Source organism: Lepisma saccharinum, chromosome 29 (genome assembly GCF_977018435.1).
Source record: "Lepisma saccharinum chromosome 29, izLepSacc3.1, whole genome shotgun sequence".
NCBI classification, from domain to species: Eukaryota; Metazoa; Arthropoda; class Insecta; order Zygentoma; family Lepismatidae; genus Lepisma; species Lepisma saccharinum.
This window is the reverse complement of record NC_139257.1, coordinates 203,767-1,357,199: the sequence shown is the minus strand read 5'-3', so window position 1 is coordinate 1,357,199 and position 1,153,433 is coordinate 203,767. Positions and strand designations below refer to the sequence as shown.

The 1,153,433-nt window shown below is 38.3% G+C and overlaps 2 protein-coding genes across 2 annotated transcripts; both read right to left on the bottom strand.

The window, feature by feature from the left end:
• Nucleotides 1–484,128: 484,128 nt before the first annotated feature.
• On the bottom strand, nucleotides 484,129–600,664 carry LOC145981617 (uncharacterized). The gene is made up of 4 exons (XM_083114990.1): nucleotides 600,616–600,664; nucleotides 542,562–542,685; nucleotides 506,144–506,226; nucleotides 484,129–484,549 (listed from the first exon to the last, which is right to left on the bottom strand). The coding sequence occupies exons 3-4, from the start codon at nucleotides 506,220–506,222 to the stop codon at nucleotides 484,296–484,298; spliced, it is 333 nt and encodes a 110-aa protein (XP_082971116.1). The 5' UTR covers nucleotides 506,223–506,226; nucleotides 542,562–542,685; nucleotides 600,616–600,664; the 3' UTR covers nucleotides 484,129–484,295.
• Nucleotides 600,665–620,405: 19,741 nt separating this feature from the next.
• On the bottom strand, nucleotides 620,406–1,099,405 carry LOC145981153 (uncharacterized). Its single transcript, XM_083114280.1, has 7 exons — nucleotides 1,099,248–1,099,405; nucleotides 983,440–983,643; nucleotides 923,835–923,988; nucleotides 902,852–903,012; nucleotides 733,105–733,210; nucleotides 621,276–621,343; nucleotides 620,406–620,412 (listed from the first exon to the last, which is right to left on the bottom strand). Exons 1-7 carry the CDS (start codon nucleotides 1,099,403–1,099,405, stop codon nucleotides 620,406–620,408), a joined length of 858 nt encoding a protein of 285 aa, XP_082970406.1.
• Nucleotides 1,099,406–1,153,433: the final 54,028 nt, after the last annotated feature.

Sequence of the window (1,153,433 nt, the reverse complement as noted above, 5' to 3'; positions counted from 1 at the left end):
GTGGGCTTTTATAATGCCATGATTTGTTTGTGAAATATGTACCACAGAGAGCGATAATAAATTGAAGAAGAAAAATAGTATGATGGTCTAAATATAGACTATGACGTGAGGTCTAATATTGAGATTACATTTTCAACAAATATTTGGATGTTTTTCTTAATTTTGATTTTTCCCATTCCGCGGGATTTTCAAAACAACAGATTATTCATAAATATGAATTTTATAATGTTTTAGCGATAAAATACTGTGTTTTAAAATTGTAATTCCTTTATGTGATAGCCCATATTTAGACCACAGTTTTGAAATCCATCATTTTACCATTCTTTGGAAATTGCTTTTTTTGAAAAAAAAAATGACACCTTCTATACTTTAGCATGCTATTACATTTAAGTATACATTTCATAGATATGCATTTTAAAGGCAGGTGCTTGATATATTATTTTCTTTCCTCCGAAAATAAAAACATAAACTGGGGGGCCCATATTCCTCAACCAATAATAATTTTTGTAAAACTATAAAGGAGACAGTTTCTGAAATATGCTTATAGGCCAAGACGAAGTGACATAATACTTAACACGACACATATAGGCTATAATAAAAATTTTGGTAATGATTTATTTTGTGTTCATAATCGTTTATCCTCGTCAATATATGAAAATATGATTAAAATACTATACAGTAATTTTTCCTGTTTTATCAAAGTACCTAGGTTATAATATGAATGGGAAACAGTGGGCACTCTATCACAGAGGAACATGACTTGGAACTTCGAAAATAAAATAATGAGGGACATATGTGGGACTAAAACAGATGAAAACAAATAGCATTTAAAAGACTGCATAGTTTTGAATGATGTAATTTGCGTACGTATTATGATCAGACTTAACTCTTACCTCCCCTCTCTCTTTGCCCTTTTCATCCCACCAACTTTCTTTTACAAAAAGGATAGGAAAGTTGAGAGGGAAGAAGAGAGAGAGAAAGAGAGAGAGATAGAGAGAGAGGCAGATGCAGGGTTCCCTCTCTCCTTCTCCTATCCTTGCTTTCTCTTTCTTCTCTCTCTCTCTCTCTCTCTCTCTCTCTCTCTCTCTTTCCTTTTTCTCTACCTTCAGAAAAAGATGACTGTTTCACACACGCAATGCAGCATAGAAAACGTTAGGGAAGATGAGAGATATAGATGACACACAACACACAAATTTCTCTTTCTCTCTCTCTCTCTGACTCACTGTCAATAGTCACCTTTCTTCATCTTTTTTTTCTTTCTTTCTAAAAGAGAAACACACTCTCTCTCTCTTATATATACACATATGTATAGTAAATTCGGAAAGGGATCTCTTTCACACTTAATTAGTTTTTATTTCTCTTTCATCCTTTCTTATTATCTCTCTTTTCTTTCTATCCACCTGCTTTCTCTTTACCACCTTCTCTCTTTGTCAGAGAGAAATATACTCTTCACCTCTTACCCTTAACTCTCCTTATTCTCTGTCTCTCGCTTCATTTCTGACATTTTTCTTCTCTCCAAGATATGTGTGTTTGTGTGTGTACATATATTGTGTGTATATATATATATATATATATATATATATATATATATATATATATATATATATATATATATATATATATATATATATATATATATATATACACACACACACACACACACACACACACATACACACATATCTTGGAGAGAATAAAAATATCATAAAAATATAGTGAGAGACAGAGGGTGAAGAGAGATAAAAGGGAAGAGGGAAAGAAGGAAATGAGAGAGGGAAAGAGTATATTTCTCTCTGACAAAGATAGAAGGGAGAAAGAGAAAGCAGGTGGAAAGAAAAAAAGAGAGATAATAAGAAAGGATGAAAGAGAAATAAAAACAAATGAAGGGAGTAAGAGATCCCTTTCCTAATCTACTACTTTCTATGAGTAAATGTCATTGTAATAATTAAAAGCAGGCGAAAGAGACAGACGAGGAAGAGGAATAGTAAAATATCAATATAGAGAAAGAATATAGAAGAAACCGACAGAAAATGTGAACATACGATAATAAATGTTCAAGTAGAGAAGAACGAAACAGGAAGGAAGAGATACTAAAATGAGAAATGAAAATCGGAAGTTAGAAAGAAAGGAAGTAGACCAAAAGTTATATAAAAGAGGCCGTTTTTCCGTATTGTAATAGGTGTGTTTGGGGGAGGGGACAAGTGATCACGAGAGAAAAGCCGGCCTCCGTGGCGGAATGGTTAGCACATCGCGCTACGACGCCAGGGTTCCCCGATTTGAATCCTGACCTGGGCATGGATGTTTGAGCGTGTCCATTCATCAACTTCATCATATCATCACTCATCCCCAACTTCACAATTTGCCAAAAGTGACAGAATAGCAAAGTAAAATAAAGCAAATCAATGAATCAAAAACCACGAGTGAAAGAATTGTGCTTTCTGCCATTTTGAAATTTTATATTGATGTATTTGCTTCAAGTCACTGAGGTTGTCTGCAATTGCAAAAACAAATTATGAAATAGTCACAGAACATAATTAAAAAAGCATTGAATTCGCGAATAAGACTTGTAGTTTTTGCTACTACGTAGATCACAACGAAATGTTAAATATTTGGCCCTCAAGATGATCTCACATTTTAGTGCAATCGTTGGACCTGAACAGGTTCTTTCCTCTATTCGAACGTTTATAATTAGGCAGTTATATCAAAACTTCAACGAACAAAAAACATATTGTATGAAATTTTAGAATAACATGCATAAATACTTACTTTCTTACTCCGAATATCTCCTTCTGCAAACTGCACACAACTGCACACGCAACGAAAGGAAGCAGGTGTACCAAAAGAAGACTACAAGCACCCGAAATGCTTCCGGCGACCTATTAGTTGTACCGAAGTTTATAACCCTGGTCTTTTTGATGATGTAGGAGAACGCCTTATTCAGAGTTCGGTTTGTGGAATATCTGCCAAATGGAGCACAAGTACACCAGCCAATCCGAAGATTGAAGCAAGATATTACCCAACGTCCCCTGAACCATCAGCCTTTCGGCAACCATTAGAATGTCCCGTAGACTTACAAAAGTCTAGCTCTTTTATATGACAATTTTGTTTACAATTTACCAAGGTTACCACATAGTTGTTTTATATTTCCATAGTTTCAACATTTTTTCTGATTTAAGTTAAACAATTCATTACCTATTGTAACATTAACAATAACACATTTTTAAAGAAAAGATTCCAACATAGATTAATACAATGCAGATTGAATAGTTCTGTGCTTGAAAAAGTATGTGTTGACAGGGGCGACACATAGCGTTCCCCCAGAAGAAATTAAAATTAAATATAAGTGAACGATATTTAATTTTGTTTTATAACTTTTTCTCCTTTTTTTGTACCGTATATTTTCATTTTTCTTTCACTTCTTCTTCTTCATGATGTTAGGCGATGTTTCATTTGGGATCGTCTTCTAGGCCTTCATTCTTCATTTGCATGTAGCTTCTGGAGAAAACAGGAAATGGTTTTACATCTTGTTTAACACACTCCTTCGTAAAACTTCTTGACGTCCTTTAGCCAGGTCTTCCATCCATTTAGGTCTTCTTCTATATTCTCCTCTTTTGGAATGAGAGATGGATTTTGTAAGGGAAATACAGGTTGTTTTGCACTTATCTCGCGGATTGAATTATTTACAAGTCCCTGTTTGTCAGAAAATAATGGGCAGTGTAGTTTCTCCTCATCTTCTTGATTCAGCAACCCTGGAGCGAAAGCCTTCTTTCTTATATATTCCTCGGTGGCGGACCTATTGCCTGAATACGATTCTGTTTCAGCCATCGATAGTTTAACACGCGAAGTCTTACTATTAATTGCTTCAAAACTATCTTCTTGGTCATCTGGAGTCAAACTTTCATCAACGACTTGTCCCATCACCGTTAAATATAATTTGTTGGCACCTGCATCCAAATTGATTTCATATCTCTTGAAGAAGGGATATCCAAATAACAAATCTGCCTCTAAATTCTTCACTACGTAGACTTGATCTTCAAAAGTACGTCCTGCAATTTAAAAAAATAATGGTTCTGCATTCTACAATACGGGACCTCTCATATCCAACAAAATCCTTGAACCTTATTCCTGGACATCTTTGCAGTTTCAAGCCTGGTAATCTCTCTCGGAGCTTTACAAAACATTGTAATTCATGACTGTGCATTCACTTCCTGTATCCAAAGTACATCTTATTTTTATTCCTAAAACTTCTATTAGAATTTCCGGCTTCTTGTTGCAATTCCCAGTTACTTCGAAAACATTAAACAATTTCTCTTCTTCTGAATTTGGATAAGAATTTAGATCTAGATATAAAACATCTAAATTTTCATTAGTAATTAGTTTGTCTTCTTCGCTCTCACAAACATCAAGATTGTGTCGCGTTGTGGAAGGGAGAGCTTCATCTACAACGACCTCTGGTTTGAATTTGCTCGACTGGTAGAGGGAATTTCCCAAGAAAGTGCTTTAATAGTGGAAGAAATTTCCCATACAGGTGCTCTAGGGTTCAAAGCACAGTCTTCTGGAATTTCGTCAGTCTGTATTCCACACTCCTTCTTACGAGACTGGTTCCAGTTTCTTTAATTCTGGTTCTTATTTCAGAATGTCCTTCTATCGGCATCCTTCCTTTGGAACCTTAGATTTCCATTAAACCTTTGGTTGATCGGTGTGGGCCTCTTATCTTCTTCTCCTCCATTCCTCAGGGATAGCTCTAGATTCCTTATTCGAGGTTGAGGATTTCTTCGTTCATCAGTTCGTTGGTGATCGGATTTCCATCCTTCCATTTGTTCAGACACTTCGAACTTTCCCAGGAAATTCGTGAGTTGGTCTATGTTGGCGGGATCTCGAGTTAGTACCAGTTGTCGCACTCGTGAAGGTAATTGGCCAATGATTAAGTTCAGCACTTCTGATTGGTTGATTGCAGTATGCTGCATATACCTCCCAGCAATATTCCTCCAATGATAACCCTGCACCTTTGCTATAATGTTTATTCCTCAGGGCATTCATTTCCCTCTGTTTTGCTTCAGGTGATGCGTATTGCTTTCTAAATGCAGAGCGGAAATGTTCAAAGGTTTTCCATTTCTTTTCGTTTGCCATAAACCAAGCCTTGGCTTTACCCACCATTAGCGAAGGGAGGACTTTTAGTCGATACATCATGGGCATTTTCATTAAATCCATATAAGTATTTATCTCTTCCAGGTACATCTCAGCAGATACTGAATTTATTTCTCCATTAAACTTGGTGAGGGAATTGACGTCAGACATTCATAGAATCCGATTGGATGAATGGTTTAAGTAGGAATTATCTTCTACCATTTTTTCCGTAGTCTGTAGTTCGTCTCATTCTGCCACTCCTTCTTCGTTTCTTTCTTTGGCATGGTTCAGAATGTTCGGGAGATTCGGAACTCAAAGAATGTGAGGAGCAAGAGGTTCTTACACATATCTTCTTTGGCAGAGTTTCCATCTCTTCATTCCTATTCTCCTTGCCTAGTTGTAAGGTTTCCAACTTTGTGGTTAACGTTTTTATAATTTCAACTTGTTGCGTTTGGGCCTCTTTTGTCACTCTTATTTCTTGGTTCAAGCTTTCTTGTAGCTGTTTAAAACGGTCATCATCTATCTGCCGATCTTCTCTCCTTCTTTCCACTAGTTCTTCATTTGTTTGTCTCTCTCTTTTCTGATTTCAGCTATCGCTTCGGATATTTCTTTTTCTAGATTTATTTTAAAATCTTCAAACATTTTCTTACTCATTTCTCGTTCCCTTTCTCTTTCTACTTTCTGTTCAGCATCTCTTTCACCCAAGGTTTCAATCAAACGTGCGAACTTTTGGTCACTCATTTCTCGTTCTCTTTCTCTCTCTGCTTTCTGTTCCACATCTCATTCACCCAACGTTTCGATCAAACGTGCAAACTTTTGGTCATTTTCTTCCTTGTCCTTTAATCTTTGCTCTTTTTCTTCTTCCTTTTCTTTCTTAAAATCCGTCATAAAGGAGATCATCATTTCCCTCCAACTATCACCTGTTGGGGTTGGCGTAACTTGTTTTTCCATGCACTGTCTACATTTAACGTCTACCTCCGTTGCTACGTCAGATCCTGGGGTTTTATGTGCGCAACTTTCATGAACGTATCTGTTGCATGGTAATAAGGAGCATGGTAATAAGGTTTCCTCCTTCTTTTCTTCATTCGTACAGCAAACGAGCCTCTCCTTTTGCTGTCTGGTCAAAAGTCTCTGGGAACCTATCATTTTTGTTTCTTCTGTTTCTGGAATAGCCTTCTTCTTCAGTTTCTGGAACAGGCTTCTGCTTCAGTTTCTGGAACAGGCTTCTTCTTCTTCTGCTGGGCCACGAAGATCCACAAGGTGGTTGCTTCGATGGTCCTGGTCACGGTCGCCAAAAATCACTGACACGCACCTTCTGCCTTTAGGGCTTTATGTTAGTCAGTTACAACCTTTTTATCGGACTTCTCAAAGGCTTCTAAGGGCTAGTAGGACCAAGCCCTTGCGAGGTCTGTGGTGCAGGATTTATTTTTAATTATCACCTATGAAGGTTTGAAATGAAAGATCTTGAAGACCTTTTATTAGAAGATTTATTTAAACTTCCGATGTTTTCCAAACACTTTTCCAAACAGACAATTCACCCGGTACAACTTGTAGGCCTAAACCTGTTAGTTGTACCGAAGTTTATAACCCTGGTCTTTTTGATGATGCAGGAGAACGCCTTATTCAGAGTTCGGTTTGTGGAATATCTGCCAAATGGAGCACAAGTACACCAGCCAATCCGAAGATTGAAGCAAGATATTACCCAACGTCCCCTGAACCATCAGCCTTTCGGCAACCATTAGAATGTCCCGTAGACTTACAAAAGTCTAGCTCTTTTATATCACAATTTTGTTTACAATTTACCAAGGTTACCACATAGTTGTTTTATATTTCCATAGTTTCAACATTTTTTCTGATTTAAGTTAAACAATTCATTACCTATTGTAACATTAACAATAACACATTTTTAAAGAAAAGATTCCAACATAGATTAATACAATGCAGATTGAATAGTTCTGTGCTTGAAAAGTATGTGTTGACAGGGGCGACACACATTGTCTGGGAACTATTCAGGCTTAAATGACTATATTATAACATTTAATGGCTCTCGTACTGTTCTCCAAAATGAGACTATAGGATTTTATGTAGCTGCTGAAGAAGAGTAAAAATCATTATTTATTGTGCAATGTTTTAAGAAAAAATGAAATTAATGGAAGGAAAAATGCTGAAGCATCAATGAAGAATTACAAGGGACTTAAATGTGCCAATTCCATGAAAAGGTACAGAAAATATTAATAAAAAGTGTGTACATTCAACTTGATTTCATGTCCGTAAATGATACATTTCTCAAATAATGGGTATCAAAAAGAGATATTTTTTGGAAAGGTGCTGCAACCTAAAATGCTTTACACACATTCTGTAAAGGAAGTGACCCCCTCAAAAAGCTCGCATCCAGCTGCATATATTGAGGTGTAAGCGCTTGTTACGCTAGTGCATATAAATACATATCAGGGCGTCATTTTCCTCCAAATTTCGGTTCCCCCGCTTATCATGTTTCTCCTCAATTTATTTAAATAGTAATTACAATTTAATAATATACGATTATTGACATATGCTATATCTAGATATATTGATATTGTATATTTTTCAGCTTCACAACTGTAGTACTGTATTTGTATCATGCAGTTGGAAATTTGAGCCATTTGACTGTTGCGAGAAGTTGGTAAAAATAGAAACTCAATATGGTTTATGTTTTGTCTTCAATACACTTCTCAAACGTTACACGGAAGCAAGGTAAAGTTATATATATATATATATATATATATATAGTTAATAATTTAATGAAACTAGTGACATACATTCTTAACGAAATACGTGTGTGGGTGTGTTTTTTCATGCACACTCATTTACACAACAAATATGTAGAGTAGTTATTATAAGGAAGGCAATAACAAATAAAATAACAGCAAACTTGACGATTAACTGCACTGATGATGATGATGATGATAATAATATATATTACAATAAATACTAGAAGTAAGTTCAGTATACTTCATTATTATTATCATTAGTATCACTCTTGCCTATTCATTAGTATTTAGATTTCCAGCTTTTGGCTGAAATAAGTTTAAAAACTGACTTTCACCACGCTGCAGCGCGCTGGAGCAGATTTTGTGTCTACAGTCCACCTTATTTTCTTGTTCTGTGAGACGATAGGCAGCATGTTAAAGAATGACTTCTTCCATCACGTCTCCTGTCTAAGTTCACCATATATATACATCGTCATGGGTATTACAACAACATTCATTTTTTTCATTTGAGGCTCTTTCCTTTAACAACTACTCTTCCACACAACCTGCAACACTGTCCTAAATTTTATTTCTAATAAGCTCAACATTGCTACTTTCTGCATGGTCTGGTGGTATATTCACAATGACGTGGCATCATATTGCCGGATCCTCTGGGATATATGTTCTTTAAATTTTCAACATGAATCTTCATCAACACAATCGCATTATGCAGGAATACGTAACAAAGTAATATCAAATTTAATTTAAAATAATAAAAACTACTATTGAAAGTTATATTTAATAATCTCACTCACCCTATACATGCCTATCTCTGCTTTGACGTTATCAGAATTCGCTCGCGTATTATAAAGGTGTGTCAAGCTCTAAAAGTGAAAAGTATTATTTGAAGTACGTTGCTGCTCCATGCATACCACAATGAGATCCTGCGTGGACTATTGAAGTCACATCAATACACGAATCAAAGAAATAAAGGAGGGAACTTGCGAAAATGCCCTCGTCCACCTGCATACATATAGGTGCTATTTTGTCCCGGTGTCTTAAATTATAAGGAATGTCAGTGACACGATATATTTACCGAATTTGTAAATTTATCTTTGTTCTTCATTCTATATTTGTATTTTTTTCACATATAGGTATGATTTAATATCATTCCAGGAAATAGACCACTCATTATTCGCAAACCAGAATAATCGCTGGTTTCCATATAATAGTGTAATTATGGTTAAAATGTTATTTTGTTAGATCTACAAATGTTGATGTTAGGATCTTAAATTTAGATTGAAAGGTTAGTATTCGTAAGGTTAATACTAGTGTAAAGTATATGACATAGACACACACACACAGAAATATATATATATGTGTGTGTATGTGTGTATATATATATATATATATATATATATATATATATATATATATATACATACATGTTGTTTCTAAAGGTCGTTTACAACGCTTGGGAGGTGATTCCTCACACGAAAACAAGCAAAAGTGTGAGTTCCATTTCCCAGATAGGAGCCTAACAAAAGGTGACAAAGTGAACGTCACACCTAACTGGGATGAATACTATCACAGATAGAGAGGCGGTTTCAAGGGAATCATGAAGGAATCGTATGTGCTCAGTCCGGAAGTCACTATGAAAAGTTCACTGCACGCATGCGCAATGGAGTCCTCAAAGGAATTGGGGATTTCCAGCAAGAACAATGCATTGAAAAGGTATGTAACGCAGCAAGAAGGACCGTGACAATGAGAAATGCGTTAAAGACAACACATCCAAACTTCAAACATCTAAACATGAGCACGGAACACAAAATCCGAAAAGTTGAGCACGGTTGCATACCCCAGTTACACGCGAGGAATGAACGAATCATGTCATGTGGCATACGAGAGACACATTACTCCACCAGGAGGAGGGAAAGAAAAACACAATATCAGATGATTGCGACAACGTGTACGTATTTTTACACGCGACAACTAAGTAATATCCCCCCACACACAAACAACAAACAGCAAATGCTACTATGTCTTACGCACAGACAGTGCGTGTCACTGTACACCAACTGAAGATGTCACTTTCACCACACAAAGGCGGTGGGGAGCAATACCATGAGTGTTCGCACGCGATCACTGTGACGTAAATGAGACCAGTTTTGGAAGCGCTGCGGAGGCAAGTCTGGCTCTCGTAGTCTACGTTTGACCTTGATGACTGCTGTACCCGCGAGAGGAGCTCGAAGGGTTGGTTCTCTCCGGCAGTCGTCCCAGTCGTGTTGCAGGTGCTGGGATATGATCAGCAGTTCGCTCTAGGTTGTCATACGCATTGAAGAGTACTAATATGTTCTATTGAAAGAAGTTTGTTGTGTGTGTGTGGGAGATATTACGAAGTTGTCGCGTGTAAAAATACACGTTGTCGCAATCATCTGATATTATGTTTTTCTTTCCCTCCTCCTGGTGGAGGAATGTGTCTCTCGTATGCCACATGACATGATTCGTTCATTCCTCGCATGTAACTGGGGTATGCAACCGTGCTCAACTTTTCGGATTTTGTGTTCCGTGCTCATGTTTTGATGTTTGAGGTTTGGATGTGTTGTCTTTAACGCATTTCTCATTGTCACGGTCCTTCTTGCTGCGTTACATACACTTTCCATTCATTGTTCTTGCTGGAAATCCTCAATTCCTTTGAGGACTCCATTGCGTATGCGTGCAGTGAACTTTTCATAGTGACTTCCGGACTGAGCACATATGATTCCTTGATGATTCCCTTGGAACCGCCTCTCTATCTGTGATAGTATTCGTCCCAGTTAGGTGTGACGTTCACTTTGTCACCTTTTGCGAGGATCCTATCTCGGAAACGAAGCCTCAGTCGTAAAATTGGAACTCACACTTTTTGCTTGTTTTCGTGTGAGGAATCACCTCCCAAGCGTTGTAAACGACCTTTAGAAACACACTGTGTATATATATATGAAGATATCAGGGACTTAAAGTTAACAGATCTATTAATTATGGTAGTAGGAAGTTTGAAATCTTATATTTGTTGTTATTTTTTTCTGTTAAATGTTTTGCATTACACCATGAATTAGTAAGATCTGGTAAGATGATTTGAAATTAGTAACATCAAAACGGAAGGGATGCTGCCTTACTGGATTCTCGACAGTAGAAGTGTCCTGGAGCCCAGAGTAATGGGAAATCCAGTATACGTCAGGAAGGTGTCTCGTAATAAGTGTTACATCGTGTTACGGGTTGTTATCTGTTAGTGGTAGTGATATTAGCCTATGCTGTGAGTCGAATCCTTGCTGTGATAACTTGATTGCTTTGATCAGTGAGCCTGGCTGGTCTCATTGTCATCTACTTCATTTGTCCCTCCTGCCGAATGAAGTGAATCATCTTCAACGCGTTGCTTCTATGTCTTCCTCGACGGGATCTCAATGGAGTTATGAGGGCTTTAGTTCTGCTTGTCTGTGTGTTCTTAAATGTTCGGGTCTTCTAAGTTGTTGGTTAGGTATCATGGCTTCGCAGGCTGGTGGGTTAGTCACTTGGGATCTGAAACGAAATAGTCCGTATTTTGAGATTTAGTCTGCTAGTTGGTTAAGATGTATGATATTCTCGGATCTAATGAGCTGATAGGTGTCAAAGGTATATAAGGAATTTCTCAATTGATCAATGAGGGTGTTTGTTGTACTACAATTAAATATTTTCTGTTCTGGAGAGTCGTTGATGTCGTTGCATGATAGGCACGTCTCGCTTTGTCTCCGTATGGTCCATGGCCTGTAATGAAATGGATTAGTTCCTTTCTTGGTTGGAAATATGTTATATCGAATCTTTTTGGATATTTGGTATTATTTATTATTATTTATTATCTCAATAGTTTTACAATTAAGCCATACAACATTTCATTTAGAACAATATTAATACAAATAATGACTTGATGCCCTATGTGGTAAAAATATACAAAAGCTACATCTAAGGAAAATTAGATGAATTTACATGAGTATACAGTATAAAGTGTTATATAGAAGCAATGCAATAAAGGAAGTTTGAGAGTTATACACATTTAGAAGAAAGGGAAATATAAGGGTGTGTGGGTTTGGGTATATGTGTGTATGAAATTAATGTTCCAAGCACATGGATAACAATTTTAAAACATGTGTGTGTGGTAGGAATGGTGGTGGTGTGTGTGTGTGAGGGGGGTGAAGCACTGGAAATAATGTTACTGGAGTTAGAATTTATATGCATGTGAACGTAGAAGACGACAGAACTGCGCTTTGCTGGTACTGAGTTTGACCTTCGTCGGGAGTGAATTCCAGGTTACCGCTGCTAGGTACGAGAAGGACTTCTGGCCAAATCTGGTTCTTTTAGGTTTGGGGATTACTAGGACTCTATGGAAGGACGATCTGGTGTCTCGGGTACTGAACTCAGAGCGGAACTTAATCCTATTAAACAATGGAGATGATTTGTTAAGTATACTATGGAATACCTTATTCAGGTAGATGTAATGTATTCTCGAAGTGACTGTGGGTATGTTGTAAATCTTGCGCAATTGTTGAGAATTATTTTCTTGGGGGGTGCATGTGAATAGTTCTTAGGCAATTGTTTTGGATTGATTCAAGTTTCTTGACATGAGCTAAGTTACCGCCATAAATAAGACTAGCACCATACTCGAATACGGGACGGATAAAGGAAAGGTAGAAATGTCTACTAAGATTTCTATTGAGATATTTACGAATTTTTCGAAATATGTAAACATGGTGATAAATTTTACGAATATAGTTACTTATTTGGAGGTTAAAATTTAGCTGGGGGTCTATAATGATTCCTAGATAAGGGTAATATCTATCGTGTTAGCCGGGATTCCCTTACCGGTGTGAAGCACCATAGCCTTCGTCTTTGCAACGTTAAGCTTCAGGTTGTTGACGTTTTACCAATTTAGTACTTTGGGGAATGAGTTTTCCAATTTCTAATTTACATCCTGGTGCGTTTCTCCAACATGGACGAGAAGGCAGTCATCTGCGTACAGAGTAATCGACAAATCTGAATTTATTAGTGTGATATCGTCAATAAATAAGTTGAATAATTTTGGGCCAAGTATAGAGCCTTGTGGAATGCCTGAGGACACTGACTGCTCGGTGGAAAGTGAACATCCTACTTTCGTTGAGATTTTTCTATTCGTGAGAAAACTTTCCATCCAGAGAATTGTTTTGCTATTGAAACCAAATCTGTTCTTTAATTTTTCTATTAGCAACTTGAGATCAACAGTATCGAATGCTTTGCATACGTCCAGGGAAATTAATCCAACTAGGGAACTGCTTTTTTTTGTCCAGTGTCTCGCGCCATTCATTAATTAGACTAAGTAATAATAATTCCAAGGATACATCCTTTCTGAATCCATACTGTCGATCAGACATCAGATTGTTGACTTCCAGGAAAGTTGTCAGTTGCTTCTCTATTACTTTTTCCATAACTCGGCTTAATGTTGGAGTTAAGGAAATCGGCCTGTAATTACACGCTAGGGTAGGAGATACAGATTTGTGAATTGCAGTTATTATAGAGTGCTTCCAGGTCGTTGGAAATTGGCCACGTTTAAAGGACGTGTTTATTATGACGGCGAGGGGCTCCGCGATAAGTGGGGCCAACACCACCAGAACGCTGTTGGGAATGCCGTCCGAACCTCCTGCCTTTTTTACGTTTAATTTACTAAGAATTGCCAAAACTTCATCGACCTTAACAGATTTTAATGTGAACTCTTGAATTTGTTGGACAACAGCTGAATTTGGGTCTTTTCTCAGAATTATTATGTTCGAATTGCGATTATTAACGTGCGCCGATGCTTTGCAGATATTAGAAAAATGAATATTTAAATAATGAGCTATGTCGGACGGGCTCGTTAGGAGGACATTGTCGACTAGTGAATGATTAATTGTAGTTTTTGATTCTCTACCCGTGATCTCATTGATAACCTTCCATTTGCAGTTGTTATTGCTAGTGGTGTGGTTCACCATATATCTGTAGTAATTTACTTTTGCCTGCCTAGTAATTGTTGTGCAATGATTTCTAAAAGATTTGTATTGCTCCCACGTATAGTCACAGGAAGGATCCACCGCTTTCTTGAACAAGCTGTTCTCCTGTGATATTAATTTAATAATTTGAGTGTTAATCCAGGGCTTCCTGCTTTCTCTCACCCTAAGAGTTTTCAAGGGAGAAAATTCGTCGAGTGCAGTCGAAATGAGAGACTGCAGATGACTGACCTTGTCGTCTACGGTTAAATCGGGAGATGTACTTGCGTAGAACGGAAGAGAGGACGCGAAGGTGAAAAAAAATTGGTTCGTATATGTTATGAATTTTACAGGTAGTAATTAGCTTCCTTGGCGTGCGCGTTATATTAATTTTGAGTGTGGTGTAAACGAGAAAATGGTCATGTCCTTATAGACAGTTCGTGTAACTGTGTGCAACTGAGGGTTCGAGGGAAAAATGTGGTCGATTAACGATTCGGATGTGCACGTAAGTCTTGTAGCCAGAGTAACGAGTTGTTTGTGTCCTAGGACTGATAACGTTTCCAATAATGTATCTGAGTCTTTGTCATATTTCAGCAAATTTATTTTCATATTTCCAAGGAATATTGATAGATGGCTCGGTGGTAAGCTACTGATCATCCTTTGCAAGATTTCGCACGCTTTTACAACCGATCCGCTAGGAGGTCTATATCCGCAACCTACGATAACACTTTTATTTGTTTTTGGACACGAGACTCGAACCCATAGCCCTTCAAGGTCACTTTCATTGACCGAAATTACGTTAGAGGCAAGAAGGTTGTTCTTAACGAAAATAGCGGTACCACCTCCCCGGGTGTCTCGGTCGTTTCTAAAGAGATGGAAATTAGGCATGCTGTATAGAGGGTCAGGAATAGATGACTGCAGCCACGTTTCGCTCAATGCGATAATATCGAATTTTGTTATTTCGTATGCGGAGGATTCCGTGAATTTGTTGTCGAGGGACTGAACGTTCAGGTGGCAGACCCCTACGCGAGCTGAACGTCCAACAGGGTAGGATACAACCTCAAAAGCACTTGCTTCAAACCTGTCGGTCCCTTGAAATGTGGGTCAGCAGTCGGGGAGGGCGTGTCTTCGAGGGGTGTAGAATCAGCCATTTGTTGCAGATGTGAATGACCTGGCTGTGACTTCAAGTTTTGCAAACTCAGTATCAGCGGTGGCGCCATTCGTAATCTGTCTTCGTGCTGTTTGTTCAGTGCATCTGGGGGGACCGGGGAAGATAAGTACGGACTTGTGGGGTGAGTTGTAAAAGAAAGCGGTGTTAAAAATTTGTGAATCTCAGGGTGAAATTTGCATATATGAGGTAGATGATATGATATAATATATAGCTACTTAAAATTATTTGAAGGAGATTGAATACTAAAGGCACTTCCTATTTTTACAATGAAAATTTAAATTTAAGAACAAATGAAATATGAAAAAATAAAGAAAAAAACAGTCGGGAATGGCACAAACTAAGAGGCGGTTGAATAGCAATGTTCCCAGAAAACGATCACTGTGATTTGTGTTAGAGGCGACCAAGTTTATCAAATGTTGTGACGTAGTACCTGACATTGTTTCTTTTAACCACAATGCTGCCATCGAATGTCCAAACGCACTTCATACCAAATTTCTCGATTGCCTGCTGTAGAGCTGAAATATGGAGAAGCACAAGTCTTCTTTGTGGATATTCTACTACCTTTGAGCTTTTTCTTGGAGTTAAAAATTCTGGCCGGGAATGATAGTTTGTAACAATGATTGGTCTGATCTTACCTTCAGATTCAAACCCTATCCTGTGGCTCCTGCATATTTCCGATGGCTCCAATTTCACTGCTAGCTGTTCCTCAAAGAGGGAGAGAGCAACATTATCTGTGTTTTCATTCGGGGTCTCCGGGAATCTCGAAGATCCGGATACTGTTCCTCCTCTGATACTGCTCGAAATCCACCATTTTTTCTTCTAATTTCACCAGCTGTTTCTTGGCCTCTTGGCTTTCTTCATTCTTCCTCCTAAGCTCTTCCTCGAACTGGTGAACTTTCTCTGTTTTGAAGTCGAGGAGATCTTGTAGACTGGCCACCACTGCTTTGGTGATTGAGTCTATGAGGCAATCATTGATCATCGATAAAATGTCAGGGGATTGCACCACTGACTTCACCTCCTCCGTCACTTGTTTCAGCAAGTTCGGGGGAAAGCACTCCTTGACGGCAAGGAACGGGCTGCCTGCCGATACCTATTCTTCGGAGGTGTCATATTGAATGCACAACACTGCGTTCCAATTCACACGAACACGAAAGTTCAATAGAAGAGAGCACACTACGTAAAGATAATCTTATTTTCCTACACGATACTGTTCCTACAGATATTATTTCACGCCAGTAAGATGTTACAAACGACTACAATTTTTTTCTTCTCCTTCTTTATAGAAAGTGCTGGGACAGCGTAATTTGCCCGTCTAGCTAGCTGCCGCCATTACTCAGTACGTAGGTTAAATACTCTTCTTCTTTGTAGTGTCAAGGTCCATTCCCGTTATCATTCTTGTATAATTGCTTCTTTCATATTTAATATTGAGAGTGTATGTGTCCCTGAGAATTCCAATATTTGCAAGTTTCAAATTTTACATAATTTTCTAATGGCCACAGCCCCATGACGACAAGTAGTGCTAATGTGGATGTGGTACGAAATACACCTGACATTCTTAGAAAAGGTTTTCTTTGCTAGGAGCGGGGTTTGTTTATAATTGATTGCTTTTGTGTAATGTTTCTGCAAAAAAAAAACTATAGCGTGTATATAGTTAAAATACAGGTTTTAATGTTAGAAAACGAAAGGTCATTGTTGGCAGTTCATACTCTTGCCAATTTATTGATGATAGTTTCTCCCTTTCAAGTAGAAATTTCAATGTGCCTTCTTAGGAGCATATTATTTGTGAGGTATAACCAAATATTTAGCTTCTAGTGCGGGAGATATGTCTTTCCCATTTAGTTTGATTTGGGGATTTCTATTTTTACTAACTCTTTCTTTAGCATGATGTATTTTGTTTTCTAATGTGAGATACTTAGTATTGCGGTTTCATACCAATCAGAAACAGTGTTGAGAGCTGGTGTTGATTTACACTCTATTTCTCTTCTGGAATTACCAGAAATTAGGATTATCAAGTCATCTGCATAGACGATTGCTTTATCAATTTCTGAATTATTCGCTAGCTTCTGGAGCGCTGGTTCCATATTCAGGTCTTACAATTCCGGACTTAGAATAGAATCCTGTGGCCTTCCTTTGGTTACAAATTTCGACATCGTAAATTTAGGGATATTTACATGGACTATTCTCTCCGAGCAGTAGTTTTGTACGATTTTTTACAAAGTGGCGGGGTATTTTAGTTATCTGAGGGTTTTGAAAACGTGATGCCACCACAAGTTATCAAAAGCTTCCATGATATATGTCATGATATATGTGCTGTTTGTACTTCTTGTGTTTTCTGTGAGTGCACATACGGCGTCTTCCGCGGATCATCCTTCTGTGATACATTACTGGTTTCGAGTAATTGGTTTGGGGAGTCGGAATTCCTTGATTCTTTTCAGCAAATGCTTTTCAAATAGCTTTCCCCGAAAATTAAATTAGAACCTGGGTCTGTGCGATTTGGGTTGGGTTTCGTCCTTTGATGGGTTCTATTTTATAATTATTACGTTAGCTTCTTCCCATGTGTTTTAATTTGATTTTTGTATTTGGCATTCATTATACAAGCTGGTAATGTTATTAAGAAATTTAGGTTTAGCTAAAATAAGTGTCTCTACTGATATAGGTTGTCTGGACTTAGGGCTTTATTTCTCCTCATGTTCTTCAACTCAATTTCAACCTCTTCAACTGCAAAATAATCATGGCAGTGTCTTCATATTCTGATTTGGTTCATTTCTAACTAGCTGGTTATCTGAGTTCTCTGTTTGTGATTGGTCATCTGGAAGAATAGAGTGGAATACAATTCTATGTTTTCCTCATGATCCGATGTAGCTCTTTCATCAGGTTTTTGTTGGGAAGTAGAATACTTTGTTTGTTATCTTCTCGAACGTAATCTTGTATGGAAGTCCCCATCTGTCATTTTCCAGTTGGTTTTGAACAAACTTGGACCATTTACGGATCCTACGCACTTGTCTCTTCAGTTTCGTATTTTTATTTCATCATGGTCTGGGATTATGTTTCTTCTAGTATGTGGGAGCTGTTTCAATTATAGCTTCACTGACTGATTTTTTTGTCTTCGGCGAGGGCATTAAGGGTTTTTTCTCTGTTGATTTGGTCTGGTATCATTAGTATTTAGTGAAATTTTTGTTCATATATTTTTCTGAGGTTGGATATCACATTATTAGATTCTGTTTCTTCGCACGTTGAGTTATTTAGTTTGATGGTGAACGTGATAATATTATAATCGCTTGTGGTAGCCATACCATGGACCTTCCAGTGACAGGTTGCTTTATTGTTTGTTAACGTTAGTTCGATGTTAGTGCTTGCCTCAGCTCTGCCACTATAAGTGGGTAGGTTGTTTCGTTGATTCTCCACATTCAATGTTCTCCAATGAGTTCCTCCATTAAGATTCAATTATTGTCTGTGGTGTTGTTTACCACCATGGGGATTTGGGGTTCGAGTCTAAGATAATGATGATTTTGTGGTTATTATACACGTCGCAGATGTTGATTTTTTGAATGCATTGATTTATGTCTTGACTGAGAGTATCCGTTTATCATTATCCATGTACCAGTTGTGTGAGAGAATTGTGCACACCTAATGTGTGCGTCGCACCATCGTGAGAGTTTGGTGGTGTTGACACTTCTATTTAGATTTATAACAGCAGCGTGAAGGTCGTTTCCACCTTCGATAGCAGTTTCGTTGATGGGATTGGATGGTATCTCATTGTTTCGCATGTAGGGTTCCTGGATAGACACTGTATCAATTTTTATCTCTAAAGAAGTATTGAAGTTCTCTCTTTGCGAGTTTAGTTCTGTTAGTGTTTATTTATTCAACGCGTATGAAAGTTTGATTTATGGGTTGATTTAGGGGTGCCTTATGTGCCTGTGACATTCAGGACACTCCTTGTTTGCCAAGTACGCCACTCTACCATTAGCGAGTACAAAGTCTTCATAAACATCATGTATTTTGAGGAATTCGTCTGATCTTTCAAATGCATTTTCCGTTAGCATTACAAGTTCGTTAATCTTTGTGGGGAGTTTTACTGTTCTCAAAATGATTCGATCAACCGCCTCATGGGACTGAAAACGTTATTCTGTTTTCCTTTTGTGTATATATTTTGTTAGGATGCGGACCGCAGTTATCAGGGTCTCTTTTTCCTCGAGTCTTGAAAATTTCAGATTCTGTTCTAACTTTTGATACAGGAGATAGGGATTCAGGTAGAATGGAGTTTCTTCTGTTAAGGATTCGGGTTCCGACTCAGGTTCCGACTCGGTGTTAAAATCGAGGAATCTTTGTTGGGGTATGGATATTTTTGTTTTTGGATTGTTTCTTCAATTTGTGGTGAAGATCGACTTGGTGGTTGATATTTTACTGGAGAGTTAAAATATTATTTGTAAAAATAACAATTTAATAATGAGTGTTCTCGCTTCAAGGATAGTTGGTTTGTTTGCTCGGGTAAACATACATTTTCCATTTTCGCTGAGATAACAGATGGCTCTGAAGGTGAATAAGAATAAACGAAATAGATCTCTTCAGGATTTAAGGGAGCACGGAGAGTTATTTAACTTCTCATTGCGATAAGCAGGTGCTCTACTTGGTGGTTTTCTTCTTCTTGTAGTTTTTATTTGTGTATTATTCAATCGGTTCTCTCAATACGTAGGAAGTAAAGTCCAGTGTTGTTAATACATTCCTCTATATCCTCTAATATGTGAACCGGTAAAGGAAACATTCGTAGAATATATGAAATCCACAGGCCAATCATGGCATTGAAATTCTTCTAGGTGAACCAGAATCCACCATGCCTGCAGAGATACCAACTATTATTTGTATTTGCAAATCAATCTATGATCTAGAGCGAAAAGTTCCGAAAGTGAGGACAGTATCTATTTAACTAAACTTGGACATTGTAAATATCTGGAGTCAGCTAATTTCACTTTTATTAATATAATATTTTTGACTTTGTTACTCATTAATTGTATCAGTTCATTTCCAATTTCAGAACTTCAATACAACGTGATCGTCTAAAATTTTATTGTAGTATTTGGTCATATTTCTAAAGCAATTTCACCAAATATATGATCTTTAGCTTTCTGAAAATCCTAAAATCAGATCTACCACCAGATATATTTAAAATACTAAATATTTGATGTAATGGAAACATTTAACCAGGATTTACAGCCGATTGAGAACATAATGGTGTAGTTATTGTCCACAAAAAATTAGCCCCTTCTATGTAATTCTCACAGTCATTTTTGTTAGAACTCGAGCTTTCTTAAGGTTTGAGACCCATGTAGGTCGTCCACTTTGACCACCTATTGCTACGTTTCCACTCATCTATAATGAGTTTAGTTCATTGATGTACACTCTGGAGCAAAAAGATGAAGAACTAACCATGCGAACATTAGCTTCAAGTATGTTAATTGAAAGAACACTGAGTTTATTAGAATATCATTTCTGTTAAACTTTAAATTGTAGTAATGTGTATATGATACTGTGCTTTCTTGCATTACCCAACCTACCCTAACCTAACATACATCTAATATAGCTCCAGATCCCATTGGTTTCCCATTTTCTAATATAGTACAGTTATTTAGTAAGAGCGCATGTATGCCAGAACGTTTAGAAATTTATTAAGCACTGGTATTAAAAGTATATATATCTACCATATTTAGTTTCCACCACCTTCAAAATTTTTTACATATGGCACAGGCTTGTGATATCTTGCGTGAAGTGGTTATTGTAGATCATTTCGAGGGTGTCAATTCACTCCTATAAGTGACTTTCAAAAAATGAAATGCTGAAAAATTCCTGTTCTTTGGTTGATGGCCCAAAATGAAATATGTGACCTTATGAATGAATGAATCTATAAGTCTATAAATTAAACGACGATGAAACGAAACGAACATCATCTTGCAAAGAGCCAAAATTAAAACGTCATGAGGAAATGAAATCACAAATGCAATTTGTTGTATCGAGAGAGATATATATGCAGTCTTAAAAATATTAAAAATATTCCCGTTCGACTCTTGCAAAATATTTTCTTGCAAAAACCCAACCATTCGATACATGTTAATTGCTGGGAAACTTTGTCAAGTCAAAATACGTAATGTATATTATTTCAGTTGCTAGTGAAATGTAACATTTAATGCATCGATCTATGTACCCCTCTGTCTCCTCAAGGCTAATTCAAAATTGACACAACAATCAGTTACAAAATATAAGTAGAAAAATGTAGGGTAAGGACGGGGCAAACGGACACTGGGGCAAACGGACATCCCCTAACAAAAGTACGAATATTTTCGGTTTGGAGTTAGCAGCAGTGCAGCAGTTGGAGTTATGTACGAACCTGAACGTTTGCGAGCAGTTGTGTTGAGCATCGGAAGAAATTGTAAAGAAGAAACGCGAATCCAGCATAAATACCTGACCAGGTAAACAGAAAATGTACGTTCAAAACCTTGAATACTAAAAAAATGTCTTGCGAACACAAGGATTGCATAGGTTACTATGGTCCCGCCGAAGTTTGAAGTGTGGTGAAGTGTGGTGAAGGCAGTGATTCCTTTACATATACACACGTGTTGACAACATTGTGCTACCATCTGGTGGACGCTTTCGGAATGTAAAGTCAAAGGCTACAAGTGGGGCAGATGGACAGGTTGCCGTTGATGCAAACGGACATAGATGAATTGTTTTGCATTTAAATATTGTTAGGTAATTTTTGATTGCGACACTAATGTATATTTGACTGAATAATGGAAATGGCAAGTGTGAATTGTATAGAATGTATTTTGTACCCTTCCAATGTTTGTGTTTCTAATACAATGTGCCTTTGTTACAGGATGGTGAGACATCGAGAACGAACAATGCCTAAATGGGTTCAATGCTTATGGAATATATCCCGTTAATCCACAACGACTGCCTGGGCATGTCTTCGTTACTGCAACTGTCCATGTTCAAGATGAACGATCATCAGAGCCTACAGCAAGATAAGAGGATGTGTCATCTCGTGGAAGTTTTGAGGAGCTAAACCCTTTGCCATCAACTTCTGGGACCTGCAGCAGGAAACGCAAAGCTGGGCAATCACATATATTAAGGGATCCTTCCTTCATCGCTTGCCTCAATTACAAAAGACTGAAAGCTGCAGCAAATAATCAAAGAAGTTTAAACGTACCACAAGTGATGAGTGCCGTAAATGCAAAGATGTGTACAACCTGTCTCAATATTAAGTGCAGTGCTTAGAGTGTTCTCTCTGGTTCCATGTAAATAGTCTTGCAAAGGGAAATTACCCATATTATGTGTGTTGTTATTGTGAGAGTGACGATAGTTCATAAATCATCACATGTCTATCTGCCACGATCAAATGTCTGTTTGCCTCGAACGTGCGGGGAAAACGGACACTGCCGCATTCAGGTTTTGATCAGACTATTTTGAGACAGATGTTCATTTGATTGCATACTATGTGCAATCATGTGTTAACTGAAGGTTCACACGTTTTATGCCAATAGTTATTTCATTTTTCAATTAAATGTTTCACTGTTATTTTGAAAATTGTGCTTAGGGTGTCCGTTTGCCACATCCTTACCTTATATATCGATAAAATAATGATATCAGTTTAACATTTGCTATATCTCTCTGACTCCTCAGAACACTAAAGTACCGTTCGGTGGCCGAGCGCGGAATGCTGTCGACATTCGATCTGTTTGAGACCAGGCCTGAGCATGGGTGTAATTTGTCCCTTTATCAATTTCGTCTAATCTCATCTTTATCGTCTTGATTTTCCAAACGTGTCTTGAAGGCGACAGAAAATAAGAATACAAGCCCAAACAGAAAGCAAGGTAGTTAGATGAAATTTTGTGCAATGAATTCAAAATGAATCATTCGACTATTAATTAAATATGATATTAATTATAATCATTACTACTTCATTAATAATCTATAAACAGTACACCCAGAGATATGTTATGGTGGTACAGGTGTACCTAGAATTTTTTTTTCCGAGGACGCAGGAATTTTAAAAGTGAATATTATATAGCTGTGTTTTTAAGTAGTAGCATGAATCACCAACAAATGTTTTGCAATTTCCTTTTTGATCTTTGATTTAAAGCTTGTTCAAGGAAAAATTTCAATTTGGATTTGTTCACCACTTCGCCTTTTCCAGAGTTCTTCACCGCTTTTATTCAAAATTTGTGGTTTTTCTCAAAAATTTTTGGAGGGGCTCTAGACCAATAAGCTACCCATTCTTCATGTACATCAGCGCATGTTGGTTTATGTTAACTTTGTAAATGAAGCCCCAACGTGTTCATATTTGGCTCTTGATTCGTCATTTAAGGGCTTCCTTTTTTAAAAAATGTTTCATCTTCTCAAACGCATCTTATTCTTCGTAGGAGCTCTTATTTTGTTTCTCTTTTTACAAACAATACTTAGAATTATGTTATTCCTCTGATGATTTTCATTCTGTCTGTATGTGCTTGTTTATGTGTAATTTGCAGTTGCAGAATATATTCTAATCCATCATAACTTTCACCATTACAGCGAACGAGATTTACATAGTAGCAAGAAAAAGGAAATCAGTTATCTAGATGGCTTATACAAAACAATTGCTCTAGACGCAAGGGGATCTCTAAGATTTACACTGACACGGCAAGTCGATGTAAGTAATAATGTATATAATTGTTGTCATAATATATTGTGAAACTTTGAATACTATCTGGGACATATATATTTCAATAGAGTTTACTCCTAAATCAAAGTTGTTTGAAACAGAGCGATTCGGACAATTTCCGTCGATGATGTATGTAGATTTCTTTCTCATGAATTTATATCTACAAATCTTTCATTGTTTTTTTTTAGTATATAAAGCTTATTTAGTTATTTTCTTCTTTGTAGCTAATCAGTGGTGATTTATTCATTCTAGTTTTTTTGACTTTTAACCGCTGTTATTTTTTAAAAAAGATTTACCTACGTTTCGGAGGCTGAATCTGCTTCCGTCTTCAGGGTAGCGTGTAGTCTGTTATGTCACATAAATGCTTGCCTAGGAGGATTATTCTTGGTGGCCTAGGCTCCACCGCGTCTATCAGTCACAAGGACCTCTATATACGAAAAATTGCCAGGTAAGATTATGAGTGGCCCAGGCTCCACTTTGTCAGATGACCACATGAAGGTCACGATCAAGGCTTCGTGTGGCACCGTTAGGTTTCCACCTTGATCTCCGGGGACTGGACCGCCCCGGATTGCATTTAGTTAGCATTAAAACAAAATATCGAAAGAAAAAATAACAATAGATCGAATAAATTATTGTAACATACAGGACCTAGGTTATATTCTCATGATCTACCATTGAATTTAAAGAGAATACTTCCACCGTTTTAAAACAAATGAAGCCTTCTCTTCAAGAAGGGGCGTAAAAATTGAAAATAAAATTCCGTAACTATGCACAGTACCTGCAGCAGACCCGTTCGCGGGACATCTCTCCTAAAATGTTATGCAACGTGCGAAACACTCTCGCTTGAGCACCTTGTCTGACCACCTGCCCAGATCCTTCCTCGCAAGTATTGTAGTCCCGCAGGGTACCGGCAGTCCTACGACACCTAGTAGGTCCCAGTGCGTTATTTCAATCAACTGAACGCCCCTCCCTCTGCATGACGTAGTTGCTTTGAGTAGAAACTGCACCAGTCGCAAATCTCTTTGCAGTGTCACCAACTGCAATAGATGTCCACAACTTAGAAAGGGAACTCAAAGCTTCGTAAGTCGCATCGCCAATGAAATGAGATTCAAGAATGGTGCTACTTTTCCCCCAACACACATTGAAATAGGTTTTCTGTGGTATTGGCTCCATAAGAATATGTCGTAAGCAACCAATAATCCATGGTAAGACTGGAACATGTCACGTTCGACGGCGAGGTCCATCGACGACCATCCCACTTTTCTGCTGCGAACATCAGGGTCGAAGCCATGCAGGGGCCAGGGGCAGTATACCCCCCCCCCTATTTTGGTAATCTACTTTGTAAAATTTATTTACAGTGATGAGTGAAAATGTAGACTGCAGATATTATTTTGTTCAAGACTTGATAAAGCTTAAATTCACAGAATACAAAGAACAGATAGGCGTAATATTATATCGTCTGATTTAACCTTCGAGCGGGCGCGCCTGCGCAAAATTTACGCCAAAAGTGATTTTCTTTAATTTTCTTGTGTTTCCTTTGATTTCCTCGACCTATGCTTTTTATGTATTCCTCAAATAGGTATTTTGTGTTGCATATTAGCAGTCATTGTTACTAATCCATATGTTATACTCTGTCAATTGTTGTTTATTTCAGATCAGATCACCGTGTCGTAAAGTTTGCGCTGCGCGCCTGCTCCTGTTCAGTAATTATTTCGTCCGGTCATTGTTGAAAATGAGTCGACAAAACGTAGACATTAGCGAAATTCAACGTATCCTTCAAGTTTCTTGAATAGAATAGATTGATTGATTTTGTTTTTGAGTCTGCTTTATGCACAGAAAGGCTAATCGCGACTTGACCTACTTTGGTAGCTAGGCTCGTTCCCAGGATGTTTTGAGGGGACGGACATATCCGAAAATGTGAAAGTAAGTTCTTCTTATTTGGTTTATTTTACTTAGTTTATACGATATATATATATATATATATATATATATATATATATATATATATATATATATATATATATATATATATATATATAGAGAGAGAGAGAGAGAGAGAGAGTGTGTGTGCGCGAGTACACAGCGGGAGTGAGTACACAGGATATTGCCATAGACTGCCCATAATTTTTCATATGACGTAGTGAATTTTTACTAGACTCTATTACTCTTGAACTTGGATTGTAAAGTGTTTGTACATAGACTTGTAACATTTAGGTTTTCAGCAGGAATATCTGTCGTAAAAAGTATGACACGCGCCTGCTGATGAAAAGCGTGGTGCGCTATAATATGTAATAAGTTACGTACTTTTTTCTTTTTTTTAGCATTCTAACTTGTATTTCAATATGTTTCATTTATATTAACCTCAGATATGATATAAATAAATGTAGACCCCGAAACATTTACGTTTATATTATTAAAATCCTCGCTCATAATGAATGATACTAAATGACGTAAAAAATGCGTCACGCGCCCGCTGGTGACACGATTATGAACGCGCCCGCTAGAAGGTTAAGAGTCGAAGTCAATGTAGCAGGATGTAATTAGAATATTTTCTCTCGGCTTGAGCTATGAGTGAGAAGTTATTGCAATTATACTGTAAGTACTTTAACGATATTTCAAAATTTTTATGTGGCCTATATTTACTTAATGATTACACACACACAGATAATGTTTCATATAATATTATTAAACCTTCAAAAATAGGCTTGGTTTATGAAGCCCTCCCTGATAACCTATGAGCGCACCCCTCTCCCCGGCAATCAATTCTGGATACGGGCTTGCAGAGGCGCAACCACCAATTTTGGTTTGAGTGGGGCAAGTACCTCGATAAACGTGAACAACAACAATAATAACACTAATTGTAATAAAGTAGAATCAAAGCAATTATTACCGTCATAAATCATGTAAATGGGAGTAGATGTCGGTTTCTAACGCATTTTTGTTGAAACAAAGGATTTAAAAAATGTTTAAAGCACGTAATTTTCACTTTAGGTAATAATGGAAAACAAGCACACAATCTATTTTTGATAGAAAGAAAGTGCATGATAAATGCATTCCGAATGTACAATTCTCCAAAAGTTACTTCACCGTCCTGAAAGTTTTCTAAGTTCAGAAATCGTTAATTTCGCAATATGGCTCTTGAGAGCAAGCAGAGAGTAGCCAAATTTACTGCAAGTCCCTCTACTAGACGAGAATCCCTCTGGTGTAAGATTTACATTATTGTTTACAAGATGAAGTCAGAAACTATATTCAACCAACATATTAATAGAGAACAAAATCGACAACTCAAGTACGAGGAATAATTTGAGATAACACTTGCGATTCGGTGCTACTTCGATTAAAGTAGGAATCAGATAGACTGTTGTGAGGTTGGAAAAATTGCACACGCTCTGGTACACCTGGTGGAATTCGCTGTCACGTTTGAACACAAAAGGACGTAATTACGAATAGTTTATGCAAGTAAAATGTAACAACACCTTGCAAAGTACTGTGCAATGAGCAAAAATTAAAGAATCTTGCAATTTGCAGCGAAAATGTGTTCGTCACATAGGTAATTGGTAGCTTGAGGAACCATCAACATGTTTCAAAGCATTATATACAAGCAAATTTGTAGAATATTGGTAAAGTACTCGCCATACAAATATGTTTTTCTTAAGAATTAAGGGTCGCGGGTTCAAATCTAAAGTTCTCCATTTTCTTCTTTCGTTATTTTCCCTTTTTTTAAGTATGCCATCAGATATATTGAGCAAGGAGTTTAGTAATTAAGTTGATTAATTTTGTTTCATAATGTTCGCAAAAATAATTCGGTGTTGAAATCGTCGAATGTTTCCAGCAGCTCAATGTATTTGTTCCTTTCTTTCTCGCAATACCATTCATCAATTCGGATCAAAAAATACCTAATTTGTTGTCGTATTCCAACAGATTGTATTTGGTCGAACAAGGAATGTGCTGACTATGGTTCGGAATTTGATGAAGAATAATCTTCTTTTCTGAGCGTATAGAACAATGCTAAATAGAATATCAATCCGTTTGCCTTTAGCTAACGGAATATCTATACGAGAACTATGCTGTAGGAATTTTTCGATCCAAATTGAAAGAAGAAACAAATACATTGAGTTGCTGGAAGCATTCGTTGATTTCAACATCAGATACTTTTTGCCAACATTATGAAACAAAATTATTCAACTTAATTACTAAATTGCATGCTCAATGTATCTGATAGCATACTTACAGAAAAAAATAAGGAAAGAAAAAATTGGAGAGCTTTACATTCTTAATTCTTAGCAAAAAGATAGTTGTGAGGTGAGTACTTTACCAATACTCTACAACATAACTTGTATTTAATGCTTTGAAACGAGTTGATGATTACTTAATGTACCACTTTTCTATCGACGAACAGATTTTCGCTGCAAATTGGAAGATTCTTTAATTCTTGCTCGTTGCACGGAACTTTGCAAGGCAAGGTGTTCTTATATTTCATTTGCATAAACTATTCGCAATTATGTCCTTTTGTGTTCAAACTTGAAAGCGATTTCTTCCGGGGGTACCACGAACGAATGAAGTGTTTCCAACTAAAAGAAAATTCTTTGATTCCAATTTTAACATGCCGAATCGCAAGTATTCTCTGACATTATTCCTCATACTTCAGTTTTGTGCAATGTTCTCTATTGATATGTTGAGCAATTATAGTCTCTGATTTCATATTATTAAAATGAATGTAAACTTTCACCACAGGGTTTGACGCCTGTAAGCTGTACTACGAGTTTTTATTCACGGGAAGATTTAAAGTGATCCACATCTCGTTCAACAAGATACCACGAGTGTATTTGTATCCTTATCTGGAAATTGGTGATAGCCACAACAGATTGAAATACAGCCAACACAATATCAGATTCTTCAAGCCAGGAACATTGACATTGACGTCCTTTTAGAAAAAGAAGAATGAAAGAAATTCCAGAAATTTTCACCATCGAAGCAGGAGATCGGCTCTACGTCTACAATTGACTCCCTCCCGCTAAAAACCCGATAACGATAGTGCAAATGTACCAGACATTTTGCAAACTTTGTCATAGTAAAGTTTTGTTGTGTTAAAGAAACAGAAATAAATCTATGTTCGGATTGAGCACAACATTTTATGAGTATATTTGTCTTGATAAGTTTCTCTTCCTCGGAGAATGAATCAGTCCCTACTAGTGGATTCTGTGCACTCGTTTTCCATATGAAAAAGCCCGATGTCCCCTAAATGCCGAAGTAACGAAGATATTAAAGACATTTCGTTGTGCAGGCTAACGAGGCCCTTGGAGAAGAAAACTGATTTCGCCAATCGATTTAGAGCACCCATCTTCATTAAGAATGATAAAGTAAGATTTTTCGAATGGACCGAAATTAACGGAGATATTGAAAAATATTAATTTTGCTGTTACGGGACAGAAAAAACTCAGGGGGTTAAATGGGTTGTCATGATAACCGATGTTAATTCCCTTCTGGGAGGAGAGAGGGTCGTGAGACGATGCGTACACAAAAAAATCACATATCTCTACGGCTCTTAATTGCTGAGAAATGAGTGATTTTTTTTGCTTAAAAAGTTCCATTCGCGCACCCGAGAACCTATTGGCTTCAAGCTAGGACCACCAAACTTGGTACACATAATCTACATCACCGAAATCGACAAGATTATCAAAGTGTTATTTATCGTGTTATTTTTGTTTTATCTCTCACGGTTTTCGAAATATTTGACATTTTATGTTTCTTTTTAACTCTGAACTTACAAAAAATTCAAAGGGTCAAATTATGTCCTATGACGAGCGATACCGATTGAGGTCAGGAAGGAGAGAGTTCATCGAGACATGCTCAAAAGTGAAAATACGATATCTCTGCTGTGCCTGGTTGCTGAGAAAAGAAAATAGCCGAATGGCGAAAAGAGTCCTCTCGGCCTCGCTAGTGCAAATGTTGAATTTTTATTTCTCACTTTTCTTTGTTCTAAAAGGGTACTGTACTTCATCCGTAACGAGCGCTTGTTCGTTTTGTTAGACAAATTTAGCTTATGATTAATACAGTAAATGATTTTCTTGGAAAGCAAATTAACACTAAAAGCATTTCTTGTGAAGCAGAAAATAGTAAAAGCATTTTCTTGGTTAATAAGACAAGAAAAGAGGCGAATATCAAAAAGTGCACCTCTGCCTCGCTAGAGAAAATGTTGAAATTTTATTTTCTCACTTTTTTGTGACAAGTAAATCCACCATGAAGGTATTGTGAAACCCTTACACTAACAGGCAAACGACCAAAAAGGAATGTTATTTTTATTACATTGAGGCCAATACATGCCAGACCATGAAGGTATTGTGAAGCCCTTTACACTAACAGGTACACGACCATGAAAGTATGTGATTTGTTATTACATTGAGGCTAATGTATGCAAGACCATGAAGGTAATTACACCCACACGCATAAAACGGGTTGTAAATGGCTACGGCTCGCCCATTGCCCGTCTCTGAATTAGCGGACTCTTTCCTATATTACTGCATTTATACGTCGGGTGTGACCTTAGTAACCTTGTTAAGGACTACTGTACTAAACTTGCATCAGCCTAAGTATTTCTACTCGTCGAGGCTGAGGTCAGTGTCAGGAATGCTGGAAGGCCAAGGTTGAGCTACCGTATCAGATGGCTTTGTCATTGAGCGATCACGGTTGCAGGGAGTGACATCACTCACTCATATTAACAGCTCAACTCACGGCCACAGGGAGTCTAATGCTCATGATAAAAACTGGAATAATCTTCGGTAGATACCACAGCTTCCGGTCTGACTTTACTCCTGGCAAGACTATAGAATGCACATGGACGTTGATGACTTTCGATGATGCAATAGTCAGTGCTTCCTGTTGTGAACGACACCCATCTAACGTGACTAAGTTCACTGGATCTATGTACATGCAATATGTACATGTTACAACAGAGAATCAACTTAGAGACTACAATGAAGAAATTGAGAGACCTAGAATACCCAGCCGTCAAATTGAAGGGAACAATAAACCAGCTGATAGCACTAAAGAAAATTACAAGGCAAACCTCCCTGTCGTTCATTTTTGGATCATTTTATAGTCAATGAACTTACGTTTTTTTCCTGAACAACACAGTAAATATATTGCATAATTGTAACATATGAAATAACTATTTGTCATTCATTTGAACAGTAGGTCAAAATGTTAGATACCGTAGTTGATAATTTAAATATTTTCAAATTTTAATGACAATTTTGCAAAGAAAGGTGGCAAACAGTTATTGAAAAAGACACGTCCAGGGTCTGCATTACAGTTAGTAGAAACTTTTGTTAAGCTCATTTTCCTAAACGTGCACACACTGTTGGTGATCTTGTCTACACTACCAGTTTCAAGTTCAACACCCTATTGGATGCGTTTAATATTAAAGAGGTTCAAATAATGTCTTTGCAATAGAACGGGAGATTCTCGACTTATGAACAAAGCACTCTTAAGTTTACATTGGAATAATGAAATTACACCAATGATGATATTTTTGTAGCAAACAGGAAAATACTAAATCTAATGTTAGTTAATGTTAGTCTAGTTAATGTAGTTATGTTAACACACTTTAAATATTATATGTCATAAATTCATCAACTGGATGTTGTAATCAATGTGTCTTGGGTTTTAGATCAGGTAAAAGCTCATTGCAAAGTGATTCGGATTCCTATTTAAACTGTAGGTCCAGTCCCGATTAATATATCTGTGCATAAATTAGGCTTAAAGCAACAATAATAACACACACACACACACGTACATACACATACGTGCAAAGGTGGATATATAAGGACCGAGTGAGTGTACTTATGTTGTTGGAACCACTATAATTTGATAAATTAGCATAATCAAATTCATTTTAAAATGTCGAGACAATGCATGTGATTACAAATACCACCGTGGCTTTTGAAAATTTTCATTTATGCAGTTTTCCTCACGAAAAAATTGTTACTATTCTTGTTGGAACCTGGTGCCAATATGACCTGTCTAATTTATGTGTTGTAATTTTAATACAATTGCATCCGTTGTGGGTACCAATCAATATTGCACAAACCGTCCAACCAATGACAATTCTTGCAGGTCACATGATTTCTTCCTGTGTGTATGCAGCTACGGGCCATACCGAATTGGGCAATAGTTGTGAAATGCGCTTTACGGCGTCAATTGAGAGCGCGTAGCTTGCACGTATCTGTCGCAGCGCAGAGCATTCGGAAGGGGAGGGGGAAAGGAAGAGTTCCTCTCGCGGCGGAGTTAGGAAGGGATTAACTGCTCCGCAGTCAGTGGCGTACTTAAGGGGATTTTGCCCCACTGTGGAATTGAGAAAATAATCACATTTACCCTAATCGCTGAATCTTAATTTTTACTTTGCATACTTTTATGTGTTGATTGAAGATTTCAGAAATCAAAGCAGTCTTGTGCGGCCTATCATGCCGCAACTGTGTGAAACGAAGCTTTTTATTGGCACGCTAACAAGCGAAACACAATAGGTAACAAGCGACAAGAGATACGTATCGCTTGGAAGTGAACCCTCAGTAATAAATTCGACCTTTCGCATTGATACGACAGGGCAAGCTGCACATGTCACTTGCGGGTCCATGCATTAGGTTTTTGGCGCATGAGAGGTGAATTTCTTGCTTTAGATTGAAGTCGCCAGTGTTCATGGGTGTCCGGAAGGGGGGCAAGGGGGAGGCGTGGACCCCCATGGAAAATGAAAGTCAACCAAAAATTATATATTTCACACATATAATTTCATTTCATCCACAATAATATGTGTTAATGCACGAACATGATAAATTCAAATGGAAGCAATGTTTTTTGAGGGAACATTGGTGAAAATGTGGCTTATTTGCGCCCCTGGAACAATACCTTCCTTGCCCCTCCCTGGAAAAAAAACCTGCTGACGTCCATGCCAGTGTTGCCTGTCGGTTGTCGCCTGCCACTTGTCGCTTCGATCTGAAGTCTCCTTGAAGGGGTCAGGGGAAGAATTCTGACGGAGGCGACAAGCGACAGTGTGCTTCCACATCGACTAGAGACATGGGTTCCTTTTGTCTTCTAGACTAAACCATTCACCGCTCGTGCACGACAACAAGTGGAGGCGTCACGATGCACAACATTGATAAAATAGCCAGTTTGAGTGACACAACCAAGCGACATGAAATATTTGCAGCTTACCGTGCTGTATCAGTTCGAAACGTAGCATTGATTACCGAGGCTTGTCGCTTGTCGCCTTACGCTTCGGTCTGGAAGCTGCTTAAACGGCATAAACGGCAGGCGACTAGCGACATGGAGATTTTATACCAAAGCGACAAGCGACATTAGACCATTCAATATAAGGCAAAACATTGACCGCGCATGCGCGAACAAAGGTACGAAGCGGCATGATGCACGGTATTAACAAAACTGGCAATCGGAGACACACAAACTTCAAGCGACACCTGCATCTTGTCGTGTCGCTTCTGTTCGAAAGGTTCAATTAATTACTGCGGGTTCGCTTCCAAGGGACAGGTGTTGGTTGTCGCTTTCGTGTGAAATCTCCCTTACAAAGCCAAAAAGCTGCAAACGACAGACGACAAGTGACAGGCGACAAGCGACACGGAGAATTCACACAGAAGCTGCAAGCGGCAAGCGACACTAGCACAGTTAGTATAAATCCAAACATTCACCGCGCATGAGCTAACAAGAGCACGAGGTGACAGGATGCACGGTATTGAGAAAACTGCCTAATCAGAGCGACACGTGCAGCTTGTCCAGTCGCTTTGATACGAAAGGTTGCATTTATTTCTGAAACAGGTTTTAAAGTTAAGCGTGTCGCGTGCCGCTTATTTTATTGAATTCTTCTCAGGAAACGAAGAGGATGCTTTTACAAATAGAGTTTCCCGCATAATTGTAATAATGAATCATTGACGTATAAACTTGATGTCAAGCGTGTTTGTTTCGCGAATGGAGCGAACAATAAAACGTTTTATAAATCTCATTCCTTGCAACAACCGAATCAGAGTAACTGTTCATCCCCTGACCTCTACTTCCACGTCACCCATGAAGTCTGCTGGTGTTTCTTTGCACCTGGACCACAAGCGTTTCGTTCTCGCGCCTTTCTTACTTCGGTAGTTCTTCTCGCAGTGAAGTGGGAGGGGTAAGACTTCCACTTAAAGCCTCCCCGATGGAGCTGTCGACCTCCGTGGAGGAGTGGTTAGCACAGAGCGCTACGACGCCACAGGTTCCGGGTTCGAGTCCCGGGTAAGGCATAGGTATTTTTGTTTGTCCAAATAAAAATAAAAAACTGAAAATTGAGATTAACCGAGAAATGAAAATCTTGAGAATAAAGTGAATAACTTCCGCTTAGGGGTATTCCTTTAAACAACGTAGTAGTAGTAGTAGCTTCGTTGCCTTATAATCAATTGATACCGGTCCGATACCCGGTGGAGGTACTTAGTGGTTAGGATTCCACTTCAAACTGTAGGTCCAGTTCCGATTAGCCTTACTGTGCATAAAGTGGACTTAAAACACCAACTCAAACAAACGAGTTCCACCTGCACCAAAAGCAAGCATACAGTCAATAAGTTTAAATATCGTATGTCGATAAAAATAACCCTTTTTACCACCTTGCTACCTCGATATCACAAACACTTCACCCTTGCAATACGCAACCACGATTAAGAAAGAGAAATGAGCCAACGTTCTCGAGGCAGAGTTGGGAGAAGTATATTATTGGTAAATAAGCATATCGTACAGTCACGGACACTTCTGTGTTGTAGCAACATTATTGACGTTCAATGGGATCATTACTACCACGACTGTACAACCGTAAACTGATGTTGCGTTATATTTTCTTGCAATATCGGCTGTAATAACTCTCATAACATGTCGCAATAAAACAAGTGGCTTCACCAAACTGAGGTAGAGGCGAACACACCATTATTCTGCACTGTTATCTCAAGAGTCCGATATTAGCAACAGAGGGAGACATTTCTTAATCACAAGAAATGCTTTCAATTCACTACTTATAAAAAGTAGATGGTGTCGTCTTGGCAGAACAAACTGACTCGACTACAAAAGCACCAGAAGCTAACTGTGTCGATTATTGCGATCATACGGTCTAGTTTTATTATTGTGTGTAGTTTTACCAACTAACCTTGAAAGAAACAGTTTGCATCGACGTACACACGAAACATTTCCAACCACTGACAGCACAAATCTTGTCGCTACTAATAAACAGAGACGTAGTGCAACATGCCTACGAGCACAAAATGAACAATCTCTATTTTATGGTGATATTTTATGACTTTAGATTTCAAAGTCGTTGGAGGGAAAATGAATTGTGCACTTAAGCATATGCCGTGTTTCAGGATATCTTTTACGCGGAATGAAGCATTACAGCCGTAATCCATCGTTAACAAAAAATAAATTGCATCAGGTTTCCTCACTTTGTCCTACATTGCGCAAATCTTTGTAACATTTAATTATAACGATGAAACTTTTATTTCTCTTATTTACTTTTCTAAATAAGCATTCAAACCAGAGACCTAAACGAATACGTACATGTGGGCATGTTAGAGATTTATCATAGAAAAAAAATATTCTTCGTAATAAAGGAGTTAGTTAACACGAAGAGTTTTCTTGCTCTTCGTCGAATACTGTGCACAGTTCACTTTTCCCTTCAACGGGTTTTCGTGAGTAGACATGTCATAAAAAGCTGCAAATGGTTAAATATTGATTCGAAGTATTGAATTAATTAATAATAAAATCCTAGGTAGGTCACCCCGTGATACTCAGACATTCATTATTGTAATTCAGTTAATTGCATTATAATATTAATTCTCAGAAAGTGTGGAATATTTACCGATTATATGAATGTGAATCATGTAAAGGTAAAATAAAATATATTAAATCGTTGCACGAATGTAGCTGATTAAAAAGATTGCCTCTAATCACAGTCGACAATACTACGATTAGAAAAAAAGGATCCAAAGCGTTGACTATATCCTCACCACAATCAAAGTTAGAAAAGTTGTATTAGATCCTCGTGATGATAAAAGATGCATGCTGTCGTGTGGTATTCACATATTGACTTGCGGTAACTATCGTTTAGAAATTTGAGAGAATTGCAGCCAATGCACGTAAAAAAAAAAAAAAAACATTCTTCACACCACCAGACTTTTGGCATTACATTAAAATCACCAGCGTACCTATGAACTTTTTCGGGTTCAGAAAGCAAGTATCCATGGAGACAGCTGTACAGTTTGCATCATCCATACCAGATAATGAAATTTTATTTTACATGTAATCTAAACTCAACGGTCTGTTAATTATTCATCTGAACAGCATTTGGAAGAAGTATGATGACGAAGTTGGTAAAACTTTCTACATTTTTAACAATAACCTCAATTTCTACAAAATTCCAATCTGCGGGAAACTTCAAATAAAAGTGCATCCGGAAAAAAAGGATGAATTTAAAGCTTTTGTAGCATGAAGCACGATAAGATAGACACCACCAAATACGATGTTTCTGCAGGAGATTGCCTGTACGTCGAGCTTCTCAGATATTACGACAAACTCATACCTCTCTTCATCTAATTGAGCATCCGATAATATATAAATAAATAACCATAGTAATAAAAATGCCTAATGATATTTTTTGACAGAAAGAGCTCGTGGATCATGCTAGGGAGATACTTATGTTGGATGTCAGGGTTAAAATGTTAAGAAGCGATCTGATAGCTTTGCAAAATACACTCAACGCCTGTCTACAGTCGGAAATAGCAAGTCTTCAGTCCCAATGCTTGGACCCCATTCTTTAAATAGATTCTGAACTGAAATCTTTGTTAAAAAATTATTTTGACGTACCGTCGGTTGACAAAGTGCAAAGTTGAGCGTTTGTTCGCTTCAGAACGACTTAGTCAAATTGCAGCAGTTTCAAAGGAAAGATTAAGAAAAATTGAAACTTCAACTTGAATAGTGAACTTCTATTTTAGAAAAAAAATCTTACTTCAAAACTTGATATGCGATATAAAAAATGATTTTGACGTTGAACGGTTACATAACACAATCTCTAACTTACGTGAGGAGTTTTCCACGATCGAAAGTAAAAACTTACGTTTGATTCTATCAAACAGAATATTCAAACAAAATAAATTCATAACACTCTTGAAGAAATTAAAAATAAATTGCAGATTTTGGAAGACACCATTACAAATTTACATTCGTCCGACGAATTGCAAGTTATCAGTAAGAATGAATGTAGCGAATGTTAAGCTTCAGTTAGAAGCGTACCAAGATTTTGAACACATTCATACTACGATTGCTACACTCCAGGCGTCTTTGTAGTTGATTAATGACGAAATTAAAAATATCCATACTCTTATAGAGATCCTCCAAAGACAGACGACTGCGTTGATCAATTTTCAAGAAACGTTAACTACAGTTCAGCAGAAGATTTATTACTTAGAAAATTTGAACGTTGAATTTAATCTTAATCATTTTCGTCATGTCTTGGTCAACATACAGCATGAACTCGAAACTTTGCAAACGAGTGTTCCATCGAATAAAGATATACAGAAGTTGAAAACAATGGTGTCGACATTGTCCGAATTGTGATATGGAAAGTATCAAAACTATTCTGACTGAACTCGAAAATACAGTAGTTGGTTTTTTTCACCTAGCAAGAACTTCGCACCTTTAAGAGGAATATAATATTTTAGGCCAATTTTTTAATTAATTTTAAGGTTATTCTACAAACATCAACTTTCGAGCCCTAGCGATGACTAAGCTAGGCTTCCTACGTGGTTTCTTCACCTGTCACGTGGTATCAGAGTGTCTGCTTCAATTTAGATAGCTGTCTGGAATTAAAGGTTTCCAAGTCTTGGAATAAATATTTCGTCGAATGTTTCTCGCTATCTGAAAATTTATCTCCTGTGGTTGGGGATCGATCTTACGACCCCTGTCACACACGTCGAGCACGATATCACTATACCACAGGTACCACTTTCTTCTTGTGCCTCTAGTACTAAACATGTAGTTTAAGAAATGACAGTCCACTATTTAGGTCCATTCATTTAACATCTTGTATCCGTACTTCTCAAATCACACAAAATGAAATTTTAAATACCCATCTGGGATAGTAAAATGTCTTTCTCCCTCTCTCTCACTCAATATATGGACATAATTTCACTTTCGCCAATTGTCAGATAGAAAAAAAACCCTATAGCGCTACAGCACAATATTGGCTTCTGCTATTTCGTTCTTCTTTCTCCAACATTTCTCAGTACTTCGAACTTCTGAACACACGAAGGCAGTATTTGTATGAGTAATTTCCCGCAAGTTTCACATAACTAATAGTTAATACAAATACGAAATTTTGTTAAACTAAAGGACATACATAGTGGACTGTCACTTTTTAAACTGCATGTTTAGTACTAGTGGCACCTTTGGTGTAGCTGTATTGTGCTCAACGTGTGTGATGGGTCGGGTTGTAAGACTTTTCACATGCTGCAGACCTTACATATGAAGCAAGCCTAGAATGAGTGGAAAGTTAGTGCTTTGAAATAATTATCTTCTCTAAATTGTATACCTTACTAAAAAAAGAAAAAGATACATTGAGCTCCTGGAAATATTCGTCAAATTCAAAAACGAATTACATTTTGTGAATATTCTGAAACTAAATTATTCAACTTAATTACCCAACTAAATACTCAATGTATCTGAATGCCATGCTTACATAAAAAGTTTTAAAAAGTATGAAGGTCCTGGATTTGAACCTGCGACCCTAAATGTATTGGAAGAAAGATATCTGAGACGCCAGTACTTTCCAATATTCTACAATTTGCTTGTAGCAAATGCCTTGAAACGCGCTGATGACTGTGCAAACTACCACTTTTCTATCCGACGAACACATTTTCACTGGAAATTGCAAGAATTGTTACTTATCGCTCAATGCACAGTATTTTCAAAGGTGGTTATATTTTATTTGCATAAACTATTCGTAATTATGCCCTTTTGTGTTGAAATTTGACAACGATTTCGTCCAGGTGGACTTAAGAGGCCATATCATGGGCAGCGGAAAAACAGACCTTCATTCAGTACTTTTACTCGAAAACTATTTGAGACATTTGAATGAGCTTTGTGGTGAATTGATTAGAAAGGATGAGTCTTAACAGTGAATATTGAATTTTTTTTATCACGTCCATATTTAAAAATATATTAGTTGTCAAATATCTCAATTTTTGGATCGGCGTATATAGATACCGATTGTAAGTTATTGTAAAAATTTAACCTTGCAAGGCTTTCTTGCATTTTTCCTGAGTAAACAGATTTTTTTTCAAATTGAGAGGCCCATTGTGACAATACGCCATTGCAAACATTGATATGCATTTTCAAACAACTTTCAGAATGGCTTTATTCGACCCATAGCGGGGTCTGGCGGGGTTATGTTCAAGTCCTATAAGTTCAGCCGTCTGCCGATAGATAACTCTGACCAGGTTTTACTACAGTGGGCGTGGCTTGGCTTTCTTCATCTTCTACCCTTGGATTGTCTTTTCCCTTCGGGGCGGCTTTTGACCGTGCTCCGACCATTTCGGAAAATCCAAAGTTGATTTCTTTCATCCTGGCTGTTTTTTCATTGTGTTTCACTTGTCTTGTTTCTATTTTTCAAAAAACTAGTGGAAAGGTATTGTTTCACCGGCCCTCCTTGTAGGTATGCCTAGTATTTAACCTCAGTTGTGACATATTTCGATGATTTTGAAGATTTTTTTATGGATATTACTATCTTCGACGATGTTCTAGTCCTATAAAAAATAGGACAATCTTATTTTGGGACTCTTTTTGTAAGGTGGTGGAGCCTCTTCTTTGTAGGTATGCCATGATCTTACGTGATATATCTTAACCTATTCACTTTTTTTACTGCCTTTTACGGGTTAAAATAACCTACAAAGTGTAAAATGATTCTTTATGCGCAATCCTTGTAGGTGGGCATAGTATTTAACCTCAGTTGTAACATATTTTGATGATTTTGATGCTTTTTTATATGGATTTTATAGCATTTGACGATGTTCTAGCCCTAGTTGTGCTCAATCTTATTTTGGGACCTTTTTTGTAAGGTGGTGGGGGGCCCTCAACGTAAACGCCTACGGGCCCTCAGCGTAAACGGCTACGCCCCCTTTTCACGATGTATGTCGTGGCCTTAGTTCAATGCCGCCACTACTAATTTTGGAGGGGGACCCACAGTGGGAGGGGATCGCAGTGTTGCCAAATTACTCCATAAAAATTTCACCATATGATATTTCACAGGCGAAGCAAACCTACAAATAGAAGTTGGCACTACTCAGTATTGTCATAAATTTCTATAGTATAGTGATTTTTTTATGTGGGAAGAATGTTTGGATCTAAGGTCAGTGTAATTTTTATAGAATTATCCAATTTTTTTCTTGTACTTAAAACTGTTCAGTCACTCTTTCATTCTTGACATCATACACAAAAGTTTTCTCTGCAATAAGAATGACGCTGCACAGGGTGTTGGCGGGCAAGGCATCGTGGAACTCACAGACAAACTTGATGTTGGTGCGATCGTTAACAACCACCTGCTTTCTCTTCGATGTGTTAATGACGAACATGGGTCTGGAGCTATGAACTCATTGGGGTTGTAGTACACGTCCACATTGCCGGAAGTCACTCTCTTGTAAGCTGTGTATGCCTCGTACAGTTTCAGGTAGTCGTTGTTTGCAATGTTCAGGTTGTAGTTCTCGTTCCTGCCATTTTTTAGGTAGATGTTCTTGATCTTGCTATTGTCGAACTGGCTCGAATCTTTTTCTTGGTTGTTGTCCTCCCCGTCTGGAAGAGCACGACCACAAACTCTGGCATATCGTACCGAATGCTGTTAAACTGTGTAGTCACGTCAAATTCAAAATGGTTGCCGGAAGCAGGTTTCTGCACGCACTGGTAACCGTAAAAATGGATGGGTACTTGGGGATACTTCAAAATATCTGCTTTGTACTTGAGAGCGTAGTTAGTTTCGTATTCCACTACGGGCATGCGCAGCTCCATGGACTGGATGATGCACCTGGCAGGATCGGGTAGTGTGTTGGGAAGTGCTGAACCGTCTGCACTCAAGGTGCTGTAACGCATCAGCGCATTGTTGTCGTTGGCGCTTCTGCGAATCGTGACGCGCAAACCACCCTTCCACATAATCTCTGTGTAGTCGGAGAAGAAACCAGGAAGCAGACGCATGGGAAACAGTACTGTGTGACTTTGAGTTTTGATTTTTGTACCTGCTTCGAATCCCCCTGCCTGGTAGCATGCAGCATCGGTCTTGGAGAGTTTCAGTGTTCCCACAGCTGTAGAGGTAATCCCGGGGTAGTCAACTCTATAGATGACGGTGCCATGCTTTCTAACTTCCACCTGCGAGAATAGGTACGGCACAAAATTATCTACAAGTCTTAAATTTGCATTGGCAAGAAATGCTTCGCCGTTGTCCCTCTTCACAACATCAAACTTGATATACAAATCAGCTCTGTGAGGGGGAATGAATCCATCCTCGAAGTCCACGTCGTATTCTATCTCTCGATTCGCTTATTTGAGGTTGGCAAACGTGTGACGATTGGGTGGGAAGGACTGCAACTCGTAACTTTCGATTTGCTCCATGATGGTTATTTATTATATGTTAATCTCCACGACGGCAGTGGTCGTGGCTCCTGCAAAATCAATCACCTCTCCCTTCTCCTTGGTAATTGCCAATTCTATGTTGTCTATGCGATTACGAGATACAGGAAACTATATCGGTGGGGACGGTGTGTAGATAATTGGCTCCATGATCTCAGAGTTTGGTTTGAACGTAGCGATAATACCTGTCTGCTTGTGACTCCCTGGGATGCTGTCCGAGGATTTGGTGATCATACCTTCTGCCACATTCCAATGCATGTTCAGAGCCTCGATGGCTAGAAATTTAGGAATGTTAGCACCGATGTGCTTTATGACAGGTTCGAGCTTTGTGTTGTTCTCGAATCCCAAAAGCTCTCCGATGGTACCCAGGTCTACGGTTTCCGTGGCAGACACCCTGTGAGTTACAGAATTTTGCGACAGCAGTACACTTCTTGGCAATTGAACCTGCAAGGTAGACAGGTTGTACTGGCCAGGGGTGATGCTGATTTTTTCGCTACCAATTTTGATGGTATTGTTGTGTACCGTCAGGTTAAGTATCAGGTATATGTTGTAGAATGCACGAAGAGCAATAGATTTAGGATAGATGATATCGTCATGCAATGCGAGTTTCAGAAGCGAAGTCTCGCTTGTGAGATGGAATACTCCCATAGTGCTTGAGGTACCACAATGCTTTTTGGAAATCCTCGATTTTTGGGTTATTTAATTGCGAGAGGAAGACAAGCATGGAAACGCAGAGATGGCCACAGTTCACATCGCTGAAACCCTGAATACGTTCGTCATTGTAGTAGAGGTTGGCAACATTGAGATACTTTAAAAACCCAGCAGGTGGTGTGCCTCCGAATGAATCAAAAACAAATGCTTTGTTGTTGTTGGCTTTGAGGTAGCATATCCAAGGTGTAGCTGGATTTTAGTAACTGTTGAAGTTAACCACACCACACTCTTTTTTCTTCACAATAGAGGGTAGAGAATCAGAGATGAAAACGCCCCTGAAGTGATTGACCCCCAACGATTCGATCACAGATTCAATATCGAAGTTGGACAGGGGTTCTTCTTTTTTTAAACTTTTTCAAAGCTTCTAGGTTGTTTTTTTGCTTTTTGGTCACACCTTTCCCCTTCTTCTCCATAGCCAGGTTGTGGCGTTTCTGCTCTTCTAACTCGGCCTTGTTCTTTTTTGAATCCATGACGGTCTTGGCAATGGCGGCAATGCCTCCTGCCAATCTGCCTACAGCACCCAAAGCTGCCAAAATAGCGGGGATGTGGAATATGAAACCTCCAGTCTTCTGCTGCTTTCGCGAACTTTCTCGTTGTGGAAGTTGCGATTGCCTGCATTTTCTTCGCCTACGATAACCAGCAATCGATCTACAAGCTTCCTTACGTCGTCTACGCAAACAAACTCCATGGGCAAGGTGATGTAGAGTTTGACACCGCTGGCAGTCTTGAGTTGGGTCCATATTGGCTTGACGAGGTTCCTGTACTTTTCTCCACTGCTAGATTTCACGCGATTCTGTGTTGCATCGTTGTTTTGGTACAGTGCGTCCGTCATGATCAACATTTCTGTGTAACTTTGGTAATCCTCGTCTGTATAATCTTTAGGTTGCTTCTTAGTGATAAGTTCCCACAGTCCCACCGTGCCGGGATACCTAGTCCAGCTGTTCTTCTCGCCCAAATTAACTTTTACATCGTCACCCTCGAACGTGACCTTCGATTTTCCAATCTTCCAGACCACACCCTCGTTGGGATCCATGGTCGGGTACAATCCCAATACCTCGTCTTTTTCGAATTTCCCGGTGCTTAGGTAATCCCTCGCCAACGGACCCAGCTCGACTAGCTTGTTCGAAGAGGTATTGCCTAGGGCCTGACGTCCCGGAGCCGGAGTAAGTTTGAACGGAGTAGTGTGAATGCTGGATATCGGTGTGGATATGGTATAATTTTGAGCGGTGAGTGGCACAAGCTCGTTGATTAACTCTTTGTTTTGCTCGGTGACATCTTTGATTTCTTTACCAAGTCCACTGATAGCATCGATGATAGGTTGGTCCTGACGCTTTTTCTCTTCGTAAATTCCACGATTCTCGGATTTCCAACCCTTAAACCGTTTTGCCAGGTAGGTACGCAACATCAGGTTGTCGTCTGCAAGTTTGCGTTTCATTTTTTTTTGTATGTAGTTATTTATAATAGGTCAAGACGTTTCTTGTAACGTTGCAACGTTTAGAAAATTATTAAATTTGTTTCTGTATTTTCCGTTATTGGGTTTCTTCGTCATGTCTATTGTGACAAATCCGAAATCATCTTGGTTCCAGCATGAAGAGCAAAATTTGGAAGACTGATTCTAGTTTATGTCCCCACCTACATAATCATCGTAAGAGTGTTTTAAATTGGTGTAGTCTTGACGAAACAAAGAAATAAAATTAGCATTGTCTCGGAGTAGCTGCTTGGGGATTTTGGAAAATGTCTGAGCAAGATAGAAGCATTCCATGCCTCTGTGCCAACCCTGAGTAAAAAATTGCGAATTTCGTACTGGTTCTCCAGGATCACATCGTCAAAAACCACCACCGAATTTTCGAGACAGCAGTCTAGTGGTATCACTTCAGAAGCAAAAATAGCTATGCCTAGTCCCTCGTACAGTTTCGACAGCTGGCGAAACTTCGGTTGCTCCAATCTTTTGGAGAAAACATGCAGGTGCCTGTTCTTCCAGTTTAACCAGTTGGGTGCAAGAAGAAAATTATCAATAAGTAACGTTGTTTTTCCACATCCAGAAGGTCCAACAATGAGGCAGCGAATGTTGACGTGTAGAAGCTCGCCATTTTTCCTATCCTGAAGTTCCGATGGAAAATCTGGCAGTCGCCGTACCACATCCCAAGCACTCGTTACACAATCACCTCGTTTGCGTCTATCCAACTTTTTTCCTCGAGTCCCAGCCATTTCACCAACAGTTTGTCACCTTTTCTACGTAATACTTTTTCAATAAGATACGTGTCGGGGTATTTTGTTTTAGAAAGATCCTCTTCGTAAAATCTTCCTTTCAGAATTTCGTCGCCATTATCTTTTATTATATACGTGTGACGCTTTCCGGGTAAGACTCGAACTACGGTGAAAAGTTCCGTACTCCAATTTTTAGTGAAGCTTTTTCAAACGCACGCTTAAATTTACTGATTCTCACCTGATCTCCAATTTTGTATTTCGGTTTGTTGCTTGTAAATTTGTACTTTGGGCAATAAACCGTAGAAATTAATCGTCGCTCGTCAGATTTGTTGACGTCAGACGGTTTCATGTTTATCGTGCGATGCAAACTGTGATTATAGCTGTTAACAAGTTCCGGAAGCATGTCGACCCACTTGTAATTCCCCTGAAGCGTGAATTGTTTCCACATCCGTGTTTTAAGAGTTCGGCTGAAACGTTCCACTTGCTGGTTTTGATGTGACTAAATGTGGAGTAATGTTGAATATTTTGTTTTTGAATAAATTGCTGAAAAACAGAGTTGAAGAATTCTTTTCCGTTGTCTGTTTCATGAAATCGAGGTTGCCTGCCACTTTCATAGAAAATATTTTTGAATGCTTCCACTACACAGATTCCTGTTTTTGCCTTGAGGGGTAAAGCCCACGCAAATTTTGAAAATGTGTCTATAACAGTGAGAAGATACTTGTATCCCTTGTTGATTTTATGTAAAATGTTTAAGTTGCCACTGCTCATTTCCACAAGGTCACCTTGCCACAGGTCGTCTATGCCTTTGGTCACTACCGCCAGTCGTTTGTAGTTTCGCCGTGCAGGTTTGTGCAACTCGTTTACAATAGCCTGCCTTGACATTGCGCGAAAATTAGAATATAGCTTGGAAGGGATTTCTGGCTGCAGACAATGCCGGGTTTTCTATGTACAGTTTGTCACCTATTTCTATGTCGATAATTTGAGTGGCATCTTCGGCATGGGCAGTCTCGCGAGTTTCGGGGTGGGTGAAATCGACCAACTCCACTCCTCTTATTTTAGGCTCGTCACGGATGTTCGTCACGGTCATGGTTGGGTAGTGGGTTGCGTGAGACAAAGACCAGTATGAAACCTTGACGAACTGAAGTGTGCCAGCGATGAAAAACTGGTAATAGGCTTTTGCACGAGTCAGCATGTAGAGTTTGGCACCCTGATGGAATAGCGAGCAAAATTCCCTGTTTGGAATGCTGTACAGTTCGATTACAACAGTGGACTTGAGATTGTCGATGCTGGCGTTCAGGGTGTTTACATTGGTTCGAACCTCGCTCTCCACATCTTCCAATCTACCGTTCACTGATTCCAGGTGTTCCTCGATAGCACGGACAAGAGTGTTGTAATCGGGCTTGATCTTCACATCGACTATTAGCCTCTAGAATTTTTCGTTTAACTTATGGCCGATTCCTGGCTCGCCTCGATGCTGCCAATTTGCTCTTTCACATTGGCGATAATCTGCTGTAGACATTCCACTAGTGTCAACTTGGAGCTCTGGGTTGCGAGGTCGTGGACCTGGGTTCTAATTTCCGCAAACAAGCCATGTAGCTCGCTGATGGTCTGGTTGGTGGGTAAGGTTGCAACAGACTCCCGAAGCAATTCAATTTCGGTTTGGATGTTTTTGATGTCGTCGGATTTGAGTATTCGGTTGACAGCCCTCTTCACGCTTTTCAGTTCCTGCGAGGTAGGCAGGGTGACCACCGTGTTTTGGAGCGACTCAAAAGCTTTTTTCATCGCATCCAACTCTGAGGCAGCAGCAGCAGCGCATATGTCTTCTTGTAATAGTGTTATGTCGTCCTGGGTGGGGGTGGATTGTTGCAAAGTTTCCAACTTAGCCTGTATGTCGTCGATCCAGTGACGAAATTGCGACAACTCTGATTCGGTGTTTAGATTTTCCAACTTGGTGATCTGCTGTTGGACGCTGGCCAGAGTATCCCTGATGCCAGGCAATTTGGATTCAGTGCTTCGTGTACGCTTGCCAGATCATTTTTGATGATAGCAAGAGCATCCTCAATATGGGCTATGCTACCTTGCAGCTTCCCGAAATCCTTCGTAGGTCTCAAGTTGGAGTTTGATGTTGGCCACGCTACGGGTAATAGCATTCAGCTCGGCGGACGAAGGTAGATTGTCGATGAAGTCCTGTAGCGTTTGGAGATTAGTTTTGACTTCGTTGATGGCTGCATGCAAAGCGTCCGTTTGAAGCTCAGCCTTGATGGTTTCCAACGTAGGAATTTCGAAGGATTGAAACTGTTCGTGCAATTTGGCAATACTGGCATTCACGCGATCGTAGTCATCTTGAGTTTTTATACTCTGGATAATATTTTGCAGTTCAGTCTGGATGGTGCTCGTTTGGTCCTGCAAGTGTCGCTTCAGCTGTTCCACATCGGAGGTCTGCGCTTGCTGCAGCTTCACAAGTTCGGTTTGGAGCTTGCCTAAGCTCAGTGCCAAGTTGTCGAAGTTGTCTATTGACGCGAGGTCGGTGTACTTTTGAAACAGCGATTTAAGCTCGGCGTCAATTTTGAGTACGGGGTCCAGGCACTGAGACTGTAGGCTAGCTATCTATGACTGGAGGCTGGAGTTGAGCGTGGACTGCAGGGCCTGCAGGTCGCTTCGCAACTTCTTGACCCTGACGTCGAGCATGAGAAGCTCGTCGCCGTGATCATCGCGCTTGGTGTGACCAAAAATATCGTTAGGCATTATTACCACTGTGGTTATTTATTATAGGGTACGTGATTCGCATCTCCACAAGAAGAGGGATACGTTTGTCGTAGTCGTCCAAAAGCTCCACGAACAGGCGATCGCCAGCAGACACATCGTACGTTGTAGTCGCATCCATTCTATCATGCTTGATGCGATAGATGTTCTTGCCAGAGGAAACCTTGGCCTCCCTTTTGTTCTCAGGGTTCATGTTGAACTGCAGTTTGCCGGAGATTGGGAACCAGTAATAATTCAAGTTGTTGTTGAATACATAGAAAGATTTGCTCACATCCTCGTCGTACTGGGTCAGAATGCTATTCAAGTGTATAATTAAGAGACCGTTAAGTTTAGATAGCATGGAAGGCAGGAGTTCGTTGAAGCCCGACGACGACGTACGCTGGACGGGTACTTCCATAGCTTGCTTCCTGAAGCCAAAAATGTTCATAGGCAATTTATTTTATATGCTTGTGTTGATAGAAATATTGCCAGCCGTAAGATTTTTTCAGTGCATGGTATGCATTTCTTACTACTATCTAAACGATAGTGACCCCCAAGGCAACGTGTGGATCCCACAAGACAAAATACATCTTTTATCATCATGTGTAACTTATGCTACTTTCCTAACTTTGTTTGTTGTAATCACATGGTCTACACTTTGGATTCTTTTTTCCAATCGTAGCTGCTTCTTCAATTCCTTCACACAATCAATATAGTCTTGAAATGAAAGTTTGTTTTGTACAGTATTTTTACCAACACCTTTAGCTTTCTTTGTGATGCTGCTCTCATTTCTAAATGTATACATTTTGGAACGCAAACCGGCAAACTCGAGAATGATGTCACCGTTAGACTTGTCTTTTAATTTACCTAGAACTTTTTTGTTACTAGATGGAATTCCAAATCTGTTCGGTTGAGGGTAGGAAGAAGTATCATAATAATCCAGCAAGGACGGATTTTTTACATCTTCATATAGACTGGATGTTTTAAAGCTATAACTAAAACTGTCCGTGTCCATGTAAAGTAATGAAATGCTATCGTTGTAGAAAGGTTTCATAACATTGTAGTGAAATTGAAACATGTGAAGTCTCGATAAATCTAAAACTGTTGCTCCCACATAAATTGGTTTTCGGAATTTTATCACTTTTATATCTAGATTGAAAAGTGACAGATCCTCGTTGTAAATTTTTCGTGATTTAAATCTAGGATCAGCCATCCCCTTACTGCATTTATTTTCATCTGAAACCAATCTCACGTCCACGTGATTTCTCACGTTCTCCATTGTCTTGCAATATACGGCATTGTTCAGCAATTAGAAAAATATCTTTGTCTAAATCGGAAGTGGCGACTTTCTATGTTGTGTGTTTGTTTCAATGTATGATTTGAACCACTCGGAATGTTTAAACCTGAGGACTCTTCTTATATCCAATACTTTAACACCCATCGCAATAAAAAACTGTAGACTTTTGTAATGGAGAACATATCTTTATTTTTTCTCCAAAGTAAATAAAAGCTTGCGTTGATTAGAATTAGGTGGACATTTAAGTTCGGGTGCCGGTGGTAAATCGGAAAAAAATATCATGCACATTGTCTGGATATTCAATATCCACTTCTGCAAAGAAACCAAATTCAAAATCGTCAAAACAAATAATATTTATGGAAGTTGTTTCTATCCATTCGAAACATTCATAAGGAAGTTTCTGTACCATAGCATATCCATAGAGATTATTAACGTCAATGTAAAAAATGTAATTCGATGGTTTATTTGCATCACATTTTTCTTCCATGTGCATGTTGTTGGCTTCTGCATGTCTCTGTACACATTGTACCATCCCACCTCGAATCCATCTCTCTATGAAAAGTAACATGTCTACATCTGTTAATAATTCTAACTTAATTTTTGTTTGCAACAACATTGCAGATCACGCTAATCCCGGGAGGCTGAAGAAATGTGCAGGGTCCAACTTGTAAATAGACATTGACGTTTTCCTGCTTGAAAAACATCCGCAAGTATTGTCACGTCTAATTTCAAGTGTGCGTTGTGATAATCTCCGAATGTTTTACATTCTAGTTTATCCTACATCAGTTGTGCATGTTCGTGTTCTATGTCTGTAATTCCTGCTTTTCTCAGTTGACTGAAGAATTCGTTTTGAAGAGGGAGAGTGTCGGCATTAAATTTAGATTCATTGTTTACATATTCATACGGATAAATCCCTTTACTTCTAATCAGTTTTATATCTATGTTGGAAAAACTAGCTTTCGTAATTTTGAATTGTTCATCACAAAGTTTACTTGCTAGAGCGTCCAAACTTGCAGAGATAAATCTGAACGAGTGAAGAAACCTCATCTCTATGGTTTCATTTCTCCCCGAAATCTTAACTTTCTTACTTATAGAAATGTATCGTTCTTCATTTTGAGCAAGAATATCTATTTTTTGTGTGTCATATCCAAGTTTCCGAATTAAGTGATGAAAATCGTAATTCGATCCATTATGAAAAAATATGGGGACAAATTTGGACCTTTGAATTTTGAGGTTGCAAGCATTACAGATTCCGCTGATGAAACGACCGTCTGTGTGCGAATGGTGAAACACTTTACGATTCTCCTTTGTGAAGTATTGATTGCACACTGGACACTTGACAGTTTCATCAAATATTTTTTGTTCCTCTGGTGTCAACGAATTCATCGGTTTGTATATTTACAAGAAGCTGCCAATTTTCTCAACCTCCTCTTCCATCTTTTCAAAAAAGTGTTCGATAACATTCGGTCCACGGTATACATATGGTCGTATGACAGTGTAACCAAAACTATTTGGTTCATGAAGCTGGTATGGCGTTGTGGAGGACATTTTTGGATTTGGTTTGCAGGAGGACAGTGTCTTCAGAAATGATTCCAAATCTGCGACGATAATGGCTGGATGATCAAACAAGGCCTTGTACATTTTGAATTCTTCGACTTCGTTCTTTTTGGGCATCAACATTCGAGCTGGTTTGTTGTCACCGCAATATATTTCATGTTTGACACGTTTTTCAATAGCAATTTTCTGTGCGGTATATATTTGGTGATTGAACGTGGTCAAACAACTTGGACAAACCTCGATGTGATTTGCATACTTCGTTGCTTGACTTCTGATTAATCGTGATAGTGAACGAATAAGGCAGTAATGGTGAATATTGTTGTTTGAAATTAAAAGAAGATTAATTATATAAGCATTATTATCGTTGATATCATTTATCCTGATGGGATGCACAAGATATTTTTCTGACGTATAAGAATATACATTAATAGCAATGCGTTTTCCATCAGAATCTCGTGCACGCGACTTGAACTTTGATATGTCTGACAATGCCACGGGGTATTCAATGCTAGACATTACATTTTCAAACTCTGTCTCGTACTGCTTGTAATGATAAACTCGCTCTGGATTATTTGTCCAATGAACAGGATACAGAGCTGCCAAGATGCACCAAAGTAAGCATTTTGAGTCATTATTTTGAATATTTAACACTGCTTTCTTGCTTTGAATGGTCGGTGGTAGAGGAATTTAACTCGATGCAGAAAAAGGCATGGATTTATTCACGTAAATGGTTAATGTATGAGGACTACCACATAAAGACCATCCCGACCTCTTAGCCTCGAAAGTGTCATGTTTCATAATCAACTCATTTGACAGATTAGAGTAAAACTCGTCCAAATTTTCAACATCTGCCAAATAAATAACCTGGTTTTCGTTACGATGATAAAAAAATTTTGTTGTACCATCGACTTTCTCATATTCGGAACATAAATCAACGTATACTTTTATGGAATTATTTTCAAGATTACTTTTCAAAGTCTTCAGTACAAAAGTTTTCGCTTCACGCAAGAAACTAGGAGCGTCACGGCCTGCTTCCGACGTAAATGATAAAACCTGAAGTCGACCATTAAATGAAGACCTAACTGGTTTATATTTATTATTTAATTTAATTTGTTTTGGAGCAGAAGCTTCAGCTTCAGAATAATCAATTTTTCTTTTCAATGTTCCTTCTCCGGTCGATGGTTTGCAAATTTTCAAATGTCTACTTAGATTTCGAATGCTAATTTCTTTTTTCAGATTGAGCACAGACTTTAGAAGGTAACAAACGATTTGCTCCGTTAGACCTTGTCTTATGTATTGATAAATTATTCTTTGAATTTAGTTTCCCACAAGTGACACATTCGATGTTATCATTCTTACGAGTAAAACAGGTAGGTAATTCCATTTTGTTATATGCTTTAAAATATTAGCAAACAAACGATAGAAATTTCAGATATGTTATTTATATAAAATTTATTTTTTTTTATATAAAATTTAATGGGATATCACCAACTTAAAATTCAACCTGATAATACTATTCCCTATGAAAAACTCTATGACCTTACTTGGGATTTTCCGCCTAATTATATGCTTCTAATCTCCTATACTTTGGTGGAGTCCGTTCAGGTTCTATCCCCCGCGATGTGGGTTCCTCTGCCGATCCAGCAAAGGTGAGAAATCAGCACTGTGCTCTGACTTATATAGATTTATAGAGCCAATACAAATCTTGCTTACTTAAACCAATCAGAAAATACCACGTATAAATTATTAGCCAATCAAAATCTCTGTTATTTTAGGTATCATATAAACAAAAATGCAAAATATCCCAGTTTCAATTCAAACCATTTATCTGAATCGAAGAAACCGACAATTCACATATCCCCATATCATTGTATGCTTGTCCTATTAGCCTCTTTTTGCTGTTGTGCTCAATTAGTTTTCACTAATTGGCGATTTTCTTGAAGAGGTCTAATGGAACAAGATACAGCGGTATGAGAAATATTCAAATTTCAAGATATTTTAGCGAATTACGCCGGCTTAAGCTAAGTTCGTATTGCTAGAAGGCCTTCGTCGTTGCAAGTCACCTAACCCATTCACTGGCAATAAAAGTTAAAAATGTTGACGTACTGAAAAAAATAACTTGTTCCCCTCAAGCATTCATCGAGTTCCAATATTTGCACATAGATGGCTCTGTTATTGCAAATGAAATAACTGACTGAATTGTATTGCCCAATTCACTTACCATGAGGTATACAGTGGAGGTGTGTGAATGGAGTGCTAAAAAAGCTTTGGGAGGGTAAAAAAAACTCAGTATGAAAATAGGAATGTTGGTGGGTTGGAGTTTACATTTTATACATGTGCATAGGGGAAACTTTACTTTTTTATATATCTGTGAAGGTTCTAAGGTGGGTGAACATGTTGGAAAAGCACTAGTGTATACATAGACCAAAGTTACATGGTTCTAGCTCCCATAGGAGTCGAGATACTCAACGTCTTATAAAATGTCTTAAGACAAATATCTTAATCTTTAAGAAAGTCGACTTCCGGTCTGTCAAGATGTTACTTCCGGTTTGCCAAGAAAATTTTCTTAAGACAAATATCTTAAGACGTTTTCTAAGGTTTGTTGGATAGAGTTTGACGAAAACTTCTCGACTAGCAAACAAAATTAATTCCATCTCCTCAAGTTTCGGAAATATATACATTTTTAATTTTTTTAAGAAACTTGATTTGCTGGCTTAGTTTTGACCCTAATTCGAAAAGTTTAATAGCATTCGATAAAAAACTAGAAGTACTCTACAACCTATTAGACAGATGATGATTAGTGCTTGCTGGTTCCGAGTTATTTTAGATTAAAATTTCAAGATGTAATTTCTAAGATGTTTTGTAATTCATAAACTATGGGCTGTAGGAAAACGATTCTTGCTTTATCTGCTATTGCTAGACGAGTTCTATAACTGCTAGCCCCCCCCACTGTGCGAACTTCTATTTGTAGGTTAGCTTCGCCTGTGAAATATCATATGGTGAAATTTTTGTGGAGTAATTTGGCAACACTGCGAGCCCCCACTGTGGGCCTCTCCAAAATTAGTGGAGGGCATTGAACCAATTCCACGACATACATCGTGAAAGGGGGGGGGGGGCTCACACATCGTAGCCGTTTCAGCTGTGGGCCTACCCTACCTACAAAAAAGCCCCCAAATACATCGTAGACGTTTACGTTGAGGGCCCACCACCTTACAAAAAAAGGTCCCAAAATAAGATTGAGCAAAAATAGGGCTAGAACATCGTCGAAGGTGTTAAAATCCATAAAAAAATCATCAAAATCATCAAATATGTCACAACTGAGGTTAAATACTAGGCATACCTACAAGGAGGGCCGGTGAATCAAAACCTTTCCACTACTCAAAAAAATAAAATAAAAAATAATACGTTAATACAGAGACTGTCCCAATTAAATCTTACATAAATTATATCAAAAATAAAGTTTGTTTTAAGTCAATTACATGCTCAAATAGGGTAATCGGGACTGGGCCTACAGGATAAAGTGTGATCCAGACCACTGTGTAGTTCTACCGGGGATCGAACGTGAGACCCCTTGAATACAAGGCGAGATAATTACTACTAATTCCATCGAGGAAACTCAAGGACTTATTTGGGAGGGGTCCGGACCCCTCCGCAAGAAATACTTACCAAGTGCAAAAATTAAATAATGAAAATATACTTGTGTAGAATTTATTACATAATCGATGGTTATAATTTCCTTTGAACATATTGATTTATTTATTTTTAAGTCCACTTTTTGCACAGAAAGGCTAATCGAGACTGAACTTAAAGTTTAAAGCTAGATCCGAACCACTACTTGCCTCCACCGGGTATCGAACCCGGGACCTCTTCATTACAAGGCAACGACGATACCACTGCCCCATCGAGGAGGCCACTCTTTGAACGTTTTGGAAGAACGATTGAAATTATTGGCTTGGAAGGACAGTACCAAAGATTTATGCTTGCACGCTACTATTTATAACAATATGCATAAAATATTAATCAGGAACTTTACTTTTCGCTAACCGTATCTAACATTCTCTTTTATTCAATAAATATTCAATTCTTCATCAATTTTAAATGAATTTCTTGGGCAGGACACTTGTTTTTATACAAATTATGCAGATCTTAACTACAGGTAAGCTACATAATGAATACGTGCTGTTATTCAATCTCTTTACGTACGTATGTAATAATAATATAATTTTAACTTAATCATATTATTATTATTCCTGACACACTTGGATCGGTGTATTTCTAGATAGGTGCCTACAGAAATTACAGTGAAAGGAAGTGATACAGTCTGGTCCCCTTTCAAACTGTAAATCTTGTTCTTGTCCCAAGTTATGTAAACACTCTCTCGTTCTCGTCTCAATCTCTGAATATAATTTCAATTATAGTCACATTAACTTAAACTCATTTTAAAAATACATTTCGTGTCTATACAAAGAACACGCTTGGGCAATACATTCACATTTAGAGAACACCGATCTATTTCATTAAGAGGTAAGAAGGTAGATATTTAAATTTTAAAAATAATGGACTGCACATTCAATTATACCATATTTAATGTTATGTTATAATAATGGAACCCACATCTTGCAATTTTTTAAATTCTAGTTTCATTAATATTTTTCTTTGGATATTATGTGGATACATTAATCGTGATGGAGGGGGAAATTACACCGGAACGACAAGTGACCGGCGACACGTGTCACGTGAGGATCTCACCAATCGAGAATAGGCTTGTGCGGCCTTTAATGCCGCTACGGTGTGAAACGTTGCTGCTGATTCCCTCGTTCCCAAGCGACATGTGTTGCGTGTCGCTTCGGTGTGAGTTCTCCCTAAGAGGGCGAGTGACAATGAATTCAATTAGGGGAAACCGGGGCGGAACGGCGTAGTGGGGTAGAACGGGGTACCCCCCTTTTCTGCGTTATAATGTGCTGCACTCTACTGAACTTTTTTTACTCGTTACTACTCCTCGCAAAAAATTGTCGGTAATAGGCAGTGATGGAAAAGCTGCGTCCGCATGTAGTGAACGAGAGAATGGCGTGCCTTTGTAGAATTAGAAGAATCGCATTGACTGGAAGTAAAGATAAGTTGTACTGATTTCCTGTTTTACGTGCATCAATAACATGAGTAATAGGTTGGATTGTTAGAATAATATAACCACGCGTTGCACGACCCTGTCGAGCAAGGTACTAAAACTGAGCCTTGTTTATGAAAATGACGGTTGCGGGGCAGAATGGGGTAGTACCCAATTGTACCCCGCATCGACGAATGAGCTAATATTTCGTTCTGTCCTTTTCAGATGGTTCGTACATACGTGAGGAAGACCGACAGACGAAAATGGTCCACTGAGTCCATGGAGGCCGCGGTTATGGCAGTAATTAGCAACTGAATGGCATACAAAAACCTGCAAACCAATATGTTACCACAAACCACGTTAGAGAGATATGTTAGAAAGAAACGGGAAAACACAAACTGTACACATCTTGTTGACAAAAAGGCTAGAAAATATCAATGTGTATTCACCGAACAGCAGGAATTAGAGTTAGTGTCTTATCCGAAGGATATGGAGAATCGTCTATTCGGTTTAACAATGAAGGATTGTTGTCGGCTGGCCTTTCAACTGGCAATACGTAATGGACTTCGCCATCAATTTAATGCAGAACTGGGTATGGCGGGACACTGAGGCAAATTTTTACACTGTTCGGACCAGTTTCTGTACGCGCAGCATCTATGAAGACAGCTACGAACGCATTAAGGACAATTGGAATCTGGCCACCAGACATCGGTATGTTCAGTGAGGATAACTTCTTGCCATCAGCGGCTACCGACATCCCTGCAGAACGTGCAAACAGCGTCTTGCCTCAACCACATTGTTCAAGGCAAAGTGATGGCCAAGACTTGCAAGGACAGTTCCAAATTTCTGCTTTTTTAACAACTTCTCGTGACAACATTGTATAAATCCCAAAAGTGAACCAGGGACTAGAAAGAGCTTCCAGGAAAAGGGGAAAGACTGCAATTTTAACAACGTCTCCGTACAGAACAGAGTTTGCAGTCAACGTAACCAAGGCTCAGATATCTACATCACACAAGTCTCAATCAAAACGAAAACTGTTCCCAGCATAACGACAGCAACAGCGGAAAACATCAAAATGAAATGCCTGTGCTTCCAAGGCCTCGCATGACGTGCAGTGTCAGGATGACGATATGAACGCACAGTGCCTCTAATTTTCTGATGTGTATTCAACTTCGTGTGATTGATGGATTTGTTGTATCACGTGTCAACAATGGGCACACAATTCATTTGCGGGGGTGGACAGTGACGATGAACCAGTGACTTTTGTTTGTGAAATATGTAAGGAATAATTGGTACTGTTTAATGATTACCCAATTGTGCCCCATTTGCGGGGAAGAACGGGCAAACTGCACTGTCTCACAATAGAACCTATAACTCCTAAGCGTGTAACAGATATGATTTGTTATTCATAGTGTAAAGAGTACAGATAATACAGAATATTTACATGCATTTGTGTTTCCATTTCGTGTAATCGTGTCATTCTATAGAATGAAGGGATCTGAACCAGTTAATTGATGGGGTGATGTAAATTGGTCATCATTCATCCTTGATGAGACCACTCGTCATTAGCATGGCGAGTTATCGCTTGGCAATGCGAAAGGTACACTATTACACTAGGAACTAGACTACAGAAAAGACAATGGTCACTCGTTGGGTTTTGTGAACCGTTGAACCTGTATCATGGCTGGGTGTAGGATAATTACCTGTCTATCTGAAGTCTCTTAGCTGAATCGAAATAATCGAAGTCCTCTGTAAGCTTCTCTCTGATGCTGACCAAAGCGTGCTTCCACTACCGACCTCCTGCCTTGCTGACCACCTCTCTCAACCAACTCAATCCCAATAGTCCGTCCCTTCCCAGCTTGTCTCACCTCTATATTCCCTGGCCATCGAGCTCTTCCTCGATGCCGAATCGCCGAATCGTGTGATTATAATAATTGCTACCATGCAAACCGCTGACTCTAAAACCAGAAGTATTACCTGTTTCCTGAATGCTCAGCAGGTTTGCATGGCACAACACAATGCATAGTAAACATGCCTAAGAGGCTTGAGACAGCTGAGAAAAACAAGTGAATGCCCTGGTCAACATGAAGCGTTCAGAGAGACTTAATAAAATAAACATACAATCTTAGGGATTGTTACGTTCTGCCGCGCGGAGAAAAAGTTTCTCCTTTGAAAATTTAAAAGTCAAATCGCTAAGCTTGACATGACTCAGGTTCGCCAATTCCATATATTTTCTTAAAAAAACCAATATACAAAAGAAATCCACCAAAACATAACTTTCTCTTGTTTGCCGCATCCCGAAAGAAAGAAAAGTTTCATTCCCTAAACATTATAATGAATAATACCATTAATACTAACAAATTCGTATGTTTATACGATGTAAAAAACAATAATATGTAATATTATAAGACTAGAAATCACAAGAGTTCGTGTAGTTAAGCAATACAATTCTCAATGTACCACATTTGTGTGTACGTAAAATTTTATTATGTAGAATTGCTCATCCACGAGCGCTTAGTCAATAGTCTGTGATGCCTCGCCAAGCGAAGCAAATGTCCGTTGTGTTGTCTTACAAAACAAAACATAGCTCCCACTGTTTCTTAAAATTGGAGCCCGTAAATACGCAACAAACCCTGACAAGGGTACACACGTAAGTCTATAAAATGTGAATAGTCACATTGGTCCTAAATAGGCATGTAAAATATTGACACAATATATATATCTCACTGTTTTGTCTGTGTTAAAGCCTGGTAATACCAAAGTGGAATATGCTTTGTTAAGTACGTAGCCACTTCACTCCTGACGTCGTGGAATATATGAACTTTTCACTGGTTATGTAGCACATTCCGATGTATATAATGAGTTATACTGAAAACTTTCGCTGGTAAAAAACGTAAATATAGCGTTCAGTTTTCTCACTTATGTTAATATATATACTGTAGTTTTGCCTTGTATTTATATAGCCTTGTAACATATTGATATATAACTGCACAAAAACACAAAAAAAAAAATCTTGCAAGTATCCAAAACTGTTTTCTCGAATTATACATATCAGAAAATGTTCTGCGAACAAATGTGTCGCTTTCGATATTCCATGTTGGTGAGAAGAAAAAAAAATATTAACAATAATAACTGCATGCGACAAACATATGCATAATATATTGGCACTAAAGCATGCTTTCTAAAATGTTCGAAAGTGCTGTAATTATGTTTTTTATTGCTTGCATGTCCGTTTATTTATTCAAAGTTCAAAATTTCATCTTAAAAAAAATATGCACTAATTGATGCTAGCACTGGTCAATTGACACCACTGGCGCTTGTCGCTTCCTTGTAGTATAATGTAAACTTGAATGCATATAAAACTGGTTCTCATGCATGGCACAAAACTGAAAATGTGTATAAGGGATATGGAAAAGTAGTGTTTCCCATAATGCATGTTAAATGACCAAATAGATACACATGATAGGAGCTCGCATGTGTATGTGTAGAAACACTGTAGCACAATTCTGTAATTATTGTTTGTGACCGGAACTGCTGCTTGTAGAATGTATGTTTTCTATGCTTCTTCTTCTTTCTGGATTGCTTGTCGTCTTGACTGCTTTGGGGCAATGTAAAAAATGTGGTAAATTACCCGTAGAACTTCGGAGATGGGGAAAAGTTGTTGTTTGAACTGCAAACAGTGTGGACGGAAATTTTATCTAGCTCCATCACCAGGTGTCGTTGATAATGTATAGTCCACTATACTGGGAAATGTATGGTTGATTACATCCTTCCTGTAAAAGGTAGTCTCCGTGTAGTAATAATCAGAAATGTCTGCATGTCTCCCTCGTAGAATGGTGATGAATCTTTCTGTGTAGTAATAGACTGTCTGCGAATGTCCGTCATGAAAAATGCCCATGGATGGTGTAGGCATTGCTTGTCCACATCGATCCGTATAGACAGGTTAGGTTAAAAGGGAAAAGTATAATAAAGAAAGGAAATTGCAAAGGCTAGGAAATATATAATTCACGTTCATGCATGCACACAATACCAACTTATTTCCATTGCCTTTTCTTGAAAATTAAATTAAATTGTCTCATCAAAAAATAAAATATGATTAAAATAAATTAATTAAATAATTGCCATAATTCTTTGAAAATAAATAAGGAAAATTTAAATAAAGTATACAACCGTAATTAAAATATTAATGTCCATGATTATTGTGTTGCCTTAAACTATTAATTATTACTGAGCTGCTCTGAGTGAACCTGTTTAGAAAGCTGATGATGCTTATAGAAATAATATCCTACGGTTGCGGTTAGTAAAACATTCCAAATAACAAAAACTAATATAGACATGGGCAAAGGGTTTAAAACTAATTCCTGAAATGAGATGCCCTTACTAATCGATTGATTAAGTTGCTTTAAAGCAAGTTCAAGCGGAGTCCATTGAGGAATAGTGAAATCAGATAAATTCTTGGGAATATTAGGTAGTAACTCAATTTCCCTCATTTTTACTTGTTCGAAAGCTAAAATTCTTGTGTGTAAAATTTGTTGATCCACAATAATCTGCGAAAAATCCTGATAATTAAAAAATATAGATTGCCCTTCATTAAGCTGAATTGATCTGTGGGTGTTCAAATTATTATTCAAATTCTGAATAACAATAAATTGACCTGAACCTGATATTAAAATGCCATTACGTGTTCTGATAAACTGAAATAATTTATTGTCAGTAATAGACTTCACTTCAAAATTACAAGAAACTGAACTGTTGTGTAGAAGTAAATCCTCTAAACACTGTACATCTCTATCGATGGTAACTTCACTATGCGAGCAGAGATAAAAAAGTTTTTAAGCTCGCATGCACTTTCCACAATTTGTACTAATCGTGGACTTCCCTTATGTTGCATACTGTAAGTTAACTCTGGGATTCTAATGCGAGACCAAGAATTGTTATGCAAAATGCCTAAGTTAACTGCTCTAAAAATAGGAGCGAATTCATTCATCTGTACTAAAGGTGTCTCTAAAAGTAAATGAAATGATCTACTACTGGGTTCATAATTAATCAAATATACTTTGGTCAAGGAATAAAATAATCCTATGTCTGTTTTATAAAGTGAATCTTTAAAATCGGGATGATGCTGAATAAATGTACGGAGCCAATTAGGAGTTAAAATATGATAAGATAATTTTCCCGAGGCTATTTCCATAATTATAAAATCTAAGCGCTCAATCATCTCAGAGGCGTGCAATAAGGCAACTATATGTCTCTCTTCATTATAATCATAACAAAATTTAGCTAATAATTCTTCCTTTAAATGCAAAACTGATTGTTTTAACACTACCAAAATTCCATTAACAATGTTAACCATCTTCACTTGACTTTGTTTCATATTTTGTACTTCCTGAATTATATGATGTTGATTTGCTGCTAAAGTCTTGACTGATTGAGATAAATGATGAACTGACATAGTATTAAAAACAGAAAGTCCTGCACTGAATAAATTTATTAAATTAAGAAAAATCTGCCTCTTTTCCCTGTTGTGGGTATTAGTAACATTCTGATATAAATTTTGACAATTAGGCCTTACGTCTCCTACTGTAAATTTACATGGGAAATACTGAGAAATTTCAGTAAGATAATCATTAATTTTGGTGCTAGTATCATTTTGAATGACTTTCCATTGCGCACATGCGGAGTCATTGTCAGCCTGAATATGCGCATCGATGAATATATTCACAGTTGTAAAAATATTCTTACTACTATGAATGGTTAACCCTTTTCTCTCATAATATAAGCCTAATGATTTAAAAAATATGTCTTGCGACTGTTCATTGTTGGGTAGGGATCCAATAAAAGTAATCAGGGATAGGAGTAGGATTAAAATCCAAAGTAGGAAAGTAAATCCGCTAGTAGCCATGCTTCTGTAATAAAAAAAATCCTGCATCAGTACAGCTTGAAGTTGGAATATATACCTTAGTAGAGCTAAAATTGTGCTGATGTAATAACTAAGTATGGGATCAGATAAGTAACTTGATCGGTGTTAAGGAGGGGGTGGGAAATAACACATCAGCAATATCATGCGAAAGATGGGAAAGATACCGTGACTCTAAAGCTAATATCTTCAGTTAGTGACCAACCATGGGAGAGACTGCTGAAGGCGATGTATTTATGGCGAAGCTGGAAGAGCTCCCGGATCTGGAGGAGCATCTGCCTATTTACATCACAATGGCCCAGATTAGCAGGGCATGGCGAGAACGCCTGGGGATGCTAGTGTGTGCCATCTTCCGGCGACGATATCGCATGTCGATGGTCTCACTAGCGTCCATACGGCATCTCGTCGATGACTGCTGGGCCCTAGTTCAGAATGCCGGGAAAGCGTTGTGGTGGAACCCCCCCTGAGTCCCGATAATGACTGGGCCCAACGGGAGCTCTTACGTGTAGGGGAAGAACTCCTGTGGTTGGTCGACGTGTATCTGGCCTGCTACCACTATCGACTGTTCCTTGGGTTGGGTAAGTGATCAAACTTTCCTAAACGAAATATTAATACTGTTTTAAATTTGGACAGGCTAACGATGCCGTGACGACTTTTGCTGCACATGCCTGTGCCAATCACCGAGGCTTAGCCTTGGCATATTGCTGACAAATTTTGATTACTCTAAGTGCATAAAGTGCTAAAATTGCCCTTTCGTAGAAATTTCCCTGATTTTATCAAAATTTCGTTTGACTTAATCCTGATTTTAATGAAAACTGCATCAATTTCCCAAAAAAATTACTTACTATAAATATCTCTATGAAAAACGGGAAAAGTTTGCAAGAAAAACGCAAAAAAAATTCGTCTTGTTGTTCCTTTGTAAAATTATTGGTCGTGATTAACCTGAAGTGCATAAATGCGACGTTTTACGGCTAGATTTATCTATGTAACCAAATTATCCCTAACATTGTTGACATGAAGTTCTATCGTGAAAATCAAATTCTAATGGCTATATGCTTAGCTAAACTGATCCCATAAAATTTTAATGAACGAACGCCACTTGTTCGAGAAAATCTATGCTAAGTGTTTTCTGAGCTTCCAGCGTGTTCAAAGTACTCGGGAGAGCTTCCGCTCGGAAAAAAGAATTCGCTAACACCAGACATTCTAAATTGTGCAAAGTTTGTATTTTCGTAGTCACTTGGAAGGACTGAACTAATTTCTCTACAGCGAAGAAAATCGTAGGCTCGCTTGTCGGCGTGTTCGTTCGACATCTTCGGGTACGTTCGGGATGCCGTCGAAGAAGTGGAAGGGGAAAAAATCGTTGCTTCGGGTAACAAGCACAGGAGCGGAGGAAGAAAATGCAAGCTCTGGTTCGCTGATACACTGAATGACGCGTAAATGTTTACGAAACTTTAAATTACTACAAACAAGGTTTAGTAAGAGCTGCGAGAATTCGAAATGAAGTCAAGGACTTTTAAAATTACATCATAGATGGGATGGAAAGAGAGAAAAATTCGTTGCGCTTGCGACAGCGTGTTTACTTGAACACTTCCGTGCTCGTACAATAACAAAACTTGGAAAGCTGCTAGCAAAAGAAATGACAAATAAACTTTGCACAAAGTATACTTAAACCTAAAAAATGAATTATACTTAAAATTTGAATCGTAATGAATATAAAAATTCTAGGCGAACGTGAAGTCGTAAAAAATATGGTCTTTGAAAGATACAACAGGTTCGGGAACCTGAGAATTTGGCTTACCTTCTGCTTTTAAAGTGACATTTGAAACTTTCTCGACTTTTACTGGTGACTGATTCGCAAATAACTCTTTAACTTTTACAACTGGCTGAACACAGTGTGAAATAGGCAATTCACTTTCCATTTTGCGACTGTTTTGAACAAAATTAGGACCCTTGCTTACGGCAAATTTCTGAACTCTATCTTTAACGGATACAGTGTTCTTCGGCAAATCTATACTGTCGTCTTTAGTGACTAAAATATTTCTGGATACATCTTGAACTCCTTTTTGTACACTATATTGAAAAATAATGCACGGAGGAAGGGGTGGGGGAATTGGTAGGTGACTCGTTTTCAATGGTACCACTTCAACCATTGAAGCAACATCGTCATAAATCTAGTCAATGGACGGTGAATCATTATTAAGTTTGCCTAACGGTAATTCGTTGGTACACTCATGGTCATAAATAATAGATTTCTTGCGGTGACATTGAAAATAACAGATTATGAAAATTATAAAAATACTAATAATAAATGTTGTTAATAATAAAATTGTAATTATATTATAAGGATAGTCAAAGGACTTGTTCAACAGATAAATAAAATTAGAAGCTTTTACGTATGGAAGAAATCCGTTTAAAATAGCTAAAATCGCAATGATTTTCATGTTGCTTAGGCAATCAAAACAAACAGTTCTTCAAAACTAATACGTACTTTAAGCCTGCCTAGTTTAATTAGTAAACATTTAAACTCAACTTTTAATTAGTTCTGACTCTAAGCTCAAATTATCTGCGTAATTTATTTATTTAATATAATTTATTTATTCTCTAAATTTATTAGCACTGTTTAACTTATCTTCTTTTAAATTTTACTGCAAACTTATCTTATTTAATTTCATGTGTTAACTTTATGTTTAAATACTTAAAATCAATCGAACCGTACTGAGGTACAAGGTAAAGGAAAAAATTGAGACTGATTTACTCCTGACTACCTGAAATAAAATAATTATCATTATTTATGCGATCTTTAAATGCATTCAAATACTAACATCACTAAAACTTGAAGAATTTTAATTCTCTCAACTCATTCTAAAATATGCTTAGCATATTATTGTGGCAAAATTAGAAACTAAAACCGTTGTGGTTTACTCATAATCATTCTGCGATGGCAGAATGGATTTCCAGGATTTTGGTCTAGATCCAAATCCGAAGGAAAATACTTGTTATTGGAGCGCAAAAAAATCTTGACGTCGACGTCTACATATTCATATAATATAAATATTCTCATAACAGGCGCTTAAAAATAAACTTTGCTAATATAATCATATACCTTCTTCTGAAGAGTAACTATAAAATTCTAGTGATGTATTCGCTGAGCGAGTATTATTACATACTGCAAAAAAAACTTTTGTGCCTAAAGCACATTATTAAATAATAAATCTGCTTTTAATTGTTAATATTATTACTGCTATTTTATTATAACTTATTATTATGTCACGCAAGTGAAATTAAAAATGTTAAACCTGTTACTTATATAAATTTTCATTTTTAGTGACCATTATCCATGCGTGAGTCCGCGTTGTCCTCTTGATGATCTTCATCTTTATCTTGACCTGCCAAGTTTTCCTCGCCTTCACCGTCATCTGGCGCATAATATTTTTTGAGTCTCTGGACGGCAATAGAGTCCACTAATGTCTTTCCGCGATTGTTTTGAAATTCCACCAGGTATGTATTAGGATTCTCTTCTCGGATAACTGTGGCTGGGCCTTTATAAATACCTGAAAAGCACCGTGGGTTCCAATTTTCTGGGTGCTGTCAAAAATTAATACTTTATCACCTGGTTGAAATTTGATCTGTTTCCTCATTTGATCATAATATTTCTTTACTTCAACATGTCGCTTCGCTAAGTTATCCGTAGCATTGGTTCTTGCTTTCTCCAATACTCGGAACCGTACATCATTCTCCACATTTTCACAGCTTGGTGTGTGTAATGCAAGTTCCCAGGGCAAAGTAGGTTGGAATCCATGTACTAAAAAGAATGGGCTATCCCGCAAATTCTGATTCCTCGTAGTGTTATAACTGAATACACTTGGCTGTAAATATTGGACCCAATCAGTGTGCTTTGAATTAACATAACACTTCATTATACTCTGCAGGACACCGTGGTTCCGTTCAGAAAGACCTATGGAGTTATGTAAGCCGACTGGCGAAAACTTGATTGTTATTCCCAATTTATTGCCAAGTTCCTGGAAAAGCTTAGATTTGAATGCAGATCCGCGATCGGTGTAAATATCCTGTGGGGTTCCGTAGCGTAACACTATTTCCTCATACACAAATTCAGCTGCTGTACTGGCCGTGCAATCTGCAACTGGTTTGGCTATTAAATAGCGCGTCCCAAAATCTGTTGCAGCGATTATGTATCGATGACGAAGATTGGATGAGGGAGGATATGGACCTGAAAAGTCCAGGCAAATCCGCTGAAATGGCTTCTGTGCGGGGAAAATGCACAGTTCTCCTGCTGGTAGACCTGGACGGCGTTTTTTCTGCTGGCATGTAATACATTCCCTAATTTTCCTCTGTATAAATAACTTCATATTTGGAAAATAAATTCGTGGTAATGCAACGTTGTAACATTTGGTAAATCCAAGATGAGAACCTCCTATGGGTGAAGCGTGGAGTGTCTCAATCACAGAATCACGTAACGTCATTGGAATGCATAATAATTTCTTGGTAGTAGCTCCTAATTTCTGCTGTCTATATAATAATCCATCTTCCAACACATGATGATAGACCTGCCTCTGGATGTATAAAGGTAATGTTCCATCGTCCCTGTCTGGGTCCTCCAAAACTTTAATAATTGGGCCAAAAACTGAATCCTGTCTCTGATGTTCCGCGACATCTGTGGTTGCATCAAATAAAGTAAGTGTCCTGGGTTCGGGAATGTCCTCTTCAGTGTTGCCATCCTCTACGTTTTCTCCACATTCTCTGCTGAAGGGATCGGCGATGTTCTCCGTAGTTTTAACATGGATAGGAGTGAATGAAAAATCCTCCAAAAGGTTGCTCCATCGAAGAAGTTTTGAGCTCAAATTACGGGATGTCCTAATGTACGTAATAGCTTTATTGTCCGTATATAAATCAAAATGGCGCCCAAGAAGAAAGAATCTAAATGATTTGAAAGCATATAAAATTGCTGTTAACTCTTGCTCAATAACACTCAATCTTTTTTCAGTGTCCGTCAATGTTCTACTGCAGTACGCACATGGCAAGTACTCTCCTTCTGCATTGGGCTGCATTAGTACGCCACTGACCGCATGCGATGAAGCATCGGTGTAAACCTTGGTGTTCTTCGCTGGATCGTAGGGTAACAAAACAGGTGCAGTAATTAGTGCTTCCTTTAATTTCTCAAATGCCGATTGTGGTTCAGGACCCCATGTAAATTTCTTGCCTTTACGGATTAAACCTTGTAATGGTGATGCAATGTCAGAAAAATTTTTGACGTACTTCCTTACGTAGCTGCAAAGACCTAAAAACATTTTAACCTTTTTTGTGGTGGTAGGAACCTTATAATTCTTAATGGATGACAGTATTCTATCGCTGATACGGTAACCATATCTGCCCACATTGTGGCCTAAGGCAATTGTCTCGTAATATCCAAATGAACATTTCGGTACAGCCTATTTCAATCCGGCAGATCGTAAACATTGAAACATTTTCTCTAAATTGACCAACATATCCTTAAATGTATTGGCAAAAACAAACATGTCATCGATATAAAAGGCAAAGTTATTGTCATTCATACCCGCTGTAGCGAGCTGAACACATCGGGTCATCGCCGCAGGAGAAGTCACATGTCCCATAGGTGTAAAATTCATCACAAATTGTCCCCTGGCTTGTATAGTAAAGGCAGTATTTTTTTTCGATTCTTCCGCTAATGGAATTTGAAAAAATCCTTGTTTCAAATCAGCACTACAGTAGTAGCTCTTACCGGCCATATTGTGCAATATCTCTGAAATGTTTCCAATTGAAACTGCGTCGAAAACGGACCTGGCATTCAGCAATCGTAAATCTTGCACCATGCGATAAGCTCCTGATTTCTTATTAACAAGAAAAACTGGTGAATTGTAGGGTGATGTTGTAGGACTGATGACCCCTGCTTCTAGCAAGTTGTCAATTTGCTGATTAATTTCCTTACGCAGGTGAACTGGTATAGGGTAAGCTGGGACGTGAAATTCCGAATCGTCCTTTAACTTTATACGATGCGTATAATTAGTGACACAACCAATGTCTTGCTCAGACCAAGAAAACACATCTACATACTTCTCTAATAATTGTCTAAGTTGCAACTTCTGATCGGGTTCTAATGCTGGATTAATGTAAAATTTAGTAATATCGTGCACTGGTTTTGTCACGGTGCCAGTCTCCTTGGTCACCATAACGTTAGGTCCTTCGTCATCTGCAATATGACGTGAAGCTGGTACTGGATTTTGCCATGCCTCTGCGGTACCTAAGCTTGCCCCTTTCCTAATTTTAATTTTGTAAGAATTTGGGTTCGTAATCCAAAATAAAAATGACTCCGGATTTACAATGGCTCGAGGCACCATTAAGCCTGTGTCCATTTGAAACTGTAAATCTGGTTCCAAATATGTTAAATTCTGATTACGAATATTTGTCAATTTGACAGGAATGCACAAATGAGATCTAGGTTTAATTCTAATTTGTCTGGAAGTTACAAATTCCGGCACATATAGATCCCTGATCAGCCTAGCAACTTTTATGGATACGTCAAAGGTTTTTCTGTGTTCCGTCCTTAACTGGTTCCGCGGAGGAGTACCAAATCTCCTCAATGTGAGTCGATTTTGATCAAAATCCAAATTTGCCTTATGAGCTCTTAAAAAATCATTTCCTAGGATTGTCCCATGTTCAAAATTTGGAATCATCCGAAAAGGATGGTTAAAATTGCGGCCGTTTATTGCAAATGTTAACAAGACAATCTCTTTAATTTCAATTTGTTCTCTTGCTACTCCCCTTATGGCCGTATGAATTTTAAAACGTTTGGCGGTTGAAGGAATGCCTCGATCACTGATAACTGATACTTGGCTTCCGGAATCCATAAGAAACTTCTGACGTTGTCCCCCTAACACTGCGTTAATATAAATTAATTCCTCATAGGGGAAAGTAGAGACTGATATTTGTTTGCCAACGAAATCTGCGCATACGTCTCTTCTATGGGCAGTCACTGTTCGTTTAAAGCCTCCGTGTTCTGAAAACAAGTGGCTGCTGTGTGATTAGGGTAATTACAAATAGAGCAGCGTGGTCTCCCCCGTTGCTCTTCCCTGTTTTCCTGGCCTCGCCGTGCTGAAGACGAGGAACCCCGCGAGTTCTGTCCACGGAAGTTTCCACGTCCTCGCCATTGTTGGGTATTGCCATATCGCCTATTGCGATCTGAGTTGTTACCATTATTATTGCGTCCATTCCTGTACCCCCTATTGTACTGTCGTCTATTATTGTTACCCCGATAGGAGCCTCTATAATTATTACCTGACTGATAGCTATCCCTATAATAAGATTCTCTAAATTGTTTTGGAGTAGATGAGTCGGTGCCAGGGTTCTGTTTTTGATCCTCCATGCTATCCAATCTCAAAGTGAGACTGGCTAATCTCGCTTCCAGACCAGTTTCCTGAGCCTGGACTTGAACTTTGGTATTTTGAGGATTATTAGATAATTTTAATTGCTCAACCTCCTTTTGCAAGGCTTTGAATTTTGCCTCAATGTCCGAAGTGGGTCGCGATTGCGCAGACTCAGCAGCAGCCAGATTGTTACTCTGCAGTAAAATCTGCTGCTGTTGATGAAAAGTTGGTGTATTATGCAAAGGAGAGAATAAACTATCCCTTTGATCTTCGTACCTCAGTTCTTTCAGCTTGCGCTGCCTCATCAAGAACTGAAGTTTTTCAAAGGATTTTAAATCCTTAAGTAACCCATGCACGGACTCATACTCTTTATGGTGGATATCTTTCATGTAATTCACCTGTAATCCTAATATGATCTGTTTGATCTGTTGTTGAACACTCATTTTGGGGTCTGCCTTGAGTAGAAGTAATTGTTTGTCCCGAACATAATTCGTAACTGGCTCAGTTTCCTTGTGTAATCTATATCGAATTTGTTCCTCGATCTGGAATTGATCCAAGGACCCTGTAAATTCATTATTAATTTTTTTCCGTATCTCCTCGTAAGAAACTTCTTGATTTTCTGTACCATCTTTCCAAGTCTGGTACCATCGTAACGCTGGTCCGGCTAGAAGGGCTGGGAATAATTCCTGCTTACGGGTACTGTTCCATCCATTTAGTATGGCAAGGCTATCCACTTTATCTAAAAATTTTGATACATCTTCCCCGGCTATCCCCTGAAATGGGATACCCTCTAAAGTAGTTGGGGGAACATACTGCGACTGAGCCATCGTTGCGAATTGAGTTTGGCCTAAATCACTAATATCCTGATCTTGTTGCTCTAATTGTTGTTCACATTTATGTTTTTCTAATAATTGTCGCTGAAGGCGTCTAGTTAAAATTGGGCTACGTTTAAATTTGGGGGTGGAACTTGCAGTTGGACCGCTGACATCTAAATTAAGACTTGTAGTTCCTCGTGCTATATCTAATAATTGATCTAATGTTTCGTCGAGTTCATCAGCAAGGTCAAAGCTCGACATCTATCATGGCACAAGTAAATTCTTCTCCCCCATTAATTTTAAAACCGTTAAGCCCTATGGATTTTCAAAATTAATTTTGGCAAGGACATACTAAAAAAAACTAAACAAATGAGCAAAATGTTTGGGGTGGGTAACGAACTAGCACTCCACTACGTGTCAAAATTTGGGGTGGGAAATAATTCTAAACTGGTTAACAAACTCTTTTCTCATCGCATTTCCGAAAAAATGCATGAGAAGCCCTAGCAAATCCACCACGTGTCATTCTATAGAATGAAGGGATCTGAACCAGTTAATTGATGGGTGATGTAAATTGGTCATCAATCATCCTTGATGAGACCACTCGTCATTAGCATGGCGAGTTATCGCTTGGCAATGCGAAAGGTACACTATTACACTAGGAACTAGACTACAGAAAAAACAATGGTCACTCGTTGGGTTTTGTGAACCGTTGAACCTGTATCATGGCTGGGTGTAGGATAATTACCTGTCTATCTGAAGTCTCTTAGCTGAATCGAAATAATCGAAGTCCTCTGTAAGCTTCTCTCTGATGCTGACCAAAGCGTGCTTCCACTACCGACCTCCTGCCTTGCTGACCACCTCTCTCAACCAACTCAATCCCAATAGTCCGTCCCTTCCCAGCTTGTCTCACCTCTATATTCCCTGGCCATCGAGCTCTTCCTCGATGCCGAATCGCCGAATCGTGTGATTATAATAATTGCTACCATGCAAACCGCTGACTCTAAAACCAGAAGTATTACCTGTTTCCTGAATGCTCAGCAGGTTTGCATGGCACAACACAATGCATAGTAAACATGCCTAAGAGGCTTGAGACAGCTGAGAAAAACAAGTGAATGCCCTGGTCAACATGAAGCGTTCAGAGAGACTTAATAAAATAAACATACAATCATAGGGATTGTTACGTAATACCTGACTAGTTATAGCTAGTTAAACATTAAGTACATCGTTCCGCCCCGGTTTCCCCTGCATCTGCATAGCTTGTTCATGACTGAAAGAATCTACTCGTGTCGCATGTCGCTCCGACTGGAACTTTCTCTCAATATCGTGTATCATGGCGACTCGGTTTGTTGTTCGCGCATGTTTTGCTTTAGACTGAATAGCCTCTTGTTGCTTGATGTGAATGTTCTGTTTCGTTTGGGAACGAGTCAGTCAACAGCAACGCTTCTCAATGTAGCTGCAGACCGAAGTGACAAGCGACACATACTTCTAGAGAACAATCCAATCAACAGCAACGTTTCACACAGCTGTAAAATAACATGTCACACAAGCCCGCGTTCAGTTTTTGAAATCCTGAAGCGAAACGGGTATTCACACCGTCTAAAGCAAAATATTCACTGAGCATGCGCGAACAACAGGCCAGGTCGACACGATGCACGGTATGAAAAAGAACTCAGTCCGAGGGACACACAAGCAACAGACAACACAAGCTGAATGGTTGGTTGCATTTATTACTGAGAGCCAGTTACCAAGATACACGTGTCGCTTGTCGAGTGCTGCTTCGATATGAAGTATCCCTTAAAGCAAGCTGCATTTGAAGCACAGTATGAATAGTTAGTAGGTAAACAGCAGTGACAGCGCCAGACTTTCTTGCGTGGGAGAACTACTGGATACCTGTCAAAGATTTGGGTGGACCACACCTTCACATAAATATATTTTGATATTCAAATTTTAGTGATCTATATAAAGAGGGTCCCTACCCCTTGCAGCCGTTTCTGTAGCCTTTTTAGCACATATGCTCTTAAGCTGACAATAACTATTAGTTAATCATTTCAATAGCCATTTTTACATGAATTAATTCAGAGAACGACCAGTGTAGCATTCAGGTATGAATAAGTACATGACTTTCTAATGTCACTCTATGTTTGCACCTACCTACCATAGTTTATCGGAAAGATATATTTTAACGGATATCTTGATATTAATTTACATTGAAGAACAAGATCAGATCCTACGTAGCCTAGGAGACTCCGTCTTTAAAATAGTGTCAAACCAGAATTGGAGATAGGATATTTATTCCTTCTTGTGTGTGAGCCGACGAGCTGTAGCTATGTATACAGTTGTGAAATACGTTTTCTACCACACTTTCCTTTTCATTTTGGAGAAAAACTACCAGTTGCCCTGTAGTTTCTAATAATTTTTGACACCGCTGATTTCCCAACACCAGCCTCTTCAGCGATTTGCCGCACAGTCATGGTTGTGTTCTCACTCAATGTAATAATTCTAGAAAGTTTTCTGGGTCTTATATCAATACTGTAAACACGTAGGAACACGAGCATAACAAAAGCGTGTTTACTACAGCCAAGCACTCACAGAAGTCTGTTTGTTAACAATTTTCATTGCACCACAACGACAATAATGGGAAAACAAAAATGCTTCAAACGTTGCAATTGTTGAAATTGTTGTAAACAGTATCACGTACGCATCAAACATTTAGCTGATACTACTAGCAGAGCGTACAGAAGAGAAAGTGTGCGCACTTCGGTTTCTTCCCGTAAGACAAGTTAATAGAGCGGTGCCCCACCGAAACACTGGTAGCACCTTCACTTGCGACGAGCGTCTTCTGCTTGCAGTGCGGCCGAAGTTTATGTAGAGAGTAGTAGTAAATACCATATAATGTGGACAAAATATCATACAAATGAAGAGCTCAAGTCTAACTTCTGACTGTAGTATAGCTGATATCAGCTGATGGCTCCCGGGTTTGATGCCCGGTGGAGTGTTGGCCTCCCCGATGGCGCCTCCTTGTAATCAAGGGGGTTCTGTGTTTGAGGAATCCCCGATGGCGCCGTGCTAGCGTCGCCGCCTTGGAATCAAGGTGTGTCCCGGGTTTGATACTTGGTGGAGTGTAGGCCTCCCTGATGGCGCAGTGGTAGCGTTGCTGCCTTGTAATGAAGGGGGTTCCTGGTTTTAGGCCTCCCCGATGGCGCAGTGCTAGCGTCGCCGCTTTGTATTCAAGGTGTGTCCCGGGTTTGATACTTGGTGGAGTGTAGGCCTCCCTGATGGCGCAGTGGTAGCGTTGCTGCCTTGTAATCAAGGGGGTTCCGGGTTTGGGCCTCCCCGATGGCGCAGTGCTGGCGTCGCCGCCTTGTAATCAAGGTGTGTCCCCGGTTTGATACTTGGTGGAGTGTAGGCCTCCATGTTGGCGCAGTGGTAGCGTTGCTGCCTTGTAATCAAGGGTTTCAGGGTTTGAGGCCTCCCCGATGGCGCAGTGCTAGCGTCGCCGCCTTGGAATCAAGGTGTTTCCCGGGTTTGATACTTGGTGGAGTGTAGGCCTCCCTGATGGCGGAGCGGTAGCGTTGCTGCCTTGTAATCAAGGGAGTTCCAGGTTTGAGGCCTCCCCGATGGCGCAGTGCTAGCGTCGCCGCCTTGGAATCAAGGTGTTTCCCGGGTTTGATACTTGGTGGAGTGTAGGCCTCCCTGATGACGCAGTGGTAGCGTTGCTGCCTTGTAATCAAGGGAGTTCAGGTTTGAGGCCTCCCCGATGGCGCAGTGCTAGCGTCGCCGCCTTGTAATCAAGGTGTGTCCCGGGTTTGATACCCGGTGGAGTGTAGGCCTCCCCGATAGCGAAGTGTTAGCGTCGCCGCCTTGTAATCAAGGGGGTTTCGGGTTTGAGGCCTCCCCGATGGCGAAGTGTTAGCGTCGCCGCCTTGTAATCAAGGTGTGTCCCGCATTTGAGGCCTCCCCGAGGGCGAAGTGGTAGCGTTGCTGCCTTGTAATGTCTTGTGACCTGTCGCACAGAAAACATATCCCAAACTGCTTGACTTTTTGATGTTAAGGAATTGTGCCGATTCTATTGGCTTACATAACTTTGGTTGTGTAACAGATGTCGAGTTCTAGAATTGTGTAGGCCTCCCTGATGGCGAAGTGTTAGCGTCGCTGCCTTGTAATCAAGGGTGTAATGGGTTCTATACCCGGTGGAGTGTATAGGCCTCCCCGATGGCGCAGATATAGTGTCGCCGCCTTGTAATCAAGGGGGTCCCAGGTTTGATAGCCGGTGGAGGCACAAGTGGTTCGGATCCCAACAACAACTCTAGAATTGTGTCTTTAAAAACATATGAGCAAATGCTGGACTCTGGAGTATTTATGAATAGCTGTATGCTGTTAAGCATTTGCTAGTACTTAAATTGTCTATTGCTGTGGGCAAATCCAAACTGATTGACTTTTTGGATAACAATTGTGTTAATTCTATTTGGTAGAATATAATTGTACTCAATTTGGGCTGTACGACACGTCTGTCAAGTCTGTTGTTACCTGCTGTTGTCTGGGTATAAGAGCACCCGCTCAGCCACCAACTGCTGCTATAATTGTTTTTTATCATACTATCCATAGTTCTGTTTTTGGCCCAAGCAATCTTATACAATAAACCTACAACAAAAAAAATGCCAAATCAGAAATATTGTAATCAGTGTAATAAGAATATATCTAGTTCTAATAATGTGCTCAAAATGCCATAAAATATTTAGCAAAGCATATTACAATAGGCATAAGTATACTTGTTATGTACAGCCTTCTACTTCTTCACAGCCATCTACATCCTCATCTGGTCTAAAAAGGAAACTTTTTACATCCGATAATACTAGACCAGCAAAGCAGCTACGCAATGCACCCATCCATAGTAGTTTTAACCGTCAATTTAATGATTTCTGTTTTGTATCAGAGCCAAAATGTGATATTAGTAAAAATCCTGATGTGCAGGCTATTCTAAATGCACAAAATGGCTCTTATAAGCTATCTCTCAAATTGTATACTCAATATAAGAAAGCAAACGGCACAAAATTGACACAGCTCCATACAACAGAAACTGTATCTGTAAACTCAAATATAAACTCAGACGAAATACTAAGCAGGTTGATAAACCAATTGCTTATCATACACTCTGAGTTTGCTGCTAAGGAATCGGGTTGGAGCGTTTGTGGATCTCCACACAAGCTCTATGTTAATATTTCCTATTTCAGACCGCTACAAGGTTCTACATATCTGCCATTACCTGACAATATCAAAAACAAAAAAGCGGTGGTTATCCTAAAAAATGATGATCAAAAAAGCTTTTTGTGGTGTATTTTGGCGGCTTTGTTTTTAGTTTTAAAGCATCCAGAGCGAATAAGTCATTATAAACCGCATGAACATAATTTTGATGACTCTCTGGAGGGCTTAGAATATCCAAATATACAATGTCTGTTCAGAGTATCGATAAATTTGAAAAAAAAAAAAAGCCAGAGATATCAACGGTATGCCGTTATCTATTCATGTGTTTATTAATTCTACTGGTCGTGGCAATTGCTCTCCGAATCAGTACACTTGATGATGATTCTGCTGTCCCGATAGATCTGCTCTTATTGGAAGAGTACGGTACATACCATTACGCTCTGATACGCGATCTTGAAGGTTTAGTCAGGAAACAACTAGAAAAATCTAATACAATATACAAGTTGTGACGAAGATGTTTGACTGTATTTGATGGTCAAAAAATAGTAAATTGCGTTCGTAAACGGAATACCGAAATTTCTAAAAACAAGTTGGTTGAACATATAAAATACTGTGGCAATCATAAACCTCTGCATATGGTTATGCCTAAACCAAACGAAAAGCCAAATTCAAAAAATTCGAAGCCTTGTTACGGCACCCAGCGTATATAGTCTGTGATTTTGAATCGAATCTCAAATCGTTTGCATTCTGCAGCACAGATCCTGATGAATCGTCAAGTACATCGTATCAGCTACATTAACCTTCTTGTATTTATTATGTGGTTGTACAGGATGGTGTTGTTAGTAATAAATATTTATACATGGGACCAGATGCCCTCAAAGAATTTGCACATAAAATAGAAAGTGAGTGCCGTTGCATAGCCTCTAATGTGTTGTTAAAATCAAAACGTATGATGCCTTTAACAGATAATCAGATCGAAGATTTCAACAATGCAGAAAAATGCCCGGTATGCAATTCTGAATTTTCGGACATAAATATCAAGGTGTCTCACCATTTCCATACAGATGGTAAATTCAAAATGGCTCTGTGTAGTAGCTGTAATATTAAGATCCAGAGACCGAAATTTGTTCAGATATTTTGTCACGGGGCATCCAATTATGATTTTCATCATCTGATCAGATACGAGGGGTTTGACAAGCAGAATTTAAATATTTTAGCAGAAAATGACGAAAAATGTATTGCTATTAGCAAGATAATTAGTGTTGATGGTAAGCCTATAAATTTAAGATTTCTTGTTTCCTACAAAATTCTGTCGGCTAGTTTGGCCACTCTGGCCAGTCTATTACTGATGACTAATTCAAAATCACATGTGCTATGTTTCCAAATTCGGACCTGAAATTAATTAGGCGTAAGGGTGTATATCCATATGACTATGTTACTGATTTTTCTAAATTTGACGAGCGTGATCTGCCACCGCATCTAGAGTTCTACAGCAAACTCAGGGCATCCGGAATCACTTATGACGATTATCGCCAATCCCAGTCCATGTGGACCAACTTAAAATACCAGGCGCTTGGTGATTATCATAAGGCATACTTGATACTTGATGTGACGCTCTTAGCCGATGTACTTGAGGCATTTAATACATCATCGATGCAAAATTATAAGCTGGATCCAATCTATTTCTACAGTGCCCCGGGCATAGCATGGTCTGCCATGTTGTTGGACACTAAAATGCAATTGGATCTGATCCAGGATCAGGACATGCATCTGTTCACCGAACAATGTATACGAGGAGGCATGGTGCAATGTTCTCAGAGATATGCCAGAGCCAACAACAAATATAGTCCCGATTATGATCCAGTACGGCCATCGAACTATATACTTTATGTGGATGCCAACAGCCTGTATGTTTATGCTATGATGGATAAACAGCCATACGCAGGGCTTGAGTGGGTCAAAGATTTCAACATTAAAGATCTTCAAGACTTTGATGACAGTGACTATGGTCTATTTTTAGAGGTTGATCTGACAATTCCTGATAATTTACACAACCAGTTTTCTGATCTGCCACCAATTCCTGAGTTCGAGTGTTCGCCTGGCTCTAAACAGAAGAAGCTAATGATGACTCTAAAACCAAAAGAGGGTTATGTCATATGCCACAAAAACCTCCAGTTCCTGATGCGTCACGGTGTTCAAGTGACCAAGGTTGGCAAAGTCTTGAGGTTTAAGCACTCAAGATGGTTGAAGCAATTCATCGATACAAACATCGAGCTTCGAACACTTGCGGTAACCCAATTTGATAAGACCTTTTTCAAATTGATGGTCAATTCGGTGTATGGCAAAACCATAGAAAATGTCAGAAAACATACTAATGTTAAATTAGTTACTGACTCCAACCGGAGCAAAAATTGGTGGCAAAGCCCAACTTCAATTACAGAAGAATTTAAGATGATAATCTGGTACTCTTTAATATGAAAAAAAAACAAAGATTAAGTTTGATAAGCCTGTTTATGTAGGGGCTGTGATATTAGAATTGGCCAAATTACACATGCTGGAGCTCTAATACGATGTGCTGAAGCCTTTTTATGGTGATCGTATAAAACTGATGTATATGGACACAGATAACTTTATCCTTGATATTCAGACAGAACATGTTTATCAAGATATATTACAGCCTGCATTGCTTAAACACTTCGATACCAGCGAACATCTGAAGATTCAACCCCACAACAAAAAGGTGCCTGGTAAGTTAAAAGACGAGACACTTGGCGATGTTATTGTAGGATTTGCTGGGTTACGGTCCAAAATGTACAGCTTTGAAACATCCAGTGGTGCTGTTACCAAAAAAGCCAAGGGCATTGGTAGAGTGACTGTTTACAAAGAGCTCCAATTTAATGAGTATGAAGATTGTCTCAAATCACAAAGTATAATCAGAACATTAGAATGCAGAATCCAGAGTGTGGATCACTTGTTGACTACAGATATTGTACGAAAATTTGCTCTGGACCCACATGATGATATGAGACGCATTTTATCATGTGGCATACTTACTTTACCATGGGGTCATTGTGATTTGATAAGTGGCAATCAATGCCCAATCACAGAGCATGATTTGAAATAAATATAAATGCCAATGAACTTATTTGGGTTCAAAAACAAGCTATTATGGACATACCAACACCAGCACCCTCTCCTGATATACAATCTATGATATCTAAACTAAGTGGTTTGTTAATTATTCATCTGAACAGCATACTTTCAGATGTTGATGTTAATACAGGTAAACCATTGTACATATTTAACAATAACTTAAACCACTACCAGTTACCTGTAAGTGGTCAATTACAATTTATTACAACCCCCGAGGGTAATGTCAAGGTTTCAGTAGGCAGAAATATTTACAGGATTAAGATCTCGGACATGGTTTCTGGTAGTGTGTATGATGTCTCTGCCGGTGACTGTTTGTAAGTTGAGACCCACCATGACAAGCTCATACCTTTTTTTATAGAATTAAGAATCAGATACTCTATAATAAATAACTACTAAAACAAAAAAATGCCTAATGATATTTTTGGACATACAAGGCGCATAGATCACAGCGAAGCCTCTTCTAGACTCTGAAGATTATCGAGTGTAGCCAAGTCAGTATATTTTTGAAGCAGCGATTTCAGTTCTGAATCAATTTTAAGAAGGGGGTCCATGCATTGTGATTGTAAAGTGGTAATCTCGAGTTGAAGACTGGCATTGAGTGTAGTTTGTAGAGCTTGTAAATCGCTTCTTAACTTTTTGACTCTGACGTCAAGCATCAGAATCTGGTCGCTGTGATCTTTGCGCCTTGTATGTCCAAAAATATCATTAGGCAATTTTTTGTTTTAGTAGATATTTATTATAGAGTATCTGATTCTTAATTCTATAAAAAAGGTATGAGCTTGTCATGGTGGGTCTCAACATACAATCAGTCACCGGCAGAGACATCATACATAGTACCAGAAACCATGTCCGAGTGCTTAATTCTGTAAATATTTCTGCCTACTGAAACCTTGACATTACCCTCGGGGGTTGTAATAAATTGTAATTGATCACCTACAGGTAACTGGTAGTGGTTTAAGTTATTGTTAAATATGCACAATGGATTACCTGTATTAACATCAACATCTGTAAGTATGCTGCTCAGATGAATAATTAACAAACCACTTAGTTTAGATATCATAGATTGTATATCAGGAGAGGGTGCTGATGTTGGCATGTCCATAATAGCTTGTTTTTGAACCCAAATAAGTTCATCGGCATGTATATTTATTTCAAATCATGCTCTGTAATTGGGCATTGATTGCCACTTATCAAACCACAATGACCCCATGGTAAAGTATGTATGCCACATGATAAAATGCGTCTCTTATCGTCATGTGGGTCCAGAGCCACTTTTCTTACAATATCTGTAGTCAACAAGTGATCCACACTCTGGATTCTGCATTCTAATGTTCTGATTATACTCTGTGATTTGAGACAATCTTCATAATCTTTGTAGAAGACTATCGATAGTCCCAAATTATTTGAGATCCTCATATGGCTTTTATTGTAGGTTTATTATATATTAGTGGGCCAGTTTATTTAGTCTGCATAGAGTATTTGACAACCCCCACCCTAGTTTTTGTTTGGTGTTCATAGCTATGGTGGTCCCCAACGCTGCTATTCTCTAACTAAAATAAGTATTTTTGCTTACTAATCTACCGAATGGAGCCTCTTCTAATTTTTTGTCTGCCACATTTTGCCTATCAAGATTGGCATGTGTGTTGTATGCTATGTCATGGTCTCTACAAGCTACATCTAGGGGATTTATACCAGGGTCACTTTTTTTTAGTCTCTGGTCCAATTTGGTACCGGGACAACAATACTGATAGCCTGGTATGTGTAGCTCAAGTGGCAGCTTGTTTGTGATGTCATTAACCAGCCCCCGATCCTCAGAGATATTCCAAAATTCATTGGGTAGAGTATTAATAATTTTTATAAGATATCCAATCCTCTTAGTGACGTTGACTATAAAATTAGACAATTTGGTGGCTATCATATCCATAATTCCGACTTTTTCGTTGTAAAAGTTGTGGTTACCGGCATTTTCTTGGCCGGCTATGACGAGCAGCCTATCTATTAGTTTTCTTACATCGTCAACGCAGACAAATTCTTTAGGCAGGGTGTTGTAATGTTTGATCTCGCTACCTATCTTGATCTGTGTCCATATGGGCTTGATTAAGTTGTTGTATTTTGCTCCACTGCTAGACTTGACTCTTTTTTGTGTAGTGTCGTTGTTTTGGTACAAGGCATCCGATTTTATTAGTATTTCTTTGTAGTACTCATAGTCTTGATCTGTATAGTCGTCAGGCCGTTTACGCGTCATCAGTTCCCACAATCTAGATGTGCCAGGATACTTAACAAAACTGCCTCTTTCTCCAAGATGAGATTCTGAATATACTAGTAGATCATCGCCCATAAACGTTACTCTGAAATTGCCAATTTTATGTATGATGGTACCGTCAAGCTCTGTGCTTCTAACCAAAAAGCAGCGTAAGAAAAAAAGCTCTTGTCTTGCCAAGGGCCACGGTATGAAATTGTAACTTAGTACACCCCAATTAAAAAAAATACAGCATTCCAGAAAAAATCGCATATAGGGGGCTTCATATTTAGTATTCCGGCTATCTTAGCAGCACTAGGAGCAGTTGCTAGCTGGATCAGCTGCCATAGCAAAAACAGTAATAGATGCCAAAAAGAATAAGGCAGAATTAGATGAACTGAAGCGCCATAACCTGGCCATAGAGAGACAATGCTAAGGTCTTAAACAAGTCATGAATAAGTTTAAAAAACAAGTGCTGCCTACTAACCAAGATATCGAAGCTTTAATCAAACCACTGGGTATCAGAAGTTTTAGAGGTGTGTACATGTCCGATTCTTTACCCAGCCAACTGCTCAAAAAAGAGTGCGGGATAGGCAATTTAGATAAGTACAAAAATCAGGGCACTCACTGGATCTGCTATCTTAAATATTCAAACAACAAGGCATTTGTGCTTGATTCGTTTGGAGGTATTCCACCTGAGAATTTAGTAAAATATCTAAAATCAACTAATCTTTATTACAATAACGAACGTATTCAAAATTTCAAAGATGTTAATTGTAGACATCTGTGTTTATCTATTCTTATATATGTGTCTCAAATAAATAAACCATCAATTGAAGATTTTCAAAAAGCCTTGTGGTATCTGAAACATCATGGGCGTATTCCATCTTACCAGACAGAATTCAATATTGAAACTCAGACTACATGATGATATAGTATACCCCAAAAAACAATAGCTCTCAGAGCATTCTACGGCATGTACTTGATCCCCAATATTACACACCACAACAACAAGACTGCAGTTGGTGACCAAATCATTGTCATCACTCCAGGGCAGTATAATCTGTCTACTCTAAATGCTCAGTTACCCAGAGGTGTAGTGTTAACTCAAAATTCTGTCACTCACAGAGTAGAGATTATGTCTGCTACAGAGACAGTGGATCTGGGTACTATAGGAGAGCTATTGGGCTTCGAGAACAACACAAAACTTGAACCAACCATCAAACACACTGCTATTAATATAAATAAAATTCATAGCCATAGAGCCTCTGAATATTCAGTGTAATGTGGCCGATGGTTTGATCACCAAATCGGATGGCATAGGCACTCACAAACAAACTGGTATCGTCGCAACATTCAAACCTAACTCTGAGATTGTGGAGCCAATCATCTACACTACATCACCAACAGTATATTTTCCTGCGTGCTATAATAGAATCGACTATATTGAGTTGGTTGCCACTAACAGAAAAGAAGAATTAGTTGATTTTGCTGGAGCCACAACAACCGCTATCATAGAGATTAATATTTAAATAAAAATACATACCAAAAATTGAAAATATCGAGAGTTACGAGCTACAGTTGTTCCCCCCAAACCGTAGGACCTTTGCAAATTTAAATCAACCATACACAGAGATTGAGGTTGACCTTGACGTAGGGGATGGCTTTATACACCCCCACAGAGCAGACCTCCATATCAGGTTTGATGTTGTAAAGCTCGATGGTACAGATTATCCGGCTAACTCAAATATAAGACTGGTAGACAATTTCGTACCGCATCTGTTCTCTGAAATCGAGATCAGAAAATATGATGTTGTTATAAACAGAGTAGACTACCCTGGTATTACCTCTACAGCTTTGGCCACACTGAAGTTATCCAAGACCGAGGCTTCTTACTACAAAATAGGCGGATTTGTGGCTGGCGATAAAATATTAACAAAGAGCCACATTGTATTGTTCTCGATGCGAATGTTGCCAGGCTTTTTTCGGATTACAAAGATATTATGTGGAAAGGTGATTTATGAATCACATTTCGAAGAGCTGCCAATGATAACAATGCTTTGATGCGATACAGCGCATTAAACTCTACTGGTGTAGAGCTGCCCAATACCATGCCTGACGAGGCCAAATGTGTTATCCAGACTATGGAGCTAAGAATTCCAGTAGTTGAATACGAATCTAGTTATGCTCTTAAATACAAAGCAAATATATTGAAAAATCCACAGGTGCCTATATAATTTTATACATATCAATGTGTCCAGAAACCTGCCACTGGTAGCTATTAAGAATTCAATGTTACGAACTCGTTCTCCAGTATACAATATGACATGCCAGATTTCTTGGTGGTGCTGTTTCAGACCGGACGAACCAATAACCAAGAAAAAAATTCAAGTAAGTTCGATAGCTGTAACGTCAAGAACATATATCTTAAAAATGGCCGAAACGAGGTGAGTAGTGTAATTGGAGCGTTTCAAAGTCATACTTAGTAGGTATGCATTTGTAGCCTCTTTTTTTTATCAATTGAATATCTGTTTTTGACATATTTTGACAATTTTTTGTCGATGTTTTAGCGTTTAGCGATGTTTTAGTAAAATTTCCCTTTTTTCCCACTCATACTTAGTAGGTATGCATTTGTAGCCTCTTTTTTTTATCAATTGAATATCAGTTTTTGACATATTTTGACAATTTTTTATCGATGTTTTAGCGTTTAGCGATGTTTCAGTGAAATTTCCCTTTTTTCCCACTCATACTTGGTACGAATGCCACGATCTTACGTGATATATCTTAACCTATTCATTTTTTTTTCGTGCTAACTACACGAGAGCCTCTACGTGCTTTGACCTACTTTAGAGTAGGACCATAAAGACAGTTCTGCAACCGAAAGTGAGGCTCGAAGTGAGGCTCGGTGAGGCTCGACTTAATGGTTTGCTCTTGTAAGGCATAAGCCTCATTTTCTCGCAGTGTTGCCAACACCTTACTCGAAATAAAATCACCAAGGTTTTTTTTTCTTGGTCTAACCTATGTTATTGAACTGCGTCGTCACGTCCAAACCCGCATGACTTCCGGACACTAGTGGTTCTATTCATACTTTTTCTTACGTATAGGTGTACATGATGAATCCCAAAACAGATTTTTCCTAAATCTTGCCGTTTCCAAGATAATCCCACTTCCGGTCGCCATTTTGGATTTCCGAGCATAGGTTCTTTTCATACTTTTTCTCACGTATAGGTGTACATGATGAATCCTCAAACAGATTTTTCCTAAGTCTCACCGTTTCCAAGATAACCTCACTTCCGGTCGCCATTTTGGATTTCCGAACATAGGTTCTTTTCATACTTTACTCACATATAGGCGTACGTGATGAATCCGCAAACAAATTTTTCCTAGGTCTTACCGTTTCCAAGATAACCCCACTTCCGGTCGCCATTTTGGATTTCCGAACATAGGTTCTATTCACACTTTTTCTCACGTATAGGCGTACATGATGAATCCGCAAACAAATTTTTCCTAGGTCTTACCGTTTCCAAGATAACCCCACTTCCGGTCGCCATTTTGGATTTCCGAACATAGGTTATATTCATACTTTTTCTCACGTATAGGTGTACATGATGAATCCGCAAACAGATTCTTGCTAAGTCTTACCGTTTCCAAGATAACCCCACTTCCGGTCGCCATTTTGGATTTCCGAGCATAAGTTAGAGTAGTGTCACAAATGTCATTCCCACCGCAATTCTGATTTCTTGACCAAACGACCACAAAAACCTCAAAAACTCACTTTCTCTCCACGTTCCGCGCCTCATTTATTACGCTGACGATGTTTCACGGCGCAGAAAAGCAGTGATGAGTGAAAGATGCACTCTCATCCTCTCATCCTTCAAGGATGAGTGCACCTTATCGTAATTTTCCAAGTCCCGGGGACCAATGTTTATATATATCGTGACCTTTGTAAACCTCTCTCGGGAAACGATGTGCCACACACACGCGCGCGCGCGCGTGCCTCTCATTATTTCCGTATTGTGACGCAAGCAAACAAACAAATAATAATAATTGTTGTTTTTTAGGATTCCTGGCCCCTATAACCTCGCCAGGAGTGCGTGGTGCCCAACCAAAAAAGTAAAAGGTTCTAACGGCTGCGGTTAGATAACCACACCTCTGTAAAGTTTCACGTGTTTTATTTTCTCTCTCAAAGGTCCTATGGGACACCTCTGTTTGTCAAAAATTCGAGATATTTGCAATTTAACGCAGGACTTGGAAAAAATTTTCGATTGATGAAAAAAATTGGTTCCATGACGACCTATGTTCATTTTGGTATGGGAGGACAGAGGACACCGAGACTCGACCAACGCACTAAACCCGACTTTTCTACGACTATTTGTTCAAAAGTTACGAGTGATCAAAGTTTTGGCGGGTGGGCTAACTTCTTAACCCTTGACCCCAGGACCACCAAAACTTGGTACACGTATTCTACACCTCCAAAATCGACAGGGGGGGTAGCTTTGCTACCGGGATGGGGGTGTTTTTCGATATATTTTTTCGATAACTCTTACCATTTTCGAGATATTTGCAATTTAAGATTTTTTTAACGCTGTGGACTTGGAAAAAAATTTTCGATTGGTTCCATGACGACCTATGTTTATTTTGGTATGGGTGGACAGAGGACACCGAGACTCGACCGACGCACTAAACCCGACCTTTCTACGCGTACTCTACATCACCAAAAAAAAATCGACAAGGGGAGATTTTTCGATAACTCTCACTGTTTCCAAGGTACTTAGGTTTTTGATAGACGACAACGACGGAGTCATCAATGAGTAAACATCTGAACTCGGTGATAGAACCATGTAACTATCTACCATCTGTTATAGATGTTTTGTGAAACTGAGTGGTGCTTTGTTTGTGTGTACAATGCTTTTTGCACTTGGTTATTATCACCTAACATGTAATTAATTGTTTGTTTTTTTTAAAAATTAATTACAACTGAAAACTAATAATTAATATTGTGCTCTTGCATAAGCTCTTATCAGTCTGTAAGTTGTAATTTATCAGCAACAAGCAACCTGCGCTAGAGGTAGATGCTCTTGACATTGTGTGTTCATGAAAATTAAAAGCTTGAGTAAATTTAGCTAGTTTTCGAGTAACTTTTTTTTTGTGTGTTTTATGATTAGTTAAAAAATACGTAATGTGATGACTCATATCTTCTGATTGCGCGACAAGTTATTACGTAATATTGTGATGACTCATATCTAATGCCCTTCGTTGTATTAACTATAAGGGAGTAAACTATTACACAACATGTTGCAACAAGTTATGACGTAATGTGATGAGTCATATCTAACGTGGCGTCTTCTGATTGGTTAATTATTACAGGTGTTTTCAATACGGTCCGCGCTTTTATTATAAAAGACGACATACACGGCAGATCAGTCAGTCTCGTGAGAGCAGCCGAAGAGTACGGACGTCCTGTCGCAGCGCTCCTCGTTTTTGTAAAAAAAAAATAGGTATTTAACTCTCTTTGAAGCTACATACCATCTATTATTTCAAGTTCAAAGGTGTTTCACGTGGTTTTTCATAGTAATTTCGACCAGATTGAATTTTGACGTGATCGTGCATTTTCTATTTCACCTCAAGAAATTCTATATAAATAACATACCTGAAAATTGTATCGCTATATACTAGACTTTTTGATTTCTGTGATTTTCGAAAAAGCAATGGCATCCAAAACCAGTTTCAATCGTAAAAATGATAAAACTGAATGTGTTACTTGTGGGAAGCTAATCTCAAGGAACAATTTATCGGTACACAGGGCAAGATGTAGCGAAACAGCTTCGAGTTTAAATCGTTCGTTACCTTCTAAGCCTTGTGCTCGATGCGGAAAGATGATCAGCATTGCAAATTTAAGTAAACACCTCAAACAACGTTGCAACGTTTAGAAAGTCGTTGATTTTGTTTCTGTATTTTCCGTCGTTGGGTTTCCTCGTCATGTCGATCGTCGCGAATCCGAAATCGTCACTGTTCCAGCAAGAAGAGCAGCGTTCCGAAAATTGATTGATCAACAGGTCGTTGAGTTTAGATAACATGGAAGGTAGAAATTCATGATCTGCCGTGCGGTGTACAGTCTCCATTGTTTGCTTTCGGAAACCAAAGAGATTCATTGTCCTTGCTAGTTATTTATTGTGTATGTGATAATTTGAGACAGTTAAAGTTTTTTTTATTTTAGTTATAGTTATTTAAGTTTATTATTTTTTTTCATTTGCATTGCCTACAATTTTTACTAATTTCTAAACGATAGTGTCCCCAAGGCAACGTGTGGATTCCACAAGACAAAATACATCTTTTATCGTCATGTGGATCTAATGCTACTTTCCTAACTTCGTTTGTTGTAATCACATGGTCTACACTTTGGATTCTTTGTTCTATACTTAGTATCGTCGATTGTGAGTAAAGGCAATCGATGTAATCGTGGAAGGTGAGTTTGTTCTCCACCGTATTCTTGCCCACACCTTTTGCTTTCTTCGTGACGCTACTCTCTGTTCTCATGGCATACATCTTCGAACGCAAACCCGCGAACTCGACAATAATATCACCGTTAGATTCATCTTTCAGTTTACCTAGGACTTTTTTGTTACGAGATGGAATTCCATATCTGTTGGGTTGAGGATACGCAGAAGTATCGAAATACTCAAGCATGGAAGGATTTTTTATGTCTTCGTATAGGTTAGGTGTTTGTATGCTGTAAATAAAGCTGTCGGTGTCCGTGTACAAAAGTGATATCTTATCATTGAAGAAGGGTTTCAACACGTCGTAATGAAATTCGAACATGTAAAGTTTCGACAAGTCGAGAACCGTTGCGCCAACGTAAATTGGTTTTCTGAATTTCATCAATTTTATATCTAGATTGAAAAGTGCCAAATTCTCGTTGTAAATTTTTCTCGACTTGAATCTAGGATCGGCTATCCACTTCCGACATTTATTCTTATCGGAAATTAATTTCACGTCTACGTGCTTTCTAACATTCTCCATGGTCTTTCCGTACACCGCATTGTTCATTAATTTAAAGAAGTCCTTGTCTAAATCTGAAGTGGCAGCTGTTCTATGTTGTGTGTTAGTTTCTATGTAAGGTCTTAACCACGTGGAATGTTTAAACTTTAGTATTCTTCTAACATTTACTATCTGAACACCCTTCCCAATCAAAAACCGGAGATTGTTGTAGTGGACGACGTATCTGTGTTTAGGGTCCAATGTTAACAAAAGCTTGTCTTGAACCGAGTCGGGTGGACATTTGATTTCGGGAGTCGGAGGCAAATCCGAAAACGTGTCGTGTAGGTGGTCGGAGAATTGGAGATCTACCTCTGCGAAGAAACCACACTCGCTATCGTCGAGATGAATAATGTCTATCGAACTGGGATCAAACCATTCGAATCCCCCGTAAGGAAGTTTCTGAACCATGGCATGTCCGTAGAGATTATTAACGTCGGCGTAGAAGATGTAATTCGATGCTCGATTTGAATCGTAATCTTCTTTCATGTGTACGTTATTAGCTTTTGCATGTCTCTGTACGCATTGCACCATTCCACCTCGTATCCCTCTTTCGATGAAAAGTAACATGTCAACGTCCGATATCAGTTCCAGCTTGACCTTTGTCTGGAATAACATTGCCGACCACGCTAATCCCGGTAGACTGTAGAAATTCGCTGGATCTAATTTATAAATATTCGTTGCCGTTTTCCTGAACGCTTGAAAAACATCCGCGAGTATCGTCACGTCTAATTTTAAGTATGCGTCGTGGTAGTCTCCGAGTGTCCTACATTCTAATTTCTCCCACATGAGTTGCGCGTGTTGGTATTCTTCGTCCGTGATTCCTTTCTCTCTGAGTCTGCTGTAAAATTCTCTTGGAAGTGGAAGAGCGTCGTCGTTAAATTTAGAACCATCACTAACATATTCGTAAGGATAAACCCCTTTACGTCTAACGAGTTCTATGTCTACGTTGGGAAAACTAGCTCTAGTTATTTTAAATTGATCGTCGGTGAGTTTGTTCGCTAAAGCATCCAGACTTGCAGAGAGAAATCTATACGAATCCAGGAAGCGCATCTCGATTGTATTTTTCGTTCCCGGAATCGACACTTGCTTGCTGAGACTAATGTAGCGTTCTTCATTCTCGGCCAAGACACCTATACGTTACGGATCGTAGCCAAGATGTCTCACCAGGTGGTGAAAATCATATCCGCTTCCGTTGTGAAAGAATATGGGGATGAATTTAGGTTTCTGGATTTTAAGATTGCACGTGTTGCAAATTCCACCTATGTAGTTTCCGCTGAAATGATCGTGGTGGAATATTTTTTTGTTCTCATCAGTGAAACTTTGATCACATACCGGACACACCTCAGTGGAATTGTAATTTTGAAGTTCATTTTCAGTTAAAGGTGCCATCGGTTTTGATGTAAGCAGCACGCTACCAATTATCTCAACCTCCTCCACCATTTTTTCCAGGAAGTGTTCGATTACTTTTGGCCCGCGGTATATATATGCTTCATTTATTTTATCACGTCGCACAACAACATAGCCGAAACTATTAGGTTGATGAAGCTAGTACGGCGTTGTGGAGGAAAGTTCGGGATCCGGTTCGCAGTAGGAGAGTGGTTTGAGGAACGCCTCGAAATCTGCGACGATGATTGCGGGATGTTCTAACAATGCCTTGTGCATTTTGAATTCTTCGACTTCGTTCGTTTCGGGCATCAACATTCTAGCCGGTCTGTTGTCACCGCAATAAATTTTATGTTCAGCAAGTTTCTCGATAGCAATTTGACGACTATGAAGATTTTGATGATCATGTCGGTCACGATCGTCGAACGTGGTTAGGCATCTCGGGCAAACTTCGATGTAATGTACATACTTGGTAGTTTGACTTCTGACCAAGCGTGATAGAGAATGAATAAGACAGTAATGGTGAACACTGTCGTTTGAAATTAGAAGAAGATTAATCACACTAGCATCGTCATCGTCGATATCGCTTATCCTGACGGGATGCACGAGATATTTATCTGACGTGAAGGAATATACATTAATAGCGATACGTTTTCCTGCACGATTTTCAAACTTTGTTATATCCGACAATGTCACCGGGTATTCGATGCCAGACATTGCATTTTTCAGTTGAGGTTCAAGCTGCTTGTAATGATAAACCCGTTCTGGATTATTTTTGCAATAAACAGGATGCAGTGCAGCCAATATACACCAAAGGAAACACTTGTTATCGCTGTTCTGTATATTTAACACAGCCCTCTTGTGTTGAATGTTCGGTGGAAGAGGAACGTAGCTGGATGCGCGAAGAGGCGAGAATTGGTTCACGTAAACGGATAACGTGTGAGGACTTCCACACAGAGACCATCCCGACCCTTTAGCCTCGAAATCGTCGTGTTTCTTAACCAGCTCATTGGTAACTTTATAATAGCAGTTGTCTAAATTTTCGACGTCAGCAAAATAAAGAGTCTGGTTTTTTGTACGATGAGAAAAAATACTCGTTGTGCCATCAACTTTCTCGTATTCAGAAAACAGAACAACGTATACTTTTATAGAGTTGTTTTCAAGTTTATCTTTTAAAATATTTAGTACAGATGTTTTCGTTTCATCCAAGAAACTAAGGATGTCACGGCCTGGTTCGGACTTAATTGAAAAATCCTGGAGTTGGTCGTTGAATGCAGATCTAATTGGTTTGCGTTCATTAGATAATTTAATTTGCTTGGAAGTGGAAGCTTCCGTTTCTGTATCATCGATTTTCCTTTTCGATGCTTGTCCGGTCGATGGTTTGCAAATTTTGAGGTGTTTACTTAAATTTGCAATGCTGATCATCTTTCCGCATCGAGCACAAGGCTTAGAAGGTAACGAACGATTTAAACTCGAAGCTGTTTCGCTACATCTTGCCCTGTGTACCGATAAATTGTTCCTTGAGATTAGCTTCCCACAAGTAACACATTCAGTTTTATCATTTTTACGATTGAAACTAGTGGTGGATGCCATTGCTTTTTCGAAAATCACAGAAATCAAAAAGTCTAGTATATAGCGATACAATTTTCAGGTATGTTATTTATATAGAATTTCTTGAGGTGAAATAGAAAATGCACGATCACGTCAAAATTCAATCTGGTCGAAATTACTATGAAAAACCACGTGAAACACCTTTGAACTTGAAATAATAGATGGTATGTAGCTTCAAAGAAAGTTAAATACCTATTTTTTTTTACAAAAACGAGGAGCGCTGCGACAGGACGTCCGTACTCTTCGGCTGCTCTCACGAGACTGACTGATCTGCCGTGTATGTCGTCTTTTATAATAAAAGCGCGGACCGTATTGAAAACACCTGTAATAATTAACCAATCAGAAGACGCCACGTTAGATATGACTCATCGCATTACGTCATAACTTGTTGCAACATGTTGTGTAATAGTTTACTCCCTTATAGTTAATACAACGAAGGGCATTAGATATGAGTCATCACAATATTACGTAATAACTTGTCGCGCAATCAGAAGATATGAGTCATCACATTACGTATTTTTTAACTAATCATAAAACACACAAAAAAAAAGTTACTCGAAAACTAGCTAAATTTACTCAAGCTTTTAATTTTCATGAACACACAATGTCAAGAGCATCTACCTCTAGCGCAGGTTGCTTGTTGCTGATAAATTACAACTTACAGACTGATAAGAGCTTATGCAAGAGCACAATATTAATTATTAGTTTTCAGTTGTAATTAATTTTTAAAAAAAAACAAACAATTAATTACATGTTAGGTGATAATAACCAAGTGCAAAAAGCATTGTACACACAAACAAAGCACCACTCAGTTTCACAAAACATCTATAACAGATGGTAGATAGTTACATGGTTCTATCACCGAGTTCAGATGTTTACTCATTGATGACTCCGTCGTTGTCGTCTATCAAAAACCTAAGTACCTTGGAAACAGTGAGAGTTATCGAAAAATCTCCCCTTGTCGATTTTTTTTTTGGTGATGTAGAGTACGCGTAGAAAGGTCGGGTTTAGTGCGTCGGTCGAGTCTCGGTGTCCTCTGTCCACCCATACCAAAATAAACATAGGTCGTCATGGAACCAATCGAAAATTTTTTACCAAGTCCACAGCGTTAAAAAAATCTTAAATTGCAAATATCTCGAAAATGGTAAGAGTTATCGAAAAAATATATCGAAAAACACCCCCATCCCGGTAGCAAAGCTACCCCCCCTGTCGATTTTGGAGGTGTAGAATACGTGTACCAAGTTTTGGTGGTCCTGGGGTCAAGGGTTAAGATGTTAGCCCACCCGCCAAAACTTTGATCACTCGTAACTTTTGAACAAATAGTCGTAGAAAAGTCGGGTTTAGTGCGTTGGTCGAGTCTCGGTGTCCTCTGTCCTCCCATACCAAAATGAACATAGGTCGTCATGGAACCAATTTTTTTCATCAATCGAAATTTTTTTCCAAGTCCTGCGTTAAATTGCAAATATCTCGAATTTTTGACAAACAGAGGTGTACCATAGGACCTTTGAGAGAGAAAATAAAACACGTGAAACTCTACAGAGGTGTGGTTATCTAACCGCAGCCGTTAGAACCTTTTACTTTTTTGGTTGGGCACCACGCACTCCTGGCGAGGTTATAGGGGCCAGGAATCCTAAAAAACAACAATTATTATTATTTGTTTGTTTGCTTGCGTCACAATACGGAAATAATGAGAGACACGCGCGCGCGCGCGTGTGTGTGGCACATCGTTTCCCGAGAAAGGTTTACAAAGGTCACGATATATATAAACATTGGTCCCCGGGACTTGGAAAATTACGATAAGGTGCACTCATCCTTGAAGGATGAGAGGATGAGAGTGCATCTTTCACTCATCACTGCTTTTCTGCGCCGTGAAACATCGTCAGCGTAATAAATGAGGCGCGGAAAGTGGAGAGAAAGTGAGTTTTTGAGGTTTTTGTGGTCGTTTGGTCAAGAAATCAGAATTGCGGTGGGAATGACATTTGTGACACTACTCTAACTTATGCTCGGAAATCCAAAATGGCGACCGGAAGTGGGGTTATCTTGGAAACGGTAAGACTTAGCAAGAATCTGTTTGCGGATTCATCATGTACACCTATACGTGAGAAAAAGTATGAATAGAACCTATGTTCGGAAATCCAAAATGGCGACCGGAAGTGGGGTTATCTTGGAAACGGTAAGACCTAGGAAAAATTTGTTTGCGGATTCATCATGTACGCCTATACGTGAGAAAAAGTGTGAATAGAACCTATGTTCGGAAATCCAAAATGGCGACAGGAAGTGGGGTTATCTTGGAAACGGTAAGACCTAGGAAAAATTTGTTTGCGGATTCATCACGTACGCCTATATGTGAGTAAAGTATGAAAAGAACCTATGTTCGGAAATCCAAAATGGCGACCGGAAGTGAGGTTATCTTGGAAACGGTGAGACTTAGGAAAAATCTGTTTGAGGATTCATCATGTACACCTATACGTGAGAAAAAGTATGAAAAGAACCTATGCTCGGAAATCCAAAATGGCGACCGGAAGTGGGATTATCTTGGAAACGGCAAGATTTAGGAAAAATCTGTTTTGGGATTCATCATGTACACCTATACGTAAGAAAAAGTATGAATAGAACCACTAGTGTCCGGAAGTCATGCGGGTTTGGACGTGACGACGCAGTTCAATAACATAGGTTAGACCAAGAAAAAAAACCTTGGTGATTTTATTTCGAGTAAGGTGTTGGCAACACTGCGAGAAAATGAGGCTTATGCCTTACAACAGCAAACCATTAAGTCGAGCCTCACCGAGCCTCACTTCGAGCCTCACTTTCGGTTGCAGAACTGTCTTTATGGTCCTACTCTAAAGTAGGTCAAAGCACGTAGAGGCTCTCGTGTAGTTAGCACGAAAAAAAAATGAATAGGTTAAGATATATCATGTAAGATCGTGGCATTCGTACCAAGTATGAGTGGGAAAAAAGGGAAATTTCACTGAAACATCGCTAAACGCTAAAACATCGATAAAAAATTGTCAAAATATGTCAAAAACTGATATTCAATTGATAAAAAAAGAGGCTACAAATGCATACCTACTAAGTATGAGTGGGAAAAAAGGGAAATTTTACTAAAACATCGCTAAACGCTAAAACATCGACAAAAAATTGTCAAAATATGTCAAAAACTGATATTCAATTGATAAAAAAAAGAGGCTACAAATGCATACCTACTAAGTATGACTTTGAAACGCTCCAATTACACTACTGAGGTGTTCCGTAGAGAAAATTATAATTTAAACATGTCCAATGATGATTTTCTTAAATTATACGAGGCCTATACACCTTACAAAAGAGTTACAACCGGGAATACCGACATGTATTACTCACCAGATGAATTTAAACTAGAGAGACCGATGTTTGTCATCAACACCTCAAAACGCAAACAGGTTGTGGTTAATGACAGGACAAATATTAAAATTATCTGTGAATTCCTTGATACGCTGCCTGTCGACACCATATGTAGTGTTATTCTTATAGGTGAAAAATCATATGTTTATGACGTAAGAAACGAAAGAGTCACAGAGCAATTCTAGACCTTCTCACAATGCATTGTTTTAGTATTAGATATATGAGTTGAGCCTGGTTTTTAATTAAAATAATCAGCATATTCCAGGTCAACATATTAACATAACAGTAAAAATACTCTGAACAAGTATTTAAGCATATATTACAGTGTACTACTGTGTAAGCAAAAGGGCTATATTTTTAGCAGGCTTATAGACAACAGACTGGCAGATGCAGCTTTTGTACACATGGCCAAATCAGTCTGTTGAGGGTTCTTCATTTGTACACTAGAATTCGAGATTCTTTGGATTTGACAGTGTACACTGTAGCACACTTGGGCAATTAACTCATATGTTCATCTTGACATAGTTTTAAGTATAGCCATATCTTTCTGTTAATCATATGAGCTCTTCATTTCTATGATTTTTTGTCCACATTCTATGGTATTTACTACTACTGTAGAGCTTTGTGTTTTGTTGTGTTAGAATAACATTGTGTACTTTTATTAATGACAACGTTGTTACGTTATTCAGTTTAGTGTCGTTAGATTTGTGATTGATCCGTTGTGACTAGTTTGTGTTGTGTTCAACGCATTATTTTTGTGTTTGAGACAGCAGCGAGCGAAAACTACAAGATGCCTACGTGTTTCGTACCCGGCTGTAGATCTGGATATGACCGCTGTTCTTCAGGTAGTAGACATTTTTTTAGGCCACCTAAAATGGAAATAATTTCTCAAATTTGGAGAGTGTCATAATTGCTATGTGTGATATTAATTTCTCCACTGACCTTTTAGTGAAAGTAGATTCGTTCATAGTGGATGGCGAAACAGTAGAAATTCCACGACAAAGGTGGAAATTAAAACCAGAAGCAGTTCCTCATATATTTCCTAATCTTTCCCAAATACCTCTCTAAGACAGTTACGAAGCGAAAATCTCCCATGAAAAGGCAATCCTTGCGGACAGATGATAATGAAGAAAGTACTCGTCGCAATGTATCATTACGCTTAACAGTACAGAATGATTTGCTTCACACTGCGGATGCTAGCAATACAATAGCATTGCTAAAGAAAAACTTAAGAATCAGGAACGCAATTTAATTTGAACACAGAATAAACTAAAGGTCGCACAGGCTAAAATAAATTTGCTTGAAAAAGGTGTTAAAGATGCTAAATTAAAGACAATGGTCACAGAGTCAAAACACTTTGTTTCCCTTAGCAAAAATAAAAAAATTGTAATTGATACAATCTTAAAGAAATGCCAACTGAAAAATAAGACAGGAATGAGATACAGTTCTGAGTTTATACTGGATTCTCTTCTTTTAAAAAATAATTCCCCAAAGGGGTATAGACACTGTTCGCATCACGATTGCTACCTTTCCCTTCTAAAGCTCACTTGAGAAAATTTGTGAAGGGTCTTAAATGTCCCATGCAATCGACGCTGTAACACATTTCGTAGCGAGAAGAATGAGAATGAGGGTAAAGGAATGCTGATTTTTGATGAAGTTAAACTTAGGGAAGCAATTCAGTTTAACTCGAATTCCTTAAAAATAGGCGGCTTTGTTGATTTGGGAAATCTTACTCGAGACGAAAGCAAGAATCAATTAGCAGATCATGCTCTAGTTTTTATGATTGTTCCTTTTCTGTATAATTGGATTTAACCCATAGCAGTATATGGTAGCAGGAATGTCACCCCTGGTGACATTCTCACAAAAATACTTATCCAGGTTATCATACATTTGGAAAAAGCAGGGGTCAGAATTATTGGTTTTACATCTGACGGTAGCCAATCTAACAAAAAGTTATGGAAATGCTTAGGAATTTCCGGGAACAGAAACAATTTTAAGTGCTCTATACCCAATCCAGCTGACTCTAGTAGAAGGCTTTGGGCATTTTCAGACGCACTACATATATTTAAAAGCATAAAGAATAACTTCCATGATAAAGTGCAGGTGTACTATAATGGTGATATTGTTGATTATTCATTTTACAGAAAAGTGTATGAACATGATTCATCTACTGAATTTTCCGTTATGAAAGCTTGCTACAAAGTGAGCTCTGCTCATTTGGATCCTAATTCATTCCAACGAATGAATGTAAGACTCGCACTGCAGTTGTTCAGCAGATCTGTGGCTAATGGAATAAAATGTTATCGGAGTATTAATGCAGAGGGGTTAGAAGGCAGTGAAACAACGGCAAATTTCACAAGGGACCTAAACTGCCTGGTTGAGGCATTACATTCATTCACTCCTGCACAGGCACTATATAAAGAATCACAAGCATACAACTTTAATAAAATGGAATGCTGTGCTTAGAGATAATCGAAATTCCTTCGCTTCAGAAAAAAACGCTAGAGTCCTTAAGAGTGACTTTAGAAAGTACTTTAGAAGTGTCCGAATATTTGTGGAAGAACAATTACAAGTACGTTTTGACAGGAAAATTTAATCAAGATCACCTAGAAGACCATTTTGGTATATTGCGGTCGTTTACTTGTAATGAGCATCCCTCCACTGTGGATTTTCTGCACTTACATATGCTGCAATCAATTTACGTACCAGCAAAATTTGCTTTATTTTCGGGCGGAAACTGTGAATACAGGACTGAATCTCCTCTGACGTGTTTTGTTTATCAAATGCGAACTCTGGCAAGAGCAACCGAAAAGAAAAATATTTCCGTGAAGAAGCAAACTGAAAATAAAATAAGGGAAAAAAATTCCATTGTTGAAGATGAAATACAAACACTGGACTGGGAAAACAACATACCGAACTTAAATGAACAAAGTGTTGGTAAGGAATACTTGGTGTATCATTTGGCAAGATACATAGTGCGGTATATTTCAAAAGTGACGGATTGTAAACTGTGTACAACTTTTCTGCACGGGGAACCAAATTACGATAATCCAAGACTATGGTTCGGTCGACGGCTGTAAATAACATACCTATGCATCGAAAATATGATGTGCTGTTACGAGTGGAAGAAGTTGTTGCAGAAACATTATCATGTGCTAATAGTTTATGGGATGATATATTTTTTGAGTGTTTGGACAATTTAAATATAATTGCTGTAAAAACTTCGCAATAAGGATGCTGTGAAAATCATGTGCTGGGTACGCTACCTAAACTCGTATTTCACTATCTGAAATGTCAATTTTTCTTCCGCACCAAGGAGATAAGTAAGGAATTAAGTGCCTCGAAGACAGCAAAATAATCTCGGAAATTCTCCAAACTATCCAGCTGCTGAGCTCTTCTCCAAACGTAAGTAACATGCATTTTTGTTTCTTATGTAGTTAGTTATGTAAGCAACGAAAGCATCTTCCGCGCCGTCTCAAACGTCACCACTGCCATCTAGGCGGTGGACCACGGCAACTCAGGGAGTGCTCACACTATTCCTTCTAAACGCTCTGCTACTAGTATAAGTGTATGTTATGTATTTATTCGATTATCTCACATAAAGAGTGGGGGACTGTGGAAGGGTGATTTTTCTTTGTCATCATTAATTTGCACAGCACTGTATCTGTGAGTGTGATTGTGTGTGCTCGTATCTATAGGTTATATTACCATTCTTATATGCATTTTTCTTTGTATTTTTTATTTCTCTATAATTTGTACATATTTTTTCTTGCTTTCTTTCTTTTTCAATATTTTAATTATTTCACATTCAATTTTTTTTGTAAATATTTATTTATTTATTTTATTTATTTCGTCTTCTTTTACATGGCGAAGTTAAGGCTGTGGAGCCTTTTCTTCCACTTGACCATGTTTACAAAAAAAACTGAATATGAAATAATTAAAATATTGAAAAAAAGAAAGAAAAAAATATAAAAATTACAGAGAAATAAAAAATACAAAGAAAAATTACATATAAGAAAGGTAATCTAACCTATAGATACGGGCACACACACTCACACACACACATACATATTTTTGCCCTTACACACGTACAAGCAAATACATAACACTACACTAACTAAAGCCCAGTCCAATATTACACATACTTAAATTACAGTCCAAAACGATATACGATAATTCATCTTAACTAGGGTCAAGTGGAAGAAAAGACTCCACAGCCTTAACTTCGACATGTAAAAGAAGACGAAATAAATAAATAAATAAATATAAATAAATACATTCTTTGAAAAGTAATAATAATTCTAAGGAATTTTAAAGGTACACCTCTATGGTACGGCTAAATGATCGGGCAAGAAATTTTATGTTAATTGCGCAGTACTTCCACATTCATGGTAAACACCAACAAATACTGCTGTTTCACTACATCTAACACGGATGATCTTTCATCTTCCTCGCCGTTACCTCATTTCTGCAGGTTTCATTTTTGTTATTACCGGTAGTATTTCATACTCTCGGTCTCGATTACTTCAAACATACCTGAACGTTATTTATCTACTTCATTATTTATAGATTATCAGAATCGAAATTAGAATCATAAAGATAAATCGTCAGTGTCAACTTTGAACCTGTGCGCCGTAATTTCACATATTTAGGCGAATTCAGTTTTCCGAGGTTCTAAGAGTTGAAACAAGACGCCAGCCTCATAGATCAGTCCCTGGGCACGATTGTCGTTTGGTGCCTCCCTTTCCCCCGCACTACTAAGCACCGACATTTCATGTGCGTCTTTCGATACTTTCTTCTTATGCTATGGTTTATGATAATTGCATATTACAAATTGTGAAATGATAAAACAAAGAAAAGCTCAGTAAATAAAACAACAACAACAATAATATACTAGCCCTTGGTGCCGTCCCTTTATCATCATCGCAATTATCCAAAGTTGGCTAAAAGATGACGCTAAATAACAGAAATTGAATAAAATATATCAAAAAATACGTGTTAAATTTGAAGATCAGTAATGCCGGCGAATGGCAAATCTGTCATAAAACTACCAACAATAACAGCGGCGCAGCTTAGCGACCATTTTATTTTTGGAAATGGTTTGCTTTCCTAGAAACTCCTCTATCACTCTCCAGTAGTCGGGGTATCAACCCATCTCATGGTAGGTGTAAAGAAAATCCACCCACTGTTTATAAGTTAGACTGTAAATATTTTTTTCCACCAGAATACTTACGATCGGCAGGAAATTTGAACACCAGACCTTGAATATAGTAGTTACTGTTTTTAATATACGAAGATAAAACAATACTGGTTCGTCTAGAGAACAATCCAATCAACGTTCGTCTAATATCACTAAGGTAGCCAGGCTAGGCTACTCAAGCTCTAAGCCTCGAACCCCTGTCCCTTAGTAATTTCAACGTTCTGAAATATTACATGCAGATATTCTGAAAATATACAGTTTCATTTCATGCAATGTACAAAGAGAAATGGCATCCTTTAAATTAACAGTTCCTGTCACAACGTTTCACACAGCTGTAGGATAACATGTCACACAAGCCTGCGTTCAATCAAGCGACACGGATATTTCACGCCGCCTAAAGCAAAATATTCACTGTGCATGCGCGAACAACAGGCCAGGGCAACACGATGCACGGTATGAAAGAGACCTCAGTCCGAGGGACACACAAGCAACAGACAACACAAGCTGAATGGTTGATTGCATTTATTACTGAGAGCCAGTTACCAATAGACTTTTGTCGCTTGTCGCGTGTTGCTTCGATATGAAGTCTCCCTAAAAGTAAGCACCTTTTGAAGCACAGTACGAATACTTAGTAGGTAAACAGTAGTGACAAAATATATGTAATGATCTTTAATATATATATATATATATATATATATATATATATATATATATATATATATATATATATATATATATATATATATATATATATACACACACAACATTGCCTATAAATCTGCACCCTAATCATAACTTATTAAACATATCAAAACATATTTTTTCATTCATCAATTTTTTACTCTTACAATAACCTCTCATTATTACAAAACCAATTTTTGTATTTTCCATCTAATATCTTATTCTATTTAGCTCTTGCCAGTAGGCACTCTATCTTCTTATGTACATATTTTTTCTTGGCCTCTATCTCATGAGACTTATCATTCATTAATTTCCTCAAGTATCTCATCCAACTAGTTTTCATTTCCGAACTTCTACATAGGAGTTGTAGCTTTCATGGCGACGTCAAACGAACAGGAGTTCTCGGGATACCAACCATGTTAAATCGGCGTTAGCTTCCATCGCATACATTGCTCTCATCTTCAGGGATGAGATGTTGTTGCTATGTATGTGCTCGAAACGTTGGAAGCTAACGCCGATTTAATCTGGCTGATACACCTGTTCTACCCTTCTACATGTTAAATTGAAACAACAATCATTCGTAATCATTAAATAGGGAGGCTTTCTAATATTAATAATTTGAATTACATCCCCATTAAAAATTGAGCATCCTCGATAGCGCAGTGGTAGCGTCGTTGCCTTGTAATCAAAAGATCCCGGGTTCCATGCCTGACCCAGTCCCGATTAGCTTTACTGTGCATAAAGTGGACTTAAAACACCAAATCAATTATAACACCATGAAGCCTTGTTTCCATGATTATGAAAAAATATAAATATGCTGACCAAGGCAGTAATTTATTTTATTAAAAACATAAACTAAACGTAACGTTTCAACCTTCTAGCAAGGTCTTCATCAGACTCTGTATCAAGTACAAAAGTAACAAGATACACAAAAAGGGCATTATATATACACACAAACTTCACTCCCTCCAGACTATTGGAAAGTTGTTCTGGAACATTCTAGCAGGTGGCTTTCACTTTCCAACTGTACTTTCACCTAAAAGGCTAAACATAATTACTTTCATATAGAATGTGAAGAGATATTCATATAGAATATCTCACGCTCTTTTTCCTTTATTTTTATCCCTTCTCGTCTCCCCTTTCTCTCTTGTCCTTTCCACTCTTTCTAACACTTTCTTCCATTCTTTGTTTAACTTCAGTCCCCCATTCCAGTTCATTGTGTCTTCTTCACCTTTCTTCTCTATTTCCTTGGCTTCCTTCCATTTTCTCACTAACATTCTCTTCTCCCTTCCTATATTTTGGAACCCTTGGAAAAGAAATTAAAGAAAATTATTGAAGTGTTAGTAACACAGCAAGAAAGCAGAGTAGTTAAGAACAGTGAGCAAGTAGTAGACCTCATAAAAGGACTTAAGTTAAATGAGATGAACTCGACAATGTTTAGCTTAGATGTAAAAAGTATGTTCCCAAGCATCAAGAGGGGACACGTTTTGGACATTATTAAAAAGATAATGGGAAAGGAAATTATAGGAGAATGGGATAGTGAAAGGGTAGTGAAGGCGCTGGAAACCATTTGGAATAACGGTTACAGTATAATGGGAGATAAAATAATGTTAATGAATGAAGGACTGAATATAGGTTCTAGCCTAAGCCCAGCATTGGCTGAATTGGTTATGAATGAATGGGAAGAGAAAGTGATAGAAAAAGGAGGTGACAAAATAATTCTGTTTTGAAGATATGTGGACGATTGTTTTGGCATATGGAAGGGAACAAAGAGGCAGCTCGACATTTTGCCAAATAAATTCAAGATGAAGAAAGAGGGATTTTATTGGAACTTGAAATAGAAGAAGAAGGCAAGTTAAGCTACCTTGATATATTGATGAAAAGGAAGAGAGGAGAAGAAATTGAAACAGCTTGGCATCAGAAGAAGTGTGCAGCAGGGGTTTTCTGCCACAAAAGTAGTGACGTAAGTGAGGGGACAAAAATAAATTTCATAAAGAATATGGAGGACAGAATAACGAAAATATGCACGAAGGAAGGTGAAAAAGAAGGCTAAATAAATAGCCTATGGAAGCAGCTGGAAAAGAATGGCTATGAGAAGCAGGATAGACTAGACATAAACAGAAGAAGGAAGAAAAGAGGAAGGGGAGAATTGGAAGAGAAAGAAAAAGATGAAGAGAAAGAAAAAGAGAGAAGGTTTGGAATAAGGAGTATGGGGAAGACCACGGAAAAGATATGCAAAGTGCTTAGGAAAGCGGGCATTAAAACTTACAGGAAGGGAGGAAGAAGCATCTTAGGAATAGCGAAGAATGCAAACAAGAAAAAGGAAAACAGAGAAGAGGAAGAGGAAGGGATTATCTACGAAGTAAAATGTAAAGAATGTCAGAGTGTGTACATAGGAGAAACAAAAAAAGAGACTGAAAGATAGGTTGAAACAACATAGGGATGATGTACGACTTAAGAGAGAGAGAAATGCGATATTTAAACACACGAGAGAAACAGGACATGACATAGAGTGGGATGAGGCTAAGCAGATAGGAAGGGAGAAGAGAATGTAAGTGAGAAAATGGAAGGAAGCCAAGGAAATAGAGAAGAAAGGTGAAGAAGACACAATGAACTGGAATGGGGGACTGAAGTTAAACAAAGAATGGAAGAAAGTGTTAGAAAGAGTGGAAAGGACAAGAGAGAAAGAGGAGAGGAGAAGGGATAAAAATAAAGGAAAAAGAGCGTGAGATATTCTATATGAATATCTCTTCACATTCTATATGAAAGTAATTATGTTTAGCCTTTTAGGTGAAAGTACAGTTGGAAAGTGAAAGCCACCTGCTAGAATGTTCCAGAACAACTTTCTAATAGTCTGGAGGGAGTGAAGTTTGTGTGTATATATAATGCCCTTTTTGTGTATCTTGTTACTTTTGTACTTGATACAGAGTCTGATGAAGACCTTGCTAGAAGGTTGAAACGTTACGTTTAGTTTATGTTTTTAATAAAATAAATTACTGCCTTGGTCAGCATATTTATATTATTTCATAACCAAATCAATAAATAATTAGGAATTAATTTTATAATTTTATATTGAATTTCGGGTCAAAGATTCAATATGCTAACCTCCATTATTAATTCAATGCCTAGAGAATTATAAAAAAATTGGGGGGGAGTTGTATTTATACACACGAACGCTCGGGAGCCAAAATAAGTTTACAACCTGCAAATCGGGTTTTCTCTACCGATTCAACAAATTCAATATCTCCAATGTTTTTTTTGTTTTTTTGTGTTGCATCTGATTCAAAATCGGTCATAATTTATTTTGGAAATTATTTTGGGAGGATAAAGACAGTCGATAGGAGATCTTCACTGCCTTTCGATTCCCGGAGGAGAGGCTGAGGAAAGTGGGCTCTCCCACTGCATGTGGTGCATCTTCGTACAAGGGACTCTAGTATATAACTACGTGGGAGCATAGAGACTATTTGCATCGCCTCTAAAAATAACCAAGACCATGAATATGTTAAGAGACACCACTACCCACCCACCAATATGCCTTCAAAACAGATTGCATAATGCAGGCTTTCAAATACAAGTAGCTAATTATAGTAACAAAATATATTTTTATACATAATTGGATTTTTCAAAATTACAATAAGATAACAAAGCAACCCATTTTCTTGTAATTCTATCAAGAATAAGTTAACATAGGCCAGAATCGGTAAACTTGGCGTTCGGACAAATGTCGCAGTTGAAGTAGTTGTCTAAACAGGTTAAAAACTGCTTACTGACACGTAACCTGACTTAAATTTGGCATAAAGCGTCTATTTTTTTAGTTTGAAAGACCTTGTGACATTTGTCGAGCCCGGATTAAGTTCTTCATAACTAATGGGATAAAGAAAAAGGAAAATTTAATTCGTAACAATACTAACGGACTTATTACGCCATTCGCATGATGTAATTAATAAACACAATAATTCTAATTACATAATTATTAAAAATAAAACATTTCTTTGTAAATAATAATGTAAAATGCCTGTTTTTGACAAGTCCCTCCCCTGTTGTAGGTTTGTTATCCAAGAAATATCAATCTGGAAATTTTGTTTCACAGGTACCTGTCATAAAGTAATATTTACGCTGTAAATATCAATTCTTTTAGCTCCCCCATCGGAGACATCAGGGCTCAAAATTTGTAAAAAGAGAATAAAGAAAAGATAAAAGAGCTATAACAGAAATTCATCCGAACTATTCTGATATAAATAACATCCCTAACAAAAATATCCTAAACTTTGAATTTTGTACACAATGTAGCTTGTAATGTACTGAAAACAATGTTTTCTACCCAAGCTATCATTTTTCTTAGATGAGTTATCGTAATTACCGCAACTGTCTACAAAGGCAAAAAATGCCGCAAATCATAAGTCAAACATGGCCGCAATTTTTAAACGAAGTCAAGTTTAGGAAAATACTACTCTTGCATAGGGGTTTCAACAACAAAAATAAATAGAAAAAGTTGACCATTTTGTCAATTATTATCTTTTTGGACCACATGGTATTAAATAACTATATTTTGCTTTAGACCTAATATTAATTAAAATATGCAAGTTTGATTAAATTAGTGCATATATTGCGTATCAGTGAAAGTTTTATAAAAATAGATCAAATACATTCTCAGAGTCGGTTTTATGGAAGGATAATGTTGGAAAATTTTCCGCTTGAAATTATTCACACTGAGAATCGAACCTCGGTTTACTACGTGGCAGTCAGATGTCATATTTTCTCTGTTTTTCTCATATATCAGTTCCATATTTTTTTCACATTCACATTCAGAACATGAACATCCATGTCTTACTTGTGATTCGAACCCGGGACCCCTGGTGCCGTAGCGCGCTGTGCTAACTACCTCGCCCCGGAGGTAATATACTATTCGTTGAAGAGAAGCTTCCACAAATATGTATGTTAGAAGCCACATACTGTTCCTGCAGGACTATATTATCGTTCGTCTGGAATTTTGACATGAAATTGTAAGATCAGCTTTTGACAATGAAGATGTCAATCGACGCGAACAGCAAAACCTAGGACATGTTTGAGGAAAGAAATTCACAAGGGTTTCACGACCTGTCAATCACTAACCGCCCGGGTACCGGAGGAGGAGTGTTCTTGAGGAGCCTCACAAAGCGGGCCTGGACAAAACATCTGGTGTTGTAAACGCTGTGCGCGCTCTACCAGCAGATGGAAGGCGAATTCGAAAAAGGCCTTAAAGGGTACTTAAAATCTACCTAAATGTTTTTCTTTATATATCATTCATCTCTTTTCCGGTGGAGGCACACAGTAGATCGGATCCCACCTTTAACTGTAGGTCCAGTACCAATTAGCCTCACTGTTTTAAAGTGGATATAGAATCACAAATCAACCAATTCATCTCCTTTCAGAGTGTGCCTTCTACGATATTGTAGTCGGCCAGGATCCGAAAATACAATTCTGCATCGTACACACCAGAGTATAATTTCATTTAATATCGTGACTAATTTTATTTTAAAACTACAGATTAACCTTTTGCTGCCCAAGCGTCTCGAACGAGATACCCAAAAGTAACCCTCAGTCGACCAAGCGTCTCGATCGAGACGCTGTGTCAAGGTCGTAGTTTTTACATTATAACTTTTCTATTTTTGGCTAGAATTTCGATTTTATTTTTTTATATTGTTCCTAACACATGTATTTAACAGAAATGTTTTTTGCATTTTTTTTGTCTTCATGAAAATGGAGGGGGAAAGGCGGGAAAAGGGACTTCTCTTTTGCGTCTCTTTTCAAGGTCAATTTTTTGCCGACAAAGGAAGACCGGCTTTGTTGTTCTAAAGCAATGCTTTCCACTCCCTCCTGCTAAGTGCATTCTAAGGAAGCTTGTTTATCAGTATCCGATGTCAAAATGAAAGTTTTCCGTGAGGGCGCAAGCAGGGGGGAAGGGGGAGGGGGAAGACTGGTTGTTGAATCTGCGTTGTGAGAATGGAATTTCGAAGCGCGCTGAAGGAAACCTTTTTTTTTTAGCACAAGTGGCAACAGGGGTTACCCAGCATTGTCTAAAAATAGAATTTCAAGCAGCTGCAAGAATTGGCGCTCATTTATCACTACGTTCTAGCTTTTCGTCCGTGAATGTTGTGCGTAGGTGTCGTTTTGTGCCCAAGTGGGAGGACATTTTTTGGGTGAAGTGACAATTTTTTAAAATAATTTTTGGGGGTTTTCTCCCTTCCCCCTCCATATATACACAAAATTTGCATAAATTTTGCATTTTGTGCATTTTGACATTTTTTTTCGGGGGGGGGGGGGTGGCGGGGGGGAAACACCATTTTTTAAAGAAAAGTATTTTTGAGGGGATTTCCCCCTTTCCCCCTCCATATGTACGCCGAATGTGCATAAATTATATATCGTCTGAATCTGTGATTCATTCTACGTACAACGGTATATCTTTCATATCTCTAGGGCATTTAGTTTCTGAGCTATAGTCATTTCAAGGTACCGCTGCATTTTGAAGCTTGAATCAGTGGCCATTCCTTTTGGGGGTACAACTCAAGTTACGTTGGTCATACGACAATGATGCAAATATTTTTCTCTTTCTTACATGCCAGCGATAATTTCTATGTGCATTTTGAACTTTTCATATCCTTTTTTCGGGGGGCGGGGGGGGGGGGGGTGAAACCCCATTTTTTTAAAAAAAAGTATTTTCAGAGGATTTCCCCCATTTCCCCCTCCATATATACGCCGAATGTGCATAAATTATATATCGTCTAAATCTGTGATTCATTCTGCGTACAACGGTATATCTTTCATATCTCAAGGGCCTTTAATTTCTCAGCTATAGTAATTTCAAGGTACCGCTGCATTTTGAAGCTTGAATCAGTGGCGTGCCGACCATTCCTTTTGGGGGTACAACTCAAGTTACATTGGTCATATAATAATAATGCAAATATTTTTGTGTTCCCTACATGTTTGCGATCATTTCCATGTGCATGTTGACACTGTCATGTACTTTTTTCTTGGAGGGAGGATGGGGGAACCAATTTTTTTTTCCGAAATTTTGAAATTTTGAGAGTTAATTCCCTCCCCCCCGCCACATATACGCCGAATTTTCAAAAATTTCATATAGTCTGAATCTCTGGTTCATTCCGCGTACAACGGTATATCACTTATCTCTCTAGGGCAATTAGCCTCCGATCTACACTCATTTAATTGAAACTCTGCATTTTACTCAAAATCGGCTCGGGCAATAGAGGCTTACTTGTGAAAATGGCCTTGGGCGGCAAAAGGAGCGATAATAGTGTCCAGCAAAGAATCTCAAAGTAGTCTTCACACAAAGTATTTTAATTCATTGCCAGAAATTTCAAATTAAGAATTATATTGTGCTTTTCCATTGACTGTATTTTCGATTCATGGTGAATTTGCTAAAAGGACCATGTCAAAAAATTTAAATATGTAAGTTTTACTAGTAAATGCGTTTAAAATTCACAAGACAACAGGGGAGGAGAAAAATAAAACTCAAAAATGAATAAAAATTCAACAAAACTTCTAAAAATACTTACGAATAACCAAAAAACCAAAATGCAGAAACATGCAAAAAAAAGAATGCAAAGTGGATAGTTTTTTTAATTTTTAGCTGAAGGGAAATGGACTTCATATCAGGATTTAGCAATGTTTTTAAGGGGAAAAAATCATTTTTAATCAACTTCCGGATCCTAATTATTAATTATAACCACTGAAAACTTGGAGGGAAAGAGGCGGCCTATATAAATTTTCTTTGCTGAGGGATCGTATCGTTCCATATGTCCACTTTATAATAGAGATAAATTCAGGTTCATATTTTGAGAATGACTTGCAGGTTGCCAACACGAAAATGTAGTTTTCATAATTTGAAGTTTGTTTGGATGCACTTGCAAGGTTTTCCATTGTTTTAATTTCACACATATTTTATATTTCATACGTTGAATATCCCTTTCCTCTATCTTTCCCTACAGTCCTTGCAAAGAGGCTGAAGTTTCTTAGCAACCGGGTTCTGATTCAAATGGCAACTTTTTGCTCTAAGGTTCATACTTTAAACAAACCACAAAATACTTCGTAACTAAACTTTTGCTTGTTCAAAACACGAATTTTACACACAATTTACAAAATATGAGAAAACACCAAAACATATGATCATTATTTTTCCCTTTCAGCATTTCTCGATTTTTCTGAATTCGTTTCCTCATAATAATTGTCATTAAGAAATTATAGACATGACATTATGTGTGAATTGGCTTCTACAAACTGGTAGTAAATTTTAACATGAGCTACCTGGAGAAGATATAGCGTGCTTGATTTTCATGAGGGAGGTCGTAAGTTCGATTCTCCATCTAGGCAGGACTTTTTTTCAGGAGTATATCGCTGGGTGCAAAGTTTATCTACCGTTCTAAGAAGTTAACATTGGTCTCTGTATTTCACGAGGTAAAAGGAAAAAAGTAAGAAGTTATTTCGATGATAGGAGGGGAAGTTGAAGAGGAAGGACGTGTTTTCTAGCCGCTCCGTTCTAAGCTCGTGGTAAACAATGGGGGTTTCGACCGAGACCTGGCGTTGCCGGATTGGAATGTTCGTGGTGAAATCAGGCCTGAAATGTCAGGTGCCTGCGGAATGTAGCTCTGAATCGAAGCAATGTTATTGTGCATATGGTTTAGTGATTTTAGTGCTACTAGTGATAGGTGGTGTGGAACAAAATCCTGGGCCCAGTGATGAAATGGGAGAGATCAAAGCAATGCTGCAAGAACTCAAGGCTTCGAACGACTCCTTAGTTTCCGAAGTTCGGCAATTCGGCACCTCACTCAAAACCCTCGTCACTAGAGTGGACGTTCTGCAGAGAGATGTTGGCTCCCTTACGAAACGTGTGGAGGAACTGTCTCAACAAAATAACTGGCTGGAACAAAGACTGGACGACCAAGAAGACAGAAGCCGACGCGATAACTTGGTGTTATACGGTGTTGAAGAAGGGGACTCGGGAGAAGACTGGAGCCAAACGGAGACAAAAGTGCGAACAATAATTAAGGACAAATTAAACATCGATCTGCAAGAGGATTCCATCCAGAGAGCGCATCGGATTAACACGAACAGTAACCGAGGTCCTCGTCCCATCGTCTGTCGCTTTTTGCGATACAAGGAAAAATAAAAAGTTATTGGATGCCGCAACAAACTGAAGGGAACGAAGATATTTCTGGAGCAAGACTTCTGTTATTCCACTCGCAAGGAACGCCAAGGATTACTTGAACATATGCACCGAGCCCGGAACGCTGGTCACCGTGCGTACATTAGTTATCGCCATCTTGTGGTCGACAACATAAGATATTCCCTGCGCGATCTGCAAGCTGACCCTGGCAACCCTTCCGATGCCCAAAGTGTTGGTCCCCGCCGGGAGCAAAGTGAAAGCGGAGGTCAAGAACCCTCACCCCTCGTTCGTCCAGGAAATCTAGGAATGCAGGATGGAAGGGGGAGCAAGTGGGCAAGAGGTAGCGGTCTCCGAGCTCTTTGAGGACGTCAAGGTAGCCACGCCCAGCACAACTTGTCAGGTAAGAAGTTTATTTAACCTGTTCGTGTCCCTGCTTTTGTGGAGACGTCAATCAATCTTGCTAGAACTGACCCTTCCAAAACTCTGTGCGACAATGAAAAAAACATAATTAGCATGAACATAATTTATCAGAATCTGAGAGGAGTTCGATCAAAAACCAAACAGTTCTTTTTAAGTGTATTGAGTAACAATTACGACGTGGTCTTGTGCACGGAAACGAATCTAAATTCTTCAGTTTTAGATTCCGAACTACTCGACCATAGATATAGCGTGTTCAGGTCAGATCGCAACACGTTAGAAACTGGCAAAACACTAGGTGGCGGTGCCCTCATCGCCATAAAGAAAAAAATTAATCCTGTAATGGTCGATGCTCTTTTACACGAACAAAGCATTGGCAGTTTAATTACAAAGTTTAAAACAGAATCTGGTCGCGATTGTTACATGTGTGTAGTGTATATTCAACCTGCATCTCCCGTGGACGTATACGAGAACTTCTTTAGTCATATAACTGCACATTATCCTCTGGGGAGCCCGTTGGTCATTGCAGGTGATTTCAACATCCCTGAAATTAAAAATTCCAACACTGAGTTGCTCACGTTAGGCGCACAATGTCGCGAACTGAAATATTTCCTCGATTTCAACGACCTGAAAAGCAAAAATTCCATCCAGAACGCCAATAGTAGAACTCTCGACCTAGTCTTAACAAATATTGAAAATACTAAAATATTTCGCCAAGAGCCTCTGGTAAGCGAAGATAAACACCATCCGGCTCTAGGAATATCTTTAACACAAACCATGCCTAAACAAAGAGCTTTAAATCCAAACATCCAACGATATAATTTCAAGAAAGCCGATTTCATTAATTTGTATCGGAAACTCGAATTAGCTGACTGGGACCAAATAAAAGAATGCGAAGACGTAGATATTGCCGTTGATAAATTTTATGAAATGATCGAAAGCATTTTTAATGAATGTGTTCCACGCTCTCGCTCCTCAGTAAAAAAATCTTACCCATGTTGGTTCACGCGGGAAATTATTAAAAATCTGAAAGCAAAATCACATCACCACAAAAAATGGAAACAAAGAATGGGAAATGTAACACATCACGAAACTAAGTATAAAACTTTAAGAACGAAATTAAAATGGGAGATCAGTAAAGCTTACCAAAACTATACTGAAACTTCAGAAATCAATCTTGCTCACGATACTAACCAGTTTTGGTCCTTCATTAAAAACCAAAGAAAAAATCCACCCGTGCAGCCAACTAAGTATAATGATAAAACCATTGACGATAATGAAAGTATATAAGATCTCTTTGCAAAGTATTTTGAATCCGTATATTCCAAAGAACCATCTATCTACAAAGATCCGCATCCTAATGTAAATATGAACTCACTTCCTAGTATCTTAAATATCTCTGAAATATCACTAAATGAAATTGAGGAAGCCATTAAAAAACTGAAACCTAAAAAATCCGCCGGCCCTGATTCAATCCCCCCTTATGTAATTAAAGGATGTTCGGAAATTCTTAAGTACCCTCTTCACACCCTTTTCAACTTGGCTGTCAGAACTTCGAGATTTCCAGCAATGTGGAAAACAACAGAAATCTGTCCGATTCCCAAAGCCGCTGATAAGGCTGACATATGTAACTACAGGCCTATTGCAAAATTGTCAGTACCAGCAAAACTCTTCGAGCAGATAATATACAAACATATATATTTTCATATTAAACCCATTCTTTCCACCAAACAGCACGGATTTGTCCAAAAACGCTCAACCGTAACCAATCTTGTCGAACTGACAAGCTACATTGCACCCAGTATAGCTAATAAAGGGCAAGTTGACGTTTTATATACAGACTTTTCAAAGGCATTTGATACAGTTCACCACGATATATTAATACAGAAATTTGCCTACAATAGCCTTTCTCCTCCACTTATTACCCTTCTTTCTTCCTATCAGCAGAACCGCCGACAATATGTCGTGTATCAAGGCTGCAGATCAACCGAATTCGTGGCCAGTTCGGGAGTTCCACAGGGGTCGAACCTTGGTCCCTTGCTATATTTAATTTTTATAAACGATTTGCCAGAACTACTCACAAAATGTGAGACATTAATATTTGCTGATGATGTTAAAATATACAAAAATATCGAAAACGCTGATGACTGTACAATATTACATGAAGAGCTGAATAACTTGCTTCAGTGGTGTGAAATTAATAAAGTCAGCCTAAACCTAAAGAAATGTAAACTTGTATCATTCACCCACAACAGACACCCTATTCAACATTCATACACTATTTCTAATGTGTTAGTACAAAGTGAGAATATAGTTACCGACCTAGGGGTCACTTTTGACCAAAAGTTAACATTCCAATCACATATTGCCCGCATTTTAAGCGAAGCTCAAAGAAATTTGGGATTTATAATGAGAATGGGTCATCAATTTAGAAAAAAGGAAACATTTCTCTTGCTATATTATACGCTCGTCAGATCTAAACTCGAATATGCTTCTCTTGTTTGGAACCCGCAATTCAAGAAAGATATCGAAAAATTAGAAAAGCTTCAAAATAAATTTCTCAGATATCTACTATTTAAACTTGATGGTACATATCCAAAACTCACTCCTAGCAACATATTACGCGAAATCTTTAATATTCCGTCACTCGACGAAAGGAGGCAAACAAGTCAAATAACTTTTCTCTCCAAGCTTATCAATGGTAAAATAGATTCTTTTAATCTGTTGTCGAATTTAAATTTTTATGTGCCAAACTGTATGTTAAGGCCCAGAACTGATCTCTTTCAAATCCCCCTTGGAAGAATCAAAATGACCGAAGCTGAACCCATGAGGAGAATGTGCAAGTTATTTAATTCAGTTTCTAAGAATAATCCAAGCGTAGACCTATTTAAATGTAATTGTACCATAAGATCTATTCGCTAAATTTCTGTATGTTTTGTTTTGTTTTGTTCATTGAATTTTGGTTTTCATTCAGCTTGTAAGGTTATATCCAACAGTTTAGCTTCATTTATTATTGTATTGTCTCTGTGTTCCCTTTGCTTCTATAATCTAATAATTAATTTCTTCTCACAATTGTTTTTAAATGTAAAATGTATATTGCGTCATTCATATTTCTTGTTAATTTTCTTAGTTATGTTCTTGTTTATGTAATGGTGTCATCCCATATTGAACACTGTAATTGGGCATGCGCCTGTTGTGTTTCAATTAAATAAATAAATAAATAAATAAATAAATAAATTATCGTGAAAAAAAAAGACGTGTGCCTCGTGGAATGTGCAGAATCAATTTACGTGGAGCTAAGTCTGTGATGGTGGTTTCGAATATTGCAAAGTTATTAGTGAAAGTTTGTTAGATCTGATACTCGTACTTTCTGTTGAAATAAGACAAACATGTTACATAAAAAGCACTGACGATCATAATGAGGTTTTGAATTTTTTGTCTGTCACCTTTAAATAGACTTACATCCTTTTTAGTTTTTTCTTATCGGATCAGCATCTGTCGCAATAACCATTTACTTTTGTTAATTGGCGATTTACTATTTGTTTTAGACGCATCGTAAGATGGTGGTTAGATGATTAATAACAGTCATTACGAAGTAACGGACATCAAATTACCAACCTTAGCAATTTGAACTCATTAAACTCTCTCCTTCGTTACAGTAATGCAATACGTCATTTCTTAACATAATTTTATGCGTGTTTGTTAGTTTATAGAAATAATCAACATTTTAGGTGTCAGAGAACAACATATACAATACCAATACATAACTTAATTAACGTTACATTTTGCATCCTGAATACATATGTGATATGTGAATTAATCATGATGTGTGTGTTAACACAACTTATGAAGAATAAAGAAAAAAATAACCTTAAATCCTGAAAATCTGCAACTTCTAGGGTGAAACATTCGCAGAAGGGACGTACCTGAAGTGTGCATTAGTTTCGTTACTTGAATATTCTAACATCAACGGTCTCTGTTCAGCGAACCAAAAAAGAATTGGAGTGGATGCCGATTTAGACGGGACAGACTATGAATTCCTGTTTGTCATAGGCGTATTTTGACGGGGACAATAAAATAATCCCCCCCCTAAATCTGGTTTCTTAAAGCTGCTAAAACAGGAATGAAATACTACGATTTGACGCGTCAAACATTTATTACATTTGAAAGATGGCTCCAAAATAGATACCAATTTAATACTTCGTAAATGTATCAGATTTGTTTCTTACGTCACATCTGAGTGTCGCAAAGGTCTTCTGCAAAAGTGGGATTTCGGAACAGAATAATTAACCTATTCCTTTTATTTCGTAGCCGATTTCATCTTGAAACTGAAATTAAGAATATTAGTTAACAACGTCATTGGTAAACAATAAGAAAGTGAAATATTGTGTACGATCCAATTCTTTAATACCTTAGAACAATCTTTTTCACAAATTTAAGTTTTGTTGTAAGTCCACTTTATGCACAGATGGACTAACCTGAACTGCATACAGTTTAAAGTGTGATCCGAACCACCACGTGATATCACCTGGTATCGTACCCGGGACCCCTTGATTATAAGGCCTTACCATTACGCCATTAGGGAGGCGCGCACAATATTTTTATTTCATCCTTTCTAAACCTATATGTATCATAATGGGTTCTTTAACGTTACCACATCTGTATGGAATATTTAGCCAGTATTCGAGCTCATAGCGTCAGGGTTCTTTTCCATGTTTATGATTTCTTGTCTGCAATAGAAAAACTGCCGGTTTCCCATAACTTTCCGTTCAATAGCCTTACAATGGTCGCATATCATATCACCCAAAATTGATTCATTCGTTTCGAACACAATCCCAGATGACGCAGTAGGAGCGTCCTCGCCTTGTAATTAAGGGATCCCGGGTTCGATAGTCGGTGGAGGAACTTAGTTGTTTGGATCACACTTTAAACTGTAGGTCCAGTCCCGATTAGCGTAACTAAGCATAAACTGCATTAAAGACACCAAATCACCCATCCAACACAATCCCGTTATTGTCCAGATTATCGAATCCAGAACCCTCATCGCCAATAGCATAAGCAGAAAAACAATGTGAAATTACCGAATTGAAACAGAGCCTAAAACCTACAACGGATAGACTGGATAAAGTCGACGATACAGCACGCGTTCTGAAATCAAACGAAAGTTGAAGGACCTGGATACACACCCACTTTTAATCCTCTCAATGGGGAAGATATGCTTCTTCCTGAGAAGCCCTGAGGGAACATCAAGGCTACGACGATAAAGTGTTCTACATGCAATGGCGGGAACAAAACATACGTCTACTTTGATATGAAAGCTGTGTTCCTCCTTATTTCGTACGCCATTGATAACAGAAACACGTAACCTTTCCTTTCGTAACAGATGCTTGCTTGCCCCCTTTAATTCAGTGACAATCGCCCGCAGTTAGCAAGAGTTAATGACTCACCAGATACTTGTTGTCTGTAAGGCTACACAAGAATAGTTATTTCGTTAATGGCTGTAGGTATTGTTTGATCTGCAGTTATATCAGTTAACGTCCGAATAGTTTGCTAATTGTTACGTTAGTGATAAACATTAAATTAGTTCTCGAGAGTGAGCATTTTTCTGACAAAAACCTGCATGTATTATTTCTTTCCTGAAGCAAGAAGAAATTCGAAGACGCAAAAAGAGCCGTATAAGAGTAGTTAACAAAAAGAAAGAAGAAGAAGAAAACTAAATTGTAAATGTTGAAATAAATTATGGAAGACATGTGTATAACATTTTGTCACGAGGCCTCCTCGATGGCGTAGTGATGACGTCGTCGCCTTGTAATCAAGGGATCCCGAGCTCAATACACGGTGATGCCCTTAGTGGTTCATATCCCACTTTAAAGTGAAGGACCAATCCAGATTAGCATATCAATGCACCAAAAATACTAAGAAGGGAATTGTCACAGAGTAAAAAAATTCATGTTCAACCATATACGAAACAAAAGGGAATAATTTATTCCACGTTGGAGTTCACATCATTAGCATCTAACCAACACAATTATGAATCAAAACACATTGTCTGAGATCCATTTTAATTATACATGTATAATAAAATGACAGAAGTAGAGGAAAGAGAAAACAAAGCGAAAGACGGATGACTTCTCCAGAATTTCAAATCTCGTTAAATAAGGTTCTGGGTTCAAGTCCCTGTCAGACATGACTTTCTTGTTCCTGCCATTTTATCTGCTCTATTTCATCATAAATCATCGTTATGGTTTACCTAGAGAGGAAGTATAATGACAATAATTATCAATGAAAAGGCAATAACAAACAGAACAATTCGATTAGGGAGATGTCAAGATGAAACGAGATTTCACAGTCTCTCGGTTTGTCAAAAAGGAAATTGCTCTCCCGTTCTCCGTCTATACTAGTTTAATATAGAAATCGAAAACGTTAGTGACAATACATCTATTTCATATATTCCGGTTTTGTAGGAGATTTCGTGAGAGATGAAATAAGTACTCTTCGATCGTGTTTATTTTTATAATTTTTCTTGTCCATTCGCTGATCGCGACGATAAGGACGAATGACCATTACATGAAATAGATGACGAAATTCTCAAACACCCGTGTCAAGGACGGCACTCAAACACAGGATCTCTGGTGCCGAGATCGAATGTCGAGCACGTAATTAGCTTGCCAACAGAGAATGCTTAATGTTTTTTGTGTCAGGTAATTCGTATCAATTGTCAATATCCCACATTCACTAACATTTGTTTCATAATTTATCTTATTGTTGTGATTAACCTGAAGTCGAAGGATTAGTTGAAAAGCAAAAATGCAAGATTGAACGTCTCTGATGTTACTTCGTGCTGAATAATATGACGTGATATTACAATATGAATTTATTAATCATATAATATGCTTAGCCATTCCATTGATTGATCCCAATTGAGCACTGGTTTGAATCTCGGCTTGGGCATGGGTGTTATTGGAGAATGTCCCTTCATCAATGTCATCATATCATCACTCATCTTCATCTTCGCTATTTGCCAAAAGTGAAAGAATAGCGACACTAAATAACAAACATCCAACCAAATCGAACATCTTCACCGATTTAATTCTATATCGTACCAAATTCCCACTTTATCACTGCATCTTCCTTCGTTTTACAGCATCTCAACTGTTTTCCGATTCGAAAACAATTGGAATGTTGTTTTGTACAGTTGATTGGCATTGTTTCGTTGTTTGTATTGTTTAATTAACGTTGCATTTATTAGTTTTAGACCCATTTTGACAGAGAGAATCGAGAACACAAAGGAAGGGAAAAAGACAAGCTAGAGACCACGGCTCTCTTTAAAGGTAGCATTCCGTGAATACGACTGAAGTGACTGCAGAATATTATGGATAAAATTTGTTTCGCTTTGTCCTTTTGTTTCTGTTTCAGTTAGCTATTTTACTTCGCTTTTCTTCTACCACTCGTGTTAATCGTGTCGGCGAGGAAGAATTATAAACTCGTGAAATAGACGATGGGACAAAAAATATATGCCTCTCCCACGGTTCGAAACTGTGATCACAAAGTATTGTCTTATTTTTAAAATTTACGCCAAATATGGTTTCACTCGTCTCTTTCTCAACGCGTTCCATTGGCTCTCCGATGGCGTAGTGGTAACGTCTTCGCCATGTAATCAAAGACTTCAGAATTCAATACCAGATAGAGGAACATTTGGTTCGGATCCCACTTTAATCTGTAGGTCAGTGTATAAACTAGACTTAAACAATTAACGTGTGGCATGTGGTGTGTGGTGAGAACCATCATTTCAGCGAACCTTCCTGAGAATGACTCTAATATCACTCGAAAAAATATTTCTTTACGAGTAGCTCTTGTCAAGAATCCAGTTCCTGAATTTTTGTTCTGGAGGCCTCGTAGCACCGAGCTGTTTGTTGTGGCTGGGGCATGAGTCATATGACTCATGCTATCAGTGCTCAATCCTTCCCGAGAACTCAGATCCACCAGACAAACTTAAGCGAATATTTTGTTATTTGGGTTGCATAAACAACAGGCTTTAAGACGTTACGAAATTCTAGGTCCCGTAGCCCAGGTAATTCTTTCTCTGACTGTACGTACAAGGTGTCCTTAACGTCTGGGTGGATTTCTATAGACTTGCACAGCCACTGTGGCGTTAAGATATGATAAGATATCTTATTAGTTGCAATTTCCATAATTAAAAGAAATATTATCTCTATTACTTCTGAAGCGTGAAGCAAGGCAAGAATATGACGTTCTTCGTTATAAGTATAGAAAAATTGAGCAATTACTTCATTTTTTAGTTCCAGAATAAATAGTTTTAACACAAGTAGAATGTCATTAACTACTTTGAACGCTTGCAATTCGGCTTGCTTCATGCTCTGAATTTCGGCCTTAATTTGATGTTGGTTATCTCCTAATGTTTTCACAGAAAATCTGAAATGGTTGATGGAAAGGGTGTTGTAAACGGATAATCCTGCACTAAACACATTCAATATTTAAAAGAAGATTTGACGTTTCCCTCTATTGTGATAATTCGTTAAATTTTGCTGTGTGCCTTGACAGTTTGGTCGCGCAACTTTTATTGTGAACTTGCACAGAGAGCACTGTGAGATTTCCGATAAGTAATTGTCTATTCTATTACTGGTTTTATTTCGGATTTTGGGCCACTGTTGGCATTCTCTATCATCTTGTATTTTGACGTTGATGTCCATATGAATATTAACCGTGGTATAGATGTTCTGATGAGTATGAACCATGAGACTTTGCCCTTTCATAGTAGATTCCCAATAACTTTAAAGATTAGTCTGGTGCTCCAGACATGGGAGATAGGGAACTAGGCTGAAGCATTTGGATTGAAGGAAGGACTAGGGTCCAAGGAGTTAATTGTATTAGTATGATTGTGGTTTTTCGGTGAAGGAAATAAATAAATTTACGAGAGTTTAACTTGAAGCTGAATGTATTCGTTGGCATGCTAAAATGTGCACTGATTTTGATAAGGGTTTCAGTCAAGTGAACTGTGCTCGGTGTGTGTCATAGTTTGGTGTGATTAGCCAGAAAGTCGATTTGTGACTGTCGTCACGGTTATCCTGAAAACCTGAGAATATGGGTTTCGAATACCCAAAGTGCATAATGCGATGCTTGTATGCCAGGATTTAATCATATTCCAATGCAGAAGTGGATGCTACATTGTTTGGCTATGAACATAAACCAAAATTAATGATAATTGCGGCACCGTTGCGCCTGTGTTAAAAGGTGGCATGATATATGTATACTTTTTTGTAGCCTAAATAAAGAATTGATTAAACGTGTGTCGCCCGTCACATCAGGAATGATGATTTGAGCATACTGATCCAGTTATGGTTGAGTAACAAGATATCAAGCCTAGGTAAGGAGGTTGAATCCAGCGGAACTGTTAGATCGGGTTTCTCTGTTGCGAGCATAGCACAACGAATTCTTTCTTTGCAGTAGACACGTTCGCAGCGGAAGGTAAATATCTGTAACTCGAAGGGACGATTTCCCAAGTCTATAATTTAGTTGGTCAGCATAAATCGTCATATTTCTGTCGCTTAGCTACTGTAATTATCTTTTAACGAGAAATCGGCGATGCCAAATGTCATGACTGCGAGATTGCAACCTCGCTCTTAACTTTGGGAACTGAATCATTTACTGAGAATAATTCATATAGCAAAACAACTTCAGGGGACTTACAAAAATTGTGAATCGCTTTAAACAAATGCGAGTAGCTTTGCACCCGAGTGGGCACAAGGGTGGCCGAAGGGCCGTCGAAGAGAGAGAGAGTTGAATTCCATTGACTGCTCGGTGATGCATGTTTAAAGCTGCAGCGTTTAAATTTGATGCCAGCACGATGTTTGTTTTGTTCTCGACTGGTCAAAATAAGATTCGTGATACTTCCAATCATCTGTCACCGTACTATGTTCGAGAGGAGATTTTAATGACAGACAAAAATTTTAATCTGTCAGATCCTCGTAAGAATTGTACCTAATAAAGCTTAATTTTGGTTTTTCCGGGGAATACTCCTTTCATTGCCTGCTCGTCGTTGATGCTACTATAGATTGACAAGTTGAGTTACGATATACGCAGATCGCTGCGGAGCACTGCTTATTACGTCATTATCCCCAACACTCTACTGATCTGGCCTTGAGACTACGAGTGGTGCCAACTCAACAAAATTAAGCTAAACAAAATATGACAAACTATTTTTACTGTGTAGATTGTCCTAATATCAGTATATCAGTGGTTCATTTGATTTAATCCGGTCTTTGAAAATGCGTGCGGTGTGCGGATCGTAAACTGTAGTTTACGCGCGTTAACGTTTATAACGAAGAGAAACTACTGGGCGAATGACTTCATTTTCTGAATGCGACATCGAGCAGTGGCCTGGTGTTTTTTTAAAGCCGAGTGTGGTGGGGGTTCGTTTGCTTATCGTACAACAATCAATACGAGAAGGCAATATGATAACACGCTTGCCTGTGTTACTTTTCAAACAACTGAAATGTTCTTGCTCTTTACTCTTGGCTGCATATTTTTAAAATGCAAAAATCAAATCATGCCGGCTCCAACGAAATTAACAATCTGCTCCGCAAAGCCTTTTAGAGGACAGGCCAGAGAAATTGTTTACAATTTTACAATATATTTGCTAAATCAGAAGGGGTTACATACATTTAAATATAATGTTGTCGAGTCCACAAGCGCCGCTACGGAAGTATCTAAATGGATGGTTTCTTAAGTTTTAAAAGAATTGGATTGGATTGATTTGTTGTTGTAAGTCCACTTTATGCACAGTAAGGCTTATCGGGACTGGACCTACAGTTTAAAGTGGGATCCGAACTACTTTGTGCCTCCACCGGGAATCGAACCCGGGATCTCTTGATTACAAGGCGACGACGCTACCACTGCGCCATCGGGGAGACCAAGTTTTAAAAGATATATAAGTGTCGTTGGCGAAAGGTGAGCTTCAGTTCTGTACTCCGACAGGTAGAAAACAGCCCAGGAAAAAGCGAATACAAATTTCGTTGAAACTCCTCAGACCATTCCGCTCCCTCCAGGTTGCAACACTGCGAACCAACGTCGCTGCCGAGAATGGAGTGGGGAAATGTGATGTGAGCTGCGCAACAGCTATTTGCAGCGTTTTGTTTTTAAACTAGTCAAGTTATAGTGACGTCATTGTACTGGTTATCTGAATTTGCTCTTGACTGTACGTTAAGGGATACGATGGATTCCTTGCCCATGTTTACGCATGGTTTTCTATAAGCTTGCTTCGTTAAAAACAACTATTCCCCGAACATGAGCTTCTGCGCGTGACTGTACAGGAGATGGGTAAAAAGGTTCTAAATGAAAGCTATTATTAATTGCTTCTTCTCGCCAATGCTACTTCTGACTTCGTCATACTGGTGGCGTGCTTCTACGTTACTGACTAGTTCTGGAGCATATACGTCTTCGCTCGACTATACAAATGGAGAGGAAATAGGTTGAGCCTGCTTACACAGGATTCCAGAGCAATATCTCTAGATACAGACACTCAAGATGGCCGCCAGCTGTAGAAAGCTATCGGATCGCGCTCCGCATAAGATTGGATTTTTTTTGTTCTCAGTTTATTTTATCACTGTGGTACTTTGAACGGGTGTTAAGCTATTGCTATTGAACAGTGTCGACGGTAAAAGCATTAGCCCGAGCGAGTGGAAATGCAGTGAGAGGTGTTTTATTGTTCCAGCGGCAGGCGTTCTCCCGAGCTTTTTTCTGATTCGCCGAGGGAGACACGTGCAACGGACAGCGGCCAAGGTAAGCCCCCGCCTCACCGGCTCTTGGACTTTCTTTTTCTTGTGCTGCTGTGAGGAGACATTAAGTTAAACCCAGGCCAATGGAAAACAAATTCAGTGCATACTATCATAATGCCCAGAGCATAAAAAATAAACTTTCTGACTGCACTTCGGAATTGGGAGAATTTATGGAGCAGGACTGTATTGCAATAACCGAAACGTGGCTCAACGACAATGTACTGGATTCCGAACTGCCTTTTTCAAAACATTTCACTATGTACAAGAAAGACCGAGGCTCATATTTGATGAGAAACTTTCATTTTCTGAGCACATCTCTACAGTCACAAGGGGTTCTATGCGTATGCTGGGTCTTCTCTATTGTTTCACGGAAATAAACAACTTGACTGCCCTTGGCACTTTTTACAAATCTTTTTTGTCACCTAAAATTGAATACTGTTTTCCGCTCTGGTCTATGGCATGCCCCTCAAATTCAGATCCTAAATTTCATCCTGGCCATTGTCCACAAAACACTTGCAAATGTCCATCCTCCTGCAAATGTTAAATATCCAAACTCCTCAAGAGAGACATAGACTAGCTGACCATATATTTCTTCATAAAATAGTGAATGGCAATATCAGAAGTGACCGCCTTCTTCAGGGAATTCATTTTCATGTCCCTGCCCGCACTCAACTTTTTGCCTCTCAGAAGCCGAGATTGTGCCTCATCCAGCGCTCTCTGTTCCATAGACTGCCCAGTGAATATAATAATCTAGGAAGCCAAATAGACATTTTTGAAAATCTGGACTGCCTCAGAAGGAAGGTAACTAAAAGTATGTAAGTCTCTTAACCACATGTGTTTTTTGTATGTTATTATTTTTGTTGTATTATGTTATTATTTTTGTCCTCATGTTCTATAAAATCGTTCCAATGTAAAATGGCTAACGCTGTATTTGGAATCTTCTATTAAATAAGCGAAATAAATAAAATAAAAATAAACATCCACAGTTTATTCTGCAATCGCTTATGCGTTCTCGTAGTGATGTTCTTTTGAATAGTGGTCACTATTTGAGCTTAGATACATTCCTTTGTTACTTTCTTCTTCTATTGAGACAGTTTTAGTGCTTTTACAATAAAAATACCACGTTGCGATGATTATAATGACGCAAACAATGAATATGGCTAAAATTTTAACCCGTGATAATATTATTCGGGAATTGGAAGGATTTACTTTTTAATTCTAGGAAGGATGAAGCCTTATCATCTAAGAAAATCCCGTTTGCAGTTAATAAAATCCCTACGATTTGCATTGTTACTTAGGAACTGCGCTGTTTTCCTTAAAACTAACGTTATTATAGATGCCTTGACTTTAGAGGTGGCTTGTATTTATTAAGGCTCTTCCTTTAAATTAATCTACGAGTGGTCGTTGACAAAGTATTAAGGTACAGGGTTAAGATATGGAAAATAAGGCTTATGTGAGTCCGACCTATGGCGGTTTAAAATTTTCCCATTCTGCTCTCGCAGAATATTATGTTCATAATAGCTTTCGGAGCGTCCCTCAAACCCGAAGAAAATTTTGATATTCGCGACTGACTGTTTCCATCTCTCTAGCTTAGTATCTTTGTAGGGATTGTACAAAGTAACTTGCGCTGTATATTTTCTCCTTAGGCTAAGATTTTAGTGACGTGAAACTTCACACTAGTGTATGTTATACCGCTAAAGAATTATATCAAATGTGACATGATTTTACGAAATTTTGAGACTGAAAGCCTTGCATAAAATTAATTGTAAGTACCTTTTACATAAAATAGATACATTTTTTCAAATGTTTCATTTCTCATTCTAGTGACCTATTTCCTCTTGTCAGTTCTCTTCGTCTTCTCCTCCAACATTCCCATCGCTCAACCCATCATCGGGAGGGAAATATTTTTTTCAGTCGTTGTATGTCAATTGCATCAATGATGCTTTTCCCCTTCTTAATTGTGAATTGGACCTTGAAGGTGTTGGGATTTTCTTGTTCGACGATGGTTGCAAATGAAGCATTTAGCTCGCCGATCTGCTGTTTTGAATCGTAAATTAGTACCTTTTCACCGTGTTCGAAGCTAATGGATTTCCGTCTCCTGTTATAATATTTCTTGAAGTCCTGAAGATGTTTAGTAAAGTTCTCAGAAGCTGCGTTGCGATATTTTCCAGCCCACTGAATGTGACGTAGTTTTATGTATTTTTAAATGGAGCGTTTTGAAGAGCCTACTCCCACACGAGTCTCGGTTAGTATCCGTGTAACAGATAGAACTGGATAAAACGTAAATGTTGGTTCTTGCTAATATTGTACGATGAGACACTTGGCTGCAGGAAGTTTATCCAGTAGCTTTGATTTTCGTTCACACACTGTTTCATTATATGTTGTATTACGCCATGGTATCGCTCCTGTAATCCATAAGATTGTGCTGTGCTACCCAGGCGAACGTTACCTTTATTCCTCGTATGTCATTAAGTTCTTGGAAAAGGGTGACGTAAATGCAGTCCGTATACATCTCGCTATTAGTTCTACATATAGAATCGTCTGCCGCTGTGGTAGCTGTGACGTCAGGAACTGACGTCGCGATGAAATAGCGAGTGCCATAATCCGTGGCATTGATGATATATCTATGACGAAAGTTTGAACTGGAAGGATAGGGCCCAGAATAATCTTAATTAATGTGACGATTTTTTTTCTGGTATGGAAAGGTGCATAATTCCTCATAGGGTAGGCCTACAATTCTTTTATTTTGCTGACACGTGATCCATCCCATCACTTTCTTTTGATTGAAATGTTTCATATGCGGAAAGCATATTATTTTCAGCACGCTGTTGTACGTTTTTGTAAAGGACAGATGAACACTGTGACGTGGTCGTGGCATTCAAACAAGGTGGTAAAATTTTGGAAGCGAAAAAAAAATTACAAAATATGTTTTGTTAAACCACCAAGCTCACGACCACCTCACATCAGCATTGGCCAAATTTAGAGTAAAGACAAAAGTTAAATGTCTTAAAGTTAGATTTATAGGAAAATAAGCAATCCTGCAAACTTTTAACCTTTTTACTCAAAATCACCATATATTACCTCTCTGACAAACTAATCATCCATCCGAAATATAATATCCAGATATAGCCACAGAGATATCAAGTTTTGGCCCCCTTTTATGCTGACTGACAAAATACCGTGGATCCCGAGCACCCAATCCCAATCATACAGTTTCCTTCGCCTTTTTTCTACAGTCGCGATTACCCATCGGTCTCCGTAATAGTGGTTGTCTAGCCACGACAACGGATCCGATCCAATATGCAGAAACCAATAAGCTTTATAACTACAAATTGTATCTTATTCAAGAACGTAACATAGCTCCTTTCCCTCATTTATTACTTCAGTTACGCTTGTCCCCCAAAACAACAGATAGATGAAATGATTGGTCTACAAACAATAACTTTTTAGAAAACGTCGGACTTCAATTTTTGTGGCAAATTTATTATAACAATTTACTCCCCGTACAATTTGTAACTGTCCCCCAAAACAACAGACAAAATAAGTCTTCACAAATATCACTGTACGTAGAATAGTAAAACACACATGCGCAATAAATAATTCACTTAACCCTACATGCCTTTAAAAAAAACAGTACGAAGATAAACACACATTTTATTAAATTTCTGGCATTTTGCACGGGTTTAGGTGATCGGAATAGTGTATGTCCCTTTGTCCGAGACATTCTAGAAATTAAGCTACTGAAATTTACTGTGGTTGCATGGAATATAAAAATTAAATCTTGAAGCACGAAAATGAATAATTTAAACTATTACATTAAATCATAATAAACTAAAACAGACCGGTCATTAACTCCAAACAAAAATGAATTATGTAAATATACTTAATGTTCAATGTCGAAACCAGCAGTCAAAAGGAACGGTCAAATCCACATGTAGACCCGCGTCCGACCACCTTCACCTGTGTTCGAGCAAGGAGAAGAGAGCTTCTTTCGAATGGTATGCCACAACTGTCACTGCTTTTTCTCTCCGAGGCGTGGCCTTCTCCGTTGTGTTACACAGATCTCCCGCTAGGGAAAGCTGCGTTGCCAGTTTTACTTGCTTGACGACAAGACCCGAGCGTCTGGTACACTCAGACGCAAAACTCCTCGTAAATGCAACGAGGAGAATGTGATGGAGCTTTTAAAATGATAATCGGTATAAGCAAACACCACAGCACATCCAATAAGGATACAATGTGTTGATTCTACAACTGAGTCTGATTTTGGTATGCACATTAACTTCTAAGAAACGCCACTTAATTTATTATGTCTATACAATATTCCCTTTTCCAATGCGTGAAATTAAGCTTGTTTCTGGATTGTGGGTGATATTCTCCCCCCCCCCCATTTTCCGTGTTATCCACAATTATGAACTTTGGGCCGAGAAAAGAATCCTCGCGTTGGTGAGTGGCCATATCTATAGTACCATCTAAAGTTATCAGGGTCTTGGGTTCGGATAGCTCTTCTTCGGTGTTGCCATCCTCTAGGCTATATGTACACTATCTGCTCAGAAGGAACGCTATGTTCTGTGTCGTCTTATAATGGATGGGGTGAAAGACTAATCCTCGAATAAAATATATCAGCGAACCAGCTTCGACGAAAAATTGCGATTCATTTAAATATATGTAATTTCCTTGTTGATCATGTGGAGATAGAAGTGGCGACCAATCAAGTAACATCGAAATGATTTTAATTCATACAAAACTGCTGTCAGTTCCTGTCCTATAACACTCAGTTTCTTCTCACTTTCTGTTAATACTACAGACTACACTTGGTACTTACATACCGAGTTTTGCTGCATTCATACCAAGTTCACTGCATGTAAACTGCCATCGGTGTATACCTTCATGTTCATTTTCGGTTCATATGGAAGTAAAACAGGTGTAGAATTAATGTTTTTTTAACTTCTCAAAGCGGTCTGCTGTTCTGGCCTCCAATTGTATTTTTCCCTCTACCAATTATCTTTTGTAAAGGCATGGCGATGTCAGGAAAGTTCTGAAAATAATGAATTAAAAATAATTAAATTGGTAACTGAATAGCAGTCGAGCTTTAAATTTATGATTTCATGGCAAAACACATTAAAGATTAGTTATATTTACAAATATTAATAAACCATTTTAATATTTCTCCAAGATTTATAATTTCAGATTTATAAATTAAGTTCACTTATCCATGAATTACTTCTAATGTTTGTTTCAAATTTTATTTTTCTTCTATTTTCAAGATTTTTTCCGGTGAACCATGGGACGATCCTGTCAAAAATATTCAGGATATTCGTGGTAATTTCACTTACATGCTTTACGGATATCACGAAGTCTACCCTGCAGAAAGTGTTCGTTCCTTTGACATTAAAACCAGAAACTGTGTACTACCAGAGGACAAAGTACTAAACTACAAAAGCATCAGAACTTGTACTTGGGAATGCAAGAGACAAATAGAAATGAAGTTTTGCGGATGCTCCATGCATACTTACCCTAAATCTGGTATGTAAAAACTTTTATTCATGAAATTAAACAATTTTGTATCGTGTTATGCTTGTCATTAAAATGTATTTATACAAACGCATTCTCTCTTTAACGCATTTTGTATCATCAATTTATTTTTTCAAGGTTGTAGTAAGTATCACAATAACGTTTCTGATTTGAACGTTGAATGCGTGTTAGTTGTCATACATAGCTTTGTGGTTTCCTAAGGTGAAATACATGTTGTTTTCTTTATTTTGCATTAGAAAGAAATTTACACCTTAGATAATATTGATTATTGGTTTTAAATTTTTGAACACTTTATCCCCGGCCGGTTCAAATCCGGGAACTTTTCTAACGATGGAAGCGGCCCCGGCGCACACCCAGCGTCGAATAACATGGGTACCTGGGGGAAACCCTGGGGTTTAAAGGCGGTCAGGGGCGTGATGCTGATCACATCACCCCCACTCATGACCGGATCAAGAAAGTGTGGGGCGTTACCCCCACACCCCCTATACGCCTTCATGGCGTGGTGCTATGCACAGGGGAGCACTTTACCTTTACCTTTTTACTTTTTAGACCAGTTATTTGCCCTGTAATCAAGGGGTCCCTGGTCTGATACCCGGTGGAGGCATATTGTGTTAAGGATTCCACTTCAAACAGTAGTTCCAGTTTCCATTAGCCTTACTGTGTATAAAGTGTACTTATATAGAACACCAACTCAGCAATATAAAATATTTTAAAATTTAACTAAAATGTTGAAAATATTCAGTTATCTTTTTCAATCCTGTCTTCATCTGGAGGCACTATAACTTCATGTATCGAATGTTTTGTAAATATCAAAATCATGCTATTCTTCGAGTTCTATACTTTCACATTTTTCAAATCTTGAATTACTTGTTCGGTGCAAGAAGGAGCTAACCCTCAAAAACTTGTTTTCGAGATATTAGCATTTGAAAGTTTTAAAAAATCCATAAATCTGAATATTGTTTGTATTGTCGTATAGTTGATTTCAAAAGCATGTCTGAAGTTTCCAGTTTACATGGACACATTCAAATGTTTTACAATTATTGCAAAGATGATTAAATTAGTTGTATTTTTCAGTTCATTATTTCCCATTGTTGGTTAGATCCATATTGCATCACAATCTTCGGTGTCAGTTCTGTGGATTAACAACAAACAGGAATGAATGACCATTATATTGCAAACAAAAAATATACATAAGAATGAAAAATAGAATTAATTTTATAGGGAGAAAAAAATGACATACAATTTTAACACCTTGCCCTGGCGCTTCTTTCTGGTATGAATAACTTACATGCAAAATATGGGGAGTAGCAAATTCCATCATGAACACCGCAGCCTCTTTAAACTTGAGGGGCTCCTTACCATATGTGGCGGTTTTCTTGGTAATTGATGCCACAAGTGGTATGAGATCCTTGATGTCGGTTTGCTGCATGTGTGTTACATGAAAATTCTTCTTTCTTTTTGCACTGCTGATCACATCTGCCCATTCATCTGTTGTATACATGATGGGATGATGCCTCCTTGCGTACAGATCTATGCGGCCAAAATCACGATCATAGCCTTCTTGCACATATCTACACCATTAATTTTCAAATTATAGGAAAACGTGAATGACCTCCTGGAAGATTGTCCCTTTGTGTAGGAACGTTTCGTATTCTGAATTCTAATCTTTTTCATGAGGTATGTGTTCTGTGTTGCTTAATCGGCCAAGTCCTAGAATGTGTGAAAAATGAACTCTGCATCCCCCTTAATTTTGTTCCAGCATTTCTTTGGACAAGTGCATGGCTCACCTATCTTCCTGGCTGGAACAACATCCTTTGTGTTCCCGGATGTGTACTGCTCCCCTTTATTTCTTCTTCTCTTACGTTTCACTCTCTCCCAGTTATCTTGGTCGCATCGTCTCTTTCTGGCTGGAGGAAGTTTCACAGGAGATCGCTCTGTCGTCCTTGTGATGTGAAGGTCATTCTGAAATGGATCAGGGTAACAAATTTATTTGAAAATGTAGCTCGTAACAATAACTGTCCAATCCACTCGACAAACAGAAATTTCCGAAACACATCATTTTTACAAGACTAACCCCATATGCTAATGAAATTATAGGTGATTATCAATGTGGATTTAAACGTAACAGATCAACTACAGATCAAATTTTTCACATCAGACAGACACTTGAAAAAAAGTGGGAATATAATCAAAATGTCCATCAGCTATTCATTGATTTCAAAAAAGCATATGATTCGGTCAAAAGAGATAAATTATATAATATATTAGTAGAGTTTGGAATACCTAAGAAGCTTGTTAGTATGATAAAAGTATGCACCAGTGAAACAGAAAGTAAAATTCGTGTGGGTAATAATATGTCTGACAAATTTACAATTCATGATGGGTTAAAACAAGGAGATGCATTATCTCCATTGCTCTTTAATTTTGCCTTAGAATATGCTGTAAGGAAGGTAAAAGAAACTAAAGAAGGACTAAAATTAAATGGTGTGACTCAGTTGTTAGCATATGCAGATGATGTAGACTTACTGGGGGATGATGTGAATACAATTGAGAATAATGCTAAAATATTTTTCAAAACTGCTAAAGAGATAGGTTTGGAAGTTAACAAAGAGAAAACTAAATATATGCTTACAGGCCGAAACCAAGTGTTAGGTAATAATCAAAATCTAATTATTGATAGCAACTCGTTTGAACCAGTTTCCAAATTCAAATACTTAGGAGTAATATTAACAAATGAAAATTATATTAAAGAGGAAATAAAAAGTAGGCTTAATTCAGGAAATGCATGTTACTTCTTTCTTCATAAACTTTTATCTTCTCGTTTAATATCTAAGAAACTAAAAGTTAAAATATACAAAACAGTAATTTTGCCTGTAGTATTATATGGGTGTGAAACTTGGTCCCTTACATAAATTGAGAGTATTTGAAAATAAAATCCCTAGGAAAATATTTGGACCTAAAAGGGATGAGGAGACAGGTGAGTGGAGAAGGTTACATAATTTAGAACTACATAATTTGTACTCATTTCCAGATATTATTAGAATAATTAAATCAAGAAGACTTAGGTGGGCAGGCCATGTGGCACGAATGGGAGAGGAAAGAGGAGTTTACAGGATTCTTGTTGGGAAACCAGATGGTAAGAGACCTATAGGAAGGCCAAGACGAAGATGGAGGGACAACGTTGAGATGGACCTAAAGGAAATCGGTAGGGATGGAAAAGAGTATATAGATCTTGCTCAAGATAGGGACAGATGGAAGTCCTGTGTTGCTGCAGCCATGAACCTTAGGGTTTAAGAAGGCTAGAGAGTTAGTTAGTTTATCATTTTTACAAATGACCAAACAATTATGATTATTTATCTTTACATTATTTCTACAATACCTTTCCTGTTGATTGATTGATTTGTTGTTTTAAGTCTACTTTATGCACAGTAAGGCTAATCGGGACTGGACCTACAGGTTAAAGTGGAATCCGAACCACTATGTGCCTCCACCGGGAATTGCACCCGGGACCCCTTGATTACAAGGCGACGACGCTACCACTGCGCCATCCGGGAGGCCACCTTTCCTATTCTATACGATTTATCGCAATGTTCTTGATGGTACGTTGTCAGAATTTGTCATTATTACGTGTGTCATGTCGATTTCTTCGTTATTAATCATTTCAGCAATATGGTGCTAACCTACATTCATTATGTTTGCAGCAGTTGTCATCAGAATAAGTTCATGATTTTACTGTACCAACTTGCACGAGGCCTGACGAATGCATAGTGAGCTGATTGGCGCATTAACATGCACATCACGACGCACACTTACCAACCGTTTTCACCGTGCCCAAGTCTGAGACAATAAGGTGTTAACCAACATTTTCAAAAAATACCAAGAATAAAGGCTTCTTTCTTGCCTCAGAGTCGGTGCTATTGCTGCTCGACACTCCACACACATAGTCTGGGTCACCAAAGCTATTGTCACCGCAAAGAGGGCCATTTTCCCCACAGAATCAAAAATATACGTGGAGGTGCTCTCCAGACCTTCCTCGTTATCCGACATTTTCCTGTGGCTTGACACCTTGTTGCACTGAACTTTCCGTTCGTACGTTACTTTCGAAGAGGGGTACCATGTGATTGCCCGCGAATGTGACGCAGCACCATCACCACCTCTTGGTGAATGCAGCAGACGTTCATGCCGCACGTACTGCACGGTGTATCTCAATTATGACAGAAGTGAGGGTTAGCTCCTTATTGCACCGAGCCCTTCACTTGTTCTTCCCATAGTAGTAGTTGTATTGACTGTATTATAAACCCAACTTTCAAGTGTAGAAAGGAAGAGGCTATTTGATTGAACAATCCGATTTGCTTACACTTGAAACAATGCCAAGAGAGGCCTATACCCCAATTTTTCAGGTGTGATATGCTCTGATTTTTAAGAAATTCTGAATTTCTAGTGTAGAAAAGACGAGGGCTCAACAGATAGATTTGCCCATACTTAAGATAATGGCAAGAGGGGCCTATACCCCAATTCTTCAGGTGTGGAGGTTCGGGTTTAAGTCCTCATAAAATGTGAAGCCTCCCCTGATGGCAAAATGATAATATTGTTGTCTTGTAAACAAAAAGCTCTGGGTTCGAGTCCTGATAAAATATTTAAGATTGAAATACATGTGGCAAAATAATATCTCTACAAGTGAGATTTTGAGAATAATTACTGCTAGTTGATAGCCCCCAGATCTGAAAACCTCCTCCCTCCTCTGCTCAGACAGATTCGGCCATGTGTGTAAAAATTATATCTGTGTGATTGTTGTTTATAAACTTGTCAAAAATATGGCTTTTTTGTATGAAAACATGCAATTCTGAATACAATTCTGGTTTTGTCTTGTTCTGTTAATATAAACACAAGTGAGACTTACAGAATATTTATTGCACAATTCAAAATCCAATTTTGAATTGTATTTAGTTGATATAGAAATGAGGTTTTAAACCTGGTGAAGTGTGTTGCACATCAACATAATAGAGCAAAACTATCACCAAAACCTAGTTATTGCTGTTGTTTGGGTATAAAAGCACCAGCTCAGCCACTAACTGCTGAACCCAACTGATATTTTTTATTAAGCATAGAATTTTGATTTGAACCCCAAGAAATTTTATATAATAAACAACAACAAAAAATGCCAAAACAAAAATATTGCAATCAGTGTAATAAAAATATATCTAGTTCTAATTGGGCTAGGCATTGCCGTATTTGTGACCGTAAGAAATGCAGAAAAACCACAAAAATGTGTCCAAGATGCTATAAAATATTAAGCAAGGCATATTACAAATGGCATAAGTGTAATTCTTATGTACAGTTATCAATATTGCCCTCACAACCATCTACATCTGGTCTGAAAAGAAAGCACGAAGCACCTGTTAATGCTGGACCTGCAAAGCAGCCACGCTATGCACCACCCATCCATAGCAGTTTTAATAGGCAAATAAGAGATTATCGGTTTGTATCAGAGCCAAGATGTGGCATTAAGAATTTTTTGAACAGTAAAAAACCTGATGTGCAGGCAATTCTAAATGCACAAAATGGCTCTTATAAGCTATCCCTCAAATTGTTTACACAATATAAGAAACCAAATGGCACAAAATTTACACAGCCCCACATAACAGAAACTGTACCGGTATATTCAAATGCAAATTCAGACACAATAATAAGCAGTTTGATAGAACAATTAAACATTAAACACTCTGAATTTGCAGCAAAAGAGTCTGGATGGAGCCTATGCGGCTCTCCACACAGGCTCTATGTTAATATTTCTGAATTCTGCCCATTACAAGGATCTACATATCTGCCATTACCTGCAAATATTAAAAACAAAAGAGCTGTGGTTAATATTGAAAATACCGACCAGAAATGCTTTTTGTGGTGTATATTAGCTGCTTTGTTTCCAGTTTCAAGGCATCCTGAGAGAATAACTTATTACAAACAACATGAACATCTTTTTGACGATGCAATGAAGGGCTTAGAATATCCAATGTCTGTTCAGAATATTGATAAATTTGAAAAAAAGGCCAGGAATATCAATGGCAAACCATTATCTATTAATGTATTTATTTGTTCCACTGGCCGTGGCAATTGCTTGATAGAACCTCTCAGAATCAGTACAATTGATGATGATTCTGCTATTCCGATTGATCTGCTCTTAATTGAAGGGGATGGCACATATCATTACACTCTGATACACAGTCTTGAAGCTTTAGTGAGAACACAACTAGACAAATCCAATACAATATTCAAGTTGTGCAGAAGATGTTTAAGTGTATTTTATGGTCAAAAAATGGTGAATGGGGTTCGGGAAGAAAATGCAGAAATTGCCAAAAACAAGTTAATTGAGCATCTGAAATACTGTGGGAACCATAAACCTGTTCATATGGTGATGCCCAATCCAAATGAAAATGCCAAATTCAAAAAATTTGAAGCCTTGTTGGAACACCCAGCATATATTGTTTGTGATTTTGAATCAAATCTCAAACCTTTTGCATTTTGTAGCCCAGATCCTGAAGAATCTTCAATTACACCATACCAGCTACATGAACCTTCCAGCTTTTATTATCTGGTTGTACAAGATGGTGTTGTTAGTAAAGAAAATTCATACATGGGACCAGATGCCATCAAAATATTTGCACATAGAATAGAAAATGAGTGCCATGACATAGCATCTAATATATTATTAAAATCAAAACCCATGTTGCCTTTAACAGAGAAACAGATTGAAGATTTCAACAATGCAGAAAAATGCCCGGTATGTGATTCTGAATTTTCAGATACAAATATCAAGGTGAAACACCATTCTCATACAGATGGTAAATTCAAAATGGCCCTGTGTAATAGCTGTAATATTAAGATCAAGAGACCAAAATTTATCCCCATATTTTGCCATGGAGCATCCAATTATGATTTCCATCATCTAATCAGGTACGAGGGGTTTGAGAAGCAGAATTTAAATATTTTAGCTGAAAATGATGAAAAATATATATCTATTAGCAAAACAATTAAAGTTAATGGAGTTCCTATTCACATAAGATTTCTTGATTCTTACAGATTTTTATCTGCTAGCCTGGCTACACTGACCACTCAATTATCTGATGAACAATTCAAAATCACACGTGCCTTGTTTCCAAATCAGGATCTGAAATTAATTAGGCGGAAGGGTGTATATCCTTATGATTATGTTACAGATTTTTCTAAATTTGATGAGTGTTCCCTGCCTCCACAACATGAGTTTTACAGCAAAATCAGAGGATCTGGAATCAGTGATGAAGATTATCACCATGCCCAATTGATGTGGAACAATTTCAAATGCCGGACATTTGGTGATTATCACATGGCATATTTGAAACTTGATGTGACCCTCTCAGCTGATATAATGCAGGCATTCAGAAAATCATCAATGCCAAATTATGGACTGGACCCAGTGTATTTTTTCAGTGCCCCGGGCCTAGCATGGGATGCAATGTTTTTAAATACCAAAATGCCATTGGATCTGATCCAGGATCAAGATATGTATCTGTTTATGGAGGAAAATATAAAAGGAGGTATGGTGCAATGTTCTCAGAGATATGCCAGAGCAAATAACAAATATATGCCTGATTATGATCCAGCATTGCCATCAAATTATATATTGTATGTGGATGCAAATAGCCTCTATGGTCACGCTATGATGGATAAACTGCCATATGCAGGGCTTGAGTGGGTTGAAAATTTCAATATTGAAGATCTTCAAGACTTTGATGACAGTAATTATGGCTTATTCTTAGAGGTTGATTTGACAATTCCAGATCATTTACATAACAAATTTTCTGATCTGCCCCCAATTCCTGAGGTTCAGTGTTCACCTGGCTCTAAACAGAGGAAATTGATGATGACACTGGATCTAAAACAGGGTTATGTCATATATTACAAAAACCTCCAGTTCCTGATGCATCATGGTGTTCAAGTGACCAAACTTGGCAAAGTTTTGAGATTCAGGCACTCAAGATGGTTGAAATCATACATTGATACAAACACGGAGCTTCGAACATCTGCAAAAAGCCAATTTGATAAATCTTTGTTTAAATTGATGGTTAATTCTGTATATGGCAAAACAATTGAAAATGTCAGAAAACATACCGATGTTAAAATAATTACTGACCCCAGCCTGAGCAAAAAATTGGTTGCAAAGCCTAATTTCAATTATAGAAGAATTTATGATGAAAATATGGCACTTTTCAACATGAAAAAAACAAAGATTAAGTTTGATAAACCTATTTATGTAGGGGCTGCAATATTGGAATTGGCCAAATTACATATGTTAATATTGTATTATGATGTGTTGAAACCTTTTTATGGTGATAATATAAAATTGATGTACATGGACACGGATAGTTTTATTCTTGATATTAAAACAGAAGATGTTTATCAAGATATGTCACAGCCTGAATTGATTAAATACTTTGATACCAGTGAACATACAAGGATTCAACCCCACAACAAAGAAGTGCCTGGCAAGTTAAAAGATGAGACACTTGGTGATGTTATTGTGGAATTTGCTGGGCTAAGTGCCAAGATGTATAGTTTTAAAACATGTAATGCTGTTGTCAAAAAAGCCAAGGGCATTGGCAGAGTAACTGTGGAAAAAGAGCTCCAATTTGAAGATTATAAAAATTGCCTCAAATCCCAGAATTTAATCAAAACATCAGAATCCAGAATTCAGAGTGTGGATCACTTATTGACTACAAATATTGTAAGAAAAATGGCTCTGGACCCACATGATGATAAGAGATGTATTTTATCATGTGGCATACATACTCTACCATGGGCGCATTGTGATTTGAAAAATGGGAATCAATGCCCAAGCACAGAGCATGATTTGAAATAAATAAACATGCCTATGAACTTATTTGGGTTCAAAAAACAAGGTATTATGGAGCTGCCAACACCACAACCCTCTTCTGATATGCTGTCTAAACTGAGTGGTTTCTTAATTATTCATCTGAACAGCATATTTACAGATATTGATGATGAAACAGGCAAAATATTGTACATATTTAACAATAATTTAAATTATTACCAATTACCTGTAGGTGGGCAATTGCAATTTATTACAACCCCTGAGGGTGATGTTAAAATTTCAGTAGGGAGAAATATTTACAGAATTAAGCACTCAAACATGGTTTCTGGCACTGTTTATACTGTTTCTGCTGGTGACTGCTTATATATTGAGGTCCCTGGATCTTATGATAAGCTAATACCCTTTTTTATAGAATTAAGAATCAGATATTCAATAATAAATAACTACTAAATCAAAAATGCCTAATGATATTTTTGGCCATACAAGACATGAAGATCACAGTGATGAGATTCTGATGCTTGATGTCAGAGTCAAGAAATTAAGAAGTGATTTACAAGCTTTACAAACCACACTCAATGCCAGTCTTCAATTAGAAATTACAAATTTGCAGTCACAATGCATGGACCCTCTTCTTAAAATTGATTCTGAACTCAAATTGCTGCTTCAAAAATATACTGATTTGGCCACATTGGATAATTTTCAAAGTTTAGAAGAAGCTGCTGCAGCTCTTCAAGCCAAATTTAAGACCCAGGCTAACAATTCTGAGCAATTGAAACAGCAATTCGAGGAGCAGATTAATAATGTCCAGACACAGCTCCAAACAATTGTCAAAAGCATAAAATCACAAGAAGATTTTGATCTAGTGATTTCCACTCTAAAAGAACAGATTCAGTCACTCCAAATACCTAATCTGGACCCTCTGAACAATGCCATAGCCGAGGTTAAAGAAAAAATTGAGACACTTGAAAATTTTATGAACAATTAGCCATCTTCTGATGCTTTGAATGCAATAACTCGGAGTGTTGCAAATATTAAGCTGCAACTTGAAACATATGAAGATTTTGGAAAAATTCAAAGTTCCATAACCCATCTTGAAGGTACAATAGCAGCAGTGCAAAGTGATTTGGCAAATGTACTTGAATCCCGATTGCCTGGGATTGTAGATACTCTTGTCAGTGTCCAGCAACAAATCACAAAGCTTGAAAACGTCAACACTGAATCTGAACTGTCTCATTTTCATCACTTGATAGATGATATCCAAACAAAACTTGAAATTTTACAACAATCAACACCCTCTCAGGCAGATATAGCCCTGCTCCAAAATGCCATGCAAAATGTGGCTGATGCTTCTGAATTAAACAATGTGAAATTGGCACTTGAATTTTTGCAAAATACAGTATCAAATTTGCCTACATCACAGGAACTTAAAAATATTAAGAGGGCAGTGAATAGGATATTGAAATCAGAAGATATCAAGAATATCCAAGCAGAGATCAAACATCTCACACAGACAGTGGCCACTCTTCCAACCAATCAACATATTAATGAACTGCATGCCCTGTTTGAGGATATCAGAAGACAGGTCCATGATCTTACAGCTCAAAATTCAAAATTGGCAGTTGTTGAAAATTTGCAACAAATTGTAGCTAATATCAAGCAACAGCTAGGGACCATGAAATCCAATCAAGCAAATGCTCTGTCTGTTTTTGCCACCCAGCTACAAGAAATTGTGCAGCAATACAAAAAACTTGTTGTGGACATAAAAATAAAGCCAGGCTATGATGATGTTGTTAGAACCATCAATGAGCACCTTGAATCTGTAACAAGCAGATTGCTCACAGCAGAAAAGGAAATAACAGGCATAATTGAAAATCCTAAACATTCAGTAATTCTTGAATTGTACAGCATCCCCAACAAAGAATATGATTCTCCATTTACACCAGGTGGCAAAATATATATGCTGTCCCCTGCACAATTTTATTACCAATTTTTTGTTTTGGTGGCACATTGAGACCAATCAAGATCAAATATTGGCTTCAGCCACAGGCACACCACTACCCCACCTTATCAATAACAAATGCTGATAACAAAGTGAAAATCACCAGTGTAGAGTTACAGGATTTTACAGACCCCAATATGTTGAAGATGATGGCTCTTTGGAATTTAAAATACAGATAGGGGACAAATTATATTTAGAAAATCCTGCAGTATCAGCTGCTGAACACCCCATAGTTGCAATATTCTTGTTTACATATTATGTCTACACAAATTATTGTTGATGAATTACACAGACAGGCCCGACATAATTTTAAGAGACTCCCAGTAGTCACAAAGGGCATAGATGATTTATGGCAGAGCGACTTGATTGAAATGGCAAGTGGGCAGTTGAAAAACTTAGACAAAATCAACAAGGGCTACAAGTATCTACTCACTGTAATAGACACATTTTCAAAATTTGCCTGGGCTGTGCCACTCAAATCCAAGACTGGGGCATGTGTTACAGAAGCTTTTAGAACAATCATCAATCAGAGTGGAAGATCCCCGCGCTATTTGCAAACAGATAATGGCAAAGAATTTTATAATTCAGTGTTTCAACAATTTATTAAAAGCCAGTCAATACAACATTATTCGAGTTACAGTGATCTCAAGGCCTCAATTGTAGAGAGATTCAACAGAACCTTAAAAAATCTTATGTATAAACAATTTACACTCCAGGGTAATTATAAATGGGTTAATATTCTTCCAGAACTTCTACATAAATATAACAACTCGGTCCATTCCACAATCAACATGAAACCCTCTGAAGTAACTTCATCTGATGAGCAAAAATTGATCAGCACTGTTTATTATCCTAAATATCAGCCAACAACAAGAAAGGCCAAATACAGGGTGGGTGATCAAGTAAGAATCAGTAAATATAAGCACTTATTCAAGAGAGGCTTTACAAGAAACTGGAGCAGTGAATTATTTACAGTGGTTCAAGTTAAACCTGGGACCCTTAAAACATATATAATAAAGGATCACCGAGGAGAAATTCTCAAAGGCAGGTTCTATGAACAAGAGCTCAGCAAAACTAAACAGCCTGACACATATATCATAGAAAAAATTATCCGCAGAAAAGGCAACAAGTTACTTGTCAAATGGCTAGGACTCCCAGAACACAGCTGGATCGATGCAAACAAAATAATAATATGAGCACCTGGGATGTTATAAAGAGGCTGCCAGAACCTGAACAACAAAATAAGAGAAATGGCAACTTGTTACCTGATAATATTAGGTGTCTTATTGTTGGGCCATCTGCTTGTGGTAAAACTACACTATTAGTTGATAATTTTTTATTGGCACCCAACTGGTTAGACTGGAAAAACAGGCACTTGTATATCTTTTCTAAGAGCTTGGAACAATTAAAATATCAGCAGCTGATGAAGCTATATGATGGATTGGATATTGCCACTTTTGAACCAGATGTTAAGCCACTTCATGAATGTCTCGATAATTCTGTTGTTGTGTTTGATGACATTATATTGGATAATCAAAACAAGGTTAGAAACTTCTTTACACAGGGCCGGCACAAAAACATTGATTGTTTCTACCTGGCACAGACTTTTTCAAAAATACCCAAGCAACTGATCCGGGACAACAGCAATTTTATATGTGTGTTTCATCAAGACCATACCAACCTTAAACACATACATGATGAATATGTAGGTGGGGACCTGAGCTACAATGATTTTTCTAAGTTTTGCAGCGGGTGTTGGAACCAGGACAGTTATGGGTTTGTCACAATTGATATGACAAGAACACCCAATAGTGGCAAATACAGAAATAAAATCAACAATTTTCTAGACATTGAAACATAAATAAATAACCATGAAAAGGCCAATAATTGATGATCTTAAATTAAGAGATTATCTTGTAAAAAGATTTAAGGGATGGAAATCAGAGAACCGAGGAATTTATGAAAAACACAAACAGAACAGCCTGTAATTGATGCTATTAATAATTTAGGTAAGAATATCAAAACTGTTACAGATCAAAATCAAAATTTGCTCACAGAGCTTGTACCTGTAGCTGCAAGGAACATATTAGATTATCCATTCACCCCACTTTCAAGTATTCATAGTCCTATTGCTCCTAGAAGAATTGAGGCTAGTCAGGATCCTATTGAATTGGGTCTTCTTGCTCAAAAATATTTAACCACACCTAAAGACAATAAAGATGAGGTTTTTGGCTTATATGCTGACACAGAGCTTGATGGCAGCATCATACATAGAATTGGCAATTTCAGAGTAACATTTATGGGAGATGATATAATTGTATATTCAGAATCTCGACTTGGAGAAAAAGGTGCTTTTGTTAAGTATCTCGGAACACCTGGATTATGGGAACTGATGACTAGGAAAAGGCCTGGCAGCTATACAGATCAAGATTATGAGGATTACAAAGAAATATTAATAAAATCAGATGCTCCATACCAGAACAATGATCCCACACAAAAAAGAGTCAAGTCGAGCAGTGGGGCAAAATACAATAATTTAATCAAGCCCATATGGTCACAAATCAAGACTGGAAGTGGAATCAAACAATACAACACCCTGTCTAAAGAATTTGTCTGGGTTGATGATGTCAGGAAACTTGTAGATAGGTTATTGGTGATAGCTGGGGAGGAAAATGCTGGGAACAACAATTTTTACAATGAAAAGGTTGGAATTATGGACATGATAAGCACCAAATTGTCTAATTTTATAGTGAATGACACTTAAGGGATTGGATATCTTATAAAAATTATTAATACTCTACCCCCCAAATTTTGGAATATTTCTGAGGGTCGGGGCTTGGTTAATGACATTATAAATAAGCTGCCATTTGAACTACATATTCCGGGCTATCAGTATTGTGGTCCAGGCACAAAATTGGACCATAGATTAAACAGAGGTGATCCTGGTGTTAATCCCCTAGATGCTGCTTGTAGAGACCATGACATTGCATACAACACACATTCTGATCTTGACAAGAGACATGTTGCAGACAAGAAATTAGAAGAGGCTGCATTTGGTAGATTTGTAAGCAAAGATGCATCTTTAAGTGAAAAAATAGCAGCATTGGGAACCACCATAGCCATGAGCACCAAACAAAAATTGGCGTGGGGGTTGTGAATATGTATATAATAAACCTACAATGAGGGCCAAGGGTGTTATGTATCAAATACCTTATGCAGGTCTCAAATCTCTTAAAACTATTGACAGTCTTTTGACCAAAAAACAGCGCAAGAAAAAAAGCTCTTGTATTGCCAAGGGCCATGGTATGAAATTGTTGCTCAGCACCCCCCAATTAAAAAAATTACAGCAATCAAGAAAAAAATCACATGTGGGGGGATTTATATTTACAATCCCTGCCATCTTAGCTGCTCTCGGGGCTGTTGGGAGCTTGGCGGGGGGATCAGCTGCCATAGCAAAAACAGTAATAGATGCCAAGAAAAATAAGGCAGAATTAGATGAATTGAAGCGCCATAACCTGGCTATTGAGAAACAAGGCAAAGGTGTTAAGAGAGCCATGAATAAGTTTAAAAAAAACAAGAGCCGCTTACAAACCAAGATATTGAAGCTTTAATCAAGCCACTGGGCATCAAACATTTTAGAGGTGTGTACATGTCTGATTCTTTGCCAGAACAACCACTCAACAAAGAGTGTGGCATTGTTAATTTGGATAAGAACAAAAATCAGGGCACTCACTGGATTTGTTATCTTAAATATTTAAAAAATGAGGCATTTGTGTTTGATTCATTTGGAGGTGTTCCACCTGAAAATTTAATAAAATATTTAAATTCAGCTAATCTTTATTACAATAATACAAAACTTCAAAGATGTTAATTGTGGACATTTGTGTTTATCTGTTCTTAGATACATGTCTCAAATAAATAAACCATCAATTGAAGATTTTCAAAAAGCCTTGTGGTATCTGAAACATCATGGGGGTATTTCATCTCACCAGCCAAAATTCAATATTGAAACTCAAATTACATGATGATATTGTATATCCCAAAACAATAGCTCTCAGGGCATTTTATGGCATGTACCTGATCCCCAATATTACACACCACAACAACAAAATTGCAGTTGGGGATGAAAAAATTGTCATCACTCCAGGGCAATATAATCTATCCACTTTAAATGCTCAATTACCCAGAGGTATAGTGTTAAGTCAAAATTCTGTCACTCACAGAGTGGAAATTGTATCTGCTACAGAGACAGTGGATCTGGGTACCATAGGAGAGCTGTTAGGCTTTGAGAACAACACAAAACTTGAACCAGGCATCAAACACACTGCTATGAATATACCTAAATTCTTAGCCATAGAGACTCTAAATATTCACTGTAATGTGGCCGAGGGTATGATCACCAAATCAAATGGCATAGGCACTCACAAACAAACAGGCATCATTGCAACATTCAAACCTAATTCTGAATTCATGGAGCCTATTATCTACAATCCATCCCCAACATTATATTTTCCTGTGTGCCATAATAGAATAGATTATATTGAATTGATGGTCACTAATGAAAAAGAAGAATTAGTTGATTTTGCTGGAGCCACAACAACTGCAATCATAGAGATTAATATTTAAATAAAAATACATACAAGAAGAAAATGGAAAATATTGAGAGTTATGAGCTACAATCATTCCCCCCAAACAGGAGGACATTTGCAAATTTAAATCAACCCAACACAGAAATTGAGGTTGATCTTGATATAGGGGATGGATTTATACACCCCCACAGAGCAGATCTATACATCAAATTTGATGTTGTAAAGCTCGATGGTACAGATTATCCGGCAAATTCAAATATAAGATTGGTAGATAATTTTGTGCCTCATCTATTCTCTGAAATTGAGGTCAGAAAGCATGGCGTTGTTATAAACAGAGTGGATTATCCCGGCATTACCTCCACAGCTTTGGCCACATTAAAATTATCCAAAACCGAGGCTTCATACTACAAAATCGGTGGATTTGAGGCTGGTGATAAGATATTATCTAAGAACCACACTGTGCTGTTCCCTATGCGCCTATTGCCAGGATTCTTCTCAGATTACAAAGATATTATGTGGAAGGGTGGGTTAAGAATCACATTTAGAAGAGCTGCAAATGATAACAATGCTTTGATGAGGTACAGTACATTAAACTCTACAGGAGAAGCTCTGCCTAATACCCTACCTGATGCAGGCAAATGCATTATTCAGACTATGGAGTTAAGAATCCCTGTTGTTGAGTATGAGGCCAGTTATGGTCTTAAATACAAAGCTGATATAATAAAAAATCCACAGATTTTTCTACAATTTTATACATATCAATGCGTACAGAAGCCGGCAACTGGTACTTATTATGAGTTTGATGCTACAAATTCATTCTCCAGCATACAATATGACATGCCTGATTTTGTAGTAGTATTGTTTCAGACTGGAAGACACAATAATCAGGAAAAAAATTCAAGTAAATTTGATAACTGCAACATCAAGAACATATATCTTAAAAATGGCAGAAATGAGGTCTTTCCTAGAGAGAATTACAATTTAGACATGTCCAAGGATGATTTCCTCAAATTATATGAGGCATTTTCTTCCTTCAAACGAGTTACTACAGGCTATACTGACATGTATTACACTCCAGATGAATTCAAGGCACAGAGACCCATGTTTGTAATCAACACTTCAAAAAGGAAACAAGTTGTGGTGAATGACAGAACAAATATTAAAATTATCTGTGAATTTCATGAGGCATTACCTGATGACACCATATGTAGTGTTATTCTCATAGGAGAAAAATCATATGTTTATGATGTAAGAAATGAGAGGGTCACAGAGCAATTCTAGAAGATATTTGTTCTATTATCCTGTTGTACAACACACAAACCTCAACTGTTTATCAGCTAGCAGTTAATATCTTATATGTGGGCAGTTGTATATATTTCAATCTTATACAGAACTCAAACCCAAAGCCCCTGATTACAATGCCACAATATTAACACGTCTCCAAATGGAATATGCCCACATTTTACTGGGTTCTGAAGACCTTGATACAGACAAAATTGGATTTTGTTTCTGTCATAATATTTTCCAAGTCTTTGCCTAGGCTTATATTATCAGAATAGAATTGCTTTCAGCATGAAGAGGGGCAGTTCATTGCCACTGTGTGAAAATATGTATTTTTATCTCAATAATCTTTGTTACACTTTTACATGTTGCAGACATGTTATACTTTTTCCCTGTCGCACAGAAAGATTAATGGCCCCTTCAGTGAATCGCACAGAAAAATCATTAATGCTCCCTTCTAGCGTGTAGATTTTATCTCTTGCGTGCCGGCAAGGCATGGAGGCAATTAATTATGCCTACCCGCTCTTCTTCTATTGTATTGAGCGAGTGGTTATAAAACATGAGAAAATAAGAAAATTGAGAAATTCAGTTTTTGTACAATATATTGTTGTAAAATATTTTTTACCAGGTTTTCAGATCTGGGGGCTATCAACTAGCAGTAATTATTCTCAAAATCTCACTTGTAGAGATATTATTTTGCCACATGTATTTCAATCTTAAATATTTTATCAGGACTCGAACCCAGAGCTTTTTGTTTACAAGACAACAATATTATCATTTTGCCATCAGGGGAGGCTTCACATTTTATGAGGACTTAAACCCGAACCTCCACACCTGAAGAATTGGGGTATAGGCCCCTCTTGCCATTATCTTAAGTATGGGCAAATCTATCTGTTGAGCCCTCGTCTTTTCTACACTAGAAATTCAGAATTTCTTAAAAATCAGAGCATATCACACCTGAAAAATTGGGGTATAGGCCTCTCTTGGCATTGTTTCAAGTGTAAGCAAATCGGATTGTTCAATCAAATAGCCTCTTCCTTTCTACACTTGAAAGTTGGGTTTATAATACAGTCAATACAACTACTACTATGGGAAGAACAAGTGAAGGGCTCGGTGCAATTTTGTGCATTTAGAATTGCCTGCACATCAGGTTTTTTACTGTTCAAAAAATTCTTAATGCCACATCTTGGCTCTGATACAACCGATAATCTCTTAATTGCCTATTAAAACTGCTATGGATGGGTGGTGCATAGCGTGGCTGCTTTGCAGGTCCAGCATTAACAGGTGCTTCGTGCTTTCTTTTCAGACCAGATGTAGATGGTTGTGAGGGCAATATTGATAACTGTACATAAGAATTACACTTATGCCATTTGTAATATGCCTTGCTTAATATTTTATAGCATCTTGGACACATTTTTGTGGTTTTTCTGCATTTCTTACGGTCACAAATACGGCAATGCCTAGCCCAATTAGAACTAGATATATTTTTATTACACTGATTGCAATATTTTTGTTTTGGCATTTTTGTTGTTGTTTATTATATAAAATTTCTTGGGGTTCAAATCAAAATTCTATGCTTAATAAAAAATATCAGTTGGGTTCAGCAGTTAGTGGCTGAGCTGGTGCTTTTATACCCAAACAACAGCAATAACTAGGTTTTGGTGATAGTTTTGCTCTATTATGTTGATGTGCAACACACTTCACCAGGTTTAAAACCTCATTTCTATATCAACTAAATACAATTCAAAATTGGATTTTGTTTTGTGCAATAAATATTCTGTAAGTCTCACTTGTGTTTATATTAACAGAACAAGACAAAACCAGAATTGTATTCAGAATTGCATGTTTTCATACAAAAAAGCCATATTTTTGACAAGTTTATAAACAACAATCACACAGATATAATTTTTACACACATGGCCGAATCTGTCTGAGCAGAGGAGGGAGGAGGTTTTCAGATCTGGGGGCTATCAACTAGCAGTAATTATTCTCAAAATCTCACTTGTAGAGATATTATTTTGCCACATGTATTTCAATCTTAAATATTTTATCAGGACTCGAACCCAGAGCTTTTTGTTTACAAGACAACAATATTATCATTTTGCCATCAGGGGAGGCTTCACATTTTATGAGGACCTCACACCTGAAGAATTGGGGTATAGGCCCCTCTTGCCATTATCTTAAGTATGGGCAAATCTATCTGTTGAGCCCTCGTCTTTTCTACACTAGAAATTCAGAATTTCTTAAAAATCAGAGCATATCACACCTGAAAAATTGGGTTATAGGCCTCTCTTGGCATTGTTTCAAGTGTAAGCAAATCGGATTGTTCAATCAAATAGCCTCTTCCTTTCTACACTTGAAAGTTGGGTTTATAATACAGTCAATACAACTACTCATAGTTTCTCTATGCTTTCTAAGGCTCATGTTCTGAGTGGTTTCTTTTACTAATCTATCATCAGACATTCCTATTATATGCCCAAAACCATCTTCGTCTTTGTGATTTTAAGGTATTTAAGATGTTTTTATTCCATATTAATTTGTTTACTTCTTCATTATTTCGAATTCTTCAAATCAAATTTATCTTACATTTTTTCATTCAAATATTAAGAGTTTCTGCTTACAGGATTCTTTGAGAGTCCAAGCTTCAGATGTGTATGCGATTATGGGTCTTGTTATGCTATGAAAAGTCTTAGTTAAGCAGATTTAGATTAAAGTTTGGTTTGTGGCAGCAATGACAGACAATGTCTATTATGATTTTTTTAAAATATAACATTACATTTTATGTTGTTTGTAAGTTAGTGACAAATTTTAAATTTACTTCCTCATAATAATATACAATTCATTAGGAACTAATTATCACATTTCATGTTTTCTTTAATTTGAAAGCAGAAGTTTGAAACATAATTCAAGGTGGCAAATTTGTCCAAGCAATGTTAGGGATACATAGGAGATCCAAAATTTGAGTAATTATGAGAAATGGTATGTTAGGTATTTTAGGCATATTCAAACTTAACTGCGTACTTTTGGCAAGCCCACAAAATTTCAAAATTTCAAAGTCCAAAACTGCACTATGTGACAACAAGACGTGGCAGTACAGCAAACCTCACGTAGGAAAAAAGTTATGTCACCAGAATTCGAATTTATAGTGATGTTAACCTTTACTTTCCCAATGGTCTATGAGTGGCCCATCAACAATATAGCCCGAGTCGCCCGATGGCACACTCATGGACCATCGTGCTAATTAAACAATTCCTGTGCTTTTAGGGCCTTCATACTTGTATGTGAGTTGTTCAGATAAAACTTTGAAATGTTATACGGAAGAAAACCCACCCACCCAGTATCCCCTCCCCCTTCCTTCCCTGTCACGGTTTCCATGCATTATTTTGGGAGCTGGGAAGAAAATGCATCGCAATATATGAGACTTACGAGCTTGTTTTCAGTGTCCCAGCGTGGGTAATCGGAGCTGTCTTTCGTCAGCGTCTTGGGTGATTTGTTTCAAGGCCTACGTTGGTGACGAGAGGCTGAAAATAGAACAAAGGACACCAAGATGCACAGTCGCACCTGACTGCAACAAAAGAAAGAGCATTCTGGAAAGGAAACGTGGGGCACTGCTGTCTTTGTTGATGAAATTCTGCCTGCCTCCCATTCCCCTCCCGCGTACCCAATATCGTCTTTGTGAGTCGCACACATCGAGATATGTCAGAAACGATTCTTTAGCAGCAGTTGAAACTTGTGTGTCTGTGTGCTCCGTGGTTCATAGCATTGTTCGTGGTTCATTGCAAGTTGGCTGATGGTGCTTTTTTATTCTGGTAAGTCCTTGCATCTTTTGTTCTGCAAATCCAATTTCTTCTGTTTATTCAGGTCTTGGATCAAATATGTCCGAGAAAAAGCGATTGAGAGAGATATGTGATTTCCTAGACAACACGAATGATGAAGATGAGACTGTATGACCAGAGGGTGTCGAAGATGCAGTCGGAGCTGATGATGTTGATTGGGAGGATTCCTGCAATTCTCCTTCGGAAGAAGATGATGCTCCTACCCCATCAACTTCATCAGCAACTTCAACTTCGTCAACCTGGGGCCCGCGAACCGCTCATCTTCCGAGTCCAACTGCTTTCCTTTTCACTGGCCGGCCTGGACCCAAAACTGCTGATCTCACTGCATACTCTTCGTTTTTAGATTCATTCCGACTACTCTGGACGGATGCTCTTTTGAGATTAAGAGTTTGAGAATTCATCGACTGACCTTCAATTGGGATAATTAATATCAGGGTCTATTTTGACTAAAATTAAGCTATAATTTTATATCTTCTGGTGGATTTAGGTAAACAATAAGTGTAACAAATTGCTCATCATACTACGATGTCTAAAATCCTAGTACTAGGATGACTAAAGAGCTCAGTTCTCGGTACTGTCCCGCCACGAGTAGTATAAAATGTGGTATTACTGGGCCACAAAAGTATGAACCCCCTCAGATTGGTTTTGGCTACACTTAAAACTATGTCAAGATGCTTATATAAGCTTATTGCCTACTGTGTCCTACTCTGTCGAATCCAATAATTTAGTAAAAAAGCCCTCGGGGATTTCCCGTGAAAAGTATGCCCTCCTCAGATTGATTTGGCTACACGTACAAAAGCTGCATCTGTCAGATTGTTATCCATAGGATTGTAAAAAATATGGCCCTCTTGGCATTGTTTTGGCTACACTTAAAACTAGGCCAAGTAATATAATATTAAATGATATTACTGTAAATATTTATGTGATGCATGCTCAGTGGCGGCGATTGGGTTTCAAAACTGATGGGGCAAGGAGGTTGAGGGCAAGGACAGTTTCTTTCCCTTGGTAGATAATGTTTAGCATAGTGCTGGGTCATCTGCCCCTCCACACTCCATAATCGTCGCCACTGTGCATGCCTCAAGTAATTCTTCTACTAATGTTTTTAATCTTTCAGTGATTGGCAGGATTTTAGGAAATACTTTTCCTTTCATTCAGCTGTTATAAGATAACACATACGTATAAAGAACTTACATGTCAACTTTCTGCATCCGGAATTGCTGGACATAAATCTCGTAAATATCAACGGAAATAAACGTAGATAAGCATTCTCGTCCAAAACCGTTTACTTCCCGAAAAAGATTTTGCATGGGTTAGAAAACATGACCTTGCATTCCATATGCAAACGATACCTCAACATCACACGGTTTACGTTATTTTATGCACTCGGTTCGGATCCCACTTTAAACTGTAGATCCAGTCCCGATTAGCCTTACTATGCATAAAGTTGACTTAAAACACCAAATCAACCAATTCATCTCCTTTCAGAGTGGGCCTTCTGTGATACTGTAGTCAGCCAGCATCCGAAAATACAGTTCTGCTTCGCGTATATCAGAGTGTAATTGCATTTAATATTGTGACTAATTTTACTTTAAAACTACAGATTGAAGCGATAATGGTGTCCAGAAAAAGAACCTCAAAGTAGATCTTCACACAAAGTATTTTAATCTATTGCCAAACATTTTAATTAAGAATAATATTATGCTTTTCCATTGACCGTATTTTCGATTCATGGTAAATTTGCTAAAAGGACCATGTCAAGAAATCTAAAAATGTAAGTTTTACTAGTAAATGCATTTAAAATGCACGAAACAACAGGGGAGGAAAAAAATAAACCTAAAAAATAAGGAAAAATGCAACAGAAACTGTTAAAAATACTGAAAAATAATCTAAAATCCAAAAATAGCCGAAAAATAAAAAAAATGTAAAATAGAAAGTGTTTTCCGGCTCTAACTGAAGAGAAACGGACATGATATCAGGTTTAGCATTGTTTATAAGGGTCATAATTAGTAATTAGTAATTTTTACCATTGAAAATGCTGGAGGTAGTTTACTTAAAATTTTCTTGCTGAAGGATCGTATCTTCCCATATCTCCACTTCATAATAAAGAAAAAAACAAGTTCATATTTCGAAAATGAAGTTCGTTAGTATTATCTTTCAAGGTTTCCATTATTTTAATTTCACACATATTTTATATTTCATACGTGCCTCTCTCCTTTCATACACTAGGGTCCCGGGTTCTAATCCCGGTCGGGCTTGGTTGTTTGTGAATGTCCATTCATCAATTTCATCATTTCATCACTCATCCCCATCTTTGCAAATTAACCAAGAGGCACAAAACGCGAATTAAATAAACTAAATCAATCAATCAATCAATCATTCAATCCTTTCATACACTCTTTGGAAAAAAGCTGAAGTTTCTGGTCAAACAGGGTCTGGTTGAAATGACTCCTTTTCGCCCTCCTGTTCCTACTTTAAACAAACAACAAAATACTTCGTAACTAAACGATTGCTTGTTCAAAACACGGAATTTTTACACAATTTACAAAATATGACAAAACGCCAATAGACATGTTCATCATTTTTCCCTTTCAGCGATTCTCGATTTTATCTGAATTCGTTTCCTCATGAAAATTGCCATGAGGAAATTATAGACATGACATTATGTGTAAATTGGTTTCTTCAAAGTGGTAGCAAATTTTAACATGAGCTATCTGGAGAAGAGGTAGCGTGCTTGATTTTCATGACGGAGGTCGTAGTTTCGATTCTCCACCTAGGCAGGATTTTTTTCAGGAGTATATCGTTGGGTGTAAAGTTTATCCACCGTGCTAAGAAGTTAAAATTGGTTTCTGTATTTCACGAGAGGAAAGGAAATAGTAAGATAAAGTGATTTCGATGATAGGAGGAAGTCACATGCCACGTGGAATGCGCAGAATCAAGTTACATAGAGCTCAGTCTGTAATGGTGGTTTCGAATATTGCAAAGTTAGTGCGGAAAGTTTGTTATATCTGATACTCGTACTTTCTGTTCAAAGAAGACAAACATTTTAGATACAAAGCAGTGAGGAATTAACGATCATTATGAGGTTTTTGAATTTTTTGTTTGTCACTCACTACATAAATACTTATTAGTAGTTTCTTATCGAATCAGCCTTCGTCGCAATAACAATTTATGTATATTAATTAGCGATTTACTATTAGTTTTAGACGCATGGTAGGATGGTTGTGAGGGGATTGACAACAGCCATTACGAAGGAACGGACATAAATATACCAATCTTAGCAATTTGAGCTCATTGAACGCTCTCCTTCGTTACAGTACTGCACTACATCACTACTTAACATAACTGTGTATCTTTTTGTAGAATATCGAAATCAAATAATCAATATTTTAGGTGTCAGTGAAGAACAAACAATACATAACTTAAATAACATTACATTTTGCATCCTGAAAACATATATGTGATTTGTGAATTAATCATGATGTGTGTGTTAACACAACATATGAACAATAACTAAAAAGAAAAGTTTTCACTTTAAATCCTGGAAAGCTCCAACTTCTAAGGGGAAATATGCACACAAGTGTGCATCGGAATCATTTTTTAAAAATATTCTAATATCAACGGTATCTGTTCAGCAAACAAACAAAAGAAAGAAAATAGGTTGGGATTTGGACCCGCGACCTTTCACGTTTGAAGAAACATAAGGATAGCAGTGCCTAACCAACTGCTCTACGTTAACTTAATGACGTTATACCCTTAAAAACATGTTGACGTTTATGAAGACTCACTCCTTCCTCTGTTTCAAGCACATTTTCTCTTCAAGGTTCTTTTTCCAATTTATTATTTCTGTTTGCTTGTGTATTAATAATAGCGGTTTACAGTTTCTAAGTTCATGGAAAGTGTTAAATTAAAAACCTATCACCGCAACGTTTTTCGTCTAGTGGAAGACCTAATCAAAGTTGGCTACTCTCACCTGGAGCCGAAGTTCAATGTTGCTAAGTTTAAGATTTCGGGACTTAGAATTCTTTCGGGGCGGTCAAATAAGATGTTGCGAAGTGTACATGTCATCCTGTCAGCTTTGTCCACGTAACCCGTATGTCTATTATAGTCAACTATAATTTGGGGTTGTCGTCCTCCGTAGTCGGGCGGGTTAAGGCGTTCACTCGTCCTGAGATCGTTTGCTGCGGGACGGCGTAGGTTCGAATCCGGCTCTGGTCGGAATTTATTCGGCCTACGTATAGGGCCGGTGGCAACCCACCATCGTGAGGAAATTGGGGAGCTCCGAGTGAGTGAGCGTAATCCGGTCGAGACGACCTACTATAACGGCTGGGGATACGTCTGGCAGACCCCCCGACTATTCCAATACTGGTTGAAGATCTCCACGCTTAGAGGTGACGAAGGAAAGTGTGGGAGGGAGACCGGCAGTCGGTAGGTAAGCCAAGACCCTTCATGGGCTGTCGCGCTAAGGATTATATATATATAATTTGGGGTTTCAATGGGTTACCGTGGTCGTCAACAAAGTTTCCTTGTGCGGGGGGGGGGGGGGTTGTGGTAATTCGTCAGCACAAGTGCAGCTGCCAAGTCTCCCTTCGTACGTACGTCCAGGTCACCACGTTTTGTCTACCCTGGACGGATGACTATTGTCCACAAACTGCTCGTAATATCTGCTAGATTCTACCAGAAGAATGCAAATACCTTGTGGCAGTAATAGACACTTGTAAAACTTTGTATGGGCTCTGCTGTTGAAAGCCAAGACGATGACATGCGTCGCAACAGCTTTCCACTCGATCTTCCGGCGATCCGGCAGACTGCCGTGCTGCCTGCAAACGGACAGCAGGAAGGAATTCCACATCACGACATTTCGCGAGTTAATGCCAAAGCACGACGTCCAACACTACTCGACGTTCAGCGACTTGAAAGCCACCTTCGTGGAAAGGTTCAATTGCACGTTAAAGCACACATGTGGAAGAGGTTCACGATTCAGGGTAACTACTTGTAAAAGTAGGTCGACGTGCTTCGAGAACTCGTCGTCGACTACAACAACTCGATCTACTGCACGATACGCATGAAGCCTGCGGAAGTCGACGAATCCGACGAGGCATACCTGATCTCTACCGTTTACTGTCCCAAGTACCGACCTACGACAAAGAAATATAAATTTAAAGTAGGAGACCAAGTGACAATCAGCAATTTAAAACGCACGTTGTAGAAGAGCTTCACCAGAAACTGGAGCACGGAACCCTTCTCCGTAGTTTGAGTCATGCCTGGAACAAAGAACACATATCTATTGAAGAACACTGGCGACGAAAACTTGAAAGTTCGATTCTACTAGGAGGTGCTCGTAGGTTCTGCCCAGGAAAGGTAAGATGCTGCTGGTCAAATGGCTGGGACTCGAGGAAAGAAGCTGGACCGGCGCATGGGACGTGTTGAGGCGACTGCCCGACGCGGAACGTGAGACTAGGAAAACCGGCGAGCTGCTGCCCAGTAACATCCGCTGCCTCGTCGTCGGACCTTCATGATGTGGGAGGACAACTTTCTTTGTGGACAACTTGATGCTCACGCCCGACTGGATGGATTGGAAGAACAGGCACCTGTATGTTTTCTCCAAAAGTGTGGAGTAACCAAAATACCGCCAGCTTGCAAAACTGTACGAAGGACTGGGCATGGCCACGTTCTCTTCTGAAGTAATTCCACTCGACTGCTGCCTCGAATATTCGGTAGTGGTCTTCGACGACATGATGCTGGAGAACCGGAACGAGATTCACCCAGGGTCGCCACAAGGGCACGGACTGCTTCTACCTTGCGCAGACCTTCACCAAGATTACCAACCAGCTGTTCCGGGACAACACCAACCTCGGTGTGCCTATTTCGTCAGAATGCCACCAACCTCAACCACGTTAATGTCGACTACGTGGGTGAAGATCTGAGCTACAAGGAATTATCGAAATTCTGCGCGTCGTGGTGGAACCGGGAACTTTGGATTTGTGGCAATCGACATGGCGAGGAAACCGAAAGATGGAAAATACAGGAACAAAATCAACGACTTCAGGAACTTTGCAACGTTGCTTAAACGTCCAGACGTGGTATAAAATAACGTAACGTCCAAAGGATGTCGAAACGTAAACTCGCAGACGACAACCTGAAGTTGCGTGACAATCTGGCGATACGGTTCAAGGGGTGGAAATCCGAGAATCGTAAAATTTACGAAGAGAATAACGAAAAGACCAAAATATCATCGATGCCATTAGCGGACTCGGTAAGAAATCAAAGATGTCGCTGAGCAAGACGAAGAGCTGATCAAAGAGTTTGTGCCACTCGTTGCTTGAAATTATGCCGTGCCCACGCCAATATCCAGCATTTACACTAGTCCTTTCGTATTCGCAGCGCCGCCGAAACTTTAAGACCTAGGTTACTACTCTTCGGAGAAGCTAGTCGACCTTGGTCCGTTGGAGAGGAATTACTTAAGCACCGGAAAATTCTACAAGGACGAGGTGTTCGGATTGTACCCCACCATGGAACTCAACAAAGGCGTGGTTTGGAAGATTTGGAAATCGAAAGTCACGTTCGAGGGTGACGACGTGACAGTCTATTTGGGCGTGAATAACAGCTGGACTAGATATCCCGGTACGCTAGGACTGTGGGAGCTCGTCACCAAAAGCACCCCAGACATTAAACGGACGACTATTACCAAAGTTACACGGGAATTGTGATCATGACGGACGCCCTGTACCAAAAGAACGACGCCACGCAAAACCGCGTAAAATCCAGCAGCTGTGAAAAGTATAAGAACCTCATCAAACCGATATAGAACCAAGTCAAAACGTGCAGCGGCGTCAAACTCTACAACATCCTACCCAAGGAGTTTGTGTGGGTGGAAGACGGGACGATGCTCGTGGACCGTTTGCTGGTCATCGCAGAAACCAGCCGGGGAATGCCTGAAACCATAATTTCCAGAACGAGAAGTTGGGTATCGTGGACATGATCAGCTCCAAGTCCGTCAACTTCATCGTGATCGACAACAAGGGCATAGGGTGTCTCATCTAGATAATTAACACCCTATCTCGGAAGTTCTGGAAAGCGACTGTGAGTTGAGGTCTCGTGAACGACAACAGTCTGCACTTCGAGATGGACCTGCCAGTTTATCAGTACTGCGAGCCGGGTACCACACTCGAACAGCGACTGGAGAGATGTGACATTGGCCTGAATCTGCTAAACGCTGCATGCAAGGATCACGAGATCAAGTACAACGCTCACACCGATCTCGACGCACGTGACGATGCCGACAGGAAGTTGGCGCACGGAGCTATCGGGAGACTCGTCAGCAGAGATGCCTCGTTAGGTGAACGGGTGGCCACGTTGGGTACGACCATCGCTATAAACACAAAACGGAAAATGGGGTGAGACTTGTAAATAAATAACAGCGCGTGAAAAGGGCGACTGGTATAACTGATATCAAAAATAATCAAGCGCACTTTCGAAAGTCATTACGATGATGTCAGAAGGTTCCTCATACTTGCCAGAAGAACTCCGTTATTCCACTCGCCGTGCGAAATGATTCTCTTGGATCACCTCCGGGAAATAAGCGGAGTGAGGTATGCCGATCCTGAGAACCTCTTTCAAGCAGCCAGAAGAAAGCTGGACGACAGATTAGACGAACTTGATGAGTGGAGGCAGGAGAGAATGAAGTTTACTGACGACTGGTACGCGTCGGACAGTCATCAGTAATCTCTTTTGACAAAAGCAGAAACCTTTCTCTTCCCCTATAAATATCCACGATGAAACACAAGGGTGTTGTCTACCAGGTGCCCTGCGCAAACTTTAAGTGTGTTGGAGCTCTTAATGGATTGCTCACCAAGAAACAAAAGGGGAAGAAACGTTCCTGTTTGGGCAAAAAACGCGGTTTTAAGTTGCTGCTCAGCACTCCCCAATTGAGCAGGTTGAAGCGTTCGCGATAAAAGCAGAAGACTGGAGGTCTCATATTCAGCATATAGGCCATCCTGGCTGCTCTGGGTACCATGGGTAGCTTGGACGGCGGAAGCGTCGCCATCGCCAAGACCGTCATCGACGCGATGAAGAACAAGGCCGAACTGGAAGAGTAGAAACGTAAATACTTGGCTATTGAGAGGAAGGGTAAAGGCGTGGGCAGGGCGCTAAAGAATAACCTCGAAGCACTGAGGAAGTTTTAAGAAACAGAAGAGTCGCTGTCCAACCTCGACATTGAATATCTGATCGTGCCGCTGCGAATCAAGCACTTCAGGGGAGTTTTCATATCCGTTTCTCTACACTCCGTCGTGTAGAAAAGAGAGTGCGGCATGGTCAACCTGGACACTTACTAAAATCCGAGGAAAGATTGGATCTACTTCCACAAGGAAGCAAACGGCAATGCTTTGGTTTTCGATTCCTTCGGTGCTGTGCCACTTGTTGTTTGGGTAAAGTATCTCGCTGCTTCCAACCTGTTCTACAGGGACGAACGCATGCAAGGTTTCGACGAAGTGAACTGCGGTCATCTCTGAGTTTCCATGCTCGTGTTCCTGTCTCCCATAAGTAACACATTGATCGAGGATTTTCAGAAAGGGTTGTTGAACCTTAAGCACAATGGAAGTGTTAAACCTCACCAGCGAGACTTCGGTCCTAAAACTTGTGTTGCTCGACGACATCATCTATCTTAAATGCATCGCCCTTCGTGCATTCAACAGCATGTACCTGATACTCAACGTGACGGTGCATAAAAGCACCATCAAAGTCGGCAGCAAAAGAATCACCATTACCCCCGGACAGTACAACCTGTGTACCTTGCAGCCCCATTTGCGTAAAGGCGTGCTGGTGTCGCAGAACTACTTAACCCACAGGGTGAAACTGATGTCCGCTACGAAAACCGTGGACCTGCGTACTGTCGGAGATCTCGTGGGATTCGGGAACGATACCAAGCTCGAATCTGGCATTGAACACTTTGACGAGAGGCTGACCGATCACTTTTTAAAATGCTGAGCCAAGCTTGACTCCCACAAAAACTAACTCAAGTTATTACTTTGCAACATCCAGACTCAAAATAGGGGGACAAGGACATACAGCACAACATAGTGTCAAATTCATTTCATATGTTACAGTAATGTGGAAATGTCCGCGAACATAACATAAAATCCCAAATGTTAACATAACGTTCCGTTGAAACATTACAGAAATGTGATTTCACATTATAGTTACATTGCTGTAACGTCTTTTCATATTACAGTTGCATGCCACAGATGTAATCTCAAGTTACATTGCAGCTTTTAAGAATTTCAAAGATATCACAAATGTCGTATACGTATTTTAGGATACACGTAACTTCAAATTACATGGAGAAACAGAAAATCTGAGGGAGTCTGAGATAACGTGGTTCCTTGTAGAAGTATGCTTAAATCAAAGAGTGTGCATGGTTGCTACTGGATGTTCGCAAAAACAATTACAATCCCAGCTCAGAAATTAGTTAACGATTTTATAGATCCAGAAAAGTCCGGATATATGTATAAAAATGCTTACTTTGTAAAGTTTTATCGATACTATAAGTGTTGGTAATTTGTTCCAAGTAACAAGTTTAATTCCAGAAATTACATAAGCAGTCCTTATTGGAGAAATAAGGCACACAATTCTGTTTTTTCCCAATGTATAGTAGTTTTTTTCAATTTCAATAAACAAGAACTTACAGACTTTGTTTACGAAATTGTGAACTTTTTTCTATCCGAATTCATGGATTGTTTTCTCTTCCTGGCCCCGTCTCGAGAAAAAACGTTCTGTCTTACATACACAAGTTGAAATCACATACGGCCGTTCTATTAATTAGCAGCCGAGGAATTTTGAACTCAACCGTTCACTTCAACATTAATATTTGAGCTGAAGATGTCATATTCTCGTTATATGCTTAGAGGTCCTAGTAACCTATTATATTTACTGCAAATACGTTTGTGTCCAACATTTTGAGACAATTAGTCTTACTTTCCGCTGAAGAGTGATCTGATAGCCCTATGTGTGATGAGAACTGTTTTTACTCAATTTCTGATATAATTTATTCCAACATTTCAATCAAATTCTATTACCTTGTTATTGCCGCCAATGCTTACACAACTTTTCCTTCGTGCTCGACGTTTGGGTTCAGAAATGTTTACAACACCCCCATCTCCAGCGTGTAAATAGCAGGCAACAACATTCTGGAAGACCATAATGTATACAACTCGTTTACTACATATTTCACGAAATTATTAGAATGTTAGCTTGATATAACTCTGGATTGGAACGAACGAAATAAAATACCTGTTTTATACGCACACTGGAACGAGCACAGGCCTGCTGTGTGTCAATCTGGCAGTGAAGGACACTGATCGAAGCAGATGGTGCTTGCTTGCTACATGCAGGAAGCAAAGAAGGAAATGTTCGTTCCTTTTTTTACCAGACTAATGGTGAACATTTACAGGAACGTAAGGAGTAGTATCGTATTCTATTAGAATTAGATATCGTGACGTTTAAAAGATATCATAACAATATGTAAATCCCTTTTGTGACCTACACAGAACTTATGTTAAAGTTTCATTGATATGTGAAAGCAGAAATTTAAAAATCGTTCTTCCTTACGATTTCTAAACAACCGAAGAGTTTGGTGAACGTGAAACTACTTATTGTTTGCAACAATGTTATGCATGGTCTCTAATCAACAACCCATTTACATCACAGGAAGTGATTTTTAAGACAACTCTGCCACGTATCCAACGTAACCAATATTCAAATTGATTCCAAACGTCTGTTTGAGTTATTTTGTGTGGCATTTCTACCTCTTACGACAATCCCGACGATGAAGATGGTACGAACGCAATGCTACATCTAAGCCTCAACAGGTTTCGAATAAGGATCAACTGGCTTTGTAGAGACCTTCTCTGATTTTGTTTTTCATTTGGTGTGATAAAACCAATTTATGCACAGTAAGGCTAATCGAGACGGCATCTACAGTTTAAAGAAGGATTCGAACCACTATGTGTCTCCACTAGGTATCAAACCGAGGATTCCAAGGCGAGTCCGCTACTACTGCGCCATTGGGAAGGCTAAGAGAGAGAAAGAGAGAGAGTTGCGGTGACTACGGTAATTAAAAATTGAAAGTAGCAGAACGACTAAGCTATTCTTTACTCAATATTGGTATTGTTAATAAATATTATGAATGCCATTTGAAATTGAAAAAAAAATAAACTACAACATTTCCAGAGAGCCGTTACAAATGGTTAATTTTTCTCTTTCCACACATTACTTTGCTACTAGATATTTGAATGCTAAGATGTAGAAAGTGCTACATTTTCAGGTCTGGAATAGAGATTTATTTCTGAGAATGAAGTAGTGGAAAAAGGATCACCTCACATGTTTGAATTATACCCTCCCCCCACACTCACACGTAAACAAATGATATCGGCTTCTCTTCTTATAAGGAAACATAACATGTATGAATTGTGTCAAGATAAATTGGAGCCTTTTAACATCCCTACGGAACTTGGAAGGAAGCCCAGGTAGAGATTGGGAAGTTCTGTTCCGACAAAATCGGGATGTATATAGTAAATTAAAAAGCAAAGTGTAACTTTGTGCTTTGCACCAAGCCATGAAGACGTATAGGGGGTGTGGAGTTAGGGCCCCAAGCTTTCATCATCAGGCCGTAGGTATGGACGATGTGATCAGCACCACTCCCCAGGCCGCCTTACCCCCTTCTTCCCAAGATTTTCTCTCAGGTACCCATTTTATAACTTTATACGACGCTGGTTGGCCATCATAGCAGATTGAACAGGTGGACAAAATCCAAATTCTCCCCCGTCGGTGACCGACCACAGATCTCTCGTATGGTAATAAAACGCCCTAACTACTGAGCTACTTCGGCACATAGAGTATAGTAGCTGTAGGTAGTAAATATTCATTTGAAAACAAGTCCAACTTTGACCCTTCAAAAACCTGTCATTTTAGTGCACGAACTCACTATTTCTCTACGTTTCGCGGCTGTTTTATTGCAGTAACGAACTAAAAGAGTGAGAAAAAGACTCTGAAAAGTTAGTGTCAAAAACGTACTTTCAGGTACGGATACTCCAGCGTTGCAACTTTCTAAACACGTCCATGTTTCTATATCATGAGCTTTGCTAACCTAATGTTGCTTTGCTTCCCTCGTGACCTTTGTAAACCTAATGTTTTCCTCTTATTTAGGTTTCCATATCGTGATCTTTGTAACAACCTCTCATTTTCTGTAAACCAAAATGTGTGCTTTCAAGCAAAAACATCTGGCCAGGGTGTGTGCGTGGTTATCTAACCGCACACAGCCATTAGATTACCACACACCTTTGTAGAGATTTTATTTTCCCATGAAACCCCCCTACCGTAAATGCATGCAACGACTCTAGTGTTATTTGATATTTTTGATGTGAGATATGTTTTATTATTTTTCTTGATGAAAATGTTACAAATAAAGTTGCATGCTTTTTTTCCTAGTGTGTGTGCTTGTTGTTCAGCAGCATTATTTCGTGCTGTAGTGCAAAACTGGTGTAACTGATTATCTTGTGTTATAACAAACTAAAAGAGCGACAAAAAAGGCTCTGAAAAAGTGAGTGTCAAAAACGTACTTTCAAGTACTCATGCTCCAGTAATGTAATTTTCTAGAATCATGTTTCTATATGGTGAGCTTTGTAAAACCTAATGTTGCGAGAGTTTTTGCGTTCCTTATTTTTGTGGTGTCAAAAAGGAAAAATGATTTCTGACTATCAGAAAAGTTGTGTTTTAGGTCGACCGATGTGACTGTGTAGGCGCCGATGTTATGATACTATTGTTTCGACCTATGTACTTTACTGTTACGGTAATACAGAGGTTCATCTTCTACCGTTAGTCTTACTCATTTGGAAGCACTCAGGCAGAGAAATAAACCACGACGGGGTGGCAGCTGGCTTGCGTCAATTATTTTCACATCAGGCAGAAAAGCGCACTTGGCGTTTTTGCTCGGTTCATCTTTCTGTCGCTTGCTTTTTCTGAACAATGCAAAATTTCTAGGTCGCGACAATCAAATTGCATCGGACAAGTAAGTAGTCAGGTGCTCGCGTATCTAACCATTGTTTTCAGCGTCCAGGCTACATTTTCCCACAGCTCGCTTTGCGCAAACGGAAGAAGCAAGCGACAGAAAGATGAACCGAGCAAATGCCACGGTTGGTTGTGTTTTTTTTCTAGGTCACGCGAAGAGGAGTGAAAATTGTTCGTTGTCAGGTGCTAGTCTATCGGTGCTGAAGGAAAGGGCAAACAAGAGAGTGGCTCCGGTTTAAATAGGCTTCATGCGAGGAACTTGGTATACTAAACCATTACGTCTACTGCACTATCGCACGTAAGCGATGATGAAGTAGACAGACTAATACCTGAAACTATTATCTCTTGTATTACTGTTTCTGGAAACATTCGCAACAAATGTTGACACGTTATCCGATTACCCTTCGGAGGTACATACTTATCATAATCGTGTGTAATTTATCACACATCTATATAACTTAACATCGACTCTTAGTTATTTTCCCTATGATTGGTGTTCGGAAAAAGTTGACTGTTTCATACTTTTTAAACGATACCTCGCCGCATATTTGTCAATCTGTGAAAAAAATAATATTACCAAAACATGAATATGTGTAAATTCAAAAAAAAATCCTCTTCACTATTTTCTGTGTAGAGCAATTTGGTTATTCTAAAAATGGGAAAACAAATGTATTCGTTCAAGCCACTTTGTGAAAAAAGAAAATGTGCTCTCTAGGAAAGTATTTTTAATTTTTTCAATTCGCTATACGTTAATGTACCATAACGGACAAGTGACAACCAATATTGCGTACGTAACCAATCTCGAAAAGCGACGTAAACACGATACGAAATTTCAATTTCACCCGGTTCGAATTTTGTAAGGTTTATGCTGTCTAATTTTAATCGATGCGTTGTATAAAAAGATACGGGTTGTGCATTTTCTTCGAAAACTGTTTCTACATCTGGTTCGATTTGAAATCCTGCAAATTGGCAGGAGTTCTTATAGTTAATATGTTCTATCTCTTCGCCCCCACGGTATGAATTCTTCAGGCACATAGTGAAGGATTTTAATTCGAGGCAGATTTAGTGTCGTATCCATAACCCGAATATATTCAAATTCTTGTGGTTAACAGAGAGATATTTCGCGTGACATTTTTTTTCGTGTTTTTTTGAAGATGAGGATGCGCTGATTACATAGCCGGAGGAGCCATAACATTTTCAAAGTCATGCCACAGACTTTGCTCTATTTTTTACAACTGTGCATGCACGATGTCAGCTTTCTCTCCTGTTTCAGTGCTTTCCCGGTCGCCCCAAAAAATCAAAGCTTTGGACATATATAAATAACACACATACAGAATGGAGCCCCAACCCGGACCCTCTGGTCTTTGCAAAAATGTACCATGCCGCAACTGTTGGAAGTTGATTTCTTAACTAAACATGTCTAAGCATAAGAAGAGATGTCGCCTACCGCAAAATAAAAGTGTTGATGTCCCCGCTTCAAAAAAATCTCGCATTGTTGCACATGAAGGCTCTGCATTGAATAAAAGTCATCGTACCATGACGTATAAATCGTCACGTGATGAAAAATGTGATTCCGGCAGGTTCTTGGATAATTTGAAATCTCTTGTCGTTGACAAATTACGCGATTGCATTATTAACGTCACAATCAAAATTCATCTTGTGTTAACCCTTATGTATGAGAAAGTCGTCTCGTCCAAGACAAGTGGTTTCAGTTTCTATGTAGGATGTGAAGGCTTACATCCGGGTAATCACGACAATCTTGACGAAATTATACCGCGTCTATTTAACCATCTAGTAAGAAAACAAGAACAATTTGAAGGTCGCGGAAGCGGGTGGAGTCTTTGTGGCCGTAACCACATGTTTCAGCTTAGTGTGTGTAATTTTAAAGCTTTAGGTAGCGCTCAAAAAAATGCTGCGATGACAGACATTAAATAAAAAGCAAATTGCAGTGGTAAACATAGAAAGTAAAGATTAGAAGAGTTTCTTATGGTCTGTCATCGGAGCGTTACGCCCACCCAATGTCAAACCCCAACGTACTCCAGATACGAGAGGAGATATAAAAAAGTGATGAAGGGAATTTCATATCCAGTGGGTTTAAATGACATCAACATATTTATAAAACAGTATAAAGAAGAAAAGGGACAAGACATTGATATTTCCGTGTTCGGGGTTGATGATTACAGCGACATTTGCGTTCTCAGACCTGCAAAAAGCCAAAATTGCGTATCAGACTTCTTCTCATAGACGACCGTTACAGTTTAATTCGCAACTTTTCACGCCTAGTTGGAGTCAAATCATCAAGGATCACAACAAAATTGAAATTTACGATAGGTGCTTGAGAATTTTTCGCGGGGGAAAAATGGTACAACACAAGTGTTTTGGTTCCATGCATGCAGAACCGGAAGATGTCATGTCGGAACCCGGAAGCAAGATGACATTTCAAAAATATCAGGCTCTTCTCCCCATCCTATTGTTCTTTATGCTGATTTTGAAAGTTTTCAAGTTCTGTTAGACTCATGTGACTCGGACCCCACTATCTCAAACACAATATCAATTTTTCACCACGAACCTTGCAGTTTTGCTATTTACGGGGAAAAGTTAAATGAAGATATTACGTTTTGTGGACCCGATGCTGGGAAAAACTTTTTCAAAAAATTAGCAGAATGTGCCAAAGAACTTGCACATAGACTTAAAGACCCTTTCGTTTTTCCACCTCCACTCACAACGGTACAACGTCAGAGACACGAAATAGCAACAAGATGCGAGGTGTGCTTCCTTGATTTCACCCCCGAAAACCACAAGATAGTACATCACAACCATCAAAATTCTAATATTTTGTCCTTTATTTGTAACCTCTGCAATCTCAAAATCAAGGAAGCACGATTTATTGCTGTGTTTCTCAATTACACAGAGAAGTACGATACACATCTGTTCATCAAAGAGCTTTACAACATCACGAATCGCATCAGGATCATTAAGAGAACGAGCGAAAAGTATATTGCTGTAAGGGTGTGGATTTCTCTCGAAGACGGAGAAAGTGTAGAAGTGCAAATCCTAGACTCTTACAATTTCCTGTCTTCCAGCCTGGCCACCCTTGCAGCTCAACTTAGCGACGAAGATCTTGTAGCCACGAAACAATGTTTTGGGGAAGACAATTTGAATCTTTTGAAACGTAAGGGCATCTACCCCTATGAATACGTTAATGATTTCGACAAATTCGACGAGACCGAACTGCCACCGCGTACTGCGTTATATTCTCATCTCACCGAGGACGTTTGTTCCGAAGATGATTATGAACATGCCCGTAGTGTGTCTTAAGAAATTAAATCTAAATTACACATTTTAGAAGATACAATGACAAATCTACCATTCTCCGATGAATTGCAAGTTTTTAGCAAGAGCGTGGCAAACATCAAAATTGAATTAGAGGCTGATCAAGATTTCGAACACATTCAAACCATTATTGCTACGCTTCAGGCATCTTTGGAGGCTCAAGCTCAAACGGGTATTCAAGACACTTTAAGCACGGTTCAGCAGAAAATCGACTACCTGGAAAATTTGAAGATTGAAACAAATTTTACCAATTTTCATCATGTACTAGACAACATACAGGGTGGTTTATAAATGTTACAGACGAGTGTGCCTTTGAACGAAGATTTAGAAAAATTGAAAACGGCAGTGTCGGCATTATCCGAGTCATGTGACATAAAAAGTTCATTGAGCGCTCTCGAAAATACAGTAGCCAATCTTCCTACCTCTAAAGAATTGCATGCTTTGAAAAGGAACATATCTCGAATGCTAAAACGATTAGAAACAGAAACAACAAACGTGGAACAGATTCGAGATGAAATTGCTTCGAATCGCGACACGTTATCGACGATGCCGACATCGCAGAGTGTCACGGATCTTCATACACAGTTTACCGAGATAAGGGACATCGTGAACGACCTTACCGTGAAAAGCTCGAAATTGAATCTAGTTGAGAACCTTCAGAACATTGTAGTCAACATTAGAGATCAAATTGGAGCGCTGGAATCCACTCAGGAATCAACGCTGGCCGGTTTCGGTGAAACGTTGAAAGAACTGAACGAAAACTACAAACAGATGAACGTCGAAGTAAAACTTAAAACATCGTTTTCTTTCGTAACGGATACCATCGTCGAACATTTGTTGAACATACAAAATACACTTGGCCAGCTTCACAGTAACCTCGTTAGTGTCAATACTAGATTTGCTAAACTGCATTCTCTGGATGCCATCGAAATCAACAGCGTACCGAATCAGCAGATAATTTCCACGTTCGTTGAAGGTAACAAACTGTACATGTTACATCCTTATCATCCGTATTACAAGTTTCTTATCGATGTCACTATTCAGATAAACGAATTTTCGTATTGGTCTCACGGCAGAAAAGCTAGTGTTCCCACCATGACCTTAATATCGAATCTTGGTGTCCAGAAAGCAGGAAACATTCATTTGGCATATTGGAACGAAACACGCAACATATATGAAATACACCAAGACGAAGATCTTACTGTGTTTGATGTGAGTGCAGGTGATAAACTTATCATTCAAAACACAAGTGAGGTACCACCCTCTTTGAATCCCATCACTTTAGTCCTTCTCTTCAAGGGAAATCTCAATGTCTAGGCAAGTAATCGTCGACGAATTACATAAACCTGCACTCCGCAACTACGAACGTTTAGCTGTAGTAACAAAGGGTATCGACGACCTATGGCAGGCGGACCTCGTCGAAATGAGCAGCGGCAATTTGAAAAATGTACATAAATTGAGCAAGGGTCGCAAGTACCTTCTCACCGTCATAGACACGTTTTCAAAATTCGCATGTGTTCTACCGTTGAAAGCCAAAACAACAGGAACATGCCCCACGGAAGCTTTCAAAACTATTTTCGATGAAAGTGGCAGACTACCACGATTTCTGCAAACACACAATGTGAAGGAACTCTACAACACCGTATTCCAAAAGTTCATTCATAAGCACGACATTCAACATAATTCGACTTTCAGTCACTTGAAAGCCACCATCGTGGAAAGATTTAATCGAACCTTGAAAACGCACATGTGGAAACGATTCAAGCTTCCGGGAAATTACAATTGGGTCGACATCCTGCCGGAACTCGTTGACGATTACAATCATACCGTTCACAGTACGATACGCATGAAGCCAGAGGACGTTAAACAATCCGTTGAACAGCGATTAATTTCTACGGTTTATTATCCAAAATTCAGTCCCACGACCAAGAAATCAAAATTCAAAATTGGAGGCCAGGTGATGATCAGCAAATTCGAAACGTACTTTTGAGAAGGGATTCACTAGAAATTGGAGCACGGAACTTTTTACCGTGGTTCGAGTTTTACCCGGAAATCGTCACACATATATAATAAAGGATAATAGCGGTGAAATTTTGAAAGGAAGGTCTTACCAAGAGGAACTCTCTAAAACGAAACACGCCGACACGTACCTCATCGAGAAAGTATTGCGTAGGAAAGATAACAAACTGTTTGTCAAATGGCTGGGACTTCCGGAAAAGAGTTGGATCGACGCGAACAAAGTGATACTATGAACTCAACGTGGAACGTTGTAAAACGTTTACCCGATTCGGAGCGCAAAAAAAAAACGGCGAGTTATTATCCGACAGCATCCGTTGTCTAATCGTAGGACCTTCAGGGTGTGGAAAGACGACACTGCTCATTGATAATTTTCTTCTCGCACCCGATTGGTTAGACTGGGAAAACAGCCATCTCTATGTATTTTCAAAAAATTTCCAACAACCAAAATTCAGGCAACTTATTCGTTTGTACGTGGGACTGGGTATTAGTACCTTCTCTTCCGAAATCATTCCACTGGACGATTGTCTCGATAATTCCGTTATCATGCTCGACGACATGATCCTGTAAAATCAAAGTGAGATTCGTAATTTTTTCACTTGAGGTCGTCACAAAGGATTAGATTATTTTTACCTGGCACAAAATTTTTTCCAAGCTTCCGAAACAACTGCTACGCGATAATGCTAATTTCATTTGCTTGTTTCGTCAAGACCATACGAATTTAAAACATGCACATAATGATTACGTAGGAGCTGACATGAATTACAATCAGTTTTCTAAATTTTGCTCCGACTGTTGGAACCAAGACGACATTGGTTTTGTTACGATTGACATGACACGAAAACCTAATGACGGAAAGTGGAGGAATAAAATCAACGTTTTTCTAAACGTGTCAACGTTATAAAATAACGTAATATGAAACGCAAATTTCAAGAAGTCGCAAAACAAAAATCAACTGTCGCAAAAGGTCAATTCATTTTCAAACACATTTATAAATAACCTTAATATCGAAAGGTGGATCATCTCAAGTTAGGCTCAAAAAAAAAAAAAAATGTCGAAACTCAAATTTCAAGAAGAGGATAATCTTAAGCTGCGTGATTACCTAACGACATGCTTCAAACGTTGGAAATCCGAGAATCGCGGATTCTACGAAGAGAACACGCGCGAAGGACAACCTATCATTGACGCCATCAGCGGTCTCGGCAAGGATATTAAAAATGTCACGGAACAGAACAAGGAACTGATCACGGAATTTGTACCTCTTGCAGCTCGAAATTATGAACATTTTCCTCCTACGCCTCTCTTTAACATTCACACTCCTCTGGAACTTAGACAACCGCCAAGACGTCAAGCCATAGGCAGTACTTCTTCGGATAAAATCGAGTTGGGTCCGTTGTCACAAAACTACCTGAGCATGGGGAAATTCGACAAGGACGACGTGTTCGGATTGTACCCGAGCATGGAATCCAACGAAGGCGTCGTGTGGAAGATTGGAAAATCGAAAGTCACCTTCGAAGGCAACGACATTAAAATTAATTTAGGTGAGAAGAGCAGTTGGTCTAGGTATCCAGGTACAGTGGGATTGTGGGAACTCGTTGCCAAAAAATATCCGAAAGATTACACTGATGAAGATTACCAGAGACACAGGGAAATTTTAATCATGACGGATGCCATGTACCAAAACAATGACGCCACACAGAATACGGTGCAATCGAGCAGCGGTGAGAAGTACAGGAATCTCATCAAACAGATATGGAACAATATCAAAGTGGAAGCGGTGTCAAACGCTACAACACGTTACCGAAAGAATTGGTTTGGGTGGACGACGTGAGAAAACTCATTGACAGATTGTTAGTGATAGCCGGTGAAGAGAATGCCGGTAATCGTAATTTCTACAACGAGAAGGTGGGCATCGTGGAAATGATCAGCACCAAACTTTCAAACTTCATCGTGAACGACAACAGAGGTATCGGGTACCTCATTAAAATTATCAACACGCTGCCTCCAAGATTCTGGAACGTGGCCGAAGAAAAAGGTCTCGTGAACAACATCATCAACAAGTTACCTTTCGAAATGCATTTCCCAGGTTACCAGTACTGCTGCCAAACATTGGAAAGAGGAGACAAAGGAGTGAATCCGCTGGACGCTGCATGCAAGGACCACGATATTGCATACAACGCGCACACCAATTTAGATGCACGTCACGAAGCAGACAGAAAATTGAGACATGCAGCTTTCGGGAGACTACTCAGCAGAGACGCATACTTGGGTGAAAGAGTTGCAGCATTGGGTACCACCGTCGCCATGAACGCAAAACAAAAATTTGGGTGGGGTGAATAAATAACATGCAGAAAAAAGATATGGCGCAGATGTATAATATACAGTAATAAAATATGTCGCAGTCTTGTATTACTGATTTACCGTCCGAACTGCTATGTAAAATATTCAAACACACTTTAAACGGAGATTGTGAGGATGTTGAGAAACTTGTAATCATAGCAAGAACATAAGTGGCATGAGGTGCAGTGATCTCGACACTCTTCTTTCAGCTGCAGGGGAAAAATTAAACGACAGGATGGACGAACTTCACGAGGCGAGGCAGGGGAGTAGACGGTACACGGATGATTGGCGCAAGTCTAAACAAGAGACCAAAGATATCATCACGCACATCATCTCTTTTTCCAAAGCACGAACTTTCTTCCTCTAACACACACTGTGAAAAAATCTTCAATACATAAATACCACATCGTGAAAAAAATCTTATAACACACCCTGAAAAAAACTGAGTGAAAAAATGAGTGACGTCCAAGCATTAAAACAAATGCTTAATTTGTCAGTCGAGTATATAAAAATGCAGGAAATGGAAGTGGACAAACCTTACACGATAACGTCCGGAGTAGTTGTATTTACAATATAACCAGGACGAGAAATGAAGAGCCCCCCTCAAGCAGATTTGGCTACACTTAAAACTAGCTCAACATGCCCATATGAGCTTTTTGCTCAAGTGTAGCACCCCGTCTAATCCAAGATTTTTGTAAAAATGCCCTCGGGAATTTTCTGTGAAATGAAGAGCCCCCTCAGATTGATTTGTCCACACTTACAAAAGTTGCATCAGCCAGATTGTTGTCCATAAGCTTGTTAAAAATATGCTCTTTTTGATATTGTTTTTGGATACACCTGAAATTAAGCCAGAAACCCACACCCACCCACATATATTTACTTCCGGTTTAAGTTCAATTGGATACCAGGTTCAATTTGTTTATCTAATATTAAAACAATGTAATATGCAGAGACCCTCTAGAATTGCTCTGTGACTCTCTCATTTCTTACATCATATGTTTACATGTTTCATATTGATTGATTCTCAGTATTTATGGTATTGAGATCAAAATGATTAATATGCACAATTCCCGACACGGTAGCATTGAACTTTTGTTTTGCATGTTTCAAGAGATTCTCCTCTGCGTCAGTGTTTAGATCAAAGTGATTAATGTGTACAATTTCCGAGTATTGAAGCTTTGCGTGCAATTTCCGAGTATTGAAGCCTTGCGTGCAAACAAAATTGCATCAGCCAGTATTGTGAGAGTGGCTGAGGAGTACAGATGTGTTGTTACAGTGCTTCTCATACTACAGGCCTGTTTGTTTTAATATAAAACATTTCTTATTATTCAATTTCTGGCATATTAAATAAAAAGGGCTTATATTTTGTATAAAAAATCTGATATTTGTTACATCCAGCTTGTTTGTTGTAATCCACTCATATTTAGAGTCAGGCTTATATCTGCCCCAGCCTGTTATACAAAAATCAATACATAACACAGTGTAAGGTCATTGCTTTTCTAGGACATGCATGTCTGTGCAGGCATTTGTGCTAGATCAGTGTAGATTATTATTTATTCTCCTTTTCCACTTGTAGGCTATTGGCTTTACAACATGTCGTAGTAAGCATAGAGTTTTGATTTAAAACCCAAAAAATTTTATATAATAAACCGAGGATAAAAATTAATAATAATATTAATAATAATTAATAATATTAATATTAAGTATATACACTAAATATACAAAGCACACTGCTGAACGCAACTTATATTTTTTATTCAGTATAAAGTTTTGAATTGAAGCCCAGGAAATCTTATATAATAAACAACAAGAAAAATGCAAAAACAAAAATATTGTGATCAATGCAATAAAAATATATATTTAGCTCTAATTGGGCTAGACACCAAAAAAATTGTGACCCAGGCAAATACAGAACTCCCACAAAAATATGCCCTAAATGCCATAGAAAATATAGCATGGAATATTTCACATATAAACATAAAGGTACTTGCTCTGCACAGTCATCAACATTGCCCCCACAACAATCTACATCTGGTCTGAAAAGAAAGCATGAAGCACCTGTTAATGCTGGACCTGCAAAGCAGCCACGCTATGAACCACCTATCCATAGCAGTTTTAATGGCCAATTAAGAGATTATCGGTTTGTATCAGAGCCAAGATGTGGTATTAAGAATTTTTTGAACAGTGTAAATCCTGATGTGCAGGCAATTCTAAATGCACAAAATGGCTCTTATAAGCTGTCCCTCAAATTGTTTACACAATATAAGAAACCAAACGGCACAAAATTTACACAGCCCCACATAACAGAAACTGTACCTGTATATTCAAATGCAAATTCAGACAAAATAATAAGCAGTTTGATAGATCAATTGAATATTAAACACTCTGAATTTGCGGCAAAAGAGTCTGGATGGAGCCTATGCGGTTCTCCACACAAGTTATATGTTAATATTTCTGAATTCAGCCCATTACAAGGATCTACATATCTGCCATTACCTGCCAATATTAAAAACAAAAGAGCCGTGGTTAATATTGAAAATAATGATGAGAAATGCTTTTTGTGGTGTATTTTAGCTGCTTTGTTTCCAGTTTTCAAGGAATCCAGAGGGAATGAGTTATTATAAACAACATGAACATGATTTTGATGAAGCAATGGAGGGTTTAGAATATCCAATGTCTGTTCAGAATATTGATAAATTTGAAAAAAAGGCCCGGGATATCAACGGTAAACAATTATCTATTAATGTATTTATTTGTTCCACTGGCCGTGACAATTGTTTGATAGCACCTCTCAGAATCAGTACATTTGATGATGATTCTGCTGTTCCGATTGATCTGCTCTTAATTGAAGGGGATGGCACATATCATTACACTCTGATACATAATCTTGAAGCTTTAGTCAGAACACAACTAGACAAATCCAATACAATATTCAAGTTGTGTAGAAGATGTTTAACTGTATTTGATGGTCAAAAAATGGTGAATGGGGTTCGGGAAGTGAATACAGAAATTGCTAAAAACAAATTAATTGAACATTTGAAATACTGTGGCAACTATAAACCTGTTCATATGGTGATGCCAATGCCAAGTGAAAATGCAAAATTCAAAAAGTTTGAAGCCTTGTTGGAACACCCAGCATATATAGTCTGTGATTTTGAATCAAATCTCAAACCTCTTGCATTCTGCAATCCAGATCCTGAAGAATCTTCAATTACACCATACCAGCTACATGAACCTTCTAGTTTTTATTATGTGGTTGTACAGGATGGTGTTGTTAGTAAAGAATATTCACACATGGGACCAGATGCCATCAAAAAATTTGCAGATAGAATAGAAAATGAGTGCCATGACATAACATCTAATATCTTATTAAAATCAAAACCTATGTTGCCTTTAACAGAGAAACAGATTGAAGATTTCAACAATGCAGAAAAATGCCCGGTATGTGATTCTGAATTTTCAGATACAAATATCAAGGTGAAACACCATTCTCATACCGATGGTAAATTCAAAATGGCCATGTGTAATTTCTGTAATATTAAGATCCAGAGACCAAAATTTGTCCCTATATTTTGCCATGGTGCATCCAATTATGATTTCCATCATTTGATCAGGTACGAGGGGTTTGACAAGCAGAATTTAAATATTTTAGCTGAAAATGATGAGAAATATATTGCTATTAGCAAAATAATTAAAGTTAATGGTGTTCATATTCACTTAAGATTTCTTGATTCCTACAGAATTTTATCTGTTAGCCTGGCTACACTGGCCACTCAATTATCTGATGATCAATTCAAAATCACATGTGCTTTGTTTCCAAATCTGGACCTGAAATTAATTAGGCGGAAGGGTGTATATCCATATGATTATGTTACAGATTTTTCTAAATTTGATGAGTGTTCTCTGCCACCACAACATGAGTTTTACAGCAAAATCAGAGGATCTGGAATTACTGATGATGATAATTAACCATGCCCAGTTGATGTGGAACAATTTAAAATGCCAGACATTTGGTGATTATCACAAGGCATATTTAAAACTTGATGTGACCCTCTTAGCTGATATACTGCAGGCATTCAGAAAATCTTCAATGCAAAATTATAAGCTGGATCCAATGTATTTTTACAGTGCTCCGGGCCTAGCATGGTCTGCAATGTTTTTAAACACTAAAATGCAATTGGATCTGATCCAGGATCAAGATATGTACTTGTTTATGGAGCAATGTATAAGAGGGGGCATGGTGCAATGCTCTCAGAGACATGCCAGAGCAAATAATAAATATATTCCCGATTATGATCCAGCACTGCCATCAAATTATATAGTGTAAGTAGATGCCAACAGCCTCTATGGTTATGCTATGATGGATAAACTGCCATATGCAGGGCTTGAGTGGGTTGAAGATATCAATATTGAAGATCTTCAGGATTTTGATGACAGTAACTATGGCCTCTTCTTAGAGGTTGATCTGACAATTCCTGATGATTTATACAACAAATTTTCTGATCTGCCCCCAATTCCTGAGGTTCAGTGCTCACCTGGCTCTAAACAGAAGAAGCTCATGATGACACTGGAGCCAAAACAGGGTTATGTCATATATTACAAAAACCTTCAGTTCCTGATGCATCATGGTGTCCAAGTGAGCAAAGTTGGCAAAGTTTTGAGGTTCAGGCACTTAAAATGGTTGAAGCCATATATTGATACAAACACAGAGCTTCGAACATCTGCAAAAAGCCAATTTGATAAGGCCTTGTTTAAATTGATGGTGAATTCTGTGTATGGCAAAACTATTGAAAATGTCAGAAAACATACCGATGTTAAAATAATTACTGACCCCAGCCTGAGCAAAAAATTGGTTGCAAAGCCTAATTTCAATTATAGAAGAATTTATGATGAAAATATGGGGCTCTAATATTGGAATTGGCCAAATTACACATGTTAAAATTGTATTATGATGTGTTGAAACCTTTTTATGGTAATTGTGTAAAATTGATGTACATGGACACAGATAGTTTTGTTCTTGATATTCAAAGAGAAGATGTTTATGAAGGTATAGCACAGCCTGCATTGCTTGAATATTTTGATACCAGTGAACATACAAAGATTCAACCCCACAACAAAAAGGTGCCTGGCAAGTTAAAAGATGAGACACTTGGTGATGTTATTGTGGCATTTGCTGGGTTAAGGGCCAAGATGTACAGTTTTGAAACATGTAGTGGTGTTGTTGCCAAAAAAGTCAAGGGCATTGGCAGAGTGACTGTAGACAAAGAGCTTGAATTTGAAGATTACAAAAATTGCCTCAAATCATGTAGCACCATCAGAACATCAGAATCCAGAATTCAGAGTGTGGATCACTTGTTGACTACACATATTGTAAGAAAAGTGGCTCTGGACCCACATGATGATAAGAGATGCATTTTATCATGTGGCATACATACTTTACCATGGGGGCATTGTGACTTGAAAAATGGCAATCAATGCCCAATTACAGAACATGATTTGAAATAAATAAACATGCCTATGAACTTATTTGGGTTCAAAAAACAGGCTATTATGGAGCTGCCAACACCATCACCCTCTTCTGATATAATATCTAAACTAAGTGGTTTCTTAACTATTCATCTGAACAGCATACTTACAGATGTTGATGATGAAACAGGCAAAACATTGTACATATTTAACAATAATTTAAATCATTACCAATTACCTGTAGGTGGGCAATTACAATTTATTACAACTCCTGAGGGTGATGTTAAAATTTCAGTAGGGAGAAATATTTATAGAATTAAGCACTCAAACATGATTTCTGGCACTGTTTATACTGTTTCTGCTGGTGACTGCTTATATATTGAGGTCCCTGGATCCTATGACAAGCTTATACCCTTTTTTATAGAATTAAGAATTAGATATTCAATAATAAATAACCACTAAAACAAAAATGCCTAATGATATATTTGGCCATACAAGATATGAAGATCACAGTGATGAGATTTTGATGCTTGATGTCAGAGTCAAGAAATTAAGAAGTGATTTACAAGCTTTACAAACTACACTCAATGCCAGTCTTCAATTAGAAATTACAAATTTGCAATCACAATGCATGGACCCTCTTTTTAAAATTGATTCTGAACTCAAATTATTGCTTCAAAAATATACTGACTTGGCCACATTGGATAATTTTCAAAGTTTAGAAGAAGCTGTAGCAGCTCTTCAAGCCAAATTTAAGACCCAGGCCACCAACTCTGAGGAATTGAAACAACAATTAGAAGAGCAGATAAATAATGTACAGACACAGCTCCAAACAATTGTCAAAAGCATAAAATCACAAGAAGATTTTGATCTAGTGATTTCCACTCTAAAAGAACAGATTCAATCACTCCAAATACCGAATCTGTGCCCTCTGAACAATGCCTTAGCCGAGGTTAAAGAAAAAATTGAGACACTTGAAAATTTTATGAACAATTTGCCATCTTCTGATGCTTTGAATGCAATAACTCGGAGTGTTGCCAATATTAAGCTGCAATTTGAAACATGAAGATTTTGGAAAAATTCAAAATACCATAACCCATCTTGAAGGTACCATAGCAGCAGTGCAAAGTGATTTGACAAAAGTACAAGAATCTCTAGAATCCCGATTGCCTGGGATTGTAGATACCCTTGTCAGTGTCCAGCAACATATCACAAAGCTTGAAAACCTCAACACTGAATCTGAGCTATCTCATTTTCATCACTTGATCGATGATATCCAAACAAAACTTGAAATTTTACAACAATCAACACCCTCTCAGGCAGATATAGCCCTGCTCCAAAATGCTATGCAAAATGTGGCTGATGCTTCTGAATTAAACAATGTGAAATTGGCACTTGAATCTTTACAAAATACTGTGTCAAATCTGCCTACATCACAGGAACTTAAAAATATAAAAAGGGCAGTGAATCGCATATTGAAATCAGAAGATATCAAGAATATCCAAACAGAGATCAAACAACTTACTCAGACAGTGGCCACTCTACCAACTAATCAACATATTAAAGAACTGCATGCCCTGTTTGAGGATATCAGAAGACAAGTCCATGATCTTACAGCTCAAAATTCAAAATTGGCCGTTGTTCAAAATTTACAGCAAATTGTAGCTAATATCAAGCAACAGCTAGGGACCATGGAATCCAATCAAGCAAATGCTCTGTCTGTTTTTGCCACCCAACTTCAAGAAATTGTGCAACAATACAAAAAACTTGTTGTGGACATAAAAATCAAGCCAGGCCATGATGATGTTGTTAGGACTATCAATGAGCACCTTGAATCTCTAACAAGTAGATTGCTTACTGCAGAAATAGAAATAACCGGCATAATTGAAAATCCTAAACATACAGTAATTCTTGAATTGTACAGCATCCCCAACAAAGAATATGATTCACCATTTACACCAGGTGGCAAAATATATATGCTGTCCCCTGCACAATTTTATTACCAGTTTTTTGTTGGGGGCACACTGAGACCAATCAAGATCAAATATTGGCTTCAACCACAGGCACACCACTACCCTACCTTATCAATAACAAATGCTGATAACAAAGCAAAAATCACCCGTGTAGAATTAGAGGATTTTACAGATCCCAATACATTAGAAACAGCCTATGTTGAAGATGATGGCTCTCTGGAATTTAAAATACAAATAGGGGACAAATTATATTTAGAAAATCCTGTAGTATCAGCTGCTGAACACCCTATAGTTGCAATATTCTTGTTTACATATTATGTCTAGACAAAGTATTGTTGATGAATTACACAGACAAGCCAGACATAATTTTAAGAGACTGCCAGTAGTCACAAAAGGCATAGATGATTTATGGCAGAGCGACTTGATTGAAATGGCAAGTGGACAGTTGAAAAACTTAGACAAAATCAACAAGGGCTACAAGTATCTACTCACTGTAATAGACACATTTTCAAAATTTGCCTGGGCTGTGCCACTCAAATCCAAGACTGGAAAATATGTTACAGAAGCCATCAGGACAATCATCAATCAGAGTGGAAGATCACCGCGCTATTTGCAAACAGATAATGGCAAAGAATTTTATAATTCAGTGTTTCAATAATTTATTAAAAGCCAGGCAATACAACATTACTCGAGTTACAGTGATCTCAAGGCCTCAATTGTAGAGAGATTCAACAGAACCCTAAAAAATCATATGTATAAACAATTCACACTGCAAGGTAATTATAAATGGATTAATATTCTTCCAGAACTTCTACATAAATATAACAACTCGGTCCATTCCACAATCAACATGAAACCCTCTGAAGTAACTTCATCTGATGAGCAAAAATTGATCAGTACTGTTTATTATCCTAAATATCAGCCAACAACAAGAAAAGCCAAATACAGGGTGGGTGATCAAGTAAGAATCAGCAAATATAAGCACTTATTCAAAAGGGGCTTTACAAGAAACTGGAGCACTGAATTATTTACAGTGGTTCAAGTTAAACCTGGGACCCTTAACACATATATAATAAAAGACCACCGAGGAGAAATTCTCAAAGGCCGATTCTATGAAGAAGAACTCACCAAAACTAAACAGCCTGACACATATCTCATAGAAAAAATCATCCGCAGAAAAGGCAACAAGTTACTTGTCAAATGGCTAGGACTTCCAGAACACAGCTGGATCGATGCAAACAAAATAATAATATGAACACCTGGGATGTTATGAAGAGGCTGCCAGAACCTGAACAGCAGAATAAGAGAAATGGAAAATTGCTGCCTGATAATATTAGGTGTCTTATTGTTGGGCCATCTGCTTGTGGTAAAACTACACTAATAATTGATAATTTTTTATTGGCACCCAACTGGTTAGACTGGAAAAACAGGCACTTGTATGTATTTTCTAAGAGCTTGGAACAATTAAAATATCAGCAGCTGATGAAGCTATATGATGGATTGGATATTGCCACTTTTGAACCAGATGTTAAGCCACTCCATGAATGTCTCGATAATTCTGTTGTTGTGTTTGATGATATTATACTGGATAATCAAAACAAGGTTAGAAATTTTTTTACACAGGGCCGGCACAAAAACATTGATTGCTTCTACCTGGCACAGACTTTTTCAAAAATACCCAAGCAGCTGATCCGAGACAACAGCAATTTTATATGTGTGATTCATCAAGACCATACCAACCTCAAACACATACATGATGAATATGTAGGTGGGGACTTGAGCTACAATGATTTTTCAAACATTTGCAGCGGGTGCTGGAACCAGGACAGGTATGGGTTTGTCACAATTGATATGACAAGAACACCCAATAGTGGCAAATATAGAAATAAAATCAACAATTTTCTAGACATTGAAACATAAATAAATAACCATGAAAAGGCCAATTATTGATGATCTTCAATTAAGAGATTATCTTGTAAAAAGATTTAAGGGATGGAAATCAGAGAACCGAGGAATTTATGAAAAACACAAACAAACAGAACAGCCTATTATTGACGCTATTAGTGAAATAGGTAAAAATATCAAAACTGTTACAGAGCAAAATCAAAATATGATCACAGAGCTTGTACCTGTAGCTGCTAGGAACATATTAGATTATCCATTCACCCCACTTTCTAGTATTCATACACCTAGTCCTATTGCTCCTAGAAGAATTGAAGCTACTCAGGATCCTATTGAATTGGGTCTTCTTGCTCAAAAATATTTAAGCACATCTAAAGACAACAAAGATGAGGTTTTTGGCTTATATGCTGACACAGAGCGTGATGGTAGCATCATACATAGAATTGGCAATTTCAGAGTAACATTTATGGGGGATGATCTGATTGTATATTCAGAATCTCGTCTTGGAGAAAAAAGTGCTTTTGTTAAGTACCCCGGCACACCTGGATTGTGGGAACTGATGACTAGGAAAAGGCCTGGCAGCTATACAGATCAAGATTATGAATATTACAAAGAAATATTAATAAAATCAGATGCTCTATACCAGAACAATGATCCCACACAAAAAAGAGTCAAGTCTAGCAGTGGAGCAAAATACAACAATTTAATCAAACCCATATGGTCTCAGATCAAGACTGGCAGTGGAATCAAACAATACAACACCCTGCCTAAAGAATTTGTGTGGGTTGATGATGTCAGGAAACTTGTAAATAGGTTATTGGTGATAGCTGGGGAGGAAAATGCTGGCAACCACAATTTTTACAATGAAAAATTTGGAATTATGGAATTAGCACAAAGTTGTCTAATTTTATAGTAAATGACACTAAGGGGATTGGATATTTTATAAAAATTATTAATACTTTACCACCTAAATTTTGGAATATTTCTGAGGGTCGGGGGCTTGGTTAATGACATTATAATCAAGCTGCCATTTGAACCACACATTCCAGGTTATCAGTATTGTGGTCCCGGTACAAAATTGGACCATAGATTAAACAGAGGTGATCCTGGTGTTAATCCCCTAGATGCTGCTTGTAGAGACCATGACAGCATACAACACACATTCTGATCTTGACAAGAGACATGTGGCAGACAAGAAATTAGAAGAGGCTGCATTTGGTAGATTTGTAAGCAAAGATGCTTCTTTAAGTGAAAAAATAGCCGCATTTGGTACTACCATAGCTATGAATACCAAACAAAAATTGGGGTGGGGGTTGTGAATATGTATATAATAAACCTACAATGAAGCCAAGGGTGTTATGTATCAAATACCTTATGCAGGTCTTAAATCTCTTAAAACTATTGATAGCCTTTTAACCAAAAAGGAGCGCAAGAAAAAAATTCTTGTATTGCCAAGCGCCATGGTATGAAATTGTTGCTTAGTACCCCCCAATTAAAAAAATTACAGCAATCAAGAAAAAATCACATGTGGGGGGGATTTATATTTACCATCCCTGCCATCTTAGCTGCTCTCGGGGCTGTTGGGAGCTTGGCCGGGGGATCAGCTGCCATAGCAAAAACAGTAATAGATGCCAAGAAGAATAGGGCAGAATTAGATGAATTGAAGCGCCATAACCTGGCCATTGAGAAACAAGGCAAAGGTGTTAAGAGAGCCATGAATAAGTTTAAAAAAACAAGAGCCGCTTACAAACCAAGATATTGAAGCTTTAATCAAGCCACTGGGCATCAAAAATTTTAGAGGTGTGTACATGTCTGTTTTTTTACCAGAGCAACCACTCAACAAAGAGTGTGGCATTGTTAATTTGGATAAGTACAAAAATCAGGGCACTCACTGGATCTGTTATCTTAAATATTTAAAAGATGAGGCATTTGTGTTTGATTCATTTGGAGGTGTTCCACCTGAAAATTTAATAAAATATCTAAAATCAACTAATCTTTATTACAATAATGCCCGTGTTCAAAATTTCAAAGATGTTAATTGTGGACATTTGTGTTTATCCGTTCTTAGATATATGTCTCAAATAAATAAACCATCAATTGAAAATTTTCAAATAGCCTTGTGGTATTTAAAACATCATGGGGGTATTCCATCTCACCAGCCAAAATTCAATATTGAAACTCAAATTACATGATGACATAGTGTATCCCAAAACAATAGCTCTCAGAGCATTTTATGGCATGTACTTGATCCCTAATGTTACACACCACAACAACACAATTGCAGTAGGGGATCAAAACATTGTCATCACTCCAGGGCAATATAATCTGTCCACTCTAAATGATCAATTACCCAGAGGTGTAGTATTAAGTCAAAATTCTGTCACTCACAGAGTAGATATTGCATCTGCTACAGAAAGAGTGGATCTGGGTACTATAGGAGAGCTGTTAGGATTTGAGAACAACACAAAACTTGAACCCGCCATTAAACACACTGCTATTAATATACCTAAATTCTTAGCCATAGAGACTCTAAATATTCACTGTAATGTGGCAGAGGGTATGATCACCAAATCAAATGGCATAGGCACTCACAAACAAACTGGCATCATTGCAACATTCAAACCTAATTCTGAATTTATGGAGCCCATCATCTACAATCCATCCCCAACATTATATTTTCCTGTGTGCCATAATAGAATAGATTATATTGAATTGATGGTCACTAATGAAAAAGAAGAATTAGTTGATTTTGCTGGAGCCACAACAACTGCAATCATAGAGATTAATATTTAAATAAAAATACATACAGGAAAAAAATGGAAAATATTGAGAGTTATGAGCTACAATCATTCCCTCCAAACAGGAGGACATTTGCAAATTTAAATCAACCCAACACAGAGATTGAGGTTGATCTTGATGTAGGGGATGGCTTTATACACCCCCACAGAGCAGATCTATACATCAAATTTGATGTTGTAAAGCTCGATGGAACAGATTATCCGGCAAATTCAAATATAAGATTGGTAGACAATTTTGTGCCGCATCTGTTCTCTGAAATTGAGATCAGAAAACATGGTGTTGTTATAAACAGAGTAGATTATCTGGGTATTACCTCCACAGCTTTGGCCACACTAAAATTATCCAAAACCGAGGATTCTTACTACAAAATAGGTGGATTTGAGGCTGGTGATAAAATAATATCTAAAAGCCACACAGTGCTGTTCCCCATGCGCCTGTTGCCAGGATTCTTCTCAGATTACAAAGATATTATGTGGAAGGGTGGTTTAAGAATTACATTTAGAAGAGCTGTCAATGATAATAATGCTTTGATGAGGTACAGTACATTAAACTCTACCGGGGAAGCTATGCCTAATACCCTACCTGATGAGGGCAAATGCATTATTCAGACTATGGAGCTAAGAATGCCAGTTGTTGAATATGAGGCCAGTTATGCTCTTAAATACAAAGCAGATATACTAAAAAATCCACAGATTCCTCTACAATTTTATACATATCAATGTGTACAGAAGCCCGCAACTGGTACCTATTATGAGTTTGATGCTACAAATTCATTCTCCAGTATACAATATGACATGCCAGATTTTGTGGTGGTATTGTTTCGGACTGGAAGACACAATAATCAGGAAAAAAATTCAAGTAAATTTGATAACTGCAACATCAAGAACATATATCTTAAAAATGGCAGAAATGAGGTATTTCCTAGAGAAAATTATAATTTAGACATGTCCAAGGATGATTTCTTCAAATTATATGAAGCATTTTCAGCATACAAAAAAGTCACTACTGGCAATACTGACATGTATTACACACCAGATGAATTCAAAGCACAGAGACCCATGTTTGTAATCAACACTTCAAAAAGGAAACAAGTTGTGGTTAATGACAGGACAAACATTAAAATTATCTGTGAATTCCATGAGGCATTACCTGATGACACCATATGTAGTGTTATTCTCATAGGTGAAAAATCATATGTTTATGATGTAAGAAATGAGAGAGTCACAGAGCAATTCTAGAGGGTCTCTGCATATTACATTGTTTTAATATTAGATAAACAAATTGAACCTGGTATCCAATTGAACTTAAACCGGAAGTAAATATTTGTGGGTGGGTGTGGGTTTTTGGCTTAATTTCAGGTGTATCCAAAAACAATATCAAAAAGAGCATATTTTTAACAAGCTTATGGACAACAATCTGGCTGATGCAACTTTTGTAAGTTGGACAAATCAATCTGAGGGGGCTCTTCATTTCACAGAAAATTCCCGAGGGCATTTTTACAAAAATCTTGGATTAGACGGGGTGCTACACTTGAGCAAAAAGCTCATATGGGCATGTTGAGCTAGTTTTAAGTGTAGCCAAATCTGCTTGAGGGGGGCTCTTCATTTCTCGTCCTGGTTATATTGTAAATACAACTACTGTCCGGTGAAATTGTTGCAACCCAGTATGGTCCCAAAGTACGTCTGTTGCTGAACAGACAATACAGCCTATTTTTACCAGATCGATACACTATCATGTTGTCTGACCAGAAGCTGTCTATTTTAATCGAGAACAAAACTCGAATCGTGTACAAGGGGACAAGGGAACTTCTTGGTAAGAAAACGAAGCACGTAATAGAATTTGTTTAACAGAACAAAAATCTCAGAACATATATAAATAATATACCGTGAAAAAAATCTACAATGAAGCCAAAGGGTGTCGTGTACCATATACCATATTCGAATCTGAAATCGCTGGGTGCCCTCGATGGGTAACTCACCAAGAAACAACGCGAGAAGAAACGTTCTTGCTTGACGAAAAGACACGGAATGAAATTGCTGCTCAGCACTCCACAATTGAGAAGGTTGCAGCGTTAACGGAAACAGCAAAAGACAGGAGGTTTCATATTCAGCATTCCGGCAATTTTAGCGGCTTTGGGGGCTGTAGGGAGTTTGGCAGGGGGTAGCGCCGCCATAGCGAAAACAGTAATCGAATCGAAAAATAACAAGGCGGAATTGGAAGAACAGAAAAGTCACAACCTGGGCATGGAGAAGAAGGGGAAAGGCGTCGTGAGAAAGTTTTTTTAAAAAAGAAGAAGCACTCACCAACCACGACATTGAATCTTTAATCAAACCATTACAAATCAAACACTTCAGAGGCGTTTTCATCACAGATTCATTACCTTCAACCGTTAGAAATAGAGAATGTGGCGTAGTTACCTTGGACAGTCACCAAAATCCAGGCACGTATTGGATATGTTACCACTACGAAAATAATAAAGCATTTGTTTTCGATTCTTTCGGAGGTGTTCCACCTACAAATTTAGTCAATTATCTGAAAACGAACAACCTATACTACAACGACGAACGCATTAAAATAAATATCCCAACGATTTCCAGAAAGCACTGTGGAACCTGAAACACAATGGATGTGTTCCATCTCACGAGCGAGACTTTGGTCTTGAAAATCACTTTGCACGACGACATCGTCTATCCTAAATCCATAACTTTACGTTCATTCTACAGCATGTACCTCATACCTAACGTTACAGAGCACAATAACAAAATTAGTGTCGGAAGTGAAAATATCATCATCACACCAGGTCAATACAATCTTTCTACTTTACAAGCTCAGTTACCTAGAGGAACATTCCTTTCTCAAAATGTCTTCACTCGCAGAGTTGAAATTGTGTCCGCGACGGAGACGGTAGATCTGCGCACGATAGGAGAACTATTAGGTTTCGTGAACAAAACCAAACTCGAAGCTGGCATCAAGCACACAGGAGCAAACATTCCTAAATTTCTAGTCATCGAGACGTTGAACATTCACTGCAACGTGGCTGAAGGCATGATCACGAAATCTGAAGGGTTGTTAGGAAGTCACAAGCAGACAGGAATCATCGCCACGTTCAAACCCAGTTTCGAGTTCATGGAACCGATCATCTACACACCCTCTTCGCCGATTTATTTTCCAGTATGTCTCAATCGCATAGATCAGTTAGAGTTAGTGGTCACGAACGAGAAAAGAGACGTGGTAGATTTTGCAGGCGCCACAACTACGTCCATCGTCAAGATCAACATATAATAAATAACCGTACATCATAGAACAGATTGAAAGTTACGAATTACAATCTTTCCCTCCGAACCATCGCACGTTCGCCAATCTCAACGAAGCGAACCGGGAACTCGAATATGACGTGGACGTAGGCGACGGGTTCGTTCATCCTCACAGAGCGAACCTTTACATTCAATTCGACGTGGTGAAAAAGGGAAGCGGAGATGCATTCCTAGCCGAAGCAAATTTAAAACTCGTGGACAACTTCGTGCCTTACCTGTTCTCGCAGGTCGAAGTCAGGAAACACAGAACGGTCATCGACAGAATCGATTATCCAGGCATCACGTCAACGACAGTGGGAACATTGAAATTATCGAAAACGGAAGCAGCATACTATCAGGCGGGTGATTCGAAGCGGGAACGAAAATATCGACGAGAAGTCACACGGTGCTCTTTCCCATGCGTCTGCTTCCGGGTTTCTTCTCGGTCTACAAGGAGATCATGTGGAAGGGAGGACTGAGAATCACATTTCGCAGGGCGGCCAACGACAACGAAGCACTGATGCGATACAGCAACTTGGGGCCGGACGGGATCACACCATTACCAAACACTCTGCATGAAGACGCAAAATGCGTCATCCGCAGCATGGAGCTGAGAATTTCGGTGGTGGAATACGAAACGAATTACGCTCTCAGGTACATAGCAGAGATCTTAAAAAAATCCACAGACATCGATTCACTTTCACGGTTACCAGTACGTGCAGAAAATAGCGTCAGGAAGTCACCTGGATTTCGACGTCAGGACGCAATTCAACAACATACAGTACGACATGCCAGATTTCGTTGTAGTGCTCTTTCAGATCGCGAGGGACAACAATCAGGATAAAGATTCCAGTGAATTTGACGACTGCAAAATCAAGAACGTTTATCTGAAGAACGGTAGGAACGAAGTATTCCCGCGCAAGAATTACAACCTTGACATGACAAAATATGATTTTCTCAAACTATACGAAGCATACTCTGCTTACAAGCGGGTGACCTAGGGAAACGTGGACATGTACTATGCACCCAGCGAATTCAAAGCACACAGTCCCATGTTCGTCATCAACACGACATAGAGGAAGCAGGTGGTGGTCAACGATCGCACCAATATCAAGATCGTGCGGGAGTTCCACGAAGATCTGTCCGAGGACACCGTGTGCAGCATCATCCTGATTGCAGAGAAATCCTTCATCTATGACGTGCGTCAAGAACGAGAGAGTGACGGAGCAGTTTTAACAGGTTCCACGACAGCACGAGATAAGAAGTTCTTGCACTATATCACAACAATTCTTGCATTATAGCACAAGTAATCAGTTACACCAGTTTTGCACTATAGCACGAAATAATGCTGCTGAACAACAAGCACACACACTAGGGAAAAAAAGCATGCAACTTTATTTGTAATATCTTCATGGGAGAATAAATAGTCTACAGAGGTGTGTGGTTATCTAACGGCACACAGCCATTAGATAACCACGCACACCCTGGTCAGATGTTTTTGCTTGAAAGCACACATTTTGGTTTACAGAAAATGAGAGGTTGTTACAAAGATCACGATATGGAAACCTAAATAAGAGGAAAACATTAGGTTAACAAAGGTCACGAGGGAAGCATAGCAACATTAGGTTAACAAAGCTCACGATATAGAAACATGGACGTGTTTAGAAAGTTACAACGCTGGAGTATGCGTACCTGAAAATACGTTTTTTACACTCACTTTTCAGGGCCTTTTTCTCGCTCTTTTAGTTCGTTACTGCAATAAAACAGCCGCGAAACGTAGAGAAATAGTGAGTTCGTGCACTAAAATGACAGGTTTTTGAAGGGTCAAAGTTGGACTTGTTTTCAAATGAATATTTACTACCTACTAGTAGCCTATGTAATTTAGGCAAGAATTGTGTTAGCGTTTCGTTCAAAGTTTTTAGGCGAATCATTTTCGTAGATATAACGTGTAGCTCTTGTCGGTTCTGCGACCTGGCTTGAGAAAAGGCGATTTTCTTACGAACAACATTGCACCAGACGAGTCACGTGACTTTGCTATATTTCCCGTGCCTGTTGGCTCTTGCATGAAACATCAGTTGATCTTGAGACAGACAGAATCACCTGATCACATAATGGTGCAATGTGTGTTGCTTACCCTTCCGGCATTATTTACTCCTATTAAAGTCTTATGGGGAAGATATTTTTCCACCACTTTACACACACTATTTTATTTTACAACGAAATTAAATTTGCTGTCGTACTAGTCGGAAGCTGACTTTGTTTCCACTTATGGATGACGCAGAATTAATTATATGCAGCATTTATTTTATATTTTTAATTGTCGTCGAAAAAATACTACTGTTATAGTAAATATTAATTACCTCTTTTTTGAATAAGTTTTCAAATTTTTGAAGCAAACCGGGAACTCTGAAACAAAAGCTTTACTCAGGTCTCAGGTTGCGTTCTTTCAACGAGGGCGTACTGTACGGACTGTGCAGTAAAAGTATTTGTCGCAGTGGATGATGGGAACCAAAGAGGGAGAAATCATAATAACTACACCGAAACATACCTGTGCAACAAGTAACAAACGCCATGTTTTAGGATCCACGACAGGGAAGCTTGGAAGAATGTTATATAAATGAGACTTCGTTAGGTTACAGAAACATCATTCTGAATTTGTGTGTTGTATGGGATGGAGAAAAATAGAAGCCGTGTGGAATTCACATGCATGATTAGTCTCAACCGCTTGAAATATAGTAAGTACCAATTTTTATCATATTATTTCATGTATGTATTTTTTAAAAAATACAAATTTGCACTAAAACACAGCATTACTTTTCTCCTCACTAGAACCAATGCTAAAAAATTAACAATCATTCATACTACTTTTGCACTATCAAATAACGTTCGTACTAATACTAAATAATTTTCATTAATTTTTTCCTTAACTGACATTATTTTTTTCTTTTTGTATTTTTTAAAACAATTATCTACTATACATAATACGTACAAATATAATTATCTAATCAAAGGCATTTTTGGCAATGCTACATAGCAAGCAAAATCTTGGAATACAAGTAGGACATATACCATGATAATCGACCAACAATGCATCAGATTGTTGAGAATATCCACCCCGTATAGAAATAATTTACTTATCTAAACACATCATAACTAAGAACACTCCAGAAAGGTCGATATACAGCTGTTAGCTCTATAAACTAACCTATTTCTTATTATTATTTTCACATCATAGGGTTTGTAATTGTCATTTAACAAAACAATTACTTAGTTTTTCATACTCTTTGCTCTACTCGTCTCTCTCGTCCAGAGACTAGAACAAGTTGAGAAATTCACTTTTGACGCATGAATTCTCTCAATTTGACCCGTGCAACTGAGAGAAATTCCCCTCACACAGCCGAAACATCTATCAAAAACAGGAACTCTCGCAAAACTTGTCTTGGTTTAGAAGGTACCATTAACCCGCAACTTATATGAACTGATTGATTAAACACGTTCCGATATTTTTAATGAAGAATTAATATTTTGATTAACGTTGTCATACTAGTAGTAAAAGCAAATACAATATAAAAGTAATATTGTAGCGCACTGTAGCCAATCCTGGTTTGAAATGAAGCGAAAACTATAGGACAATTTTAATACACATACATTATAAACCGCCATCCACAGCCACCTTAAAAATAATATAACTACTGGCTGAGTCGAGAGTTAACAGCCGATCAAAATGTGAAATTCGGTTTATAATTAGGAGGCAATAACAAACTACTCTAGTTCTCTCGCGCCTCAACTCGCTCTTCTGGGTTCGCTAGATATTGTGTAGCACGTTTCGTGTGGCCTATGTTGTAACTTTACATTTCGAGAGGCCGGTTGATATATTTTGTTTTTTCCATATATTATAGTTTGTGGTTATCAATATATGTATAACCTTCTCGTATATGATAGTTGTGGGAATATAAGCATCTGCTTCAAAAACCTCCTACAAGTAAAAAGCTGAGTTGGGAAGACGGACACAATTTGTTCACGGATGATAGACAGTGTTGAAACCTGCGATGAACTCTCAATTCTTGCATTCATTGTCGACAAGATAGGACATGTCATTGCGAAGAACACGTGTGTTTATATCACCGAATACCGATTTGTTATTGTCATTGATTTAAGTTATAACAACATAACTGTTGTGTGTGTAATGTGGATTTTTTTTTCAGAATTCGTAGTATTCAACAATTCAGAACGTAATGTTTATCAAGTTAAAAATGAATGTATTTCTTTCGTTTTTTGGAGTCATCATACCGGTATTCTGTCACGTTTTCACAGCATTTCACAAGACAAATCCTCAATGTTATCTGCCGTAATAACAATTTTCACAAATGAAGCAGGATTGAAGTATTTGTAGCGAAAGATATCAATGGAAAATTGTTTAATTTTCTGTAACTATTTACGGAAAAATGCGTAATTAAAAAAAAGCATATCTGTTAAAAACATCATCCATGTTCTGGTGATGTTACTTTTTGTACATGAAGTTTGCTATACTTTCCCGTATTGTATTACAAATTTGGACTTTGAAATTTTCTGGGGTGGGCCGTTTTTTCGCTCACGGGTGAACATTCGTGGTCATCAGAGGATGGATATTTTCTCCCATTGATGGATTAAATGTATCTGTAGCCGCACAACCGAAGGACAGGTGTAAGAGCTCCAAGGATAAGGCTTATGGTAAATTGGTCCTTGGAGTTTGTATTTCGACGGGGTATTTTGCACCTTCTGTGTGCAGTTTTGCCAAATTTTGAAATATATACACTTTTAATTTCCTATATTATGTAATTGTTTTTAGGAATTCGCAGGTTAGAAGCCATAAATTATGGTGTGCTTGTTATTCTAAAACACAATGTCCGTTAAACTAGCTTGATCAATGTTTGAAGATTTTAAAGATGACGACTAGAATTGGCCCTATCTCCCAAAATGTTGGACATAGGCAAAACCTGCTTACATATTCTGAAAGCATGACCTGATGTACGCAACACTGGTTATTTTCAAAATCGCGACAGGAGGTAACCCTATCTCCTAAACGGTTAGACATAGGTGAAATGTGTTTCCATATTATGAAAGCATCCACAGTTTTACTTGAAACTTCTTTGGTCTCTGTTTGAAAGTGGCGACCGGAATTGGTCCTATCTCCTAATCGGTAAGACGCAAACAAAGGGCATTTGCAAATTCTAGAAAGTTGAGTCGGTGTATGTGAAAGCCACCTTCACCTTCTTCAAAACATACTCATCTGATGCCCTCTATGAATAGAAGCTTGCCTCACGTCCACTGTACGGGCTACAGAAACCCACTTCAGTCTTCCCGGCGATAAAGAATACAGAAGCTGCAGAAACTGAACCAGCAAAGGATAGCTCCACCAACCCTGTGTATATGTTTCTTGTCTCCCTGTGCTTGCCTCCCAGCCTAACCTTTTGCTTAGACAATCGAAACAAAGAGAGCACCGGCAGCGATAACCAGCAGAGGATCGGTGCGGTTGGTCTATAACAAATAAGAGCACCGTACCAATCAATGTTTTGGATTTCAAAAGGCAGCACAGCCAACATGTATCTGAACAAAAGCACGCATATTAAATTCAACGATATCCTAGTGGTACATCTGAAAGGTATATGACACCAGACCGAGGAGAACACCGAAAAGGAGCTATTTGTATCCAACAACCATGCTAGCTGTTACACACTGCCTGTAAGAGGAAAGCTTCAGGTCGCAATCACACCTTTCAATGTGGCGATGGTGCATGTAGGCAAAAGCCTTTTTCACATAAAACACTTTGCTGTGGAACTCAGTGTGATCTACTAAGTCAAAGTAACAGAATGTCTCTTTGCTTAGATGATCTCCAAAAATAATGAACTGCTCCATCATTTACTCGAGGTACGAATAGTCTATCCTCTATCCCATCTCAGCTTAATTAAAATATTTGGAGACAAACGACTCAAGAAGGACGTGCATCTCATGCTGGACGTCAGGGTGAAAAGCTACGGAAGCGACCCGCAAGCTCTGGAGACCACTCTGAGCAATGGAATCCAGTCCGGGACAGATAGTCTAATTAAGGTCAATCATCCTTGGTTGTAGAGCACTCGTTGCTCGTGGTGAGCTTGATGGTAAAGTGCAAGAGGTACAACTGAAACAAGATTCACTACAAAACAACTCGAAATGGCCAATAATCTGCACTTGGATTTTAAAACCTTCGAACCTAAATCATACATGGTAAACAAGGAAAATTACCTGTCTAATTCTTGAATGTTGAAGCCCAAATCAATAATCGAATCTTAAGCCTGTACCGACTTTCTACAGGCTTCAGGTTGCTTGTCAGACTAAGTCAGTAGTGTAATATACGGTATTATTGGGCCAAAACTTTTCTTGTATAAAATTAGGCTAAAATGCCTATAAAAGTTTATTATTCAAGTGTCCCCCTCTATGAAATTTAAGATTTTGTACAATATTACTGGGATGAAGAGGGAAGAGAAAAGATGACCCCCCCAAATTGATGTGACAAAACCTAAATTTGCTAAAATTGCTGTTTATAAATTTGTTAAAAATATGGCTTTTTTATATTGTTTTGACCACACTTAAAACTAAGCTAAAATGCTCTTAAGAGCTACACCCACCCACACCTACACACATCTACACCTACACACACCCATACACATCTACCCACACCCACCTACACATATTTACTTCCGGTCCACTTCCGGTCCACTTCCGGTCTACTTCCGGTCTACTTCCGGTCTACTTCCGGTTTACTTCCGGTCCACTTCCGGTTTACTTCCGGTCTACTTCCGGTCTACTTCCGGTTTACTTGACAGACACCTGTGGGTTACTGTGGTGTTTTCTGATTGGCTTACTGTTTCAGATGCGGTTCGCGCTTAGGCTACTTAAAGGGTTTTCGTATTACAAATCAGTTAATATTGTGAGAATAGTTGAAGAGTATAGAGGTGTTTTTCCAGTGCTCCTCAGTACTCAGAGAAGGGGGTACGAGTAAATACCCTCCTCTCCCCAAAATCTAACAATTTAATAGTGAGCTCTCTTAGTGTAATTTAACTGAAAATCATGATTTTAGCTGATTTTACAAGTTTAAAAACTGAAAATTTGTTTTACGCAAGAATTCAAATTCCAATTTTATTTTATAAGAATTATTTTATAGTTGCAGAAGTTCAAAAAACACAGTTCTACTACACTTGCTTGGCGCTGGGATTCACTTGCATTCCACAATATGTCTAAAAGTATATCGAACTAGACGGGGCTAATAATTTCTTAAATGCAATTATTTTTCCAAAGAAACTTCTGCAACACAGAAATGTTGGCAAGAATTCTCATCTAACCTAGTTGTTGACAAAATCAATAGTTTTGCATTCCAAACATTCCCCGAGTGTGCGTGCGTGTGTGTAGATTTGACGTCAACTTCTTAAGAATGTCACGTCAATAATACTAGCTTGGGAAGGTCGTGACATTTCTTTTTCTCTATAAAAAAGAGATAGCGTCCTGTCTCCGCTGCTGTGTTCCATGTACGTAAATGATATATCTGGAAACTTTCAATCAACAAATTACCATCTGTACGCTGATGACGTCCAATGTTATTTGTCGTTCCCTAAAACAAGCATCAATATGGTCATCAAAGCCCTAAACGATGATATTATGAACGTCTGCAAGTGGTCTCAGGCAAACGGTCTGCGAGTAAATGCTGAGAAAACGAAATGTATTTTAATTGGCTCACGTCAGCTCATTTCCACAACAGAGAAGTCCTCCATCCCTGACATTCTTGTCGAAGGAAACCCCATTTCGTTGTCGCTTTCGGTCAAAGACCTGGGAGTCGTTGTGGACGAAAACCTCACCTGGAGTGACCATGTGAAGGCCATATGTAAAAAATCCTACGCAGCATTACACTCGCTGTACCGCCTTAAAAATATTTTACCACAAGAAGTAAAAAAAACACTCGTGGAGTCCTTAGTTCTGTCTCATATAGACTACTGTGACTTGACATATATTGACCTCAACGGTGAATTAGCAAGACGCCTACAGCGAATACAAAATGCATGTGTGCGCTACATTTATAATATCAAATTTTTTGACCACCTGACCCCGGCTTTCAAGGACCTAGGCTGGTTCGACCTTTCCACTCGCCGCCGCTTTCACGCTCTTACAGAGCTCTACAAAATAGTAAACTCACGAGAGCCGTCCTACCTACTTTCTCGATTTCAACCCCTACGTTCAGCACACACCTTTGCCACCCGTTCGAGAGACAACTCTCTGCTGGCCATTCCCTCCCACAAGACAACGTTTTATGGAAATTCCTTAACGGTCACTGCTACCAGAGCGTGGAACGACCTCCCCAACGACATAAGAAACTCTTCTTCTCTTCTTCAATTCAAATCAAAATTAACAAATCATCTTCTGGAGTCAACTTACCAGAACTGAAAACAGGGAAATAAAATTAAACCTTCGTGTAAACTTGTAGGACCAACACCCACCGACTTTTTCTGTAATTTGACTATGTTTGTTGCGTGTGTGTTTATGTTTTACGTGTATTTTTTTTACTTAGTGTGTATGTATTTTTGTCTTTATTTTTTATGTTTTTTGCGTCTTTCTCTTTTATTTTTTCTTGTGTTTTTCTTTTTTTTTGGTATCTGAATGTTCTTAGTTTTTTATAGATTTCATTTCTTGGTATCTTAAATATTTAGTTTTTTATATATTTAACATACAGTTAGCTATAAAAATCAATTTATAAAATGTAATGTAGAGATGGTTAAGTGGAAGAAAAGGCTTGTGCCTTAACTTCGCCATCCAAAACAAGAAATAAATAAATAAAATAAATAAAATAGAGGATCATGTAACTTGCTTGACGTAGACAGGATGTCAACAATGCATTCATAACTAATATGTGATTATTCAAAAATTCAAATAGTGCAGTGGAAAACAACTAACTAACTAAATCTCTAGACATCTTAAACCCGAAGAGAGCTAATACAAGCACAAGTGTAAATAATTAAATAAGTTACAAGGAGCTGAGACATGGTTCGAATTTTTTGATCTAGGTATAGATGCAGACAGGCACTAAGTTTTGTGTGGATCAATAATTATTCTACCGGCATAGTGCTCAAGGGTCGATTTTAGGTCTCACCACTGAAGTTTCCGGGTTCGAACCCCTGCATAGGAGATCTTTATAAGTGTTTCTTATCCAATTTCATCTTTATTTTTATTGTTGCGATTAGCTAAAATCGAAAGAAAGGTGGCGTAAAATAACAAAATTACAAACAAGAAGATATAATAAGAAGAAGAGATGCAATGCGTAACATGTAGTTTTCGAGAATTACTCTCAAGAAAGGGTCCAACACACTTCCACGCGCCTGAACCCAGAACTCGGATTAGTTGGAGCTCCTCAATGTCTTAATACAACATAGTTTTTATCATAGAATAGTTATAGGAAATTTGCTATCAGATGTAGGCATATGTGTTGGTTTTAGATGTTGATAAGTATAGGGAAAGGGGAAAAAAGAGGTTCTGAAAATATGATTACATTAGTGATTTTAAATTGTATTGTTGGGGTCATGTACACACTTGAATTTTGAATTTTTCCCCGAGAAAATTTATATATAAATACCAGAGCTGAAAAAAATATTATAATTTTAATTATTGTTTTTTAAGTTACATTTTATTAATTATGATAAGTTTAAAAGTGTTTTTTTCTAGTAAATAGAATCTTATTAAATTTTGACTTGATTGTGAGTTTTGTGTTTTTCCCCGAGAAAATTTATATATAAATACCAATAAACTTCTATTTAAATAACATCTTGTAAAAAATGACAACTTGTATAACTGACTTACCACTTGAACTGCTATACAAGATTTTTGAGTATACAGGTGAGGATGTTGCGAGGCTTGTTGAGTTAAGCAAAATAGTGCCTGAATTTTATCCACCGTGCAAGATGATTTTTATGGATAATCTACGCAAAATAAGTGGTATGAAAAACTTACAGAATCCCGAGTCTCTTTTTCTTGCTGCAGGCAAAAAGTTAGCTGATAGGATGGACGAGCTTCATGAGGGGAGGGAAGGAAGGAGACGGTATACGGATGATTGGTATAAGTCAAATGCTGAAACAGACAGAATTATCACACAACTTATTGCTTTGACTGAGGCACGAACTTTTTTTCTAACCTGACATGATATATAAATAAAATACTATTACTAAAAAGGAGATAAACGGATTAACTTTTGCAAGCAACCAAATCTTATGAAATATTGATAAAAGATATGCTTTCTATTAAAAATGTAATTATTTATAAATATGGAATGCGTGATATTCTCGAAAAATGTAACCTCTCTTTTCTCTCTTCAAGAAGTCGAATCCGATTAAAACAAACAAAAAAACATTAACACGGACGACAAACATGCATCACATGAAATAACAAACAACTTATTTTGTTTAGTTAAAAAAATCTAAATTTAATATCTAATAAAAACACATGATAACAACTTATTTGAACTAGTTTTCAAATTCAAATATTTAGGAGTAATATTAACAAATGAAAATTATATTAAAGAGGAAATAAAATAAAAAGTAGACTTAATTCAGGAAATGCATGTTACTTCTCTCTAAGAAACTAAAAGTTAAAATATACAAAACAGTAATTCTGCCTGTAGTATTAGTGGAGAAGATTACATAATTTATATTTATGTCCAGATATTATTAGAACAATTAAATAAAAAACACTTAGGTGGACATGCTATGTGGTACAAAGCTCGAATGGGAGAGGAAAGGTGTTTACAGGATTTTTGTTGGGAGACCTGATGGTAAGAGGCCTAGACGAAGATAGAAGGACAATATTGAGATAGATCTAAAGGAAATTGCTAGGGATAGTTAAGAATGCTTGTTTAGAAGTAACAAAAAAGAGATTACTTGAAAAGTAAAATTAATGCAATTGAAATGAAAGTATCAGAGGTGCAAATAAATTTAGAAAGGGGTGGCAACCTAAAATAAACTTGATGAAAAATGGCTGACTATTTTAAATAGATGGAAGAATTGCTTTAATGATTTTTTAAATGTTCATGTAGGAGATAAATCAGAAATAAATGAAGCAAAACTTATAGTCGCAGAAACTAACTTGATTGAATTTAAAAATGCTAAAAAGATAAATTATTCGTATTTGGAATACCTAAGAATCTTGTTAATATGTCTGACAAATGTACAATTTATGAAATGTTATAAAACAAAGATGCATTATATTTATTGCTTTTTAATTTTGTCTTAGAATATGCTGTTAGGAAGGTAAAAAAAAACTAACAAAGTACTGTGACTCAACTGTTAGCATATGCAGATGATGTAAATACAATTAAGAATAATGCTAAAATATTTTTCAAAGCATCTAAGGAAGTTAGCACAGGCCGAAACTAAGTGATAATTACTCGATTTTTGAACTAGTTTCCAAATTCAAGTACTTAGGAGTAATACTAACAAATGAAAAGTAGGATTAATTCGGAAAAATGCATGTTATTTTTCTCTTCATAAATTTTTGTCTTCTTGTTTAATATCTAATAATACTAAATGTTAAAATATACAATAACAGTAATTGTGCCTGTGGATGTGAAAACTTGATCTCTTGAAGATAAATTGAGGTGTATTTGAAAATAAGATCCTTAAGAAAATATTTTAGCCTAAAAAGGATGAAGAAACAAGTGAATAGTGAAGTTTACATAATTTAGAAGTACATAATTTATGTTAGTTTCCAAGTATTATTAGATTGATGATTAAATCACAAATACTTAGGTGGGTACGAATGAGAAAGGAATAAAGGAGATTTTACAGGAGTTTTGTTGGGGAAAACCTGATGGTAAGAGACCAAAACGAAGATGGAGATGGACCTAAAAGAAATCGGTAAAGATGGAATGGAATATATAAATCTTGCTCCGGATAAGGACAAATGGAAAACTGCAGCTATGAACTTTTGGATTTAAGAAGGCTAGACAGTTAGTTAGTTAATTGATATTCAATGTAATATAATTTAACATATTTCAGAAACTAAAAGGCAGCAACATGGTATTCATATTGACAAGGGAATTCCTACAAAACTTATTTTTTTTCCTCGTAAGTTTACCAAAGCACTTACTTACTAATTGTGAAGATGAGGATGACAATACGTTCCATCGTTCCTATATAAACGTTTCAACGTTTCGGTAAACGTTTTGGTAATGTTTTAACGTTTCGATAAATGTTTTTGTAATATTAATCAACATTGGTTTATTTATAAAAGCAAACACATGAAATATGAGAATAAAAGTAGTAAATAAATGGAAAGAACTAAATACATCATTTTCTTTGCCCTTACCAAAAAGTTTTCAGTCACACCAAGAACCCTATTAAAATTAATCAGTACAAACTAATAATTTGATATAAAATCATAAAATTGAAGATGTGAATTTGAATTGAATTGTAAAAATAGAATAAATGTGAGTTTATTTGCACACGTATCTCATCAAAGGTGCGTTTTATGAAATTGAGTAAAAGGTTATGTGGTTTTACATGAATCGTAATCACAAAAGTTAGTGGAGTATGTTTTTTTAAGTGTGATAATTGTTTTGCAACACGAAACGCTGAACACTAGTTTTCGTGACAACGTCTAACATTAATTGTCCTTGTCGCGAAACATACATACTAACAGCTGGTTAGCTTGAGGTCAATGCTCGACTTTATATCGGAGACACTTCGGATCACTCGGAACAGTTCGTCACCGCTCCAAGATGGCTCCCACCTATTGAATACACTTGCATCATTCTTGGCTTGGTCGAACAAATGACCAGCGTTTTTCAGGGTACAGTCGATATGCCCGTATGTAAATACAATAGAGAAATGGCGTTGCTTGTAGGTTGCTCCTACAAAATTTACACAATATCTAGATCATGGAGCCTCATAGTGAACTGTCGAGAGTTAAAAAAAAAACGTGAAATGGCTACACTTGAGTTCACAACAGCAAATAAACGTAATTTTTATGTATATTCACAGGTACATGTAATTTTATTATTAATAGCACCAACATTTGTCGAGATGTATAGACAATAGAATTTTTCCATTGGCGTCGTAAATATGTTAAGGCAAAATGCACATGTTCGCACTGTTGAGAAGACACTATTGCACCAATGCGTTTAACGTTAATAATTTATGCAAGAAAAGTAGATATAACTAACTTTCACATTGTTTTTACGAGTCACTACGTAAATGTGTGTCTGGAACATTTAAACGAAACAAAATACTGTTGCCATGTTTCTTGCCTTGTATTTGTACGAAGGGTTTAGTATGGAATCGTAAGTGGTTAGTTGGGGCCTCCCCGATGGCGGAGTGGTAGGGTCGCCGCCTTGTAATGAAGGGGCCAGGGGTTCGATTCCCGGTCGAATCACATAGTGGATCGGATCCCACTTTAAACTCTTCGTCCAGTCCCGATTAGCCTTATTGTGCATAAAGTGGACTTGAAACAGCAAATCAATAACAAAAAAGCAAGTGGTTGGTTAATCATAAAAATGTGTGTAGTGCTCGTCTGTAACTGCTTCTCTGTTACGCACAGGTCCCTTTATTTAAGCATTAATGAGAGAGTTTATGCTTTAAATAAAAAAATTCACTTACTAGTGTTCTTTATAAACGTACGGAGCAAATTAGGAGTAGAAATATGATATGATAATTTCTCAGATGCAATCTTCATAGTCATAAAATCAAATCTTTTAATTATTTTAGACGTATGCAGTAATACAAGTATGTTTCTCCCCTTGTTGTAATTCGACAAGGTCGAGGTGTTCGGATTGTACCCAACGATAGAAACCAACGAAGGACTAGTATGGAAAATTCGAAAATCGAAAGTCACTTTCGAAGGCGACGACGTGAAAACTTAGGCGAAAATAACAGTTGGGCTAGGTACCCAGCACTATGGGACTGTGGGAACTCATCACCAAAAAGTGTCGGATGGATTACACTGAGGAAAAATATCAAAGTTACACGGATATTTTAATATTGTCGGATGCTCTGTACCAAAACAACGACGCGAATCAGAACAGAGTCAAATCCAGCAGCAGCGACAAATACAAGAATCTCATCAAGCGCATTTGAAATCAAGTCAATACGAGCAGGGGCGTTAAACGCTACAACACCCTTCCCAAGGAATTCGTGTGGGTGGACGACGAGAGGATGCTCGTAGATTGTTCGCTGCTTATTGCAAATAAAGAGAATGTAGGCAACCGTAACTTCCACAACGAAAAGGTGTGTGTGTGTGTGTGCATCGTGAACATGATGAGCACCAAACTCTCCAACTTTATTGCGAACGACTGAAAGGGTATCGGTTACCTCATCAAGATCATCAACACCCTGCTCCCGAAGTTCTGGAACGTAACCGAGGCTTGTGGTTTGGTGAAAGACATCATCAACAAGCTGCCCTTCTAAATGCACTTGCCGGTTTGCCAGTACTGCGGACCGGGTACTAAACTCGAGGAACAATTGGAAAGAAGAGACAGAGGGGTCAACGCACACGACGCCGCATTCGAAGATCACGACATCGCCTACAACACGCACACCGACGACCTCGACCCACGTCACGTAGCAGATGGGAAACCAGAGCATTCAGCGTTCAGAAGGATGCTCGGATGCTCAGCAGAGATGCCTCGTTAGGTGAAAGGGTGTCAGCGTTGGGCACCACAATCTCCATGAATACGAAACGTAAATTGGGTTGGGGATTGTAACACTTATATAAATAACACTCCGTGAAAATGACGTGGTCTTGCTTAACAGAACTTCCACCCAATCTGCTGCATAAAATATTTACGAAGACGTTCGACGAAGGTAACGAGAATGTCGGAAAGCCCGTCGATTTCGCCAAAATAACGTCGGAATTGCGTCGGAACTTCGTCTACTGTGTGAAATGATTTTCATGGACCATCTTGGGAAACAAGCAGCATCAACCAACTATTCGCGTTGTCCGAAGCGTGAACTTTGTTCCTCGGCCCCCACGATATATAAATAACATAGCGTCAGCATGAAGCCCAAAATTGTCGTGTACCAGGTGCCTTACGCAAATCTGAAAACTCTGGGTGCACTGGACGCATTACTCATCGACAAACAGTTCGAGAAGAAACGTTCTTGCTTGGCCAAAGGACAAAGAATGAAGTTGCTTATCAGCACTCCACAGTTGAGAAGGTTGCAGCGTTCGAGGAAAAAAAACTCACACGGAACGTTTCATAGTCAGAATCCCGGCCATCCTGGAAGCTTTGGAAGCCGCAGAAAATTTAACAAGTGGTAGCGCCGCCATCGCGAAAACCGTCATCGACGACAAGAAGAACAAGGCCGAGCTGGAAGAGCATAAACGTTAGAACCTGGAAATGGAGAAAAAGAGCAAAGGCATCAAGAAATGACAGATCGAGGCTTTGAGCAAGTTTCCAAAAATGAAGAACTACTCGCCAACCACGACATTTAATCTCTGTTCGATCGTTGGGGATCAAGTAATTCAGAGGTGTTTTCATGTCCGATTCTCTATCTCGCAAAGGTTTTTTTTAAAAAGATTGTGGCGTAGTCAACTTGGACAGTAACGAAAATCCGGGAACGCATTCGATCTGCTATATCAAGCAAGTAAACATTATTAACGCTTTCGTTTCGGAGGCGTTCCACCTGTGGGTTTAGTCAAGTATCTGAATGCTTCCAACCTCTACTACAACGCGGAACGCATCCAACGTTTCTGGGACGTGAATTCCGGCCATCTCTGCATCTGCATGCTCATATTCCTGTCTCGAATAAATAACCCATAAATTCAAGATTTCCTGAAACTTCTGTGTCACCTGAAGCACGATTGGAGTGTTCCATCTCACCAGCGAGACTTCCGCCTTGAAACTTACGTTGCACGACGACATCGTCAATCCTAAATCCATAGCCCTTCGTGCATACCATAGAATGTACCTGATTCCCAACGTTACCGAGCACAACAACACCAATAAGGTCGGCAACGAGAGAATTGTCATCACGCCCGGCCAGTACAACCTGCCAATCTTGCAGGCCCAATTCCGGAGGGGGTTGCTGTTCGTGCTGCTCTCGCAAAACTACGGGACCCACAGGGGCAAAACTGGTGTCCGCCAAAGAAAACCGTGGACTTGGGCACTGTCGGCTAACTCCTGGGCTTCGAGAACATCACCAAACTCGAACCTGGCATCAAGCACTTCGATGCTAACATTCCTACATTTCTGGCCATTGAGACTATGAAGGCATGATCACGAAAGCAGACGGATCGACAGTCACAAGCAAACGGGCACCATAGCGACCTTCAAAACCAACTAGGAGTTCATGGAACTGATAATCTTACGCCCTCTTCTCTCGTCTACTTTTCAGTGTGTCGCAATCGAATCGATCAGATTGAGTTGGAGGTGACCAACGAGAAGGGAGAGGTGGTGGATTTCGCAGGCTATTGTGGAGATCAACATATAAATAACCATAACAATGGAGCAAATCGAAAGTTACGAACTGCCATATTTCCTTCCCAACCGTGGCACGTTCGCCAACCTCAACGAAGATAATCGAGAGATTGAGTTCGACGGGACGTCAGTTACGGATTCGTCCCTCCTCGCAAATCAGACCTTTACGTTAAGAGAACCGTGAGAATCGCGGCAAAGCTTTCCCGCCCAACGCAAAATTTGAAACTCGTGGACAACTTCGTGCCGTAACTGTTCTTGCACGTGGAAGTCAGAAAACACGGAATGGTCATCGATCGAGTAGACAATCCAGGCATCACCTCCACTGCCGTAGGAACGCTGAAACTATCCAAAGCGGACCGTGCTTACTACCAGACAGGGGGATTCAAAGCGGGAACTAAAATCTTGACGAAAAGCCACACTGTGCTGTTTCCCATGCGCCTGCTGCCATGTTTCTTCTCAGACAACGCGGTCATCGTGTGGAAGGGTTGTTTCCGCGTGACCTTTCGAAGATCATCCAACGCCAACGACCTGCTGATGCGTTACAGCACCGTTAACACCGACGGCACCGAACTCCCCAATTCCACACATGAAGCTGCCAAATGCGACATGACCGTCGAGAATACGAAACCAACCACGACCTCAAATACAAAGCAGACATCTTGAAGAATCCGTAAGTACCTATTCACTTTTACAGTTACCAGTGCGTGCCGAAACCTTCGTGCGGTAACCATTACGAATTCGATGCGACCACACAATTCAACAGCATACTGTACGACATGCCTGATTTCATCATGGTACTCATCCAGACCGCGATAGACAAAGACCAGGAAAAATATTCCAGCAAATTCGAGAACTGCAAGATCAAGAACACATACCTCAAAAATGGTCTCAACGAAGTTTTCCAGGGCGAGAATTACAACCTCGACATCGCCCAAGACGATTACATCAAACTTTTCAAAGCTTACGCCGCGTATAAGAGCGTGACCACAGGCAACTAAACCCCAGCAAGCTCAAGATATGGAGACACATGTTCGTCATCAACACGTCCAAGAGGAAGCAGGTCATGGTCATAGACCGCACCAATATCAAGGTCGTCTGCTACTTCCACGACGCTCTCCCGACGACACCCTGTGCAGCTTCATCCTCGTCGAAGACAAGACTTTTATCCACGACGCCAAGAACGTGAGAGTGACGGAATTTTAAACTGCCACCTAAAGGTGTGTAACATTTTATAAGAAAAATTAAGCAATGAAAATTCAGATTCAACAAGTACTAGAACAACCATCACCGTACGCCATATTCAAAATGTAAAACCACAAGCTTATAATGTATCAGAGTATGTCTCGGCAAGATATACCAAACTCCTAACTTATAAAGCTTATAATTTACCCCGTGGAAGGTGCTAGGAATTTTTGCAAGAGGCAAGTTGGAATGTATACATAAAGTAGAATACATTGGTGAAAAGATTATTGCCAGAGCTGGTAGTTTGCTCCTATATTTTAGTTTAAGCAGTAACAGGTCATAAAGGAAAATTTGGAGTATTGTAATAAGAAATTACCTAAAGACAGGTGTTTGAGGCTGGAACTTTGGGTATTAATACGAAGCAGTTTGGTCCATAAAGAGGTCTGTTCTGGTGTCAGTCTAGGAAGAAGTGAAAAGGTGCAAGCCCCTCTTCTGTAAAACCTGGACTGGCCAAATAGGAACGGTCTAATCTAGGAAGAAGTGAATAGGTGTATGCCGCTCTTCTGTAAAACCTAGGTTAGGCGAATGGGATATAATTTCCAATTTAGGAAGAAGTGAATAGGTGCAAGCCGCTCTTCTGTAAAAGCCTAAATTGGCCATCTCGGGTGATAACTCCAAGTCTAGGAAGAAGTGAATAGGTGTATCCCGCTCTTCTATAAAACCTAGGTTTGGGCCACCCTAGTTTGACCTTTCTAGTAGGTTCGAAATTATCTAATAACAATTGATCTCCAAGTTCCAGTTACGAGTTATTTAACCACTGGCTGTAATTACTCAAGCAGTAAATAAACTTTTCATTAAAACTTCACGACTTTGGTTGGATTTGTTCTGCACCTATCCTGAAGATGGGTTTCAGTGTAGACCCTTAGAGCCTCAATGCTCCCGGCTATAGGAGTAAAGGGTGAGGAAAGTTACTAGGAAAGTAACAATGAGAAGGGTGTTAGCTCTGTCTTTTGTAGTCAGATACCTCTATCGGCAGACGGCTGAACTTGTAGGACTCGAATATAGTGATTAGTGAGGACATTTTGGGTTTTTCCAAAATGCATATCAATGTTTACAATAGCTTATTGTAACAATGGGCCTCTCGATTTGAATAATAGAAAAATCGGCTTTCTCAGGAATGATGCAAGAAATCTTGCAAGGTTAAATTTGTACAGCAACTTAGAATCGGGCTCTATACATCGATCCAAAAACTGAGATATTTGACAGCTTATATCTTTTAAAATATATAAATGATAAAACAATAACAATAGTCACTGTTAAGATTCATCCCTTCTAATTAATTTGACATTTAGCTGATTTAAAAGCCGCAAATTGATCTCGAGAAAAAGTGTACTGAATTAATGTCTGTTTTCTGCTGCCCATGTTGTAGCCTTTTATGCTTCTTCCATATAATTTCTTATTTTCTGAAAAAATTACATAGAGTATCAACAGTTATTATTATCCAGTACGAATGTAATCTGCACTATTTTTTATTCATAATGATGATGAAACTGTCTATAGAAATCACAAGATTTTAGATTCATTTCATTCTTGCTTATTAGACACTTGTGTCATAATTATATTTCATTCCTTTGTTCTTTCAGATGATTTCCCAGATTGTGATTACACAGGTATAAAATGTCTATCTGGATATTATGGTAAGTTTTTTTTTTATAAATATTACCATACTTTAGTAAAAATATTTCGTAAATGATGCTTGGCTTGTAATTTTAACAAGGATCTGTTGGAGTAAGACATTTTCAATATGTACACAAATAAAAAAAATTGCCGTCCTCTTACAGGACGTAAATATATGTACAGAGTGTGCCACCAATTAAGTTGATAATTCGGAAATATCTAACAAATGAAGCGTTTAAACAAAACCGTTTAAAAAAACCGTTTCAAATAAGTTGGGGGAAATGTTTGCTTCTGGCTCTTGAAAATGAAGAATCTAGTGATTATGAGGAATGCTCGTGAAATAGAAGATAGTAGGAGAGATTTCGTCATACTGCGACTAACCTTGAAATAGGATATTTAATATCAGGGTCTATTTTGACTAAAATTAAGCTACATTTTTATATATTCTGGTGGATTTAGTTAATCTATAAGTGTAACAAATTGCTCATCATACTACAAGGTTTAAATTCCTTGTACTAAAATGATTAAATAGCTCAGCGTTCGGGAATGTCCCGCCATGGTCAGTAACCCTGGGGAGAATGACCCAATAGCTGAGCTGGCCCTGGAATGTCCCTCCAGGGTCACGTGACCCGTGTTCATTGACTGAGCTGCTTCGGGAATGTCCCGCTAAGGTCAGTAGTACTAGAGGAATGATCCAACAGCTGAGCTGGCTCAGGAATGTATCGCAAGGTTCACGTGACCCCTGTTGATTGGTTGGGTGTATATATATTAGTATGTTTTATGTTCGAGTGTTGTTACTAATCGTCAAAAAGCAGTTGTTACCGAGAGCTGTTATAAGCAAGTCTTCGTGAGAGGAATTGTGATACACACACAGTTACAAGTGCGATGTTGATGCAGATTCTGCAGCCAAATTCACAGTTCTTCCTGCATCTTGTATAGTTATTCGTGTATTTGTATTATAGTATAGTATTTAAATATATTTATCGTTTTTTGTGCGTCTTTTTCTGAACAGAGGAATTTAGGATAATTCCGACCAGAGTGCAGTTCAACCAGTTAGCTCACACTCAACAGGCTCTAAGGCTCAGTATTGCCAAGATTGGTCTGTATGGTTCTTATCTATATAAATACCAGTACCCAATATATGTTTACTATACTTGATCCACTTAGACATAGACCTCTCTATCCAGTATAAATACCAGTGCCCAAACATATTTTGCTATTCTTGATACTCTTAGGCATAGACCCGTCTCTCTATATATAAATACCAGTATCCAAAATATAATACAGCTAGTGGATTTATTACCCCATATATATTATTACAAAGTACAAATTTTCTCCTCTATTAGTCAACTTACTTTACTACTTACTACTTTAGTCCACCTTCGACCAATAAGTCTCTTACCTAAATTTTCCTTAATCAGTGAACAAATAGTTTACAAGCAAACTCGTAAGCACGTTAATGACCTAGATCTGCTTCCGAAATATCAATCTGGTTTCCGTTCTTCACACAGCACGGCAACGGCGTTACTTACAGTAACTGACGATTTATTACGATCAATAGACAAGAGAATGGCAGTTGCGTTAGTATTAATGGATCTCACTTTGGCCTTTGACAGTGTTCGTCATGAACTACTCTTAAAGAAATTAAAATACTAGAATGTTTCATCTCTCGCTCTCCGATGGTTTACATCGTATCTGAACAACAGACATCCAGAGTATTCATAAACGCTGCCAAGTCCTCTCTCTCGCACTATGCCAATGGAAACTGGTGTCCCTAAGGATCCATTCTAGCACCTCTCCTCTATACCATTTTTACAGCCGACATACCTACCGTAATAAATCACACTAAAGTTCATTTTTACGTAGATGAAACTAAACTACAAATTCATTTTCCACTGAAATCAAAGAATGCAACCTTAGCTTTGATCGAGGATGATTTATCCAGCACAAGTACTTGTTATAAAAGTAAAGGTCTAAAAATAAACCCACAAATATCAAGTTTCACTGTTATTGGTTCCCGAAATGGCCTCTATCTGATACATCCTAACGAGATATGCATCAAACTAGACACATCTAAAAATCCTTATTCAACAGATATGAAAAATCTAGGCGTCATTTTCTATGAACACCTTAACAAGGATATTCATGTACAAGAACAAATAAAAAAGCTTACGCTGTGCTATGATCGCTTCAAAGAATGCCTGTAAACCGAGATTAAAATAAGAATTATACAATCGCTGATCTTTCCTATACTAGAATACTGCGACGTAATTTACGGACTAAATCTCCCCGTTCGAAAGAAAACCAAAATTCAGAAAGTCCAAAATTCATGTTTCTGTTTCGTGTACCATATAAAAAAATATTATCATAGCCTCCCAACCCTAAACGTAAACAAAATGTTGAAAATGGCCAGACGTCGAAAATTACATCTGTGTTGTTTTATTCAAAATCTTTTACAAACCAAAACACCTAATACTTTTCGAATCATCATTTACATATTCAGCTGCGACAGCATGGAATGAACTTCCTCCTTACTGACGTCCTTCGCTAATCGCAACAACATCAAAGACGAACTAAAAAAATGTATTGCTAAATGAACAATATCTGTGTTCAGAACTCACGAATAATAGCTATCATTTTGAACCAAATTTCTAAAAAAAAGATTTTCATTTTCATTTTGCTTCATTACTTTCCCCCTTACATGTTGTCAACTCTAGACGATACTTTTTCCTTTCTTGTATATTAAGAACATTTGTACAGGGTGATTCTAAAGGTATAGTACAAACGAAAACCACAGATACCTCCCATGAAATAGAGACGAAAGTTCCCCTTCCACTTTGCCGAGAGATGCCTCCGTAAGGAGCTAGACAACGCCGAAAACGTGTGAAAATGAACTTCACAGCTCTGTACAGCCAGTACCAGTGAAGATGGAAAGGCGGAACAAACGAAGTCAAAAGGAACACCAAAGTCGCCCATCCGAAAAACACTAGGCGGCAGCTGCGCAACGCATGCGCATGGGGTTCCACAAAGGAAATAGGAGTGTCCCGCAAGACAAGTGAAGGGAAAGGGTAGCGATCGACAACGGTAGGGACAAAAGAAGCAATGAAGCATGAAGTAACAATTGCACAGCGGGAAACAACCACATGCAGCGCGTGGGGAGTCCCCAAACACAGTGGGGAGACACCGCAGCAAGAACAAAGCACGGTTCAACAAAAGAGAAAGAGGACCGGACGGGGAATGGTACCTGTCAAAGAGACAACAAATGGGGGACGAGGGATTCCCCGTAGCAGCACCGAGGGGATGTCACACAGATTTCGTGCGCCAGCAGGACAAACACAGCAACTACGGGCACAGGAGGTTTATTGCCACGCAAAGGTGCACTTACAGATAGGAATAGTACGTAGTACGTAGTCGTACCCCGGACTGACGTTGTTACAAAAGTTGCTCAAATTGACGACCACCACATTCAATGCAGGCATTGCAGCGTCGCAGGAAATTCTGGCGGACCCTATCAAAAATCCCTGGCATGGTACACACCTCGGCCGATGCTGCAAGTATCCGCGCTACCAATGTTTCCTTGTCAGTCACCGGGGTCTCGTAGACGAGTGTTTTCACATGGCCCCACAAGAAGAAATCCATTGGTGTGAGGTCAGGCGAACGGGCGGGCCAGGGGACGGGGACCTCTCCGCCGATCCAGCGCTGTGGGTAGGTACGGTGCAAAAGGGTTCGCACTGTGCCATCAAAATGTGCAGGCGCTCCATCCAATTGAAACCTCATACGATGTCGCACGTTGAGGGGTACATCTTCTAGCAGCTCTGAAAGGACTGATGCAAGAAAGGTGCGATAGAGGCGGCCATTTAAACGTGGTGGCAGCAGGTATGGACCGATAATCTGTTCATCGATGATACCTGCCCAGATATTCACTGCAAACTGGGTCTGATGGTGCACCTCGACTGCTGCATGTGGATTTTCATAATGCCACACATGGCTGTTTCGGCAATTGAAGATGCCCTCACGGGTGAATGTTGCCTCGTCCGTGAAAAGCACATGGCGCAAAAAACGGGGATCGTCGGTACAAAACTGCAACAGTCGTTGACAGAATTCCACACGTCGTGGGTAATCCCCAGCCTGCAACGCGTGGACTCGCTGTGGATGATAGGGATACAGCAGATCATCATGAAGGACACGCCACACTGTCGACTGTGATACTCCCACTGCACGTGCAATGCTACGGGTGCAGGTGGACGGTGTGTCGTCCACGCGAGCAAGTACGTCCTCCTCGACCGCCGCGGTGCGCACATGTCTTGGGTGAGCGACATGATGACCTGCACGTGACACACCCGATTCACCAAAGGTATGGTGCACGTTCGAAAACAACCTGTTGTCGGGTTGTCGCCTCTCCGGATACCCTCCGCGATAAAGGCGTGCAGCTGCTCGGCCATTGCCATCTGCAAGGCCGTAGACAAAATGCATGTCCCTCAGTTCTACAAATGTGTAGCGTTCCATGGTACGGTGAGGATAGTGCCAATTATGGAATACTGTACTGCAGTGCACAGGTGGCACACACACACACACTGGTCCAAACGGCTTCGAAACAACGTACTCAATTGTCGTACGTCAAGCACACCACCACCGCACCGGCTCTTTCACTGACACGCTCCCTGACGCTGCACTTCCAATCAGCCCACACGTCCGCACGGCGCTGTGGTACAATCAGCTGATGTTCCTGAGCCACCCGTGCATGTGCTCTTCACTACCTGACCACTGCCGTCAGGTGGGGCCATGTACTCTGGGGCCTTGTCATCGTGAAACACATGTAGCGTCCTTCATTCTTGCCCCATTCACCCACAACACGTACTTCGTCCGTCTTGCTCGAGCCGACGGGGAGCACTACGTACGATCGTGTGGTGTTTGTGTACACCAATGTGGGGTAACCCAGCAGTTGAACAGACGTGCATACCCCCACGTAGCTTCATTACACGATTGTCCTACGCAGTTTATCTGTCCAGCCTTACTCGGCCCGGTCTCACACCCACGCGGCAATGTGTGGCTGCGGTGGTGTGAGGCCACGCTTGGTTTCGGAGCGGAAGGCTGCGGCCGAGGAGGGACTCGAGTTGTTCGGCTGGGGTTGCGCTCGGAAGCAAGCAGCCGCGTCAGGTCTGGGAACGGTAGACCTGGTGATCGGGATGGAAACATTCCGACCTCGTCCATTAGTGTCGTCCACCGTACGGAGTGGTGGGGTCCGTACGACACTCCAGCAGCCTTTCGCCCGCTCCCACCCAGCGATGTGCCTCCGGCTTCATTTCTAAGAGGCTGATTGGGCCCCATCACGACGTTTGTTACAACGTCAGTACGGGGTACGTGGTCCTATCTGTACGTGCACCTTTCATTAGCAATAACCTCCTGTGCCCGTAGTTGCTGTGTTTGTCCTGCTGGCGCACGACCTCTGTGTGACATCCCCTCGGTGCTGCTACAGGGAATCCCTCGTCCCGCATTGGCAGGTACCATTCCCGTCCGGTCCTCTTTCTCGTTTGTTGCACCGTGCTTTGTTCTTGCTGCGGTGTCTCCCCACTGTGTTTTGGGGACTTCCCTTGCGCTGCACCGCCAGCGCCGCCATTTCTGCCCCGAACCATGTACGCGTCTGTTGCCTGTCGAGTGTCACGGACCACTTTGCTTGCATTCTCTGTGTGTTTTTACATCCTACGTCGTCCCCCCGTGGTTCTGCAACCCCGCACTAGTTTTCTCGAATGCACTGCTTCAGTCATGGTTTTTGTTTCCCGCTGTGCAATTGTTACTTCATGCGTAATAGCTTCTTTTCTCCCTACCGTTGTCGATCGCTACCCTTTCCCTTCACTTGTCTTGCGGGACACTCCTATTTCCTTTGTGGAACCCCATGCGCATGCGTTGCGCAGCTGCCGCCTAGTGTTTTTCGGATGGGCGACTTTGGTGTTCCTTTTGACTTCGTTTGTTCCGCCTTTCTATCTTCACTGGTTCTGGCTGTACAGAGCTGTGAAGTTCATTTTCACACGTTTTCGGCGTTGTCTAGCTCCTTACGGAGTCATCTCTCGGCAAAGTGGAAGGGGAACTTTCGTCTCTATTTCATGGGAGGTATCTGTGGTTTTCGTTTGTACTATACCCTTAGAATCACCCTGTATGTTTTACATAATATTACTGTGTATTAGATTTAACTACAGGGTGGCTCAATAAGTCACTTAATACCCCCAGTATAACGCCACTGAGGCATGGAACGTGATAATGGCGATGACCAATCCTTGCCTGACCAAAAGGGAACCACATTGAATGTCACCCGCATGGTCGCCAGCCATCTTGATGTCCGCCATCTTGCAATCAACTTCAGAAATTTAAATGGGAAGGGGGTCGTGCGACATATCAAAATGGGCTAGAATTCCACCAGGAAAACTTCTGTGGTATTTGTCTTCCCCTAACTTTAAATATAAGGGCGATTCCCGCATGGGAGTGTGACACGTCCTTTCCTTATAGCATAAATGTTTATTGTTCAAATTATCGTTAGTATGTGATTATGTGGTTTAGGCCAGTCACTGAAAATGTTCGGATATTGACTTACCGGTATGTACATATCTTGTAGTATTGGTTGACATGGGAGTTAAGATTATGTTTTGTCTTTACATAAAAGTTTAAAAGAATGATGATCTGAATTGATCGTGTCAAGAGTAGCACATTTCCTATTTCACTGATCTGAACGAAAATGCCACTAACACGTGAGGAACGGATTTCCATCATATTGATGTCAGGGGAGAGAAGTACGCGTGACATTGCCGCAGACTTCAATAACAACAATCCTGCAAGACAACCGGTGGCCGTCAGCCAGTTGCTGGCAAAGTTTCAAGATACTGGATCTGTGGACGACAAGCCGCGACCTGGACGTCCGAAAACAGCCACGGATGAGGGTACCGCTGACGCGGTGTTGGCATCATTTGCAAAGTCCCAAACCCGTAGCACACGGAGACTGGCGCTGGAAAGCGGCGTCAGCAGGGGTTAAATTCAAAGTATTGTACGTGAACACCACTGGCATCCGTATAATATACATCTGCAGCAGCACCTTAGTGAGGACGATCCAGACAGGCGTTTGAAGTTTTGTGAGTGGGCTATAGCACAACTGGAACGTGACCCTGCTGTCCGTAGCAAGATTCTGTTCAGTAATGAGGTTAAATTTTATGTGTCGGGGGAGGTGAATAAGCAAAATCTGCGGTACTGTTCACCCGAAAATCCACATTGGACATATCCCAGGAAGGTGACGGGAGGCGGGAAGCTAATGGTGTGGTGTGATACTTGGGGTTCCCGACTTGTTTGTCCATTTTTCATTGAGGGCAACTTAAATGCAGAGGGCTACTTGTTTCTGCTACGGGAGCAGATCTTATTATCCTTACTGTCCGAGGATTGGAGCTATCCTGAATGGTTCCAGCAAGCTATTGCTCCACCGCACTATCGGATGATAGTTCGTCAGTACCTGTATCAACAATTCCCTCACCACTGGATTGGTCGCCGAGGGACTGTGGAATGGCCTGCACGCTCATCTGACCTGACACCATTGGAATTTTACCTCTGGGGACACCTGAAAGCCATGGTGTATGTACATATATCGAAAATCAGGGATCTGGCAGATTTGCCCACACGCATTGTGGATGCCTGTACTGCAATAACTCCTGAGGTTCTTCTGAATGTGTACAGGTCATGGGAGAGACGATTACACGTGTGTGTTGCGCAAGAGGGACGTCATACTGAGCATGTGTTATAACTTTATGGTATTGTTAACTCTGAAACAATTAAAGGTAGGTGAAAACAAATGTCACAGTTGTTTTCCTGGTGTAATTCTAGCCCATTTTGATATTTCGCACGACCCCTTCTCATTTATATTTCTGAAGTTGATTTCAAGATGGCGGACATCAAGATGGCAGCCGACAATGCGTGTGACGTCAATGTGGTTCCCCTTTGGCCAGGCAACGATTGGTCATTGCCATTTTCCCGTTCCATGCCGCAGTGGCCTTGTACTGGGGGTGTTAAGTGACATATTGAGCCATAACTTTGTGGTATTATGAACACTGCAACAATTAAATATAGGTAAAACCAAATGTCACAGTTGTTTTCCTGGTAAAATTCTAGCCCATTTTAATATGTCGCACGACCCCCTTCCCATTTAAATTTCTGAAGTTAATTTCAAGATGGCGGACATCAAGATGGATGGCGACCATTCGGGTGACGTCAATGTGGTTCCCCTTTGGCCAGGCAACGATTGGTCATTGCAATTTTTACGTTTCATGCCGTAGTGGCCTTTTACTGGACGTGTTAAATGACTTATTGAGCCACCCTCTAATATCACACCACACACAATTGTGTCAATTCATTTGTGTATCCTTTGTGTATTTGTTTTCAATCTTTTCCATTTTCTTGAATGTTAAGTTGAATCTTTGTTCTCAATTTTGAATTTGAATCTTTTGTGTTTTAGGTTTATTTACTTTTTTGTTTGTTATTTGTACAAACATTTAGTATGTAGAATGTGTTTAGTATGTATGTTTATGTATTACATATCCATTGGGGTTAGGTGGTAGAACAACCGCAGGCTGAACCTCGAACATTAATAAAGGAAAATTGGAATTGAAATTAAAATTCTGGCCTATTGTTAATGCGAGGTTGCGTGATAGTTCAGCTCGCGTAACGTTTTGTCCGTCTGTGTCCCATTCATGTGACCCTGTTGATTAGTTGGGAGATATTGAACGGAGAAGCTTGTGTGATAGTCTAGCTGTATTGACCGGTCGGAGGGCTTGCATGACAATCCAGCTTGCGTGATGTTATTCTTGATACACTTCGACAAAATCTTGTGTCTCTAGTAATATATATATACTAGTACCGAAAATATATTGCTATTCATGTTATAGTAAAATGTAAAGTTTGAGCTTTCTAGCAAGGTCATCTTCAGACTTTGTACCCAGTACAAATGAAACATAGCACAAGACAGGAATATATATATATATACACACAGAAATCACTCCCCTACAGACATAAGATTATTAGAAAGTTGCTTTCTCACTAGAACATTCCAGCAGGTGGCCTTCCCTTGCCAACTGTACTTTCACCTGACAGGTGATTTGGATAAACATATGCTTTCATCTGGAAAGTGGTTGGACTATTTATATCACTTTCTTTTTTCTTTCTTCATTCCTCTTCCTTCTTCTCTCCTCATTCGCTCTTGTCCTTTCCACTCTGTCTAACACCTTCTTCCATTCTTTGTTTATCTTCAGTCCTCCAATCCAGTGCATTGGGTCTTCTTATCCTTTCTTCTCTATCTCATATATCTCCTTCCATTTTCTTCCTGGTACTATCTTCTCCCTTCCTATCTGCTTAGTCTCTTCCCACTTTTTTTTGTCATGTACTGTTTCTCTTGTGTGTTTAAATATCGAATTTTTCTATCGTTTTAGTCCTACATCATCCCTACGTTGTTTCAACCTGTCTTTAGCCTATTTCTTCTTTCTTCTATGTACACACTCTGACATTCCTTACAATTCACTACGCAGAAAACCCCTTCCTCTTCTCTGTTTTCCTTTTTCTTCTTTGCTTTCTTTGCTATTCTTAAAAAGCTTATCCCTCCTATCCTGTAAGTTTTAATGCCGCTTCCCTAAGCACTTTGCACATCTTTTCTGTGGTCTTCCAAATACTCCTTTTTCCATACGACCTCTCTTTTTCTTTCTCTTTTTCTTTCTCCTCCTCATCACCCCTCAAATTTTTCTTCCTTCTTCAGTTTATGTCCAGTCCATCATCCTTCTAATAGACATTCTTTTTCAGCTGTTTCCATAGGCTATTTATTTTGCCTTCTTTATCACATTCTTTCGTGCATATTTTCTTGATCCTCTCCTAGATAGCCTTTATATTTTTTTGTCACCTCACGTACATCACTGCTTTTGTGGCAGAATACCTCTGCTGGACATTTCTTATAATACCAAGAGGTTTAATTTAATGTCCCATCTTCCTTTTCATCAATATATTTCGGTAGCTTATCTTGTCTTCTTCTTGTATACCAAATTAAAACAATATCCCTCCTTCTGCATCTTGTATTTCTTTGGCAAATATGTCGTGCTGCCTCTTCGTTAACTTCCATATGCCAAAACAATCGTCCACGTATCTGCAAAACAGAATTATTTTGTCACCTCCCTTCTCGAATACTTTCTTTTCTTATTCATTCATAACCAATTCATCCAATGCTGGGCTTAGGCTATAGCCTATATTTAGTACTTCGATCATTAACTTTATATTATCCCCAATTTTACTGTAACCGTTATTCCAAATTGTTTTCAGCGCCTTCACTACCCTTTCACTATCCCATTCTTCTATAATTTCATGTCCCATTCTCATTTTAACAATGTCCAAAATGTGTCCCATCTTGGTGCTGGCGAACGTACATTTTATGTCTAAGCTAAACATTGTCGTCTTCATCTCATTCAACCTAAGTCCTTTTATGAGGTCCACCACTTATTCACTGCTCCTCACTGCTCTGCTTTCTTGCTGTGTTTATAACACTTCAATACTTCCTTTAATTTATTTTCCAAGGGTTTCAAAATATTGTTTCTGGTTTCAATGTCTGGTCTCAACTTTATGTTCTCTTCGTATATCTTTGGAAATGCTTTCAATGTTAGCAGTCTTCGTGTCCCCTTTATGCATTTCTTGAATCATCTCCTCCTGCAGTCATGTATGACCATTTTCTTACAGATTGTTCTTCTGTTCCACAAATCTCATCATATCCGTGCTCTTTCTGGTCTTCAAACTTCCACTCAAACCATTCTCTTTCCATCACCACATTGACTCCTCCTTTATCTGCTGCTCTCCACCACATCAATTCTTGTCTTCAGTTTCTTCATGCCTTCCCTTTCTTTTTTATACAAGGTATCTACTTTCCCATGATTTTCCATTTTCTTTTTCAGTATGGCCGCTGTTCTGCTTCTAATCTTGTCTCTTTCTGGTTCTTCTTTTATATGGAGCACTACTACTTCAATGTCGTATATAACTTCTTCATAGTCTACATGTTTTTCTTTGACGTTCAAACCTCTTCCTTTTTTTAGAAATGCTGTCTCTTCTTTCGTTAGTTCTACATACCCTATTGCCACAACTTGTCTTCTTGATCTTTTCTGCTTTCATCTTTCCATCCTTGTTCCTTTCCTTCCTTCTTGAACTCTATTTTTAATTTATCTCTAAACTTCTCTTACCAGCTATTAATTTCGTAAAATGTATATTCTCTAGTACAAACTGGTAGAAAAGGGAGGTGACAAAATAATTCTGTTTTGCAGAAATATGAGCGATTGTTTTGGCATATTGTAGTTAATGAAGAGGCAGCTCGACATATTTGCCAAAGAAATACAAGATGAAGAAGGATTATATTTTTGTAACACGAAATTGAAGAAGAAAACAAGATAAGCTACCTAGATATATTGATTAAAGGAAGAGGGGACAATGAATTGAAACCGCTCGACATTTGAAGAAGTGTGCAGCAGAGGTATTCTACCACAAAAGAAGTCATGTACGTGAAATGACAAAAATAAATTTTATAAAGAATATGGAGAGGGAATCAAGAAAATAAGCATGAAAAAATGTAAAAATGATGGTAAAATAAATAGCGTATGGAAACAACTGGAAAACAATGTATACGAGAAGGAGGATAGACTGGACATAAACGGAAGATGGAAGAAAAATAAAATTGGCAGGGATGAAGAGGAAAAGAAAGAAAAAGAGAGGTGGTTTGCAATAATGAGAATGGGGAAGACCACAGAAAAGATATGCAAAGTGCTTAGGAAAGCCGGCATTAAGACTTACGTGAAAGGAGGAAGAAGCTTTTTAAGAATAGCAAAGAATGCAATGAAGAAAAAGGAAAACAGGGAAGAGGAAGATATTATCTACGAAGTGAAGTGTAAGGAATGTCAGAGTGTGTACATAATAAAATTGAAAAAGTAGCTAAGGACAGGTTGAAACAACATAGGAATGATGTAAAACCAAATAGAGAGAAAAATCCTTTTTTTTTAACACAAGATAAACAGAACATGACATAGAGTGGGATGATGGTAAGCAGATAGGAAGGGAGAATATAGTACTTGTAAGAAAATGGAAGGAAGCTAAGGAAATAGAGAAGAATGGAGAAGACACAATGAACTGGAATGGGGAACTGAAGATGAACAATGAATGGAAGAAGATGATAGACAGAGTGGAAAGGACAAAAGCAAATGAGGAGAATAAAAGAAAGAGGAATGATGAAAGAAAGAGGAACGTGATATAAATAGTCCAACCACTTTCCAGATGAAAGAAAATGTTTATTCAAATCGCCTGTCAGGTGAAAGTACAGATGTTAATGGAAGGCCACATGCTGGAATGTTCTAAAGCGAAATAAACTTTCTGATAATCTTGTGTGTAGGGGAGTGATTTATGTGTGTGTGTGTATGTTTCCTTTTTTGTACCTTGTTTCGTTTGTACTGGGTACAGAGTTTAAAGAAGATTTGGCTAGAAAATTGAAACGTTACGTTTAGTTTCCGTTCTAGAATAAAATAAATTTTCTGCCTTATTCAGCATATTGAGTTTTTCTATATTTGACTGATATTGATAATTTGGAACAAATCTATGCTGGACATACCGCTCACGCGACACGATAAATTCGAGGCCAAAGGATGTGGTTGGAAATTGTTCATTAGTCCACACAAATTGGAACTAAAAAAGCCAAATCTTATCCATCTCTGCTTCTACCTTTGTCCCTTTTCCAGCAGATATTCAGAATAACAAAGCAGTGGTCAATATAAAAAATGACGATAACACGTGTTTTCTTTGGTGTGTCTTGGCGAAACTTCACCCAGTCCATAGGGAAAACAAACCAGAGCGGGTTCATCATTATGTGCAGTATGAGGCAGAATTTGAGTATGCAATGTCGGGTATCGAGTATCTTGTTGCTATAACCGACATAATAAAATTTAAAAGACGGGTATGAGATCCATTGGCAATCAATGTGTTTGCCTATACAAAACACAATAATAATGTATTTCCCCTCAGAATAAACACCAAAAATAATGATGAAGATCCTACTATCATCAATTTGTCACTAATTTCAGATGACCATATTTATCAATACTGCGTTATTTGCCATTTCTCTCGTCTTGTTAGAAGCCAGATTCACGGGGTAATCAAGATTTGTCATAGATGTTGATCACATTACATAATTGTGTTGAACAGAACTATAACAAATTTAATAATCAATTACTATCCAGAAACTTGAAGAGCACAAACTATGCTGTACTGACAACAAGCCCGTGGTATGATTATGCCCAAACCAGAAGAGGTCGGAAATTCAAGCAACACAAGGACCTGTTGGAGCATCTAGCTACAATAATAGCAGATTTCTAGGCATTTGCCAAACCAATCAACTCTTCAGATCCTAAAATCTCTTCGACTAAACCTTGTCAGCCTCCTGAGGTCTGAAGTTATGGATACATAGTTGTGTGGTGAAACTCATCAAACCCCAACTACCCTTATGTATACCGAGAACCCGATGAGATGAAACATTTTTTTCAAAAAAATGATGGAAGAGGTGACAAAAATTGGTAGGTTATTATATGTGCCGTAACCAGGAGCCCCATTATTTGCTGGCGAAGATCAATTATATGATGCTACTGTGAACTGCCGACAGTGCAATTCATATTTTACAGAGCATAATAAGAAAATTCATCACCATGATCATTTCACGAGAGAAAATATGGAGTCGTTATGCAACAATTACAATCTCAAAATGCAGAGATACACATTTGTCCCCATATTCTTTCATAATGGCAGTGGTTATGATTTCCACCATTTATATAAATCTCAGTTATGAAACACAGCGCATAGATTTCCTAGCAGAGAATCAAGAGGGATATATCAGTCTCAGCAAAAGAGTGACGATTCCTGGGGGCGACACTGTTGAGATGAGATTCCTGGACTCAATGCGATTCCTCAATGCCGGCCTGGATGCTCTCGCCAGCAAACTATCCGATGACCAGTTCCAAATCACAATCAATAGCTTTCCCAACTTGGGCGTAGAACACATTAGATAAGAATTGGAGTATACACTATGAATATGTGACTGACCATACTAAGTTTGATGATGAGTCTCTTCCTACTCAACAGCAATTCTACAGACAACTCAAAGAAAGGCATATCACAGATCAGAATTACCATCATGCACAACTGATGTGGGAGTAATTAGTGTGTAGGACACTGGGAGACTACCATGATGCATATCGAAATTTTAATGTGACAATTCTCGCCGATGTATTCCACGCTTTTAGAAAATTGTCCATGGATATCTATAAATTGGATCCGGAAGGAACACGTTTACAGTCTACCGTGATTGACTTGGTCGGCCATGTTGCCCAAACCAGAAATCAAACTGGAGCTGAATTCGGACATGAACATGCTTCCCTTCATAGTGAGAGCTGTACGCGGGGAATGGTGCAATGCACACAGAGATATGCGAGGGCCAACAACATATATATATGACAGAAGAATATAACCCAAATGAATCCTCCAGCTATATATTATATGTAGATTGTGAATAATTTCTATAGTGTTTCGATAATGCAGACACTCCCCATGGTGGTATCGAGTGGATGAATCCCACATCAATAGATATAAAAAATGTTGGTGACTCTGAGTATAGTTTCTCTGCCTAGGTAGATCTTAGTTTCCCTCATGATTTGCACGATCTCTTTTTCAATTTTCCACCGGCTCCCGAGTTCATGTGCCCACCCTAATCAAAACAGAAGAAGCTTCTGATGACTCGAATCTAAAGAGAGATATGTAATCAACTATATGAATCTCATATTCTTCATGGAGAAAGGTGTCTACATAGTGCAAATCCGATGAGTCTTCAGATTCAGGCATTTGGAGTGGTTGAGGCCTTATATTGAAACCAACATAAGAAACAGAGCAGCCGCCACTTCAGATTTGTATAGGGATTTCTACAAATTGATGAACAATGCAGTCTACCGTAAGACCATGGAGAATATTAGGAAACGTGCAGATGTGAAGCTGGTCATTGATCAAAAAAGTGTACTCAATTGGTGGCAGATCCAAGATTCAAATTGCGCACAACATACCCGTATCATGAAGATTTGTCACTCTTCTAAATGGAGAAACCCATGGTTAAATGCAACAAACCAATCTATGTGGGAGCTGCTGTCCTGGAAATGTCCACGCTACACATGCTGTAACTCCACTATGATACAATGAGCCCTATTATAAATATGACCTTTCTCTTCCGTATATTGATAAATGTATATCACATCAAAACACATAATCTCTATAAAGGCAAACAACACCGAGTTGTTCGATTATTTCAACATACCTTCATGCCACCCTAGTTTTTTTTAAACTCCTTCCAAAACAAAAAGGTGTCTGGCAAACTAAAGGCTGAGAAAAATGGTGATATTATTAAAGAGTTTGTCGGATTACGAGCAAAGATGTATGCAATTAGGTCAGAGGGAGACACTCTCAAGAAAGCCAAGGCGAGAAGAGTTGAATCGAAAGTGTCAATCACATATTGACCACAAATAAAGTGAGGAAAATTGCACTGGATTCAGAGGACCACAAGAAACGAATTCTCTCATGTGAGATACATACATTACCATTGGGTCACTATCACCTAAAAAATAGCAACAAATGTAACATTTGCCAACAAAGTAACCACGAATCGGTTCGCGATTGGAAGACAAGCCATGGAAGTGCCTGTTCAGATAGCCCCACATAATCTCACTGATCTGTTGTCTAACCTAAATAGACTGCTAATTATTCACTTGAACAGTATCCTAACAGAATACAATGATGATACTGGTAAAATAATTTATATCTTTAATAACAATCTAAATTATTACAAATTCCATATTGGTGGGGCCTCCACGATGGCGCAGTGGTAGCGTCATCGCCTTGTAATCAAGGGGTCACGGGTATGATTCCCGGTGGAGGCACATAGTGGTTCAGATTCCACTTTAAACTGTAGGTCCAGTCCCGATTAGAATTACTGTGCATAAAGTGGACTTAAAACACCAAATCAGTCATATCAATCTTATTCGTGAAAAACTACAATTCACCATAAATCCCGAGAACAAGTGCGAGATATTTTTTTTTACTAGGAGGAATGTTTATATTATCAAATATGATAAGATGGACTCTGGAAACACATGCGACATATCTACGGATGATTGTCTGTATATAGATTTGCTTGAGATTAAAACAAACTCATCCCTCTGTTCTTGGAGCTGAGAATTACCTATCTTATAATAAATAACAGTAAACAAAATGCGTAATGATATTTTCGGTCACAAAAAACACAATGATCACAGCTATGAGAATGTTGTGCTCGATATTAGAGTCAAAAAGTTACACACTGTTTTGCGAGCATTACAAGAAACTCAACTTCAGTCTCAGTGTCTGGATCCTATTCTCAGAATGGATGCCGAAATCAAATCCTAACTGCAAAAATACACCAACTTGGACTCAATGGACAATCTTCGAAACTTAGAGGAGAATGTAGGCAGAATAAAAAATGAGCTCGAGAGATTCCGATAAGCCCAGACCACCAATACAGAACAACTCAAACAACAATTGAATAATCAAACAGACAGTATTCGCACAGTACTACAACACATCATCCACAGTATCAAAACTCAAGAGGATTATTGTAGTGAATTGCCGAGTTGCGAGAGCAGTTTAAATCTTTAGAGATTGCTACACTAGAAATATAAACATCGAACAACAAACAGATGAGCCGCACACTGCCATAACTGAAGTCCAAGCCAAACTTCAAATATTGGAAAATTTGATAAACAATCTGCTCTGCTCCAGTGAACTCAATCCAATCGCTCTCAGTGTTAACAACATTAAAGTCCAGCTCGTTAATTACGAGGATTTCGCGAGAATCCAAAGCAACATAGCCCACATCGAGGATACTCTGGCAACCATAAAAAATTATCTGACGGGTGTCCAGGAAACACTGGAATCAAAATTCCCCTTCATCACCCAGAACTCTGAGCATAGTGCAGCAGCAGATAACCAAGCTGGAAAATCTGAACACCGAATCCGAACTATCCCATTTCCATGACATGCAGAACAAATTGGAAACATTGCATCAATCGACACATACACAAAATTACATAACACAACTCCATGATGCCCTGAGTACTGTAGCCGATGCCATCGAATTGGATGATGTGAAAAGCTCTGACGGCACTCCAGAATACGGTAGCTAGCTTACATACTTCTCATAAACTGAGAGCTGTGAAAAGAACAGTGAATCGAATACTCAATCCGAGGATATTAAAAACATCCAGGAGGAAAATGCACAAATTCGAGAGACCATCGCCACTTTATCCACCAACCAAATCGTCAGCGAACTCTACTCACTCTTTGTGGAAATCAGAAGCCAGGTACATGCTGTCTCCAGCCAGAGCTCCAAATTGAGGCTCGTGGAGATCTTACAGCAGATTATATCAAACATCAAGCTTCAAATCGGGACCATGGAAACGAATCAAGATTCTGCATTATCGGAATTTCACCACCCCGTTCCAAGATTTGAAAGATCGGTTCAAATAACTGTACTTAGATGTGAGAATGAAACCCTGCTATGATGAGCTGTTTCGCAAAATAGGGGAACACCTGGAACAGGTGCTGAGCAGATTGGATGAATCAGAATCTCGTCAATTGTTCTGGGTCGAAATTGTCAGACTTCACAGTATTCCAAATACTCGAGGGCACTGGGCATGTGCTAAGGCTGGTAATATTTACAAATTGTATTTCTACACCCAGACTCATGAATTTTTCCTCAGCGATACTGTTCGGTTTCTGAAGTTTGGATATTTGAAAAAGGGACAAAAACTCCAAGGTGCCACTTTTCACCATACAAAGAAGATATAGTGTGTTCAGAACACTTCAAATATCAATAGCATATTAGGACAATTCCACCAACAAATATAAAATACACCATAATTAACAAATGTATGTTTCTGATGTCGAAAGTAGTGACCAATTATTATTCGAAGTCAAACAGTTGCACCCCGAAGATAATACCTTTTATGTAATCTTCTCTCACTTTACTCGATGTCTAGACAAGATATAGTCAATGAATTACACCGAGCAGCTCGCCGTAACTACAAGCGACTATCTGTGGTAACAAAATTAATCGATAATCTCTGGCTGGGGGATCTGTTTGAAATGAGCACAGGAAATTTAAAAAAAACTGCAAAAGATATATGATGGTTTTAAGTATTTGTTCACTGTAATAGACACTTTTAGTATATATGCTTGGGCTGTAGCTCTGAATTCTAAACAAGGGATTGTGTCACCGAGGCCTTAAGTCTATTTTCGAGCAATGCAGAATAACCCATAACTAATAGACAGACAGAGGAAAATAATTTGACAATTCCGTATTTACTAAATTAATGGACCAGCATAATATTTGGCATTATTCCACATACAGTGATTTAAAAGCCAGCTTAATTGAGCGATTCAACAGGACACTAAAAATCATATGTGGAAGGAGTTCAGATTGTTGGGTAACTATAAATGGGTAAAATCTTATCTGATCTTGTTCATAATTACAACAACTCGATACATAGAACCATACATATGAAGCCTGCTGAGGTGATCAAATCTGGAGAGGTGCGATTGATTTCCACTGTTTTCTGTCCAAATATCAACTCCCAATCAAAAACCCCAAGTACAAAATAAGAGATGAAGTGAGAATCAGCCAATTCAAACACTTGCTTGAAAAGAGCTTCACCAAAAGTTGGAGCACAGAGTTGTTCACTGTGGTTCGAGTCTTACCAGGTAATAGGCATACTTATATAATAAAATAGAAATCGCAATAAAATATTGAAAGGGCGCTTTATGAAGAGGAGCTCAGCTAAAGTAAATACCAAGACACATATCTCACGCGAGCGCTATTATATTTGCACTCGTTACTATGAGGTCGCTTTGATTGGTTATGCTACGAAAATAGAGTCGGTTCTATCTTTGAGGAATACCATTAAATATGCTATGGCATCTGAAATGCTATAACATTTCTAACCTTACACGGTAACTTTTAATTCATGGCATAAATGTTAACAAAAATGCTAAAGAAAATGCTTTCGCCTAAAGCAGGGCTAACATTAGCTTAATAGTGTATCTTGGTCAGTAGAATAGTCAACTTATAACAATGCTACGGCTTTGTATGTTCTCCCAAAAATATTTCTCGTAACTAATAATTCAGATAGGATAGACAATTATTATTATCATTATTGTTATTACTATTAAAAATATTTTATAAGAAGAATATTCCCGTGATAGCTCAGCTCTCGGGACATTCCCGAATTTCACTTGCAAGTGTGTTTCCATTTTTCAAAATCTGAATGAGGGGACATTCATTCCCGAACCAGCTGAGCCAATCAACAGGGGTCATGTGACCCTGGCGGGACATTCCCGAGCCAGTTTCAGCTCTTGGATAATTCCTATCAGGGTTACTAACTCTTTCGGGACATTCCCGAGAGCTGAGCTCTTTAATCATCCTAGTACTAGGATCTTAAACCTTGTAGTATAATTTGCAATTTGTTACACTTATAGATTAGCTAAATCCACTAGAATATCTAAAAATATAGCTTACTTTTAGTCAAAATAGACAATGATATTATCCTACTTCAAGGTCGGTCGCAGAATGCCCAACTCCCCTACTGAAGATGACCCTATTCATGTTTATTTGTCAACTTTCTTTCTATTTTACTCCATTTCTAAACCTATTTGCAACTTCTCGTACTCTTGTATACCTGTTCTACAAAACGCGAAGATGTCCTCCACAATGCCGCAGTGTTAGCGTCGTCCCCGTGTAATCAAGGTTACCGGATTCGATACCCTTTGGAGACGCCATGCACAGTGGTTCGGATACCACTTTAAACTATAGGTCCATTCCCGATTACCCTTACTGTGCATAAAGTGGTCTTAAAACACCAATTCACTCAATCAATTCAGCTCGAGATAAAGTGTATTCCTCGTGATAACATGGATTTCTCGTTCTCGTGAAAGTAAAGATGTCCATATTGATGACCATTTGTGAACCACCATTCTGTTCTACCATATTATTAAACCTATTTGTCATATCATCACACTCTTCATTCCTGGGTTTCGTGCTCGTGATAACGAGGATTACTCGTTCTTGAGAACGGGGATGCCCATAGTGATGCTTATTTTTCAACTTTTATAAATTGGCAAAATGTGCTTGGAGATTATTCCGGTGTACGTTAAATCTGCTCGATTTCGAAATCGACAACGCTCTGAGATGGCGGCTGGTATGTAGAATGTGTGTATGCCTGTTCTCGCTGTGTTAAAATTACTCAGTCGCTCGTTGGTTCTTCACGTCGAACGCGAATGTCTTGCAATCACGTTGATGCGGCATTTTGTGTTCTCGGGGGAGCGTCTTAAATCTCAAAAACGATCTTTATGTTTGTTCGATTGTTGACGAAAACCTCCTTCCTATTCGAAGTGTTGATGACCATCAGGGGTTGGTGAATCACGGCCCCTTGTGTTGTGTAGTACATGTCTATGTTGACGGATGTCACTCCCTTTTACGCTCTGTTCCTTCGTCCAGTTTCAGATACTATGGAAGAGCACGGCTACGATGTGGTATCTGATAATCCTGTTCGGTCATGTTCTTTTAGAGTAGATGAGAGTTTTGGCGATTGCGGCGCTGCAACGGTACATATTTCCCAAGGCGCCTGAAGCTACCATATTGGCGGATGATGCTGAATATGAAATCCCCGGTCTTCTCAAATTGGGAGTGCTGAGTAACAACTTCATTCCGTGACGATTCGCCAGGCATGCTCGCTTTATGTCACACTGTTTCTTATTGAAGATATTATCGAAAGTTTCTACACACACTTGGGTCTCATGGTGGATATTTATTATCAAATATGTCAAAACCGCATCCGTACCCAACGCAACCAGCCTTTCGCTCAGCGACGCGTCCCTACTATCCAGTCTTCCGAACCCAGCATGTTTGAAATTTTGTTCGGTCTCGTAGCGAGCGTGGAGACTGGTGTTTGCGTCTTAACGATGGGACAATCCTTTGTAGAGTCTAGCGCATTGACGCCCCTCTCTCTAATTGTTGTTCGTGTTTGGTGCCCGGATTGTAATACTGATACCCTGTTACGAACTTTCGAAGATAAACTTGTCGTGACGTTTACGATGTCTTGATTCTTGATGACTTATCAAAACTATGGAGGAAGGCTATCGGTTCCAGATGAAGGTGGCTAGCATGGCGTAGATCATGTCTATGATGCCGACCTTTTCGTTGTGGAAAGTAGGGTAACTGGCATTTTCTTCGTTCTCGATGACCGGAACTAATCAGCAAGCTTTTTTCAAGTTATCCACCCCTAATCAATCTGAAGGCAGGGGTGGTGTAACGTTTTACGCCGCAGCCCGTTTTGAGTTTGTTCCATATGGGCTATAACTCAACAATACGATCTGTTGACACTTTGGATAAAATGGTGTCAAATTACACTACAAAAAGAATTACCAAGCGATGTCCAATTGTTGTTTTTACAATATAATTGACATCTCAGCGGTCAATGCTTACATTCTTTTCATAAAAATTAATCAACAATGGAAATAAAATTATTTCCAAAAAAGAAGAGTATACATTCAAAATCTGGGAGATGCTTTGATGAGACAGACAATTGAGCGAAGGGAAAAACTTCCAAGAACAAATTCTTCTCGAGAAATTGTAGAGCATGTTCAAAAGGAAAAGCCAGGACCTAGTGCATTACACACATCATCAACGGAAGCAGGCTCCAGAAAACGAGGAAGATGCCATTTGTGCAAAAAAACTGATAATAAAAGTAGTGTAAGATTTGCTTGTAAATCTCACTTGTCTTAGGTCTGTAGTAACTGTACATAATGTCTGTTTGAGGTTGTATCAGACAATGAAAGTACACATGTAAATGTTTAGTGAATTTTGAATTCTATGAAACCAAAAATGCAAAATAAATGGACCTATATTGCAGAATATTGTGTGCATGAAACTGACATCAAAAAGTAATGTAAAAATGTTGAAAATATAATATATTTGCTTGGAATATCCATTTGCCTCAAGTATGTAGTAACTGTACCTAAGGTCTGTTTGGGGTTATACACCCGGCCGCAAATGTAATGGTACAAAAAAATTGCACAGCCGAAAATTAGTTGGCAATGCTGCACACACCGAGACATTCGTGATAAGACGCTTGAGGAGCCTCAAGCAAAGGTTTCTCAAGGCACAACTTCAGTACCGAACGTCATGCCACACATCGATTAGCAACTTTCGGGAGCATGTTGTCTGTCTACACAGTTCTCCCCAAATGTCTGTTTGAAAATGAATCTTGTGTTCGCGTTTTCTCTCTCCAACGTATATGTGACATTGCAGTAATCTTACAATATGGTTTTCGTTCTTATTTAGTTTTGCTTTTATCATGACACGTTTACAATTTATCGCAACTATGAGGATGGATGATAATTAGATTTAACTAATAAAGAAACACTACTGAGATAGAACTCCACGCCGAGACCAGGACTCGAACTCGGAAGCAAGCAGTAGCGTACCCAGCATTTCATTATGGGGGTGTCATTTCTAAAGCATTCTCCAAATTCACGTTGTTGCATTAAACTGTAATTAAATAATAATAATCATAATTAATAATAATACTTATAATTAACTAATTAGTTGAATTACTACAAATAATACTACTAATACCACTACTACTATTAAGTAGTAGAGATCTACAGAAATATAGTATTTATGAAAGCAATAGAACGAAATTACTTTGTAGTCATTCGATTTTTACAAATTCTAAAAGCACGTTTCTTTATTTGGTACGAAATATTTGTCTAGTCAACGAAGTGAGACATTTTAAGTGTGAATAAAATCCATAAAAACAAGAAAATATATTAAAATAAATTGAAATAATCAAAGTATGATACTCATCCAAGGAGGTGCGATGGCCTGGTTGGTAGGGCGTCTGACAACAACGCGGGCGATCTGTGTTCGATTCCCGGAATTTGTTGGAATTTTTCAGGTCTTATCCCGGCATAAATGTCCCTGATAATTCACATCTGGAATGACTCGCTATTCTTACCAACAAAAGATTTTACAGTAGTTAATGTTATTGTCGTTTGAAATCAGAAATTTAAAGGTGCCAGTGTAAACAACGGGAAGGCGGACTGGTAGCTGTTTATTATTGTCCGCCTAACTATACATTATCCACTTACAACGAACGAAGAACTTTCTATAGTTAATGCTCATTGTTCACGCACACGCACACACACACACACACAAAATACACGTGCATTGAACATTTGATTCAGGTGAGATACAAAACAACTTTTTCCTCTTTTAAATCAAAGGTGCCCTCATATTTTATTATCAGGAATTCGTGTTTATTCTGAAGGCATTTACTCTGAATGACGCGTGTGTTTGGATTGCTGCATGGAAATAACAATTCAAATTATTATTATTACTACTATTGTTATTATTATTATTATTATTATTATTATTATTATTAGTAGTAGTAGTAGTAGTAGTAGTAGTAGTAGTAGTAGTAGCAGTAGTAATATTGTTGCAGAGCTTTGACTATGATAAGTTGGTAACCCTGTATGCTCCAAGGAGCTTTGAGGGCCTCCCCCATGGCGCAGTGGTAGCGTCATTACCTTGTAATCGAGGGGTCCCGGGTTCGATATCCGGTGCAGGCACAAGTGGTTCGGATCCCACTTTAAAGTGTAGGTCCAGTCCCGATTAGCCTTAATGTGCATAAAGTGGACTTAAAACACCAACTCAAACCAAACCAACTCCAAGGAGCTTTGATAAGGCACCTAAATTGCCTCGAGCTGAACCTGGAAATGGGCGATCTTTAATCCTGATGTCCAATCTGCAATACGAATGCCATAAGAAGTTGGTGTGTGGATTTAGTCAGCATGAATTTCCTGGTTGATGATAGGTGAATGTTTTTTTTCGTTATCTTCTGTTGCTTTTCTACCTCTGGATGTTGAATGGCGAATAGATTAATTTGGTGAACTGACAAGCATGAAATGGCCAACCCAGTGACTAATTGGTTAGCGCACGCGCTTCGAAGTCGGGAGGTAGAACCTGGACCAGAAAATATGGATCTGTCATAGTCTTCATTCCACTTCCATCTATCACATATTTAATCTTTATCATCGCGATTAACCGAGAGTGGTATAACAGTGACTTGAAATGACAGAAAAAGAACCTTCGGTATAGGTTTCAGAGTTTGAAGCATTGTTGTTTCTTCAGTCAATAGCGACAATAGACTGTTACAGGGATATAAAATGCGTCTTATTTTATAAGCAATAGAAACACGAAGAGGGCGAAAGATATTCCTCGTATTTCCGATTTTCCCTGAAACAAATTTCCCGTCTGTGTTGATAATTAAATCTATTTAGTGAAATCAATTTGTTGTAATCTATGCTGATGTAACTGGTTAAAGAGAGCCTCCACGATGGGGCAGTCAAAACGTCGCCTCACTGCAATCAACAAGTTCTCGGTTCGATGCCTGGTGGAGTCATATCATGGTTCGGATTCAACTTTAAGCTGCAGTTCTCGTCCCGATTTGCCTATCCATGTACAAAGTGGACTTGAAATAATTACTTATTCAAAATGTAATGAAGCAACCTCTCTTGAAAGTAATTCATGATGAAGCTGGACATTTTGGAGTATCCAAGACGATTGAAGCGACTTGTATTACGATACTTCTGGAAAGGATGAAGGATGACGTGATACAACACATCCGAGATTGTGAAATTTGTACCCAGAGTAAACCAGACAAATTGGAGATACTCAAGGAAACCATTCATATCAGTCCCAAGCAACCTCATGAAATGCTGCGTTTATGTAGACAGCCAGCTGTTGCTTTTATTGTTGGTGATTGTTCGAAGAACAATGTCGTGTTTTTCGCACATACAAGCATGTACAATTGACGAAATAAGGGCTATCCTAAGGGATCTTAGTGAAAACGAATCAGTTAGTGATACCGAAGTTGTCGTTCTTCCGCCGGACAAAGTAGATTGTCTTACTGATGAAGATGAAGGTGACGATGATGAGATTGGTGCAGCTAATGTCAGTGAGGTGCCAGGACCACTAGAAGTGTGTTATACCCATTCTGTTAACAGAGATCATGCTGGTACGTGCAATGAAGAAGAGGAAGTCAATGAAGATGGTTCTAATGCAGTTTTAGGGGATCCAGTTCAATCATTATACCTAGATGGCTCAACTGTTGAAAATGACGCAGTGCAAGTGAAGAAGAGGAAATGCGTTGACACCCTAACCTGTGCGAAGTGGAGGAAGTGCAGCCCCAATTATAATGATTTGTCACGTAAATCTGATATTGCATCACAGAAGGAGGCTGCATTAGTATCTCAGTGTAAGAATTTGTCTCCTGTAGAAATGTTTGAACTTTTTTTTTTCTCCTGACTTGTTTGATCATATCGTACGTGAGACTGTCAAATATGCAACAACATTTAAAAATGATACCGGTTTTGAGTGTAGTGTAGAAGAAATGAAGGTCTTCTTTGGCATTTTGTTATTTACAGGCTACCATAAGCTCCCAAACTTGAAACATTATTGGAGTGAGAAAGAAGACTTAGGCATTCCGTTGATTAGGGAAAGCATGACTCGTAATCGTTTTCAGAAATTGAAATCTGTTGTGCACTTCAATGATAACAGCAAACTAAGTGAAGAGACAAATAAAAGAAATGATGAAAGACTGACAAATCAAAAAACTGTTGACAAATCTTTTAAAATACGTCCCCTGCAAGACATACTGAACCTAAATTTCATGCAGTTCGGTGTCTTTCAGGCTAAATTGTCCATAGACGAAATGATTGTAAAATATTTTGGGCACAACACGCTGAAGCAATTTATAAAAGGAAAACCTGTGCGTTTTGGATACAAATTGTGGGCAATATGTGGTTCAAATGGGTACTGCTATAACTTTGAACTTTACCAAGGACGAAGAGACAATTATGATAAAACTCCTCTTGGACCAAGTGTTGTGGAGTCACTCTTGCTTACTACCATTGATGAACCAGAAGGGTATGAAGTCTATTTTGATAATTTCTTTACAACATTTCCACTTCTGATTGAGTTAAAAGAAATAGGATTCCAAGCAAGTGGTACAGGGAGCAACAGATGCACAAGTGCCCAATTACAAATGTTAAGGATATGAAGAAGATGAAACGTGGGGATTTTGATTATCGTTTCGACAAGAACAATGACATTTTGGTTGTCAGGTGGAATGACAACAGTCCAGTTACTGTTGCCACAAACTTTGATACAGTGGAACCACTTTGTAATGTAGTTCGATATTCCAGGAAAGAGAAGCAAAGGATTACTGTGCGCCAGCCAAAACTAATCCGGAGTTACAACAAGGGAATTGGAGGAGTGGACCTCCATGACTGGTTGTGTGCAAAACATGCAGTAAGTGTTCGAGGGAAAAAATGGTACTGGCCTCTCGTGATTAGAGCTCTGGATATGGCAGTGGTAAACAGCTGGCTTATATATAGAACTGTTAACAAAAAAGAAATTTCGCTTTTGGAATTTCGCAGGCAAGTGACATTGGCTCTTATAAAGCAACACCGCCAATCGCTCTGTCATCAAGAGTCACTTCCAGGCTGGTTTCTCTAGCAGAAATACGCTTCGACAAGAAGGACCATTTGCTGACGAGAAGAGATCAACAACGACGATGCCAGAGGCAAGGTTGTTCTGGACGACCTCGTACTTATTGCATGAAATGTAATATTACCCTATGCGTGGAATGCAATGTGCCATATCATACCAAGTTGTAGACGTTTCAGTGAAGCTGGAAAATTTCTTTGATATTATTTCTAAAATGAATCTAATGTGTTAATTTACTTTGTCATAGATATACTGTATTGTATGACTTGTATTATTTTAAGACTTCAAATTACATCAAATATTGGGTAGATGAGGTATGAAAAATAACATTATAATATTCTTTTGTTACTATTCCAATTATTAATACCATAAATGTGCTACTAATTTGAATAAAATAAAAACAATAAAATTCTAAAATTCATAAAATAAAATTAATATAAGTTGTCCTTTTGTAACAGCGCGCGTGCGCATACTCACACACACGCACGAACGCACGCACACACCCCTACACGTGCACACACACATACCCACACACTGTATATTATGCATAAAAATAAAATGTCAATATATATACAGTAGAGCGTCGATTATCCGAACGTCGGACAACCGAACGACCGCTTAACCGAACTGTGTACTCGCTCACTTTCAGATATCTGTAATGAAAAAAGTACGTGACTTAGCTGCTCGTAAGCGTGTAGGCTTGCTTAGACAGACCAAAATAAAGGATTTTTTTAAACGTTAATTTTGTGTACTGTGTGTATTGTTCATGCAAAATGCGTATGTAATATGTACATATTTTTGTTTAATAAACTGTACCACATACTATATATTCCTACTAAACTTGCCTTTGTACGTTACTTTGTAATACATACTTAAAGAGATGCCTGTTTTTATGAATAAATTTACTGTACAGTACTTCTTTTTGGCAAATAAACATGTACAGTTCGATTATCCGAACAAACCAGTTTTCCGAACACCCATGTCCCACAATTACTTCGGATAATCGACGCTCTACTGTATATTGTGTTACATTTTCTATTTCTCATGTTTAACTTTAACCCCCGAAGTCCCAGTGATCTCATATGAGATCACCTACTCCCTAGGGAATAACGCATGGCAAACAAAAAATTTCGATTAGGTAGCTCATATTCCATCTTCAGAAGTATATATACGAAAATAAATTAAAATCCAAGCAAAGAAAGTTCTCTGGGACTTCATGGGTTAAATCCACATCCATAATTACCTATAATTTCATTAGCATATGGATTTAGTCTTGTAAAAAGAATGTTACATAATATTTTATATGCTGTTGAGAGTACAGAAATTCGACGGTAATTATTGCAGTTCATTTTATCACCTTTTTAAAAACAGGAACAACTATGGATTCTTTCCACTGTTGAGGGACTTCTTCTTTATTCCATATCAAAGAAATTAATTTATGAATTTGACATATTAACGTATTTCCACCATATGTAATTAACTCAGCTGGTATTAAATCAATGCTAGGTGCTTTCTTATGCTTTAGCCTTTTAATAGCATCTTTAACTTCAGTCAAGTTAGGTTCTGGAACTAAAGGTTCTGCTGTGTGGACTTCAATTACTTCTGATTGTTCTCCTACATGAACATTTAAGAGGTCATAAAAGTAGTTCTTCCATATATTTAGAATATCGCTTGGGTCAGCTAGAAAATCACCGTCTTTATCTTTTATCAAGTTTACTTTAGGTTGCCACCCCTCTATAAATTCATTTACACTTTTATATAAATCTCTGATGTTTTTGATTTTGCTGTTTGTTTCAATTTCGTTAATTTTGCTTTTCAAGTAATCTATTTTTTTACTTCTAAATCTGCGGTTAACTTATCGCTTTATTATATTATAATTGCTTAGATTTGTATCATCAGTGTTATTTAACCACCTAAGTCTAGCCTGATTTCTTATTTCTATTAGATTATGACATTCATTATCAAACCATGGCTTACTTTTTCTTGCTTTATGGTATCCTATACTTTCTTTAGCTGCTGATTCTATTGCATTACGTATGTGCTCCCAATTCTTATTTACGTCTGTTTCATTTATATTTTCATCATCATTTAAATCCTGCAAAACATCAAATCTATTTGACAGTTTAATTTGGTAATCTTTCTTAATTCTTTCATCAGCAAATTTTCCTGTAGTAAATTTTAGAACTTTTAAATTTTGTTGCTTATGATTTATCACTGAGAGTCTTTCTCTTAATTTAGAAATTACTAAATAATTGTCACTGGCACAGTCAGCACCTCTATGTGTACGAACGTCAATTATACTAGTATGTCTTCTCTTATTAATGAGAATATTATCTATCTGATTATGAATTTTTCCATCTGGAGAAGACCAGGTATATTTATGGATATCTTTATGTTTAAAAGTACTTTTCACAATTAAATTCTTTGAGGTTGCAAAAGTAATCAATCTTATACCATTATCATTACTTAATTCATGAAGACTTTCTTTACCAATCGTGGGTTTAAATGTATTTTCCTTGCCAATCTGTGCATTACAGTCACCTAACAGAATTTTCATATCATACTGAGAAAATTTATCAAAGACCTGTTCTAAATCTGCATAAATGTTGGTATTTAGTGTCGTTTTTATCCCACTTTTGAGAAATCAGGACGATGAAGATGAGTGATGATATGATAGATGGACAAACAAAAAGCAATGCCCGGACCGGTATTCGAACCCGGAATCTCTGTCGTCGTAGCGCGCTGTGATAACCATACCTCCACGGAGGTCGTCAATGTTCACATGCAGCAGAAACTTACACATTTTCCTCATATATTTGTTTTACCTACTGCACCTCCTACCACTCTCTCTTATCATGAATATGAATGTCACCTCTTCATTTCAAGTTTAGCTTATTTACTACGTTGGAAAGAGAAAACGTGAACACAAATCATTCTTAAACAGGCATTTGGGGAGAACTGTGTAGACAGACAACATTCTACCGAAAGTTGACAATCGACACGTGGCATGACCTACGGTACTGAAGTTGTGCGTTGAGAAAACGTTGCTTGAGGCTCCTCATGAGTCTTATCAAGAATGCCTCGTTTTGCGCAGCATTGCCAACTTATTTTCGGCTGTACAATTTTTTTCCTACCATTACAATTGCGGCCGGGTGTACCAAACAATGAAAATACCTATCTGACTGATTATAGAATTTTGCATTCTATGTAAGAAAATATATGGAACTAAATATATATTGCATTATATTTTGTACGTAAAACTTTGAATTTTGTGAAATCAATGTAAAATTTTGAAAGTATTATAACATATTTGCTTGTAAAACCCATCTGTTTCAAGTACGTAGTTATTGTACATAATGTCTGTTTGGAAATGTATAAAACAATGAAAATACGTATCTGAATGTTTAGTAACTTTAACATGCTATGTACAAAAAATGTGTAGTATGAATATATTATTGTATGAAAATACATGCAGTAAATGTATGTTCAGTAAATTTGAAAGTAATGCAACCTAAATATGCAAAATAAAAATATTGCAGTATTCACTGTGAATATTTTAATCTTATTTCACAACATAGAATGTTAAAAAGTTGTGTAAAATTTCATTCGAATATATAGAGATCAGTACGGGTCCATTTGGACCCGAGAACCCTAGGTGTACGAATGGAATAAGGGACGTAGGAGGGTTAAAGGGGAAAAGTAATGTTCCCATTAAAAAAATACCTTCAAATTTGTTTCAAGAGAACTACATACTAAAACATATATAGTGACACTCGCTTTCCCCCCTAAAGTCAACTAACTTTTACTTGAAACTTTTCTTTCGAAACGATTGGGGTGTGAGATATGTCACATTATCAACTTACATGGTCACGTTTTCCCAGTATATATGTACATACATAAGCACACATAATGCTCACACACTCGTGACACCTCAATTGAATAGAAACTCTTATCATGAATTCAATCTTATGCTTATTGTTGCTCTAGCACAAATCGTGATGGGATTATTAAAGTTTCTTTGTTCGCTTTAGCGTTGCAGGTTACGTAACACATCATGGCTTTGCCGTAGGAAGAACGCATTGAAATCGTGCTGATCCCAGGAAAGCAAACCACTGTGGTGATTGCAAAATATTTTAACCGCGTCACCCAGATAGGGCCCCTTATCATTATGATAAGGTCGGTAAGGTGCTTCATAAATTTCGGGAAACCAGGTCTATGGATCATACACTGTACCTAAATCAGGAAAGTGACGCAAATCGACGGATGAAGTAACATCTTCAGCAGTTTTCCTGAATTCTGCAAGACTGAGAAACTAATAACTTGTCGTATAGCCTACGAATGCGGCGTTAGCGGCATGTCCATTTTGGGGATTTTGAGCGTGCATAAGTGGTACCCCAACAAGCTTCAATTTATCCATCTCATGTCAAAAGATGATTCTGATCTCCGTATATAATTTGCGTAATGGGCATAGAGCAAGAATTTAAAAATTCAATTCTGGAAAAAGCAGAACGTCACATGTTGTTCGGAGAGTAACGCGCAATGCTATGATGCATCTGCACGCCACCACTGCATAATCGGCCATTGTGTATTGAGTATACAATCTGGATGTTGAACATCTTAATCAACGAACCAATTACGCATGTGCCATCATTACCACAGACACTTTAAGCAGGGTTTTTTAAGGAATGGGTATCGATAATGGCTTTAACTGTTCATCGCATTGGCAGCACATTAATATCCAAGTTTAAACGTGAGTGGTTTTGGGTTCATAATTAACCCTGTCTGGCGGTGAAAGGAAAAAAAACAAAACAAAAAAAACGTCAATATCTTCGTCACGGTTTGTGGTAGAGGAACAATAAACATACCACTGAACTGGTGAGAAAATTCCCTGTTCAATTGAAGTGTCCGAAACTATGGATTATATTTAAAATGTTGACGTTGAGTTCAAGATGGCGAGTTTATAGATGGGTGCCGCCGCCATCGTTATATATCCTGGAACATCCCCTCCTCCCTATTACAAACCTACAGTGTTAGTTTAACAGAACATGTCATTCAACTTTCATCATGGTATTTTGATACCTTTGGACCACAGTAGTGAAGAGAGATATGTGCTAAATACCAATCTCAAATAACTGAATATTTATATGTTAATTTCACGTCGTGTCAATTCGCGAAGAGTTATAATTTATCCATATTTTACGCCCCAATTTTCTAACATTTTTAATCCATCTTTGTTTTGAAGTAGAATTGTTGTTTTTCTCTGTGGCGGCCATAGTGTATTTTTCAATAAAAATGATGGTGTAAATATTCAATATTCTTAGTTAGTTGACACTTTTGGCTAATCGCCAAATTGATGAAGAGACAGTCACAAAAAAACATCGAATCGAAACGAATACCCATGGTGTGATGGCGTGTTGGTCTAACCACTCCGCCACGTAGGTAGGCCATTCAATTTTTTACTTTTTCTACTATACTGACTGGGAGAGTAAAGGTTAAAAAAGTTTCTTCCTCTGAGAGTTGAGTCTTTCAGAAGAAGAATTATACATACGTTAAATCTGGACGATTAAATATTTTCTGTTTACAACAAAGGGATTCACAACATAAGATCATCGCCTCCATATGTTGACGTCATGACCGAGTGATATAACCTGAATCTCTAAAGTGAGCTTGATTCACATCACATAAATGGAAATCAATTGATTGCATTGTTTACTGAAAGGAACCCACGGATAACATGTAAATAAAACATGTGACACTTACGAGGGGCGATCAGGTTGCTCCGACCCTAGCATAGAAGGAAGGACGTTATGATTGATTTTTTATTTTGTTATTGTTTAGTGATCCTTTGTATGCTTTCATTCTGAATTACAAGTCTGAGTAGCGTACAGTTTTCTTTTTACAGGGATTTAACTGAGTGAAGTTGTGTCAATATGCCAGAATGGAGAAAACTGATGTGAGAGCGGTGATCAAATATTTTGTGAAGAAGAAGTGGACGGTATCCAAAATTTATGAGGACTTGGTGGATACATTAGGGGACAGTGCTCCTTCATACAGTATGGTGAAGAGATGGTGTCGTGAGTTTAATTGTGGGAGAGAGTCCTGTGAAGATGAACATGCAGGTGGAGCACCAAAAACTGTCATGACGACCGAAAACATTCACAAATTCCACATATCGTGCTGAAGGATCGTCGAGTCACTATCCATCATGTTGCTGAGATGTGTGGCCTGTCATATGGCACTATGCAAAACATAATTACCCAGGAATTGCATATGAAAAAAAAAGCTGCAAGATGGGTCCCTCGAAACCTCACCCCAGATCAGAAGCGCACCCTAGTGCTCATCAGTCAAGAACTTCTTGGCAACTTTCGTGCTGATATAGACGATTTCCTTGCCCGATTTGTAACTATGGATGAAACATGGGTCCATCACTTCGACCCAGAAACAAAATCGCAAAGCATGGAGTGGAAACACCCACATTCTCCACCAACCAAGAAGTTCAAGGTGTAAACGTCAGCCAAGAAGGTGATGGCCTCAATTACTGGGACTGCAAGGGTGTCCTTCTTGTGGACTATCTACAAAGGGGCCAAACCATCACTGACACATACTACAGTGACCTAATCAAGAAATTACGGGATTCCATGAAGAAAGAGAGGCGTGGGATGTTGACCCGTGGTGTGCTCCTTCACCAGGACAATGCTCCTGTCCACACCTCACGCATTGAGAGGGCCGCTATCACAGATGCATCGTTCGAATTGTTGCCCCACCCACCCTATTCCTCAGATTTGGCCCCCAGTGATTTACATTTGTTCAAACATTTGAAGAATGACATGCGTGGGCAAAAATTTTCTGATGATTCTGAGGTGATAAGGGCTGTGGACTCATGGTTGGAGGACCAGTCGGAAGATTTTTTTTTGCAAGGTATCCAGGCGTTGGAGCACCGATGGGAAAAGTGCATTGGAGTTGCAGGGGAGTATGTTGAAAAATAAAAAAAATTGATACCCTACTGCCGCTGTTTCTATGTTAGGGTCAGAGCAACCTGATCGCCCCTCGTACGTTTCATATTGTGTGTCGAAATATTAAGTGTTCACATATATCAACATTATCATATATAGCAATTCTCTGTCTAGAAATAAACCTTTTTCTACATTTCTAATTGGAGACGCGGGGAATCGAACCTAGGATTTTCGTAAAGGAAGACGTTTGAATGTTTTTCGCTAGTGATAGGTTAGTGTTTCCAACCCACAATAATTATTGTGCTCCATTTCCGTCAGCACAGAAAATTCTGCTATGTGCTTATCAAGCGTATAGACGAGCGTAGTGTATATATATATATATATATATATATATATATATATATATATATATATATATATATATATATATATATATTAACATATTAATTTCGCGAAGGAAGGACATTATTCTGGACTCTACGGAAACATCATTCATTTAGCCGGTACTGATTTTACTGATTACACTGATTAACAAAAATAATCGGCGGATATCTTGGTATCCAACACGCGTTCTAAGACAATTGAAACATGCTGATTCAAATATGCAAACCATTTGTCTGCAACACCCACCATTCTTGAGATATACGACATCCACCATTTATATGTGTTTAACATTGTATCAAGGCAAACAACTCACAGACATAGGTTTCAGTAGAGCACTTATTGCTACATGGAGTACTAATGAACATGGCTTTAGCTAAGAAAATAATGCAAATGCGTCACATGACGCATATACTATATAATAACGTCTAGTTGAAGGTATAATACACATATAAAATACATACATATAGAATATACTTCCTTAATTTGAGTTGTGTTTGGTTTGAAAATCTTGGCTGTTCAGTTGTGTTTGTGCTGAGCATTTGGCATGTCGCGCTGAAGCATCCAACAGTAAGCGGCCAACATTGCTGCACTCCATCGACCCTGATAGCGTGATTCCATCACCGAGATGTCCTGATGAAAACGTTCACCATGTTCATCGCTGACTGAACCTAGGTTATCTGGAAATAAGTCACGATGTGACTCAAGGAGCTGAATTTTGAGGGACATGTGTTGCAATCCAGCTGTCTGTACACACTAATGCACTTCTGCCCAACATTCACATAGTCAGCAGTTTTATAATTTCCAAGGAAATTGGCTACTACTGACTCGAATGCCAGTGCCACCCAGTAAATCCTGGAAGTGGCTGTCAGCAATGATCTTCCTTATTTGTGGACCTACGAACACACCTTCTTTCACTTTCGCATAACTCAACTCTGAAACTTGTTGCACAGGTACCGAAAAGCATCTGAGTTTGTGTATAGTGCCTTCTCAAATTCTTCATGAGCCCCAGCTTCAAATGAAGTGGTGGCATGATAATTTTTTCACGCTCAACCAACGGCACACGAAGGACGTTTTTACTTCATGGCTGCATTCTATCTCTGATCGGCCAATTCTTCTTTATGTAGTGGTGCTTTCTATCTCTGCTATCCCACTCGCAGATGAAGCTGCATTTCTTCTTCGCCTTCCTTATCCAACCGCGCAAGTTGCATGCACATGTCAAACAGATGAACTGTGGTGACCAGAACTTACCACTATCCACCTTCAAATCAAAGTAAACGAGTTCATTTGCTTTCTTCAGAAACGGTGGGAAAGACTTCCGATGGGATTTGTCTGTTAGATAGCCTAACACGTAGCAAAACATATCTGGTGAATTTAGGCAACCTCCGGACGCCATAATCCACTGTCACTCAAAATAAAAAAGAAACAAATGAAAGTATAGTAATGCGATCTCGAAAATATTTCGACGTATTACGTTAAGTATAACTGTTTTCACAAACGACGAAAAAAAAAATTGGACGTGATAGAGCAAAACGGTTTTTAGATTTGATATCAGCATGAGAAACTGCATTACAAAAAGTAAACATCATGTCAGATATCTACAGCTTGTTGATCAGTGTTATTCACTATTCTCCTTTTGTGCTCCATTATATGTTATGAAACAAATTTGCACATGTTAAAAAAGAAAGCCCAGCAGTTTTTATTTTTAAAAATGTACTTTTAAGTGAGAGGACAACAATTTACTTATTGCTAATAGCCTGGGTGACTGATGTGTTGGGGGTGGGTGGTAGTACCTCCTGTCACGTGCCTCCCTGGCTGTGACATAAGCTCTTCTAACTTTTAAATTTCTATTATCTTTACCATCGCATATTCAGTGCCGGCTTCGCAATTCTGTTTGCCAAAGTGGATGGGAAAAGTAGTTGATATATTCTTGAAGCCTTCTACCGGGATAGGAAAACGCTACTTCCAAAAGAGAATTGTGTTTCTTTTGACATCATTTTAATTAATTACAACAGCACTTTCTCCAAACTAGCTAATTCAAATTTCGTTTTTTTTTCATTCTATAATTTCGTTAATTGATGTTTCTCTTCTTCCATTCTTGGCTACTCTCGACGATGAGGAGAGACTCAGGTCAAATTCGAACCCAGGTCCCTCGCATTCTAACGAATTATGATAACCACTTAGTCACGAGCGTCAAAAACGAGTTTATTTTTTAAATACATTTCAGGATAATTTCACATTTTCATTACTTTGATTGTAGACGTGGAAATTCTAGTTAATTAATATTCAAGCTGCAATTTTTCCGTTAGCCCTTTTCTTTGAGTCTGAGAGACACAAAATTCCCTGTATGAGATTAAAATGTTTGATAGTAAGCAACACTGCTGCTTCCGAACACTTACTTCGGCTGTACTGCCAGACACCATCGCCTACGAAGCTGCACTTCAACTCAAAATAGTGTGCCCCTTTTGTGAACAGAAGAGTACGAAGTTCTCTCAAAAATTAAGTTCATCTTAAAAGAGAGGAATCAAGTATAACTTTTTGGCGGCATTATTGAGTTTGGAATTGGATGTAATTTTTTGTAATTTTCGGAAAAAATCAATTCTATTTTTACTAGTAGCAGCATGCGCTGAAGCAATCTGTTAAAGACTTACCTTCGTGCATGTAAGAAAAATGCGTAGGCATCTTTACATACAGGACATACAAAGGCAAAATTGGAATCTCAAAGACTAGACATCATTAAAAGAAATTCCGTATTTGGCCGGTTGCAACATTAGATTAGCATGATTGAAGTTTTTTTTGGAAGTATGAGGTATCAAACTTGTACTATACTTTGTTTTGGGCTATTCCGTTATAATAATAATAATAGTAATAATAATAATTATTATTATTATTATTATTATTACTATTATTATTATTGATATCACTATTATTAACAAATTTGTTCTTATGACACAACTCTTCCACCAATTGCTTGCATACTCTGTATTAGTAACACTTGCAAACTTTGAAATATAGACACATCTGATAATAAAATTATTTATTGAACTTCGATAAAACCATACACTTATATTTAACAAGAGAAGACTCACTTAAAACAGTTTCCATCTGTCTTTCATGCCAGCAATTTGGTGAATGCGAGTACCAAAGTCAAACATTTGAAAGATATAATGATTCGCTGTTAAGGATGTCAAACTAGAAAGTCTTCTCTCCGACGCTGAATTTCTGAGCGCAGTTTTAGTTCCTTTCGAAACACGGAACTACCTTCCTCAATTGACCCATTTGATGGTAAAATACTCTGAAAAATTATCAGAGCAATGACAATATTTTTGAAAAACACTATTATATGTGAGATGTAAAAATTTGTTTAAACATATAGCGTAAATTGTCATTATTTCCTCATTTCAGAAATCATGAAGTTCCAATATTATCTTTTCAACGAAACAATTCCAGGATTCGAGTGCTTTTGCTACCCTAACTGCCACGAGTTGAGATTCGAATATAAATATGAACTGTAAGTAAGCAGACATACACTACTACTACTAAAAATAATACCAAACACTAAAATGACAAAATGAGAAATTGCCGTTAACGAATATCAACTTGTTATGACTATCTGACCACCAAACTGTAATTATAATTGTATATACTGTAATATTTAAATAAATGAGTAGTTTACATGTCTCCTCTAACCACATTCTGGTTCCATCAGGGCAGGGAGAAGGTTTTTCTTAAAGTTTCAACACCAATACTCTAAACATCGAAATATTTTTTCATATTTCTCTATGCAAACACAATCTGTAGAAATATTGAATATATTTCCATTCTTTAAGAACTTTTGAAAATACTTGTATTCGTTTGAATAAACTTCAAACGTGTGTTCGTTTGAAGTTTAAATTACAAGAATTTAGTTTATCATTTTTTCTATAAATTTTCTCCTCATGCAATTATATAAAAATGTTGAAAATATGTTTACTGTCTGGGACCCGCACCTTCGGCCGAGATCAAGAAAGCGCAGGGCCTAACTCCACATCCCCTATACGTCATCATGGCGTGGTGCAATGCACAAGGGAGCACTTTACCTTTTAACTTTATATATCCTCAAGATGCTCCATGAACCTTGAAATCTCTAACTAACTAACTCTCTAGTCTTCTTGAACCCGAAGGTTCATGGCTGCAGCAATACAGGCCTTCCGTCTGTCCCTATCTTGGGCAAGATCAATATACTCATTTCCATCCCTACTGATTTCCTTTAGGTCCGTTTCAACATTATCTCTCTATCTTCGTCTTGGTCTTCCTACTGGTCTCTTACCATCAGGTTTCGCAACAAGAATCCTGTAAACTATCTTCTCCTCTCCCATACGTGCCACATTTCCTTCCCACCTAAGTCTTTTTGATGTAATCATTCTAATAATATCCGGACACGAATATAAATTATGAAGTTTTAAATTATGTAACCTTCTCCACTCACCTGTCTCCTCATCCCTTTTAGGCCCAAATATTTTCCTAAGGTTCTTGTTTTCAGATATTCTTAATTTATGTACCTCTTTCAATGTAAGGGTCCAAGTTTCGCATCTAGATAATATTACAGGCACAATTACTGTATTGTATAAATAATTTTTAGTTTCTTAGATATTAAGCATGTGACAAAACAACACGTTTCGCTTAGAAGCAGACCGATAGTAATCAATACAACCTTTTGAACCCAAGCAACACGACAAGTTTCCGGTGCTACTCAGACTGGGACGTTCTATTAATACCGCACTTTGTGTTATTTCGTTCTTGTCTTCACATATGCGATGTGAATGCTTTCTTATAGGGAGATTTCAGATATACTGTATCTCTGAAGCAAGGCCGAGCATAATGTCAGAGAAGAGCGGGCAATGAGAAGGGCTTCATGCAACGGCGAAGGCTGGTAACTGTAGTCGCTTCCCCCGTCCACGCAACTCACTTTCCTCTCACCTGTTCATTGGTGGAGTCGTGTAGCTTCACTACTTGCGCAGAGACTTGTCTTAGTTCGTTTGCTCTACAGATAGCTGGGACAGAATATAAAAAAGACATGGGACAAGCGAACAGTGTATTGGGGTGTTCATACCGAAGAGACAAGCGGCATGGGCCACTACATTCTACAGACAAGCATTCACCTCACATTCGGAAACAACAGACCAAGTCGACACGATGCACTGACAGGTCCGTGATGCGCTAAGTATGGGAAACCAGGGCATTATGGATCAACTTTTGCTTCACAACCGTTGTATTGCCAATCGAATAATGTTAGCGGTACAAAAGTACACCAAAATTATTTGTAGTTTCTACTACATGTTCACAGCAACGTATGAACCAGACGTTAACGTCAATATTCATTTAAAAGAAATGTTAGACATTGCTGTTGATTCGTTTTTTTCCTGAAAGCACGTGTAAAACGGATCACTAACGCGACAAAATTAATTAGTGTAATAATAAGTATAATAACAGAAGAAAAAAATACAAAATATGATCAATAAGCAAGCGCTGGATTAAAGTGATGTGACCTGACATATGCCTAGCACAAACTGATTTATCTTAACAACATTTACACAACGCTAGTGATACAATTTTCCGCAGCACTGACGATACTGAATCTAGTCTCCAATCTGTGTATTAATACTTGTTAGGTTATCGTATGAAATGAGCCAAAATCTGCAAGAATTCCTCGATATCCCATTTCTTCTTGTCCTGCATTTTGATACTTGCTACTTTCATATTGGCTTTGGATATACATGTCATTATTGCGTTCTGTTTTGCTTATATTACTCTCCACGCTCTCTTGAAAATGGGTCCAAACTAAAATTTAGTAATAGTACGAGTATGATGTTGGTGTTGCCACTGCGTTGCATACTGGTGATAATATGATATCAGTTACTTGAAAGCAATGACATCAAGATGTTGCAATATGTGGGTAATGTAAGCAGGACGTAATAATAATTCAATTATGTTCCCTTCGAATACATCTGCAATTTGAAAGCGTCGGGTGAGAATAGATACTATTAAGTAACACTACGTTAAACGTTCTAATAGAGGAGAATCCGTTCTGACCCATTTGGGTAATCCGTCATGCAAATTAAGCAGGAACAAGCTCAGTTAGCCATATCAAATACTAACACAACACAATTACACATCATACCTTTTGACATGTGAAATAATGGACCACTTACACCACTACATTCTAAAATGAAATTTTACCAAATGTCGCAGAACTTTTACAATTTCTACTTTTTCGCACAGTCTTCATCACAATGCTCACCAAAAATCACTTCTCACAGACGCGCGTGAACTGCCACAGCGAACAAAGGCAGTTCGCAGGTAAGATGAAAGATGGCAGTGTGACCTGTTGTTTTTTGCACAATCTTAACTGCAACAGTTTTCGAGTTAAGTCCCCACAATCTTAGATCGGTCCGTAATTCCCTGTACTATCCTACTTCCAAAAGTACATAAAATAATGTATGACATCTATTGATTTGGCTAACAAACACTTATGAAGGCATCTAATTTCCATTTTGAATTGACAAATGAAGACTAAAATTGGTAAACGCTGTAAGTGCCACAATAATTCAAGCACCGTTTTCCACGTTAAACTGTGAAATCTGCCATGATGGATAATGTGGTAAACATGAAAAGAGGCTGGTAGCCCTCTAAGTAGTTCAAAAGGAGTGTAAATAGGTTAATAATGTGCACGTTCGTACGGGCTGATGTGCAGAACGATGCTATTTCCCAACACTTTCGCTTTTGGCACTTACAAAATTTACCACTTTTAGTCCTCAAATATGCATATGTTGTAAGTAGTATAGTTTATGCTATAACAAGCACCACTTATAAGTGTAGAAAAGAAGAGGTTATTTGATTGAACAACCCGATTTGCCTACACTTAAAACAATGCCAAGAGGGGCTTATACCCCAATTCTTCAGGTGTGATATGCTCTGAATTTTAAGAAATTTTGAATTCTAGTGTAGAAAAGATGAACCCCCCTCAGACAGATTTGCCTACACTTAAGACTATGCCAAGTTCCCATATGATTTTATTGTTTACAGTGTATTTTTCTGTCAAAATCCCAGGAATCTTGAATTGATATAAAGCTCATAGCTCCTGGGTTCTGAGATCCAGTAGAGTGTGGTGCATAGCCCCATGGTTTTTATTGCCTTGTAATCAGGAGGCCTCTGGGTTTGAGTCCTCATAAAATGTGAAGCCTCCCCTGATGGCAAAGTGTTAATATTGTTGCCTTGTAAACAAGAGGCTCGGGTTTGAGTCCTGATAAAATGTGTAAGATTGAAATATATGTAGCAAAATAATATCTCCACACTTGAGATTTTGAGAATAATTACTGCTAGTTGATATACAACTCCCAGATCTGAAACCTGGTAAAAAGTGTTGTACAACAGCATAAAAAGAGCAACATTATTTTATACTGGGGATCACCAGAGCCTAGTTATTGCTGTTGAACCCCCCGATCAATACAATAGGAGAAGAGCGGGCAAGCATAATTAATTGCTTGCATGTTTTTACTAATCTTTGATCAATCCCATGCCCCGGCCAGCAATAAATTATGCACGTGGGAGATTATATCTGCTAGCATGCAGGAAATATAATCTACACTGTGTCTTTTCAGAGAGAAATAACATATCATCCATCATATTATTTACTCAAAGAGAAAATTCTTAGTAACGAGAATATTGGCCTCTTTCTGTACGCCTGGGAGACTATATCTGCTGGCATGCAAGAAATATAATTGTGTCTTTTCAGGGGGAAATTACATATTATCCATCATGTTAATTACTCAAAGAGAAATTCTTATCTACACTATATTTTTTCAAGGAAAATTACATATTATCCATCATGTTAATAGCTCAAAGAGAAATTCTTAGTACAGATAATATTGGCTTCTTGGATGTTGTCATGCAAGCCTAAATTGTATTCAGGTTTGGTCTTGTTGCAATAATATAAGCCCGAGTGTGTAACTTACAGAAATATTCATTGCATATTTTTGTATTCCTGCAATGCAGATGTGCTGTAAGAGCTTCCCTGCAATACACAGGAGCTGTTTATGAGCTCTGTTGTAATGCAGAAGTGCTGTTTGATATGAGCTTCCCTGCCACGAGCAGAAGTGCTTTATTTGAGCTTCCCTGCAATACACAGGAGCTGTTTATGAGCTCTGTTGTAATGCAGAAGTGCTGTTTGATATGAGCTTCCCTGCCACGAGCAGAAGTGCTTTATTTGAGCTTCCCTGCAATACACAGGAGCTGTTTATGAGCTCTGTTGTAATGCAGAAGTGCTGTTTGATATGAGCTTCCCTGCAATATGCAGAAGTGCTTTATTTGAGCTTCCCTGCAATATGCAGAAGTGCTGTTTGATATGAGCTTCCCTGCCACGAGCAGAAGTGCTGTTAAATTTGGGTAAGTAATATATATATAAAAATTTTCCTGCCACGAACAGAAGTGCTGTTTGATAAGAGCTTCCCTGCCACGAGCAGAAGTGCTGTTAAATTTGGGTAAGTAATATATATAAAAATTTTCCTGATGTCAAAATATTGATATTATTGCCTTGTAATCAAGGCTTCTGTGTTTGAGTCGGCCCTCTAGAATTGCTCCGTGACTCTCTCATTTCTTACATCATAAACATATGATTTTTCACCTATGAGAATAACACTACACATGGTGTCATCAGGTAATGCCTCATGGAATTCACAGATAATTTTAATGTTTGTCCTGTCATTAACCACAACTTGTTTTCTTTTTGAAGTGTTGATTACAAACATGGGTCTCTGTGCTTTGAATTCATCTGGTGTGTAATACATGTCAGTATTGCAAGTAGTGACCCTTTTGAAGGATATAAATGCTTCATATAATTTAAGGAAATCATCCTTGGACATGTCTAAATTATAATTTTCTCTAGGAAAGACCTCATTTCTGCCATTTTTAAGATATATGTTCTTGATGTTGCAGCTATCAAATTTACTTGAATTTTTTTCCTGATTGTTGTGTCTTCCAGTCTGAAACAATACCACTACAAAATCCGGCATGTCATATTGTATGCTGGAGAATGAATTTGTAGCATCAAACTCATAATATGTACCAGATGCGGGCTTCTGTACACATTGATATGTATAAAATTGTAAAGGAATCTGTGGATTTTTTATTATATCAGCTTTGTATTTAAGAGCATAAGTGACCTCATATTCAACAACAGGGATTCTTAGCTCCATAGTCTGAATAATGCATTTGCCCTCATCAGGTAGGGTATTAGGCAGAGCTTCCCCTGTAGAGTTTAATGCACTGTACCTCATCAAAGCATTATTATCATTTGCAGCTCTTCTAAATGTAATTCTTAAACCACCCTTCCACATAATATCTTTGTAATCTGAGAAGAATCCTGGCAACAGGCGCATAGGGAACAGCACTGTATGGTTTTTAGATAATATCTTATCACCAGCCTCAAATCCACCTATTTTGTAGTAAGAAGCCTCGGTTTTGGATAATTTTAGTGTGGCCAAAGCTGTGGAGGTAATGCCGGGATAATCCACTCTGTTTATAACAACACCATGTTTTCTGACCTCAATTTCAGAGAATAGATGTGGCACAAAATTATCCACCAATCTTATATTTGACTTTGCCGGATAATCTGTACCATCGAGCTTTACAACATCAAATTTGATATATCGATCTGCTCTGTGGGGGTGTATAAATCCATCCCTTACATCAAGATCAACCTCAATCTCTGTGTTGGGTTGATTTAAATTTGCAAATGTCCTCCTGTTTGGAGGGAATGATTGTAGCTCATAATTCTCAATATTTTCCATTTTTTTCTTGTATGTATTTTTATTTAAATATTAATCTCTAGGATTGCAGTTGTTGTGGCTCCAGCAAAATCAACTAATTCTTCTTTTTCATTAGTGACCATCAATTCAATATAATCCATTCTATTATGGCACACAGGAAAATATAATGTTGGGGATGGATTGTAGATGATGGGCTCCATAAATTCAGAATCAGGTTTGAATGTTGCAATGATGCCAGTTTGTTTGTGAGTGCCTATGCCATTTGATTTGGTGATCATACCCTCTGCCACATTACAGTGAATATTTAGAGTCTCTATGGCTAAGAATTTAGGTGTATTAATAGCAGTGTGTTTAATGCCTGGTTCAAGTTTTGTGTTGTTCTCAAAGCCTAACAGCTCTCCTATAGTACCCAGATCCACTGTTTCTGTGGCAGATGCAATCTCTACTCTGTGGGTGACAGAATTTTGACTTAACACTACACCTCTGGGTAATTGAGCATTTAGAGTGGACAGATTATACTGCCCTGGAGTGATGACAATATTTTGATCCCCAACTGCAATTTTGTTGTTGTGGTGTGTAATATTAGGGATCAAGTACATGCCATAAAATGCTCTGAGAGCTATTGTTTTGGGATACACTATGTCATCATGTAATTTGAGTTTCAATATTGAATTTTGGCTGGTGAGATGGAATACCCCCATGATGTTTTAAATACCACAAGGCATTTTGAAAATTTTCAATTGATGGTTTGTTTATTTGAGACATATATCTAAGAACAGATAAACACAAATGTCCACAATTAACATCTTTGAAATTTTGAACACGGTCATTATTGTAATAAAGATTAGCTGAATTTAGATATTTTATTAAATGTTCAGGTGGAACACCTCCAAATGAATCAAACACAAATGCCTCATCTTTTAAATATTTAAGATAACAAATCCAGTGAGTGCCCTGATTTTTGAACTTATCCAAATTAACTATGCCACACTCTTTGTTGAGTGGTTGTTCTGGTAAAGAATCAGACATGTACACACCTCTAAAATGTTTGATGCCCAGTGGCTTGATTAAAGCTTCAATATCTTGGTTTGTAAGCGGCTCTTGTTTTTTTAAAACTTATTCATGGCTCTCTTAACACCTTTGCCTTGTTTCTCCATGGCCAGGTTATGGCGCCTCTGCTCATCTAATTCTGCCCTATTCTTTTTGGCATCTATTACTGTTTTTGCTATGGCAGCTGACCCCCGGCCAAGCTCCCAACAGCCCCGAGAGCAGCTAAGATGGCAGGGATGGTAAATATAAATCCCCCCACATGTGATTTTTTTCTTGATTGCTGTAATTTTTTTAATTGGGGGGTGCTAAGCAACAATTTCATACCATGGCCCTTGGCAATACAAGAGCTTTTTTTCTTGCGCTGCTTTTTGGTTAAAAGGCTATCAATAGTTTTAAGAGATTTAAGACCTGCATCAGGTATTTCATACATAACACCCTTGGCCTTCATTGTAGGTTTATTATATACATATTCACAGCCCCCACCCAAGTTTTTGTTTGGTGCTCATAGCTATGGTGGTCCCCAATGCTGCTATTTTTTCACTTAAAGAAGCATCTTTGCTTAAAAATCTACCAAATGCAGCCTCTTCTAATTTCTTGTCTGCAACATGTCTCTTGTCAAGATCAGTATGTGTGTTGTATGCTATGTCATGGTCTCTACAAGCAGCATCTAGGGGATTAACACCAGGATCACCTCTGTTTAATCTATGGTCCAATTTTGTGCCTGGACCACAGTACTGATAGCCTGGAATGTGTAGTTCAAATGGCAGCTTGTTTATAATATCATTAACCAGCCCCCGACCCTCAGAAATATTCCAAAATTTAGGTGGTAGAGTATTAACAATTTTTATAAGATATCCAATCCCCTTAGTGTCATTCACTATAAAATTAGACAATTTGGTGCTTATCATGTCCATAATTCCAACTTTTTCATTGGAAAAATTGTGGTTGCCAGCATTTTCCTCCCCAGCTATCACCAATAACCTATCTACAAGTTTCCTGACATCATCAACCCAGACAAATTCTTTAGGCAGGGTGTTGTATTGTTTGATTCCACTGCCAGTCTTGATCTGAGACCATATGGGCTTGATTAAATTGTTGTATTTTGCTCCACTGATAGACTTGACTCTTTTTTGTGTGGGATCATTGTTCTGGTATAGAGCATCTGATTTTATTAATATTTCTTTGTAATATTCATAATCTTGATCTGTATAGTTGCCAGGTCTCTTCCTAGTCATCAGTTCCCACAATCTAGGTGTTCCGAGATACTTAACAAAAGCACCTTTTTCTCCAAGACGAGATTCTGAAGATACAATCAGATCATCTCCCATAAATGTTACTCTGAAATTGCCAATTCTATGTATGATGCTACCATCACGCTCTGTGTCAGCATATAAGCCAAAAACCTCATCTTTGTTGTCTTTAGGTGTGCTTAAACATTTTTGAGCAAGAAGACCCAATTCAATAGGATCCTGAGTAGCTTCAATTCTTCGAGGAGCAATAGGACTAGGTGTATGAATACTAGAAAGAGGGGTGAATGGATAATCTAATATGTTCCTTGCAGCTACAGGTACAAGCTCTGTGATTAAATTTTGATTTTGCTCTGTAACAGTTTTGATATTTTTACCTAATTCACCAATAGCGTCAATAATAGGCTGTTCTGTGCGCTTGTGTTGCTCATAAAAACCTCGGTTCTCTGATTTCCATTCTTTAAATCTTTTTACAAGATAATCTCTTAATTTAAGATCATCAATGATTGGCCTTTTCATGTTTATTTATATATGTTTCAATGTCTAGAAAATTGTTGATTTTATTTCTGTATTTGCCACTATTGGGTTTTCTTGTCATATCAATTGTGACAAACCCATAACTGTCTTGATTCCAGCACCTGCTGCAAATCTTAGAAAAATCATTGTAGCTCAAGTCCCCACCTACATATTCATCATGTATGTGTTTGAGGTTGGTATGGTCTTGATGAAACACACATATAAAATTGCTGTTGTCTCGGATCAGCTGCTTCGGTATTTTTGAAAAAGTCTGTGCCAGGTAGAAGCAATCAATGTTTTTGTGTCGGCCCTGTGTAAAGAAATTTCTAACCTTGTTTTGATTATCCAGTATAATATCATCAAACACAACAACAGAATTATCGAGACATTCATGAAGTGGCTTAACATCTGGTTCAAAAGTGGCTATATCCTATCCATCATATAGCTTCATCAGTTGCTGATATTTTAATTGTTCCAAGCTCTTAGAAAAAACATACAAGTGCCTATTTTTCCAGTCTAACCAGTTGGGTGCCAATAAAAATTATCAACCATTAGTGTAGTTTTACCACAAGCAGATGGCCCAACAATAAGACATCTAATATTATCAGGTAGCAATTTTCCATTTCTCTTATTCTGCTGTTCAGGTTCTGGCAGCCTTTTTATAACATCCCAGGTGTTCATATTATCACTTTGTTTGCATCGATCCAGCTGTGTTCTGGGAGTCCTAGCCATTTAACAAGTAACTTGTTGCCTTTTCTGCGGATGTTTTTTTCTATGAGATATGTGTCAGGCTGTTTAGTTTTGCTGAGCTCTTCTTCATAGAATCGGCCTTTGAGAATTTCTCCTCGGTGATCTTTTATTATATATGTGTTAAGGGTCCCAGGTTTAACTTGAACCACTGTAAATAATTCAGTGTTCCAGTTTCTTGTAAAGCCTCTCTTGAATAGGTGCTTATATTTGCTGATTCTTACTTGATCACCCACCCTGTATTTGGCTTTTCTTGTTGTTGGCCGATATTTAGGATAATAAACAGTGCTGATCAATTTTTGCTCATCAGATGAAGTTACTTCAGAGGGTTTCATGTTGATTGTGGAATGGACCGAGTTGTTATATTTATGTAGAAGTTCTGGAAGAATATTAATCCATTTATAATTACCTTGCAGGGTAAATTGCTTATACATAAGATTTTTTAGGGTTCTGTTGAATCTCTCTACAATTGAGGCCTTGAGATCACTGTAACTCGAGTAATGTTGTATTGACTGGCTTTTAATAAATTGTTGAAACACTGAATTATAAAATTCTTTGCCATTATCTGTTTGCAAATAGCGCGGTGATCTTCCACTCTGATTGATGATTGTCCTAAAAGCTTCTGTAACACATTTTCCAGTCTTGGATTTGAGTGGCACAGCCCAGGCAAATTTTGAAAATGTATCTATGATAGTGAGTAGATATTTGTAGCCCTTGTTGATTTTGTGTAAGTTTTTCAGCTGTCTACTTGCCATCTCAATCAAGTCGCTCTGCCATAAATCATCTATGCTTTTTGTAACTACTGGCAGTCTCTTATAATTATGTCTGGCTTGTCTGTGTAATTCATCAACAATAATTTGTCTAGACATAATATGTAAACAAGAATATTCCAACTATAGGGTGTTCAGCAGCTGATGCTACAGGATTTTCTAAATATAATTTGTCCCCTATATGTATTTTAAATTCAAGAGAGCCATCATCTTCAACATATGCTGTTTCTAATGTATTGGGGTCTGTAAAATCCTCTAATTCTACACTGGTGATTTTTACTTTGTTATCAGCATTTTTTATTGATAATGTAGGGTAGTGGTGTGCCTGTGGTTGAAGCCAATATTTGATTTTGATTGGTCTCAATGTGCCCCCAACAAAAAATTGGTAATAAAATTGTGCAGGAGACAGCATATATATTTTGCCACCTGGTGTAAATGGAGAATCATATTCTTTGTTGGGGATGCTGTACAATTCAAGAATTACTGTATGTTTAGGATTTTCAATTATGCCTGTTATTTCTTTTTCTGCTGTGAGCAATCTACTTGTTACAGATTCAAGGTGCTCATTGATAGTCCTAACAACATCATCATGGCCTGGCTTGATTTTTATGTCTACTACAAGTTTTTTGTATTGTTGCACAATTTCTTGAAGCTGGGTGGCAAAAACAGACAGAGCATTTGCTTGATTGGATTCCATGGTCCCTAGCTGTTGCTTGATATTAGCTACAATTTGCTGTAAATTTTCAACAACTGCCAATTTTGAATTTTGAGCTGTAAGTTCATGGACCTGTCTTCTGATATCCTCAAACAGGGCATGCAGTTCATTAATATGTTGATTGGTTGGAAGAGTGGCCACTGTCTGAGTAAGTTGTTTGATCTCTGCCTGGATATTCTTGATATCTTCTGATTTCAATATGCGATTCACTGCCCTTTTTATATTTTTAAGTTCCTGAGATGTAGGCAGATTTGATACTGTATTTTGCAAAGATTCAAGTGCCAATTTTACATTGTTTAATTCAGAAGCATCAGCCACATTTTGCATAGCATCTTGGAGCAGGGCTATATCTGCCTGAGAGGGTGTTGATTTTTGTAAAATTTCAAGTTTTGTTTGGATATCATCTATCAAGTGATGAAAATGAGATAGCTCAGATTCAGTGTTGAGGTTTTCAAGCTTTGTGATTTGTTGCTGAACACTGACAAGAGTATCTACAATACCGGGCAGGCGGGATTCAAGAGTTTCTTGTACATTTGTCAAATCATTTTGCACTGCTGCTATTGTACCCTCAAGATGGGTTATGGTACTTTGATTTTTTCCAAAATCTTCATATGTTTCAAGTTGCAGCTTAATATTGGCAACACTCCGAGTTATTGCACTCAAAGCATCAGAAGATGGCAAGTTGTTCATAAAATTTTCAAGTGTCTCAATTTTTTCTTTAACCTCGGCTATGGCATTGTTTAGAGGATCCAGATTAGGTATTTGGAGTGACTGAATCTGTTCTTTTAGAGTGGAAATCACTAGATCAAAATCTTCTTGTGATTTTATGCTTTTGACAATTGTTTGGAGCTGTGCCTGGACATTATTTATCTGCTCTTCCAATTGTTGTTTCAATTGCTCAGAGTTGGTGGCCTGGGTCTTAAATTTGGCTTGAAGAGCTGCTACAGCCTCTTCTAAACTTTGAAAATTATCCAATGTGGCCAAATCAGTATATCTCTGAAGCAGCAATTTGAGTTCAGAATCAATTTTAAGAAGAGGGTCCATGCATTGTGATTGTAAATTTGTAATTTCTAATTGAAGACTGGCATTGAGTGTGGTTTGTAAAGCTTGTAAATCACTTCTTAATTTCTTGACTCTGACATCAAGCATCAAAATCTCATCACTGTGATCTTCATGTCTTGTATGGCCAAATATATCATTAGGCATTTTGATTTATTGGTTATTTATTATTGAATATCTAATTCTTAATTCTATAAAAAAAGGTATAAGTTTGTCATAGGATCCAGGGACCTCAATATATAAGCAGTCACCAGCAGAAACAGTATAAACAGTACCAGAAATCATGTTTGAGTGCTTAATTCTATAAAAATTTCTCCCTACTGAAATTTTAACATCACCCTCAGGGGTTGTAATAAATTGTAATTGCCCACCTACAGGTAATTGGTAATGATTTAAATTATTGTTAAATATGTACAATGTTTTACCTGTTTCATCATCAACATCTGTTAATATGCTGTTCAGATGAATAATTAAGAAACCACTTAGTTTAGATATCATATCAGAAGAGGGTTGTGGTGTTGGCAGCTCCATAATAGCTTGTTTTTTAAACCCAAATAAGTTCATAGGCATGTTTATTTATTTCAAATCATGCTCTGTAATTGGGCATTGATTGCCATTTTTCAAATCACAATGACCCCATGGTAGAGTATGTATGCCACATGATAAAATGCATCTCTTATCATCATGTGGGTCCAGAGCCACTTTTCTTACAATATTGCTAGTCAGCAAGTGATCCACACTCTGAATTCTGGATTCTGATGTTCTGATTGTACTACATGATTTGAGGCAAATTTTGTAATCCTCAAATTCAAGCTCTTTGTCAACAGTCACTCTGCCAATGCCCTTGGCTTTTTTGGCAACAACACCACTACATGTTTCAAAGCTGTACATCTTTACTCTTAACCCAGCAAATGCCACAATAACATCACCAAGTGTCTCATCTTTTAACTTGCCAGGCACCTTTTTGTTGTGGTGTTTAATCTTTGTATGTTCACTGGTATCAAAATATTCAAGCAACTCAGGCTGGGACATATCTTGATAAACATCTTGTGTTTGAATATCAAGAACAAAACTATCAGTATCCATGTACATTAATTTTACACAATCACCATAAAAAGGTTTCAACACATCATAATACAATATTAACATATGTAATTTGGCCAATTCCAATATTGCAGCCCCTACATAAATAGGTTTATCAAACTTAATCTTTGTTTTTTTCATGTTGAAAAGTGCCATATTTTCATCATAAATTCTTCTATAATTGAAATTAGGCTTTGCAACCAATTTTTTGCTCAGGCTGGGGACATTAATTATTTTAACATCGGTATGTTTTCTGACATTTTCAATAGTTTTGCCATACACAGAATTGACCATCAATTTAAACAATGATTTATCAAATTGGCTTTTTGCAGATGTTCGAAGCTCTGTGTTTGTATCAATATATGGCTTCAACCATTTTAAGTGCCTGAACCTCAAAACTTTTCCAATTTTGGTCACTTGGACATCATGATGCATCAGGAACTGGAGGTTTTTGTAATATATGACATAACCCTGTTTTGGCTCCAGAGTCATCATCAATTTCTTCTGTTTAGAGCCAGGTGAGCACTTAACCTCAGGAATTGGGGGCAGATCAGAAAATGTATTGTGTAAATTATCTGGAATTGTCAGATCAACCTCTAAGAAGAGGCCATAGTCACTGTCATCAAAATCCTTAAGATCTTCAATATTGAAATCTTCAACCCATTCAAGCCCTGCATATGGCAGTTTATCCATCATAGCATAACCATAGAGGCTGTTGGCATCTACATACAATATATAATTTGATGGCAGTGCTGGATCATAATCAGGAATATATTTGTTATTTGCTCTGGCATATCTCTGAGAGCATTGCACCATGCCTCCTCTTATACATTGCTCATAAAACAAGTACATATCTTGATCCTGGATCAGATCCAATTGCATTTTAGTGTTTAAAAACATTGCAGACCATGCTAGGCCCGGTGCACTGTAAAAATACATTGGATCCAGTTCATAATTTTGCATGGAAGATTTTCTGAATGCCTGCAATATATCAGCTAAGAGGGTCACATCAAGTTTCAAATATGCCATGTGATAATCACCAAATGTCTGGCAATTTAAATTGTTCCACATCAATTGGGCATGGTGATAATCATCATCAGTGATTCCAGATCCTCTGATTTTGCTGTAAAACTCATGTTGTGGTGGCAGAGAACACTCATCAAATTTAAAAAAATCTGTAACATAGTCATATGGATATACACCCTTCCGCCTAATTAATTTCAGGTCCTGATTTGGAAACAAAGCACATGTGATTTTGAATTGATCATCAGATAATTGAGTGGCCAGTGTAGCCAGGCTAGCAGATAAAATTCTGTAGGAATCAAGAAATCTTAAGTGAATAGGAACACCATTAACTTTAATTATTTTGCTAATAGCAATATATTTCTCATCATTTTCAGCTAAAATTTTTAAATTCTGCTTGTCAAACCCCTCGTACCTGATTAAATGATGGAAATCATAATTGGATGCTCCATGGCAAAATATAGGGACAAATTTTGGTCTCTGGATCTTAATATTACATTTATTACACAGGGCCATTTTGAATTTACCATCTGTATGAGAATGGTGTTTCACCTTGATATTTGTATCTGAAAATTCAGAATCACATACCGGGCATTTTTCTGCATTGTTGAAATCTTCAATCTGTTTCTCTGTTAAAGGCAACATGGGTTTTGATTTTAATATGATATTAGATGCTATGTCACGGCACTCAATTTCTATTCTATGTGCAAATTTTTTGATGGCATCTGGTCCCTTGTGTGAATATTCTTTACTAACAACACCATCCTCTACAACAACATAATAAAAACTCGAAGGTTCATGTAGCTGGTATGGTGTAATTGAAGATTCTTCAGGATCTGGATTGCAGAATGCAAGAGGTTTGAGATTTGATTCAAAATCACAGACTATATATGCTGGGTGTTCCAACCAGGCTTCAAATTTTTTGAATTTGCAATTTTCACTTGGCATTGGCATTACCATATGAACAGGTTTATAGTTGCCACAGTATTTCAGATGCTCAATTATGTTGTTTTTAGCAATTTCTGCATTTTTTTTACAAACCCCATTCACCACTTTTTAACCATCAAATACAGTTAAACATCTTCTGCACAACTTAAATATTCTATTAGATTTGTCTAGTTGTGTTCTGACTAAAGCTTCAAGATTATGTATCAGAGTATAATGGTGTGTATCATCCCCTTCAATTAAGAGCAAATCAATCGGAATAGCAGATTCATCATCAAATGTACTGATTCTGAGAGGTTCTATCAAGCAATTGCCACGGCCAGTAGAACAAATAAATACATTAATAGATAATTGTTTGCCATTGATATTCCTGGCCTTTTTTTCAAATGTATCAATATTCTGAACAGACATTGGATATTCTAAACCCTCCATTGCTTCATCAAAAACATGTTCATGTTGTTTATAATAACTTATTCTCTGAGGATTTCTTGAAACTGGATACAAAGCAGCTAAAATACACCACAAAAAGCATTTCTCATCATTATTTTCAATATTAACCACGGCTTTTTTGTTTTTAATATTGGAAGGTAATGGCAAATATGTAGATCCTTGTAATGGGCTGAATTCAGAAATATTAACATATAACTTGTTTGGAGAACCGCATAGGCTCCATCCAGACTCTTTTCAAGCAAATTCAGAGTGTTTAGTATTTAATTGATCTATCAAACTGCTTATTATTGTGTCTGAATTTGCATTTGAATATACCGGTACAGTTTCTGTTATGTGGGGCTGTGTAAATTTTGTGCCATTTGGTTTCTTATATTGTGTAAACAATTTGAGGGACAGCTTATAAGAGCCATTTTGTGCATTTAGAATTGCCTGCACATCAGGATTTACACTGTTCAAAAAATTCTTAATACCACATCTTGGCTCTGATACAAACCGATAATCTCTTAATTGGCCATTAAAACTGCTATGGATAGGTGGTTCATAGCGTGGCTGCTTTGCAGGTCCAGCATTAACAGGTGCTTCATGCTTCCTTTTCATACCAGATGTAGATGGTTGTGGGGGCAATGTTGATGACTGTACATAAGAATTACACTTATGCCATTTGTAATATGCCTTGCTTAATATTTTATGGCATCTTGGGCACAATTTAGTAGCTTTTCTGCATTTCTTAGAGTCACAAATATGCCGGTGCCTAGATTAATTAGAACTAGATATATTTTTTTTACACTGATTGCAATATTTTTGTTTTGGCATTTTTATTGTTTATTTATATAAAATTTCTTGGTCCAAAAAAACAGAACTATGCCAAAACAATTATAACAGCAATAACTAGGCTCTGGTGATCCACAATATAAAATAATTTTGCTCTTTTTATGCTGTTGTACAACACTTTTTACCAGGTTTCAGATCTGGGAGTTGTATATCAACTAGCAGTAATTATTCTCAAAATCTCAAGTGTGGAGATATTATTTTGCTACATATATTTCAATCTTACACATTTTATCAGGACTCAAACCCGAGCCTCTTGTTTACAAGGCAACAATATTAACACTTTGCCATCAGGGGAGGCTTCACATTTTATGAGGACTCAAACCCAGAGGCCTCCTGATTACAAGGCAATAAAAACCATGGGGCTATGCACCACACTCTACTGGATCTCAGAACCCAGGAGCTATGAGCTTTATATCAATTCAAGATTCCTGGGATTTTGACAGAAAAATACACTGTAAACAATAAAATCATATGGGAACTTGGCATAGTCTTAAGTGTAGGCAAATCTGTCTGAGGGGGGTTCATCTTTTCTACACTAGAATTCAAAATTTCTTAAAATTCAGAGCATATCACACCTGAAGAATTGGGGTATAAGCCCCTCTTGGCATTGTTTTAAGTGTAGGCAAATCGGGTTGTTCAATCAAATAACCTCTTCTTTTCTACACTTATAAGTGGTGCTTGTTATAGCATAAACTATACTACTGTTGTAATTTGATTTTACTTCATATGAGTGCAAATGCAAATAAATACATGGTAGCTTTAGAAAACGAGTACCAGTAGATCCAAGTGATCTAGGATGATTGAATTTAAAGAGCTAAAGACAGTAACAGAGTTGAAATGTTTTGTACTAAAATTTCTTCCTTGAAAAAAAAAAGATCTGATATAATGGATCTTCCCTTCTAAAAAATCTTAAATTTTTATTGAAAAGTAAATCTGTATTTGGGCTAAATTTCATCTATTTTCATTTGAAAGAGTAAGATCACCATGCAAGACATAACACGGACCTTGAAATATACTACAAACATTTTTTATACTTTATATTTCTATGTTTGTTTAGCTGTGTTTCCCAAATAATCGATACTGTCTGCAAATGTCAAAAGTGTCCGAATGAAACTATCAGGCGTGTTTCAGAAGAAAGGGGAAATTATTTGTAAAATATGACTGGCAACAGTTATTGGGTCGTGCTTGATAACATCAATTGCTTCATTGGTGACCCATGAATATCATTTTCGGTAGTTAGGTGTTGGTTTTCGTGTGCGTTAGAGTGTTAGAATGGCTGCGCGATTACAGAATCCCGCCCGTCTGTGTCTTAATGCTGCTGGAATTCACCTATAATTATGCGAAGGAGTGGACCGAATGTAATAAGTGAAGAAAAGTACGGCAGTTCTGTTTGGTGTTCACAACCACGAAAGACGAAAATATTCAAGCAAACTCTATTTGCACGAACTGGGTGGGATCTGATGGATTACATTGTGCCGGGGGAAAACAATAGCGTTTCATCACCTTTGTAGGGATTACCTTTTAAAAAAAATAATTATCAGACAACAATTTAATATTATGTTCAATATTATCATTACTATTATCATTATTATTATTAAAAAATAAAAAATATATTTTCATTAATTTGATATGTTTATATGGATTGTCCGAACTGCCTTTTCGTCCCAGTTGGGCAGGAGAAACTAAGCGTAAAAGTGACTCCACTATTGTGGAATCGATGATTAGCATTTCCAGCAAGCATCCAATACATGCTCTCAATATCAAATGATAAATGTGATAGAACATTCAAATATTTCCGTGACCAGTTTTTACATTTTTTCTACTCTACTATTCTTTATCTAGTGTCAAGACGAAGGTCAATGAGAAAAGGTACGTACATGTCGACGTCGTGAACATTAATCATGCTTCATACAGATTGGAATCACTGGTCGAATTCAAGGATATGTTTGGTATGTAACCTTATTACTTTTGTTCTCGTTAATAGCAAATATTTAACATATAAACATCATAGCTTTAATGTGTTGAAAGAGATAGTGCTTTAAACTGGTAGACTACATTCAACTGTTCCTTATAAATACAATGCTATTAACAAACTGCATTTTCAAGTAGCAAACAGCACGTTGATATTATGGTTTGAAGCAGTAAAAGCAACTTTGCAAGTAAAAAGTTCGAAATAGTGGTACACGATTACTTAAGTTAATTACAGTTAATGTAAACAAACCGTAGTGTCCGTAAGTGATATAAAACTCATATTAACGTCTCAGCATGTATATGTATATTTCATATGATTAAATATTATTTTACAAATAATGGACAGTAAATATTTTTATTGCAGCAATGAATACGTTTGTTTAACGCTTTCACATACAATGTAACACATATTACAAGTAGATTTATGGACTTATACTCTCTCTCTCTCTCTCTCTCTCTCTCTCTTTCTCTCTCTCTGTCTCTCTCTCTCTCTCACTCTCTCTATCATTTCTTATTTGTGAGGCACTACTTTGATTGTCGCAACAACTTATATTTTTGCCACTCTTTTCAATTTTTCATGAGTATAAATTTATGAAATATATATTAAAATTAGTATATGTAATGCAATATATGTAAAATTTTATTATACCAAGATGGAATCAAGTGGATAATAAATCTACATAGTATGAGGTATCAAAAGTATCCATGACACATACTGTCATCAATCTGTATTTCTTCCAATAGATGTCAGAATTCAATACGTTTAACTTTAGGAAACGATTCTGAGCCTTCCACGTGGCATCTGATTGTTTCCTACATCGAAATATATTTCCCAAAATTTTCCCTTGCCCTATTTGTCGAAGGTACACTTCTCCGAAAGTTACATGACCGCCCTGAAAGTTTTCTAAGTCCAGAAATCGTTAATTTGGCAACATAGTTCTTGAGAATCAGCAGAGAATAGCCAACTTTACTGCAGGTTAGGGTGTATCGAAAAAAACTTTTTTTCGAAATGTTAAGGTGGCTAGTGCGGAAAAGTGGCCATTTGTGATCAAAAACACGTCTGATTTTTTTCAGATTTTTTGGAGGTCGTTTAGGTGGCGTGCATCGACCTTGAAGTTTTGATAGTGATTTGATTATGCAACACGCACAACAATTTCACAAAAATGTCATTATTTGGCTATTTCATGTGTTTTTTTCTGCATTATGGTCGTTTATTGTTTTGAACATGTCAAATATGTTACATTCGTGCCTTAGGGGTGGTTTCCTATGCTGTTTACGTATGCTTTTGGTAAAAAATTGTCAATTTGAGGCTAAAAACTCCATTTTTTCTATTGATGGTGTTGGTGCCTGGCTCCGTCAGTTATCGATGGTTCCTTCTTGATCCCAAACCACACCGGTGCGTACACCTTCATTATGTAGTGTGTGGAATTTGATCTACTTGTCCCAATTTCTCCCAAACCACTTGAGAGATCTGATTAATAGGGTCATTCAACAAAACTCATTCTTGGCCCATCCTGAAAATCTCCTGCTGGCTTTAATAACCAAAAAAATCCCAGAAATAAGAAGTCTTGGTTGGCAAAGAATTAAGAAAGCAAGAGGATTGAAAAAAGTAAAAAAAAATCCCTCTTTTGTTTTACCAACCATCAATTTTAATGCAGACCAATACTATGACATGGTTGATTGGGCTTCATGCTCCCTCCACGAGCCTACGTTGGCCAATAATATTACAAATGAAGAAGTAGATGACTATATTAAAAACAAAAATATAGCGGAAATTCAAGACTTCCCCTGTCACACACAAGGAGTGGAGCGACTTCTGAAAATCATCACAGAGGCTGCTTCCTCCGTTTTCGGCGCCAGCGCACGTGATGGCTACATCAAAGCGAAATTGGAATCTTGAGGACATAGGCCGACATTTCGAACAAAAAGTGACTATAAAGTTCAAGGAGAAAACTAGAAGAAAATCTTGGCCTGCCCCTTAGTAAAATTATGTTTGCCAACATCATTTGGGTGGATGGAGCTCGCAGTCCAGCCACCTCCTCGTGGTGAGCTCTGGGTTATTTTCAAAGCATAATAAGCTATGAAAATAAGCGAAGCGCTGGATAGTAATTGAGGAACTGTTAGCAATTAGAAAGCCAAAATATTTTATTTAGTCTTTTATATCGGAAAACCTTCGAATAAAACACAGTCGAAACCAATTGGAAACCATCAATAGAAAAAATGGACTTTTTAGCCTCATATTGACAATTTTTGACCAACATCATACGTAAACAGCATAGGAAACCACCCCTAAGGCACGAATGTAACATATTTGCCATAAACAAAACAATAAATGACCATAATGCAGAAAACAACACATGGAATAGCCAAATAATGACATTTTTGTGAAATTGTTGTGCGTGTTGCATAACCAAATCACTATCAAAACTTCAAGGTCTATGCGCGCCACCTAAACGACCTCCAAAAAATCTGAAAAAAATCAGACGTGTTTTTGATCACAAATGGCCACTTTTCCGCACTAGCCACCTTAACATTTCGAAAAAAAGTATTTTTCGATACACCCTACTGCAGGTCCCTCTACTGAGCGAGAAACCCTCTGGTGTAAGATTTACATAGATGTCATAACGTGAAGTCAGAAAGGACCTCCCCGATTGCGCAGTGGTACCGTCGCTGCTTTGTAATGAAGGAGTCCCGGGTTCGATACCCGGTGAAGGCACGATGTGGTTTGGATCCCACTTTAAACTCTAGGTCCAGTCCTGATTAGCCTCACAGTGCAAAAAGTGGACTTTAAACACCAACTCACGCACTCACAACATGAAGTCAGAAACTATATTTGACCAACATATTAACAGACAACAATATGAAAAACTCAAGTATGATGAATAATGTAAGAGAAAACTAGCGATTCGGCATGTTAAATTGGAATCAGAGAAAGTGTTGTGAGGTTGAAAACACTGCACTCGCTCGTGGTACACCTGGAGGAAATCACTGTCAAGGTTGAACACAAAAGAACATAATTACGAATAGGTTATGCAAAAAAAAAATAAAAAAAAATACAACAACACCTTGAAAAGTACTGTGCAATGAGCAATTATTAAGGAATCCGGCAATTGCAACGAAAATGTATTTGTTCGTCGCAAGGATAAGTGGTAGCTTGAACAATCATCAACACGTTGTAAAGCATTTGCTACAAACGATGTAGAGTATTGTCAAAGCACTCGTATCACAAATATATTTTTCCTAAGAATAAAGGGTCGCGGGTTCAAATCGAAAGCTCTTCAATTTTTTTCTTTCCTTTTTTTGTAACTGTGGCATCAGATACATTGAGTATGGAGTGTAGTAATTTAATTGAATAATTTTGTTTCAGAATGTTCACAAAAATAATTCGGTGTTGAAATCGACGAATGTTTCTAGCAGCTCAATATATTTGTTTCTTATTTCTGGCACTGACATTCATCGATTTGGATCGAAAAATACCTAAATTGTTGTTGTATTCCAACAGATAGTATTTGGCCAAACACGGAATGTGCTGACAATCGCTCTGAAGTTGATGAAGAATCATGGTTTTTCAGAGACTACAAAACAATTCTAAACCACATTTCAATCCGTTTCTCTTCAGCTAGAACCAGAAAGCATTATATCTTTGCGTTTGTCAGCCTTCTTTAAGCTTTTAATTATTTTTCAGTAGTTTCTGCCTTTCATGTTGCATTTTACTTACTTTTATGGCTTATTCTTCTCATTCCTTGTGGTTTCATGAATTGTAAATGCATTTGCTAACATAACTTGTAGATTTAAATTTCCTGACATGGTTCTTTTAGCAAGTTCGTTATGAAACGAATATATGGTCAAAAGAAAAGCACAACTATCATTTTCAAATATAGTAATGATTTAAATAATTAATTGTGATAAATTTATTTTTCGTACACCAAACTTAAGATACGTTGTGTAAATCCTACTTTGAGATTCCCTTGCTAGCCTCTCATATCGCTTTCATCTGTGCTATTAAAATAAAATTAGTCACAATATTAAATAAGATAGGGGAAGGTTGCTGTCAATGGAACATATAAAAATATTTAAGTTTTTCCGAGAATAGGTTTCGCCAAAATTAAACTCTGTATATGGAAATATTTTGTATGGCACTTTCTAAATAGCCATGTACATTTACAATGTTGATGTATTTTTTTTTGTTATTGTTCTAAAAATAAAAATTAAAATCATAATTGTAATAAATAGTCCATTGATTTCAACAGGTCTCCATGAATGGATCATCGAGTGTCCATCAATGGACCATTTGTCAAAAGAAGGAAAACTGTTTCAAAGAATTAGTTTTTATTACATGAGAACAAGAAACAATGAAATACATAATTAGGTAAAACAAAACTTACGAAGAAGTATCTGAAAAAGTCAAATCAGCATTTATATCTTGAACAATTTTCATATTTCTTATGAATATCTTTCATATTTCTTGATTACTATAATTATCAAATCGTTTACATGTTTTATATTTTGAACTGTTCAGCAGCAGATTTAAACAACATGTGTGTAAGTTCTAATGGAAAAACGAACAAAACGAAAACAATGAAAAAAATATATATCAAACACAGAATGAAGTTTTGCATGGAGTTCTAACGCAAACATAAGTTTATCTCAGTTACTCATTATGCAAAGTATAACTGCATTTGTTTATTGCTTGCATTCCCTACTGAAGTATTTCTTCTGTCCTTCCATAACACCAGCACATTCTTCATGCACCCACATCTTACACATCATGCACTGAATCATATAATTTTCAGCGTCTTCTTCACATAAATGACAGAGCTCGATGCATTAGCATTTCTTATTTTCTTCATTCCTTCATTGCAGTCTAGTTGATGCTTCACTAATATCCTTTTTGGGTTGATTTTTCAAGCTGTGACTTGTAAGGTGAGGAAGTAAAAATAGTGGCGTTTGACGTTTCAGGCCTCTTGTTTGCTGAACCAATACTGCAGCTCGTGGCAAAGGAGAAATCTGCCACACAGGTACAGCAAACATTGAACTGGAGCTTGGTTGCACATTGTTGTCTGTGCCGCTTGCAGATACTTCTGATTCTTCACTGGTGCCAGGTTCAGGCTGTTAAGTCTTATTTCTGGTTTCTGGAAAGTCTTATGGAGAAACGTCTTAACTATGCTCTGTTGTAGGCTGGGATTCAAAGACAGTAGATGGTGCAAAATGGCGATCTTGGAAAACATCCCTGTTGACCGGCCATAGTATCGATGCTTTGAAAGCACCGAAAGCAGTAGTCATTGTTGCAGCTTTGGCATATGCCTTTCGAAATAAATCGGCGACTTTAATTACTGTAACTCCAAGTAGATCAGGATGAACAATAAAATATTTCCATAGTGAAGTACGTCAATAGAGGTTTGAAAAAAGCAACATCAAGTGGCTGGAGCTTTGCACTTGTGTGGTTGGGCAGAGCCAACATATTGACTGCATTAGCTCTCGCCATTTCGATGGCTTCCAAATTTTTAGTGTGAGTAGAATCTCTATCAAAAGGAGAAGCACAGGATCTTGCTTGTTTGGTCTTACACTTTTTATAAAATGTCCATCCACTCGCAGAAAATGTCTTTGTTGATATAGTTACTCTCGGGATTAAAGACAAATACTGTCCCAGGTGGTGAGCCATTTTTGAAGTCTTCACGCGCTCTAGCACTTTTGTAAATGAGCATAGGCGGAACATAGAAACCTCCTGCACTGCTGTTGTCATTGTACCTCGTTCTGCACTTGATATAGTGCCAACCTGAGATTTTCCCTTTCTAGCTAATAATTTTTGAGGTTTCTTCTATACAGTTCGCGGCCCCGTTTCATCCATGTTATTCCATTAAGATGATACTTATCAACAATGTTTGCAAGAACGTCAAAGAACTCGTGGACTTTCGGCTTGCTGAATCCAGATGCGCGAGCATAGATGTGTATTCACGAATCCTTAGACTTAACTCTGGGTTGACGCATAAAATTGTAATACCACATTTTTCCAACTGGTAGTTTCTCTATGCTGCATATATGTACAATGTCATTTTTTTGGAATGCTAATGCTTTTAAATCTTTAGCAGTAACTCCAGAAAATTCCTCTTCTAGTTTTAAAACGTTGTCGACTAGCTCCTGTTCAACTTCATGAGGTAGATTTCCTAAGCTAGTAATAATTTTCTTACCTTCCACAGCATAACTGTTTTTCCCATCTAAGTGTCTCTTCAGTGTTCAGTGTTTTGGTACTTCACAATGTCGACACACTTCTCCATTGCGGTAGGCCGCGATGGCACGCTCCATGGACTCCATTTTCCACTGTCCATATTTCACTTTCTTTTAGCATTTTCTGAAATAAAACAATTATTGTAGTTTATAACTCCTACATGTGTAATGAAATAATTTTGTATTTATTACAATAATGTAGCTAATAAGAATAGGTATTGGCCGTGGTGGCTCAGTCGGTAACGCGTCTGACTACCATGCTAAAGGTCCCGGGTTCGATCCCCGGCCGGTTCAAATCCGGGAACTTTTCTAACGGTGAAAGCGGCCCCGGCGCCCACCCAGCGTCGAATAACATGGGTACCTGGGGGAAACCCTGGGGGGTAAAGGCGGTCAGGGGCGTGATGCTGATCACATCACCCCCACTCACGACCGGATCAAGAAAGTGTGGGGCGTTACCCCCACACCCCCTATACGCCTTCATGACGTGGTGCTATGCACAGGGGAACACTTTTTTTTTTTTATTAGTACTATAGGCTATTATTAGCTATATATTAAATTTAAATTAAAACTAAATTTTTAATCAAATAATCATAGGCCTAAATATAAAAATATAATAATACTGATAATAAATGTCACACATATTATATCAATTACAATATACAATTAATAACAATAATATAAGGTAAATAAAATATAGGCCTATAGTTCATTTTTTCATTTAAATACGATTAACCACTTTAAGCAAAAAAGTAAAGTGTAGCTAAACAATATGTTTGTGTCCGCCACATGAGATAAGGACATAAAATATTATATCAAGCCTAACATTCAATCTGAACATAACAAAGTTGTATTTTATACAATGTAATAAAAAAAATCACAAAAGGTATTCGTGTATTCTTGTAACCATGAATGGACCACCTGACAAACCGTTCATTCATCGCAACAGGAAGTGTTTCAATGATGGCAACCTCGTCATATTGGATTCTTTAGAAGACACAGAAGTAATGACTGCAAATAACAAAATGTCCTATATCGGATTTAGTAGTACAAAAAGCGCTCTTTAACTTCACTGATGTGTGAAGTTGGTAAAGGATGTATTACTCACAAAACATTTACAGAGAACAATTGTAGAGTTATGACATTGAGTAAGAAAACTTACCTGAATTTTTAGCTCGCGATGGAATGGCTCCAAAGTGTTCCTTCTACTAAACACAACTGGCGGGAAGAAAATGAAGAAAATTCAACTGTCTTCGCGCATGCGCTAGACCTGTTGGGGGAAAATACGTCAAAGATCCCTCTATGGAAGCGGTCCACTGATGGCAACCTTCCACTGTACGCCAAACACAAATGCATTTTCAGTTGCTGGCTGTCTACTGTATCGTGAACTCAAGTCTTAAAATAAATTGATTCAAAAAGCAATTCTTGGTGTATTCTGTCAATTATAATATATGTCTAAATGGAAAACATATTCATAGATATTAGAAATCACTTTTTGTCAAATTTGTAAGCAACTATCAGTCACCTTAGCAAGGTTTCGCCTACAGGGTGCAGGGGGAAAGCGATAGTAAAGCGTACTAAATTAACGGATTCGATGATCGATCTGCTGATTGACTGCTTGAGTTGCTACGCAAACTGCCCTCCCACTATAATGTTCATCACTGACGTCTTGTCTTCCGTCTTTCCACTCACTCATACACTATCCCCTGACTTAAACAATTGTCTCCGTACTGAATCTTTATTCCGCTGTAGATTTCAGAAGGTTTCACTCCCTCTCACCTCAAAATAACGAAAACACTTCGTTGCTCTTCTATGTTGGAAGTCAACAGTGTAGTGACCATGTTGTACGCGCTACTGCGCACTGCGCAGGCGCATACTGCTCGATCATCACGACACCTTCATGGCGCGTTGCTAAGAAATATTTTTTAGTGCCGAAACACAAATTTTTGTTTGTCAGAGATCTCCATGAAGTTTAGAATAAAATTCCTGTTATTTAATTACTTCCGCTAGTACATTTTAACAAATTTCGCACACAATACATTAATTAAAAATTTAATTTCCGTAGCAAACCATTGCAGTACCATTATGAAATTTTGCACACTAAAAATCAATTGATGTCTTGAAAACAATATTTTTTTTAAAAAAAATTGTGTATTTGAGTTTTTCAAACTTACTTTTTTCAAGTGTCTTAAAAATTATAATTTCAAATATCACAGTCATCTTTAATTTCGAATCAAGGTTCATTAAAGCAGATGATCATGACACCAATTTGAGCTCTCTACGTCAAATAGTTTTTAATCTGCTCCTATTTAAATATTTCAAGATGTAGTCAAATTTTGGTATTTTTTGCTATTTGAAAATCAATTACTCAAAAACTAAGAACCGAAAAAATCTAAAATTTGACAGATTTTGTACTCTTGATAGGTGCAATGTATAAACAAAAAATCGAAAATATCTGAATCCTGAACATTCAAAAATAATTTCTAACTTTTGATTTGACACGGAATCAATCACCCTTATAATTTTACACATCATATGGATAGTAGGAATGCAAGTCGGAACAGGGGTGCCCACAGAGGAGTTCATGACGCTCCTGCGTCATGAAAATTTTGGGAGGGGACAAGATATTGTAGTTTAGCTACCGATTCTATACAGGAAGTTTCGTAAGTTCATTACAACGCTTGGGAGGTGATTGTACGAGTGAAAATAAGGTGGAAAGTTCATGTAACGAAATTCCGGAAACGGCTTTGTTAACGAGTTATTGACGTTTGAAAACTTGGGAAAATGATTTTCCGAAGTGAATAATGGCAAAACGGGTGGAGAGAAGTCGTCGGTGTTGGGCGGTCCACTAAGAAATTGGGTACGTTCTTGTCAAAAAATCACGCGGCAATGTTGTGCAATGTCGGCGCAAGGGATTCCCCAAAGGACGCGAACGAAGATGTTGACGGAAGTGGGGTGGGTGTGCGTTCTTCGTGAGCTGGTATAGACGGAAATTGGCATGTGTTGAATGGCACCAAAAAACAAAGAAAATTTCCTGAGCGAGGGGCACCATGACGTAAAAACGAAAAAATGAACTGTCATATTTTCCATACCCTGAAGGGCAGATGGGTGTCCGTGTGATCTGACGTTAAGTACCACATTTCCCGCCAGAGGCGCCTACAGTGTAGGTTTCCTCATGAAGGAGCGCACGTGTCTGTGCCATTCGTGCTTCAGGTGCTGTGCCAGCAGCAGGTTGTTAAACATTCACCGTTGAATTGAAAGACGTGAGGTTATTGGACAGTAGTGTTGGGCAAACATTTGACCTAGCAGTGTTACGTGTTAATTCTTAGCCACAGCCCATTGTGTTCTGTGAAGTGTACTAGTGTTAACGGCCATAATCACTTGTAGCCCGGTGTAAGGGATGGCTGCATACACGTCCCAAGAGCTGGCGGACATGCATCTGATTTACGGGGAGGCTGGAGGTAATAGCCGTGCTTCAAGGCGTCTGTATGGGGCACGTTTTCCAAATAATGTGTTACCATCGCACACCTTATTTCAAACTGTAGACACTCGACTTCGGGAAACAATATCAGTGTTGCCACCTCGTCAAGAAGTTGGACGACCGCGAAGTGTTGGAACACGACGGTTTGTGGAAGATGTCCTAACTGCAGTGATGGATCATGCAGGCACCAGTACGCGCGCACTAGCTCACGAACGAAACACCTACCATGTGAATGTGTGCCGAGTCCTGGCAGAGGAGGGGATGCACCCGTACAAATTGAAGAAAGTGCATACCTTTTACCTCGGGACTTTGGCCCACGTGAGGACTTTTGCCAATTGTTTGTTCATCAAATTGAAACTATCCCCAATTTTCAGAATACGGTACTATGGACTGATGGGGCTATCTTCACGAAAATTGGTGTGTTCAATAGTAAAAACAGTCATGTGTGGGAACATGAAAATCCACATGCACTGCTAGTGACACATCATCAGCACAGATTTGCAGTGAATGTGTAGTGCGGGATACTGCATGACCATTTGATTGGACCATACATTCTCCCTGTTCGAGTAGTGGTATTGGACCTATTACTGGGCCACAAAAAGTATGACCCCCTCAGATTGGTTTAGGCTACATTTAAAACTATATCAAGATGCTTATATAAGCTTATTGCATACAGTCTAATCCAAGACTTTAGTAAAAATGCCCTCGGGGATTTCCCGTAAAAAGTATGACCCTCCTCAGATTGATTTGGCCAAACGTACAAAAGCTGTATCTGTCAGATTGTTGTCCATAGGATCGTAAAAAATATGGCCCTCTTGGGATTGTTTTGGCTACACTTAAAACAAAGCCAAGATGCTCATATGAGCTTATTGCCTTTAGTGTAATACTCTGTCAAGTGTGCTTATATACTTTAGTCAGTTCAGAGTATTAATATGTTAAGCCGAGTATATCAATTGGCACCAGGTTCAAATTGTATATCTAGTACTAAGACAATACATTATGCTGAGACTTTTTAGAATTGTTCTGTGACACTTTCGTTTCTGATATCATAAACATATGATTTCTGACCTATAAGAATAACACTGCATATGGTGTCGGCAGGTGGTGTATCATGGAATTTTAATGTTTGTCCTGTCATTAACTACAACCTGCTTGCGTTTTTAGGTGTAGATAACAAACATCGGTCTCTGTGCTTGAATTCATCGGGTGAGTAATACATGTCGGTATTGCCAGTAGTGACTCTTTTGTATGCTGTGTAGGCCTCGTATAATTTAAGAAAATTATCCTTGGACATGTCAAAATTATAATTTTCTCTAGGAAACACCTCGTTTCTGCCGTTTTAAGATATATGTTCTTGATATTGCAGTTATCGAACTTACTTGAATTTTGTTGCTTGTTGTTGTCTCGACCAGTCTGAAACAGCACCACCAAAAAATCTGGCATGTCATATTGTATACTAGAAAATGAATTCGTAGCATCAAATTCGTAATAGCTACCAGTGGCAGGCTTCTGGACACATTGATATGTATAAAATTGTAAAGGCACCTGTGGATTTTTTAGTATATCTGCTTTGTATTTAAGAGCATAACTGGCTTCGGATTCAACAACTGGGATTCTTAGCTCCATAGTCTGAATAAGACATTTGCCTTCGTCAAGTAGGGTATTAGGCAGAGCTGCACCAGTAGAGTTTAAGGTACTGTATCGTATTAAAGCATTATTATCATAGGCGGCTCTTCGAAATGTGATTCTTAAACCACCCTTCCACATAATGTCTTTGTAATCTGAGAAGAATCCAGGTAACAGGCGCATAGGAAACAGTACAGTGTTTCTATTGGTTATTATTTAATCGCCAGCCTCAAATCCACCGATTTTGTAGCATGAAGCCTCGGTCATGGATAAGTTCAGTGTGGCCAAAGCTGTAGATGTAATACCAGGATAGTCTACTCTGTCTATGACAACACCATGCTTTCTGATATCGATTTGAGAAAACAGATGCGGTACGAAATTGTCTACTAGTCTTATATTTGAGTTAGCAGAATAATCTGTGCCGTCGAGCTTGACAACATCAAACTTGATATATAGGTCTGCTCTGCGGGGGTGTATAAAGCCATCCCAAACGTCAAGATCAACCTCAATCTCTGAGTTGGGCTGATTCAAATTGGCAAAGGTCCTGCGGTTCGGAGGGAACGACTGTAGTTCGTAGCATTCGATATGCTCCATTTTTTAGTATGTATTTTATTTATATATTCATCTCTATGATGGCGGTTGTTGTGGCTCTGGCAAAATAAATTAATTCTCCTTTTTCGTTAGTGACCACCAACTCAATTTTGTCGATTCTATTATGGCACACTGGAAAATATAATGTTGGTGATGGAGTGTAGATGATTGGCTTTATAAATTCAGAGTTAGGTTTGAATGGTTCGATGATGCCAGTTTGTTTGTGAGTGTCTATGCCATCCGATTTGGTGATCATACCCTCGGCCACATTACAATGAATATTGAGAGTCTCTATGGCTAAGAATTTAGGTATATTAACAGCAGTGTGTTTGATGGCTGGTTCAAGTCTTGTTTGTTCTGGAAGGCTAATTGCTTTGCTATAGTACCCAGGTCCACTGTCGCTGTAGCAGACACAATCTCTACTCTGTGAGTGACAGAATTTTGAGTTAAGACAACATCACTAGGTAACTGAGCATTTAAAATAGATATATTATACTGCCCTGGAGAGATGACAATTTTTTGATCCCCAACTGTGATTGTATTGGTATGGTGTGTAATATTAGGGATCAAGTACATGCCATAGAATGCTCTAAGAGCTATTGATTTGGGATTCATAATATCATCATGTAGTTTGAGTTTTAAGATTGAATTCTGGCTGGTCATATGCAATATGCCCATGATGTTTTAGATACCACAGGGCCTTTTGAAAATCTTCAATTGATGGTTTATTTATTTGGGACAGATATCTAAGAACAGTTAAACACAGATGTCCACAATTAATATCTTCAAAATTTTGAATACGATCGTCATTGTAATACAGATTATGAGATTATAGATATTTTACTATATTATTAGGTGGAAACCCCCCAAAAGATTCGAACACAAACGCTTCTTTGTTTGAATATTTAAGATAGCAGATCCAGTGTGTGCCCTGATTTTTGTAGCTATCCAAATTGACTATGCCACACTCTTCTTTGAGAGGTTGTTCTGGTAAAGAATCTGACATGTACACACCTCTAAAATTTTTTGTGCCCAGTGGTTCGATTAAGCTTCAATATCTTGGTTGGTAAGCGGCGCTTGTTTTTAAAAAACTTATTTATGACTCTTTTAAAACCTTTGCCTTGTTTTTCTATGGCCAGATTATGGCGCTTTTGTTCAGCTAATTCGGCTTTATTCTTCTTGGCATCTATTACTGTTTTTGCTATGGCAGCCGATCCCCCTGCTAAGGTGCCAACTGCACCGAGTGCTGCTAAGATATCTGGGATACTAAATATAAAGCCACCTACATGTGATTCTTTTCTGGATTGCTGTAATTTTTTTTTAATTGGGGGGTAATAAGTAACAACATCATACCATGGCCTTTGGCAAGACAAGAGCTTTTCTTTTGCGCTGCTTTTTGGTTAGAAGACTATCGATAGTACCAAGAGATTTAAGACATGCATAAGGTACCTGATACATAACACCCTTGGCCTTCATCGTAGGTTTATTATAACGTATCATGCCGAAGGCATGACTCGAATCCGGGACCCCGGGCGCCATAGTCCAATAGTCTAATCATTTCATAAAATGGGCCCGAATATGAAAGAAGCTGGAAAGAGCTTCTTTCAAGCAAATGCCACCTGCGATCTTCAGCGGATGTAAAAATCCGCTGATACGAATTCTTCCGGAATCGCAGGAAAGATACTGCAAACTCAGCTTCACGCTGAAAGCACCGTTATTGAGAGACGCGGTCTCTCAACGGCCGAAGTTCGAAATTCGTTTAAATCACTTGAGAGAATATTCTTCGCCCCAGTCGGTATCTCAAATCTATTGCGTGCACAGTTAGTGCCTCGGAATTATACAAGTTGTTGAACTAAGAAAGTTATGGCGTGAATAGTTGTTACCGAACGTTACAAAAGGAGTTACAGAGAGGAGTAGTACAATATCGGAAAGGAGTTTTATTTCAGGAGAGTTCATCAGAGTTTCATCAACGAACCAGCGAGCCTATCGTCACTTCCAGATCTACAGGTAACGAACGTTCCTCTATCCTTGTCATTCATTCTCTCACACCCCTGCCAGACCAGTCAATTGTAGTGTTTAAAGTTAATCGTGAGTGTAGTTCTTATTTCACGGGGCTAGCCCCCTTGCTTGGTTAAGTGTAGACGTAGCTTTTCAGAGTTATACCCCCCTCTTACGATACACCTCTCGCAGCCAAATAACCTCGAATATCAGTCTTCACATAGCCTATCTACGATCCCTTAATTTAAAAACATTCGGTTGTTTGTACGTGGTGGAGGTTTTGCTGCGGCTTTTTTTTTCATACATTTCCCCTCGCGAAATGTATGTCCAATTTTTCGTGGTTATTTTTGCCCCCTGAGCTTTAACACGTTCACTCCGTTTACGACTTAATCTTCTATTATTTTTCCCGCTCCCCGTTAACTTTCCATTTTTATTTACATTTTTGCGCCTTTTTTTACCCCCCGCCCCTTTGTGTTTTTATTGGCTTTCAACACGCGTTAATTTTGACGACACGGTCCCCTAGCGAAGTGTCGCCACTTTTTCGAAGCCCGCTTTAAACGCGTAATAGCGCCCGAACGCTCCCCGCTGTAACTCCTAGTCCTTTGGTTCGCGCCCCCAGCCCGCCCGTAATGGCTTTTTCCTGTTTTATGAACCCCCTTATGCTCGAAGGCCTCCAGTTCAAGGGAACGGCCGGGGAGGATGTCACGCGCTTTCTTGACCGCGCAGACAGCTTCGCAACGCTTAATGAATGGGATTCCGGAAAAAAGTTGCGAATGGTTTCTGCTTTTCTGGCAGGTTCAGCGCTTCGTTGGTTCGAAGGCTGGAAATCCGTGCAGGTAGACGAAGCTGTGACCTACGATTATTTTAAGACCCAGTTGCTCGACGAGTTTACAGATTTGGCCGATAAATTGCAGCTGAAAGAGAAAATCAAATTTCGCCTCCACACGGACGTCGAATCTGTCACGGAGTATATTCGCAACAAGATACAAATGTTGCACCGTCTTGATCCCAACATGCCCACGGCCAAAGTTATCAAACACTTGACCAGGGGCCTCCAACCGGAATTTATGCGCGAGACGTACAGGCGAGAATACGCTTCCGTACCGGACTTTTTACGCGATTTAAAAGAAGTCGAGAAGCTTCAGTTCCTTATAAGAAAACGTAAGGCTCAGGAGCTTTTGTTCGATTCTAATAAATATTCCCTGCTGCGCCAGATGGGCGACCTTACCGCGCAGAGTCCCAGGAATCTCGCGTTTCAAGACACTGCGTCGCTGGCTCAGGATCTCCCACGGACCGGTGAAACCCCGGACCTTGAACAGAAAGTCGCAGCCCTTCAAGCTGAGCTTGTCTCGCTCTATCATAAATATGAAGGGAACTCGAACCCGAGACCTCCGTCTAATGAGACCGGTCTCGCCGAACAGTTAAAGAACTTGTCTCGGAGGATCGATGCACTTTCCAGTGTTTCTCCCCGTCAGCAGCCGCCTGATGTAAGGAGGCGCGATGATTTTTATCGCGCCCCCCATAACTCCTGCGCCCAGTCCTCTAAAGGTTCTTTTTATAACGAAGACCAGTTTCGCCCGCAGTTCAACGATTGTAACAGGTCTTCTCGACATGACCGAAGCCAGCGGTGGCCGGGCGGAAATTCACGTTTCCAGCCCACACGTTTTCAATCATCATCGCCGCGAGTGGAGCAAGGGGAACGCCGAGACGGGATTCCGTGTTCTCGAGGTTCTTACCCCCATCGCACAGCCGATGTTTGCCAGGCCAGGGAAAATAATTTAAAACGGCCACTAGCAACCGGGGGAAGAGACGTGCCAACGCCCCCAGTTGTTAACTGTCTATCCGTTCAGATGTTCCCACACGCAGAGTTGGTATCTATTAGCGTATTGCAGGCAGGTAAACCGTATAATTTCATTCTTGATACGGGTTCTATGATTTCGGTAATTGGTGCCAAGGACGTTCCAGCAAGTGCACCACGTTTTCAGATTCCCACTCTCATACAGGGTGTGACAAGCACACCCCTTGCGGTAAAGGAGATCGCGCTTTTAACGTTTTCCGTAGATGGCTTTACATTCCGCCACCCCTTTCGCGTTCTTCCGACGTTTAAACAAGGTGCAATTCTGGGGAACGCCTTTTTAAGTAATCAGCGGGCTACTTTGGACTTCCGCACAAATCGTCTCACCCTATATCGTTTTGGATCTCCAGTAAAATCTACTCTTAGGGCCACTACCCACAGGCCGTTCGACGTGTTTATCAAGCTCGAGCACATGATAAAGGCTAATCTCACTCCCGAATTTGTCGCGGCGAGGAAGATAATAGTGAAACCTCGCTCTCACCTTTGTATTCCCGTGCGCTTGGTGAATGGTATTGCCGATTCCGACACGTTATTGGAACCTGACGTGCCTTTTCAACAGAAATCTGGCTTATTAATACCCCGGGCTATTTTAAATGCCCAGACCAACCTTCTCTGGATTAGCAATCCATTGACTCACAAGATTACCATTCCCAAAGGCCAGCGTCTTGGTTCGGCTGACGCTTGGGAAATCCCGGTCGCCCCGGCCTCCCGAACGGGGACAGGGTGAGTGACACCGCCGGAATATTTCCCACCCCGGCTCAGGTGCATGTCACGACAGAAACTGAAGATGCAAGTAACGCATCTCCGGTTGAGAAGCAGTTCGACATAAATCCCGACCTTACGCCCGTACAAAATCAACAATTGTTGCAACTCTTGAATAAATATTCCCACGTTTTTTCTTGGTCCGAAACTGACGTTGGTCGAGCTACAAATTTCGTACACCGCATTCGCCTGAAAGACGATGTTATTTTCCGGTCAAGGCCGTACCCGGTGTCCATTCATTTGAGAAAAGAAATGAATGAGCAAATCGACTCCCTGTTACGGCAAGGGGTCATCCGGGAATCTACGTCCCCTTACAACTCGCCTGTGTTTCTCGTGCGCAAAAATAACGGGAAATACCGCATGGTGCAGGATCTTCGTGCGCTGAATTCTAACACCATCTTTGATGCGATTGGTATGAACGATCTCAATGAGACTCTATATCAAATGGGCGGCAAACGTTTCTATTGTAATCTTGATTTGCACCAGTCGTATTTTCAGTTACCCCTGTCGGAAGACAGCAAGCCGTATACGGCATTCACAGTGCCAGGAAAAGGCCACTTTGAACTTAATTTTGCTGCAATGGGCGCCAGCACCAGTCCTGCCGGATTAACAAGGTCGATTCACTTGGCTTGTGCACAAATGGATCCTTCCACGTTCGCCTACTACATGGATGATCTATACTGTTTTGCCGACGAGTTCTCGGTCTTATTGACCACCCTCGAACAACTGTTCAAGTGTTTAGAGGCGGCCGGTTTGAAACTTACCCCTTCTAAATGTTCCTTCGGTTATAGCCAGATCATCGCGCTCGGGAACCGAGTTGGCCGTTTCGGTTATTCTATCTCGGATAAGATTATCGACTCTATTACACATTACATCCAGCCCAAAACCATGCGTCAGGTGCGCCGCTTTTTGAGTCTTACTTCCTACGTCCGGCGGTATATTAAAAACTATTCGGACATTGCAGCACCGCTTCAGGCTTTGGTAGGAAAGAATAAGCGTTTTCAATGGGAAAAGGAACAACAAGACGCCTTTGAAGCATTAAAAAAGGCTCTTATTACGGCCCCCGTTCTCTTGCCGTATAAGCCTGACAAAGAAGTTCGGGTTTATACTGATGCATCGACTACCGCGATTTCCGGGATATTGATGCAACAAAACTCTGAAGGGGTGTGGCTCCCTTGTGCGTACTCTCACGAAAATTGAAAGATCACGAGACTAGGCTCGTGATCATTGAACTTGAACTGTTGTCCATTCTTTATACGTTAAAGAGCTTCAGGTTCTATCTTCTAGGACGCCACTTCTTTTTGTTTACCGATAACAAAAGTATAACGTATCTGCGCACCGCTAAATCTCTCTCCCCTAAACTCTTACGTTGGTCCTTATCGATAGATGAATATTTTTTTACGGTTTCCCATTGCCGCGGTACTCAAAATCCGGCGGATCACTTGTCCCGGGATACTGGTATCGAACCGACCGACGACGCGCCAGAACTGGAAGAGACCAAGGTTTTATTCGTGCAGGATAAAACCATTGATATTGCCTCTCATCAGCGCGCGGATGAAACCCTCGGCAGTATCATTCGCATTTTGGAGGATCCACAGGGGGAGGGCAGCCGAGCCCCCGCCCCCCTCCAACGGCAGGCGTGTTACCATTCCATCGAAAATGGGTTGCTCTATCGGCTCCATCGAATGGCCTCGGGTGCACAGAAGCTTCTGTGCATACCGACCGCCCTCCGTGGCACGGTGATTGAATCTCTCCATTCATTGCCGACCGGAGGCGGCCACATGGGTTTTTCCAAAACTTACAATCGAGCCCTCAAAGAAATTTATTTTCCCTTTATGAAGAACTTCATACAGCGGAAAATCAGGGAATGCGCAGTGTGCCAAGCGAATAAGAAGCCGCCCGGTTATCCGGCCGGCGAGTTATTAACTTATCCGCCGCAAACACCATTTCAATCCATCGCGATTGACTTCAGTGGCCCTTATCCCGCTTCAGGACCGCTCAGACATAAATACATACTCGCGGCGACTGACTTTTCAACCCGGTATATGGTCGCACGTTCGACTCCCGACGTGTCGGCTCAAACGGCGGCCGACTTTCTGTATGAAGAGATTATACTCCGGTTTGGTATCCCAGAGACCATCCATACCGATAAAGGAAGCGCATTTACCTCTAAGCTTTTTCAGGAGTTGAATGAAAAGCTAGGAGTAAACCTCAAGTTCGCGCCCACGGCGTGTCATAATTCCTTGGGTATTCAGGAGAAAGGACATTGCATTTTGCAACAGATTCTCAAGAACTATGAAAATTCGTCCCACACTAATTGGGAAATGTATCTTGGCCCCGCCCTCTTTTCTTATAATACGGCCCGCCACCAGAATTTGCGTTATTCGGCATTCTATCTCTTGCATGGTTTCGAACCCCGTACTCCCTGGTCCGCGATGCTCCATAGGAGCGTGTGTGCAAGCGTAGAGAATGAAATGAGATTTAAAATCCTGGATAAGGCACGTGCAGCGGCCGCAGAACATCTCCAAGCTCGCCACCACGCCGTTAAGCCAGCTTATGACCGACGACATTCTCAAATCTCGTTTAATAAAGGCGATGAAGTCCTTATTTTCGATGCCACCCAGCGCATCGGAACTTCTAGAAAATTTTCGGGACGTTTCACCGGGCCTGGAACTGTAATCGAACGCGTTCACCTTAATTCGTATCGGGTCCAATTCACAAATAAGCGAGGTCAGGTGATTATTGACGAGATCGGGATACAGCGCCTTAAACTGTATCATACGCCCCATGAAGATTAGCGAACACCGGGAATAAGGGAAGGTTGCCCCCCCCCGCCCTCCCTTTTTGGCTACTTACCGGCGGTCACCTATAACTTTTTAGTTCCGTGGTCAATGAGCAGCAACGATCAGACAGGCAATTTTTTTTCTCAATAATTTTAACTTCATCCATAAATCGCTAATAAATAAATATCTCCCTTATGCGAAAATGTTGTGAAAGGTATTGTTTTTCGCCAATCACCGCAGCTGCACGTAGTGCAGACTGTACGTCACCCACACCAGAAAAATGAAGGTCACGAAGAAATAAGAAATAACACTATGAGTGTTTTTACGTAGCGCACAGAGTAGTAGTTTCAACGATAAGTTAACAATTCAGTTAAAATGCGCTTACTATATTATATACAAGTCCCCCCAGGGGCAACTTCTGTTTAACAGAGGGGAAAGGACGACGCAAGCCGAAGGCTTTTGAAATGTTTATCAAGTCGTGTGCTGAGCACACGATTAGTGACTTACACGAAGTACATTCTTCACGAGTTTGGTGTGCGGATGGACGAAACTGGCGTTAATAATACGTTCACATTTTTACGCATATTATTTTTTCTTGCATTACAGTGGAAGGGTTTAATAGATTTTATGCAAATAGTTCCTTTGTCGCTTGCACGGGAAAATATACCTCACCGCACCTTCGAAATAATTGTGCTCAGAGTTCATTCCAGTTAAATTAAATATAGAGAGATAAATAACGACGACAGAGATTTAAAGGTGCTGCGCCAATGAAGAGACAATGAATAAATAAATCCGTGCATGAAGCTAAGTCGGCTTCATTAAGTAATTAAGCGACGGATATATTATTATTATCCCGATTAGTCAGAAGAGTTGTGGCTTGCTCCCACACTTCAATAAGTATACAGTTACTGACAGGATAGACCTATAAAATGGTGTTACTTGTATCATAACAGTTTTAACTTTGTTTTTCTCAACGGTGCAAGCGTTACGTTTTAAAGGAATAATTCGTTAAGCACTTACTTATCACTATAGTTTGGTACTTTTATCTTTATAACGATAATAGCGATTTATTTGTTTTTACTTCTAAGCTGCCTGCTTCATCGTTTCCCGCTCACGACCCGCTTTCACGCAGTCTCCTGCTGCAGCTCATATTACTAGGAATATAATAAGCGAAAATAGCATCGATACTTATCACACTTATGAAAACATAGGCTTTACCATAGTAAATGTGGCCATACATATTAGCGTACCATCCGAAGTCAGCGCGCTCTCGGAGCTGGAAGTGCGTATTCAACAGCACGCTCCGTGGGCCTATCTCAATGTGATCCACCCTCCCGCGAACGCTTGCGTGCAGGACGAGGTCCTGGATTTCCCACCGCCGTTTTACATTCCTCAAGCGGGGGAAAGGTCTATTTCATTTATCGCCCATCTCTCGTATGATGACCTGTCGCTATTTTAAACCATTATTTTTGATGGGCAGAGAGTCGTTCCGGCCGCCCACTTTTCAGCACCTGTTTATGTCTTGACTCAGGAAAAAGGGATGCGTTTGTTTATCACAACAGGCATAGTGACCTGGAACTGCATTGAACGGCGTCTGAAATTCTGCTGAATTTTCTCGACCCCTTGTTGGTAATCAGGAGGAATCTCCATTCGAATCCAGGCCGGGAGAACCCGCCGTCCCAGCTCGCTCTCAAGAACGAAACATTTTTCGAAGTACGTTCGTTTGTTCCCCGGCACATTTTCTCCGCGCACCTCCCGTGGCAGCAGACCCTCTCCCCCCTTTCCTTCGCGCACCCCGCAGATATCCCTCAAGGGAAACCTCACCGCTCGCCTTTTCGCGACGGCCGATCCTTTGCAGCCACGGAAAATATGAACTTTGGCCGGAGCCGAACCAAGGTTGCCAGTGCAATCTATTTCCATTTCTTTTTAAGACCGTCTCGCGTGACTCAACGGTGATACATCGACACGTCCCCCCCTTCCTTCCCCCTCTTTGCACATCAGCAGGATAGGCGATTGCAGTTATTTCGCCCGTTCTATTTCTCAGAGCTGCTTCTCTCAGTAACTGAACTTTGCTCCACTTCCAATCACCTCCCGGCATTACAATTCAGTGTTGCCAGCCCTAACGCTCTGGTTTCCAATCCGCTGTCTTTCATCGCCTAAGAACAAAATTCTCTCAAGACGAGTTACAAATGAAACGTCGCCAGTAGCTTTCGGACTTCGGACCTCGCATGCGCCTGGGAAAATCACGTTCCGCCGAGGAATTCAGAAAAGACAGGACTCAGATTACTTTGCCAGAGAAGTGAATCCTGCACGCCGACCTGTATTATGTACCCTCCTATGTAAGGTTCCATAATAATTGCTAGCCGCAAACAAGGGCACAATTTTCTATCCGTTCACTTTCTTAGAACTTAGTTTTTTTTAACGTAAATAAAAATGCATGGAAGCGAATATTCCACATTGGGTTTTTAAAATTTCGTCTCGATGAATGATGCTTTACTTCGAACATTACTTTCTAACGTTTACGTCAGCCTATCGATGTAACCCCTTGATATTTTAAAACCGTTTATTCACTTGATAAGTGACACTTTTTTTAAAGGGTTATTAATAAAAAAAAAGAGATGGGGTCCTACAGTGCTCAGCCATTTTCCTTCCGCATTTTATTACGTTAATTCCAGGGAATTGGCGTTTGGGTTAATCTTTTCAGTGGCATTCAGAAAACGGTTACCTTCGCTAACCACGACGATAATATCCGCCTTTCGGCGGTACAGTTTCAATTATGTTTCAGTTATTTATAACTTCCACACTCCCTTCTCGTGGCAAGCAGCCAATTATTTTACTTATTTTAATTCTCGGCACATTTAATTTAATACATGTAATTCATATATTCCACTTATGCTTTCAATTCAGCCACAATGAATTCTCGCGTTTTAGAACAACGTTACAGAAATGGATTCCCTCATAGTTTTTTTTTAAGGGTCATCATCTTATGAACATTAATTACATTTTCCTTCCTTTATTGCGTACGCTCGCCCGTACTGGGACCTACAATCGGTTACATTCTCGAAATAAATCGTCGCTTGAACCGATACCTTTGCCTAATCGCAACAAATCTTATTACCATAGCATTCACGATGTCGTGAAGGAACATATGCAATACCTTATTGCCCTTGTGTTTTTGATTTATTTTCGAACCCCCCCCCTTTTATTCATATTTACGCCATCTTTGTTTCTTTTTGTCAATTTATTACCCATTGTACACTAAAGGAATTACTTTCCCCCCTCCAATGCCGTCAACGTTGACTACAGAGGATGGGATATTTCACTTGTTGCAAGTTCATCACCACTCTCGGGAAAATAACGTCCTTTATCAATTTAATATTTTTATCATTATCATTATCATTATTATTATTATTATTATTATTATTACTATTATCGTTCTCGCCACGGTAAACCGTCCCCATCTTAACGAATAACCTTTAGGCTAATGCTTTGCTCTTGCAATTGCTTATTTTTAAAGAATAACTTTTGAACTTAACCCCCCTTAATACCTTGCGTTTTATTGCAATTTTTTTTTTCATTTTCTAGATTTTCGCTTCAATCGCGATATTTTGCATTATTCAAGAAGTAACGTTTCAGTTTGCACCCCTACTTTTTTTGAACGATCTGGTCTGGTTTTCCTGTTCATTTTTCAGCGGCCCCTTACCCTACCTTTTCACACCGTTCGTCTCAACCCAGCACGGACTGTTGCTGCAGTTTGAAGCAGAGATCACAACAGATGCATCCAACATCCCCAGGAATCATCATGTTCCGGATCATCATCTTCCAGAGGTTCATCCCCTCCAGGACAAAAGTGCACCCCCTCCCTACTGGAACTACCATTCTTGCGACGCGTGATCACCAGACGTTGTTAGAGTCCAGCAGTGCACTCCACCCCCACCCCCCAGACTTTTCATCTTCGTGATCATCACGTTCCTGACACGCAAGCACCAGTTATTATTGCGACCCGCGATCCCCAGAAGTTGTTCGTGTACAGCAGTGCGCCCCAACCCTCAGCGACTTATCACCATTAGTGATCAGCACCTTATAGAAGTCATTAGTGTTGGTGGGCAGCAATCACCAGAACCCCCATCAGGATTCATCAGTTTGGAGAGCGGAATTCCTCCGACCTCCGTCAGCTTTTATCATGGGGATGACCATTACTTACCAGATGCCCCTCCCCCCCCAGACTCATCAGTTTCGGGACCAGCAACGCCCCAGTGCCATCGTCACACTTCAGAATTCACTTTGCCGCCGCTGTCTGTCTGTCCACTCTAGGATCTTCTTGACGCCCCCCCCCTCGTCGAGTCTTCACTATTTGGCGCCAGTGCCCCATCTCCGCACCTCATCTCACCTCCAAGTGCATCGTCCAGTGCTCACCCTTAACCCCCAGGAAAGCACCCAGTCTGCAGTCGACAGTATCACCCCCCTCCAGATGGCAAGGATTCTTCACACATGTTCGTGGGTTCGACACCGGTTCCAGGCTTGCCCAACATACATCGCGCGCGTCGTGTGTTCGGGTCCAATCACCGAAAAATGTGAAAATGGACGCTCTACCAGTGCCGTTTTCGCGTGTCTATTCCTTCTGGACTCCCACTGTTCGCGAGTCAGAACTTTTTCCCTCACACAAACTGCCAGTGTGTTCTCCTTCGTCCAGGAATAGCCTTTCGGTGACGTTTTTCGGACTCATTGGATAAACTTGTTTCCAGTTTCCGGTATATCTCCTCTGTGCGTGTGTCGCGTCGCGTATACAAATGCGTGTGTCCGCATCGTTTCGTGTGCTCCGTGTGTTCCTGGTTTGACTCTCGTCGCCGGATCTTCAAGAACATTTCGCCGATCTCCGTTAGCAATGGACGCTCGCCATCGCGATTGCTAATGGGGTATCCTTCAGCTACATCAAGAACGCTACCTAGGTGTCTTTTTTTCTGTTTCCCTCTGGCCAACCAACATTTCGGCCAGGACTATATGTCAAAAACACAAACTCGAAGTGTCACATTGGGAATCAGTTTTTTTTCAGACCGGCAGAAAGACTTAAATTATTTTCTACCTCAATTTCTGCCACTACTGTTATTATTTTTTAAAAATGGATAAACTTCGAACAAGAAAGATATAATATTATATCCAATTCACCCTTTCAAATTATGTGTATTAACTAAACAGACAATAGTTTGGGGGCGGAACGCCCCATGTATATATATATCATATCGCAATTTGGATGTTTGTACTTGTGAACCCTTCAGGTTGATCCTGCTGTATATATTGCATGGTAATGTTTTTTTCTTGGGTGCTGCTTCCCAAGTTTTTTTTAGTAACTTATTTAAACATTTGAAAGTGTATAAATATACTCCGCGTTTCCTGACCTATATGCAATGGAACTGCCCTTGCCCAGGAAGCGAAGATACATTTTCTTCTCTCTTACGACTGCTACAGTGTTTGCGTGTGCTCCGTGTGTACAGTGATAAACACCGCTACGGTGACACCATGAGAAATGGCGAGTCAGCATCAGCTGACCCCGCGTAGTACGCGTGCCATCGATGTTGTTTATAATCCAGCATGTTAACATCTTTAAGTGCATGATTTTTGGTTGTATGTAAAATTTATTTTTCCTTACACCCACCCTTGTATAATCGTATTTTTTGGGGGGGTTGGTGTAAATAAATTGTCTTCTAGAATTGACTGGTATGGCCGGGCTCGCGTTACAAAAAATTAACTTCCCTGCGTGAACCTAATTTTTTGCCCCAGGCAGGTGTGTCGTATCATGCCGAAGGCATGACTCGAATCCGGGACCCCGGGCGCCATAGTCCAATAGTCTAATCATTCATAAAATGGGCCCGAGTATGAAAGAAGCTGGAAAGAGCTTCTTTCAAGCAAATGCCACCTGCGATCTTCAGCGGATGTAAAAATCCGTTGATACGAATTCTTCCTGAATCGCAGGAAAGATACTGCAAATTCAGCTTCACGCTGAAAGCACCGTTATTGAGAGACGCGGTCTCTCAACGGCCGAAGTTCGAAATTCGTTTAAATAGCTTGAGAGAATATTCTTCGCCCCATTCGGTATCTCAAATCTATTGCGTGCACAGTTAGTGCCTCGGAATTATACAAGTTGTTGAACTAAGAAAGTTATGGCGTGAATAGTTGTTACCGAACGTTACAAAAGGAGTTACAGCGAGGAGTAGTACAATATCGGAAAGGAGTTTTATTTCAGGAGAGTTCATCAGAGTTTCATCAACGAACCAGCGAGTCTATCGTCACTTCCAGATCTACAGGTAACGAACGTTCCTCTATCCTTGTCATTCATTCTCTCACACCCCTGCCAGACCAGTCAATTGTAGTGTTTAAAGTTAATCGTGAGTGTAGTTCTTATTTCACGGGGCTAGCCCCCTTGCTTGGTTAAGTGTAGACGTAGCTTTTCAGAGTTATACCCCCCTCTTACGATACACCTCTCGCAGCCAAATAACCTCGAATATCAGTCTTCACATAGCCTATCTACGATCCCTTAATTTAAAAACATTAGGGTGTTTGTACGATATACATATTCTGGGTTTAGATAGCTTAATTAAGTTATTTTAAATTTCTGTCGTAACACTTATTGCTGGGCCAGTTTATTTAGTCTGTTACAACCCCCACCCTAGTTTTTGATTGGTGTTCATATTTATGGTGGTCCCTAATGCTGCTATTTTTTCACCCAAAGAAGCATCTCTGCTTGCTAATCTACCGAATGCAGCCACTTCTAATTTCTTGTCTGCAACATGTCGCCTATCAAGATTGTCATGTGTGCTGTATGCTATGTCATGGTCTTTACAAGCAGCATCTAGGGGATTAACACCAGGGTCCCCTCTGTTTAGTCTATGGTAGAGTTTGGTACCGTGACCACAATATTGATAGCCTGGTATGTGTAGCTCAAATGGCAGCTTGTTTATAATGTCATTAACCAGCCCCCGACCCTCAGAGATATTCCAAAATTTAAGGTGGTAGAGTGGTAATAATTTTTATAAGATATCCAATGCCCTTAGTGTCGTTGACTATAAAATTAGACAATTTGGTGGCTAACATATCCATAAATCCGAATTTTTCGTTGTAAAAATTGTGGTTACCGGCATTTTCTTCGCCAGCTATATCGAGGAGCCTACCTATTAGTTTGTAACCAGTATTTGATCTTGACCGTTCTGACTGTGCCTCTTACGAAGAACTGGTAATAAAATTGAACAGGGGACAACATATACAGTTTGCCACCTGGTGTAAACGGTGATTAGTATTCTCTGTTGTGGACACTGTACAATTCAAGAATTACTGTGTGCAGTAATTACTGAGATTCTCGATTATGCCAGTTACTTCTTTTTCTGCTGTAAGCAATCTACTTATTACAGATTGAAGGTGCTCATTGATAGTCCTAACAACTGTAGCGATTTATTGCAAGTGAATTCGCAAAAATCCTACAACTTCCAACTTTACGTTGAAAAAAAATGCTCTGCTCAAAATACGCGATACGTAATCTCTCATTATTTAATTCCCAAGATTTACGACAGATGGCTCCACTAATTATTTGCGAGTTATCGAGTCGTAAATCAAACCACCTGGATCACCCGAAGGAACAACGGAAGTGAAAGTGAGCAGACTTGTGTGTGTAGAGCAGTCGTCGTGTATTGCGTTCGGTACCAGTAACAACTTTTTTTTTCTCGCGCTCCACGTTGCAAAATGCTTCGGTGAAATGAAGTTTGAACTTTGACGCTCTGACTTACTATTTGTAATGCGCGATGAATTGGCGAGTTTGTTCGTGGAATATAGACCGAGAGCCTTTGTTGTAAAATAGGCTACTACTATTTCTTAAATTTGGTACCAGTTGATAAATGAACGCGTGGATTGGAAAAGGCCATTTGACAGTCAGCATTGGGAGTAATATTGGGAATCGACAAAATGGACTACATGTGATTCCAACCAAGACGTGCACGCATTCACGGGGATTTGTCTGCCAATCAGTGAAGGAAGTCGTATCCTTTCCCAGGACTAAGAAAGCGATCACGCACAAAACAAGATAGGCAGAAGTGAATTTTTTGTAGTATTTTGAGGAGAATAGCAGTGAGACAAAAAAATACGAACCAGATATTTTTTTCTTACGCGACGACGAACTATGCAAGTTTCGTACTGAGTGCGTCAAGTTGCAGAAATAAGCCTAGTTAATCAATTTGTAAATGTTCGCAAAATTGTAAATCTTAAAAAACCCGTCGTCGTAAAACATTGGTTTACCACGTGGTTGTGATATGCGTCGCTCAATTTAAATGTGTGGACACAAAAAGAGTTTAAATTGACAAATTTAAAAAATGTGCCTGGTTCTTGTTTAATGTTCTGTAACGCGTTTGCATTTTTTTTTGAAGAAAGTATTCGTTGGCACTTTTGCTAATACGTCGCAAAGTCATACTTGGAGTAATCGCGACGAAGACTTCGCCGACGCCATTTTTCCCCCACCTCCCCTTTTCGTCATTTTGGACTTTGGTTAATTTGCTGGCAAAATTGTACGAGGCAAATAAATTACTTAATTGGAGAATGAGCATCTAGGGAGAGCCTCTCTTCTACGTTCAAAAAGGTTCTTGTAAATTCTTTGCACATTTATTTAATATGAATCTATAGTCACAATAATCAAAGTTTTATTGTAAAGGTGTAAGAACCATTTTTTGATTAAGCCAATATAATTAAAAGGTGATTAAAACTTGGGCAGAAACGCGAGTTGAATATAAATTGTAGATTATTGGCATAAACTGAACGCAGTGCCCTTTTGATATCATTGTTGTTGAATAATTGATTAAGACTGTTATTTATGAAATGCAAGCGTTTTTTTATATACGCGATGAAAAGTTATTGTTCAAATGTATTGTAATTTAATAAGAGTTAACAATCGCACCAGTCGTTGTTTTACGTAAAAGTGCGAATATTGCCCTAATCAAATTAGGAGCTTGTTAATGACGCTATATACATAATATTGTTGCTGTAACCGTAAAAAGGGGGTTACGTTCTAAATTGTTGTTGTTGATCTTTTGGAATGCATGAATAAATTACGTTATAAATTGTTAAACTTTGACTTTTGCCTATTTGACATAATTTGCGTTCATTTCCTTCCTAATTCACCCATGGTCTTCGACGACATGCATGCACTATAAATGGAAGTGTTGGTAGTTAGTGTTTTTTTGTAATTTATGGTAAAGGAATAATTGATACTAAGTAGTAAGTTATTTGCTCTGGTGCGTTACGCATTTTTGGAAAAATTCGTAGCGTTACTACTTACTTTGTTTTTCAGGACTGACTTTTTTTTTTTTGCAAACGTCATTCGTGTTTGCCTTGTCTCTCCCAACCTTTATTTGAATTGCTGACAAGGATTGTGAAGTTCAGAGTAACTTTGAGGTGTTACGAACAACGTAACATTAACCTCCACCCACGTGATTTTGTGACTTGTCCCAAGGTGCTTAAAATTTCTGATCCCGGCGTTTGAGGTAACGTTATAACAATAACGCCCCAGTTTAACTAAAAATAAAAGCACCTTGCAAAATTGGACGTTACACAACATCGTCGTGGCCCGGTTTGATTTTTATGTCCATAGCAAGTTTTTTGTATTGTTGCACAATCTCTTGAAGCTGTGTGGCAAAAACAGACAGAGCATTTGCTTGATTGGATTCTAGGGTCCCTAGCTGTTGTTTGATGTTGGCTACAATTTGCTGTAGATTTTCAACAACAGCTTATCTAGAACTTTGGGCTGTAAGATCATGGACTTGTCTTCTGATATCCTCAAACTGAGCATGTAGTTCGCTAATATGTTGATTAGTTGGTAGAGCCACTATCTGAGTAAGCTATTTGATCTCTGTCTGGATATTCTTGATGTCTTCTGATTTCAGTATGCGATGTACAGCTCTCTTGATGTTTTTAAGTTCCTGTGATGTAGGCAGATTGACCACCGTATTTTGCAGTCTCAAGGGCCACTTTTACAGCATTTAATTCACTAGCATCAGCTACACTACGCATAGCATCTTGGAGCAGGGTTATGTCTGCCTGAGTAGGTGTTGATTGTTGTAAAATTTCAAGCTTTGTTTGAATATCATCGATCAAGTGATGAAAATGTGATAGCTCGGATTCGGTGTTGAGGTTTTCAAGTTTGGTGATCTGTTGCTGGACACTGGCAAGGGTGTCTACGATACCAGGTAAACGGGACTCCAGAGTTTCTTGTACATTTTCAGATCGTTGCGTACTGCTGCTATGGTACCCTCAAGATGGCTTATGGTACTCTGAATTTTACCAAAATCCTCGTATGTCTCTAGTTGTAGCTTGATTTTGGCAAAACTACGAGTAATAGCACTCAGAGCATCTGAAGATGGTAGGTTGTTCATAAAATTTTCTAGTGTCTCAATTTTTTCTTTGACCTCGGCTATAGCATTGTTTAAGGGGTCGAGATTATTTATCTATAGTGATTGAATCTGTTCTTTTAAAGTAGAAATCACTAGATCAAAATTATCTTGGGACTTTATGCTTTTGACAATTGTTTGGAGCTGTGTCTGGACACTAACAATCTGCTCTTCTGGTTGCTGTTTCAGTTGCTCAGACTTGGTAGGCTGAGTCTTAAATTTGGCTTGAAGAGCTGCTACAGCCTCTTCAAGACTCTGTAGATTATACAATATAGCCAAATCAGTGTATTTCTCAAGCAGAAATTTAAGTTCTGAGTCGATTTTAAGAAGGGGGTCCATGCATTGTGATTGTAAATTGGTAATCTCAAGTTGAAGACTGGCATTGATTGTAGTTTGTAGAGCTTGTAAATCGCTTCTTAATTTTTTGACTCTGACGTCATGCATCAGAATCTCGTCGCTGTGTCTTCATGCCTTGTATGGCCAAATATATCGTTAGGCATTGTGTTTTATTATCGGTTATTTATTATAGAGTATCTGATTCTTAATTCTATAAAAAAGGTATAAGCTTGTCGTAGTGTCCCGGGACCTCAATATATAAGCAGTCACCGGCAGAGACAGTATATACAGTGACAGAAGCCATGTTTGAGTGCTTAATTCTGTAAATATTTCTGCCTACTTAAACCTTGATATTGCCCTCGGGGGTTGTAATAAATTATTATAATTATAATAAGTTATTGTTAAATATGTACAATGTTTTACCTATATTAACATCAACATCTGTAAGTATGCTATTCAGATGAATAATTAACAAACCACTTAGTTTAGATAGCATATACTGTATATCACGAGAGGGTGCTGGTGTTGGCAGGTCTATAATAGCCTCTTTTTTGAACCCAAATAAGTTCATCGGCATGTTTATTTATTGTAAATCATGCTCTGTCATTGGGCATTAATTGCCACTTATCGAGTCACAATGACCCCATGGCAGAGTATGTATACCACATGATAAAACGCATCTGTTATAGTCATGTGGGTCCAGAGGCACTTTTCTTACCACATTTGTAGTCAACAAGTGATCCACACTCTGGATTCTACATTCTGATGTTCTGATTGTATTATATGATTTGAGACAATCTCCGTAATCTTCAAATCTGAGCTCTTTGTCCACAGTTACTCTACCAATGCCCTTCGCTTTTTTGGTGACAGCACCACTGGATGTTTCAAAACTGTACATCTTGGCTCTTATCCCAGCAAATGCTACAATAACATCGCCAAGTGTCTCGTCTTTTAACTTACCAGGCACCTTTTTGTTGTGTGGTTGAATATTCAGATGGCCAGGCAATTCGCTAGTATCGAAATAGTCAAGCAATACAGGCTGTGCTATATCTTGATAGACATCTTCTGTCTGAATATCAAGGATAAAGCTATCCGTGTCCATATACATCAGTCTTATACGATCACCATGAAAAGGCTTCAGCACATCGTAATATAGCTCCAGCATGTGTAATTTGGCCAATTCTAATATTACAGCCCCTACATAAATAGGGTTATCAAACTTGATCTTAGTTTTTTCATGTTGAAGAGTGACACATTATTGTCATAAATTCTTCAGTAGTTGAAATTAGGCTTTGCTACGAATTTTTTCTCTGGCTAGGGTCGTTAACCAACTTGACATCAGTATGTTTTCTGACATTTTCTATGGTCTTACCATACACCGAATTGACCTTCAATTTGAACAAAGTCTTATCAAATTGGGTTATCGCACATGTTCGATGCTCGGTATTTGTATCAATATATGGCTTCAACCATCTTCAGTGTCTGAACCTCAAGACTTTGCCAACCTTGGTTACTTTAACACCATGACGCATCAGGAAATTTAGGTTTTTGTAGTATATGCCATAACCCTGTTTTGGCTCCAGAGTCATCATTAGCTTCTTCTGTTTAGAGCCAGGCGAACACTCGACCTCAGGAATTGGCGGCAGATGAGAAAACTGGCTGTGGAAATTATCAGGAATTGCCAGATCGACCTCTAAGAACAGGCCATAGTCACTGTCATAAAAGTCTTGAATATCCTCAATGTTGAAATCTTCAACCCACTCAAGCCCTGCATATGGCAGTTTTTTCGTCATGGCATAACCATACAGACTGTTGGCATCCACATAAAGTATATAGTTTGATGGTCGCGCAGAATCATAATTGGGAACACACTTGTTGTTGGCTCTGGCATATCTTTGAGAACATTGTACCATGCCCCTCGTATACATTGTTCAATGAACAGATACATGTCCTGGTCCTGGATCAGATCTAATTTTATTTTAGTATTCAGAAACATCGCAGACCATGCTAGGCCTGGAGCACTGTAAAAATAGACCGGGTCAAGGTAATAATTTTGTATTGAGGATGCTCTAAATGCCTCAATAACATCGGCTAAGAGAGTCACATCGACTGTCAAATAGTATTTATGATAATCACCAAGATTCTGACAATTTAAGTTGATCCACATCAACTGGGCATGGCGATAATCATCATCACTAATTTCTGATGCTCTGAGCTTGCTATAGAACTCTTGTTGCGATGGCAGAGCACGCTCGTCAAATTTGAAAAAATTGGTAACATAGTCGTATGGATATACACCCTTACGCCTAAGCAATTTCAGGTCCAAATTTGGAAACATAGCACATGTGGTTTTGAATTGGGCATCAGATAATTGACTGGCCAGAGTGGCAAGGCTAGCCGACAAAAATCTATATAAATCTAGAAATCTTAAGTTTATGGGACTGCCATTAACACTGATCATTTTGCTAATAGCTATATATTTCTTATCATTTTCTGCTAAAATATTTAAATTCTGCTTGTGAAAAACCTCGTATCTGATCAGATGATGAAAATCATAATTAGATGCAACGTGGCAAAATATCGGGACAAATTTTGGTCTCTGGATCTTAATATTACAGGTACTACACAAAGCCTGTTGATAACGACTGTCCGTATGGCGATGATGACGCATCTTGATATTTGTATCCGAAAATTCAGAATTGCATACCGGGCATTTTTGTGTACTGTTAAAGTATGTTATAATATGTGTTAAAGGTAGCATAGGTTATGATTTTAATAATATATCATGGGCTATGCGATGGCACTCATTTTCTATTTTAAGTGCAAATTTTTTAACAGCATCTGGTCCCATGTATGAGTGTGGTTTGCTAACAACACCATCCTGTACAATCACAACAAAAACTAGAAGGTTCATGTAGCTGATACGCTGTACTTGATGATTCTTCAGGATCTGGGCTGCAGAATGCAAGCGGTTTGAGATTTGATTCAAAATCACAGACTATATACGCTGGGTGCCCCAACAAGGCTTCGCATTTTTTTGAATTCGGCATTTTCGTTTGGTTTATGCATAACCATATGAACAGGTTTATGGTTGCCACAGTATTTTAAATGTTCGACCAACTTATTTTGAGCAATTTTGATATTACTTTTACGAACGCCATTTACCATTTTTTGACCATCAAAAACAGTCAAACATCTTCGACACAACTTGTATATTGTGTTGGATTGCTTAGTTGTTTTCTGACTAAAGCCTGAAGTTGCGTATCAGAGTTCAGTGATATGTACCATGCCCCTCAACTAAGAGCAGATCAATCGAGACAGCAGAGTCATCATCAAGGTCGCTGATTCTAAGAGGCTCTATTAAGCAATCGCCACGACTAGCAGAACAAATAAACACATTAATAGATAAAGGCATACCATTGCTATCTTTGGCCCTTTTTTTAAATTTATCGATATTTTGGACAAACATGGGATATTCTAAGCCATCGATAGCATCATCAAAATCATGTTCATGCAGTTTATAATGACTTATTCGCTGTGGATTATCTAAAATTGGAAACAAGGCTGTTAAAATACATCACAAAAAGCTTTTCTGGTCGGTATTATCTACGTTGACCACAGCTTTTTTGTTTTTGATATTGTCAGGTAAAGGCAGCTATGTCAGAATTATTAACATAGAGCCTGTGTGGAGATCCACGAAGACTCCATCCTGATTCTTTAGCAGCAAACTCAGAATGTTTGATAAGCAATTGATCTATCAACCTGCTTCGTATCTCGTCTAAGTTTGTATTCGAGTATATGGCTACAGTTTCTGTTATGTGGGGGTGTGTAAATTTTGTGCCGTTTTTCTTCTTATTTTCAGTATACAATTTAAGAGATAGCTTATAAGAGCCGTTTTGTGCATTTAGAATAGCTAGCGTATCAGGATTTTTACTGTTCAAAAAATTCTTATTATCACATCTTGGCTCTGATACCAAACGGTAATCCCTTAGTTGACCGTCAAAACTACTATGAATGGGTCTATTGCGTGGTCGTATTGCCAGTCTAGTATCATCAGATGTAGCAAGCTTTCTTTTTAGACCACATGTATATGGCTGTGGGGGCAAAGTTGATGCTTGTGCAGAACAAGAGCCTATATGCCTATCGAAGTATGCCTTGCAAAATTTTCTATGGCATTTTGGACATATTTTAGTGGGCATTTTGCGTTTCTGTGGATCACAATTACGTTGGGGCTTAGCCCAATTAGGGCTGGATATATTCTTATCGCATTGATTACAATATTCTTGATTTGGCATTTTTTGTTTTGTTATTTATATATAATTTATTGGGATTCAAATCAAAACTATATGCTTAATAAAACCACAGGTCGTAAAGCTAATATCCTACTAGCACAAAGGTAGAATAAGTATTGATCTACAGAAGCACTGACCTACCACAAATGCATGTTTGCACAGGCATGTCGTGGTGTTCATAGAAAGGCAACGTCCTAATACCGTGTGTCATGTATTGATCTTGTATAACAAACTGGGACAGATATAAATTAGTGTATCTGCCTGACTCTAAATATGAGTGGATTATAACAAACAAGCTGGATGTGTCAAATATCGGACTATTTTATACAAAATATAAGCCTTTCATATAGTATACCAGAAATACATATAATATGAATAATAAGAATTTTTGTATATCAAACCAAACAGACCTGTAGTCAAGTCTATACGAGTCTGTTCTAAATCAACTCGGAGGGGGTTCAATAATATGGTCATAAGCATGTGGGCCAAGATAGTTATGAACACGTCGGTACTCTTCAACCACTCTCACGATACTAACTGATCTGTAATCAAAAACTCTTCAAGTAGTCTAAGCGCGGACCGCGTTGAAAACATCTGAAACAGTGAGCCAATCAGAAGACACCACATCATAGCATTACGTCATAACCAACCAATCAGAAGACAGCATGTTAGATACAGGTCATCATAATATTGCCTAATAATTTGTTGTATAATATTGCGCAATAGTTTACCTTACGAGCCTTCGCAATGTTGCATAATAATTTGTTGCACAATATTGCATAATAATTTGTTGCGCTACAGGATGGAATAGAAGTAGACCAGAAGTAGACCAGGAGTAAACTTGTGTGTGTGTGTGTATGTAGCTAATAAGATTACACTTTACAGAATATTACACTAAAGGCAATAAGCTCATATGAGCATCTTGGCCTAGTTTCAAGTGTGGCCAAAACAATGCCAAGAGGGCCATATTTTTTACGATCCTATGGACAACAATCTGACAGATGCAGCTTTTGGAAGTGTAGCCAAACCTATCTAAGGGGGGTTATACTTTTTACAGGGAATCCCGTAGGGCTTTTTTACTAAAGCCTTGGATTAGACAGAGTAGCACACTGTAGGCAATAAGCTTATATAAGCATCTTGACATAGTTTTAAGTGTAGCCAAAACCAGTCTGAGGGGGTTCATACATTTGTGTTCCAGTAATAGTATCAATCCTACTACTGGTTTGGTGTTTCAAGTCCACTTTATGCACAGTAAGGCTAATTGAGACTAGACCTAAAGTTGAAAGTGGGATCCGAACCGCTTTTGCCACCACTGGGTTTCGAACCCGGGACCCCTTGATTATATAGTCTTATGGTTCTAAGTGCTGACCCCATGTCAACCCCATTACCAGTTGAAGATCTCCATATCTCTAGGTACAATTGAGGAAGAGAAAATAGCAGTCGGGAGATAGGTCAAGCCCCGTATATTGTATATATGCTTGAGTGTGTGTTTTGAGTGAAATATGTTCAAAAGGTATTCTATGTTGTAACGTTTCTATTGGTAAATATTTGCTCATTGCGTTGTGAAATTTAAATTTTGACGTATCAAAATGCACTGTTATGACTCCTTTAATGAAGCTTCTTTAGATAAAATTTATTGAAAATATGGATTTTCATATTTTGTTTGCATGAGAAAGCTGAAAGTATATCACTTACAATTACATTAATTGTCATGTGATGAGTTACAATATTATATTTTATGAGGTTATGCGCATTATAAAACGTGGAAAACTTAACCGAGAAATCTATTTTATTAAAGGGATTCCGCTAATATTACCTATCAAGATGTAGCTTTGTACTGCATTATGTTAGCTGTATTAATATTGATTTTCAATTGTTTATTCTTTAAATTTTAACAATACAAATATAGTAACAACGATAGGAGAACTGTGCTAAAATGATAACAAATACTCACAAACTTTAATCTTTAAATGTCATCTTAATGTTCCTAATGGTTTCTGTGTCAAAGGAAAATGAAGTTAGGACACTTACGCATCATATAAATATTATGGAGAATCAGCTCCAGGGGTTGCGAAAAGGTGTTTGCTATCATCTACCAATCATATTCAAAACCTATTTTCAAACGAAAAAACTATTGAATCTTGCTACACATCACGGTACGTCGTCATATTAATAAAAACTCAATTATCTGACCAAGGCACAAATTTATTTTATTTTAAAACATAAACTATGACTACAAATGAAAAGAGGTACAAAACAGGAAGGTATATATATACACACATAAATCACTCCCTTCCAGACACAAGATTATTTGAAAGGTGTTTCTGTAACATTCCAGCATTTGGTCTTCCCTTGTCAACTCTACTTTTACCTGACAGGCGATTTAGCTAATCATTTCCTTCTATCTGGAAAGTGGTTGGACTCTTTATGCCATTATCTATTTCCTTTCGTTCTTCATTCCTCTGATTTCTTCATTCCTCTTCTTTCTTCTCTCCTCTTTATCTCTTGTCCTTTGCACTCTTTCTAACACCTTCTTCCATTCTTTGTTTCCAGTGCTCCAAATAAGAGAAGAACCAGAAGGGGACAAGATTAGAAGAAGAACAGCAACCATACTGAAGAAAGAAATGGAAAAGCAGGGAAAAGTAGATAATTTGAGTCAAAAAGAAAGGGAAGGCATGAAGAAAATCAAGATAAGAAGTGATGTAGTGGTAGAGAAGGCAGATAAAGGAGGAGCAATTGTGGTGATGGAAAGAGAATGGTACGAGATGAAGGAACACATAAAAAGTACGGATTTGAGGAGATTTGTGGACCAGGAGAAGAATAAAATATAAGAGAAAGGGTCATAAAAGACTGTAGGAGGAGAGGATTGAAGAAGTGCATAAAGCAGATAGGAAGACTAGCATTGAAAGAATTTCCAAAGATACACAAAGAGGAGATAAAATTGAGCCCAGTAACGGACTGCAGAAACAATATTATGGAACCCTTGGAAAATATTAAAGAAAGTTATTGAATTGTTAGTAAAACATCGAGAATGCAGAGCAGTGAGGAACAGTTAACAAGTGGTGCACGTCACAAAAGGACTTACGTTGAATGAGATGAAGATCACAATGTTCAGCTTAGACGTGAAAAGTATCTTTCCAAGCATCAAGGGGGGACACGTTTTGGACATTGTTAAAAATAGAATGGAACAAGAAATTATAGAAGAATTGGGATAATGAAATTGTAGTGAAGGAGCTGGAAACCTTTTGGAATTACGGTTACAGTAAAATGGGGGATAAAATAATGTTAATGAGAGAAGGACAGAATATAGGCTCTAGCCTAAGCAGAGCATTGGCTGAATTGGTTATGAGTGAATGGGAAAATAATTTGGTTGAAAATGAAGGTGACAAATTGATTCTGTTTTGCAGATATGTGGACGATTGTTTTGGCATATAGAAGGGAACGAAGAGGCAGCTCGACATATTTGCCAAAGAAATACAAGATGAACAAAAAGGGATATTGTGATGTAAGTGATGTAAGTGAGGTGAGAAAAATAAATTTTATAAAGAATGTGGAGGATAGAATCAAGAAAATATGCACGAAAGAATGTGATAGAGAAGGCAAAATAAATAGCCTATGGAAACAGCTGAAAAAGAATGTCTAGGAGAAGGATGATGAACTGGACATAAACAGAAGAAGGAAGTAAAGTGGGAGGGGAGAAGAGGAAGAGAACGAAAAAGAGAGGTGGTTTGGAAGAAGTATGGGAAGACCAACAGAAAAGATATGCAAAATGCTTTGGATAGGGGGCATTATAACGTACAGGAAGGGAGGGCGAGGCATCTTAAAATGGGCGATGAATTCAAACAAGAAAAAGAAAAACCGAAGTGAAGCGTAAAGAATGTCAGAGTGTGGACATAGGAGAAACGAAAAAGAGGCTGAAAGACAGGTTGTAACAATATAGGGATGATGTACGACATAAGGGAGAGAGAAATGTGCTATTCAAACACACGAGAGAAGCAGGATATGACGTAGAGTGGGATGAGGCTAGGCAGATAGGAAAGGAGAATAGAGTACTAGTGAGAAAATGGAAGGAGGCCAAGGAAATAGATAAGATAAGAGAAGAATACACAATGACCTGGAATGTGGGACTCAAGTTAAACAAAGAATGGAATAAGGTGTTAGAAAGGGTGGAAAGGACAAGAGCGAAAGGGGAGAGAACAAGGAAGAAGAATGAAGAAAGAAAGACAAAATGAGAATGAAATAAATAATTCAACCACTATCCAGATGAAAGGAAATGTTTTGCTATATCACCTGTCAGGTGAAAGTACTGTTGACAAGGGAAGGCCACCTGCTGGAGTGTTCCAGAAACAACTTTCTAATAATCATGTGTCTGGAGGGAAGTGAATTTGTGTATATATATCTTCCTATTTTGTACCTTTTTTCATTTATACAGGTTGAAACGTTACGTTTAGTTTATGTTTTAAAATAAAATAAACTTCTGCCTTGGTTAGCAAATTGAGTTTCTCATATCATGGAAACAAGGCTTAATGGTGTTATAATTCGTCATATTGAGATTAAATGTTAGGTGAGACGATTCAATAGGGAAGCCTTTGATCCAATTTTGAAGTAATAGCCGCATTTTCTTTCCTATGGTGGCAGCAGTCTCTCCAAATATCAACGGAAGTTGTCTCTCCTTCCTCAGCATTGTTGTTATGAATGGTTTCTTTCTAAGCTGTTGTTGTTGTTTATTCAGATGGCCTCTTAAGGCCAGCTGCACACCATATCCGATGCGATAGAAGGCGACAATTAATTTTTTTTGATAGCCGCCTCGGTGAAAATTTAAAATGTGTCTACTATTGGCCGCCGTACACCGGGCGGACCATTTTACTCGAGTTATGTGACAGGAACGCAATGACAAAAAACGCTCTGTGCATGTGCGAAGCAATTTTTTCCAGTGCATCCTTCACTTGCACCACTGTATCGTTTCACAGCACATATTAATGCATGTTTCAAGGTGTGGTTAAGGTTAAAAATGTAGCTTCGTTCATAGAAGCTAATCGATCTGGTGCAAGCAAGACCTCCGTTTTACGATTATTCCTCGATTGGTTACCACAATGAGGAAAAAAGTGACACGCTATGGAATTAGGTTGCACAATTCCACTTCCTGAAACAATGAGCCTAATGAAAATTATCTTATATCTGTACAAATTATGTAGTGTACAAAATGTATTGTAAATTGCAACAAAAAATGTAATCTTCCGACCACTTTAATAGTTATTGCTCGAGTAACTATGTGATTTAATTTTGCGAATTAAATTCTTTCCTCTTTTGCAGGGAGTTCGCCTATTGTATGATGATCACTAAATATATTTTCTTTGAGGGAAAATAAATTAACATTATAAGGCAAACTTACCAAACAAAGCTAGGCAATTAGTTACTTATTTCCTAACACAAAAATGTATTTCGACAGATTCACCAGCTTTCACGTTTCCACGTATGTGTTAGTTATTTCTTTGTTATAATATATATTTAGTTTTTGTACGAGCAAGGTATCAAAATTTAATTTTCATATTTACATAGAAAGTGCCAAAACAGTAGGGGGATAGAAACAGCACTGGTATCAATGAAATATACTATTTTTTTTCGATAAATAAATGGCTCCTATTCAGGTATTCCTGATCCCCCCCTTCCCCGTTACCTCACGCATTCAGCCTTCCTTATGACGCAGGGGTAGCGATCTTGCATTTTGATACAGGGGTTCGGGTTCGATTCCTAGTTGACGGACATAGTGTTTCGAATTAAATTTTAAACTACAGGTACATTCCGATTAGCCTTACTGTGCATAAAGTGGATTTAAAACACCAAACTCAATAAATCAATAGATCAATCAAAGTAGTATAACATATACTATTACTGGGGCGAGAAAGTATGAGCCCCATCAGACTGATTTGGCTACACTTAAAACTAGGTCAATATGTCCTTATGAGCTTATTGCTCAAGTGTGCTACTCTGTCTAATCCAAGACTTTTGTAAAAAAGCTCTTCATGGATTCCATGAGAAAGTATGACCCCCCCCCCCCCGAAGATTGATTTGGTCATGTGTACAAAAGCTATATCTGTCAGATTGTTGTCCATAAGCTTGTTAAAAATATGCCCCTCTAGATATTGTTTTGGCTACACTTAAAACTTAGCCAAGATGCTTATATGAGCTTATTGCCTCTAGTGTAATACTCTGTCAAGTGTGTTTAAATACTTGACAGTCAGTTCAGAGTATTGATATGTTAACCCGAATATTTTAATTTAATTTAAGACAGATCTAGTACTAAGACAATGCATTGTGCAGAAGTCTTATAGAATTGCTCTGTGACTTTTTCATTTCTTACATCATAAATATATGATTTTTCACCTATAAGAATAACACTAGATATGGTGTCGGCAGGGAGTGTATCATGGAATTCACAGATTATTTTAATGTTTGTCCTGTCATTAACCACAACCTGTTTTCTTTTTGAGGTGTTGATGACAAACATGGGTCTCTGTGCTTTGAATTCATCTGGTGAGTAATACATGTCAGTATTCCCGGTTGTAACTCTTTTGTATGCTGTATATGCCTCGTATAATTTGAGGAAATCATCCTTGGACATGTTTAAATTATAATTTTCTCTAGGAAACACCTCATTTCTGCCATTTTTAAGATATATGTTCTTGATGTTGAAGCTATCAAACTTACTTCAAATTTTTTCTTGGTTATTGTTTCTTCCGGTCTGAAACAGTACCACTACAAATTCTGGCATGTCATATTGTATACTGGAGAATGAGTTTGTAGCATCAAATTCATAATAGTAGCAGGTTTCTGGGCATATTGATATGTATAAAATTGTAAAGGCACCTGTGGATTTTTTAGTATATCTGCTTTGTATTTAAGAGCATAACTGGTTTCATATTCAACAACTGGAATTCTTAGCTCCATAGTCTGAATAACACATTTGCCTTCATCAGGTATGATATTAGGCACAGCTGCCCCGGTAGAGTTTAATGTACTGTACCTCATCAAAGCATTATTATCATTGGCGGCTCTTCTAAATGTGATTCTTAAACCACCCTTCCACATAATGTCCTTGTAATCTGAGAAGAATCCAGGTAACAGGCGCATACGGAACAGCACAGTGTGTCTCTTAGATATTATTTCATCACCAGCCACAAATCACACCTATTTTGTAATAAGAAGCCTCGGTCTTGGATAAATTCAGTGTATCCAAAGCTGTAGAGGTAATACCAGGATAGTCTACTCTGTTTATAACAACACCATGTTTTCTGATCTCGATTTCAGAGAACAGATGTGGCACAAAATTGTATACCAGTCTTATATTTGAGTTAGCCGGATAATCTGTACCATCGAGCTTTACAAAATCAAACTTGATATAGAGGTTTGCTTTGTGGGGGTTTATAAAGCCATCCCCTACATCAATTTCTACCTCAATCTCTGTGTATGGTTGATTTAAATTTGCAAATGTCCTACGGTTCGGGGTGAATGACTGTAGCTCATAACTCTTGATATTTTCCATTATTTTATGTATGTATATTTATTTAAATATTAATTTCTATGATAGCAGTTGTTGTGGCTCCAGCAAAATCAACTAATTCTTCTTTTTCATTAGTGACCATTAACTCAACTCAATATAGTGTACTCTATTATGGCCCACGGGAAAATATAATGTTGGTGATGGAGTGTAGAGGATTGGCTCCATAAATTCAGAGTTAGGTTTGAATGTTGCGATGATGGCAGTTTGTTTGTGAGTACATATGACATCTGATTTGGTGATCATACCTTCGGCCACATTACAGTGAATATTCAGAGTCTCTATGGCTAAGAATTTAGGTATATTAATACCAGTGTGTTTGATGGCTGGTTCAAGTTTTGTGTTGTTCTGGAAGCCTAATAGCTCTCCTATAGTACGCAGATCCACTGTCTCTGTAACTGACACAATCTCTACTCTGTGAGTGACAGAATTTTGAGTTAACACTATACCTCTGGGTAACTGAGCATTTAGAGTAGACAGATTATACTGCCCTGGACTGATGACAATGTTTTGGTCACCAACTGCAATTTTTTGTTGTGGTGTGTAATTTTGGGGATCAAGTATATTCCATAGAATGCTCTGAGAGCTATTGTTTTGGGATGTACTATATCATCATGTAGTCTGAGCTTCAATATTGAATTTTGGCTGTTAAGATGGAATATTCCCATGATGTTTCAGATACCACAAGCCTTTTTGAAAATCTTCAATTGATGTTTTTTTTAATTGAGACAGATATCTGAGCATAGATAAACACAGATGTCCACAATTAACATGTTTGAAGTTTCGAACCCGCTCATTATTGTAATAAAGATTAGTTGATTTTAGATATTTTACTAAATTCTCAGGTGGAATACATCCAAATAAATCAAATATAAATGCCTCATTGTTTAAATATTTAAGATAGCAGATCCACTGAGTGCCCTGATTCTTGTACTTATCGAAATTGACTATTCCACACTCTGTTTTGAGTGGTTGTTCTGGTTAAGTATCAGAGATGTACACACCTCTAAAATTGTTGATGCCCAGATGTTGGATTAAAGCTTCAATATCTTGGTTGGTAAGCGGCGCTTGTTTTTTTAAAACTTATTCATGGCTCTCTTAACACATTTGCCTTGCTTTTCTATGGCCAGATTATTGCGCCTTTGTTCATCTCATTCTGCCTTATACTTCTTGACATCTATTACTGTTTTTGCAATGGCATCTGATCCCCCTACTAAGCTACCAACTGCACCGAGTGCTGCTAAGATGGCCGGGATAGTAAATATAATACCACCTACATGTGATTTTTCCTGGAATGGTGTAATTTTTTTAATTGGGGGGTACTAAGTAACAATTTCATACCATGACCCTTGGCAAGACAAGAGCTTTTTTTCTTGCGCTGCTTTTTGGTTAAAAGGCTATCAATAGTCCCAAGTGATTTGAGACCTGCATATGGTATCTGATACATAACACCCTTGGACTTCATCGTAGGTTTATTATATACATATTCTGGGTTTACATAGCTTAATTAATTTATTTTAAATTTATGTCGTAACACTTATAGCTGGGCCAGTTTATTTAGTCTGTTACAACCCCCACCCTAGTTTTTGTTTGGTGTTCATAGTTATGGTGGTCCCTAATGCTGCTATTTTTTCACTCAAAGAAGCATCTCTGCTTGCTAATCTACCGAATGCAGCCACTTCTAATTTCTTGTCTGCAACATGTCGCCTATCAAGATTGTCATATGTGTTGTATGCTATGTCATGGTCTTTACAAGCAGCATCTAGGGGATTAACACCAGGGTCCCCTCTGTTTAGTCTATGATCTAGTTTGGTACCACAATACTGATAGCCTGGTATGTGTAGCTCAAATGGCAGCTTGTTTATAATGTCATTAACCAGCCCTCGACCCTCAGAGATATTCCAAAATTTAGGTGGAAGAGTATTTATAATTTTAATAAGATATCCAATCCCCTTAGTGTCATTGACTATAAAATTAGAAAATTTGGTGGCTATCATGTCCATAATTCCAACATTTTCATTGTAAAAGTTGTGGTTGCCAGCATTTTCTTCCCCAGCTATGACCAGTAACCTATCTACAAGTTTTCTGACATCATCAACCCAGACAAATTCTTTAGGCAGGGTGTTGTACTGTTTGATCCCACTACCAGTCTTGATCTGTGTCCATATGGGCTTGATTAAGTTGTCGTATTTTGCTCCACGTAGACTTGACTCTTTTTTGTGTGGGATCATTGTTCTGGTAGATCATCTGATTTTATTAGTATTTCTTTGTAGTGTTCATAGTCTTGACCTGTATAGTCGTCAGGCCGTTTACGAGTCATCAGTTCCCACAATCCAGGTGTTCCAGGATACTTAACAAAACTGCCTCTTTCTCCAAGATGAGTATACAATCAGATCAGCTCCCATAAATGTTACTCTGAAATTGCCAATTCTATGTATAATGATACCATCAAGCTCTGTGTTAACATATAAACCGAAGACCTCATCTTTGTTGTCTTTAGGTGTGCTTAAATATTTTTGAGCAAGAAGACGCAATTCAATAGGATCCTGAGTAGCTTCAATTCTTCGAGGAGGAACAGGACTAGGTGTATGAATACTAGAAAGTGGGGTGATTGGATAATCTAATATGTTCCGAGCAGCTTCTGGCACAAGCTCTGTGATTAAATTTTGATTTTGCTCTGTAACAGTTCTGATATCTTTGCCTAGTTCACCAATAGCATCAATAAAAGGCTGTTCTGTGCGCTTGTGTTGTTCATAAATTCCTCGGTTCTCTGATTTCCATTCCTTAATTTTGTTTACAAGATAGTATCTTAATTTAAGATCATCAATGATTGGCCTTTCATGGTTATTTATATATGTTTCAATGTCTAGAAAATTGTTGATTTTATTTCTGTATCTACCACTATTGGGTTTCCTTGTCATATCAATTGTGACAAACCAATAGCTGTCCTGGTTCCAGCACCTACTGCAAATCTTAGAAAAATCATTGTAGCTCAAGTCCCCACCTACATACTCATCATGTATGTGTTTCAGGTTGGTATGATGTTGATGAAACACACATATAAAATTGCTGTTGTCTCGGATCAGCTGTTTCGGTATTTTAGAAAAAGTCTGTGCCAGGTAGAAGCAATCTATGTTTTTGTTGCCGCCCCTGTGTAAAGAAATATCTAATCTTGTTTTGATTATCCAGTATAATGTCATCAAACACAACAACAGAGTTATCAAGACAGTCATTGAGTGGCTTAACATCTGATTGAAAAGTGGCTATATCCAGTCCATCATATAGCTTCTTCAGCTGCTGATAATTTAATTGTTCTAAGCTCTTAGAGAAGACATAAAAGTGCCTGTTTTTCCAGTCTAACAAGTTGGGTGCTAATAAAAAGTTATCAACCATTAGTGTAGTTTTACCAGAAGCCGATGGCCCAACAATAAGACATCTAATATTATCAGGCAGCAGCTTGCCATTTCTCTTAGTCTGCTGTTTAGGCTCTGGTAGTCTCTTTATAACATCCCAGGTGTTCATAGTATCACTTTGTCTGCCTAGATCCAGCTGTGTTCTGGGAGACCTAGCCATTTAACCAGTATCTTGTTGCCTTTTCTGCGGATGACTTTCTCTTTAAGATATGTGTTGGGCTGTTTAGTTTTGCTGAGTTCTTCTTCATAGAATCTGCCTTTGAGAATTTCTCCGCGATGGTCTTTTATTATATATGTGCTACTGGTCCCAGGTTTAACTTGAACCACTGTAAATAAGTCAGTGCTCCAGTTTCTGGTAAAGCCTCCTTTGAATATGTGCTTATATTTGTTGATTCTTACTTGATCACCGACCTTGTATTTGGCTTTTCTGGTTGTTGGTTGGTATCTAGGATAGTAAACAGTGTTGATCAATTGCTGCTCATCAGATGAAGTTCGCTCAGAGGGCTTCATGTTGATTGTGGAATGGACCGAGTTGTTATACTGATCTAGAATTTCTGGTAGGATAGTAAGCCATTTATAATTACCTTGGAGGGTAAATTGTTTATACATATGATTTTTTAGGGTTCTGTTGAATCTTTCGACAATAGAGGCCTTGAGATCACTGTAACTCGAGTAATGTTGTATTGACCGGCTTTTAATAAATTGTTGGAACACCAAATTATAGAATTCTTTGCCATTATCTGTTTGTAAATTGCGTGGTGATCTTCCACTCTGATTGATGATTGTCTTGAAAACTTCTGTAACACATGCACCAGTCTTGGATTTGAGTGGCACAGCCAAGGCATATTTTGAAAATGTGTCTATGACAGTGAGTAGATACTTGATATGAACCTCACGGCTCATATCCATGTGCCGTTAATTATTCTGGGTTATTTTATATTAGTTAGTTCTTATTATTTGATATTTAATATTTCATATTTCATAATTTTTGATAAATAGAAAGATTATTACTAGACTTATATAATCCACTAATATTTTCTTTATTGTAACAATAAGTGTAAACGCAGCCTAATGTAATAATCTATATGTTAATTTTCTGACCGAATCTTTAATATTGAATATGTAAATCTGTGTTCTTTCACGGCAGAAAAATGTTTATGATTTAGATTGACATAGATTTCGTTTAGCAACAATGGGAAGATCGAATCTGTTCTAGCAAATTAAAGAAAAGGTTGATGAAACATGTTTGTGTCAATAAGGGCATTGTTTGCATGAAAGTTCCTTGAAATTTAAAGGGGATGTTATGACTAACACTCCAGGTATTTGGTGTATATAGTATGTTTGTAATACCCATTGATATCTAATGGTTTAATAGATGTCTGTACCTGTAAATATTCCTTTGTATTAATATTGCGTATTATTTAGTATTTTTGTGAAAAAAAGGGTAATTCGTATAGTGCATATTCTCTGTGAATCGTTCTTCTCCTTCATTTATATATGTATATATGCATTTCGTCCAAGAAACGATTTTCAAAGTGGGGGCCATATGATATGAACCTCACGGCTCATATCCATGTGCCGTTAATTATTCTGGGTTATTTTATATTAGTTAGTTCTTATTATTTGATATTTAATATTTCATATTTCATAATTTTTGATAAATAGAAAGATTATTACTAGACTTATATAATCCACTAATATTTTCTTTATTGTAACAATAAGTGTAAACGCAGCCTAATGTAATAATCTATATGTTAATTTTCTGACCGAATCTTTAATATTGAATATGTAAATCTGTGTTCTTTCACGGCAGAAAAATGTTTATGATTTAGATTGACATAGATTTCGTTTAGCAACAATGGGAAGATCGAATCTGTTCTTTTAAGTTTAATGTATTCAATAAGGTCCAAGTTGCAACGGGGAATGATTCGAGTTTAGTCTTTATTAACAGAGGCGAATCGTTCCCCTTATACAATTTTATTTGGTTTTGCTGCAACGTGGAAATTAGTTCAACTTTGATATTGAGATTGTGAATATAGACATTGATGAGTATTTAGTTTTTGGAAATGTCGCAAGTCGCGCTGTCCAAATTACGTAATGCTTAACAAGTGAGCATCGATGGGAAAGGTATATAAGTAAATGCGGAGCTTAGTTTGCACGCATTCCATCAGCGTCGGCTCTACGATATAAACATCTAATGACACTTGGGAATAAATATACCTGTATTTCGCCAAGCACAATTTATACTTCGAAATTTATAATGTTATGGGACGACAGGTTAGGATAGGCCGAAATCCTTTGAGGTTAATGACGCCTGCCTATTGGACATGTATTTGTCACTGTTGACCCATATATTCTCATTCTTACGGATAAATGATAGAATTTCAGATCTCCGAACTTTATTTTGGCCTTCTTCAAAATTTATTCAACGTAGACTTATTTGGGCAAGGAAGCAAAACTAGACATGCAATGCAATATGTCCCGTTTTTCAATGGAAATGTCATCATTGGCGTGTATCTTGATGCAAGCTCTGCCTATTAACGTTTCTCGATCCCAAGTACTCAGTGGAGCCCGTAGATTCTACTCTGCTTAAAATCCTGCCCGTATTAACATCGACACTCGTGACACATTTTGGTCGCAATACTGTAGGAAGGGGCATGTACGAAAGTTTTTGTCTGCTACTGAATGGTAGGCCGTAAGCTTCGTCTACGGTTGCAAAAACGACAGGGTTCTCTTCCCTGGTACGGCTTCCTCCTAGCGACACACATACACACGTAACTATTCCCTGCACATATACATATTTGGATTTTCCCCATGGAGACATGCAGCAAATTAGAATTCTGGATTCTTCGAATCTAATATTAACGAACAGGGGATTCTGTATTTATTTTAAATTTAAGGATATTCATGGACTGTAAATTGTAACTTGAGTGTAATGTAAGCTTTCGTATGTATTGGAAATAAACCATCTCCTGGATAAAAATGAATGAAAAGAAAGGTCAAAGTAACCTCCCAGAAGATGCAGTTGCCAATCTTAAAATTTGAGAATAGTCGTTCATTTATTTCATGATTCACCAACAACACCCTTAAGTTCTCAATGCTTTATTCACCAAGCCCGTACCTGAGAGGGGTCAGAGTATCCCATTTAGCCGTCTGAGTTTTAGCCGAGGTGAAATTAGAACATAAGGTATTTGGAAGATTGAGGCAGGCTAGGATTACCATAACTTGCAGCTCTCTGTGTGTGTGTTACTGAAAGGTTATCTGTAGTGGAGAGTGAAATAACACACAGTTATAGTTATATGAACATACATATATATATATGTTACGCAGATGAATTGCGTCTTACATTAAGCTAAGGTCAACCCTCATGCGTGAAAAAGCGCGCGTAACGGCCATAGTAAGTCTCGCAGGTAGGTAAGACGAGCAGAGCCGCGCTCGCTGTGAAAGAGGTTGAGTTGACAGTAGCGTCGAGACGTTCGTCGCGTCCAGTTTAGCAGCTGCCGTGCGACCGATCAGTGGTTGTACGTTTTTCTTCGCCTGTGCCTCATTTGTCTACAGTATATTTGGGTATACAAACTTACGTCCGATCGGAAGTCACGTCGTCCTTGGCAATTGGCACTGCCATTGCGTTCGTGACAGTTTGGCGATCATTTGTCAATTGCGTGCGTGACAATTGGCGCCTAAACGTGGGGCTAGATTGAGAAAAAGATTGGTGAAGGCTAGATTGAGAAAAAGATTGGTGAAGGCTCGATTGAGAAAAAGATTGGTGAAAGCTAGATTGAGAAGATAAACATTTTAATTGAATCCAGAGATGCAGTCCTTTAAGATAAAACACTCAACGTCCTTTGGATGTTCATCAGTTGTGTCAGAGGCGCAATTATATAACAAGGATCCACTAAAGCTAATGTCTTACGTCCGACCGGAAGTAAATCCAGAAGAAGGGAAGAAAAGAATGGAGTATCAGCGTAAGCTACATGAAATAAATTCAAGAAAATACGTCGAGTGGCAGAGAGAATTCGAAAAGACAGAACAAGATATGTACAGAGAAATACAAACAGAGAAACTAATTTCAGAAATTGTGTCCGAGCAGATCCAACCTTTGGAGGATTCGCTGCGTGAACACGTGACAAAGGAAATTGCCGACTTGAAGAAATATCTGAAAGAAGAGATGTCTTTGCAGTTTTCCCTGTTGAGGAAATCGTTAACCGCAGAATTCTCTGGGACAAACGTAAAAGAAGTTGAGGAAATTGCTGGCACTAAAGACTTCAAGAATCCTATAGGAATTCAAGATGGTGGTCGAGATCCGTTGCTCTCTACGATGATGCAAGGCGCCGTGCATGTGCAGAGAGATGTAATGGATGTGGCGGTACAAACTGAAGAAGAAATCGAGATGTGTAACCTTTGCGGTTGTCGCAAAGAATCCCGAATGGACTTAATTATAAAGACTATGAAAATGCAAGTGCCTGTAGAAGAAAAACCGGAATGTTCCCGAACAATATGTGAAGGTGATGGTTTAAGTGAGATTAGTCTGGACGATGAAATGTTGGTGGATCTAACCATATCGCCAAGACTTTATGACGAACTTAGTGCCCTTGGTGAAGAGTCAGTTTGGAATGAAATGGAAGAAATCAGTGAGGTAGACTCGAAAGGAAATTTTCCTTTAGTGTGTGAAATCGATCAAGGTTCTAATCAGAATCTTAAGGAGAAGATTTCCGAGCAAATCGCTGGAAAACAAATGAAGTTCGAGGAATTTGTTAGCCGTATGGTTGCAGAACTTAAGTATGTGAGCAGCCGTAGCAAATTAAAGAAAAGGTTGATGAAACATGTTTGTGTCAATAAGGGCATTGTTTGCATGAAAGTTCCTTGAAATTTAAAGGGGATGTTATGACTAACACTCCAGGTATTTGGTGTATATAGTATGTTTGTAATACCCATTGATATCTAATGGTTTAATAGATGTCTGTACCTGTAAATATTCCTTTGTATTAATATTGCGTATTATTTAGTATTTTTGTGAAAAAAAGGGTAATTCGTATAGTGCATATTCTCTGTGAATCGTTCTTCTCCTTCATTTATATATGTATATATGCATTTCGTCCAAGAAACGATTTTCAAAGTGGGGGCCATATGATATGAACCTCACGGCTCATATCCATGTGCCGTTAATTATTCTGGGTTATTTTATATTAGTTAGTTCTTATTATTTGATATTTAATATTTCATATTTCATAATTTTTGATAAATAGAAAGATTATTACTAGACTTATATAATCCACTAATATTTTCTTTATTGTAACAATAAGTGTAAACGCAGCCTAATGTAATAATCTATATGTTAATTTTCTGACCGAATCTTTAATATTGAATATGTAAATCTGTGTTCTTTCACGGCAGAAAAATGTTTATGATTTAGATTGACATAGATTTCGTTTAGCAACAATGGGAAGATCGAATCTGTTCTAGCAAATTAAAGAAAAGGTTGATGAAACATGTTTGTGTCAATAAGGGCATTGTTTGCATGAAAGTTCCTTGAAATTTAAAGGGGATGTTATGACTAACACTCCAGGTATTTGGTGTATATAGTATGTTTGTAATACCCATTGATATCTAATGGTTTAATAGATGTCTGTACCTGTAAATATTCCTTTGTATTAATATTGCGTATTATTTAGTATTTTTGTGAAAAAAAGGGTAATTCGTATAGTGCATATTCTCTGTGAATCGTTCTTCTCCTTCATTTATATATGTATATATGCATTTCGTCCAAGAAACGATTTTCAAAGTGGGGGCCATATGATATGAACCTCACGGCTCATATCCATGTGCCGTTAATTATTCTGGGTTATTTTATATTAGTTAGTTCTTATTATTTGATATTTAATATTTCATATTTCATAATTTTTGATAAATAGAAAGATTATTACTAGACTTATATATTCCACTAATATTTTCTTTATTGTAACAATAAGTGTAAACGCAGCCTAATGTAATAATCTATATGTTAATTTTCTGACCGAATCTTTAATATTGAATATGTAAATCTGTGTTCTTTCACGGCAGAAAAATGTTTATGATTTAGATTGACATAGATTTCGTTTAGCAACAATGGGAAGATCGAATCTGTTCTTTTAAGTTTAATGTATTCAATAAGGTCCAAGTTGCAACGGGGAATGATTCGAGTTTAGTCTTTATTAACAGAGGCGAATCGTTCCCCTTATACAATTTTATTTGGTTTTGCTGCAACGTGGAAATTAGTTCAACTTTGATATTGAGATTGTGAATATAGACATTGATGAGTATTTAGTTTTTGGAAATGTCGCAAGTCGCGCTGTCCAAATTACGTAATGCTTAACAAGTGAGCATCGATGGGAAAGGTATATAAGTAAATGCGGAGCTTAGTTTGCACGCATTCCATCAGCGTCGGCTCTACGATATAAACATCTAATGACACTTGGGAATAAATATACCTGTATTTCGCCAAGCACAATTTATACTTCGAAATTTATAATGTTATGGGACGACAGGTTAGGATAGGCCGAAATCCTTTGAGGTTAATGACGCCTGCCTATTGGACATGTATTTGTCACTGTTGACCCATATATTCTCATTCTTACGGATAAATGATAGAATTTCAGATCTCCGAACTTTATTTTGGCCTTCTTCAAAATTTATTCAACGTAGACTTATTTGGGCAAGGAAGCAAAACTAGACATGCAATGCAATATGTCCCGTTTTTCAATGGAAATGTCATCATTGGCGTGTATCTTGATGCAAGCTCTGCCTATTAACGTTTCTCGATCCCAAGTACTCAGTGGAGCCCGTAGATTCTGCTTCTTAAAATCCTGCCCGTATTAACATCGACACTCGTGACACATTTTGGTCGCAATACTGTAGGAAGGGGCACGTACGAAAGTTTTTGTCTGCTACTGAATGGTAGGCCGTAAGCTTCGTCTACGGTTGCAAAAACGACAGGGTTCTCTTCCCTGGTACGGCTTCCTCCTAGCGACACACATACACACGTAACTATTCCCTGCACATATACATATTTGGATTTTCCCCATGGAGACATGCAGCAAATTAGAATTCTGGATTCTTCGAATCTAATATTAACGAACAGGGGATTCTGTATTTATTTTAAATTTAAGGATATTCATGGACTGTAAATTGTAACTTGAGTGTAATGTAAGCTTTCGTATGTATTGGAAATAAACCATCTCCTGGATAAAAATGAATGAAAAGAAAGGTCAAAGTAACCTCCCAGAAGATGCAGTTGCCAATCTTAAAATTTGAGAAGAGTCGTTCATTTATTTTATGATTCACCAACAACACCCTTAAGTTCTCAATGCTTTATTCACCAAGCCCGTACCTGAGAGGGGTCAGAGTATCCCATTTAGCCGTCTGAGTTTTAGCCGAGGTGAAATTAGAACATAAGGTATTTGGAAGATTGAGGCAGGCTAGGATTACCATAACTTGCAGCTCTCTGTGTGTGTGTTACTGAAAGGATATCTATAGTGGAGAGTGAAATAACACACAGTTATAGTTATATGAACATACATATATATATGTTACGCAGATGAATTGCGTCTTACATTAAGCTAAGGTCAACCCTCATGCGTGAATAAGCGCGCGTAACGGCCGTAGTAAGTCTCGCAGGTAGGTAAGACGAGCAGAGCCGCGCTCGCTGTGAAAGAGGTTGAGTTGACAGTAGCGTCGAGACGTTCGTCGCGTCCAGTTTAGCAGCTGCCGTGCGACCGATCAGTGGTTGTGCGTTTTTCTTCGCCTGTGCCTCATTTGTCTACAGTATATTTGGGTGGCGTAGTTATTGTTTTGGTTGCGGCGCATCGTGTCCCTGCCATTACGTCCGTGACATACTTGTAGCCCTTGTTGAACTTGTCTAAGTTTTCCAGCTGTCCACTTGCCATCTCAACCAAGTCAACCTGCCGCAAATCATCTATGCCTTTTGTGACCACTGGCAGTCGCTTATTTTTATGTCTGGCTGGTGTGTGTAGTTCATCAACAATAGTTTGTCTAGACATAGTATGTAAACAAGAATATTGCAGCTATGGGGTGTTCAGCAACAGATACCACAGGATTTTCTAAATACAGTGTGTCCCCTATTTGTATATTAAATTCAAGAGAACCATCATCTTCAACATAAGCTGTCTCTAATGTATCGGGGTCTGTAAAATCCTCTAACTCTACACTGGTGACCTTTGGTTTGTTGTAAGCATTGGTTATTGATAAGGTAGGGTAGGGTAGCCTGTGGTTGGAACCAATATTTGATCTTGATTGGTCTGAGTGTGCCCCCAACAAAAAACTGGTAATAAAATTGTGCATGGGACAGCATATATATTTTGCCACCTGGTGTAAATGGTGAATCATATTCTTTGTTGGGGATACTGTTCATTTCAAGGATTACTGTATGCTTAGGATTCTCGATTAGGCCAGTTATTTATTTTTCTGCTGTAAGGAATCTACTCATTACAGATTGAAGGTGTTCATTGAAAGGCCCGGCTTGATCTTTATGTCCACAGCAAGTTTCTTGTATTGTTGCACAATCTCATGAAGCTGTGTGGTAAAAACAGACAAAGCATTTGCTTGGTTGGATTCTATGGTCCCTAGCTGTTGTTTGATGTTGGCTACAATTTGCTGTAGATTCTCAACAACAGCCAATTTAGAACTTTGGGCTGTAAGATCGTGGACTTGGGTCCTGATATCCTCAAACAGGGCATGCAGTTCATTAATATGCTGATTGGATGGAAGAGTAGCCCCTGTCTGAGTAAGCTGTTTGATCTCTGTCTGGATGATCTTGATGTCTTCAGATTTCAATATGCGATGTACAGCTCTCTTGATGTTTTTAAGTTCCTGTGATATAGGCAGATTGGTCACCGTATTCTGCAAAGACTCAAGGGCTGATTTTACAGCATTTAATTCAGTAGCATCAGCCACACTATGCATAGCATCTTGGAGCAGGGCTATGTCTGCCTGAGTAGGTGTTGATTGTTGTAAGATTTCAAGCTTTGTTTGGATATCATCTATCAAGTTTGGTGATCTGATGCTGGACACTGACAAGGGTGTCTACAATGCCAGGCAAGCGGGATTCTAGAGTTTCTTGTACATTTGTCAGATCACTTTGTACTGCTGCTATGGAACCCTCAGCATGGCACATGGTACTCTGAATTTTTCCAAATTCTTCATATGTCTCGAGTTGCAGCTTCATGTTGGCAACACTACGAGTGATAGCACTCAGAGCATCAGGTTGTCCATAAAATTCTCAAGTGTCTCGATTTTTTTTTAACCTGGGCTATGGATTTGTTCAGAGGGTCCAGTTTAGGAATCTCCAGCTGCTATAGCCTCCTCTAAACTCTGAAAATTATCTTATGTTACCAAGTCAGTATATTTCTGAAGCAGCAATTTGAGTTCTGAGTAAATTTTAAGAAGAGGGTCCATGCATTGTGATTGAAAATTGGTAATCTCAAGTTAAAGACTGGCATTGAGTGTAGTTTGTAGAGCTTGTTAATCACTTCTTAATTTTTTCACTCTGACATCAAGCATCAGAATCTCATCACTGTGATCTTCGCACCTTGTATGCCCAAAAATATCATTTGGGATTTTGCTTTAGTAGTTATTTATTCTTAATTCTATAAAAAAAGGTATAAGCTTGTCATAGTGTCCCGGGACCTCAACATATAAGCAGTCACCGGCAGAGACAGTATATACAGTGCCAGAAACCATGTTTGAGTGCTTCATCCTGTAAATATTTTTGCCTACTGAAATCTTGACATTACCCTTGGGAGTTGTAATAAATTGTAATTGGCCACCTACAGGTAACTGGTAGTGGTTTAAGTTATTGTTAAATATGTACAATGGTTTACCTGTTTTATCAAAAACTTCTGTAAGTATGCTGTTCAGATGAATAATTAACAAACCACTTAGTATAGATATCATAGATTGTATATTAGGAGAGGGTGCTGGTGTTGGCAGGTCCATAAAGCCTGTCTTTTGAACCCAAATAAGTTCATCGGAATGTTTATTTATTTCAAATCATGCTCTGTGATTGGGCTTTGTTTGCCACTTATCTAGTCACAATTACCCCATGGTAAAGTATGTTTTCCACATGATAAAATACATCTCTTATCGTCAAGTGGGTCCAGAGGAATTTTTCTTATAACATTTATGGTCAACAACTGATCTTTACTCTGGATTCTGCAATCTGATGTTCTGATTGATCTCTGTGATTTTAGACAATCTTCACAATCTTTAAATTGGAGCTCTTTGTCCACAGTTACTCTACCAATGCCATTGGCTTTTTTGGCAACTGCACCACTACATGTTTCAAAGCTGTACATTTTGGCTCTTAACCCAGCAAATGCCACAATAACATCGCCAAGTGTCTCGTCTTTTAACTTGACAGACACATTTTGTTGTAGGGTTGAATCTTTGGATGTTCACTGGTATCAAATATTAAAGCAATGCACGCTGTGATATATCTTGATAGACATCTTCTGTCTGATTATCAAGGATAAAGCTATCTGTGTCCATGTACATCAGTTTTACACGATCACCATAAAAAGGCTTCAGCACATCATAATAGAGCTTTAGCATGTGTAATTTGGCCAATTCTAATATCACAGCCCTTACATAAATAGGCTTATCAAACTTAATCTTTGTTTTTCATATTAAAAAGTGCCAGATTATCATCGTAAATTCTTATGAAAAAATATAAATATGCTGACCAAGGCAGTAATTTATTTTATTAAAAACATAAACTAAACGTAACGTTTCAACCTTCTAGCAAGGTCTTCATCAGACTCTGTATCAAGTACAAAAGTAACAAAATACCAAAAACAGGGCATTATATAACCAAAACATTACTCCCTCCAGACTAATAGAAAGTTGTTTTGGAACTTTCTAGCAGGTGGCTTTCACTATACTTTCACCTAAAATGCGAAAAATATATACTTTCATATAGAATGTGGAATGGGTTTTATATATCACGCTCTTTGTCCTTCATTTTCTTCCTTCTCCTCTCCTCTTTCTCTCTTGTCCTTTCCACTCTTTCTAACACTTTCTTCCATTCTTTGTTTAACTTCAGTCCCCCATTCCAGTTCATTGTGTCTTCTTCACCTTTCTTCTCTATTTCCTTGGCTTCCTTCCATTTTCTCACTAGCATTCTCTTCTCCCTTCCTATCTGCTTAGCCTCATCCCACTCTATGTCATGTCCTGTTTCTCTCGTGTGTTTAAATATCGCATTTCTCTCTCTCTTAAGTCGTACATCATCCCTATGTTGTTTCAACCTATCTTTCAGTCTCTTTTTCGTTTCTCCTATGTACACACTCTGACATTCTTTACATTTTACTTCGTAGATAATCCCTTCCTCTTCCTCTTCTCTGTTTTCCTTTTTCTTGTTTGCATTCTTTGCTATTCCTAATATGCTTCTCCCTCCCTTCCTGTAAGTTTTAATGCCCGCTTTCCTAAGCACTTTGCATATCTTTTCTGTGGTCTCCCCCATACTCCTTATTCCAAACCACCTCTCTTTTTCTTTCTCTTCATCTTTTTCTTTCTCTTCCAATTCTCCCCTTCCTCTTTTCTTCCTTCTTCTGTTTATGTCCAGTCTATCCTGCTTCTCATAGCCATTCTTTTCCAGTTGTTTCCATAGGCTATTTATTTTGCCTTCTTTTTCACATTCCTTCGTGCATATTTTCGTTATTCTGTCCTCCATATTCTTTATGAAATTTCTTTTTGTCACCTCACTTACATCACTTCTTTTGTGGCAGAATACCCCTGCTGCACACTTCTTCTGATGCCAAGCGGTTTCAATTTCTTCTCCTCTCTTTCTTTTCATCAATATATCAAGGTAGCTTAACTTGCCTTCTTCTTCTATTTCAAGTTCCAATAAAATCCCTCTTTCTTCATCTTGTATTTCTTTGGCAAATATGTCAAGCTGCCTCTTTGTTCCCTTCCATATGCCAAAACAATCGTCCACATATCTGCAAAACAAAATTATTTTGTCACCTCCTTTTTCTATCACTTTCTTTTCCCATTCATTCATAACCAATTCAGCCAATGCTGGGCTTAGGCTAGAACCTATATTCAGTCCTTCACTCATTAACATTATTTTATCTCCCATTATACTGTAACCGTTATTCCAAATGGTTTCCAGCGCCTTCACTACCCTTTCACTATCCCATTTTCCTATAATTTCCTTTCCCATTCTCTTTTTAATAATGTCCAAAACGTGTTCCCTCTTGATGCTTGGGAACATACTTTTTACATCTAAGCTAAACATCGTCGTCTTCATCTCATTTAACTTAAGTCCTTTTATGAGGTCTACTACTTGCTCACTGTTCTTAACTGCTCTGCTTTCTTGCTGTGTTACTAACACTTCAATAACTTTCTTTAATTTCTTTTCCAAGGGTTCCAAAATATTGTTTCTGCAATTCATTACTGGTCTTAACTTTATCTCCTCTTTGTGTATCTAGCTAGAGACAAGATTAGAAGAAGAACAGCAGCCATACTGAAGAAAGAAATGGGAAAACAAAGAAAAGTAGATAATTTGAGTCAGAAAGAAAGGGAAGGGATAAAGAAAATCAAGAAAAGAAATGATGTGGTGATAGAGCAGGCAGATAAAGGAGGAGCAATTGTGGTGATGGAAAGAGAATGGTACGAGAGGAAGTTTGAAGACCTAAAAGAAAATGGATATGAGGAGATTTGTGGAACAGAAGAAGAACAAACTATAAAAGAAAGGGTCATACAAGACTGTAGGAGGAGTGGATTCAAGAAATGCATAAAGGAGACAGGAAGACTACCAAGTTTGAACGGCTTCCCAAAGATACACAAAGAGGAGATAAAGTTAAGACCAGTAATGAATTGCAGAAACAATATTTTGGAACCCTTGGAAAAGAAATTAAAGAAAGTTATTGAAGTGTTAGTAACACAGCAAGAAAGCAGAGCAGTTAAGAACAGTGAGCAAGTAGTAGACCTCATAAAAGGACTTAAGTTAAATGAGATGAAGACGACGATGTTTAGCTTAGATGTAAAAAGTATGTTCCCAAGCATCAAGATGGAACACGTTTTGGACATTATTAAAAAGAGAATGGGAAAGGAAATTATAGGAGAATGGGATAGTGAAAGGGTAGTGAAGGCGCTGGAAACCATTTGGAATAACGGTTACAGTATAATGGGAGATAAAATAATGTTAATGAGTGAAGGACTGAATATAGGTTCTAGCCTAAGCCCAGCATTGGCTGAATTGGTTATGAATGAATGGGAAAAGAAAGTGATAGAAAAAGGAGGTGACAAAATAATTTTGTTTTGCAGATATGTGGACGATTGTTTTGGCATATGGAAGGGATCAAAGAGGCAGCTTGACATATTTGCCAAAGAAATACAAGATGAAGAAAGAGGGATTTTATTGGAACTTGAAATAGAAGAAGAAGGCAAGTTAAGCTACCTTGATATATTGATGAAAAGAAAGAGAGGAGAAGAAATTGAAACCGCTTGGCATCAGAAGAAGTGTGCAGCAGGGGTATTCTGCCACAAAAGAAGTGATGTAAGTGAGGTGACAAAAAGAAATTTCATAAAGAATATGGAGGACAGAATAACGAAAATATGCACGAAGGAATGTGAAAAAGAAGGCAAAATAAATAGCCTATGGAAACAGCTGGAAAAGAATGGCTATGAGAAGCAGGATAGACTGGACATAAACAGAAGAAGGAAAAAAAGAGGAAGGGGAGAATTGGAAGAGAAAGAAAAAGATGAAGAGAAAGAAAAAGAGAGGTGGTTTGGAATAAGGAGTATGGGGGAGACCACAGAAAAGATATGCAAAGTGCTTAGGAAAGCGGGCATTAAAACTTACAGGAAGGGAGGGAGAAGCATATTAGGAATAGCAAAGAATGCAAACAAGAAAAAGGAAAACAGAGAAGAGGAAGAGGAAGGGATTATCTACGAAGTAAAATGTAAAGAATGTCCGAGTGTGTACATAGGAGAAACGAAAAAGAGACTGAAAGATAGGTTGAAACAACATAGGGATGATGTACGACTTAAGAGAGAGAGAAATGCGATATTTAAACACACGAGAGAAACAGGACATGACATAGAGTGGGATGAGGCTAAGCAGATAGGAAGGGAGAAGAGAATGCTAGTGAGAAAATGGAAGGAAGCCAAGGAAATAGAGAAGAAAGGTGAAGAAGACACAATGAACTGGAATGGGGGACTGAAGTTAAACAAAGAATGGAAGAAAGTGTTAGAAAGAGTGGAAAGGACAAGAGAGAAAGAGGAGAGGAGAAGGAAGAAAATGAAGGACAAAGAGCGTGATATATAAAACCCAATCCACATTCTATATGAAAGTATATATTTTTCGCCTTTTAGGTGAAAGTATAGTGAAAGCCACCTGCTAGAAAGTTCCAAAACAACTTTCTATTAGTCTGGAGGGAGTAATGTTTTGGTTATATAATGCCCTGTTTTTGGTATTTTGTTACTTTTGTACTTGATACAGAGTCTGATGAAGACCTTGCTAGAAGGTTGAAACGTTACGTTTAGTTTATGTTTTTAATAAAATAAATTACTGCCTTGGTCAGCATATTTATATTTTTTCATAATAATGGAAACAAGGCTTAATGGTGTCGTAAATTCTTCTGTAATTGAATTGTAATTGAGTCAGTAACCAACTTGACATCAGTATTTTTTCTGACATTTTCTATGGTTTTACCATACACTGAATTGACCATCAATTTGAACAAGGTCTTATCAAATTGGGTTACAGCAAGTGTTCGATGCTCGATGTTTGTATCGATGTATTGCTTCAAAGATGTTGAGTGCTTAAACCTCAAGACTTTGCCAACCTTGGTCACTTGAACACCGTGATGCATCACGAACTGGAGGTTTTTGTAGTATATGACCTGTTTTGGTTTTAGAGTCATCATTAGTTTCTTCTGTTTAGAAACAGGTGAACACTCGACCTCAGGAATTGGGGGCAGATCAGAAAACTGGTTGTGTAAATTATTAGAAATTGCCAGATCAACCTCTAAGAATAGACCATAGTCACTGTCATCAAAGTCCTGGAGATCTTCAATATTGAAATCTTCGACCCACCCAAGCCCTGCATATGGCAGTTTATCCATCATAGCATGACAATATAGGCTGTTGGCATCCACATAAAGTATATAGTTTGATGGCCGTGCTGGATTATAATCGGGAATATATTTGTTGTTGGCTCTTTCATATCTCTGAGAGCATTACACAATGCCTCCTCGTATACATTGTTCCATAAACAGATGCATGTCCCGATCCTGGATCAGATCCAATTGCATTTTAGTGTTCAAAAACATGGCAGACCATGCTATGCCCGGAGCACTGTAGAAATATTTTTGATCCAGCTTATAATTTTCCATCGATGATTTTCTAAATGCCTGAAGTATATCGGCTAAGAGAGTCACATCAAGTTTCAAGTATGCCTTATGATAACCACCAAGTGTCTGGCATTTTAAGTTGGTCCACATCAACTGGGCATTGTGATAATCATCATCAGTGATTCCAGATGCCCTGAGTTTACTGCAGAACTCTTGTTGTGCTGGCAGAGCACACTCATCAAATTTGGAAAAATCAGTAACATAGTCATATGGTCATACACCCTTATGCCTAATTAATTTCAGGTCCTGATTTGAAAACATAGCACATGTGATTTTGAATTGGTCATCAGATATTTGATTGGCCAGAGTAGCCAGGCTAGTCGACAGAATTCTGTATGAATAAAGAAATCTTAAGTGTATAGGCTTACCTTCAACAATAATTATCTTGCTAATAGCAATATATTTTTCATCATTTTCTGCTAAAATATTTAAATTCCGCTTGTCAAACCCCTTGTACCTGATCAGATGATGAAAATCATAATTGGATGCCCCGTGACAAAATATCGGGACAAATTTTGGTCACTGGATCTTAATATTACAGCCATTACACAGAGCCATTTTGAATTTACCATCTGTATGAGAATGGTGATGCACCTTGATATTTCTATCTGAAAATTCAGAATCACATACCGGGCATTTTTCTGCATTGTTGAAATCTTCAATCTGATCCTCTGTTAAAGGCAACATAGGTTTTGATTTTAATAATACATTAGAGGCTATGCAGCGGCGGCACTCATTTTCTATTCTATGTGAAAAGTCTTTGATGTCATCTGGTCCCATGTATAAATATTCTTTACTAACAACACCATCCTGTACAACCACATAATAAAAACTAGTAGGTTCATGTAGCTGGTATGATGTATTTGAAGATTCACCAGGATCTGGGCTGCAGAATGCAAGCGATTTGAGGTTTGATTCAAAATCACAGACAATATATGCTGGGTGCCATAGCAAGGCTTCAAATTTTTTGAATTTGGCATTTTCATTTGGTTTAGGCATAACCATATGAACAGGTTTATGGTTGCCACAGTATTTCAGATGCTCAACTAACTTGTTTTTAGCAATTTCTGTATTCTTCTCATAAACACCATTTATTATTTTTTGACCATCAAAAACAGTCAAACATCTTCGACACAACTTTTATATTGTATTATATTTGTCCAGTGGTTTTCTGACTAAAGATTCTAGACTGTATCAGAGTGTAATGGTATGTGCCATCCCCTTCAATTAAGAACAGATCAATCGGGACAGCAGAATCATCATCAAGTGTACTGATTCCGAGAGGTTCCACTAAACAATTGCCACGACCAGTAGAACAAATAAATACATTAATATATAATAGCCTACCATTGATATCTCTGGCCTTTTTTTCAAATTTATCAATATTCTGAACAGACATTGGATATTCTAAGCCCTCCATAGCATCATCAAAATCATGGTCATGCTGTTTATAATAACTTACTCGCTCTGGATGATCTAAAACTGGAAACAAAGCAGCTATAATACACCACAAAAAACATTTCTTATCATTATTATTTAGGTTGACCACGGTTTTTTGTTTTTAATATTGGCAGGTAATGGCAGATATGTAGAACCTTGTAGTGGTCTGAATTCAGAAATATTAATATAGAGCTTGTGTGGAGATATACATAGGCTCCAACCCGATTCCTTAGCAGCAAACTCAGAGTGTTTGATAAGCAATTGCTCTATCAACCTGCTTAGTTTTTTGTCTGAGTTTATATTTGAGTATACAGGTACAGTTTCTGTTATGTGGGGCTGTGTAAATTTTGTGCCATTTGCTTTCTTATATTGAGTATACAATTTGAGGGATAGCGTAAACGAGTCATTTTGTGCATTTAGAATAGCCTGCACATCAGAATTTATACTGTTCAAAAAATTCTTAATGTCACATTTTGACTCTGATACAAAACAGTAGTCACTAAGTTGGCCATTAAAACTGCTGTGGATGGGTGCATTGAGCGGCTGCTTTGCTGGTCTATGATTATTGGGTGTTTCAAGCTTTTTTTTAGAGCAAACGAAGATGTAGATGGCTGTGATGAAGTAGAAGGCTGTACATAACAAGTATCTTTATGTTTATATGTGAAATATTCCATGCTATATTTTCTATGGCATTTTGGGCATTTTTCTGGATCACAATTCCTTTGATGCTTAGCCCAATTAGGGCTGGATATATTCTTATTTTCATTGATTACAATATTTCTGATTTGGCATTTTGTTGTTGGTTATTATATAAGATTTCTTGGGGTTCAAATCAAAACTTTATACTTAATAAAACTACAACAGGTTGTAAAGCTAATAGCCTACAAGCACAAAGGTAGAATAAGTATTGATCTACAGAAGCACTGACCTAGCACAAATGCCTGTGGAGACATGCATGTCGTGGTGTGCATAGAGAGGCAATGACCTAATACCGTGTGTCATGTATAGATCTTGTATAACAAACTGTAACAGATATAAGCCTGACTCTAAATATGAGTGGATTACATCAAACAAGCTTGATGTGTCAAATATCAGACCCCTGTTTACAAAATATAAGCCTTTTGTTCAGTATACCAGAAATATGTTTAAAATGAATAATAGGAAATTTTATATATCAAACCAAACAGACCTGTATGAGGAGCACTGTAACAACACATCTGTACTCTTCAACCACTCTCACAATACTAACTGATATGTAATGCAAAAACTCTTGCGTAATAAATTGTTGCATAATATTGGATAATAATTTATTGCACAACATGATGCAATAGAAGTAGATCGGAAGTAAACCCGGAAGTGGACCGGAAGTAAATATGTGTGGGTGTATGTGTAGGTGTGGGTGTGTGTAGGTGTAGATGTAGCTAATAAGATTACACTTGACAGAGTATTACACTAAAAGCAATAAGCTCGTATGAGCATCTTGGCTTAGTTTTAAGTGTAGCCAAAACAATATCAAGAGGGGCATATTTTTAACAAGCTTATGGACAACAATCTCACAGATGTAGATTTTGTACACATGGCCAAATCAATCTGAGGGGGGGTCATACTTTCTCATGGAATACATGAAGAGTTTTTTTACAAAAGTCTTGGATTAGACAGAGTAGCACACTTGAGCAATAAGCTCATATGGACATCTTGACCTAGTTTTAAGTGTAGCAAAATCAGTCTGATGGTTGCTCATACTTTCTCGCCCTAGTAATAGTATATTTTATACTACTAATCAATCATAATCGTTGTACACTCTGTCGTGCTACCTTCATTGTAACTTAATTTTTGTAGGTAATTTGTAAATGAATATTGTATTTTATCTCTCCCATGAATGGAATGAAAGATATCAACACCTCTTTCATATATGTAGAACACAATATGAAAAATCTTGCCTCGTCGTGTCGCTTAGTATACCGTTGTGTCGTGCTGCGTAGCTTCGCGTCTTGTCTTGCTGTGTTGTGTCGGTTCTTGTCGGATCCGCTGAGCGGTTGGCCTTATCAGTTACTGTGCGAGGGAAGACTCACTGGGTAGGCGGGAGGGGGGCGACAACATAATGTTGGTAGCAGTCCTATTAAATTGCCCACCAACACCACAAATATATTCTTGCTTTGCTCAGAATAAGTGTGGACCTTACTGTGACTACTTTGTTTTGAATCGAATTTTGAGTATAATTTGCATTTTAAGCTTTAAGTTCAATATATTTCCAATATATATCCCAACATTTTGAAATTAACTTCAAGAGTATAGAAGAAATTCCCTTTTTTAAGGTTTGTATCAGACTCATCATCTCGGAAGTCAAGTCCCTGAATAGTAAGAAACCGCTATGCATCCACAACAACTGACATGTAGTGTCAATTTTCTTGAATCACCTTTGGTACCGGGTTCGATACCCGATGAAGGCACTTTAAACTGTAGGTACAGTTCCGATTAGCCATACTGTGCATAAAGTGGAACTAAACCACCAAATCAAGAAACTAACCAAATCATGAATCACCCTTGAATGTAGTATTTTACTAGTTAACGTTTTCACTAACGACCCACGATTAGAATAATTTAGCCGTACTACAGATGTTGTTTTGTGGTCCTTAGAATGTTCGCGATGTTTCAAAACAACCCTTATTCAAAGCTTATTTCCACTTCTTAAAAATATTTAAAACTTAAGTTTAATAGCGACCATTACAGGACATAAACGAATGAGAAGTGTCCTCTCCTCAGGTCGGAGCTTGAATCTTGAACGAATGTTAAACACAAACATATATATACTACGAGTAAAACAAATTAATATTTGTTAATCAAGTTGTTATTATAAGCAGGAAACGTAACAATTTGCAGAATACACCACTTGGAAAAGGTGGAAATCATCATACTCTTATAAGTGAATTCTCTCATTATTCGATATTTAATGAACATCAGTTGAGGGGGGACTAGGAGAGCAAAGTGTCTGAGTTGGGGGCGCCCGTACCCCCTGCCTCCTCTGGTGTCGTCACTGGACCTTATGGTTATCGATAATTGCCCACAGCTTGTGTGAATATTGGTTTATTTATTTTTATCTTGATAGAATTGTTAATAAAGGCCTCTTTTCTCGAACTTACATTGCAACACCATTTTCAGGTATTTCAAAATATCATCGGATCGCCCTAAGGGAATGATTTAACATGACTTGTATTGTGGTGGGTAGTCCTTTCCTTAACACACACTTTTATGTAACCGCGAGCTCCTTGAAAAAATTAGAATGTAAGTTTGTTGGCGAGAATAGAGCGGAAGAACTAACTTTAAAGCAAACAAAGGTACTATGCAATTCACATGTGAACGCACATGATATTAGAGGAAACAAAGTGATTTATTATAAATAAGTGTCTTGATAATTACATGAGAGTGGCTACGCTGTTTTGAATATTTTATTTATTTATTTATTTATTGAAATTTCCAGTACAGCAGAAGCAATTTTAAACCGGAAAGAAACAACAGTAAAACAGTACACTAGTGTTAAAATGAATACACGAAACAAGATAAAATAAAATAAAATAAACAAAATATAAATATAAGCATAAACAAGTCGAGACAGTTCCAAGGTAAACAGATGTGTTTCATAAAAGCATTACTTATGTACAATTTTTGCTATGTTGGTGATAAAAGATTGATATGAACTGAATATATCGGTTTGGTTTGAGATGACGTTGAACTGATTTGGTAGCCTATGAAATAGTGAATGTTGAATGAGTGAGAGTCTGGGAGTTGCAGTGTGGAAAGTTTCCTTGCTCAGTGTTTTGTGTCTAGGCACTCTGAGGGAGAGTTCGTGGAGTGGGATGCTGCATCTTAGGTTTCCATTAATTATCTTATGTAGTATTTTCATATCTGCAACGTATCTACGTGATTCTGGAGTATTTATGTTTAAGTTTATAAGCAGATCTCTTTTAGGTATGTGTCTCAGGGCCGGCACTCTATATCGAACGATGGACAGGAAAAAGCTGAGAACACGCTCGATCTTGGAGGTATGAGAAGGGGCAGCCATGTTCCAGATGGGTGAACAGTATTCTAGAATGGGGGAAACAAAAGTTTTGAAGTAAATGGAAAGTGCTTTCGGGTTATAGATTTCGGTGAATCTGTAAAGTAAGCCTAGAGTAGAACACTATACCCGGTTCTGAATACTCATTTGAGGCTCGAATCATCATTTGAGGCTCGTCGTAGCCTTTTATGATGTATATTTTGAGGACAGATTTGGCAACACTGTGGGCCCTTACTGTAGCCTTTTATGAGGGGCCTATGTACTCTTTATGTCTGGCAACACTGTTGGGGGCCTAGAGTTGGCAACACTGTGGGCCATTATTGTAGCCTTTTATGATGTATATTTTGAGGACAGAGTTGGCAACACTGTGGGCTCTTACTGTAGCCTTTTATGATGTATATTTTGAGGACAGAGTTGGCAACACTGTGGGCCCTTACTGTAGCCTTTTATGAGGGGTCTATTGCCCTCTGTTTACATCTGGCAACACTGCCGTAGATTCTTTGACAGAGTTGGCAACACTGTGGGCCCTTACTGTAGCCTTTTATGTCTGGCAACACTGTTGGGGGCCTAGTGTTGGCAACACTGTGGGCCCTTACTGTAGCCTTTTGTGAGGGGGGTTTATTGCCCTCTGTTTACATCTGGCAACACTGCCGTAGATTCTTTGACAGTGTTGTTAACCTACTGGGTTTTTTCACTGTAAACTTTCATCAAAGGGCCTGAGGGGTCCATGTACTTTTTATGTTTGGCAACACTGTTGGGGGCCTAGTGTTGGCAACACTGTGGGCCCTTACTGTAGCTTTTTATGAGGGGGACCCATTGTCCCCTTTTTATATTTGGCAACTCTATTGGATGTTTCTTTTTGAGGCTTGGGTTTTGCCAACCCATCCAAAGAAAATTCCACTATATGATCTTTCACTGGCTAAGCTAACCTACAAATAGGAATTGGCAGCACTGACTTATAAACCCACTGGGTCCTCTTGGCATGTTTTTTCATGATGTGTTGCTAGGCTATTGAGCATCTTGGCGTATACAATATATATATTTTGAGAGGGGGGGTTATGGCTTTTTATACTGTACGAATACTGGAAGCTTGACAGTGACAACCAACAGAGTAGGTAAACCTACATCCAGGAACTGGCAACACTAGTTTCTGACAGTGAATTTGAAATAAAATATTAAACAAAATACATGAGTAAGCACTGTGAGTACAAATAATACCAGTGTTATGCCCCCAACTCCAACTGGGCAACTGGGGGAAATAATTGTACAACAATTTGTACCTAATTGTACAATACTTGTACCTAATTGTACAACTTAGGCCGTGTCCGGATTGGCAAGCGCTCCGTACCGTTCTCTCCTGTTGTTCTCGCGTGCCGTCGAAGTCACGTCCAAGTCGTCCGAATCTGCATGTCCTCTTGTAGTATGGTTGTCATTTTTCCCGCCAGGTGTCAGCCCGAACTTCACCCACAGCGCTCTGGGGCGCAGGCGCATCGCACGTATGCACGCAACATTCGCTTTCAATAGTATAATGAAACACAGAAGGAGTGTTAGTATAGCAGGCTCCGAGTTTACAATTTATTAAATTAAACAATAATTTATGTAAGAATATACTTGTACTTACCGAACACAAAATAATAAAAGCACATGTGAATGTTTGCGCGTGTTCATGTTATATGACGACTGAGTAAAAAAATAATGTTGACTCCCCGAAAGATAAAGTTCCTAGTTCGACATCAGATGCATGCAAATTTTATGTTTTGCTCTCCAAAATCTTGATTTTATGTTTGTGCTATTTGTCATACAGCAGAGGAGAAGAGGGGAGAGCCATCTATTAGCAAACAATAGAAATAAAAAGTAGGTCAAACTTTTTCAACACCCAAATATTTTAAACGTCCTCGCGTAGTAATACGATCTAGCTGAAGACGTTTAAAAGAGTACTCTTAGTCGACGAAGCTAATTGCTAGGGCCCTTATATTACTAAAATATTCTTTAATTTGCATATTTCTCATACCGCCATATGTTGTTCTAGTTGACTTCTTCTAAAAAATGCTAATTAGCGAGAGTTAATTAAGCAAGGCAAGTAAAAGAAGCAAAATAGAACAACATATGTGCCGGCGTGAGAATACGTAAAAATTCGATTCAGAGGTGGATCGAATTAAAATTGGGGGATATTTTGTATTTTTTTTTCTATAATGTACAAAACATTTACCGTACATAATTCTTTCTATTTACAACAGTATAAAATAAGAGGAATGTGTGACAATATCTATATTAACTTATTCGCATACTACTTAAATGACAATTTTTTTGCCATGAAAATACTATTTAAATTTGGCTATCTTTTGTGAAGGTTGCACAGCAAGACAAGATGTCAAATATTGTGAAAACTATTCAAGCAATTTTATATATTGAAGTGGAAGTACAGTAATAAGTTTGCACATATGCAGTTTACTTGAAAGATAATTAGAAACTCACCTAAATAAATTTGATCACACACACCTTTGTATTCCATTTCCATTCCTCACCCTTTTATATTTTTCCTGCTACAGCCACCTCTTCCTTATTTTCACTACATTCTTCAGTTTCACTAACACAAAATGAACCCCCGTGTTCACCTCCACTTCCAAAATCCATATTTTCTTCTTCATCGCTATCGAAAAGCAACTTTTCAATCGCAGAATCTTCTACAACATTTTTATGCAACATGTTTGCAAGACGTAACAAATGAAGGTTTGTTTACATGAGAAATTACTGAACAAAACACGCTTGAAATGGTATGAAAAACTTAGCAGCGCAAACATACGCGTCATAGATTTGAAAGATCATACAACCTCTGCCATCTATTGAATGAAAAAGGAACTACGTGATGAAGCCGTCGATTCGACAACTAGGTAAGCGGATGGGTTAATTAGGAAAATATGTTGTATGCTAGATTAGCTAATTGTGTCTTCTACAGCTTCACTGTATAGAGGGAAGATGGAAAAGAGAGCTCTACGGAAACTGACGCTCTTAACAATATTGTACGCCCGTGAAAATTACATATAAATAAGACTTAAGCGTATTATCTGCTTTTATGTGAAATTTTACCAACCTGTGAGTAGTGGTATTGACTGTATTATAAACTCAAGAAAGTATGAACCCCCCTCAAGCAGAATTGTCTACACTTAAACCTAGCTCAACATGCCCATATGAGCTTTTTGCTCAAGTGTAGAACCCTGCCTAATCCAAGATTTTTGTAAAAAAGCCCTCATGGATTCCATGAGAAAGTATGACCCCCCTCAGATTGATGAGGCTACACTTACAAAAGGCACTTCTGTGAGATTGTTGTCCATAAACTTGTCAAAAATATGCCCCTCTTGATATTTTTTGGCTACACTTAAAACTAGGCCAAGACACACCCACCTACACACATATATACACCCACCCACACACCCACAGCCATACACACCCACACACCCACACACACATATTTACTTCCGGTTTAAGTTCAATTGGGCACCAGGCTCAACTTGTATATCTAGTATTAAAATAATATAATTCTTCTAGAATTGCTCCGTGACTCTCTCATTTCTTACACCATAAACATATGATTTTTCACCTATGAGAATAACACTACATATGGTGTCATCAGGTAATGCCTCATGGAATTCACAGATAATTTTAATGTTTGTCCTGTCATTCACCACAACTTGTTTCCTTTTTGAAGTGTTAATTACAAACATGGGTCTCTGTGCCTTGAATTCATCTGGTGTGTAATACATGTCAGTATTGCCTGTAGTGACCCGTTTGAAGGATGTAAATGCCTCATATAATTTGAGGAAATCATTCTTGGACATGTCTAAATTGTAATTTTCTCTAGGAAATACCTCATTTCTGCCATTTTTAAGATATATGTTTTTGATGTTGCAGCTATCAAATTTACTTGAATTTTTTTCCTGATTGTTGTGTCTCCCAGTCTGAAACAGTACTACCACAAAATCAGGCATGTCATATTGTATGCTGGAGAATGAATTTGTAGCATCAAACTCATAATATGTACCAGATGCGGGCTTCTGTACACATTGATATGTATAAAATTGCAGAGGAATCTGTGGATTTTTTATTATATCAGCTTTCTATTTAAGAGCATAGCTGGCCTCATATTCAACAACAGGGATTCTTAGCTCCATGGTCTGAATAATGCATTTGCCTGCATCAGGTAAGGTATTAGGCAGAGCTTCTCCTGTAGGGTTTATTGCACTGTACCTCATCAAGGCATTGTTATCATTGGCAGCTCTTCTAAATGTAATTCTTAAACCACCCTTCCACATAATATCTTTGTAATCTGAGAAGAATCCTGGCAACAGGCGCATGGGGAACAGCACTGTGTGGTTTTTAGATAATATCTTATCACCAGCCTCAAATCCACCTATTTTGTAGTATGAAGCCTCGGTTTTGGATAATTTTAATGTGGCCAAAGCTGTGGAGGTAATGCCGGGATAATCCACTCTGTTTATAACAACGCCATGCTTTCTGATCTCAATTTCAGAGAATAGATGTGGCACAAAATTATCTACCAATCTTATATTTGAATTTGCCGGATAATCTGTTCCATCGAGCTTTACAACATCAAATTTGATGTATAGATCTGCTCTGTGAGGGTGTATAAATCCTTCCCCTACATCAAGATCAACCTCAATTTCTGTGTTGGGTTGATTTAAATTTGCAAATGTCCTCCTGTTTGGGGGGAATGATTGAAGCTCATAACTCTCAATATTTTCCATTTTCTTCTTGTATGTATTTTTATTTAAATATTAATCTCTATGATAGCAGTTGTTGTGGCTCCAGCAAAATCAACTAATTCTTCTTTTTCATTAGTGACCATCAATTCAATATAATCTATTCTGTTATGACACACAGGAAAATATAATGTTGGGGATGGATTGTGGATGATGGGCTCCATAAATTCAGAATTAGGTTTGAATGTTGCAATGATGCCTGTTTGTTTGTGAGTGCCTATGCCATTTGATTTGGTGATCATACCCTCAGCCACATTACAGTGAATATTCAGAGTCTCTATGGCTAAGAATTTAGGTATATTCATAGCAGTGTGTTTGATGCCTGGTTCAAGTTTTGTGTTGTTCTCAAATCCCAACAGCTCTCCTATAGTACCCAGATCCACTGTTTCTGTGGCAGATACAATCTCTACTCTGTGAGTGACAGAATTTTGACTTAACACTATACCTCTAGGTAATTGAGCATTTAGAGTGGATAGATTATACTGCCCTGGAGTGATGACAATTTTTTCATCCCCAACTGCAATTTTGTTGTTGTGGTGTGTAATATTGGGGATTAGGTACATGCCATAAAATGCCCTGAGAGCTATTGTTTTGGGATACACTATGTCATCATGTAATTTGAGTTTTAATATGGAATTTTGGCTGGTGAGATGGAACACCCCCATGATGTTTCAGATACCACAAGGCTTTTTGAAAATTTTCAATTGATGGTTTATTTATTTGAGACATATATCTAAGAACAGATAAACACAAATGTCCGCAATTAACATCTTTGAAGTTTTGAACACGGGCATTATTGTAATAAAGATTAGCTGAATTTAGATATTTTACTAAATTTTCAGGTGGAACACCTCCAAATGAATCAAACACAAATGCCTCATTTTTTAAATATTTAAGATAACAAATCCAGTGAGTGCCCTGATTTTTGTACTTATCCAAATTAACAATGCCACACTCTTTGTTGAGTGGTTGTTCCGGTAAAGAATCAGACATGTACACACCTCTAAAATATTTGATGCCCAGTGGCTTGATTAAAGCTTCAATATCTTGGTTTGTAAGCGGCTCTTGTTTTTTTTAAACTTATTCATGGCTCTCTTAACACCTTTGCCTTGTTTCTCCATTGCCAGGTTATGGCGCCTCTGCTCATCTAATTCTGCCCTATTTTTCTTGGCATCTATTACTGTTTTTGCTATGGCAGCTGATCCCCCAGCCAAGCTCCCAACAGCCCCGAGAGCAGCTAAGATGGCAGGGATGGTAAATATAAATCCCCCCACATGTGATTTTTTTCTTGATTGCTGTAATTTTTTTAATTGGGGGGTGCTAAGCAACAATTTCATACCATGACCCTTGGCAATACAAGAATTTTTTTTCTTGCGCTGTTTTTTGGTCAAAAGACTGTTAATAGTTTTAAGAGATTTGAGACCTGCATAAGGTACTTGATACATAACACCCTTGGCCTTCATTGTAGGTTTATTATATACATATTCACAACCCCCACCCCAATTTTTGTTTGGTGCTCATAGCTATGGTGGTTCCCAATGCTGCTATTTTTTCACTCAAAGAAGCATCTTTGCTTACAAATCTGCCAAATGCAGCCTCTTCTAATTTCTTGTCTGCAACATGTCTCTTGTCAAGATCAGAATGTGTGTTGTATGCAATATCATGGTCTCTACAAGCAGAATCTAAGAAATTAACACCAGGATCACCTCTGTTTAATCTATGGTCCAATTTTGTACCGGGACCACAATATTGATAGCCTGGAATGTGTAGTTCAAATGGCAGCTTGTTTATAATGTCATTAACAAGGCCCCGACCCTCAGAAATATTCCAAAATTTGGGGGGTAGAGTATTAATAATTTTTATAAGATATCCAATCCCCTTAGTGTCATTCACTATAAAATTAGACAATTTTGTGCTTATCATGTCCATAATTCCAACCTTTTCATTGTAAAAATTGTGGTTCCCAGCATTTTCCTCCCCAGCTATCACCAATAACCTATCTACAAGTTTCCTGACATCATCAACCCACACAAATTCTTTGGGCAGGGTGTTGTATTGTTTGATTCCACTGCCAGTCTTGATTTGTGACCATATGGGCTTGATTAAATTATTGTATTTTGCCCCACTGCTCGACTTGACTCTTTTTTGTGTGGGATCATTGTTCTGGTATAGAGCATCTGATTTTATTAATATTTCTTTGTAATCCTCATAATCTTGATCTGTATAGCTGCCAGGCCTCTTCCTGGTCATCAATTCCCACAATCCAGGTGTTCCGGGGTACTTAACAAAAGCACCTTTTTCTCCAAGTCGAGATTCTGAATATACAATTATATCATCTCCCATAAATGTTACTCTGAAATTGCCAATTCTATGTATGATGCTGCCATCAAGCTCTGTGTCACCATATAAGCCAAAAACCTCATCTTTATTGTCTTTAGGTGTGGTTAAATATTTTTGAGCAAGAAGCCCCAATTCAATAGGATCCTGACTAGCCTCAATTCTTCTAGGAGCAATAGGACTAGGTGTATGAATACTGGAAAGTGGGGTCAATGGATAATCTAATATGTTCCTTGCAGCTACAGGTACAAGCTCTGTGAGCAAATTTTGATTTTGATCTGTAACAGTTTTGATATTCTTACCTAAATTATTAATAGCATCAATTACAGGCTGTTCTGTTTGTTTGTGTTTTTCATAAATTCCACGGTTCTCTGATTTCCATCCCTTAAATCTTTCTACAAGATAATCTCTTAATTTAAGATCATCAATGATTGGCCTTTTCATGGTTATTTATTTATGTTTCAATGTCTAGAAAATTGTTGATTTTATTTCTGTATTTGCTACTATTGGGTGTTCTTGTCATATCAATTGTGACAAACCCATAACTGTCCTGGTTCCAGCACTTGCTGCAAATCTTGGAAAAATCATTGTAGCTCAAGTCCCCACCTACATATTCATCATGTATGTGTTTGAGGTTGGTATGGTCTTGATGAAACACACATATAAAATTGCTGTTGTCTCGGATCAGTTGCTTGGGTATTTTTGAAAAAGTCTGTGCCAGGTAGAAGCAATCAATGTTTTTGTGCCGGCCCTGTGTAAAAAAGTTTCTAACCTTGTTTTGATTATCCAATATAATGTCATCAAACACAACAACAGAATTATCGAGACATTCATCAAGTGGCTTAACATCTGGTTCAAAAGTGGCAATATCCAATCCATCATATAGCTTCATCAGCTGCTGATATTTTAATTGTTCCAAGCTCTTGGAGAAGATATACAAGTGCCTGTTTTTCCAGTCTAACCAGTTGGGTGCCAATAAAAAATTATCAACCATTAGTGTAGTTTTACCACAAGCAGATGGCCCAACAATAAGACACCTAATATTATCAGGTAGCAATTTGCCATTTCTCTTATTTTGTTGTTCAGGTTCTGGCAGCCTCTTTATAACATCCCAGGTGCTCATATTATTATTTTGTTTGCATCGATCCAGCTGTGTTCTGGAAGTCCTAGCCATTTGACAAGTAACTTGTTGCCTTTTCTGCGGATAATTTTTTCTATGAGATATGTGTCAGGCTGTTTAGTTTTGCTGAGCTCTTGTTCATAGAATCGGCCTTTGAGAATTTCTCCTCGGTGATCCTTTATTATATAAGTGTTAAGGGTCCCAGGTTTAACTTGAACCACTGTAAATAATTCTGTGCTCCAGTTTCTTGTAAAGCCTCTCTTGAATAAGTGCTTATATTTGCTGATTCTTACTTGATCACCCACCTTGTATTTGGCCTTTCTTGTTGTTGGCTGATATTTAGGATAATAAACAGTGCTGATCAATTTTTGCTCATCAGATGAAGTTACTTCAGAGGGTTTCATGTTGATTGTGGAATGGACCGAGTTGTTATATTTATGTAGAAGTTCTGGAAGAATATTAATCCATTTATAATTACCCTGCAGTGTAAATTGTTTATACATAAGATTTTTTAAGGTTCTGTTGAATCTCTCTACAATTGAGGCCTTGAGGTCACTGTAACTCGAATAATGTTTTATTGCCTGGCTTTTAATAAATTGTTGAAACACTGAATTATAAAATTCTTTGCCATTATCTGTTTGCAAATAGCGCGGGGATCTTCCACTCTGATTGATAATTGTCCTGAAGGCTTCTGTAACACATGTTCCAGTCTTGGATTTGAGTGGCACAGCCCAGGCAAATTTTGAAAATGTGTCTATTGCAGTGAGTAGATACTTGTGGCCCTTGTTGATTTTGTCTAAGTTTTTCAACCGTCCACTTGCCATTTCAATCAAGTCGCTTTGCCATAAATCATCTATGCTTTTTGTGACTACTGGGAGTCTCTTAAAATTATGTCGGGCTTGTCTATGTAATTCATCAACAATAATTTGTCTAGACATAATATGTAAACAAGAATATTGCAACTATGGGATGTTCAGCAGCTGAGACTGCAGGATTTTCTAAATATAATTTATCCCCTATTTGTATTTTAAATTCCAAAGAGCCATCATCTTCAACATAGGCTGTTTCTAATGTATTGGGGTCTGTAAAATCCTGTAACTCTACACTGGTGATTTTCACTTTGTTATCAGCATTTGTTATTGATAAGGTGGGGTAGTGGTGTGCCTGTGGTTGAAGCCAATATTTGATCTTGATTGGTCTCAATGTGCCCCCAACAAAAAATTGATAATAAAATTGTGCAGGGGACAGCATATATATATTTTGCCACCTGGTGTAAATGGAGAATCATATTCTTTGTTGGGGATGCTGTACAATTCAAGAATTACTGAATGTTTTGGATTCTCGATTATGCCTGTTATTTCTTTTTCTGCTGTGAGCAATCTGCTTGTTACAGATTCAAGGTGCTCATTGATGGTCCTAACAACATCATCATGGCCTGGCTTGATTTTTATGTCCACAGCAAGTCTCTTGTATTGTTGCACAATTTCTTGTAGCTGGGTGGCAAAAACAGACAGAGCATTTGCTTGATTGGATTCCATGGTCCCTAGCTGCTGCTTGATATTAGCTACAATTTGTTGCAAATTTTCAACAACTGCCAATTTTGAATTTTGAGCTGTAAGATCATGGACCTGTCTTCTGATATCCTCAAACAGGGCATGCAGTTCATTAATATGTTGATTGGTTGGTAGAGTGGCCACTGTCTGAGTGAGATGTTTGATCTCTGCCTGGATATTTTTGATATCTTCTGATTTCAATATCCTATTCACTGCCCTCTTAATATTTTTAAGTTCCTGTGATGTGGGAAGATTTGATACTGTATTTTGCAAAGATTCAAGTGCCAATTTTACAGTGTTTAATTCAGAAGCATGAGCCACATTTTGCATAGCATTTTGGAGCAGGGCTATATCTGCCTGAGTAGGTGTTGATTGTTGTAAAATTTCAAGTTTTGTTTGGATATCATCAATCAAGTGATGAAAATGAGATAGCTCAGATTCATTGTTGAGGTTTTCAAGCTTTGTGATTTGTTGCTGGACACTGACAAGGGTATCTACAATGCCGATCAATCTGGATTCTAGTACATTTGCCAAATCATTTTGCACTGCTGCTATTGTACCTTCAAGATGGGTTATGGAACTTTGAATTTTTCCAAAATCTTCATATGTTTCAAGTTGCAGCTTAATATTTGCAACACTCCGAGTTATTGCATTCAAAGCATCAGAAGATGGCAAGTTGTTCATAAAATTTTCAAGTGTCTCAATTTTTTCTTTAACCTCGGCTATGGCATTGTTCAGAGGATCCAGATTAGGTATTTGGAGTGACTGAATCTGTTCCTTTAGAGTGGAAATCACTAGATCAAAATCTTCTTGTGATTTTATGCTTTTGACAATTGTTTGGAGTTGTGTCTGGACATTATTTATCTGCTCTTCTAATTGCTGTTTCAATTGCTCAGAGTTGTTAGCCTGGGTCTTAAATTTGGCTTGAAGAGCTGCTACAGCTTCTTCCAAACTTTGAAAAATTATCTAATGTGGCCAGGTCAGTATATTTCTGAAGCAGCAATTTGAGTTCAGAATCAATTTTAAGAAGAGGGTCCATGCATTGTGATTGCAAATTTGTAATTTCTAATTGAAGGCTGGCATTCAGTGTAGTTTGTAAAGCTTGTAAATCACTTCTTAATTTCTTGACTCTGACATCAAGCATCAGAATCTCATCACTGTGATCTTCATGTCTTGTATGGCCAAAAATATCATTAGGCATTTTGTTTAGTGGTTATTTATTATAGAGTATCTGATTCTTAATTCTATAAAAAAGGGTATAAGCTTATCATAAGATCCAGGGACCTCAATATATAAGCAGTCACCAGCAGAAACAGTATAAACAGTGCCAGAAATCATGTTTGAGTGCTTAATTCTATAAATATTTCTCCCTACTGAAATTTTAACATCACCCTCAGGAGTTGTAATAAATTGCAATTGCCCACCTACAGGTAATTGGTAATGATTTAAATTATTGTTAAATATGTACAATATTTTGCCTGTTTCATCATCAACATCTGTAAATATGCTGTTCAGATGAATAATTAACAAGCCACTCAGTTTAGACTGCATATCAGAAGAGGGTTGTGGTGTTGGCAGCTCCATAATACCTTGTTTTTTGAAGCCAAATAAGTTCATAGGCATGTTTATTTATTTCAAATCATGCTCTGTGCTTGGGCATTGATTGCCATTTTTCAAATCACAATGACCCAATGGTAAAGTATGTATGCCACATGATAAAATACATCTCTTATCATCATGTGGGTCCAGAGCCACTTTTCTTACAATATTGCTAGTCAATAAGTGATCCACACTCTGAATTCTGGATTCTGATGTTTTGATTAAATTCTGGGATTTGAGGCAATTTTTATAATCCTCAAATTCAAGCTCTTTTTCAACAGTAACTCTGCCAATGCCCTTGGCTTTTTTGACAACAGCATTACATGTTTTAAAACTATACATCTTGGCACTTAACCCAGCAAATTCCACAATAACATCACCAAGTGTCTCATCTTTTAACTTGCCGGGCACCTTTTTGTTGTGGGGTTGAATATTCAGATGGCCTGGCAATTCACTGGTGTCAAAATATTGAAACAATTCAGGCTGTGCCATATCTTGATAAACATCTTCTGTTTGAATATCAAGAACAAAACTATCCGTGTCCATGTACATCAATTTTACACGATCCTTATAAAAAGGTTTGAACACATCATAATACAATATTAACATATGTAATTTGGCCAAATCCAATATTGCAGCCCCTACATAAATAGGTTTAACAAACTTAATCTTTGTTTTTTTCATGTTGAAAAGTGCCATATTTTCATCATAAATTCTTCTGTAATTGAAATTAGGCTTTGCAACTAATTTTTTGCTCAGGCTGGGGTCAGTAATTATTTTAACATCGGTATGTTTTCTGACATTTTCAATAGTTTTGCCATACACAGAATTAACCATCAATTTAAACAAGGCCTTATCAAATTGGCTCTTTGCAGATGTTCGAAGCTCCGTGTTTGTATCAATATATGATTTCAACCATCTTGAGTGCCTGAACCTCAAAACTTTTCTAACTTTGGTTACTTGAACACCATGTTTCATCAGGAACTGGAGGTTCTTGTAATATATGACATAGCCTTGTTTTGGCTCCAGTGTCATCATGAGCTTCTTCTGTTTAGAGCCAGGTGAGCACTGAACCTGAGGAATTGGGGGCAGATCAGAAAACTTGTTGTGTAAATCATCAGGAATTGTCAGATCAACCTCTAAGAATAGGCCATAGTCACTATCATCAAAGTCCTGAAGATCTTCAATATTGAAATTTTCAACCCACTCAAGCCCTGCATATGGCAGTTTTTGCATCATTGCGTGACCATAGAGGCTATTTGCATCCACATACAATATATAATTTGATGGCCGTGCTGGATCATAATCACGAATATATTTGTTATTTGCTCTGGCATATCTCTGGGAACATTGCACCATGCCTCCTTTTATACTTTCCTCCATAAACAGATACATATCTTGATCCTGGATCAGATCCAATGGCATTTTAGTGTTTAAAAACATTGCAGCCCATGCTAGGCCCGGGGCACTGTAAAAATACACTGGGTCCAGTCCATAATTTTGCATGCAAGATTTTCTGAATGCCTGCATTATATCTGCTAAGATGGTCACATCAAGTTTCAAATATGCCATGTGATAATCACCAAATGTCCGGCATTTTAAATTGTTCCACACCAATTGGGCATGGTGATAATCTTCATCAGTGATTCCAGAACCTCTGATTTTGCTGTAAAACTCTTCTTGTGGTGGCAGGGAACACTCATCAAATTTAGAAAAATCTGTAACATAATCATATGGATATACACCCTTCCGCCTAATTAATTTCAGGTCCTGATTTGGAAACAATGCACGTGTGATTTTGAATTGATCATCAGATAATTGAGAGGCCAGTGTATCCAGGCTAGCGGATAAAAATCTGTAAGAATCAAGAAATCTTATGTGAATAGGAACTACATTAACTTTAATTATTTTGCTAATAGATATATATTTTTCATCATTTTCAGCTAAAATATTTAAATTCTGCTTCTCAAACCCCTCGTACCTGATCAGATGATGGAAATCATAATTGGATGCTCCATGGCAAAATATGGGGATAAATTTTGGTCTCTTGATCTTAATATTACAGCTATTACACAGGGCCATTTTGAATTTACCATCTGTATGAGAATGGTGTTTCACCTTGATATTTGTATCTGAAAATTCAGAATCACATACCGGGCATTTTTCTGCATTGTTGAAATCTTCAATCTGATCCTCTGTTAAAGGGAACATGGGTTTTGATTTTAATAAAATGTTAGATGCTATGTCACGGCACTCATTTTCTATTCTATGTGCAAATATTTTGATGGCATCTGGCCCCAAGTATGAATCTTTTTTGGTAACAACACCATCCTGTACAACCACATAACAAAAGCTGGAAGGTTCATGTAGCTGGTATGGTGTAATTGAAGATTCTTCAGGATCTGGATTGCAGGATGCAAGAGATTTGAGATTTGATTCAGAATCCCAGACAATATATGCTGGGTGTTCCAACAAGGCTTCAAACTTATTGAATTTTGCTTTTTCACTTGGATTGGGCATCACCATATGAACAGGTTTATGATTTTTACAGTATTTTAAATGTTCAATTAACTTGTTTTTTGCAATTTCTGCACTCTCTTCACGAACCCCCTTCACCATTTTTTGACCATAAAATACAGTTAAGCATCTTCTGCACAACTTAAATATTATATTAGATTTGTCTAGTTGTGTTCTCACTAAAGCTTCAAGATTATGTATCAGAGTATAATGATATTTGCCATCCCCTTCAATTAAGAGCAAATCAATCGGAACAGCAGAATCATCATCAAATGTACTGATTCTGAGAGATTCTATCAGGCAATTGCCAGTGGAACAAGTAAATACATTAATAGATAATTGTTTGCCATTCATAACCCTGGCCTTTTTTTCAAATTTATCAATATTCTGTACAGACATTGGATATTCTAAACCCTCCATTGCATCGTCAAAATCATGTTCATGTTGTTTGTAATAATTTATTCTCTGAGGATTTCTTGAAACTGGAAACAAAGCAGCTAATATACACCACAGAAAGCATTTCTGGTCGGTATTTTCTATATTAACCACGGCTCTTCTGTTTTTAATATTATCAGGTAATGGCAAATATGTAGATCCTTGTAATGGAGTGAATTCAGAAATATTAACATAGAGCCTGTGTGGAGAGCCGCATAGGCTCCATCCAGACTCTTTTGCTACAAATTCAGAGTGTTTAATATTTAATTGATCTATCAATCTGCTTATTATTGTGTCTGAATTTGCATTTGAATATACCGGTACAGTTGCTGTTATGTGGGGCTGTGTAAATTTTGTGCCATTTGGTTTCTTATATTGAGTATACAATTTGAGGGATAGCTTATAAGAGCCATTTTGTGCATTTAGAACTGCCTGCAGATCAGGTTTTTTACTGTTCAAAAAATTCTGAATACCACATCTTGGCTCTGATACAAACCGATAATCTCATAATTGGCCATTAAAACTGCTATGGATGGGTGCATAGCATGGCTGCTTTGCAGGTCCAGCATTAACAGGTGCTTCATGCTTTCTTTTCAGACCAGATGTGGATGGTTGTGGGGGCAATATTGATGACTGTGCAGAACAAGTATCTTTATGTTTATATGTGAAATATTGCATGTTATATTTTCTATTGCATTTGGGGCATATTTTTGTGTGAGTTCTGTATTTGTCTGGGTCACAAATCTTTTGGTGCTTGGCCCAATTGGGGCTGGATATATTCTTATTGCATTGATTACAATATTTTTGATTTGGCATTTTTGTTGTTGTTTATTATATACAATTTCCTGGGATTCAAGTCAAAATTCTATGCTGGATAAAAATATCAGTTGGGTTCAGTACTATGCTTTGTGTGTGTGTATGTGTGTATGTGTGTGTGTGTTAATATTTTTTGGCTTTGGTATTTATATAAAATTTCTTGGGAATCAAATCAAAATTCTATGCTTAATCAGTTGGGTTCAGTGCAGACAAAAAAACTGCATAGCTCTATGTCAATTAGTTCTTGATATTGTATTTAGGAACCACTTTGGCCGGAATAGAACTGCCCGGGCGGGGAATTTTGATCCCACAACTCCTCGGGACGGGAATTTGAGGAACTGCCCCGAGTATTGATCCGGGCAGTGGAACTGGCCGTGCCGCAGCTCCTCGGGGCGGGATTTTGAGGAACTGCCCCGAGTATTGATCCGGGCAGTGGAACTGGCCGTACCGCAGCTCCTCGGGGCAAGAATTTGAGGAACTGCCCCGAGTATTGATCCGGGCAGTGGAACTGGCCGCGCCACAGGCTCTTTCCCCCCCCCCCCTTTCCCTCTTTTTGCCAAAAATTGTTTTTTATTGTAATAGTGTATATTGTTTCTATGACCTTACTTGGGTTATTCCGCCAAATTATATGCTTCAATTCTCCTATACTTTGGTGGAGCCTGTTCAGGTTCTGCCCCCCACTTGTGGGTTCCACTGCCGATCCAGCAATGGTGAAGAATCTGCACTGTGCCCTGGCTTATATAGATTTACAGAGCCAATAGGAGCCCTGCTTATTTAAACCAATCAGAGAACACCACATCATCACATTATGTCATAAGCATTTAATCAATTAATATTGCACAACATGATGCAATAGAAGTGTGCCGGGAAGTAAATATGTATGGATGTGGGTAGGTGTAGGTGGGGGTGGGTGGGGGTGGGTGTGGGTAGGTGGGGGTGGGTGGGGGTGTGTGGGGGTGTGTGGGGGTGGGGGTGGGTGGGGGTGGGGGTGCATCTTGGCTTAGTTTTAAGTACTGTGTTCAAAATAAAAATATAATGGCTGGTAGCTATATCCAAGCCCTATTATAATTTTTGTTTCTCTATTCTGTCACTAATTTTGATCCTAGGATAATTATATTTATGGGGGTGACTCTGCATGGCCCCCAGAGCAACATACAGAAATTTTGAAAAAATCGATTATTTTTTTTTTTCAATTTTCACTAGTTTTGATCCTAGGCCAATTATATTTATGGGGGTGATTCTGCATGGCCCCCAGAGCAACATACTCAAATTTTGAAAAAAATCGATAATTTTTTGAATTTTGATTATCTCTGGAACCATGAATCCTAGAGACATGGGGTTTGTTGCTTTGGCCTGGGCATTTCAAGATGCAACTTTTTGATCTCTATAATTTTTTCAAAATATCTTGTTGTTCTCTAGATCTTTAATAACTTGCCTATTTTTCAAGATATCAGCATGGGGGTTGCATATTTGAAATCTAGAGGCTGTTTAGAAGTTTTGTTAAAAAATCGATAATTTTGTGAATTTGTGATTTTTTCAAAAACTACCAGTACTGGAGACTTGAAATTTTGTAGGTATATTCTATTCGAGATTCTCTACATTTTATGTCTCTATAATTTTTCTGATATTTACAATATTTAAGCTGTAAATCTCTGATTTATGTCTGTTCTATAAATAGAATTTTCTGAAAAATGCAATATTAACAATAATTTTGACTATCTCTGGAACCATGAATCCTAGAGACATGGGGTTTGGTGATTTCTCATGGGCATTTCAAGATGCAACTTTTTGATCTCTATAAATTTTTCAAAATATCTTGTTGTTCTCTAGATCTTTAATAACTTGCCTATTTTTCAAGATAGGAGCATGGGGGTTGCATATTTGAAATCTAGAGGCTGTTTAGAAGTTTTGTTAAAAAATCGATAATTTTGTGAATTTGAGATTTTTTCAAAAACTATCAGTGCTGGAGACTTGAAATTTTGTAGGCATATTCTAGGCATGATTCTCTACATTTTTTGTCTCTAATTTTCCTGATATATGCAATATTTAAGCTGTAAATCTCTGATTTTTATAAATAGAATTTTCTGAAAAATACAATATTAACAATTTTGTTAATATTTTGAAATCTCTACCTGCTAGGGCACTATAGCAGTTACTATACTTAAGATATCATAAAATATCAAGAGGGGCATATTTTTGACAAGTTTATGGACAACAATCTCACAGAAGTGCCTTTTGTAAGTGTAGCCTCATCAATCTGAGGGGGGTCATACTTTCTCATGGAATCCATGAGGGCTTTTTTACAAAAATTTTGGATTAGGCAGGGTTCTACACTTGAGCAAAAAGCTCATATGGGCATGTTGAGCTAGGTTTAAGTGTAGACAATTCTGCTTGAGGGGGGTTCATACTTTCTTGAGTTTATAATACAGTCAATACCACTACTCCTGTGAGCTGTAGTGTTTAGGTGACAAGCGACTTGCTCAAATATGATACTGTTGACAATATTGTACGCCCGTGAAAATTATATATAAATAAGACTTAAGCGTATTATCTGCTTTTATGTGAAATTTTACCAACCTGTGAGCTGTAGTGTTTAGGTGACAAGCGACTTGCTCAAATATGATACTGTTGACAATATTGTACGCCCGTGAAAATTACATATAAATAAGACTTAAGCGTATTATCTGCTTTTATGTGAAATTTTACCAACCTGTGAGCTGTAGTGTTTAGGTGACAAGCGACTTGCTCAAATATGATACTGTTGACAATATTGTAAGCCCGTGAAAATTATATATAAATAAGACTTAAGCGTATTATCTGCTTTTATGTGAAATTTTACTAACCTGTGAGCTGTAGTGTTTAGGTGACAAGCGACTTGCTCAAATATGATACTGTTGACAATATTGTACGCCCGTGAAAATTATATATAAATAAGACTTAAGCGTATTATCTGCTTTTATGTGAAATTTTACCAACCTGTGAGCTGTAGTGTTTAGGTGACAAGCGACTTGCTCAAATATGATACTGTTGACAATATTGTACGCCCGTGAAAATTATATATAAATAAGACTTAAGCGTATTATCTGCTTTTATGTGAAATTTTACCAACCTGTGAGCTGTAGTGTTTAGGTGACAAGCGACTTGCTCAAATATGATACTGTTGACAATATTGTACGCCCGTGAAAATTATATATAAATAAGACTTAAGCGTATTATCTGCTTTTATGTGAAATTTTACCAACCTGTGAGCTGTAGTGTTTAGGTGACAAGCGACTTGCTCAAATATGATACTGTTGACAATATTGTACACCCGTGAAAATTATATATAAATAAAACTTAAGCGTATTATCTGCTTTCATGTGAAATTTTACCAACCTGTGAGCTGTAGTGTTTAAGTGACAAGCGACTTGCTCAAATATGATACTGTTGACAATATTGTACGTATATTGTATTGTATATTAGACTAGAAGCATATAATTTGGCGAAAAAAAACCCAAGTAAGGTCATAGAGAATAGTTAAAAAAAGTGAACAATTATATTTTGCATTGCACAGCATTGGATATTAAATAACATACCCCCAAAAATTCTCTGCATTATGCGTTCTGTAAAAAATTGCCCTACGTGCCAAACTGCTGTGTCAAGTAAAAATTTTCAAAGGCACTGTCGTACTTGTGTGCCGGAAAAGCGAATATGTGCGACCAAACTGTGCTCTAAGTGTGGAAAAAATATTACTATTGCCAACTTCAAGCGACACCAGCTTACTTGCAAGAGCACTGGAACATCTCTACCGCAACCTTGCAAGCGAAAGGTAGAAGTAACCTCCCTCGATGCATCGCCACCTGCCAAACGCGTCAAGCTGGCGAAGAAAGCAGACCGATTTGCGTTTGAGCATTTATTAGAAGACTTTAACATAACATCAGACAGCTTCTGCGATGTGCGTAGTTTTCTGGAGAGCGAGCGAGCTAAAATAATATCCATCCTCAACGATGCATTGGCTACACACTCCACTAAATTCTATGCTGTGCTATGCTGCAAGTATAAGAAACCGTCTGATGAAATATATAAATTCTTCCATGCCACAAAAGCAAAAACACTGCATCAGGCAGATGTCACTGACCTCGACAGCATCTACGACAAGTTTGTTGAGGAGTTTGTGGCAAAGCACGAGGAGCATCAGGCTGAAGGCTCGGGCGGTTCGCTGTGTGGCGACCCCCACAAACTTCGTCTGAAACTTAACAAATTCCTGCCACTGGCAGGGTCTAGCTATATTGCCCTGCCACCCGAGGTTGAAGCAAGGAAAGCTGTTCTCAATATTCAGAACAAAGACACCAAATGCTTTCTCTGGTCGGTGCTGGCAGCATTGCACCCTATACCTCGGGAAAACAATCCACGCTGTGTTGCACACTACAAGCAGTATGAATCGGAGTTGGAGGATGCAATGGTGGGAATCGACTACCCGGTGGCACTTTCGGATGTTGGCAAGTTTGAGGTTCGTGCTCGTGACTTGTTGGGCCTGCAATTAGCCATCAATGTTTACGGTCTCACCGAGAACAAACATGAGGTCCACCCCATCCGGGTGAGCAACGTGAGCAACAACAACGAGGCACAAGAAATCAACCTCCTGCTCATCAAGGACGAAACCCATCACCATTACACCCTTATCCGTTCCCTCTCTCGGCTTGTTTCGAGCCAACGGAGCAGTGATAGTCACCATGTCGAGGTGTGTCGCAGGTGCCTGTCCATTTTCGACAACCAAAAACAATATAAATTCAAACACTCTCGAGGACCCAACATTGCTGCTGAGAAGCTAGCTCGCCACATGCTCTACTGTGGTACCAACAAGCCTGCACGAACTATCCTGCCCGAACCTGGTGCAGTAGAGTGTTTTCGCATGCACAGTGCTATGGTGAAGCATCCTGCCTATATTGTAGCAGACTTCGAGGCTTTTCTTCAACCTCTGCCTAACTGCCATCCCAACCCCGAAACATCCTCTACTATTCCTTTCCAAATTCACGAGGCCTCGAGTTACTCCTATGTTGTGGTGTGGCGAGACCAACATATTGCCTCCGAGCCCTATGTGTATCGCGGTCCCGACCCGGTCAAACACTTCCTGAAGAGAATGCAACAGGAAGCCATCAAAATAGGGAAGGTGCTGTTGGCCCCCAAGCCCATGCTGCCTCTGTCTCCGGAAGACAAGCATCAGCACGAAATAGCTCTAAATTGTCCTGTTTGCAACTCGGTCTTCACTGACGATAACAAAAAGGTCCACCACCATGACCATTATGGGACCGGAAGCTACATTGGCCCGTGGTGCAACAGATGTAACTTGAGAGCCAGGGACCCGCGCTTCATACCGGTCTTTTTTCACAATGGCTCGGGATATGATTTCCATCACTTGGTCACACATCTAGGGTACGACAATGCGAGAATCAATGTCCTGGCACAGAACGAGGAGCGTTATATTAGCATCAGCAAGTGGGTGCCGATCCCCGACTCAAGCAGCAGCATCGAGCTTCGGTTCCTCGACTCTCTGAGGTTCCTCCAGGCAAGCCTCGATGCTCTTGCTGGGAAGCTCAGAGACGACCAACTAGCCATTACCACATCAAGTTTCCCGAACTTAGATGTCACACTCATCAGACGTAAAGAGGTCTACCCCTACGAATACGTCACAGACCCTTCCAAGTTCGAAGAAGAGTTGCTGCCTCCCCAGGATAAGTTCTACAGCCAGCTGAGAGGTTCAGGTATTACCGACGAGGAGTACAAGCATGCTCAGTCTATGTGGGTCAAGTTGGGTTTCCGAACTTTCGGTGATTACCACGATGCATACCTGAAGCTTGATGTGACGCTTCTTGCTGATGTGTTCCAGGCGTTTCGGGCGACTGCGATAAACATTTACAACCTGGACCCTGTATATTTTTACAGCCTTCCTGGACTGGCATGGTCGGCCATGCTTCTGGTGACTAAAGTTAAACTTTCACTTATCTTCGATGTTGATATCATGCTTTTCATCGAGAGAGCTATCCGGGGCGGCATGGTCCAAGTGTCGCAACGCTTCGCACACGCCAACAATCACCACATGGCCACTGGTTACGACCCCTCCCAACCATCAAGCTACATCATGTACACTGATGTGAATAATCTTTACGGGCACTCCATGATGCAGCCACTCCCAACAGGACAGTTTGAGTGGGTTGATCCTTTATACCACGACATCGAAAAAGAGTGCGACGAGTTTGGGTTTTTTGCCGAGGTGGACCTTGACTTCCCCGAGAAGCTGCAGGTTACATTCTGTGACCTTTCGCCTGCTCCGGAATTCAAGTGTCCACCTGGCTCGGATCAACCGAAGCTCGTCATGGACTTGGAGCCCAAAAAGCGTTATGTGCTACACTACCGGAACCTCCAGTGGTTAATGCAGCAAGGGGTCTCGGTCAAAGCAGTTTACCGCGTGAAGCCGTACATCGACCTGAACACCACACATCGCACCAAAGCCAAGTCCGAGCTTGATAAGGATTTCTTCAAATTAATGAACAATGCGGTATTTGGGAAGACCATGGAGAATGTGCGAAATCGCGTTGATGTGAGGTTGGTGACGAAGAAAACACAGTGTCGTCGACTTGTTGCAAGCTCGCTGTTCAGATCTCGAACAATTTACAACGAACAGATGTCTCTGATTCACATGAACCGGGGCGAGGTGCTACTCAACAAGCCCATCTATGTGGGAGCTGTAGTTTTGGATCTGAGCAAGTTGTGCATGTTCGAGACATATTACGACATACTACGTGCACACTACAACCACAATATCTCGGTCCTCTACACAGACACAGACAGCTTGGTGTACCATGTTCGCACGGACGATGCGTATGACGATATAGCCAAAGTTCCAGCTCTTGTCAAGCTCTTCGACACATCGGGCTATCCCCAGCTAAACCGGTATGGAATTCTACCCCGGAACAAAAAAATACCCGGCAAACTCAAGGACGAGAAAGACGGGGATGTGATTGTGGAGTTTGCTGGACTTCGTGCCAAAGCCTATGCGATCCGGGCTGAGGGTTCTGTAACAAAAAAGGCAAAGGGTGTAAGCAGGCAAGTGGTTCGGGAGCACCTCAAGTTTGAGGATTACCTCGAGTGCCTCAGAACAAAATCGCCCATTCTACAAAAAGAGCATCGTATCCAAAGCGTCGATCATGTGCTTACAACTAATATTGTCAGGAAAGTTGCTCTGGATGCACACGACGACAAGAGGTGTATTCTTGAATGTGGGGTCCACACACTTCCGTGGGGCCACTATCGCCTCCAAACTAGTAAGGCCTGCCCAGAGTGCAACAAAAAGTAATAGGCAATGCAAAATGAAAAAAAAATCAATTTTAATTTACTTCAACTTCCTCGATTACATGCATGCATGGCACAGCAAAATTAAACTTCTGGAAACTGCTAATTGCAATTTGTACTTGTGTATATAAAATTCCACATTTCTTATTGTGTGCTATTTTTTTAATTTTTTTTTGTATCTAAAACTGTTCAGTTACTCTTTCATTCTTGACGTCATACACAAATGTTTTCTCTGCAATAAGAATGACGCTGCACAGAGTATCTGCAGGCAAGGCGTCGTGGAACTCGCATACGATCTTTATGTTGGTACGATCGTTGACAACCACCTGCTTCCTCTTAGATGTGTTGATGACGAACATGGGTCTGCGAGCTATGAACTCGTTGGGGTTGTAGTACACGTCCACATTGCTGGAGGTCACTCTTTTGTAAGCTGTGTACGCCTCGTAAAGTTTCAGGTAATCGTTGTTCGTAATGTTTAGATTGTAGTTCTCGCGTGGGAAAACTTCATTCCTGCCATTTTTGAGGTAAACATTCTTAATTTTGCAATTATCGAACTGGCTAGAATCTTTCTCTTGGTTATTATCTTTCCCCGTCTGGAAGAGCAAGACCGCAAACTCAGGCATATCGTACCGGATGCTGTTGAACTGCGTAGTAACATCAAATTCAAAATGGCTGCCGGAAGCAGGTTTCTGCACGCACTGGTAGCCGTAAAATTGGATGGGTACTTGGGGGTTCTTCAAGATGTCGGCTTTGTACTTGAGACCGTAATTAGATTCGTATTCCACCACAGGCATGCGCAGCTCCATGGACTGGTTGACGCACTTGGCAGCGTCGGGTAGTGTGTTGGCAAGTGCTGCACCGTCTGCACCCAAGGTGCTGTAACGCATCAGCACATCGTTGTCGTTGGCGCTTCTGCGAAAAGTGACGCGTAAACCACCCTTCCACATAATCTCCGTGTAGTCGGAGAAAAAGCCTGGAAGCAAGCGCATGGGAAACAGTACTGTGTGGCTTTGAGTTTTGATTTTTGTATCTGCTTCGAATCCCCCTGCCTGGTAGTATGCTGCATCGGTCTTGGAGAGTTTCAGTGTTCCCACAGCTGTAGAAGTAATCCCAGGGTAGTCAACCCTATCGATGACGGTGCCATGCTTTCTAACTTCCACTTGCGAGAACAGATACGGCACAAAATTGTCCACAAGTCTTAAATTTGCATTGGCGTGGAATGCTTCGCCGTTGTCTCTCTTCACCACATCAAACTTGATATACAAATCAGCTCTGTGAGGGTGAATAAACCCATCCCCAACGTCCACATCGTATTCGATCTCCCTGTTCGGCTCGTTCAAATTGGCAAACGTGCGACGATTGGGTGGGAAGGACTGCAACTCGTAACTTTCGATTTGCTCCATGATTGTTATTTATTATACGTTAATCTCCACGACGGCGGTGGTAGTAGCTCCGGCAAAATTCACCACCTCCCCCTTCTCGTTTGTCACTGCCAATTCTATGTTGTCTATGCGATTACGAGATATAGGGAAGTATATCGGTGGTGAGGGTGTGTAGATAATCGGTTCCATGAATTCAGAGTTTGGTTTGAACGTAGCGATGATACCTGTCTGCTTGTGGCTGCCTGGGATACCATCCGAGGATTTGGTGATCATGCCTTCTGCCACGTTGCAATGTATGTTCAGAGTCTCGATGGCTAGAAATTTAGGAATGTTGGCACCGATGTGCTTTATGCCAGGTTCGAGCTTTGTGTTGTTCTCGAATCCCAGAAGCTCTCCAACAGTGCCTAGGTCTACTGTTTCCGTAGCAGACACAATTTCAACTCTGTGAGTTACAGAATTTTGAGATAGCAGTATATTTCTTGGCAATTGGGCTTGCAAGGTAGACAGATTGTACTGTCCTGGCGTGATAACTATTTTTTCATTTCCAACAGTAATTTTGTTATTGTGCTCCGTGACATTGGGTATCAGGTACATGCTGTAGAATGCACGAAGAGCAATAGATTTAGGATAGATGATGTCGTCATGCAACGCGAGTTTCAAGACCGAAGTCTCGCTGGTGAGATGGAACACTCCCATGATGTTTTAGGTACCACAATGCTTTCTGAAAATGCTCCACTGAGGGGTTATTTATTTTAGACATATATGCGAGAACAGAAAGGCATAGATGGCCGCAGTTAACATCGGTGAAACCCTGGATGCGTTTGTCATTGTAGTAGAGGTTGGCAACATTGAGATACTTCACCAACCTGGCAGGCGGTGTGCCACCGAACGAATCGAAAACAAATGCTTTGTCATCGTCAATTTTGAGGTAGCATATCCAATGTGTACCAGGATTTTTGTAACTGTCCAGGTTGACCACGCCATACTCCTTTTTCTTCACAGCAGAGGGTAGAGAATCGGACATGAAAACACCCCTAAAGTTCCTTATTCCCAACAGTTCGATCAGAGATTCAATATCGAAGTTGGACAGGGCTTCTTCTTTTTTTTTATATTTCTTCAAAGCATCGAGGTTGTTTTCTCGCTTTTTGGTCACACCTTTCCCCTTCTTTTCCATAGCCAGGTTGTGACGTTTCTGTTCTTCCAGCTCGGCCTTGTTCTTTTTTGCATCGATGACGGTTTTGGCAATAGCAGCACTGCCTCCTGCCAAGCTGCCCACTGCACCCAAAGCTGCCAAGATGGCCGGAATGCTGAATATGAAACCTCCAATCTTTTGCTGCTTCCGCGAATGCTGCAACTTTTTCAATTGTGGAGTGCTGAGCAGCAATTTCATTCCGTGTCCTTTGGACAAGCATGAACGTTTCTTCTTGAGTTGTTTCTTGGTGAGTAACCCATCGAGGGCACCCAGCGTTTTCAGATTCGAATATGGTATCTGGTACACGACGCCCTTGGCCTTCATGATGTAATTTTTTTTTTTACGATATGTTATTTTATATATGTTCAGAGATTTTTTGTTTTCCCTCCCGTGTAATTTTTTTACGGTATGTTATTTATATATACTTTGCAGCTATTAAACAAATTCGATTATGTGCTTTGTTTTCTTACCAAGAAGTTCTTTTGTCCCCTTGTACACGATTCGAGTTGTGTTCTCGATTAAAATGGATAGCTTCTCGTCGGATAACATGCTAGCGTATCCATCTGGTAAAAATAGACTGTATTGTCCGTTGAGCAACAGACGTACTTTAGGACCAAACTGGGTTGCAACAATTGAACCAGAAGTTATTGCATAAGGTTTGTCCACTTCCAATTCCTGAATTTTTATATATTCGACTGACAAATTTAGCATTTGTTTTAATGCCTGGACGTCACTAATTTTTTCACTCATATCGAAGAAATATTTTTTTTTTGGTCTCGTAGATTTTTTACAGTGTGTTATTTATAGAAAAAAATTTCGGCATTGCCTAATGCGATCAAGTGATCGATGATCCTGCTGGTTTCAGCATTTTGAAGCATACCAGTCGTCTGTATATCGTCTCCTCCCCTGTCTCCACTCGTGAAGTTCGTCCATCTTATCAGCCAATTTTTCATCAGCAGCCCGAAAAAGAGCATAGGGAGAAGAAGAAGATTTTACACCGCTTATTTTTCTCAGATGATCCAGAAGTAGCATTTCACAGGGCAAGCGAAATTGTGGTGTTATTTTAACTAAATCAATAAGCTTTTAAACATCCTCGTGACTATCGTCGAAAGTAAATGTAAATATTTTGTATAACACTTCTGTTGGTAAGTCTGTTATATGCGTAGACATTTTTTTACTGTATGTTATTTAATTACAGCCCCCACCCCAATTTTCGTTTTGTATTCATGGCAATGGTCGTGCCCAATGCTGCAACTCTTTCTCCCAGCGAGGCGTCTCTGCTGACGAGTCTCCCGAACGCGGCATGCTCCAATTTTCTATCAGCATCGTGACGCGCATCTAAATTCGTATATGTGTTGTAAGCAATGTCGTGATCCTTGCATGCAGCATCCAGCAGATTTACCCCTTTGTCTCCTTTTTCCAGTCGCCGTTCCAGTTTAGTACCCGGTCCGCAGTATTGGTAACCTGGTAGGTGCATCTCGAAGGGTAGCTTGTTGATGATGTCGTTCACGAGACCTCGACCCTCGGCCACATTCCAGAATTTGGGAGGCAGGGTGTTGATGATTTTGATAAGGTAACCTATACCTTTGTTGTCGTTGACAATAAAGTTGCTAAGCTTGGTGCTAATCATGTCCATGATGCCCACCTTCTCGTTGTGGAAGTTGCGATTGCCTGCATTTTCTTCGCCTGCGATAACCAGCAATCGATCTACAAGCTTCCTTACGTCGTCTACCCAAACAAACTCTTTAGGTAGGGTATTGTAGAGTTTGACACCGCTGCCAGTTTTAATTTGGTTCCATATTGGCTTGATGAGGTTCCTGTATTTTTCTCCACTGCTTGATTTTACGCGATTCTGTGTTGCATCGTTGTTTTGGTACAGGGCATCCGTTATGATTAAAATTTCTGTGTAACTTTGGTAATCCTCGTCTGTATAATCTTTAGGTTGCTTTTTGGTGATAAGTTCCCACAGGCCCACAGTGCCAGGATACCTAGTCCAGCTGTTCTTCTCGCCCAAATTAATTTTCACGTCGTCACCTTCGAACGTAACTTTTGACTTTCCAATTTTCCAAACCACACCCTCGTTAGGTTCCACAGAGGGGTACAATCCAAACACCTCGTCCTTTTCAAATTTCTCGGTGCTCAGGTAATCTCTCGCCAACGGACCTAATTCAACTACCTTGTCCGAAGAGGTACTGCCTAGAACCTGACGTCTCAGAGGTGCAGCTCCAAGTTCGAACGGGGTAGTGTGAATACTGGATATCGGTGTAGGCACAGCATAATTTCGAGCAGCAAGTGGCACGAGCTCGTTGATTAAATCTTTATTTTGCTCGGTAACATCTTTGATGTCTTTACCTAGTCCACTTATAGCATCAATAATAGGTTGGTCCTGTCGCTTTTTCTCTTCGTAAATTCCGCGATTCTCTGATTTCCAACCCCTGAAGCGTTTGGCCAGGTAGTCGCGCAGCTTCAAGTTGTCGTCTGCGAGTTTGCGTTTCATTATTTGTTATTTATAATACGTCAAGACGTTTCTTGTAACGTCGCAACGTTTAGAAAGTTGTTTATTTTGTTTCTGTATTTTCCGTCATTGGGTTTCCTCGTCATGTCTATCGTGGCGAATCCGAAATCATCTTGATTCCAGCATGAAGAGCAAAATTTGGAAAACTGATTGTAGTTCATGTCCCCGCCTACATAATCATCGTAAGCATGTTTTAAATTGGTGTGGTCTTGACGAAACAAGCAAATAAAATTAGCGTTGTCTCGGAGAAGCTGCTTGGGAATTTTAGAAAAAGTCTGAGCAAGGTAGAAGCAGTCCATGCCTCTGTGCCGCCCCTGTGTAAAAAAATTGCGAATTTCGTTATGGTTCTCCAGGATGACATCGTCGAAGACCACCACCGAATTTTCATGGCAGCAGTCTAGTGGCATTACTTCGGAGGCGAAAGTAGCTATGCTCAGCCCTTCGTACAGTTTTGTCAGCTGTTGATATTTTGCTTGCTCCAAACTTTTGGAAAAAACATACAAGTGCCTGTTCTTCCAATCTAACCAGTCGGGAGCAAGAAGAAAATTATCAATAAGTAAAGTTGTTTTCCCACACCCTGAAGGTCCGACAATAAGGCAGCGAATGTTGTCCGGCAACAGTTCACCGTTTTTCCTAGCCTGACGCTCCGGGGGAAAATCTGGCAGTCGCCTCACCACATCCCAAGCACCCGTTACACAATCACCTCGTTTGCGTCGATCCAACTTTTTTCCTCGAGTCCCAACCATTTCACCAACAGTTTGTCACCTTTTCTACGTAATACTTTTTCGATAAGATACGTATTGGGGTATTTTGTTTTAGAGAGTTCCTCCTCGTAGAATCGCCCTTTCAAAATTTCGTCGCGATTATCTTTTATTATATACGTGTGACGGTTACCGGGTAACAATCGAGCAACAGTGAAAAGTTCCGTACTCCAGTTTTTGGTAAAGCCTTTTTCAAACATGCGCTTAAATTTACTAATTCTTACTTGGTCTCCAATTTTGAATTTCGGTTTTTTGTTAGTGGGCCGGTACTTGGGGCAATAAACAGTAGAGATCAGTCGTGCCTCATCAGACTTGCTGACATCGGCAGGCTTCATGCGTATCGTGCTATGCAAACTGTGATTATAGTCGTTTACGAGTTCCGGAAGCACATTGACCCACTTGTGGTTACCTTGAAGCGTGAATCGTTTCCACATGCGTGTTTTGAGAGTACGGTTAAAACGTTCCACTATGCTGGCTTTGATGTGACTGAAAGTCGAGTAATGTTGAATATTTTGCTTCTGAACAAACTGTTGAAATATCGAGTTGTAAAATTCTTTTCCGTTATCCGTTTGAAGAAATCGAGGTCGCCTGCCACTTTCATTGAAAATAGTTTTGAATGCTTCCATTACGCACACACCTGTTTTAGCCTTGAGGGGCAAAGCCCACGCAAATTTTGAAAATGTATCTATAACAGTAAGAAGATACTTGTATCCTTTATTGAGTTTATGTAATTTTTTTAGGTTGCCGCTACTCATTTCCACAAGGTCAGCCTGCCAAAGGTCATCCACGCCTTTGGTCACCACCGCCAGTCGTTTGTAGTTTCGTCGTGCAGGTTTATGCAGCTCGTTCACGATACCCTGCCTAGACATTGCGCGAAAATAAGAATATAGCCTGGATGGGATTTCTGGCTGCAGACAATGCTGGGTTTTCTATATACAGCTTGTTACCTATTTCTATGTCGATAATTTGAGTGGCATCTTCGGCATAGGCAGTCTCGCGACTTTCGGGGTGTGTGAAATCGACCAGCTCAACTCCTCTTATTTTAGGCTCATCGCCAATGTTCGTCACGGTCATGATTGGGTAGTGGGTTGCGTGAGGCAAAGACCAGTAGGAAACCTTGACGAACTGAAGTGTGCCAGCGAGGAAAAATTGATGGTAGGCTTTTGCAGGAGTCAACATGTAGAGTTTGTAACCTGGATTGAAAGGGGAGGAGAACTCTCTGTTTGGTATGCTGTACAGTTCGATGACAATCGTAGACTTGAGATTGTCGATGCTGGCATTTAGAGTGTTTACGTTGGTTCGAACCTCAGTCTCCACATCCTCCAATCTACCATTCACCGATTCCAGGTGTTCCTCGATAGCGTGAACAACAGTGTCGTAGTTTGGTTTGATCTTTACATCGACAATAAGGCTTTTGAATTTTTCATTTAAGTCATGTAGTTGGGTGCTGAAATTAGCTATAGTCGATTCCTGACTTGCCTCGATACTCCCAATTTGCTCTTTCACGCTGGCAATAATCTGCTGCAGGCTTTCTACAAGCGTCAACTTGGAGCTCTGTATTACAAGGTCGTGGACCTGGGTTCTAATTTCCGCAAACAATTCATGCAGCTCGGTGATGTTCTGGTTGGTAGGTAAAGTCGCGACAGACCCCCGTATCGATTCAATTTCGGATTGGATGTTTTTGATGTCGTCGGATTTGAGTATTCGGTTGAGAGTTCTCTTCACGCTTTTCAGTTCCTGAGAGGTAGGCAGGGTGGCCACCGTGTTTTGGAGCGATTCCAAAGCTTTTTTCACCGCGTCCAACTCGGAGGCATCGGCAGCAGCACGTATGCCTTCTTGCAGTTGTGTTATGTCATCCTGGGTGGGGGTAGATTGTTGCAGGGTTTCCAACTTAGTCTGTATGTCGTCGATCAAGTGATGGAAATGAGACAACTCGGATTCTGCATTCAGATTTTCCAGTTTGGCGATTTGCTGTTGGACGTTGGCCAGTGTATCCCTGATGCCCGGCAGTTTGGTTTCCAGCTCATCGTGAATGTTCGCCAGATCATTTCTAATGACAGCAAGAGCATCCTCAATATGGGTTATGGTGCCTTGCAGCTTCCCGAAATCCTCGTAGGTCTCAAGTTGGAGTTTGATGTTGGCCACGCTACGGGCAATGGCGTTTAGTTCGCTGGACGACGGTAGATTGTTGATAAAATCCTCCAGCGTTTGGAGTTTAGTTTTTACTTCGTTGATGGCCGCATGCAAAGCATCTGTTTGAAGCTCAGCCTTGATGCTTTCCAACGTAGGGATTTCGAAAGATTGAAACTGTTCGCGTAATTTAGCAATACTAGCGTTCACGCGATCGTAGTCGTCTTGTGTTTTAATGCTTTGGATGATAGTTTGCAGTTCGGTCTGGATGTTGCTTGTTTGATCCTGCAAGCGTTGTTTCAGCTGTTCAACGTCTGAGGTTTGCGTATGTTGCAGCTTCAGAAGTTTGTTCTGCAGATTGCCCACACTCAGTGCCAGCTTGTCGAGATTGTCTATCGACGCGAGGTCGGTGTATTTTTGCAGCAGCGATTTTAGCTCTGCATCAATCTTGAGTACAGGGTCCAAGCACTGAGACTGCAAGCTGGCTATCTCGGACTGGAGGCTGGAGTTGAGCGTGGACTGGAGGGCCTGCAGATCGCTTCGCAGCTTCTTGACCCTGACGTCGAGCATGAGAAGCTCGTCGCCATGGTCGTCGCGTTTCGTATGGCCAAAAATATCGTTAGGCATTATTGTTATTTATTATAGAATAGCTAATTTTCATTTCTATGAAAAAAGGGATGAGTTTGTCGTAGTCGTCCAAGAGCTCTATGTACAGGCGATCGCCAGCAGATACATCGTACGTGGTGGTACTGTTCATCCTATCGTGTTTGATGCGATAGATGTTCTTGCCGGAGGAAATTTTGGCCTCTCCTTTATTCTCGGGATTCATGTCAAACTGCAGTTTGCCGGAGATGGGGAATTGGTAATAAAAGTTGTTGTTGAATATGTAGAAAGTCTTGCCCACATCCTCGTCGTACTGGGTCAGGATGCTATTCAAGTGTATAATCAACAAACCGTTGAGTTTAGATAATAGGGAGGGTAACAGGTCCCAGCTTGCAGGTGGCGATGGTGCGCTTTGGGCGGATACCTCCATAGCCTGCTTCCTGAAGCCAAACAGGTTCATAGGCATTGTTATTTTATTTTATATTTAGCGATTCGTTTCGAGCCTCAAATAATGATTCGAGCGTCAAATGATGATTCGAGCCTCAAATAATAATTCGAGCCTCGTCAGTGCTGCCAACTCCTATTTGTAGGTTAGCTTAGCCAGTGAAAAATCATATAGTAGAATTTTTGTAGAGTGGGGTTGGCAACACCGACGAGCATCAAATGATGATTTTGAGCCTCAAAGGAGGAACATCCAATAGAGTTGCCAAATATAAAAAGGGGACAATGGGTCCCCCTCATAAAAGGCTACAGTAAGGGCCCACAGTGTTGCCAACACTAGGCCCCCAACAGTGTTGCCAAACATAAAAAGTACATGGACCCCTCAGGCCCTTTGATGAAAGTTTACAGTGAAAAAACCCAGTAGGTTAACAACACTGTCAAAGAATCTACGGCAGTGTTGCCAGATGTAAACAGAGGGCAATAAACCCCCCTCATAAAAGGCTACAGTAAGGGCCCACAGTGTTGCCAACACTAGGCCCCCAACAGTGTTGCCAGACATAAAAGGCTACAGTAAGGGCCCACAGTGTTGCCAACTCTGTCAAAGAATCTACGGCAGTGTTGCCAGATGTAAACAGAGGGCAATAGACCCCCCTCATAAAAGGCTACAGTAAGGGCCCACAGTGTTGCCAACTCTGTCCTCAAAATATACATCATAAAAGGCTACAGTAAGGGCCCACAGTGTTGCCAACTCTGTCCTCAAAATATACATCATAAAAGGCTACAATAAGGGCCCACAGTGTTGCCAACTCTAGGCCCCCAACAGTGTTGCCAGACATAAAGAGTACATAGGCCCCTCATAAAAGGCTACAGTAAGGGCCCACAGTGTTGCCAAATCTGTCCTCAAAATATACATCATAAAAGGCTACGACGAGCCTCAAATGATGATTCGAGCCTCAAATGAGTATTCAGAACCGGGTATAGTGTTCTACTGCCTAGCATACGCATTGCCTTTTTTGTGATGGTTGATATGTGATTATCGAAAGTTAGTTTAGAATCTATGAGGATACCTAGATCTGGGTGTTGTGCTTGTTTTGTTAGAATGATGTCGGTCAGTGTATAATTACCTTCAATAATGTTTTGCTTCAATGAAATTGTTATGTAAGAGCATTTCGAAGGGTTTGTGGTCAGTTTCCATTGCTTACACCATTGAGAGAATCTATTTATGTCATTTTGGAGAAGTCGCATGTCCGATGGCTGTTTTATTTCTCTCATAATCTTGCAATCATCAGCGAACATAAGAATTGTGCTTGAGATGGGGGAATTAAAGAGGTCTGTGAGATCATTAAGATATAATACGTACAACCTTGGTGACAATGAAGTTCGAGCAGAAAGGAATACGTGATTAAATGCACAGAGGCATAGGCGGTGGCATGGGTGACCCGCAGAAGTGACGCATGTGTGTAAGAGGAGACGTGTGAGCAGGCAAGAATCGTGATCCCAGCATGTTGCACCCAAGGTCACGTAAAGAACGAAAACGGGGAACAATACGCGTGACATTGAACTTCGACCAGGCGCCAGACCCATACGGAAAATTCCAGATAGTGGCGCATTACACGGAAGCATGACGTCACGGACACGATAAGGGAGTCCGCCGTATATAAGCGCGTGATGTGCACCGAGGAACCGCAGTGCATCATCACCATGGCCAGGGGCAAACCTATTGACAACACCGTGAGGAGAAGAGTGGTAGAGTTGCAACGGGATGGACTCAGTGAACGGGAAATAGGGCGCCAACTCAACTTACCCAAGTCAACCGTCCACTGCATCATCAAACACCACCAAAATACGGGTACTACAGAGCCAGGTAAGGCCCCGGGTCGAAAACGCCTGCTGAGCGTGCGTGACCTACGGATATTTAGGCGCTATATCCAGACCAAAAATCATGTTTATGTGGCCGAATTACGACTGTGGACTCGAGAACGCTTTCACATTGAAGTGTCAACCAGAACCATTCGCCGTTACGTACAGCGATGATGTTACCGAGTGTACAAGGCGAACAATGTTGAACAAAGGCAATCGACTACGGTGGGCACTTATGTACCGGGAATGGACATTTCGGCAGTGGAACAGGGTTTTGTGGACGGACGAATCCATTTTCAATGTTGTGTACGGGAAAATACGGAAAACAGTCATTTGTCGGAAGGAGGAACAGAATGAAGCAAAATGTTATTCACGTCGGGTACAGAAACCTGCGTCAGTGATGGTATGGGGATGCATGGCGGCATCTGGGGTTGGCTCACTACACGTCTGTGAGGGCATCGTGAATGCACACGCCTATACACGCTTACTGGAGCGGCATCTTCCCACAGTGCGAAGGCAACTGTTCTACAGGCGGCGTGTCATCTTTCAACACGACAATGCCAGGCCTCATACAGCGCGGCTGACAAGAGAATGGTTGAGTCGCCATCACGTGCGAACTCTATCATGGCCACCATCGAGTCCCAACCTCTCGCCCATTGAGAATGTGTGGCGTGTTCTTAAGCAACGTGTGCAACGGAGGGGACCCACGACTGGCTGCTCTTATCGCCTGCCTGCAGGAGGAATGGCACCGCATCGATGTGGAATACCTTGAACGACTCATCCGCAGCATGCCCCGACGCATTGCCACAGTTATTCGCCGACGGGGCGGCGTCACACCATGGTAAACTTAATCCCCTCTAACAGTGGTCGAACTTCAATGTCACGTGTAGATGGACAAAAATGTTTTATTTTGTGTGGACACCATACATTGCTGCGTTGCAGCGGAAATTTATGTTTTCCTTTGTTCCATGTAGCCTGCTGAATGAAATATGTTCAGCATATGCATGTGTTCTCCTTCTTTCACAACGAACTTCATTGTCACTAAGGTTGTACAAATAACAGAAAGCCAAGAACGCTTCCTTGCGGCACACCAGATATAACAGGAAGCCAGTTAGAATTAGTTCCAGGAAGTATAACGCGTTGTTGCCTATTTCTTAGATAGATTTTCACTAATTTTAACGTGTTTCCAGTTATATTAAATCTGTTAGCTAATTTATGCAGTAAATAATGGTGATCCACTGAATCAAAAGCTTTGGACAGATCAAAGTAAACAACATCTAACTGATTACGATTAGTATTTGAGTTTATGGCACAGGATTGCATACAAGACAGATTGGTAAGGCATGAAGAATTAGGAAGAAAGCCGTGTTGTGCTGGGTTAATGTAAGGGGATGTGAATTTCAGAAGTCTATTTTTTAAAACCTTTTCGCAGACAATAGCAAGTGTGGAAAGGAGAGAAATGGGCCTGTAACATGTAGTATCGTTTGCATTGCCAGATTTAAAAATAGGAATGATATTTTATTTCTTCCATTGAGTGGGAAGGCTTCTGAGAAGCACCTATTGTATAACATTGCAAGAGGAGTAGCTAGCGAGTGAGCTGTTTTTTGAAGGAAAATAATAGGAATATTGTCTGTTCCAGATGCTCGGTGAGAAGAAAAGGAGGTAGGGAAGTGCAAGACTTTTCCTGGTTCTGTAAAGACGGTAGAAAGAGAGTGAGAACAGATAGATTTGATAGGCAGGTGATCTAAAACATAATTTGAAACAAAATTATTTTGAAATGTTTGATTGAATAGTTCAGCTCTATCATTACCAACAGCTGAAATGACATCGTGTGTTGCTTCCAAAGGGATGCGTGTTATTATCTTTATCAGATGCAAGAAGTTCAGGTTTCATAGCGATCTCTGTTTTTTTACACACACACACACAAATGAATATTCAGCTGTTCTTATCACCTGCATAATGTATTTAATATTTGCTTTAACTTAACATTAACTGACTTTTGTCCTCTATTGGTTGTATAGCAAGGGTTAAAGAAAAGTACGTTTTTAAAAAAAATGTCGCATTTCGCTACATGCGCAGTCAATACGACTTGGAGTATAAGGCAAATGTATATGCCATTTGCACGCCTTGAACAAGGTAACTTAAAGTCATTTCAAATTTCAAATCTTGTGGTTGTTCACAGACACCTGCCAAAAGTTGATTGGTAATTGATACAATGGCTAAGATATGTGTTTATTCATGTTTCATGTTTTCTTTACTTTAAACATCGCACGCCCAAAACTACAGAGCTACAGGTTTTATGCATTCTTTGTTCCAGATGTAGCATTTACTTTACTTGGAATGGAATAACATGTTCAGAGGCAACTGAAACTCTCCTAATTACACCCCTAAATAAAGGAGTCAGCGCGTGCCTATGTATATCGTACATTATAGGTGATGTTTTAAGTCCCACCGGGTATCGAACCAGGACCCCTTGATTACACGCGACGCTACAAGCGTACATTATAATTTTTTATCATATTATCTAGTGTTGGAAATAATGTTGATTATATAAGAAGAATACAACACATTAATATAACTCCCATTCATATGTCCCTAATGCAGGTATTTTAAAAACTTTAAAGATATACATTTTAAGTGAATAATTACAAGTACAGTATGTATATTACTGAATATTTATTACATTTCCAATTTTATCGAAATTATAACAATATTTCCCATATATAATATATCTAAGGTTAGTTATTATTTCCCATTAAAGTTTCCAACCGAATGTTTAAAATATAAAAACTATTTTTGTAACCGAAAATATTGCAATGTCGTATCATGCGGAAGGCATTACTCGAGCGAGTCTAATCACTTCGCCAAAAAGGTTTGGTTACGGAAGAAGCTGGAAAGAGCTTCCTTCAAGCACACAACACCTGCATTCTTCAGCGGATCTTGAAAAATCCGCTGATACGAATTCTACCGGAAATCGCAAGGGAATAGGCAAACACAATTTTAAGCTGAAAACGCCGTTATCAAGAGACGCGGTCTGTCAACGGTCTTAACGATGGAAAGTTCGAATTTCACATAAATGGCTCGAAACAATATTTCTTGCCCAAGTTGTTTTTAGAAATATATCGTGTGAACAGTTCTAGTCTCCCCCAGTTATTGGCTGAATATCGATTGTTATGTAAAGAGATCCCGCGGGAAGTGGTGCACTAGCGAAGCTTTGTTTCAGGGACCGCGTCGTCTTATCTTGATATACAGATTCAACGAGAACTTCAACTACAGGAAACCAGAGGTAAACGAACGTTCCTTTATCCCCATTATTTCATTCTCACAACCCTGCCAGACCACTCAACCATCGGAGTGTTAAAATCTAATGTTTAAGTGTCGTTCTTATTTCAAGACCCCTTAGCTTGATTGAGTGTGAACGTTTTTCCCCACAGGGTGTCACCCCTTACCCTTTGTGTTCCTCTAGCTTAACCAAGCGACTTGCCACAGGCTGTCGTAGCCTCAGTAAAGATCCCCCTAAAATCTACTCTTTAGATTTTAGACGATGTTTATATCAAACGAAAACCAAACGAGTTTGTGAGATGACAACGTTAGTCCAATTCTAGGTAGAAATATTTAATAGTAATTTATTATATAGTTTGTCCCCTTTAACTAATACGTTTCTTACTCAAGAGGCATCAAATATACGTGTTCAAATAAAAAAAGGGTTTTGCCTTTGAAACTAATAACTCTCCTGAGATTCAATAGAGAAAATACGATCAAGGAAATATGTTCTCACCTCCCGATAATATTTCGATACCTATTTCAGTGTTTTCAAGTATTTTCAATTGGGTTATATTTAACCCAAACTCATTTTAAATATGACCTTGTGTGTTTACTTTTGGAGATCGTTTCCTCCAAGTTAAAATACCAATTCCATGTATCAATGCTTAAACAAATAGTTTTGCTTTTAATATATTTACACATACCAACATGTAAAGCAAGGTATTGAAATATATGAATTACTCTTACGTATAGAATTTTTATTATAACTATTGTGGCTTTTTCAATTAGTACATTCATAAACTTTTCCAAGAGAATGCATTAAATTAGTAAAAGTGTTTTGACATATTCTTGTTAAAATAAATAGTGTATTCCTAACATTTGAAAATTTAAATAATACATATATTTCAGTTATAAACCAGTATCAATTTTAAAAATATCAAAACAACAATTCATACAAACTTATTCTTAAATTGTTTGCAGTTATTATTGGTGGAATATTTGGATTCTTTCTTGGAGCAAGTGTATTGAGTGTCGTGGAGATATTTTATCTTCTGTGTTTCAGAAGGATATAATAAATGTATATCAAGATCACACAGAAAATGAAGAAGAAAGAAGGACTCATTGGATAAGGTTCACATATTATAAACAAAGGATTTTAAAATAAAATAGTCAAGTTTCCTCTTTTATGTGACATTAAATAATTGTTTGACAATTACACACACACACACAAACATATTCCAATAAATTTGAATGTATTAGAAAGGTATATTCTACATTTAAATCTCATAATTTGAATTTTGTCATGTTATTCATATTTACCCGAAGTTCGGAATATATTTTTATTATTTAACTATTACTTACATCATATTATTATATATTTATTACATTAGTTTGGTGGACACGGTGTATCAGAGAACTGCATGTTCATAAGAGTGTTTTTTTGTTAAAAGTATTAGCAAAATTTGTGTATTACACGTGTGCATGTGCCAATGGTTCTCTCAAATATCAAAACTCGTTTCATTTAATATATACATTTGCACACAGTTGATATAAACACATTATCTACTTATTTTATTTATTTTAACATTAATACTGCTGTAAACAACATTACTACCTTAAAAATAGTTACATAGTTTCCTGTGAAAAATAATTGTAAAAATCTAAGCCTTAACGCTTCCTTCATTAACAACGCAATATAGTATAAACATTTCCTAAAAGTGTGTGTATGTATATGTAGAGGAAATAATTATTGCATAATTACTTAACAATCGAGTGAAGAATATGTAAAAGTGTAACTATTTCCACCTTACATACAGTAAGAATATTTTTCAACCATGAGTAAATGGAAATATGATTTTTACGATTACTATTATTTATAGTATATAATATATTGTATATGCACATTGCATTTTCTTAATAATTGTGACTTATATATGACATAAGGAATACAGCAGGAAATTTAACAAATTTGTTTCGTCAATACTTTTACTGAAATGTGAGGAAAGGATTTATCTGAAAACGTAAAGTGTGTTTATAATGTGAGTTAACATAAGACGTTGATGTGTTCCAGAAGAAAATAATGTGTGCTGCCATAATCATATTAAAAAAATAATACATATATTGCATCTGTTGTCAAAAGATTTCTTTAATGTGACATTAAATAAATTTATTGATACACAAACACGCGCGCGCGCGTAAAAACAAATATGTTTAAGCACGCACATACACACAAACACATATATTCGGACGAATTTGAATGTATGCAATATGATATATATTCTAAATTTCATTTCTTGTATTTTTGTGAATCTTTAATAAGATTGCGGAAGATATTTACTTTTATAACTTTTACATTTATTACATTATTTATATCTATTATATTCGTTTGGTGCAGGATGTACGAGACAATTACATTTCCATAAGAGTATTGTATAATTAAAATGTTCACCAAGATTTGTGTATAACACACTCAAATAACCAAAATTGTGTCACTTAGTATATAAATTTGAACACAGTTGAGGTAATTACATACTTCATCTTTTGAAAATTATTCTAAAAATTATTAAAGTATTAACTTTTCCATCAGTTACAACTCAATGTATTATTAGCATTTCGGCTTCCCCGATAGCGCAGTGGTCGTGACGTTGACTTGTAATCAAGGGTACCGGGTTGGATACCCTGTTGAGTCACATGGTAGTTCAGATACCACTTTAAATTGTAGGTCCAGTCCCGATTAGCCTTACTGTTCATAAAGTGGATTCAAAACACCAAACCAATCAATCTAATCTTATTAACATTTTCTAAAATTGTGTGAATGCATAAGTACTGGATAGAATCATTAAATGATAATTGAACAGTCATTTGAAGAGTGTTTCCACGTTGCACTAAAAATATTTACGGCAGTGTTGTAACTGAAATGTGAGTAAAACGTATATCTAGAAATATATGAAGTGTATGTGTTAATGTCAGAAGTTGAGGTATTGTATTAGCGGATAATGTGTTGTGCCTTAGACATTTTGAAAAAAAAAATATATTACGTTTGTTGCTTTATATGAAGTAATATTATCTCTAAGAAGCACATATAAAATAAATACATTTTAATCCACGTTTAACTTATGTGTTTCTTTTTGGCTTGAACGAAAAATGTTGATGTTTCGTGTGAAAACCTGAAAGATTAAGGAGCCCAAGAATATAGAATTGTATCACACAAAATAAAATTATCTTTGGAGTTAAATATTTTCATTTTCCTTCCTGCCATAGCTTTAAATGACTTTATGTAGAGCATCATTTTTCATACATTGCTGCTGCGTCAGTTAAACATTGATTTCAATGACATTTTATTTAATTTTAATTGGGAAAGGCAAAATAATATTCCTAACAAAGTATAGCTTTCATAAAACTTAGCTTCGATTCATATATTAAGATGCAATATTATTCGACTTAGCAATAGCTTAAGAACCACAAGTCCAAACTGGGGTTCACTAAAAATGAGGTGCTGAAGGGGCAGAAGTGACGAAGGACATCGACCATTAAAATTTCTTATTATTGTAATAATAGCAAAATAAAACAACATTTTTAAATGTTCATTTCAAGAACGAAGGTAAAAGGAAGCAGTTCCTTGTGTTCAAATAACTTCTTTCATTGTAACCCTATTTCCATTACTGAATTATAACCTGAGTGCAAGCCTTTATGGTAGACAAGGGTATATACCCTTAGGTGTGCCTCTACATTGAACAGCTCGTTTCGACGCCCGTATTCCGGGTGTGGATCCTGGCTTGGTCATGCGCTTTTTCCTTATGAGAATGTTTCCAACTCAAACATATTATCACTTACCTTCATCTTCGCGATTAGCAAGGAATTCCATGTAATATAAACCAAATCAATTAATAAGATTAGTGAAACAAATGTCTTCAAAACAAACTATAGAACATAGTTTCGGATAATCCGTAATTGTTTTGATTTACATTTGCTGTGTCAATATGTTGAGTAATATTAGGTAACAACACAATATTCTGCCAACACACTCCAAATCATTTGTAGTTAAAAATATAGACAATAAGGTGTAATTACGGTTGTAGGTAGCAAGAGAGCGTTCTGAATATCCCGAAGTACGTATTAGCAAATCGGGCGAGACGTAGCCTTTATTCAATATATTTTTGCACGTCAGTGTACGTACGAGCAAATATTTCGAGCCGTAGCCTTTTTACAAGATATTTTTGCACGCTAGTGTACGTACGAGAAAATCGGGCGAGCTGTAGCCTTTTAAAAGCTATTTTTGCACGTTAGTGTACGTACGAGCAAATTGGGCGAGACGTAGCCTTTTATGGTGTATATTTTTGTATTCTCTTACGATGTATGTTAACCTCACTGGTAGTGTTGCCAACATGGCAGCCGTCGAATCGAGCCCAGTAGTCCCAGGTAACGTGACTGAAAATGGACTAGCAAATCGGGCTAGTCGTTCCCTTTTACGCCCTTATTTTTTACAATGTATCTAAACTAACCTAACTATTTTTGTCTTAATTCCTCGCTAGTCGAGGAGAACCCTGGGTCATCAATATGAGCCGTATACTTTTACGGTCTTTTTGTTTTACAGTTTTTGCGCATGCGTGTAAGTGTGCCTCAAAGACTTTCATGAAAATCTGAATTCCACACCCTGCCGGTCCCGGCACTATCTTCCTGTTTCTGCCTTCGTGGTTGTCTCCCCTTTAGAGTAAAGGTGGTTCATGTTTTCTACAACACAAAAAGTGCGAGAAAATAAAATTCAAGATTGGCCTCTAGCGAGGCTCAGGAGCACTTTTCGCCATCCGGTTCTTTTCTTGCATTATTAACCGAGAAACCGATAACTGAATGTACAGAACTAAAGGATTTTAATGCTGTTTGCTTTTGCAGGAAACGCTTTACTGCGTTATCCATAAGCTAAATTTGTGAGGCGAACCGTCGCTCCTCAGGCAGGAGAATCGGTCGCTAATTGCACCAGCGAGGCCTTTCTTGAAGCAAGAGGAAATAAATAAACTAGTCTGAACAGGGAAAAGAAAGTGATGCACTATAACATACCGATGAACGTGTTCGGCTACACCAGAAAGAAAAACGGCGCCTTGCTTCCCAAGTACGTCAAGATATCCAGCGAAGAGTTCGTCAAAGCTCGAGACATGCTCAACAAGACATTGGTCGCTTTCCGAACCAATCTGCTGGCCGCCACGGTGTTCTCTTCGAACTGTCTCACGACGCTGTTCAAGTGAACATAACTAACTGAGAGAGACATGTACAGAAGTAAAGGATTATGGCGACAATGATACCGCGCAAACACGCTACACACGCACCCGCAAACAAAAACGTCACTCCATTTCGCGTTTTGTTGCAAGCACGCTGCCCCCCTTCCAAACCAATAACAATATGCGACAATGTTCACGGGTTGACTACAATCGCATCTCCCATCTCCCTAGCAACCGCTCGGTATTGATCCGGATTTTTCATACTACGTCGATGTTAATTCCAGATGCAGTGCCACGGACGTCGAGCCTCTAGAGTGCCCACATATATTGTTCGGTATCTTGATGCGCCTAACTGTGTATTTACAGATTTGGATTCACAATGAAAATAATAGACATATAGTATATAATATGTTAAATAGTTGATTTAATTCTTAAACATGCAACCCAAGGGTGTCGTGTATTAAGTTCCCTATTCGGAACTAAGAAAAATTGATCACGTACTCACGAAGAAACAACGTGAGGAGAAAGTGAAATGTTTAAAGAAAGGTCACGGGATGATGCTCCTCCTAAGCAAGTTCCAAAATTCAAAGGCTCAAAGAAAGCAGGATAGCATTTCCGCTATTCTTGCAGCTCTCGGAGCCGTGGGAATCATCGCAGGCGGCAGTACCGCGATCGCCAGAACCGTGATCTACGCCAAGAAGAACACAAAAGAGCCCGAAGAGCAGAAACGGCACAACCTCGCCATGGAAAGCAAGATGCACGACGCTACTACGGGTTCCGGAGTGGTACGACGACGAAGAAGAAAGAAGAAGCAGGAAACTTCCGCTGCAGCATTGAAGAAATTCAACCTTAAAAAAAGTGCCCCTTTCAAACAAAGATACTGAATCTCTAGAAGAACTGTTCGACGGGAGAAACTTCAGGGGAGTGTTCATGTCCGACACCTTGCCGAAAGACGGGCCTCAGAGCGACAGCGAAAGCGGTGTGGTTAACTTGGTCGCTTCTCGCAACCCGGGAACCAACTGGGTATGTTACTGGATCACCGATGACAGAAGGCCGCTTTCGTGTTCGTTTCCTTCCGTGGCGTCCCGCATCTCTCGCTCGCGAACTACCTTAAATCATCCGTCGCATCGGCCGAAATCTTTTACAACAGCCAAAGGATACAGTACTTCGACGAAGTGGTGTTCTGTCAGCTGTGCATCGTCATGCTGGTCATTCTTTCGCGACTAACCAGCAGCAGCAGCCACGGCGGATCAACCCCCTTGGAAATGTCTCAGAGAGCCACGGATTTGATAAAAGAATAGTGACAAAACAACAATGCTTGTCCTGCACTTGTCCAGCTACACTTCGGTCCTCAGACTTAAACTGCATTACAACGTGGTGAAGGGCACGTTGCGACAAGAATCCTTGGCGCTCGTGGCTTTCTACGGCATGTACCTGATTCCCTACGTCACCGAATACAACAATACCATTTACGTGGGAAGCAGGAATATCACCGTCCCAACCGGTCAGTACAACCTGACCATTGTTGCAGGCCCAGTTGCCACCGAACGTGATCCTGACCGAGAATTCGGTCATCCATCACGTGGGGATAACGTCTGCCACCCAAGAAGTAATCCTCAGATCCATGGGGGAGCTCTTGGGTTTTCCCAATGACAGCAAGTTGGCACCGGGAATCAAGCACGTCGGGTCATCCATCACCAAATTCCTGTCCATAGAAACTTTGAACGTGCACTGTAACCTGGAACAGGGCACGGTTGTGACGACGAACGCGAATCATCGGGGACGGACGCACAAGGAAACCGGAATAATCGCTACGTTAAAGCCAATTTCCAAATTCTTGGAACCGATCCTTTACGAATCTGCCACGCCGATCTTTTTCCCCCTCCAGCACGATAAGTTCAGCGAAGTGGATCTGTCTGGCACGAATGAGAAAGGCGAACTGGTGGATTTTGCCGGAGACACAAGCATCGCCGTGCTGGCCATCGCATGATGAAATAGTCGCGCCGCAATAAAAAAAGCCGTCGGAAATTACTATATTATCGTCTAGCGATGGACGACATGGAAAGTTTCCAACTGCAGACCTTCCCTCCTAACAGGAGAACGTTCGGTAACCTCAACGAGCCGAACAAGGATATCGAATTTGACGTGGACGTAGGGGACGGGTTAATACACCCGAATCGCGTGGATCTGTACATCTTATTCTAGATCGTCACCAGGGAAGGGAACGCAGCCTACCTCCCGGGAGCAAACATAAAACTGATCGATAATATCGTGCCCCACCTCTTTTCCAACTTAGAAGTGAAGAAGCACGGCACCGTCATCGACAGGCTGGATAACACCGGACTAACTCCCACCATCGTCGCGACCATGACGCTCTCGAAGTCCGAAAGTTTATACTATCAAGCAGCGGAGTAGTGGGGTTTGTGGTATTACTGGTGCGAGAAATGATGAGCCCCTCTCAGGCAGATTTGGTTACACTTAAAACTAGCTCAAGATGTCCATGTGAGCTTATTGCTCAAGTGTGTTACTCTGTCTAACCCAAGATTTTTGTAAAAAAGCCCTCGGGAATTTCCCGTGAAATGATGAGCCCCCTCAGATTGATTTGGCTACACTTACAAAAGCTACATCTGTGAGATTGTTGTCCATAAGCTTGTCACAAATATACCCTCTTGATATTGTTTGGCTACACTTAAAACTAAGCCAAAAAGCTACCCACATACACCCACCCACACATATTTACTTCCGGTCCACTTCCTGTCCACTTCCGGTCCACTTCCAGTTTACTTCCGGTTAAGTTCAGAGAATTAATATGTTACCTGGAATATGCTTAATATTTTAATTGGACACCAGGCGCAACTTGTATATCTAGTACTAAGACAATGCATTTTGCAGAGGCCTTCTAGAATTGCTCTGTGACTCTCTCATTTCTTACATCATAAACATATGATTTTTCACCTATAAGAATAACACTACATATGGTGTCATCAGGGACTGTATCATGGAATTCACAGATAATTTTAATGTTTGTTCTGTCATTAACCACAACTTGTTTCCGTTTTGATGTGTTGATGACAAACATGGGTCTCTGTGTTTTGAATTCATCTGGTGAGTAATACATGTCAGTATTCCCGGTTGTAACCCTTTTGTATGCTGCAAATGCATCATATAATTTGAGGAAATCATCCTTGGACATGTTTAAATTACAATTTTCTCTAGGGAACACCTCATTTCTGCTCTTTAAAATATATATGTTTTTGATGTTGCAGTTATGAAATTTACTTGAATTTTTTTCTTGGTTATTGTGTCTTCCAGTCTGAAACAGTACCACCACAAAATCTGGCATATCATATTGTATACTGGAGAATGAGTTTGTAGCATCAAATTCATAATAGCTTCCAGTGGCAGGCTTCTGCACACATTGATATGTAGAAAATTGTAAAGGCACCTGTGGATTTTTTAGTAAATTTGCTTTGTATTTAAGAGCATAGCTGGCCTCATATTCAACAACGGGGATTCTTAGCTCCATAGTCTGAATAAGGCATTTGCCTTCATCAGGTAGGGTATTAGGCAGAGCTGACCCAGTAGAATTTAATGAACTGTACCTCATCAAAGCATTATTATCATTGGCAGCTCTTCTGAATGTAATTCTTAAACCACCCTTCCACATAATATCTTTGTAATCTGAGAAGAATCCTGGCAACAGGTGCATAGGGAACAGCACAGTGTGGCTCTTGGCAAATATTTTATCACCAGCCTCAAATCTACCTATTTTGTAGTATGAGGCCTCGGTTTTGGATAATTTTAGTGTGGCCAAAGCTGTAGAGGTAATACCAGGGTAATCTACTCTGTTTATAACAACACCATGTTTTCTGATCTCACAGATGTGGCACAAAATTGTCTACCAATCTTATATTTGAGTTAGCAGGATAATCTGTACCATCGAGCTTTACAACATCAAATTTGATATATAGATCTTGTGACGTGGTCGCGTCCTTTAGTATAATGGTACAAATTTGGAAGCTAAACATAAATATAAAATAGGTTTTGTTATACCAGTAAGTACACGACCACTTCACATCAGCACTGGCCAAAAAAAAAGTAGAGCCACAAAAAGGTTGGTTGCCCAAAAAAAACTAGGTCTGTACAAATATTCAATAAAACCCACAACCCTTTTCTTTTTTGCTCTATTCCACTATTTATTACTACCGTGGCAAAATCACCATTCAGTCCAAAACTTGGCCCCCTTGCGCTGACTCCAAAATTAACGTGGATCTTCGAGCGCCAATCCCCACCATACCATATATTTCCCGGCTTATCTAATCGTCGAGATTTAATATTGGTTTCCGTGTTCGTGGTCGTCTAGCCACGAAAACGGAAACACTCTCAACATATATATATATCAAAGCAAGGTGGAACGCTAATGAACTTAAAAATAAGAACCATTGCATACGTCATACTTCAATTTTAGTGTCCATTTATTGTAACAAATTAGCACCCGGACAAATAGAAATATCTCCCCAACAATTTGACAAAAATCTCTCCCAATATATATATATTTAATTGTGTGTACAATATAATAAAACCCACGTGGCAAAAAAAAATAAATACTGCCCTTTTTGCTACATGTCGTTAAAATTTATAATAAGGAACACCCGTTAAAATGAACACAAGGTCATATTTATGGTTTCGGTGATCGGAATCCTATATCGACGAATTTCTCAACAATCAAGGTGGCGAGTTTTTAACTGTGTTATGTCAGTCATGGAATAAATGCATTAAGTTTTAAATTACAAAACGGATAATTCCAAAAAGACTATTCCTGCAAATCATTACTAAACAAAAAGGACCGGTCACTTAACTTTAACATAAACTGAAATAAATTGAATTATAATACCCCGTTATTCCATGTCCAGACATCAATCCAATGCCACAGTCAAATTCCTATGTCGATGCGGATCCGATCACCCTTGCCCGTGACCAAAGAAGGAGAAGGAAGCTCCTTACTATACCTATGCCTCCGCTGCAACGTTCTGTTGTCTCGGGAGAAAACTTCGCCCGCAGCCGAAGCTTTCCCCCTTTAGTTACAAAGTTCTCCGCTAGGGGAAACAGAGTTGCCAAATTTACTCTGCTCGACGTCCAGAGCCGAGCGTCAAGAACACAATGACGCAAAAACTCCTTGTTAGAATAACGAGGAGGATGTGGTGGAGCTTTTAAAATTATGCGAGTTATAAGCAAACACCACAATCTGCTCTGTGAGGGTGTATAAAGCCATCTCCTACATCATGATCAACCTCAGTCTCTGTGTTGGCTTGATTTAAATTTGCAAAGGTCCTCCGGTTTGGGGGGAATGATTGTAGCTCATAACTCTCAATATTTTCCATTTTTTTTGTATGTATTTTTATTTAAATATTAATTTCTATGATAGCAGTTGTTGTGGCTCCAGCAAAATCAACTAATTCTTCTTTTTCATTAGTGACCATTAACTCAATATAATCTATTCTATTATGGCATACAGGAAAATATAATGTTGGTGGTGGAGTGTAGATGATCGGTTCCATAAATTCAGAGTTAGGTTTGAATGTTGCAATGATACCAGTTTGTTTGTGAGTGCCTATGCCATTTGATTTGGTGATCATACCCTCGTCCACATTACAGTGAATATTTGGAGTTTCTATAGCTAAGAATTTAGGTATATTAATAGCAGTGTGTTTGATGGCTGGTTCAAGTTTTGTGTTGTTCTGGAAGCCTAACAGATCTCCTATAGTACCCAGATCCACTGTCTCTATAGCAGATACAATTTCTACTCTGTGAGTGACAGAATTTTGAGTTAATACTATACCTCTGGGTAACTGAGCATTTAAAAAAGACAGATTATACTGCCCTGGAGTGATAACAATTTTTTGGTCACCAACTGCAATCTTGTTGTTGTGGTGTGTAATATTGGGGATCAAGTACATGCCATAAAATGCTCTGAGAGCTATTGTTTTGGGATATACTAAATCATCATGTAATCTAAGTTTCAATATTGCATTTTGGCTGGTGAGATAGAATACTCCCATGATGTTTCAGATACCACTGGGCCCTTTGAAAATTTTCAATTGATGGTTTATTTATTTGAGACAGATATCTAAGAACAGATAAACACAGATGTCCACAATTAACATCTTTGAAGTTTTGAACACGGGCATTATTGTAATAAAGATTAGTTGATTTTAGATATTTTACTAAATTCTCAGGTGGAACACCTCCAAATGAATCAAACACAAATGCCTAATTTTTTAAATATTTAAGATAACAGATCCAGTGAGTGCCCTGATTTTTTTACTTATCCAAATTAACTATGCCACACTCTTTTTTGAGTGGTTGTTCTGGGAAAGAAACAGACATGTACACACCTCTAAAATTTTTGATGCCCAGTGGTTTGATTAAAGCTTCAATATCTTGGTTTGTTTAGCGGCTCTTGTTTTTTTAAACTTATTCATGGCTCTCTTAACACCTTTGCCTTGTTTCTCCATGGCCAGATTATGGCGCTTCAATTCATCTAATTCTGCCTTATTTTTTTGGCATCTATTACTGTTTTTGCTATAGCAGCTGATTCCCCAGCCAAGCTCCCAACAGCACCAAGTGCTGCTAAAATAGCTGGGATCCTAATATGAAGCCACCTGTATGCAATTTTTTTCTAGATTGCTGTAATTTTTTTCATTGAGGGGTACTAAGTAATAATTTCATACCATTTCTCTTGGCAAGACAAGAGCTTTTTTTCTTGCGCTGCTTTTTGGTTAGAAGACTATCAATAGTTTTAAGAGATTTAAGACCTGCATAAAGTATCTGATACATAACACGCTTGGCCTTCATCCTAGGTTTATTATATTCATATTCTGGGTTTACATAGCTTAATTAAGTGGCTTAAATTTATTTAATTTATCACAACCCCCACCCCAGTTTTTGTTTGGTGTTCATAGCTATGGTGGTCCCCAATGCTGCAATTCTCTCACTTAAAGAAGCATCTTTGCTTACAAATCTACCAAATGCAGCCTCTTCTAATTTTTTGTCTGCCACATGTCGCCTGTCAAGATCAGAATGTGTGTTGTATGCTATGTCATGGTCTCTCCAAGCAGCATCTAGAGGATTAACACCAGGATCACCTCTGTTTAATCTATGGTCCAATTTTGTACCGGGACCACAATACTGATAGCCTAGTATGTGTAGTTCGAATGGCAGCTTGTTTATGATGTCATTAACCAGCTCCCGACCCTCAGAGATATTCCAAAATTTGGGGGGTAGAGTATTAATAATTATTATAAGATATCCAATGCCCTTAGTGTCATTAACTATAAAATTAGACCATTTGGTGCTTATCATGTCCATAAATCCAACCTTTTCATTGTAAAAAATGTGGTTGCCAGCATTTTCTTCCCCAGCTATCACCAGCAACCTATCTACAAGTTTTCTGACATCATCAACCCAGACAAATTCTTTAGGCAGGGTGTTGTACTGTTTGATTCCACTGCCAGTCTTGATCTGAGACCATATGGGCTTGATTAAGTTGTTGTATTTTGCTCCACTGCTAGACTTGACTCTTTTTGTGTGGGATCATTGTTCTGGTATAGAGCATCTGATTTTATAAATATTTCTTTGTAATGCTCATAATATTGATCTGTATAGCTGCCAGGTCTCTTCCGAGTCATCAGTTCCCACAATCCAGGTGTGCCAGGGTACTTAACAAAACCACCTCTTTCTCCAAGATGAGATTCTGAATATACAATTAGATCCTCTAACATAAATGTTACTCTAAAATTGCCAATTCTATGTATGATGCTACCATCACGCTCTGTGTCAGCATATAAGCCAAAAACCTCATCTTTGTTGTCTTTAGGTGTGCTTAAATATTTTTGAGCAAGAAGACCCAATTCAATAGGATCCTGAGTAGCTTCAATAATTCGAGGAGCAACAGGACTAGGTGTATGAATACTAGAAAGTGGGGTGATTGGATAATCTATTATTTTCCTAGCAGCTACTGGTACAAGCTCTGTGATCAAATTTTGATTTTGCTCTGTAACAGTTTTGATATTTTTACCTAATTCACTAGTAGCATCAATAATAAGTGTTTCTGTTTGCTTGTGTTGTTCATAGATTCCTGGGTTCTCTGATTTCCTTCCCTTATATCTTTTTACAAGATAATCTCTTAATTTAAGATCATCAATATTTGGCCTTTTCATGGTTATTTATATATGTTTCAATATCTAGAAAATTGTTAATTTTATTTCTGTATTTACCACTATTGGGTTTCCTTATCATATCAATTATGACAAACCCATAGCTGTCCTGGTTCCAGCACCTACTGCAAAACTTGGAAAAATCATTGTAGCTCAAGTCCCCACCTACATATTCATCATGAATGTGTTTAAGGTTGGTATGATCTTGATGAAACACACATATAAAATTGCTGTTGTCTCGGATCAGCTGCTTCGGTATTTTAGAAAAAGTCTGTGCCAGTTAGAAGCAATCTATGTTTTCGTGTCGGCCCTGTGTAAAGAAATTTCTAACCTTGTTTTGATTATCCAGTATAATGTCATCAAACACAACAACAGAGTTATCAAGACATTCATGGAGTGGCTTAACATCAGATTCAAAAGTGACTATATCCAGTCCATCATATAGCTTCATCAGCTGCTGATATTTTAATTGTTCTAAGCTGTTAGAGAAGACATACAAGTGCCTGTTTTTCCAGTCTAAACAGTTGGGTGCCAATAAAAAATAGTCTCTTTATAACATCCCAGGTGTCCACAGTATCACTTTGTATGCCTAAATCCAGCTGTGTTCTGGGAGACCTAGCCATTTGACCAGTACCTTGTTGCCTTTTCTGCGGATGATTTTTTCTATGAGATATGTGTCAGGCTGTTTAGTTTTGCTGAGTTCTTCTTCATAGAACCTGCCTTTGAGTATTTATCCTCGATGGTCTTTTATTATATATGTGTTACGGGTCCCAGTTTTACCTTGAACCACTGTAAATAATTCAGTGCTCCAGTTTCTGGTAAAGCCTCTTTTGAATATGTGCTTATATTTGCTGATTCTTACTTGATCACCAATCTTGTATTTGGCTTTTCTTGTTGTTGGCTGGTATCTAGGATAATAAACTGCACTGATCAATTTTTGCTCATCAGGTGAAGTTACCTCAGAGGGTTTCATGTTGATTGTGGTGTGAACTGAGTTGTTATATCTATCTAAAAGTTCTGGTAGGATACTGAGCCATTTTAATTACCTTGAAGGGTAAATTGTTTATACATATGATTTTTTAGGGTTTTGTTGAATCTTTCTACAATAGAGGCCTTGAGATCACTGTAACTCGAGTAATGTTGTATTGACTGGCTTTTAATAAATTGTTGGAACACCAAATTATAGAATTCTTTGCCATTATCTGTTTCTAGATATCGCGGTGATCTTCCACTCTGATTGATGATTGGCCTGAAGGCGTCTGTAACACATGCTCCAGTCTTGGATTTGAGTGGCACAGCCCAGGCATATTTTGAAAATTTGTCTATGACAGTGAGTAGATATTTGTGGCCCTTGTTGATCTTGTCTAAGTTTTTTTTAGCTGTCCACTTGTCATCTCAACCAAGTCACACTGCCATAAATCATCTATGCCTTTGGTAACCACTGGCAGTCTCTTATAATTATGTCTGACTGGTTTGTGTAATTCATCAACAATAATTTGTCTAGACATAGTATGTAAACAAGAATATTGCAACTATAGGGTGTTCAGCAGCTGATACTACAGGATTTTCTAAATATAATTTGTCTCCTATTTGTATATTAAATTCCAGAGAACCATCATCTTTAGCATAAGATTTTTCTAATGTATTGGGGTCTGTAAATCCTCTAACACTACACTGGTGACCTTTGGTTTGTTGTCAGCATTAGTTATTGATAAAGTAGGGTAGTGGTGTGCCTGTGGTTGTAGCCAATATTTGATCTTGATAGGTCTAAGTGTGCCCCCAACAAAAAACTGTTAATAAAATTGTGCATGGGACAGCATATATATTTTGCCACCTGGTGTAAATGGTGAATCACATTCTTTGTTTGGGATACTGTACAATTCAAGAATTACTGAAAGTTTAGGATTCTCGATTACGACAGTTATTTCTTTTTCTGCTGTAAGCAATCTACTTGTTACAGATTCAAGGTGCCCATTGATAGTCCTAACAATCTCATCGTGCCCTGGTTTAATTCTTATGTCTACAGCAAGTTTCTTGTATTGTTGGACAATCTCTTGAAGCTGTGTGGCAAAAACAGACAGAGCATTTGCTTGGTTGGATTCCATGGTCCCTAGCTGTTGCTTGATGTTGGCTACAATTTGCTGTAAATTCTCAACAACTGCCAATTTTGAATTTTGAGCTGTAAGATCATGAACTTGTCTTCTGATATCCTCAAACAAAGCATAAAGTTCATTAATATGTTGATTAGTTGGTAGAGTGGCCACTGTCTGAGTAAGTTGTTTGATCTCTGTCTGGATATTCTTGATATCTTCTGATTTCAATATGCGATTCACAGCTCTCTTAATATTTTTAAGTTCCTGTGATGTAGGCAGATTTGATACAGTATTCTGCAAAGATTCAACTGCCAATTTCACATCATTTAATTCAGAAGCATCAGCCACACTACGCATATATCTTGAAGCAGAGCTATGTCTGCCTGAGTAGGTGTTGATTGTTGTAAAATGTCAAGCTTTGTTTGGGTATCATCGATCAAGTGATGAAATTGAGATAGCTCAGATTCAGTGTTGAGGTTTTCAAGTTTGGTGATTTGTTGCTGGACACTGACAAGGTTATCTACAATACCAGGCAGGCGAGATTCAAGAGTTTCTTGTACATTTGTCAGATCAGTTTGCACTGCCGCTATGGTACCTTCAAGGTGGGTTATGGTACTCTGAATTTTTCCAAAATCTTCACATGTTTCAAGTTGCAGCTTGATGTTGGCAACACTACGAGTTATAGCACTCAGAGCATCAGAAGATGGTAAGTTGTTCATAAAATTTTCAAGTGTCTCAATTTTTTCTTTAACCTCGGCTATGGCATTGCTCAGAGGGTCCAGATTAGGAATTTGTAGTGATTGAATCTGCTCTTTTAGAGTAGAAATTACTAGATCAAAATCTTCTTGTGACTTTATGCTTTTGACAATTGTTTGGAGCTGTGTCTGGACATTATTAATCTGTTCTTCTAATTGTTGTTTCAATTGCTCAGAAGTTGGTAGCCTGAGTCTTAAATTTGGCTTGAAGAGCTGTTACAGCTTCCTCTAAACTTTGAAAATTATCTAATGTTGCCAAGTCAGTATATTTTTGAAGCAATAATTTAAGTTCTGAATCAATTTTAAGAAGAGGGTCCATGCATTGTGATTGTAAATTTGTAATTTCTAGTTGAAGACTGGCACTGAGTGTGGTTTGTAAAGCTTGTAAATCACTTCTAAATTTCTTGACTCTGACATCAAGCATCAGAATCTCATCACTGTGATCTTCATGTCATGTATGGCCAAATATATCATTAGGCATTTTGTTTTAGTGGTTATTTATTATAAAATATCTAATTCTTAATTCTATTAAAGAAGGTATAAGCTTGTCATAGTATCCCGGGACCTCAATATATAAACAATCACCAGCAGAAATAGTATATACAGTGCCAGAAATCATGTTTGTGTGCTTAATTCTATAAATATTTTTCCCTATTGAAACCTTGACATTACCCTCGGGAGTTGTAATAAATTTTAATTGACCACCTACAGGTAATTGGTAATGATTTAAATTATTATTAAATATGTACAATATTTTACATGTTTTATCATCAACATCTGTAAGTATGCTGTTCAGATGAATAATTAACAAACCACTTAGTTTAGATATCATAGATTGTATATCAGAAGAGGGTGCTGGTGTTGGCAGGTCCATAATAGATTGTTTTTTGAACCCAAATAAGTTCATTGGCATGTTTATTTATTTCAAATCATGCTCTGTAATTGGGCATTGATTACCACTTTTCAAATCACAATGCCCTCATGGTAGAGTATGTATGCCACATGACAAAATACAGCTCTTATCATCATGTGGGTCCTGAGCAATTTTTCTTACAACATTTGTAGTCAACAAGTGATCCACACTCTGAATTCTGGATTCTGATGTTCTCATTAAACTCTGTGATTTTAGACAATCTTCATAATCTTTTAATTGGAGCTCTTTGTCCACAGTTACTCTACCAATGCCCTTGGCTTTTTTGGCAACAACATCACTACATGTTTCAAAACTGTTCATCTTGGCCCTTAACCCAGCAAATGCCAGAATAACATCACCAACTGTCTCATCTTTTAACTTGCCAGGCACCTTTTTGTTGTGGGGTTGAATTTTTGTATGTTCACTGGTATCAAAATATTCAAGCAATGCAGTCTGTGACATATCTTGATAAACATCTTCTGTCCGAATATCAAGAATAAAGCTATCTGTGTCCATGTACATCAGTTTACACAATCACCATAAAAAGGCTTGAGCACATCATAATAGAGCTTTAGCATGTGTAATTTGGCCAATTCCAATATCACAGCCCCTACATAAATAGGCTTATCAAACTTAATCTTTGTTTTTTTCATGTTGAAGAGTGCCATTTTGTCATCATAAATTCTTCTGTAGTTGAAATTAGGCTTTGCTATCAATTTTTTGCTCTGGCTGGGGTCAGTAATTAATTTAACATCAGTATTTTTTCTGACATTTTCTATGGTTTTGCCATACACTGAATTTACCATCAATTTAAACAAAGTTTTATCAAATTGGGTTACAGCATGTGTTCGAAGCTCAATGTTTGTATCGATGTATTGCTTCAACCATCTTGAGTGCCTGAACCTTAAGACTTTGCCAACCTTAGTTACTTTAACACCATGATGCATCAGGAACTGAAGGTTTTTGTAATATATGACATAATCCTGTTTTGGCGATAGAGTCATCATTAGCTTCTTCTGTTTAGAGCCAGGTGAACACTTAACCTCAGGAATTGGAGGCAGATCAGAAAATTTGTTGTTTAAATCATCAGGAATTGTCAGATCAACCTCTAAGAACAGGCCATATTTACTGTCTTCAAAATCCTGAAGATCTTAAATATTGAAATCTTCAACCCACTCAAGCCCTGCATATGGCAATTTATCCATCATAGCATGACCATACAAGCTGTTTGCATCCACATAAAGTATATAATTTGATGGCAGTGCTGGATCATAATCAGGAATATATTTGTTATTAGCTCTGGCATATCTTTGAGAACATTGCACCATGCCTCCTCTTATACATTGTTCCATAAAGAGATACATGTCCTGATCCTGAATGAGATCCAACTGCATTTTAGTATTCAAAAACATTGCAGACCATGCTAGGCCTGGAGCACTGTAGAAATACATTGGATCCAGCTTATAATTTTCCATCGATGATTTTCTAAATGCCTCAAGTATATCGGCTAAGAGAGTCACATCAAGTTTCAAGTATGCCTTATGATAATCACCAAATGTCTGGCATTTTAAATTGTTCCACATCAACTGGGCATGGTGATAATCTTCATCAGTGATTCCAGATGCTTTTAGTTTGCAGAAGAACTCTTGTTGTGGTGGCAGAGCACACTCATCAAATTTAGAAAAATCTGTAACATAATCATATGGATATACACCCTTCCGCCTAATTAATTTCAGGTCCTGATTTGGAAACATAGCACATGTGATTTTGAATTGGTCATCAGATAATTGATTGGCCAGTGTAGCCAAGCTAGCGGACAGAATTCTGTATGAATCAAGAAATCTTAAGTGAATGGGAACACCATTAACTTTCATTATCTTGCTAATAGCTATATATTTCTCATCAATTTTGTGCTAAAATATTTAAATTCTGCTTGTCAAACCCCTCGTACCTGATCACATGATGAAAATCATAATTGGATGCACCATGGCAAAATATCGGGACAAATTTTGGTCTCTGGATCTTAATATTACAGCTACTACTCAGGGCCATTTTGAATTTACCATCTGTATGAGAATGGTGATGCACCTTGATATTTGTATCTGAAAATTCAGAATCACATACCGGACATTTTTCTACATTGTTGAAATCTTCAATCTGATCTTCTGTTAAAGGCATCATAGGTTTTGATTTTAATAAGATATTAGATGCTATACAATGGCACTCATTTTCTATTCTATGTGCAAATTCTTTGATGGCATCTGTCCCATGTATAAATATTCTTCACTAACAACACCATCCTGTACAACCACATAATAAAAACTAGAAGGCTCATGTAGGTGGTATGATGTACTTGAAGATTCATCAGGATCTGGGTTGCAGAATGCAAGAGGTTTGAGGTTTGATTCAATATCATAGACTATATATGCTGGGTGTTCCAACAAGGCTTCAAATTTTTTTAATTTGGCATTTTCACTTGGACTAGGCATCACCATATTGTAGAGATATGGAGACTATTAAACCGAGAAAACCTCGTCATGTTAATATTCACACTTGTTTATTTCCTGAACTTGTCCGACCAGCGAGTGATCCCAAGAATGCGCTAACTTGCAACTTCCGTTAAACAAGGAACTGAAAGGCAAACGCGTGGATCTAAACAAGATCCATCGTGTTCGAAAGGTTTAACAACGTTTCGACGCCTGAGATTATAAAAGCAAGCTCCTACCCGAAGCTCGCTTTCTATTAGAACTTGACACTCATCGACGCTACATGGATAATTAGTCTAATACTTTACAACACATTACACTGCTGAACTACGACGATGGAACACGGAGTTACCGCTGCCTAGCATGCTAGAAGTCGCAAGGGATCGCTCGGTCTGGTGAGCTGAGGGTCGCTGGATAGAACCTTGGCAAACTTTCACGATTCGGTCTGCGAGAAGCATCAGGACAAGACATCACACACACCTACCAGGTATGAACAAGCGTGAATAACCTTTACACAAACTTTCCATATCTCTACCCTCCTAACGGAGCAGGTTCAGCCAACAGATATTATTAAGCTCTACCTAAATGTTTAAATGAAACTTCCCTGTGACCTCAGATCCCATGTAAAACGGGATTACAACAATATGAACAGGTTTATGATTCCCACACCATTTTAAATGTTCAAATAACTTGTTTTTAGCAATTTCTGTATTCACTTCACGAACCCCATTTATTATTTTTTGACCATCAAATACAGTCAAACATCTTCTACACAACTTGAATATTGTCTTAGATTTGTCTAGTTGGTTTCTGACTAAAGCTTCAAGACTGTGTATCAGAGTGTAATGATATGTGCCATCCTCTTCAATTAAGAGCAGATCAATCGGAACAGCAGAATCATCATCAAGTGTACTGATTCTGAGAGGATCTATCAAGCAATTGCCATGGCCAGTAGAACAAATAAAAACATTAATAGATAATTGTTTACCATTGTTATCTCTGGCCTTTTTTTTCAAATTTATCAATATTCTGAACAGACATTGGATATTCTAAGCCCTCCATAGCATCATCAAAATCGTGTTCATGTTGTTTATAATAACTTATTCTCTGAGGATCCCTTAAAACTGGATACAAAGCAGCTAAAATACACCACAGAAAACATTTCTCATCATTATTTTCTATGTTAACCACGGCTTTCTTGTTTTTGATATTTGCAGGTAATGGCAGATATGTAGAACCTTGTAGTGGGCTGAATTTAGAAATATTAATATATAACTTGTGTGGAGATCCACATAGGCTCCAACCCGATTCTTTTGCAGCAAATTCAGAGTGTTTAATATTCAATTGCTCTATCAAACTGCTTATTATTTTGTCTAAATTTGTATTTGAATATATAGCTACAGTTTCTGTTATGTGGGGCTGTGTAAATTTTGTGGCATTTGGTTTCTTATATTGTGTAAACAATTTGAGGGACAGCTTATAAGAGTCATTTTCTGCATATAGAATAGGATGCACATCAGAATTTATACTGTTCAAAAAATTCTTAATATCACATTTTGGCTCTGATACAAAACAGTAATCACTAAGTTGGCCAGCAAAACTGCTATGGATAGGTGCATTGCGTGGCTGCTTTGCTGGCCTAGCATTAACAGGTGTTTCAAGCTTCCTTTTCGGACCAGATGAAGATGCAGATGGTTGTGGGGGCAATGTTGATGACTGTGCAGAACAAGTACCCCTATGTTTATATGTGAAGTATTCCATGCTATATTTTCTATGGCATTTTGGGAATATTTTTGTGGGTGTTCTGCATTTTTCTGGATCAAAATTCTTTTGGTGCCTAGCCCAATTGGGGCTGGATATATTCTTATTGCATTGATTACAATATTTTTGATTTGGCATTTTTGTTGTTGGTTTATTATATAAAATTTCTTGGGGTCCAAATCAAAACTCTATCCTTAATAAAAAATATCAGTTGGGTTCAGCAGTGTGCCTTGTATACCTAGTGTGTATACTAAGTGCGTTAATATTTTTGGCTTTGGTATTTTTTGTTGTTGCTTTATTATATAAGATTTCTTGGGGTTCAAATCAAAACTCTATACTTAATAAACCTATGACAGGTTGAAAAGCTAATAGCCTACATGCTCAAAGGTGGAATAAGTATTAATCTACAGAAGCACTAACCTACCACAAATGCATGTCTACACAGGCATGTCCTAGAAAAGCAATAACCTAATACCATGTGTCATGTATTGATCTTGTATAACAAACTGGGACAGATATAAACCCTTTGTTCAATATATTAGAAATATGTTTGATATGAATAATAAAAAATTCTGTATATTAAATCAAATAGATTTGTAATTCAATTTATATAAATTTGCAATATTTTTGTGTTTTAATTATAAGATATTCTATATTATTAATATTTAATTTTTAATAAAAAATATGAGGAGCACTGCAACAACATACCCATACTTCTCAACCACACTCACAATACTAACTGATATGTAATGCAAAATCTCTTTAAATAGCCTAAGCACGGACCGCATTGAAAACATCTGAAACAATAAGCCAATCAGAATATACCACATCATCACATTATGTCATAACCAACCAATCAGAAAACAACACATGCCTAATAATTTATTGCATAATATTGGATAATAATTTGTTGCACAACATGATGCAATAGAAGTGAACCGGAAGTAAACTGGAAGTGGACCGGAAGTGGACCGGAAGTGGACCGGAAGTAAACCGGAAGTGGACCGGAAGTGGACCGGAAGTAAATATGTGTGGGTGGGTGTATGTGAGTAGCTCTTTGGCTTAGTTTTAAGTGTAGCCAAAACAATATCAAGAGGGGTATATTTTTGACAAGCTTATGGACAACAATCTCACAGATGTAGCTTTTGTAAGTGTAGCCAAATCAATCTGAGGGGGCTCATCATTTCACGGGAAATTCCCGAGGGCTTTTTTACAAAAATCTTGGGTTAGACAGAGTAGCACACTTGAGCAATAAGCTCATATGGACATCTTGAGCTAGTTTTAAGTGTAACCAAATCTGCCTGAGAGGGGCTCATCATTTCTCGCCCCAGTAATACCACAATTACCACTATCGAAATCAACGGAAAGTTGGCTGGCAAGAGCCACACCGCGCTGTTCCAGCTCCGGTTCCTGTACGGTTTTTTCTACGACTACAAGGAGGTCATGTGGAAGGGAGGGTTTAGAGTCACTTTCAAGAGGGCGCTCAACGACAATAACCTGTTCATTAGGTGGAAGTCCACAACGACCGGGGGTGCGGCCTACGATTCCAGTCTCCCGGCAGAGAGGAAATGTGTGAATAAATCCAAAAAACAATCGTGGAAACGATGATAACCACGCCACCAAGATCAAACCCGAACGTTCGGAAAGAGTTTCAGATGTACCAGCACCTGCAGAGGGTGGTGGTGTCGGGTCGGTACTTCACATTCGACGTAACAACGCAGTTCAACAGAATCCAGTACGACATGCCCAATTTCGCGGTGGTTGTGTTCCAGTACGCCCGCGATGGCAACCAGGACGCGGATTCGAGTCTTTTCGAATACTGCAAAGTCAGAAAAATGTACTTGAAGAACGGGTGCAACGAGATTTTTCCCAGGGAGAACTACAACCTCGCGCCAGACAATTATCTGAAGCTTTACAAAGCTTAACCTGCTTTCAAGAGGGTCACCATGGCTGGATCCGCGGACATGTATTACGCGGCGTCGGAGTTCATCCAGAAACATCCGATTTACGTGATAAACACCTCAAAGCGGAAGCAGGTGGTTATCAGCAACCGCACGAACATCAAGATCGTCGTGGGGCAGAATCGCGGGGGCAATATGTTTATGATCCTGATCAGGTACCCGATGCCGTTGACGATGAAGCGATTCAGTTGGAAGCTAACATATCCGTGATGCCGAATTTCTCGTTGTGGAAGTTACAGTTCCCGGCCCTTTCTTCGCCGGCAATGACTAGCAACCGATCCACGAGCTTCCGAACATCGTCCAACCACACAAATTCCACGGGCAAGTTCGTGTACCGTTTGATTTCCCTGCCGCTAGACTTGGGCGGCGGTGGTGGCTACTGCTGCAGCTTGATTCCGTTACACAGCTGTTTGACGATGTTCTTGTACTTCTCGCTGCTGCTCGACTTGACCCTGTTCTGGCAACGGTCGTTGTTGTGGCGTTGGTCAACTTGAGGATTTCCTTGTAGTTGTTGTAATCCTCTCCGGAATACACTTCGGCAACGGGACTTGCCGGCGGACCTTTAGAAACCTCCGAGTCCTGTTCGACTTTCGTCGTAGACGATGAGGTCGCATTTGTCGAAAGTAACGTTCCAGCTGCCGATCCACCACACGACGGCTCCGGAAGGATCCGGTTCCGAACACAATCCAAAAACTTCGTCTCTGTCGCTTGCGCTGAGATACTTGGCCGCGATTGGTCCCAGTCGTATTCTTTTGACAGAAGACGAGCCACTGCTGCTGCTGCTGCCGGACGACTGGCGCCTAGTGGGAAGCGGCGGCAGCTGGAAGTGTTGGAGAGCCGAGGCGGGTGAAGGAAGAGTGGGAGGATAGTGTGTGATGTTGCGAACCGCCACCGGCACCAACTCCGTGATCAGATCCTTGTTGTGCTCAGCAACATCTTTGATTTCTTTCCCAGGTCGCCGATCGCGTCGATGAGCGGCTGCTCCTGCCGCTTTTTCTGTTCGTAATATCCGCGATTCCCTTCCTTCCACAATCCTCGAAATCGTTTGGTAAGATATTCCGTCAACTTGATGATTTATTCGGCTTTCCTTTTGGACATTGCAAAATAAAGTTTCGGGCTATCTGTTTTTTTGGTTTTTTTTTACAATTTCGTTATTTTATTTATACGTTAGAAAGAATACAAAGCTGTCAACGAAATTATATTGTTGATAATCCTATCTTTTTCGCTGTTCATCTCGTACCATGCATCTATATATTTTCTAACATTCTGGTTATGGTATCCATCAAGCCTGTCTCTCATGTCTTCCGTTATTGCGGGAAGATCTGTGTTCTCGATTTTTAATATGTTATCCTTCATGACCATCTGGCAAGGCACGGCGAACGCCGGCGAACTATCGGCGATATCGAATATTCTATGGATGTCATCTTCTTCTTCATCCAACACGACCTTCAAGATCTGACAGAGCAGCTCCGCAGGAAGGTCGGTTACTTTAAGCGTTCGAGAAGACTCAATTTTATAAGCCTTTTTGACCTACTGCTATTACATTACATTTCCTGCTACGAAAAACTCGTTGAACTTGTTGCGATATTTCCCCTGGTTCGGTTTGCGAGTCATGTCTTTCGTCGCGAAGTCGTAGTCGTCGGCATTCCAGCAATGTGAGCAGAGATTCCGGAACGCCTCGTACGACATGTCTCCTCCCGGAACAGGCAAAGATAGTTATCGTTGTCCCTGATCAGCTTCTTTGGGATTTTGGAGAAGGTCAGAGCCAAATAAAAGCAATCCATGTCTTTTTGGCGGCCTCGAGTGAAGTAATTTCGCACTTTGTCCTGATTTTGCAGGATGACGTCGTCGAAGACGACCACCGAATTCTCGCGACTCTCGTCCAAAGGCACCATCTGCGAGGTGAAGGTAGCTATTCCCAGATCGCGGTAGATCTCTGCCAGTTTCTTGTATTTCGGTTGCTCGAGACTTTTTAAAAACCGTACAATCGCCTGTTCTCCCAATCGAGCCAGTGGAGAGCCAGGATGAAATTGTCCACAATCAACGTCGTTTTGCAGCATCCCGAGGGGCCCACGAAGAGACATCGAATGCTTTCGGGGAGCAACTCGCCGTTTTTCTTCCGTTTACCACCTTCTGAGGCGTCGGGTAGCCTCTTGATTACGTCCCAGCTCATACGACATCGACGGCATTTACTCAGCAATTCTGCGAACCGGGAAGACCGAGCCACTTGACGTAAACTTTGCCCTTCTTGCGTCGCAGAACTTTCTCTAAGAGGTGGATTAGGAATTAGGTGGAGGATATTTCCTGTTCGTAGAATCTCCGCTCTATGTCTTCGGCGTCCACTGCACTTTTAAGTCTGTAGGTGGGTGTGTAGGGCGGGGAGGATGGTAGGAGAATATCTGTTACGGTGAAGATCTCGGTGGACGCGTTCCTGGTGAAGCCTTTATCGAACACACCTGGTAGCTTGAACTTGCTCACCCTCACCTTGTCCCCCATTTTATACTTTGCTCTCTTGCGACCGCCGCTCTGGCTTCGCTTGCAGTACACCTTGGAGAGTAAGAGCACCTCGTCTTGCTTTGTCACCTCCGAAGGTTTCATTCCGATTGTCCTTTGGCGATGGTTGTTGTATTCGTTCAGCAGTTCTGGCCTTAGGTCCACCCACTTTTAGTTCTCGCGCAGAGTAAACCGTTCCCATATGAGGCATGAGGCTCTTGATGGTCTTGTCGAAGCGTTCGACGATGCACGCTTTCAGTTCGCTGTAGGTGGAATAGTGGAGAATGCCCTTATCCTTCAGCACTTTCTGGAAGACCGAGTTGTAAAATTCCTTGCACCGCTGTGTCTGAAGTAAAAGAGGCCAACGCCGAAAACTATTGCAATCTCAACTCCCGTCTTGTTCTTGAAGGGCATCGCCCAAGCGTACTTTCTGAAAGTTTCCACAACGGTGAGCAGATACCTAAAACCTTTTTTAATCTTGTGAAGGCCCTTGAGTTTTCCCGTTCTCATCTCCACAAGGCCGGCTAGCCAGAGATCGTAACCACGGGCAGTCGAGGATACTTCCTGCGAGCAGGTTTGTGCAGCTGGTTCACTATAGCCGCTCTCATGGCGACGGAAACGGCGTTGGGGCTCATAGAGGACAGAGAAAGTCTCTGAGGCAAAGATGGAGCCCAAACTATTATCTTGTTTGCTTTCTTTATTTTCTTAATTTTTTCTTTGCTTTCTTGCTTACTCACTTACTTACGTTCGACGACTGATGTTGGCGAAGGAATATGATAGCATCAGCTCCAGCAAAAGCGGTATTGGATGCTCACGCTCGTCACGGTAACTTCTGCATACAGACGATCCCCAACGGAAAAAGGCTCTTCCCGTAATGACACCTGATCGCGATACCTCTCGAGGGATATAAGTCCCCGATCCTGAGACTTCCCTTACCGAGCGGGAGTTCGTAGAAGATGCGATTGTTGTTGAAAACGAAAGAGATCTTGCCGGTGTTCTCTTTGAACTGCCTCACGATGCCGTTCAAGTGAAAGTGGCGGCCAGCAGATTGGTTCGAAAAGCGACCAATGTCTCGTCGAGCATGTCTCGTGCTTTGACGATCTACTCGCTGGATATCTTGACGTACTTGGGAAGCAAGTTGTAGCCGAACACGTTCATCGGCATGTTACAGTGCATCACTTTCTTTTCCCTGGTCAGACTATTTAATTTATTTCCTCTTGCTTCAAGAAAGGCCTCGATGATGCAATTAGCGACCAATTCTCCTGCCTGAGGAGCGACGGTTCGCCTCACAAATTTAGCTTATGGATAACGCAGTAAAGCGCTTCCTGCAAAAGCAAACAGCATTAAAAACATTTACTTCTGTACATTCAGTTATCGGTTTCTCGGTTAATAATGCAAGAAAAGAACCGGATAACGAAAAGTGCTCCTGGGCCTCACTAAAGACCAATCTGGAATTTTATTTTCTCTCACATTTTGTGTTGTGGAAACATGAAGGTATGCGAAGGCAGTAACAGGAAGGTAGTGCCTGACCGGCAGGGCGTGGAATTCAGATTCTCATGAAAGGCTACGAGGCACACGTACACGCATGCGCAAGAACTGTAGAAAAAATAAGACCGTAAAAGCCTTCGGTTCGTACGGTTGAGCCAGCGTTCTCCTCGACTAGCGAGGAATTTAAAGAAAAAAGTGTTAGGTTAGTTTAGATCGTAATACATTGTAAAAAGTAAGGGCGTGAAAGGAACAACTAGCCCGATTTGCTCGTCTTCTTTCGGTCACGTAACCTGGGGCAACGGGACTCGATTCGACAGCTGGCAAGTTGGCAACACTGCTAGTGAAGTTAACATACATCATGGAAGAGTACAAAATTATACACCGTAAAATGCTACGGCTCCCCCGATTTGCTCGTACGTACACTAACGTTCAAAAATATACACCGTAAAACATACGTCTCTCACGATTTGCTCGTACGTACACTAACGTTCAAAAATATACACCGTAAAATGCTACGGCTCTTCTGATTTGCTCATACGTACACTAACGTGAAAAAATATACACCGTAAAACACTATGGCTCGCCCGATTAGCTCGTATGTACACTAACGTGCAAAAATATACATCGTAAAAGGCTACGGATCGAACGATTTGCTAGTACGTACATTGGCGTGTAAAAATAGCTAGTTAAAATTTACGGCTCGCCCGATTTGCTCGTTCGTACACAAACGTGCAAAATAACTTCTGAAAAGGCTACGGCTAGCCTGATTTGCTCGTACGTACACTAACGTGCAAAAATAGCTTGCAAAAATGCTGAGGCTCGCCTGGTTAGCTCGTACGTATTTCGGGCTATTCAGAACGCTCTTTCGCTACCTACTTACAGTCGCACTATAAGCAGGTATGATGTGATTGGTCTTGATTGTATTTTGTCCGATACTGGAAGACTCTTCGTTCTCAGGTACTGTACGATCGTCACATGAGAACACCTCACCGATTGTACATTTTGTGCACATGCTATGATGAATCTTCATTAGCTATTATGAACAAAAGGCCTACATTCACACTTAAGTATAAAATTGTATCTACTGCTTATATCGAACTCCAGGAATATGATCGTGAAAATAACTTTCACACTTACTTATCCTACGAACTAATTCAACAGCTCCATTTTTCGACAACACTGTACACAGGCTTGCGTGCCCAAAGTTATGTTGAATATTGACACACACACAAGTAGCACTGGTACGTTGCAACTGTTGCCCTCTAGCGTCGAAGGGAGAACTAGCATTGTCCGGTACTGTCGGATGTCCGGTACTTTAAGACTTTCCCTTATGTATTAAGCACACAAGAAGATAATTAATTAATCTCACTCTATAACTGACCTTCCTCCACAAGATCACTATAACATTTTTAGATTTGTATTGGATAAATAAAATTGTATTTTTAATATATTTGATATTCTGAATGTCGCTATCCACAGTAGCGTGCCAATTCGTCATCGATGATTATAATTTTAAAATTAGAGGCAGAAAAGTGATGATTGTATCAATAATAAAAATAATGGATGACAAACTGGATGATGTCAGAGCAAGGTCATTATGAATATACAACATTTACTAAAACCATTAATGAAAATGGAATACATAGGTCATGGTTTCTATTCTAAATGGAGTCAAATTGCTTAATGATCGGGTTCACAATACCCAGTGTATATCTGGTAGATGTTAATCTTAATGCGCAACAAATGAATTTAAGTAAATAAATAAGATGGGATGCAATCTTTTGAAAGTGTAGGCTCAGAACCGAGTAGCCTCAATGCATAAAGAGAATAGCCAAAGTGTTTATTGCAATCATGTTATAATTAAGGGGACCATGACAATTGAGTCCGAGTTGCCATGTCATCAAAGGGTTACCAGATCGACCCGAGCTGGGGGCAAATTGCACAGTGGTTATGGTCACAATGTATATTGTAGTTATGTCTCAATTAGTCTTCATTCGCAAATTGAAATAAAAAAGAAACAGAAAAAAATGGCGTACAGCGATCATCCATCACAGTATTTCTGATTCCAACCTGAATGTACAGTGTTCTATAAAATGTTGCTGTAAACTTTAGGTCTCTTCTATTCTGCGAGTTGATATACACTGTTACAAGAATAAAAGCCCTGTGTATGATTTCCCTCAAATGGAGAAACAGGTGAGAAAAATGTTCAGGTGGCATCCAATGCTAGCGAGAATTGACGACTCACTCTCTTTTGTCTTCACGCCGGTAACGTTTGAACTCAAGCAGCAAACTTGTGTGTTTGGTACTTCCGCGAAAATCTAGCCAATATTATCGCCAATGGCTTAACTGTGTTCTTTGTTGTTTCTCACCAAATTTAAGGGTAAGTACAGACTTAAGAGCCCGTATCAGCGTCGCTCGAAAAAAGCAGCGGACAGATGTCATTTATTCTTCCTAGTTTTACCAATATTGATTCCATTTCCCCCTTCGAAGGCAAATCCATTGCATTGAGACTTTGCTGGAGGGAGGGGTTGCTTCTGCTCTGTCCGCTACTCTCCCCCCGCTCAAGAGTCTGACCATAACAGGTTTCCTGTTACAAGACAAAACTTTTTCCGAGTGTCTGAAAGAAGAAAAACACACATTGACGAACATCGCAATACAACTGAGAGCCAAGGACTATTTAGGGGAGGCGGGGTATCCAGGGAGTCCGAATCTACCAAGAGAGACTTACGAAGTACTAAAATTAAATAATGTAAATATGCTTGTTTTGTTTAGCATCTGTCGTATAATCGAGAGACGTTTATTTCCGTCAAACATATTCTAAGGGAAGGATTACATTGGGGTCAAACAACTTTGGATGACTGTATCAAATAAGATTTATGCACACCACTACTTAAGTAATATGATTAAATATTAAATTAAGAGCTTTACTTTTCGTCAAATGGATCTAACATCCTTTTTCGTTATTCAATAAATATTCAATTCTTTATCTGTTTCACAATCACCTTGCCAGGGCAGTTGTTTTTATACAAATTGAAGCGATCTGAACTATTCATGAGCTAGATAATGAATATGTGCGGTTATATTCCTATTCATATGCCGTCTTTTTCCCATTCATGTAATAACAATATTAATTAACACTTTAATTATTAATTTAATATTACAGTTATTTTAATTTGTTTTTATTATTAGAAGAAGGTACCAACATCATAGGCGTGCGCAGACTCTCACATAAGGGGGGGGGGTGCAAAAGCCTAGAAAATTCAGTCAGATCGGGAAAGAAAAACCTCATTTTATCTCTCTCTTTTAGTTTTTTTTTCATTGATGTGATATATATATATATGTGTGTGTGTTCGCGCGCGCGTGTATATTATTTTTATATATACCTAGGTATTAACATATTATTTAAATACATTACGTAATCTATTCATCCGCCGCTTAACAAACCAACAGCAAAAATTATATAGATTGTCTCTGAAATGTGAGCGCTCGTTTTCCTCCAAACCAAACTGTTATAGCAGCAACTGTCTGAATTACTTATTTGTTCTTACTTTCTCTCTAGTAATTTACAATGTATTGGAGAAAAGAAAGTGCGAGCGAAGCGAGCAAGAAAATTTTTCGATCCAAATTTTTGAAAGTTGAAAACAGTATTGATTTAATAGGGCGCAAAAAATTTCATGGGACGGCATGGCATTCTCTTTTACAATTTTTCTCAATCAGATTGTTCGACGCCCAGGGCCAACTCCCGCTACTTCCTAGCTACGGCTCGGAAGTTGACAAGACTGCAAGAAAAGCAGGTACGCCGAGCGAAGCGAGAAAGAAAATTTTACGAAATGTATTTTTATTTGTATAAAATTGTCCCTCTGTAACCCCCTGCAAGTGATCCTGACCGTCTGGAAGAAATAATGCAAGATGGACGTGAAAACTAATTCCGTCTTGTAGTGTTGCCCACGGGACGAGACGGAACAGGCTTTTAAAAATTCGAGACGAGACGAGATTGACCATGTGTCATAAGACAAACGAATATTTTCGAGACGAGACAGCATTTCCACGAGTCTCCACGAGACGTGACAGGCCAAAGTCTCGTCTCGTGGGCAACACTAGTCTTGAGTATCCTTTTGTCCTGCTACTAGTATAGATTCTGCTAGTCTTGTTTTTTTTTACTTCAGTGTATGCCCCCCCTATAATTGATTTCCGTCCAAGGTTGGAGAAATTCATAAGGCAATGCCCCCCTGTCCCCTTGTGGTTTCGCCATTTCCTTTTAGAGTATAATATTGTTTAATAACAGCGACAATATTGCTCTCCACTAAATTTCTAGGTGAAAGTATAATAATATAGGGGCATGGAACGTCTGGAAGGGGGGCAAGGATTACCACACCTCGAAAACGAAGGTCAAACTAAAAGTATATATTTCACAAGTATAATTATATTTCAGTCATAGTAATTTACATTAATTATTATGTAATGGGGACGCAGGAATGCGATAATTTCAAATTCAAGTGGTGTTTTTAGAGGGGACAGCACTAGTATCGGGGTAATATGCCCCATGAAAAAATACCTTTCTTGTCCCTTTGTGGAAAAATCTGCGAACGTCCGTGATTAGGGGGCAATTCCCCCCCCCCCCCCCTGCCCGTGCGCACGCCTATGACCAACATATATGGAATAGTTTATAACATCGAGTATATGTTACTGTATGGTGCTGTAAACTAGGGAAATAATGACGATGGTTTGTAGTAGTGCATAGCTATTCACCCTGTTGCGACACATGTGCAGAACAGGCGGAAGACATTCTTTTGTGTTTTCTGCAGTTGGTGGATTATCCTAGGTGAGATGATTTTGATGTTCTTTCTTTTCTTAACGTAATAAAAACGTGTCTTACAACCTAAGGCGTCGTGCTTTGTGCTCCGCCTGAGGATGAATTGTATGATGAAACTGATGAACGGACACTCACAAAGAGCATCCATGCCGGGATTCGAACTCCCGGATGTGCTAAACACTCCATCACGGAGGCCAGTGCTAATGCACATGAATATCACTTCAAGTTAGCCATTTGGAATCATTGGGAAAGTCGTGCAGTTAATAAAATGTGTACTTTTAGCATTTTTGATACAATTAAAACTATTTACAGCCAATGCATATTACTCATATTGAACCGGAACGACGAATTTGTGAATTTACTACAGGACTTTTCAAACATTCGCAGATAAGGTTAATACAGTTTCTTGTTCATATCTATCATAGTTATCCTGAAATACACGTATGTCAGTTTTCACGCAGCTTACTAGTTTCCAGATATGCTTGATTCTGTTAACTGTACACTCCTATTATTCATAGTTGCGAACTATCTCTCCGGATCCGAGTATGCATGTGAAAAAGAACTGAATCACTCCGCTCCGGAGGACTCCTTTAGTACCACCGCGACCTAGCTCCGAAACCCTGCCTGCTGGCAATCGTATAATTGTCAGCGATGTTCTCTCCATCCTTTCATCCTTGGGTTCGAGTCCTCGTTGAGCCTGCATTTTTCACTGAAAATTCTACGTAAGTTATGGTTGTAGCGAAATCCGGATTGTCTCCGAAATGGGGAGATTACTTCCGGAATACGGATTCTCTCATTTTTCCATCGGATTCCCGAATAGTAAAAAAAAAATCTGGATTTGGCCATCCCTACTTCACACGTCTTGCGCGAACACTGACCTGCTGATGTGTAAGTGGAATTATCAGTGTGATAATTCTTAGTAATTCAGACTTCATAACATTCTGGTAGAAAAATGTGCAGATCAAATTCTCGAGTTAGTAACCTCAAAGTTGTCTTTTCGACAGTATTTGCTCTTTTTTTTTAACTTCGGACGGAAATGAATGGTAAAAAAATCAGAATTTTCAGTTTTCATGAGATAATTTGGAAATGTGTTTACAGGACAATAATACATCATCATCACTGGCACTGAGATATGGATCTCATACAAAAATAATTTAAATACACGAATACAAGAACAGGGGAAGAACACAGAAACGAGCACTGCCGGATCTACAAGCCGCAAGACCCCGCAGTGCGGGGGTGGGGGCAGAGACAAGTAAGTCTCTAGAAGGCCCTCAGTGATTGACATAGTATAGGGTTCGTATATGCGTATTTAAAAACTAAACTTAATTACTCAGGGGTTCAGAAACGAATACAAGATATACAGGTAAAGGCAGTTGCGGCGAGGGGGACAGTCGGCCCCCACTTTTCGCCACTTTTGTCCCCGCACTATGCTAAACCGTACAGTATTTACAATGGGAAATATACTGTTCCCCCCCCCTCGGTTTTGGAACCAAATCGCCGCCACTGGGTAAAGGTAAAGTTAAAGTTCCCTGTGCATATAGCACCGTGCCATGACGTCCACTTGGAACACACCAATGTGTTTGATGAGGGACTTTTGAATCACCCTCTAGGCTCTTAGATGTGACTTTGTCAACATGAGATCAAGAACTTCACACACACACATGCATTATAATATACATACAGACACACAAACACACACACATATTATATATAGAGCGTAGAGGGTATGTTTGTGTTTGTTTGTGTGTGGTAGGTTGGTAGAGGGGAGCCTTTGGTCCGTTGTTGATCCATGCAGATCTGCAGCTGCCACCTCCAACCACGATTTTACGTACAACACGTTGTAATAATCTTGCGATCTTATAAAAGCAGGAAATGTACTTGAACATTGCAATGGCCTTGCCCTAAGGGAAGTTTTATAATGTAAAATATTACGTAAGATAGCTTCTACTTCTTTAATTTTCGATCGCAAGGCGTCTACCGTACTATAAAAATCTGGGGGCTACAGGAAGCTTAGATCTGTTGTTGGGGTTTCATCCCCCCTAACCTCCTTGTAGCGCCGTCCCTGGCTGTATGTATTTCGTCCAATGAGTACAAGCTAGCAAAACTGTGAATTTCAACAAGTTTGTAGATAATTCTGCAGCTGTTCATAAAAACAGACGTATTTTATTAGTTTCTTGCTGTGGTTCATTTTCCCATTTCAGCAAAAAAGTATTCACACTCTTTGCATACGGTGAGTAAATGGGGGGGAAGGGAGAAGTTGCCCCTTAATAGTCTCACTTAGAAATTTAGTGCAGAGGAATCTAATAACCGTTCTTAAACAACATTATGCTTTTATAGAAATAAAAGTAAATACTATTTTCAAACCTACGAAAGTTCCAAGCAACTACGTAAGGAAAGGGTAGTGAATTACTTCCTATGTAATTGGACTCTCCCACTAGCAAATTTCTTATTAACACCTCCACATATTTTATTCTTTAGTTGTATTATCTGTATGTGTCTGCAGAATAAATTGCCCATATATTGCACATGAATAAATTATGTGTAGTTCTTTTGAATTTGCGGTACTAAATCACGTTTAAACGTAAATTAGTATTTGAACAACAGAGATGGAAAATAAAGCGCCAACAGAGAACAATGGTGCCACAGAAGTTGAAATTCATCTAATAAAGTGATTTTAGGTGCGTCGGGACACACACGACCCTGTTTTGTTCCCACCAATGTAATAAAAACAGTGAGATGGAATGAGGGCTTTATTTCGTCAGCTGAACTCTTATCAAGGCCCTTGCTCCCCATAATCGGAGGATCTGAGCACGCCTAAAATTCCTTATACAGAAATAGTGTTATTTGTCGTATATCCAGAAAGTTGATTGATTTGCTTTATTTTACTTCGCTTTTTGTGCCACTTTTGGCCAATTTGCGAAGATGGGGATGAGTGATGATATGATGAAATTGATGAATGGACACTCACAAACATCCGTGGCCAAGTCGGAAATCGAACCCGGGACCTCTGGCGTCGTAGCGCGATGTGCTAGCTTCTCCCCCACGGTGGCCGGTCCCAGAAAGTTGAAAGTGAATGAACTTTTTATGGCGTGTTTTGTATGGTCATTATCAATAGTAAGTCTGTCATATTATTCCACTAAATAATGTCTTTGGAAAAGAAAATACAACATATAATTAATGTATTTTATTTTACATAAGACCTATGCCTAAAAGTATTTTTGTATATGATGACACAGAACTATCTTATGTTGTGATTTCTTTGGGTCTGACTGTAATATATATGTATGTATGTATATATATATATATATATATATATATATATATATATATATATATATATATATATATATATATGTAATTGGTGATAAAATAACGCAGTAAAGTATTAAGTAAATATATTTTATCCCCCTACTTACAAATCATGAAAGGAGTAATTCGAAATTAAATTGAACGGACGTTCAAAATGTTTAAAAATAGCACTATTTCCATAACAGATCATCAAGTATTTTTTACCATTGACCCTCAGAAATATCTCAAACTGACAGTGAACGTTCATTGAACTTATTTATGATCGACAGCTAAAATGTCATTCACTTGCGTGGCTGGTTGATAATCCACCACCAGATAGAATTTACACAATATTTACTTAAAAACTTTGGGTAAAGTCACCTTCCCCCTAAAAAAATCCCTTTCGTGTTCTCACAAAAAAAAGTTATAATTTGGCACAATTTTTCTTTTGCAGCCAAACCTTTTCTAAAGGTGTACTTCAGTCTGTGCAACCAGCCCTTCCCATTTGTGAACAATATACTGGGGAAATCCCCCGTCCTTCACTGTTGTCATTGCACTACAACCCCATCGTGATTTAGTATTAGGATATAGCGTAGTGAAGAACTGTTTACAAGCATCGCCCAAACCATTGATTCTCCCCCAAAACCTTTCCCTGCCTTCTTCTTTCTTTTCCTAGCTCTCAGCATGGGGTTTTCTTGGAAGACTGGCCGATTGTAAGAAAAAAGGGACGGGGGAGGAGTGGGGGGAGGGGGGGGGGGTGAGCGCGAGCGGTACAGAGGGGGAAACGGCTAGCGCGACCAGCTTAGAAAAGTCAAAGTTAAAATTTACATACATTGCTCTGTACGTCGACAAACTACAGACATTCTAAAGAAAATTATGTAACATCAGTTTCATTTCTTTGCTGTAGAAGAACAGTTGAAGCTTTCTTGCGCTTTAAAATGTTGATTTAAGTTATTACATACAATTGCCGAGCAAGTGAATTTTACGAAATTGAGATAAGGAAAACTACGTAATAAATAATATATTTAAAAAAAGGCTGCGCGACATAACTAACTTCATATTTGATCTTTAACTCAGTAAAATTTAAATGCCACACACTTGACTGTTCGAGCACAGAACGTCGACGCAAGAACCTATTTTTTAGGTATCTTCACCAGCGGTGATACGGGCTCTTAAATTATCTAATTGTCAGGCGAGTCGCCTGATAACGTGCTCAAGAGTGTGCAAACATGTTAGAAATATATTTGAAACTACATATATCTTAGAGGCAGACACGCATATTTATTTGCAAAATTATTTTGTTTGAAGTTCGAGTGCATACACGCAATTTACTTGAAGATACTACTTTCACACGTGATAACTTATCTAGGTAGTTGATAACACTGGCTCAGTAGGGATAAAAAGAGAGTTCCATAACAGAAAGTGGTGTGTTTTTTGCAACCTTAACGGAAAATATCATAAGGCAAACGCTAAAGTGGTGCGCTCGCAGTGTTACCAGCCCACCCCAAGAAAATTTCACCATGTGATATTTTACAGACGAAGCTAACCTACAAATAGGAGTTGGCAACACTGACTAGTTGCTTCTCAGCGTCTTGGAAAACGTCTTAAGACAAATATCTTAATCTTTAAGAAAGTCGGCTTCCGGTATGTCAATTCCTGTCTGTCAAGAAAATTTTCTTAAGACAAAAATCTTAAGACGTTTTTCCAAGACATTGATTTTCTTGGCTCCTAATTGAGCTAGGATGATGATTTTAGGTTTGTTGGATAGGATTCGACGAGAACTATTCGACTGGCAAATAAAATCGATTCTACCCCCACCCCCCTCTATTTTTTTTCTAGCATACTGATTTATTGCATGCTAACCAAACCTCTAGGGAGGCAGACTCTTGTAACGCCACGTATGTATGTATGTAATGCGATTTGAGGGGGGAAGAGGGGGCCAAAATTTGAACTTACTACTTAATTAATCTGCATGCATGCTTGATTTTTGACTTCTTTATTTCTAGTTTCACATGAGATATACACAATGTTACTTTTTGAAGTACAGTTAACATTTCTGATTAATTTTACTGTCCCAAAGTGTGATCTATCGTGAATTAAACTAACCTCACTCACCCACTCACATATAGAATTACAGGCGACTCAAAGGCAGAAAGTAGTGCATAGCGTGACAGGTGAACTAAACTAACCTCACCCACTCATACATACACACTATGCCTTACAGAGTAAGGCTGCTATTTCACTTGTAAGGCGCAACACACAAGATGTATTTCAAACTAAATTAACCTACCATGGACGCATATACCAAGCCTTCCAGAGAGGGAATAAGCAACTCACCTCTTGCAATTGTGTAACGGGGAAAATTAAACTACAGCTAGCAACACTGTTTGAGCTGCTTTCGAAGAGCAGTGCTACCAAACTTACACTTTGCAAATAAGCTAAAGCTAATGCTCTACAGCTAGAAGCTTGAAACATATACCCTACCAGAGTATGCTAACTTACCTCATGTAAAAATATTACCTAGTACGGGTTAAGCTGTGACATACAACTAGCGATCGACACCTGACACACAGACAGAGAGAGAGAGAGAATGAGACAGCTTATACGCAGTTTTTCCTACACATGTACTGGGTTTAAAGGTAACTTGCAACAACTATTTCACTCACCTCCTATCATATAATAAAAATAACCACAGGTTTTTGATACTTGCTGCCAGAACATGCTGGTTTCAGCCCGATTATTCTATTTGTGCATGATGCCTGCATTTGGAATATTTAATTCTTCTTACGGTATTTTGCGTGCTCCAGTAACCTTGCGTTCGATTCACGGAAGCTATGACGTGTATTTCCTGTTTCGCGAACATGCGAGAACCTTTCACAATGTTGCATTAGATAATATATTGCAAGAGCGAGTTGGTTGTGTATATAAATCTAGTTTTGGAAAGGGACATGATATAATGTCAAAAATTATTGCATAACTTAAAACATTGACATTTATTGCACTAGCAAAGGTAAATGTGGAATGCCCCGGCCCCTAAGCTGTTAGGTTAAACAGCATACAAATGTCATCACTAACAGCAAGCATTGTCATATGGACAAAAACAGATCTAGTAATGAGCTGTCTTGCAAGTCTCTCGAGTAAGGAATGTGATGCCACTATAAACTGTACACAAAATATGAAGTCCCTGGCATGAGATGGACGAGGACCTATACAGTTGTACAATGGTTGTTCTTTTTATTAAAGCATAGCGCTTATTTCCATGTCAGCGCAAAATGTATGCAAGGAAGGGAGGGAGACCAAAATGGATAATTCTTATTTCGATTTCAAAATTTTTGCTAGTCACGCTATCTAGACGAACACTGGTAGATGGCTAAAAGCGAGGGGAGGAGAGGAATGTTACCTTTTTTACCCCTTTGCTTGTGATGAAATTGTATCGTGATGTGAGGCCGAAAATAATTTCGAAAGCAGTCTCGAGCAATGACTGCTCGCCACTCGTTGGCGTCCTGTGTGACGTCATTGGGTGGGGAGCGTCAGTTGGTTTGCTGCGCTCTGAGGGAGAGGAGGTGTCGCTCGGGGGCTCTCCAGAATAAAACATTACACATGGAGGGCGCAAGGGTATTGTCCATGGATGGTTTTTCTGAATAGACATACATATCAGTTTTGCAGTCTCCAGATGGGACCGGAGCTTTTGTTTTGGTTCGACAAGGGGGTTCAGATCAATGCATGGACATCAAAATAAAAGAAAGAATTTTACTCCACTGCTCACATGTATTGAGTCTTCCAATAGCACACCTCGCGGGGGCGTACCTGCATGTATGCAAAATATAGTTAATCTCTGATGTGAAGCGAATGTAGAGTTTGTTTTTGCTGCTGTGATTAAATACTAAATCAAATCTTATTACATAACTATGAATTATATTTGTTAATTCGATCTATATTATATTATCGCTATAGGTGGTCCATGTTATGTGCATAAGAATTTCTTTTAAAAAAATGTCTTGTTTCTCGAACCTGTGGTTTGAAGATTTGCTTTTGTTGGCAATAGAAACAGAAAATGGCACCATGTTATTCTATACTGATATGGGTGTATACTGTAATCATAACAATTTTCTAGTTAAAAATCTATGTCGAAAAGCAATGATGGGGGGACTTGTCTGTGTTGGGTCTTATTAACAACTTCACAGCTGTACCTGCACAACTCATCGACATTAAATCAACAATGTTAGGAAAATGTGTGCATGGCTCCGAGAATACAATTTAATATCACTAATGTGACATGAACCCCCTTCAGCTGTATATATTTGAATATGCGAAAATTAGGCACTTTGAATAATCGAGGAGAACAATCAGATAAAAAACAGCTTGCACCGGTATGGAGAGGGGTCACGAGTTCAAACTTCAGACATTTTTTTGTTAATCTGCAAATGACCAGGGCGTACGGAGATCACTACGAAAATTGTAAAAAAAAAGAAGCGAGGCTATTTTGGCTAATGGCAACGATGAGGATGAGTAATGGTTGTTTTGATGAAAATGAGGAAGTGGTGCACTTCTGCTTCGAAGTGCATTACCCAACAACTACAATTGTCCCCCCTCCCCCACACGAGGCGGTTAACACAGGTGTACATTTGTCGGTCTACGACTCTAAGGGCTTAAGTTACTATGTTTACCTATAGCTGTACATATAGAGAAAAAAAATGACCTGAGCAATAAAATACATATTCTGACTTTTGTCGGATGACGTAGGTTGTAATCCCACCCCTGATGGCGTATAGACATGACATGAAATACTGTTAATGGAAATATGTCGTTTCTAATGTTCAATATAGAAATCAGATGACAAAAAAAATGTTGCGGGCCTCAACCCAAACACTTATATGGTCAGACAGGATGTCAACAATGCGTTCATAACTAACATGTGAGTATTCAAAAATTGAAATAATGCAGTGGGAAACAACAAACTAACTAACTCTCTAGGCTTCTTAAACCCGACGAGGACAAATACAAGCCCATCCTGATCTGAGTCTACTCACTATTTTTCCATCCTAACCGATTTTGCTTTTAGGTCCATTCGACCCCTCATGGTATACGAGCTCCCACTGCCCATCTCCCCTGAAGGTGGAGGAAGCGAATCTATTTATCCTTGCCAAGTTGGACGATGGGTGGGTGTTTAATTTATTTATACATGTGGTTGCTTGGATGCTTACAGAGGATGACAAGATACCCAAGGATGCCATAGCTCGTGCGATTGAGGCATTTCCTTAAGTGCATATTTTGATGAGTGTAAAGAATTAAGTAAGTCACAAGGGACTGAGGCGTGGTTCGAATCTCTCGGTCTAGGTATGGATGTAGACAGGCACGAAGTTGTGTGTGTAGACACAAATGATAATGAGAAAATGTCTTTCATCCCGATAGCATAGTAGTAATGTTGTTCTTGCCTTGTTCCCATCGATAACATAGTGGTTACACACACACACACAAAAAAAAACACTGCCCCCTATTAAGATGTTCTCCTCGAAATTATTCAATCACTCCCTCTTCTCCTTCTATCATCTCTAACCAAAAAAAGGTTTTCTCAAACGTTTAGACGACTACGAAAACGTTGAAATGTAAAATATTGTTGCATTTTAATCAAATGAATATGCAGAACAGTTCTCTCTAGCCTAAAATAAAATTCAACATTTAATGTTAAACATATGCCAGTCTGAAATGGCGATGGCTATCATCATAACATCACTCGTTTCTAACCTGTCCACATTGGAAACCGAAAACACAAGTACGAGACAATAACTTAGGAGAGAACATACAAAACTCTGCAGTAATATGGCGGGGTTCATGTTAAAACTTCAGTAGATATTTGTCATGGTACTCCCTCTCTCTACCCCTCCTTAAATTCTATTCGAAAGTCACAATCATTCCAGTTCTTGAATAAGACTCGCATATGCCCTCAGAAAAAGAGAAGAAGAAATACATAAATCAACTCATGTATATTCTTCATGTACTTACGCTTGGTGACAAGAAAAAAGTATGTTCTTTTTTCGCTGCGTGGGCCAACAGGAGTGGACGAAATAGCTTTTTCGTACAAACTGGATGCTTGCTTTCCCTCCAACAATTGAAAACACATTTTTTCCAATGAAATATCGACTCAACTACCTGGAATGGCTACCACGGGCTTGGTAACTGAACACAAAAAAAAAACACTTCACAGCAGTGTCACTTAATTTCAACAAGAGCAGTTCAAGGCTTCCCGGTTGTCCTACAAGGTTCGGCATTTTTATTTTTTAATAGAAAGCAGATGAACTGGCCTTACAATATGATGACCCCTCTCACTGCGTCGGTTGCAGTTATTCTCTGGTAATTATGCCTTGCCGATGGCCTTGTAATCAAAAAGGTGCCAGGTTTTGATTGATACCTGTTGGAGGCGCATGGTGGCTCGATTTACTGGTCCAATCCCGATTTGCCTTTCCGTGCATAAAGCGAACTTAAAGCTGCAATTCAATCAATCATTCTCTGGTATTTATATTCTTGTGTCAAGTACATCCCCTCTCTAGGAACATTTAACATACATACTGAAAAGCTTTCTTGGCCTCCTCATTGACAGTGTAATTTTAAATAGAACAACAAAAACTTTCGATCTCTTTTTGCTACAGACGGAACAGGTCGAGACATATTTCGAGTAACCATGTCATCAGCTAGATTTGCAGTACTTCTGAATTGTATGAGATTTGTCAACCCTGAAAGCAATTTTGCAAGTTCTAAGTGAATTTAATGTCAATTCTCAAGCTTGCTTTTCGCTTGGTGCTAATATAACTAGAACTAATAATCAGAACACATTACATTTACAATATTTATCTCTATTGCGATAAAAGAACAGATAGGCTAGAGTTATGTAAAAACAAGAAAAAAGCTTTCTATACATAGGCAGGCTGTAGTAAGACTGTGTAAACCTAATTTTGATACCAACAGAAATGTGACTACTGATAACGGGTACACTTCCATGGAATTTGTAGGAACAGAAAAGAGATTTCATCACAATTTCAGGCTCAAAAAGTTGGAAATAGTATATACAGCTTTACGAAGAGAGTTACAATAGTATCTCAAGTACCTAAATTTTTTTTAAAAAGCCGTAATTCTTATTTGAAAGTTTTGTGTTTTGTCTAACAATTGATTAAATTAAGTATCGAAAAGCAATTCTCGAAACATTATACTAAAATGTTTACATTATAATAAGTATCCTTGCATAACCGTTTCAGTCTTCAAACTGCTCCCAACACGGCTTCAGCTTGCTTTTCAATAAAATCTAAATTATGTGCAGTTCAATTTACGGTGCTAGCGTGTCTCAGTGCTACACGGAAAATCCTACAGGAGTCTATTATTCCTGGAGCTCTGAGACTCACCAAATCTTATATGGTACTGAGTATCCTCATCATTGCGATGTAAAAAAAAAAACATGAGTGTCCGTGCTGTGAATGGAAGAGCCAGAAAATCGCATGTCACGGCTTTTTGATGTTATCTGTAAAAAAGCATAACGAGAGCGAGAATTGTGTCGGAAATAAATGTGTAGAGGGAAAGGCTTGCAGTATGCAGTTTCAAGGATGCCAGTTGCTAATAGCCCGATATTAACCAACTAATTCTCTTGCCTTCTTAAAAACCGAAGGTTTAGCAACAGAAGCCTTCCATCTCTCACCCTATCCATGAGCAAGATCAATCATATTTTCTTTCCAATTCTGTGCAAATCACAAGGCTGGAAGCTTGCATTACTCTCACTGTTTATTTTTATCGCTTGCTTTTGACCTTGACCATTGATCATGCATTTTTATTGCATGTTTCCCATGTCAGCACAATATATTTTTCTCTTGGATCAATTGTGACTCCGAGGATGAGAGGATCAGAAAAACAATGTTATTTAACAAGCAGTATATATGTTAAATGTTCCTAGAGGGGGTTGTACTTGACACAGTAATATAATTACCAGAGAATGATTGATTGAATAGCAACTTTAAGTTCTTTTTATACACGAAAAGGCAAATCGGGGTTGGACCTATAGATAATAATGGGGTTCGAACCACCATGTGCCTCTAACAGGTATCAATCAAAACCTGGCACCTTTTTGATTACAAGGCGACAACGCCATCGGCAAGGCGTAATTACCAGAGAATATCTGCCGCCGACACATTGAGAGGGGTCTTTATATTGTAAAGCGAGTTTATTTGCATGCTATTTATATAAATGCCGAACCCTGCAAGACACCCGGGAAGCCTTGAACTGTTCTTGTTGAAACTAAGTTCCAGGACTGTGAAGTAATACGCTCGGTAGATTTTTTTAGTGTTCAGTCACCAAGCTCGTGGTAGCTATTCTAGCAATTTAGAAAAGTAGTTGAGTCAATATTTCACTGGAAATAATGTGTTTTTGTAATGAGGAGAAGAGAGAGTGGTTGATTAATTTTGAGAAGAAAGTAGTGTAATTGAGGATAATATAAAATCGCGAAATGATGAAGTGTTTTGACTGAATAGAAATACTTAAAACTAAGGAAAAATGTCTATAAAATTTTATTGCTACTGTGTAAAACCTACGATTTTTGTAAAAAAAACTTCCGAGAAAAGATGACCCCCTCAATTGATGTGGCTAAACCTGAATTTGCTAAAATTGCTGTTTATAAATTTGTTAAAAATATGGCTTTTCTCGATATTGTTTTGACTACACTTAAAATTAATCCAAGATGCTCTTAAGAGTTTTTTGATTATACAGTAGTACACTGTAATATAATTTTAAATATTTATTCAAAATATTTTTGTACTATTATGCTAATATGTTAACCTGGAATATTTTAATTCAAGACCAGGCACAACTTGTTTATCTAATACTAAGACAATGTAATATGCAAAACTCATCTAGAACTGCTCTGTGACTCTCTCATTTCTTACATCATAAATATATGATTTTTCACCTATAAGAATAACACTACATATGGTGTCATCAGGGAGTGTTTCATGGAATTCACAGATAATTTTAATGTTTGTCCTGTCATTAACCACAACTTGTTTCCTTTTTGAGGTGTTGATGACAAACATGGGTCTCTGTGTTTTGAATTCATCTGGTGAGTAATACATGTCGGTATTCCCAATTGTAAACCTTTTGAATGCTGTAAATGCCTCATGTAATTTGAGGAAATCATCCTTGGACATGTTTAAATTATAACTTTCTCTAGGAAACACCTCATTTCTGCCATTTTTAAGATATATGTTTTTGATGTTGCAGTTATCAAATTTACTTGAATTTTTTTCTTGATTTTTGTGTCTTCCAGTCTGAAACAGTACCACCACAAAATCTGGCATATCATATTGTATACTGGAGAATGAGTTTGTAGCATCAAATTCATAATAGCTACCAGTGGCAGGCTTCTGTACACATTGATATGTATAAAATTGTAAAGGTACCTGTGGATTTTTTATTATATCAGCTTTGTATTTAAGAGCATAACTAGCTTCATATTCAACTACTGGAATTCTTAGCTCCATAGTCTGAATAAGGCATTTGCCTTCATCAGGTAGGGTATTAGGCAGAGCTGTAATGAATGTTAAATAATGTTAATGAACTGTACCTCATCAAAGCATTATTATCATTGGCAGCTCTTCTAAATGTAATTCTTAAACCACCCTTCCACATAATTTCTTTGTAATCTCAGAAGAATCCTGACAATAGGCGCATAGGAAAGGATACTGTGTGACTCTTAGATATTATTTTATCACCAGCTTCAAATCCACCTATTTTGTAGTATGAGGCCTCGGTCTTGGATAATTTTAGTGTGGCCAAAGCAGTAGATGTAATACCAGGATAGTCTACTCTGTTTATAGCAACACCATGTTTTCTAATCTCAATTTCAGAGAACAGATGTGGCACAAAATTGTCTACCAGTATTATATTTGAGTTAGCCGGATAATCACTACCATCGAGCTTGCCAACATCAAATTTTATGTATAGGTCTGCTCTGTGAGGGTGTATAAATCCATCTCCTACATTAAGGTCAACCTCAATCTCTGTGTTGGCTTGATTTAAATTTGCAAAAGTCCTCCGGTTTGGAGGGAATGATTGTAACTCATAACTCTCAAAATTTTCCATTTTATTTATTTATTTATTTATTTATTTTTGTATGTATTTTTATTTAAATATTAATTTCTATGATAGCAGTTGTTGTGGCTCCAGCAAAATCGACTAATTCTTCTTTTTCATTAGTGACTATCAACTCAATATAATCTATTCTATTATGGCACACAGGAAAATATAATGTTGGCGATGGAGTATAGATGATCGGTTCCATGAATTCAGAGTTAGGTTTGAATGTTGCGATGATGCCAGTTTGTTTGTGAGTGCCTATGCCATTTGATTTGGTGATCATACCCTCGGCCACATTACAGTGAATATTTAGAGTTTCTATAGCTAGGAATTTAGGTATATTAATAGCAGTGTGTTTAATAACTGGTTCAAGTTTTGTGTTGTTCTCGAATCCTAATAGCTCTCCTATAGTACCCAGATCTACTGTTTCTGTAGCAGACACAATTTCTACTCTGTGAGTAACAAAATTTTGAGTTAACAATATACCTCTAGGTAACTGAGCATTTAAAGTAGACAAATTATACTGGCCTGGAGTAATGACAATTTTTTGGTCACCAACTGTGATTGTGTTGTTGTGGTGTGTAATATTAGGGATCAAATACATGCCATAAAATGCTCTGAGAGCTATTGTTTTGGGATATACTATATCATCATGTAGTTTGAGCTTCAATATTGAATTTTGGCTGGTAAGATGGAATACCCCCATGATACCACAAGGCTTTTTGAAAATTTTCAATTGCTGGTTTATTAATTTGAGACAGATATCTAAGAACAGATAAACATAGATGTCCACAATTAATAGCTTTGAAATTTTGAACACGGGTATTATTATAATAAAGATTAGTTGATTTTATATATTTTACTAAATTCTCAGGTGGAACACCTCCAAATTAATCAAACACAAATGCCTCAATGTTTAAATATTTAAGATAACATATCCAGTGAGTGCCCTGATTTTTGTACTTATCCAAATTAACTATGCCACACTCTTTTATGAGTGGTTGTTCTGGTAAAGAATCGGACATGTATACATCCAAACCCCATTGCTGGCATAGCAGCAACAAGAAGGCAGCCCCTTCACTATGCTAGGAAGCTGCAGGCCAATCACCTACACTTCTTAAATAAAGATGATTAAAAGAAAAGACAGAGAGTTGGCCGGACGGATCTATAGGAAAGATAATTGGCGAGGACTAAGGTATACGACTTTTGGAACTTGGAACATCAGAGGCCTTAATGGAAAAGAAGTTGAAATAGTAAAAGAAATGAAGAACACCAAAGTAAAATATTTAGCCCTAACTGAAACCAAGAAAAAAGGAAATGGAGAAATTGAGTTAGATGACGGATATGTACTGATATATAGTGGAGTATCGAGAATGGAAAGAGCTAGAGGAGGGGTGGCACTTCTGATCCACAAAGAAAAGAAAAACAATATAATAGATTGGGAATTCATAAGTGAGAGAATAATGATTGTTAACATTAAAGAAGAAGAAGACAATATAGCAATGATAATAGTTTATGGTCCAAATGAAGATGATACAGTAGAGAATAAAAACATGTTCTATGATTCACTACAGAAAATCATAGATGAAAGAAAGGAAGAAGTATTGATAGTAGGAGATCTAAATGGAAGAGTAGGAAATAATACGGAAGAATGGAGACAGGTAATAGGACAACATGGAGAAGGGACATTAAATGATAATGGTACACGAATCTTAGAACTATGTGTAACAAATGACATGGTAGTGGTAAATACTAACTTCCCACATAAAGAAATCCATAAATACACTAGGGAAGAACCAACAAGAAGGGAAAAATCTATAATTGACTATTTTATAGTAGAGAGAAATACGATGAGAAAGATAAGAGATGCCAGAGTCAAAAGAGGGGCAGAAATTGGGAGTGACCATAAACTATTAATAATGGAAAGAGTAGTACAAAAAAGTAGAGTGCTAAAAACTAAAGGAAAAAGACAGGAAAAACAAAATAAAATAAGAATAAAGGCATATAAATTAAAAGATACAAAAGTTAAAGAAAAATATCAGCAACTAATAGAAGCAAAGATACAAGAGAAACATGAAAAGGAAGAAAGAGATGTAGATAAATTGTGGGATGAATTTAAGAAGATTTTGCTACAGTCTGCAGAGGAATGCTGCGGGACAACATACATCGGAAACAAAATGAAAAGAACGGCATGGTGGACAGATGAGCTGAAAGAAGAAGTCACGCACAAGAAAATACTGTGGAAAAAGTACCTATCAGTTAATGATTTAGAAAGCTTCGAAGAGTATAGGAGGCAAAGGGATATAGTTAAAAAGAAAGTGTTAGAGGCTAAAAAGAACTCGTGGAGAAAATTTGGGGAAAGTATGGAAGAGAACAGCCGAGAAAATCAAAAACTATTCTACAAAGTTTTAAAGACCATGAGAAAAGATAAAGAAAGCCCATTAAAATACATAAAAGGAAAAGATGGTAAACTAAGAACAAAACCAGAAGAAATCATGCAAAGATGGAAGGAATACTTCGAAGAATTGCTGAAGGATGAAACACAAACTAACAGGACGGAGGTTCAAATAGGAAACGAAAGAACAGAAAATACAGAAATGGAGGATGAAGAAGAGGAAATAAATGATATCAAAGTAGAAGAATTAAAAGCAGCATTAAAGAAAATGAAGTTAGGTAAGGCCAGTGGACATGATGGTTTAACACCAGAAATGCTTAAATACATGGGAAATGCTGGAGAGCAACTGTTTTTGAACCTATTGAATGCTATATGGGAAAAGAAAACTGTACCGAAGGAATGGGAGATATCAGTAATAATCCCAATCTTCAAGAAAGGGGATAACAGAGAATGCAGAAACCATCGGGGAATCTCATTGCTCAGTGTGCCAGGGAAGATATATTCAAGAATCCTGGAGAACAGACTCAGAAAATATGTCGAAGAGCAATTGGAAGAAAGTCAAGCAGGCTTTAGACCAGCAAGAAGTGTACAAGACCATATTTTCACCCTCAAACAAATAACAGACAAGACAATAGAATACAATAAAAAGGCACATGTATGTTTTATAGATCTACAAAAGGCTTTTGATAGAGTTCCTTGGAATGAGATATGGAAATCTTTAGAGAAGAAAGGAGTGGATAAAAACCTAATAAAAGCAATCCAAAGTTGGTACAAAGGATGCAGATGCTACGTGAGGACGAGAAACCACCAGTCAGAGGAATTTGAAATAACAACAGGAGTTAAACAGGGAGATATACTATCACCATATCTATTTATAATCCTATTAGATGAAGTAATAAAGGAATGCCATATAAAAATGAAACAATTTCATGTAGGATACTGGAATATGAAATCAATTAAACTAACAGAGCTCATATACGCTGATGATATTATACTAATAGCTAATACACAGGCTAGTTTACAATATAACCTAAATATTCTTAATTAAGAATTAAAGAAAAAGAATATGGAAATAAATACGGAGAAAACTAAAACAATGATAATTAGCAGAGAAAAGACAAACCATAAGTTAAAACTGAATAACAAACCTTTAGAACAAGTGACAAATTTCAAGTATCTTGGAGTAATTATAAACAGTCAAGGAAAAGAAGAGGAAGAAATAAGAGATAGAATCATGAAGACAGGAAAGCTATATCAAATGATAAACCGAGGATTTATAGGCAAAAAAGAAATATCTACCCAAACAAAATTCACTGTATATAAAACAATTTATATACCAACACTTACATATAGCAGTGAAAATTGGACAATGACTGGAAAACACCTGCAAAATGTACAAACAATGGAAATGAGGTACCTTCGAAGAATAAGTGGGAAAACCAGGAAAGATCGGATAAGGAACCAAACCATCCGGCAATCTTTAAATGCTCAGCCACTACAAGAAACTGTTGAACGTAATCAACTCAGATGGTTCGGCCATTTGAGCAGAATGAGTGAGACGAGACTGCCAAAACAGATATGGGAAGCACGTCCACAAGGAACAAGACCAAAAGGAAGACCAAGAAAGACATGGAATATGAGTGTCAAAGAGATTTTGGAGAAACGAAGCATAAGATGGAAAGAGGCACAGGAAAAGGCGATGGACAGAAACGTCTGGAGAACTCTCTGTAACCCCTCGACACCGGCAGGTAGAAGAGGACGCGACTAACTAAGTAAGTAATGCATTGATTTTTGTACTTATCCAAATTAACTATGCCACACTCTTTTTTGAGTGGTTGTTCTGGTAAAGAATCGGACATGTATACTCCTCTAAAATTTTTGATGCCCAGTGGTTTGATTAAAGCTTCAATATCTTGGTTGGTAAGCGGCTCTTGTTTCTTTTTAACTTATTCATAACTTTCTTAACACCTTTGCCTTGTTTTTCTATGGCCAGATTATGGCGCTTTTGTTCATCTAATTCTGCCTTATTCTTCTTGGCATCTATTACTGTTTTTGCTATGGCAGCCGATCCCCAAGCCAAGCTCCCCACGGCCCCCAATGCTGCTAAAATAGCTTGGATACTAAATATGAATCCACCTATATGTAATTTTTTTCTAGATTGCTGTAATTTTTTTAATTGTGGGGTACTAAGAAATAATTTCATACCATGGCCCTTAGCAAGACAAGAACTTTTTTTCTTGTGCTGTTTTTTGGTTAGAAGACTATCAATAGTTTTAAGAGATTTAAGACCTGCATAAGGTATCTGATACATAACACCTTTGGCCTTCATTTTTTTTGTTTATTTTATACATATTCTGGGATTAACTAGTTCAATTAAATTGAAACTAATTTACTTAATATATTACAACCCCCACCCCAGTTTTTGTTTTGTGTTCATAGCTATGGTGGTCCCCAATGCTGCTATTTTTTCACCCAAAGAAGCATTTTTGCTTACAAATCTACCAAATGCAGCCTCTTCTAATTTTTTGTCTGCCACATGTCGCTTGTCAAGGTCGGTATGTGTGTTGTATGCTATGTCATGGTCTCTGCAAGCAGCATGTAGAGGATTAACACCAGGGTCACCTCTGTTTAATCTATGGTCTAGTTTGGTACCGGGACCACAATACTGATAGCCTGGTATATGTAGCTCAAATGGCAACTTGTTTATGATGTCATTAATTAGCCCTCGACCCTCGGAGATATTCCAAAATTTAGGTGGTAGAGTATTAATAATTTTTATAAGATATCCAATCCCCTTAGTGTCATTCACTATAAAATTAGACAATTTGGTGCTTATCATGTCCATAATTCCAACTTTTTCATTGTAAAAATTGTGGTTACCGGCATTTTCTTCCCCAGCTATCACCAGCAACCTATCTACAAGTTTCCTAACATCGTCAACCCAGACAAATTCTTTAGACAGAGTGTTGTACTGTTTGATCCCACTACCTGTCTTGATCTGTGACCATATGGGCTTGATTAAATTGTTGTATTTTGCTCCACTGCTAGACTTGACTCTTTTTTGTGTGGGATCATTGTTCTGGTATAGAGCATCTGATTTTATAAATATTTCTTTGTAGTGCTCATAGTCTTGATCTGTATAGCTACCAAGTCTCTTCCTAGTCATCAGTTCCCACAATCCAGGTGTGCCAGGATACTTAACAAAACCACCTCTTTCTCCAAGATGAGATTCTGAATATACTATCAAATCATCACCCATAAATGTTACCCTAAAATTGCCAATTCTATGTATGATGCTACCATCATGTTCTGTGTCGGCATATAAACCAAAAACCTCATCTTTGTTGTCTTTAGGTGTGCTTAAATATTTTTGAGCAAGAAGACCCAATTCAATAGGATCCTGAGTAGCTTCAATTCTTCGAGGAGCAACAGGACTAGGTGTATGAATACTAGAAAGTGGGGTGATTGGATAATCTAATATGTTCCTAGCTGCTACAGGTACAAGCTCTGTGATTAAATTTTGATTCTGCTCTGTAACAGTTTTGATATTTTTACCTAGTTCACTAATAGCATCAATAATAGGTTGTTCTGTGCGCTTGTGTTGTTCATAGATTCCTCGGTTTTCTACTTTCCATCCCTTAAATCATTTTACAAGATAGTCTCTTAATGTAAGATCATCAATAATTGGTCTTTTCATGGTTATTTTTATATGTTTCAATGTCTAGAAAATTGTTAATTTTATTTCTATATTTACCATTATTAGGTTTTCTTGTCATATCATTTGTGACAAACCCATAACTGTCCTGGTTCCAGCACCTACTGCAAAAGTTAGAAATATCATTGTAGCTCAAGTCACCACCTACATTTTCATCATGTATGTGTTTGAGGTTGGTATGGTCTTGATGAAACACACATATAAAATTGCTGTTGTCTCTTATCAGTTGTTTTGGTATTTTAGAAAAAGTTTGTGCCAGGTATAAGCAATCTATATTTTTGTGTCGGCCCTGTGTAAAAAAATTTCTAACCTTGTTTTGGTTTTCCAATATAATATCATCAAATACAACAACAGAGTTATCGAGACATTCATGAAGTGGTTTAACATCTGATTCAAAAGTGGCTATATCCAGTCCATCATATAGATTCATCAGTTGCTGATATTTTAATTGTTCTAAACTCTTAGAAAAGACATACAAGTGTCTGTTTTTCCAGTCTAACCAGTTAAGTGCCAATAAAAAATTATCAATCATTAGTGTATTTTTACCACAAGCCGATGGTCCAACAATAATACATCTAATATTATCAGGCAACAGTTTGCCATTTTTTTTTTTTGCTGTTCAGGATCTGGTAGTCTTTTTATAACATCCCAGGTGTTCATAATATTACTTTGTCTGTCTCGATCCAATTGTGTTCTGGGAGACCTAGCCATTTGACCAGTATTTTGTTGCCTTTTTTGAGAATGACTTTCTCTATAAGATATGTGTCGGGTTGCTTAGTTTTGTCAAGTTCTTCTTCATAAAAACCTGCCTTTGAGAATTTCTCCTCGGTGATCTTTTATTATATATGTATTACGAGCCCCAGGTTTAACTTGAACCACTGTAAATAATTCAGTACTCCAATTTCTTGTAAAACCTCTTTTGAATAAGTGCTTATATTTGCTAATTCTTACTTGATCACCAACTTTGTATTTAGTTTTTTTTGTTGTTGGTTGGTATTTAGGATAGTAAACAGTGCTAATTAATTTTTGCTCATCAGATGAAGTTACCTCAGAGGGTTTCATGTTGATTGTAGTGTGAACTGAATTATTATATCTATCTAAATGTTCTGGTAGGATTGTAAGCCATTTATAATTACCTTGAAATGTAAATTGTTTATACATTTGATTTTTTAGAGTTCTGTTAAATCTTTCTACAATAGAGGCTTTGAGATCACTGTAACTCGAGTAATGTTTTATTGAATGGTTTTTAATAAATTGTTGGAACACCAAATTATAGAATTCCTTGCCATTATCTGTTTGTAGATAGCATGGTGATCTTCCACTCTGATTAATAATTGTCCTGAAAGCTTCTGTAACACATTTTCCAGTCTTAGATTTGAGCGGCAATGCCCAGGCAAATTTTGAAAATGTATCTATGACAGTAAGTATATACTTGTATCCTTTGTTGACCTTGTCTAAATTTTTCAACTGTCCCCCATGAGGGGCCATTTCCACCAAGTCAGATTGCCATAAATCATCTATGCCTTTTGTAACTACTGGTAGTCGCTTATAATTATGTCTGGCTGGTTTGTGTAATTCATCAACAATAAATTGTCTAGACATAGTATGTAAACAAGAATATTGCAACTATAGGGTGTTCAGCAGCCGATACTACAGGATTTTCTAAATATAATTTGTCTCCTATTTGTATTTTAAATTCCAGAGATCCATCATCTTCAGCATAAGATGTTTCTAATGTATTGGGATCTGTAAAATCTTCTAACTCTATATTGGTGACTTTTGGTTTGTTGTCAGCATTTGTTATTGATAAGGTAGGGTAGTGGTGTGCTTGTGGTTGTAGCCAATATTTAACCTTGATTGGTCTAAGTGTACCTCCAACAAAAAACTGGTAAAAAAATTGTGCAGGGGACAGCTTATACAGTTTCCCACCTGGTGTAAATGGTGAATTACATTCATTGTTAGGGATACGGTTTAATTCAAGAATTACTGTATGCTTAGGATTCTCGATTAGGATAGTTATTTCTTTTTCTGCTGTAAGCAATCTACTTGTTACAGTTTCAAGATGCTCGTTGATAGTCCTAACAATCTCATCGTGACCTGGTTTCATTCTTATGTCCACAGCAAGTTTTTTGTATTGTTGGACAATCTCTTGAAGCTGTGTGGCAAAAACAGACAGAACATTTGCTTGGTTGGATTCCATGGTCCCTAGTTGTTGCTTGATGTTGGCTACAATTTGCTGTAGATTTTCAACAATTGCCAATTTTGAATTTTGAGCAGTAAGATCATGGACTTGTCTTCTGATATCCTCAAATAGAGCATGCAGTTCATTAATATGTTGATTGGTTGGAAGAGTGGCTACTGTCTGATTAAAATGTTTGATCTCTGTCTGGATATTCTTAATATCTTCTGATTTCAATATGCGATTCACTGCTCTCTTAATATTTTTAAGTTCCTGTGATGTAGGTAGATTGGATACAGTATTTTGCAAAGATTCAAGTGCTAATTTCACACTATTTAATTCACTAGCGTCAGCCACACTACGCATAGCATCTTGGAGCAGGGTTATATCTGCCTGAGTAGGTGTCGATTGTTGTAAAATTTCAAGTTTTGTTTGGATATCATCGATCAAGTGATGAAAATGAGATAGCTCAGATTTAGTGTTGTGGTTTTCAAGTTTTGTGATCTGTTGCTGGACACTAACAAGAGTGTCTACAATCCCAGGAAAGCGGGATTCTAGAGTTTCTTGTACATTTGTCAGATCACTTTGTACTGCTGCTATGGTACCCTCAAGGTGAGTTTTGGTACTCTGATTTTTTTCAAAATCTTCATATGTCTCAAGTTGCAATTTGATGTTAGCACTTAGAGCATCAGAAGATGGTAAGTTGTTCATAAAATTTTCAAGTGTCTCAATTTTTTCTTTAACCTCGGCTATGGCATTGTTCAAGGGGTCCAGATTAGGTATCTGTAGTGATTGAATTTGTTCTTTTAGAGTGGAAATTACTAGATCAAAATCTTCTTGTGATTTTAAGCTTTTGGCAATTGTTTGGAGCTGTGCCTGGACACTATTAATCTGCTCTTCTAGTTGTTGTTTCAATTGTTCAGAGTTGGTATTCTGAGTTTTTAATTTGGCTTGAAGAGCTGCTACAGCTTCCTCTAAATTTTGAAAATTATCCAATGTTGCCAAATCAGTATATTTTTGAAGCAATAATTTAAGTTCTGAATCAATTTTAAGAAGAGGGTCCATGCATTGTGATTGTAAATTTGTAATTTCTAGTTGAAGACTGGCATTGAGTGTGGTTTGTAAAACTTGTAAATCACTTCTTAATTTTTTGACTCTGACAGCAAGCATCAGAATCTCATCATTGTGATCTTCATGTCTTGTATGGCCAAATATATCATTAGGCATTTTTGTTTTTATTTTGTTTTAGGTGTTATTTATTATAAAATATCTAATTCTTAATTCTATAAAAAAGGTATAAGTTTGTCATAATATCCCGGGACCTCAATATATAAACAATCACCGGCAGAGACTGTATATACAGTACCAGAAATCATGTTTGAGTGCTTAATTCTATAAATATTTCTCCCTAATGAAATTTTGACATCACCCTCGGGAGTTGTAATAAATTGTAATTGACCACCTATAGGTAATTGGTAATGGTTTAAAGTATTATTAAACATGTATAGTGTTTTACCTGTTTTATCATCAACATCTGTAAGTATGCTATTGAGATGAATAATTAGCAAACCAGTTAGTTTAGATATTATATCAGGAGAGAGTGCTGGTGTTGGCAGGTCCATAATAGCTTTTTTTTAAATCCAAATAAATTCATTGGCATGTTTATTTATTTCAAATCATGCTCTGTAATTGGGCATTGATTACCACTTATCAAGTCACAATGCCCCCACGGTAGAGTATGTATGTCACATGATAAAATACATCTCTTATCGTCATGTGGGTCCAGAGCCACTTTTCTTACAATATTTGTGGTCAACAAATGATCCACACTCTGGATTCTACATTCTGATGTTCTAATTAACCTATCTGATTTAAGACAATCTTCATAATCTTTAAATTCAAGCTCTTTATCTACAATTACTCTACCAACGCCCTTGGCTTTTTTAGTAACACCACCACTACATGTTTTAAAACTATACATCTTGGCCCTTAACCCAGCAAATCCTACAATAACATCGCCAAGTGTCTCATCTTTTAATTTGCCAGGCACCTTTTTGTTGTGGGGTTGAATTTTTGAATGTTCACTGGTATCAAAATATTTAAATAATTCAGGATGTGATATATCTTTATAAACATCTTCTGTTTGAATATCAAGAATAAAACTATCTGTGTCCATGTACATTAATTTTATACGATCACCATTAAAAGGTTTTAACACATCATAATAAAGTTTTAACATTTGTAATTTCGCCAAATCTAATATCACCGCCCCTACATAAATAGGTTTATCAAACTTAATTTTTGTTTTTCTTATTAAAAAGTGCCATATTGTTATCATAAATTCTTCTAAAATTAAAATTCGGCTTTGCCACTAATTTTTTGCTCCGGCTGGGGTCGGTAACTAATTTAACATCACTATGTTTTCTGACATTTTCTATAGTTTTGCCATATACTGAATTGACCATTAATTTAAAGAATGATTTATCAAATTGGCTTACTGCAGATGTTCTAAGCTCGGTGTTCGTATCAATATATGGTTTTAACCATCTTGAGTGCCTGAACCTCAAAACTTTGTCAATTTTAGTTACTTTAACACATTGACGCATCAAAAATTGAAAGTTTTTGTAATATATTACATAATCCTGTTTTGATTCCAAAGTCATCATCAATTTCTTTTGTTTAGAACCGGGTGAACACTTAACCTCAGGAATTGGGGGCAGATCAGAAAACTTATTGTGTAAATTATCTGGAATTGTTAAGTCAACCTCTAAGAATAAACCATAGTGACTTTCATCAAAATCCTGAAGATCCCCAATATTAAAATCTTCGACCCATTCAAGCTCTGCATATGGTAATACAGGTAATACAGGCTATTAGCATCCACATAAAGTATATAATTTGATGGCAATTCTGGATCATAATCAGAAATATATTTATTATTACCTCTGGCATATCTCTGAGAACATTGTACCATGCCCCACGTATACATTGTTCCATAAACAAATACATGTCCTGATCCTGGATCAGATCCAATTGCATTTTAGTATTTAAAAACATGGCAGACCATGCTAGGCCTAGAGCACTGTAGAAATAGATTGGATCCAGTTTATAATTTTTCATGGAAGATCTTCTAAATGCCTGAAGTATATCGGCTAAAAGAGTCACATCAAGTTTTAAATATGCATTATGATAATCACCAAGCGTCTGGCATTTTAAATTGTCCCACATTAATTGAGCATGGTGATAATCTTCATCAGTGATTTCGGATGCCCTGAGTTTACTATAGAATGTTTGTTTTGGTGGCAAAGCACACTCATCAAATTTAGAAAAATCTGTAACATAGTCATATGGGTATACCCCTTTTCGCCTAATTAATTTCAAATCCTGATTTGGAAACATGTCACAAGTAATTTTAAATTGATCATCTGATAATTTACTGGCCAAAGTAGCCAAGCTAGCCGACAGAATTCTATATGAATCAAGAAATCTTAAGTCAATGGAAACACTATTAACTTTAATTATCTTGCTAATAGATATATATTTCTCATCATTTTCTGCTAAAACATTTAAATTCTGCTTGTCAAACCCCTCATACCTAATCAAGTGATGAAAATCATAATTGGATGCACCATGGCAAAATATCGGGACAAATTTTGGTCTCTGGATCTTAATATTACAACTATTACACAGTGCCATTAAGAATTTACCATTTGTATGGGAATGGTGTTTCACCTTGATATTTGTATCTGAAAATTCACAATCACATACCAGGCATTTTTCTGCATTATTGAAATTTTCAATTTGTTCTTCTGTTAAAGGCATCATAGGTTTTGATTTTAATAAGATATTAGATGCTATGTCATGGCACTCATTTTCTATTCTATGTGCAAATTCTTTGATAGCATTTTGTCCCACGTATAATTGTGGTTTACTAGCAACACCATCCCGTGTAACTATATAACAAAAACTAGAAGGTTCATGTACCTGGTATGATGTACTTGAAGATTCATCAGGATCTGGATTGCAGAATGCAAGAGGTTTGAGGTTTGATTCAAAATCACAAACTATATATGCTGGGTGTTCCAACAAGGCTTCAAATTTTTTAAATTTTGCATTTTCATTTGGATTAGGCATCACCATATGAACAGGTTTATGGTTGCCACAATATTTTCAATGTTCAACTAACTTGTTTTTAGCAATTTCTGTATTCTCTTCACGAACTTTATTCACCATTTATTGACCATCAAATACAGTTAAACATCTTCGGCACAACTTAAATATTGTTTGAGATTTATTTATTTGTTTTCTTACTAAAGCTTCAAGATTGCGTATTAAAGTATAATGGTATGTGCCATCTCCTTCAATTAAAAGCAAATCAATCGGAATAGCAAAATCATCATCAAGTGTACTAATTCTGAGAGGTTCTATCAAGCAATTTCCAGCACCAGTAGAACAAATAAATACATTAATAGATAATGGTTTACCATTGATATCTCTGGCCTTTTTTTAAATTTATCAATATTCTGAATGGACATTGGATATTTTAAGCCCTCCATTGCTTCATCAAAATTATGTTCGTATTGTTTATAATAAGTTATTCTTTTTTGATTATTTGAAACTGGAAACAAAGCAGCTAAAATGCACCACAAAAAGCATTTCTCATCATTATTTTCTAGGTTAAGCACAGCTTTTTTGTTTTTAATATTGGCAGGTAATGGCAGATATGTGGAACCTTGTAATGGGTTAAATTTAGAAATATTAATATATAACTTGTGAGGACTTCCACATAAACTCCATCCAGATTCTTTTGCCGCAAATTCAGAGTGTTTAATATTCAATTGCTCTATCAACCTGCTTATTATTTTATCTAAATTTTTATTTGAATAAACAGCTACAGTTTCTGTTATGTGGGGGTGTGTAAATTTTGATCCATTTAATTTTTTATATTGTGTAAATAATTTGAAAGATAATTTATAAGAGTTATTTTGTTTATTTAGAATATCCAGCACATCAGAATTTATATTATTCAAAAAGTTCTTAATATCACATTTTGGATCTGATATAAAACGGCAATCACTTATTTGACCATTAAAACTGCTATGAATAGGTGTATATCAGAACTGCTCTGCTGGATTATAATTAATAGGTGTTTCAAGTTTTCTTTTTAGACCAGATGAAGATGTAGATAGTTGTGATAAAGTAGAAAACTGTGCAGAACAATTATTTTTATGTTTATATAAGAAATATTCCAGACTATATTTTCTATGGCAATTTGGACATATTATTGTAGGTGTTCTACATTTGTCTGGATTACAATTCGTTTGGTGCCTAGCTCAATTAGAGCTAGATATATTCTTATTGCATTGTTTACAATATTTTTGATTTGGCATTTTTGTTATTAGTTATAAGATTTTTTGGGGTTCAAATTAAACTTTATATTTAATATAAAATATCAATTGGGTTTAGCAGTGTACTTTATATAATTACTGTATATATTTAATATGTTAATATTATTAATTTTTATTCTCGGTTTATTATATCAGATTTCTTGGGATTCAAATCAAAATTTTATACTTAATAAAACTATGACAAATTGTAATGCCAATAGCTTACGTGCACGAAGATAGAATAAGTATTGATCCACAGAATCACTAACCTACCACAATTGCATGTCAGCACTGGCAATGACCTAATGCGTATTGATCTTGTATAACACACGGAGACAGATTGCAACAGCTGGAAGCCAAAACTCTAAATATAAACTAATTACAACTAGATGTAACAAATATCAAACTCTTTTATATAAAATATAAGATTCTTGTTCTGTATACTAGAAATATGTTTAATATAAATAATAAGAAATTCAGTATATCAAACCAAACAGAGCTATAATATGAGGAGCACTAGAACAACACGTCTGTACTCTTCAACTATTCTCACAATATTAACTATTATAGTTAGATCCAGCTTTTTATAGATGTAGCTAAACTCGGTCTGACAAGAAAAAAAACGGGAAATTCCCGAGAATTTTGTTTTTACGGGAATTTCCTGAGGAGTTATAATTTTTACGGGAAATTCCCGAGGAGGTATACTTTTTACAAGAATTTCCCGAGAGCTTTTTACAAAAATCTTGGATTAGACAAAATAGCACACTATAATAAAAAAATTCTTAAAAGCATCTTGGATTAATTTTAAGTGTAGTCAAAACAATATCGAGAAAAGCCATATTTTTAACAAATTTATAAACAGCAATTTTAGCAAATTCAGGTTTAACCACATCAATTTGAGGGGGTCATCTTTTCTCGGAAGTTTTTTTTACAAAAATCGTAGGTTTTACACAGTAGCAATAAAATTTTATAGACATTTTGCCTTAGTTTTAAGTATTTCTATTCAGTCAAAACACCTCATCATTTCGCGATTTTATATTATCCTCAATTACACTACTGAAGAACTTCTTAATAGGGGACAGTTTTTTTTTTTGGTGTAACCACTATGTTATCGATGGGAACAAGGCAAGAACAACATTACTACTATGCCACCGGGGTGAAGGACATTTTTTTATTTCCACACACAAAACTTTGCCTGTCTGCATCCATACCTAGACTAAGAGATTCGAACTATGCCTCAGTCCCTTGTGACTTACTTAATTCTTTACATTCATCAAAATATGTGCTTAATAAAATACCTGAATCGCACGAGCTATGGCATCCTTGGGTACCTTGTCATCCTCTGTAAGCAGCCAAGCAACCACATGTATAAATTATAGTCTCCCACATATCGTCCAACTTGACAAGGACAAATAGATTAGCTTCCTCCACCATCAGTGGTATGGGCACCGGGAGCTCGTAAAAAAAAGTCAGTATACCATGAGGGGTATAATGGACCTAAAAGCAAAAATCGGTTAGAGTAGAAAAATAGTAAATAAATTGATCTTTCTCAGATCAGGATGTGCTTGTATTTGTCCTCATCGGGTTTAAGAAGCTTAGAGAGTTAGTTACTTGGTTGTTTCTCACTGCACTATTTGAATTTTTGAATAATCACATGTTAGTTATGAACGCATCGTTGACTTCTTGTCTGATCATATATGTGTTTGAGTTGAGGCTCCGTATCTGCCCCGCAACATTTCTTTTCTTCTTTTTCTTGTTCTATGATTTATATATTGAACATTAGAAACGACACATTTTCATTAACAGTATTTCATGTCATGTCATGCAAACATTTAAGTCTATACGCCATCGGGGGTGGGATTGCAACAACGTCATCCGACGACAAAGGTCAGGATCGGTATTTTATTGGTCAGGTAATTTTTTTCTTCTATATGTACAGCAATAGGTAAACATTTTCACCCAGCACCTTTGTTTTCGTTACCGCCAAGCAGGGTGTAGGAGGGGCTTAAGTACCTTCCGTCTACATTACCGACTAATGTGCGTTTGCATGTTGTAGTGAGGACTAGCCCGTGTTATTGCGCTTGAAAGTCAGTTGGGTGACACTTGTCCCCCGCGCGATTAACGGCGTTATGAATGCACCGAAGCGTCCACGACTCTGTAATAACTCTCTTATTTTGGACATATTGCATGGTGAAAGTTCCGATAAGGACGATGTTGTGGAGAATGATAGTGACGATGGTGGATATGACCATTTAGATGTCCAGGACGATCTTTTTTAAGCCGAAGAAGCAGATTGGCCACATAAGGACCAAGTGAAAATGCCGAAAATGACCTGGCGCCAAATGCGAAAAAAGAATCCAGTAATGAAGAGAACATCCCATTTGCAAATTTATGTATTGTAAGAGACCAGTTTAAAAATGTAATAAAGTGGAAAAGCTATCCCCTCAGCACAGAAGTATACGAAACAGAGCTGACAACATTATTTTGCGGCTCCCAGGACCAACTGGACAGGGTAGGGAAGCACGCAGATTACTTGATTGCTTTGTACTTTTTAACGTTAATGGAACTATAGTTACATGAACCAACATTTCATTTTAGCCAAGACAGAGACACCAAACACACGAATGTTGTTCAAATTCGTGCTTTCATAGGCATTTTGCTACTAACCGGCTGTTTGGGCAGTAGCAGAAAAAAAAAACTAAGCAGGTGCAGGACAACTCTGCAGGGACTTGTGTGGAAGTCTGTTATCTTGCCATGAGTGAGATAGATTTTATTTTCTCATGTGATGTATTCGTTTTGACGACACCAGAGATCGTCAGCAGCGAAGAGAAATTGATCGGCTTGTGCCTATCAAAAAAGTCCTAGAACTTGTGGAGCAAAACTTGTGGTCAACGCCTCAATCATTTACAAGTTCAACAATGCTGCAGCTAAACCACCTGCAAGACAACATTCCTGAAAGGTTTGGTGTTGGAACTCATAAAACCTCTGATTAAGAGTCTAATCCAGCTTTATTTCACCCCTGTACATCTGAAGAGAAGAGGGAAGACCCTTCTTGTAATCGAATAAACTTTTCAGCCTGAGCGCAGACAACAAGATAACAGTAGAGGTCGCTGCTATCTGTATGGGAGGGCGAGAAACAATACAACCAGAAAACATTGTGAAAAATGTGGACGTCATATCTGTAGTGATCCTTCGTCAATTGTTTGTACTGAATGCCTGGGATGGGACTAAGGTAATAAAACCATTGCAACTGTAAAATATTGCTGACTTCTTAGTAGCCTATTCTTATGTACAAATGTATTTTCTGTAGTTTAACATCCATTTCATTCTTGATATAAAAAAAAGTGAAACAAAATAAGGACATTATAGGCCTAGTTATTACATTTGAAATTTTCAACCTACAATATGCGTAAAAAAATATTATAAGTAACAAACATTGTTGTGACTATACTTTTTCCATATGTAAAATACAGGGTACGCTTCAGCGATTTCTTTGCCTTGTAATAAAGGCCAAAATATGTCAATGTATATGTTTATAGATTCTCAATAAAGCTGTCTTTCAGACAGCCGTATGCATGTAAAACTATTTCCTCACACACAGGCAAAGGGGTAAAAGGTAATATTTCTCTCCTCCCCTCGCTTTTAGCCATCGTCCACTGTCCTTCTACATAGCGTGACTAGCAAAAGTATTGAAATCGAAATAAGAATTATCCGTTATGGTCTTCCTCCCTTCTTTGCATGCACGTTCGCTATGCTTTAATAAAAAAAACATCCATTGTACAACTGTATAGGTCGAGGTTCATAAGCCTCGTCCATCTCATGCCAGGGACTGCATATTTTGTGTACAGTTTATAGTGGCATCATATTCCTTACTTGCAAGACAGCTCATTACTAGATCTGTTTTTGTCCATATGACAATGCTTGCTATCAGTAATGAAATTTTTTATGCTGTTTAACCTAACAGCTGAGGGGCCAGGGCATTCCACATTTACCTTTGCTAGTGCACTAAATGTCAATGTTTTAAGTTATACAATAATTGTGACATTATATTCATGTCCATTCCCCAAAACTAGATTTATATACACAACCAACTCGCTCTTGCAATATATTATCTGATGCGACATTGTGAAAGGTTTCGGCATGTTCCAGAAACAGGAAATACACGTCATAGCTTCAGTGAATCGAACGCAAGGTTACTGGAGCACGCAAAATACCGTAAGAATTAAATATTCCAAATGCAGGCATCATGCACAGAATAGAATAATCGGGCTGAATTTACAGTATCAATCCACCATGTTCTTGCACCAAGTATCAAAAACCTGGGGTTATTTTATTATATGATAGGAGGTGAGTGAAATAGTGGTTGCAAGTTACCATTTAAACCCAGTACATGTCCAGGAAAAACTGCGTATAAACTGTCTCACTCTCTCTCTCTCTGTCTGTGTGTCAGGTGGTCGTGTAGATCGCTAGTTGTATGTCACAGCTTAACCCGTACTAGGTAATATTTTTTTTTACATAAGGTAAGTTAGCATACTCTGCTAGGGTATATTTTTCAAGCCTCTAGCTGTAGAGCACTAGCTATAGCCTATTTGCAAAAAGATAAGTTTGGTAACACTGCTCGTCGAAAGCAGCTCAAAGAGTGTTGCTAGCTGTAGTTTAATTTTCCCCGTTATACAATTGCAAGAGGTGAGTTGCTTATACCCTATCTGGAAGGTTTGGTATATGTGTCCATGGCTTATGTCGTAGGTTAATTTAGTTTGCAATAGATCTTGTGTATTGGCAACCGTCATCTCTTACAAGTGAAATAGCAGCCTTACTCTGTAAGGCATAGTGTGTGTGAGTGTGTGAGGTTAATTTAGTTCACGATAGATCGACCTGTCACGACCAATCAAAGCTATGCACCACTTTCTGCTTTTGAGTCACATCTGCTTTACTCTATAGGCTATATGTGGGTGAGCGAGTGAGGTTAGTTTAGTTCACGATAGCTCATATTTTGAATATTTCTAACTGTAAGGTTAAAATTGGCCAGTGAGGAATTCCATTATTTATTGTTCAGCTAATGAAAAACCAGAAAATAACTTCCGCCGTCCCAAGCCCATACCTATTTTTTAATCTGTCATTCTGTCAACAAATCGCATTACATACATACATACATGTCTAGGACCCGTGGCCTGCCTCCCAAGTGGTTTGGCTAGCATGCAATAGATCAGTATGCTATAAAAAAATAGAGGGGAGTGGGGGTAGAATCGATTTTATTTGCCAGTCGAATAGTTCTCTTCGAATCCTATCCAACAAACCTAAAATCATCATCCTAGCTCAATTAGGAGCCAAGAAAATCAATGTCTTGGAGAAACGTCTTAAGATTTTTGTCTTAAGAAAATTTTCTTCACAGGCCGGAATTGACATACCGGAGGTCGACTTTCTTAAAGATTAAGATATTTGTCTTAAGACGTTTTCCAAGACGTTGAGAAGCAACTAGTCAGTGTTGCCAACTCCTATTTGTAGGTTAGCTTCGTCTGTAAAAGATCACATGGTGAAATTTTCTTGGTGTGGGTTGGAAACACTGCGGCTCACTTAAGGACGCAGAACCGGGTTGAATACAACTACTCTAGCTCCTTGCTTTAGGTTAAGTTAGACTAAGAAAAGTACACGAGCGCACCACTTTCGAGTTTGCCTCATGATATTTTCCGTTAAGGTTGCAAAAAACGCACCACTTTCTGTTGTAGAACTCTCTTTTTATCCCTACTTGGCTCTCTCGTTGTTCATTGAAAGCGTTGAACACAATGGCTATGCGACTTGCATAAAATTGACAGATGAGTCTGTTAGGCAATACAACCCGAAGTTGTTCACTTCGAGGTTAGAACCGCAACAAATTTTCACATTTCACATCAGATTACAGCATACTCAAAGGTCCTCTGCCCTCTCCCTTTCACGCTACGTAATTGCTAAGCTTAATGACAAGTACTAAAAATTGGAAAATTTTAAATTGCAATTGGCGTTGGAATTCACGGAATACTGACGAGTGTCTTTTCTTCAAAATTTAGGTGTTCGTTTAGTCTGCATGAGTTACATAATATCTTGCAAAGTTTATATATAATGTTAGCATGTGCGTCTGATCCGCACCGTAATCGATATTTTCCTTCATTCCATGAAATTAACTTACCAATTTTAATTGCAATGTGAAAGACCAACCACGCTTACACCAATTAAACGCTCATTTTACCGGTAATGGTGAAGTGTGAACGGCAAGCGACACCACTGCTAATTGTTACTATAACTATATTTTCATTTACGTCTTATGATTATAATTATCGACCAAAAACAGCAGTACTTGTAAATAATTAGATTAGCATCCGGCCATGACCGTGTCCTAATGGGAAATATATTAATTAGAAAGAAGTTCATACTGATTTTGTAACCTGCATACCCATTTCATCCTGTAAAGCACCACGTGTAATTGTAGAGATACGTACTCAATACGTTTTACAGGATATAGAAGGCAAATTATGGATGTAGTCTCACTAGTCACACTTATCTCTTCACTTGCTTTTAATAATCCAACAAAATTACGCTTATACACAAGGTGTATAACTGTAATTTTGATGGATTATTAAAAGCAAGTGAAGAGATAAATTTGCTTTCTCATATAGACAAAGAATTAAAACATACTCATGATAATTTAGATGCTGTCAATGGAAAAGTGAGTAAGGAAAGAAAATCAGTTTCAACTTCCTTCTCTTGTGAAACAAACAACCTAATTTCTCTTGGTATCGCTAATCCAGGAACTTATACCGTATAACCGATGTGCCAATTACAATTTCCATCAAGATGTGCCAAATACAATTTCCATCGGTCTTTCTACGCGTTCTCCCCCCAAGATCTCAAATTTCTGCTCTCAAGGAACCAGCGTTCTTTACCATGAAGCCCCGCATATATCACCGCCCCTACTCCGAGGTGAAGGAACCAGTGTGCCTCGCAATAAACTCCCATATCTGTCCCGTCCAAATTCATCCGAATTCAGCTGATGTCAACATAAGTTCAAGCCGAGAAGGAGCTAATCACCTGGAACATCAGGCATTTAAAATTTAAAACCCCCGAGAAGACTTTCTCCCTTGTTTTAAACAAGGACCCTCTGTTCTCACGAGAGTCTGCAGGTGGCCAGGCTCAGAATCGAGACAATTGCCCTACACATGGCGGCCTGGACGAGACGCATAAATTCCACGATCACCGCCAGCCCGTCTGGCTCAGTGACAGAGAATTGACAAGAGTAAATAGCACAGAATCTTGAACTCGAACCCTGCCAGAACATTTCTCTTCGTATCTCTTCGGTTCAGTGGGATTTTGGCAGCCAAGGAAGGCATAACTTTAACGAAGTGTCCCAGTTGCGAGCAATAAAAATTGAGTTGTTAGCGATAAAAATTAGTTAGAACAGATACTTTTCATTCTCGAGATCAGCTCTCGAACAAGGTGCTATTGTGTTTTTCTGCTACAGGATTATCGCTTCTAGTGTGCACAGATTCTCGCCCTTACATGCAGAAGTGACCACGTGTGGGCGGAGTTAAAAGTTCGACGGCCAATAGAGTGAAGGACAATTCTTCCGGGAACAAAGGGAAGGATGAAGTAAGGACTTAGCAGAAGCAGTTGAAATACATAGTTCGATAGACACACTTTGATTTAGCAGTTCGGTATTCACAGTTTTAGAGAGACAGTTTTAGAACATTCTTTCACAGTTAAAACTTTCAGATCGAGAGTCTCATTTCAGCACCTTTGTAGGTCAGAGAGAAACTGTTTTGTCTTCTCTGGACCAAGTCTAGATTCCTAGCTTTGAGATTTCAAACTTCTTTAACTTAATTGGTTAGGCAATGGTGCTTGAAATATAGCGTTTATGTAAAACATCGACCTTCAGCGGTCTGCGCTGCTAACTTGTTTTGACCCGGTGCATCATGGGTCCGCGAGTGTTTTGTCTTGTGTAGGTGAGCGAACAGAGGTTGTAAGTATTTCAACAGTAATGTATTAAATTATGTCATAACGTGTTTCAGTGTTCTGATTTCTGATTTTTTATTTCTGATTCCTACTTGTGTAAAAGCAACATTTGGCTCGTAAATGAAGACCGATGAATAAGGAACTTAATCGTCCTTCCTCATCGGCCGAATTCTGGACCGTACGCACGATGAATAATTCCGTGTCGTATTTAAGTTGGTACATTTAAATTTCTCTTACTCGAAAGAACATCCATGCCTAATAATTAACGTAACCTAGGTTTGAACCCCAACACGTCCCCTTTATTTTTAATTATTGTTATAACCGTTGGAATAGTTAATAACAGTGTGCAGCATACACTAGATAATGTAAACGAGTGAAAACAATACTCCAGATTCTTCTTTATAGTGACACCAAAAGTACAAAGCCAGCTTTTGTAGTACCAACGAAGACATTTCTTCAAATCTGGAAGGTTGCAACTATAGTGCTTCATCCCCTTCAACTGTTGTTCATCATATGAGCTGAGAATAACATAATTTATGAGGTTATGGAGACAAGTGATCCAGAATATAGCTATGCTTCTTATCTAGAGTCCATTGATCTTTTACCCAAGACGTATTCAGTATTCAGTACCAAGTATGTGACCTTTTCGGCTACCAATGGGGCTCGTATCAGTGTACAACTTAAACGGTGCACGATACGTTGAAAATTCAAGCATTTGAGATTGAAATTCATCTATTTCCAAGAACTTCCTCCTTTCTTCATTTTTCGCTATCTGCACTAATAACGGAGTAACTAATGAGAGTGGACTTTTGAATCAACGTGTATTTTTAACAATTGCAAATTTAAACTAGTTAATTCAAACAATATTGTTTTCATTTCTGTTAGACTTTTACATTTGAATATTAGAAATTTATCAAAATATGATATAATGAATTACTTAACCTACTCTATCCTACCCTAAATCTAACAAAACTCTGGACCCTATTGGTCCCATTTTCAAATTTTGTAGTTATTGAGTAATGGTGTATGTATGACAACCAGTTCTTCGAAAAATAATTGTAAGACCAATTTTTGATGAAATGGCTATCAGAACTTTCTTTACACCTCCTTCAATTGTTCTTTTACCCTGATATGGATATATTGAATATCTTGTGTGAAAGAGTTTTTCATGACCTCTCCAACGCAGTCAGATTCACTCCTATAGGTGCCCTGATTTCCGAAATATTGCAATTTATAGTGAACAAGATATTATAGAAAATGGTCAAAATCGCAACACCGTAATGTCAAAAATTCAAAATATATGGATCTGCAACTTTGCATATTTTCCGATATCGGTCGGCCCTCCAAGTATGCAAAATTAAAATGAACCAAAAAATGTAAAAGTAGTGTAATTGATGATATTATAAACCCGAGAAATGATGAGCCCCCTTCAGGCAGATTTGCCTATAATTAAAACAAGCTCAACATGCCCATATGAGCTTTTTGCTCAAGTGTAGCACTCTGTCTAATCCAAGATTTTTGTAAAAATGCCCTCGGGAATTTCCCGTGAAATGATGAGCCCCCTCAGATTGATTTGCCTACACTTACAAAAGCCACATCTGTGAGATTTTTGTCCATAATCCTGTCAAAAATATGCCCTTTTTAATATTGTTTTTGCTACACTTAAAATTAAGCTAAAAAGCCACACACACACACACACACCCACCCACACCCACACACACACACACATTTACTTCCGGTTTAAGTTCAATTGGACACCAGGCCCAACTCATATATCTAGTACTAAGACAATGTAATATGCAGAGATTTTATAGAATTGCTCTGTGACTCTCTCATTTCTTACATCATAAACATATGATTTTTCACCTATGAGAATAACACTACATATGGTGTCATCAGGGAGTGTATCGTGGAATTCACAGATAATTTTAATGTTTGTCCTGTCATTAACCACAACTTGTTTCCTTTTTGAAGTGTTGATGACAAACATGGGTCTCTGTGCTTTGAATTCATCTGGTGTGTAATACATGTCAGTATTGCCAGTAGTGACCCTTTTTATGCTGTAAATGCTTCATATAATTTGAGGAAATCATCCTTGGACATGTTTAAATTATAATTTTCTCTAGGGAACACCTCATTTCTGCCATTTTTAAGATATATGTTCTTGATGTTGCAGTTATCAAATTTAATTGAATTTTTTTCCTGATTATTGTGTCTTCCAGTCTGAAACAGTACCACCACAAAATCTGGCATGTCATATTGTATACTAGAGAATGAATTTGTAGCATCAAACTCATAATAGGTACCAGTTGCAGGCTTCTGTACACATTGATATGTATAAAATTGTAAAGGTACCTGTGGATTTTTTATTATATCAGCTTTGTATTTAAGAGCATAACTGGCTTCATATTCAACAACTGGTATTCTTAGCTCCATAGTCTGAATAATGCATTTGCCTGCATCAGGTAGGGTATTAGGCAGAGCTTCCCCTGTAGAGTTTAATGCACTTTACCTCATTAAAGCATTATTATCATTGGCAGCTCTTCTAAATGTGATTCTTAAACCACCCTTCCACATAATATCTTTGCAATCTGAGAAGAATCCTGGCAACAGGCGCATAGGAAACAATACTGTGTGGCTTTTAGATATTATTTTATCACCAGCCTCAAATCCACCTATTTTGTAGTAAGAAGCCTCGGTTTTGGATAATTTTAGTGTGGCCAAAGCTTTGAGGTAATACCTGGATAATCTACTCTGTTTATAACAACACCATGTTTTCTGATCTCAATTTCAGAGAACAGATGTGGCACAAAATTATCTACCAATCTTATATTTGAATTTGCCGGATAATCTGTACCATCGAGCTTTACAACATCAAACTTGATGTATAGATCTGCTCTGTGGGGGTGTATAAAGCCATCCCCTACATCAAGATCAACCTCAATCTCTGTGTTGGGTTGATTTAAATTTGCAAATGTCCTCCTGTTTGGGGGGAATGATTGTAGCTCATAACTCTTGATATTTTCCATTTTTTTGTATGTATTTTTATTTAAATATTAATTTCTATGATTGCAGTTGTTGTGGCTCCAGCAAAATCAACTAATTCTTCTTTTTGATTAGTGACCATCAACTCAATGTAATCTATTCTGTTATGACACACAGGAAAATATAATGTTGGTGATGGATTGTAGATGATTGGCTCCATAAATTCAGAATTAGGTTTGAATGTTGCGATGATGCCGGTTTGTTTGTGAGTGCCTATGCCATTTGATTTGGTGATCATACCCTCTGCCACATTACAGTGAATATTTAGAGTCTCTATGGCTAAGAATTTAGGTATATTAATAGCAGTGTGTTTAATGGCTGTTTCAAGTTTTGTGTTGTTCTCAAATCCTAACAGCTCTACTATAGTACCCAGATCCACTGTTTCTGTTGCAGATAGATTATACTGCCCTGGAGTGATGACAATATTTTGATCCCCAACTGCAATTGTGTTGTTCTGGTGTGTAATATTAGGGATCAAGTACATGCCATAAAATGCTCTGAGAGCTATTGTTTTTTGAAACACTATGTCATCATGTAATTTGAATTTTGGCTGGTGAGATGGAATACCTAAATAATGTTTTAAATACCACAAGGCTTTTTGAAAATCTTCAATTGATGGTTTATTTATTTGAGACATATATCTAAGAACAGATAAACACAGATGTCCACAATTAACATCTTTGAAAATTTGAACACGGGCATTATTGTAATAAAGATTAGTTGATTTTAGATATTTTACTAAATTTTCAGGTGGAACACCTCCAAATGAATCAAACACAAATGCCTCATCTTTTAAATATTTAAGATAACAAATCCAGTGAGTGCTATGATTTTTGTACTTATCCAAATTAACTATGCCACACTCTTTGTTGAGTTGTTGTTCTGGTAAAGAATCAGACATGTACACACCTCTAAAATTTTTGATGCCCAGTGGCTTGATTAAAGCTTCAATATCTTGGTTTGTAAGCGGCTCTTGTTTTTTTTTAAACTTATTCATGGCTCTCATAAGACCTTTGCCTTGTTTCTCCATGGCCAGTTTATGGCGCTTGATTTCATCTAATTCTGCCTTAATTTTCTTGGCATCTATTACTGTTTTTGCTATGGCGGCTGATCCCCCGGCCAAGCTCCCAACAGCCCCGAGAGCAGCTAAGATGGCAGGGATAGTAAATATAAATCCCCCCGCATGTGATTTTTTTCTTGATTGCTGTAATTTTTTTAATTGGGGGTACTAAGTAACAATTACATACCATGGTCCTTGGCAAGACAAGAATTTTTTTTCTTGCGCTGCTTTTTGGTTAGAAGATTATTAATAGGCCCAAGAGATTTAAGACCTGCATAAGGTATTTGATACATAATACCCTTAGCCTTCATCCTAGGTTTATTATATACATATTCACAACCCCCACCCCAGTTTTTGTTTGGTGTTCATAGCTATGGTGGTCCCCAATGCTGCTATTTTTTCACTTAAAGAAGCATCTTTGCTTACAAATCTACCAAATGCAGCCTCTTCTAATTTCTTGGCTGCAACATGTCTCTTGTCAAGATCAGAATGTCTGTTGTCTGCTATGTCATGGTCTCTACAAGAAGCATCTAGGGGATTAACACCAGGATCACCTCTGTGTAATCTATGGTCCAATTTTGTGCCTGGACCACAATACTGATAGCCTGGCATGTGTAGTTCAAATGGCAGCTTGTTTATAATGTCATTAACCAGCCCCCGACCCTCAGAAATATTCCAAAATTTAGGTGGTAAAGTATTAATAATTTTTATAAGATATCCAATCCCCTTAGTGTCATTCACTATAAAATTAGACAATTTGGTGCTCATCATGTCCATAATTCCAACCTTTTCATTGTAAAAATTGTGGTTGCCAGCATTTTCATCCCCTGCTATCACCAGCAACCTATCTACAAGTTTCCTGACATCATCAACCCACACAAATTCTTTAGGCAGGGTGTTGTATTGTTTGATTCCACTGCCAGTCTTGATCTGAGACCATATGGGCTTGATTAAGTTGTTGTATTTTGCTCCACTGCTAGACTTGACTCTTTTTTGTGTGGGATCATTGTTCTGGTATAGAGCATCTGATTGTATTAATATTTCTTTGTAATACTCATAATCTTGGTCTGTATAGCTGCCAGGCCTTTTCCTAGTCATCAGTTCCCACAATCCATTAGTTCCAGGATATTTAACAAAATCACCTTTTTCTCCAAGATGAGATTCTGAATATACAATTATATCATCTCCCATAAATTTTACTCTGAAATTGCCAATTCTATGTATGATGCTACCATCACGCTCTGTGTCAGCATATAAGCCAAAGACCTCATCTTTGTTGTCTTTAGGTGTGCTTAAATATTTTTGAGCAAGAAGACCCAATTCAATAGGATCCTGAGTAGCTTCAATTCTTCGGGGACCAACAGGACTATATGTATGAATACTAGAAAGTGGGGTGAATGGATAATCTAATATGTTTCTTGCAGCTACAGGTACAAGCTCTGTGATTAAATTTTGATTTTGCTCTGTAACAATTTTGATATTTTTAACTAATTCACTAATAGCATCAATAATAGGCTGTTCTGTGCGCTTGTGTTGCTCATAAAAACCTCGGTTCTCTGATTTCCATCCCTTAAATCTTTTTACAAGATAATCTTTTAATTTAAGATCATCAATGATTGGCCTTTTCATGCATATTTATATATGTTTCAATGTCTAGAAAATTGTTGATTTTATTTCTGTATTTGCCACTATTGGGTTTTCTTGTTATATCAATAACTGTCCTGGTTCCAGCACCTACTGCAAATCTTAGAAAAATCATTGTGGCTCAGGTCCCCAACTACATATTAATCATGTATGTGTTTGAGGTTGGTATGGTCTTCATGAAACACACATATAAAATTGCTGTTGTCTCGGATCAGCTGTTTGTGTATTTTAGAAAAAGTCTGTGCCAGGTAGAAGCAATCTATGTTTTTGTGTCCTCCCTGTGTAAAGAAATTTCTAACCTTGTTTTGATTATCCAGTATAATGTCATCAAACACAACAACAGAATTATCGAGACATTCATCGAGTGGCTTAACATCTGATTCAAAAGTGGCTATATCCAGTCCATCATATAGCTTCATCAGCTGTTGATATTTTAATTGTTCCAAGCTCTTAGAGAACACATACAACTGCCTGTTTTTCCAGTCTAACCAGTTGGGTGCCAATAAAAAATTATCAATCATTAGTGTAGTTTTACCACAAGCAGATGGCCCAACAATAAGACACCTAATATTATCAGGAAGCAGCATTCCATTTCTCTTATTCTGCTGTTCAGGTTCTGGCAGCCTCTTTATAACATCCCAGGTGTTCATATTATTATTTTGTCTGCATCGATCCAGCTGTGTTCTGGGAGTCCTAGCCATTTGACAAGTATCTTGTTGCCTTTTCTGCCGATGATTTTTTCTATGAGATATGTGTCAGGCTGCTTAGTTTTGTTGAGCTCTTCTTCATAGAATCGGCCTTTGAGAATTTCTCCTCGGTGATCTTTTATTATATATGTTTTAAGGGTCCCAGGTTTAACTTGAACCACTGTAAATAATTCAGTGCTCCAGTTTCTAGTAAAGCCTCTTTTGAATAAGTGCTTATATTTGCTGATTCTTACTTGATCACCCACCTTGTATTTGGCTTTTCTTGTTGTTGGCTGGTATCTAGGATAATAAACAGTGCTGATCAATTTTTGCTCATCAGATGAAGTCACTTCAGAGGGTTTCATGTTGATTGTGGAATGGACCGAGTTGTTATATTTTTGTAGAAGTTCTGGAAGAATATTAATCCATTTATAATTACCTTGAAGTGTAAATTGTTTATACATATGATTTTTTAGGGTTTTGTTGAATCTCTCTACAATTGAGGCCTTGAGATCACTGTAACTTGAGTAATGTTGTATTGACTGGCTTTTAATAAATTGTTGGAACACAGAATTATAAAATTCTTTGCCATTATCTGTTTGCAAATTGCGCGGTGATCTTCCACTCTGATTGATGATTGTTCTAAAAGCTTCTGTAACACATTTTCCAGTCTTTTATTTGAGTGGCACAGGCCAGGCAAATTTTGAAAATGTATCTATGACCGTGAGAAGATATTTATACTCCCTGTTGATCTTGTCTAAGTTTTTCAGCTGTCCACTTGCCATTTCCACCAAGTCGCTCTGCCATAAATCATCTATGCCTTTTGTGACTACTGGCAGTCTCTTATAATTATGTCTGGCTTGTCTCTGTAATTCATCAACAATAATTTGTCTAGACATAATATGTAAACAAGAATATTGCAACTATAGGGTGTTCAGCAGCTGATACTACTACTACTATAATTTGTCTCCTATTTGTATATTAAATTCCAGAGAGCCATCATCTTCAGCATAAGATGTTTCTAATGTATTGGGGTCTGTAAAATCTTCTAACTCTACACTGGTGATTTTTGCTTTGTTATCAGCATTTGTTATTGATAAGGTAGGGTAGTGGTGTGCCTGTGGTTGAAGCCAATATTTGATCTTGATTGGTTTAAGTGTGCCCCCAACAAAAAACTGGTAATAAAATTGTGCAGGGGACAGCATATATATTTTGCCACCTGGTGTAAATGGTGAATCATATTCTTTGTTGGGGATGCTGTACAATTCAAGAATTACTGTATGTTTAGGATTCTCGATTATGCCAGTTATTTCTTTTTCTGCTGTAAGCAATCTACTTGTTACAGATTCAAGGTGATCATTGATAGTCCTAACAACATCATCATGGCCTGGCTTGATTTTTATGTCCACAACAAGTTTCTTGTATTGTTGCACAATCTCTTGAAGTTGGGTGGCAAAAACAGACAAAGCATTTGCTTGATTGGATTCCATGGTCCCTAGCTGTTGCTTGATATTAGCTACAATTTGCTGTAAAATTTCAACAACTGCCAATTTTGAATTTTGAACAGTAAGATCATGGACTTGTCTTCTGATATCCTCAAACAGGGCATGTAGTTCATTAATATGTTGATTAGTTGGTAGAGTGGCTACTGTCTGAATAAGTTGTTTGATCTCTGTCTGGATATTCTTGATATCTTCTGATTTCAATTTGCGATTCAGAGCTCTCTTAATATTTTTAAGTTCCTGTGATTTAGACAGATTTGATACAGTATTTTGCAAAGATTCAAGTGCCAATTTCACATCATTTAATTCAGAAGCGTCAACCACACCACGCATAGCATCTTGGAGCAGGGCTATATCTGCCTGAGTGGGTGTTGATTGTTGTAAAATTTCAAGCTTTGTTTGGATATCATCGATCAAGTGATGAAAATGAGATAGCTCAAATTCAGTGTTGAGGTTTTCAAGTTTTGTGATCTGTTGCTGGACACTGGCAAGGGTATCTACAATACCAGTAAGGTGAGATTCTAGAGATTCTTGTACATTTGTCAGATCACTTTGCACTGCTGCTATTGTACCCTACAGATGGGTTATGGTACTTTGAATTTTTCCAAAATCTTCATATGTTTCAAGTTGCAGCTTGATGTTGGCAACACTCCGAGTTATAGCACTCAAAGCATCAGAAGATGGCAAATTGTTCATAAAATTTTCAAGTGTCTCAATTTTTTTTTAACATCGGCTAAGGCATTGTTCAGAGGGTCCAGATTAAGTATCTGTAGTGATTGAATCTGTTCCTTCAGAGTGGAAATCACTAGATCAAAATCTTCTTGTGATTTTATGCTTTTGACAATTGTTTGGAGCTGTGCCTGGACATTATTAATCTGCTTTTCCAATTGTTGTTTCAATTGCTCAGAGTTGGTGGCCTGGGTCTCAAATTTGGCTTGAAGAGCTGCTACTGCTTCTTCTAAACTTTGAAAATTATCCAATGTGGCCAAATCAGTATATTTCTGAAGCAATAATTTAAGTTCTGAGTCAATTTTAAGAAGAGGGTCCATGCATTGTGATTGTAAATTTCTAATTTCTAATTGAAGACTGGCATTGAGTGTGGTTTGTAAAGCTTGTAAATCACTTCTTAATTTCTTGACTCTGACATCAAGCATCAGAATCTCATCACTGTGATCTTCATGTCTTGTATGGCCAAATATATCATTAGGCATTTTTGTTTTAGTGGTTATTTATTATTGAATACCTGATTCTTAATTCTATAAAAAAAGGTATAAGCTTGTCATAGGATCCAGGGACCTCAATTTATAAGCAGTCACCAGCAGAAACAGTATAAACAGTGCCAGAAATCATGTTTGAGTGCTTTATCCTGTAAATATTTCTCCCTACTGAAACTTTGACATCACCCTCAGGGGTTTTAATAAATTGCAATTGACCACCTACAGGTAATTGGTAATAATTTAAATTATTGTTAAATATGTACAATGTTTTACCTGTTTCATCATCAACATCTGTAAGTATGCTGTTCAGATGAATAATTAACAAAGCACTTAGTTTAGATATTATATCAGAAGAGGGTTGTGGTGTTGGCAGGTCCATAACAGCCTGTTTTTTGAACCCAAATAAGTTCATAGGGATGTTTATTTATTTAAAATCATGCTCTGTGATTGGGCATTGATTGCCACTTCTCAAATCACAATGACCCCATGGTAGAGTATGTATGCCACATGATAAAATACATCTCTTATCATCATGTGGGTCCAGAGCCACTTTTCTTACAATATTGCTAGTCAACAAGTGATCCACACTCTGAATTCTGGATTCTGATGTTCTGATTGTGCTACATGATTTGAGGCAATTTTTGTAATCTTCAAATTCAAGCTCTCTGTCTACAGTCACTCTGCCAATGCCCTTGGCCTTTTTGGCAACAACACCACTACATGTTTCAAAACTGTACATCTTGGCCCTTAACCCAGCAAATGCCACAATAACATCACCAAGTGTCTCATCTTTTAACTTGCCAGGCACCTTTTTGTTGTGGTGTTGAATTTTTAAATGTTCACTGGTATCAAAGTATTTAAACAATTCAGGCTGGGACATATCTTGATAAGCATCTTCTGTCTGAATATCAAGAACAAAACTATCTGTGTCCATGTACATCAGTTTTACACGATCCTTATAAAAAGGCTTCAACACATCATAATACAATTTTAACATGTGTAATTTGGCCAATTCCAATATCACAGCCCCTACATAAATAGGCTTATCAAACTTAATCTTTGTTTTTTTCATATTAAAAAGTGCCATGTGCTCATCATAAATTCTTCTGTAATTGAAGATGGGCTTTGCTATCAATTTTTTGCTCCGGTTGGGGTCAGTAATTATTTTAACATTAATATGTTTTCTGACATTTTCTATTGTTTTGCCATAAACAGAATTGACCATCAAATTAAACAAGGTCTTATCAAATTGGCTCATTGCAGATGTTCGAAGCTCTGTGTTTGTATCAATATATGGATTCAACCATCTTCAGTGCCTGAACCTCAAAACTTTGCCAACTTTGCTCACTTGAACACCATGATTCATCAGGAACTGGAGGTTTTTGTAATATATGACATAGCCCTGTTTTGGCTCCAGAGTCATCATCAATTTCTTTTGTTTAGAGCCAGGTGAGCACTTAACCTCAGGAATTTGGGGCAGATCAGAAAATGTGTTGTGTAAATTATCTGGAATTGTCAGATCAACCTCTAAGAAGAGGCCATAGTCACTGTCATCAAAATCCTTAAGATCCTCAATATTGAAATCTTCAACCCACTCAAGCCCTGCTAATGGCAGTTTATCCATCATAGCATAACCATAGAGGCTGTTGGCATCTACATACAGTATATAATTTGATGGCAGTGCTGGATCATAATCAGGAATATATTTGTTATTTGCTCTGGCATATCTCTGAGAGCATTGCACCATGCCTCCTCTTATACATTGCTCCATAAACAGATACATATCTTGATCTTGGATCAGATCCAATTGCATTTTAGTGTTCAAAAACATTGCAGACCATGCTAGGCCTGGCGCACTGTAAAAATATATTGGATCCAGTTTATAATTTTGCATGGAAGATTTTCTGAATGCCTGAAGTATATCAGCTAAGAGAGTGACATCAAGTTTTGAATATGCCTTATGATAATCACCAAATGTCTGGCATTATAAATTGTTCCACATCAACTGGGCATGGTGATAATCTTCATCAGTGATTCCAGATGCTCTGATTTTGCTGTAGAACTCTTGTTGTGGTGGCAGAGAATACTCATCAAATTTAGAAAAATCTGTAACATAGTCATATGGATATACACCCTTCCGCCTAATTAATTTCAGGTCCTGATTTGGAAACAAAGCACATGTGATTTTGAATTGATCATCAGATAATTGAGTGGCCAGTGTAGCCAGGCTAGCAGACAGAATTCTGTAGGAATCAAGAAATCTTAAGTGAATAGGAACACCATTAACTTTAATTATTTTGCTAATAGCTATATATTTCTCATCATTTTCAGCTAAAATGTTTAAATTCTGCTTGTCAAACCCCTCGTACCTGATCAGATGATGGAAATCATAATTGGATGCACCATGGCAAAATATAGGGACAAATTTGGTCTCTGGATCTTAATATTACAGCTAGTACACAGGGCCATTAAGAATTTACCATCTGTATGAAAATGGTGTTTCACCTTGATATTTGTATCTGAAAATTCAGAATCACATACTTGGCATTTTTCTGCATTGTTGAAATCTTCAATCTGTTTCTCTGTTAAAGGCAACATAGGTTTTGATTTTAATAAGATATTAGATGCTATGTCATGGCACTCATTTTCTATTCTATGTGCAAATTTTTTGATGGCATCTGCTCCTATGTATAAATCTTCTTTACTAACAACACCATCCTGTACAACCACATAATAAAAGCTGGAAGGTTCATGTAATTGATATGATGTAATTGAAGATTCCTCAGGGTCTGGGCTACAGAATGCAAGAGGTTTGAGATTTGATTCAAAATCACAGACTATATATGCTGGGTGTTCCAACAAGGCTTCAAACTTTTTGAATTTGACATTTTCACTTGGCATTGGCATCACCATATGAACAGGTTTATGGTTGCCCCAGTATTTCAGATGCTCAAGTAACCTGTTTTTAGCAATTTCTGAATTCACTTCCCGAACCCCATTCACCATTTTTTGACCATCAAATACAGTTAAACATCTTCTGCACAACTTAAATATTCTATTAAATTTGTCTAATTGTTTTCTTACTAAAGCTTCAAGATTATGTATCAAAGTGTAATGGTGTGTATCATCCCCTTCAATTAAGAGCAAATCAATCGGAATAGCAGATTCATCATCAAGTGTACTGATTCGGAGAGGTTCTATCAAGCAATTGCCACTGCCAGTAGAACAAATAAAAACATTAATAGATAATTGTTTGCCATTGATATCCCTGGCCTTTTTTTTCTTCAAATTTATCAATATTCTGAACATACATTGGATATTCTAAACCCTCCATTGCCTCATCAAAATCGTGCTCATGTTGTTTATAATAAGTTATTCTCTCAGGATGCCTTAAAACTGGATACAAAGCAGCTAAAATACACCACAAAAAGCATTTCTCATCATTATTTTCAATATGGACCACAGCTCTTTTGTTTTTAATATTGTCAGGTAATGGCAGATATGTAGATCCTTGTAATGGGCTGAATTCAGAAATATTAACATATAACTTGTGTGGAGATCCGCATAGGCTCCATCCTGACTCTTTTGCTGCAAATTCAGAATATTTAATATTCAATTGATCTATTAAACTGCTTATTATTTTGTCTAAATTTGTATTTGAATATACCGGTACAGTTTCTGTTATGTGGGGCTGTGTAAATTTTGTGCCATTTGGTTTCTTATATTGTGTAAACAATTTGAGGGACAGCTTATAAGAGCCATTTTGTGCATTTAGAATTGCCTGCACATCAGGATTTACACTGTTCAAAAAATTCTTAATACCACATTTTTGCTCTGATACAAACCGGTAATCCCTAAGTTGGCCATTAAAACTGCTATGGATAGGTGGTGCATAGCGTGGCTGCTTTGCTGTTCTAGCATTAACAGGTGCTTCATATTTCCTTTTCAGACCAGATGTAGATGGTTGTGGGGGCAATGTTGATGACTGTGCAGAGCAAGTACCTTTATGTTTATATGTGAAATATTCCATGCTATATTTTCTATGGCATTTAGGGCATATTTTAGTGGGAGTTCTGTATTTGTCTAGAAGACAATTCCTTTGGTGCCTGGCCCAATTGGGGCTGGATATATTTGTATTGCATTGATTACAATATTTTTGATTTGGCATTTTTGTTGTTGTTTATTATATAAAATTTCTTGGGGTTCAAATCAAAATTTTATACTTAATAAAAATATCAGTTGGGTTCAGCAGTGTGATTTGTGTGTGCATGTGTGTTAATATTTTTGGTTTTGGTATTTTTGTTGTTGGTTTATTATATAAAATTTCTTGGGATTCAAATCAAAATTCTATGCTTAATAAAAAATATCAGTTGGGTTCAGTGCAGACAAAAAAAACTGCATAGCTCTATGTCAATTAGTTCTTGAGATATTAATTATTTTGTATTTAGGAACCACTTTGGCCCCCCTGCCAAAAATTGGCTTTTATTGCATTAGTGTATATTGTTTCTATGACCTTACTTGGGTTTTCCTCCAAATTATATGCTTCTAAGTCTCCTATACTTTGGTGGAGCCTGTTCAGATTCTGCCCCCCACTTGTGGGTTCCACTGCCGATCCAGCAATGGTAACAAACAGCACTGTGCTCTGGCTTATATAGATTTATAGAGCCAATAGAAACCTTGCTTATTTAAACCAATCAGAAAACACCACATCATCACATTAAGTCATAACCAATTAATCAGAAAACAACACATGCCTAATAATTTATTGCATAATATTACACAACATGATGCAATAGAAGTGTACCGGGAAGTCAATATGTATGGATGTGGGTGGGTGGGGGTGGGTGTGGGTGTGGGTGGGTGTGGGTGGGGGTGGGTGGGTGTGCATCTTGGCTTAGTTTTAAGTGCTGTGTTCAAAATAAAAATATAGTGGCTGGTAGCTGTATCCAAGCCTTATTATAATTTTTGTTTCTACATTCTGTCACTAATTTTGATCCTAGGATAATTATATTTATGGGGGTGACTCTGCATGGCCCCCAGAGCAACATACTGAAATTTTGAAAAAATCAATTATTTTATTTTTGCAATTTTCTCTAGTTTTGATCCTAGGCCAGTTATATTCCTGGGGGTGACTCTGCATGTTCCCCAGAGCAACATACTCAAATTTTGAAAAATCGATAATTTTTTGAATTTTGATTATCTCTGGAAAGATGAATCCTAGAGACATGGGGTTTGTTGCTTTGGCCTGGGCATGGCAAGATGCAACTTTTTGATCTCTATAATTTTTCAAAAATCTCTTGTTGTTCTCTAGATCTTGAATAACTTGCCTATTTTTCAAGATAGGTGCATGGGGGTTGCATATTTAAAGTTTAGAAGTTTTGTTAAATAATCGATAATTTTTTGAATTTTGATTATCTCTGGAACCATAAATCCTAGAGACATGGGGTTTGTTGCTTTGGCCTGGGCATGGCAAGATGCAACTTTTTGATCTCTATAATTTTTCAAAAATCTCTTGTTGTTCTCTAGATCTTGAATAACTTGCCTATTTTTCAAGATAGGTGCATGGGGGTTGCATATTTGAAATCTAGAGGCTGTTTAGAAGTTTTGTTAAAAAATCGATAATTTTTTGAATTTGAGATTTTTCAAAAACTATCAGTACTGGAGACTTGAAATTTTGTAGGCATATTCTAGACATGATTCTCTACATTTTATGTCTCTATAATTTTCCTGATATATGCAATACTTAAGCTGTAAATGCCTAATTTTTATAAATAGAATTTTCTGAAAAATGCAATATTAACAGAATTGTTAATATTTTGAAATCTAAACATGCTAGGGCACTATAGCAGTCACTATACTTAAGATATCAAAAAATATCAAGAGGGGCATATTTTTGACAAGTTTATGGGCAACAATCTGGCAGGTGCAGCTTTTGTAAGTGTAGGCAAATCAATCTGAGGGGGCTCATCATTTCACGGGAAATTCCCGAGGGCATTTTTACAAAAATCTTGGATTAGACAGAGTGCTACACTTGAGCAAAAAACTCATATGGGCATGTTGAGCTTGTTTTAAGTGTAGGCAAATCTGCCTGAGGGGGCTCATCATTTCTCGGGTTTATAATATCATCAATTAGACTACTTGTAAATTTCTGTATTTCCATAGGACGTTTATGGGATATCCAGAACTGGATATCTCAAACTCAACCAATTCTAGACATCTAATACATAACACAGCATGTATAGAACTAGCAGTAAGAAATAGCCTATTGTTCAATTGTAAAATATGCGATACGTCTCCAGATCTTGCTCAAATTTTGAATATCCCAAACATATCGAGATCTTGTTTAAAATTGAATATCCAAAATACATCCATTTCTGGATATCCAATATATAAGTAGAACGGACCCAGAACTGGATGTCCAAGAAGGAACATAAATAGGATATTTTTCGGGAATTAGAAACTGATCATAGTATTTCTGTTATGTATAATTTTTGATAATCTATGAGAATTGAAACAATTGCATTGAATAATTTGCGTTGATAAACATATTTACCTATTATTTAGTGATTTGTTTCTTTCTTCATAGAATCACAAAATTTCGAATTAGCCTTACTGAGCGCTACAATAAAATCGAGATTAAAATCGAGTCAGTCTTGCATACCTCAACCGTGAAAACCTGTTCCTTATATATAGCATACACAGTAGCTATGCATATCATTTTAGGTTCCCGTCTTTTACGACTGAGGCCTGATTGAATCAGAAGTTTGTCACTTTTCCTTGTTGGTGAGCGCCATATTATTTACCATTATTACCAATTGAAACTTTTTAAAATATGGGAACAGAAAAGCTACAATACAATGCTGACAAGAATCGTGTCAATGTTTGCTTGTAGCATTACAAATCTCCAAGGAATATTCATAGAATATAAAATACACGTATATTAGCGATGTCCATTTTACGTGCATAACAGCTCCCGCCCTGGATATTCAGAGGGAAACTCGTCTGGCCATTTTATGTGTCACAGCGAGCCACGCATGCGTGCGCAAGTGCAGGTGAAAGTGCATTGTGTATCGCTGGTTGAGCCAGTTTGAATTCAGGAATTTCCGATACGTGAAGAACAAGCTCTCTATACTCTGCTTATTATGGAAATGAGTCTGAATATGTGATCTTTTTTGAATGTGTAGACGTGCAAGTGTATGTCTGTGTGTTTGTATGTGTGTGTGGGAGAGAGTTTGTGTGTGTACGTGAGTAATGTGTTCGTTCGTGAGTGGTGTGTGTGATGGTTTTTGTGTGTGGGGGTTATGTGTGTGAGAGAACGAGAGGGAGAGAGAGAGAGAAAGGATTACATGCTAAGTAATTTCTCGTATACATGCTATTTCTTAATGATTTATATATAATTCAGTCCAAGAGATGTCTATTTGATGTCTAATGATGCATTAATAAAGTTATAAAAAATAATATGAACTTTCCTTTTATATCCATATATTGCCATATAATGTCCAGATAATATCCAAATGTAGTCAAGATATCCTTTTCGTATCCATACGATATCCAAATACGTAAAAAAGTGATAAATCAAACCATATAATGTCCAGTAAACGTCCTACGTGATGCCCAAAAGTGATCCGGAAACGTACAATACATATCAATTTCTGTACATCCCCTGGATATCCCGTGTGCGGACAAATGGGTATAAAGGGGTCATCGAATCCGTAGGCAGAAATTGCCATATTCTTTTCTTATTCATAACTTATTACTGTTCACATATATTATCTCATTTCATTTCATATCCTTATTATATTCCATTGTTCAGATCTTTTCGTTTTACTTATTTTTTGGCATATATAGATACTGGTATTTTTTTATATTTTATATTTCAATTAACTTCATTATATTTCAACATATTAAACAAATACCACCTTATACTTTAAACACCAACACACACCGCACATTACTCACCAATTAAAAGTACCAAACACAATAACCATCAACATTTGTATATGCAACATAACTGGAAACCCACGCAACCCTAAACGCAAACTATATGATCAATACTTAACACTACAATTGAACATCACAGGCAAAACACAATCCCTATCATCATGACAAATTATAAGGAGCATCAATAAATAAGAACTTGGTGAGGCTAGCCATTTGGCATCAGAAACACCTTGCCTTTGGGGTGGAGTTACTACCAAATATAATCAAGATAAATTAACCAAAGGAACAGACAAAACTCAGCTGCGATTTGAATGGCTGACCTCATACCAACAGTCAAGTTAAAATAGACCTGGACCCCAGGATCTAAATACATTATATGTAATTTTGTCTGCCAGAATCATCAATACACACATTTCATCATCGTATCAACACGGCATAATTTGGATATCTGTGAGTACTTAAACAAATCAATCAACACAATTGTAAATGCATCATGCCTGCATTATATTCTATTTATATTATTCTCTGAATTTAAAATTTACCTATAAAGTTGTAGAGCAACGATTAACGGGGGAACCGTAATTCTAAAAATGACGTCCCAATTTATTTACAAATTCACTGGGACATCGTATACCCTCAAATGTATAAGGGTGTAGGTTTCGTTATATTCGGGGTTTCCCCTTTATTCATATCTTAAGATGGTCCCGGGTTCGATACCCGGTAGAGGCAATAGTGGTTTTGATTTCACTTTAAATTGTAGGTCCAGACCCGACTAGACATACTTTGCATAAAGTGGCCTTAAAACATCAATTCAACAACAATTTTATATTAAGACGTAACGGTTATCCATATGGCATCAATCAGTTTCCGGGTTTCCACAATCATGTTGATTTTCCATTTTCTTATTGGCATAAGCTACCATCTAACCGAATATGTTTTTTCTTTCTTAAGAAGCAACATTTTTCAATATTGCGTCCATGAACTTACGGTTTTCTACAATCATGTTTATTTATCAAGCTCTAATTAGCAAACGCTACCATGAAACCGAATTTCACTTCCCAATCTTAAGAAGCAACCCTTTCAATATGGCGTCCATCAACTTCCGGTTCTCCACAATCACATTGATTTGCTATGCTCTAATAAGCATAAGCTAACATGGAGCCAACTTTCACTTCTCCATCTTAAGACGTAACAATTTTCAATATGGCTTGCATCAACTTCCGGTTCTCCACAACTGGGTTGATTTGCTATGTTTTAATTGGCATAAGCTACCATCAAGCAGTATTTCACTTATCTATCTTATAAAGATGGACCCAGAAGGAAACGCTTTTTCCGTCTCCCTCTAAGTTACGCATTCCTCACCACAACCCCGTAGTTAGCACTACGGCGGTGTTTCCGGAATCAGCACCTCGGGCTAATCAAGCAATGACTAATCAGCTGCAAGCCTTACAAGCTGAATTGGACCTTTTCAAAAGACAACAAACGTCTCTCCCAACTTCAGAACCGTCCACTGTAGAAGCATTGGCTAAGCAGGTCAGCAACCTAGCGTTAAAAGTCGAGGAAGTTTTACATTCACATGATAATGACAATTTTCAAACTCTAGGCCAAAATTATCAAAGTGGTAATTTTATCCACAATCGTCGTTCAAATAATAACAGACGAGGCTTTCAGGGCAGGGGAAGTAGAGGATATCGTTCAAACAACGGCCGGTTTCAGAAGCGTTCCAATTTTTACCGTGGCCGGGGACGACGAGCACCAGCCCCCCGCAGTCGTCCCTATGAAGGTGACCGCCGTGGTCCACAACTTTGTTATAAATGTGGTTTTCTTAACCACCACCAAGAATTTTGTCTGCAAAATCCAGAAGATTTAAACGTCAGTTAACCGCAAGTAATGGAGACATACCTGCGGGCAGTAAAAAGATTTTAGTCTCTACTTTCCCGTCTGAAGACCTCATTTATGTAAATGCTAATGTAAATTGGGAACGTCAAAGGTTTTTTGTCGATTCTGGGAGCCAAATAAGTGTAACAAGTGACAAGGGTATTCCTGCCCATGCTAGGAGGTTTAAAATCAACACTCTAGCTAGTTAAAGGTGTCACGAATAATTGTCTAACAATTAACGAAATTGTACTTTTAGATTTTTCTCTAAATGGATTTACATTTAGGAACCCCTTAAGTGTGGTACATGATTTTGGTCATCATACCATCCTTGGTAATGATTTTATCAAAGCCCAAAATGCAACTTTAGATTTTGAAAGCAATAAATTGGCTTCTAGCAGATTTCGCACTCCCCCACGCAACCGCATTTGATTCGAAGAAAGCTTTTGATGTTTCCGTTAAATTGCCAGGTTTGCTGGTACATACCGTTGAACCTGAATATGTGGCCTTTAAAAGAATTGTTGTGAAACCAACATCACATTTGTGCATCCGTTTAAAATTAGTCAACACGGAAAATCATAATTTACCTTTACTTGAGCCAGATGCAAATTATCAGGCTAAATCTGGCATAATGTTACCAAGGTCGATACTCAACACTGCCGCACAACTTGCTTGGGTAATCAACCCTTTGAATTATAGAATTGTAATTCGCATAGGTACTCGGATCCGTGGCGCAGAATCTTGTGAGTTGGCAACGGTGGATCAGGAAAATAATTCTGTTAAAATTAATTTAACAATTAAAGAATCAGAAAAAGACGATATCCCACAAGTGGATATATCCAAATTTGACATTAATCCACAATTGGCGGAACATGAGAAAAAACAACTTTTAGAGTTTTTGGTAAAATACAAGAATGTTTTCAGTTGGTCCTAGAATGACATGGGCCTTGCCACAAATTACAAACATAGGATAAAGCTATCTGATTCTACGCCGTTCCATAAGCAGCAATATCCGATCCCGGTACAATTGCGAAAGGAGATAAAGAAACAGTTGTATAATCATGTTTGTTGAAAGTCACACTTGGTACGAGGCCTATTATTTTTATTAAGTTAAGCACAATGGAAAACCTAATTTGATGATATTTTTGTCGATTTTATACTATTGGAAATCTGTGATTTTTCACCTCACACTTGGTATGAGCGTCATAGTTTATTTCGAGTTAAAGTACGTAACCCCTACACCCACTTACACCACTTACACCCACGCACACCCACGCACCCACCCACACCCAAGCATACCCACGCACACCCACCTACACCCATGCACACCTACCTACACCCACCTCTACTCACCTATACACACGCACACCCACGCATACCCACCTACACCCACCTACACCCACGCACACCCATGCACACCCACACACACCCACGCACACCTGCGCACACTTATTGCAACTTTGTGATTTTGACCTCATACATGGTAAGAGGCCTATCGATTTTATACTATTGCAGTAGTATAATCTCGTATGTTCAAAGACACACTTGGTACTAGGCCTATAATTTTTATTAATTTAAGCACAATGGAAAACCTATTTTGATGATGTTTTTGTCGATTTTATACTATTGCAAATCTGTGATTTTTTCATCTCGTACTTGATGCGAGTGTCATAATTTCTTACGAGTTAAATTATGTAACATTACGATGGCTCGTAAGGTAAACTATTGTGCAATGTTTACGCAACAAGTTATTACACAGACCCGTATCTAGCGTGTTGTTGGTTATGACGTAATGGGTGTGTTCTGATTGACTTACTGTTTTGGATGTTTTCATCCGCGCTTAGGTTACTTAAAGGGTTTTTGCATTACAGATCAGTCAGTATCGTGAGAGTGTTTGAAAAGTACAGATGTGTTGTTGCAGTGTTAAAAGTTAAGCATAAAATTTATTTTAAAGCTACATAATAATTATTATTTTTAAATTTAAAAAAGTGTATCAAGTGATATTTTTTCATAGTAATTTCGATCAGATTGAGTTTTGATGTAATCAGATGTTACTTGTTGTCTCTTGAAATTCTGTATAAATAACATAGCTGAAAATTTTATCGTAATAGCTACAATTATTTTATTTTAAAGGTGGTTCAAGTTGTTTTTCACACAGTCTGATTTTGTATTTGTATTGAATTTTGTATTTTTCCCGAGAAAATTTATATATCAATACCAGAGGTGAAAAAATTATTATAATTATAACTATTGACTTTTAAGTTACATTCTATCAATTATCGTAAGCTTAAAAGTGTTTGTTTTTTAGTAAATAGAATCTTATTGAATTTTGACTTGATTGTGCGTTTTGTATTTTTTCCCTGAGAAAATATATATATAAATAAAGGGGAGAAATTCTATTTAGATAAGACCTCGTGAAAATGACAACTTGTATAACCGACTTACCCTTGAAATGCTGCACAATATTTTTGCGGACACATTCGACGGAGGTGAGGAAGTCGTTGACTTAAGCAATATAGCGCCTGAATTTCGTCCACCGTGCGAGATGATTTTTATGGACAATCTTCGCAAAATAATTGGTATGAAAATTTACAGAATCCCGATTCTCTTTTTCGGGCTGCAGGCAAAAAGTTGGCCGATAGGATGGACGAGCTTCATAAGGCGAGGGAAGGAAGGAGACTATATACGTACGATTGGTATGAGTCAAACGCGCAAACAGACAGCATCATCACACAACTCATTGCATTGACTGAGGCGCGAACTTTCTTCCTAACCTGGCATGATATATAAATAAAATACCATCACTATGAAACCCAAAGGTGTCGTCTATCAGGTACCATAGGCGGATCATGGTCGAACCCTGTTAAGAATGTCACATCAATAATATTAGCTTGGGAATATCATGGCCTTCTTTTTTCTCTATTAAAAAAGAGAGAGGGTCATGTAACTTGTGGTTTGCTTGGCTAAGGGGAATTTCCTGAGAATTTTTCCATTCTAAATATTTCTGTGTGAGTGTATGGGTGTTGAGATTGATGACCTTATGCATGTGTGTAAACATTAAGGCATTGATCTGTTATGAATGTTACATCAATAATACTGTCTTGGGAATGTTATGTAGTTCCCTTTTTCTTTATAAAAAAGAGAGAGAGAGGGTCGTGTGATTTGAGCTGAATGGTTGGCTAAGGGGAATTTTCCAATTCCTTGTTTTGTTTGAAGAATTCTTTGCATTCCAAACATTCCTAAGTGTCTGCGTAGAGATTGATGCACTTACAGCTATGTATGGACATTAACCTGTTAAGAATGTTACATCAATAATAATAGCTCTGGAATGAGTAGTACAGTAAATGTTTGTTCTAGGTCAACCTTGATTTTTTGACCTCTAAGAAAATCGCACCAAAACCTCAAAAACTCACTTTCTCTCCACGATCCGCGCCTCATTTATTGCGCTGACGATGTTTCACAGCGCAGAAAAGCCGGTACGAGAAAATACACTTTCTCATCCTTGAAGTACGAATGCACCTTATCGTAATTTTTTTCTAAGTCCCGGTCAAATGTTTATATAGCGTGACCTTTGTAAACCTCTCGGGAACGATGTGCCACACACACACACACACATGCGCGTGCCTCTCATTATTTCTGTATTGTGACGCAAGAAAACAAAACAAATAATAATTGTTTTTTAGGATTCCTGTCCCCTATAACCCCGCCAGGGTGCGTGGAGCCCAACCAAAAAAAGGTTCTAACGGCTGCGGTTAGATAACCACACCTCTGTAGAGTTTCACGTGTTTTTTTCCCCATGAAATTCTACAGAGGACCTCCGTAATGCATGCAACGTGTACTAACGACTCTAGTGTTATTTGATGTTGTATTTTTTATATAGAGTTTTATTTGTGAGATAGATAAAAAATTATGTTTATTATAATATTTTCTTGATGAAGATGGAGAATGTGTGTTACAAATAAAGTTGCATGCTTATTTTTCTAGTGTGTATGTGTATGTCTTTTGATGTTCGACAGCATCTGAAACGATAAAATAAAAAAAAAAAATATTGTTAATTTTCTCATGTAAAAAAAACAACAAATTTTGGGCAAATTCTGATTGTAACTGATTATCTCGTGCTATAGTGCAAAAACTGATGAAAAAAAGACATTGTAACTGATAGGATGAAAAAGATATTGTAACTGATAACTGGTGAAATTCTTATTGTGCATATTATCATTGTGCTAGTACAAAATTCTTATTCTGATTGTGCAAGAAAAAATGTTAAACCTATTAAAACTGCTCTGTGACCCTCTCGTTCTTCACGTCGTACGCGAAAGACTTCTCTGCGACCAGGATGACGCTGCACACGGTGTCCTCGGGCAGCGCGTCGTGGAAATCGCAGACGACCTTGATGTTGGTGCGATCGTTGAGCACGACCTGCTTCCTCTTCGTCGTGTTGATGACGAACATCGGCCTGTGAGTTTTGAATTCGCTGGGCGTGTAGTACATGTCCACGCTTCCCTCGGTCACGCGTTTGTAAGCAGAGAACGCTTCGTAAAGTTTGAGGTAATCATCTTTGGTCATGTCGAGGTTGTAATTCTCGCGCGGGAACACTTCGTTCCTGCCATTCTTCAGATAAACGTTTTTGATCTTGCAGTCGTCAAATTTACTGGAATCTTTTTCCTTATTCTTGTCCCTCCAGGTCTGAAAGAGCACTACGACGAAATCTGGCATGTCGAACTGTATGTTGTTGAACTGTGTCGTCACGTCGAATTCCAGATGACTTCCGGACGCTATCTTCTGCACGCAGTGGTAACCGTGAAAGTGAATGGGCACCTGTGGACTTTTCAAGATCTCCGCTTTGTACTTGAGGGCGTAGTTCGTCTCGTATTCCACCGCCGGCATTCTCAACTCCATGCTCCGGATGAAGCATTTGGCTGCTTCGGGTAATGTGTTGGGAAGCGGCGTGGTGCCGTCCGGACCCAAAGTAGTGTATCGCATCAGTGCGTCGTTGTCGCTGGCCGCTCTTCGAAATGTGATTCTCAGTCCTCCCTTCCACATGATCTCCTTGTAGTCCGAGAAGAATCCCGGAAGCAGACGCATTGGAAAGAGCACCGTGTGACTTCTCGTCGATATTTTGGTCCCCGCTTCGAACCCTCCCGCTTAATAGTATGCTGCGTCCGTTTTGGATAATTTCAATGTTCCCACTGCCGTCGACGTGATGCCTGGATAATCGATTCTGTCGATGACGGTGTTGTGTTTCCTCACCTCCACCTGCGAGAACAGGTGAGGCACGAAGTTGTCCACGAGTATCAAATTTGCTGCTGCGGGGAACGCGTCTCCGCTTTCTTTCTTCACCACGTCGAATTGAAGGTAAAGGTCCGCTCTGTGAGGATGAACGAACCCGTCGCCTACGTCCACGTCGTATTCGATCTCCCGGTTCGCTTCGTTCAAATTTGCGAACGTGCGACGGTTGGGAGGGAAAGATTGCAATTCGTAACTTTCGATTTGCTCCATTTTTTTTGCACTATGTGTTATTTATTATACGTTGATCTCCACCACGGCCGTCGTCGTTGCACCTGCGAAATCCACCACGTCGCCTTTCTCGTTCGTCACCACCAACTCTATGTTGTCTATGCGGTTGCGACATACTGGAAAATAGATCGGCGAAGAGGGTGTGTAGATGATCGGTTCCATGAATTCGGAACTGGGTTTGAACGTGGCTATGATTCCCGTCTGCTTGTGACTTCCCAGCAACCCGTCGGATTTCGTGATCATGCCTTCCGCTACGCTACAGTGTACGTTCAAAGTTTCGATGGCCAAGAATTTAGGAATATTGGCTGCTACGTGCTTGATGCCAGCTTCGAGTTTTGGGTGATTGTTCTCGAAACCTAAAAGTTCTCCTATGGTGCCCAGGTCCACGGTCTCCGTCGCCGATACGATTTCCACTCTGTGCGTGACCGAATTTTGAGAAAGGTACATGCCTTTGGTTAATTGAGCTTGCAAAGTAGAAACATTGTATTGACCTGGCGTGACGACGATATGTTCGCTTCCGACGCTAATTTTGTTGTTGTGCTGCGTGACGTCAGGTATGAGGTACATGCTATAGAATGCACGCAGAGCTATGGATTTAGGATAGACGATGTCGTCGTGCAGCTTGAGTTTCAAGATCGAAGATTCGCTCGTGAGATGGAACACGCCCATCGTTTTTCAGGTTCCACAATGCTTTCTGGAAATCTTCCACCTGTGGCTTATTTATTTTAGAGAGAAACGCGAGCATGGAGAGACAGAGATGACCGCAGTTCACGTCTCCGAAATTTTGAATGCGTTCGTCGTTGTAGTATATAGGATTGTTCGTTTTCAGATAATGAACTAAATTTGTAGGTGGAACACCTCCGAAAGAATCGAAAACGAATGCTTTATCATTTTTGTGGTAACATATCCAATGCGTGCCTGGATTTTCTTGACTGTCCAAGTTGACTGCGCCGCATTCTCTTTTTTTAACGGTTGAAGGTAACGAATCGGACATGAAAACGCCTCTGAAGTGTTTGATTTGTAACGGTTTGATCAGAGATTCAATGTCTCGGTTGGTGAGTGCTGTTTCTTTTTTTTAAACTTCCTCATGACCCTCTTCCCCTTCTTCTCCATGGCCAGATTGTGACGTTTCTGTTCTTCCAATTCCGCCTTGTTCTTCTTCGAGTCGATGACGGTTTTCGCGATGGCGGCGCTACCCCCAGCCAAACTTCCAACGGCCTCCAATGCTGCCAGGATGGCCGGGATGCTGAATATGAACCCCCCGATCTTTTGCTGTTTCCTCGAACGCTGCAACCGTCTCAATTGAGGTGTGCTGAGCAGCAATTTTATTCCATGTCCTTTGGACAGGCAAGAACGTTTCTTCTCGCGTTGTTTCTTGGTGAGTAACCCATCCAGGGCACTTAGATTTTTTAGATTGGAGTATGGTATCTGGTACACGACACCCTTGGGCTTCATGTTTTTTTTTCACGGTATGTTATTTATATATGTTCTGAGATTTTTTTGTTTCGTGTAATTTTTTTTTTCGAGGTATGTTATTTTATATACTCCGCGCAGCCGTTACACACATTCTATTACGTGCTTTGTTTTTTTACCAAGACGTTCCTTTGTCCCCTTGTACACGATTTGAGATTTGTTCTCGATTAAAATAGCTAGCTTCTCGTCGGATAACATAATAGCGTATCGATCTGGTAAAAATAGACTGTATTGTCCGTTGAGGAACAGACGCACCTTGGGACCATACTGGGTAGAAACAATTGAACCGGAAGTTATCGTGTAAAGTTTGTCCACTTCCAATTCCGGAATTTTTATATACTCCACTGACAAATTTAGCATTTGTTTTAATGTTTGGAGTTCACTCATTTTTTCAGTCATATCGAAGAGAAATTCAGGGTGTGTGTGTGTGTTAGAGAATTTTAATTTTTTCACAATGTGTGTTATTTATATATACCGAAGAATATTTCTTTTGATCTCCAAGATAACCCCAGTTCCGGTCGCCATTTTCGATTTCCGAACATAGGTTGTATTCATACTTTTTCTCACGTATACGTGTACATGATGAATCCGCAAACAGATTTTTCCCAAGTCTTACCGTTTCCAAGATAACCCCACTTCCGGTCGCCATTTTCGATTTCCGAACATAGGTTCTATTCATACTTTTTCTCACGTATAGGTGTACATGATGAATCCGCAAACAGATTTTTCCCAAGTCTTACCGTTTCCAAGATAACCCCACTTCCGTTCGCCATTTTCGATTTCCGAACATAGGTTCTATTCATACTTTATCTCACGTATAGGTGTACATGATGAATCCGCAAACAGATTTTTCCCAAGTCTTACCGTTTCCAAGATAACCCCACTTCCGGTCGCCATTTTCGATTTCCGAACATAGGTTCTATTCATACTTTTTCTCACGTATAGGTGTCCATGATGAATCCGCAAACAGATTTTTCCCAAGTCTTACCGTTTCCAAGATAACCCCACTTCCGGTCGCCATTTTCGATTTCCGAGCATAGGTTCTATTCATACTTTCTCTCACGTAAAGGTGTACATGATGAATCCGCAAACAGATTTTTTGCTAAGTCATGAATTGGAGGGTTCTATGACAACCTATATTAATTCTCGTAAGAGAAAAGAAAACACACACACAAAAAAAAACAATACTGTGGTCACTACAACAAATAGTCTTCTTCAACCCCTATCCAACAAACCAAAAATCATCATCCTAACTAGAACCATGTAACTATCTACCATCTGTTATAGATGTTTTGTGAACTAAGTGGTGCTTTGTTTGTGTGTAAAAAAAATGCAATGCTTTTTTGCACATGGTTATCATCACCTAACATGTAATTAATTGTTTTTTTAAAAATAATTACAACTGAAAACTAATAATTAATATTATCTAAAGTTACTAATTAATAGTATACAAGTAATTGATATAATTTTTTTGTTCTTGTTACTAGTGTTGGGTAATTATAGTTATTGCAAAATATAGCTCTCGCGTATGACAGTTTCTGAGTTTTTTTAAAAAAAAGCGACCGCGAAGATTCCACTTTTATCTTGTTCTGTCTCGTTTACCGATTTTCAATTTGAGAATTTTTTTTAATTATTATTTTGCCTTTCGCGACACGTTCGACTATTTGTAACAATACGTTTCAACCTTTCTGTATAAAAGTTTCAACGTTTACCGAAACTTGTGTGGTTGCTGGTAGCCAAGATGTACGTCTAAAAAAACTGAAATCAGATTTACTCAAAATACAGAATTTTCTAAATCGAAATATTCAAGCAGAGATTACAAATGATCAAACTCAACTGATTGATCCTATAGTAAAAATTGATGGAGAACTCAAATCTTTGCTTGAGAAATATACTAATTTTGCTTCAAGAGATAATCTTCAGAACTATGAAGAGAATATTGCCAACTTGAAAAGTGGACTTGATAAATTTAGACAAATCCAGAGAACGAATAGCGAACAGCTGAAACAGCAATTAAATGACCAGGCAAATAAAATTCGTACCGAACTGCAAACCATCATCCAGAATATCAAAACTCAAGAAGAATATGAGCAGTTTAATACTAGTATTGCTAAATTGCAAAAACAGTTTCAAACATTATTCTACATACAGTGATCTGAAAGCTAGTATAGAGGAACGATTCAACAGAACAATAAAAAATCGCATGTGGAGACAATTTACTCTACAAGGCAATTATAAGTGGGTACAAATTTTACCTGAGCTAGTTCATGATTATAACAATACAGTACACAGTACTATTTACATGAAACCTGAAATCAGAGGTAACCAAATCTGATGAGCAACGATTAATTTCTACTGTTTATTGTAAAAAGTGTAAATATACTACCAAAAAGCCAAAATTTAAAATAGGGGATCAGGTAAGGGTCAGTAAATATAAACAGTTATTGGAGAAGAGATTCACTAAAAATTGGAGTACGGAGTTATTCTCAGTGTTTCATGATTTACCAGGGAATAGAAATACATATATCATAAAAGATAATCATAACAAAATAATGAAAGAGAGAATCTACACAGGGTCGTCACAAAGAAATAGACTGCTTTTATTTAGCTCAAACTTATTCCAAAATTCCCAAACAGTTACTACGAGATAATTCAAACTTAATCTGTTTGTTTCGTCAAGATCGTACTAATTTGAAACATGTATACGATGATTATGTGGGAGGATACTTAAATTACAACCAATTTTCAAAAATCTGTTCATCCTGTTGCAACAGCGACGATTTTGGATTTGTCACCATCGACATGACTCGTAAACCTAACAATGGCTAGTTTATAAATAAAATCAACGACTTTTTAAACGTTGAAACGATATAAAATAACCATTAATCAAAAAATAAATATGACGAAACAGAAAATAGAAGATACTTCGAAAATTACAAGAGTACTTGTCCAAACATTTCAAAGGTTGGAAATCAGAGAATCGAGGTTTTTACGAACAACACAAGGGTTAAGACCAACCCCTTATCGATGCAATCAGTGGTCTTGGTTAAGAGATTAAGGGTGAGACAGAACAAAATAAAAATCTAATCAATGAATTTGTACCTCTTACTGCTAAAAATTATTCAGATTTCCCTCCTACGCCATTATCTAGTATCCACACTCCTCTGGTACTTAAGGAACCACCTGCTAAAGCAGCTATAGAAGAAGCAGAGAAAATCGAGTTGGGTCCCCTGGCAAGGGATTACCTGAGTACAGGAAAATTCGAAAAAGATGAAGTATTTGGATTTTATCAAACTATGGAGGCTAATGAAGGCGTTGTATGGAAAATTGGCAAATATAAAGTAACATTCAAAGGTGATAACATAAAAATTAATTTGTATGGGAAAAACAGCTGGTCCAGATATCCTGGTACCGTTGGGCTATGGGAGCTCATTACCAAAAATCAACCAAAAAATTTTACAGAAGATGATTATCAAAGTTACTCTGAAATTTTGACAGTCTCTGAAACTTTGTACCAAAATAACGATGCCAGTAAAAAGCATGTGAAATCGAGAAGCGGAGATAAATACAAAAATCTGATTAAACCTTTCTGGAATTAACTAAATACCAGTAGTGGTATAAAACAATACAATACTTTACCTAAGGAATATGTATGGGTAAACGATTAGAAAAAACTTATAGATAGGTTGCTGGTTATAGCAGGGGAGGAAAATGCTGGGAACAATAATTTCCATAATGAGAAAATGGGTATTGTAAACATGATTAGTGACAAATTAGCTAATTTTATTTTAAACGATCCTAGAGGTATAGGATACTTAATTAAAATTATCAATACTTTACCTCCTAAATTCTGGAATATATCAGAGGGTCGAGGTTTAGTAAATGATATTATTAATAAACTTCCGTTCGAGTTACACGTACCTAATTACCAATATTGTGGTCCTGGTACAAAACTTGAGAAACGAATAGAAAGAATGACAGGGGTATTAATTCTCTGGATGCAGCTTGTAAAGAACATGATATTGCATACAACACACACAAAGATGTGAATGATCGTCATGTGACTGATCAAAAACTGGAAGACGCAGCTTTTGGAAGATTAACAAGCGGAGATGCATCTTTGGGTGAAAAAATAACAGCGTTGGGTACAACCATTGCTATGAATACAAATAAAAAATTAGGGTGGGGTTTGTAATATAAATACCCTAAAAATAATAATAATAAAACAACATGAAACCAAAAGGAGTTGTATACCAAAAACCATATCATGATCTTAAAAATTTAAAACTTAATTCGATTTTAACTAAAAAACAACAAGAAATGAAAAGGCAAAGTATAGCGAAAGGAAATGAAATGAAATTATTACTCAGTACGCCACAATTAAAACTATTGCAATATACAAGAACGAAAACACACAGTGGAGGTTCCAGCTATCCTGGCTGAATTGGGGGCAGTTGGGAGATTAGCTGGGGGTAGTGCTGCTATTGCCAAAACTGTAATTGGTTCGAAAAAAATATGGCAGAACTAGAAGAGCAACAGCTTCGTAATGTTTCCAGGGAGAAAAAAATGGGCAAAGGTGTGAAGTCTAGAGCACTCAGAAGATTAAAAAAAGAAGAAGCTCTTACCAACCAAGACATTGAATCTTTAATTAAAATATTTAAAAGTAAACACTTCAGGGGGTTTTCATGTCTAATTCTCTCCCTAAAGGTAGTCCTCACTCTCCAGAATGTGGCGTAGTGAATTTGGACAAGTCCGAAAACATTGGTACTCACTGGATATGTTGTTATAAACAAAGTAACAATGCTTTTATTTTCGATTCTTTCGGAGGGGTACACCCTACACAATTAATTCGTTACTTGAAAAATGTTAAAATTTATTACAACGACGATCGTATTCAAGATTTCGATCAAATTATATGTGGCCATGTTTGCATTACGATGCTTAGAATATTAAATAAAATACCAAACATCAAATTAAAAAATTTTCAAAAAGCTGTGTTATATATTAAATATGGGAATTTTTCATCTCTCCAGCGAGACTACGGTTTTGAAACTACATCTTCACGATGATATTATCTATCCAAAATCCATAGCTCTAAGAGCATTCTACAGTATGTATCTGATACCGAATGTAACTACCTACAACAATACTATATTAGCAGATAATGAAAAAATTATTATTCCTGCTGGACAGTATAATTTATCTACTTTACAATTTGAATTTCCAAACACTGTCTAGGTTTCTGAAAAATTGTGTAACACACAGAGTAGAGATTGTAACTACCAATGAAACAGTGGACTTATCTACCATGGGAGCTTTTAGGATTTGAGAACAATAGCAAATTAGAACCAGGTGTTAGGCACATAGGTAAATTTATACCAAAATTTTTGCTATTGAGAAATTGAATATTCACTGTAACATTGCCAAAGGTATGATTATTAAAGCCGAAGAAAATTCAATTGGCAGTCACAAGGATACAGGTATTATTACTACATTTAAACCGAATTCGGAATTTATGGAACCTATCTTCTACTCCCCAAACCCACCAGTCTATTTCCCTGTTTCTATTGATAAAGTTAATTACATAGAGATAACAAATACAAATGAGAAAAATGAAATCATCGATTTTGCTGGTGATAATAGCAATGCAAAAATAGAAATTAATATTTAAAATATATAAATAAATACCAAATTGAAAATATTGAGAGTTATGAATTAGAGTCCTTTCCTCCAAACAGGAGGACATTTGAAAATTTGAATCAGCCCAATAAAGAGATACAGTATGACATCACAGTGGGGGACGGATTCATTCATCCACATAGATCTGATCTGTATGTATAAAATTTGATATTGTAAAACAAAGTATGGTGAAGAATATCCACCATCCGGGGCTAATGTAAAACTTATAGATAATTTTGTTGCAATCTTATTTTCTCAAATTGAAGTCAGAAAGCATGGTACAGTGATTGACAGGATTGATTGCCCTTGAATTACATCTACTACAGTTTGTACATATAAACTGTCCAAATCATAGAGTGCATATTATAAAGTTGGTGGGCTCGAAGCTGGAACAAAAATTCAAGCAAAAGTCACACAGTATTGTACCCCATGAGATTGCTGTTTGGATTTTTCTCTGATTATAAAGATATTATGTGGAAAGTGGTTTGAGTGTCATATTTCGCATAGCACCCAATGATCATAATGCTATCATGAGATACAAAACTTTGAATGCAGGTGGAATGAGGCTAGTTTACCCGAAGTTGTGAAATGTGTGATCCTGTCTATGGAGTTGCGAAAGAGTATAGTTGAATATGAATCGAATTATGCTCTGAAATACAATGCCAACTTTTTGAAAAATCCCCAAATTATACATACCAATGCTTTCAAAGGTCAGTGGAGAGTAAATTGTTTGAATTTTACCTTACTAATCAGTTCCAATCTTTGGAATATGACATACCAGCGTTTGTAGCTGTGCTGTTTCAAACAGAGAGAGATGACAATCAGGAAAAGGATAGCAGCCAGTTTGATAATTGTAAAGTTAAAAATGTGTATCTGAAGAATGGCAGACATTAAGTATTTCCTCTTAAAAATTACAATCTAAACATTACAGAACAAGATTATTTAAAATTATATGAAGCTTATAGTGCATTTAAAAGAGTAACTGAAGGTAACATAGACATGTATTATAATCCAGATGAGTTCATAATTCACAGACAAATGTTTTTAATAAATGCATCAAAAAGAAAATTGGTAGTTATAAATGATCGAGCTAATATTAAATTAGTATATGAATTTCATGAAACTCTACCTGAAAATACAATATGTAGTGAAATTTTAATTGTAGAGAAATCAGATATTTATGATGTACAAAATGAAAGAGTGATAGAAAAATTTTAATAGGAGAGAATAATATATAAAAAATTAAACTACGTGTAGATTTTTTGTTATTTTCAAATTTTTGGTGTTAGGTTTATTTTTTTTCACATGTGTTGAGTGCAATTATTATTAACTTCTAAACTAAAGTGCCCCCAAGGCAAAGTATGGATTCCACACTCGAGAATACACCTCTTGTCGTCATGTGAATCAGGGCTACTTTTTTTTATTTCTTGTAATCTCATGGTTTGAGCTTTGTATTCTATTATCCTCTCGAAGTATCCTCGACTGTAAACAAAGGCAATAAATATAATCCTGGAATACTAGTTTGTTTTCCACAGTATCTTTGTAGACTCCTTTTGCTTCCTTCGTGACGCTGCTCTCTGTTCTGAATGTATACATCTTCGAACGCAAACCAGCGAAGTCAACAATAATCTCACCGTTACATTCATCTTTGAACTTACCAGGAACCTTCTTGTTGCGGGAAGGAATTCCAAATCTGTTGGGTTGAGGACAGGAAGAAGTGTCGAAATACCCAAGCATGGAAGGATGTTTAAGATCTTCGTACAGGTTAGATGTTTTTATGTCATAAATAAAACAATAGGTGTCTATGTAGAAAATTGGCAGCTTATCATTATAGAAAGGTTTCATAATATTATAATGAAATTGGAACATGTACAGTTTCGACAAGTCGAGAACTGTTGTTCCAACGTAAATAGGTTTTCGGAATTTTATCAATTTTATATCTAGATTAAAAAGTGTAAAATTCTCGTTGTAAATTTTTCGCGATTTCAATTTATGATCAGATACCAATTTTGTACATTTATTGTTATCTGATACCAATTTTTTGTCTGCTTGCTTTCTGACGTTCTCCATCGTTTTTCCATAAACGGTATTATTCATTAGTGTATAAAAATCTTTATCTATTTCTGAAATAGCAGCTGTTCTGTGTCTCGTGTTGGTCTCAATATAAGATTTTTACCACGGAGAATGTTTGAACTTGAGAATTCTTCTCACATTTACTACCTGAACACCCTTCCCAATCAAAAACTGGAGATTCTTGTAGTGGACGACATATCTCTCTTTTCTCTCCAGAGTTAACAAAAGCTTGCTTTGATTAGAATCAGGTGGACATTTAATTTCGGGAGCCGGAGGTAAATCGGAAAAAATATCATGCAAATTATTTGGATATTCAATGTCCACGTCAATGAACAGACCAAATTCACGATCATCGAAACGATTAATATCAATTGAAATAGGATCTATCCACTCGAATCCTCCGTAGGGAAGTTTTTGTATCATTGCAAATCCGTAGAGATGGTTTACGTCAGTGTAAAATATGTAATTCGATGGTCGATTTGCATCGTATTGATTCTCAGACTTGTGAATGTTGTTTGCCTTTGCGTGTCTCTGCAAGCATTGCACCTTCCCCTACGTATCCCTCTTTCTATGAAAGTAACATGTCCACGTCCGATATCAATTTCAACTTGATCCTGGTCTGGAGCAACATAGCAGAGCACGCCAAACCAGGAAGACTGTAGTAATATGCTGGACCTAATTTATAAATATTTATTGCTGTTTTTCTGAATACTTGAAAAACATCAGCAAGTATTGTTACGTCTAATTTGAGATATGCATCTTGATAATCGCCGAGAGTATTGCATCTCAATTCCTTATATATTAATTTCGCATGTTCATTATCTTCATTCGTAATTTCGTTTTTTTTCAGTTGAGTGAAGAATTCTTTTCGAGGTGGGAGAGTGTCATCGTCAAATTTAGATTCATCGGTTAAATATTTGTAAGGATAAATGCCTTTACGTTTAATCAGTTCTACGTGTATGTTGGGAAAACTAGCTTTTGTAATTTTAAATTGTTCGTTGGTAAGTTTACTCGCTAGAGGATCGAGACTTGCTGATAGGAATCTAAAAGAATCTAGGAACCTCATCTCTATGATTTCATTCGTTCCTGGAATTTTAACTTTCTTACTTATAGAAATATAACGTTCTTCGTTTTGAGCAAGAATATCTATTATTTGCGTATCGTATCCAAGATTCCTAATTAAAAAATGGAAGTTGTAATTGGGTCCATTGTGAAAAAATATTGGTACAAATTTAGGCTTCTGGATCGTGAGGTTGCAGGTGTTACAGATTCCACTAATGTAGTTTCCGGTGAAATGATTATGGTGAAATACTTTCCGATTCTCATCCGTAAAGTGTTGATCACACACGGGACTCGTTTCAATGTTATTGTAAGATTGAGGTTCATCACTGGATAATGGAAGCATTGGTTTCGATTGGCATAAGAGGCTACCAATATTCTCAACCTCCTCCAGCATTTTTTTAAAAAAAGAGTTCAGTAACACTCGGTCCGAGATATATATATGGTATATCTATTCTATCCTGCCAAACAACAACATATCCAAAACTACAGTATTAGGATCATGAAGCTGGTACGGTGTTGTGGAAGAAAATTTGGGATCCGGATCGCAATAGGACATTGGTTTGAGAAAAGCCTCAAAGTCTGCGATGATAATGGCCGGATGTTCCAACAAGGCCTTGTACATTTTAAATTCTTCGAATTCATTTGCTTTGGGCATCAACATGCGAGCCGGTATGTTGACTCCACAGTAGATTTTATGTTCAGCAAGTTTTTGTTTGTCAATTTCTTGATTTTGGAAATGTTGGTAATTACGTTGGTCACGATCGTCGAATACGGATAAACACCTTGGACAAACTTCGATGTGTGCATGAAACTTGGTTGTTTGGCTTCTGTCCAAGCGGGAGAGTGAACGAATTAGCGTGTAATGATGAACATCATCGTCAGGAATGAAAAGCAGATTGATTTCCACGGCTTCGTCATCAACAATATTAGCTATCCTAACGGGATGCACAAAATGCTTAAATGAAGTATACGAATATACATTTATAGATAATCGTTTTCCTTCTCCACTTCGTTCCCTGTTTTCAAACTTTGTGATGTCACAAATAGCAACAGGGTATTCGAAGCCTGTCATAGCATATTCAATCTCATCGATACATTTCTTATAGTGACTAACCTGTTCCGGATTATCTATCCAATGAACCGGATGAAGCGCCGCTAAAATGCACCACATAAAACACTTATTGCCAGTGTTATGAATGTTCAGCACAGCTCTCTTATGCTGAATTTTTACCGGAAGTGGAACGTAGCTCGAAGCAGAAAAAGGTGTAAACTTGTTTACATAAGCGATTAATCTGTGAGGACTTCCACATAAAGACCAACCTGATCCATTATCCTCGAATTCATCGTGTTTCTTAATCGATTCACTAGTAAGATTAGAATAAAAAAATTTCAAATTATTAATGTCTGCCAAATAAAGAACTCGGTTTTTCGTTTTGTGAAAAAAATATTTCTTATACCATTGGTTTTCTCATATTTACGATTAGATCAACATATACTCTTATGGAGTTCTTTTCCAGTTTACTTTTCAAAATATTTATGATAGATGTTTTAATTTCACTCAAGAAACTAGAAATATCACACCCTGGTTTCGAAGTAAAAAGAAAATCCAGGAGTTGGTTGTTGAATGCAGATCTAATCGGCTTTTGGTCATTAGACATCTTAATTTGTTTGCAAGTAGAAGCTTCAGCTTCAGAATGATCAATTTTTCTTTTCAATATTCCATGTCCGGTTGATCCCTTGCAAATTTTAATGTGTTCACTTAAATTAGCAATGCTAATTATTTTTCCACATTGAGTACAAGGCTTAGTAGGTAACAAACGATTTATTTTCGAACCTGTTTCGCTACATCTTGCCTTATGCTTGCTAATATTAGTTTTGGAGATTAATTTCCCACAAATATCACATTCGATGAAATTGGTAGATGACATTTTTTTAATATGCTTTAAGTAAATAACAATAAGACGCACAATCATCTCAAAATTCAATAAGATTCTATTTACTAGAAAAAAAACACTTTTAAACTAACGATAATTGATTGAATGTAACTTTAATAAAAACAATAGTTATAATTATAATACTTTTTTCAGCTCTGGTATTTATATATAAATTTTGGGAAACAAAATACAAAATTCAATACAAATACAAATTTATACAAATTCAATCTGTGTGAAAAATGACTTGAACCACCTTCAAAATAAAATAACTGTAGCTATTACGATAAAATTTTCAGCTATGTTATTTATACAGAATTTCCGGAGACAACAAGTAACATCTGATCACATCAAAACTCAATCTGAGCGAAATTAATATGAAAAAAATAACTTGATACACTTTTTAAAACATCCGAAACAGTGAGCCAATCAGAAGACACCACATCATCGTATTACGTCATAACCAACCAATCAGAAAACAACACGTTAGATACGGGTCATCATAATATTCCGTAATAACTTGTTGCATAATATTGCAACCCACATTTGTCTGTCAAGTAGACCGGAAGTAAACCGGAAGTATAACGGAAGTATACCAGAAGTAGACCGGAAGTAGACCGGAAGTAAACCGGAAGTAAACCGGAAGTAGACCGGAAGTAAATGTGTGTGGGTGTAAGTGTAGGTGTGGGTAGGTGTAGGTGTTACGTACTTTAACTCGTAAGAAATTATGACACTCGTACGAAGTATGAGATGTAATATCACAGATTTGCAATAGTATAAAATCGAGAAAAACATCATCAAAATAGGTTTACCATTGTGGTTAAATTAATAAAAATAATAGGCCTCGTACTAAGTATTACTTTGAAGGAATATGATTACACTACTTGAAATTATCTAAATCTTACAATTTTACTGTATAAAAAATTAAATGTTGAAATTTTTGCATGAATCAAATTTGGATAATTGTAAATGTTTGCTTAAAATATACTGATTTAGACTCGAAAATTGAATTTTGCCTTTTAAAAATGAGTGATAGGATTTTGATATAAAAATAATTATTTTTTATGCTATAAAAATTGTAAAATTTGGATTTTTTTGGATATTTTCCTCTGGGAAAATTAGCTGAAATCGGTGGAATATGAATAAATACAAAATAAATATTTCAGAACTTACCGTATAAAACTTCTAGAAATAAAATTCGTTGCTTTTGAAAAACTCCTCGGTTTCTGCTCACCGCAGACTCTTAGCAAGAAATCTAATGGACCAAGGTGATGTCGAACCTCTGCATTTCTTTAGTGAAGAAATATTAATAAAAGCAAAACAGTAGAAACGAGACGAGGAGCTTCATATCAGACAAGGTGTGCACCCCATTCTTAACTTGTCTGACATGAAGCATACGCAGCCATATGCTGGTAGCATTCATGATGTTACACTAGACAAGGGGATGGTGCCAAACTGGACACTGGCTCAAATTATGGTAAACAAGACATTTTGGATGCCACAGGTACATTAGTAAAAAGTTTAGATCGAAGGCATGGCCTTTCGAGAAATATATTTCTGTATGAACTTGTGATGAACACAGGTGACTTTCAATTGCTTATAAGTCAAATACTATAGGAAAAATACGATGCGAACATCATCTTATATTGGATACAAGAATGGTCACGTAGTGGGCGTCTTACCCTAATGAAGTTGTGATTGATAAATCCAATGCTCTAAAAAGTGCTCTTGTTCGATCATTTCGACGCTCTTCAGATGTAAAAAAATATATTTTAAAGTGCTTTTTATTACTTGAAGAATCGTCCAATGAAAAACCTCCTTGTTATATTAAGCTTGATGTGGCACATTTCATAAATCCTGCCAGTAAATGGGACATTTGGAGGGATAAGGAGAAAAAGAGGCTGAAAGATTTTTATAGCTGTTTGGGTATCCTCATCAAGTCTCAAATATTAAGTGAGTTCGAAGAAACTTTGGAGCACATGCTTGTAACAGCTAGGTCAGCAAATGAAGGAAAAGACGATCATGGGGAGAATCTTCCAATGGAACACAGCCTGGATTTCCTGAGCAAAGAGATCAAAGGAGATATCAATCCAATGAATGAATGTACTGTCACTGAAGAAGAGCAAGTAAACAGTGATATAAGTTTACCAGAGTGTCTTGAAGAAACTGAAAATGTTTCTAGACCATCCATTATTGCTGAATGGCTTGATAGTATCTGTAAATATGTACGGGAAAAAACATTGGAAATTCATAATGGTAGATTGAAACCGTATTTCATTCCAAGTGTAACAGTTGAGTTTGAGAGGCTGGCCGTCCAATTTCCCCTTTGGTCAGCTGTGATGGTGAATATATTTCACTCGCCATATTTGACGGCATATCTGCTTCAGTGGAGGGAGACTTTAGTGACCTCAAATGCAATATATTAAAGGGAACAGCAAGCCCGATGAGAATAGACAAATTCGTTGCCACGCATTTGCAATCCATAGAGGGCTCCTGGAGGATTGCTGGTGCTTCTCAAATAAAATCAGCCACAAAAGAGCCACATAATACACTGGTTAGTGAGGCCAAATCCCTCATAAGTGAGAGAAATTCTGCAAGTGAAGCTTACAATGTGGACACTATTTCTAATGCACAGCAAAATGAAGTCAAATCTTGCAATGTTTGCAAAGATTCTGAGAGCTTACCATCTAACACGCACAACCCTTCTGCCTTATATGAAGACTTAATGGTCTCAGAGGAATTACATCAAATTGAGAACTAGCGAGGATTAGCAGCAAAAGCCACGGGAAGGAGAAAGTCTACGTACCTCCATCCTCTTCCGGAACTAGATGCAGCAATAAAGGCAAATAAATAAATGCAACCATCTGACCGGTTGTTAAGAAATGGTAACGTCACTGGTTTTGCGACGGTGGAACCAGGGACACAAATCCGTGTAACAAACACTTGCGCCTTTGATGCTATTTGCCAAATTTTTGCTGCTGCTTATATCAATTACGAGGAAAACAGACTTTATGTAGATAACACAGGGAACAGTCTCCTTAGAACAGCCAAATCCCTAGCCATTGCTGGTGCTGTAAAAACTACAGTACATTTAAGAGCAAAGACTCTTGCTGCCATATTGGATCCTCTAGGTACCCTTGTAGCTCCTAATAAAAAAGTCTACAAGAAAGGAGGACCAATATTACATTTGAATGTGACTGTTGGGCAAACGTGGGAAATCTTGCAAAGTAGTTATTAAGGGGTGTTCCAAGTACTGAAGTTTTACAAGAGTGTTCAGACAGCATGTGTACAGCTGAGAGAAGCCGAGTGTATGGTGTCATTGCAACCAACGCGAAGGTTCGTCTTTCGGAGATCTTCGCAGCTTAGAAAAGGCAACATTGATGTCACTAGGAATTATGGCAGCACATGAAAACGTTGAAGATGTCACCCAGGAGGGAAAGATGATGAACTGCAGGCCAACATTCCAAGGATCACTAAAATTATATTTTAATTTTGGTCGCCACTTGGTAATCGATGTGGATTATATGTCTGTTCAAGGAACGTCTCAACTCCTAAACGTAAGCCCAAAATATAATCGAACACTGAAGATGGCAGATTTACCAGTCAGGTTGTGCGATTTGACATAAAATTTGGTTGGAGTTGTTGCTCATGTGCAAGGCCATTGGGTTGCCTACATTCTTAGACTACCAGACTCCTGGGAATTACACGATAACTTGGGCCAATAAGGTAGTTTTGGGTAACGACGAGCAAGACCTTCGTCCCAGTCTACTAGTGTCCGTCGTTAAAAGTATGTGAACTGTCCTGTCCAGAAACTCGGAGGAAATTACAAATGTGAAAAAACAATTATTAGTTTCACAGTTGTGGAGTCATGTGCGTCAAAATTTCCAATCATTTCCCCACTATATTATGTTAAACAAGAAAGTAGTGTGCGTTTGAATTCCAGTGAAACACTAATTGTCACTGATCATGTTTTTCAAGTAATTCCAACTGTAATATGTCTTGCAGCAATGACATTGTTTTAATTTCTTTGTTGCAGTATAATTTACTAGATGGGAGAAAATATATTGTCATAAATAGTTACAGTCAGGTAGGAGTATTGGACGAACATAAACATACTGCAAAGAACAGTTTGTGAGTGGTACTTGAAATAATTGGTTTTCCTGTGGTATATTTACAAAGTTTTCTAATTTTATCGTAGATGCTAATATTTAATATTTTGAATGATGCGCTTGTAATTATATTAACTTTAAATTTGGCATTGCTTCCAATTGTAAGTACAGTATTTACTTTGTTCTGTATATATAAAAAATATATGGTACAGTAGCGAATTTATTTTTGTATTTCAGTCTGGATTGTACCTTGTAGTATTTTGAAAATACGTACCTAAATTTTTATCAGAATGGATGTTAGATAATCTGTGATTTATTTCCATGTCGTGTAAATATTTAATAAAAGGAAATATGTTGTGTTACATTGTGCCAAATGGATGCGCTATATTATTAAGAAACCACAATGCTGCAAATTTTGGCGTTTACAAGTGGATAAAAAATTCGTTAGTTTGATATCATACAATTTCATGTCAAGGGCTTTGTACTTTTTTCATTATGTTATCATCTTCGTAGCATGCTTGTGATATTTTATTACCACTGAGAAAAAAATCATTGTTTTTTTCATTTCTAATTATCAAACCTTTTGCTTACAAAAGACATAAAACTTAAATTAAACCTCATATTTTGTAATGAAATATGGATTAAACATTTCTGAAGTCGTCCGTATACTTGAAATTTGAAAGTGAGCTTTTCTAGTTTTGTAGTGATTGGTAAGAGTTTGGAATATAAATGCATTTTAGTACTATTTTAAAAAAGCTTTATAGTGTCCTGAACTGTATAATGTGATTTCTTATGTTCAGGCAAGTCGTATTATTTATTGGAAATTGAAAGGTTTAATTGCTATCATTGTAAATAGTTTCTGTAGCAAAAGCATACATAACACAAGCGCAAAGACGTGGGTGTGAGCTTACATACTTCTAGCGTAATTGAAATTATTATTTTAAAAAATTCCTTTCTAGTAAATATATCACTAGAATACAACTTAAACCACCACATTAAACGTCTAGTGATCATGTACAAAGATTTACAACCCCATTGAATTCTACATTAAAAGAATAATATTTTACATTTATTTTGTGGTGAATCGGGACTTGTTTATCCCGTTTCGCCACATTCTTCGGCCCACTCCGTATGAGAGGGATTAAAGCAGATGCTTAGGATTGTTAGTTCGCTAAGAAATTTCGTTTGGATCCCAAAAGCTCGCATGGGATCGACGGCACTGCCACCTGGCGAGTTTCTCGGAGCAGAGGTTTTCTTGTAAAGCGAGTTAGTGTTCGTTCCCAGCTGCGACCGCGATAGCATCAACTCCAGCAACGGTGCTCCACGACGTGATAGCCGCCTGATCCAAGGTGGGCGTGTCTCAGCCTTTATCTTCCCGTACACCTGGGACGTTCACCGAGAACGTTGAAGCTTTCGTGACATTGAGTTAAGTATTTTATTAAAAGGGTTTAATTTACCGTATTACTGTAATTGATAAATCTTGAATCACTCGCCTCCTCTTTCCCTTTTTTGTACTTAAAAAACATCGAGAGTCAAGTTCAAAATAATTTTATATCGCCGGGGCTCATTCCTGCAAAATATGAGAGTAGTTAAGGGAAGGAATGAATATGGACATAGTTTTTGAAAGGATAAGTGTTTGTAAGAGATAGTGGGAATCAAAAAAGAATGTAAAATAATAGAATGGTTGACGTTGATCGTCGTAGTAATTTTTTTGTGAAAACTGTCAAGGGGGTTAATTTTTAACAGATTCTTGTTTGAAGGGAGTTATTTATAGAGAACACGTTGTTATGTATTGTTATTGTAAGGAATCAAAAAGTGCACTTGTTAATTAAATAAAAATACATTGAGAAAATACACGGTTTTACTTGTTCAGGTAATGATGGAGGACGCTTGGCGCCGTTTAGGATAATTTCACTTTTCCCTGTATAATTTCTTGGGTACCAGGTATTTTTTTGGAAGGGCCAAAAACCAGTTGTATGTTTTCTGAGTATATATACACGTTAGTTCGTCGGGAGTGGGACTTGACCAGCTGGCGGTATATGGGAGAAGGACTTGGAGCGACGCACTCTTTACTATTTAATACCTTGAAAAACTGGGATTTAGTAGTTTGATATTTGCCCATTTTGATTGGTCTGATCCTTGGCTTTCTTCCTAACAGCAAGCGAGCAACTAAAGATATATATATTTGCACATATGTATTTTTTGGGGTGTGTTTTATTTTATTTCTATTATAGGCAGATATCCAAGGGCACGCATGTACTTCCAAAATAATAAAAAAATGGGTTGTGACGGATTGCCAAGAACAAGAACAAATTGGAACAAGACGTCACAATTTGAATAAGGAAATATAATGAATTAAACTGTTGGATTTGAAAATCCTGTACTACACAATAAACTGTTCATGCTATAGTCATATATTGTTACCTTTTTTGCATTTGTAAATTTTTTGTATTGAGTTTTGTATTCAGGTGTAGTACTATGAGGTGATTATATTTCTATGTCCTTTTTCTAAATATATGCGAGGTAAATAAGTTGTTGTTAATCTTGCCACTTAAACCAAGTATGTGCTTGTACTTTTACATACTGGTTGAATATATCTCGACGGAAATTGTTTTGTATTAACTCAAGGAACTTTATTAGAAAATAAAATTTAAACACAGGTTAGAAGTGTTTCCTTTCTTGTATATGGTCAAACCAATTCACATAAAAGTACCCTGGATAATTCTTACACAGTCTGTGTGATTACATTTAACACTGAGAATTTACATTTACAGCCTATACTCACATGTGTATTGGTAAAGTAAAGAATTTGCCAAAATTCCGTGTGCAATTTGGGAAACAGAAAATGCCATCCAATACTTATTTGAAGGGCTCGGACGTAAAACATGATAAGTGACATTTTGATCGTTTTTCAGTTACAAAGTAAAATGAGCCATCCTTCAATTTTCGAGTGAAATTGCCGTGTCATACAATTTGCATTGGACTCAGTGAAGCCTTCTGAAATTGGTAAACACAAGACAAAACAATTTATCTGAAGCATAGCTTCTAGTAACCTTTTTTCTTATTGCACTCAGAAATGACCAAAATGTCACATACCATGTTTTACACGGGAGCCCTTCATTTCATATACTGTATTTTGAGACTTCAAGAAAAATTTATTAGAACTAACTGAAACTAACAAGAATCAACCTATCTCAATAGTTATTGGTTTGAGTTGATAGTGTTTGCAAAAACGTCCGTTTTTTAATTTATGTTTTTTTTCCTTAAAAAGCCGGCTTTTCGGGAAGAAGTTGGAATTTTTAAATTTTACCAATTGCGGCTAACCCATTTCACTTGCAGTGTCAGTTAAGAGTTTAGAGCCTCGTAATGTTATATTTGGAATTAGCTAAATAATTTTACATGATGTAGCAACAACGAGAGACATGTTGGCAATTTCTTCTCTGAGTTGGATATATCTGGAGCAAGGCCGCGCATACCGGTAGAAAAGTTAGTGTGTTACAGTCGCACATAAACTCCATTGAGCAATACGACTGGAGACTGAACCTCGTGATCCATGGTGTTGGAGAATCGGAAGAAGAGAACTGCGAGGAGAAGGTGCTGGACATCCTCCGGGACAAGGTGCAGGTTCCCGTCGATGCATCCCAGCTCCAGAGATGCCACCGCCTGGGAGCAAAGCGAAGCGACGGGAGGAGCAGGGCGCTGATCGTGCGTTTCGTATCCTACAGGACTCGTCGGTTGGTGCTCCAGAAGAAGATGCTCCTGAAGGATTCCGCCCCCCTCATTTCTATCACGGAGTACCTCACCCGGCAGAACCTGCAACTATTTCACCAGATAAGAAATAGTGAAACTTTCCAGAGTGTGTGGACTTCTGATGGCAATATCTTGACACTGCACAACAACGCCACAGTGAAAATTAACAGCTTGGACGACCTAAGCAAGTATAGAAAGTGACAACCTTAACCCTCGGCTGGCACTCATTACATACAGTAATTGACACTTTTAATTCACTCACTTCAATTATGGTTCTCAACTTTATACACACATATATTATTTATATCCTTCCCCTTTAAATAACTTTATTTCCATTACACATATAAAGGGTGTTTCATAAAGTACGCAGTTTTTGAAAATGCAATAACTCAGCCAAAATAGCATGAAAGTTGACATTTTTATTTTTATTATTTTACATATTCACTAGGTTTAATAATTGAAAAGTGAAAAGTGTCCAGCATATGTCCGTATGCGGTTTAAAAGTGAAACATGATGTCTGGCATATGTCCATATGGCATATTTCTTAGTTTCGCATGATCGGTTGCTTTGATCTCTTGCGTCAACTGAACCTTGTAAAGGTGCATATGAAGGTCTTATTTCAGTATTCGTTGCACTGAGGATACCGATATCGCCAACTGTTGTGAACGACGGCGAAGTGACTTCGCTGGGCTAACATTCACACTGTCTGGCACTACTGCAATGTTTTCATCTGTGCGACGACTACGTTTTCGCCCAGGCGAATTTATGGTTGCAACTGACCCGCATATCTAGAATTTCTACACCAACCTCCTAACTGTTGTTACAGTGAGGGCATTGTTACGTCCGAAGATCGCGCGAAGATTACGAACTGTCTGTGCTTAAGACTTCCTGTTTCTGTAATGTGTTTTCAAGATAACGACGAGTTGCTCGATAGTGAATCGCTCCATGGCAACTAAACTGAACAAATGCCAACAAATTACTCAAGTAATAATCGGAGTGATCAGAGATTACGAAAATGATAAGAACAGTGTTGCCAACCTTCAAACAAAAAAGTGACAAGCGATTTAAAAACTGCGCACTTTATGAAACACCCTTTATTATATATATACACTTTTTTTCCAATCATTTTATTAATCATGAGGTTTGTTAATTTGAATGCAAGGAGGAAAAAGGTCGATGTTGTGCTGTGTCAGTGCCAGATAGTTCGTTGGACACCCCTGAAAGATGTTCCCTGATATTTGCAAGAATGGCCACTCTCTCCCTTCCCCCCGAGGCCAAGGTCGAGATCACACCGCTGGGCCTGTAAATAGCTTTCCTCCCTCCCCGCATGGCAATGACCCGACACCCCCCGTGGCGAAACGGAGATTCCTTGCAAACTTGTATCCGCAAGTAGAGGACCTTGCAATCCCAGATAACACAGAAAATATCACGAATAGCCACATCAATATTAACCGGCTGAAGAATAAAATAGATCAAATCACTGCTTCAAACATAACTAATTTCACTTACGTTGCAATCACCGAGACTTGGCTAGATGATTCTATTCCAGATCGACACGTTGAAGTTGAAGGGTTCAAACTGTATAGGCTCGATCGTGGCTCTTCCAAGCAAGGGGGCAGCATTATTGTTTACGTAAAAACCGATGTAATATCGGAACTTATTTCTTCTGTGTAGATGTGGACATCGAAGGATTGTGGGTGTCCTTAAAACTCAAACAAAACGACAAACCCTTAATTATCGGATGCGTGTATAGACATCCCAAGGCCTCCGTCACTTTTAATGAAAAATTAGAAACTATTTTGCAATCTCTTCCGGCTTGCCACGCTTCGGTTCTCGTTGGAGATACAAATCATGACGTCATGAGACCTACTGCAGGGGATAATCCATTTTTCGATGCGATGGAATCAGCGGGGTACAAACAGCTCGTTCGTCTGCCGACACGCGTGACCGACAAAAGTGAAAGATCACATTTTTACAAGCAAGAGAGAAGTACATATTAAATCCGCTGTGGCAATGCATGATTTAAGCGATCAATTTCTGATATGCACAACAATTAATCTGAGGCCACAAAGATCTCCTAGAATACTAGAAACTAGGCGTTCAATTAAAAATTTCCCTGAACAGCAATTCGTTGATCATTGTTCCTATCTACCATTTCACAAAACATCAACGATGCCAGATATAAACGATAAGGTAACATATTTGCAGTCATTAATAACTGAAGCTCTGGATGTCTATGCGCCAATAAAAACGTTTCGCGTTAGGGCCAACAAGCGCCCCTATAACACTGGCTGTCTTCTTAGATTGATATCACTCAAGAACCGGATGTTCAAGCACGCACGCAGTTCAAATAATAATAATTGCACGTGGGAACAATATAAGACCTTAAGGAACTACGTAACAAAAACAGTAAAAGATGCAAAAATAAATTTTCTCCTTCAACAGATCTATTCCGGTAAATATGCAGGCAACAATGAATTCAAGATTTTTAGTTTTTTAACGGGAAATGACAATAAAAACCAATCCATCACATGTATTGAACACGATAATTAAATAATTACCGAAGCTGCGAGGGTGTCGAATGTCCTGAATTACCACTTTGCTTATGTCGGAAAGTCAATATCGAATATATTCGCAAATGATTTAACGCTCAAGAAAAATAAAAGCAGCAAAAAAATTGAAAACTCCAGTCAATCTAGAGAAGCCAGCTTCAACTTTACACCCGTCTCACATGATGACGTACTGAAAATCCTTCAAAAGCTCAATGTCAGAAAGGGTTTAGATTTCAATGGAATAAGTAATCGCATATTATATCTGCTCGCCCCATGGATTACAGAACCTCTCACCGATATAATCAATTCATCCATAAAAAGCTAAATCTTTCCCAACAGCTGGAAACACGCAAGGGTCACACCTATATTTAAAGTGGGGTCCCCAACGCCAGTAAATAATTATCGGCCTATATCGATAAATTCCTCATTAAGTCGGATTCTTGAAAAGGTAATAGATAAACAATTAGAACAATACTTACATTGTAACAACCTAATTACTAACAGACCATTCGCTTTTAAGAAAAATCACTCAACAGAATTACTCCTTCATGAACTGTTACATTACTGGCGGCATGTATTAGATCGTAAAGAAAAGCAATACATCGGTATAACTTCACTACATATTAGTAAAGCATTCGACAGTGTTCAACCAAAGTTATTAATACAGAAATTATATCAACAATTCAATTTTTCTGCTACTGCATTCAACTGGATTGAAATCTATTTCCACAATAGGAGTATCGATACAAAAGTTGGCAACTCGATTTTGTACGGTCTGAATGTATCTCTTGGTGTACCTCAGGGATCTATTCTGGTCCCAAAACTTTTTAACATGTTTGTAAATGATATCGCAAGCAAGAAATTTGGCTTTGATTTGTATCTATATGCAGACGACTGTCTCCTGTACTGCGCATCTAACAAATTAGAAAAAGTAATTGCAAATATTGAAAAAAGCATGCCCGAAGTTCTTGAGTGGTATCAATCTAACATGTTGAAAGTGAACGAGTCTAAGACTCAAGTATTAATAGCTATAATCCACGGAAAACAATAACATCACGCAAGTTGACAATATTAAAATACGTAATTCGAATATAAAACCAAGTGAAAGTCTAAAATATCTTGGTGTGTACCTAGGTAAGAATTTATCCTTTTCACAACACGTGAAGATTATGTGTGAACGTGCAGCTCTTAGAATCAAACAGTTTCAATATGTCTGCAAATATGTGCACCTTGCTCACAAATTAGAGTTCTACAAAGCATTTATTAGGCCATTACTTGAATATTGTTCCTCCGTACTCTATGGGATTAACATAAAAAACACCAACAAATTAGAAAAATGCAAAATTGGGCAATTCGTAGTATACGAAATACACCACACATGACTTTACGATCGAGCAGGGAAAAACTGCAACTGCCCACGCTTGAATCCAGAAGAAAATATGCGTTCCTACTCGAAATTCATCAGGCAATTCACACACACAGCCACTTACTAAGCGGCAAGGTAGTAGTGACATGCATTATCCCAATCTGCGATCTAATAACACAAATAGTACCAGAGTACCAAAATATAACAAGGCAACATACGGATCAAAATCCCTATCATCGCTGGCAAGTAAGCCGTGGAATCAACTGCCTGTAGCCTGAAAAAAGATCTTAGAATAGTGACACCGTGCCTCATTGCCTCCTTCACATATACTTCCTTCATTTCTATTTCTTGTGTGTTTTTATTCCTTGTGTATTTTTATTCCTTGTGTGTTTCAATTATATAGGCACACTTATATTTTTCCATATTTATATATTTATAAACAGTTAGCAGAATTGTATAGCTTAACAAATTAATCCATGTAGGGCAAGAAGCTGTTTCTATTGTAAGATAATCCGTGTAAAAATACTGTAAGCTTAAGTGTAACCCTACTTCAAATAATAAATAATAATAATAATTAATAATATCGAGTGGGCAGAGTGAAGCAGTACACGCTGCTGCGAATGCTAGTAACTGTAGTCGCTTCCACGTGTTAATTGGATGACCCATCTCGCGTCACTTTTTGCGTAGAGGCTTGTTCTCTTGCGCTTGCTCCAGAGATAACTGAGATAGGGTATCATTTACTTTTCTCCTACGTGCCTACACAGGGGCATAGTGGTAACACTGTTGGCTTGTAATCAATGGGTACCAGGTTTGATAATCAGTGGAGACATATGGCATAGAAATTCGGATTCCAATTTAAAACTGATGGCCCAGTCCTGATTAACCTATCTGAGCATTAAGAAAATAATTAAGTAAGTAAATAATTAATTAATTAAAGAATTAATAAAAGAATAATAATAATATTTGACATAAAACACACTTTCATGTGTTTGTGCCGGTGATGTCATAAAAATGAGGCAAATGTTAATATTAAACTATTAGATATTGCAAGGCAATTAGAAAATTTACAATTCATAATACGTATGCAGAACTGCATGTATGTATACCTAATGTAATACTTACGATCAGTATGTTACTGCAATGGAAACTTAGAGCCCAAAGTATCTTATAACTTTGAGTTCTGTTGTTGAAAAATTGCCTGATTTTTTAAATTTAATCTCATGTATATATCTATAACAAAAGAATGAGCCTCCCTGATGGCACAAAGTAATGGCACAGTGGTCCAGGTTCCATTTTCAGCCGTAGGTCCAATCCCAATTAGCATATCCGGGCATAAACAAACACAATTTTAAAGAGGGAAGGCTAGGAGTTGCTATACGTCCCGGATTTTCCAGAACAGTCCCGGGAAGGTATAATTTATCCCAGTGTCCTAAAAAGTTCCTTGGGGACGCACAAATATCCCTGAGTGGGGTGGGAAATCAGAAATAATTAAGACTATACTTTCACGAAAATTATTTCTATTTAAATGTGTGAAAAATATTACAACTGGTCATTTCACAAAACAAACTGCACATTGAATCGCTTCCTCTCAATAATATAAGAGTTGCTGAGTTGCAATAATGTGCAGCAGTGATCTGTCATTTCCTTCTGTTTGTGGTGTTGAATTTAAGTTAATTCCAGTAGCATCGATTGGATGCCAAAACTCGGGGCGGGGGTGGGGGGGACGACATTTTTCGTAGGTAGACAAGACTTAGCATTAAGACGACATAGTGCGGGGCAGAAAGTCACATAAGATCGGGGGCAAGTTCATTATGACACCCAAAGGAAGTGCACGTTTCAATGTGAATTTCTGTTTATTAGAAAGTTTAGCGATTATGCTAATTGGACTGTGCATAATAATTATGATGTACATACATTCTAGTTTGTCGTATCTAGAACCCCCACCGTCTAAAGCCTTCTCCTCTTGCTACACAACAACTTCCGGTGAATAACGTCCCGGATTTTTACTTATTAAATGTAACAGTCTTAGGAACGCCGTTTGTGGCCAATCTATTTCTGTTTCTGATTCAGTTTTAGGGTTACCGAGCACTCAACTGCCGGTCTGTGGCCCGGTTCCGGGCCAAGAGAAAAACTTATGTTCCGTGGCTGACAATTATTTTAAACCCAAGTTTATATTTGCTACGACGCCTGGAAATATAACGTAAGCCATAATACATTTATAAATATTTAATTTAAATGGTCAATAAAAAATTGTATATTTTTTTTAAAAAAAATGAAGGGATATATATATATATTAGTAGGGCAACGACTAGAATAAATTTAAGTTATCGCTCTTTGATCTCACAACGGTTCAGAACCACTACATTAGATTGGCAAAATGCAATAGGACTTGCTCCATGACCAGATTCAGCAGCCATTAAGTTAAATTATGCATGATACACTTGAAATACAGAATACAAATATCTTATGCTACAAATGTAAAGAGGTTTCATGGTAAATTTTCTTTTTGGATAATTTAAGAAAGAAACTGTTGATTGATGGTATGCCTTTGATAAGTGTATCGAAAGATGTAGAAATATGTTTTTTCTATCTTTTTCTCTTTCTTCATATGAATGGTCTATGGCAAATTCAAGAGAGGGATTTTATAGTATTAGATTCTATTTACAAAATATATACGAAAATACTTTAGATATGTGAGTGTATATGGTAGACGTAATAAGCTTACTGAAATATGATGATAAAACTTGGAAATACATCCATTCAAGAAAGCCAATCTTTTCCCAACAACTGCTTATGTACCTATGAATTCTGATTCGAGAGCTGTAATTTAAATTTAGATAAAATGTGCTTTTACATTAGTGATATAGATCTAAGATGTGGAACTAGAAAATTGAGGCCAATTAATATATTTTAATTAATATTGAACACTTTCCGGGGTGGAAAAGGCGAAACAAGAAAGCCGCAAAAAAAAAAAAAAAATGTCCGCTCCCATAAAGAGAAATGGTTTTCTCCGACCACTTCCAATTCCAAATTTTCACAACCCATTTATCACATGAATACAATGGATACATTTGTCAAAATCACATAAGTATTACAAAAAACAGGGCAATATTGTTTAAAACCTAACATGGATCTCTTTATCGTCAAACTCGACTGCGGAAAATAGGGAAACCACAAATGACCTCCATATTTCTTGGACTAATGTTAAGAACTAAATTTAAAAAATATGTTCGGCAAGGAAATTGGATACATTTTGAGAACTAACGAAAATATTGTGAGAACTAACGGGAACTTACGAAAATCAATCGATCTGTATGGTTTTCGGTTCGAAGTTGAATATGGGTCGACAGGGCTGTCAGCAGAATTTTTCGACCGGGTGGGCAGAAGCTGTTTATTGATAAATTAGGGTAGGCAGTACAAACGTAAGGCATTAGGTGAGTTTGACTACCACGTATCTCCCCCACCTGCTCTCTCTCTCTCTTTCTCTCTCTCTCTTTCAATCGAGATTTCCCTCTTACCTTGTGTAGAAAGCAATTTAGACATAATGAATTCATGAAATCTAATCATCGTATCCAGTAATTCGCATGTTTTTTACATATAATTTCGGCTGTAAGTGTGACCTTTTCGAACACACTCAAATGTTAACTTCCCTCCTGAATAGTACATCCTGGAAACTGTATTCTTGTAGGCAAATGAGTCTCTGGCGTCTGTAACCGCAGTCAAGATAATCCTCTTGGCAGTGCCGGATCTACAAATCTTGCCCACCACTTCGCAAAATATTACCAAAGCCCCCTACTACCTACTTACCTTTACACACATACACACTATATAAAGATCGACCTTTGCAAAATTTAGTGGTGCAACATGGAAAGGTGGAGTGCACAACATCGAGCAGCAATAGTGGAATTTTATTTCGCTAGCAATTACTCGGTGATCACTGCTCAAAGAAGGTTCCGTGCAAGGTTTGGCGGGCGTGCATGTCCTTCGAGAAAATCAGTTCTGCGATATGTTGCATCCCATAGAAACAGAGCCAGTGTAACTGATGCCAAACGTACTGGTAAGCGGAGATCTGTGAGCAATGAAGAAACCCATTGAAAGAGTGAGAGTTGCAATCACAAACAGCCCAAAGAAATCTGCAAGAAGGTTGCCACAAAAAGTTGGTGTCAATAGAGAAACAGTGCGCAAAATCCTGAGAAACCGTTTGCACTTGTTTTCGTACAAATTTCAGGTACCCCATCAGTTGAAACAGACTGATTTAAATACATTTAGCTCTTTGCAACACAATGATTGGACTTAACACTAATCCGAATTTTGGAGAGAGGCTCATAATGACCGATGAAACTCATTTTCACTTATCAGTTTATGTGAATAAGCAGAATGTGAGAATAAGGACTGGAGAAATCCCTAATGAAATCCATGAACGACCTACACATAGTTCAAAAGTTACTGTATGGTGTGCATTATCGAGATCATGGATCATAGGGCCATATTTTTTTGAAAACCCAAATGGTGTTACTGGAACTGTTAATGGTGATCGTTACAGAGAAATGTTAAGAGCATTTTTTTCCCTGAGTTACAGCGTCGAAACCCCAATTATGAGGACATGTTTTTTTCAACAAGACGGTGCAACAAGCTACACTAGTCGTGAAACAATGAAATTATTGCAACAGAAATTTCCCAATCATGTGATTTCGAGGTTTGGTGACTTTGAATGGTCTCCTCGTTCCCCAGACTTAACTGCTCCAGATTCCTTTAAGGGGGGGTACTTAAAGTCTAAAGTCTATGCCACGAAACCAAACAACTCATTGGACTTGAAAAGAGCCATAACAAATGAACTTGACTTGATATCAAATGAAACACTTTCAAAAGTTATGGATGATGTGTTTGTTCGTATTCAGGAATTCATACGATTCAATAGAGGGTACCTCAAGTCTGTCATTTTAAAAAAATAAACAGGGTTTGTTATTTTCCTGTAATTTCATATATCATACTACTTACTCCTTTACTTTTGTAGCTGGAAGTTTAACACACACAAAATTATACTCAAAATAAATGTGGTCATTAATTAATTGTCACCGGTTATATGACACTGTTTTCTCACACCTGTAAAATGATACATTTGTTACAATACCTCTGGCGTCTCGGAGTCAGGTGACGACCACGACACGGGCGAAATAGTCACCTCAGGTAACATGGTCAGGTGTCAGATGTCAGTACCAGAATGGTGACTTGCGTCGGCCGCGCGCTCACGACAACGTCAGAATACTCTTGATGTTTCCAAGCACCTCCTGAGTGTTTATGATGAGATTGGAAGCTACCGTGAAACTACTTCCCTGTGTCGAACAGGAAGAGCAACCTAGTAGGTGCAATTCTGTCTAGCCAGAGGAATTTTAGTATTGTCGCCACCTTGATTGGGCCAGTAAGCTCGAGTTAATCTTGCTTTTACTTTAAGCTTTTAATGCCCATTTGCCTTCCCATGACATTTCACTGATTTTGCTGTATCCTACTTTACTGGTAACTTGCTTTCATTTTATTTTTATTTTTTTCTATTGAAGGAGGAATACCTAAAATGTTTATTTAAAGAAGCATATGTACATGACGTGTTGTCAGGTCAGCGACAGGTGCTTGGTAGTGGTCTTCGTAATTGGTCGTTTTGGTGCAGCCTGTCTGGGTGTCACTGGTCTGGTTGTACTGGTGCTACGTATCTGGGGGTGATTATAGGTTTTTTAACCCTTAGCTAGTGAGGTGGATTTTTGGGACGTAACTGAGAGAAACTCCAAACAAACAATATCCTCACAAAGGAATGGTTATGAATATATTTGCAAAACAAAAATTATGAATAAAGTTGATATTATATAGCATAACTTCACAAATTAGTTAGACGAAACATTACAGAAAATTTACATAAATGCTATTTTCTTTCAAAATGAAAGATCAAAAGAAAAATATGCACACCTTTAATTTATAATTTTTTTCCAGCTCATAAAGAAAAGAAATACAATTCGTACATAATATTGATTACTACGACACAGATATAAAGAATAATAACAATATTATACAATGATGCTCTTTTCATGCAGTTTATTTTGCACATTTTTCACACTTGATCACAGGGCACATTGAGAAAATGGAAGTTTTGTACTCAGCGTAGATTATTCATATCTTTATGAATTTTACCCTAGGACAACATGCCACATCTTACCTGCTTTGTTAACTTCTTTCTGGAAGATGAAGGTATTTTTTTCTTGAGGATACGTTCTATATGTTGACGCAGTGGTCCATTTAAGAGTTTTATGTTAGCTGGGGCTCCCTTAGTTGTCTTTGCCAAACATTTCACAGAGTCAAGTTCGCAGAATTACTTTTCCAACATTTCTTCAGAAAACAGAAACGCTAATGAACTATTTACAGTACAGTTTATGCCAAGCTGCCTGCTTTCTGGCCTGGATGTTCGAAATGTGTACTTTAGATAAAAAAAATTAAGTTGATCTACCAGAGACGTATTTATCCTTACTTGTTTATCTCTTCTTGTCGATGTGCTTCCTGTCACCATCATCATATTTTCAATCTTCATCATCATCGACACTAGACCGACCATCTTCACTTCGTTTTGGAAAATGTAGGGGTTCCACATTTCTTTCCTTACCACTGAAATCTCTTTCCACATCATTGAGGATATCACTAATCCATTCATTAAAATAAGGATCATTAGTGCTCATAACATTAATGGAGATTGCCATTACAACACGAAAAATTAAAATTACAACATCACAAAAAATGTTACGTTAGTGGTGAGGTGAGGTTTATTCCACCCCACTTTGTATATACAACAATATCTCCCTGATTGCTTACATAAGTCAACACACTCTCACTTTCTCACAGCTGCTAGAGATGTGACTGAAAGGTACTTAAAATTACAGGTATGAAACGTGACAAATATGTAAGTACAGTCAATTCAAAATAATAGTGGGGTAGCTCTCACCCCACCTCACCAGTTAAGTGTTAAGTAGTCTCTGGTAACCTCTGGTTCTGTTTTACTACTCCACGCTCTGTTCTTATGCAACACTTTGATCAAAGGTATATCCTGCGGCAGGATGTTTGCATTTCACAGCTTTTGCCTATATGTTAAAGATTCTTGCTAACAAGCTAGTTCAAGATAGATAAAATTGACATAATCTTATTAGATAGGTGATGAAACAAAAAAAATATATAAAAAGACTGCTTTCTTGTAATGGTTAATTGCATTGTGCTGTGCCTACACCTAATATGAAGTTTAAATGTGAACATGTATTGAAAGTACTAAGTTGTGATACATCCAAACTTTGTAGTCTCGTTACAGTTAACTTTTGAAACTTAGTTGATTCATTGATGTGTAACATTAAATTCAATTTACATATCTGTAATTCACAAGCCTATGATTATCGACATGTATGTTAATTTCATCTTGAATGTTGACATTCAGTTGTCTTCTTACGGTAGGAAAGTTCAACTTAAAACGTTTTTCCCTTAAATCCATGTCCCTTTTCTTCTTGTACTGTATAATTGTATTTATAGGTAGCATTAGCCAGTAGTTAAAAAATTCCAATCCACTGAGAAGGCTAAGTCCAAGAAATACTCCAAAAACGCCGCCATAAGACACTGAAAAATAAATTAAAATAGTTTCGCTATTAACGTCAATAAATAATGAAATTATCCTAAATTTAACAAAATACAAAATAATTCTTCCTGTTTTGACTTCAACTAGTTGACCACAGATATTAACTGCTTCTGTGCATGTACAAAAAACGGCTTTTAGTTTAAACAAACACCAGATAGTCATTATTTTCAAAGACGATCCAATATTTTAGAAAGATTAACTCATATTCCGACGTGGTTTGGGTGCCTAATAAGGGAAGATTATGAAAAATGGATTGAGCATTAATGAAAACAATTGCCAGAGTAGAGCACTTATGCGCTTATGAGCACAGCAAATATTCTCATCGCATATGTGATTATGCTTATTGTGTGAAGAATTTAATTTGAAGGGGGACGAAATGCCACAGTTCATCTATGGTAGAATGTGAGAAGGGATAAAATACACTGACATATAACGGACCTGACTCATATTAAAACATATGTATGAATATAAAGTTTGGACGAAATAGCTTGATTCCCTTATGGTAGAATATCCAAGGGGACAAGACGCATTGATGCATAATGTCTTACTGATAGAGATGTCCATCTTTAAATTTTAGGAGAATGTGGTGAAGAACTAATATGAGTCCCCATACTAGAATGTCAAAAATATACTTATATAAAATGTTCCCGTACTGATAGAGACGCGTAATTGAGTAGGTACGAAAAACCTTCTGTCACATATGGGGACGAAATTCATTAATGTAAACCGACACCCTAAGACAGGGACGCCTAAATAAAAAAATGAAGTAGAACGGAATGCCATGGTTTGCCTATTGTAGAATCCCCAATGGAAAACATATTATTAATAAAGACCATTGTGTTTCGATCCCCTCGTGTTTAATGAAGAGGAGAAACACAACCATTAAGGAGAAAGTTTACATGTTTTTTTCTCATGGGGCGACATTTAACATTTCTTGCATGGAAAGCATTACCATTGGAGATGTTCTACGCTGCAATAGCAGCACAACGAACGGCTCCGTCCATCAGGGAAAGCAGTGAGTTTGAATACGCACTTACACACAATCAGCCAAACTGTTCAGTTGCTGAACGAGTTAAGTGGTCCATTTTTCGAGCTTGCACCCGAAGTTATAGGATTTGGCATTCGGACTGGACATAGACATCTCTTGTGAGTGTTTGTTCAACAACTTCATGTGATAATCACTATCATCATCGATACGATAACCAACACTGGCAGAATAACGAGATAAATAACAAATATAAAAAACACACACTTACAAATACATGCATACATAATTTCGTCTAATATTTAATTTATGTATCATTTGAAAAGTTATCAGCTGTATATATTTAAAAGTACAATGAACGAACTATACTTTGCCTTAAAATCTTTGTAAATGTACATAATATTATACAATTCCAAATATTATTATACGTTATAATACATAATACTCTTTCCATAATATATTTTGATAGTTGTAACGAAGTAACCATTTTTCCATTAACTAACTCAAAACACTATGCGTATCTGCTCAATCGAGCAACAGCACTTCAATGTATATGAAAATTCTTCATATTTGGGCATGAGCATTTTCCCTTTTCGCAACGACAAAGCCGTCATAATTCAATTTTTTACACCTGGGGCGCGCCAAGAATCTGAGCACTCAGCTAGAATCGTGAGCGTTCAGCTACTTGATGACCAATTGAGAAAAGAGTAACAAGAGGAAGATTATGTGTAGACGCGGCTCATGAAAAGGTATTTGCGATTAGCGGCTAGTGATGTAGCGAAATTACAGGAGAAGTTTAAGTTAGAGAATGTAATAAAATGTTTTTTTGTTTTTTTAAAGCCCTGCCGAATCCTAAAAGGCAAACATTTTAAGTAATAGATATGTTACAACGGAATTTTGTGTGTTACACAGAGTCAACTTAAAACAATAATGTTTGATTTGGTTTGGTTCATCGCCAATGTCCACCTTCACGTCCATACACTCTTGCAATCTTCGTTTGAATCCGCGAATTACTTTCTGGCGGCGCTTGTCCGGTATGCTGTGAATCACATCACGTATCTTGAACCTCAATTCGTCAATGTCCTTCGGTTTCTCTGCATACACCTGGGTTTTGACATATCCCCTCAGCCAGTAATCGCAAGCGAAGAATCTGATGACCTCGTTGCCAAAGTATGGGTCCCCTGCCGCTAATCCAACTCTCCCGAAATTGGCAAGGTAGAAACTCATGAACTTCAAGTGAAAATGTGTGTGTGTGTATGTATGTGTGTGTGTAGAATATGCGCACATCCAAATTGAAATATGCAAGGACATGAAAAAAATCCTTTTAAGATAGCGCGTAGGTGCTGTGCCTAGTATCTAAGGTTGTAGCTCTGTAAACAAGCGTGTTGATTATTTGATTCCTGGTAGAGTCAGTGTAAAGTTTAAACATTGTCTCGATTATCCTGGGAGAACACAGTGTGCACGGAAATCAAACAAAATGGCGGGGATCGAAAAGTTGGTTTGGCAGCTTAGTGGTTAATGTTGTTGCATCGCATTGTAGAAGTCTCGGGTTCGATTCCCTACATAGTAAAAAAGAGGAATCGTTATTTTTGAGATTGTAGATATAGATCGAGCCCCGATGAGCCCATTTTTGCAAGAATTATATTTTAGCATTGAAACATTAAAATGATGAACAACGCAAAATTTATTGTATTAAAAATATACACTAAAAACGTAACCTTTCCACCCTCTAACAGGCTCATCTCCAGACGAAGATTCTCAATAAAATCTTATTTATATTATATAATCTTGGAACTTAATGTGAATCTTGGACTGAAGAAGACACTGTTAGAGAGTGGATTGATTAATTTAGTTTATTTTGCTTCGCGTTTTGTGCCTCTTGGCTAATTTGCGAAGATGGGGAAGAGTGATGAAATGATGAAATTGATGAATGGACATTCACAAACAACCAAGCCCGAGCCGGATTCAAACCCGGGACCCTTGGCATCGCAGTGTTAGAGAGTGGAAACGTCATTTTTTTACTGTGTATTTTTTGTACAATAAATGTTATCTTGGTGAGCATTTTAATGTTTTACTAACACGGAAACAAGGCTCAACAGTGTTATCAACAGTAGAAAAGTGGTTATACGTAGTGGTGGAAATTAAGGGGTCTCGGGTTCGATTCCTCTTTTTGGCATATTGTATAATGTTTCGGATCGAAATTTGAACTGTAGAATCAGCCCCGATCAGCCTGAGCGAAGGCTGGGCTGGCCCAAAATCCCGGTAAACCCTCTCTCTCGACCTTCCGAAAACACAATTTCTCTGTTGCTATTTCTGTATTGTTCACAATCGGTCACAGATGTAACAGTTGTGAATAAACTTTTTTCTGTTCAGTCGTGGACTTACATAGGGGCGCTTAAGGGCCGGGCGACTGGCAGGGACGATTCTCTCGGGGACGCCAAACCGGGACGTCTTCCTCTGATTAGCGCCAAAACCTTATTGCTGATTGCGTAAGCTTGGTCATTTGTTTGATTATTTGTCATTTTTTAAGTTAACTTTCTGCACAAAGAGGCTAATCGGGACTGGACGGCGAGGTGGATAGTAGGAGAGGGGCGCCAGAAATTCATCTCATCCAGATTAATATTCTGTCTTGAACCGCTCCTGGACTTAACGAACAACAGAGCGGCTTGATGCCTACTGAACAGAAACAATGACTAAACAGTGGTTGCATAAATTGTGTTCCTTAGCACCCGGGGTAGCCATATCTGGCTTACAGGGGAGCCGCAAAATGTTCCAATATATTCAGTTGATGATATGATTGTTTCAAATATGTGACCATTTAGTGCTTTTTACACATAAAATATTTCTGAACTTGGAATATATATTTATTTTTTTAACTTAAAGACATGCAATCTAACAACACTAAGTGAGTGTTGCAAGACTTTGGCCTACATTTTGAATTTGGTGCAGCAGAAAACATTTGAAACACTCAGGGTGCCATGAAGCAAAGACTTTTGAGAACCCCTGGACTAAAATATTAGTAATTATCAAGAAAAAAGAGCAGAAATATAGATCGTGTGGGAAGTAATACACTTTATATGTTGAATTATTGCTCCTGTTAATTTGTGTGTGTATGTTTGCATTTCATTTTTAGCTTGTGCAAGGAACTCAAGTGATTTTGAGATTACTTGGCGCAGACTTCCATTGTTAGATTTGCAGCAATAAGAACTACAAGATGTAGAAGCAGAAGTAAGGGCACGACAAAATTATTTTGTCGTCTCTTATTACTTGACTGAATATCACGAAAATGAAAAGAGGGTACACAATCATATTCTGTCAGTTTGTTGCAACACCCTTTCTCATTTCTATTTTAATGATTTCGATACAAACGTCGTACGCAATGATACCACGGCACTTTTTAAAAAGTTCACTGCTTTCGACACTGAAGTGTCCACAGGTTTTTAAAATTACAACTCCTCTTTAAGATTATAAACAAACCAGGTATTTGGATTTCGTTAAAGCTGGGCGACATGTTACCAGTGCAATAACAGATATGAGGTTTCAAGAAACACATTTTGATAAATTCTCCCAGGGTGCCAACAAGTTTGTTGCTATCATGTCTGACACATTGATGAAAAAGGTGGAAAGTGTCAGAACTACAGAGTTTATCTATTGATGAAGAATTTTAAAGATAATACAGACTATAATTTATAGAATTCCTGGAAAATAGCAGGAGATGAAAGCGTTTGATCAACAGATTATCAAGTTTCGTGGAACTGTATTCAACTGAGTTATGAATGTATTTGTTCAAAGCATAGATGTTAATTTGGGCTTTGAATGCTTTTATGTAAAACGATTTAAAGATGTAAGGAGCAGTTTTGATCCTCTAGCTTTGAACAAAAGTTTTGTAGTCAGTAGAAGGAGGCTACCAGTCTGGAATCGATGATCAATTGACGAATATGGAATGGAAATTTGAAGAAATGGGTTAGGTAGAAGTTATGATAGCTGAAGGTGAGAGAAAGTATGCTAATACAACATGCAAACATTTTCGTCAAATGTGCTTACAGTATTTTTCGTGAGTACAATGTGTATTTCTTGCAATAAACTGAATTGTATTAACTTGATAAAAATATCCTTACAATTCCACTTACTCAAGTAAGCTGCAAAAGAGATTGTGTCCAAATTAAAGATATTAAAAACAAGACTACGTAATAGTCTACGTGGTTATAATCTTGGAGCACTCTGCCTCATGGAGTGTGAACGTGATATATTCATTTCTATCGATAATGGCAATATCATTACGGCTCTGAAAGTTCTGAAATAAACAACGTCTTTTACTGTAATATATCATTTCACTTTTGGTTGCTTTAATAGGAAAGTGATTTCAAAACAAATGTTTGTATAGACAACTAAATGTAGGGAAAAAAGAAGGGGAAAGAAGAACTACCTGAAGCGGTAGATCCGGAGCCTTCTGTAGAGCTCACCTCAAATGGACGCCAGGAGGAAGCTGCAAGAAGATGTATGAGAACACCAAGCCCTCCGGGAGAATTACATAAAGATTTCATCCAAAGGATTTGATCTCGGAACACTTATGATTCGAACCCAATAAGGAAAAGAAACATGCCACACGAATCTAACCAAAACCAAGACAGAGTTACACACACATCTAGATCTCCTAACTTACCCACTTCCATTAAATACTATTGTTTTTCCACATTCTTCCTTCATAACCTTGCTATCCTAACGAATCCCAGGATTAACTTCTCCTAGAGTATCCACAATTGTCAATATTGAGGAGCTCTCAATGCACCATTCCCCCTAACTTAAGACACTCACACAACATTTATTCCACTTATCACACTTAATACTTTAACCAAAATCCAAACTCTTAACCCTCCTACTTGATAAATTTCTTCTCCGTGCCTTCATATATTTAATCAAATAAAGTTCACTCTCCCTTTGCACACTCACCCATAAACAAAAACTAACATACCCTCGAATGTATGCGGATGGAGGCGGGCATCTGCCAGGCGTTCCCTTCTTTTTTTGTCAATGGATGTTAATCTGTCATCTGGCGATAACTAAGCACCTAGAGCTGGTGACTGGTAATGAAGAGATACCAGGTTCGATTCCTGATTTTGACAATTTGCACAATGCCTCTGATGGCAATTTATACTTCAGATCAATCCCCGATCAGTCTATCTTAGCATAAAATGGAGTTGAAACAAGAACATGGAGGCCAGTATGTCCAGTGGCGATCCCATGAGGGAAATAATGGTCTAAGGGCAGGTTTTTCAATGTAAACGTTCATGTTAGGACTTAACTGGAAGTTTGTAAAATTTTTGGTTGCATAATGTATAGTTGGCTCGTAACTGGAACTCTGGTAGCGATTATCTTTACTGCTACTTCTTCTTGCAGTTACAAACCTAACTGAAAGTTCCGAAGCAATATGGCTGCCTGATGCAGCTATCTAAGTTCCCCACTCCCAACTTCAATATCAGATTAAACAAAATATTGTTTTTAAAAAGATTAAATTTGGTACAGAAGAAGAATTGTTTTCCTTTGGCAGAGCTTACCAATGTCCATGCATATATGGAAATGAAGCATCGTAGTTGCTAGAACTCGCTTGGCAAAGTCGTGTTGGATAATTTTGTGACCAGGATATCCGGTCTACCAGGAGGGACAATCTCCAAACGGTAATTTAGTTCTTTGGTCAGCGGCACCACCTTCCGGAGCATGTTGTGTTTTGTAATGCGAGTTAGAGTCCTGGTCACTAAATCTCTCTTATATTGTCTCAGAAATATTTTAGTTTTTGAATCCGCCATCTGGGTCAATTCGCACATTACGGAGGAATGAAATAGATCGCAAACGCTTGGCAACATTGTTAATATATAGTTGTCATGGAGTGCTCTACCGGGCAGCAGCGTGCTTTTTGTGTTCGTGCGTTTTATAAAAATAATGTTTCTTATGTTGTTGTGCGTCGTTTGTACCTGAGAAGTTTGAAAACAATGGGATAACTATGACGACTAAACCGCTGGGACATCCAAAGTCATCAAGATCGAACAGAAACGTTGACCGTGTGCGCCAATTTGTTAGTGAGGATCCTCGCCAATCGTTAAGACTGCGTGGTACTTCTTAAAATTTGCATAAGTCAACAATTCAACTTATTGTTTGCAAGGATATGCATTTCCACATATACAAAATTGTTATTACACTTCTCACGTCACCAATGAATCACTGAATGCTCTTCAACAGTTATTTCCGGAGAGTGTCATCAGTCGCAGAGGCGACATTAACTAGCAACCGAGAAGCCCCACTTCACAACAGCAGATATTTTTGATGAGGTTACCTTAAGAGTAAGTTATACACCCCGATGCAAGAACATTTGAAAGAATTGAAGCAAAGAATTTCACATGAAATGCTTCGGCGAGAGATCGAAAGCATTAGTTCAAGAAAAATTGATTATGAAAAAAATAACGGTCACCATTTGTCCAATATTCATTTCCACAAATATAAATTTAATGTTTAAGCTTTCTTTTGGTAATACATTCGTCTTTGTACAAAAAATGTAAGTATTAGTTTAATAGTTTTAAAAACGAAAATATTTCTTCCCTTTATAATAGCATTTCTTGCTCTGGTAGGCTAATCGAGGCTGGAAGTAGAGTTCCAATTGCGATCGTATGCATTGTGCAATTTGCCAGAAACAGGACTCGAACCCGAGACCTCTTAATTGCCAATCAACAGCGTTAACCACTAAGCTAAGGTTGTTCATTGAAGTAAAATGTATGCAATGATGATCAATTCGGGATTATAGCTATAGGTACAATCTGTAAAGTAAAAATTCCCTTTTTTTGCTATTTAGGAAATCGAACCTGAGACTTCTTTAATACGAGGCACCAAGCTGACCTATTAGCTTTTTGATCACTGCCATCTTGTTTTGTTTCCGTACATATTATGCTCTCACAGGATAATAGAGATAATGTTTACACATTATACTCACTCTACCTGGAATCGAAAACTAACACGCTTGTTTACAGAGCAACAACCTTAGCTACTAGGCTATCGGGGTACGGCACCTTGGCGACATCTTAAAATCAGATTTCGTCATAGCCTTGCATGTTTCGAGTTGGTTGCGGGTCCATATACTCCACACACACACACACACACACTTCTTTGATTAGCATACATCAAGAAGCAACGTCAAGGGTCAATTGCCCCCTTTGCATTCCATATCACCACAGGAATCTTCCACGGGTTTCTTCAAGGTCAACACACACGTCAGGTTTGTGATGAGTCATCGATACATCCGCTCATCCAAGGTAAGCGGAAGTAAAATAACACCCGATGTATCGGATTTCAATCATATCTTCAAGGTCACAGGGGTTTAATTACAGGTGATGTATCAGATTTCTGCTGTTCAAGTGATATACTGTGGGGCCCATCTACTAGAAGGTCCATTGAATCTGCGCACCGCACATTGATCTTGGTGCCATCCCAATTATGTGTCTCGCACTCAATTGGATGCTCTACAACCCAAACTCGGCAATTATGTTTATCTCTCTTCCTGAAACATGGATTGTGTGCTCATGAGAGAAGATAATGAGAGACTGATGGGCATCGCCAAATAATCGGGTTGACATTAATTCACAAATTTCCTTCCTCATGTCACAGTCCTACTCCATCAGATCGTGCACAAATATCGAGTTGTAGGTTCTGGATTTAACTTTATTTCTTAATATAAGGGTTCACGTAGACCTCGCCAGTCCCAGTCTAATGATATTTCTTTGGACTCCGTTGCCCTCACTTAATCTTGTACTCTCACTACGTGGCCAATCTGCTACGCTCCCCGTAGTCTTAAAGTTTTTGTACCATCTTCGAATACTTGTCTTCACTGCATGTGTTTTTCAAAATGCTGTTTGTAACATTCTCCGCACTAAGCTTTATCCTTCATCTACACCATCTTGAAATCACGTAGTCGAATAATAACCTACAAGCATGTCATTCAGCAATGTGGGCAGAACAAATTTTTAATTTTTCCTCTGTATAAAAGAATCAAACACGATTTCGTTTTAATAAACCTAATACTTTAAAGTTATTGCCTGCAGCACTTCAATAATTTTCAATTTTTTCGAATTGAATAAAAGTGATAGTTTCGACCACATAAACCATTTAAATAATTAACAGGTTTTTGAATTCGACGCTGACATATTCATCGCAGTATACTACTGAAAGACACTGATATTTTGTTCACTGTCAATGGTCTGTCTGTTGAAAGAGTAAAAACGCGCCCCAGCTGTTGGTAGATTTTGTTGGGAAATTCCAGCTCTCCATAAGGAGAATGAAACGTGATTACTCGTATAAGTCCAGTACTATGTTTATGCTTTCGGGTGAACTTGTGACATAGCTGACGCCCCTGCAACCACCACAATGAGATGGGTGTGACCGCAATATTCTCTCTGTGCTTCTGCAATTTCATGAAACCCACGGATTCAACAGATGGTGTCGAGAATTGCATAAAAAGAAAAGAAAATATTTTAAAATCCATCTACGAAAAAGATAAAAGTTAACAAAGTCACAATTCTAACTTGGAATTTAAGATGAGCACTGAAAAGAGAGATTGGATCTCTTTCTTTGTGGTGTGTATCAACATAGTTGCCTGTATTGTACGAGTTACTAATAACTTTACGACTTCGTGTTTTAATATTATTTAATGTGCAGAAGGTGGTTAGGCGAGTCCCTATATCATATCTGCGATAATTACACTGGTCAATATAATTTTTTTCACAAGAAAACTAAATGGCGGGTGTGGTGTATTTTTTACCCTGAATTCAAATATGTAATTACAACTTTTCCATCAGACACAGTTTTTCTGTAACAGTTACTTTTTTAAATTGAATTGAAGTGTTCTTTATGGCTCGCCATCTGATGTTATAATCCGTATTTATCTTATTTGTAGTGTTTATTTTCAAGATATATACATGTTGTGTTAATGCTGAAATCAGAAAGTCAAGTCTGAGTAAGTTTATGCATGTTTTGACGTGTTCAGTAGTAGAGAAGGAAGGGGAAGTGGAGAGTGAAGAATACGCCGCCGACCAAGCAGATAGCACATCGCCTATCAGTAGCGCTGAGAGTTTAAAATGTTTCAAATACCCCTTAGTGAAACTTAAAAAATTGTATTTGCCCCCATTGCATATAAAACCAGGAATCATGAAACATTTTGTGAAAGTAATGGATTAAAAAATTCTCTACTATATTTATGCACTTGAAATCTAAATTTTACATCAGTGATGCGAAACTGAAAGAAGGTATTTTTATTGGGCCAAAAATAAGATCACTAATGGCTAACGTGCCTTTTTTAGAACTATTAAATTCTCTGGATTAGGGAAGTCTCGTAGTCGTTCAAATATGTTGCATTTCTTTTGGTAATCATGAAACAGAATTGTTTATTGATTTGTTGATTTAGTTTATTTTACTTCGCGTTTTGTGCCTCTTGGCTAATTTGCGAAGATGGGGATGAGTGATGAAATGATGAAATTGATGATTGGACATTCACAAACAACCAAGCCCGACCAGGATTCGAACCCGGGATCCTTGGCGTCGCAGCGCGATGTGCTAACCACTCGGCCACAGGGTCGGGCTCATGAAGCAGAAAACTTTCGTGATATAGTGAATGTGCCTGTGAATTCATACAAAGCTATTGAATGTAACAGGTCTTGAAACTTCCACTTCTTATACTCCCTCCCAGAAAATCGTCGGGCTGTCAGCGATGAGCATGGTTAGCGTTTCCACCAGCAGATTTCTGTAATGTAAAAAAGGTACCAAGGCAAATGGAGTCCCTGTATGCTGGCTCACCACTGCTAGACCATGAAGAGAGATATCCCAAATGTAAAATATGCCAGCAAATTATTATGTTGAACGTCTTAGGTAAGTCAGAATAACATACGTTACATTCCGATTTCATAAACCTATATACGTCTGTCACACAAAATCTCTGGCTGATGGAAACAAATCTAAAAATATAATCGCATTGAGCATTAAAAATACTTCTAGATTCAGTTAATTTTGTTCTTGTGAAAAAAAGTTCATTTTGTTCTTGTGAAAAAAAAGTTCATTTTTGTAGACCAGTGTATAACAGGAGCGCATTGAGTCAGCCAAAAGTGCCCGAGGAACTTGGAACATGTGTCTCCTTTGAAATCCTGAATTAACTTAGATGCTGGCAAATGTCCATCCTAGGGGGAAAATCCAGCTCATACCTTTCTCTCTCTACACCATTTGACGAAAATGTATGAGTGTAAATTGCTTACGGTTAAGAATCCTGAAGCAAGATTCAGTTTTTCAGCCAGTTGATCGGTCATTGTTACACAATAATCAATCAAACTTGATATTCATGAAATTTTATTACTAACACTAGTTTAACCTGCGTTATTAAAAATTTAACTTCTTACCAAATATTTTGAAGGGTGCTCAAGTTTTTTCATACTTAACCAAAAGCTGAGATAAAGTTTCCAAGTTGCCACACCTGATACGTGTTATAGGTTATTATCGATTTTATATATGAAGTGACAAGGTTATTGCTTTCTCTCTTAACTATTAAACACTTGGAAAGGTCCATAAACTCAGTAGGTGGTGGGGCCCAGAAGAATATCCTTCCTCGCCTTAAGGGTCAATAGCCTCTTCTCACCAGTGTTTTGGAAAATTTTGTGAAGTTTGGTTTTCTTCTGTAGTGAAATGTGTGGTACAGTTCTGTTGGGCCAGTTCTTCATTTGCAGTATGCTTTGGTTTTGTGATTTAGGTTGCTCGAAGCAGATATTCCTAGCTGGTAGGCTGTGAGGAAGCTCAGTCGAGTTTCACGATAGAAGATCCTTGTAGGGTTATGGATCAATATTACGACAATGCAGTATGTGGGGGATACATAAACAAATTATCCCAGCGGGAGGGACTTTTATGATTTTTATTTTAACTGGTCGATGTCCCCGTGTCCGCCACACACTTCACGTACTGATGATCTATTAAAAATAGTAAGTCTTGTCTCATGAAAAAATGTAAGAATTGTATGTTTTATGGCATAATAAAAACAATGCATCACCAAATAATCAATGATATTGAGGTTCACTAACATGAAAATTAAACACCTTTTCCTTGTGGCAACCACCATTTGGGGGACCAGTTCATTCTTTCGGCATTCAAAGTCACATTTTTAGTAATAGAGTCCCATCGCCGCTTTAATATCTATCTCTCAATACTGTTGTTCACAACTATTTCTTCGAAGTAGAATCGAATTTGTGCTGCTGGGTTAAAACAGACAATCTACAAGTCCAGTTCAAGCCCCAAAACTGTAAAATAATGTGTACTTAAATATATTACAGTTACTATTAGTGAAATATTAGTAGGCAATTGTGTATGACCTCAAAACTTTAGAGCAGCCAAGGGGCAGAAGCCTAACCCACCTCAATTTTCAAAAATAACTATTTACAATCCTTTAACCCTCGGATGCATGTCACTTTTGTTTTAGAACTTTACATATGTGGGGTCAATTTGACCCCAATGCAATTATGCATTGAAATAAGTACGACAGAGTAAATAGTTCAGCTAATATGGTTTATTGATCAATAATTTCGCTGAATATACCTTAGGAAACAATTTCCCTTTTATTATTATTATTATTATTTAACCCTCCCCCCAAAAAAATTAACAATGTATTGACAATTCACTGTTCTACATATTAATGGTAGTTACATTTCGCTCACAATTATCAGAACTTCAGTTGACCTGAGAAACAATATTTTAGAGATAACACAATACAGCACTAAATATTCTTTTTCCTAGAACAAATAGATTTAAAAAATAAAATAATAAAATAATAAAAAAAAGAAATAAAAAGAAGAATGTGCCGGCCTCTCATGACAATTAAATACACCTCACTCGGATTCTGCGCACACCACAATCATACTGTTGTGGACCTTGCACACAGGTTTCCCACATCTTTTGCAACGTTCCGTCGTCTTCCTGTCCTCTTGTCTTGTGCAGACCTGGCATCTTACTCTTTTCTTTGAAGATCTATCCTCCAGTCTCTGTGCCTGCCTTACTACTCCGCAAAGTGTCATTGCCTCGGTTACTGGTTTCTTCAGGTTCAAGCTTTGGCACCTCCTCCGCGTGTGACGAAGAATCAACTCATTCGCCAACTCTACAAGGAACATACGGCGTCTGTGACTGACTCCTGAATGGTAATGAGAATGCTGTGACAAGTAGCATGTGTATGCATTGAGAACGCCTACATTGATTACATTATAGAAGAGGACCATTGGCCATCGACGTGTCTGTCTTCTGCAGGTGTATGTTTGAACCAGTTTGTCCATGGCGTCCACTTCACTCTTTGTTTGGTTGTAAAACTTTATGATTTCTGGATTCTTCTTAAAATCATCATCATTCAATGTGTATGTCATGATGAGATCGTTAGCCAAGTCATGACTTGTGAAAAATTGTTCAGTTGTGATATTTCTTCCAGAGTTCCGCAGTGTGTAGCACAGTTTCTTCACGACGTTGCTGGCGAGGTTCTTTTGAACTGGCTGTCCTGACTGTCGTCCCAAGTAGATGAGACCGTCTTCTGCGTAAAAGTTATCATCATCGCACAACATGAAGATCTTCATGCCGTATTTGGCCGGCTTACTTGGCATGTATTGCACGAACTTGCATCTCCCACGGAAAGGCACTAACTGTTCTTCAATCGTAAGAAAGGCGCCGGGTACCATGATTCTGCGACCGTTTTCGATAAAAAATGTCCAGATATATCGAAATGCAGCCATGTGATCAGTCTTCAGACGTGCAGCGCGAGTACGTTTGTCATCAAATCGGAGCAGCTTTCTGATGTCTTCGAAACGATTTACTCCGAAGGTTGCTTTGTACTTCGGGTTGGAGAATTTGTTGAGAAAAAGATATACATGCGCATGCGCACTTTGCAGTGAGTCATGGCAGGGTGGGTGGTTGACCTTGAGATGATTGCGTTTAGTTTGGGCATAATTGAACATAATATGTAGGATCAAATTCCCTTGATGAATGTTTTCCTGCTGTTTTTAGGCTGGAGTCAAAATGACCCCACACATGGAAAGGAGGGGTATTGTTAAAAAAACGTTAAAAATATAATTTAAGATAAAATGTAAGATATTTATTTATACATGTTCCTATAGCTGAAGTAGCATGGTAAGGTGTCACATAAAATCAGAATTTTTTATTTAAATTTTATTACAATACCAGGAAATAAACAGACAGTGGGGTCAAAATGAAGGTTAAGCAGCTCTCCAAAACAGGATTTCTAAAAATATGTGCGCATGTATAATGTAACTTATTTTTTTAAAAAAATGACAATATTTGACAGCTCGAAATCCCCTCTCCCCCATCCACACACACATTACGAGAAATAATCCTTTCTATGGTACTACAGGGTGGTTCAAAAGTCGCAATACACCTAAATAAAAGAAGCCACTGTGGGGATAGATGTCAGTGAGTGTTGGATATGCGTGTTGGGGGTGGGGGAAAACTTTATGATGAGGTTGATCTTGACGGCCGCCATCTTGAAGTCCGCCATCTTGGATTCAACTTCATTTTTTTAAATGGGAAGGGGGTCGTGTGACACATAATTTTAGGCTAGCATTTTGTCAGGAATTAAATGGTGTTGTCCATTTTGACGTATCTTTATTCGTGTAGGAGTTACAAAGGTTTTCTCTTCGTTGCAGGTTGACAGGACAACATGAAACTAAGGGACGCTGAACGGGTTGAGATCATCCTAATATCAGGGGAAAGAAGTTCTCGCACCATTGCAGCCGATTTCAAAGCTCGCCATCCAGACCGTCATCCAATTTCCCACGCCACAGTGCTGCTGTCCCGGTTCACTGCCACAGGGAGTGTGAAAGATACGCCACGGTCTGGGAGGCCACGTTCATCAACAGATGAGGCGACAACCATCGTCGTGTTAGGTAGCTTCGCCCACAGTCCCACAAAGAGTGTGCGTAGCATGTGACTGGTGTTGGCAGATGCTCCATACGCCGGATCTTGAAGACACATCATTTTCATCCATTCAAGCTGCAGTTATTACACCACCTTTCTGAAGACGATCCTGACCGCCGGCTTCAGTTTGCGGAATGGGCAACAGCACAGCTTGCAGATAACCCACAGTTCGCCCAGAATGTGCTCTTTACGGACGAAGCTAACTTTTACGTTAACAGGGAGGTTAACAAGCAGAACCTGCGTTATTGGTCAGACAGTAACCCACATTGGACTGATCCATCCGAGATGGTTTTACATACCAAAGTCATGGTGTGGTTCGGGATCTGGGGAACACGGGTTGTTGGTCCTGTGTTCATCCACAACAATTTGAATGCCGACAGCTACAAAGAGATATTGGAGGAGCTGGTGCTCCCATCCGTAGCGAATGAGGATGGTGACTTCCCCTTATGGTTTCAGCACGACGGGGCACCACCTCACTACGGTCTGCAGGTACATGGATTACTCAACGAACAATTTCCACAGCGCTGTATTGACCGTCGAGGTCCAGTGGAGTGGCCTGTAAGATCCCCCGATCTCGCTCCCCTGGACTTTTACCTATGGGGCCACCTTAAAGCCATGGTATATGCGGTCAAAATCAATGATTTTCGCCACCTTGAACAGCGGATCATTGATGCATGTGCGGCTATTACACCAGATGTCCTGTTACGTGTGCATACGGAGTGGTAGAAGAGAATGGAAATGACTGTCCAGCATGAAGGAGGCCACATCGAACACATCATGTAAAGTGTGCCACTTTTCAAAACTTGAAAAAATAAACCTTTGTAACTCCTACACGAATAAAGATACGTCAAAATGGACAACACCATTTAATTCCTGACAAAATTCTAGCCAAAAATTATGTGTCACACGACCCCCTTCCCATTTAAAAAAATGAAGTTGAATCCAAGATGGCGGACTTCAAGATGGCGGCCATCAAGATCAACCTCATCATAAAGTTTTCCCCCATGAGCTCCACAAGCGTCAGATCGGAATGTTTTGTTTAATCTGAATTTGTGTGTGCACTGACCACTAAACCTTATATTTTCTACAGCGTACACTAGATGGTAGTGCGACCCAAATGAAAAACAAACATAACTTTTAAGTAGTAACACAAATAAGGATACTTTCGATTATAATTAGTGAAAAAATGTGTTTTATTATCCTTCGAAAGATGTGTGAATATTGAAGTTGTAAGGAAGATCAGAAAATGAAATGTGTTGAGTACAAGTGAAACTCCCATGATAAATATTTTTATTCCAGACTGTATAATCAGGAGCTAAGTAGTGCAATAAGAAACTGATTACCAGGTGTAGTTAGCGATTGGTTAATTCTTCAAAATCTCCAGACTAACAATTGCCTATTTTGGTGGAGCAGGAAAAGTTTTTATAATATGTAAAGAGAAACTGTGACGCATATATATTATATACAAAAATGGCTTGGCAAGATTGCTAATAGCTTACCACACGAAATAACCATATTTCAAATATGCATTGTTATATTCGTAAATTACACAGGCAGCAAGGTAATGTTGCAAAAAAGTTGTGGCAACGTTAACCCCTGATATACCTAACGTTGCTACATAATGTTCAGTATATGTTGTGATAACGTTGTCAACCAACGTTGCAGCAACGTTGAAAAAAATGACCCTTAAACGTTGACACAACGTTGTACCAACATACATTCAACGTTGTAACAAGGTTAGGTATATTAGGGGCTAACGTTGCCACAACGTTGTGGTAACATTACCTTGTTGACTGGGATGCCTCATCGGTATAAATAACATAGTCCAAGATATCGTTAGAATTGTCTGCTACAAACTGTTGAAACTATTCTCGTACTGAATTTGCTTTCCACAGTATGTGGCCAATAACTATTGAACCGCTTTCATTTTATATGGAATGAGAGTGAAATTCTTACCAAATGTCATGTGCGCAGTTGCAACACCGATATTTCTGCTCGGTCAACTTTCGCATGACCTTGTTGGGACTACGTTGCATAACTGCAGATATATCTTGTTTATCTTTGGAACATAAAGATATCCATAAATATACCTGGTCTTCTCCAGATGGTAAAACTCATAATCAGATAGATCATATTCTCGTTGATAAGAGAAGGCATACTAGTATTGTTGACGTTCGTTCACATAGAGGTGCTGACTGTGCCAGTGACCATTATTTAGCAACTTCCAAACGAAGAGAAATACTAGAAGTGATAAATCATAAGCAACAAAATCTAAAAGTTAACAAATTTAATACAGGAAAATTTGCTGATGAAAAAAATAAGAAAGATTACCAAATTAAACTGTCAAATAGATTCGATGATTTGCAAAATTTAAATGATGATGAAAATATAAATGAAACAGACGTAAATAGGAATTGGGAAAACATACGTAATGCAATAAAATCAGAAGCTATATAAAGTATAGGATACCATGAACCAAGAAAAATTAAGCAATGGATTCATAACGAATGTCATAACCTAATAGAAATAAGAAATCAGGCTATACGTAAGTGGTTAAAAAATCTTATGACACAAATCCAAGCAATTATAATAGAATACATCGAGAAGATACAGCACGTTTAGAGGTAAAAAAAAATAGATTACTTGAAAATGAAATTAACGAAATTGAATCAAACATCAAACACAAAACTATCAGAGATTTACAATTTTTAATTAGATGGAAGAACTGCTTTAGAGACCTCTTAAATGTTCATGTAGAAGGTAAATCAGAAGTAAATGAAGTACACACAGCAGAACCTTTAGTTGCAGAACCTAACTTGACTGAAGTTAAAGATGCTATTAAAAGGCTAAATAATGACAATGCACCTGGCATTGATTTAATACCAGCTAAGTTAATTAAATATTGTGGAAATTCGTTAATATGTCAAATTCATAAATTAATTTGTTTAATATGGAATAAAGAAGAAATCCCTCAACAGTGGAAAGAACCCATATTTGTTCCTGTGTTTAAAAAAGGTGATAAAATGAACTGCAATAATTATCGTGGAATTTCTCTACTCTCAACAACATATAAAATATTATCTAACATTCTTTTAACAAGACTAACCCCATATGCTAATGAAATTATAGGTGATTATAAATGTGGATTTAAACGTAAAAGATCAACTACAGATCAAATTTTTCACATCAGACAGACACTTGAAAAAAAGTGGGAATATAATCAAAATGTCCATCAGCTATTCATCGATTTCTAAAAATCATATGATTTGGTCAAAGGAGATAAATTATATAATATATTAGTCAAGTTTGGAATACCTAAGATGCTTGTTAAAATGATAAAAGTAAGCACTAGTGAAACAGAAAGTAAAATTCGTGTACGTATTAATGAGTCTGACAAATTTACAATTCATGATGGGTTAAAACAAGGAGGTGCAATATCTCCATTGTTCTTTAATTTTGCCTTAGAATATGGTGTTAGGAAGGTAAAAGAAGCTAACGAAGCACTAAAATTAAACGGTTTGACTCAGTTGTTAGCGTATACAGATGATGTAGACTTATTAGGGGATGATATCAATACAATTAAGAATAATACTAAAATATTTTCAAGGCTGCTATAGAGATAGGTTTGGAAGTTAGCAAACTAAATATATGCTTACGGACTGAAACCAAGTGTTAGGTAATAATCAAAATCTAATTATTGATAACAACTCGTTTGAACCAGTTTCCAAATTCAAGTACTTATTAGTAATACTATCGAATGAATATTATATTAAAGAGGAAATCAAATTTCAGGAAATGCATGTTGCTTTTCTCGTCATAAACTTTTGTTTTCTCGTTTAATATCTAAGAAACTAAAACTTAAAATATACAAAACAGTAATTTTACTTGTATTATTATATGGATGCGAAACTTGGTCCCTTATATTGAAAGAGGAACATAAATTGAGTTTATTGAAAATAAGATCCTTAGGAAAATATTTGGACCTGAAAGGGATGAGGAGACAGGTGAGTGGAGAAGGTTACATAATTTAGAAGTACATAATTTGTATTCATGTCCAGATATTATTAGAATAATTTAATCAAGAAGACTTAGGTGGGCAGGCCATGTGGCTCGAATGGTAGAGAAAAGTAGAGTTTACAGTATTCTTGTTGGGAAACCTGATGGTAAGAGACCTGTAGGAAGGGCAAGACGAAGATGGAGGGATAACGTTGAGATGGACCTAAAGGAAATCGGTAGGGATGGAAAGGGGTATATAGATCTTGCGCAGGATAGGGACAGATGGAAGGTCTGTGTTGCTGCAGCCATGAACTTTTGGGATTAAGAAGGCAACAGAGTTAGTTAGTTAGTTATGTTTTGCAGTTTCTCTTCATCGAGTACTGAAGATCTACTACTTCGCTCATAGTACTTTACCGATCCCATTTCCATAAATGTCTCACTTAGCGTTCTTACACTATGTCGATTAGGAATCGGTGTACCTGTAAATCTGACTGCAAACTGTGTACTCGCCATGCTCACGGAAGACGTATTAAACGAGATATATTCGCTGTTCTAAAGTAAACACACTTCTAAGCGGAAACGGAAAGACACGATCACAATCGTTCTAAGGCGACAAACCTGACACACTTACTCGTCTGCACCAGCCTGACTGGCTCGCGGCACCAAACTGTACACAACGAAGGATTACCAACCGTTACAGGAAACAATACTCGCAGCGCACGGAATACAATTCCTAAACATATCGTTTTTATATAGGCGTATATTTACTTTTCAAAGGCACTGTTGAAGAAAAGTGATATTGAATATGAATTAAAGACTTATCGATGACATTGTGTCTCCTTACAATCTACTGTGAACTAAATTTTACCATACATACGGATCACAAAGAAATCTACAGCAAATTCATATAGAAAATGCACATAAAGTTATGTCTTACAAATTTTACACAAAATACCTAGGAACCCATTGAGTTTTCTACGCCAAATTCTAAATCTCCCTGTTTACGGATTTTGTTTTCCCTGTTGCATTTGACTTATTTTAGACGCTTTACTATATCTTCCTAGGATAATCGTAATGATGATCAAGAATGGTTAACTGGAAACATTGCAAAGAAAGACTATAGTTTTTTACCCCGGCGACTGTGAAATTTATAGCTGGCTGCAAGCAATGCTTGTGAGAGAGAGAGAAAAAATAAGTAATTGGGAGAGAGAAAGAGAAAGACTGAAAGAGAGAAAGATGATAATAGAAAGAGAGAACAAGAGAGAAATAAAGAGAGAGAGGGATTGAGTGAGAGTGAGTTCGTGTGGGTAAGTACAAATTTTGCCTACATTTTACTTTTGATGTGGGTCATTCAATGTGAAAGTGCCCCTGAACCTGAATTTCAATCTTGTAACTATGTTTATGAGCAATCTAACATTCTAATCTGCATAGAAATTCAAGCCTGGTTTACATTGGTCGAGTAGGCAGGAGAGTAGCTGGACCGAGTAGGGTAAAGCGAAGTACTCTCCTCGTGTAAACAAGTTGGGATAGTACCGGAGAAAGTACTCGCTCCAGCAGTGAGCGTAAACTCGAGACACTCGAACAATGCAAACGCTTCTTGAGGAGAGTATAGAATCTGTGCTGTCGTAGAGTGTTTTGAGTTTTTTATTATTAAAAAGTCACACCATGAATAGGAGGTGATCCACGAGTGTTCAAACAAAAGACACTACTGGCTTATGAGGCCATAAGTGCAGGAGATGAAACGTGGTGTATTTGGCGTAGGATAAGTAAAATTGAAAGTAAAAAAAAAAAAACGTTTTACGTGCAACCAAAAACAATTGAAAATAGAAATATCAAGGAAATTAATATTCTTTCTAGGCACGTCCTCGTGAATTGTTCTATTCATTCCTCGTAAAAAAAGCGTGTAAACTGTTTCACAGCTTTGGTCTTAATCACCAACAACGTACATGGGTTCATTTTGTCCAAAATAACACAAAACAACTGCAGTTACTATCCCACTTTGCTAGAGTCGAGTAGAAAGTGTGTAAACAGCTACTCACCACAGAAGGGTCGAGTCGAACAGACAGCCCAGTAACTCGTCTCCCGTTTACTCGACCAATGTAAACGAGCTTTAAGTTAAAAGGTAGTAAATATTTTACATATTTCTTGTTTAATTTAACTTTCGATTTAATTTTGTTTTCCATTTTTGTCCCAAGAGCGAAACCAAGAAACAATTATTTCTCTCTTAACAGTTACATTTTCCCCTGAACTCCACAAGAATATTCGAAAGAAAATTACTTACTTCGTTTGTCTTAAATAATTTGTTTTTCATAATTTGAAAATTCTCCGAAATTAAAATAATTTTCTCATTAAGTGAAAAGTAATTGTTTCAACTGTCCAACCTGTGATAGAAAATTATCCCCTTGTAGCAACAAATCTGTGTAACTATTTTAAGAGTAGTTATCTTTAATAAACAATATTCAGTTTCATATTTCAATACACGGAAACTGCAAGAGAAATGTTGCTTAACTCTCAGTAGCATTGTTACTTTAATATCAAACGTGTAGTCCGCATGTCCCACACGTGACAACGAAATGCAACTTTTTGCCATACTCCTTACACTCGTTTTACTTACCAAGCATATCCTGCCATCCATAAAGAAGCCTTCTATTGTAACGCTCTCGTGGGTTCTTCCTAGACATAACCCTAATCATAGATCTAAAACAAAATTACATATTTTAATCAGTGTAATAAAATTAATTAAAATATTATCTATAACTTAACATAATGATAGGGCAAATAGTAACCCCAGTTTTGAAGTACACTATACATAACTAAAAACTATATTCTAATTGTATATAATACTGTTGAGTCTTGCGGAAAATCTGGTGTGGGGGGTGAGAATTAATTTCTTTGGATTGGGCAATGTTCAATATTCCATATCAACAATAAGTCAAAAATTTACATGGAAATTTTGATGGGAGGATTGATTATTCAATTTAGATGTGGATAGGATTACTAAGGGATTTTGATATTGCGGGAGAGTTCGAACATTACATTTTTGTGGACTATATTCAGCGATTTGGTAAACACTTTTTCGGCAACGAACATGTGAAAAGGGAAGCTGGAAAGGAGTAAATATCACGGAGTCGTATGTATTGACACCTCACTAAATCAATATTCTTAATCTCACGCCAGCACTCATCCCGATCTTCGAAATTAGCCAAAAGTGACAAAAAAGCGAAGTAAAATATAGCAAAGCAAAGCCTGCAAAACCGCGGTGGCTCAGTCGGGTCGACCTCCGTGGCGAAGTGGTTAGCAGAGCGCGCTACAACGCCAGGGGTTCTGGGTTCGAGTCCCGTGTAAAGCATGGGTATTTGTGTTTGTCCAGATTATAAGAAACTGAGAAACTGTAACAACTGAAAAGTGTAAAAGTGAGAAAAAAGTGTGAATGGTGGGCGATACCTCCCTGTAGGGGGTATTTCCTTTTAAAAAAAAGTCATTAACGCGTCTGACTACCATGCTAAAGGTTCCGGGTTCGATCCCCGGCCCGTTCAAATCCGGGAACTTTTCGAACGTTGGAAGCGGACCCGGCGCCAACCCAGCGTCGAATGACATGGTACATCGAGGGTAAAGGCGGTCAGGGGCGTGATGCTAATAACATCACCCCCACTCACGACCGGATCAAGAAAGTGTGGGGCGTTACCCCCACACCCCTATATGCCTTCATGGCATGGTGATAAGCACAGGGGAGCACTTTACCTTTTTTTGCCATCAAATAAATTCGTGATGCATTTTATTCTCGCCTCGTAAACAAATAATGAGTTACAAAAATGCTTGTTTTGTGTTTTGATGATGTGTTAGTGAAAAATTATACTATTGATTTTTACAGAGATATGTACAATGTTCTTAATGTTGATAAATAATATCATTTTCTAAAATATAACACTTAGGTTTGGTATACTGCTTACTGCAGTCCCATCATTTTCATGATGCATTTCTATTAGTAATATTATTGTATTATAATTCCTTGTATCCTGTAGTACTTCATTACACATTACTCGATCAGAAATGAAAAACTAATGTCAAATTCGCATTTCTAACATATTTTTGCAAGACAATAGTAGGTGTAATTGGGGGCCATTCTCGACGTGTTCGAGGTGCCTACGGGCCATCGGCGTAAAGTTTCTCCATGTGTTTGGAACAACTCGTGTGGGGTGAGTCCCACAGGTGCTCGGCGTAGTGTTTTACGATGTATTTTTGTAGGACCAGTATCTTTCCACGACGTGTCTAGACCTAATGGGGCCCTCTAGGGTGTAGCGTTTCGCGATCTGTTTAAACATCATGGGTTTCTTTTCGTAGCTTTTCACAATGTGTTCTCAAAAGAGGGTACTGCAGAGTCCCATAGTGGGTCCCCTCGGCGTAGCCTTTAACCTCTTATTTACTACCTATCTTTTAAAATATACCTTGTCACGTTCGTAGTTTTTAAGTCATAATGTCGCTATTTTTCGCTGTAATTTTTTATTTTCTTCTTTTTTTTATTATTGTTAACACATATACTGACTGCACCGTGAAGACTCTTGCACGTCTTGTTCCTCCATAAAAAGGGGAAGTGAAATGGCTGGAAAACGGCGGCTTCATTTGAAACTGAGTCAGTGGCGCATAGACATGTTTTTTTGGGGGTACGTATGGAACAAGTCGTGTTCTATTGTTCGTATGATAATAATGCAATTATTTTCTTGTTCCAAATGTGCCTGCGATCGTTTCCATGTGTATTTTAACAATGTCCTATACTTTGTTCTCCAGGGCAGGAGGGGGGGGAGGGGAATTTTTCTTCAGAAATTTTGGAAACTTCCGGTTCCTCCGCTTCCCCCGCATCCATACATACCATCAATGTGCATAAATTGTATGTAGTCCGAATGTAAGGTTTATTCCGCGTATAACGGTACTTGATTGGTCCGTCTAGGTCAGGCATGTCCAACTTCAATCAAGTAGTGATCAACGTTTTATTGTCAAAACAGGCAGTCAGCTACTATTAATCGTTCAGCGCCGTAGGGAAAATATACAAATATTATAATAAATAATACAATAAAAGTAATATGTGTTGAAATGAAATGTAAAGTCGGCTAAAAATGCCAGATCAAATAAGAACTCATTATTTTATAATTCTGGTTTCTCTCTCTCCCCTCTCCTTAAAGAAAGACATGATTTCACTCAGCAAACTACGAAATCTTTGCAATCATTTGTACTACTCAACCACCTGACATCAGTGTGAAAAATTATATCAGGTTGCCCTTCCTCAAGAGTGAGATTAAATAGACAGCTTTGAAGTGACTTACCACGAATAGATTGCTGTTTTAAAAGCTACGGCCATGACTGTTTTCCTGTTAACCTTTATTCGGCCAATGTGTCACATGTGACCCATAGGAAATATTAGCGTAGTCGGCCGATGGGTCACTGATTAAAAAGTCCATGTGCTTTTAGCACATTCATACTTGTATGTGAGGTTGTAAACGCTGACAGATGTTCAAATAAAACTTTGAAACTTCATGTGAAAAAAAAACACCCACCCAAGATCCCCATCCCCCCCCCCCACGCCAAAGTTACGTTTGGAAGCTGGCGCGAATTTTAAATTCGTACATTTATTTGACAAAAAATGTTATAACTCGTAGACAATTTGACCAATCTACTTCGGGTAACTTTTGTGTTTCGGATAAAATATCACGGCATGGGAATTAAAAGACCAAAGGCAATACGAGGGCTTCGGTGGGCCACGGCCCCCAACTACCAATGACAAAATCATAAAAATAGGGGGTTTGGCCCCTCTTCCACCGCCATTTGTGGAAGGGGACTCAAACTTAGCCTTATTTTTAAAGAATGGTCCTTTCGCAACCGAGTGAAAGTCATTTCATGTTCCTCGGTGCATTACATTATAGAATATGTGAAAATATTTACCATTTTTATGATTTTTCATAAAAGAAAGAAGTCTTTTACTCCCTTTCGGTAAACGATTTGCAATTTTTAACTATGAGGTGGCTAATTTTGAATGAACACAAAGAAGCTTCATAAATTGTGAAGTTGGTTTCAACATAAATTGTTGTTAAGCAAATAATTTGATTTAAGTTCTTTCAGTTTAGCTTTGCGAATGTCAGTTTTGAGCGGAAAATCGGCATCGTATTTACTGCTATGCATTGCTTTATAATGACGCTCTATATTACACTTTTTTGGCAATGATATTGAGGCGTTACAAATTAAAAAACAACATTTTCTTTTGTCATTACAAAAAAGTTCTCGCTTTCCGATTGATTGTGAAAAAGGCAGCTTTTTCTCTTTTTAGAAGAACTCATTTTCTATTATTATTCTACCTGTTCAAACAACTATATTCCTACAAGAAAATGCTGTAGTACCACTTTCGAGAATTCCAAAATAGACAGAGCCGGAATTTTGTACTATTTTCGTACATATCTTACACGAATTCAAAAATTTTATAGTCAAATAACCTAGAAAATCAAAATCAAAAGTGGTACTACAAGTATAGGATTTAGTACATTCACGAGAATCTGAAAATGAACAGTGCAGAAAATTTGTTCTATTTATGTACAATTTTGTATAACAAATCAATAATCTTATACAAGTCAAATTACCAAGAAAAATCAAAAGTGGTACTACAAGTAAATGCTGTAGTACCACTTTCGAGATTTTCAAAATAAACAGTACAGGAATTTTGTACTATTTTTGTACAATTTGTACACAAAGCCAAAATTCTATTACAAGTCAAATAACCAAGAAAATCAAAATCAAAATTGGTACTATAAGTAAATGCTTTAGTACATTTTCGAGAATTCTAAAGGAAACAGTGAAGGAATTTTCTACTATTTTTGTACATTTTTGTACACCAAATCAAAAATTTTGTACAAGTCAAATAACCTAGAAAATCAAAATTGAAAGTAGTACTACAAATAAATGCTTTAGTACATTTTCGAGAATCCGAAAATAAACAATGCAGAAATTTTGAACTATTTTTGTACAATTTTGTACACAAAATGAAAAATTTTGCACAAGTCAAATAACCGAGAAAAATTAAATTCAAAAGTGGTACTACAAGTAAATGCTTTACTACATTTTCGAGAATACAAACATAAACATGGCAGGAATTTTGTACTATTTTTGTACAATTTTGTGGAAAAAATCATAAATTCTGTACAAGACAAATAACCTAGAAAAATCAAAATCAAAAGTGATAGTACAAGTAAATGGTTTAGTACATTTTCGAGAATCCGAAAATAAACAGTTCAGGAATTTTGAAATGTATTTGTACAATTTTGTACACCAAATCAAAAATTTTGTACAAGTCAAATAACCTAGAAAAATTAAAATCAAAAGTGGTAGTACAAGTAAAACTATACGACTAAAAATGGGAATTTGTTTTCTTTTAGTAATGTTTTTCGGTTGGAAACGGATATTTCCCATACAAATGTTCCTATCTATCTCTCTCTCCCTCTCTCTCCATCTCTCTCTCTCTCTCTCTCTCTGTCTTTCTCTCTGCAACAGCAAATGAACAACTTGTTTAACTTTTTCAAAACTATTTGTTAAGAGAATACGTTAACACAATAACGAAAATAAAATTTTCTTATAGCCTGAAATTATTATGATTTTCGTACCATAACAATACATTATCAATAACAAGTACAAAAAATCTCCATTTTTTGATGCAATGTTTCATTAAACTTTGGGCTTTGTTATTTTGGTCACTATCGAATATTAATGATAAAATTCTATTTATGTACCATTTCTTTGGAAGTTAATATTGCAGCTTGAAAATATACCTAGCAATGACAGTTCTACGGAAGGGTAAAATTCTTTCAGCTCCGTGAACTTTATTTGTATTTCAGAAAAATATTGTGGGGTTTAAGAAACTTGTATTAACCCTAGTGAATATTTTTGTTTTGAGAAAGAATGAATACATCACATCTTAAATGGATTGCAATACGTGTTACACATTGAAACAGAGATCAAATGAATATTCATTAATGTTGAGACAATCAAAATGAACATTATTTCACATCTCTAGAGGCAATTAGTAATATCGGTGTTTCATATAATTTCATATTTTTTGTATAGGCCTATTGTTGCATTATATACCAAAGCAGTATGTGCCATCAATTATAACATTTAGATGTTCCACATACATTGTATAAATTATGTACAAAATTTCCTTCAAAAACTCAGCCACACTTTAGAATTTATGATACACGTAAAAGGTAAACATTAGAAACACTGTAATAATAACACAGTTAATTACTACTACGAATTCCGAGCATTCAACACTTGAGAATATTACATTGACCCCGCTATATACTCAACAACCCTTATGCATGAGGAAAGAAATGAACAATATAAAATACACAGGTACCGCACATTTATTTGAAATTTATGTCCAAGAGTGGAATCTTTTACGAGAACACCCAAATAATGTACTTACACCCATAACGTTTTGTTCAATTTATCTAATTTTTTCGTGTAATTAGCTCAAATAGATAACAAATATGAAAATAAGGAAGAACAGGACACTTCTATCAACTGATTACACATGAAAATATCAAAAACAATTTGAGGAAAGAACATATACATATAAAGGCTTGCATTTTATCTACACGGCGTAGAATAGTGAATGTAGGACGTATTGCTTCTCAGGATTTATGGAGTATAGTTTGTCTCTCAAATCATCGTACACTTCCCATTTAAGACGTAGGCACAATGCGTAATATGACCTAGACTATCTCTTGAACATGCACCTGTATAGCGAATTACACCTCTGATATTATATTGTATTCCTTGAATTGTTAGAAAGTTTGGTATTTCAGATAATTTGCAGGGAAGCTGTACATTTTTTTTTCAAAATTTTCTTCAACACCTTCTACAAAAATATGCTACCGTGAAGGAGTTCTGTTAATAGTAGAGGTGAAGGTCTAAATATGGGCGAAGGTTTAAATATGGGTTTTGCAGTTATCAGCGCTCCCGGGTGATGTAGCCTGGCAGAGGCTATGGGAACTGGTTATCTGTCAAGGACGAAGGTTGCGGCGCCAATTCACAAGAAAAAGGGGTGGCTAGTTTCGGCCTTGGACGCTATTATATAATTGCGACCTCCGAAATCTTTTTACAGGTGTGTTTTAACTCGGCGTTTTCTGAATTCTCATCTGCTTTGTATAGGTTATGATATTAGCGAGATAAAACAAATGAGTCATTTCATAATGACATGATTTGTTTGTGAAATACATACCACAGAGACCGAAAATAAATAAAATAATAAAAATAGCGTGATGGTCTAAATAAGGGCTATGCCATGAGGTCTAATGCTGAAATCACATTTTAAACCGATATTTGGAGGGTTTTTTTAACTTCGATTTTTCCCATTCAGCGTAATTTTCAAAACAACGGATTATTCATAAATATGAACATTATAATGTTTTAGCTATAAATACTGTATTTTGTTAAATTTTAATTGCTTTTTGTGATATTGCTGCTAGTAGCCCATATTTAGAGGGAACTGTGATTCCTCTAGATTTACAAGAGTATCATCGTCTGAAAAATCATGAAGCGCCCTTATTCAGAACGGCACATGTGTGTCCTGCTTCCTGTCAAATCTATCTCAACTTGTTCCTAAATACTATCTAGTCTGGAAGGTCTACTTATGCTTAAAACAGCAATGGGTAAAGACACACTTTTTCTGCGACATATTGCTGATGAAGATAAATGTTTTTCTTCACCAGAAGCCATACCACTCCAAGCATGTTGAATCATCTGCGATATTGGTAATTAGGTCCAATCAGGTAATTCCTGCAGGCAAAGTTTCGTAGTTTTTCATGAATTCTAGTAATGCTTTCGCACGAAGGCGATATGTAGCTGCTGTTGGTCCACTTTTCATCATCTTCTAAAAAAAAAGTTTTGCTACTGATCTGAATTACACTCTGGGAGTCATGTTTCAATTTCCCTGACGCAAATGACGAGGCTGCCAACACCATTGAACCGCTGATGTACTGTATGTGTGTAAAAACAAAATCATCCAGTCGGGCAGGCAACTTAACATTCTAAAAACTCTATTATTATTTTTATTGAAGAAATTGCTTTGTACATGGGCACTGGAAGCTCTCTTTTGACCTTCACCGAAATGTGGAACCATGACAGCTGTGTAGGTGGATCTATACCTCCACCTCACCTCATGTGTCTCCATGGCATGTGTGCACACGCAAGCGGTCCCTTTACTTTTGCTGATAATTGATTACATTTTTATCTACATGCAGTTCAATATATACATTCCATGTTCAAGTCGTAAACCGTAAGTGGACTTTTATATTCAACTAGCTGATTACCCGGCGTTACCGGGTGTTTAATGAATTCCGATTATAGCGTAAAGGAGCCTATTCACATCCCAACGGAACTTGGAAGAAAGCCCACGGAGAGATTGGGAGGTTCTGTTCCGACAAAAAATCGGGATGTATAGTAAATTAAAAAGTAAAGTGTAACTTTATGCTTTGCACCCAGCCATGAAGGCGTATAGGGAGTGTGGAGTTAGGGCCCCAAGCTTTCTTCATCATGTCGAAGGTGGGGATGATATGACCACGCCCCTGGCCGCCTTACCCCACCTTTCCACAGAGTAGTATTAAACTTGATAGATTTATTTTTAAGTTCATTTCTCAGGAGTTATTTTATTGAGGACTTTATGTTCGTCAAGAAATTGTTGATATCACAGTGTGGCTCTGATTCAAAAGGGTACTCATTGAGACGACCACCAAAATCTGTTGCACTAAGTGTAGTCAAAATCTACTTTGTTTAGATTCAGGACCAACGGTTGTAGCTAGATCTGCTTTTTCTCTTGGATTAGTTTGGCTGGTTGACGGTTGAAATTCACCAATTTTCTTGTGTCTGCTCATATTAGGTATGCTAATAAGATTTCCACAATAAAGACAGGGTTGAGTTGGTAACAAGTTGCGTACAAGAGTGACATGTGCTCTTGTAGGCATTCATTTGCCGACATAGGCAAGGTTTGCCGAAATATGGATAGGCAGCGGTCGCACAGTTCGATCCTAGCATGATCACTGGTTATTTGCGCTCTAACCAGATCCTGCAACGTACGTGGAGATGCCATCATCCACAAGTACTATGGTGTTTACGAATCATCAAGTACTGCTGCATCATCCCATAGTTCTTTACGCCGAATTTGAGTGTTTCCAGGTGCCTGTCGCCTATTGCGATCCGGATCCTGAAATTTCGAGCAACACCAACAATTTTCATCACGAAACCTTCCGTTTCGCCATCTTCGGTTACAAGTTAACCGAGCCAATATTGTATCGCGTTGTAGAGGAGGGCAATACATTTTTGGAAAAGTTGGTAAAATGCGCTAAGACACTCGCGCCGACATTGCGTGAGTCTAAATCCATGGCACCTCTCACTCGCGATCAGCAGAAGAGCATGATGAAGCAACGACATGCGAAGAATGTTGGCATCCTTTTACCCCCGACAACATGAAGGACCTACATCGTAATCATCATACAGGTTGGTACGTCACCGCATTCTGTCAAGCCTCTAATCTCAAGATTCAAAAAGCACCCTTTTTCCCTGTGTTTTTGCACTGCTCTCAAAATTACGACACGCACCTGTTTGTCAAGGAATTAGGCGACGTTTAACTAGAATTAAAATTCTTGCTCTTAGCATGGAAAAGTACATCTCAGTCAGAGTATATCCCTCGACAATGGAGGCTGCGTCGAATTTCGATTCCTAGACTCGTACAACTTCCTGTCTTCCAGCCTGGCCACACTTGCAGGGCAACTTGCAGATGTGGATTTCGTGGCTACTAGACAATGTTTCGTCGAGGTAAACCTCACTCTACTGATGCGCAAAGGCGTCTATCGGTACGAGTATGTGGACAGATTCGACAAGTTCGACGAGACCGAGCTTCCATCCCGGAACGCATTTTATAGTCGACTCAGCGACACGACATGTTCCGAAGAGGACTAAAGTCATACTCACCGTGTCTGGACTACCTTCCATGGCCGAACCATTGCTGACTACCACGACCTGTACTTGAAGTTGGACGTTACCTTGCTCTCCGACATCTTCAAATCCTTCAAGAAAACGTTCCAACTCCATCTACAAGTTGGACCATACAGCATACAGCTCCCCTGGAGTCAGGTGGCAGACTATGATTAGATTCACGCGTGTCAAGCTGAATCTCTTTGCAGACGTCGATCAGCACTTGTTTATGGAGATGGATGTGCGAGGAGGCTTGATCCAGTGTCCCCTTTGCTACGCCAACGACAACATTCCTCACACCCCAGGTTACAATTCCAGAAAACCAACCGCTTTCCTCGCTTACTGGGACGTCAACAACCTCTGCCGTCACTCGATGTCCCAGTATATTCCTATTGAGGATTGCCGGTGGATGTAAGAGAGCGACCTCGCGTCGAGAGACTTCCTCACCTGGGCAGACGATCACGAGTGGGGTGCTTCCTGGAGGTGGACCTAGACTATCCCTACCCAGCTTCACGATCTCCATGACGGCCTGGTCATGGCCGCCACGTTGCATACTCTCCCCTGTTGATTCCAACAAGCCTAAGCTGATGCTCACTCTTGAAAATCGACGCAACTACATCGTGCACTACAGATAGCTGCGCTTTTAACTCCAACACGGATTGCTACTCAAGCAAGTGCATCGGGGTTTAAAGTTCAGACAGTCTAGATGGTTGGAGCCGTACATTGCTGAGAACACAAAGCGCCAAGCACAATGGACTACACCCACCGTCCAAGAGCTCTACAAGCTGTTCAATAACGCCATCTACCGCAACACAATGGAAAACGTGCGCAACTATCAAGACTGTCGTCCGGTGACGGATGTGAAAAGTGCAGGAAGCTCGTGGCCTCGTTGTGGTACAAGAACTTTCTAATTTTTGCAGAGAACCTGGCCCTGATTGAGAGAGACACACAGAAGGTGACTCTCAATAAACCTATCGAGGTAGGTGACACCGTCCTCGAGCAGTCGAAGTTGTTGACCAAGTTGTCAACAGACCAAGTTGAATTGAAACCGTGACGGATTCCACAAAGTTGGAAGCAATGAAAAAGGCTCTGGAGTAGCTTCAAAGTACGGTGGCCAGCTTGCCCGCGTCGCAGTCACTGAAAGCCGTGAACCGGGCGTGAATCGAATACTCAAATCCGACGTCAAAAGTATCCAAGCCGAAATCGCTCAAATTCGGGACACGGTCGCTGCTTTGCCTACCAATCTGACCGTCACCAACCTTCACGTGCTGTTTGCTGAGAACAGGACCCAAATCCACAACCTCGCGACTCAAACTTCCAAGTTGAGTCTCGTAGAAACCTTGCAGCAGTTCGTCGGGAACGTCAAGCTTCAGATCGGCGCCGTTGAAGCAAACCAGTGATCGGCCTTTCAAAGTTTTAGCACCATTCTTCATGAATTGAAAGAGCAATTCAAGCTGCTGTACGTCGACGGGAGGATTATGCCCAACTACGACGAGGTTGTTTGCACCATATAGGAACACTTGGAAACTGTGCTAAGTAGATTGGAGGATTCAGACTCGGGTAATTTGTTCTCGAATGTTCGAGGGCATTGAAAGTACGAATTTGTAATTTTACAAATTGTATACTTACACTCAGTCTCACAATTTTTTCCTTTACGGTACCGTTCGGTTTCTCAAATTAGATTCTGGAAAAATGAAAAGCATCTCTAGGTGCCGCTCTTCATCATACAAAGAAAGGATGGCGTATTCAGAGCCCTTCAAATACCAATTGCATATTGAGACGACGCGACCAAAAATATAAAATACACGAGGATGAACAATTATCCATATTTGACGTCGAAATTAGAGACAGACAATTCTTCGAAATCAAGCAATTGTGCCAAGAGGAAACCCTGTTTTCCGTAATTTTAACCTTCCAACGAAATCTCTCACTCAATATCTAAGCAAGCCATTGTTGAAGATCTGCACAAACCAACACGTCGCAACTACGAACGCTTGACGGTGGTCACCAAGGGCATCGACGGTCTATGGCAGGCGGACTTCGTCGAAATGAGCAGCTGCAATTTGAAGAATTTTTACTAAGTCAAAAAGTGTCACAAGTACCTGCTGACCGTCATAGTCACATTTTCCAAATTCGTGTGGGCTGTACCGCTGAAAACCAAAACCGGCCCATGTGTTGCGGTAGCCTTCCACTCGATCTTTCGGCGATTCAAAAGACGGCCACACTTCCTCCAGATAGACAACGGGAAGGAATTCCACATCTCGACCTTTCGCGCGTTAAAGCGCAAGCACCACGTCCGACATTACTCGACGTTCAGCGGCCTTAAAGCCTTCATCGTGGAACGCTTCAACCGCACTTTCAAAGCACGCATGTGGAAACGGTTCACGTTTCAAGTTAACTACAAGTGGGTCGACGTGCTGCGGAAACTTGTGGACTTACTGCAACAACTAGGTGCACCGCACGAAACTCGTGAAGCCTGTGAACGTCGACGAATCCGAAGAGGCGCGTTTAATCTAGACCGTTTACTTTCTCAAATAATGACCTACGAATAAGAAAACGAAATACAAAGTAGGAGACCAGTTGAGGATCAGCAAGTTCACGCGCACGTTCCAGAAGGTCTTCACCAGAAACTGGAGCACCGAACTCTTCAGCGTAGTTCCAGTGAGGTGGGATCATGGAACACGTATCTAATAAAGGACGCACGTGACGAGATTCTTAATGGGTGATTCTACGAGGAGGAGTTTTCGAAGACGTAGCATCGAGAATGTCCTGCGCAGGAAAGGAAAGAAGCTGCTGGTTAAATTGCTGGGACTCGAGGAAAGAATCGGACGAAGTGATTGTTTCACATGTGCGTGAGACGTGGTGAGGCGACCAGCCGATTTCTCCTCAGAACGTTCTAGGAAAAATGGCGAGCCCCTGCACGTCAAAATCCGCTTCCTCGCCTTCGGACCTTCGGGATTCGGGAAGATAAATTTATTGGTGGCCAACTTCCTCCTCGCACTCGACTGGCTGGATTGGAATATCAGGTACTTGTACGATTTCTCCAATTGTTTGTAGTAACCAAAATATTCCCAGCTGGAGAAACTGTACGAGGGACCGGGCATAGCCACGTTCATATCTCAATTGATACGGTTGGACTGCTGCCTCGATACCTCTGTGGTGGTCCTCGACGACGTGATCCTGGAAAATCAGAACAAGATTCCCATCTTCTTCACCCAGGGTTGCGACAGGGGCGAAAACTGTTTCTATCTAGCTCAGACCATCTCCAAGATTCCCAAGCAGCTGCTCCGGGACAACTCCAACCTCAAGTGCCTGTCTCGCCAGGATGCTACCTATCTCAAGCACGTGCATGACGACTACGTCGGTGGAGATTTGAGTTACAATGACTTTTCAAAATTTTGCGCGTCATGCTGGAACCGAGACGATTTTGGATTTGTGACTATCAACATGACGAGGAAACCGAACGACGGAAAGTACAGGAACTAAATAAACGACTTCACGAACGTTGCAACCTTGCATAAAGGTCGTAACTTCTTATAAAATAACAATGGCGAAACGCAAAATCTCAGACAACAACCTGAAGCTGCGCAACTATCTGGCCAAACGGTTCAAGGGGTGGAAATCCGAATTTTCGAGGAGAAAAAGCGACAGGACCAACCTATCATCGATGCCAAAAAATCTAAGTTTTCACCGAACAAGACAAGGAACTGATCATCGAGCTTTTGCCGCTTACTTCTCAAAATAATACCATACCTACACCGATATCCACCATTCACACTACTCCATTCGAACTCGCATCGCCGCCCAAACGTCAGGCCTTAAAAAGTACCTCTTCAGACAAGTTTGTCGAGTTGGATCCGTTGGCGAGAAATCGCCTAAGCACAGGGATATTCAAGAAGGACGAGGTGTTCTGATTGTACCCGACAACGGAACTCAACGAGAGCGTGGTTTGGAAAGCCAATTTGGGCGAGAAGAACAGCTGGACCTGGTTTCCGGTCACAGTGGGACTGTTGGAACTCATCACCGAATAGCAGGCCAGAGATTAACGACGAGTATAACAGAAATTTTGATCATGACGGACGCATTGTACCAAAAAACGACACCACGCAGAACGGCGTCAAAATCCAGCAGCAGCAGTACAACAACCTCATCAAGCCGATATAGAAACAGGTCAAAACGGGTAGCGTCTTCAAAGGCTACAACACCCTGGCCAAGGAGTTTGTGTGGGTTGACGAAGTGAGGAAGCTCGTGGACCGTTTTATCGGCATCGAGAGAATGCCGGCAATCGTAATTTCCCCAACGAGAAGGTAGGCATCCTAGACATGATCAGCTCCAAGCTCGCTAACTTCATCAAGATCATCAACACACTACATTCGAAATTTTGGAACGTGGCCGCGGGTCGAGGTCTCGTAAACGACATCATCAACAAGCTACCCTTCTTGATGCACCTGCCAGGTTACCAATACGGCGATCCCGGTACCGAAGTGGGATAGCAACCGGAGAGTGAAAAACTAAATATGCTGACCAAGGCAGTAATTTATTTTATTAAAAACATAAACTAAACGTAACGTTTCAACCTTCTAGCAAGGTCTTCTTCAGACTCTGTATCAAGTACAAAAGCAACAAGATACAAAAACAGGCTATTATATATACACAAACATTACTCCCTCCAGACTATTTAGAAAGTTGTTAGGAACTTTCTAGCAGGTGACTTTCGCTTGCCAACTTTACTTTCACTTAAAAGGCTAAACACAATTACTTCCATATATAATGTGGTTGGACTTTTAATCTCATGCTCTTTACCCTTCATTTTTCTTCCTTCTTTTCTCCTCTTTCTCTCTTGTCCTTTCCACTCTTTCTAACATCTTCTTCCATTCTTTGTTTAACTTCAGTCTCCCATTCCAGTTCATTGGGTCTTCTTCAACTTTCTTCTCTATTTCCTTGGCTTCCTTCCATTTTCTCACTAGCATTCTCTTCTCCCTTCCTATCTGCTTAGCCTCATCCCACTCTATGTCATGTCCTGTTTTTCAGAGAGAGGCAACAATCGCGTGAATCCCCTGGACGCTGAATGCAATATCACCACAACACCTACAATGCATCTCGACGCACGTCGAAATGTCGACAGGAAATTGGAGCAAAATGCTTTCGGGAGACTCGTCAGCAGAAACGCTTCGCTGGGTGGACGGGTTGCAGCGTTGGGTACGATCATCGCCATGAACACGAAACGGAAATTGGGCTGGGGACTGTAACTAACTAACTCCCCGTGAAAATGGCAACCTGTATAACCGACCTACCATTTGAGCTGCTGCAAAATATTTTTGCGTGCACATTTGACTGTGGTCACGATGATGTTAAAATGCTCGTCAAAGTGGTCAAAACAATACTGGTATTCTGCTTCCCATGTGAGATGACCCTGTTGGAATGAGGTGTGCCAATCCGAAGACCCTTTTTCGAGCAGTGGGGGAAAAATTAGACGACATATTAGACGAACTTGGTGTGTCGAGGGAGGGGAGAAGAAAGTATACCGACGCCTGGTACGCGTCGAACAGGGAGATCGATGATATTAATAGTGTTCACATTCTTCCCTTCCCTCGATATATAAATATATACAAAGAAGCCGAAAGGTGTCTTCTAGCAGGTGCCCTACACAGACCTCATGTCTCTCGGAGCTCTTGATGTTTTGCTTACAAAGAAACAGAGCGAGAAGAAACGTTCCTGCTTGGTGAAGGGCCATGGAATGACATTGCAGCTCAGCGACTCTCAGCTGAGAGGTTCTAGCGTTTGAAGAAGCAGCAGAAAACTGGTGGTTTCGTAATCAGCATATCGGCCAACCTGGCTGCTCTGGGTGCCGTGGGTAGCTTGGAAGGAGGAAGTGCAGCCATCGCCAAGACCGTCATCGATGCAAGGAAGAAAAAGACCTAGCTGGAAGAGCAGAAACGCCTAACCTCGCTATGGAGAAAAAGCGAAAATGTTTGTGAAGAAAACGAAAAACCAACCTCGAAGCTTTGAAAAAAATTGAAAAGAGCCGCTTTGCAACCTCGACATTGAATCTCTGATCGAGCCGCTGGGAAAGAAATACTTCAGGGGCGTTATCATGTCCGTTTCTCTACTCTCCATCGTGAAGAAAACAGAGTATTTTGTGGTCTACCAGGTAAGTTACGAAAATCCTGGGACGCACTGGATCTGCTAGCACAAGCAAGCAAACGGCAAAGCTTTTGTTTTCGATTCTTTCGGAGGCGTGCCACCTGCTGGGTTTGTGAAGTACCTAAATGTTTGCAACCTTTACTACAATGACGAACGAATGCAAACCCACTTGCCGAGAGGCGTGCTGCTGTCGCAAGACTCCATGACCCACAGGTTGGAACTGGTGCCTGCTACGGAAACCGTTGACCTGGGTAAAGTCGGAGAGCTGCTTGGATTCTAGAACGCCACCAAGATCGAACCTGGCATCAAGCACATCCGCGCCAACATTTCTAAATTTCTAACAATTGAGACTGTGAACGTGCACTGCAAAGTGGCGGAAGTTGTGATCACCAAATCCTCGAACGGAATCTCGGCCAGCCACAAGAAGGCGGGGATCATCGTCACGTTCAAACCGAACTCGGAGTTCATGGAGCCGGTCATCATCGTCTCCGATATATCTTACAGTGTGCCGTAATTGCATAAACATCATACAGTTGGTTGTGACCAACGAGAAGGGTGAGATGGTGGATTTAGCAGGAGCCACGACAACTGCCGTTGTAGAGATCAACGTGTAATAAAAAAACAATCATGGAGCAAATCGAGAGTTCCGAGTTGCCGCCCTTCCCTCCCAAGCGTAACACGCTTGCGAACCTCAACGAACCGAACCGAGAGGTCGAGTTCAATGTGTACGTCGGGGACGGCTTCGTGCATCCGCACAGATCTGTACGTCAAGTTTGATGCGGGGAAGAGAGATAGCGGAGAGGCGTTACTTCCCAACGCGAACCTGAGACTGGTGGACAACTTCGTGTCGTGTCTTTTCTCCGAGGTGGAAGTCAGGAAGCACGGGCACCGTCATCGATCGAGTCTACTACCCTGGGATCAATTAGACTGCCATGGGAACAATGAAACTGTCCTGGGCCGATCCCGCTTTATACCAGGCAGGGGCATTCGATGCGGGCTCGAAGATCAAAACCGATTACGCGGAGATCACGTGGAAGTCTGGTTTGCGCATCACATACAGAGCCAACAATACCGCTTTGATGCGTTACTGCACCCTGGGTACGGAAAGGGTCAGTCCGCTTCCCAACACGCTACCCGACGCTTCCAAGTGCCTCATAATGTCCATGGAGCTGCCAATGCCATTGGTGGAATACGAATCCAACCACGCCCTCAAGTACAAAGCCGACATCCTGAAGAATCTCCAAGTGCCCACCCAGTTTTACGGTTACCAGTGCGTGCAGAAACCTACTTGCGCAATCATTTCGAATTCGTCGTGAACACGCAGTTCAACAGCATCCGGTACGATATGCCCGAGTTCGCAGTCGTACTCTTCCAGACAGGGAAGCACAACAACCAGGAGAAAGATTCCAGTCAGTTCGACAATTGGAAGATCAAGAACGCCTACCTTGATAATGGAAGGAATGAGATTTTCCGGCCCGAGAACTACGACCTGAACATCGCAGACGACGACTATGTGAACCTGTACAAGGCGTACACGGCGTAAAAGCGAGTGAGAGTAATCAACGTGGACGTGTACTACACTTCCCACGAGTTCAAAGCTCGCAGACTCATGTTAGTCATCAACACGTCGAAGAGGAAGCAGGGGGTAGTCAACGATCCCACCAACATCAAGATTGTGTCTGAGTTCCACGATGACCTGCTCGCCGACATCCTGTGCAGTGTCATCCTCATCGCGGATGAGACATTTGTCCACGACGAGAAGGACGACCAAGTCACCGAGCAGTTTTAATGTGGTCCTGCTAGAGGTAAACTCATTTTTTCAATTTTATTAAAAAAGTTAGATTATAAGCAAACAAAATTCTAGTACATCATATTGTATTTCCCCCGAGTAAATCTAAAACAACAATCAGCGGCAAGGTTCGAATGATTAATTAATTGAGTTAATGTTTTAGTCTACTTTATGAACAATAAGGCTATTTGGGACTGGACCTACAGTTTGAAAATTAACCCGAATCACTATGTGACCTGTCTCGAACATTGCATGAACCCTCTTCCGGCCAACTTGGTAAAAAAAACCTTTCACAACACACTGTTTCTAGCATGGCATGCTCTTCCGACTAGTTCACTCAATCTCTATCATTTTTAATCTGTACTGGGGCAAAGGGGCAGGCAACAAAAAAAAAACATCGTAAAAAATAACCTCCCTCGTCTTGCACTACGACATATGGAGTCTGGCCCCTCGTACCAAAAGCGAGATTCATACCAAGAATCTGGCCCCCGAACATAAGAAGGACCCACAATTAAAAACCATCATAAAACGCTGCAGCTAGGCCCCCCTTACCGACATATAGAGTCTGGGCCTCGCTCCAAATCCGGGGCGAGTTGAGGCGTGTTTTTGAACCGGGCAATTCGCTTTAATTTGTTTACTAAAACGAGTAAAATTTGCCTCGGGCGAGAGAAACAGCTTTTGATTCGAAGCTAAAACCAGGTCGTTGAAACACACAAAACCGGAAGTTTTTTTTTTTATTCAAATAAAGAGTTACCACCTAGGTAGCTGAAAGCAGACAGGTGAACAGACTTCCTGAACTTAACCCGGAGTTGGTGTGGGGTGCCGCATAACGAACCTCTTGAGCCCTTAGCCTGGTGTTCCTCCTGCTTTCGCACAAGCTCGTCAACCAGCTTGTTGTATATTTCTTCGAGGCCGGCATCGTCCGCCAGATGTAACACCTTTCTGCCAGACGGTAGCTTATAGTCGCTGGACAGCGTAGCATTAAATTTTATTTCGTGTTGACCAATCTTCTAGTTCAGGATAAAAACTATCCTCGGTTGCACATCCACCAAAAACTATGGACGTCGCACAGTTCGTCCGAATTCACGCTAAAATCATGCAACATATAGTTAAATGCGAGCCGCACTGGATTCTTTGGTCGAGGCTTGGCGGCTGATCAACGGTTGCGACATTGGTGCTGCGACAATCTTGCATGATTTTTTATGCATTTTCAGGTTACCTATATTGATTCTTTTGTCACATCCAGTTCATGCGTCCGTGGCCGACACACTGGTACGACAGTGTCTCACGTAATGAACGCTCGAAATGCTTTCCTCGCACAGAAGCCAAGTCTTCATAGAACGCATGGTGGTGAAATTTTTGGGGTATGTTATTGTATATGCAGCGTGCAGTGTGGTGCCGTAAAAAATTGCACTAACTTACATTTTGTAAATAGTCCAACGAAGAGCGTTGCGGCACAACGTCCGTACTCTTCAACCACTCACACTGAACTGACTGATCTGCACTGTCCACTGCCTTATATAAACTCGTAGACGCGTTGCGCAGTATGGTGTGATCTTTTCCAGCCAAGCAGAAGACACCACGTCAGATATGAGTCACCACGTTGCTTATAACGTGTTGCAAAGTGTTCTGCAATTGCTTACTTTTTTAAGTAATCCAACAAAGAGCGTTGCGACAGACGGTCCGTATTCTTCCACTGACACATCTACACTGTGCTCCAATTTATATAAACTTATAGGGCAAAATGTGTCGCAATACAACGCAATGTTTTTATAAGGGTGGATACTAAGGGTGTGATCCTGATTAGGTTGATTCGCCGGACGATCTGCTTACAAGTTTCCGATATCCTGGATGAACCTGTTCAGAATCTACTACCGACAAGTTCGTTCCTCTACAGGTCTGGTAAGTTTGAGGAAAATGTGGGAATGCAGTCACTTATACCTTTGCAGTAAATCCCCGGATTTTGGGAAGTACACTTATTGCTTTGGCAATAACTATGAGAGGGGAGGGAAGGGCCCCACTATCTAAATTTGATATTTTATTACGTAAAAGTACAAAATATCCCAGTTTCAATTCGATCCATCTGTCTGAATCGAAGAAACTGACAATTTACTTATCCCATATCACTGTATGCCCGTCCTATAATCCTCTTTCGCCGTTGTGCTCAATTTGTTTTCACAAATTGGTGATTTTTTTAAAAGGCCTAATAGAACAATATGCCTATTAGACATATTTAAATTACAGATATTTCAGCAATATACGACGTCTTAAAGAAGATACATTTAGCTCCAAAATACCTTGTCTTACCCTTACTGTGATACCCTATTGCAGGCAAAAAGAGTAAAAAATGATCGAGTGTTAAAAGAGTTGACTTGTTCCAATATAAAAGTGTTCACCGAGTTCCGACACTTCATCTTAGGTGGCTCTGACGCTACTCTCCCCTCACCGTTTTATACCGAGCTAAGACCTTAACCTATTTTCAATCAAATGATGATACAATAGTCTCGGAAATAGAAGGCATGGTAAATATAAAAATATTCAAAGATCATATGTCAAATGTTTTCAACTCGTTAGACAGCGCAGGCCACATTAACAAATTTTAATAACGTTAGCTAGGTTTGAAATTATGTGGAGGTATTGCGAAATGTGAGATACTATCTTCTACCACTTTATTAATTTGATTTTTATGTTAAAGTACTTAAAATTTAAAAAAAAACACGGACTGTATCAAAAATCTCTGTGGATCGCATCTGACTCTGCGAGGGTATAGGTTCAGTTCCTTAGTTATATGTGGAACATTATTCTTCCGAAACGTTTTGTTATAGCTCCGCTTTGCGTTCCTGTAAGTACCCGAAAAATTCGAGATTGGTCCATCATTGTGTGTACATCTGATGATGTGAATGTTTTATGTATAAGTGTATTTAATTTGGTTTACAAATGGTCAAGTGATAGAAAGTTATCAGTATTTACTTTTTGTTCAATGCTATTGTGTGAGCGAAAATCATTCAAAAAACTTGCTTCTTCAAGTGAAAATTCCCTCCCCATATAGTCCCAAAAGTGAGTTTGTGCTCCAAACTTTGTAAAAATAACTGGGAAACCACAGAGATTGTTTTGAGACCATTCAACAAGCTCTGCAGTAAGTACTTTTTGAGCTATTTAAAAATAACCTCCCCTATGTTATTCTTATAGCATTTTTGATCAAACGCAGATTTTGCTTCAAAGCCCAAAAATTAATCTTGGTCTAAATCCTTATTCTTTAAAGTGAACAACGCTCGCGTAGGAAGAATTAAGGAAAACTGTAAAAATTACCCCAAATTAAATTACTACCCCTACTAACAAAAAAGTTGTGGAAAAATAACTGCTGTGCATTTCTTATGGAGAATTGAGTCAAAAACGCACGAAAAATAAATGTACGTTCAACTCATAATAACTCAGTAACCAGGCCCCAATGAGGGTAGGGGCTGATATAATTTGTTAGCCCTTATATTCTCGCGCATAACAAGCCAACCCGCAAACACAAACTCCCAAGGGTTAATGTGCTAGCCCTTTGTAAGTGAAGTAGTGTATCAGTGCTAAGTTCCTGTTCCCGTTAACATGTTATTATAAAATGACCACATGCGTGGACATCCAGGTGACATGCCATGTCATTGCAATGAGATCTCACTTGATCATGACGTCAGAGCATGTGGAAATAAACGAAAAGCAGTTAGCGTGAACTTTGAAAGTTGTGCACGAAAAAACCATGGCCCCTAAAGGTTATACCTGAGAGGAAGTTTACAGAAGTTCTTCAAAAAAAAGTTACTGGGGTGTGGTTGGAGGGGCTAACATGAAATTTCAGCATTTTTTTCAAAACTTTCTTGGATATAGAAACATGTGGTTTGCTTTGTCGCATTTATTATGACATCCGAATACATTTTATCAGGTTGAGCAAACATGAAATTTTGGCCAGCATACATTCAGAGGAGAAGAGAGGGGAAGGGGGAAAAGGGTTTGTAATATTATTACACACACTAGGAATACAAACAGTATGCATCAAATTTAAATATTATACCTTTAACATTACTCCAGATATACAACTTCTTGGTATAACATCTTAACCCATTATGTACCAGCGTCCTATAAATAGGACAGTTGATTTCTTAATTTTTACTAAACGTAAAACTAAGTTTATGAACAAGCAATTGTTTTATTATTCAATAAAGCATATTAATAACTATGTTCATAAATAAAGATAACAATTTGGGTTGAGAACAGCATATGTAAAAGTACAGTTAATTAAAGCAATATATAGTACTATGTCATGCTATCAGTTTCATCATCTAGTTTGCAAACAAAATGCAGTGGGCGTGTAAAAATACTATATATAACTTTGAAAGGGTCTCCATACGATTTATATGAAGAATATCTCAAACCCACGAGGTTTTTGTCTTTGTGGAATGGTAATGAAGTTTGCTGTCCTATTTATAGGACGCTGGAACTTAAAGGTATCAATTTCATCTTTATACTCACAGATGTCTCTAGCTTCGTTGCAACAGAAGACAAACGAGTAGCTGCGTATGCAAAGCCATTGTGATTTTTGCATGTCAGGAGGTAACAGCTTGCATGTTACCGTGCCCGTTATCCTTCATCTTACCTTTGTCGACATGTTTAGGAAGGGGCTTACAGCAAGTGAAATAAAGGATATTCTCCTTGATCCAACCGTAGCTGACAACTCTGCAGAGCTGAGTGAGGTGGTTCTGCCTCCCGATAATGACATCATCAGCGATGAAGATATTTTTGAAAATGATCAAATAAATGATGTGGAGGTTGCAGATGTTCCTGGTGAGTTACTTTTGCAAATTGTACTAAATGAAGAAAACGCGGAGTCTTCTTCTTTGAATGTGGAAGAACATAAAGAAATCCCTACACCTGGTTGCAGCAAAAGTAGAAAGTTAAGAGGGGGAGTGAAGAAGAGGCAGCTATCAACATGTGATGTAAATTGGAGGAAATGTGACCCAGTGTACACCAAATTGCAAGTTGAAGGTCTTTGTGCAGAATCACAGGCAGCCGATATGGAAACTACATTGGCAGGCAAATCTCCGCTTCAAGTTTTTGAAATGTTTTTCGATTGCGATGTTTTGAATTTGATTACTACACAGTCTGTGAAGTATGCAACAGAAATAAAAAACGAATTGCAATTTTCTCTATCAGTTGATGAGTTAAAGCGATTCTTAGGGATTCTGTTACTATCAGGCTATCACAAGGTGCCCAGTGAGAAGCACTTTTGGAGTGAAGATGATGCTTTATGTGTAGATATTGTGAGAAAAGCCATGCCAAGAAATAAGTATCTCAAAATTAAGAGTTTTTTATACACTTCAAAGATAACAGCAAAGTGAACGAATTCAAAGATGATCGAGGTTTCAAAATCCGTCCACTATTGGATGCCGTGAATGAGAAATTCCGAGAAATATTTGTCAGTGGATGAAATGATAGTGAAATATTATGGCCGCCATGGACTGAAGCAATTCATTCGGGGAAAACCAATTCGATTTGGATATAAGATGTGAGCTTTGTGTGGTGAAAGTGGATACTGCTTTAATTTTGACCTATATTGTGGCAAAGACATAGCATACAATGAAAGAGAAGACCTAGTTTTGGGTTCCCGTGTTGTGCTCAATATGTTGGAACCAATTCAAGAGCCAAACAGCTACTGGGTATTTTTGATAATTTAGTTACCAGCAGAGACCTACTTGTGCACTTGCGAGATAAAGGCATTAGAACTACAGGTACGTTGAGACAGAATCACCTTAGTAAGTGTCCCTTGAAGGATTCAAAAGAATTGAGTAAAGATGCAAGGGGCACATTTGACTGCTATTTTGATGTGGAAGGAGAGATACTATTTGTCAAGTGGAACGATAATAAATGTGTTGCTATCGGTACCAACTTTGATACTATTGAGCCATTGTGTTAAACATCACGATGGAGCAGAACAACTAGAGCGAAAATTTTCATCCCTCAACCACATATTCTAAAGACATATAATAAATACATGGGAGGCGTTGACCACCACGACTGGCTCGTAAGCAAATACAATGCTTCTGTTCGAGGTAAAAATGGTATTGGTGTCTGTTTACAAGAATGCTTGACATGGCAGTTGTAAATTCATGGATTGTGTACAGAAAGGTATCACAATCAGGAATGGACTTGCTGGAATACAGAAGATCAATTGCAGTGGCATATTTGAAGGCAGGATAAGGACGTCCATCTGCATTTGAAAAATCCCACGAAAACATCATCACAATCCACATTTCAAGATGTGAGGTATGATGGCATTGGACATTATGTTGTGGGAAGAGATAAACAAAGAAGGTGCCAAGGACTGAACTGCAAATCTAAACCCTTAACATTTTGTGAGAAATTTGAGGTAACATTGTGCAAAGATTGTTTCACACCTTATCGCACACAATAAGCAACCAGAGTTCCATATATGTATTGTTTCCTTTTCTTATTATTTGAAAATGTATGTGTATCTTGTGTATCAATAAACAAAGAAGTAGTAATACAACTTTTAACCAAGCTTTGAAACTTCTTATATAATCTTACGTTCCGTCAGAAAGGTGCATATGTTGAGTATGATACCCTATTGTACCAGCGTCCTATTTTTAGGACAGTTATTTATATGAAACTGGTAATAGGTAAATTTTTTATTGCTGCGTGGATCACTTTAAAACAACCCCCTTATCGTATCCAATCAGAATTTCAGTCAATAAAATCAAAAGAAAAATTGTGGTACTTAAAGAGTTAAGATATACGTCTTAATCTTTAAGAAATTTTCCAAGATGTCACTTCCGGTCTGCCAACAAAATTTTCTTAATCATAAAACAATATCTAAATAGTTGTATATCTAAGTTCCTAATTGAGCTAGGATGATATTTCAATTTTTGCATTCGATAGGGCTTCAAGGAAGCTACTCAACAAGCGAGGGAATTTGATGCCATGCTTGTAAGTTAGGGAAATAAATTGTAATTTTTTAAGAAATATATGTTGTGACTCAAGTTTTAACTTAAGGTTGAAAATTTTAATGCTATTTGAGAAAAAAGAAAAAAAATAGGCTATAACTAAGGAACAAGACAACAAGTATTGATTGTTGTTTCTGAGTTATTTTAGATTAAAAATGCAAGACGTTATTTCTAAGATGTTTTGTAACTCGCAAACTATGGGTCGCAGAAAAACTTTTTTATAACTCTGCTATTGCTTGATGAGCACTATAAATATAACATGATGTTGATTGTTTAAATTCAAAATGGCGACATGATGTAGGTCTATCTCGGTTTACGGATTCATAATATAAACTTGGCCACGAGAAGGAAACAGGTTCTCCGACCTCGGTGCTGGTGAAGTAGTCCGGATAGGGGCCTCCATAGCTTGCTTTTAAAACCCGATCAAAATTATATCATGATTGTCACAGTGTTGCCTTCACTGGTAGAAGCTTTGTCAAAGGTTAATGCTACCTCACTCTCTAAGGCATAATATGAGTGTGTGGAGGTGGTGTGAGTGTATATGTGTGTGAGGTTAGATTAGCTAACAATAGATGGCGCAAGATAATATCAGTGTTGCCAAGTTACAAGTTGTAGGTTAGGTTAACTCGTTTAAGATCATATGGGAAGATTTTCAAAGGGTGGGTTTGCAGCACTGCCGACTTGTACAAACTACGCCCAAAAGAACCCACGAGTTTTACGCACATCGTAAAAGGCTGTGGGCCCACAAAATATATATCATAATAAGCTACGAGTTGGCAACACTGCCGGTGAGATCAACATACATCATTAAAGGCTGCGGGCCGTCAAAATAAACATCTTAAAAGGCTACGGTGATTTGGCAATAATGCTGGTGAGGTTAATATAAAACGAAAAAAGATGTGGTACCTCAAAATATACATCTCAAAATACTACGGTAAGTTGGCAACACTGCCGGTGAGGTTAACATACATCGTAAAACGCTGTGGGCCCTCAAGATATATATCGTAAAACTACGCTGTACGAGCTCCAGGTGATGTTGGTTGAACCCGGGCAACTACACCACTCACAAAACCCAGGAAATTAGTACAGAAAATACCCAAACACTGTAGTAACAAGGTAATAGGAACAACTGACCAAAACAGGCGTGCGCTTAGTAGTGGTAGTGCTCGGGTTGAGCATCAGAAAATGGAGCTCCCCCTTACGAGGAAAACCATGCAAGGCAGATAATGAAGCTCGCAGTGTTGCCAACCACCCGAATAAATACAATAATCTTCTCATGGCCTTTCTTTGCTTAATCTAACCTAAATCAAGGAGCTGGCAACCCTGTATTATCCTTTCACGCTGTATATTTTGAGGGACTCACAGCCTTTGACGTTTTATGTTAACGTCATCGGCAGTGTTGGCAACTCTTCGTAGCTTCTCTTGCTGTATATTTTGATGGGCTTACAGTCTTTCACGCTGTATGTTAACCTCACGGGCAGAGTTGTCAACTTGGCGTAGCCTTTCATGCTGTATATTTTGAGGGGATCACAGCCTTTCACGATGTATGTTAACCTTACTTAGCCATTGGCATACGTTTTTGTATGCAACTTATGTTGCAGAGTTATGTTACTCTTTCACACTCTAACCTAAACTAACATCGTACTATATTACGACCCTATCTAACCTAAATAGATGGCATCTTACCACCTGAACTACGTTACCCTGGCAACTCATGTTATCCTAGCAATAGGTGTGTTGCCAAGCCAGCCAAAACTAACGTAAATGGATAGCATGTAGTACTGGTATACCGATTTTGCGCCTGGAAATAAGGCTCTGAGGCTTGCCTTACGGTGCTCAGTGAAGGCTTAGTGTTCCAACTCGCGTTCATAAAAATAACCATGGATATGAACTTGTTCGGGTTCAAAAAGCAGACTGTCATGGAAGCGTCGAGTCAGGCTGCATATATTCTATGCTGCGTATTCTAGCTTCTTGCAGTCTCCTACGCTGTGTGTGTTGTAGCTTTCTTGTAATCTTCTACGCTGTAATTTTGCGAGGAGAATCCTGGTTGTGTGGACCAGATGACACGTAACGAGCGTTCTCTCCCAATGTTCTAGATGCCTATTTTCCATAAACACGAAAGTAGACAACACGCACACCTATGGCTGGCACCCCTGCTCGAGGAGCTTATTCTCTCATAAATTTGCTTGTATTATGTGAGTGGCTAAAAGTTTCTAGTCACCTTCACGTGACTCGCTAGGTATCCTCACAACACTGACGATGGGTGTTAAAAAAAGTTTAACGCACACTGAGTGAAATTTGAATCCAAGACCATCAGCTTAATCCGTAACGTGCAACTAAGGCAACGCACCTATTCTCCAACACAATATATATATTTATTTTGGAATTCTATTTTTAAAATTTTAGTTCTATGCAGATCCCATATGTTACCTGTTTTTCCTACTGTCGTGACAAAAACATAACAGTATTTTTAGTGACCGTGATTATGTTCAATTTTCCGGACTCGTAACCTTCATATTCCTGTTTATTCTTCTTCCTCACGCAACATTCGCTTTTCAAAGTGTAAAGCGAAATGCATGCATGCTTAATGTTTGACTTCTTTATTTCAAGTTCGACATGAGATACACACAATTTTCATTTTTGAAGTACAGTTAATTTTTATGATTAATTTTACTGTCCAAAAGTGAGCAAATTCACTAAAACTAATTTTGTGTGGGAAACCTGTTGCTGATAAAACAAATTATGTATGTATTAAATATATAATAATGTATAAATTATGACAAATTTGATACTACCAAGGGGTGCCCAGGGGACACAGTGCCAATTGCCTTGGCAGGGGGATCATGCCGCCAGCGCCATCTAAGAGCAAACAAATATACTCGGACAAGATCAACTTTTTTCAATACTCAAAGATTTTTAAACGACTTCCGGTAGCAATACGATTATCTGAAGACATATGATAAAACGCTCTTGAGTTGACGTAGTTAATTGCTAGACGTCGCATATTGCTAAAATATCTTCTATTTGCATATTTCTCATACCGACATTATGTTATTGATTAGTTTCTTTATAATATCGCCAATTAGCTTACGCTATTTGAGCACAACAGTGTAAGAGACTAATTGGTACATATGGTGATATGAAAATATGTAAATAGTATTACCGATTCAGAAACGTAGCTGGATCCAATTGATACACGGATAGTTTGCATTTTTTTGTAATAACAAAGTAATTTTATGTTTAAAAAATTCTGTACACACACACAGAGCTTTCCAGATGCGAAAGGTTACATATATATAAACCAAGTTTACACGTATTAGAAATTCTTTCACAAAAAATTATTATTGGTACTGACCCTTCTAGCTGTAGTATATACTGAAGTGCAAGTGGCCTGCTTGGCGCCCAGCTATTTCTGACACACCGAGAACATACTTAAATAAATAACAAGAGCTTTAGCATATTACCTATGTTCGCATGAGGTTTTACCAACCTGCCAACTGTGGTGTATATTGAAGTGCAAGAGGCCTGCTTGGCGCCTGGTGATTTCTGACGCCTCGTGAACATACATATATAAATAGGGGGCTTCAACGTATTAGCTATTTGTCGCATGAGGTTTTACCGAACTGTCAGCTGTAGTGTATACCGTAGTACAAGAGGCCTACTTGGTACCTGGCTTCTTCTGAAGCTTTGTAAACATATATATATATATATATATATATATATATATATATATATATATATATATATATATATATATATATATATATACATATATAGGGGGGTTTAGCATATTAACAATTTGCCGCATGACATCTTACTGTCCTGCTAAGTGTAGTGTATAGGGAGACCAAGAGGACTGCTTGGCACCTGGTAATTTCTGACGCCCCGTGAACATACATACGTATATAAATAACAAGTGCTTTAGCGTATTAGCTATTTGTCGCATGAGGTTTTACCGAACTGTCAGCTGTAGTGTATACCGTAGTGTAAGAGGCCAGCTTGGCGCTTGTCGACTTCTCAAGCCCTGTGATCATACATATATATATAGGGTGTGTTCAAATTAACAGTTTTGTTATTATAGAGATTTTCGCTAATCTTACATTATATATAAGTAAACTGAGTTTTCTAAATCGAATGCAGTGGTTTGTTTCCATCTCCCAGACATTTTTAACCTGCAAAACGAACTTTTTTTAATAGTTTTGTTATTATTGAGATTTTCGCTAATCTGAGATTATTGTCGGTATATGAACTAGGCGTATTAGCATAGTTGAGGTGAGTTATCATTCATATTGCGAAATACTTTACCAAGTGATTATATAAGAAGTATCTTCTGATTGATTAGAAAAAAATCACGCTATATCAATGTGGCATCTTCTGACTAGTCAGAAAAAACGTTACGCCATATTGAGCAACAAGTTATTGCATAATATAATGATGTCATATGACACGTGTTGTCTTCTGATTGGCTTACTGTCTGAGCTGTTTTCAATGCGGTCCGCGGTTAGGTTACTTAAGGGGCTCAACATTAAAGATCAGTCAGTACCGTGACAGCAGTTGAAGAATGAGGACATCCTGTCGCAGCGCTCCTCGTAGTAGCGATTGTGTTTTTTTCCCTACAACTATTTGTACAGCACTTGGCAACTAGTTGTACAAAAGTACGTGTGAAGTGATTGTATTCAAAGTGACATATTCATCTGATTAGTCAGGCGTCCAAAGTGTAGAATAAGTCAACCCCGTGAGAGCAGTAACAAAAATACGGACGTCCTGCATAGTGATCCTCGTGGGTTATTTACGAAGTGAAAAAAGGAAGTTTGCATTCTTTCCTTATACTCTGCTGCACTGCATACTGTGTATAAAATAACATACCCCCAAAAAATCTCAGGATGATGCGTTCAGTAAAGATTTGTCCTACGTGCATGACAAGTGTTTCAAGTATATATTTTCAAAGGCACTGTCATACCTGCGTGCCAGGCAAGCGTTTGTCCGCGACCAAATCGTGTCCCAGGTCCAGTAAACGCTTGACAATTGCGTACATCAAGCAGCAGCAGCCTACTTGTAAGGGTACCGATGAACCTGTGCCACAACTGTCTGCCTCTATCAAGAGGAAGGCGGAAGCTGCTCCCCTCCACGCGCCATCTGCCAAACGCATCAAGCCTGTGGCGAAAGCCAACCAAACCGCTTTCGAGCGTACGTTTTTTTGTCTACACTTCGAACAACTCATGCGACGTGCGAAGGTTCTTGGAGTGCGAACGGGCAAGGATTATTTCCATCCTTCGCGATGCGCTGGCCACGCACTCCACAAAATTCTACGCCTCGCTACGTTGCCAGTACAAGAAGCCATCCGATGAAAAGTACAGCTTCAGCCACAACACCAAGGCGAAGACGCTGCATATGGAGGATGGTGACAACCTCGCAAACATCTACCACAAGTTTGTCGAGGAGCTGCTGGACAAACAGGAGAAGAACGAGGCTAAAGGCTTGGGTGGGTCGCTGTGTGCACATCGCAAAAACTTTGTGTCAAACTGACTAAGTTTGTGCCACTGTTGGTTTCCAGCTATGTCCCCCTGCCAATTGAGATAACGGCCAAGAAGGCTTTTCTGAATATTCAGAACAGTGACGCCAAGTGTTTCCTCTGGTCGCTGATTGCGGCGTTGCACCCTGTAATTTGGAGAGATAATGCAAACCGTGTTGCCCACCACACCTTTCCCGTTCTTATCCATGGCCAAGTTGTGTCGTTTATGCTCTGCCTTGTTCTTCTTCTCATCGATAAAAGTCTTGGCGAAGGCGGCACTGCCTCCGGCAAAGCTACCCATGGCGCCCAGAGCGACCAGGATGGCCAGGATATGAAATATGACATATCCAGTCTTCTGCTGCTTCTGCGAACGCTTCAACCTCCTTAGCTGAGGGGTGCAGAGCAGCAATTACGTGCCTCTTGACCAGGCAGGAACGTTTCTTCTCCCTCTGTTTCTTGGTGAGAAATACATCATGAGCTCCGAGAGATTTGAGGTCCGCGTATGGTACCTGACAGACGACGCCCTTTGGTCTCATGGTGATGGTATGTTATTTTTTTTCTTGGGAGGCTAGGAAGAAAGTTCGCGCCTCAGACAATGCGATGAGGTGTGTGATAATGCTGTCTGTTTCCGCGTTTGACTCATACCAATCGTCCGTATATAGTCTCCTTCCTTCCCTTGCCTCATGAAGCTCGTTAATCCTTTCGGCCAACTTTTTCCTGCAGCACCAAAAAAGGGCATTGGGATTCTGTAAGATTTTCATACAGATTATTTTGCAAAGATTGTCCATAAGAATCATCTCGCACGGTGGACGAAATTCAGGCGCTATGTTGCTAAAGTCGACGATCGTCGCGACATCCTCACCTCCGTCGAACGTGTAGGTAGGTTGGTTATACGAGTTGCCATTTTCACGAGGTGTTACTTAAATACAGTCAACACCCAAATTTTTGTTTTGCTTTCATTGCAATGGTCGTGCCCAATGCATCGACCCACTCACCCAACGAGGCGTTTCTGCTGACGAGTCTCCCTAAAGCCGCGTGCTCTAACTTCCTGTCGGCATCGTGATGTGCATCGAGATAGGTGTGAGCATTGTAGACAATGCCATGATCCTTGCATGCAGCATCCAGGGGATTCACACCCTTGTGTCCTATCTCCATTGTCTGTTTGAGTTTGGTACAAGAGCCACAGTACTGGTAACCAGGCAGGTGCTTCTCGAAGGGCAGCTTGTTGATAATATCGTTCACGAGACCTCGACCCTCGGTCACGTTCCAAAATTTCGGAGGCAGAGTGTTGATGATCTGGACGAGTTACCCTATGCTTTTGCTGTCGTTCACAATGAAGTTTTCGAGCTTGGAGCTGATCATGTCCACGATGCCCACCTTCTCGTTGTGGAAATTACCGTTGCCAGCATTCTCTTCGCCTGCAATGACCAGCAAACGATCCACAAGCTTCCTCACGTCGTCCACCCACACACCCACTCAAACTCCTTGGGCAGAGTGTTGTAGAGTTTGGCTCCACTGCCAGTCTTGAGCTGGGTCCATATCGGCATGAGGAGGTTCTTGTAATCTATGGGTTGCTTTTTGGTGATGAGTTCCCACAGTCCCACCGTGCCCGGATACCTGGTCCAGCTGTTCTTCTCGCCCAAATTGACTTTCACATCGTCAACCTCGAACGTCACTTTCGATTTTCCGATCTTCCAAACCACACCCTCGTGGAGTTCCATAGTCGGGTACAATCCGAACACCTCGTCCTTTTCGAATTTTCCGGTGCGAAGGTAATCCCTCCCCACTTACTTGCCCAACTCGACTAGCTTGTCCGAAGAGGTGCTGCCTAGGGCCTGACGTATTGGTGGCTGTGCGAGTTGGAACGGAGTAGTGTGAATGCTGGATATTGGCGTGGGTACGGCATAATTTCGAACAGTGAGCGGCACAAGCTCGTTGATCAAGTGTTTTTTTTTGTTTTTTTTTTTCTAGGTGACATCCTTGATTTCTTTGCCGAGTCCGCTGATGGCATCGAAGATAGGTTGGTCTTGACGCTTTTTCTCTTCAAAATTCCACGATTCTCTGATTTCCGCCCCTTGAAGCGTTTCGCTAGGTAGTCGCGCAGCTTCAGGTTGTCGTCTGCGAGTTTATGTTTCACCAACGTTTGAACATTTTGTTATTTGATGCAACATTTCAACATTCGTGAAGTTGTTGATTTTGTTCCTGTACTTTCCATCGTTCGGTTTCCTCCTCGAGATTTTGAAAAATCGTTGTAGATCAAATGTCCACCCACATAGTCGTCGTGCACGTAACTTGAGGTTGGTGGCGCCCTAACGAAACAGGCATACAAGGTTGGCTTTTTCTTGGAGCAGCTACTTGGGAATATTGGAGAAGGTCTGAGCAAGGTAGATACAGTCTGTACTTCTGTGGCGACCTTGGGTTAAGAAGTTGCGAATCTCGTTCTGGTTTTCCAGGATCACGTCGTCGATGACCACAACCGAATTTTGGAGGCAGCAATCCAGCGATATTACTTCAGGAGCGGACGTGGCTATACCCAGTCCCTCGTACAGATTCGACAGTTGGCGATATTTGTGTTGCTCTATACTTTTAGAGAAATCATACAGGTGCCTGTTCTTCCAATCCAGCCAGTTAGGCGAGAGCAAAATATTGTCCACAAGCAACTTTGTCTTCCCGAATCCCGAAGGAGCGAAGGCAGCGAATGTTGTAGGGGAGCAGATCGCCATTTTTTCTAGAGCGTTCCGAGGAGGAATCTGGCAGTCACCTCACCACATCCCACGCACCAATCACACGATCAACTCGTCGGCGTTGATCCAGCAGCTTTCCTCGAGTCCCAACCATTTGACCAGCAGTTTTTATTATTTTCTTACGCAGAACCTTCTCGATGAGGTAAGCGTCCCTATGTCTTGTCTTCGAGAGCTCCTCTTCATACAATCGCCTTTTCAAGATTTCGTCGGTAACATCCTTTATTAGATACGTGTGCCTCGTCCCGGGCATTACCCTAACCACGGTAAAGAGTTCCGTGCTCCAGTTTCTGGTGAATCCCTTCTCGAACGTGCGCTTGAACTTGCTGATCGTCACCTGGTCTCCTACTTTGTATTTCTTTTTTTATTGGTAGTATGTCGGTACTTGGGACAGTAAACACTGGACATCATTCGCGTCTCATCGGACTTGGTAACGTCGGCATGTTTCATGCGTATCATACGGTGGACCGAGTTGTTGTAGTTGTTCACGAGTTCCTGCAGCAAGTCGAACCACTTGTAGTTACCGTGAAGCGTGAATTGTTTACACATGTACCGTTTTAAAGTTCGATTGAAGCGTTCTACAATGCTGGCCTTCAGGTCGCTGAAGGTCGAATAATGTTGGATACAATGCTTTTGAAAAAACTGTCGGAATATCGAGTTGTAAAATACTTTTCCGTTGTCCGTTTTCAGGTAAAGTGGTAATCTAGAACCATGCTCGAAAATAGATGTCAATGCTTCTGTAACGCATGCACCGGCATTGGTTTCAGCAACAGAGCCCATGCGTATTTGGAAAACGTGTCTATGATGATCAGGGATACTTGTAACCCTTGTTGACTTTCTGCAAGTTCTTCAAATTACCGCTGCTTATTTCGACGAGGTCCGCCTGCCACAGGTCGTCGATGACTTTGGTGACCACCGGCAAGCGTTCGTAGTTGCGACGAGCTGGTTTGTGCAGCTCGTCCACGATAGCTTGCCTAGACATTGAGTGAGATATTTCGTCTGAATGAGAAGATTACGGAAAACGCGTTATCCTGGGGGCACAATTGTTTGACTTCGAAGAATAGTCTGTCTCCACTCAATAACAGATAATTATTCATCCTCGTGTATTTTATATTTTTCCCAATATGCAATAGGTATTTGGAGAGCTCTGAATACCCCGTCCTTTCTTTGCATGGTGAAGAGCGGCACTTTCCATTTTTCCAGTATCTAAATTTGAGAAACTGTACGATGTTACCGGCGGGTTCGTACGTCCAATACCCTCGAACATTCGGAACAATTTGAAACCTGACAATCTCGACGAAGAACAATTGACGAAAGTCTGAATCGATCAATCTGCTCATCACCGGTTCCAGGTGTTCCCGATGGTGTAAACAACCTCATGGTAGCCGGGTTTGATATTCACGTCAACGTACAGTTGCTTGAATTGTTCTTTGAAATCACGAAGCTTGCTGCCAAAGTTGCCCAAAGCCGATTCCTGATTCCCTTCGACAGCGCCAATCTGGGGCTTGACATTCGAGACTTTCTGCTGCAAGCTTTCCACAAATTTTAATTTGGAACTCTGGGTTGTGAGGTCTTGTACTTGGGTCCTGATGTCAGCAAACAGCACGTGGAGGTCGACAACATTCTGGTTGGTGGGTAAAGAAGCGACAGTCTCTCGAAGTTGCGCGATTTTGGCTTGGATGTTTTTGACGTCATCGAATTTGAGTATTCGGTTCACGGCCCTTTTCACGGCTTTGAGTTCCTGCGACGTAAACATGGTGGCCACCGTACCTTGTAGCGTCTCCAGAGCCTTTTTCACAGCATCCAGCTCGTTGGCATCAGACACGGTACGCATTTCATCTTGAAGTTGCGCCATGTCATCCTGGGTGGGCGTCGATCGCTGCAGAGTTTCCTACTTGTTCTGTATGTCGTCTATCACGTGATGGAAATACGAGAGATCGGAATCGGTGTTCAGACTTCGTCTGAAGCTTTTGGATTTTGTCTTGGCCCTCAGCTATGTTTTCCAGTGTGGGAACATTCAAGGACTGAAACTGCTCGCGTATATCTCCGTAATCATCCTGAGTTTTGATACTCTGGACGATGGATTGCAGTTCGGTCTGGATGCTACTTGTGTGATCTTCTAACAGCTGTTTCAGTTGTTCCGCATTGTTGGTTCGCACCTTGAGTTCGTGTTCAAACTTGGCAACGCTTTCCTCAAAGATTCCATGGTTGTCGATGGACCCGAGGGCTTTGTATATTTGCAGCAGAAGTTTAAGCTCGGTATCGAACTTGAGGATAGGGTCCAGGCACTGAGACTGCAGGCTGGCTATCTCGGTCTGGAGGCTGGAATTGAGTGTGGACTGCAGAGCCTGCAGATCGCTCCGCAGCTTTTTTACCCTGACGTCAGCATGAGAAGCTCGTCGCCGTGATCGTTGCGCTTGCTGTGACCTAAGATGTCGTTAGGCATTGCTACTATGCTTATTTATTGTAGGGTAGGTGAGTCGCAACTCGATGAAGAGAGGGATGAGTTTGTCGTAATTACCCAGAAGCTCAATATACAGACAATCGTCGGCAGACGCATCGTACGTGGTGGGGCTGTCTATCATATCGTGTTTAATGCGATAAATGTTCTTGCAAAAGGAGACCTTGACTTCACCCACATTCTCGGCATTCACAATCATCTGTAGATTGCAACTGATCGGAATTTTTTTAAAAATTTAGGTTGTTGTTGAAGACGTAAAAAGTTTTGCCAACATCGTCATCGTATTTCTTTCAAATGCTGTTCAAGTGAGTGATTAACATGCCACTCAGTTTGGACAACATAGACGGCAACAGGTCGAAGCTTGGCGATGCATCCTGACTCGGTGCTTCCATGACAATCTGCTTTTTGAACCCAAACAAGCTCATAGGCATGGTTATTTTTATGCGCGCGAGTTGGAACACTACGTCATCACTGACTACCGTAAGGTAAGCCTCACGAGCCTTATTGCCAGGTGCAAAATCGATGCACCAGTACTACATGCCATCCATTTACGTTAGTTTTGGCTGGGTTGAGAACACACCGATTGCTAGGGTAACACGAGTTGCCAGGGTAACGTAGTTCAGGTCGTAAGATGCCATCTACGTAGGTTAGATAGGGTCGTCATAGGGTACGATGTTAGTTTAGATTAGAGTGCGAAAGAGTAACATGACTCGGCAACATAATTGACAACACGTATGCCAAGGGCTCAGTAAGGTTTACATACATCGTGAAAGGCTGCGAGCCCCTCAAATATACAACATGAAAGCCTAAGCCAAGTTGACAACACTGCCCGTGAGGTTAACATACAGCGTGAAAGGCTGTAAGCCCCTCACAATATACAGCGTGAGAAGCTACGAAGAGTTTCCAACACTACCCGTGAGGTTAACATACAGCGTGAAAAGGTTGGCAACACTGCGAGCTCCATTTTCTGTCTTATTTGGTTTTCCTCGTAAGGAGAAGCTCCATTTTCTGATGCTCAACTCGAGATCTACCTCTACTGCGCTTATCAACGTTGTAACGAGGGAGAGATGTTACCCCTGCAATTTTTACTTCGCAAGTAATGCTGTTGACACTCATCGATCCAACCCTTCCGCACGAAGATGATTGGTGGACAGATACAGCTAGGCAGCAAAAAGTAGGTTTTCTGCCAGTTGGGTTCACTATCAGCACACACTATTATGTTTTTGTAATTTTATATGAACGGTCTCGTCAGTGCATACATATATATATTACATTATAATGCATTTCTTATATATATTGTATGATATTTATACATTATAAGAATTAATTTATTTTTAGGCACTTTAAGCCCTATAAACTATTCGGAATATCAGCTTACTCTTTATATTTGAATTGAAGACAATCGTCAAAGCGGTATATATTCTCCTGGCAGAGAGGCAAACATCCACATTCTTTTTCGTTCCAACCCTGGATTCCTTCTATGCTCTGGTCTTCTAGTGGAACTGAAAGATTAAAATTAAAATTAAGAGTGACAATTTGTAAATTTTGGAAGCATGATTAGTGCACATATGCCACTTTACACATTATCTGAAAATTTGTTTAGGTCTACTTATAAATATAAAAGATCAATGAATAGAACCGAATGAATAAATGGAATTGCGTCATTTGATTAGTTTCCACCTATAATTAAAACACTATAATAGAGAATGAATGATCATTATTAAAGAAAATGAATAATAAAATATTCATAATCTTTTATAAATCATATCCAAGGTTTTTAAAGTACTGGCTCACTTTTCTTTGAACTATTTATATAACGTGAATAAAATTCAATGTCAGGAAGTCTACATGTTACAGCTACATACGTTATTCTTCTTCACATTTTCCTTTCAGTTCTATGGCCTTAAGCCATCCTGCAACGAGGGCGTGTATGCTATCCCTTTACCAGTTGATATCTATTTCCGAAGAATCTCTTGACATCTCAAACAATTGGGACGAAAAGAGAGAAATCTGAAAAGCAAGGTCCGGGCTGAAAGTAAGATGACGGGCGACAGTTCAACCAAGTCTAGCAGCGATTGCCTCCATTGTCCTCTGGTGTGAATTTTATGTATATCTAATAAACACTTCTCAAGAAGAAAAATGTATGGCATTACATATGAACAACTCTTTTATTTTATGATCTTATATACTTTCTGTGTGACAATATTTTGGTCTTAACAACTGACACTTGGGTTTTCTTTTATTTTCACTAATAACATTTGGAGTTTACTATATGCAAGAACCGCAAAAATTCCACAACGCTAAAAACTTTATCATGGCCAGAAACATATGTCTACGTGTGCTCAACAGCTTATTGCTCCATACGGATAATCGATAAGTGACCAGCATCTTTCAGACTATGCGGCAGCAGAACCTCAGGTTTCTGGGATTTCATGAACTGACCTTAGTCCTGATGTGTAAAGAAATGAAACATTTTACAAGGTAGTCTGACTATTGACCAACCAGGATACAAAGCAACTATAAAAATCCTAACACCAGCTCCAGTAGCTGTACTCACAGTGCCCTTAAGTGCGATTAGAGAGTGCTGTCGCCAGAGGCACTGAACAAATCAACATCAAAGTGCTAGGCTGATACAACCACCCAGGCACCAAAGTCTACCATGTTGCTCAGACCACCCAGCCTCCAAAGTCTGTCTACCAGACTGCTTCTAAAACACAGACTCCAAGATTATCATGAAGACCGCTACCACCACCCATATTTGAAAGGTTATCTATCAGTTTGCTACGATAACAAAGGCTCCGAAGTTTGTCCATCAGGCTACTACAACCACCCAGCCTTCAAAGGTTTTCTACGAGGCTGCTACGACCACCCAGCCTCAGAAGTTTGTCTTCCAGCCTGCTTCGGTCACCCAGACTATAAAGGTTTTCTGCCATGCTGTATAAACAAATAGTGTAGTAAAACTCTTGCAATGTCGTTAAATAGACTTGAACTATCACGTTAATACAGCAAAATCTCTCATTGGTTAGACCTTGGAGTTTTATGAGGAAGGAGTATAGTGTAGCAGAACCTTATTGACATGCAGATTGGACGGATACCACAGACACGAGATTGGTATATTATAACTCCGTGTATTTATTTTTCGGTCTGCGTAACCTAGTAGTAATTTGCCTTAAATTTATAATAGTTCTTCTTTAACAAATATTCCACTTGCTTAAATTGCTTAAATTTATTTGTTAAATAAGGGTAGGTTACTCCGGATCACGTTGGTATGATGGGAGTTATTCTGGGTTGCAGTAGACTCGATAAATCCATATTTCCTGCCGACCAATGCACATTTTCACTTATTATATTAACTGGCTTTTCACTAAGTGTTATCCTTCCTAAATGAGTAGACATTGTATTTAAGAAAATAATATTATTGGGATAATTATTCTTGTTGTTATAGTTTACTGACATAAAATGAGGTTGTAATTTTGTTGAATAAATTTGACATGGGTTTTGTTAAAGGATTTTGGAAAATGTAGTTAAACAGAATATTTGATAATAAAAATTGGGAGTGAAATGAGGCTTCTACATTGACCATATTAATTATCTAATGTCGAAAAATAGAATAACTTCCAATGAGCAAATAATTTAATATCCTTCTCCCCTATTTGTTTTAAAATTGTGAGGGTTAATAATAGTTGTAATGGATTTTGCGACCACCCAGCCACCAAAGATTGTCTACGACGCTGCTACAACCACCCTGCTTCCAAAGATTGTCTACCAGACTGCTTCTAACACACAATCTCTAAAGGTTATATTGAAGGTCGCTACCACCACCCAGCTTCCAAAGGTTATTTACCAGTTTGCTACGACAACCTAGGCTCCAAAGGTTGTCTACGAGGATCTAACGACCATCCATCCATCCTAACCTACCACAAGGTTTTCAAACGTTGTTTACCAGACTACTACCACCACTCAGCCTGCAAAGCGTGACTACTAGATGTTGGAATTCAATGGTCTTCTAATCGGTTTAGGGCCAGTTTTTCAATGTCCTGTTAATCTTTATGTTAACTAACTGATAGTTGGAAATAACAGCCAGTCTTAACCAGCACCGGGTTTTTCAATTTGAAAGTAACTGCCAGTTAACTAAACCATGGTTCGTTCTGCAAAACAGTGTCTTGGCAATTCTGAAGCACGGAAATTACAGAAAATTGATCTGCTTGCCATCTGTTAGTATAGTTTCAAACCGCGTCGACTGGCACACAGCCTGGCGTTGAAATATAGAACTACGAGAGCCGCGCTTGAAACCACGTTATTGCATTGGGAAACGAAGGAACAATGGCTGCGTATCCATCCTGTATGTTTACGAAATAAATTAACGAAAGGCAGCACTAAAAATTTGGTTTTCTTCTAATAAAGGTTAATTCCACGCGGGGGAAATGCTGTTATAATGCTCTAACGCAGATACTTTCTTGTCGAAGAAGAGTGATGAACTCGAAAGTCGAGACATTAATAATACCTGTCTCTTGTATAAACACTATTATTATTATTATTATTATTAATATGTAAATTTGGTTTGAGTTGGTGTTTTAAGTCCACTTTATGCACAGTAAGGCTAATCGGGACTTGACCCACGGTTTAAAGTGGTATCCGAACCAGTGTGCCATGTGCTTCCACCGGGTATCGAACCCGGGACCCCTTGATTACAAGGCGACGACGCTACCACTGCTTCATCGGGGAGGCCCCTTAATATGTAACTATTGTTCATTTGACTGCATGCTTTGTACCTCTCTATGCATGTTTGTTGATCGAAAAAACAACATGTTAATAGTAAGAATGTTTTCTTAACTTCTAAAAATATGAAGGTACGAGTAAAATTAATTTTAAAATTTACTGTAATATTTCTCCGAGATGATCATTCAACAATGAAACGTGAATTGAAGGCAACACACGTAATAAATAATTGACAAGTAAAAAAAACCGTGACCAGTACTTGAATTCGTATTTCAAAACACAATACGCTCCGAAATGTGATGCCGCTAACCATTGCACCAAATTACTGTTTGCAGGTTGTCCCGCCTGGTAGACCAGATATCCTGGTCACAAATTCTCCAACACAACCTTGCCAAGCGAATTCTAGGAACTACGCTCGACAATTTCCAATAAATGTTTACTATCCTTGGGACACCTATAACTTCTGAGTTCCGTCAATTTTTGACATTTGTACTTACTTATATGCTTCGCGGATCATTTTTTAACGTTAATTCACGTTTTTTTAATCATTTTTTTTAGTGTTTTTGTAACTAAAGAACGTACGTTTCCGCAAATGGTTTGTGGGGCTATGTGTCAATGGTTCGTGGAGCTATGCGAGAATGGTGTGTGGGGCTACGCATATTTTTTTCGAAACTAATTTTTAACTATTGTAAACTATTGTGACCCTACCTAACCTAACCTTACCGGAAATGGTTCTTGGGGCTATGTATGAATGGTTCGTGGGGCTATGCGTCAATGGTTGAATTTACGCTATGAAACAATCCCACGTCACACAAAACACCTTCCAGATGTTAGACAATACTACAGGAACTTATTAGGGTAAGTAGTTTCTTCTGTAGAAATGAAGAAATCTGTCCGAAGGACAGTAAACTAGTACCTAATTTCCATATCTGCTTGTGCATTGGTAAGCTCTGTCAAACAAAACAAGTCTTTTTCTGTACCAATTTAAAAGTTTTATGAATCATATCATGTTTAATCTGACAGTGAAGTTGGAAGTGTAGAACTTCAATAGCTGCACGAGTCATCCATGTTGCTTCGTAACTTCCAGTTAGACTGGTAACTGCAAAAGGAAGTGCCAGTAAATATAATCGCCACCAGTTACGAGCTAACTGTACATTGAAAAACAAACATTTTCACTAACTTCCAATTACGTGCTAACATGAACCTTAACTGAACATTGACAAACCGGCCCTTACTATGTATCCACTAATTGTCACTTTATTTTATGTAACTCTACTCTCTCACACTTAAAAATGGGTATTATATATTGAATCACTATCTCCATTGAACCTTGTTATTTTTTTATGTGCATGATTGTGTTCTTCAATAACAGTTAAGTCTCTACCAAAACATATTGTAATATCTTTAAGGTTCATCCCGAATACACCGGAGATATGCCACCCATTAGCGTAACCAACTTTTAATTTTGACTATACCGCTGTGATAATCATCTGTTTCTTCTTATTATGCTCTATATTAAAATTTGTGTCCACAGAATAGCATTACTTCAGCAGTGTTGAATTAAGCTTGTTTTCGTTACATCATCTTCTATATGTCCACTTATTTCATTCGACACCCAATCGCTTCCTTCAAAATCTTGTCCATTCTTGAACGTCTTTTGGAGCTGTAGACATCAGTGCCACCTGGTCATAGGCGTATATCGGAGTTTATCTTCGGACGATTCAACTATTCCGATTATTCTATGTTCTTCCCCTTCATTCACTGTGATAGAAAGTGATTCATTGAGACATACTACTGAGATTTGCATTATAATTGCAGTGCCTTTCAGTGAAAATGCTCTTTTAGTATCGTTGGACCTTGACACACGAAAACCAATATCGTTCACAATTCAATATTAATTGTTATTCTCACTAACAAACTACCTAACTCTCTAGCCTTCTTAAACCCGAATGTTCATGGTTGCAGCAACACAGGCCTTCCATCTGTCATTATCTTGAGCAAGATCTATATACTCTTTTCCATCCCTACCCATTTCCTTTAGGTCTATCTCAACGTTGTTCCTCCATCTTCGTTTTGACCTTCCTACAGGTATCTTACCATCAGGTTTCCCAACAAAAATCCTGTAAACTCCTCTTTCCTCTCCCGTTCGTGCCACATGGCTTGCCCTTCTAAGTATTTGAATTTGGAAACTGGTTCAAAGGAGTTGTTATCAAAAATTTAGATTTTGATTATTACCTAACACTTGGTCTCGCCCTGTAAGCATATATTTAGTTTTCTCTTTGTTATCTTCCAAATGTATCTCTTTAGCAGTTTTGAAAAATATTTTACCATTATTCTTAATTGTATTTATATCATCCAATAATAAGTCTACATCATCTGCATATGCTAACAACTGAGTCACACCATTTAGTTTTAGTCCTTCGTTAGTTTCTTTTACCTTCCTAACAGCATATTCTAAGGCAAAATTAAAGAGCAATGGAGATAATGCATCTCCTTGTATTAACCCATCATGAAATGCAAATTTTCAGACACATTAATACCCACACGAATTTGGCTTTCTGTTTCACTGGTGCATACTTTTATCATACTAACAAGCTTCTTAGGTATTCCAAACTCGACTAATATATTATATAGTTTATCTCTTTTGACCGAATCATATGCTTTTTTGAAATCAATGAATAGCTGATGGACATTTTGATTATATTCCCACTTTTTTTCAAGTGTCTGTCTGATGCGAAAAATTTGATCTATAGTTGATCTGTTACGTTTAAATCCACATTGATAATCACCTACAATTTCATTAGCATATGGGGTTAGTCTTGTTAAAAGAATGTTAGATAATTTTTTATATGTTGTTGAGAGTAGAGAAATTCCACGGCAAGTATTGCAGTTCATTTTATCACCTTTTTCAACACAGGAACAATTATGGATTCTTTCCACTGTTGAGGTATTTCTTCTTTATTCCATATTAAACAAATTAATTTATGAATTTGACATATTAATGAATTTCCACCATATTTAATTAACTCAGATGATATTAAATCAATGCCAGGTGCTTTGTTATTCTTTAGCCTTTTATTAGCATCTTTAACTTCAGTCAAGTTAGGTTCTGGAACTAAAGGTTCTGCTGTGTGTACTTCATTTACTTCTGATTTCCTCCTACATGAACATGTAAAATGTCATTAAAGTAGTAGGTGGAATGGGCGATTCTGGAAGGGCCCTTTGACCTACTTTTTATTTTACGACGTTTTACGCACTAAACTAACCTACAATGAGAGAAAAATGGACAGAAAAAAGCTCTGGCATCACTTTTTAAGCTATTTTTTATGCTAACTCGTTTTTTGACCTACATTTGAAATGACTTACGACATTTTCCTATAAGGCTGCCTCCCTTTTATTGTAAGGCCCCACCCCCCTCAGTGTAATCTACTACAACCTGCTAATAGACTTCTGCTCTCAGCGTAATCCGTTTTACGGGCTAAACTAACCTACAATGAGAGAAAATTAGACAGAAGAAAAGCTCTGGCATCAGTTTTTAAGCTATTTTTTTACCTTCTGCAAATCTTGCTCTTATGCTACCTCGCCTTTTGACCTACATTTGAAATGACTTACGACATTTTCCTATAAGGCTGCCCCCCTTTTATTTTAAGGCCCCCCCACCCCCCTCAGTGTAATCTACTAAAACCTGCTAATAGGCTTCTGCTCTCAGCGTAATTCGTTTTACGGGCTAAACTAACCTACAATGAGAGAAAATTAGACAGAAGAAAAGCTCTGGCATCAGTTTTTAAGCTATTTTTTTACCTCCTACTCTTATGCTAACATCGCCTTTTGACCTACATTTGAAATGACTTACGATATTTTCCTATAAGGCTGCCCCCCTCTTACTGTAAGGCCCCCCTCAGTGTAATCTACTACAACCTGCTAATAGGCTTCTGCTCTCAGCGTAATTCGTTTTACGGGCTAAACTAACCTACAATGAGAGAAAATTAGACAGAAGAAAAGCTCTGGCATCAGTTTTTAAGCTATTTTTTTACCTCCTACTCTTATGCTAACATCGCCTTTTGACCTACATTTGAAATGACTTACGACATTTTCCTATAAGGCTGCCTCCCTCTTACTGTAAGGCCCCCCTCAGTGTAATCTACTACAACCTGCTAATAGGCTTCTGCTCTCAGCGTAATTCGTTTTACGGGCTAAACTAACCTACAATGAGAGAAAATTAGACAGAAGAAAAGCTCTGGCATCAGTTTTTAAGCTATTTTTTTACCTCCTACTCTTATGCTAACATCGCCTTTTGACCTACATTTGAAATGACTTACGACATTTTCCTATAAGGCTGCCTCCCTCTTACTGTAAGGCCCCCCTCAGTGTAATCTACTACAACCTGCTAATAGGCTTCTGCTCTCAGCGTAATTTGTTTTACGGGCTAAACTAACCTACAATGAGAGAAAATTAGACAGAAGAAAAGCTCTGGTATCAGTTTTTAAGCTATTTTTTACCTTCTGCAAATCTTGCTCTTATGCTACCTCGCCTTTTGACCTACATTTGAAATGACTTACGACATTTTCCTATAAGGCTGCCTCCTCTTACTGTAAGGTCCCTCAGTGTAATCTACCACGACCTTGCTCTCAGCATAATCTGCCACGATGTTTTGTTTTTAAAACTCATGTGTGATCTTCTACAATGTGTGTGTGTGTGATAAGCAAAATTTATTTTTGTTAAGGAAATCCCTGGCCCCCAAAAAAAGAAAATATCCCGCCAGGGGTGCGTGGTGCCCAACACAGTTCTAATGGCCACGGCTAACAAAGCCATGCCTCTGTAGAGTTTCATGGGTTCTTTTTTTTTTAAACCCCCCCATGACTCCCTACAGAGGACCTCCGTGTGTAATGTGTGTGTTTTATGATTGAAGAGAAGAAAAATTTTTGGTTAAGAATGGAATGTGTAAGAACTAAAAAAGTTTTCGTAGGGGGTGCAGCATCTGAAAGAAATAAAAAAATATCCTCTAAATAGTGTACATAATATGATAGAAAAATATAAAGAAAGTGTGAATGCAAAAATTAGTGTGAATGATTGTTTTTTTTTAAAAAAAAATGATAGAAAAATATAAAAAAAGTGTGAATGCAAAAATAAGTGTGAATGATACATACTTTTTTGATGAAGAAGTCTAATGGTGCGAGCAGATTTCTTCCTCGTCATGGTATCCCCATTCTCGGGTGTGGATGTTGCAGTCCAGTAGCCTCAATTTGGTGTCGTGGGGATCAAGCGCCACTTTGTTGATCGTGGATGTATGCAACTGGTCGATGGTGCTCGTGATCCGATGTTCGGTCATACGTTTAATTTTTTTGTCGAACAAGCACGACTTGTAATCTTCTACGGTTAGTTTGTTTGTGCTTGAACGCCCCACCCCTTTTGCCATCTTTATTTCGGTCTCATCCTGAACTTTGATGGCGTACATTTTCGCTCGAAGACCAGCAAACTCTGTGATGATGCGGCCGTTGACTTCATCCTTCATCTTCCCGATCGTCATTTTCTGGCTGTCGTCGAAGAGAGCGTGATCTTTCGGATAATTGGAGAAATCGAAATGCTGGGTCATGCTTTTGAGATCATCGTATAGATCATCGGTGCGGATGTTGTACACGAAGCTGTCCGTGTCTGTGTATGCCACCTCGATCGCCTCTCCATAGCGTGGTTTCATGACGTCGTAGTGAAACTTGTACATGGCCAGCTTCGACAACTCGAGGATCGCGACTCCCACGGCGATTGGTATGTCGAATGTTATGTTCCTGAGAGCACGTTCGATCAATACCAACGTGTCGCTCAGTATCGTGAAGTTCTTGTACGTGGGCTGAGCGACGAGCTTGTTTATTTTCTTCGGGTCGGAGACCAAGTTGATATTTCTTCTTTTCCTGGCATCTTCCATGCTCTTGCCGTAGATACTATTGTTCATCAATTTGTATAGGTCTTTGTCTGCGGAAGAAGAAGCTGATGCTCGACGTTGAGTGTTGCCGTCGATATAGGGTGCTAGCCACCTGGTCTGTTTAAACTTCAATCCCGAGTGCACACGCTTCAAAACCAATCCATGCTGGAGGTAGAATTGTAGGAGACGATAATGCACCACGTAATTCTCTTTGCTCTTGAAGGTGAGCATCAGCTTTTTCTCCGGAGCCGTTTTCATCACAGGTGCCATCGCAAATCCATGGTGTTCTTGATGAAGCGATGCAGGATATTCCAAATCTACTTTCAGGAAACATCCATTTTCATGATCTTTGCTCCATTCCAAACAATCTTGAAGTTCCTGCTCGCTCATCCATTCGTATTCTCCGATGGGCAGAGACTCGGACATGGCATAACCATACAGGTTGTTCATGTCCCAGTATGCCAAGAAGTTTGTCGGTTTCCCTGCATCGAAATCGGCAACATATGGATTGTTGGCCTTGACGTATCGAAGGGGACACTGGACGATTCCACCACGTTTTGCCTCTTCGACAAACAAAAGTTGATTGACGTCCTTGATGAGTTCTATCTTCACCTTCGTGGATTTTAACATCGCCTGCCAAGAATAACCCGGTGTGGTGTAGCTGAAAGCGGGGTCCAAACCATATGCTGCCATTCCTCTCGAGCGATGGAGATGAAAACGGTCGCTCAATAGCGTAACATACAGTTTCAGATACAGATCGTGATAGTCGGCCATGGTTTGACAAGAGAATGTAGACCAGACAAGCTGAGCATGATGGTAGTCCTCTTCGGTGCAACAGGTGTCGCTAAGACGACTGTAGAATGCTTCTCTCGGTGGTAACGATGTTTCTGAGAATTTGGAAGCATCCGTCATGTATTCGTAGGGGTAAACACCCTTGCGTCTCAACAGTGCTAAATGTTGGTCGCCAAAACATTTCCTGGTGGCGACCAAATCATCGTCGGTGAGTTGAGACGCAAGTGTCGCCAAACTCGAAGACAGAAAGTTGTAGGAGTCCAAGAAGCGAATTTATACGTGATTGCCATTTCCAACGTCCACCATCTTGCTGAATGAAATGAATTTCTCGTTGGTGCGAGCTATGACGCTAATGGGTTGAGCGTCGCATCCCATCTCCTTTATGAAGATTTTGGCGTCGTAGCCCTCCAAATTGTGAATGAATACAGGAATAAAATTTGGTTTTTTGATTTGTATATTACAGTCTTTACACAGGGGGGCCACATATTTTCCCGTGTGATGGTTATGGTGGCGAACTTTGACATTCTTGAGGGTGAAGTTACATTCGCACACATCACACTGAGAGGCAAGGTCGTATGCTTCCTTCTCTTCCTGGGTAAGAGGCTCCATTGCTTTGTCTTCTCTTAGTAGAGGAGCGAATTGTATGGCCATCTGTTTCAAGGTTTGAACGAATTTTTGTGGAGCATCATTGCCGAGATGTAAAATAACATTGCCTGTGTTGTTGACCATCAATCCAAAAGCGCAGGCTTCGTGATGAAGAATTTCGGTAGTGCTCGATACGCTGGGATTCGGTTCGCAGATGGCGAGTGGAAGTTGGAAACTTTCAAAGTCGGCGCATATCACCACGGGATGCCAGAGTAATGCCTTGTAGTTGGAAAATGTCATGTCTCGAGAAGGCATTTTGATTGCCGTAGCCGGATGTTTACTACACATTTCATGATGATCTTGGAGTTCTTCATCAGCATTCTTTTTTCCTCGACCGTAGAATATACTCAGGCATCTGTCGCATACTCGAATTTTATGTTGATGTGTGGTAATTTGACTTCTTGTTAATTTTGAAAGATCCTGAATTAGACAATAATGATAATTATCATCATCTTTGATCAGGAGTAATCTGATGACACGATTACTTTTAATGTTGCTATGTCTGAGAACGTAGATGGTGTCGTTTTTGTCTAATCCGAAGATGTGTACTGCTATACTTTCGTTTTTATCTGTCTTGTACTGTGTCTCAAATTTACTAATGTCTCGTAGATTTACAGGGTAATTAATACCAGCCATAGGTTTTTCAAATTCTGAGAGATATTCTGGCTTGTTGTAGTGGTATAAACAATGTTTGTTATCATTGGCTGGGTGATGATCGGCAATGATGCACCACAAAAAGCATCTGTTATCCTCATTTTGAATGTTGATGATTGCTTTCTTACTGGCTATTTCCAGAGGCAAATCGATGTAGCTGGATCCTCCCATTGGGTTGTATCGTGCCACCTTCAAAGTTAAAGTGTGAGGCGAACCGCAAAGTGTCCAACCCGATCCACGTTGTTCGAAAGTCTCGTGCTTGTTCAACAAAGCGTTAAACATCTGGTTGCAAATGGCATCCACCTCATCGACGTCGGCGGCGTGGAGACTCTTTACACCAGTGTAATGATGGAAAATTTCTCGCTCTTTTTTTACGTTTTCGTAAATGACGGAAACGATGAGGTGGATTTTCAACGAGCATTGCAACAAAGCTTCGGTGATAGACGAAATTAACTTGTTTTTGACCGAGCGAAAAAAGTTGTTTAGATCAGATGTTTTTTCAGATTGGAAAGTCTCCTTGGTTAAAATATTTCGAATACTTTCGCCGGCACTCATCTGCTTCTTTCGTGGCGCTTGATCGTCAACATCGAGCTTTCTCTTACTTGATCCTTCCCCATGCACATTCTTCCGATGTCTACCCAAGTGAGAGATGGATATATATTTCCCACAGTGGTCACATGCACGTTTCGCTTCCTTCTTCTCCATTTTTTTTTTGCTAAGAAAAAAAAGGTGAAGTTACTAAATTGCACACATTTTTTTTTGTGGTGTTATTTATATTAGACCCCAAAACCATAAATGATCTACCATAGATGAAGTTACTATTTGTGGTGTTATTTATATTAGACCCAAGCATAAACAATCTACCATAGATGAAGTTACTATTTGTGGTGTTATTTATATTAGATACGATCTCAATTTTTTTCTTAAATAACCAGCATGAATCTCTTTGGTTTTCGAAAACAAACCAACATGGAGACTGTACACCGCACGACGACAGATCTACCTTCCATGTTAACTAAACTCAATGGTCTACTGATTGTTCATCTCAACAGTATTTGGACGAAATTGGATGATGATGTGGGCAAGATGTTTTACGTCTTCAACAACAATTTACATTTTTACGAAATTCCGATCGGTGGGAAACTTCAAATCACCGTGAATCCGGAAAACGTAGGCGAAATCAAAATATCTACCGGCAAGAACATTTTTCGAATCAAGCACGACAAGATGCTTTCTAACATTACGTACGATGTTTCTGCAGGAGATTATCTTTACGTTCAACTCCTAGGAGATTACGATAAACTCATTCCTCTCTTCGTAGAATTACGTATCGTCTATCCTATTATAAATAACCGTTAACCAAAAATGCCTAACGACATTTTCGGCAACACCAAGCGTGTAGACCACGCAGAAGAGATTCTCATGTTGGACGTCCGAATTAAAAAGTTGAGGAGCGATTTGATCGCTTTGCAGGAGACCTTAAACAAAAGTTTAGAGTCGGAAATCGCTACGCTCCAAACGCAATGTCTCGACCCCATTCTGAAAATCGATTCCGAACTGAAAACGCTCATAAAAAATTATGTCGACGTACCTTCTTACGACAGCGTTCAAAATATACAGTTGAGCGTGGATTCGCTTCAAAATGATTTGGCCAAATTACAGCAATTTCAATCGAAAAATGAAGATTTGGAAAAATTGAAACTCGAAATCGAAGAACGAACTTCCGCAATCGAAAAAAATTTCTCTGAACTTCAAACCGTCGTGAAGGATATTGATGTAGAACGCTTGCACGTCGTCGTTTCCAAATTACAAGAAGAATTCGCCAGCACGTTGGAAGAAATTAAATCCAAGTTACAGACTTTGGAAGATACAATGACGAACCTACCATCGTCAGACGAACTGCAGGTCATCGGCAAGAGCGTTGCGAACATAAAAATTCAATTGGAGGCTTATCAAGATTTCGAACACATTCAAACCACCATCGCTACGCTTCAGGCGTCTCTGGAGTTGATCAACGAAGAAATTAAAAATATTCACGCTGAAGCGAGCGCGTTGACGAGCATTCAGGACACGTTAATCACGGTTCAGCAGAAGATCGAATATTTAGAAAATTTGAACGTCGAATCCAATCTTGCTCATTTTCATCACGTACTCGACAACATACAGGGTGATTTGGAATCGTTACGGACGAGCGTACCTTCGAGCGAAGATTTGGAAAAATTGAAAACGGCCGTGACGGCACTATCCGAATCGAGCGACATCAAAAGTTCGTTGAGCGATCTCGAGAGTAGGGTGGCCAATCTCCCCACCTCCAAAGAATTACATGCTTTGAAAAGGAACATATCACGTATGCTGAAACGACTGGAAACGGAAACGGCGAACGTGGAACAGATTCGAGACGAACTTGCCTCGCTGGTGTCGACGCTGCCCACTTCGCAGAGCGTCGCCGATCTTCACACGCAGTTTACCGAGATGCGAAGCATCGTGAACGATCTCACCGAGAAAAGTTCGAAATTGAATCAAGTCGAGAACCTTCAGAGTATTGTCGTCAACATCAAAAATCAAGTTGGAGTGCTGGAATCCACGCAGGAATCGACGCTGGCCTCTTTCGGTGCCAAGCTGCAAGAACTCAACGAAAACTACAAGCAGTTGAACGTGGAAGTGAAAATCAAACCGTCATTTTCTACAGTAACGGATACCATAGTCGAATATTTGTTGCCCGTACAAAATACACTGGGACAGCTTCACAGCAACCTCGTTAGCGTCGATACTAAATTCGCTAAACTGCATTCTCTGCAAGCCATCGAAATCAACAGCGTACCCAATCAACAGAGAATCTCCACGTTCGTCGAAGGTAACAAACTGTACATGTTGCATCCTTATCATCCGTACTACAAGTTTCTCCTCGATGGCACGATTCAGATAAACGAATTTTCGTACTGGTCTCACGGCAGAAAAGCTAGCGTTCCCACCATGACCTTGATATCGAATCGTGGTGTCCAGAAAGCAGGAAACATTCCTCTGGCACGTTGGAACGAAACGCGCAACGTATATGAAATACACGAAGACGAAGATCTTACCGTTTTCGACGTGAGTGCCGGCGATAAGCTGATCGTTCAAAACACAGGTGAGGTGCCACCCTCTTTGAATCCCATCACGCTGGTGCTTCTCTTCAAACGTAATCTCTAAAAAATGTCTAGGCAAGCCATCGTCCAAGAATTGCATAAACCTGCACGCCGCAACTACGAACGTTTGGCGGTGGTGACCAAGGGCATCGATGACCTCTGGCAAAGTGACCTCGTGGAGATGAGCAGCGGCAATCTAAAAAACGTACATAAATTGAACAAGGGCAACAAGTACCTCCTCACAGTCATAGACACATTTTCGAAATTCGCATGGGCTCTACCTTTGAAGGCGAAAACGGGAACGTGCGTCACGGAAGCATTCAAGACAATTTTTCGCAAAAGCAACAGACGACCTCGGTTTTTGCAAACGGACAACGGTAAAGAATTTTACAATGCCGTATTCCAAAAGTTTATTCAAAAACATGACATTCGACATTATTCGACCTTCAGTCACATCAAAGCCAGCATCGTGGAAAGATTTAATCGAACCTTGAAAACACACATGTGGAAACGATTCACGCTTCGGGGAAATTACAAATGGGTCGACATCCTGCCGGAACTCGTCGATACCTATAATGATACGGTACACAGAACGATAGGCATGAAGCCAGCTGACGTTACCAAGTCCGATGAGCAGCGATTAATTTCTACAGTTTACTGTCCAAAGTACACTCCCACGACAAAAAAACCTAAATACAAAATTGGAGACCAGGTGAGGGTCAGTAAATTGAAGCGAACGTTCGACAGGGGTTTCACACGAAACTGGAGCACGGAACTTTTTACCGTGGTTCGAGTTCTACCCGGAAACCGTCACACGTATATAATAAAGAACAGTGGCGGTGAAATTTTATTGGGACGCTTCTACGAGGAGGAACTCTCTAAAACGAAATACCCCGACACGTACCTTATCGAAAAAGTTTTGCGTAAGAGAGGCGACAAACTTTTGGTGAAATGGCTGGGACTTCCGGACACAAGTTGGATCGATTCAAACGAAGTGATTCTATGAGTGTGTGGAATGTCGTGAAACGTCTACCTGATTCGGAAAATCGAAAGAAGAAAAGGAACGGCGAGTTGCTCCCCGACAGCATCCGCTGCCTGATCGTAGGTCCTTCGGGGTGTGGGAAAACGACACTGCTCGTGGACAATTTTCTCCTCGCACCGAATTGGTTAGATTGGAAGAACAGGCACCTGTACGTGTTCTCGAAAAGTTTGGAGCAATCCAAATACCAGCAACTGATGAAACTGTACGATGGTCTGGACATTGCAATGTTCTCTTCGGAAATAAAACCACTCGACGATTGTCGTGAAAATTCAGTCGTTGTGTTCGACGATGTCATCCTGGAAAATCAAAATGAAATTCGCAACTTTTTCACGCAAGGTCGTCACAAAGGAATGGATTGCTTCTTCCTAGCTCAAACGTTTTCCAAAATTCCAAAACAGTTAGTACGCGACAATGCTAATTTCATATGTTTGTTTCGTCAAGATCACACCAACCTCAAGCACGCGTACGATGACTACGTAGGCGGAGACATGAACTACAATCAATTTTCGGAACGCTGCTGCTCCCACTGTTGGAACAGTGACGATTTCGGATTCGCGACGATCGACATGACGAGGAAACCCAACGAGGGAAAATACAGAAACAAAATCAACGACTTTCTAAACGTTGCAACGTTGTGAGAAACGACGTGTATAAATAACGTTATGACGAAACGAAAAATCGAAGACGAAAATCTCAAGCTTCGCGATTACCTCGCGAAACGCTTCAAAGGTTGGAAATCCGAGAATCGCGGATTCTACGAAGAGAAGAAACGTCAAGATCAACCTGTGATCGACGCCATCAGCGATCTAGGTAAAGAAATTAAAGGCGTCACGGAACAAAATAAAAATTTGATCAACGAACTCGTACCACTTGCAGCTAAAAGTTACACTGTACCCACGCCCATTTCGAGCATTCCTTCGACGCCGTTCGAACTGAAAGACGTACCGGCACGACGTCGAGCCATAGGTAGCACGTCGTCGTCTTTGGATAAGATCGAGTTGGGACCTTTGGCACGAGACTACCTGAGCACGGGGAAATTCGACAAGGATGAAGTGTTCGGATTGTATCCGAGCATGGAGAGCAACGAAGGTGGCGGTGTGGTTTGGAAGATTGGAAAATCGAAGGTGACCTTCGAAGGCAACGACATTAAAGTTAATTTAGGCGAGAAGGATAGTTGGAACAGGTATCCGGGTACGGTGGGACTGTGGGAACTCGTTGCCAAAAAGCAGCCGAAAGATTATACCGACGAAGATTACCAGAGTTACAAGGAAATTTTGATCATGACGGATGCCTTGTACCAGAACAACGACGCCTCGCAGAATAGGGTGAAATCGAGCAGCGGTGAGAAGTACAGAAATCTCATCAAACCGATTTGGAACCAGGTCAAAACAGGCAGCGGCGTCAAACTCTACAACACGTTACCCAAAGAATTCGTTTGGGTGGACGACGTGCGCAAGCTCATAGACCGATTGTTGGTTATTGCAGGAGAGGAGAATGCAGGCAACCGTAATTTCTACAACGAGAAGGTTGGCATCGTGGACATGATCAGCGCCAAACTTTCCAACTTCATCGTGAACGACGACAAGGGCATAGGTTACCTCATCAAAATTATCAACACGCTGCCTCCGAGATTCTGGAACGTGGCCGAAGGAAAGGGACTCGTGAACGACATCATCAACAAGTTACCTTTCGAGATGCATTTACCTGGCTACCAGTACTGCGGACCGGGTACCAAACTCGAGAAAAGATTGGAGAGAGGAGACAAGGGTGTGAATCCGTTGGACGCCGCATGCAAAGATCACGACATCGCTTACAACACCACTCGCACCGATCTGGATGCACGTCACGAAGCAGACAGAAAGTTAGAGCACGCGGCTTTCGAAAGATTCGTCAGCAGAGACGCATCGCTGGGAGAAAGAGTTGCGGCACTGGGCACCACCATAGCCATGAACACAAAACAAAAACTTGGGTGGGGTATATAAATAACATACAGTAAAAAAAAAACATCATGTCTGGTATAACCGACTTGCCACACGAACTGCTGTGTAAAATATTCAAACATGCAGTAAACGGAGATTGTGAGGATATAAGAAAACTTTTGATCAAAGCGAGATCAACGCCGGAATTTCGCATCCCTTGTGAAATGGCTGTCAAGGATTATCTTCGGGATATTAGCGGCATAAGGTGCGGCGATCTCGACACTCTTCTTTCGGCCGCAGGGGAAAAATTAAACAATAGGTTAGATGAACTGCACGAGGCGAGGCAGGGGAGAAGACGATTCACAGATGATTGGCATAAGTCGAAACAAGAAACGGAAGATATCATCACGCACATCATCGCGTTTTCCGAAGCACAAACTTTCTTCCTCTAACACAGACAAAAAAAAGTCTTCGATACAAAAATCTCGTGAAAAAAAAATATATATAAAATAACACACATCGTGAAAAAAAAATAATCTTCGGTCTATATATAAATAACACACATTGTGAAAAAAATTAAATTTCTCTAACACTGAAATTTTTCTTCGATATGAATGAAGAAAAAATGAGTGATCTCCAAGCATTGAAACAAATGCTAAATTTGTCAGTCGAGTATGTAAAAATTCAGGCATTGGAAGTCGACAAACCTTACACGATAACTTCCGGTTCAATCGTTTCTACCCAGTATGGTCCCAAGGTGCGTCTGTTGCTCAACGCACAATACAGTCTATTTTTACCGGATCGATACGCTAACATGTTATCCGACGAGAAGCTATCTATTTTAATCGAGAACAAAACTCGAATCGTGTACAAGGGGACAAAGGAACTTCTTGGTAAGAAAACAAAGCACGTAATAGAATTTGTTTAACAACGCTGCGAGGAGTATATCCTTGAAAAAAAAATTACACGAAACAAAAAAAATTTCGGAACATACATATATATAAATAACATACCGTAAAAAAAATTACACAAAAAAATCTCAGAATATTTATATATAAATAACATACCGTGAAAAAAAAACATGAAGTCTAAGGGTGTCGTGTACCAGATACCATACTCCAATCTAAAAAATCTAGGTGCCCTCGATGGGTTACTCACCAAGAAACAACGCGAGAAGAAACGTTCTTGCTTGACAAAAGGACACGGAATGAAATTACTTCTCAGCACACCTCAATTGAGACGCTTGCAGCGTTCGCGGAAACAGGAAAAAATCGGAGGTTTCATATTCAGCATCCCGGCCATCCTTGCGGCATTGGGGGCCGTTGGAAGTTTGGCCGGCGGAAGCGCCGCCATCGCATAAACCGTCATCGACTCGAAGAAGAACAAGGCAGAATTGGAAGAACAAAAACGTCACAACCTGGCTATGGAGAAGAAGGGGAAAGGTATGACCAAAAAACAAAAAAGCAACCTCGATGCTTTGAAGAAATATAAAAAAAAGAAGAAGCCCTGTCCAACTTCGATATTGAATCTCTGATCGAACTGTTGGGAATAAGGAACTTCAGGGGTGTTTTCATGTCCGATTCTCTACCCTCTGCTGTGAAGAAAAAGGAGTATGGCGTGGTCAACCGGGACAGTTACAAAAATCGTGGTACACATTGGATATGAGTAGTTGTATTGATGCTATAACCAGGACCGGAAAGGAAGAGCCCCCCTCCAGCAGATTTGCTTATACTTAAAACTTGCTCAACATGCCCATATGAGCTTTTTGCTCAAGTGTGGAACCCCCTCTAATCCAAGATTTTTGTAAAAATGCCCTCAGGAATTTCTCAGAAAGGAAGAGCCTCTCCTAAGCAGATTTGTTTATACTTAAAATTAGCTCAACATTAGCATATGAGCTTTTTGCTCAAGTGTGGAACCCCCCTCTAATCCAAGATTTTTGTAAAAATACCCTCTCAGAAAGGAAGAGCCTCTCAGATTGTTTTGCTTATACTTACAAAAGTTGCATCAGCCAAATTTTTGTCCATAAACTTGTCAAAATTGACCACACCAGAAATTAAGCCAATACACACGCACATACACACCCATATACACACATATTTACTTCCAATTTAAGTTCAATTGGATCTCAGCTTCAACTTGCATATTCCCCTTTGTGTTAGTATGTGCAATTCCCGAGACAGTAGTATTGATTTTGTATGTTCTCCCTAGCGCCAATACTTACAGAAATTCCCGAGCATTGAAGCTCTGCGTGCAAATATTACATCAGCCAGTATTATGAGAGTGGCAGGGGAGAACAGATGTGTTGTTAACAGTGCTCCTCATACTTACAGACCTGTTTGGTTTAAATATTCATATTGAACAATATAAAATCTGATATTTGTTGTAATCCACTCTTATTTAGGGTCAGGCTTATATTTGCCCCAGCTTGTTATACAAAAATTAATACATAACAAGGTTATTGCCATTCAAGATAAGCATGTTCGTGCAGGTATTTGCGGAAGGTCAGTGTGAATGAATTTTCTACTTGTGGGCTATTGGCCTTACAACCTGTCATAAGATAAGCATAGAGATTAGATTTAAAACCCAGGAAATTTTATATAAATACCAAAGCGAGAAATATTAACACACATATACACATACATACATACACACACACACAGCACAGTGCTGAACCCAACTGATATTTTTATCCAGTATAAAGTTTTGAATTGAAACCCAGGAAATATATATAATAAACAACAACAAAAATGCCAAATCAAAAATATTGTAATCAGTGCAATAAAAATATATTTAGCTCTAATTGGGCCAGACACCAAAAGATTTGTAACCCAGACAAATATAGAACTCCCACAAAAATTTGCCCCAAATGCAATAGAAAATACAGCATGCAATACTTTACATATACACATAAAGATACTTGTTCTGCACAGTCCCTACAAGCATCCACATCTGGTCTGAAAAGAAAGCATGAAGCACCTCTTAATGCCAGAGCAGCAAAGCAGCCACGCTATGCACCCATCCATAGCAGTTTTAATAGCCAATTAAGAGATTACCGGTTTGAATCAGAGCCAAGATGTGGTATTCAGAATTTTTTGAACAGTGTAAATCCTGATCTGCAGGCAATTCTAAATGCACAAAATGGCTCTTATAAGCTCTCCCTCAAATTGTATACGCAATATAAGAAGCCAAATGGCACAAAATTTACACAGCCCCACATAACAGAAACTGTACCGGTATATTCAAATGCAAATTTGGACACAATAATAAGCAGGTTGATGGATCAATTGAATATTAAACACTCTGAATTTGCGGCAAAAGAGTCTGGATGGAGCCTATGCGGCTCTCCACACAAGTTATATGTTAATATTTCAGAATTCAGCCCATTACAAGGTTCTACATATTTGCCATTACCTGATAATATTAAAAACAAAACAGCTGTGGTTAATATTAAAAATAATGATGAGAAATGCTTTTTGTGGTGTATATTAGCTGCTTTGTTTCCAGTTTCAAGGCATCCTGAGAGAATAACTTATTATAAACAACATGAACATGATTTTGACGATGCAATGGAGGGTTTGGAATATCCAATGTCAGTTCAGAATATTGATAAATTTGAAAAAAGGGCCAGGAATATCAATGGCAAACAATTATCTATTAATGTATATATTTGTTCTACTGGCAATTGCCCGATATCACCTCTCAGAATCAGTATATTTGATGATGATTCTGCTGTTCCGATTGATCTGCTCTTAATTGAAGGGGATGACACATATCATTACACTCTGATACACAGTCGTGAAGCTTTAGTTAGAACACAACTAGACAAATCTAATAGAATATTTAAGTTGTGCAGAAGATGTTTAACTGTACTTGATGGTCAAAAAATGGTGAATGGGGTTCAGGAAAAAAATGCAGAAATTGCAAAAAACAAGTTAATTGAGCATCTGAAATACTGTGGGAACCATAAACCTGTTCATATGGTGATGCCCAATCCAAGTGAAAATTGCAGATTCAAAAAGTTTGAAGCCTTGTCGGAACACCCAGCATATATTGTCTGTGATTTTGAATCAAATCTCAAATCTCTTGCATTCTGCAATCCAGATCCTGATGAATCTTCTATTACACCATACCAGCTACATGAACCTTCCAGTTTTTATTATGTGGTTGTACAGGATGGTGTTGTTACTAAAGAATATTCATACATGGGGCCAGATGCCATCAAAATATTTGCACTTAAAATAGAAAATGAGTGCCGCGACATAGCATCTAACATCTTATTAAAATCAAAACCCATGTTGCCTTTAACAGAGAAACAGATTGAAGATTTCAACAATGCAGAAAAATGCCCGGTATGTGATTCTGAATTTTCAGATACAAATATCAAGGTGAAACACCATTCTCATACAGATGGTAAATTCTTAATGGCCCTGTGTAATAGCTGTAATATTAAGATCAAGAGACCAAAATTTATCCCCATATTTTGTCATGGAGCATCCAATTATGATTTCCATCATCTGATCAGATACGAGGGGTTTGAGAAGCAGAATTTAAATATTTTAGCTGAAAATGATGAGAAATATATATCTATTAGCAAAACAATTAAAGTTAATGGTGTTCCTATTCACATGAGATTTCTTGATTCTTACAGATTTTTATCTGCTAGCCTGGATACACTGGCCACTCAATTATCTGATGATCAATTCAAAATCACACGTGCATTGTTTCCAAATCAGGACCTGAAATTAATTAGGCGGAAGGGTGTATATCCTTATGATTATGCTACAAATTTTTCTAAATTTGATGAGTGCTCCCTGCCTCCACAACATGAGTTTTACAGCGAAATCAGAGGTTCTGGAATCACAGATGAAGATTATCACCATGCCCAATTGGTGTGGAACAATTTAAAATGCCGGACATTTGGTGATTATCACATGGCATATTTGAAACTTGATGTGACCCTCTTAGCAGATATAATGCAGGCATTCAGAAAATCTTCTATGCAAAATTATGGACTGGACCCAGTGTATTTTTACAGTGCCCCGGGCCTAGCATGGGCTGCAATGTTTTTAAACACTAAAAAGCAATTGGATCTTATCCAAGATCAAGATATGTACCTGTTTATGGAGCAAGGTATAAGAGGGGGGATGGTGCAATGTTCTCAGAGATATGCCAGAGCAAATAACAAATATATGCCTGATTATGATCCAGAATTGCCATCAAATTATATAGCATATGTAGATGCCAACAGCCTCTATGGTCATGCCATGATGCAAAAACTGCCATATGCAGGGCTTGAATGGGTTAAAAATTTTAATATTGAGGATCTTCAGAACTATGATGACCGTAAACATGGCCTCTACTTAGAGGTTGATATGACAATTCCAAAAAAATTCCACAAAAAATTTTCTGATCTGCCCCCAATTCCCGAGGTTCAGTGCTCACCTGGCTCTAAACAGAAGAAGCTCATGATGACACTGGAGTCAAAACAGGGCTATGTCATACATTACAAGTACCTCCAGTTCCTGATGAAACATGGTGTCCAAGTGACCAAAGTTGGAAAAGTTTTGAGGTTCAGGCACTCAGAATGGTTGAAACCATACATTGATACAAACACGGAGCTTCGAACATCTGCAAAGAGCCAATTTGATAAATCTTTGTTTAAATTGATTGTCAATTCTGTATATGGCACAACAATTGAAAATGTCAGAAAATATACCGATGTTAAAATAATTACTGACCCCAGTCTGAGCAAAAAATTGGTTGCAAAGCCTAATTTCAACTACAGAAGAATTTATGGTGAAGATATGGCACTTTTCAACATGAAAAAAACAAAGATTAAGTTTGATAAACCTATTTATGTAGGGGCTGCAATATTGGATTTGGCCAAATTACATATGTTAATATTGTATTATGATGTGTTCAAACCTTTTTATGGTGATAGAGTAAAACTGATATACATGGACACGGATAGTTTTGTTCTTGATATTCAAACAGAAGATGTTTATCAAGATATGGCCCAGCCTGAATTGTTTAAATATTTTGATACCAGTGAATTGCCAGGCCATTTGAATATTCAACCCCACAACAAAAAGGTACCCGGCAAGTTAAAAGATGAGACACTTGGTGATGTTATTGTGGAATTTGCTGGGTTAAGTGCCAAGGTGTATAGTTTTAAAACATGTAATGCTGTTGTCAAAAAAGCCAAGGGTATTGGCAAAGTAGCTGTGGAAAAAGAGCTCCAATTTGAAGATTATAAAAATTGCCTCAAATCCCAGAGTTTAATCAGAACATCAGAATCCAGAATTCAGAGTGAAGATCACTTATTGACTTCAAATGTTGTAAAAAAAGTGGCTCTGGACCCACATGATGATAAGAGATGCATTTTATCATGCGGCATACATACTTTACCATGGGGTCATTGTGATTTGAAAAATGGTAATCAATGCCCAAAACAAAGAGCATGATTTGAAATAAATAAACATGCCTATGAATTTATTTGGGTTCAAAAAACAAGGTATTATGGACCTGCCAACACCACAACCCTCTTCTGATATGCTGTCTAAACTAAGTGGCTTGTTAATTATTCATCTGAACAGAATACTTACAGATATTGATGATGAAACAGGCAAAATATTGTACATATTTAACAATAATTTAAATTATTACCAATTACCTGTAGGTGGGCAATTACAATTTATTACAACCCCTGAGGGTGATGTCAAGATTTCAGTAGGGAGAAATATTTACAGAATTAAGCACTCAAACATGGTTTCTGGCACTGTTTATACTGTTTCTGCTGGTGACTGCTTATATATTGAGGTCCCTGGATCTTATGACAAGCTTATACCTTTTTTTATAGAATTAAGAATCAGATACTCTATAATAAATAACTACTAAACAAAATGCCTAATGATATTTTTGGCCATACAAGACATGAAGATCACAGTGATGAGATTTTGATGCTTGATGTCAGAGTCAAGAAATTAAGAAGTGATTTACAAGCTTTACAAACTACACTCAATGCCAGTCTTCAATTAGAAATTACAAATTTACAATCACAATGCACGGACCCTCTTCTTAAAATTGATTCTGAACTCAAATTGTTGCTTCAGAAATATACTGACCTGGCTACATTGGATAATTTTCAAAGTTTAGAAGAAGCTGTAGCAGCTCTTCAAGCCAAATTTAAGACCCAGGCTAACAACTCTGAGCAATTGAAACAACAATTGGAAGAACAGATAAATAATGTCCAGGCACAGCTCCAAACAATTGTCAAAAGCATAAAATCACAAGAAGATTTTGATCTCGTGATTTCCACTCTAAAAGAACAGATTCAGTCACTCCAAATACCTAATCTGGACCCTCTGAACAATGCCATAGCTGAGGTTAAAGAAAAAATTGAGACACTTGAAAATTTTATGAACAATTTGCCATCTTCTGAAGCTTTGAATGCAATAACTCGGAGTGTTGCAAATATTAAGCTGCAACTTGAAACATATGAAGATTTTACAAAAATTCAAAGTTCCATAACCCATCTTGAAGGTACAATAGCAGCAGTGCAAAGTGATTTGGCAAATGTACTAGAATCCAGATTGCCTGGGATTGTAGATACTCTTGTCAGTGTCCAGCAACAAATCACAAAGCTTGAAAACCTCAACACTGAATCTGAACTATCTCATTTTCATCACTTGATCGATGATATCCAAACAAAACTTGAAATTTTACAACAATCCACACCCTCTCAGGCAGATATAGCCCTGCTCCAAAATGCTATGCAAAATGTGGCTGATGCTTCTGAATTACACAATATGAAATTGGCACTTGAATTTTTGCAAAATACAGTATCAAATCTTCCTACATCACAGGAACTTAAAAATATAAAGAGGGCAGTGAATAGGATATTGAAATCAGAAGATATCAAGAATATCCAGGCAGAGATCAAACATCTCACTCAGACAGTGGCCACTCTACCAACCAATCAACATATTAATGAACTGCATGCCCTGTTTGAGGATATCAGAAGACAGGTCCATGATCTTACAGCTCAAAATTCAAAATTGGCAGTTGTTGAAAATTTGCAGCAAATTGTAGCTAATATCAAGCAACAGCTAGGGACCATGGAATCCAATCAAGCAAATGCTCTGTCTGTTTTTGCCACCCAGCTTCAAGATATTGTGCAACAATACAAAAAACTTGCTGTTGACATAAGAATCAAGCCGGGGCACGATGAGATTGTTAGGACTATCAATGAGCACCTTGAATCTGTAACAAGCAGATTGCTCACAGCAGAAAAAGAAATAACAGGCATAATCGAGAATCCAAAACATTCAGTAATTCTTGAATTGTACAGCATCCCCAACAAAGAATATGATTCTCCATTTACACCAGGAGGCAAAATATATATGCTGTCCCCTGCACAATTTTATTACCAATTTTTTGTTGGGGGCACATTGAGACCAATCAAGATCAAATATTGGCTTCAGCCACAGGCACACCACTACCCCACCTTATCAATAACAAATGCTAACAACAAAGTGAAAATCACCAGTGTAGAATTGGAGGATTTTACAGACCCCAATACATTGGAAACAGCCTATACTGAAGATGATGGCACTCTGGAATTTAAAATACAGATAGGGGACAAATTATATTTAGAAAATCCTGCAGTATCAGCTGCTGAACACCCTATAGTTGCAATATTCTTGTTTACATATTATGTCTAGACAAATTATTGTTGATGAATTACACAGACAGGCCCGACATAATTTTAAGAGACTCCCAGTAGTTACAAAAAGCATAGATGATTTATGGCAAAGCGACTTGATTGAAATGGCAAGTGGGCAGTTGAAAAACTTAGACAAAATCAACAAGGGCTACAAGTGTCTACTCACTGTAATAGATACATTTTCAAAATTTGCCTGGGCTGTGCCACTCAAATCCAAGACTGGGGCATGTGTTACAGAAGCCCTCAGGACAATCATCAATCAGAGTGGAAGATCACCGCGCTATTTGCAAACAGATAATGGCAAAGAATTTTATAATTCTGTGTTCCAACAATTTATTAAAAGCCAGTCAATAAAACATTATTCAAGTTACAGTGATCTCAAAGCCTCAATTGTAGAGAGATTCAACAGAACCTTAAAAAATCTTATGTATAAACAATTTACACTTCAAGGTAATTATAAATGGATTAATATTCTTCCAGAACTTCTACATAAATATAACAACTCGGTCCATTCCACAATCAACATGAAACCCTCTGAAGTAACTTCATCTGATGAGCAAAAATTGATCAGCACTGTATATTTTCCTAGATACCAGCCAACAACAAGAAAGGCCAGATACAAGATTGGGGATCAAGTAAGAATAAGCAAATATAAGCACTTATTCAAGAGAGGCTTTACAAGAAACTGGAGCACTGAATTATTTACAGTGGTTCAAATTAAACCTGGGACCCTTAACACATATATAATAAAAGATCACCGAGGAGAAATTCTCAAAGGCAGGTTCTATGAACAAGAGCTCAGCAAAACTAAACAGCCTGACACATATCTCATAGAAAAAATTATCCGCAGAAAAGGCAACAAATTATTTGTCAAATGGCTGGGTCATCCGGGAAACAGCTGGATCGATGCAAACAAAATAATAATATGAGCACCTGGGATGTTATAAAAAGGCTCCCAGAACCTGAACAACAGAATAAGAGAAATGGCAACTTGTTACCTGATAATATTAGGTGTCTTATTGTTGGGCCATCTGCTTGTGGTAAAACTACACTAATGGTTGATAATTTTTTATTGGCACCCAACTGGTTAGACTGGAAAAACAGGCACTTGTATATCTTCTCTAAGAGCTTGGAACAATTAAAATATCAGCAGCTGATGAAGCTATATGATGGATTGGATATAGCCACTTTTGAACCAGATGTTAAGCCACTTGATGAGTGTCTCGATAATTCTGTTGTTGTGTTTGATGACATTATATTGGATAATCAAAACAAGGTTAGAAACTTTTTTACACAGGGCCGGCACAAAAACATTGATTGCTTCTACCTGGCACAGACTTTTTCAAAAATACCCAAGCAGCTGATCCGAGACAACAGCAATTTTATATGTGTATTTCATCAAGACCATACCAACCTCAAACACATACATGATGAATATGTAGGTGGGGACTTGAGCTACAATGATTTTTCTAAGTTTTGCAGCAAGTGCTGGAACCAGGACAGTTATGGGTTTGTCACAATTGATATGACAAGAACACCTAATACTGGTAAATACAGAAATAAAATCAACAATTTTCTAGACGTAGAGACGTATATAAATAAACATGAAAAGGCCAATTATTGATGATCTTAAATTAAGAAATTATCTTGTAAAAAGATTTAAGGGATGGAAATCAGAGAACCGTGGAATTTATGAAAAACACAAACAAACAGAACAGCCTGTAATTGATGCTATTAATAATTTAGGTAAGAATATCAAAACTGTTACAGATCAAAATCAAAATTTGCTCACAGAGCTTGTACCTGTAGCTGCAAGGAACATATTAGATTATCCATTCACCCCACTTTCCAGTATTCATACACCTAGTCCTCCTCGAAGAATTGAGGCTAGTCAGGATCCTATTGAATTGGGTCTTCTTGCTCAAAAATATTTAACCACACCTAAAGACAATAAAGATGAGGTTTTTGGCTTATATGCTGACACAGAGCTTGATGGCAGCATTATTCATAGAATTGGCAATTTCAGAGTAACATTTATGGGAGATGATATAATTGTATATTCAGAATCTCGACTTGGAGAAAAAGGTGCTTTTGTTAAATACACCGGCACGCCTGGATTGTGGGAATTGATGACTAGGAAAAGGCCTGGCAGCTATACAGATCAAGATTATGAGGATTACAAAGAAATATTAATAAAATCAGATGCTCTATACCAGAACAATGATCCCACACAAAAAAGAGTCAAGTCGAGCAGTGGGGCAAAATACAATAATTTAATCAAGCCCATATGGTCACAAATCAAGACTGGAAGTGGAATCAAACAATACAACACCCTGCCCAAAGAATTTGTGTGGGTTGATGATGTCAGGAAACTTGTAGATAGGCTATTGGTAATAGCTGGGGAGGAAAATGCTGGGAACCACAATTTTTACAATGAAAAGGTTGGAATTATGGACATGATAAGCACCAAATTGTCTAATTTTATAGTGAATGACACTAAGGGGATTGGATATCTCATAAAAATAATTAATACTCTACCACCTAAATTTTGGAATATTTCTGAGGGTCGGGGCCTTGTTAATGACATTATAAACAAGCTGCCATTTGAACTACACATTCCAGGCTATCAGTATTGTGGTCCAGGCACAAAATTGGACCATAGATTAAACAGAGGTGATCCTGGTGTTAATCCCTTAGATGCTGCTTGTAGAGACCATGATATTGCATACAACACACATTCTGATCTTGACAAGAGACATGTTGCAGACAAGAAATTAGAAGAGGCTGCATTTGGTAGATTTGTAAGCAAAGATGCTTCTTTGAGTGAAAAAATAGCAGCATTGGGAACCACCATAGCTATGAGCACCAAACAGAAACTGGGGTGGGGGTTGTAAATATGTATATAATAAACCTACAATGAAGGCCAAGGGTGTTATGTATCAAATACCTTATGCAGGTCTCAAATCTCTTAAAACTATTGACAGTCTTTTGACCAAAAAGCAGCGCAAGAAAAAAAATTCTTGTATTGCAAAGGGGCATGGTATGAAATTGTTGCTTAGTACCCCCCAATTAAAAAAATTACAGCAATCAAGAAAAAAATCACATGTGGGGGGATTTATATTTACCATCCCTGCCATCTTAGCTGCTCTCGGGGCTGTGGGGAGCTTGGCTGGGGGTTCAGCCGCCATAGCAAAAACAGTAATAGATGCCAAGAAAAATAGGGCAGAATTAGATGAGCAGAAGCGCCATAACCTGGCAATGGAGAAACAAGGGAAAGGTATTAAAAGAGCCATGAATAAGTTTAAAAAAAACAAGAGCCGCTTACAAACCAAGATATTGAAGCTTTAATCTAGCCATTGGGCATCAAACATTTTAGAGGTGTGTACATGTCTGATTCTTTACCAGAACAACCACTCAACAAAGAGTGTGGCATTGTTAATTTGGATGAGTTCAAAAATCAGGGCACTCACTGGATTTGTTATCTTAAATATGTAAAAAATAAGGCATTTGTGTTTGATTCATTTGGAGGTGTTCCACCTGAAAATTTAATAAAATATCTAAATTCAGCTAATCTTTATTACAATAATATCCGTGTTCAAAACTTCAAAGATGTTAATTGTGGACATTTGTGTTTATCAGTTCTTAGATATATGTCTCAAATAAATAAACCATCAATTGAAGATTTTCAAAAAGCCTTGTGGTATCTAAAACATCATGGGGGTATTTCATCTCACCAGCCAAAATTCAATATTGAAACTCAAATTGCATGATGACATAGTATATCCCAAAACAATAGCTCTCAGGGCATTTTATGGCATGTACCTAATCCCCAATATTACTCACCACAACAATACAATTGCAGTAGGGGATGAAAAAATTGTCATCACTCCAGGGCAATATAATCTATCCACTCTAAATGCTCAATTACCCAGAGGTGTAGTGTTAAGTCAAAATTCTGTCACTCACAGAGTAGAAATTGTATCTGCTGCAGAAACAGTGAATCTGGGTACTATAGGAGAGCTGTTAGGATTTGAGAACAACACAAAACTTGAAGCAGGCATCAAACACACTGCTATGAATATACCTAAATTCTTAGCCATAGAGACACTGAATATTCACTGTAATGTGGCTGAGGGTATGATCACCAAATCAAATGGCATAGGCACTCACAAACAAACTGGCATCATTGCAACATTCAAACCTAATTCTGAATTTATGGAGCCCATCATCTACAATCCATCCCCAACATTATATTTTCCTGTGTGTCATAATAGAATAGATTATATTGAATTGATGGTCACTAATGAAAAAGAAGAATTAGTTGATTTTGCTGGAGCCACAACAACTGCAATCATAGAGATTAATATTTAAATAAAAATACATACAAGAAGAAAATGGAAAATATTGAGAGTTATGAGCTACAATCTTTCCCCCCAAACAGGAGGACATTTGCAAATTTAAATCAACCCAACACAGAAATTGAGGTTGATCTTGATGTAGGGGATGGATTTATACACCCCCACAGAGCAGATCTATACATCAAATTTGATGTTGTAAAGCTCGATGGAACAGATTATCCGGCAAATTCAAATATAAGACTTGTAGACAATTTTGTGCCGCATCTGTTCTCTGAAATTGAGATCAGAAAGCACGGTGTTGTTATAAACAGAGTGGATTATCCCGGCATTACCTCCACAGCTTTGGCCACACTGAAATTATCCAAAACCGAGGCTTCATACTACAAAATAGGCGGATTTGAAGCTGGTGATAAGATATTATCTAAGAACCACACTGTGCTGTTCCCCATGCGCCTGTTGCCAGGATTCTTCTCAGATTACAAAGATATTATGTGGAAGGGTGGGTTAAGAATCACATTTAGAAGAGCTGCAAATGATAACAATGCTTTGATGAGGTACAGTACAATAAACCCCACAGGAGAAGCTCTGCCTAATACCCTACCAGATGCAGACAAATGCATTATTCAGACCATGGAGCTAAGAATCCCTGTTGTTGAGTATGAAGCCAGTTATGGTCTTAAATACAAAGCTGATATAATAAAAAATCCACAAATTCCTCTACAATTTTATACATATCAATGTGTACAGAAGCCCGCAACTGGTACATATTATGAATTTGATGCTACAAATTCATTCTCCAGTATTCAATATGACATGCCTGATTTTGTGGTAGTACTGTTTCAGACTGGGAGACACAATAATCAGGAAAAAAATTCAAGTAAATTTGATAACTGCAACATCAAGAACATATATCTTAAAAATGGCAGAAATGAGGTCTTTCCTAGAGAAAATTACAATTTAGACATGTCCAAGGATGACTTCCTCAAATTATATGAAGCTTTTTCGGCTTTCAAGAGGGTCACCACAGGCAATACTGACATGTACTACACACCAGATGAATTCAAGGCACAGAGACCCATGTTTGTAATCAATGCTTCAAAAAGAAAACAAGTTGTGGTGAATGACAGAACAAATATTAAAATTATCTGTGAATTCCATGAAGCATTACCTAATAACACCATATGTAGTGTTATTCTCATAGGAGAAAAATCATATGTTTATGATGTAAGAAATGAGAGAGTCACGGAGCAATTCTAGAAGATATTTGCTCTATTATCCTGTTGTACAACACACAAACCTCAACTGTATATCAGCTAGCAGTGAATATCTTATGTGTAGGCAGTTGTATGTATTTCAATCTTATACAGGACTCGAACCCAAAGCCCCTGATTACAAGGCCACAATATTAACACGTCTCCAAATAGAATATGCCCACATTTTACTAGGTTCTGAAGACCTTGATACAGACAAAATTGGATTTTGTTTCTGTCATAATATTCTCCAAGTCTTGCCTAGGCACATATTATCAGAACAGAATTGCTTTCAACATGAAGAGGGGCAGTTCATTGCCACTGGGTCAGAAAATATGTATCTTTGTCTCAATCTTTGTTACATTTTCCTTGTTACATTTTCCCCTGTTGCACGGAAAGATTAATGGCCCCTTCAGTGAATCGCACAGAAAAATCCATTAATGTTCCGTTCTAGCATGTAGATTTTATCTTTTGCGTGCCGGCAAGAGCAAAATATTAGTCTTTTGATAGATTAATATCAATTCATGCATTTCCGAGCTATAATTACTTACCCCAAGCAATGGAATTGATCAGAACTATGGACAATATGCCAAAACAATTATAACAGCAGTTAGTGGCTGAGCTGGTGATCCCCAAATATAAAATAATTTTGCTCTGTTGTATAACACTTTTTACCAGGTTTTCAGATCTGGGAGTTGTATATCAACTAGCAGTAATTATTCTCAAAATCTCACATATGGAGATATTATTTTGCCACACATATTTCAATCTATCAGGACTCGAACCCAGAACCCCTTGTTTACAAGACATTTTGCCATCAGGGGAGGCTTCACATTTTACCAGGATTCAAACCCGAGTTTTTTGATTACAAGGCAATGCACCACACTCTACTGGCTCTCAGAACCCAATAAATATCAATTCAAGATTCCTGGGATTTTGACAGATAAGCAATAAAATAATAAAAAAAAACTTGGCTTAGTTTTAAGTATGAGAAAATCAATCTGAGAGGCTCTTCCTTTCTGAGAAATTCCTGAGGGCATTTTTACAAAAATCTTGGATTAGAGGGGGTTCCACACTTGAGCAAAAAGCTCATATGGGCATGTTGAGCAAGTTTTAAGTATAAGCAAATCTGCTGGAGGGGGGCTCTTCCTTTCCGGTCCTGGTTATAGCATCAATACAACTACTGATATGCTACCTCAAAATTGACGATAACAATGCATTTGTTTTCGATTCGTTCGGTGGCACACCACCTGCCAGGTTGGTGAAGTATCTCAGTGTTGCCAACCTCTACTACAATGACAAACGCATCCAAGGTTTCACCGATGTTAACTGCGGCCACCTATGCCTTTCCGTTCTCGCATACATGTCTAAAATAAATAACCCGTCGGTGGAACATTTTCAGAAAGCATTGTGGAATCTTAAATACGATGGGCGTGTTCCATCTCACGAGCGAATCTTCAATCTTGAAACTCACGCTGCACGACGACATCGTCTATCCTAAATCCGTGGCTCTGCGTGCATTCTACAGCATGTACCTCATACCTAACGTCACGCAGCACAACAACAAAATTAGCGTCGGAAGCGAACACATCGTCGTCACGCCAGGCCAATACAATCTTTCCACTTTGCAAGCTCAATTACCCAAAGGCACGTACCTTTCTCAAAATTCGGTCACGCACAGAGTGGAAATCCTATCGGCGACGGAGACCGTGGACCTGGGCACCATAGGAGAACTTCTAGGTTTCGAGAACAACACCAAACTCGAAGCTGGCATCAAGCACACGGCAGTCAATATTCCTAAATTTCTAGCCATCGAAACTCTGAACGTTCACTGCAACGTGGCGGAAGGCATGATCACGAAATCCTCGGACGGATTACTGGGAAGTCACAAGCAGACGGGAATCATCGCCACGTTCAAACCCAGTTCCGAGTTCATGGAACCGATCATCTACACACCTTCTTCGCCGATCTATTTTCCAGTATCTCGCAACCGCATAGACGACATAGAGTTGGTGGTGACGAACGAGAAAGGAGAGGTGGTGGATTTCGCAGGTGCAACGACCACCGCCATCGTGGAGATCAACGTATAATAAATAACACACATAGTGAAAAAAAAAATGGAGCAAATCGAAAGTTACGAATTGCAATCTTTCCCTCCCAACCGTCGCACGTTCGCCAATCTCAACGAAGCGAACAGGGAGATCGAATACGACGTGGACGTAGGGGATGGGTTCGTTCATCCTCACAGAGCGGACCTCTACCTTCAATTCGACGTGGTGAAGAAAGAAAGCGGAGAAGCGTTTCCGCCCAATTTGAAACTCGTGGACAACTTCGTGCCACACCTGTTCTCGCAGGTGGAGGTGAGGAAACACGGTACCGTCATCGACAGAATAGATTATCCAGGCATCACGTCGACGGCAGTGGGAACATTGAAATTATCCAAAACGGACGCAGCATACTATCAAGCGGGAGGATTCGAAGCCGGGACCAAAATATCAACGAGAAGTCACACGGTGCTCTTTCCCATGCGTCTGCTGCCGGGATTCTTCTCGGACTACAAGGAGATCATGTGGAAGGGAGGACTGAGGGTCACGTTTCGAAGAGCAGCCAACGACAACGACGCACTGATGCGATACACCAACTTAAACGCCGACGGCACGCCGATAGGCAACACTTTACCCGAAGCGGCGAAATGCGTCATCCGGAGCATGGAATTGAGAATTCCGATCGTGGAATACGAAACGAACTACGCCCTCAAGTACAAAGCGGAGATCTTGAAAAATCCGCAGGTACCAATTCATTTTCACGGTTACCAGTGCGTGCAGAAGATGGCGTCGGGAAGTCACATGGAATTCGACGTGACGACTCAATTCAACAACATACAGTTCGACATGCCAGATTTCGTCGTAGTGCTTTTTCAAACCGGACGCGACAAGAACCAGGAAAATGATTCCAGCAAGTTCGACGACTGCAAGATCAAGAACGTTTATCTCAAGAACGGTAGGAACGAAGTGTTCCCACGCGAAAATTACAACCTCGACATGACCAAAGATGATTACCTCAAACTTTACGAAGCTTACACCTCTTTCAAACGCGTGACCGAGGGAAGCGTGGACATGTACTACACCCCCAGCGAATTCAAAATCCGCAGACCCATGTCCGTCATCAACGCCACGAAAAGAAAACAGGTGGTGGTCAACGATCGAACCAACATCAAGATCGTCTGCGAGTTCCAGGACGCGCTGCCTGCCGATACTCTGTGCAGCGTCATCCTGGTCGCAGAGAAGTCCTTCATCCACGACGTGAAGAACGAGAGGGTCACAGAGCAGTTTTAAAATATATGGCCTTCATCGAGCAAAAATGGTTTTTCTAAAACTCATTACAATTTTTTTTAATCTAAAACACATCCAAAGCACTCCAATAGGATGCAGAGTGTTTTTTAGGATCAAATCGAATTTCTTAAACAAATTAAAAAAAAAAATAAAAGAAAAAGAGGGGAGGGGGGGAGCGCTTGCTTGTAGTTGAGTAGTTATCATCAAAACCTATCCAACAAACCCACAATCATCATCCTAGCTCAATTAGGAGCTGAGAAAATCAATGTCTTAGAAAACGTCTTAAGATAATTGTCTTAAGAAAATTTTCTTGACAGACCGGAAGTAACATCTTGACAGACCGGAAGTCGACTTTCTTAAAGATTAAGATATTTGTCTTAAGACGTTTTCCAAGACGTTGATTTTCTCGGCTCCTATGGGGCCTAGAACCATGTAACTTTGATCTATGTATATAGCAGTACTTGCCCAACCCTGTGGCCGAGTGGTTAGCACATCGTGTTGCGACGCCAAGAGTCCCGGGTTCGAATCCCGGTCGAGCATGGTTTTTTGTGAATATCTATTCACCCATTTCATCACTCATCCCCAATCTTCGCAAATTAGCCAAAAGGTACAAAACGCGAAGTAAAATAAACTAAATCAATAAATCAATTAATATACCAGTACTTTTCCTACATGTTCACTCACCTTACAACCCACCCGATCAAAAAAATAAAATTTACCCCCTGCGCGCATGCGCACATGTATAAATTTAAATATAAGCTTGATATTGAAACAAAATATTATTTTTCTCCTCCTCCTCTCTCTCTGGCCAAGATTGCAAATAATTGCAGGAATAATAATACCATGATATTTTAGACTGTAGGTCTAGGTCACCCGAACCGGACAACATTTGAGTTGGTGTTTTTTTTAAGTCCACTTTATGTGCAGTAAGGCTAATCGGGACTAGACCTACAGAGTTTTAAAGTGTTATCCAAACCACTTGTGCCTCCAGCGAGTATCGAACCCTTGAATACAAACCTACCTACCACTGCGCCATGGAGGAGGCCCCAGACGACATATTTGCACTACAACAAGCAAAAATTAATTCATATCTGTGCATATGGGAAGTCCAATACATAGTTGGTAATGTGTGATGTGATCAGCACCAAACATTTAATTTTTATGTATGTCCGTGTTTGCCCGACCCTGTGGCCGAGTGGTTAGCACATCGCACTGCGACGCCAAGGGTCCCGGGTTCAAATCCCGGTCGGGCTTGTTTGTTTGTGAATGTCTATTCATTCATTTCATCACTCATCCCCAATCTTCGCAAATTAGCCAAAAGATACAAAACGCGAAGTAAAATAAACTAAATCAATAAATCAATCATTAAGTTCCGTGTGTTGCAATCATGAAATTAAATTTTAATTAACTTTTTTTTCCTATCCATCTCTCTCTCAAATCTATATAGCCTGTTCATATTTGGCATGTCGGCCATTTTGTTTACGAGGTAAAAAAAATCTCAAGCCACTTTTTTGCGAATGCTCGTTCTGTAGCCATAAGTATAATTGGATATAGTTGTCAGATTTTATTTAATTTGAGGTTTAATATCAATAAGCGTGCATAAAAACTAAATATTTTAAATAAATAAGATTCGAATAACTATGTACTTCCACTAGCCTTTGCGATGGCGCAGCGGTAGCGTCGTTGCCTTGTAATCAAGGGTTCGATACCCGCACAAGTAGTTCCTAAAACTGTAGGTCCAGTCCCGATTAGTCTTACTGTGCATAAAGTGGACTTAAAACATCAAATCAATCAGTACTTTCACTAGCCTCTGCGATGGCGCAGCGATAACGTCGTTGTCTTGTAATCAAGAGTTCGATACCCGGTGGAGGTACAAGTGGTTCTTGAAACTGTAGGTCCAGTCTCGATTAGCCTTACTGTGCATAAAGTGTACTTAAAACATCAAATCCATCAGTACTTCCACTAGATATCAAAAACACGCAACTCTCCTCTATTTTTTTTCTTGCTTTCCTCTAACAATTTAACACATTTTTTTTTTTTTAAATATGCCCCCCACACATATTTCCTACCTACCAACAACGGCACACGGAACAAAAAAAGATATTCCAGCTACCAAGATGCATGCTTCAAATATATAAAAGCAGAGAGAGACATGAAACATCTTCTATATTCTCTCTCTTTTTGCATGTTTTGTGAGTATATTTTCTTCCACAATACATAAGAGCTATTTGGTTTTCAAGAAGTTATATCTTCCTTCCACAATCTCTTATATCTGTTTGGCTAGTTTCAAAAATCAACTCACAAAAGCAAAGCCATACTTATAAATCAAAGCCAACTCATGCAAGCTAAGAAACAAAGTTACTTACTTTTGGAAAATACTGCAGAAATGCTCTTCACTAACGTTCAAAATAAAAACAGAACTTTCTACACCAGTGCTTTAAGTTTTGTACGGTTTTCTAATAAGGTCAAAAGTGAAATGTTAGCCAACGCAACGTGGACCAATAGAAATCCGAGACAATCCGCTCTAGAAGATTCTTCCCATACATTTCAGCCACATCATTTTGAATAATGCATCGCATTGCATCACTGGTATCTATGCTGCTAACTGACGTCACTATATATACTTCCGTCATCCCAAGGCCTACGTATTGTTGAATTTTGTGTTATTGCGTCAATGTTGATAGCACGCGAAATCCTTTTCGCATTACAGGTATTTCAATGTAATAAAAAAGCTTTAGAATTTCATTAGAGATAAGAGGACTTGCATCACTGGTATCTGTGCTGCTAACTGACATTACTATATATACTTCCGTCATCCCAAGGCCTACATATTGTTGAATTTGTGTTATTGCGTCAATGTTGATAGCACGGCAAATCCCTTTCGCATTACAGGTATTTCAATGTAATAAAAAGGCTATAGAATTTCATTAGAGATAAGAGGACGGTATTTCGAAACCAACACAATGCAATTTCCTGCTCATTCTCGTAACCTACTCCATATTCGAGTGAACACACTCTTGTTCAACATCCGTCAGTAGTGTAATTGGGCCGGTTCTACGCCGTACTTGGTACGAGCCCTTCTTTTTTTTGGATTTAACCTCAGTGTTAGCATATTTTGACGATTTTTTTGTTGATTTTATAGCGTTTGACGACTTTTCAGTGCAATTTTCACCACATCTCATTTTTTTTCCCACTCGTACTTGGTACGAATGCCACGATCTTACGTGATATAACTTAACCTATCTTTTTTTTTCTTACGATTTTTTAATTTTTTTTACGATCTTACGTGATATAACTTAACCTATTTTTTTTTTCTTACGATTTTTTAATTTTTTTTACGATCCTAAGTGATATAACTTAACCTATCTTTTTTTTCTTACGATTTTTTAATTTTTTTTACGATCCTAAGTGATATAACTTAACCTATCATTTTTTTTTTTATTTACGCACCGAACTAACCTACATTGGATTCTGTTTGTTTTAATATTTCAGTATTTTAAGGTTCTTTAACCTAAAATGTGTTGGATGTTGATTGGTACGAGCCCCTTTTTTTTTTATGGATTTAACCTCAGTGGTAGCATATTTTGACGATTTTTTTGTTGATTTTATAGCGTTTGACGACTTTTCAGTGCAATTTTCACCGCATCTAATTTTTTTCCCACTCGTACTTGGTACGAATGCCACGATCTTACGTGATATAACTTAACCTATTTTTTTTTCTTACGATTTTTTAATTTTTTTTACGATCCTAAGTGATATAACTTAACCTATTATTTTTTTTTTTTATTTACGCACCGAACTAACCTACATTGGATTCTGTTTGTTTTAATATTTCAGTATTTTAAGGTTTTTTAACCTAAAATGTGTTGGATGTTGATTTTTTTTAGTATGTGACAATTTTTTTTTTACGAATTTTTTAAAACTGTTCCGTCACCCTCTCGTTCTTCACGTCGTGGACGAAGGACTTCTCGGCGACCAGGATGACGCTGCACACGGTGTCCTCGGGCAAGGCTTCGTGGAACTCGCAGACGATCTTGATGTTGGTGCGATCGTTGACCACCACCTGCTTCCTCTTCGTCGTGTTGATGACGAACATCGGCCTGCGGATTTTGAATTCGCTTGTAAGCCGTGTAAGCTTCGTAAAGTTTGAGATAATCATCTTTTGTCATGTCGAGGTTGTAATTCTCGCGCGGGAACACTTCGTTGCGTCCATTCTTGAGATAAACATTCTTGATCTTGCAGTCGTCGAATTCGCAAACAGATTTTTCCTAAGTCTTACCGTTTCCAAGATAACCCCACTTCCGGTCGCCATTTTGAATTTCCGAGCACAGGTTCTATTCATATTTTACTCACATATAGGCGTACATGATGAATCCGCAAACAGATTCTTGCTAAGTCTTACCGTTTCCAAGATAATCCCACTTCCGGTCGCCATTTTGGATTTCCGAGCATAGGTTCTATTCATACTTTTTCTCACGTATAGGTGTACATGATGAATCACCAAACAGATTCTTGCTAAGTCTTACCGTTTCCAAGATAACCTCACTTCCGGTCGCCATTTTGGATTTCCGACCACAGGTTCTATTCATATTTTACTCACATATAGGCGTACATGATGAATCCGCAAACAGATTTTTCCTAAGTCTTACCGTTTCCAAGATAACCTCACTTCCGGTCGCCATTTTGGATTTCCGAACATAGGTTCTATTCATTCTTTTTCTCACGTATAGGTGTACGTGATGAATCCGCAAACAGATTTTTCCTAAGTCTTACCGTTTCCAAGATAACCTCACTTCCGGTCGCCATTTTTGATTTCCGAACATAGGTTCTATTCATACTTTTTCTCACGTATAGGTGTACATGATGAATCACCAAACAGATTTTTCCTAAGTCTTACCGTTTCCAAGATAACCTCACTTCCGGTCGCCATTTTGGATTTCCGAACATAGGTTCTATTCATATTTTACTTACTTATAGGCGTACGTGATGAATCCTCAAACAGATTTTTCCTAAGTCTTACCGTTTCCAAGATAACCCCACTTCCGGTCGCCATTTTGGATTTCCGATCATAGGTTATATTCTTAGTTTTTCTCACGTATAGGTGTACATGATGAATCACCAAACAGATTTTTCCTAAGTCTTACCGTTTCCAAGATAACCCCACTTCCGGTCGCCATTTTGGATTTCCGAGCATAGGTTCTATTCACATTTTACTTACGTATAGGCGTACGTGATGAATCCGCAAACAGATTTTTCCTAAGACTTACCGTTTCCAAGATAACCCCACTTCCGGTCGCCATTTTGGATTTCCGAGCATAGGTTCTATTCATACTTTTTCTCACGTATAGGTGTACGTGATGAATCCGCAAACAGATTTTTCCTAAGTCATGAATTGGAGGGTCTATGAAAACCTATATTAATTCTCGTAAGAGAACAGAAAAAAAAAAACAAAAAAAAACAAAACTGTGGTCATTACAACAAATAGTCTTCTTCAACCCCAATCCAACAACCCAAAAATCATCATCCTAACTAGAACCATGTAACTATCTGCCATCTGTTAGAGGTTTTGTGAACTAAGTGGTGCTTTGTTTGTGTGTAAAAAAAAAAAGGAAAGCTTTTTGCACTTGGTTATCATCACCTAACATGTTATTAATTGTTTTTTAAAATTAATTACAACTGAAAACTAATAATTAATATTATCTAAAGTTACTAATTAATATTATACAAGTAATTGATATATTTTTTTTGTTCTTGTTGCTAGTGTTGGGTAATTATAGTTGTTGCAAAATATATAGCTCTCGCGTATGACAGTTTCTGAGTTTTGTTGGGTATATATAGACGAATCGAAATTTTACTTCTTATGTTAAATTGTATGTTAGGGTACATGGTAGGAGAAATCATTATATATTAGAGCGCTCTTTTAATGATTTGCCTATAACTGCATACAGGCAGCCGTAAATTTAGCATAAAATATCCTGATCCTGTTTCTTCTAGCATGTGCGACGTTTGTTGTGGTGGGATCATTGGGGGAAATGTGATTCTCCCATGATGTCATCTGACTTACTAGCATATGCGATACGAAGAACAGGTGTGTATGTGGCTTACTAGGATTAGGCTCATGGTAATGAGGTCCTAGTAGCTGAAACGTTGTCGGGGTATTTTGCATTTTTTTAAAATTTTTTTTTTCAAATATGAACACATTAAAACTGAACTGTCTCGGATTTTGAGTTTTGTATTCACCCCGAGAAATTCTATATAAATAACATACTTGAAAATTGTATTTACGTTAAGTTGAATTTTGATTTTTTGCAATCACCCCGAGAAATTCTATATAAAATAACATACCTGGAAATTATATTTACGTTAAGTTGAATTTTGATTTTTGTAATCACCCCGAGAAATTCTATATAAATAACATACTTGAAAATTGTATTTACAGTAGATTGAATTTTTTGAGTTTTGTATTCACCCCAAGAAATTCTATATAAATAACACACTTGAAAATTGTATTCACAGTACATCGAATTTTTGAGTTTTTGTATTCACCCCAAGAAATTCTATATAAATAACATACTTGAAAATTGTATTCACAGTACATTGAATTTTTCAGTTTTGTATTCGCACCCAAGAAATTCTATATAAATAACATACCTGAAAATTGTATCGCTATATACTAGACTTTTTGATTTCTGTGATTTTGGAGAAAGCATAATGGAATCCACCAGTTTGATCGAATGTGTTACTTGCGAAAAATTAATATCTAAAACTAATATTAGCAAGCACAGGGCAAGATGTAGCGAAACAGGTTCGAGAATTAATCGTTCGTTACCTTCTAAGCCTTGTGCTCGATGCGGAAAGATGATTAGCATCACAAATTTAAGTAAACACCTCAAAATTTGCAAACCATCGACCGGACAAGCATCGAAAAGGAAAATCGATAATTCAGAAACGGAAGCTTCCACTTCCAAGCAAATTAAATTATCTAATGAATGCAAACCAATTAGATCTGCATTTAACGACCAACTCCAGAATTTTTCAATTAAGTCAGAACCAGGCCGTGACATTCTAAGTTTCTTGAACGAAACGAAAACATCTGTACTAAATATTTTGAAATATAAACTTGAAAACAACTCTATAAAAGTATACGTTGTTCTGTTTTCTGAATACGAGAAAGTTGATGGCACAACGAGTATTTTTTATCATCGTACAAAAAACCAGACACTTTATTTTGCTGACGTCGAAAATTTGGACAACTTCTATTATAAAGTTTCCAACGAGCTGGTTAAGAAACACGACGATTTCGAGGCTAAAGGGTCGGGATGGTCTCTGTGTGGAAGTCCTCACACGTTAACCGTTTACGTGAACCAATTCTCGCCTCTTCGCGCTTCCAGCTACGTTCCTCTTCCACCGAACATTCAACACAAGAGGGCTGTGTTAAATATACAGAACAGCGATAACAAGTGTTTCCTTTGGTGTATATTGGCTGCACTGCATCCTGTTCATTGGTCAAATCATCCAGAACGGGTTTCTAATTACAAACAATACGAGACCGACTTTCAAAGTGTAATGTCTGACATTGAATACCCGGTGACATTGTCGGATATAACAAAGTTCGAAAATCGTGCAGGAAAACGCATCGCTATTAATGTATATTCCTTCACGTCAGATAAATATCTCGTGCATCCCGTCAGGATAAGCGATATCGACGATGACGATGCTTGTGTAATAAATCTTCTTCTAATTTCAAACGACAGTGTTCATCACTACACGCTAATTCGTTCAATGTCTCGATTACTAGGAAGCCAAACAACCAAGCATGAACATTGCATCGAAGTTTGCCCGAGATGCCTAACCACGTTCGACGATCGTGACCGACGTGATCATCAAAATCTTCATAGTCGTCAAATTGCTATCGAGAAACTGGCCGAACATAAAATTTATTGCGGTGACAACAGACCGACTCGCATGTTGATGCCGAAATCAAAAGAGGTCGAAGAATTCAAAATGCACAAGGCATTGTTAGAACATCCCGCAATCATCATTGCTGATTTTGAGTCTTTTCTCAAACCGTTGTCGTACTGCGAACCAGATCCCGAACTTTCTTCCACAACACCGTATCAGTTGCACGAAGCCTCGAGTTTCGGATATGTTGTCGTGCGACAGGATAGGATAGATGAACCGTATGTTTACCGAGGACCAGACGTAATCAAACATTTTTTTGAAAAGATGGTTGAAGAGGTTGAGACCATTGGCAGCCTCTTACGCGAATCGAAACCAATGCTTCCATTATCCAGCGATGAACTTCAATCTCACAATAACATTGAAACGTGTCTGGTGTGCGATCAACGTTTCACCGACGAGAACCGGAAAGTATTTCACCATAATCACTTCACCGGAAACTACATCGGTGGAATCTGTAACACGTGTAATCTAAAGATCCAAAAACCTACGTTTGTCCCCATATACCTTCATAATGGCAGCGGTTACGACTTCCATCTCTTAATACGGAATCTTGGATATGATAGACAAAAAGTAAATATTCTAGCAGAGAATGAAGAAAGGTACATCAGTGTCAGCAAGCGAGTATTGATTCCGGGAACAAACGAAACTGTGGAGATGAGATTTTTAGATTCTTACAGATTTTTATCTGCGAGCTTGGACGCTCTTGCAAGCAAACTTTCGGCTGAACAATTTAGAATAACGAGAGCTAATTTTCCCACCGTAGACATAGAAATGATTAGACGTAAAGGTATTTATCCTTACGAATATGTCAGTGATAATTCTAAATTTAACGACGACACCCTCCCACCTCAAAAAGAATTTTACAGTCGACTGAGAGAGAAAGGAATCACGGACGATGAATACGAACACGCGCAACGGATGTGGGACAAATTAGGATGTAGGACACTCGGCGATTATCACGATGCCTACTTAAAACTGGACGTGACAATACTCGCGGATGTTTTTCAAGCATTCAGGAAAACGTCGGCGAATATTTACAAATTAGATCCTGCATATTTTTACGGTCTCTCGGGCTTAGCGTGGTCTGCCATGTTATTACAGACAAAAATAAAACTCGAATTGATACCGGACGTGGACATGTTATATTTTATCGAGAGAGGGATACGAGGTGGAATGGTGCAATGCGTACAGAGACATGCAAAAGCAAATAACGTTCACATGACAGAAGAATACGATCCTAACGAACAATCGAAATACATATTTTATGTGGATGCAAATAATTTATACGGACATGCTATGATACAAAAACTTCCTTACGGCGGGTTCGAATGGGTGGATACCACTTCCATTAACATTAATAATTTCAACGACTGTGAATTTGGCTTGTTTATAGAGGTGGACCTCGAATTCCCCGACCATCTACACGATTACTTCAAAGATCTACCTCCTGCACCCGAACTAAAATGTTCTCCTGATTCAAATCAACGTAAGCTTCTGTTAACATTGGATAGGAAAGAGAGATACGTTCTCCATTACAAAAATCTTCAATTCTTAATTGAGAAGGGAGTTCAAGTAGTAAATGTGAGAAGAATAATGAAATTCAAACATTCCGAGTGGTTAAAACCTTACATTGAAAAAAATACGTATCATAGAACACGCGCCACGTCAGATTTAGATAAAGATTTTTTTAAACTCATGAATAATGCTGTTTACGGAAAAACAATGGAGAACGTCAGGAAGCACGTGGACGTGCGATTAGTTCTCGATTCAAATAAATGTAGAAAATTGATAGCATCGCCGACATTCAAATCACGAAATATATATGATGAAAACCTGACCCTGTTTGTGATGGATAAAAAAATAATCAAGTTCAAGAAACCAATCTACGTGGGGGCGACGGTTTTGGATTTATCTAAACTGCATATGTTTGAATTTCATTATAATGTCATGAAACCCTTCTATAATGAAAATATAACACTTTTGTACACGGACACGGACAGTTTTATTTATTCCGTACAGACATCTGACCTCTACAACAATTTGAAACAACCGAAAATGATTGATCATTTCGACACATCTTCCTTCCCTCAACCAAACAGATTTGATCTCCCTTCTCGCAATAAAAAAGTGCTTGGTAAAATGAAGGATGAATGCAACGGAGAAATCATTCTGGAGTTCGCCGGCTTACGTTCCAAAATGTATGTGGTGAAAACAGAAACCAGCATCACCAAAAAAGCCAAAGGTGTTGGTAAAAATACCGTGAAAAACAAGCTTGTGTTCGAGGATTACATCAATTGCCTCTATTCACAGTCGAGGATTCTACGTTTGGAGACAAGGATACAAAGCGTAGACCACGTGCTTACCACAAACAAAGTTAGGAAAGTAGCATTAGATCCGAATGACGATAAAAGATGTATTTTGTCTTGTGGAATCCACACGTTGCCTTGGGGACACTATTGTTTAGAAATTAGTAAAAATTGTAGGCAATGCAAATGAAAAAAAATAAACTTAAATAACTATAACTTAAATAAAAAAAAACAACTTTAACTGTCTCACATACACAATAAATAACTAGCAAGGACAATGAATCTCTTTGGTTTCCGAAAGCAAATAATGGAAACTGTACACCGCACGACAGATCATGAATTTCTACCTTCCGTGTTAACTAAACTCAACGGTCTGTTGATCATTCACCTCAACAGCATTTGGACAAAATTGGATGAGGACGTGGGTAAAACCTTTTACGTCTTCAATAACAATTTACATTTTTACGAAATTCCGATCGACGGGAAACTTCGGATCACCGTGAATCCGGAGAACGCAGGCGAAATCAAAATATCTGCCGGCAAGAACATTTTTCGAATCAAGCACGACAAGATGCTTTCTAGCATTACGTACGATGTTTCTGCAGGAGATTGTTTATACGTGGAACTCCTAGGAGATTACGACAAACTCGTTCCTCTCTTCGTAGAATTACGAATCGTCTATCCTATTATAAATAACCGTTAACCAAAATGCCTAACGATATTTTCGGCCACACCAAGCGTGTAGACCACGCAGAAGAGATTCTTATGTTGGACGTCCGAATTAAAAAGTTGAGGAGCGATTTGATCGCTTTGCAGGAGACCTTAAACAAAAGTTTAGAGTCCGAGATCGCTACGCTCCAAACGCAATGTCTCGACCCCATTCTGAAAATCGATTCCGAACTGAAAACGCTCATAAAAAATTATGTCGACGTACCTTCTTACGACAGCGTTCAAAATATACAATTGAGCGTGGATTCGCTTCAAAATGATTTGGCCAAATTACAGCAATTTCAATCGAAAAATGAAGATTTGGAAAAATTGAAACTCGAAATCGAAGAACGAACTTCCGCAATCGAAAAGAATTTCTCTGAACTTCAAACCGTCGTGAAGGATATCGATGTAGAACGCTTGCACGTCGTCGTTTCCAAATTACAAGAAGAATTCACCAGCACGTTGGAAGAAATTAAATCCAAGTTACAAACTTTGGAAGATACCATGACGAACCTACCATCGTCAGACGAACTGCAGGTCATCGGCAAAAGCGTCGCGAACATAAAAATTCAATTGGAGGCTTATCAAGATTTCGAACACATTCAAACCACCATCGCTACGCTTCAGGCGTCTCTGGAGTTGATCAACGAAGAAATTAAAAATATTCACGCTGAAGCGAACGCGTTAACGAGCATTCAAGACACGTTGAGCACGGTTCAGCAGAAGATCGAATATTTAGAAAATTTGAACGTCGAATCCAATCTTGCTCATTTTCATCACGTGCTGGACAACATACAGGGTGACTTGGAATCGTTACGGACGAGCGTGCCTTCGAGCGAAGATTTGGAAAAATTGAAAACGGCGGTGACGGCACTATCCGAATCGAGCAACATCAAAAGTTCGTTGAGCGATCTCGAGAGTAGGGTGGCCAATCTCCCCACCTCCAAAGAATTACACGCTTTAAAAAGGAGCATATCACGTATGCTGAAACGATTGGAAACGGAAACGGCGAACGTGGAACAGATTCGAGACGAACTTGCTTCGCTGGTGTCAACGCTGCCCACTTCGCAGAGCGTCGCAGACCTTCACACGCAGTTTACCGAGATGCGAAGCATCGTGAGCGATCTTACCGAGAAGAGCTCGAAATTGAATCAAGTCGAGAACCTTCAGAGTATTGTCGTCAACATCAGGGATCAAGTTGGAGTGCTGGAATCCACGCAGGAATCGACGCTGGCCTCTTTCGGTGCCAAGTTACAAGAACTTAACGAAAACTACAAGCAGTTGAACGTGGAAGTGAAAATCAAACCGTCATTTTCTACCGTAACGGATACCATAGTCGAGCATTTGTTGCCCGTACAAAATACACTGGGACAGCTTCACAGCAACCTCGTTAGCGTCGATACTAAATTCGCTAAACTGCATTCTCTGCAAGCCATCGAAATCAACAGCGTACCCAATCAACAGAGAATCTCCACGTTCGTCGAAGGTAACAAACTGTACATGTTGCATCCTTATCATCCGTACTACAAGTTTCTCCTCGATGGCACGATTCAGATAAACGAATTTTCGTACTGGTCTCACGGCAGAAAAGCTAGCGTTCCCACCATGACCTTAATATCGAATCGTGGTGTTCAGAAAGCAGGAAACATTCCTCTGGCACGTTGGAACGAAACGCGCAACGTATATGAAATACACGAAGACGAAGATCTTACCGTTTTCGACGTAAGTGCCGGCGATAAGCTGATCGTTCAAAACACAGGCGAGGTGCCACCCTCTTTGAATCCCATCACGCTGGTGCTTCTCTTCAAACGTAATCTCTAAAAAAATGTCTAGGCAAGCCATCGTCCAAGAATTGCATAAACCTGCACGCCGCAACTACGAACGTTTGGCGGTGGTAACCAAGGGCATCGATGACCTCTGGCAAAGTGACCTCGTGGAGATGAGCAGCGGCAATCTAAAAAACGTACATAAATTGAACAAGGGCAACAAGTACCTCCTCACAGTCATAGACACATTTTCGAAATTCGCATGGGCTCTACCTTTGAAGGCGAAAACGGGGACGTGCGTCACGGAAGCATTCAAGACAATTTTTCGCGAAAGCGGCGGCAGACGACCACTGTTTTTGCAAACAGACAACGGTAAAGAATTTTACAATGCCGTATTCCAAAAGTTTATTCAAAAACATGACATTCGACATTATTCGACTTTCAGTCACATCAAAGCCAGCATCGTGGAAAGATTTAATCGCACTCTGAAATCGCGCATGTGGTCACGCTTCACGCTTCAGGGAAGCTACAAGTGGGTTGATATTCTGCCGGAACTCGTCGATACCTATAATCACACGGTACACAGAACGATAGGCATGAAGCCAGCTGACGTTACCAAGTCCGACGAGCAGCGATTAATTTCCAGCATTTACTGTCCAAAGTACACGCCCACGACAAAAAAACCTAAATATAAAATTGGAGACCAGGTGAGGGTCAGTAAATTGAAGCGAACGTTCGACAGGGGTTTCACAAGAAACTGGAGCACGGAACTTTTTACCGTGGTTCAAGTTCTACCCGGAAACCGTCACACGTATATAATAAAGGACAGTGGCGGTGAAATTTTATTGGGGCGCTTCTACGAGGAGGAACTCTCTAAAACTAAATACCCCGACACGTACCTTATCGAAAAAGTTTTGCGTAAGAGAGGCGACAAACTTTTGGTGAAATGGCTGGGACTTCCGGACACGAGTTGGATCGATTCAAACGAAGTGATTCTATGAGTGCGTGGAATGTCGTGAAACGTCTACCTGATTCGGAAAATCGAAAAAAAAGGAACGGCGAGTTGCTTCCCGACAGCATCCGCTGTCTAATCGTAGGTCCTTCGGGGTGTGGGAAAACGACACTGCTCGTGGACAATTTTCTCCTCGCACCGAATTGGTTAGATTGGAAGAATAGGCACCTGTACGTGTTCTCGAAAAGTTTGGAGCAATCCAAATACCAGCAACTGATGAAACTGTACGATGGTCTGGACATTGCAACGTTCGCTTCGGAAATAAAGCCACTCGACGATTGTCGTGAAAATTCAGTCGTTGTGTTCGACGATGTCATCCTGGAAAATCAAAATGAAATTCGCAACTTTTTCACGCAAGGTCGTCACAAAGGAATAGATTGCTTCTTCCTAGCTCAAACGTTTTCCAAAATTCCAAAACAGTTAGTACGCGACAACGCTAATTTCATATGTTTGTTTCGTCAAGATCACACCAACCTCAAGCACGCGTACGATGACTACGTAAGCGGAGACATGAACTACAATCAATTTTCGGAATGCTGCTGCTCCCACTGTTGGAACAGTGACGATTTCGGATTCGCGACGATCGACATGACGAGAAAACCCAACGACGGAAAATACAGAAACAAAATCAACGACTTTCTAAACGTTGCAACGTTGTGAGAAACGACGTGTATAAATAACGTTATGTCGAAACGAAAAATCGAAGACGAAAATCTCAAGCTTCGCGATTACCTCGCGAAACGCTTCAAAGGTTGGAAATCCGAGAATCGCGGATTCTACGAAGAGAAGAAACGTCAAGATCAACCTGTGATCGACGCCATCAGCGATCTAGGTAAAGAAATTAAAGGCGTCACGGAACAAAATAAAAATTTGATCAACGAACTCGTACCACTTGCAGCTAAAAGTTACACCGTACCCACGCCTATATCGAGCATTCCTTCGACGCCGTTCGAACTAAGGGACGTACCGGCACGACGTCGAGCCATAGGTAGCACGTCTTCAGATAAGATCGAGTTGGGACCTTTGGCACGAGACTACCTAAGCACGGGGAAATTCGACAAGGATGAAGTGTTCGGATTGTATCCGAGCATGGAGAGCAACGAGGGCGGCGGTGTGATTTGGAAGATTGGAAAATCGAAGGTGACCTTCGAAGGCAACGACATTAAAGTTAATTTAGGCGAGAAGGATAGTTGGAACAGGTATCCGGGTACGGTGGGACTGTGGGAACTCGTTGCCAAAAAGCAGCCGAAAGATTACACCGACGAAGATTACCAGAGTTACAAGGAAATTTTGATCATGACGGATGCCTTGTACCAGAACAACGACGCCTCGCAGAATAGGGTGAAATCGAGCAGCGGCGAGAAGTACAGAAATCTCATCAAGCCGATATGGAACCAGGTCAAAACAGGCAGCGGCGTCAAACTCTACAACACCCTACCCAAAGAGTTCGTTTGGGTGGACGACGTGCGCAAGCTCATAGACCGATTGTTGGTTATTGCAGGAGAGGAGAATGCAGGCAATCGTAATTTCTACAACGAGAAGGTAGGAATTGTGGACATGATCAGCGCCAAACTTTCCAACTTCATCGTGAACGACGACAAGGGCATAGGTTACCTCATTAAAATTATCAACACGCTGCCTCCGAGATTCTGGAACATGGTCGAAGGAAAGGGACTCGTGAACGACATCATCAACAAGTTACCTTTCGAGATGCATTTACCCGGCTACCAGTACTGCGGACCGGGTACCAAACTCGAGAAAAGATTGGAGAGAGGAGACAAGGGTGTGAATCCGTTGGACGCCGCATGCAAAGATCACGACATCGCCTACAACACCACTCGCACCGATCTGGATGCACGTCACGAAGCAGACAGAAAGTTAGAGCACGCAGCTTTCGAAAGATTCGTTAGCAGAGACGCTTCGCTGGGAGAAAGAGTTGCAGCACTGGGCACCACCATCGCCATGAACACGAAACAAAAACTTGGGTGGGGTATATAAATAACATACAGTAAAAAAAAAACATCATGTCTGGTATAACCGACTTGCCACACGAACTACTGTGTAAAATATTCAAACATGTAGTAAACGGAGATTGTGAGGATATAAGAAAATTTTTGATCATAGCGAGATCAACGCCGGAATTTCGCATCCCTTGTGAAATAGCTGTCAAGGATTATCTTCGGGAAATTAGCGGCATGAGGTGCGACGATCTCGACACTCTTTTTTCGGCCGCAGGGGAAAAATTAAACAATAGGTTAGATGAACTGCATGAGGCGAGGCAGGGGAGAAGACGATTCACAGATGATTGGCATAAGTCGAAACAAGAGACGGAAGATATCATCACGCACATCATCGCATTTTCCGAAGCACAAACTTTCTTCCTCTAACACAGACAAAAAAAATCTTCGATACAAAAATCTCGTGAAAAAAAATATATATAAAATAACACACATCGTGAAAAAAAAATAATCTTCAGTGTATATATAAATAACACACATTGTGAAAAAAAAATTAAATTTCTCTAACACACACACTGAAAATTTCTCTTCAATATGACGACTGAAAAAATGAGTGACCTCCAAGCATTAAAACAAATGCTAAATTTGTCAGTAGAGTATGTAAAAATTCAGGAATTGGAAGTGGACAAACCTTACACGATAACTTCCGGTTCAATTGTTTCTACCCAGTATGGTCCCAAGGCGCGTTTGTTGCTCAACGCACAATACAGTCTATTTTTACCAGATCGATACGCTAACATGTTATCCGACGAGAAGCTAGCTATTTTAATCGAGAACAAAACTCAAATCGTGTACAAGGGTACAAAGGAACTTCTTGGTAAGAAAACAAAGCACGTAATAGAATTTGTGTAAGGGCTCTGCGCGGAGTATATCCTTGAAAAAAAAATTACACGCAACAAAAAAAATCTCAGAACATTTATATATAAATAACATACCGAAAAAAATTACACAAAACAAAAAAAATCTCAGAACATATATATAAATAACATATCGTGAAGATAACATATAGGGCATCAACATGAAGCCTAAGGGTGTCGTGTACCAGATACCATACTCCAATCTGAAAAATCTAGGTGCCCTCGATGGGTTACTCACCAAGAAACAACGCGAGAAGAAACGTTCTTGCTTGACGAAAGGACACGGAATGAAATTACTTCTCAGCACACCTCAATTGAGACGCTTGCAGCGTTCGCGGAAACAGCAAAAAATCGGAGGTTTCATATTCAGCATCCCGGCCATCCTGGCAGCATTGGGGGCCGTTGGAAGTTTGGCCGGCGGAAGCGCCGCCATCGCGAAAACCGTCATCGACTCGAAGAAGAACAAGGCGGAACTGGAAGAACAAAAACGTCACAATCTGGCTATGGAGAAGAAGGGGAAAGGTATAACCAAAAAGCAAAAAAGCAACCTCGATGCTTTGAAAAAATATAAAAAAAAGAAGAAGCCCTGTCCAACTTCGATATTGAATCTCTAATCGAACTGTTGGGAATAAAAAACTTCAGGGGTGTTTTCATGTCCGATTCTCTACCCTCTGCTGTGAAGAAAAAGGAGTATGGCGTGGTCAACCTGGACAGTTACAAAAATCCTGGTACACATTGGATATGCTACCTCAAAATTAACGATAACAATGCATTTGTTTTCGATTCGTTCGGTGGCACACCACCTGCCAGGTTGGTGAAGTATCTCAGTGTTGCCAACCTCTACTACAATGACAAACGCATCCAGGGTTTCACCGATGTTAACTGTGGCCACCTTTGCCTTTCTGTTCTCGCATACATGTCTAAAATAAATAACCCGTCGGTGGAACATTTTCAGAAAGCATTGTGGAATCTTAAACACGATGGGCGTGTTCCATCTCACGAGCGAATCTTCGATCCTGAAACTCACGCTGCACGACGACATCGTCTATCCTAAATCCGTAGCTCTGCGTGCATTCTACAGCATGTACCTCATACCTAACGTCACGCAGCACAACAACAAAATTAGCGTCGGAAGCGAACACATCGTCGTCACGCCAGGCCAATACAATCTTTCCACTTTGCAAGCTCAGTTACCCAAAGGCACGTACTTTTCTCAAAATTCGGTCACGCACAGAGTGGAAATCGTATCGGCGACGGAGACCATAAACCTGGGCACCATGGGAGAACTTTTAGGTTTCGAGAACGACACCAAACTCGAAGCTGGCATCAAGCACACGGCAGCAAACATTCCTAAATTTCTGGCCATAGAGACTCTGAACGTTCACTGCAACGTGGCGGAAGGCATGATCACGAAATCCTCGGACGGGGAGTTGCTGGGAAGTCACAAGCAGACAGGAATCATCGCCACATTCAAACCCAGTTCCGAATTCATGGAACCGATCATCTACACACCCTCTTCGCCGATCTATTTTCCAGTATGCCGCAACCGCATAGACGACATAGAGTTGGTGGTGACGAACGAGAAAGGAGACGTGGTGGATTTCGCAGGTGCCACTACGACGGCCATCGTGGAGATCAACGTATAATAAATAACCATACATAGTAAAAATGGAGCAAATCGAAAGTTACGAATTGCAATCTTTCCCTCCCAACCGTCGCACGTTCGCTAATCTCAACGAAGCGAACAGGGAGATCGAATACGACGTGGACGTAGGGGACGGATTTGTTCATCCTCACAGAGCGGACCTCTACCTTCAATTCGACGTGGTGAAAAAGGAAAGCGGAGAAGCATTTCCGCCCAATGCAAATTTGAAACTCGTGGACAACTTCGTGCCTCACCTGTTCTCGCAGGTGGAGGTGAGGAAACACAACACCGTCATCGACAGAATCGATTATCCAGGCATCACGTCGACGGCAGTGGGAACATTGAAATTATCCAAAACGGACGCAGCATACTACCAGGCGGGAGGATTCGAAGCGGGAACGAAAATATCGACGAGAAGTCACACGGTGCTCTTTCCCATGCGTCTGCTACCGGGATTCTTCTCCGACTACAAAGAGATCATGTGGAAGGGAGGATTGCGCGTCACGTTTCGAAGAGCGGCCAACGACAACGACGCACTGATGCGATACACCAACTTGAACGCCGACGGCACGCCGATAGTCAACACATTACCCGAAGCAGCCAAGTGCGTCATCCGGAGCATGGAATTGAGAATGCCGATCGTGGAATACGAAACAAACTACGCCCTCAAGTACAAAGCGGAGATCTTGAAGAGTCCGCAGGTGCCGATTCACTTTCACGGTTACCAGTGCGTGCAGAAGTTGGCGTCGGGAAGTCACATGGAATTCGACGTGACGACTCAGTTCAACAACATACAGTTCGACATGCCAGATTTCGTCGTAGTGCTCTTTCAAACCGGGCGCGATAACAACCAGGAAAAAGATTCCAGCAAGTTCGACGACTGCAAGATCAAGAACGTTTATCTCAAGAACGGTAGGAACGAAGTGTTCCCGCGCGAGAATTACAACCTCGACATGACCAAAGACGATTACCTCAAACTTTACGAAGCTTACACGGCTTACAAGCGCGTGACCGAGGGAAGCGTGGACGTGTACTACACTCCCAGCGAATTCAAAATCCGCAGGCCGATGTTCGTCATCAACACGACGAAGAGGAAGCAGGTGGTGGTCAACGATCGCACCAACATCAAGATCGTCTGCGAGTTCCACGAAGCCTTGCCCGAGGACACCGTGTGCAGCGTCATCCTGGTCGCCGAGAAGTCCTTCGTCCACGACGTGAAGAACGAGAGGGTGACGGAACAGTTTTAAAAAATTCGTAAAAAAAAAATTGCCACATACTAAAAAAAATCAACATCCAACACATTTTAGGTTAAAGAACCTTAAAATACTGAAATATTAAAACAAACAGAATCCAATGTAGGTTAGTTCGGTGCGTAAATAAAAAAAAAAAAATGATAGGTTAAGTTATATCACTTAGGATCGTAAAAAAATTAAAAAATCGTAAGAAAAAAAAAATAGGTTAAGTTATATCACGTAAGATCGTGGCATTCGTACCAAGTACGAGTGGGAAAAAAATTAGATGCGGTGAAAATTGCACTGAAAAATCGTCAAACGCTATAAAATCAACAAAAAAATCGTCAAAATATGCTACCACTGAGGTTAAATCCATAAAAAAAAAAGGGCTCGTACCAATCAACATCCAACACATTTTAGGTTAAAGAACCTTAAAATACTGAAATATTAAAACAAACAGAATCCAATGTAGGTTAGTTCGGTGCGTAAATAAAAAAAAAAATGATAGGTTAAGTTATATCACTTAGGATCGTAAAAAAAAATTAAAAAATCGTAAGAAAAAAAAGATAGGTTAAGTTATATCACTTAGGATCGTAAAAAAAATTAAAAAATCGTAAGAAAAAAAAAATAGGTTAAGTTATATCACGTAAGATCGTAAAAAAAATTAAAAAATCGTAAGAAAAAAAAAGATAGGTTAAGTTATATCACGTAAGATCGTGGCATTCGTACCAAGTACGAGTGGGAAAAAAAATGAGATGTGGTGAAAATTGCACTGAAAAGTCGTCAAACGCTATAAAATCAACAAAAAAATCGTCAAAATATGCTAACACTGAGGTTAAATCCAAAAAAAAGAAGGGCTCGTACCAAGTACGGCGTAGAACCGGCCCAATTACACTACTTCCGTCTGTCACAGATGTGCCTGTCACAGAATACAATGTAGGAAATCGCTACAATACCAATTTTTACATCATGAAGAGTAAATTTACAGAAAAATATCATAACAGGGGCCCAAAACATTGTAGGAGAAGTCCCGTTAGGTCGTAGCAGGGGCCAGGGATTTCCTTAACAAAAATAAATTTTGATTATCACACACACACACATTGTAGAAGATCACACATGAGTTTTAAAAACAAAACATCGTGGCAGATTATGCTGAGAGCAAGGTCGTGGTAGATTACACTGAGGGACCTTACAGTAAGAGGAGGCAGCCTTATAGGAAAATGTCGTAAGTCATTTCAAATGTAGGTCAAAAGGCGAGGTAGCATAAGAGCAAGATTTGCAGAAGGTAAAAAATAGCTTAAAAACTGATGCCAGAGCTTTTCTTCTGTCTAATTTTCTCTCATTGTAGGTTAGTTTAGCCCGTAAAACAAATTACGCTGAGAGCAGAAGCCTATTAGCAGGTTGTAGTAGATTACACTGAGGGGGGCCTTACAGTAAGAGGGAGGCAGCCTTATAGGAAAATGTCGTAAGTCATTTCAAATGTAGGTCAAAAGGCGATGTTAGCATAAGAGTAGGAGGTAAAAAAATAGCTTAAAAACTGATGCCAGAGCTTTTCTTCTGTCTAATTTTCTCTCATTGTAGGTTAGTTTAGCCCGTAAAACGAATTACGCTGAGAGCAGAAGCCTATTAGCAGGTTGTAGTAGATTACACTGAGGGGGGCCTTACAGTAAGAGGGGGGCAGCCTTATAGGAAAATATCGTAAGTCATTTCAAATGTAGGTCAAAAGGCGATGTTAGCATAAGAGTAGGAGGTAAAAAAATAGCTTAAAAACTGATGCCAGAGCTTTTCTTCTGTCTAATTTTCTCTCATTGTAGGTTAGTTTAGCCCGTAAAACGAATTACGCTGAGAGCAGAAGCCTATTAGCAGGTTGTAGTAGATTACACTGAGGGGGGTGGGGGGCCTTACAATAAAAGGGGGCAGCCTTATAGGAAAATGTCGTAAGTCATTTCAAATGTAGGTCAAAAGGCGAGGTAGCATAAGAGCAAGATTTGCAGAAGGTAAAAAAATAGCTTAAAAACTGATGCCAGAGCTTTTCTTCTGTCTAATTTTCTCTCATTGTAGGTTAGTTTAGCCCGTAAAACGGATTACGCTGAGAGCAGAAGCCTATTAGCAGGTTGTAGTAGATTACACTGAGGGGGGTGGGGCCTTACAATAAAAGGGAGGCAGCCTTATAGGAAAATGTCGTAAGTCATTTCAAATGTAGGTCAAAAAACGAGTTAGCATAAAAAATAGCTTAAAAAGTGATGCCAGAGCTTTTTTCTGTCCATTTTTCTCTCATTGTAGGTTAGTTTAGTGCGTAAAACGTCGTAAAATAAAAAGTAGGTCAAAGGGCCCTTCCAGAATCGCCCATTCCACCTACTCATTAAAGTAGTTCTTTCATCTACTTAGAATATCTCTTGGGTCAGCTAGAAAATCACCGTCTCGATCTTTTATCAAGTTTACTTTAGGTTGCCACCCCTTTCTAAATCCATTTACACCTTTATGTAAATCTCTGATATTTTTGTTTTTGCTGTTTATTTCAATTTCGTTAATTTTGCTTTTCAAGTAATCTCTTTTTTTTTTTACTTCTAAACGTGCGGTTAACTTCTCGCTTTATTCTATTATAATTGTTTAGATTTGTATCATCAGAGTTATTTAACCACCTAAGTCTAGCCTGATTTCTTATTTCTATTAGATTATGACATTCATTATCAAACCATGGCTTACTTTTTCTTGGTTTATGGTATCCTTTACTTTCTTTAGGTGCTAATTATATTTGTTAGTCTCAGAGTAAAGTAATATTTGTGACAACTTTTTAAATTGAATATCCATATATCTATGAAATTTAGAATAGAGAAACAAAGTGATATATCGATTTGACTCTGAGATATACATTTTTCTGTAAAGCACTGCAACTCACTCCATGTCCTCCGCAATGGCCAATGCGTGCAAAATTCTGAAGATTTCCCTCCTGTTTCTCACTAACTATAAGGTGCAGAGAAGAAATTTTTTGCATATGTTCATACCTTGACATTATTAACAAATAAATAATGTTTAATGAATTTCTGAATCGGTGGGTTGTATTTTGAAATGTTTCTATATAATTTTTTGATGTGGAATCAGTCAAGTATATAATTTATCTCATTATTTCAAAGTAATTTGTACCAGTGAAGGAGCAGAGCACCCTTTAAGGTAGGTAGACACTGCCCCTGAAGGGATGTTGTACCACGGGCTTAATCTTCCCTGAAGGGCTGTTGTGTTATGGCGTTCATCTGCCCTGAAAATCAATATAAAATAGCACAGCACTAAACAGCATAATTCCACATTGAACCTATTTGAACGTATAGCAGAAAGAGGGAAAATACCATCAGCACTTTTTAGAAATGAAATGTTAAATTTAGCTTAAATCCTCACTGAACAATTAATACGGTTTTGTATATTTGTCTATATTGCATTAAGTTCATACCTTCTGCAGCATCTGCACAGTAAGCGTCTTCGAAACTGCAGTACCTTACGCCGTCTGCATACAAAAAAAGTATTCCTTATTAACAACAAATATTGTGAAATAAAGAAAGCAGTCCAAACACTCTTTACAACTAAATAGCATACAGGGATGTATCAATAATTATTTAGACTAACATATTCACATATAATAAATAAAAAGTCTTTGAAAAATTATATTAGTGTGTGTGTGAGTGTGTGTGACCGTATCTATATTTTAGATTACCTTTCTTATATGTAATTTTTCTTTGTATTTTTTATTTCTCTGTAAATTTTATTTTTTTCTTTCTTTTTTCAATATTTTAATTATTTCATATTCAATTTTTTTTGTAAAGATGGTCAAGTGGAAGAAAAGGCTCCACAGCCTTAACTTCGCCATGTAAAATAAGACGAAATAAATAAATAAATAAAATAAAATAAAAAATTAGTCATCTCATGGAGAATGACTCTCAGTAATAGATTAGCACATGATGCAAGTACATTCCCCTTAATTTTATTATGTTTTTTTATATTTGTAATAGACTAATATTAGTAAATGGGAAAGTAAATTAAGAATTAACAAATAGCATAAAGCATTCCGTAAAATACCATTTATCTCTTAATCTACTGACGGTAGTTTAAGTACCAGTATTATAAGATCCAATTTCTGGACACAAAGTTTTCTTTTTTAATCCTGATCGTACTTCCGCGGTCCATAGATGGCAGTGTGTGCTTGTTTATTATTTTTATTTTTGCCTGACAGGCAGCTTGTTTACAACGAAAACTTTCTCTGAAGATTTGAATTTATATTTAGTCACCAAAGTATGAAAACTGTTCCAATATTTTTTCTTGGTTCTGCATGTAATATGTGCAAAACGTATAAGATTTTCTCAAGATATTATCCAAATTAGGCTTCAATTTTAGTTTGGTACTTCTAAGTACAGTCAGACATTTGGAGTATGATGCATTTGTATTTGTGTAAAGCGGTGCACCGAGGATTTTCGAAATCGAGGGGGTTATGTATACTTTCTATACGTAGTAAGCCCACATGTTGCCACATTTTCCTGTTTTTTCTGTTAATTGTTTTAGCAGTACTGGGCCAAAAAGGTGGGTCATGACCCCCTCCAACTCCCTTATGCACACCGCTGTTTGTGTATATTAATGCAAAAGCCATAATCTCAATGCAAGAGAGGGGAAAAAAGTAGGAGGAACATAAAGGACACAGGACATTCATAAATTCACATAACATCCTTTTGACACTTATGTAATGTAAGATATCAATGATTACATTACAAAAATTCACAATTGTTCTTCAGAACAATGACAAACAAAATATTTGGTGACAAAGATATATGACCTACTTTTAAGGTTATTCTATCAGATTTAGATAAGTCTGAATGAAGATTTAGTTTAACGGTGAACAAAGGTACAACCATGTATGGGAGTACAAATTTTGTTGTAGCATGCATAGTGGCTTGGCAGTACATCTAAGTACCAAAAATTAATTTTGTATTTAAATTATAAACAAAATAAGTGGGATAATTTTTATTCATCTCCTCTAACTGTAGAAGTAACTACTGGTTAAAAAAATTCTCACGCCTCTGCATATCTCATATAATAATTTAGTGTATCAAAGGAAATACATATGTCATGGGAAGTAAGTGAAATGCAAGAGTGAAATGTACCAATTGTTAATATAAGCAAACTGACTCAACAACGACAATAACAAAATTCCTGATGTTAGACAGAACCTAGGTTACAACTACTGGGTCGGTCTTTCTGCTCGAAACAGGGAAGGACTGACACGGTAACTTTTCAGCTCATCAGAAAACTGCACGTGGTGGGTAGGATAAGTACCCCGGATTTTTGGAAACAAGGAAACAAGTGAATATCCAGTATCTTCGAAAGAGTTATTATGTAGAAATACACAATGACGGGGTGTGCACTGCAGCGAACCGTTTTGAGTGACACGCCGCAAACGTGCCGTCATCATCGTCGCCGCCGAAGTTGATTCTCTGTTATATCACGCCACCGAATCCAGTAAGACAGTGGACTGCCGCTTGAGCCTGATCGGGTATGTGGACTCCGATCATTCGCCGGCCTTACCGCTCTCTCTGCCGAGTACAGGAGGGCTAGTATTGACGATCCTCTTCACCTAAAACTACCACCGGAATTATTTCGTAAATGATAAGAAATATGCAAACACAACTTTCACAAACGTAAAGTTATGGGAGGGGCTAATGACATTAGTGGATACAGTATATTCAAATACGTAAAGACGTGTGATGTTTAATATAAACTTATGTTTTTTACATGGAAACCACATATTATTTTTAATGCAATTGAGAGTAGGATAAATACATAAGGAAGAGCGTTTGGTACATTGTAATACATCAAATAGTTCTCACGTAACTGTAACTTGATGTTGACGCTTGAAACAAATATTGCAGAAGTTGATTCCCGTCTTTGACATGATTGGCGTGTCGAAAGAAACATATTTCCCATTTTGACTGAAAATTGGTGACGTCAAAAGCGAAAACTTGTTCGTGACGACACGCGAATGACGTCAGAAGGGAGGCATGTTGATTACGAGACTGGAATGAACTTCTGAAATGTATGTTTCAAGCGTCAACTTCATACTATAATTTCTTGAGAACTACTTGGCATATTACAATGTATATAAAGGCTATTCTTAATTTATATCTTCCTTCTTTCAATTACACTAAAAATAATTTAGGATTTCAATGTAAAAAGAAAACATACATAAGTTTATGTTGAAAATCATACTTCCTTACGTAATTGAACTTACAGTATACACTAATTTTATGAGTCCCGCTCATAACTTTATGTCTGTGATTCATTGATTGATTTATTTGTTGTTTTAAGTTCACTTTATGCACAGAGAGGATAATCGGGACGGGACCAAAACTTTAAAGTTGGATCCAAACCACAATAACCCTCCACCGGGTATCGACCCGGGAGCCCTTGATTACAAAGCAGCGACGTTACAACTACGACATCGAGGAGGCCTCTTGATATCTGTGAAAGTATTCTTGCAATATTTATTATTTTTCAAGAAATATTTCCGGTGGTAATTTTATGTGACTCACACTGTGTGTGCATATATAATATATAGGCCTTGCGTTGACGTCACCATCTCATCCCGACGCGTTGAGCGTCCTTGGATGATCGAAATGGTACGCGGCGCTACTGCGCTTGTGCTTTCGGTTCTGCTGATTAGCAACGACTGTCGTTTTTTCATGGAAAGACTACCTTCCCCCCCCCCTTACAATTAGTCGATCCTGCTGGTTGTTATTCCTCTACTACCGAGTTGATTTCTTCCATCAGGCGAACGAACCTGGTGCCGAGGGAGCAATGAATACCAGTGCTATACTAGCGGTATGCTTGATATCGGTTGCACGGTTGGGTCAGCGTACTGTGTGCAGAAACGATGTATAATCATGTTTGTTTAAGTCTCTCTCATCACCCCCCACCCCCCACTGAGACAGCATCCATCTCTTGATGGTGGCATATGGCAGGAGCACGAGCCGCGAATATGTTTTTAGTACAAAATAACTTTATACACATTATATGGTTATCATGTTACCTTATGGCAGTTTTTTGTTTAGTTTTCAGAATCACCACCAAAAAATGTTATCAACAATCACTGCTAATTATAAAATACCAAATACCAATAATAGGTGAAGTAAGAGGTTCACGACTAACTAATAAGGTCGTCCATGTTAAACAAGCAGGCATTCATAAGCACATGTAAGTTCCACAGTTACGAGAGTCCGTGATTACATTGTGCGGACAATGTAAAATGGGTATGGCCTAGGGGGCAATGTCTGTAATTACGTTGTTTACGCCTTGTGTGTTGAAAACTCATAATTACATGTAAGAAATGCATACGACGTTTCGTTGTAACACGTACTTCCTAACGTAACGTGAACTAACTGACTTAACTTGCATATAGTTTCACGTTGCACAATGTGTTGATGCACATTTGGGCGAGCTCCACATTGGCTGGGATAGTTCACATGAATTTTGGGAGGGGAGTCCTGTGATCGTTGTAGTAGAAGGATATCCTGGGAGGCGGTGTGGGAGGAGAGGCAGATGTCTTATGGGAATTTAGTGTCCATTGGTGGTCCCTAACGTGGAGTGCCTCTGGTGGCTGTCTACTGGTGGTGGTGTCAGGCTCGTGTAGAGAGAAATGGAAAGAAAAAATGGGGGACGAATTTCGAAAAGGTGCGGGAGTTGATAAAGCTGACTGAGAAGGGACCGCCGCTTTCGAGGGTGGGAGCGATAGAGGAATGCAATATTCATTCCTGGTTGTAAGATGATCGGTGTCCAAAAATGGTGATGGTGGTAAGGGAGCGTTTTGAACTGGAGTTGAAATTTGTAAGGGTTGATGGGACTGGGGTCTCGTTGGAGGCATTATTTCGATCATTGATAACGGTTGGAGCTCAAGTGGCGGGCTGCCTAAAGGTATTTTCGTGGTGTGTGATGTGTTATGTTTTCTGGTTTGGGCGGTGGTTGGATGAGAGCGTTGGCAAAACGTGAGAAATACACGTGCAAGACAGAGACTGACGATGATTGCTGTTAGGATAATTATTGTTATGAACAATAACAGTGAGAGGAGTAGAGTGGATAGAGTTGCCATCTTGTATTTTGGTCTGATAGGCGAATAGTTATTTGTAACTTAAAATACTTTTACTGCACGGTGTACTAGATAATTCCTTCTAGTAGTTTGAGTATATTTTAGAATGTTAGCATGCATTGTTGCGTATGTTTGCGCTGTTTACGCGCCAATGACTCGCCTTAATGTTTCATGATATCTACTTTACTGTTTCATTCTTTTTACGGGGGAGGTGTTGTATAGAGGTTATTTATTAGAGAGCGATGTGAGGTGTTTCATTTTATTAAGGAGTTAGTGATTGCGTAATGCCGATTTGTTTCCTTTTATTTTTTCCTTATGTTCGTGCACTTGCGTTACGTTGTAATGACTCGCACCATAACAGTGACCTTTAAATTGAGCACCAGCATGTCAGCTGATTCCGTTCTCTATTGTTTTATTTTTTGTTCATTTACCTGGCAATGTGCTGACATTACTAGGTAGCGCGGTTATTGAAAATCACCGTTCGGCAAAATCGTGACTATTCAAATCAAATCTATTGATTGTCTCTGACACAATGTTTACGCAATTATTATTATTATTATTATTATTATTATATTAAGCAAAGAGATTACAATCATGCTTAAGGGGAGTGGTTATTTCCGTTTGTTTTTTTCTTTTATTGTATGCCTTTCAGCGGGTATGGTAGGATTTTTTTTTTGTTAAGATCAAGCGCCAAGTCTGATTGTGCTGCGTCTTGAATGCTGAAGTTACACGTGTTATGATGAGGTGGGAATTTTACGAAGAGAGAAAAGTGTTTTGTCTGTTGTGAGGTTTTGTGGATGTCTTTCTGCATTACAGTCATTTTAGTCTGTCACGTCATATTGCGGTTTCAATCGGGAGATTTTGATGGTGTCAGTTCTTGGTTTCCCGCGGCTAGCAATGAATGTTACTGCATAACATTTCGTGTACATTTTTCTGCGTATGGTGCCCTTGGTTTTTTTTTGCGGACACGAACGCTGTTGAAATACCGGGAGAGTGGAAGCCATTCTATATCCACATCTTTTATCCAGGTTTGTACTCTGCTTGTCTCATCTTGCGGACGGCGTATTTTGTTTTCTTTGAACCTCTTTTGTAAGTGTTCGTGTGCCATTTTCCTTATTAAACTTAGTTTTTTGAGTCTTATTTCATTGGAAAAGCTCACGGTCTGGAGCGTATGTACAATTATGTCGCTATAAGGGCCGGACAGGGTATTGTAGGGACGATCCTGTAATCCAGAATGCAATGCAACGACATGAAAAGACGTCCCGCTAACCAAAAAGTTATTCTCTTCGGTCTTTTCTCTAGTACATATATTTTCATTATATTTTTCACATAACTAAAGGGCGATTTGGCTACTCTGTTGCGGAAGTGGCCACCTGTGACAACGTACTTGAGTCCAACTCCAGTGTGAAAGTTATTTTAGAAGAAAGACTTGGGGGTACTGCAATCTAAATCAGTACAGTCTGGAATTAAAAAAACAAACTAAAAGTATCATATCAACAAGTGCTGACGCGATACTCAGCGTCATGGTTAGGTAATGTAGTGGTTACAGCGTGCCTAGTGCAACTGTCGATGATCGAGAGAAAGTACTTGTGCTTGTCCTTCGTTGTGAATACCAAAAAGGACCGCAGTCGCACATGTGAATATGGCGGATAAAAAGTGGGTGGGGTGGAGAGGCTTGTAATGTGTGCTGAGTGGCTCCGTGATCTATTTTGTACTTTTGGCAGGGAATGTAATTTCACATGTTCACGTAAAAGTATCGTTTCATGTTTCGAGATTATTGGAGCCCGAAGGTCTTATGACTTCCTTGACGAGCTGCCATCATCGCCTTACAATGAACTAAATTAAGGAATTCTTTTCGCAGTGCTTGGGGAGTGCACAGATTATATTTAAAACCTTTCGTCAATTTTAGTTTTCCTATAATGAATGCCTTTCTTATAGTAAAACGAATAGGATTTTTTTCCTATTTGTGTCAGCATGTGGACTACGATTTCTTTTAGATTAGGATCTTCGTTTTGTACATATTTGACGTTGGGTGATTCTGAATGAATCATGAATGTTGTGTTTAAAATATCATTCTCATTATCATTTCTCTCCTTTCCCGTTTGTTGTTGCTCGTTTTTAAGTGGGTAGCAACGGAGGAATGGCACTGTTATGCCAGTGGTATGCTTGATGTCGGTTTTATGATTGGGTCAGCGTAATGTGTGGATATATTCAATGTATATGCAAGCTCAACTTTTCCACCTCTCTACTTCTGACCAACGACCCGACCATTCATTGACAATGATGCATTCCACAGACTATAGGTTCATTCCATTAGCTGCATACCGCTGCGTATGTAATTCGGGCCTCAAATCCGCTGGGGATTTTCCGTGGAGGATAGCGGCTTTGACTTCTCGTTTGGAGGCGATAAACAAAGGCTATTGAAAGTAGTATAAAACGTCCCGCATGGTAAAACTCACTCTAAGTTTTTAGTAAGAATTCGTCAACAATAGTAGTTGCGGGGTCATGGAAGTTCGAGGCGGCGTATAACTTAAGGCGCGAGATGCTGCTTTAAGTTGCACCTTGAACCCAGGATTTTTCATGCATCTTCATCACGATCGAGTCTAGGTAAGTGTGGAGAGAACTTCAATCTGGCATTCCTCTTCTTTCTTCTCCTTGACAGAAAAGTTAAGTTACACAATGGAAACCTCTCGCATTGTATAATTTGATACATCCCTTTGACTCGAACGATCCCCATGTAAATCGCCAAGTCACACTTCAATATACACTGGCTGACAAAAAAAGTGAAGCACCCAGAAGGAGTGGTCGAAGATTACCCCATTTCGGTATACATGCATACCATTGATGTGTGAGTAAATGATTAGATGTACAAGGATCTGTAATGTGTAGAACGCCCACCAGAGGGCATTTGTTACGTCACCTCCTGTTGCTGATAAGGTGGGACCAGTCACCTGCTGTGAGTCAGACAGTGCAAACGAAGTTCAGAGAGGAAAACGAAGCACCGTCGATGCCTCGCAGACGCGTTAGACAGCCGATCCAGGAATTGACAGCATTTTACAAGAGGCCGCATTGTGGGACTGCATGAGGCGGGTTGGTCGTATCGGGCAATTGTCAGGCATGTGGGCCATTCAGATGTCACAGTGGCCCCATGTTGGAATCAATGGGCACATGAGGGCACCCATGCACGTCGTGCAGGATCAGGTCGACCAAAAAACACCACCCCGAGGGAGGACCGTCGTATGGCGCTCCAAGTAGTGCGGGATCCCACAACTTAGGCACCCGTCATCCGAGAACATGTACTGGACACTCTACAACATCCTGTGAGTTCCCGCACAGTGTCTCGACGACTCGCATCCGCCGGATTCGGGTCCTACCGCCCCATGCGCCGGTTGCCGTTGACACCACAACACCGACGCCTGCGGTTGGTGTGGTGCCGTGCTCGGGAGGCATGGACAGAGGACGAATGGCGTCGTTTCATGTTCAGTGATGAGTCTCGCTTCTCCATGACCTCCGATGACCATCGTGTGCGGGTGTGGTGGCGTCGAGGGCAGAGGGCACATCCTGCCTACATTGTGGAGAGACACACAGGTGTGACCCCTGGCATCATGGTGTGGGGAGCCATTGGATATGCGTTCAGGTCATCTCTAATAGTGCTTCGGCAGACTTTGACGGCACAGCGATACGTCACAGACATTCTGCGTCCACACGTCCTACCCTTATGGCACAGCACCCAGGGACAGTGTTCCAACAAGATAATACACGCCCACACACAGCCCATGTGTCTATGGACTGCCTAGAGCATGTTGAGATCCTCCCGTGGCCAGCACGATCCCCGGACCTCTCCATCATTGAATATGTGTGGGATGACATTGGACGGGGACTCCGTCCTGGTGCCAACCTGCGGGATCTGGAGGGACAGCTGCAATACCTGTGGACGAACGTGCCTCAGGAGAGAATCCAAAGGCTGTTTGACATTATTCCGAACCGCATAAGGGCATGCATTGCGGCCAGAGGGGGTGCGACACCCTACTGACCTGGCACCACCATTCCACCTGTAACTGCCAACGGCCTTGACTCTTGCATCCTATATTGTAATCAGTTCAATAAACGTACATGGACTTTCAGCATATGTAGTTTCATTCACGTCCAACCACTCCTTCTGGGTGCTTAACTTTTTTTGTCAGCCAGTGTATATACACAGGGTGTTGTAAAATACCTGATACAACACTTGGCAGGTGATTCGACAAGTAAAAACAAGGAACAAATGGCGTGTGAAAAATTGTCCAAATCGGCATCGTTTTCGAGTGACAGGAGTGCAAAACTCGCCTCACACTGTGTTTAAAGCACAATAACTCACGATGGAAGAAAAATATCAATGTCGGATTAAAATACTACAAAGAAAGTCGTACCTGACGAATTCAATGGTATAGCAATTAAGTCTCAGTGTAAATTGCGCAATGGGACTCTCAAAGAAAGTGGGTAATACCCTAATGGAAAATACAGGAAACTTACTACTATTTTCTAAATAATGTTGAGATCGGAATGTAGCCAGTAAAAAATGATGATGTATGTCCACATGTCTCACTATTGTTGAGACACCGTCCCACACTCCGGAAATAGGAAATTCACCCGAAAATGACGCTATGCCGTCAGATTATGCAGAGATTGATTTAAGCTAAATGATGCAGAAAGCCACACTAAAGGCGCTGGGAGTGTAGGTCACTTGTTGGGTATTAGCGTTGGTGAATACTACGTAGAGAGTGTAATCGACCGTTGTTCTTCCTGTCTGTTCTGCGTGTCGCAGCGATGAGTTTAGTCTGGGTGTGTGTGTGTGTGGTTGAATTTCGCCAAGGAGTGTTGTACGTGGAGTACGTATTCCAGTTTCTTGGTTTTCAACAACTGCGTGGATACCTGTGTGACATTACGTGGGTGCTAATCACGGTAGTTGTGATCCGTCACTCGAAGGAAAAGTGCCCATGTTGTTGGTCAGTTCTCGAAGAGGACAATGGCGGAGTGCACTACCAACGAGCTTGCTGATATGCATATCGTTTATGGAGAGGCAAACCGAAACAACCGTGAAGCACGGCCTTCGTAACACGAAAGTTTTCCTAATAGTCGGTTACCAGCTAATTTCACTCTTTCAAAGACTTGATGCTCGACTGCGTGAAACTACATCTCTACTACCCCGTATGTGGGATTGTGGAAGACCACTTGTGGAAGTATATGGGAGGGGAGTGCAGGAGAACATTCCTCGCCGAACCATACAAAGCATGCAAGACTCTCTGCATTCCTCAATGGTGGCGAAAGGAGGGCAAGAACCTGTCACATGTAAATGTAAACAACCCTCAGCTAGTATTCTAACTCAAGCCAGAATATATCGGCAAGCTCAAAAATCTATATTTCTCCCATTTTTAGTTAATCAACAATTTTTTCATTTTTTTCTTTTTCTTTTGTGTCAGAATTCACATTTTTATTCTAATTTTTTCTTCTTAATTCTTAAATTATTTGATTATTTTTTTCATTATTTTTTTTACATTTCTTTAAAAAAATGTTTGTAGTAATAAGTCACTATGATAACTAGCACCTTTTTCTTGAATTAAGTGTTATACGTATGGACATTTTCATTGTTATTGTCATATGCAATTCACACTTGGGAGAGAATATATACTTCATGACCAACAGTGGAGGAAACTATAAATCTAAATGACTATGTAGTCAATGGTGCAGAAACGCCACTCCCAATCAGAATTCACTCCAGTTACTTTGAGGAGTCGCCCATTAATATCCGCCACAGCAATTAAAATAGAAAGGAACAGCTCGAAGCTGAAATAAATGGATCTGAAAATGGCTTTAAATTGTGTCATCTAAATATTCAAGGTTTACTCAAATCCATAGACGAATTTAAAGAAATAATATCAAACATAAACATCGAAAATTACACATTAGTTCGACACGATAGATTAATCAAATCCAGAGGTGGTGTGTGATTATACATATCTAAATCGCCTAAATGGAATTTTTTAGACGGTTTCGTTAATAATGATATCGGTGTAGAGTCCCTTGTGATCGAATTAACTGTCGATAGGAAAAAAATGGAATTATGGCAGTATATAAACACCCTAATGTCAGCTATACTCACATCAGCCACGTAGCAGATATCCTCAAACACCTGTACTTAAATTACGATTACTTCATTGCGTTAGGCGACTGGAATATCAACATGTTAAGAAAAAACGAAAGCAGTACTAGACTCCTTCAGAGCGTAATCAAGGAAGTTCACAGGAAACAATTAATTACCAAACCAACCAGAGTGACAGCGACCTAAAATCAATAATTGATTTAATCGTTTGTTCACAAAATGTAATTGTAAAACAAATTGGCCAGAGCGAGTTACCTGGAATTTACAGATCACCATATAATATACTCCATATTTGACCTGTACGCACCAAAACAGTTTAAAAAATTTATCAAAATCAGAAAATTTCAAAAGCATCAACTTGGACAAGTTTTGAAAAGACGCGGAAAATGTGGAATGGTGTAAAATCGAAAGAAACGACGACGTAGATGCAGCGGTGGAGGCCTTGAATGATAACGTTATCAGGTTAATAGATAAGCATGTCCCCCAGCGAAAAATTCTTGTAACCAAACCTCCCGCTCCCTGGATTTCAAATCGAGTAAGGGAATTCTGAAAGTTGCGCAACTACTGTAATCTGAGGTACGTAATTACAGGAGATCCAGACCCTTTCCTATCATATAAATACTTTAGAAATAAAGCCAAAAAAGCAGTCAGGAACGCAAAATTTAAACACTACAACGAAACGATAAATATGAATATAAGAAATGTTAAGAACTTATGGTCTAACCTCAGAAGCCAGGGACTTTTACCAAATAAAAAGAGTAATGTGGTCTCCTCAGATACATTTCAACCTGATGCAATAAACGAGTTTTTTGTTAACCCAAATGATCCCTCAGATAGCAATGCAGCGGTGATTGATGAAACTAACGCTTAAACCCAACAATGACCCGTTCATTTTTATCCCAGTAAGTAGAGAACAAGTACGTAAAATTTTTAACAAAATGAAATCAAAAGGGTGCTGTTATAATTGCATAAACCTAACTGTTGTACAATATTGCATCCCCCTTTTGCTAGAAGCTCTTAGGCTTAATCTTTCCCTTTCCAAAGGTTGGTGCCCTCAAGAGTGGAAAAAGTGCGGAATAACACATATACCTAAAATATCCTACCCCACAGAAATAAAGATCTACGACCTATTAGCATTCTATCCACAATGTCCAAAACAGTTGAAAAAGTAATTTATGAATAAATACTTCCACACATTCAAGGTTTCCTACCACACTTTCAATCTGGTTTCAGAAAAATGCGTAGTACTTGCACTGCGCTGGTAGATATCGTAGACAATATAAGTAAAGGAATAGATGAAAATGAAGTTACACTTTTAGTCTTGTTGGACTATTCAAGAGCGTTCGTCTCGATCAATCATGAATTCCTATTGGACAAATTATATCACTATAGCGTTACAGGCAACGCGATAAATTGGTTTCGATCATATTTCGGCAACAGAAAACAACGTGTGAAATATTGGGGACCGGAAGTCGCATACTCTAAATAGTTATTTGTTCAACAAGGCGTCCCTCAAGGAAGTATATTGTGTCCACTACTATACATGATTTACGTAGCTGATTTCGACCGCGCTGTCCAATATTGCAACTACCATCAGTATGCTGACCATTCGCAAATCTATATTAAGTGTAATACAGAAAACTACGATAATGCGATGACCAAACTTCAATTTGATATTGATGCTGTAATAATTGCTTACGGAGAAACTCCCTTCAATAAAATCCATTGAAATATAGCTTCATGATCATTGGAACTCATGGTATCCTTAAAAAACTTCACAAAAACACGCCTTCTCCTCCAACTCTCGGCAGTATACCGCTAAGCGATTTGGATACAAGCAAAAACGTGGGGATTGTGTTTGATAGACATTTAAATTTGGAGACACATGTCGAATTCATTGTGAAAAACTGTATGGGGAAACTTAAATCTTTGTATAATTTAAAACATACTCTGGACGCTAATGTTAAAGATCGTCTTATGCAAGCACTCGCCGTATCCACATTAGACTATTGCGCTCCAGTGTATAGTAATATATCCCAGGGGCTAAACAATAGACATCAAACAATTCAGAATTGTTGTATACGTTTCATATTTAACCTAAACAGAAAGGAACATGTATTCCCCTATTTTAAGAAACTTTCTTGGCTAAACATTGACAATAGAAGAAAATACTTATAACTCACCTTGATGCACAAAATACTTAATAGTGGCTCCCCAAAATACTTATCCGATAATGTCTACTCTCGTAGAACATCAGCCGAACGTAATATCCGCAAGAAGCACAATCTAAAAATCTCCAAACATAAAACCACCCCATATAACAAGTCCTTCATTGTTACAGGGATAAAGGAATAAAATAAACTGCCTGCACCATTGACTAACATTATCTGCGATCAAAGTTTTAAGAAAAATCTGAAGCACTTACTATTGTCCCAATAACTACATTAACCTTCATATGTTAACAATTGCACCTGCACTTACACATCATATAATGCATACCTAACCTAACTTCCCCGCACACACATTGAACTACAAAAGATGCATTACTTATCTTTACTCCACAGTACATATACTAATCTATTCAATGTATTATTTTATCATTGTATAATATTCATATTATCTTTATTGTATTATCATGATCATTATGTGTTTTTTCCACTTTTGTTTTTATTCATTGATTGTATATTTGACAAGGGTTGGTTGTAAGAACGGCCAATGAGGCCGAAACACGCCTGCTTAAATAAAGACCATTCTATTCTATTCTATTCTACCTTCCACAAAAGCACCACTTCGCAACGTTTCGCTTCATTTTCATGCACACGTTTGACTTATATTCTGTCAGCAATGTGCACAGCATACAAACACTATGTGTTGCGTATTGCTTTCAAATGAATGTAATTAGCGAGAAGCAACAACAAAAGTTTCGAGCTGATTAGGAAAAAAATGTAATCTTATTGAGAAATTACCTGAATAGCTTTGTTTCCTCAAACGTGATTTGTGGCCATGTCGGTCGAAAGTCAGCTTTGTAAGCTGAAGTCCAAGGTTCGATTCCCCTAGCGATAGCTTTTTTTTACCAATGTGTAACGCATTAATTATTTCATTGTCTATGTATTTCAGTGTTTTAAAGTGTGATGCAAACCACTATGTGCCTTGACCGATTTATAGCGTTATGGTTTGTTATTGTTCGTGTGGCGAGATGAAAATAAAAATATTACACCCACAGCTCTTCTGACAATCGAGATAATTTTGAGTGTAAAGCGTGTTTTATTTTCTTCATCGTGTTGCGGCTAAAGCTCGATACTTACAATAATCAATAATAAGAACGCGTTGTTAAATAGAACTGAAGATGAAACGTTCAGTATTCTTTGGAAAAAGAGTCACTGAAATTAACTGCAAGAATTGTGAGTTATATAGAAATATTGTTTCGTCATACATATGCTTGTTCGTATAACTTTGGCGTTGAAGTCCACTTTATGCACAGCAAGGATAATCGAAACTAGTCCTAAAGTTTAAAATGGGATCCGAACCACATTTTCCTCTATCAGCAATAGAACGTTGGACATTATCTATGTTCCCTTCTCCTCGTGAAACGTACGGCGCGAAAGCCTTGTAAAGGCCTTGGCTTACCTCCGGACTGCCAGTATCACTCCCAAAATCCTACAGAGAAGTGTGAAGTTTTTCAACTGGTAATGGGGTGACTCGGGGTCAGTATGCGGAACCCCAGACACATCTACTATATGTAGGTAAATATATAGACACAAGTGGGTGTCTGGGTGCACGTTTGCTTCTAGTATATCACATTTTTTTTGTACGGAAGTTGTCACATCATGATATGCTTTCACCTCTGGTTGCAGGGGTTTTTGTTACAAGCATACATTATAACTAATGTATTTCAACTCAAACGGGATTTTCGGTTATAACTGTCAAAAAAATACGAGGAGAGAATAAAATATGTTAATTTCATGAACTAAGATTGTAAATGCAAACTTTCTATATAATGACTTCAGTATCCGAAATTTACCGTGTTAAAAACTATTCAAGTAATGTGACACCGTGGGATCCCATTTAAATTAGCACATTTTTCGTTTAAAACAACTAGCGGGAAGCTGTTGTTGTGTGGTACAGTGATATGCATATTGTGTCAACTGCATTACTTCAACTCTATTTGAAATAGTGAAAGCGAAGAGCCATTTCCTATCTGCTGCAAACGTGTGGCTACGCAATCTGACAAACGTAATTAACACCCACATATGGAGACTTCTATTCAGGTTATGGCATTTCATATCTGCATAACAAAAATGATTCTACCAGGGTTCGTACTTACGAACGGAGATTACCTGTTTCTTTCACAAAAGTGAAGCACCCCGAAGCATGCGCTCTATATAGAGACCACGTTGGTCGTAGATTGGTGCCTCCTTTGCGAGGCTGGCTGATGAACATGCGTCACGTGGTTTGTGTTATCGAGCAAAACTACTTCAAATGTTCCGAGAATAGTTTGGTTTTGACAGTGAAAAACAACATTTTTGTGTTATATTTGACAGGGCTTTCTTCTGCTTTCGTCTCGAACTATTTAATTCTTTGAAAATACATTAATACACATTGGTTTTCCCATGCATATTTCTTTTCCCACTCCTTCTCATACATGTCACGGTTCTACAGGCGCGTAGCTCTTATATTCGGCGCGGGAACTGTCTTAATTTCAGCGACCCTCTCTTACGTGTTTTCCTGCAAAGGAACTAATTTTTAAATAGACAATTAGTAGAGGTCTGCAAATATGATCCATTGCCCACCCTCCGTAATGGGAAGAAATACCCGCCCACACCCGTTCTGGCAAGCTGTAGCTGTTGTCGTGAACCAACCCAACTCGCCCATCAGAAAGGGAAGTTTTCAGGCGTCCCTCAGTACCCAACGTGGTTCCACAGCGGGCGAGCAGCAGATGACCGTAGGTGTCTACTGCACTGCAAGCATGGGCGTCGGAAGCAGGGGCGAGCAGGGAATACAGAAACACTTATTATACCCATTGCGAATCTGTTACAGGCAAATATTGTTAAAACTGATAATACAATGTTCGAATTATGAATATCACTGCATGAAAAGACTGCTCAGGAGAAATTTCGAAAACCTTAAATGTGAACGAGTGTCTAGTGACTTTCATTTTGAGTTTTTTTTTTTTAAATTTCAAACAACATGGAACATAGTGCAGTACTGGAAACCATGTTTTAATAGTTAACAACAAATCTAGGTCAGATATAATTGGATACGTAAATACCCTACAGCCTAATATTGGGCCAAGGCTTACCTACCGACTGTTGGTCTCTCTCTCCCACGCGGGCCACCAAGAGGGCGTTGAAATATGCAGCCAGACTATGGGACGGGTGGTCAGTCCGACCGACCCCCCAGCCATTGTAGGTCTTCTCGACCGGATTACGCTCACTCACTCGGAGCTCCCCAATTTTCTCACAATAGTGGGTTGCCACCGGCCTATACAGAGGCCGAAAATTCCAAGAGACTGAACCCGGGATCGAACCTATGCCGTGCCCATTTTAAAGCGCTTATCCATATCAGAAAATGAAGTTCCTAAAAGTTGGATCATAATATGGCACGACTCCTTTTCTCATTTAAGACAAGTTGTTATGGTAGGATTCAAATTTAACAGGACAAGTCTCTACTGCGGCTATATGGTGGTCCTAGACCAAGTGAAATTTTAACTCTAACTTCAGAGTATCTTTATCTTGTGATTTTAAACAAGACAACCAGGCTACTTCATATTCATCGAATTACTGACAACTTTGAAACATACGAAACAAAATATTCTTAGTTTACATTTTGTAATAAATACTTCAAAGGCGTCATAATTTATACTAAGAAAAACAGAATTATTTCTTCTTTGATAAATACACAATTTACTTTGATTTTTCCATTTATCCACTTTTGGCAATTCTCGACGATGAGGATGAGTTATGATATGGTAACTGATGAAGTGACAGTCACAAGGAACACCTATGTCTGGCACGGGATTCGAATCTGGAATCCCTAGCATCGTAGCACTCTGTGCTCACCACTCCGCCAGACACTTCTCCAAAAGCTTCACCATCTTAACCACTCAGCCCGTGTTTTAAAACTTATCTCCTCCTACCTGAAAGACCGAAAACAGTATGTTAGATATGATAATAGCATGTCTACTGTATTTCAGACCTCCTCGGGTGTCCGGCAAGGATCAAACCTTGGACCACTGCTATTTCTTGTGATTGTTAACGATCTCCCAGAATGCCTGCTACATTCCAAGAAACTCTTGTACGCGGATGACCTGAAAATATTTAAGTCTATAACGAACGATAATGATACCTGGGAATTGCAAAACGACATGTAAAATCTTGTAGAATGGTGCGCTAAAAACAAACTAAAACTCAATTTTAACAAATGCAAAATTATGATTTTCACTCGAAAGAAACAACCCTACACGCACACTTATACAATCAGTGGCCACACGTTAGAGAGAGTGTCAAGTTATAAAGATCTTGGTGTTCAGTTTGAAGAAAATAACAGTTTCCGAAAACACATCGACCGCATTGTAGCAGAAGGGTACCGAAACCTAGGGTTTATAATGAGAATGGGAAACGACATAAGAACTTAGAAACATTCCAAACGCTATACAATACCTACGTAAGGTCTATATTGGAATACGCGTCTATCGTCTGGTCCCCACAGAACCTAAATGAAACCAGCAGAATAGAGAATGTACAATAGTTCCATGTACAATCCCTAGGCGATAGAAGAAACATACGTACATCAGTTACTATTCTTACATAAACTTTTAAACAACTCATTAGACTCCTCTCAGCTACTCTCAGAAATCCCTTTTTAAGTACCATATAATAAGGTAAGACCACGGAAAGAGCTGTTTCAAGTACCGAGAGCTCAAACAAAGTCAGCCAATGCGGCACCCACTCGGAGAATGTGTAGGTTATATAACGAAATTGCAAAGACATATGATAAGATAGACATCTTCCAAAGTTTTCGAAAATTCAAAAGGGAAACAGAAACTTATTTCCAAATCCAGACTTAACTTTGTTTATTAGTTCAGTCTCTTTATGTACAGGCGTAGAGTCCATCCTATTTTTCTTTTGTATTATTTACTAATTACTGTCATTACATCTATATATAATCGTTTTTAAATGTAAGGTGAAGTATTCCTTGGTTATTTTCTTAATTATCATGTGTAAGTTCTAACCCAAACTGTCAGGTTAATACTTTATACTTCTCTTTCATATCTAATCTTATATTAATTTTTATATTACTGTAACACATATTATCATATTATTGTACTTTTTGAATTCTTCTGATAGCATTTTTTGTGTACCAAACAGTGTTATAATACAAGACACTGTAGATGGGCATTTGCCTGTAGTGTCATGTCTTTAAATAAAATAAAAATAAAATAAAAAAATCGTAATATAACATCAATATAATAAATGTTCTCGATTTCTTGGATTTACAACAAGACAATTGTTTAAGCCATTGCTGAAAGAATAGTTTTAAAGAAATATAATCGAATTGATAAAAATGGTAAATCAGTTACATTTTATTTTATTCAATTTACCAATATGTTCTAACTAATTATAGAAATGCTACGAGACATTAAAAATAGTTTTGAAAATAAAGTAGCCTCAAGTGAGGATCGAACTTAAGACCCTCAATACCACAAGCACCTGCCTTAACCACTTTTTTTTTATTTGAAACTATTACATATTATTGTGCATGTTATACATTTTAGGTCATTATAAAGTTAACATTACATTTAGGAAATTTGCATATAACATATTTCTTTTACAACGAGGGATCATTTGGTATTCCTGGTGCAGGTGATTGGTAAATTGGGTGTGAAAATCTTGTTGCCTATAAATGGATACAAAAAGGAGGGGTCTCAGTGAGATACAGAAAGCTATGTAATAATAATTCAGAGAAGCAAGGTGTTGGGACAAGGAAATATAGCGTAACCAGCGGAGCGTCAAGTTCCCAGTGGTCCAGAGTATCTCCAAAAACGGGAATAAAGATTGGATATGGATATTAACGCCCTCCGTGCGTTCCACTGGCTCTTTGGGTGTGTGCCAGAGGCGGCTGGAGCAGAAGCAGCGTGATGACGGAAGATTGCAACACGTACCACACCAATCATTACATTTTTAATAATTTTTTTTCCTGCTGGTTTTGGTCCACTCCACTGCTCCCTTCCTTTTGATGAACGCAATCAGATATCCTCTTTATTCACTGAGACACAACTTACTCGATACGGCGAACCTAGGTCACCGAAGGTGAAATTAAGAGCTCTTTCGTTTCGATTTTTTATTCTTTGTTCATATCACTATGCCCTAATCAACAACATCTATTTCAGATAACATTAGCAACAATTACAGGTTTTTTAGTTCTGTGCTTGTGCTTATGTGTGCGTATGTGTTTCTGTACACACACACACACACATCATCATCATCATTTTCAATTTAAGGAGAACAGTACTGTGTTGCGATAGTGTAAATGTTCCATTAAGGACGAAGTATGTGGCAACAAGGCAATGTCAGTTCTCATTGAAACTTGTAGCAGCGAACACCCTCAACGGTGCATGATACGTTGAAAATTCAAGCACATTATATTGAAAACCTCATATTTCCAACAACTTTCCCCTCTTTCCATTTGTCGCCACTTGCACTAATAACGCCGTTGTCCTATGGTGTCTAGACTTTTTAAACAGCCTGTAGTATACAGATTGTCACAAATTGAACTATTATTATTTCATGGGCTTAGTCTGACACTATTTTTGATGCTACTGTTGAGTTCCGGCACATCCAAAACATAATGTTTGATCGAAAACATGATCAAAAAGCTGAAAGGGTTTATTTTTAGAATTTTCGTGGCAATAGTGGCCGCCATATCTAATATTATTTGATAAAGTGTTTTGTTTTTATTTCTTATTATAATAATGCAGTTATAAACTGCAAATTATGTGAAAATACGATGTAATGAATGATAAATAACTGTTTTAAACTAACAGGTTTCAGGTTTGGAATCTTCTTCAGGACCGCCATTTTGAAGACGCCATTACAGCGAAACGAGGGCTTAAAAGCTTGGGGTCTGGGGCGTTTTAGATTTGGGAATTATTGTAGTATCCCCCCTAAATGGCACGTTCTCCGCCGGAAGTGTTTTTTTTCTCTGCGTTCCGACCGCACTAAAACATTTTTACTTAAAATTTATTCATGTTTTTAAGAACATTTCTTCTGGGGTAACTCAAAATATTTTATTGTAATTTTTTTACAATGCATATTTTATAAAATTAAAATATACCACAACCTCCTGGAGATGCAAAATGGTTAGTTAGCTTAAGTGATAAGATAGAGTTAGTCTCTTTGGAGCTTTTTGAAAACATTTCGTTAAGTGAATGACAGAAAGAAAATTAAAGATTTTGAAAATTATCTCTGTAATTGAGTTCACGTTTAGAGATATTAGAAATATTTTGTCATAATTAAGATTTAGTAGCCTAATTCTACATAGGTTTTGAATTTTATATGTGCATGGTTACAAAGTAATACGAACTCAAACTTTTCATCATGCTTCAATGATAAGAAGATAATGGTGTCAGTCCTACTTACCAATAGGTGGATAATAATAAGGAATGCAACCACATGTTTTCAGAATATGTTTTCTTCTGCAGTTTGAAATACATGATTCGAAACTGTACTCTTTGGTTAATCTTGGGTAATCTTCATCTGGAAACAAACATTTCCGTTGAGCTGGTGAAGTTAATTTTATTTCATCATCCGCGTTAATAATATGTGTTTCAAATCGAACCGCGACAAACATTCCCTTGTTCATAGGACACATGACACTCATCTTCTCTGGGATCGCCAAATTGTATGTAGAGTGAAGCTGAAAGATTAAGAAATGCTTTAAACACTGATACATCAAAAGTCTGAACTACTTTTTAAACACATTGTGTTATATATTACACAATACACACAAACACACAGACACACACACACATTCATAAGTAGTTAAGTAGGGAGATATTTTTAATCATCATTTTGTTGGAAGCACTTATCTGAAAAATGAAAAAGACTAGTTTTTTCTAGGCTGGACCTTTGGCATGCGAATGGGCGATTTTTTTCAAATTTTCTTCTCCATTCTGAAAACCTCTTGGATATTTCAAAATATGAAAAATTCTCAATAGTTTCGCGATTACGTAATACTATTAAACTATTGATAATATCTAGACAACAGTGAAAGAAAGCTACACAAAAAAGCACGTCAAAGTTCTAGAAGGAATTCTAAGTGTATGCATTTTTTTCATTTTTTGAAATATCCAAGAGGTTAATAGAATGATTTTTTTAAAAAAAATCGCTCATTCGAATGCCAAAGGGCCAGCCGAGCCTTATATATCAGCTCCCTTTCCAGTCGTTGTAGGTGTATTAATAGTCGATGTTGTGCTCCTGCATCGAGCACTAAAAAGAAAAAATAGAGAATTATTTATCTTTCTCTGTCTAGTTATTGTGAAGTCCAACCTTGCTGAAGAATGTGTTGAATGCATCTACAACCTGAGCACCAGTGTTAGTTTCTAAAGGGGATTCCCATTCATAGCTGCTAAATGATTTGATAACCGACAGGAAATATTTGTAACAGTTATTGATCTTGCTCAAGCCTTTGAGGTTGTCGCTGGACATGTCCGTAATATCTCTCGGCCAGATATCATCGATACATTTTGTTAAGGCAGGGATACGGTTGTAATACCGTGTTAGTTTGTAGAGTTCATCGACAATGGCCTGTCTAGACATTGATAGGCAAGTTGCTCGTGATCATCATCACCAAGGTAATGAGATTTTTCGAAGGTGGCACGTTGTTTATATTGTAAGAACAATTTATCTCCGTTATCCATATCGAAATAAGCTAATGCAAGTCCTCGAATATTGTGTATGCAAATATAGTCTCGTCCCGTTCTGTAATTGGAATATTTAGAGCCTTAATGCACCACGCTTGCTTAGCAAAGTGGTGGTTTGAACAGCCGCTTCTTCCACATTGGCTCAATAGCTTCACTCTTGAAGCTATATGTTACTACAGAGCAGAAATCTGTAGTATGGTCTATGAGGATGGCCCATGTAAAGTATTGCCAATTAACGAAAGAGAACTGTCGCTTGAAGTTTGAGACGCTGTCAATTTCAAGAAAATCAAGTTGAAGCATTCCACTAAATTTATAATTTATTGAATTTGCACCTTACTCTATAATCGCTTAGTTTGCTCTGGATATGCTCAATCTTGTCGGCAAGGTTTTCCTCGATATCAGAATATCAGCTTTTCAATTTAACTTCGACATGGAGATGTTCACACTGTTCGATTAACTCTCGAAGCTTGGCACGTACCATAAACAGATGATGTAGACTCCTGTGTAGCTATGTTTTTTCTAGAAAATCTAGCTGATCTACCATGTTGGTAAAAATCTGCCGGATGCTATCGATGACACTAAGCTTTGAGCATTTTACGGATAAATCATTCACTTAAGGAAAACTTGCCTGAATCGCAAAACGCACCACTGGTATGAGAAAACACTAAACTGAACATTGATAAAATGAAGCGGCTGTATATGAACGCTCAGTCATGCCCAAGAATAACGTATGTCAGTTGTAGCTCTTGGGGAAGATATTGTTGTTGTATGCACATTTTAAGAAAACATCTTTCCTTCATGCTATAGTTTGCACCTTTTCATAAGTATATAGGAGACGAGTTAGTTATATATTTTTAACTTTATTTACTTGTCACATTTGTCAATTCTGTTATATTAATATTAACCATATTCGCATTATGATATGCTTACACAGTGAGACTAGGGAAGTTTTTATTTCAAAATGGCGGGAGCTCCTAAATCGCACCACGTGACATATGCCCAAATCGCCCCTCACTTTGCTACTAGAACTCTACGAAAATTCACGTTGTAAGGAGATCGGGTCCTGCCTCCTCATCGCAGGCAAAGAGCCGCACAAAAAACAAATGAAGGGAGTCAAACAACAACTTGACTACCAAGAGAGAAAACAAAAGTTACTTATTAGAAGAGAAGAATCCAATGAGGCCTACAATTAGATCTATGAAAGTGATATGTTGTGACCAAGGTAAAAACTCAAGTTGAAAATGACACAAAATGGTCCTATGTGGAGATACATGGTTCAATGCATCGAGTGCAAGAAATAGGAACATGCTTCGTGTTTTGGCATCTAAAGCAAGGAACTGAATTTCTACATTTGTGATATTTGCAAAAAAAAAGTACAGTCCAATGTTGTGTTTACTTCTTCCAGCTTCAAAATTAATGTCGAGAATACCGTTTACTTCCTTATAAGTTTCCATTTTAAAATAACTTAGATGTACTGAAAAACGTATATATTTGGTTTGTTCCGAATGATTCTGACTGCAAATAAACATACTTTCAATGGAAATCTTGACACTGTATTTTGTAGTCCCTGAGGCTTGAAAACATGTTCTTTCTCAATCTTTTAAATAGCGAAGAAATTTTAGATACCTGAGCTGCGATTGCCTAAATCACACCATTTTGAAGGGTTTGAAATTTCAAATATTTGTGGTACTTCCAATGGGAAAAATATATACGAATAAATGTACGAGTTCCCTTTACGATCTGGTATATCAAAAACATGCATAACGTCACTTGTTTTACAGGCGCAAATATTTGAAACTGGTGAGATTAGTGCAACTTTCCCCTACAATCTGATTTCCGTTAACAGATCCTCAAATTGGTCTTTTGATTTGTGGGCAGAAAAGCGATGCTCTCGGAAGAGTAGGGATTTTATTTCCAATCCCTCGGATATCTTCGAATTCGACTTTGTTAAATATTTGAGACACCCTAAGTTTGATTGCATTCTGTTCTTGTGATATAAAATGAGAAGTTACAGTGCTCTCGTGGGTAGCCCACGTGTTTCGAAACGTGTTGGCCTCGGAAGAAGTATCCACTTTCTCGGATATGCCAGTCACCACGGCTTGCAATTGTTCATTTCACCCTGCTTGGGGAGCAAAGAGTTTCGATATGATGAAAGTGAGAAAGTTTGGTCTGCATGTTTAGATCTTCTAGAGCGTTGATCTGTTTCTGGACAGCGCTAAGCATTTCGTTAATGTTTATTTATTTTTTTCTTGTTCTGGATGGCGAAGTTAAGGCACAAGCTTTCTCTTGCACTTAGCCATCTATATTTACATTTTATAAATTGCTTGCGAAATATATAATAAAAACTTCAAACATTAATATACCGAAAAAGAAAAACACAAGAAAAAAGAAAAGAAAACCTATATAGATAAAAAGGAACACAGAAAAATACATATACATTGTAAGAAAAGTATAAAATTCACTTAAAACAAACACAAAACTGACAAATATACTCAAATTACAGAAAAAGTCAGTGGGTGTTGGTTCTACAAGTTTACACGACGATTTCCTATTATTTCGTTGTTTTCAGTACAGGCTCTAGAAGATGATATCCCAATTTTAATTTGAATTGGCCGAGAGAGGAAGAGTTTCTTATGTCGATAGGGAGGTAATTTCACTCTCTGGTAACAGTGATCGTGATAGATTTTCCATAAAAAGTTGCCTCGTTGGAGGGAATGAGCAGCAGAAAGTGGCAAAAGTGGGTACAGAGCTTAGAGGTTGAAATCGAGGAAATACGTAGGAGCGATCTACGAAGTTCACATTTTGTAGAGCTCGCTCTGCAAGAACTTTTAAGCGATGACATGTGGAATGGTGGAAACACCCTAAGTCCTTGAAAGCCAGGGTCAAGTGGTCAAAGTATTTGATTGTAAATAAAGTGCACACATGAATTCTGTATTCGTCGCCCATTACACACTCCACTTCCACTCACTGTTCATTTGTAGAGCCGTTACGCGTTACTACTTGCGGAAAGAATTGTTCTCCTTCGTCTGCTCTGCAGCTAGCTGGTACAGGGTATAGCGACTCCACGAGTGTTATTTATACCTCTTGTGGTAAAATGTTTTTAAGGCGGTACGGTGAGTGAAATGTTGCGTACAATGTTTCGCATATGGCCGTCACATGGTCCATCCACGTGAGGATTTCGTCCACAACGATTCTCACGTCTTTGATCGAAAGCAATAATGAAATTGGGAGCCCATCGACAAAGATGTCAGGGATGGAGGATTTAAAAACTCTGTCATAATTTTATTCAATATATATTTCTTGAAGGGTATATTTACACCTGTGTTAACATAAAGTGCCACACTAGCTTGAATTTAAGTTCAGCTTCGGCGGATATGGAGTTGGACGGTACACACGAAGTAATTGATCGAAAACTAGCACATTACAATGTTGCTGTCTAGTAAAGTTTTTCACTACGTCCAGGGAATTTTATGACTTGTCTTGTGTATAGAAACGTTTAAGAAAGCCATGATTTGTAGTTGTTATGCAATAGAGTGTCAAATTTTACATTCAAACGGCAGGGAAAAATTTCGGGAAAAAAATGAAAAATTCAATATCCAATAACTAAAGAAAAAGTCTCATAGCAGAATTTGTTTTGTTGGTGGAACCTGACCATCCTCCGTGGTAGAGTGGATAGTACATCGTGCTACGATACCATGGGTCATACCTCCACCCGGGAACACTCGATTACTAGGTGGTGAATCTACCAGTATGTCATCGTGGATGTTCTTGTTTCTATCATGAAGTATATCCAATAATTAAAATACTTGTAGTTACGATTATGCTGCAGTAGTATAACACTGATTGCTGTAATAAATAACAAAATAAATTAACCATTTTTGAACTGTGGATTGAAAGGGAACCGGTCTGAAAGTCTAAATATGGTGAACTCCATTGCTCAGTAAGTTGCTTTACACAAATTACATCCGCATTTCTGTACTTCCGACTTATATTTGCTAACTCTATACTGTATTTAATATGATATTATGGGTTCCCATCCTTGTGTAATAATTGCAGTTATCTAATTGGATAGTCATAAGTTTGTATTAAAACGAACGAGACTCTTTTTACTTGCACTATTTAAATCAGAGTTATAAAATTAACCTAGTGCGCCTTTCAACGTAAGAGACAACAGCATCCCACACTGTAGCATTACATGCCTATTATTGAAAACTGAAAGCATGATGTTGGTATACTTACGCTAAAGAGATATTCGTTGAACATTTAGCTGTCGAGTAGCGACAGCGCGTGGAGTATATCCCATGTTCAAAATACATATTTACCCCGTTGAATTAAGAACTGTGTAAAATCGATTTCGTTATGTGCATTGGCAATGATAATGGGCTTTTAAAACTCCTTCCAAGAAGTTCAAAACAGAACCAAATTCTATTTGTTGCACTAACAAGTAAAAGGAAAAGTTGTTTCACAAAACTGGAACGAATATTTTTAGAAAGTTGGAAAATTAGGAATTGTACTTAAAATCTTTATACTTCAAGAGTGTGAGCTTTATCACGATGGGGATCACACTTTTTTTATTGATAGAGTCTCATAGATAGACAAAAAACGGCAAATTTGAACTGAAGAGGATAAAGAGGAAAGGCACACTAAAATGGTATCAAAGCTTAAATATATATATTGAATTCATTTTGATGTAACTTATTTTTTGTAGGCCTACTTCTTCAATTTGAATTATAGTCCAAGCTCAGTTATTCAAAATATTCCATCAGGTAGTTTTATTTACATGATTGCGAGTTCTATTGTTGTGAGCATTTCAACATTTTGTAGTGTTTGTATTTACCGTCAATCAAATATCATGAAAGAAAGCTCTTTTCTTTTATCTTCTTATCGGTCCTATACAAACTTTTAGTTAGAAATCCCACAATTTTTACATTTTTTATATAATTATTAATAATCAAACAAGAAAATATTTTACCAATACATCATGCAAATCCAACTTGTGTCCCATTTTGGTCGTTAAATTTAAATAATGTATTGTTTAGAAATAGTTTTATAAAAAACACCTTCACCAAGCCACACTGACATGCCTTCTTTTTACAACGGTGACCGGAAAAGTTTCCCTTTCATGCAAATATAGAAGCAAGCTTACACCTAATCTGTATGTGTGTTTGTGTGTGTATGTGTGAAATGAGGGAAATGATTCATGAATGGAGGAACACACTAAAACATATTAACCGATCCAAATAACAATTTTCGTAATTAATTTCAGTGATTTTATTCGGAAGCAAATTAACACGTGTCTAGCAGTGTTTGTTATTGCAACCAGTCCTAGCAAAAACAATATATTGAATATTGCGTTCTAAACTGAACATTTTATATAGCAATTTTCACAAGCTCTGAAGGTGCAATCGTTTCAATAACTAATTTTTTCATGACAAACAAACCAAAGGAAAATGACAAAATGAAAAAGTAATGTTTATGAATTTAAAGTCATTCCACATGTTATTTTTGAAGATTTTTTGGATCATCAATTTCTGAGCACTAGCGATGACATTACCAATTTGCCACGGAGGAAGTCCAAGTCTCTCATATGTGTAGAGCTATAGCTGCATTGAGCAAGTGGCGTTCATTCGAAAAGGAAAACGAAATAATTTGATCACGCTGGGATTCGAACTTTCGACTTCAACTTACGAAGCTTCATTTCATTCTACATGGACACAAACTGCAGTGTGGTAACTGTGCTACTCGAGTACGTAATTATTTTCAATTGAAGGCAATATGCTTCATTGGATAGTGGCTGTGAACTTTGCACACATTGCGCACAAGCTATTACTAAAGGTTGTGTGTGTATTTGAAGGGTTAGAATAGTGTTTCCAACCCAAAATCATCATTATGCTACAGACGATTTATTGGTTGTACCAGGTTACATTACACTGTCACTTTGGCTAATCGAAATCATGGGAATTAATTATTATATCGTGAAATTGATGAATGAACGCCCACAAGGAACACGTATACACAGGCCGCGGTTCGAATCCAGGACCCATGGTATCGTAGTATTCTTTGCTATTCACAGAATTCGGCCAGTTTCCATCAACATAACAAATTCTGTCATGTGACTTCGCGAAGAAGAGTCATTAATCATGAATCTCTGAAGATATATAATTAACCATATTAATGTTTAGAAATTTATCATCCACTTCTGTGTTCAATTACAAGGTAGAAAGGCAGTATTCATACATAAGAAACAGAAACAAATCTCATCCAGGAATGATATCATTGGGGCCGTTACAGAAAGATATATTCTTCTTGTTTGTTTACTCCCGTCCACATTTCGAATGTTGACTTCAGTAAAAATCATAATTGGTGGTCTAATATGACAATGATCCACTACCCTCTGCTTCCAAAAAGTATGAGCTTTTCCTCAAATGAAAGGATTTAGACAGTTTTCTTCTTTAGTTATATGATAATGGGATTTAACTAATTATTTCTTCGGAATCTTCCTCTGTCGTTCAAATTTAAAATTTTAGACTGTATTGCATTATCTGTTACAATTCAAGGCTTTTCTTACACTAGGCAAGTCACAAAATTTCCTGCACTTGGCGAAAAATTTTGCTAGTCAGCAAACTGCAGTTTGCTGTTTTCTGAATACTTATTTCGGGTGTACAGACACACTTTAACTTTAACTCAAGCGAATGTGGCACTTTATATGAACGTGTTTACCCCACCCTACAACATGCAGAACTAGCCAAATACGTAACACGAAAACGAAATGCATGAAGGCAATTGATTTCCCGGGAAGAAAACGTATAGTCTCGCAATGGGTGAGGGCCTGCTCGCAATTTAAGTAGTATTATACAGGGTGGTCCAAAACTCGCAGTTCAGCCTACTATTTCAGAAGTTTTAAGGAAAATGAAACATTTGAGTACACCATTGTAAATTGTGTATGAGGACCCACCTTTTATAACATAACACAACAATGGCTGCCATTGTAAAAACCGCCAATTCCATTTTTTTAAATAGGAAGGCGGTCATGTGTGGTATCAAAACACATTAAAAGTTTGTGAGGAAATTCATTTCTGGAATCCGATTTTACATAAGTGTTACGGTGTAGCCGTTATTGGCCTCAAAAAGTCTGAAAACCTTATTCTGTTGCAGGTGACATATGATGGCATTGGCGAATCAAAAGCGAATTGAGGTGATCCTGATGTCTGGGGAACGGAGCAGTCGAGTCGTTGCAGAAGATTTCAACACGCGCAACCCAGAGAGATCACCGATTTCGGATAACACTGTTGCATGTCTATCAAAAGTCAATGAAACTGGTAATGTGTCCGACAGGAGACGTAGTGGTCGTTCCAAATCTTCCACTGACGAGTTAACCTCGACGATGGTCTTGGCTGCCTTTGCGGAGAGCCCACAATGCATCACTCGACGTCTTGCAAATGAAATTGGTGTTAGTCGTTCCTCCATTATGCGTATTCTTTATAGAAACAAATTGCACCCATTTAAGATCAAAGTGCTGCAAAAACTTTGTGAGGATGACCCAGAGAGACGTGTCGAGTTCTGTATGCGGGCATTACGTCAAAATCAGTACAACACTACATTCCCACAGAGTATCCTATTCAGTAACGAGGCAATGTTTTATGTCAGTGGCGAAGTGAATGGGCAGAATCACCGATATCGGCGTGATGAAAAAACCCACTGGATTGACCCATCCAATGTTGTTGGAGATGTTAAAATCATTGTGTGGTGTGGGATATGGGGCACCCGTGTGGATAGACCAATCTTCATCTACGGAACCCTTAATTCCGAACGGTATTTGGACATACTGAGAGACATTGTCTCTCCTTCCCTTTTAAATGAAGATTGTACATTCCCTTCGTTTTCCAAATAAGATGGTGCTCCTACACTATATTGGCTAATTGTTCGTCAGTAGCTCGATGTCCAGTTGCCTGGGCAATGGGTTGGTCGGCATGGTCCAGTGGAATGGCCGCGTCACACTTATGGACTTCTATCTTGGGGAGGGGGGGCATTTGTAAAAACTCGTTTACGCAGAGAAAATTCGTAATGTTCACCATCTGCAACAAGGAATTACGCTGTGCCGCAGTGAAATCGCACCAAAAGTGCTTCTGAAAGTATCTGCCGACTGGAATACGCGACTGGAGTTATGCATTGAACAAGACGGTCGGCATATTGAACTCATCATTTAGCCAACCAGTGTCAACTTTGGAGGCCAATAACGCGTACACCGTAACAGGTATGTGAAATCTGATTCCAGAAATGAATTCCTCACAAAATTTTAAATGTGTCTTCATACCCCACATGACCCCCTTCCTATTTTAAAATATGGACGGCAATTCTAAATGACGGATTTCTGAATGGCTGCCATTGTTGTGTTATGCCCCAAAAAGTGGGCCCTCATAGCCAATTTACATTGGTGTATTCAAATGTTTCATTTTCTTTACAACTTCTGAAATAATAGGCTGTACTGCGACTTTTGGACCACCCTGAAATACTTTAGAAACACATCAAGTAATATACAAGGTGCTCGGAAATTTCCCTTACAAGCTCATAGCGCTAGTAGAGGGGACTGAGTAGACAATATTTGGAATAGCAACCCATGTCCGGAAACGTACCGTTTCCACGCTATAACCATGACAATGTGTCGGATGTGCCTGTTTTGGTATGCAACCGGGTAGGCATTACATGACGTCAGAAGATCACCTGATGGCACTTGACGTCTACCCTGCTGCGGTATCCTGCCTGGAACCCTATTCACGTGCCTGTGCGTCTCCGATGAACAAGGTTGAGTACACGTTTACAGAATACACGGACATGATCCTTGTGTGTATGGCGCGGCGGAAGGAAATGAAAGAGCAGCTCGTCGGCTGTATCAAAAGCGGCATCCGAAACGTGCAACTCCATCGGATACTCTTTTCTCCAGCATTACGCCACTGCTCCAAGGACGAGGTACCTTCACCGCCGACAGGAAGGACTGTGGTGCTCCAAACAGACGCCGCACACCCGAGTTGGAAAAGGCTGTATTGCACCACGTTTGAACAGGACCCGTCAACAAATACGCGAACAATTGAGCTTGCAATGGGTGTTTCTCGCAGCATCGTGTGGTAGGTTCTGCATAAGCAACCACTACATTCTTATCACCACCAAAGGGTACAGGTTTTGAGACCAGCCGATTTTGTAGCACGTGTTAACTTCTGCGCGTAGTTTCTGCACCGCTGATCGACGAGCCCCAGTTTCCACGTCGAGTTCTGTTCACAGATGAATGTAAATTCACTAGGGAGAGTGTTCTCAATTCTCGAAAAGCCATGTCTGGGCAGATGAAAACCCTCGTGCGACGCATGTCCGGGGATTCCAGCACAGATTTGCTATCAATGTGTGGGCAAGTATTCTGGACGGTCATGTTTCTTCGATCCAAACAGATGGGTCGAATTCAAACTGGGATATTTTGTACTTCTCCGTAATGAAGAATCAAATTTAAATAGTGGGGCACCCTCCCCTCCCCTAGTTATTGCCAGCCAATCAGTGTTTTTCCCCACATCCGGGGATTTACTGCAAAGGTACATAAGTGACTTCACTGCCACATTTTCCTCACCTTTACCGGATTGCTAGAGGAACGCACTTGTGGGCGGTAGAATCCGAACAGGCTCCACTAGGAGATTGGAGACTTGTAAGCAGATCGTCGGGCGGAACAACCTTATTAGGATCACACCCGTAGTATCCCCTCTTATGAAAACATTGTGTTATATTGCGCAACACTTTGCCCTACAAATTTATATAAGTCGGAGCAAGAATGAAGATGTGTCAGTGGAAGAATACAGACCGTCTGTCGAAACGCTCTTTGTTGAATTACTTACAAGAGTAAGCTATTGGGCAACACTTTGTAACAAGTTTTACGTAACATGGTAACTCATATCGGACATGGTGTCTTCTTATTGGCTGAAAGAAATCACGCCATATAGCCCAACGCGTCTACGAGTTTATATAAGGCAGTGCATAGTGCAGATCAGTCAGTTCAGTGAGAGTGGTCGAAGAGTACTGATGTTCTGTCGCAACGCTCATCGTTGGACTATTTCCAGGGTAAGTTATTTGTACAACACTTCACAACTATTTGTACAACAGTACGTTACAAGGTGACTTGTGCTTAAAGTGGCGTCTTCTGATTGGTCAGAAAAATCACGTCATATTATCCTACAAGTTTATAAAAGGCGGTGTAATTGCAGATCAGTCAGTTCCGTGTGAGCGGTCGAAGAGTACGGACTCTCCATTTCAGCCCTCCTCGTTGGATTACTTAAAGGGTAAGCTATTTGCACAACACTTCACAACTAGTTGTACAACTGTACGTGACAAGGTGACTCATATCTGACGCTGCGTCAGAACAGATCACGCCATATTACGCAACACGTTCTTACGTAAAGTGGTGACTCATATCTATGTGGCGTCCTCTGAATGGCTAATAAAATCACGCCCTAATGTGCAACGCGTCTATGAGTTTATATAAAGCAGTGCACAGTTCCGATCAGTCAGTTCTTCATTTCACACATCACCCTTAGACTCTGTTCAATCTTTATTCATCTCACAATCTGATTTATCACCAGTACCCACTCTCTTGGAAACTTCCTCATTTCAAGAAACAGAATCATTATACCCATCACCCATCACTATGCTACACCTATGTCCTTCCTTACGGATATATCTCTGACTATAGCCACACACCCACCAGTAGAGAGAACCTATTGTTTCTAAGTACTCCTTGTAGGTATGCCTAGTATTTAGCCTTAGTTGTGACATATTTTGATTATTTTGTTTATGGATTTTACTGCCTTTGACGATGTTCTAGCTATATTTTTTGCTCAATCTTGTTTTGGGACTTTTTTGTAAGGTGGTGGAGCTCTTCTTTGTAGGTATGCCATGATTTTACGTGATATAACTTAACCTATTCACTTTTTTACAGCCTTTTACGGGTTGAAATAACCTACAAAGTGTAAAATGATTGTTTCTACGCAACCCTTGTAGGTGGACTTAGTATTTAACCTCAGTTGTGACATATTTTGATGATTTTGATGATTTTTTTTTATGGATTTTATAGCATTTGACGATGTTCTAGCCCTATTTTTTGCTCAATCTTATTTTGGGACTTTTTTGTAAGGTGGTGGGGGCCCTCAACATAAGCGCCTACGGGCCCTGAGCGTAAACGGCTACGCCACCTTTTTTCACGATGTATGTCGTGGCAATAGGTTCAATGCCCCCACTACTACTTTTGGAGGGGGCCCACAGTGAGAGGGGCTCGCAGTTCTAGACAAATGACTCCATAAAAATTTCACCACATGATATTTCACAGGCGAAGCTAACCTACAAATAGAAGTTGGCACTACTCAGTATTGCCATAAATTTCTTTACTATAGCGATTTTTTTATGTGTGAAGAATGTTTTGGATCTAAGGTAAGTGTAATTTTTATAGAATTATCCATTTTTTTGTATTTAAAAATGCTCAGTCACTCTTTCATTCTTGACATCATACACAAAAGTTTTATTGCAGTAAGGATGACGCTGCACAGTGTGTCCGCAGGCAGAGCATCGTGGAACTCACAGACAATCTTGATGTTGGTGCGATCGTTAACAACCACCTGCTTTCTCTTCGATGTGTTAATGACGAACATGGGTCTGCGAGCTATCAACTCATTGGGGTTGTAGTACACGTCCACATTGCCGGAGGTCACTCTCTTGTAAGCTGTGTATGCCTCGTACAGTTTCAGGTAGTCCTTGTTTGCAATGTTCAGGTTGTAGTTCTCACGTGGGAATATCTTCATTCCTGCCATTCTTGAGGTAGATGTTCTTGATATTGCAATTGTCGAACGGGCTCGAATCTTTTTCTTGGTTGTTGTCCTCCCCCGTCTGGAAGAGCACGGCCACAAACTCTGGCATATCGTACCGGATGCTGTTAAACTGTGTGGTCACGTCAAATTCAAAATGGTTGCGGAAGCAGGTTTCTGCACGCACTGGTAACCGTAAAATTAGATGGGTACTTGGGGATTCTTCAAAATGTCTGCTTTGTACTTGAGAGCGTAGTTAGTTTCGTATTCCACTACGGGCATGCGCAGCTCCATGGACTGGATGATGCACTTGGCAGGATCGGGTAGTGTGTTGGGAAGTGCTGAACCGTCTGCACTCAAGGTGTTGTAACGCATCAGCGCATTGTTGTCGTTGGCGCTTCTGCGAAAAGTGACGCGCAAACCACCTTTCCACATAATCTCTGTGTAGTCGGAGAAGAAGCCAGGAAGCATGCGCATGGGAAACAGTACTGTGTGACTTTGAGTTTTGATTTTTGTACCTGCTTCAAATCCCCCTGCCTGGTAGTATGCAGCATCGGTCTTGGAGAGTTTCAATGTTCCCACAGCTGTAGAGGTAATCCCAGGGTAGTCAACCCTATCGATGACGGTGCCATGCTTTCTAACTTCCACCTGTGAGAACATATACGGCACAAAATTATCTACAAGTCTTAAATTTGCATTGGCAAGGAATGCTTCGCCGTTGTCTCTCTTCACAACATCAAACTTGATGTACAAATCAGCTCTGTGAGGGTGAATGAATCCATCCCCGACGTCCATATCGAACTCAATCTCTCGATTCGCTTCATTGAAGTTGGCAAACGTGCGACGATTGGGTGGGAAGGATTGCAACTCGTAACTTTCGATTTGCTCCATGATGGTTATTTATTATATGTTAATCTCCACGACGGCAGTGGTCGTGGCTCCTGCAAAATCAACCACCTCTCCCTTCTCGTTGGTGATTGCCAATTCTATGTTGTCTATGCGATTACGAGATACAGGAAAGTATATCGGTGGGGAGGGTGTGTAGATAATTGGCTCCATGAACTCAGAGTTTGGTTTAAACGTAGCGATAATACCTGTCTGCTTGTGACTGCCTGGGATGCCGTCCGAGGATTTGGTGATCATACCTTCTGCCACATTGCAATGTATATTCAGAGTCTCGATGGCGAGACATTTAGGAATGTTAGCACCGATGTGCTTGATGCCAGGTTCGAGCTTTGTGTTGTTCTCGAATCCCAAAAGCTCTCCGATGGTAACCAGGTCTACGGTTTCCGTGGCAGACACCAGTTCCACCCTGTGAGTTACAGAATTTTACGACAGCAGCACCCTTCTTGGCAAATGAGCATGCAAGGTAGACAGGTTGTACTGGCCAGGGGTGATGCTGATTTTTTCGCTGCCAATTTTGATGGTATTGTTGTGTACCGTTACGTTAGGTATCAGGTACATGCTGTAGAATGCACGAAGAGCAATAGATTTACGATAGATGATATCGTCATGCTATGCGAGTTTCAGAAGCGAAGTCTCGCTTGTGAGATGGAATACTCCCATAGTGCTTCAGGTGCCACAATGCTTTCTGGAAATCCTCGATTAATGGGTTATTTAATCGCGAGAGGAAGACAAGCATGGAAACGCAGAGATGGCCACAGTTCACTTCGCTTAAACCCTGAATGCGTTCGTCATTGTAGTAGAGGTTGAGAACACTGAGATACTTTACCAACCCAGCAAGTGGTATGCCTCCGAATGAATCGAAAACAAATGCTTTGTTTTTGTTGGCTTTGAGGTAGCATATCCAGTGTGTACCTGGATTTTCTTAACTGTCCAGGTTAACCACACCACACTCTTTTTTCTTCACAACAGAGGGTAGAGAATTAGACATGAAAACGCCCCTGAAGTGCTTGATCCCCAACGGATCGATCAGAAATTCAATATCGAAGTTGGATAGGAGCTCTTCTTTTTTTAAATTTTTTCAAAGCTTCAAGGTTGTTTCATCGCTTTTTGGTCACACCTTTCCCCTTTTACTCCATAACCAGGTTTTGGCGTTTCTGCTCTTCCAACTCGGCCTTGTTCTTTTTTGCATCGATGACGGTCTTGGCAATGGTGGCACTGCCTCCTGCCAAAGCTGCCTACAGCGCCCAATGCTGCCAAGATAGCCGGGATGCTGAATATGAAACCTCCAGTCTTTTACTGCTTTCGCGAACCTTGTAACCTCCTTAACTGAGGAATGCTAAGCAGCAATTTAATTCCATGACCTTTTGCCAAGTAGGAATGTTTCTTATCACGCTGGTTTTTGGTGAGCATTCCATCAAGAGCTCCGAGAAACTTGAGGCTTGCGTAGGGTATTTGGTAAACAACACCTTTGGGCTTCATGGTGATAGTATGTTATTTATATATATCGTGAAAAAGGTAAGGCTTTGCCCCCTAATAGGTTGGTTATACAAAGTTGATTTTTTTCACAAGGGTTATTTAGTTACAATCCCCACCCCAATTTTTGTTTTGTGTTCATGGCGATGGTCGTACCCAATGCGGCAACCCGTTCACCTAGCGAGTCATCTCTGCTGACGAGTCTCCTAAAAGCTACATGCTCCAATTTTCTGTCAGCATCGTGACGTGCGTCGAGATCTGTGCGTGTGTTGTAGGCAATGTCGTGATCCTTGCATGCTGCGTCCAGTGGGTTCACTCCCTTGTCTCCTCTCTCCAGTCACTGTTCGAGTTTGGTACCCGGACCGGACTGGTAACCTGGCAGGTGCATCTCGAAGGGTAGCTTGTTGATAATATCGTTCACGAGACCTCGACCCTCGGCCACATTCCAGAATTTGGGAAGCAGGGTGTAGATGATTTTGATGAGGTAACCTATACCTTTGCTGTCGTTGACAATGAAGTTGTTAAGCTTGGTGCTACTCATGTCCATGATGCCACCTTCTCGTTGTGGAAGTTGCGATTGCCTGCATTTTCTTCGCCTGCGATAACCAGCAATCGATCTACAAGCTTCCTTACAAACTTCTACCCAAACAAACTCTTTAGTTTGACACCGCTGCCAGTCTTGAGCTGGGTCCATATTGGCTTGATGAGGTTCCTCTACTTTTCTCCACTGCCAGATTTCACGCGATTCTGTGTTGCATCGTTGTTTTGGTACAGGGCGTGCGTCATGATCAAAATTTCTGTGTAACTTTGGTATTTCCTTGTCTCTATAATCTTTAGGTTGCTTCTTAGTGATAAGTTTCCACAGTCCCACGGTGCCGGGATACCTAGTCCAGCTGTTCTTCTCGCCCAAATTAACGTTCAAGTCGTCACCCTCGAACGTGACTTTTGATTTTCCAATTTTCCAAAACAAGCCCTCGTTATGTTCCATGGTCGGGTACAATCCGAACACCTCGTCTTTTTCGAATTTCCCGGTGCTTAGGTAATCCCTCGCCAACGGACCCAGCTCGACTAGCTTGTCCGAAGAGGTACTGCCTAGCGCCTGACGTCTCGGAGCCGGAGTAAGTTCGAACGGAGTAGTGTGAATGCTGGATATCGGTGTGGGTATGGTATAATTTCGAGCGGTGAGTGGCACAAGCTCGTTGATTAGCTCTTTGTTTTGCTCGGTGACATCTTTGATTTCTTTACCAAGTCCACTGATGGCATCGATGATAGGCTGGTCCTAACACTTTTTCTCTTCGTAAATTCCTCGATTCTCGGATTTCCACCCTTTAACCGTTTTGCCAGGTTGCTACGCAGCTGCAAGTTTGCGTTTTATTTTTTTGTATGTAGTTATTTATAATAGGTCAAGACGTTTCTTGTAACGTTGCAATGTTTAGAAAATAATTAATTTTGTTTCTGTATTTTCCGTTATTGGGTTTCCTCGTCATGTCTATTGTGACAAATCCGAAATCATCTTGGTTCCAGCATGAAGAGCAAAATTTGGAAAACTGATTGTAGTTTATGTCCCCACTTACATAACCATCGTAAGCGTGTTTTAAATTGGTGTAGTCTTGACGAAACAAACAAATAAAATTAGCATTGTCTCGGAGTATTTGCTTAGGGATTTTGGAAAAAGTCTGAGCAAGGTAGAAGCAGCCCATGCCTCCGTGCCGACCCTGTGTAAAAAAAATGCGAATTTCGTTCTGGTTCTCCAGGATCACATCGTCAAAAACCACCACCGAATTTTCGAGACAGCAGTCTAGTGGTATCACTTCAGAAGCAAATATAGCTATGCCTAGGCCCTCGTACAGTTTCGACAGCTGGCGATACTTCGATTGCTCCAAACTTTTGGAGAAAACATGGAGGTGTCTGTTCTTCCAGTTTAACCAGTTGGGTGCAAGAAGAAAATTATCAATAAGCAACGTTGTTTTTCCACATGCAGAAGGTCCAACAATAACATAAGACAGCGAATGTAGTCGGGTAGAAGCTCGCCATTTTTCCTATCCTGACTTTCCGATGGAAAATCTGGCAGTCGCCGTACCACGTCCCAAGCACCCGTTACACAATCACCTCGTTTGCGTCTATCCAAATTTTTCTTCGAGTCCCAGCCATTTCACCAACAGTTTGTCACCTTTTCTACGTAATACTTGTTCAATAAGATACGTGTCGGGGTATTTTGTTTTAGAGGGTTCCTCTTCGTAAAATTTTCCTTTCAGAATTTCGTCGCGATTATCTTTTATTATATACGTGTGACGGTTTCCGGGTAAGACTCGAACTACGGTGAAAAGTTCCGTACTCCCATTTTTTTAAGCCTTTTTCGAAAGCACGCTTAACTTTACTGATTCTCAGCTGATCTCCAATTTTGTATTTCGGTTTCTTGCTTGTAAATTTGTACTTTGGACAATAAACCGTAGAAATTAAACGTCGCTCCTCAGATTTGTGGACGTCAGCTGGTTTCATGTTTATCGTGCGATGCAAACTGTGATTATAGCTGTTAAAAAGTTCCGGAAGCATGTCGAGCCACTTGTAATTCCCCTGAAGCGTGAATTGTTTCCACATGCGTGTTTTGAGAGTTCGGTTGAAACGTTCCTCTATGCTGGCTTTGATGTGACTAAAGGTGGAGTAATGTTGAATATTTCGTTTTTGAATAAATTGTCGAAAGACAGAGTTGAAGATTTCTTTTCCGTTATCCGTTTGAAGAAATCGAGTACGCCTGCCACTTTCATCGAAAATAGTTTTGAATGCTTCCACTACACAGGTTCCTGTTTTTGCCTTGAGGGGTAAAGCCCACGCAAATTTTGAAAATGTGTCTATAACTGTGAGAAGATACTTGTATCCCATGTTGATATTATGTAAATTTTTTAAGTTGCCACTGCTAATTCCACAAGGTCAGCTTCCCACAGGTCGTCTATGCCCTTGGTCACTACCGCCAGTCGTTTGTAGTTTCGCCGTACAGGTTTGTGCAGCTCGTTCACAAAAGCTTGCCTAGACATTGCGCGAAAATAAGAATATAGCTTGGATGGGATTTCTGGCTGAAGACAATGCCGGGTTTTCTAAGTACAGCTTATCACCTATTTCTATGTCGATAATTTTAGTGCCATCTTCGGCATAGGCAGTCTCGCGAGTTTCGGGGTTTGTGAAATCGACCAACTCCACCCTTCTTATTTTAGGCAGATGTTCGTTACGGTTATAGTTGGGTAGTGGGTTGCGTGAGGCAAAGACCAGTATGAAACCTTGACGAACTGAAGTGTGCCAGCGAGGAAAAACTTGCGATAGGCTTTGGCAGGAGTCAGCATGTAGAGTTTGGCACCCGGATGGAAGAGCGAGGAAAATTCCCTGTTTGGAATGCTGTACAGTTCGATGACAACAGTGAACTTGAGATTGTCGATGCTGGCGTTCAGGGTGTTTACATTGGTTCGAACCTCGCTCTCCACATCCTCCAATCTACCGTTCACCGATTCCAGGTGTTCCTAGATAGCACGGACAGCAGTGTCGAATTTGGGCTTGATCTTCACATCGACAATTAGCCTCTTGAATTTTTCGTTTAACTCATGTAGTTGGGTACTGAAATTGGCTAGGGCCGATTCCTGGCTCGCCTCGATGCTGCCAATTTGCTCTTTCACATTGGCGATAATCTGCTGCAAACTTTCCACGAGTGTCATCTTGGAGCTCTGGGTTACGAGGTCGTGGACCTGGGTTCTAATTTCCGCAAACAAGCCGTGTAGCACGCTTATGTTCTGGTTGGCGAGTAAGGTTGCAACAGACTCCCGAAGCAATTCAATTTCGGTTTGGATGTTTTTGATGTCGTCGGATTTGAGTATTCTATTGAGATCCCTCTTCAGGCTTTTCAATTTCTGCGAGGTAGGCAGGGTGACCACCGTATTTTGGAGCGACTCCAATGCTTTTTTCATCGCGTCCAACTCAGCGGCAGCAGCAACAGCTCGTATGCCTTCTTGTAATTGTATTATGTCGTCCTGGGTGGGGGTGGATTGTTGCAAATTTTCCAACTTAGCCTGTATGTCGTCGATCAAGTGATGAAAATACGACAACTCTGATTCGGTGTTTAGATTTTCCAACTTCGTGATCTGCTGTTAGTAGTTGTATTGATGATATTATAAACCCGAGAAAGTATGAACCCCCCTCAAGCAGGTTTGGCTATACTTAAAACAAGCTCAACATGAGCATATGAGCTTCTTGCTCTAGTGTGGAACCCTGCCTAATCCAAGATTTTTGTAAAAATGCCCTCGGGAATTTCTCGGAAAGTATGAACCCCCTCAGATTGATGAGGCTATACTTATAAAAGGCACTTCTGTGAGATTGTTGTCCATAATCCTGTCAAAAATATGCCCCTCTTGATATTTTTTTTGGCTACACTTAAAACTAGGCCAAGACACACACACATACATACTCACACCCACCCATATGCAACCCCCATGCTCCTATCTTGAAAAATAGGCAAGTTATTTAAGATCTAGAGAACAACAAGAGATTTTTGAAAAATTATAGAGATCAAAAAGTTGCATCTTGCCATGCCCAGGCCAAAGCAACAAACCCCATGTCTCTAGGATTCATGGTTCCAGAGATAATCAAAATCCAAAAAATTATCGATTTTTTCAAAATTTGAGTATGTTGCTCTGGGGGCCATGCAGAGTCACCCCCATAAATATAACTGGCCTAGGATCAAAACTAGTGAAAATTGCAAAAATAAAATAATCGATTTTTTCAAAATTTCAGTATGTTGCTCTGGGGGCCATGCAGAGTCACCCCCATAAATATAATTATCCTAGGATCAAAATTAGTGACAGAATAGAGAAACAAAAATTATAATAGGGCTTGGATATAGCTACCAGCCACTATATTTTTATTTTGAACACAGCACTTAAAACTAAGCCAAGATGCACCCCCAACCCCACCTACCCCCACCCACCCCCACTCACCCCCACCCACACCCACCCACACCCACATCCATACATATTTACTTCCCGGCACACTTCTATTGCATCATGTTGTGTAATATTATGCAATAAGTGTTGTTTTCTGATTAATTGCTTATGACATAATGTGATGAGGTGGTGTTTTCTGATTGGTTTAAATAAGCAGGGCTCCTATTGGCTCTGTAAATCTATATAAGCCATGGCACAGTGCAGATTCTTCACCATTGCTGGATCGGCAGTGGAACCCACAAGTGGGGGGCAGAACCTGAACAGGCTCCACCAAAGTATAGGAGACTTGAAGCATATAATTTGGCGGAATAACCCAAGTAAGGTCATAGAAACAATATACATTGATACAATAAAAGCCAAATTTTTGGCAAAAAAAGGGGGGGAAAGGGGGAAAAAAACCTGCGGTGCGGCCAGTTCCTCTGCACGGATCAATACTCGGGGCAGTTTCTCAGATTCCCGCACCGCGGAGCTGCGGCGCGGCCAGTTCCTCTGCACGGATCAATACTCGGGGCAGTTTATCAGATTCCCGCACCGCGGAGCTGGGGCGCGGCCAGTTCCTCTGCACGGATCAATACTCGGGGCAGTTTCTCAGATTCACGCACCGCGGAGCTGCGGCGCGGCCAGTTCCTCTGCACGGATCAATACTCGGGGCAGTTTCTCAGATTCCCGCACCGCGGAGCTGCGGCATTAATACTCCCCGCCCGGGCAGTTCTATTCCCGCCAAAGTGGTTCCTAAATACAAAACTCAAGAACTAATTGACATAAAGCTATGCAGTTTTTTTGTCTGTGCTGAACCCAACTGATATTTTTTATTAAGCATAGAATTTTGATTTGATTCCCAAGAAATTTTATATAAATACCAAAGCCAAAAAATATTAATACACACACACACATATATATACACACACACACACATATATATACACACACACACACACAAAGCACAGTGCTGAACCCAACTGATATTTTTATCCAGCATAGAATTTTGATTTGAATCCCAGGAAATTGTATATAATAAACAACAACAAAAATGCCAAGTCAAAAATATTGTAATCAATGCAATAAGAATATATCCAGCCCCAATTGGGCCAAGCACCAAAAGATTTGTGACCCAGACAAATACAGAACTCCCACAAAAATATGCCCTAAATGCCATAGAAAATATAGCATGGAATATTTCACATATACACATAAAGATACTTGTTCTGCACAGTCATCAACATTGCCCCCACAAGCATCTACATCTGGTCTGAAAAGGAAGCATGAAGCACCTCTTAATGCCAGAGCAGCAAAGCAGCCACGCTATGAACCTATCCATAGCAGTTTTAATGCCCAACTTAGGGATTACCGGTTTGTATCAGAGCCAAGATGTGGCATTGAGAATTTTTTGAACAGTATAAATTCAGATGTGCAGGCAATTCTAAATACACAAAATGGCTCTTATAAGCTGTCCCTCAAATTGTTTACACAATATAAGAAGCCAAATGGCACAAAATTTACACAGCCCCACATAACAGAAACTGTACCGGTATATTCAAATGCAAATTCAGACAAAATATTAAGCAGATTGATAGATCAATTAAATATTAAACACTCTGAATTTGCAGCAAAAGAGTCTGGATGGAGCCTATGTGGCTCTCCACACAAGTTATATGTTAATATTTCTGAATTCACTCCATTACAAGGATCTACATATCTGCCATTACCTGATAATATTAAAAACAGAAGAGCCGTGGTTAATATTGAAAATAATGATGAGAAATGCTTTTTGTGGTGTATTTTAGCTGCTTTGTTTCTAGTTTCAAGGCATCCTGAGAGAATAACTTATTACAAACAACATGAACATCTTTTTGACGATGCAATGGAGGGTTTAGAATATCCAATGTCTGTTCAGAATATTGATAAATTTGAAAAAAAGGCCAGGCATATCAATGGCAAACAATTATCTATTAATGTATTTATTTGTTCCACTGGCCGTGGCAATTGCCCGATAGAACCTCTCAGAATCAGTACAATTGATGATGAATCTGCTATTCCAATTGATCTGCTCTTAATTGAAGGGGATGGCACATATCATTACACTCTGATACATAATCTTGAAGCTTTAGTGAGAACACAACTAGACAAATCTAATAGAATATTTAAGTTGTGCAGAAGATGTTTAACTGTATTTGATGGTCAAAAAATGGCAAATAGGGTTCGTGAAGAAAATGCAGAAATTGCCAAAAACAAGTTATTTGAGCATCTGAAATATTGTGGCAACCATAAACCTGTTCATATGGTGATGCCCAATCCAAGTGAAAATTGCAAATTCAAAAAGTTTGAAGCCTTGTTGGAACACCCAGCATATATTGTCTGTGATTTTGAATCAAACCTCAAATCTCTTGAATTCTGCAATCCAGATCCTGAAGAATCTTCAATTACACCATACCAGCTACATGAACCTTCCAGCTTTTATTATGTGGTTGTACAGGATGGTGTTGTTACCAAAAAAGATTCATACATGGGAGCAGATGCCATCAAAATATTTGCACATAGAATAGAAAATGAGTGCCGTGACATAGCATCTAATATTTTATTAAAATCAAAACCCATGTTGCCTTTAACAGAGAAACAGATTGAAGATTTCAACAATGCAGAAAAATGCCCGGTATGTGATTCTGAATTTTCAGATACAGATATCAAGGTGAAACACCATTCTCATACAGATGGTAAATTCTTAATGGCCCTGTGTAATAGCTGTAATATTAAGATCAAGAGACCAAAATTTGTCCCAATATTTTGCCATGGAGCATCCAATTATGATTTTCATCATTTGATCAGATATGAGGGGTTTGACAAGCAGAATTTAAATATTTTAGCAGAAAATGATGAGAAATATATATCTATTAGCAAAATAATTAAAGTTAATGGTGTTCCTATTCACATAAGATTTCTTGATTCTTACAGAATTTTATCGGCTAGCCTGGCTACACTGGCCACTCAATTATCTGATGATCAATTCAAAATTACACGTGCATTGTTTCCAAATCAGGACCTGAAATTAATTAGGCGGAAGGGTGTATATCCATATGACTATGTTACAGATTTTTCTAAATTTGATGAGTGTTCCCTGCCACCACAAGAAGAGTTTTACAGCAAAATCAGGGGATCTGGAATCACTGATGATGATTATCACCATGAACAGTTGATGTGGAACAATTTAAAATGCCAGACATTTGGTGATTATCACATGGCATATTTGAAACTTGATGTGACCCTCTTAGCTGATATATTGCAGGCATTCAGAAAATCTTCTATGCAAAATTATAGACTGGATCCAATATATTTTTTCAGTGCCCCGGGCCTAGCATGGGATGCAATGTTTTTAAATACTAAAATGCAATTGGATCTGATCCCAGATCAAAATAAGTATCTGTTTATGGAGCAAGATATAAGAGGAGGCACGGTGCAATGTTCTCAGAAATATGCCAGAGCAAATAACAAATATATGCCTGATTATGATCCAGCACGGCCATCAAATTATATACTGTATGTAGATGCAAACAGCCTCTATGGTCATGCCATGATGCAAAAACTGCCATATGCAGGGCTTGAATGGGTTGAAGATTTCAATATTGAAGATCTTCAGGACTTTGATGACAGTAATTATGGACTCTTCTTGGAGGTTGATCTGACAATTCCTGATGATTTGCACAACAAATTTTCTGATCTGCCCCCAATTCCTGAGGTTCAGTGCTCACCTGGCTCTAAACAGAAGAAATTGATGATGACACTGGAGCCAAAACAAGGCTATGTCATATATTACAAAAACCTCCAGTTCCTGATGAAACATGGTGTCCAAGTGACCAAACTTGGCAAAGTCTTAAGGTTCAGGCACTCAAAATGGTTGAAATCATATATTAATACAAATACAGAGCTTCGAACATCTGCAAAGAGCCAATTTGATAAATCCTTGTTTAAATTGATGGTTAATTCTGTGTATGGCAAAACAATTGAAGATGTCAGAAAACATACCGATGTTAAAATAATTACTGACCCCAGCCTGAGCAAAAAATTGGTTGCAAAGCCTAATTTCAATTATAGAAGAATTTATGATGAAAATATGGCACTTTTCAACATGAAAAAAACAAAGATTAAGTTTGATAAACCAATTTATGTAGGTGCTGCAATATTGGAATTGGCCAAATTACATATGTCAATATTGTATTATGATGTCTTGAAACCTTTTTATGGTGATAATATAAAATTGATGTACATGGACACGGATAGTTTTATTCTTGATATTAAAACAGAAGATGTTTATAAAGATATGACCCAGCCTGAATTGTTTAAATATTTTGATACCAGTGAACATACAAAAATTCAACCCCACAACAAAAAAGTGCCTGGCAAGTTAAAAGATGAGACACTTGGTGATGTTATTGTGGAATTTGCTGGGTTAAGTGCCAAGATGTACAGTTTTAAATCTTGTAGTGGTGTTGCTGCCAAAAAGGCCAAGGGTATTGGCAAAGTAACTGTTGAAAAAGAGCTTGAATTTGAAGATTATGAAAATTGCATCAAATCCCAGAATTTAATCAAAACATCAGAATCTAGAATTCAGAGTGTGGATCACTTATTGACTAGCAATATTGTAAGAAAAGTGGCTCTGGACCCACATGATGATAAGAGATGCATTTTATCATGTGGCATTCATACTTTACCATGGGGTCATTGTGATTTGAAAAATGGCAATCAATGCCCAATTCCAGAGCATGATTTGAAATAAATAAACATGCCTATGAACTTATTTGGGTTCAAAAAACGGGCTATTATGGAGCTGCCAACACCACAAGCCTCTTCTGATATGCTGTCTAAACTGAGTGCCTTGTTAATTATTCATCTGAACAGCATATTTACAGATGTTGATGATGAAACAGGTAAAATATTGTACATATTTAACAATAATTTAAATCATTACCAATTACCTGTAGGTGGGCAATTGCAATTTATTACAACCCCTGAGGGTGATGTCAAAATTTCAATAGGGAGAAATATTTACAGAATTAAGCACTCAAACATGGTTTCTGGCACTGTTTATACTGTTTCTGCTGGTGACTGCTTATATATTGAGGTCCCTGGATCCTATGACAAGCTTATACCTTTTTTTATAGAATTAAGAATTAGATATTCAATAATAAATAACCACTAAAACAAAATGCCTAATGATATTTTTGGCCATACAAGGCATGAAGATCACAGTGATGAGATTCTGATACTTGATGTCAGAGTCAAGTAATTAAGAAGTGATTTACAAGCTTTACAAACCACACTCAATGCCAGTCTTCAATTAGAAATTACAAATTTACAATCACAATGCATGGACCCTCTTCTTAAAATTGATTCTGAACTCAAATTGATGCTTCAGAAATATACTGACTTGGCCACATTGGATAATTTTCAAAGTTTAGAAGAAGCTGTAGCAGCTCTTCAAGCCAAATTTAAGACCCAGGCTAACAACTCTGAGCAATTGAAACAACAATTAGAAGAGCAGATAAATAATGTCCAGGCACAGCTCCAAACAATTGTCAAAAGCATAAAATCACAAGAAGATTTTGATCTAGTGATTTCCACTCTAAAGGAACAGATTCAGTCACTCCAAATACCTAATCTGGACCCCTTGAACAATGCCATAGCCGAGGTTAAAGAAAAAATTGTGACACTTGAAAATTTTATGAACAATTTGCCATCTTCTGATGCTTTGAATGCAATAACTCGGAGTGTAGCAAATATTAAGCTGCAACTTGAAACATATGAAGATTTTGGAAAAATTCAAAGCACCATAACCCATCTTGAAGGTACAATAGCAGCAGTGCAAAGTGATTTGGCAAATGTACAAGAATCCCGATTGCCTGGTATTGTAGATACCCTTGTTAGTGTCCAGCAACAAATCACAAAACTTGAAAACCTCAAACTGAATCTGAACTATCTCATTTTCATCACTTGATAGATGATATCCAAACAAAGCTTGAAATTTTACAACAATCCACACCCTCTCAGGCAGATATAGCTTTGCTCCAAAATGCTATGCAAAATGTGGCTGATGCTTCTGAATTAAACAATGTGAAATTGGCACTTGAATTTTCACAAAATACAGTCTCAAATCTTCCTACATCACAGGAACTTAAAAATATTAAGAGAGCAGTGAATCGCATATTGAAATCAGAAGATATCAAGAATATCCAGACAGAGATCAAACAACTCACTCAGACAGTGGCCACTCTTCCAACCAATCAACATATTAATGAACTGCATGCCCTGTTTGAGGATATCAGAAGACAGGTCCATGATCTTACAGCTCAAAATTCAAAATTGGCAGTTGTTGAAAATTTACAGCAAATTGTTGCTAATATCAAGCAACAGCTAGGGACCATGGAATCCAATCAAGCAAATGCTCTGTCTGTTTTTGCCACCCAGCTACAATAAATTGTGCAACAATACAAGAAACTTGTTGTGGACATAAAAATCAAGCCAGGCCATGATGATGTTGTTAGAACCATCAATGAGCACCTTGAATCTGTAACAAGCAGATTGCTCACAGCAGAAAAGGAAATAACAGGCATAATCGAGAATCCAAAACATTCAGTAATTCTTGAATTGTACAGCATCCCCAACAAAGAATATGATTCTCCATTTACACCAGGTGGCAAAATATATATGCTGTCCCCTGCACAATTTTATTACCAATTTTTTGTTGGGGGCACATTGAGACCAAATAAGATCAAATATTGGCTTCAGCCACAGGCACACCACTACCCCACCTTATCAATAACAAATGCTGATAACAAAGTGAAAATCACCAGTGTAGAATTGGAGGATTTTACAGATCCCAATACATTGGAAACAGCATATGTTGAAGATGATGGCTCTCTGGAATTTAAAATACAAATAGGGGACAAATTATATTTAGAAAATCCTGCAGTCTCAGCTGCTGAACACCCCATAGTTGCAATATTCTTGTTTACATATTATGTCTAGAAAAATTATTGTTGATGAATTACACAGACAAGCCAGACATAATTTTAAGAGACTCCCAGTAGTCACAAAGGGCATAGATGATTTATGGCAGAGCGACTTGATTGAAATGGCAAGTGGACAGTTGAAAAACTTAGACAAAATCAACAAGGGCTACAAGTATCTACTCACTGTAATAGACACATTTTCAAAATTTGCCTGGGCTGTGCCACTCAAATCCAAGACTGGAAAATGTGTTACAGAAGCCCTCAGGACAATCATCAATCAGAGTGGAAGATCACCGCGCTATTTGCAAACAGATAATGGCAAAGAATTTTATAATTCAGTGTTTCAACAATTTATTAAAAGCCAGGCAATACAACATTATTCGAGTTACAGTGATCTCAAAGCCTCAATTGTAGAGAGATTCAACAGAACCTTAAAAAATCTTATGTATAAACAATTTACACTGCAAGGTAATTATAAATGGATTAATATTCTTTCAGAACTTCTACATAAATATAACAATTCTGTCCATTCCACAATCAACATGAAACCCTCTGAAGTAACTTCATCTGATGAGCAAAAATTGATCAGCACTGTTTATTATCCTAGATACCAGCCAACAACAAGAAAGGCCAAATACAAGATTGGTGATCAAGTAAGAATCAGCAAATATAAGCACTTATTCAAGAGAGGCTTTACAAGAAACTGGAGCACTGAATTATTTACAGTGGTTCAGGTTAAACCCGGGACCCTTAACACATATATAATAAAGGATCACCGAGGAGAAATTCTCAAAGGCAGGTTCTATGAACAAGAGCTCAGCAAAACTAAACAGCCTGACACATATCTCATAGAAAAAATCATCCGCAGAAAAGGCAACAAGTTACTTGTCAAATGGCTAGGACTTCCAGAACACAGCTGGATCGATGCAAACAAAATAATAATATGAGCAACTGGGATGTTATAAAGAGGCTGCCAGAACCTGAACAACAGAATAAGAGAAATGGCAAATTGCTACCTGATAATATTAGGTGTCTTATTGTTGGGCCATCTGCTTGTGGTAAAACTACACTAATGGTTGATAATTTTTTATTGGCACCCAACTGGTTAGACTGGAAAAACAGGCACTTGTATATCTTCTCTAAGAGCTTGGAACAATTAAAATATCAGCAGCTGATGAAGCTATATGATGGATTGGATATAGCCACTTTTGAACCAGATGTAAAGCCACTTCATGAATGTCTCGATATTTCTGTTGTTGTGTTTGATGACATTATACTGGATAATCAAGACAAGGTTAGAAATTTCTTTACACAGGGCCGGCACAAAAACATTGATTGCTTCTACCTGGCACAGACTTTTTCAAAAATACCCAAGCAACTGATCCGTGACAACAGCAATTTTATATGTGTGTTTCATCAAAACCATACCAACCTCAAACACATACATGATGAATATATAGGTGGGGACCTGAGCTACAATGATTTTTCCAAGTTTTGCAGTAAGTGCTGGAACCAGGACAGTTATGGGTTTGTCACAATTGATATGACAAGAACACCCAATAGTGGCAAATACAGAAATAAAATCAACAATTTTCTAGACATTGAAACATAAATAAATAACCATGAAAAGGCCAATAATTGATGATCTTAAATTAAGAGATTATCTTGTAAAAAGATTTAAGGGATGGAAATCAGAGAACCGTGGAATTTATGAAAAATACAAACAAACAGAACAGCCTGTAATTGATGCTATTAATAATTTAGGTAAAAATATCAAAACTGTTACAGAGCAAAATCAAAATTTGCTCGCAGAGCTTGTACCTGTAGCTGCTAGGAACATATTAGATTATCCATTCACCCCACTTTCCAGTATTCATACACCTAGTCCTATTGCTCCTAGAAGAATTGAGGCTAGTCAGGATCCTATTGAATTGGGTCTTCTTGCTCAAAAATATTTAACCACACCTAAAGACAATAAAGATGAGGTTTTTGGCTTATATGCTGACACAGAGCGTGATGGTAGCATCATACATAGAATTGGCAATTTCAGAGTAACATTTATGGGAGATGATATAATTGTATATTCAGAATCTCGTCTCGGAGAAAAAGGTGCTTTTGTTAAGTACCCCGGCACACCTGAACTGTGGGAACTGATGACTAGGAAAAGGCCTGGCAGCTATACAGATCAAGATTATGAGGATTACAAAGAAATATTAATAAAATCAGATGCTCTATACCAGAACAATGATCCCACACAAAAAAGAGTCAAGTCTAGCAGTGGGGCAAAATACAACAATTTAATCAAGCCCATATGGTCACAAATCAAGACTGGCAGTGGAATCAAACAATACAACACCCTGCCTAAAGAATTTGTGTGGGTTGATGATGTCAGGAAACTTGTAGATAGGTTTTGTGAAAAAATCGATAATTTTTTGGATTTTTATTATCTCTGGAACCATAAATCCTAGAGACATGGGGTTTGTTGCTTTGGACTGGGCATGGCAAGATGCAACTTTTTGATCTCTATAAATTTTTCAAAATGTCTTGTTGTTCTTTAGATCTTGAATAACTTGCCTATTTTTCAAGATAGGAGCATGGGAGTTGCATATTTGAAATCTAGAGGCTGTTTAGAAGTTTTGTTAAAAAATCGATAATTTCTTGAATTTGTGATTTCTCAAAAACTATCAGTACTGGAGACTTGAAATTTTGTAGGCATATTCTAGGCATGATTCTCTACATTTTTTGTCTCTATAATTTTCCTGATATATGCAATATTTAAGCTGTAAATACCTAATTTTTATAAATAGAATTTTCTGAAAAGTGCAATATTAACAAAATTGTTAATATTTTGAAATCTATACCTGCTAGGGCACTATGTCTGTCACTATACTTTAAGATATGATAAGATATAAAAAAAACATATTTTTAACAAATTTATGGACAACAATCTCACAGAAGTGCCTTTTATAAATATAGCCTCATCAATCTGAGGGGGTTCATACTTTCCGAGAAATCCCCGAGGGCATTTTTACAAAAATCTTGGATTAGGCAGGGTTCCACACTAGAGCAAAAAGCTCATATGCTCATGTTGAGCTTGTTTTAAGTATAGCCAAACCTGCTTGAGGGGGGTTCATACTTTCTCGGGTTTATAATATCATCAATACAACTACTGCTGTTGGACGCTGGCCAGAGTATCCCTGATGCCAGGCAGTTTGGATTCCAGTGCTTCGTGTACGTTTGCCAGATCATTTCTAATAACAGCACGAGCATCCTCAATATGGGCTATGGTGCCTTGCAGCTTCCCGAAATCCTCGTAGGTCTCAAGTTGAAGTTTTATGTTGGCTACGCTACGGGCAATGGCATTCAGCTCGCTGGACGAAGGTAGAATGTCGATGAAGTCCTGTAGCGTTTGGAGTTTAGTTTTGACTTTGTTGATGGCTGCATGCAAAGCGTCCGTTTGAAGCTCAGCCTTGATGCTTTCCAACGTAGGAATTTCGAACGATTGAATCTGTTGGTGCAATTTGGCAATACTGGCATTCACGCGATCGTAGTCATCTTGAGTTTTTATACTGTGGATAATGTTTTGCAGTTTGGTCCTGCAAGTGTCGCTTTAGTTGTTCCACGTCAGAAGTTTGCGCTTGCTGCAGCTTCACAAGTTCGTTTTGGAGCTTGCCTACACTCAGTGCCAAGTTGTCGAAGTTGTGTATTGACGCGAGGTCGGTGTACTTTTGCAGCAGCGATTTAAGTTCGGCGTCAATTTTGAGTACGGGGTCCAGGCACGGAGACTGTAGGCTAGCTACAGGTAATGGACAAAATAATATGAACACCTTGGTTTGCAAAGGCCTATATACGCCGTCGTGGAAAATGAACAAAACTCAGCAGAGATTGCAACCATCTTGTGGCGATGAAAGCAAACATATCAGTCTATCAGAAGCTGGTGTGAGAGTTGCATGCGAGCAGTCAGTTATCCGTCAAATGCTGGTATGTCCGACCTTTCAGACTTCAAAAGGGGCATGATCATAGGAGCCCGCCTGGCTGGAGCATCTGTAACAAAAACAGCTACACTTGTTGGTGTACTACGGAGCACAGTGTCAACTGTTCTGACAGCCTACAGACAACATGGAAAGATAACGTCTGCAAAGGAGAATAGTGGGCGAGAAACAAAGTTATCCAACAGGGATCGATGTGTGTTGAAGCGAATAGTGACGAGAAAGCACAAGACAACACTGTCTCAGATAACCGCAGAGATGAACAATCACCTCCAGGACCCTGTATCAACGAAAACCATTCAAAGGGAGCTGCATTCTGTGAACATTCATGACAGAGTTGCCATCCCCAAACCGTTGGTGACTCCATGTAATGCCGTGACACGAAGAAGGTGGTGCCAAGAGCACAAGAATTGGACACAGCAGCAATGAGAACATGTGATGTGGTCAGACGAATCGTCTTTCACATTATTTCGGACCACAGGACGTGTTTATGTGTGGAGAACTCCTGCTGAAGCATTTGATATTGACTGCTTAGTGCCTACCATGAAACATGGTAGGGGTGTGTGATGGTTTGGGGGGTTTGTGATGGTTTGGGTGGGTTTAATTAATAAAATGCCAATAACTATTTCTTGTATCTATATCTTTTAATGGTGTTGGCCCACTTGTCATTCTGCGTGGGAGAATCAACGCAGAGAAGTACTGCACCATCCTGGGTGACCACCTCCATCCCATGGTTCAGACTTTGTTTCCCGATGCATACCCCCTTCTTCCAAGATGATAACGACCCTATTCACACTGTTAGGTGCGTTGATGCATGGTTTGATGAGCACAGTGATGACATAGAACATCTCATCTGGTGTCCACAGTCCCCCGATTTAACATCATTGAGCCTTTGTGGGGTATTTTGGAGGCCAAAGTGCGTAATCGGTTTCCACCTCCAATGACACTTTCGGTACTTGAGACTGTTTTGTGCGATGAGTGGCTATGTATTCCAGTTCACACTGTACAGGACCTTTATTTGTCTATCCCACGTAGGATACAAGCTATCATTCAGGCAAGGGGAGGCCCAACCCCCTACTAATACAAGTTTTCTGCAATTGCATTGGTGTTCATATTATTTCGTCCATTACCTGTATCTCTGACTGGAGGATGGAGTTGAGCGTGGACTGCAGGGCCTGCAGGTCGCTTCGCAACTTCTTGACACTGACGTAGAGCATGAGAAGCTCGTCGCCGTGGTCGTCGCGTTTGGTGTAACCAAAAATATCGTTAGGCATTGTTACCACTGTGGTTATTTATTATAGGGTAGGTGATTCGCATCTCCACAAAAAGAGGGATGATTTTGTCGTAGTCGTCGAAGAGCTCCACGTACAGGCGATCGCCAGCAGACACATTGTACGTTGTAGTCGCATCCATCCTATCATGCTTGATGCGAAAGATATTCTTGCCAGAGGAAACCTTAGCTTTCCCTTTGTTCTCAGGGTGCATGTTGAACTGCAGTTTGCCGGAGATGGGGAACCGGTAATAATTCAAGTTGTTGTTGAATACATAGAAAGTTTTGCCCACATACATCTTTTATCATCATGTGGATCTAATGCTACTTTCCTAACTTTGTTTGTTGTAATCACATGGTCTACACTTTGGATTCTTTTTCCAATCGTAGCTGCTTCTTCAATTCCTTCACACAATCAATATAGTCTTGAAATGAAAGTTTGTTTTGTACAGTATTTTTACAAACACCTTTAGCTTTCTTCGTGATGCTGCTCTCAGTTCTAAATGTATACATTTTGGAACGCAAACCGGCAAACCCGAGAATGATGTCACCGTTACACTCGTCTTTTAATTTACCTAGAACTATTTTGTTACTAGATGGAATTCCAAATCTGTTCGGTTGAGGGTAGGAAGAAGTATCATAATAATCAAGCAAGGACGGAGTTTTTACATCTTCATATAGATTGGCTGTTTTAATGTTATAAATAAAACTGTCGGTGTCCATGTAAAGTAATGAAATGCTATCGTTGTAGAAAGGATGCATAACATTGTAGTGAAATTGAAACATGTGAAGTCTCGATAAATATAAAACTGTTGCTCCCACATAAATTGGTTTTCGGAATTTTATCACTTTTATATCTAGATTGAAAAGTGACAGATCCTCGTTGTAAACTTTTCGTGATTTAAATCTAGGATCAGCCACCAACGTACTGCATTTATTTTCAGATGAAACTAATCTCACGTCCACGTGATTTCTCACGTTCTCCATTGTCTTGCCATATACAGCATTATTCATCAATTTGAAAAAATCTTTGTCTAAATCGGAAGTGGCAACTGTTCTATGTTGTGTGTTTGTTTCCAATTATGGTTTGAGCCACTCGGAATGTTTAAACCTGAGGACTCTTCTAATATCCAATACTTTAACACCCATCGCAATCAAAATCTGAAGACTTTTGTAATGGAGAACATATCTTTCTTTTTTCTCCAAAGTTAATAAAAGCTTGCGTTGATTAGAATTAGGCGGACATTTAAGTTCGGGTGCCGGTGGTTAATCGGAAAAAATATCACGCAAATTGTCTGGAAATTCATTATCCACTTCTGCAAAGAAACCAAATTCACAATCGTCAAAATCAATAATATTTATGGAAGTTGTTTCTATCCATTCGAAAAATCCATAAGGAAGTTTCTGTACCATAGCATATCCATAGAGATTATTAACGTCGATGTAAAAAATGTAATTCGATGGTTTATTTGCATCATATTTTTCTTCCATGTGCATGTTGTTGGCTTCTGCTTGTCTGCACACATTATACCATCCAACCTCGAATCCCTATCTCGGTTAGTAAAGTAACATGTCAACATCTGTTATTAATTCTAACTTGATTTTTGTTTGCAACAACATTGCAGACCACGCTAATCCCGGGAGGCTGAAGAAATGCGCAGGGTTCAACTTGTAAATATACATTGATGTTTTCCTGAATGCTTGAAAAACATGCGCAAGTATTGTTACGTCTAATTTCAAGTATGCGTTGTGATAAGCTCCGAATGTTTTACATTCTAGTTTATCCCACATCAGTTGTGCATGTTCGTATTCTTTGTCTGTAATTCCTGCTTTTCTCAGTTGACTGAAGAATTCTTTTTGAGGAGGGAGAGTGTCGTCAATAAATTTAGATTTATTGTTTACGTATTCATACGGATAAATCCCTTTACTTCTAATCACTTTCATATCCATGTTGGGAAAACTAGCTTTCGTAATTTTGAATTGTTCGTCACAAGGTTTACTTGCTAGAGCGTCCAAACTTGCAGAGACAAATCTGAACGAGTCAAGAAACCTCATCTCTATGGTTTCATTTGTCCCCGAAATCTTAACTTTCTTACTTATAGAAATGTATCGTTCTTCATTTTGAGCAAGAATATCTATTTTTTGTGTGTCATATCCAAGTTTCCGAATTAAGAAATGAAAATCGTAATTCGATCCATTATGAAAAGATATGGGGACAAATTTGGGCCTTTGAATTTTGAGGTTGCAAGCATTACAGATTCCGCTGATGAAACGACCGTCTGTGTGCGAATGGTGAAACACTTTACGATTCTCGTTTGTGAAGTATTGATTGCACACTGGACACTTGACAGTTTCATCAAATATTTTTTGTTCCTCTGTTGTCAACGAATTCATCGGTTTGGATATTTGCAAGAAGCTCCTCTTCCATCTTTCAAAAAATGTTCGATAACATTCGGTCCACGGTATACATATGGTTTATTTATTTCATTTGTCGTATGACAGTGTAACGAAAACTATTTGGTACATGAAGCTGGTATGGCGTTGTGGAATAATTTTTTTAAATTGGTTTGCAGGAGGACAGTGGCTTCAGAAATGATTCAAGATCTGCGACGATAATGGCTGGATGTTCAAACAAAGCCTTGTACATTTTGAATTCTTCGACTTCGTTCTTTTTGGGCATCAACATTCGAGCTGGTTTGTTGTCACCGCAATATATTTCATGTTCGACACGTTTTTCAATAGCAAATTCCCGTGCGATATATATTTGGCGATTGAATTATCTTCGATCATTAAACGTGGTCAAACACCTTGGACAAACCTCGATGTGATATGCATACTTCGTTGCTTGACTTCTGATTAGTCGTGATAGTGAACGAATAAGGCAGTAATGGTGAATATTGTTGTTTGAAATTAAAAGAAGATTAATTATATGAGCATTATTATCGGTGATATCATTTATCCTGATGGGATGCACAAGATGTTTTTCTGACGTATAAGAATATGCATTAATAGCAATGCGTTTTCCATCAGAATCTCGTGCGCGACTCGAACTTTGATATGTCTAACAATGCCATGGGGTATTCGGTGCTAGACATTACATTTTCAAACTCTGTCTCGTACTGCATGTAATGATAAACTTGCTCCGGATTATTTTTCCAATGAACAGGATACAGAGCTGCCAAGATTCACCAAAGAAAGCATTATGAGTCATTATTTTGAATATTTAACACTGCTTTCTTGCTTTGAATGGTCGGTGGTTGAGGAACATAACTCGATGCAGAAAAAGGCATGAATTTGTTCACGTATATGGTTAATGTATGAGGACTACCACATAAAGACCATCCCGACCCCTTAGCCTCGAAAATGTCATGTTTCATAATCAACTCATTAGACAGATTAGAGTAAAACTGGTACCAAATTTTCAACATCTGCCAAATAAAGAGCCTGGTTTTTGCTACGATGATAAAAAACGTTTGTTGTACCATTGACTTTCTCATATTCGGAACATAAATCAACGTATACTTTTATGGAATTATTTTCAATATTACTTTTCAAAGTATTCAGTACAAAAGTTTTCGCTTCACGCAAGAAACTAGGAACGTCACGGCCTGCTTCCGACGTAAATGATAAATCCTGAAGTTGACCATTAAATGCAGACCTAACTGGTTTATATTTATTATTTAACTTAATTTGTTTTGGAGCAGAAGCTTCAGCTTCAGAATAATCAATTTTTATTTTCAATGTTCCTTCTCCGGTCGATGGTTTGCAAATTTTCAAATGTCTACTTAGATTTCGAATGCTAATTTCTTTTCCACTTTGAGCACAGGCTTTAGAAGGTAACAAACGATTTGCTCCGTTACACCTTGTCTTATGTATCGATAAATTATTCTTTGAAATTAGTTTCCCACAAGTGACACATTCGATCTTATCATTCTTACGAGTAAAACAGGTAGGTGATTCCATTTTTTATATGCTTTAAAATATGAGCAAACAATCGATAGAAATTTCAGATATGTTATTTATATAAAATTTTAAAAAATATATAAATATCACCAACCTGATAAAACTATTCCCTATGAAAATCTCTAGACCTTACTTGGGTTTTTCCGCCAAATTATATGCTTCTAGTCTCCTATACTTTGGTGGAGCCCGTTCAGGTTCTATCCCCCGCGATCTGGGTTCCTCTGCCGATCCAGCAAAGGTGAGAAATCAGCACTGCGCTCTGACTTATATAGATTTATGGAGCCAATAGTAATCTTGCTTACTTAAACCAATCAGAATACACCACGTATAAATTATTAGCCAATCAAAATCTCCGTTATTTTAGCTATCATATAAAAAGTGCAAAATATCCCAGTTTCAATTCGATCCATTTATCTGAATCTATGAAACCGACAATTCACATATCCTCATATCATTGTATGCTTGCCCTATTAGCACCTCTTTCGCTGTTGTGCTCAATTAATTTTCACTAATTGACGATTTTCTTGAAGACGTCTAATAGAACATGATACGGCGGTATGAGAAATATGTAAATTAAATATATTTTAGCGAATTACGCCGGCATAAGCTAAGTTCGTATTGCTAGAAGGCCTTCGTCGTTGCAAGTCACCTAACCCATTCACTGGCAAAAAGAGTTAAAAATGTTGACGTTCTGAAAAAAATGACTTGTCCCCCTCAAGCATTCATCGAGTTCCAACATTTGCACATAGATGGCTCTGTTGTTGTCGCTTATCAAATATATATATATATATTGGAATATCTCTAAAGCAGAGAGAAACAGGCAAAATTAGTTTCCACATTTCTAATATCCACTCGAAGGTAAGTAAAAGTATGAATACAACCTATGCTCAGAAATTCAAAATGGCGACCAGAAGTAGGTTTATCTCTTAAACAGTTGGAGTTAGCCAAAATCTGTTTGCAGATTTGTAATGTACACTCGAAGATAAGTAAAAGTATGAATACAACCTATGCTCGGAAATCCAAAATCGCGACCGGAAGTAGGTTTATCTCTTAAACGGTACGAGTTAGCGAAAATCTGTTTGCAGATTTGTAATGTACACTCGAAGATAGTAAAAATATGAATACAATATATGCTCGGAAATTTACAGAGTTCATAGGAATTGTTATTTTATAGAAACATTGTCAGCCATAAGGTTAATTGACCCCCTTCCCTTCAAATCGCATTACATACATGTGGAAGACAGAGGTATGCATATTTCCCATTGCCCATTAGCCATTTGGACAACACCGTTTTTAGCAAATACCTCACCCCACATTTCTTCCATACCACTGCCACCCATGATTTTGCCCATCGCACCCATGTAACTCATAAACAGATGAAATCCACCTAATTTCACGATTACCTTGGACAGCTCATCAGTTTCGTATGTCTGAAAGACTATATCCATTGCTTTAATCAAAAGTGTCACAATGCACCTTTGTTGCCGCTTCCTGCATTCTTCTACCGCGAAAAGAAGACAGGTGTTAATTGAGGTGGGGTTAGAAGGTTGAAGATTGACGAAGGGCTGACTTTTCGTAGGATATTTTTCCTGTTGTAATCTCCATGAAACCACTCCATCCCGTATGAGATTCTTCAGCTGACTTGGGACCCGCCATCCAAATCCATTGGTATGATGTTCCGACTTCTGCATCCATCGGCCGCAATTCCAGGGAGAGGACGTCTTTCATTACCAGGCGATTCAATCCATGGTTCTTGGGCCGGTCGTGAGTAACGATTGTGATGAAGCCAAACTTTCTAACAACAGTTGCCGTTGGTATAATCTTCGGTCGTGGAACACGAGAACTCGTCTGAACAGCTGAAGAATTCGTCACACACTCCACTCATCCCATCAGATGAATGGTTCCATGTCCATCCACAGTTCGAGTGTTATGATCTACATTATCGAAGACAAACTGCACAAATCCATGTTTCTGAACTTCACTTGAAGTGTTCATTGTCACGGAAGTTTCATACTTAACAGATTTCACTGTAGGAAACAGGGCAGCCTAAATTATGCAGAAGGTTAATTAGATGTTTTGATCAGAAGCGCCTATGAAGAAACACTGCAATTCGAACCTGCACAGCTGACACAAATGGACGTGCACGCACCGAAGAAATGATAGAGTGTGCAACACTCAACACCTTCTGGTTGCAAGGTGGACCTTTTACTGGTTTAATTAGTGAGCTTCTCACCTAGTTGATTTTTCCACTTTTCGATATTTCTTCCTAGGTTGGATATGTTGAGCAATCATAACCTTTAGATGTTATCTCTTCTTGGAGGATGGTAATAGCCGCGTCTATAATCCTCTTCTTTTCTTCCACAGCATTTTTTTCTGTCGCTGTACCACTTGTCCGTTAAAATCCTTGATGCAACGGGCTTAAAAGAAACAACAGTACCGAAACATTTCTTGCTGGATGACATAAGAACAGTGTTGCCTTAGCGTGCTGATAAAAGCACTATATAACTTGTCAATGTCTGTACTCAACATTAAGAGCATCTCCATAAGGTCAGACAGCAGGTACTGGCAGTCATCGTTGTCATCCAGGAAGTTGCACAATTTATTGAAAGGCTGCAACTTGGACTCGTCAACAGGTCTTCCGACCACATTCTCAAATGGCATACTTGAACCAACGATTGAAAATCGTACATCACAGTTTTTATGATATTGCGCTTCTGCCGCAATCATGTCACATTCGCTATTAATGCGATTTAGAACTATTTTCCCCCACTTTCCGCACCTATTTGCGCACATACTTCGAATACTTGACATTTTGTGTAAAGTGTCCACTGGGCATTATTTTGGGTGGCGATGTGGGTGCTTGTTGCAAGCTTCCTTATCAACCGTCTCCCCGTAATAAAGACAGCACGTTTTAAAGTTAAAGGGGTGTAGGTCACTTCTGAGGAGAAGTTTTTTTGCATTTGTTCCTACAGGTAGAGACACTGGAACGTAATTTCTATGTCTGGTATAACGTTTTCAGCACTGTACATGCACTCGCACATGACTAACGTCCTCATTTTTTCCTTAATCCAATATTTCCTCTTTATACTGAGATTCCTCAAAGTCTCTAACCCTCTTGTCACATTGACACATTCATTCTCCACCTTCACCTTCACCGCAGAAAATTCATTTCTTCTCCGTCTTCTATTCAGCTTTAAAACAAACGCATACGATCACTAACACCTGAAAAGAGAAAAACTATTAATAATAATGGTAATACCGGTTTTTTCTGAACACTCAGGTTTTTTTGTCAACATTCTTATCGATTTCATTAAATGTTTACCATAAACTGGACTTTCTTTAGAAACGACATGTTTTAATCGTTTATACTACACAAACCATGCATTTTAGCGCAAGACAGCACCCCCATATGATTCTCTACTACTGAGTTATTGCATTTTTTGAAAAATCCGAGATGGCAGGCGTTTATTCAAAATTTAAGGGGTTTCCCCAAGCAGGATATTTTTTGGGATTTTTCTGTTGAAGGATAGGGACCTAAAGAATGCATTTCAGAAGGAATTAGCTTTCTAATAATTATTTCCGTTTCGAGTCAAATTTAGGTCTAAATGTATTATACTATAATAAAAAGAGAAAATTTTATAAGTAAAAACTTTAATTTTCAGCTTCATGCTGACAAAAAAGCTCTGAAGGAGATTCAATTTCCTCTAAAGGAGACTCAATTGCCTCTGAAGAAGACTCAATTTCCTCTGAAGGAGAGTCAAATGCCTCTAATGCAAACTCAATTGGCTCTGAAGGAGACTTAGAAACTTGATCTGAAGGAACAAGTTGTTAAAGCTCTGAACTGTGCCCCCATATATATATTTAAAACATGTAGTTATAGCAAGCGTATCTGCTCACTAGTGCCTACTACAAAGTAAGGCCCGAGTATTCTCATGCGATCACTTTTATACGTTACGAATGCAATAAAAAAAGGGTTTTCCCCGTTTAAAAAGTTTACCTATTGGTTAGCGATGACATCATGAAGAAAAGATCCAAAACATGCGTCTTTTGTATTTCGCAACATTGCGAGAGATTCTAACGTCAATACATTCAATTACTGAGAAGGTCAACCAACTTTGTGGATTGCGCCAGTAACTCACATAATTCTAATCAATACTCGTCACAGGAAATAGAGCACTGTCCATGTGACGTGCAAACAGAGATCGATGATACAGTTTGTTAACAGTATGTTAACAGTTAAAAATGTATATTGTTATGTTAATAGTCTGTTAATAGTTTGTTAGTAGTATTTTAATAGTTTTAATAGTCTTAAAATAATTGTTTTTTTTATTTACCAAAGATTTTTATATTTCAAATTATTAAAATGGTTATATCTCGAGAACCAAGCAACGTAGAAAGCTGCAGTTTTTTGCATTGATTTTGTTTTGACGTACTCTTTAAATTGAGACTAAACTTGGTAATAAAATAGCCAAAAGAAATAGTGCCCATGAATGTGTTTGGTTTCAAGATGCACATTCCAATAGAAAGAATACCTGTAAACATGGATAATTTTAGGGATTTTCATTATAAATTAAGAGATCTGGTTATTATTTATCTAAATAGTATCTGGTATGAAGTGGATGATAATACGGGTAAACAATTACATGTATTCAACAATAACCAACCATCATACACTATGTGGAAGAAAGTCATCGGACACCACATGTCAGCGGATACCAGCAGTTTTCTTGCAATCAATAGGACGTTGGTCCGCCTTTGGCAGTGATAACAGCAGCTAAACATTGTGTTTCACTGGCCACAAGGGCGTGTAGTACAACGAGTGGGATATTCCGCCAATCCTCCTGCAGTACAGTCACCAACCCTGGAAGTGTAGATGGGCGAGGCGATCGCGACCTCAATTTGCGCTCCAGTGCGTCCCATAGATGTTCAATAGGGTTGAGGTCAGGGCTCTGAGCAGGCCAATCCAGTCGGGTGACATTATTTTCTGGATACCACTCCATGGTAGCTCTGGAAACATGACAATTCGAATTATCATCCTGGAACACATATTCTTCGTTTCCATGGAAACGCTACAACTTGGGGAGCATGGAGTTGTCGAGAATATCTCGGTAGGATGCAGACGTCATGTGGCCATACACCGGTACCAGTGGACTCACGCCATGCCAGCTGAAACAACCCCAGAACATTATGCCCCCACCACCATATTTCACTGTGGGCACTACACACTCGGGTAACAGACGTTCTCCGGGTAATCACCATACCCACACTTTCCCATCTGTTGGAAACAGTGTGAAGCGTGATTCATCGCTCCATAGGACCTTCCGCCATTGCAACACCGTCCAGTTTCTCTTCTCTTTACACCAGCGTAGTCTCTACCATTTCTTGTTTTTTGCTATCAGGGGTTTGTGGGCTGCGGCTCGACCATGATAACTGAGCGCATGGGCTTCCTTGTGAAGTGTCTTGGTCGAAACAGTCAAATTGGTCGCACTTTGAAACTCTTCTGCAATCGAATGCATTGGACGGGTCCTGTTTTTCCGAATCTCCCTCTTCAGAACTCTCCTGTCCCGGTCGTCCAATTTCGTGGGTCTTCCACTTCGTGGTGTATTGCTGCAGTGTCCCTTTTCCTTCCACTTCTTGATGACAAAGGCTACAGTTGATTTAGGGACCTGTCGGGCATCAGCTATGCTACGTATACTCATGCCTTCTATGGAGCAGCCTACTATGATCCCTCTTTTAAACATGCATAGCTCTTTCCTGTTCGTCATTTTAACAGTGATTGATCTGAGAAGCCTCCTGCTGCCGTATATAGGTAACCTATACTCTTTTCCATAAGGAGTTCGTTTCGGAGTTGAAATCAGGGTGTCCAATGACTTTCTTCCACATAGTGTATAAAGTTCCCGTCACAGGGAAAATTTAAATTTCGACCTGTTCACCCAATACAGCAGTTGAACACATAGGTCAAAATGTGTACAGGATTAAACACAATAATATGTTTCCCAACACAACATACAAGGTAGAAGCAGACGACTTCCTCTATCCTGAAATAATTAGAGAGTATGTTAAGTTAATTCCTCTCTTTATCGAAATAAGAATAATTTATCCTCTCATGAATATATAAAAATACCAAAACAAAAAAATAAAACAAATTTAAAATAAAAATATATAATCAAAACAATGGATATATTTGGAAACAGAAGACGGCAAGAGATACCAGATAATTCCAGCGACATCACTAGATTAGACAAGCGTCTTAAGAAACTTAAATCAGATTTATTAATTCTACAAAATTCACTACATTTAAATATACAAGCTGAGATTACAAATCTCCAAACTGAATTAATTAATCCCATAGTCAAAATTGATGGCGAACTTAAATGTCTACTCCAAAAATATACCAACTTAGCCTCAATAGACAATGTTCAAAACTTAGAAGATACCATAGCTAAGTTGAAAAATGAACTTAATAATTTTCGACAACTCCAAACAACAACTTCGAAGCAATTAAAACAAGAATTAAACAAGCAAGCAGATACTATTCGTACCGAACTGATCTCTATTATTCAAAATATCAAAACACAAGAGCAGTACGAACAGCTTAATGAAAGTATTCTCAAAATACGAGAGCAATATCTATCTTTCGAAATTCCTGCACTAGAAAATATTAAAACTGAATTGCAAAGAGATCAGTTACACAGGGCCATAATAGAAGTTCAGGCCAAAATGCAAACTTTGGAAGATTTTATCAATAATTTACCTTCATCTTCCGATTTAAATGCCATCGCACGCAGTGTTGTTAGTATCAAATTACAGTTGGAGACTTATGAAGATTTCGGGAAGATACAGGGTACCATAGTTCATATTTAGGACACTTTGACAACCATTAGAAATGAATTGACAAATGTACAGAAAACACTGGAATTTAAGTTGCAAAGCATAACCGAATCTTTAAACATAATTCAGGAACAAATTACAAAGCTGGAAAATCTCAATACCGAATCTGAACTTTCCCATTTTCATCATCTCATAGATGACATTCAGAACAAATTACAAATATTACAACAATCAACGCTTACGCAAGATGACATACAAGAACTTAAAGATGCTTTGAGCAATGTTGCAGATGCTACGGAATTAGATACTGTCAGACAAGCTTTGACCACATTTCAGAGTACTGTAGCTAATTTACCCACATCCCAGGAGTTAAGATCTGTAAAAAGAGCAGTAAATTGAATACTCAAGTCAAATGACATGAAGAATATTCAAGCGGAAATTGTTGTAATTCAAGATACCATCGCTACTTTGCCAACCAACCAACAAACGTCATGCATTAATTGAAGAAATCAGAAGTCGGGTACACGATCTTGCAAGCCAGAGTACCATATTGAAACTTGTAGAAAGTTTACATGAGATTATTTCTAACATTAAGCTACAAATTAGTACCTATTGGATATTGGAATGAATCTGCAAAGAAATGTAAAATACATGAGGATGAACAATTATCTGGTTTTCATGTGGAAGCTAGTGACCAATTATTATTAGAAGTGAAACAATTATACCCCGAAAATAGTCCATTTTATGTCATATTTTCTTATAGCACCCGATGTCAAGACAAGATATAGTTAATGAATTACACAGACCAGCTCGTCGTAACTACAAACGATTGAGTGTGGTAACAGAAGGGGTAGACGATTTGTTTCAAACTGATCTGATAGAAATGGGCACAGGAACTTTAAAAAAAATACGTATGATAAATCATGGTTACAAATATATGCTTACAGTAATTGATACATTCAGTAAATATAGGTGGGCTATTCCTCTAAAATCCGAGACAGGTACTTGTGTTACCGATGCTTCATTGTCAAAATTTAGTGAGGGTAGGATACCAAAATATTTAAAGACAGACAGAGGAAAAGAATTTTACAATTCCACATTTACCATGTTAATGCAACAATATAATATTAAACATTATTCTACATACAGTAATTTGAAAGCTAGTATACTGGAAATATTCAACAGAACATTAACAAATCACATGTGGAGTCAATTTACTCTACAGGGTAACTATAAATGGGTACAAAGTTTACCCGAGCTAGTTCATAATTATAAAAATTCAGTTCACAGAAATATTCACATGAAACCTGCTGAGGTAACCAAGACTGATGAGTATAGGTTGATTTCTACTATTTATTGTCAAAAATATAAATACACTACCAAGAAACCAGAATACGAAATAGGAGAACAGGTGAGAGTCAGTAAATTTAAACATTTATTTCAGAAGAGATTCACAAAAAGTTGGAGTACATATTTATTAAAATATGATTATAATAAAATATTGAAGGGAAGATTCTATGAAGAGGAACTCAGTAAAGCAAGGTATCCGGATACATATTTAATTGATAAAATATTAAGTAAGAAAAATAATACATTGTATGTTAAATGGGTGGGATTGCCAGAAAGAAGTTGGATAGAAGCAAACCAGGTGATTCTTTGACACCAACATGGAATGTGGTACAGTCACGGACACTACCGGCTTGTAACGATTCCATTGAAAGTCAATGTATTCATTACAAGCCGGCAGTGTCCGTGACTGTACAGCGTTTACCAGATTTAGTAGATACTAGTAAAAAAATGCTACCTGATAATATAAGGTGCCTCATTGTAGGTCCCTCAGGTTGTGGAAGAACGACTCTGCTGGTAGATAATTTCTTGCTCGCCCCTAATTGGTTAGATTGGGAAAATAGACACCTGTATGTATTCTCTAAAAGTTTAGAACAACTGAAATATCAGAGACTCGTGATGCTGTACTAGGGACTTAACATAGCTACATTTGCTTAAAAAATAAAACCTCTCAATGATTGTTTGAAAAGTTCTGTTGTAGTTTTTGATGATGTCATTCTAGAAAATCAAAACAAAATTTGAAATTTCTTTACACAGGGTCGTCACAAAGAAATATACTGCTTTTATTTAGCTATAACTTATTCCAAAATTCCTAAACAGTTACTACTAGACAATACAAACCTAATTTGTTTGTTTCGTCAATATCATACAAATTTGAAACATGTATGTCATGATTACGTGGGGAGTGACTTAAATTAGAACCAATTTACAAAATTCTGTTCATCTTGTTGGAACAATGACGATTTTGGATTTGTTACCATCGACATGACTAGAAAACCTAAAAATGGAAAATTTAGAAATAAAATAAACGACTTTTTAAACGTTGATACGATATAAAATAACATCTAATAAAAAATAAATATGTCAAAACATAAAATAAATATGTCAAAACATAAAATGGAAAAAGGCAATTAGAAATTACGTGATTACCTCTCCAAACGATCTAAAGATTGGAAATCTGAGAATCGTGGATTCTATGAACAACACAAACGTCAAGTCCAACCCATTATCGATGCAATCAGTGGTCTCGGTAAAGAGATTAAGGGTGTCACAGAACAAAATAAAAATCTCATAAGTGAATTGGTACCTCTTACTGCTAAAAAATATGCTGATTTTCCTCCTACACCATTATATAGTATTCACACACCTCTGACCCTCCAACAACCACCTAAAGTAGCCATAGAAGAACCTGAAAGAAATGAGTTGGGTCCCTTGGCAAGAGATTACCTGAGTACTGGAAAATTTGAAAAATATGAGGTGTTTGGTTTGTATCCAACCATCGAGCCAAATCAGGGTGTGGTTTGGAAAATTAGGAAATCTAGATTAACATTCAAAGGGGACAACATTAAAAATCAATTTGGGTGGTCAAAATAGCTGGTCGAGATATCCTGGCACTCCTGGATTATGGGAGGTCATTACCAAGAAAAAAACAAAGAATTTTACAGAAGAAGATTATCAGAGTTACTCAGATATGTTGATACTATCTGATGCCTTATATCAAAATAACGATGCCACTCAAAATCGCGATAAATCGAGCAGTGGGGACAATATAAAGAATCTTATTAAACCCATGTGGAACCAAATTAAAGCAATACAATACTTTACCTAAAAAAAATTGTGTTTGTATATGATGTGAGAAAACCCATAGATAGATTGCTGGTTATAGCAGGAGAGGAAAATGCTGGGAACAACAACTTTTGCAACGAGAAAATGGGTATTGTAGACATGATTAGCAATACACTAGCTCATTTTATTCTAAATGATCCCAAAGGTATAGGATACTTAATTAAAATTATTAATACTCTACACCCTAAATTTTGGAATGTAGCAGAAGGTCGAGGTTTGGTAAATTATATTATTAACAAGCTCCCATTTGAGTTACACGTACCTGGTTAGCAATACCGTGGTCCTGGGCCAAAACTTGGGAAACTGTTAAAAAGAGGGGACAGGGTGATCAATCCTCTCGATGCAGCTTGTAAAGAACATGACATTGCATACAACACACAGGCAGACCTCGAAAATCGTCATGTGGCTGATCAAAAATGGGAAGAGACTGCATTTAGAAGAGTAAGCAGCAAAGATGCTTCTTTGGGTGAACGAATTACAGCTTTGGGTACAACCATTGCTATGAACATAAAACCAAAATTAGTGTGGGGTCTGTAATATATATATATATATACAGGGTGTTTCTAAAGGTCGTTTATATCCAAGTTCCATATCGTGATCATAAAAATTTAAAAGTTAATCCAATTTTAACTAAAAAAAACAACAGGAAAAGAAGAGACAATGTATAGCCAAAGGAAATGGAATGAAATTAATTCTTAGTACACCACAATTAAAACGTTTGCAAAATAAAAGAAAAATTCACACAGTGGAGGATTTATATTAAACATTCCCTCCATCCTGGCGGCTTTGGGGGCAATGGGAAGCTTAGCTGGGGGTATTGCAGGTATTGCCAAAACTGTAATTTATTCAAAAAAGAATAAGGCAGAACTAGAAGAGCAGAAACGCCATAATCTTGCCATGAAAAAAAATAGTCAGTGGTGTGCAGTCCAGAGCACTAAGAAAATTAAAAAAAAATAATACAGGAAGCTCTCACCAACCAAGACATTGAATTAAAATATTTAAAATTCGACATTTCAGGGGAGTTTTCATAGTCCCCCTTTCTCACGAGAATATGCCGTGGTGAATTTGGACATGTCGAAAAATATTGGTACCCACTGGATATGCTATTATAAACAAATTAACAATATTTTTTTTCGATTCTTTCGGAGGGGTACCGCCTGCAGATTTAATTCATTATTTGAAACATGTTAAGATTTATTACAACGACGAACGTATGCAAGATTTCGATCAAATTATATGTGGTCATGTTTCCATTACGATGCTTAGAATATTAAATGAAATACATAACATCAAACTAATAGATTTTCAAAAAGCAGTGTGGAATATTAAATATGGAAATTTTTCATCTCTCCAGCGAGACTTCGGTCTTGAAACTACATCTCCACGATGATATTATCTATCCAAAATCCATAGCTCTGAGAGCCTTCTACAGCATGTTTCTGATTAATAATGTAACTTCAAACAACAATTCTATATTTGTAGGTAATGAAAAAAATTATTATTCCTCCTGGACAATATAATTTATCTACTTCACAATCATAACTTCCTAACACTGTATTGCTATCTCAAAATTCTGTAACACACAGAGTGGAGATCGTATCTATCAAAGGAACAGTAGAACTATCTACTATGGGCGAATTTCTAGGTTTCCCCAACAAATTAGATGCAGGTATTAGGTACATAAGTTCATTTATACCAAAATTCTTAACTATAGAAACATTGAATATTTACTGCAACATTGCTAAAGGAATGATTATCAAAGCTGAAGAAAGTTCAGTTTCTAGCCACAACGAGACAGGTACTAGCATTGCAACATTTAAACCAAATTCAGAATTTATGGAACCTATCATCTATTCCCCAATCACACCAGTCTATTTCCATGTTTCTATTGATAAAGTTAGTTCCATAGAGATAACAATTGCAAGTGAGAAAAATGAGATCATCGATTTTGCCGGTGCTAATATCGCAGCGATAATAGAAATTAATATTTAAAATATATAATAAATACCAAGTGGAAAATATCGAGAGTTATGAGTTGCAGTAATTTCCTCCAAACAGGAGGACATTTGCTAACCTCAATGAACCGAATAAAGAAATTCAATTTGACATTACAATAGGGGATGGTTTTATTCATCCACGTAGATCGGACTTGTGTATAAAATTTGACATCGTCAAGAAAAATAATAGTGAAGAATATACCCCCTCCGGGCCTAATGTAAAACTTGTAGATAACTTTGTTCCATTCTTATTCTCACAAATTGAAATCAGAAAGCATTGTACAGTCATTGATAGAATTGATTATACTGGAATTACATCCACTACAGTGGGAACATTGAAACTATCCAAATCAGAGAGTGCATATTATAAAGTTGGTTGGTTTGAAGCTGGAACAAAAATTCAAGCAAAACGTCACACAGTACTGTTCCCCGTGAGATTGCTATTTGGCTTTTTCTCTGATTATAAAGAAATTATGTGGAAAGGTGTTTTGAGTGTTATATTTCGCAGAGCACCCAATGATCATAATACCATAATGAGATACAAAACTTTGAATCCAGGTGGAACAGCTAATGATGCTAGTTTACCTGAAGCTGCAAAATGTGTGATTCAGTCTATGGAGTTACGCATGCCTATAGTTGAATATGAATCGAATTATGCTCTCAAATAAAAAGCCAACATTTTGAAAAATCCTCAAATTCCGATATAATTTCATACATATCAATGCATACAGATGCCAGTGGAGGGTACATTTTTTGAATTCCATATTACTAATCAGTTTCAATCTCTACAATACTATGTACCAGAGTTTGAAGCTGTATTGTTTCAGACAGGGAGAGATGCCAATCAGGAAAAAGATAGCAGCCAGTTTGATAATTGCAAAATTAAAAATATATATATCTGATGAATGGTCGAAATAAGGTATTCTCACGTTAAATTACAATTTAAACATTTCATATCAAGATTATTTGAAGTTATATGAAGCCTATAGTGCATTTAAGAGGGTAACTGAAGGAAATATTGATATGTATTATAATCCAGACGAGTTTATAATTCACAGACCAATGTTTTTAATAAATGCATCAAAATAAAATACGTAGTTATTAATGATCGAGGAAATATTAATTTAATATGTAAGTTTCATGAAACTTTACCTGAAAATACCGTATGCAATGCAATTTTAATTCTAGAGAAATCATATATATACCGCGTGATACTAAAAGTACCACCTGAAATAGCGAAGAAACCAGAAACAGTAGCGATGTGAGATTTGCGGGAAACAATAATATCAAATGGGGCTCGTAAATCGGAGGTATGGGGGTGGGTCGAAAAATATCGACAAATGGGGCATCTGGAGCAAAGTCATATTTTTTTTAATGGAACGATATACAATAACATGCATAATATAAAAGATCACAAGCAGAGAAACACAACGCCGTTGGTCTCATGTATCTACTGCACATAGGAACGAAGATATGGCCATGTGAAAATATGTAAACAAACTAACAAGTGGCCCACTTGACCGTCAGTACCACGGCATGTAAGACATCTCAGGTGCCTGACAGAACTGCCTTTACGCAGAGCAAGTTTTGATTGCAGGTCCACGAGATCGTGTTAGTTCATAGCAAGCAGTCGTAGTTGTAAGAGCGAAGATTATGTTGTTCACAAACATAGAAAAAGCGGACATGATCTTGATTTATGTGGAATGCCGAAAGAATGCCTCAGAAGCCTACCGTCTGTACGCAGAGAGATATCCGGACAGACGACAGCCATCTCGACGTCTGTTTGGTAAGTTATTTATTAAATTAAGATACACCGGAAGTGTAACACCACGAGCACGTGTGCGGAACAAGCCAACTACAGGTGAGGCAGGTGCAACTAATGTTCTCGCCGCTGTTGCTGTGAATCCGCACGTTAGCTCCCGTAGAAATTGCCAGGGATGCTGGGATGAGTCAGCAATGTATTGCGCATTCTGCACACACAAACGTTTCACCCATATCATATCTCCCTCCATCAGGAACTTCACGGGAATGATTTTGTGGACCGTGTTCGGTTTTGCACATGGATGTTAAGACACGACACACCCGATTTGTCACGTATCCTCTTCACTGACGAGGCAACTTTTACCAATCATGGAAATGTCAACCTAAGGAACATGCACTATTGGTCGGTGACAAATCCACATTCGCTTCGCCAAGTGGAACGCCAGCGCCCATGGAGTGTGAACGTGTGGTGTGGTATAGTGGGTGAACATCTCATTGGCCCTTTTTTATACAAGGGACACTGAATGCAGACCGATACGTACAGTTTTTACAACATGAACTGCCTGTACTATTGGAGAACATACCACTTCAGACAAGGAGTGAAATGTGGTACCAACATGACGGGTGCCCAGCTCACAGTGCAAGACGCGCTACAGCATGTGTGGAAAATACATTTCCAAATCGTTGGATTGGACGTGGAGGGCCTGTCAAATGGCCGGCTCGTTCCCCAGATTTGCGAACGTTAGACTTTTTCCTGTGGGGAAAGCTGAAGGACATTGTCTACCGGGATGTCACAACAACTCCAGAGGATATGCAACACCGCATTACTGCGGCCTGTAGGGACATTCCCTACGAGATGCTACATTCTGTGCAACGATCTTTGCGTGGGCGCCTCATTACCTGTATCGCAGCTGACGGCCACCACTTTGAACACCACACTTTGACAGGTTTTCGCTTCTTACACAGTGGTTCTTCGACATACTGCCATGGTCATTTTCATTATGCTGTAACACTGTCAAATACATGCTGCTGACGATGACTACTGTATTTTTTTTTCCTTTAACACGTTCTATCTTCATCTTGTCCAATGGCTTCCGACGTCTCATACTTGTACATGCCGTGGTACTGACGGTCAAGTGGGCCACTTGTTAGTTTGTTTACATATTTTCACATGGCCATATCTTCGTTCCTATGTGCAGTAGATGCATGAGACCAACGGCGTTGTATTTCTCTGAGTGTGCTCTTTTATATTATGCATGCTATTGTATATCGTTCCATTAAAAAAAATATGATTTTGCTCCAGATGCCCTATTTGTCGATATTTTTCGACACACCCCATACCTCCGATTTACGAGCCCCATTTGATTTTATTGTTTCCCGCAAACCACACATCGCTACTGTTTCTGGTTTCTTCGCTATTTCAGGTGGTACTTTTAGGTGCCTCACGCGGTATATGATGTAAAGAATGAAAGAGTGATAAAACAATTTTAATAGAATAGAATAGAATAATTTTAATACTATTTACAATTTATTACTACTTAAGATAATATAATAAAGTATACAACAATTTTATTTTTTATACTATTTAATACTTATATATATATTTTAATACTATTTTTAATATTAAATATTTAATACTAATGTACACTATGTGGAAGAAAGTCATTGAACACCACATGTCAGCGGATACCAGCAGTTTTCTTGCAATCAATAGGAGGTCGGTCCGCTTTTGGCAGTGATAACTGCAGCCACTCGTCGTGGTAAACTGGCCACAAGGTCGTGTAGAACAGCGAGTGGGATATTCCGCCATTCCTCCTGCAGTATAGTTACCAACCCTGGAAGTGTAGAAGGAGGAGGCGATCGCGACCTCAATCGGCGCTCCAGTTCGTCCCATAGATATTCGATAGGGTTGAGGTCAGGGCTCTGAGCAGGCCAATCCAGTCGGGTGACATTATTTTCTGCATACCACTCAATGGTAGCCCTGGAAACATGACAAGTCGCATTATCGTCCTGGAACACACATTCTTCATTTCCATAAAAACGCCACAACGTGGCGAGCGTGGAGTTGTCGAGAATATCTCGGTAGGATGCAGACATCATGTGGCCATAAACCGGTACCAGTGGACTCACGCCATGCCAGCTGAAACAACCCCAGAACATGATGCCGCCACCACCATATTTCACTGTGGGCATTACACACTCTGGTAACATACGTTCTCTGGGTAATTGCCATACCCACACTCTCCCAACTGATTGAAACAGTGTGAAGCGTGATTCATCGTTCCATAGGACCTTCCACCATTGCTCCACCGTCCAGTTTCTCCGCTCTTTACACCAGCGTAGTCTCTGCCGTTTATTGTTTTTTGTTATCAGGGGTTTGTGGGCAGCGGCTCGACCATGATAACCGAGTGCATGGGCCTCCTTGCGAAGTGTCTTGGTCGAAACAGTCAAATTGGCTGCACTTTGAAACTCTTCTGCAATCGAATGAATCGGACGGGTCCTCTTTTTCCAAATCTCCCTCTTCAGCGTTCTCCTGTCCTGGTCGTCCAATTTCGTGGGTCTGCCACTTCGTGGTGCATTGCTGCATTGTCCCTTTTCCTCCCACTTCTTGATGAAAAAGGTTACAGTTGATTTAGGGACCTGTCGGGCATCAGCTATGCTACGTATAGTCATGCCTCCTATAGAGCAGCCTACTATGATCCCTTTTTCAAACATGCTGAGCTCTTTCCTCTCCGTCATTTTTTATCAGCGAATGATCTGAGAACCCTCCTGCTGCCGTAAATATACCCATCTGTAGTATATTTTCCATGAGGAGTTCGTTTCAGAGTTCAAACCGGGTGTCCAATGACTTTCTTCCACATAGTGTATTTTTTTTACAATTGTAATATTTGCAATTTATTATTATTGCTATCAAGAACTATTTTATTTTTTTGTAATATGAACACTAGGTAATTTGCTAGTTAAATAAACATTTTTATAAATTTTTATTTTAAGTTATCTTGTTCAAGCTCAACTTACATTTATCACAGTGTTTACTTGTATTATAGTGTCCATATTCTTTAGTATGGACTTTGCAATCTAATATTATCAATTTATTATCTTCCCCATTGAAAGCTATTTTGTTTCTTTTTATTAATGCACACCATCCAATTTGCTAGTCAGATGATATGAAGACATGTTTTTTTGTTTTCCTTTGAAATAAACATTCTTTAAAATCTTCTATTGTAAGTTCTCTTGTACATGGTCGACTTACACCCTTGGCTCTTTCAATTTCTTCTTTGCCATCAATATTTAGGCAATAAATTTTTGGTCTTAGACCAGCCAATTCTGTTATTATAGACCCTGCTGCCTCATCTTTCATTTTCACATAGATCATCTGATTTTCAATATTGTATAAAGGATTATTTTTTGGATATTTACCAAAATCAAAATATTCTTTCATAGTAAACATATCATTGTACAAATCAGGTGTTTCTATCACAAACACAAAACTATCAGTATCCATATGTGATATTTCAATTTTATCTTTGTTTCTAAGTTTCATAACATCATAATGAAATTTATACATTTCTAGTTTAGCCAATTCTAGAACTGCAACACCCACAGATATTGGTGCATCACACATTATTTTGTTATTGGATCTTTCAATAAGAGTCAGATCATCTGTAATTCTTGTAAAACTTTGTATGTAGGATCGGCAATGAGTTTCTTGAGGTTTTTTTTCTATCGCACACCAAATCACACCTTACTCGGTTTCTTTTGCTCTCTATACATTTTCCAAATATAGAGTTAATCATTAATTTAAAAATATTTTTTTCAACTTTAGAATTAGTTTGTATTCGATAGTTTGTATTTTTCATAATATAGTGAGCTAACCTTTTTTCGTGGTCAAATTTTAACCCCTTATGAACTTTGGTAAGTTTTAAACCTTGTTACAAGTAATATTGTAACAGTCGATAGTGAACATGATATTTTTTTTTTATTTTCAAATGATAATATCAATTTTGTTTAATCTATACCTGGGACCTTATGAAAAACTGGTGACATAACTAATCCGTGGTGTTCATCCTGGAGATATGATGGATATTCCATATGAACTTTTAAGAAACAACCTTTTGGATGATCTTCAGACGAATTTAAGAAATCCCTGTCTACGAGTTCTTCTTCTTATTTATTTAGATGGTTTGCTAGGATCGTAGTTAGGTAAATATTTATTGTTTGCTTTTGCATATCTTAAAGGACACTGGACTATACCACCACGCTTAGCAGATTCAACAACATAAATTGGTCAATATCGTTGATGAGACCAATTTCAACTTTTGTATTTAAAAGCATGGCCTGCCAGGATAAACCAGGTGTTGTGTACATGAATACAGGGTCTAGTTCATACAATTTAAAACAACGTTCTCGAAAAGTTTCGAACACATAAGCCAACTGTAGAGTATGTAAAATCAAGTACTTGTCATAATAATCCCCCATGGTTTTGCAACCTAGTGTTTTCCAGACTCTGTGAATATTGATAATCTTCCTCACTACATTCGTTATCTTCAAGTTTGTTATAAAATTTATCTCTCGATGGTAACTGTGTCTCATTGAACTTTTCGAAATTATCCATGTAATCATATGGGTAGACCCCTTTTCTTTTCAGCAATTCTATCTTATCCTCACCAAAATGTTATTTTGTATGAACAAATTTCTCGTTGGTCGATTGACTCACCAGAGTAGCCAAACTGCTGGATAAAAATTGATATGAATCTAGGAATCTAAGACCAACTTTTTCCATTTTCTAATTTGATAGTTTTCTCTATAGCAATATATTTATCTTTCCTGCGTGGTATAATATTGATATTCTCTGTATCATACCCTAATTCCTTGATAAATAAATGTACATCAAAATTTTGCAAATTGTGAATGAATATTGGAATGAAGTTAGGTTTTTGTATTTGCAAATTACATGAATTATAAATTGTACTAATATATTCTCCATTAAAATGGTTGTGGTGCATTCTTTTCTCGCTATTATAATTAAATTCATGTTTGCAGTATTTACAGCGTATGGCATTATCATATTCCTGTTGTTGTTCTGGTGTAAGGGGCTTCATTGGTATTTCATTATGTAAAATTTGGACCATATTATTTCACCCACTCTCAAAATTGTGAAATAAATTTTTGCTTTGCATATTCACTTTGATGCAAATATAGTTCTGAATTATTTTATTCATACGTATTTATCAGTTTTAGTGCAACACCACATGCATTATGTTTAGCTATATTTGTTATACTTGATACATTCAAATCTGGAATACATGTTGCTATTGGTTCTTGTATTGTTTCGAAATCAGTATAGATTGCAAATGGATGTTTTACCAATGATTTATAATTACTAAATTTTACACTTTAGGATGTCCCAGTAGGGTAGAGAGAACAATATTTAATACGTTCCATTAATTTCTCTTCACGTGTTTTCCCATATTTTCCATCACATTTTGTAAAGCATCGATCACATATTGCTATTTTACCATGATTTAATATTATTTGACTATGTACCAATCGTCCTAGATCCTGTATGAGACAATAGTTTTTCTTGTTTCTCTCTGTAACATATAATAAATGTATAACACGTGTACCATCTGCTGCTGGATAGTGACGCAGTACACAAAGTTCACCCTTTTGATCAATACCATAAACATGCACAGCTATTGCTTGATTTTAGTGTTCTCTATATTGTTTTTCAAATTGATTAATAGCTGAGATATCTACTGGATATTTTATACCTAACATAGTTTTTTTTAAACTCAGATATATATTCAGAATAATTGTATTTATAGACTCGACATTTATGGTCAGATGCTGGATGAAAATGGGCTACGAGACACCATAAGAAAAATTTATTGTCTTCATAATTTTTAATATTTATTACAGCATTCTTGTTTTCTATGTACTTAGGTAAATCAATATAACTAGATCCCTTAACAGGGTAATCTCTTGCTATTTTTAATTCTAGTTTATGGTTTGTATCACAAAGTGACCAACCCGAACCTCTTCCTTGGAATTATTTTTGCTTTAATTTAAGTTCTTCACATATTTCATTATAAATATCATACAAACAATTAATATCATCTCAATGTAAAGTTTTCACACAGGTATGATGAAAATATTGTTGTTTTTCACTATGAAAATTTTTATATGTACAACATAGAGCAAAATATATTTTGAGAGAACTCATATCAAGTTTATTTTTAATTGCTTCTATATTTTTTTCAGTTTAGCAAGAAAATTTGGAATATCTGAGCCTTCATCATTTGAATCTGATGTAGTATATTTTTTTGTATACAATTTTTTTTAATTTTATATAAAGTCATCTATATAATTGTTTTCTATTAAGCGTATTTTATGTTTTGGTACCGTCACGGAAAAACTTAGAAATATGGTTTAATTCTTACTTTTTTGCTGAGACATGAAATTCACAAGAAACTATGGACCATGTATTATCGAGTGTGTGAGGTTTGTATGTAAATAATCTTTATAAGAAGTCACCTTTATAATTACTTTCTATTAAGCCCGTTTTATATTTTTGTACCGTCACGAAAAATCCAGAAAAAGATTTTTTAATTCTTACTTCTTCGCTGAGACACGAAATTAACAATAAATTATGAACCAAATATTTTCGAGTGTGTGAGATTCGTGTCTATGTAATTTTTAACATAACATTCTATGTGATTACTTTCTACTATGCCCGTTTTCATATTCTTGTACCGTCACGGAAAACCAGGGAAATATTTTTTAAATCTTATATCCTCGCTGAGACACGAAGTTCACAAGACATTGTGGACCAAATATTATCGAATGTGTGAAGTTTGTATCTAAGTAATCTTTATAGAAAATTTTCTATATGATTGCTTTTTATTAAGCCCGTTTCTTATTTTTGTACGATCACGGAAATACCGGGAAATATTTTTTAATTCTTACTTCTATGCTCAGGCACGAAGTTCACAAGAATGTATAAAACGAATTTTATCGAATGTCTGAAGTTTGTATCTACGTAATCTCTAAATAAAATCTTCTATATGATTACTTTCTATTAAACCTGTTTTTTTGTACCGTCACGAAAAATTGGAGAAATATTGTTAGTTCTTTCTTCTTTGCTGAGTCACGAAATTCACAAGGAACTGTGGACCAAACATTATCGAGTGTGTGAGGTTTGTACCTAAGTAATTTTTATATAAAATTTTCAATATGGTTACTTTGTATTAGTTCTGTTTTTTATTTGTGTACCGGCACGGAAAACCCGGGAAATATTTTTGAATTCTTACTTCTTCGCTGATACACGAAGTTCACAAGAACCTATTATCAACACATTATCAAATGTGTGAGATTTGTGTACAAGTAATCTTTATATAAAATCTATTAAGCACGTTTTTTATTTATGTGCCTTCACGAAAAATCCGGGAAATATTTTTAATATTTTAATTCTTCGCTGACACAAGAAATTCACAAGAAAATATTGACCAAATTTCATCTAGTGTGTGAGCTCTGTATGTAAGTAATTTTAAAATATAATCTTCTATGTGATTACTTTCTACTAAGTTCGTTTTAAGTTTTGTACCGTCTCAAAAAATCTGGAATTATTTTTAATTCTTACTTCTTCGCTGAGATACGAAGTTTACAAGAAACTATGGACCAAATATTATCGAGTGTGTGAGGTTCGTATCTTAAAAATTTTCAAATAAAATATTCCATGTGATTACTTTCTATTAAGCCCGATTTTTATTTTTCTACCGTTACGGAAAACCTGTAGAATAAACTGATTTTTTTCTCTCTTGGATGTATTAATTCTCTGAATTCATGGACAGAATGTTATTATGTTGGTGAGTTATAAGGCTCTTTAATCCTTCCTTTAATATTTGATGGACTATATCTATGTATCAAATCCCTTTTCAATATTGGTGCCGTCGCGGGAAATCCGGGAAATATTTCTTAAACTTTTCTTCCTCGGTAACAAACGCAGTTCCCAAGATAATATGGTTCAAATATTATCGAATGTGTGAGGTATATATTTGATTAATTTTTATATATTGTTTTATATGCTAATACGTTATATTAACTTTGCTTGATTTGGGAACAGTTACGGAACACCTAGAATTTTTTAAAAGCATTTCGTTTCCTGTTGAGAGGCTTTTTTTCACAACACATGTGGATTTTTTTTGTTTGTTTTTTCAGTTTTTTTGTGTAATATTATCAAATCAAAATCTAATGGACAAGTAATTTATGTTATGTCTTTTGATTTTTTTCTCCACGAATTTCACCGAAAATAACATTTACATACTTAGCGTCATTTTGGTATTATCGTATCGTTCCCTTAGGAACGCAGGGATCTTAACCCGATACCATTAGATAGCGTCTTGCATCGCAGGCACTCGATTGGTGAATAACTCTTATGCGAGAGGTTGCACTTGAGTAGCAGTGAATGTCAATGAATACTCAATACACACGTATTGGATTTAGGTCTCATTTCCATTGTATCGGCATGTTGTTAGGAAAATACCTGTATTCAACTAGAAGATGAAGATCTCCGTAGTCTCGCAGAAACGTGGAAAGACAGATACTTCTTCTTACGGTGACGATGTATAGGTGATAGATAGTGATAACTCCTCTACTCCTGGTGACGGACCAACATCGGCCCTATAGACTGACGTACCAAGACTGACCTCTCTCGCTCTTATCGTACGTATCTCAAATCCGTTCTCACTGATCTATCAGAATACACACTATTTATCTTTCAAGGATTGCTGCTGTAAACACCAGGTCGATGCACATCTTTACTTCCTCAAAGTTTTTTGTTAACCTGGTGCCCCACAAAGATTGATGCAATATCTTTATTCAGCAATACGTGAAGTTTCTAGCGACTGTTTCCTGGCTGTGATTCTGAAAGACAAGAATCGAGAGTAATTACCTTTGGAGTCATAATAAACTAAATGGTATCGTAGAGAAATTATACTATGACAGACATTGTCATATGGCCGGTTTATTTTACTGTATATAGACACATGATGGATGATTAAAGGTGATTTGATCATGTCCATGTAAACGGCATGCAAGTAATTGAGAGAATTCACGATAATTGGAGTATACATGCTGTTAAAAATAATTACTGCTTACTTACGTGAATATGAAAAAATTAATGTTGGAAGGCCCCAAACGGAAATTTTAGGAAGTAAGCTATAAATTCTCGGGTTACATCACGAGTATATATCGATCATATGATAAAGTACATTATGATACATATTTAAGCTTTCTGTAGCACTTTTTGATGTTAGGTTATAATATCTTTCATTTTAACAATAATTACCGCGAAAAGTTTGATATCGCCTTTTGCACAGGGACATTTTGGGCTGACAGCGATTTTACGGGGTCTTGCAATTTGTACACTTAACCTTAAAAATTAGTTGATACAGCATGTTATTCTCCATTATTTTGCATAAATAATATAACTATGACTACTTAAGTTTTATTACAATAAGATCATTGATACACACATATATATATTAGTACTCAATATTATGTTCAGAAAAATTTCTTTGTCACGCGGAAAAACGTGATGTAAAAAAGAGTGGTTGTTGGAACTTGGAGGGAAAGAAGGTAGAAAGGATGGAGGTTTTTTGGCAGGTTCGATGTTGAACCAAGAGGAAAAGAATCCTCACAGATTGACTTTCACAAGTTAAGTGGATGACATCGAAGTAATGTATTGCCATTTGGAACAATAGGAGATCATCCGATGGATCGGGCTATTAGTAAAAGTGAATTGTTATGAAGATACGCATGTGTGAAAAACGGTAGGGTGAGTGAATACTCGACTGGATCCCACCGCTTCAGGAGGTAAGCCGTTCCAGATATATTTATCGTTCATGAGCTCATGTTAAGTTACGTTATGGGTAGATTTGCCTAAAATACGTTTTGGATCAAAGCATGCTAACGTGTGTTGCGAGTGGTGAAAATAGTTCGAAAAATGATCATTCCGAATCTCGTGGTCTGCAGCAAATGGCGGATGATGCCATTACAATGAATATTTGAGTTCTCTCAAATAATTGGTACATAAACTGATTAAAATTATCAGAAAGAACTTTGAATAGGTGCATACACCTATAATTTAGATTTGAGTAGGAATCTTTGACAAAATTGTACTTTAATACGTCGAATCATTTGAAGGTCACATGTCCTGATATGGGCATGTAGTTCGAAAAAGACAGAATAGTGAATATTTGCACGGTTCGTAATGGAAGCGCAATTGTACTGAATCGTCTGTTTAAACATTATCTTAATTAATAATATTATCTTGACGTGATTTATCTACAAAAGAGGCAATGTTGCTTAATCTGTCATATGGTGAAATACTTAGTCTTAAATCAGCTGGTCGTGCTACAATAAGCAAGAAATACTTAGTCTTAAATCAGCTGGTCGTGCTACAATAAGCAACGAGCTGTGAGCATATGAATAAACAAACTGCTCCAATTGATGTTCTGTCAGAGGTGTAAAATCTCATATAAATAATTGACTTAATTAATTTCGTGAGTTCTATTTCATTCTGAATATGCTCATTAGAATTGGTGTGACATATGCATGTTTCATGTATTAATTTTGATGTGTTTTCTTCCAGAAGGGAAAACTTTGTGTGTTCTGCCAATGTACCTCTTGTTATCTCGCATTTCCAATTGAGATAGCAATATATAAGGAAAGGTTAGGTGTTTGGGTAACTTCTTAATTCGGAAATTACAATAGACAGATTTGAAAGGCATGTAAGTGGGTTGAGACAAAATATGTAAAATTCATCAGATACATATGTGCTAAATTTGAATTTGAGGTCAAAGGCTGAATAATTTAGTGACTGACAAGAATTTCCTTTTTGAATATTTTATTTTATTGGCTAAATTTAGAGTGTTCAACCTAAATATAATCCCTTTCGAGGTTAGTTGTCCTCCTCGGTAAACAACAAATCAGCGCTTTCCGCGTTACTGGGTACGACACATGGGAGCATTCTGAAAATACAAATTTGAAATTGATATAATTTTGATGTTGGAAGAAGTGTTTTTGGATGTTCTCATGACGTGATTGCGTGCAGGCAACCCTTACCTCTGACGTGCTGTCGTAATACGTAATGCACTTCTTACTAAGAGACAGAAAAGTGGCTTTCTTTTTTTCGTATGATTAGCCTAGATACAAACCTCACATACTCGATAATATTTGGTCCATACTTTCTTGTGATTTTCGTGTCTGAGCGAAGATGTAAGGATCCAAAAAGTTTTTCCTCTTAATTTCTTGTTAATTTCGTGTATCAGCGAAGAAGTAAGATTTAAAACATGTTTCCAGGATTTTTCGTGTCGGTACAAAAATAAAAAAAACGGGCTATATTGAAAGTAATTATAAAGATGACTTCATATAAAGATTACTTACATACAATCTCACACACTCGATAATATTTGATCCAGAGTTTCTTGTGATTTTCGTGCCTCAGCGAAGAAGTAAGAATTCAACAATATTTACCGGTTTTTAAGTGAAAATACAAAAACCTAAAATGTGCCTAATAGAAAGAAATTATATAGATGACTTTATATAAAGATTACCTAAATTCAAACCTCACACACTTGATAATATTTGGTCCATACTTTCTTGTGAATTTCGTGTCTGAGCGAAGATGTAAGGATCCAAAAAGTTTTTCCTGATTTTTAGTGACGGTACAAGAATCAAAAAAGGGATCAATAGCAAGTAAACATAGAAGATTTTATTTCAATAGTAATTAGATTGTCACACATATGACAATATTCGGTTTAGAATTTCTTGTGAACTTCATCTCAGCGAAAAAGTATGAACTTAAAAAATATATCCCAGATTTTTCGTTACGGTACAAAAATTAAAAAAAGGCTTTAGATTTAGAGATTACCGAGATACAAACCTCACACACTAAACAATATTTGGTCCATAGATTCTTGTGAATTTAGTGTCTCAGAGAAGATGTAAGAATTTAAAAATATTTCAAGGATTTTTCGTGGCGGTACAAAAATCAAAAAGGACTTTAATCGAAAGATATCATATAGAAGATTTTACGTAAAGATTACTTAGATACAAACCTAACACACTCAACAATATTTAGTCCATAGTTTCTTGTGAACTTCGTGTCTCAGCGAGGAAGTAAGATTTAGAAATATATTTCACTGTTTTTCCCTGGCGGTAAAAAAATCGAAAATGTGCTTAATAGATAGTAACCATATAGGAGATATAATTTAAAAAATACTTTGATACAAACCTCACACACTTGATAATTTTCGGCCTATAGTTTCTTGTGAACTTCGTGTCTGAGCGAAGATTTAAGAATTCAAAAATTATTCATGGGTTTTCTTTGATGGTAAAAAATCCAAAAGGGCCTTAACAGACAGTAAGCACACAGAATTTTTTATTTAGAAATTACCTAGATACAAACCTCACACACTTGATAATATTTGGTCCATACTTTCTTATGAATTCCGTGTCTCAGCGAAGAAGTAAGGATTCAAAAAGTTTTCCTGATTTTTAGTGACGGTTCAAAAATCAAAAAGGGGATCAATAGCAACTAAATATAGAAGATTTTATTTCCATAGTCATTAGATACAAACCTCACACACTCGATAATATTTGGTCAATAGTTTTGTGTGTATTTCATGTCTCAGCTAAGAAGAAAGGACTAAAAAAATATTTTGCTGGTTTTCCGTGACAGTACATTAAGAAATGGGCTCAATAGTAAGAAATCATATATGACAAATAATTTTAGAATATCTCAGATACAGACTTCACACATTTGATAATTTTTTGTTAATAATTTCTTGGGAACTTTGTGTCTCAGCGAACATGTAAGAATCAAAAAATATTTTCCGGGATGTCCGTAATTGTACAAAAATAAAAAACTTTCTTATTAGAAAGTCATCATATAGAAGATTTTATTTAGAGATTACCTAGATACAAACCTCACACACTCGACAATATTTGGTCCATAGTTTCTTGTGAATTTCGTGTCTCAACAATGAAGTAAGTAAGAATTTAAGAAATATTTTCCGGATTTTTCGTGATGGTACTAAAATCAAAAAGGGGTTTAATAGAAAGTAATCATATAGAAGATTTTACATAAAGATTACTTAGATATAAACCTCAAACACGTGATAATATATTTAGTTCATAGTTTCTTGTGAATTTCGTCTCAGCGAAAAAGGAAGAATTTGAAAAATATTTCCGGGATTTTTCGTGACGGTAGAAGAATAAAAAAGGGCTTAATAGAAAGTAATCATATAGAAGATTTTTTATAAAGATTACTTAGATACAAACCTCACACATTCCACCTCACATTTTGTTGGGGGGTGGGCAGTCACATTAGAACATCCGAAAAGGCTATATATTAATACAAAACATAGTAATACTAACTTACTCTCAAGTGTTCTAAAACCCGAAGGTGGAATAACACATCCCATTCCATCTGTCCCTATCCTGAGCAAGATCTATATCATTGGTACATGTGTGTTTCCTAAAATAATTTTACACCACATACCCTGTAAAACTGGATATGATATCCTATCATTAATACATTTTACTGTTTTAAGAGCCAAGATAATTATATTATTTATGACTGTTCCAAAATTATGACTTTCAGTACCACCATAGAAAAAAATGTATAATTTTTAGTTTTACAATTCCCTCCTGGCCACTTAACTTCCTGGAGAGCTACTACATCTAATTTATACTCAACTTTCTCCTTGACTGTACACTGAAATGCCCCAGGCCGGTAATGGCTCAGAACATTCCACGTGCCTAATTTAATATCCTCATTCCTATTGTAGATTTCATTCTTTCTTCAGGGACCTTCCAAATAGTCTCCGCCCAGAGATCTGAATGGGCGACAATTTTACCTCCGGAATAGTTTACCTTGGGTACATCCATGTCCTCATAGTACTGATTCTTGAAATATATTTTTACAGTGAAGAGTTGTCAGCTCTTTTCTGTAGGCGCCGATGAAAATTGACGAAACCGTTAACTGTTGAAAATAACATGGAACTACATTTACTGCCTTACAAGATATGATGAACTGTCTTCCGGTGCAGAAAAAGACTGTTGTGTAATATTTTCAATATCTGACTGTGAACTCTATCAAATCTGCCGGAGCACTCTGTAATGTCAGCACTGTGTACCGTGTTTTAGAAATCCGAACGAGCACTGTATTGTCTCGTCTTTCTGAAATTCGTCCGAACACTGTTTCCAACCACCAAGTGTGCTACTATATTTTTAACAAGGGTGTATTGTCCTCCTCTGCCGTTGGTCATTTGCTGTAGCTCCGCACACGTCGGTGGACACTATGGCCTCGTCAAGTAAAGCTCTTGTCCTTGCGACCAAAACACTGGCAGTGGGAAGTGATTAAAATTATTTGTTTCAATTTGAATTACAGTGCCGTACATTTCTTGCGAGCACTTTAACTTCCGACATTTCGATTTGTTTATGTCTTTTCTGGGTGCCTTAACGTCACGAAGGCGAAGACGTATCTCGTCTGGATTCTGGAGGGAGGTTAAAGTTGAAATTCACGTATGCGTCACTCGGTCACACACATGTTCAAGACGTTGCCTCGTTGTCTGAAACCCGAAAATTATGGACATGGTTTATAGGTTTTAAATGCATCGGTGAAGGTTTGCTTGAATCGAAGCAGCTGGCTCGTCCACTGAAACAGGGTGTCCTTTGTCTCTTCGGATCTGGGGCGAAGAGTCAGAGATTTGCTCCAATAGGGTCTGTCATTTTTAATATTTAAAGACTTAAACGCTATGTAAGACCTTCTCCAATTTTGATCATCTGCGTTTCGAATATTCGACCTTTTGCGCTGTACGAAATTTATGTTGGCTGCAGCCCATCTTGCGTCTCGAGAAAGAGCAAGGGGTCATTGCGAGACCAGCCTGGCCTTGGTCTCTTGGGGCAGATCCGACAAATGAACAGGATTCCTGGCTCGGTGAGAAGAATGTAGGCAATATAGGGACATCTGTTTTGTTTCAAGGAATGGGAATTCTCAAACCTGTAATTGAAGATCCGTCAGACGTGCCTAAAAATCAGTACACAACCTAAGATCATTTGACTTCTTAACAAGTACTACTACAAGTGTTGCCCAGTTAGAATACGTTACTTCTGACAGTATACCATAGGAAACCAATTTACTTGTATCCTTTTATATCTGTCCACTTAAACTATATGGTACTTCATGAGCTCTGCTATAAATTGGCGTATTGTATGTTTTCACTGGAATCACAGCTTTATAACAGAATCTTTACATTCTTCCGAAATTACACCAAGAGACACATTACGTAAGTAACTATTTGATTCTGCGTATTTAAGTTGCAGACTTAAGGGCGAGAGGTACAATTTCCCCTAGGTCTTTCTCGCTGGGGCAGCTGCCGATCACTGTTACCAACTTCGCTCTTTTCAAGGCAGATCTTGCTGTTTCGTGCCTCGTTTGACTGTGAACTGTGAAACCCACACTCAGCCCTACTATGATGCCACCACTGTCTCCGACCGTTACAGTTATGTTATTAATTACATTTAGTTCAGGTAGTCTTTATAAGGTGACGGATGCGAAATAGCCTAAGTGCTGACGCCACCAAGGTTTTAAATTCAACATTCAAACACTGGCTCCGGCTCATAAAGACCAACCTTTACCATGAGTGTATATTTTGCACGTGACGTGATATTCATATACAGGGTTAGTCAAAAGTATCGGGACAGGCCAGTAATAACGAGACCCGTGGACGGAGGAAAATCACATGTTGCAAGTGGGTATTGGTGCGGAAACTACATTGAATGGGGGTGTGGATATCATGGCAGCCATCTTGGATTCCGCCATATTGGATATCACACAATATTTTCAAATGTAAAGGGGTATGTATGACACATCAATTTAGACTAGAATCGTCCCACAAATGACAATCCGAACTCATTTTGGACCTATCGCCATTCGTGTAAGAGATAGGGTGTACTACGTTAGACTGCAAAAAATGAGATTTGTCTGAAATAATTGTTTACTGTATTCTTGTCGGTAACTGTACACTGCAAATTGCAGAGAGCATGAACAAGAAAACATGACATTGACTTACAGAATGCCTGAAAGCAAGTGCTCACACTGCTTCCACGTACAGCAATAACAGTATTCGTCTGGATATGGATCCTACCTGCACACATCCCTTGTAGATTGTAGTCAACTTCCTCGAAGGTCAGTTGTATTTGTTATCGTCCTTGCGAACGTTCTGCATGTCGCTCATGTTGGTGAGTGTTGTGAAAAAGGAAGGAGATTTGTGTCCGTCTCAGTGGTCAAAATGGAGCTCAGTGAACGAGAACGTATTACGTTATTAATGATGCGTGGCTATGGAGACCGCAAGCGATCGTATACCGAGGTGCGACATATTTAAGGCTACATTCCCTGAAGGTAACCCAATTTCGAAGTCAACCGTCGAAAAAACCATTCGACGTTTTGCAGCAAGTGGAAATGTTAAAGACCGTGTGCGATCAGGATGGCCGAAATCGTGTAGCGACCAGGCAGTTTCTTTGGATGTGTTACAATCTTCTGTGGATAATCCGCATACATGGACAACCAGCGTTGCCAACGTGCTGGACATTTCCCAGAGTTCAATGCAACCAATTTAAGTGCGCAGTAAGTGAGTTTAGGCACGAACTGTCGAAAGATGACTTTGATCGCCGTATTAAATTTTGCGAAGTAATGATGCGAAAAATCGATAACGATAGTAGTCACCTTAATGACATTGCATTCTCTGATGAAGCGACATTTATGTTAAACGAACATGTGAACCGACATAACTGCCACTATTGGAGCGATGAAAACCCGCATTGGATGATGGTACATCATACCCAGTATCCACAGAAACTAAATGTTTGGGTAGGAATGATAAGATGTATCATTCTTGGCCGTCCCTTCATTGACGGCAATCTGACAGGTGAGAAGTATTTGAAAATGCTTCATGAGAAGTTGGTCCCTGTCATCCGGGACTTTAATTGTGGTTTGTTCCAACAGGGCGGAGCGCCGCCACAATACTTACATGAAACCTTTCCACAACGATGGATTGGAAGACGACGTATGATCGAATGGCCTGCAAGATCTCCCGATCTATCAATCCCGGAGTACTTCCTATGGGGGCACATGAAGGACAAAGTGTACAGCACAAACCACACTCCCTGAATGATCTTCAGAATCGCATTGTGGACGATATAAGAGGACTTCCTAGGGATATTCTACAACGTACAACTTGCAGTTTTTACGATCGGTTGACATAGTATTGTCAGACAGTCGACGGGAGCAGTGTGAGCTCTTCCTTTGAGGCATTCTGTAAGTCGATGTCATGTTTTCTTGTTCATGTTCTCTGTAATTTGCAGTGTACAGTTACCGACAAGAATACAGTAAACAATTATTTCAGACAAATCTCATTTTTTGCAGTCTAACGTAGTACACCCTATCTCTTACACGAATGGCGATAGGTCCAAAATGAGTTCGGATTGTCATTTGCGGGACGATTCTAGCCTAAATTGATGTGTCATACATACCCCTTTCCATTTCATTTGAAAATATTGTGTGGTATCCAATATGGCGGAATCCAAGATGGCTGCCATGATGGCTACACCACCATTCATTGCAGTTTCCGCACCAATATCTCCTTGCAACATGTATTTGTCCTTCGTCGACGCGTCTCTTTCAGACAAATCTAATTTTTTGCAGTCTAACGTAGCACACCCTATCTCTTCCATGAATGGCGATAGGTCCAAAATGAGTTCGGATTGTCATCTATGGGACGATTCTAGCCTAAATTGATGTGTCATACATACCCCTTTCTATTTGAAAATATTGTGTAATATCCAATATGGCGGAATCCAAGATAGCTGCCATGATATCCACTACCCCATTCAATGAAGTTTCCGCACCAATACCCATTTGCAACATCTGATTTTCCTCCGTCCACGGGTCTCGTTATTACTGGCTTGTCCCGATACTTTTGACTAACCCTGTATAGGCTGCGTCACGCACTCCCTCTTTCTTCCCAAGCTATTTTTATATGTAGCGCTATGACTAAGGTGAAGATGACAATATTATTATCCCTGAATCTTTTATTTTAGATTTCATATGAACATCAATGGATTATTGAGATTAGTGATGACGCCACATCTAGGCGATCAAAATTAAGAACAAATTGCCATCAGTTTAAAGGTAACGGAAATAGCAGCGTCCCCACCCCTCTGACACCTAAAATTACCCTACCAAGCACTTTAAGCAGCCTTCGTTAATCTACCTCCTTGAAAGTCACTTTAGCTCTTGAAATTTAGCTCTTTTATGCACATCAGGTTAGGTAACACTGCCAGGATGGCCTTAGACTTACGGAACCATTATGTTATTCGTTCTCGCAGGATTATCAAACATCCAATGACGTAGAAAAGTACATGGACGGAAAAGGACACGTTGAACTATGTCAGTAGTAGGATAAGTCGAAAGCACCATTTGATTAGCAGTAACTTGAAGTTCATGTTGATTAACCAATAAGGAATACATGGGATACTGTAAAAACATTTATTAATCATATTTTTCAAACATTTTGTCTAGCTTACTAATTAAATTTAAAAGCAGTTTCCAATTGCAACATGGATAGAAATTCATATTCTCTTGCATACTAACCCCTTTTTTAAATACCAGTGTCCAATGAGACGACATGAAATAAATGCACAACTAGTGTGTAATTGTCCCTCCTCGCCTTAGTGAGATTTTATCTGTCGGTTTATTACTGAACCTACAAAAGTTTTGAGTACATCTTAATAATCCACGTTAATTACATATAACCGGCTTTAACTAAGATCTTGCAACACTTAAGACAAATTCATTACGTTCATGTTCCCGGTATGCTATTGATTTTGCTCTTTTCAGCCTGATTTAGGTTAGTTTTTCTATTGGGAAAAGCTCTGAAAGACTTGGCACTGCTTTCACGAAGCTTATGCACATTATAATCAGTAACGAAAAAATATTTTTGATGGAAAAGCTGTACATCCTTCTCAACCATTTCGATATTTACTGCTATGTCGCAAGCTTTAGGAAACGAAATGTCGCTTCGTCGTAATTTAACTGTTAACTCCAAACATCAGCTGATCTCTTAACATATCATTTAACAATGCTTCAAAATCACAATTGGGAGCTGCATGTTCAATAGAAACTATATATTCTGAGACAGGTTGACCTAACTCGTGCTTCGAACGATGAAAACGGTACCGTTCTGTGACTATAATATGTTTAGGTTGAAAATCATTCAACAATATCTCTATTATTTCTTCATATGTTTTATTAGCAACAGAACCTGGGGTAACTAAATATCTCAAAACATCATATAAATTTCCTCCACATAATGCAATAAAATTACTAATTTGCTTTTCTTTGCAATACTAAGAGCGACACAAATTCAAATGTTTCCAAATACGTATCAGTATTACCTTCATCCACATCAAAAGGTTCCAAAATCTGTCCTGGAATCCCATACAGCGTCACCATATTGCTGCATTACCAACCACGGTAATATAACCTATGAAGGTTTGATTTTATGTAACATATCAATTTAATCCATAATTCAGAATATTACAAGATGGCTAACTCCATACTTGACAACCAATAAAGAAAATCAAATGAATACCCACATGCCAAGATATTATAACATCATAGATGTTTTATATTCTATCTACTGCAGTTAGTTTGTTTTTTAGGAGCACTGCAACATGTAGTGACGAGTCCACCTCCTCACCTAGCGGAAAGAGGATTTCACCCTAGGGTAGTTCATCCCTCTATTCAACATTCAAGCCCTAGCTGAGAAGATTTATTTATAGCTGTAGCTTTGTACTAATCCCCAGGATTAATTAATTCTGTGACGTTATTGCAGAAGCACTGGCCTTCCATTGTCAGATCTTTTACATGGAAATGCATTTGAGGCAAAAGTTTGGAAAAATATATTCAATTGTTGTACAGGTCTACATAACCACAATTATCAATAGTGTTTGTCTGCAATACTATATAGACTGAGTGGCACGTATCCCCCAAAATGTTCACTTGGCAGCTTCAAACTTATATGAAATTGCTGGAAATTTTACTTTGGTGAGGTGTCTTGCAATTTAATTCTTTATTTAATTTTACTCATAGTGTATAACACTGTTCTAGAATTTTCAGCGGAAGGAACACAAAGCAAGTCATGTCTTTCTTATTTTTCCTGTTTCTTGCTTGATGATCACAAACAGGCGTATTGGCAATGGGTGCCGTTAATGAGTACTTGGACCGCCCCGTTCAGGGAGTCGGAGATCTTTTGGAAATGCACTTTTCCTCCCTTCACACCAGATCCAGAATCCTCCCCACAGAAACTTGCACTTTTGGTTGAAACATATTCGATTCATCTGACATTGCACTGGCACGATCACCTCCGAAACAACAACACAAACACGAACATTTAACTCCAGGGGTTGCAAAAAATCACTGGATTCATTATTTTATGGTTCAGGAAAGATATCCCCATGCATTGTTAATTGCAAGAAACAGAATTCTACTGTTATGTTCCTTTTCGTGCCGCTAGGTTCTATGTTCTTCTTTCAAGTTTCTACACCCACGCAATTATCATCCCCTGGATTTAACTCCTAACGTCAAGGGGTGATGACTAAACCATCATGATGATGACCTGCAAAGGAGGGAAAGCTCTCTGAATAGAGAGAAACAAGTAACTTAGCATTCATTTTCCATGAAACGTCTCATTCCATGGACCCTAATGTGGTGATTTGGTGGAAACGTGATGGCTCTCAGCTAGTTTGAAGTAGGGGTTGACCAGAGCGGAGGTTAGCTTTTGTAATCTTGAGAAGAAAGGATGAAGGAATGTGATCTCGTTTTCGTATATCGTGAATGAGATGTCTAATATGAAACTGAGATCGTGTTTCCTCCGGAAACAATAAATCAGGATTGATCTTCACGTATATTGTAAGAAATCAGGTTTCATGTAAGAGACAAAGCGAGGTATGTGGTAATTCTTTTTTACAGTAGTATGCATGCTCTTTTAACATTAAGTTTCAAAATTCTGGATATCTATTGTAACTGTTATTTTGTTTAACATTCACAGTTTTATTGTCACTATAAAAATCTTTGATAAGAGAGACAATTCATTATCAAAGTTACTGTTTTAAATTATGTATTATGGGATATATATTGTGATACACGAACTCGTATGTCGGTTTCTGTAGTTTATTTCTTGCAAGAATTTATATATTGTGTGCATGTTGCTAATTTAAAGCCTAACAGCAACACTTATAGCGCCCTTCAGCCAGAATTCGTGAATATATATAGTGTGGAATTATCTTCTGAATACTGTAAAAAATATATCGATCTAGCAACTCGAGTTTTCTTAAGATCCAATGTCGTTGACAGTTTCAGGGAATATGAAATAAATGAAGAAAATGCTGACCCAATGAAGAATATTATTTGTTGCAGTAGCATTGAAGCAGATTCCCGTCTTATGAAGTGCAATGGCTGCAATAAATGAGAACATTTGGAGTGAAGATGTTTCATTGTAATGCGCTACGTAATATTTAGTTCTACTAATGAAAGCTATTTTTGTAAATTTTGTAATCCAGGTTTTGATCCATTTTTGTTATAATCTTATACAAGTACAGTGAATCAAAATTTGGACAAGATTATTGCTGCTTTTGAAGTAACAGTTACCCAAAGTTTGCAGAAAAACGACGAAAATCTTTAATAAAAGTTGCAGCAGAACTTTCGCTGTGAAGTGTAACAAAATAATGAAGTGTTGCAAAAGAAGTTGCAAAGGGATTTACAATAAAATAATGAAATGTTGCGAAATAAATTGCAAAGAAATTTGCAACAAAACAATGAAATGTTGCAACAAGAGTTGCAAAGGAATATTGCAAAGAGTTTCAAGAAAATAATGAAAAACTGGACGACACGTTTCAAGTCATTCGAAACAAATTACAGCAGTATAACCTTAAATTATCTGCCGACTTTGATTGATTGAGTTGGTGTTTTAAGTCCACTTTATGCACAGTAAGGCTAATCGGGACTGGACCTACAGTTTAAAGTGGAATCCGAACCACTATGAGCCTCCACTGGGTATCGAACCCAGGACCCCTTGATTACAAGGCAACGACGCTACCACTACGCCATCGGGGAGGCCTATCTGCCGACTTGATCATATTCAACATTCATTACAACATGTTGCCAAAACTTGTAAACATGTTAGCAGTGAATTGAGGTGTAAATTGGATAGAGTTATTAGTACAAAGAATGTCAGAGTTTCAGATATCCAAGAAGAAATTAAAGATTATGACAGCAAGTCTGCAATGAGGAAATTATGGAGAATTGTAATTTACTAAACATGAGGTTACGTTTGAAATATTAAATTCCGAATTAGATAGAATGAAAGTAGTTCAGACTGCTATATGTAGCTTTCAAACCTCGGTAAATTATCTTTGATATAGGGTTATTTCTCTGGAGTAAGGCAATGCCATCAGAAACAGCGTTGTTAACAAAGCTTGCAATGAAGGACGAGGATTGAGCAAAGATAAAGGAAATAGTAAACAAACGGAACATGTGACTTGTAAGAGTAATAAAGAAAATTCTAACCGAAGGGCAAGAAATGTTAATTGGACTAGTATCCGAAGTGATAAATGTGGTGTTGCTTCTTCTGGTTATGATACATCTGATAATGATGTACCTAGAATTACTAAACAGAATGAAGGTCAAAACCATACTCTTTTAGGAACTGATTTGACTTATAGGCTTTCCAAAACATATTATTTGTGGGATCCTCCATCATGTGACGAATCACCTGCTCTTTCACTACACATCCGTTGACCAATCGGGATTTCGCACTTTCGTAGAATAATGGTAGAGTGCATTACAATTAACCCTGTTTTATTAACCCATATCATTATGGTAGTCCTCTTAATGTCGGATTTCATTTTGAAGCTCAATATTGTACAACGAAAGCATATTTAATAATCCAATTTCACAAATTTATCCTCAGCATCCGCATCTTCACGTGAGAAACCAATATAGGTATAATGTTGCTGGTAACACCAATGCTACAACTTCAATGAATCCAATGTTTTGTAACCAAAATTACATTCCCAGAAAGGAAATTTTGATTGATCCAATTAACATTGCTTCTAGAAATTCTGAGTCTCCGAATTTTTGATGAAACAAGTTTTGTAAACCTGCGTGTACAGAATTTATTACAAATATTTCAGCAGGAAACCCAATTGGAGACTGCACGGGTAAAATTATTCGTGTAAATGAACTAAGCCAGTTCCACTCTTTGGATGTGACCTCTCGAAGCAATCAAATTGGAGTGACTTCTCAATACCGCATGCAAATAATTCACAAATGTTTGTATAATACAGGAGTGTATTGGTTCAATAGTGAACTGTACCTTCTGTGAGATCTGTGTATAAACCACTGTTAGGACGCCTAGAAACAACTTTAGGGTATCTGGAGCTAACCAAGAAAGCTCTAGAAGACAAGGTGATGATCGAAGTTTGTATTTCGTAATAACAATCGAAGAACAACCACTCAAAGGAACACTAATAATGGCAAAAGTGCAGATACATCTAGATACAACAGAAATAGAAGATTTCAAAGTCCCACCAATACAGAATTGCGATGTGACTCCATTAACAGTAACTGAAAGATTTCCGCAAGGACCAATTTAAATTTCCGAAATGAAATCAACTGCAATGGCATTAGTTCAAGTCAACAATGTTCTACAGTAACTAATGTTACTAGTGGGAGCCCTGCCAGAACATTAAACAATTAAGGCGGGGAAATGATCTCCAATTCGCCCTGCCAAAGCATGACCACATGTGAGTTACTTCTAATTACGATCCTTATATTTTCCACGTTAAGTCTTGTCTTGGTGACTTTAATAAGGTTAAATATTTAGACTTTGAAATAGATAAAATTTTGCATGTTGCATTTCTGCTGACATGGTTTGATTCAGAGCCTGAGTGGACTGATGCAGATAAAGGAACTCCTACACCTTTACTTGAAGCATCAGAAATGCAGGGAAGAATTTGTGACTTGTTTCTTAGTTGTTTAATTGACACTGGTAGTCAATGAAATCTGTTGGATTATAAGGTTTGGACCCGATGCTGGGAAAACCTCTGTCAAAAAAATAGCAGAATGTGCCAAAGAACTTGCACATAGACTTATAGGCCCTTACATTTTTCCACCCCACTCACATCGGAACAACGTCAGAGACATGAAATGGCGACAAGATGCGAGGTGTGCTTTCATGATTTCACCCCCGAAAACCACAAGGTAGTACATCACAACCATCAAAATTCTAAAATTTTGTCCATTATTTGTAACGTGTGTAATCTCAAAATCAAGGAAGCACGACTTATTGCTGTGTATCTCCATTACACACAGAAGTACGATACACATCTGTTCATCAAAGAGCTCTACAACATCACGAATCGCATGAGGATCATTCCGAGAAGGAGCGAAAAGTATATTGCTGTAAGGGTGTGGATTTCTCACGAAGACGGAGAAAGTGTAGAAGTGCGAATCCCAGACTCTTACAATTTCCTGCCTTCCAGCCTGGCCACCCTTGCAGCTCAACTTAGCGACGAAGATCTTGTGGCCACAAAACAATGTTTTGGGGAAGACAGTTTGAATCTTTTGAAACGTAAGGGCGTCTACCCGTATGAATACGTCAATGATTTCGACAAATTCGACGAGACCGAACTGCCACCGTGTACTGCATTTTATTCTCATCTCACCGAGGACGTTTGTTCCGAAGATGATTATCAACATGCCCGTAGAGTGTGGTCGGCCTTCACCTGTCAAACTTTTCGGGACTATCACGACCTGTATCTCAAACTTGATGTCACCCTTCTGATGGATATTTTCGAATCGTTTCGGAACAGATGTATTGCAATGTACAAGTTGGACCCAGTACATTATTTTACAACACCGGGACTGACATGGGAGTCCATGTTGAAATACACCAATGTGGCTCTGGACCTCATCACGAACAAGGAGCAATATATATTTCTTGAGAATGCAGTACGTGGTGGCATTGTCCAATGTCCACGTTGCCATGCTGTTGCAAATAATCCTTATTCTCCTGGTTACGACGCATCAAAACCTGACACCTACATTGTCTACTGGGATGTGCATAATTTATATGGTCATTCCCTGTCGCAGTGTCTTCCCATCAGTGACTATCAATGGATGGACGAAGATGAACTCTCCTCCAAGGATTTTCTCAAATAACGAATGGGGCTGTTTCTTGGAAGTGGACCTTGATAATCCTGAAACGCTCCATGATGAACATCAAGGGCTGGCCATGGCTCCAGTAAAAGAAAACCCGCCTGGAGGATCGGAGCCAAAACTCGTAATAAGCTAGAACAACAAACGAAATTACATTCTCCAATACAGGTTACTTCAATTATATCTGAATCATGGTTTGCAGCTCAATAAATTACATAGAGGTTTGAAGTTCTGACAGAGAAAATGGTTGGAGCCGTATATTGCTGAGAGCACCAAGCGTTGAGCACAATCTTCAACTTCTGCGGACAAAGACCTCTACAAGTTGTTTAACAATGCAAAACAATGGAGAACGTGCGCAAGTACATCGATGCAATATTAGTCACGGATTTGAAGAAATTTGAGAAAATTGCTGGTTCCCCGTACTTTAAAACATTCACCATTAAAACATCACGTAACAAGGAGGAAGTGAAGCTCAATAAGCCGATTACTATAGGTGCCACCGTTCTTGAACTCTCTAAATGACACATGTACGAATCCTACTACTATGATCAATTCCAACCAGTTTATGGCGATAACATTCAAATTTGCTACATTGATACTGATAGCTTTGTGTTTCTAATCCAAACACTAGACCTCCATCATGATATGACTTCGATGAAGCATCTCTTTGATTTTAGCAACTTACCATCAGGCCATCCCTTGCATTCATCGGAAAATAAAATGACCATAGGAAAGTTCAAAGACGAAGCGGTCGTTAATTACATTAGTGAATTTGCAGGACTTCGGGCAAAAATGTACTGCATGAAGATTGCAGATAAGAAAGAGATCAAGAAAGCAAAGGGGGTGGGAAATACTAGTACAGCTAGATTCACCATATAAGATTACAAAGAATGCATGTTTCTAAAAAAACGAAGCTAACCACCGATCATCGCATTGCGAATACTTCGCACGAACTCTACACAACACGCGTGACCAAGCTAGCATTGGATGGTACGGTACTTGTACCGTAAATGTACTTGATTGTCAAGAACATACACGCGAGTGGGGACAGTGACAAATGTAGCATGTGTCTCCCCAACTAGAGCACGCTAACCGCTTTGCCCTCTCTCTTTTCTGTTTTGCGTGCTTGGAAAGAGGTAACAAGCGATCTTCACTCATGCCTCCAAGCGAAAGTCATTAAGTTCAGCTCTACCACCTGAAACTTTTTTTACCTCATTTCATCCTTATAAAATAATGTAACACGTAAGTGCAACCAACAATGAATGATGTTCAAGCTTTGAAAAAGATGCTAAATGCATCAGTGCAGTACATCAAGCTTCAAGACTTAGAAATAAATAAACCTTATGTGATAACTTCTGGTGAAATTATTTCAACTCAATTTGGTTCTCGGATAAGCTTGTTACTTAATGATAAATACAGCGTATTTTTACAAGAAATATATACTAACATGTTAAGATCATAAGAAACTGTCTACGTTAATCAAAAACAAAACTCAAATTGTCTATAATGTTAAATACGATCTTCCTTGCAATAAATCAAAACACGCCATAGAATTTGTTTAATGTATTAAATAACGTGAAAATGCCGATGGATTTATTTGGTCTCAGAAAACAAACCAACATGGAAACTGTACACCACACGACGACAGAAAATTCATTACTATCCAAACTCAACGGTCTGTTGATCATTCACCTCAACAGTATTTGGATGAAATTCGACGACGATGTCGGCAAAACGTTTTACATCTTCAACAACAACTTACATTTCTACGAAATTCCGATCGGTGGGAAACTTCGGATCACCGTCAATCCTGAGAACGTAGGTGAAATCAAAGTCTCCTCTGGCAAGAACATTTATCGCATCAAGCACGATAAGATGCTTTCCGACATCACGTATGATGTTTCTACAGGAGATCGCTTATACATGGAACTCCTTGGAGATTACGGCAAACTCATTCCTCTCTTCATAGACTTACGAATCGTCTATCCTTTAATAAATAACCATTAACAAAAATGACTAACGACATTTTCGGACACACGAAGCGTGTAGACCATGCTGAAGAGATTCTCATGCTGGATGTTCGAGTTAAAAAGTTGGGACGTGACCTGATTGTTTTGCAGGAGACGTTAAATAACAATTTAAAATCTGAAATAGCTAGTTTACAAACACAATGCTTGGATCCTATTCTGAAAATTGATTCCGAGATGAAAACGCTAATAAAAAATTATGTTGATGTGCCTTCGTACGATAACGTTCAAAATATATAATTGAGTGTGGATTCGCTTCAAAATGATTTGACCAAATCACAGCAATTTCAAACGAAAAATTTGGAAAAATTAAAACTCGAAATCGAAGAACAAACTTCCACAATTGAGAAGAATTGCTCTGAGCTTCATGTGCTCAGAAGCTTGAAGATTGAAACAAATCTTAACCATTTTCATAATGTACTGGACAACATACAGGGTGATTATGGAATTGTTACAGACGAGTGTACCTTCGAACGAAGATTTAGAAAAATTGAAAACGGCAGTGACGGCATTATCCGAGTCGAGTCACATAAAAAGTTCATTGAGTGCTCTCGAAAATACAGTAGTCAATCTTCCCACCTCTAAAGAGATGAATGCTTTGAAAAGGAACATATCTCGAATGCTAAAACGATTAGAAACAGAAACAACAAACGTGGAACAGATTCGAGATGAAATTGCTTCGTTTCGCGACACGTGTCAATTTTGCCAACATCGCAGAGTGTCACGGATCATCATACCCAGTTTACCGATATGAGGGACATCGTGAACGACATTACCGTGAAAAGCTCGAAATTGAATGTAGTTGAGAACCTTCAGAACATTGTAGTCAACATTAGAGATCAAATTGGAGCGCTGGAATCCACTCAGGAATCGACGCTGGCCGCTTTCGGTGCCAAGTTGTAAGAACTGAATGAAAACTACAAACAGATGAACGTCGAAGTAAAAATTAAACCATCGTTTTCTTCCGTAACGGATACCATCGTCGAACATTTGTTGCCCATACAAAATACACTTGGTCAGCTTCACACTAATCTCGTTAGTGTCGATACTAAATTTGCAAAACTGCATTCTCTGGATGCCATCGAAATCAACAGCGTACCGAATCAGCAGATAATTTCCACGTTCGTTGAAGTTAACATACAGTACATGTTGCATGCTTGTCATCCGTATTACAAGTTTCTCATCGATGGCACTATTCAGATACACGAATTTTCGTATTGGTCTCACGGCAGAAAAGCTAGTGTTCCCACCATGACCTTAATATCGAATCGTGGTGTCCAGAAAGCAGGAAACATTCCTTTGGCACATTGGAACGAAACACACAACATATATGAAATACACCAAGACGAAGATCTTACTGTGTTTGATGTGAGTGCAGGTGATAAATTTATCATTCAAAACGCAAGTGAGGTACCACCTTCATTGAATCCCATCACGTTAGTCCTTCTCTTCAAGCGAAATCTCAATGTCTAGGCAAGCAATCGTTGAAGATTTGCACACACCTGCACGCCGCAATTACGAACGTTTAGCTGTATTAAAAAAGGGTATCGACGACCTATGGCAGGCGGAATTCGTCGAAATGAGCAGCGGTAATATGGAAAATTTACATAAATTGAACAAGGATCGCAAGTACCTCCTCACCGTCACAGACACGTTTTCAAAATTCGCATGGGCTCTACCGTTGAAAGAAAAAACGGGAACGTGCCTCACGGAAGCATTCAAAACTATTTTCCGCGAAAGTAAGAGACGACCACGATTTCTGTAAACAGATAATGGGAAGGAATTCTACAACACCATATTCCAAAAGTTTAATCATAAGCACGACATTCAACATTATTCGACTTTCAGTCACTTGAAAGCCAGCATCGTGGAAAGAATTAATCGAACCTTGAAAACGCACATGTGGAAACGATTCACGCTTCGGACAAATTACAAGTGGGTCGACATCCTGCCGGAACTCGTTGACGATTACAATCACACAGTTCACAGAATGATACGCATGAAACCAGCGGACGTTAAACAATCCGACGAACAGCGGTTAATTTCTATGGTTTATTGTTCAAAATACAGTCCCACGACCAAGAAATCAAAGTTGGAGACCAGGTGAGGATGAGCAAATTCAAACGTACTTTTGAGAAGGGATTCACTAGAAATTAGAGCACGGAACTTTTTACGTGGTTCGAGTTTTACCCGGAAATCGTCACACGAATATAATAAAGGATAGTAGCGGTGAAATTTTGAAAGGAAGGTTTTACCAAGAGGAACTCTCTGAAACGAAACACTCCGACACGTACCTCATCGAGAAAGTATTGCGTAGGAAAAATAACAAACTGTTTGTCAAATGGCTGGGACTTCCGGAAAAGAGTTGGATCGACGCGAACTAAGTGATACTATGAACACAACGTGGAACGTTGTAAACGATTCGGAGCGCGAAAAAAAACGGCGAGTTATTACCCGACAGCATCCGTTGTCTAATCGTAGGACCTTCAGGTTGTGGAAAGACGACACTGCTCGTTCATAATTTTCTTCTCGCACCCGCGTCCTTAGACTATGAAAACAGGCATCTCTATGTATTTTCAAAAAGTATCGAACAACGAAAGTTCAGGCAACTTATTCATTTGTACGAGAGACTGGGTATTAGTGCGTTCTCTTCCGAAGTCATTCCACTGGACGATTGTCTAGATAATTCCGTTATCATGTTCGACGACATGATCCTGGAAAATCAAAGTGAGATTCGTAATTTTTTCACTCGGGGATTAGATTGTTTTTACCTAGAACAAACTTTTTCCAAGGTTCCGAAACAACTGCTACGCGATAATGCTAATTTCATTTGCTTGTTTCGTCAAGACCATACGAATTTAAAACATGCACATGATGATTACGTGGTAGCTGACATGAATTACAATCAGTTTTCTAAATTTTGCTCCCACTGTTGGAACCAAGACGACTTTGGTTTTATTGCGATCGACATGACACGAAAACCTAATGAAGGTAAGTACAGGAATAAAATCAACTTTTTTTATAAACGTGTCAACGTTATAAAATAACGTCATATGAAACGCAAATTTCAAGAAGACACAAAACAAAAATCAACTGTCACAAAAGGTCAAAAAATTTCTCAAACACATATATAAATAACCTCAATATCGAAAAGTGGATCATCTCAAGTTTTGGTGAAGACAAAAGGGAAATTATATAGGCTCAAAAAAATGTCGAAACGCAAATTTCAATAAGAGGATAATCTTAAGCTGCGTGATTACCTGACGAAACGCTTGAAAGGTTGGAAATCCTAGAATCGCGGATTCTACGAAGAGAACAAGCGCGAAGGACAACCTATCGTCGACGCCATCAGCGGTCTCGGCAAGGAAATTACAAATGTCACGGAACAGAACAAGGATCTGATCACGGAACTCATACTTCTTGCAGCTCGAAATTATGAAGATTTTCCTCTGACACCTCTCTCCAGCATTCACACTCCTCTGGAAGTTGACCGCCAAAACGTCAAGCCATAGGCAGCACTTCTTCGTCGGAGAAGATCGAGTTGGAACCTTTAGCACAAAATTACCTGAGCATGAGGAAATTCGACAAGGACGAGGTGTTCGGATTGTACCCGAGCATGGAAACCAACGAAGGTGTCTTGTGAAAGATTGGAAAATCGAAAGTCACCTTCGAAGGCAACGACATTAAAATTAATTTAGGTGAGAAGAACAGTTGGTGTAGGTATCCAGGTACAGTGGGATTATGGGAACTCGTTGCCCAAAATATCCGCAAGATTACACGGACAAAGATTACCAGAGTTACAGGAAAATTTTAATCATGACGGATGCCATGTATCAAAATAATGATGCCACACAGAATAGGGTGTTATCTAGCTGCGGAGAGAAGTACAGGAATCTCATCGAACCGATATGGAACGATATCAAAAGTGGAGGTGGTGTCAAACGTTACAACACGTTACCGAAATAATTCGTTTGGGTGGACGACGTGAGAAAACTCATTGACAGATTGTTAGTGATAGCTGGTAAAGAGAATACAGGTAATCTTAATTTCTACAACGAGAAGGTGGGCATCGTGGAAATGATCAGCACAAAACTTTCAAACTTGATCGTGAACAACGACAAAGGTATCGGGTACCTCATTAAAATGATCAACACGCTGGCTGCAAGATTCTGGAACGTGGCCGAAGGAAAAGGACTCGTGAACGACATTATCAACAAGTTACCTTTCGAAATGCATTTACCAGGTTACCACTACTGCGGCCTCGGTACCAAACTCGAGAAAATATTGGAAAGAGGAGACAAAGGAGTTTATCCGTTGGACGCTGCATGAAAAGGTCACGACATTGCATACAACACGCACACCAATTTAGATGCACGTCACGAAGCAGACAGAAAATTGGGACATGCAGCTTTCTGGAGACTCGTCAGCAGAGACGCATCCTTGGGTGAAAGAGTTGCAGCATTGGGTACCACCGTCGCCATGAACGCAAAACAAGAATTTGGGGGGGGGGGGTGTATAAACAACATGCAGTAAAAAAATATGGCGCAGTCTTGTATAAACGTTAAACATTCACTGCAACGTAGCTGAAGGCACGATCACGAAATCTGAAGGGTTGTTAGGAAGTCACAAACAGACGGGAATCATCGCTACGTTCAAACCCAGTTCCGAGTTCATGGAACCGTTCATCTACACACTCTTTCCGCCGATTTATTTTCCAGTATGTCGCAATTGCAAACATCAGTTAGAGTTAGTGGTAACGAACGAGAAAGGGACGTTGTGGATTTTCCAGGTGCCACAACTACGGCCATCGTGGAGATCAACACATAATAAATAACCGTACATCATGGAACATATTGAAAGTTACGAATTGCAATCTTTCCCTCCGAACCGTCGCACGTTCACCAATCTCAACGAAGCGACCCGAGAACTCGAGTACGACGTGGACGTAGGCGATGGGTTCGTTCATCCTCACAGAGCGGACCTTTACATTCAATTCGACGTGGTGAAAAAAGGTAGCGGAGATACATTCCCAGCCGCAGCAAATTTAAAACTCGTGGACAACTTCGTGCCTTACCTGTTCTCGGAGGTCGAAGTCAGGAAACACAACACCGTCATCGACAGAATCGATTATCCAGGCATTACGTCAACGGCATTAGGAACATTGAAATTATCCAAAACAGATGCAGCATACTATCAGGCGGGGGGATTCGAAACGGGAACGAAAATATCAATGAGAAGTCACACGTTGCTGTTTCCCATGCGTCTGCTTCCGGGTTTCTTCTCTAAGTACAAGGAGATCTTGTGGAAAGGATGACTGAGAATCACATTTCGTAGAGCGGCCAACGACAACGACGCACTGATGCGATACAGCAACTTGGGTCCGGACGGGATCACACCTTTACCAAACACTCTGCCCGTCGCAGCAAAATGCATCATCCGCAGCATGGAGCTGAGAATTCCGGTGGTGGAATACGAAACCAACTACGCTCTCAAGTACAAAGCAGAGATCTTGAAAAATCCACAGACACCGATTCACTTTCACGGTTACCAGTTCGTGCAGAAAATAGCATCAGGAAGTCACCTGGAATTCGACGTCACGACGCAATACAATAACATACAGTACGACATGCCAGATTTCGTCGTAGTGCTCTTTCAGACCGCGAGGGACAACAACCAGGAAAAAGGTTCCAGTAAATTTGACGACTGCAAGATCAAGAACGTTTATCTGAAGAACGGTAGGAACGAATTATTCCCGCGCGAGAAATACAACCTCGACATGACAAAAGATGATTTTCTCAAACTATACGAAGCGTTCTCTGCTTACAATCGGGTATCGAGAGAATCGTGGACATGTACTACGCACCCAGCGAATTCAAAGAACATAGACCCATGTTCGTGATCAACACGACAAAGAGGAAGCAGGTGGTGGTTAACGATCGCACCAACATCAAGGTCGTGTGCGAGTTCCACGATGCTCTGCCCGAGGACACCGTGTGCAGCATCATCCTGATTGCAGAGAAGTCCTTCATCTATGACGTGAAAAACGAGAGAGTGTCGGAGCAGTTTTAACAGATTGCACGACAAAAAAAAGCACGAGATAAGAAGTTTTTGCACTATATCACAACAATTTTTGCATTATAGCACAAGATAATCAATTACACCAATTTTGCACTATAGCACGAGATAATCAGTTACACCAGTTACCACTATAGCACGAGATAATGTGAATTTTGCACTATAGCACGAAATAATGGTGCTGAACAACAAGCTCACACACTAGAAAAAATGCATGCAACATATTCTCTATACTTCTTCATCAAGAAAAATAATAAACATATCTCTCATTCAAAAAATCAAAATAACACTAGACGCGTTGCATGCATTTACGGTAGTTGGGTTTCGTGGGAAAATAAAAACTCTACAGAGGCGTGTGGTTATCTAATGGCTGTGTGCTGTTAGATAACCACGCACACACCCTGGCCAGATGTTTTTGCTTGAAAGCACACATTTTGGTTTAAGGAAAATGAGAGGTTGTTACAAAGATCACGATATGGAAACCTAAATAAGAGGAGAACATTAGGTGTACAAAGGTCACGAGGGAAGCAAAGCAACATTAGGTTAACAACGCTCACGATATAGAAACATGGACGTGTTTAGAAAGTTACAAAGCTGGAGTATGCGTACCTGAAAGTACGTTTTTGACTCTCACTTTCAGAGCCTTTTTCTCACTCTTTTAGTTCGTTACTGCAATAAAAAAGCTGCGAAACGTAGAGCAATAGTGAGTTCGTGCACTAAAATGACAGGTTTTTGAAGGGTCAAGGTTGAAGTTGGCCTCAAATGAATATTTACTACCTACTGATGGCTATATTTTCTTCATCCCAGCAGGATGAGCTATTGTGACTGTCATTCTTTATAACATTCACAATTTTATTGTCACGATAAAATTCGTTGATAAGAAGAAGGAGAATTCATTATTACTGTTACTGTTTTTTAATATGTATTATGGGATATTTAGTATAATACACGAACTTGTAAGTCGGTTTCTGTAGTTTATTTCTTGCAAGAATTTATATATCGCGTATAAAACCTAACATAAACACAATAATAGTTATAATACAATCATGAGATACGCCGTTATCATACTCCCGATTCCTGTACTCCGTTATATCTAAACCAATCATAGACTTTTTCAGTGGAGGCATATATATCTATGAATTCCTTAGCTTCTCAATTTCCACAGAGAAATTAACAAATCTAATATAACAAAATAAATACGTGAATTATTTAAAAGCTGGCTAGAACTGTTACTGTACAACTGCTCCAAAGTTGGATGAAGAGGGATGGTAATCTCAATGGATGAGGACGCGAATGAACGTAATGATGTAATATCTCATTAAAAAAAAAACATGCATCAGCTGGCTCCGGCTGATAGTACAGTGTAATGGCCTTGCCAATACTACGTTGGAGTTCTCAACGGCAGATGCGGTGGAGAAGGATTCCTTCTGTACGGCGCAGATACCGGAAGATGTAACCGCTCTCTTGCAAATAATGAAGAGAGAACCACTACCTTGTGGTGAAGAGGAATCATCTAAGCCTAAAGGAGACAACCTCAACAGGAAATCCCGCCTTTTTTCCGGAGGTTGTGAAGTTGCCCACCGGACACCTTGTCGCTGGGCAAATTACATGCACAGGTTATCAACCGATTCACAAAAATTCAACATGCCTCGGAAGCGCCGGACGGAATGTAGGACGAAGAACATTCACAGGCAAAAAAAAAAGGTAAAGTGCTCCCCTGTGCTTAGCACAGTAGTTGTATTGATGATAGGATGAGCACCACTTACAAGTGTAGAAAGGAAGAGCCCCCCCCAAGCAGGTTTGGCTATACTTAAAACAAGCTCAACATGCCCATATGAGCTTTTTGCTCAAGTGTGGAACCCCCTCTAATCCAAGATTTTTGTAAAAATGCCCTCGGGAATTTCTCGGAAAGGAAGAGCCCCCTCAGATTTATTTGCTCATACTTACAAAAGTTGCATCAGCCAAATTTTTGTCCATAAACTTGTCAAAAATGGATATTTTTTTGGCGACACCAGAAATTAAGCCAAAAAGCTATATACACACACACATACACAATCATATACACACATATTTACTTCCAATTTAAGTTCAATTGGATACCAGCTTCAATTTGTTTATCTAATATTAAAACAATGTAATATGCAGAGACCCTCTAGAATTGCTCTGTGACCCTCTCATTTCTTACATCATAAACATATGATTTTTCCCCTATGAGAATAACACTACATATGGTTTCATCAGGTAAAGCCTCATGGAATTCACAGATAATTTTAATATTTGTTCTGTCATTCACCACAACCTGTTTTCTTTTTGAAGCATTGATTACAAACATAGGTCTCTGTGCTTTAAATTCATCTGGTGTGTAATACATGTCAGTATTGCCTGTAGTGACTCTTTTGAAGGATGTAAATGCCTCATATAATTTGAGGAAATCATCCTTGGACATGTCTAAATTGTAATTTTCTCTAGGAAATACCTCATTTCTGCCATTTTTAAGATATATGTTCTTGATGTTGCAGCTATCAAATTTACTTGAATTTTTTTCCTGATTGTTGTGTCTTCCAGTCTGAAACAATACCACTACAAAATCAGGCATGTCAAATTGTATGCTGGAGAATGAATTTGTGGCATCAAACTCATAATATGTACCAGTTGCGGGCTTCTGTACACATTGATATGTATAAAATTGTAGAGGAACCTGTGGATTTTTTATTATATCAGCTTTGTATTTAAGAGCATAACTGGCCTCATATTCAACAACAGGGATTCTTAACTCCATAGTCTGAATAATGCATTTGCCCTCATCAGGTAGGGTATCAGGCAGAGCTTCCCCTGTAGGGTTTAATGTACTGTACCTCATCAAAGCATTGTTATCATTTGCAGCTCTTCTAAATGTGATTCTTAAACCACCCTTCCACATAATATCTTTGTAATCTGAGAAGAATCCTGGCAACAGGCGCATAGGGAACAGCACTGTGTGGTTTTTAGATAATATCTTATCACCAGCCTCAAATCCACCTATTTTGTAGTAAGAAGCCTCGGTTTTGGATAATTTTAATGTGGCCAAAGCTGTGGAGGTAATGCCGGGATAATCCACTCTGTTTATAACAACGCCATGCTTTCTGATCTCAATTTCAGAGAAGAGATGTGGCACAAAATTATCTACCAATCTTATATTTGAATTTGCCGGATAATCTGTTCCATCGAGCTTTACAACATCAAATTTGATGTATAGATCTGCTCTGTGGGGGTGTATAAATCCATCCCCTACATCAAGATCAACCTCAATCTCTGTGTTGGGTTGATTTAAATTTGCAAATGTCCTCCTGTTTGGAGGGAATGATTGTAGCTCATAACTCTCAATATTTTCCATTTTTTTCTTGTATGTATTTTTATTTAAATATTAATCTCTATGATAGCAGTTGTTGTAGCTCCAGCAAAATCAACTAATTCTTCTTTTTCATTAGTGACCATCAATTCAATATAATCTATTCTATTATGACACACAGGAAAATATAATGTTGGGGATGGATTGTAGATGATGGGCTCCATAAATTCAGAATTAGGTTTGAATGTTGCAATGATGCCTGTTTGTTTGTGAGTGCCTATGCCATTTGATTTGGTGATCATACCCTCAGCCACATTACAGTGAATATTTAGAGTCTCTATGGCCAAGAATTTGGGTATATTCATAGCAGTGTGTTTGATGCCTGGTTCAAGTTTTGTGTTGTTCTCAAATCCTAACAGCTCTCCTAAAGTGTCCAGATCCACTGTTTCTGTGGCAGATACAATTTCTACTGTGTGAGTGACAGAATTTTGACTTAACACTACACCTCTGGGTATTGAGCATTTAGAGTGGATAGATTATATTGCCCTGGAGTGATGACAATTTTTTCATCCCCTACTGCAATTGTGTTGTTGTGGTGTGTAATATTGGGGATTAGGTACATGCCATAAAATGCTCTGAGAGCTATTGTTTTGGGATACACTACGTCATCATGTAATTTGAGTTTCAATATTGAATTTTGGCTGGTGAGATGAAATACTCCCATGATGTTTCAGATACCACAAGGCTTTTTGAAAATCTTCAATTGATGGTTTATTTATTAGAGACATGTATCTAAGAACAGATAAGCACAAATGTCCGCAATTAACATCTTTGAAGTTTTGAACACGGGCATTATTGTAATATAGATTAGATGAATTTAGATATTTTATTAAATTTTCAGGTGGAACACCTCCAAATGAATCAAACACAAATGCCTCATTTTTTAAATATTTAAGATAGCAAATCCAGTGAGTGCCCTGATTTTTGTACTCATCCAAATTAACAATGCCACACTCTTTGTTGAGTGGTTGTTCTGGTAAAGAATCAGACATGTACACACCTCTAAAATGTTTGATGCCCAGTGGCTTGATTAAAGCTTCAATATCTTGGTTTGTAAGCGGCTCTTGTTTTTTTTAAACTTATTCATGGCTCTCTTAACACCTTTGCCTTGTTTCTCCATGACCAGGTTATGGCGCTTCAATTCATCTAATTCTGCCCTATTTTTCTTGGCATCTATTACTGTTTTTGCTATGGCAGCTGATCCCCCGGCCAAGCTCCCCACAGCCCCGAGAGCAGCTAAGATGGCAGGGATGGTAAATATAAATCCCCCCACATGTGATTTTTTTCTTGATTGCTGTAATTTTTTTAATTGGGGGGTACTAAGCAACAATTTCATACCATGCCCCTTTGCAATACAAGATTTTTTTTTCTTGCGCTGTTTTTTGGTCAAAAGACCGTCAATAGTTTTAAGAGATTTGAGACCTGCATAAGGTATTTGATACATAACACCCTTGGCCTTCATTGTAGGTTTATTATATACATATTCACAACCCCCACCCCAATTTTTGTTTGGTGCTCATAGCTATGGTGGTTCCCAATGCTGCTATTTTTTCACTCAAAGAAGCATCTTTGCTTACAAATCTGCCAAATGCAGCCTCTTCTAATTTCTTGTCTGCAACATGTCTCTTGTCAAGATCAGAATGTGTGTTGTATGCAATATCATGGTCTCTACAAGCAGCATCTAAGGGATTAACACCAGGATCCCCTCTGTTTAATCTATGATCCAGTTTTGTGCCTGGACCACAATACTGATAACCTGGAATATGTAGTTCAAATGGCAGCTTGTTTATAATATCATTAACAAGGCCCCGACCCTCAGAAATATTCCAAAATTTAGGTGGTAGAGTATTAAAAATTTTTATGAGATGTCCAATCCCCTTAGTGTCATTCACTATAAAATTAGACAATTTTGTCCTTATCATGTCCATAATTCCAACCTTTTCATTGTAAAAATTATTGTTGCCAGCATTTTCCTCCCCAGCTATCACCAATAACCTATCTACAAGTTTCCTGACATCATCAACCCACACAAATTCTTTGGGCAGGGTGTTGTATTGTTTGATTCCACTGCCAGTCTTGATTTGTGACCATATGGGCTTGATTAAATTGTTGTATTTTGCCCCACTGCTCGACTTGACTCTTTTTTGTGTGGGATCATTGTTCTGGTATAGAGCATCTGATTTTATTAATATTTCTTTGTAATCCTCATAATCTTGATCTGTATAGCTGCCAGGTCTTTTCCTAGTCATCAATTCCCACAATCCAGGTGTTCCGGAGTACTTAACAAAAGCACCTTTTTCTCCAAGTCGAGATTCTGAATATACAATTATATCATCTCCCATAAATGTTACTCTGAAATTGCCAATTCTATGTATGATGCCACCATCATGCTCTGTGTCAGCATATAAGCCAAAAACCTCATCTTTATTGTCTTTAGGTGTGGTTAAATATTTTTGAGCAAGAAGACCCAATTCAATAGGATCCTGACTAGCCTCAATTCTTCTAGGAGCAATAGGACTAGGTGTATGAATACTGGAAAGTGGGGTGAATGGATAATCTAATATGTTCCTTGCAGCTACAGGTACAAGCTCTGTGAGCAAATTTTGATTCTGCTCTGTAACAGTTTTGATATTCTTACCTAAATTATTAATAGCATCAATTACAGGCTGTTCTGTTTGTTTGTGTTTTTCATAAATTCCTCGGTTCTTTGATTTCCATCCCTTAAATCTTTTTACAAGATAATCTCTTAACTTAAGATCATCAATGATTGGCCTTTTCATGTTTATTTATATATGTTTCAATGTCTAGAAAATTGTTGATTTTATTTCTGTATTTGCCACTATTGGGTGTTCTTGTCATATCAAGTGTGACAAACCCATAACTGTCCTGGTTCTAGCACCTGCTGCAAATCTTGGAAAAATCATTGTAGCTCAGGTCCCCACCTACATATTCTTCATGTATGTGTTTGAGGTTGGTATGGTCTTGATGAAACACACATATAAAATTGCTATTGTCTCGGATTAGCTGCTTGGGTATTTTTGAAAAAGTCTGTGCCAGGTAGAAGCAATCAATGTTTTTGTGCCGGCCCTGTGTAAAGAAGTTTCTAACCTTGTTTTGATTATCCAATATGTCATCAAACACAACAACAGAATTATCGAGACATTCATGAAGTGGCTTAACATCTGGTTCAAAAGTGGCAATATCCAATCCATCATAAAGCTTCATCAGCTGCTGATATTTTAATTGTTCCAAGCTCTTAGAGAAGATATACAAGTGCCTGTTTTTCCAGTCTAACCAGTTATGTGCCAATAAAAAATTATCAACCATTAGTGTAGTTTTACCACAAGCAGATGGCCCAACAATAAGACACCTAATATTATCAGGTAGCAATTTGCCATTTCTCTTATTCTGTTGTTCAGGTTCTGGCAGCCTTTTTATAACATCCCAGGTGTTCATATTATTATTTTGTTTGCATCGATCCAGCTGTGTTCTGGAAGTCCTAGCCATTTGACAAGCAATTTGTTGCCTTTTCTGCGGATGATTTTTTCTATGAGATATGTGTCAGGCTGTTTAGTTTTGCTGAGCTCTTGCTCATAGAACCTGCCTTTGAGAATTTCTCCTCGGTGATCCTTTATTATATATGTGTTAAGGGTCCCAGGTTTAATTTGAACCACTGTAAATAATTCAGTGCTCCAGTTTCTTGTAAAGCCTCTTTTGAATAAGTGCTTATATTTGCTGATTCTTACCTGATCCCCCACCCTGTATTTGGCCTTTCTTCTTGTTGGCTGATATTTAGGATAATAAACAGTGCTGATCAATTTTTGCTCATCAGATGAAGTTACTTCAGAGGGTTTCATGTTGATTGTGGAATGGACAGAATTGTTATATTTTTGTAGAAGTTCTGGAAGAATATTAATCCATTTATAATTACCTTGAAGTGTAAATTGTTTATACATAAGATTTTTTAAGGTTCTGTTGAATCTCTCTACAATTGAGGCTTTGAGGTCACTGTAACTCGAATAATGTTTTATTGCCTGGCTTTTAATAAATTGTTGAAACATTGAATTATAAAATTCTTTGCCATTATCTGTTTGCAAATAGCGCGGGGATCTTCCACTCTGATTGATAATTGTTTTGATGGCTTCTGTAACACATTTTCCAGTCTTGGATTTGAGTGGCACAGCCCAGGCAAATTTTGAAAATGTGTCTATTACAGTGAGTAGATACTTGTGGCCCTTGTTGATTTTGTCTAAGTTTTTCAACTGTCCACTTGCCATTTCAATCAAGTCGCTCTGCCATAAATCATCTATGCCCTTTGTGACTACTGGGAGTCTCTTAAAATTATGTCGGGCCTGTCTGTGTAATTCATCAACAATAATTTTTCTAGACATAATATGTAAACAAGAATATTGCAACTATGGGGTGTTCAGCAGCTGGTACTGCAGGATTTTCTAAATATAATTTGTCCCCTATCTGTATTTTAAATTCCAAAGAGCCATCATCTTCAACATAAGATGTTTCCAATGTATTGGGATCTGTAAAATCCTCCAATTCTACACTGGTGATTTTCACTTTGTTATCAGCATTTGTTATTGATAAGGTGGGGTAGTGGTGTGCCTGTGGTTGAAGCCAATATTTGATCTTCATTGGTCTCAATGTGCCCCCAACAAAAAATTGGTAATAAAATTGTGCAGGGGAGAGCATATATATTTTGCCACCTGGTGTAAATGGAGAATCATATTCTTTGTTGGGGATGCTGTACAATTCAAGAATTACTGTATGTTTAGGATTTTCAATTATGCCTGTTATTTCTTTTTCTGCTGTGAGCAATCTGCTTGTTACAGATTCAAGGTGCTCATTGATGGTCCTAACAACATCATCATGGCCCGGCTTGATTTTTATGTCCACAGCAAGTCTCTTGTATTGTTGCACAATTTCTTGTAGCTGGGTGGCAAAAACAGACAGAGCATTTGCTTGATTAGATTCCATGGTTCCTAGCTGCTGCTTGATATTAGCTACAATTTGTTGCAAATTTTCAACAATTGCCAATTTTGAATTTTGAGCTGTAAGATCATGGACCTGTCTTCTGATATCCTCAAATAGGGCATGCAGTTCATTAATATGTTGATTGGTTGGTAGAGTGGCCACTGTCTGAGTGAGATGTTTGATCTCTGCTTGGATATTCTTGATATCTTCTGATTTCAATATCCTATTCACTGCTCTCTTAATATTTTTAAGTTCCTGTGATGTAGGCAGATTTGACACTGTATTTTGTAAAAATTCAAGTGCCAATTTCACATCATTTAATTCAGAAGCATGAGCCACATTTTGCATAGCATTTTGGAGCAGAGCTATATCTGCCTGAGAGGGTGTGGATTGTTGTAAAATTTCAAGTTTTGTTTGGATATCATCTATCAAGTGATGAAAATGAGATAGTTCAGATTCAGTGTTGAGGTTTTCAAGCTTTGTGATTTGTTGCTGGACACTGACAAGGGTATCTACAATCCCAGGCAATCTGGATTCTAGTACATTTGCCAAATCACTTTGCACTGCTGCTATTGTACCTTCAAGATGGGTTATGGAACTTTGAATTTTTCCAAAATCTTCATATGTTTCAAGTTGCAGCTTAATATTTGCAACACTCCGAGTTATTGCATTCAAAGCATCAGAAGATGGCAAATTGTTCATAAAATTTTCAAGTGTCTCAATTTTTTCTTTAACCTCGGCTATGGCATTGTTCAGAGGGTCCAGATTAGGTATTTGGAGTGACTGAATCTGTTCCTTTAGAGTGGAAATCACTAGATCAAAGTCTTCTTGTGATTTTATGCTTTTGACAATTGTTTGGAGCTGTGCCTGGACATTATTTATTTGCTCTTCTAATTGCTGTTTCAATTGCTCAGAGTTGTTAGCCTGGGTCTTAAATTTGGCTTGAAGAGCTGCTACAGCTTCTTCTAAACTTTGAAAATTATCCAATGTGGCCAAATCAGTATATTTCTGAAGCAGCAATTTGAGTTCAGAATCAATTTTAAGAAGAGGGTCCATGCATTGTGATTGCAAATTTGTAATTTCCAATTGAAGACTGGCATTGAGTGTAGTTTGTAAAGCTTGTAAATCACTTCTTAATTTCTTGACTCTGACATCAAGCATCAGAATCTCATCACTGTGATCTTCATGTCTTGTATGGCCAAAAATATCATTAGGCATTTTGTTTAGTAGTTATTTATTATAGAGTATCTGATTCTTAATTCTATAAAAAAGGGTATAAGCTTGTCATAAGATCCAGGGACCTCAATATATAAGCAGTCACCAGCAGAAACAGTATAAACAGTGCCAGAAACCATGTTTGAGTGCTTAATTCTATAAATATTTCTCCCTACTGAAATTTTGACATCACCCTCAGGGGTTGTAATAAATTGCAATTGCCCACCTACAGGTAATTGGTAATGATTTAAATAATTGTTAAATATGTACAATATTTTGCCTGTTTCATCATCAATATCTGTAAGTATGCTGTTCAGATGAATAATTAACAAAGCACTCAGTTTAGACAGCATATCAGAAGAGGGTTGGGGTGTTATCAGCTCCATAATAGCCTGTTTTTTAAACCCAAATAAGTTCATAGGCATGTTTATTTATTTCAAATCATGCTCTGTGCTTGTGCATTGTTTGCCATTTTTCAAATCACAATGACCCCATGGTAAAGTATGAATGCCACATGATAAAATGCATCTCTTATCATCATGTGGGTCCAGAGCCACTTTTCTTACAACATTTGAAGTCAATAAGTGATCCACACTCTGAATTCTGGTTTCTGATGTTCTGGTGGTGCTACATGATTTGAGGCAATTTTTATAATCCTCAAATTCAAGCTCTTTTTCAACAGTAACTCTGCCAATGCCCTTGGCTTTTTTGACAACAGCATTACATGTTTTAAAACTATACATCTTGGCACTTAACCCAGCAAATTCCACAATAACATCACCAAGTGTCTCATCTTTTAACTTGCCAGGCACTTTTTTGTTGTGGGGTTGAATCCTTGTATGTTCACTGGTATCAAAGTATTTAATCAATTCAGGCTGTGTAATATCTTGATAAACATCTTCTGTTTGAATATCAAGAACAAAACTATCCGTGTCCATGTACATCAATTTTACACGATCCTTATAAAAAGGTTTCAACACATCATAATACAATGTTAACATATGTGATTTGGCCAATTCCAATATTGCAGCCCCTACATAAATAGGTTTATCAAACTTAATTTTTGTTTTTTTCATGTTGAAAAGTGCCATATTTTCATCATAAATTCTTCTGTAATTGAAATTAGGCTTTGCAACCAATTTTTTGCTCAGGCTGGGGTCAGTAATTATTTTAACATCGGTATGTTTTCTGACATTTTCAATTGTTTTGCCATATACAGAATTAACCATCAATTTAAACAAAGATTTATCAAATTGGCTTTTTGCAGATGTTCGAAGCTCCGTGTTTGTATCAATGTATGATTTCAACCATCTTGAGTGCCTGAACCTCAAAACTTTGCCAATTTTGGTCACTTGAACACCATGTTTCATCAGGAACTGGAGGTTTTTGTAATATATGACATAGCCCTGTTTCGGCTCCAGAGTCATCATCAATTTCTTCTGTTTAGAGCCAGGTGAGCACTTAACCTCAGGAATTGGGGGCAGATCAGAAAATTTGTTGTGCAAATCATCAGGAATTGTCAGATCAACCTCTAAGAAGAGGCCATAGTCACTGTCATCAAAGTCCTGAAGATCCTCAATATTGAAATCTTCAACCCATTCAAGCCCTGCATATGGCAATTTATCCATCATAGCGTGACCATAGAGGCTGTTTGCATCTACATACAGTATATAATTTGATGGCCGTGCTGGATCATAATCAGGCATATATTTGTTATTTGCTCTGGCATATCTCTGAGAACATTGCACCATCCCCCCTCTTATACCTTGCTCCATAAACAGATACATATCTTGATCTTGGATCAGATCCAATGGCATTTTGGTATTTAAAAACATTGCATCCCATGCTAGGCCCGGGGCACTGTAAAAATATATTGGGTCCAGTCCATAATTTTGCATAGAAGATTTTCTGAATGTCTGCAATATATCTGCTAAGAGGGTCACATCAAGTTTCAAATATGCCATGTGATAATCACCAAATGTCCGGCATTTTAAATTGTTAAACATCAATTGGGCATGGTGATAATCTTCATCAGTGATTCCAGATCCTCTGATTTTGCTGTAAAACTCTTCTTGTGGTGGCAGGGAACACTCATCAAATTTAGAAAAATCTGTAACATAATCGTATGGATATACACCCTTCCGCCTAATTAATTTCAGATCCTGATTTGGAAACAAGGCACGTGTGATTTTGAATTGATCATCAGATAATTGAGTGGTCAGTGTAGCCAGGCTAGCAGATAAAATTCTGTAAGAATCAAGAAATCTTATGTGAATAGGAACACCATTAACTTTAATTATTTTGCTAATAGATATATATTTCTCATCATTTTCAGCTAAAATATTTAAATTCTGCTTCTCAAACCCATCATATCTGATCAAATGATGGAAATCATAATTGGATGCTCCATGGCAAAATATGGGGACAAATTTTGGTCTCTTGATCTTAATATTACAGCTATTACACAGTGCCTGTTTATATCGACCATCTGTATGAGAATGGTGTTTCACTTTGATATTTGTATCTGAAAATTCAGAATCACATACCGGGCATTTTTCTGCATTGTTGAAATCTTCAATCTGTTTCTCTGTTAAAGGCAACATGGGTTTTGATTTTAATAAAATATTAGATGCTATGTCACGGCACTCATTTTCTATTCTATGTGCAAATATTTTGATGGCATCTGGCCCCATGTATGAATCTTTTTTACTAACAACACCATCCTGTACAACCACATAATAAAAGCTGGAAGGTTCATGTAGCTGGTATGGTGTAATTGAAGATTCTTCAGGATCTGGATTGCAGAATGCAAGAGGTTTGAGGTTTGATTCAAAATCACAGACAATATATGCTGGGTGTTCCAACAAGGCTTCAAATTTTTTGAATTTGCAATTTTCACTTGGCATTGGCATCACCATATGAACAGGTTTATGGTTCCCACAGTATTTCAGATGCTCAATTAATTTGTTCTTAGCAATTTCTGCATTCTCTTCCCGAACACTATTTGCCATTTTTTGACCATCAAGTACAGTTAAACATCTTCTGCACAACTTAAATATTCTATTAGATTTGTCTAGTTGTGCCCTCACTAAAGCTTCAAGATTATGTATCAGAGTGTAATGATTTGTGCCATCCTCTTCAATTAAGAGCAAATCAATTGGAATAGCAGATTCATCATCAATTGTACTGATTCTGAGAGGTTCTATCAAGCAATTGCCACGGCCAGTGGAGCAAATAAATACATTAATAGATAATTGTTTATTATTGATATTCCTGGCCTTATTTTCAAATTTATCAATATTCTGAACAGACATTGGATATTCTAAACCCTCCATTGCATCGTCAAAATCATGTTCATGTTGTTTGTAATAATTTATTCTCTGAGGATTTCTTGAAACTGGAAACAAAGCAGCTAATATACACCACAAAAAGCATTTCTGGTCGGTATTTTTTATATTAACCACGGCTCTTCTGTTTTTAATATTATCAGGTAATGGCAAATATGTAGAACCTTGTAATGGGCTGAATTCAGAAATATTAACATAGAGCCTGTGTGGAGAGCCGCATAGGCTCCATCCAGACTCTTTTGCTGCAAATTCAGAGTGTTTAATATTCAATTGATCTATTAAACTGCTTATTATTGTGTCTGAATTTGCATTTGAATATACCGGTACAGTTTCTGTTATGTGGGGCTGTGTAAATTTTGTGCAATTTGGTTTCTTATATTGAGTATACAATTTGAGGGAGAGCTTATAAGGGCTATTTTGTGCATTTAGAATTGCCTGCAGATCAGGATTTATATTGTTCAAAAAATTCTGAATATCGCATCTTGGCTCTGATACAAACCGGTGATCTCTTAATTGGCCATTAAAACTGCTATGGATAGGAGCATAGCATAGCTGCTTTGCTGCTCTGGCATTAACAGGTGCTTCATGCTTCCTTTTCAGACCAGATGTAGATGCTCGTGGGGGCAATATTGATGACTGTGCAGAACAAGTATCTTTATGTGTATATGTGAAGTATTGCATGCTGTATTTTCTATTGCATTTGGGGCAAATTTTTGTGGGAGTTCTGTATTTGTCTGGGTTACAAATCTTTTGGTGTCTGGCCCAATTAGAGCTAAATATATTTTTATTGCACTGATTGCAATATTTTTGATTTGGCATTTTTGCTGTTGTTTATTATATACTATTTCCTGGGTTTCAATTCAAAACTTTATACTGAATAAAAAATATCAGTTGGGTTCAGCACTGTGCTTTGTGTGTATATATATGTATATGTGTGTGTATGTGTGTTAATATTTTTGGCTTTGGTATTTATATAAAATTTCCTGGGTTTTTAAATCTAATCTCTATGCTTATCTTATGACAGGTTGTAAAGCCAATAGCCCACAAGTGGAAAAAGAGAATAAATATTCATTCACACTGACCTTCCGCAAATACCTGCACGAACATGCTTATCTTGAATGGCAATGACCCAGCACTGAGTATTATGTATTGATTTTTGTATAACAAGCTGGGACAGATATATGCCTGTCCCTAAATAAGAGTGGATTACAACAAACAAACTAGATGTAACAAATATCAGGCAACAATATATATTTAATATTCATATTAAATCAAACAAGCCTGTAAGTATGAGGAGCACTATAAAAACACATCTGTTCTCCTCAGCCACTCTCACAATACTGGCTGATGCAATATTGCATCAAAGCTGCAATACTCGGGAATTTCTGTAAGTACTGGCGCTGAGGAGAACATGCAAAGCAAAAATCAATACTACCGTCTCGGGAATTGTACATACTGACACAGAGGGGAATTACTTGAAACATGCAAACATATAATGTAAGAAATGAGAGAGTCACGGAGCAATTCTAGAGAGTCTCTGCATATTGCATTGTTTTAATATTAGATTGAACCTGGTATCCAATTGAACTTAAATTGGAAGTAAATATGTGTGTATATGGGTGTGTATGTGTGTGTGTATATAGCTTTTTGGCTTAATTTCTGGTGTGGCCAAAAAAATATCAATTTTTGACAAGTTTATGGACAAAAATTTGGCTGATGCAACTTTTGTAAGTATGAGCAAATCAATCTGAGGGGGCTCTTCCTTTCCGAGAAATTCCCGAGGGCATTTTTACAAAAATCTTGGATTAGAGGGGGTTCCACACTTGAGCAAAAAGCTCATATGGGCATGTTGAGCTTGTTTTAAGTATAGCCAAACCTGCTTGGGGGGGGCTCTTCCTTTCTACACTTGTAAGTGGTGCTCATCCTATCATCAATACAACTACTTAGCACCACGCCATGAAGGCGTATAGGGGGTGTGGGGGTAACACCCCACACTTTTTTCAAGTTCAAGTTGCTGCTTCTCATGTAGTACATGCATGTGAAATATTGAGTTAAGAGTGCTGAAAAGAATTCTTCTCTCCTTCCTGGTTGCTACTAGCGTTTTAGATGAGAGTAGTTACGTTTTGAACGTAGTTTCCCCCTTGCCCCGTAAGTAGGGTTGCCAGATTTCTAAAATAAAGAAAGTTGGACACGTAGACATGGAACATTTTTCGGGACACCGGGGCATATCTTTAAACAAGAGGACAATCCCGTATATACGGGGCGTCTGGTAACCCTACTTGTTAGAATAAAGCGGCGAATTCAGCAGTCTTTCAAGAACCACCCCTCCGCTCTCTGTGATGTCTCACACTTAAAATATATATTACCGTCAACTACATTAACTTGACATTTGTGTGAAAATATAAAACATTTTACGAATAGATTTAAGGCGAGCTTAACCACAAATATTTAATTTTCGATAGTTACAACTGCGAAAGTCAGTTAACAAAGCAACACCTTTAATCCACCATCATGCAATTATCATTTCTTTTATTTTAACTGTTATCCCAACATTAGCATTTTTCACATGTCTCTGGTCATTAACACTGTGTTACACATACATATCTGTAAGTTGGACGGCAGAAACACAAATTGGTCGTAGCGGACGGACGTGTTTTTCCTTAGCTCCGCGTGCAGGGGTGAAACAAAATGTGGTGAAGTGATTTTCTGAAGGGAGTGAACGTTGTGCTGCAGTGAACGTGATTTTTTTTGTGCATGCAAATCTTTGCAGGAGCAGCCATCGGTGTTTGAGTGTTTAAGTGTTTGTGCAGTAATATTTTTCTCGCAACATGGGCATCACAAAAGGTGAATGGAACAGAATCGAGAGCACGATGGAAAGGGTTGTTGCCAAAGAACTGAACTCTCAACTGGGGGATCTGGACGCGAGGATAGCCCTGGCCTTTGTTAGCGACAAGGTTCAGTCGCTAATCAAGAGTTCCCTGACTCAAATGATAGCCGAGGCGGTGGAGGAAGCCGTTTGTAAAACAACGGAGAAATACGATGCCGAAATCAAGGCTCTTATGTCGACGGTGAGTACACTACAGTTGCATATAAACTCGATCGAACAATATGACAGAAGACTGAATCTCGTGATCCATGGCGTGGGAGAATCTGAGGGGGAGAACTCCGAGGAGAAGGTGCTGGACATCCTCCGGGACAAGGTGCAGGTTCCCGTCGATGCATCCCAGATCCAGAGATGGCACCGCCTGGGAGCGAAGCGGCGCAACGGGAGGAGCAGGGCGCTGATCGTGCGTTTCGTGTCCTACAGGACTCGTCGGTTGGTGCTTCAGACATCACGGAAAACCTCACCCGGCAAAACCTGCAGCTGTTTCACCAGGTAAGAAATAGTGGAACTTTTCAACGCGTATGGACTTCCGATGGCAACAACCTGGCACTTCACAACAACGCCACAGTTAAAATAGTCAGCATGGATGACCTAAACAATTATGAAAAATGACAAACTCTGCCCTCGGTTGGCACTCATTGCATATATTAACCACCGTAATCATTCACTCACTTCAATCATGTGCTTCTGAATATTATATTTTTTAGTTTTACATTTCTTCTTTAAATAATTTAATTTTGTCTCACATATATTATATTTTTTTCAGTCATTTTATTAATAATGAGTTTCGTTGTTTCAAATGTAGGAAGGCAAGAGGTCAACGTGCAGTGTCAGTGCCAGATAGTTCGTTGGACACCCCTGAAAGATGTTCCCTGATATTTGCAAGAATGGCCACTCTCTCCCTTCCCCCCGAGGCCAAGGTCGAGACCACAATGCGGGGGCTGTAAATAGTTTTCCTCCCTCCCCGCCTGGCAACGAGCCGCCACCCCCCGTGACGTTACACACGCTGAGCGTGGCAAACCGGAGATTCCTTGCAAACTTGTATCCGCACGTAGAAGACCTTGCTTTCCCAGCAAACGCAGAAAATATCAGGGTGGGCCACATCAATATTAACCGCATAAAGAACAAAATAGATGAAATCGTAGCATCACATATAACAAACTTCACATGCGTTGCAATCACAGAGACTTGGCTCTATGATTCCATTTCAGACAGACACGTTGAAATTGAAGGGTTCAAAATGTACATACTTGATCGAGGCTATCCTAAGCAAGGGGGAGGGATTATTGTTTACGTAAAAACAGCTGTAATGTCGGAACTTATATATTCTGTGTCAGATGTAGACATTGAAGGATTGTGGGTGTCTTTAAAACTCAAACAGAATGACAAACCTTTGATTCTAGGATGCGTATATAGACATCCCAAGGCCCCCGTCACTTTTAATGAAAAACTAGAAAATATTTTGCAGTCATTTCCGGCTTGCCACGCTTCGGTTCTCGTCGGGGATACAAATCATGACGTCATGAAACCAACTGCAGCGGACAATGCATTTTTCGATACGATGGAATCAACGGGGTACAAGCAGCTCGTTCGCCTGCCGACACGCGTCAGCGACACGAGTGAGAGTCTCATAGATCACATTTTTACCAACAAGAAAGAATTGCATGATAAATCCGCCGTAGTAATGCATGATTTAAGCGATCATTTTTTGATATATACCTCAATTAACCTAAAGCCACAAAGATCTCCAAGAATACTCGTAACTAAGCGTTCTTTTAAAAATTTCCCTGTACAACAGTTCGTTAATCATTGTTCTTATCTACCCTTTCACAAAACAACAATGCTGCCGGATATAAACGATAAGGTGACATATTTGCAGTCATTAATAACCGAAGCTCTGGATGTCTATGCGCCAATAAAAACGTTTCGTGTTAGGGGCAACAAGCGTCCCTGGATCACTGGCGGTCTTCTTAGATTGATATCACTCAAGAACCGGATGTTTAAGCGCGCACGTAGTCCAAATAATAATAATTACACGTGGGAACAATATAAGACCATAAGGAACTACGTAACAAAAACAGTTAAAGATGCAAAAAGAAATTATATCCTTACGCAGATCTATTCCGATAAATATTCAGGCAATAACAAATTCAAGATTTTCAGGTTCCTAACTGGAAATGATAACAAAAACCAATCCGTCGCATCTTTTGAACATAACAATGAAACAATTACGGAAGATGCGAGGGTGTCGAACGTCCTCAATGACCACTTTGCTAATGTCGGCTCGTCAATATCCAACACATTCACTAACAATTTAAGGGCGAAGAAAAATGAAAGTAACAAACAAAATGAAAAAGACGCTAAATATCAAGAAACCAGCTTCAGTTTTAAGCCCATCTCTAGTGATGACGTTATGAAAATTCTTCAAAAACTTAACCTCAGAAAAGGTCCAGATTTCGATGAAATAAGTAATCGCATAATATATCTACTCGCCCCGTGGATTGTCGAACCTCTCACAGATATAATTAATTCATCCTTAAAAAGCGGAATCTTTCCTAGCACTTGGAAACACGCAAGGGTCACACCTATATTTAAAGGGGGGTCCCCGACGCAAGTTAATAATTATCGCCCCATATCAATAACTTCCTCATTAAGCAGGATTCTTGAAAAGGTAATAGACAAGCAATTAGAACAGTACTTACATTCTAACAATCTACTGACAGATAGACAGTTTGCTTTTAGAAAAAATCGCTCGACAGAATTACTCGTGCATGAACTGATACATAATTGGAGAAATATATTAGATCGTAAAGGAAAGCAATACATTGGCATTATTTCTCTAGATATCAGTAAAGCATTCGACAGTGTTCAAACAAATTTATTATTACAGAAATTACATCAGCAATTTAATTACTCTGCCCTTGCATGCAACTGGATCGAAAGTTATTTATGGAATAGGAGTATCGACACAAAAGTAGGCAACTCGATTTCAAACAGTTTAAATGTATCTTTCGGTGTACCACAGGGATCTATTCGAGGTCCTAAACTGTTTAACATGTTTGTGAATGACATCGCAGACAGGGAATTTGGGTTTGAATTATATTTGTATGCAGATGACTGTCTCCTGTACTGCGCGTCAAGCAAATTAGAAAAAGTAATTGCAAATATTGAGGAAAATATGCCCTAAGTTCTTGAGTGGTATCAATCTAACATGTTGAAAGTGAACGAGTCTAAGACGCAAGTATTAATACTATCCAGTGAAAATAATAACAATACGCTAATTGACAACATTAAAATAGGAAATTTCAATATAAAACCATGTGAATCTCTAAAATATCTCGGTATGCACCTAGATAAAAGTTTATTCTTTTCACAACATGTAAAAAGAATGTGTTCACGCGCAGCACCTAGAATCAAGCAGTTTCAATTTGTCTGCAAATATGTACACCTTGCCCACAAATTAGCGTTCTACAAAACATTTATTAGGCCGTTACTTGAATACTGTTCCTCTGTACTTTATGGGATTAATAGAAATAACACCACGAAACTAGAGAAAATGCAAATTTGGGCTATTCGTAGCATAAGAAATACAGCGCACACGACCTCACGTGCAAGCAGAGAAGAACTCCAATTACCCACGCTGGAATCCAGACGAAAATATGCATTTCTACTAAAAATTCACCAGGCAATTAACAAGCACCACCACTTATTAAAGGACAAAGTAATGATATCTAGTAATATACATTATCCCAATCTGCGATCCAACAACACCAACAGTATCCGAGTACCAAAATGTAACAAGGCAAGATACGGATCAAAATCCCTGTCATCACTGGCAAGTAAAGCGTGGAATCAACTACCTGTAAATTGCAGAAAAGAGAGAAATTTGGCCAATTTAAACAACAGATTAGGACATTAATCTATGAATACTGACACTGTGCCTATTGTACCTCATTTCCTCCTTCATAAAACGTAGCTGCAAAAAATGTTTATTTTAGTCTATTTCTTATATTTTTCAATTATGTAAATTTATAATATTCCATTTTATGTATACTTATAAACAAATAGTATAACTGTATATTAATTCATGTAGGGCAAAAAGCTGTTTTTGTAGTTCGGAATCAATGTAAAAAAATGTAAGCTTAATTGTAACCCTACTTTAATAATAATAAATAATAATAATAATAATACAAACTATTCACCTTGAAACCACAACATCAAGTTGAGGTATTGATACTGATATGCTTGAATGGTCGGTGCAGACTTGAAGGCACCAATGCAAGTGTTTTCATCTTCTCATTTATATCGTGTGCGTCTCTTGAATCACTCCCGCTAGCACAAAGTATTTCAGGTCGGCTCTGTGGCTGAATGGTTAGCGTAGCGTGCTACAAAACTCGGTGACTTAGGTTCGCATCCTGGAAAACCTGGACATGAAGTTGTGTTTGTTCCAACAATCTGTTTCATCATTCATCCTATCCTTATGTTACGTGGGATATTTGCGTTAGGAATCTTCAATTTGACGAAGGCACAGCCATTTTCTGCTGTTATCTACAGATTGATTTGACTAATTTCACTTCTCGCTTCTGATTCATTTGGTCAATCGCTAAGATTAGGATGGAATTGATGTGAGGGCAACGACAAAAATGTTTGTGCAGTACGCAACAAACAGACTGAATGTGAGTGTGGACATCAAAGTCCCGATTGTCTGCAAAAAGTAGCCCATGGACAGCCTGATATATAGAATTTGAGCTCCTAGACCATCCTTTCTTTCGGGAACTGCAGACATTTTTATTAATAATTTTGATATCATGGTACTTGATTTTCACTTACTGCATGCTCTGTACTAATAACACTTGTAAAGTTCAAAAAATTGATACAATATTGGTACATATTGTTTGCATGATCTAGATGACGTTTGAAGGAACTTATTTAAGCGCTAGATAGTCCTTTTCAGCGTCTCATTTTTGTGTGGTCCTAGGTTATAGCCAGGACGTGGAAGAGAGGTTGACATTTAGGCTCTTGCAGGAAAGCCATGCATTACACCTCGCTCCTGTTATCGTTATTTAAAGAACCCTCTACATTTTATTTGCGGGCAGTATTCCCCACGCTTTCAGTGGCGTACTCACAAATGCAGTAAAGGGATGTGAACATAAGGTGGTTATAAAGGAGTCCCGGGTTCGAATCCCGGTGGAAGCACATGTGGTTCGGATTCCACTTTAAACTGTAGGTCCAGTCCCGATTAGCCTTACTGTGCATAAAGTGGACTTCAAACAACAAATCAAATCAAATCAAATCATAAGGGGTTATCAGATATTTCTTACCACTCCTAGATCATGCCATCTTTTCCTAAATTTGACGTTTTTTTAAGGAAAGTTGAGCAAAAAGAATACTACTTTGCTCTAAAACTTATTCTAGATATGCCACTGCTCTTAACTTTGCAGCTGGCATATCATAACACACCCGTCTATTACCCAGTAACAGAATTCACCTACGTTTAGTGTGAAACACAATAACAGCCTGTTTGTTAGTATTTTCCCGGCTATCTTATAAAAAAATAATCATCTCCATAACAGTTACGATGAATAAACTTTGGGGGCAACGCCTTGAATAACAAAGGCCTGTTAATTTACTTACTTATAAGTTGACACGTGGTCAGCACATCGAATCCCATTACCGCTGTTATATTTATTCTCTATTTTACGTAACTCCCCAATTGCCTTCAAGAAACCGAAATGTTCGGTTAGCGAACTTGTGATCACGCTAACTTGAGTTCTAAGTCTACTTTATGCAAAGATGGCCTAATCGGTGCTGCCCTACAGATACGTGCACAATTCCAACAGTAAGGGAGCGGTCGGGTGACGCAAGCAGCTCTTTACAATGTAATCTTACCCCTGCGTTGTCAAAATGTTCAGAATTCTTGAATTTGTATTACCATTTAACTCACACATCGAAAGTAGAGATGTAATATTTATCGTTTTTGAAGCTTTTGACAACGAAGCACCGAAGGAAACTGGCAACACGGCAGTACTTGGGTTAAAGCGACGTGGAGGCAGAGAGAGGAGAAAACAAATGACCGTCAGTGACGGATCTACGTATTTTGGTCCCATCGCAAAGCATTTTTTAATTTTCCTTCAATGTAAAACACACATACTTATGAAACCAAATGTCAAAACATTTCCTACTATTCAGTTTCTTCAGTGTATGTATGTTGATTGTGTGTGTGCGTGTATGGAAAAATTTGATTTTGTTATTTATCGTCGCTTTTCTAAAACTTTGGCTAATCGCGACAATGAAGATGAGTGATGATAGAATGAAATTAGGAAATTGATGCAGGAAAACTTACAAACAACACCCATGTCCAGGGAGAGATGCGAACTCGTAACCATGGGCTTCGTAAACTCTGTGTTAAACACTCCGTGCGGAGATCGGAATATATCTGAAGTTTTTTAATGTATAGTTTTAAGTTCTCTTTTATGCACAGATCGGTTAAATGGGACAGGACCTATAGTTTTAAAATGTGATTTGAACCACTATCTGCCTCCACCTTGGTATCTCACATGGTATATCTCTGGAGAGGGAGGTAGAATTGGAGAGGTACGTAGTGTTTTGCAAAATCATGTGCAGATGAAACTTTTGATAAGTCACTTGTGAGAGATGTCCAAGGATACAATTCAGCTGGGAATGATGGACCAATATCTGTTGCATAATATTTCTACATTTGCTTGCTTTTACTTTTAATTTGTCAAGATTTGGGTTGACTATGCAGTGGTTGTTAGGTAACTAAATCACGTTTGATGGTTCCCAATGTAAATAGTAACCTATTTGTACATAAAGTGGATTTATAATAAAACCTCAAGTCAATTTACCTGATTCTTCTAAGCTTTTAGGCCAAAAACATTAACAAAATATAGGATATATATTATTCCTAAATCCTCGTAACTCCTTTTCGCTCTTAAATTTTACAGTGATTTTTTTTTTTTTTTTGGCAATCCTGCAATATTGTATATTTTCCGGTGTTGAATTTTTTCTATATATATATTAATGGTGGACTAAGAACGCCTCACTTTCCAATCAAGCTTTGTAATCAAGGGGTCCCGAATTCGATGTCCGGTAGAGACACATATTGGTTCGGATCCCATTCAGTCCCGATTAGTCTATCTGTTCACAAATCAGACTTGCAACAACCCATTATCTCTTTACCTTAATATCCAGGAACGGTAACTTGCCGATCTGAATACTCAGGTCACCTCACCGGGCTTCACCTGCAAGCAACCATACACAACGTAGGATCGCTCATGCCATTTCCTCCTGACATGTGTACGATGCCATGTGGGTATCACTCTGTACAGATGAGACATTAGTAAAAGAAGATAAAGCCTCGAAGTTACATCCCAGATTTTTGTTCTGGTACTTATCCGAGGATATGGCTTTGCTACCCTTTTCCTAGCATGGCTAGGATGGAGATATACTTTAACTCCACCAAATGTTCGACTAATTGCAAAAGCTATGCTTAGCTTGAGACACCTTATGTGACTATATGGCACCTTCTAGACCTGACTGGATTACAAGCACCTGATTCCTTTGAAGAAGTCACACGAATCAAACTGACATTACTTTTGGGCAATGGAACATATACTGGGCCTCCCCAAATGTAACTATTGGTTTTCCTTCCTGAATTCCACATAGCAATTCTCGTAGGACAATTAGCCACTGGTTTGACCACCCTACATTGGGAATGGTTTTTAATCAAGGACACAAGAGGTAAGTCTGCACTATCTTCCCCAACAGAAGTTTCAAACCAGACAGGTACATCATGAGCTGCTAGTTCATCAATATGAAAGCGACAAAAATTCTCCCTACTTACAGGACACCCTGCACCTATCTGCACGATGCGGTCATTTTTACCCAATGAAAATAAACCCTGTGAACAACATTTTTTTGAACAACCACCCGGTAAAGAAACTTGTTGTCAGTTCGGTTTTGGGTTATCAGGAACATTCGTGCAGAGGTCGACAGAGAGACTCGTTTCTGTTACCTGATACCCCAAGAAACCACTCCTCGTTTATCAAATATTTCCCTACGATACCCTTGCGATTTTCTTGTTCTACAATTACGTTTCTGTCAAGTTCGCTGAACTAGCTCGAATCCTGTGAATTTCCTACTGACCTTGAAATTGAAGTACCAGTATGGCAGTAGTCATGTTCAATCAAAAGTGAATTACTTGTTCAATCAATGACCACAGGATAAGTGTAAACATCATTCGCTTATTCGTATAATTTATGAACACCCTGTAATTTTGAATCAAACTCACTTGGCGACTCATGCTTCTTCTCGAACGCTTCTGCCCTATTAATGCACTCAACCCTATCTTGTAATAACGTAAGCGTAAGTTCTTTGAGTCCCTCGCAAAACCTACTGGAGTGCTCAGACTTTAGTTTCTGACTGCTTTCCTTAAGTTCCTGCTTGAGCAACTCCGTGCTGTCTTTGGACGCCTGACTGCTTTCCTTAATGAAGGAAAGTAAAGTTTCCAAAGTCACAGGCTCATTTTCCTTACCCTTTTTTTTTTTTTTTTTTGCAAACTAAAAAGGTTACAAATTAACTTAATCAATACCCTACGAAATTTTGTCACTGCAGTTACACTGCCACTGATGACTCGTAATCTACTAAAACGCTCGGAGAGTGCTGTGAACTCTAAATTAAATCCGCAACTCCATGGCAAGCCCTGTATTTGATAGGAATCCCTAAAGACTAAGCGTTTTGCCTCGTATGATGGGTATATTAAATTGGAGCAAGTACATTTACAAACAATACCAATTTAATTTAAACGCTGAAACCGCATCCAATTATTCGCTGAGTTTCAGAGTCACCCAACTGATTGGTAGCGCTGGTTGCAATGACGATAGAACTACAATGACCATCCAAGACCAGGCAGATCAAACATAGGGACTCACATTTCAACCTGGTTTATTAGATAAATTTATATTATTGCCACTAAAAATAAATGTGTTTCACTTCGATTGTTAACTGCAACTGTTAAGCACTGTACCACTATTCATCAGCACACCCTGAAGCCAGTAAGCCTGGATAGCCAGTAAGCTGAATATCAATTATTTCTTATTATGACTGAGATGAACGTGAATTCTTTTCAAGATGCCAATTAACCTTTCATTCACCGAATCACATGAATGAAAACAACAATAGCTGACATGCTGAAACCTGGGTTCCTAAGTATTAATGCCTGTTCACCAAATCAATTGAACATTACTCTATCCCTATACTGCAATAATGACTTCACAATTATTTATGAATTATTTGACATTTATCATTCCTGAGTGACTAGTGCGAATTGTAAATTCCCCTCTGAAAAGGAACACTGCCATTAATACATACATAGCAATATATTTAACACTGGGATTTCTTTGTGGTGAAATGTTAACACAATTAAATACAATTAATATATATTTATTTTGCTGAACACGGAAAAGATAAATCCAGCTAATCAAGCGATCTTTCTATACGAGTCAATCGATATGAAGTCATACAACATGGTTGCTTGACCATTTTTAAAAAAGTTTATTTTTTGTGTGGTGTGAGCCTCATATGTTGACAGTTCAGAACCACTGTTATTTTATTTTTACTATGACCGATTTGAAGATGGCGGGCATTTTATTTATCATGGTGCGCGTCATTTTCTCCATTCGTAAGCATCAGCGGCAACTTTTTTATCACAGCTCTGGTAAGTCCTACAACAATGATATAAAATCTGTGATGTTAACCACATTATAGGCTACAATTATATTTGTGTGTATTTTTCTAAATATTATTCCTTCATAATAAATTTTAAGGTCACAATTACGTATTGTAAACGCTCAAAATTACATTTTCGAACATTTATTTTGGGGGGAATGCAGTTTGTTTGACACTTCAAGATTTTTCTGGAAGTACCTGTGCACCAATAGAGTATGTCAAAATTATTTGAAGCTTGAGAGTTTAATATTTTTTTCTACAGGGTCATAAACATGTACTTTTTGTTAAAAATTCCAAGTTCAGGGTTAAATATCTCTGGTGAGCAGTTGTTTAAAAATCTAAAATTTGTACACAATACAGTACTCAATGATAAGTAACTTCAGTAAAAATTTTGAGTTTGAGATTCAATTGGCTTAAGAGATACAAAACTCGTGAAAAATTCAATATATTACATTAAATATGGTATGCGTTATTTCATTTCCTATAAACATTTTGTGTTAAAATTCTGCAAACTGTAATTTGGAATGTCAATGAACAACATTACAATCCTGAAATGGATCTGCAATAAAGTATATATACACGAGGGCATGGTGAAGAGTAAAGCTTCCTATGTTTTTAATTTCTTTGTTACCTTGTAAACGCATTTTGGATTTTGAGCAATCATACATTGCACTTATAAGACTTTCCCGCTTCTCAATTGAAGGTTTCAAACTTCTATCACCAGGGTGCTGAACTAAAAGCGAAGAAAATGGCAGTATGTAACCATGCAATGTCGGTAGAGCGCCTGAAGAAGCGTGCCGTTATCGAGTTTCTATGTCTCACTGGTTTACCTTTTCCTTTCGGTTTATGCATTGTTCTCTTTTGGAGAAGCGAAGTACCATACGTTTCATATTGTAGAATTTCTTTGGGCACAAACAAACTAATATAAATTTTCCCCTAACAAATGAATCATCCTATCTACAATTAGAAGGGGCAAAATAACATAGATCCCATATTTTAGAGGCCGAACAAAGTATACTGATACAAAAATTCCCCCCAGACAAAATCGTTTTCTGAAAAAAATTGAAAGGTTATAGACACCATAAATCCTCTATTGTAAAAAGTCAGATGGTACTTAGTTCACTGTAAAACTTCCCCCAATGAATGAATTGCTCTATCTAAAAATTCAAGGGGGAAGCGAATTACCATAGTTCCCTCATTGTAGAATGAATGTAGGGACAATTAACATGTGATACCTGTTCTGATTACAGACAACGTTTATGGACGAATTTGTTCTGTAATGTTTGATTGGGTACTTTAAAGTTAAGCGTGTTTCCAAAAAAATGTCATAACAGATGTAAATATCGGAGTAACTACATAGTATAGATAAAGGAGACTACACAGATGAAATCCCCAACTCAATCAGATTCATGCATACAAATTTGAATAAGATATTCAAAGGTATGTGGATGCCACAAATGATTGTTTACAAGTGTTCAAAATGCGAACAGCCTGTGGCACGGCACACGTCAAGTCGGAGGTCCAGCTCCTGCCAAACACGCTGCAGCATGTTTGTGGTAACAGTCACCAGTGCAGCGGTGATTCTCTGCTGGAGTTTCTCTAGGCTTGTAGATATAAGGGAGCAAAGGAAGAGGCATTTCACGTAGCCCCACACAAAAAAATGGATTGGTTGAGTCTGGTGCTGTTGCAAGATGAAGTGTTTATGTTCCTTTGCAATGACTGTATTTATGAGCCAGGTCTGAAGCATTTGCAGATATTCATCACTGGTCATATTTTCCGCAAAGAAAAACGTGCCATAAAAATTATTCTTGGAGATGGCACAGAAGATAATGACTTTTGGTAAGTCTCTCTGTTTCTCGAGTGTGGCAATAGGATTTTCTTCGCCCTAAATGAGAACATCATGATTGTTACCATTCATGTGGGTTGTGGCCTCATCAATAATATCATGACATGTATCTACGTTCTCTTCATACTACATTACATTTTGACGTTTGAGTGTTTCTACACATACTGTTAAATTTTCAGATCATTTGCACGAGAAGTTGTAACTTTATTAGATTACGAAATTATATCAAACTTTTTGAAACAGCCGGTATTGTAATGTCTTTCAACGCAAGCATGTAGTATACTAGTAGTTCCCAAAATATCTGCCTCAGCACCTTACAGGTGTACATCGAAATATTCCAATATTTTCACTGAAATTTATTCAATGACACGATTGTTCCGAATATGTGCTTTACTGTTTAAAATGTTGCTGAATTTTATAAATATATTTATTTCTTAACTTAAACCTAGCAACCTAGCCACCCTAAGAGAACGTTCCAAATGTTAGAGATGCCTACAATCGTGACAGGGACGCCGCTACAAAATACTTAAACACTAAGGGCGCCGTGAAACGAAAAACGTTCGGAACGATTTTAGTACATTATTATGTGAGAACTTTGTCAGAATGTGATATAGTGTGTTGTTCTCTTAAGCATGATAGTTTCATTAATCACAGACGACTGTTAATTTGTATACATTCTTCTGTTCTTCAATTACTTACCATTGCATGAAAGGGTAAATCTCTAAAGCCCACTGTATAAAAGTGTGAATACTTGGTTGGAGTCGTGTAGTACATTGTTCTCTCCTTTACATTTTCTTCATGAGTACTGAAATCAAATTTATGTATTTTATTAATTCATATCATACATCTTGGTAGGGGTCAAACTTTATTCTTTCATAAATGCTTTCGGATATAGAGTATCATAATGTGCTACATTAGTAAGATCTAATATTTTACTAATAATAGAAAGGACGTGAAGCAAACCTTCAGGTATTTTCTTGTTTATCTCTAATTGCTATAATATGTATATTTTAAAATCGCAATCTAGATAAATCTTAGGAAAATATATAAGGCCTGATGACTTTGGGGGGAGGGGAATGCAGAACGAGGCTTTTCTTTGCAATTACGTATTGGTGGTTGGGTTCGTCAATTAGTTGCTTCGTTCTAATAATATTGGAAGGGGCATGACAACCAACCTACAAAAATACTCTGAAACCATGGGCAATGACAGATTTTGGATGTACTGGTTTAGCATTTTCTTGTTTCATTTCGGAGTTTCTAGGCCGCATAGTAAGTAGGGTTGTTTGGGGTTTGAAGACTTTTTATATTGACATTAAAGGGTGTGGAGTTGTGCGAATAATAGCGGAAGCTAAGGATGTAGTGAGATTATGTATTGTTACATGTAGTGGGTCGCACAGAAAGGAGCTTCGATACAGTAATTGTATGATTCCTACACTACATCATTACGGAAATAATGCTAAAATAGAATTATTCGTTGAGTCGACGCAGCCTTAAATACCGAACCTTTAACATTACTTTCAATCTAAGGGGAGTGCAGCGACTGTGACTCTAGTGAAGTTTCAATAAACTGCAGGGTAGCATTCTACTGTAGCCATCTATTCGGGTCTAGGCAGAAGCTCCTACAGGAACACGAACGTATTCCAAACAATACCAGCATTGTCAAAGCATTGCAATCATACGAACGGCGATATGAGATAAGTGGTCAATATTTAAAGACTCTTGTAGGATGGTTCAAAGTGTTCCTCGCTCGTGGGACAAATATGCAAGCATAAAAAGCTTACATGAGATGTTCTTATTTTTCAAAATAGCATCTGCATATCTAGTGTTTTATGTAACTGTCCATCTTGCATATACTTCTTGCATAAAATTAACCTGGTGACTTCACCTCTTCCAGTTAAATTTCTCTTGTGTAAGGGTTCACTTCGCTCAGTAAAGAGCGACTTATTCTGAACTGACGACTCCATATTCGCTCGATGGTGTCACATCGCATCGTCTCTAACGAGGGAACACTTGATGTTAATAGTGATCTGTCTGGCGTCTCTCCACTTACATCTATCCCAACTTTGGGATTTCTTGCACCTTCGATGGCATTTCTGTTACTGGCCTCCCAAAGTGAGACACACCAAAGGTTCAACATAATCATAGTTTTGTAGAGCTTCGCGGACAGTACCATAACTTTAATTTGATTTATACGGATGCGTCCACATCTGTCTAATCAATGGGATGCGCCTTTGTTCTTTATTTCCAAAGTAACAGTTTTGCCCTACATCCTGTCTGTCCCATCTACACGGTAAAACTGTATGCAGTCATAATGGCATTGGATTTCCCCGATGTTTTAGCCCAGAAGAAAGTCCTTGTGTACACAGATTGATATATTGTGCTCTAGAGTCTGGAATTGCAGAAATCAAGACATCCTATAGTGCACCGCATCATTCGACGAATTCTGTCCTTGCTTGCCAAAGCTTAAGTCTGCTTTTATTGGATTCCTAGTCAGGTGGGCAGATAGTCGAAGGAAGCAGCCAATGCTGCCGGTAGGTCTATTGATGTAGACGGCGATGTTCCCATTCATCTTCTTAATTCATCATCTAGCATAATATTGTTCGCTGTTACCTACTTGAGATGTGGCAGGACGAGTGGTATGAGATAAGGAGGAACAAGATTCAGGATTTGAGACCACCGCAGGTGCTTTACGTTCCTCGTCCCGTCCATCCTGACAAGAAAAAGTCTTATTAACTCGGTTTCGAAAATCACCCAAATGGTCACTTGCTGCATGAGCTGGATTTTACAATGTATCGTTTCTGTAATGTTAATTTAAGCGTTTGTCAAATTCTTATTAAATGTGCCGATTGTCCTATCCCTAGGCTGACTTTTAATCATCACAGCACTTTTATCATTTCTGTTGGGAGATGACAATGTTTTAAGAAACGTTGAGAAAATAGCTTGTCTCTTTTACTGTCTGTGAGTAGATATTTAGTGTTTTCTTGTCTTTGAAATGTGCTTTCTTGTCCAATGCAGGTTGCTTTACAACCTTGCAATTACGAGGCTTTTCCATCCCTATTAAATTTTTATTTAAGAATTGAAGGGTGAAAAATGTCACTACGTGAAAAACCAACCCCCTGTAAAAATAAGTAAGTAAATCCTAAAGGTGAACGTTGCCAAATCTGCCGATGAAAATGCAACGTTCTCGTCCACCTTCTGCCCGGGCTGCAAGGGCTCGACACTTCAACGTGTCGTGTATGTGATGGCATTTTAGGTGTTCGGCATATTCTTCTTGAATGTGGCTACTTTCTGGTCAGCCGCTGGTCTTTTCCACTTCCTTAGGTCTCGCTCCACAACTTGTGCTCTGGGGGAAAGTATTCCAGTTAACCGCGGAGGCAGTGACAAACCTCATAATGAGTTATCCACTATTCAAAAGAAGTGTTTGCACTAATTTGTTGCTATTCGCAACAAATGTTACCAGAATTTCTGATAAAGAGAGCATTTCATAATAAACATATATCGACCTTCTAACGTATTACAGCCAAACTCAGGTACGTAACCTTGTCTACCCTTCGGTATTTGCTTATGTGGGAGTGCAGAAACGTTGGTGTCCAGACCAGGTAGCCAAACGACTTGAAGAAAGTTCTTATATGGATTGAAAGTTAATATCATTTTTTGCTCATGAACGAAAAGTCAGAGCATTAATCCGAGGAATTCTTTTTTTTAAAAAAGCCCTATGAAATTAGCGTGTCTGCCCAGCAAGCGAGATTAACGAACACAGAAATCAGAGATGTCACGAACTATTTGTTGCACCCTTGCAAGTCTTTTCCGGTGATCCACGAGGAAATGGGCAACATCCTACACAACTCTGCTTCTTCTAACGCACATGTGAAGATGCGTGAATTAGAGTTGAAACGTGGTAAATTTTCAACACATGATGCCTCCTGCTTAGGAAACCAAAAAAACAGTGACGATGTAGTTACATAATTTTATTATTTAGAAATAACACCATCAACCAGACATACGTGCATGTGAAAGTACATGTACCGATAATACGAGTAATAACAATTTTTCCAATCAATATCAGAGACTTATCTTAAATGAATATTAGTAGTAGAGAATAGAGAATTGAGCGCCCTTCTAGTACTACTTGGGGCAGCAATATTAGGGGCCAATTTGTAGCTAAAATTAAGTTATATTTTTATATCTTCTGGTGGATTTAGCTAATCTATAAGTGTAACATATTACTTAATCTTATGTTAATCATCCTAAAAGGTCTAAAATCTTAGTGTAAGGATGATTAAAATTAAGCTGGTAGATTTAGCAGTGTGCTTATACTGTGAATGAAGGGGTCATGTGACCCCTGTTGATGGGCTGAGCACTCAATATGCAGACCAATGACAAAGCAGCTTAGCCCAATGAGAATTTTTGAGCCACAGTTTAGTAGAGGACGGACGTGTTTTTCCTTAGCTCCGCGTGCAGGGGTGAACAAAATGTGGTGAAGTGATTTTCTGAAGGGAGTGAACGTTGTGCTGCAGTGAACGTGATTTTTTTTGTGCATGCAAATCTTTGCAGGAGCAGCCATCGGTGCTTGAGTGTTTAAGTGTTTGTGCATTAATATTTTTCGCGCAACATGGGCATCACAAAAGGTGAATGGAACAGAATTGAGAGCACGATGGAAAGGGTTGTTGCCAAAGAATTGAACTCTCAACTGGGGGATCTGGACGAGAGGATAGCCCTGGCCTTTGTTAGCGACAAGGTTCAGTCGCTAATCAAGAGCTCCCTGACTCAAATGATAGCCGAGGCGGTGGAGGAAGCCGTTTGTAAAACAACGGAGAAATACGATGCCGAAATCAAAGCTCTTAGGTCGACGGTGAGTACATTACAGTTGCATATAAACTCGATCGAACAATATGACAGAAGACTGAACCTCGTGATCCATGGCGTGGGTGAATCTGAGGGAGAGAACTGCGAGGTGAAGGTGCTGGACATCCTCCGGGACAAGGTGCAGGTTCCCGTCGATGCATCCCAGATCCAGAGATGCCACCGCCTGGGAGCGAAGCGGCGCGACGGGAGGAGCAGGGCGCTGATCGTGCGTTTCGTGTCCTACAGGACTCGTCGGTTGGTGCTTCAGAAGAAGAAGATCCTGAAGGATTCCGCCCCCCACGTTTCCATCACGGAAATCCTCACCCGGCAAAACCTGCAGCTGTTTCACCAGGTAAGAAACAGTGGAACTTTTCAACGCGTGTGGACTTCGGATGGCAACATCCTGGCACTACACAACAACGCCACAGTTAAAATAGACAGCCTGGATGACCTAAACAAGTATGGAAAATGACAAACTCTGCCCTCGGTTGGCACTCATTGCATATATTAACCACCGTAATCATTCACTCACTTCAATCATGTGCTTCTGAATCTTATATATTTTTAGTTTTACCTTTCTTCTTTAAATAATTTAATTTTTGTCTCACATATATTATTTTTTTTTCAGTCATTTTATTAATAATGAGTTTCGTTGTTTCAAATGTAGGAAGGCAAGACGTCAATGTGCAGTGTCAGTGCCAGATAGTTCGTTGGACACCCCTGAAAGATGTTCCCTGATATTTGCAAGAATGGTCACTCTCTCCCTTCCCCCCGAGGCCAAGGTCGAGACCACAATGCGGGGGCTGTAAATAGTTTTCCTCCCTCCCCGTCTGGCAATGAGCCGCCACCCCCCGTGACGCTACACAGGCTGAGCGTGGCAAACCGGAGATTCCTTGCAAACTTGTATCCGCACGTAGAAGACCTTGCTTTTCCCGAAAACGCAGAAAATATCACGGTTGGGCACGTCAATATTAACCGCATAAAGAACAAAATAGATGAAATCGCAGCTTCCCATATAATAAACTTCACATGCGTTGCAATCACCGAGACTTGGCTCGATGATTCCATTCCAGACAAACACGTTGAAATTGAAGGGTTCAAAATGTACAGACTTGATCGAGACTATCCTAAGCAAGGGGGAGGTATTATTGTTTACGTAAAAACAGCTGTAATATCGGAACTTATATATTCTGTGTCAGATGTAGACATTGAAGGATTGTGGGTGTCTTTAAAACTCAAACAGAATGACAAACCTTTAATTCTAGGATGCGTATATAGACATCCCAAGGCCCCCGTCACTTTTAATGAAAAACTAGAAAATATTTTGCAGTCATTTCCGGCTTGCCACGCTTCGGTTCTCGTTGGGGATACAAATCATGACGTCATGAAACCAACTGCAGCGGACAATGCATTTTTCGATACGATGGAATCAGCGGGGTACAAGCAGCTCGTTCGCCTGCCGACACGCGTCACCGACACGAGTGAGAGTCTCATAGATCACATTTTTACCAACAAGAAAGAATTGCATGATAAATTCGCCGTAGTAATGCATGATTTAAGCGATCATTTTCTGATATACACCTCAATTAACCTAAGGCCACAAAGATCTCCAAGAATACTCGTAACTAAGCGTTCTTTTAAAAATTTCCCTGAACAACAGTTCGTTGATCATTGTTCTTATCTACCCTTTCACAAAACAACAATGATGTCGGATATAAATGATAAGGTGACATATTTGCAGTCATTAATAACCGAAGCTCTGGATGTCTATGCGCCAATAAAAACGTTTCGTGTTAGGGGCAACAAGCGTCCCTGGATCACCGGCGGTCTTCTTAGATTGATATCACTCAAGAACCGGATGTTTAAGCGCGCACGTAGTCCAAATAATAATAATTACACGTGGGAACAATATAAGACCATAAGGAACTACGTAACAAAAACAGTAAAAGATGCGAAAAGAAATTATATCCTTACGCAGATCTATTCCGATAAATATTCAGGCAATAACAAATTCAAGATTTTCAGGTTCTTAACTGGAAATGATAGCAAAAGCCAATCCATCGCATCTATTGAACATAACAATGAAACAATTACGGAAGAAGGGAGGGTGTCGAACATCCTCAATGACCACTTTGCTAACGTCGGTAAGTCAATATCCAACACATTCACTAACAATTTAATGGCGAAGAAAAATGAAAGTAGCAAACAAAATGAAAAAGACGCTAAATATCAAGAAACCAGCTTCAGTTTTAAGCCTGTCTCAAGTGATGACGTTATGAAAATTCTTCAAAAACTTAACCTCAGGAAAGGTCCAGATTTCAATGAAATAAGTAATCGCATAATATGTCTACTCGCCCCATGGATTGTCGAACCTCTCACAGATATAATTAATTCATCCTTAAAAAGCGGAATCTTTCCTAACACTTGGAAACACGCAAGGGTCACACCAATATTTAAAGGGGGGTCCCCGACGCAAGTTAATAATTATCGCCCCATATCAATTACTTCCTCATTAAGCAGGATTCTTGAAAAGGTAATAGACAAGCAATTAGAACAATACTTACATTCTAACAATCTACTGACAGATAGACAGTTTGCTTTTAGAAAAAAATCGCTCGACAGAATTACTCTTGCACGAACTGATACATAACTGGAGAAATATATTAGATCGTAAAGGGAAGCAATACATTGGCATTATTTCTCTAGATATCAGTAAAGCATTCGACAGTGTTCAACCAAATTTATTAGTACAGAAATTACATCAGCAATTTAATTTCTCTGTCCTTGCATGCAACTGGATCGAAAGTTATTTATGGAATAGGAGTATCGACACAAAAGTAGGCAACTCGATTTCAAACCGTGTAAATGTATCTTTCGGTGTACCACAGGGATCTATTCTAGGTCCTAAACTGTTTAACATGTTTGTGAATGACATCGCAGACAGGGAATTTGGGTTTGAATTATATTTGTACGCAGATGACTGTCTCCTGTACTGCGCGTCAAGCAAATTAGAAAAAGTAATTGCAAATATAGAGGAAAATATGCCCGAAGTTCTTGAGTGGTATCAATCTAACATGTTGAAAGTGAACGAGTCTAAGACGCAAGTATTAATACTATCCAGTGAAAATAATAACAATACGCTAATTGACAACATTAAAATAGGAAATTTCAATATAACACCATGTGAATCTCTAAAATATCTCGGTATGCACCTAGATAAAAGTTTATCCTTTTCACAACATGTAAAAAGAATGTGTTCACGCGCAGCACCTAAAATCAAGCAGTTTCAATTTGTCTGCAAATATGTACACCTTGCCCACAAATTAGCGTTCTACAAAGCATTTATTAGGCCGTTACTTGAATACTGTTCCTCTGTACTTTATGGGATTAATAGAAATAACACCACGAAACTAGAGAAAATGCAAATTTGGGCTATTCGTAGCATAAGAAATACAGCGCACACGACCTCACGTGCAAGCAGAGAAGAACTCCAATTACCCACGCTGGAATCCAGACGAAAATATGCATTTCTACTAAAAATTCACCAGGCAATTAACAAGCACCACCACTTATTAAAGGACAAAGTAATGATATCTAGTAATAGAAATTATCCCAATCTGCGATCCAATAACACCAACAGTATCCGAGTACCAAAATGTAACAAGGCAAGATACGGATCAAAATCCCTGTCATCACTGGCAAGTAAAGCGTGGAATCAACTACCTGTAAATTGTAGAAAGGAGAGAAATTTGACCACATATAAACAACAGATTAGGACATTAATTTATGAATACTGACACTGTGCCTATTCTACCTCATTTCTTCCTTCATAAAACGTAGCTGCAAAAAATGTTTATTTTAGTCTATTTCTTATATTTTTCAATTATATAAATTTATAATATTCCATTGTATGTATACTTATAAACAAATAGCATAACTGTATATTAATTCATGTAGGGCAAAAAGCTGTTTTTGTTGTTCGGAATCAATGTAAAAAAAAAAATGTGAGCTTAATTGTAACCCTACTTTAATAATAAATAATAATAATAATAATAACAGTTTAATGCAAAGGGAAGAATATTTCGTCCGTGAGTAATTAATATACAGTAATATCATTAATATTATAATAATATTGGCTGCGGCGGCTCAGTCGGTAACGCGTCTGACTACCAAGCTAAAGGTACCGGATTCGATCCCCGGCCGATTCAAATCCGAAAATTTTCTAACTTTAGAAGCGGCTCCGGCGCCCACCCGCATAGAATAACAGGGGTACCTGGGGAAACCCTGAGGGGTAAATGCGATCAGGGGCGTGGTGCTGATCACATTATCCCCACTCACGACCAGATCAAGAAAGTGTGGGGCATTACCCCCGCACCCTCTATACGCCTTAATGGCGTGGTGCTAAGCATGTGACCGATTGTTAAGTTGTCCGAAAAGACTAAAGTGAAGAACAATAAACACCCATGCTAAAAATGGACTAGGTCTCGCGGGAAACAGCAGTGTCAGTTGCTTTTGGGGCTAAGAACAGTAGTGAGCGAGCGTGGAAAGTTTTCGGAAGGCCGCGCAGTTTTGTTCGTGTCAAGTTGGAAATTGTAGTCTCGTCGACTGAACGGTAGTTTGCGATCACGTTAAGAAGAAATCAAAACTCTGAATCGGTGACTGCCCGTTATTAGTTTTCGATATCCACGAAAACTGTAGGGTCTAAGTTGGTCGACCCGGAAGCTGCAGTGAGGAGGATGGAAACGTATGTCCAGAAGCCATAGTCTGAGTTGATGACGTGATCATTTTAAGGGATTTTGTCAGCTGTTCCAGAGAGTAATCTTCTAATTGGATTCGAGTTTGCAGAAGGGAAAGTGAAAAACTTAGTGCTAAAGTGAAACTTTAATAATAATGATAATTTGATAATAAAGAGAGCTCTTTTAATAAATGTAATTTTTGTTGGATACACAACTTTAGAGTGTTAATAAAACCTGAAAAGGAATTGTTTCCCACTGAACGAAAGCAAGAAACGACGCAAAATCCAGCTTTATCGTTACATGGTGCCCGAAACTATTGGGTACTGCTTTGGATGGTATTGTTGAAAAAAAAAATACTAGCGAGCATTGTTTGTTTCTTTGTAAACATTGATTTTTGTATAATGTACGAAACATGGGAACGACTTTTTCTTATAGGTTAAAAGAAAACACACACCCGTGTCCACAAATTCTGTCGTCAAGCAAAGTTGAGTTGCGTCAGCTCTTAGTCTTTAAGCCAAAAAAACTGACAAGTTTGTTTTGTGTTATCGAAAATGGGAGAAGTACGTCAGCAGAAACGACAACATGAATCGTATAACAGTGTCATCTTATGAGAAGGACCATTCCCCCGATATTCCCTTGGATACCGTGTTAAATTGCTGGGGGAGAAGACTGGACATTGATTGCGCTGTTGAATGTACATTGTGGAACATATGGTCGCACAAAAAATCCGAAGATATAAGTGAAGAAGGGTTTAAAAAATTCCAAGATAAGCCTGAGGATTTTTTTTTCTTGTAAACGTTGTCGAGATCAGCTGGAGAATGAAACGTCTAGATAGGGAAGAGACACAGAAATTTCACAGGGTTTCTCGAAAGTAGTGGACAAATTTAAAGAAAGGAAGATGTAGTTTTTGATGAGAGCTTTGATTTGAAATCTATTTTGTTAAGCATCAGAAAGGATTAGCTTAGATTTACGGAAGATAATAAGCTAGAGCGGGGTAGAGATAAACAGTAACTACTTAAAATTATGGAGCAAAACAAGTTAGAACAGGATAAAAGATTTGATTTCCTATATCAGAGCATAGAGCAGACTAACGAGAAATAAGCGACCGATTAGGAGAAAAAGTAGAGAAATTAGAAGTTAGGGCACAAGAGAATGATCAGCAGAAAGTCAGTTCTTTGGGACGGTCTGCCACTCCGCTGCGTAATGTAGTCGTTGTTAAAAACGAACCAACTCAAACAAAATCAAGTTGTTGTGGAAATCAAAAGAATGCTGAAAATATTCATTATCTTTGTAAACAAATACGTGCGTTAGGAAGAAAGATGGCAGATAATCAGGCTAGAATGAAAAATGAATTAGAAGAGGCAATACTTAATGTTAGGGACGAACTAACTTTCAAATTGCAGTTTAATAATAATTGTTTGAGCAACAAAAGGGAAAGCACAAGACGACAGGCGAAGGGAATGCAGTCTTCTAGTTCAAGTGAAATTGTGATGGGCTATAGACGACGACAAAATAAGAAATTGAAAGAAAAGTTGGAAAGGAAGGGAAAATTGGTAGGCGAAGACAATGAAACTCAAACTTCGTCATCAAGCAGTTCCAAAAGAGAGTTTTCACGGATGCGTCGTAAGAAAAAGAAAGTTTACCGAAAGTACGTAGAGTTTGAAAGTTCTCCAGGTAGGGAGAAGAAATTTTTTTAAAGAGACTAGAAATATCTTCAAGGCACAAGTAGTAGACACGAGATCGGCATTGAGTATAGTGAAATTACTAAATTGAAACAAATCTCTGGAGAAATGGATGAGCAACTTCCATCACAATTTCTGAATGACCTAGAGGAAAGTTTAACTTTAATGGCCTTGAGTGAACAACAGTATTTGAATGTAATCCCCCTTGTTCTTGTGAAGACAGCTAAACTGTGGTTTTTGGAAAATAAACACAAATTGAACAACTATGGTACTTTCAAGAGAAAATTTCTAAATACCTTTGAATCCGAAGATGTTAAATCTTTAAGACTGACTCAAATTATCTTGCAAAATTTGTGCCAGGTAAAGGAGAGAGCTTAGAGAAATTCTTCTGGTACAATGCCAGACAGCTCAGACTGCTACAACCCTCTTTGTCCGAAGACAAATGTATAAGCTTGATTGCTAATGGACTCCCATTTAGATTGAGAGAAATACTCTTAACAGTTATCTGCTGCTGCTTACTTGGTACGCAGACATGAATTTCTCTGGTTAGAGCAGAAGAATCAGTCTTCCTATCGGAGTAAGAAGAATGAAGAAAGAAGTAACAGAGGGAGAGAAGAACAGAGCTACAACGTTAGAAATGTAAATGTAGTTTCAAATTCTTGTCGTTGGGATAATTTTACAAATGAACGGAGTGGAAACAGAAATGGATTCGGGATCGAAGATGGGAGCGCGATCTCAAATAGAAACGAATTTCAATATTGAAGAGATGGTAATTATGGATCAGTGGCGGTCAAGAAGTGGAACCTAGGCCAATGATCCTCACCAACAGTACACTATTAGAGAGACACAGCATCGAACATATGAGCGAAATTACTCTCCAATTTGGCGATATGGAAATAGGGAGACTACCATAGCAGAAGTTCATCGTGAAAATGATCCAAGAAACGAGGACGCTGTCCGCCATTAAACAGTGAGCGGATGGAAAGAACAACTGAGGAAGAGGACGATGAAACTATGTTCAAAACTGTTTAAACAGTGAGCGGATGGAAAGAACAACTGAGGAAGAGGACGAAGAAACTATGTTCAAAACTGTTCAAATTGATAAGAATTATAACTCAAGAATGAATAATTTAAAATATTCCCGGAATTTAGATGTACATTCTTCTGGGTATTTAGAAGAAAATAAAAAGGAAATTAAAAAAAAAAATCGAACAGATCCATAAAAGAGAAAATAAAACTGCGAGAAATGCACATGAATATAAGGTCGAGGACGGACCAGAAATTGTTGAAAAATAGTAGGTCGAAGGCGGACCGCAAATTAGTGCATTTACTTCATGAGATGCTTCTGATATTGAAGCAAAAGTTTATGTGTGAGAGGATAAAAACTATTTTTTTGAATAACTTCTGGGAACAACTGGTTTTAACAATGTTCATATTTTCAAGTAAATAGAATGACTGATAAAAGGATGTATGATAGTATATAAATTGTTGAAGGGTTTGTGTGCAATGAAAATATAAATATATACTAGAATGTTAAATGTCGTAAAGGTATTGATTAACAATTAATGATGTCTGTTGCATGAAGGTATATATTTGATGAAAGGTTTTCGTAAAATGTTCATTATGATTGAGTGTTGGCCAATTATGATTTTGTATACTTAGTTGAGAATATTCATGCAGTATAGTATATATTACGTTAAAGGAAATATATATATTGTAATCCGATTCTTTTTAAATGTATATACGAGGGTAGGATACAAATTCAAGGAGAAGGAAATAACTTTAAAAGACATTATCTCTCCTTGCAGTCCATATAATGTCTCTTCGGGAGAGGGGAAGTCTGTGACAGATTTTCTTCGTGTTAAGTTGGAAAATGTAGTCTTGTCGACTGAACGGTAGTTTGCGATCACGTTCAGAAGAAGTCAAAACTCTGAAATAGTGACTGCCCGTTGTTAGTTTTCGATATCTACGAAAACTGTAGGGTCTAAGTTGGTCGACCCGGAAGCTGCAGTGAGGAAGATGGAAACGTATGTCTAGAAGCCATAGTCTGAGTTGATGACTTGATCATCTTTAAGGGATTTTGTCAGCTGTTCCAGAGAGTATTCTTCTAATTGGATCCGAGTTTGCAGAAGGGAATTTTAAGTGAAAAACTTAGTGCTAAAGTGAAACGTTAGTAATAATGATAATTTGATAATAAAGAGAGCTCTTTTAATAAATGTAATTTTTGTTGGATACACAACTTTAGAGTGTTAAAAAAACCTGAAAAGGAATTGTTTCCCACTGAACGAAAGCAAGAAACGACGCAAAATCCAGCTTTATCGTTACAAGCAAAGGGGAATATTATTAATAAAGGTATTACTAGCCAATTTTTGTTGCGGAATTGTTAGAACAAGGGACGCAAGTGATCTGGGGTTCGAATCTTGGCAAGGGCATTCTTTGTGATTGACTTTTCATCAATTTAATCTTATCATCCATCACTTATTATTTTTGCGATGACAAGTCAGAAGTTTTTACTAAGGATCCCGGGTTCGAATTTCGATCGGGCACGGTTGTTTGTAAATGTCTATTTATCAATTTCATTATTTTATCACTCACCCTCATTGTTGGGATTAGCCAAGAGGCACAAAACGCGAAGTAAAATAAAGTAAATCAAATCAAATCGAAAGAATGATTAATCTTCTGACTAAAACAGTTTGTTTAGCTTTGTGTAGCCAGAGACACTCAATATATTGTCTGGAAAATGAATGCCAACTAACCGGTCGAAACTAGTGTTACTCTGCAGCCGAGAACTATGCTGTTTCGAGGAAATGTCTTGCTAGAGTTACGTGACTCTAGCGGGAATATTCCGAGAAATGAATTAGTTCGGGGAAATATCTCGCAAAGGTTAATGTTTCTAGCGGGAATGTTCCGAGAACTGAGCTATTTCGGAAAATGTCTCCCTTGAGTCAAGTGACCCCTGCTGATTGGTAGGGCATGTATAAGGTTTTGCTCGGGCCTTACCATCAGTCGTCAAAAAGCAGTTGTTACCGATAGTTGTGGTAAGCAGTTCTTTGTGAGAGCAATCTTGATAAATACGTACAGTCGTAATTGCGCTGTAGATGCAGATTCTATAGCTGAATTGACAGTTCATCGTGTAGTTATTTTATAATATTTAAATATATATATATAATATTTTTGTGCACCTGTTTCTGAATCTCCGAATTTAGGACAATTCGGACCAGCTCGTTAACCAATAAAGTGCGGGACTTTCTGGAAACTAACACACAACAGCTCTTAACAATAGTATTGCCAAGATTGGTCTGCATGGTTTTTATTTTTCCTCTCTATATAAATACCAGTACCCAAAATATTTGTACTTTTCTTGATACACTTAGGCATAGATTCGTCTCTCCAGTATGAATACCAGTATTATTCTTGATGGTCATGCGAGTTTGCATGATAATTTAGCTCGCATAACTTATTTGTGTGTATGTTTCCTATTTCATGTGACTCTGTTGACTAGTTGGGAGATATTGACCGCGCAACCTTGTGTGACAGTTCAGCTGCACATATCGGTCGGCAAGCTAGCGTGATAATTTAGCTTGTATGATGATATTCTTAACACACTTAGGCAAACATTTGTGTCTCTATTGAAAGTCAACTTAGAAGAGTGAAGACGTGTTTTCTTGAGGTCCTAGCTGCGGGGTGCGCTACCTGACATTGGCGGAAATGGGTGTGTCGTTGGCCGTGTACCGAGCACGGATCGGACTCTTCTGTGCATCGAGATCTTTCCTCAAGACACGACAAGAATCCTCCAGTGACAGTGTTAAATCGTCGAAATGTTATCAAGCTTACGGCTTGGTGTTACTGACGATATTAATTGTTGGTGGCGTCGAGCTAAACCCCGGTCCCCCGAAAGTAGACAGAAGCGAGTTAAGTGAAATCCGTGATATCCTCAAGTCTCTCCAAAGTTCGAACGAGGCTATTATGAATGAAATCAAGGAAATGAAATATACGGTCACCAAGCTGGTGGACAGAGTCACAAGCATGGAACAGGATATGGATAAGTTGGCAGACGAAGTGAGTGACTTACAGGGATACTGTAAGTTTTTAGAATGGCGTGTTGAGGACCAAGAGAACAGGTCGACAAGGCAAAATCTCGTGTTTCATGGCATCGAGGAAGAAGATCGCGAATCGTATGCCACAACCGAGGCAAAAATCCGGGAACTGATCGAAGGAAAGCTCAAAGTGTCCCTCGGTGAGCTCGATCTCGATCGTGTGCATCGTCTCGGGAAAAAGGAAACAAGAACAGACCTGTGATATGCAAATTTCTGTCTGACAAAAAGAAAGAAGAAGTGTTACGCAACAGCAAAGAACTGAAAGGAAGCCGTGTGTATTTGGAGCAGGACTACTCTGCAAAGGTTCGAGAAGAACGGAAGAAGCTCCAGTACCACATGATCGAGGCCAGGAATCAAGGAAAGTATGCATACCTGCAGTTTCGGTATCTGTTCATCGACGGGAGGCGTTACACACTCGGCGACCTGGAGAGTATGCAACCGGACGAAGTACCTGACTCTCGTCAACGTGACAAAGGAATTCCACCTACCCCTTCCGCGCCTCCGTTGGAGGCCGCGACGGCAGCTGGAGCAGCAGGAGGGCAGGGACCAAAGCAACGTTCGCCATCCGCATCCACCCTCTCTTCCCGTCGGGACCCAAGGGTAAGGAACAACAATAGGGAGAGAGGTCATTCCACCCAATGATGGACAGGCAGTCAACGGTCATCCCCAGAAAAAGGGAAAGAGACGGTGAGTAAAGCACTATTTAATCTAGCATTTCAAAATACCCGAGGACTCCGTACGAAAATCAGGACTTTCTCTCAAAGCGTTTTTGCCAACGACTATGCTGCAGTGGCTGTAGTCGAAAGCTGGCTGGTACCTGGCATCAGGGACAGTGAACTGTTTGATGACAGATATGGCGTAACTAGATGTGACCGGAATATGAAAACCTTGGGAAAAAAGGATGGAGGGGGGGGGGTTATTTTATGAATACAAAACAAATAGAGATCAACCACCATAGAATTAGCTGACCTACCAATTGAATGTGTCCTCGAAAAAACTGTAATTAACGATATTATGTCTCTGTATATATGCATAGTATATTTCCCACCCTTGTGTACTATTTCAATTTACGAAGCGTTTTATGAAGCGATTTATTCTGTATGTCTTCCCAGTTCACGCATACTCCTCGTAGGTGATTTTAACTTGCCGGAAGTAACAGGTTCTAATTATGATTTCAGCAAAGGCTCGCAAAAATCTAAAAACTCTCTCCAACTTTATGTCTTACTACAATTTAAGTAGTGTAAACAATGTGTTAAACACCAACAACAAAACACTAGACTTAGTTCTGACTAACATCCAAAACGTGTCGGTCTGTAAAGAAACTGAAACGTTAGTACCGGAGGATGAACATCACCCCCAACTTAGCATCGAATTCTTTGTTTCGAAACATGTTAAAGCAAATAAAGAGAGAACAATTAGCATGCGTAATTTCCAAAAAGCAAACTTTGAAGTAATGTACCGTGAAATTGCTACCATCAACTGGGAAGAAATATCCAATCAAAAGAATGTAAATGACGCGCTTGATATCTTTTACGAAAATCTGGATAAAGTTTTCGAAGCTACCGTCCCGTACAAAAAGAAATCCATAACATCACGATATCCTAGTTGGTTCACCAGTGGCATAATTAAAAACATTAAAAGCAAATCCCACCACCATAAGAAATGGAAACGTGGAATTGGTAATACCAACTTTCATCGTGCACAGTTTGAAACTCTCCGCAAAATAACCAAAAGGCAAATTGAAAAAGCTTACAGGAATTACATATCAGAAACAGAAAATTATATAAAACTCGATTTTAGACACTTTTGGTCCTTCGTTCAAAATAAAGGGAGGAAAAATACGTCCATGCCCCTCAAATACAATGACACTACACTAGACGATGACGAGGCAATTGCGAACGCCTTCGTCCAGCATTTCCTTTCCACCTATAAGAGCACGCCCGCGAATTACGACTGCAATTTAATCGAAGACCACCAAAAGATAGACGTAGGCGAAGAATTTGTACTAAACGCAATCAGTATCGATGATGTTGAAAAGGCAATAAAAAAGTTAAAACCAAAGAAATCTTGTGGCCCTGACGGCATTCCGCCCTACGTGTTAAAAGGTTGTGCAAGCTTATTAGCCCTACCCTTGATGAAAATATTCAATCTTTCCCTAACCACATCTGTATTTCCCAGGAAATGGAAAACATCTACAGTGCGTCCCGTACCCAAAAATAGTGGCACCGGTAACATTGAAGAGCATAGGCCCATATCTTTATTGTCTGCGCCCGCAAAAGTTTTCGAAAGTATTATTTATCAAAGATTGTTGTCACACATATCCCCAGTAATATCTGCCAACCAACATGGCTTCGTCCCGGGTAGATCCACTGTTACGAACCTATCCCTCCTATGTCATTTCGTAGCAACTAATCTAGAAGAAAGAAAGCAAGTAGATGTCATCTATACAGATATATCCAAAGCCTTCGATAGAGTAAACCACGATATCTTGTTGAGTAAACTCTCGTGTTACGACCTCTCCAAACCAGCACTAAATTTCTTTGCTTCTTATCTAAAAGACCGTAAGCAAAACGTATCTTATAATGGAATTTTAACAGAAGAGTTCGCAGTTTTCTCAGGAGTCCCCCAGGGTTCGAATCTCGGACCTCTGTTATTTTTAATTCTAATCAATGACTTACCAAAGTACCTGTGTGACTCATTCAGACTCTTATACGCCGATGACTTGAAATTCGGTAAGACTATTTGTAATATTGATGACTGCAAATCCTTACAAAGTGAAATCAATACAGTAACAAAGTGGTGCGAAATAAATGATCTTAATCTGAACATAGAAAAATGCTGCACGATGACATACTCGCGCAACAGAAAGCAAATTGAATTCGATTACAAAATAAATAACACAAAAATTAAAAGGGTTAACGAGATGAGAGATCTAGGAGTTACATTTGATTCAAAACTTACATTTGCAACACATGTTGAAAGGGTCGTAAATCAGGCACACAGGAACCTAGGGTACGCAATTAGAATGAGTAAAGAGTTTATGAACAAAGAAATAATGAAAATAATATTTAACGCTTTAGTCCGAAGCAAAGTAGAATATGCAGCAGAAATATGGGCTCCTCAGGACAAAAAGTACACGCATAAAATAGAAATGCTGCAGTCTAAATTCGTAAGGTACGCCACTTATAAAGAAACAGGCATATATCCCCGATATGAATCATACACTTCCCTCTGTAAACACCACAACCTGCCTTCTCTCATCAAAAGAAGGAAGATGCAATTGCTCTGGTTCTTATACAAAATCATGAACAATAATATTCAAGTGCAACATCTTCTAGAACAAATACACATACGTGTTCCTATCTCCAAGACACGATCCAAAGGGGGCCTCTTTTACTGTAGTAACAGAAGATCGAACATTATAAATAAATCACCAATCAGGAGAATGTGTGAACTGTACAACAGATGTTCCGAAAGGGAACCAAAATTAGACATATTTCACATGCCTATTGGGACATTCAAAAATGTTATTCAAGGAATGGAAGAATAAATGTCAACAATGTAAACATAAACGCAATATTTGTAAATATATATTTCTTTCGTAGTTTATACTCAATTACATATATGTACGTACTTTCTAGTGTGTCAATTATTTACAGGTCATTTATTACACACATAATTAATATATTTCTTTAATGTAAATAACTTCTATCCTTGATTTATCCTTGCTTCTTTTATTTCCATATTTTATGTAATTTATAATATATTATATCTGTATCTTATATATATTGTACATGGTGGTAAAGATCTGATATACTGAGTGTAAAGATAAATAAGAAATGTAGAACACTGTAATTGGGCATTCGCCTGTTGTGTTTAGTAATAAATAAATAAATAAATAAATAAATAAATATACTAGTACCCAAAAATATTTTTCTATTCTTGATACACTTAGGCATTGACTTGTGTCTCCAGCAAAATCTATAAATAATAACCAATACCAAAAATATTTTGCTATTTTACAATGGTAAACCCCTCTCCTAAAACTGAATGACCCAATTGTAGTAAATAGATATCCAAAACAAATTTGTCAAAACACCGGGCAATATGCAGTGGTCAACCGAAAAATCCTCTATTAGCAACCCAACATGGTCCCTATTGTGGAAATCCTATTAGCATACACAATCCGAAGAGACATAAGAAGAGTTGCGAATCCCAACCATTAACCAGCCAGACCAATCCTAGAAAAAGAAGTGCAGATATAGTCCCAACCGACGCCCTGAATCAAAAAAACTAGAAGAGCAGTTTATAGCTCAAACCAAAGACCCTGAACCGAAATAAAATAGATCTTTGACAACACCTAGTGCTACGGTTCTCGGTTGTCGACTCAATGATATCTTCTTCTAATTAAAGTCATGGTGTGATATCAACAATTTCTTGAAGAACATAAAATGAACTTAAAAATAAATATTTTAAGTTCTATACTATCCTATCCTCTGAATATGAGAAACCCGATGAAACAATGATATATTTCACCATTGTTCCAAGACCCAGACTCTATATTTCAGTGATATCGATAATTTGGAACATATCTATGCAAAGCTTATTGACACACTGCTCACAAAACACGAAGAATTCGAGGCCAGAGGATCTGGTTGGAAATTGTGTGGGATCCACACAAACTGGAACTGAAAAAAGACAATTCTCGCCCCTCTCTGCTTCTATCAATGTCTCTCTTCCACCGGACATTCAGAATAATAAAGCAGTGCTCAATATACAAAATAATGATAACAAGAGTTTTCTGTGATGTGCCTTGTCCAAATTTCACCCAATTCATGGGAAAAACCATCCAGAGCAGGTTCAGCATTATATGCAGTATGAGGCAAAGTTTCAGCATGCTATATCGGGTATCGAGTATCATGTAGCTATATCCCATATAACAAAATTTTGAGAAAATAAGAATTTACATTACTGTTTTATTAGAAATCTCTCTCGTCTGGTAAGAAGCCAGGCAACCAAGCATCGTGGAAGAATTAAGATTATTCATAGGTGTTTTACCACATTTGATAATCAAGTTCAACAGAGCTATGTCAATTTAAATAATCAAGAAATTGATATCCAGAAACTAGAAGAGCACAAACGATGCTGCAGAGAAAACAAGCCTGTGCGTATGGTTATGCCGAAAACAGAACAGGTCGAGAAATTCAAACTACACAATGCCCTGTTGGAGCATCGAGCTATAATAATAGCTGATTTTGAGGCATTTCTAAAACAACTCAACAATTCTGGTCCTAAAATATCTTCGACTACACTTTATCAGTTCATTGAGGTGTGTAGTTATGGGTTCGTAGTTGTGTAGCGCAATCCATCAAAACCCAATAAGCCTTATGTATACCGAAGACCGATGCCATCAAACACTTTCTACAAAAAATGAAGGAAGATGTGACGAAAATTGGAAGGGTATTATCTCTGTCGAAATCAAGAGCCCTATTATCTGCTGACGAAGAGCAACTATATGGTGCTACTATGATCTTCCCATATGATTACACAAGTAGTTTCAAACCTTGGAAATTCCAACACTGGAAAATATCAACATGGATCTTCAAACAGATGCTCTGAACGCCTCCATCGCCGAGGGCTAAGCCAAACTCCAAACGCTGGAAAGCTTCATAGACAACCTGCCTTCGTCCGGCGAACTGAACTCAATCTCTCGAAGCGTAGCCAACATCAAACTCTAGCTCGAGACTTACCAGGATTTCGGGAAAATTCATGACACCGTAGCCCACATCGAGGATACCTTGGCAACCATGAAAGGCGATCTCTCGAATGTCCAGGAAGCTCTGGAATCGAAATTGCCCGGTATCGCCGAAAATCTGGCCACTGTCCAACAGCAGATCTCCAAGTTGGAAAGTTTGAACACCGAATCAGAATTTCGTATTTCCACAACCTGATAGACGACATACAGAACAAGTTGGAAATGCTGCTGCGATCGACGCCTAACCAGGATGACGTGGCACAACTTCAAGATGACAAGCGCACCGTGGCGGATTCCAGCGAGCTGGATGCTGTGAAAAAATGTCTGGAATCGCTTCAAAGTACGGTGTCCACCATGCAGAAGCTGAAAGTCGGGAAGCGTTCCGTGAACGGATCACTCAAAGCCGACGACGTCAAAAACATCCATGCTGAAATGGTGCAACTTCAGGACACTGTCGCTGCTTTACCCAACAACCAGAATGTCGCCGACCTCCCTGTGCTGTTTGTTGAGATCAGGACGCAAGTTCAAGACCTCTAGACCAAAACTTCCAAGTTAAGACTTGTGGAAAGCTTGCAGCAGATCGTTGCGAACGTCATGCTCCAGTACCGACTAGGAATCTGCCTTGGCCGAATTCGGTACGAAGCTTCATGAATTGAAAGAGCAATTCAAGCAGCTGTACTTCGACGTGAGGATCAAACTCAGCTACGACAAGGTTGTTCGCACCATCGAGGAACACCTGGAACAGGTGCTGGGCAGAATGGACGATTCAGACTCGCGTCATTTGTTCTCCGTGGAGATTGTCAGCGTTCCGAATGTTCGAGAGCATTGTACGTCCGAACACGCCGGTAACATTTACAAATTTTAATCTTACACCCAGTCTCACGAATTTTTCTTGAACGGTACCTTTCGGTTTCTCGAATTTAGATACTGGAAAAATGGAAAGCATCCGAGTTGCCGCTCTTCACCATACAAAGAAAGGATGGGGTGTTCAGAGCTCTTCAAATACCGATCGCATATTGGGACGACACAACCAACAAATATAAAATACACGAGGAGGAACAATTATCTGCTTCTGACGTCGAAAGTGGAGGCAGACTATTTTTTTAAGTTAAACAATTGTACAATCCGTTTTCCGTAATATTTTCCTTCCTACGAAATCTCTCACTCAATGTCTAGGCAAGCCATTGTTGACGAGGTGCACAAAAAAGCGCGTCGCAACTGCGAACGGTTGCCGGTCGTCACCAAGGGCATCTACGTCCTGTGGCAGGCGAACCTCGTTGAAATGAGGAGCTTTAATTTGAAGAATTTGCACAAATCAACAAGGGTCACAAGTACCTCCTGACGATCATAGACACGTTTTCGAGATTTGAGTGGGCCCTGTCGCTGAAAGCCAAAACTGGTGATTGCGTTATGGAAACCTTCGACTAGATCTTCCGGCAATCTGGCAGACGGCCACACTTCCTGCAGACGAAAAATTGGAAGGAATTCTACAACTCAATCTTCCGGAAGTTAATGCGAAAGGACTACGTCCGACACTACTCAACGCTTCAACCGAACTTTGAAACAGCGCATGTTGAAAGGGTTCATGCTTCAGGGTAACTACAAGTGGGGCAACATACTGCGAGAACTCGTGGACGAATACAACAACTCGGTACACCGCATGATACACATGAAGTCTGCAGATGTTTGATCTCCACCGTTTAAGTCCCAAGTACCGACCTACGATCAAGAAACCCAAGTACAAAGTAGGAGACCAGGTAAGGATCAACAAATTCGAGAAGGGCTTTATCTGAAACTGGAGCACGGAACTTTTTACTGTGATTCAGGCCATGCTGGGGACGAGGCACACGTATCTAATAAAGGATGTTCGCGACGAAATCTTGAAAGGAAGATTCTACGAGCAGGAGCTCTTGAAGACGAGACATCCGGACGCTAACATCATCGAGAAGGTCCTACGCAGGAAAGGTAAGGTGATTGTGTGACTGGTGCGTGGGATGTGGTTTTGCGTCTGACCGACTCGGAACGACAGACTAGGAAAAGCGACGAGCAGCAACCCGAAAATATTCGTTGCCTCGTCGTTGGACCTTCGGGAAGCGGAAAGACAACTTTTGTTTGCGCCAAGCTGGTTGAATTGGAAGAACAGACACCTGTACACCTCTACGTTTTCTCCAAAAATTTAGATCAACTCAAATACCGGCAACTGGCGAAACTGTACGAGGGACTGGGCATAGTTACGTTCGCTTCTGAAGTGATACAGCAGGACTGCTGCCTCGAAAATTCGGTGATTGTCTACGACGACGTGATCCTTGGAAACCAGTATGATATTTGCAGTATGACCCTTCACCCAGGGTCTCTAAAGATGCACAGATTGCTTTTACCTTGCGCAGACCGTTTCCAAAAATTCCCAAACAGCTGCTTCGAGACAATGCCAACCTCGTGTGCCTGTTTCGTCAGGACGCCATCAACATCAAGCATGTGCATGGGTGGAGACATGACGAGGAAACCGAACGACGGAAAACACAGGAATAAAATCAACGATTTCACGAACGTTACAACATCATATAAAATAACGTAACGTCCAAACGATGGCGAAACGCAAACGTCCAGACGACAACCTGACTTGGCAAACGCTTAAAGGGGTGGAAATCAGAGAATCGCGGACTCGAAAAAAAATCAAAAATGTTACCGAGCAAAACAAAAAATTGATCAACGAGCTCGTACCGCTCCCCGCTAGAAATTTTACCATGGACACGTCGATATCCATCATTCATACTACTCCGTTCGAACTCGCCGAGACGTCAGGCCCTAGGCAGCACCTCTTCCGAAATGCTAGTCGAGCTGGATCCGTTGGCGGGAGATTACCTGAGCACAAGGAAATTCTACAAGGCTGAAATGTGTTCGGATTGTATCCGAGCGTGAATCCGAACAAGGGCGTCTTTTGGAAGATCGGAAAATCGAAACTCATGTTCGAGGATGACGATGTGAAAGTTAATTTGGGCGAGATGAAGAGCTGGACCAAGTATCGTAGCATGTTGTTACTGTGGGAACTCATCACCAAAGGAGCTGCGCAGAGATTACACATACGAGGATTACCAAAGTTACACAGAAATTTTGATCATTACGGACGCTCTGTAACAAAACAACGACGCCAAGCAGAATCGTGTCAAATCCAGCACCGGCGAGACGTACAAGAAATTCGTGAAATCTATATGGAATCATGTAAAAACGGGCAGCGGCGTCAAGCGCTACAACACCCTGCCCAAGGGGTTTGTGTGTGTGGACGACGTGAGGAAGCTCGTAGACCGTTTGCTGGTCATCGCTGGCGAAGAGAAAGAAGGTAAACGTAATTTCCACAACGAGAAGATAGGCATTGTACACATGATCAGCTCCAAGCTTGTAAACTTCATCGTGAACGAGAGCATGCTACGCCCCTTTTGGGTACGTACTTACATGTTATTTACCACAGCTATAGATATCTTAATCTCAGGGGGATAGGTTCTTTGTTTGAAAATTCCAAATAAGAAAGCGTTTTATAGCCAAGAGGATATAGTAAAATTAGTAGAGTAAAAGTGTTGTTTGTACGCAGTACTTGGTATGAGTCCTTTTTTATCCTCTTTTTTTATGAATTGAATATCAGTTTTTGACATATTTTGACAATTTTTTGTCGATGTTTTAGCGTTTACCGATGTTTTAGTACAATTTTCAATTTTTCCCACTCGTACTTGGTACGAATGCCACGATCTTACGTGATATAACTTAACCTATTCATTTTATTACGTGCTAAACTACACGAGAGCCTCTACGTGCTTTGCTCTTATGCTAACTCGTCCTTTGACCTACTTTTGAAATGACTTACCTATAAGTCTGTCTCCTCTTACTGTAAGGTCCCTCAGTGTAATCTACTACGACCTGCTCTCAGCGTAATCTGCCACGACCTAATATACGATGTTTTTTTAAAAAAAACCTCTCATGTGCGATCTTCTACAATGTGTGGCCCCCCACTGCTACGACCTAACGGGACCTCTCCCATACGATGTTTTTGGGGCCCCTGCTACGATGCTTTTCTCCTCATGATGCAAAAAAAAAATAAAGAATGGTATTGTAGCGGTATTTGAAATCGACTGTGCTGCGTGAGTAGTGGGATTGGCTATATAATGAGCGCACTTATAGCGTGGAAAAGAAGAGGTTATTTGATTGAACAGCCCGATTTGCCTATACTTAAAACAATGCCAAGAGGGGCCTATACCCTAATTCTTCAAGTGTGATATGCTTTTAATTTTAAGAATTCTGAATTCTAGTGTAGAAAAAGAAGAAGCCTCTCAGACAGATTTGCCTATTCTTAAAACAATGCCAAGTTCCTATATGATTTTATTGTTTATAGTGTGTTTTTCTGTCAAAATCCCAGGAATCTTGAATTGATATAAAGCTCATAGCTCCTGGGTTCTGAGACCCAGTAGAGTGTGGTGCATAGCCCCATGGTTTTTATTGCCTTGCAATCAAGAGGCTCGGGTTTGAGTCCTGATAAAATGTGAAGCCTCCCCTGATTGCAAAATGTTAATATTGTTGCTGTGTAAACAAGAGGCTCGGGTTTGAGTCCTGATAAAATGTGTAAGATTGAAATACATGTGGCAAAATAATATCTCCACACGTGAGATTTTGAGAATAATTATTGCTAGTTGATAGCTCCCAGATCTGAAACCCCCCTCCCTCCTCTCCTCAGACAGATTCGGCCATGTGTGTAAAAGCTATATCTGTGTGATTGTTGTTCATAAACTTGTCAAAAATATGGCTTTTTTGATATTGTTTTTGGCCATATTTCTATGCTCTATAACTTACAGATCTAATTTAATACAAAATGTAAGCAAAATTTGAGCTCTTGCCTGCTTTTTTCTAATCTCTGATCAATTCCATTGCTCGGGGTAAGCAATTATTTAGCTCGGAAAAATGCATGAATTGATATTAATCTATCAAAAGACTAATGTTTTGCTCACATGCCTTGCCGGCACGCAAGAGATATAATCTACACAGCTAGAAGGGGCCATTAATAATATTTCTGTGTGTTTCACTGAAGGGGTTATTAATCTTTCTGTATGACAGGGGAAAGTGTAACAAAGATCATTGAGATAAAGATACACATTTTCTGACGCAGTGGCAATGAACTGCCTTTCATGCTGAAACAAATTCTTATACTGATAACACGAGCATAGGCAAGGCTTAGAGAATATTATGACAGTTCAAAATCCAATTTTGTCTGTATTAGGGTCTCAGAACCCAGTAAAATGTGGATATATTCTATATGGAGAAGTGTTAATATTGCTGCTTTGTAATCAGAGGCTCTGGGTTTGAGACCTGATAAAATGTGTAAGATTGAAATACATACAACAAAATAATATGCCCATACATGAGATATTCACTGCTAGCTGATATACAGTTGAGGTTTGAAAGCTGGCAAAGTGTCTGGGGCTCTCTGACAGCAAAGTGTTGGTATTATTGCTTTGTAATCAAGGGGCTTCTATGTTTGAATAGGCCCTCTAGAATTGCTCCGTGACTCTCTCATTTCTTACATCATAAACATATGATTTTTCACCTATGAGAATAACACTACATATAGTGTCATCAGGTAATGCCTCATGGAATTCACAGATAATTTTAATATTTGTTCCGTCATTAACCACAACTTGTTTCCTTTTTGAAGTGTTGATGACAAACATGGGTCTCTGTGCTTTGAATTCATCTGGTGTGTAATACATGTCAGTATTGCCAGTAGTGACCCTTTTGAATGCCGAAAATGCCTCATATAATTTAAGGAAATCATCCTTGGACATGTCTAAATTATAATTTTCTCTAGGAAAGACCTCATTTCTGCCATTTTTAAGATAAATGTTCTTGATGTTGCAGTTATCAAATTTACTTGAATTTTTTTCCTGATTCTTGTGTCTTCCAGTCTGAAACAATACCACTACAAAATCAGGCATGTCATATTGTATACTGGAGAATGAATTTGTAGCATCAAACTCATAATATGTACCAGTTGCGGGCTTCTGTACACATTGATATGTATAAAATTGTAAAGGAACCTGTGGATTTTTTATTATATCAGCTTTGTATTTAAGAGCATAACTGACCTCATATTCAACAACAGGGATTCTTAGCTCCATAGTCTGAATAATGCATTTGCCTGCATCAGGTAGGGTATTAGGCAGAGCTTCTCCTGTAGAGTTTAATGTACTGTACCTCATCAAAGCATTGTTATCATTGGCAGCTCTTCTAAATGTGATTCTTAAACCACCCTTCCACATAATATCTTTGTAATCTGAGAAGAATCCTGGCAATAGGCGCATGGGGAACAGCACAGTGTGGTTTTTAGATAATATTTTCTCACCAGCCTCAAATCCACCTATTTTTTAGTAAGAAGCCTCGGTTTTGGATAATTTTAGTGTGGCCAAAGCTGTGGAGGTAATGCCGGGATAATCTACTCTGTTTATCACAACACCATGCTTTCTGACCTCAATTTCAGAGAATAGATGCGGCACAAAATTGTCCACCAATCTTATATTTGAAATTGCCGGATAATCTGTACCACCGAGCTTTACAACATCAAATTTGATATATATATCTGCTCTGTGGGGGTGTATAAAGCCATCCCCTACATCAAGATCAACCTCAATCTCTGTGTTGGGTTGATTTAAATTTGCAAATGTCCTCCTGTTTGGAGGGAATGATTGTAGCTCATAACTCTCAATATTTTCCATTTTTTTCTTGTATGTATTTTTATTTAAATATCAATCTCTATGATAGCAGTTGTTGTGGCTCCAGAAAAATCAACTAATTCTTCTTTTTCATTAGTGACCATCAATTCAATGTAATCTATTCTATTATGGCACACAGGAAAATATAATGTTGGGGATGGATTGTAGATGATGGGCTCCATGAATTCAGAATTAGGTTTGAATGTTGCAATGATTCCAGTTTGTTTGTGAGTGCCTATGCCATTTGATTTGGTGATCATACCCTCAGCCACATTACAGTGAATATTCAGAGTCTCTATGGCTAAGAATTCAGGTATATTAATAGCAGTGTGTTTGATGCCTGGTTCAAGTTTTGTGTTGTTCTCAAAGCCTAACAGCTCTCCTATAGTACCCAGATCCACTGTTTCTGTAGCAGATACAATCTCTACTCTGTGAGTGACAGAATTTTGACTTAACACCACACCTCTGGGTAATTGAGCATTTAGAGTGGATAGATTATATTGCCCTGGAGTGATGACAATTTTTTCATCACCAACTGCAATTTTGTTGTTGTGGTGTGTAATATTAGGGATCAAGTACATGCCATAAAATGCACTGAGAGCTATTGTTTTGGGATACACTAAGTCATCATGCAATTTGAGTTTCAATATTGAATTTTGGCTGGTGAGATGGAATACCCCCATGATGTTTTTAATACCACAAGGCTTTTTGAAAATCTTCAATTGATGGTTTATTTATTTGAGACATATATCTAAGAACAGATAAACACAAATGTCCGCAATTAACATCTTTGAAGTTTTGAACACGGGCATTATTGTAATAAAGATTAGTTGATTTTAGATATTTTATTAAATTTTCAGGTGGAACACCTCCAAATGAATCAAACACAAATGCCTCATCTTTTAAATATTTAAGATAACAAATCCAGTGAGTGCCCTGATTTTTGTACTTATCCAAATTAACAATGCCACACTCTTTGTTGAGTGGTTGTTCTGGCAAAGAATCAGATATGTACACACCTCTAAAAATTTTTATGCCCAGTGGCTTGAGTAAAGCTTCAATATCTTGGTTTGTAAGCGGCTCTTGTTTTTTTTAAACTTATTCATGGCTCTCTTAACACCTTTGCCTTGTTTCTCTATGGCCAGGTTATGCCGCCTCTGCTCATCTAATTCTGCCCTATTTTTCTTGGCATCTATTACTGTTTTTGCTATGGCGGCTGATCCCCCGGCCAAGCTCCCAACAGCCCCAAGAGCAGCTAAGATGGCAGGGATAGTAAATATGAATCCCCCCCACATGTGATTTTTTTCTTGATTGTTGTAATTTTTTTAATTGGGGGGTACTAAGCAACAATTTCATACCATGACCCTTTGCAAGACAAGAATTTTTTTTCTTGCGCTGCTTTTTGGTCAAAAGGCTATCAATAGTTTTAAGAGATTTGAGACCTGCATAAGGTATTTGATACATAACACCCTTGGCCTTCATTGTAGGTTTATTATATACATATTCACAACCCCCACCCCAATTTTTGTTTGGTGTTCATAGCTATGGTGGTTCCGAATGCTGCTATTTTTTCACTTAAAGAAGCATCTTTGCTTACAAATCTACCAAATGCAGCCTCTTCTAATTTCTTGTCTGCAACATGTCTCTTGTCAAGATCAGAATGTGTGTTGTATGCTATGTCATGGTCTCTACAAGCAGCATCTAGGGGATTAACACCAGGATAACCTCTGTTTAATCTATGATCCAATTTTGTGCCTGGACCACAATACTGATAACCTGGAATATGTAATTCAAATGGCAGCTTGTTTATAATGTCATTAACTAAGCCCCGACCCTCAGAAATATTCCAAAATTTAGGTGGTAGAGTATTAATAATTTTTATAAGATATCCAATCCCCTTAGTGTCATTCACTATAAAATTAGACAATTTTGTGCTTATTATGTCCATAATTCCAACCTTTTCATTGTAAAAATTGTGGTTGCCAGCATTTTCCAGCATTATCACCAATAACCTATCTACAAGTTTCCTGACATCATCAACCCAGACAAATTCTTTAGGCAGGGTGTTGTATTGTTTGATTCCACTGCCAGTCTTGATCTGTGACCATATGGGCTTGATTAAATTATTGTATTTTGCCCCACTGCTAGACTTGACTCTTTTTTGTGTGGGATCATTGTTCTGGTACAGAGCATCTGATTTTATTAATATTTCTTTGTAATATTCATAATCTTGATCTGTATAGCTGCCAGGTCTTTTCCTAGTCATCAGTTCCCACAAACCAGGTGTGCCGGGGTACTTAACAAAAGCACCTTTTTCTCCAAGACGAGATTCTGAATAAACAATCAGATCATCACCCATAAATGTTACTCTGAAATTGCCAATTCTATGTATGATGCTACCATCACGCTCTGTGTCAGCATATAAGCCAAAAACCTCATCTTTGTTGTCTTTAGATGTGCTTAAATATTTTTGAGCAAGATGACCCAATTCAATAGGATCCTGAGTAGCTTCAATTCTTCGAGGAGCAATAGGACTAGGTGTATGAATACTGGAAAGTGGGGTGAATGGATAATCTAATATGTTTCTTGCAGCTACAGGTACAAGCTCTGTGATCAAATTTTGATTTTGCTCTGTAACAGTTTTGATATTTTTACCTAATTCACCAATAGCATCAATTATAGGCTGTTCTGTGCGCTTGTGTTGCTCATAAATTCCACGGTTCTCTGATTTCCATCCCTTAAATCTTTTTACAAGATAATCTCTTAATTTAAGATCATCAATATTTGGCCTTTTCATGTTTATTTATATATGTTTCAATGTCTAGAAAATTGTTGATTTTTTTTCTGTATTTGCCACTATTGGGTGTTCTTGTCATATCAATTGTGACAAACCCATAACTGTCCTGGTTCCAGCACCAACTGCAAAACTTGGAAAAATTATTGTAGCTCAGGTCCCCACCTACATATTCATCATGTATGTGTTTGAGGTTGGTATGATCTTGATGAAACACACATATAAAATTGCTGTTGTCTCGGATCAGCTGCTTCGGTATTTTTGAAAAAGTCTGTGCCAGGTAGAAGCAATCAATGTTTTTGTGTCGGCCCTATGTAAAGAAATTTCTAACCTTGTTTTGATTATCCAGTATAATGTCATCAAACACAACAACAGAATTATCGAGACATTCATGGAGTGGCTTAACATCTGGTTCAAAAGTGGCTATATCCAATCCATCATATAGCTTCATCAGCTGCTGATATTTTAATTGTTCCAAGCTCTGAGAAAAGATATACAAGTGCCTGTTTTTCCAGTCTAACCAGTTGGGTGCCAATAAAAAATTATCAACCATTAGTGTAGTTTTACCACAAGCAGATGGCCCAACAATAAGACACCTTATATTATCAGGCAGCAATTTTCCATTTCTCTTATTCTGCTGTTCAGGTTCTGGCAGCCTTTTTATAACATCCCAGGTGTTCATATTATTATTTTGTTTGCATCGATCCAGCTGTGTTCTGGGAGTCCTAGCCATTTGACAAATAACTTGTTGCCTTTTCTGCGGATGATTTTTTCTATGAGATATGTGTCAGGCTGTTTAGTTTTGCTGAGTTCTCCTTCATAGAACCTGCCTTTGAGAATTTCTCCTCGGTGATCCTTTATTATATATGTGTTAAGGGTCTCAGGTTTAACTTGAACCACTGTAAATAATTCGGTGCTCCAGTTTCTTGTAAAGCCTCTTTTGAATAAGTGCTTATATTTGCTGATTCTTACTTGTTCACCCACCTTGTATTTGGCTTTTCGTGTTGTTGGCTGATATATAGGATAATAAACAGTGCTGATCAATTTTTGCTCATCAGGTGAAGTTACTTCAGAGGGTTTCATGTTGATTGTGGAATGGACAGAGTTGTTATATTTATGTAGAAGTTCTGGAAGAATATTAATCGATTTATAATTACCTTGAAGTGTAAATTGTTTATACATAAGATTTTTTAGGGTTCTGTTGAATCTCTCTACAATTGAGGCCTTGAGATCACTGTAACTCGAAAAATGTTGTATTGCCTGGCTTTTAATAAATTGTTGAAACACTAAATTATAAAATTCTTTGCCATTATCTGTTTGCAAATAGCGCGGTGATCTTCCACTCTGATTGATGATTGCCCTGATGGCTTCTGTAACACATGTTCCAGTCTTGGATTTGAGTGGCACAGCCCAGGCAAATTTTGAAAATGTGTCTATTACAGTGAGTAGATACTTGTAGCCCTTGTTGATTTTGTCTAAGTTTTTCAGCTGTCCACTTGCCATTTCCATCAAGTCGCTCTGCCATTAATCATCTATGCCCTTTGTGACTACTGGGAGTCTCTTAAAATTATGTCGGGCTTGTCTGTGTAATTCATCAACAATAATTTGTCTAGACATAATATGTAAACAAGAATATTGCAACTATGGGGTGTTCAGCAGCTGATACTACAGGATTTTCTAAATACAGTTTGTCCCCTATTTGTATTTTAAATTCCAGAGAGCCATCATCTTCAGTATAGGCTGTTTCTAATGTATTGGGGTCTGTAAAATCCTCCAATTCTACACTGGTGATTTTCACTTTGTTGTCAGCATTTGTTATTGATAAAGTGGGGTAGTGGTGTGCCTGTGGTTGAAGCCAATATTTGATCTTGATTGGTCTAAGTGTGCCTCCAACAAAAAACTGGTAATAAAATTGTGCAGGGGACAGCATATATATTTTGCCTCCTGGTGTAAATGGTGAATCATATTCTTTGTTGGGGATGCTGTACAATTCAAGAATTACTGTATGTTTTGGATTCTCAATTATGCCTGTTATTTCTTTTTCTGCTGTGAGCAATCTACTTGTTACAGATTCAAGGTGCTCATTGATAGTCCTAACAACATCATCATGGCCTGGCTTGATTTTTATGTCCACAACAAGTTTCTTGTCTTGTTGCAAAATTTCTTGTAGCTGGGTGGCAAAAACAGACAAAGCATTTGCTTGATTGGATTCCATGGTCCCTAGATGTTGCTAGATATTAGCTACAATTTGCAGTAAATTTTCAAAAACTGCCAATTTTGAATTTTGAGCAGTAAGATCATGGACCTGTCTTCTGATATCCTCAAACAGGGCATGCAGTTCATTAATATGTTGATTGGTTGGTAGAGTGGCCACTGTCTGAGTGAGATGTTTGATCTCTGTCTGGATATTCTTGATATCTTCTGATTTCAATATGCGATTCACAGCTCTCTTAATATTTTTAAGTTCCTGTGATGTAGGCAGATTTGATACTGTATTTTGCAAAGATTCAAGTGCCAATTTTACATTGTTTAATTCAGAAGCATCAGCCACGTTTTGCATAGCATCTTGGAGCAGGGCTATATCTGCCTGAGTGGGTGTTGATTGTTGTAAAATTTCAAGTTTTGTTTGGATATCATCAATCAAGTGATGAAAATGAGATAGTTCAGATTCAGTGTTGAGGTTTTCAAGCTTTGTGATTTGTTGCTGGACACTGACAAGGGTATCTACAATCCCAGGCAATCGGGATTCTAGAGATTCTTGTACATTTGCCAAATCACTTTGCACTGCTGCTATTGTACCTTCAAGATGGGTTATGGTACTTTGAATTTTTCCAAAATCTTCATATGTTTCAAGTTGCAGCTTAATATTTGCAACACTCCGAGTTATTGCACTCAAAGCATCAGAAGATGGCAAGTTGTTCATAAAATTTTAAAGTGTCTCAATTTTTTCTTTAACCTCGGCTATGGCATTGTTCAGAGGATCCAGATTAGGTATTTGGAGTGATTGAATCTGTTCTTTTAGAGTGGAAATCACTAGATCAAAATCTTCTTGTGATTTTATGCTTTTGACAATTGTTTGGAGCTGTGTCTGGACATTATTTATCTGCTCTTCTAATTGCTGTTTCAATTGCTCAGAGTTGGTGGCCTGGGTCTTAAATTTGGCTTGAAGAGCTGCTACAGCTTCTTCTAAACTTTGAAAATTATCTAATGTGGCCAAATCAGTATATTTCTGAAGCAACAATTTGAGTTCAGAATCAATTTTAAGAAGAGGGTCCATGCATTGTGATTGTAAATTTGTAATTTCTAATTGAAGACTTACATTGAGTGTGGTTTGTAAAGCTTGTAAATCACTTCTTAATTTCTTGACTCTGACATCAAGCATCAGAATCTCATCACTGTGATCTTCATGTCTTGTATGGCCAAATATATCATTAGGCATTTTGATTTATTGGTTATTTATTATAGAGTATTTGATTCTTAATTCTATAATAAAAGGTATGAGCTTGTCATATGATCCAGGGACCTCAATATATAAGCAGTCACCAGCAGAAACAGTATAAACAGTGCCAGAAATCATGTTTGAGTGCTTAATTCTATAAATATTTCTCCCTATTGAAATTTTAACATTGCCCTCAGGAGTTGTAATAAATTGTAATTGCCCACCTACAGGTAATTGGTAATGATTTAAATTATTGTTAAATATGTACAATGTTTTGCCTGTTTCATCATCAACATCTGTAAGTATGCTGTTCAGATGAATAATTAACAAGCCACTTAGTTTAGATATTATATCAGAAGAGGGTTGTGGTGTTGGCAGCTCCATAATAGCCCGTTTTTTGAACCCAAATAAGTTCATAGGCATGTTTATTTATTTCAAATCATGCTCTGTGTTTGGGCATTGATTGCCATTTTTCAAATCATAATGACCCCATGGTAAAGTATGTATGCCACACGATAAAATGCATCTCTTATCATCATGTGGGTCCAGAGCCACTTTTCTTACAATATTTGTAGTCAATAAGTGATCCACACTCTGAATTCTGGATTCTGATGTTCTGATTGTGCTACATGATTTGAAGCAATTTTCATAATCTTCAAATTCAAGCTCTTTTTCAACAGTTACTCTGCCAATGCCCTTGGCCTTTTTGGCAACAACACCACTACATGTTTCAAAACTGTACATCTTGGCTCTTAACCCAGCAAATGCCACAATAACATCACCAAGTGTCTCATCTTTTAACTTGCCAGGCACCTTTTTGTTGTGGGGTTGAATCTTTGTATGTTCACTGGTATCAAAATATTCAAGCAATGCAGGCTGTGACATCAGATTTACACCATCTCCATAAAAAGGTTTCAGCACATCATAATACAATTTTAACATGTGTAATTTGGCCAATTCCAATATCACAGCCCCTACATATATAGGTTTATCAAACTTAATTTTTGTTTTTTTCATGTTGAAAAGTGCCATATTTTCATCATAAATTCTTCTATAATTGAAATTAGGCTTTGCAACCAATTTTTTGCTCAGGCTGTTGTCAGTAATTATTTTAACATCGGTATGTTTTCTGACATTTTCAATTGTTTTGCCATACACAGAATTGACCATCAATTTAAACAAGGCCTTATCAAATTGGCTCATTGCAGATGTTCGAAGCTCTGTGTTTGTATTAATATATGGTTTCAACCATCTTGAGTGCCTGAACCTCAAAACTTTGCCAATTTTGGTCACTTGAACACCATGATGTATCAGAAACTGGAGGTTTTTGTAATATATAACATAACCCTGTTTTGGCTCCAGTGTCATCATCAATTTCTTCTGTTTAGAGCCAGGTGAGCACTGAACCTCAGGAATTGGGGGCAGATCAGAAAATTTGTTGTGTAAATCATCAGGAATTGTCAGATCAACCTCTAAGAAGAGGCCATAGTTACTGTCATCAAAATCCTTAAGATCTTCAATATTGAAATCTTCAACCCATTCAAGCCCTGCATGTGGCAATTTTTTCATCATGGCATAACCATACAGGCTGTTTGCATCCACATGCAATATATAATTTGATGGAAGTGCTGGATCATAATCAGGAATATATTTGTTATTAGCTCTGGCATATCTCTGAGAGCATTGCACCATGCCTGCTCTTATACATTGTTCCATAAACAAATACATATCTTCATCTAGAATAAGATCCAAATGCATGTTAGTGTTTAAAAACATTGCAGACCATGCTAAGCCCGGAGCACTGTAAAAATATATTGGATCCTGTCTATAATTTTGCATAGAATATTTTCTGAATGCCTGCAATATATCAGCTAAGAGAGTGACATCAAGTTTTAAATAAGCCATGTGATAATCACCAAATGTCTGGCATTTTAAATTGTTCCACATCAAGTGGGCATGGTGATAATCATCATCAGTGATTCCAGATCCTCTGATTTTGCTGTAAAACTCTTGTTGTGGTGGCAGAGAACACTCATCAAATTTAGAAAAATCTGTAACATAGTCATATGGATATACACCCTTCCGCCTAATTAATATCAGGTCCTGATTTGGAAACAAAGCACATGTGATTTTGAATTGATCATCAGATAATTGAGTGGCCAGTGTAGCCAGGCTAGCCGATAAAATTCTGTATGAATCAAGAGATCTTAAGTGAATAGGAACACCAATAACTTTAATTATTTTGCTAATAGCAATATATTTTTCATCATTTTCTGCTAAAATATTTAAATTCTGCTTGTCAAACCCCTCGTACCTGATCAAATGATGAAAATCATAATTGGATGCTCCATGGCAAAATATTGGGACAAATTTTGGTCTCTGGATCTTAATATTACAGCTATTACACAGGGCCATTTTGAATTTACCATCTGTATGAGAATGGTGTTTCACCTTGATTTTTGTATCTGAAAATTCAGAATCACATAACGGGCATTTTTCTGCATTGTTGAAATCTTCAATCTGTTTCTCTGTTAAAGGCAGCACAGGTTTTGATTTTAATAAGATATTAGATGCTATGTCACGGCACTCATTTTCTATTCTATGTGCAAATTTTTTGATGGCATCTGCTCCCAAGTATGAATCTTTTTTACTAACAACACCATCCTGTACAACAAAATAATAAAAGCTGGAAGGTTCATGTAGCTGGTATGGTGTAATTGAAGATTCTTCAGGATCTGGGCTACTGAATGCAAGAGGTTTGAGATTTGATTCAAAATCACATTCTATATATGCTGGGTGTTCTAACAAGGCTTCAAACTTATTGAATTTTGCATTTTCACTTGGCATTGGCATCACCATATGAACAGGTTTATGATTTTTACAGTATTTTAAATGTTCAATTCACTTGTTTTTAGCAATTTCTGCATTCACTTCCCGAACCCCATTCACCATTTTTCTACCATCAAATACAGATAAACATCTTCTGCACAACTTGATTATTGTATTGGATTTGTCTAGTTGTGTTCTCACTAAAGGTTCAAGATTATGTATCAGAGTGTAATGATATGTGCCATCCCCTTCAATTAAGAGCAGATCAATTGGAACAGCAGAATCATCATCAAATGTACTGATTCTGAGAGGTGCTATCAAGCATTTGCCACGGCCAGTGGAACAAATAAATACATTAATAGATAATTGTTTGCCATTAATATCCCAGGCCTTTTTTTTCAAATTTATCAATATTCTGAACAGACATTGGATATTCTAAGCCCTTCATTGCCTCATCAAAATCGTGTTCATATTGTTTATAATAAGTTATTCTCTGAGGATCCCTTAAAACTGGATACAAAGCAGCTAAAATACACCACAAAAAGCATTTCTCATCATTATTTTTTATATTAACCACGGCTTGTTTGTTTTTAATATTGGCAGGAAATGGCAGATATGTAGATCCTTGTAATGGGCTGAATTCAGAAATATTAATATATAACTTGTGTGGAGATCCGCATAGGCTCCATCCAGACTCTTTTGCTGCAAATTCAGAGTGTTTAATATTCAATTGATCTATCAAACTGCTTATTATTTTGTCTGAATTTGCATTTGAATATACAGGTACAGTTTCTGTTATGTGGGGCTGTGTAAATTTTGTGCCGTTTGGCTTCTTATATTGTGTAAAAAATTTTAGGGACAGCTTATAAGAGCCATTTTGTGCATTTAGAATTGCCTGTACATCAGGATTTATACTGTTCAAAAAATTCTTAATGTCACATCTTGGCTCTGATACAAACCGGTAATCCCTTAATTGGCTATTAAAACTGCTATGGATAGGTGGTGCATAGCGTGGCTGTTTTGCCGGTCCAGCATTAACAGGTGCTTCATGCTTTCTTTTCAGACCAGATGTAGATGGTTGTGGGGGCAATGTTGATGACTGTATATAAGAATTACACTTATGCCATTTGTAATATGCCTTGCTTAATATTTTATGGCATCTTGGACACATTTTTGTGGATTTTCTGCATTTCTTAGAGTCACAAATATGCCGGTGCCTAGCCCAATTAGAACTAGATATATTTTTATTACACTGATTGCAATATTTTTGATTTGGCATTTTTGTTGTTTATTTATATAAAATTTCTTGGTCCAAAAAAACAGAACTTTGGACAATATGCCAAAACAATTATAACAGCAATAACTAGGCTCTGGTGATCCCCAATATAAAATAATTTTGCTCTTTTATGCTGTTGTATAACACTTTTTACCAGGTTTCAGATCTGGGAGCTATCAACTAGCAATAATTATTCTCAAAATCTCACGTGTGGAGATATTATTTTGCCACATGTATTTCAATCTTACACATTTTATCAGGACTCAAACCCGAGCCTCTTGTTTACAAAGCAACAATATTAACATTTTGCAATCAGGGGAGGCTTCACATTTTATCAGGACTCAAACCCGAGCCTCTTGATTGCAAGGCAATAAAAACCATGGGGCTATGTACCACATTCTACTGGGTCTCAGAACCCAGGAGCTATGAGCTTTATATCAATTCAAGATTCCTGGGATATTGACAGAAAAACACACTATAAACAATAAAATCATATAGGAATTTGGCATTGTTTTAAGTATAGGCAAATCTGTCTGAGAGGCTTCTTCTTTTTCTACACTAGAATTCAGAATTCTTAAAATTAAAAGCATATCACACTTGAAGAATTGGGGTATAAGCCCCTCTTGACATTGTTTTAAGTATAGGCAAATCGGGCTGTTCAATCAAATAACCTCTTCTTTTCTACGCTATAAGTGCGCTCTTTATATAGCCAATCCCACTACTTGCGTGAAGGGGGAAAAAATCTCTTCGAGTTTACTGAACAAATATAGGAGAGGCGGAAGAATACTTCCTGGCTTTTCATCGAAAAAAAACGGGGGAAGATGTTCAGTTCAGACAATTGGAATGGGGACTAATTTTCGGATGCGGATTACGCCACCTCGCATCCCTTTATAATCCGAAAGCTCTCTGCCGTGGAAACTTCCATATCATCTAGAGCGACGGTTCTGAAGGCGATATTTAAAACTGCTCTGTGACCCTCTCGTTCTTCACGTCGTACGCGAAAGACTTCTCGGCGACCAAGATGACGCTGCACAGGTTGTCCTCGGGCAGCGCGTCGTGGAACACGCAGACGACCTTGATGTTGGTTCGATCGTTGACCATCACCTGCTTGCGCTTCGTGGTATTGATGACGAACATCGGCCTGTGGGTTATGAAATCGCTAAGCGTGTAGTACATGTCCACGTGTCCCTCGGTCACGCGCTTGTAAGCAGAGTACGCTTCGTAAAGTTTTAGATAATGATCTTTGGTCATGTCGAGGTTGTAATTTTCGCGGGGGAACTCTTCGTTCCTGCCATTCTTCAGATAAACCTTTTTGATCTTGCAGTCATCAAATTTGCTGGAATCTTTTTCCTGATTCTTGTCTCTCCCGGTCTGAAAGAGTACAATGACGAAATCTGGCATGTCGAACTGTATGTTGTTGAACTGCGTCGAATTCCATGTGACTTCCGGACGCTATTGTTTGCACGCACTGGTAACCATGAGAGTGAATCGGCACCTGTGGACTTTTCAAGATCTCCGCTTTGTACTTGAGGGCGTAGTTCGTTTCGTATTCCACCACCGGCATTCTCAACTCCATGCTCCGGATGACGCATTTGGCTGCTTCGGGTAAAGTGTTGGGCAGCGGCGTGATACCGTCCGCGTTCAAGTTACTGTATCGCATCAGTGCGTCGTTGTCGTTGGCCGCTCTTCGAAATGTGATTCTCAGTCCTCCCTTCCACATGATCTCCTTGTAGTCCGAGAAGAATCCCGGAAGCAGACGCATGGGAAAGAGCACCGTGTGACTTCTCGTCGATATTTTCGTCCCCGCTTCGAATCTTCGTTGTTTTGGTACAAGGCATCCGTCATGATCAAAATTTCCTTGTAACTCTGGTAATCTTCGTCGGTGTAATCTTTCGGCTGCTTTTTGGCAACGAGTTCCCACAGTCCCACAGTGCCCGGATACCTGGTCCAACTAACCTTATCGCCTAAATTGACTTTAATGTCGTTGCCTTCGAAGCTCACCTTCGATTTTCCAATCTTCCACACCACACCGCCGCCTTCGTTGCTCTCCATGCTCGGATACAATCCGAACACTTCGTCCTTGTCGAACTTCCCCGTGCTCAGGTAGTCTCGTGCCAAAGGTCCCAACTCGATCTTATCCAAAGACGACGACGACGTGCTACCTATGGCTCGACGTCGTGTCGGTACTTCCTTCAGTTCGAACGGCGTCGAAGGAATGCTCGAAATGGGCGTGGGTACAGTGTAACTTTTAGCTGCGAGCGGTACGAGTTCGTTGATCAAATTTTTATTTTGTTCCGTGACGCTTTAAATTTCTTTACCTAGACCGCTGATGGCGTCGATCACAGGTTTATCTTGACGTTTCTTCTCTTCGTAGGATCCGCGATTCTCGGATTTCCAACCTTTGAAGCGTTTCACGAGGTATTTCCGCAACTTGAGATTTTCGTCTTCTTGAAATTGACGTTTTGACATTTTGCTATATACGTTGAAACGTTTTTGAAACGTCGAATTCTCAGCCTATACGTTCGGTTCTCGTAGTTTTTTCTTGCCGTCACCTGCTTGAGACTATCCACTTTTTCTAACACTCACTTTTTGTTGTAATGGTTATTTATATATGCTTGTCGGACGTTTGAAAAAAAGAACGTTTTTTCAAATTTAATTTTTTTAGATTCTCACGACCTTTTGATTTTTTTTGGGATTTTCTTCTTGTTGCAAATCTGAAATTTTCCTCTTGTTAGCCTTTGAGACGTCTAGATAAACGTTTATTTTATTCCTATATTTTCCATGGTTTGCCTTTCGAGTCATGTCGATGGTCACGAATCCGAAATCGTCACTGTTCCAACAGTGGGAGCAGCGTTCCGAAAATTGATTGTAGTTCATGTCAGCCCCTACGTAATCATCGTGTGCGTGTTTTAAATTGGTGTGGTCTTGTCGAAACAAGCATATGAAATTAGCGTTGTCGCGTAGCAGTTGTTTCGGAACCTTGGAAAAAGTTTGTGCCAGGTAGAAACAATCCATTCCTTTGTGACGACCTCGAGTGAAAAAATTACGAATCTCGTTTTGATTTTCCAAGATCATGTCGTCGAACACCACAACGGAATTCTCGAGACAATCGTCCAGTGGAATGATTTCAGTTGCGAAAGTTGCAATGCCCAGTCCCTCGTACAGTTTCATAAGTTGCTGGTATTTCGGTTGTTCGAGACTTTTCGAAAATACGTAAAGGTGTCTGTTTTCCCAGTCTAACCAATTGGGTGCGAGGATAAAATTATCAATGAGCAGTGTCGTCTTTCCGCAACCCGAAGGTCCTACGATCAGACATCGTATGCTGTCGGGGAGCAATTCGCCGTCTCTTTTCTTTGTTCGATTTTCCGAATCAGGTAGACGTTTCACGACATTCCACGCACTCATAGAATCACTTCGTTTGAATCGATCCAACTCGTGTCCGGAAGTCCCAGCCATTTCACCAAAAGTTTGTCGCCTCTCTTACGCAAAACTTTTTCGATAAGGTACGTGTCGGGGTATTTAGTTTTAGAGAGTTCCTCCTCGTAGAAGCGCCCCAATAAAATTTCACCGCCACTGTCCTTTATTATATACGTGTGACGGTTCCTGGGTAAAACTCGAACCACGGTAAAAAGTTCCGTGCTCCAGTTTCGTGTGAAACCCCTGTCGAACGTTCGCTTCAATTTACTAACCCTCACCTGGTCTCCAATTTTGTATTTAGGTTTTTTTGTCGTGGGCGTGTACTTTGGACAGTAAACGCTGGAAATTAAACGTTGCTCGTCGGACTTGGTAACGTCAGCTGGCTTCATGCCTATCGTTCTGTGCCGTGTGTGATTATAGTCGTTCACGAGTTCCGGAAGAATGGTGACCCACTTGTAGTTTCCCTGAAGCGTGAAGCGTGACCACATGCGCGATTTCAGAGTGCGATTGAATCTTTCCACGATGCTGGCCTTGACGTCACTGAAGGTCGAGTAATGTCGAACGTCGTGTTTCCGAATAAACTTTTGGAATACGGCATTGTAAAATTCCTTCCCCTTGTCCGTGTGCAGAAACCGAGGTCGTCTGCCGCCGCTATCGCGAAAAATTGTCTTGAATGCTTCCGTGACGCATGTTCCCGTTTTGGCTTTCAAAGGTAGAGCCCATGCGAATTTCGAAAATGTGTCTATGACGGTGAGGAGGTACTTGTTGCCCTTGTTCAATTTATGTACGTTTTTTAACTTACCGCTGCTCATCTCGACGAGGTCGCTTTCCCAGAGGTCATCGATGCCCTTGGTCACCACCGCCAAACGTTCGTAGTTGCGGCGTGCAGGTTTATGCAATTCTTGGACGATGGCTTGCCTAGACATTTTTTTTTTAGAGATTACGTTTGAAGAGAAGCACGAGAGTGATGGGATTCCAGGAGGGTGGCACCTCACTTGTCTCCTGCAAAGCAATCAAATCGCTCCTCAACTTTTTGACTCGGACATCCAACATGAGAATCTCTTCTGCGTGGTCTACACGCTTGGTGTTGCCGAAAATGTCGTTAGGCATTTTGGTTAACGGTTATTTATAATAGGATAGACGATTCGTAATTCGACGAAGAGAGGAATGAGTTTGTCGTAATCTCCGAGGAGTTCCACGTATAAACAATCTCCTGCAGAAACATCGTACGCCATGTTAGAAAGCATCTTGTCGTGCTTCATTCGAAAAATGTTCTTGCCGGTAGATATTTTGATTTCGCCTACGTTTTCCGGATTCACGGTGATCCGAAGTTTCCCGTCGATCGGAATTTCGTAGAAATGTAAATTGTTATTGAAGACGTAAAATATCTTGCCCACGTCCTCATCCAATTTCGTCCAAATGCTGTTGAGGTGAATGATCAACAGGCCGTTGAGTTTAGATAACATGGAAGGTAGAAATTCATGATCTGTTGTCGTGCGGTGTACAGTCTCCATTGTTTGCTTTCGGAAACCAAAAAGATTCATTGTCCTTGCTAGTTACTTATTGTGTATGTGAGATAGTTTAAGTTTATTTTTTTTTATTTGGATTGCCTAAAATCTTTACTAATTTCTAAACGATAGTGCCCCCAAGGCAACGTGTGGATTCCACAAGACAAAATACATCTTTTATCGTCATGCGGATCTAATGCTACTTTCCTAACTTTGTTTGTTGTAATCACGTGGTCTACACTTTGGATTCTTTGTTCTATACTTAGTATCGTCGATTGTGAGTAAAGGCAATCGATGTAATCGTGGAAGGTGAGTTTGTTCTCCACCGTATTTTTGCCCACACCTTTTGGTTTCATCGTGACGCTACTCTCTGTTCTCATGGCATACATTTTCGAACGCAAACCCGCGAACTCGACGATAATATCGATGTAATATGTGAAATTTCATGACGGAAACTTATTTCCTTGAAGAAAATGAATATTTATTGTTGTAATTAGTGCATGGAAAATAAAAATCGCTGGGTTTCATGATATTTGTGTATATTTTTACAAAATATTTTGTTTTATTAGTAATAAGATGATTTTTTGGCAAAATCCATCTTGAGAAATGGTCAAATTTTAAATACCGGTCATTTTGACCGTTTGGCGCTTCTATGTAGTAAAAGATCCTGGTGCTTCTAGTGTTAACCTTGAACGGTAGGAATCCCCGACTCGGCACAACGAATCAATCACAGAAAAGCAGACTGTCTAGTAAATAGCATGTCATGCATTATTTCGAGCTCCTAGATTTTGGAAAGTGAAATAAAAAAACTATGTAACATAAATTCATAATGGTTGCCTTCATTGGGTATTATTTCATGTCTCTTTTCTACTTACTACTCTGAAACTTTTGTCTACTGTTTTCAGTAGATAAATAGGTGTGGTGAAACATCTACTGTGTTCAGATATTCCAAAAGATATAAATACAAAAAATAATAAGGGGAATTGAATGTAATATTTACAGCAAAAATATTAAGCTTAACATATTAAACACTATACTGAATATATTATTTTCATTTGCAGTTTCTCTACTGTACTGTTCAGTAGATCAATAGGTGATTTGAAACACCTGTTTAAAATTTTTAAAATTTTTAATTTTATTTTTTTAAAATTTGAATTACAATTTGTGTGCATCAAAACTTAGGGTATTTTGCACCTGTCACGCTATACGGGGTCCAGCCCCTTATCATGACAAAAATAAAAGCGTGTCTGAAAACTAAATTATTCTTACCTGGGTTAAAAGCTGAGCCTGAGTCAGCACAAACAAGGACAAAACACAGGACAACACACACACAGTCCTACGAAGATTATACTAACAGTAGGTCCAGTCACCAGAGCCTCTTTAATCTGCAAAATGCAGTTCAGGGTGTACTACATGGAAGTGAGGTTGGTTTAGATTTTATGTAAATATAAAAGCAAATTGTTAGTAAGAAGGACAAAAAGTTATATTTACAGCTAACATACTGAGCTAAACACACTACAAGGGTGTAAGGGATGACCTTCCACGAAGTATGTACACTCAATTGTTGGTTCCACGTAGTACACCCTGGACTTCAGTTTGCAGACGAACGAGGCTCTGGCGACTGGCTCACGGCAGTATAATTTTCTGTGTTGTCCTGTGTTTGGTCCTTGTGGGTGCTGAGTGCCTCTTGACAGCCTTAGCTTTTAACCGAATTCAGAATATTTTAATATTTTAGTTACAACACGACCTTACAGTTATGTTATTTTAGTTCTGGTAAGGGGCTGGAGCCCGTATATAGTGACAGGTGCAAAATAGCGTAAGTGCTAACGCACCCAAAATTGTTGAATTCAAATTCAAATACACTACATGCAATATTACATGTAATACTAAAGATAATATTTCAGTTGTAGTTCCTAAACTGTAATTACACATTAGGCCTACTGAAAGTGTTCAGTAGGAAATCATTGATTTTGAGTAGATTTCCGAGAGACACGGTAGAGTACTACAATTGATAACAGTAGATTATGTCCTCTGTAAAGAGTAGAAATTACATAGGTATATAACGACCATGAGAATGAAACGGAGGTAATAACAATGATAATGAAATGAAGAAGCGACCTGGAGCAAACATTAGCGTAGAATGATCAAGCTATTGAAGCGTCAAATTTAGCTTAGAGCTCATAATTGATATTTCTACTTACGCTCAACATACAAGTTACATACAATGATGGAATTGATTTGAGTTTACGTCTCACGTGATATGAGTCAAAACTATCGTTGCACATTGAACTGTGAAGTTGATCAATATTCAATTCGAATAATTAGTGAATGGTGATATGCTGAGATTTTGTAACGAGATGTGCCGAATGGCTGACAGTATAATAAATTATGGACACATTCATTTGAGTTAATAAACTTGAACAATCTTATAACGTGCGATTTTGCATGAAATTTTATTACTTGAAACTACATCACTTCATTGCAAATGCTACAAGATATTTTATGGGGTGTAAAATTCTGTGTTCGATTCGCCGTTCGGTTAACCCTGCGATATTTATTCTTTATTAAACTGTAAAATTATTTCTACATTTCACTTATTACGAAAATTCGTATATTATTTGCTTTGCGAAATGTAGAGAAATATATTGTTTTTCATTCTTTTTACAAGAATACAACTATGCATGGTGAACAAAAAATAATGTAAAATAAATACTATTCACAAAATGATGTCAATAGTATTTATTTGTCCTGTTTTTTGATAATTTTCCCTAAAATAAAAATGTATAACTCTCGCCGTACATGACATTTCGTCGAATATAACACATGGATCATTTTTATGCAAATATTTGTAAAATGATGTGAAATTCAATAACGTATTCTGAAAAATTATTTTCAAAAATAACATTGAAAAATCATTAGAAAGGAGTGTTATTATTTTAAAAATATATAATATATTTTTCTTTAAATTATTAATTAAATACAATACTTAGTTGCTCTATATAATAATAATAGGGGTAATCGAACAAAAGTAAAACCTATAATCTTCGGCGTGTGATACTGATAGCACTTTATCATCTTCAAAAAAATAATGAAGTTTCTTTCTCCAAAATTACTGGCTAGTGCACGCTGGAACCTTACCATACCAATATCTACCCTACCACAAAAGAAGCCACTTCACAACCTCAATTTTCGAAACTGTAGCCTCTCCATGTAAAACGATTGCGTCTTAAATATAGGAGATTTTGCTAAAATGTTTTGTGACATTCATACCACCTTTATTTAATTTGCTACTAAGGAGCGTTTGGGTGTATTGTTTATAAAGAGGCGGCTGGGGATTATATTTCTAATGCACATTGAACGAATGGTCTTAACTTATAATCATGCCGTATAAAGGAACAAACTCGTGGGGTAGTGGTTATCGCACTGGGTTGTCGCTCTAATGGTCGTAGGTTCAAATCCCCACGGCGGCAAAAAGTTTTCGTAAGCTTTAATCGTTCCCATTGTTACTATTTGAATTAGTCTTGTTTGTAACTAACAACGAAAGATTATACAATTAACTCTATCTCTTTTTCAAAATGGTAATATGAGGACAGGTTTTTATTATAAGAATTGGTAATTTTAGTGGTCTCAACGCATCTAAAATCCAAAATACTAGATCGACGTTATTTTCCTACTGAATTCTAAGTCCACTTTATGCACAGATAGGCTAATCAGGCCTGGACCTACAGTTTAAGTGAGATACGAACCACTATGTGTCTATATTTGTTATCCTGCGCTGAACTTAAACACACAGCTCCCCGCCCCCATTTCTAAAACAAATTTTTCATTAAATATGGTATTTACATAAGATTATGAAAAACTTAATATGCTGACCAAGGCAGTAATTTATTTTATTAAAAACCTAAACTAAACGTAACGTTTCAACCTTCTAGCAAGGTCTTCATCAGACTCTGTATCAAGTACAAAAGTAACAAGATACACAAAAAGGCCATAATATATACACAAACATTACTTCCTCCAGACTATTGGAAATTTGTTAGGAACTTTCTAGCAGGTGGCTTTCACTTTCCAACTGTATTTTCACCTAAAAGGCTAAACATAATTACTTTCATATAGAATGTGAAGAGATATTCACATAGAATATCTCACGCTCTTTTTCCTTCATTTTTCTCCCTTCTCCTCTCCTCTTTCTCTCTTGTCCTTTCCACTCTTTCTAACACCTTCTTCCATTCTTTGTTTAACTTCAGTCCCCCATTCCAGTTCATTATGTCATTAGAAGTTCATTAGAAGAAGAAGACAAACTAAGCTAGCTAGATATATTGATGCAAAGGAAGAGAGGACAAGAAATTGAAACCGCTTGGCATCAGAAGAAGTGTGCAGCGGGAGTATTCTGCCACAAAAGAAGTGATGTAAGTGAGGTGACAAAAATAAATTTTATAAAGAATATGGAGGACAGAATCAAGAAAATATGTATGAAAGAATGTGAAAAAAGGCAAAATAAATAGCCTATAGAAACAGCTGGAAAATAATGGCTATGAGAAGTAGGATAGACTGGACATAAACAGAAGAAGGAAGAAAAGAGGAAGGGGAGAATTGGAAGAGAAAGAAAAATAGGAAGAGAAAGAAAAAGACAAAAGGTTTGGAATTAGGAGTATGGGGAAGGCCACAGAAAAGATATGCAAAGTGCTTAGGAAAGCGGGAATTAAAACTTACAGGTAGGGAGGGAGAAGCATCTTAAGAATAGCGAAGAATGCAAGCAAGAAAAAGGAGAACAGATAAGAGGAAGAGGAAGTGAAATGTAAAGAATGTGAGAGTGTGTACATAGAAGAAACGAAAACAAAAGGCTGAAAGACAGGTTGAAACAACATAGGGATGATGTACGACTTAAAAGAGAGAGAAATGCAATATTTAAACACACGAGAGAAACAGGACATGACATAGAGTGGGATGAGGCTAAGCAGATAGGAAGGGAGAAGAGAATGCTAGTGAGAAAATTGAAGGAAGCCAAGGAAATAGAGAAGAAAGGTGAAGAAGACGTAATGAACTGGAATGGGCGACTGAAGTTAAACAAAGAATGGAAGAAGGTGTCAGAAAGAGTGGAAAGGACAAGAGAGAAAGAGGAAAGGAGAAGGGAGAAAAATGAAGGAAAAAGAGTAGTGTAATTGATGATATTATAAACTCGAGAAATGATTAGCCCCCTCAGGCAGATTTGGCTATACTTAAAACAAGCTCAACATGCCTATATGAGCTTTTTGCTCAAGTGTGGAACCCTGTCTAATCCAAGATTTTTGTAAAAATGCCCTCGGGAATTTCCCGTGAAATGATGAGCCCCCTCACATTGATTTGGCTACACTTACAAAAGCTGCACCTGCCAGATTGTTGTCCATAAACTTGTCAAAAATATGCCCCTCTTGATATTTTTTTTGGATACACCTAAAACTAAGCCAAGATGCTCATAAAACCCACACCCACCCACATCTACACCCACATATATTTACTTCCGGTCCAGTAATATGGAGAAATCTTCTAGAATTGCTCTGTGACTCTCTCATTTCTTACATCATAAACATATGATTTTTCACCTATAAGAATAACACTACATATGGTGTCATCAGGGAGTGTATCGTGGAATTCACAGATAATTTTAATGTTTGTCCTGTCATTAACCACAACTTGTTTTCTTTTTGAAGTGTTGATGACAAACATGGGTCTCTGTGCTTTAAATTCATCTGGTGTGTAATACATGTCAGTATGGCCAGTAGTGACCCTTTTGTATGCTGTAAATGCTTCATATAATTTAAGGAAATTTAATTTAATCCTTGGACATGTCTAAATTATAATTTTCTCTAGGGAACACCTCATTTCTGCCATTTTTAAGATATATGTTCTTGATGTTGCAGCTATCAAATTTACTTGACTTTTTTTCCAGATTATTGTTTCTTCCAGTCTGAAACAGTACCACCACAAAATCTGGCATATTGTATACTGGAGAATGAATATGTAGCATCAAACTCATAATAGGTACCAGTGGCAGGTTTCTGTACACATTGATATGTATAACATTGTAAAAATACGTGTGGATTTTTTATTATATCTGCTTTGTATTTAAGAGCATAACTGGCCTCATATTCAACAACCGGGATTCTTAGTTCCATAGTCTGAATAATGCATTTGCCCTCATCAGGTAGGGTATTAGGCAGAGCTTCCCCTGTAGAGTTTAATGCAATGTACCTCATCAAAGCATTATTATCATTGGCAGCTCTTCTAAATGTAATTCTTAAACCACCCTTCCACATAATATCTTTGTAATCTGAGAAGAATCCTGGCAACAGTCGCATGGGGAACAGCACTGTGTGGTTTTTAGATATTATTTTATCACGAGCCTCAAATCCACCTATTTTGTAGTAAGAAGCCTCGGTTTGGATAATTTTAGTGTGGCCAAACTGTGGAGGTAATACCCGGATAATCCACTCTGTTTATAACAACACCATGCTTTCTGACCTCAATTTCAGAGAACAGATGTGGCACAAAATTATCCACCAATCTTAAGTTTGTGTTTGCCGGATAATCGGTACCATCGAGCTTTACAACATCAAATTTGATGTATAGATCTGCTCTGTGAGGGTGTATAAAGCCATCCCCTACATCAAGATCAACCTCAATCTCTGTGTTGGGTTGATTTAAATTTGCAAAGGTCCTCATGTTTGGGGAGAATGATTGTAGCTCATAACTCTCAATATTTTCCATTTTTTTCTTGTATGTATTTTTATTTAAATATTAATTTCTATGATAGCAGTTGTTGTGGCTCCAGCAAAATCAACTAATTCTTCTTTTTCATTAGTGACCATCAATTCAATATAATCTATTCTGTTGTGCACACAGGAAAATATAATGTTAGTGATGGATTGTAGATGATGGGCTCCATAAATTCAGAGTTAGGTTTGAAAGTTGCAATGATGCCAGTTTGTTTGTGAGTGCCTATGCCATTTGATTTGGTGATCATACCCTCGGCCACATTACAGTGAATATTCAAAGTCTCTATGGCTAAGAATTTAGGTATGTTTGATGGCTGGTTCAAGTTTTGTGTTGTTCTCAAATCCTAACAGCTCTCCTATAGTACCCAGATCCACTGTTTCTGTAGAAGAGCCAATCTCTACTCTGTGAGTGACAGAATTTTGACTTAACACTACACCTCTGGGTAATTGAGCATTTAGAGTGGACAGATTATACTGCCCTGGAGTGATGACAATTTTTTGATCCCCTACTGCAATTGTGTTGTTGTGGTGTGTAATATTAGGGATCAAGTACATGCCATAAAATGCTCTGAGAGCTATTGTTTTGGGATACACTATGTCTTCATGTAATTTGAGTTTCAATATTGAATTTCGGCTGGTAAGATGGAATACCCCCATGATGTTTTAAATACCACAAGGATTTTTGAAAATCTTCAATTGATGGTTTATTTATTTGAGACATATATCTAAGAACAGATAAGCACAAATGCCCACAATTAACATCTTTGAAATTTTGAACACGGGCATTATTGTAATAAAGATTAGTTGATTTTAGATATTTTACTAAATTTTCAGGTGGAACACCTCCAAATGAATCATACACATATGCCTCATTTTTTAAATATTTAATATAACAGATCCAGTGAGTGCCCTGATTTTTGTACTTATCCAAATTAACTATGCCACACTCTTTGTTGAGTGGTTGTTCTGGCAAAGAATCAGACATGTACACACCTCTAAAATTTTTGATGCCCAGTGGCTTGATTAAAGCTTTAATATCTTGGTTTGTAAGCGGCTCTTGTTTTTTTAAACTTATTCATGGCTCTCTTAACACCTTTGCCTTGTTTCTCCATGGCCAGGTTATGGCACCTCTGCTCATCTAATTCTGCCTTATTCTTCTTGGCATCTATTACTGTTTTTGCTATGGCAGCTGATCCCCCAGCCAAGCTCCCAACAGCCCCGAGAGCAGCTAAGATGGCAGGGATAGTAAATATAAATCCCCCCCACATGTGATTTTTTTCTTGATTGCTGTAATTTTTTTAATTGGGGGGTACTAAGTAACAATTTCATACCATGGCCCTTGGCAAGACAAGAGCTTTTTTTTCTTGCGCTGCTTTTTGGTTAAAATACTATAAATAGTTTTAAGAGATTTAAGACCTGCATAAGGTATTTGATACATAACACCCTTGGCCTTCATTGTAGGTTTATTATATACATATTCACAACCCCCACCCCAGTTTTTGTTTGGTATTCATAGCTATGGTGGTCCCCAATTCTGCTATTTTTTCACTTAAAGAAGCATTTTTGCTTACAAATCTACCAAATGCAGCCTCTTCTAATTTCTTGTCTGCAACATGTCTCTTGTCAAGATCAGAATGTGTGTTGTATGCTATGTCATGGTCTCTACAAGCAGCATCTAGGGGATTAACACCAGGATCACCTCTGTTTAATCTATGGTCCAATTTTGTACCGGGACCACAATACTGATAGCCTGGAATGTGTAGTTCAAATGGCAGCTTGTTTATAATGTCATTAACCAGCCCCCGACCCTCAGAAATATTCCAAAATTTAGGTGTTAGAGTATTAATTATTTTTATAAGATATCCAATCCCCTTAGTGTCATTCACTATAAAATTAGACAATTTGGTGCTTATCATGTCCATAATTCCAAACTTTTCATTGTAAAAATTGTGGTTGCCAGCATTTTCCTCCCCAGCTATCACCAGCAACCTATCTACAAGTTTCCTGACATCATCAACCCACACAAATTCTTTATTCAGGGTGTTGTATTGTTTGATTCCACTGCCAGTCTTGATTTGTGACCATATGGGCTTGATTAAATTGTTGTATTTTGCTCAACTGCTAGACTTGACTCTTTTTTGTGTGGGATCATTGTTCTGGTATAGAGCATCTGATTTTATTAATATTTCTTTGTAATACTCATAATCTTGGTCTGTATAGCTGCCAGGGCTCTTCCTAGTCATCAGTTCCCACAATCCAGGTGTTCCAGAATACTTAACAAAAGCACCTTTTTCTCCAAGATGAGATTCTGAATATACAATCAGATTATCTCCTATAAATGTTACTCTGAAATTGCCAATTCTATGTATGATGCTACCATCACGCTCTGTGTCAGCATATAAGCCAAAAACCTCATCTTTGTTGTCTTTAGGTGTGCTTAAATATTTTTGAGCAAGAAGACCCAATTCAATAGGATCCTGAGTAGCTTCAATTCTTCGAGGACCAACAGGACTAGGTGTATGAATACTAGAAAGTGGGGTGAATGGATAATCTAATATGTTTCTTGCAGCTACTGGTACAAGCTCTGTGATCAAATTTTGATTTTGCTCTGTAACAGTTTTGATATGTTTACCTAATTCACCAATAGCATCAATAATAGGCTCTTCTGTGCGCTTGTGTTGCTCATAAAAACCTCGGTTCTCTGATTTCCATCCCTTAAATCTTTATGCAAGATAATCTCTTAATTAAGATCATCAATAATTGGTCTTTTCATGGTTATTTATTTATGTTTCAATGTCTAGAAAATTGTTGATTTTATTTCTGTATTTACCACTATTGGGTTTTCTTGTCATATCAATTGTGACAAACCCATAACTGTCTTGATTCCAGCACCTACTGCAAAACTTAAAAAAATCATTGTAGCTGAAGTCCCCACCTACATATTCATCATGTATGTGTTTGAGGTTGGTATGATCTTGATGAAACACATATAAAATTGCTGTTGTCTCGGATCAGTTGCTTCGGTATTTTGGAAAAAGTCTGTGCCAGGTAGAAGCAATCAATGTTTTTGTGTCGGCCCTGTGTAAAAAAAATTCAAAACTTGTTTTGCTTATCCAGTATAATGTCATCAAACACAACAACAGAATTATCGAGACATTCATGGAGTGGCTTAACATCTGGTTCAAAAGTGGCTATATCCTATCCATCATATAGCTTCATCAGATGTTGATATTTTAATTGTTCCAAACTCTTAGAGAAGACATACAAATGCCTGTTTTTCCAGTCTAACCAGTTGGGTGCCAATAAAAAATTATCAATCATTAGTGTAGTTTTACCACAAGCCGATGGCCCAACAATAAGACATCTAATATTATCATGCAGCAACTTGCCATTTCTCTTATTCTGCTGTTCAGGTTCTGGCAGCCTTTTTATAACATCCCAGGTGTTATATTATGACTTTGTTCGCATCGATCCAGCTGTGTTCTGGGAGTCCTAGCCATTTGACAAGTAACTTGTTGCCTTTTCTGCGGATGATTTTTTCTATGAGATATGTGTCAGGCTGTTAATTTTGCTGAGCTCTTCTTCATAAAACCTACCTTTGAGAACTTCTCCTCGGTGATCTTTTATTATATATGTGTTAAGGGTCCCAGGTTTAACTTGAACCACTGTAAATAATTCAGTGCTCCAGTTTCTTGTAAAACCTCTTTTGAATAAGTGCTTATATTTGCTGATTCTTACTTGATCACCAATTTTGTATTTGGCTTTTCTTGTTGTTGACTGATATTTAGGATAATAAACAGTGCTGATCAATTTTTGCTCATCAGATGAAGTCACTTCAGAGGGTTTCATGTTGATTGTGGAATGGACCGAGTTGTTTTATTTTTGTAGAAGTTCTGGAAGAATATTAATCCATTTATAATTAACTTGAAGTGTAAATTGTTTATACATATGATTTTTTAGGGTTTTGTTGAATCTCTCTACAATTGAGGCCTTGAGATCACTGTAACTCGAGTAATGTTGTATTGACTGGCTTTTAATAAATTGTTGAAACACTGATTTATAGAACTCTTTGCCATTATCTGTTTGCAAATAGGGCGGTGATTTCCACTCTGATTGATGATTGTCCTGAAGGCTTCTGTAACACATTTTCCAGTCTTGGATTTGAGTGGCACAGCCCATGCAAATTTTGAAAATGTATCTATGACAGTGTGAAGATATTTATACCCCCTGTTGATCTTGTCTAAATTTTTCAGGTGTCCACTTGCCATCTCAATCAAGTCGCTCTATGCCTTTTGTGACTACTGGCAGTCTCTTATAATTATGTCTGGCTTGTCTGTGTAATTCATCAACAATAATTTGTCTAGACATAATATGTAAACAAGAATATTGCAACTATGGGGTGTTCAGCAGCTGATACTACAGGATTTTCTAAATACAGTTTGTCTCCTATTTGTATATGAAATTCCAGAGAGCCATCATCTTCAGCATAGGCTGTTTCTAATGTATTGGGGTCTGTAAAATCCTCTAACTCTACACTGGTGATTTTTGCTTTGTTATCAGCATTTGTTATTGATAAGGTAGGGTAGTGGTGTGCCTGTGGTTGAAGCCAATATTTGATCTTGATTGGTCTAAGTGTGACCCCAACAAAAAACTGGTAAGAAAATTGTGCAGGGGACAGCATATATATTTTGCCATCTGGTGTAAATGGAGAATCATATTCTTTGTTGGGGATACTGTACAATTCAAGAATTACTGTATGTTTAGGATTCTCGATTATGCCAGTTATATCTTTTTCTGCTGTAAGCAATCTACTTGTTACAGATTCAAGATGCTCATTGAAAGTCCTAACAACATCATCATGGCCTGGCTTGATCTTTATGTCCACAACAAGTTTCTTGTATTGTTGCACAATCTCTTGTAGCTGGGTGGCAAAAACAGACAAAGCATTTTCTTGATTGGATTCCATGGTCCCTAGCTGTTGCTTGATATTAGCTACAATTTGCTGTAAATTTTCAACAACTGCCAATTTTGAATTTTGAGCAGTAAGATCATGGACTTGTCTTCTGATATCCTCAAACAGGGCATGCAGTTCATTAATATGTTGATTGGTTGGTAAAGTGGCCACTGTCTGAGTAAGTTGTTTGATCTCTGTCTGGAAATTCTTGATATCTTCTGATTTCAATATGCGATTCACAGCTTTCTTTATATTTTTAAGTTCCTGTGATGTAGGCAGATTTGATACAGTATTTTGCAAAGATTCAAGTGCCAATTTCACATTATTTAATTCAGAAGCATCAGCCACATTTTGCATAGCATCTTGGAGCAGGGCTATATCTGCCTGAGTAGGTGTTGATTGTTGTAAAATTTCAAGCTTTGTTTGGATATCATCGATCCAGTGATGAAAATGAGATAGCTCAGATTCAGTGTTGAGATTTTCAAGCTTTGTGATCTGTTGCTGGACACTGACAAGGGTATCTACAATCCCAGGCAATCGGGATTCTAGAGATTCTTGTACATTTGTCAAATCATTTTGCACTGCTGCTATTGTACTCTCAAGATGGGTTATGGTACTTTGAATTTTTCCAAAATCTTCATATGTTTCAAGTTGCAGCTTAATGTTTGCAACACTCCGAGTTATTGCACTCAAACCATCAGAAGATGGCAAGTTGTTCATAAAATTTTCAAGTGTCTCAATTTTTTCTTTAACTTCGGCTATGGCATTGTTCAGAGGGTCCAGATTAGGTATCTCCAGTGACTGAATCTGTTACTTTAGAGTGGAAATCACTAGATCAAAATCTTCTTGTGATTTTATGCTTTTGACAATTGTTTGGAGCTGTGTCTGGACATTATTTATCTGCTCTTCCAATTGTTGTTTCAATTGCTCAGAGTTGGATGCCTGGGTCTTAAATTTGGCTTAAAGAGCTGCTACAGCTTCTTCTAAACTTTGAAAATTATCCAACGTGGCCGAATCAGTATATTTCTGAAGCAACAATTTGAGTTCTGAATCAATTTTAAGAAGAGGGTCCATGCATTGTGATTGCAAATTTGTAATTTCTAGTTGAAGACTGTCATTCAGTGTGGTTTGTAAAGCTTGTAAATCACTTCTTAATTTCTTGACTCTGACATCAAGCATCAGAATCTCATCACTGTGATCTTCATGTCTTGTATGGCCAAATATATCATTAGGCATTTTTGTTTTAGTGGTTATTTATTTTAAATATCTAATTTTTAATTCTATAAAAAAGGTATAAGCTTGTCATAGGATCCAGGGACCTCAATATATAAGCAGTCACCAGCAGAAACAGTATAAACAGTGCCAGAAATCATGTTTGAGTGCTTAATTCTATAAATATTTTTCCCCATTGAAATCTTGACATTACCCTCAGAGGTTGTAATAAATTGTAATTGCCCACCTACAGGTAATTGGTAATGATTTAAATTATTGTTAAATATGTACAATGTTTTACCTGTTTCATCATCAACATCTGTAAGTATGCTGTTCAGATGAATAATTAACAAAGCACTTAGTTTAGATATTATATCAGAAGAGGGTGATGGTGTTGGCAGCTCCATAATAGCCTGTTTTTTGAACCCAAATAAGTTCATAGGCATGTTTATTTATTTCAAATCATGCTCTGTGATTGGGCATTGATTGCCACTTCTCAAATCACAATGACCCCATGGTAAAGTATGTATGCCACATGATAAAATGCATCTCTTATCATCATGTGGGTCAAGAGCCACTTTTCTTACAATATTGCTAATCAACAAGTGATCCACACTCTGAATTCTAGATTCTGATGCTCTGATTGTGCTACATGATTTGAGGCAATTTTTATAATCTTCAAATTCAAGCTCTTTGTCTACAGTCACTCTGCCAATGCCCTTGGCTTTTTTGGCAACAACACCACTACATGTTTCAAAACTGTACATCTTGGCCCTTAACCCAGCAAATGCCACAATAACATCACCAAGTGTCTCATCTTTTAACTTGCCAGGCACCTTTTTGTTGTGGTGTTGAATTTTTGAATGTTCACTGGTATCAAAGTATTTAAACAATTCAGGCTGGGACATATCTTGATAAACATCTTCTGTCTGAATATCAAGAATCTGACATTTTCTATTGTTTTGCCATACACAGAATTGACCATCAATTTAAACAAGGTCTTATCAAATTGGCTCATTGCAGATGTTCGAAGCTCCGTGTTTGTATCAATATATGGCTTCAACCATCTTGAGTGACTGAACCTCAAAACTTTTCCAATTTTGGTAATTTGAACACCATGATGCATCAGGAACTGGAGGTTTTTGTAATATATGACATAGCCCTGTTTTGGCTCTATAGTCATCATCAATTTCTTTTGTTTAGAGCCAGGTGAGCACTTAACCTCAGGAATTGGGGGCAGATCAGAAAATGTGTTGTGTAAATTATCTGGAATTGTCAGATCAACTTCTAAGAAGAGGCCATAGTTACTGTCATCAAAATCCTTAAGATCTTCAATATTGAAATCTTCAACCCACTCAAGCCCTGCATGTGGCAGTTTTTTCATCATAGCATAACCATAGAGGCTATTGGCATCTACATACAGTATATAATTTGATGGCAGTGCTGGATCATAATCAGGAATATATTTGTTATTTGCTCTGGCATATCTCTGAGAGCATTGAACCATGCCTCCTCTTAAACATTGCTCCATAAACAGATACATGTCCTGATCCTGGATCAGATCCAATTGCATTTTAGTGTTTAAAAACATTGCAGCCCATGCTAGGCCTGGGGCACTGTAGAAATACATTGGATCCAGCTTATAATTTTGCATGGAAGATTTTCTGAATGCCTGAAGTATATCAGCTAAGAGAGTGACATCAAGTTTTAAATATGCCAAGTGATAATCACCAAATGTCTGGCATTTTAAATTGTTCCACATCAACTGGGCATGGTGATAATCTTCATCAGTGATTCCAGATGCTCTGATTTTGCTGTAAAACTCTTGTTGTGGTGGCAGAGAACACTCATCAAATTTAGAAAAATCTGTAACATAATCGTATGGATATACACCCTTCCGCCTAATTAATTTCATTTCCTGATTTGGAAACATGGTACATGTGATTTTGAATTGATCATCAGATAATTGAGTGGTGAGTGTAGCCAGGACAGAATTCTGTATGAATCAAGAAATCTTAAGTGAATAGGAACACCATTAACTTTAATTATTTTGCTAATAGCAATATATTTCTCATCATTTTCTGCTAAAATATTTAAATTCTCCTTGTCAAACCCCTCGTACCTGATCAAATGATGAAAATCATAATTGGATGCACCATGGCAAAATATAGGGACAAATTTTGGTCTCTGGATCTTAATATTACAACTATTACACAGAGCCACTAAGAATTTACCATCTGTATGGGAATGGTGATGCACCTTGATATTTATATCTGAAAATTCAGAATCACATACCGGGCATTTTTCTGCATTATTGAAATCTCCAATCTGTTTCTCTGTTAAAGGCAACATGGGTTTTGATTTTAATAAGATATTAGATGCTATGTCATGGCACTCATTTTCTATTCTATGTGCAAATTTTTTGATGGCATCTGCTCCCATGTATAAATCTTTTTTCTAACAACACCATCCTGTACAACAACATAATAAAAACTAGAAGGTTCATGTAACTGGTATGGTGTAATTGAAGATTCATCAGGATCTGGGCTGCAGAATGCAAGGGGTTTGAGATTTGATTCAAAATCACAGACTATATATGCTGGGTGTTAGAAAAAGTCTTCAATTTTTTTGAATTTGGCATTTTCACTTGGATAAGGCATCACAATATGAACAGGTTTATGATTGCCACAGTATTTTAAATGTTCAATTAACTTGTTTTTAGCAATTTCTGCATTCAATTCCCGAACCCCATTCACCATTTTTTGACCATCAAATACAGTTAAACATCTTCTGCACAACTTAAATATTCTATTAGATTTTTCTAGTTGTGTTCTGACTAAAGCTTCAAGATTATGTATCAGAGTGTAATGGTGTGTGCCATCCCCTTCAATTAAGAGCAGATCAATCGGAACAGCAGAATCATCATCAAATGTACTGATTCTGAGAGGTGCTATCAAGGAATTGCCACGGCCAGTAGAACAAATAAATACATTCATAGATAATTGTTTACCATTGATATCCCGGGCCATTTTTTCAAATTTATCAATATTCTGAACAGACATTGGATATTCTAAACCCTCCATTGCTTCATCAAAATTGTGTTCATATTGTTTATAATAACTTATTCTCTGAGGATTCCTTGAAACTGGAAACAAAGCAGCTAAAATACACCACAGAAAGCATTTCTCATCATTATTTTCTATATTAACCACGGCTGTTTTGCTTTTAATATTGGCAGGTAATGGCAGATATGTAGATCCTTGTAATGGGCTGAATTCAGAAATATTAACATAGAGCTTGTGTGGAGATCCGCATAGGCTCCATCCAGACTCTTTTGCTGCAAATTCAGAGTGTTTAATATTCAATTGATCTATCAAACTGCTTATTATTTTGTCTGAATTTGTATTTGAATATACAGGTACAGTTTCTGTTATGTGGGGCTGTGTAAATTTTGTGCCATTTGGTTTCTTATATTGTGTAAACAATTTGAGAGACAGCTTATAAGAGCCATTTTGTGCATTTAGAATTGCCTGCACATCAGGATTTATACTGTTCAAAAAATTCTTAATACCACATTTTTGCTCTGATACAAACCGGTAATCCCTAAGTTGGCCATTAAATCTGCTATGGATAGGTGGTGCATAGCGTGGCTGCTTTGCTGTTCTGGCATTAACAGGTGCTTCATGCTTCCTTTTCAGACCAGATGTAGATGGTTGTGGGGGAAATGTTGATGACTGTGCAGAGCAAGTACCTTTATGTTTATATGTGAAATATTCCATGCTATATTTTCTATGGCATTTAGGGCATATTTTAGTGGGAGTTCTGCATTTGTCAAGAAGACAATTCCTTTGGTGCCTGGCCCAATTGGGGCTGGATATATTTTTATTGCATTGATTGCAATATTTTTGATTTGGCATTTTTGTTGTTGTTTATTATATAAGATTTCCTGGGGTCCAAATCAAACTTTATACTTAATAAAAAATATCAATTGGGTTCAGCAGTGTGATTTGTGTGTCTGTATATGTGTGTGTATGTGTGTTAATATTTTTGGTTTTGGTATTTTTGTTGTTGGCTTATTATATAAAATTTCTTGGGATTCAAAACAAAATTCTATGCTTAATAAAAAATATCAGTTGGGTTCAGTGCAGACAAAAAAACTGCATAGCTCTATGTCAATTAGTTCTTGAGATATTAATTATTTTGTATTTAGAAACCACTTTGGCCCCCCTGCCAAAAATTGGCTTTTATTGCATCAGTGTATATTGTTTCTATGACCTTACTTGGGTTTTCCGCAAAATTATATGCTTCTAAGTCTCCTATACTTTGGTGGAGCCTGTTCAGGTTCTATCGCCCGCGATGTGGGTTCCTCTGCCGATCCAGCAAAGGTGAGGAATCTGCACTGTGCTCTGGCTTATATAGATTTATAGAGCCAATAGAAAACTTGCTTATTTAAACCAATCAGAAAACACCACATCATCACATTATGTCATAACCAATTAATCAGAAAACAACACATGCCTAATAATTTATTGCATAATATTACACAACATAATGCAATAGAAGTGTACCGGGAAGTAAATATGTATGGATGTGGGTGGGTGTGGGTGGGTGTGGGTGGGGGTGGGTGGGGGTGGGTGGGTGTGCATCTTGGCTTAGTTTTAAGTGCTGTGTTCAAAATAAAAATATAGTGGCTGGTAGCTGTATACAAGCCAGCAGAATACCCTTCTTGTTGTATCCAAGCCCTATTATAATTTTTGTTTCTGCATTCTGTCCCTAGTTTTGATTCTAGTACAGTTATATTTATGGGGGTGACTCTGCATGGCCCCCAGAGCAACATACTGAAATTTTGAAAAAAATCGATTATTTTATTTTTGCAATTTTCACTAGTTTTGATCCTAGGCCAGTTATATTCCTGGGGGTGACTCTGCATGTTCCCCAGAGCAACATACTCAAATTTTGAAAAATCGATAATTTTTTGAATTTTGATTATCTCTGGAACCATGAATCCTAGAGACATGGGGTTTGTTGCTTTGGCCTGGGCATGGCAAGATGCAACTGTTTGATCTCTATAATTTTTCAAAAATCTCTTGTTGTTCTCTAGATCTTGAATAACTTCCCTATTTTTCAAGATAGGTGCATGGGGGTTGCATATTTGAAGTTTAGAAGTTTTGTTAAAAAATCGATAATTTTTTGAATTTTGATTATCTCTGGAACCATGAATCCTAGAGACATGGGGTTTGTTGCTTTGGCCTGGGCATGGCAAGATGCAACTATTTGATCTCCATAATTTTTCAAAAATCTCTTGTTGTTCTCTAGATCTTGAATAACTTGCCTATTTTTCAAGATAGGTGCATGGGGGTTGCATATTTGAAATCTAGAGGCTGTTTAGAAGTTTTGTTAAAAAATCGATAATTTTTTTAATTTGAGATTTTTCAAAAACTATCAGTACTGGAGACTTGAAATTTTGTAGGCATATTCTAGGCATGATTCTCCACATTTTATGTCTTTATAATTTTCCTGATATATGCAATAATTAAGCTGTAAATGCCTAAAATTTATAAATAGAATTTTCTGAAAAATGCAATATTAACAAAATTGTTAATATTTTGAAATCTATACATGCTAGGGCACTATAGCAGTCACTATACTTAAGATATCAAAAATATCAAGAGGGGCATATTTTTGACAAGTTTATGGACAACAATCTGGCAGGTGCATCTTTTGTAAGTGTAGCCAAATCAATCTGAAGGGGCTCATCATTTCACGGGAAATTCCCGAGGGCATTTTTACAAAAATCTTGGATTAGACAGGGTTCCACACTTGAGCAAAAAGCTCATATGGGCATGTTGAGCTTGTTTTAAGTATAGCCAAATCTGCCTGAGGGGGGCTCATCATTTCTCGAGTTTATAATATGATCAATTACACTACTAAAAAGAGTGTGTATTCTATATGAATATCTCTTCACATTCTATATGAAAGTAATTATGTTTAGCCTTTTAGGTGAAAGTACAGTTAGAAAGTGAAAGCCACCTGCTAGAAAGTTCCTAACAACTTTCCAATAGTCTGGAGGGAGTAATGTTTGTGTATATATAATGGCCTTTTTGTGTATCTTGTTACTTTTGTACTTGATACAGAGTCTGATGGAGACCTTGCTAGACGGTTGAAACGTTACGTTTAGTTTATATTTTAATAAAATAAATTACTGCCTTGGTCAGCATATTTAGTTATTCATAATCATGGAAACAAGGCTTAATGGTGTTATTATATAACATTATTGATTTGATTGTTTTTATTACTGAACGTCAAATAAAACACAATCACCTCTTCGTCCCATCTCTCCCAATATATTTCTGTCTCTCTCTTTTTCCCCTTCCCCCCCGTCCCACACTTATGTATCGAAATAAATATTTTCTTAGGTTTGTATGTGTATATATATAACATTAAATACCAGTTGTACGGTATAATCAGAGGTGTTCAAAGTCATACTTCGTAAGAGGCCTATTATTTTTATTAATTTAAGCCCAATGGTAAACCTATTTTGACGATGTTTTTGGCGATTTTATACTCTTGCAAATCTGTGATTTTAAATCTCATACTTCGTACGAGTGTCATAATTTCTTTCTAGTTAAAGTACGTAACAGCTACACCCACTTACAACCACCGACACCCACCCACACCCACGCATTCCCACTCCCACCCACGCACACCTACGCATACTTATTGCAACTTTGTGATTTTTACCTCATACATGGTACGAGGCCTATTGATTTTTTACTATTGTAGTAGTATAATCAGATATGTTCAAAATAATACTTGGTACGAGGCCTATTATTTTTATTAATTTAACCACAGTGGAAAACCTATTTTGATTATGTTTTTGTTGATTTTATACTATTGCAAATCTGTGATTTTTTATCTCGTACTTGGTACGAGTGTCATAATTTCTTACGAGTTAAATTACGCAACATTGCGGTGGCTCGTAAGGTTAACTTTTGTGCAATGTTTACGCAACAAGTTATTACGCAGACCCGTATCTAGCGTGTTGTTGGTTATGACGTAATGGGTGTCTTTTGATTTACTTACTGTTTCGGATGTTTTCATCAGCGCTTAGGTTACTTAAAGGGTTTTCGCATTACAGATCAGTCAGTATCGTGAGAGTATTTGAAAGAGTACTCATGTGTTGTTGCAGTGTTAAAAGTTAAGTATTTAATTTATTTTAAAGCTACATACTATTAATTATTTAAAATTTAAAAAAGTGTATCAGGTGATTTTTTTAATAGCAATTTCAATCAGCATGAGTTTGATGTGATCTGATATTACTTGTTGTCTCCGGAAATTCTGTATAAATAATATAGCTGAAAGTTTATCGTAGTAGCTAAAATTATTTTATTTTGAAGGTGGTTCAAGTTGTTTTTCACAGAGATTGAATTTGTATCAATTTGTATCTGTATTGAATTTTGTATTTTTTCAAGAGGAAATTTATATATAAATACCAGAGCTGAAAATAAATATTATAATTATAACTAATGTTATTTTTAAGTTACATTCTACGAATTATCGTAAGTTTAAAAGTGTTTTTTAAGTAAATACAATCGTATTGAATTTTGAGTTGATTGTGCGTATTATTGTTATTTACTTAAAGTATATTTAAAAAAAATATTATCTACCAATTTCATCGAATGTGCTATTTGTGGGAAATTCATCTCCAAAACTAATATTAGCAAGCATAGGGCAAGATATAGCGCAACAGGTTCAACAATAAATCGTTCGTTACCTACTAAGCCTTGTACTGAATGTGGAAAAATAATTAGCATTGCTAATTTAAGTGAACACATGAAAATTTGCAAGGCATCAACCGGACATGTAATATTGAAAAGAAAAATTGATCATTCTGAAGCTGAAGCTTCTACTTCTAAACAAACTAAGATGTCTAATGACCAAAAGCCGATTAGATATGCATTCAATGACCAACTCCTGGATATTCTTTTTACTTCGAAACCAGGCTGTGATATTTCTAGTTTCCTGAGTGAAATTAAAACATCTATCATAAAAAAAATTGAAAAATAAACTGGAAAAAAACTCCATAAAAGTATATGTTGATCTAATCTGTGAATATGAGAAAACCAATGGTACAAGAAATATTTTTTTTCACAAAACGAAAAACCAAGTTCTTTATTTGGCAGACATTGATAATTTGAATGTTTTGTATTCTAATCTTACTAGTGAATTGACTAGGAAACACTATGGATTCGAGGCTAAGGGATCAGATTGGTCTTTATGTGGAAGATCCTCACAGAGTAATCGCTTATGTAAACAAATTTACACCTCTTTCTGCTTCGAGCTACGTTCCACTTCCGGTAGAAATTCAACATAAGAGAGCTGTGCTGAACATTCACAACACTGACAATAAGTGTTTTATGTAGTGCATTTTAGCGGCATTTCACCCGGTTAATTTTTCAAATAATCCGGAACAGGTTAGTCACTATAAGAAATATATCGACGAGATTGAATATGCTATGACAGGCATCAAATACCCTGTTGCTATATCCGACATAACAAAGTTTGAAAACAGGGCACGAAATGGAGAAGGATAACGATTAGCTATAAATGTATATTCGTATGCTTCAGTTAAGCATTCTGTGCATCCCGTTAGGATAACTAATATTGTTGATGGCGAAGCCATAGAAATCAATCTGCTTCTCATTGCTGACGATGACGTTCATCATTACACGCTAATTCGTTCACTCTCCCGCTTGGTCAGAAGCCAAACAACCAAGCTTGATGCACACATTGAAGTTTATCCAAGGTGTTTAACCATATTCGACGATCGTGACCAACGTAATTACCAACATTTTCAAAATCAAGAAATTGCCAAACAAAAATTTGCTGAACATAACATCTACTGTGGAGTCAACAGATCGGCTCGCATGTTAATGCCCAAAGCAAATGAATTCGATGAACTTAAAATGCACAAGGCCTTGTTGGAACTCCCGGCCATTATCATTGCAGAATTTGAGGCTTTTCTCAAACCATTGTCTTATTCCGAACCGGATCCCGAATTTTCTTCCACGACACCGTACCAGCTTCATGATCTAAATAGTTTTGGATATGTTGTTGTTTGGCAGGATAGGATAGACAAACCATATATATATCGCGGACCAAATATTATTGAACTCCTTTTTAAATGTTGGTGGAGGAGGTTGAGAAAATTGGCAGCCTCTTGTGCCATTCGAAATCAATGCTTCAATTATCTAGCGATGAACTTCAATCTTACAATAACATTGAAAGGCGTCCGGTGTGTGATGAACATTTCACGAATGAAAATCGTAAAATATTTCACCATAATCATTTCACCGGAAACTACATTAGTGGAATCTGTAACACCTGCAACCTCAAAATCTAGAAGCCTAAATTCGTACCAATATTTTTTCACAATGGATCCAATTACGACTTCCACTTTTTATGTAGAAATTGGATACGATATGCAAGAAATAGATATTTTTGCTCAAAACGAAGAACGTTATATTTCTATAAGTAAAAAAGTTAAAATTCCAGGAACGAATGAAATCACAGAGATGAGGTTTCTATATTATTTTAGATTCCTATCGGCAAGTCTCGATGCTTTATCGAGTAAACTTACTGACGAACAATTTAAAATTACAAAAGCTAGTTTTCCCAACATACACAGTAGTTATTCACCCCCGTTGAGGTCGATAAATCAATTGATTGGAAAAGATCGATCAAAGATCAATTGATGACCAAGCAGTGTGGGCAAGCAAGGGTGGTGGTTTTGGGTGATGACGTCATGAAATGGGTGTTGTTTATTTTGTGAGGAAGGATTTGATTTGTGTGACGTCATTGAGTGGGTTGTGTTTATTTTGTGAGGAGTGTTTTGATTGGTTGTTGGGGAGGAGGAAAAATCGGTGGCTGTTTCCTGTTGTTAATGATGAGGTGACGGTTTTCTGGGAATGTTGATATGGGTTGGGGTTTCCTGTTGTTAATGAGGAGGTGACTACGGTTGGTTTTCTGGGAATGATGATATGGGTTTCCGTTGCGGTTGGAATAAAGGGGCGTAAATGACTGTTGAAGTTGATAAGAGTCGACGGTTGAGAAGATAAAGGAGTTGGAAAGGAAATGTGTTGGGATGTTGAAGCGATATGGAGAGATTGTGGAACACGTGTTGGGACATGTCGGGTGTTTCTTGGAATGGGCGTGTAAAAGTTCGTGGGATCGTTGATAAGGTATGACTGTGTGCAGGATACGTTAGAAGGCGGCGGAATGGAGAGCGGTCAAAAAGGAAAAAAGTTTCTAAGAGGCAGCATGTGAATAGAATAAAAAAGTTGTGTTCTCGGAGGAGGTGGAGTTTCATAGTATACCGGGAAAAGAGGAGGACCGACGAGGCACGTGGGCGTTGGATGCCTTGCGCGAGAGAATGCGCAGATAATATCATAGAATTTGAGGAGGGGTAGGTAGGTATATAAGAAGTTTTGCCGTGTTTCACTTACACAGTCCGGCAGACTGTAAGCTATCAGGTAGTAATCATCTGCGACCTTGCTGACACTTGTTCCTGGACGAGCTAGGTATAAAATCTGTATTCCGATGTGAGTACTATGGGTTTTGTATCCTGGATGCTGTCATTTGTCGGTGGGATGATTGAAAAGTCATCCCCACCTGAACCGGTAACTGATGATGGTTCGCTACCTACTTCTCAATGTTCACCAGAGCCGCCGATGCGTTCAGGTGTGAGAAAGGAAGAGAATAGGGATGTGCCGAGCTGGTTTAGTGAAGAAGAATTTTGTAAATTGTGGGAAGAAAGGAATGCGGCACATCATGCATACGAGAAAGTAAAAACAGCGTAAACAAAACTGTATCGACGGTGCTGGTGACCCTTTGAGAAAAAGGAAGCAGTTTGTGTTCAAGAATCTAACGTGCAATCTTTTATATGGGTATACGGAACGTCCTCCAGGTGAGACGATGTGTCTGGCATATCCTGTTACGGTTTGTGGTCGAGGAAAAGTGAAGTCTGGTAAACCAGAGAAGGCTGTAAATAACGGTTCAAAATTATTAATTTTCGATGCTCCTGTGAGGTACAGGGAAAGCCTTTTGGTTACTTTTTATATCTGATGAAATTCATCCACTGTTGCTGAAAATAAAAATGTTTTGATGTAAATTGTATAATACTGACGCGTGCATAAAATAACAGTTTCTTTTTTATTTTCAGATGGCATTGTTACTTTTGATTTCGACCTTTTGTATGCTGACCTTAAAAACGAGAATCGGAAGGGAGAAAGAAGAAACCTATGGAATAAGAACAAGGCTAAGCAAGCGGAGAAATATATTGCGTGTTACGTAGACTTTTGCGAAGAAAACAACTTAGCTGAAGATCTGTAAAAAATCTGGAAGAAGTGTGCAAAGATATGGAAGTAAGAATCGACAATCTGATAAAAATGTTTTCATGTATAATCGGGAAAAAAGAAAAATCTGCTGTATTCGGGGATTTCGTCGAAAATATAAAACGTGGGCAGTATGTACCTTCCCATCTATCTCTTCGAGTGTGCTTTGAATTGATGGAGTTATTTAAAGGTGTCAGACAGCAGAAAGAAGAGGAGAAAATGGGGGACGAGGAGAAAGGAATGGAGAAGAGAATGGTGGAGCTTTTGAAAAAGAGAAAATTGAACAGCTAGAACATAACAGTACTAATACACTAAGACACTGTTCAATTTTCTGCGGTTGCATTCGAAGAGATAGATGGGAAGTTTATTGATTTGTTGCAATACAATTATTCACCTGTAGAGTTTCATTATGTGTAAGAATTTCTGTGTATATATTTTGCAAACTGATGATCGGCACTATTGATTTGTTGCAACACTGATATTATATAATTACTCACCTGTAGAGTTTCATTATGTGTAAGAATTTCTGTGTATATATTTTGTAAACTGATGATCGACACCAATAAAGGTTGCAATGTATAAATATGAACTTATTATTTGACAAAATGAAATTAAAATAAGGTACTTACATCGTCCCCGTTCTCCATTCTGATCCTTCGTTAACAATTTCCAAGTGTAAAATGATCGTAGAGAAACATACGCAACTGCCGCAAACACAGATTCCAGTATCATATCGCCTTTCAAGATAGTAAGTTAATTGCTGAATCTGGCTAATTGGTATATCCGGTAAACTTTGATTGCAGTATCATATCAAATTGGTGTCAACACTTGCGAGATGAACTCACTGCTGGCTGATCGGCATATGCGGTAAATTTGGATCGCAGTATCATATCAAGTTGGTGTCAACAGTTGCGAGATATCAAATTGCTGCATGTGGTTGATTGCTTGGCAGACTATGATAGAAAAATAATAAGGGTCTAATTAAATATACAACTCTCTGACAGCCCGGTCGAGAAGTGTTGAGATAATCTGTTCTAATATAAAGTTCCTTCTTTCTGTTTCCCAATGTAATGTTATGAACCGATCGGCAGGAAAAGTATACAAATATGGATGTTATTAACTGAGCAGGTGTCGCACATAATAAAGATGTATTTTATAATATAGGTTATATATGTTTTATAATGGGTTATTGATTTGGTGTTATAAGTCCACTTTATGCACAGTAAGGCTAAACGGGATCGAACCTACAGTTTTAAAGTGGGATCCGAACTTCTATAAGCTTTCACAGGGAAATGCACAGTAAGGCTAATTGGGATCGGACCTACAGTTTTAAAGTTCCTTCTTTCTGTTTCCGAATGTAATGTTATGAACCAGTGTTGTATTATCGGTAGGAAAAGTCTACAAATATGGATGTTATTAGTTGAGGCAGGTGTCTCCCATAATGAAGATGTATTTTATAATATCGGATATATATATGTTTTATAATGGGGTTATTGATTTACTGTTATAAGTCCACTCTATGCACAGTAGAGCTAATCGGGATCGGACCTATAGTTTTAAAGGGGATCAGAACTTCTATAAGCTTTCACAGAGAATATATAACTATAACATACATATATATAACTTGATATTTGACCTTGACCTTTGACCTTTGACCTTGACCTTTGACCTTTGAGCTTGACCTTCGACTATCTCGGCTCCTAATTGAGCTAGGAGGATGATTGATAGCTTGTTGGACTCGGAGTGAAGTCCTCTTTCCGGTGAACCAGGTTTCATTGTTCTAGGACCGGCGGTTTCCTACTTTCTTTATTTTCAATCGTAGACCTCCCCTCCCGACCACTCTACTGAAAGGTCTCGACGTGCAGATTACGAATATATAATCAGATTCGCATTACATTCACATGAAAGGTCTTGTCGTGCAGATTCGGAATCTGTAATCGCTTTTTCTCTAGTTCAATTAGGAGCCGAGCTATTTCCTTATCTACGTCCTTCTTCCTTTGTCGATAGATAAACATTTCAGACGTTCCTTCGTTAAGCATTTATCTACATCCCGTATCCCGCGTTTTCAGACAAACATAAAAACCGTTACATAGTGATATCAATGAGGAAAACATGTGGTAAAGCCTGTTAACCATTTCCGGGATAATTACATAGGGTCAGTAGAACTGTTAGGATCGGAGATAACTGTTGCGTCATGCTTGCATATATAAAGAAAAGCGTTCTCTCCACAAGACAGTCTTCGTGAAATAATCATTGTACGATCATGGACGTACAGTTATCCGCTGACGATCTGTTAGTGCTATATCGTGACGGATATTACACAACATCTGCACAATTACGATAAGTGTTGGCGATCATTGCGCAGAAAATCATCGCGGGAGAAAGTATCTCTTTGGTGGAGGAGTATGAGCACTTACTACGGACAGTGACAACATCCGCACCTGATCTTTCAGGAGGAGGATGGACAGGTATTCCCGAAGAGTCCCCAGGCCCCCCGTCGACACCTGATCCTGTATCCCGAGTCACCAAGGAGACGCAGGCATCCGACACAGGAAGTTCTACAAACGCTGCATCCAGATCACACCCGGAGCCTTTGCCAGGACCGTCATGGAGACCGGACCCGCCAGCAGAACTGCCATCAAATGGGAAGGTAAGAAAAAGAAAAGTGCTTCAGTGTCTCGTGAACAGTTAGGGAATATAACATTACATAACATTGAAGAACGTGAATATCCTAAATTCCGTTCCAAAGGACGACGTGTTGAATTCAGTTTCTCACACCCACCAGAAAATGTCGATCCTCACACTTGGATTTCCGAAGGTGTTGAAAATCTTCTCACCTACGTTAAAAAAGACAGCAAGGATGAAGACAAAATAGGTTTAACTTTGTCTAACATATCTGACCCAACTGTGAAAGATATTTACATCGGGTGGCATAGATGTGATCAGTTGCATAGTGATATGGTGTGGAACATTATGTACAAAATACTACAAAGTGCGAAAATCTTCACTGCAACAGATCGCTTAATTTTACGAGCAGACCATGTCAATATACCTGTTGGAGGTGGGGGTAATCGAACATATTGTTTACCTAATTACATATTAAGCACTCAAAAAAGAAGTATCGTCGGTGTGCCGAATAAAAAAAACACTCTGTTTAGCTGAAGCGCTGGTCATAGGGAAAGCCTATGTTGATAACGATCCTTCCTATACTCAATACAGAAGAAACAGAAATCTTCTCAAACCTGTTTTCGAAATTATGCGAACAGCAGATGTAGATCTGACAGACAATACGTGTGCTCGGAAGTGTAATTCCCGAACTGAGAAAATTTCAGCAAGTTCTCCCAGAATATAAAATTATTGTATACAACAATCTTCGTGACGTTAAAGATGTTTTGTTTGAAGGACTGGTTGAAAACGCTTCCAAATTTATATATCTTCTCTACGATAACCTGAGACAGCATTATGATGTGATAGTAAACCGTGTTGGAGCATTTGCGGCAAAACAAGAATGTCGCGAGTGTAACGAACTCATATTTCAGAAAGCTCATAACCATCTGTGTAAACAGTTATGTTCTATGTGCCGTTCAACTCCACCGTGTGTGCCTGAACAGGGTGTTCGTAGAATATGTCAAACATGTAACAGAATTTTCAAAAATTAGAACTGCTTCACAAATCATGTTTCTACACCGTTCCGAAACGGTACTGTCTGCAGCGAAATTCAACAATGTCCCCGATATTTCACAATTATTCTCACGAACAATAGATATGAGACAGTACATAGATGCAACATGAAATATTGTACGGTATGTAATTGTGTGAAACCTGTAAATCATTTCTGTTACATGTCTATACCGAAACCTAAACGGAACTCAAAATTTCTATTTGTGTTTTACGACTTTGAATGCTACACTGACATTCCTTATCTTGAGAAAGAAAAAAACTTTTCTTCACGTTCCGAATCTTATTGTGGTGCAGACAGCCTGTCACGCATGTTACAAAAAGAGGATTTAACAGTTCCCTGTTCTGTTTGTGGAACAAGAGAGTTTATATTCTGGGATGACCCTGTAGACACATTCCTGTCCTATTTAAATTGCAGCATAAGTTTTCCGACATAACCATCTGTGCACATAATGCACGAGGTTACGATTGTATATTTTTATTACTGAGAATGTTGGAGAGAGAAATGAAACCCTGTGTCATCTTAGATGGTACCAAAATCATCAGCATGACATACCAAAATCTTCATTTTGTGGACAGCCTCAACTACTTTCAGACAAATCTTGCAGGCTTTTCGAAACTTTTCGGTTTGCCTGTTCAGAAAGGATATTATCCGCATTTGTGGAACACCTACAAGAACAGAAATTACATTGGACAGATGCCTCCTCCTTCTGCATACGGTTATGAATACATGAAAACAGTTGAAGATCAACACCGTTTCATGTCTTGGTATGACGTCGAATCCATGCGAAACATACCTTTCAACAACAGAAACCAACTTCTCCAATACTGCATCAAGGATGTTACCCTGTTGAGACAAGGATGTCTGAAGCTGAGACAGAATTTCCTAGACATATGCAAAATAGACATTTTCAAGGATTGCCTCACAATAGCATCTGCCTGTTCACTAATTTACAGACAGAAATTTATGCCTGCTAACACTATAGGAATAATTCCTAAAGGAGGTTACCATCATGCAGATCAGATGTCGAAGTTTGCATTGAAATGGCTAACCTACGTTGAAGAACAGAATGATGTAATACTTCTTCACGGCGGACGTACTCGTGAAAAATATGTCATAGGAGAACGTTACAGAGTGGACGGTTATCACGAGGAGACGAGGACAGTGTATGAGGCCCTGGGCTGAGACAACATGTCGTAAACTTGCGGCTTTACGTTCTGAAGGATACCATGTCGTCACTGTGTGGGAATGCGATTTCAAAAAAATATTGAAAGCAGATCCTGAACTGAATAGATATCTATCGACACATCCTATTGTTTGCTGCATTCCTTTAAATCCACGAGACGCCTTATATGGAGGTAGAGTTGAAACAGTCAGGACTTATTACAAGATCAAGGAAAACGAGAAATTGCATTACAATGATTTTGCAAGTTTGTACACTTATGTGAACAAATACTGTGTGTATCCTGTCGGACATCCTACAATATTTCTAGGAAATTCTATTCCTCCGGTAAATGAGGTTTTGAACATGGAGGGACTCATCAAATGTACTATTCTGCCACCGAAAACACTTTTACATCCTGTTTTACCTACAAAAATGCACGGAAAACTGATGTTTTCAGCCATTCCGATGATCAACGTGTACTTTCAGGAACTTGGGTCATAGCCGAGGTGCATAAAGCTTACAGTTTAGGCTACAAAGTACTGTCAGTGTCGAAAGTGTGGAAGTATGAAACATCGATGTACGACCCTGTCACAAAGACTGGAGGACTTTTTTCTGGTTATGTCAACACCTTCTTGAAAATAAAACAGGAAGCCTTCATAGTAGTGCTATTTGGTTGTTTCTAAGTAACACTTTGTAGGTATGCATTTGCAGCCTCTTTTTTTATCAATTGAATATCAGTTTTTGACATATTTTGACAATTTTTTGTCGATGTTTTAGCGTTTAGCGATGTTTTAGTAAAATTTCCATTTTTTCCCACCTCACACTTGTAGGTATATCACGATCTTACGTGATATAACTTAACCTATCTTACGATTTTTTTTTATTTGCGCACCGAACTAACTTACATTGGACTCCGCGTTTGTTTTTAATATTTCAGTATTTTAAAGTTTTTTCTCATATTTTATATAACCTTGTCGATTTTTTTTAGTATGTGTTTTACGAATTTTTTTTTTTTAAAAAAAACTGTTCAGTCACCCTCTCGTTCTTCACGTCGTACGCGAAGGACTTCTCTGCAATCAGGATGACGCTGCACACGGTATCCTCGGGCAGCGCGTCGTAGAACTCGCAAACGATCTTGATGTTGGTTCGATCGTTGACCACCACCTGCTTCCGCTTCGTCGTGTTGATGACAAACATGGGTCTTTGTGCTTTGAATTCGCTGGGCGTGTAGTACATGTCCACGTTTCCCTCGGTCACGCGTTTGTAAGCTGTGTAAGCTTCGTAAAGTTTGAGGTAATCATCTTTGGTCATGTCGAGGTTGAAATTTTCGCGCGGGAACACTTCGTTCCTACCGTTCTTGAGATAAACGTTCTTGATCTTGCAGTCGTCGAATTTGCAAGAATCTTTTTCCTGGTTGTTATCGCGCCAGGTCTGAAAGAGTACAATGACGAAATCTGGCATGTCGAACTGTATGTTGTTGAACTGCGTCGTCACGTCGAATTCCATGTGACTTCCGGACGCTAATTTCTGCACGCACTGGTAACCGTGAAAGTGAATGGGCACCTGTGGACTTTTCAAGATCTCCGCTTTGTACTTGAGGGCGTAGTTCGTTTCGTATTCCAGGATCGGCATTCTCAACTCCATGCTCCGGATGACGCATTCGGCTGCTTCGGGTAAAGTGTTGGGCAGTGGCGTGATACCGTCCGCGTTCAAGTTGCTGTATCGCATCAGTGCGTCGTTATCGTTGGCCGCTCTTCGAAATGTGATTCTCAGTCCTCCCTTCCACATGATCTCCTTGTAGTCCGAGAAGAATCCCGGAAGCAGACGCATGGGAAAGAGCACCGCGTGACTTCTCGTCGATATTTTGGTTCCCGTTTCGAACCCTCCCGCTTGATAGTATGCTGCGTCCGTTTTGGATAATTTCAATGTTCCCACTGCCGTCAACGTGATGCCTGGATAATCGATTCTGTCGATGACGGTGTTGTGTTTCCTCACCTCCACCTGCGAGAACAGGTGAGGCACGAAGTTGTCCACGAGTATCAAATTGGCTGCTGCGGGGAACGCGTCTCCGCTTTCTTCCTTCACCATGTCGAATTGAAGGTAAAGGTCCGCTCTGTGAGGATGAACGAACCCATCGCCTACGTCCACGTCGTATTCGATCTCCCGGTTCGCTTCGTTCAAATTTGCGAACGTGCGACGGTTGGGAGGAAAAGATTGCAATTCGTAACTTTCGATTTGCTCCATTTTTTTCCCCACTATGTGTTATTTATTATACATTGATCTCCAGGACGGCCGTCGTCGTGGCACCTGCAAAATCCACCACATCTCCTTTCTCGTTCCTGACCACCAACTCTATGTTGTCTATGCGGTTGCGACATACTGGAAAATAGATCGGCGAAGAGGGTGTGTAGATGATCGGTTCCATGAATTCGGAACTGGGTTTGAACGTGGCTATGATTCCCGTCTGCTTGTGACTTCCCAGCAACCCGTCCGAGGATTTCGTGATCATGCCTTCCGCCACGTTGCAGTGTACGTTCAAAGTCTCGATGGCCAAGAATTTAGGAATGTTTGTTCCCGTGTGCTTGATGCTAGCTTCGAGTTTTGGGTGATTGTTCTCGAAACCTAAATGTTCTCCTATGGTGCCCAGGTCCACGGTCTCCGTCGCCGACACGATTTCGACTCTGTGCGTGACCGAATTTTGAGAAAGGTACGTGCCTTTGGGTAATTGAGCTTGCAGAGTAGATAGATTGTATTGACCTGGCGTGACGACGATATGTTCGCTTCCGACGCTAATTTTGTTGTTGTGCTGCGTGACGTTAGGTATGAGGTACATGCTGTAGAATGCACGCAGAGCTATGGATTTAGGATAGACGATGTCGTCGTGCAGCGTGAGTTTCAAGATCGAAGATTCGCTCGTGAGATGGAACACGCCCATGATGCTGTTTCAGATTCCACAGTGCTTTCTGGAAATCTTCCACCGATGGCTCCGAAATCTTGAATGCGATCGTCGTTGTAGTATAGGTTGTTCGTTTTCAGATAATGAACTAAGTTTGTAGGTGGAACACCTCCGAAAGAATCGAAAACGAATGCTTTATCATTTTTGTGGTAACATATCCAATGCGTGCCTGGATTTTCTTGACTGTCCAAGTTAACTACTCCACATTCTCTATTGCTAACGGTTGAAGGTAACGAGTCGGACATGAAAACGCCTCTGAAGTGTTTGATTTGTAATGGTTTGATCAGAGATTCAATGTCTCGGTTGGTGAGTGCTGTTTCTTTTTTTTAAACTTCCTCGCGACCCCCTTCCCCTTCTTCTCCATGGCCAGGTTGTGACGTTTCTGTTCTTCCAATTCCGCCTTATTCTTCTTCGAGTCGATGACGATTTTCGCGATGGCGGCGCTACCCCCAGCCAAACTTCCAACGGCCCTAAATGCTGCCAGGATGGCCGGGATGCTCAATATGAACCCCCCTGTCTTTTGCTGTTTTCGCGAACGCTGCAACCGTCTCAATTGTGGAGTGCTGAGCAGCAATTTCATTCCGTTTCCTTTCGACAAGCAATAACGTTTCTTCTCGCGTTGTTTCTTGGTGAGTAACCCATCGAGGGCACCCAGCGTTTTCAGATTCGAATATGGTATCTGGTACACGACACCCTTGGGCTTCATGTTTTTTTTCCCGGTATGTTATTTATATAAATGTTCTGAGATTTTTTTGTTTCCCTCTCGTGTATTTTTTTTTCGAGGTATGTTATTATTATTACACAAATTCTATTACGTGCTTCGTTTTCTTACCAAGAAGTTCCTTTGTCCCCTTGTACACGATTTGAGTTTTGTTCTCGATTAAAATAGCTAGCTTCTCGTCGGATAACATGATAGCGTATCGATCTGATAAAAAAGACTGTATTGTCCGTTGAGCAACAGCCGCACCTTGGGACCATACTGGGTAGAAACAATTGAACCGGAAGTTATCGTGTAAGGTTTGTAAACTTCCAATTCCTGAATTTTTACATACTCGACTGATGAATTTAGCATTTGTTTTAATGCTTGGAGATCACTCATTTTTTTCAGTCATATCGAAGAGAAATTTCAGGGTGTGTGTGTTAGAGAATTTTAATTTTTCACAATGTGTGTTATTTATATACCGAAGAATTTCTTTTTGATCTCGTACATTTTTTTTCACGATGTGTTATTTATATACCAAGTTTTTTTATACTTGTACATTTGTTTGGCACGTACATTTTTTGTCTTGTCCATTTTTTTTGACACGTATATTTTTTCTCGTATATTTTCTTTTGACGTACATTTTTTGGACACGTACATTTTTTTGTCTTGTACATTTTTTTGACACGTATATTTTTCTCGCATATTTTTTTGACGTACATTTTTTGGACACGTACATTTTTTGTTGCACATTTTTTGACAACTTTTTTTGTCATATTTTTTTTGACACGTACAATTTTTTTGACGTATATTTTTTACACCTACATTTTTTTCACATTTTTTTTGACAGGTACATTTTTTTGACACGTACTTTTTTGTTGCACATTTTTTGACAACTTTTTTTTTAACGAGACAATTTTTTTTGACGATAAAAAATTTCTACGATAAGGCAACTTTTTTTCTGACGGTGATAATTTTTCCACGTCAACTTTTTTTTGACGAGAGAAATTTTTTTGACGATAAAAAATTCTTACGATAAGGCAACTTTTTTCTGACGATGATAATTTTTCCACGTCAACTTTTTTTTGACGAGACAAATTTTTTTTGACGATAAAAAATTTTTACGATAAGGCAACTTTTTTTCTGACGGTGATAATTTTTCCACGTCAACTTTTGTTTGGCGTGACAAATTTTTTTTGACGATAAAAATTTTTACGATAAGGCAACTTTTTTTCTGACGATGTCCACGTCAACTTTTTTTGACGAGAGAATTTTTTTTGACGATAAAAAATTTTTCCATGGCAATTTTTTTTGACATGTACATTTTTTTTGACATATTTTTTCTCATATTTTTTTGACAAGTACATTTTTTTACATGTATATTTTTTTCACGATTTGTATCGAAGATTTTTTTGTGTGTGTTAGAGGAAGAAAGTTCGTGCTTCGGAAAACGCGATGATGTGCACGATGATTTCTTCGGTCTCCTGTTGAGACTTGCGCCAATCATCCGTGTATCGTCTTCTTCCCTGCCTCGCCTCTTGAAGCTCGTCCATCCTCTTGTTCAATTTTTCCCCTGCGGCCGAAAGAAGTGTCGAGATCACCGCACCTCATGCCACTGATCTCCCGAAGATAATCCTTGACAACCATTTCACAAGGGATACGAAATGCCGGCGTTGTTCTTGCTATGATTAAAAGTTTCCCTACATCTCCGTTTACTGTGTGAATATTTTACATAGCAGTTCGTGCGGTAAATCAGTTATACAATACATGGTGTTATTTTTTTTATTTTTTAAACATATGTTATTTATATACCCCACCCAAATTTTTGTTTCGTGTTCATGGCGATGGTGGTACCCAATGCTGCAACTCTTTCACCCAAAGAAGCGTCTCTGCTGACAAATCTTTCAAAAGCGGCATGTTCCAATTTCTTGACTGCTTCGTGACGTGCATCCAGATCGGTGCGAGTGTTGTTGTAAGCGATGTCGTGATCTTTGAATGCAGCGTCCAACGGATTCACACCCTTGTCTCCTCTCTCCAATGTTTTCTCGAGTTTGGTACCCGGTCTGCAGTACTGGTAGCCAGGTAAATGCTTCTCGAAAGGTAACTTCTTGATGATGTCGTTCACGAGTCCCTTTCTTTCGGCCACGTTCCAGAATTCTGGAGGCAGCGTTTTGATAATTTTGATCAGGTAACCTATGCCCTTGTCGTCGTTCACGATGAAGTTGGAAAGTTTGGTGCTGATCATGTCCACGATGCCAACCTTCCCGTTGTAGAAATTACGATTGCCTGCATTCTCTTCACCGGCTATCACTAACAATCTGTCGAAGAGTTTCCTCACGTCGTCCACCCAAACGAATTCTTTGGGTAACGTGTTGTAGCGTTTGACGCTGCTTCCGCTCTTCACCTCGTTCCAAATCGGTTTGATGAGATTCCTGTACTTCTCACCGCTGCTCGATTTCACCCTATTGTGCGAGGCATCGTTGTTCTGGTACATTGCATCCGTCATGATTAGAATTTCCCTGTGACTCTGGTAATCTTCGTCGGTGTAATCTTTCGGCTGCTTTTTGGCAACGAGCTCCCACAGTCCCACCGTACCCGGATACCAGGTCCAACTGTTTTTATCGCCTAAATTAACTTTAATGTCGTTGCCTTCGAAGGTGACTTTCGATTTCCCAATCTTCCAAATCATACCCTCGTTGGTTTCCATGCTTGGATACAATCCAAACACTTCTTCCTTGTCTAATTTCCCCGTGCTCAGGTAGTCTCGTGCCAACGGTCCAAACTCGATCTTATCCGAAGATGACGACGTGCTACCTATGGCTTGACGTCGTGGTACGTCCTTCAGTTCGAACGGCGTCGAAGGAATGCTCGAAATGGGCGTGGATACAGTGTAACTTTTAGCTGCAAGTGGTACGAGTTCGTTGATAAAATTTTTATTTTGTTCCGTGACACCTTTAATTTCTTTATCTAGACCGCTTTTGGCGTCGATCACAGGTTGATCTTGACGTTTCTTCTCTTCGTAGAATCCGCGATTCTCGGATTTCCAAACTTTGAAGCGTTTCGCGATTTAATCGCGAAGCTTAAGATTTTCGTCCTCGATTTTTCGTTTCGTCATAACGTTATTTATACACGTCGTTTCTCACAACGTTGCAACGTTTAGAAAGTCGTTGATTTTGTTTCTGTATTTTCCGTCGCTGGGTTTCCTCGTCATGTCGATCGTCGCGAATCCGAAATCGTCACTGTTCCAGCAAGAAGAGCAGCGTTCCGAAAATTGATTGTAGTTCATGTCTCCTCCTACGGAGTCATCGTACGCGTGATTGAGGTTGGTGTGATCTTGACGAAACAAACATATGAAATTAGCGTTGTCGCGTACTAACTGTTTTGGAATTTTTGAAAACGTTTGAGCTAGGTAAAAGCAATCCATTCCTTTGTGACGACCTTGCGTGAAAAAGTTGCGAATTTCATTTTGATTTTCCAGGATGACATCGTCGAACACAACGACTGAATTTTCACGACAATCGTCGAGTGGTTTTATTTCCGAAGCGAACGTTGCAATGTCCAGACCATCGTACAGTTTCATCAGTTGCTGGTATTTGGATTGTTCCAAACTTTTCGAGAATACGTACAGGTGCCTGTTCTTCCAATCTAACCAATTCGGTGCGAGGAGAAAATTGTCCACGAGCAGTGTCGTTTTCCCAGACCCTGAAGGAACTACGATTAGACAGCGGATGCTGTCGGGAAGCAACTCGCCGTTCTTTTTTTTTCCGTTTGACTTTCCGAATCCGGTAGACTCTTCACCACGTTCCACGTACTCACAAGATCACTTCGTTCGCGTCGATCCAACTCTTTTCCGGAAGTCCCAGCCATTTGACAAACAGTTTGTCACTCTTCCTACGCAATACTTTCTCGATGAGGTACGTGTCGGGGTGTTTCGTTTTAGAGAGTTCCTCTTCGTAAAATCTTCCTTTCAAAATCTCGCCGCTACTATCTTTTATTATATACGTGTGTCGGTTTCCACGTAAAACTCGAACCACCGTAAAAAGTTCCGTGCTTCAATTTTTTGTGAATCCTTTCTCGAAGGTGCGTTTGAATTTGCTGATTCTCACCTGGTCTCCAATTTTGAATTTTGATTTCTTGGTAGTCGGATTGTACTTTGGACAGTAAACTGTAGAAATTAAACGCTGCTCGTTAGATTTCGTAACGTCAGCTGGCTTCATGCCTGACCCAGAGTGTTTTCTAAAGGTACGAGTTTTTCTGCAACGTGATCCGTTATGGCAGAAAATGACGGTTTGATTTTGACTTCCACGTTCAAATGCTTGTAGTTTTCGTTTAGTTCTTGTAACTTGGCAACGAAAAAGGCCAGCGTCGATTCCTGCGTGGATTCCAGCACTCCAACTTGATCTCTGATGTTGACGACAATGTTCTGAAGGTTCTCAACTTGATTCAATTTCGAACTTTTCTCGGTAAGATCGTTCACGATGCTTCGCATCTCTGTAAACTGCGTGTGAAGATCCGTGACGCTCTGCGAAGTGGGCAACGTCGACACCAGCGAACTGATTTCATCTCGAATCTGTTCCACCTTTGCCGTTTCCGTTTCTAGTCGTTTCAGCATTCGAGATATGTTCCTTTTCAAAGCGTGTAATTCTTTGGAGGTGGGGAGATTGGCCACCGTACTTTCGAGATCGCTCAATGAACTTTTGATATCGCTCGAATCGGATAATGCCGTCACCGCAGTTTTCAATTTTTCCAAATCTTCCTTCGAAGGAACGCTCGTCCGTAACGATTCCAAGTCACCCTGTATGTTCTCCAGTAATAAATAACCCAAAGCTCTACAGCCCGTGAGGGCCTTGGCTTACCTACCGACTGCTGGTCTCCCTCCCACACTGTTCCTCCGTCACCTGTTGTAGCGTGGAGATCTTAGACCAGTATTGGAGTGTCGGTGGATCAGCCCGACGAGCCCCCAACCGTTGCAGGTCTTCTCGATCGGGTTACGCTCACTCACTCGGAGCTTCCCAATTTCCTCACGATGGTGGGTTGCCACCGGCCCTATACGTAGGCCGAATAAATTCCGACCAGAGCCGGATTCGAACCTACGCCGTCCCGCAGCGAACGATCTCAAGACGAGTGAACGCCTTAACCCGCTCGACTACGGAGGAGGACTATGTTCTCCAGTACGTGATGAAAATGAGCAAGGTTCGATTCGACGTTCAGATGTTCTAAATATTTGATCTTCTGCTGAACCGTGCTTAACGTGTCTTGAATACTCGTCAACGCACTTGCTTGAACGTGAATATTTTTAATTTCTTCGTTGATCAACTCCAAGGACGCCTGAAGCGTAGCGATGGTGGTTTGAATGTGTTCGAAATCTTGATAAGCCTCCAATTGAATTTTTATGTTCGCGACGCTTTTACCGATGACCTGCAGTTCGTCTGACGATGGTAGGTTCGTCATGGTATCTTCCAAAATCTGAAACTTGGATTTAATTTCTTCCAACGTGCTGGTGAATTCTTCGTGTAATTTGGAAACGACGACATGCAAGCGTTCTACATCAATATCATTCACGACGGTTTTAGGTTGAGAGAAATTCTTTTCGATTGCGGAAGTTCGTTCTTCGATTTCGAGTTTCGTTTTTTTCCAAATCTTTCGATTGAAATTGCTGTAATTTGGCCAAATCATTTTGAAGCGAATTCACGCTCAACTGTATATTTTGAACGTTGTCGTAAGAAGGTACATCAACATAATTTTTTATTAGCGTTTTCAGTTCGGAATCGATTTCGGAATTGGATCGAGACATTGCGTTTGGAGCGTAGCGATCTCCGACTCTAAACTTTTGTTTAAGGTCTCCTGCAAAGCGATCAAATCGCTCCTCAACTTTTTAACTCTAACGTCGAGCATGAGAATCTCTTCTGCGTGGTCTACACGCTTGGTGTGGCCGAAAATGTCGTTAGGCATTTTGTTAACGGTTATTTATAATAGGATAGGTGATTCGTAATTCTATGAAGAGAGGAATGAGTTTGTCGTAATCTCCGAGGAGTTGAACGTATAGACAATCGCCTGCAGAAACATCGTACGCCATGTTAGAAAGCACCTTGTCGTGCTGCATTCGAAAAATGTTCTTGCCGCTAGAAATTTTGATTTCGCCTGCGTTCTCCGGATTCACGGTGATCCGAAGTTTCCCACCGATCGGAATCTCGTAAAAATGTAAATTGTTGTTGAAGACGTAAAAGGTTTTACCCACGTCTTCGTCCAATTTTGTCCAAATGCTGTTGATTTGAATGATCAACAGACCGTTGAGTTTAGTTAACACGGAAGGTAGAAATTCATGATCTGTCGTGCGGTGTACAGATTCCATTGTTTGCTTTCGGAAACCAAAGAGATTCATTGTCCTTGCTAGTTATTTATTGTGTATGAGACAGTTAAAGTTTTTTTTTATTTTAGTTATAGTTATTTAAGTTTTTTTTTTCATTTGCATTGCCTACAATTTTTACTAATTTCTAAGCGATAGTGCCCCCAAGGCAACGTGTGGATTCCACAAGACAAAATACATCTTTTATCGTCGCCTGGATCCAGCGCAATTTTCTTAACTTTGTTTGTGGTAAGCACGTGGTCTACGCTTTGTATCCTTGTCTCCAAACGTAGAATCCTCGACTGTGAATAGAGGCAATTGATGTAATCCTCGAACACAAGCTTGTTTTTCACGATATTTTTACCAACACCTTTGGCTTTTTTGGTGATGCTGGTTTCTGTTTTCACCACATACATTTTGGAACGTAAGCCGGCGAACTCCAGAATGATTTCTCCGTTGCATTCATCCTTCATTTTACCAAGCACTTTTTTATTGCGAAAAGGAAGATCAAATCTGTTTGGTTCAGGGAAGGAAGATGTGTTGAAATGATCAATCATTTTCGATAGTTTCAAATTGTTGTAGAGGTCAGATGTCTATACGGAATAAATAAAACTGTCCGTGTCCGTGTACAAAAGTGTTATATTTTCATTATAGAAGGGTTTCATGACATTATAATGAAATTCAAACATATGCAGTTTAGATAAATCCAAAACCGTCGCCCCCACGTAGATTGGTTTGTTGTACTTGATTATTTTTTTATCCATCACAAACAGGGCCAGGTTTTCATCATATATATTTCGTGATTTGAATGTCGGCGATGCTATCAATTTTCTACATTTATTTGAATCGGGAATTAATCTCACGTCCACGTGCTTCCTGACATTCTCCATTGTTTTTCCGTAAACAGCATTATTCATGAGTTTAAAAAAATCTTTATCTAAATCTGACGTGGCGCGTGTTCTATGATACGTATTTTTTTCAAGGTAAGGTTTTAACCACTCGGAATGTTTGAATTTCATTATTCTTCTCACATCTATTACTTGAACTCCCTTCTCAATTAAGAATTGAAGATTTTTGTAATGGAGAACGTATCTCTCTTTCCTATCCAATGTTAACAGAAGCTTACGTTGATTTGAATCAGGCGAACATTTTAGTTCGGGTGCAGGAGGTAGATCTTTGAAGTAATCGTGTAGATGGTCGGGGAATTCGAGGTTGACCTCTATAAACAAGCCAAATTCACAGTCGTTGAAATTATTAATGTTAATGGAAGTGGTATCCACCCATTCGAACCCGCCGTAAGGAAGTTTTTGTATCATAGCATGTCCGTATAAATTATTTGCATCCACATAAAATATGTATTTCGATTGTTCCTTAGGATCGTATTCTTCTGTCATGTGAACGTTATTTGCTTTTGCATGTCTCTGTACGCATTGCACCTTTCCACCTCGTATCCCCCTCTCGATAAAATATAACATGTCCTCGTCCGGTATCAATTCGAGTTTTATTTTAGTAGTGTAAACGTGTTGTTTCAAAGTCGCACTTTGTAGGTATGCATTTGTAGCCTCTTTTTTTATCAATTGAATATCAGTTTTTGACATATTTTGACAATTTTTGTCGATGTTTTAGCGTTTAGCGATGTTTTAGTAAAATTTCCCTTTTTTTCCCACTCGCACTTGGTAGGTATGCATTTGTATCCTGTTTTTTTATCAATTGAATATCAGTTTTTGACATATTTTGACAATTTTTTGTCGATTTTTTAGCGTTTAGCGATGTTTTAGTAAAATTTCCCTTTTTTTCCCACCTCGCACTTGTAGGTATATCACGATCTTACGTGATATAACTTAACCTATTCATTTTTTTTGCTAAACTACACGAGAGCCTCTACGTGCTTTGACCTACTTAGAGAGTAGGTGGAACCGTACGTTCTGGACACGCCCTTTGACCTACTTTTTATTTTACGACGTTTTACGGACTAAACTAACCTACAATGAGTGAAAAGTGGACAGAAAAAGCTCTGGCATCACTTTTTAAGCTATTTTTTACCTCCTGCAAATTTTGCTCTTATGCTACCTCGCCCTTTGACCTACTTTTGAAATGACTTACGACATTTTCCTATAAGGAGGCTGTCTCCTCTTACTGTAAGGTCCCTCAGTGTAATCTACTACGACCTGCTAATAGGCTTCTGCTCTCAGCGTAATCCGTTTTACGGACTAAACTAACCTACAATGAGAGAAAAGTGGACAGAAGCAGCTCTGGCATCATTTTTTTTAGCTATTTTTTACCTCCTGCAAATTTTGCTCTTACGCTAACTCGTCCTTTGACCTACTTTTGAAATAACTTAAGACATTTTCCTATAAGGCTGCTGTCTCCTCTTACTGTAAGGTTCCTCAGTGTAATCTACCACGACCTTGCTCTCAGCGTAATCTGCCACGATGTGTTTTTTTAAACTCATGTGTGATCTTCTACAATGTGTGCCCTCCCCCTGCTACGACCTAAACGGGACCTCCTCCTGCTAAGATGTTTTTCTCCTAATGATGCAAAAATGATATTGTAGCGACTGTGCTGTGTGAAGGGCACATGTTCAGTGAACAAATAGGGGAGTGGGAGAGTATAAGCAAGCGCCCCCTCAATTTTTTTTTTAAGAAATTCGATTTGTGAAGTTAGTTTTTTGATCCTAAAAAAAACACTCTGCAAACCTATTGGAGTGCTTTGCGTGTGTTTCAGATTAAAAATTTTGTAATTGGGATGGTAGAAAAGCCATTCTTGCTTGTTGGTGATATTTTTAAAACTGCTCCGTGACCCTCTCGTTCTTCACGTCGTACGCGAAAGACTTCTCGGCGATCAGGATGACGCTGCACACGGTGCCCTCCGGCAGTGCGTCGTGGAACTCGCAGAGGACCTTGATGTTGGTGCGATCATTGACCACGACCTGCTTCCGCTTCGTCGTGTTGATGACGGAAATGGGTCTGTGGGTTTTGAATTCGCTGGGCGTGTAGTACATGTCCACGTTTCCCTCGGTCACGCGTTTGTAATCACTGTAAGCTTCGTAAAGTTTGAGATAATCATCTTTGGTCATGTCGAGGTTGTAATTCTCGCGCGGGAACACTTCGTTCCTTCCATTCTTCAGATAAACATTCTTGATCTTGCAGTCGTCGAATTTACTGGAATCTTTTTCCTGGTTCTTATCGCGCCCGGTCTGAAAAAGCACAATGACGAAATCTTGCATGTCGAACTGTATGTTATTGAACTGCGTCGTCACGTCGAATTCCATGTGACTTCCGGACGCTATCTTCTGCACGCACTGGTAAGCGTGAAAGTGAATCGGCACCTGTGGACTTTTCAAGATCTCCGCTTTGTACTTGAGGGCGTAATTCGTTTCGTATTCCACCACCGGCATTCTCAACTCCATGCTCCGGATGATGCACTTGGCTGCTTCGGGTAAAGTGTTGGGCAGAGGCGTGATACCGTCCGCGTTCAAGTTGCTGTATCGCATCAGTGCGTCGTTGTCGTTGGCCGCTCTTCGGAATGTGATTCTCAGTCCTCCCTTCCACATGATCTCCTTGTAGTCCGAGAAGAATCCCGGAAGCAGACGCATGGGAAAGAGCACCGTGTGACTTCTCGTCGATATTTTGGTCCCCGCATCGAAACCTCCCGCCTGATACTATGCTGGATAATTTCAATGTTCCCACTGCCGTCGACGTGATGCCTGGATAATCGATTCTGTGGATGACGGTGTTGTGTTTCCTCACCTCCACCTGCGAGAACAGGTGAGGCACGAAGTTGTCCACGAGTATCAAATTTGCTGCTGCTGCGGGGAACGCGTCTCCGCTTGCCTTCTTCACCACGTCGAATTGAAGGTAAAGGTCCGCTCTGTGAGGATGAACGAACCCGTCGCCTACGTCCACGTCGTATTCGATCTCCCGGTTCGCTTCGTTCAAATTTGCGAACGTGCGACGGTTCGGAGGGAAAGATTGCAATTCGTAACTTTCGATTTGCTCCATTTTCACGATGTGTGTTATTTATTATACATTGATCTCCAGGACGGCAGTGGTCGTTGCACCTGCAAAATCCACCACGTCGCCTTTCTCGTTCGTCACCACCAACTCTATGTCGTCTATGCGGTTGCGACATACTGGAAAATAGATCGGCGAAGAGGGTGTGTAGATGATCGGTTCCATGAATTCGGAACTGGGTTTGAACGTGGCTATGATTCCCGTCTGCTTGTGACTTCCCAGCAACCCGTCCGAGGATTTCGAGATCATTCCTTACGCCACGTTGCAGTGTACGTTCAGAGTCTCTATGGCCAAGAATTTAGGAATATTGGCTGCTACGTGTTTGATGCCAGCTTCGAGTTTTGGGTGATTGTTCTCGAAACCTAAAAGTTCTCCTAAGGTGCCCAGGTCCACGGTCTCCGTCGCCGACACGATTTCCACTCTGTGCGTGACCGAATTTTGAGAAAGGTACGTGCCTTTGGGTAACTGAGCTTGCAAAGTAGAAAGATTGTATTGATCTGGCGTGACGACGATATGTTCGCTTAAGACGCTAATTTTGTTGTTGTGCTGAGTGACGTTAGGTATGAGGTACATGCTGTAGAATGCACGCAGAGCTACGGATTTAGGATAGACGATGTCGTCGTGCAGCGTAAGTTTCAAGATCGAAGATTCGCTCGTGAGATGGAACACGCCCATCGTGTTTAAGGTACCACAATGCTTTCTGGAAATCTTTGATCATAGGGTTATTGATTTTAGAGAGAAACGCGAGCAAGGAGAGACAGAGATGACCGCAGTTCACGTCTCCGAAATTTTGAATGCGTTCGTCGTTGTAGTATATAGGTTGGTTCGTTTTCAGATAATGAACTAAATTTGTAGGTGGAACACCTCCGAAAGAATCGAAAACGAATGCTTTATCATTTTTGTGGTAACATATCCAATGCGTGCCTGCATTTTCTTGACTGTCCAAGTTGACTACTCCACATTCTCTTTTTTTAACGGTTGAAGGTAACGAGTCGGACATGAAAACGCCTCTGAAGTGTTTGATTTGTAATGGTTTGATCAGAGATTCAATGTCTCGGTTGGTGAGTGCTGTTTCTTTTTTTTAAACTTCCTCATGACCCCCTTCCCCTTCTTCTCCATGGCCAGGTTGTGACGTTTCTGTTCTTCCAATTCCGCCTTGTTCTTCTTCGAGTCGATGACGGTTTTCGCGATGGCGGCGCTACCCCCAGCCATACTTCCAACGGCCCCCAATGCTGCCAGGATGGCCGGGATGCTCAATATGAAACCTCCGATGTTTTGCTGTTTCCGCGAACGCTGCAAGCGTCTCAATTGAGGTGTGCTGAGAAGTAATTTCATTCCGTGTCCTCTTGTCAAGCAAGAACGTTTCTTCTAGCGTTGTTTCTTGGTGAGTAACCCATCGAGGGCACCTAGATTTTTCAGATTGGAGTATGGTATCTGGTACACGACACCCTTGGGCTTCATGTTGTTGTTTTTTCACGGTATGTTATTTATATATAAATGTTCTGAGATTTTTTTTTGTTTCGTGTAATTTTTTTTTTCAAGGTATGTTATTTTATATATACTCCGCGCAGTCGTTACACAAATTCTATTACGTGCTTTGTTTTCTTACCAAGAAGTTCCTTTGTCCCCTTGTACACGATTTGAGTTTTGTTCTCGATTAAAATAGCTAGCTTCTCGTCGGATAACATGATAGCGTATCGATCTGGTAAAAATAGACTGTATTGTCCGTTGAGCAACAGACGCACCTTGGGACCATACTGGGTAGAAACAATTGAACCGGAAGTTATCGTGTAAGGTTTTTTCACTTCCAATTCCTGAATTTTTACATATTCGACTAACAAATTTAGCATTTGTTTTAATGCTTGGAGGTCACTCGTTTTTTTTCACTCATATCGAAGAGAAATTTCAGGGTGTTATAGAAATTTAATTTTTTTTCACAATGTGTTATTTATATATACCGAAGATTATTTTTTTTCTCACGATGTGTGTTATTTATATATCACGTTTTGACACGTATATATATATATTATTCTTTTTCACGGAGGAAGAAAGTTCGTGCTTCCGAAAACGCGATGATGTGCGTGATGATTTCTTCCGTCTCCTGTTTAGACTTGCGCCAATCATCCGTGTATCGTCTTCTCCCCTGCCTCGCCTCGTGCAGTTCGTCCATCCTCTTGTTTAATTTTTCCCCTGCGGCCGAAATAAGAGTATCGAGATCACCGCACCTCATGCCACTGATCTCCCGAAGATAATTCTTGACAACCATTTCACAAGGGATATGAAATTCCGGCGTCGTTTTTGCTATGATCAAAAGTTTCCCTACATCCCCACAATCTCCGTTTAAACAGTATTTGAATATTTTACATATCACTTCTGGTGGCAAATCAGTTATACAAGACATGTTGTTTTTTTACTGTATGTTATTTATATACCCCACCCAAATTTTTGTTTCGTGTTCATGGCGATTGTGGTGCCCAGTGCTGCAACTCTTTCACCCAGCGATGCGTCTCTGCTGACGAATCTTTCGAAAGCGGCACGCTCCAATTTCTTGTCTGCTTCGTGACGTGTATCCAGGTCGGTGCGAGTGTTGTTGTAAGCGATGTCGTGATCTTTGCATGCAGCGTGCAACGGATTCACACCCTTGTCTCCTCTCTCCAATGTTTTCTCGAGTTTGGTACCCGGTCCGCAGTACTGGTAGCCAGGTAAATGCATCTCGAAAGGTAACTTGTTGATGATGTCGTTCACGAGTCCCTTTCCTTCGGCCACGTTCCAGAATTCTGGAGGCAGCGTTTTGATAATTTTGATCAGGTAACCTATGTCTTTGTCGTCGTTCACGATGAAGTTGGAAAGTTTCGTGCTGATCATTTCCACGATGCCAACTTTCTCGTTGTAGAAATTACGATTGCCGCATTCTCTTCGCCGGCTATCACCAACAATCGGTCCACGAGCTTCCTCACGTCGTCCACCCAAACGAATTCTTTGGGTAACGTGTTGTAGCGTTTGACGCCGCTTCCACTCTTCACCACGTTCCAAATCGGTTTGATGAGATTCCTGTACTTCTCGCCGCTGCTCGATTTCACCCTATTGTGCGAGGCATCGTTGTTCTGGTACATGGCGTCCGTCATGATTAGAATTTCCCTGTAACTTTGGTAATCTTCGTCGCTGTAATCTTTCGGCTGCTTTTTGGCAACGAGTTCCCACAGTCCCACCGTACCCGGATACCTGGTCCAACTATTCTTATCGCCTAAATTAACTTTAATGTCGTTGCCTTCGAAGGTGACTTTCGATTTCCCAATCTTCCACACGACACCTTCGTTGGTTTCCATGCTCGGATACAATCCAAACACTTCATCCTTGTCGAACTTCCCCGTGCTCAGGTAGTCTCGTGCCAAAGGTCCCAACTCGATCTTATCCGAAGACGAAGAGGTACTGCTTATGGCTTGACGTCGTGCCGGTACGTCCTTCAGTTCGAACGGCGTCGAAGGAATGCTCGAAATGGGCGTGGGTACAGTGTAACTTTTAGCTGCGAGTGGTACGAGTTCGATGATAAAATTTTTATTTTGTTCCGTGACACTTTTAATTTCTTTACCTAGACCGCTAGTGGCGTCGATCACAGGTTGCTCTTCGTAGGATCCGCGATTCTCGGATTTCCAACCTTTGAATCGCTTCACTAGATATTCCCGCAACTTGAGATTGTCCTCTTCTTGAAATTGACGTTTTGACATTTTTCTTTATACGTTGAAAGGTTTCTGAAACGTCGAATTCTCAGCCTATACGTTCGGTTCTCGTAGTTTTCTTGCCGTCACCCGCTTGAGACTATCCACTTCTCTAACACTCACTTTTTGTTGTAATGGTTATTTTATATATGCTTGTCAGACATTTGAAAAAAAAGAACGTTTTTTCAAATTTTATTTTTTAGATTCTCGACCTTTGATTTTTTTTTTGATTTTTTTCTTCTTGTTGCAAATCTGAAGTTGTCCTCTTGTTAGCCTTTGAGACGTCTAGATAAACGTTTATTTTATTCCTATAATTTCCATGGTTTGCTTTTCGAGTCATGTCGATGGTCACGAATCCGAAATCGTCACTGTTCCAACAGTGGGAGCAGAATTTAGAAAATAGATTGTAATTTATATCAGCCCCTACGTAATCATCGTGTGCGTGTTTTAAATTGGTGTGGTCTTGTCGAAACAAGCAAATAAAATTAGCATTATCGCGTAGCAGTTGTTTCGGAACCTTGGAAAAAGTTTGTGCCAGGTAGAAACAAACTAATCCTTTGTGACGTCCTCGAGTGAAAAAATTACGAATCTCGTTTTGATTTTCCAAGATCATGTCGTCGAACACCACAACAGAATTCTCGAGACAATCGTCCAGTGGAATGATTTCAGATACGAAAGTTGCAATGCCCAGTCCCTCGTACAGTTTTATAAGTTGCTGGTATTTCGGTTGTTCGAGACTTTTCGAAAATACGTAGAGGTGTCTGTTTTCCCAGTCTAACCAATTGGGTGCGAGGATAAAATTATCAATGAGCAGTGTCGTCTTTCCGCACCCCGAAGGTCCTACGATCAGACATCGTATGCTGTCGGGGAGCAATTCGCCGTTCCTTTTTTTGTTCGATTTTCCGAATCAGGTAAACGTTTCACAACATTCCACGTACTCATAGAATCACTTCGTTTGAATCGATCCAACTTGTTCCCGGAAGTCCCAGCCATTTCACCAAAAGTTTGTCACCTCTCTTACGTAAAACTTTTTCGATAAGGTACGTGTCGGGGTATTTAGTTTTAGAGAGTTCCTCCTCGTAGAAGCGCCCCAATAAAATTTCACCGCCACTGTCCTTTATTATATACGTGTGACGGTTCCCGGGTAGAACTCGAACCACGGTAAAAAGTTCCGTGCTCCAATTTCGTGTGAAACCCCTGTCGAACGTTCGCTTCAATTTACTGATCCTCACCTGGTCTCCAATTTTGTATTTAGGTCTTTTTGTCGTGGGCGTATACTTTGGACAGTAAACGCTAGAAATTAAACGCTGCTCGTCAGACTTGGTAACGTCAGCTGGCTGCATGCCTATCGTTCTGTGCACCGTGTGATTATAGTCGTTAACGAGTTCCGGAAGAATGGTGACCCACTTGTAGCTTCCCTGAAGCGTGAAGCGTGACCACATGCGCGATTTCAGAGTCCGATTGAATCTTTCCACGATGCTGGCTTTGACGTCACTGAAGGTCGAGTAATGTTGAACGTCGTGTTTCCGAATAAACTTTTGGAATACGGCATTGTAAAATTCCTTCCCCTTGTCCGTGTGCAGAAACCGTGGTCGTCTGCCGCTTTCGCGAAAAATTAATTTGAATGCTTCCGTGACGCATGTTCCCGTTTTCGCTTTCAACGGCAGAGCCCATGCGAATTTCGAAAATGTGTCTATGACGGTGAGGAGGTACTTGTTGCCCTTGTTCAATTTATGTACGTTTCTTAACTTGCCGCTGCTCATCTCGACGAGATCACTTTCCCAGAGGTCATCGATGCCCTTCGTTACCACCGCTAAACGTTCGTAGTTGCGTCGTGCAGGTTTATGTAATTCTTCGACGATGGCTTGCGTAGACATTTTTTTTAGAGATTACGTTTGAAGAGAAGCACCAGCGTGATGGGATTCAAAGAGGGTGGCACCTCGCTCGTGTTTTGAATGATCAGCTTATCACTGGCACTCACGTCGAAAACGGTAAGATCTACGTCTTCGTGTATTTCATATATGTTGCGCGTTTCATTCCAACGTGCCAGAGGAATGTTTCCTGCTTTCTGGACACCACGATTCGATATTAAGGTCATGGTGGGAACGCTAGCTTTTCTGCCGTGAGACCAGTACGAAAATTCCTTTATCTGAATCGTGCCATCGAAGAGAAACTTGTAGTACGGATGATAAGGATGTAACATGTACAGTTTGTTACCTTCGACGAACGTGGAGATTCTCTGTTGATTGGGAACGCTGTTGATTTCGATGGCTTGCAAGGTGAACAATTTGGAGATTTTAGTATCGACGCTGAGCAGATTACTGTGAACGTGTCCAAGTTTATTTTCAATGGGCAACAAATGCTCGACTATGGTATCCGCTACGGCAGAAAATGACGGTTTGATTTTCACTTCCACGTTCAACTGCTTGTAGTTTTCGTTGAGTTCTTGCAACTTGGCACCGAAAGAGGCCAGCGTCGATTCCTACGTGGATTCCAGCATTCCAACTTGATCTCTGATGTTGACGACAATGTTCTGAAGGTTCTCAACTTGATTCAATTTCGAGCTCTTCTCGGTAAGATCGTTCACGATGCTTTGCATTTCGGTAAACTGCGTGTGAAGGTCCGTGACGCTCTGCGAAGTGGGCAGCGTCGACACGAGCGAACTAATTTCATCTCGAATCTGTTCCACGTTCGCCGTTTCCGTTGCTAGTCGTTTCAGCATTCGCGATATGTTCCTTTTCAAAGCGTGTAATTCTTTGGAGGTGGGGAGATTGGCCACCGTACTTTCGAGATCGCTCAATGAACTTTTGATGTCGCTCGATTCGGATAATGCCGTCGCCGCCGTTTTCAATTTTTCCAAATCTTCCTTCGAAGGCACGCTCGTCCGTAACGATTCCAAGTTACCCTGTATGTTGTCCAGTACGTGATGAAAATGAGCAAGGTTCGATTCGACGTTCAAATTTTCTAAATATTCGATCTTCTGCTGAACCGTGCTTAACGTGTCTTGAATGCTCGTCATCGCGCTTCCTTGAGCGTGAATATTTTTAATTTCTTCGTTGATCAACTCCAGAGACGCCTGAAGCGTTGCGATGGTGGTTTGAATGTGTTCGAAATCTTGATAAGCCTCCAATTGAATTTTTATGTTCGCAACGCTTTTACCGATGACCTGCAGTTCGACTGACGATGGTAGGTTCGTCATGGTATCTTCCAAAGTCTGTAACTTGGATTTAATTTCTTCCAACGTGCTGGTGAATTCCTCTTGTAATTTGGAAACGACGACATGCAAGCGTTCCGCATCGATATCATTCACGACGGTTTGAAGTTCAGAGAAATTCTTTTCGATTGCGGAAGTTCGTTCTTCGATTTCGAGTTTCAATTTTTCCAAATCTTCATTTTTCGATTGCAATTGCTGTAATTTGGCCAAATCGTTTTGAAGCGAATCAACGCTCAACTGTATATTTTGAACGTTGTCGTAAGAAGGTACGTCAACATAATTTTTTATTAGCGTTTTCAGTTCGGAATCGATTTTCAGAATGGGATCGAGACATTGCGTTTGGAGCGTAGCGATCTCCGACTCTAAACTTTTGTTTAAGGTCTCCTGCAAAGCGATCAAATCGCTCCTCAACTTTTTAACTCGAACGTCGAGCATTAGAATCTCTTCTGCGTGGTCTACACGCTTGGTGTTGCCGAAAATGTCGTTAGGCATTTTTTGTTAACGGTTATTTATAATAGGATAGACGATTCGTAATTCTACGAAGAGAGGAATGAGTTTGTCGTAATCTCCGAGGAGTTGAACGTAAAGGTAATCTCCTGCTGAAACATCGTACGCCATGTTAGAAAGTACCTTGTCGTGCTTCATTCGAAAAATATTCTTGCCGCTAGAAATTTTGATTTTTCGCCCTGCGTTCTCCGGATTCACGATGATGCGAAGTTTCCCGTCGATCGGAATTTCGTAAAAATGTAAATTGTTGTTGAAGACGTAAAAAGTGTTACCCACGTCCTCGTCCAAATTCGTCCAAATGCTGTTGAGGTGAATGATCAGTAGACCGTTGAGTTTAGATAACATGGAAGGTAGAAATTCATGATCTGTCGTCGTGCGGTGTACAGTCTCCATTGTTTGCTTTCGGAAACCAAAGAGATTCATTGTCCTTGCTAGTTATTTATTGTGTATCTGATAATTTGAGACAGTTTAAGTTTATTTTTTTTCAATTGCATTGCCTACAACTTTTACTAATTTCTATACGATAGTGCCCCCAAGGCAACGTGTGGATTCCACAAGACAAAATACATCTTTTATCGTCATGCGGATCTAATGCTACTTTCCTAACTTTGTTTGTTGTAATCACGTGGTCTACACTTTGGATTCTTTGTTCTATACTTAGTATCGTCGATTGTGAGTAAAGGCAATCGATGTAATCGTGGAAGGTGAGTTTGCTCTCCACCGTATTCTTGCACACACCTTTTGCTTTCTTCGTGACGCTACTTTCTGTTCTCATGGCATACATTTTCGAACCCAAACCCGCGAACTCGACAATAATATCACCGTTACATTCATCTTTCAGTTTACTTAGGACTTTTTTGTTGAGGGAAGGAATCCCAAATCTGTTGGGTTGAGGATATGCAGAAGTATCGAAATACTCAAGCATGGAAGGATTTTTTATGTCTTCATAGAGGTTAGGTGTTTGTATGCTGTAAATGAAGCTGTCGGTGTCCGTGTACAAAAGTGATATCTTATCATTGAAGAAGGGTTTCATCACGTCATAATGAAATTCGAACATGTAAAGTTCCCGACAAGTCGAGAACCGTTGCGCCAACGTAAATTGGTTTTCTGAATTTCATCAATTTTATATCTAGATTGAAAAGTGCCAAATTCTCATTGTAAATTTTTCTCGACTTGAATCTAGGATCGGCCACCCACTTCATGCATTTATTTTTATCCGAAACCAATTTCACGTCTACATGATTCCGCACGTTTTCCATCGTCTTGCCATACACCGCGTTATTCATCAATTTAAAAAATCTTTGTCTAAATCGGAAGTGGCAACTGTCCTATGTTGCTTGTTTGTTTAAATGTACGGTTTGAGCCACTCGGAATGTTTAAACCTGAGGACTCTTCTAATATTCGCTACCTTAACACGCTTCCCGATCAAGAATCGGAGATTCGAGTAATGAACAACGTATCTCTTTTTCCCCTCTAGAGTCAATAAAAGCTTGCATTGATTAGAATGAGGCGAAGATTTGAACTCTGATGCCGGTGGTAAATCGCTGAACAGATCGTGTAAATTGTCGGGGAATTCGATATCCACCTCTGCGAAGAAGCCATGCTCACTATCGTCGAAATTTTCTATATCTATTGATGCTTATTCGAATCCCAAGTAAGGAAGTTTCTGCACCATGGCATGTCCGTAGAGATTATTAACGTCGGCGTAGAAGATGTAATTCGATGCTCGATTTGAATCATAATCTTCTTTCATGTGCACGTTGTTGGCTTTCGCATATCTCTGTACACATTGTACCATCCCGCCCCGAATCCTCTACTCGATGAAAAGTAACATGTCCACGTCCGATATCAGTTCCAGCTTGACCTTTGTCTGGAATAACATTGCAGACAACGCTAATCCCGGTAGGCTGTAGAAATACGCTGGATCTAATTTATAAATATTCGTTGCCGTTTTCCTGAACGCTTGAAAAACATCCGCGAGTATCGTTACGTCTAATTTTAAGTAGTCATCGTGGTAGTCTCCGAGTGTCCTACATTCTAATTTCTCCCACATGAGTTGCGCGTGTTGGTATTCTTAGTCCGTAATTTCTTTCTCTCTGAGTCTGCTGTAAAATTCTCTTGGAAGTGGGAGAGCGTCGTCATTAAATTTAGAATTATCACTAACATATTCGTAAGGATAAATCCCTTTACGTCTAACGAGTTCTATGTCTACGTTGAGAAAACTAGCTTTTGTAACTTTCTTATTTATAGAGATGTATCGTTCTTCGTTTTGAGCAAGAATATCTATTTTTTGAGTGTCGTATCCGAGTTTCCTAAATAAGGGATGAAAATCGTAATTAGAGCCATTGTGAAAGAATATGGGGACGAATTTTGGTTTTTGGATTTTGAGGTTGCAAGCATTACAGATTCCGCTTATGAAGCGACCGTCCGTATGCGAATGGTGAAACACTTTACGATTGCCGTCTGTGAAGTGGTTATCACACACAGGACACTTGACAGTGTCATAGTAATTTTGAAGTTCGAAAGCAGATAACGGAAGCATCGGTTTCGATGTTGGCAGCATGCGTCCAATTTTCCCAACAGTAGTATAAAATACAATATTATAAACTCAACTTATAAGTGTAGAAAAGAAGAGGCTATTTGATTGAACAACCTGATTTGGCTACACTTAAAACAATGCCAAGAGGGGCATATGCCCCCAATTCTTCAAGTGTGATATGCTTTTAATCCCAAGAATTCTGAATTCTAGTGTAGAAAAGAAGAAGCCTCAACAGACAGATTTGCCTACACTTAAAACTATGCCAAGTTCTCATATGATCTTATTGTTTACAGTGTGTTTTTCTGTCAAAATTCCAGGAATCTTGAATTCTAGTGTAGAAAAGATGAGCCCCCCCTCAGATTGATTCCGCCATGTGTACAAAGGCTGAATCTCTTAGTTTGTTGTCTATAAGCTTGTCAAAAATATGCCCCTCTTGATATTGTTTTGAAGCTAAACCAGAAATGCTTATTTTCTCATGTGCTACAACTTGCAGATCAATACAATAGGACAAGGTCAGGCTCTCTCATGTTCTTTCTAATCTTTTCATCAGTCCCATGTCCCGGCCAGCAATAAATCATGCATGCCTGGGAGATTTTATATGCCGGCACGAAAGAGATATAATCTACACGTGCCCTTTCAGGGAAAATTACATGCCATCCATCATGTCATTATATCCAAGGAAAATTCTTAGTAAAGAGAATATTGGCCTCTTGTCATGCAAGCCTGAATTGGGTTCAGGTTTTGCCTTGATGTGATAATATATACCGAGTGTAACTTACAAGAATATTCATTGCATATTTCAAAGTCCAGGGTGGTGGAGTGTTTGAGCTTTCCTGCAAAAATCAGAAGTGCTGTATTTGAGCTTTCCTGCAAAATATAGAAGTGCTATGTTTGAGCTTTCCTGCAAAATGCAGAAGTGCTATGTTTGAGCTTTCCTGCAAAATGCAGAAGTGCTATGTTTGAGCTTTCCTGCAAAATGCAGAAGTGCTATGTTTGTGCTTTCCTGCAAAATGCAGAAGTGCTGTTAAATTTTTAGGTAAGTAATATATATCAAAAACATGAGGCCTCCCTGACGGCAAAGTGTAGGTATTATTGCCTTGTAAACAAGAGGCTCGGGTTTGAGTCGGACTTCTAGAATTGTTCTGTGACTCTCTCATTTCTTACATCATAAACATATGATTTTTCACCTATGAGAATAAAACTACATATGGTGTCATCGGGGAGTGTATCATGGAATTCACAGATAATTTTAATGTTTGTCCTGTCATTAACCACAACTTGTTTTCTTTTTGAAGTGTTGATGACAAACATGGGTCTCTGTGCTTTGAATTCATCTGATGTGTAATACATGTCAGTATTGCCAGTAGTGACCCTTTTGTATGATGAAAATGCCTCATATAATTTAAGGAAATCATCCTTGGACATGTCTAAATTATAATTTTCTCTAGGAAATACCTCATTTCTACCATTTTTAAGATAAATGTTCTTGATGTTGCAGTTATCAAATTTACTTGAATTTTTTTCTTGATTATTGTGTCTTCCAGTCTGAAACAGTACCACCACAAAATCCGGCATGTCATATTGTATACTGGAGAATGAATTTGTAGCATCAAACTCATAATAGGTACCAGATGCAGGCTTCTGTACACATTGATATGTATAAAATTGTAAAGGAATCTGTGGGTTTTTTAGAATATCTGCTTTGTATTTAAGAGCATAACTGGCTTCATATTCAACAACTGGAATTCCTAGCTCCATAGTCTGAATAATGCATTTGCCCTCATCAGGTAGGGTATTAGGCAGAGCTTCCCCTATAGAGTTTAATGCACTGTACCTCATCAAAGCATTATTATCATTTGCAGCTCTTCTAAATGTGATTCTTAAACCACCCTTTCACATAATATCTTTGTAATCTGAGAAGAATCCTGGCAACAGGCGCATGGGGTACAGCACTGTGTGGCTTTTAGATAATATCTTATCACCAGCCTCAAATCCACCTATTTTGTAGTAAGAAGCCTCGGTTTTGGATAATTTAGTGTGGCCAAAGCTGTGGAGGTAATACCCGGATAATCTACACCGGTTTATAACAACACCATGTTTTCTGATCTCAATTTCAGAGAACAGATGTGGCACAAAATTGTCTACCAATCTTATATTTGAATTTGCCGGATAATCTGTACCATCGAGCTTTACAACATCAAATTTGATGTATAGATCTGCTCTGTGGGGGTGTATAAAGCCATCCCCTACATCAAGATCAACCTCAATCTCTGTGTTGGGTTGATTTAAATTTGCAAATGTCCACCTGTCTGGGGGGAATGATTGTAGCTCATAACTCTCAATATTTTCCATTTTTTTGCATGTATTTTTATTTAAATATTAATTTCTATGATAGCAGTTGTTGTGGCTCCAGCAAAATCAACTAATTCTTCTTTTTCATTAGTGACCATCAATTCAATATTATCTATTCTATTATGACACACAGGAAAATATAATGTTGGTGATGGATTGTAGATGATGGGTTCCATAAATTCAGAGTTAGGTTTGAATGTTGCAATTATGGCAGTTTGTTTGTGAGTGCCTATGCCATTTGATTTGGTGATCATACCCTCGGCCACATTACGGTGAATATTCAGAGTCTCTATGGCTAAGAATTTAGGTATATTAATAGCAGTGTGTTTGATGGCTGGTTCAAGTTTTGTGTTGTTCTCAAAGCCTAACAGCTCTCCTATAGTACCCAGATCCACTGTTTCTGTAGCAGATACAATCTCTACTCTGTGAGTGACAGAATTTTGACTTAACACTACACCTCTGGGTAATTGAGCATTTAGAGTGGATAGATTATATTGCCCTGGAGTGATGACAATTTTTTGATCCCCTACTGCAATGTGTTGTTGTGGTGTGTTATATTAGGGATCAAGTACATGCCATAAAATGCTCTGAGACCTATTGTTTTGGGATACACTATATCATCAAGTAATTTGAGTTTCAATATTGAATTTTGGCTGGTGAGATGGAATACCCCCATGATGTTTTATATACCACAGGGCTTTTTGAAAATTTTCAATTGATGGTTTATTTATTTGAGACATATATCTAAGAACAGATAAATACAAATGTCCACAATTAATATCTTTGAAATTTTGAACACGGGCATTATTGTAATAAAGATTAGTTGATTTTAGATATTTTACTACATTTTCAGGTGGAACACCTCCAAATGAATCAAACACAAATGCCTCATTTTTTAAATATTTAAGATAGCAGATCCAGTGAGTGCCCTGATTTTTGTACTTATCCAAATTAACTATGCCACACTCTTTGTTGAGTGGTTGTTCTGGCAAAGAATCAGACATGTACACACCTCTAAAATTTTTGATGCCCAGTGGCTTGATTAAAGCTTCAATATCTTGGTTTGTAAGCGGCTCTTGTTTTTTTTAAACTTATTCATGGCTCTCTTAACACCTTTGCCTTGTTTCTTAATGGCCAGGTTATGGCGCCTCTGCTCATCTAATTCTGCCTTATTTTACTTGGCATCTATTACTGTTTTTGCTATTGCGGCTGATCCCCCGGCCAAGCTCCCAACAGCTCCGAGAGCAGCTAAGATGGCAGGGATAGTAAATATAAATCCCCCCACATGTGATTTTTTCTTGATTGTTGTAATTTTTTTAATTGGGGGTTACTAAGTAACAATTTCATACCATGGCCCTTGGCAAGACAAGAGCTTTTTTTTCTTGCGCTGCTTTTTGGTTAAAAGACTATCAATAGTTTTAAGAGATTTAAGACCTGCATAAGGTATTTGATACATAACACCCTTGGCCTTCATTGTAGGTTTATTATATACATATTCACAACCCCCACCCCAATTTTTGTTTTGTGTTCATAGCTATGGTGGTCCCCAATGCTGCTATATTTTCACTTAAGAGGCCATATCATGGGCAGCGGAAAAACAGACCTTCATTCAGTTCACTTTTTCTCGAAAACTATTTGAGGCATTTCAATCAGCTTTGTTGCCAATTAATTAGAAAGAATGACTCTTAACAGTGACTATTGTAAATTTTTTATCACTTCTATATTTTAAAAGATATTAACTGTCAAACATCTCAGTTTTTAGATCGACGTATAGAGCCCGATTCTAAGTTACTGTCAAAATTTAACCTTGGAAGCCTTTCTTGCATCCTTCCTGAGTAAACTGATTTTTTTAAAATTCAAATTGAGAGACCCATTGTGACAATACGCCATTGCAAACATTGATATGCATTTTCAAACGCTATATTATGACCTTCGAGAATAAATTTATTCAAGCCTTAGCGCCGAATGTTCGAGTCCTACAAGTTCAGCCGTCTGCCGATAGAGGACTCGACTAGAGAAGCCCCGCCTTTGGCCCCAAAAGGCGAGGCCTGATCCTCCCTTCAAACTTGGGGGGTGGCTTTCGACCGACCGTGTTGTGGCAAAGTTGGATCCTGGCCACTGTGCACTTGGACCGGTTATCTAACGTGAGACTCCTTGTATTACAAGGCGACAGAGTTACCAATACACCATTACCTTACATCGTAAGGAAGCGAGAGAGTCTGGTCTCCACAAAATACAACTTGTGTTTTTGTAATGAACTCGCTGGGACAATATATTTACTTATAGAGAACATCGATCTGTTACATAAAGTGGCAAGACAACTGTACTAAAGGTAGACATTTTATTAATAATAATAAAATCTTCGTACTATACGTAATTTTATGATATGGGAACCCACATCCAGCAAATTTTCTAATTCTAATTTGATTAATAATATACTTTGGCTTTTACGTGACTAGATTTTTCGCAATGGAGAGAGAATTTATACGGAAGCGACAAGCGACAATATCGCTTGAGGATCTCACGTGAGCTTGTGCCCTACGGTGTGAAACGTTGCTGCCGATTGGGGCGTTCCCAAGAGACATGTGTCGTCTATCGCTTGTCGCTTCGTTGTGAATTCTCCCTAAGAGTTCGAAATGTAATGAATTCGATGACATATTCATGATTTGTTCATGACTGAAACAAGCTGTTCGTGTCGATTGTCGCTCGCATGTAGCTCGGGCTGGGCCTCTTTCTCAACACCATATATCGTGTTAATAATTAAATTTAAAAAATATACTGACAGTGTACAAACACAATATCACTGCAAAATTTAACACAAATACGATTCATTTATTCGCAAGACGTCCTCCTCTGAACTCAGCTTGAATTGAACTGCAGCATGTTCGTTCAAGAACAATGACGTTTGGTGTTGGCGGTATTGTATTGTTTGTAACAACAACAACAGTACCTCCCCTTTTCATACTGATCATTACAATAATCAAAAGTTCAGCCACAAAGAACCCCATTGCAACATTTTTAATGTGAAAAGTAAGAGAACTGTTAAAAGTGTCCACTGTGTCGAATTACATTACTTTGTATTATTATTACTATTATTATTATTGTTATCAATGTTGTGCATGAAAGTGCATTCTTACGTATTACTCGTATTTGCAAGGGTTCAAATAACGTACAGGAAACTTTTCAGATAACTAATGGTTAGGGACGCAAATTTATGGTAAATAAAAACTGAGGAGAGCGGTAAATAAAATGATAGATCAGCGGTATATACCAGCGGTGAAAAAAAAAAAAATTGGCACACACTTTTTCATCATGAGAGAAAACAACATACAAAAGAGCTATAAATTGATAAACTTCTTCATTTTTATATACTGTACACATACACAAGTACTTAGCTGTCCAACCAAAAAGAAAACATCAACACAAAATCACTTCATTTCTAAATTGCATATCTCAAGTGATTTATTCATTGTATGTATTTAAAGGATATCCTTGCTGTCCAACAAATAAAATAATCACCACTGCACATACACAAACACATGTTGAAAATCACATGATGATAAACAAAATTCATTCATGACTGAACACAAATGACACCATTATTTCCCTTGATGTGCGGGAACAGACTAATCTTATCGCTGCTACAGCTAGCAAGTTCAATGAAACTGGAAGTTGAGTAGACATTCGGGGGAAGAAAGGAATGCAGCTTGACAGGGAGCGAAAAATTCGAACTGAGATTATGTGCATCGGAAATCCCAATTTGCAGTGTCTTCCTGATGTGATCGAAGATAAAACGTTTTTCAGCTTCAAGTGGTAGGAAACTTTAGGCAAACGTTTCGTTACAAATCGACAGTTTGCGCGCACAACCTCAATTGCCGGTTTTTTGCTTGTTTTCTACTTAATTTGATGATATTTCACGGTTATTTCGCGAAAAAGCGTTCACTTCGTGGAAAGGCACACATTTCGCATTACTTCGCGAATAAAACTCATGCATATTTCATCATTGGGGTTGTAGTTACGTGCAGAATATTCAAAATTGCATCTTTTTTTCACATTTCGCGATTTCGCGCATCGCGAAAATTCAATGTCCCTACTAATGGTCAATTTTGTACAAGTTTCCCCTTCAAAACTCTTATTTTCAAAAAAAATTGCGGTGCGTCTAATAATATGGCCAGGAGCAAGAAGGACGTCATTTCCAACATTTGTTGTAAGGTACTACATGCACAGATCACTATATTGTAACATTTCTCATATTTGTGCTCGGGACCGGTTTTGAAATGTACGAACTGTACAAATACAAAATACAACCATTTTTACTCGAAGTGTTGTCGTTTTGCATTTTGCCTAACTATTTAATAATGGCCAGATTATCTGAAAGGACGTTATTTGCCATAAAAATAGGTTAAAACGCTCTGAAACGTTTGCCGGGAACATGGCGGTGGGTGTGATTTCGCGAAATGAATTAAGGGGGAAGATCAAAATTAAATATAATCTATTGAGCTAGTCACTCGACACACACAACGGACGAGGCGACAGCACATATTTTCCATCGCACTCAATGTCTTTACAAATACACACGACTATTCCACATATGTTGCATTGCTCGAAGTAGAAATTTTCTAGCGGGGGAGGGGGCTTGTTCAACTGTGAGTATAGAAGGGGAAATGCTTATGTGGATCAACATGGGAACAATGCAGTACATGAGGGGGGGGGTTCTTATGCAAATTATTCTGCTTTATGATTTTTTTTTAACTGGGGGATAGCATCCCCCGTGTCCCTGTCCCTAACTTAGAGCACTTAGATGCACTTTTAACCAAGTTACATGACAAATATACATGCGGCACCGAGTAAAAATATATTTATCTTATTTCTTGACATTGTTTAACACTCGAAACCTGATAATTTTTTGACGAAGTTCGATAATACAGTTTGATTATTTTTTATTTATTCGTTGACAGCATCTATACTGTGTAAACATTGATATCGTCTCTAAAAGGGCATACTTAGCGTTGTGATACTTTCTTCCCTTGGCATATAATGGAATCGCCCAGCTGTCCGTGACTTGACAATAGAGTCTACTGAGGTCAAGAGCTAAAAGGTATTGTACGGTGACTCGAAAGGATTATCGTTGAGGATAGGAAAACTTTCGTTTAGTGCAGTCTCTACTGTTCAGGTGGCCAGAATTGAGCGAAGGAGGTAGCAGAATCCAGAGAGATGCCACCCAAGAGACCAAAGAAGAGAAAATTGCCTATTCAACTCAGGGAATATTGGAAGAAACATAAAGGGTAAGTACTATGCATTGTTCTAAAGGTGTAGCAGCACGGTAAAAAAAAAAGAACAATATATTTAAGAGTTATTTTTAAGGTTTTATTAATAGTGAACTCTAAAATTATATCAACTAGCCCTCTAAAATTACTCAATTCGATGGGCCATTGAAGTAGCAGCACAAGTTCTCGATATGCCATTCCTGGCAAGGTAAATCCAATCCTGGTCATCTTTAACAATGACGTTCAGCTCTATCTAATTTCTGTGGTGTCATTATGTCTTCTTGGTCTTTCTACTCGTATTGCGCAGGATCAAGTTTTCAAACAAGGATCTTGTAAAATGTTGTTTCCTACTCTTGCGTGCTTCATTAGGGTGGCCCTTACAACTTTTGACTTCCTTTCGAGGATACCCTCTCAGCTGATGCCATTCGTCAAGTAAATAAACAGTAAAATGAAAATTCAATCCAACAATGGCCGACCTCTATGGTGGAGTGGTTTGCGCTTCGGCAAACAATGCCTGGGCATGGAATTCTTTGTTAGTGTCCCTTCTTCAATTTCACCATATCGTAACGCATTCTCACCATCGCGATTAGCTAAAAAGTGGCAGAAAAGCGAGGCTAAATAACAAAATACAAATCGAATCAAATCACAAAGCACTTGAAGTTGTAAAATTGTTAAGCCTTCCTTTAAAGGTATATAATAGCCTAGTCAATGGAAGCAAACAGCATCTAATAATCGGGGATAATTCCTAAAAGGTTAAACTTGGTCAGTTGCCTGACTACTACTTGGGTGTGCAAATTCCCAGAAGTCCACGCCGCTCGCCTCCCCCTGGTGCTTTCCTCCTGTAACGAATGGTGGTAAGTAGATAATTAATTTAGAATTGATCTTTAGTAGTTGGGCTAAAAAGAAAATTCCGTTTGGCTTTACGCTCATGTCACTGGTTTTGCCGTAATTTAAAAAATGAACTTTTTAAAATCTTGACCTTGTAACTCTTGAATGTTTGAAGCTACAGGGAATCGCTTGCAATAAAGGCCCTTCTTGATTTGGTTCTTCTAATTATATCAGTCAGTGCTTTAGATGATGTAGTTCTGTGTTACTTAACAGCCCCGCAGCTAGATATTTTGGCGCCCTTTAGGCAGGATTATACGTTAGATCGCCGCACCCCCGCAATTTCATGCACCGACAATATATGTACGTCTTTCTGTATTTTCTTCTTATGCTATGGTTTGTGATATATGCATCCTACAAATTTTGAAATGAGGAAGTAAACAGAAAGTCAATAACAATAATATACAGGTCACCTTAAAATATTACGCAACTTTTTAAACTCCCATATTTACGCATCTCTTTCAGATCTAAATATCTCTCATATAAATTAATTAAAAATTCTTATAATGGGCATCCCTGTTTTACAATTGCAAAAGTACTGTTTTCGGTATTTTATTGATTGATTCATTTTGTTTATATTACTTCCCATTTCTGTCACTGTTGGCTAATCGCGAAGGTGAGGATGAGTAATGATATATGAGGGAGGAAAATAACTCACACATAACACGAATGCCCAGAGCTGGGTTCGAACTCGGGACCCCTGGGGTCGTAGCGCGCTGTTGTGTATTCTTTGCTTTGTAGACAGGAAACTAAACGTATACACAGAGACGCATGTAAGTGTTGTATTTTCATGTTTTTATTGGATTTTTTGCACTAAAAGTTACTATCTGACACACTGCAACAATAATTCTTATTACTGGCCTCCGTGGCGATAGTGTAACAGGCTACGACGACAGAGGTTCCAGCTTAGAGCCTTTGAAAGGAATGTACATTTCATTGTTTTTGTCCGATCATACATTTTATCTGTCCATTGATTCACACGCATCGTCGCAATTAACCCAATAAATAGAGGAGTGATGTGAAATAACTGGAATAGGAATAACGAGATGAAAATTGTTAAATTTCGTGTTGTACAGTGATAGTAGGAACAGCTCATAGTGTTCGGAGGAAATTATGTAGAACTGCAACAAGTACAATATCAGTAGCGGAGGTGCAGTAGTGAATAAGTATGTTGTTATTTTTAATGGGACGATTATTATGGATGCAAGGAACTCTCTCTCTTCGCACCTCCAACCTCACTCCCTACTCATCCATATGCCACATTTGGTGGGAAAACGTTTTGAAAATGTATTTTGAACCATTTCTTCTTCCTTTTGTACGTCTGGGTTACCAAAAGCGACTTCAAGAATTGGTCATTCCATCGGCGACATGATGTTCCTAAATTTATCTTTCCTTTTGGCCTGCAATTTATTAATTTTCGATGCAAACGCCTATCTCGCACCATCAGATCATGTTGATTCCAGTTTAAACAATATTTTTAAAATTTCGTCCACCATTTCTTCGAACTTCCATTTTTTTCGGATTTCTTCACTTCCAATTCTGTCTCGTAAGGTTACCCCACTTGAACACCGCAACAATCTCATTTGTGAACAATTTTTTTCTAGTTTTATCATGTTGACGAAAAGTCAGACATTCGCTATCATATAGAAGAGGCGCTTTTTAAAATTATGTTATGGTATCTTTTTTAAATTTATTTCTCATTTGTTTCTTAAATCTTATTTTCAAAATTCCATTTAACCTATTATTTTTTATTAAAATTTTCTCAACATCTCTTTGGTCACTATTTTCACTCTAGAAACCTTATTTTTATTATTATTTTTTTTACAATACATTGCCATTGGCTTTGATTTATCCCCAGAAATTTTCATGTTATAATATGTAAAAATAGATTGACGTTTGAAAACAGACCTCTAAAAAACATCTTCATCGGCTGCCATCAATATCTGATCGTCTGCAAATATTACAGTTTGTTGTAGTATTGCATATTTCCCTCATTAAATATTCCCGACAGCTATACAGATTTCCATTTCTGAATTAGCCGTAGCTCAGTCGTTAGGGCGTCTGACTACCATGCGATGGACTAAGTTCGATCCCCTGCGGGGGGAGAATTATGATTTCTTTTACCTGTTCAAGCGGCTCCGAGGCCCATCCAGCGTTGCATAAAGTGCGTACTGGGGATAAAGGCAGCCTGGGGCGTGGTGCTAATCACATCAACCCAATTTGCGGCCTTGTATCAAGAAAGTTTGGGCCCTAACTCCACACCCCTTATACGCCTTTATGGTGTGGTGCAAAGTACAGTAGAGCACTTTACTTTTTCCTTTAGACATGTTTCCATTTCTGAATTGTTTTATCAAGGTACAGAAAAAACTATAATGAAGAAAGATCACATCCTTGTCTTAGTTCTTGATTTATTTCAAAGGCTTCCGTTGTTCTCCCATGATCTATTTTGATTTTCACTAATGTAGCTTCATGAAGGATCTTCGTTAATTTCTGATCATATTATTTTGCAGTCATGTAGCCAAAAAGAAATAAACTTATTTTAGTTCAAAGTTGTAGATTTTCCTTCCAACACAAGTCACATTTATTTTCAAACTTTTTGCAGTTATCACTGTAGCCAACTGGAACACATAGTATATCAAATCCAGTCTTCATCGCTAATATAGTTGTACAATACAAATTCACACACACAGACAAACACGCACAGTATGCACACAATATGACACACAACACAGTCAGAATGTCCGGGAGAGATGGACCAGCCAGCCAGCTAGCGACAGAACAACGATTGTCTGATATTATTTTCACTTTATATGAGACGCTGGTTTAGAAATATTATCAGATGACGTGCATAATACCATTCCATGTAAATAGTGGAAAAACTTTGACCAACCTGATTTCAATTTAGACTGACTAAAAGAATTGCTCAATTGACACAAAAACAACACAGTATGTCAATAATATTTGCCATTACCAGTTAATAGCACCACCGGTGTATTCTAGCAGTTAGTTTCAGAAAAAAACTAGCTGTTCCATCTCGCCCTCTGGTACATCTCTCACGGATTTACTCTATATTTAATGTTTGATTAAAGATTAAATCTGAGTTGCTGGGTATAGTAAAAATTTGTACCTACTGTATGGCCATGTATTGTTGGTGCGAGTTCCATGTGAACGATCTGTCAATAATTACGAAAGCAACTATAGGTTGCAAAGAGAAAATATGCTAACATAAATAGAAATATTTCTTAAACTTTACTTCCTTTAATGCAAAAAAAGACACACCAACTTCCTGATACTCGGATTCGGAGCTATTGTTCGTGTAAGGATACAGTGGCGCAGGAACGTTTTGCATTTGGGGGGTACAAAATTCAGCCTCCCATATATATATGTCCAATCAAGTGTCGCAATAATAATAATTAGGATAACTATATTAAATTAAATTAATATATTAATTAATTAAATATGTACATTAATTAATATTGTATTGTTATTATTACATGAATAGGTAAAAGATAGTAAAAGAATAGAAATATATCAGCAAGTATTCATTATCTAGCTTACGTGTAGTTAAGATCGCCAAGATTTGCACAAAAACAACTGCCCTGGCAAGGAATTTAATGTCAGATAGAAAAAGAATTGAATATTTATTGAATAACATAAAAGGAGTTAGATCCAATTAACGAAAAGTATAGTTCCTGATTAATATTTTATGGATATTATCATTAGTAGTGTGCACAAATCTTTGGAATCCTTCAAAGCCGTATGAGCCAAATTCCTTGCCTTCCAATAAGTTCAGCGGATAAAACCATCGAGTATACAGGGTGCAGCAGAAATAACTCCCGGATTTCATTCGTGAATAACAAAACAACGATAGATGTTATGCAAAATTTTATTTCACAGTTGGAAAGAACAAGGATTACCATTTTGTTTCTCATATGTACCGAGACAACTCCACGAGCGCCACTAGTTTTTTGAGGAAGACGGCACGCAGTTAATGTAACGTCTGATCGTTATGTATGGATGTTACGCAACTTCCTGCAGCCGCAATCGAACGAAAGTGGCAAATTGGCTGTGTGGTTCCAACAGGATGGTGCCACAGCACGCGTATCGATGAACGTGCTACGTGAAATGTTTCCAGGGCGTCTGATCTCACTTCGAAGTCACCTTCCATGGCCAACTCGTTCCCCCGAGCTCGCACCCTGCGACTTCTTTCTGTAGGAGTACCTGCAGGCTAAAGTTTACCAAGGAAGGCCGAGGACAGCCAATGATCTGAAAGATGGTATCAGAGAGGAAAGAGCGGCAATACCGACCAGACATGACTAGGAGGGCAATGCAGAACTTCAGGGCGAGACTTCAGAAATGCGTACACTGTGCAGATCGGCATTTGGACGATATCATTTTAAAACAACGTCAACTATGTCACCCAAAATGGTGACTTGGGGCAATTTTGTAAAAAATAATTGGAACATTTTGTTCTTTGCAAATGTGCAATAAAATGGTAAACCTTGTTCTTTCCAACTGTGCAATAAAGTTTTGCATAACATCTATCGTTGCTTTGTTATTCACAAATGAAATCCGGGAGATATTTCTGCCGCACCCTAACTTCTAATTGTTACGCTGTTCAAGCATGGTATTGGCATTGACGAAAATTGAGTATAACAAATGCTAAACAATTATATTTTGATAAATTACTTTTACTACTTGGTAAGTCTTTTGGGGGGAAGGGGTCCGGACCCCCTGGACCCCCACAAAAACGTCCTTGATACCTAGGTATAATGTGAAGCCATGAGAAATATTCTCTTTTAGAACAGCACACACGAATGTCCTGTTATTTAATGCAAAATATGCATAAATATTTTTCATTGTTTTTGTTAGAATTTAAGTTGTTTTTTTTTAAAAAAAAAGATTTTAAAATCAGATAACAATTCTGAAACATATAAGGCTAAGCTCTGGACCTCATTCTGGGCTGATTTGGATTTCACGGAACGGAAAATCAGGAGTGAGGGGGATCTTGAGCCACCCCAACCAGTAATAATCATCTCCCACCCAATGGATATAGAAACTACATTATATAGATTTCCACTTCAGTTCCGTTCTTTCTAATTTTAAAAGTCCCATAGCTACGCATAAAAATATCTTTAAACAATTTATGGCAGATGTGTACCACATCCAATGCCTTTCAGAAGCCATGTATTTGGTATTTTCTCAGACATCTATAGGGTGTTGTATTAAAAAAGAAAAAAATGAGTTCAGATGGTTCCCAATCAACTCGTAAGAAGTCTAACTTTGAAATATTTGTGAAAAATATGACAAATCATTTTTTTGTAATATAATTAGCTGTACCTAATGACGCTCTTCAAGTACTGAAAGTAATATCATTCGGTTCATTTACAAAACCGAAATCCTTCAGCTCTCAGAAGTAGCAAGGAAAGCCATACCCTCAAAAGTTTATTCTTTCTTTTCAATTTTTAGTGGACCATGTGAAGAGCCGGCCAAGGTTTATTTTCGTATGTAGTGGTATTAAATGCAGATACATGCGTGTGTTTTAGGATGACATGTCAATTTCTCGTTTATGTGAAAATGTAAACTTTAATGTAAGCAGAAGCATGTGCGCGTCACAGTTAAAGATTTTTGTATCTACAAAGAAAATCCAAAACACATTCCCACCTCGCCGTACTCCGTGGCGGAGGGGTTAGCATTGCGCGGTATGACGCCTGAGGTCCCACGTTCGAATCCTGGCCTGCCCATGAGTGTTATTTTTGAGTGTTCATCAATTTCATCATATCATCATCACTCATCCTCATCTTCGCGATAAGCCAAAAGTGGCAGAAATGCGAAGTAAAATAAACCAAATCAATCAATCAAATATTCCCATCTTACTCCCAGAGACCTTGTAAATCCAATCCAAAATCTACGAATAGAACCTGCAGTGAGTCTCATTTATCTCGTACATTCATCTGACTAATGTAATTTTCTTACAATTTGACTTTAGAGTTTAACATAAATTGGCGTTGTGTTTGTGTTGCATTCGATATCACAATTAGATTTTAAGCAATTTATGTCCAATTATAAGTATACCTAATACATAGGTAAAAAATAGTCCCCCCTCTGATAAAATCGCAAATTGCACCCTGTTTAAATGTCTAGGAAAGATTTCATTTCACCTAGGAATGGTATCGCGATGCGATGAGTCGAGAATTGTCACAGCCTCATCTTGTATCCTGTGTGGTGAGGTCCTTCTCGTTCTTGTTTGTGCTTATTTTTCTTTCGGTTTCCACTCTGAAGTTATGAAAACTTATTCCAAATTTACCTCATTCTCAGATAGGCTAATCGGCACTCTATTTTTTTTTTTAAAAAAAAATCTTAATATATAGGTTTAAGTATAGTTTTCCCAACACCATCTTACAAATTTATGAAAAATATGAGTGAGGTACAGGATTGCATTGTAAACCCCCCTCCCCCCCCCCCAGTTGGTCTGTCGTGTCTCGTCTCGTTCATGTAAGTGTTCCGTTTCGGAAAATTCCATTATAAATATTCAAAAGAAAATGGGGTCAGTCATATACTCTTCTGATGAAGATTTGTATCTTGTCTTCGAATCGACGCGACCACTGCTTTAGAAATGTGTACCTCCCCTTACGCAAAGCAGCAATCGTCTGCAGCGTAATTGTCTGAGAGTCAATCTGATTCCATCGTTCCACACACATTTTAAACAATTTTCATCTCGTTAAAGAGGTTTCCAAGAACTTAGGTCAATGAACTAACTAGTAGCAAGCACAATGTAGTATAATAAGCTTACAATTAAATGTTTTGAATTTCTGTGGTAAGGACTATAATGCTTAAAATTTATAAACAATAATACATTTTTTATTGGGCGAATTGATAATAGGTAATTTTAACAGCAGCACCTTCCGTCTGCTGTCAAATTACCAAAGGGGGGTACAGGGGGTACAACTCGATTTACGGATTTAGGGGAGTACAGTACCCCCTTCAAAAATTTGCGGGAGTACAATGTACCCCCTGTACCCCCCCCCCCCCCGTTCCTGCGCCACTGTAAGGATATGTCTTTTGCATTTATTTGTGATTACACGATAACGTGTTACAGGTGGACCATTTGTTCCTGCGTAAGCACCTTGCGGAGTTTCCTTGCACTTTATTTAATGTTAATTAAGTCTACGTTTTCTCGAATGGAAAGAACTGTGACGTTTCGAAAATATAGCACAGGATATGATTTGATTTTATTATAAAACAAATAACTATTCGAAATAAAATAATATATGTATAGTTTACATATCATGAAGAGAGGGAATATAACAAACTTAAATGCAACGTGAACAGTTCACATTACAACCCAAGTTACATGCTCTGTTTCGTTCTGCGGACAAAATTGAATTACAGTGACACTAGGCTGGATGCAGAAAGGGTATGGAAATATTTTTATATTCCCTTTTTATTCCAATGCAAGTTTCACTTAAAACAAAAGAAAACATAAGCGGGTCATATAGTTTTGTTTATATCAACACTTAATTGCTCTCAATTTACCTCTCGCTGATCGTGTAATTAAACAATATGCTCTAGCAGTCATTTAAGATAAATTTCAAGAAAAAAACAGCAAGTAACCATGAGAGAGGATAATACTCTTGCCTCACCTCGTTAGGCATGCTTGGTTATTTCTTAATTATTATTACAGAAACAGCATTTATGAATTGCTTTTCTCCCGTCTTTGAATTTTATCGCATATGTTTACTTGCAACACTTCTTTAAAGCAAATATCAGGGAAAATTCACTGGTTAACTTTGACCTCAGATCTCAGGCCATAAATCTCAGTGCAGCTTTTGTACAACACAGAATCACGAGTTCAACGTGACTGTAGGTCAATTTTGCTGGATAATCGAGGATGAACTGTTTTATACAATTGGCTCTAAATAGAGCAACTATAATTTATTAACTCTAAACATATGCAGATAGATAGATATGCTTTAATAGTTTTTCTCATACTCATGAACACGTTGAAAAAGTATTCTTAGGCAAAGGTCATGTACTTGCCAACATACAATTTTGCTTGGAAAATTCAATACAGTGGAACCTTGATAACTCGAACCTCAACATCTCGAATTCCTTGATAAGTCGAATTTTTTGTAATCCCATTGAATTGTCCATAACACTCAATACTAATTTTACCTCAACAACTGGAATAAAACCTTGATTAGACGAATTTTTGTACAGTGTATGGGATACCGTTCGAGCTCAATAACTCGAAGGTAGACTATAAAAACCTCTATGAGTCGAAGTTAAATTCTAACCACCTCTATAACTCGAAATTTTAATCGCACGGACCTCAATAAGTCGAAGTGTAGGGTGCGTACGTACAATGTCAGGTCATCAACAATCATGTCGGGACTTGAACTCCCCCACCCACCATCATTGTTAATGTGCTTAGTGTGCGTTGTAGAATTGTTAACTTAAAATGATGCTACATACGTTATATGCATACGTAGTGTCGACGTTCAGAAGGGTCAGTAAACTTTAGACCTCTATAGCTCGAAGTCGGCGATTTTGGCCGTCAATAACAAGAACCTTGCTAAGTTGAAATCCTTGATACCTCAATTATTTTTCTTTCCCCCCTCAAGTTCGACTTATAAAGGTTCCACTGTATTACTTCAAGTTATATCCATTCTTCAAGTCAGCGTATGCAAATTTGCGTATGTCAAGTGTGACACAAGCAGTAACTAGGAGGGTGAGCAGGGGGAACGTGTCCCCCCCCATACACCGGAAATTATTTTACATATATTCATGATATTAATGTATTATATGGCATACCCTTCACAATTTCAAGGTAATGCCGCTTATGACTAGGGGAGTGGAAAAATAAATTATCTTACACCAAGGTTGCATGTGAAAATAAAAATAACTATTAATGAAATTAGATTAAAAGAAATCTATTTCAAAGGTATGACATTTTTTTAAAAGCAAATTCATAGTTTTCAGTAAATTATGAATTAATTTAAATTACTCTTGTTCTGTTTTTAGGTTCAAGGAAGGCTTGACGGTTGATGAAGGAAAACCACAAAACATAGAAACAGACGTTTCGTGCTCAATGCCTGATGTTTTCCACGCCCAAACAGCAGGACCGAGCACAGCCGAACAGAATGTTTCAGAGAAGAATATCGGAAATCCACCAGTATCTTCTGCATACAAAACACCAAGTAAAGATCAAATTACACCACAAAAACAAGTCTCAGAACATAGTATGCCATTGAATTTTGAAAAATCGCATTTCGAAACTCCAAGTGAAAGTGATATTTTGCCAGATTTTGTAATGGGAAGTAATGAAAATTGTGTGCAAGACTATAGAGTACGCGGTCGTCGAATAGTTGACGTTAATTATTTCTTTAGTAAGCTCAAGGAAATATGTGATCACGGTCCATTCGGATGCTCTTTGCAAAATATGAATATAGTTGGAGAAATTCGACAGGGACAAAAATCAATTTTAACTTTACAGTGTAACATGTGTAATGTGAAGCATCGCATACAAACTGAAGACCCCGAATGTGAAAACATGGACATAAATACTGCTGTGGTTTCAGGAATCATGTGCATTGGCGCTGGCTACAGGCAATGGGAGGAACTAGCTGGTGCGATGGATATACCACCTATGTCTTGTAACACCTACGCCAAATATCATGATAAAGTATGTGATGGGTGGGAGAAAACTGCTCTTCAGGTGATGGAGGCGTCTGCTAAGAAAGAAGCTGAGTATGCAGTGTTGAGAGGTGATTTAGATGAAAATGGAATTCCGACTTTAACTGTTATTGCTGATGGAGCTTATTCAAAGAGAGCTTATAAGAACAGTAATTATAGTTCTCTGTCGGGAGTTGCTGCAATCGTCGGATATTACACAGGAGAAGTGATCTTCATTAGTGTACGGAACAGATATTGTACAATATGTGCGAGAGCAGAGGCAAGAAGTGAGCAGCCAAAAGTGCACACTTGCTACAAAAACTGGGAAGGCAGTGCAAGCAGTATGGAAGCAGACATAATAGCCGAAGGCTTCAAATCCAGTGTAGAAATGTATGGCGTGAAGTACACTACGCTTATTGGAGACGGTGATTCAAGTGTTTACAATACTTTAGTGCATCAACGACCATATAATGACGCATGTGTGGAAAAAATTGAGTGTAGAAATCACATTCTGCGAAATTTCGGGAATAAAATGAAGGAAATTGCGACAAACAGTAAGCTTGGACACATTCGACTAAGAAAGATGGTGGGAGAAAATATCAAAAGAATGCGTGTAGGGATTGTAGGTGCAGCTCGTCATTGGAAAGCACAGAATAACATGAGCGAATTCGAAAAAGTTGTTTCCTTCCTTCGGCAAGAGGTAAATAACTTACAGAGACACACATTTGGAGATCATTCCCAATGTGCAAGTTACTTTTGTAAGGGCCCACGAGACAAAGAAAAAAACATAATTCCAGAATTAACTTCAAGCGGGATTCTCTCTGCTATTGAATGAGTTCAGACCCATTGTATTTTAAGAAATAGCAGGAGTTTATTGAAGGACGTGGATAGCAACAGGGTAGAGCAATTCAACAGTGTAGTCGCAAAATTTGTGGGCGGGAAAAGAGTAAATTATTCTCTAAAGAGAGGATACAGAGCTCGAAGTCATGCTGCTGTGGTGTCGTTTAATACCAAGACGCCTCTATATGAACTGCACAAAACTATGTACAGGAAGAGTCCTGGGACTTACACCAAACTGGTGGAACTGAGAAGACGGAAAGCCAAGAGAAGCACTTCAAAAAAATCTTGGAAGCCAAAGAGTGCATCGGTGTCGGTGTCTGATTCTGGCAGACATTACGGGCCTCATGCTCAAAAGCCAGATATGCCTGCCAATGAATATATGTTAGCCAAGACTGACTTTTTATCCAAACTTCCGTCATCAGACAAGGACCGAGAGGAACTTGAACGTGGAACATTGTTGCAAAGAAACAGTGGTCAGTGGAAAGAAGTGCGGAGAAAACTGCTGACAGCATCTAATTTTGGTACAGTTTGCAGATGTAAGCCATATACTTCATGCCAAAAATTGGTTGCGTCTCTGCTGTACCAAGATTTTGACACAGATTCCATGGTATGGGGAAGACAGCACGAACAATCTGCTATTCGTGCCCTAGAAAGATTGATGAACGTTAAAGTGGACCCATGCGGTCTCTTTGTAGATGCGAAGTATCCTTTCCTAGGAGGTACACCGGATGGGATCATAGGTAATGAAGGGATAGTAGAAGTAAAATGCCCTTCTTCTGGAGCTCAAATTACTCCAGATGAACTCATTCTACAAAGGAAATTCACATTTTGGAAATCAGTCGACAGTAATCTCGTGATTAATACAAATCACGTATATTATTACCAAGTGCAAGGACAACTTCGTGTTTCACAAAGGCAATATTGTTTGTTTGGACTATGGACACCCCTGGGAATAAAAGTAAGTAAGGTAGAACGTGACGACACACTCTGGATAGAACATATGGAGCAAAAGTTAATTAAGTTCTACATTGACTGTATGCTACCAGAACTTGTGGACCCTCGAAGGAAACGGTCCATGCCTATTAGAGACCCAGATTATATCGTAAATGCGATAAAATCACACACCGAAGCAAGAAACAGCAGTGACACTGGGACTGAAAACAGAAAATCCCAAGTAAGACGCAAGTTATTGTAGAACGTTGATGAGATAGGGAATTGTTTTACTTATTTGAAAGAAATAATTGTTAATCTGATCCATATTCTTTTGTAATTTGGTACGGTAAATGGTAGGGGGGGTTGAATTGTAATAATCCATTACATGTAAAGCTTAGTGTTTATTTGATAACGTGGTAGTTCTTCTAGTGTGTTGTTAATTATTCTAATGTATTCACAATTCTATGTAGAAATTTGTATTCTTGTGTGTTCATATTTACAATTTCCTCCCGATAATTGTTACATTTATAGGATTAAATTTTTAGGTATTTGTATTTTGTTGTCTCTGCACAGGGTAATTAGTCATCGTTTGTTAGAAAAGCAATGAAGTTTTTCCTGTGTTACTTTTTAGTTGAGGTAGAAAAGTCTGTGTAGTAATTAATATTAATTTATTTAACTCACTACATATGACATTTATATTCATTTTCACACAAATTATGTAATTACTGTCTCTATTTTAGTTATCTATCTATCTATCTATCTATATAGTATATATAAACTGCGTACATATTTTTATAATTTGTAATTCTGCATATGCGTGGTAATAATATTTTATAATTAGCGTACTTTCAAAATAATATGTCATTAGATTAGTCAAAGATTCTATATTTGGCACAAATTGGAAACTTGTCATACAATAACACAATTTCTGTTAAACTTCATAAGAATTTACTGGTCGCCAAATTCAATATGAGGAACGTAAGTTGCAGATCCAGATTAGGGAATATAATCATAGTTATACAGTGTATTCATTAAATGCATTGGGAGATTGTTACAAGTGTTTCATAAATTTTATGTTACTTTAGGTCGTTAGTTATCATTATATAATGAAATTTAACAATTTGAACCATATTGGAGAAAGCATTATGCCGAACCTTTCTGTGTAAAACTATTATTATGTAATGTTCATAGCCTTTTGCTTGTTACTGAGTTCATAAAACATAATACAATTAATATATATTTTGTTCATATCTTAGTTTGTTTCTACTATATACTTCCCAAGTATCCTTAGACAGTGTAAGAAATATTATGGTTCTTAAACAAATTTCGATATCACTTAGAAAGAAAGATGTTTGAAGAGAGAGAGAGAGAGAGAGAGAGATCAGGAAGAAAACTGAAGCAGAAGCAGAAAGATAGGAATGTCCCAAGAGATATACAAATTATATAACTTTCTCACTCTCTCTCTCCGTCTGCCTCTCTATCTCTTTCTTTCTCTCTCTCTCTCTCTCTCTCTCTGTCTATGTGTGTGTGTGTGGTGTGGTGTGGTGTGGTGTGTGTGTGTGTTTGTGTGTGTCATGTGCATGTGTGTGTGTATGAATGAAAGAAGAGTTGGGTCCAATGTTTCGATATTCAATTGGCCCCAAGTTTTCGGGGAGTAGGCAGGAGATTCGATGTTTGACCCTTTGTACCTTTCTCTTTCTTCTCTCTACCTTGTTCTGTCCGTTTTTCTTGATTTTCCCACGTTCTTTTTCTACCATTCCCCTCTCTCTATTTCTCTTTGTTCCATTTCAACCTGTCTCATTTCTCTCTTTCACAATTATCTTCTAGAACTCTGTTCCTCTCTTCTTTGTCTCGAGCTCGATTTGTTTCTCTCCATTTCGTATAGTTTTCTGATTGGTTGCTAGAGTTGTGAGCCGTTGCGGTGCGGGAATACGCTGACTAGTCAACAAATTATTAGTTTTCCGCACATAAGAATAAACGATAATTAGATGAAGTTAGGGAAGGAACTCGAGAAACTGAAAGTTCATGCCCAAGACGTGATTCGAACTCAGAACTTGCTAACTAGATCGTGAATCAAATATTGGACATGCTCGGCCTCAGAAGCAACTCTAATTGGAACCTTATCAGCATTATGGAATTTGAAAATTTTCTAATGTAAATGTAAATTCTAGTTAATTCGTTGAAGGCATAAGGATTTTATGTTCAGTATGCCCCCAGGAACTAAAAACAAAGTGCAATCAGAGTGGGAATTTCCCCTCGTTCTCCCCTCTCAAATACCACAGACAGACAGAGAGAGAGAGAGAGAGAGAGAGAGAGAGAGAGAGAGAGTGAGAGTGAGTGAGTGAGTGAGTGAGTGAGTGTGGAGACAACCTGGGGAGCTACTTGATAGCAACAGTAGCAGGTCTTGAAGACCCGAAAATAGCGGCGATGGACTACGTGGCACTCAGCGATAAACAGCTTGGTAAGTCCTCAGGCCTTTGACAAAGATTTTATTTGATTCTGAATGAACATATTGCCGACTTCCGTGTCGTAGTGGTTAGCACAGCACGCTACGACCCCAGAAGACTCGGGTTAGAATCCCGGCCTCGGCATGGGTGTACGTGGATGGATCACAGAAAAATGTTACAACAACTAATCAAAGAAACACAGCATGACCTGGTATGAATTTATGGTGTATTCTAAGAAGGCTACACGCACGTCACTTTTCTACGTAATCACCAAGGTGATTGAGACATTTATCAGACCGCTGGACCAACTTGTTGATGCCGTCTTGGTAGAAATGTTGTCTCTGCTCATTGAACCACTTTGTGGCAGCCCGAAAGGAAAAAGTCACTGTGGGCCAAGTCAGCAAAGTATGAGGAGTGTGTCCCTTCATCAATTTCATCACACTATCACTGACTATCATCTTTGCGATTAGCAAAAATTGATGAAAAGCGAAGTAAAATAACAAAAATAATCAATCAATCAATATGGATATTAGTAGCTTACATGGACGATAGGGTACAAGTGTCATATAAAGTGCATTTTCCCATTTCTCTGAATATTATTTTGGAGCCTGTATTTTTCTTTGCAGTTCATTTCGGCAATAGAAAATTATCAGAGGCATTCTGATTGTCTCGTAGTTTTTTTTTAAAATTTTACATTATGAAAGTTGCATGTTGTAAATAATTGCAATAAAATACAAACCCACGACATCAAATAAACTCCATGATAGTACAATATCCCCCACAGAGACAGGGAGGTCAGCGCATCGAGTCCCATCGCCGCTGCTTTCAGACTTTCGAGACCGGAGTCAGCTACTTTTTTTTCTAGTAGCTCCCCAGTTGTACTCACGACGTTGGGTCAACGCCGAAATTTTGTGACTTTCATCGGAAATCGAACCCGGAACCCCTCGCACCGTTAACTGTTTGGCTACGCAGGAGTTGAAATTTAATACAGCACACGGAAATATAGATCAGAGATGGAGTTGTGGAAACAAGATGTGCTATATGTATTCCAAAGCTATTAGTTAATCATTTTCAAAGGCCATTTTAACAAGAATTAAATCAGAGAACAATCATGTAATAAGCGTATGACTTATATCACGTTAATGTCAGTCTCGGTTTGCATTCACCAAAGCTACTATAATTTATTAGAAACATATCTCTTGACGGACATCTTGATATTAATGTACTTTGAGACTTAGGAGAACGTACTATCACTTGTCATCTAAGATTGAACATGCCGGATAAATTCTCCTAGGTTTGCATTTCGTATTTTAATCGCTTTTTTCACCTTACTACCTCTATAGTTAATCATAACATAGACTAAGGATGATTCAGCGATAATAGGGATGGCACCCTTTTAACATTCGAGGCAAGAACGACATAAGACCCTGCGTTGCCTATGGACACGAGATCCAGAATGAAACTCCCTCTTTAAAATACCCAATCCAGAATTGAAGGTATGCAAGGACGTATTTAGGGGGAGAGTTCAGAGGGTCCGGACCTCCCGAAAGAATTATCAAGTACATAAATTTAATAATGAAAATGCACTTATTTAGCATTTCTTATTTATTTCCTCTGAACTTACTAGAAGGCAAGGATTTATTGGGATCATATGTCTTTAAAGTACAGTAGAAAAGAGGATTTATGCATACTACTACTTCTAATGGTCCTCTTCCGTGACCGTGTGTTCTAAGGCGCTGTGCTTTGGGCTCCGACTGCGGGACGGCATGAGTTCGAGTCCACATGCGTTCAGTCGCTGGATTCTCTGCCTGAGTATAAGACCGGTGGCAACCCACCATCGTGAGGAAATCTGGGAACTACGAGTGTGGAGCATAACCCGGTCACGGATATATTTTATAACGACTGGAGGTTCGACGTGCTGACCCCACGTCATCCCATTACTGGTTGAAGATCTCCACACCTCTAGGTAGGATTGTGGGAGGGAGGCTGGCAGTCGGGAGATAGGCCAAGGCCGTTCGATGCCATGGGTTATTTTATTATTACTACTAATGATAATGTGCATAAAATATGAATCATGAACTTTACTTTCTTTAACGGGATCTAACGTCCGTTTTTATTATTCAATAAATATTCAATTCACAATCTATTTGACATTAATGTCCTTGCTTTGTTGTTATTCAAATGGTGGTGACCTTGAATAGAGGCAAGCTAGATAATGAATGCGTGCTGTTATATCTCTATTCTAATTCCGTCTTTTTAGCTATTGACGCAATGATGATAATGCAATATTGAATAATTTAATACTTTATTAATATTATTATTTCTGAGACATTTGTTCGGACTCACTCCAAAATATATTTCTAGATACGTGCCTGGAGGTATGATATTTATTTCTTCTCATGTGCGAGCCGGCTGGCTGAAAGTACTACATATATGTATATTTTGTACAGTTGTACAAGAAATATGTCATAATCTTAAAAAAAATGTAAATATCGAATAAAATTTGCCTATAAATACGCACCCTAATCATAACTTATTAAACGTATATTTTTTCATTCATCAATTTTTTTACGCTTACAATAACCTATAAGATTTAATAAATATTTTTTTGTATTCTCCATCTAATTTCTAATTCTACGTACATACTATGTATACACACTCCTTTCTTTTGGCTTCCATCTCATCAGACTTACCATTAATTTCCTCAATTATCTCATCCAACTCGCTTGCATTTACACCCTTCTACACGTTAAATTAAAATAATAATATTTTATAATCATTAGACATTAAACAGGGTGGAATAAATAGCAGGGAGGCTTTTGCAATAATAATTTCAATTATATCCTTATAAAAAAATAAATTTAAATTTTTTTAATGAATTTCGAGTGGAAGATTCAATACGCAAACCTCCTTATTAATTCAATGTCAAGATAATTATAAAAATTTGGAGGGATTGTATTTATACACACGAACGCTCGGGAGCCAATAGGAGTTTATAATCTTCAAACTGGGTTATCTCTACCGATTCAACAAATTCAATCTCTCCAATGTCGTTTGTGTTGCACCTGATGCAAAATCTGTCACAGTTTAATTGGGAAATTATTTTTGGGAGAATATGTGTGTACACGTCGTGTTTTCACGGCCCAGAACACACGAGACAAAGCATAGCATGACAAATGTCCAACAAGAAGAGACAACCATACAGTCGGTAGGAACGATTGACTGCCAGGAAGTTCAATTCATGGGGAACAGGGTGAGGGATGTGGGCTCTCCCATTGCATGGGGTGCACCTACGTACAAGGGATTCTAGTACATGACTACCTGAGAGCATAAAGACGATTTGCATCGCCTCCATAAATAACCAAGACTGTGAATATATAGAGAGCCACCACCACCCCACCCATGAATATGTCTTCAAAACAAATTGCATAATGTAGGTGGGTGGCTTCATCATTTTTAAAAAATGCAAGTAGATAATTATGGTAACAAAACACCTTGTTTACATTTAAATAAATTATTCAAAATTACAATAAAGTAAAAAGCAACCAATTTTTTGTAATTCTATATAAAAAAGTTAACATAGGCCAAAATCGGTAAACTCCTCGCTCGGACAAATGTTGAAATATTGGTCTAAACAGGTAAAAAACTGCTTACTGACAAGTAATCTGACTTAAATTTGGCATAAAGCCTTTTGACATTTGTCGAGCCAAGATGTAGTACCTCATAACTTCTGTGATAAAAACATTTAATTCATAATACTACTGACGGACTTATTATTCCATTCGCATGATGCAATTAGTAAATAGAATAAATCTAATTACATGTCCATTAAGAAGCAAACATTTCTTTGTAAATACGAGTAATGACGTAAAATGCCTGTTTTTTACAAACCCCCTTCCCCCGTTGTAGGTTTGTTAGCTATGGATTACACTGATAAACAATGAAATACTCCTTTAAATAAAACTAAGTTATCTTTATGTATTCAGATGTGCTGATAATGAATATCGCATCCGTTTTCCTGTATCACCTAAATTTTTTGCAGAAACCCACATTTTATAGTTGTATGGTTTCAGGTCTCCGCACCCTGCTCCGCATCCGGCTTAACGTTTGGTTCCTAGCAAATGGATAAGAACCTTTTAGCGACCTTGTGTGTTTATGACTGGCACTTAATATTTCGTGGAGGAAACATCTGGCAGTAGAGTAATTTCCTGTTTCTCTGTTAAAATTTGTTCTTTTGTGGGTTAGTTGAGTCTTAACTTCCTTTCCGATAACTTCGCGAGTAGCCATATTTTATGTTTGTGTATGTTCGTGAAACTGTGAATGAAATATTGTGTATAGTGAAGTGAAGTGTAAGTTGTATTTTAACAAAACGATAACAATTAATGAGTTCGCCATGTAACGCAAATGTGTGAATAACCCGAACTTGTTTTGTTATGTTTGCGGGGAATTTACTCCGAAGTCACAGAGAAATACTATCACTCCTACAGTGAAAAAAGCATATGAGTTGTATTTTGGAAGTAAAGTAGACGAGGGAAAAGCTGGGCACCAGGTAATAATTTGTTGTAATTGTTCGCGAACAATTACAACAATTACAACAAATTATTACATAGTTTAATGGCACTCACAAATCAATGCCCTTCGGAAATCCTGTAATATGGACAGAACAGAAAGATCATACTACGGATTGTTACTTCTGTTTAACAAACATAGTGGGATATAGTTCTAAATCAAAACATTCTATATTTTATCCTGATGTTCCTTCAGCCAAGAAACCTATGAGTCAGATTTTATACCAACTCCTAAGCCTCCTAAAGAATGGACAGTGGATGAAACAGAACCAAGCAGTGCTTCTCCAGATGACGAACCTGGACCCTCATATTCAAACACCGATCCAAATTTTTCTGATCCAAATATACCTCACTTTATTTCCCAATCCGAACTAAATGATCTAGTCAGAGACCTCAACCTTCCTAAAGTTCAAGCGGAATTATTAGGTTCTCGTCTCCGAGGGTGGAATTTATTACACGATGGTGTTAAGGTGCCATATCGGAAACGCCAACAATCACTGACACATTTTTTTCTGTTAGTGATGAGTTAACTTACTGCATTGATGTAGAAGGCCTTCTGCAAGAACTTGGAAGGAGTCACAACCCAAACGAGTGGATACTATTTTTAGATTCATCTAAGAATAGTTTAAAAGTAGTTTTGTTGCATAATGGGAATATATACCCATCCGTACCCCTTGCCTATTCTTCCACCATGAAGGAAACATATGAAAATATGGATACAATATTAAAAGTGATAAATTATGAAAAATATGGTTGGCAGATATCCGGAGACCTCAAAATGATTGGTATACTGTTAGGCATGCAGTCTGGGTTTACAAAATTTTGTTGCTTTCTTTGCGAATGGGACAGCCGGGCAAAAGATAGACATTACAACATTGTGGATTGGCCCATACGAAAAAACTTAATTCCTGGAGAGAAGTGTGTTAGGAATCACCTCTACTTGAGAAAGACAAGATTTCGTTACCACCGTTGCATATAAAGTTAGGGCTGATGAAAAATTTTGTTAAGGCTTTGGATAAACACTGTGAGGGTTTTGGGTACTTGAGAAAAACATTTCCTAAACTCAGTGATAGTAAGTTAAAAGAAGGCATATTTATTGGGCCGCAAATCCGTGAGACCATTCATGATGACAACTTTGAAGAATTGCTAACAGAATAAGAGAAATGCGCATGGTTAGCTTTCAGACAAGTATGCTGTAATTTTCTTGGAAATGTGAAAGCTGACAACTACAAGGAACTTGTTAAGAACTTGTTGAAGTGTTATCAGCGTATGGGATGCAATATGTCCTTGAAAATTCACTTTTTACATTCGCATTTGGACTTTTTCCCCCTAACTTGGGCGCGGTTAGTGACGAATGCGACGAGAGATTTCACCAGGATATTTCTGTCATGGAGAAACGATATGCAGGAAAATCGGTACAGAACATGTTAGCAGACTACTGTTGGAACCTCAAGGAAGAGGTTTCTGGTGGCAGTTACAAACGGCAGAGTTCAAGAAAGAAACTTTGAAAATGTGAGTAAAAATGTGTTTTTTTCCTTTTTTTTACATGAAATTTCTTCATTTGTACAGTCAAAATCAGTCGTATATATATATTTTCATTTTTTTATATTTCATAGTTATTCATTTCAATATTTAAATCTTATTTCATGAGCAAACAAACAAAAATAATTTCAAATTTCGATGTATTATTACAAAGGGAATTAAATTTATATTAAAAACAAAAAATGAAAATCCAGGGAAAACGATAGGTTATACAGCATTTCTACTTTCAGATTTGGATTCAGCGGGGTCGAATTATAAATAATCACCTATTTTCGTTCAAAGGAGCAAAAAAAAGTTTCAATTTGTTCATCAGTGTTATCAATCTGTATTGTTTTACAGGTACCTGTCATAGAGGAATCTGGGCACAAAATTTTGAAAAACAGAAACCAGAAACGATCAAAGAGCAGAAACTGAAAGAAGAAATCAGTAACAGAGCTAAAATATTGTCATCAATTTTTTTTGGATGTATTTGTTTCCTCTAAAAATATATATAGCTCTGATATTAGTTCCCTAACAAATTCAGTTTGGGCTTAGATTTCTCTCATTTGCGTTAGAGATGGTGAAAAAATGCACGAAACATAAAATGTAGCTTGAAATGTACTGAAAACAATGTTTTCTTAGCCAAGCTATCTATAACTTTTCTTAGATTAGTCATCATAATTATCGCAACTGACTGCAAAGGCTAACAATGTCGTAAGTCATAAGACAAATATGGCCGCCATTTTTATACGAACTCAAGTTTGGAAAAATACTACTATCTTTGCATAGGGGTTACAAGATAAAAATATATAAAATTTTAAAAAATTGACCACTTTGTGTCAATTATTGTCTTTTTGGACAACTTGGTATTAAATAACCCTGTATTGTTTTAGACCTAATAAGAATTAAGATATGCAAGTTTTACTTTTTGATTAAATAAGTGCATATACTGCATATCAGTGAAAGTGTTATAAAAATAGATCAAATACATTCACAGATGTTGGATTAACCCCAGAGTCGGTTTTATGGAAGGATAATGTTGGAAAAATTTCAGCTTGAAAACATGCACCCTTAGAATCGAACCTGGCTTTATTTACTACGTGGCAATCCGACGCCAAACTTTTTTTTTCTTTTTAAGGAAGCCCGTAAGCGGAAATTTCCGCCGTCATTCTTTTCTGTTTTCTCATATATATGTTTTTTACTCAGTTCTCTATTTTTTCACATTCATATTTAGAACAAACATCCGTGTCTCACCCGGGATTCGAACCCGGGACCCCTGCTCTCGTAGCGCGCTGTTATAACTACTCCGACACAAAGGTTAACTACTAGACCACTGGGGCTCCTCATTCGTTGAAGGAAAGCTTTCACAATTATGTATGTTATAAGCCACATATTGTTGTTGCAGAACTCTATCTTATCTTCTGGGATTTTGACACGAAATGGTAAGATCAGCTTTTACAGAAATGAAGATTGCCAATCGACCCGAACAGCAAAACCCAGCAAATGTCTGATGAAAGAAAGGCAATGCCATTCTTGGGGACACGGGCAGGACCGTTCGATTTACAACCTGTCAGTCACTAATTGCCCGGGTACCGGAGGAGGCGTGCTCTGAGGAAGCTCACCAAAGCGGGCTTGGTCAAAACATCTGGTGTTGTAAAACGCGCTGCGTTCCCTACAGGCAGGTAGCAGGCGAATTCGCAAAAGACTCTTCCATGATATACAGTCTTAAAGAAGCATCTTTGCTTACAAATCTACCAAATGCAGCCTCTTCTAATTTCGTGTCTGCAACATGTCTCTTATCAAGATCAGAATGTGTGTTGTATGCTATGTCATGGTCTCTACAAGCAGCATCTAGGGGATTAACACCAGGGTCCCCTCTGTTTAATCTATGGTCCAATTTTGTGCCTGGACCACAATACTGATAGCCTGGAATATGTAGTTCAAATGGCAGCTTGTTTATAATGTCATTAACCAACCCCCGACCCTCAAAAATATTCCAAAATTTTGGGGGTAGAGTATTAATAATTTTTATAAGATATCCAATCCCCTTAGTATCATTCACTATAAAATTGGACAATTTTGTGCTTATCATGTCCATAATTCCAATTTTTTCAGGGTAAAAATTGTGGTTGCCAGCATTTTCCTCCCCAGCTATTACCAGCAACCTATCTACAAGTTTCCTGACATCATCAACCCAGACAAATTCTTTAGGCAGGGTGTTGTATTGTTTGATCCCACTACCTGTCTTGATTTGTGACCATATGGGCTTGATTAAATTGTTGTATTTTGCTCCACTGCTAGACTTGACTCTTTTTTGTGTGGGATCATTGTTCTGGTATAGAGCATCTGATTTTATTAATATTTCTTTGTAATACTCATAATCTTGATCTGTATAGCTGCCAGGTCTCTTCCTAGTCATCAGTTCCCACAATCCAGGTGTTCCAGGATACTTAACAAAAGCACCTTTTTCTCCAAGACGAGATTCTGAATATACAATCAGATCATCTCCCATAAATGTTACTCTGAAATTGCAAATTCTATGTATGATTCTACCATCACGCTCTGTGTCAGCATATAAGCCAAAAACCTCATCTTTGTTGTCTTTAGATGTGCTTAAATATTTTTGAGCAAGAAGACCCAATTCAATAGGATCCTGAGTAGCTTCAATTCTTCGAGGAGCAATAGGACTAGGTGTATGAATACTAGAAAGTGGGGTGAATGGATAATCTAATATGTTTCTTGCAGCTACAGGTACAAGCTGTGTTATCAAATTTTGATTTTGCTCTGTAACAGTTTTGATATTTTTACCTAATTCACCAATAGCATCAATAATAGGCTGCTCTGTGCGCTTGTGTTGCTCATAAAAACCTCGGTTCTCTGATTTCCATCCCTTAAATCTTTTTACAAGATAATCTCTTAATTTAAGATCGTCAATATTTGACTTTTTCATGGTTATTTATTTATGTCTCAATGTCTAGAAAATTGTTGATTTTATTTCTGTATTTGCCACTATTGGGTTTTCTTCTCATATCAATTGTGACAAACCCATAACTGTCCTGGTTCCAGCACCCACTCCAAATCTTAGAAAAATCATTGTAGCTCAGGTCCCCACCTACATATTCATCATGTATGTGTTTGAGGTTGGTATGATCCTGATGAAACACTCATATAAATTTGCTGTTGTCTCGGATCAGCTGCTTCGGTATTTTAGAAATAGTCTGTGCCACGTAGAAGCAATCAATGTTTTTGTGCCGGCCCTGTGTAAAGAAATTTCTAACCTTGTTTTGATTATCCAGTATAATGTCATCAAACACAACAACAGAATTATCGAGACATTCATGGAGTGGCTTAACATCTGGTTCAAAAGTGGCTATATCCAATCCATCATATAGCTTCATCAGCTGTTGATATTTTAATTGTTCCAAGCTCTTAGAAAAGACATACAAGTGCCTGTTTTTCCAGTCTAACCAGTTGGGTGCCAATAAAAAATTATCAACCATTAGTGTAGTTTTACCACAAGCAGATGGCCCAACAATAAGACATCTAATATTATCAGGCAGCAATTTTCCATTTCTCTTATTCTGCTGTTCAGGTTCTGGCAGCCTCTTTATAACATCCCAGGTGTTCATATTATTATTTTGTCTGCATCGATCCACCTGTGTTCTGGAAGTCCTAGCCATTTGACAAATAACTTCTTGCCTTTTCTGCGGATGATTTTTTCTATGAGATATGTGTCAGGCTGTTTAGTTTTGCTGAGCTCTTCTTCATAAAACCTGCCTTTGAGAATTTCTCCTCGGTGATCTTTTATTGTATATGTGTTAAGGGTCCCAGGTTTAATTTGAACCACTGTAAATAATTCAGTGCTCCAGTTTCTTGTAAAGCCTCTTTTGAATAAGTTCCTATATTTGCTGATTCTTACTTGATCACCAATCTTGTATTTGGCTTTTCTTGTTGTTGGCTGATATTTAGGATAATAAACAGTGCTGATCAATTTTTGCTCATCAGATGAAGTTACTTCAGAGGGTTTCATGTTGATTGTGGAATGGACAGAGTTGTTATATTTATGTAGAAGTTCTGGAAGAATATTAATCCATTTATAATTACCTTGAAGTGTGACTTGTTTATACATATGATTTTTTAGGGTTCTGTTGAATCTCTCTACAATTGAGGCCTTGAGATCACTGTAACTCGAGTAATGTTGTATTGACTGGCTTTTAATAAATTGTTTTAATACTGAATTATAGAATTCTTTGCCATTATCTGTTTGCAAATAGCGCGGTGATCTTCCACTCCGATTGATGATTGTCCTGAAGGCTTCTGTAACACATGCTCCAGTCTTGGATTTGAGTGGCACAGCCCAGGCAAATTTTGAAAATGTATCTATGACAGTGAGTAGATACTTGTAGCCCTTGTTGATTTTGTATAAGTTTTTCAGCTGTCCACTTGCCATCTCAATCAAGTCGCTCTGCCATAAATCATCTATGCCTTTTGTGACTACTGGCAATCTCTTATAATTATGTCTGGCTTGTCTGTGTAATTCATCAACAATAATTTGTCTAGACATAATATGTAAACAAGAATATTGCGACTATAGGGTGTTCAGCAGCTGATACTACAGGATTTTCTAAATATAATTTGTCCCCTATTTGTATTTTAAATTCCAGAGAGCCATCATCTTCAACATAGGCTGTTTCTAATGTATTGGGATCTGTAAAATCTTCTAACTCTACACTGGTGATTTTTGCTTTGTTATCAGCATTTGTTATTGATAAGGTAGGGTAGTGGTGTGCCTGTGGTTGAAGCCAATATTTGATCTTGATTGGTCTAAGTGTGCACCCAACAAAAAACTGGTAATAAAATTGTGCAGGGGACAGCATATATATTTTGCCACCTGGTGTAAATGGTGAATCCTATTCTTTGTTGGGGATGCTGTACAATTCAAGAATTACTGTATGTTTAGGATTCTCGATTATGCCTGTTATTTCTTTTTCTGCTGTAAGCAATTTACTTGTTACAGATTCAAGATGCTCATTGATAGTCCTAACAACATCATCATGGCCTGGCTTGATTTTTATGTCCACAACAAGTTTCTTGTATTGTTGCACAATTTCTTGTAGCTGGGTGGCAAAAACAGACAAAGAAGAGGGTCCATGCATTGTGATTGTAAATTTGTAATTTCTAATTGAAGACTGGCATTGAGTGTGGTTTGTAAAGCTTGTAAATCACTTCTTAATTTCTTGACTCTGACATCAAGCATCAGAATCTCATCACTGTGATCTTCATGTCTTGTATGGCCAAATATATAATTAGGCATTTTTGTTTTAGTGGTTATTTATTATTGAATACCTGATTCTTAATTCTATAAAAAAAAGGTATAAGTTTGTCATAGGATCCCAGGACCTCAATATATAAGCAGTCACCAGCAGAAACAGTATATACAGTGCCAGAAATCATGTTTGAGTGCTTAATTCTGTAAATATTTCTCCCTACTGAAATTTTGACATCACCCTCAGGGGTTGTAATAAATTGTATCTGACCACCTACAGGTAATTGGTAATGATTTAAATTATTGTTAAATATGTACAATGTTTTACCTGTTTCATTATCAACATCTGTAAGTATGCTGTTCAGATGAATAATTAACAAAGCACTTAGTTTAGATATTATATCAGAAGAGGCTTGTGGTGTTGGCAGCTCCATAATAGCCTGTTTTTGAACCCAAATAAGTTCATAGGCATGTTTATTTATTTCAAATCATGCTCTGTAATTGGGCATTGATTCCCACTTTTCAAATCACAATGACCCCATGGTAGAGTATGTATGGTACATGATAAAATGCATCTCTTATCATCATGTGTGTCCAGAGCCACTTTTCTTACAATATTGCTAGTCAACAAGTGATCCATACTCTGAATTCTGCATTCTGATGTTCTGATTAAATTCTGGGATTTGAGACAATCTTCATAATCTTTAAATTCAAGCTCTTGGCCTACAGTTACTCTGCCAATGCCCTTGGCCTATTTGGCAACAACACCGCTACATGTTTCAAAACTGTACATCTTCGCCCTTAACCCAGCAAATGCCACAATAACATCACCAACCAACACCAGCAATTCAGGCTGTGACATATCTTGATAAACATCTTCTGTCTGAATATCAAGAATAAAACTATCTGTATCCATGTACATCAGTTTTACATGATCCTTATAAAAAGGCTTCAACACATTCTAATATAATTTTAACATATGTAATTTGGCCAATTCTAATATCACAGCCCCTACATAAATAGGCTTAACAAACTTAATTTTTGTTTTTTTCATTTTGAAGAGTGCCATATTTTCATCATAAATTCTTCTATAATTGAAATTAGGCTTTGCAATCAATTTTTTGCTCAGGCTGGGGTCAGTAATTATTTTAACATCAGTAAGTTTTCTGTCATTTTCAATGGTTTTGCCATACACAGAATTGACCATCAATTTAAACAAGGCCTTATCAAATTGGCTCATTGCAGATGTTCGAAGCTCTGTGTTTGTATCAATATATGGCTTCAACCATCTTGAGTGCCTGAACCTCAAAACTTTTCCAACTTTGGTCACTTGAACACCATGATTTATTAGGAACTGGAGGTTCTTGTAATATATGACATAACCCTGTTTTGGCTCCAGTGTCATCATCAGTTTCTTCTGTTTAGAGCCAGGTGAGCACTTAACCTCAGGAATTGGGGGCAGATCAGAAAATTTGTTGTGTAAATTATCTGGAATTGTCAGATCAACCTCTAAGAAGAGGCCATAGTCACTGTCATCAAAATCCTTAAGATCTTCAATATTGAAATCTTCAACCCACTCAAGCCCTGCATATGGCAATTTATCCATCATAGCATAACCATAGAGGCTATTGGCATCTACATACAGTATATAATTTGATGGCATTGCTGGATCATAATCAGGAATATATTTGTTATTTGCTCTGGCATATCTCTGAGAGCATTGCACCATCCCTCCTCTTATACATTGCTCCATAAACAGATACATGTCCTGATCTCGGATCAGATCCAATTGCATTTTAGTGTTCAAAAACATTGCAGCCCATGCTAGGCCTGGGGCACTGTAGAAATACATTGGATCCAGTTTATAATTTTGCATGGAAGATTTTCTGATTGCCTGAAGTATATCAGCTAAGAGAGTGACATCAAGTTTTAAATATGCCTTGTGATAATCACCAAATGTCTGGCATTTTAAATTGTTCCACATCAACTGGGCATGGTGATAATCTTCATCAGTGATTCCAGATGCTCTGATTTTGCTGTAAAACTCTTGTTGTGGTTACAGAGAACACTCATCAAATTTAGAAAAATCTGTAACATAATCATATGGATATACACCCTTCCGCCTAATTAATTTCAGGTCCTGATTTGGAAACATGGTACATGTGATTTTGAATTGATCATCAGATAATTGAGTGGCCAGTGTAGCCTGGCTAGCGGACAGAATTCTGTATGAATCAAGAAATCTTAAGTGAATAGGAACACCATTAACTTTAATTATTTTGCTAATAGCAATATATTTCTCATCATTTTCTGCTAAAATATTTAAATTCTGCTTGTCAAACCCCTCGTACCCGATCAAATGATGAAAATCATAATTGGATGCACCATGGCAAAATATAGGGACAAATTTTGGTCTCTGGATCTTAATATTAGAGTTTTACACAGGGCCATTAAGAATTTGCCATCTGTATGAGAATGGTGTTTCACCTTGATATTTGTATCTGAAAATTCAGAATCACATACCGGGCATTTTTCTGCATTATTGAAATCTTCAATCTGTTTCTCTGTTAAAAGCAACATGGGTTTTGATTTTAATAAGACATTAGATGCTATGTCATGGCACTCATTTTCTATTCTATGTGCAAATTTTTTGATGGCATCTGGTCCCATGTGAAAATATTCTTTACTAACAACACCATCCTGTACAATCACATAATAAAAGCTGGAAGGTTCATGTAACTGGTATGGTGTAATTGAAGATTCATCATGGTCTGGGCTACAGAATGCAAGAGGTTTGAGATTTGATTCAAAATCACAGACTATATATGCTGGGTGTTCCAACAAGGCTTCAAACTTTTAGAATTTGGCATTTTCACTTGGTATTGGCATCACCATATGAACAGGTTTATAGTTGCCACAGTATTTCAGATGCTCAAGTAACTTGTTTTTAGCAATTTCTGCATTCACTTCCCGAACCCCATTTATTATTTTTTGACCATCAAATACAGTCAAACATCTTCTGCACAACTTGAATATTGTATTGGATTTGCCTTGTTGTTTTCTGACTAAAGCTTCAAGACTGTGTATCAGAGTGTAATGATATGTGCCATCTCCTTCAATTAAGAGCAGATCAATCGGAACAGCAGAATCATCATCAAGTGTACTGATTCTGAGAGGTGCTATCAAGCAATTGCCACGACCAGTGGAACAAATAAATACATTAATAGATAATTGTTTGCCATTAATATCCCTGGCCATTTTTTCAAATTTATCAATATTCTGAACAGACATTGGATATTCTAAGCCCTTCATTGCTTCATTAAAAATGTGTTCATGCTGTTTATAATAACTTATTCTCTCAGGATTCCTTAAAACTGGAAACAAAGCAGCTAAAATACACCACAAAAAGCATTTCTGGTCGGTATTTTCTATGTTAACCACGGCTGCTTTGTTTTTAATATTGGCCGGTAATGGCAGATATGTAGATCCTTGTAATGGGCTGAATTCAGAAATATTAACATAGAGCTTGTGTGGAGAATCGCATAGGCTCCATCCAGATTCTTTTGCTGCAAATTCAGAATGTTTAATATTCAATTGATCTATCAAAATGCTTATTATTTTGTCTAAATTTGTATTTGAATATACCGGTACAGTTTCTGTTATGTGGGGCTGTGTAAATTTTGTGCCATTTGGCTTCTTATATTGTGTAAACAATTTGAGCCATTTTGAGCCAACTAGAGCCATTTTGTGCATTTAGAATTGCCTGCACATCAGGATTTATACTGTTCAAAAAATTCTTAATACCACATCTTGGCTCTGATACAAACCGGTAATCCCTAAGTTGGCCATTAAAACTGCTATGGACAGGTGGTGCATAGCGTTGCTGCTTTGCTGCTCTGGCATTAAGAGGTGCTTCATGCTTTCTTTTCAGACCAGATGTAGATGGTTGTGGGGGCAATGTTGATGACTGTACATAAGAATTACACTTATGCCTTTTGTAATATGCCTTGCTTAATATTTTATGGCATCTTGGACATATTTTTGTGGCCTTTCTGCATTTCTTAGAGTCACAAATATGCCGGTACTAGACCAATTAGAACTAGATATATTTTTATTACACTGATTGCAATATTTTTGATTTGGCATTTTTATTGTTTATTTATATAAAATTTCTTGGTCCAAAAAAACAGAACTATGCCAAAACAATTATAACAGCAGTTAGTGGCTGAGCTGGTGCTTTTATACCCAGACAACAGCAATAACTAGGCTCGGGTAATCCCCAATATAAAATAATTTTGCTCTATTATGCTGTTGTACAACACACTTTACCAGGTTTCATATCTGGGAGCTATCAGTTGTACAAAAGCAGTAATTATTCTCAAAATCTCACGTATGGAGATATTATTTTGCCACATGTATTTCAATCTTACACATTTTATCAGGACTCAAACCCGAGCCTCTTGTTTACAATGCAACAATATTAACACTTTGCAATCAGTAGAGGCTTCACATCTTATCAGGACTCAAACCCAGAAGCCTCTACTGATTGCAAGGCAATAAAAACCATGGGGCTATGCACCACACTCTACTGGGTCTCAGAACCCAGGAGCTATGAGTTTTATATCAATATATACATGGCAGAATCAATCTGAGGGGGGGCTCATCTTTTCTACACTAGAATTCAAGATTCGTGGAATTTTGACAGAAAAACTCACTGTAAACAATAAGATCATATGAGAACTTGGCATAGTTTTAAGTGTAGGCAAATCTGTCTGTTGAGGCTTCTTCTTTTCTACACTAGAATTCAGAATTCTTGGGATTAAAAGCATATCACACTTGAAGAATTGGGGGCATATGCCCCTCTTGGCATTGTTTTAAGTGACGCCAAATCAGGTTGATCAATCAAATAGCCTCTTCTTTTCTACACTTATAAGTTGAGTTTATAATATTGTATTTTATACTACTCACGTGTTACAGATTCCACCGATGTAGTTTCCGGTGAAGTGATTATGGTGAAATACTTTCCGGTTCTCGTCGGTGAAACGTTGATCGCACCGGACACGTTTCAATGTTATTGTGAGATTGAAGTTCATCGCTGGATAATGGAAGCATAGGTTTCGATTCGCGTAAGAGGCTGCCAATGGTTTCAACCTCATCAACCATCTTTTCAAAAAAATGTTTGATTACGTCTGGTCCTCGATAAACATATGGTTCATCTCTCCTATACTGTCGCACAACAACATATCCGAAACTCGAGGCTTCGTGCAACTGATACGGAGTTGTGGAAGAAAGTTCGGGGTCTGGATCGCAGTACGACAACGGTTTGAGAAAAGACTCAAAATCAACAATGATGATTGCGGGATGCTCTAACAATGCCTTATGCATCCTAAATTCTTCGACCTCTTTTGATTTCGGCATCAACATGCAAGTCGGTCTGTTGTCACCGCAATAAATTTTATGTTCGGCAAGTTTCTCGATAGCAATTTGACGTCCGGTGTAATTTTAATAATCGACTTGTTTTCGATCGTCGAACGTGGTTAGGCATCTCGGGCAAACTTCGATGTTGTTTGAATGCTTGGTTGATTGACTTCTGACCAAGCGTGATAGTGAACGAATTAGTGTGTAGTAATGAACACTGTCGTTTGAAATGAGAAGAAGATTAATCACACGAGCATCATCATCGTCGACATCGCTTATCCTGACGTAATGCACGACATGTTTATCCAACGTATAGGAATACATGTTGATGATTAAGCGTTTTCCTTCTGCATCTCGTGCTCGTGTTTCGAATTTTGATATATCAGAAATGGTCATCGGGTATTCGATGCCAGACATTGCATTTTCCAGTTCAGGTTCATGCTGCTTGTAATGATAAACCTGTTCTGGATTATTTGACCAATGAATCGGGTGAAGTTCCGACAACACACACCAAAGAAAACACTTGTTATCGCTGTACTGTATATTTAACACAGCCCTCTTGTGTTGAATGTTCGGTGGAAGAGGAACGTAGCTGGAAGCGCGAAGAGGCGAGAATCGGTTCACGTAAACGGTTAACGTGTGAGGACTTCCACACAGAGACCATCCCGACCCTTTAGCCTCGAAATCGTCATGTTTCTTAACCAGCTCATTGGTAACTTTATAATAGAAGTTGTCTAAATTTTCGACGTCAGCAAAATAAAGAGTCTGGTTTTTTGTACGATGATAAAAAATACTCGTTGTGCCATCAACTTTCTCGTATTCAGAAAACAGAACAACGTATACTTTTATAGAGTTGTTTTCAAGTTTATCTTTTAAAATATTTAGTACAGATGTTTTCGTTTGATCCAAGAAACTAAGGATGTCACGGCCTGATTCTGACTTAATTGAAAAATCCTGGAGTTGGTCGTTGAATGCAGATCTAATTGGTTTGCGTTCATTAGATAATTTAATTTGCTTGGACGTGGAAGCTTCCGTTTCTGAATTATCGATTTTTCTTTTCAATGTTCCTTGTTCGGTCGATGGTTTGCAAATTTTGAGGTGTTTACTTAAAAGTGCAATGCTGATCATCGTTCCGCATCGAGCACAAGACTTAGAAGGTAACGAACGATTAATTCTCGAACCTGTTTCGCTACATCTTGCCCTGTGTACCAATAAATTGTTCCTTGAGATTAGCTTCCCACAAGTAACACATTCAGTTTTATCATTTTTACGATTGAAACTGGTGGTGGATGCCATTGCTTTCTCCAAAATCACAGAAATCAAAAAGTCTAGTATATAGCGATACAATTTTCAGGTATGTTATTTTATATAGAATTTCTTGGGGTGATTATAAAAATCAAAATTCAATCTACTGTGTATATAATTTCCAGGTATGTTATTTTAAATAGAATTTCTCGGTGTGATTACAAAAATCAAAATTCAACTTAACGTGAATATAATTTTCAGGTATGTTATTTTATATAGAATTTCTCGGGGTGATTACAAAAATCAAAATTCAACTTAACGTGAATATAATTTTCAGGCATGTTATTTTATATAGAATTTCTAAGGGTGATTACAAAATTCAAAATTCAACTTAACGTGAATATAATTTTCAGGTATGTTATTTTATATAGAATTTTCTCGGGGTGAATACAAAACTCAAAATCCGAGACAGTTCAGTTTTAACGTGTTCATATTCGAAAAAAATAAAAATAAAAAAAAATGCAAAATACCCCGACAACGTTTCAGCTACTAGGACCTCATTACCATGAGCCTAATCCTAGTAAGCCACATACACACCTGTTCTTCGTATCGCATATGCTAGTAAGTCAGATGACATACTGGGAGAATCACATTTCCCCCAATGATCCCACCTCAACAAACGTCGCACATGCTAGAAGAAACAGGATCAGGATATTTTATGCTAAATTTACGGCTGCCTGTATGCAGTTATAGGCAAATCATTAAAAGAGCGCTCTAATATACAATGATTTCTCCTACCATGTACCCTAACATACAATTTAACATAACAAGTAAAATTTCGATTCGTCTATATATACCCAACAAAACTCAGAAACTGTCATACGGGAGAGCTAATATTTTGCAACAACTACAATTACCCAACACTAGCAACAAGAACAAATAAAATAAATCAATTACTTGTATACTAATAATTAGTAACTTTAGATAATATTAATTCTTAGTTTTCAGTTGTAATTAGTTTTAAAAAACAATTAATAACATGTTAGGTGATGATAACCAAGTGCAAAAAGCATTGCATTTTTCTTACACACAAACAAAGCACCACTTAGTTCATCGAGTCTCGGTATCCTCTCTCCTCCCATACCAGGTCGTCATGGAACCACAGCGTTAAAAAAATTTTAAATTGCAAATATCTCGAAAATGGTAAGAGTTATCGAAAAAATATATCGAAAAACACCCCCATGCGGTATCGTTAGATCCCCCCCGGTCGATTTTGGAGGTGTAGAATACGTGTACCAAGTTTTGGTGGTCATGGGGTCAAGGGGTAAGAAGTTAACCCACCTCCCAAAACTTTGATCACTCGTAACGTTTGAACGAATAGTCGTAGAAAGGTCGGGTTTAGTGCGTCGGTCGAGTCTTGGTGTCCTCTGCCCACCCATACCAAAATAAACATAGGTCGTCATGGAACCAATTTTTTTCATCAATCGAAAATTTTCTAAGTCCAGCGTTAAAAACAATCTTAGGACAAAAAAAAAACCTACAAAGACAGAGACATGGACATAGACATTACATATAGACATAGACATTACTCATAGACATAGACATTAGACAACTTAACCTAACTTAACCTAACTTAACCGGGAACACGAGCCCGGGACAGGAATAGGACCCCGGGGACAGGGGTCCAGGGACAAGGGGTAGGACTCCCGGGAACACAAGCCCGGGGACAGGGGTCCAGGGACAAGGGGAAGGGGACTCCCGGGAACACGAGCCCGGGGGACAGGGGTCCAGGGACAAGGGGAAGGGGACTCCCGGGAACACGAGCCCGGGGGACAGGGGGGTCACTCCTCCGTAGCGATGATCGATATTTAGACAGTGAAACAACAAACCCGTCAAACTTGCTCACTCAGGACTCATGAGTTTCCTTAAATCCCAGCCTGCAGATCAGGAACACAAGCTAAAGTAAGGGGCCATTATTTACACTGAAAAACTACCGACCACAACCGGGTTCGAACCTATAGCACGCGCATGATGTCAAGAACGGGTGAACGCCTTAACACGCACGGCTACGGAGGAGGACCGAGAGAGGTCGTGTAATAATTGTTCTTTTATGCGTCCATGCAGTGTTGCCTCATGAAGGGAAATTCGGACCGAGATTTTTAGCCAAAAGGGAAATTTCGATTAAAAATACCACAATACCGCAACTGCACCACCGCTAATACCACAACTAATTATTATTCTATTATGTCATTTGCTTAGGTGAAGGGAAAAAAATGGTCCAAAAAGGGAAATTTTGCCCCTTGGGAAGGACCTCATAGTGTGGCAACACTGCGTTCACGTCGCCGGTGGTGACATCTAGTAGCAAACACTAGAAATATTTCCACAGATATCGTTCTCGACTGAAATATTAAAACAAACGCGGAGTCCAATGTAAGTTAGTTCGGTGCGCAAATAAAAAAAAAAAACGTAAGATAGGTTAAGTTATATCACGTAAGATCGTGATATACCTACAAGTGTGAGGTGGGAAAAAAGGGAAATTTTACTGAAACATCGCTAAACGCTAAAACATCGACAAAAAATTGTCAAAATATGTCAAAAACTAGTAGTTGTATTTGTGGTATAACCATTTCGAGAAATGATGAGCCCCCCTCAAGCAGATTTGCCTACACTTAAAACAAGCTCAACATGCCCATATGAGCTTTTTGCTCAAGTGTGGAACCCTGTCTAATCCAAGATTTTTGTAAAAATGCCCTCTTGAATTTCCTGTGAAATGATGAGCCCCCTCAGATTGATTTGGCTACACTTACGAAAGGCACTTCTGTGAGATTGTTGTCCATAAATTTGTTAAAAATATGCTCTTCTTGATATTTTTTTGGCTACACTTAAAACTAAGCCACCCACATACACACCCACACCCACCCACACCCACCCACACACACCCACACATATTTACTTCCGGTCCAATTCCGGTCCACTTCCGGTCCACTTCCGGTTTGCCTACTTCCGGTCCACTTGTGGCCTATTTCTGGTTTATTTATATTGCATCATGCTGTGCAACAAATTATTATGCAATAAATTATTAGACATGTGTTGTTTTCTGATTGGTTGCTTATGACATAATGTGATGATGTGTTATATTCTGATTGGCTTATTGTTTCAGATATTTTCAATGCGGTCCGTGCTTAGGCTATATAAAGATATTTTGCATTGCATATCAGCCAGTATTGTGAGAGCTGTTGAAGAGGAAGGATGTGTTGTTGCAGTGCTGCTCATATTTTTTAAACACAAAAATATTGCAGATTTGTATAAATTGAATTACAAATCTATTTGATTTAATATACAGAATTTTTGACAACCTGTTATAGGTTTATTAAGTATAGAGTTTTGATTTGAACCCCAAGAAATTTTATATAAATACCAAAGCCAAAAATATTAACACACATACACACACACACACACACACACACACACACACACACACACACACACATACACACACACAAATCACACTGCTGAACCCAACTGATATTTTTTATTAAGCATAGAATTTTGATTTGAATCCCAAGAAATTGTATATAATAAACAATAACAAAAATGCCAAATCAAAAATATTGTAATCAATGCAAAAAGAATATAACCAGCCCCAATTGGGCCAGGCACCAAAAGAATTGTAATCCAGACAAATGCAGAACTCCCACAAAAATATGCTCTAAATGCCATAGAAAATATAGCATGGAATATTTCACATATTAAACATAAAGGTACTTGCTCTGCACAGTCATCAATATTGCCCTCACAACCATCTACATCTGGTCTGAAAAGGAAGCATGCATCACCTGTTAATGCTGGACCGGCAAAACAGCCACGCTATGAACCACCTATCCATAGCAGTTTTAATGGCCAATTAAGGGATTACCGGTTTGTATCAGAGCCAAGATGTGGCATTATAAATTTCTTGAGCAGTGTATATCCTGATGTGCAGGCAATTCTAAATACACAAAATGGCTCTTATAAGCTCTCCCTCAAATTGTTTACACAATATAAGAAGCCAAAGGGCACAAAATGTACACAGCCCCACATAACAGAAACTGTACCGGTATATTCAAATGCAAATTCAGACAAAATAATAAGCAGTTTGATAGATCAATTGAATATTAAACACTCTGAATTTGCTGGAAAAGAGTCTGGATGGAGCCTATGCGGATCTCCACACAAGTTATATGTTAATATTTCTGAATTCAGCCCATTACAAGGATCTACATATCTGCCATTGCCTGCTAATATTAAAAACAAAACAGCCGTGGTTAATATAAAAAATAATGATGAGAAATGCTTTTTGTGGTGTATTTTAGCTGCTTTGTTTCCATTTTCAAGGAATCCAGAGAGAATAAGTTATTATAAACAACATGAACATGATTTTGATGAAGCAATGGAGGGTTTAGAATATCCAATGTCTATTCAGAATATTGATAAATTTGAAAAAAAGGCCAGGAATATCAATGGCAAACAATTATCTATTAATGTTTTTATTTGTTCTACTAGCCGTGGCAATTGCTTGATAACACCTCTCGGAATCAGTACATTTGATGATGATTCTGCTGTTCCGATTGATCTGCTCTTAAATGAAGGGGATGGCACATATCATTACACTCTGATACATAATCTTGAAGCTTTAGTGAGAACACAACTAGACAAATCCAATACAATATTCAAGTTGAGCAGAAGATGTTTAACTGTATTTGATGGCAGGAAAATGGTAAATAGAGTTCGGGAAGAGAATGCAGAAATTGCTAAAAACAAGTTAATTGAGCATCTGAAATACTGTGGCAACTATAAACCTGTTCATATGGTGATGCCAATGCCAAGTGAAAATGCAAAATTCAAAAAGTTTGAAGCCTTGTTGGAACACCCAGCATATATAGTCTGTGATTTTGAATCAAATCTCAAACCTCTTGCATTCTGCAATCCAGATCCTGAAGAATCTTCAATTACACCATACCAGTTACATGAACCTTCCAGCTTTAATTATGTTGTTGTACAGGATGGAGTTGTTAGTAAAAAATAATCATACATGGGACCAGATGCCATCAAAAAATTTGCACATATAATAGAAAATGAGTGCCATGACATAGCATCTAATGTCTTATTAAAATCAAAACCCATGTTGCCTTTAACAGAGGATCAGATTGAAGATTTCAACAATGCAGAAAAATGCCCGGTATGTGATTCTGAATTTTCAGATACAAAAATCAAGGTGAAACACCATTCTCATACAGATGGTAAATTCTTAATAGCCCTGTGTATTAGCTGTAATATTAAGATCCAGAGACCAAAATTTGTCCCAATATTTTGCCATGGAGCATCCAATTATGATTTCCATCATCTGATCAGATACGAGGGGTTTGACAAGCAGAATTTAAATATTTTAGCAGAAAATGATGAAAAATATGTTGCTATTAGCAAAATATTTAAAGTTAATGGTGTTTCTATTCACTTAAGATTTCTTGAATCCTACAGAATTTTATCTGCTAGCCTGGCTACACTGGCCACTCAATTATCTGATGATCAATTCAAAATCACATGTGCTTTGTTTCCAAATCAGGACCAGAAATTAATTAGGCGGAAGGGTGTATATCCATATGATTATGTTACAGATTTTTCTAAATTTGATGAGTGTTCTCTGCCACCAAAACAACAGTTTTACAGCAAAATCAGAGGATCTGGAATCACTGATGATGATTATCACCATGCCCAATTGATGTGGAACAATTTAAAATGCCAGACATTTGGTGATTATCACAAGGCATATTTAAAACTTGATGTGACCCTCTTAGCTGATATACTTCAAGCATTCAGAAAATCTTCCATGCAAAATTATAAGCTGGATCCAATGTATTTTTACAGTGCTCCGGGCCTAGCATGGTCTGCAATGTTTTAAACACTTACATGCAATTGGATCTTATCCAAGATCAAGATATGTATCTGTTTATGGAACAATGTATAAGAGGAGGGATGGTGCAATGCTCTCAGAGATATGCCAGAGCTAATAACAAATATATTTCTGATTATAATCCAGCATTGCTATCAAATTATATACTGTATGTAGATGCCAACAGCCTCTATGGTTATGCTATGATGGATAAACTGCCATATGCAGGGCTTGAATGGGTCGAAGATTTTAATATTGAGAATCTTAAGGATTTTGATGACAGTAACTATGGCCTCTTCTTAGAGGTTGATCTGACAATTCCAGATAATTTACACAACACATTTTCTGATCTGCCCCCAATTCCTGAGGTTCAGTGCTCACCTGGCTCTAAACAAAAGAAATTGATGATGACACTGGAGCCAAAACAGGGTTATGTCATATATTACAAAAACCTCCAGTTCCTGATGCATCATGGTGTTCAAGTTACCAATATTGGCAAAGTTTTGAGGTTCAGGCACTTAAGATGGTTGGAGCCATATATTAATACAAACACAGAGCTTCGAACATCTGCAAAAAGCCAATTTGATAAGGCCTTGTTTAAATTGATGGTCAATTCTGTGTATAGCAAAACTATTGAAAATGTCAGAAAACATACCGATGTTAAAATAATTACTGACCCCAGCCTGAGCACAAAATTGGTTGCAAAGCCTAATTTCAATTATAGAAGAATTTATGATGAAAATATGGCACTTTTCAACAGGAAAAAAACAAAGATTAAGTTTGATAAGCCTATTTATGTAGGGGCTGTGATATTGGAATTGGCCAAATTACACATGTTAAAATTGTATTATGATGTGTTGAAGCCTTTTTATGGAGATGGTGTAAAATTGATGTACATGGACACTGATAGTTTTGTTCTTGATATTCAAACAGAAGATGTTTATAAAGATATGTCACAGCCTGCATTGCTTGAATATTTTGATACCAGTGAACATTCAAAAATTCAACCCCACAACAAAAAGGTGCCTGGCAAGATAAAAGATGAGACACTTGGTGATGTTATTGTGGCATTTGCTGGGTTAAGGGCCAAGATGTACAGTTTTGAAACATGTAGTTGTGTTGTTGCCAAAAAAGCCAAGGCCATTGGCAGAGTAACTGTTGAAAAAGAGCTCCAATTTAAAGATTATAAAAATTGTCTCAAATCATGTAGCACAATCAGAACATCAGAATCCAGAATTCAGAGTGTGGATCACTTGCTGACTAGCAATATTGTAAGAAAAGTGGCTCTGGACCCACATGATGATAAGAGATGTATTTTATCATGTGGCATACATACTCTACCATGACGTCATTGTGATTTGAAAAGTGGGAATCAATGCCCAAACACAGAGCATGATTTGAAATAAATAAACATGCCTATGAACTTATTTGGGTTCAAAAAACAGGCTATTATGGAGCTGCCAACACCATCACCCTCTTCTGATATGCTATCTAAACTAAGTGGTTTCTTAATTATTCATCTGAACAGCATACTTACAGATATTGATGATGAAACAGGCAAAATATTGTACATATTTAACAATAATTTAAATCATTACCAATTACCTGTTGGTGGGCAATTACAATTTATTACAACCCCTGAGGGTGATGTCAAAATTTCAGTAGGGAGAAATATTTACAGAATTAAGCACTCAAACATGATTTCTGGCACTGTTTATACTGTTTCTGCTGGTGACTGCTTATATATTGAAGTCCCTGGATCCTATGACAAGCTTATACCCTTTTTTATAGAATTGAGAATCAGATATTCAATAATAAATAACCACTAAAACAAAAATGCCTAATGATATTTTTGGCCATACAAGACATGAAGATCACAGTGATGAGATTCTGATGCTTGATGTCAGAGTCAAGAAATTAAGAAGTGATTTACAAGCTTTACAAACTACACTCAATGCCAGTCTTCAATTAGAAATTACAAATTTACAATCACAATGCATGGACCCTCTTCTTAAAATTGATTCTGAACTCAAATTGCTGCTTCAGTAATATACTGATTTGGCCACATTGGATAATTTTCAAAGTTTAGAAGAAGCTGTAGCAGCTCTTCAAGCCAAATTTAAGACCCAGGCTACCAACTCTGAGCAATTGAAACAACAATTGGAAGAGCAAATAAATAATGTCCAGACACAGCTCCAAACAATTGTCAAAAGCATAAAATCACAAGAAGATTATGATCTAGTGATTTCTACTCTAAAAGAACAGATTCAATCACTGGAGATACCTAATCTGGACCCTCTGAACAATGCCATAGCCGAGGTTAAAGAAAAAATTGAGACACTTGAAAATTTTATGAACAACTTGCCATCTTCTGATGCTTTGAATGCAATAACTCGGAGTGTAGCAAATATTAAGCTGCAACTTGAAACATATGAAGATTTTGGAAAAATTCAAAGTACCATAACCCATCTTGAAGGTACAATAGCAGCAGTGCAAAGTGATTTGACAAATGTACAAGAAACTCTACAATCTCGCCTGCCAGGTATTGTAGATACCCTTGTTAGTGTCCAGCAACAAATCACAAAACTTGAAGACCTCAACACTGAATCTGAACTATCTCATTTTCATCACTTGATCGATGATATCCAAACAAAGCTTGAAATTTTACAACAATCAACACCCACTCAGGCAGATATAGCCCTGCTCCAAGATGCTATGCGTGGTGTGGTTGATGCTTCTGAATTAAACAATGTGATATTGGCACTTGAATTTTTGCAAAATACTGTGTCAAATCTGCCTATATCACAGGAACTTAAGAATATTAAGAGAGCTGTGAATCGCATATTGAAATCAGAAGATATCAAGAATATCCAGACAGAGATCAAACAACTTACTCAGACAGTGGCCACTCTACCAACTAATCAACATATTAATGAACTGCATGCCCTGTTTGAGAATATCAGAAGACAAGTCCATGATCTTACTGCTCAAGATTCAAAATTGGCAGTTGTTGAAAATTTACAGCAAATTGTAGCCAATATCAAGCAACAGCTAGGCACCATGGAATCCAATCAAGCAAATGCTCTGTCTGTTTTTGCCAACCAGCTTCAAGAAATTGTGCAACAATACAAGAAACTTGTTGTGGACATAAAAATCAAGCCAGGCCATGATGATGTTGTTAGGACTATCAATGAGCACCTTGAATCTGTAACAAGCAGATTGCTTACAGCAGAAAAAGAAATAACAGGCATATTCGAGAATCCAAACATACAGTAATTCTTGAATTGTACAGCATCCCCAACAAAGAATATGATTCACCATTTACACCAGGAGGCAAAATATATATGCTGTCCCCTGCACAATTTTATTACCAGTTTTTTGTTGGGGGCACATTGAGACCAATCAAGATCAAATATTGGCTACAACCACAGGCACACCACTACCCTACCTTATCAATAACAAATGCTGATAACAAAGTAAAAATCACCCGTGTAGAATTAGAGGATTTTACAGATCCCAATACATTACAAACAGTCTATGCTGAAGATGATGGCTCTTTGGAATTTAAAATACAAATAGGGGACAAATTATATTTAGAAAATCCTGTAGTATCAGCTGCTGAACACCCCATAGTTGCAATATTCTTGTTTACATATTATCTCTAGACAAATTATTGTTGGTGAATTACACAGACAAGCCCGACATAATTTTAAGAGACTCCCAGTAGTCACAAAAGGCATAGATGATTTATGGCAGAGCGACTTGGTTGAGATGGCAAGTGGACAGCTGAAAAACTTAGACAAGATCAACAAGTGCTACAAGTATCTACTCACTGTCATAGATACATTTTCAAAATTTGCCTGGGCTGTGCCACTCAAATCCAAGACTGGAGCATGTGTTACAGAAGCTTTCAGGACAATCATCAATCAGAGTGGAAGATCACCGCGCTATTTGCAAACAGATAATGGCAAAGATTTTTATAATTCAGTGTTTCAACAATTTATTAAAAGCCAGGCAATACAACATTATTCGAGTTACAGTGATCTCAAGGCCTCAATTGTAGAGAGATTCAACAAAACCCTAAAAAATCTTATGTATAAACAATTTACACTTCAAGGTAATTATAAATGGATTAATATTCTTCCAGAACTTCTACATAAATATAACAACTCGGTCCATTCCACAATCAACATGAAACCCTCTGAAGTAACTTCATCTGATGAGCAAAAATTGATCAGCACTGTTTATTATCCTAGATATCAGCCAACAACAAGAAAGGCCAAATACAAGGTGGGTGATCAAGTAAGAATCAGCAAATATAAGCACTTATTCAAAAGAGGCTGTACAAGAAACTGGACCACTGAATTATTTACAGTGGTTCAAGTTAAACCTGGGACCCTTAACACAAATATAATAAAAGACCACCGAGGAGAAATTCTCAAAGGCAGGTTTTATGAAGAAGAGCTCAGCAAAACTAAACAGCCTGACACATATCTCATAGAAAAAATCATCCGCAGAAAAGGCAAGAAGTTATTTGTCAAATGGCTAGGACTCCCAGAACACAGGTGGATCCATGCAAACAAAATAATAATATGAACACCTGGGATGTTATAAAAAGGCTGCCAGAAACTTAACAGCAGAATAAGAGAAATGGAAAATTGCTGCCTGATAATATTAGATGTCTTATTGTTGGGCCATCGACTTGTGGTAAAACTACACTAATGGTTGATAATTTTTTATTGGTACCCAACTGGTTAGACTGGAAAAACAGGCACTTGTATATCTTTTCTAAGAGCTTGGAACAATTAAAATATCAACAGCTGATGAAGCTATATGATGGATTGGATATAGCCACTTTTGAACCAGATGTTAAGCCACTCCATGAATGTCTCGATAATTCTGTTGTTGTGTTTGATGACATTATACTGGATAATCAAAACAAGGTTAGAAATTTCTTTACAAAGGGCCGACACAAAAACATTGATTGCTTCTACGTGGCACAGACTTTTTCAAAAATACCCAAGCAGCTGATCCGAGACAACAGCAATTTTATATGTGTGTTTCATCAGGATCATACCAACCTCAAACACATACATGATGAATATGTAGGTGGGGACTTGAGCTACAATGATTTTTCCAAGTTTTGCAGTGGGTGCTGGAACCAGGACAGCTATGGGTTTGTTACAATTGATATGACAAGAACACCTAACACTGGTAAATACAGAAATAAAATCAACAATTTTCTAGACATTGAAACATAAATAAATAACCATGAAAAAGGCCAATCACTGATGATCTTAAATTAAAAGATTATCTTGTAAAAAGATTTAAGGGATGGAAATCAGAGAACCGAGGTTTTATGAGCAACACAAGCGCACAGAACAGCCTATTATTGATGCTATTGGTGAATTAGGTAAAAATATCAAAACTGTTACAGAGCAAAATCAAAATTTGATCACAGAGCTTGTACCTGTAGCTGCTAGGAACATATTAGACTATCTATTCACCCCACTTTCCAGTATTCATACACCTAGTCCTATTGCTCCTCGATGAATTGAAGCTTCTCAGGATCCTATTGAATTTGGTCTTCTTGCTCAAAAATATTTAACCACACCTAAAGACAATAAAGATGAGGTTTTTGTCTTATATGCTGACACAGAGCATGATGGTAGCATCATACATAGAATTGGCAATTTCAGAGTAACATTTATGGGAGATGATCTGATTGTATATTCAGAATCTCGTCTTGGAGAAAAAGGTGCTTTTGTTAAGTACCCCGGAACACCTGGATTGTGGGAACTAATTACTAGGAAGAGACCTGGGAGCTATACAGATCAAGATTATGAATATTACAAAGAAATATTAATAAAATCAGATGCTCTATACCAGAACAATGATCCCACACAAAAAAGAGTCAAGTCTAGCAGTGGAGCAAAATACAACAATTTAATCAAGCCCATATGGTCACAGATCAAGACTGGCAGTGGAATCAAACAATACAACACCCTGCCTAAAGAATTTGTCTGGGTTGATGATGTCAGGAAACTTGTAGATAGGTTATTGGTGATAGCTGGGGAGGAGAATGCTGGCAACCACAATTTTTACCCTGAAAAAGTTGGAATTATGGACATGATAAGCACAAAATTGTCTAATTTTATAGTGAATGACACTAAGGGGATTGGATATCTTATAAAAATTATTAATACTCTACCTCCTAAATTTTGGAATATTTCTGAGGGTCGGGGGCTTGTTAATGATATTATAAACAAGCTGCCATTTGAACTACACATTCCAGGCTATCAGTATTGTTGTCCAGGCACAAAATTGGACCATAGATTAAACAGAGGTGATCCTGGTGTTAATCCCCTAGATGCTGCTTGTAGAGACCATGACATAGCATACAACACACATTCTGATCTTGACAAGAGACATGTTGCAGACAAGAAATTAGAAGAGGCTGCATTTGGTAGATTTGTAAGCAAAGATGCTTCTTTAAATGAAAAAATAGCAGCATTGGGGACCACCATAGCTATGAATACCAAACAAAAACTGGGGTGGGGGTTGCGAATATGTATATAATAAACCTACAATGAAGGCCAAGGGTGTTATGTATCAAATACCTTATGCAGGTCTAAAATCTCTTAAAACTATTGATAGCCTTTTGACCAAAAAGCAGCGCAAAAAAAAATTCTTGTCTTGCAAAGGGACATGGTATGAAATTGTTACGTAGTACCCCCCCATTAAAAAAATTACAGCAATCCAGGAAAAAATCACATGTGGGGGGATTTATGTTTACTATCCCTGCCATCTTAGCTGCTCTCGGGGCTGTTGGGAGCTTGGCTGGGGGATCAGCTGCCATAGCAAAAACAGTAATAGATGCCAAGAAGAATAAGGCAGAATTAGATGAGCAGAGGCGTCATAACCTGTATTACACACCAGATGAATTCAAAGCACTGAGACCCATGTTTGTAATCAACATTTCAAAAAGGAAACAAGTTGTGGTTAATGACAGGACAAACATTAAAATTATCTGTGAATTCCATGAGGCATTACCTGATGACACCATATGTAGTGTTATTCTCATAGGTGGAAAATCATATGTTTATGATGTAAGAAATGAGAGAGTCACAGAGCAATTCTAGAGGGGCTCTGCATATTACATTGTTTTAATATTAGATAAACAAATTGAACCTGGTATCCAATTGAACTTAAACCGGAAGTAAATATGTGTGTGTGTGGGTGGGTGTGGGTGTGTATGTGGGTGTGGGTCTCTTAGTTTTAAGTGTAGCCAAAAAAAATATCAAGAAGAGCATATTTTTAACAAATTTATGGACAACAATCTCACAGAAGTGCCTTTTGTAAGTGTAGCCAAATCAATCTGAGGGGGCTCATCATTTCACAGGAAATTCAAGAGGGCATTTTTACAAAAATCTTGGATTAGACAGGGTTCCACAGTTGAGCAAAAAGCTCATATGGGCATGTTGAGCTTGTTTTAAGTGTAGGCAAATCTGCTTGAGGGGGGCTAATCATTTCTCGAAATGGTTATACCACAAAACCCACTACTAAAACTGATATTCAATTGATAAAAAAAAGAGGATACAAATTCATACCTACCAAGTGTGAGTGGGAAAAAAGGGAAATTTTACTGAAACATCGCTAAACGCTAAAACATCGACAAAAAATTTTCAAAATATGTCAAAAACTGATATTCAATTGATAAAAAAAAGAGGCTGCAAATGCATACCTACAAAGTGTTACTTAGAAACAACCAATTAGCACTATTCTTCATGGTGTCAGAACGACGAGGATAAGCAGAAATACATACAGGAATATTTCGATAAGGAGGGTATTCTGTTGGAAGAAAACAGTATCGAAGTCAATCCCGGGAAACGTACTCTGGCTAAACTCTGCCTTAATTCTTTATGGGGCAAGTTCTGCCAACGGGACAATCTTTCCCAGACAACCATCATCAAGGAATCGAAGGATTTCCTCGATAAAATGACTGACCCAAATATCATAATCGGAGGAGTCGTATTCATCAATCAGGACACCGTTTTAGTGAACTGGAAATATGTTGAAGAGGCAGTCAGTCAGAACAGGAAAGTAAACGTTCCTATCGCTGCCTTCACAACATGTCATGCTCGTCTGAAACTTTATGAACTTCTAGAAAAATTGGGATGTTACTGTGATACAGATTCAGTAATTTACATAGATAGTCCTGAAATGGAATACCATCCCCAGACAGGTGACGCACTGGGAGAACTCACCGATGAATTGGCAGATTTCGGCACCGATGCGGTTTGTGAACAGTTTGTTTCAACGGGACCGAAAAGTTACAGCATGAAAATATCAAAACCGTTCTCCGAAGCACAGTATATCTGTAAAGTGAAAGGGATTACATTGAATACCTCCACATCAGAATTGATTAATTTCAATACCATGTGCGACATGATAAACAATGAGAAACCTGAAGTTATGGTCGAAAATATTTTCAGAATCAGAAGAACAAAACAGTTCTAAGTCATCAGTACAAATGAAAAGAAGCTGTTTCAGCCAGTATTGTTGAAACGACTATTCGACCATGAACATTTATCGTTTCCTTTCGGATACTGTGCAGACTAAAATATGTCTGTAACGGTCCAGAGTTCGAACCCTTCGTAGGCTGATATAAAACGTGTTTGCAGACTGACAGACCTTCATTTTTCTTCAGAAACTGTACGACGTTTCTTCAGCATGATTCCTAAACTTTCTCATCCTTTCACCATGATGGTTTGCGGAGCATTAGGAAGCAGAAAAACTACTTTTGTGACAAATGTGGTCGATTCCATCGTTCATCTTGTAGAAGGATCCGTCAAGAAAATCATATGGTGTTACGATCAGGAGAACAGTATTCCACAAAGTCTTCGAGATGTGCAATATCATAAAGGTATCGTCGATTGGCAGTCGTGGAACGGAAAAACTCCTACACTCATAATCCTGGATGATCTTATGATGGTTGCACAAGGGGAATAAGTCGCCGACCTTTTCACTAAAGGCAGCCATCACAAAAACATTTCGGTGGTGTTCACAACACAGAATCTTTTCCACCGAGGAAAAAATTGCAGGGACATTTCGTTGAACGTGAAGCACTTTGTTATTTTTAAAATTCCTCGAGATATGAACCAATTCACTGTTTTTGCACGACAACTTCATCCTCACCGCATGAAGGAACTCGAAAAAGTATATATAGATGCTACCACGCAACCTTACAGTTATTTGTATATTGATCTCTCACAGTCAACACCGGATCCTTTACGTTATCAAACAGACGTTTTCAACCAGAATTACTCAACTGTATATCTTCCTCAGGAATGTTTAAAAACATCGAGATGAGGAAAACGAGGAAGACACGTACCAACTCACGTTCTAACAGGAATAGACATTCGAATTCTTTCAAGAAACATTCACCTTTTTTGCACGTGTTGAAAAATTCACCGCCCAAAATCCGTAAATCATTATTGAAAAGTGCTCCGAAAAAGACAATACGTTTCATCAGCGAATGCTGCCTGAACTTTTTAAAAGGAAACGTGAAAATTAAACCGTCCGCAAAACGTCGTCTGACACCTTAAAAGTCGGTCATACGCAACCTAGTGAAACCGAAAGTGAACTTTGAGAAACGCAGAAAGCTTCTTGTTCAGAAAGGAGGATTTCTACCTTTACTTCTAGGCTCTTTGTTATCGGGTCTTCTCGGTACTCTCATTCCTCATTGAGAAATGACATCTTCTTACAAAAAGATGATCGTCCTTTCACCGGAACAGTTAGCACGTATTCGTGGTTCCGAATTGTCTGTAACTCAAAAATTATCCGTTCTAGATAAGAAGATGAACGATATTCTAAAAATGAAAAATATATCAGACGATCAAGAATGGCGTCTATACAAAAAGGAACTGGACGAGTATTTATGGCTGAGTCGAAAATCCAAAGAACCATTACAGATTCCTATTTTTCAAGATAACGACGGTTCTTCTACTATTTCACCAGAATCGACGTATTTTCCTCAGAATCTGGCAGAGACATTACCCCGCAATACACGTCATCAGTTACAGAATATCATCGATGAGTACCAATCCACGGCACAACATTTGATAGACGAACGTCAGGAAAAAACACTTCCGGATCCGAAAACGTTGAACTTCTCATCGTCGCCAACGGAAAGCCCTGGACCGTCTCATCGACAGAAGAAGAAGAAGAAAGTGACCGTCCGTGTTTCCAGGAAAACTACACCTTTTGTGAGAACACCTGACGCTTACAAACTGGTTCCTCTGAGAAAAACCCGTAAACAGAGAGATCGGTCATGGGAGTCTCTAAGTTGAAACACAATAAAATTCTCACCAAAATATATTACGATCCCCGACAGCATGCTTCATTCTCATCTGTAGATCGTCTGTGGAAAGCGGAACGGGATAAAAATATATCCCGCGATACGGTGAAAAAATGGCTGATGCATCAGGAAACCTACACTCTCCACAAACCTGAGAGAAAAAGGTTTCCTCGAAATCATTACAATGTATGGAACATAGACATGCTTTGGGAAGCTGATCTCAACGACATGACATCGATACAAAAACATAACGACGGATACAAATATCTTCTGACATATTTTCAAAATATGCCTTTGCATTACCACTAAAAAATAAAACAAGCAATTCGGTAACCGAAGCTTTCAAAACTATTTTCGAAGAAAGCAGACGGAAACCTGTTACACTACAGACCGACCAAGGAACGGAATTTAAAAATTCTACATTCCAGAAATTTTTAAAAAATGAACATGTACAGTTCTCGACAGCAACAAATTATCCTGTGAAAGCGAGTGTAGTGGAACGTTTCAACAGAACATTAAAAGAACGGATGTGGAAATATTTCACCTCAAAACAGACAAGACGTTATGTAGATATTTTACCACTACTTCTCGAAGGTTACAATACAGCAATCCACAGTTCCATAGGAATGGCCCCTCGAGATGTCAACGAAACAAACGTTTACATTGTGTGGAAACGTCTTAACAAACCTGACAAACATGTTTCACAACCTTCTTCAGATCTTAATATAGGTGATATTGTACGAATACTGTCGTCAAAGGACATTTTGAGAAAGGATACGAACAAACGTGGTCACGAGAACATTTCAAAAACCATTCCCTTGTTCAGCGAACACCTGTACCTGTATACATATTAGACGACTTAAATGAAGAACCTGTAAAAGGTACATTTTACAAACATGAACTGCAGAAAGTTTATTCGGATCCTGACGAAGAGTATAAAATTGATAAAATTTTGAACACCCGGGGAAAAGGAAAAAAATTGGAATACCTGGTTCGTTGGCTCGGATATCCGCCTAGTTTCGATTCATGGATCAAGGCATCTTCCGTAAAAGAGTTATCGGGAAAATAATTTCCAAAACATATTTATATCAAAATATGACGTTACTGCGATCCAGTGAGTCCTCTGTGTTCGGCGAGAATGGACGATAATTTTTACGTTTACCTCCTATCATCTGCATCGGAGGAATATTTTCCAGACAACACACTCACCCATTTCACCGTAAAACTTGCTAAACGGATCGATCTGTCTCCAGAATTGTGGGAAGTCGGTTTGGCAGAACTACATTATTCAACTGTATACGACAATGTTTTGGAAACTGATTCTGGAATGTTAACTCTTCCCGTTCGGACATATGCAAGTGCTGAGGACCTGATCTCTACCATCATCGAATCTCTCCCCGACGACCTGGAAATAAGGAGATCCGTTCTCGAGAAATTCTGTCATTTTTTGACGGAACCGCAATGGGGAACATTTGGATCTACTGTCTGTGCGGATAACACACTCTATATTAACGAACAACCATTTTATTTTCCTGCAGCAACATATACGATAGAGGATCTATTTTATTTCCTGAAAACAGACCCTGCTAATGTAGCCGTTCCTACTCATCTCAGGTTTTTCTTCAAAGAGGCCGTGTACAAATATCTATCCGTGATTCTTTATGTGGTAGTCCTCATACATTAACCGTTTACGTGAACAAATTCATGCCTTTTTCTGCATCGAGTTACGTCCCTCTACTACCGAACATTCAAAGCAAGAAAGCAGTGTTAAATATTCAAAATATTGACTCAAAATGCTTTCTTTGGTGCATCTTGACAGCTCTGTATCCTGTTCATTGGTAAAATAATTCAGAGCGAATTTATCATTACAAGCAGTACGAGACAGAGTTTGAAAATGTAATGTCTAGCATTGAATACCCCGTGGCATTGTCATACATATCAAAGTTCGAGTAGCGCGCACAAGATTCTGATTGAAAACGCTTTACTATTAATGTATATTCTTATACGTCAGAATAACATCGTGTGCATCCCATCAGGATAAATGATATCAACGATAGAAATGCTCAAATATTTAATATTCTTTTAATTTCAAACAACAATATTCACCATTACTGTCCTATTCGTTCACTATCACGACTAATCAGAAGTCAAGCAACGAAGTATGCAAATCACATCGAGGTTTGTCCAAGGTGTTTGCCCACGTTTAAAGATCGAAGAGCATTCAATCACCAAATATATACCGCACGGCAAATTGCTATTGAAAAGCGTGTCGAACATGAAATATATTGCCGTGACAACAAACCAGCTCGAATTTTGATGCAAAACAAGAACGAAGTCGAATAATTCAAAATGTACAAGGCTTTGTTTGATCATCCAGCCATTATCGTCGCAGATTTTGAATCATTTCTGAAGCCACTGTCCTGCTGCAAACCAAATCCAAAAATTTCCTCCACAACGCCATACCAGCTTCATGAAAAAAAATAGTTTTGGTTCGACAAAATGAAATAAATGAACCATTTGTATACCGTGGACGGAATGTTATCGAAAACTTTTTTGAAAAGATGTAAGAGGAGGTTGGGAAAATTGGCAGCTTCTTGCAAATATCCAAACCGATGAATTTGTTGACATCAGAGGACCAAAAAATATTTGATGAAACTGTCGAGCGTCCAGTGTGCAATCAATACTTTACAAACGAAAATCGTAAAGTGTTTCACCATTCGAACAAAGACGGTCGTTTCATCAGCGGAATCTGTAATGCTTAAAACCTCAAAATTCAAAGGCCCAAATTTGTCAACATATTTTTTCATAATGGATAGAATTACGATTTTTATCTCTTAATTCGGAATCTTGGATATGACACACACAAAAGATATTCTTGCTGAAAATGAAGAACGATACATTTCTATAACTACGTAAGTTAAGATTTCGGAGACAAATGAAACCATAGAAATGAGGTTTCTTGACTTGTTCAGATTTCTCTCTGCAAGTTTGGACGCTCTAGCAAGTAAACTTTTTGACGACCAATTCAAAATTACGAGAACTAGTTTTCCCAACAAAGATATAAAACTGATTATAAGTAAAATATGTATGAATATGTAAACAATGAATCTAAATTTAATGACGAAACCCTCCCTCCTCAAAAAGAATTCTTCAGTCAACTGAGAAAAGTAGGAATTACGGACATAGAATACGAACATGCTCAACTGATGTGGGATAAACTAGAATGTAAAACTTTCGGAGATTATCACAACGCATACTTGAAGTTAGACGTAACAATACTTGCGGATGTTTTTCAAGCATTCAGGAAAACGTCAATGTCTTGGACCCTGCACATTTCTTCAGCCTCCCGGGATTAGCGTGGTCTGCAATGTTGTTGCAAACTAAAATTAAGTTAGAATTATTAACAGATGTAGACATGTTACTTTTCATCGAGAGAGGGATTCGGGGTGGGATTGTACAATGTGCACAGAGACATGCAGAAGCCAACAACATGCACATGGATGAAAAATATGATGCGAATATACCATCGAATTACATTTTTTACATCGATGTTAATAATCTCTATGGACATGCTATTGTACAGAAACTTCCTTATGGAGGTTTCGAATGGAGAGAACCAACTTCCATAAATATTATTGATTTTGACGATTGTGATTTTTTTTTTTTTTTTTTGCAGAAGTGGATATTGAATTTCCTGACAATATGTTATTTTTTCCGATATACGACCGGCACCCGAACTTAAAAGTCCACCTAATTCTAAACAACGCAAGCTTTTATTAACTTTGGACAAAAAAGAAAGATACGTTCTCCATTACAAAAGTCTACATTTTTTGATAGCGATGGGTGTTAAGGTATTGGATATTAGAAGAGTCCTCAGGATTAAACATTCCGAGTATCTCAAACCATACATTGAAACAAAGACACAACATAGAACAGTTGTCACTTCTGATTTAGACAAAGATTTTTGCAAATTGATGAACAATGCTGTATATGGCAAAACAATGACGAACGTGAGAAATCGCGTGGACTTGATATTGGTTTAAGATGAAAATAAATGCAGTAAGTGGGTGGCTGATCCTAGATTTAAATCACGAACAATTTACAACGAGAATCTGTCACTTTTCAATCTAGATATAAAAGTGATAAAATTCCGAAAACCAATTTATGTGGGAGCAACAGTTTTAGATTTATCGAAACTTCACATGTTTCAATTTCACTAAAATGTTATGAAACCTTTCTACAACGATAGCATTTCATTACTTTACATGGACACCGACAGTTATATTTATTGCATTAGACATCCAATCTATATGAAGATGTAAAAAATCCGTCCTTGCTTGATTATTATGATACTTCTTCCTACCCTCAACCAAACAGATTTGGAATTCCATCTAGTAACAAAAAAGTTCTAGGTAAATTAAAAGACGAGTGTATTGGTGACATCATTCTTTAGTTTTGCCTCTTTGCGTTCCAAAATGTATACATTAAGAACTGAGAGCAGCATCACGTAGAAAGTTAAAGGTGTTAGTAAAAATTATGTACAAAACAAACTTCCATTTCAAGACTATATTGATTGTCTGAGGAAATTGAAGCCGCAGCTACGAAGGGAAAGAAGAATCCAAAGTGTTGACCATGTGAGTACAACAAACAAAGTTAGGAAAACAGAATTATATTAGCATGATGATAAAATATGTATTTTGTCTTGCGGGATCCACACGTTGCCATAGGGGCATTATCGTTTAGATAGTAGTAAGAAATGCATACAATGCACTTAAAGAAAAAAAACATCCTAAACATACAAAAAAAATCAATTATTATCTCATAAAAAAATATTTTTTTACATGCAACTAACCTCACGGCTAGCAATATTTCTGTAAACACAAGCATATAAAATAACCATGCCTATGAACCTGTGTGGTTTCAGGAAGCAATCTATGGAGGTACCATCCAAACTGCACCATCATCATCACCTCCGAACCTGGATCTGTTTCCCTCCTTACTATCTAAACTCAAAGGTTTGCTCATTATTCATCTCAACAGCATTCTGACCCAGTACGACGATGACGTGGGCAAAACTTTCTATGTATTCAACAACAACTTGAATTATTACCAGTTCCCATCTCTGGCAAACTTAAGTTCAACATGAACCCTGAGAACAAAGGGGAGGTCAAGGTTTCCTCTGGCAAGAACATCTATCGCATCAAGCATGATAGAATGGATCCGACTACAACGTGCGTTAAGTCTGCTGGCCATCGCCTGTACGTGGAGCTCTTGGACGAAAGGACAAACTCATCCCTTTTTTGTGGAGATGCGAATCTCCTACCCTATAATAAATAACATCAGTGGTAACAATGCCAAACGATATTTTTGGTCACACCAAACGCGACGACCAAGGCAACGACCTTCTCATGCTCGACGTCAGGGTCAAGAAGTTTCGAAGCGACCTGCAGGCCCTGCAGTCCACGCTGAACTCCAGCCTCAAGTCAGAGATAGCGAGCCTGCATTCTCAGTGCCTTGACCCCGTACTCAACATCGACGCCGAGCTCAAATCGCTGCTTCAAAAGTACACCGACCTCGCGTCAATAGACAACTTCGACAACTTGGCGCTGAGCATAGGCAAGCTGCAGAACGAAATTTTAGAGCTTCAGAAAACGCAGATCTCCGATGTGGAACAGCTGTAGCGACACTTGCAAACCAAACGAGCACCATCCAGACTGAACTGCAAACCATCATCCAGATTATAGAAACTGAAGATGACTACGATTGTGTGTATTGCAAGTATTGCAAAATTGCACAAACTGTTTCAATCGTTCGAAATTCCTACGTTGGAAAGCATCAAGGCTGAGCTTCAAACGGACGCTTTGCATGCAGCCATCAACGAAGCTGCAAGGCATATTGAGGATGCTCTTGCTGTTATTAGAAATGATCTGGCAAACGTACACGAAGCACTGGAATCCAAACTGCCTGGCATCAGGGATACTCTGGCCAGCGTCCAACAGCAGATCACCAAGTTGGAAAATCTAAACACCGAATCAGAGTTGTCGAATTTTCATCACTTGATCGACGACATACAGGCTAAGTTAGAAAATTTGCAACAATCCACCCCCACCCAGGACGACATAATACAATTACAAGAAGGGACGCGCTGATGCTGCTGCCTCAGAGTTAGACCCGATGAAAAAAGCTTTGGAGTCGCTCCAAAACACGGTGGCCACACTGCCTACCTCGCAGGAAGTGAAAAGCGTGAAGAGGGCTCTCAACCGAATACTCAAATCCGACGACATTAAAAACATCCAAACCGAAATTGAATTGCTTCGGGAGTCTGTTGCAACCTTGCCTACCAACCAGAACATCAGCGAGCTACATGGCTTGTTTGCGGAAATTAGAACCCAGCTCCACGACCTCGCAACCCAGAGCTCCAAGTTGACACTCGTGGAAAATCTGCAGCAGATTTTCGCCAATGTGAAAAAGCAAATTGGCAGCATCGAGGCGAGCCAGGAATAGACCATAACCAATTTTAGTACCCAACTACATGAGTTAAACGAAATATTCAAGACGCTTATTGTCGATGTGAAGGTCAAGCCTTATTACAACACTCTTGTCCGTGCTATCGAGGAGCACGTGGAATCAAAAAACGGTAGATTTGAGGAAGTGGAGAGCGAGGTTCGAACCAATGTAAACACCCTGAATTCCAGCATCGACAATCTCAAATCCACTGTTGTCATCGAACTGTACAGCATTCCAAACAGGGAATTTTCCTCGCTCTTCAATCCGGGTGGCAATCTCTACATGCTGACTACTGCCAAAACCTATCACCAGTGTTTCATCGCTGGCACACTTCAGTTCGTCTCATACAAGTTTGCAATCCACTACCCAACCATGACAGTGACGAACATCGGTGACGAGCCTAAAATAAGAGGAGTGGAGTTGGTCGATTTCACCCACCCCGAAACTCGGGAGACTGACTGCCTATGCCGAAGATGCCACTCAAATTATCGACATAGAAATAGAAGACAAATTGTACATAGAAAACCCGGCATTGTCTGCAGCCAGAAATCCCATCCAAGTTATATTTGTATTTTCGCGCAATGTCTATGCAGGCTATTGTGAACGAGCTGCACAAAGCTGCACGACCAATTTATTAACGATTGGCGGTAGTAACCAAAAGCATAGGTGACCTGTGGCAAGCTGACCTTGTGGAAATGAGCAGTGGCAACTTGAAAAATTTACATAAAATTAACAAGATACAAGTATCTTCTCACCGTTATAGACACATTTTCAAAATTTGCGTGGGCTTTACCCCTCAAGGCAAAAACAGGAACCTGTGTAGTGGAAGCATTCAAAACTATTTTCGATAAAACTGTCAGGCGACCTCGATTTCTTCAAACAGACAACGGAAAAGATTTCTACAACTCTGTCTTTCGGCAATTTATTCAAAAACAAAATATTCAACATTACTCCACCTTTAGTCAAATCAAAGCCAGCATAGTGGAACGTTTCAACCGAACTCTCAAAACACGCATGTGGAAAAAATTCACGCTTCAGGGTAATTACAAGTGGCTCGACATGCTTCCGGAACTTGTTAACAGCTATAATCACAGTTTGCATTGCACGATAAATATGAAACCAGCTGACGTCAACAAATCTGACGAGCAGCGTTTAATTTTTACGATTTATTGTCCAAAGTACAAATTTACAAGCAAGAAACCGAAATACAAAATTGGAGATCAGGTGAGAGTCAGTAAATTTAAGCGTGCCTTTTAAAATAGGTTTCACTAAAAATTGGAGAACCGAAATTTTCAATGTTGTTCAAGTCTTACCCGGAAACTGTCTCACGTATATAATAAAAGATAATCCTGACGAAATTCTAAAAGGAAGATTTTAGGTAGAGGAACTTTTTAAAACAAAATATCCCAACACGTATCTTATTGAAAAAGTATTGCGTAGAAAAGGTGAAATGGCTGGGAAGCGAGGTAGTTGGATAGACGCAAACAAGGTGATTGTGCAACGGGTGCTTGGGATGTGGTACGACGACTGTCAGATTTTCCATCAATAAGGTCAGGATAGAGAAAATGGCGAGTTTCTAAACGACAACATTCGCTGCCTCATTGTTGGACCTTCTGGATGTGGAAAAACAACGTTACTTATTGATAATTTTCTTCTTGCACCCAACTGGTTAAACTGGAAGAACAGGCATCTGTATGTATTGTCCAAAAGTTTGGAGCAACCGATGTATCGCCAGCTGTCGAAACTGTACGAGGGACTAGGCATTGCTATATTTGCTTCTCAAGTGATACCACTAAACTGCTTTCTCGAAAATTCGGTGGTGCTTTTTGACGATGTGATCCTTGAGAACCAGAAAGAAATTCGAATTTTTTTTACTCAGGGTCGGCACAGAGGCATGGACTGCTTCTACCTTGCTCAGACATTTTCCAAAATCCCCAAGCAGCTACTCCGAGACAATGCTAATTTCATTTGTTTGTTTCGTCAAAACTACACCAATTTAAAACACGCTTACGATGATTATGTAGGTTGGGATATAAAATACAATCAGTTTTCCAAATTTTGCTCTTCATGCTGGAACCAAGATGATTTCGGATTTGTCACAATAGACATGACGAGGAAACACAATATCGGAAAATACAGAAACATAATTAATAACGTTGCAACGTTACAAGAAACGTCTTGACCTATTATAAATAACTACATACAAAAAAAAAATGAAACGCAAACTTGCAGACGACAACCTGAAGTTGCGTAGCTACCTGGCAAAACGATTTAAGGGTTGGAAATCCGAGAATCGTGGAATTTACGAAGAAAAAAGGCGTCAGGACCAACCTATCATCTATGTCATCAGTGGACTTGGTAAAGAAATCAAAGATGTCACCGAGCAAAACAAAGAGTTAATCAACGAGCTTTTGCGCTTACTGCTCGAAATTATACCATACCTACACCGATATTCAGCATTCACACTACTCCGTTCGAACTTGCTCCGGCTCCGAGACGTCAGGCCCTAGGCAGTACCTCTTCGGACAAGCTAGTGGAGCTGGGTAAGCTGGCGAGGGATTACCTAAGCACCTGGAAATTCGAAAAAGACGAGGTATTTGGATTGTACCGATCATGGAACATTCAAGGGTGTGGTTTGGAAAATTGGAAAGTGAAATTTACTTTCGAGGGCGACGAAGAAAAATTTAATTTGGGCGAGAAGATCAGCTGGACTAGGTATCTCGGCACCGTGGGACTGTGGGAACTTATCACAAAGAAGCAACCTATAGATAATACAGACGACGATTATCAAAGTTACACAGAGATTTTTATCATGACGGACGCACTGTATCAAAACAACGATGCAACACAAAATCGCGTGAAATCTAGAAGCGGCGAAAAGTACAGGAACCTCATCAAGCCAATATGGACCCAGCTCAAGACTGGCAGCTTTGTCAAACTCTACAACACCTTGCCAAAGGAGTTTGTTTGGGTAGACGACGTAAGGAAGCTTTTAGACAAATTGCTGTTTATTGCAGGCGAAGAAAATGCAGGCAATCGCAACTTCCACAACGAGAAGGTGGCATCATGGACATGATTAGCACCAAGCTTGCCAACTTCATTGTCAACGACAACAAAGGTATAGGTTACCTTATCAAAATCATCAACGCCCAGCCTCTCAAATTCTGGAATGTATCCGAGGGTCGAGGTTTGGTGAACGATATTATGAACAAGCTACTCTTCGAGATGCACCTGCCAGGTTACTGGAAAGAGGAGACAAGGGAGTGAACCCACTGGACGCAGCATGCAAGGACCACGATATTGCCAACAATGCTCACACCAATCTTGACGCACGTCATGATGCTGACAGAAAGTTGGAGCATGCGTCTTTCGGGAGACTCGTCAGCAGAGATGCCTCGCTTGGTGAATGGGTTGCCGCATAGGGTACGGCCATCGCCATGAACACAAAACGAAAATTAGGGTGTAGTTGTAACTTAATAACCCTTGTGAAAAAAGCAACTTGTATAACCAACCTACCATCACTTCATTGCACTAGGCAAAGCAGATATTTTTTCTTACCCTCTCACGATATATAAATAACATACTTTCACCATGAAGCCCAAAGGTGTCGTTTACCAAATACCCTACGCAAACTTCAAGTCTCTCGGAACATTAGATGGAATGCTCACCAAAAAGCAGCGCGAAAGGAAACATTCCTGCTTGGCAAAAGGTCATTGAATGAAATTGCTGCTCAGCATTCCTCACTTGAAGAGGTTACAAGTATCGCGAAAGAGGCAGAAGACTGAAAGTTTCGTAATCAACATCCTGGCTATCTTGGCAGCTTTGGGTGCTGTAGGTAGGTTGGCACGAGGCAGTGCCGCCATTGGCAAGACCGTCATCGATGCAAAAAAAGAACAAGGCCGAGTTAGAAGAGCAGAAACTCCACAACCTGGCTATGGAGAAGAAGGGAAAGTTGTGACCAAAAAGCGAAAGAACAACCTCGAAGTTTAAAAAAGTTTAAAAAAAGAAGAACCCTGTCCAACTTCGACATTGAGTCTTTGATCGAATCGTTGGGGATCAAGATCTTCAGGAGCGTTTTCAAGTTTGATTCTTTACCCTCTGTTGTGAGGGAAAAAGAGTGTGGTGTGGTTAACCTAGACAGTTACGAAAATCCAGGTACACATTGGATTTGCTACCTCAAAGTCAACAACAACAAAGCATTTGTTTTAGATTCATTCGGAGGCATACCGCCTGCTCGGTGGGTAAAGTATCTCTGTGTTGTCAACCTCTACTACAATGACGAACGCATCCAGGGTTTCAGCGATGTGAACTGTGGCCATCTCTGCGTTTCCATGCTTGTCTTCCTCTCGCAATTAAATAACCCAACAATCAAGGAATTCCAGAAAGCATTGTGGCACCTGAAGCACTATGGAAGAATTCCATCTCACAAGCGAGACTTCGATTCTGAAACTCGCATTGCATGACGATATCATCTATCCTAAATATATTGCTCTTCGTGCATTCTACAGCATGTACCTGAAACCTAATGTGACGGTACACAACAATACCATCAAAATATACAGCGAAAAAATCTGCATCACCCCTGGCCAGTACAATCTGTCTACCTTGCAGGCTCAATTGCCGAGAAGTGTACTGATGTCGCATAATTCTGTAACTCACAGGGTGGAACTGGTGTCTGCCACGGAAACCGTAGACCTGGGTACTATCAGACAGCTTTTGGGATTCGAGAACAACACAAAGCTCGAACCTGGCATCAAGCACATCGGTGCTAATATTCCTAAATTTCTAGCCAATGAGAATCTGAACATACATTGCAATGTGACAGAAGGTAGGATCACCAAATCCACGGACGACATTCCAGAAAGTCACAAGCAGACAGGTATTATCGCTGCGTTCAAACCTAACTCTGAGTTCATAGAGCAAATTATCTACACACCCTCCCCACCGATATAATTTCCTGTATCTCCTAATCGCATAGACAACATAGAATTGGCAATCACCAACGAGAAGGGAGAGGTGGTTGATTTTGCAGGAGCCACGGCCACTGCCGTCGTGGAGATTAACGTATAATAAATATGCATTATGGAGCAATTCGAAAGTTACGAGTTGCAGTCCTTCCCTCCCAATCGTCGCACGTTTGCCAACCTCAACGAAGCGAATCGAGAGATAGAATACGACGAGGACGTCGGGGTAGGGTTTATTCACCCTCACAGAGCTGATTTGTATATCAAGTTTGTTGTTGTGAAGAGAGTCAACGGCGAAGCATTCCTTGCCAATGCAAATTTAAGACTTGTAGATAATTTTGTGCCTTATATGTTGTCGCAGGTGGACGTTAGAAAGCATGGCACCGTCATCGATAGGGTTGACTACCCCGGGATTACCTCTAAAGCTGTGGAAACATTGAAACTTTCCAAGACCGATGCAGCATACTACCAGGCAGGGGGATTCGAAGCAGGTACAAAAATCAAAACCTCAAAGTCACACAGTACTGTTTCCCATGCGCCTGCTTCCTGGCTTCTTCTCCGAATACACAGAGATTATGTGGAAGGGTGGTTTGCGAGTCACTTTTCGCAGAAGCGCCAACGACAACGATGCGCTGCTGCGTTACACCACCTTGAATGCAGACGGTTCAGCACTTCCCAATACACTACCAGATCCTGCCAAGTGCATCATCCAGTCCATGGAGCTGCATATGCCCGTAGTGGAATACGAAACTAACTACACTCGCAAGTACAAACAGACATTTTGAAGAATCCCCAACTACCCATCCCATTTTACGGTTACCAGTGCGTGCAGAAACCTGCTTCCGGCAACCATTTTAAATTTGATGTGACCACACGGTTTAACAGCATCCGGTACGATATGCCAGAGTTTGTGGTCGTGCTCTTCCAGACGGGGGAGGACAACAACCAAGAAAAAGATTCGAGTCAGTTCGACAACTGCATGATCAAGAACATCTACCTCAAATATGGCAGGATCGAGATATTCCCGTGTGAGAAAGACAACCTGAACATTGCAAACAATGTCTACCTGAAATTGTATGAGGCATACACGCCTTACAAGAGAGTGACCTCCGGTAATGTGGACGTGTACTACAACCCCAATGAGTTCATAGCCTGCAGACCCATGTTCGTCATTAACACATGGAAGAGAAAGTAGGTGGTTCTTAACGATCGTACCAACACCAAAATCGTGTGCGAGTTCCATGACGCCTTGCCTGCCGATACTCTATGCAACGTCATTCTTATTACAGGGAAAACGTTTGTGTATGATGTCAAGAATTAAAGAGTAACTGAACAGTTTTAGATACAAGAAAAAATGGATAATTCTATAAAAATTACACTGACCTTAGATCCAAAAATTTTTCACATAAAAAAAAATACTATACTATAGAAATTTATGACAATACTGAGTTGTGCTAACTTCTATTTGTAGGTTAGCTTCGCCTGTGAAATATCATATGGTGAAATTTTTGAGGAGTAAGTTGGCAACACTGCGAGCCCCCCCCACTGTGGCCTCTAAAAGTTGTGGGGCATTGAACCTATTGTAAAAATGTCACGACATACATACCAAAAAAGGGGCTCACACATCATAAAAAATACATCGTAGCCGTTTACGCTGAGGACCCCCACCTACAAAAGAAAATATTTCCCCCAAATACATCGTTGACGTTTACGTTGAGGGCCCCACCTACAAAAAATGGCCGCAAAATAAGACTGAGCAAAAAATAGGGCTAGAACATTGTCAAATGCTATAAAATCCATAAAAAATCATCAAAATCATTAAAGTATGTCACAACTGAGGTTAAACACTAGGCCCACTTACAAGGGTTGCGTAGAAACAATCATTTTACACTTTGTAGGTTATTAACCCGTAAAAGGCTGTAAAAAAGTGAATAGGTTAAGTTATATTTCGTAAGATCATGGCATTACTTCGAAGATGAGGCTCCAAAAATGAGCTTGAGCAAAAAATAGTACTAGAACATCGTCGAATGCAATAAAATCCATAAAAAAATCATCAAAATCATCAAAATATGTCACAACTGATGTTAAATACTAGACATACCTACAAGGATGACGTAGAAACAATAGGTTTACACTACTAAGATTGTGTGCGAATTCCATGAGCCCATGCCGACAACACTTTGTGTAGTGTTATTCTTATCGCTGAGAAGACTTTTGTCACAGAACAATTTTAATACACACTCCAGTTGCCAAAAATCTCTTAAATTACCAGGTCACAACACTGCTGTCTGAGTACTATTTTAATACAGACAGAAACCAATGTAGGAGCTCTTAATTTTCTAAAAAACAGTGGCAGTGTGAAGAAAAACTTACTTAAACTAATAACGTACTTAAGCAAGAGAATTCTTACTGCTTAAACATGGCCAACTATATACCATGCAATATATGATGACGCAATATGACGCATTGTGACGCACTAAGATGCAATATAACACAATATGATGAACGATAACATAATTGGTCGAATCATGACGTATGTTTACACACTATAACATATTTGGACGCACTATTACGAAAATGTACACTGGAAGCGGGGAGGGAATTGGCGAAACTTCTGATCACTGGCATAAATTCGGCATCAAAGCAGCAATTGGAGGCCGTGCAGTAGCTGTGACACATTTCAAGAACCAGGGGTTCATCTGGATGGCCGAAGATCGACGATTGGGGAGACTGGTTCCTGATGATGGAATAGACGTTGCAGGCAGAGTGGAAAGAAAAGAAGGGGTTATGCTCGTTATGGGTCGACAATAAGCATAATCGGGGCAATTTGAAGAAACAAGTGGAGGCTGATCAAGCAATTGCGACGCTTCGCGAAGAGCCTGACAAGAGGCAGGAGGCAAAGGCCTATGAGAAGATTTTGTAGGGAACAGAAGAAACCTGTACTATTGCTGCAACTCTTCATACTTTCTACATAGGTACAATTCACCTATACAACTAATTGACTATACTTCTTCTCCAATGCGGCACTAACTAACTGATCAATACGGTAACCTGAAGTGGTAGCTAAATCGACCCGCCAGTTGCTAGGCTCGGCGTACAGTATATCAACCCATCAATCTCCCAGCAATATCGTAACATATTGCAAATGCTTGATAACGAATACAAACACAATTATCATTCGTTAGATTTCTCCCAAACGTCCTCTATTTTTCCCACTCAAACAAAACATGTCAAAACTCAGAGACAAATGATAGATAATTACAGCTTTTCTGGGAGCAAACTATCGTTGTGATAAATCTATCTTCTATTATTTATATCATAGCATATGAGCCAGTGTCGCAGTGCGATTAATGTGAAAACCAGACTTGGTGCAGCCAAGGTTAATATGGCTGCCGATCACGCTAGCTTCGACCGGTTATTTGGCATAGTTCTTCCAGTAAATATATTAAGTGTCTCTGTCTACACAGAGCTGAATAAACTGTTTTAGTCAGGGGATTGATTTATTTTATTTTACTTCGCGTTCTGTGCCTCTTGGCTAATCCCAACAATGAGGATGAGTGATAAAATTTAGAAATTGATAAATAGAAATTTACAAACAACCATGCCCGAGCGAAATTGAACCCGGAACCCTTGGCGACGCAGCATGCTACAACTCCTGGAGTCCCGGGTTCGAATGTTGATTTGGGATAGGTGATCTCTATGAATATATAATAACGCGAGGTACTGCAGTTGAATAAAAAAGGTAAGTGCATATGCAATTCACTATGGAATAATTTTAGTAATAACTTGTGACTTATCATCGGAATAATAAAAAGTGATGATAAGATTAAATTGATGAAAAGTCAATCACAAAGGTGCCCAGTCCTGGATTCGAAGCAGAGTTCCCTTGCGTCGTTGCGCACTGTTTTAACCACTCCGCAACAAAAATCGGCTAGTAATATATTTATTAATAATATTCTCGTATATTAATTACTGCCGGACTGCCTAAGTATTAATGGACAACTTTCAGATACCACCAAGTTGTTGTTACGATTTACGTCTACTACTTCTTCCCTTTGCATTAAACTATGGCTCAACATTTCTCATTGGGCTAAGCTGCTCAGCAATTGGGCAGCATATTGAGTGCTCAGCTAATGAACAGGGTTCACATGATCCCTGCGATCACAGTATAAGCACAAGATTGTTACACTGCTAAATCTACCAGCTTCATTTTTATCATCCTTACACTAAGATTTTTGACATTGTAGGATGATTTAAGTTTAAGCAATTTGTTACACTTATAGATTAGTTAAATCCACCAGACGATATGAAAAGGTTAATTTTAGTTTAAAAAAAGCCCTTAATATTATTGCCTCTAGTAGTACTAGGATTGCGCTCAATTCTCTATTTTCTACTACTAATGTCATAAACGATTAACACACGATTGTAGCAGTGCTTCTTACAAGCAATAAATTTTAGCAACAACACAATAAAGTTAAAATTATTACGTTTCAAACTGAAAATTGTATGGAGCAATTTCGCAAGCTTATACTTAAATTAATTAATACTTAAATTGTTTCAATAATTACATTCCTCTTGCTACACGAACAATTGCAAAATATCAAGATGAAGAACATATTACAAGAGCTATGACTCAGTGGCATTATTTGGGAGAGAAAAGAGTTAATTGGCCCACACTGGAGTTCAAACCTAGGGTCTCAACTTAACCCTAGCAATGCCAAGGTATTTTTTGTTACACGGATTACCAAGGAGGGGGGGGGGGCTAAGAGGCCTATGAACTGGACTGATGTGTGTTTTCTGTCATTTTTACACATAAGTAAACTAACTAGACACTACTTTCATGTTTCAATTACAATGTTGATACTTGGAACAATACTTAAACTGTGCAAAATTCTAGCAAAGATATATTTTTGTTCTTTTTCTACTACCCATACATTCATTATTTCAAATTGTTATTATAGTTTAGCAATTGAATATATCCTTTCATGTATTGAAATACCTTTAAAACATCATTGCGAAATCTTCCCTTAGAATTACCAAGTGGTGGGACTTTGAATCCCATTAACAATATCAACGAAATAAAGTAACTTTTTAATGATCATTTTTGCAAAAAAACACGCGATGTCATTCTAAATATTGCAAAGAACAATTACTATATTTTTAGGAATATTTACATTGATAGATATACATGTAATACGAAAAAAATGAATCAGTGCGCCTGAGGACCCTCTCCCCTTGGTATTGCTAATGTTAAGACGCTGACACTCATCGAAAATGGATACACTTTAATGTAAATCGGTGCTTGAAGCAAAGGCCATTATTCATAGAAGTTTGACAGATGTTTCTTTTCTTTTGAATGTGAAGTCCTTCTTCAACTACTGTGTCGTCAAGTACTCCATCTACTAGTTATACGCACGAGAACCCTCCGTGCTTGGTATTAATCTTTGGTTCACGGATTTGTTTTCTTCAGATAGACTAATCGGTAATGGACTTACATTTTAATGTGGTATCCGAACCACTGCGCAATGCCCATCAACTTGCATCAAACACTTCGGTTCTTGCTTACGAGCCTACTGCGTAAGCTACTACACCATCTGGGAGGCTTTCATTGTAATGGCCATATTTTTACTTCATTTATATCTCTTTTGGAATGACAGTACCCACGCTTATGAAATAGTATGTTATTTTTTTTTTTTACTTTTCCTTGCGATCCTAAATGTTTAATGTCATATTTCTAAATGACCAGTGAAAATAATAAGCAAAAATTGTCTTCCCTTTTAGAAAATTTAGTGACCTTGAAAATATACTCCTGCTGTAACATTCATTGTGACAATCGTTTCCTCCCTTAATATTAATAAACTTGACCGAAACTCCTCATTTGTGATGTATTTTGCAATATCAACTAAAATGGTGTATTTTATATTTCCCCAAGGTTTTTATGAGTAGATTTGATTTCCTAAAAATCAAACACATCTTGGCAATTATTTACTAACCTGGACTTGTCAAAGTTGTTTGTGACTTTGGAATTAATGGAGAAGCATAATCCATGCTCCGTTAGCACTTCGATGGATGTATTACACACCATAGCAGTCGTATTTTCGTAATACCTGGTAGAATACGGGTAGAGCGTATTATCAACGCATCTTGGGACCACCTAATAATACATAAAGAATTACGTAAATTGAAATCTACTAAATTTTAATTTCTTAAGGAGTCAGGCACTCTGGGATACACAAACATTCAAAATTATGAAGTTTTAAAAGACTTTTAAAAATAGTCAACACCTTTGCTATTGTTTACAGTATGATTCGTTAGAACCGTGCTGACATTTACTTAGCTCCGTCATCTTCGAGTGCAACATGAACGAAAATTCAATTTCACAATATCTAAGTTTTGTATAAATTTGGACAGTTTTGTACACCCCGCAAAAAAGTTTTGTAACGCCCCGGTTCAAGAGAAAATTAAACTTAAAAATGTGAACTCCAAGTTGACGCCTTAGTACGACTCTGCCGAAGATCTTGGAAAATGGGCTTAAAATAATCTACAGGTTTCTTACAATTTTGTACACCTCTACAACATATTTTAAGACCTCGGTTCAAGAAAAATTCAAATTCAAAATGTGCACTGCAAGTTCATACCTGAGTGCATCATTGACGAATGTGGTGAAAAATGGGCTTAAATAATGCAAAGGTTTTGTACACTTTCGTACACCTCGAAAGAGTTTTGTAACGCATTGGTTGAAGAGAAATTCAAGCTTCAAAATTTGCACTTTGCCTGAGTGCAACACTACCCTATATTTTCAAAAATGGGATTAATATAATTGACAGATTTATGCAGTTTTGTAGGTGTCGAAAAATGTTTCTTATGAGTTAAACTTTTATGTTTGGGTAGTACTTAAATGAATTATAAAGAATTTTCATTACATTAAATCAAACCTAAAATTTATTTTTAAAAAAATGCACTTAAAACGGGTGCATGCCATTATTTATATTAATTACTCTAGATCTATGAGTGTAATATTTTTCTTTGCATACACAATTATTTGTCTGTGACCTGTAGAATATATTTAACGAAAACGCAATCTTCAGTTCAGATAATTATATAATTGTGTATGTTTGTGTGTGCCATTGTGTTAGTTTGTGCAATACTACGAAATTTATTAGATCGTGCTAGGAGAGTATTAATTTAGACTAAAACTAATTTGAGCGGGATATCCGTGGTGGCGGAGTGGTTATCAAAGCCAAGAGTGACTGGAAGAAGTCAATCAGCATAAAACTAATTTGACTACAAAAGCATATTTACGTACATATAATCCTAACATCAAAACTTTAAAATGCATTTTGATTTTGTAATTTCAAACGTATGTAATTTCAAAATATAGCTCTATGAGCGTCCCACAATCGGCAGAAGTGGGGTATGGTTGGTGTGCTACAATGTGTTCCTCCCAGCTAGATCCGAGGGATCCGCTTACCAACGACAGGTGCTGTCCTCCATTCGTATTGGGGGTTAGGCGTAGAGCTGACAACTCTGCACTGTAAAAAGACATGTCAAGAAACAACAATATGAGGCCATGGATGTTCCCAAGGTAAAATATTCCGGAGGTAAAATATGCCGGAGGTAAAATATTCCCCCATTCGGATCTCCATGCGGGGACTACTTTGGGAGGTCCCTCGACTAAGGATAGTCTACATTAGGAATAAGGATATTAAATTAAGCACCTTGAATGTTCTGAGCCTCTACCGGCCTGGGGCATTTTAGTGTACAGTTAATGAGATAGTTAAGTATAAATTAGATGTAGTAGCTCTCCAGGAAGTTAGGTTGCCAGGAGAAGGGAATTGTAAAACTAAAAATTATACTTTTTCTATGGTGGTACTGAAGATCCTAATTTTGGAACAGGCTTTTCCATGAAGAATAGAATTATCTCGGCTCTTAAAACAGTAGAATTTATTAATGATAGGATATGATATGCAGTTTTACAGGGTAGGTGGTGTAAAATTATTTTAATAAACATACATGCACCAACGGAAAATACAGTTGATAATACTAAACATGATTTTTATACAGAGTTAGAACAGGTCTTTGATAAATTTTCTCAGAATGATATGAATTCTGTTAGGTGACTGTAATGCACAGATTGAAAAAAGAAGATACATTTAAACCCACGATTGTTAAATAAAATCTTCATGAATTAAGTAATGATAATGATATAAGATTGATAACTTTTGCCCCCTCAAAGAATTTAATTGTGAAAGTACATAAACATAAAGATATCCATAAATATAACTGGTCTTCTCCTTATGGTAAAACTCAATAATCAGATTATGTTCTCATTGATAAGAGAAGGCAAACTATTGTAATTGACGTTCGTACACATAAAGGTGCTGACTGTGCCAGTGACCATTATTTAGTAATTGCTAAACTAAGAGAATGACTCGCAGTGATAAATAATCATAAGCAACAAACTCTAAAAGTCAAAAATTTAATACAGAAAAATTTACTGATGAAAGGAATAAGAAAGATTATCAAATTAAACTGTCAAGTAGATTTGATGTTTTGCAGGATCTAAATGATGATGAAAATATAAATGAAACAGACGTAAATAAGAATTAGGAGCACATAAAGAAAGTATAAGATATCATAAACCAACAAAAAATAGAGCATGGTTTGATAATGAATGTCATAATCTAATAGAAATAAGAAATCAGGCTAGACTTACATGTTAAATAATTCTGATGACACAAATCTAAGCAATTATAATATAATAAAGCAAGAAGTTAACAGCAAGTTTAGAAGTAAAAAAAAAATAGATTACTTGAAAAGCAAAATTAACGAAATTGAAACAAACATCAAAAACAAAAATATCAGAGTTTGATATAAAGGTGTAAATGAATTTAGAAAGGGGTGGCAACCTAAAGTAAACTTGATAAAGATAAAGACGGCGATTTTCTAGCTGACCCAAGCGATATTCTAAATAGACGGAAGAACTACTTTAATGACCTTTTAAATGTTCACGTAAGAGATAAATCAGAAGTAAATGAAATGCACACAGCAGAACCTTTAGTTCCAGAACATAACTTGACTGAAGTTAAAGATGCTAGTAAAAGGCTAAAGAATAAGAAAGCACCTGGAATTGATATAATACCAGTTCAGTTAATTAAATATGGTGTAAATTCATTAATGTGTCAAATTCATCAATTAATTTGTTTAATATGGAATAAAGAAGAAATACCTCAACAGTGGAAAGAATCCATAATTGTTCCTGTGTTTAAAAAAGGTGATAAAATGAACTGCAATAATTGCCGTGGAATTTCTCTACTCTCAACAACATATAAAATATTATCTGACATTCTTTTAGCAAGACTAACCCCATATGCTAAGGAAATTATAGGTGATTATGAATGTGGATATAAACGTAACAGATCAACTACAGATCAAATTTTTCAAATCAGACACAGACCTGAAAAAAGGTTGGAATATAATCAAAATGTCCATCAGATATTCATTGATTTCAAACAAGCATATGATTCGGTCAATAGAGATGAATTATATAATATATTAGTCGAGTTTGGAATACCTAAGAAGTTTGTTAGTATGATAAAAGTATGCACCAGCGAAACAGAAAGTAAAATTTGTGTGGGTATTAATGTGTCACTCAAATTTACAATTAAGATGAGTTAAGACAGGGAGATGCACTATCTCCATTGCTCTTTAATTTTGCCTTAGAGTATGTTGTTAAGAAGGTAAAATAAACTAACGAGGGACTAAAATTAAACGGTGTAACTCAGTTGTTAGAATATGCAGATGATGTAGACTTATTAGGGGATGATATCAATACAATTAAGAATAATGCTAAAATATTTTTCGAAGCAGCTAGAGAAATAGCTTTGGAAGTTAGCAAATATAAAACTGAATATATGCTTACAGGCCGAAGCCCGCGGTCAACGAGAGGTTGAAAAAAAAACCGGAGAGAACGAAAATATTTTCCCTTCAATAACCGCAGAATTATTTTGTATTCGTGATGCCTGAGTTAAGGAAACCCCCCTTTCTTTCTTTTTTTTCGATATGGCAGTGGTAGTGTCGTCGCCTTATTATCAAGAGGAGGAAAAAAGGGGGTTCGATGTCTCTTGGAGGCATATAGTGGTTTAGATCCCACTTTAACCCGTAAGTCCAGTCCCGATTAGCTTTACTGTTTATAAAGTGATCTTAAAAAACATCATCTCAATTTATGCGTTGTTCACTCAATGGCGAAAGAAACAGTAAATGAATTTTTCACCACCATTTTCATTAGCAATATAATTGCAATGAATTGAAATAAAGGCATCAATAGGCAGAGAACAATGCATACTTCGAACCGACTAAGTTTCATTCCTTAAAAACAACACAGGATGTAGAATAAAAGAGTAATGAAAATAGAAGAGTACTATTTCCCTACCCTTTGCCATTGACTGCACGAGATTGGGGACACGAAAACACGCGCAATTGTTCGATCCTAAAATCAATATTATGTCTAATTCTGTCTCGCTGGTGTAACTTTATGCTTTGTGTATTTTATCCTCGGTAGTTTTAAACAAAAGTATTCTCTGTATACCTGTTCGTGTTTTTTTTTTTAAAAAATGTGTTGAAAGAACTGGGAAATAGACGCATAACGTATTGCCTCAACATTCAAAGATATAATTTTACCTCGTTATTAACATGAAAATCTGTTTTTCCAATCACCTCGCCGGGAGTAGCGTCTCGCTCACTTTCGTAATTTTTATCAATGATCCTTTGTCAGGCTGATCTTATATTTTAATGAATCGGGCGCTCTGAGCCGATTGGCGAGGTCGGTTTCCTTCTCCGAGGGCCTCGGAAGCCTGCAAAAAAACGAACTTTCTTTAATATCTTCGTTATTTCGGCATTCAGCGAGCATCGGGCTTTCTCATATGGAAACAGGGGGCTCTGAATCGGTTGGCGAGGTCAGTTTCATTCTCACAAGCCTTGTTAGCCTGCAGAATGAAATTTTACAATATCACCGTTATTATTGGTCCTCTAGCAAATCTCACCATGCTTTTTAATGAAACCGGTATTCTCTGGACCTATTAGCGAGGTCCGTTTCCTTTTCCGACGTCGGGAAATTAACCTAATGAATTTTGTCATGAAATTTTGTTCTCAAGATAGATAGATATATTTCACATTTCTTTACAACAACACAGCTTTAATATTACAGAGTTTGCTACAAAGTATCGTATGTTAGCACGATCGTTATCGTATCGTTATCGGAAGTCCTTTGTTCTCGAAGTACAGCCTTTCGCCTGATTCGACGGTGAAAATTTCCGGGATATTATCTTCTTCATCCGGTACCAAAGGAACGTCGATGTTGATGTCCCCCGTTGAATAGTATACGAGGTGGCGCTCACCGTACTTCACTCTGTTGTGGCTGTCGGTAATTTGGAGATAGGGATACAGGTACACTCGCTGCACTTTGTTGAGCGAAAAGTGGATCACTTTGAATCTTCCTCTGAAGAAAAACTCGTAGTACGGCTTGTAGACGTCCAACATATATATCCTAGCGTGCGTGTAGAACGGAGACGACCTTTCTCGGTTCGGTGCGATATGCAAAACTATGATTTGAATGGAAGTTAGACCGCTTAGTACTGCTTCCAGAGCGTCTTCCTTTCCGGAGACTGAAGTCTGTAGCTAAACCAAAGCGCTTTAGACGGAATCCAAACGCCCAGATATTGCGGTGATAACATAGGGAAGCGAAGGGTTCTTCTGAATATCTGACCGTGCAGTTTTTCGTGAAACTCGCACACTTTTCCACTTAAGACAAATAAAGTCGATTCGTGAGCGACGTTTTCGTCCTGCAAAGTAGTTATTCCTTCCCTGAGGTTCGAGATGATTTTCTACATGCTCTCTACGACGGTAAATTTGGAATATTGTTTCACCATCTCGTCAACGTACGAGTGCAGTTCCGTGAAACCATCGCGAAGTACGTTTAGGTTCTGATACGTGGGCAAGGTTCGAATGACGTCCTGCAGTTCGTTCAGTTCGTTTCGAATGTTCTCGTCCGTTTCGCAACCGAGGTTCTTGGCTTGTGGGCAAAGTGCCGACTTTGGTTTTTAACGCGGGCAGGCTGCTTCTGATCGTTTACACGTCCGAATCCTTCACGTTCAATTGATCTAGAATTTGGGAATGAATGATTGCATACTGGAAATATCCTCTTCCTGTGGCGTGGATTTGTGCAGGATTTCGACATCTCGCTGAATGCCGTCGACGATGTGCTGAAAATGAGCTAATCCTTTCAGGGAATTTCCTTTTTCCAGAGTGCTCACCTGTCGTTGAATTTTGTCGATTATATCGTGCATGCTCTCTAGTTCCGAAAATTTAGCTTGCAAAGATTTCAGGTTATGCTGCAAGGTGTTCAAAACGTCATTTACCCTCTCGATTTCCTGATTGGCGTTTTAAAGCGTACCCGATATATACGCTACGGTTCCCTGGAATTTTCCGAAGTCTTCGTAAGAAATCCAGCTGAAGTATTATGGCGGCCACGCTCTTATCTATGACTTTCAATTCTTCGGACAATGGAAGGTTAGTGATGGTTTCTTCGACAGTCTCTACTTTTTCCCTGATGGTTTGCACCGAGTCTTCAAGTTCCGCGGAGGGCTCCAGAGAAGCTAACGAGTTCGTTCCGTACGTCCGCGATTGCTCGGTTGTTCAAAAGGACGTCTTCGGGTGCCGGGTTCATTTCTAGTTGAACCTTGTTGCGGGCGATGACGCTTTGCAGCTCGCTGAAACTAGCTTCGATGCTAGGATCCTGTTCCTCAAACATAGTTCTCAGTTGAAGGACGTCTTCGGATCCCCGCAGGTTATACAATTCGCTCCGCAAGTTGTTCACCGTTTTCTGAATGCCGCCTAAACTTTCCAAGGAGGCTAAATAGGCATACTTGGCGATCAGAGATTTTAGTTTCGCTTCGATCTTCAGGATCGGGCCCACTAACATTTTCTGGAGAATGGCGATCTCATCTTGTATGCTTGAGGAAAAAGCGTTCTGAAGAGTTAGCAGGTCGCTACAAAGTTTCTTCACCCGTTGGTGACGATTCAGAATTTCCGTGTTTTCGGGCGGCTCGGTGTCCTCTGGAGTGCCCAAACATATTGTTTGGCATCTTGATGAGCCTCAATGTTTATTTACAGATTTGGACTCAATCTATTTAAGTAAATTGATTAGAAATGTTAATGGAAAACATGAAGGTCATACAGATACACGTACCCCAAAATAATATAATAGTGTGCAGTTTACCAATAACATACGCCTAAAAAACACATCTGAAAAGTGTGCATATTTTTGCATAAATGGACCAATCACAATACCCATCCACTCCATGCCCTGTCCCGAAGCTAAGGGAACCTAAAGTAAACTGTCTCTACTGCAGTATCCTTCAAACCAAGTCCAACGTAAGTCGCCACAAAGCAAGATGTGTGCAGCGCCCTGGAACGTCGAAAGATGGAGATACCGGCGGCAGCAAGCTTTGTGAAAGATTCGGTAAGCTAATGGCCCAAAATAACTTTGCTAGACACCAAAAAATCTGCGGCGTGCATATAGTTGAATGCTCCTTGCGCCATGCCAAAGCCAACACTAATTACATGACCGACGAGTACAATTCGAATTTAGAAACAACCTACATCATGTATCTGGGTGCTAACAACTTGCACGGATACGCGATGACGCAGAAGCTGCCACGTGGAAACTTCCGGTGGGAACCGACATGGCAAAGGAAGATCTGGAATATCGCCTTAAAAATGACGATTTTGAAGGAAGTGAAGGATTCCCGGCAGAGGTGAACCTGGACTACCCAACGAAAATACACACATCGCATTCCGACCTCCCATTGGCATCCGAAATGAAATTTTCCCCCAAATCCAATCAAGCTAAATTGCTTCTGACATTGTAGCCAAAGTAACGATACGTGGTACACTGCAATCTTCTGAAATTTATCTCCAGCAGGGTCTTGTGATGTCCAAAGTGCACAGAGTTTTGTCATTCCTTCAAAGTGAATGGCTAGAGCCATTCATTGACAAGAAGACCAAAAGGAGACAGGCAGCGACATTGACAAAGATGTATACAAACTGATGAACAACGCCATCTATGTAAAGTTTATGGAAAACGTTAGAAAATACCAAGATATCAAGATAGTCTCCGATGAGAACAAATGCAAGAAGTGGGTTAATGACCCGAGGTTTAAGAGTAGAAAAATTTTCTCTGAAAATCTAACATTTTTAAATCTAAACAAATATAACATTCAATTTAACACACCGACTTACGTTGGTGCCGCCAACTTGGATTTGTCGAAACTGAAGATAGATGTACCAGTTTCATTACAATGATATGAAACGAAGATATAATGAAAACATCCAGATAGCGTACATGGACAAGGACATCATTGTCTATGTAATGAAGGAGGATCCTTACAAAGACATGTAAGGGGCATTTGAGAGAACATTTCGACACTTCAGGATATCCGTATCCAAACGTATACGGCATTCAAGCCAAAAAGAAGAAAGTGCCCGGGTTGTTGAAGGACGAAATGAATGGTGAAGTCATCAGGGAGTTTGTTCGTCAAGAAATCTAAGAGTGTTGGAAAAATCACAGTTCAGCGAATCCTGAAGATCGACGAATGCGTAGCATGCCTCTAGACTGAACAATCCGTCATGAAGACCAAAATAGAATACAGAGCAAGGACCATGATGTGAAGACCGTAAAATTGAACAGAGTAGCGTTGGATCCAAATACAACAAGAGAAATATTTTAAATTGAGGGATACACACCGTTCCCTGGGGCTATTCTCGGATCGAAGGGAACTGCAAGACTTGTGATATTTGCCCAAAATAATTCACATTCCTACTTTTTACATAGCACCGAAATATGGACGCAAACACTTCTGTATCATATTACTGCACCCTTTTTGCTTCTTACACTCCTTTTCACCTTCACTTGTTTTGTTTCCTACGTCCTACAATATTGACTTCGGGACAGGGGGCGTTTGAAGAAATCCTCAAGAAGCCAGTTCATAGATGTATCTACTGAAGATGGTAGGCAATTCGTAAATAATAATATTAAATAATATATTAAACAGTTTTACTTCTTAACCATTCAACCAAAAGGCGTCGTGCATCAAGTTCCCTATTCGGAACTGAAAAACATTCCGTGCATAGATTACATGCTCACGAAGAAACAACAAGATAAGAAAATAAAATGTCTAAAGAAAGGTCACGGGATGAAACTTTTGTTTAACAGGCCGCAGCTGAGGAAGTTGCAACAATCAAAGACTCAAAGACAGCAGTGAGGATTCATTTTCTGCATTCCCGCGATCCTCGCTGCTCTCGGAGCCGTGGGAAGTCTTTCAGGTGGCAGTGCCGCGATTGCCAAAACCGTGATCGACGCGAAGAGCAAAAAGACACAACCTCGTCATGGAAAGCAAGACGAACAACAACAACTCTACAGATTCCGGATTAAGGAGAAAAAGAAAGACGAACCAAACGCCTCGGCGTTAAAGAAATTCAACCTTACAAAAAGTGCCCCTTTCAAATGAAGATATTGAGTCTCTAGCCGAATTGTTCAACGTGATAAACTTTAGAGGCGAATTCATGTCCGATACATTGCCGAAAGACTGACGTCGGAGCGGCGGCAAAATCGGAGTAGTCAACTTGGATAATTATCTCAACCTCGGAACCCACTAGGTATGTTATTGGATTGCCGAGGACGGAAACGCTTTCGCCTTTTATTCCTTCGGTGGCATTCCGCCTCTCGGCTTTGCGGGCTACCTGAAATCGACGACCGAAATATTTTACAACGACGAAAGGATGCAGGACTTCGACGAAATGGTCTGCGGTCATCTCTGCGTCGTCATGCTGGTCATTCTTTCGCAACTAACCTACAGCGGCGGCGACTTGACATCGTTGGACAAGTTTCAGAGTGCCACGGATTTGATAAAACGATAGCAATACAAAAATAAAATGTTAGTCCTGCCCTTGTCAAGCGAGACTTCAATCCTCAAACAGAAATTGCATTACGATGTAATCAGGAGCACTTTGCAACAGGAGTCCTTGGGGATCGTGGCTTTCTACATCATGTACCTGATTCGCAACGTCAGCGAATACAACAACACTCTCCACCTGGGAAGCAGGAAGATCACCGTTTCGCCTGTATAACTTGACTACGCTGCCAGCCCAATTGCCTCCGAGCGTCATCCTTTCCGAGAGTTAGGTCACTCATCGTGTAGAGATCACGTCTGCAGCCGAAAAAACAAACCTCGGATCCATCGGTGAGCTCTCGGGTTTCGTGTCGACGGACGCGAATCGGGGGCAAAAGCACAAAGAAACCGGCATAATTGCGACGTTCAAGACCAATTCGGAATTACTGGAGCCGATTCTTTACCAACCGGCCAAACCGACCTTCTTTCCTATCCAGCATGACAAGTTCAGCGAAGTGGAACTGGCTATAATGAACGAGAAAGGAGAATTGGTGGATTTCGCTGGAGCCACGATCATGGCCGTGCTGGCTATCGTGTAATAAAATAGTCGGTTAATCGAACGTGCGATGGATCACATAGTAAGCTACGTACTGCAGTCCTACCCTCCCAACAGAAAAACGTTCGGCAATCTCAACGAACCAAAAAAGGACATCGAATTTTACATGGAGGTGGCGACATGTTCGTGCACCCTCATAGCGCGGACCTCTACATCAGATTCGAAATTGGATGCAGCTTACCATGCAGAAGCCAACATCAGGCTGATAGACAATTTCGTTCCCAGCTCTTCTCACAGGTGGAAGTGAGAAAGCACGGCACCGTCATCGACATGATGGATAACCCCGGACTAACTTCAACCATCGTGGCGACCATGTTTGTTGCATGCATTTCGAAGGGCAATTTGTTGATGATGACGTTGACAAGACCCTTCCCTTCCGCCTGCTTCCAGAATCACGGGGGCAAGATGCTGATGATCTTGATCAGGTAACCGATGCCTTTCGGCTCGCTGCCGATGATGCGATTTAGTTTGAAAATGATCATGTTGACGATGAAGACTTTTTCATTGTGAAATTTTTGGTTCCCGGCCCTCTCTTCTCCGGCGATGACCAGCAACCGGTCTACGAATTTACGAACGTCGTCCAAGCACACAAATTTCACGTGCAAATTGGTGTAGCGTTTGATACAGCTGCCGGTGCGTAGGCGAGTGCCACCGGGCTCCTGCTGCTGCTTCATTTCGTTCCACAGCGGTTTAATGACGTTCCTGTACTTCTCGCTGCTGCACGACTTGAACCTGTTCTGAGATGGATCGTTGTTCTGATACAGCGCGTCGGTCATCTTGAGAATTTCCTTGAAGTTGTCGTATTCCTCTTGGGAATACACCTTGGGATCGGGACGTTCTTAGTGACCAGTTTCCAGAGTTCCACCGTAAATGCGTACTTCGTTGTAGATGATGATATCGTCCTTGTCGAACTTGACGTGCCAACTGCCTATCTTCCAAGAGACGCTTGGATCGGGTGGCGGATACAAACCGAAAACTTCGTCTCTGTCATCCCCTTTGGTGCTTAGATATTTGGCCGCGGTCGGTCCTAACCGTATTCCCTCGACGGATGACGAACTGCTGCTGCTGCTGCTAGGCAACGGTAACCTAGTGGGAAGCGGAGGTAGCTGGAAATGTGTTGTTGGCGAAAGAGGAGTGAGCAGATAGTCCGTGATGTTACGAATCGCCACCGGCACCAGCTTCGTGATAAAATATTTGCTGTGTTCGGCAATATCCTTGATTTTTTAGCCCAGGTCGCCGACGGCATCGTTGAGCGGTTGCTCCTACCGCTTTTTCTCTTCGTAATATCTGCAATTATCTTCCTACCACTCTTTGAATTGTTTGGCGAGATATTCCGTCAACTTGATATTTTCTTGGCTTTCCTTTTGGACAATGCTAAATAAAGTTTCGGGCTAACAGTTTTTTTTACAATTTTATTATTTTATTTCGACGGAAGAAAGAATACAAAGCTGTCAACGAAATGATATTGTTGATAATCCAATCTCTTTCGCTGTTTATCTCGTACTAAGAATCTATAAATTTTCTAACATTCTGGTTATTTCATCCATCAAGCCTATCTTCCATCTCTTCCGTTATTGTCAGAAGATCTTCGGTGTTCTCGATCCATCTCCACATGATTTTAAATATGTGATCCTTCATGACCATGTGACAAGATACGGCGAACGCCAGCGAACTATCGCCGATATCGATAATTCTATGGATGTCATCTTCTTCTATATCCAACACGGCCTTCAAGATCTGATAGAGTAGCTCCGCAGAAAAGTCGGTTACGTTAAGCGATCGAGAAGACTACATTTTTCTTTTTTTTTCACCTAGTGCTATTACATTACATTCCTGCTACAAGAAACTCGTTCATCTTGTTACGATACTTCCCCTGGTTCAGTTTGCGAGTCATGTCTATCGTTGCGAAGCCGTAGTCGTCGTCATTCCAGCAATGCGAGCAGAGTTTCCGGAAAGCCTCGTACGACATGTCTCCGCCGACAAACTCGTCGTACGCATGCTTGAGGTTGGTATTATTCTCACCTGAACAAGGACAGAAAGTTAGCGTTGTCCATGATCAGCTGCTTGGGGATTTTGGAGAAGGTGTGAGCCAAGTAAAAGCAGTCCATGCCCTTGTCTCGAGTGAAGTAATTTCGCACCTCGCCCTGATTTTCCAGTATGACGTCGTCGAAGACGACCACCGTATTCTCACGACTCTCGTCCAAAGGCACCATCTGGGAGGCGAAGGTGAATATTCCCAGATCGCGGTAGATCTCGATCAGTTGCTTGTATTTTGGTTGCTCGAGACGTTTGGAAAAAACGTACAGTTGCCTGGTCTTCCAATCGAACCAGTGCGGAGCTAGGATGAAATTGTCCACCATCAACGTTGTTTTGCCACATCCCGAGGGCCCCACTATGAGACATCGAATGTTTTCGGGGAGTAACTAGCCGTTTTCTTTCTTCTTCCGCCTTCGGCGACGTCGGAAAGCCTCTTGGCTACGTCGCAACTCATACGATATTGTCGGCATTTACCCAGGAGTTCTGCGAACCTGGAAGACCCAGCCACTTGACGTAAAATGTACCTTTCTTGCGTCGCAATACTTTCTCTACGAGGTACGTGTTCGGAAATTGGGTGGAGGATATTTCCTATTCGTAGAATCTCCCCTCTATGTCCTCGCCATCCACGGCGCTCTTCACTTTGTAGGTGGATATGTAGGGAGGGGAGGATGGCAGGAGAACGTTGGTTAGGGTGAAAATTTCTGTGGACCAGTTCCTGGTGAAGCTTTTGTCGGACACACCCGGTCGCTTGAACTTGATTACCCTCACCTTGTCTCCTATTTTATGCGTGGCACTCTTGCAACCGCTGCTCTGGTTTTGCTTCCAGTACACGTCGGAGAGTAAGTGCTCCTCGTCTTGCTTGGTCACCTCCGACGGTTTCATTCCGATCGTCGTGTGGCGACGGCTGTTGTGTTCGTTCAGCAGTTCTGGCATCAGGTCCGCCCACTTGTAGTTCCCGCGGAGATTGAACCGCTTCCACGTAAGATTCTTGAGGGTCCTATTGAAGCGCTCCACGGTGCTCGCCATCAGCTTGCTGTAGATGGAATAGTGCAGGATTCCGTTATCCTTTATCACCTTCTGGAAGGCAGAGTTGTAAAGTTCCTTGCTGTCTGTCTGAAGGAAACGAAGCGATATTTTCTCGGAGGTGCCTACGCCGAGACGGATGCGAAAGCTTTTCCCACCTCCATCCCCGTCTTGTCCTTGACAGGCACCGTCCAAGCCTACTTGCTGAAAGTGTCCTCGACAGTGAGCAGGTACCTGAAACCTTTGTTGATCTTGTGAAGACCCTTGAAGTTTCCCGTGCTCATCTTCACTAGGTCGGATTGTCACAGGTCATCTATCCCTTTGGTGACCACGGGCAGTCGAGGATACTTTTTGCGAGGAGGTTTGTGTAGTTCGTTCACGATAGCCGCCCTCATGGCGATGGAAGCAGCGTTCTTTGAAGCTTATAGATGACAGAGGAAGGAGAATGAAGCAAAGATGGAGCTCGAACTATTATCTTGCTAGTTTTCTTTCCTTCTTTCATTCCTTCCTTTTGTTCTTGCTTACTTATTTACGTTCAACGACTTACCTAGGACCCATGACTGACGCTCGGGATGGGATAGGATATCACCAGCTCCAAGAAAAGCGGTATCGGATGCTCCATACTCGTTACGGTAGATTCTGCGTACAGACGATCCCCGACGGAATGATTGTAGTACGAGACACCGTCTTTCATGTTGTTATGTTTGATCATGAACAGGCTCTTCCCGTGATGCAACCTGATCGCAACGCCGCTCAGGGGATGCACGTCCACGATCCGGATACTTCCGCCACCGAGTGGGAGTTCGTAGAAGATACGGTTGTTGGTGAAGATATAGAAGATCTTGCCAGTGTTCTCTTCGAACTGCTTCACGAAGCCGTTCAAGTGGGCGACCGTGGCGGCCAGCTGGTCTGTTCTATAAGCGAGCAAAGTCTTTACGAGCATGTTTCGTGCTTTGACGAACTCCTCGCTTGATATCTTGACGTACCTGAGAAGCAAGACGCCGGTTTTCCTTTCTTTTGTATCCGAACACGTTGGTCGACAAGTTATAGTGCATTCTTTCTTTTTCACAGGTCAGGCTATTTTATTTTTTTCCTTTGCTTTAAGAAAGTCCTCGCTGGTGCAATTAGCGACCGATTATTATGGTTGAAGAGTGACGGTTCGCCTCAAAAGGCAAATTTAGGTTATGACTAACATAGTAAAGCGTTTCTTGCGAAGCAAACAGCACTATAATCCTTTACATCCGTGCATGCTCCTCAGTTTTCGTTTTCTCGGTTAAAAATGCAAGAAAAGAGACGAATGGCGAAAAGAGCTCCTGGGTCTCGCTAGAGAAAAACTTGAATTTTATTTTCTCACTTTTTGCATTGTTGAATCGGCCATGAAAGTATGTGACCACCTTTACTCTAACAGGAAAACAACCACGAAGGCACGTAAAATTCTTGCACTAACAGGAAGGTAGTGCCGGGTCCGGCAGTTTATAAAATTAGGAGGATCATGAAAGGCTTCAAGCCTCACGTACAGGCATGCGCAACTTGGCTTCAACTTCATGAATGATGAAAACCACTTTTATTTTCATTTCCATTTATTACTGATTATTTATGCATTGTTTTTTCTTCTCTACATCTTTTTATGATAGTTTTACTTTCACTAAATCGATTCTTACCCTATAATAATTTATTGATAATCTATCACTTCATGCTGTCATCTATTATTCTTTTTAAACTCCTTTCTTCCATCTCGTTAATTTTGTTGCAAATATGAAATATCTGGTTTGTAACAATTCTTCTTAAAATAAATAGGCTGGGTTATATATTCAAATATCAATATTTGGGCGCTACTAAAAAAGGACACCCCGGTTTGACGCCCCTTGAGGAAAGCGGCGCCCCGGACAGTGGCCCGGCCCTTAAGCCGCGCTTGGTTCAGACCACTTCAACACCCTTCTAAAACATGCTACATAACATTAAATTGTGAGTTGTAACAAAAAAGAAGTTCTCAAACCTGAATTATACTTAGGAGGGGCAATTGGATGTGTAGTTTAAAAAGTATAGGATGCTTCAAGGCATACGGTCTCCGACATAACAACAAGTTGAATGTGTACGATGAACTCAAGAATAAGAAATAGAATAGACGACGGTGGAAAGGAAACAATTACAAGATAACAAATTGCATTCTTTGTAAAGTCACTGAAGAGATTCGTATGATTTAGGAATAAATACGTTTGAAATTAAAACTAACTTACTAACTCTCTAGCCTTCTTAAACAACACATGCAGCAACACATGCCTTCCATCTGTCCCTATCCTGAGCGAGATGTATGTACTGTTTTCCATCCCTAAAGTTTACCTGTAGACCCATCTCAACGTTGTCCCTCCATCTTTTGCTTGGCCTTCCTACAAGTCTCTTACCATTAGGTTTCCAAAGAAGAATCCCGTAAACTCCTCTTTCTTCCCCCAACCGACCCACATGGCCTGCCCAAACAAGTCTTCTTGATTTAATTATTTTAATAATATCTGGACATGAATAACATTTATGTAGTTCAAAATTATGTAATCTTCTCCACTGACCTGTCTCCTCATCCCTTTTAGGTCCAAATATTTTCTTAAGGTTCTTATTTTCAAATACTCTCAATTTGTGTTCTTCTTTCAATGTAAGAGACCACGTTTCACACCGATATAATACTAAAAGCAAAATTACTGTTTTGTATATTTTAACTTTTAGTTTCTTAGATATTAAACGTGAAGACAAAAGTTTATGAATAGAAAAGTAGCAAGATTTTCCTGAATTAAACATACTTTTTATTTCCTCTTTAATATAATTTTCATTTGTTAATATTACTTCTAAGTATTTGAATTTGGAAACTGGTTTAAGCGAGTTGTCATCAATAATTAGATTTTCATTATTACCTAACACTTGGCTTCGGCCTGTAAGCATATATTCAGTTTTATATTTGCTAACTTCGAGAACTATTTCTTTAGCTGCTTCGAAAAATATTTTAGCATTATTCTTAATTGCATTCATATCATCCCCTAATAAGTCTACATCATCTGCATATTCTAACAACTGAGTTACACCGTTTAATTTTAGTCCCTCCTTAGTTTATTTTACCTTCTTAACAGCATACTCTAAGGCAAAATTAAAGAGCAATGGAGATAGTGCATCTCCCTGTTTTAACTCATCTTAATTGTAAATTTGAGTGACACATTAATACCCACACAAATTTTACTTTCTGTTTCGCTGGTGCATACTTTTATCATACTAACAAGCTTCTTAGGTATTCCAAACTCGACTAATATATTATATAATTCATATCTTTTGACCGAATCATATGCTTTTTTGAAATCAATGAATAGCTGATGGACATTTTGATTATATTCCAATCTTTTTTCAGGTGTGTGTCTAATTTGAAAAATTTGATCTGTAGTTGATCTGTTACGATCTGCCTTTTACTAGCATCTTTAACTTCAGTCAAGTTAGGTTCTAGAACTAATGGTTCTGCTGTGTGCACTTCATTTACTTCTGATATATTTCTTACGTGAACATTTAAAAGGTCATTAAAGTAGTTCTTCCGACTATTCAGAATATCGCTTGGGTCAGCTAGAAAATCACCGTCTTTATCTTTTATGAAGTTTACTTTAGGTTGCCACCCCTTTCGAAATTCATTTACACCTTTATATCAAATCCTGCAAAAGATCAAATCTATTTGACAGTTTAATTTGGTAATCGTTCTTAATTCTTTCATCAGAAAATTTTTCTCTATTAAATGTTTGAACTTTTAGAGTTTGTTGCTTATGATTTATCACTGCGAGTCATTCTCTTAATTTAGCAATTACTAAATAATGGTCACTGGCACAGTCAGCACCTTTATGTGTACGAACGTCAATTGCACTAGTTTGCCTTCTCTTATCAATGGGAACATAATCTGATTATGAGTTTTACAATAAGGAGAAGACCAGGTATATTTATAAGAGAATTTTCATATCATACTGAGAAAACTTATCAAAACCTGTTCTAACTCTGCATAAAAATCATGTTTAGTATTATCTTCTGTATCTTCCGTTGGTGCATGTATATTTATGAAAATAATTTTACACCACCTACCCTATCCTATCATTAAAAAATTCTACTATTTTAAGAGCCGGATATTTCTATTATTTATAAAAAAGCCTGTTCTAAAATTATTATTTTCAGTACCACCATAGAAAAAAGTATAATTTTTAGTTTTACAATTCCCTTCTCCTGGCAACCTAACTTCCTGGACAGCTACTACATCTAATTTATACTAACTATCTCATTAACTCTAAACTGAAATACCCCAGGCCGGTACAGGCTCAGAACATTCAAGGTGCTTAATTTAATATCCTTATTCGTAATGTAGACTATCATTAGTCCAGAGACCTCCAATTTTTTTACATTGGAAACATCCATGGCCTCATATTGCTGTTTCTTGACATGTTGTCTTGCTTGATCCTGAACAGGCTCTTCCCGTGATGCAACCTGATCGCAACGCCGCTCAGGGGATGCAAGTTTACGATCCTGATACTTCCGCCACCGTTCGGTTGTTGTTGATCATAAAGAAGATCTTGCCAGTGTTCTCTTCGAACTGCTTCACGATGCCGTTCAAATGGATAACTGTGGCGGCCAGCAGGTCTGTTCGAAAAGTGAGCAAAACCTTGTCGAGCATGTATCGTGCTTTGACGAACTCCTCGCTTGATATCTTGAAGTACTTAGGAAGCAAGGAGCCGGTTTTCCTTCTGTTGTATCCGAACACGTTGGTCGGTATGTTATAGTGCATTACTTCCTTTTTACTGGTCAAGCTATTTTTTTTCCCTTTGCTTTAAGAAAGGCCTGGCTGGTGCAATTAGCGACCGATACATATGATTGAAGAGTGCAGGCTCGCCTCACAAGGCAAATTTAGGTTATGACTAACACAGTAAAGCGTTTCTTGCGAAGCAAACAGCACTAAAATACTTTACTTCCGTGCATGATCCTCGATTTTCGTTTTCTCGGTTAAGAATGCAAGAAATGAGCAGGATGGGCTTCTGGGCCTCGCTAGAGAAAAACTTGAATTTTATTTTCTCACTTTTTGCTTTTTGAAACCGCCATGAAAGTATGCGACCACCTTTACTCTAACAGGAAAACAACCACGAAGGCACGTGAAATTCTTGCACTAACAGGAAGGTAGTGCCGGGTCCGGCAGGGTATAAAATTCGGAGGCTCATGAAAGGCATCGAGGCTCACGTACACGCATGCTCAAAAATTGCTAATAAAAGCTTCGGCTCGTACGACCTCACCACTGGCGGTCCAGGTCAAATTTTCGTTCCAGGCACATGCACACACGCACACACACAAAAAACTGTAAAAAGAAAGGCGTAATAGGCTTTGGCATGTCCACCTCACCTCTGACATTCTGGAACCTACTAGCGTATACTACTAGCCTAGACCTAGAGTTTAATCTGACCAGAATATATATATATATATATTTAAACTTGCTCAAAAATCTTGAAAATAACCACAACATTCTAAATAAATAACAAAAACTCATCCATGTTATCTACTAATAAACAGGAACTCGTGTTTGCCATTCTGAAATGAAATGCTCCCTTCTCTCGACACATATGTATAATTCGGATTTGGTATACCCCAAATGAAACACGGTACCGTGCCACTGATATAAATGATCAATATATTTTCTTGCATTAATTTCTTTGTAAGGACAGACATTTTAATCAAATTGTAGTGATCTTTGCTGGATAAAAGTTAGTTCTTTCTATTACATCTCTTTTATGTTGCTCTGTAACATTTTATTCTTATGCAACAACGAGCTGAAGATCCATTAATTGCCCTGTACAGCGACGTAAAAGTAGTCTGGTATCGTTCTTAATGACTCCCTGTGTAACCGCAGTTATTGCACATAAGTATTTTGTGAAGTTTTCGTTCTCCTTTTCTGTACAGTGTTTTTGCACTTTTTTCCATGGATAGCTTTTTTACAGTTCTTCGATGCACATTTAGTTTCATTGTATCTATGATGTGTTCCTATTGTATGGCACATTTATCCAAACTTACCATACCTTCATTATGATTGAAGGCGAACATGAACATCAAAACTGATGAAAATCGAAAATGTTTGTTGTCAACTTGATACACAGGTACGTGCTGGCGGGAGTACTTGATACTGGCATTTCAGCTTTTGGATGACCTATTATAGTTGTTGTTACCTTTGTAGACTGTGTAAGTTACATACTGTTTGTGAGATTAATGTGTTCAAATGTAATTTGTAATTGATCTTGTGGAAAGATACTAATATATTAGGGCTAATGATTTTGAAATGTGACAGTGAAAATATTGATGCTGCATATATGAATGTGTAGATTAGAATTTGGAGTATGGCGATGTTATTGAAAAAGACAAATCAAAGACACATTATTTATGTACGTTTCGACAGACTAGTAACCAGTATACATTCTTATGTTACTGATTAGCAAAGTTCAGTGAACCTTACTAAGGGGACCACCGAATTAAATAGGTCTCTAATTTAGCATTATTTGGCATACAAGTATGTTTCCTTTCCAAGGATTGGGATCTTGGAAATGTGTACGTGAAGAAATTAATGTGTAAATAATTTCAAGATAGAATTCTATATTCAGCAAATGAAGAAAATATGATCAGTGTACTTGCCATGCTATTTAATACATTAATCCATGACATGATTTTTTTTTATTATGATGTTTCAAGACAAGAATATTATGATAAACCAGGATATTTGACTACATTACAGAAGAAACAAAACCACACAAATGAACATGGAATACCTAAAACAACCTACAAAGATTAAAGACCTTTGAAATTCTACCTCAACATGTTATTCACGAGATTACTTCCGTCAGTTGATCTACAATGATTTTTAGAACACTTTGGAGCACGTAAATGTTATGGCACTGTCACCGGTAGGGTACAAGTATCCCTTTAGAAAGTTATACTTTACTTTTTACAACTATATCTCTGGTCACTAAAGTTTGAAAACACACGAAATATTTCCAGTCAGAAATTAGTTAACAATGTGAGTAATTGAGTAAACTTTAAATAATGAAATAAAATTATCGAAGGAGATAATATGACAATTAGAAAACTACTTTTCTCCATCCAAAATTGGAGTTGCAGAATAACGTAACTTATAACATGTTTGTTGATAACAAGAATCATCATTGCATGATAATAATATTCTATGCCATATCATTCTCAGATATCTCTTGTATACGACCTCATTATATGATACTCATAGAAACCCTCATCCTAGAATACGAAGTAATACTTGCGCATTAAGTACATTTAGAAATGTGTGTATTTTTTGGTACTCACCTGCATATATGTATCGTGGAAATCCATACGTCCATTGTCAAAGATAGATTTATATTCTTGAAATCTTGTCATATTTCCTGGTATAACATTCACAAGTTCAGATAAGAAATCGTACAACTTCCTTCTTGTCTCGTTATCCATGTTATTGTACTCTCTGGGTAATAATAAATAATACATGTTAACTAAAACAGTGTTTGAAACATTTTGAATATTAACAATTTAAAACTACGAGTTTGGGTGTAACGAATTTCATCTCGCAGAGTGTACATATAGAACAATTCATTATTTTATCACAGTATCCCTTGCCTTACTCACCCATGTGGTTGTCAGAATAACAAAAGAAACATGGAGAAAAATACAGTTTTGTACTATTATATGTGAGCATTTTTAGCTTAGTCCAATTTTTGGCTAACGTTTTAAATATGTTGAATAGACTATCTAAACACACAAACATTCAGTGGAACATAACATAAAGCATTCAGAAACACAAGGAAATTTCAAAATTACAGATCAATATCTAAAAGTAAGTAATATTTTCTCGTAAAGATAATCAATAACATTCTGGGAGAATTTTATCACATTAGTGGTGGGTGGGTGCAAATTAGGTGCAACGCAACACTAATAAGAAACATGAGGTAATAAAAAAAATTAAAACAAAATTTTGCGTATGTTTATTAGAAAATTGCATTTCCATTAATTATAATAATATGTACCGAAAAGTTTGTGACGCTCCGTTGCAGATTAAACTTTCGAAAAATACACGTACAATGAAAATGTTTTTCTATTTACTATGTTTTGTCTGCTGTTGAAATATCCATTAGTCAAATTCATTATTTCCAAAATTCATTGACGATGTCATGGTAAACACACAAATTTTGAAATTTCATACAAAAATGTATATATTTTAAAAATTTCAATCATAATAGTATAATTATATGTAGTAAAATATAACGATACTAACAAAACGTTAAAAAAAATTTCAAGAAACTATTGCACTACGTACCTTAAAATATTGTGTGTTAAAATATACATGTTTTCCAATATGGAATTACTTTCAGCGGGAATTTTGAAATTTAGTACTTTGTACATATAAAGGATGAAATCAAATATCTCGGAAACTACTAATTGTAGCGTTATGAGTCGTATCTCGTATTGTTCAGCACAGAAAATGTTACAAGAACAATTAGAGAAGAATTTTGTTACATCGACTGGAAGAAAATCGCAACAATTCAAGATAGATATTTTTACGAAATTTGAAACTTTGCTTTATTCAGACGGAGGCCATGTGAGAAGAACATGGTTGAAATGGAATCACTGATTTTTATGGGGATGATTCAATGCAAAATTGAGCAAAAAGGCATGAGAAATATTATAACATATCTTCAAAAATGTTAACGGTTACGAGTCACACTTCGTTTGTTACAGATAAGATCAAGCTGGAGAAGCATACTTCTACAGAACAAATTTGCTCAATATTAGATACAACAAGTTTGAAATAAAATTACCATTGTTTTACAAAATTTGAAACTTTGCCGTCCCATGGAGGACATGTGGACTGGTGGGTTAAAAATTGTGCGTGAATTTCACGCTATTTGTGACTAACTCGCACACACAAAACATGCGTCTCATCCGAATAAGTATTTATTAATTGATTGATTTATTGCTTTAGTGTTTTAATTCTACTTAATACACAGTAAGTCTAAACGGGACTGGAGATACAGTTTAAAGTTTTATCCGAATCACTGTGTGCCTCCACCGGGCATCGAACATGGGATCCTTTGATTACAAGGCGACGACACTACCACTGTGTCATCGGGGAGGCCCTGGCATTGAGGAAAAAAGATGTATAATGTAAATCAAAATATCACAACTTACGACTAGCTGAAAACAAACAGCATCGTTTGTGTCTATTTTGGTAATGGACGACACGAGACTCCTTACCCAGCACCCGCTTTTCCCATTTCACGAGAACTTGTTTGAGAAGAAAACTCTTTGCGTATGTTTTTAGTCTGAAAGAGATCGTGATCTTGCAAAAATCATGTTTTGACGAGATTGGATTTATTTGTTGGTTTAAGTGCACAGGAAGGGTAAGCTGGACTGGACCTGCAGCTTAAAGTTAGATCTGAAACACTCTGCCATGTACCTCCACCAGTATCGAACCCAAAAACCCCTTGGTTACAAGGCGACGACGTTACCACTACGGCATGTGGGAAGCCCTTCTTTGACTAGACAATGGAAATAGAGTATTGATTAAAAATCAAAACAAATCTACTTACCGAACCTGTCCCCTGTCCCCAACACGCATACCGAGATTGAATATTGCTATTTACTAATTGCCAACGACACTCTTTAAGATTTGTGTAGGGATAAAGTTATGTATCTAAGAACACGACCTGAGCCATAGTGTGATCCAAAAGTCAAAATCGACTCTTTGTAAACAAACTATACCACGTCATTTTTAATGGAAATGTCAGTTGGTGCAGCCTATGCAGAAATGGTAGTGTAGGTGAAACGTTTCGAGTGATTACAGAATGCTTAGGTACACGTGAGAACATGGATAGACAAAATAAAGTAGATTATGCACATAAAACATAAACGAGGCTTAACAACATTCGACATGAGGAAACTAAACTAACTTGATCGTAATCAACAACAGGCTATTTAAACACCTTTGTTCTGCTTTCTCCTCGTAGTTTAAGTATATCATAATTATACATAATATCATATATCTCAGTAGGTGGAACGCTACGTTCTGGCGACGTCCTTTGACCTACTTTTGAAATGACTTACTACATTTTCCTATAAGGCTGTCTCCTCTTACGATGTTTTTTCTGTAAGGCATACGACCTGCTACGACCTTCCTACCATTTTTTTAAACGACCTGTGTGGGACCCTCAGTGTAATCTTCTACGACCTAATAGGCTTCTGCTACGATGATGGGCCCTCAGTGTAACATGCTACGACCTAATGGGACCCTCCTACGATGTTCTTTAAACCTAACGGGACTTTGTGGTAATTTGACTTCTTATTAATTTTGGAAGATTCTGAATTAGACAATAATGATAATTATCATCATCTTCGATCAGGAGTAATCTGATGACATGATTAATTTTAATGTTGCTATGTCTGAGAACGTAGATGGTGTCGTTTTTGTCTAATCCGAAGATGTGTAGAGCTATACTTTCGTTTTTATCTGTTTTGTACTGTGTCTCAAATGTACTAATGTCTCGTAGATTTACAGGGTAATTAATGCAAGCCATAAGTTTTTTAAATTCTGAGAGGTATTCCGGTTTGTTGTAGTGGTATAAACGTTGTTTATCATTATTGACTGGGTGATGATCGGCAATGATGCACCACAAAAAGCATCTGTTATCCTCATTTTGAATGTTGATTATGGCTTTCTTACTGGCTATTTCCGGAGGCAAATTGATGTACCTGTGTTGTATCGTGCTACCTTCAAAGTTAAAGTATGAGGCAAAGCGCAAAGTGTCCAACCCGATCCACCTTTTTGGAAAGTCTCGTGCTTGTTCAACAAAGCGTCAAACATGCATTCAGCTCAAGGCTGAGGGGGTTGTTTCTGTCTGCTGTGTCTCTTGGCTAATAGACATTTGCAAACCAAAATGACCGGTTGCGTGGTGCTGACCACATCACATATGCGAGTTGTTCTGAATTCAAAGGCGAGAGTTAGGGGAGATCCGTGAGCACTAGACCAAATGTTACATTGTTGTAGGTCCCATTGTAAAACATCTTAAGACAAATATCTTAATCTTTAAGAAAGTCGACTTCCGGTCTGTCAAGATGTTACTTCCGGTCTGTCAAGAAAATTTTCTTAAGACGTTTTCCAAGACATTAAGTATATCGACTCCTAATTGAGCTAGGATGATGATTGTGGGTTTGTTGGATAGGTGTTGATGATAACTACTCAACTAGCAAGCGTCCCTCAATTTCTTTTTAAGAAATTCGATTTGTCAAGTTAGTTTTGATCCTAAAACTCTGCATCCTATTGGAGTGCTTGGCGTTTTAGATTAAAAATTTTGTAATGGGTTGTAGAAAAACTATTCTTGCTCGACGAAGGCTTATTGTTTTCGATATTTTAAACCCGCTCCGTGACCCTTTCGTTCTTCACGTCTTGGATGAAGGACTTCTCGGCGACCAGGATGACGCTGCACACGGTGTCCTCGGGCAAAAGACTCTGGAAATTGCAGACGATCTTGATGTTGGTGCAATCGTTGACAACCACCTGCTTCCTCTTCGACGTGTTGATGACGAACATGGGTCTGTGCATCTTGAATTCGCTGGGTGTGAAGTACATGTCCACGTTTCCCTCGGCCACTCTTTTGTAAGCGGAGTACGCTTCGTACAATTTGAGAGAATCGTCGTCGAGGTTGTAATTCTTGCGAAGGAACACTTCGTTCCTGCCGTTCTACAGATAAATGTTTTTGATCTTGCAGTCGTCGAACTTGCTGGAATCTTTTTCCTGATCGTTATTGCGTCTGGTCTGAAAGAGCACTACGACGAAATCAGGCATGTCGAACTGTATGTTGTTGAATTGCGTCGTGACGTCGAACTCGTAATGGTTGCCGGGAGCGAGTTTCTGCACGCACTATTAAGTGTAAACTTGAACGTGTACTTGCGGATTTTTCAAAATGTCCGCTTTGTACTTGAGAGCGTTGTTGGTTTCGTATTCTACCACCGGAATTCTCAGCTCCAAGCTGCGGATGATGCATTTTGCTGCTTCAAGTAGTATTTTCAGGCCGCTTGACAAACATTAAGTAAGCCGCAGTGTTGCCAACCCACCCCAAGAAAATTTCACCATGTTATATTTTACAGGCGACGCTAACCTACAAATAGGAGTTGGCAACACTGACTAGTTGCTTCACAATCCTTTTGTTTTTTAAACATTTTTGCTATATGATATTTCACAGACGAAGCTAACCTACAAATAGGAGTTGACAGCGTAGCCTTCTAAGATGATAAGTATGCAGTAAAATGATGAAGAAGAATAAATGACGCTTACTGGCGGTGCAGTGTTAATGCCCCCTCCCTCTTCCTCTTCTCTCTTTCTCTCCTATCTCTCCCCCCCTCTCTCTCCTCTGTATTTTCTAGCATACTATTCAATTGCATGCTAACCAAACCTCTTGGGAGGCAGGCTTTTGTAACGCCACGTATGTATGTATGTAATGCGATTTGGGGGAAGAGGGGGGTCAATTTTGACCCTACAGCTTAATTAATCTGCATGCATGCTTAATGTTTGACTTTTTTATTTCTAGTTCTACATGAGACACACACAATTTTACTTTTTGAAGTACACTTAATATTTCTGATTAATTTTACTGTTTAAAAGTGAGCAAATTCAAAGTGTGATCTATCGTGAACTAAACTAACCTCACCCACCCACCCACATATAGCCTTACAGGTGACTCAAAGGAAGAAAGGTAGCTATATCACTTGTAAGGGCCAACAAACAAGATCTATTGCAAACTAAATTAACCTACGACATCAGCCATGGACACACACACCAAGCCTTTCAGATAGGGTATAAGCAATTGTTTTTTATATTTTATGACTGGGAAAATTAAACTACAGCTACCAAGTCTGTTTGATCTGCTTTCGACGAGCAGTGCTACCAAACTTATCTTTTTGCAAATAGACTAAAGCTAATGCTCTACAGCTAGAAGCTTGAAACATATACACACAAAACACCCTAGCAGAGTATGCTAACTTACCTCATGTAAAAAATATTACCTAGTACGGGTTCAGCCGTGACATACAACTAGCGATCGACACGACCACCTGACGAAAATAAGACACACAGACAGAGAGAGAGTGAGAAAGCTTATACGCAGTTTTTCCTACACATGTACTGGGTTTAAAAGGTAACTTGCAACAACCATTTCACTAACATCCTATCAATATCGCCTAACATATAATAAAATAACCACAGGATTTTGATACTAGCTGCCAGAACATGGTGGTTTTAGACTGTAAATTCAGCCCGATTATTCTATTTGTGAAGAAAGAAAAATGATGATGCCTGAATATGGAATATTTAATTCTTACGGTATTTTGCGTGCCCCAGTAACCTTGAAATCGATTCACGGAAGCTATGACGTGTATTTCCTGTTTCGCGAACATACGAGAAACTTTCACAATGTTGCATCAGATAATATATCAAGAGCGAGTTGGTTGTGTATATAAATCTAGTCTTGCAAATTGACATTTATATAATGTCAAAATTATTGCATAACTTAAAACATTGACATTTATTGCACTAGCAAATGTATTATTGTTTGTAAATGTGGAATGCAAAAGCTCCGTCCCTGGCCCCTCAGAGATTCGAATACTGTTAGGTTAAACAGCATAAAAATTTCATCACTGACAGCAAAACCAATAAGTTGCTGACCAAGGCAGTTTATTAAGATAAAAACACTTAACACGTAACGTTTCGACCCTGTATCAGGGTCTTCCTCAGACGAAGAACTAAACTAAAATGATGAAATATACTACACACAGAAAGATTACATACACATAGCAGGGTCACAAGCCACACAACAACAAATCAAGTTGACAGTCCTTATCTAGGAAGATTTCTCCAAAGGAATTAAACATATCACCTCCTGACAGTTGTTGACTAATGGGTCTACTACACTGACAGGTGATTGGCAGGTCAAGATTAGCAAGAATCTAGAACCACCTGCCTACCACTCCCCCAACCCTCCTGCCTTTTTGGTTATGGATGAATACCTCCTCCTCTGGTCTTCTTCTTTTCTCTTCTTTCTTCCTTCTTCATACTTCTTTTTTCTTCATTCCTTTTCTTCATCCTTTCAACTTTCTCTAACACAGTCTTCCATTCCTTGTTTATCTTGAGTCCTCCATTCCAAGTCATGATGTCTTCTCCTTTCTTTTCTATTTCTTTGGCCTCCTTCCATTTTCTCACTAGTTCTCTCTTCTCTTTTCCTATTCGCCTAGCCGAATCCCATTCAACTTCATGTCCTGTTTCTCTAGTGTGTTTGAATATGGCATTCCTGTCTCTCTTCATCTCACATCATCCATGTGTTGCTTTAACCTGTCTTTAAGTCTCTTCTTCGTTTCCCCTATGTATACACTTTCACATCCTCTGCACTTCACCTCGTAGATAACCCCTTCCTCTTCTTCCTCTCTCTTTACTTCCTTCTTCTTGCTGGCTATACTTAAAATAGTGCGTCCTCCCTTCCTGTAAGTTCTTATACCCACTTTCCTCAGCACTTTGCACATCTTCTCTGTGGCATCGCCCATACTTCTTATACCAAACCATCTCTCTTTTTCTTTTTCTTCCTTCTCTTCCAGTCCTCTCTCTTTTATCTCTTTCCTTCTTCTGTTGATGTTGTGTCTGTCTTTCTTTTCATAGCCATTCTCTTCTAGTTGTTCCCACAGACTATTAATCTTGGTTTCTTCTTCCCCTATCTCTGTGCATATCTTCTTTATTCTGTCTTCCATATTCCTTATAAAATTACGTTTAGTTCCATCACCCACATCACTTCTTTTGTGGCAGAACACTCCTGCCGAACACTTCTTTTGATACCATGTAGCCACAATCCCCATTCCTCTCTTCTTTTTCATCTCAATATCCATGAAATTTAATGTTCCTTCCTGTTCCGTTTCGAGCTCAAGGAATATCCCTGCTTTCTCATCTTCTACATCTTTAACAAGCTTACTCAGCTGTCTTTTTGTTCCCTTCCATATCCCAAAACAATCATCCACATATCTACAAAACAGACTTAACTTATCTCCTCCTTTCACTATCACTTCCTTCTCCCATTCATTCATAACTAATTCCGCCAGCACAGGGCTCAAGCAAGAGCCTATATTCAGACCTTCACTAATCTTGATGATTTTACTCCCCACTCTGCTGTAGCCATTGTCCCAAATGGTTTCCAGCGCTTGTACCACTCTCTCACTATCCCATTCTCCTATAATGCTTTTCCCCACTTTCTTCCTCACTATATCCACTACGTGTCCCCTTTTGATGCTCGGGAACATGCTTCTCACGTCTAGGCTAAACATTGTGATTTTATCCCCAGAAGTAATTGAAGTGTTAGTGAGAGAACAAGAAAGCAGAGCCGTGAAAAACAGTGAGCAGGTGGTGGACCTTATAAAAGGTCTGAAGGAGTCTGGGGATAAAATCACAATGTTTAGCCTAGACGTGAGAAGCATGTTCCCGAGCATCAAAAGGGGACACGTAGTGGATATAGTGAGGAAGAAAGTGGGGAAAAGCATTATAGGAGAATGGGATAGTGAGAGAGTGGTACAAGCGCTGGAAACCATTTGGGACAATGGCTACAGCAGAGTGGGGAGTAAAATCATCAAGATTAGTGAAGGTCTGAATATAGGCTTTGCTTGAGCCCTGTGCTGGCGGAATTAGTTATGAATGAATGGGAGAAGGAAGTGATAGTGAAAGGAGGAGATAAGTTAAGTCTGTTTTGTAGATATGTGGATGATTGTTTTGGGATATGGAAGGGAACAAAAAGACAGCTGAGTAAGCTTGTTAAAGATGTAGAAGATGAGAAAGCAGGGATATTCCTTGAGCTCGAAACGGAACAGGAAGGAACATTAAATTTCATGGATATTGAGATGAAAAAGAAGAGAGGAATGGGGATTGTGGCTACATGGTATCAAAAGAAGTGTTCGGCAGGAGTGTTCTGCCACAAAAGAAGTGATGTGGGTGATGGAACTAAACGTAATTTTATAAGGAATATGGAAGACAGAATAAAGAAGATATGCACAGAGATAGGGGAAGAAGAAACCAAGATTAATAGTCTGTGGGAACAACTAGAAGAGAATGGCTATGAAAAGAAAGACAGACACAACATCAACAGAAGAAGGAAAGAGATAAAAGAGAGAGGACTGGAAGAGAAGGAAGAAAAAGAAAAAGAGAGATGGTTTGGTATAAGAAGTATGGGCGATGCCACAGAGAAGATGTGCAAAGTGCTGAGGAAAGTGGGTATAAGAACTTACAGGAAGGGAGGACGCACTATTTTAAGTATAGCCAGCAAGAAGAAGGAAGTAAAGAGAGAGGAAGAAGAGGAAGGGGTTATCTACGAGGTGAAGTGCAGAGGATGTGAAAGTGTATACATAGGGGAAACGAAGAAGAGACTTAAAGACAGGTTAAAGCAACACATGGATGATGTGAGATGAAGAGAGACAGGAATGCCATATTCAAACACACTAGAGAAACAGGACATGAAGTTGAATGGGATTCGGCTAGGCGAATAGGAAAAGAGAAGAGAGAACTAGTGAGAAAATGGAAGGAGGCCAAAGAAATAGAAAAGAAAGGAGAAGACATCATGACTTGGAATGGAGGACTCAAGATAAACAAGGAATGGAAGACTGTGTTAGAGAAAGTTGAAAGGATGAAGAAAAGGAATGAAGAAAAAAGAAGTATGAAGAAGGAAGAAAGAAGAGAAAAGAAGAAGACCAGAGGAGGAGGTATTCATCCATAACCAAAAAGGCAGGAGGGTTGGGGGAGTGGTAGGCAGGTGGTTCTAGATTCTTGCTAATCTTGACCTGCCAATCACCTGTCAGTGTAGTAGACCCATTAGTCAACAACTGTCAGGAGGTGATATGTTTAATTCCTTTGGAGAAATCTTCCTAGATAAGGACTGTCAACTTGATTTGTTGTTGTGTGGCTTGTGACCCTGCTATGTGTATGTAATCTTTCTGTGTGTAGTATATTTCATCATTTTAGTTTAGTTCTTCGTCTGAGGAAGACCCTGATACAGGGTCGAAACGTTACGTGTTAAGTGTTTTTATCTTAATAAACTGCCTTGGTCAGCAACTTATTGGTTTTAATATGGAAACAAGGCTTAATTATATTACACTGACATCAAGCATTGTCATATGGACAAGACAGATCTACTAATGAGTTATAACCTGAGCTGTCTTGCAAGTCTCTCGAGTTTGATATCTGGTGAAGGAATATGATGCCACTATAAATTGTACACAAAATATGCAGTCCCTGGCATGAGATGGACGAGGCTTATGAACCTCGACCTATACAGTTGTACAATGGATGTTCTTTTTATTAAAGCCTAGCGGTGTGTTTTCGCTTATTTCAATATCAGCGCATCATGCATGCAAAGAAGGGAGGGAGACCAAAATGGATATTTTCTCATTTCGATTTGCTAGTCACGATTCACCTGCTATGTAGAAGGACACTGGACGATGGCGAGGGAAGGAGAGAAATGTTAAATTTAACTTCTTTGCCTGTGTGTGATTTAATTGTATCGTGATGTGATTCTGAAAATAATTTGGAAAAGCAGTCTCGAGCATCTTCGCGTTCAGCCAACAAGGGAAATAAAACATTACACATGGAGGGAGCAACGGTATTGTCCATGGATGTTTTTTTCTGAATAGACATATATATCAGTTTTGCAGTCTCCAGATGGGACCGGAGCTTTTGCTTTATTTGGACAAGTTGGTTCAGATCAATGCATGGACTAAAACTTTTGTTCACATAAAAATAAAGTAAATAATTTTACTCCACTGCTCACTTGCCGTGTCTTATTGTATAGTCTTCCAATAGTACACCTCGCGTACATTTCTATTTCTGCATGTGTGCCAAATATAGTTAATCTCTGATGTGAAGCGAGTGGAGAATTTGTTTTTTGCTGCGGTGATTAAATACTAAATGAAAATCTTATTACATAACTTTGAATTATATTTGTTAATTTGATCTATATTATATCATCGCTCTAGGTGGTCTATGTTACGTGCAGGAGAATTTACTTTAAAAAATGTATTTTTTCTCGAACCTGTGGTCTGTAGATTTGCTTTTGTTGGCAACAGAAACAGAAAATGGCACCATGTTATTCTATACTAATATGGGTGTACTGTAATCATAACAATTTACTAGTTAAAAAAAAACAAATCTATGTCGAAAAGCAATGTTGGGGGACTTGTCTGTGTTGGGTCTTATTAACGACTTCACAGCTGAACCTGCACAACTCATCGACTACAAGACAACAATGTTAGGAAATGTGTTCATGGGCCCCGAGAATACAATTTAAAATCACTAATGTGACATGAACCCCTTTCAGCTGTGTGTATTTGGATATGCGAACATGAGACACTTTGAATAATCGAGGCGAACAATCACAAAAACAGCTTGCACTGTATGGCGTGTTCAAACTTTAGACATTTTATTTTGTTAATCTACAAATGCCCAGTGCGTACGGAGATCACCACGAAAATTGTAAAAAAAAGAAGAAGAAGCGAAGCTATTTTGGTTAATGGTAACGATGAGAATGAATAATGGTTGTTTTGATGAAATTGAGGAAGTGGGGCATGTCTGCTTCGAAGTTTATTACACCAACAACTACAATTGTTCCCCCTCCCCACACGAGGTGGTAAACACAGGTGTACTTTTTTTCAGTCTACGACTCTGAGGGCTTAAATTACTATGTTTACCTATAGCTGTACATATAGAAAAAAATGACTTGAGCAATAAAATGTAACAATACCGATCCTGGCCTTTGTCGGGTGACGTTGTTGCAATCACACCCCCGATGGCATATAGACTTAAATGTTTGCATAACATGAAATACTGTTAATGGAAATGTGTCGTTTCTAATGTTCAACATAGAAATCAGATGACAAGAAATTGAGGAAAAAGGAAATATTGCAGGCACATACGGAGCCTCAACCCAAACACATATATGATCAGACAGCAGGTCAACGATGCGTTCATAACTAACATGTGATTATTCAAAATTCAAATAGTGCAGTGAGAAACAACCAACTAACTAACTCTCTAAGCTTGTTAATCCCGAAGAGGACAAATACAAACCCATCCTGATCTGTGTCTACTCACACTTTTTCCATCCTAACCGATTTTGCTTTTAGGTCCATTCAACCCCTCATGGTATACGAGCTCCCACTGCCCATCCCCCTTATGGGGGAGGAAGCGAATCTATTTATCCTTGCCAAGTTTGACATGAAGGAGCATTATGTGTGGGAGACTATAATTTATACATGTGGTTGCTTGGATACTTACAGAGGATGACAAGATACCCAAGGATGCCATAGCTTGTGCGATTGAGGCATTTTTTTAGCACATATTTTGATGAGTGTAAAGAATTCACCCTGATAGCATAGTGGTAATGTTGTTCTTGCCTCGTTCCCAGCGACAACATAGTGGTTATACCAAAAAGGAACACACTGTCCCCCTATTAAGAAGTTGTTCTCAAAATTATTCAACCACTCTCTCTCTCTTCTCCACCTATCTTCGTAACCAAAGAAAGAAAAAGGTTTCCTCAAACGTTTAGACGACTACGAAAACGTTGAAATGTATGAAGTAATGATGAAACATTGTTGCAATGTAATCAAAAAGAATTCGTTGAATATTCAGAACAGTTCTCTCTGACCTAAAATAAAATTCAACAATTAATAGAGTTAAACATTTGGAACGCTGAAATGGCGACGGAGAACACCTAGACAGTCATAACATCATTTTCAGCAGGATAATAATTACAATATGCTTATCAACGTATATATTAAGGATTAGTCCCAAGGGATTCTTATTTCACTATTTTATTTACTACACTCGTTTCTAACCTGTCCACATTGGAAACCGAAAAACAGAAGTACGAGACACTAACTAAGGGGAGAACATACAAAACTCTTCGGGGCTCATCTTAAAAATTTCATTAGATGTTTGTCATGGTACTCCCTCTCTCTACCCCTCCTTAAATTCGATTCGAAAGGCACGATCATTCCGGTTCTTGAATAAGAAGCGCGTATGCCTTCAGAAAAAGAGAAGAAGAAGAAATAAATAAATCAACTCATGCATATTCTTCATGTACGTACGCTTGGTAGCAATCTGACAAGAAACAGTTTTTTTTTTCTTCAAGAAATTGTTTTCAACTTTTTGCTGGGTGGCCCAACAGGAGTGGACGAAATAGCTTATTCATACAAAACTGGAAGCTTGCTTTCCTTTCAGCAATGGAAAACACATTATTTCCAGTGAAATATCGACTCAAATACCTAGAATGGCTACCACGGACTTGGTAACTGAATACTAAAAACTACCGAGCGACTTACTTCACAGCAGTGTCACTTAGTTTCAGCAAGAACAGTTCAAGGCTTCCTGGGGGGTGTCCTGTAAGGTTCGGCATTTATGTTTTAATAGCAAGCAGATGAACCCGCTTTACAATATGAAGACCCCTCTCACTGCGTCGGTTTTGGCGAACGTGACGACTGTGTTTGTGTCTGTACTGTGAGTTAAATAAAAAAATGTGGAATATATCAGGCAATGCGACCTCTTCTTTCGTGATCCGAACTTCGAACAGAAACTTGCAAATATGCTTGCCGAGATTTCAAGTGATGTGTCAGATATTGAATTTTTCCAATACAGAGGACGAAGAATATATTCAAAAGCAATCATAATACCGATTCATATGTGTCAGTTGACTGTGATGAAGACAACCAAAGCAGTGGACCTGATACCGTAAGTGACAAATATTTTTATGATACAAAATAGATTTAAGAGATCTTCAGTTGAGACTACGAAACATACCAGAGTCCCGGAATATAATAAAATTAAAATTATTTTGTTTCATCCCGAACTACGAAGAAGAAACTAAGTAGATCCAGTTGATGCATGGGACTACATTATCACAGACACTATGCTGGAGAACGTGCTAAAATGGACAAACAAAAACATAATTGAAAATGTGAGAAAGAAATACGTTAATTCTTATAGAGTTGTGCTCAAATCTTGTACCCTTACAGAACTGAAAAGCTTCCTTGGCCTCCTCATTTACAGTGTAATTTTATATAGAACAACAAACACTTTCGATCTATTTTTGCAACAGACGGAGCAGGACATATTTCTAGTAATCCATGTCATCAGCTAGATTTGCAGTACTTCTGAATTGTATGAGATTTGTCAACCCTGAAAGCAATTTTGCAAGTTCTGAGTGAATTTAATGTCAATTCTTAAGCTTGCTATTCGCTTGGTGCTAATATAACTAGAACTAATAATCAGAACACATTACATTTACAATACTTATCTCTATTGCGATAAAGGAACAGATGGGCTAGAGTTATGTAAAAACAAGAAAAATCTTTCTATACCTAGGCAGGCTGTAGTAAGACTGTGTAAAACTAATTTTGATACCAACAGAAATGTAACTAGTGATAACTGGTACACTTCCATAGAATTTGTAGATGTACTGTTAAAAACTGGACTAACTATTGTAGGAACAATGAAAAAGAACAGAAAAGAGATTTCACCACAATTTCAGGCTCAAAAAGAACGAAAAGTTGGAAATAGTATATACAGCTTTACGAAGAGTGTTACAATAGTTTCTCTAGTACCTAAAAAAGGAAAGCCATAATTCTCATTTCAAAATTTTGTGTTTTGTCTAACAATTGATTATATTTAGTATATAACATTATCGAAAAGCAATTCTCGAAATATTATACTGAAATGTTTATATTATAAGTGTTCTTGCATAGCCGTTCCAGTCTTCAAACTGCTTCCAACACGGCTTCTGCTTACTTTTCAATAAAATCTAAATTATGTGCAGTTCAATTTGCACTGCTAGCGTGTCTCACTGCTACACGGAAAATCCTACAGGAGTTTATATTTCCTGGAGCTCTGAGACTTGCCAAATCCTATATGGTACTGAGTAACCTCATCATTGCGATGTAAAAAGAAACATGGGTGTTCATGTTGTGAATTGAAGGGCCCGTCATGGCTTTTGATGTTATCTGTAAAAAGCATAACGAGAGCGAGGATTGTGTCGGAAATAAACGTGTAGAGGGCGAGGCTTGTAGCATAAAGTTTCAAGGATGCCAGTTCCTAATAGCTCGGTATTAACCAACTAATTCTCTTGCTTTCTTAAAATAGAAGGTTTAGCAACAGAAGCCTTCCATCTCTCACCCTATCCATGAGCAAGATCAATCATATTTTCTTTCCAATTCTGTGCAAATCACAAGGCTGGAAGCTTGCATTACTCTCACTGTTTATTTTTTTTCCTTGCTTTTGACCTTGACCATTGATCATGCATTTTTATTGCATGTTTCCCATGTCAGCACAATATATTTCTCTCTTGAATCATTCATGACTATGAGGATGAAAGAAACAGAAACACAATGTTATTTAACAAGCAGTATATATATATAACGCGCACGCCAAGGAAGCTAATTACTACCCGCAAAATTCATAAAATATACGAACCTAATTTTTTCACCTTCGCGTCTTCTCTTCCGTTCTACGCAAGTACATCTCCCGACTTAACCGTGGACGACAAGGTCAGTCATCTGCAGTCTCTCATTTCGACTGCACTCGGCGAATTTCCTCCCTTGAAAACTCTCAGGGTGAGAGAAAGCAGGAAGCCCTGGATCACCCCTCAAATTATTAAATTGATTTCACAGAATAACCGCTTGTTCAAGAAAGCGGTGGATCCTTCTTGTGACTATACGTGGGAGCAATACAAATTTTTTTGAAATCATTGCACAACAATTACTAGGCAGGCAAAAGTAAATTACTACAGAGATATGGCGAACCAGACCACTAGCAATAACAACTGCAAATGGAAGGTTATCAATGAGGTCACGGGTAGAGAATCAAAAACTACAATTAATCATTTACTAGTCGACAATGTCCTCCTAACGAGCCCGTCCGACATAGCTCATTATTTAAATATTCATTTTTCTAATATATGCAAAGCATCGGCAAACGTTAATCCTCGCAATTCGAACATAAATATTCTAAGAAAAGACCCCAATTCAGCTGTTGTCCAACAAATTGAAGAGTTCACATTAAAATCTATTACGGTCGATGAAGTTTTGGTAATTCTTAATAAATTAAACGTAAAAATGGCAGAAGGTTCGGACGGCATTCCCAACAGCGTTCTGGTGGTGTTGGCCCCACTTATAGCGGAGCCCCTCGCCGACATAATAAACACGTCCTTCAAACGTGGCCAATTTCCAACGAGCTGGAAGCACTCTATAATAACTCCAATTCACAAATCTGGATCTCCTACTCTAGCGTGTAACTACAGGCCGATTTCCTTAACTCCAACATTAAGCCGAGTTATGGAAAAAGTAATAGAGAAGCAACTGACAACTTTCCTGGAAGCCAACAATCTGATGTCTGATCGACAGTATGGATTCAGGAAGGATGTATCCTCGGAATTATTATTACTTAGTTTAATTAATGAATGGCGCGAGACACTGGACAAGAAAAGCAATTCCCTAGTTGGATTAATTTCCCTGGACGTATGCAAAGCATTCGATACCGTTGATCTCAAGTTGCTAATAGAAAAATTAAAGAACAGATTTGGTTTCAATAGCAAAACAATTCTCTGGATGGAAAGTTTTCTCACGAATAGAAAAATCTCAACGAAAGTAGGATGTTCACTTTCCACCTAGCAGTCAGTGTCTGCAGGCATTCCACAAGGCTCTATACTTGGCCCAAAATTATTCAACTTATTTATTGACGATATCACACTAATAAATTCAGATTTATCGATTACTCTGTACGCAGATGACTGCCTGCTCGTCCATGTTGGAGAAACGTACAGGATGTAAATGAGAAAATGAAAAACTCATTCCCCCAAAGTACTAAATTGGTAAAACGTCAACAACCTGAAGCTTAACGTTGCAAAGACGAAGGCTATGGTGCTTCACACCGGTAAGCGAATCCCGGCTAACACGATAGATATTACCCTTAATGACGCCAGAGTACCTTTGAGCAATCATTTAATATATCTCGGAATCATTATCGACCCTCAGCTAAATTTTAATTATCAAATAAATAACTATATTCGTAGAATCTATCACCATATTTACATATTTCGAAAAATTCGTAAATATCTCAATAGAAATCTGAGTAGACATTTCTACCTTTCATTTATTCGTCCCGTATTCGAGTATGGTGTTAGTCTTATTTTTGGCGGTAACATAACTCATCTGAAGAAACTTGAAACTATCCAAAACAATTGCTTAAGAATCATACACATGCACCCCCAAGAATATAATTCCCAACAATTGCGCAAGATTTACAATATACCTACAGTCACTTCGAGAATACATTACATTTACTTGAATAAGGTATTCCACAGCATACATAACAAATCATCTCCATTGCATCATAGGATTAAGCTCCGTTCTGAGTTCAGCACCCGAAACACCAGATCGTCCTTACATAGAGACCTAGTAATCCCCAAACCCAACAAAAGCAGATTTGGTCAGAAGTCTTTCTCGTACCTAGCAGCGGTAACCTGGAATTCACTCCCGACGAAGATCAAACTCAGTACCAGCAAAGCGCAGTTCTCTCGTCTTTTACGTTCACATGTCTACAAATTCTAACTCCAGTAATATTATTTTCAGTGCTTACCCACCCCCCCTCCTCACCATCCCCCACCCACACACATATATTTTAAAATTTTCATCCCTGTACTTCGAACAGCAATTCCATACACACTCATATCCAAACCCACACCCCTTTACACTTTCTTTTCTTCTAAATGTGTATAACTCTCAAACTTCCTTTATTTCATTGCTACTATAGAACACTATATATACTAATGTAAATTCATCACATCTTCCTTAGATGTATCTTTTGCATATATTTGTTATTTGTTTTTACTATATAGGGCATCAAGTCATTATTTGTATTAATTTTGTTCAAAATGAAATGTTGTATGGCTTAATTGTAACCCTATGGAAATAATAAATAATAATAATAAAAAATAAAAAGTTTCTAGAGAGGGACGTACTTGACACAAGAATATAATTACCAGAGAATGATTGATTGAATTGCAGCTTTAAGTTCGGTTTATGCATGGAAAGGCAAATCGGGATTGGACCAGTAGATAGAACCACCATGCACCTCCAACAGGTATCAATCGAAACCTGGCACCTTTTGATTACAAGGCGACAACGCTACCACTTCACCACCGTAAAAGCATAATTACCAGAGAAAAACTGCAACCGACACAGTGAGAGGGGTCTTCATATTGTAAAGCCAAGTCATCTGTTTGCTATTAAAAAATAAATGCCGAACCTTGCAGGACACCCGGGAAGCATTGAACTGTTCTTGTTGAAACTAAGTGACACTGCTGTGAAGTAAGTCGCTCGGTAGTTTTTTTTTAGTGTTCAGTCACAAAGCCCTTGGTAGCCATTCTAGGTAGTTGAGTCGATATTTCACTGGAAATAATGTGGTTTCCCATTGTTGAGAGGAAAGCAAGCTTCCAGTTTGTATGAAAAAGCTATTTCGTCCACTCCTGTTGAGCCACCCAGCAAAAAGTTGAAAACAATTTCTTGAAGAGAAAAAAAAATACTGTTTCTTGTCAGATTGCTACCAAGCGTACGTACATGAAGAATATGCATGAGTTGATTTATTTATTTCTTCTTCTTCTCTTTTTCTGAAGGCATACGCGCTTCTTATTCAAGAACCGGAATGATCGTGCCTTTCGAATCGAATTTAAGGAGGGGTAGAGAGAGGGAGTACCATGACAAACATCTAATGAAATTTTTAAGATGAGCCCCGAAGAGTTTTGTATGTTCTCCCCTTAGTTAGTGTCTCGTACTTCTGTTTTTCGGTTTCCAATGTGGACAGGTTAGAAACGAGTGTAGTAAATAAAATAGTGAAATAAGAATCCCTTGGGACTAATCCTTAATATATACGTTGATAAGCATATTGTAATTATTATCCTGCTGAAAATGATGTTATGACTGTCTAGGTGTTCTCCGTCGCCATTTCAGCGTTCCAAATGTTTAACTCTATTAATTGTTGAATTTTATTTTAGGTCAGAGAGAACTGTTCTGAATATTCAACGAATTCTTTTTGATTACATTGCAACAATGTTTCATCATTACTTCATACATTTCAACGTTTTCGTAGTCGTCTAAACGTTTGAGGAAACCTTTTTCTTTCTTTGGTTACGAAGATAGGTGGAGAAGAGAGAGAGAGTGGTTGAATAATTTTGAGAACAACTTCTTAATAGGGGGACAGTGTGTTCCTTTTTGGTATAACCACTATGTTGTCGCTGGGAACGAGGCAAGAACAACATTACCACTATGCTATCAGGGTGAATTCTTTACACTCATCAAAATATGTGCTAAAAAAATGCCTCAATCGCACAAGCTATGGCATCCTTGGGTATCTTGTCATCCTCTGTAAGTATCCAAGCAACCACATGTATAAATTATAGTCTCCCACACATAATGCTCTTTCATGTCAAACTTGGCAAGGATAAATAGATTCGCTTCCTCCCCCATAAGGGGGATGGGCAGTGGGAGCTCATATACCATGAGGGGTTGAATGGACCTAAAAGCAAAATCGGTGAGGATGGAAAAAGAGTGAATAGACACAGATCAGGATGGGTTTGTATTTGTCCTCTTCGGGATTAAGAAGCTTAGAGAGTTAGTTAGTTGGTTGTTTCTCACTGCACTATTTGAATTTTGAATAATCACATGTTAGTTATGAACGCATCGTTGACATCCAGTCTGATCATATATGTGTTTGGGTTGAGGCTCCGTATCTGCCTGCAATATTTCCTTTTCTTTTTTTTTCTTGTCATCTGATTTCTATATTGAACATTAGAAACGACACATTTCCATTAACAGTATTTCATGTTATGCAAACATTTAAGTATATATGCCATCGGGGGTGTGATTGCAACAACGTCACCCAACAAAGGCCAGGATCGGTATTGTTACATTTTATTGCTCAAGTCATTTTTTTCTATATGTACAGCTATAGGTAAACATAGTAATTTAAGCCCTCAGAGTCGTAGACTGACAAAAGTACACCTCTGTTAATCGCCTCGTGTGGGGAGGGGGGACAATTGTAGTTGTTGGTGTAATGAACTTCGAAGCAGACGTGCCCCACTTCCTCAATTTCATCAAAACAACCATTATTCATTCTCATCGTTACCATTAACCAAAATAGCTTCGCTTCTCTTTTTTTTAATCTCCATTCGCTTGACAACAGAAGTTAACTTTCTTTTGCATACATGCAGTTACGCCTCGAGGTGTGCTCTTGGAAGACTATACGGCACCTCATTCTTTTCAATAATAAAAATATTGAACAATTGAGCAGTGGAGTAAAATTCATTATTTTATTTTGATGTGAACAAAAGTTTTAGTCCATGCATTGATCTGAACCCCCTTGTCCAAAAGAAACAAAAGCTCCCGTCCCATCTGGATTCTGCAACACTGATATGTCCGTCTATTCAGAAAAAAAATAATTTAAAATCCATGGACAATACCGTTGCGCACTCGATGTATAATGTTTTATTTCCCCTTGTTGGCTGAACGCGAAGATGCTCAAGACTGCTTTTCGAAATTGTTTTCAGCCTCGCATCACAAAACAGCCGTATGCATGTAAAACTAGTTTATCACACACAGGCAGAGGGGTAAAAGGTAACATTTCCCTCCTTCCCTCGCATTTAGCTAACTTACAGTGTCCTTCTAGATAGCGTGACTAGCAAAAGTATTGAAATCGAAATGAGAGTTATCCGTTATGGTCTCCCTCCCTTCGTTGCATGCACACCGCTATGCTTTAATAAAAGAAAAACATCCATTGTACAACTGTATAGGTCGAGGTTCATAAGCCTCGTGCATCTCATGCCAGGGACTGCATATATTGTTTCCAGTTTATAGTGGCATCATATTCCTTCACCAGATATCAAACTCGAGAGACTTGCAAGACAGCTCAGGTTATAAATTATTACTAGGTCTGTTTTTTAAAAAAATAATAATCGTCAGACTTATGACAATGCTTGCTGTCAGTGATGAAATTTTTATGCTGTTTAACCTAACAGCTGAGGGGGTCGGGGCATTCCACATTTACCTTTGCTAGGAAGCGCAGTGCAATAAATGTCCTTTTTCTATTATTAATGTTTAAGTTATGCAATAATTTTGAGATTATATTCATGTCCATTTCCAAGACTACATTTATATACATAACCAACTTGCTCTTGAAATATATTATCTGATGCAACATTAAAAACAGTTGTGAAAGGTTCTCGTATGTTCGCGAAACAGCTAATAAACGTCATAGCTTCCGTGAATCGATTGCAAGGTTACTGGGGCACGTATGCCAGGGAAAAAAATTAAATATTCCAAATGCAGGGATCATCATTTTTCTTTCTTCACAAATAGAATAATCGGGCTGAATTTACTGTCTAAAAGCACTATGTTCTGGCACCAAGTATCAAAAACCTGTGGTTATTTTATTATATGTTAGGCGATATTGATAGTAGGTGAGTGAAATAGTTGTTGGAAGTTACCTTTTAAACCCAGTACATGTGTAGGATAAACTTCGTGTAAGCGGTCTCACTCTCTCTCTCTCCGTCTGTGTGTCTTATTTTATTCAGGTGGTCGTGTCGATCGCTAGTTGTATGTCACAGTTTAATACGTGAAAATCGTTCGAGGTAATGTTTTTAACATGAGGTAAGTTAGCATACTCTGCTAGGGTGTTTTGTGTGTATATGTTTCAAGCTTCTAGCCTATTTGCAAGAAGGTAAATTTAGTAGCACTGCTCTTCGAAAACAGATCAAATATTGATGCTAGCTGTTGTTTAATTTTCCCCGTTATACAATTGCAAGAGGTGAGTTGCTTATACCCTATCTGGAAGACTTGGTGTGTGTGTGTTCATGGCTTATGTCGTAGGTTAATTTGGTTTGCAATAGATCTTGTGTGTTGGCCCTTACAAGTGATATAGCAGCCTTACTCTGTAAGGCATAATGTGTATGTATGAGTGGGTGAGCGAGTAAGCTTAGTTTAGTTCACCTGTCACGCATTGCACCACTTTGTGCCTTTGAGTCAACTGTAAGACTATATGTGAGTGGGTGAGTGAGGTTAGTTTAGTTCACAATATATCACACTTTGGGACAGTAAACTTAATCAGAAATATTAACTATACTTCAAAAAGTAAAATTGTGTGTATCTCTTGTCGAACTAGAAATAAAAAAAGTCAAACATTAAGCATCCATGCAGATTAATTAAGCTGTAAGTTCTAAATTGGCCCCCTTCCCCCCAAATTGCATTACATACTTACATACGTGTCTTTGCAAGAGCCCTGCATCCCAATATTGCTTAAGAGGTTTGGTTAGCATACAATAGATCACTATGCTAGAAAATAAAGAGGAGAAGAACAAGAGAATGGAGGAGGGGGAAGGGGCATTAACACTGCACCGCCAGTTAGCGTCATTAATTCTTCTTCTTCATTTTACTGCATACTTATCATCTTAGAAGGCTACGCTGTCAACTCCTATTTGTAGGTTAGCCTCGCCTCTGAAATATCATATAGCAAAATGTTTAAAAAACAAAAGGTTTGTGAAGCAACTAGTCAGTCTTGCCAAGTCCTATTTGTAGGTTAGCTTCGCCTGTAAAATATCATATGGTGAAATTTTCTTGGGATGGGTTGGCAACACTGCGGCTCACTTAATGTTTGTCAAGCGACCTGATAATACTACTTGCTTCGGGCAGAGTGTTTGGAAATGGTGTGATCCCGTCCGGACTCAAGTTACTGTATCGCATCAAAACGTTGTTGTCGTTCGAGGCTCTGCGAAAGGTGATTCTCAGTACCCCCTTCCACATGATCTCCTTGTAGTCGGAGAAGAAACCCGGAAGCAGACGCATGGGAAAAAGCTTTTCGTCGATATTTTCGTTCCCGCTTCGAATCCTCCCACCTGATAGTATGCTGCACTTGTTTTGGATAATTTCAATGTTCCTACTGCCGTTGATGTAATGCCTGGATAATCGATTCTGTCGATGACGTTGTTGTGTTTCCTGACTTCGACCTGCGAGAACAGGTAAGCCACAAAGTTGTCTACGAGTTTTAAATTTGCTGCGGCTGAGAAAACTTCTCCGCTTTCTTTTTTCACCACATCGAATTGAACGTAAAGGTCCGCTCTGTGAGGATGAACGAATCCGTCGCCTACGTCCACGTCGTACTCTATTTCCCGGTTCGCCTCGTTGAGATTGGCGAACGTGCGGCGGTTCGGAGGGAAAGATTGCAATTCGGAACTTTCAATCTGTTCCATGATGTACGGTTATTTATTATATGTTGATCTCGACGATGGCTGTAGTTCTGGCACCTGCAAAATCCACCACGTCTTCTTTCTCGTTCGTGACCACTAAATTTAACTGAACTATCCTGTTGCTACATACTGGAAAATAAATCGGCGAAGAGGGTGTCTAGATGATCGGTTCCATGAACTCGGAACTGGGTTTGAACGTGGCGATGATTCCCGTCTGCTTGTGACTTCCTAACAACCCTTCAGATTTCGTGATCATGCCTTCAGCCACGTTGCAGTGAATGTTCAACGTCTCGATGACTAGAAATTTAGGAATGTTTGCTCCTGTGTGCTTGATGCCAGCTTCGAGCTTGGTGTTGTTCTCGACACCTAATAGTTCTCTTATTGTGCGCAGATCTACCGTCTCCGTCCCGAACACAATTTCAACTCTGTGCGTGACGGAATTTTGAGAAATGAATGTGCCTCTAGGTAACTTAACTTGCAAATTAGAAAGATTGTATTGACCTGGTGTGATGATAATATTTTCATTTCCGATACTAATTTTGTTATTGTGCTCAGTGACTTTAGGTATGCGGTAAATGTTGTAGAATGAACGTAAAGCTATGGATTAAGGCACGACCATGTCGTCGTGCAAAGTGAGTTTCAAGACCGAAGTCTCGCTCGTGAGATGGATCACGGCCATTGTGTTTCAGGTTCCACAGTGCTTTCTAGAAATCTTCGAGCGTAGGGTTATTTATTTTAGAGAGAAACGCTAGCATGGAGAGACAGAGATGACCGCAGTTCACTTCGTCGAAACCTTGAATTCTCTCGTCGTTGTAGAAGAGGTTGGAAACTTTGAGATATTTTACTAAAGTCTACGGTGGAACGCCTCCGAATGAATCGAAAACGAATGCGTTTGCATTTCTGAGGTAGCATATCCAGTGCGTCCCTGGATTTTCGTAATTATCCAAGTTGACGACTCCACAATCTTTTATCTTTACGGTGGAGGGTAAAGAATCTGACATGAAGTGCCTGACATGAAGTGATTGATTTGTAATGGTTTTATTAAAGATTCGATGTCGCTGTTACTGAGCGGTTCTTCTTTTCTTTAAACTTGCTCATGACGTCCTTCCCTTTTTTCTCCATGGCCAGGTTGTGACATTTCTCTTCTTCCAATATCGCCTTGTTCTTTTTCGAGTCGATGACGATTTTCGCGATGGCTGCACTTCCACCCGCCAAATTTCCCACTGCACCCAAAACCGCTAAAATTGCCGGAATGCTGAATATGAAACCACCAACGTGGTGTGTCTTTTTCTTCGAACGCTGCAATCTCTTCAATTGAGGAATGCTGAGCAGCAATTTCATTCCGTGTCCTTTCGTCAAGCAAGAGCGTTTCTTCTCGCGTTGTTTCTTGGTAAGTAAACCATCGAGGGCACCCACCGTTTTCTGTTTCGAATATGGTATCTGGTACACAACACCCTTGGGCTTCATCGAGAGGAAAAAAATTGTCTCTCGTAGATTTTCTTTTCACGGTATGTTATTTACGTGTATATATATATATATATATATGTTATGAGATTTTTGTTTTTTGTCTCGTATATTTTTTCACGGTTCTATGAATTTTTTACTGGAGCTGTTAAACAAATTCCATTACGTGCTTCGTTTTGTTACCAGGAAGTTCCTATGTCCCCTTGTAAAAGATTCGAGTTTTGTTCTCGATTAAAATAAACAGCTTCTGGTCAGATAACATGTTAGACTATCGATCTGCTAAAAATAGGCTGTATTGACCGTCGAGCAACAGACGTACTTTGGGACCATACTGGGTTGTAGCACTTTCACCGGAAGTTATCGTGTAAGGCTTATCCACTTCCAATTCCTGAATTTTCATATACTCGACTCACAAATTTAGCATTTGTTTTAATGCTCGAGCTTCATCCATTTTTCTTCACGGTGTGTTATTTATATATCGAAATTTTTTTATTTGTCTCGTAGATTTTTTCAGGGGTGTTATTTATATATCGGTATTTTTTGGTCTCGTAGATTTTTTCAGGGTACGTTATTTATATATCGAAGAAATTTTTATTTGTCTGGTAGATATTTTTTTGGACCGTAGATTTTTTCACGGTGTGTTATTTATATATGGAATTGTTTTTGTCTCGTAGATTTTTTTCACGGTGTGTTATTTATATATCGATATTTTTTTGTCTCGTAGATTTTTTCATGGTGTGTTATTTATATATGGAAGATTTTTTTGTGTCGTAAATTTTGTTTTGACGTACATTTTTTTGATCTACATTTTTTAACGATACATCATTTTTTAACGATGCAAATTTTTTTACGATAAGGCAACTTTTTTTACGATGAATTTTTTTACGATAAGGCAAGTTTTTCTGACGATGTCCAACGACAACTTCTTTTGACGATGCATATTTTTCGACGACTTTTTTGACGATGCAAATTTTCCCTTAACTTTTTTTGACGATACATTTCTTTAACTCTGCAAATTTTTTTACAAGACAACTTTTTTGACGATGTCCACAACTTTTCTTGACGATGCAAATTTTTGCCCTTTTTTTGACGATACATCATTTTTTAACGATGCAAATTTTTTACAAGGCAACTTTTTCTGACGGTCCAACAACTTTTTTTTTACGATGCAAATTTTCCCACTGTTTTTGACGATACATCATTTTTAACGATGCAATTTTTTTATGATAAGGCAACTTTTTCTGACGATGTCCAACGACAATTTTTTTGAAACGTACATTTTTTGACGATACATCATTTTTTAACGCTGCAAATTTTTTACGATCAGGCAACTTTTTCTGACGATGTCCACGACAACGTTTTCTTGACGATGCAAATTTTTCCACTTTTTTGACGATACATCATTTTTTAACGATGCTTTTTTTTACGATAAGGCAACTTTCTCTGACGATGTCCACAACTTTTTTTTGACGATGCAAATTTTTCCACGACTTTTTTGATATATCATTTTTTTAACGCTGCAATTTTTTTACGATAAGGCAACTTTTTCTGACGATGTCCAACGACTTTTTTACGATGTTCACGACTTTTTTTGACAATACATCATTTTTAACGCTGCAAATTTCTTACGATAAGTCAACTTTTTCTGACGATGTCCAACGACATCTTTTTTTTGACGATGCAAATTTTTTACAAGGAAAATTTGTCTGACGATGTCCAACGACAACTTTGTTTTGACGATGTCCACGACTTTTTTTGACGATACATCATTTTTTAAAGATGCAAATTTTTTACGATAATAATTTTTTTCTCAAGTTCGAAGGCACGCTCGTCTGCAAAGTTTCGAGATCACGCTGTATATTGTCCAGTACGTGATGAAAATGATTGAGATTTGATACGACGTTCAAATATTCTAAATAATGGATCTTATGCTGAACCGTGGTTAACGTGTCTTCAATGCTTGTCAACGCGCTTGCTTGAGCGTGAATATTTTTAATCTCTTCGTTGATCAACTCCAAAGACGCGTGGAGCGTAGCGATCGTAGTTTGAATGTGTTCGAAATCTTGGTACGCTTCCAATTGAATCTTGATGTTCACTACGCTCTTGCTGATCACTTGCAATTATTCGGAGGAAGGTAAATTCGTGATGGTGTCTTCCAAAATCTGCAATTTATTTTTAATTTCTTCGAGCGTCTTGTGAATTTCTTCCTCTTCGATCGCGGCCTCGCGTAATTTGGAGATGGCATCGTTTAACTGTTCTGCATCGATCAAGTTTTGAAGTTCGGACAATTTTTTTTCTATGTTGGAAGTTCTCTCTTCGATTTCAAGTTTTATTTTTTTAAAATCTTAATTTGAAACTGTTGCAATTTAGCTAGATCGTTCTGAAGCGAATCCACGCTCAACTGTATATTTTGAACGTTATCAAATGAAGGCACGTCGATAAAATTTTTCAACAGAGATTTCAGTTCCGAATCGATTTTGAGAATTGGATCCAAACATTGTGACTGAAGACTGGCTATTTCCGACTGCAGACTGTTGTTGAGTGTATTTTGCAAAGCAACCAGATCGCTTCTCAACTTTTTAACTCGAACGTCCAGCATGAGAATTTCGTCTGCATGGTCCACTCGTTTCGTGTGTCCAAAAATGTCGTTAGGCATTATGGTTATTTATAATAGGATAGGTGATTTTCAATTTCACGAAGAGAGGAATGAGTTCGTCGTAATCTCCGAGAAGTTCAACGTAAAGATAATCTCCTGCAGAAACATCGTACGTAGTCGCGGAATCAACCTTGTCGTGTTTGATTCGGTAAATGTTCTTGCCGGTAGAAATTTTGATTTCGCCTACGTTCTCCGGTTTCACGGTGATTTGAAGTTTCCCACCAATCGGAATTTCGTATAAATGTAAATTGTTTTTGAAGACGTGAAATGTTTTGCCGACGTCCTCGTCGAATTTCGTCCACATGCTGTTGAAGTGAATGATCAACAGACCGTTGAGTTTGGATAGTAATGAATTATCTGTCGTGTGGTGTACAGTTTCCATGTTGGTTTGCTTTCTGAAACCAAAAAGATTCATGCTGGTTATTTAAGAAAAAAGTGAGACTGTTTTGTTTCAAACAGATCGAATCTAATATAAATAACACCACAAAATAGTTCATCTATGGTAATAATAAACAGAGATCGGATCTAATATAAATAACACCACAAAAAGTGTGCAATTTAGTAACTTCATTTTTTTAGCAAAAAATGGAGAAGAAGGAAGCAAAACGTACATGTGAACACTGTGGGAAATATATTGTTGACTTCTAGGTAAAATATTAGAAGGTGTACTTGAAAATGAAACTTTACGGAGGCAGGATGTTCTCGTCGGTTTAGAATGCAGACCTTACAAATTCCATTACTTGTCTCATCCGTGGAAAGGTACCAGCCTGACAGACGGATATGAATCGACAGGTATTGGAATTTGTATAGCGAAGCAACCGAACCGATCTGAGAAGATCGGAAGGAAATTTCGGGATCACTTTTGGATTTGGTATTGGTGTGTGAACATCGAGGAGGACAGCGCATGTATGTACCTGGATGACGGAGGCGTCACTCCGAACACAGAATGGTCTGAGCCTTGTTACTAAATCTCTCGCTAGTACCTTTTCTTACTTACACCCCGGTAATAAAATAATGAAATAAGGGAAGAACATGCGTAGACATCGGAAGAATGTGCATGGGGAAGGATCAATTAAGAGAAAGCTCGATGATGACGATCAAGCGCCACGAAAGAAGCAGAAGAGTGCCGGCGAAAGTATTCCAAATATTTTAACAGAGGAGACTTTCCGATCTGAAGAGACATCTGATTTAAACGACTTTTCTCGCACGGTCAAAGACAACTTAATTTCGTCTATGACCGAAGCTTTGTTGCAATGCTCGTTGAAAATCCAAAAACGTAAAAAAAGAACGAGAAACTTTCCATCATTACACTGGTGTAAAGACCCTCCACGCCGCCGACGTCGATGAGGTGGATGCCATTTGCAACCTGATGTTTGACGCTTTGTTGAACAAGCACGAGACTTTCCAAAAAGGTTAATCGGGTTGGACACTTTGCGCTTTGCCTCACACTTTAACTTTGAAGGTAGCTCGATGCAACACAATTTGCCTCCGGAAATAGCCAGTAAGAAAGCCATAATCAACATTCAAAATGAGGATAACAGATGCTTTTTGTGGTGCATCATTGCCGATCATCGCCCAGTCAATAATGATAAACAACGTTTATACCACCACAACAAGCCAGAATACCTCTCAGAATTTGAAAAGCCTATCGCTGTAAATAACATTAATTACCCTGTTAATCTACGAGACATTAGTAAATTTGAGACACAGTACAAAACAGATAAAAACGAAAGTATAGCACTACACATCTTCGGATTAGACAAAAACAACACCATCTACGTTCTCAGACATAGCAACATTAAAAGTAGTCATGTCATCAGATTACACCTGATCGAAGATGATGATAATTATCATTATTGTCTAATTCAGAATCTTCCAAAATTAATAAGAAGTCAAATTACCACAAAGTCCCGTTAGGTTTCGTAGCAGGGGGGCCAGATTGTAGAAGGGCCCCGTTAGGTTTAAAGAACATCGTAGGAGGGTCCCATTAGGTCGTAGCAGATTACACTGAGGGCCCATCATCGTAGCAGAAGCCTATTAGGTCGTAGTAGATTACACTGAGGTCCCATTGACAGACGATCGCTGCCTTACAGAAAAACATCGTAAGAGGAGACAGCCTTATAGGATAATGTCGTAAGTCATTTCAAAAGTAGGTCAAAGGACGTCGCCAGAACGTAGCGTTCCACATACTCAGCTCAATCACAACCTTCCTCCAAGCAGCTCAAGAAGAAACTTAAGGTCACAATAACATTAGTGAACTGAACATGGAGGAAATCATCAAAATATTCCTAAAGCAGGAATCATTATGTAACCCTATCGGTCTGTCACTTGTCGACCTCCTAGGCTGAGGGTTTGAAGGCCGTCAGAATGAAAGGTTCCGAGTAATTGCTGAATGCTTAGGTACACGTCAAGACATGGATAGACTAAAAGTAGTACTTTCTTCACATTAAATACAAACGAGGTTTAGCTCTATTTTCATGTTAAACCCAATAATTCTAAATCGTTTACACATCATCTTCACAGCGCCAGAATGAAACGTTCCAAATGATGAGAATTCTTAGAAAAAAAATTTCCGGAATGTACAATTTCTACTACAACTATTACGCTGAAAGGAGTCAATGATGATTATGTACACGTAGTGGAAAAATCTACAGTCGCTTGAACCTGATTTAAATAATCAATAGTTTTCAATAACTGTGATCTTATGCAAAGAGCCGTTAACATATCCACTCATAGGAAGATCGTTGTGAGACGTGATCAATCCTTCATGTAAAATAATATTATTTATGAACAACATTTCTCTGTCATATAATGAATCCATTTCAAGTTCAGATTCGCTGAAACCTGATATTGTTTCATCATACACTTAAGTTTTAGATGGAAATTTATCGAAGCCTGTTACTCGCTTCTTGATAGATACACAACAAAGGCGCAGTACTTTTCCCTTATTCAACAAAACTATGAAGTCCCATATGGTATATGGGAGAGAGCTAGAAGTACATCAGAACATTGAAGATTTAGCGAAAGTTGGTCATTTGGAGCCGAGAGTTTGTTCAGATTTTGTATCGTCATTTTTTGTTGTGAAGAAGGTAGATGGGTCATTACGGCTTTGCATTGATTCTTTCGGTAGTCTGAAGAAAATGAGTGAAATTGTGAAATTTCCATTTTCTAAACCCGAGGACATTTTTGGTACAGATGGCTTACGGTCTTCAACTCTATCTTAGTAAGCACAGAAGATAACTGTGGTTAATACTCCTTGGGGTCTCTTTAGAGTTACGAGCCTACCCTTTTGGATCAACATCAGTGGCCATCTGTTCCACACTGTGTTGGTCAATATTTTAGGCGATTCACCTGGTGGAGCCTAAGCGTAGGAGAATGTTTCACACGCACATCCGAAGTACACAACGTTAAAGCTAGTGCCCGCAAAAGTCAATTATTGTCAAGTATTTAATATTTTGGATATAAAATCACAACTTCGCTCCATAATCGACATGATTAATTTTCACCGGAAGTTCTTCCCAAACTTAGCATCGAAGATGCACAGCCTACTAGGAATTTTGAAGAAGAATGCGCCCAGGTGCTGAACTTCCTATTGCCAGAGTGAATTCAGACATACTTTAGACGAGCTACATGTCAAACCCATAGCACCCTTTGAATAATCCAAACCACTGGTGTTAATCACTGATGGATCTCCCTATGAATGCGGTGCTCAACATTGCCACAGAGTAGATGGTGAATTACGTACTATTTAACGCTCGTTGGCTGTATTAACGATACGGAAAGAACATTCTCTCAGGTTGAGCGCGAAGCGTTAGCTGTTATTGATGGAATCAAGACGTTCCACAAGTTCCTACTAGTATCAGAGTTAGATATTGTCACATATGCTCGTACAGTTAAGTTTATATTTTCTCCAGATCGATCTGTAACGTAACACACCTCTAATAGATAATTTCCTTGGGCTTCATTACTTCCTGCATACAGGTATCGCATTGTCTTATCCAATAAAGTACATGGAGCTAATATGTTGAACCGATTACCTCCGCAAGGTGAAACATGAGTGACATTGTCATTTTATGACACAATATCAGATTCTGATATTCTGATATCTGTGTATATGATATCTGAATACAGTAGAGAAGATACTAAATTATCTACGGTAATTGTGTTAGTTACTATAGGATGTCCCGAGAGATTGAACTCTGAACAGATAAGAGATCACGATTAAAAGAGGATGTACATTATGGATGGCCAGATTCATCACCCAATTTCAGCTTCAGAACAAGGTGCTGCATTCTTTATATGATTGTCACATAGGAGTCAGTAGTATGAAGGCATTGTGTCTACCTACATTTCGGTGGCCAACGTTTTCAGCATATATTGCGGAATTCATAGCCCGCTACTCCACGTGCGGAGAAAATGCACCAAAGGTTCGGAGTGGACCGTCCTCTACATAGCCTCCTGCTTCCATAGTCTTCGAAAGGTGGCATGTAGATAATTTATTTCTGTCGGAACACATGTTTCTCATTGTTATTGATGCGTTCAGCTAGTGGACTGACGTGTGGCCAGTCCACATCCAAGATACTAAAGATACACTACATTGGATCTTAGAGTATTGTGCAGACCTAGGCGTAACTAAATCCATAGTCTCTGAAAGCGGTCCTACTTTCACATGACTCGAATTCCAACAGTTCTGCAAGAAATATGAGTAGTGGAAACCTATTGTTCCTACGCACTCCTTGTAGGTATGCCTAGTATTTAACCTCAGTTGTGACATATTTTGATGCATTTTTTATGGATTTTTTTGCGTTCGACGATGTTCTAGCCCTATTGTTTGCTCAATCTCATTTTGGAGCCTCTTCTTTGTAGTTATGCCATGATCTTACGTGATATAACTTAACCTATTCACTTTTTACAGCCTTTTGCGGGTTAAAATAACCTACAAAGTGTAAAATGGTTGTTTCTACGCAACCCTTGTAGGTGGACCTAGTATTTAACCTCAGTTGTGACATATTTTGATGATTGTGATGATTTTTTTATGGATTTTATAGCATTTGATGATGTTCTAGCCTTATTTTTTGCTCAATCTTATTTTGGGACCTTTTGTATGTGGTGGGCCTTCAACGTAAACGCCTACGATGTATTTGGGATCTTATTTTTTGTAGGTGGGGGCCCTCAGCGTAAACCGCTACGACGTATTTTCTATGATGTGTGAGCCCCCATTTTCAGCATGTATGTCATAGAATCGGTTCATTGCACCCTCCACTACTTTTGGAGGGGCCCACAGTGGGGGCTCGTAGTGTTGCCAACTTACTCCACAAAAATTTCACCATATGATATTTCACAAGCGAGGCTAACCTACGAATAGGAGTTAACAGCGCTGACTACGATCTATGCTGTAATATTTTGTAGCCTTCTAAGATGATAAGTATCCAGTAAGATGGAGAGTTGGTGACAAATTACTACGATCTAACAAATGATAACTGGCAATAATGGTGGTGCAGTGTCGATGCTCTTGTTACCCCACCCCCCGTCTTTCTAGCATACTGATCTATTGCATGCTAACCAAACCTTAAGCAATATTGAGAGGCAGGGGAAACATGCATAACTCTGTCCTCCACATGTATGTAATGCGATTTGGGGGGAAGAAGAGGGATCAATTTTAACCTTACAGCTGGCAATTTTTCTATAAAATGAAAATGCCTATAAACTCTGTTTGTAAATTTCCGAGCATAGGTTGTATTCATATTTTTACTTATCTCCGAGTGTACATCACAAATCTGCAAACAGATTTTGCCTAACTCCTACCGTTTAAGAGATAAACCTACTTCCGGTCGCCATTTTAGATTTCCTAGGTTGTATTCACACTTTTATTTATCTTCGAGTGTACATTACAAATTCGCAAACAGATTTTGGCTAATTCGTACCGTTTAAGAGATAATCCTACTTCCGGTCGTCATTTTGAATTTCCGAGCATAGGTTGTATTCATACTTTTACTTATCTTCGAGTGGACATTAGAAATCTCCAAACAGAATTTGCCTGTTTCTCTCCATCGTAGAGATATTCCAAATATATATATATATATATATATATATATATATATATATATATATATATATATATATTTGATAAGCAAATGTTGGAACTCGATGAATGCTTGAGGGGGACAAGTTACTTTCTTGCAGTACGTCAACATTTTTAACTCCTTTTGCCAGTGAATGGGTTGGGTGACTCGGAACGACGAAGGCCTTCTAGGAATACGAACTTAGATTATACCGGCGTAATTCGCTAAAATATCTTTAAATTTGCATATTTCTCATATCTTGTTCTATTAGACCTCTTCAAGAAAATTGCCAATTAGTGAAAATTAATTGAGCAACAACAGCAAATAGGGGGCAAGCATATAGTGATATGATAATATACGAATTGTCGGTTTCTTCGATTCAGACAGATGGATCGAATTGAAACTGGGATATTTTGCATTTTTTTTATATGATTGCTAAAAAAACAGAGATTTTGATGGGGTAATAATTTATACGTGGTGTATTCTGATTGGTTTAAGTAAGTAAGATTTATATTGGCTCTATAAATCTATATAAGTCAGAGCACAGTGCTGATTTCTCACCTTTGCGGGATTGGAGAGGAACCTACATCGCGGGGGAAAGAACCTGAACGGGTTCCACCAAAGTATAGGAGACTAGAAGCATATAATTTGGCGGAAAATACCCAAGTAAGGTCATAGAGTTTTTCATAGTAAATAGTATTATCAGGTTGAATTTTAAGTTGGTGATATCCCATTAAATTTTATATAAATAACATATCTGAAATTTCTATCGTTTGTTTGCTCATATTTTAAAGCATTTAAAAAAATTGAATCACCTACCTGTTTTACTCGTAAGAATGATAAGATCGAATGTGTCACTTGTGGGAAACTAAATTCAAAGAATAATTTATCAATACATAAGACAAGGTCTAACGGAGCAAATCGTTTGTTACCTTCTAAAGTCTGTACTCAATGTGGAAAAGAAATTAGCATTCCAAATCTAAGTAGACATTTGAAAATTTGCAAACCATAGACCTGAGAAGGAACATTAAAAAGAAAAAATGATTATTGTGAAGCTGAAGCTATTACTCCAAAACAAATTGAATTAAATAATACATATAAACCAGTTAGGTCTGCATTTAATGGTCGACTTCAGGATTTATCATTTACGTCGGAAGCAGGCCGTGACAATCCTAGTTTCTTGCGTGAAGCGCAAACTTTTGTAATGAATACTTTGAAAAGTAATCTTGAAAATAATTCCATAAAGGTATACGTTGTTCCGAATATGAGAAAGTCTATGGTACAACAAAAGTTTTCTATTATCGTGCCAAAAACCAGGCTCCTTATTTGGCAGATGTTGAAAATTTGGACGAGTTTTACTCTAATCTGTCAAATGAGTTGATTATGAAACATGACATATTCGATGCTAAGGGGTCGGAATGGACTTTATGTGGTAGTCCTCATACATTAACCGTTTACGTGAACAAATTCATGCCTTTTTCTGCATCGAGTTACGTCCCTCTACCACCGAATATTGAAGCAAGAAAGCAGTGTTAAATATTCAAAATAATGACTCAAAATGCTTTCTTTGGTGAATCTTGGCAGCTCTGTATCCTGTTCATTGGAAAAATAATCCAGAGCAAGTTTATCATTAAAGCAGTACGAGACAGAGTTTGAAAATGTAATGTCTAGCACCGAATACCCCATGGCATTGTCAGAGATATCAAAAGTTCGAGTCGCGCACGAGATTCTGATGGAAAACGCATTGCTATTAATGTATATTCTTATACGTCAGAAAAACATCTTGTACATCCCATCAGGATAAATGATATCAACGATAGTAATGCTCATATAATTAATCTTCTTTTAATTTTAAACAACAATATTCACCATTACTGCCTTATACGTTCAATATCATGACTAATCAGAAGTCAAGCAACGAAGTATGCAAATCATATCGAGGTTTGTCCAAGGTGTTTGACCACGTTTAATGATCGAAGAGAATTCAATCGCCAAATACTTATCGCACGGCAAATTGTTATTGAAAAACGTGTCGAACATGAAATATATTGCGGTGACAACAAACCAGCTCGAATGTTGATGCCCGAAAAAAACGAAGTCGAAGAATTCAAAATGTAAATGGCTTTGTTTGAACATCCAGCCATGATCGTCGCAGATTTTGAATAATTTCTGAAGCCACTGTCCTCCTGCAAACCAATTTAAAAAATTTCCTCCACAACGCCATACCAGCTTCATGAACCAAATAGTATTGGTTACATTGTCATATGACAAGATGAAATAAATAAACCATATGTATACCGTGGACCGAATGTTATGTCTTTTGAAGAGAAGGAGGTTGAGAAAATTGGCAGCTTCTTGCAAATACCCAAACCGATGAATTTGTTGACAACAGAGGAACAAAAAATATTTGATGAAACTGTCGAGTGTCGGGTGTGCAATCAAAACTTCAGAAACGAGAATCGTAAAGTGTTTCACCATTCGCACACAGGACGTTTATTTCATCAACGGAATCTGTAATTCTTGCAACCTCAAAATTCAAAAGACCAAACTTGTCCCCATATTTTTTCATAATGGATCGAATTACGATTTTCATTTCTTAATTCGGAAACTTGGATATGACACACACAAAAGAAGATATTCTTGCTCAAAATGAAGAACGATACATTTCTATAAGTAAGAAAGTTAAGATTTCGGGGACAAACAAAACCATAGAGATGAGGTTTCTTGACTCGTTCAGATTTCTCTCTGCAATTTTGGACGCTCTAGAAAGTAAAATCTGTGACGAATAATTCAAAATATGAAAGCTACTTTTCCCAACATAGATATAAAACTGATTAGAAGTAAAGGGATTTATCCCTATGAATACGTAAACAATGAATCTAAATTTAATGACGACACCCTCCATCCTCAAAAAGAATTCTTCAGTCAACTGAGAAAAGCAGGAATTACGGACATAGAATACGAACATCCACAACTGATTTGGGATAAAGTAGAATGTAAAACATTCGTAGGTTATCACAACGCATACTTGAAATTCGACGTAACAATATTTGCGGATGTTTCCATGCATTCAGGAAAACGTCAATGTGTATTTACAAGTTGGACCCTGCGCATTTCTTCAGCCTCCCGGAATTAGCGTGGTCTTCAATGTTGTTGCAAACAAAAATTAAGTTAGAATTATTAACAGATGTAGACATGTTACTTTTCATCGAGAGAGGGATTCGAGGTGGGATGGTACAATGTGTACAGAGACATGTAGAAGCCAACAACATGCACATGGAAGAAAAATATGATGCAAATAAACCATCTAATTACATTTTTTACATCGACGTTAATAATCTCGATGGATATGCTATGGTACCGAACTTTCCTTATGGAGGTTTCGAATGGATAGATCCAACTTCCATAAATATTATTGATTTTGACGATTGTGAATTTGGTTTCTTTGCAGAAGTGGATATTGAATTTCCGGAAAATTTGCATAATATTTTTTCCGACTTACCACCGGCACCCGAACTTAAATGTCCACCTAATTCTAATCAACGCTAGCTTTTATTAACTTTGGAGAAAAATGAAAGATATGTTCTCCATTATAAAAGTCTACAGTTTTTGATTGCGATGGGTGTCAAGGTATTGGATATTGGAAGAGTCCTCAGATTTAAGCATTCAGACTGGCTCAAACCATACATTGAAACAAACACACAACATAGAACAGTTGCCACTTCCGATTTAGACAAAGATTTTTACAAATTGATGAACAATGCTGTATATGGCAAACAATGGAGAACGTGAGAAATCATATGGACGTGAAATTGGTTTCAGATGAAAATAAATGCAGTAAGTTGGTGGCTGATCCTTGATTTAAATCTAGATATAAAAGTGATAAAATTCCGAAAACCAATTTATGTGGGAGCAACAGTTTTAGATTTATCGAAACTTCACATGTTTCAATTTCACTACAATGTTATGCATCCTTTCTACAACGATAGCATTTCATTACTTTACATGGACATCCACAGTTTTATTTATAGCATTAAAACATCCAATCTATATGAAGATGTTAAAAATCCGTCCTTGCTTGATTATTATGATACTTCTTCCTACACTCAACCGAACAGATTTGGAATTCCATCTAGTAACAAAAAAATTCTAGGTAAATTAAAAGACGAGTGTAACGGTGACATCATTCTCGAGTTTGCCGGTTTGGGTTCCAAAATGTATACATTCAGAACTAAGAGCAGCATCACGAAGATAGACAAAGGTGTTTGTAAAAATACTGTACAAAACAAACTTTCATTTCAAGACAATATTGATTGTCTGAAGAAATTGAAACCGCAACTACGATTGGAAAAAAGAATTCAAAATGTGGACCATGTGATTACAACAAACAAAGTTAGGAAAGTGGCATTAGATCCGCATGATGATAAAAGATGTGTTTTGTCTTGTGAGATCCACTCGTTGCCTTGGAGGCACTATCGTTTAGATTGTAGTAAGAAATGTATACAATGCACTTAAAAAACACATCGTACACAACCTTACGGCTGGAAATATTTCAGTGTTCAGCAGCTGATACTGCAGGATTTTCTAAATATAATTTGTCCCCTATTCGTATTTTAAATTCCAAAGAGCCATCATCTTCAGCATAGGCTGTTTCCAATGTATTGGGGTCTGTAAAATCCTCCAATTCCACACTGGTGATTTTCACTTTGTTATCAGCATTTGTTATTGATAAGGTGGGGTAGTGGTGTGCCTGTGGCTGTAGCCAATATTTGATCTTGATTGGTCTCAATGTGCCCCCAACAAAAAAATTGGTAATAAAATTGTGCAGGGGACAGCATATATATTTTGCCACCTGGTGTAAATGGAGAATCATATTCTTTGTTGGGGATGCTGTACAATTCAAGAATTACTGTATGTTTTGGATTCTCGATTATGCCTGTTATTTCCTTTTCTGCTGTGAGCAATCTGCTTGTTACAGATTCAAGGTGCTCATTGATGGTTCTAACAACATCATCATGGCCTGGCTTGATTTTTATGTCCACAGCAAGTCTCTTGTATTGTTGCACAATATCTTGAAGCTGGGTGGCAAAAACAGACAGGGCATTTGCTTGATTGGATTCCATGGTCCCTAGCTGTTGCTTGATATTAGCTACAATTTGTTGCAAATTTTCAACAACTGCCAATTTTGAATTTTGAGCAGTAAGATCATGGACCTGCCTTCTGATATCCTCAAACAGGGCATGCAGTTCATTAATATGTTGATTGGTTGGTAGAGTGGCCACTGTCTGAGTGAGATGTTTGATCTCTGCTTGGATATTCTTGATATCTTCTGATTTAAATATCCTATTCACTGCCCTCTTTATATTTTTAAGTTCCTGTGATGTAGGCAAATTTGATACTGTATTTTGCAAAAATTCAAGTGCCAATTTTACATTGTTTAATTCAGAAGCATCAGCCACATTTTGCATAGCATTTTGGAGCAGGGCTATATCTGCCTGAGAGGGTGTGGATTGTTGTAAAATTTCAAGTTTTGTTTGGATATCATCGATCAAGTGATGAAAATGAGATAACGCAGATTCAGTGTTGAGGTTTTCAAGCTTTGTGATTTGTTGCTGGACACTGACAAGGGTATCTACAATACCGGGCAATCTGGATTCTAGTACATTTGCCAAATCACTTTGCACTGCTGCTATTGTACCTTCAAGATGGGTTATGGAACTTTGAATTTTTCCAAAATCTTCATATGTTTCAAGTTGCAGCTTAATATTTGCTACACTCCGAGTTATTGCATTCAAAGCATCAGAAGATGGCAAATTGTTCATAAAATTTTCAAGTGTCTCAATGTTTTCTTTAACCTCGGCTATGGCATTGTTCAGAGGATCCAGATTAGGTATTTGGAGTGACTGAATCTGTTCTTTTAGAGTAGAAATCACGAGATCAAAATCTTCTTGTGATTTTATGCTTTTGACAATTGTTTGGAGTTGTGTCTGGACATTGTTTATCTGCTCTTCCAATTGCTGTTTCAATTGCTCAGAGTTGTTAGCCTGGGTCTTAAATTTGGCTTGAAGAGCTGCTACAGCTTCTTCCAAACTTTGAAAATTATCTAATGTGGCCAAATCAGTATATTTCTGAAGCAGTAATTTAAGTTCAGAATCAATTTTAAGAAGAGGGTCCATGCATTGTGATTGCAAATTTGTAATTTCTAATTGAAGACTGACATTGAGTGTAGTTTGTAAAGCTTGTAAATCACTTCTTAATTTCTTGACTCTGACATCAAGCATCAGAATCTCATCACTGTGATCTTCATGTCTTGTATGGCCAAATATATCATTAGGCATTTTGTTTAGTAGTTATTTATTATAGAGTATCTGATTCTTAATTCTATAAAAAAGGGTATAAGCTTATCATAGGATCCAGGGACCTCAATATATAAGCAATCACCAGCAGAAACAGTATATACAGTGCCAGAAACCATGTATGAGTGCTTCATTCTATAAATATTTCTCCCTACTGAAATTTTAACATCACCCTCAGGGGTTGTAATAAATTGCAATTGCCCACCTACAGGTAATTGGTAATGATTTAAATTATTGTTAAATATGTACAATATTTTGCCTGTTTCATCATCAACATCTGTAAGTATGCTGTTCAGATGAATAATTAAGAAACCACTTAGTTTAGATAGCATATCAGAAGAGGGTTGTGGTGTTGGCAGCTCCATAATAGCCCGTTTTTTGAACCCAAATAAGTTCATAGGCATGTTTATTTATTTCAAATCATGCTCTGTAATTGGGCATTGATTGCCATTTTTCAAATCACAATGACCCCATGGTAAAGTATGTATGCCACATGATAAAATGCATCTCTTATCATCATGTGGGTCCAGAGCCACTTTTCTTACAACATTTGAAGTCAATAAGTGATCCACACTCTGAATTCTGGATTCTGATGTTCTGATTAAACTCTGGGATTTGAGGCAATTTTTATAATCTTCAAATTGGAGCTCTTTTTCCACAGCTACTTTGCCAATACCCTTGGCTTTTTTGGCAGCAACACCACTACATGTTTTAAAACTGTACATCTTGGCACTTAACCCAGCAAATTCCACAATAACATCACCAAGTGTCTCATCTTTTAACTTGCCGGGCACTTTTTTGTTGTGGGGTTGAATCCTTGTATGTTCACTGGTATCAAAGTATTTAATCAATTCAGGCTGTGCAATATCTTGATAAACATCTTCTGTTTGAATATCAAGAACAAAACTATCCGTGTCCATGTACATCAATTTTACACGATCCTTATAAAAAGGTTTCAACACATCATAATACAATATTAACATATGTAATTTGGCCAAATCCAATATTGCAGCCCCTACATAAATAGGTTTATCAAACTTAATCTTTGTTTTTTTCATGTTGAAAAGTGCCATATTTTCATCATAAATTCTTCTATAATTGAAATTAGGCTTTGCAACCAATTTTTTGCTCAGGCTGGGGTCAGTAATTATTTTAACATCGGTATGTTTTCTGACATTTTCAATAGTTTTGCCATACACAGAATTAACCATCAATTTAAACAAGGCCTTATCAAATTGGCTCTTTGCAGATGTTCGAAGCTCCGTGTTTGTATCAATATATGATTTCAACCATCTTGAGTGCCTGAACCTCAAAACTTTTCTAAGTTTGGTCACTTGAACACCATGTTTCATCAGGAACTGGAGGTTCTTGTAATATATGACATAGCCTTGTTTTGACTCCAGGGTCATCATGAGCTTCTTCTGTTTAGAGCCAGGTGAGCACTGAACCTCAGGAATTGGGGGCAGATTAGAAAATTTGTTGTGTAAATGATCTGGAATTGCCACATCAAACTCTAAGAATAGGACATATTCACGGTCATCATAGTTCTGAAGATTCTCAATATTGAAATCTTCGACCCATTCAAGCCCTGCATATGGCAGTTTTTGCATCATGGCATGACCATAGAGGCTGTTGGCATCTACATACACTATATAATTTGATGGCAATTCTGGATCATAATCAGGCATATATTTGTTATTTGCTCTGGCATATCTCTGAGAACATTGCACCATGCCTCCTCTTATACATTGCTCCATAAACAGATACATATCTTGATCTTGGATCAGATCCAATTGCATTTTAGTGTTCAAAAACATTGCAGACCATGCTAGGCCCGGGGCACTGTAAAAATACACTGGGTCCAGCCTATAATTTTGCATAGAAGATTTTCTGAATGCCTGCAATATATCAGCTAAGAGGGTCACATCAAGTTTCAAATATGCCATGTGATAATCACCAAATGTCTGGCATTTTAAATTGTTCCACATCAATTGGGCATGGTGATAATCATCATCAGTGATTCCAGATCCTCTGATTTTGCTGTAAAACTGTTGTTTTGGTGGCAAAGAACATTCATCAAATTTAGAAAAATCTGTGACATAGTCATATGGATATACACCCTTCCGCCTAATTAATTTCAGGTCTTGATTTGGAAACAATGCACATGTGATTTTGAATTGATCATCAGATAATTGAGTGGCCAGTGTGGCCAGGCTAGCAGATAAAATTCTGTAAGAATCAAGAAATCTTATGTGAATAGGAACACCATTAACTTTAATTATTTTGCTATATTTCTCATCATTTTCAGCTAAAATATTTAAATTCTGCTTGTCAAATCCCTCATATCTGATCAGATGATGGAAATCATAATTGGATGCTCCATGGCAAAATATGGGGACAAATTTTGGTCTCTGGATCTTAATATTACAGCTATTACACAGAGCCATTTTGAATTTACCATCTGTATGAGAATGGTGTTTCACCTTAATTTTTGTATCTGAAAATTCAGAATCACATACCGGGCATTTTTCTGCTTTGTTGAAATCTTCAATCTGATCCTCTGTTAAAGGCAACATGGGTTTTGATTTTAATAAGATGTTAGATGCTATGTCATGGCACTCATTTTCTATTCTATGTGCAAATATTTTGATGGCATCTGGCCCCAAGTATGAATCTTTTTTGGTAACAACACCATCCTGTACAACCACATAATAAAAGCTGGAAGGTTCATGTAGCTGGTATGGTGTAATTGAAGATTCTTCAGGATCTGGATTGCAGGATGCAAGAGATTTAAGGATTGATTCAAAATCACAGACAATATATGCTGGGTGTTCCAACAAGGCTTCAAACTTTTTGAATTTGCAATTTTCACTTGGATTGGGCATCACCATATGAACAGGTTTATGGTTCCCACAGTATTTCATATGCTCAATTAACTTGTTTTTTGCAATTTCTGCATTTTTTTCCTGAACCCCATTCACCATTTTCCTGCCATCAAATACAGCTAAGCATCTTCTGCACAACTTGAATATTATATTGGATTTGTCTAGTTGTGTTCTCACTAAAGCTTCAAGATTATGTATCAGAGTGTAATGATATGTGCCATCCCCTTCAATTAAGAGCAAATCAATTGGAATAGCAGATTCATCATCAAGTGTACTGATTCTGAGAGGTGCTATCGGGCAATTGCCAGTGGAGCAAATAAATACATTAATAGATAATTGTTTACCATTGATATCCCTGGCCTTTTTTTCAAATTTATCAATATTCTGAACAGACATTGGATATTCTAAACCCTTCATTGCATCGTCAAAAAAGTGTTCATGTTGTTTATAACAACTTATTCTCTCAGGATGCCTTGAAACTAGAAACAAAGCAGCTAATATACACCACAAAAAGCATTTCTGGTCGGTATTTTCAATATTAACCACGGCTCTTCTGTTTTTAATATTATCAGGTAATGGCAGATATGTAGATCCTTGTAATGGGCTGAATTCAGAAATATTAATATATAACTTGTGTGGAGAGCCGCATAGGCTCCATCCAGACTCTTTTGCTGCAAATTCAGAGTGTTTAATATTTAATTGATCCAACAAACTGCTTATTATTCTGTCTGAATTTGTATTTGAATATACCGATACAGTTTCTGTTTTGTGGGGCTGTGTAAATTTTGTGCCATTTTGGCTTCTTATATTGTGTATACAATTTGAGGGACAGCTTATAAGAGCCATTTTGTGCATTTAGAATTGCCTGCACATCAGGATTTACACTGTTCAAAAAATTGTTAATACCGCATATTGGCTCTGATACAAACCGATAATCCCTAAGTTGGGCATTAAAACTGCTATGGATAGGTTCATAGCATGGCTGTTTTGCCGGTACAGCATTAACAGGTGCTTCATGCTTTCTTTTCAGACCAGATGTGGATGGTTGCGGGGGCAATATTGATGACTGTGCAGAACAAGTATCTTTATGTGTATATGTGAAGTATTGCATGTTATATTCTATATGGCATTTGGGGCATATTTTTCTGGGAGTTCTGTATTTGTCTGGGTTACAATTCCTTTGGTGCCTGGCCCAATTGGGGCTGGATATATTCTTATTGCATTGATTACAATATTTTTGATTCGGCATTTTTGTTGTTGTTTATTATATACAATTTCTTGGGATTCAAATCAAAATTCTATGCTGGATAAAAATATCAGTTGGGTTCAGCACTGTGCTTTGTGTGTGTGTATGTGTGTGTGTTAATATTTTTGGCTTTGGTATTTATATAAAATTTATTGGGGTTCAAATCAAAACTCTATGCTGGATAAAAATATCAGTTGGGTTCAGCACTGTGCTTTGTATGTGTGTGTATGTGTGTATGTATATGTGTGTGTGTATATGTGTGTGTATATGTGTGTGTGTGTGTTAATATTTTTGGCTTTGGTATTTATATACAATTTCTTGGGGGTCAAATCAAAATTCTATATTGGATAATAATTTGTTGCACAGCATGATGCAATATAAATAAACCAGAAATAGGCCACAACTTGGCCACAAGTGGACCGGAAGTAGTCAAACCGGAAGTGGGCAAACCGGAAGTGGACCGGAAGTGGACCGGAAGTGGACCGGAAGTGAACCGGAAGTGGACCGGAAGTGGACCGGAAGTAGACCGGAAGTGGACCGGAAGTAAATATGTGTGGGTGTATGTGGGTGTAGGTGGTCTACTTTTAAGTGTAGCCAAAAAAAATATCAAGAGGGGCATATTTTTGACAGGATTATGGACAACAATCTCACAGAAGTGCCTTTTATAAGTGTAGGCACATCAATCTGAGGGGGCTCATCCTTTCTCAGGAAATTCCCGAGGGCATTTTTACAAAAATCTTGGATTAGACAGGGTTCCACACTTTAGCAAAAAGCTCATATGCTCATGTTGAGCTTGTTTTAAGTGTAGCCAAATCTACTTGAGAGGGGTTCATCCTTTCTTGGGTTTATAATAGTACAAATACCACTACTCACTTCGTATGTTGGTAATCTGAAAGCATTAAAGATGAACATTTGATGTTCCGAAGCGACGATGTATTTGTGTATGTGTTGAAAGAACGCAATTATTTATTAGCGAAAAACATGCAGCCACGTGATCATTGAGAACGCTTCCTAGTTGTCAGTGCTAATATGGCAGTAGCTACAGTCTGTCAACACACACCAACTTTCACGTTTCCCGTAAAATGATTACCTTTCCACGTTTCAAAATCATGAGTGCTGTCTAAAGTAATACTTTGATACTTGCGTTTGCATGTTCGAATCTAAAGTAATACGAAACTTTTTTCCCAACAAATGACATTGAAACCATTAATAACTGCTTGCAATGTGATACTGATATCATATGTGGAAAGAATAAAAATGGAGAATTTCGCTTAATACAACTTATAAATAGGGAGCGGAAGTTGATGAAATGTCATCTTTTTTCTGACATCTCGGACACGATGCCCATTAAATATACACAATATTACACTTCATCTAGAACCCAAAAAAGATAATTTTAAAGTGCATTATTTTGCATTTGTTGCCATTTGTCAGGTTTTAGGTCATTTTCCCGGATTTTCGGCATTTACCCGCCATTTTTTGCAATATTCGGTATATTGCTTCATCATATTTTGTCACTTCTTCAATTTTGGTAATATTCTTGAATCTTTTCACCAAGCTATATATATCTCGCAGGATTGCAATTTACGAGCAAAATAAATGCTGAACTAGTGACAGTCTTTGTTGTGTCGGGGGAAACCACCAGGTGCCCGCCTGGGGAAAACTCAGATTATGATCAGATAAGGAGAGGCTTGAAATACCAAAGCTAGACCCCGTTTGCACTGAAAATTCTTGTTGCATATTTTAATTGAATGTGCATGTGCTATCATTTGGTGCCTTTTTTTTAAAGCAAGATTGCATTCTGTTTAATTTCATTTTCATTTCAATTTTTAAACTGAAACTAACAAATTTAAAAGTCATTTCTTTCATTTTACGTCATTTTTTCCCCATTTTTTTAGGATATTCTATAGGTCACATACTTATAATTTTTAGGTCATCAACTTCCGCTCCCTACTTATAAATATATTAAATTATGTGGATACCTTATGTGAAACGTACGATGCACGATCAGAGAGCCTGAATGTTGCATTGAAAACTGCAGAGAACAATGACTGACTTATGAACAGTGAAAGGTTTTTCCATGCTCCAATGGGATTTTATTTATAACTATAAATAAACAAGGGAGAAGGACACAGGTCGGTATGATGAACTACATTGTAATCTAAAAGTTTTAATTGAAGAAACAAAACACGTTCGCGGTCAAAAATAGGGCATTCAATTTCAGGCACATTACACCAACTGAAAGAGTATTTTCAAAATTAATAATATTTGGATAACCGGCAAATCCAAACTTGATGTTGACCACGTAATGCACTTGATAATCAAAGAAACATAATTTTTCTTGAGCATGCCCTTTATTTTCTTTGTTGAAATAATAAGTTGAAACGAACAGTAGTATGTTTTAGAGTGTGTTCAGAATCTCTTGTGTACTGCATGTAAAAACTGAAGTCATTTTAGTACCCTAATCAAATAACAATTATTCAGTGAAATTCTTTAAAAGGAAAGCCTTTGTTTCTTTGCAGCTGTTCATGACAGAAATTCAATTGCAAGACAAGTTACCAAATTAGCAATAGTTCTCTTACATATTTGTGGTATGTGCTTGTCTGCCTTATACCGGATGATGAAGGTTAATAATTCCCTTTATTACATTATTACATTACATACTGAATTTGCATTATCATATAATTTAGACAATTATCAACTATAAGCAACAATCATACACAAATATACAGCTATTCAATACATGTAATAAGGGGGGAACCCCCGAAGTAATCCCGGCTCCTCCCGCCTACATTCGAGGGTCTGGTCTTATTGTTCTGGTTCCTAAAAATATACCAGGACGTCAGTTGCTCCGAATTTGACGGTTCTCCCGACTTTATTTTCTCTATTTATTACTATTTGCATTTTAAAATAGGTATAATAATAATAAATTGTAATGCTATACAAGGAATATATACATGATATAATTGATGTATACAATACTTTATGTGATATTATTTCTGTTCTGGAATCCAGAACAGATGACATGAACCTCGTGAGTGACATTACATTACATAACAATATTAATAATATTATTTTAACAACATCATGAAGAACATCTTCAATAACATTCTCGATAACGTTTCCCGGGCAGTGAGACAAGCATGCATAATCTTGGAGTCGCAGTGGATTCCGTTCCGGCATTCCAGAGCGGTTTGATATACAAGATTATTTTCCTCATCAAGCCCACTGAACCCAACTCACAAGTCCAGAACCCCAGTCTGGCATACCAGAGCAGGGAGCCCAAAGAAAGGCCGCATCCTGCGCCCACACTGATTGCTATTCATTAATTAGAAAGAAGGGATAAAATTAAAATTTTGGAGTGTGATATTTGTATTTGTATTTGAATTCTTTAGGGTCGTTACCGCCGCGTGCACAACTGCTAATCTGGCGCACGTCCATACAAGAGTGCTGCGTCTGCATTCCAGGGAGGGGACAAGGGATCACGACGGACAAGGAGCAATGTCCGTGTGAAGAACGATGCTTTATTGTCGTTGCTTCTCTACATTATAAAATGGCATCCTATCACGCCCGTCTCACTACCAGGGGTCATAACTTTTTGTTTTATTACATTATTATTTAATTATTTAATCAATGTAACAGGAGTGATTAATGTTTATGAAACTAAAAATATCCCTTTATTACCTTCACCTGTTAAAATTATATATGTTTAAAGTACAAGAAATATAAACATTAATATATTACATAAGAAAAATAGAATATGTTTAACCATACTAAGCGTACAACTTGTGTAAGTTAATTGAACGCAATGAACATACATATATTAGATGTTGTTAAATTATAATCTTAAATTGTAATTCTAATCTCAGTCCCGAGCTTAACTCCCAGGGAGTCAGTCCACTGGCTACCAGCGGTGATTCATTTATTTGATCTAATTTGATCAGATAAGCTTTCTTAAGTAAATTAAAAATCTCCAGAAGGGAAGCTCCCGGGATGTCAGTTTCTTGTTTTGGGATTTTTATAATTATTATTATTATTATTATTATTTAATTTGTTTCTTTAGCATTTTTTGGTCCTCGAGCTGAGATCGTTTACTTAACACTGCTTGTTCCTCCTAACGCCGTTCCATCCGTCTCATGTACTTCCTGTGTAGCTCCCCAGGCGTGCGGGGTGGGTGGATTCTTCTTCTCTCGGCGGCCTCCTTCGTCCAGCGGCGACATCGCAGCAGCGGCGCCCCGACGCACCCTCCGGCGACTCCTCTTCGGGGAGGGGCTCGGGAGGGGGCGCAGGGATTCCTCTCCTCGGATTCCTTCTTGGTGTTTCTTCGGGGGCTGGGCGGGGCAGGGGGGCAAAAGGTCGCCGGCGATTTTCTCGCATGAATATCTTCAGCTCCGCATCGGACACCGTGTCTGCCAGAGCATTTAGTTTATCAAAATGTGGACTCCTTAGCAGATTGTAGACGTCCGTGTGGGGAAGTTCCCGACTCGCTGCGATGATAATTTCGTCCGAAGCTTGGCAGAAAAATACCTTGTGCTCTGGGGTGTCGATTTCCGTCGTGCAGGACCTGCAGAGATCGTTGTCTCGTCTCTCCGTTTTTAAAAGATGGGTGCCGTATGGGCCATGGCCCGTGAGAAAATGGATCAAGCCCTTTGAGAACCCCTTGTTTTTATGCACCAAAGGCTCGTTCGTGTTCGGCATGAACTGGTAGAGTCTCCTTCCCTTCTCGGAAGAGCTCCATTCCCTCTGCCAATCCTCTCTTACTCTTTGCTTTATGTCACGGAATGTTGGGTAGAAGTTTCCTAGCATGTCGGTTATCTTTCTTTCGTTGCCCTTCCTGAAAAAGTAGGAAAGGGCCCGGAGCTTTATAATGTAATCCAACGGCAAGGTGCCCGTTACTGTAAGCAAGGCTTCGGTAGATGTTGTTCTAAACGCCCCGGTTAGCCTGAGCAGAACCTTTCTCTGCGACGATCTGAGTCTATGCACGTATATCGATTTCCCCAGGGATGTCGATGCCCACGCAGATGCACCATACGATACTATCGAGTCATAAATGGAGACCAAGTACGTTTTCCAGGTTGAGGGTGGCAGATGGAATTTGTTGGAGGCTATCGTGGCCACCTTGTTCATTATTAGTTCTGCTTTAGAGGTAATGGTTTCGATGTGCCTCTTGAAAAGCAGCCCCTCGTAAAGAGTGACTCCGAGATACTTTACTTCCTTCACTCTTTTGATGGAATTATTATATATTTTAATTGTAGGGTTTCTGTTAAAACTTAATTTTCCTTTTAGTAAAACATAGTTGGTTTTATTCGCAGAAAGATCCAATTTGGCTTTGTTACACCATTGCGTCAATCTATTAAGAGCAGTAGAAGTGCGTGATTCAATCTCCCGTCTGGAATTTCCAGTTATCACCAGCAATAAGTCATCTGCATACGCAATACACTTGTGTACTACCTGTAGGCCTTTCATGAGTTGAAGACATGGTTCGGAATTAGAATTCCACAATTGTGGACCGAGGACCGATCCCTGTGGGCACCCTTTAGATATAAGTTTGTTGATTTTTCCTTCTGGAAGAGATAAAAAAAAAACTCTCCTGTCGGTGAGGTAGTCAAGTAAGATAGTGTACAGTGTCCCAGGACAGTTCAAGTTCCGCAAGTTTGGAAGAGGTGGGGCCACCAGAGGTTGTCAAAGGCGCCCGATATATCCGCCAGAACCGCCACTGCATATTTCTCGTCAACCAAGCCAATCGTGTTTAATAGATTGTTTATAGCGTCTTCGGTAGATCTGCCTTTCGTGAAGCCGAATTGAATGTCTGAGCTGTTTGTTAAAGCTGTGAATTCCAAAGGTCTTTTCGTCAGTAATTTTTTGAATATTTTTCCCAATATGTTGATAAGACAGATCGGTCTGTACGACTTGGGGTGCGTTTCCTCTTTTTTCCCGTCTTTTTTAATAATAATAAGTTCAGATTCCTTCCAAATTTTCGGAAATTCCTTAACAATGAGACATTGATTGTACAGAGACGTTAGGAAAGGGGCGATTGCCGGGGTTGCCATTTTAATGATTTCGGCAGGAATTTTGTCTGGAACCGGCGATTTTTTGCTTCTTGTGGCCGTGATTACAGTTATGACCTCCTCCACGCTGAAGGGAAGCAGGGGTCTGTTGTTGTTTTTTTCCTTATAATTACTTCTGATGTATTTATGGGTGTCGTTATCTTCATTTACGTTATCATCGGGAAGTAGAGTGTTAAGTAGCAATTCCGCTGTGTCTTGCAGGTCCTTGGTGTAGGTGCCGTCCTCTTTCTGCAGAGTTGTAAAACCAGTTCCAATCTTTATCTTGTCCATTGCAACCCTATAGGGGAGTCCCCATTTGTCATTTTTTAATTTTGATTCGACAAAGCGTTTCCAGCTATTGGTTTTAAAGTTCTTCAGCTAGGCTTCGTATCTGCTCTTGGCCCTCCTGTAGAGATCTAAGTTTATTACCCTCAGAGCGTGTATTCGCGTCCTCTGGTACAGCTTACGCGCTTTCTTCATGACTTGCTTTAGGTTTTTAAGTTTTTGGGCCACAGCTTACCAGATTGTCTCCCGCTGGACGATATTTTCGGGGTTGATTGATCTATTGCATTTTTTAGTTCTTCTGTCACGTATTTTGCCCATTCATGCATAGTCTTTGTGAAGTCCACCTGCGGTGGGAGATTTATTGCTTGCATAAGAAGCCTATGATTAGTTTTTCTCCAGTCGTACGTATTTTCGGCATTGCTTGTGGGTTCGTTGATGTCGGTTAATAAACAGAAGTTGATTATGTTATGGTCACTCGTGGTTTCCATGTGGAAGACCTTCCACTCTCGCACTTTTCCTGAGAGTTTGTTGTTTGATAAAGTGATGTCTATGTTGCTGGACGCACCCGCTCTTCCCCTGTACGTTGGCGGATTTCCAGGAGCATTTTCGACAAAGAGGTTGTGGCTCGCGATAAAATCTTCCATCAACTCTCCGTTAGGATCCGTTGTGTCGCCGTGCCACCAAGGGGAGGAAGAGTTCGCATCCGCAGTTATCAGTAATTTGTGGATGTTGTAGGCATCGCATGCTTCCCCAATCTTGTGAAGAAAAATTTCGAGGTTAGTGCTGAATTGACAATAACTATTTATAAGGATGAACGTAAAGTTTTCTAGGGAGAGTTGTACACAATTAATGTGCGAGTTCGAAAATTGAGCGATTTTGGTAGGAATGATGTTCTTGTTCATTAAAATTATGGCAGCTTGTGGTTTCTCGCTGTCATTTAATACTTTTATTCCTGACGGTACGTATGGTATTTTACTATTAATAGTATACGGTTCTTGTATGGACAGAATATCAATTTTATTTACATTTGCGAATTCAAATATTTCCTGGGTAGCTAGTTTTGCACCATTGAGGTTGGCCTGTAAGACTCTTATTTGGCCGTTCATGGATGCCTGACGATCTGGTAACATTGCGGCCATTCTTTATGGTAGATAAACGCGACTCTTCCGTACGCCCTTGCGAAGTCAGCATAAATGTCTTCCAGCTCGAAGGGCACTTCCCTTCGTGAGAAAACCTTGTCAAGGAGTTCAAAGAGTTCATTTTCCGTAATTGGTATGTTATTCGACGCTAGAGTTATTTTGTCTATAGCCTCCGGATATGGAAAAGTAATGTTTCTGCCGTTCTTATGTTTATATCTGATTATTAGTCTCAGTGCGGTTGCCAGGTTATCTTTCTGTTCCAGCCGACTGAGGCGTAAAGACGTTTCGAAATCTTTATATATTGTATCTGGGTTTATGTTATTGAAAGTGACTTCCGGTTTAGGTGGGTTTAGGAGTGTCGGTTTGCAAAAATTAGGGTATTTACTGGAAGGTTGGAACTCAGGAGCGTTGGGGTTGAGGTTCTTTTCGATGTGCCTCTTGAAAAGCAGCCCCTCGTAAAGAGTGACTCCGAGATACTTTACTTCCTTCACTCTTCACAAGGTTTGTTCGCGGAAGTTCTGAGGGGGTGGGCTCCAGGTGCAGTTGCGCAAGGATGTTTGTTGGCGAGGGAGGGGAGGGAGTAGTCCTTTCGAGTTTAGGAGAATAGTAGATAGTGTGAGGTCTCTCGCTTGATTCCGATGGGGAATCGGGTGGGGTCATAGGCAGAGTTAAAAGATTGTTTGTATTAGGTTCATGGACTGGTGACGCACAAACTGGTGATGGCGGGGTGGATGAGGAAAGTGGAGAATAACTGTGTGGCATTTCCGAGTAGGATGACTCCGGGGAGCCATATGGGGGGTTAAGTGTGGGGAAAATGCAAGGCAATGCGGTGAAAACGCTCATGGGTAGTCCGGGAATGTTTCGACTAATTATTTGGTAAGGTAGTCTCGCTGGAGGGGTGGATTGATTGTTGGTTAGGTAAAAATTTGATAATGGATTGTTATTGCAGTGAGTATTGCAATGCTCTGAGTTAAGTATTGTCGATTTTAGCAGGTTAATAATTAGGTTTCTCTTCTTTAGTAGCTAAGATTAGTTTCCATTCTCTTTTCTTTCTTTCTCTGTATGCTGCCGCCCTTGCTGCATCGCGGCGAACGCGGCAGGGTGTTTTCCTGTTCTTGGCCCTGGATGACTGTTTGGAGTTTGTCTTATAGTCCATAATCGGTTCTTTCAATTAGTCTTTGTAAATGAATGTTATATGTGGGGCAATCTTTGCAGTCACATTCTTTTTTCCTTCTGAGGCAGGGTATACACTTCTTTGGTTCTTCGATCCTGGGGCACTTATTTCTGGTATGCCCCTCGCAAGCACAGTGAGTGCAGATTTCGTTGTCCTTGCAGTTTTTGCTTATGTGTCCTAAATTTCCACATTTATGGCAGTTTGACACGGCAATGTAGTATTTTATAGACAATGACTGGAAGGATATAAAAACCTGGCTTGTTTTTAGTAGGATCTTTCTTAAGTCAGGGGTAGCTTCGAATACGCAATGACAACTTGCCCTGTTGCGTGGTCCTGTTTTAAATCTGAGATTAAACTTTTTAATGTAGTCCTCCCATGATATATGATTCTCTAAATTCAACAAGAAAATCTCCTCATAAAGCTCTGTTTCGGATTTATTTGAAGGGACATCGTAGACAATGAGAAGCGGATTTCTCTTTTTAGGAAATTCGGCCCTGATCTTGAGTTTGGCAAGTTCGCGATTATTTATTATCTTCTCTGCCTCTTCTCTGGTCTCCGTTTCCACTATAAGCATTTTGTTAGTCGTCCGCATTTGCTTTATTTTAATACCATCCCTGGGGGGTTAATTGCCTTTGTAAATACCTCCTGTACCTTTTTTGAATCTTTTGTTCGATTCTCATCTGATATGAAGACAGTGTGCTTGGGTTTCTGCACTGTCTTCTGTATTTGTGCAGTTTTCCCAGATTGTGTTGCCGCCGGTTGGGCCAGCGTTTGAGCGTAGGAGGGTTTGGATTCTGCTTTGGCAGTGCTTTGCAGAATGCTGTTTTTAGAGACTTGTTCTCCGCCACTGTGTCTTGGTGTACCTGAGCCATTTTAGCAACTATTTCCAGAATAGATGTCTTATTCTCTGATGCGATGTTGCTATCTTTGGTTATCATCAGGTTTAGCTCTAGTGACAGTTTAATGAAGAGTCCAAGCTGTATATCCCCAGTATCTGGAATATTTTTCGTTATGGGGTTCATTATATCCAATTCCCTTCCCTTTGCCCTTGTAATTACGGGGGGTGGAGGGCTAGACTGGGGGCCGCCCCCTATCTGCTGGTTTCTCTTCTTTCTTGGGTCCTCTAATGTTTCCTGGGAGCGCAGTCTTTTATTAACTACTGTTGTTTGTGAGTGGAGGCCAGACCGATCTGAGACCGGACCGCCAATTTGAAAGGATGGAGTATCATTTTCTCTTGTTTTATTCTGTGTGGGGATTTTCCGATTCTTATTAAACATACTCAATAAAATGTTATGCCTTGGCGAAAAGTATACATTTCTTTCGAGAAAATGATCCAGAAATACATATAATACTATTCACAAGAAATTATCGTAATCGTTTGGAAAACAAAATTCAACAATTCGCACAGCAAATAAAATAAGAATGTTCGCAATAGATAAATTGAAATATATAGTTGCTCGAGTTAAGAAAAAAAATTGGAGGCAATCAAACGGGAATCGAACCCAGTATCTCCTGCGTGTCAAATTAACACGCTACCACCCCACCACATGGTCTTCTGTCAGTCGGACAATCTAATCGTCTTATGTGTAACGCTTGCTAAGTTTGTAATCTTTGAAGCGCTTGTAATTGTTGTTGTGTGTCACGGAGTTATGTTTACTGCAACATTTGAGCACACAATCCAAACATACGTAAATGTTATACACAGAAAACATGGGTTTCCTGCACATAATTACGGACCATGCGCTCTGTCAAGGACTAGAAGGAACCTCGCAAAAGTTACTGAAGCTTGTCTTCGGTGCTGACAGTTGGCCCCGGAGTCACGTGGTATCTCGTTATCAGTCGAAATGACCTTGAGCCTGCAGAACCAGCACACTGAAGTGAACGAAGGTGTTTTACGTGATTTGTAAGCCGGAAGAAAACATGCCACGCGTTACAACAGACAGACAGAGGTTTGTCTTCAGCTATGGGACAGACAAACCACACTTGGCATACAGACAGAGTATAATGTAATATAAAAGGAAATTATTTCTACGTTTCCTCACACTGACAATTTTATTGCCTTTTTTTGGAGTTATTTGGCCACAGAAACGGAATTATATTATTGAGGTCGTATCTCGTGTGATGGCTTGGTTCAGTATGCTGATCAGGTTTTCTGACAAAAGCAGGACAAGCTACCCAAGAACAGTAATTGTCTATCTTTTATATCTGCTTCCTTCATCATCCGGTATAAGGCAGACAAGCACATACCACAAATATGTAAGAGAACTATTACTAATTTGGTAACTTGTCTTGCAATTGAATTTCTGTCATGAACAGCTGCAAAGAAACAAAGGCTTTCCTTTTAAAGAATTACACTGAATAATTGTTATTTGATTAGGGTACTAAAATGACTTCAGTTTTTACATGCAGTACACAAGAGATTCTGAACACACTCTAAAACATACTACTGTTCGTTTCAACTTATTATTTCAACAAAGAAAATAAAGGGCATGCTCAAGAAAAATTGTGTTTCTTTGATTATCAAGTGCATTACGTGGTCAACATCAAGTTTGGATTTGCCGGTTATCCAAATATTATTAATTTTGAAAATACTCTTTCAGTTGGTGTAATGTGCCTGAAATTGAATGCCCTATTTTTAACCGCGAACGTGTTTTGTTTCTTCAATTAAAACTTTTAGATTACAATGTAGTTCATCATACCGACCTGTGTCCTTCTCCCTTGTTTATTTATAGTTATAAATAAAATCCCATTGGAGCATGGAAAAACCTTTCACTGTTCATAAGTCAGTCATTGTTCTCTGCAGTTTTCAATGCAACATTCAGGCTCTCTGATCGTGCATCGTACGTTTCACATAAGGTATCCACATAATTTAATATATTTATAAGTAGGGAGCGGAAGTTGATGACCTAAAAATTATAAGTATGTGACCTATAGAATATCCTAAAAAAATGGGGAAAAAATGACGTAAAATGAAAGAAATGACTTTTAAATTTGTTAGTTTCAGTTTAAAAATTGAAATGAAAATGAAATTAAACAGAATGCAATCTTGCTTTAAAAAAAAGGCACCAAATGATAGCACATGCACATTCAATTAAAATATGCAACAAGAATTTTCAGTGCAAACGGGGTCTAGCTTTGGTATTTCAAGCCTCTCCTTATCTGATCATAATCTGAGTTTTCCCCAGGCGGGCACCTGGTGGTTTCCCCCGACACAACAAAGACTGTCACTAGTTCAGCATTTATTTTGCTCGTAAATTGCAATCCTGCGAGATATATATAGCTTGGTGAAAAGATTCAAGAATATTACCAAAATTGAAGAAGTGACAAAATATGATGAAGCAATATACCGAATATTGCACAAAATGGCGGGTAAATGCCGAAAATCCGGGAAAATGACCTAAAACCTGACAAATGGCAACAAATGCAAAATAATGCACTTTAAAATTATCTTTTTTGGGTTCTAGATGAAGTGTAATATTGTGTATATTTAATGGGCATCGTGTCCGAGATGTCAGAAAAAAGATGACATTTCATCAACTTCCGCTCCCTATTTATAAGTTGTATTAAGCGAAATTCTCCATTTTTATTCTTTCCACATATGATATCAGTATCACATTGCAAGCAGTTATTAATGGTTTCAATGTCATTTGTTGGGGAAAAAGTTTCGTATTACTTTAGATTCGAACATGCAAACGCAAGTATCAAAGTATTACTTTAGACAGCACTCATGATTTTGAAACGTGGAAAGGTAATCATTTTACGGGAAACGTGAAAGTTGGTGTGTGTTGACAGACTGTAGCTACTGCCATATTAGCACTGACAACTAGGAAGCGTTCTCAATGATCACGTGGCTGCATGTTTTTCGCTAATAAATAATTGCGTTCTTTCAACACATACACAAATACATCGTCGCTTCGGAACATCAAATTTTCATCTTTAATGCTTTCAGATTACCAACATACGAAGTGGCATGCAAATCAAAAGTTTTTTTTTGCAGAAACCTCAGTTTTATAAATAAGGTTGGATGAAATTAGACAAAAAAAACTTTCCTTCCGCTGGGCTTGAACTCGGGTTGCCCGCGTGCTAGTCCGACACGATAACCAACACTCCAAACGAGACAACACGAAACGCTTTCGCAAGTAGTCGACTGAAACGCAAGTTAATTTTTGGATTGCTAATTCCCAAGGTATAAAATGCCTAGGCAGATGTGTCTTGCATTTTCTGTACTTTTGTTATTTCAGTCGCTTTGGTCTCTCCCTAGTTTAATCACGGCAATAATGAGGAATATATTTTTGACAAAGATGATAAACAGACACACAAGAATAATCACCCTCGCAAAAAAAAAAGCCAGAACTCGAGTTTGGAACTTTCGACACGAGGTGTGTTTTTGTTCTATCTACTATATCTGTGTGTTTTCGTTAGATATGAAATGAAGTAAATACATAAGACAAGTGTGTGGAAGGGACTGGAGAATCGTAGCTACGTAACCATTGAGATGATATCCATCGCCTAGATAGAGAATCTCTATATCCCATTGCGATAAATACAGATTAAACGAACAAATTTGATGCGTATCCTTTCGTCAAAATGCCTAGAAAACAATATTACATACTTCTTTACTAATAGAAAAGAATAAAGAAGTTGTCCTTGGTGGGAATAGAAGCTCGACTTCACTGATGAAAGCTCTGTACGCTAACCAACACTCTATCAAAAACACCATGTTTTCTTTATTCCAGTCAGTCTGTTTCCTTCCTCAGCACCTGAAGACGAAAATGCATGTTAATTTCTCTCATAATTGTTTCCTTGTCTATTAATAGAAACCACGTATGTCACAAATAGACGCATTCTTTTTGTGAAAAATCCCATGTTTCGCACATCGTGCTTCTCCATTTACTGTTATTTGGACATTCACTTGGAAGTTAAAACTTAGCTTTGTGTGTTTGTTTTCACGTGCATGTGTGTGAGAAGAATGGTGTGAACATGTGTTCGATGTTTTTCTGGGCATTATTTTCGTCAAAGCATTAATATAATTGTAAAATATGGAATTTACTGTAATGCAAGGAGTGAAAATATAAACCCAGTCCGTCAGGTTCGTTCCCAAACAACATTAAATAATGGAACGTAACGTGGACCGAGTATTACTCCATGTCGATAACACGAGACATTACGATCGACAATCTTCATCTCGTATTTCTCTTTGGCATCACTACTCAATTTACAGAGATGTATACCCGTGACTGGTATACAAGCCGCAGAATTGCAATGCTGTTTGAGTTGTCTAGTCACAAGGCGCTTGGTGGTCAGACATGGATGGCTTGCTTCAGTGCTTCTTCAATAGGGTCGTTACAAGCCAGAAGTGTCCGTGACTGTACAAAGCAGACATTTTGAAGAATCCCCAAGTACCCATCCAATTTTATGGTTACCAGTGCGTGCAGAAACCTGCTTCCGGCAACCATTTTGAATTTGATGTGACCACACAGTTAAACAGCATCCGGTACGATATGCCGGAGTTTGTGGTCGTGCTCTTCCGGACGGGGGAGGACAACAACCAAGAAAAAGATTCGAGTCTGTTCGACAACTGCAAGATCAAGAACATCTACCTGAAAAATGGCAGGAACGAGATATTCCCGCGTGAGAACTACAACCTGAACATTGCAAACAATGATTACCTGAAACTGTATGAGGCATACACGCCTTACAAGAGAGTGACCTCCGGCAATGTGGACGTGTACTACAACCCCAATGAGTTCATAGCTTGCAGACCCATGATCGTCATTAACACATCGAAGAGAAAGCAGGTGGTTCTTAACGATCGTACCAACATCAAAATCGTGTGCGAGTTCCATGACGCCTTGCCTGCCGATACTCTATGCGACGTCATTCTTATTGCAGAGAAAACTTTTGTGTATGATGTCAAGAATGAAAGAGTAACTGTACAGTTTTATATACAAGAAAAATAAATTGGATAATTCTATAAAAATTACACTGACCTTAGATCCAAACATTTTTCACACATAAAAAAATCAATATACTATAGAAATTTATGGCAATACTGAGTAGTGCCAACTTCTATTTGTGTGTTAGCTTCGCCTGTTAAATATCATATGGTGAAATTTTTGCGAAGTAAGTTGGAAACACTGCGAGCCCCCACTGTGGCCCCCTCCAAAAGTAGTGGAGGGCATTGAACCAATTGCACGACATACATCGTGAAAAGGGGGCCTCACACTTCATAAAAAATGCATCGTAACCGTTTACGCTGAGGGCCCCCACCCACCTACTACAAAAAAATGAGGCCCCCAAATACATCGTAGACGTTTACGTTGAGGGCACACCACCTACAAAAAGGTCCCAAAATAAGGTTGAGCCAAGAATAGGGCTAGAACATTTTCGAACGCAATAAAATCTTAAAAAAATCATCAAAATATGTCACAACTGAGGTTAAATACTAGGAATACCTACTAGTAGTGCGTAGAAACAATAGGTTTGCACTACTAATACGACATTTCTCATGTGACGTCTCCGGCATACCATACCCCTAGAAGTGGTCTTGCAGAAGGGTACGTGCGGACGATGAAGAGCAGTTTGAAGTATCTCTTCCACAACAAAATCAAATATTTGTGCTTTGGATTTGGATACGGGATTAGCCAAACCATTTTGTTATGCTACACATTAAGCGTCTTGGCGAAGCGTCTTCGGCCTCTGTGTTACGGTATAGTCCACGTCTCGGGTGAGAGGATTACACATTCGCTGAGTCCCAAAGAAACGTAAATTCATTTCCATTTATAATCCTGGCAGAAACCGAGAAGATAAAGAACCATTTTCCAATATGAATTACACAACCCTGCATGTTGGGAACAATTGCGGACGACTTCAAGTCAATAGATATTTCTGAAAGTATTTTAAATTGTGATCAAATATATGACATTAATGTTTTTCCCATGAAGTCAGGATTTTTCACAATTTCATAAACCAAATTCTCATATTCGCCATTCCATTACACTTATTAGAGAACGCAACTAATCGAAGCAAATCCTGTAACTTTCCTGTCGCATCGGGTCGGAAACTTGCATATATTACTGAAGGTTCATTTAACAGTAAAACGTGTAACTTGTCCCCAGCCGCTTAGGTATGAAAGCTGCAAAAGGAATATATCCTGCAAAGTTTAGAACAAATATTAATTTAACTTGCTACTATTAGTTTAATTACTTTAGACATGGAAATATTTGAGAGAAAAAAATTCAAGTTTACTTACTGGTCGATATATCTCCTGAACCTATCTTCATTTAGTGTCTTTTTTGGACAAAGAAACAAAGAAGCGAGTGGCAATCTCCAGTACATCTCGCCTGATACTTCTACAACTACGGAAATTGGACTACTCTGGAAGCTTTCCCAATACATCATCACTATTACTATACTGCAAGCTATGGATGTTGCACCAGCGCATATCCATAGTAATCTGTAATTGTATCAAACCACAATTTAAATTAACGTCTAAGTCAATAGAGAGTACAGAAAATTCGCATGAATAAAATTTGTGCTACGATATTTGAGAAATAGACCGAAGCGACCCGAACTGTTCGTGAACGTCATGAACTATCATGTTCCTTCAATTCTGTAATATTAATTAATAGCGCATATTATAACTTTTATGTAAGCTTCCCTTCTACATGCAGATGTATTATTTCTCCGAGTGGACTTAGCAGAGTATGATGGTGTGTATGTTGCGTCCGTCTTTTTGTGCCTTGTGCTTCTTGCTTTTACTTATATAAATTTGTTAACTAGTATTATATTTCCAGTCTTGTGCATTCCATCTTTCTGACAGAGGTGTCCTTCATTACAAGATATTTACACAAATTTGGGTTGTCTTCTTGTAGTCATTTTTCATTCATATTTTCGTCTTTTTTATCCTCCTTTATTATCCCTTTGAATTCATCTTTGCAGCATGGAATTTATATTTTTGATACTGAGCTGAGCAGACGAAATATGGGCATTTTGAAAGACAACCCAAGATAATAATATGGATATATCTTTCACTTGCACAAATTATTTTTTTAAAATTAAGTTTTATTAAGACAGCATTAAGGATATGTAGCATATTTAATTCAAAAGATATCCTCAGTCGAGCAAGCTGATTACGATTCACCATTTAAATTTTAAAAAATGAAAACTATTCCAGGACACTTGTTTTCAATACACTTGATAATATTTTAATGTGTGTAAATACAAAAAACTTAAGCCCTATGCATATTTGAAATCATTTACAAACATGTCAAGTTAAAGAAAAATACAAGAGAAAGTTAAAAGGTCATAATTGTCTTCATTGATTTGCTTTATTTTATTTCGTGTTTTGTGTCAGTTTTGGTTTATTTGCAAAGATGGAGATGAGTGTTGTTGATATGATGAAATTGATGAATAAGCACTCAAAAACGTCGATGCCAAGGCGGGATTCGAACTCGGGACTCCTGGTGTCGTAGCGCGAGTTCGTAACCAATCCTCCACGGGGGCCGGTATTTGTTATCTTGAAGATAGAGATTTAAACTAGGTATGGCCGTTTCGAAAAAATAGCTTTTCGACTTTCGAAAATAAATTTTTTCGATTTTTTTCTTTTTCCGTTTATCGAAAAAATCTTTTTTTTTTTAAAAAAAAAAAAGGGGTTTTCGTTTATGGAAAAACATTTCGTTTCCCCAAAAAATTCCGTTTTTACAAAAGAAAATCGTCTTTCGAAGAAAATCGTTTTTCGTTTTTCGAAAAAAAATCGTATTTCAAAATAGAATTCGTTTTTCGATTTTCGAAAAAAAAATAGTATTTCGTTTTTCGAAAAAAAATATTTTTTCGAAAAAATATAGTTTGTCGAAAAAAGAATGTTTTCTCGTTTTCGACGAAAAATTGTTTTGTTTTTTGAAAAAATATAGTTTTCCGAAAAAAATCGTTTTTCGCTTTTTGTTTTTCGAAAAAAAATGTCATACTTTCACTTGTCATTGTTGAAAAAATATTTTTAGATTTTCAATTTTTCGAAAAAGAGGCCATCCCTATTTTATGTATAAATTGCTTATTGAATGACAGAAAATTTAATATTGGCATTGTATGCAATTTGGATAGTCTACGTAACACAGCTTTGTATTAAGAGAGGCTTGCAAATCTTTATTTATTTATTTAATTATTGACAAGATTTCAGATACAGCACGTAGCCATTTTACACTGAAATCAGTAACAATGAAATGAACAAAAAATACCAAAGATAGAAATAACACAATAAGACAAAATATTAATATCAATAAGTCAAGATAGCACAATTAAATATTATTTATCAACATATGTTCTGATGGTTTACCGAAAGGCGTACTCTGTGGAAAATACATTAGCACTTGATGGGAGGTCCTTATATTGAGTGGGAAGTCTGTGGAAAAGCGATCATTTTTAATTTACAGTCTAGGCTTTTTTGTGTAAAATAGATTTGTGTTGCGTGTTGTGCACATAGGCACTCGAAAGTGGTATTCCTGGAGGAGCATGTTGTAACGAATTTTGCCATTGAAAAATTTGTAAAGATACATAAAATCATTCAGTAAACGACGCTGATAGGGAGTCTGTAAGATTAGAAAGGACAGGAGATGTGGTGTTGCAAAATTGCGTAATGAGGGAACCCTGTAACGAACTATAGCAAGGAAAAGTTAAGAGCAGAATCGATTCTGGAGAGCTGAGTGGGACATGCCATTGAACAGACTGGAGAGCAGTAATCTATTATTGAGGAAATAAATTATTTGAAGTACAAGGTGAGGGCTGAGATGTCACTAATTTCGGTGAAACGATACAGTAAACCTAAAGACGCATAGCCTCTTTTGTCCTGCTTGAAACATGTTCTTCAAATTTGAGTTTTTGGTCGAAAACAATGCCTGGGCCTTTATGAGATGATATTGCATTGATGTGATTGCCAAAGATGGAGTAAGATGACTTTAAATGGTTATTTTTGAGAGAGAAGGTGAGAGTACTACATTTTTCAGGATTTATTGTAAGTTCCCATGTCAGGCACCATGAAAAGACGTTCTTATGTCATTCTGGAGAATATGAGTATCGTTGGAAGTGGAAATTTCTCTGAGAATCTTACAGTCATCTGCGAAAAGAAGGTAATTACTAGAGGCGGTTGTGAGATGGTCGGCAATGTCATCGACGAAAAATATGAACAAGAAGGGTCCTAGAACACTGCCCTGTGGTACTCCAGAACAGATGGAAAGAAAGTTAGATAGACTTTCTGGAAGGACTACACGTTGTTGACGATCGCTAAGGTAATCTGTGAGCAAGTTATAAAAGTTATCATGAATGTTCAATCTATTGCATAATTTGTGAATCAAAAGAGGATGACTGACAGTATCGAAAGCTTTGGCTAAATCAAAATATATAAAATGCAGTTGTGAATTGTTTGAAATACATTTCATAGCATGTTATAAAAAACAGACAGGTTCGTAAGACAGGAACTACCAGAAGGACAACCATGTTGATTTGAGCTTAGGTACGGAGAAACAAATTTATATAATTGTTTCACAAATAATGGACAGAGGAGAGAGTAACGAGATTGGCCCATAGGACGAAGCAATCTTTTTGTTGCCATTTCGAGGTTGGGATTGATGTTACTTCCCAGAATTGTATTCTGCTTGGCATGCTGAAGTAAAAAATAGATCCTCTGTGTATGTGAAGTAGATATGTGAAGCTGAAAAACCGCTCATATATAAACATTTTTTTAAGAATATTGATCTCCATGTAGATATAAGGAAGTTATTCTTAATCACAAGCATTCCGAACTTTTTTTTTAAATATTAACGTAATAAAACAATGAAATCTACTTTTATAATGATGTTCATTTCAGTCATAGACATAGGAAAGCAAAAACTTGTTACAACAAGTAGCTCAGGTTATTGTTTATTGAATAAAATTATTATTATTAAAGGCTATCATTTTTGTGTTTCAAATTGTTATGGTTGCTATAAAACGTCTAATGTCAAAATGTTATTATTGAACTGACATCACAAGTTAACTTGAATAAAGCGGAATCTCATAGCTCATTTTGATAATACCGTTGCATGTAAAGCATGGTAACTACAACAATTCCTTGAACAACCATCAAGCAAATCGCATGTAGCAACACTGAAAGAAATAATTCGGATGAAGGATCATGTTTGTATGATATTAAGCATACAAGTGAATCATATTTGCTGTAAATAATTTATAAATTTACTTCTATTTGTAAATCAGATTTTTTTGAAACATCAACTTTCAATATCCCGAAACCTGTATTTTGTCACTTACCAGGTTTTACACCTGAGCCCTTGAATTGTACTATCTCCCAGGTGAGAAAGTTAATATTTCAATTCTCATCTGCTTGTTGAGCATTTAACCAAATAAAAGAATTATCATCTTGTGAATCTTCCACGGCTACTTGATTGATGTATAATTTATCATCTTGCGGAATAACTATTACTAGGTGGAAATCTTCTCAAAGTTTCAGCAATATTATTCGAACCTCCTGGGACACGATCTAACGTAAAATCGAAGCACTGCAGTTTCATAACTTAAGTTGATCAACTGCTCTCAATTTGACAGTCGGAATAATACATTTTATACTGCACCATAATTCATAACTGATCAATTGACTGACTTACACTGTCAATTTCACATTGGATGCTAATAGCACAAACTTTTCCAGTGATCAGCGGTTGATCAGTAATAGGAGTAGGTATACCAGTATAATTTAAAGTACAAATATGTTCCTCTTCGTACCAATTTAGTTGGAAAATATTGAAAGCAGATAACAATGATACACTTCAGACAAAACTGAATTACGTAATACAGCATACTGACAAGTTATAACTATATTATTACTACGATGTTTTTATGTTTTTTATTTTATTTATTGAAATTTCCAGTATAGCAGAACCATTTTAAACCAGAAAGAAACAACAGTAAAACAATAGACTAAGATTACAAACAAAAGAACGGATAACATAAAATAAACAAAAATAAAACAAGCCAAAAAAAGTACCAAGGTAAAAAGATCAGTTTCACAAAAGCATAACTTATGTATATTTTTTTCTATGTTGCTGATAAAAAATGAATATGAAGTGAATATATCTATTTGGTTTGAGATTATATTGAACTGATTCGATTGCCTATGGAATAGTGATCGTTGTATGAGTGAGAGCCTGGGAGTTGTACTGTGGAAAGTTACCTTGCTCCGTGTTTTATGTCTAGGCACTCTGAGTGAGAGTTCGTGGAGTGGGATGCAGCATCTTAAGTTTCCATTTATGATCTTATATAGCAATTTCATATCTGCAATAGTAGTATGAAAGTATATACTACTGGGGCGAGAAAGTATGAGCCCCCCTCAGGCAGATTTGGCTACACTTAAACCTAGCTCAAGATGTGCATATGAGCTTATTGCTCAAGTGTGGTACTCTGTCTAATCCAAGATTTTTGTAAAAATGCCCTCGGGAATTTCCCGTGAAAGTATGAGCCCCCTCAGATTGATTTGCCTACACTTATAAAAGCTACATCTGTGAGATTGTTGTCCATAAGTTTGTTAAAAATATGGCCCTTTTGATATTGTTTTGGCTACACTTAAAACTAAGCCAAGATGCTCATAAAACCCACACCCACCCACATCTACACCCACATATATTTACTTCCGGTCCGGTAATATGCAGAGGCCTTCTAGAATTGCTCTGTGACTCTCTCATTTCTTACATCATAAACATATGATTTTTCACCTATAAGAATAACACTACATATGGTGTCATCAGGGAGTGTATCGTGGAATTCACAAATAATTTTAATGTTTGTCCTGTCATTAACCACAACTTGTTTTCCTTTTTGAGGTGTTGATGACAAACATGGGTCTCTGTGCTTTGAATTCATCTGGTGTGTAATACATGTCAGTATTGCCAGTAGTGACCCTTTTGTATGTTGTAAATGCTTCATATAATTTAAGGAAATCATCCTTGGACATGTCTAAATTATAATTTTCTCTAGGAAATACCTCATTTCTGCCATTTTTAAGATAAATGTTCTTGATGTTGCAGTTATCAAATTTACTTGAATTTTTTTCCTGATTATTGTGTCTTCCAGTCTGAAACAGTACCACCACAAAATCTAGCATGTCATATTGTATACTGGAGAATGAGTTTGTAGCATCAAATTCATAATAGGCACCAGTGGCAGGCTTCTGTACACATTGATATGTATAAAATTGTAAAGGAATCTGTGGATTTTTTAGGATATCTGCTTTGTATTTAAGAGCATAACTGGCTTCATATTCAACAACTGGAATTCTTAGCTCCATAGTCTGAATAAGGCACTTGCCCTCATCAGGTAGGGTATTAGGCAGAGCTTCCCCTGTAGAGTTTAATGTACTGTACCTCATCAAAGCATTATTATCATTGGCAGCTCTTCTAAATGTAATTCTTAATTCTTAAATCACCCTTCCACATAATATCTTTGTAATCTGAGAAGAATCCTGGCAACAGGCGCATGGGGAACAGCACTGTGTGGCTCTTGGATAATATTTTATCACCAGCCTCAAATCCACCTATTTTGTAGTAAGAAGCCTCGGTTTTGGGTAATTTTAGTGTGGCCAAAGCTGTAGAGGTAATGCCAGGGTAATCTACTCTGTTTATAACAACACCATGTTTTCTGATCTCAATTTCAGAGAACAGATGTGGCACAAAATTGTCTACCAATCTTATATTTGAATTTGCCGGATAATCTGTACCATCGAGCTTTACAACATCAAATTTGATGTATAGATCTGCTCTGTGGGGGTGTATAAAGCCATCCCCTACATCAAGATCAACCTCAATCTCTGTGTTGGGTTGATTTAAATTTGCAAAGGTCCTCCTGTTTGGGGGGAATGATTGTAGCTCATAACTCTCAATAGTTTCCATTTTTTTGTATGTATTTTTATTTAAATATTAAACTCTATGATTGCAGTTGTTGTGGCTCCAGCAAAATCAACTAATTCTTCTTTTTCATTAGTGACCATCAACTCAATGTAATCTATTCTGTTATGGCACACAGGAAAATATAATGTTGGGGATGGAGTGTAGATGATTGGCTCCATAAATTCAGAGTTAGGTTTGAATGTTGCAATGATGCCAGTTTGTTTGTGAGTGCCTATGCCATTTGATTTGGTGATCATACCCTCAGCTACATTACAGTGAATATTTTGAGTCTCTATGGCTAAGAATTTAGGTATATTAATAGCAGTATGTTTAATAGCTGGTTCAAGTTTTGTGTTGTTCTCAAAGCCTAACAGCTCTCCTATAGTACCCAGATCCACTGTCTCTGTAGCAGATACAATCTCTACTCTGTGAGTGACAGAATTTTGAGTTAACACTATACCTCTGGGTAACTGAGCATTTAGAGTAGACAGATTATACTGCCCTGGAGTGATAACAATTTTTTGATCACCAACTGCAATTGTGTTGTTGTGGTGTGTAATATTAGGGATCAAGTACATGCCATAAAATGCTCTGAGAGCTATTGTTTTGGGATACACTATATCATCATGTAATCTGAGTTTCAATATTGAATTTTGACTGGTGAGATGGAATACCCCCATGATGTTTCAGATACCACAGGGCTTTTTGAAAATCTTCAATTGATGGTTTATTTATTTGAGACAGATATCTAACAACAGATAAACACAGATATCCACAATTAACATCTTTGAAATTTTGAACACGGGCATTATTGTAATAAAGATTAGTTGATTTTAGATATTTTACTAAATTTTCAGGTGGAACACCTCCAAATGAATCAAACACAAATGCATCATCTTTTAAATATTTAAGATAACAGATCCAGTGAGTGCCCTGATTTTTGTACTTATCCAAATTAACAATGCCACACTCTTTGTTGAGTGGTTGTTCTGGTAAAGAATCAGACATGAACACACCTCTAAAATTTTTGATGCCCAGTGGCTTGATTAAAGCTCCAATATCTTGGTTTGTAAGCGGCTCTTGTTTTTTTTAAACTTATTGACGGCGCTCTTAACACCTTTGCCTTGTTTCTCCATGGCCAGGTTATGGCGCTTCATTTCATCTAATTCTGCCCTATTCTTCTTGGCATCTATTACTGTTTTTGCTATAGCAGCTGATCCCCCAGCCAAGCTCCCAACAGCCACAAAAGCTGCTAAGATGGCCGGGATAGTAAATATGAAGCCACCCACATGTGATTTTTTCCTGGATTGCTGTAATTTTTTTAATTGGGGGGTACTAAGTAATAATTTCATACCATGGCCCTTGGCAAGACAAGAATTTTTTTTCTTGCGCTGCTTTTTGGTTAAAAGACTATCAATAGTTTTAAGAGATTTAAGACCTGCATAAGGTATCTGATACATAACACCCTTGGCCTTCATCCTAGGTTTATTATATACATATTCACAGCCCCCACCCCAGTTTTTGTTTGGTGTTCATAGCTATGGTGGTCCCCAATGCTGATATTCTTTCACTTAAAGAAGCATCTTTGCTTACAAATCTACCAAATGCAGCCTCTTCTAATTTCTTGTCTGCAACATGTCTCTTGTCAAGATCAGAATGTGTGTTGTATGCTATGTCATGGTCTCTACAAGCAGCATCTAGGGGATTAACACCAGGATCACCTCTGTTTAATCTATGGTCCAATTTTGTGCCTGGACCACAATACTGATAGCCTGGAATGTGTAGTTCAAATGGCAGCTTGTTTATGATGTCATTAACCAACCCCCGACCCTCAGAGATATTCCAAAATTTAGGTGGTAGAGTATTAATGATTTTTATAAGATATCCAATGCCCTTAGTGTCATTCACTATAAAATTAGACAATTTTTTGCTTATCATGTCCATAATTCCAACCTTTTCATTGTAAAAATTGTGGTTGCCAGCATTTTCTTCCCCAGCTGTCACCAGCAACCTATCTACAAGTTTCCTGACATCATCAACCCACACAAATTCTTTAGGCATGGTGTTGTATTGTTTGATTCCACTACATGTCTTGATCTGTGACCATATGGGCTTCATTAAGTTGTTGTATTTTGCTCCACTGCTAGACTTGACTCTTTTTTGTGTGGGATCATTGTTCTGGTATAGAGCATCTGATTTTATTAATATTTCTTTGTAATGCTCATAATCTTGATCTGTATAGCTGCCAGGTCTCTTCCTAGTCATCAGTTCCCAAAATCCAGGTGTACCAGGATACTTAACAAAAGCACCTCTTTCTCCAAGATGAGATTCTGAATATATAATCAGATCATCTCCCATACATGTTACTCTGAAATTGTCAATTCTATGTATGATGCTACCATCACGCTCTGTGCCAGCATATAAGCCAAAGACCTCATCTTTGTTGTCTTTAGGTGTGCTTAAATATTTTTGAGCAAGAAGACCCAATTCAATAGGATCCTGAGTAGCTTCAATTCTTCGAGGAGCAACAGGACTAGGTGTATGAATATCAGAAAGTGGGGTGATTGGATAATCTAATATGTTCCTTGCAGCTACAGGTACAAGCTCTGTGATCAAATTTTGATTATGCTCTGTAACAGTTTTGATATTTTTACCTAATTCACTAATAGCATCAATAATAGGCTGTTCTGTTTGCTTGTGTTTTTCATAGATTCCTCGGTTCTCTGATTTCCATCCCTTAAATATTTTTACAAGATAATTTCTTAATTTAAGATCATCAATGATTGGTCTTTTCATGGTTATTTATATATGTTTCAATGTCTAGAAAATTGTTGATTTTATTTCTATATTTGCCACTATTGGGTTTCCTTGTCATATCAATTGTGACAAACCCATAACTGTCCTGGTTCCAGCACCCACTGCAAAACTTAGAAAAATTATTGTAGCTCAAGTCCCCACCTACATATTCATCATGTATGTGTTTGAGGTTGGTATGATCTTGATGAAATACACATATAAAATTGCTGTTGTCTCGGATCAGCTGCTTTGGAATTTTAGAAAAAGTCTGTGCCAGGTAGAAGCAATCAATGTTTTTGTGTCGGCCCTGTGTAAAAAAATTTCTAACCTTGTTTTGATTATCCAGTATAATGTCATCAAACACAACAACAGAGTTATCAAGACAGTCATGGAGTGGCTTAACATCTGATTCAAAAGTAGCTATATCCAATCCATCATATAGCTTCATCAGCTGCTGATATTTTAATTGTTCCAAGCTCTTAGAGAAGACATACAAGTGCCTGTTTTTCCAGTCTAACCAGTTGGGTGCCAATAAAAAATTATCAAACATTAGTGTAGTTTTACCACAAGCCGATGGCCCAACAATAAGACATCTAATATTATCAGGCAGCAACTTGCCATCTCTCTTAATCTGCTGTTCCGGTTCTGGCAGCCTTTTTATAACATCCCAGGTGTTCATAGTATCACTTTGTCTGCATCGATCCAGCTGTGTTCTGGGAGTCCTAGCCATTTGACAAGTAACGTGTTGCCTTTTCTGCGGATGATTTTTTCTATGAGATATGTGTCAGGCTGTTTAGTTTTGCTGAGTTCTTCTTCAAAAAACCTGCCTTTGAGAATTTCTCCTCGGTGATCTTTTATTATATATGTGTATCGGGTCCCAGGTTTAACTTGAACCACTTTAAATAATTCAGTGGTCCAGTTTCTTGTAAAGCCTCTTTTGAATAAGTGCTTATATTTGCTGATTCTTACTTGATCACCTACCTTGTATTTGGCTTTTCTTGTTGTTGGCTGGTATCTAGGATAATAAACAGTGCTGATCAATTTTTGCTCATCAGATGAAGTTACCTCAGATTGTTTCATGTTGATTGTGGAATGGACCGAGTTGTTATATTTATGTAGAAGTTCTGGAAGAATTTTAAGCCATTTATAATTACCTTGGAGGGTAAATTGTTTATACATATGATTTTTTAGGGTTTTGTTGAATCTTTCTACAATAGAGGCCTTGAGATCACTGTAACTCGAATAATGTTGTATTGACTGGCTTTTAATAAATTGTTGGAACACAGAATTATAGAATTCTTTGCCATTATCTGTTTGCAAATAGCGCTGTGATCTTCCACTCTGATTGATGATTGTCCTGAAGGCTTCTGTAACACATTTTCCAGTCTTGGATTTGAGTGGCACAGCCCAGGCAAATTTTGGAAATGTATCTATGACAGTGAGTTGATACTTGTAGCCCTTGTTGATCTTGTCTAAGTTTTTCAGCTGTGCACTTGCCATCTCAAACATGTCGCACTGCCATAAATCATCTATGCCTTTTGTGACTACTGGCAGTCTCTTATAATTATGTCTGGCTTGTCTGTGTAATTCATCAACAATAATTTGTCTAGACATAGTATGTAAACAAGAATATTGCAACTATAGGGTGTTTTCATCAGCTGATACTACAGGATTTTCTAAATAAAGTTTGTCTCCTATTTGTATATTAAATTACAGAGAACCATCATCTTCAGCATAAGATGTTTTTAATGTATTAGGGTCTGTAAAATCCTCTAACTCTACACTGGTGACTTTTGCTTTGTTATCAGCATTTGTTATTGATAAGGTAGGGTAGTGGTGTGCCTGTGGTTGAAGCCAATATTTGATCTTGATTGGTCTAAGTGTGCCTCCAACAAAAAACTGGTAATAAAATTGTGCAGGGGACAGCATATATATTTTGCCACCTGGTGTAAATGGTGAATCATATTCTTTGTTGGGGATACTGTACAATTCAAGAATTACTGTATGTTTAGGATTCTCGATTATTCCAGTTATTTCTTTTTCTGCTGTAAGCAATCTACTTGTTACAGATTCAAGGTGCTCATTGATAGTCCTAACAACATCATCATGGCCTGGCTTGAGCTTTATGTCCACAACAAGTTTCTTGTATTGTTGCACAATTTCTTGTAGCTGGGTGGCAAAAACAGACAGAGCATTTGCTTGATTGGATTCCATGGTCCCTAGCTGTTGCTTGATATTAGCTACAATTTGCTGTAAATTTTCAACAATTGCCAATTTTGAATTTTGAGCAGTAAGATCATGGACTTGTCTTCTGATATCCTCAAACAGGGCTTGCAGTTCATTAATATGTTGATTAGTTTGTAGAGTGGACACTGTCTGAGTAAGTAGTTTGATCTCTGTCTGGATATTCTTGATATCTTCTGATTTCAATATACGATTCACAGCTCTCTTAATATTTTTAATTTCCTGTGATGTAGGCAGATTTGATACAGTATTTTGCAAAGATTCAAGTGCCAATTTCACTTTATTTAATTCAGAAGCATCAGCCACACTTTGCATAGCATCTTGGAGCAGGGCTATATCTGCCTGAGTAGGTTTTGATTGTTGTAAACTTCAAGTTTTGTTTGGATATCATCGATCAAGTGATGAAAATGAGATAGCTCAGATTCAGTGTTGAGGTTTTCAAGTTTTGTGATCTGTTGCTGGACACTAACAAGGGTATCTACAATACCAGGCAGGCGGGATTCTAGAGATACTTGTACATTTGTCAAATCACTTTGCACTGCTGCTATTGTACCCTCAAGATGGGTTATGGTACTTTGAATTTTTCCAAAATCTTCATATGTTTCAAGTTGCAGCTTAATGTTGGCAACACTCCGAGTTATTGCACTCAAAGCATCAGAAGATGGCAAGTTGTTCATAAAATTTTCAAGTGTCTCAATTTTTTCTTTAACCTCGGCTATGGCATTGTTCAGAGGTCCAGATTAGGTATCTGTAGTGATTGAATCTCTTCTTTTAGAGTGGAAATCACTAGATCAAAATCTTCTTGTGATTTTATGCTTTTGACAATTGTTTGGAGCTGTGTCTTGACATTATTTATTTGCTCTTCCAATTGTTGTTTCAATTGCTCAGAGTTGGTGGCCTGGGTCTTAAATTTGGCTTGAAGAGCTGCTACAGCCTCCTCTAAATTTTGAAAATTATCCAATGTGGCCAAGTCAGTATATTTCTGAAGCAGCAATTTGAGTTCAGAGTTAATTTTAAGAAGAGGGTCCATGCATTGTGATTGTAAATTTGTAATTTCTAGTTGAATACTGGCATTGAGTGTGGTTTGTAAAGCTTGTAAATCACTTCTTAATTTTTTGACTCTGACATCAAGCATCAGAATGTCATCACTGTGGTCTTCATGCCTTGTATGGCCAAATATATCATTAGCCATTTTGTTTTAGTGGTTATTTACTATTGAATATCTAACTCTTAATTCTATAAAAAAAGGTATAAGCTTGTCATAGGATCCCGGGACCTCAATATATAAGCAGTCACCAGCAGAAACAGTATACACAGTGCCAGAAACCATGTTTGGGTGCTTAATTCTATAAATATTTCTCCCTACTGAAATCTTGACATTACCCTTGGGAGTTGTAATAAATTGTAATTGACCACCTACAGGTAACTGGTAATAATTTAAATTATTGTTAAATATGTACAATGTTTTACCTGTTTCATCATCAACATCTGTAAGTATGCTGTTCAGATGAATAATTAACAAAGCACTTAGTTTAGATATTATATCAGAAGAGGCTTGTGGTGTTGGCAGGTTCATAATAGTATGTTTTTTTAACCCAAATAATTTCATAGGCATGTTTAGTTATTTCAAATCATGCTCTGTAATTGGGCATTGATTACCACTTCTCAAATCACAATGACCCCATGGTAGAGTATGTATGCCACATGACAAAATACATCTCTTATCATCATGTGGGTCCAGAGCCACTTTTCTTACAACATTTGTAGTCAACAAGTGATCCACACTCTGGATTCTGCATTCTGATGTTCTGATTGTGTTACATGATTTGAGACAATTTTTATAATCTTCAAATTCAAGCTCTTTGTCAACAGTTACTCTGCCAATGCCCTTGGCCTTTTTGGCAACAGCACCACTACATGTTTCAAAGCTGTACATCTTGGCCCTTAACCCAGCAAATGCCACAATAACATCACCAAGTGTCTCATCTTTTAACTTGCCAGGCACCTTTTTGTTGTCGGGTTTAAACCTTGTATGTTCATTGGTATCAAAATATTCAAGCAATGCAGGCTGTGACATATCTTGCTAAACATCTTCTGTCTGAATAATAAGAATAAAGCTATCTGTGTCCATGTACATCAGTTTTACACGATCACCATAAAAAGGCTTCAACACATCATAATAGAGCTCCAGCATGTGTAAATTGGCCAATTCTAATATCACAGCCCCTACATAAATAGGCTTATCAAACTTAATCTTTGTTTTTTCATGTTGAAAAGTGCCATATGCTCATCACAAATTCTTCTGTAATTGAAGTTGGGCTTTGCAATCAATTTTTTGCTCCGGCTGGGGTCAGTAATTAATTTAACATCAGTATGTTTTCTGACATTTTCTATGGTTTTGCCATACACTGAATTTACCATCAATTTAAACAAAGTCTTATCAAATTGGCTCATTGCAGATGTTCGAATCTCTGTGTTTGTATCAATATATGGCTTCAACCATCTTGAGTGCCTGAACCTCAAAACTTTGCCAACTTTGGTCACTTGAACAAAATGATGCATCAGGAACTGGAGGTTTTTATAATATATTACATAACCCTGTTTTGGCTCCAGAGTCATCATTAGCTTCTTCTGTTTAGAGCCAGGTGAACACTCAACCTCAGGAATTGGGGCAGATCAGAAAATTTGTTGTGTAAATCATCAGGAATTGTCAGATCAACCTCTAAGAACAGGCCATAGTTACTGTCATCAAAATCCTTAATATCTTTAATATTGAAATCTTCAACCCACTCAAGCCCTGCATATGGCAGTTTATCCATCATAGCATAACCATACAGGCTGTTGGCATCTACATACAGCATATAATTTGATGGCAGTGCTGGATCATAATTGAGAATATACTTGTTATTTGCTCTGGCATATTTCTGAGAGCATTGCACCATCCCTCCTCTTATACATTGTTCCATAAACAGATAAATATTTTGATCCTGAATCAGATCCAATTGCATTTAATGTTTAAAAACATTGCAGACCATGCTAGGCCTGTAGCACTGTAGAAATACCTTGGATCCAGCTTATAATTTTCCATGGAAGATTTTCTAAATGCCTGAAGTATATCAGCTAAGAGAGTGAGTGACATCAAGTTTTAAATATGCCTTGTGATAATCACCAAATGTCTGGCATTTTAAATTGTTCCACATCAACTGGGCATGGTGATAATCATCATCAGTGAATCCAGATGCTCTGATTTTGCTGTAGAACTTTTGTTGTGGTGGCAGAGAACACTCATCAAATTTAGAAAAACCTGTAACATAATCATATGGATATACACCCTTCCGCCTAATTAATTTCAGGTCCTGATTTGGAAATAAAGCACATGTGATTTTGAATTGATCATCAGATAATTGATTGGCCAGTGTTGCCAGGCTAGCGGACAGAATTCTGTAGGAATCAAGAAATCTTAAGTGAATGGGAACACCATTAACTTTAATTATCTTGTTAGTAGCAATATATTTCTCATTATTTTCTGCTAAAATATTTAAATTCTGGTTGTCAAACCCCTCGTACCTGATCAAATGATGAAAATCATAATTGGATGCTCCATGGCAAAATACAGGGACAAATTTTGGTCTCTGGATCTTAATATTACAACTATTACACAGAGCCATTAAGAATTTACCATCTGTATGAGAATGGTGTTTCACCTTGATATTTGTATCTGAAAATTCAGAATCACATACCGGGCATTTTTCTGCATTGTTGAAATCTTCAATCTGATCCTCTGTTAAAGGCAACATAGGTTTTGATTTTAATAAGATATTAGATGCTATGTCATGGCATTTATTTTCTATTCTATGTGCAAATTTTTTGATGGCATCTGGTCCCATGTATAAATATTCTTCACTAACAACACCATCCTGTACAACAACATAATAAAAACTAGAAGGTTCATGTAACTGGTATGATGTAATTGAAGATTCATCAGGATCTGGGCTGCAGAATGCAAGGGGTTTGAAGTTTGATTCAAAATCACAGACTATATATGTTGGGTGTTCCAACAAGGCTTAAAATTTTTTGAATTTGGCATTTTTATTTGGGTTAGGCATAAGCATATGAACAGGTTTATGCTTGCCACAGTATTTTAAATGTTCAATTAACTTGTTTTTAGCAATTTCTGAATTCACTTTACAAACCCCATTCATTATTTTCTTACCATCAAATACAGTTAAACATCTTCTGCACAACTTGTATATTCTATGAGTTTTGTCTAGTTGTTTTCTGACTAAAGCTTCAAGACTGTGTATCAAAGTGTAATGGTGTGTACCATCCCCTTCAATTAAGAGCAGATCGATCGGAACAGCAGAATCATCATCAAGTGTACTGATTCTGAGAGGTGCTATCAAGCAATTGCCACGGCCTGTAGAACAAATAAATACATTAATAGATAATTGTTTACCATTGATATCCCTGGCCTTTTTTTTCAAATTTATCAATATTCTGAACTGACATTGGATATTTTAAGCCCTCCATTGCTTCATCAAAATCATATTCATGCTGTTTATAATAACTTATTCTCTCTGGATTATTTAAAACTGGATACAAAGCAGCTAAAATACACCACAGAAAACATTTCTCATCATTATTTTCTATGATAACCACGGCTTTTTTGTTTTTGATATTGTCAGGTATAAACACATATGTGGAACCTTGTAATGGGCTGAATTCAGAAATATTAACATAGAGCTTCTGTGGAGTTCCGCATAGGCTCCATCCTGATTCTTTTGCTGCAAATTCAGAGTGTTTAATATTCAATTGATCTATCAAACTGCTTATTATTTTGTCTGAATTTGTATTTGAATATATAGCTACAGTTTCTGTTATGTGGGGCTGTGTAAATTTTGTGCCATTTGGTTTCTTATATTGTGTAAACAATTTGAGGGACAGCTTATAAGGGCCATTTTTTGCATTTAGAATTGCCTGTACATCAGGATTTATACTGTTCAAAAAATTCTTAATATCACATTTTTGCTCTGATACAAACCGGTAATCCCTAAGTTGGCCAGCAAAACTGCTATGGATGGGTTCATAGCGTGGCTGCTTTGCTGCTCTAGCATTAACAGGTGTTTCATGCTTCCTTTTCAGACCAGATGTAGATGGTTGTGGGGGCAATGTTGATGACTGTGCAGAACAAGTACCCTTATGTTTATATGTGAAATATTCCATGCTATATTTTCTACGACATTTAGGGCATATTTTTGTGGGTGTTCTGCATTTGTCTGGATTACAATTCTTTTGATGCTTAGCCCAATTGGGGCTGGATATATTTTTATTGCATTGATTACAATATTTTTGATTTGGCATTTTTGTTGTTGGTTTATTATATAAAATTTCTTGGGGTCCAAATCAAAACTTTATACTTAATAAAAAATATCAGTTGGGTTCAGCAGTGTGCTTTGTATGCTTAGTGTGTGTGTGTGTGTGTGTGTGTGTGTGTGTGTGTGTGTGTGTGTGTGTATGTGTGTTAATATTTTTGGCTTTGGTATTTATATAAAATTTCTTGGGGTTCAAATCAAAACTCTATACTTAATAAACCTATAACAGGTTGTATAAAGCTGATAGCCTACATGCACAAAAGTAGAATAAGTACAGAAGCACTGCCCTAGTACAAATGCATGTTTACACAGGCATGTCCTAGAAAGGCAATAACCTAATACCATGTATCTATAACAAACTGGGGCAGATATAAACCCTTTGTTCAATATATTACAAATATGTTTGATATGAATAATAAAAAATTCTCTATATTAAATCAAACAAACCTATAATTCAATTTATACAAATCTGCTATATTTTTGTGTTTAAAAAATATGAGGAGCACTGCAACAACACATCTGTACCCTTCAACAACTCTCACAATACTGGCTGATATGCAATGCAAAATCTCTTTATATAGCCTAAGCACGGACCGCATTGAAAACATCTGAAACAATAAGCCAATCAGAATATAACACATCCTCACATTATGTAATAACCAACCAATCATAAAACAACACATGGCTAATAATTTATTGCATAATATTGGGTAATAATTTGTTGCACAACATGATGCAATAGAAATAAACCAGAAAGAGGCCACAAGTGGGCCACAAGTGGACCGGAAGTGGACCGGAAGTAAACCGGAAGTGGACCGGAAGTGACCGGAAATGACCGGAAATAACCGGAAGTGACCGGAAATAGGCCGGAAATGAGCCGGAAGTGACCGGAAGTGACCAGAAATGGGCCGGAAATAGGCCGGAAGTGACCGAAAGTGACCAGAAATGGGCCGGAAATAGGCCGGAAGTGACCGGAAGTGACCAGAAATGGACCGGAAGTGGACCGGAAGTGGACCGGAATTAAATATGTGTGGGTGTAGGTGGGTGTGGGTGGGTGAGGGTGGCTTTTATGAGCATTTTTGGCTTAGTTTTAAGTGTAGCGAAAACAATATCAAGAAGGCCATATTTTTAACAAGCTTATGGACAACAATCTCACAGATGTAGCAAAGTGTAGCAAGTGTAGGCAAATCAATCTGAGGGGGCTCATTCTTTCACGGGAAATTCCCGAGGGCATTTTTACAAAAATCTTGGATTAGACAGAGTACCACACTTGAGCAATAAGCTCATATGCACATCTTGAGCTAGGTTTAAGTGTAGCCAAATCTGCCTGAGGGGGGCTCATACTTTCTCGCCCCAGTAGTATATACTTTCATACTACTTGCAATGTATCTACGAGTTTCTGGAGTATTAATATGCATTTTTATAAGCAGATCTCTTAGGCAGGTGTCTCAGGGCAGGCACTCTATATCGAACGATGGAGAGGAAAAAGCTGAGAACACGCTCGATCTTGGAAGTATGACAATGGGCAACCATGTTCCAGATTGGTGAACAATATTCTAGAAGGGGGGGGGAGACAAATATCTTGAAGTAAATGGAAAGTGCTTTCGGGTTATTGATTTCGGTGAATCTGTAAAGTAGGCCTAGCATACGCATTGCCTTTTTTGTGATGATTAATATGTGATTATTGAAATTTAGTTTTGAATCGATGAGGATACCTAGATCTCGGTTTGTGCTTCTTTTGCTAGAGGGAGGTCGATGAGTGTATAATTGCCTTCAAGAATGTTTTGTTTCAATGAAATTGTTATGTATTGGAATTTCGAAGGGTTTGTAGTCAGTTTCCATCGCTTACACCATTCAGAGAATCTATTTATGTCATTTTGGAGAAGTCGCATGTCTGATGGCTGTTTTATTTCTCTCATAATCTTGCAATCATCGGCGAACATAAGAATTGTGCTTGAGATCGAGGAATTAAAGAGGTCTGTGAGATCATCCAGATATAATACAAGTAACAGAGGGCCAGGAACGCTTCCTTGCGGCACACCAGATATAACAGGAAGACAGTTAGAATTAGTTCCAGAAAGTATAACACGTTGTTGTCTATTTCTTAGATAGTCTTTCACTATTTTTAACGTGTTTCCAGTGATGTTAAATCAGTTAGCTAATTTATGCAGTAAATAATGGTGATCCACTGAATCAAAAGCTTTGGACAGATCAAAGTACACAACATCCAACTGATTACTATTGGTAATTGCTTCTATGGCACAGGATTACATAGAAGACAGATTTGTAATGCATGAAGAATTTTGAAGAAAGCCGTGTTGTGCTGGGTTAATGTGAATTTCAGAAGTATTATTTTTCAGATTTTTTTCACAGACAATAGCAAGTGTGGAAAGGAGAGAAATGGGTCTATAACATGTAGTATCGTTAGCATTTTCAGATTTAAAAATAGGAATGATATTTGCTTTCTTCCATTGAGTGGGAAAGCAGCCTTCAGAGAAGCACCTGTTGTATAACATTGCAAGAGGAGTAGCTAGTGAGTGAGCTGTTTTTTGAAGGAAAATAGTAGGAATATTGTCTGTTCCAGATGCTCGGTGAGAAGAAAGGGAGGTAGGGAAGTGCAGACTTCACCTGGTTCTGTAAAGACGGTAGAAAGAGAGTGAGAGCAGATAGATTTGATAGGCGAGTGATCTAAAACATCATTTGAAACAAAATTATCTTGAAATGTTAGATTGAATAGTTCAGCTCTATCATTACCAACAGCTGAAATGTCATTGTGTGTTACTTCTAAAGGGATGCGCTTGGCTTGTCTTCGTGAATTTATTAATGTCCAGAATCTCTTTGAATTAGTAAGGAGTTTGTTTGTGACTGTGTTGACATATTCGGTGTATTTCTGTTTCATAAGGTCTTTACTATGCTTTCGAAGTGCTTTGAAAGTGTTGTGTGTGTGGGGATTGGGGAAATGTTTACACAGTTGCCAAGCTCTCTTTTTGTTGTGCAACAGATGCTGCAACTCTTTATCAACCCAAGGGGGACCTTTTAATTTTCATTGTTTTATGTGGCACATAGTCCTGAATTAGGGCATGAATCACGTCCGTAAACAGTTCAACAGCCTCGGTCACGGTCCCTTCTGAGAGCAGGTTCCAATTGAAAAGGTCAATGGCTCGACAGACGGTGTCCCATGGCGTTTTCTTCCACAAAGGAGTCTTATGCCTGGGGGGTGCAGAAGGGGAGATTCGCGCTTTCACTGGAATTTCGAAAATAGCACAAAGCGACTTGTGGTTTCATTGAACGAGATTCAACGAGGGTGTGACTTCACAGTTTTCAAAAGAGGAGAGAATGTAATCAAGGTTTTTGTCCTTCCTTGTGTTGTGCATATTGTGCTGAAGAAGACCTAGTCCATGAATGAAACTGTCTATGAACCAGTCTTCGTATCCAGTGGTTGGTATGCCATTTACAGGATTATTCCACTTTATATGCATATTAAAATCCCCGCACAAAATAACTTCGTGGCTGGATAGAGCTGCCAGAGTAGATTCATAGCAACACTCTAAGAGTTCTTTAGGACTCCGCCTATGAGGCCGATAGAAACAACCTACAAGCATTTTTTATGGTGGTTTTTACTTACTTCTACCCAGAGTAATTCGCAGTCTCGTTGTAAATCCAGTCGTATCTTGCTGGACCACTTCTTGTTCACACACACCATAACACCACCACCCCCACGCATTTCACGATCTTTGCAATAAACATTGAACTGCTCATATAGCGGAATTTCAGCACACGAGATATCAGAATTGAGCCATGAATCACTAAAGCACACACAGTCGTATTCCGAGAACTCAGCCGTCATTAGTTCACAGTCCAAAAACTTATTTTTTAGGCACTGCACGTTTTGGTAGTAAAGGTGAAATGCACTATCACTTGATGTTGTTATCCCTGTAGACGTCCCTGGTCCAGGTTGAAGTTCGACGTCTCCATGGAGCAATAGCAGGAGAAAAAGGTGCTGGAGCATGCTCTTCCTGGCAGAGGTCCCGGGCGAGGTTTTCCTCGAAGCGCCCTTGCACGCGCTCGCCCCTCGAACAGCACAAAGCGTTGGGAAAGCACTCAGAGTTTTCAAATAACTGTCATAGAACAGATCTTCACATATCTTCTCATCGTTAACTGCAATTTCACAAGGCGGAAAACACTTTTTCACTACGCAGATTCGTACTAGCACAAGCGTAAAACAGATAAAGAGGGGAGCTACAAATTTCGCACGGCCTGCACTCGGCGCCATCTTCCTTGCAACCATTAGTTGTCATCGAGGCAGACTTATGAAAATGCGACCACGATTTAGATGGAATTTCCATTATGTCAGTTCTAGAAATCTGGTCGACCTTCACCCGCGACGTTCTTTTAATGTTTCTTGAGAGTAGAAAAAATGAACTGTTTACAAGAAATTTCTCTTGGATAGAAAATGGAGCATTTTTATTTAAGGCAGTATTTGACACAAGTTGTGGGAGTGTATTGGTTCTAAGTACTCCTCGTAGGTATGCCTAGTATTTAGCCTCAGTTGTGACATATTTTGATGATTTTGATGATTTTTTTATGGATTTTACTGCCTTCGACGATGTTCTAGCCTTATGTTTTGCTCAATCTTGTTTTGGGACTTTTTTGTAAGGTGGTGGAGCTCTTCTTTGTAGGTATGCCATGATCTTACGTGATATAACTTAACCTATTCACTTTTTTACAGCCTTTTACGGGTTAAAATAACATACAAAGTGTAAAATGATTGTTTCTACGCAACCCTTGTAGGTGAACTTAGTATTTAACCTCAGTTGTAACATATTTTGATGATTTTGATGATTTTGTATGGATTTTATAGCATTTGACGATGTTCTAGCCCTATTTTTTGCTCATTCTTATTTTGGGACCTTTTTTGTAAGGTTGTGGGGGCCCTCAACGTATTCGCCTACGGGCCCTCAGCGTAAATGGCTACGCCCCTTGTAACACGATGTATGTCGTGGCAATAGGTTCAATGCCCTCACTACTACCTTTGGAGGGTGGGAGGGGCTCGCAGTGTTCCAAATTACTCCACACAAATTTCACCACATGATATTTCACAGGCGAAGCTAACCTACAAATAGAAGTTGGCAACACAGACTAGTACCAAGAAATTTGCTTTGCCATATGATATTTCACAGGCGAGCCTAATCTACAAATAGGAGTTGACAGCGATCTATGCTGTAATATTTTTAGCCTTCTAAGATGATAGGTATGCAGTACGGTGGAGAGTTGGTGAGTACGCTAACTGGCAATAGTGGTGGTGCAGTGTTGATGCTCTTATTACCCCCCCTGTTTATTCTAGCATAATGAGCTATTGCATGCTAACCAAAAACTCTTAAGCAATATTGGGAGACAGGCTCGTTTTTTTGTAATGCCACGGACGGAAATATGCATACCTCTGTCTTCCACATGTATGTAATGCGATTTGAGGGGAAGGGGGTCAATTAACCTTATGGCTGACAATGTTTCTATAAAATAACAATTCCTATGAACTCTTTAAATTTCCGAGCATATGTTGTATTCATATTTTTACTATCTTCGAGTGTACATTACAAATTCGCAAACAGATTTTGGCTAACTCGTACCGTTTAAGAGATAAACCTACTTCCGGTCGCCATTTTGAATTTCTGAGCATAGGTTGTGTTCACACTTTACTTATCTTCGAGTGTACATTACAAATCTGCAAATAGATTTTGGCTATCTCGTACCGTTTAAGAGATAAACCTACTTCCGGTCGCCATTTTGGATTTCCGAGCATAGGTTGTATTCACACTTTTACTTATCTTCGAGTGTACATTACAAATCTGCAAACAGATTTTGCCTGTTTCTCTCTGTTTTAGAGATATTCCAAAATATATATATATTTGATAAGCGACAACAACAGAGCCATCTATGCGCAAATGTTGGAACTCGATGAATGCTTGAGGGGGGTTGGGACAAGTCATGTTTTTTCAGTAAGTCAACATTTTTAACTCTTTTTGCCAGTGAATGGGTTAGGTGACTTGCAACGACGAAGGCTTTCTAGCAATACGAACTTAGCTTATGCCGGCGTAATTCGCTAAAATATCTTTAATTTACATATTTCTCATACCGCCGTATCTTGTTCTATTAGACCTCTTCAAGAAAATCGCCAATTAGTGAAAACTAATTGAGCACAACAGCGAAAGAGGTGCTAATAGGGCAAGCATACAATGATATGGGGATATGTGAATTGTCGGTTTCTTCGATTCAGATAAATGGATCGAATTGTAACTGGGATATTTTGCATTTTTTTTATATGATAGCTAAAATAACAGAGATTTTGATTGGCTAATAATTTATACGTGGTGTTTTCTGATTGGTTTAAGTATGCAAAATTTCTATTGGCTCTATAAATCTATATAAGTCAGAGCACAGTGCTGATTTCTCACCTTTGCTGGATCGGCAGAGAAACCCACATCGCGGGGGATAGAATTTGAACCAAAGTATAGGAGACTAGAAGCATATAATTTGGCGGAAAAAAACAAGTAAGGTCATAGAGTTTTTCATAGGGAATAGTTTTATCAGGTTGGTGATATCCCATTAAATTTTATATAAAAAATTAAAATTTTATATAAATAACATATCTGAAAATTACTATCGTTTGTTTGCTCATATCTTAAAGCATATAAGAAATGGAATCACCTACCTGTTTTACTCGTAAGAATGATAAGATCGAATATGTCACTTGTGGGAAACTAATTTCAAAGAATAATTTACCGATACATAAGACAAGGTGTAACGGAGGAAATCGTTTGTTACCTTCTAAAGTCTGTGCTCAATGTGGAAAATAAATTAGCATTCCAAATCTAAGTAGACATTTGAAAATTTGCAAACCATCGACCGGAGAAGGAACATTGAAAAGAAAAATTGATTATTCTGAAGCTGAAGCTTCTATTTCAAAACAAATTAAGTTAAATAATAAATATAAACCAGTTAGGTCTGCATTTAATGGTCGACTTCAGGATTTATCATTTACGTCGGAAGCAGGATGTGACATTCCTAGTTTCTTGCGTGAAGCTCAAACTTTTGTACTCAATACTTTGAAAAGTAATCTTGAAAATAATTCCATAAAGGTATACGTTGTTCCGAATATGAGAAAGTCGATGGTACAACAAAAGTTTTTTATCATCGTAGCAAAAACCAGGCTCTTTATTTGGCAAATGTTGAAAATTTGGACGACTTTTACTCTAATCTGTCAAATGAGTTGATTATGAAACATGACACTTTCGAGGCTAAGGGGTCGGGATGGTCTTTATGTGGTAGTCCTCATACATTAACCGTTTACGTGAACAAATTCATGCCTTTTTCTGCATCGAGTTACGTTCCTCTACCACCGAACATTCAAAGCAAGAAAGCAGTGTTAAATATTCAAAATTATGACTCAAAATGATTTCTTTGGTGCATCTTGGCAGCTCTGCATCCTGTTCATTGGAAAAATAATCCAGAGCAAGTTTATCAATAAAGCAGTACGAGACAGAGTTTGAAAATGTAATGTCTAGCAGTAGATAGTAAATATGCCTTCTACTGCAACCCTAAAATGATGACCCCTAAGAAAATAGCACCAAAACCTCAAAAACTCACTTTCTCTCCACGTTCCGCTCCTCATTTATTGCGCTGACGATGTTTCACAGCGCAGAAAAGCAGTGATGAGTAAATGCACTTTCTCATCCTTGAAGGATGAATGCACCTTATCGTAATTTTCCAAGTCCGGGACCATGTTTATATATCGTGACCTTTGTAAACCTGTCGGGAACGATGTGATCTCTCTGCCACACAAACACACACACACACACACACACACACACACACACACACACATACGCGCGCCTCTCATTATTTCTGTATTGTGACGCAAGCAAACAAACAAATAATAATAGGTTTTTTTTTAGGATTCCTGGCCCCTATAACCCCGCCAGGGTGCGTGGTGCCCAACCCCAAAAGGTTCTAACGGCTGCGGTTATAGATAACCACACCTCTTTAGAGTTTCACGTGTTTTTTTTTTCTGAAAGGTCCTATGGGACACCTCTGTTTGTCAAAAATTCGAGATATTTGCAATTTAACGCAGGACTTGGAAAAAAATTTCGGAAAATTTCTGGTCCCGTGACGACCTATGTTTATTTTGGTATGGGAGGACAGAGGACACCGAGACTCGACCAACACACTAAACCCGACCTTTCTACGACTATTCGTTCAAAAGGTACGAGTGATCAAAGTTTTTTGGAGGGTGGGTGGGTTAACTTCTTACCCCTTGACCCCAGGACCACCAAAACTTGATACACGTATTCTACACCTCCAAAATCGACAGGGGGGTATCTAACAATACCGTATGGGGGTGTTTTTCGATATATTTTTTCGATAACTCTTATTGTTTTCGAGTTATATGTAATTTAAGATTTTTTAATGCTGTGGAGTTAGAAAATTTTCGATTGATGAAAAAAATTGGTTCCATGACGATCTATGTTTATTTTGGTATGGGAGGACAGAGGACACCGAGACTCGACCGACGCACTAAACCCGACCTCTCTACGCGTACTCTACGTCACCAAAAAAATCTCCCCATGTCGATAAGTCGTATCGTTGTAATCAAAGGGTCCCGGGTTCGATACCTACTAGAATCCGATTCTACTTTAAACTGTACGCCCAGTCCCCCGATTAACCTATCTGTGCATAGAGTAAACTTAAAAAGTCGGTCAATTATTGTCGTGATTAAGGATTAAAAAAGAGGGGCGGGTGAAGTCAGATTCAAAGAGAATGCCACGTATCACTTTGATTCAATAGCTCCGTCTAGTTCGCTGCACTTTTGACTGCAGTCACGCGTCTAGTTGGTTACACTGTGCAACCTACCTCGTTGATTTGGTGTCACGTAGTGTATTTGGTGTCTGCACCACGTCCTGGAGAGGTGTAATATGTGGTGTGGTGTATGACCACGTGGTGAGTGCTTAACTAATCAAATGAACGTTTAAAGCAGCAGACAGGCATTTGTTGAATCTTCTGAACTTGAACACCGCTATTCGTCTACTTGGTTGAACGTCATTTTTTTTTCACCAGCCTGACACCGGGACACACCTGCACTACATCTAGTGTCAAAAAGTGCAGCGTACTAGACGAGGATATGTTTTTGCTCTGTTGTAAATGAGATGCATGATGTTCTCTCGTAAGTTGTTAATCTGAATTGATGTTACTGTGAAGAAACTGAAGGCAGAATAACGCCAACGCTATCTGGACTCGCCCAGTTAATTCAAGATAGTCGCGACAAACGTAAACGGGCTGTGCAGGACTTGGAAAATTTTTTCGATTGATGAAAATTTGGTTCTATGATGACCTATACTAAATTTTTGGTATGGGAGGACAGAGGATACCGAGACTCGACCAACACACTAAACCCCAGACCTCTCTACGGATACATGTTCGGAAGTTACGAGTGATTAAAAGTTTTGGGATGGTGTGTGCAAACATCCCTTACCCTTGAACTCAGGACCACAAAACTTTGGCATACATACGCTACATCCCCAAAATCGACAAGGGGTTGTGTTTGGGGAGATTTTTCGATTTATTTTCGCGCATTCTCTCACCGTTTTCGAGTTATTTGCAATGTTTAATGCTGGACTTGGAAAATTTTCGACAGAGGGGGGTTCAACCATGATAACCTATGTTTATTTCGTTAGGAGCCAATGCTAACGCATGTCTCAACGATGATCCTATCGAAAAAAAAATGACAATTGGCCCACCCTTGACCTCCAAATTTCGTACACGTACTCTACATCACCAAAATCGACAAGGGGGTCGACCCTATCTTCTGCACAACTCTGACGTGTACGTCCTGTTTCGCGAAGAGTCGACAACCTTCCACAGCTGTTTGTATTATATTACATCAGATATTACATTGCATGAGTGAGTTGGCTGTGTGTATAAAGACTAGTTTCAGACATGGACACGAATATAACGTCATGATAATTAGCTGCTGTCCAAAGTTATTGCATAACTTAAAATATTTATATATAAAAAAGGATATTTATTGCACTGTGCTTTCTAGCGAAGGTATTATTGTAAACGATATTGTTTGTAAATGTGGAAAGTTAGAAGCTCAGTCCCCGGCCTATCAACGATAAAAATTTCATCACGGACAGCAACCAACAGATATTTTGCGTGCACGTCACAAAAGCATTGTCATATGGACTGACGATTATTATTATTTTTTTTTTAAAAAAAACAGACCTAGTTATGGGTTATAACCTGTGCTGTCTTGCAATTGTTTTCGCTTATTTCAATGTCAGCCAGCGTGATATGAAACATGCATGCGAAGAAGGGAGGGAGACCACAACAAAATAATTCACACTTCGATTTCAATACTTTCGCTAGTCACGTTTCACCTCCTATCTAGAAGGATACTGGACGCTACTTTTTTTGAAGATGGCTAAAAGCGAGGGAAGGAGAGAAATGTCACATTTTACCTCTTTGCCTGTGTGTGACGAAAATAGTTTTACATGCATACGTGTAGAGAGGACGAGTTTAGTGTGTCGGTCGAGTCTCGGTGTCCTCTGTCCTCTCATACCAAAATAAACATAGGTTGTCATAGAACCATTTTTTTTCATAAATCAAAAATTTTCTAAGTCCAATGCGTTAAAAAAATCTTAAGTTGCAAATATCTCGAAAATAGTAAGAGTTATCGAAAAAATATATCGAAAAACACCCCCATACGGTATCGTTAGATGCCCACCCTGTCGATTTTGGAGGTGTAGAATACGTGTACCAAGTTTTGGTGGTCCTGAGGTCAAGGGGTAAAAAGTTAGCCCACCATCCAAAACTTTTGATCACTCGTAACTTTTGAACGAATAGTCGTAGAGAGGTCGGGTTTAGTGCGTCGGTCGAGTCTCGGTGTCCTTTGTCCTCCCATACCCCATACCAAAATAAACCTAGGTCGTCATGGAACCAAAAATTTTCCGAAAATTTTTTCCAAGTCCTGCGCTAAATTGCAAATATCTCGAATTTTTGACACTCTATTATTCTCGACTGAAATATTAAAACAAACGGAGTCCAATGTAAGTTAGTTCGGTGCGTAAAAAGATAACAAATAAAAAAAATTGATAGGTTAAGTTATATCACTGCACCACGCACCCTGGCGGGGTTATAGGGGCCAGGAATCCTAAAAAAAAACAATTATTATTTGTTTGTTTGAAAAAAAAACAGGTCACAATACAGAAATAATAAGAGGCACGCGCGCGCGTGTGTGTGGCAGAGAGACCACATCGTTCCCGAGAGGTTTACAAAGGTCACGATATATAAACATGGTCCCGGACTTGGAAAATTACGATAATGTGCATTCATCCTTCACGGATGAGAAAGTGCATTTACTCATCACTGTTTCTCTGCGCTGTGAAACATCGTCAGCGCAATAAATGAGGCGTGGAACGTGGAGAGAAAGTGAGTTTTTGAGGTTTTGGTGCGGTTTTCTTAGAGGTCATCATTTTAGGTTTGGGGTCAAAGGCATATTTACTATCTACTTCTAGCACCGAATACCCCATGGCATTGTCAGAGATATCAAAAGTTCGAGTCGCGCACGAGATTCTGATGGAAAACGCATTGCTATTAATGTATATTCTTATACGTCAGAAAAACATCTTGTGCATCCCATCAGGATAAATGATATCAACGATAATAATGCTCATATAATTAATCTTCCTTTAATTTCAAACAACAATATTCACCATTACTGCCTTATTCGTTCACTATCACGACTAATCAGAAGTCAAGCAACGAAGTATGCAAATCAAAGGTGTTTGACCACGTTTAATGATTGAAGAAAATTCAATCACCAAATATAATACGCACGGCAAACTGCTATTGAAAAACGTGTCGAACATGAACTATATTGCGGTGACAACAAACCAGCTCGGATGTTGATGCCCAAAAAAACGAAGTCGAAGAATTAAAATGTACAAGGCTTTGTTTGAACATCCAGCCATTATCGATGCAGATCTTGAATCATTTCTGAAGCCACTGTCCTCCTGCAAACCAAATCCAGATATTTCCTCCACAACGCCATACCAGCTTCATGAACCAAATAGTTTTGGTTACACTGTCATAGGACAAGATGAAATAAATAAACCATTATTATACCGTGGACCGAATGTTATGTTTCTTGAAAAGATGGAAGAGGAGGTTGAGAAAATTGGCAGCTCCTTGCAAATTTCCAAACCGATGAATTCGTTGACACCAGAGGAACAAAAAATATTTGATGAAACTCTCAAGTGTCCAGTGTGCAATCAATACTTCACAAACGAGAATCGTAAAGTGTTTCACCATTCGCACAGAGACGGTCGTTTCATCAGCGGAATCTGTAATGCTTGCAACCTCAAAATTCAAAGGCCCAAATTTGTCCCCATATTTTTTCATAATGGATCGAATTACGATTTTCATCACTTAGTTCGGATACTTGGATATGACACACAAAAAATAGATATTCTTGTTCAAAATGAAGAACGATACATTTCTATAAGTAAGAAAGTTAAGATTTCGGGGACAAATGAAACCATAGAGATGAGGTTTCTTGACTCGTTTAGATTTCTCTCTGCAAGATTGGACGCTCTAGCAAGTAAACTTTGTGACGAACAATTTAAAATTACGAAAGCTAGTTTTCCCAACATGGATATAAAACTGATTAGAAGTAAAGGGATTTATCTGCATGAATACGTAAACAATGAATCTAAATTTAATGACCACACTCTCCCTCCTCAAAAAGAATTCTTCAGTCAAACTGAGAAAAGCAGGAATTACAGACAAAGAATACGAACATGCACAACTGATGTGGGATAAACTAGAATGTAAAACATTCGGAGATTATCACAACGCATACTTGAAATTAGACGTAACAATACTTGCGGATGTTTTTCATGCATTCAGGAAAACATCAATGTCTATTTACAAGTTGGGCCCTGCGCATTTCTTCAGCCTCCCTGGATTAGCGTGGTCTGCAATATTGTTGCAAACAAAAATTAAGTTAGAATTAATAACAGATGTGGACATGTTACTTTTCATCGAGAGAGGGATTCGAGGTGAGATGGTACAATGTGTACAGGGACATGCAGGAGCCAACAACATGCACATGGAAGAAAAATATGATGCAAATAAACCATCGAATTACATTTTTTACATCGACGTCAATAATCTCTATGGATATGCTATGGTACAGAAACTTCCTTATGGAGGTTTCGAATGGATAGAAAAACTTCCATAAATATTACTGATTTTGACGATTGTGAATTTGGTTTCTTTGCAGAGGTGGATATTGAATTTCCAGACAATTTGCATGATATTTTATCCGATTTACCACCGGTACCTGAACATAAATGTCCGCATAATTCTAATCAACGCAAGCTTTTATTAACTTTGGAGAAAAAAGAAAGATATGTTCTCCATTACAAAAGTCTTCAGTTTTTGATTGCGATGGGTGTTAAAGTATTGGATATTAGAAGAATCCTCAGGTTTAAACATTCCGAGTGGCTAGAACCATACATTGAAACAAACACACAACATAGAACAGTTGCCACTTCCGATTTAGACAAAGATTTTTTCAAATTGATGAATAATGCTGTATATGGCAAGACAATGGAGAACGTGAGAAATCTCGTGGACGTGGGATTGGTTTCATCTGAAAATAAATGCAGTAAGTTGGTGGCTGATCCTAGATTTAAATCACGAATCTGTCACTTTTTAATCTAGATATAAAAGTGATAAAATTCCGAAAACCAATTTATGTGGGAGCAACAGTTTTAGATTTATCGAAACTTCACATGTTTCAATTTCACTAGAATGTTATGCATCCTTTCTACAACGATAGCATTTCATTACTTTACATGGACACCGACAGTTTTATTTATAACATTATAACAGCCAATCTACATAAAGATGTAAAAAATCCGTCCTTCCTTGATTATTATGATACTTCTTCCTACCCTCAACCGAACAGATTTGGAATGCCATCTAGTAACAGAAAAGTTCTAGGTAAATTAAAAGACGAATGTAACGGTGACATCATTCTTGAGTTTGCCGGTTTGCGTTCCAAAATGTATACATTTAGAACTGAGAGCAGCATCACGAAGAAAGCTAAAGGTGTTGGTAAAAGTACTGTACAAAACAAACTTTCATTTCAAGACTATATTGTTTGTGTGAAGAAATTGAAGAAGCATCTACGATTGGAAAAAAGAATCCACAGTATAGATCATGTGATTACATCAAACAAATTTAGGAAAGTAGCATTAGATCCACATAATGATAAAAGATGTATTTTGTCTTGTGGGATCCACACGTTGCCTTGGGGACACTATCGTTTAGATAGTAGTAAGAAATGCATTCAATGCACTTAAAAAAACCTTACGGCTGGCAATATTTCTATCAACACAAGCATATAAAATAAACAAGCCTATGAACCTGTTTGGCTTCAGGAAGCAATTTATGGAAGTGCCCGTCCAGCCTACGTCGTCGTCGAGTTTCAACGAACTCCTGCCTTCCATGCTATCTACAGAGGCTGTTCGGTTTACATTAGGCCAATTTTGACTTACCCAAAAATTTAGACTAATCCATGGCGCCAGGGCCGTAAGTGCTAGATGTGTGTCCCTTGGTTCCTAACAATAGCCCGACAGCGTAATATCCACCGTGATAGGCTTCTCTGAAGAACTGGGAGGGGTATCTTGTCCCATTCACTTTGCACAGCTTTCCGAAGTCCTTCCACAGTTGTCACACGCCGTTTTCCCAAAGCCCGCTTCAGCAAGCCAAATCCACAATAGTCCATAGGACTTGCGTCTGGAGATTTAACAGGTACCTCATTGAAAGGCATCACTTGTATACCACTTGCCTCCTCCATTTCCCTGTAGAATGCGAGGGACGATCGTGAAGTATGTGATGAGGTCTTGTCCATGTGAATGCGCACCAGATTGGCATCATTTCCGTACATTGTTGGAATCTCATGCTCGTCGATCGGCCGCATGATCTGCTCCTGATAATACTGAGAGTTTATTTTGCAGTTCTTCGCAACCCTACGAATCTTCCGTTTACCTCGGTAACAGTAGCCAGTAACGACCATGAACACTTTTGGGAAGGATTCTTTACATACATGGACCCACCTTCTGAAGTTCTTTGCGTCTTTCTCTCGGTACATGATGACTCTCGGTTTACCGCAGTCGGAAAGGTAAATCCATGCTTCATCGAGCGTTACGACGTGCTTCCACCTTTGTTTTGCCAGATGCCGTTCGTACAGCTTCCGGGTGTTACACTTTCGTTCCTTTTGGTGTGCATCCGTGAGAAGATGGCAGCGAGCTTTCATGACTTTTTCCAACTTGAGTTGATTTTGTACGGTCCGGCTCACAGTCCCCAAAGACACGTCAAGACGATTAGCCATACACCTTTGTGTTGGCAGATTTTCTTGCATTGCCATTTTGCGCATTTTCCTCTGCATGGTAGGGGTGGCCTTGGTGCATTCCCGCTTCCTAGGCAACTTCGTTGGTGATCCAAATGGTGGAGCTTCGTTGCTCTTGTACTTTTTAATAACATTTTTTATTCCACTTAAACTGATGTTGCAACTATTCTTCTTGCACTGTTTTCTAATGACATAAACACTAAACTGGGCGTCGTAAAGATCCGCAACATAGCCTTCCCAAAACCGGCTTAGTTTGGGCAGCATGTTGGTCACAGAGCGGAAACCCACACACTTGGAAAAATATTTTACACAACACTCACAACAATGGTCTTGTTTTATGCGTTATTTTCGTCCGCGCGGATAAACAACTCCGTTCCCAGACAGTCACTGCACAACACTGCAGGACGCCACGCACCAGTTCGGGTGAGTCCAATCTGCCCGGGAGGAGGGGGAGGAACGAAATAGGCCAAACGTAGACGGAACAACCTCTGTAAACTTAACGGTCTGTTAATTATACACTTGAATAGCATTCTGAGGCAGTACGACGAGGATGTGGGCAAAACTTTCTATGTATTCAACAACAACTTGAATTATTACCCTTTCCCCATCTCCGGCAAACTGCAGTTCAACATGAACCCTGAGAACAAAGGGGAGGCCAAGGTTTCCTCTGGCAAGAACATCTATCGCATCAAGAAGGATAGGATGGATGCGACTACAACGTACGATGTGTCTGCTGGCGATCGCCTGTACGTGGAGCTCTTGGACGACTACGATAAACTCATCCCTATTTTTGTGGAGATGCGAATCACCTACCCTATAATAAATAACCACAGTGGTAACAATGCCTAACGATATTTTTGGTCACACCAAACGCGACGACCACGGCGACAAGCTTCTCATGCTCGACGTCAGGGTCAAGAAAATGCGAAGCGACCTGCAGGCCCTGCAGTCCATTCTCAACTCCAGCCTCCAGTCATAGATAGCTAGCTTGCAGTCTCAGTGCCTGGACCCTGTACTCAAAATTGATGCCGAGCTTAAATCGCTGCTGCAAAAGTACACCGACCTCGCGTCAATAGACAACTTCGACAACTTGGCGCTGAGCGTAGGCAAGCTGCAGAACGATTTTTTAAAGCTGCAGCAAGCGCAGACCTCCGATGTGGAACAGCTAAAGCGACACTTGCAGGACCAAACGAGCTCCATCCAGACTGAACTGCAAAACATTATCCAGAGCATCAAGACTCAAGATGACTACGATCGCGTAAGTGCCCGTATTGCCAAATTGTACGAACACTTTCAATCGTTCGAAATTCCTACGTTGGAAAGCATCAAGGCTGAGCTTCAAACAGACGCTTTGCATGCAACCATCAACGAAGTCAAAACTAAAGTCCAAACGCTAGAGGACTTTATCGACAATCTACCTTCGTCCACCGAGCTGAATGCTATTGCCCGTAGTGTTGCCAACATGAAACTTCAACTTGAGACCTACGAAGATTTCGGGAAGCTGCAAGGTACCATAGCTCATATTGAGGATGCTCTTGCTGTTATTAGAAATGATCTGGCAAACATACACGAAGCACTGGAATCCAAACTGCCTGGCATCAGGGATACTCTGGCCAGCGTCCAACAGCAGATCACCAAGTTGGAAAATCTAAACACCGAATCAGAGTTGACGCATTTTCAGTCGCTCCAAAACACGGTGGCCACCCTGCCTATCTCGCAGGAACTGAAAAGCGTGAAGAGGGATCTCAACCGAATACTCAAATCAGACGACATCAAAAACATCCAAACCGAAATTGAATTGCTTCGGGTGTCTGTTGCAACCTTGCCTACCAACCAGAACATAAGCAAGCTCGTAGTATAAAAGTACCTATTATAAACCCAAGAAAGGAAGAGCCCCCCTCAAGCAGAATTGTCTACACTTAAACCTAGCTCAACATGCCCATATGAGCTTTTTGCTCAAGTGTGGAAGCCCCTCTAATCCAAGATTTTTGTAAAAAAGCCCTCATGGATTCCATGAGAAAGGAAGAGCCCCCTCAGATTGATTTGCCTATACTTACAAAAGGCACTTCTGTGAGATTGTTGTCCATAAATTTGTCAAAAATATGCCCCTCTTGATATTTTTTTGGCCACACTTAAAACTAGGCCAAGACATACACCCACACACACACCCACACCCACACACACATATACATACACACCCACACCCACACATATTTACTTCCGGTCTAAGTTCAATTGGGCACCAGGCTCAACTTGTATATCTAGTATTAAGATAATATAATTCTTCTAGAATTGCTCTGTGACTCTCTCATTTCTTACATCATAAACATATGATTTTTCTCCTATGAGAATAACACTACATATGGTGTCATCAGGTAATGCCTCATGGAATTCACAGATAATTTTAATATTTGTTCTGTCATTCACCACAACCTGTTTCCTTTTTGAAGTGTTAATTACAAACATGGGTCTCTGTGCCTGGAATTCATCTGGTGTGTAATACATATCAGTATTGCCTGTAGTAACCCTTTTGAAGGATGTAAATGCTTCATATAATTTAAGGAAATCATCCTTGGACATGTCTAAATTGTAATTTTCTCTAGGAAATACCTCATTTCTGCCATTTTTAAGATATATGTTCTTGATGTTGCAGTTATCAAATTTACTTGATTTTTTTTCCTGATTGTTGTGTCTCCCAGTCTGAAACAATACCACTACAAAATCAGGCATGTCATATTGTATGCTGGAGAATGAATTTGTAGCATCAAACTCATAATAAGAACCAGTTGCGGGCTTCTGTACACATTGATATGTATAAAATTGTAGAGGAATCTGTGGATTTTTTATTATATCAGCTTTGTATTTAAGAGCATAACTGGCCTCATACTCAACAACAGGGATTCTTAACTCCATAGTCTGAATAATGCATTTGCCTGCATCAGGTAGGGTATCAGGCAGAGCTTCTCCTGTGGGGTTTATTGCACTGTACCTCATCAAAGCATTGTTATCATTTGCAGCTCTTCTAAATGTGATTCTTAACCCACCCTTCCACATAATTTCTTTGTAATCTGAGAAGAATCCTGGCAATAGGCGCATAGGAAACAGCACTGTGTGGTTCTTAGATATAATTTTATCACCAGACTCAAATCCCCCGATTTTGTAGTATGAAGCCTCGGTTTTGGATAATTTTAATGTGGCCAAAGCTGTGGAGGTAATGCCGGGATAATCCACTCTGTTTATAACAACACCATGCTTTCTGATCTCAATTTCAGAGAATAGATGAGGCACAAAATTGTCTACAAGTCTTATATTTGAATTTGCCGGATAATCGGTACCATCGAGCTTTACAACATCAAATTTGATGTATAGATCTGCTCTGTGGGGGTGTATAAAGCCATCCCCTACATCAAGATCAACCTCAATCTCTGTGTTGGGTTGATTTAAATTTGCAAATGTCCTCCTGTTTGGAGGGAATGATTGTAGCTCATAACTCTCAATATTTTCCATTGTATGTATTTTTATTTAAATGTTAATCTCTATGATTGCAGTTGTTGTGGCTCCAGCAAAATCAACTAATTCTTCTTTTTCATTAGTGACCATCAATTCAATATAATCTATTCTATTATGGCACACAGGAAAATATAATGTTGGGGATGGATTGTAGATGATGGGCTCCATAAATTCAGAATTAGGTTTGAATGTTGCAATAATACCTGTTTGTTTGTGAGTGCCTATGCTATTTGATTTGGTGATCATACCCTCAGCTACATTACAGTGAATATTCAGAGTTTCTATGGCTAAGAATTTAGGTATATTCATAGCAGTGTGTTTGATGCCTGGTTCAAGTTTTGTGTTGTTCTCAAATCCTAACAGCTCTCCAATAGTACCCAGATCCACTGTTTCTGTGGCAGATACAATTTCTACTCTGTGAGTGACAGAATTTTGACTTAACACTACACCTCTGGGTAATTGAGCATTTAGAGTGGATAGATTATATTGCCCTGGAGTGATGACAATTTTTTCATCCCCTACTGCAATTGTATTGTTGTGGTGTGTAATATTAGGGATTAAGTACATGCCATAAAATGCCCTGAGAGCTATTGTTTTGGGATATACAATGTCATCATGTAATTTGAGTTTCAATATTGAATTTTGGCTGGTGAGATGAAATACCCCCATGATGTTTCAGATACCACAAGGCTTTTTGAAAATCTTCAATTGATGGTTTATTTATTTGAGACATGTATCTAAGAACAAACAAACACAAATGTCCGCAATTAACATCTTTGAAGTTTTGAACACGGGCATTATTGTAATAAAGATTAGCTGAATTTAAATATTTTATTAAATTTTCAGGAGGAACACCTCCAAATGAATCAAATACAAATGAATCATTTTTTAAATATTTAAGATAGCAAATCCAGTGAGTGCCCTGATTTTTGTACTCATCCAAATTAACAATGCCACACTCTTTGTTGAGTGGTTGTTCTGGCAAAGAATCAGACATGTACACACCTCTAAAATGTTTGATGCCCAGTGGCTTGATTAAAGCTTCAATATCTTGGTTTGTAAGCGGCTCTTGTTTTTTTTAAACTTATTCATGGCTCTCTTAACACCTTTGCCTTGTTTCTCCATGGCCAGGTTATGGCGCCTCTGCTCATCTAATTCTGCCCTATTTTTCTTGGCATCTATTACTGTTTTTGCTATGGCGGCTGATCCCCCGGCCAAGCTCCCCACAGCCCCGAGAGCAGCTAAGATGGCAGGGATGGTAAATATAAATCCCCCCACATGTGATTTTTTTCTTGATTGCTGTAATTTTTTTAATTGGGGGGTGCTAAGTAACAATTTCATACCATGACCCTTGGCAATACAAGAATTTTTCTTCTTGCGCTGTTTTTTGGTCAAAAGACTGTCAATAGTTTTAAGAGATTTGAGACCTGCATAAGGTATTTGATACATAACACCCTTGGCCTTCATTGTAGGTTTATTATATATATATTCACAACCCCCACCCCAATTTTTGTTTGGTGCTCATAGCTATGGTGGTTCCCAATGCTGCTATTTTTTCACTTAAAGAAGCATCTTTGCTTACAAATCTGCCAAATGCAGCCTCTTCTAATTTCTTATCTGCAACATGTCTCTTGTCAAGATCAGAATATGTGTTGTATGCAATATCATGGTCTCTACAAGCAGCATCTAGGGGATTAACACCAGGATCCCCTCTGTTTAATCTATGATCCAGTTTTGTGCCTGGACCACAATACTGATAGCCTGGAATATGTAATTCAAATGGCAGCTTGTTTATGATGTCATTAACAAGGCCCCGACCCTCAGAAATATTCCAAAATTTAGGTGGTAGAGTATTAATAATTTTTATGAGATATCCAATCCCCTTAGTGTCATTCACTATAAAATTAGACAATTTGGTGCTTATCATGTCCATAATTCCAACCTTTTCATTGTAAAAATTGTGGTTCCCAGCATTTTCCTCCCCAGCTATCACCAATAACCTATCTACAAGTTTCCTGACATCATCAACCCACACAAATTCTTTGGGCAGGGTGTTGTATTGTTTGATTCCACTGTCAGTCTTGATTTGTGACCATATGGGCTTGATTAAATTATTGTATTTTGCTCCACTGCTCGACTTGACTCTTTTTTGTGTGGGATCATTGTTCTGGTATAGAGCATCTGATTTTATTAATATTTCTTTGTAATCCTCATAATCCTGATCTGTATAGCTGCCAGGCCTTTTCCTAGTCATCAGTTCCCACAATCCAGGTGTTCCGGAGTACTTAACAAAAGCACCTTTTTCTCCGAGTCGAGATTCTGAATATACAATTATATCATCTCCCATAAATGTTACTCTGAAATTGCCAATTCTATGTATGATGCTCCCATCAAGCTCTGTGTCAGCATATAAGCCAAAAACCTCATCTTTATTGTCTTTAGGTGTGGTTAAATATTTTTGAGCAAGAAGACCCAATTCAATAGGATCCTGAGTAGCTTCAATTCTTCTAGGAGCAATAGGACTAGGTGTATGAATACTGGAAAGTGGGGTGAATGGATAATCTAATATGTTCCTTGCAGCTACAGGTACAAGCTCTGTGAGCAAATTTTGATTTTGCTCTGTAACAGTTTTGATATTTTTACCTAAATTATTAATAGCATCAATTACAGGCTGTTCTGTTTGTTTGTGTTTTTCATAAATTCCACGGTTCTCTGATTTCCATCCCTTAAATCTTTTTACAAGATAATCTCTTAATTTAAGATCATCAATGATTGGCCTTTTCATGGTTATTTATTTATGTTTCAATGTCTAGAAAATTGTTGATTTTATTTCTGTATTTGCCACTGTTGGGTGTTCTTGTCATATCAATTGTGACAAACCCATAACTGTCCTGGTTCCAGCACTTGCTGCAAAATTTGGAAAAATCATTGTAGCTCAGGTCCCCACCTACATATTCATCATGTATGTGTTTGAGGTTGGTATGGTCTTGATGAAACACACATATAAAATTGCTGTTGTCTCGGATCAGTTGCTTGGGTATTTTTGAAAAAGTCTGTGCCAGGTAGAAGCAATCAATGTTTTTGTGCCGGCCCTGTGTAAAAAAATTTCTAACCTTGTTTTGATTATCCAATATAATGTCATCAAACACAACAACAGAATTATCGAGACATTCATGGAGTGGCTTAACATCTGGTTCAAAAGTGGCAATATCCAATCCATCATATAGCTTCATCAGCTGCTGATATTTTAATTGTTCCAAGCTCTTAGAGAAGACATACAAGTGCCTGTTTTTCCAGTCTAACCAGTTGGGTGCCAATAAAAAATTATCAACCATTAGTGTAGTTTTACCACAAGCAGATGGCCCAACAATAAGACACCTAATATTATCAGGTAACAATTTGCCATTTCTCTTATTTTGTTGTTCAGGTTCTGGCAGCCTTTTTATAACATCCCAGGTGTTCATATTATTATTTTGTTTGCATCGATCCAGCTGTGTTCTGGAAGTCCTAGCCATTTGACAAGTAACTTGTTGCCTTTTCTGCGGATGATTTTTTCTATGAGATATGTGTCAGGCTGTTTAGTTTTGCTGAGCTCTTGTTCATAGAACCTGCCTTTGAGAATTTCTCCTCGGTGATCCTTTATTATATATGTGTTAAGGGTCCCGGGTTTAACTTGAACTACTGTAAATAATTCACTGCTCCAGTTTCTTGTAAAGCCTCTCTTGAATAAGTGCTTATATTTGCTGATTCTTACTTGATCACCAATCTTGTATTTGGCTTTTCTTGTTGTTGGCTGATATTTAGGATAATAAACAGTGCTGATCAATTTTTGCTCATCAGATGAAGTTACTTCAGAGGGTTTCATGTTGATTGTGGAATGGACCGAGTTGTTATATTTATGTAGAAGTTCTGGAAGAATATTAATCCATTTATAATTACCCTGCAGTGTAAATTGTTTATACATAAGATTTTTTAAGGTTCTGTTGAATCTCTCTACAATTGAGGCCTTGAGGTCACTGTAACTCGAATAATGTTTTATTGCCTGGCTTTTAATAAATTGTTGAAACACTGAATTATAAAATTCTTTGCCATTATCTGTTTGCAAATAGCGCGGGGATCTTCCACTCTGATTGATGATTGTTCTAAAAGCTTCTGTAACATATTTTCCAGTCTTGGATTTGAGTGGCACAGCCCAGGCAAATTTTGAAAATGTGTCTATAACAGTGAGTAGATACTTGTAGCCCTTGTTGATTTTGTCCAAGTTTTTCAACTGTCCACTTGCCATTTCAATCAAGTCGCTTTGCCATAAATCATCTATGCCCTTTGTGACTACTGGGAGTCTCTTAAAATTATGTCGGGCTTGTCTGTGTAATTCATCAACAATAATTTCTCTAGACATAATATGTAAACAAGAATATTGCAACTGTGGGGTGTTCAGCAGCTGAGACTGCAGGATTTTCTAAATATAATTTGTCCCCTATATGTATTTTAAATTCCAGAGAGCCATCATCTTCAGTATAGGCTGTTTCTAATGTATTGGGATCTGTAAAATCCTCCAATTCTACACTGGTGATTTTTACTTTGTTATCAGCATTTGTTATTGATAAGGTGGGGTAGTGATGTGCCTGTGGTTGAAGCCAATATTTGATCTTGATTGGTCTCAATGTGCCCCCAACAAAAAATTGGTAATAAAATTGTGCAGGGGACAGCATATATATTTTGCCTCCTGGTGTAAATGGAGAATCATATTCTTTGTTGGGGATGCTGTACAATTCAAGAATTACTGTATGTTTTGGATTCTCGATTATGCCTGTTATTTCTTTTTCTGCTGTGAGCAATCTGCTTGTTACAGATTCAAGGTGCTCATTGATGGTTCTAACAACATCATCATGGCCTGGCTTTATTTTTATGTCCACAGCAAGTCTCTTGTATTGTTGCACAATTTCTTGTAGCTGGGTGGCAAAAACAGACAGAGCATTTGCTTGATTGGATTCCATGGTCCCTAGCTGTTGCTTGATATTAGCTACAATTTGTTGCAAATTTTCAACAACTGCCAATTTTGAATTTTGAGCTGTAAGATCATGGACCTGTCTTCTGATATCCTCAAACAGGGCATGCAGTTCATTAATATGTTGATTGGTTGGAAGAGTGGCCACTGTCTGAGTGAGATGTTTGATCTCTGCTTGGATATTCTTGATATCTTCTGATTTCAATATCCTATTCACTGCTCTCTTAATATTTTTAAGTTCCTGTGATGTAGGCAAATTTGATACTGTATTTTGCAAAAATTCAAGTGCCAATTTCACAGTGTGTAATTCAGAAGCATCAGCCACATTTTGCATAGCATTTTGGAGCAGGGCTATATCTGCCTGAGAGGGTGTTGATTGTTGTAAAATTTCAAGTTTTGTTTGGATATCATCTATCAAGTGATGAAAATGAGACAGTTCAGATTCAGTGTTGAGGTTTTCAAGCTTTGTGATTTGTTGCTGGACACTGACAAGAGTATCTACAATCCCAGGCAATCTGGATTCTAGTACATTTGCCAAATCATTTTGCACTGCTGCTATTGTACCTTCAAGATGGGTTATGGAACTTTGAATTTTTCCAAAATCTTCATGTTTCAATTTGCAGCTTAATATTTGCTACACTCCGAGTTATTGCATTCAAAGCATCAGAAGATGGCAAATTGTTCATAAAATTTTCAAGTGTCTCAATTTTTTCTTTAACCTCGGCTATGGCATTGTTCAGAGGGTCCAGATTAGGTATTTGGAGTGACTAAATCTGTTCTATTAGAGTGGAAATCACTAGATCAAAATCTTCTTGTGATTTTATGCTTTTGACAATTGTTTGGAGTTGTGCCTGGACATTATTTATCTGCTCTTCTAATTGTTGTTTCAATTGCTCAGAGTTGTTAGCCTGGGTCTTAAATTTGGCTTGAAGAGCTGCTACAGCCTCTTCCAAACTTTGAAAATTATCTAATGTAGCCAAATCAGTATATTTCTGAAGCAGTAATTTGAGTTCAGAATCAATTTTAAGAAGAGGGTCCATGCATTGTGATTGTAAATTTGTAATTTCTAATTGAAGACTGGCATTGAGTGTAGTTTGTAAAGCTTGTAAATCACTTCTTAATTTCTTGACTCTGACATCAAGCATCAGAATCTCATCACTGTGATCTTCATGTCTTGTATGGCCAAAAATATCATTAGGCATTTTTGATTTAGTAGTTATTTATTATAGAGTATCTGATTCTTAATTCTATAAAAAAGGGTATAAGCTTATCATAGGATCCAGGGACCTCAATATATAAGCAGTCACCAGCAGAGACAGTATAAACAGTGCCAGAAACCATGTTTGAGTGCTTAATTCTATAAATATTTCTCCCTACTGAAATTTTAACATCACCCTCAGGGGTTGTAATAAATTGCAATTGCCCACCTACAGGTAATTGGTAATGATTTAAATTATTGTTAAATATGTACAATGTTTTGCCTGTTTCATCATCAACATCTGTAAATATGCTGTTCAGATGAATAATTAACAAAGCACTCAGTTTAGATACCATATCAGAAGAGGGTTGTGGGGTTGGCAGGTCCATAATACCTTGTTTTTTAAACCCAAATAAGTTCATAGGCATGTTTATTTATTTCAAATCATGCTCTGTAATTGGGCATTGATTCCCATTTTTCAAATACCAATGACCCCATGGTAAAGTATGTATGCCACATGATAAAATGCATCTCTTATCATCATGTGGGTCCAGAGCCACTTTTCTTACAACATTTGAAGTCAATAAGTGATCCACACTCTGAATTCTGGATTCTGATGTTCTGATTAAACTCTGGGATTTGATGCAATTTTTATAATCTTCAAATTTAAGCTCTTTTTCAACAGTAACTCTGCCAATACCCTTGGCTTTTTTAGCAGCAACACCACTACATGTTTCAAAACTATACACCTTGGCACTTAACCCAGCAAATTCCACAATAACATCACCAAGTGTCTCATCTTTTAACTTGCCGGGCACTTTTTTGTTGTGGGGTTGAATCCTTGTATGTTCACTGGTATCAAAGTATTTAATCAATTCAGGCTGTGCAATATCTTGATAAACATCTTCTGATTTAATATCAAGAACAAAACTATCTGTATCCATGTACATCAATTTTATATTATCACCATAAAAAGGTTGCAACACATCATAATACAATGTTAACATATGCAATTTGGCCAAATCCAATATTGCAGCCCCTACATAAATAGGTTTATCAAACTTAATCTTTGTTTTTTTCATGTTGAAAAGTGCCATATTCTCATCATAAATTCTTCTATAATTGAAATTAGGCTTTGCAACCAATTTTTTGCTCAGGCTGGGGTCAGTAATTATTTTAACATCGGTATGTTTTCTGACATTTTCAATTGTTTTGCCATATACAGAATTAACCATCAATTTAAACAAAGATTTATCAAATTGGCTCTTTGCAGATGTTCGAAGCTCCGTATTTGTATTAATGTATGGTTTCAACCATTCTGAGTGCCTGAACCTTAAGACTTTGCCAATATTGGTTACTTGGACACCATGTTTCATCAGGAACTGGAGGTACTTGTAATGTATGACATAGCCCTGTTTTGACTCCAGTGTCATCATGAGCTTCTTCTGTTTAGAGCCAGGTAAGCACTGAACCTCAGGAATTGGGGGCAGATCAGAAAATTTGTTGTGGAATTTTTTTGGAATTGCCAGATCAACCTCTAAGAATAGGCCACACTCACTATCATTAAAACCCTGAAAATCCTCAATATTAAAATCTTCAACCCATTCAAGCCCTGCATATGGCAGTTTTTGCATCATGGCATGACCATAGAGGCTGTTGGCATCTACATACGCTATATAATTTGATGGTAATTCTGGATCATAATCATGCATATATTTGTTATTTGCTCTGGCATATCTCTGAGAACATTGCACCATGCCCCCTCTTATACCTTGCTCCATAAACAAGTACATATCTTGATCTTGGATCAGATCCAATTGCTTTTTAGTGTTGAAAAACATTGCAGCCCATGCTAGGCCCGGGGCACTGTAAAAATACACTGGGTCCAGTCCATAATTTTGCATTGAAGATTTTCTGAATGTCTGCATTATATCTGCTAAGAGGGTCACATCAAGTTTCAAATATGCCATGTGATAATCACGAAATGTCCGGCATTTTAAATTGTTCCACATCAATTGGGCATGGTGATAATCCTCATCAGTGATTCCAGATCCTCTGATTTTGCTGTAAAACTCTTGTTGTGGAGGCAGGGAGCACTCATCAAATTTAGAAAAATCTGTAACATAATCATATGGATATACACCCTTCCGCCTAATTAATTTCAGATCCTGATTTGGAAACAAGGCACGTGTGATTTTGAATTGATCATCAGATAATTGAGTGGCCAGTGTAGCCAGGCTAGCAGATAAAATTCTGTAAGAATCAAGAAATCTTATGTGAATAGGAACACCATTAACTTTAATTATTTTGCTAATGGCAATATATTTTTCATCATTTTCAGCTAAAATATTTAAATTCTGCTTGTCAAACCCCTCATATCTGATCAGATGATGAAAATCATAATTGGATGCTCCATGGCAAAATATGGGGACAAATCTTGGTCTCTTGATCTTAATATTACAGCTATTACACAGGGCCATTTTGAATTTACCATCTGTATGAGAATGGTGTTTCACCTTGATATTTGTATCTGAAAATTCAGAATCACATACCGGGCATTTTTCTGCATTGTTGAAATCTTCAATCTGTTTCTCTGTTAAAGGCAACATAGGTTTTGATTTTAGTAAGATGTTAGATGCTATGTCACGGCATTCATTTTCTATTTTAAGTGCAAATATTTTAATGGCATCTGGCCCCATGTATGAATATTCTTTAGTAACAACACCATCCTGTACAACCACATAACAAAAGCTGGAAGGTTCATGTAGCTGGTATGGTGTAATTGAAGATTCTTCAGGATCTGGATTGCAGGATGCAAGAGATTTGAGATTTGATTCAGAATCCCAGACAATATATGCTGGGTGTTCCAACAGGGCTTCAAACGTTTTGAATTTGCAATTTTCACTTGGATTAGGCATCACCATATGAACAGGTTTATGATTGCCACAATATTTCAGATGCTCAATTAACTTGTTTTTTGCAATTTCTGCATTCTTTTTACAAACACCATTTATTATTTTTTTACCATCAAATACACATAAACATCTTCTGCACAACTTGAATATTGTATTGGATTTGTCTAGTTGTGTTCTCACTAAAGCTTCAAGATTATGTATCAGAGTGTAATGATATGTGCCATCCCCTTCAATTAAGAGCAGATCAATTGGAATAGCAGATTCATCATCAATTGTACTGATTCTGAGAGGTTCTATCGGGCAATTGCCAGTGGAACAAATAAATACATTAATAGATAATTGTTTGCCATTGATATGCCTGGCTCTTTTTTCAAATTTATCAATATTCTGAACTAACATTGGATATTCCAAACCCTCCATTGCTTCATCAAAATCATGTTCATGTTGTTTGTAATAACTTATTCTTTCAGGATGCCTTGAAACTAGAAACAAAGCAGCTAATATACACCACAAAAAGCATTTCTGGTCGGTATTTTCTATATTAACCACGGCTCTTCTGTTTTTAATATTATCAGGTAATGGCAGATATGTAGATCCTTGTAATGGGCTGAATTCAGAAATATTAACATATAACTTATGTGGAGAGCCGCATAGGCTCCATCCAGACTCTTTTGCTGCAAATTCAGAGTGTTTAATGTTCAATTGATCTATCAACCTGCTTATTATTGTGTCTGAATTTGCATTTGAATATACCGGTACAGTTTCTGTTCTGTGGGGCTGTGTAAATTTTGTGCCATTTGGTTTCTTATATTGAGTATACAATTTGAGGGAGAGCTTATAAGAGCCATTTTGTGCATTTAGAATTGCCTGCAGATCAGGATTTACACTGCTCAAAAAATTCTTAATGCCACATCTTGGCTCTGATACAAACCGATAATCCCTAAGTTGGGCATTAAAACTGCTATGGATAGGTTCATAGCGTGGCTGCTTTGCTGCTCTGCCATTAACAGGTGCTTCATGATTTTCTTTTCAGACCAGATGTGGATGGTTGTAGGGGCAATGTTGATGACTGTGCAGAGCAAGTATCTTTATGTGTATATGTGAAGTATTGCATGTTATATTTTCTATGGCATTTGGGGCAAATTTTTGTGGGGGTTTTGCATTTGTCTGGGTTACAAATCTTTTGGTGTCTGGCCCAATTAGAGCTAAATATATTTTTATTGCATTGGTCACAATATTTTTGATTAGGCATTTTTGTTGTTGTTTATTATATACAATTTCCTGGGATTCAATTCAAAACTCTATACTGGATAAAAATATCAGTTGGGTTCAGTATTGTGCTTTGTGTGTGTGTATGTGTGTGTGTATATATGTGTGCTAATATTTTTGGCTTTGGTATTTATATACAATTTCCTGGGTTTTTAAATCTAATCTTTATGCTTATCTTATGACAAGTTGTAAAGCCAATAGCCCACAAGTGGAATATTCATTCACACTGACCTAGCGCAAATACCTGCACGAACATGCATATCTTGAATGGCAATGACCCAGCACTGAGTGTTATGTATTGATTTTTATATAACAAGCTGGGGCAAATATAAGCCTGACCCTAAATAAGAGTGGATTACAACAAAACAAACTAAATATAATAAATATCAGGCAACAATATATATTTAATTAAATCAAAGAAGCCTGTAAGTATGAGGAGCACTATAAAAACACATCTGTTCTCCTCAGCCACTCTCACAATATTAGCTGATGCAATATTGCATCAAAGCTGCAACACTCGGGAATTTCTGTAAATAGTGGCGCTGGGGAGAATAATGCAAAATCAATACTACCGTCTCAGGATCTGTACACACTGACACAGAGGGGAATTACTTGACATATAATGTAAGAACTGAGAGAGTCACGGAGTAATTCTAGAGGGGCTCTGCATATTGCATTGTTTTAATATTAGATTGAACCTGGGGTTCAATTAAACTTAAACTGGAAGTAAATATGTGTGTATATGGGTGTGTATGTGCGTGTGTATTGGCTTAATTTCTGGTGTGGCCAATTTTGACAAGTTTATGGACAAAAATTTGGCTGATGCAACTTTTGTAAGTATAAGCAAAACAATCTGAGGGGGCTCTTCCTTTCTGAGAAATTCCTGAGGGCATTTTTACAAAAATCTTGGAATAGAGGGGGGTTCCACACTTGAGCAAAAAGCTCATATGGGCATGTTGAGCTTGTTTTAAGTATAGCCAAACCTGCTTGAGGAGGGCTCTTCCTTTCCTGTGCTGGTTATAGCACAAATACAACTACTCAAGCTACATGGCTTGTTTGCGGAAATTAGAAACCAGGTCCACGACCTCGCAAATCAGAACTCCAAGTTGAGACTAGTGGAAAGTCTACAGCAGATTATCGCCAATGTGAATGAACAAATTGGCAGCATCGAGGCGAGTCAGGAATCGGCCATAACCAATTTCAATACCCAACTACATGAGTTAAACGAAAAATTCAAGAGGCTAATTGTCGATGTGAAGATCAAGCCCGATTACGACACTGTTGTCCGTGCTATCGAGGAACACCTGGAATCGGTGAACGGTAGATTAGAGGATGTGGAGAGCGAGGTTCGAACCAATCTCAAGTCCACCGTTGTCATCGAACTGTACAGCATTCCAAACAGGGAATTTTCCTCGTTCTTCCATCCGGGTGCCAAACTCTACATGCTGACTCCTCCCAGAGCCTATCACCAGTTTTTCATCGCTGACACACTTCAGTTCTTCAAGGTTTCATACTGGTTGCCTCACGCAACCCACTACCCAACCATGACCGTGACGAACATCAGTGAAGAGCCTAAAATAAGAGGAGTGGAGTTGGTCGATTTCACCCACCCAGCCAGAAATCCCTTCCAAGCTATATTCTTATTTTCGCGCAATGTCTAGACAGGCTATTGTGAACGAGCTGCACAAATCTGCACGGCGAAACTACAAACGACTGGCGGTAGTAACCAAAGGCATAGACGACCTGTGGCAAGCTGACCTTGTGGAAATGAGCAGTGGCAACTTAAAAAATTTACATGAAATCAACAAGGGATACAAGTATCTTCTCACCGTTATAGACACATTTTCAAAATTTGCGTGGGCTTAACCCCTCAAGGCAAAAACAGGAACCTGTGTAGTGGAAGCATTTAAAACTATTTTCGATGAAAGTGGCAGACGACCTCGATTTCTTCAAACAGACAACGGAAAAGAATTCTACTGCTCTGTCTTTCGGCAATTTATTCAAAAAGAAAATATTCAACATTACTCCACTTTTAGTCACATCAAAGCCAGCGAAGTGGAACGTTTCAACCTAACTCTCAAAACACGCATGTGGAAACAGTTTATGCTTCAGGGAATTACAAGTGGCTCGACATGCTTCCCGAACTCGTTAACAGCTATAATCACAGTTTGCATCGCACGAGAAACATGAAACCAGCTGACGTCAACAAATCTGACGAGCAGCGTTTAATTTCTAAGGTTTATTGCCCAAAGTACAAATTTACAAGCAAGAAACCGAAATACAAAATTGGAGATCAGGTGAGAACCAGTAAAGTTAAGCGTGCGTTCGAAAAAGGCTTCACAAAAAATTGTAGTACGGAACTTTTCACTGTAGTTCGAGTCTTACCCGGAAACCGTCACACGTATATAATAAAAGATAATCGGGACGAAATTCTAAAAGGAAGATTTTACAAAGAGGAACTTTCTAAAACAAAATACCCCGACACGTATCTTAATGAAAAAGCATTACGTAGAAAAGGTGACAAACTGTTGGTGAAATGGCTGGGACTCGAGGAAAAAAGTTGGATAGATGCAAACGAGGTGATTGTGTAACGGGTGCTTGGGACGTGGTACGGCGACTGCCAGATTTTCCATCGGAACGTCAGGATAGGAAAAATTGCGATCTTCTACCCGACAACATTCGCTGCCTCATTGTTGGACCTTCTGGATGTGGAAAAACAACATTACTTATTGATAATTTTCTTCTTGCACCGAACTGGTTAAACTGGAAGAACAGGCACCTGTATGTTTTCTCTAAAAGTTTGGAGCAACCAAAGTATCGCCAGCTGTCGAAACTGTACGAGGGACTAGGCATAGCTACATTTGCTTCTGAAGTGATACCACTAGACTGCTGTCTCGAAAATTTGGTGGTGGTTTTTGACGATGTGATCCTGGAGAACCAGAACGAAATTCGCAATTTTTTTACTCAGGGTCGGCACAGAGGCATGGACTGCTTCTACCTTGCTCAGACTTTTCCAAAATCCCCAAGCAGCTACTCCCAGACAATGCTAATTTTATTTGTTTGTTTCGTCAAGACTACACCAATTTAAATCAGTTTTCCAAATTTTGCTCTTCATGCTGGAACCAAGATGATTTCGGATTTGTCACAATAGAGATGACGATGAAACCCAATAAAGGAAAATACAGAAACAAAATTAATAATTTTCTGAACGTTGCAACGTTACAAGAAACGTCTTGACCTATTATAAATAACTCCGTACAAAAAATGAAACGCAAACTTGCAGTCGACAACTTGAAGCTGCGTAGCTACCTGGCAAAACGGTTTAAGGGTTGGAAATCCGAGAATCGCGGAATTTACGAATTGAAAAAGCGTCAGGACCAACCTATCATCGATTCCATCAGTGGACTTGGTAAAGAAATCAAAGATGTCACCGAGCAAAAAAAGAGTTAATCAACGAGCTTGTGCCACTCACCGTTCAAAATTATACTATACCCACACCGATATACAGCATTCACACTACTCCGTTCGAACTTGCTCCGGCTCCGAGACGTCAGGCCCTAGGCAGTACCTCTTCGGACTAGCTAGTCGAGCTGGGTCCGTTGGCGAGGGATTACCTAAGCACCGGGAAATTCGAAAAAGAAGAGGTATTCGGATTGTACCCGACCATGGAACCCAACGAGGGTGTGGTTTGGAAGATTGGAAAGTCAAAAGTCTCGTTCGAGGGTGATGACGTTAAAATCAATTTGGGCGAGAAGAACAGCTGGACTAGGTATCCCGGCACCGTGGGACTGTGGGAGCTAATTACGAAGAAGCAACCTAAAGATTATATTGACGAGGATTACCAAAGTTACACGGAAATTTTAACCATGACGGACGCCCTGTACCAAAACAACGATGCAACACAGAATCGTGTTAAATCGAGCAGTGGAGAAAAGTACAGGAACCTCATCAAGCCGATATGGACCCAGCTTAAGAGTGGCAGCGGTGTCAAACTCTACAACACCTTGCCCAAGGAGTTTGTTTGGGTAGACGACGTAAGAAATCTTGTAGATCGATTACTGGTTATCGGAGGCGAAGAAAATGCAGGCAATCGCAACTTGCACAACGAGAATGTGGGCATCATGGACATAATTAGCGCCAAGCTTAGCAACTTCATTGTCAACGACAGCAAAGGTATAGGGTATCTCATCAAAATCGTCAATAGCCTGCCTCCAAAATTCTGGAATGTAGCCGAGGGTCGAGGTCTCGTGAGCGATATTATCAACAAGCTACCCTTCGAGATGCACCTGCCAGGTTACCAGTACTGCGGTCCGGGTACGAAATTCGAACAGCGACTGGAAAGAGGCGACAAGGGATTGAACCCACTGGACGCAGCATGCAAGGACCACGACATTGCCTACAATACTCATACAGATGTCGACGTACGTCACGATGCTGACAGAAAGTTGGAGCATGCAGCTTTCGGGAGACTCGTCAGCAGAGATGCCTCGCTAGGTGAACGGGTTGCTGCATTGGGTACGACCATTGCCATGAATACAAAGCGAAAATTGGGGTGGGGGCTGTAAATAAATAACACCCAGTGGGAAAAAAAGCAACTTGTATAACTAACCTATCATTACTTCATTGCATTATGGGGCAAAGCCTTACCTTTTTCACGATATATATAAATAACATACTATCACCATGAAGCCCAAAGGTGTTGTTTACCAAATACCCTACTCAAACATCATGTCTCTCGGAGCTCTTGATGGATTGCTCACAAAAAAGCAGCGCGAGAAGAAACATTCCTTCTTGGCAAAAGGGCATGGAATGAAATTGCTGCTTAGCATTCCTCAGTTTAGGAGGTTACAAGGTTAGCGAAAGCAGCAGAAGACTAGAGGTTTCATATTCAGCATCCCGACTATCTTGGCAGCATTAGGTGCTGTAGGCAGCTTGGCAGGTGGCAGTGCCGCCATTTCCAAGACCATCATCGATGCAAAAAAGAACAAGGCCGAGTTAGAAGAGCAGAAACGCCAGAACCTGGCTATGGAGAAGAAGGGGAAAGGTGTGACCAAAAAGCGAAAGAACAACCTCGAAGTTTTGAAAAAGTTTTTTAAAAAAAGAGCCCCTGTCCAACTTCGATATTGAATCTTTGATCGAATCGTTGGAGGTCAAGCACTTCAGGGGCGTTTTCATGTCTGATTCTCTACCCTCTGTTGTGAAGAAAAAAGAGTGTGGTGTGGTTAACCTAGACAGTTACGAAAATCCAGGTACACATTGGATATGCTACCTCAAAGCCAACAACAACAAAGCATTTGTTTTCGATTCATTCGGAGTCACGCCACCTGCTGAGTTGGTAAAGTATCTCAGTGATGCCAACTTCTACTACAATGACGAACGCATCCAGGGTTTCAGCGATGTGAACTGTGGCCATCTCTGCGTTTCCATGCTTGTCTTCCTCTCGCGATTAAATAACCCATTAATCGAGGATTTCCAGAAAGCATTGCGGCACCTGAAGCACTATGGGAGTATTCCATCTCACAAGCGAGACTTCGCTTCTGAAACTCGCATAGCATGACGATATCATCTATCGTAAATCTATTGCTCTTCGTGCATTCTACAGCATGTACCTGATACCTAACGTGACGGTACACAACAATACCATCAAAATTGGCAGCGAAAAAATCAGCATCACCCCTGGCCAATACTACCTGTCTACCTTGCATGCTCATTTGCCAAGAAGTGTGCTGCTGTCGTAAAATTCTGTAACTCACAGGGTGGAACTGGTGTCTACCACGGAAACCATAGACCTGGGTACCATCGGTGAGCTGCTGGGATTCGAGAACAACACAAAGCTCGAATCTGGCATCATGCACATCGGTACTAGCATTCCTAAATTTCTAGCCATCGAGACTCTGAACATACATTGCAATGTGGCAGAAGGTATGATCACCAAATCCTCGGACGGCATCCCAGGGAGTCACAAGCAGACAGGTATTATCGCTACGTTCAAACCAAACTCTGAGTTCATGGAGCCAATTACCTACACACCCTCCCCACCGATATACTTTCCTGTATCTCGTAATCGCATAGACAACATAGAATTGGCAATTACCAACGAGAAGGGGGAGGTGGTTGATTTTGCAGGAGCCACGACCACTGCCGTCGTGGAGATTAACATATAATAAATAACCATCATGGAGCAAATCGAAAGTTACGAGTTGCAGTCCTTCCCACCCAATCGCCGCACCTTTGCCAACCTCAATGAAGCGAATCGAGAGATAGAATACGACGAGGACGTCGGGGATGGATTCATTCACCCTCACAGAGCTGATTTGTATATCAAGTTTCATGTTGTGAAGAGAGACAACGGCGAAGCACTCCTTGCCAATGCAAATTTAAGACTTGTAGATAATTTTTTGCCGTACCTGTTCTCGCAGGTGGAAGTTAGAAAGCATGGCACCGTCATCGATAGTGTTGACTACCCTGAGATTACTTCTAGAGCTGTGGGAACACTGAAACTCTTAAAGACCGATGCAGCATACTACCAGGCAGGGGGATTCGAAGCAGGTACAAAAATCAAACTCAAAGTCACACAGTACTGTTTCCCATGCGCCTGCTTCCTGGCTTCTTCTCCGACTACACAGAGATTTTGTGGAAGGGTGGTTTGGGCGTCACTTTTCGCAGAGGCGCCAACGACAACAATGCGCTGATGCGTTACACCACCTTAAGTGCAGACGGTTCAGCACTTCCCAACACACTACCCGATCCTGCCAAGTGCATCATCCAGTCCATGGAGCTTCGCATGCCCGTAGTGGAATACGAAACTAACTAAGCTCTCAAGTACAAAGCAGACATTTTGAAGAATCCCCAAGTACCCATCCAATTTTACGGTTACCAGTGCGTGCAGAAACCTGCTGAAGGCAACCATTTTGAATTTGACCTGACCACACAGTTTAACAGCATCCGTTACGATATGCCAGAGTTCGTGGTCGTGCTCTTCTAGACGGGGGAGGACAACAACCAAGAGAAAGATTCGAGCCAGTTCGACAATTGCAATATCAAGAACATCTACCTCAAGAATGGCAGGAACGAGATATTCCCACGTGAGAACTACAACTTGAACATTGCAAACAACGAATACCTGAAACTGTACGGGGCTTACATAGCTTACAAGAGAGTGACCTCCTTCAACGTGGACGTGTACTACAACCCTAATGAGTTCATAGCCCGCAGAGCCATGTTCGTCATTAACACATCGAAGAGAAAGCAGGTGGTTGTTAACGATCGCACCAACATCAAGATTGTCTGTGAGTTCCACGATGCTCTGCTGCGGACACACTGTGCAGCGTCATCTTTATTGCAGAGAAAACTTTTGTGTATGATGTCAAGACTGAAAGAGTGACTGAACAGTTTTAAATACAAAAAAAATGGATATTTCTATAAAAATTACACTGACCTTATATTCAAAACATTCTTCACACATAAAAAAAATCACTATCCTATAGAAATTTATGGCAATACTGAGTAGTGCCAACTTGTATTTGTAGGTTAGCTTCGCCTGTGAAATATCATGTGATGAAATTTTTTTGGGGAGAAATTTGGCAACACTGCGAGCCTCTCCCACCCTCCAGAAGTAGTTGTGGGGGCATTGAACCTATTGCCACGACATACATCGTGAAAGAAGGGTGTAGCCGTTTACGCTGAGGGCCCGTAGGCGTTTACGTTGAGGGCCCCCACCACCTTACAAAAAAGGTCCCAAAATAAGATTGAGCCAAAAATAGGTCTAGAACATCGTCAAATGCTATAAAATCCATAAAAAAATCATCAAAATATGTCACAACTGAGGTTAAATACTAAGTCCACCTACAAGTGTTGCGTAGAAACAATCATTTTACACTTTGTATGTTATTTTAACCCGTAAAAGGCTGTAAAAAAATGAATAGGTTAAGTTATATCACGTAAGATCATGGCATACCTATAAAGAAGAGCTCCACCACCTTACAAAAAAGTCCCAAAACAAGATTGAGCAAAAAATAGGGCTAGAACATCGTCGAAGGCAGTAAAATCCATAAAAAATATCATCAAAATCATCAAAATATGTCACAACTAAGGCTAAATACTAGGCATACCTACAAGGAGTACTTAGAACCAATACACTCCCACTACTGACACTGAAGTTGGATTGACAACTGAGATGACGAATATCCGCAATTATAACATACATGGTGTGGTTGACATGAGTGGATATTATCGTCAAAGAAATGAGAGTTATGATGCAATGAAAATTGCTGTTGTTGTTGCCGGTTTCTGGCATTGAAACTGTTGCCCATGAAATTCACAGCCCATATGATGCCCTTAAACCGACTGCTTTGTGGACTTCTATTTTGAACGAAAGGTTAAGTTCCTGCACCATTACTTCTGTATCAATTATATGGTCTGTTAGTTATGTTAGGTTTCTAAAAATTAATATTACTAAAAAATAATCGTGTTTGGCTGAAGTTTGATTGTTGAGGCTCAGCATCAGATGAAACATTTGTACGTGAGTTTTTGATTATTTTATTTTCATCGCTTGAAGAAACAAAATTAACATTAACGTTAGGTCTTAAATTACGTCTTGAACATTCATTTTCATTAGATTTATCACGATTCGCATCCGATGAATATTTAGCAACACCCTGAACTCTTAGATTTGCATTGCACTATTATTGTCGGTAAAACGTCTAGAATTATTCTCATCATGTCGGAATTTTCATTCACGTACATTATCATGAACGTTAGAACTCTTGTTCGATCTTGAATTCAATAAATCCAACCTCTTTAATAACGCAATTACATCATCCATTTTATCTAATCTAGCAGCTAATATAGTTTGTTCAATATATGTAGGCAACTAATTGATTGAAATATTAATAACTCCTGCATCATTCGGACGATAAACTAAATTATAATATGCTGAATGCGTTCGTACAGGAAGAACTTCCACACTACTCGTCGATTTAGGATCATATTTACGGCTTCTAAGTTCAGATAATTGAGCCTGAGTTAATGAATAAGACGTGTAATTATTCAGAAATTCGTCGACAAACTGTTTGTACGATGTGAAAGAATCAAGATGAGTATAATACCAATCTTCTGCAGGGCCTTGGAAACAAGTAGTAATACATTCGAATCTTTGCATGTCAGGAACTTGCGGTAAGTCTAAGTATAACGTTAAAGTTTTAAAAACTTGCGTGGGCTAGATTTTTCAAGATCTCCGTAGTCGGAAACGCGTCTGACTACCATGCTAAAGGTTTCGGGTTCGATCCCCGGCCGGTTCAAATCCGGGAACTTTTCTAACAATGGAAGCGGCCCCGGCGCCCAAACAGCGTCGAATAACCTGGGTGCCTAGGGGAAACTCTGGGGGGTAAAGGCGGTCAGGGGCGTGATGCTGATCACATCACCCCGCTCACGACCGGATCAAGAAAGTGCGGGGCGTTACCCCCACACCCCCTATACGCCTTCATGGCGTGGTACTATGCACAGGGGAGCACTTTATTTTTTTTTACTTTTACCGTAATATGTAGGAAGCAGGGCAAGTTCGTTCAATCTTATCAATCGTCGAGGTTCTTGAGTAAGCGAACGCAGTAGTATAAAATACTATAATATAAACTCGAGAAAGTATGAGGCCCCCTCAGGCAGATTTGGCTACACTTAAAACTAGCTCAAGATGTGCATATGAGCTTATTGCTCAAGTGTGGTACTCTGTCTAACCCAATATTTGTAAAAATGCCCTCGGGAATTTCCCGTGAAAGTATGACCCTCCTCAGATTGATTTGCCTACACTTACAAAAGCTACATCTGTGAGATTGTTGTTCATAAGCTTGTTAAAAATTTGCCCTTCTTGATATTGTTATGGCTACACTTAAAACTAAGCCAAAAATGCTCATAAGAGCTTGTGCTTACACAGTAGTATAATGTAATATATGCTTAAATATTTGTTGCTGTTATGTTAATATGTTACCTGGAATATTTTACCTCAATATTTTAATTGGACCCAAGGCCCAACTTGCATATCTAGTACAAAAACAATGTAATATGCAGAGGCTTTCTGGAATTGCTCTGTGACTCTCTCATTTCTTACATCATAAACATATGATTTTTCACCTATAAGAATAACACTACATATGGTGTCATCAGGGAGTGTATCGTGGAATTCACAGATCATTTTAAGGTTTGTCCTGTCATTAACCACAACTTGTTTCCTTTTTGAGGTGTTGATGACAACAATCGTCTTTGTGCTTTGAATTCATCTGGAGTGTAATACATGACTGTATTCCCGGTTGTAACCCTTTTGTATGCTGTAAATGCTTCATATAATTTGAGGAAATCATCCTTGGACATGTCTAAATTATAATTTTCTCTTGGGAACACCTCATTTCTGCCATTTTTAAGATATATGTTCTTGATGTTGCAGTTATCAAATTTACTTGAATTTTTTTCCTGATTATTGTGTCTTCCAGTCTGAAACAGTACCACCACAAAATCTGGCATGTCATATTGTATACTGGAGAATGAGTTGTAGCATCAAATTCATAATAGCTACCAGTGGCAGGCTTCTGCACACATTGATATGTATACAATTGTAAAGGCACCTGTGGATTTTTTAGGATATCTGCTTTATATTTAAGACCATAACTGGCTTCATATTCAACTACAGGCATTCTTAGCTCCATAGTCTGAATAAGGCACTTGCCCTCATCAGGTAGGGTATTAGGCAGAGCTTCCCCGGTAGAGTTTAATGTACTGTACCTCATCAAAGCATTATTATCATTGGCAGCTCTTCTAAATGTGATTCTTAAACCACCCTTCCACATAATATCTTTGTAATCTGAGAAGAATCCCGGCAACAGGCGCATAGGAAACTGCACAGTGTGGCTCTTGGATAATATTTTATCACCAGCCTCAAATCCACCTATTTTGTAGTATGATGCCTCGTTCTTGGATAATTTTAGTGTGGCCAAAGCTGTAGAGGTAATACCAGGGTAATATACTCTGTTTATAACAACACCATGTTTTCTGATCTCAATTTCAGAGAACAGATGTGGCACAAAATTGTCTACCAATCCTATAATTGAATTTGCCGGATAATCTGTACCATCGAGCTTTACAACATCAAATTTGATGTATAGATCTGCTCTGTGAGGGTGTATAAAGCCATCCCCTACATCAAGATCAACCTCAATCTCTGTGTTGGGTTGATTTAAATTTGCAAAGGTCCTCCTGTTTGGAGGGAATGATTGTAGCTCATAACTCTCAATATTTTCCATTTTTTTGTATGCATTTTTATTTAAATATTAATTTCTATGATAGCAGTTGTTGTGGCTCCAGCAATATCAACTAATTGTTCTTTTTCATTAGTGACCATCAACTCAATGTAATCTATTCTATTATGGCACACAGGAAAATATAATGTTGGTGATGGAGTATAGATGATCGGTTCCATAAATTCAGAGTTAGGTTTGAATGTTGCAATGATGCCAGTTTGTTTGTGAGTGCCTATGCCATTTGATTTGGTGATCATACCCTCGGCCACTTTACAGTGAATATTTAGAGTTTCTATAGCTAAGAATTTAGGTATATTAATAGCAGTGTGTTTAATGGCTGGTTCAAGTTTTGTGTTGTTCTCAAAGCCTAACAGCTCTCCTATAGTACCCAGATCCACTGTCTCTGTAGCAGACACAATTTCTACTCTGTGAGTGACAGAATTTTGAGTTAACACTATACCTCTAGGTAGCTGAGCATTTAGAGTAGACAGATTATACTGCCCTGGAGTGATGACAATTTTTTGAACACCAACTGCAATTGTGTTGTTGTGGTGTGTAATATTAGGGATCAAGTACATGCTATAAAATGCTCTGAGAGCTATTGTTTTGGGATACACTATATCATCATGTAATCTAAGTTTCAATATTGAATTTCGGCTGGTGAGATGGAATACTCCCATGATGCTTCAGATACCACAAGCCTTTTTGAAAATTTTCAATTGATGGTTTATTTATTTGAGATAGATATCTAAGAACAGATAAACACAGATGTCCACAATTAACATCTTTGAAATTTTTAACATGGGCATTATTGTTATAAAGATTAGTTGATTTTAGATATTTTACTAAATTTTCAGGTGGAACACCTCCAAATGAATCAAACACAAATGCCTCATCTTTTAAATATTTAAGATAACAGATCCAGTGAGTGCCCTGATTTTTGTACTTATCCAAATTAACTATGCCACGCTCTTTGTTGAGTGGTTGTTCTGGTAAAGAATCAGACATGTACACACCTCTAAAATTTTTGATGCCCAGTGGCTTGATTAAAGCTTCAATATCTTGGTTTTTAAGCAGCTCTTGTTTTTTTAAAACTTATTCATGGCTCTCTTAACACCTTTTCCTTGTTTTTCCATAGCCAGATTATGGAGCTTCAATTCATCTAATTCTGCCTTATTCTTCTTGTCATCTATTACTGTTTTTGCTATAGCAGCTGATCCCCCAGCCAAGCTCCCAACAGCACCAAGTGCTGCTAAAATAGCTGGGATAGTAAATATGAAGCCCCCTACATGTGATTTTTTCCTAGATTGCTGTAATTTTTTAATTGAGGGGTACTAAGTAATAATTTCATACCATGGCCCTTGGCAAGACAAGAGCTTTTTTTCTTGCGCTGCTTTTTGGTTAAAAGACTATCAATAGTTTTAAGAGATTTAAGACCTGCATAAGGTATCTGATACATAACACCCTTGGCCTTCATCCTAGGTTTATTATATACATATTCTGGGATTACATAGCTTAATTAAGTGGCTTTAATTTATTTAATTTATCACAACCCCCACTCCAGGTTTTTGTTTGGTGTTCATAGCTATGGTGGTCCCCAATGCTGCTATTTTTTCACTTAAAGAATCATCTTTGCTTAAAAATCTACCAAATGCAGCCTCTTCTAATTTCTTGTCTGCAACATGTCGCCTCTCAAGATCAGAATGTGTGTTGTATGCTATGTCATGGTATCTACAAGCAGAATCTAGGGGATTAACACCAGGATCACCTCTGTTTAATCTATGATCTAGTTTTGTGCCTGGACCACAATACTGATAGCCTGGAATGTGGATTTCAAATGGCAGCTTGTTTATGATGTCATTAACCAGCCCCCGACCCTCAGAGATATTCCAAAATTTGGGGGGTAATGTATTAATAATTTTTATAAGATATCCAATCCCCTTAGTGTCATTCACTATAAAATTAGACAATTTGGTGCTTATCATGTCCATAATTCCAACCTTTTCATTGTAAAAATTGTGGTTACCAGCATTTTCTTCCCCAGCTATCACCAGCAACCTATCTACAAGTTTCCTGACATCATCGACCCAAACAAATTCTTTAGGCTGGGTGTTGTAATGTTTGATTCCATTACCTGTCTTGATCTGTGACCATATGGGCTTGATTAAGTTGTTGTATTTTGCTCCACTGCTATACTTGACTCTTTTTTGTGTGGGATCATTGTTCTGGTATAGAGCATCTGATTTTATTAATATTTCTTTCTAATGCTCATAATCTTGATCTGTATAGCTGCCAGGCCTTTTCCGAGTCATCAGTTCCCACAATCCAGGTGTTCCAGGATACTTAACAAAAGCACCTCTTTCTCCAAGATGAGATTCTGAATATACTATCAGATCATCTCCCATAAATGTTACTCTGAAATTGCCAATTCTATGTATGATGCTACCATCACGCTCTGTGTCAGCATATAAGCCAAAGACCTCATCTTTGTTGTCTTTAGGTGTGCTTAAATATTTTTGAGCAAGAAGACCCAATTCAATAGGATCCTGAGTAGCTTCATTTCTTCGAGGAGCAACAGGACTAGGTGTATGAATACTAGAAAGTGGGGTCATTGGATAATCTAATATGTTTATAGCAGCTACAGGTACAAGCTCTGTGATCAAATTTTGATTTTGCTCTGTAACAGTTTTGATATTTTTACCTAATTCACTAATAGCATCAATAATAGGTTGTTCTGTTTGCTTGTGTTGTTCATAGATTCCTCGGTTCTCTGATTTCCATCCTTTAAATCTTTTTAGAAGATAATCTCTTAATTTAAGAACAACAATAATTGGCCTTTTCATGGTTATTTATATATGTTTCAATGTCTAGAAAATTGTTAATTTTATTTCTGTATTTACCACTATTGGGTTTCCTTGTCATATCAATTGTGACAAACCCATAACTGTCCTGGTTCCAGCACCTACTGCAAAGCTTGGAAAAATCATTGTAGCTCAAGTCCCCACCTACATATTCATCATGTATGTGTTTGAGGTTGGAATGATCTTGATGAAACACACATATAAAATAGCTGTTGTCTCGGATCAGCTGCTTCGGTATTTTAGAAAAAGTCTGTGCCAGGTAGAAGCAATCTATGTTTTTGTGTCGGCCCTGTGTAAAAAAAAATCTAACCTTGTTTTGATTATCCAGTATAATGTCATCAAACACAACAACAGAATTATAGAGACATTCAGGGAGTGGCTTCACATCTGGTTCAAAAGTAGCTATATCCAGTCCATCATATAGCTTCATCAGCAGCTGATATTTTATTGTTCTAAGCTCTTAGAAAAGACATACAAGTGCCTGTTTTTCCAGTCTAACCAGTTGGGTGCCAATAAAAAATTATCAATCATTAGTGTAGTTTTACCACAAGCCGATGTCCCAACAATAAGACATCTAATATTATCAGGCAGCAGCTTGCCATTTCTCTTAATCTGCTGTTCAGGCTCTGGCAGTCTCTTTATAACATCCCAGGTGTTCATAGTATCACTTTGTCTGCCTCGATCCAGCTGTGTTCTGGGAGTCCTAGCCATTTGACAAGTATCTTGTTGCCTTTTCTGCGGATGATTTTTTCTATGAGATATGTGTCAGGCTGTTTAGTTTTGCTGAGTTCTTCTTCATAGAACCTACCCTTGAGAATTTCTCCTCGGTGATCTTTTATTATATATGTGTATCGGGTCCCAGGTTTAACTTGAACCACTGTAAATAATTCAGTGCTCCAGTTTCTGGTAAAGCCTCTTTTGAATAAGTGCTTATATTTGCTGATTCTTACTTGATCACCTACCTTGTATTTGGCTTTTCTTGTTGTTGGCTGGTATCTAGGATAATAAACAGTGCTGATCAATTTTTGCTCATCAGATGTAGTTACCTCAGAGGGTTTCATGTTGATTGTGGAATGGACAGAGTTGTTATATCTATGTAGAAGTTCTGGTAGGATACTGAGCCATTAATAATTACCTTGAAATGTAAATTGTTTATACATATGATTTTTTAGGTTTTTGTTGAATCTCTCTACAATAGAGGCCTTGAGATCACTGTAACTCGAGTAATGTTGTATTGACTGGCTTTTAATAAATTGTTGGAACACAGAATTATAGAATTCTTTGCCATTATCTGTTTGCAGATAGCGTGGTAATCTTCCACTCTGATTAATGATTTTCCTGAAGGCTTCTGTAACACATTTTCCAGTCTTGGATTTGAGTGGCACAGCCCAGGCAAATTTTGAAAATGTGTCTATGACAGTGAGTAGATACTTGTAGCCCTTGTTGATCTTGTCTAAGTTTTTCAGCTGTCCACTTGCCATCTCAACCAAGTCACACTGCCATAAATCAGCTATGCCATTTGTAACCACTGGCAGTCTCTTATAATTATGTCTGGCTTCTCTGTGTAATTCATCAACAATAATTTGTCTAGACATAGTATTAAACAAGAATATTGCAACTATAGGGTGTTCAGTAGCTGATACTACAGGATTTTCTAAATAAAGTTTGTCTCCTATTTGTATATTAAATTCCAGAGAGCCATCATCTTCAGCATAAGATGTTTCTAATGTATTGGGGTCTGTAAAATCCTCTAATTCTACACTGGTGATTTTTGCTTTGTTATCAGTATTTGTTATTGATAAGGTAGTTTAGTGGTGTGCCTGTGGTTGTAGCCAATGTAATAAAATTGTGCAGGGGACAGCATATATATTTTGCCACCTGGTGCAAATGGTGAATCATATTCTTTGCTGGGGATATTGTACAATTCAAGAATTACTGTATGTTTAGGATTCTCGATTAGGCAAGTTATTTCTTTTTCTGCTGTAAGCAATCTACTTGTTACAGATTCAAGGTGCTCATTGATAGTCCTAACAATCTCATCGTGCCCTGGTTTAATTCTTATGTCTACAGCAAGTTTCTTGTATTGTTGCACAAACAGACAGAGCATTTGCTTGGTTGGATTCCATGCTTCATAGCTGTTGCTTGATATTTGCTACAATTTGCTGTAAATTTTCAACAACTGCCAATTTTGAATTTTGAGCAGTAAGATCAAGGACTTGTCTTCTGATATCCTCAAACAAGGCATGCAGTTCATTAATATGTTGATTAGTTTGGTAGAGTGGCCACTGTCTGAGTAAGTTGTTTGATCTCTGTCTGGATATTCTTGATATCTTCTGATTTCAATATGCGATTCACAGCTCTCTTAATATTTTTAAGTTCCTGTGATGTAGGCAGATTTGATACAGTATTCTGCAAAGATTCAAGTGCCAATTTTACATTATTTAATTCAGAAGTATCAGCCAGACTTTGCATAGCATCTTGAAGCAGTGTCATGTCTGCCTGAGTAGGTGTTGATTGTTGTAAAATTTCAAGTTTTGTTTGGATATCATCGATCAAGTGATGAAAATGATTATAGCTCAGATTCAGTGTTGAGGTTTTCAAGTTTTGTGATCTGTTGCTGGACACTGACAAGGGTATCTACAATACCTGGCAAGCGGGATTCTAGAGATTCTTGTACATTTGTCAGATCACTTTGCACTGATGCTATGGTAACCTCAAGATGGGTTATGGTACTCTGAATTTTTCCAAAATCTTCATATGTTTCAAGTTGCAGCTTAATGTTTTCAACACTCCGAGCTATAGCACTCAGAGCATCAGAAGATGGGAAGTTGTTCATAAAATTTTCAAGTGTCTCAATTTTTTCTTTAACCTCGTCTATGGCATTGTTCAGAGGGTCCAGATTAGGTATCTGTCGTGATTGAATCTGTTCCTTTAGAGTGGAAATCACTAGATCAAAATCTTCTTGTGATTTTAAGCTTTTGACAATTGTTTGGAGCTGTGCCTGAACATTATTAATCTGCTCTTCCAATTGTTGTTTCAATTGCTCAGAGTTGGTAGCCTGAGTCTTAAATTTGGCTTGAAGAGCTGCTACAGCCTCCTCTAAATTTTGAAAATTATCTAATGTAGCCAAGTCAGTATATTTTTGAAGCAGCAATTTGAGTTCAGAATCAATTTTAAGAAGAGGGTCCATGCATTGTGATTGTAAATTTGTAATTTCTAGTTGAAGACTGGGATTGAGTGTTGTTTCTAAAGCTTGTAAATCACTTCTTAATTTTTTGACTCGGACATCAAGCATCAGAATCTCAGCCATTTTTCTTACAACATTTGTAGTCAACAAGTGATCCTCACTCTGAATTCTGCATTCTGAAGTTCTTATTAAAATTTGGGATATGAGACAATTTTTGTAATCTTCAAATTCAAGCTCTTTGTCTACTGTGTCTCTACCAATGCCCTTGGCCTTTTTGGCAACAGCACCACTACATGTTTCAAAGCTGTACATCTTGGCCCTTAACCCAGCAAATGCCACAATAACATCACCAAGTGTCTCATCTTTTAACTTGCCAGGCACCTTTTTGTTGTGGGGTTGAATCTTTGTATGTTCACTGGTATCAAAATATTCAAGCAATGCAGGCTGTGACATATCTTGATAAACATCTTCTGTCTGAATATCAAGAATAAAGCTATCTGTGTCCATGTACATCACTTTTACACAATCACCATAAAAAGGCTTCAACACATCATAATAGAGCTCCAGCAGGTGTAATTTGGCCAATTCCAATATCACAGCCCCCACATAAATAGGCTTATCAAAGTTAATCTTTGTTTTTTTTCATATTAAAAAGTGCCATATTGTCATCATAAATTCTTCTATAATTGAAATTAGGCTTTGCTATCAATTTTTTGCTCAGGCTGGGGTCAGTAATTAATTTAACATCAGTATGTTTTCTGACATTTTCTATGGTTTTGCCATACACTGAATTTACCATTAATTTAAACAAAGTTTTATCAAATTGGCTCATTGCAGATGTTCGAAGCTCTGTGTTTGTATCAATATATGGCTTCAACCATCTTGAGTGCCTGAGCCTCAAAATTTTGCCAACTTTGGTCACTTGAACACCATGATGCATCAGGAACTGGAGGTTTTTGTAATATATGACATAATCCAGTTTTGGCTCTAGAGTCATCATTAGCTTCTTTTGTTTAGAGCCAGGTGAACACTCAACCTCAGGAATTGGGGGCAGATCAGAAAATGTGTTGTGTAAATCATCAGGAATTGTCAGAACAACCTCTAAGAATAGACCATAGTGACAGTCATCAAAATCCTGATGATCTTCAATATTGAAATCTTCAACCCACTCAAGCCCTGCATATGGCAGTTTATCCATCATAGCATAACCATACAGGCTGTTGGCATCTACATACAGTATATAATTTAATGGCAGTGCTGGATCATAATCAGGAATATATTTGTTATTTGCTCTGGCATATCTCTGAGAACATTGCACCATGCCTCCTCTTATACATTGCTCCATAAACAGATACATATCTTGATCTTGGATCAGTTCCAATTGCATTTTAGTGTTTAAAAACATTGCAGACCATGCTAGGCCTGGAGCTCTGTAGAAATACATTGGATCCAGCTTATAATTTTCCATGGAAGATTTTCTAAATGCCTGAAGTATATCAGCTAAGAGAGTGACATCAAGTTTTAAATATGCCTTGTGATAATCAACAAATGTTTGGCATTTTAAATTGTTCCACATCAACTGGGCATGGTGATAATAATCATCGGTAATTCCAGATGCCCTGAGTTTGCTGTAGAATGCTTGTCTTGGTGGCAGAGAACACTCATTAAATTTAGAAAAATCTGTAACATAATCACATGGGTATACACCCTTCCGCCTAATTAATTTCAGGTCCTGATTTGGAAACAAAGCACATGTGATTTTGAATTGATCATCAGATAATTGACTGGCCAGTGTAGCCAGGCTAGCGGACAGAATTCTGTAGGAATCAAGAAATCTTAAGTGAATGAGAACTCCATTAACTTTAATTATTTTGCTAATAGCTATATATTTCTAAATATTTTCTGCTAAAATATTTAAATTCTGCTTGTCAAACCCCTCGTACCTGATCAAATGATGAAAATCATAATTGGATGCACCATGGCAAAATATAGGGATAAATTTTGGTCTCTGGATCTTAATATCACAGCTACTACACAGGGCCATTAAGAATTTACCATCTGTATGGGAATGGTGATGTACCTTGATATTTGTATCTGAAAATTCAGAATCACATACCGGGCATTTTTCTGAATTGTTGAAATCTTCAATCTGATCCTCTGTTAAAGGCAACATAGGTTTTGATTTTAATAAGATATTAGATGCTATATTATGGCACTCATTTTCTATTCTATGTGCAAATTTTTTGATGGCATCTGATCCCATGTATAAATATTCTTCACTAACAACACCATCCTGTACAACAACATAATAAAAACTAGAAGGCTCATGTAACTGGTATGATGTAATTGAAGATTCATCAGGATCTGGGCTGCAGAATGCAAGGGGTTTGAGATTTGATTCAAAATCACAGACTATATATGCTGGGTGTTCCAACAAGGCTTCAAATTTTTTGAATTTGGCATTTTCACTTGGACTAGGCATAAGCATATGAACAGGTTTATGGTTGCCACAGTATTTTAAATGTTCAATTAACTTGTTTTTAGCAATTTCTGTATTTTGTTCCCGGAACCCATTTATTATTTTTTGACCATCAAATACAGTCAAACATCTTCTACACAACTTGAATATTCTATTAGATTTGGCCAATTTTTTTTCTAATTAAAGCTTCAAGATTATGTATCACAGTGTAATGGTGTGTGCCATCCGCTTCAATGAAGAGAAGATCAATCGGGACAGCAGAATCATCATGACATGTACTGATTCTGAGAGGTACTATCAAGCAACTGCCACGACCAGTAGAACAAATAAATACATTAATAGATAATTGTATACCATTGATATATCTGGCCTTTTTTTCAAATTTATCAATATTCTGAACAGACATTGGATATTCTAAGCCCACCATAGCATCATCAAAATCGTTTTCATGTTGTTTATAATAACTTATTCTCTGAGGATTCCTTAAAACTGGAAACAAAGCAGCTAAAATACACCACAAAAAGCATTTCTCATCATTATTTTCTATGTTAACCACGGCTCTTTTGTTTTTAATATTGGCAGGTAATGGCAGATATGTAGATCCTTGTAATGGGCTGAATTCAGAAATATTAACATAGAGCTTGTGTGGAGTTCCGCATAGGCTCCATCCTGTCTCTTTGCAGCAAATTCAGAGTGTTTAATATTCAATTGCTCTATCAAACTGCTTATTATTTTGTCTAAATTTGCATTTGAATATACAGCTACAGTTTCTGTTATGTGGGGCTGTGTAAATTTTGTGCCATTTGGTTTCTTATATTGTGTAAACAATTTGAGGGGTAGCTTATAAGAGCCATTTTGTGCATTTAGCATCAGGATTTATACTGTTCAAAAAATTCTTAATATCACATTTTTGCTCTGATACAAACCGGTAATCCCTAAGTTGGCCAGGAAAACTGCTATGGATGGGTTCATAGCGTGGCTGCTTTGCCGGTCTAGCATTAACAGGTGTTTCAAGCTTCCTTTTCAAACCAGATGAAGATTGTTGTGGGGGCAATGTTGATGACTGTGCAGAACAAGTACCCATATGTTTATATGTGAAATATTCCATGCTATATTTTCTATGGCATTTTGGGCATATTTTTGTGGGTGTTCTGCATTTGTCTGGATTACAATTCCTTTGGTGCTTAGCCCAATTGGGGCTGGATATATTATTATTGCATTGATTACAATATTTTTGATTTGTCATTTTTGTTGTTGGTTTATTATATATATTTCTTGGGATTCAAATTAAAACTCTATGCTTAATAAAAAATATCAGTTGGGTTCAGCAGTGTGCTTTGTATATTTAGTGTATATACTTAGTGTCTTAATATTTTTGGCTTTGTTGTTTGTTTATTATATATAATTTCTTGGGGTTCAAATCAAAACTCTATACTTAATAAACCTATGACAGGTTGTATAAAGCTGATAGCCTACAGTACATGCACAAAAATAGAATAAGTACAGAAGCACTGCCCTAGCACAAATACATGTCTACACAGGCATGTCCTAGAAAGGTAATAACCTAATACCATGTATCATGTATAACAAACTAGGGCAGATATAAACCCTTTGTTCAATATATTAGAAAATTCTGTATATTAAATCAAACAAACCTAAAATTCAATTTATACAAATCTGCTATATTTTTGTGTTTTTTTAAAAAATAAGAGGAGCACTGCAACAACACATCTGTACTCCTCAGCCACTCTCACAATACTAACTGATATGTAATGCAAAAGCTCTTGCATCATAATTTGTTGCATAATATTGGGTAATAATTTGTTGCACAACATGATGCAAGAGCTTTTGCCTTATAATTTGTTGCATAATATTGGGTAATAATTTGTTGCACAACATGATGCAATAGAAATAGACCAGAAGTAGGCCACAAGTGGGCCACAAGTAGGCCGGAAGTGGACCGGAAGTGGACCGGAAGTAAATATGTGTGGGTGTGGGTGGCTCTTATGAGCATTTTTGGCTTAGTTTTAAGTGTAGCCATAACAATATCAAGAAGGGCATATTTTTAACAAGCTCATGGACAACAATCTCACAGATGTAGCTTTTGTAAGTGTAGGCAAATCAATCTGAGGAGGGTCATACTTTCACGGGAAATTCCCGAGGGCATTTTTACAAAAATCTTGGGTTAGACAGAGTACCACACTTGAGCAATAAGCTCATATGCACATCTTGAGCTAGTTTTAAGTGTAGCCAAATCTGCCTGAGGGGGGTCATACTTTCTCGAGTTTATATTATAGTATTTTATACTACTGAACGCACACAATTGTCTTGATAGTCACGTCGATGATTCTACGGGTTTAGTGGTTTTGGTTTACTTGCCTCTTTCTTTCCTGCTCACAAGAATCAGAATACATAGAACGGGTTGATTGACATAACTTTTGGTATTATTAGCTCTCACTCGATTATTTCTAGAACGTTTGTGGCTTTGTAAATAAATGCGACTATGTTCGTCATCAAACATCACACGCTGAAGAATCAGATAATTGAAGAGAAGTTAGGTTCCGTGCAGGAATACCAGGTTGACAGTTACCATTCACGTGAGAGCTATACAGGATTACTTGATTCAACATTAGTTGAAATCTTAGATGTTAATTTAGTAATCTTTTCCTCACAAGCCTCCACGCGCTTTATTATTTCGTCCTTGTTCACAACGACTTCAAGTCTATGAAGTTGCAGAGACAACCCTGAAACATTGCTCTGACATTCTGTAATCTGATCATTCAATCAGCAAGTTTCGCAGAATACTTTGTACAAGTATTGTTGACTTCCTCGATTTTCTCTGTTAGTCTTTGCACTTATATTTCCATTTCCTGATGTAATGAACGTGTTACTAATTTGCAGGACTCGGTAACTTCAGATAATTCCTTCCGTAACGATGTACTCAATTCGTGGAAGTCAAGCTTGAGTAGTTGCTATGAATTTTGAATTTCCTGTTAAGATTCTCTTAGTTTTGTAAATTCTAGCTCTTGGGTTTACCTAATTTTTATAAACTAAAGCTGTTGGGACTCTTGAGATTCCCTCATTTATGTAAACTGAAGCTGTTGTGACTCTTGAGTTTGTCTAATTTTTGTAAATTCCAGCTGTTGTGACTCTGTAATATTTGAAAATTGTAATTTCTGAGACTCTCTGATTCTTCTTAACTCTGCAAGCAGGCCAAATATTTCATTTAACTTTTTGAGTTAATGTTTTAAGTCTACTTTATGCACAGTAATGCTAATCGGGACTGGACCTACAATTTAAAGTCAGATCCAAACCACTTGTTCCTTCACCGGGTATCGAACCCGGGATCCCTTTATTACAAGGCAATGACGCTACCACTGCACCATTGGGGAGGCCCTCAAGCATTTGTAAAGGAACATTACATTGCTCCGTTGACGTCCTGGCCAACACAGAAGGACAAATAGTAATTTCGGGAACATTTTCTTGACTTCGTTTCCATTGCACAAAAGCTTCAATACTGAACGGATCATAAGATGGATCACAATCCTTAAAAAAATAATTTTTATTTAACTGATATAACTCCCAATGCTTATCGGACAAGCCCAAACTTTCTAAATGATACCAATGGCTACAATTTTCAAAAGCTACCAACCTTTCCTTTTCCGGATCTTTGCAGTACTTCACCAAATTCATGGCACTATTCTTATTTTGCGATTCATCAGGTTCACCACCATAATTGAAAGATCTAGCTGTAAGACTTGTCTTGGATCTCAGATTATAAGGAGTACTCGATGCGTACATAATAGAAATGTATGTACAAACTAAATTCACAAGAATAATGGTATAAGTAAACACTTAAGCAAAACACATCATTCAAGATAGTGCTTATAACGTTCCACTTACTGGCCACCATTTATACTGTGACGAAACTGGTCAATCATTTACACGATTAAAATTATTTCGAATTATAACGCGAAGATTAAGATACAACTTCTCTGGGTCTATGTATTAGTAAAATAACTGAGCAATATGCAGTTAGTTCACTGTTACCTGTTTTTCTATTTCGTTACATCCATTGCACCACATTGACTATTGATTCTTGTTGCTATAGAAACGTCAGAATTCCAAATATTACATCATCTTTAAAGCGTTTAGCGCAACATATAACATAAACATAATTAACGTTGTGCAAAGTAGTTATTATACTTTTTTTTAACTGTTAATAGAAACTGACTTGTAAAATTTGAAATTAATAATTTAATAAACGTATAATTACAGATGTGCATATCCAGAGGACCGTCACAGGTTAAAGCCGATGGAATGAATATAAATAACATGTGTAATTGCTTGCAGTCAACAACAATAACATTCAATACCACCATTCATGTGAATAATCAATAGTACCCTTATCCTACATTTACATGTAGACTAAACTAATAGATGGGAACAAACTTGGGCCACATTTACCATATAGTAAGGATTAGGATGAGTGCAATTTCGTAAATTACCTGTTTTGGAAGTTGGGAGTTTTATTAGCTCATACCCATTACCATTGCATTGTTATTTAAACAAATAGCACTAGTTCGCATAGTTTAACGATGATGTAGGTCTCGCAGGGGAGGCAACATTCGGTTATTGACGGTTTGTAGGTTTTAACGTGGATATAAAAACGAAAATAATTTTAGCATCAAACATGTCATACTATGAAAACTATTATGTTTAGGACAAATTTATAGAATTAGCAAGTATTTCACTCTAGAAAGCAACATAAATAATGTTTCATTTTCGTTTCTCTAACTGTTAATGTGTAAGAAGGATAAATAAGTGATAGGCATTTCCCAACATGACGGCCATGGTGAAGGTTAGATTTTAGTACACAACTAATATGATACTTAGGAAGACAACATTTCTGCAAATTTCTTTGTTATACTATTTTTTGATCAAAAGCCACTTTCACTGCACACTGGCTGAACAGCTCCACACATACCTCTGCCATACACACATGGTCGTAGGCAGAAAAAAAAATCGGGGGGGGGGGTTTACTCAATATTGTTCCCATGGGCGTCGCAAGAAATTTGAATAATAGAAATAATAACAATAATGATTATTAATTAAAAATAATTGAAATTTCATAATAAATAACTAATTTATTCCAAACGTATTATTATTATTATTATTATTATTATTATTATTATTATTATTATTAATATTATTATTATTATTATTATTGCTATCCTTATATCCTTGAGCAGACTTTTCTACTCTATCCATCAGAAGTGTGAATATGCAGCAGAACGTTTTTTTTTGTTTTTTCATTTCTTTTTTCACGTTTCATGCAGTGGGTACTGAAATGTACAGATACTATATTTTGCTATTAATAGTAAGAGAGAGAAATTTTAGTCATTAAGATTATGTTGTTCGACCATGCACATAAAAATTAATTTTTAGAATCTTGAAAACTGTGGAAACCAGTTACTCTTTGGATTAAATGGTAAAACATAACCTCGTGCCTGTAATGTAACCTCCATTTTTCGATCTAACGCAGTTTTTTCTTTGGTTATTCTGTTCGAATACTAACTAACTGGACTTTATTTCCGTTATTAACAATAAAACTAACAAAGGTTCAGCTATTTTGTAACTTACAATAAAACATGTTTATTCAAGGGGGGGGGTTCTAGAGACCAGTTTGATCTCACTTTTCGACGCTCATATTGTTTCTATACTTACCAAACATCATTATATATAACCACTTTGCACTATAGAAATGTGTGCTTATAGGACCGCATATAGGTTAAATGTACCTACGTATGTACTATATCGACCGCTGGGTGAAGGGTAGTGAATGTAATGCGCTACCAAGCTGGATATCCCAGGTTTGAACTCTTTTAAAGAGGGATTTAAACCCTTATCGAACAAAGAATTTAAAAGTTGAAATGGAAATTTTGGGACAATCACAAGCACATTTTCAGTCTGATCCAGGAACAGCACTGGAAAGAGAACAGGAGAAGTGAAAATGAAGGGGCCGCGGGTAGGCTGCGATTCTGAGAATTAAATCCGTTTCGCTCAAATTTCAGAATTAAAAATGTTTGAAATTTCTAGCTAGATCAATTCAGAATTGTGTCCCTCTTGTATTTTTTGAAGCTGCGAATACTTTTTTTTTTGAAAATGTGTTACAAATTTTAGTTTCTGAACTCCCATTAATCGAACATGCCAGAACTTTCGGGGAGTTGAACCCTAACCCCCCTCTAAATACGGCCATGACACACATTACATAATTACGTTCCAACTCCACCATATATTGACGAAAGCTATAAAGTAGTTATCCCTTGAGACACACACGATAGTGTTCTGTACATTGCGATGTAGGGCGCCAGACTTTGGGTTCCGGCTACTGAACAAGCATCGGATGGAGTATTCTGGGGGAAGCGGAACAAACTTGCTTCTCAGATTTTAGCCAGTGTTTGGAACGGTCCCCAATATCCTAAGGTAGTCCATGCGACAGACCAGATGTCGGTACCACCAAAGGTGGCAAAACTTCAATGGTATTGAAATATCTGTTACACCAATATAAGTAAGAAAATATGTGATAACCTTTCCAGGTGAGTAGTCAGGGGTAACATGGTTTCGCATCCATTGCATCAATTATGCGTGGATTGCGATTATGCAAGTTCACAACTTACATTATTTCACGATGTTTTCCTTCAGTTGATATTTTTTTCATATGGTTGTTTGTGTATTTTATTATTATTGTTGTTATTATTACTACTACTACTACTACTACTACTACTACTACTACTACTACTACTACTACTACTACTACTACTACTACTATGAAAACAAACAGTGGGGTTCAACTTTTTCCCATCTCAACCTTTTGGTAATACGAGTAATTGTTTATTTGAAAATTACACCTGAAAAGATTGACTTGATAAAAACTTGTGAAACATTTTAATTTCTCTGTGTTGCTGGTAAGACATCTGTAAATAAAGATGACTGAGGAAAGCAATGTCCCGCCAAATAGGGTGGAGTGGAGTGTATTATCCATTGTTGTGATGATGATACGAAGAAACTGGTTTCACTTCAAAATACGTATTTACTCGTGGAGAACTTTGCTGAGGGTAGCCGAAATTCGGAAACAAATGCACAACTTTTGGAAGTTGCAAAAGACATCCCAGATAGATAGATTCCAACAATCCATTACTACAGAAAGTGTCGCAGTATTTTTTGCCATTAAGAAACTTCTTCAGTCTATCCTTGTAAATGAGCAGTCTTGTGCCACTGATCGACCTCCTGATAAACAATCGATGAAATTAGCTCGACAATGTCCAAGTACTTCTGGAACGTATTCAGCACAGTGCATCTTTATTCACAGAATGAGCAAGTACGCCAAAGGACAGAAGACAAAGTAAGTTTTAATACAGTTTTGGGAATTGCGAGCGGATGCAAAGATAACGAGTGCAGCCACAAAGAATATAGACAAGAGAATCATGACAATTGTTCGCAGAGAACTTGTAGCTGCTGAGGGGCATTTCCACAGGTCTTGTTATCAACTGCACACAAAAGAGGAAGTCTCTACAGAAGAGTTTGCTAGTAATAACGGAGACGATGATGCTGAAGCGTAATATGAAGCTGCTGTGTGTGAGTCACGGAATGAGCAGAACGGAACTTTTTACTAACCCTTAGGTGATGACAATGGCTGCTCTCTCTTCTAGATTGGTTAATTCAATGAACAGCTTGGGCTTTACCGAAGTTAATCTACAAAGAAGCATATAAGGCGTACGATGGAGACTGAATTTTCTGGATCCTTACACATTTTTTCCCGATTACAAAGGAAAACTTCTCCTCTATCCAGATAACCTCTCCATGTACAAACTTGCCATACAAAACCAATCTCTGAGTATGCAGTTGCGTCTGAAGGTCAGTTCTGTTGAAGACATTGTACCTCAAGCAGCCATGAAAGTGAGAGCTCGCATCAACAACCTACACGCTCGTGAAGCCTGGCCGGCAGAAGTAGAACCAACATCTGAATGTGGCATCATCCCCACGTTCTTCATACCTCCCAAACACGTCATTCTGCCATTCAGTGTGAAATCACTAATGGTAAATGTAGAGCTGATAATTGTCCACAATCGACTTGGCCACAGCGTGATATATACAATGATGGAAGAGATCGACAGTGTCTTGTGTCTTCAGGAACTCTCATCATCGTTTAGTGTTGTAGTATTACCAGCTAATATAATGTCTTTACAACCTTTACGTGCAACAACATTGACCTGTAGTAAGTCTGGTGTGATAGTCGAAGGCTTCATGTTGGCTGTGTGGAAGGTCGAAAGTACAGCAGAGAGGTTCGGCCACATCAGCTGGTGTACGAGGCTATCATGCGAGTTACATGGAAAGGTTTTCTGTCATGGCTGTAATTTACAAGATGTGGTTCATTGGTATAAGGCATAGCAGACAATTGAAGATCTTGGAGAAGATTTGTCACAAGCCTCTTTGATGTAAGTTATCCAAAACCCTTATGTGCCATCATCATGTATATGTTTGGAGTCTATCGTGAATTTCTCGTAAGTAAGAATGGGAACCTCTCACGCTTCTGGATAGCTTATTTAGATTTTGTGAAGATCTTGCTAGGTCTGATCCGAACATTTACAGAGGGGGATGGGCTACTAAATTTATCATCCATACGAGCAATGATACCATGGTGATTTGCATATGGCAGACTAAATTATGCACGCTATCTCCTGTACTACTATGACAGATGTAACAACTGGCAACTACACACCCAGATGTGCACTCTGAATTCACGCGAGGAGGATTTTCAGTTCAACTAAGCTCCACCAACAATTTTGGTTGAATCCCTTTTTACCAAACAATTGAAGAAACTGTGAACAAAGATACCCTGACACCGGGAAGGACAAGAGGGTTCAGTTAGAAGGAAGTTTCTGTGGCCACGTATTACCTTACAGCTGTGTACAAAAGCATTTATATGAAGCCGCTGAGAGACATGATAGGTCAAAGCAAGTCCAAATTTTTCCATCCTCATCTACAAAGACCAAGGATCAGGAGAGACGAAGCAGATGTGAAGTCTCCAGTTGATCTTGTGGAGAACAGCTGGCTGAATCCTATCTCTCCTGATAAATCTGACTTGCTTAGTCTGTCCACTGGCAGTATGGCCTCACCAGGTGTAGTCAAGAATCATCTGAGGGCTCTTGAAGTCGGAGAGGAAACTTACCAGGCATTTAAGCGAACGAGGTTAGATGAAGATCAATGAAATTTGATGGTGTGATGGCAAGCCAAAACCTGAAGACATTCTCCAATGTCTGCACAAAGACAGTATGTAGATGAAAATCAGAAGAAGTGGTTCTGAAGACAGACCGAAACCTCTTTATTCACATGATCCTGGTAGCAGAAACTAGGAACCTAAACATGAAAGAAGTTCTGGCCCACCCACTGGGCCCATTAATATGGGCTCTGGCAAATGTTGATGGGTACCTTCAAAAGACAAGGAAAACCGCATTTGCCAGAGAGCTCGAAAATAATGTTGCCTTTGCTAAAAGTTATTCCAGCAACATCAAGCACCATCATTGATGGGATGAACCTTGTGCCAAAAGTTATGGGAAACAACAAAACCCTCGCACAGCTGGCAGTGTTGGCTTTGACCAGGACCCGCCATGAGGGAGCACAGAGTGAAAGAGTGGATGTTGTCTTTGATGTCTACCGCCAGCGTTCAATCAAAAAGTTCTGAAAAGTTGAACATGTGTTCATCTACAACTCTCCGATATACAGCATTGCAGGAGGAGGACATCACATCCAGCAGTGGAGAAAATTTTTGTGTAGTTCTCTCAATGAGCAGCCTTTTTAAGATCCTAGTAGAAGAGTGGAAATCCCAGCGATGTGAGAAAATATTGAATGAAAAAGTCCTGTACTTGACCTGCGAGGAAACCTGTTGCAAGATAACGGAGAGTGAGCGGAGAGAAGTGTAAGAGTTTGCGGTCCTCACAAGAGAAACCGACACTCGTCTGTTCCTACATGCTGTGTATGCTGCAAATATCGAGTCAAAGACAATCGTGATTACAGCTGAAGATACCAATGTCATGGTTCTTAGACTCGAGTTCGAAAATAAGATTTCCTGTCCCATTTACCAGAATCATGGGACTCAGAATGGGACACACCTGGTTGACATCAGAAAGCTAGCAATTTCAATCAGACAATCCATATGCGACAGTCTGATTAGCTTACATGCCTTCACAGGTTGTGATACTGTCAGTGCCTTTGCGGGTCGTGGGAAGCTCATAGCTCTGAAGCTGGTTAAAAAAAAATCGTTCCTACCAGGAAATCTTTATTCGGCTTGGTCAGTCATTGGACATCTGTGCTGTAGACTTCAATAAAATGGAGAAGTTTAGGTGCTGCATGTATGTTTCCACTACCAACGCGGACAACCAAGAGGGAGGAGGTTGAATACAGCCACCTACCACCATGCAGGGACTGTCTCTTCATGCACGTTCTACTAGTCAAATACCAGGCAGCAATATACAAGCGTACCTTGCAGGCAAACTCTACGGTGCCAAGCTCTACTGAATATGGATGGACAAATGGTGAAGATGGCAACTTTGTCATTCAGTGGTTGCGTTCTCTATCTGCACCTTATGTGGTTTTGAAACTGTTAGCATGTAATTGTGTGCGTTCCTGCACACTCCCAAACTGCACTTGCCTGTCCATTTAACTCAAGTGCACATATATGTGCTAGTTACAAACCTGTAGTAACCAGAATCACCAGAAAAATTAAAAAAACCTGATTTTCAACCAACCTGTTTAAAGCAGTCTACTAGGCCTAAAAGTAGACTTAAATAAATAAACGTTATTCTATTATTATTATTATTATTATTATTGATGTTGTTTATTATTATCATGTTATTCGATCCACAAGTCGAGTGAATATCCAGACAACTATTTTCCATTTAATACTTTAACATTTCATAATTTCTATACTGTAATGCATTTATTGTATTTTGATATTAACTTTTGCAAGTGTCGTTCAATAAGGACTTTAGAAGTTAGAAAAATATACTGACAAAGTTTATATTGTGTGACTTCATCTAAAATTATAATTTTTCGATTTCTGAAAACTGTGGAAGCATTTATTAATTGAATTAAATGATAGAATATGAAAAAACGTGGCGTAGCGTTTCGTCCGAGTTGCGTTTCGTCCGAATTCCAGGATCAGGCAGCTCACGGTTACCTAACCGAGTAGCGTTTCATCCTAGGGCTCCCATCTTAATAGTGTTTAAATAAGCTTTAAAACCTATTGTTCAGTGCTTAGGTTTGAAGTACAAAAAAGTCCATTGTTAGCGCCAGCCAGGACTGTGTGCCCTCTTTAATTGACACCTCTATGAACATAGAGGTGGACCTGCCGTATAGCCTCGCACTCGGTCTGCACGACAGGGGGTCATAAGTGACCCATGGACCCGCACGGATATTCCACGGATATTTTATGTTATTTTTAGAATGTTTAAAATGCTTAAGAGCTCCATGAAATTACTGCACTAATCTCAAGGTATTTTAATCTATTTGGATAAAGAAAGAGACATTTCTTTAAAAAAATGGCTATGTCTCCTAGCTGCTCTAATGCTTCAGTGGCTCTTAAAATTCTGTTGTCCATTGAGACACATTTCTTCTTCCTTTTTACCCCTTCTGAATTCAGCGCCATTCTTACAATCTTAGCATCTCAATGTTCTGCTTCTTTCTTCAAATACATAATCACATCATGAACACACACGTTGCTCTCTTCTTTAATTAATTCACTGTTGTTGGTAATAACTTGTCCACGACATTGTCGCGCCACAAAACATCACACAACTTCAACCGACCGATTCTTCCTCTTCTCTGTGTACCGGTAGTAGAACACCACCCCGTTCAGCGGGTTTTGTACCCTGGGGGCATATTTTTTTCTTTTAATTTAGGCGTTTCCGGTGACATAGTTGTAAGTCTTGGAATTGTGGGTGTGTTTTTTTATGGTTTTGATGTCGGGGAATTTGCGTGTTTCCGGCGACGTTAAGGAAGTGAAGAAGGAGATGAATTCTGGGAAAGGGTGTGAGAGAAGAGTGGTGGGTAGAGGATTTCCTTTAAGGGAAAACAAAATGGCGTTTTGTTGAACGTGTTGACCTTGCGTGGATAAAATCCAACCCTGGATCTCTTGATTTCACCCTATTTCCACTTTAGTTCATTTCCCCTTTGTGCACAAAAGCTAATCGGGACTTTTAAACAAATAGAATTAAGTATCCAATTTTGCAAACATTGGGAATCCAAACCAAAACCGTTTGATTAAAAACATCACCTTTAACCATTGTATATTTAAACTATTATCTATATCGTCCTCCTCTTTGTGCACAAAAGCTAATCGGTACTTTTAAACAAATGAAATTAAATATCCAAAAAATGGGCGGGTTTTATTTTATGTGGATGATTTTGATTGGCACTCGAACGTGGAACTTTTGAATACACAACAACATTGTCAGCCATCTTGTTTCAGGACCGATAACACAGTTGTTTTTTTTAAAAAAAAACAGAGAAAATAATTGTTATGCAATTTGATAATATTGGGAATCAAGCCTTCGATCTCTTGATTTCAGCTTTAACGTTTACACCCTAGATTCGCTTTAGTTCATTTCCTCTTTGTTCCCAAGAGCTAATGAAGAATTTTAAACAAATAGAATTAAGTATCAAATTTTTCAAAAAATTGGGAATCTAATCCGGAACCGTTTGATTAAAAACATCCGCTTTAACCATTTTATATTTAAAGTATTATCTATATCGCCCACAACCGCTCCGCTGCCTCCGCCACTGCACACAAAATACAGCCGCCATAACATTTTTATGAAAATACTATTTTTCCACAGATGGACTAATCGGGACTTACATTTGGGGACCAATAGCAATTGACTCCATTTGAGGGGTGGGGGATGCGGATTCAAATCCGTTTTATACACTGAGGCTAATTGTAGCAGAAATATACGAGGACGCGGTAGAAAATGTACATATTTATTGGTGTCGGATGGAATTGTCGGAATAAAATCCTTGTTTGTAATATCACGCGCTTTGTAATAAGCATACACGTAACAGTAACGTCAGCATGTTGTGGCCAATATTCCCTGTAAGGAATTTTATTGTAAGTCCAAACCGAGGAAAGTTCTTGTTTTTCCATGTGCGGCTGTGAAAAAGGAAAGTAAGATACAGAGAAAGATTCAAAGGTATTGAGGAACAAAGTAGAAAATAAAGAGATATACAAATTCCCTCCTTCTGTTTTTTCCCTCTCTTTATCGTGACTCGAAAGAAGAGATAATAAATAAATTACAAAGTTTGATAAAAACCGCCAATTCGCTTTCTCTTATTGCCTCGAACGCGTTCGAGGCATAAGAGATGAATTTTTAAGACGCGTAGTGTCAACAGCTCCGTCGTCTTGTAATCAAAGGATCCCGGGTTCGATACCCGGTGGAAGCACGTAGTGGTTCAGATCCCACTTTAAACTTAAAGTCCAGTTCGCATTAGCCTTACTGTGCATAAAGTGGACTTAAAACACCAACTCAATCAATATTTACTACTATACCTTTACCTTCGCGATAATCCAAAAGTGGCAAAACATAGATCACATGACGTCAAAAAATATACCTTATCTAAAAATTCATAAGCGTCTTTTTGCAATTTCTTTCGCAGTATGGCGTGCCAATACTCCACTTTGCACCAAATATCAGATAAGTTATAAACAATTCGTGTTGACACATTTTTCAATTACCAATCATCCCATTTGTAATATAAGTAGTATAAATGCCATGTTCTAGGCCATTTATTTGGTATTCATTCATTTCCCCCCGATTTCAGCTAATTTTCCAAGAGAAAAATATCCAAAAATTCCAAATTTTACAATTTTTATAGCATAAAAAATAATTATGTTTTTTATCAAAGTTCAACTTATAGGGGAAAATATCCAAAAAATTCAAATTTTACCATTTTTATAGCATAAAAAATAATTATGTTTTTTTTATCAAAGTCCAATCACTTATATTTATAAGGCAAAATTTACTTTTTGAGCCGAAATCAGTATATTTTAAGCATACATTTACAATTATCCAGATTTGAAAAGGAAAATAGATGTGTAGATACTGATTTGAGTTATTAGCAGTGCAGTACTGTGTAGTGGAGTGTATATAATTATTTCTCAATTGTGTATATTCTGATTAATTTTACGTCTGAAATATAGATACTCATTTTAGTTAATAGCAGTGCAGTGCAGTGCTGTGTAGTGCAGTGTATATAATTATATCTTAAATTTGTGTATTCTGATAAAGTTTACGTCTCAAATGTAGATTCTGATTTGAGTTATTTTACAGTGCAGTGCTGTGCTGTGCAGTGTATATAATTATTTCTGAAATGTCTATTATACACAAATACTTACTGCATTCATGTTCTTCAAGTACATTTATTTGCAACTAGGTGGTATTGGTGATATATAAATCACTGTGTAGGAAGTATCTTTGGGAACCTAACTTCTGTGACATGCAAGAATTCACATGTAAACTAGTTTCTTTTTACTCAGACAAATCAATAGTATTCTCACGAGAATTATTTGCATACCAATATTCCTGAGTGTGCGTGTGTGGAAATCAATGCACTTACGAGTGTGTATGAACATTGAGGAATTGACCTGTTAAGAATGTCACATCAATAATACTGGCTCGGGAATGTCATGACCCTCTTTTTCTACAAAAAGAGGGAGTCATGTGAATTGTGCTATTTGGTTGGCTAAGGGGAATTTCCCGATAAATAGTTTTGTCAGGAGAAGTTTTGCATTCCAAACATTCCTGAGTGTGTGTGTGTGTGTAGAGATTGATGCACTTACAGCTGTGAATGAACATTGAGGCATTGACCTGTTAAGAATGTCACATCAATAATACTGGCTAGGGAATGTCATGCCCCTCCCCTCTGGTCATGTGACCCTTGCTGACTAGTTGCCTAGGAGTATAAATAGAAGGTTGCTCTCTATTATTCTCACCTTTGCTGGATTGGTAAGGGAACGCACTTGTGGGCGATAGAACCTGAACAGACTTCACCAGATCAACGGAGACTGAAAGCAGATGATTTGGTGAATGAATGTAAGTAGGTTTTGGTAGTGTAAAGAGATTTTTTAAATTTTTATTTTAATACATTTTTCAGATCTTTATGTTAACAGGTTTTTATGTTAATAGATTTGTATGTTAATAGTTGATAAATTTTTATGTTAATAGATTTTTTATGTTAACAAATTTTTATGTTAACAGTTAATGAGTTATGAAGAGATTTCTTCATAAAACAAGAGTTTCCCGATTAGTAAATTGAGGTTATAAAATAGAGGTTTCCTATCTTAAATTATTATTTGAGAATTGTAGGTTGTGAGAAGATGTTTCTTAATAATTAATTACCTAAAAATTATATAGTTTTAAGAAGAAATATCTAACTAACTAACTAACTCTCTAGCCTTCTTAAACCCGAAGGTTCATGGCTGCAGCAACACAGGCCTTCCATGTTTCCCTATCTTGAGCAAGATCTATATACTCTTTTCCATCCCTACCGATTTCCCGTAGGTCCATCTCAACGTTGTCCCTCCATCTTCGTCTTGGCCTTCCTACAGGTCTCTTACCATCAGGTTTCCCAACAAGAATCCTGTAAACTCCTCTTTCCTCTCCCATTCGTGCCACATGTCCTGCCCACCTAAGTCTTCTTGATTTAATTATTCTAACAATATCTGGACATGAATACAAATTATGTACTTCTAAATTATGTAACCTTCTCCATATAAAAAGTAAATATTTATTGCAGTGTATAGTATATTTTTATATGTGATGACGAACATTTGTCTGTGTGTCTTCAATTTGCTGTACATGTATGACAAAAAATAAAACCTATGAAAAAAGAAAGCATATTCTTATTTAATTAACATGGATGAATGGAATGTGTGATAACTATAGTTTTTTCAAGTGTGATAGGAGGGGAAAAAAGTTGATTTTGGCAACTGAAAAAGGAAAAGGAAAATTAGAGCGATTGCTCATCCACATTGGAATTGACCATCATTATTTATCCTCGTCGTTGTGATGTAAAGAGGAGAACATTTTTCCATTTAAGTTTTTGTATTGTGAATTAAAGAAAATGAGAAAAAAACATGTTTCAAAATCTAGCGAATGGCATAAACAGATGAAAAAAATGGGGGCAAGTTTTATTTCCGCCACTCTCGACATAGTCCATTCTTTTTACAGATAACATCAAAAACCGTGACAAATATTTTTTCAACACGATATTTATTTTTAAAACACACTTAATGTATGTCCATAATTTTTTACTCAAAAGAGACAAAAGTTTTTTGCATCCATGGACAAAATTATTGATTTGTATATATTTTAATTTTCAGAAGACAGAGAAAACTAACACACATTTTCCGATTGATTTTTTGTGAGTATGTGTTGAACCACCACGTCCCTCCTTGAGCAATATTATTCCCTTGCTGCAACTGTTGTATATTTAAAGAAGGTAAGGAACATGTTTCTAAGAGGTACGGATATAATTGATGAAGATAGAGATTGTGAGAAAAGAGAAAAAATGTGTAATTGGAGGATAAAGAAAATTTTACATTTTGAGTTCCCTATCGTGATAGCACAAAGAGATAAACGGATCAACTTTTGCAACATTTTATTCTTTGCTATCATGTCACCCCCTTTCAATTAATGGTTGGGTACAAATAAAGTGGAGTTCAAAAATTTTAGATTGATGAGAGTTTTGTATTGTATAAAATAAAACAAAAAAATATACATAGAATCTTCGATACCAGGTGCATGCCATCACCTAATAGAAATAATGTCATAACCATAACCTAATAGAAATAGACTTAGGTGGTTAAAGAACACCATGTTTTAGAAGTAACAAAAGAAGAGATTACTTGAAAAGTAAAATTAACGCAATTGAAATAAAAGTATCAGAAGTTCAAATGAATTTAGAAAGGGGTGGCAACTTAAAGTAAACCTGATAAAAAAGGGCTGACTCATGTGATATTTTAAATAGATGGAAGAATTATTTTAATTACCTTTTTAATGTTCATGTAGGAGATAAATCAGAAATAAATGAAGTACGCACAGCAGAACCTATAGTTCTAGAAACTAACTTGATTGAAGTTAAAGATGCTAAAGAGATAAATTATTCGAATTTGGAAAACCTAACAATCTTGTTAATATGTCTGACAAATGTACAATTCATGATGGATTAAAAATAAAAGAAGATGCATTATCTCTATTGCTCTTGAATTTTGCCTTAGAATATGCTGTTAGGAAGGTAAAAGAAACTAACAAAGTACTAAAATTAAAAACTGTTAGCATATGCAGATGATGTAGACTTGCTGGGGAATGATGTAAGTACAATTAAGAATAATGCTAAAATATTTTTTCAAAGCTGCTAAAGAGATAGTAGGTTTGGAAATTATCAATGAGAAATCTAAATTTATGTGATTATAGGCCGAAACTAAGTGATAACAACTTGTTTGAACCAGTTTCCGAAATTTAAATACTTATTAGTAATACTAACAAATGAAAAAATGGCCCGACCCTGTGGCCGAGTGGTTAGCACATCGCGCTGCGACGCCAAGGGTCACGGGTTCGAATCCCGGTCGGGCTTGGTTGTTTGTGAATGTCCATTCATCAATTTCATCATTTAATCACTCATCCCCATCTTCGCAAATTAGCCAAGAGGCACAAAACGCGAAGTAAAATAAACTAAATCAAATCAAATAAAAAAAAATCAAATGAGAAAATGATATTAAAGAGGAAATGAAAGGAAGGTTTAATTCATGTTACTTTTTTCTGTATTTTTTTTGTATATCTAAGGAACTAAAGAAATTATATATATATATATATATATACGATAAGGGCAAATTGAACTGTAACCATGAACATTCGCGTTTAGGAAGGCTAAAGAATTAATTAATTAATTAATATTTAATGTAATATGGTTTCATATATTTAAAAAAAAACAAAGGTAAGGTGCGTTGCAAAATTATAAGAACGGTACCGCAGATAGCGAAATGGGGAAAACAATAAGCAAACGGAAAATAAAAACGATGGCCACGGACACAGATAGACGTGTGTATTTTACGAAAGCAGTTACTGTTCGCGCAGACGGGTATATGTAGGAGCAACTACGAAAACATGGCACATGAGGTCGGCCGAGTGTTGCAAAATGATAAGAACGGAGCCAGGTAACGTCTTTCCCGTGACACCAGAGGCAGCGAATGAACACGTCTCAGCACGCACCAACGGCAGACAGTTGTTAACATTGATTTGCCCAGGAAAGGTGGCGAGGAAGTCGTGCGGAAAAGTGTAGTAGAATGGTCCGTGGAAAAGCGTTGTCAGATTTTGGCTTATAAAGAAGAGGGAGTGGCGGCGAATGTGATCGCACGTCGGCTTGGGCGGAGTGTGTGTGTGGTGAACAATTATCTGCGATTAAGAGAACAATTTGGTATAAAGAAAGCGCCGGGAAGGCCGCGAAAAGTAACGCCGCTGCAGGAACGTTCTGTTGTGAGGAAGTTGGCAGCTGGGAACACATCACTTGGACAGTTGTCTCGCGATCCGAATATGCGTGTACATAAATCCACGCTCCGTAGGACTGTCAAACGGTGCAATCGTCTTCTCTATCGCAAAGCCAAGGTACAGCCGCAACTCACTGCACAACATAAAGATCGGCGAGTCGACTGGGCCAGGACTTACGTGACGTGCAAGGAGGAATGGCGGCGTGTCATCTTCAGCGACGAGAAAAAATTCAATTTAGACGGTCCAGATTTCTGGCGGTATTATTGGCACGATCTACTCAAAGAGGAACGGATCTTCTCCAACCGACAGCAAGGAGAGCAGTCTCTAATAGTGTGGGGTGGCTTCGGATATCAATGCACACCAACCTAGCATTTCCTACGGGTTTTCTGAATGCACCAGCATACCAAACCATACTGGAGGACAACCTATTGCCTTTTGCTGCACACATAGCTGACACCCCATGAGTGTTCTAACAAGACAACGCCACAATACACACGGCTGAATCCACTGTAATGTGGTTTCTGGAGAAGAACGTCTTTGCAATGGCTTGGCCTGCTAATTATCCAGACGTTAATTTTATGGAGAACCTTTGGGGTACTCTTTGCCGAGCTGTATACGCCAATGGTACCCAGTATGACAACATCCACGATCTACGACATGCTATTGTTGCTGCATGGAACGATCTCGATGTTACTCTGTTGCAAACACTCGTGGATAACATTTGTGATAGAGTTTTCCGCACTGTGCACCGACAAGGTTCCTTTATTGGCTAATAAGTGATAGTGTTCGTATTATTTTGCAACGGTCGGAGTGGCCTGTTTTGTCTTTTTTTCTAAACTGTACATATTGGCCTTGTTGTCACATGCATGTTAATTTTCAGAACGATTTGTGTGCTCTTTCTGTAATAATATAACCATTGATTATATGTTCGTACTCTTATTTTCGTTACTTTGTACACTTTCCCACAGCGTTCTTATCATTTTGCGACGCACCTTAGTAACATGGTATTCATATTGACAAGGGGAATTCTTACAAAACTTATTTTCCTCCTAAGTTTACTAATAGCAATTACATCCTGTTTTACTTCAAATTTTTAATTATTCAATGCAAAAAGGAGAAGAATTTTGTATGACTTGATAACTTGCCTTCAAAGAAAAGTGGAAATGAGAATGAATGAATTGCACTCAAAAACAAGAAAAGAAACGATTGACTGTAACGAGCGGGAAACATATTAGAATTTAAGGACGGAAAGTATGAACAGCGAATGAAGGTTTCAGAATAGACGTGATATTTAAGAGGAGGTAGCTCTTCCATGATAATTTTTCCTTTTTGAATCAAAACAAATTTATGAAAATTATTATCATTGAATGGTTAGTTAGGTGCTCGGTTTACGTTGCCCCCCTCCGAACGAAAGATGGAATATATACGAGCCTGTTCTTCTTAAGTTCATCGTGGCTATGAGGATGAATCGCGAAATGAAACGAACCGGAAACTTTCAATAATTTTATTTTTTTAGAACATTCTTCGCTAAGGAGGTCAAATGACAAGTTTCGTAAATGGATTGCTATCCTTTTTTATAACTTGTTAATTTTATTACGAACGAAGAAAGAATGCATTGCACTTAATGCTGTAATGTTATTGATCAGATCATCTTTTAACTTGTTCGCGTCGATTAATCTTCTTACGTTCTTCTTTTTTGTCGGTACAATTTGGATTTTTTGGATACCCTTTTAAAATTAGCTGAAATCGGGGGAAAATAAATAAATACAAAATAAATGGCCTAGAACATGACATATATACTACTAATATATCACATGACGTGTGGAAAGAGTTCAATTTCCAAAAAAAAAAAAAAATCGCCCTGTAACATTTTCGGATAATAATTCATGCTTCCATTGTAAAAAGTATGTTCTCTGATCAAATCCAACACACGCTCATGTTTTACTTCCATACACTTCCCTAATCACCATTAAATCATCCAGATTGTTCCAACGGCTTTTCTTATCAAGGTACGAAAAAGACATATAAAGGATATAAGGCGAATATAAGATGTCCGTAGGCGAATGTCATCGAGTATCAAACCGTCTTCACCAGATGTTTTCCTGACATATGAAAGCTGATATACAATTCGAAGAACTCTTTAATTGTCTTCAGCAGATGTTTTCCTATTCCTGACTGATATGAAACCCTACGTAAAATTCTTGAAACAAGTTAACTGTCTTCAACAGATGTTTTTCTTTTTCATCAGTGAAAAAAAAAAAACATTTCCTAATTGTATAATATTACGTAGAAATCGTTGGTGATGTTTATTGCCAGCTAGCTAATGTAGATACATTTGAAATGATTGTAGATTCGGGATCTGCACGTTGAGACCTTTCAGTAGAGCGTTGGAAAGGAATTTGCGATTGCAAATAAGGAAAGTAAAATACCGCCGGTCCTATAACGATGAAGCCTAGTTCAACGGAAAAAGGACTTCATTCCAAGTCCCATCTATCAACCATCCTCCGAGCTCAATGAACAACTGCGATATGGCGATTTTAAATTTTCGTGTGAAAGTAATCGTATATATGCACAACAAGACCTTTCAATTGATTATATGAAAGGGGGTCTACGCCATGATGGCGGCTCCCATTGTGATGACAACCTGAGATGACGATTATTGTATAATATTACATAGTAATCGTGGGTGATGTTTATTGTCAGCTAGTTGTTTTAGGTAATTTGAAAACTTGAAAAATCTGTCCGGAAAATTTTGAAGGGCTGTCCAGCCGGCCCTAATTGAATTAGGGTGAAGGCAATTGTAGATTCGGAATCTGTATTTCAAGACCTTTCGATAGAGTATATGGAAGTGGACTACGGCCAAAATAACTCCAAAAGGTACCACATTTTCTGTCATGTCCTCGTATATTTCTGTTATAATTAGCCTCAGTGTATGAAACGGATTTGAAACAACGGTTCAATCCGTTATTCGGTCGGACCCAAACATGTTTTCCGGATCCCCAACCCCTCAAATGTAGTCAATTGCTATTGGTCCCCAAATATAGTCACGGAGCTGTAATAATCATAATTCGTGCAACATTCGCGAAATTCAAGAAATTCGTCGAGTAGCCACCCTGGCATTGTGAACAAAATTATCCATGCGTAATTCATTCTTCAGAGCAACATGTAGCTTTTGCTAATAACACTGCAAGCAGATAAAAATTATATAGAAAATATTAAAAAAAAAATTAGTAGAACATGTATTAGGGTTTTTAGAGCCTTTTTTAGGAACCTAAAAGCACACCTTTTATAAGCTAAACATCCGAGGTCTGGTAATAAGTAGATCATGAGAGCATGGTTTAACATAAAATCAATAAAGTAGGTGAAAGTAAATATATTATCTTTCTGATGCAAATCTCCGCATATAAATTTACCTAGACAAATTAAGTACTTCTCCTCGAGCATAGATACTCACAATGTGTTGTAGCGAAGCATTTATAATCAATGACGATTTTTTTCCCTGAAAGAACAAGTCAGCGTTTACAGGAAATGTATTAGATGCATCTCAAGCTCCGGGTGGCATATTTCATAAATGCACTGGGATTCCAACCGAACAATTTTCAACCAGTCACAACGGAGAAACATGCTGACGTCATTTGCTGCAAGTGCAAAGAGAAGAGAGGTTCGCTCTTGTTTCCTCCAAGCCACCATTCTTGCGACACAGTTGATGTTTACACGTGTTACAGCTACATAACAGTTATCATGGTGAGTCAAAAATCAGAGCTCAGTTGATTACTATAACACAACGAAAATTTTCAGTGCACAACAAAGTTCGCTATAATAAACACGCTCCCAAAATTTAAGCACGCGATGCTAAAATCAACAGAAATTGAAAAGTAAAGCTTTGATTAACACAAAATTAAACATGAAGGTAGCAAATGTGTTTATGCATTAAAGAAAACAAGAATTGTGTACAAATATGAAAAAAAATATTTACTTTTCTTAAGTTATATGATGACGTCACATTTGGGTCATTGTTTTTAACAAAATGATGTTTAAAGGCAAACAAACCAGACAATACTTACATTAATATGGATATGACCACCCCGGCCTTCACAAAAACTTTACAACGATTTTCCATGCCTTCAATGAGGTGATCAAAAATCGAAGATGAGAGCCATTCCTCCTAGGGCAATTTCCAACTCTCTGAGACTCGCTGGAGGATTTAAACGTGCAGAGACAGCACGCCCGAGGACATTAATGTATGGCATTAATATGGGGAATACGCCGGCCACTCCATACGAGAAATGCCCTCACTTTCAAGCTACTCGTCAACGATGTTGGCTCGATGGGGACGGGCATTATCGTCTATAAGGAGGAAATCAGGACCAACTGCTGCAGCGTAGGTCTTACAATGGGGTCTAGCTGTGCGTGTGTTCACTCGGGAAGTCCTTCCAAAGTTGCCATGCTCAGGTCTTGTTGGCCAGTATATCCCGCACCTCGGAGCCGAGCCAGCACCAAAATCTACGAGATTCTATTTTCCCTGTAGGCACGAGGTCCGTCACCGATGCTTGAATGTCAGTTGGAAATAGGTCAGCTGCGTCGTCGACGGTTCCATCTTCCAGTAAGCCCCAAGGGAAAGAGCAGAGGGAAAGTCTTATCTCTTCCCACGGCGCTTGGTTCCAAAGGTAGCGCTTCTTCTAAATGTGGGGTCGATGTCCTCTTCTAGAGGGTAGGGTGATGGAAAGAGACACGTCCAAACTGACATCTATATCCGCAGTTATTTTCAGCCCCTCAAATTCAAATACGCTTTCGAAAATTTGTATTGCGTGCTTAACATTTGGAAGGCAGTGTACATACCGTCTAGGCGAGAACTGTAAGAAAGTTCCTCCAGATGTTGGTAGAAAAAATCAGTAAAGTATATTTGATCTGCGGAAACATAGAAGCGCAAATATTCAAATGATGTTCACAATTCTTACTTAAATTACATATGACCCTATTTGAATTTACACAAAAGTTGTATTTAGTACATCCAAAAGTATGTACATGCGTCGTACAATAAGGAGAAATGTAACACTGTTAGGAACTTATTGAGAAACATGTTGAAATTCCTACAGCTTACACCCTATCCTGTATTGCCTCTTTGATTATTAACATTATGTTTATTGCATGCCGAAAAGCAATATAAGTACTACTGGTATATTCTTTCTGCGGAAGACCTTGTCCAAGGCCAATTGATACCATAGCCTATTTTAGCCAACCTTAAGCTATATTTTTACATCTTCTGGTGGATTTAGATACTTTCTAGGTGTAGCAAATTGTTTTACCATGATATGAATTCTAAAACCCTCGTACTAGGGCGATTAATAAAATTCTCGTATTAGGGTGATTAATATTAGTAAACTATTTTAGTCAAAATTAAGCTATATTTTTATATCTTCTGGTGGATTTAGCTAATTTCTAGCTGTAGCAAATTGTCAAACAATGCTAGAATACTACATTCTTGTACTAAGATTCTTGAATCTAGCTTTGGAATTCTACCCTTAGAGTCATGTGACACTCTGTTGATTAGTTGAGAGTGTACTTAACTTATGCTCCAAACAGGTGGCTAGTTTTATGTGAGAATGGTGCCAAGGTAGTTTCTTAGGTATGAAAAAACTACAGATTACTTGATTACTAGTTTTTTTTCTGCTTTGTTTATACCTAAGGTAGTCTTTTGTGGCATCCTATGTAAGAGACTAGTTTAATCTAGTCTAGTAAATTAAACAACTAAAATTGTTCTGTGACTCTTTCATTCTTCACATCTATTTCTCATCTATACTTTTGTAAATATGTGCTATCACATTTATTTCTACTCAATTTAATTTCTCAAATATGATATAAACCTCTAAATTATCATATTTGTTATTACTAAAGATAATTTCATAAATATAAAAACTGACTACTTGGTTACCAATAAAAAATATATATACTACTTTTAATACACCCTATTTTTTCATCCTTATTTGCCCCAAGTTATTATATAAAGAAAATATATACAACTTTTAACACACCATGTCTGTCATTCTCATTTGCAATGCCTCAAAATTGGGGTGTACTGTCTTTTGTTAACCTACACATACTAGTATTGATCCAGTCTGGAATTCCTAGCACAAGGTTGTACGCATGTGTATTGAATTTTTAGTGTGTTTTTTCTTTTGCGCATGTGCCATTAGTAGAATTCCTTTCTCCAACATGCATGAACATGTTACCTTAGAGGAATGCTTTCTTCTTGTTTTTCTTGGAAGTGTTTAAGGTTGTAATTGACAAAGTTTGTTAAAATTGTTGGTTTAAATAAGTTCTTCTTTAGAATATTATACTAGTATTGTTTAGTAAATTAGACGAGTTTCTAAATTTGATTTATTTGCAACATTTCACTATTTTGAGTGATCTGGAAATCTATTATATACAATTTTGGTTAATGTATGTTGTGTTTAGTTTGCTTGAAGAGCTGGTATACAAAGCTTTTAGTTACTATAGAAGCTCTAAGGCTCAAATATTACCAAGATTGGTATGTATGGTATTTCTCTCTCTCTCTCTCTCTCTCTCTCTATATATATATATATATATATATATATATATATATATATATGTGTGTGTGTGTGTGTGGAACGATTCAAGGGAGACTCTGTAAAAAAGGTAAAAATCTCTCGCCAGACATCAGTGCTCGGTCAAGCGACAATTTACAACACAACATAGCATTCCACAAATAGCGGAAACACATGACGTCAGGAGACACGGCATTCTTCGATACTACCGGGTTCAAGCCCGCCATCGGCTGGCAAATACGGAAGTGCTGTCCAAGCAGCTAGGAAGTATTTGCCAGCAGCTTAAAAGACCTAAGCACCAGAATTCGAGTCTCAGAGGGCTCAGTCGGCTCAGTCGGCTCAGTCAAGTCTCAGAATTCAAGGACCTCCAGAAGAAACCCAGGCGAACACCTCGACACCTTCCAGGTCTCAGCCCGGCTCGGGAAACAGAGACGAAGCTTTCGCCTAAGGCAACCGCAGTACATTCGCGTGTTGACTATCTTCGGCACCATGGCCTGCAACTTGTAGCCGTCGGTCAGACCATCGTCCCGGCGCCTTTTCTAAGGCCGATACTCCAAGACCAACGTGTGCTTCGTCGCCAGCCACGGGCAAGAAGACCGTGGGCCGTCGAACTCAGGACTCCGTGCTCTGTCGCCTGACGTCCACACACAACCGCTTGGCCGAGAGGTAAGATGTACGTCGTCTACATCCCTTGACATCATTCCACTCCCTGCCAGAAGCCTGTCAGTGAAATTGTATGGGGACCATAAACGTAACCTAGCTCTACCATCTGACCCCTAAAGCGTTCACAGTAACGATCCCCGTAGTATTAGTAATTGAAACCAGTGAACGCATCATGGTGGAGTTGCTTTGGGCTACCTTGTAATTTTGTACACTCCCGTACAAGTTGCGCGTGACATATTAACCCCCCCACCCATCCCAGTTTCGAATCATGGTAAAGTTGCAATAGGCGCAACAACAATTCTATTCGCTCCCATACAAATTGCTTTTAAATTCATGGCGAAAGTGCGAAACCTTAGCATAACTTTTGCATTCCACCGTACATGCCCATACAGACCACATTAACTTCTTCATTCATATCAGTTATCAGCGGATGACAGAGATGCACTTATGCTGTAATTTCGGGTGCGAAAACGATACTCATTAACGTCAAAAGTCTAAAATTTTGCTAAGAGCGTGTAAATCAATCATCCAACCAAAACAACCTAAACCTCATTCCTATTCAGTTACAAGTAACGAATGAACACATCACTACATGACGTATTAGATCAGTCACTTGATGAAATTTTAAAACTAGCTTCAGAAATACGTAAACCCCCCACCCCGCCCCTAACTAGATCTAAGGCAACAGCTTCATACCCCCTGTTTCTAAGCGGTCTGGAAACTCCCAGACGGAAAAAGAAGATTCCTTTCACCAGTACCCCCGAGTTACCTAGATCACATACCGCAACCACTATGACTCTACACTTACCGACTAACCTCTACCCACCCTCTTTCTCCGGGCAAGATCCCTCACGAGTTGAGGAGTTCTTCTCAAAATTTGACAGCGTCGCCACTGCCCTCACGTGGACAAATGACCAGTGCAAAGAAATGCTACCCCTTTTTCTCTCAGATGTGGCCCTAATGTACTTTAACGATATCAAAACTCGGCCCACATTTGCCACATTAACTGTAAAGCAGATCAAAGATGAGATGATAACGTTATTTCGCGGCAGTTATTCTCCCGCCCAGCCGACCCAAATTCTTATGGAAACCAAACAGTCCCTGGGACAGTCAGTTTTTGACTACATTGTCAGAAAAAAAACATTAATTTTAAGATTTTTTCCCCATGCCACCAATGAACAAATAATGTCATTTCTCATCTCTGGTCTGCTCAGTAAGTATATTCAGGCGATTGGCCATCAACAATTTGAATCCACCACCGAGCTTATAACATTTTTGCAAAATAGCGAGCGACAGGAATCACTTATTCAAGCTAGGAAAAATGATGAGCAAACGCAAGCATTAAATCTTGTAAACCAAGCTGCTGCGTTGCAGAATTTACATTACCAGGCTTCAATGCAATCGCATACGGCACCCGCGCCTGCAGCGAACATTGCTCCCAGTATATACTCAACACTCACGCCCCCTTCTTCCTTTCCCCCTCTACAACAATCTCCTTACGCGGCATACGTCACACCACAAAGCATTTCCACAAACCACGCCCTCGGTTCTCAATACATGACAAACTTAGCTCCAACAGTTCAGAGTTCGGCTCTCGCTGCAAGCACATCAACGCCAATGGCATCTACGCATAGTTCTAATTGCATCCAGCAAGCGGCAGCATCGCCCAGCTGCGTTCAGCAGACCCACGACGATTGCATTTCACATCAGTTCGGAGCGATGCGTATCTCGAACCATTGTCGTATTGACTTACCCAGGCGTCTTAAATGTATAGATTGTAGAGGATCCCCTCCCCACCAAAACAATTTAGAGCAGGGGAACAATTGTTATCAGCCTCAAGCAAATGATTATATTAGCGGGAATAGGTATTTCAGAGGAACGTCTAGGTCAACCCGTTTCAATTCAAGAGGACGCGGGGGTAACCGAAACGCAAATCCCCGTCCATTGTATCCAAACCCTTGTGAATACTGTGGATTAAGAAACCATGAATCAAATTCTTGTTTTTATAAACCAGAGGATTCTTTAAACTAAATAGGGGTACGAGTCAAGCGCCAACCCGATCTCGTACCTTTCAACATACAGAAACTTTGATAGAAAAAGACAGTTTACCTTATTTAAAGGCCACCCTTAACAATAAATCAATCGAGTTCATGATCGATACAGGTTCACAAATATCCATCTGTAGCAAGAGTATTGTACCGTCAGGTGCAAAAATAATTCAAGCAAAAACTACAATAAAAGGTGTAACTGGATATCAGGTGAATTTATCTGAAATAGCGGTTTTACAACTGAGAATAGGTAAATTTAAATACTCTCACGCATTTAGAATAATTGAATCAAATAGCATGCCTTGCATTTTAGGAAATGATTTTTTAACAGCTCAGAAATGCAACATTTCATTAAAAGAAAAAACTATTTCCATCACAAATCTGGGGCACATTCCACTTTGGAATATCAAAAAGAAACACTCGTCACATACAGTGTCTAATGAAGTCCTTAACAGAATTACAATTAGATGTACAAAAGCCGTTATTTCAGAAAATATCACATTATGTCCGCGTACAAAGAACTACGTGCCAGTTTCGTTCCAACGAAACAATAAAAACGAGCCCGTATCACTGACCCCCTCTGTTGAAACACTGCTTACTCATGGTATTTGCGTACCTCACTGTACGTTAAACCCCCAGTCAGGAATTTTACTTGTCATTAACCCAAGTGATGTGCCTGTTACTTTAAAAGCAGGTACACAGATAGGCAAAATCGCATCATGTAACATAGTAACAGATGTCACGGACATCATGAATTTTGACACTTTTCAGGCTAATCGTGACTTTTCATTTACATGCACAAACAACGCAAATCCTTCACCAAGCCAGCTTAAGTTTGATCCCAAACTAATTGACGTAAATCCAGACCTATCACAGGAAGACAGGCAAAAAGTGTTAGACTTAGTGTACAATTATTCTGACATTATGTCATGGGAAGGTGACCCACCTAGTGTCACGAACGCTTACGAATATGACATCGAGTTAACACACGACAAGCCCATTATAAGCAAACAGTATAGAATTCCTTTTAATTTGCAAGAAACAATGAAAGATGTGATCGCGAAACTTGTCAAAGACGGTGTTCTAAGTGAGTCACAGGGTTCGAACTACAGACACCCCGTACTTTTAGTGAAAAAACGCGATAATTCTTACCGTTTTGTGTCCGATCTTCGTGCTTTTAACGTTGCGTTAAAACCCCTAGGCCTAACTCAGCCCACAACAACGCAAATTTTAGCTGACATAGGCGGAAAAAAAAGTGGTATAGTGTGCTTGATTTACGTGCAGCTTTCTTTCAGATACCACTCTCGCAACGTTCCAAGGAGTTAACAGCATTCTCTGTCGAAGGCATTGGTTCATTTCACTATAACCGGTTAATTATGGGAATGAAGACTTCATCTGCAGTAATGAATTTTCTCATGCACAAGGTACTATGTGAAATTCCAGCTTCAGAAGTATCATGTTACACAGATGATATTATTTGCAGTGCCGACACAATAACAGAAATGCTACATGTTCTGGAGAAGGTATTTCGCAAACTACGAGAAGCTAATCTCAAGTTAGGAACTAAGAAATGCAAATATTTGTATAACGAGGTCCCCATCTTGGGCCACCTTGTCTCTCAAAAGGGCACCCGAATATCGGACCACATTATCAAGGCTATCACATACTTCCCCCAGCCGAAGTCGAAGAAGAATCTAAAAAGTTTTCTCGGACTTATTAACTTCATACCGAAGTTCTTATCCGGTTTCCATGTCCCCGCGGAATGTTTATTTCGCTTGCTGAAAAAGAATGTCAAGTTCCAATGGACCGAAACTCATCAAGAAGCTTTTAATAAGTTAAAAACCATGATAACAACTGCGCCCGTTCTTAAAAGCTACGACTCACGGAAGAAAACGCTCGTATTCGTGGATGCTTCATACGTGGGTATCGCTGGGGCCCTCCTCCAGGAAGAAAAAGACGGTACGCGTTCTGTAATAGCTTACTGTAGTCGCTGTCTTACAGACACCGAGAAGAAATATGATGTTTTCACACTCGAAATCACAGCAGCGCAATATGTACTAAAGACTTTTAGATATTTTCTCATAAACTCTAAATTCACGGTATTTACGGATAATCATGCGCTGTCTTATTTGAAAACAACCAAAGCTGAAAATTCGTTGCTAGCAAGGAAGGCCATTTTTTTTCAAGAGTTCGACTTTGATATTCAGCACATTTCGTCGGCTAATAATGCACTGGCCGACTGCTTAAGTCGCCAACCTGTAAATACGGCTAATCGCGACGATGAAGTTGATTCCGATAGCGAAGACATGGCGCGCCAGGTATTTTCCATCCAAGCCCAGTCTTTTGACATGGCTACCGCACAAAGACAAGACCCCTACTTTGGCAACATAATTAAAATATTAGAAGACGACCCCTCAGCTAACCCTAAGTATGAAAAAACAGCGTATTCTTTCACTCTTGAGAACGGTCTGCTCCATAGGCTTACCAGATTCGCAAACGGTTACAAGAAACAGGTTTGCGTACCCAAAGCGAACCGCAAAGAAGTGTTCGAACTTGTGCACACTAATCAGAACATGAACGCTCATCAGGGAGCAAATAAAACTTACAAGCACCTTGTATCTCGGTATTACATACCAGACATGAAACGCTTTGTGTATGACCAAGTGAGAAAGTGTGTGCCATGCCAAATAGCTAAGCGTCATCCTGGCGCTAGGCAACACACATTACAGCATTCCGAACCGGAAGAAGTTCCGTTCAAGAAGATTCATTTAGATGTTTGCGGCCCCCTTGCGTCAAATACTAAAGGTCACAAGTATTTTTTATCTGTAGTGGATAGTTGTACAAGGTACGTCGTGGCGACCACCATTCCGAATCACGATGCCAAATCAATTGCTGACGCACTTTTTCATTGTGTTTTCCTCAGGTTTGGTCTCCCAGCTACGATCGTTCTTGATAAATCTTCTTCAAATACCTCAAATCTAATGCATGAGCTAGCTCAGTTAACTGGCATACAGCTAAAATACGTAAATACTGCGGCTCATTACACAAACGGCTTAGTGGAAGCATCCTTCAATTACCTTAAGAATATCATTAAGCCCTACGTTCTCACAACAAAAGGTAAATGGCAAGATTATTTGCAATCTGCCGTACAAGCTCACAACATAAGCTTCCACGACTCTGCACGCCAAAGCGCATTTTATTTGTTACACGGGTTCGAACCACGTCTGCTGATAGACGCAGTCATCCCATCCTCCCCACAAGCAACGGCCCCTACAAATGAAAAACGGCTGGAACAGTTAAAAGACATTCGCAAGTTGGCTCACGACAATTTAAAGAAGCGCTTTCTACAGCAAAAGAAATATTCGGACAGTATAACTCAGCAAACCGAATATACGATAGGACAAGATGTTTGGATCCTCGAAAATACACCTGCCCCAAACACCCCCCGCGCTTTTGCCATCTATTACAAGTTTAGAGGTAAAATAGTAGAGAAAATGGACGCGAATTCTTACAAGGTTTCATTCAAAGATGGTCGAAATAGAGAGAAAGTCGATACTTTCTCAATAGCTAGACTAAAGCCTCGCTTTGAGGGCGATCTCTCTGACACAGATGAACAGACAGATCCCTCTCACAGTGCTGCAGATTAAAAGAAAAGAAAAACTAATTTTTGTTGCGTACTCACCAGGCACATGCTCCAATGTCGCTCCCCCCCCCCCCCCATGCTCCTGCAAAACTCACTAAACACCCAATCACTGCACTAATTCTCCTTTCTCTTATCCATGGCTCCCATACGTTAACCACTGCATTTATTTCAATGTGAACAAATATTAGAAATAGCACAACAACTCCAGTGTTGCCAGATTGATTTTTTTTTCTCACAAATCAGAATAACGAAACGGAAAGAATAGTAAACTTTTCCGAGCATAGCATGGCTACAAGAAACATAAATTTTTACACGCGCACAAGACATAAAACCAACAACACAAAAAGCACGATGAATTGTTTCAAACTAGTGATTCACACGAATTAGTTGAAACAGCGTGCATCGCGTATATGCTTACTCCACAGAATTCGTGTGTCCTTGGGAACCACGTATGGAAAAGCATAGACTCAAGCAAAGTCATCAATCCAATGAAAGTGAGCACTTCACTGTGTCAGTAGATTATGCTGACAGCCCAGAATTGCTGTGTGTATGACACAGTTTGGGCTGAAGAATATAACAAAGCTCACAAAGCATAAATAAAGAAGCGCATTCATGTTAGGAAGCTAGAATTGTTGGCTCAGGAATACTCGTTTCTTCTCGTTTCAAACTATTCTTTATTAACAATAATAACAAATCAAAAGTGAGAAATAATAACATTAATATTAACAACACTAACATTTTGCACAAATATCAATAATGCATAAACTTATGCTTTATTTTAATAAGTCAATCATTAATAAATAAATAAGAATGTAGCAGTGAACATTAATTATTCTGCAACGACACATCCCACATTGCTAAAACTAATATTTCGTTCAATTCCGTTACTTTTTATCCCAAGAAAGCTAATGCTCTCTCACCCCATGTTCTCCTCCAATCCCCAAGTCATGTTGCGTCATATTTATCCATTGCCTTATTCGTTATTCTAACGCTCAGTATAATCCTCGTTTACTTGTATTACAAAATCAGAACTTGTAGAAAACCCATTCGAAAGGTTAACGACTACGAAATTAAAACTATAAGTGCACCTTTGCCGTCGTAATCTCGCCCATTAGTACGACCTCCCCCTCCGCCCCAAACAATCTCTATGGCAGTCCCCACACATCAAGCTCCCCCAATCCCATCAGCAGCTCCGCAAATTCAAACCCTCAAAGTGAAACGCACTCCTCCCCCACAGTCTATCTACTCGCAAGAATATATTTCCCACACTCTCCTTCTATAATCACCCCAACTCTCGGCTAAGGGACAGACGTCATTCCATCCGGAAGCAGCCCAGAGGAGTACCAACATCTTCGATGCCAGGACTCTAACCTCCTCCACCCCCCTGTGTTTCAATCAGTGCATCGAAACAGAGCTACGTGTCGTCACCCTTGGCGACACACTTAAGTGCTCAAAACAAACTGTATAAAAGTGCTTCAAAACAAACAGTGTATAAGTGCTTCGATTCACAGTGTGCACACAACAAAAGAAAAGAAAAATCACAAGTCGTTATTTCTTGATGCAATTAAGCTCTAAACAATTATTTTAAGTTTAACGACTTCCACCTCACGACATGCAGTTTAAACAATTGACAGTATTCTAAACACATAATACTGCAAAACTTATGTAAAAAAAAATATTTTATTCATGGATTAGGGTATTATTATTAAGGTAAATACAACAAAAACAACAACACAAGTATTATCAGTGCCACAAGGTCAGGAACACTACTAGTACATGGACACTGCAATAACAAAAAAAAACAACAAAAAAACACGAATTTCTTGGGTGTATATCTACTTTCTTGCTTATGTACAAAAGAATGCATGAACACTGCAACGTAAGCAAGAATTTCTTGTGTGCATATCAACAGGTGAAGGTATAATCCATTATGTAATCCATCAGTCAACGGGAACCTTACCTCACAATATTATGTAACTTTTTTTTTGGGTCAAATAAACTAACCTCATATAATCTTTCTCAAGGTGATGGGTAACCACAAGCCTGTGGATACTCTACGAGCAGGGGAATGTGGAACGATTCAAGGGAGACTCTGTAAAAAAGGTAAAAATCTCTCGCCAGACATCAGTGCTCGGTCAAGCGACAATTTACAACACAACATAGCATTCCACAAATAGCGGAAACACATGACGTCAGGAGACACGGCATTCTTCGATACTACCGGGTTCAAGCCCGCCATCGGCTGGCAAATACGGAAGTGCTGTCCAAGCAGCTAGGAAGTATTTGCCAGCAGCTTAAAAGACCTAAGCACCAGAATTCGAGTCTCAGAGGGCTCAGTCGGCTCAGTCGGCTCAGTCAAGTCTCAGAATTCAAGGACCTCCAGAAGAAACCCAGGCGAACACCTCGACACCTTCCAGGTCTCAGCCCGGCTCGGGAAACAGAGACGAAGCTTTCGCCTAAGGCAACCGCAGTACATTCGCGTGTTGACTATCTTCGGCACCATGGCCTGCAACTTGTAGCCGTCGGTCAGACCATCGTCCCGGCGCCTTTTCTAAGGCCGATACTCCAAGACCAACGTGTGCTTCGTCGCCAGCCACGAGCAAGAAGACCGTGGGCCGTCGAACTCAGGACTCCGTGCTCTGTCGCCTGACGTCCACACACAACCGCTTGGCCGAGAGGTAAGATGTACGTCGTCTACATCCCTTGACATCATTCCACTCCCTGCCAGAAGCCTGTCAGTGAGATTGTATGGGGACCATAAACGTAACCTAGCTCTACCATCTGACCCCTAAAGCGTTCACAGTAACGATCCCCGTAGTATTAGTAATTGAAACCAGTGAACGCATCAATATATATATTTATATAAATACTAATACCCTAAATATTTTACTATTTTTGATACACTTAAGCATAGACTTGTGTCTCCAGCAAAATCTATATAAATTCAATAAACAAAATAATTTACTGTTCTTGATACACTTAAGCAAATATTAGTTTCTAATTAATTTTTTAAAAGTATTTGTGCTAATCTCTAATTGAGATTGAAATATTGACACCCTCTAGAGTTGTGATATATTCAGATAAATTTGTATATACATACCAAATAAAAACAATGGGTAATCCTACTTGTAAAACTGAGTGCCACATTTGTGGCAAATTCGTATCTAAAAACAATTGTCATAACGCTTGGCAATATGTACTGGACAACACAAAAATTCAAAATTACTAACTCAACCCTGTTCCTATTGTGGAAATCTTATTAGCATACCTCATCTGAACAGATATATTAAAAAAGTTGCTAATCTCAACAATCAACCAGCCAGTCTAATCCTAGAAAACGACAAGCAGATATAGATCCAACTGATGGTCCTAAACCAAAACAAAGTAAATTTTTGACTACACCCAGTACAACAGCTTTTGCTGGTTGTCTCAATGATTACCCTTTTGATTCATAGCCACAGTGTGATATCAACAATTTCTTGAAGAACATAAAATCTACATTAATAGAACTCCTGAGAAGTGAATTTAAAAATAAATCTATCACGTTTTATACTACTCTATCCTCTGAACATAAGAAACCTGATGAAACACATCATATACACCACCATTTTTCCAAGATTCAGCCTCTATATTTGAGTGATATAGATTATTTGGAACAAATATATGTTCAGCTTATGGAGATATTACTCACAAAAAATGAGGAATTTGAGGTTAAAGGCTCTGGTAGGAAATTATGTGGACTTCCACATAAACTAAAACATAAAATAAGTCAATTCGCACCTTTTTTGCTTGTACTTTTGTCCCTCTTCCAGTAAATATTCAAAATAAGAAACCAGTGTTTAATCTAAAAAATAAACTTAACAAGTGTTTTCTCTGGTGTGTCTTGGCAAAACTTTACCCAGTTGATAGGTAAGACAATCCAAAACTAGTCCATCATTATATACAGTATGAGACAAAATTTAAGCATGCTATGTCAGACATCCAATATCCTGTTGCTATATCTGATATAACAAAATTTGAAAAACAAGCAAAAGAACTCTTGGCAATCAATTTGTCTGCTTATACAGAGAATAAGTATATCCTCTCAGAATAAGTAATATTAATATTGATAATCCTACTGAGATTGATTTGTTACTTATTTCAGATGACAAAAATTTCCATTACTGTCTAATTCTCAATTTTCCAAACAACTAAATATCACGGGGAATTCAAACTTTGTCGTAGGTGTTTGACTACATTTAATAATTGTAAACAACAGAACTATGTTAAATATAATAATCAAGAAATTGCTATCCAGAAACTTAAAGAACACAAACAATACTGTGGTGAGAACAAGCCTGTACGTATGATTATGCCCAAACCAAAAGAACTTGAGAAATTCAAACAACACAAGGCCCAGTTTGAGCATCCAGCTATAATAACAGCAGATATTGAGGCATTTCTCAAACCAATCAACTATTCAGACCATGATCCTGAAATATCTTCTACTACACCTTATCAACTCCATGGGGTATGTAGTAATGTTGTGTGGCGTAATTAATTTAAACCTAATGAGCTTTATTTAAACAACTTTTCCAAAAAATAAAATAATATGTTAGGAAAATTGGTAAAGTATTATCTGTGTCAAAACCAAGAGTACCATTATCTGCTGCTGAAGAACAATTATATGATGCTCCTGAGGTTTGCGTACAGTGAAACCCATATTTTACAAATGAAAACAAGAACATTCATCATCATTGTCATTTGACAGGAGAAAATTTGGGGATTTTGTGTAATAGATGTAATCTCAAAATACAAAGAGACAAATTTGTCCCAATATTCTTTCATAATGACAGTGGGTATGATTTCCACTATTTAATTAGGCATCTAGGTTATGATACAGAGCATATAGATGTTGTAGCAGAAAATCAAGAAAGATACATACGCTTAGTAAAACAGGAAAGATTCCTGGTGGTGGTACTATTAAGATGAGATTTCTAGACTCTATGAGATTTCTCTCTGTTGGCCTGGATGCTCTTGCCAACAAATTATCTCATGAACAGTTCAAAATTACAGCTAATAGTCTTCCTGGCTTAGGCATAGAACATATTAGACAAAAATTGATCTATTCATATGAATATGTGACTGACCATACTAAGTAAAATGATGAATCTCTTCCTCGTCTCAAGGAGTTCTACAGCCAACTCAGAGAATAGAATATTACAGATAAAGATTACCATCATGCACATTTGATGTGGAAGAAATTAGGGTGTAAGACACTGGGATATTACCATGATGCTTTTCTTGCCAATGTCACAGTGAATTATTTTAAAACAAAATGGAAAATATAGGATGAATCAAAGAAAAGCGGGGAAATCCGTAAAAAATTCGCGGAACTGACGCCTTGGGTTAATTTTCAGGTACCAGGACATAAGCGCATACCTCCGAAAGTAGTTTGATTACTTTTATCCGTATACATAAAATAATAATCGTTCTATGTAACCATATCTTGTATACTGTTTAGGAAATAAAAATTCTTTGTAAAAATTACCATGATGCTTATCTAAAATTAGATCTGACAATTCTTGCTGACATATTTCAAGATTTTAGAAAATTGTTCATGGATGTCTATGAATTGGACCCTGCACATTTTTACAGTCTGCAAAGGTTAGCTTGGTCAGCTATGTTGTTAAAAACAAAACAAATTGAGCTTGACCAAATTTCAGATGTGGATATGTTTCTTTTCATAGAAAGCTCTATACGTGGGGTCATGGTACAATGCACACAAAGATATGCAAAAGCCAACAATACACATATGACAAAATAATATAATCCAAATGAACCCTCTACCTATATATTCTATGTTGATGTGAATAATTTGTATGATTATTCAATGATGCAGAAACTTCTCTATTGTGATTTTCAGTGGATAAATCCTACATCAATAGAGATACAAAATTTTGATGACACTGAGTATGTTTTTTTGCTGAGGTATATCTTGAATTTTCCCATGAGTTGCATAATCTGTTTTCTGATTTGCCACCATCCCCTGAGTTCAAGTGTCCACCTGATTCAAAAGAAAAGAAGCTTCTGATGACACTTGAATCTAAAGAGAGATATGTCATACATTATAAGAATCTCTAATTTTTATAGAGAAAAAGGTTCAAATAGTGCAACTTCGAAGAGTCGTCAGATTCAATCATTTAGTGTGGTTAAAACCTTATATTGAAACTAACACAAGACACAGATAACTTGCTACTTTAGATTTTGATAAGGATTTCTATAAATTAAAGAATAATGCTGTCTATGGTAAGAACGTGGAGAATATTAGGAAGCATAGAGATGTATGACTAGTCTCTGATTCAAAAAAGTGTCATAAATTACTGGCAAATGAGTCATTCGATATGAAATCAACACAGCCCACAACCTGACCATCTCCGATTTTTATGAAATTTTGGGAGTTGAAACTATGAATAGAACTTTGAAACTATGAAAATCTTTAGTTTCGTACGTCTTGTAATTGTTAAATTATTCAAGGTCAAAGTTAGCATGTATTCCTCTTTTATTGCCCGCTTAGCTATACTAAATCTGCTCTAACTCCACCCCTATTTCGCCTAGGAAGCTCAAATAAAGCTTATTGTACAGGGAATTGAGCAAACTTTCCAGTGATATAACAAGCCTACCTATGGATACGTGACCTTGACTTTTGACTTTGAATATCTCAAAACGTGTCATCACCAAAAATTGTTAAAAAACTATATTTGGTCCCTAATACCATACTCTAAAACATATCAAAAAATCATTCTGGGACTGCAATGGGATCAGAAGATACAAAATAATACGTTTTACTATGTGACTGATAAATGCCCCATTATATGAACTATGACAGGTCAAATGTCCCTTACCACCCCCTACAAAATGTAAAGGAGTTATCCTGGTTATAATTGGTCATAAAAGAAATAGGTTAGGCACAGGGAAATCCTTAGCCGTGTGTGTCAGGAGGAGGTCCGGCATATTGTTGACAGCCATATTGAATTCAACGCAAACATTTCAAAAGAAACTGGGTGATGTAATATATCAAATCAGGCTAGAATTTCACGAGAAATGAAGTGACGAAAGTTTTTCCAACGTATTTTTAGGGGCAGATTTAGTATAGCTGATCGGGCTATAAAAGAGCAATTTATGCTAACTTTGACCTTGAATAATTTAACAATTACAACACGCACGAAACTAAAAATGTTCATAGTTTCAACTCCTCAAATTTCATGAAAATCGGAGATGGTCGGTTTGAAAATTCCACATATCTGTGTTGATTTGGCACGGAATGACTCAAATCCAAAATTTCAATTTCGAACAATATATGATGAAAAATTGTCAGTTTTTCAAATGGAAAAACCATGGTTAAAATTTAACAATTCTATCTATGTGGAAGCTGCAGTTCTCGATATGTCTAAACTTCACATGTTTCAACTTCACTATAATAAAATAAAGACTTTTTATAATGATGACCATTCTCTTCTGTATATGGACACAGATAGTTTTATATATTATATCAAGACACTTAATTTATATGAAGATATAAAACATTCTAAGGTGGTTGATTATTTTGACACATCTTCATACCCTCCAAATTTTCATACTCCTTCCAACAGCAAAAAGTTGCCTGGCAAACTAAAAGATGAAAAAGTAATGATACAATTAAGGAATTTATTGTATTAAGAGCAAAGATGTATGCAATTAGATCAGAAAAGGATATTATTAAAAAAGCGAAGGGAGTAGGTAGAACCATAGTAGTGAATAAACTCTACTTTGATGATTATTTCAACTGTCTCAAAACTAAGTCTCCTAAACTAAGGGACGAAAAAAGAATTCAAAGTGTTGATCATATATTAACCACAAACAAAATAAGAAAAATTAACCTGGATTCAGAGGATTACAAGAGACAGATTATGTCATATGAAATACACACATTACCATGGGGTCACTATTGCCTTGGAGATGACAGCCAATATAATATTTGCCAATAAAAATAACAATGAATCTATTTGGATCTAGAAAACAAGCTTTGGAAGTGCCTTTTCAGTTAGAATCACCAAATTTCACTATTTTTTTGTGTAAACTACATGGATACTAATTATCCACTTGAAGAAGGGTATTCACCAAAATGGCAATTTTCCAGTGACGAAAGCAAAGTACACACCATTCCTGGTCAAATATTTCAAATGTTAGATTTAAATCAAAGTTCAACATTTGTAACAAAACATAAAATAACATTACAACCGAAATCCTCAACTTATGTAAAACTACGGCTAGAAAACATCCAGATTGGGACTAAATATAACACATTTGAACCGAATAAAGAATTGTTGGACTCATTAGATATTTTAGCACCTTATGCATTAGTTAATGAAGAATAACCCCACATTTTGCTAACAAACACAAAAAATCATCCGTTAGTAATACAGAAAAACACTCCAATTGGTTCAGCAGGAAGTAACCAAATAATTTCTGAAATTTATGACACTAACGTCAATGCGAATGCAAATAGTGGTCATAAAGTACATCATTCATTCGAGCAAGGTGACGAAAATTTGGAACAGGAAACCTTAAAACGACTCACTTAACATAGGAAATTTTATGACGTTTAACAAATTGATATAAATCCCGAACTAACAGAAGACCAAAAACTCAAAATTCAAAATTTAATTTACAATTATGCAGATATCATGTATTGGAATTCTGAGTGCTTTTCTAAAACAAACGCAATGGAAGCACACACAGATGTTGCTGAATGTGTTCCTCAATTTGCTAGGCAAATTTCCATACCCATAAATTTAAGGGAAAAAATGAAATAACAAGACTTCAAGAACAACAGATCATTGAACCTTGTGAAAACTCACCATTTCGTCATCGCATATTCTTAGTTAAGAAACCAAATGGAACCTACAGACTAGTTTCAGACTTTTCAGAAATTAATAAAGTAATATACAATGTTTCATATCCCACTCCAGATTGCAATGACATTTTAGCACGTCTTGCGGGTAAATTTTTTTACACTACATTGGATATGGCTCAAGCTTATTTTCAAATTCCAATATCAGAAGAATCACGTCCAGTTACCAGCTTCGCAATTCCAGGTTGTGGTTCATTCCGTTATAAATGTTTACCTATGGGCAAGAAGACATCCAGTAGTTTTATGAATAGACTAATGGACATTGTATTTAGTGGTCTTCCCGACAATCAAGTAGCCACCTATTTAGATGATTTGTGCATAGCAACTTCCACTGTTGAAGAGAATTTCTCCCTAATTGGAATAAAGAAGTGTAAGTTCGCATTTTCAGAAACCATCGTTTTGGGACATCTTCTTTCTGCAAAAGGGATGAAAATTTCCGACAAAATCATTAATTCAATCAAGAATTTTCCAACACCTAGCAATACGAAACAGGTGAAGAGCTTCTTAGCACTTTGTTCTTACATTAGAAAATATGTCCGGATTCTCATTTTTAGCGGATAGCATATATAAACTTTTGAAAAAGAACGTTCCGTTCAGGTGGACAGAGCAGCACCAGAAAGAGTTCGATGAACTAAAGGATAAAATTCTCAGTTCTCCCGTTCTCAAACCGTATTCTCAAAACAAGACGACCTACCTCATCACCGATGCGTCTACAGTTGGCCTCGCAGCCAGTATTTGGCAAGATTCGGAAGACGGAAGCTCACGCCACCCAGTTGCCTTCGCGAGCCGCAGATTAACCGACACAGAGAAGAAGAAATCAATATTTGAACTAGAATTTCTCGCAGTGGTCTATGGAGTAAAAGCGTTTAAATATTATTTGCTAAGCAGCCATTTTACTTTAATAACTGATAATCACTCCATATCATATTTACGACAAGCATCAAATTTGACAGGTCCATTGGCACGAAGAGCTCTGGAACTACAGCAGTTTTCCTTCGATGTGAAACATGTCATCAGAAAATGCCCTTGTAGACACTTTAAGCCGCTATCCAGCAGATGAAGCTCCTGCCGACAGTGAAGACACCCCCTGAACTAATTTTCCACCTAGAGGACAAAAACTTCAGCATTCGAAAACATCAAGAAGACGATCCATTATTAGGCCCTATCATTAAAGTCATCAACAACGATCTGATGCAAGATCCAGGAGTAGTACGAGCAGCACAGTATTACGTCATCAAAGACAACAAACTATACAGACGTCATCGATACAACAAGACAAAGGAACTTCTCTTGTGAATTCCACATAAATTAAAAGATGAACTTTTCGAGAAGATCCATTGCAGTGAATACAATGCAGCTCACGCTTCACCATCTTCCACGTATGAAAATTTCAGGAAAAGATTTTACTTCCCAGGATTAAAACGATGGGTGTACATGAAATCGAAAAGTTGCCTCGAATGCCAGATGTCGAAGAGAGATTTCGGACCAAAGAAGCTCACCCTTCAGACGTTCGAACCGATCGCCACCCCAGCCAGGAAGTGGGTCATCGACACGTGCGGTCCACTGCAGGCCACAGCCAACCACGGACATCGCTACGTTCTCATCTGCGTAGATCAAGCGACCAGGTACATGGTAACGACATCTATACCTTCAGTTGACGCCGAAACGATCGCCAATGCATTAATGGAACAGATCATTTTGCGATTAGGTGTACCAGACAACATCACGCTTGATCGTGCACCAGCGCACACTTCAAAAATCATGGAACAATTGAGTCAAATATTGAACGTCAGACTCAGATTCGCAAACACAGATTTCCACGAAACAGTTGGACTCGCCGAAAGACATATTCAGAAATTAAAGCAAAGGCTGAGACCGTATGTAATGAAAAAATGTGCACAGTGGTATCTGTATCTCTCGGACATAACGTTTGCGATAAATTCAGAAGTACACACAGGAACAAGATATTCTCCACATTACCTTATGTACGGTTACGAACCAAAGAATGCGATGGATTCATGGCTAGGAATAGATCCAAATTCGTTGCAGCACTCTAACAAGGAACGTCTAGACATATTGCAAGCGATGCGTGAACAAGCACAGGAAAATCTCCAGAAGAAATTTAAAACACAGAAAAAGTACTCAGACCAACACACACGGCATGTTGAATTTCAACCTGGACAAAAAGTGCTAATTTTAGACACAGTACCAAAAAGAAATGTACCTAAGCACTTCGCAAATTACTTCAAAATACATGGTACAGTTCTTGAAATGGAAAATGCCAACAGCGTATGAATAAGCTACAAGGACGGCCGAGGAAAGGATAAAATTGACACATTTTCCATAACAAGAGTCAAACCCTTCTTCGAAGAAAAGGAGAAAATACAAGAAGAAAATGATAACATCGACGAAATGTCTGCAGAACAGTCAGAAGCCGAAGAGACAGAAGTCAAAGGGACATAATTCCACCGAAAGTCAAATTGGAAAGAACGTTGTCATTCCATCATTTCATCGTCATCGTCGCGATTAGTCAAAGGGGAAGAAACGCGACGCTACAAAACAAGCAGTCCAATCGAAGCATCCATGTTTAATTAAAACCTAAATGCATTTATTTTGTTAAATCTTATCAAAATATACAGTAACTGTCCTCTTCCAAAAATAGAATTTCGTGATAACCACGCCAAACTATCCTTCGTTCAATAAACTGCTTACTTTTCATGAAGATTGCAACACTCGCCTCCTCGACTTGGAAGAGAGCGATATCAAAAAAACACGTACATCTCCTATTACAGCGGCCAAGGAACGAAGTAGCGTGACGTCATCCTGAGAGAGACATCAAACGAACAACAAGCAACTAGCAGAAGTGACAGAAGTTTCGCATGTAAGCAGTTTCTCCAAAACTCACATCATCTGCATTCGAAGATTACAGTGAAACACGATTATGCAAGAAACTTATATAATAGAGCCATCAGAACATTACGAGAATAACGAGCATTAAGATATTTAGTGTAAATTCTTTACAACAATATACGTACGTATATTGCAGAGTATACACTCCTGTTATAATTTAAATGAAATAGTGCACAAGTTATATTTATATACAGTATGTATGAATTTACGCTCGCCATAATAATATTTCACTTATGTGAAGTTTAATGATGCTAGGGACAGGTTTTATCTTCATAGATAGTCATTTAAGTATAGTGCGCACTTGAGCGTATCTGATATCCCTTAGTACACAATTTCTGGAATTCTGGTGATTCCATATATATAACGAATTCCTCATAATACATATGAGTGAGAACAGTAAATGAATTAATTTTCATAAAGATTGATAATTCTTGTGTTTCATTGCAATAATAATCATAATAATAATAAAGCACTGCCCTTCGAAACTGCGTCTCATACAGCGACAGCGATATCTTTAATACTTGTAGGGACTATCTTATTTTTATTAATTACGGCACGTTTTGTTCGTAAAATTAAATCCTGTTTTTGTTGTCGTCCCCTTGCACAACAAACAACCAGTCGACAAAAACCTACCCCTCCAGTTCGCAGTATAAATGTCACAAATGAAGAACAAATAATTCCAGTAAGAATAGCACAATATAGACATATCAGACCATCGACGGCACCACCCCCTATTCCTTCTTCTTCCAAAGCGCTGGCTAAACAATCTTGTATCGATATCCCATCACATCACTTTGACAGTATCGGTTAAGGCACATCACCACCGACTTGCACTTAGCCAATGGATTAGACACCCTGTCCAGCAGGCAGACAGTGAACTTCTAAAGCCGCCCTACAATTGGCTGAGTACATGTCGATTGGTGTATGTCCAATTACTACATTCCTATCTTTATTTTCTCTTTCTCCTTCCTTTCAATGGCTCAGACCACCTCTAACAGGTACCTACAAAACCAGGGCATCATAGAAGATCGACAGAGGAAAACTCGAGGACCAACGCCGCCAAATTGTCTTCCACCTTCTACAGAATACACCTCCAGATTAAATCCAATTTCGGAGCATCCTCCCCCCCCCCAGATTTTTATGGACGATGGACTTGCCGTATTGGAGAATAGAAAGATGAAAGACAAGTAAAGCAGAATGTTCCCAAACGCTACACTTTGTTTGGACAGGACAAAGAAGGAACAGCATTCATTGAATGTGTGTCTATTACATTCAAATTGATACTGCTAAGACAGGACAATGCATCCAAGAAGAACCTTCTGTCCCAGTTACGGAAGTTGGAGAAGAAGTGTAAGACGTTTCTCACCTAGGACAACATGTGATTGTCCCACTGTGATCTGATTCCCAGCTTACAACACCTTAGTATAGCAGGCAAGTATTTCACGAACTTGGAATTCCTTCCCAGCAGGACCAATTAGTAGCATTATATGTTCCAAACGCCAATCCACCAGAGCATCCCAGCTGCCCAGGATGTCATCAATCGTTACAAGTTTCAACAAGGTGTGAAAATGCAGAAGTTCGAGGAACTGGAAACGCCAAGTTCACCACTTCAATCCCTAGTGAAGTCCCAATAGACTACATAAAGTACAGGAACTAGGTTCGTTTCAATTGTGCTACGAAGTCAGATACATTTCTATGCATGGACAAACGTGAACAGTCCAGAACACGGGAAATCGAAATGATACTGATCTGTAATCATTGCGTGAATTCTTTTAGAAGAAACTGGTACTTTCAAAATGATAAAACAAAGTGATTAAGTGAAAATAAACACAATGATAAGATATAATGTCGTATTGAACCCTTAAGGTTTGAACAGTATGTGTTTAAACAGTGAACATTCTCTAAGTGATTACATAGTGTCATTATGGCATACAGTGTAAACTATGCCTTATCAAAAGTGAATATTTTTTCATTCAGATTTGTAAATAATTATAAACTTTGGTTCCAGGATAGTGTATAGAGCATCATGATTTACGTTTTCATTGGCGATGCAAAGAACACCAGTGATAACGTAATATTAAAATAATCAATTTAAGGGACAAAAACATCGTAAAAAAAGATATCGTGCTGGTAATGGTTGTGGTTATGTATTATAATCAGCTATCCTAATTTCATATTCATATGTTTAGTTAATCTACTTACTGCTCTTTGGTTCTTAATGGGTATTTAGTTGTTTATGCATTATTTATGCATACTAATAAGTATTATGGATGGGTACTGGTAAAATTTTTCTCCTTACCAGGCTTGATAGTTTCTTGATGTACTTCTATATCGTTTCAAAGGAATTGCTAACATGAATGAACCAATAAATGATACACTCAGACAAGCTACCATCGAAGATGACGCTTCTTGACAGGGAGGTATGTTGACTTGTAGGTAAAAATTAGAAGGTGTACTTGAAACGAAACATTACGGAGACAGGATGTTCTCGTCGGTTTGGAATGCAGACCTTACAAATTCCATTACTTGCCTCGTCCGTGGAAAGGTACCAGCCTGACAGACGGATATGAATCGACAGGTATTGGAATTTGTATAGCGAAGCAACCGAACCGATTTGAATAGATCGGAAGGGAATTTCGGGAACAGTATTGGATTTGGTTTTGGTGTGTGAACATCGAGGAAGACAGCGCAGGTATGTACCTGGAGGACGGAGGCGTCACTCCGAATATAGAAAGGTCTGAGCCTTGTTACTGAACCTCCCGCTAGTACTTTTTCTTACTTACACCCCGGTAATAAAATAATGAAAAAAGGGAAGGAGCGAACAAGATAGAGAAGGGGTGTCTTCCTCACCCCCTATAATCTCACCCTGCATTTATTGATTTATTTTTGTTCGCAATTTTCACAAATCGAACTCTTGATTTTCCGTTCCGTTATATTCAAAATGAGCCCTGAACAAGATCCAGAGCTTTATATGTTTCGGAATTGTTATCTGCTCTTAAAATCTGTTTTACAAATAACCATAAATTCTAAGAAAATCAAAGAAACAAACATTATTTATACAAATTTTGCATTAAAGAACAGGAAATGTGTGTGTTCTAATATGGAATATTTCCCATACCTTTACATTATACCTAGGTATAATGTGAAGTGAAGTAGTGTGTGTATATAAGTGTGTGTATATGGGGGGCTGAAATTTGTGAAAAACGTTCCTGCGCCACTCTTTGTAAACAATTCTCAGTTACAAGGATTATTTTCCCATAATCTTGATATACGTATAACTCAGTTCTAGCTGTATAATATCTAGACCTCGGATTTTAAGTTTTTAACCTATTTTTTCCTTTGAAGGTAAATAAAAAATAGCAAATTATATCAGCGTTTCATTAAAAAACGAAACAACTAACGAAGTTTTATTGTGTCTAAAATAACCTATTTTGCTTATTAGAACCTATTTTAGGTTTATGTGCTTAAATGAAACCTTTTTTAGGTTTTTATATTTTCTTTTAGGTTTTACAGGATTTTTATATATCAATGAGGTATTTGCTAGGTTTGGTGGTGATATAATTCAATGACTGGCATGTTTGAAACATGTTCCCTGACGATTTCCCTCCCTCCAAGTAGATGATGTTTATCAAAGCTTTAAACAAAACAAAATCTCTGACGCACCGTTACCTGCACACAGTGGCGGCGAAAGGGGACAGTTCTCCCCTACTTTTTACCCCCGCACTATAGACTTTAAATGCTAAGCCTTGCCTACTAAGATAGAGTAAACTTCTTATCCCCCCTCGTCCCCATTCTCAGTTTTGGCACCCAATCGTCTCTACTGCCTGCACAGTACCAAGTGCAAACTTGTGATCTGTGCAGCCTTGCTCACTCTCTTGTCAGTTTGGTAATTTTTGTCATTCACGGCTTGCGAAGTAATGTTTCAGCATTCAAATTTGCTTTAAGTGACTGATTGATTAGGTGTTTTAATTCCATTTTATACACAGTAAGTCTAATCGGGACTGGACCTACTGTTTAAAGTGGGATCCGAAGCAATATGTGCCTCCATCGGGTATCGAACCCGGAACCCGTTGATTACAATCGCACTACTGACTATGTTTCTGTTGAAATATGATTTTCAGCACATGAAATAATCCTCACAGACAAGGGGTGGAGTTCGAGTGTAGATAACGCAAAAGGATTCATGGTGGTCAATAGGACCATGAAAAAATTCAACGATGATCCCTGGTTTTCAAGGAGAACTTTCCAAAAATTCAAGGATACAAGCAGATGTTTTCTCTATTCCAACCTTACGTATTACCGACTCTCACCCTCCCTTCCACACAAAAAATATTAAGAATGTAAAGGGTTTGTATGATTCCAATGTACCAAAAAAATTACCTAATCAACTTCAAGATATATTATTTTGTAATAATCGTCCTTCTGTCAGATAGATTTTTCTGCAAAAGACACTAACAAAGTTAACGGATTGAGAAAATGTTGTTTTATTTTCCATGTAGCTTTCTTTTTCTTCCTAAAAAGTAAAATAAAAGCTAAACTGAGAGAAACTTTCCTCAGGGCATGTATAAATTTAATGTGATTTGGATTAATAAAAGTTCCAATTTTTCACGTCTACGGAGAAAAAAATGGGACTAGAGAAATCATCCAGTTGGACCTTTTTTATGTCTTGCCAAAATTCATGAATAATTTCCAGAGCAAATAATTAACGCATAATTCCCGGAATTCAAGGAATTTCAAGTGAGTAGCCACCCTGATATTGTGCATCAAATTATACCGTACATACGTAATTCATTTTTCATACCAACAAGTAACTTTCTCTAACAGCACAAGTGCAGTATTATATAATAGTAGATAATTTTGAAAATGATACAAAGAAATGAAAATTTGTTTAGAAAATTTATATTTGGTTATTACTGTTCTTGTAAAATTTTGTTTTTAACGATTGTATCTAATCAGTATTTTTCGGGAATTTTGTACCAAATAAAGTCTTTTTGCAACCTATTCCAGGATTTTTCGAGCCTAATTTAAAGTCTTTCGAACCTATTTTATGATTTTTAGAACCTATTTTAGGATTTTTAGAGCCCATTTTAGGAACGTAATAGCACAATTTTTAGAACCAAAAATCCGAGGTCTAGTCATAACACATGTCAACAAATTTCAACTTCTCGGCATTCTGTCCCTTTGCAGTGTTGTTAAGTATCATGGCCGTCCCATAGCAAAGATAGTTCATATCCCCAAATTTAATGTGCATCAGACGAAGAAATAAATTTTGAGATTTTACATTATAGCCCTGGGGTGAAAATTGATCATAAAGTAAAGAAGGATGTTTAGTGAATTCACTCTAGATACCAAGTAGAAGACCAATTATTTTATGTCTCCCCAAATATGAATAATCAGATTTATGCAAAAAGAAAATTTCTTGTACATTTGAAGATGTTTCTAGTTCTGCACTATTTTCTTCTTTGTTGTTACCATAAACAGCATATTGTGATGGCGTTAAGTAACAAATATTGTTTCCAAAAGTTTGCTTCATTACTACAGAGTGTGCTAAAGGTATGGAGGAAAATGTTTTGCCATTGTGTATCAAAACAGCCTTTCAACTCATTTCAGAAGCATCAATAAATACACGCCACTCTTCAGTATGATATTGGAAACCTAATTTTGACATCAGCCCATTTACATCACGGCATGCACAAATAGCAGAATCTGTGACTGTAAATATGGCAACTATTCATTATTTCTGTTTCTGAGTACTGAAACGTGAAGAAACAAGAAGTTAGATAAGGCAGGTGAGGAGGTAGTAGGCACAATGAATGGAAACATAAGAAGCGATGACTGTGGTCACTTTATCTGAATAGTTATTAATGAAATTTAAGATCGTTAAAGTACTCAGAAACCATATGAGATAGACAAGATCTGATTATATATTCGTAATAAACATAACAATATTAGTAAAAATCATCATTCCGTTTGTCATTACCGAAAACTAAGTTGACATGTGTAATCAGTCACCTCCATTGTCCTAATTAGCACAAATTAGCAGAATGTGACGATAAAAAGCACCAAGCTGATTACCATATGACTATATTTTCTAGAGATAATGCGGTAACGATTTCCTCCTGGAGAGAAGTAACCATGCCTATTTTCAACTCAAAGGACATTATACTAAACGTACCTCTCCCAAATGTGAAGGCCGCTGGAGGTTATGTATCTCAACTGGTCGAAGGATGTTGTCTCAAAGAACTCTTGCAGGTGCTTCTGAGCAAAATCTACACATTTAAAACTCTTCTCTTTAGTAGATTTTGTGTTTTCAGTATCTCTAGAACCGATCATTTTGACCCAACTTAGAGACTATGCGTCTGACATATGAACGAGAACAAGGCACCAACATCGATTACACTTCCAAATCGTCCATTCAATTTCCTGCTCGCACGCAAGGTGCACATAATGCATTCTGCAGTACGTATTACGTTAATGTTGCGCAATGCACTTTCTTATATTTGAATGTGTTATATAATTGATTGCTTTGTTGTACCAAGGGTAATAGATAATCCTTGGTTGTACTTGGAAAAGTTTCCATTATCATTTTCCTTCCTTTGATTATTTGACCCTAGAACTTCCACACGATGGATCATTGGACCCATAAAAATTGCTGTAGATAAGTGACTTACGCTGACACTTATTTCGTAGGAAAATTTGTAATTGTATTTCATGATGTTCTTCGATATTTTCATAAAAATAACAAATAATGGAAATAAATAAACAAAAAAAATGTGCATCTGTGTCATTCTTTGGTATTGTTGGTAGTACACTCAGGACCGGATAAAGAAAGTGTGGGGCGTTACCCCCACATCCCCTATACGCCTACATGGCGTTGTGCTATGCACAGGGGAGCACTTTACTTTCTTTACATTTTGTGACATGTAAATTATGTTTTTCCCTTTAATAATAATAATAAATAATAATAATAACAATATTATGGAAACATAAGAGGGCAATGGATAAAACTTAATGATGCAGATGACGTTTACACGACTTTCAATGCCTCTGCAAATAATCCAAGTTCTAGTTGAAAGTTCAGATAATGTTTTGCAATACATTTAATATATAATGATAATAATTTGAAATTAAATGAAGAAAAAATGATATTAACAGCAAACTGAGATTTTCAATATATCAGAAAAGGCTTATTTTCAACCTTCGTGGCAGAGTGGTTAACACATTTTGCTACGACACTAGAGGTCTCTGGTTCGAATCCCTGCCTGGACACGAGTGTTTCTTGTGAATGTTTGTTCCTCTATTTCATAATATAGTGACTCATTCACATCTTCGCAATTTACTAAAAATTGGCATAAAAGCCAAGTAAAATATAACAATATGAAACAAAAAATATTGTAAAAGGAGAAAAAGTAAGAGCAAACATGAAATAGTTAACAACATTATGCATTTCTTTAAACGTATGTCGTTTACCTTGGGAATGAAGTTAGGAAATTATCTTCATAAATCGTAAAATTTGAATTTTAAAAATATATACTATATATATAATAACAATTCATTGAACCGTTTCACTAGTACAAACATAAAAGTTGATAACCTTTTGTACACAATAATAATTATGTCAATTGGCGTTCACCAAAAGGGATATCTATTCAAGGCGCACGTCTTCATCCAACCTGAACGATTCTTGCACGTTTGATTACAAGGCTCATTTGCAAGTGCTGGAGTAGAAAAGTTTACACATGATATTACCCGGCCGCAACTTCGCAAACTCTACTTACCGAACCATTTTCTGCCGTCTTACTGGCTACCGTAGTGATGACGTCACACCTAGGATGACGCGGCCTTGACGCGGCTGTGCGTATTGTCCTCGGCTCACACGTCTGAACATAAGACTAGCCTACGTTACAGATTATTTTATAAAATATATTTTTTCGTAAAACAGACAAATGACGAATGCAATTAATGAAAGTACTAACATTAGCGTGTGCCTCGTATATTTCGTACCGTAAAAATGAAAAGGGAGCTATAAATTAATGCAGAGATGAATGCATGCAGTTGAAGACAACACCAAGTTACCCTTTTCATAAATATAATGTGCACATATTCCTTTCTCTGCATGAAAAAATTAGAAAAACATCTTTGAGCATTTAGATATTGCACAGTTTTCACATCTATAGCATACATATATTGTATATATGAGTACATTTCTTTCTCCTTTTGGTCTCATAAGTTTTTATAAAATTTTATAAATATTTCATTAAAATCCACAAGTAGCAGATTCACTTATCGCAAGGATTGTTAGCTTCAGTTCGTGTCCTGCCTTTCTCAATATTTCAATAGAAGCAAATGAGAATGGGCATTGCAAAATGTGTTATCTTTATTTAAATCAGTTGTTTCTTCTGAGAGTAAATTGAGGAGATCATTGTAAAATAAATATCGAGTACTCTGGAAAAAAAATGAGCATTCTGGAAAACTCAGAGAAATATTAGGGTTGAGAATAGAATGGAATATATTGTTTCCAAATTGATTATTATGTTTTATAACGTAAGGGATAAATTAATCCCTGGCAGGTATGGACATTTATTTCGTTGCTCGAGATGCTCGAGTCTGCTGATGACAAAACCGCAGCTACTGAGGGGGGGACTGAACGGCAGTCGCACCGAGTGCAAGCAACAAGTTTATTGTTTTTTGAAAAGAGTTTTTGTGCATAATTGTTCATAATAATGTCGTATACAAGGTACTTCGTAACGACTAATGATAACATGCCTAGAGGAGTTTGGAAATTTGGGAAAAGTTATATGAAGTATTACGAGACATAAATATTTTCTCAGTGTTAATGTTAAATAATAATGTTATTATATTATCCGATATTTCTTAGTGCGTTTTATTTCAAGCACACAGCCGATCTTCGTGGCGGAGTGGTAATCACTCCACGCTACGACGCCAGAGGTCCCGGGTTCGAATCAAGCCTAGGCTTGGGTGTTTTCTTTGAGTGTCCCTTCACCAATTTCATCATATCATCACTCATTTCCATCATCTTCGCGATTAGCCAAAAGTGGCAGAAAAGCGAAGCAAAATAAACAAAATGAATCAATTAAAGCACATTTTCTTTAGGAATATCATTCACTGTATTCTCTAACCCAAAACAATTACCCTCAATAGACTACATACAGAAACACATTGTAAATTACCCAGAGGAAAATGAAAGAAATAAAGACTATTGCACATTTGGTTTATATGGGAACGAAGAGATCTGTTGTTGCAGTAGGAGCTACTCTATGTGATCAAAAGTATCCGGACACACTGCGAAACCTTTTTTTTCATAGAGGGCGACACAGTACTGCCATCTACCGCGTGGAACACATAGTCAGCGAACTCAGAAGTCTGCAGACAGTGTGAGACAGCAGTATGGGATGGTCTGAGGAACTCACAGACTTTCAACGTGGTCAGTTGGTTGGGTGCCACTTGTGTAGGAAGTCTGTGTGTGAGATTTCCACCCTCCTAAACATCCCTCTGTCCACTGTTTCCAATGTTATAGTGAAGGGATGTGTACAACCCAAAAGCGTGCAGGCCAACCTCCCATGTTGACCTCCAGAGACCATCGAGTGTTGAAGAGGGTCGTACAGCATTATCGACAATCATCCATCGCCACTATCACACAGGAATCCCGAACTGCTTCAGGATCTACTCCAAGCACCATTAATGTTTGGCGCAAGGTGCGGCAACTTGGTTTCCATGGCCGAGCAGCTGCCCATAAGTCAAACATCACACAGACAAATCCTAAATGCCGCCTCGTGTGGTTCAAGGAGCGTCGAAACTGGACCATAGAACAGTGGAAAACCATTGTGTGGAGTGATGAATCACGGTACACAATGTGGCGATCCGATGGTAGGGTGTGGGTGTGGCGAATGCCTGGTGAACGACATCTACCATCCTGTATAGTGCCGACAGTGAAATTCGGAGGTGGCGGGGTTACAGTGTGGTCATGTTTCTCCTAGAGGGGGCTTGGCCCCCTTGTTTCTTTACATGGCAATGTCACGACACAAGCTTACGTTGACATTTTAACAGCTTTCATGCTGCCTACCGTCGAAGACCAGTTCGGGGATGACCATTGTGTCTTTCGACACGACCGAGCACCCGTCCATACTGCAGGGCTTGTGGGGGAGTGGTTTGACGACAACAAGGTCCCATTAATGGACTGGCCTGCGCAGAGTCCTGATTTGAAACCCATAGAACATCTCTGGGATGTTTTGGAATGTAGACTTCGTGCTAGACCACACCGATCCACATCAATACCTCTTCTCATTTTGGCGCTCTGCGAGGAATGGGATGCCATTCGTCAGGAAACCTTCCGGCAATTGATTGAAAGTATGCCTGTGAGAGTGAACGCTGTCATCAAGGCTAAGGGTGGGCCAACACTGTATTGACTGCCAGTGTTCCCGATGGAGAGTTGCCCAAACTTGTACATTATTTTCAGGTGGGTGTCCGGATACTTCTGATCACATAGAGTATGTAGTTTAATCCACGAGAATGACATTTGTATCAAGCACGTAAAGGCTATTTCTACGGCTCAGACTGAGCGAATGCCTGTCACCCAAATTAATTTACCCCCTCATATGGCCGCGGTGGCTCAGTCGGTAACGCGTCTGACTACCATGCTAAAAGTCCCGGGTTCGATCCCCGGCCGGTTCAAATCCGGGAACTTTTCTAACGTTGGAAGCGTCCCCGGCGCCCACCCAGCGTCGAATAACATGGGTACCTGGGGGAAATCCTGGGAGGTAAAGGCGGTCAGGGGCATGATGCTGATCACATCACCCCCACTCACGACCGGATCAAGAAAGTGTGGGGCGTAACCCCCACACCCCCTATACGCCTTCATGGCGTAGTGCTAAGCACAGGGGAGCACTTTACCTTTTTTTTACCTCATATGAACTGCAAAAATCATCAGTATTTTCTGTCAATCTGTACTGCTGCATATAGAGTGGAAAACATTCTTACGTACATAGTGATACGTATCAATATCTTTATGGTGGACATGGAAATATATGTGGAAACAATAACATAGCTTACTGAATCAGACGATGATAGCTACTGACGTAAAGGTTGAAATGAGATGGTTTCCTAAATAATTACAACTGCTATAATTGCCGTTACTGTAACCTTTGAAGGAAATCAGTGTATTCAATTACAATAAAATGATTCTCATAATTCAATGGACACCGCTTAATCTTTACAGCAAGTGCGCTACTTAAATAAATAAAAGAAAAACATTTCGGAAATTAGGGGTGATGTCATTGCTTCTTTACCATTAGACCTAGAGAAGAATTTTAAAAAAATAGATTTGTCGCTTTATAATTATTTACGCAAAAAGTACTTAAGAAATATTAATACGGGTATTCAATACATGGAGAGTATTGTATTTCTAGGTTCACAAAGATGGATTTCCGCCGTCTTTAACCCTTTCAGCCCTGATTTTTCCGCTTTCATAAAAAAAATCACCATTAAAAACTTGTTTCTTGGGGTAAGGAAACACAAAATGATGAAGTTTTCGTTCAAAGTATTATATTTCATGAAATACAAGACGTGCACTTTTGTGTACAACAGGTCTGAATGGTAATCATTTCTAGTAGTATTCTTAGTTGGTTTTTGCACGTATTATAAGCCATGCAATATACTTTATATTTTTGCGAATAATCTCCATCACTATGTGGCCCATCCAGATCGACTTCATAGTAATTACCCAATTCACTGTCTTTCAATATACTTCGTAGCTTCATACAGAGCATCTTCATCAATGTCTGATAAATTGCCATTTTCCAAGCAGTTTAAGACGCATGCGATTTCCTTCTCTTTCAGAAAGATTTGTGGTTTAGCACGAAGTTTCATTTGATTGATTGATTGATTGAGTTAGTGTTTAAGTCCCTTTTATGCACAGTAAGGCTAATCGGGACTAGACCTACAGTTTAAAGTGGGTTCCGAACCACTATGTGCCTCCAACGTGTATCGAACACGGGACCCTTGGATTACAAGGCAATGACGCTTCCGCTTCGTCATCGGGGAGACACGATGTTTTTGTCATGTGAAGGGCTTGATATATAAGAAAATATATGTAATTTACTTCTTTTTGTTCCTTCCACGGTATCAGATACAAATTAGTGTTATAGTTTAGGGCAGGGTGTCCTCTTCATTCTTACATAACAAATTTCAATAAAAATAAATTTACTTTGTAAGTGAAATTTAACCCACATTAGTATCCAAATAATATATGTAATGTATTCTATTTATAACTTATTTTATCTCCAGTTGAAAACTGTGGTGGTCTAGTCGGTAGGCCCGGGTTCGATTCCCGCGGTGGTTGATCAAAGGTTGGAATTTTTCTTGCTTTGTTCCCGCATAAGTGGCTTGCTTTGGGTTCACCCAGTCTCAAATGAATGTGTACCTGTGGGCAGCCACAGCATGGTACTGATCACATCACCTTTAAAATGGCTGATATCGAGAATGTGCTGGGCCATACCTCCACATCCTCTAAATGTGCCTTCATGCACGGTGAACTTTACCTTTACCTTAAGAGTAGAGAAATATAAAATGAATATTCTCCGTGCACTTTTATCTTCCTATATTTTATATTTTTATTCTTAGACGATATGCAAAGGAGTAATAGAGACTCCCAGGCAGTAAGAATGGGATAATGTAATAGTCATTTTTATGTCCAACATGTGAACAATCCCAATTTATTAAATAACATCTGATAATATATCCCTTCTTATGGGTTGGTATTGTGTATATGTGGCCATATTCCTTTGAATCGAAAATGTCAAACACAAAATCCAATCAGATTAGTGTTTACTAGGTTTTACTAGCACCCGGGAATATAAGAAACAAGAACAAATCAAGTTATACTTTACTCTATTTACAAGCACACAGGATATCTCTAAAGACCTGATGTGCACAATTGTGTACGTCAACAAATACAGTGTGAGTACACATAACAGAAACAATGAAACTGAAAATTATGTAAATATTCTAAAAATATGAAAATTAGCGAATATAGAAATTAGAATACACACACATTATATTGCATAAATAAATTATTTTCATAATAATAAATGAGGATTTACCAGCAGTAGCACTTGCCATGTCTGCAACCTCACAATATATATTATCTGACTTTAAAGATGAGGTGAGTAGTTGAATTTGCTATAATATAAGGGCGATAAATGATGAGCCCCCCTCAGGCAGATTTGCCTACACTTAAAACTAGCTCAACATGCCCATATGAGCTTTTTGCTCAAGTGTGGAACCCTGTCTAATCCAAGATTTTTGTAAAAATGCCCTCGGGAATTTCCCGTGAAATGATGAGCCCCCTCAGATTGATTTGGCTACACTTACAAAATCTACATCTGTCAGATTGTTGTCCATAAACTTGTCAAAATTATGCCTCTTTTGATATTGGTTTGGATACACTTGAAATTAAGCCAAGATGCTCATAAAACCCACACCCACCCACACATATTTACTTCCGGTTTAAGTTTAATTGGATACCAGTTTCAATTTTTTTATCTAATATTAAAACAATGTAATATGCAGAGACTTTCCAGAATTGCTCTGTAACTCTCTCATTTCTTACATCATAAACATATGATTTTCACCTATGAGAATAACACTACATATGGTGTCATCAGGGAGTGTATAGTGGAATTCACAGATAATTTTAATATTTGTCCTGTCATTAACCACAACTTGTTTTCTTTTTGAAGTGTTGATGACAAACATGGGTCTCTGTGCTTTGAATTCATCTGGTGTGTAATACATGTCAGTATTGCCAGTAGTGACCCTTTTGTATGCTGAAAATGCCTCATATAATTTAAGGAAATCATCCTTGGACATGTCTAAATTATAATTTTCTCTAGGAAATACCTCATTTCTGCCATTTTTAAGATATATGTTCTTGATGTTGCAGTTATCAAATTTACTTGAATTTTTTTCCTGATTATTGTGTCTTCCAGTCTGAAACAGTACCACCACAAAATCCGGCATGTCATATTGTATACTGGAGAATGAATTTGTAGCATCAAACTCATAATAGGTAAAAGATGCAGGCTTCTGTACGCATTGATATGTATAAAATTCTAAAGGAATCTGTGGATTTTTTAGGATATCAGCTTTGTATTTAAGAGCATAAGTGGCTTCATATTCAACAACTGGCATTCTTAGCTCCATAGTCTGAAAAATGCATTTGCCTTCATCAGGTAGGGTATTAGGCAGAGCTTCCCCTGTAGAGTTTAATGTACTGTACCTCATCAAAGCATTATTATCATTGGCAGCTCTTCTAAATGTAATTCTTAAACCACCCTTCCACATAATATCTTTGTAATCTGAGAAGAATCCTGGCAACAGGCGCATGGGGAACAGCACTGTGTGGCTTTTAGATATTATTTTATCACCAACCTCAAATCCACCTATTTTGTAGTAAGAAGCCTCGGTTTTGGATAATTTTAGTGTGGCCAAAGCTGTGGAGGTAATACTCGGATAATGCACTCTGTTTATAACAACACCATGTTTTCTGATCTCAATTTCAGAGAACAGATGTGGCACAAAATTGTCCACCAATCTTATATTTGAATTTGCAGGATAATCTGTACCATGGAGCTTTACAACATCATATTTGATGTATAGATCTGCTCTGTAGGGGTGTATAAAGCCATCCCCTACATCAAGATCAACCTCAATCTCTGTGTTGGGTTGATTTAAATTTGCAAAGGTCCTCCTGTTTGGAGGGAATGATTGTAGCTCATAACTCTCAATATTTTCCATTTTTTTCTTGTATGTATTTTTATTTAAATATTAATTTCCATGATAGCAGTTGTTGTGGCTCCAGCAAAATCAACTAATTCTTCTTTTTCATTAGTGACCATCAATTAAATGTAATCTATTCTATTATGACACACAGGAAAATATAATGTTGGGGATGGATTGTAGATGATGGGCTCCATAAATTCAGAGTTAGGTTTGAATGTTGCAATGATACCAGTTTGTTTGTGAGTGCCTATGCCATTTGATTTGGTGATCATACCCTCGGCCACATTACAGTGAATATTTAGAGTCTCTATGGCTTAGAATTTAGGTATATTAATAGCAGTGTGTTTAATAGCTGGTTCAAGTTTTGTGTTGTTCTCAAAGCCTAACAGCTCTCCTATAGTACCCAAATCCACTGTTTCTGTGGCAGATGCAATCTCTACTCTGTGAGTGACAGAATTTGGAGTTAATACTATACCTCTGGGAAACTGAGCATTTAGAGTAGATAGATTATATTGCCCTGGAGTGATGACAATTTTTTGATCACCAACTGCAATTGTGTTGTTGTGGTGTGTCATATTAGGGATCAAGTACATGCCATAAAATGCTCTGAGAGCTATTGTTTTGGGATACACTATATCATCATGTAATTTAAGTTTCAATATTGAATTTTGGCTGGTGAGATGGAATACCCCCATGATGTTTTCGATACCACAAGGCCTTTTGAAAATCTTCAATTGATGGTTTATTTATTTGAGACATATATCTAAGAACAGATAAACACAGATGTCCACAATTAACATCTTTGAAATTTTGAACACGGGCATTATTGTAATAAAGATTAGTTGATTTAGATATTTTACTAAATTTTCAGGTGGAACACCTCCAAATGAATCAAACACAAATGCCTCATCTTTTAAATATTTAAGATAACAGATCCAGTGAGTGCCCTGATTTTTGTACTTATCCAAATTAACAATGCCACACTCTTTGTTGAGTGGTTGTTCTGGTAAAGAATACATGTACACACCTCTAAAATTTTTGATGCCCAGTGGCTTGATTAAAGCTTCAATATCTTGGTTTGTAAGCGGCTCTTGTTTTTTTAAACTTATTCATGGCTCTCTTAACACCTTTGCGTTTTGTTTCCATGGCCAGGTTATGGCGCCTCTGCTCATCTAATTCTGCCTTATTCTTCTTGGCATCTATTACTGTTTTTGCTATGGCAGCTGATCTCCCGGCCAAGCTCCCAACAGCCCCGAGAGCAGCTAAGATGGCAGGGATAGTAAATATAAATCCCCCTACATGTGATTTTTTTCTTGATTGTTGTAATTTTTTTAATTGGGGGGTACTAAGTAACAATTTCATACCATGGTCCTTGGCAAGACAATATTTTTTTTTCTTGCGCTGCTTTTTGGTTAGAAGACTATCAATAGTTTTAAGAGATTTAAGACCTGCATAAGGTATCTGATACATAACACCCTTGGCCTTCATCCTAGGTTTATTATATATATATTCACAAAACCCACCCCAGTTTTTGTTTGGTGTTCATAGCTATGGTGGTTCCCAATGCTGCTATTCTCTCACTCAAAGAAGCATCTTTGCTTACAAATCTACCAAATGCAGCCTCTTCTAATTTCTTGTCTGCAACATGTCTCTTGTCAAGATCAGAATGTGTGTTGTATGCTATGTCATGGTCTCTACAAGCAGCATCTAGGGGATTAACACCAGGATCACCTCTGTTTAATCTATGGTCCAATTTTGTGCCGGGACCACAATACTGATAGCCTGGAATATGTAGTTCAAATGGCAGCTTGTTTAAAATGTCATTAACCAACCCCCGACCTTCAGAAATATTCCAAAATTTAGGTGGTAGAGTTTTAATAATTTTTATAAGATATCCAATCCCTTTAGTGTCATTCACTATAAAATTAGACAATTTGGTGCTTATCATGTCCATAATTCCAACCTTTTCATTGTAAAAATTGTGGTTGCCAGCATTTTCCTCCCCAGCTATCACCAGCAACCTATCTACAAGTTTCCTGACATCATCAACCCAGACAAATTCTTTAGGCAGGGTGTTGTATTGTTTGATTCCACTACCTGTCTTGATTTGTGACCATATGGGCTTCATTAAATTGTTGTATTTTGCTCCACTGAGCGACTTGACTCTTTTTTGTGTGGGATCATTGTTCTGATATAGAGCATCTGATTTTATTAATATTTCTTTGTAATACTCAAAAACTTGATCTGTATAGCTGCCAGGTCTCTTCCTAGTCATCAGTTCCCACAATCCAGGTGTTCCAGGATACTTAACAAAAGCACCTTTTTCTCCAAGATGAGATTCTGAATATACAATCAGATCATCTCCCATAAATGTTACTCTCAAATTGCCAATTCTATGTATGATGCTACCATCACGCTCTGTGTCAGCATATAAGCCAAAGATCTCATCTTTGTTGTCTTTAGGTGTGCTTAAATATTTTTGAGCAAAAAGACCCAATTCAATAGGATCCTGAGTAGCTTCAATTCTTCGAGGACCAACAGGACTAGGTGTATGAATACTAGAAAGTGGGGTGAATGGATAATCTAATATGTTTCTTGCAGCTACAGGTACAATCTCTGTGATCAAATTTTGATTTTGCTCTGTAACAGTTTTGATATTTTTACCTAATTCACCAATAGCATCAATAATAGGCTGTTCTGTGCGGTTGTGTTGCTCATAAAAACCTCGGTTCTCTGATTTCCATCCTTTAAATCTTTTTACACGATAATCTCTTAATTTAAGATCATCAATGATTGGCCTTTTCATGTTTATTTATATATGTTTCAATGTCTAGAAAATTGTTGATTTTATTTCTATATTTGCCACTATTGGGTTTTCTTGTCATATCAATTTTGACAAACCCATAACTGTCCTGGTTCCAGCACCCACTGCAAAACTTGGAAAAATCATTGTAGCTCAGGTCCCTACATATTCATCATGTATGTGTTTGAGGTTGGTATGATCTTGATGAAACACACCTATAAAATTGCTGTTGTCTCGGATCAGCTGCTTCGGAATTTTAGAAAACGTCTGTGCCAGGTAGAAGCAATAACTGTTTTTGTGCCGGCCCTGTGTAAAGAAATTTCTAACCTTGTTTTGATTATCCAGTATAATGTCATCAAACACAACAACAGAATTATCGAGACATTCATGGAGTGGCTTAACATCTGGTTCAAAAGTGGCTATATCCAGTCAATCATATAGCTTCATCAACTGCTGTTATTTTAATTGTTCCAAGCTCTTAGAGAAGACATACAAGTGCCTGTTTTTCCAGTCTAACCAGTTGGGTGCCAATAAAAAATTATCAATCATTAGTGTAGTTTTACCACAAGCAGATGGCCCAACAATAAGACATCTAATATTATCAGGCAGCAAGTTTCCAATTCTCTTATTCTGCTGTTCAGGTTCTGGCAGCCTCTTTATAACATCCCAGGAGTTCATATTATCATTTTGTTTGCATCGATCCAGCTGTGTTCTGGGAGTCCTAGCCATTTGACAAGTAACTTGTTGCCTTTTCTGCGGATGATTTTTTCTATGAGATATGTGTCAGGCTGTTTAGTTTTGCTGAGCTCTTCTTCATAGAATCGGCCTTTGAGAATTTCTCCTCGGTGGTCTTTTATTATATATGTGTTAAGGGTCCCAGGTTTAACTTGAACCACTGTAAATAATTCATTGCTCCAGTTTCTTGTAAAGCCTCTTTTGAATAAGTGCTTATATTTGCTGATTCTTACTTGATCACCAATCTTGTATTTGGCTTTTCTTGTTGTTGGCTGGTATCTAGGATAATAAACAGTGCTGATCAATTTTTGCTCATCAGATGAAGTTATTTCAGAGGGTTTCATGTTGATTGTGGAATGGACCGAGTTGTTATATTTTTGTAGAAGTTCTGGAAGAATATTAATCCATTTATAATTACCTTGAAGTGTAAATTGTTTATACATATGATTTTTTAGGGTTCTGTTGAATCTCTCTACAATTGAGGCCTTGAGATCACTGTAACTCGAGTAATGTTGTATTGCCTGGCTTTTAATAAATTGTTGGAACACAGAATTATAAAATTCTTTGCCATTATCTGTTTGCAAATAGCGCGGTGATCTTCCACTCTGAGTGATGATTGTCCTGAAGGCTTCTGTAACACATGCTCCAGTCTTGGATTTGAGTGGCACAGCCCAGGCAAATTTTGAAAATGTATCTATGACAGTGAGTAGATACTTGTAGCCCTTGTTGATTTTGCCTAAGTTTTTCAGCTGTCCACTTGCCATCTCAATCAAGTCGCTCTGCCATAAATCATCTATGCCCTTTGTAACTACTGGCAGTCTCTTATAATTATGTCTGGCTTGTCTGAGTAATTCATCAACAATAATTTGTCTAGACATAATATGTAAACAAGAATATTGCAACTATAGTGTGTTCAGCAGCTGATACTACAGGATTTTCTAAATATAATTTGTCCCCTACTTGTATTTTAAATTCCAGAGAGCCATCATCTTCAACATAAGATGTTTCTAATGTATTGGGATCTGTAAAATCCTCTAACTCTACACTGGTGATTTTTGCTTTGTTATCAGCATTTGTTATTGATAAGGTAGTGTAGTGGTGTGCATGTGGTTGTAGCCAATATTTGATCTTGATTGGTCTAAGTGTGCCCCCAACAAAAAAACTGGTAATAAAATTGTGCAGGGGACAGCATATATATTTTGCCAACTGGTATAAATGGTGAATCATATTCTTTGTTGGGGATGCTGTACAATTCAAGAATTACTGTATGTTTAGGATTCTCGATTAGGCCAGTTATTTCTCTTTCTGCTGTAAGCAATCTACTTGTTACAGATTCAAGGTGCTCATTGATAGTCCTAACAACATCATCATGGCCTGGCTTGATCTTTATGTCCACAAAAAGTTTCTTGTATTGTTGCACAATTTCTTGTAGCTGGGTGGCAAAAACAGACAAAGCATTTGCTTGGTTGGATTCCATGCTCCCTAGCTGTTGCTTGATATTAGCTACAATTTGCTGTAAATTTTCAACAACTGCCAATATTGAATTTTGAGCAGTAAGATCATGGACTTGTCTTCTGATATCCTCAAACAGGGCATGCAGTTCATTAATATTTTGATTAGTTGGTAGAGTGGCCACTGTCTGAGTAAGTTGTTTGATCTCTGTTTGGATATTCTTGATATCTTCTGATTTCAATATGCGATTCACACCTCTCTTAATATTTTTAAGTTCCTGTGATGTAGGCAGATTTCATACAGTATTCTGCAAAGATTCAAGTGCCAATTTCACATTGTTTAATTCAGAAGCATCAGCCACATTTTGCATAGCATCTTGGAGCAGGGCTATATCTGCCTGAGTAGGTGTTGATTGTTGTAAAATTTCAAGCTTTGTTTGGATATCATCAATCAAGTGATGAAAATGAGATAGCTCAGATTCAGTGTTGAGGTTTTCAAGTTTTGTGATCTGTTGCTGGACACTAACAAGGGTATCTACAATACCGGGCAGGCGGGATTCTAGAGTTTCTTGTACATTTGTCAAATCATTTTGCACTGCTGCTATTGTACCCTCAATATGTGTTATGGTACTTTGAATTTTTCCAAAATCTTCATATGTTTCAAGTTGCAGCTTAATATTGGCAACACTCCGAGTTATTGCACTCAAAGCATCAGAAGATGGCAAGTTGTTCATAAAATTTTCAAGTATCTGAATTTTTTCTTTAACCTCGGCTATGGCAATGTTTAGAGGGTCCAGATTAGGTATCTGTAGTGATTGAATCTGTTCTTTTAGAGTGGAAATCACTAGATGAAAATCTTCTTGTGATTTTATGCTTTTGACAATTGTTTGGAGCTGTGCCTGGACATTATTAATCTGTTCCTCCAATTGTTGTTTCAATTGCTCAGAGTTGGTGGCCTGGGTCTTAAATTTGGCTTGAAGAGCTGCTACAACTTCTTCTAAACTTTGAAAATTATCCAATGTGGCCAAGTCAGTATATTTCTGAAGCAGCAATTTGAGTTCAGAATCGATTTTAGGAAGAGGGTCCATGCATTGTGATTGTAAATTTGTAATTTCTAGTTGAAGACTTAATTTCTTGACTCTGACATCAAGCATAAGAATCTCATCACTGTGATCTTCATGTCTTGTATGGCCAAATATATCGCGGGCCTCCCCCTTGTAATCAAGGGGTCCCGGGTTCGATACCCGGTGGAGGCACAAGTGGTTCGGATCCCACTTTAAACTGTAGGTCCAGTCCCGATTAGCCTTACTGTGCATAAAGTGGACTTAAAACACCAACTCAAACTCAAGCCAAATATATCATTAGGCATTTTTGTTTTAGTGGTTATTTATTATTGAATATCTAATTCTTAATTCTATAAATAAAGGTATAAGTTTGTCATAGGATCCAGGGAACTCAATATATAAGCAGTCACCAGCAGAAACAGTATAAACAGTGCCAGAAATCTTGTTTGAGTGCTTAATTCTATAAATATTTTTCCCTATTGAAATCTTGACATTACCCTCAGGGGTTGTAATAAATTGTAATTGACCACCTACAGGTAATTGGTAATGATTTAAATTATTGTTAAATATGTACAATATTTTACCTGTTTCATCATCAACATCTGTAAGTATGCTGTTAAGATGAATATTTAAGAAACCACTTAGTTTAGATATTATATCAGAAGAGGGTTGTGGTGTCGGCATGTCCATAATAGCTTGTTTTTTGAACCCAAATAAGTTCATAGGCATGTTTATTTATTTCAAATCATGCTCTGTAATTGGGCATTGATTGCCATTTTTCAAATCTCAATGACCCCATCGTAGAGTATGTATGCCACATGATAAAATACATCTCTTATCATCATGTGGATCCAGAGCCACTTTTCTTACAATATTGCTAGTCAGCAAGTGATCCACACATCTGAATTCTGGATTCTGATGTTCTGATTGTGCTACATGATTTGAGGCAATTTTTGTAATCTTCAAATTCAAGCTCTTTGTCTACAGTCACTCTGAAAATGCCCTTGGCTTTTTTGGCAACAACACCACTACATGTTTCAAAACTGTACATCTTGGCCCTTAACCCAGCAAATGCCACAATAACATCACCAAGTGTCTCAACTTTTAACTTGCCAGGCACCTTTTTGTTGTGGGGTTGAATTCTTGTATGTTCACTGCTATCAAAATATTCAAGCAATTCAGGCTGAGACATATCTTGATAAACATCTTCTGTCTGAATATCAAGAATAAAACTATCTGTATCCATGTACATCAGTTTTACACGATCCTTATAAAAAGGCTTGAGCACATCATAATACAATTTTAACATGTGTAATTTGACCAATTCCAATATCACAGCCCCTACATAAATAGGCTTATCAAACTTAATCTTTCTTTTTTTCATGTTGAAGAGTGCCATACTTTCATCATAAATTCTTCTATAATTGAAATTAGGCTTTGAAATCAATTTTTTGCTCAGGCTGGGGTCAGTAATTATTTTAATATCGGTATGTTTTCTGACATTTTCAATGGTTTTGCCATACACAGAATTGACCATCAATTTAAACAAAGATTTATCAAATTGGCTCATTGCAGATGTTCGAAGCTCTGTGTTTGTATCAATGTATGGTTTCAACCATCTTGAGTGCCTGAACCTCAAAACTTTTCCAACTTTGGTCACTTGAACACCATGATGCATCAGGAACTGGAGGTTCTTGTAATATATGACATAACCCTGTTTTGGCTCTAATGTCATCATCAGTTTCTTCTGTTTAGAGCCAGGTGAACACTTAACCTCAGGAATTGGGGGCAGATCAGAAAATATGTTGTGTAAATTATCTGGAATTGTCAGATCAACCTCTAAGAAGAGGCCATAGTTACTGTCATCAAAATCCTTAAGATCTTCAATATTGAAATCTTCAACCCACTCAAGCCCTGCATATGGCAGTTTATCCATCATAGCGTAACCATAGAGGCTATTGGCATCTACATACAGTATATAATTTGATGGCAGTGCTGGATCATAATCAGGAATATATTTGTTATTTGCTCTGGCATATCTCTGAGAGCATTGCACCATGCCTCCTCTTATACATTGTTCCATAAACAGATACATATCTTGATCTTGGATCAGATCCAATTGCATTTTAATGTTCAAAAACATTGCAGACCATGCTAGCTACTGTAAAAATACATTGGATCCAGTTTATAATTTTTCATGGAAGATTTTCTGAATGCCTGCAGTATATCAGCTAAGAGAGTGACATCAAGTTTTAAATAAGCCTTATGATAATCACCAAATGTCTGGCATTTTAAATTGTTCCACATCAACTGGGCATGGTGATAATCTTCATCAGTGATTCCAGATGCTCTGATTTTGCTGTAAAACTCTTGTTGTGGTGGCAGAGAACACTCATCAAATTTAGAAAAATCTGTAACATAATCATATGGATATACACCCTTCCGCCTAATTAATTTCAGGTCCTGATTTGGAAACATGGCACATGTGATTTTGAATTGATCATCAGATAATTGAGTGGCCAGTGTAGCCAGGCTAGCCGATAAAATTCTGTATGAATCAAGGAATCTTAAGTGAATAGGAACAGCATTAACATTAATTATTTTGCTAATAGCTATATATTTCTCATCATTTTCTGCTAAAATATTTAAATTCTGCTTGTCAAACCCCTCGTACCTGATCAAATGATGAAAATCATAATTGGATGCACCATGGCAAAATATAGGGACAAATTTTGGTCTCTGGATCTTAATATTACAGCAATTACACAGGGCCATTAAGAATTTACCATCTGTATGAGAATGGTGATGTACCTTGATATTTGTATCTGAAAATTCAGAATCACATACCGGACATTTTTCTGCATTGTTGAAATCTTCAATCTGTTTCTCTGTTAAAGGCAACATAGGTTTTGATTTTAATAAGATATTAGATGCTATGTTATAGCACTCATTTTCTATTCTATGTGCAAATTTTTTGATGGCATCTGGTCCCATGTATAAGTGTGGTTCACTAGCTACACAATCCTGTATAATTATATAACAAAAGCTGGAAGGTTCATGTAATTGATATGATGTAATTGAAGATTCCTCAGGATCTGGGCTGCAGAATGCAAGAGGTTTGAGGTTTGATTCAAAATCACAGATTATATATGCTGGGTGTTCCAACAAGGCTTCAAATTTTGTGTTTGCAATTTTCACTTGGATTGGGCATGAGCATATGAACAGGTTTATGGTTGCCACAGTATTTCAGATGCTCAATTAACTTGTTTTTAGCAATTTCTGTGTTACATTCAGGAACCCTATTTACCATTTTTTGACCATCAAATACAGTTAAACATCTTCTGCACAACTTGAATATTGTCTTAGATTTGTCTAGTTGTTTTCTGACTACAGCTTCAAGATTATGTATCAGAGTGTAATGATATGTGCCATCCCCTTCAATTAAAAGCAGATCAATCGGAACAGCAGAATCATCATCAAGTGTACTGATTCTGAGAGGTGCTATCAAGCAATTTCCACGGCCAGTAGAACAAATAAATACATTAGTAGATAATTGTTTACCGTTGATATCCCTGGCCTTTTTTTCAAATTTATCAATATTCTGAACAGGCATTGGATATTCTAAGCCCTTCATTGCTTCATTAAAAATGTGTTCATGCTGTTTATAATAACTTATTCTTTCAGGATTCCTTAAAACTGGAAACAAAGCAGCTAAAATACACCACAAAAAGCATTTCTCATCATTATTTTCAATATTGACCACGGCTCTTTTGTTTTTAATATTGGCAGGTAATGGCAGATATGTAGATCCTTGTAATGGGCTGAATTCAGAAATATTATTATATAACTTGTGTGGAGATCCGCTTAGGCTCCATCCAGACTCTTTTGCTGCAAATTCAGAATGTTTAATATTCAATTGATCTATCAAACTGCTTATTATTTTGTCTGAATTTGTATTTGAATATACAGGTACAGTTTCTGTTAAGTGGGGCTGTGTAAATTTTGTGCCATTTGGCTTCTTATATTGTGTAAACAATTTGAGGGAGAGCTTATAAGAGCCATTTTGTGCATTTAGAATTGCCTGCACATCAGGATTTATACTGTTCAAAAAATTCGTAATACCACATCTTGGCTCTGATACAAAACGGTGATCCCTAAGTTGGCCATTAAAACTGCTATGGATGGGTGCATAGCATGGCTGCTTTGCTGCTCTAGCATTAAGAGGTGCTTCATGCTTCCTTTTCAGACCAGATGTAGATGGTTGTGTGGGCAATGTTGATGACTGTGCAGAGCAAGTACCTTTATGTTTATATGTGAAATATTCCATGCTATATTTTCTATGGCATTTAGGGCATATTTTAGTGGGAGTTCTGCATTTGTCTAGAACACAATTCATTTGGTGCGTGGCTCAATTGGGGCTGGATATATTTTTATTACACTGATTGCAATATTTTTGATTTGGCATTTTTGTTGTTGGTTTATTATATAAAATTTCCTTGGGTTCAATTCAAAATTTTGCACTTAATATATATATATTTTGTTCAGCTGTGTGCTTTGTATATTTCTTGTATATATTTAATATGTTAATATTATTAATTTTTATCCTCGGTTTATTATATAAATTTTTTTGGGTTTTAAATCAAAACTCTATGCTTATTATGACAGGTTGTAAAGCTAATAGCCTACAAGTGGAAAAAGAGAATAAATGTTGATCTACACTGACCTAGCACAAATACCTGCACAGACATGCATGTCCTAGAAAGGCAATGACCTTACACTGTGTTATGTATTGATTTTTGTATAACAGGCTGGGACAGATATAAGCCTGACTCTAAATATGAGTGGATTACAACAAACAAGCTGGATGTAACAAATATCAGATTTTTTTATACAAAATATAAGCCTTTTTGTTCAATATATCAGAAATATATTTAATATGAATAATAAGAAATGTTATATATTAAACCAAACAGGCCTGTAGTATGAAAAGCACTGTAACAACACATCTGTACTCCTCAGCCACTCTCACAATACTGGCTGATATGTAATGCAAAATCTCTTTATATACCCTAAGCCGGTCCGAGAAGAAAAAAAACAGGAATTTTCCCGTGAATTTTGTTTTTACGTGAAATTCCCGAGGGCTTTTTTACGGGAAATTCCCGAGGGGTCATATTTTTCACGGGAATTTCCCGAGAGCTTTTATTAAAATTATCTGTGAATTCCACTATACACTCCCTGATGACACCATATGTAGTGTTATTCTCATAGGTGAAAAATCATATGTTTATGATGTAAGAAATGAGAGAGTTACAGAGCAATTCTAGAAAGTCTCTGCATATTACATTGTTTCAATATTAGATAAACAAATTGAACCTGGTATCCAATTAAACTTAAACCGGAAGTAAATATGTGTGGGTGGGTGTGGGTTTTATGAGCATCTTGGTTTAATTTCAAGTGTATCCAAACCAATATCAAAAGAGGCATATTTTTGACAAGTTTATGGACAACAATCTGACAGATGTAGATTTTGTAAGTGTAGCCAAATCAATCTGAGGGGGCTCATCATTTCATGGGAAATTCCCGAGGGCATTTTTACAAAAATCTTGGATTAGACAGGGTTCCACACTTGAGCAAAAAGCTCATATGGGCATGTTGAGCTAGTTTTAAGTGTAGACAAATCTGCCTGAGGGGGGCTCATCATTTATCGCCCTTATATTATAGCAAATACAACTACTGAGGTGTTCACTATCGGTGAAATGTCTTACTGAAAAAGGTTTAAATGTTGAAATTCACAATAACACGTGTATCATTAGTAAAGATGGAAAAGCTGTTGCTTCAGCAGATCTGAAAATAATTTATATAAGTTGAATACTATTTCAAATGTAGAATCTGTAAATCAATTGCACAAGGTATGTCATGAAAATGACAGGAAATGTATTCATCTTTGGCATCGTAGGTTAGGACACAGATGCAACAACTATTAAAAATCTTGTTAAAGGAAATTTAGTTAAAGGTGTTGTTAACGCATGTAACTAACTAACTAACTAACTAACTAACTAACTAACTAACTAACTCTCTAGCCTTCTTAAACCCGAAGGTTCATGGCTGCAGCAACACAGGCCTTCCATCTTTCCCTATCTTGAGCAAGATCTATATACTCTTTTCCATCTCTACCAATTTCCCTTAGGCACATCTCAACGTTGTCCCTCCATCTTCGTCTTGGCCTTCCTATAGGTCTCTTACCATTAGGTTTCCCAACAAGAATCCTGTGAACCCCTCTTTCCTCTCCCATTCGTGCCACATGGCCTGCCCACCTAAGTCTTCTTGATTTAATTATTCTAATAATATCTGGACATGAATACAAATTATGTAGTTCTAAATTATGTAACCTTCTCCACTCACCTGTCTCCTCATCTCTTTTAGGTCCAAAGATTTTCCTAAGGATCTTATTTTCAAATACACTCAATTTATGTTCCTCTTTCAATGTAAGGACCAAGTTTCACTCCCATATAATACTACAGGCAAAATTACTGTTTTGTATATTTTAACTTTTAGTTTCTTAGATATTAAACGAGAAGACAAAAGTTTATGAAGAGAGAAGTAACTTGCATTTCCTGAATTAAGCCTACTTTTTATCTCCTCTTTAATATAATTTTCATTTGTTAATATTACTCCTAAGTATTTGAATTTGGAAACTGGTTCAAACGAGTTGTTATCAATAATTAAATTTTGATTATTACCTAACACTTGCTTTCGTCCTGTAAGCATATATTTAGTTTTCTCTTTGTTGACTTCCAAACCTATCTCTTTAGCAGTTTTGTAAAATATTTTAGCATTATTATTAATTGTATTTATATCATCCCCTAGTAAGTCTACATCATCTGCATATGCTAACAACTGAGTCACACCATTTAATTGTTGTCCTTCGTTAGTTAACGCATGTAATATAACTAAAAATTCTCAGGAATGTATTCAATGTAAAATTTCTCGTAAATCATTTCCAAAATTGAAAACTGAAAAATCAATGGAATTATTAGATATATTGCATTCAGATGTATGTGGTCCGATGAACATTGAAACTCCTAGTGGGAACAAATATATACTTACATTTATAGATGATTTTAGTAGGTTTACTATGGTATATCTAATGAAGAAAAAGAGTAAAGTTGAAGATAAGTTACAGGAATTTGTACAGTATGTGAAAAACATATTTAAAAGGAAACCTAAAATAATCAGAACTGATAATGGAGGAGAGTATTTATTTATTTATTTATTTATTTGAGAAATCCTGAGTACAGAGAGAATCCATTTTATATCAAAATATCAACAGAGTGAAAAATAGAAATTAACAAATGAGAAGCACGCACACATATGTAACAAGAATAATAAAATAATAATAAATAATAATAATAATAATAATAATAAAACAATAACTAGTGTATAACAAATATTCATTTCTCTTCAGCTGTTTGAAGCACGCATTTCTGAAAGCCTACTTAGATAGATGGAAGCCTGGAGGATCAACTAGTGTATTGTACCTTGTTTGTAGCCTATAGAGAAATGACCTTTGTTCTAGGGATAGCCTTGAGGCTTTGTGTAAAAGAAGTTGTTGCATTTGCTGTTGGTACGTGGGATCCGGATGAGAAGATGTGGCAAGAGTTCGTTAGTGGAGAGTTGTCCATTCATGATTTTGAAAATAAATGTTAGTTCTGAAACTTGACGGCGAAGGGATGGATCGTGAATTTGAAGAGTTGATAGAATTTCATGTTTGGAAAAGTTTGCAAGGGCTGGGCATCTATGTTTGACTATTCTGATAAAGAAATTTACCACTTTGTTTGTTCTCTTTATATTGCTATCACAGTCCATTGACCAAATACAGGAATCATATTCAAGAATAGGTACAACGCACGTTGTAATGTAGGTTTTGAGGGCAGAAACATGTGTGATATCTGTAAATCTGTAAATTAGCCCAAGGGTTTTCATGGCTATCGAAGTTATGTAATATATATCGTGGCTGAAAGTGAGTTTGCTGTCGAAAATTACTCCAATATCTTTGTGCTGTTGTACGAACGGGATAATTTTGTTGCATAATCTATAGGATGGTGCTGTGAAATTGGAATTGAGGGTAAACCTCATAAAAACTGATTTTTCGGGAATTATTTTCAGATTCCAGTCTTGGCACCAGCGTTCAATGTGTGTGAGATTGTCTTGCAAGGAACAAGTGTCTTCATCTGAAGCGATGTTTCTAAATAACTTACAGTCATCAGCATACAATAAAATTGAGCATTCTGGAGAAATATATTCATGTATATCGTCCATGAAAAGAGTGAAACACAGGCGCCCTAGAGAACTTCCTTGAGGCACACCGGAAACTACGGGGAGCCATGACGAAGAGCAACCAGATATGATAACCTTTTGCTTTCTATTGTGCAAGTAAGATGAGAGTAATTTAAGAAGAGGTCCGTGAATGTTGAATCTGTTTGAAAGTTTATGGATGAGTTTTGTATGAGGGACAGAGTCAAAAGCTTTAGAAAAATCTAATTAAACGACATCCATGTCTTGCTTGGCACTCAGGCAGTTAACCACGTTGGTGAGCAAAGAAGCAAGGTTTGTGTCACATGAAGCATGAGGAAGAAAACCGTGTTGAGTGGGAGAGAGGAACGGAGTAGCATGCGCAAGGATAAGATTGGAAATTATTTTTTCGGTTAGTAGTGCAAGTGCAGGAAGTAAGGAAATCGGACGATAAGAACTAACAAAAGTTTTGTTTCCGTGTTTGAGTATAGGAACTATATTTGCTTGCTTCCATGCAAGATGAAACACACCCTCGGAAACACATTTGTTAAAGATTATGCTGATTGTTTTGGATAGAATATGGACTAATCGTTATAGAAATATGCCAGGGATATCACTAGGAGCGTTAGCTTTAGAACATGAAAGAAATTTTAATAATTCGTGGACTTCATTGCAGTTAGTTGAGATTTGAGAGAGTGTGTAAGGAGTGATGGGCTTGACTTCAGGCAGTGCAGTAGCAGTATTATTTGTAAAGTTGCTGTGAAAATACGAGTAAAAAAGTAATGTGCGCTCCTTCATTGTAGCAGACTTACCGTTCCAGGAGACTTGAAAGGGAATACGGTCGTGTTGTCGGCGTTAGTTAATTAGCGTCCAGAACATTTTGTTTTTTTTTAGCAGCACTTTCCGTCACAGTTTGAACGTAATTATTATAGTATCTTTGCATTAAGTTTTTGCTATGTTTTCTTAATTGAGTAAGCGTATTCCGTGTATGAACTTTTGGGACTTGTTTCCGAAGGAACCCCCTTTTTTTCTACAGCGTAAGTTTCGTCTCTTCACTATACCACGATGGGAATCGGGATGTTTTTGTTTTCCTTAGGGGCACGTGATCTTTAATTATAACTTCTACACAGTCCACGAGGAAATCCACTGCTTCTTCCGCTGGGAGGGGGTCCATCAGCGTCCACGGTACAAGGCTGGTGACAAGAGAAAGCTGCTCCCAGTTGACTCTTTTCCAGTTGTAGACTGGTCTGGAAGAGGGGGAGGGACTGGGGGCTGTTGTGCGATGGAAACACATATGTTAACAAGATTAACTGCATTTATTACACAAACTCAAAACAAAGTAATACTTTACATTATAACGAAACTACGTTCACCATTCCAGGTCCTGTTTGCACAGACTCTTGTCTAGCAACAGTAGCTTGTTTCTTCTTCCTCTAGGAGGCAGCACTACATTCCTCCCAGAGTTACAAAAAAAAATTAACAAGGGTACCCGTTTCTGTCAGGGGGTACCTTAATCCTGGTCGATCTTCTAGGCACATGAGGAGTGGATGTTGGTCGTGGAGCAGCGTCAGCATCTTGGGGTTGATGGACATCAACGTCTGGTTGAGGTGGGGTAATTTTGGAATCTGAATTTCGATTCTCCGCCACGCCTTCTGGTCCGGGTGGACTATCATCATCCCAGGTTTCTGGATGGTTTTGTTGTCTGTGTATCCTGTGACGAATCCAACGTGAATGTACCACTCTTTGAGATCCATCTGTTAAGCGCACTTTGTAAAGGTGAGTGACACCCAACCTTTCTACAATATCTGCCTCGTTGAAGTTAGGTGACAAGTGCTTCGGTGATTGAACCCATACTGTTTCGGTAGGTGAAAATGTCCTGTATGGTTTGCTGTGGTTGCTCCTAGGTTTCAAGAAAGGAGGAGCTTCTGTCCTCTCGGCATCTCTATTATGAACACCACGTATACAGTTCCACCATGTTCTTGGACTGAAAGTGAGGACTGAAACTGCAGGAAGACTACGTTCCTCTCCCAACCGGGAATTCCTCAAGAACAGTAGGTACTCCGCTAACTTTGCATCGAACTGTAAAGAAGTCAGATGTGGATGTTCATGCAACACCTTAAACATGCCAGTCTTCACCGTGCGTACGTACCTCTCTGCAAGCTCGTTGCCAGGACTATGGTACGGCGGTATTGTGATATGTTCAATCCCGAACTGTTGGCAAAAGGAACGGAACTCTAGGCTGATAAATGCCGGACCATTATCCGAAAGTATTGTTTGTGGAATTCCGAGAGTCGAGCATGACTGAAGAATCCAGCGTATGGTCTCCGGTGTATCTAAGGAAGATACTGGCCAGACATCTACCCAGCAACTATAAGCATCCACAAGTAATAGGAACTTTCTCCCAGCCAAGAAGAAATGATCTGCGTGGAGTCTTTGTCCTACAAATCTAGCTTCCGGCCACCTATTACCTGAACCTTTCTTGACTTTCGGACTTGAGGATTGACAAGTTTCCTCTTCAACTGATCTTTCCTTGATAGAAGACAATCCGCTATCCGATGTATGTGCAGCATCTTCACTTAACGGCACGTGTATGGTGTTCGACATCGGCTTCATTACGACTACACCAGTGTTAGAAGAAATGACTGGATCTGAACTCGACTGCGAGTGTTGTAGTTGCTCAATCTCTGTAGATATCTGTAACATAGAACTTGCCGGCTCTAAGCGTAACAGAAGCGTTCTCCAATCCGGAGTAACAATATCTAACCAGGTACGACCTATGAGTGGATAATTTAGATGTTCCTTGCCCAAAATAACAGGAAGTGAGCAAGTCGATCCAGAGTGTGTAAGTTCCAGTTCAGCTTGTCCTTGCACTGAAAGAGCATGTTTCCCTACGCCATATAATTTTATACAGGAATGGATAATATGTGTCGTTGGAAACCAATTCCTGAATGAATCTGCTTGGAATAGAGTCACGGCAGATCCTGTATCGAGCTCACATTGAATAAACTTGCCGTTAATAAGTAAATCCTTTAACATTGGATTCTTCGATAAAGGGTAATTGGACGTAGGTGACCCGATGATGTGTGAGTCACAACTGTATGAGACGACACTAGGTAACCATGTTGTTTGCTCATCAAGTGAACTTTGAGATGTTGACATCTGTAAATTTGTGTGTTCAGTAGTTTGCCCTACGTTATTACTATTAGGTTTCAGTTTAAACTTCCCTCTCTTCCTACACCGCTTTTGCCAGTGACCACGTTTCCTACAGAATGAACAAACAGAATCCTTGGCTGGACAGTTGTCTTTAGAATCATGTTTGTATGTACAGTTAGGACAGCTGTAAGGAGTATATTTCATTCCGTGAATCGTTGGATTAGGTGAACTATAAGTATGTTGTTTTGTATGTTTGTCCCCTTGCACTGTTCTTCTTGGAAATTGGGTTGAGGTGCGTGAAACTGCTGACTCTTGCTTTACACTTTCTGATCGTATTAACAATCGGGTTTCTTTCTCTAACATTTCATTTTGTAATGTCAGTTCCTGACATCGCTGAAAGGTTAGTGACTGTACTGAAAGTAACTTTCTCCTAGTAACTTCAGATCGTATGCCCAATACTATCTGTTCAACTAAAGCTTCGACCAGATAATTGCCGTAGTTACATTTTATGGCTTGTTGCTTCAGCCTTATGAAATAAGCAGAAACGGCTTCACCTTCCTCTTGTACACAACGTCGAAACTTATATCGTTCAACAAACTTATTAGTTACAGGTTTGTAGCGTGACAAAATACTATCCTTTAGACGAGAATACGACAGATTCTGTACAAGGTCTGGTGCGACTACATTTTTCAAGACTTTAAATGCCTTTGCACCTATAAAGGCGATGAGTATAGGAACTCTCTGATCATCACTGAACTTTTGAATGATACACAATTGTTCGAAACGTAAGAGATAATCTTCAATGTCCTCTGAATCTTCGTCGAAAGCGTTAAATGTCATGTTTGTGTACATATTTATGAATGTAAATCCAAACGTTTAACTCAACAACTATGAAAAGTGAGTTTTCACTTATAATTATACTTGATCTGCATCGGATCACAATGTATCTATGAACGTGACAAAGCCTTTGTACGTTTCATGATTATAACTTGTTTCCACGTTAGAAGGAATCTTGATATATATATATATATATTTACACCACACTATTTTTATAAGACTTAGACGGTTAATGCTTACCGTGTTATGACAAATTGCGTCAAACCGACACGTTTATGATTGTTCCAACAGTTTGTTGTACGAATGAGGACAGTCAGTCCGAGATGAATAAACTTACGGAAATGTAAGGTTCTTGCAAATCCTGCAATCCATGAAGAGTAAAGTTCTTTTATACCGACTGCGCCATAATGTTGTGCGATGGAAACACATATGTTAACAAGATTAACTACATTTATTACACAAACTCACAAACAGCGTAACACTTTACATTATAACGAAACTACGTTCCCCATTCCAGGTCCTGTTTGCACAGACTCTTGTCTAGCAACAGTAGCTTGCTTCTTCTTCCTCTAGGAGGCAGCACTACAGGGGCTTTTCCGGGAACTTGGATTTCGGCATGGATGGGGGTGTGGTCCTAGGCGATGAATTGCTCACCAGGCTTGGCCTTGACCTTTGTGTACGAAGACAGCAACAGGTCGAGAGTTTCTGTACGTCTTGTGGGAAAGTCTATAAATTGATTAAGTCCAATCGCTTTGATATAATGATCAAAAAACCACCTGTCATCATAGTCTATGCATAGGCCAGAGTTCGACGATGACCATTTTATGTGAAGGTTGAAATCGAACATAAGAATTATGTCAGTATCCTTCATAGCATTCAGCACAGAATCTAATAATGCTGACAATGTTGCAGTGCCAGATTTTGGGGGTCTATAAAAACAGCCGATTAATGTTTTTTGTAAGCCTATATTTACCTGAGTCCACATTAATTCACATGACGTCTCCAGATCCAGACGTCTGACGCAGGGTCACTTGTTATTTAGTAGTAACATTACTCCGCCTCCACGTGAATCTCTATCGTTGCGGAATACCTGAAAGTACTTCAGGGGTATTTCACTATCGCCGATCATTTTATTAAACCACACGTCACTGAAACCAATCACGTCGTATTCGTGAAATTCAATACAGAACATTTCCAGAGTCGATAGCTTTTTGGTTAGATTTCGCACATTTTGGTAGTATATACGGAAATCACAATCCTCACGAGAAACCGGCTGGGGACCGAGGTTGACATGAATGTCGCCTGCCAGCAGGAGGGAGAACGCAGCAACCAAGAGAATATGTTATTACAATTGAAAGATTTCTTCAAAAGGGAAGGAATAGAACATGAAACTACAGCACCATATACCCCACAACAGAACGGCGATGCGGAAAGGAAAAACAGAAGTTTAGTTGAAATGGCTCGTTGCATGATAATTTATGCTGGCATGTACAAGAAGTACTGGGGTAAATACAGCAAACTACTTACAGAACAGGTTACGAACAGATATATTGGAGACTACTCCACATGAAAAATGGCATGGAAAGCAACCATACATGGGTCATGTGAAAGTGTTTGGCAGTGTTGGATATGCTATGATTCTAAGTCATCGACACAATATGAATGTTAGAGGAAAGAAACTTATCTTAGTCGGATATGAAGGATATAAAGGATATAGGTTACTAGATATGATATCAGATAAGATGTACGTAAGCAGAGACTGTAAATTTATTCAAAACTCAAGTCATGTAATTTCAACTTTGAAACCTATCCAAAAATCTGATGGCTGTGGGAATTCTAATCAAAATACTGATTGTGAATTATCCGTGGACATTCTTGAAGAGAAACCGGAAATGTAATCACATTTTGGTAAAAAGGAAGTGAAGGGTGATTCAGTACCAATCTGTGATTCAAACACTGATGAACATGCAGATGATATCAGAAAATCTGCTCGTACAACAAAAAGACAATTACCACCTAGATACCTACAACAGGTCATTGTGGAAAGAAAGTTGCCAACATCTTTTGAAGAGGCAGTTACAGGACCTGATAATGATAAATGGGAGACAGCAATGAATGAAGAAATGAACTCATTAACAGAAAATAAAACTTGGGAACTAGTTCAACCAGTAAATGGAAGAAATGTAATTGGTAGTAAATGGGTGTATACCATTAAAGAAGATGCACAAGGAAAAGTTACTCGTTACAAAGCCAGACTAGTTGCTCAAGGATATTCACAAATCTATGGTGATGATTCGATCAAGTGTTTGCACCAGTTGGAAAACAAGCAACATTCAGAGTTCTTTTAACAGTTGTAGGACAAATGAATATGGCAGTCAAGCATTTTGATGTAAATACAGCATTTTTGTATGGTGATTTATATGAAGAAATATACGTGAAACAACCAGAGGGATATCATCAACCTGGGAAAGAAGAATATGTATGCAAATTGAAGAAAAGCATATATGGGTTAAAACAAGCCGCAAGATCATGGTATATATAATAAAATTGATGAATTTTTGGTTAACAATATTTTCAAGAAAGGTGAGGGAGATCCGTGTCTTTATACAAAATCAGTTGATCTGAATATGATCTATATTCGAGTGTATGTCGATGATCTTGTGATTGCATGTACAAATCTTGATTTAATTAATGATGTAGCAATGTTAATGTCTAAGAAATTTTAGATTAATTGTCTTGGTGATATTAATTATTATCTGGGAATTCAAGTTGAGAGAAGTAAGGGTGGAATATTTGCACTTCATCAAAGTAATTACATAGGGAAGTTAATCAAACAATGTGGATTGGAAGATGCATATCATCAAAATTTCCAATGGATCCTGGATACATTAAATATGCAGAAACTTCTGAATCATTACCAAATAATGAGCAATACAGACAAGCTATTGGGGAATTATTATACATAAGTAAATATAAATTCTAGACCAGACATATCAGCAAGCGTGTCAATTTTGAGTCAGAAGGTCAGTTGTCCTACTAAAGCTGATTGGATTGAAGTAAAAATAATTTTTCGTTACTTAAAGGGAACTCAATCATATAAGTTAAAATTAGGAAACAAAATTTGAATTTGAAAATGATTATTTGTTAGGTTACGCAGATGCTGATTGGGCTGGGGATGTATCAACTAGAAAATGAAACAGTGGTTATGTATTTATGTATAAGGGAGGTATGATAAGCTGGGCTTGCAGAAAACAATCTTATGTTTCATTATCTCCCACTGAAGCTGAGAATGTGGCAATTGCAGAAGCATGTAAGGAAGCAAAATAGATAGAACATGTGTTAAATGATATGAATAAAAAATGTGATTATCCAAATTATCAAAAATGAAGATAATCAAAGTTGTATCAAACTAATTAAAAATGAAAGGGTTAGTTTGATAACTAAACATATTGATGTAAAATATAATTTTGTACGTGATCTGTATTATAAAGGTGAACTAACATTTAAGTACTGTGCTTCAGACGACATGATTGCAGATACATTAACAAAACCACAAACAGGTATATAGTTAAGAAGGAATTGTAACTTATTGAATATGATGAGTGAGTAATTATTATGATATACACTTTATTATTCATTGAAAAAGGGGGGTTATATGTAGGGTGTTTTTGTCAATAAACATATAAAGTGTATAAAAGAGAGATCAAGAGTTAATATAGATATAGATATAGATATAGATTGTAGTCTGTGCAAATATACGTTGGCAATGATGACCCTCAACAACATGTGAAAGTCAAGTTACGGGCAGCACAGAGGAATATTTTCTTGAAAATACTGGGTGCCTTTCGGACGTCCGCCACAGCTGTTGTAATAGTAATTGCTGGTGTTCTTCCACTCGATTTCGAGGTTCAGAGATACGCAGCCAGATACTGGATGAGCAAAGGGCAGCATAATAAGATCCTAGCCCTTCTTTGTCAAAATCTCAACACATCTCAGGACATCGATCAACAATTAGAAAATACCTGGAAGATGGAATGGGATCAGCATCCCGGTTCCTGACGTACCAAAGGATTTCTGCCGTTGTCGAAGATAAGACCTAAGAACTTTTTTTTTCCGACCATCAAAGGGTATTACTCATTTCTTTACAGGTCATGGGCTTACGGTTCTTATTTAAAGAGGTTCGGATTAAGATCTGATGATAATTGCCAGAAATGTGGAGTAATAGATACACCGGAACAGGCCCTTTTAACTTGTGAGAATTTTGACGACGTCCGAATTCGGCGTCTGAGGACTAACTTAAGAAAAGTCTCATTCCAGTAGATGGCGAGCTGGCAGCAGACCTTCAATATCGTCAACAAGCTTGCAGATATAATATAAAGTTATGAGTAATTCGAGTATAGAAGATCTGACCGCACAGAGAGAGATACCACTCTTGGCTCTACTATACGTAGGACTGTCACAGTTCAGGATGTACCTAGGAGATCAACTCAAGTACTGAAATCAGCCATTACTGTGACCACTGAGGAAGATTGTCAGCAAGAAAAGATCAGGTACTACGAGACAGGACCAACTACCCTTAATAGAAGACGTTTCTTGATAACTTTCAATAGAGGTAAACAGCAGGAAGAACTCGAAGCAGTTCATAGTGCAGACCTGATTCCAACACGAGTGGATGATGTGCAGCAGAAGATGACCAGGCACTCCCTGAGCTTCTGGGAGAGCCCTTAGTCCATTTTACATTAATTTATCTTCTGCATCTTGTGGTGGGCCTTCTTGGTCCGCCCGCAGTTCTCATCTTGTAAATTTTCTGTATTATTATATTCTCTCTTACTGTATATTATTCCATGATATATATTGTTCCTGGTGGTCTTCATTTAAAGGCCACTCCAGTTTTCTAAGGGCCCTATTGGACCCTGAATTATTCTCTCTATATTCTATGTATTATATATTATTTTATATTTATAATATGAATGTTATTCTATATTATACTTATGTATGCTTCTCGAAAACTTCTCTAGATTCTAAAACTCAAATTTCAAACATCCCGGTTTTATCTTATGTACCGTTATTTATATTACTCGCTTATCTTCTTATTTAAACTGGTGTTGAAGCGGAGATTCCCAGACCCTAGTTAACCACCCCAAAGTATATCCTTCACTCCAGGGATACGAAGAATACCGCACTCAGAAGAAGCACCAACGACAAATGATAGCTGAGTGAGAGGGTATAAGAAGTGAGAGTGGCGAGTGGTGGCGGAGGTTCGCACCTTCTTGTCCCCTGTCTCTTTGATAATTTTGTGCAAAGCTGCACTATCGACGTTCAACTATTTATTTTCTCAAATATTTTTTTTGTAGCACTTGTGTTCGTCCGAGTGAGAAGCACAATAAACTTCTCGGAATAAACTGTAGATGTTATTTTATTAAACCAACACCCTGGGGGGGGGGGGGGTAAATGCGGCCGCAGTGTGGTGCTGATCACGTTTCCTCCAAGATGGTCGACATCGAAAATATGTGGGGCCCTACCCCCACATACCCTAAATGTCCGTTGATGGCACGGTGCCATGCACAGGGAACTTTGCCTTTACCTGTATTTATTGTATTTGTTTCTGTACCCCTGAGTAACTACGTTTACCCTTCTGGAGGCCCCCTAAAAGCTTACTTGTCTCCGCCCCCCCGCCGTACTGCGAGATTTTGCGGCTTGTAGATCCGGCACTGGAAATAATAAATCATATGTGTACAGTGTAAAGGTGAGAGGACATTGTATACAAGTATGTTAGAAAGCATTCATGGCCTTGCATGGAATTACGCGTAAAAGGGTGGACAGGATTTGTGGTATGCTATCGAAAGGTTTATCTCCCAAAGACCTGTGGGGGAAAACGTCGAGTGTCAATGCTATTGACGGTTCAGTGTGCAGTAAAATACATACTTCTTTAGGAATTGGATGTGAAGGAGTTACATTATACAGGGAAGCCCCAAAAATAACTAGATGCTAGATTAAATGTTAAAATATTGTTTGAAACATTTCTATCACAGAATCCTGACATCAAAATATCATATGACTTTTTTCGGAAATTTTACAATGAGAACTTTTGGTATTTCTTCGTAAGACCTCAAGTGTATATGTGTGTGATGTGTGAGGAACTGGTTCAGAAATTAAGAAACAAGTCTTTTTGTGATGCGAGTAAGAGAGAGTTTGCTGCAGAGTTAATTGTACATAGGCGCCGAGCCAAGAACGTTTATACAGCAATGAATGATGTTGCTGCAAAATTACGTGCGAAAGGTCTGACTTCTCACGAAAAACTCTTGTTTTGTCGTTTGACTACATGCAAACTCTGCCTCTCCCAAACATTCCAGTGCAAGATGTATTTTATATGCGCCAATTGTGGGTGTTCATGTTTTGCATCCACAATCTTCTTACTAATAAAGCAGAGTTGTTTGTGTATTATGAAGGTATAGAGAAAAAATCTCCTAATGAGGTATATTCCTGTTAGATTATATTAAAAGACACAGAACTGAATATATTGAAAATCTAATTCTCTTTAGTGATGGTTGTGGTGGTCAAAACAGGAATCACAGTGTGGTGAGAATGCTACTAGCCCTAACCGAACTGGAAATGTTCCAGCATATTACACAGTATTCCCCAATACGCGGACATTCCTTCGTACTAAGTGATAGGGACTTTGGACAGATTAGACGGGTTGACAGAATTTATACTGTAGAACAATATAGTGAGTTAATGCTAAAAGCATCAAATACCAATCGTTTTTCTGTAATTCCAGTATGTAGGGAAAATATCATAAATGTTGCATCATGGTGGACAAAATATTATAAGAAATCTTGTCTATCTGTTGAATCATATGGACGACATATTTCAAAGAGTGATAAGGTATCCTTCCAAGTTGGTACATTCAATCACCTGTTTTATGATGCCAGTTTGAAGGGTAAGGTTATTCCAAGATTTTTTATTGAAGAATTAGTGCCACATACATTTGCATTGAAATCCCGTGATCTTCACATCCATTTGCCAACTGAAGAAGCATAGAGTGAGAGGCTTCCAATTGACATAGAGAAAATGGAAGACATTAAGAAAGTGGTAAAATATGTTCCACAGATGGAATTTTACAACGAACTCTTACAGTTTCCTACAACACCTAAAGAGAACAGTCAGACAGATGAAATGGAAGACGGCGAGTAACATTTCATGTGTTAGCAGAGAAACACTTCCATGAAAAAAGTGCAATGTTTGGAGTAATGTTTCATTCCTCTATTGTCTCGCATTGTACATTACTCTAATGTGATATTGGTACATTAATATATTGTATTTAATGCAAAATATTGTTTGTAATACATATTATTAATGTACGTAGTTCAACACACAAAATCATGTTAATTTACAAAAAGGTGATATTTGTCCATAATGTTTTATTATTTCTCTGCCAATTTAGAGGGAAACTGCATATTCCAATCAATTATTATTTTCAAGAAGGCGTATGAGAATGAATCACGGTTACTTACTGGCTCTGAAATATGAATTTGTAAGAGCTAATCAGTTTTTTGCGTTTCCTGTAAAGTTTCATTTTTGTCACATATCACCTTTTTGCACCGATTCGATTGCACATAACACAGCTTCTCACTACGTATGGCCAGTGAAGAAAATAAAGCCGTTTTCGGTTTTTCATTCCAAGAAAGTTTATTCAAAATAAATGCTTATCAAACAAGAAATCTTTCTATCCCTGCCGGCACTGAAGAGGATGCCAGAAGCTAAATACAATCGTTAATTAGATAATATATTTTAACAAAATAATAATAAATTAATTAAATAATGTCAAAAATACTAAATTAAATACGTAATTCCCTGGGAGAAATAGAACAAATATGTAAAATAAAGCGAAAAATTAAAAAAAAATAATAATTTTGTAACCCTTACAAAAAATTATATATCCTATATTTTTTCTTCTTTTTCCAGGGGATCACTCCTGATGTAATTAATTTGACAGTGTAGGGCAAATTAACAAAACTTTAGATGTTAAAAATTACGTAAACACCACAACGCTGGATACCACTGACCTCCCAGGTGATATTGTACATTCAATTTCATATGTAAATTCTTTATAAATTATATTATTATTTTAACCTTAATTTTAAATTCAAAATTATATTCCATATTTTATAATCTAATTACATTTTATTTCACTTTACATGTATATGTATGTGGATATGTATGCGTATGAATGTCCGCACAATTAACAATTAACAATTATATCCCTAACATAAATTATATTTCATTACAGTTATCATTATTACCTTGTATATAATATCTTATTGCATATTACATAGGTGACGGAAATATAGTGGATCATGATATCGTAACTAATTATATTACCCTATTAACTTAGGACATTTCTTAGTTATAGTACTTCTTTTTTCTCCTAAAAATCGAATAAAGAAAATCATATTTTAATTTCCATATTTTAACTTTTATACACGTACTTATCACTTGAATTATTTGTAACAGATTAATTTCCATCTAATATAAAATTAACGTCTTATTTTATTATAACACGAACTTCAAATGCTAGAAACTCCCAAGGCTGCGGCAGTGACATTCTACATGCGGACGTTGCACTTTGTACGGCTGCAATAATCTCTTCTCCGAGAAAAATGCTGACGCGGAATTCCTATGAGGATAGCGTTCTGAACACATCATTACACGCGACACCGGCGGACGAAATTATAAAGAGGTTAAAATGCTCAAATCAGGAGCGAAAGACTGTTTCTGTCTCAGATACATAAGTTTGCTTATTGCAGCCGGCCAATTTGGCCCCGTTCAGGCACCCAGAATCCGGTCTTCGCTCATTAAGGAAAATAAAAACCCATAAAAGTGAATTTTAGTAAATTTTACCTAAATTTACCTGTGGAAATGTAACATACCAAATATGTTCTGGTGTACTAGAATAGAAAATTAACAGAGACCAAATTTTATTTTATTATTATTATTATCATTATCAACAAAATAATGTTAACATATATCACACATTTCAAACTAAATGAAATACATTCAAATCTCCCACAACTTTTCACGAATTCAAAAGAGAATAATATAAAGAAATATTTAATTAACTCATTATTTCTAATTTTTCACTACTTTTTCTTACTAGCTTATAATATAATACTATAATACTATTTTCCAATTAAAGATATTCTAATATTATTAAATTAATTATGATTACCGTTCTGGCTCCCAGAATGGGTCAACATATATTCAATTGTGTAAAACCTCACAAACAATATTATACTACCATGCTTTTATATCACTGTTATTATTATGATTGTATTATATATTGTATATTTGAATAATAAACACAAAAGAACAGAGAGAAAGGCAGGGAAACCGTTTAAACTCAGAGAAACTAACGACCTTGTTTATTTAAATTCACCAGGACAGTAAGCGCTTACACTCGAATGTATGCAGGTGCAGGTGGGCTTACTTCGCGGGTTCTCCCTTTTATTTATCCCATAAATAATTTGAAATTACCAAAATAGACAATTCTTACCCCATACTGAGACACTAAAAGTGAAGAAAATACAACTACTCGAATTGGTGATTGGTTTGCGTGTTGTTCAATTTATTATCGAATTCGAAAATATTATTCTGTTGCAGATAAAATAAAAACATTCTCTGTCGTCCCTTTATGAGAGCAATTAGTGCTCTCAAGTTGGTGTCAAAGTTCTACTTTGAGAAATGGTGGCTTATTTGTTTGTTATTTCTGCGTGAGTTTATATTTCTTACGGGGGTAATGATAAATTCTTGTACTTCTTTGTTACGGACATTATTTTATCTGATATGTTATTTCCTGCACAGCGAAAGAAGGTGTGAACAGCAAGTGACTTGATTGATCTGAATGTACGCTACTTTAGGTTGAAGCACATTGGGCGTTGCCGTGCCCCTCTTTCCAAAGCGGGAAGTGTGACAGTAGGACGCTCACTGTTCACCCCGAAGCTTGAACCCTTGGCTATATATTTTGTGTGTTCTGAGGACCGGCGGCCAACATGCTGGCGAGGGAAGTGGGGAGCGGGGAATGCACCGGAGACCAACCAGAGGAGCGGTGGCGCCGGGAGTAACGACATTTGTACTTGGTGCAGAGTCTGAAGAAGACCTTGCTAGAAGATTGAAACGTTACGTTTACTTTATGTTTTATAACAAAATAAATTTCTGCCTTGGTCAGCATATTGAGTTTTTCATATCATGGAAACAAGGCTTAATAGTGTTATAATTGAAAATTTAAGTGTTTGTTCAAAAATGCTACCCTAAGATATCCACGAAATTTTAAATACCCGAAGTTTGTACTTATTAGGTCCTCTTTATGGACATAATCGGGATTAGAATTACACGTTAAAGTGAGATCCGAACCACTATCTTCCTCCACCGGGTATTGATCCTAGTAGCGCTCTCTTGGTTGCAAGGTGACAACGTTACCACTGCGCTATCGAAGAGCCGCTTTCCTACAAGAAATTTCAAAAACTAGTAATGTGATTTAAGATGTCAACCAAAATTATCATTAGCATTCAGTGGTGGCTATTTGGGAGGCGATTGGGGGCAGTTGTCCCCGCCCTTTGCTACGTTTGCCACTGTACTATGCTAAACCTTATATACCAAGGAAGAGTAAACAGTTCTTGCCCCCCTCCAATTTTTGCACCTTGACCATAGTTTGGAACCTAATTGCCGCCACTGTAAGCACTGCATACAGCAAATGCTTCAGGGAAGTTTTCCTCTCTCGCTCAGTACACTTCAGTTATTATTCAACCTTCAGCTACGTAAGTAATTGAGGGACTGATTGAAGAAAATGACAGAAGGAAAGTAAAAAACATTTTTCGTCTCCTTTTCTGGAAACAACACACATTGGTCACGTATGGTAGATTTTCACAAAATTGCAAACTACTCGGAGGGGCAGCAATAATCTTTGCTGTACTACGTATTGCATAGAGTTACCCACAGTATACATTGTTTATATAGAGGTTGTTTCCGATCTATGGTGACGATTTCAAACGGCATATACTTTAAGAGAAACCATGTCGCCACCATCGAGAGTGCTCTATTTGGTGTCCCTGCATCTTGGCAATTGCCCGACAGCGAAGTTTCCACTGTAGGAGACTGGCACGAAGTGTAGTAAGCCAGCCTCAAAGACTCCTCCTGACAGGCTTTCCATAGCCCCTCAATGGTGCGGGGTCTCCTGTGAGACAAGGCTCCTTTCAGTATGCTGAAGGCGCAAAAGTCCATCGGTGAGGCATCAGGTGACTTCACTGGAATGTCTGTGAAACGAATGTCACGAATTCCAGTTTCATCTGCCATTTTTTGGAGGAAGGGGCGGTTTGAGCGAGATGTGTGACTTGACACCTTGTTTTGAGCTTATGAACATGGCCCTTGCGTCGCTTTTCGAAACCCAAATCGCGGTGAATCATGGTGTGCACTGTCTTCAGTGATGTTTGTAGCCAGTTCACGATACTTCTCTGTGTGGCTGGATTCTCCCTGATGACCAGCGCCTGGACGTTCCGAATTGTAGCTGGTGTGCGGCTAGTGGCAGGCCGGGGATTGGCCTGTTTCTGCCCCATAGGAATCATCCCACGCCTCGCCTTACCTGCCCCCCTTTCAACACCCAAGATATGCCATTTTTGGACACAGTGAATCCACGCTCCTTGCACAGTTTTATAATGGCACTATAACTGTAGTTTACATCGGAAAGTGCAGATATGTAACCCTCCCCATATGTATTGATTTTTGGCGACATTCTTCCCGATATGCACTGGCCACACCTATCATGCAAATTCAACGGTCCAACGTGCCCACACGACTGGCAGCTTCGTTCTCTTCCAGCTTGGTGGTGCTGCAAGAGGTGTTCAATTTTGTCACCATAGTTCGGAAATAACCTCTGTATTTGTATGCGAAAGTGAAGTCAACGAAGGGTAATAAATACTATATTCTGAAGAAAACAAATTCACTTGTTGTCTCATAGTGTTGTGATTGAGCATTATAGTAGGTATAATCATGTAACTACGATGAAGAGGAACAAAGATGTTTGATAGTCTGTTGTTGATTACGATAGAGTTAGTTTCAGATTCCTCGGGCGCCATGTTATACGCATGTTGAAAGTTATTAAACCTCGTTTGTGTTTTTATGTACAGGATGTGTTCTGTTTCGTCTATCCGTGTTTTCACGTGTACCTAAGCATTCTACAATCACTCTGGAACGTTTCAGTCTGGCGCTGTGTGGACAGGACACAATTGAATCGAAGGATTCGTATAATCAAGTTACGACGGATTACTTCAAAGTAATATGAAGCCAACGTTCTGGTTGGGTCCTTTGACCTACTTTTTATTTTACGACGTTTTACAGACTAAACTAACCTACAATGAGAGAAAAGTGGACAGAAAAAGCTCTGGCATCACTTTTTAAGCTATTTTTTACCTTCTGCAAATTTTGCTCTCGTCCTTTGACCTACTTTTGAAATGACTTACGATATTTTCCTATAAGGCAGCTGTCTCCTCTTACTGTAAGATCCCTCAGTGTAATCTACTACGAACTTGCTCTCAGCGTAGTCCGTTTTTACGGACTAAACTAACCTACAATGAGAGAAATGGACAGAAGGAAAGCTCTGGCATCACTTTTTAAGCTATTTTTTACCTCCTACAAATTTTTGCTCTTATGCTAACCCGCTCTTTGACCTACTTTTGAAATGACTTTCCTATAAGGCAGCTGTCTCCTCTTACTGTAAGATCCCTCAGTGTAATCTACTACGACCTTGCTCTCAGCGTAATCTGCCACGATGTTTTGTTTTTAAAACTCATGTGTGATCCTCTACAATGTGTGTGTGTGTGATAATCAAAATTATTTTTGTTAAGGAAATCCCTGGCCCCTGCTACGACCTAACGGGGACCTCTCTCCTACGATGTTTTGGGCCCCCCCGCTACGATGTTTTTCTCCTCATGATGCAAAAATTGGTATTGTAGCGGTATTTGAAATCGACTGTGCTGCGTGAAGGGCATGTTCACTGAACAATAGGAGAGCGGAAGAGTAATTCCTGGCTTTTCATCGAAAACGTGGGGTGATGATCAGTTCAGACAATGGAATTGAGGACTATTTTCTGATGCGGATTACGCCACTTTGCTCAACATATCACTCCTCGCATCCCCTTATAATCCGAAGCTCTGCCATGGAAACTTCCATATCATCTAGAGCGACTGTTCTGCGAGTTGATTCTTGAAACTAGCCAAACAGACGTTAAGGGATTGTGGATGGGACTCCCATGAAACAAGCCAAACAGCCCTTAACGTATTGTGGAAGAAAATACACTCGCAGAACACAAAGTATAAAAGTTTATTTTTTCTGTTTCCAGATAAAAAGTTTGTAGCTTGCATGATGGTGTTTGTTCTTGCGAGTTGATTCTTGAAACGAGCCAAACAGACGTGAAAGGGATTGTGGATTGGACTCCCATGAAACAAGCCAAACAGCCCTTAACGTATTGTGGAAGAAAATACACTCGCAGAACTACACATACATTTTAGCATGCATTTTTTGTTTGTGTACTGTTGTTGATAGGAAAAAAAATGTGTGTGTGGGACACATTATTAGGCACTTTTTTTTATTGCGTTTGATATCAAGTGGAAAGTGTGGTTCGGATATTAACTGTTTTAACTTTTTATACTCAGAAAAAAAAACTGTAGGCCCATTTATGTTCAGAAGAAAAAAAAGTGTAGACCCAAAATTTTATGTTCAGAGAAAAAACTGTAGGCCCATTTATGTTCAGAAGGAAAAAAACTGTAGACCCATTTTTTATGTTCAGAGAAAAACTGTAGGCCCATTTCTGCTCAGATAAAAAAAACTGTAGGTCCATTTCTGCTCAGATTAAAAAAAACTGTAGGTCCATTTCTGCTCAGATAAAAAGAACTGTAGGCCGATTTATGTTCAGAAGAAAAAAAACTGTAGACCAATTTTTTTATGTTCAGAGAAAAACTGTAGGTGCATTTCTGCTCAGATAAAAAAACTGTAGACCCATTTCTGCTCAGGTAAAAAAAACTGTAGGTCCATTTCTGCTCAGATAAAAAACTGTAGGTGCTCAGAAAAAAAACTGTAGGCCCATTTATGTTCAGAAGAAAAAAAAGTGTAGACCCAAAATTTTATGTTCAGAAGAAAAAAAAGTGTAGACCCAAAATTTTATGTTCAGAGAAAAAACTGTATACCCATTTATGTTCAGAAGAAAAAAAACTGTAGACCCATTTTTTATGTTCAGAGAAAAACTGTAGGCCCATTTCTGCTCGGATAAAAAAAACTGTAGGTCCATTTCTGCTCAGATAAAAAAAAACTGTAGGTCCATTTATGTTCAGAAGAAAAAAAACTGTAGACCCATTTTTTATGTTCAGAGAAAAACTGTAGGCCCATTTCTGCTCAGATAAAAAAAACTGTAGGCCCATTTCTGCTCAGATAAAGAAAACTGTAGGCCCATTTCTGCTCAGATAAAAAAAAACTGTAGGTGCTCAGAAAAAAAACTGTAGGCCGCAATTCCTGCTAAGCTTATGGCTTTAGAGGTACTACGAAATGGTCGACTGTGCCGACTATAGATTTTTTTATGAATGTGAATTTTCAGCTCAAAGGCTATGACTATGATTGCAGGGGCTGTCTGCTGTGTCTCTCTTGGCTAATGACCGGTTGCGTGGTGCTGACCACATCACATATGCGAGTTGTTCTGAATCCAAAAGGCGAGAGAGTTAGGGGGAGATATCCGTGAAGGCAATAGACCAAAAAGGTTATATTGTTGTAGGTCCCATAGGAGTCGAGATACTTAATGTCTTAAGACAATTATCTTAATCTTTAAGAAAGTCGACTTCCGGTCTGTCAAGAACATTTTCTTAAGACGTTGATTTTCTCGGCTCCTAATTGAGTTATAATGATGATTGTGGGTTTGTTGGATAGGTTTTGATGATAACTACTCGACTACAAGCAAGCGTCCCCTCAATTTTTTTCAAGAAATTCGATTTGATCCTAAAAATCTCTGCATCCTATTGGAGTGCTTTGGGTGTTTTTTAGATTAAAAATTTTGTAATGAGTTGTAGAAAAACTGATCTTGCTCGACGAAGGCGATATTTAAAACTGCTCTGTCACCCTCTCGTTCTTCACGTCGTACGCGAAAGACTTCTCTGCAATCAGGATGACGCTACACACGGTGTCCTCGGGCAATGGACTGTTGAACTCGCAGACGACCTTGATGTTGGTGCGATCGTTGACCACCACCTGCTTCCGCTTCGTGGTGTTGATGACGGTCATGGGTCTGCGTGTTTTGAATTCGCTGGGCGTGTAGTACATGTCCACGCTACCCTCGGTCACGCATTTGTAAGCCGAGAACGCTTCGTAAAGTTTTAGGTAATCATCTTTGGTCTTGTCGAGGTTGTAATTCTCGCGCGGGAACACTTCGTTCCTGCCGTTCTTCAGATAAACGTTCTTGATCTTACAGTCGTCGAACTTGCTGGAATCTTTTTCCTGATTGTTATCCCTCCCGGTCTGAAAGAGCACTACGACGAAATCTGGCATGTCGAACTGTATGTTGTTGAACTGCGTCGTCACGTCGAATTCCATGTGACTTCCCGACGCTAACTTCTGCACTCACTGGTAACCGTGAAAGTGAATGGCCAAGTGCGGACTTTTCAAGATCTCCGCTTTGTACTTGAGGGCGTAGTTCGTCTCGTATTCCACGATCGGCATTCTCAACTCCATGCTCCGGATGACGCACTTGGCTGCTTCGGGTAAAGTGTTGGCTATCGGCGTTCCGTCGGCCTTCAAGTTGGTGTATCGCATCAGTGCGTCGTTGTCGTTGAATCCCGGAAGCAGACGCATGGGAAAGAGCACCGTGTGACTTCTCGTCGATATTTTCGTCCCCGCTTCGAATCCTCCCGCTTGATAGTATGCTGCGTCCGTTTTGGATAATTTCAATGTTCCCACCGCCGTCGACGTGATGCCCGGATAATCGATTCTGTCGATGACGGTGTTGTGTTTCCTCACCTCCACCTGCGAGAACAGGTGAGGCAAGAAGTTGTCCACGAGTATCAAAATTTCTGCTGCGGGGAACGCGTCTCCGCTTTCTTTCTTCACCACGTCGAATTGAAGGTAAAGGTCCGTTCTGTGAGGATGAACGAACCCGTCGCCTACGTCCACGTCGTATTCGATCTCCCTGTTCGCTTCGTTCAAATTGGCGAACGTGAGACGGTTGGGAGGGAAAGATTGCAATTCGTAACTTTCGATTTGCTCCATTTTTTTTTCACTATGTGAGTAGTAAATTGGCTATAGGATAAGGACCACTTATAAGTGTAGAAAAGGAGAGGCTATTTGATTGAACAATCCGATTTGCCCACACTTAAAACAATGGCAAGAGGGGCTTATACCCCAATTCTTTAGGTGTGATATGCTCTGAATTTTAAGAATTTTGAATTCAAGTGTAGAAAGGGAGAACCCCCCTCAGACAGATTTGCCTACACTTAAGACTATGCCAAGTTCCCATATGATCTTATTGTTTACAGTGTGTTTTTCTGTCAAAATCCCAGGAATCTTGAATTTTAGTGTAGAAATGGTGAGCCCCCCCTCAGATTGATTCTAGAAGGGGCGACGCAAACCCGGAAGCCTCTAGATTACTAAACCAAAAATACTTATATAAATCTCAGTTCTGAGACCTAGTAGAGTGTGGTGCATAGCCCCATGGTTTTTATTGTCTTGTAATCAGGGGCTCTGGGTTTGAGTCCTCATAAAATGTGAAGCCTCCCCTGATTGCAAAATATTAATATTGTTGCCTTGTAAACAAGGGGCTCGGGTTTGAGTCCTGATAAAATGTGTAAGATTGAAATACATGTGGCAAAATAATATGTCCACACTTGAGATTTTGAGAATAATTACTGCTAGTTGATATACAACTCCCAGATCTGAAACCTGGTAAAAAGTGTTGTACAACAGCATAAAAAAAGCAAAATTATTTTATATTAGGGATCACCAGAACCTAGTTATTGCTGTTGTTTGGGTATAAAAACACCAGCTCAGCCACTAACTGCTGTTATAATTGTTTTGGCATAGTTCTGTTTTTTTGGACCAAGAAATTTTATATAAATAAACAACAAAAATGCCAAAACAAAAATATTGCAATCAGTGTAATAAAAATATATCTAGTTCTCATTGGGCCAGGCACCGGCATATTTGTGACCGTAAGAAATGCAGAAAAGCTACTAAATTGTGTCCAAGATGCCATAAAATATTAAGCAAGGCATATTACAAATGGCATAAGTGTAATTCTTATGTACAGTCATCAATATTGCCCCCACAACCATCTACATCTGGTCTGAAAAGAAAGCATGAAGCACCTGTTAATGCTGGACCTGCAAAGCAGCCACGCTATGAACCCATCCATAGCAGTTTTGCTGGCCAACTAAGGGATTATCGGTTTGTATCAGAGCCAAGATGTGGTATTAATAATTTTTTGAACAGTGTAAATCCTGATGTGCAGGCAATTCTAAATGCACAAAATGGCTCTCATAAGCTGTCCCTCAAATTGTTTACACAATATAAGAAACCAAATGGCACAAAATTTACACAGCCCCACATAACAGAAACTGTACCGGTATGTTCCAATGCAAATTCAGACAAAATAATAAGCAGTTTGATAGATCAATTAAATATTAAACACTCTGAATTTGCAGCAAAAGAGTCTGGATGGAGCATATGCGGATCTCCACACAAGTTATATGTTAATATTTCTGAATTCAGCCCATTACAAGGATCTACATATCTGCCATTACCTGCCAATATTAAAAACAAAAAAGCTGTGGTTAATATAAAAAATAATGATGAGAAATGCTTTTTGTGGTGTATTTTAGCTGCTTTGTTTCCAGTTTTAAGACATCCTGAGAGAATAAGTTATTATAAACAACATGAACATTTTTTGACGATGCAATAGAGGGCATAGAATATCCAATGTCTGTTCAGAATATTGATAAATTTGAAAAAAAGGCCAGGGATATTAATGGCAAACAATGATCTATTAATGTATTTATTTGTTCCACTGGTCGTGGCAATTGCTTGATAGCACCTCTCAGAATCAGTACATTTGATGATGATTCTGCTGTTCCGATTGATCTGCTCTTAATTGAAGGGGATGGCACATATCATTACATTCTGATACACAGTCTTGAAGCTTTAGTGAGAACACAAATAGACAAATCCAATACAATATTCAAGTTGTGCAGAAGATGTTTAAGTGTATTTGATGGCATAAAAATGGTGAAAGGGGTTCGGGAAGTGAATGCAGAAATTGCAAAAACAAGTTAATTGAGCATCTGAAATACTGTAAAAATCATAAACCTGTTCATATGGTGATGCCAATGCCAAGAGAAAATGCAGAATTCAAAAAGTTTGAAGCCTTGTCGGAACACCCAGCATATATAGTCTGTGATTTTGAATCAAATCTCAAACCTCTTGCATTCTGTAGCCCAGATCCTGAAGAATCTTCAATTACACCATACCAGTTACATCAACCTTCTAGTTTTTATTATGTTGTTGTACAGGATGGTGTTGTTAGTAAGGAAGATTCATACATGGGAGCAGATGCCATCAAAAAATTTGCACATAGAATAGAAAATGAGTGCCGTGACATAGCATCTAATATCTTATTAAAATCAAAACCTATGTTGCCTTTAACAGAGAAACAGATTGAAGATTTCAACAATGCAGAAAAATGCCCGGAATGTGATTCTGAATTTTCAGATACAAAAATCAAGGTGAAAAACCATTCCCATACAGATGGTAAATTCAAAATGGCCCTGTGTAATAGGTGTAATATTAAGATCCAGAGACCAAAATTTGTCCCCATATTTTGCCATGGAGCATCCAATTATGATTTTCATCATTTGATCAGGTACGAGGGGTTTGACAAGCAGAATTTAAATATTTTAGCTGAAAATGATGAGAAATATATATCTATTAGCAAAATAATTAAAGTTAATGGTGTTCCTATTCACATAAGATTTCTTGATTCCTACAGAATTTTATCTGCTAGCCTGGCTACACTGGCCACTCAATTATCTGATGATCAATTCAAAATCACATGTGCTTTGTTTCCAAATCAGGACCTGAAATTAATTAGGCGGAAGGGTGTATATCCATATGATTATGTTACAGATTTTTCTAAATTTGATGAGTGTTCTCTGCCATCACAAGAAGAGTTTTACAGCAAAATCAGAGGATCTGGAATCACTGATGATGATTATCACCATGCCCAATTGATGTGGAACAATTTAAAATGCCAGACATTTGGTGATTATCACATGGCATATTTAAAACTTGATGTGACCCTCTTAGCTGATATATTGCAGGCATTCAGAAAATCTTCCATGCAAAATTATGAACTGGATCCAATGTATTTTTACAGTGCTCCGGGCCTAGCATGGGCTGCAATGTTTTTAAACACCAAAAAGCAATTGGATCTGATCCAAGATCAAGATATGTATCTGTTTATGGAGCAATGTATAAGAGGAGGCATGGTGCAATGCTCTCAGAGATATGCCAGAGCAAATAACAACTATATTCCTGAATATGATCCAGCACTGCCATCAAATTATATACTGTATGTGGATGCAAACAGCCTGTATGGTTATGCCATGATGAAAAAATTGCCACATGCAGGGCTTGAATTGGTTGAAGATTTCAATATTGAAGATCTTAAGAATTTTGATGACAGTAACTATGGCCTCTTCTTAGAGGTTGATCTGACAATTCCAGATGATTTACACAACAAATTTTCTGATCTGCCCCCAATTCCTGAGGTTGAATGCTCACCTGGCTCTAAACAGAAGATGCTCGTGATGACACTGGAGCCAAAACAGGGTTATGTCATATATTACAAAAACCTCCAGTTCCTGATGAATCATTGTGTTCAAGTGACCAAAATTGGAAAAGTTTTGAGGTTCAGGCACTCAAAATGGTTGAAGCCATATATTGATACAAACACAGAGCTTCGAACATCTGCAAAGAGCCAATTTGATAAGGCCTTGTTTAAATTGATGGTTAATTCTGTGTATGGCAAAACTATTGAAAATGTCAGAAAACATACCGATGTTAAAATAATTACTGACCCCAGCCTGAGCAAAAAATTGGTTGCAAAGCCTAATTTCAATTATAGAAGAATTTATGATGAAAATATGGCACTTTTCAACATGAAAAAACAAAGATTAAGTTTGATAAACCTATTTATGTAGGGGCTGTGATATTGGAATTGGCCAAATTACATATGTTAAAATTGTATTATGATGTGTTGAAACCTTTTTATGGTGATTGTGTAAAATTGATGTATATGAACACTGATAGTTTTGTTCTTGATATTCAAACAGAAGATATGTCACAGCCTGAATTGCTTGAATATTTTGATACCAGTGAACATACAAGAATTCAACACCACAACAAAAAGGTGCCTGGCAAGTTAAAAGATGAGACACTTGGTGATGTTATTGTGGCATTTGCTGGGCTAAGGGCCAAGATGTACAGTTTTGAAACATGTAGTGGTGTTGTTGCCAAAAAGGCCAAGGGCATTGGCAGAGTAACTGTGGAAAAAGAGCTTGAATTTGAAGATTACAAAAATTGCCTCAAATCATGTAGCACAATTAGAACATCAGAATCCAGAATTCAGAGTGTGGATCACTTATTGACTAGCAATATTGTAAGAAAAGTGGCTCTGGACCCACATGATGATAAGAGATGCATTTTGTCATGTGGCATACATACTCTACCATGGAGTCATTGTGATTTGAAAAGTGGGAATCAATGCCCAATTACCGAGCATGATTTGAAATAAATAAACATGCCTATGAACTTATTTGGGTTCAAAAAACGGGCTGTTATGGAGCTGCCAACACCACAACCCTCTCCTGATATAATATCTAAACTGAGTGCCTTGTTAATTATTCATCTGAACAGCATACTTACAGATATTGATGATAAAACAGGTAAAATATTGTACACATTTAACAATAATTTAAATCATTACCAATTACCTGTAGGTGGGCAATTACAATTTATTACAACCCCTGAGGGTGATGTTAAAATTTCAGTAGGGAGAAATATTTATAGAATTAAGCACTCAAACATGATTTCTGGCACTGTATATACTGTTTCTGCTGGTGACTGCTTATATATTGAGGTCCCGGGATCATATGACAAGCTTATACCTTTTTTTATAGAATTAAGAATCAGATACTCTATAATAAATAAACACTAAAACAAAAATGCCTAATGATATTTTTGGCCATACAAGACATGAAGATCACAGTGATGAGATTCTGATGCTTGATGTCAGAGTCAAGAAATTAACAAGTGATTTACAAGCTTTACAAACTACACTCAATGCCAGTCTTCAATTAGAAATTACAAATTTGCAATCACAATGCATGGACCCTCTTCTTAAAATTGATTCTGAACTCAAATTGTTACTTCAGAAATATACTGATTTGGCCACATTGGATAATTTTCAAAGTTTAGAAGAGGCTGTAGCAGCTCTTCAAGCCAAATTTAAGACTCAGGCTAACAACTCTGAGCAATTGAAACAGCAATTAGAAGAGCAGATAAATAATGTCCAGACACAGCTCCAAACAATTGTCAAAAGCATAAAATCACAAGAAGATTTTGATCTAATGATTTCCACTCTAAAAGAACAGATTCAGTCACTCCAGATACCTAATCTGGATCCTCTGAACAATGCCATAGCCGAGGTTAAAGAAAAAATTGAGACACTTGAAAATTTTATGAACAATTTGCCATCTTCTGATGCTTTGAATGCAATAACTCGGAGTGTTGCCAATATTAAGCTGCAACTTGAAACATATGAAGATTTTTGGAAAAATTCAAAGTTCCATAACCCATCTTGAAGGTACAATAGCAGCAGTGCAAAGTGTTTTGACAAATGTACTAGAATCCCGCCTGCCCGGTATTGTAGATACCCTTGTTAGTGTCCAGCACCAAATCACAAAACTTGAAAACCTCAACACTGAATCTGAGCTATCTCATTTTCATCATTTGATCGATGATATCCAAACAAAACTTGAAATTTTACAACAATCAACACCCTCTCAGGCAGATATAGCCCTGCTCCAAAATGCTATGCAAAATGTGGCTGATGCTTCTGAATTAAACAATGTGAAATTGGCACTTGAATTTTTGCAAAATACAGTATCAAATTTGCCTACATCACAGGAACTTAAAAATATTAAGAGGGCAGTGAATCGCATATTGAAATCAGAAGATATCAAGAATATCCAGACAGAGATCAAACATCTTACTCAGACAGTGGCCACTCTACCAACCAATCAACATATTAATGAACTGCATGCCCTGTTTGAGGATATCAGAAGACAGGTCCATGATCTTACAGCTCAAAATTCAAAATTGGCAGTTGTTGAAAATTTGCAACAAATTGTAGCTAATATCAAGCAACAGCTAGGGACCATGGAATCCAATCAAGCAAATTCTCTGTCTGTTTTTGCCACCCAGCTACAAGAAATTGTGCAACAATACAAGAACCTTTTTGTGGACATAAAAATCAAGCCAGGCCATGATGATGTTGTTAGGACTATCAATGAGCACCTTGAATCTGTAACAAGTAGATTGCTCACAGCAGAAAAGGAAATAACAGGCATAATTGAAAATCCTAAACATACAGTAATTCTTGAATTGTACAGCATTACCAACAAAGAATATGATTCTCCATTTACACCAGGTGGCAAAATATATATGCTGTCCCCTGCACAATTTTATTACCAATTTTTTGTTGGGGGCACATTGAGACCAATCAAAATCAAATATTGGCTTCAACCACAGGCACACCACAACCCTACATTATCAATAACAAATGCTGATAACAAAGTGAAAATCACCAGTGTAGAATTAGAGGATTTTACAGATCCCAATACATTAGAAACATCTTATGTTGAAGATGATGGCTCTCTGGAATTTAAAATACAAATAGGGGACAAATTATATTTAGAAAATCCTGTAGTATCAGCTGCTGAACACCCCATAGTTGCAATATTCTTGTTTACATATTATGTCTAGACAAATTATTGTTGATGAATTACACAGACAAGCCAGACATAATTTTAAGAGACTGCCAGTTGTTACAAAATGCATAGATGATTTATGGCAGAGCGACTTGATTGAAATGGCAAGTGGACAGTTGAAAAACTTAGACAAAATCAACAAGGGCTACAAGTATCTACTCACTGTAATAGACACATTTTCAAAATTTGCCTGAGCTGTGCCACTCAAATCCAAGACTGGAAAATGTGTTACAGAAGCCTTCAGGACAATCATTATTCAGAGTGGAAGATCCCCGCGCTATTTGCAAACAGATAATGGCAAAGAATTTTATAATTCAGTGTTTCAACACTTTATTAAAAGCCAGTCAATACAACATTATTCGAGTTACAGTGATCTCAAGGCCTCAATTGTAGAGAGATTCAACAGAACTCTAAAAATTCATATGTATAAACAATTTACCCTCCAAGGTAATTATAAATGGATTAATATTCTTCCAGAACTTCTACATAAATATAACAACTCGGTCCATTCCACTCAACATGAAACCCTCTGAAGTAACTTCATCTGATGAGCAAAAATTGATCAGCACTGTTTATTATCCTAGATACCAGCCAACAACAAGAAAGGCTAAATACAGGGTGGGTGATCAAGTAAGAATCAGCAAATATAAGCACTTATTCAAAAGAGGCTTTACAAGAAACTGGAGCACTGAATTATTTACAGTGGTTCAAGTTAAACCTGGGACCCTTAACACATATATAATAAAAGATCACCGAGGAGAAATTCTCAAAGGCCGATTCTATGAAGAAGAGCTCAGCAAAACTAAACAGCCTGACACATATCTCATACAAAAAATAATCCGCAGAAAAGTCAACAAGTTACTTGTCAAATGGCTAGGACTTCCAGAACACAGCTGGATCGATGCAAACAAAATAATAATATGAGCACCTGGGATGTTATAAAAAGGCTGCCAGAACCTGAACAGCAGAATAAGAGAAATGGCAACTTGCTGCCTGATAATAGTAGATGTCTTATTGTTGGGCCATCTGCTTGTGGTAAAACTACACTAATGATTGATAATTTTTTATTGGCACCCAACTGGTTAGACTGGAAAAACAGGCACTTGTATATCTTCTCTAAGAGCTTGGAACAATTAAAATATCAACAGCTGATGAAGCTATATGATGGATTGGATATAGCCACTTTTGAACCAGATGTTAAGCCACTTCATGATGTCTCGATAATTCTGTTGTTGTGTTTGATGACATTATACTGGATAATCAAAACAAGGTTAGAAATTTTTTTACACAGGGCCGGCACAAAAATATTGATTGCTTCTACCTGGAACAGACTTTTTCAAAAATACCCAAGCAGCTGATCCGAGACAACAGCAATTTTATATGTGTGTTTCATCAAGACCATACCAACCTCAAACACATACATGATGAATATGTAGGTGGGGACTTGAGCTACAATGAATTTTCTATGATTTGCAGCAAGTGCTGGAACCAGGACAGTTATGGGTTTGTCACAATTGATATGACAAGAACACCCAATAGTGGCAAATACAGAAATAAAATCAACAATTTTCTAGACATTGAAACATATATAAATAAACACGAAAAGGCCAATTATTGATGATCTTAAATTAAGAGATTATCTTGTAAAAAGATTTAAGGGATGGAAATCAGAGAACCGAGGAATTTATGAAAAAACAAGCAAACAGAACAGCCTGTAATTGATGCTATTGGTGAATTAGGTAAAAATATCAAAACTGTTACAGAGCAAAATCAAAATTTGATCACAGAACTTGTACCTGTAGCTGCAAGAAACATATTAGATTATCCATTCACCCCACTTTCCAGTATTCATACACCTAGTCCTATTGCTCCTAGAAGAATTGAAGCTACTCAGGATCCTATTGAATTGGGTCTTCTTGCTTAAAAATATTTAACCAAACCTAAAGACAACAAAGATGAGGTATTTGGCTTATATGCTGACACAGAGCGTGATGGTAGCATCATACATAGAATTGGCAATTTCAGAGTAACATTTATGGGAGATGATCTGATTGTATATTCAGAATCTCATCTTGGAGAGAGAGGTGCTTTTGTTAAATATCCTGGCACACCTGGATTGTGGGAACTGATGACTAGGAAAAGGCCTGGCAGCTATACAGATCAAGATTATGAACATTACAAAGAAATATTAATAAAATCAGATGCTCTGTACCAGAACAATGATCCCACACAAAAAAGAGTCAAGTCTAGCAGTGGAGCAAAATACAACAATTTAATCAAGCCCATATGGTCACAGATCAAGACTGGCAGTGGAATCAAACAATACAACACCCTGCCTAAAGAATTTGTGTGGGTTGATGATGTCAGGAAACTTGTAGATAGGTTATTGGTGATAGCTGGGGAGGAAAATGCTGGGAACCACAATTTTTACAATGAAAAAGTTGGAATTATGGACATGATAAGCACCAAATTGTCTAATTTTATAGTGAATGACACTAAGGGGATTGGATATCTTATAAAAATTATTAATACTCTACCACCTAAATTTTGGAATATTTCTGAGGGCCGGGCGCTTGTTAATGACATTATAAACAAGCTGCCATTTGAATTACATATTCCAGGTTATCAGTATTGTCGTCCAGGTACAAAATTGGACCATAGATTAAACAGAGGTGATCCTGGTGTTAATCCTCTAGATGCTGCCTGTAGAGACCATGACATAGCATACAACACACATTCTGATCTTGACAAGAGACATGTTGGCCGCGGTGGCTCAGTCGGTAACGCGTCTGACTACCATGCTAAAGGTCCCGGGTTCGATCCCCGGCCGGTTCAAATCCGGGAACTTTTCTAACGGTGGAAGCGGCCCCGGCGCCCACCCAGCGTCGAATAACATGATTACCTGGGGGAAACCCTGGGGGGTAAAGGCGGTCAGGGGCGTGATGCTGATCACATCACCATCACTCACGACCGGATCAAGAAAGTGTGGGGCGTTACCCCCACACCCCCTATACGCCTTCATGGCGTGGTGCTATGCACAGGGGAACACTTTACCTTTACCTTTACAAGAGACATGTTGCAGACAAGAAATTAGAAGAGGCTGCATTTGGTAGATTTGTAAGCAAAGATGCTTCTTTATGTGAAAAAATACCAGCATTGGGGACCACCATAGCTATGAAGACCAAACAAAAATTGGGGTGGGGGTTGTGAATATGTATATAATAAACCTACAATGAAGGCCAAGGGTGTTATGTATCAAATACCTTATGCAGGTCTTAAATCCCTTGGGCCTATTAATAATCTTCTAACCAAAAAGCAGCGCAAGAAAAAAAATTCTTGTATTGCCAAGGGACATGGTATGAAATTGTTGCTTAGTACCCCCCAATTAAAAAAATTACAGCAATCAAGAAAAAAATCACTTGTGGGGGGATTTATATTTACCATCCCTGCCATCTTAGCTGCTCTCGGGGCTGTTGGGAACTTGGCCGGGGGATCAGCCGCCATAGCAAAAACAGTAATAGATGCCAAGAAGAATAAGGCAGAATTAGATGAGCAGAGGCGCCATAACCTGGCCATTGAGAAACAAGGCAAAGGTGTTAAGAGAGCCATGAATAAGTTTTAAAAAAACAAGAGCCGCTTACAAACCAAGATATTGAAGCTTTAATCAAGCCACTGGGCATCAAACATTTTAGAGGTGTGTACATGTCTGATTCTCTGCCAGAACAACCACTCAACAAAGAGTGTGGCATTGTTAATTTGGATGAGTACAAAAATCAGGGCACTCACTGGATCTGCTATCTTAAATATTTAAAAAATGAGGCATTTGTGTTTGATTCATTTGGAGGTGTTCCACCTGAAAATTTAATAAAATATTTAAAATCAACTAATCTTTTTTACAATAATGCCCGTATTCAAAATTTCAAAGATGTTAATTGTGGACATTTGTGTTTATCTGTTCTTAGATATATGTCTCAAATAAATAAACCATCAATTGAAAATTTTCAAAAAGCCCTGTGGTATCTAAAACATCATGGGGGTATTCCATCTCACCAGCCAAAATTCAATATTGAAACTCAAATTACATGATGACATTGTATA

Excerpts from the sequence above, each read along its gene's own strand:
- LOC145981617 (XM_083114990.1), bottom strand. The coding sequence starts at position 506,222 with ATGATTAGGGTTATGTCTAGGAAGAACCCACGAGAGCGTTACAATAGA. Across the intron at positions 484,550-506,143 it reads TGGATGGCAGGATATGCTTG|TGTCTTATGGCGGCGTTTTT; the intron begins GTAAGTAAAACG and ends TTTATTTTTCAG.
- LOC145981153 (XM_083114280.1), bottom strand. The coding sequence starts at position 1,099,405 with ATGATCGGTTCTAGAGATACTGAAAACACAAAATCTACTAAAGAGAAG. Across the intron at positions 983,644-1,099,247 it reads GGCCTTCACATTTGGGAGAG|ATTACTATGGATATGCGCTG; the intron begins GTACGTTTAGTA and ends ATACAATTACAG. Across the intron at positions 621,344-733,104 it reads ATTTACCCTTTCATGCAATG|CTTCACTCTACATACAATTT; the intron begins GTAAGTAATTGA and ends TTAATCTTTCAG.